The sequence below is a fragment of the Chiloscyllium punctatum genome, chromosome 9, assembly GCF_047496795.1.
Source record: "Chiloscyllium punctatum isolate Juve2018m chromosome 9, sChiPun1.3, whole genome shotgun sequence".
Classification (NCBI taxonomy): domain Eukaryota; kingdom Metazoa; phylum Chordata; class Chondrichthyes; order Orectolobiformes; family Hemiscylliidae; genus Chiloscyllium; species Chiloscyllium punctatum.
Genome location: NC_092747.1, coordinates 113719735 through 114719116, shown reverse-complemented (window position 1 = coordinate 114719116; position 999382 = coordinate 113719735). Strand labels below are relative to the sequence as shown.

The window sequence follows — 999382 nt, the reverse complement described above, 5'->3', positions numbered from 1 at the left end:
AGAGAAAAAATGAGGTACGAAGGTAAACTGGCCAAGAATATAAAGGAGGATAGTAAAAGCTTTTTTAGGTATGTCCAAGGCAAAAAAATGGTTAGGACAAAAATTGGGCCCTTGAAGACAGAAGCAGGGGAATATATTACTGGGAACGAAGAAATGGCAGAGGAATTAAATGGGTACTTCAGATCTGTGTTCACTGGGGAAGACACAAGCAATCTCCCTGAGGTAACAGTGGCTGAAGGACCTGAACTTAAGGGAATTTCTATTTGCCAGGATTTGGTGTTGGAGAGACTGTTAGGTCTGAAGGTTGATAAGTCTCCGGGACCTGATGGCCTGCATCCCAGGGTACTGAAGGAGGTGGCTCGGGAAATCGTGGATGCGCTGGTGATTATTTTCCAGAGTTCAATAGAATCGGGGTTGGTTCCTGAGGATTGGAGGGCGGCTAATGTTGTGCCACTTTTTAAGAAGGGTGGGCGGGAGAAAGCAGGAAATTATAGACCAGTTAGTCTGACCTCAGTGGTGGGAAAGATGCTGGAGTCTATTATAAAGGATGAAATTACGGCACATCTGGATAATAGTAACAGGATAGGACAGAGTCAGCATGGATTTATGAAGGGGAAATCATGCTTGACTAATCTTCTTGAATTTTTTGAGGATGTAACTCGGAAGATGGACGAGGGAGATCCAGTGGATGTAGTGTACCTGGACTTTCAGAAAGCTTTTGATAAAGTCCCACACAAGAGGTTAGTGAGTAAAATTAGGGCGCACGGGATTGGGGGCAAAGTACTAGATTGGATAGAGAATTGGTTGGCTAACAGGAAACAAAGGGTAGTGATTAACGGCTCCATTTCGAAATGGCAGGCAGTGACCAGTGGGGTACCGCAGGGATCCGTGCTGGGACCGCAGCTTTTTACAATATATGTAAATGATATAGAAGATGGTATCAGCAATAACATTAGCAAATTTGCTGATGACACAAAGCTAGGTGGTAGGGTGAAATGTGATGAGGATGTTAGGGGATTACAGGGTGACCTGGACAAGTTAGGTGAGTGGGCAGATGCATGGCAGATGCAGTTTAATGTGGATAAATGTCTGGTTATCCACTTTGGTGGCAAGAACAGGAAGGCAGATTACTACCTCAATGGTATCAAATTAGGTAAAGGGGCTGTTCAGAGAGATCTGGGTGTTCTTGTCCACCAGTCAATGAAGGCAAGCATGCAGGTACAGCAGGTCGTGAAGAAGGCTAATAGCATGCTGGCCTTCATAACAAGAGGGATTGAGTATAGAAGCAAAGAGGTGCTTCTGCAGCTGTACAGGGCCCTGGTGAGACCACACCTGGAGTACTGTGTACAGTTCTGGTCTCCAAATTTGAGGAAAGACATTCTGGCTATTGAGGGAGTGCAGCGTAGGTTCACGAGGTCAATTCCTGGAATGGCAGGATTGCCTTACACGGAAAGACTGAAGCGACTGGGCTTGTATACCCTTGAGTTTAGAAGACTGAGAGGGGATCTGATTGAAACGTATAGGCTTATGAAAGGACTGGACACTCTGGCAGGAGGGAACATATTTCCGTTGATGGGGGAGTGCCGAACCAGAGGACACAACTTAAAAATACGGGGTAGACCATTTAGGACAGAGATGAGGAGAAACTACTTCACACAGAGAGTGGTGGCTGTGTGGAATGCTCTGCCCCAGAGGGCAGTGGAGGCCCAGTCTCTGGATTCTTTTAAGAAAGAATTGGATAGAGCTCTTAAAGATAGTGGAGTCAAGGGGTATGGAGATAAGGCTGGAACAGGATACTAATTAGGAATGATCAGCCATGATCATATTGAATGGCGGTGCAGGCTCGAAGGGCAGAATGGCCTACTCCTGCATCTATTGTCTATTGTCTATTGACTGAAACAGTACACTGTACTCCAATGTGGGCTCACCATCATTCTACAGTTGTAACAAGATCTCCTTATTTTCAAACTCGTTCCATTTAGCATCTTAATTTCTTGCTTTACCTGCATGCTAACATTTTGAGATTCGTGCACAAGAACACTCAGATCACCCTGTGCTGCAATTTTTGATGTCCTTCGCCATTGAAATAGGGTCAGTCTTTTGATTATTCCTACCAAAGTGCATGACCTCACATTTTCTGAGTTTAAACTCGATCTGGTTCAGTTTTGCCAAATTCACTGAAGTCCTGCCTGATGTCTTGAAATTCATACCAGTAGATCAGATGATTTGGATTTGGTTGGAGATATATAGCATAGGTTCTGAAGAAGGGTTACACCCGAAACGCTTAATTCTCCACCTCCTGAAGCTGCCTGGCTTGCTGTGTTCTTTCAGCCTCCTGCTTGTCAACCTTGCAGTCCAGCATCTGCAATACATTTGTCTCTCAGTGTGATACATCTGGCCTCCTGTTTTAATGCCATCTAGAAAACAATGGATGGGAATCTGCCCTTCTCTTTAACATTTCAAATGCTTCTATAAAATAATCAAATTTCTGCATTGGATTATTTGTTGTAACTTTGTATTTATTTCAACAATTCAATTTTATTCATCACTCTTGGTAGCTGAAGTGTTCCATCCCAGGGAACTTCCTGATGAATTTCCTCTGCACCTCCTTCCTCAAACTTAACTTTAAAAAGTGACTGGTCTTGTACTGCATTCTAATTTACATCAGATATTTAAGTGCAATAATGTGTTTCTTCTTTTAAAAGTTAATAGAATTTTTTTTCAGTTAGTGGTAACTCTTGAGGTAAAACTGTAGTCAGGTCTGTCAAATTGTCTTTTCAAGCAAAGTTCCATCTTATAGGTTTAATTTTATTTTGTTTACCATTGTAATTCACCCTCTTACTCGAGTTTAGTTGAATGGTTCTGGTCTTATACTGTGTACTCAATAACACTGGGCTAGAGTGTGCTATAATCAGGTTTCTTAACAAGACTAGCCAATATATGTATACTTACAAAACTGGCAAGGGCACTTGTAATGTAGTGGTAATGGTCTTGCCTCTGGGCCAGAACACTCAGTATCAAGTCCCACTTGCTCCAGAAGTGAATAGTAACATCTCTGACTAAATTGATTAAATACATCCAGAAGACAGGTTTTCCCATGTCATAAGTGTCCATCCTTGATTGGTCGAAGCACTGAATGAGATGACTTCAGTAGTTGACCAAACCACTTATTTCAAGCTCCTGTTTATAAAGTGAAGTATATCATGCATCACAGCCACTTCAGAATGTTAGAATTGAACCTTCAACCAGAAACAAAAATACCCTTTGCATTACCTTATTATTCAGGACTTCTTAAAGGTAAATAATTTCAAATCTTATCTGGCTGGACCCACTTGGCAATAAGCTGATGTAGATCCAAAAGCAGAAAAAACATCCTTTCTTAACCCCTTGCCACCATAAAACACTCATAAATACACAAACACACACACACTTGAAGCTTTTAATTAATAGGACTCAAAACACTAAAAATTAATTTAAAATCAAAAGTGGCTTGATCTAAATCTTCCATAAGTAAATGATAAACATTATTTTTTGTAATAGTGACCAAGAGATGAATCTTACATTTTTTTGTGAAGGTGTCATGGGGAGAATAGGGATTTCTCTTGTCATGTCTGATCAAACTTCCCTCATTAATGACTTACCCCCACCCAATGGTGTCCCTAATGTTCAATTCTACCATCCAATCAATAACTATTCCTGGATAAACACACCAGTCAGCAAATATCTGCCAAAAAACATGTTTGAAGGGCTGCTATGCACCTGCAGCATTATCATTTGATATTGTCATTCACTGCAATGTTATGGCATAGTAGCCACAAACTGTCCTACAAAGGCACATAGCTGGTATGGTTGACACTCTCTCACACATACAACCCCTTCTCTCACCCTAACCACTGCTTGACATTCACGCCACAATAGTTATCTGCCCTTAGTGACATCTAACCACCCTCTCAAAGTCATAGAGTCAGAGAGTCATAGTTCAGTACAGCATGGAAACAGACTCTTCTGTCCAACATGTCCATGTTGACCAGGTATCCCAACCTAATCTAGTCGTACCTGCCAGTACCCAGCCCATTTCCCTCTAAATCCTTCCTATTCATATACCCATCCAAATACCTTTTAAATGTTGCAATTGTACAGGCCTCCACCACTTCCTCTGGTAGCTAATTCCACGCAGGCACCACCCTCTGTGTGAAAACGTTGCCTCTTAGGTGTCTTTTATATCTTTCACCTCTCATCCTAAACCTATGCCCTCTAGTTCTGGACTCTCCCATCCCAGGGAAAATACTTTTTCTATTTATCCTATCCATGCCCCTCATGATTTTATAAACATCTATAAGGTCACCCCTCAGGTTACTCAACCTCTCCCAATAGCTCAAAACCTCCAACCCTGGCAACATCCTTATAAATCTTTTCTGAATCCTTTCAAGTTTCACAACATCTTTCCGATAGGAAGGAGACCAGAATTGCACGCAATATTCCAAAAGTGGCCAAACCAATGCCCTGTACAGCAGCAATATGACCTCCCAACTCCTGTACTCAATACTCTGACCAATAAAGGAAAGCATAACAAATGCCTTCTTCACTATCCTATCTACCTGCGACTCCATTTTCAAAGAGCTATGAACCTGTACTCCAAGGTCACTTTGTTCAACAACACTCCCTAGGACCTTTCCAGTAAGTGTATAAGTCCTGCTAAGAGTTGCTTTCCCAAAATGCAGCACCTCGCATTTATCTAAATTAAACTCCATCTGCAACTCCTCAGCCCATTGGCCCATCTGATCCACGGTCCCATTGTAATCCAAGGTAATTTTCTTCACTGTCCACTACATCTCCAGTTTTGGTGTCATCTGCAAACTTGCTAATTATACCTCTTATACTTACATCCAAATCATTTATATAAATGATGGAAAGTAGTGGATCCAGCACCAATCATTGTGACACTCCACTGGTCACAAGCCTCAAGCCTGAGAAACAACCCTCCACCAACACCCTCTGTCTTTTACCTTTGAACCAGTTTTGTATCCAAATGGTTGGTTCTCCCTGTATTCCATGAGATCTGTGCTTGCTAACCAATCTCCCATGGGGAACCTTGTCAAACGCCTTATAGATCACGTCTACTACTCTGCCCCCATCAATCCTCTTGGTTACTTCTTCAAAAAACTCAATCAAGTTTGTGAGACATGATTTCCCACACACAAAGTCATGTTGACTATCCCAACCAGTCCTTGCCTTTCCAAAGACATGTTCATACTGTCCCCATGACTCCCTCCAACAACGTGCCCACCACTGACGTCAGGTTCACCGGTCTATAGTTCCCTGGCTTGTTCTCACCACCTTTCTTAACTACTGGCACCACGTTCCCTAATCCTGTCTCCAATGCCCACTCTAGGCCCATCTTGTCATTCTGAAATAGGGGAATGTCAAATATAGACACCAATGGGCAAATGCAAACATTGAAGTTTTATTTGTAGTCAGCAAAAAGTGAAAATAAACAGAATGAACAGAGGCTGTAGTTCACCCTCATATTGCAAACCAAATGCTGGCATGTTGACCAGTGATTATATCATAATACATGATAATCTGCTGCACCCAGCTCTCATTTACAAGAACCGGGTGTCAATCAAGCCCTGTCTGTCTTGCAGCATATTACACAGCTGTGCTCTGTCAGTGTCTTTATCCTACTGTTTGGTAAATGTTCTCATTCCAGAGTTATGGGGGATTATGACTTGCTCACAAACATATTAACTGAGAATCTGTGAAATCTTCCTGCTTTACCGTCCACCACGAGCAATCCACATGTTGAGAATTCTCAATTGAAAGTCTGAACGGGTACCTGGTGACTTCAGATTTCTGCTGGCTCTGAAGAGCTTCCATGCTAGACACTAGGTGACTCCCTGGGCACCAGCCAAACAGATCCACAGACATTGACATCTGACCTTGCAGTCTCTAAGAGCCTTCATGACACATCACTGGTTCACTTACAGATGCTTTTGCATGTCAATGCTGTTACATGGGCTTCACCAGTAACTATCACTGTAATGCAGCAGCGAGGACACTGTATACTCAGATACATACACCCAGCTTGTGGACTGTGAGGCTACATCTCTGGGATCTTCACTTGCCGTCATAGCATTTACATACTCTCACCATCCCTGTATTGCCTTACCCTGTTTTTTTGCAATTGGCCCCTCAGCCAAGGAAATCAGACTCCTCGAACCGCAGTCTTGTCTAGATCCCTAGCTTTGATGCAAATGCAGGAAGTATGTCATAATTGACAGCAGTCTTTCAAGAATTAAAGGAGATAATCTTCAGTCAGAGAGTCCGGGCACAGTCAGTTAACGGCAGCCTCTTATTGCAGTCTAATAGCTTGGACATGGTCAGAGTCAGGATCCTCTCCTCATGATGACTGAGAACCCAAATACTGGGTGGCTCACCACCGACCTTGACTCTTTCAGCCCTATTGTGGGCTTTTTCTACATGGAATATGACAGCTACAGGTATTCTGGGACATAAAAGTGGGTAGCACATCTGTTATTGTTGGTGCAACTTGGTAGCGGCTCCAAGCAAATGGCCAGCTAGCAAAGAGGGCATGCAGGGTTAGTTGTGGGCGGCACAGTGGCACAGTGGTTAGCACTGTTGCCTCACAGCGCCAGAGACTTGGGTTCAGTTCCCGCCTCAGGTGACTCTCTGTGTGGAGTTTGCACATTCTCCCCATGTCTGCGTGGGTTTCCTCCGGGTGCTCCGGTTTCCTCCCACAAAGAATGTGCAGATTAGGTGAATTGGCCATGCTAAATTGTCCATCGTGTTAGGTGAAGGGGTAAATGTACGGGAATGGGTCTCGGTGGGTTGCGCTTCAGCGGGTCGGTGTGGACTTGTTGGGCCGAAGGGCCTGTTTCCACGCTGTAAGTAATCTAATCTAATGTCAGGGGTTGTTGTGAGTCACAGAAAGAGGAGGAAAATGTTACAGGAAACAGTAAGGGTGGTAGAGCATGATGAGCCTGGGAGGAGTTATAATGTTACACAACACAGAAACCGACCCTTTGGTTAACTTTGGACCAGGTTTTCTAAACTGAACTATTCCCATTTGCCTGTGTTTGGCCCATTTCTTTTGAAATATTTCCTATTCATGTACCTAATCAAATGTCTTTTAAATGTGTAATTGTACTCGCCTTTACCATTTCCTCTGGCAGTTCGTTCCAGATGTGCACCACCCAGTGTGTGAAAATGTTGCCCCTCAGTTCCCTTAAAAATCTTTCTCCTCTCACCTGAAACCTATGCCCGCTAGTTATGGATTCCCTTATCTTGTGGAAAATACCTTGGCTATTCACCTTATCTATGCCTCTCATTTTATAAACCTCTACAAGATCAGCCCCCAGCTTCCTACACTCCAGAGGAGAAAGTCCCAGTCTATCCAGCCTCTCCTTAGAACTCAATAATTAGATATTGGTGGGAATGTGGTGGCTCTTACACTGGCAGAGTAGAGAAGGGGCTATTGACGTACCTACTACATTATTGTGTATTCCTCCAGATGGCTAAGACTGCACTGACTTGGCAACCTCGGTGCAGGCTGCCGTAGTTTGAGTTACTACATCCTCTGCTGGTCTTAGGGGAAAATGTTGTCCCGCCTCTGCAGAAACAGGCCACTAGGACTAACAGGTCCCTATCCAGGAAGCAAGGTATCCATTTTCCTACTTTTTATGCCCAGGACAAATGTCAGGAGCAATGTGTGGAAGCTGCGAACTAACAGAGCCGTGCTGGGTGCATGATGACCTTTTTGAGAGGTTGGTGCCAAGAATTCTGGTGATTTCCAGGATATCATTGGCAGGGGTTAGTTGTTCCAGGTATTGTAAATGGCAGAATGGAGTTAGAATCACACAACAGCAGCACGGAGGCAAATCGTGAACCAAGTCGAAAAGTGTGGTGCTGGAAAAGCAGGAATCTTCCTGATGAAGAACCCTTGCTCAAAACATCGACTCTCCTGCTCCTCGGATGCTGTCTAATGGGTCATGTTTTGCCAGCGCTACACTTTTCGATTCTGATCTCCAGCATCTGCAGTCCTCACTTTCTCTGAGTTAATAATCTGAGTTTGATGCTGTGAGAAAACTTGCCAGGCCTCCATGAAACTGACAATTAGAAAAAACTGTAAAATTTAGAGTTATCTGAGTTTTTGAAAGGTCAAGAAGGAAGAAGTGTGTGATGGGGTACCTTTATTAGCAGCCATGAGGAAGAATTGATGGAGTGTATTCAGCACAGTTTCGTAAACCAATACATTGTGGATCCAATCAGATTATTTCAATGAGGCAATGTGTAATGAGCCAGGTTTAGTAAATGATCTCAGACTAAAAGATCCCCAGGAAACAGTGAACATGCTAGAACTTAGCATTCACTTTGAGGATGGGAAACTGGCTAGGAAATAACTGTGTTAAATTTAACTAAGGGTCATTACAATGAAATGAGGCATAAGTGGTTGGAGTGAACCAGAAAAGGAGTTTAGCAGAAAAGGTGGTTGAGGAACAATGCCAGATGTTTAAGCAAGAGTTCATGACTCAGAATAATATATCTCAATGAGGAAGAAGGATTTCAGGAAGGGAAAAACTGACAATGGTGAACCAAGAAAGCTAATATTATACTAAATTGACAGAAAACATACAATTGGCAAAGATTAGATTCCCTACATTGTGGAAACAGGCCCTTCAGCCCTCCAAAGAGTAATCCACCCACACTCATTTTTCCCTCTAACTAATGCATCTAACACTACGGCAATTTAGCATTACCAATTCACCTGTCCTGTGGGAGGAAGCCCACACAGACACAGGGACAATGTGCAAACTCTATACAGACACAGGGAGAATGCGCAAACTCTACACAGGCAGTCACCCGAGGCTGGAAATAAACTTGGGACCCTGGTGCTGGGAGGCAGCAGTGCTAACCACTGAGCCACCATGCCAAAAAGACTGAAACCATGTTTTTAATATCAACAAAATGAAGAAGAAAATAAATTCCATGAGTAAACTAGCAGCAATACGAAGAAACTAGGACATGCGGGTGCAACGTCCAAGTGAAGGGATAAACCTTTAGAACTGAGATGACAAGGAATTTCTTCAGTTAGAAGGTGGTTAATCTGTAGGACTCTTTGCCGCAGAAGATTGTGGAGGCCAAGTCATTGAGTGTATTTAAGACAGAGACAGAATGGTTCCTGATTAGAAAAGAGATCAAGAGTTACAGGGAGAAGATAGGAGAATGAGGTTCAGAAAGACATTTGTCATTATCACATGATGAAGCATTCGATGGGCTGAGTGGCCTATTCTCTTGCAAATCATTGCAGGCATGAGGAGAAAGACTACAGAAAAGCAACATTCTGACCAGCATAACATTCATGAGATCTGGCAGCATCTGTGAAGAGAAATCAGAGGAAGGGTCACTCAACTCAAAACATGAATTCTGATTTCTCTCACAAAACGGGCTTATAGTCCAACAGGTTTATTTGAGAACACAAGCTTTCAGAGACTATTCATTGCTTCTTCAAATACTTGCACGAAGAAATAAAACTAAGCAGTACTAAATAGGAATTACTATTTAGTTCAATTAATTAGGCTATAGGTACAGGAAAACAGTAGAATGAGGCCCAACCCTAGACTTGTGCTGGCCACTTTGCCCAGGAGTTTATGGACTGCCCCCTGATATGCCCACTGATTATTAATGACCAAACACCCGCGAGTGAACAGGGCCCAAACCAGACTGACTTGGTAGGACTAATCTGATCACCCTGGCCCACTTCCAGTGCTGCTCTTTCAACAGCACCGTGAATAAACTAGATGTAAGCCCCTCTTGCTCTCCTAAGGACTGACTGCAGCCTCAACTCTGACTGCAAGGGCAGTAATCTCCCATCAGCTGATCAATGGCCTCCTCAGCTGCAATAAGTACTGATGATATAAGTTGTCAGGTATCCTCGCTGTTTTACCAGTTACGTTTTCATACCATCAATTTGCTCAGTTGTGGAGATAAAGATTGGATGTTCAATGTTGGGAATATCAAGCTGTAAACATGGAGAAAAAAGCTTCTCATCGCCTGATGACAAGATTCTGAATTCTTTTTCTAAAGTGTGAGGATTTAATTGGAAAAATCTTTCCTTGATATCAAGAATTTGATTTTTGACTCTTCCCCAAATAAGCTATCTCACAAACCATCATTCTCACCACCTCAGAGAATGTGAACAATTTCTTTCGAAGTATGAGTCCTGTTGGCTCAGCAAGGAATTCCAAAAAGAATAATGTGATCTTGGCATCCAGTTCACATTCAAAGAAGTTAACAAATTTGCAGATGGATTGAACATCATTTCATTTCAGTGAGCCATCCAGCACGGAAACAGACCCTTTCGCTCAACCAGTCCATGCCGATCATAATCTCAATCTAAACTTGTACCCCCTATCTGCCTTTGGCCCATATCCCTTCAAACATTACTTATTGATATACTGATCCAAATGTCTGTTAAATGGTGTAACTATCGCTGCACACACCACTTCCTCTGGAAGTTAATTCCACACATGAACCACTTTGTAAAATCATTCCCCCACAAGTCTTTTTAAAATCATTTTCCTCTCACCTTGAAAATAAACCTCGTAGTCTTGAAATCCCCAACCGAGGGAAAATATACCTATTCCCTTCATGATTTTATAAGTGTCTATAAGGTCAACCTCCTATGCCCCAGTGAAAACAGTCCCAGTCCATCCAGCCTCTCCTTAAATTAAAACCCTACATTCTCTGCAACATCACGGTAAATCTCTTCTGATCTCTCTCCAGCTTAATAATGTCCTTCCTCTGACAGGGTGGATGGAACAGCACACATACCTCGAGGAATGGCCTCACTGTCCCACTCCCATACTCAACGATCTGAGCAATGAAAGCAATGCCTTATTAAACACCCCAACCGTATGTGACTCAGAATTATATTCCCGACCCCTCAGTGTCTTTATTCTACAATACTAGCCAAGCTTCAACTTTTAATTGTATGATTCCTGTCCTTGTTTGTTTTACCTCACGTTTATCCACATCAAGCACTATCTGCCACATCACTCTCAGAGACACTGGATGGCAAAAAGCCATATTCCAGTCTGTGCAAATTTTATTTTTGATTTATCCTATTTTTCTTATCGACCTGTTCAGGGATGTTGTCAAGCATTATCTCTGGGTCCGATGGGACTTGAACCTGACGCACACCAGCTGAAAACATCATATCATGAGACTCGCGAGATCTCCATCAGTTGGAGCAAGTTTTCGATGTGGACCGAAGGTTCTGTTTGCGTGATGTACATCTGTGTGACTCTACTGTAAATGCTGGAGATCATAGCGGGTCAGACAGCACCAATGGGGAGAGAGAGAGAGCTAACATTCAGAGTCTGCATGATCCAATGTGAGCTTTTCCATTTGTTGTTTTCTTTTCAGTGACACACAGTTTGGGTTGGTGTTTTTCCCCGCCTGGTTCAGTGGATTGGAGAATACACAAAGGCAGATATGCTCAACAGAACTCTCGACAGAACATCAATACCCAAAGTGTAACATGGGAAAGTGTTTTTGTACATTTTCTGCCGCTGAGAGTTTGGATCGTTTCTCACCACCTCCCTGCGAAAAGACAGTGTGTAATGGCGATGTGTAAGAGCTGCGTCGATCTTGTTGTTCTGCTGTTATTCGGATGGAATCCTGGCTCAGAGGCTGCAGGTCTGTGGGGAAGCGGCGTGGGTGGAAGCTGGGGCTGGGAGCAATGACCAGGGTGATCGGGATAGACACAGCAAGATGTTTTATCTAATCTGGGTGGGTTGTGCTTCGGCGGGTCGGTGTGGACTCGTTGGCCCAAAGGGCCTGTTTCCACACTGTATTGTAATGTAATGTAATCTAAAAGCGCAGCAGGTCAGGCAGCATCAAAGGAACAGGAGAATCGACGCATGAGCCCTTCATTCCTGAAGAAACAAAAAAAATTGTGCTGATGTAATGGAAAATTAACAGAATTTAAAATTTACCGTGAAATCTGAAAGAGAATGCTTTGCTAAATTTAATACTTTGCTGAGTTCTGCAGTTGAGGAGACAGCTTGTCTTTCTTTGCTTGTAAACATTCAACCGGCCTTGCGAGCAGCTGCTAAAGAATAACTAAAGACAGTTATGCCTACGGCAAGGGAATGAGAAACTAAACTGGAATATTCCCAGCCATTGTCTTTGAGAGTGTGATAAGAATGGTATAAGAAGAATAGGTGAATTATGCTCACTGCCCTTACATGCGGTATTTTGGCCAATTGTATCAGCCCTGCACGCAGTTTTATTATACAGCTTTTTCTTTGTTCCTGCTAGCAGTTGAGTTGAGTCAACACTGAACAAATTCACTAATATCACTATGCTCCAGAAAGAATTAATTATCGTTGTGATGTCCTCTCTTGTGCTTTGTTTGTAAGTCTTTGAGGAAGCCAACAGTTTACAGTTTTTTGCCAATATATTTGAAATTAGCTCACTACTGTAGTCGAATATAAATAGGAGATTGATCAGTGTATTTCAAAAATAGTTTCTGCAATTTACTCTTCGTAAGTACCACAAATATGTAACCACAGTGGAATGAGGTCGAGAATTAATGCCAAATATCTGTAATTCTGGCATTCAGAGTAAGAAATGGAGTTGAATACTCTTGATTTGGAAAGCTTAATTGTGTTAAACCCACTTGGAGCTGTACTAATCAAGCTGAATCTGATTTTTAAAAATGGCTGGACAGTAGGAGAGAGAGGGCAGTGTTGGAGGGTTGCTTTTTGGATGGGAGGTCTGTGACTAGCCGTGTTCCACAGGGTTTCACAGCCTTTCATCATGTGGGAAAAACATACCCAGGCTGCGAGCGAGATAAACTGCTATCATAAAGAGGTACCAGTCTGAGCTAATTGAAGAGTTTATAAAGTAACCTTGCACAACTCGCATGTCTGATATCATTGTTTTACAAAATCGCTTCTTAGCAAGGAGTGCAAACTTTTGACCATAAAACGGCTTCCCGACAGACTGTGTCAGAATGTCTTCAATGTTAGGTTTAGAATAATTTTAGGCTGGGAGCAGATTCCTGCTTTTTATCTTAAGCACAGAATCATTCTGTACCTGAGGCTGAAATGTTACTGCAAGGTTGTATTTAAAATGATTAATTAGTCTCGAATTAAACGTGCCTTCTTTTCAAGTTTGTGATTCAAATTCAAATAAGACATAAGATCTGATTAGTTTGAGTTGACAGTGGGGCAGTCCATAAGGTCTGTAGAGTGGTCTGCAAGAACAGCAAGTAAGTTAAGGCTTCATCAATATTACCTTCTACAGAGTTTGTACTTAATAACTGATAATGGCTACTGAATATCATTGTAAAGTCCCAAAATGCAATTAAATTCAATCCATATCAGATAAGCCCTGAGTTAATTTTCTTCTGGCTCCAAGTCCAAAAATGTGCCGGTCAGGTGAATTGGCCATGCTAAATTGCCCATAGTGTTAGGTGCATCAGTCAGAGGGAAATGGGTCTGAGTGGGTTACTCTTCGGAGGGTGTGGACTTGTTGGGCCAAAGGGGCTGTTTACACACTGTAGAGAATCTAATCTTAAAAAAAAGCCTCAGCACTAAAATGGTCTCTCCCTCTGGTGTCCTTTTGAACTCTCAAGTCAGGGTTTTGGAACAGCACAGTTTTTTTTCCCCTGTGTCTGCCCCATTTGAAAGGGGTAATAAGAATCCATTATAATTGGCAGCATCTGACAGTTAACTACAAAGTTTTTGATAGTACCGAGTTTTGTTTCAGGGTCAGAATCAAACAGTGTCATTAATTTCACAAGGGAACGGCTGTGAATGTTATCACTTGATGTCCTGTTCTCAGATTCACCGATGCTAAGGCAAATGTTCTTAATTGTCTTACAGCATCCTGTTATCACTTGGTGAGCCCAGATGTCCCTATCTTTAATTACCCCCTTTTTCTGAGCCTTCCAGCCTGTCTATTTTCTAGTGCAGTAAATGTGTCCTATAATTCGGCATTACATTTTCGTCTAAATGTTTAAAGACAAGTTTTAAGGCTGTAGACTTTCTCATTCCCTCCTTTTTTCATTCCATGACAACTACTTGGCTTATACAAGTATAATTAGTCCATTCAGTTGATTTGTATTCTTAATAAGTCAAGCGCTTCCTCTGGCGAGTCATCATCCAGTGGAGCAGAGTCTGAAAAATACAAGTTCAAGTATGGAGGTACAGGGGGAGACAAAGGTCAATTAATCTGATTCCTCTTTGGCTTAGGTGAAAAGCAATGTATGGTCCATTTCATGCATAAGTGGACGACAATGTATATTCCTAGTGGGAGACTAAGTATTATCAGAACATCCCACATGATCCATCCACACAGTAACCATAGCCAGCAAGTAAAACTCCATCCACTTGAATCGGATAACAGTGGGGCAGGTATTTTCCTTGCATCCTGACCCGTTTTGTTTGATAACATCTGTGTCGTCCAAAATGTCTTTAGAGAAATCATCGATGTATTTGCAACATTGCGGGCCAGTGACTGAACAAGTGCCTCCTTCTTAAGCAGGGAGGGAATCTAGCACTCGCCGATTCTGCAGTGTCATCATCATCTGAGTTTCCTGTAACTCTTCCTTCACCAGTTTCAAAGCATGGGCAGTTAAGTTGGCAAGTTTTTCGATATCATATGCAAGGTCATTTATCTGGTCTCGGGCCATCTCAACACCCCAGCCAGGAATAAGGCTTCCCAGCAACATTGGCCACCAGGTTTGTTGATGGAAGAAGTCGTGTCAGTCTCGTTTTGTTTTTCCTTTACTTTTTATTCCATACTGATTCACGTGTTGGTGGGCATTCCATTCATCATCGACTTCAGACATTTCATGGTGGAGGGTGAAAAGTGGGAAGGAGATCAGAATGGTGGAAGAGTGAGCAGATAACACATGGATCAGGGGATCAGGGGCTTTCAGCGGATGGCTGTATCAGTACTAACACTAGGACTATGAGGGGAATACAAGCTTGCAATGTCCTTTGTCAACCCTTGTTGAACATCCTTCTACCTTTACTGCAGTTTCAGTTGTCAGAAGAACTTGTTAAGGGCCTTTCCAGCGAGGGTCCAATTTTCCATGATTAAAAGTACGTAGTCACCAGGGTTAATGTCTATAAACGTTAGAGTTCTTTCTTCTTCCTTCCCTGGATTAGCTTGAATAAAGAAACCATGAGTAACAGAAGGAGGATTGGGAGTGCATAGTATCTTTGGTCTTTCTTCATCTTTCCAGCTTGCCTTGTTAATTACTGTGGCTACTGAATACAGGAACTGTGTAAAGGTATTTCTATCAGTGGCGGTTGGTAAGATAGGAGAGGATTCCATCGAGAAGGTGTAGATGGTCAGTCTTATGGCAATAGGTGCCTTAGGGTTTGGTGATTTCGGTACCACGTGCTCAATACTGCAATCTGTATGGTTCATTTTGGAAGGGGAACAGACATGCATCCCAAGATAGCAGTTTTCGGTTGATGGAGGGGATGAGGTGATAGAATTGTGCCGTCTCATGATGACTGGCATAGAAGTGTTGCAAGGATGACAATATGGTCGAGAGTGATGTTTGGATGTGCAATGTGAGTAGTTTAAATGAGTTTCAGCCAGGCAGCTACAGTCATAACTTCCAATGGTCTTAGCACAGGTTTCATTTATACAGTCACATTGGAGTTTTAGTCGGTCTGAGATATCACCGATGGTTTGGGCACTTGTACTTGGGTTGGATTTTCATCGGATGCCTGTATCAGTACTAAGACGAGAACTGTGAGGGGGTTACAAGCTTGCAATGTCCTTTGTAGACCCATGTTGACCATCTTCTACCTTTCCTGCAGTTTCAGTCATCAGAAGAACTTGATCAGGGCCTTTCCAGCAGGGACCCAATTTTCCACGATTAGAGTCTTGCAATAGCACATAATCTGGGAGAAAGTGAGGACTGCAGATGCTGGAGATCAGAGCTGAAAATGTGATGCTGGGAAAGCGCAGCAAGTCAGGCAGCATCCAAGGAGCAGGAGAATCGATGTTTCGGGCATTAGCCCTTCTTCAGGAATGAGGAGAGTGTGCCAAGCAGGCTAAGATAAAAGCTAGGGAGGAGGGACTTGGGGGAGGGGCGTTGGAAATAGGTAGAAGGAGGTTAAGGTGAGGGTGATAGGCCGGAGTGGGGGTGGGGGCGGAAAGGTCAGGAAGAAGATTGCAGGTCAAGAAGGCGGTGCTGAGTTCGAGGGTTGGGACTGAGACAAGGTGGGGGGAGGGGAAATGAGGAAACTGGAGAAATCTGAGTTCATCCCTTGTGGTTGGAGGGTTCCTAGGCGGAAGATTAGGCACTCTTCCTCCAGCCATCGTGTTGCTATGGTCTGGTGATGGAGGAGGTCAAGGACCTGCATGTCCTTGGTGGAGTGGGAGGGGGAGTTGAAGTGTTGAGCCACGGGGTGGTTGGGTTGGTTGGTCCGGGTGACCCAGAGGTGTTCTCTGAAACGTTCCGCAAGTAGGCGGCCTGTCTCCCCAATATAGAGGAGGCCACATCGGGTGCAACGGATGCAGGAAATGATGTGTGTGGAGGTGAAGGTGAATTTGTGGCAGATATGAAAGGATCCCTTGGGGCCTTGGAGGGAAGTAAGGGGGGAGGTGTGGGCGCAAGTTTTGCATTTCTTGCAGTCGCAGGGGAAGGTGCCGGGAGTGGAGGTTGGGTTGGTGGGGGATGTAGACCTGATAAGGGTGTCACGGAGGGAGTGGTCTTTCTGGAACACTGATAGGGGAGGGGAGGGAAATATATCCTGGTGGTGGGGTCCGTTTGGAGATGGCGGAAATGACGATGGATGATATGATGTATATGGCGGTTGGTGGGCTGGTAGGTGAGGACCAGTGGGGTTCTGTCCTGGTGGCGATTGGAGGGGCAGGGCTCAAGGGCGGAGGAGCAGGACGTGGAGGAGATGCGGCGGAGAGCATCGTCGATCACGTCTGGGGGGAAATTACGGTCTTTGAAGAAGGAGGCCATCTGGGTTGTTCGGTATTGGAACTGGTCCTCCTGGGAGCAGATGTGGCGGAGACGAAAGAATTGGGAATATGTGATGGCGTTTTTACAGGGGGCAGGGTGGGAGGAGGTGTAGTCTAGGTAGCTGTGGGAGTCGGTTGGTTTATAGTAAATGTCTGTGTTGATTCGGTCATTCGAGGTAGAAATGGAGAGGTCTAGGAAGGGGAGGGAGGAGTCTGAGATGGTCCAGGTAAATTTGAGGTCGGGGTGGAAGGTGTTGGTAAAGTGGATGAACTGTTCAACCTCCTTGTGGGAGCACGAGGTAGCGCCGATACAGTCATCGATGTAGCAGAGGAAAAGGTGGGGGGATGGTGCCAGTGTAGCTGCGGAAGATGGACTGTTCCACATATCCTACAAAGAGGCAGGCATAGCTAAGGCCCATGTGGGTGCCTATGGCTACTCCTTTGGTTTGGAGGAAGTGAGAGAATTGGAAAGAGAAGTTGTTCAGAATGAGGACCAGTCGATGGAGGGTGTCAATGGAAGGGTACTGGTTGGTACGGCAGGAAAGGAAGAAGCGGAGGGCTTTGAATCCTTCATGATGGGGGATGGAGGTGTACAGGGACTGGATGTCCATGGTGAAGATAAGGCATTGGGGACCAGGGAAGCGAAAATCATGGAGAAGGTGGAGGGCGTGGGTGGTGTCCCGAACGTAGGTGGGGAGTTCTTGGACTAAGGGGGACAGGACCATGTTGAGGTATGCAGAGATGTGCAGAGATGCACATAGTCACCAGGATTAATGTCTTTAAATGTTGGATCTCCTTCTTCTTCCTTCCCTGGTACTCGGTAGGCTTCTTTGATCTGTTGATGATAAGACTGCAATGCTTTGGTTAACTTAATCAGGTACCTGTGCATCTCTTCTGCCATGCCATGCACATCAGCAGGGTGTTGGGCAGTTAATGGTACAGACCAGGGAGTCCTCGGGGCTGTCCATGTATCAGTTCAGCGCCGAGAATCCCATCTTGTTCTGTGTCGTGGTTCTCATATTAAAAAGGGTGATTGAGAGTACTAGCAGCTAATTAAGGCCTGTTTCTTCTATCAATTTGCTTAGCTGACCTTATAGGGTACCATTGGTTCTTTCTACAATTCCCGCTGCTAGGGGATGGTTGGCACAATGGAATTTTTGATTCATACGCAAACGTTTACATGGTGCCTTGTCTAACTCCGCACAGAAGTGGGGGCCATTATCAAAAGAGACCGTTACTGGTATTCCAAATTTGGGTATGATTTCCCTTAACAGAATTTTACTCGTAGTTGTTGCTGTGCAGTCAGTACAGGGATAAGCTTCAATCCATTTACTAAATACATCGATTATAACAATGCTTATAACAATGACATCTCATTAACGCCATAAAATCTAATTAGATAGAATCAAAAGGTGCACTTGGCGAGGGAGTTTCACCTGGTGGACACTTTACTCCTTTCTCAGGATTATACTTTTGACAAATTAAACAATTTGCAGCTGCTTGTTTTGTTTTTTTCTTGCAGGTGGGGATTCCACCAAGTTTGGAGAATTCTGTGCATCATTTACCTCCTTACCTATATGTATATGCGTATGAACATAATCAACTAGAATAGGCAAAAGCGAGTCGGGCAGACATGTCTGTCCTACCGTCATTACCCAAAGGTTATTGTTATTTACATAACAACCATGGTTCAGCCATCTTTGTTTTTCTTCATCAGAGGCGTCCCTCTGATGGGTCTGTATTCGCTCTAGGTCAGGCATGGTCGGGGTGTCAGAAGAGGAAATATGAAAGTCTCCCTTTAGTTTCCTATTCGTCATTTGAATAACCATGTCTTGTTGCTTAAGAGCTGCTTTCTTAGCAGCTGCATCAGCATCATTGTTGCCTTTAGTGACAACGGAAGCATCAGAAGAGTGAGCAGAACATTCGGTAATTGCCGATTGAAGGGGAAGTTGAATAGCACTGAGGAGATTAGCAACGTAGGCAGCATTGAGGACAGGGGTTCCCAATGAAAAAGTTGAACAAAATTATTGGCACATCCAAAGGTATTGTGGGAATCAGTATAGATATTAGCTGACTTTCTTTTAGCAAGTATACAGGCATGGATGAGAGCAAGGGGTTGGCTGGAGAGCAAGCTTGTTGGGTGGAACAGGGTGGGTCGACAGAATAAGCTTCTAGTGTATGGGATAAAGTGACAATCGAATATTCTGACATGCATTTGTCCTCTGGAGAGACAGAAGAAAACCCATTGACGTAAAGTGTAAGGTCTGGGTTAACAAGAGTCTGATCCGTATAATCAAGACATGGTTTTGTAACAAGGTAATTTATGAGAACACAATCATGGGGAGGATCAGGCAGTTTAAGAGGTTCTTCCTGCAGGAATGTAGTGGGGTTAATGTTAGAGGAGTATTTTAAGGAGAGAAGTGGATTCTGAGTGGAGTACATTTAGAGTTAAGCAAGGATACTGCAGAAAGGGAGGTACAGACTTTGACATTTTGATGTAAAATTATATTAGAGGCAGCCGCTACCATCGTACGAATGGCGGGGAGAATCTGTGTGCAGTTTTAAAATAGTCATGTAGAAGCCACATTTAATTTTATCTTGAATTAACTAAATGTGGTACCAATAAAATGCCACAGGCTGTCTGTAAATACTAATTAGGGGGCAGAATTGTAATTGGCAACCTGTATGGTGGCCTAATCCTTCTAATCGGAATTTTAAATTGTATTAGTTTGAATTCAACTTGCACTTCTGGTTGTTTTAAAGTTGAACTGAAATACTTTTCTTGTAAAACTAGCAAGGTTTTGGTTCTTTCAGCAATGCACCATTTTCTTTCACCATCTGGTTAAAGAATACAAACTGGTTTTAAAAGCAGCAGTTAGATTTGATCAAAATCAGTGGCCTTAAGTTCACTCATCAGTGTAATTGTAACACTCCCAACACACAGGGACAAATTATTCATTGGAGGAAGGGAAAGGGCATCAACACGTTGGTCCTCAGAGTAGGGAGGGGGAGTTCAGGCGACATTTTGTTTTATGAAGCGTGTTTGCCTTGGCCGTACTGTTTTGAGAAGGTCAGCTAACTGGAGGAGAAGCATAAAATATTTCCTTCTCCAAATTAGAATCCCATTCATCATTCACAGATGGATCAGAAAACACTACATTCGATCCGTATACACGAACACCAACTAGCCACGAAACGACACGACCAGCTATCCTTAGTAGCCACACACACAGATGACAAGCAACATGAATTCGACTGGGACAACACTACCATTATAGGGCAAGCCAAACAGAGAACAGCCAGGGAATTCCTAGAGGCATGGCACTCATCCACAGACTCTATCAACAAACACATCAACCTGGACCCAATATACCGGCCACTACAGTGGACAGCTCGAACTGACAACCGGAAGCGGCAGAGACAGGCCACTATAAATGCCGGAGGAAACAGCACAGAAGTGCTTCACAGGAGGCTCCCAAGCACTGAGGATGTCACCTAGACAGGGGACGAAACGTTTGCAAGACAAATTCCCAGCTCGGCGAACAGAACCACAACAACGAGCACCCGAGCTACAAATCTTCTACCAAACTTTGAAGAACTAATTCAGAACCTTCCTCAATTGATGGACTAATTTCCACTTTTAATAAAGTTTTGTCTCCATGATAATTGCATGAACTTTTCCCGTTTTTCCCTAGCTACATTTTTCCACGCTGATATGGCTTCTTTTTGCTTACTTCCCTTTCTTTTTTCCCAAATCCCTTGTTCCATTTTAATAAGTAGAGTTAAATCACATGTGCCTCCGAGAGGCCAATACTTATTTTGTTGAGCAGCTGCAGCCGATATTTCCCTTAATTGTTTCTCATAATTAGGATACAGACTTATTATTTCTGTTAGGGGACATTGACCTTTCATCTTATCTAGAGTTACACTCATATTTATCCTACCTACTTTATACTGATTACAGAGGCTCCAACCTCAATCATTACAGGGGCTCCAACCACAATCATAACAGGGGCACCAACCCCACAAAGCCATGCACAGGGGCACCAACCCCACAAAGTCAAGCACAGGGACACCAACTCCAATCATTACAGGAACACCAACCCCAATCATTACCAGGGCACCAACCCCAATCATGACAGGGGCACCAACCCGACAAAGTGAAGCACAGTGGCACCAACCCCACAAAGCAAAGCACAGTGGGCACCAACCCCAATCTTTACAGGGGCACCAACCCCAAAAAGCAAAGCACAGGGGGCACCAACCCCACTAAGCAAAGCACAGGGACACCAACTCCAATCATTACAGTGGCACCACCCCCAATCATTACAGTACACCAACCCCAATCTTTACTGGGGCACCAACCCCACAAAGCAAAGCATGGGCATGAAAACCCCAATTATTACAGGGGCATCAACCCCAATCTTAACAGGGGCACCAACCCCACTCATTGCAGGGGCACCAACCCCAATCATTACAGGGGCACCAACCCCAAAAAGCCAAGCACATGGGCACCAAACCCCACAAAGCCAAGCACAGGGGGCACCAAAACCAATCATTACAGGGGAACCAACCCCACAAAGTCAAGCACAGGGGCACCAACCCCAATCATTACAGGGGCACCAACCACAATCATTAAAGGGGCATCAACCCCACAAAGCCAAGCACAGGGGCACCAATCCCATAAAGCCAAGCACAGGGGGCACCAACCCCAATTATTACAGAGGCACCAACCCCAATCATTACAGGGGCACCAACCCCAATCATTAGAGGGGCATCAACCCCACAAAGTCAAGCACAGGGGCATCAACCCCACAAAGCCCAGCACAGGGGCAACAACCCAGAAAGCCAAGCACAGGGGGCACCAACCTCAATCATTACAGGGGCACCAACCCCACAAAGTCAAGCACAGGGGCATCAACCCCACAAAGCCAAACACAGGGGGCACCCACCCCACAAAGCGAAGCTCAGGGGCACCAATCCCAATCATTACAGGGGCACCAACCCCACAAAGCCAAGCACAGGGGCACCAACCCCACAAACCGAAGCATGGGCACAAACACCCCAATCATTACAGGGGCACCAACCCCAATCATTACAGGGGCACCAACCCCACAACGCGAAGCGCAGGGGCACCAATCCCAATCATTACAGGGACACCAACCCCACAAAGTGAAGCACAGGGGCACCAATCCCAATCATTACAGGAACACCAACCCCAATCATTACAGGGGCACCATCGCCAATCATTACAGGGGCACCAACCCCACAAAGCCAAGCACAGGGAGCACCAACCCCACAAAGCCAAGCACAGGGAGCATCAACCCCAATTATTACAGGGTCACCAACCCCAATTATTACAGGAACACCAACCCCACAAAGTGAAGCACAGGGGCACCAACCCCTCTCATTACAGGGACACCAACCCCACAAAGCGAAGCACAGGGGCACCAACCCCAATCATTACAGGGATACCAACCCCACAAAGTGAAGCACAGGGGCACCAACCCCAATCATTACACGGTCACCAACCACAATCATTTCAGGAACACCAACCCCTCTCATGACAGGGACACCAACCCCACAAAGCGAAGCACAGGGGCACCAACCCCAATCATTACAGGAACACCAACCCCACAAAGCGAAGCACAGGGGCAGCAACCCCAATCATTACAGGGATACCAATCCCAATTATTTCAGGAACACCAACCCCAATCATTACAGGGATACCAACCCCACAAAGCGAAGCACAGGGGCACCAACCCCAATCATTACAGGGATACCAACCCCAATTATTTCAGGAACACCAACCCCAATCATTACAGGGATACCAACCCCACAAAGTGAAGCACAGGGGCACCAACCCCAATCATTACAGGAACACCAACCCCAATCATTACATGGGCACCAACCCCAATCATTACAGGGGCACCAATGCCAATTATTACAGGGGCATCAACCCCACAAAGTGAAGCATAGGGGCACCAACCCTAATCATTACAGGGACACCAACCCCATAAAGTGAAGCACAGATACAAAGCACAAACATTCACTCACCAACAAACAACTGTGCATCCAAATCGAATCTGAAAGGGTTAAGCTTTCTGCACACTGCAGAGAGTTAGTGCTATGTCTCTGTGTGCCTATCTCGCTTGCCCGCTCGCTCTCTCTTGCTCTCTCTTGCTGTCTCTCTCTCTCACATATGAACAATAAGAATAATGATTTCTGCAAAGCATTCTCGATATTCCAAAACCTGACTGTTTCTGTTTTTAGTAACTATTTAAATGATCTCATTTTGGCTTCCATCAGGGTACTGTGAGAGTGAAATGGGACACAACAATACAGACCAAGAGCAGGCATGGTATAATCTTTCCTTGTGGGCCCATTGGTCTCAGGTCTGACCCTTAGGTGAAGCTCCTCTTTTCCAGTTTTACTCAAACGTAGCCCTTGTTGGAAACCTGCTAGCAGCGCCAAATTGTTAAAGTGCAGATTTGAGACGGCACAAGGAATCCCTTGTGGACTCAGACCTGTAAAGCCTCTCTCTTGGTTCGTCCTGGAGATTGTATTGTTTGGAAGTCTGGAATAAGAACCTCTTATGGACAGATTAGTTTAATTTTCGTCATCACCTTTATTCACTAATAGCATCACTGTTACAACATAACACTGACACCAATAAGCTGAACTAACTGGGTTCTAATAACCTAGGAGATTAGTTACCAACTCTCCAAGTGCCCCAGTAGGCAACTCTGATGTACTGATACAAAGTGGCTTCCTTTATACAAAAGTTTGAAAAAAACATTGCATATTCTTAATCAGACAGATACCATGAAAGACAATAGTTTGTAAGGAAGAAACATTAATTGACAGGTCGGTGTACGCGTGACTAATCACTCCTACAGGCCCAAAGCCTTTCATTAGGTGGGAAAAACATACCCAGGCTGCTAGCGAGATAAACTGCTATCATAAAGAGGTACCAGTCTGAGCTAATTGAAGAGTTTATAAAGTAACCTTGCACAGCTCGCATGTCTGATATCATTGTTTTACAAAATCGCTTCTTAGCAAGGAGGGCAAACTTTTGACCATAAAATGGCTTCCCAACAGACTGTGTCAGAATCTCTTCAATGTTAGGTTTAGAATAATTTTAGGCTGGGAGCAGATTCCTGCTTTTTATCTTAAGCACAGAATCATTCTGTACCTGAGGCTGAAATGTTACTGCAAGGTTGTATTTAAAATGATTAATTAGTCTCGAATTAAACGTGCCTTTATTTCAAGTTTGTAATTCAAATTCAAATAAGACATAAGATCTGATTAGTTCGAGTTGACAGTGGGGCAGTCCATAAGGTCTGTAGAGTGGTCTGCAAGAACAGCAAGTAAGGAAAGGCTTCATCAATATTACCTTCTACAGGGTCTGTACTTAATAATTGATAATGGCTACTGAATATCATTGTAAAATCCCAAAATGCAATTAAATTCAATCCATAGCACAGAAGCACTAAGAGCTAATTTTCTACTGGATTCAACAGCCTCAGCATTAAAATGGTCTCTCTCTCTCTAGTGTCTTTTTGAACTGTCAAGTCTGGATTTTGTATCAGCAAAGAATTTTTTTTTCTCTCTGTGACTGCCCTGCTTGCAAGGGGTAATAAGAATCCATTATAATTGGCAGCATCTAACCATTAATTACAAAGTTTTTGAGAGTACCGAGTTTCAGGGTCAGAATCGAACAGTGTCATTAATTTCACAAGGGAACGGCTGTGAATGTTATCACTTGATGTCCTGTTCTCAGATTCACCGATGCTAAGGCAAATGTTCTTCATTGTCTTACAGCATCCTGTTATCACTTGGTGAACCCAGATGTCCCTATGTTTAAGTTCTCCCCCTTTTTCTGAGCCTTCTAGCGTGTCTATTTTCTAGTGCAGTAAATGTGTCCTATAATTCGGCATTACATTTTAGTCTAAATGTTTAAAGGCAAGTTTTAAGGCTATAGAAGTTCAGTCATTCTAAATCAAAGAGACAACATTGAGAAAGTGAACGCACTGCTTGCAGATATCAACACTTACCAATAGGTGATGAGAGACCCGACCCCACATCTAAAGAAGTGAATCACAACCCTACTCACAAAACTTCAGAAATCTGGAGAAATAAATAAGACCAACTTCCAAAAAATGAAAACAGATGCATCCAAAGCACCACACTTCCACAGACTGCCCAAATTCACAAACCAGGAGCCCCAGCCAGACCCATAGTCTCAATACCTGGAACACCAATGTACAGATTAGCCAAGGAGCTATTCCACCCAAGAGTTCCTGAACACCTTCAAAGATACCAAGAAAGAAGAGGCTGATATAATGGTCTCCTTTGACATAACAGCCCTGTTCTCATCCATCAACATCAACCTGGCCAAGGAAACACTGACTATCCTATTAGAAGAACCAAAGACATACACCAAGAGCCATGTACTTCATCAGTAAGGACAGTATTCTCAAGTTTGTGAACTCATGCCTTACCACCCACTTCACTTTCAACAACAAAACCTACAGACAAACCAACAGAACACCCGTGGTATCTCCAATATCAGTGTTCTAAGCAGAGGCAATAATGTAGAGACTTGAATGAATAGCTCTGCCAAACATCCAACCCAAACTTTGGTCCACTACGTGGATGACACATTTGCTCCAAAGTGTGTAATAACATCTTTGAACAGATTGTTTAGGAAAAGAAAATAGGAAAGCACCTCTCGTGGTAGTGTCCCCACCTCTGGCTCAGAGGTTAGCAGTGTTGCTGCACAGCGCCAAGGACCTGGGTTCGATTCCAGCCTTGGGCGACTGTGTGGAGTTTGTGCATTCTTACTGTGTCTGAGTGAGTTTCCTCTGATGCTCTGGTTTCTTTCCAGAGTGCAAAGATGTGCAGGCTAGGTGCATTGGCCCTGAAAAATGCAGGATTACAACAATAGGGTTCGGGAGGTGGATCGGAGTGGGAAAATCTTTGAAGGATTTGAATGGCCCGCTTCAGCACTGTAGGGATTCAATGATTGTATAAAAGATCCAGGTTCAAGTCCCACCTGCTGCAGAGGTATGTGAGGCATCTCTGATTAGGTTGATTAGAAAAATACAAAAACACTTATTGGGGGTCCTCTTGTGGTAGTGTCCCTCCCCCTGCTTGGGGAGAACTGGGTTCAAGTTCCAACTGCTCCTGTGGTTAAATAATATCTCTGAACAGGCCGATTAGAAAAATAGGTTAAGTTGGAAAAAAAATGTGAAAATGCCTATTGGAAAGTCAGTACGTAATGGCTAAATTACTATTTAACTTGTTGGTAATTTGTATTTACATCTTACATTCAACTGATTTGCATGAAAGTCCAAATTTAAACAGCTCATGAAAATACCTGCCTGAGTCCGTTTTTTCGAAACCTTGTTATTCTGAATTTAGCACCCCAGAGGTTAGTGCTTTGCATGGTTGAAACATTGCAAAACCATAGGCAAAAGAAGCAAGTGCAAAGAGGCAATTAATGTTGAACCAGACATAGGAGACAGTTTTTTTAAAATTTATTCTGCCAAAGCCCTTGTAAACACCTATTAAAATTATTAACTTGCTCTATCCAGGGCAACCAATTTTGTTTCATATTCAGATCAGACAAAGATGTTTAAAAAGACTATATCTTTGCTCTTCAGACAGTCCCTCAGGATCAAGGATGTCCTGCTTCCATTTGGGTTCTGGAATGGCTGATGTTTGGATTTGGACTTGTCATATGTCAGGCTTGAAGATTTGGTTAGGTTTGTTTAGAGGTTTGTGTGCTCCCTGAGACACCTCTACTTTGTCTCTGCCCTCTTCTTGTGTAGTCGCAATGATTTTTGGTGCTTTCCTGAATGAGCCTTCTCCATTTTGGTTGGCTATAAGCCAAGTCCTCACTAAGTGAGCTGGGATGTTTAACTGTTGTGGTTGTGTTCGCCGAGCTGGGAATTTGTGTTGCAGACATTTCGTCCCCTGTCTAGGTGACATCCTCAGTGCTTGGGAGCCTCCTTTGAAGCGCTTCACAGGAGGCTCCCAAGCACTGAGGATGTCACGTAGAAAGGGGACAAAACGTCTGCAACACAAATTCCCAGCTCGGCGAACAGAACCACAACAACGAGCACCCGAGCTACAAATCTTCTCAGAAACTTTGAACACCTACTGGATGTCAGATCAGATCAGATATAAACCTATTGATTGGCAGAAGATTCTCAGGCCTCTATAGCCGACTCCTGTTCCTATTTCTAATGGCCTATGCTTTGGAAACATTGTTCAAAGTGCTCCACTATCCTTCTGCGGGTCTCCTGCCAAGAGGAGTCTGCCCACAGATATTGCAGCTTTGTTAATAATGGTTTCGATCTGTATTCTTAATCATCAGATCATGCATTGTTAGTACAGTCATGAATAGTAATGCCTTGGAACGACCAACATGATGTAAACAAGAATGATTTCCAAACCAAATTAGTTTAATTTGAAATCTAATCTAATAGATATCATTGGAATCCATTCAACGGCATCAAGGAAAATAAAATTACAGGGAAGACAGCATGGGAATGGGAATGACTAGATTGCCCCACAGAGAGGTAGAATAGATTTAATTGGCAGATTGGACTCTTCGCCCTGAATGGCTCTGACCAAGGTGAAACTTAACATTAGAAACAATCCTGCAGTTCTCTCCCATCATCCAGCAGCAACTGTACCCCTTTTCCTTGTACTAAACAGTCATCCATCCACACAGTGCACCATCCCAGCAGATAATGACAATCATGAAACAAGATGAAAGGTGTTGATAAAAGTAAAATAATAGGTAGGGGATCGAAGTGGTGCTAAACGTTTTGTTGAGATGTTATAAAAACTCAGAATACTTTGTAAAAGCATGCATACTTATATAATGTCAACTGATGTTATTACCAGACAAGTAGATCCCAGACTGAAAATCTGGCTTGACAAATAGAAATGGTAACAAGATGATGTTTCATGAATAACAGCTACAAACCAAGAATTGGTTTTAACAATACAATAGAATAGGATTTAATGTGCAAAAGAAATTATAACTAGAATAACTAGAAATTATAACGAGAACAAACCGCTATTTACATAATTTGAAAGGCTTAAAAACAGTCCAAGATGATCCTCTCTATCATAGTACTATTACTTTACAGTAATTGAACACCTTGGTGGGAGATTTCCATTCCCTGTCATTCACAAAGAAATGATGTATTAGTTAATTTCAGTTCTGGTCTTGAGAGCTAATAACCCTTGATTAGTCACACACTAAGCTTCGTTTCCATCAGCTTCAAATAACTCCTTCATGATTCCAACCAAATAAATCTGGCCGAGAGCTTTCAACTAAAACCCTCAGAGATAATGTATTTAACTGTTCTACACTAATTTCTTTCTGCACACAAATATTTGACCTATCTTCAAATCAAAACTTCTGCAAATTGAAATTAAAAGCTTTCGAACAATAGGTCACCTCCACCCCAACTGAAACACCTATTCAAACTACAAACAATCGTTCAGTTAAAACATAGGATCAGGGAAGTGACTGTATTTACAGACTGCAATCCACGACACGACATGACCAAGATTGAAAACTGCTGACAGAATTAGATTCTATTGAAACATTGTACTCAAGTACAGTGATACAGGAGTTCAGTGTAATGTTTACAATGTCGCCATTCATGGTGCCATTTTAGGTACAAGGCCAGGACTGTGATGGAATACACTCCATTTGTGAAGAATGGGTGTAACTCCAATAACATTCGAAGAAGCTTGACACCATCCAGGACAATTTGATTAGCATCACATCCACATACACCTATTCTCTTCAGTACCAACATTCAGTAACAACATGTACTATCCACAAGATGCTCTGCAGAAATTCACCAAAGATCCCTAGACAACACCTTCCAAACCGACAACCACTTCTAATTAGAAGGACAAGGGTAGCAGATGTATGGGAACACCACCTAGAGGTCCTGTCCAAGCCACTCACCATCCTGACTTGGAAAATATTACTGTTCCTTCACTGTCTCTGTCTCTTGGTCAAAATCTGGAATTCCCTCCCTAACAGCATTATGCATCAATCTACAGTGTGTGAACTGCAGCAGGTCAGGAAGGCAGATCACTACCACCTTCTCCACAGCAGGGTGGAGTCTACAACAAAACACTTGAAGGAAGGATGTTTGGAAAACTATTAAACAAAAGCTGACAAGTTTGTGGAGAAGGTGGCTTATATCCTGATGTCTGAAGTGGCTCTCAGTTATAGATTTTCTTTTGAAATCAACTTGTTTAGATGTGTTATGAGACACATCGGTAAGAGATGGCACCTGGACTCTGAACCTCTGGCCCAGAGATAGGGATACCACCAAGATCCATGCGTAAGTCCCATGCATTTTGTTATAATCTTCTAAAATTCCATAGATTCTGGAAGGATCACAGTGGATTGGATAATAGTTGGTGGGCGGCACGGTGGCACAGTGGTTAGCACTGCTGCCTCACAGCGCCAGAGACGCGGGTTCATTTCCCGCCTCAGGCGACTGACTGTGTGGAGTTTGCACGTTCTCCCCGTGTCCGCGTGGGTTTCCTCCGGGTGCTCCGGTTTCCTCCCACAGTCCAAAGATGTGCAGGTCAGGTGAATTGGCCATGCTAAATTGCCCATAGTGTTAGGTAAGGGGTAAATGTAGGGGTATGGGTGGGTTGCGCTTCGGCGGGGCGGTGTGGACTTGTTGGGCCGAAGGGCCTGTTTCCACATTGTAAGTAATCTAATCTAATAACACCTTTATTCAAGAAATGATGGGACAGAAAGCAGATTGTACGTCAGTTAGTCTAACAAAAGTAAGGCTGTCTTGCTGCTCTGAAAAGAAAAGAAAACAGGAAGTCATGCAAATGGTTTCTCCTGGTCTGGTTGTATACTTCAAAATAGAGCTCTAGTAAGCCCAATGCATCCATCATTAAGGTTTTATTAAAACTATGTTTCCTGCGATAGCTGTACATGTGTAGTCTTCCCAATGCCCTGGAGTATTATCTGGTGTTTTTATCTCTTTAACCAAGAAGTTACATACTAGTCGGAGAGGGTTCCAATGATAATTCACTTGGCAGATTGCTGGAATAACAGGTGTACCATACCAGGAGGGATTGGGTCAACAAGGCTTGTATTCACTGAAGATTGAGAGGGTATCTTGTTGAAATGTATAAAATTCTGACAGGGCTGGACCGATTTTATGCAGGTTGATGTTCTGGGTCATGGGGGTCATGATGTCAGGACACAAGGTAGATCATTGGTATGTGCAACTAGGAGGAACGTCTCTACTCAGGTGATGACCCTGGAAAATTCACTATCACAGTGGGACAATATAGTTAAGAAATAAATAGCTTTTTAGACACTGACAATGTCAAGAGTAGAGGAACAGAGCAGAAGCACAACCTGCACATTGATTTGGATGAAGGAATCAACAGCTAGATTTGCTGATGGCTTCAAGATAGCGAGCAAAGTAAATTGTTCGGGGAAGGTAGTCTGTCTGCACAGCGATATACATAAAGTGAATTGCCAAACAAATAAGTACATGGAGTACAAAGTGGGAAAAATGTGAACCTGTCCACTTTAGCAAGAAGAATAGAAAAGCGGTATACTGTTTAAATAGAAAGAGATTGTAGAAAAGGCAGGGGATTCTGGGTGCCCTGGCGCTATGCAGATGAAACAAGTCATTAAAGACAAATTGGACAATGTCATTTATCGCAAGCAGAATGGACCATATAAAGTACAGACATTTTTACTGCAGTTGTGCAGGCCTTGGTCAGACCACACCTAAGATGTGAAGTTCCGTTTCGGTCCCCTAATTTGAAAAATTATAATTGTGTTAGTACTTCAGAGACAGTCTATTCCTGGGCTAAAAGGGTTATCTAGAAAAATATTGTAAAAGTTGGGACAATACCTATTAGAGTTTGGACAATCAAGAGGTGATTGTAATGAAACAATATCATGAAAGGACTTGATTGAGCAAATACAAGTAAGATGGCTCCTTTGTGGCCGACTCCAGAAGCAGGAGAGCTGGAGATTAAAATAGTTTTCAGAGGATCGCTAACCTGTAAAGTCTGCTTTATAGTAAATGATATATGCTAAAATTTAATTCACAGCAGGATCAGATAGAATTTGAATAGACAAAGGAGTAGAGAGTTGTGAAGTGTAGACAGGAAGTTCGAATCAAGACCACAATCAGGTTATTAGCTTATTGATTGGTCGAGTAGCATCTGAAGATCAAATAGCCTATTACTGCTCATGACCCATTTTTCATTGAAATGTCCCACATCTGTCAATTAGGAGAAAGACAAGCCTGATCAGATCATGCTGCCGTGCATAGTTATGTTTGGGCCTTAAGACATCACCTCAATACCTGTAAAAGGCTCACTACCTCAAACTACCCTGGAAAAGTATCTCAAGCAACTCTCCTCCCTGCTTACAAAGGATGCTATCTATTACCCTAATGAAACAATCCCCGAAAGCTGCCATTTGACTTTTTGCTTCCTACTCTTGAATGGCCTCTTCCTGTACCACGGTGCCATGTCAGCTGGCTCATTCTCCTTTCAACTCTGTTCCTCATCTACACAGGGAGCAAGTACATTGTACCTGTTGGGCAAGTTAAAGAGCTGAGGCTTCTCTGTTCCTGAATACAGGATCTCTCTACCTGCCTCATTTGCTTTCACACACTGCTGTCCCTGCCCACTGACCGAATTTGAGGTACTTAATCTACCAGGTGTGACCGCCTCCTGAAACAAAGCATCCACTGAACTCCGGCTCTGCTGGATGTGCCACAGAGTCTGAAGCTCGGGCTCCAGCTTATCAACTTTGAGACAAAGTTCCTTCAGCAACACATGCTTGCTGCAGATGTGGTAACTGCAACTCACAACACGATCTGCCAGCTTCCACATCATACAGCTACAGCACATCATCTGCCCAGCCATCTCTACCATCTCGACCTAGTTAATTTGGTGTAGTAGTTAATTAATCCCTCATTAGTTAATTAATTCATTAATTAGTTTTTCATCGTTTTTATTTCAAATTTAGAAGAGATTTCTTACCAGCCAATCAGAACACAGCTTTCCTGAGACTCACATTTTCTGTTTGGCTTCAGTTACTCTGTGTGCTCCTCCCTCTAACTCCGCTCTCCTGAGGTAAATTAGTTTTTATACTCACCGCTCCGTGTAGTCCTTTCTCTATTCCTCTCAATTTGTTGGGCAAGGAACTCTTCCAGAACAATAAACTTGGAAATATTCTCCACATCATATCCCAACATGATAGTTTTTTTTTGAAGACTCCACATTCAGTGCATTCTTTCAATGGGTGTTTCCTCTTGTCTTCACTGTACTATTAGGCATAGATTCTCCATGAGGCATCAGCCTATTGCCTTTTTCTGCGTTGGAATGGGAGTCAGAAAGAAGAATAGCAGAGCAAAGAGGGATTTCTGGTCACAAACTGGACAGTTAGTTCAGTGATGAGCTCCACTCATATATATTTTCCAGGTGAATGCATTGCCTGAACATGAGGGTGCAGGTCACACATCAAATGTTCAGGATGATGCAATTCATGTGTATACCATAGCTCAGCCGACATGATAAACAGGAGGAAGGTGACAGTCTATCAGTATCTGGGAATTCTTGTTCGGAAAGCAGGGCCCAGTGGTACCAAATGGAAATGCATTGGGAAGAAAACTAAATGTTTTGGGAAGGGGGTTTTAGAGTTCCATGGGAAGGAAAGGGGAAGCAAAGCTCAAATGTTCCAAGTAGAACCCAGATTCATACTGCTTCTACTCCTGGCCCCAATAAATGTTTTCAAAATGTCTCTTCAGGCCCTGCGTTGTTCATAATCATTAGCAGCTATGAAGTGTGAATGCCATCCTGACTCAGACCACAATTAACATTACAGCACGGGATTGATGGCATCATCAAAGGGGATTACAATGAGTTCATGCCAGTGCCTGGGTCACCTGCTCAGTCGTGTGGGCTACAGTCAATTTCAATCCAATACAGCAGAAAGCAGGAAAGGGGATATTTTAATTGCCTTTCATCCAGCCTTGCACCAAGATGTTGGGTTAAAAATCCTCTTCCTCCCATTGATTTGCCACTATTCATTAATCAAATTTTTCTTTTACAGATCCAATAAAAGTGAACGGTCACCAGATTTTGAGATCTGTCGGTGATGATGCCCTGCTGCCGTGTACGATTGACACTGAACAAATTGTCTCACAATTCAGGTGGCAACACAAGCGTGGTCAACAACAATGGAACTTTTTCACAGCAGTTTTCAAAAATGGAAAGGATGAAAGACTCAATGATATATTTGACGGCAGAATGACCTACGTTGGCCAAAGTTCCAAAAATGCGTCGATGTATTTGAGAAATATTACCCTAAGTGATGAGGGGATATACAGCTGTATTTTCACTTTATTCCCTCTTGGGCCTGTTGAAGAGGACATACGGCTAATCGTAAGAGGTGTAGAACCTTCCCATTTTAATGTCTGACTTTTAATATCACTTTTAATGTTGCACCCTTGCCTCCAAGTCAAAGCCCAGACTGGAACACAATTTGACACTACAATGTAGCACTGATAAATGTACATGACAGGTGTTGTCTTTCAAAAGCATGTTGAGATTGTCCTGGGTGGGTGTAAGATATTTCATGTCACTGTCTCAAAGCAGAATGCAGGAGTTCTCCCAGGTGTCAAGCAACATCACACAAAAATTCTGGTCATTATCACAATGCCGTTTATAGGACTTTACTATCTACTAAATAGTTACTGCATTTCAAATATTAAAATGATTCCCATGCTAAAATATTAATTTGGTGTAAATTGGATCTAAAAGTTGAAGTTTTAAATTGGAGGAAGGCTAATTTTGACGGTATTAGGCAAGAACTTTCAAAAGCCGATTGGGGACAGATGTTCACAGGTAAAGGGACAGTGGAAAAATGGGAAGCCCTTCAAAAATGAGATGACGAGAGTTCAGAGACAGTATATTCCTGCTCGGCTGAAAGGAAAGGCTGGTAGAAGTCGGGAATACTGGATGACTAGAAAAATTGAGGTTTTGGTTAAGAAAAAAGAAGGAAGCATATGACAGGCATAGACAGGAACAATTGAGTGAATTCTGACAGTATAAAGGCAGTTGGAGTATATTTCAGTTAAAATTGTTCTTTATACAGATGAGCTGAATGACTTCGTGTTATGCAGTTATCATTGGATTATTCACTGTCACTTCCAACACAGTGTTCTCATATGTAATCTTTATTTAGTTGTTCGTTTACAATTCACTTACTGAATTTACTTTTTTCCTCAAAAAACTAAAATTCTTTTCTGCAATTTTCTAAGAGGATTAATTCACTCCCTCTCACTTGATCTTGAAAATGTAAACTGCTGTCCTGATACCCAGGATGCTATTCATTAAAACACACTAATACAATTACATGGTGAGTTTCTCCAGCAGAAGTTGAAGATCCCATTAGTCCATGCTGTACAGAACTGTCCATAAGCAGAGAGGTCTTGCAGTTTATTTGTATTTTACAACAGAGGTTTCCGTTGTCATCTCAGTCTTTTTTCACCATTTCTTTCTGTGGTTTCCTCAAGGTAAGTAATAAAATTCTTTCATCTTTCATTTGAATAAACATCTTTCATTTGGAGATGCTGGTGTTGGACTGGGGTATACAAAGTGAAAAATCACACAGGTTATAGTCCAACAGGTTTAATTGGAAGCACACTAGCTTTCAGAGCGTCGCTCCTTCATCAGGTGATAGTGGAGGGACACAATTCTAAGCCACAGAATTTATAGCAAAAATTTACAGTGTGATGTAACTGAAATTATACATTGAAAAATACCTTGATTGTCTGTTGAGTCTTTCGTCTGTTCAAATACAATGATAGTTTCACTTCTTTCATGTGTAAATCACAAAACCTTTTTTTAAAAGTTGCATTCTCAGGTTAGCTGTAACAATGGGCATTAGCTAGACAGTAAGTTGAAGGTGTTAGCCCCCTGTGTTCTCTGTCTGTGCCATGATGTTTAGATTGATTCTAATCTAAAAAGTGAGAAAACAGAGTTTTACATGAACTCATGCAATTTTTGAGCAAACTACAATGTAACTCTGCAAGCACAAATTCGCCCCACAAAATATATGTGTGCATATGGATCTTTGTCTGTCTGTGTGTGCGTATCTGGGGGTGGGGGGTTTTGAGTGTCTATGAGAGAGAGTGTATATGTGTGTGCATGAGTGTAGAGTGGTCTAAGTCTCTGAGGGTGTGTGTGTAGTGCAATGGTGGTCACCTGTAATGTGACATGAACCCAAGGTCCCGGTTGAGGCCGTCCCTATGGATACCGAACTTAGCTATCAGCCTCTAACAGCTATCCAGTGTTCCCCAACTGGGAGGGAACCCTCCTGTCTGTTGATTGTTGTGCGGTGCCCATTCATCCGTTGTCGTAGCCTTTGCTCGGTTTCCCCAATGTACCATGCCTCCGGGCATCCTTGCCTGCAACGTATAAGATAGATAAGTTGGCTGAGTCACATGAGTACCTGCCACATACATGGTGGGAGGTGTCCCCACGCATAATGGTGGTATCCATGTTCACACTCTGACACATCTTGCAGCGCCTACCGTGACAGGGTGGTATGGAGTTGTCCTGAGAGCCGGGCAGGTTGCTATGAACAGTGATCTGTTTGAGGTTTGACGGTTGGTTAAAGGCAAGTAGTGGAGGTATGGGGAAGGTCTTGGGGAGGTGCTCATGCTCATTGATAATGTGTTGCAGGTCACGAAGAACATGGCATAGTTTTTCAGCTCCTGGGAAGTACTGAACAACGAAGGGTATCCTGTTGGTTGCAGCCCGTGTCTGTCTCCTGAGGAGGTCATTATGGTTCTTGCTGTGGCACATCGGAACTGGCAGTCGATGATTTGGGCATTGTACCGTGTTCTTGTGAGGGCATCCCTGAGTACTTTCAGGTGCCCATCCCGTTCCTCCTCACCTGAGCAAATCCAGTGTTCACGTTGGGCTTGTCCATAGGGGATGGCTGTTTTAATATGTTTTGGGTGGAAGCTGAAGAAGTGTAGCATTGTGAGGTTGTCTGTGGGTTTGCGGTAGAGTGTGGTGCTGAGCTGTCCACCCTTGATGGAGATGCATGTGTCCAAGAATGAGACAGATAGTCGAGAGTAGTCCATGGTGAGGTTGAGGGTGGGTGAAGTGTTCCCAGTTTCATTTGACTGAGAGGATGGACTGCAAAACTTAGGTGTCATTGTGATGTCTAATTTGAACTAGGTTCAGTGTTTGATGTTGGTTAATCATTCAGAAAGGATCATAACATCTGAATGTTCTAAACTACACTTCTGTGTCTCAATTTAGCTCCTCCAACTGTTACCATCCAAACACATCCAGACTTTTCTCTGACTGACTGCAGGAAACGCCTCATTGTCATCTGTACAGCAGCAAATGCAAAACCAGCCGCCAGTATCACTTGGAAAGCCCCTTTTGATGTACGTACCAATGAAAGTATTGGGCCTCCTGCTGCAAATGGGACTGTGACTGTCTCTAACTGGTTTCAACTGTGTCCGAATAAATCGCTTCATGGGCAGAAGATTGTCTGTGTTGTGGAACATCCAACCCTCAATGCTTCAAAACACGTTTCTTCTCAGCTGACTATTGACTGTAATTACAATTCTATCCTATTTTGCATTATATTTGTGTTAATCTTTGTAGTAAATACACAATGAGGTGCAAGAGTGAAATAGAATTTGTTATGGCTCCATTTTAGCTGTACAAGTGTGGGGCTATTAAAAAAGCAGAAGCCACTACTTTTACTCCTTCCTGTTGTGCCTCCACATTCATCTTTTTCAAACAGGCAAGCAGGACACCCAGAGGAAGGAATCAGCAATCTGTTTGAAATATACAGCCTAGATTTGACAATGTTGTCAGAACCTGTTCTGCTGTATTAACTGGGGCTTGAATGAGAAGGTAGCTATGACAAATTTACTGTGAAGTGAAATCCTCAGGGAATTGAATCCTGAAATAGAAAAATACGTTTTAAGCCTATATTGTAAAGGGAGAGGCGTGAGCATTTTGGTGGTTTTACAAGCATATGACAAAACTCCAACATACTGCCCTCCTCTTGATGTCAAATTTCCTTCACATCTAACTGCCAGACTCCATCACCATGTGTACATTAAACTACTGTGCTGCCAGTTACAAGATGCACTGCAGAAATTCACCAAAGATACTCCGTCAGCACCTTCCAAACCCGTTACTACTTCCACATAGAAATTTAAGGGCAGCAAAATACATGGGAACACTACGTCCTTCAAGTTCCCCTCCAAGTCACTCACCATCTTGATTTGGAAATATATTGCAATTCCTTCACTGTCACTGAGTCAAAATCCTGGAATTCCTTCCGTACCAGTATTGTGGGTCAACTCATAGCAGGTGGACTGCAGCGGTTCAAGAAGGCAGCTCACCACTACCTTCTCAAGGGCAACTAGGGACAGGCAATAAATGCTGGCAAGTCAGCGACGCCTGCATCCCACAAATGAGTAAAGAGAAAAAAATGGTTTGTGCTGTTCCTGAATGTCTACCAGCTCCACTGTTTTACAGACATCTGTAGTGTTTAATTTTGCTGAGGCTCTGTCGTTAAGCTCAGCAGTGCCTCTTGATCTCTGGCCTTGCTAGGTCCATGTGCTACTCTGCACACTTCCCACCTATCCATTAACATCAGGGCCATAGAACAATGTGACTCATTATGTAATTCTGTATTCTTTATTGAGAAACTTCCCACCCATTAAATAGTCTTACACCCCTTACACAAAAGTTACCCAAATCATAACCCTGAGTAAAAAATACTCATGTCCTTTTGAATTGTTTTGCCAATTACCTGATAGATCTACCCTCTTCAGTTCCCCTGCCAGAGGAAACATTCCTTCCAATTGACCCAATTTAAATCTCCTCCAATTATTTTTAACATTCCTTTTACATCTGCCCTTTGTTACAATCTCCATAGAGACCTACAACTTGTAAAAGGATATTGGAATTCAAGTGGATAGGTTAAGAAAAAGACACTACTTTACATTTTTGAACCTATATACTGCAAAACAACATCTTTTTGAAAGCAACTTACAATTTAAATTCCTGAGAGGAATATTCCTGTTTTGTACTTATAACTCATCAGGTTCTCCATGGAATTACAGTCCCTTCAGCAGAATCCACATTTATTCTCAGATTCCAAAGAATTTCCATATCTCCCTTTTGCCGAATAATAACTTTGAGGAACCATATCCTGGGACTTCCGACAGTTACTGTTGAGTTTTTTTCAATCATCAACAAAATTAATACTTTTTCTAAGAACTATTCCTACCCTGATCATGCTAGAATACATCTCTTAGAGTTTCTGCAATGGTGCAGTAAGTTTAACTCAAGACCATCTCCCTCACATAACAGGCTATGGAAGCTTGCAAAGACAGGCTGCCTATACTTTCATCTGACCATATAGAACTGGAGAATTCCTGTGACATTCATTGGTTGGTGGAGAAGCTTGTAACCTCAGCTCATAAATGGTTTCCTCTGCTTTCTTCCACATGGCAACAGGAAACATATTAACTGGGTAACTTGTGAGCAGTGATAACTAGCTCCTTGAGAAACTGCCTTGCTTCGATTTGGAAGCAATTAAACAGCTATGGCATAATTATAAAATCATAGAGATGTACAGCATGGAAACGGACCCTTCATCCAACCTGTCCATGCTGATCAGATATCCTAAATTAATCCAGTTCCTTTTTCCAGCACTTGGCCCATATCCTTCTTAACCTTTCCATTTGATATGCCCATACAGATGCCTCTTAAATGTTGTAATTGCACCAGCGTCCACTATCACCTCTGGTAGCTCATTCCATACATGCAACACCCTCTGTGTGAAAAAGTTGTCCCTTAGGTCCCTTTTAAATCTTTACACGCCCTCTAGTTCCAAAAGATTTTTTTAAATTTGTTGTCTTCAACACCTTTCTGTGATGTTTTGAGATCCAAAAACTGCTTATTGGAAACTCAGAAGTGACTGCCATTGTTTCCAAGCATAAATAGCTTACACTTCTCAGTAAACCATCTGAGCATTCCTTTGATCTCTAACAGTAGAAGCTTTGATGGTCAAATTCACTTCAGAATAAGAGACTTTCATTTGCTAGAAATTTAAAGCTGTACTCCCAAAGTATAGTAAGTTTATATCTCTTAATCATAATGCCTTGTACTGTTGCAGCAAATGGAAACAGCCATAATCTAATCACTCTCTGCATGAATTAAGAGCCTCATCCTTGCCCTGTTTTGATCAATCTCCTTTATGTGCTGTCTCAAGATTTCCTTGGGTGAGGGACCGGACGTGAGAATAGTTCATCAGCTGAGGTTTCAATTGTGTTTTGTAATGATTTGTATTAGTCTCTATAATCTTATAATCAGTGTTTATTTCTGGAACAAAGAATTAAGGATTCCATGGTCTAGAAATTGGGTTGCCTTGGTCTGGGTTGCAGCTTGCGCTCTGTCTACATGCGTTAAGATTAAGGTGATGGACACATAACTCACAACTAGATCATTACATGGGCAGAGTATTTCCTGTGTTGTGAAATATCCAACCCTTAATGTTTCAAAATAAATTTCTTATAAGCCAAATGCTTGCTCTAATTACACCTCTCCATGACTGTAGCTTTTGGCTGTGTGGGTCTCACACTACCTCTACTGACAGCAGGGGCGAAGGCCACATTGTTCACTTATTATGTAGTTAACTAGCCTTTTCTTAAAGGCAATCTGTGATGAGAGTTAGGTTCAAAACGAGATGAGTGGAAACTACTTTTCTCAGTGTTGAGAATCTGTGGAACTCACTGCCCCAGAGTGCAGTACAGGCTGAATTAATCGACATATTTAAGAAAAGAATAGATATGTTTCTGATGAAAAGTGGGATAAAAGGCGATGGAGAGCAGGCAGAAGATTGGAGTTGAGACTAGGATAAGATCAGTCATGATCATGTTAAATGGCAGGGCTGGCTTGAAGGGTTGAATTGCCTCCTCCTCCTAATTCCTATATTCCAGTCTTGTCATGCTGTTCAACTCACCACACTCCCATCACTTGCCCAGCAACATTTCCTGGCACTCAGGAATCTCATCCAATTTCCAGATGCCTCATCTCACACATAAGTCTTCACCTTCTGTGTTCCTGCTTTCAAATACCCAATGCTTAACACCTACACAATCTCAGCAGTCCATGTTCTGATCCCAGTTTTGCATAAGCTTCAATGGAAATGCTTAGAGTGTGAGCTGGATTTGCTTTTGCAATCTTTCTGGCAGTGTGTCTGTCTTATATACATCATTGAAATTCCCAAAAAGCAAATGCAGCAGTTCAACTGTAGAGGTCTGTAACTTTATGAAAATTATTGTTGTAGCAATGTACAATGGGGATTTGAAATGTCCAACATAATTAATCTTTGGAATGTGGGTGTTGCTGGTGAGGCTAAATTTATTGACATCTCTTGTTAATCTTGAGTTGTGGTGAGCCACCTTATCGAAACCGCTGCAGGACAAATGGAAAAGGTGCTACATTGATACCAAGTTACAGGATTTTGGCGCAAAGAAAAATAGCAATACGTTGAAACCAAGATGGACCAATTGTTCAGATTAAGTTTTCACTTACTTTTATTGGATTTGCTTCACTCATTGAAAAATGTTGGGGTTATTTTTCAACTTCATCACCAAACCATATTGAACGTTCCTGTTTTTAATTAATTTGCACAGAATAGAAGAAAAATCGAGTCACAGTAACATTGGCAACTGCAATTCTTTTGGTAATTTTCAAAGAAATATTGACAATTTAAGTTTGTAAAAACATGTCTTGTATTTTCTTTTTCTTATTTCAGATTTGTACAATGTTTTGCTTTTGTTCCTAAAATAGGGGAAGTGTGATTGTAACTTCCCAGCATTCACTGAGTGGGCGATTACTGTGCAGCAAGAACTTACAGTATGTTTTATTATTTCATCTGTGACAATACTATGGCTTGAAGAGGTGTATTTTATCCTGGTATTTTGCTGAAGAGAGGTTTTAAGACCAAGGTACTGAGTTGTCTATTTGGATCCACAGCTTGTGAGACCTTGGCATTCTTTTTAAAGTTGGAACAATAGTATCACCCTGAATGGATGGGGTCAAGCTCCCACACTGCCAAGACCTTTTAGGTTTTCAGTATCAGTCACTGAGTCTTGAAACTGGGTGGATGCTCTTGTATATCACTCCTGCTATTCTGTGAGATTTCTCTCAATGTTTTTTCCTCTTGAGACTGGAGAATTGCCTGTGAGATAATTGATTTTTCTGAACTTGCATTGGCCAAGGGTGTTAATTGTATGTTACTGTATTGGACCAGTTAATTAGTAGTTAAGTGATCTATTATTTTGTTAACTTTTCTAATGGAGTTAAATTATTCCAGTCTGGTAGCTTGACCAATCCAACTGCATCTGGAATGCAGTGCCTGACACTTACTGCTGAAGGAGCAGGAGAATCGACGTTTTGGGCATGAGCCCTTCTTCAGCTCATGCCCGAAACATCGATTCTCCTGCTCCTTGGATGCTGCCTGACCTGCTGTGCTTTTCCAGCAACACATTTCAGCTCTGATCTCCAGCATCTGCAGTCCTCACTTATCTTTTAAAATAAGAGAAAGTTAGGCTCAAGTCTATCTTCTGAATATATTTTGAGGGGTTTGGCCTGGTCCATAACACGTCCCATTGTGAAACTCCAATCCATTATGAGCCATGTCAATCACAGCTTTCATAACTTAATCCTGGTTTTATTTTGTGCTTCATGTGCTGTCTTGGTTTCTTACCAATAGGCAAACATTGCAATTTATCAGAGACTGGTTAATTGACAGTTTCCAGTAATTCTGGAATTATTCAGCCTCTAAGTAATAATGCCTCTGCTGCAATATTTGGAAATGAATGAAAGTTTTGAAATTGGCATTCATGTTCACATTTTCTGCATCTGTTACTTCTATTGCTATTTCATTTTTGTGCCTTTTGTATCGTTCTTTAATTTTGATTGTCTTCTGTAAACGAATGCAAGTTCCAGCGTTGCTATGTCTCCTCTATTTCAGCATGGAAGGTTGGCAGCCCTCTGATCATTTGTCACAGCAGCCAAGCACCAGGATTATCTCAGTTTCTGAGCTCTGAGCTTCACTATCTCTTCCACCTCCTCCCACATATGCCACAACACTCCACTTGACCAGAACCCTATCCTGTTGGTAGGCAGAAATGTATTGAAGGAAAAGGTATGCTCTGAAAATGCCTGTTCAACTTTTGAACATTTGTTTATCGTTATAAATTTTCATTAATCATCCTTGATGCATGGCAACATGTGACACACAAATTCAAAGCAGAAGGTGGCTTCAAGTCTACTCCACCAAGATCATGACTGAACTGATTGTCGTTTCACTTACACATTCCCGCCTACACCCCAACCAAACATTGACTCCGTTGTTTCTCAACACATTCCACAAATACCATCTTAACTGCACTAATTAATAGAGGATTTTTTATATTTCCTTCAGGATATGAGTATCCCTGACTAAATTGTCTGCCATTGCCTTCAGGCGTATTCAAAGAAGGAGAGACAGAGAGAGAAGTTGAAATTAATCTTGGGTGTAGCACAAAGCTGGTAATAGCAAGTTTGCAATATATTTTACACTCCATAAAATGTTCCTTAACAAAAAGGAGATAAGAGAATATGGAACCTCAGGATTAGAATTGCATTCATCATGTGGCAGATAACCAATTGGAAAATAGGCCAAAAAACATGTTCTGGAATGTTGATGCAGCCTTATCATCTTTCCTTAAATGTGCATGTTTGAATTACTGATTATTTTTAATGATTTCAAAAATTCAATTCTAATGAAATTTTTTTTTTCAGACATGTCATCAGTTTTTATTAACTATCAGATGACTGAAGATGGTGGCTTATACCTGATTTGTATTGCAGATGCTAATCCACTTCCAACTGAATACATCTGGACAAAGTAAGAACATTTCTGTTTTATTACCCAAATACTAGGAGGGGCTGGCATTGCAGCATAAATACGCTACAGGCTTCACATTCATGTGACGATCAGTTCAACTAATTCCTGCCTTGTACGATTCTCTAGCCTTTCAAATCACAAACCAGTAACTCGTGCAAATTCTGGAATGGGAGCACTGACCATTTGCAAATTTCTAACCTGAGCTCCCATTCGGCAAAACCCTGTCAAAGTACTCAATTTTGAAACTTCACTGCAATGTTTCTTGCACTTTGGAGCTGAGATTAAATTCATATGTAGTGAAATTCTGCTGCTCTCTGCTGAGTGCAATTGGTTTGCTCAGTCCCGGTTTTCTAATGGTGCGGACTCCCAACATAAAATTCCACTAAATTCTACACATGATAATCGCAATAAAGATGGAGTTAGTAGACATTTGGAGACGTCTCCATCCTACGGGCAGATATTTAACATTCTTTTCCAATCCTCATAAATGCCACACAAGGATTAATTATTTCCTAACTCCCGCAGCTTTTTTGGATTTGGTGGTATCCTGTTCAATTGTGAATATTGCCATCATTGATCATGCAGTGGTGTAATTAATGGTTAAAATTAAGGGTGATGCAAAGGGCTCACGGTACTGGAGAACGGATCCCGTCGTCCTAAAGGACAGCAAGTTTGTAGAATACTTCTCCAGGGAATTTGAAGCTTTTTTGGCCACTAACTCAGGTACAACTAGTAATCCATCCATTCTTTGGGAGACTGCTATGGCCTATGCTAGAGGGATAATTATCTCATATTCTGCCAGTCAGAAGGGAGAGCAGCAGTGTCTGCTTGAAGTACAATTGAAAGCAATTGAGACGGCTTAAACAGTAAACAGTCAGTGACTAAGCTGCAGTGGATCACAGCTCTCCGATCCACCTTAAACCTATCCTCACGCACACAGCAAGGAAGGAACTTTCCTTTGTGAAGCAGATGCTGTTTGATGATAAGTCAGGTAAATACTTGGCATATTTGGTCAAGAAGAAGATTGCCTCCTAGTCTATTGCTTCTATCAGGGAAGGGAATAGGACTCTTACCTACGATGCTAAAAAGATCAATGAGACATTTTGGAGATTTTACTCTGAACTTTACCAGTCTGAATGCTGTGAGGACAGACTGGCTAAGATGGAGTCTTTTTTAGGAATTTGGATCTTCCTTATGTGTCTGCTGAACAAGCGTCTCTCCTTAGTGCTCCATTAGCAGCTCAAGACAAACAGGAGATGGTGAGGCAACTTCAAAGTTGGAAGATGCCTGGTCCTGATGGCTTGCCCAGTGAATTTTATAAAGAAGTTATAGGCAATTCTAGATACAAAGTTGCAAATGCCCCAGGGGTTAGGCGGAGTGGATCTCCCAGACATCACAAGATATCAATTGAGCTCCCTTCTATCTTTTTTAAGTGATTGGGCCTGTGAGGACTCATCATCGATGTAGTTGGACATTGAGGCCTCCCAGGCAAAGTGTCCTCTTATTAAATTGTTGTTTCTGGACAAAATGAGGACAGTTGCGGAACATTGCCGCAATCCAATATTTATTAATATTGTCAAAGCATGGAGGGCAATGAAACAGATAGAGAGTAATATGTCTAAAACATCTTTCCATACTCCCATAGTTGGTATGCCAGGTTTTTGACCAAGAACAATGGATCCCGTGTTTAAAGCCTGAGTGGATACGGGACTTTAGGTGATCTGTTTGAAAATGAAACGTTGATGTAATTTGATCAAATAACTCGTAAGGATGGATTATCAAGTAGGAACCTCTTCCTTTTTGCTTAGATCAGAGATTTTATCCAAAAAGAGACTATACTTCTGACTGAGGGTTATAGATCTGATATGGAAAAGAGGGTGCTTCATGCGAAGAGCACCCTTTCAGTGAGTACTCTCTGTCATTTGTTGGCAGGAGGTTCCTTGGTATGGGAGAGAGAGTCGGGGTGGAGATCACTCCAGAAACTTGGGAGGACATTTGCGAGAATGTGAGGAAGATTTCAAAATGTAATAGGACCCATGCTACGCAGTTAATGATTCTTCAGAGGGTTCAGATATCTTGCAAAATTTAAGCAGGGAGCATCTTCAATGTGTCCTAAGTGTAACATAAATGCGGGTGCCCTCACTCTTTGTTTGTGGTATTGCGCCAGGCTTTGAGCATGTTGAAGCACTGTGGCAGGAGTAATGGAGAGGGTCTTGGGGACAGAAGTCAAGGTGGATCCAGTTTCTCCTGGGTTTACCAAATTTATCTCCCTTAGATATACATAGGAAAAAGAGTTTTAACATCCTCAGTTTTTGTGCAAGTCTGAGAACCCCCTGGGTCTATTGGGGTGACATAAGTTAATTATGGGACACATTCCTTTGGACTTGCATACAAGCATGGTGTACCAGAAAATGAACAATTTTTATAAGATGTGGCAACACTTTCTGAATTATTTGGAAGAGGATCTGTCCGCCATTTATATTAGGGCTTTTGCCTAGTCATGATGGTTTAGTTTAATAAGCCTAAAGTCCTGGGAGGAAGAATTTCAAACAAATGTGGGTTTAATAATTGATGCTGTCAAAGGTTGAGAGTTGTGGTCTTGTTACATTGAGTAGCATTATTTATTTACTTAATTATTGATGTATAATGAGTGTAGTTGAGAGTTTTTGCAAGGTTTGTGAAGGTTTGTTGAGAGTCCTTTTGAAAAGTAGGAGAGTAGTTTGTTTATTGTTGTTTTTGTTGTAACAATATTATATTTTGATATTTTTGTATATCTATAATTTTGTTAAATTAAAATTATATTTTTAAAAACTGGGTGGTTGAAAAACAAAGGCTTGTATACACAGACCACATTTCACGATCACCAAATGTCTCAAAGCACTTTATGGCCAATGGAGTACCTTTTAGAGTCATAGAGATGTACAGCTGGAAACAGACCCTTTGGTCCAACCTGTCCATGCCGACCAGATATCCCAACCCAATCTAGTCCCACCTGCCACCTCCCGGCCCATATCCCTCCAAATCCTTCCTATTCATATGCCCATCCAAATGCCTCTTAAATGTTGCAATTGTACCAGCCTCCACCATATCTTCTGGCAGCTCATTCCATACATGTACCACCCTTTGTGTGAAAACGTTGCCCCTTAGGTCTCTTTTATATCTTTCCCCTCTCACTCGAAACCTACGCCCTCAACTTCTGGACTCCCCCACCCCAGGGAAAAGACTTTGTCTATTATCCTATCCATGCCCCTCATAATTTTGGAAATCTCTATAGGGTCACCTCTCAGCCTCTGGTGCTCCAGGGAAAACAGCCCCAGCCTGTTCAGCCTCTCCCCATAGTGCAAATCCTCCAACCCTGGCAACATCCTTGTAAATCTTTTCTGAATCCTTTCAACTTTCACAACATCTTTCCGATAGGAAGGAGACCAGAATTGCACGCAATATTCCAACAGTGGCCTAACCGATGTCCTGTACAGCCGCAACATGACCTCCCAACCCCTGTACTCAATACTCTGACCAGTAAAGGAAAGCATACCAAATGCCTTCTTCACTATCCTATCTACCTGCGACTCTCCTTTCAAGGAGCTATGAACCTGCACTCCAATGTTTCTTTGTTCAGAAACATTCCCTAGGACCTTACCATTAAGTGTATAAGTCCTTCTAAGATTTGCTTTCCCAAAATGCAGCACCTCTCATTTATCTGAATTAAACTCTATCTGCCACTTCTCAGCCCATTGGCCCATCTGGTCCAGATCCTGTTGTAATCTGAGGTAACCCTCTTCGCTGTCCACTACACCTCCAATTTTGGTGTCATCTGCAAACTTACGAACTATACCCCTTATGCTCACATCAAAATTATTTATATTAATGACAAAATGTAGTGAACCCAGCACCAATCATTGTGGCACACTACTGGTCACAGGCCTCCTGTCTGAAACACAACCCTCCACCACCACCCTCTGACTTCTACCTTGTAAGTTCAAAGCAGTTAAACTAATAGAATGTCATCAAAAATGTACAGTAATTTGTTAGCTGTGCCAACAAAGTGCCCTCTTTATGTTTCCTTTATCCTCTCTCTCCCACTATGTCTTAGTGTAGTCCCAAGTTCTGTAGATGGGGTGCAGAGATCCTTTTGGCTCTGGACGTTTGGTTGGATGACTGCAGGAGTGTTTGTGTCTTGATGCTTCCAAGTGATCCCTCTGTAGACGCAACTTCCAGGGATTCTGGGAGGACAGACAGTGTGGTGTTGGAAGGCCTGGCCATCTCCCAGTGTCCTGAGAGAAGGTTTCTAAGGGGCGTTAGTTCATCCTCTAGCTACACTGTCTTGTCTCCTTGTGTTCATGGGACACCTGGAATGTCCACCAGGTTCCCTGTGTTCCTGTTGCTGTTCCTTTAGTTCAGAGGACCAGTACCTTGGGTGATGTACTGGAGGTATGTGCCTCTCCATCAAACCTGAGGACGCTGTATCTGGGTCTCCATGACAGGCCCAACTTGTCCCTGGTAACAGGTTCACAGGTTACATGTCTTGTCACATTGCAACAGCTTCTGGGCAATAAGGACCACTGCATTCCACATACCTGCTGCTCCTGTGCTTGTGGATGAAGTTCCTTCTTGCAGACACCACAGGGTCCTCGCTGGCTTGGGCTCAGCAGCTGCCTGGTCTCTGGCAGCCTTGGAGTAGCAGCAACATGATTATCTGAGCTGGCTGGGACACCTTTGCCGATACTTCCTCGGAGATCTTGTATTTTCATTCTCAGGGGACAAGCGGATGGTTTCTGGGGAGCTGGCCATTTCTCCAGAGTGGTGGTGATCCAGATGCTGGCCGTACATGCAAAACAAAAAAAAAGAGATAAGGCGCGTGGTTAGAAAAGGTGTATGTAAAATCAGACTGATAGTAAGATTAAAATGAGAGTTGTAGCAGATTGAAGAGTGGTATTGACTTGGTTAGCAGGACAGGTATATCACGACATTTCCGCAGGCGCAGACCCCGTCTTCTGTGAGAGACAGGATTCTCTCCCCATTGGGGGTGAGGAGCTGAATGTCGAACAACCCTCTGTTCCCATCTGGGCCCTTTCAGCTTCCTTCAATGGGAATGAGATAAAGGGAGACATTGAGTGAGATGAAACTCATTGGCTTGGCCATTAGAATTGGTGCAGGTCAAAAGATGGGGAGGTGATTCAGACGAGTGAGTACCCAATGCAGAAGACATGCAGGTTAAATGGTTTGAGAGTTTGCTGGGGGGATGCAAAGATGGACATGGTCATTGCATGGAAATACTGAAGTTGGGACAAAGAAGTCCACCAATGACTCAGCTACTAGGCTTATCAAGTAATCAACACATCACAGGCATTAGAGACTGGCAGAGCATGAGCCTGGTGGTGTGGGTGCAGTTTCAGAGAGAGAGAGAGTGAATGTGAATTTGGAGGGAGAAGAGTGTGGTTCTTTGCCTGATAAACCGGAGATGCTAATTGACTTCCTAAGGCACTGTTGGTTGCTCCTCCTCACCATTTAGGTAGCACTGACCCAGGTGATGACCTCAGACTGGGCTGCCAAGATCTGGTGGCATGGGCTCTTCTCCCAATTCTCTAGGAGGAGGACTCCTCTCCTTTGCGCCACCCCACTTGTCAGGTGTTTTGGGTCCTTGTTGGAGAATTGCAGCACTATCTTACCTTTCTCAATCATGTTCGGATTTCCTCCTTGACCAAGCAGAGCACCTCTGGAATGCCAGTATCAGTCTGGGTGCATACAAGCTTTTAAAATGGGACCCCAGTGCCAAGGGATGCCAAACTGTCAGCGGATTTTTGGTGAGTCTTGAGTTAGTCAAAAAACCGGAGGTGTTAAGATGGGAATAGATTTGAATCTGAGGGACACCATTGGAGTGGGGGTTAGGTAGTTAATAAGTGTGAGGTAAGATATGATATGAAATCTCGCTGGGTTCCAGAGCAAAGATCCCTCCAAAAAATCAATCGTTGCTTGCACAATTTTACTAAATATATAGTCTGTGGTATAATGGTAGTGTCCCTACTCTGGACTAGGTGTTTTGGGTACAACCTGCACCAGAGTTGTGTTGTAACAACCCTCAAGATGTTGATTAGTAAATATCTATAAACTGCATGCAGTTACCATAAAACCTTATGCCATTTGATTGAAGCAAATGAAAAATTTTATTCTAACTCTGCAATTGAACTTTTGCTTTTATTAGGAAGAATGACTCTATTCCAGAAGGTGTGATAAAACAAAAGGACAAAATTAAATTCTCCAAGTTGACTCCTGAACTTTATGGGCTTTATATATGTGAAGCAAGCAACACCGCTGGGACTGCATCAGGATCCCTCTATTTGTTTCCAAGTAAGTATCTTTTAATCTGATCATCATGAACATATGAAGGAGTAGCAAGCGTAGGCCATTTGGCCCCTCCAGCAATTCAGTCATACAATGATTCATATGATTGTTCCTGATTTCCATTTTGCTCCCAATGCCTGATAACCTCCTAATTAGTCAAGTATTGATCTACCTCTGCCTTAAAAATATTCAAGGATCCTGCCCATGGTGAAGAGTTCCAAACAATCATTACCCTCGGAGAAAATGATCCTCACCTCCCTCGTCAGTGAGGAAACCCCTTTTTATAAACTCTGTCCCCTAGTTCTTGCCTCTCCTCAAGTATGGGATACATGGAGGCTGTAGTGGTTTTTAAGCTTAATTTCAAATTGAACAATAAACACATTCTGCGACTATACATTGTCAAAATCACATACTGGATTAGTGGTGCTGGAAGAGCACAGAAGTTCAGGCAGCATTCAACGAGCAGCATCACAACAATTAACAACTGAAAAATTAAACTCATATATTACAATGTGTCTATACTTAGAAACTTTTTAACACCAATTGCCAATATTATTGCAAAAGTGTCTTGCTGCAAAATTAAATTTATTGCTTATCATGGCCTTTTCAAATAATAGGAGTTAATATATTTTGTCAATGTTGAATGTCTGTTTAAAGCTGTGTGTTCACTTCAGGAATCAATAGAAGCTGACTGTGGCCTATGTGATCCACCTGGTTGGCCGAATGATGGGAGACAGAGTGTAAAGGTCAATAGATATTTTTTGGACTCGAGGAAGGTTTGTAGTAGAGTTCCTGCTGAGGCGGTCCATGTTGCCACCAAGGTCTAAAAGCTCACCACACCGAGTGAATAAATTATTCTGAAATTCTTTGTTTGATTTATTAGTAGCTTTCAACATTTGCAACCTCTTTTTTTGGATTTATGCAGTTTACCTGCATCCAGATTTATTGAAGTACTTCAGAAATTCAATCATCAAGTCTCTTGTTCATCTACATTTTCAAGAGACAACAGTTCTAGCCTGAATAATCTTTACTGATCCTGCATTCTACTTGGAATGAAGGCCAACATATAATTTGTCTTCCTCACAGCTTGCTGCACTTGTGTGTTTGCTTTCAGCGACTAGAACACAAGGACATCCAACTCCGTTGGTACATTAACATTGCCAATCCATCGCCATTTAAATAATTTTCTACCAATCTGTTTTCCTATCGAAATATGTTACTTCACACTTATCCATCTTATACTTTGTTTGCTACATATTTGCCCAATCTCAACTAACTTGTCTTGTTGCTTCTTTGCTTCCTCCTCACTACACAAAATTTCTCCGAGCATCCTCCTCTTCGTATATTTTTCTCCTCCTGTGTCATCAGCAATCTTGGGAATATCACGTTTTATTCTCTCATCTAAATTATTGATGTACAGAGGAACCTCGATTGTCTGAACGAGAAGGGCAGGCAGTATTTCATTGGGATAATTGATTATTTGGTTAATTGATTCAATGCCTCTACTGTAGGGCTTGGAATTTTCTGAAGTTTCCTTTCTCCTCACTGTCCTCCCTTGCTTCCTCTCTCTGTCTCAGGATTTGTTTCTGAGCAGACACACACTTGTGTGTAAGGGACCTGCAGCATTGCTGAAGCCTCCCACCCACCCCACCCCAATCAGTTCAACAGGATTGACGCAGCGAGCACTTGCTAAGTCTGCTCCCCGTTCAGGAGACTTGGCAGCAGCCCACCACGCACGAGCCCCTTTCCCCAACCCTGCCCACCCAGTCCAAACCTGTCAGGCCCCCCATCCGTCCCCCTAACCCCGTCCAACCCCCCACCCCAACCCTGACCCCCTTCTGACTCTCTCCAACCCTGCCCCCCATGCACCCCCATCAGCACCCATGAGGCCCACCATCCCCGCCCACCCACCCCATCCCCGGGGGAGGCGGATTGGACACCAGCAGTAAGACTGCTGCTTAACTTTGGGGGCTGAGTCTCAAAATAGCCCCCCCCCAAACACACGCACAAAATATTTTACTGCAACGTTTTGACAGGTTCCATCCTTTGCCCAGTACAGGACAGTGTCGGAGCGATTATCTGGGGAAGGGGGCCTTTAGGGTATGCCCCTGTGTAGAACTCCAGGGGAAAGTGTGGGGAGAGAGAAAGAGAGAGTTGGGGGGTGGGGGGGGTGCGCAATCAGCCAGTCATTTGGTGACGGTGCCTGGACTCCCATCGATATCTAGCATTGTTCACGGCAGTATTTCAGTAAGCAGAGTTCATTTTTAATCATTGTAAACAAAAGACGCGATCAGTGTTGAAACACCTCTCTGAGGTAATGTTTCTAACAGGACCTTGAGATCTTCTTCGCATGATCCGAAATTTGGATCATTGATATTCGGCTATTTGAGGTTCCTCTGTGTGTATAAGTAGAAGAGTTGGGACCAAGCACTGATCCCTGTGGTACCAACTAGTCGCTGCCTTCCACTCCAAAAAGAACCATGTATAAGTTTTTCTTTCTTTTCTATTGACTAAACAACTTGCTTTCTATGTCAGTTCACATACAGATGTTGCAAGAATGCAGAACTTCCATCACATCCACTTGGGGGTCACTTGGGTTTGTCTGTAGCATGATGATTCAGATGCTTAGTAGGATTGTAATCGTGTCTGACAGCCTTATCGGGTTGATGCCTCATTTTCAGATCAAGTGGCGCATTTTCCTTTATAACTGCATGGAACCAGGATTGTGACCTGGTGTAGGGCTGACAGAGTCAGGGAATATGCCAGGCCAGAACATCACAGATTGCACTTTAATACAGTTCTACTCAAAATGCCTCACGGATGCCTGTTTAACCAATAACCCCGTTCCCAATGTAACCCACTTAGCATAGTGTCAGGACCATACTATCCCTAAAGTTGCTTTATGCAGATTTTTTGGAGCAGTCCATTGCCTCTTTTCAGATTGTTTCAATATGTGCAAATAACTATTTTAATCTTTTTATACTTCAAACCAGTTATCCGACTGTCTTCCAGTTAAATGAATAGTTATGACTTATGAAGAAAGGCTGAGGGACTTGAAGCTATTTTTGTTCGGGCGAAGAAGGTTGAGAAGTGACTTAATTAAAACATATAAGGTATTCAGTGGGTTAGATAGGGTGGATAGTGAGACCCTTTTTCCTTGGATAGTGATAGCTAGCATGAGGGGACGTAGTTTTCAATACAGCGATGAAAGATATAGGACAGATGTCGGAGGTAATTTCTTTATTCAGAGAGTTGTAGGGGCATGGAACTCCCTGCCAGCATCGTTAGTAGACTGTCTAACTTTAAGAGCATTTAAATGGTCATTGGATAAACATATGGAGAATATACGAATAGTGTAGGTTAGATGGGCTTCAGGTTCGTTTCACAGGGCAGCACAACATCTAGGGCCAAAGGGCCTGTACTGCGCTGTAATGTTCTGTGATCTATGATACTCTTTCCCAGAGACCAATTGTCTGCAGAACCTTGATCAGGAACCAACCTGCAATTAACTTCCAAATGTGGCTTTATGAATAAAGGAAAGCTTGTTTGGTCTGTTTTGCTTTTCCCATAAGCTGTCGTTTACAGTCCACAATTCATGTTTAGCTCACCATATCTAGTTATAGAGTTACAGAGATATCCAGCATGGAAACAGACTGTTCGGTCCAACTTGACCAGATATCCTAAACAAATCTAGTCCCATTTCCAGGATTTGACCCATATATTCTCTCAACCTTTCATATTCATGTACCAATCCAAATGCCTTTTAAATGTAGTTCCACCAGCCTCCACCACTTCCTCTGGCACCTCATTCCATACACTCACCACCCTCTGTGTGAAACAACTGCCCCTTAGATCCCTTTTAAATCATGCCCCTCTCACCTTAAACCTATGCTCTCTAGTTTTGCATTCTCCCTATCCTGGGGAAAAGACCTTGCCTACTTACTCTATCAATGACCCTCATGATTTTATAAATCTCTATAAGATCACCCCTCAGCTGTGGACGTTCCAGGGACAGTATCAGGCAGCATCCGAGGAGCAGTAAAATCGACGTTTCGGGCAAATGCCCTTCAGCAGGAATACAGGCAGAGAGCCTGAAGGGTGGAGAGATAAGTGAGAGGAGGGTGGGGGTGGGGAGAAAATAGCATAGAGTACAATAGGTGAGTGGAGGAGGGGATGAAGGTGATAGGTCAGGGGCGGGGGGAGAAGGTGGAGTGGATAGGTGGAAAAGAAGATAGGCAGGTAGGACAAGTCATAGGGACAGTGCTGAGCTGGAAGTTTGGAACTAGGGTGAGGTGGGGGAAGGGGAAATGAGGAAACTGTTCAAGTCCACATTGATGCCCTGGGGTTGAAGTGTTCCGAGGCAGAAGATGAGGTATTCTTACCAATGTCCTGTACAGCTACAACATGACTTCACAACTCCGAAACTCAATGTACTGACCAATAAAGGGAAACATACCAAACGCCTTCTTCACGATCCTAACTGTTGCAACTCGACTTTCAAGGAATTATGGGCCTGCACACCAAGATCTCTTTGTTCAGCAACACTTCCCAGGACCTTATCATTAAATGTAGAAGTCCTGCCCTGATTTGACTTTCCAAAATGGTGCACACCTCACGTTTATCTAAATTAAACTCCATCTCTCACTCCTCGGCTCATCTACCCAAATGATCAAGATCCCGTTGTACTCTGAGCTAACCTTTTTCGCTGTCCCCTACATCTCCCAATTTTGGTGTCATCTGCAAACTTCCTAACCATACCTCCTAAATTCACATCCAAATCATTTATATAAATGATGAAAAGCAGTTGACCCAGCACCGATCCTTATGGCACACCACTGGTCACAGGCCTGCAATCTGAAAAACAATCCTCTACCACAACCCTCTGTCTTCTAACTTTAGCCAGTTTTGTATCCAAATAGATATTCCATGAGATCTAACCTTGCTGACCAGGAGACCATGAGAAACCTTGTCGAAAGCCTTACTGAAGTCTATTTCGATCAGATCCACCACTCTGCAATTCATCAATCCACTTCATTACTTCTTCAAAGAACTCAATTAAGTTAGTGAGACATGATATCCCATGCACAAAGCCATGTTGACGATCCTTAATTAGTCCTTGCCTTTCCATTTCATGTTAATCCTGTCCCTCAGGATTCCCTCCAAAACCTTGCCCACCATTCAAGTCAGGCTCACCAGTTTATCACTCCCTGGCTTTTCCTTATCCCCTTTCTTAAATAGTGGCACAGCATTAGCTGACTTCCAGTCTTCCAGGACCTCACCTGTGACTATCAATAATCCAAATATCTCAGCAAGGGGTCCAGTAATCACTTCCCTAGTTTCCCACAGAGTTCTAGAGTACGCACAATCGGTTCCTGGGGGTTTATCCATGTTTATGAGTTTTAAGACGTTCGTACCTCCTCCTCTGTAATATGGACATTTTTCGAGATGTTATTATTTCTTTCTCCATGTTATTCATAGCTCTAAACCAAAACTGATACAGGAATAAAATACAAACAATGAAAAAAACTATCATGGGCTCTAATAGTGATGCTATGTTGTTGTTGGTATAGCATGATAGAATCTTTTATTGTATTTAGTTGCAGATGATCAGCAGCCACGTCATTACATGGTGCCCTTTATCATCATAATCCTGATACTGATAATTCTGCTCAGCGCTCTCAGCTATCATTATCATAGAGCAAGAAAGAAACATCCACAAAGAAATAGTGACAAAGAAACTTCCCCAAAAATGTAAGTATTTTCATTAAATACATACCCTGGGATTTAACATGTTGATATTATTTAATACGGTTGGTTGAAACGTTTCAGTCTAGTTTCTTTGCTATCCATACAACCAGAACACACTCTGGTCAAAATCATGAATGGGGAAGACCACAGCAAACTATCCTTGCTTATTCTGTTCGATTTGTTCATGGTTTTAAACACTGTTCTTTTTCGTGTCTGTCTTCTGTGTTTCACCTCCTTGGCATCACCTCATCCTGATTCCAGATCATCTTGAACCAACAGAATATTTTCCCTCTTTTGGTGACTCTTCACTTGCCTCATTCACCTCTGACAGATACATACTTAAGGATTTAGTCAGCTCAGTTATTAATGGTGCAACTGAACCATTCCTGATGACTGTCATTGAAGTCGCAGAATATATTCTAAATCCCAGCAATCTTTGTCCAAATGCTGTTCACAGAATCCCTACGGTCTGAAATCAGGCCATTTGGTCCATCAAGTCCACACCAACACTTCGAAGAGCATCCCACATGGATCCTAACATTGTGTCAAATAAGATTGATTCAGAATATGTCTAGCAGTTCAAAACTAGGTATCTTTGAAACCCTCTGGTCCAAATGCAGAGACAGAACCACAATCTGCAGGATAATGTCCAGTATTATTATGATTTTATTCTCTCCGTGCATGTCAGAGTCACCACTAAGGCCAGTATTCATTGTCTTTTCCTAATTGCCCTTTTTAATTTGGTACCTCGTTAAACCAATGCAGTCCATGTGCTGTATGTAGAGGGGTAGTGCTATGAGAAGGTGAATTCCTCTATGTCATATTGGCTCTGCTCAGGACACTTTCTTCCCAAATTAAAGACGACTAGATTTTACCCTCCCGAACTGCTGAGATTAAAGGGGGTGATGCTCACACAATCCAGCTTGTGACCTACTAACCATCTGTCATTTGCATTCAACTTATTAATATTTACAGGGTGTAATGAGGTGTTGAGACCTTTCTGTGACAAAATAATGCCCACTTAATGGACTTCTCCTGCATCCACTGCACTTTCTCCTACAGCAAATGGAGTCTCATGCTTTTTGGGAAGTCCAACAACTTTAGCTGTGCAGTCTGGAGTCATGTATGTAGAAGGGATCCTCCTTTAAGGGTTCCCTATGGCCTCCACCCCCAAGAAGATGCTCCTCCCCCATTTAACACTCCTCAAACCTAGCCCCTTATCTCCCTCAGGCCCCTGATAGCCCTCAGGCCTCTTGCCAGGACGACCAGCCTGGCCATGCTGATAGCTCGAAAAATAAGAATTTGTCTTCATGCTGTGGAATCCACCGTACTGACAGTTAATTGTTGGGATGGAGAAATTTAGTGCAAGTCCAAATTGTAATAAACCTTGAATCTCTGAACTACAGTTGGGTCAAGTACTTTTGAATGAGTTGTAAAGGCAGTTTAGCAAAGACCATACAATTGAGGCAATCTAAGTTTCAGAATTTGCAAACAGCATGAGTCATAGGTGAGACATTACAGGCAATGCAGATTCTGAGAGAATCGAAGAGCACCTGCAATTGAACAGTTTAAATCTTTTGATATAAATTCATAGTGCTATGCAATCTTCATTTGCTGATTTCTACACTACATTAAACATGTTCTGGAGTGGACGCTGGCCAGATACTTTTCGGAATGCCTTTTTTTCTGGTTGGGTCTAACCTATTTGTCTGTTAAACATATCAGATTTAATGGTTAACCAAGCTCTCTCTCTCCTGTTTTCCACGGTGTATGGAGTTAATAATCTCATCAATGTCTCCATTTTTTAGTGTCTACTTTTCCTGATGCTTCTCAGGATGCTTTTTCACATCACTGAGCTCATTACAGACTGACAGACACTTTTGTCTTTCTGTTGATTAGAAACAGGATTTTTGTGATTTGCAAATTGTTTGCCTTGCACTTCTGTGTGGAATCCCTACTTATTCAAGCCTAATGACATAATATTGGGTAGCTGCTATCCTGTGGTAGGTGGCTAAAATATTAAATTGGATGAGAATATGCAATGTTAATGTTGCAGAATTTAATTATCCGTCTTGTAATTTCTTCCCCCCATTCCCAAAGGGATGCCTCTGAGATGTTCCCAAGACTCAAAACAGAACGTGGTGAGGTAAGAGCTGAAATATTCAAAAGACGTTTAAGACATATGCTGAATATTTTCAGCTTTAGACACAATGCTGCCAAACACGTTAGGAAAATGTAAATTCCACTGATGTTCCCAACAGTTCCTGTCACTCTGACTTGGCCTCATGAATTCCAGTTACTGGCATTCCTGGAAATTGGAACTTGCAAAATTTATCTTTCAACCTTTCAAAATTCTATACATTCTACACAGTTTTCTGCAGATTGAGATATTGCAAATGTAAACCCCCATGATTTAAGAAGGGAGAGAGAGACAAAATGGAGAACTACAGACCTGCGTGACTTCAGTTTTAGAGAAAATGTTGTATAGAGTGTGATAACTAGACACTGAGAGAATAATTATACGATTGAGCAATGTCAGTTAGAATTTAGACAAGAGGTGCAGGAGTAGGTCATTGGCCCTTCGAGCCAGCACCACCATTCATTATGATCATGGCTGATCATTCACAATCAGTGTCCTGTTCCTGCCTTATCCCCATAAGTGGACGGCACGGTGGTTAGCACTGCTGCCTCACAGCGCCAGAGACCCGGGTTCAATTCCTGCCTCAGGCGACTGACTGTGTGGAGTTTGCACATTCTCCCCGTGTCTGCGTGGGTTTCCTCCGGGTGCTCCAGCTTCCTCCCACAGTCCAAAGATGTGCAGGTCAGGTGAATTTGCCATGCTAAATTGCCCATAGTGTTAGGTAAGGGGTAGATGTAGGGGTATGGGTGGGTTGTGCTTCGGCGGGACGGTGTGGACTTGTTGCGCCGAAGGGCCTGTTTCCACACTGTAAGCAATCTAATCTAAATCTTGATTCCACAATCTTTAAGAGCTCTATCCATCTCTTTCTTGAAAGTATCCAGAGACTTGGCCTCCACTGTCTTCTGGGGCAAAGCATTCCATGTATCCACCACTCTCTGGGTGAAGAAGTTTCTCCTCAACTCTATTCTAAATTGCCAACCCCATATTTTTAGGCTGTTGTCTCTGGTTCTGGACTCACCCCTCAACAGAAACATGCTTCCTGCCTCCAGAGTGTCCAATCCTTTAATAATTTTATACGTCTCAATGAGATCTCCTCTCCTCCTCCTAAACTCAATTGTATGCAAGCCCAGTCACTTCAATCATTCAACATATGATAGTCCTGCCATTCCAGGAATTGACCTCGTGAACGTACGCTACACTCCCTCAATAGCCAGAATGTCCTTCCTAAAACATGGAGACCAATACTGCACACAAAACTCCAGGTGTTGTCTCTCCAGGGCCCTGTACAGCTACAGAGGATCTCTTTGCTCCTATACTCAATTCCTGCTGTTGTGAAGGGCAGCATGCCATTAGCTTTCTTCACTGCCTGCTGTACCTGCATGCTTGCTTTCATTGACTGATGTACAAGATCACCTCGATCTCATTGTACTTCCCCTGTAACATGACTCCTTTAGAGAGTAATCTGCCTTCCTGTTCTTGCCACCAAAGTGGATAACCACACATTTATCCACATTAAACTGCATCTGCCATGCATCTGTCCACGCACCTAGCCTGTCCAAGTCACACTGTATTCTCATAACATCCTCCTCACATTTCATCCTGCCACCTAGCTTTGTGTCATCAACAAATTTAGTAATATTACTTTTAACGGCTTCATCTATATCATTGATGTATATTGTAAACACCTGCGGTCCCAGCACCGAACCTTGTGATACCCCACTGGTCTCCGCCTACCATTCCGAACGGGACCCGTTTATCACTACTCTTTGCTTTATTTATGAAAGGGAAATCATGTTCACCATTGTGTTCAAGCTTTTTGAGAAAGTTACTTGTAACATAGATGAAGGAAAACTCGTGGATGTAGTGTATTTGGATTTTCCAAAGGCATGAAGTTAGGAAATAAAATCTCTAACAGCTCATTCCATACACGCACCACCCTCTGGGTGAAAAGGTTCTCCTTTATGTCCCTTTTATATCTTTACCCCTCTCTCCCTAAACCTTAGCCCACTGGTTCTGGACTCCCCCACCCCATGGAAAAGACCTTGTCTATTTATCTTATGATTTTGTAAACCTCTATAAGGTCACCCGTCAGCTCCAGGGGAAACAACCCCAGCCTATTCAGCCTCCCTCTACAGTTCAAATCCTCCAACCCTGGCACATCCTTGTAAATTTTTTCTGAACCCTTCCAAGTTTCACAATCGGAAAGAGACCAGATTTGCATACTAATATTCCAAAACTGGCTCAACCAATGTCCTGTACAGCTGCAACATGACCTCCCAATTCCTATACTCAATGATCTGACCTAGAAATGAAAGCATACTAAGCACATTCTTCACTATCCTATCTACCTGCAACTCTACTTTCAAGGAGCCATGAACCTGCACTCCGTGGTCTCTTTGTTCAGCAACATTCCCTCGGATCTTACCATTAAGTATGTAAATCCTGCTCTGATTTGCTTTGAGGTATACATTCATCCTCAAACCTCCATTCCCTAATCTTCACCTCTTTTTTCAAGCATCCCATTCCTCTTCCATAACCTCTATGTGTCCATCTGAGTCATAATTTCTCAATCCCCAATTTTTTTCTGCACCTATTGCACAATCTCCTCTTCCTGATACCCTTCCTATTCTTCAGTCTCCTCTTCTCAGTCTTCATTCCTCAGAATCCCCTTCTCAGCTCCTCATTCTCCAGTCTTCAATTCTCTCCAAATGCCCACTCACTAACTGTTGTAACCCTGAGGACATTCAAATTCTCCCTAAAGCAACGACTGGAACTCAACACAATATTCTAGTTGTTGCCCAGTTTATTAAAGGTTCAGTGGGATCTTCATTTTTTCATAACCAGTACCTCTGTTTATAAAGCCCAAGGTACCATACATTTTGCTAATTAAGGTATTAATCCATTTTGCCACGCCCAGGTATTTTAGCAAATGAACCCTCAGGTCATTCTGTCCCAACTAAGCCACTATGTCTTCTTTAATTCTCCACATCCCCTCTGCCAAATGCATTGCCTCACACTTCTCAGCACTGAATTCAAGCAGCAACTTCTCTGTTCATTTTACTCGCCTGAAATATGTCCTGCTGCAGTCAATTGGTATTATTATCTTTTTAACAGAACCTCGCCAATTCATTTATAGATCTTTAAAACAGCAGTGAATGTGGCACTGAACCGTGGAAAACAGTGCTATCAATCTTCATCCAGTCTGAAAAACCATCATTTTCCATGACATTCTGACCTTAGTCATATTTTTAATTCAAACAGTCGGTGACCCTTTTTTTTTCCCAAGACACTCGGTTCTATTGACCTGTCTTTTGTGTGCTACTTTGCCAAATACTTGCTTAAAATTGACATGCATAATACCCACTGCATTCTCCTCATTAGCCTTCCCAATTAGTTAATTAAAAACTCAATTAGATTTTTCAAGCATGTTCTGTCTTTTACAAATTAGTGTTAAACCTCTGACACTGCAAATACTTGGCCTAGATCATCTGAAGATAAGCTCGAAATTGCAGCCATTCAGACAGGAGTTACAAACTGGGATCATGTCGACGTCCTTAAGCCTACTTCCTGGGTATTGTCCAGGGGGTTGAAATTTTTAACGGTTAGCCAGTATCCAGATGCCTTTAAATAAGCCCCTAGCTTTGGAGGTAGAGTCAGAAGCTGCTGAGGGTTCCGAATGACTTAGCTTAAAGTCACTCAAGAAAAGTGAAAGGAACCTACCAACTTCTCAAAGGAGGCAGTGGTGCAGTGGTAATTTCACTGGGATTGTAAATCAGAATCCAAGCTCATCATCTGGTGATGCAGGTTCAAATCTGATCAAGGAAGATGGTGAAATTGAGGGCAGCATGGTGGCTCAGTGGTTAGCACTGCTGCCTCACAGCCCCAGGGACCCAGCTGTGATTTCAGCCTTGGGTTGGAGTTTGCACATTCACTCTGTGTCTGTGTGGGTTTCCTCCCACAGTCCAAAGATGTGCAAGCTAGGTGAATTGGCCTTGCTAAATTGCCCAGAGTGTTCAGGGATGTGTAGGTTAGGTGCATTAGAGGTAAATGTTGAGTAATAGGGTAGGGGACTGTGTTTGGGTAGGATACTCTTCAGAGGGTTGGTGTGGACCTGTTGGGCCAAATGGCCTGTTTCCACATTATAGGGATTCTATGATTCTACCTTGGGATAGCTTTTATCACTGGTCCAACTGGTAATGCCGCATCCAGCAAATAAATAAAGAGAAACCTGCTCTAACTCCTGGTGAACTATTAAACTGACCAACTTCACCTCCACTCAACTCACTTCTTACACGTCCTTTGACCACTTCCCTGTAACAACCCAATCCTTGACTTCATCTGACTGCCCACAGTTATGCACGTAGAACAACGTAGTCCACTGCGGGTCCTGACCAGAGTCCTGACCCATCACCAATTTTCAAGGACCCTTGGACCCTAAACCAACCTGTCTGTCCCCTTGCCAACTCCACCTGATCCCTTCTGACTATCCATGGACCCAATTTCCATCACCCAACCTGACTCAGACTCGATCCTCATAATCCCTGAGGTCCACTACCCAGACCAGGCCCACAGTACAAAACTGTTATCTCCTGATATCCCTCCCCAACTCCGACCTATACTAAGTGTCTACCTACTCATCTGCTCCTACTATTCTCTGAATCAGCTGTTATACAACTTCCTCATTGGCCTGACACCCCAACACCTTACCTAGGTGCCATCCTACTTCCTTCATCTGCCAGTCACCCCAATCCCCATCCACTTGGTGTTCCAACCCCTCACCGACCTAGCACTCCAATCCTTCATCCCTAATTGCTCAATGCAGCAATCCATGCAGGCAAGCGTGGAGAGTGTCAGCATGGAAAGTATTGGGCAGGGGAATACCACCCAGGATGCTATTGCACTCCATGTGACAGCCTAAGGTGATGTGCCAACTCCTGTGGCAAGTCAGGACAGATTGTTGCCACCTGTGGCAGTCCAGGGCAGGCAGCACAACATCACCTGTAAAGTACGTGACTTTATTCAAAACATAGTCTTCACAGATTGAAGAATAATCTCATAAAACTGCTAAACGCAAACAATAAATGAAATCTAGGCAGCCTTAAATAAAACTGTGCTGTTAACTTTGAACATTTTCATTTGTTAGTTGCCAAAATATTGTAGATGAGAAAACATGGTTGCTTCATGATCAGGAATTTAGTGCCCTCTGTACTGCTCCGGGCCCTGTGTACTGTTTCCTGACTTTTCTCAGGGTCCTCTGTACAGACTCCTAACTATCCACAGGGCCCTGTGTACTGATTCCTAACTGTCCACAGGGCCCTCTTTACCAGTTCCTGACCCTGCTCAGGGCCCTCTGTACAGGCTTCTCACTGTGCTTGGTGCCCTCTGTACAGACTCCTGACTGTGTTCAGGGCCCTCTGTACCAATTCCTGACCACGCTCAGGGCCCTCTGTACCAGTTCTTGACTGTGCTCAGGGATCTCTGCACCAGTTCTTGACTGTGCTCAGGGCCCTCTGTACAGGCTCCTCACCATCCTGAGGGCCCTCTGTACAGGCTCCTCACTGTGCTTAGTGCTCTTTGTACAGGCTTCTGACTGTGCTCAGGGCCCACTGTACAGGCTCCTCACCATCCTGAGGGCCCTCTGTACAGGCTCCTCACTGTGCTTAGTGCTCTTTGTACAGGCTTCTGACTGTGCTCAGCGCCCACTGTACAGGCTCCTCACCATCCTGAGGGCCCTCTGTACAGGCTCCTCACTGTGCTTAGTGCTCTTTGTACAGGCTTCTGACTGTGCTCAGGGCCCACTGTACAGGCTCCTCACTGTCCTCAGGGCCCTCTGTACAGGCTCCTCACTGTGCTTAGTGCTCTTTGTACAGGCTTCTGACTGTGCTCAGGGCCCACTGTACCAGTTCCTGACTGAGCACAAGGCCCTCAATAACGGTTCCTGTCAGTGCTCAGGGTGCTCTGTACTGACTCCTGAGCATGCTTAGAGTCCTCTGTACCAGTTCTTGATTTTCCTCAGGATCCTCCCTACAGGCTCCTGACTGACCTCAGGGCCCTCCATACCGGTTCCTGACTGTGCTTCGGGTCCTCTGTACTGGCTCCTGACTGTGCTCAAGGCCCTTTTTACCAGTTGCTGGCTCTTCACTGAAATCTTGGTAAATATATATCACTGTTAATAGGCTGTTCAGCTTCTTGAGCCTTTGGTGTACTCCACTACATTCTGTGTGATCTGTATTTCTGTTTACTTACAGGCGTCAGAAGACGTGGAGGAAGGTGAACAGTCTCTTTAACAGGCCCTGACTGTTCTAAGATTGAGATGGTCAGCAAACTAACACTTGAGTTGGCATATAGGTAGCGGTAGGTGGGAAGGCAGGTGGGGGGGTAATTGTGGTAGGTCAGTAGGGAGGATGGAGTGGATAGGTTGGAAGGAAGACGGACAGGTAGTACAGGTCAAGAGGGCGGTACCAAGTTGAGGGTAAGGGGTGGGGAGGTTTGGAAACGTGTGAAGTTGATGCCATGTGGTTGTAAGGTGCTGAGGCGGAAGATAGACAATAGACAATAGGTGCAGGAGTAGGCCATTCAGCCCTTCGAGCCTGCACTGCCATTCAATATGATCATGGCTGATCATTCCTAATCAGTATCCTCTTCTTGCCTTATCTCCATAACCTTTGATTCCACTATCTTTGAGAGCTCTATCTCTTTCTTAAATGAATCCAGAGACTGGGCCTCCACTGCCCTCTGGGGCAGAGCATTCCACACAGCCACCACTCTCTGGGTGAAGAAGTTTCTCCTCATCTCTGTCCTAAATGGTCTGCCCCGTATTTTTAAGCTGTGTCCTCTGGTTCGGCACTCACCCATCAGCGGAAACATGTTTCCTGCTGTCAGAGTGTCCAATCCTTTCATAATCTTATATGTCTCAATCAGATCCCCTCTCAGTCTTCTAAACTCAAGGATATACAAGCCCAGTCGCTTCAGTCTTTCAGTGTAAGGTAATCCCGCCATTCCAGGAATTGACCTCGTGAACCTACGCTGCACTCCCTCAATAGCCAGAATGTCTTTCCTCCAGGTGTGGTCTCACCAGGGCCCTGTACAGCTGCAGAAGCACCTCTTTGCTCAATCCCTCTTGTTATGAAGGCGAGCATGCTATTAGCCTTCTTCACTACCTGCTGTACCTGCATGCTTGCCTTCATTGACTGGTGTACAAGAACACCCAGATCTTCTCTGTACTTCCCCTTTACCTAATTTGATACCATTGAGGTAGTAATCTGCCTTCCTGTTCTTGCCACCAAAGTGGATAACCATACATTTATCCACATTAAACTGCATCTGCCATGCATCTGCCCACTCACCTAACTTTCCAGGTCACCCTGTAATCTCCTAACATCTCATCACATTTCACCCTGCCACCCAGCTTTGTATCATCAGCAAATTTGCTAATGTTATTGCTGATACCATCTTCTATATCATTAATATATTGTAAAAAGCTGCGGTCCCAGCACGGATCCCTGTGGGACCCCACTGGCCACTGCCTGCCATTCCGAAATGGAGCCGTTTATCACTACTCTTTGTTTCCTGTCAGCCAACCAATTTTCAATCCAAGTCAGTACTTTGCCCCCAATACCATGCGCCCTAAGTTTGCTCACTAACCTCCTGTGTGGGACTTTATCAAAAGCTTTCTGAAAGTCCAGGTACACTACATCCACTGGATCTCCCTCGTCCATCTTCAGAGTTACATCCTCAAAAAATTCCACAGAAGATTAGTCAAGCATGATTTCCCCTTCATAAATCCATGCTGACTCTGTCCTATCCTGTTACTCCTATCCAGATGTGCCATAATTTCATCCTTTATAATAGACTCCAGCATCTTTCCCACCACTGAGGTCAGACTAACTGGTCTATAATTTCCTGCTTTCTCTCTCCCACCTTTCTTAAAAAGTGGTATAACATTACACACCCTCCAATCCTCAGGAACCGACCCCGAATCTATCGAACTCTGGAAAATAGTCACCAACGCATCCACGATTTCCCGAGCCACCTCCTTCAGTACCCTGGGATGTAGACCATCAGGCCCCGGAGACTTATCAACCTTCAGACCTAACAGTCTCTCCAACACCAATTCCTGGCAAATATAAATTCCCTTAAGTTCATGTCCTTCAGCCACTGTTACCTCAGGGAGATTGCTTGTGTCTTCCCCAGTGAACAAAGATCTAAAGTATCCATTTAATTCTTCTGCCATTTCTTTGTTCCCCGTAATATATTCCCCTGTTTCTGTCTTCGAGGGTCCAATTTTAGTCCTAACCATTTTTTTGCCTTGCACATACCTAAAAAAACTTATACTATCCTCCTTTATATTATTGGCCAGTTTACCTTGGTGCCTCATTTTCCCTCTGCGTATTTCCTTCTTAGTAATCCTCTGTTGCTCTTTAAAAGCTTCCCAGTCCTCAGTTTTCCCACTTATCTTTGCTATGTTATACTTTTTCTCTTTTAACTTTATATGTTTCTTAACTTCCCTCGTCAGCCACAGCCGCCCATGCCTCCTCCTGGGATCTTTCTTCCTTTTAGGAATGAACTGATCCTGCAACTTCTGCATTATACACAGAAATATCCGCCTTTGTTCCTCCACGGTCATCCCTGCTAAGGTATTGCACTGTTGAACTTTGGCCAGCTCCTCCCTCATAGCTCCATAGTTCCCTTTATTCAACAGAAGTACTGTCACTTCCAACTGCACCCTCTCCCTCTCAAATTTCAGATTGAAGCTTAATGTATTATGGTCACTACTTCCCAATGGCTCCTTCCCTTCGAGGTCTCTGACCAATTCTGGTTCGTTACACAATACCAGATCCAGAATTGCCTTCTCCCTGGTCGGCTCCAGCACCAGCTGCTCTAAGAATCCATCTCTGAGGCACTCCACAAAGTCTCTTTCTTGAGGTCCAATACCATCCTGATCCTCCCAGTCTACCTGCATGTTAAGATCCCCATAACAACTGTAGTAACATCTTTGCGACAGGCCAATTTCAGCTCCTGATTCAACTTACATCCGACATCCAGACTACTGTTTGGGGGCCTGTAGATGACTCCCAAGAGGGTCTTTTTACCCTTAGTATTTCGCAGCTCTATCCACACTGACTCTACATCCCCTGACTCTAGGTCCCCCCGCGCAAGGGACTGAATATCATCCCTTACCAACAAGGCCACCCCACCCCCTCTACCCGTCAGTCTGTCTTTACGATAGCACGTGTTGCCTTGAATATTCATTTCCCAGGCCCTGTCCACTTGAAGCCATGTCTCAGTTATCCCCACAATATCGTATCTGCCAATTTCCTAAAGAGCCTCAAGCTCATCCATCTTATGTCTAATGCTTCGTGCATTCATGTATAGTATTTTTAATTTGTTACTGCCCTGACCCTTCCCATCAACCCCTATTTCACTCAAGTTGTCTTTCTTGACTTCTCTTGTTCTAACTTTCCCTTCAATTTCCTTTTTAAACATCCAGTTTGTCCCCAGCACCCCCCCCCGCCACCCCGCTACTTAGTTTAAATGTAGCGGTGTTGCAGTAGAAAACCTGCCTGCCAGAATGCTGGTCCCTAACCTATTAAGGTGCAAACCATCTCTCTTGTAGAATTTATGCTTGCCACAAAATATACCCCAGTGATCCAAGAACTTTCACCCCCACCTTCATCTACCTATCGCATTCCCAGCTATCTTTCCTCAGCCCCACTCCTCTCTCATTTATCTCTTAGCTCCCTTAGCCCACAAGTCTTATTCCTAATGAAGGGTTTATGCCTCAAATGTCGACTCTCCTGCTCCTCAGATGCTGCCTGACTGGCTGTGCTTTTCCAGCACCATACTCTTCCATCCTTGGCAAAGGCAAATTCAGTAAATTGATTGTCTCACGTGAAATTCTCCAGTTCAGGAGGAAAATCACAAAGAGAAAACTCTGGGCAAGAGAGTAATCAGAATAGATATACTGCAGCTTCCACCCAGCTTCATGACTCCAGCCTCTGCTACTGAAAAACTAAAATTAGAAATCCTAGTTCTGTGGGAGCCTGACTCCACCCACTCAAATACTGTTTTTACTGTTCCAACTTTTAAAAAGAAATTCAGGCCCCACAAACTGTTTAATGGCTCTGAGTAGTATGATTAGCATCTCTGCTGCAACCTTTCTTCTTAAAATAAACAGGACAGACTCTACCTGATAAAGCCCTAGTATTGTCACACCTCACTCCGTTAAAAAAAAACCATCAATATACAATGATGGCTTCATTTTTATAAACCTTTAATCTTATGCAAAATCTTATGGGAAAAATGGACTGAAATGTTTGTATACATTAGATTTGATTCCAAGTATGCAAACATTTCAGTCCATTTTTCCCATCACTGAATGCCTCCGTGTTCCTTCATCAGTCACAATAATGTGTTGGATAACCCTCATCTTACAGTGTGTGTCACTTTCATGTTGAATGGCTGCAATAGTAAGCTCCATTTAAACAGTTTGGAAGTTTTATCCTTATATTTTTTTTCAAAAAACCTTAAGCTGTTATGATCAGTACATACAATTGACTCAGACACATTCCTGAAGAAGGGCTTATGCCCGAAACGTCAATTCTCCTGCTCCTCGGATGCTGCCTGACCTGCTGAGCTTTTCCAGCAACACATTCTCAGCTCTGTTCTCCAGCATCTGCAGTCCTCACTTTCTCTCAGACACATTACTGGCAAGATAAATGTTGAAATATTGCAATGCCAACACCAAGGTCAAGATCTGCTTCTCAATCATCAAATATTTCTGTTGACGTTGATTCCATTTTCTGGAAAAATACTCAGTAGGTTTTACTGTCTTCTCGTCATCGTCTTCCAAAATACAGCACCGACACCCACATCACTTCAATCAATAGCCACCTTGAATGGCTAATAACATGTGGCTAACACTGGGGCAGTGGTTAACACAGCTTTCAGGTTGTCAGATGCCAACTGACATTTCTCTGTTGACTGAAATTTTCTGTACTTCTTCAACAAGTCTGTCAGTGGAATAATCCCACATAAAATTTGAGACAAGCTTTCAATACAAATCACATAGTACCAGGAATTGTAGTACTTCCTTCTTCTTCAATGGTATGGGAAACTCTGCAATAACCTTTGTTTTAACATACCATGGGGCAATCTTTCCATGTCCAATGATCTGGTCCAGGAACATGATTTGGACTTTTGCAAACTGACTCTTCACCAGGTTTATTATCAAGCCTACCTCTCAAAGTCAATCAAACAGTTCAAATGGAAGAAACATTTGAAGCATCTGTGCATGACTAAAGATCACCAGATTGCCAAACAATTGGGTAATTCTGAAATGGCATTATTGGTTCATCTTTGAAATATGCCTGACACATTCTTCATTCCAAATTGCATAACTTTATGTCACAAAAGCTCTTCAGATAAAGATGCCTGCCAGCATCCTCCAAATAAGTGAAACTTTGAAATATAAGTTGCTTGTCCCACCTCAATACAGTCTTCCAAATATGGAATAGGATATGAATCAGATTTTGTAGCTGCATTGATTTTGTAATAGTCCAAACATAATCATTGAGTACCATCTGATTTTGGCGCCATTACTCACTTTGATTACCATGTCTTTGAGTATATGTTCAATCTGTTCTTGAACCTGTGCCAACTTCCGAGGGTTAAGTCTATAATAATGTTGGTTAATAGGAATATTTCTTATGTTTACATCATGCCTAATTAGAATAATGCTTCCTAGCTAACTCCCATATCTCCTCATATGATTGCAATAACTCTTCTAGGTCATGTCAGTTTTTCTCTGGAAGGGATCTCAATAATTTATCCCAACTGTTGAGAACTCCTCATTATCCAATTTAATTTGAGGGATGTCCAATTCAGAATCATCCGAATTTGGTTATTTCCTCATGTTCTCACCAGTACCACATTCGCCTTTTGCTTTGCTTCCCTATCAAAATAATTTTTGAGAATAGTCACATGACACACTCTGAGAATCCTGCATATCTGGCATTCTTATCAAATAGTTCATCTCATCCAATTTCCCTTGATTTTATAAGGCCCGTTAAACCTTGTCTTTAACAGTTCACCTACCACTGGAAGTAAGTCTAATCCTTTATTTCCATAGCAAAGTTACAATGTTTTGATTTGTCTGCTTCCTGTTTCACCACGTACTGTGCACCTTTTAAATGCTGGTAAAAACAATGACTGCAGATGCTGAAAATCAAATACTGGATTAGTGGTGCTGGAAGAGCACAGCAGTTCAGGCAGCATCCAACGAGCAGCGAAATCAACGTTTCGGGCAAAAGCCCTTCATCAGGAATAAAGGCAGTGAGCTGAAGCATGGAGAGATAAGCTAGAGGAGGGTGGGGGTGGGGAGAGAGTAGCATAGAGTACAATGGGTGAGTGGGGGAGGAGATGAAGGTGATAGGTCAAGGAGGAGAGGGTGGAGTGGATAGGTGGAAAAGAAGATAGGCAGGTCGGACAAGTCAAGGAGGCAGTAACTGAGCTGGAAGTTTGAAACTAGGATGAGGTGGGGGAAGGGGAAATGAGGAAGCTGTTGAAGTCCACATTGATGCCCTGGGGTTGAAGTGTTCCGAGGCGGAAGATGAGGCGTTCTTCCTCCAGGCATCTGGTGGTGAGGGAGCGGCGGTGGAGGAGGCCCAGGACCTCCATGTCCTCGGCAGAGTGGGAGGGGGAGTTGAAATGTTGGGCCACGGGGCGGTTTGGTTGATTGGTGCGGGTGTCTCGGAGATGTTCCCTAAAGCGCTCTGCTAGGAGGCGCCCAGTCTCCCCAATGTAGAGGAGACCGCATCGGGAGCAACGGATACAATAAATGATATTGGTGGATGTGCAGGTGAAACTTTGATGGATGTGGAAGGCTCCTTTAGGGCCTTGGATAGAGGTGAGGGAGGAGGTGTGGGCACAGGTTTTACAGTTCCTGCGGTGGCAGGGGAAAGTGCCAGAATGGGAGGGTTGGTCGTAGGGGGGTGTGGACCTGACCAGGTAGTCACGGAGGGAACGGTCTTTGCGGAAGGCGGAAAGGGGTGGGGAGGGAAATATATCCCTGGTGGTGGGGTCTTTTTGGAGGTGGCGGAAATGTCGGATGATTTGGTTGATGCGAAGGTTTGTAGGGTGGAAGGTGAGCACCAGGGGCGTTCTGTCCTTGTTACGGTTGGAGGGGTGGGGTCTGAGGGCGGAGGTGCGGGATGTGGACGAGATGCGTTGGAGGGCATCTGTGGTTAAAGATGCTTTTAACCTTTTAAATGCTGTCTAGTCAACTTGCCTGCTCGAGTTAATCTTTCCCTAAAATTTGACATGTCTAGATATGTGGAGTTTAACTTCGGACAAAACAAGTTCTCAATTAATTTCAGTAGTCCTCTCACCTCATGCCCAAAAACTAATGCAAATGAACTTAGTTTGGTAGATTCATTAAGTGCATCTCCAATTGCAAAAAATACAAATGGAATTCCTTCATCCCAATCCTCTGGACAGCCTTGCCTATAAGCCCAGAACATGGTCTTTCAAGTTTGATGCCAGAGTTCCAATTCTCGCTTTGATTCTGGGTAGTATGCAGTGTATTTGAATTGTTTTATTTCTAAGCTATCCATAACTTCCTTGAATTTAAAATTTGACCCTTGAACTGATTGTTTCTCTGTGGGTAGTCTGCATTTTGTAAAACATTTGAGGAACTGTTCTATCCTTTAATCATGATGCTGTGTAATGGAATGGTCTCTGTAAATCTAATGTTTAGCACTGCTGCCTCACAGCGCCAGACACCCGGGTTCAATTCCTGAATCGGGCAACTGTCTGTGTGGAGATTGCACATTCTCCTCGTGTCTGTGTGGGTTTCCTCTGGGTGCTCCGGTTTCCTCCCACAGTCTAAAGATGTGCGGGTTAGGTGAATTGGCCATGCTAAATTGCCCGTAGTGCTGGGTGAAGGGGTAAATGTAGGGGAATGGGTCTGGGGGAGTTGCTCTTTGGCGGAGCGGTGTGGACTTGTTAGGCCGAAGGGCCTGTTTCCACACTGTAAGTAATCTAATCTAATCTAAAACTGAATCATACTTGTTGCTTTATGTAGGAGTCCTGTGCAATCAATTAAGCCTCTTGTAAAAGTTTCCCCAAGTACAGGAATGAATATTAAGGCTGCTGGTTTTATCACTCCCTGAGGTTTTCCAATTACCTGATATGTATGACATGTCCACCAAAATCCAAACACCTCCTTTTACAGTTCAGCCCAATAAAAATGTTTTTGTATTTAGGTTCGAGTTTTCCTTACTCCAAAATGACTCTTAATCCATGCGCTGTCTGTATCACCTACTTTCTATAACCCACTGGTAATACAACTTGACGAACTTCTACCCATTTCCCATCTGGTTGAATATATGATGGTCTCCATTTCCGCATCAAGATGTGTTTTTTTAAGGTATAACACTCCAGGATACACTGCTCTTCCACAAGATTTTTCATTAGATTAGACTCCTTAGAGTGTGGAAACAGGCCCTTTGGCCAACCAGTCCACACCCACCCTCCGAAGAGTAACCCACCCTGACCCATTTCCCTCTGACTAATGCACCTAACGTGATGGGCAATTTAGCATGGCCAATTCACCTGACCCGCACATCTTTGGACTATGGGAGGAAACCGGAGTACCCGGAGGAAACCTACACAGACACAGGGAGAATGTGCAAACTCCACACAGACAGTCGGCCAAGGCTGGAATCAAACCTAGGACCCTGGTGCTGTGAGGCAGCAGTGCTAATCACTGAGCCGCCGTGCCGCTTTTGCATTTGGTGGACCTCTCAATTATCTAGAATATTTGCTGCTGGCACACTCCTTGTCCCATAGGTGCTGTATTTGAAAGCATAGTTAGTTTGACCAAATGTTTATGGGGAGGGATTGTTAGTTTTTTTTCATCATATTTATCTGTTCAGATAATTCAGTGAATGTTATAGAACCAGACTGATACTTTAACTTCACAAAACTCTAGCTATCTTTGAATCAGCTATAGATTATATCAAGTGCACTTCCTACCTGGCTTCAGATGGCAGCAGGATGAACACTAAATCTGTAGCATGACAATGAGAAAATACATTTATTTAGTAATAAGTGATAGCTATGACTCACTACACATTTACAATAGAGATAAGTTTAACTATTTCACTTTGCAAAGTAGGAAAGAGTTTTCATGGCTGTTGTCCTAAGCTGTAATAAGCACAAATCAAATACAGGGTTGCTCAATATTAATCTTTGTATAACCCATTTTGTTACTTCAGGAAGTGAAATTTTGAACTCCTCCAAAATAATCATCTCTCTTGGAACACCATGTGTTTGATCAATTTTCAATGCCATAATCCACCAATCAAAATTGCTTTGTTTGATCCTTTCAAACTCAATGCACATTTGATTATGTTCCCTCTTTAGATTCCTAAAACATTGTAGACTTCTGTACTGTACAAGAAAATTTTCTGATTCAATATGTGGATGTACCTACTGAGAAGATGCAAAACTTGACTTAATCTTGGGAAATAAGGCAGAGCAAGTCACTGAGGTGTCAGTGGGGGAGCAATTTGGGGCCAGCAACCATAATTCTATTACTTTAAAATAGTGAGGGAAAAGGATAGACCAGATCTAAGAGTTGAAGTTCTAAATTGAAGGAAGACTAATTTTGATGGTTTTAGGCAAGGACTTTCAAAAGCCGATTGGGGGCAAATGTTTGCAGGTAAAGGTACGGCTGGAAAATGGGAAGCCTTCAGAAATGAGATAACGAGAGTCCAGAGACAGTATATTCCTGTCAGGGTGAAAGGGAAGGCTGATAAGTGAAGGGAATGCTGGATGACGAAAGAAATTGAGGGGTTGGTTAAGAAAAAGAAGGAAGCATATGTCAGGTATAGACAGGATAGATTGAGCGAGTCCTTAGAAGAGTAAAAAGGCAGTAGGGGTAAACTTAAGAGAAATGAGGAAGGCAAAGAGGAGACATGAGATAGCCATGGCAAATAGAGTTAACATGAATCCAAAGGGTCTTTACAAATACACTAAGGACAAAAGGGAGAGAATAGGGAGAGAATAGTACACCTCAAAGATCAGCAATGTGGCCTTTGTGTGGAGCCGCAGGAGATGGGGGAGATACTAAACGATTATTTTGCATCAGTGTTTGCTGTGGAAAAGGACATGGAATGTATAGACTGTAGGGAAATAGATGGTGATATCTTGAAAAATGTCCATATTACAGAGAAGAAAGTGCTGGATGTCTTGAAATGCATAAAAGTGGATAAATCCGCAGGAGCTGATCAGGTGTACCCGAGAACTCTGTGGGAAGCTGGAGAAGTGATTGTTGGGCCCCTTGCTGAGATATTTGTATCATTGATAGTCGCAGGTGAGGTGCCGGAAGACTGTAGGTTGGCTAACGTGGTGCCACTGTTTAAGAAGGGTTGTAAGGTCAAGCCAGGGAACTATAGACCAGTGAGCCTGACGTCTGTGGTGGGCAAGTTGTTGGAGGGAATCCTGAGGGACAGGATGTACATGTATTTGGAAAGGCAAGGACTGATTAGGGATAGTCAACATGGCTTTGTACGTGGAAAGTCATGTCTCACAAACTTGATTTGAGTTTTTTGAAGAAGTAACAAAGAGGATTGGTGAGGGCAGAGCGATAGATGGTGATCTATATGGACTTCAGTAAGGCGTTCGGCAAGGTTCTCCATTGGAGACTGGTTAGCAAGGTTAGATCTCACAGAATACAGGGAGAACTAGCCATTTGGATACAGAACCGGCTCAAAAGTAGGAAGGCGCTGTGGGAGTGTGGGCAGATGTTGACAGTGAAAGAGAAGTGAACCAGGCTGTCCATAGGGAATGGTCCATGTGGAATGTTGACAAGGAAGGAGATGGGAATATCTGTATATTTCCACCACCTCCAGCTGGCTGCCACAACTAGACACATACCAGTCAAGACATGGACTGTTTTCAGCACAGCCAAACTATTTTCACCTGCATATAGCTCCCATTATCAGCTTTTCCTTCTCCCCAACAGACTATCATTCATTTCTTTGTCTCTCTAACTATCCTTCTCTTTCTCTCAGAGTTCCATCACTACTTTCCACTCACTCCATCCCACCCCATCCTTGTCCAAACCCTGGTCTTCAACAATGAACACCTTTGCTTGGATACTATCAGTTCTGAATAAGGATCACTGGACTCAAAACTCATTGAATAGTGCACCTTCTAAACATCTTTTGAGATACCACACAACAGATTTAGAAATATTGAACAGATTTTAGTCTGTACTTTTCACATAGGCCTAGTTTTCTGGGTCAAAATGCAAATTGTTGGATATGATTTCAGAATTGCAAAAATACCTCAGCAGATGGGGGGATGGTCTCCACAGTTTATCTCCCAGAGGTTGCTTTCAAATGTAACTGCAAGATGGAATGAGGTTTTCAGAGAAACTGCAGGTGTGGCCCCCTTAAATCCTGGTTGATTACATCAGTTTGATCGATGGCAGTCTGTCAGGGAGGAAGAGTAGCTGATAATGAGGACCATAAGTAGGTGAAGGTGGATTGGCTGTGCTGAATGCAACCCCCTTCCTGATGAAGGGTTTATACCTGAAACGTCGATTCTCCTGCTCCTCGGATGCTGCCTGACCTGCTGTGCTTTTCCAGCACTACACTCTCGACTCTGATCTCCAGCATCTGCAGTCCTCACTTTCTCCCCCTGAATGCAGCCCATTCAAGATACAAAATGGGAAAGAATGAGCACATAACATCTATGGAAGATTAGCTCAATCTTTATAAACCATTCAACAGGTTTATTAAATTGCACTTAATAGCCATTTACATTGCATCTGGGGTACATTACAGTTTCTAGTTATGTCCTCATGCTTCACGAACAGTGAGGAGACATGACTGCTACTGAAACATCTGGAACACACAAATCACAACTGGAGGGCTAGTTATCTCCTCTCAGGAACATCCTTTATATCCAGATTGGTGCAGCTTATCTCATGATATCAGCTAATCATTTCAGATAATTACTGTCTGATACATCATGGTGTAATTCTGTCTGCTTAGAGAATCTGCCAAGTTGAAGCATCTGCAGTATTTAAATAATTTAAAAATTTCAGAACAGGGCAAGATCTCATGATACAAAAACAGAAAACGCTGGAGAAGTTCAACAGGTCTGGCAGCACCTAGTCATAGAGTCATAGAGATGTACAGCATGGAAACAGACCCTTCGGTCCAACCCGTCCATGCTGAGCAGATATCCCAATCCAATCTAGTCCCACCTGCCAGCACCCGGCCCATATCCCTCCAAACCCTTCCTATTCATATACCCATCCAAATGCCTTTTAAATGTTGCAATTGTACCAGCCTCCACCACTTCCTCTGGCAGCTCATTCCATACCCATACCAGCCTCTGTGTGAAAACGTTACCCCTGAGGCCTCTTTTATATCTTTCCCCTCTCACCCTTAACCCATACCCTCTAGTTCTGGACTCCCCGACCCCAGGGAAAAGACTTTGTGTATTTATCCTATCCATGCTCCTCATAATTTTGTAAACCTCTATAAGGTCACCCCTCAGCCTCCGATGCTCCAGGGAAAACAGCCCCAGCCTGTTCAGCCTCTCTCTATAGCCTCTCCCTAAATCCTCCAACCCTGGTAAAATCCTTGTAAATCATTTCTGAACCCTCTCAAGTTTCACAACATTTTTCCGATAGGAAGACCAGAATTGCACGCAATATTCCAACAGTGGCCTAACCAATGTCCTGTACAGCTGCAACATGACCTCCCAACTCCCGTACTCAATACTTTGACTGAGAGAAAAACAGAGATTAATGTTTTGAATCCAGTAACTTTTCCAATTGATATAGTTTCCCAAAGTTTTGTGCCCTGTAATCATGAAGATCAAAATAACTTCACAGAGGTTGATATTCGGTCACCAAGTAAACTCTTTATTTATATGTGGAGAGACCTTGATACTGATCCAGCTTGCTCAGAGCCTGCTCTTCAAGTGAACAGGATATCTGATACTCCTGTTTATATCCGTCAGCCAAGGCTCCCTTTTCGACCAGATTAACAGCCCTTAGTTGAGAGGTAAAATTTAATTTTACAGTTGTATTTACTTGAAGAAATTTCGCATAGTGTAAAGATGCTGTGAATTCAAAGTCGCTGATAATATACAAGATGATTCAAGATTTAAGCCAACCTGCATTGCTAAAGTTCAGCTCTGAGTCTGAAATGTGTAGCAGTGAAGCAAACCACAGTACAGCAAAAAACACAATGGAAATCTCCTGCGTATCTAAACTTTGAACAAACCAACACATACGACCATTAGAACTAAAGATATTCTGAGCAATATAAAAATGATCTGATATAGATATTGTAAACCAACTGACTAATGTGTTGCTGCCTGGATTGGATAAATTTGAATTAAATGACCTACCCACATGTCCACAAGAAAAACAGTTATCAATCACACTCTTAGATTGTTGATATTGTTACTTCCTTTGAAGCAACATATAATCACTGAGTAGCATTCAAAACTCTACCAACAAACTCTGTGTATCTAATGTATCATCTGTTTCCTTCACTTTGCAAGGAGGGTGCTGTTTTATTTGCACATAACTATATGTAAGGGTGGAGTCCTTCATGGTTTCCTAAGTAGAAAGGAAATGGGCAAGCCACTGTTCAGTTCTCGGAAATTTTAAAAGGTGTCAAGCAATCCAATAGCAAGTGTCGGTCATGTTTTTTGCATATATTTGTCTATCATGAATGCTTGTTAATCATTCATAAAGGTGACTGCTTGTCAGAATTGTTCTGAGTGAGAAAGATTCTAAATATCTTTCCTCAAATCCTGACAGTGAGCCCTGAAGGTTCGATTCGAGTACTGGAAGTAGAGAGTGCAGTACCAATCAGAGTGGACAACTGGATCTGGTAGGGTGGTAGGTCTAGGTTTATGGGTGGATAGGCAATGGTCTCAAGGATGTGGGTTGCGGAAAATCAGGGCACAAATGGAATTGCAAAGGGAAAGAGTCAGAGTCAAGGGGAACATGGGCATGTCAGTGGGTATGGCCTAGGGAAGGACAGCAAGAATAACTACATAGGGTCCATGGTCATGAGTGGAGAGGGGTTATGGAGAGAAACTTTGCTTTTTATTCACTCGTGGGATGTGGGCATCATTGGCTGGCCAGCATTTACTGAGCATCACTAGATGCCATTGAGAAATTTGTGGTGAGCTGCTTTCTTGAGTTGCTGCAGTTCATGTGATGTAGGTTGACCTACAATGGATGGAATTCCAGGATTCTGATCCAGCAGCAGTAAAGGAATGGTGATATATTTCCAAGTCAGGATGGTGAGTGGCTTGGAGAGGAATCTGCAGGTGCTAGTGTTCTCACATATCTGCTACCCATGTCCCATGTCCATTTAGATGGCAATAATTATGGGTTTCCAAAGTGCTGTCTAAGAATCTTTGGGGAATTTCTTGTAGACTGTATGCACTACTGCTATTGAGTGTCAGTGTGGAGAGAGTTGATGCTTGTGGATGTGGGGCCACCTAAGTGGGCTGCTTTGTCCTGGATGGTGTCAAGCTTCTTAAGTATTGTTGGAGTTGCACCCATCTAGGCAAGGGAGGAGTATTTCATCAAACTCCAGGCTTGTCCCTTGTAAATGGTGATAGGCTTTGGTCACTCAGGAGGTGAGCTACTCGCCACAGCATTCCTAGCCTCTGACTTGCTCTTGTAGCCACTGTATTTATGTGGTGAATCCAGTTGAGTTTTTGGTCAATAGTAATGGTATACTCAATGATAATGAGTATAAGAGCTGGCAAGTCATTTTAAAATTGTAAAAGACATTGGTTCGGCCGCATTTAAATACTGTGTACAGTTCTGGTTTCCACATTACCAAAAGGTTGTGGACGCTTTGGAGAGGGTGCAGAGAAGGTTTACGAGGATGTTGCCTGGTATGGAAGGTGCTAGCTATGAAGAGGGGTTGAGTAGGTTAGGTTTATTTTCACTAGAAAAAAGGAGATTGAGGGGGGACCTGATTGAGGTTTACAAAATCATGAAGGGTATAGACAGGGTGGATAGAGACAAGCTTTTTCCCAGGGTGAAGGATTCAATAACAAGAGGTCATGCTTTCAAGGTGAGAGGTGGAAAGTTTAAAGGGCATACACATGGCAAATACTTCACACAGAGGGTGGTGGGTGTCTGGAACGCATTGTCAGCAGAGGTGGTAGAGGCAGGCACGGTAGATTCATTTAAGATACGTCTGGACAGATGCATGTGTAGGTGGGGAGCAGAGGGATACAAATGCCTAGGAATTGATCGACTGGTTTAGACAATACATTTGGATCGGCTCAGGCTTGGAGGGCCGAAGGGCCTGTTCCTGGGCTGTAAATTCTCTTTGTTCTTTACCCAGATTTAGTTGCGTTAGAACATGGACTGCTTCAGTATCTGAAGTGTTGTAAAGGTGCTGAAGATTATGCAATCATTGATGAACATCCCCAATTCTGACTTTATATTGGAGGGCAGATCATTGATGAAGCAGCTGAAGATTTGTTCGGCTTAGCACCTTACCCTGAGGAATTCCTGCAGAGATATCCTGGAGCTGAAATGACTGACCTCCAACAAACATATGCTTGTTTCCATGTATGACTCCAATCAGCAGAGAGTTTGCCCTGATACAAATTGATTTCATTTTTGCTAGAGCTACTTGATGCCACACTTGGTCGGATGCAGCCTTGAAGTCAAGGGCTTTCACTCTCATCTTAACTCTGGAATTCAACATTTTTGTCCGTGTCTGAACCAAGGTGGTGAACGATGATGAGGAAAATTGTTGGGTGACAGGGAGGGATTGGAAGGTGTTGGAACCACATACAAACATCATATGTAACAATGTTCAAGTTGCAAGCTGGTTATGACATTTGTAAAAATTAACCAGCAGTCAGTGTCTGGGAGGATTTAATGGTTTTGTTTTAGGCTAACTAAAGGGATAGCTTATCCTAACAATGATGTAGGATATCCTAACAATGTGTCAATGATATATTTTTTTAAAATATATTTTTGATTGTAGACAATTGGGGAAAGGACTGTTTACAAAACTAAGGGTTGTTCAAGGATTTCAGCTCCCCTCAAGCCTCTGAGAGATGCCGAGAGACCAGGCTGAGAGTTGTAGGAGCTGCCAAGAGACCAGGCTGAGAGCCACCATGCCGTTGAGAGACCAGTCCTGGGAACCATTTCAAGCTACTGGAGACCAGGCTGAGAGCAGCAATGCTGTCGAGAGACGAGGCTGGGAACTGCTAGGAGTTGACAAGAGACTAGGTTAAGAGCCACCATATCACCGAGAGACCAGACCGGGACCCACCATGAGCAGGATCCAATTAAGGCTTGCAGCTGTAATATATTGGATGCTGCTTGGTAACTTATGTTGTCTGAGACACAAACAGAGGGAGAAGGGCACTGATAAAGGCTAGCAACAATATCCTGTAGATGCACCTATTTCTGGGGTCAATGCTAAGGGCTAACAAGGGGTAAAGAGGCATGATACCAATGACAAAATCTTTCATAGTTCTTTAAATGTGATGGAAGGGCTCAGTAGAGTCTGAGGGGGGATCACTGACAGAACTTTTATTACTTTTGTACATTTGCAGTGTCTTCATAAACATTGAGCTATGACTGAGAACTCTACTCATTTCTTCAATATTCTTCAATACATTGTGCAGGAGCAGAAGGCCAGGGGAGACAGCTGCTTGGTACAAAGATTAGCATGAGCTTAAAGATTCAGGTTTGTAGGGAAGCTGAAAATAAATGCTAACTAGAAGGATCACTGCAGCGTGTTCACAATTCAGTCCAAGCCTGTATATGGTGATGGGGAAGAACTCGTGAACCACAATGGTAATCTCCCTCCATCTGGACCAGGTGACTCCAGTTCAAATCCCAAGTGCTCCAGCAGTGAATAATAACATTTCTGAAGACATTGATGATAAAGTATATCTATGGTGGTGGGTAGAAAATAATCATGCCCTGCTATTGGAATTGATGCAGCAGATTCCCAAGACAGAAGCAGCAATAGCCTGAGACAGCAGAGGTAGTGGAAGGACAGCCTTCTGGTGCTGGTATCTAGGATTCTCGGTGGCACCACACATTAACATGAAACCAGATAAACTGCTTTTGTTATGGTTGTGGTAACATCATTTACACACATGATTCAGTTTCCTTAGTCATAGTAATATAGAAAATAGGAGCAAGAGTAGCCCATTCGATCCTTCGAGTCTTCTTCACTATTCATTATAATCATAGCTGATTTTCCAACTCAATAGCCTGTTCCTGCTTTTCTCCCATACCCTTTGATCCCTTTATGCCCAAATTCTTTATCCAACTCCTTGAGACCATCCAGAGGTTTGGTCTTGACTGCGCTCTGTGTCGAAAACTACAAAAGCCCATCATTCTCTGGGTTAAGAAATTTCTGTTTATGTCAATCCTAAATGATTTACCCTGCATCATAAGACTGTGACGTCTGGTTCTGGACCAGAGACATAGGAGTGGAAGTAAGGCCATTCAGCCCATCGAGTCCACTCCGCCATTTAATCATGGCATTTCAACTCCACTTACCAGCATTCTCCCCATAGCCCTTAATTCCTTGTGACATCAAGAATTTATCAATCTCTGCCTTGAAGACATTTAGCGTCCCGGCCTCCACTGCACTCCGCAGCAATGATTCCACAGGCCCACCACTCTCTGGCTGAAGAAATGTCTCCCCATTTCGGTTCTGAATTTACCCCCTCTAATTCTAAGGCTGTGTCCACGGGTCCTAGTCTCCTCGCCTAACGGAAACAATTTCTTAGCGTCCACCCTTTCCAAGCCATGCATTATCTTGTAAGTTTCTATTAGATCTTCCCTTAACCTTCTGAACTCCAATGAATACAATCCCAGGATCCTCAGCCGTTCCTCGTATGTTAGACCTGCCATTCCAGGGATCATCCGTGTGAATCTCCGCTGGACATGGTCCAGTGCCAGTATGTCCCTCCTGAGGTGTGGGACCCAAAACTGGACACAGTACTCCAAATGGGGCCTAACCAGAGCTTTATAAAGGCTCAGTAGCACATCACTGTTTTTATATTCCAACCCTCTTGAGATAAGTGACAACATTGCATTCGCTTTCTTAATCACAGATTCAACCTGCATGTTTACCTTTAGAGAATCCTCGACTAGCACTCCCAGATCCCTTTGTACTTTGGCTTTATGAATTTTCTCACCGTTTAGAAAGTAGTCCATGCCTGTATTCTTTTTCCAAAGTGCAAGACCTCACATTTGCTCAAGTTGAATTTCATCAGCCATTTCCTGGACCACTCTCCCAAACTGTCTAGATCCTTCTGCAGCCTCCCCACTTCCTCAGTACTACCTGCCTGTCCACCTAACTTCGTGTCAAAATGAATATCCTTCCTGCAAATACCCTGACTAGACCTGCTAAAACTTTATCGGTTTCTTCAAGATTACCCCCTCATTCTACTGAACGCCACCAAACATTATCCTAACTGAGTCCCACCATCCCAGGAATCAGGTGGTAAACCTTCTGCTGAACTCCCACCATACCAAAACATCCTACCTCAGATAAGGAGATCAAAAGATCAAAACCATGCCGGTATGGTCTCAGGCAGTGAGAATTGCAACAAGACATCATTGTTCCTGTATTTGATTCCTAAGTAGTCCAACATTTGCTTTCTTTACTGCCTGCGGCACCTGCATGTTTTCCTTCAGTCGAGAGTGTGGTGCTGGAAAAACACAGCAGGTCAGACAGCATTCGAGGAGCAAGATTAGATTGGATTCCCTACAGTGTGGAAACAGGCCCTTCGACCTAACCAGTCCACATCGACCCTCGAAGAGTAACCTACCCAGACGTATTTCCCTCTGACAAATGCATCTAGCACAATGGGCAATTTAGCATGGCCAATTCACCTGACCTGTACATCTTTGGACTGTGGGAGGAAACCAGAGCACTAGGAGGAAACCTGCAAACTCGAGCATAATGTGCAAACTCCACACAGTCACCCGAGGCTAGAATCAAACCTGGGACCCTGGTGCTGTGAGGCAACAGTGCTAACCATTGAGCTACCGTGCTCCGAGAGTTGACATTTTGGGCAAAAGCCCTTCATCAGTTTCCTTCAGTGTCTGGTTCAAAATGATACCCAGATATCATTGTACATTCCCTTCTCTCAATATATAGCCATTCAGATAGTAATCTGCCTTCCTGTTTTTGCTTCTGAAGTAGATAATGTCACATTTGTCTACATTTTCCACCTGCCACTCACTCCTGAAGCATCTCTGCATTGTCCACTCACCTCATTGTTCCAGCAGCACCAAAATAATTAGCTGCATTCTGTTTGACAGAGCGAAGGAACAGAAAATGAAACATTACCATGCATGTTCAAAATTACAAGAAACTGTGTATAAATATAGCTGTAAGACTGAACAAAACCACACATTTATCACATGGTATTTCCTCCACTATGATGTTTATTTTCAGATTCTGTTGTAATTATTCAGACTAAAGCTTTTTTTTTGCCATTTATCAGGTCTAATCGATGATTAAAGTGAACAATTTGAATTTATAGTACTAATAGAATGCTTGAATAATGCAGTTGTTCTTCTTTTGAACACCAATTTGGACTGAAAGTCACTTTTATAATTCATCACAAGATAAATGTTGCAATTCCCAGTATATCGTGAGTTGAACTGATGTCAGCAAATATTTAAAATAAGGTACAATTAGTTTCCAACTCCCGGAACACTTTTATAGAGATATAGAGTTGCACAGTACATAGACGCATAGAGTCATAGACATGTATAGCACGGAAACAATCCCTTCAGTCCAACTTATCCATGCTGACCAGATATCCCAAACGTATTTGGTCCCATTCCCAGCGTCCAGCCTATATCCTTCCAAACTCTTCCTATTCATTTACCCATGCAGATGCCTTTTAAATGTTGCAATTGTACCAGTCTCCACTTCCTCTAGCAGCTCATTCCATACATGCATCACCCTCTGCATGAAGAAATTGCCCCTTAAGTCCGTTTTGTATCTTTCCCCTCCCACCCTAAATTAATACTCTGACCAATAAAGGAAAGCATACCAAATTCATTCTCTTCTCCTCTCCCACCTCCCCACCCAAACTTTCGAGTTTAGCATCCTGTTGACGACCTTATTTACTCTTTCCATTAGAACATTGGTCCCAACTCAGTTCAGGTGAGCACCATCCCAGCAGTACAGAACCTTCCTGTTCCAATACTGATACCATTGCCTGCAAATCCCCCTGTCACTGTGAGATAGGGAGACCTTTGCTTTGCATGCTCCTGCCAGGTCACTTTTGACATGGGGACAAACAGCCATTCCCTCCATCAGCTGGGGATTGGTTTAGTTCAGATGGTTGGATAGTTGGTTTACAAAGCAGTGTGATGCTAACAGCACAGGTTCAATTCCCATCACTGGTTTGAGGTTACCATGAAGGATTATCCTTTTCAACCTCTTCCCTCACCTGCGGTCTGGTGGTCCTCAGGTTAAATCACCACCAGTTGCTTCTCTCTAATAACAAAGTAGTTCCTATGATCTGGTAAGACTATGGTAACACAACACAAGCTGCATCTTATGTCTCTTCACTCATTTCTTCACACTCACTGACATTGCACTTACTTGGAGACTGTTCGCGTCTGTAGATTGCATGGCCATTTTAGTCAGCGGGCCAGAAGGGTTAGTTATTGGAGAGAATGAGGTAGGTGACGAGAGAAGATGCAAAACTTGACGTACTCTTGGGAAATAAAGCAGGGCAGGTGATTGAGCTGTCTCCCCAGGGCCCTAACATTAATTGTATAAATCCTGGCCTGGTTTGCCTTCCCAAAATGCAACACTTCACCTCTATCAAAATTAAACTTAATTTGTCATTCCTCAGCCCATTGGCCCATCTGATAAAGGTCCCATTATACTCTGAGATAATCTTTTTCTCTGTGCACTACACCATCCATTTTGCTGTTATCTGCAAACTTGCTAACATACCCCTGTATTCTCATCCAAATCATTTACATAAGTGATGTCAAGCAGTGCACCAGCACTGACCTTTGCAGCATATCACTGGTCACAGACCTCCACTCCAAAAACAGCCCTCTATCACCACCCTTTATTCTCCTACCTTAAAGCCAATTTTGTATCCAATTGACCAGCTCCCCTGGATTCAATGTGATCTAACCCTACTAACCAGTCAACTACACGGAACCTTGTCAAACACCTTGCTGAAATCTATATGGACAACATCTACTGCTCCACCGTAATCAATCTTCTTTGTCACCTCAAGTTAGTGAGGCATGATTTCTCATGCACAAATCCTTTCCAAATGCATGTAAATCCTGTCCCTCAGAATCTCCTCCAACAACTTTGTGGGTGGCATGGTGGCACAGTGGTTAGCACTGCTACCTCATAGTGCCAGAGACCCGGGTTCAATTCCCGACTCAGGCGACTGACTGTGTGGAGTTTGCATATTCTCCCCGTGTCTGCGTGGGTTTCCTCCGGGTGCTCCGGTTTCCTCCCACAGTCCAAAGATGTGCATGCCAGGTAAATTGCCCGTAGTGTTAGGTAAAGGGGTAAATGTACAGGAATGGGTGGGTTGCAGGTCGGTGTGGATTTGTTGGGCCGAAGGGCCTGTTTCCACACTGTAAGTAATCTAATCTAAAACTTTCGTACCACTGATGTCAGGCTCATCAGCTAATAATTCCCTGGCTTTCCTTAACATCTTTCTGCAGCAACAGGGTCCTGCTGATCTTGCTGGAGTCACGCAGACTCCAGAAGATGAGTGTAGGCCCCAGCAGCGTCATATGGGGCCACACCTAGGTCACGCAGGCCCCACTATGTTCGATTGTGCCTCATCACAGTATGTGAGCAGGTCCATAGTGTTGGCAGGAAACAGGAGAGTTGCATGAGCTCATGGTGTGATCAGGTCTTATCAGGATCCAGTAGGCACTAGCAGAGTTGAGAAGGTTCCAGCAATGTCAGCTCGTTGTGGTTCAGTGACTGGGCCACTGTCAATCAGAACGGCCTGCCAAGAGCCAGCACAGCCCATGAGAGTCAGTGATTTCTGCGGAACAAGATCTCAGCTACTCATCCACATTAATGCTATTGATTCACACCATCTCTATATCCCTTCACATCAATGGAAATCTGTCAATCTTTACTTTAAACCTATTCAGTGCCTAAGCCTCCACAGTCCCTTTTATGTAAAAACAGTAACATTATAAAATTTAAATTAAACAATAAACTGAAGTAAGTTCAGAAATTTCTTTTCAGTTATCATTTTGCAAACCTTACAAGCTCCACAAAGACTGAATAATTGCCCAGATAATCTGTTGAAATTACTTAAGGAATAAATGCTCATTGAGAGACTGGGAGAACTTCTTGCTCTTTGATTGGCACCATAGTATCTATTCTGTCAATATAAACTGTCAGACACAGAATAAATTTTCAACTTATCTGAAAGTAGAGATCACGCAATATCAAGTTATAGTCCAACTGGTTTATTTGTCCAGTTAAACCTGTTGGACTATAACCTGGTGTTGTGTGATTTTTAACTTTGTCCACCCTAGTCTGGAAGTAGTAAACTCTGGCAATCTGGACTCCCACAGAACTCTGTTGAAGTGTTGAACTGAATTATGGGCAGAATTCCCTCAGTCTTTGAGTGACATGGACAATGAAAGAAATTTGAGGAACTATCTGATACTCTTTGGCGAGACAAAAGTGCGATTCACTAGTTAATATTTCAGTGGTGAGCTCTGAATCACAGTAATAAGCAGTGACTACCTTATTTCCGCGCTCTTGCATCTGATTTTCAGCTAATCTCACCTCAATTATACATAGCTCGTGATTCTCCCATGCACTGCAGAAGACCTAGATGGCTCTAATTCCCAAATGTAAAACCAAAGAGGTTACCTGGCAAATTCAGCTTGCCGATTGCTTCTTGAGGTTCCACGTTATGGTCCATACACTAAAGTCCCATTGCGTGCTTCATGGAAGCCTTCACACTTCATCCAGGGAAGTTCGTATTAGCTAAACAGCAACCTCACTACAGCAACATGGTAGACAGGAGTAATACATAACTCACTTCAACATTTCAAACTACAATCTGGAACTCAATGATATCTTATATTTGATTGTCACTGAGGCATGGATGAGAGAGTGGCAGGATTGGCAAATCAATATCCCAGAATATGGGGTCTTAAGACAAAACGGGAAAGAAAAGAGGCAAGTGCTATGAAGATCTGGGTGTACTATATACCTTTAAGAGAGTAAAAGCTAGCAGTGATAGCATCAAGTATTCTTAATAAGACACAATGTAACATCTGCTCCAGCTACTGGGGTAGCTGGTAGCTGGTACCTGGAAATGATTCCAATTAGGCCAATCATTTTAAATTATACCCCAAAAATACCAAATTACAATCAAGTTTGAATTGAGTATATTGACAACCTTAAAAGCCAATAACACAATCCGATGCTTTAGGGGTACCAGAGAAAACTGAACAGTTGAGAGGAGAACTGCCAGCCCAATGACATGTGCACACTGCCCAGAAAAATAGCTCTCTTAAAAGTACCTTCATTCATCAGTATCCCCAAGGAGAAGAAAAGAAGACCAAACTACAGAGGAGAAACTAAAGCTGCCTGTGTCTGTGTCTTACGAGCTTATATTCCACAACCACCTGATGAAGGAGCAGCGCTCCGAAAGCTAGTGCTTCCAAATAAACCAGTTGGACTATAACCCGGTGTTGTGTGATTTTTAACTTTGCATACCCTAGTCCAACACCGGCATCTTTAAATCATGGTTTTGAGATAAGAAGTGTTGTTTTGTAAATCTTAATTGGGAGTTTAATCGAACTAGTATTATTGAAGGGAAGGTAAAAGATAGGTTAGAGGAAGGAATTGGAAATAGTTGTGAGTTAATTATTCTCTGTTATACTTTAAGAAATAAAGTTGCTAATTTTACTTTAAATAGTCCTTGGCCTTGCCAATTTGCACCCATTACTGCATGGGATAAATCTTTTCTGGGTTGCTGATTTACATTAAGCAGGAGAGTTTATTCTGTGCCATTACAAAAGGATGTTGCAATATTAATCAGGGAATCAATTACAGCAGTAAGGAGGGACGACACCTTAGAAGTCTTCTTAATTGAATCAATATGAGCAGAACTTAAAATCCAAAAGGCAGCTACTATAGGACCCTTCATATTATAGTCAGAGAGAAACAGAAGAGGAAATGTGCAGGCATATTTAAAATAAGTGCATAAGTAATAGTGTAGTGATTGGGGAGAAGGGGGTTTCATTTTTCTAACATTAAATGGTGTAGTCATAACATGAAAGGTTTAGGAGGGAGCAGAATTCTTAAAATGCATCCAGGAGAGCATTTAAGTTATTAAGTAGAAGCTTACAGTATTTGAAGAGGCACGCAACTGGGATTGAACTATGGCACCAGCAGCATGAACACTAGAAGAGCCCAGAAGCAGCGAGTACGTCTTCTGCTACCAAATGATTGATTAAGAAGGTGCTATAGTGCCCAAACATATATCTAATGAGGTGAGCAGCTGAGGATTGTGTGAGAAAGGTCGATGTGAACCACGACCGAAAACCCTCCATGAGACTACCTGAAGAAGCACAGCCAAAAAAATGAGGCAGCCCAAATCCAAACTTGAACCTCTCAGAGCAGAAAGCCCATCACCACCAGAAGGAAGAGATAGTTTAGAAAGTGACTGACAGGAGCCTGAACTGCCAAAACATGACTATGCCCAACGAGCTCAAGAACTTTAGCACACAGCATCTCCAGCTTCACAACTTACAATATTCCATTTTCTTTCACCCACCTGCTACCATACCATATGTCATGTTCTCCTCACGGTCAGGCACTCCCACTACTGCAACATTCTCTTCATCAGATCTCAAAACATTCTCCTTACTCCCGACACCTTATGTATAGTTATCAGAAATAGTTGTCCAAACATGCAGCAATAATTGGCCCACAATCTCAGTCAAGAGGCTGGTACCAGAAGGAAGTTTGGCCAGGATGAAAGGGCTTCAAATTTAGCTAGCAGTGTCTGAATGAAAGACTTCATCAAATGCTCTGGAAATCCATATAGCGAGCATGTATAGTTTGTCAACTACTTAAGTCACCTGTTCAAAGAATTCAATTAGTTTTATGAAGTGTGACCCACTGTTTAAATAGCCACATTGACTCTCCCTGATCAGTTGAAAAATTTCAAGGTTTTCAATCAGTTTATCCCTAACCTTTGACAGTACATGTTGAACTAACTGGTTATTGATTTCCTGATTTTTCTCTATCACCTTCATTAATTACAAAGAGACCTTGGAGTGCAGGTTCATAGTTGTTTGAAGATGGAGTGGCAGGTAGGTTAGTGAAGAAGGTATTTAGTACACTAGCTTTTATTGGTCAGTGCACTGAGTACAGTAGTCCCCCCATACCCACAGGGGATACTTTCTAAGACTTACCGCGGAAGCCCAAAACAATGGATATGTTCGAACCCATTCATTTAAATGGGAAACATACCTACCCAGCAGCCTCCGGATCCCTGGTTCTGGAACGTTCCCTTTCTTATGTTCAGGCAGCAGTAAATTTCGGGTAAGTGAAGCCACGATAGCTGGACCCACAGATACAGGAGTCGCCCTGTATAGGATTTCGGATGTCATGTTGTGGCTATACAAGACATTGGTGAGGCAACTTTTGTAAAACTGCGTTCAATTCTGGTAACCCTGTTATAGGAAAATGTTAAACTTGAAAGAGTTCACAATACATTTATAAGGATGTTGCTGTGGTTGGAGAGTTTGAGCTTGAGGGAGAGGCTGAATAGATTGGGGTTATTTTCCCTGGATCATTAGGTGCTAAGAGGTGACCTTATAGGCGTTTATAAAATCACGAGTGGTATGGATAGAGTGAATAGACAAAGCATTTTCCCCAAGGTGTGGGAGTCCAAAACTTGAGGGCATAGGTTTAAGGTGAAAGAGGAAAGATTTATAAGAGATCTAAAGGGCAACCTTTTCACACAGAGGGGTGTGCAGGTTTGGAATGAGCTGCTAGAAGAAATGATGGAGGCTGGTACATTTATAACATTTAAGTGCCATCTGATGAGGTGTCTTCTGGAAAGCTGTGTCCAATTCTGGTCACCGGAGCACAGGAGGTTGAGAAGCAACATGGTAGAAGTTTATAAAATAATGAGGGGTACAGATAGAATTAATAGTAGTTGCCCTTTTCCTAGGATGGGGGATTTCAATACTAAGGGGCAAATCTTTAAGGTGAGAGAAGAGAGACTCAAAAAAGACATGAGTAGCCAATGTTTTACACAGCTACACAGAATGAACTTCCTGAGCAAGTGGTGGATGTGGGCACAATTAGAATGTTTCAAAGACATTTGGATAATTTCAGGTTTGGGGACATGGACCAGGAGCAGGCAGGTGAGACGAGTTTAGTTTGGGATTATGGTCAGCATGGACTGGTTTGACTGAAGGGTCTGTTTTGTGCTGTATGACTCTATGACAAGAGCTGGGAGAACTGTATCTGCAAGGCAATGTCACCTTTGTTTTCTTCATTGGCCGGCAGCAGATGTAACTGCAGGAGAGGGGCTCCCCACTGCAACCATGACAAACAATACCATGGGTTTTCTCACATTACCTTTAACTACTTGTAGTGACCCGATGGTGTCCCTCTCATCCAACGCTTGATTGATTCCATCACTCACTGTTTCAGAAAAATGTTTGACTACCCAGATATTCCAAAATACATCGTCCTGACATCAGCACCATCTTGAATTGACCATTGTGCTTCCGGACAAGCGCTGTTGGTCCAGAACTCCCCTGCAGTTGCTGGCTTTTTGTTCCAGACAGATGTAGCAGATAAGTGGTATGTTGCACCCACTTGGTAGACAGGAAGGTAGAGAAGAGGGATATCCTCTTTCTCCAGGATCATCAGAGGATGTCACAAGACCAGATCATGGCATACTGTCTGGAGAAGTACAAGGCAATACAGGAAGAAGTGCAATCACCTTTTCCATTCACCAGACTATAACTCACACTCATTCTGTCTCTGCCACTGTATCCATCTCCTAACAAGGCCTACGTTCTACCACTTTCATTGTTTTATGCATCAAACATCTTGCATTTACTCTCATCAACCCAATTACTGCATACTACAAACCTTGCTTTGCTCTGCGCTGCCTACTCATCCCTTGGAACATCTCACTACCTTTGCTCCAACTATGCCAACAGTAACAATTGTGCCATCCATTTTTATCTCCCTTAGCACATCTCTCTCAGTCCAGGAGGAAATAACCCATCATAGTGCAGAAAGAACAAAGGAGTGACATTCAGCTCCTTACCCCTCACAAAGAGAGATTCCTGACCCTGACCTCCTCAAGCATCTAACTGACCATGTCCAAGTCCCTCCGCTGATATCTAACATTGCCCTTAGACCTAATGAGCTAGGAACCCCACTCTGAAGGTTATCTCCCTTGACTTGACCAATCACTGCTGACAATCATGTCAAGCTTGCTGGCTTGGTATCTGCACTAAATAACAAGGCATTACAGAAGTACTGTCCGAATGGTACCTCTGACTGAAGGGGCATACTCAAAGAGGATACTGTGTGCATTCAGATAAGCTCAAATAAGAGAACAGATTCTGAATTGGAGCCTGATCCAGTTTATGAGGGGCTGGGTGTCTGTGCCTGAACACAAAGTGTAATTGCAGCAGCCTTTCAATGATGATTACTAATGCTCCCTGAGGTACAGCACTGAAGTTCAGAAGCATACTGTAAGTGGATCAGTGATGTGCCATGTGACGTGGGAAGGCTGGTAAATGTCAGATACCAGTGGTCAGGGATATGACATGCATTTGAGCTTCACGACAAGAAGGATCTGTTTAGTACAGTCATTCTTATTCAAGTGTTTATTGCAAGTCATTTTAGTAGCTTATCACATGAATAAATGTTGCAATTTCCATGAAAACATGACCTGATCTCATGACTAACAACTGACACAGTCTGAAATAAGTCATAATCGACTGCATAGGTAATAGGCCATAGTTGATAGGGGTCGAGAGTGTGGTGCTGAAAAAACACAGCAGGTCAGGAGGGATCTGAGGAGCAGGGGAAATCGACGCTTCAGGCACAAGCCCTTCAGGAATGAGGCATGTGGGCTGGGGTCTGAGAGATAAATGGGAGGTGGGTGGGTTTGGGGGGGGAAAAGGAGGCTGAAGGTAGATGAAGATGAGGAAGTAGGTGATAGGCTGGAGAGGAGGGTGGAGCAGATAGATAGGAAAGGTGATAGACAGGTCAGGAGGGCAGTGTCGAGGCTTGGGACTGGGATAATGTGAGGGGAGGGGACGGGAGGGGAATTGGGGAAACTGGTGAAATCCATATTGATCCCGAGTGGTTGCAGGGTGCCAAGGTGGAATATGAGGCGTTCCTCCTCCAGGTGTCGGGTGGTAACGGTTTGGCGGTGAAGGAGGCCCAGGACCTGCATGTACTTGACGGAGTGGGAGGGGGAGTCGAAGTGTTCAGCCACGGGGCAGTGGAGTTGGTGGATGAGGGTGTCCCAGAGATGTTCTCTGAAACAATCCGCAAGAAGGCGTCCTGTCTCCCCGATGTAGAGGAGACCAAATCAGGTGCAATGAATACAGTAGATAACATTGGTAGAGGTGCATGTGGAAGGACCCTTTGGGGCCTTGGATGGAGGTGAGGAGGAGGTCTGGGCACAGGTTTTGCACTTTGTGCGGTGGCAGGGGAAGGTGCCGGGAGTGGGGTGTGGACTGGTGGGGGACATGGTTCTAATGGGGGAGTCACAGAAGGAATGGTCTCTCCAGATAGGGATGAGGATGGGAAATACATGTGGTGGTGGGGTCCATTTGTAGGTGGCAGAGGATGATGTGATGTATGCGGAGGTTGGTGGGTTGGAAGGTGAAGACCGGGGAGGTTTGCTCTTATTGCGTCAGGAGGGGTGGGGTTCAAGGGCAGAGATGTGGGAGGGTGAGGAGATGAGCTGGAGGGCATCATCGATCACGTGAGAAGGGAAATTGCGATCTTGGAAGAAGGAGGCCATCTGGGATTTTCTTAGGTGGATTCGGTCATCCTGGGAACAGATGTGGCGGAGGTGGAGGAATTGGGAATAAGTGATAGTGTTTTTACAGGAGGTAGGGTGGGAGGAGGTGTAGTCTAGGTAGCTGTGGGAGTCAGTGGGCTTGTAGTAGATGTCCGTGGTTAGTCAATTGCCAGAGATGGAGATGGAGAGGTCCGGGAAGGGGATGGAGATGTCCGAGATGGTCCAGGTGAATTTGAGGTCGGGGTGAAAGGTGTTGGTGAAGTTGATGAACTGTTCAACCTCCTCTTAAGAACACGAGATAACGCTGATACAGTCATCGATGTAGTGGATGAACAGGTGGGGAGGGTAACAGGTGCCAGTATAACTGCGGAAGATGGATTATTCCACATACCTGACAAAGAGTTAGGCATAGCTGGGTCCCATGTGGGTGCCCATGACTTGGAGGAAGTAGGAGGATTGAGTGTTGTTAAGGGTGAGGACCAGTTCAGCCAGGTGAATGATATTGTCATTGGAAGGGTACTGATTGGGATGGCATGAGAGGAAGAAAAAGAGGGCTTGGGGGCCTTCGTCATGGTGGATGGATGCGTACAGGGACTGGATGTCCATGGTGAAGATGAGGCATTCGAGGCCAGGGAATCGAAAATCTTGAAGGAGGTGAAGGGCATGGGTGGTGTCCTGAATGTAGTTGAGGAGTTCCTGGACTAAGGGGGACAGGGCGGTGCCAAGGTAGGCAAAGATGAGTTCATTGGTGCAGGTGCAGGTGCAGGCTGAGACAATGGGTCGACCCAGAAAGTCAGGTTTGTGACTCTTTGGTAGGACATAGAATCCGGCAGTGCAGGGTTGCCCGATGATGTTAGAGACTGTGGATGGGAGATCCCTAGATGTGATGACGTTGTGCATGGTCTGGGAGATGATAGTTTGGTGATGGGAGGTGAGATCATGGTCAAGGGGGCAGTAGGAGGAGATGGCTGTGAGTTGGCACCTGGCTTCAGCAGTGTAGAGGTCAATGCGCCAAACTACCACAGTGGCCCCCTTGTCTGCGGGTTTGATGGTGAGGTTGGGGTTGAAACAGAGGGAGCGGACGGCTACGCATTGTGAGGGTGGGAGGTTGGAGTGGTTGACGGAGTTGACAGTTTGAGGTGGTCAATGTCATGGCGGCAGTTAGAAATGTAGAGGTTAAGTGTGGGTAACAGGCCAACATGGATGTCCAAGTGAATGGAGTGTTTCGGAGGTGAGAGGAGGGGTCCTCAGTGGTTGGACAGGAGTCTTGATTGGAAAAGTGGACCTGGAGGTGGAGGCGGCTGAAGAAATGTTAAAAGTTGTAATGGGTGTTGAACTCAATGATCTGGGAGTATAGAGGGATGAAGGTGAGGCCTTTGCTAAGGACAAAACTTTCATCCTCAGTGAGGGGGAGGTCTGGGGAAATAGTAAAGACACAACAGGGCCAGGAGCTAGGATCTGGAGTGGGGCTGGAGTTGGGTGTGAGGGTGGAGACAGTCAGTTGAGTGGGCATGATTATAGGGTGAGGAGTGATGTCACCAACAGAAGTGACACTTATAGTGAGGGTTGAAGTGGGTCCATGGGGGTGGGAAGTGACATCACGCGTGACGGCAGTGACATTGCGGACTGGTTTTCGGCAAGTGACATCACTGGTGACGGAAGTGATGTCGGCAATGGAGTCATCCACGTTCAGGTGAGTGATGTCTTCAGGGGAGGAAGTGACTGCAGTTGCAGCAACTGCAGGGGTGGAAGTGATGGGCAGAGTGGGTATTGCATCTGTGCCAGAGGTGGTGAATCTGGCAGCAGCCATGGATCCTGCTGCAATAGGGGAGGCGGTTGTCTTCCTGGCAATCGCCGAGGTCATTGACTGAACGGCGATCGTGGAGGTAATATGTGCCAGCTGCGGTCCGTGCAGCAGCGGGGACAGACGTGATGTCATCATTCGCCACAGCAGTCCTGGAAGTAGCGGCTGCGTGGCTAATCACGTCTGAACAGTGCCAGAGGAAGGCTCTGAAATGATCAAGGAAACCCATGTATTGAGGTAAGTACATGAAAGGTTGTTTAACTTATGTTGTTTTATGTCTAATATGGTGGAGGAAAACCATTTGTTGAGGGTGTGAATTCTTCTGAGGATGTAGAACAGCAGTGGTCCATTACAGGCCTGCGAGAGAGAGTGGCCCTGAGCTGGGGCAGGGCTGACTACAGGTAGAGGAGGTGGTGGCGTATGGCTGCTAGCGTGGAGCGGGAGGATCCAGAAAGAGAATCATTGCTGAGGTTTTCGGATTTGCAGTAACGTACTGGTTATCCTGTTCAGGTCCAAATTGTGTTGGTCTGAATGTAGTCTGGTGTCCATGTGGGATCTGATGGTTCCATCGGCAAGCACTGAGGAAGTTGATGTGACTATGCTTCAGGACATAGCTGAAAAGCTTCGAGGCAGAGGAGAGCTACACCCACACTTCCTTCCTCACCTCCATCCAAGGCCCCAAAGGATTCTTCCACATCCAACAGAAATTTACTTGTACCTCCACCAACAGTATCTGTTGTACCCAATTTGGTCTCCTCTACATTGGGGAGACAGGATACCTACTTGCAGGTCATTTCAGAGAATATTTCTGGGACACCCACACCAATCAATCCCATGGCTGAACACTTCAACTTCTACTCTGCCAAGGTCCTGGGCCTCTTTCATTGCCAAACCCTTACCACCCAACGCCTGGAGGAAGAACACCTCATATGGGACCCTGCAACCACACAGAATCAATGTGGATTTCACCAGTTTCTTCATTTCCCCTTCTCCCACATTACTAATCTAATTATGAATGATATAGATATAGGAAATGCTGTTCCAATTAAGCAACATTCTTACAGACATAACCCCCCAAAGTTGGCACAAGTTCAAGACAGATTGAACAAATGCTAAAGACAATACGATCAAAGTGAGTTGCAGCGAATGGAGTTCACCCATCAGAATATGCTAAAACCAAGCAGTACCCAACAGTTATGTGTGGACTTATGGAAAGTCAGTCACAAAATCTGATTCATTTCCAATTAGTTATCATCAATGCTTTCATTGCGTAAGATCAAAATTTTAAATGAAGGAGAGGTAGCAATTAAAGGTATTTGAACGCAAGATGTCATTTACCAGTTCTCACCCCCATACGTGATACCTTCAGTGACCAATCTGAAAAACGTGATTGACAAATCGATTGCACCAAAATTGAAATATGACCTCAGCGCTGCTCACAATGAATGCACTCAGGAGTCTCAGGATTCCAAACAACTGGTTTTCTGGGCTTCACTACTAGCAACTTCTTGGGCAGCACAGTGGCACAGCAGTTAGCACTTCTGCCTCACAGCGCCAGAGACCCGGGTTCAATTCCCGCCTCAGGCGACTGACTGTGCGGAGTTTGCACGTTCTCCCCGTGTCTGCGTGGTTTCCTCAGGGTGCTCCGGTTTCCTCCCACAGTCCAAAGATGTGCAGGTCAGGCGAATTGGCCATGCTAAATTGCCCGTAGCGTTAGGTAAGGGGTAAATATAGCGGTATGGGTGGGTTGCGCTTCGGCGGGTCGGTGTGGACTTGTTGGGCCGAAGGGCCTGTTTCCACACTGTAATCTAATCTAATCTAATCTAATCAACCTGCAGGTGGTGTGGTCAGAGAAACAGCTTGCAGGTCCCAGGATACACCAAGGTTGGATAACGGCTCAAGACATAAGAAAAGTGTAGGGGGAGGGTAGTCACTGGTAATAGCGTGCAGATTAAATTAGGCATGGGTGAAACACTCCTGCAAAATAACTGAGAATATTTGGTGCAATACAAATACAAGAAGTCCCTAACTCTTGTGGGGAAATTCAAATGATTACACTTAGGGGGAATTCAAGACTAGAGGTTATAGATATGAATATCATGAATAATAGTGGTCTGTTTATTATGAATTTATAAAGCTCATTGTGTCCTAATTTTGTTTTTTTCTGAGTATTCTATTTTAAAAATAACCAGCGCCAAAACTTTAATCTTTAACTATTGCTATTCTCAAGTAAAAGTGATAAAGCTATTTGCTAAAAACACAGGCCCAAAGTTTAAAAGTAAGCATGGATAATACATAATTGGGTGGCACAGTGGCTCAGTGGTTAGCACTGCAGCCTCGCAGTGCCAGGGACCCGGGTTCAATCCCAGCCTTGGGTGACTGTGTGGAGTTTGCATATTCTCCCTGTGTCTGTGTGGATTTCCTCTGGGTGCTCTGGTTTCCTCCCACAGTCCAAAGATGTGCAGGTCAGGTAGTTTGGCCATGCTAAATTGCCCAAAGGTTAGATGCGTTAGTCGGAGGGAGGTGGATCTTGGTGGGTAACTCTTCGGAGGGTTGGTGTGGACTTGTTGGGCCGAAGAGCCTGTTTCTACACAGTAGGGAATCAAAGCAAATCCAGCTTGAAAGCAATTTCAGTATGAGATACAGAGAAATTTTTGGGGTGGCACAGTGGCTCAGTGGTTAGCACTGCAGCCTCACAGCACCAGGGTTCCAGGTTCGATTCTAGCCTCGGGTGACTGTGTGGAGTTTAGGTTTCCTCCCACAGTCCAAGGATGTGCGGGACAGGTGAATTGGCCACGCTAAATTGCCCATAGTGTAAGGTGAAGGGATAAATGTAGGGGAATGGGTCTGGGTGGGTTGCGCCTCGGTGGGTCGGTGTGGACTTGTTGGGCTGAAGGGCCTGTTTCCACACTGTAAGTAATCGAATCTAATCTCATAAAGAAGTATGGTAAGTCCATCAGATTCCATTATGAAAGAGATGAAAAATGAAGTCAGAATCCTGGTGCTCCAAAGGCTTCTGTAGTCAAATTGTTGGAAGTTTCTATTTGTTTTTTGAGGAAACAGTCAAGAGTTTCGGTGAGATATGCATGGAAAGTTCTTTATGTAGTTGGTGGGTGCCTGGAACGTGTTGCCAGCAGAGGTGGTAGAGACAGGCACAATAGCATCATTTAAGATGTGTCAAGACAGATACATTTATGGACAAGGAGCAAAGGGATACAGACCTTTAGAAAATACGTGACAGGTTTAGATGGAGGATTTGGATTGGTGCAGGCTTTGAGGGCCGAAGAGCCTGTTCCTATACTGTAATTTTTTTTGTTCTTTTGTTCTTTGTTCAAACTTTCCAACTGATTTATGTCCTGCTATATCCTTTAGCAACCTTCCTTACTATCCACAACTCCAGCAATTTTCATGTTATGTGCAAACTTACTCATCAGACCATTTATATTTTCATCCAAATCATTTATATATATTATAAACAACAGAGGCCCCAGCACTGATCCTTGCAGAACACCACTGGTCACAGACCTCAGTAAGAAAAACATCCTCGATGTTTTATGACCAAGCCAATTTGGTATCCGTGGATCCAATGTGACTTAATCTTCTGGACCAAGCTACCATGAGGAACCTTGTCAAATGCTTTAGTAAAGTCCATGTAGGCAATATCCACTGCCCTACTCTTATCATTTTTTCACTTCCTCAAACAAAAATCTGATTTGTGAGACAAGTCCTCTCCTGCACAAAACCACGCTGACTATTCCTAGCAGGTCCATTTTATCCTAAATATCATTTTCCAAATGTGGGTTTTGATGTCTCCAATATCTAGCCCAACATACAGACACACAACAGTGCCTAATTCCTGTTCTGAAACCAGTTCTGCTTTGTTTTTGATCTTTGGCATTGTGGGTTCCAAAATAATCTCATTGTCAAGGTTTCCTGTCATAAACCTGTCACCAAGAAGCGGGTGTGCGTGCTGATGTTGGTCAAATACTTGTGGTACTTCATAATGAGGGGTGGAATTATTGGCACCAGTTTTAGAATTAACACAAGTAAGATGTTCTGAATGGATTGTTTTACATACAATGATTCTACGCAATTTATACTGGAAGTGAAAGACAATTCTGAAGGATTAAAACTGCTGAAGTGCCTTAATTCATTCGTTGTGACAGGCTGTGATTCTCATAGTGATGATTTGATCACATTTGTTTGGGAGATAATATTTCCCCTCCCCGACATAAGAAACAAACTCTGACAGATGGACCTTTATCAGTAAAGTGACAGTTTAGCCACAATGTCGCCCACAACGCATATGTTTTCAGTATTTTATAAAAATACATGCACCTGCTGCTACAAATACTAGCGTACATAAGAAGAACTAGCTTTTATAGTAAGCATGAGAGGAGGCCTTTTTCAGTGGAACACCAGCCACGTTCACAGTACTTCTGACTTGCCATGCCACTTAGCATAGACGCAATGCCAGGATGCATGATTGTGAGAAGTCATCAGTCTGGTCAAAAGGGCACAACCTTCAGTCAGGGTTCCCAGTACAGAAAGTTAAGAACAACCTTTGATACCAGTCCAAGTACTTGGGTTTCAAAGTACTATTTAAATGAAGAAAAAATACAGAAAGCTGCAATACAAAGGGGCTTCAGGGTACTTGTGCACAAAACACAGAAAGCTAGCTATTTGTAGGTACAGGTAATAAATGCTGGCCAGCCAGTGATGTCCATGTCCCACAGGTGTATAATTAATAAAAGCACACAAGTGCAGAAGGTAATCAGGAAGGCTAACAAAACGTTGGCCCTTATTTCAAGGTGGTTGGAGTGTAAGAGTATGGAAGTCTGACTACAACTGTACAAGATGCTGGTGAGACCACATCTGGTGTACTGTGAGCAGTTTTGGTCCTCATTTTTAAGGAAATGTATCACTTCATTGAAAGTAATTCGGAGAAGGTTCACTAGAATGATCCCCAGTATGGAGGGACATGTTTCGAGGGACTATCTTACAAGGAAAGGCTAAACAGATTGGGACTCTACTCACTGGAGTTTAAAAGAACAGAAAGTGATCTCATTGAAACTCAGGATTCTTAAGGGGCTTGATGGGGCAATACTGAGAGGCTTTTTCCCCACATGGGAGAATCTGGGACTAGAGGGTGTACTCTCAGAATCAAGGGAAGCCAATTTAATACTGAGCTGAGGAGAAATTTCTTCTTTCATAATTTTGAGTGTTTTTGAAAGTCCATAACACATACAGTTGTGAGGTAGATCGATTATTGCTCAGTAGGGGAATCAAAGGTTACGGGGAGTACATCACATCATACTTAGCCACCTACAAACGGACCCATCCAGCAGAAATATATTTCTCTCCTCACCCCTACCCACTTTCCATAAAGACTGCTTCATCAGGTCCATGTACCAGCATTGCCCCGCCACTGCAGGAATTGCAAAACCTGCGTCCACACCTCTCCTCTCACCTCCTTTCAATGCTTCAAAGGAACTTTCCACATCCATCAAAGTTTTACCTGCACTTCCACACAAGTCATTCATTGTATCCGTTGCTCCCGATGCGGTCTCCTCTATATTGGGGAGACAGAACGCCTACTCACAGAGCACTTCAGAGAACATCCCCGGGACATCCACACCAACCAACCCCACTGCCACGTGGCCGAACACTTCAACTCTCCCTCCCACTCCACCAAGGACATGCAGGTCCTGGGCTTCCTCCATCGCCACTCCCTAACCACCGCATGCCTGGAGGAAGAACGCCTCATCTTCCACCTCTGGACCCTCCAACACAATGGCATCAATGTGGATTTCACCAGTTTCCTCATTTCCCCTCCCCCCACCTTATCCCAGTTCCAACCTTCCACTCAGCACTGCCCTCATGACCTGTCCTTCCTGTCCATCTTCTTTCCCACTTACCCCCTCTGACCTATCACCATTACCCCCATCTCTAGCTACTTATTGCACTCATAGCTACCATCCCCCCAGCCCCACCCCTTTCCCATTTATCTCTCCACCCCCAAGGCTCCCAGCTTCATTCCTGATGAAGGGCCCTCACATCACTAACCTTGCATGGCCTCTCCACTGCTGACTCACTACTTGGGACAACTCAGCACCATCCCACCCAACAACACCAGCACTACTAGCTGTGCCACCAACTTTCATCTCACTCATTTCTTCCCTTTTCCTCATTCCAAGGGAAACAGCCCACAATAGGGCAGGAAGAGCCAAATGTTGGGGGGGGGGATATTCCGGAATACTCGGGCTGTCCAATATTTGAGTCCTCACCTCCTTTGAGGAGCAGATCCTAACAATAACTATCTGGAGTAGCAAATTGACTGAGACCATAAAACGTAGGAACAGAAGTAGCCTCAAGCGTGCTAAACCATTCAACAGGATCATAGGTGATCTGACATTTCCCACTTCCACACTCCTGCACCTCCCTGTAACCTTTGATTCCCCTACTGAGCAATAATCGATCTACCTCACAACTGTCTGAGTTATGGACTTTCAAAAACACTCAAAATTATGAAAGAAGAAATTTCTCCTCAGTTCAGTATTAAATTGGCTTCCCTTGATTCTGAGAGTACACCCTCTAGTCCCAGATTCTCCCATGTGGGGAAAAAGCCTCTCAGTATTGCCCCATCAAGCCCCTTAAGAATCCTGAGTTTCAATTAGATCACTTTCCATTCTTTTAAACTCCAGTGAGTAGAGTCCCAATCTGTTTAGCCTTTCCTTGTAAGATAGTCCCTCGAAACATGTCCCTCCATACTGGGGATCATTCTAGTGAACCTTCTCCGAATTACTTTCAATGAAGTGATACATTTCCTTAAATATGAGGACCAAAACTGCTCACAGTACACCAGATGTGGTCTCACCAGCATCTTGTACAGTTGTAGTCAGACTTCCATACTCTTACACTCCAACCACCTTGAAATAAGGGCCAACATTTTGTTAGCCTTCCTGATTACCTTCTGCACTTGTGTGCTTTTATTAATTATACACCTGTGGGACATGGACATCACTGGCTGGCCAGCATTTATTGCCTGTACCTACAAATAGCTAGCTTTCTGTGTTTTGTGCACAAGTACCCTGAAGCCCCTATGTATTGCAACTTTCTGTATTTTTTCTTCATTTAAATAGTACTTTGAAACCCAAGTACTTGGACTGGTATCGAAGGTTGTTCTTAACTTTCTGTACTGGGAACCCTGACTGAAGGTTGTGCCCCTTTGACCAGACTGATGACTGCTCACAATCATGCATCCTGGCATTGCGTCTGTGCTAAGTGGCATGGCAAGACAGAAGTACTGTGAACGTGGCTGGTGTGGCAAATTGTAAAAGGGCAAGGCAAAGCAAGTCATGACACGGCAGGAATACTGTGAGCATCTAGATCAGCCCAAGGTGGGTGAGTATTTAGAGAGTAAAAGAGCACCTCTGATGCAACCTAGTGCAGCACATGGGCAGCAGCATTTCAATATTGCTGGTGCACCTGAAGTTTGGAAGTGTTCTGTAAATGTATCACAGAGTTGCTATGGGGGTTCTGAGAGGCTGGTAGGTATCTAATATCAACACGCTGTTTTTGACACTGAAAAAGGCCTCCTCTCACGCTTACTATAAAAGCTAGTTCTTCTTATGTACGCTAGTATTTATAGCAGCAGGTGCATGTATTTTTATAAAATACTGAAAACATATGCGTTGTGGGCGTCATTTTGGCTAAACTGTCACTTTACTGATAAAGGTCCATCTGTCAGAGTTTGTTTCTTGTGTTGGGGAGGGGAAATATTATCTCCAAAACAATTTGTGATCAAATCATCACTATGAGAATCACAGCCTGTCAAAACGAATGAATTAAGGCACTTCAGCAGTTTTAATCCTTCAGAATTGTCTTTCACTTCCAGTATAAATTGCGTAGAATCATTGTATGTAAAACAATCCATTCAGAACATCTTATTTGTGTTAATTCTAAAACTGGTGCCAATAATTCCACCCCCCATTATGAAGTACCACAAGTATTAGATCAACATCAGCACGCACACCTGCTTCTTGGTGGCAGGTTTATGACAGGAAACCTTGACAATGAGATTATTTTGGAACCCACAATGCCAAGGATCAAAAACAAAGCAGAACTGGTTTCAGAACAGGAATTAGGCACTGTTGTGTGTCTGTATGTTGGGCTAGATATTGGAGACATCAAAACCCACATTTGGAAAATGATATTTAGGATAAAATGGACTTGTTAGGAATAGTCAGCATGGTTTTGTGCAGGAGAGGACTTGTCTCACAAATCAGATTTTTGTTTGAGGAAGTGAAAAAGTGATAAGAGTAGGGCAGTGGATATTTCCTACATGGACTTTACTAAAGCATTTGACAAGGTTCCTCATGGTAGCTTGGTCCAGAAGATTAAGTCACATTGGATTCACGGGTACCAAATTGGCTTGGTCATAAAACATCGAGGATGTTTTTCTTACTGAGGTCTGTGACCAGTGGTGTTCTGCAAGGATCAGTGCTGGGGCCTCTGTTGTTTATAATATATATAAATGATTTGGATGAAAATATAAATGGTCTGATGAGTAAGTTTGCACATAACATGAAAATTGCTGGAGTTGTGGATAGTGAGGAAGGTTGCTAAAGGATATAGCAGGACATAAATCAGTTGGAAAGTTTGAACAAAGAACAAAAGAACAAAGAAAATTACAGCATAGGTACAGGCTCTTCAGCCCTCAAAGCCTGCACCAATCCAAATCCTCCATCTAAACCTGTCACCTATTTTCTAAGGCTCCCTGCCCATTCATGTATCTGTCTGGACACATCTTAAATGACGCTATTGTGCCCACCTCTACCACCTCTGCTGGCAACGCGTTCCAGGCAACCAACCTCTGCATAAAGAACTTTCCATGCATTTCTCCTGTTAACCTTTCCCCTCTCACCTTGAACTTGTGATCCCTAGTAATTGAGTCCCCCACTCTGGAAAAAAACTTCTTGCTAGCTACCCTGTATATACCTCTCATGATTTTGTCGACCACAATCAGGGCACCCCACAATCTGCATCTTTCTAATGAAAATAATCCAAATCCACTCAACCTCTCTTCATAGCTGGCATTCTCCATACCAGGCAATATCCTAGTGAACCTCCTCTGTGCACTCTCCAAAGCATCAACATCCTTTTGGTAATGTGGTGACCAGAACTGTACGCTGTATTCCAAATGCGGCTGAACCAAAGTCTTATACAACTGTAACATGACCTGTAAACTCTTGCACTCAGTACCCCGTCTGATGAAGGAAAGCACGTTGTATACTTTCTTGACCATTCTATTAACCTGCATCCCCACCTTCAGGGAACAATGGATCTGAACACTCAGATCTCTTTCCACATCAATTTTCCCCAGGAGTTTTCCATTTACGGTGTAGTTCGCTCTTGAAGTGGATCTTCCAAAAAGCATCATGTCGCATTTTCCCAGATTGAATTCCATCTGTCATTTCTCTGCCCAGCTCTCCAATCTATCTATATACTGCTATATCCTCTGACAGTCTCTCACACTATCTGCAACTCCACCAACCTTAGTGTCATCTGCAAACTTGCTAATCAGGCCACCTATACCTTCCTCCAAATCATTTATGTTTATCACAAACAACAGTGGAACACCGCTGGTCACAGGTCTCCATTTTGAGAAACCCCCTTCCACTACTACTCTCTGTCTCCTGTTGCCCAGCCATTTCTCTAGCTAGTACACCCTGGACCCTTGAGACTTCACCTTCACTATCAGCCTACCATGGGGAACCTTATCAAATGTCATGTATATGACATCTACAGCCCTTCCCTCAACAATCAACTTTGTTACTTCCTCAAAGAATTCTACTAAGTTTTCCCTGCACAAAATCATGTTGCCTATCATTGATTAGCTTATTTTCTTCCGAATGGGAATAGATCCAATCCCTCAGTATTTTCTCCAGCAGCTTTCCTATCACTGATGTCAGGCTGGTGGAGAAATAGCAGATGGAGTTTAATCTGGACAAGCGTGGGATGATGCATTATGGGGGGAGCGCAAAATGCAAAATGAAAGTATCAAGTAAATGGCAAGACCTTTAAGAGCATTGATACACAGAAGGATGCAAGTGCATAGCTCCCTGAAAATGGCAATGCAAGTGGGTAACATGGTAAAAAAGGCATAAAACATGTTAGCCTTCATTGTTTGGGGCATTGATTATAAAAATTGGCAAATCAAATTGCAGATGTATAAAACTTTAGTTGGGCCATTTTGGAATATTGTGTGCAGTTTGGGTCGCCCACACTGTAAGAAGGGTGTGGACGCATTGGAGAGAGTGCAAAAGAGGTTTATCAGGATGTTGCCTGGATTGGAGTATATTAGCTATCAGGTAAGATTGGACAAACTTGGATTGTGTTTAACAGAGTGTTGGAAGCTGTGGGATGACCTGACAGAAGAATATAAAATTATAAGAGGCATTACTAGGACAGATAGTCTGAGTCTTTTTCCCTGGTGGAAATATCAGATACTTGGGAGCATATGTTTAAGGTGAGAGTGGCAATATTAAAGGAGATGTACAGAGCACAACCACGGGAGGTGGTAGAAACAGATACAATAGCAACACTTACGAGGCAATTGGACAAATGGGTGAATAGGCAGGGAATAGAAGGATATGGATCTTGTGCAGGCAGACGGAACTAGTTTCTATGCTATACTGTTCTATGTTTTGAATGCATACATCCAGAAAATCTGCATATATAGCTGTTGAGAATGATCTGCAGCTATGTAACTGAAATCTTACTTGAATAGCTTTGGTTATGGGTTTAATAAACCATCAGGAAACTATGATTTGGAGATGTCGGTGTTGGACTGGGGTGTACAAAGTTAAAAATCACACAACACCAGGTTATAGTCCAACAGGTTTAATTGGAAGCACACTAGCTTTCGGAGAGACACTCCTTCATCAGGTGATAGTGAAGGAGCGTCGCTCCGAAAGCTAGTGTGCTTCCAATTGAACCTGTTGGACTATAACCTGGTGTTGTGTGATTTTTATCAGGGAACTATGTAGCAAGAAATCTGGCCTTATGTACATGTGACTTCTTCAGGTCTTTGTAATAAAACGTGGCTTTATTATGCAAATATATAATTTTATGCAAATTTCAATGATGTCCATGATTACTGTGGCCAGTTTTGAGTTTTGAATTTTATTATTGGTATTGAATCACAGAGAGAACACAAAAGCAAAATTATTACATTGTACAAAGGATGAAAATTATGCCAGAGACAATTCTGTCAATGAAACACTGCATCAAGAGACAATATGACAGAGACTGGTGGTGATGGTGATGGTGGGAAGGGGAGTGGCTGGGTGGGTGAATGAGTACTTTCTAGCGATGGAGACTGTCTGTAATCAAGATTACTTTATTAACTCAACTACAACTTAAACTATTCAATTAAAAAGGCTATTCGATGTGGATAAATCATTGAGATATCTGTGCAAAGAATTTTGACGAACAAAACGAATGAATGAATTTTTGGTAACACGTCAAAAAAAACAATGCAAACATGAAATAGTACTGAAAACTGTACCCTAATAAACTAGGGATGTATCTGTGAAACAATGAATGTCAGGGCAACAAATAATGTAGAACCTCTGTATGGTTATTAGGCTGTGCTGTCAACCATACAGAAGCAGGAATATCATTCTGCTCCTTTGTCTCTGTAGAGACCATATTTCCATTGTTGTAAAAACCAGTCTGGTTCTCTAACGTATTTTCAGGAGGAAAGTTTCCAATCTGGCCCATGTGAATCCAGACCCACAGCAATGTGCTTATCTCTTAACTACCTTAGACACACCCCTCCCCTTTGAGAGCCAACCAGTTCAAAGGCAATTATCAATTGGCATCAAAACCAGCCTTTCCAATAATGCCCACACGGCATGTAAGGATTTTTTTAAAGCATTAAGCCCCAGTATTCTCAAACCTCTCCTCACAGAGTAGGCCTGCCAGCCACAGAATTAATTTGGCAAAACTCTGCAATCTTCATTTTCCCTTGGCGCCCTCTAGATTCTCAGGAAAGAAGAGACTGGTAACTGTATAGAAATAGAGTCATAGAGTCATAGAGATGTACAGCATGGAAACAGACCCCTCAGTCCAACCCGTCCATGCTGACCAGATAGCCCAACCCAATCTAGTCCTACCTGCCAGCACCTGGTCCATATCCCTCCAAACCCTTCCTGTTCATATACCCATCCAAACGCCTCTTGAATGTTACAATTCTACCAGCCTCCACCACTTCCTCTGGCAGCTCATTCCATACATGTACCACCCTGTGTGTGAAAAAGTTGCCCCTTAGGTCTCTTTTATATCTTTCCCCTCTCACCCTAAACCTATGCCCTCTAGTTCTGGACTCCCCGACCCAGGGAAAACACTTTGCCTATTTACCCTATCCATACCCCTCATAATTTTGTAAACCTCTTATAAGGTCAACCCTCAGCCTCAGATGCTCCAGGGAAAACAGCCCCAGCCTCTTAAGCCTGGAAACATCCTTCTAAATCTTTTCTCAACCCTTTCAAGTTACACAACATCCTTCCATTAGGAAGGAGACCAGATGGTACGCAATATCCTGTACACCCGCAACATGACCTCCCAACTCCTGTACTCAATACTCTGACCAATAAAGGAAAGCATACTAAATGGTTGATTTCTTTTGAGTTCTTTGAGAAGCTGACCAACAGCTCAATGAGGGTAAAGCAGGTGATGTGGTGTGTATGGATTTCACTATCCTATCTACATGCGACTCTACTTTCAAGGAACTATGAACCTGCACTCCAAGGTCTCTTTGTTCAGCAACACTCCCGAGGACCTTACCATTAAGTGTATAAGTCCTGCTATGATTTGTTTTTCCAAAATGTAGCACCTCGCGTTAATCTGAATTAAACTCCATCTGCCACTTCTCAGCCCATTGATCCAAGGTGGCACAGTGGTTAGCACTGCTACCTCACAGCACTATAGACCTGGGTTCAATTCCTGCCTCAGGCGACTGACTGTGTGGCATTTTCACATTGTCTGCGTGGGTGTGCTCTGGGTTTCCTCCCACAATCCAAAAATGTGCAGGTTAGGTGAATTGGCCATGGTGCTCGTAGTGTTAGGTGAAGGGGTAAATGTAAGGGAATGGGTCTGGGTGGATTGCGGGTTGGTGTGGACTTGGGCTGAAGGGCCTGTTTTCACACTGTAGGTAATCTCATTTGCTATTCAATCTCTATCTTCCAAGATCCCACTGAGGTAACCTTCTTTGCTGTCCACTACACCTCCAATTTTGGTGTCATCTGCAAGCTTACTAACTATACCACCTATTTTCACATCCAAATCATTTATATAAATGTCAAAAAATAGTGGACCCAGCATCGATCCTTGTGGCACTCTACTGGTCACAGGCCTTTAATCTGAAAAGCAACTCTCCACCACCAACATCTATCTTCGACCTTCGAGCCATTTCTGTATCCAAATGGCTATTCTTGTATTCCATGAGATCTAACCTTGCTAATCAGTCTCCCATGGGGATCCTTGTTGAATGCCTTACTGAAGCTCATATAGATCACATCCACCACTCTGCCCTCATCAATCCTCTTTGTTACTTCTTCAAAGAACTCAATCAAGTTTGTGAGACAGGATTTCCCACGCACAAAGCCATGTTGACTATCCCTAATCAGTCTTTGCCTTTCCAAATACATGCCCATCCTGCCCCTCAGGATTCCCTCCAACAACTTACCCAACACAGACGTCAGCCTCACCAGTCTGTAGTTCCTTGTCTATTCCTTACCACCTTTCTTAAAGAGTGGCACCACGTTAGCCAACCTCCAGTCTTCCAGCACCTCACCTGTGACTATCGATGATACGAATATCTCAGCAAGGTGTCCAGCAATCACTTCCCTAGCTTCCCACAGAGTTCTAGGGTACACCTGATGAGATCCTGGGGATTTTTCCACCTTTATGCATTTCAAGACATCTAACACTTCCTCCTCTGTAATATGGCCATTTTTCAAAATGTCACCACCTATTTCCCCACATTCTATATTGTCCATGTCCTTCTCCACAGTAAATGCTAATACAAAATACTTGTTTAGTATCTCCCCATCTCCTGTGGCTCCGCACATTGGCTGCCTTTCTGATCTTTGAGGGGCCCTATTCTCTCCCTAGTTACCTTTTTGTCCTCAATGTAATTATAAAAATCCTTTGGATTCTACTTAACCCTATTTGCCAAAGTTATCTCATGTACCCTTTTTGCACTCCTGATTTCCCTCAAGTTATACTCCTACTGCCTTTATATTCTTCTAAGGATTTCCTCCAGTCTTCTGGCACTATTTCTGTAGAAAATGGAGACATAAAGCTCCAAACCAAAGGTTCTTCAATCTCCTTCCTAGGTTCCCAGAGAATCCTAGATAAATCCCATACAGCCCAGGGGACTTATTTATTTTCACACTTTCCAGAATTGCTAACAACTTGTCCTTATAAACCTCAATTCCATCTAGTGTAATGGCCTGTATCTCAGTATTGTCCTCGACAACATTGTCATTTTCCAGTGTGAATACTGATGAAAAATATTCATTCAGTGCCTCTCCTATCTGCTCGGACTCCATCCACAACTTCCCAGTATTGTCCTTGTCTGGCCTGAATCTTACTCTATTCATGACATACCTATAGAAAGCTTTAGGGTTTTTCTTGAACCTACCTGCCAAAGACTTCTCATGTCCCCTCCTGGCTCTTTAACTCGCTCTTTAGATCTTTCCCAGCTAACTTGTAACTCTCAAGTGCCCTAACTGAGCCTTCAAGTCTCATCTTTACATAAGCCTTCTTCTTCCTCTTGACAAGAGATTCAACTTCTTTAGTAAACCACGGCTCCCTCGGTCAACCACTTCCTCCCTGCCTGACAGGTACATACTTATCAAGGACACATAGTAGCTGTTCCTTGAACAAGCTCCACATTTCAATTGTGCCCATCCCCTGCAGATTCCTTCTCCATCCTATGTATCCTAAATCCTGCCGAATCGCATCAAAATTACCGTTCCCCGTGGTATACACCAATCCCTTTCCATTATTAAAGTAAACGTAACCAAATTGTGATCACTATCTCCAAAGTGCTCAACTACCTTCAAATCTCACACCTGGCCTGGTTCATTACCCAGTACCAAATTCAATGTGGCTTCGCCTCTTGTTGGTCTATGTACATACTGTGTTAGAAAATCCTCCTGCACAGATTGGACAAAAACTGACCCATCTAAAGTACTCAAACTGTAGCGGTTACAGTTAATATTTGGAAAATTAAAGTTACTCATAACAACTACCCTGTTACTTTAGCTCCTATCTAGAATCATCCTTGCAATCCTTTCCCCTACATATCTGGAACTTTTTGGAGGCCTTGAGAAAACTCCCAACAGGGTGACCTCTCTTTTCCTGTTTCTAACCTCAGCCCATACTGCCTCAGAGTTGAAGATAGTTATTGGAAAGCTTATTTGTCTGCTCAACTCATTTTTCGCTGTGATATCAGATTAGTACAACTTAGAGTCATAAAAATGTACGGCATGGAAACAGACCCTTCGATTCAACTCGTCTATGCTGATCAGATGTCCTGAATTAATCTAGTTCCATTTGCCAGCACATGGCCCATATCCCTCAGTAAAAACAATGACTGCAAATGCTGGAAACCAGATTCTGGATTAGAGTGGTGCTGGAAAAGCACAGCAGTTCAAGCAGTATCGGAAGAGCAGGGAAATCGACATTTCGGGCCAAAGCCCTTCATCAAGAATAGCCTTCTTATTCATGTATCCATCCAGATACCTTTTGAATGTTGTAATTGTGCCAGCCTCCACCACTTCCTTTGGCATTGATTCCATACATGCAACTTTTAAACAAACAAGTCCACTCATTTAAATACTATAATTAGATATTCTTCAGAGGTGTCAAATTACTTTTGGTGGAAGCTAGCTGATCACAAATTGGATACACTTCTTAAATTAAAATAGTGACAAGACTTCAAAAGTAATTAATTATCTGTAAGACATTTAAGGTTATGCATGATGCTATATAAATCTTTTTCTGATGTCTGGAAATCTGTATTTGACTGCCCATTTAACTACAGGTAAAAATTAAACTAAATTATGTAAATTCTACAAATTCAAACTCTATACCCCTTAGAAATGCTCCCATACACACACACAGAGGGATAAATGTAAACAGAGAAAACAATATTCCAGAGGGAAAACTAGAGAAACTGTTCCATAGTCTTTCTTCACAAACCCTATTGGCGATAGATCTTGCAGAACCGAAGGTTTCTCCTCAACCTTTCATTTTCTGAATGCTTCCACTATTTTGCAAAAGGCACAGGATGATATTAATGAAAGGTCTCTGGTGTATCTGAATTCAAAGTTAAAAATGCATTGACTGCTACAGGAAAGATAAGTGAGTCTGCTTCAGGTTTAATGTACAGAGAGAGAGTGTTTTTTTTGGGGCGCTGCAGGCTTATTAGTTTCTCTTCTGATCTGAAAAGCTTCTCTCTGCCTGCCCAAGTTCTTCAGCTACCTAACAACTAATTACCTTGCTGTTGGCAAGAACTTTGTCATTGATAAGTGGTCGCCAGCTATTAAACTAAGGCAAGGCAATTAGAGAAGTGTAAACATCATAAAGTTGTTTTAATGGGGGGGGTTTAATATATAAACCGGATATGGTAGTGTAGGTGGCAGTGAGGAACAGGTGTTCCTAGATTGTGTTCAGGTAAACTCCCGACAGCTGTGTTTGGTCTGTGCAACATGTAAAGGGCACTGTAGACCTGGTTATTGGAATAAGGTGTGCCAAGTAGATCAAGTGATAGCGAAGGACCATTTAGGGGACAGTGATCATTGCATTATAAGGTTTAGGATGGCGATGGAAAACAGCATTGATTAGTCTAGAGTAAGAATTTCCTTTTGGGAAGATAATTTGCTGTGGCCTGCATATGACTCCGTGCCCAGAGAAATATGACTGATTCTTACCTCCTCTCTGACATGCCTTAGCAAGATACTCAGTTGCATTGAAACACTACAAAAATATTCAGTGAATAACATTGGACAAATCTCCCCACACCACCCCTTCAGCAATGGAATTCACAAAAGCACAGTCTGCCTGTCAATTCCGCAAAGTTCTCCTGACCAAGATTTGGGAATATGTGTCAAAATTAGGAGATGTGTCCTACAGTCGAGACAAGCAAAAGCCTGGCATAGTAATACAAGTGTGCTAGATGAAGTAGCACAGTCGTATACAGTCACGAGGGCATAACCATGAAGACCTCCTCGTAGACTGCAGACTATATTAAATCAGAAGGGTCAAACAAAATCAAGGAGAGCTCCTGCTGATTACCGCATTCTGCATTCTCTCAGGTACTTCTCCAAAGAAGCATAGAGAATCACTACTTTGTCCATCACCAGGACTATGATGGGGTAGAGAAGGAAAGAAAATTCACTGAAGCTATTATGACCTACTTGGGAGTATGGACTTTTCTCAAGCCCAACTACTCCCCGAGTTAGCATAAAAGTTAATGATTTAGCCAAGGTACAAAGTTCCCAGTTTACCTGCCTGATGGAAGCAGATTAACAAAAGACACTGACCAGACTACTGTTTATTATAAATAACAATTCTAGCCACAGGAAAACAAAGCTGTGAACTATCAGCATGTAACTCCACTAGTTGAAACTCTAACCCCCTTTTAAACCCCTATGCACACATGCAGAAAGACACAGATACACAAATAAAATGTTGTTATGTGTGGAGAAAAAATAACTGGGGAAACATCATTCTCCAAATGAAGATGTAAGTCCCCATGGCCATGAATAAAAGCTAGTTAATTGCTCAAGGTCTCCTCCCCTGACTGTTTTAAATGATTCAGCACAAGCTTTACTTTTCCCCAAAACAAGGATATGAAGTTCTATAATCAATACAATATATACCAAGAAGCTGGATAGTAAATATACAGTCAAACCATGATAGGGATCCTTTTTTCAGAATCATTCTTGTGAACCCCAATAAGTCCCATATGTTTACCATAGATGCTAACAGCCTTCCTGCCTTACATTAACTGGGCTTGCTTTTTTGTGCTTTGCCCACTTAGTTAGGGATACCTCAGTACTACTGTCTGGGCATGCCACTTAGCACAGGCACCAAGTCAGAAAGATTGTTGTACTTGTCAACAGGCCTGAGCCAAGTCATGGGAGATAGCCTTTGCTCAGGGGTCTGATACAGTAAGACAAGGGCAGCCTCCGGTACTAGTCCAGTGGCATAGACAGAGTCAGTCAGCCACTCAGAGTGGTCACAGTCACAGTCCCATCCTCACAAGGAATGAGGGAATGAATAACAGGCAGCTCATCACCCATCTTGACTCTTTCTGTCTCATTGTGGGCTGTTTTCCTCCCTGAATGAGAGAGAAGAGAGAGAGAGAGAGAGAGAGAGACATATTAAAGAAGATTGAAGTGGGTGGCACAGTTGTTATTCTTGCTGCAAATTGGGAGATGTGCTGAGTCAGCAACACAGAGGGCATGCAGGATTAATGCTGTTGGGAGTTGGAGTGAGTGACAGTGAGTGGAAAAGATGCTGCAGGCAGTCGCTAGAGTGGTAGAACATCAATTGCAGGGAAGTGAGTACAGTAGCATAGAACATCGAACAATACAGCACAGAACAGGCCCTTCGGCCCTCGATGTTGCACCGACCTGTGAACTATTCTCAGCTCGTCCCCCTACACTATCCTAAAATCATCCATGTACTTATCTAACGATTGTTTAAATCTCCCTAATGTGGCTGAGTTGACTACATTAGCAGGTAGGACATTTCACACCCTTACCACTTACTACGTAAAGAACCGGCCTCTGACATCTGTCTTAAATCTATCACCCTTCAATTTGTAGTTATGTCCCCTCATACATGCTGACGTCATCATCCTAGGAAAAAAGACTTTCACTGTCTACCTCATCTAATCCCTTGATCATCTTGTATGTCTCTATCAAATCCCCTCTTAGCTTTCTTGCCAATGAGAACAGGTTCAAGTCTTTCAGTCTTTCCTCATAAGAGCTTCCCTCCAGACTCGGCAACATCCTGGTAAATCTCCTCTGCACCTTTTCCAATGCTTCCACGTCCTTCCCGAAATATGGGGACCAGAACTGTACACAATATTCCAAGTGTGGCCACACCAGCGTTTTGTATGGTTGCAGCATGTTATTGCAGCTCCAAAACTCAATCCCTCCAGAAGTGAAACCTAACACACTGCATACCTTCTTAACAGCACTATCCACCTGGGTGGCAACTTCCAGGGATCTATGTTCATGGACTCCACAATCCCTCTGCACATCCACACTACCAAGAATCTTTCCATTGACCCAATATTCTGCCTTCCTGTTATTCTTCCCAAAGTGCATCACTTCACATTTAGCTGCATTTAACTCCATTTGCCACCTCTCAGCTCCAATTCTGCAGTTTATCCAAGTCCCCCTGCAACCTGTAACATTCTTCCACATTGTCCACTATTCCACCGACTTTAGTGTCATCTGCAAATTTACTAATCCATCCACCTATGCCTGCGTCTAAGTTATTTATAAAAATGACAAACAGCAGTGGTCCCAAAACAGATCCTTGTGGCACACCGCTAGTAACCGGACTCCAGACTGAAAAGTTTCCATCAACCACCACTCGCTGCCTTCTTTCAGAAAGCCAGTTTCTAATCCAAACTGCTAAATCACCCTCAATTCTATGCCTCTGCAATTTCTCCAACAGCCTACTATGTGGAACCTTATCAAAGGCTTTACTGAAGTCCATGCATACCATGTCAACTGCCCTACCCTACATGCTTGGTCACCTTCTCAAAAAACTCAATGAGGATTGTGATACACGACCTACCCTTGACGAAACCATGTTGACTGTCTGAAATCAAATTGTTGCTTGCTAGATGATTATAAATCTTATCTCTTATAATTCTTTCCAAAACCTTTCCTACAACAGAAGTAAGGCTCACTGGTCTATAATTACATTGGTCATCTCTGCTGCCCTTCTTGAACAAGGACAAAACATTTGCAATCCTCCAGTCCTCTGGTACCAAACCTGTAGACAATGACAACTCAAATATCAAAGCCAAAGTTCTGCTATTTCCTCCCTAGCTTCCCAGAGAATCTCGGATAAATCCCATCTGGCCCAGGGGACTTGTCTACCTTCACTCCTTCTAGAATTGATAACACCTGTTCGTAACTAACCTCGATCCTTTCTAGTCTAATATCTCATACCTCATTCTTCTCCTCTACAATATTCTCCTTTTCCTGAGTGAAAACCAATGAGAAATGTTCATTTAGCACCTCTCCGATCTCCCTAGGGTCCACACTCAACTTCCCACTTCTGTCTTTGACTGGCCCCATTCCTGCCCTAATCATCCTTTTATTCCTCGCATACTTATAGAAAGCTTAAGGGTTCTCCTTTATTCTATTTGCTAAAGACTGCTCGTGTTCTCTCTTTGCTCTTCTTAACTCTCTCTTTAAATCCTTCCTAGCTGATCTGTAACTCTCCATCGCCTCATCTGAACCATCTTGCCTCATCAACACATAAGCCTCGTTCTTCTTCATAACAAGAGATGCAATTTCTGTAGCAAACCACGGTTCCCTTATCTTATCACTTCCTCCCTGGCTGACAGGGACATACCTATCAAGGACACGCAATGTCTGTTCCTTAAACCAGCTCCACGTTCCCATTGTCTGCATCCCCTGCATTCTGCTACCCCATTCTATGCATCCTAATTCTTGCTTAATCGCATTATAATCGCCCTTGCCCTGTCGATAACTCTTGACCTGTGGCATGTACCTATCCCTTTCCATCACTCAACTAAATGGAACTGAATTATGGTCACTTTCTCCAAAGTGCTCACCTACAACCAAATCAAACACCTGGCCTGGTTCATTACCGAGCACCAGATCCAGTGTGGCCTCCCCTCTTGTCGGCCCTTCAACATACTGTGTCAGGAAACCCTCCTGTACACATTGGACAAAAACTGATCCATCCGACGTACTAGAGTTATAGCATTTCCAATCAATGTTGGGGAAGTTAAAGTCCCCCATAATGACCACCCTGGTCCTTTCACTCTTACCCAGAATAATTTTGCTAATCTTCTCTTCCACCTCCCGGGAACTCTGCAGAGGCCTACAAAAACTCCAAGCAGTGTGACCTCTCCTCTCCTGTTTCTAACCCCTGCCCACACTACTTCAGTAGATGAGTCTTCATCAAAAATTCTCTCAGCCATCATTATACTATCCTTGACTAACAAAGCCACGCATCCCCCTCTTTTACCGCCTTGCCTGTTCTTAATAAAAGATCTAAATTCTGGAACCTGCAACATCCATTCCTCACCCTGCTCTATCCATGTCTCCGAAATGGCCACAATATCGAAGTAGGTACCTATCCATGCTGCAAGCTCACCTCCTTATTTCGGATACTTCTGGCGTTTAAGTAGACACACTTCAAACCACTTCGCTGTCTGCCAGCACATTCCTGTGACCGTGAAATCCTGTCCCTGTCCTTCCTATTCTCATCCTCCTGTGCTCTGCAACTACACTTCCAGTTCCCATCCCCCTGCTGAGCTAGTTTAAACCCACCCGAATAGCACCAGCAAATTTCCCACCCTGGATATTAGTACTCCTCTGGTTCAAGTGAAGACCGTCCTGTTTGTGCAAGTCCTACCTTCCACAGCATGAGCCCCAATTATTCAAGAACCTGAAACCCTCCCTCCTGGACCATCCTTGCAGTCACGTGTTCAGCTGATATCTCTCCCTATTCCTTGCCTCACTATCACGTGGCACGGATAACAAGCCAGAAATAGCAACTCTGTTTGTTCTAGGTCTCAGCCTCCACCCAATGCTCCCTAAAATCCTGCCTTACATCCAGTGACTAACACTCTCCTCCTTTCCCTCCTTCCCTTCTGTGCAACAGGGACAGGCTCTGTGCCAGAGACCTGGGCCCCACTGCATACCCCTGGTAAGTCGTCCCCCTCAACAGTATCCAAAACGGTATACATGTTTTTCAGGGGAACGACCACAGGTGATCCCTCCACTGACTGCTTTTTCCCCTTCGAACAGTCACCCAACTTTCTTCGTGCCTAGAAGTAACTACTTCCCTGTAACTTTTATCTATCACAACCTCTGCCTCCCGAATGATCCGAAGTTCATCCAGCTCCCGCTCCAGTTCCCTAACACGGTCTTGGAGGAATGAGAGTTGGGTGCACTTCCTGCAGATGTACTTGGATGGGACACTAATGGCGTCCCTCATCTCAAACATCATGCAGGAGGAACATTGCGCTCCCTGCACTGCAATCTCTGCTAGTCCCGTTATCACAAAGTGAAAAAGAAGAGACGTTTACCTGATATGTCCCTGGTCTTTAAGTTAGAGGAGGTGGTTGGGTGGGAGGCCCTACAAAGGTAGGGTCTCAGGTTGAGGAAACACTGACTTATAGAGCTGGACAGAAATAAAAATAAGAAGTCCTTCCTTTCCCAAAAACCTCTGCTCTCTGACTTTAAATTTAAAAGCACAAATCAGTGACTCACTGCTCTCGGTAGGCCCCTGGTGCAAACCCCCGCCTTCTAGTTGCTGCTGCCGCTGGAAAACAGAAATGGAGGACTCCCGCATTCGTAGTAAGTTTTTAAAGGTTTAAATCAGTGACTCACCACTCCCAGCAGGCCCCTGGTATAAGCTCCTACCCTTCGAGTTGCTGCTGCCGCTGGAAAACAGAGATAGACTGAATGAGACGTATATGAGAGAAAACGGTCCCACTCATGCTGACAGACTGGCGAAGGTCATTGACTGTTTCCCTACATTCTTCCAGATGGCTGAGACTGACTCATTCAATTGGAAATCTTAGACTGTGCTGGTGTCCCGTGTCTGCACCATCCCATTCAGCAGGACCTGCAGATTCCTGACAGAAAGCAGGACACCAATTCCTGTCTGCTGCACGTGGCGAAAATGTCAGGAACTGTGCAGGAATTATCCGGGTGCAGGGCAACCAAGTACAAATATCTTCAATAAATGAATGAGAATATAACCACCCTGAAGAGCTATAGGAAGTAAGAGGTATGGTTCCTTTCACATATTGGGAATAGAAGTGGAAATTCCAGTGTATAGGATCATTTCTGGGTGTGACGTTAAAAGGCAAACTGCGGTCCTGATTATGCCAAGAATACCTGTATTCCAAACCGATGCTTGTATGTTGTGCTTATTTGAGAGCATTGTAGATCCTATTTGCCAGTGGTTTACAGAGTCTCTACAGGCTTGACAGGGCTGAATGACTCATTCATTTTATTATTTTTACCTGACCATTTCCAGGTTTTATCCACTTTTTATGACAGATTACATTGGTCCACTACAGTAGGAGATTGAGAGATCCAGTGCAGAATATAAACGTACTTACAATTAGGTCTAAATCTGAACAAGATATTGTGTCGCCTTATCTAAGCCTTCAGCTTTCTGAGCCACCAGCGTGGTGTCTTAGCACTGCTGCCTCCTGGCACCCAGGACCCGGGTTTGATTCCACCCTGGGGCGATTGTCTGTGTAGTGTCTGCACATTCTCTCTGTGTCTGCATAGGTTTCCTCCCAGAATCCAAAAATGTGCAGGTTAGGTGGATTGGTCATGCTAAATTGCCCATAGTGTCCAGGGATTGCCGGCTAATTGGATTAGCCAATGGGAAATGCAGGATTATAGAGTAGGAAGTGGATCGGAGAGTCAATGGGTTGAATGGCCTGCTTCTGCACTGTAGGGATTCTTATAATTCTAATTTTAATGTTCTGAACTACACTTTTTTTTCTCTCAGTTTAGCTCCTCCAACTCTTATGCTACATCCAATGATCTCTCTGACTACAGTGAATGCCACATTGTCATCTGTCCTGCAGCATTTGCCAAACTAGCTGCCAGTATCACTTGGGAAGGACCTTTCATTAGAACTGTTAGTCAAAGCATTGGGCCTCCTGCAGCGAATGGGACTGTGACCATCTCCAGTCAGTTTTATCTATGTCCAAATAAATCGCCTCGTGGACAGAATATTTATTGTGTGGTGGAACATGTAGCCCTCAACGCTTCAAAATGAGTTCCTTGTCAGTTGAATATTCACTGTAACTACAATTATGTACAATTTTGTCATTATACCTGTTTACATGTTTTAGGTAAATACACAATGAGGCACAAAGAATGAAATAGAACTGTTATATAACTTTAATGGGCTCTAAATGGGCAGCCCTGTAGTGTTTAAGTCCTGGGCCTTTTTCCATGTTTATGCCTAGACCAATTGACTGAATGGATTACCATTAAATGCCTGTGCACTGTCATAACAAGACTAAGTTAAAATTCACGCCAGGTTATAGCTCAACATGTTTAATTGGAAGCACTAGCTTTCGGAGCACTGCTCCTTCATCAGGTGGTTGTGGAGGGACAGAATTCTAAGGCACAGAATTTATAGCAAAAACTTTCAGTGTGATGTAACTGAAATTATACATTGAAAAATACCTTGATTCAATGTTTCTTGAGTGCGAACTTTTAAACCATATTTAGGCTGTAATGTGATTACATTGCCAACACTTTAAGCACTGTTTCTAAAGTGCGATCTTGCTGTAATGCCGGGTTGCACAAGCACACAACCATCATGTTATAGAAAAACTACCTCTATTATCATGAAGAACCCATTCTGAATCAATTGTATATACATGTTAAACCCTTGAACTGTATTTTCATTTGAAATGTCTCGTTGAAGGTTTCTATATTACAAGCTCTGTTTAAACACAGTGCACTGCTGCATTAGTTGTATGACTGTACCTACCTTCAGTAGACGTGAACTGAAAAAAAATCAAGGTCAAGATGGCGGCAGAGTAAGACGCTCCAGTCAGAGCTCCTCTGCTCGCCAGTTCCTTTTCCTTTCTTTTTTATTTCTCCTCTTTGCAGAACTTATTTTCTCCACTCCTCCGCCCCCTCCCCACCCAACCTTTAACCAGACCTACCTGGAGGAAGGAGTCAAGGGAAATGAGTTGTGACCAGATATCGGGTGGGAGCTGAGCACACGGGCCGTGCACGTTTTTGCTTCACTTGCCCCATGTCGTGGGTACTGGAAGTTCTTCCAACGTATCTATCTAACAGCGGAACAAGGTTAACATTGAATCCTCAGGTTTATTAGCGCACTTCACATAGTGACATGCTTCTTTCACTGAATGGGTTCTTCCATCACAAGTGAGGGGTTGCATAAGTGGGTGAGTCCTAATTATACATGGTACATCAAAATGATGGAAGAGTGAGCAGATAACACATGGATCAGAGGGTTTAACTTGAATAAAGAAAACATTGGTGACAGAAGGAGGATTGGAAGTGCATAGTATTTTTGGTTTTTCTTCATCTTTCCAGCTTGTCTTGTTAATTACTGTGGTAAAACCAATGAGGTAAAAGCAATGACTGCAGATGCTGGAAACCAGATTCTGGATTAGTGGTGCTGGAAGAGCACAGCAGTTCAGGCAGCATCCGAGGAGCAGTAAAATCGACGTTTCGGGCAAAAGCCCTTCATCAGGAATACAGGCAGAGAGCCTGAAGGGTGGAGAGATAAGTGAGAGGAGGGTGGGGGTGGGGAGAAAGTAGCACAAGAGCTTCAGGGCAGAGGAAATGACCTGGGAGATGCAGTGGGAGAGGGACTCCCTGAGATTCTTGCAGAGAGAGGAGGAAAACTTCTTCAAGGCAGGCATCCTTGCAAGAGAATTCGCAGTAGGGTTAAAATCAACTAGGTAAAAATAATGACTGCAGATGCTGGAAATCAGATTCTGGATTAGTGGTGCTGGAAGAGCACAGCAGTTCAGGCAGCATCCGAGAAGCAGTAAAATCGACGTTTCGGGCAAAAGCCCTTACTGTAGCTACTGAATACAGGAAACGTGTAAAGGTATTTCTGTCAGTGGCAATAGATCAGATAGGAGAGGATCCCATTGAGAAGGTATAGGTGGGTCAGTCTCAAAGCAATAGGTGCCTTAGGGTTTGATGATTTCAGTACTACATGCTCAATACTGCAATCCATACGGTTCATTTTGAGAGGGGAACAGACAAACATTTCAAAGTAACAGTTTTTGGTTGACAGAGCAGATGAGATTATGGAATTGTGCCATCTCATGATGACTGGCATAGGAGTGTTGTGAGGGTGACAATATGGTCGAGAGTGGTTTGAATATACAATGTCAGTAGCTTAAATGAGTTTCAGCTGGGCAGCTGCATTCATAACTTCCAATGCTATTAGTACAGGTTTCATTTATACAGTCACATTGGAGTTTTAGCCGGCCTGAGGCTGACATCATCCGCTGATATTTCCACCACCCACAAACGGACCCGACCACCAGGGATATATTTCCCTCCCCACCCTTATCTGCTTTCCCCAAAGACTGTTCCCTCTGTGACTACCTGGTGAGGTCCACACCCAACAACTCACCCTCCCCACCTGGCATCTTCCCCGCCAACACAGGAATTGCAAAACCTGCTCCCACACTTTACCCCCCTCACCTCCATCCAAGGCCCCAAAGGAGCCTTCCACATCTATCAAAGGTTCACCTGCACTTCCACAAATGTCACTTATTGTATCCATTGCACCTGATGCGGTCTCCTCAATGTTGGGAGACCGGACACCTCCTCTCAGAGCTCTTTAGGGAACATCTCCCGGACAGCCACACCAATCAACCCCACCGCTCCGTAGCTGAACATTTCAACTCCCCCTCCCATTCTGCAGAGGACACGCATGTCCTGGGCCTCCTCCACCACCACTGCCTCACCGTCTAATGCTTGGAGGAAGAACGTCTTATCTTCCGCCTCGGAATGCTTCAACCCCAGGACATCAATGTGGACTTCACCAGTTTCCTCATTTCCCCTCCCCCCCACCTTACCCCATTTCCAACCTTCCAGCTCAGCACCTTCCTTGTGACCTGTCCTACCTGCCAATCTTCCTTCCTGCTTATCTTCTCCACCTTCCTCTCTGACCTATCACCTTCATCCTCACCTCTATCCACCAACTGCACTGTTAGCTACTTTCTCCCCTGCCCCACTCCCCTCCCATTTATCTCTCCACCCCGGAAGCTCACAGCCTTATTCCTGATGAAGGGCTCCTGCCTGAAACGTCGATTTTCCTGCTCCTCGGATGCTGCCTGGTCTGCTGTGCTTTTCCAGCACCACTCTAATCCTGACTCTGATCATGGAGCTCCCTTCTTAACCTCTCCTGAGGCGTGATTCCCTCAAGTTAAATCACCTCCAGTCTTTCTCTCTCATGAGTGTTCAGCCCATAGTTTGGTAGGACGATGACACTATTATAAAGAATGGTTAGTATGATGTAATTAAATAAATTCTTATTGCAGCCTTCAAGGTGCTAGGGAGACCACATCTGGAGTACTGTGAGCAGGTTTGATCTCCCTTATCATTTCTTTGGACTCAGTTTGGAGAAGGTTCATGGGTATGGACGAATTGTCTTATGAGCAAAGGCTAATCAGATTGGGACTGTACTCACTGGAGTTTAGAAGAATGAGAGATGATCTAATTGAAACATAAAGGATTCTTAAAGGTCTGTCTGCAGCTCAGACTCCAGCTGCTCAGCTCAGATTTGAAGCTCCTTGAGCTGCAAATACTTAGTAGAAATGTGTTCACTTTGGATCACATTGTTGTCCAGCAGCTTCCACATGTTGCAGCAGCAACACATCACCTGTTCTACTGTCACTAACATATTTAATACAAATTAATTACTTAAAATTCCTGCTCTTTACACTTCATTGTAGTGATATGTTGTTTTTATGAACCAAAAACTAAACATGGTGTCAATCTAATATTTAATTAAGCAGCCATTTTTAAGAAAAGAAAGAAGAAAATCACTGGAAACCTAAGCAGAAAATAAGATATTACTTGATTGTTAAAGATGAGAAATATTCACCTGTCCTACACTAAATAGGACTGAAGTGTCCTTGAATCACAAAGCTTAGCAACAAATAATTAAGAAAGTAATTGGAATGGTGGCTTTTATTTTAAGGGGAAAGGAGCTTTCTTTTATCAAATGTTTGCATTACTTGGCAAGGCCAGTTTTTATTATGTAACCCTAAAATTCTTGAGAATTGATCTTCTACAGTCCATTTGATATAGATTAAATTAGATTAGATTACATTACAGTGTGAAAACAGGCCCTTCGGCCCAACAAGTCCACACCGACCTGCTGAAGCGCAACCCACCCATACCCCTACATTTACCCCTTACCTAACACTACGGGCAATTTAGCATGGCCAATTCACCTGACCTGCACATCTTTGGACTGTGGGAGGAAACCGGAGCACCCGGAGGAAACCCACGCAGACACGGGGAGAACGTGCAAACTCCACATAGTCAGTCGCCTGAGGCGGGAACTGAACCCGGGTCTCTGGCGCTGTGAGGCAGCAGTGCTAACCACTGTGCCATCGTGCCGCCCATAATGCTATTAGGGGTGGAGTTCTAAGATTTTGACCCAGCAACAGTCAAGTAATAATGATATAGGGCTGAATTTTCCCAGCCACTATACAATATGGACAGGGGTGATTCAATTCAGAAAGTATGGCACGATTAGAAAAATGAAATTCTTAATGTAATCAGTTTTTAAATGGCAAGATGAGAATCTTCCCTGGAAGTGGCAAGAGGCCTATGTGCATTCTGTTAGTACCTACATTATTTCAATGATATTCGTACTCTTTCATATGCTGGAGAGAATATCGATGGTTCCGATTCCTGACATGAAGGGCACAGCGTGTACCTCGCAACTCCAGCTCACAGCTCACTATGGATAGATATTCTTACAACTGAGGCAGGAGTGCATGCTGCTCTAGGCTGCTAGGACATAGGTTATAACATAATTAACAATTTTTTTTTCCCAGTTACCGAGATGATCGATGAAATACATTTTTATATTAGATTTTTAATTTTTAAAAAAATCAACAAGTTTCTTTAATAAGCACAAAATTATCCATTTATTGTATTACAAAGCGTATTCAATAAAAAAGCAAAATTAGCTAAAATATAATCTGTAATATGAAAGCATAATTTTTTATCCCTCTAAATAACCTAAAACATACACATAGAAACACAGACAGGCGCAGAAACATCAGATAAAGGATAAAGAATAGATTTCCCTGCAGAGATAGACTTTCCGAGAAAACAAAACTTAGGCCAATACATTTGAATGGCTTGAACTGGATAAGGAGCAGGTGTGGAATATTCATACCATCTTCCAGCCCAGTGGTCTGCTATTTGTAGATAGGTCACACAAACCAAATGTAAGTGAAGCCTTGGCAAACACAACTTGCTCAGGAAACACAATATTATGAAGGTTTTGTGTTTAGTTACAATCTCCGGAACAAATACATTTCATCCTGTATTCGTGACAAGCTTGTTTTTCAGAAACAGGAGAGGTCAGCTACGTAGCCCTTTCCCCACTGGTTTGTTCTTTATGTGAAAACCAGAGGAAACTCCAAACTTAATACTGTTCAAACAACTCCAGAGGAGGTCTTCAGCAAAAAAAAATGCAATTATTACAAGTTATGTCATTGCTAGAAGCCTTTTTTATAAAAGGTCCAATGTGCACAGTAACATTTCAATTACTTATTTTGGAGAAACTATTCAAGGTATCTTCATGATAATTCATAAATTAATTTTTCCACAAAAGTCCAAAGCTCAGTCCTCAAAACGTTAAGTATGAAAGCACTTCACAATCTCCAAAAAAAAGAAACGTTTTTGAATGCACTTCTTTGCAAAGTATGGACAAAAGTAATTTTTTAAAAACTAAGACATTTACATACCCATTATCATTCATTATAGCTACAGTTATTGCTGATGCCTTCCTGACATTCAGATAATCCAAACATTTATATTCTTGACAAAGTATCAGTGATTTCAATGCTTTCCCCACAAAAATGAAGGGTGTGCAACAAAGGTTTAACAGACTGATTCCTGGTATGGCAGAGTAGATGTATTAAGAGAGGTTAGATTGATATTCATTGGAGTTTAGAAGGATGAGTGGGGATTTCATAGAAACCTATAAAATTCTAACATGAGTAGATAGATAAATGCAGTCAGGATGTTCCTGATGACCAGGAATCTGGGACCAAGAGTCCCATGTTAAGGATACAGGGTGGGCCATTTAGGACTGAAATGAGGAGAAATTTCTTCAGTAAGAGCCTGTGGATTTCTTTGCCACAGAAAGTGAGTGAGACCAAAACAATGAATGTTTTCAATAAGGAGTTAAAATGGTTCCAAGAGCTAAGGGATCAAAGGGCATGGAGAGAGAGCAGGAATACTGTACTGAGTTGGATGGTCAGCCACGATCATACTGAGTGGTTGAATACGTTCAGAGTGCCAAAGGGCTAACTCCTGCTCCTATTTTCGATGTTTCTAAAACTGTATGATCTTTAAGTGAGAAGGTTACAATGGCAAACTGTATTAAAATAATTGAACATTTGGGTTTTGAATTTTTCCACAAAGGCAAGGTGTTTATGGTTACATGTATACCAGTGTCTTTGTAGCTGTGATGGGCATATGATTCAAAATCGTTTAGAACCAGCAGTAATCATAGGGTTTCTTTTCACACTACCGTGTCTCTTTTTTAGTTGACTTCGCTTTTTGGAAAAAATATCCATTGACTTCTCTTTACCCAAACACCCCAAATCATAAGCAACAATTGTTACCTTGATGGACCTTGTAAATTTTGGCATAACCAACACTTCATTTATCAAATTAGCTATCGGTTTCTGAAAAGATGCCTGGCACTCACCTGACGATGCTATCCTGGCTTTCCTTTGGACAAATCCATCAGTGAGCAGCTACAGTGTTGAAACTTGGTACAAACGTATAACGTTAATAAATAAAAAGCCCCCCCCCCCCACCCCAAATCTTATTTATTCAGATTTAATTTTATGGGCAAGGAACTTCTCTAATCCTTGTGCTTCTGCTGTTCTTCCCAGCACTGGTTCTTGGCTTACTATTTACCCTAAGCAGGTTCCTGGTAGCTTTGCAGAAAGCTACTGAGCTATTTGTTTCCTCAACAAAGGTTCTAATTGTTCCAAGCAGTCTTTTCAAATGTCACTATGTCACTGCATCATCTAGGTAATCTACACAGTTAGGATCATTGGCTACTACTTGAATCATCAGCTTTTGGAAAGCCATATTTCGTCTAAATGACAGCACTCAGCATTGGAAAAAACTAACTGATGTGACAAAGGCCAATATTTCTTCAGCACTGGATGTTAAAGGAGCTTGCCAGTATTCCTTTAACAAATCTATTTTGGTAAGAAATCTGGCACTAACAATCCTATTAATCTACTTAATCATCACTATTCTTTTATAATTGTACTGGCTTATTTTTTCTTCCAACAGCAATATTACTTCAGTATATTGATGCAATATAGCTGATGTTTTTTAAGCCCATCTAGAGTGTTAATCAAATAATTTGCCAAGCCATTTAACTCTCCTGCATGGAACATTGACCTGTCCTTTCAATAGCCCATCCATAATTTTCTTGAGGGCAGTTCAGAGTCAACCACATCACTGTGGGTCTAGAGTCACATGTAGTTTAGATTAGATTCCCAACAGTATGGAAACAAGCCCTTTGGCCCAACAAGTCCACACTGACCCATTTCCCTACCCTGCATTTACCCCTGACTAATGCACCTAACACTATGGGCAATTTAGCGTGGCCAGTTCACCTAACCTGCACATGGTTAGACTGTGGGAGGAAATCGGAGCAGTCAGAGGAAACCCACACAGACACGGGGAGAATATGCAAACTCCACACAGTTACCCGAGACAGGAATTGAACCCGGATCCCTGGCACTGTGAGGCAGCAGTGCTAACCACTGAGCCACCGTACTGCCCCGAGGGTGTTGGCCAGATGAGGTAAGGTGAAGAGTTTCCTTCCCTAAAGGACATATCTTGAATTCAAATTCCATTATCTGCCATTGCAGGATTCAAACCCAGGTCCCAAGAACATTGCTTGGGTCTCTGGATTAATAGTATGGTGATAATACCTCTAGGCCATCACTTCCTCATGAAGATACTCATGACTGTATGCCCTGATATTGTTTTGAGAGTTCGATTGTATTTGTTTATGGGAGGAATGCTTCACACTTCCACTATGTTCTACCCAGACTGCTTTTGGAAAGTTCTGAAATGAAATTTGGAATCTATCAGCATGTAGCAATATCCCTGATAGTAACTATACATTGGTGTCCCGTTGGTGTTTTTGTTAAAGGTCCCACACAATCCAGCAATACCTTAATATGGGAACAAAATGTGCCAGATTTATTGTATGCAATGGCTTTCCCACAACTGGGCATATATGGCATGCTTCATAAAATTGCACCACTTCCCTGTGAAGACCTGGCCATTAAAAAATGTTGACTTAAGCATACTGGTTCTTCTATTTCTTACATGTCCTGCTATAGGAAGTTCATTGGCTATCTTTGATATCACCTGATATTTAGGTGACACTATCAATTGGTGCACGCTTCATGCACAGGTCTCCAATGCCTTATCAAAATCCCATGTTTCACATAACAGCAATAAATGCTGACCCATGAGTGAATGAAAGAAATTCCAGAACTCCCTTGACTTCAATTTCAGTTTGAGAAAATTGTGTTATTTTACTTTGGACTAGTTTGCTTAACCCCAGAGGAGACTTATTGAAAATTTTCTTTCAATTCTTTAAATCCAAAAGAAAGTTGTAGGTTGCCAAATTTCTGTTTTTTTCTTCTGATAATAGACATTATTTAGCCAATACTTGGGTTGCGACATCGGAGGAAAAAAATCCTGGAAACTTTTATTAGTAATTGCTCTATTTCCATAGTTTCAGATTACCTTTCCTACTTTAGAAGTGACTATCTTCTCTCCTGTCAAATTGTTCCCTAGGTACACACCAACTGTACTTTAAGATAAGCTATGGACAACCCCAATAGGTACCTTTCTGGGCATTAGGTCACATTCCAGATGTACCCAACACAAAGGTGCGTAGCCAGTAACATCCTTTCCTCGCCTAGATGTTCATGTCACTCTCTGGTGGGTATCTCATAAGTTTATGCAGCAAAGAGTATCCCAAAATTAAATATAGGGTTACTTGCCTCATTTGAGAAATAAATCCCATTTCCTTTTGAAGAATTCCCTGTAACTCTTCCCAACTTGTTTACTTGTCCCACACTCAGTATTTGTACTTGGCCTCACAAGTCCAGTCAGAGCAACATGTTGGTTTAGGGTGCAGGTTTGCTCGCTGAGCTGTAGGTTTGATATCCAGACGTTTCATTACCTGGCTAGGTAACATCGTCAGTGGCAACCTCCAAGTGAAGCGAAGCTGTTGTCTCCTGCTTTCTATTTATATCTTTTTCCTGGATGGGTTCCTGGGGTTTGTGGTGATGTCATTTCCTGTTCGTTTTCTGAGGGGTTGATCGATGGCATCTAGACCTATGTGTTTGTTTATGGTGTTGTGGTTGGAGTGCCAGGCCTCTAGGAATTCTCTGGCATGGCTTTGCTTAGCCTGTCCCAGGATAGATGTGTTGTCCCAGTTGAAATGGTGTTTTTTTTTTCATCCGTGTGTAGGGCTACGAGAGAGGGTCGTGTCTTTATGTGGCTAGCTGATGTTCGTGTATCCTGGTGGCTAACTTTCTTCCTGTTTGTCCTACGTAGTGTTTGTGGCAGTCCTTGCATGGAATTTTGTAGATGACGTTGGTTTTGTCCACGGGTTCTACTGGGTCTTTTAAGTTTGTTAGTTGTTGTTTGAGTGTTGGTGGGTTTGTGTGCTACTAGGATTCCGAAGGGTCTTAGTAGTCTGGCTGTCATTTCTGGAACAACCTCACAAACCTTGCAACATTTTGGTTTGGCTGAAGTTAACCGGCATTCTCCACATCAATTAAGGGACTAATCAAGTACAGTCAGCATGGTCTTGTTGGGGGTGGGGGGTGGGGGGGGGGGGGGGGAAGGTGGAGCCATGCTCATTTCTGAACTTTTCCAACAGGTTAGCAGTTGTGCAGATGAGAACAATGCTTTTAACGTACTCAATTTAAGCTGCAGCAAGGCTTTTGATAAGGTCCCATGTCAACAAAATTTCACTAAATGGATACACAATTGGCTGAGTGGCAGGAAGCAGAGGGTGATGGTCAAAGGGCGAGGGATGGTCAACAAGATGTCTGTGTCCAGTAGGGTCCCACGGGGTCAGTGTCAGGCTCCTGCTGTTTGGGGTTTATATACATGATTTAGATTTAAATGTAGAGGGTTGATTAACTGGTTTGCAGATGATACAAAAATTGCTGGAATGGTAAATAGTAAGGAGAATAGCTTTAGGTTATAGAAGGATACAGATGGGACTGGTCAGATGAGCTGTCAGTGGCAAATCTAATCTAGACTGAGCAAGGCAAGGAAATACATGATGAATGGTAAGACCCTGGAAAACCCGAGGATCAGAGGGACCATGGTGTGCATGTACAGCAATTCCTTAAGATGTCAGGACAGGTGTAGAAAGTAGTTAAGACATACGGCAGACTTGCCTTTATTAGCCTCAACATAGAGTTTAAGAGCAGGGAGGTTATGCTGACATTGCCCCAAATGTTGGTTAGGCCACAGCTGGAAAATTATATGGAATCTACATTAAAGGACAGATGTGATAGCTCAGAGAGTGTGCAGAGGAGATTTACCAAGATATTGCTTTGGCTGGAGAGTTTCAATTATTAAGAAAGATTGGAGAGACTGGTGTTGTTTTCCTTAGAGTAGAGGAGATTGAGAAGGGGTTAAGATATATGAAATTAAGAGCTTGGATAGGGTATACAGGAAGAAACTTCTCCCTTTAATGGAGGTATTGATGACAGGGAGCATAGGTTTAACATAAAGGGCAGGTTTAGAAAAGAAGTGAGACAGTGGTGGGAATCTGGGATTCACTGCCTGTAAGGGTGGTAGAGCCAGGTGCTCCCATAATATTTTTAAGAAGTATTTAAATGTATACCTTGGCATTGCAAGTGCACTCAGCTAGGGCCAGATGCTGAAGTGGTGGTAGTTTTCGATGAATTTGCACACAATGGGACAAAATGCCTTTTACTATACTATAGATCTTTATGTCTCTAAAACCTTGTGACCCATTGTTTTACGTTGCATCTTTTAGCAATCTAGCTGAAAATGTGACAATGGAAACACCTTAGCCGTTGGATTTCACTTACACCCTGACACCTCCTTTTTGGAACCTAGGAAGAGATCAAAGGGCATTTCCAGTTGTTCTTTCTCACCTCCAGCTGCTTACCTTCATTTCATCCCTTCACCATCTATTCCTAGCTTTTTGTAGGTGATGCAAACATTTGCGGATCAGCTCATAAGCATTAGCCACTCTCTCTTGCTGCTAAAAACCTCGTTAGTTTTCTGTGATCTTTTCATTAGTGTCTATGACTAAGCCACCCTGGAAACAGCTCCTTAAAAAGCCGAATGACAATCCAAGTAAAGTACATCTTTTGAAATATTGTTTATGAACTGAATATTTTACATAAAAGTTAAATATAGGAAGCTTTATTAAAGGAACAGAATATAAAGTAACATTAATATACATATCAGGGGCTGACAGATTTTCCTTTTGTTGATGCTGCCTTGCTGATACTTTGATGATCAGTTTGCTGGATGTTACATGGTTTTAGTATTACTGGATAACAAAGTAGCATCATAAGGAATACAGTAGTCATGTACCAGTCACACAGTACCAGACTGTGCCTTAACTTTGACTTCAGCACATGGGACTCGCTGTCCAGGAAGAATGCAGGATGTCTTATTCAAGTCTCAGTGGAGGATAGTTGAAACATTGGAGTCCAGAAAGACTTAAGTTTTTTGTACAATAATCTCTCGAAAACAGGAGTCATCAAACTTAAAACCACAGGATTCAAATGTAATGCTCTGTCAGCTAGACTGTAGTTTCCAAACCTGATGGAACAAAAATGCAGCGAGCATTGGATGGATAATGGTTACCAGAATAGTCAAATAGTGATGGATTATTACAATAATCATCCTCTGCCCAATACGTATGTGTCACCTTCCTGGAATCTGCAGAGATTGACTTTGATTGTTGATGAGATCGATAAATGTTGTTTGTGTAGGTGGAACTCGGAGGAGGAGCCAGTGGGCTGAATTCTGATACACGATCCTTCTTGGATTGTCTAAGGATATCCTGCCACCAAACAAAACCAGTTATTAGCTTTGTCAAGAACAAACTTACAGTTGGAAATTCTCCAAATCACAACTATAGATTACTGGATTTTGAGTGTTATGGAGGATGCAAGACTGTGGGAGTATTGTGGAATGGTGGACACTGGGGAGATTGGGGAAGGAAAGGTTGTGGGAGAAGGTAGAGAAGGAGAAAAATTGGTTGATACAGTGCTATAAAGCAGACTGGGTGAGTAAAGCTATGACTCATGGAATAAAAGAGACAATAGCAATGTGGATATGAAATTGGCTGAGTAACAGGCAATAAAGAGTGTGCACAAATGCTTATCGCGTTGAAGGAAGAGCTGAAATAGCATTCCCCAGAGGTCAGTGTTGGGTTCTTGCTTTTACTAATATATATTCATGATATAAACCTTAGTGGACATGGTAATGTTGTAAAATTTGCAGAAGATGCAAAACTTGGAAGCATTGAGCACTCAGAGGACAGTGTAGAACTTCAAAACGATTGAAACAAGATGATGGAATGATCAGAGGACAGGTATTAGATGAAAGTCAGTGCATTGGTATGTTCTTTGTATTAAATAAATCCCTTCACATATCGTATAAAATATAGGGCATAATTCTAAAGAGCAGAAGCACCTTGGTGTATGCATGCATAAGCCACTTAAGGTTGCCAGACAGATTGAATGGGTGGTTAATAAAGCATTTAGTATCCTGGGTTTCACTAATAGGGGGATTAAATATAAAAGCAAAAGGGTAATGTTGAATTTATAGAAGACACTATTCTGGCCTCAATTAGAGCACTGGCCCTAGGTCTAGGCACCATACTTTATGAAAGATACAAAAGCCATGAGAAAGGGTTTAGAAAAGATTCACAAGAATGCTTTTTGGGATGAGGAAATGCAGGTGTCAAGATAGACTGCAGAAGTTATGAACACTTATATTTGCAGAGAAGAAGAATGAGAGGAGATCTGCCAGAGGTATTCAGAATCAGGAAGGGTCTGGACAGAGGAAATAGAGAAACTAATCCTAATTGGAAAAGAATTGGAACGAGAGGGCACAAATTTCAAGTATTTGGCAGAAGCAAAAGCGATAGGAGGAACATTTCTTCACATACTCAGTGGTTAAGGTCTGAATTGCAGAGCCTGATTATGTGTGGGTAGAGTTGCTTGATGCCTTCAAAGAGAATTAAAACGCTAGCTGAAAAGGAAAAATGAGCAGGATTACAGGGAGGTAGCCAGAGATTGATACAAATGCTTATTGAAAATGTTTGTGGAGATAAGATCGGCTGAACAGCCTTCTGCTAAACTTCAACAAATCTGTGATTCTGAGACTGTGGGGCTTTGAGGAAACGAGACTGGAGACTGTTGGAGTGAAGGCAGGCTGTGGGAGTTTAGGAGATAGGTAGTTTGGGAAAAGGAACATTATGGAAGTGTCAGGGAATGAGAGACTGGAGGAGGGTAAATTATGAGACTACAGGATTGGTGGGCAACAGGAGATCTGTTCAATTTAATTTAATTGAAATGCTCCTTGATGATCTGGTCTCTAGTAGCTCGAGCAGGTAGAAGCACTGCTGGCTACTGCCTCTCCTCCCTCTTGTTCTCTGTATTTCTTGATATTCAGATGGTAGTAAGGGCTGGTCCATTATGGTGGCAAAACTGTAGATCAAGCAGCAAGTGACATATCTGATAACACATTCAAGAATGTGTTACAAAGCTCCTCCAAATAGTACAGACAGAGGAATCATTGCTGAGCTTGCTCGATGATGTTCCTGGCAGCTTGGCTCTCTGTGTGATCTGTTCCTGTGCCCAGGTTTCTGACAGGAATCAAGGACCCCACCCATAGACTATATATATATTATCTCCCAATAGACATGTCATAATTTAGAGGTCTGATTCGAACAAAGGTGGCACAGAGAACTGGTACAAGTTAGAATTTAAAATTATATCTAGGATGGAGGCAGGGAGGTTAGTGAAGGAGAAATCCTCCCTAAAGACATGTTATGTGTCTAGACAGTTGTTCAATGCATTTGCCCCTCCCTTTTGCATTGTACTTGTTTGCCTTTCTTGCTGAAATCCCTTCCCGGATTAAGGTTGGGTTTGGATACTGCAACCAATTTATTACTGAGGCAGTTAACAACACTGCCAAACCAGGATATCCCTTTGCTTTGCAAACAGACTTTCATAAATCAAAAACCCACAAGTTAACCAGCAGATTAGTCTATTCGTGCTGCTTAGTTTCCAAAACACAAAAATGTACACTCCAATACCTCCTTTTTGAGGTGCCAGAATATTACACTTTGCAGCTCCTAGATTTCAGGCTCTGAACCTGAACCATCAGTGAGATCTACATTCATTCTCTGGTGGTCTGATCTTTTGATGTATCAGCAAGTGCAGAGTACTTCAAATGGAGAAAGTGGCTGGCCATACTCCCTGGTCCAATTATCCTGCAACAATTTCCTATTGAGGTGTGCATGCACTGGTAGGTGGCTTTTTTGGATTCAAGACTTAAATTCTGACTCTTCTGATGCAGTTTTGCTCAAGTCATGGTGCAATTTTTGTAAAATTGAGTTTTTGACGCATTGATCTTTCAATTTGCTCAGAACATGGTTAAGCTCCTTTTACACCAGAGAGTATAAAGCAAGATATGCTGAGAGAAGCAAGCAGAATGGAAATCAAATATGACCAAAAGATGTGTGGCTATTACCTAATCTTTTATATTACGCCTCAGCTGTTGATTGCATTCTCCAAAGAAGTGGTTGTACGTTGTTTTCAGAGCCTGTTATTACATTGCCAGCTTTATCTTTGAGCATCTCCTGCAATGATGAGGAGAAACTCCTTTTAAAGCAAAATGTCTATGTTACAGAGGAGAAAACATCCTCCACAATGGGTTTCTCTTTTTAACATCAGTTAAATGCTTGTTTTTCTTAAACTAAATGTTCAGTGTGAATAAGCATTTGATTTATTAACCCAGTTTAGAGCACTTGAACTTGGATCTGTATTCCAGTTAAATGAAGTAAAATCACTGAAATTACTGGAAATGTGGTAGAGACAGACTTTCTTTCACCACAGTGCCTTCAACGACGACTTCAACTTCCAGACATTCCTTTTCCAGGGAATTCCAATAATACTGCACAGTTTGCACAACAATTATACACTAATTACATGACTGAGCAGACCAGAGCACACCCATCTGTCTCCAATTCTACATTATACACAAGGTACATCTTTTTTTACCCAAGCTTCACATTATATACAAATTCATCTTTGTTAGCCATGAAAATGTAGTCATTGCTGTAAAGTAGGAAAACACAGCAACAAATCAACGCAAGGCAAGGTCCTCCAAAACATCAAGGTGGCAATTACCATTTACAGTGCTTACAGTGATGTTGGTTGACAAATAAAAATTGGCTCTCTCTCAGGAGAACTTCTCTGCTCTTTCAAATAGTAGTTGGGGGATACTTTATCCCAACCTGAGAGCTCCGATAAGGCCATGATTCAATGCTTTACCTAAAATATGGCACCCTGACAGTGCATCACTCCCTTAGCACTGCACTGAAGTCTACCTTACGTGCTTAAATTCCTGGAAAAGGACATGAACCAATAACCATCTGACGCTGAATCAAGAACTTGACCCACTAAATCAAGGATGACATGTTTCCTTACCGTTGCAAATTATTATGGGCAATCCATCATTAGTGTAAGACCCAGACTTATACAGCAGTTCAGTTGAGGATATAAAATACAGTACAATAAGAGGTATCGCTTCTTTCTGTGTCCTACTGCTACAGTGTGGTGACCTACATTCCATCTCCTTATCAAAAATCTCAGTTCCTGTTCATCACTTCACATAAAGAAACTTCAAAAACCTTTCCACAAACAATGTCAATGCATTCAAATTCACTGCGACCACAGCGTGTATGAAAGTGCATCACAAGTTTCTGCATTTTTAAAAATCTGGATCCTTCTCCTTGTTGTCAGGGTATGAAGAATGATGTTCTTATCCATAGGCTTATGCTTCTTCTCATTGCAGATGAGTGAAATGGCTGATTTCTGTGTTGCTGCTGAAGATTCCTGGAATTGAGACATCCTTCCTTCATTATGGCTCAAAATTGCAAGCAATGTGGTTAAAGGGGAACCAGTGGATGTGCTGTATTTGGATTTCCAGAAGGCATTCCACAAGATGCAACAAAGGTTACAACACAAAATAAGATCTCACAGGTAGCGTAACATATTAGGATGGATAAAGGATTAGTTAGCCAACAGGAACTGGGGGTAGACATAAATGAATTGACAGGATGTGGTGAGTTAAGTGCCACATGAATCAGTGCTGAGCTTCAATTATTGACAATTTGTCTCAATGAATTGGATGAGTGGACTAAATGTATGGTTACTAATATGACATGAAAAAAATAACTAGGAAAGTAAGTTCTGAGGAGGACAGAAGAGCTCAGCTAAGGTATGTGGATAGGTTAACTAAGCAGGTAAAATTTGGCAACATATACTTTGAGGAAAGGTACACTTGTTGAATTTAGTAAGAAGAATAGAAAAGCAGCATATTATTTAAATAGGGAGAGATTGCAAAATTTTGCAGTTATTATGGTAAATGAATCAAAATATAGTATGTGGAGAGATTATGGTAAATGAATCATAAAAAAAAATTGTAGGAGCAAATTACTGCAACTGCTGGAATCTGTGCTGAAAGCAAAAGCTGCTGGAGATCACAGCGGGTCAAACAGCATCCATGGAGAGACAGCAAGCTAACGTTTCGAGTCTAGATGGCTCTTCATCAGAGCTGATGTAAAGAATGGCAGCGTTTGTGTAATAGTGCGGTTGGGGGGGGGGGTGGGAGGAGAGGTGGGAGATGGGGTTTTAAGAGAATGTAACAAGGAAAGCTAAATGAAAGGAAAGAAATGGGAGCGAGTTGACAATTTGAAGATAATGAACTCAATATTAATTCCAGAAGTTTGTAAAGTGCCTTGTCTTAAGGTCAGATGTTGCTCCTCTAGTTTGCGCCGTGATTCACTGGAACTTTGCAGCCTGCCGAGGATAGACAAATGAGCACGCAAGCAGGATGCTGTGTTAAAACGATCAGTTATGGGAAGTTCAGGGTCATGCTTGCTCTCGGTGTTGGTGGTTAAGCAATGGACTTGGGGGTCCCAGAGGGAATGATCACTGCGATGTAGGTGCAGCAAGTGATTAAAAAGGCAAACTGAATTAATTTGTTTATTGCAAAGAGAATTAACTATAAAAGTAGGAATGTCACGCTACAGTTGTATCGGGTCTTGATGAGACCATATCAGAAGTACTGTCTGATCTCCTTAGGAAGATATATGAGAAGCAGTTCAGACAAAGGTTTATTTGACTGACTCTTGGTATGGGAGTGAAGAAAGTTTGGATAGATTTGTCTGTATTCACTGGAGTTCAGAAGTGTGAGATACGATCTTACGTAAGATACAGGAATATATAAAAACCATGTAGGACTTGCCCAAAAAATAAGGGGTTGCACATTTAAATTTCAGCTGAGGAGATTTTTTTTCTCACTGTTGTAAGCCTTTGGAGGTCTTTCTCCACACAGTAGTGAAAGCAGGATCACTGAATATTTATAAGGTAGAGTTAGACAGATTCTTGATTAACAAGAGTATCAGGGTAGACTGCAATAGTTACCCCCAGAAATATATCACCCACGATCTTTATTGAATGATGGATTTAGGCCTAAGGAGATGAATAGCCTATCCTCCTTTAAATCTCATGTAAGAAGAACCACCCTCAATATGGCACTCAACCTTCAATGGCAGTAGCCCAAGAAACTATAAAAGGCAGACATTGCAGGCTATCAAGGAAAGGGAGAATTAGACACTTTGTCCTGGGAGATGACCACATCCCTTAGATTAGGTTGAATTTGGTTAATTGTTGGACAGAGGAGGGGGACTGAGAATCGAGCACATGTGGAGATCCAGAAAGTAGTAATGACGGAGCTTCAGCTCTTGTTTTTCACTAAGTACAAGGTACTTGCTACCTGTGTAGGTAATAACAAGGACTGCAGTATGAATGGGAAAACACGCATGACACCACAGTATAGGAAAGGACTGAGTGGGGAAGAGTGAAAAGGAATGTGACAGAGTCAGGAGTCAGTGACGGAAATAGATAATATTGTGCAGCTGCAGCCAGGAGCTCCAATGCCATGCCCACTTGACACCAAGATTAAAGCCATCTTCTGTATGGGTAGAGAGGACTTGGAAGCAGAATGATCCATTAGCTGTGGTCCATGTAGGAGCCAACATGTAGAACTAGGAATGATGTTCTGCTGAAACAATTTGAGGGGTTAGGGTGCAAATGAAAGAACTAGAATTAAACATAAAACAATGTTACCTGAACAACACACAAACTGACAAATAAATTAGAGAATGGGATGTGTGGCTCAAATAATAGAGAAGTTGGATTTCAATTCATATGACATTGGCATCAGTACTGGGGTAAGACAGACCTGTTCCATTGACATGGCCTGTACTTAAATTAAGACTTTGAATTAAAAACTGGGCGTGGTGGGAGTATGATAGGTAAGATCAAGTGAAAAGAGATTTAGAAATCTAAACACAACAAAAACAGAGTGCAATATAGCAGTGTAGTGAGGGAAAATGTAGTGAGGCTAAAAATGAGGGAAAATGTGCAGAGTTGGAATTGAGAAAAAATGAAAGGCAATTTCATTGAAATATATATAACTCTTAAGAAGCTTGACAGGGTAAATGCTGAAAAGATGTTTCCCCTCAGGGGAGAGTCCAGGAACAGAGGCCATAATCTCAGAACAAAGGGGCATTCAATTTAAGACCAAAATGAAGACAAATTTCTTCTCTCAGAGGGTTGTAAGTCATTGGAACTCCTTACTACAGAGAGCAGCTGGGGAGCGTTGGAGTTGGGAGGGGGGGGGGGAATCCTTATCTTTATTTAAGGTTAGGATAGATAGATTCTTGATTAGTAGGGGAAAAAAGGGTTATGAGGAAAGGGCAGAAGTGGGCAGGTAGAATGCTGCATTAATCATGATCCCATTGAATGGCCAACCAATGTAAAGGAGCCAAATGGCCAACTCCTGTTCCTATTTATAATGGTCTTAGCTACAATGGAAAGGTGGGAGAATGGTAGCAGGTCAATTACCTCTGTAGAGAGCCAGCAGGGGCACCAAGGGCAAAGTGGTCTCCAATTGTCTTGTAACCATTCTATGATTACAATCAGAGTAGGTCAGATACAGGGTTTGACGGTAATACTGCACAAATAGAGCCTATGCAAAAAAAAAGTGGTAAGAAGTAAAATTAAAGGTTCTTTATATTATGCATGAAGCATTCATAATGCAGTAGAAGAATTGGTTATACTGTCACAGACAAAATTGAGAGGGGAATTGAATTATTTATGGTCCTGTCTTCTATCCATAACAGAGGTGGTTTCTAAATCGTTTATTTTGATTTTCTTTCAAAGGATAATACGATGTGTTCCTCTGACACCCTCTATTTGTGAAGTTAAATTTTTAAAAGACCTACAACAAACTCTATTTTAGGGTTAAAACAAAAGGATGGTTTATACAAGTACTGAACCTAGTGATTACTTGCAGTAGACATGCAGAAGCATGCAAGGAAGAAAGAAGAGAGAAAACAGAAAACAAGTTATAATCACATATAATTTAGAAAGAAGATAGAGGAAGTGAGTCATATGAATTGGAGGCCAGTAACTCAATGTGCAGTGAAGTTTCTTGCAGTTGGCTGCTCTGCCAGAATTCCTTTTCATGGGATCTCAGATGGCATGGTATTATGATTCTTGTAGAATGGGTTCATGTGAAATACAGTAACCTTCATGGATATTACAGTTTTGAAAGATGTTAAAATTAGAGTGAGACTTTAGTTGAAACTGGAGGTGCTTGTTGTCAGTTCCAATGTTAAAATGCAGCCTGACAAAAATGCTCAGAGCTATATACTTAAAGTAATTCAAAAACCATAAGTTTCCTTCATGCTTGTTCAGTTAAAGAGATGGCTTCAATACATCTGGTCAAAACCATTACATACTGTGAAAGATCACTACAGAGCTATTAGCGTCATTTCAATTATAATGTTTCATTAGCCTTCCCTTTTTTTTTTAACTGGCTGACGTTTAGGAAGACATCTCGTACTCTGGTCCTTTGTGTTCGTTTCACTGGAATGTCTACAAAATGTAAGAGCATGAAATTTCCAAGAGAATGATGAGTTACTTTTTGACTACTGGACATATCTGAGGAACACAATCTGTGGTCAATAGCTGCCAGCTTAAGTCTGGCAAATGTCCATTTTTAAGAAAAAAATTAACAAAAGTATATTGTTTAAAATATTTAGGATCTGTCTTCACACTTTCTAAGAGTGAGAGGTACAAATAAAGGTGCATAGCTTGATATAATCTTGGAAAGCTATAGTCACAAGGTGACCAAGACTGGGAATTAAATATTCCAGTGTACAACATTTCAAAAAGCTGTTTGAAAGTAGTCCTGAATACGACAATAATAAGAAAGGATTTTGGCTCAGAATATAAGGAAATAAACTGAATACGGGTGTAGATGAGGAACAACATCGATTAGAAAACACTGATGGGAGTAGATTTTGCTTCCCTAATTAGTTATACCACTGCACAAAGTATAGGCAAGAAATAATCACAGGTTGCAATAAAGGACATGTAATAGTCTTGAGGGAATAGACAATTCAAATGAACAAAGTTAGTCTGAAGATGAGCTTCCAGACGGTTTCTGTGACAGCTTCTTAAAACAAAACTATAAACTATAAAAAAACTGAAAAGAAATAAATCTATTTTAGATATAGTACTATATAATTAGTCAGAGTTCATAAGTAATTTCATAGCAAGTGAACCTTTGGGAAAAGTGATAATAAATTGCATAATTCCATAGAATGTTTGACAGCAAGGTAATATATTTGAAAAGAAGAATATTTAACCTAAACAACAAAGGGCAAAATTGGGTGTGATTAATAGCATTAAAAAAATGGAAAAGATACAGTGAGAAACATTTAAAGAAATAGTTCACAACATTCAAAAAATATATTTAAGTAAGAAAGCTTAGTGAGAAAGATCCATCCCTACTTTACATAGAAATTTAAAGATGAGATAGTTTTAAAATAAGACACTTATAATGTTGAGAGGAATAAAGCAAGCCCGAGGATTAAGAGACAGTACTGGGAATTAACAATGGGTGACCAAATAGTTGATAAAAAGATCAAAATGTGAAATAAACTAGTCCGGAATATAAAAATCCGTTGTAAGTATTTTTCTAAGTATTAAAAATTACAGGATGAGGTAAAATAAACTTTTGTCCCTTTGAGGCGCAGACAATAAATTATCAAGATAACAGGAAATGGAAAACGTAAATCATTTAGTTATAGAAATAACAGGCATGAACTATTTAGCAAAGAAAGAAGGTGAGCAAGAAGTCCATATAAGTGAAGTACTTAAAGTAAATAATATTAGCAGAAAAGAAATGTTGGAGAAAACTATGGGATTAAAAGCTGACACTTGAAGGAGTTCTGACATTTTAAATCCCAAAGTTTGAAAGGAGAAAGTTGTACAGAAAGTGGATGCACTGTTTATGATATTCCAAACTTGCCTATATTCTGGCTCAGCGTTTGGAAGCTAGCAAATGTGGAACCACCGGTTAGGAACAGAAGGAAAGATAAAACAAGGAACTAGAGGCAAACAGGAATGCATTAGTTCGTTATCAAGTAAATGCTTGAATTTATTATCAATGACGTTTTTAACAACTGATTTGCAAAATCAAAGTATGGACAATCAAAATCAACATGGATGTAGGAAAGATAAACCATGTTTCGCAAAGGTGTTGAAGGTTAGTGAGGTTGTAACTAGCAGGGTAGGTAAACGGGAGTCAGTAAATACAGTATGCTTGAAGTTTCAAAGGTATTCTATAATGAGACACACAAAAGGTTAATTTGTAAAATAAGTGTGCATAGATTTTGGACTAGTATATGAACATAGATGGAGCATTTGTTAATAACAGGAAGCAGAGTGTAGGCATAAATGGAATACTTCCATGTTGGCAAGCCCCCATTACAAGTGGCATGCCACCAGGATCAAAGCTGAGGCCTCAATTATTTACAATCTCTATTTATTATTGAGATGAAGAGAGTGAGAGTAATACTCCCTAGTGAAAGCTAGCTGGGGATGTAATCTGTGAGATATAAAGAAAATGCAAAGAGATTTGAAAGGTTAAATGAGTGAGTAAAATGTAGCAGATGAATAAAATGTGGTGAAATGAGAGGTTAGTTACTTTGATAGTAACAGGAGAGAAAAAAATTACAAGGAGTTCAGAGAGACTTGGATGTACTCATACAAGAAACACAAAGTTAACATGCAGGTACTGAAGACAATTTGGAACAGCAGTGATATATTGGCTTTTATTGTAACTGGACAAGAGCATAAGAACACCAAAGTCTTCCTACAGCTGTATAAGGCTTAGGGAAGGCCACATTTGTGGTACTATCCAGAATTATGGGTTCAAGATTTATGGAAGGAGGTACCTCATCTGTTTGGCTCCTAGGATGAGAAAATTATGTTATGGTGAAAGGTTGAGTAAACTACCTAAACGCTCTGGACCTTAGAAGAATGCAAAGTGGTCTTATTGATACACTTAAGATTCTGAATCAGCTCAACAGGGTAGATGCTGATATGTTGATTCCCATGGCAAGACTCTGAAGATTAGTGTCACATAAAACGTGCTGACTGGTCAGTTCGGACTTAGGTATGGAGGAATTTCTTTATTCAGCAAGACCGTGAAGCTATAGAATTCTAACCTAGATGGCTATGATTACTCACTCAATGATGTATTCAAAGTTGATGTTGCTAGAATTTTGGTGGAAGGGATATCATGGGATATGGGAATCTGAAAGGAAAGTGGAATTGAATTTGGAGGGTGGTGGAGGTCAGCTATGATCTTGTTCACTGACAAAATGGCTTTGCTTGCCATGTGTCCTATCATAGTTCCGAATTGTTCTGTTCCTATGCAAATTTCAAGGGTGAAAAATTGAAAGCAGAAGAACATGAAAATCAGGAGTGGAAAAGGCAGGATAATCAGATTCTGCACTTATTAACAATTGCACACTCCTTGCAGAGAAAGCAAGGATTTTACAAATTTTCTGGGAGATTTTGGGAAATAATGAAGTATAGGGAACCTGTTATAGCTCTTAACACTCCTGACCTACAAGGGGACTATCAGATAACTACTTCTTTCTTTTGTTGTCTTCTGTATATAATATCTCTTGGATTGCTTTTTTTAACAGCTACAAAGAAAAAAAGAGCAACAAGCTCATATTAATCCATCACCTCCACAAACAGAATATTGAAAAGTCATGTGTAACAGTGTGCCATCACAGTAGTACAGACAATAATCTGTAATGGCCCCCTAATTTCCATAATGGTGCCCATGTGCACAAGGACTGCATCAATGCAAGGAAAAAGCCTGCCATCACCTTAGAACAGGACCTTGGACCTAATCTTGTGCAACATTTTTGTCCCTTTGAGTGCACCCTCTGCAATCAGCTCCTAGGAATTTTCCTTCAACCAAGTGAGAATGTTAAAGTTGAGCAACTTCGACCACTGTTGTAGAAACTGCGTAATCTCTCATAACCCATAGATTCTCAAACATTAATTTCTGAATCACATTGCTTTAAAGGTCAAAGGTTACCTGTTTGATTTGCTTCTTAACAGAATGGAATATAATTGGAAGCCTCGGCTCTCATCAATTTGTTTTCCTGATAGCCTCCTTTAAAGGGATAGGTTTTTATACTTTTAAATATCCACTGATAGTCGTAACCACAATGACATGGAAAATCCAGCTCTCACGCACCTTAACATTAGAGACAAGAAGTATCACCTTTTTTCCGTTAGAAACTTAGACTACTGGATGTCTGGGAAAGCATAAAGATGGTGGACTGTTCAGCTGAAATGTACTTTCGCTTGGTCTGTGTTTTCCCAGATGAAAGTAGGACATGGGAACCCAATATTCATTTACAAACAGCGAAGGATGAGTATTCAGGAACAGCAGAGGTAGGGCAGAAGGAGAGAGAAACACAAGGGATTAATCTGGTTAAAGGCAATATAAAGAGAAAGCTGTTTAAATACATACAGAAACTTGTGTACAGAGCATGCTGGAAACTATGCACACAGCACAGCTGAAAATCATGCACAGCACATGCTGAAGGTCATGTACATGCAAGTTGATGGTCATGTATAGCGCATCCTGAAAGCCGTGTACATATATGCTGACAGTCATGCACAGCACATGCCGATAGTAGTGCACAGCACATGCTTAAAACCGTGCTCAGTGCATGCCAAAAACCGTGCACAGCGCATGCTGAAAGCATGCCCACACAGCACATGCAGATAGTCGTGCACACAACATGTGCTGATAGTTGCATACAGAGGATGCTGATGGTAGTATACAGAGCATGCTGACGGTAGTGTACAGCGCATGCCGACGGTTGTGCACAGGACATGCCGACGATTGTGCACAGGACATGCCGACGGTTGTGCACAGGACATGCCGACGGTTGTGCACAGGACATGCCGACGGTTGTGCACAGGACATGCCGACGGTTGTGCACAGGACATGCCGACGGTTGTGCACAGGACATGCCGACGGTTGTGCACAGGACATGCCGACGGTTGTGCACAGGACATGTCGACGGTTGTGTACAGGACATGCTGATGGTAGTGTACAGCGCATATTGAAAGCATGCACACACAGCACATGATGAAAGCTGTGGACAGTGCATATTGAAATCCGTTCAAGGTGCATGTTAAAAGACATGAGCAACATACATAGAAACCTTTAACACATGCAGAAATCCATTCACAATCGCTTGGCAAATTTAACAATTCCCCAAGATGAATACGTGAAACTTATATGTGTTTTAAAGATAAATTTAGGTCGAATGCAGATTCAAAGAAATAGAACTTTAAAAACAATGTATCTCACTCCCTGTGAGAAAGAGATCACAATGAAATGTACACTGGTTTGTTAGAAACCATTGGTTAAATAGAAGCTCAAAAATTTGAACACTGCAGACATCAGGACTAAAAGAAAAAAAAAGTGCCTGTGCACAATAAAATGTAAATGGTGAAATAAGCAATCATCATTGAAAACTTGGCATTGACAAGCTGAAAGGAGTTTGAAAACTATGAAACATGCCTGCACATGACAGAAACACTCTGATATATGAAATATGTTTTTGCGTGGATGAAATGTACCCGCTGCATGGCCAAACGTGCTTATGCAAAATCTTTCTATGCCTGAATGCTGCAAGACTAGGATATTAACCAGGACAGGCTGCTAAATAGCAAGTAACATTCATACTCTATAATTGCCAAGTAATAATCATCAACTCTGCCTTAACAGGTTCTCAAATGGATGATAAGTGCGATGTACAAGCTCTGTTATAAGCACGGCACATGGTGTTGAAAGGGTATGTAAAGCATTGATATGAGAGTTGTGTGGTCTGTCTAGTGCCAGAATTTCTCCTCTGCATGTTCCTAGCGAAGCTTTCAATGCTGTTGGTGCCACCAACCTTTTTGATTTTGGTGGATCACATCACCATCTCCCATGAGTGGGTGGGGAGATAACTGTTTAGGGATGCTTTGAGAATATCGCCAAGGTGCGTTTGCAGTCCTCCTGTGAGCCTCTTGCCACATCCTCGGTCCAAGTAGAGTAGGGATCCTGATGTCAGGTAAATGATCATGTGAAGATCTGATTTTGAGTGAACAACACATCGAAGCTGGACAAATTATCTGTAAGTTGGCTTCATAGCATCCTGCAAATCCGGTGGCAAGGTAATCCAATAGCAGCATCATTTCCAACCAGAGAGAATCTAACAATATTCTTTTGACATTGAATGGTCTTACCTTTGTTAAATTCCCTCCTATCAACATTCTGGGTGTTTATTATTGATGAAAAATTTTACTGATCCAGCTACGTCAATACAGTGGATACAAGAGCAGAACAGAAGCTGAGTATTTTGCAGAGAGTAACTTCTCTGGAGTCCCATAGCCTTTTCACCCTCTGCAAAGGCATATGTATGTGATGGAAGACTCCCCACTTGCCAAAATGAGTCAAAATTCAGAAATTCCCCTAGATAACAGCACTGCTACCTCTACCACACCAGTGCAATGGTTCAAGACAGTGGTTCACTGTCAACTTCTCAAGTACAATTAGGGATAGAAAACAAACACAAGCCATGTCAGTGAAGATCAGATCCCATGAATGGAGTGGGCTGGCAAAGAAAGGTTGATGGGAAACTCCTGAGTTGATGCTGTGGGCTGAGAAGGGAATGTAATGCTGAAGATGGTCCGATGAACAAAAGTAAGACCAGTAACTGTGTGAGGGTAGTCCCACAGAACTGAATAACGAACGAGAGGGTCTGAAGAACTTGGCTGATCATGCCCAACACTATGAAATCATCCAATAAAGAAAACATCAGTGCTGTCATGGTCAGGAAGCACATGTTTATGATTGAGTCACCATTTTGGCAGAAAGCAAGGCTTTGTAGATCTGGTAGCAGACGTTTCAGGAATCCTTGGGTAATTGGTTGGGTAACTGGCATGAAAAAGTTGTTGAAGAGATTAACTCTAGCAACCATGTTGAATGAGATGGCCATTAAAAGAGTTGAATGGGTCACTTGGGTTTTCTGGCTCATTAAAGGAATGTTAGCTTTCACAAGAGACAGATTCCAAGATGGATCGAAAGAAAGAGAATAAAAATAGGTAGCTCACTGGCAAAGTATGATGCAAAACCTTTTCTCAAGTAACAGAGATTTACATACAACAAGGTTTTAAACTGAGGGGCAAGACGATAGGATGCAAAGGAGTCCCCATAAAAATGGGAGTGCAGGAGTTGTGAAAATGATTTGTAGATTGTTGCTTCAAGCTGTTCAATGATAAGCCATGAGAAGTGAGGCCCAGTTTGGAGAGAGTAAAGAAACAAAGATTGCAGGCAATCAGGAAAGACCCCAAGAACGAACAGAATTCAGAGAGCAAATACAAGGAATAGCAAGTTAACCTATAAACACTAACAACTGATCCAGTAAATCTATGTTTATCAAAGTTACAAGTGGCAACATCTGTTTAAAAAGGAGACAGGCAGAGAAGGAGGCATGAAAATCGAGAGCCTGGATTACCAAAGCAGGATAAAGTTCATGGTCACAAGAGTTGAATGGAGTGGCACAACAAACATCATGAACAACATCAGCAGTTCAGCAGAAGTAAAATCTGTAGCTCCAGCACTGGATAAAAAACAGTAGTATATTGGAAACAATTTGTGAGGTAAGAAGGTAAGGTAAGATTGGTGGGAATGTTGTTTCTAATAAATATATTAGAAAATATATGTAGCAAACATATTAGGTTTCTTGAATAGCTGAAGTTAGGGATCAAAATACACAAAATGAAAAAGGAGAGTTTAAATTCCATGTGCATTTGAACCTACTTTCAAAGAATATTTTAAGAGATGTCCCCACACCCCAAAAACAGGAGGGTTTCAAGAAGGCAGTTTAGCACCACCTTCTACAGGGAAATAAATGCTAGCCCAGCAAACAAAACCCACATCCCACAAATGAATAAAAAAGTTATTTAAAAAAAAAATCAGGTCCTCAATATGGCTGTGTAACTTTAACGGCTTAACCTCAGCTTGGAACAAAATTTATTGCTTCACGTAACTGACAACCAGTGTACGGCTGGCACGCAATTCATTTGGGACAGAAACAGAAGCAGCTTACTGGCTCCTTGCTATTTTAATGGCAAGTGAAAGTATTGTCCACTCCATATTTCCCTCAAAGGACGCATTCAGCATTTCAGTTTCACCACTTAGACCTGGTTTCACTGCATGCCATTCCACTTACCACCCCATACCTGACCAAATTATGCCTGAAGAAATTTGGAGCCAAACTGCCTGAGCTGCAGTTATCTGCCAATCACAGAATGAATGGGTTTTTTTTCCCATGACTATCTCATTCTAAAAGTAACATCTTATTCAAAATATGTGTACACTTTTCAAATTTTGCAATTAATCAACCTGTTGTGAACCAAACAACTGTGAATTTAGTCAGACGCAATGCAAAATTTCCTCCACAATCTATTTTTTTGCCAATGATCCAAATAAAGAACAATAATACAATCATAGCCGATTGCGATGTGTTACACATTCAGATAGCAATTGATATTGTTATTTACTGATAATTTTTGACACCACACGCTGTTCATTACTAGTACCTGAAGTTTCTGTGTCGCTGTTGGCCAAAGTTGCCTGCAAAGCACTTTTTTAACTACATCTGGAAGGAGGCTGATTGTTATTAGCAGGATAATCCCTAACCAGGCCGGCCCTGTTGAAAGCATCTGCATGAAGACATAGTACATTCTCTGGTAATTCAGAAAAGGCCTGAGAAGAAAATAAATATCATGAAGGAAAAGCAAGGGCAGAATAATTTGATTCAAAGACAAGAGAATGAAATTAATTTGAAAAGTACCCCTCAAGAACTGCAGCAAGTCAAAAATGCAGCTCAACATCAGTACCATCTTAAGGTCAATTAGGAATGGATGGGCAATAAATGTTGGCTCAGCCTAGCAATACTCACATCCCATAAACACATGGAACATAGATCAATACAGCATAATACAGGTCCTTCGGCCCTCAACGTTGCGCCGACCTGAAGCCCATCTAACTTACCCTATTCTATTATCATCAATATATTTATCCAATGATCATTTAAATGCTCTTAAAGTTGGTGAGTCTTGCAGAGAGGGCATTCCATGTCCTGACTACTCTTTGAGTAAAGAACCTACTAGAACATAAAAAGAGAAGCCTAATGCGAGACGAGAAAGAGTCAGCCAACCTGATTGAGAAATTGGTGTGTGCAAGCTCTCAGTTTGCACAGAGTTGGAGTTTGCATCAATTTGCATAAGACCAAGGGACTGGTCCCAGGGCAGGGGATGGCTATTGACAGCCGACCTTCTGCCGTCATTTCAGACCCCATCATGCCTCTCTGAACCCAAACTCCAGAGATCTCCACTCTGTTCACCCCAAAAAAAACTTTCCCAATGTCCTCCATTCTGGGAGTAGACGGAGGTGCTGAGGTTATGGAGTTGCCAGCCTTAGATTGGCCAACAGCTCAAGGTCGACAGCACGTTCTGACCTCAGCAGAAAGCTCTCCAGTAACCAATCAGCTGCCTGGCTGCTGCCTTCCTCACTGTGGTAGCTAAGGGTTTCCCTCTGAGAAATTCTCCTGCTTTCAGACTTAGTCCAAACTGGAAATCCTGACATGTTGCTATCTCACATCTCGGAATGAAAAAAAGTTTTATTAAACAAATACTTTTTTTAAAAATGTGAGCCTTTTTCTCTATCCTTCTGAAACCATTCATTATTAAATTCGTTCAAAGGTTTTGTTTTACATTCAGCCTGTGTCTTACACACACTTACCAGATAATACCTCCCCATAGGAAAGAGAAGATGATGTAAAACAGCAGCGAGCCCCATATTACAAAGTGGTTTACCCATGTCCAATTATGAGTGTCTAGTGCAAGCTGTGAAAACAAACATCACACATTTGTAACCAGCCATCTGTCAGGATACAAGTTGAGACATAAAACATTAGCAAGCCAAAGGAAAGGAACAGAGACAGTTTCCTATATTCAGCCTATATTGCCTTATCGGAAAGCATTTAACTAACTAAGTTGAGGAAATATTGAATTTTAATGAGGTTTTCATTTCTCACCTTCGCTCAGTAAATGATTAGGTTAGATTAGATTACTTACAGTGTGGAAACAGACCCTTTGGCCCAAGAAGGCCACACCGACCCTCCAAAGAGCAAACCACCCAGACCCATTCCCCTACGTTTACTCTTTCACCTAACACTACGGGCAATTTAGCATGGTCAATTCACCTAACCTGCACATTTTTTGGACTGTGGGAGGAAACCCACACAGACACAGGGAGGATGTGCAAACTCCACACAGACAGTTGCCTGAGGTGGGAAATGAACCCGGGTCCCTGGTGCTGTGAGGCAGCAGTGCTAACCACTGTGCCACCATTGACTGAACTAAAAATCTATCAGAATACAAAACATAAGGGAAATTTTTAATGGTTCACCATTACATATTTGACAATTAGCTGAGTAGAAGCCAAACAAATCCATTTGGGAAAGCCCTGTGGAAATTTTGAAAATTATTTTTTCGATACAGATCTCCCATCACATGACAGGAGATGTTGCAATGACAGGATGTATAAAGGAAATTAATGTGGGCAAAATTTAAAGTTAGCAGATGGCACAAAATCAGAAACGTAATAAACAATTTGGTTATTAGAAGGCTTTAGGACCACATAGGCTAGCAAAATCAGCATGCAAATTTATGGCATACAAACTTAATGCAGAGAACTGTGACTTGTAATACATTTTTGTGAAAAGAAAGAGGAGAGGCAATATAAAACAATACTATTACTTGTAAGGGAAATGGTATTCTAGTGACCCATAAGTGTTCACACCCAAATATTTGAAGAAGGTAGAGCATGCAGAGAGGATTGTTAAGAAAGCCGTGTAGGATCCTTTGCTTTATAAACACAGAATGAATTATGATAAACTTTGGCAATAGGCTGATTATAGATAAGCTGGAACACCGTGGTCAATTTTTGGCACAACACTCGAAAATTTGGCAACCTTGCAGAGGGAGTGGACGTACAAGAGTTCAGCTCCCTCGGAAGGTGCAAGACACAGCAGCTTTTCTGGTGTCCAGTGCCACATTCTCAACTCGATTCTTCACCAACTTCCCTATTCTCCGCCAACACTCACCCACTACCCCATTCTCTCCCACTTTCTGCCCAGAGCACCATTCTGCCCCTGCCTCTCATTCAATGCTTCTTCCCAGAGCCTCCATTCACCATCCCACCCTCTTAATGAGTTCAAAAATTGGTCAGAAATCCTCGGGTCTCCTGAAAACTAGGCATGCTGAGCTGTTTGATTCTTGTCATGCAATAGTTACAGCATGGAATTGTGCAGTTTCTTTCGGGTAATGCTTAACTCAGTGAGTTTCTTAGATCAGCTCTATTTGCTAATGTCTCCGCCAGTAAATAGAACTCTAGTTGTGTCTCTGATTCATTTCTCCCGGTATATCTCTGTGCGTTTCTACTTTGAGCTGTTTGTGTCAGTGACCATGTCAGTGCTCCTCCTCAGTTGGGTCTGATCCTCAAGTTTTACTGGAATTGTTAACTGTTTGGGCAGTCTTTTATTTACATGACATGACTACCTTCAAGCTCCAAATGGAAGAAGAGGAGATCTTGGGTTTGGCAACATATAGGAGCAGATTTGCTGTGGGCATTTGTTACTCAAGACAGTGCTGAGGGCACATTTCCTCACTGTTGGAAAGATACTGAACTGGTGAGGCAAAATATCTCAGCTTTACCAATGCAGGAAAAGAGAACAGCAAGGGAACACATCGAGAGGTTCAGTTTGGTATCTACTCTGTACGTTTATAATTTTCCCCAGCCCTTTGTGAACAGTACATTTCCTGCAGACAGATGGAAAATGGAATAAGTAGGAGTTGTACAAAGCAGCTATGATAAGACTACAGGAGTAGGGATGGGGCACTGGCCACAATACACAAGCCACAAATCAGGCATTATCTTACTGAATGGGGAAGCAGTCTAACAGCCTATACCTGCTCCTATTTCTTATATCTTTTGTTAAAGCTTTCAGGCTCACGAGCAAGTAATTAAAAACAAACATACCTTAAGAGTTACTGTAAATACCAAAACAGTGAAAACTAAGGTTCCAAATGTCCAATTTCCAAACATCTGAAAAAGTAAGTTTTACAAATTTTGAATAAATCAGTCAGCAAAAGTTATATATTGAACTGCAGCATGCCCACTCATGATACACATCAAAAACTAATGGACTGTTTCAAAGTAGTCCATGCACTGCTATTACAAAGCCAACAATTCTACATCAACACATCAATAAGCATTTGAAAAGTTGTGGGTGGTGATTGTAAACTTGGGAGATGCTTTTGATTGGGCAGAGAATGAGGTCACCATAAAACTAGTCTGACATCATCAATTCTTGGCCTGGATCATATTATCTCTTGGCCGTTATTCACATCCTGTGGGAAAGTAATGCAGAGGTATAGGGGTGGCTAAATTGCTGCCCACCCGAGACAGGCGAAGGAAGGGCAGGTAATAAAGTTATGGACTGACTACAGCACAGGACACATTCAGCCCATTATGATATTCTGACCCTCTGTGGGAGCAATTCACCTTATACCATTGCTTCCTTTTCCAATTAGCTTAAATGTGTGCCTTCTTGTCCCTGATCCTTCCACAAATGATTCTCCCCCTATCTTCAGTCAAGACTCCTTATGCTTTTGAATACCTCTATCAAATCTACCATCACCAGAAAACAGTCCCAATTTGTCAAGTTATCTACATAACTGTAATTCCTTATCACTGAAACCATTCTTGTGAATCATTTCTGTGTTCTGCCTTTCTATCCTTCCTAAAGTGTGGCTCCCAGAACAGGTGGGAGGCTAAACCAGCAAGGCTATAACTTATTATTTGTTTGGTATTCATGTAGCCCCACACCCATGTACTTTGTGTCAGCTATTGCTGACAATAGGGTCCTAATAAAACCATTGGTGCACAATACTGCCTTATTAAGTAGGATTGTAATGGAGTATGATAGTGCCTTGTCTACCTAAAAATCACAGGTCTCACTAAACAGTCAGGTAGAAATGGAGCAGGAACAAAGCATTAAGTTTTCCTGTTGGTAGTGGGCGGGAATTGGGGGAAAATGAGCAAATATTGACCATCTCTCACTGTAGGAAGATAACTTAGTTTGAAATATAGCCCTGTATTTTTTTATGAAGAGCATTTGGATCGTAGTTCACTGCGTAACTTGAATGAGGTATTTAGTCCAAAGTCAGTACAGAGGAAGGTCCTGAATTGCCTTCTTAGGGTGTGTGGAGGAAGATGGTCAAGATTTCATCTAGTTTTCTATTGTTTCAAACTCTGTAATTGTAATCACATATTAAGGGCTTTAATATCACCCCACTAAGAGATTAACTAAAACCTTTTCTTGTCCATTTCTATTAGCCAAGGCTTGTCTTGCTTTGTCCCTGACAAGCAGCTGGAAAATACCTTTGCATCAGATTAGATAATCTACTTAACTAATGCTCAGGATTATTAAGGGAGAAAATTAAATATTTATGTGAAAAAAAGATTACAACCACTACCCAGCCCACTAACACCTTTAAGAAACAGAGTTTACTCAGAAGTAATCACATCAGTCAGAAAGTGTCCGATGTATTTTGTCTAAAAATGAGATAAAGACAAGGTGAAAGAAGGATCTTACCATGTTCAAGTTGGCCCTCAATAGCTGGTGTTAGAAAGAGAAGCAAAAAGCAAAAGCAAAAAAATACAAGACAGAAAGTAAACAAACAAGGCAAAAAAAAAAGCACAGAATTGTTTAAGTAAATCAATAGGGCATCAAAGCCAAAACAGAAATATTACTGAGTGACTAACGGAGCAAAAAAGAGAGCAGGTAATGGTCAGAGTAAATTATATACTCCTTGGGCAAGTATAAAACCATCTTAATGTCCACACAAATGTGTAAATTGCAAAATTGAATGTGTCATTAAATAACCTATTATAATATTAGCAATAGATTGCTCCACTGATTAAAATCAACAAATAAAGGGAACAGCAGACTCTTACAGCTAGATCAACTGGTATCTACATATTTGAGGTGGTATACTAACCTGTCCATTGCTTGTCATGGTCGAATTATCAAATATAAAATAAGCACCAAAGAAAAACACCACAGCATCAAATACTCCCAGGCAGGTCCAGTATATGAATGATTTCCAACTCAGTAAGGAATTTTTGGCAACGTCCCTGGTAGTTGAGAAGAAAAGCATTAAAATGGCATTTCTTTGTTCAGAAAATTCAGCTGAATTGTACATTTCACTGTAAAGTTAATACTTTTGATTTAAGCAGCCCCTTTCATTCTGCAGTATTTTAATTTGTTCATAAGAAAGACTGGCAAAGCCTCTATTATTGTTTGGAATAACTGCATAGTTTTCTAAGGATATTAAAAATCATTGACATGTGGGTCTTGTTTCAAGGGTAGCCCAGACCATTTTAAGTTATGGGAAAGCCCCATCTTTAACAGGCATTAATTAACCAGGTGGCTATTAATACAAAACTGTTCTGCTTTCTTGATCGTTATTCTTCAGGACTGGTCCAAAAATGAACTGATTTAATGAATTTAGTTTCAAAATTTGTTCTGGCGAGACTTTAACTGAAAATCTAGTTAGGGTGTTCCAAAGGGGAGGCCACAACCTAACTAAAATTTTGAGGTAATAAACTCTTGAGGCAGAAGCAGCAATAGCCATGCACTCCAACTGAATGAACAATTGTAATGCAGCTTCAAATCCTCGCAGTGTTTAAAATTGGTGGCATGACCTAAATGACTCAGCATTGAGGTTTTACTCCTGCAGAAGTAAAAACAACAGGCCTTAGGTGTTTTTATTTTTAAAAAAAATGGAATCTCCCCAGAACTATCTACTCCATACACTTTCTTTACAGTTACATCTCTGCCCCTTCATCCTACAGATCCCTGCCTTATTTGTACAAGAACTGCTCCCAGTCCTCAGCTCTCTTCAGTTCTGCCACAACTCCCAGACAATTATAATGGATACTGCAACACTAACATTAATTTAGTGATGTAAGTGGCTGATTAAAGTACAATTCTTTTTGAAAACATCAAATCCACATCATTAGATCATGCCTAGCTTGCCACTGTATTTCCAGCTCGAAAATCAAAACATAATGAAAAGTAAAATTCATTACACCATCGTTTCACAATTCCTTAACTCAATTATATTTCACCTGGAGCTGCAGAAGGGAAAAAAGTTGAAAGAATCCAGAAGAGTTAAGCTTCCTCCTTCACATGGGTATTGTTGCAAAGAAATTTGTGTTGCATATTTGTTTTCAGAGAGTCTATTCTTACCAATGCATCATAGCCAAGTCAGAAGGAACCTCAAGATTTTTTTGTGGCACTCTCTCCAGTCTACCTATATTGGTTAGATCTAACTTTACCACAAATAGCAGGTATTCACTCAAAATTTAAGATTTCACTCAGCCTTTCACTCTATATTTGTTACTAACTCTTCATTTGAAGATGTCTATGCAATTCCATTTCTGTAGTATTTCTTCTAATTCCCCCTTCATTTATCCAGTAAAAATTCTCAATGTGCTCACTTATTAGTCTCTCACCAGCTAATGAAAACAATCTTTTTGCTGTTTATGTGCTCAAAGCTTAAAAGCCTAAGCTATAAAAGTATCATTTCACAACTGATGAAACATGACATACAATATTTCAATTGTCATGACAGTTGCAAAATATGGTCTTATTGCTGACATCCATCATCTTATTCGAATACCTGAGACTTTCACTGACGGAAATAATTTTAAAAATGAAAGACTTGGACTTAAAAATAGCAATAGTGATCACCTGCCAATAAAGCTAATTCTGACCACAGATTGAGCTAAACTTCACAAACCAATATGGAATAAATAAAATTGTCTGAATTGAAATTCACACTTGTATCAAAAGAGACTGAAATCAGTCTGGTTTGAAGAAAATTACATCTCTTTTCCTTTAATTTCCACCTGTATGACAAGTTCCAGATATTGGAGATGAAGCCTTGTCTGCTATTATCCACCTTAGAAACAATGACCCAGACATGGGAATACATGAAACCTATTCCAAGCAATGGCTTTAGCAGAGCAGAGCAGATGTAATTGGCTTTCTCTCAACCTCTCGAAGAACAAAGCACCTAGTGATCAAGCAAACTAGTCAGAGACATCCAATCACTAAGGGCTCAAAGATATCTCCAATATTCATGGTTGCTGTTGATCTAGCATGTCGAAATTAACCAAAACAATATGTCATCCTCATCTGGTCCAGCCAGGTAACTCCAGACCCACAGCAATGTGGTCAACTCTTAAGACTTCTCCAAATTTGCAATTAGCTACAAAGTTTGATCAAATAAATAAGATTGCATCCAGCAAGGCAGTGGAAATGACAATGACACACAGTCCTGTTGATGCTTTAAAGTCCTTCTTACTGTCATCTCAAGACTTGCGCTGGAATTGGCAAGCTGTACCACAGACTAGTCAAACAACATAACACAGTCATGTTCATGGCATCATACCAAAGAATACTATCACCTCATCCTAAAGAGTTATGAAAAATTATGTCAAGTGCCTTCATTCCCTTTCTCCATTCTCTTTTGGGATTCTGGGACTATATAATAGTGGAGTCTGCTGATTTTGCTATATTAATGAAGTTTTATTTTGAATGTTCGCTTCTGCTTCTCCTACTGTTATTATCACCTATTGTGCTTTTGTTTTACTACAGCAAGCAGAGAAAATCTATAGCATGTTTCGGGTAGGAAATAAGAGAAGGCAGTGATTTGGTATTTGCATTTGAAAATCTGAACATAATTCTTTAGAATTATGAACACTTGAATAGTCATAACATTCAAACCTATTGGCCAAGTGCTGGAGAATGAGACTAGGGGAGTTTTGGTGGTACGGACTCAATGGACTAAAGTACAATCCTCTGTACTGTATGATTCTATAAGTTATGAGGAAACTTTCAAATGACCTGCAGGGATGGCACAGTGGCTCAGTAGTTAGCACTGCTACCTCACAGTACCAGCGACCCAGGATCCATCGCAGCCTTCAGTGACTGTCTGCGTGGAGTTTACACATGCTTACTTAATCAGTGTGGGTTTCCACTGGGTGCTCCGGTTTCCTCCTACAGTCCAAAGATGTGCAGGTTAGGTGGATTAGCCATGCTAAATTGCCCTGTAGTTCCGGGAACATGCAGGTTGGTGGGTTAGCCGTGGTAAAGGCCAGGTTATGGGAATAGGGTGTGGGGTGATGAGTCTGAGTGGGATGCTCTTCAGTGGGTCAGTGCACACCCAATGGGCTGAATGGCTTCCTTCTGCCCTGTAGGGATTCTATGACTGTATGATGCTCAAGTTGAGAGTCCTTCACCAAAAAGAAACCTAAACTGCAACATATCTGCCAGTTATCTAATCTACAATTCATTCAATATTTGAAGTTCGCCAGTGAGCCACCTTTCAACTTTTGATCGATTATTTCACTTGAAAATCAGCTCATCTCACCTCTAGGCTCAATATGTTTCCTTTGGGAATTCAATACATCGGAGTAAGATCAATTAGCCAATTGTGCACTCTGGTGGTGGAGCTGTACTTGCATGACTGCTTTCAACATGCTTAACATTACGGCTTGCTGAATTTAATCCATTAGAAGAATATAGTAATTGTAACATAAACTGTATGCTCAAAGCCCCATACCTACCTGTACAAAGATGGATTTCTTCTCAGAGTATCAATGCTAACATGTTGTTCCATAAGGCTGTACAACAGGATGGGGAGAGAGGTAAAGCTGATGTTGTACAATGTAAGGTATGCAGTGTCATACAATGGCTGGAAAGAGAGAAATTCCTTCATTATTTTGCATGCTCCTAAAGTAACAATGTTGACCCAGAATTTCAAACCCTGACAGACCAGTCTGAGTTTGCATCAGCACTAGAATTATAAGCAGTAAACCTACTGGGATGGAGCTCAGCTTTAACTCAGCAACTGTCCCAACAGCTTATTTCCGCCCATAATTCAATCTTTAGAGACACTACCCTGTTCTTAACACCATGGCAAGAATTACTGCTGACTTGATACAAATCTTACAGCAAAAAGTGCAATTCACACAATTTAAACAAAGTTACTGAAACACCTATGCTCGTTGCTGACATTTCTTTCTCCTCATAAACAAAGACTGCAATTGTGTTCCTCCGCGTTATGCTCAGTTATATTCACAGCATTATACTTCATAAGAAACCAAATAACTTGACCATAAGAAGTTCAGTTGTGGAGTACTAACCTGTTGAGAAAATCCACAAAAGAACTGGTACAAAAACTGAGGGAATATGAAGCAAACATTCTGGAAAACAACACAATTATGTGATTAATGATAAAACATCACAATTATATGATCACAGAATATTTACAAAACAAAAGGTGACCAATCATCGAGTGCCACCCCTCCATCTTCTCCTTCCCAGCGTTGTACATTCTTCCTTTTCAGATAACCTGATACCTCCTTGAATGCTTGGATTGAACCTGCCTCCACCACATTCTCAGGCACTGCATTGCTGACACTAAATTCTCATTGTATCGAAACACTTGTTGGTGTGTTACCATTGCAACATTTGCCCATTACCTTAAATTTCTTTCCTTTTGATCCTTCCAAAAATAGTAACAGCTTCTCCCCTATGTACTCCATCTCGACACCTCATGATTTTCAATATCTCAATCAAATCTTCTCTTCTTTTAAAACAGTCCCAATCTACCTTAAGAAATGGAGGTTATCTCTAGAAATATTCTCATGGATCTTTTCTACACTTTTCTAATGCCTTCACATCTTTCCCAAAGTATGCTGTCCATTCCTAAATTCACTATTTCTCTTGAGGCCATATTCAATACAGCTTCGACCAAACTTGCTTACTTTTGTACCCTATGGGTGGAATCTTATAGGGGTCCAAGCAACGTGAGCTCGGTGCTGATATCAGGTAACAAGTGCTGCAAGGTCCCACACAACATTAGTGACAACCTGCACTGTCTTTATGCTTTTCATAAGCGGCATAGTAAGACTCTTGTTAAGCAGTTGTAAGATGACAATTGACAGTGATTAATGCTTGTTAAATACTTTTATAAAAGGTACGACATCACATCATTAATATTCAGCCAATTAGCTTAACAAACAAGCTGGACTTTGGGAAAACTCGACAAGGAAACCAGGGTGATAACTTGGCGGATTCAGCTTACTGCTTGCTCTAAAAAACCTCCTTGTTGTAAACCGGGCACTACTATCTCAGGGAAAGCTCCATGGCCACAGTCTACAGACACTGGCATCAGATAAAAAACTCCAAGACCCTTCATGGCACATCTCTAATCCACCAACAGGATGGTGCTGCATTTCAATTCTGCACTGGCAACTGTCATTTTAATATTACAGCATGGAGACTACGTGCACAGAGACATACAACTAACTCAAGGACACAATGTTTAACTTTGAATCATTTTATTGATTCCATGATTGAAGTTGAAGCCTTTAATATGTTTAGTGTAGGATAGATCGGATGATACTTCAATTAGCAATTATAGATGTACTTTAATCAGAAACTAAAAAGCTAATTTGCTTTCCTTAACAAGAAAATAAAATTTGAATCACCCACCTTATAGAAGAAATATTGGACAAGTTGGGCAATTCTTATGTAGTAATAATGACCATGGACAAGCAACAACTTCTTCAGATGTTTAAACTTGGGAATACAATAATCACTGTTTCGAGCAGCCTGACGACCTTCCTTGCCCAAAATACCTGGAGAAACAAAACCATAGGTTGTCAAACACTCAAAGAATGACTACAGTCACAAAATAAATGTGGATTTAAAAATATGCGCATTGTACCTACATGCGTTTCCCTCAATATAACTTTCTCACTGTCTTCGGTCTATTTGTGATACAGAATTTGGGTAGGTATAATGGGTCAGGATTAAAATCAACGCCCGGTCACAACATCTGCCTGTCCATGAGATATTGAGCCTGGCATTCTTTGAATTCATAGGGCTCAGTTCAGTTACACATAGGGAAGCAGCCTCGCAATGTAAAATGTGAAGAGTCGCCTGGTAAGGAGTTGAGGAAACTTGTTGCTTAAGGATTTGAATGCAAAAGCTCCTTAGGAGATGCCAGCAATGCCTTCCAACATTGATCAGCGTGTTATGTATCATTTATGTACCATTTATGTACACCTCAGTTATGTTAAGGAGAATATTGAAATTTTTCAATGCACTGTTAATTTAGTGGAAGCCCTATTCAAAATAGGTCAGATGGCTCAATTCATTCTCCAGCACAAAATCACAGATTACAGGGGGTGCTGGATAGTGTAAATACAAAGAGGCTGTTTACCCTTGTGGGAAAATCTAGAACCAAATGGGTACAATCCCAGAATAAGCGGTTGTGCATTTAAGACAGAGGTGAGGAGGAAACTTTTCAAAGGGCAGTAAATCTGTTGAATTCTTTACCACTGAGGGCTCTCGATGCTGGCTCATTAAGTATATTCAGGGCTGAGATAGAAATTTTTAATAAGTAAGGGAATCATAGGTTGTGGGAAGAAGGTTAGAAATTGGATTTGAAGATTATGAGATCAACCACGATCTCAGTGAATGACTGAGCAACCTCAATAGGTCAAATAGTTTACTTCTGCCCCTAAATCATATGGTTCTTGTGGTTTTAAAAGATTTTCTCACCAGGGAGGTCTGTATTGACAGCTGAAGAAAATTGTTGACTTTTCTTGACTGACATAATTAAATGGCTACAATGAATTGTCAGGTCACTATCTCTTTTATCAAGGAAAAGATTTAGAAATGGATGATTTTTCTGAGTAGTTCCACACATGCCATTGTTACTGTATCGTTCAATGGTGCTGTACATAAAATAAGTGAATAGAATGGATGAATACAGCATGCATTGGTATGAATGTGGTATGGGCAGTGGATGAGGTGATATAAGTGAGTTGAAGACTAGAGGGCCTTACAACCTATAATGCAATTGGGATAGCCTCAAAAAACTAAGGCACCTGGTCTAATAGCCTGCCTCGGCAATCACCCATCCTCGAGGCTGCATATGTTCTGGGTCTGGGGTTGGTCAGCTGAAGTCCATTGGACACCTGCATCCTGCAGTGAAGACTGTGACATTTTGGGTGTCTTTCTGCCAAGACAGAAGTAGTCAGTAAGTTTCCCAACTCAAACTCCCCTCCTTGGAAACAAATTCTGGGCCAAAGCGATCGAATGCAGAATAAGTATGAAGTGGCAAAAGAGTCAGTCCATGTCTGACTTATCTGGTTGAAGGTTTCTAATGAGATCTAAAATGTGGCGAATATATGATTGCCTAAAAATGGTGTTTACAAGGATTTCCAGAAGGCATTCAGGAGATACAATATTGGGAACATTTTCTGATGTTGATTGTGAAGAGTGGTGTTCCTTCTGGTGCAAGTTCTGGAACTTGAAATTTTCACCATAGATATAAAACTCTGCAGAACTGTCATGTGAAGGCTAATGGTTTTCTTCTGTTTATGCACCTCTTCTGATGTACTCAATGTGGTTACAAGTTCTATTGGCACTTGAAAGTTGAATGGCTGAAGTAGATTCTGAGCAACAGTGCATAATGAGACAGATATTAACTAAGTCAGAGAGACATACAGATGAGGACATATTTCAGCCTAAGATCAAACTCCCATAGATTAAATGGTTTCTAATTTCTACCTTCACCAAATACTGTAACGGTGAGATCCTACTGGGTATTAATCACAAATCAAAATATAGAAAACAAATGTTTTAAAACGAATAGATCATTTTACCAATTCCGACATGGGCTTCCAGAATCATACTGACATCATTAGCCCCGTCACCAATTGCCAAGGTTATGGGATGTTCTTTTGAAGATTTGATTAGTTTAACAATCTGCAAATCAAGGTTAAAGGAACAAACATGGATTAAAGGTGCAATGCAAGTTTAACATCCTTTGATTGTATTATATCACAAAATAATGTTGGGGACAGGGACTTTGAAATTCTCTTGCTTCATGATCCATTCTCCAACTCACACCAACGTATGGATGCAAGAGCCTGTACTTATACTGAAAATATTAAAAACCATAATAATGGAGTGTTAACTTGGCAGCAAGTGTGGTCAAAGGCACACAGTTAACGTTTCAGAATGACGTTTCATCAGAAATGACTTCAGAACTGAAATAGTAACATTCTTTCTTTCTCTACATACATGCTGCCAGATCTGCTGAGTATCTATAGCATTTCACCTTAATTCAGCAACTATAGCGCTGTGTTTGCCATAACAATGCTACTAGATATAACAACCCTATTCTGCTAAAATTTCTGACTTACTGTGAGCAATACCATGAGCAGTTTCATAAACATTCAAAATGGAACATTAAAGTATACTTTCAAAGGAACAGTCAATTAATTCAGCAATAACTTAAAATTTAAAATACATAGACCGGTATTCAAGGCTAACCTGTGCTTTCTGTAAAGGTGCCATTCTGCAGCACAAGACTCCACTACAGTTGCGGCATATTTCCAGAAACAGATCTTTGTAATTACTTGAAGAACCATTTTCAGCAGGTTTCATGATGAGTGAGAGTGTGGTCCCATCGATGATCAAACCATAATCATGTAAATCATGCTGGGAAAATCTAAAACACAGCAACAAAACAATCGCAGCTTAATTATCCCAAACACTTACAATTTTGGTATGGGAAATAAAGTCATAGAATGGCTACAAATCTAAGAGGCGAAAGTGAGTACTGCAGATGCTGGAGACTAGAGTCAAGAGTGTGGTGCTGGAAAAGCACAGCAGGTCAGGCAGCATTCGAGGAGCAGGAAAATCGATGTTTCAGGCAAAAGCCCTTCTTTTCGCCTGAAACATCGATTCTCCTGCTCCCCAGATGCTGCCTGACCTGCCATCCTTTTCCAGCACCATACTCTTGACTACAAATCGAAGAGGCCATTTGACCAGTGGTCATAAAGTCTCCACCTTTAACCCAATGGGTCTGCACCAAACCTTCGAAGACCATACCCGCTCCTCCCATCTTTTCCCCAAATCTCCACATTTACTATGGCCAATCCACTGAAATTCATGTCTTTTGGACTGTGGGAAGAAACTGGAGTACTATTGGAAATCCACACTGACACAAGAAGAACATGCAGACTCCACACAGTTACCCAAAGCTCAAACCCAGGTCCCTGGCACTGCAAGGCAGCAGTGCCAACCATATGTCTGTGCTGACCTTCCAAAACAGCAATTGATCTAGTGTCACTTCCTCACCCTTTCATTGTAGCTCTGCAAACGTTTCCCTTTCAGATACCAATTTCATTTGAAACATTATTGAATTTGCCTGCACCATACTCTCAGGCTATGCATTCCAGACCCTAACCACTCCATAAAGTTTGTCCGCATGACATCTGGTTATGTTACTGGACAAACAATCCTACCTTGAAAGTTTGAGAATTTCAGGCAGTCTAAAAAAAACTGTAAATAAAAAGCTGACATCAATAAAAGTGATTGTGAAGTTATTGGAATCTTGTAAAACTGCAACTGATTTAGTGAAAGAGAACCTATCACCCTCACTCAGTGCAGCCTAAACATAACTCCATGCAACACCAGTATGGTTCCAAAGTGGCCTCATATGTCTCTTAGTTGTATAAAGTAACAATAGGGAGAGGAGTGAGCCATTTGGTCCATCAAAACTCCTCTGCATTCAATAAGATTCTGGCCAGTCTGATTGTGCCTGAACACCCTTATGCAGCCTGGGCCCCAAACCCTGGATTTCCTTTCCAATCAAAAATCATTCTAATTCAGCATTCAATATATCCAATGATACTGCCCCCAGTGCAAGAGAATTTCAAATATAGGCTGAGAGAAGCAACTACTCATCTTGTCTGAAATGGAAGACCCCTATTTTGAAACTGTGCACCCTTGCTCTTGTCTCTCTACAACTTGAAATGTCCTTTCTCATCAACCCTTTCAAACTCACTCAGAATCTTGTACTTCCAAATAAGATCACCCAACTCCAACAAGTGTAGGTCCAACATGTCCGTCTTTTCCTGACAAGCCAACCTGCTCATCCCAGGAATCAGCCTAATGAACATTTTCTTAACTGCATTCAATGCAGTTTTACCCTTCTTTCTGCCAAGATAGCAAAACTGCATATCGTCTGTTTGACCTGATGTTACCAAGTCGCTGCACTGTAATACTTCCCTACATTTATACTCCATCTCTACTGCAATAAGTGTCACCAATCCATATGTCTTTCCAATTACTTGCTGCACCTACATATTAATTTATTTCATGTACAACAATCCCTATATTCCTCTACAGATGTCTGTCTCTTCATGTAAAGAATATTCTGCTTTTCTAATCTTTCTGCTAAAATCTTGTTTAAAATAAACATAACCTTTTGTGGACACATGTATCCTCCCCACAGTTTGCTTTCTTTCCTCCTTTTGCATCCTGTTAAAATCATTTTCGGTTTTTTTATAAGACCCACTGCCACCTTCTTAGGAAAATAATGGTCAAAAATAGATGTCATCCTTGCCATTGATACCATCTTACTGTGATTCAATCTTAAAAATGCTTCAATTTTAAAGAATTGGCAAAGGAACAACCTCACCATCAAACCCTCCGCACCTACTTCTTCAACCAGGACTCCCGCCCACGCTCTGACGACCCCTTCTCCTGCCTCCAACACACCCCATCCACCTAGACACCCCGTGCTGGCCTCTTACCCGCCCTCGAGCTCTTCATAGCCAACTGCCGTGGCGACATTGACCACCCATGTCCAATCTGTCCACCCCTCTCACCCACTCCAACCTCTCACCCGCACAACGTGCAGCCCTCCACTCCCTCTGCTCCAACCCCAACCTCACTATCAAACCGGCAGACAAGGGAGGCACGGTGGTAGTTTGGCGCATCGATCTTTATATTGCTGAGGCTAAACGCCAGCTCGCGGACACCTCCTCCTACTGCCCCCTTGACCATGACACCACCTCTCACCATGAAACCATCATCTCCCAGACCATCCATAACCTCGTCACCTCAGGGGATCTCCCACCCACCGCCTCCAACCTCATAGTCCCACAACCCCGCACCACCTATTTCTACATCCTGCCCAAAATCCATAAACCTGACTGCCCCGGCCGACCCATTGTCTCAGCCTGCTTCTGCCCCACCGAACTCATTTCTGCATACCTTGACAACAGTCCTGTCCCCTTTAGTCCAAGAACTCCCCACTTATGTTCGGGACACCACCCACGCCCTCCACCTCTTCCATGATTTTCGCTTCCCCGGCCCCAATGCCTTATCTTCGCCATGGACATCCAGTCCCTATACACCTCCATCCCCCATCACGAAGGCCTCAAAACCCTCCGCTTCTTCGTTTCCCGCCAAACCAACCACTTCCCTTCCACTGACTAAACTGGCCCTCACTCTGAACAACTTCTCTTTCCAATCCTCCCACTTCCTCCAAACCAAAGGAGTAGCCATGGGCACCCGCATGGACCCCAGCCATGCCTGTCTCTTCGTTGGATATGTGGAACAGTCCATCTTCCGCAGGTACACTGGCACCATCCCCCAACTTTTCCTCCACCACATCAATGACTGTATCAGTGCTACCTCATTCGCGCACAAGGTGGTTGAACAGTTCATCCACTTTACTAACACCTTCCACCCCGACCTCAAATTTACCTGGACAGTCTCAGACTCCTCCCTCCCCTTCCTAGTCCTCTCCATTTCTATCTCGGACGACCGACTCAACACGGACATTTACTATAAACCAACTGACTCCCACAGCTACCTAGATTACACCTCCCCCCACCCTGCCCCCTGTAAAAATGCCATCCCATATTCCCAATTCCTTCGCCTCTGCCGCATCTGCTCCCAGGAGGACCAATTCCAATACCGAACAACCCAACTGGCCTCCTTCTTCAAAGACCGCAATTTCCCCTCAGACATGGTTGACGATGCTCTCCACCGCATCTCCACCACTTCCCGCCCCTCCAATCGCCACCAGGACAGAACCCCACTGGTCCTCACCTAACACCCCACCAACCTCCAGATACATCGGATCATCCTTCATCATTTCCGCCACCTCCAAACAGACCCCACCACCAGGATATATTACCCTCCCCACCCCTATCAGCGTTCCGGAAAGACCACTCCCTCCGCGACGCCCTCGTCAGATCCACACCCCCCCCACCAACCCAACATCCACTCCTGGCATCTTCCCCTGCAACCGCAAGAAATGCAAAACTTGCGCCCACATCTCCCCCCTCACCTCCCTCCAAGGCCCCAAGGGATCCTTCCATATCCGCCACAAATTCACCTGCACCTCCACATACATCATTTACTGCATCCGCTGCACTCGATGTGGCCTCCTATACATTGGGGAGACAGGCTGCCTACTTGCGGAACGTTTCAGAGAACACCTCTGGGACATCCGCACCAACCAACCCAACCGCCCCGTGGCTGAACACTTTAAGTCCCCCTCCCACTCCGCCAAGGACATGCAGGTCCTTGGCCTCTTCCATCGCCAGACCATGGCAACATGACGCCTGGAGGAAGAGCGCCTCATCTTCCGCCTAGGAACACTCCAACCACAAGGGATGAATGCATACTTCTCCAGCTTTCTCATTTCCCCTCCCCCCACCTTTTCTCAGTCCCAACCCTCACACTCAGCACCGCCTTCTTGACCTGTAATCTTCCTCCCGACCTCTCATCCCCCACTCCCTCTCTGGCCTATCACTCTCACCTTAACCTCCTTCCACCTATCGTATTCCCAACACCCCTCCCCCAAGTCCCTCCTCCCTACCTTTTATCTTAGCCTGCTTGGCACACCCTCCTTATTCCTGAAGAAGGGCTTATACCCGAAACGTCGATTCTCCTGTTCCTTTGATGCTGCCTGACCTGCTGCACTTTTCCAGCAACACATTTTTAAACTCTGATCTCCAGCATCTGCACTCCTCACTTTCTCCTAACAAAACATATTGAACTGGACTACAACTGAGATTGGACCAACACAGTGACAATTATAAGAATATAATTTGGAGGCGGAGGAAGATTTAGAATACAAAAGACATTCTTGAATTGGTGAGTATGAAGAGGAATCATAAGCTCACAAATAATCACTGTAAAGACAGAATATTTCTGACAAATGTGTGGAATAATATGTAGAATCATTTGCTTTTAACAAATTACACAGTTCAGTAAATGGTGACTGCAAAAAAATGAGTTAAAAATGTCCGAAGGGTGCCACATATCAAACATGAAACATAAACAACATGCAAGACCAGATGTGCGAAGTGTGGAGCAGGCCTCATTTGGAATGGTGAGAAAACTTTGGACACATCACTTTAGGGAGAATATATTACCTTGACAATAATTCACCTGGATAGTTCAAATGGTAAAGGGTAGGTTTAGAATATAGTTGCCAGAAATAATGTTTGATCAGCTGATTAACATACTGAAATCCAGAGCACAATTTACATATTTAAAATGGATTGAAAAGTTATGCCTTCCAGCTTTTCTTTAATTCTTGGAACAACCCAAAAAATAAGTCAACTTATTTTTTTTTTGCTTTTTTAGGATATATTTAAAGAAATCCTGGTGACTTTTCGATTTTGAAAGTTGCCAGCCCAGAAAGCAAAACCAGTAAAACTGTGGAATGAGACATATTGGTCTGACCCACTTTGTCTACTTCAAATTGGAAGCTCAATATGACCTGCATGTTAATTCGAAGTTTTTTTTTGATTGGTTTTACCATTTGGAAAATCTCTTAATATTTCCTTCTTCACTATCATTCTTATACATTCCTCTGCTGCAATATCTGCACTGACCTCTGCTTTTATGAAGACAAAGTCATCATTTAAAATCATCTCCACATCTTCTGCCTCACAGATTACCTTTATAGTCCCTGAGGAGAAGTTATTAAAAAATACCCAAGCATCACTTTGTGCAATATATTCAAGCCATTCACTTCTTAAGAATACTGTACTCATCTAATACCAAGTAGCTTAGTTATAAATTATTAAGGACCAGAATCAATGTACTCTTCCACCAAATAATGATGTGGTTTAATCAGCTAAGATTCACTCAATCACCTTTAGAAATGTTTCTTCAAATCTTCAGCTCTACATCTTTAATATGGTCTTGAAACCCACTTCTCTGCCAAGCTAATAATGTATCTTGTTATATTTTTTAAAGCTTTTAATAGCTGACTTGAGGGAAATAGTTTCAAAAATGTCTCCACAAAAATAGCAGAGAATTTAGGAAACAGACCATACGAGAAGAGTACAGATGCAGAATCAAAACTTTAAAAGGCTAAGATGCATAGGGAAGGAATTGTATAAAGGCATATGGTCAACAGGCTAGGAAATTTGGGTTGGTACAAAACGAGCGGTCATTGTCACAGCCAAGTAAGCTCTACATAGCAAATCCAACCAGGGTAATAAATGTTCCTCATTTTCTGCAAGATAATTAATGGAAAAGGAATTAGTTTAACAATAAGAAAAGTAAGCACAACCAAAGATACTTTCTGGGTCACAAGAATCAAAGAAATGATCTGCAAATCTAGGGCCACAATTGTTCCATTTGTATTAAATATGCAAGGATACTCTAAGATTGGGCAGCCCCCAATGTTACATTCTGGGTAAAGGGAGCTAGTAGAATACACTGGGTAACAAAAGACTCGTTCATCTAAAGTCAATGGTGAGTAAACTTACATTAATGTATAGTCAAAATAAAATTAATGAACACTGAGATGTATATCCATTAATCATAGACATCCAGCCAGAGTTACAAAATGTGTTTTACACTTAAAATACAGTTTGGAAGTGATGGATTGCAAAGGCAAGCAGGAAACAGAAGAATGTGAACAGATTTTCACAAGGCTTCTGACATTACAAGTGACTCACCATCCAAATTCAGGGTAGCGGTTTGAGATGGAAATCAATAATCTATTTTGCATTGACTCTCCAAGAAGAAATTATCTTAACTTAATCACTTTATCAATACTGTCAATTATACTAAAATATTTTCAATCTTCTCTTACCCTTCTCTATTCCTGTGCATAAACTATCTCAAGTTGCTACTTATAAAAAGAGCTTCAGATTTTGGCATGAACCTAGTCAGTATGGATACTCTCAATAGTTCTGTGCTTTCTAGAATTGGAACTGTAAAATTTCAAAGTCGTAAACTGTAGCCTAACTGAAATTCGGTACAAATTTCTTACCTGTTTGCTCTGGTATTAAGTACCTAAACATCTAATGCCTGAAAAAAAGCCCCATTTAATGCAGAACTGAGAAGCACAAACTTATAACTTGTTTTGTCTGCAATTGCAACATTTAACATGTTGTGCAATGAAGTAAAGGATTAACAGAGGTGCCCACCCTGAGTAAGTGTCTCTTGGCAAACTACCACTTTGCCTTATAATTGTCCTGTTCAGATCAAAAAGAACATCATGTAAACTCTGCTCTTCTATTCGTTTAGTCGTCAGCTCAAATAACTGTGTACTCCTTCTGAAAAGTTTGCAGGCATAACATGTGGCTGCAGCTGTTTCCATCTTGTCTCCTGTAAGAACCCACACCTTCATTCCAGCCTTCTGCAAAGCTTCCACAGTCTCAGCAGCTTTGTCTTGCAATCTGAAGAGCAATCACATTCAACAATATATTACTGTTTGAAAATTCTAATGTATTGATTCAACATTAGCCTACAGTTGTGTGTGTTGGAATTGAAGCAAATAATAACCAAATTTGAAACAAGCTCCTTCTTGCAGAATACTGAGTGTAGTGTATTGCACCTGGTCTCGAACTGGTTATGATTACCTAAGGGAGTGAAGAGAATTTTACAAAGTCTCTTTTCTTTTCTGCTAATTACCCTGAATTGCTTTCAATTTTAGTTGCTTCTTTTGGGAGATGACATCATTGCAGGAATGGGTGTCATGTCAGGGCAGGATCAAACAAAGTAAGGGACTTATAGAGAGAAATCTACATCTAAACACATGGATCCTGCCTGGGCATGTTCCGGAGGCAGCAGGAGGAGATCAGGGACTCAGCAGCTTCAGCAGCAGCAGCGATGGTATCACAGCCCAATGTGGGAAGAGGGAATGGTGAGGGAGCAACCCCAGTATCTGTGGCTTCAGCACAGAGAACAGACAGCTGAAACCTTCCTAACAGCGAGTTAAGCAGAGGACTCTTCAAAGACTATTGAACTTTTAACTTTATTCCTTTTTTTTCCAGCTTATATTAAGAAGGACTCTGATATTAACTTTTACCTTATTTCAATTTTTTTCTACTTATTCTATGTTGGTTATGCTTAACTTCTTAAACTATGTTTCTTTTACTTCTTTGTACCTAAGATGACGCCATATGTGATGACATTATATACACTTTCACTCCTGTACAATTAAATTTGATTCTTTAAAAAGGTACAATGTAGGTAAGAGTACAAAATCAGGAATTTGGTACTTATGGGACTTCAGCAGAGAGATAATGTTCTTTATGCTTTGGTAGCTTTCAGTAGTGGCAATTCTTCTTCCAGCATCTTCGATTATAGGAGATTGGAATTTTGTATTACTTCAGTTGTGTAATTTAGTAACTCAGATTAACTAAATGAATAAAGTTAGACCTATGTATTAAGATGGTAATGACTATGACTTCAACATGTGGAGTGCATGGCTAATTTACAAACAGTAAGTGTATGCAGCTTGTACAACTTTGATTCAGAGTCGCAGAGCTGGACACTGAATTGCGAACACTGCAAGGGATGTTTTGTTCCAGGAGACTGTCACATGTCTTAAGTTAGATAGAAATTTAGAGTTGATCAATGATCTGGGATACAGGAGAATGTGACTACGAGTCAGGCAGGTATGGGGAATCCAGAATGCAGTGAGAGGAGCCTCTGCCCCGAATTAGTACAAAGAGTTTGCTACCTTCATGGGTGAAAACTGCAAGGTCCGCTGAACAGACTAACTATGGCACCATGATGCAAGATGACATTCAAAGGGTGGGGAGTGACAGGAATATGGTAGTGATAGGTGAAACTATAATCAGCTGTGAATGGGAAGTCCAATGGTTATTTTGCTGGCCCGGTGCCAGAATTAAAGATCTATCCTTGCATTTAGAAAAGGAATTGGAGTGGAAGTTGGTAGGGAACCCAATTGTCATGGTCTCTGCTGGGTACCAACAGCACAGGGAGAAACAAGAATGATGTTCTGACAAGAGAGTTTGAAGAGTTAAGCTCAAAATAAAAACACAAGCCATCAACATTAATCATCTTTAGATCATCACAGCAGACACACACCAGTTGGCATAAAATCAACAGAATGGAGAATTAAAAGTATTGTAGGAACAAGATGCTTCAGTTCTTGAGGCACTGGCACTGATACTAAGGAATGAGAAAATTGTTCCATTGAGCTGACTTGTACTGATATAAATCAGGCAGAAATCAATATTCTGGCAAATCATTTAACTAGGGCTGCGAGCGGACTTTAAAAGGTGAGGGGAGAGTTTGATTGAAGATAGATTCAGAAATCCAAAGAGAAAGATGAAGGCAATAGAACATTAAAATAATATGGGTAAATATCAGCAGAGTGGGACAGAAGGAATAACAGAAATTGTACAGTGTTTAAAGCCATTGCAAGGAATAGAAGCAAAAAGAAATGAAATTAAAGGTTCTTTATCTGAACTCATGAAGAATCTTCAATTGGATGAATCAAAGGCATGAACAGGAATAAATGATTACATCAAATCACCACCAAGTTGAGAAATTAATATTGCACGGCATATAATTGCTGGAAAGACAGAATGACAAAGGAACACAGAGAGCTCCATTAGTTAAGGTCGAGATAAGTATATTAGTGAGAAAGAATCTGGCCTCAGAAAAATCATTAAATATAATCAGTATGGGTGGAAATTAGGAATGGAGTAATGAGGCAGGATTAATTACTAATGTCATTGTGAAAGCTCCATTGGGAAACAGTGATCATAAAACATTGCATCCGGACTTCAATATGTGTGATATGCAATGAGCATTGATCTGATTAGGTTAGCCATTATCCTGTAGGACAGTGTGGTGTACTCTATTTTAGAGTCAAGCTACACAGTGAGCAAATGGCTCAAACATTATTTACGAGACTGCCGATCAGGTCACTCTTACAGCCTTTGGGAACCTAACACATATGTTGACTGGTGAAGAAAACTGTGCAGTCAATGGTGACATATTGATATGTGGCTGCCATTTTTGAATGTGAAAATTAAGGGACTAAAATCTGACAAGTTCCTGGGATCCAATGGTGTACACACTCGGTTCTTAAAGCTTTGATTGTCCAAACTTCCTTATGTTTGGCAATGGTCATCATCAGATTGGAAACTGGTAAATGTAACATCACTTTAATAAAGGAGGGAGTAACAGAAACAGTGAACTAGCCAAATATGAATCATCATTTCGCAAATGCTGGAATTGATTTTACTTAGAAAAGTACAGCATGATTTCACATAATAAATATGTCACACAGGAATTTCCTTAAGATTTGAGAGTGTAACCACTAAGGTGGACAAAGGTGGACCATTGTATCTGAATTTTCAAAAGGAATTTGATAAGGTTGATAAGCTTGACAAGGACTCACGATACTGAAAGCAATATATTAACAGGGATAAGTAATTTATTAATAGACTGGAAACAGAGAATGGGCAATACAGGACATTTTCAAGTAAGCAGGTTGTGAATAGTGCAGGGCTGCAAGACTCATTTTTGAGGCTTCAGCTATTTACAACCAGTATTACTGACTTAAGCGAAGAGCTAGTGAGTAATGCATCAACATTCACTGAAGATACAAAGTTGGGTCAGAAGGCAATTTGTGGAGATGACACAGAAAGGCAACAAAAAGTTACAGCCAGTTTATGTGTGAGGGCAACAGGATGGCAGATGGAGTAAAACATGGCAAAGTGTGAAGGTGTTTGTTTTGATTGGAGGAATAGAAAACTTGAAAACTTTTTAAAAGATGTGAAGCCTGTTAATGTTTCTTCAATACGCGCACACAAGGAATGCAGAAAGTCAACATTCAGGTGCAAAATGCAGTTCAGAAAGCAAATAATAAGTTTTTGTATATGGTTTTGATGACTGGAGTACAGGAATAAATAAATCTTGCTAGTTCTGCATAGGGTTGAGACTATATCTGGAGTTGTGTGTGCAGTTTTGGCCTCCATATTTATACAGAGATATACCACAGAGCAACAAATGACAGGCTGAGTAAACTAGCCCCTATATTTCCTGGGTACAGAGGAACAAGGGGTGATCTTTAAAAAAAAGCAAGACACTGGGGATGGTTTTCATATTCACTACTCAAAAACAGTAAAAAGGATAAGAATCCCATCACTTAGGTCTGAGAAGAAGAGAAATTAGTTCACTCAAAGGATAGTGAATCATAGTATCATTGTAGCACTGAAGAAGAATACACTGTGCCTTTCTGGAATCTTTAAAATTCTCTACTCCAAACAGACTTAGGGAGGGACCATATATTAAAATGTATAAGGCTGGGATAGCCAGATTTTGAGTGTTATAGGGAATGAAGGAATATGAGGAGTAGATGGGACAGTGGAATTGAGGCCCAAGATTATCCAGATTATAACTAATAGTGGAGCAGGCTCAACTGGCCATGTAGTCTACTTCTGCTCTTATGAGCAATAGTTACAACTTACGAGTGCAGGGAAAGGACTGCTTATCTTTGATCCCCCAGCTAATGTGATCCTGAGGAGACTTAGTTGATCTGCTGGTCTTTTCTAATCCACCTTTCTCGCTTCTTCAACTTGCATGCTGAAATTCCAAGTCTGGTTCTGATATGAAACTAAATTAGCACCATCTACTTTTAGTTACCATATACGATTGTGTATAAGTTGAGTTTTGAAGACTGTTTTTGAGCTGAAATTCGGGGTCGACTTATACAGTGAACACAGTATTGTTTTTAAGGGGATGAAATTCATGCTAGGCATGAGTCAAAAGTGGACAAACAAGAGCCAGATCTCTCTATTAAATAATAAGCAACAATATCTTGGATATTAGCATTGTTAAACAAAGTAAAATAGCCCCAGCTTGCACATACTATGCAGGTAATATCTACTGTGGTTGAGTTCAGGACACATGGTGAAAAAAAATTGTATTCAGGTCTTGATTGTCATTTGCATTTCATTTTTGAGTAGAAGTACAGGTGCACAATCCTTTATCCAAAATGCTCGGGATCAGCTGGTTTTCAGAGTTCAGAATTTTTCGAATTCCAGAATAAGTGACAGTTTAATGGTGAACTTTGTAAAAATCTTACCAGAGGAGCAGACTTACTGAGTAAAACAGGCCTCAAGAAAGAATTGAGACCTGCCGACGCATCTGACTGACATGCATCGAGTGGGTGTCGACTTGGGTTAACTGTTTGCATGCCAAACAACCTTATTATTTAGAAAAAAACTTCATAAACAAAACCTTCCAACTTTGGAGCTTTTTGGATTTCGGATAAAGGGTTATTTACATGTACTAGTGATAGAAAGACAATCACAAATAAGTCAATATCCATCTGATCATTTAAAACGGGAACTTTACCTTCCAGGCAGTCCCTGGTTCCTGAATGTTCCCTGTAATATGTTCACTTTGTGGTAAACCTCAGAAACTGACTCCACAGATTACAGTAATTTTGAAAACCTGACAGCCAGCAGCCTGGAAGACCCAGAACGGAGTGGTCCGGCCAGTAGACAGGAAAGCAGGAGTCGAATGCAACAGGCAGGCACATTAACTTATAAGGTTGATCTGTGATGAACTAGGGTTGACTTATACACAAGGTATATGGAAAATACAAGATTTTCTGGCCGAAATAAGGGGTCGACGTATACATAAGACTGACCTATACGTGTGTATATACAGTAGATCCAATGTATAAAGCATTACCCAGACATAATTCAGTCAACAGGGGCAAATTTTGACAACAAAATACTCAACCTGTCTTCCACAGCTGTTGCTCCAAGTAAATCAAGATCACTTTCAATCAGATCATAAGCTTCAGCAAGCTTCCGGTCACGTTCCTGGAGGGCTAGTTTTGCATTCTGAAGGAGTGCGTGAACACTGTCATACTCTTCACTGGTGAGGACTTTGTAAGCCACACATAAGGTTCGCAGTCCCTCCTGAAATTGATAAAAAATATAATCAATACCAGAGTACACTACTGAAAGCCAGTATGAATAGCTGCCACTATGTTACAGAATTCAAAATTGCAGTATTTTGCAGTCACTCAACTCCAACTCTCAGAAACTGTTTGGAAATATGTCCAGCCAAAAATACTTATTGATTTCAATTGTAAGATCAGCTTCCATGTCTTCAAATATCTGCAACATGTTGGATTTGGAAGTTTGAAATGTGAATGAAATGCAAGAACAAAGTATAGTCAGATAACCTCATAGAAAGTGATGAAAATAAGGTTGTGTTCAAGTGACTTAAATTTGTATATTCAGTAAGGAAGAACTTACTTTCACATTCTTGACAGTCGCAAGGGTGTCATAGCCAATAAAATCAAGACTCATTCATAAAAAAAGCATGATAGTGTCGACAAAATTTGCCTATGATATGCTGCGCATGCTGTGACCAAGAAATGGCCAAGGCCAGGATCAGTGTTGGAGTAGGGGAGCTCAATACAAAGACGCAGTCATGCTTGTGGCAATAGGAAAAGGCTACTGCCGTTTGTATGATGCAGGCAGCTATGTGGAGTTAGCAGAGTTGGTGGGGACTGTGCCTTTGAAGTCCAGCTGTTATGTTTACATATATAGCAGGTACCAATTCAATTAAAACTCAGCAATTTAATATCTCAATGCAATAGGCAGCTGGGACTTTTTATTGAAGTAGACTGTGCTTCAATAAGTTAAACTATCATTCACTGTATGAGTGCATGTATTGCACAGAACCCACAGAGATTAAGGTCACCTAGCCAATGGACACCAATATTTGGTGGGACAACAACATCTGGAATTACCATCTAAGCCAGTGGCAGACTTACTATCAGAGGAGACCTGGAGGTGAAGATAGAATGAGCGTTGTGCAATTACAGCAGGGAGACACTTAAACCAGAGGAGCCTGCATATATTCGTGAGGAGCCTGATGCCAAATCTAAGCCCCCAACCCTTGGATGGAGCAGGAGCACTCTTGAGGGTGGCTGCAGCCTGGTAAGAAGCATAACATTATATGTCAGCATGGTTAGGCTGCACTGGAGAGCACTTACAGCTGGCTCAAATTATTGATGCGAGACACAAAATTCAATTTCAGGGTCATTGGCAGAACAGTCAATGCTCCAAGAATAGTCCCAATATTCTGCTCCAAGCTTCCATTAACCAGAAACACTTACTCTTCTTGTGTGTGGAGGAGTTTGAAATGACTGGCATATGTCCAAAGTAATATTGACTGTGTTACACATTCCAGAATTTCTAGCATTTCCCAGATACAAACAATTGAGCCACTGGAGCCTGGCAGAATGAAAGGGGAAGCTGAAGTAAACAGAAGTCATAGTGGAAATTTGACCATTAAACAATGGAAACTTTATCACCTTAAATAAAACCCTTTAAAAAAAATAAAGAGAATAATTTCAAAAGGGACATATGTTTCTTGGCCTCATCAAATGATTCAAGTTGATTTGTTAATCATCGAATATAGGTACAAACACTTTATCTGAACATTATAGAAATTGTATTGGAGGTGTCACACATTTTCCTGATTTGGAACTACACTTAAAGCCTTTCTTACTGTCACTAGGTTACATTCCTGATGCTACCTCCATAACAGTGCTGTTCATGCACCTGCGCTAAATTGGACTGCAGCAATTCAAGGCAGAAGCTCAATAGCAGCTTCACAAAGAGTAATAAGGGACTGGCAACAAAACTGACTTTGTCCACATCACACAAAAGAATAAACATGAAGAAATTGTGGAGCCTGTTACTCCATTTGAACTGGACATTATACTATGCAGATGTAATCATGGAAAAATTAATATTGCAAGAACAAGATTAAGGACAGAAGGCAGAGAACAAAGTTGGGCCAAAAATTGCCACATATTCAATTTTTAGTGGCAGACTTACTATCAGAGGAGACCTGGAAGTAAAGATAGAAGGAGCATTGTGCAATTACATTGGTGCCCTTCACAGCAGGGAGGCAATGGTCTAGTTCTATTATCGGTAGACCATTAATCCAGAGACCCAAGTAATGTTCTGGGAACCCAGGTTGAAATACCGCCATGGCAACGATGGAAATTGAATTCAATAAAATTCAATAAATGTCTAATGATGACCACGAAACCATTGCCGATTGTCGGAAAAACCCTTCAGGGAAGAAAAATGTCATCCCCACCTGGTCTGGCCTACATGTGACTCCAGACCCATAACAACGTGATTGGCTCTTAACTGCCCTCTGGGCAATTAGGGATAGGAAATATATGCTGGTCATGAATGAATAAAAAAATTAAAGGCAGGAAACTGCTGGTCTGGAAATGAATCCCAAGAGCTCAAACATATACATAAAATAACCTTTCAGAATATAATTGTCTGGGCCCTATATGGATAACCACCACTTCAAACAAATTTACCAGGTGACAATCCCATGGGGCCAGAGATGCATTAATCAATCATTCTTTTCTTCAAAATATACCATTTAAACTTATAGAATAGTTTCAAGGTTTAAGGCAGAGCAAATATAGAGACATTAGCAGTCATGTTACAATGACTTGAAGCAACATTCAAACTGCCTTAACATACCACTGCATTTTGCTGTACTCTTTGCCTGACTAGGTCCAACTTCCCTGCCTTCACTCTGGGGAAAATGGATAAATCAGCTCCTTTACAGAACAAGATTATTTCACCTATTAAAGAGACAAAAAGGCTTATGTTAATGAAATGTTATAAGATAGTTTGAGTGACATATAGACACAGCCAATGAATGATAAATGTTGCCTCAAAAGCACTGATCCTGCACTAGAAGTAAAATTGGCAGAAAAAAAATCACATTGTTTTCACAGAACAGCACAAACTTAGAACTTTGTCTTTCTAAACCAAATATCCTAAACTTTGCCTGATGACATATCATTCTCACATTCATCGCAGATTTAATCCCATCCTACACACGTACCTAATCCAATTCCACTCACATGCTCACAAATCGCATGCAATATCACCCACACTCACACAACATCCAACTGCAATACCTGCATCTCTTCCAACCATACTCAGCCGTATCTTGTTTGATCACAAGCACCTTTGTCTCAGACACACATACTGACATTGAATTTATAAAGGTCAGATCCACTCCCAGCCACTAAGTCATTCTCACCCGTTACGGATCTAATAATGACACTCATTCGACGTCTCACTGAATCAAAATTCAATATCTGGAGTAATTCGTACCTGAAAAAGAATGGAAAGATGTGAATTTAATAGAAACATACTTCTCACACACACAGAAAATATGTCTACATTTCCAGTTAACTGAAATACTGATTTTTATTTTTTTCAGATTTCTTGTTCTTACTGTGGGTTACATACAAACCTACATGCATTACTTCTATTATAAGCAGACCTCATGTGGTTGTTCATATTTACACTTTTTTGATGTTACTTGTCCAAAATAACTCTTGGACTTCCTTCACTGCTCTGACCACTGACACATGCCTTCAAAGCAATGCATTGTGTGTTTGCTTTGCAGTTTATCAGATAGCTTAAATACCTCAGTTTACAACTCTTGATAACGTATCTCATGGCTCTTCTGGGTTTTTGTCTCCCTTGAATCCTCGCCAGCTTATCCATTCTTCTGAGGATATTCTAACCCTCCTTCTGTATGTCTACATTTCAAAGACTTCCAGTTTTATGCATAGTTACCCACAGTACATGCTTTACAACTATTTAAATGTGTTGACCAGATATAATAGTTAAGCAAACATTTCTTTGAAAACTGGCTTATTCTATATTCTTAGAATTGATTTTTTAAAAATCAACAGCAATTCTTCTGATAATTTCAGTGTCATATCTAGCATCTTCTGTAATAATCTGATATGTACAAAATCTGCATACTTATTCTGCATACAAATGAGAATGTCACCTTTGGTTTTGTGTATTTCTTACTAACTATCATCACTTTGGTCTTCCGAGCAGACATTTTCATATTAAGTGCTTTATCAGTATTGCTGACTTCATCTAAACTTCACTCTAATTACTATATTGCCTCAGCTGTCAAGCAAGTGTCATCTACCTCAAGGTTTATGGCTCTACGGCCTAAATTTAACCCTCCAAAAAGTGTTTGATTTTTCTAAATATAGCTTCAGTGTGTTCTATATTAGTCTGGAAGGATTGGAAAGGATTAATACTTGACTGAGTGTAATAAGCACTGTGATCATACTATGGACATGGTGGGAGAATAAAGTTGGATCTCCTAGGAGACAGATCTAAAATTAGATCTGCCCAGAAGTCTTTATGGTGATGTAGACCTGTTCATTTGCAGAGATGCGCACACACAGTCAAATGCTTTTTCATAGACTATCAAATGTTTGTGTACTTCTTTATCCATCTCACAGATCCATTGTTAACAGATAACCAGAGGTGAGTGACTTGTTTTCAAAAATATCCTGAGGAACAATTACTTTCAGCAGACCTTTAAGCAAATGACTCATTAGACTAAGTGTTCTGTACGCTAAATTTATTCCTAAGAATTGGTTTGAAAGCATCAGAGCATAATCCATGAAATGACTCCTTTCAGATTCTTATTATCATAAAAAGAATCCACTTGTCCTATTAGCAGGAAGAATTTGAGAGGTAAGCTGATTAGAAGTGGGACAGGCAGCTGTAATATGACTCACTTTTAATAACCATACGTTTACTTGCTCAATTTTTCTAATCAAGTCTGCTTTTAAGTATACCTCAATACTACAACTCTGTCAATAGTTTGAAGAGGTAGACACTATTGTCCTACCTCTTGTCCTATTGTTCTGGGGAAATAGTCAAAATCAGGAGGAGTTACTGGAAAAGTATAAATGAAGGATCATGAGATGATTGTTGATTCTCATGGAAAGTGAGTCACGCTGGTGTGCTAGTTCAAATTGGATAGCACAGCTGATTGTTGAGAATGGTCCTCCGACATTCCAGCCTGGTGGAATATGTAGCCTGCACCAACCTACTCAAGTTGAGACTTCTCAGTGAGTCTTGTCATGCATAAAGAGGCTATATCAACAATGTATCTGCTCAGTGTTCTATGAGAGCTGGTCTGTACTCTGGTCTTTTATTGTTGTCTGGAAGTACAAATAGTACCAATGTATTGGATGGCAATACCAAAAGTTAATGAGGTTCTTCACTCTGCTCAGCAGCACATCTCGGAGAAAGACAAATCCTTAATAAACCAGCATCCTATACATGTGACAGGTGTTTCATCAATGGAGCATGAGCTGCATTTGATGAAGGATTGGGAGAGATACTTCAGAAACTCCAGCCACAAACATAATTTCAATGTGCTAGTCTATTGACAAGGCAAGCCTTGTGGCAATGGGGAAGTGATGATGGGAACAGGTGGTGGATGTGACTGCCAGTCATCACGCCTCAGGTCAGACTGCAGCAGATGTGCAGTTCAGATCCTCCTGAGACAATAGAGCAGATCTATCAGGTAAAACACTGCATCGCCCCCAATCCAGGAAGTAAAAGGAACATGAAACACAATCTGTTCTCCCTGCACCTGCCAGGTTACAGTTCCAGTTATATGGTCAAAATGTAAAGTGTAAGATCACTAATCAGCGTAGGAAGCATAGTTCATGGAATACTTTAAAAAGCGTTCAAGAGCATAGCAGGTAAATGTCCCAATGATAAGGCAATACTTAATAAACATGACAATCAAACTATTAAAGTTCATTCACCATAATAATCAAAATAAATTATAAAATCCCAGGCTCTGATTAGCTGAAGAAGTAAACAGGATATCTTGTATCTCAAATGCTGCTATGCTTTGTAATGAAGGTCACGTATAACAGAATGTGGTAGACTGAGACCTGATGCTAATGTGGAGAACAATTTCAGTCCCAATACAGCCAGCACATTTATAGGTTGATTGTCCAGACTGGGTACTTGAGTGGCATAAATTCCAGAGGGCTCAGTGAATGGAGGGTTGTGGCATCTATGGAACTTTCAGGAACAGCTCCTGAATATTCAACTTCAAATATTAATTGAATTTTAAGGATGATCGCTAAGAAGTCAGGTCCATGAACCGGCAGAATAAAGCAGAGTGAAAGTAAAAAAAGCTCAGTTTCAGAACTGATAGAAAAAAACTGTCATACAGTTGATTTCACTGTCATTTCATGAAACGTGTGGATTACTAGCGAGGTCAGCATTTGCACCCCAGTTGCCTTTGAGCAAACATGTACTTGCCTTTCAATTTCAGCCTCTGGATTTTCAAGCTCCATAAAATTGTCTTTTACCTGCAGGAATGTGAAGCCAAGCCTGTGAACAAGAAAAGACAAGTAAAACCACAAACTATTCAGCACAGGGAATAATTTGGCCATCTTGTACGCGATGTTAATCCATCATGATCCGGTAATACACCAATTACTGTCCAGGATTCGCTCATTGCAAAGTCAGAATCAGATTTCAGATATCTAATAATCTGTGGAAACTCAGAAGGTCAAGTGGCCCTAATATCGACGGATCATTACAAAAGCCCAACTGATTAACTGGAGTCCTTCAGAAGGAAAACTTGCTGCTTTTCTCCAGTCTGGTCTACATATGACTCAAAGTCAGCACTATATAGTTAACTCTTTATGCCTATTCTTGGTTATCCTGTAAGGAAATGTACTACCATTTCAGCTGCAACCTAAGATGTTTAAACAACCAAAACAAATCTTGTGTTTTGTAACACTACAGAGGGGCACTCTTTAGTTTCTGTTTTGGCATGGGAAAGTATCTCACAGTAATTAAAAAACATATCTACATATCATTAAAATGGAATCTTGTGTGTTTGATTCAATGACAAACATGCAATAGCCAACAGTACAACTGTGCACAGAGGAAGAAGGCTGAGAAAGGACCTTTAGACATGTCAATACCTCTTTGGGTAACTAAGCTTGTGCAATCTGCTTCCCAAAGTAGGCTAATGTCATACAAACTCAGAAATACGGGAGAAATTCAGCAGGTCTGGCATCATTTGTGGAGACCGAAACAGAGCTAACATTTTGAGTCCAGTATGATTCTTCTTAAGAACTGAAAGGGGTTGGAAAATATTCTTTATACACTTGACAGAGGCAAAGGAGGAGCTAAGGGAACAGATGTTGTGACTACCTAGTGCTAAAGACAAAGGGGTTACTAATTGTGGTCAAAGAGAAAGAGAGATGTGAAATGGTTATAAATTGAGGTGTGGAAGGGAGAAAATGGATCTTCTCTGTCAAAAGTAATGGAAACAAGTCACAAATGGTTGGGGGCGGCGGTGCAGAGAATGTAAGAAAAATGGAGAACAGACATAATGTGGTCAGGTTCTAATGAAGAACCCAAAACACTGACACTGCTTTCTCTCCACAGATGCTGCCAGAGCTGCTGTGTTTCTCCAGCTTTTTCCATTTTTGTTTAATAATGTGGTCTGGCTCTGAACTTATGAAATTCATTCTTAGTCCTAGAGGCTGTAAAGTGCATAAAAAGAAAATGAGGTGTTGTTCCTCAAGCTTGTGTTGGGCCTTGTTGGAACATTGCAGCAGACCCAAAGTGGAACTACCTGCATGAGAGCACTGTTGTTTGTTGAAATGGCAAGGAACCGGAAGGTTGGGGGTCACTCCTACGGACTGAGCTAATGTCAAGCTAATATCAGACATGCTAACGTCATTTAAAAAAAAACAAATAACTGCAGATGCTGGAAGTCAGAAACAATAACACAAATTGCTGGAAAAACTCAGCAAGTCTGGGAGCATCTGTTGAGTGAAAGCAAACTTAACATTTCAGGTCCAGCAACCCTTCTTCAGCTGATTCAGTGACCTGATATGTTAACTCCGTTTTCTTCCTACTGATGACACCAGACTTGCTGAGTTTTTCCAGCAATTTTTGTTTTTGTTTGATGCTAAGGAAAGCAGGTTTTCTTCAAGAGACTACATGACGTAGCAGCAAGGCAATTTTTCTAATTTTACTGCTTCCTCAAACATTTGCTGATTTTCTCACTCAGGAGTGTCGAACGTAGTGCCTTCAAAAGAAGGAAAAAGCCCTCATACAATCAAAGCTACCAAACATAATGAGATATTATTCCTTGTTGGGTGTCAGATATACAGCCTCCCATTTTTACCCATCATTTCCATCATATTCAACTAACTTTAGGATTGTTAAATACCCCAACATAATTCATAAGCTGTTGCAGCTATAAATCTGCAAATCTCACTTCAACTTCTTTTTAATCGGTACTTTGAACTGAAATAGAACCATAATTGTCCAGTTAAGAAAATGCATGAAGCAAAACAAAATCACTAAATTTAATCTGAAGATGTTGCAAAACTTCCAAGAGTTTGGTGGGTGGACCACACAAATAACGGAGGTGGTAGAGGGCATGGGATTACATCAAATATTTTGTGTTCAGCATCCCTGGCAATTCCTATAAACAGGGCTTGCCCACATAATCAGAAAAACTGCACTGCCTCTGCTCGTTAAGGATAAGGCTGTAGTACAAAATCAATGACTCAGTTTCAACTTTCTCTGTAGCAAGTTGTGAAGTTCAGTTCAATAAATCTGATAATTGATGCTGACATAACAGAACTATCACAAAACATGCTAAACCACTACAACATTCAACATTAGCAAATGCAATGTCCTCCAAGGAAAAAAAATCTGAATCTAGCCAACCGTGTGGTCTGGTATTCACTTACACAAAGAAGAACTAATGAACTTATATTGGTATATCATTTGGGCATCAGTAATTTTGTTGCAGGGTGATGATGCTAGCGCAGTTGCACAATGCAGACTACTACAGACGTGTTACGAAGAAGGAGCTGCATGCCTAAATCACTCCTGCAGTGTACATCTTCTGTACCTCCAAGATCCTCCTTACCCCCAACCCTCAGCCTTCCGCCAGGACACAGCAATGAAGCATCCTTTAGCCCCAAGTTGAACTGTAGGGGATCTCAGAGGAATCTTGGTCCCTGGGAATGCCATATAACAAGAGATGGTGAAAAATAGACCCACTGACATGGAAACATTCTCTGCCATCCATCAACCAGGCTCCAGGCTGAGATAAAATAGTTGCTTACGGCTGTGTCTCAGAAGAGTCAAAGGCACTGGATTGAAGTCTTATAAACAGTTGGTAATTCCTTTAACAGTTATCATCCGGCCATGGGTGCAACTGTGTGGACTCCAAAGATTAGCTTCTGGACTCAGTCAAAAACTGAGAGAGAGGCGCAAATTCTGGAAAAGCCTCAAATCCTCTCCAGGCTATGCAGCCAGAAAGCAAATGGAGAGGATATTCACTCATACACTGCTGTGTAGCAGCATTTAACTCTCCACTCTGCAGGCACCCTGCCTCTATTCTTGATGAAGGGCTTTTGCCCGAAACGTCGATTTTCCTGCTCCTCGGATGCTGCCTGACCTGCTGTGCTTTTCCAGCACCACTCTAATCTAGACTGTGTAGCAGCAAAGCCTAGACAACATCCATTTACCAAGACTGAATTATTTACAAATTCCCATTTCCAATATCTATGACACAGTGTTGACTTCACAAGGAAAACAAAGTCATTGATAAAGGTTGATCTTTTCACAGACAATGTGTCTAGAAAACTAATGTTAACCAAAAGATTTTGCTACTTTGGGCATATGCAGACAATGGATGCACTTTGACAGGGGGAGGTGCCCTTGTCCAGGTAGGAGCAGGATGCCCACAACACTGATTCATGAATGCAGTCAAGAGAGACATGACAGCCCTTAATGTCAATTATGACAAGTGGGACACTTTAGCCAAAGATTAATGCAAATCATGGGTAGAAGATCACTAGTGCAGTAGTACATGGTTTCAGAATCCCCAAAGCAGACACAGGGCAGTACGGTGGCTCAGTGGTTAGCACTGCTGCTTCACAGCACCAGGGACCCAGGTTCAATTCCAGACTTGGATGGCTGTCTGTGTGAAATTTGCACATCTCTCCATGTCTGTGTGGGTTTCCTCTGGGTGCTCTGGTTTCCTCCTACAGTCCAAAGATGTGCAGGTCAGGTGAATTGACCATTCGAAATTGCCCATAGTGTTAGGTGCATTAGTCAGAGGGAAATGGGTCTAGGTGGGTTACTCTTCGGAGGGTCAGAGTGGACTTGTTGGGCTGAAGGGCCTGTTTCCACACTGTAGGGAATCTAATCTAATCTAATCAGTCCTGCTAACATGGCAGTAGTAATGCTCCTTCACCACAGCAAGTGACAACTTAATGTGAGGCATTTTTTGAAGACTTTGTCTTTTCAGCCATTAAAAGTGCAAATGACTTTATCTGGTCTCAAGAAAGTTCTAAAATTGCGTCTCAGCATTCCTCTTACATGGAAGGATGTCAACCAACCACATGACTTACACATTTCAGAAGTACAAAGCGCTTATCGGTTCTTGTAATTTTCTTTGAAGTTTAGATTATGTTGTTATACAAGGAAATAAAACACATAGCATGATTCCACGAACCAGAATAAAAGTCTCACACCTAATTCTGCACTCAGACCTTTAAAATGAATCTGAAATTGGTCCCTTTGACTAAATACCTTTTGGAAATGTGCAGAATTTGGAGAAGTAGCTTGATTACTCTAGTTTGAAAGTTAGTTTAAGTGCACACTCAGAAAGGTCATTCTTAAGAACACAGTTCCTGCATACGTAACAAACAACAAGTCTTGTAACTCGTGACTGCTGAGAAATCACTCAGTCTGTCGTCGGGAGAGAGCTCAAAGAGAAAATGGCCCAGTTAATAAATCCTAAAGTTCATGAACTTAGTGCAGACTCACTCACAGCTAGAATAAGGTTTTCGCAGGTGGAATGTGATGTTGAAAAATGTGAAGTTAACATTTTGCCAGGAAGAAAAACAGAACAGCAGAGGTTGCCTTAAATGGTGATAGGTTGTGAAGCATTGATGTCTGAAGGCACCTGGATGTCCTTGTGCATGAATCACTGAAAGCTGATGTGTACGAGCAGCAGGAATACCTTTATTGCCAGTGGATTTCAGTACAGAAGTAAAGATGCCTTGCTGCAAATATATAGAGCATGTTGTTGCTGCACCTGGAGTATTATGCAGAGCTTTGGTCTTGTAATTTAAAGAACAATATACTTGCAATGAAGTGAGTGCAACGAGGGCATTCTAGAACTTGGAGGAATAATGGGCAGGTCATTTAGGACTGAGGAAAAAAGGAAACATCTTCACTCAGGCTGTGATGAATCTTTGGAAGTCTCTATACCAAACTGGAGGCTCGATCACCAAGTGTGCTGAAAACAGAGATTAATAGACTTCTACTAAAGACATCAATAGTATGGGATTATTTTCTTAGTGAGGGAATGAGTGTGCCATTGGATGAGGTAGTATTTGTTGCCATTCCTAGTTGCTCTTGAGATGGTTGCGGTAAACTGTCTTTTTGAACTGCTACGGTCCACATACTGCAGATGGATCCATAATGCTGTTGGGGCAGGCATTCCAGGACCTTGACCAAGCACCTATGAAGAAACACTAATACATTTCCAAGTCATGAAGGGTGAGTGGCATAGAGGGGAACTTGCAGGAGGTGGTGGTGGTATTCCCAGGAGTCCATTGCCCTTGTCCTTCAAGATGGTAGTCTTTGTGGCTTGGGAAGGTGCTGTCTAAGCAGCCTTATGAATCTCTGCAGTGCTCTGAGGCAGAAGATCAGTCATAATCTAGCTGAAAGGCAAGATCAAGGGGCCAAATACCTACTCCTGCTCTTATTTCCTATGTCCCTTCAGGATTTAAAATTTCTCTAGATGCTAAACATCTCCATTATTGGTACAGTTTTGTGTAAACATTCAATATTTAATGAGAAGTTGCCAACCGGGCAAATATTTCTTAAATCTAGCTATGACTGAAGGGATGAGAGTCAACATAATAGGTGGATACTGGACGTACTAGCAACAAACACAAAAGATAACAATGGCTGTTGCTATTTTTCTTGATAAACACTCGCAGGTGAAGTTATGTTCTATGTAATTGCAATAAGGGATCTCCTGAATAATGTATCACTATCCAGAGCTGAAAATAGACTACAATATCTTAGAGTCATAGAGATGTACAGCATGGAAACAGACCCTTTGGTCCAACTTGTCTATGCTGACCAGATATCCCAACCCAATCTAGTCCCACCTGCCACCACCTGGCCCATATCCCTCCAAACCCTTCCTATTCATATACCCATCCAGATGCCTTGTAAATGTTGCAATTGTACCAGCCTCCACGACTTCCTCTGGCAGCTCATGCCATACACTTATCACCCTCTGCGTGAAAAAGTTGCCCCTTAGGTTTCTTTTATATCTTTTCCCTCTCACCTCTAGTTCTGGACTCCCCAACCCCAGGGAAAAGACTTTGCCTATTTATCCTATCCATGCCCCTCATAATTTTGTAACCTCTATAAGGTCACCCCTCAGCCTCCGATGCACCAGGGAAGACGGCCCCAGCCTGTTCAGCCTCTCCCTGTAGCTCAAATCCTCCAACCCTGGCAACATCCTTGTAAATCTTTTCTGAACCCTTTCAAGTTTCACAACTTCCTTCCGATAGGAAGGAGACCAGAATTGCATGAAATATTCCAACAGTGGCCCAACCAATGTCCTGTACAGCTGCAACATGACCTCCCAACTCCTGTACTCAATACTCTGACCAATAAAGGAAACACCTTCTTCACTATCTTATCTACCTGCCACTCCACTTTCAAGGAGCTATGAACCTGCACTCCAAGGTCTCTTTGTTCAGCACATCTACAAAATAGTTTACTCCATTGTTCTCAAATCAGTCATAACCATTTTAAATTGTTTTAGTACCTCTTTACGCCCTCTACCAGGGCAATCTCATCTGGCGAAGAGGAAATGTAAACTGAGGATCTCCCATCCTGGTGTTGCTTCTGATAATCAGTCTCGTCTTCTCTTTTAACTTGGACTGTGTGACAAAGACACAATGCGCGGAAAAACAGCTCCTTTCTTTCCTAAAAGCAACACAACCAAGTGAATGATAGACCAGAAAACGGGAGGACAGAGCTCTTTGGCATTTGCATTTGGCATCTTCTACCCTTTTTTTGACATAGCTAAGCATAAAGGCTTTCTTGCTTGCTGCATTACTAACCTGAAAGATTTTTATCACAGATCTAATCTACAGGAAATGTGGCCTCACATACTTGCATTAGCACAAAAATTAATTCAAATTAAAACCGACCATCCCCTCAGCTTATATTATTCATTGTGGCATAATTAATACAACAGAGAGCAGTAATGGTTGGTTTTGTGACACTCTCTGCTAAACCTTCCACTTATTCTCTCTCAACAAGCATCCCCACACACACCCAGGCACAAAGCCAGCAAGTCACAGCCTGGCACTACACTGCCCTTCCCCTAAGCTGGGGCAGCACGGTGGCTCAGTGCTTAGCACTGCTGCCTCACAGCACCAGGGACAAGAGTTCGATTCCGGCCTCGGGCGACTGTCTGCATGGAGTTTGCACATTCTCCCCGTGTCTGCGTGGGTTTCCTCCGGGTGCTCCAGTTTCCTCCCACAGTCCAAAGATGTGCAGGTCAGGTGAACTGGCCATGCCAAATTGCCCATAGTGATAGAATGTGTTAGTTGAGGTAAATATAGGCTGGGGGAATGGGTCTGGGTGGATTACTCTTCAGACTGTTGGTGTGGACTAGTTGGACTAAAGAGCATGTTTCCATACTGTAGGGAATCTAATCTAATCTAGTTACATGTCTTTTTGGCACCAGTCTGCCAATTATGACCCATCACCAGTACTCTGTGGACCAGTCTACCAACGACACTTGGTCACCAATCTTCTCGGGTAGTGTTTCATTAGAGATCTTAACCTTCTAGTGGAAAACCATTCTGGATATGACAAAGGTGTCCCTGATTGAGTTTTGAGCCACCTCACCCTGTAGTTCTGTCAGGCTCTTGAACATAGAATTTACAGCACGTAAGGAGGCCAATGCACCTGCACCAGTTTTTTGACAGAGCTATCTACTTGTCCTACTCTCTCGTCTTTCTCTAATAACCCCAACAACTTCTCTTTTTCAAATATTTATCCAATTCCCTTTTGTAAGTTACTTTTTAATTTGCTTCCTTTTCGGGACACTGTTCCAGATCACAAGTTTTTACTGACAAGGAATTCTTCATTTAACCTCTTTGCCCTACATTTCAGCTTGGGCCATAGTACTGAGATGTTTAAAGTTTCATTGTTGACAGTTTATTTGGTTTAGTTTGACAGCTGGCTAGCAGAGTGCATAGTGCCCTGGAGACTTGGAGTGCTGGACTTTAATGATAATTGAAATTAAAGCAGCAAATGCTATTGCTAAAAGGATCAATTGATTTCTGACTTGTGTGTCATACACATGCATGCTGACTGGGTCATAAGCTGATTAAGTAAGATCCAGTTTGAATAGATTTTGTTGATTCATACTGATTATATCATAGTTTCTCTTCTGTCCCTGGTCGGCTACTGATAAAGCTGACACTACTTCCACTACTTCAGCTCATATGTCAAAGAAAACAGACATCTAACATGTTGGTGCTTTCTTTCAGCTGCACAGTTAAATGGGTGTATTTAATGTTCAATTTCCTCATGTTTGTTTCAATTAAGTCTTTGTGACTGAGCTGTCATGTATTAAATCACTACGGTTCAGTACAAAAAAGGTGACGGATAGTAATCCATGATTTCCTTGTGAGCAAAAATCTAAGTGTGAAGGGAAGTAGTGTTCAGTTCATGACCCTAAGTGATAGAGCAGCTCAAAGAATCATATGAACTGCTCCAAGGTCTCTTAATCCCTGTACAAAAAAAAATCTCTTATCCAAATTTACTGCAGCAAATCAATACCCTTCTAAACAATCTGAAGTCAATAGCTCAACACTTTCCTCTAATTTGATTCCAAATCATAGCCTTGCCTGATCAGCTATTCCAACAGGGGCATCAATGAAATCGATTGCTGCATTGCTGTAAAAGCTCTGGCCGTTAGATATGGAGTGCTGAACATGGACATGACCATCGATGCAGCACTCAATAAACTCCATGTTATTCTCAGTCAGGGTCCCTGTTTTGTCCGTAAAAACATATTCAACCTATAACAGAAACAAAAACATGGTTAGCAAGAAAAAGTATCAAGATCATAACGAGCAAACAACTCAGCACGAGAAGTATAACAAATACTTGGAAACCAAGTGACCAAGTTAGTGCATTACAGACATAGACTGGGTGAGCTGACAGCATGCAAAAGGGTGATTGGATTGCATTAGCACTGACAGGTTGAATAGATCACACGAACACAGAACAGGTGGAGGGGATTGGGATGACACTTAAGCTCAATAGATCACAGTGTCACTGTGCCTCAGGAACCCAAAAACTGACTCAAACTGGGCTGGACTGACCACTGGATTGCCATGCTGCAGTCTTCAGATTAACATATTCAAAGCATACTCTGTAGTCCAAAACAGATTTTTAAAGATTTCTCCATGTGAAACAGGGTTAATCCAATAGTCACAACATTACCAGCCCTTGCTGCACTCACACCCACACACATTCACACTGCCCACATGCTACTGAACATTCACTTAACCTCACACGCCTCAATCACTAAACCCCGCTCTATCCCATATCCTGACACTGCTTCCCAACCACATCACTTTGCTCACAGTGCAATCCCTTGCTCTGTCGCACTCACCGACCCCTTCACTCACTCCACCCACTCCAGTGTTTCTCCTTATCATCCCTTCTCATCCTCCAACAAACTCCTCTTCCTCAGTCCCACATCCTCACTTACCTCAACAATGCCCCACCAGCACCCAATTCTTCAACTCCTATTCATCCCTCTGCCTCAGCTGAACTCCCTGTTCAATCCAGCCTCTTGTCTATCTTCACATCACCTTCCACTCTTAGCCTCTGCCTTGCCTCATTGCTCTGCACTGCCTACCACCCCACTCCTGCCATCCCGACTCCCACACTCCCTCATTCTGGCCTTCCCTTATCCTCAAGATTCTAGAGTATTGCCTGTTTTGAGCAAAACTGGAATCTCTACTCCGAGGTGGTGGAGTCAACCTACCTGCCCCAACTCTTCATTCAGGTCCGACGTGTTGACGATTGGCCCTTCACAGATTTCATTGTCAAACATCTCCTCATCCCAAGAAATGAAATAGGAACCAAGAAACTTCTGCATTTCCACAGTGACATACATGGAGACGGGGATGATATAATTGAAAAGGACCATAAAGGCCAAAAAGTCTGTGAATGACGACAGGAACTAGAAAAAAGCAAAAAGAAAAGTTAAAAGCATGAAATTGATCTCGTCAATTTATTTAATAAAATATATATAGCTCTAAACATCTGTTCATAAGATGTAGAATAATGCATTATTGCATAAATGGGCAGGTTTGGATCAGTTGGAAGTTGCCCGGGAATAATGTTTGATCAGATTGGCAGTCTCCCATCACCTAACCGGCTGCTGAAGCTCCCATAACAAATCTACAAGTAACTACTGCGCACCAAAGGATCTCTCGCACTGCCAGGATTTAACAGTGCTGGGAGCTGTCTATGCAAAGTGCTCTGTCTGGATGAATGGAGGTGAGTGTGGCTGACAAGGTGTGATGTCTCTTCTCAATGGGTTCACTGGATCCATCAGAGGTACTCCCTTCCTCCCTGGACTCTGAAAGGCTACAGGCCCTGACAACATCCTACTAATAGTACTTTGTAGCAGCAAATCATGTCCCCCACAATTAGCTGCTCCCCTAGCCAAATCTTTTCATTTCAGCTACAATACTGCCATCTACCTGCCAATGTGGAAAATTGCTCAGACATGTCCTTTTGTACAAGGAGGACAAATCTGAATTTTATATTGTCATCTTTTATATTGCGAGGGTACATCAAGGTACCCTCGCAATACTAGTCAATGGGAATCTGTGGAAAAGGCTCCACTGGTTGTAAACCTACAAAGACAAAGGAAGATAGTTATTGGAGGTCAATTACATCAATCCCAGGACATCTCTGCAGAGTTCCTCAGGCTAGTAACCTAGAGCCAAACATTTTCAGCTGCTTCAAATGGTCAGAACTGGGGACGTTCACTGATGATTATACAACATTTGCAACTCTACAGAGACTGGAAGGAGCCCATACGCAGCAAAACCTGGACAACATTCAGGCTTGGGCTGCTAAGAGGCTAATTATATTTGGGCCATGCCAGTACCAGGCATCCACCATCTTTAATAAGATAGAATCCAATTATGTCCCTATGAAATTTAACGGCATGACTGAATCCCATTAATATTTCTAGAGGCTACCATTAACCAGTAACAGAACTCGAACAGCCATAAAGATACTGTGATGACAATAGCAAGTCAGTGGCTAGGAATTTGGACGTGAATAACTCACTTTCTGACTCCTCAAAGCCTGTCCACAAGATTCAAGTCAAAAGTGTGATGGACTACTCTCTACTGGCCTTGATGAGTGCAGCTCCAACAACAGTTAGGAAGCTTGACATCATCCAGAACAAAACAGCCCAGTTAATTGGCATCACGTCCACCATTTTCAAACTTTACCCTCTGACCACCTTCTTCAGAAAAAAAAATGCTTCACGAGAGGTAGAAGTCACTGGCTGGGTCACCACTGATGATCCATCCTAACTTCTCTTTGAACTGAGTGGTTTGCTATTCCATTTTGAAGGGCAGTTAAGAGTCAATCACATTGTAGTGAGTCTAGAGTCACCTCTAGGCCAGACCAGGTAAGGATGATAGATATAAAGGACACTACTGATACAGATTAGTTTTACCAACAATCATCAGTGATCACTTGGTCACCATTACACTAGCTTTGAGCTCCAGATTTTTTTTGATTGAATTCAAACCCACAACTTCAGAACATTAGCCTGGGATTCTGGATTAGTAACCCAATGATATTATCACAACAGCACCACCTTCATCTATGTGCACAGTGGCAGCAATACGGACCATCTACAAGATGCGCTGCAGTAACTCACTAAGTTTTCTCCCATTGTTTCTCCCCACTGTTCCTTCACTACCATTGTGTCAAAAACCTGTAACTCTCATCCTAACATGACGCCAGTATTTCAAGAAAACAGTTCATCACCAGCTTCTCAAGGGCAAAAAAAGGATGACCAATAAAATCTGGCCTAGTCAGCAATATTCACATCCCATGAAAGAAAGAGCGTGAGCCAAACTTCCCTCGCCAGGTATCAGTTTGGCATTCACCGAGAGTTTGCCACCTTATACCAGAGCGTGGAGAGTGCCCAAATTACTGTCAACCAACTGGCCATAAAATAGCTGAAACTGAGTCATACTCTGTCTGGTCAGGTATCTCCCATTAGCTCATTGGGCAGAGATCAGAATATCCCATAAAATTCTGAAGGGAGTGAAGTGTGGCTGGGATAGCAGTGAGGCTTAAGGGTTTGAAAGGACAACATTAAAGTCCAAAATACTGGAAGTACCCAGGCTGTCCCTAAATTCCAGAAGGATTTATAAAGGGCCGATAGCATCATGATGCTCTCACTTACCTTGTTTCTTTGCCTTTCTGCTTGCGTTTTCATGTTAAACCATGGTTCGTCTCGAACAGAATCACTTTGCCACGTGAATTTCAGGATTGTAGTTATCAAAGCTTTACTAATCAATATGCACAAGTATACAATCAGGAACATATTCATTGATCTGTTGAAGAAAAAGTCCAAATTACACAATAAAATTTTAACAGGCAACTTTAGAGACATAAAATGCAGGGCAAGTAGCATACCCCTTAATATGTTTCTATGTCATCTGGTGGGGTGACACTAAAAGCTTGCAATGTCATTGCATTGCTTTCAGGCCCTCAACAGTTATAGGCTAAATTTAGGATAATAATAGGGTCTCTCAGGCCAAGGTTTCCAATCACATCATTCAATCTACATAATGATCAATAGCCCCTACTCCATGTACCTCAGGCTACATGGCAATACCTCATTATATTTCCCAATCTATTTAACAATCTCAGTCCACTTGTACCAAGCTTCCTTTTTTTTTGTGAAGCATGTCTATTAGTCTCTTCAATAGAAAAATACTAAACAGTTTAATGGTCTAAGGATTGTGAAGCTGGAAGAGGCTACTGCGATAGAATGGAGCCAGACCATGGAATTAACTGAATTTGAAAGTTGTGGGATTGTTGGATAGGCAATGCACATAGGTCAGCGAGCACAAGGTGATGGGTAAAGAGGAATTCATGCTGTTATTGAGCAGAGTTTTGGATGTGTTGAAGTTTAAGAAAGGTGGGAGGCCAGGCAGCCCATGAGAATAGGGCAGCCCGGAGATAATTAAGCACATAAAAAGATTTCAGCACAGACAAGCTAAGACAAAATCAGAGGAGCAGGAACCATGGAAGTTGAAATTGGCTGTCTTAGTGATGGAGAGGCTTCTGAGGAGGGAAGCTCAGTTCAGCATTAAATTGGATGCCAAGGTTGTGAACATTTTGGTTCAGCTTGGAGTCAATGGCTCAGGAACTGAGTTTCTACTGATGATTCAAGACAACAGAACTAAACTATATGAGCCAAAATGTTTTCTCCAAAAATTAAAGGTGCAAGTGAAATACTAAAAAGAATAACTGCCCTTATAGCACCACAGGCAAACTTGATTTGGCATAATCTTATTATGTTACTTTTAGTTTCAATGTCATAGATTGTGAGCAACAAAGTCAACAAAACCTTACTTTTCTACAGCTGAACGTTTCTGTGATTTGGATTGATAATTTAATGCCATCTTAGTTTCCATGCCAGTATATATCGCCACACCTGAAATATGAACACAAGAATACAGCAACAGTTTCAAGAGGTCTCACACAAATTCAAATACAAAATCACACAGAGCTGGTAATTAATTAATTCTGACAATTACTGCACCAGATTGTAAACATAAGAACAGAAGAAATAGGAACAAGAAAGAGTAGGTCATTAGGCGCCTTGACCCTGCCCACCAGCCAATAAGTTATGGCTGGTCTGGTTGTGACCTTAATTCATTTTTTTTGACTGAACCCCATAACAATCAATTTTCTCGTAAATCAAAAAAACCCCTAACTAAGCCTCTGCTGCCCTGTGAGAGAAGGCATTCCTCCTCAGCCTCATCATAAAAGGGAGACCTGTTATTTTTAGACTGTTCCCCATGGTTTTAATTTTTTTCAAGATAGGAAGCATCCTCACAGTGTCCACCCATGAAGATCTTGTGTGTTCCAATTAGATCAGCTCTCAATCTTCTTACTCCAATGAGTCTAGGCCCAACTTGCTCAATCTTTCCTCAAAAGCCAATCGCCTCAATCCAGGAATCAGCATAGTGAATCTTCTAGGTACTCTCTCCAATGCAAGTCCATCCCTCCCTTAGTAAGGAGTCCAAAACTTTATGCAATATTCTGGGAGTGATCTCACCATGATCTGTACAGCTGCAGTAGGATGTCCTTACTTTTATACTCCAAATCCCTTGCAATAAAGGCCAACATTCCATTTACCTTCCTAATCACCTACTATACTAGCATGCTAACTTTTTGCAATTCACGTACAAGAACACTTGCATCTCTCTATACAGCATTATTATGCATCCATTCAAATAATATTTTGTATTTCTATTCTTTCTCTAAAGTAGAAAAAAGGTTACATTTTCCCACATTAGATTCCAATTACTAGATTTTTTTTTCTAGTTACTTTTAACTGTTTATAGCCTTTTGCTGACTCTTTGAGCCCCCTCGCAACTGCAACTCAACTGTCGATGTATGGTCAGCAAATTTGGCTACAATACACTCAGTCTCTTCATCTACGTCATGAGTGTCAATAGTAAATTTGAGACCCCAGCACTGATCCTTACATCACTCCATTAGTTGGAGTTTCCCAACCTGAGATTGACCCATTTACTCCAACTGTCTTTTCCCTGTTAAGTTAGCCAACCCTAATTCCATGCTAATATATCATCCACAACACCATGAGCTTATACTTCCCTTAGTAACTTTTTATGTGTAACCTAACGGAATGTCATTTGGAAAACTAAATATACATATCTGCTCATTCTGTTTTCTCCACCCTGTTTGTTACATCATCAGAAAACAAATTTCTTAAAATGATTTATCTTACCTAAAAGCATGATGACCCTGCGTGATTGTATTAAAGTTTTCCAAACATCCTGCCATTACCAACTTCATTACAAACTCCAGCGTGTTTCCAACGACTGATGCTAGATTAACTGGGCTACAGTTTCCTGATTTCTGTCTCCTTCCTTTCTTGAATAAAAGTGTTATATTTGCAGTTTCCCACTGTTAGAAATCATTTCACCAACCTATACTTTTGTTCATGAAGTTCAAAACTATAATATCATTTAAGTTTCATCAATGGAAAATTTACAATAATCTTACACATAAATTTGGACATCATTCCAACTGATAACATGTGAACCCTATTATAAACGTGTTTATCAGTGCAAAAATTCCCAGCTGTGTAATGAACCATCAAGATTTTCACCAAGGTCTTCAGATTTTTCATGTATTTTTGTTAAGTAGTATCACTGCACAAATTAACAAGGTCTGACTTTTTCCATTGCAAACAAACAAGCACACAAGCTAACTGATGTAATGAGGTTTCAAACATAGTTGTTACCATAAATACTTTGGGTATTTTTTAATGTTGCTCCCCTCAGTAGCACATTCTCTGATCCCAATGGCCTGTAATAAAATGAAAAATCATTGAGAAAATAAAGCCGTCAATAACTCCAGTTTTTATGAGGAATATCGGCAGATTCTTAAGCCCTCAAGTCAGACAAGATCTCCAGTCAGCTGCACTTCACCTAAAGGGGTTCTGTAGAACAGTACAGATGAGCTAAACTGGTCAGACATAGGACGGTCCTTTTAGCAGAAGGACATTCAACAGGACTACAGGAAATTACATCTTTCATGTTAAAATACTTTAGTGGGCAAAGGGTAAGGGTAGAGCAATGAGACATAGAAAAAACAGGGGTATAAAAGGCAGCAGATACATCATTATAAAGGTAGGTGGATCATCGTGATGTAGTGAAGAGTAAACAGAACAACTATTACAAGGATATATTAGGGACATGATAACAGATCACTTAGAAACGTTAACATGGATTTATGAAAGCAAATCATATTTGACAAACCATTTAAGAATTTTTTGAGGATGAAATGAACAATATGTATAAAGAGCAAGCAGTTAATGTAGCTTTTTAAATTTGCAAAAAGCATTCAATAATGCCATACAATGAGTTATCACACAAAGTATGCTCATGACATTGGGGCACTTTATGGGCACAGACCAAATATTGTTTAACAGAATAGAAGGTATGGATGAATAGGGCATTTTCAGGGTGGCAGGCAGTAAGTAATAAAATATTGCAAGGATCAGAATCTGAGCCTAAGTTATTTACCATCTAGAACAAATGACTATGATGAGGAGATTGAGTCTAGTATGTCCAGTTTGCTGACAGCACAAATTTAAATGGGAAAGTAAACTGCAAAATGGATCCAAGGAGGCTGTGAAAGGTGTGTGACAAGTTATGAGAATGAGTAAGAATGCGGCAGATAGAATATAACAACACAAATTCTGGGTTAATAGACTAGGAAACTTGGTGGCTGAGGGATTATTGATCTCTTTTTAAAAACTAGTTAAATTCCGCATTCGGCACTAAACCTTAATGTTAACTTGTGTTTTGTTTTCCTCTGGTTTTAGTCAGTGGTGAACAAGCTGAGGGTTAGTAACAGTTTTATAACTAGTTTGGCTAGTTAGAGCTGATTCCCAGGTCAGCATTGTCTTGTTCATGTCTCTAAAAGTTCAGTCACTATAAATGCGCACGGTTTTGCTTATGTACAAAGTTCAGCTGGAAGGAGTAATCACTTAACTCCAGGGAATGCAGTGCAGTGAGGGAAGAGTTGATGTTCTAGTCTCTAACAGAACACTAAGTGTTCTGAGAGAAGCAGGAGGAGACAACAAGATGCAAGACCTTAAGTCCAGAGGCATATATTGGGTAAGCTGGTAGGTGATGGGTGGGCAAGTTTTATGGTTTATTTTTCTCTAAATTAGGGAAGAGATTTAAATAGAACCTATCTCATGTCAGGTGAGAGAAAGGGGAGAGATCCGCAAATAGTCCATCTTATGGGTACTGTTCCTGTTTTTGATTTGAAGGAGTTTCTGATCTTTATATGCCATTTCGCATCAGAATTGTTGACATTTTTATTACACAGGAATATTAATAAATAACAAAAATAAATCTGAAAATAGACACTAAATGATGACAGATAAGATTAACTGAATTACACTTACCTTGCAATAGGTTCCTCTGTCTCATGGTAAATATTGATCCGGCCAACAAAACTGTAGATAAAAAAAAATTTCCAAGCATTGCCATTAACTGAGTGGTTTGTGCACGTTGAAAAAAACGAGTCCCAATTCTGAGAGATTTCTAAACTGTTGGGAAAGTGCAGGCATTTCAGCAATTCCCCTTGTTGCAGCCTCTCTCTGCTACAGTGAATGGTGATGGGATAAGACCATAAGACATAGGAGTGGAAGTAAGGCCATTCGGCTCATTGAGTCCACTCCGCCAATTAATCATGGTTGATGGGCATTTTAACTTCACATTTCAACATTCTCCCCATAGCCCTTAATTCCTTGTGACATCAAGAATTTATCAATCTCTGCCTTGAAGACATTTAGAATCCCGGCCTCCACTGCACTCCGCGGCAATGAATTCCACAGGCCCACCACTCTCTGGCTGAAGAAATACCTCAGCCTAACGCAAACAATTTCCGAGCGTCCACCCTTTCCAAGCCAAATATTATCTTGTAAGTTTCTATTAGGTCTCCCCTTAAACTTCTGAACTCTAATGAATACAATCCCAGGATCCTCAGCCGTTCCTCATATGTTAGACCTACCATTCCAGGGATCATCCGTGTGAATCTCCGCTGGACACGCTCCAGTGCCAGTATGTCCTTCCTGAGGTGTGGGGCCCAAAACTGGACACAGTACTCCAAATGGGGCCTAACCAGAGCTTTATGAAGTCTCAGTAGCATATCGCTGCTTTTATATTCCAACCCTCTTGAGATAAATGACAACATTGCATTCGCTTTCTTAATCACAGATTCAACCTGCATGTTTACCTTTAGAGAATCCTCGACTAGCACTCCCAGATCCTTTTGTACTTTGGCTTTATGAATTTTCTCACCGTTTAGAAAATAGCCCATGCTTGTATTCTTTTTTCCAAAGTGCAAGACCTCACATTTGCTTACGTTGAATTTCATCAGCCATTTCCTGGACCACTCTCCCAAACTGTCTAGATCCTTCTGCAGCCTCCCCACTTCCTCAGTACTACCTGCCTGTCCACATAACTTTGTATCCTCAGCAAACTTCGCTAGTATGCCCCCAGCCCCTTCATCCAGATCATTAATATATAACGTGAACAGCTGTGGCCCCAACACTGAACCCTGTGGGACACCGCTTGTCACCGACTGCCATCCGAAAAAGAACTTTTTATCCCAACTCTCTGTCTTCTGTCAGACAGCCAATCCTCAATCCATGCCAGTAGCTCACTTCGAACACCATGGGCCCTCACCTTGCTCAGCAGCCTCCCGTGTGGCACCTTATCAAAGGCCTTTTGGAAGTCTAGATAGACCACATCCACTGGGTTTCCCTGGTCTAACCTACTTGCCACCTCTTCATAAAATTCTAACAGGTTTGTCAGGCATAACCTCCCCTTACTAAATCCATGTTGACTTGTTCTAATCCGACCCTGCTCTTCCAAGAATTTAGAAACCTCATCCTTAACGATGGATTCTAGAATTTTACCAACAACAGAGGTTAGGCTAATTGGCCTATAATTTTCCATCTTTTGTCTTGATCCTTTCTTGAACAAGGGGGTTACAACAGCGATCTTCCAATCATCCAGGACTTTCCCTGACTCCAGTGACTTTTGAAAGATCTCAACCAACGCCTCCGCTATTTCCTCAGCCACCTCCCTCTGAACTCTAGGATGTAGCCCATTGGGGCCAGGAGATTTATCAATTTTAAGACCCTTTAGCTTTTCTAGCACTTTCTCTTTTGTAATGGCAACCATACTCAACTCAGCCCCCGAATGCCTTTAATTGTTGGTATATTACTCATGTCTTCCACTGTGAAGACTGACGCAAAGTACTTATTAAGTTCTCCAGCTATTTCCTTATCTCCCATCACTAGCCTTCCAGCATCAGTTTGAAGTGGCCCAATGTCTACTTTTGCCTGTCGTTTGTTTCTTATGTATTGAACGAAACTTTTACTATCATTTCTAATATTACTGGCTAGCCTACCTTCATATTTGATCCTCCCCTTCCTTATTTCTCTCTTTGTTATCCTCTGTTTGTTTTTGTAGCCTTCCCAATCTTCTGATTTCCCAGTGCTCTTGGCCACTTTATAGGATCTCTCTTTTTCTTTGATACATTTCCTGACTTCCTTTGTCAGCCATGGCTGTCTAATCCCTCCCCGGATAATCTTTCTTTTCTTGGGGATGAACCTCTGTATTGTGTCCTCAATTATACCCACAAACTCCTGGATTTTTGCTCCACTGTCTTCTCCGCTAGGCTCTGCTTCCAGTCGATTTTCGTTAGTTCCTCTCTCATGCCCTCAATTACCTTTATTTAACTGTAACACCATTACATCCGATTTTGCCTTCTCTCTTTCAAACTGCAGACTGAACTCTACCATATTATGATCGCTGTTTCCTAAGTGTTCCCTTACTTTAAGACCTTTTATAAAGTCTGGTTCATTACATAGCACTAGGTCCAGAATAGCCTGCTCCCTTGTGGACTCCATGACAAGCTGTTCCAAAAGGCCATCCTGTAAACATTCCATGAATTCCCTTTCTATGGATCCACTGGCAACATTGGTCCACCTGCATATTGAAGTCTCCCATGATCATCGTGACCTTGCCTTTCTGACATGCCTTCTCTATTTCCCGGTATGTTGCGCCCCTGGTCCTGACCACTGTTAGGAGGTCTGTACATAGCTCCCATTATGGTTTTTTTGCCTTTGTGGTTCCTCAATTCCACCCACACTGACTCCACATCATCCGACCCTATGTCATTCAGTGCCATAGATTTAATTTTGTTCTTAACTAACAAGGCAACCCCGCCCCCTCTGCCCACCTCCCTGTCTTTTCAATAAGTTGTAAATTCTTGGATGTTTAACTGCCAGTCCTGAACCCCCTGCAACCACGTCTCTGTGATGCCTACCATATCATAATCATTCACTATGATCTGTGCCGTTAGTTCATCTACTTTGTTACGAATGCTACGAGCATTCAGGTAAAGTGCCTTAATGTTAACTTTCTTATCATTAGAGATATTGGAAGTCATAAGAAGTCCTAAGTTATCCTTCCTTTTTGCTGCATTCCTAGTCTGCCTCAAGCTTAAATCTACCTGCACACATGATATCCTGCTGCTTATCTTTCCATTTATCACTGTTTTCATTTAATAGACTCACTTGACACCTGACACTGATTCCAAAATGTTCCCTGTGGACTAAATGCTTCAATAAGAAAAGTACAAAAACTGGAGAAACCCGGAGGTTGAAGAGTCTTAAAAAATTACCTTACACAGGATATTCTGAGCCATCAGCTTGGCTTTGAAAAGATTGGGGTGATAAATGATAGGATGGAACTGCTGGCTAAATTAATTGTAGCCAAGTATGAAATTAAAATTAAATTATTTAATAAACCTGGAATTAAGAACTAGTCTCAGTAACAGTGACCTTCAGACTCACTCAATGTAGTCAAATCTTATCCACGACTGAAATGGTATTTGTGCCAAGCAGTACGGTGAAGTAAAAAAGATATGAAACCAGAGCGATGGCCTGACATCAGTCTAGACAACAGGAACACTAACAACACATCCAGAGCAGTTAACTGTGCAAATTCCACTTTACCAACATTTTGGGGCTGCTTACAAAGTTGATAAAACTGTCCAACAGACTGCGCAAGCAATAGCCCGAGTTACAGGAAATATCCCAGAAACCTCTAACATTAATATAAAACTGGAAAGTGTTCAGAAAAACTCAGTAGGACGAGTAGCACCTATCAGAGCAAAAATCAGTTAACATTATGATTTGAAATGACTTATACAGTCATAGAATCATGGACTTATACAGCACAGAAACAGACCTTTCAGTCCAACTCGTCCTTCTAAACACTTCTTATTCATCTACCCATACAGATACCTTTTAGATTTTGTAATTATACCTACCTCCATAACCTCGTCTGGCAGCTCGCTCCATACACGCACCACCTTCTGCGTGAAAAAGTTGCCCCTTAGGTCCCTTCTAAATCTTTCCCCTCTCACCATAAACCAATGGCCTCCAGCTTAGGACTCCCCTACCCTGAGATAAAGGCATTGGCTATTCACTCTATCCATGCCCCTCATGATTTTATAAACCTCAAAAAGGTTACCCCTCAGCCTCCAATGCCCCAGGGGAAAAAAGCCCCAGCCTCTTAAGCCTCTCTGTATAGCTCAAACCCTCCAATCCTGACAACAACCTTGTAAACTTTTTCTGATCCCTTTCAAGTTTCACAATATTGGTCCTGACAAATGACAAAGAGTGTGGTAATAGTTGTAGCAAAAAAAAAAGCATATGTTGAGAATAAAGGCAAAATAATAAGTCACTCTGACTTAAAGCACAGACATGAAAACAAGAGAGAGACTGGAACTTAGCAAAATAAAATCAAAAATGGAGGACAAAGTGAGTACTGGAAGCAGTGACTACCATACAGACCTTGTGGAGGCAAGTCCAATGTTTGAACTAATAATACAATCCAATGTGTTATGTGGTACCAAAACCATACTAAATAGACAGATTCAACAGCTCAAAAGTGAACATCCATGAGCCCCTTGTGGGCCTGCATCAGCAGCAATGTATTCAACCACAACCTGCAACAACATGGCCAAGAATATCACTCATTCAACGATTCTCTTCAAGTTTAGGAATCAACCCTTCCCAATGAGGATTGTAGGATAGCATGCCAGACGCAGCACCAGGCAGACTTAAAAATGAGATTCAACCTCATAACACTGCACACAGACTCCAATATGTGCTAAACAATGTAAGAAATAACAACAGACATAATCAAAGGATCAGATCAAGCTTTTCAATCCTGACTCATTCAATTGTGAGTTGTGGTGGATAATTAAATTAACTGGAGGAAGAAAATTTCTCCAAATTCCCCATTCTCAATTAATGCAAAACCGGCACATCGGTGCAAAGGAAAATTCTAAATAATTTTCAAACAGGTTGATGATTCGTTTTGGCTTTCTCCTGGAGTTGATTCAATGCTGCCGTTAATTTGATACCCAGGAAGAAAAGACTTAGAGTAACACATTAAGCACACTGTGTGTCTGCATTCTGCAGTATTTTCTTCTGTCTTGGAACAGCTCATTAGCCTGAAGACAAAGGCTTGAGAGGTCTGAGCAGGAGTCTGTCTTGTTTTAACTGCCTGTCATATGTATGCAGAAGGGCTTGCAAATTGATAATAGATCTATTAGTCATATTATGAATGTTCCTTCCACAGCCATCAAGTCCTGGAATCAGACTCAAACCCAGCATTTCTGGCTCAAAGGCAGGGATACTATTCATAATGCCATAAGACATCCTCAGTTCAACTCATTCCACTTAGTAACAGGAAATGCTGGATACAGCAAAAAAAATGGGCCCCGTCAGTAGCACTGAAGATTTGGGCTCTAGAATTAGCTATGACCCTAGCTAAGTTGTTCCAGCACGTCAATAACATTGGCATATACCCAACAATATAGTTTTATCCACAAATCACAACAAATCTAATCTGGCCAATTACCACTATTGCAGCCCACTCTCAGTCATTTGCAAAGTGATGAACATGCTGATGACAGCAGCATCAATGGCACTTACTCAGCAATAACCCTGTTAATGATCCTCAGTTTGGTTTGTGTTAGAAGCACTCAGATGTTGACTGACTGCAGCAATACAGATGAGGTGAATCCCAGAGGTGAGTTAGGAATGACTGCTCTTGACCAAGTATGACATCAAGGAACTCTAGTAAAATTGAAGCCAATGAGAATTCAGGGTAGAACTCAATCCTGTTTGGAACTCAAAGAAAGATGGTTATTGAAAGCCAATCATCTCAGCCCCAAGAGAACTTTTTCACTTTTGAAGTTTTTCAGGGCAGTGTTAAAGACCTGACCATCTTGTGTTGCTTTGTCAATAGCTTCCTTTCCAATGTAAGGTCAGAAGTGGAATTTTCACTGGTGATTGCAGAATGTTTAGCACCGCTTGTGACCTCAGATACTGAAACAGCCCTACTTGAAATTAAGAGAAATTTTGACAAACTAGGAACTTATGTTGATAAGTGGCAAGCAAACTTTGCATGACACAAATGTCAGGCAATGAACACCCCTAAAAAAAAAAGAGTATCTGACCTTGACATTTAATGGCATTACCATCGCTGAATCCCCCAATAATAACTGGGGGTTACCATTAACAAAGAACTGCTGGACCAGTCATAAAAATACAAGAACAGTCAGAGACTAGGGACTTCTGCAGTGAGTAAGTAACTGATCTCCTAAACAGATCTCATTTCTACCACTGACAAGGTCAAGGTCAGGTAAGGTGATTGAATATTCCACAGTTGTCAGATGGATTGCAGAACCAACAACTCAAGAAGTTCAACAGTGCCTAAAATAAAGAAGCCTATTTGATCAGCACCCTATTCACCACATTAACATTTACTCCATCTACCATAGGCACACATTAGTAGCAGGATATATCATTTATATAATGCACTGTTGCAACTCGAGAAGTCTCTCTCAATACCCAGCCATATCTCCACCACCCGAAAGAACGATAGCAGAAACATTAGAACACCACCTACAATTTCCCTAGGAGCCACACACCATCCTGATTTGAACGACATTGTCGTTTTTGCAATGTTGCCTGGTTAAAATCCTGGAATTCCCTTCTAAACAGAACACCTGATGGATAGAAGCTTGTCAAGTAGGCAACACAGCACCACCTTCTCAAGGACAATTAGGGATGAGCAATAGCCTTGCCAGCAATGCAGACATCCATGAAAGATTAAAAAAAAACTTCAGCTGAACCAAACAGCACTTTATAAAAGAGTCATCCTAATGTCTTTCATGTTTCACTATATGCATCTATTTATGCAGTCCAGGATGCCGTAAGTTTTGATTTTTAAATCACTTTCACAATTTGCCATCTTCAATGATTTGCACACAAATAGCCTCAGGTCTCTCTGTTTCTGCACTTCCTTTCAAATTACACTCGGTTTATACTGAATATCCTTGTTTTTCCTACCAAAATGTTATACATCATACATAACTGTCCACTTTTCTTTGAAGTCTATTACAATTCTCCCTATTGTTCATAATATTTCCAAGTTTGGTGTCATTTTGTACATAAAGATCAAGAAAAGCAGCAAACTAGTGCTGATGCGTGTGTACGTGCATGTGTGTGTTGGGGGGGGAAGTGGTGGTTGTTGCTGTACACCTTCCTTCCTCCAATCCCATTTCACCTTCCCCTTTTAAGTCACTTTATAGAACCTACTTTGGCTACGCTTCTGACTGTTCGTCTCCTTATAAGGTTCAATGCCATTTTGGTTTGTGATGCTCCTATGAAATGTCTTGGAATGTTTCATTACGTTGAACTATTATATAAAGGTTGTTGTTGCTTCAGTCCAAAAACTACCCCACTATCCCCTATTTCCTTTCACTCAGTTAACTTTGTCCCCCTTTAGCTGCTGATAGTATAAAAGGTACACTGACAACTATGAGGATCAACTTTGCCAGCAAGGCAATTATGTGCAGTTCTTTTTGTATTAGATGCCTTTTGTAAATCTATGCACACTGCATCAATTGCATTACTCTCATTAACATTTTCTGCTATCTTACCAGAAACTGCAACCAGATTAAACATTAATTCATCGTAAAAATTTTAAATTACTTCCTTTTAAATATATTGGAAATGAACAGGGAATGGGCAGATGGTAGAGATTACACAAGGTAGTTGTTCGAGGATACTGGGTAAAAATAATAGAATATCTTTAAACTTAGTGGGACATTAAAAGATACAGAAAATGATCAGGAGAATTAGATTGAGGTTACAGGCAGTGGAGGGAAAATGGGGTTTGACTTGTCGGAATGTAGTAAAATCTCAAATAGTCTTAATGCAGCTGAAATGTAATTTGAAAAAGTGTCCACAAAAGCTGCAATATATGGATTGAAAGATCAATAACCAGGCCTGCAGCTTATTGCTTAACCAAATGAGAATTTAAACTCCAAGTTGTCAGATTAACATTCCAAATCATCACTATGTAATCCAACCCCAGGACATCCATTCAGAGACTCACTTGTAAAGATCAGGCTGTGGCTGTTCACATTCAATGGTGGCATTCAAAGTGTCCACTTCTGCCTCAGTTCGCAATGCTTTTGTATCTTGAACAGCTTGATAAGTCTGTTGGAAGAAAAGCAAATCCGGAAATATCTGCTGTCTGACATCAGGCCTGCCCGAGGTAAAAATTCTATCCAGAATCTTCCTCAACTATGTTGCTGCACAGTGTAACATTAAATTACTAACTTGCTCAATCAGCAGGGAATAATTATGAGAAGATCAGTGATATATAACTCTAAAAATTGACCATCATGTCAAATGATTTGAATGATGCATGATCAGAATGCAAATTGAGAATTATTGTATAAATCATTACCAATTACACACACTGGTTAACATTACAAGCTTACACACTGGTTAACAATTATGATCTGAAGCTTTAAAAGATAACATTGAAAATGTTAATTTTTTTCAATGTTAGTGTTAATGTCACTGCTTTAAGCAAACTTTAGCACAAAATCAAATATTCTGCTCTTAAACCAGAATGTGATTTACTCCAAGCACCTAAATGGGACAGAACTAAAAGCTGTGCGTCAGAAATGTTGAAAGAAAAATTGCTATAATCATAATCTGGAATCCACGCACTGCAAATACAACAATTACCTTATTTTGTTCACAGAAAATTGACAAAGGTAACACAAAAACTTCATTTATCGTTTTATGTTGGAGCATAAGCTTCTACAGTAAGGGATAAGGCATAGAAAGGGGAAAACGCATATCTAATGCTGAGGCTTGATACTCCACAAACCTGAGAAGTATATAGAAAAAGAAATGAAAGTGATATTTGGGAAGTAACAGATGAGATCAATAGTAAAAGCTTATCTAGTTTACTAAGGCCCTTTATGGAAGGAAATCTGCCTTCCGAAACTGACCTGGCCAACACACTTGTTGAAACTAAAAGCCACTGTTTCAGAGCAAAACTTAGGATGGTGCAACAAATGCTGTTTGCCAGTGATATAAACATTCCCTCAAAAAAAACCTGTGTTTTCTGTATCTTGTGCTGCCAGTCCTTCTCCATTCACCTCAATTCTGATTGGCAGGTCCACTTCCACAGGCAATTCACAGTCCTTTACATAGCATTTTCCAGGAGCACAGGGTTTGATATCCTACAACATGTACACCCAAGTTCTGTGACAGGAAGTGAGTCATGACTGGAAACAGTAAATCCAACCTCAATAGTTTGGGGAAAGACAGCCATGGATTGTGAAGACACGTTATAAAGGATGTGTGAACTGAGCAGTTTGAAAATACTGTCTTGATTACACAAAGTCAATATGGATTTATAGAAAGGAATATGACTGACAAACCTACTAGAGGTTTATTGAGAAGGTAAATAGTAGAAGAGATGAGGGGAGTAGCAGCAGAAATGGATTTTCAGGAAGTCCCACGTAAGGCATATTGTGTGAAAGCACACAGGATTGGGGATAATATACTGATATGGATTGAGAATCAGTTAAGAGACAGGAAAATGAGAATAAGAATAAATGGAACTTTTTTGGGAATGGAAGGTGGTGATAAGTAAGGTATAGCAGTGATCTGTAAGTGGGCTCCGGCTATTCACAACATATAATGATGATTTAGATGAGGAAATATTTACAAGTTACACAACTTTAAAAATAGCTGAGAGTGAGAGTAATGAGGAGGATGTAAAGAGGCTTCAGGGTGATTTTGAGGTAAGTTGGCAAAAATATAGAATATGCTGTATAACATGGATGAATTTGAAGTTGTCTTCTTCAGTAGGAAAAACAGAATGGTGGTCTATTGGAAATGTGATGTACAAAAAGATTTGAGTGCCCTTGTATAACAGTCATTGAAAATGAGCACGAGGAAGGCAAATGATATATTGGCCTCCATTGCAAGAGGGTTTTATCACAGATGCAAGGAATTCTTAAATGCAGCTGTTCAGCACCTTGGTGAGACCACACCTTTTGGTTGCCTTACTTATGGAAAGGTATGCCAGATTGATTCATGAGATGGCAGGAAACTGGGTAGTCAGGGCCTGCATTCACTGGATTTTCGAAGATTACAGGGATCTCACTGAAACATTTAACATTCTTACAGGGCTGGACAGACCAGATGCAGAGTCAATGTTTCCCCTCGCTCGGAAATCCAACACAAGGGGTCAAAGTGTCAGGATATGTAGTCGCTCACTTTGGAAGGAGATGAGAAAAAGTTTCTTCGCTAAAGGCGAATGAACCTTGTAATTCTCTACCACAGAAGGCTGTGGAAGCAAAGCAAAAAAAAAAAACCCAACATATTTATAAAAGCTAAAAACGTTAAGGGAAATGATAAGAGAGCAGGAACGTGAGATAGAGCAGAACAACCTATTTCTTCCTTACATTTCCTATGTCTCCAAGCACATTCACAACTGGAGAGGAAGGGGAAGTTGGCGGTGACTTGTTAGGTTAAAGTGGCCAAAGGTTAAAACTATTAGGAGAAGTGATGATGACAGATTTGAAGAACCTGAAACTGAACAGACAGAACAGTTGACGACATCTGTTAACCGTAGAGCAAGAAAGAGAAGTTGAATGGTCAGCAATTTAGTAGTATAGGGTTGAGGGAAAAGGGGTGCATGTCATGGAAAAGATAGCAGAGAAATACAAGAGAGATTAGAAAATAAAAATGCAAGCTCAGCACAAGTGCACAATCTGAAAAGGTTGAGCCTAATGGGGGCATACTGGAGAAAAGGAGCAGCAAAGGTAGCAGAGTGGATGCTCTCAATCTTACTTACAATGAAATGAATGAGCTGCTTTCATTTGGGAGTGGGTGAGGGTGAAAGAGATGGGAATTTAAGATGGATGGCAATTGAGAAAAGAAATCGGGGTTATCTTTGCATTTCAGCATGAGGCTGGAAGACGGAGACGTATTGGCAGATGTGAATAGGCATAATAGTGCTTTAGTGGTCTATCCAAATCCAGCTAAACTAGGTAGCCATGATATCCTTTCATGTTTGTGGACTTAAGTGAATTGCAATGAAGGGCGTCTCAGGTATGGTCAGAGTTAAAAAGAGTGGTGTTTTAATGGGATCTATGGCATCAAAACTGGAAGCGAGAATGTTTCACGAGATCAGTTATTGCCAAAATGTCTTGCTAAAGGGAAAAGTAACAATTAGGCCACTGAAGTGCATTTGTAAGTGAAATTAAAGAGCTTTTCTTTCATAGACAGAAATAGATGGAGGGGAGTTTGGGAAGGGGAAAGGGATGAAGCATTAGAAGTCTTGGCTGTGGTTGATGTGAAGGGAGTAATGAAACTACATGTGATTAAAGTCTCTTCTCTTGGAGTGCGTGGCTCCAGCTCTTGATCACTGCTCATGTGTGAATTACAGGATTATACTCAATTGTGAATCTACGGGAAGAGCAGGAAAACTGGCAAACAACAGTAATTTTTGACCATTACTCTGAACAGACGAGACATGAGTGAAGTGGAAAAAGTAGCTAAGTGAATTATATTAAGAGATAATTGATTAAAAGATTGAAATAAGAGATACTTATCACAGGCTGGCTTCTACAGCAAGAATATGGCTGTTCAGTTTCTTACCTTCGTACTTGATTCACCATCTAGGCTGGCTGTAGTGACAAAACATGTTCCATCATCACTGCTCGAAGACAAGAAGACCATGTCACATGGAAAAGTTTCATTCTCCTTGGTCATCACAATGTCTCCAACCTACAGCAATTTTACGAACATTATCAAAAACAAATTGTGCACTGTCTGTTCCCACCAAACCTTCCACATTAATTCTAACGCACCACACCACCTGAACACATGCCCAAGCAGCTTTTTTACCTGCAATTTTCTGCTCTGTTTTTGAACTACTTTGCCACCCTGGATGACGTGAACAGGACATCTATTCACTGCGTTATCTGCTTTATGCCGAAGCCAATCCTCATATCCCTGTGGGTAGACATTGAGCAGAGTGTGTTACACAGGAAATATCACGGAATGTATAAACCACCCATTGATCTGAGTAAAGTGCAAAATATGAAAGGCAATGATAAGGTAAACACAAACATTTTCAGATCAAAGGGCTACATAGAATAATTGCAGCAAAGAAGGTGGTCTCTCAGCCTATAGTGTCTGGAGTGGCTCTCCAGAATAATTCACTCAATGTTATTTCCACCCCAAACTGTAACTAGGCAGGTTAATGCTATGTCAGTTATGCCATCACTGTTGGGGGTAAGTAAGTGGTGGATATAAATTGATCTGTTGTCTTTAATCAAGTACAAAAAAGGACTACAGGGATAATGAGTGAATACTGGCAGTATATAATGCTGATCTCTGATTAAATCTAACAAGAACTAAGGTTATGTCTCGTTCCATATTTCACATCAGGTTTTCATATCTTACACATGGTAGCAGAGCACAGTTGCCTAAAAGATGAGGATTGGAAGTTAAGAAATTATTTTAAGACTGAAGTTTGCAACGAGAGTTACTTTCAAGAAGAATAGTTGAAACTGAAAGAAACGTATGGTTTCCCACTGATGTTCTGTGAATCTCTGAACCAATGGTAAAATAAAGTAGCAATTGTTGATACAGGTTACCTCCTTACCAACCAGAAAACAAGGCGTGGCACTGGCACTGCCACTCAAAATTTATAAAACACAAAATCAGGTGCAGGTATTTTCAGAGCTATGGTCTCATCAGTTGGCTTCTGAGGAAGGTTTGGGTAAACTGCTAAACAAGATTAATAATTGATGTCAAAAGGATATGGGTAGACCACAGTTAAGGCTGAGATGAGGAGAAATTCCTTTACCCAGAGTTTGCTAAGTCTGTATCTCTGCCGCAGAAAGAGCGAGCGTGAGCCTAAGCATTGAATATTTCAAACAATAAGTTAGATATAGCTCTTAGGGCGAAAGGGATCAAGCAGTATGGGGAGAAAACAGCAATAGGGTATTGAGTTGGATGATCAGCCATGATCATATTGACGGGTGGAGCAGACCAAAGGGCTGAATGGCCTACTCCCACCCTTATTGTCTATATTTCTATGTGATAACTCAAGTAATCCATTAAAATTTATAAATGAAATGCATACAAATCATGTTCTATAAAATGGGTATGCAGCATTCAGAATTTGTTAAATTTAGAATGACAGAGAATATGTATGGATTTTCACAGTTACATACAAATTTGCAGAAACTTGATTTGGAAAATCCTGGTTCAGTGTGTGTTTGCAAATTGCAGTATTGTCACACATGGATCAGCACCTGGGCTAAACTGATTCTCAGAAGGAGATGTGCTTCTGGATCAGATATCTGATACTTTAAAACAAAAAAACACGGAAAAACAAAAATTTCCAGCCACCATCAGGTACACTTTGGAATCTCAAGATGATGGAAGACTCCATGCTCACAGCATTTCAAGACTGCGCAGATATGAGGCACAGACGTTAACCGAACAAAGGAATTGCATACAAAAAAAAAAGGAAAGAGATCCTTTTGACAGATCTGGCAGATGACAAGAATGCAGTAATAATAATATAGGAATGTATCCTAGAAATGTCTGGGGAATTACCAACAAGAGTTTTAGATGTGAGTCAGAACATTGATAGGTGGCAAATTTTCCAAAATTGAATTAAAAAATCACACAACACCAGGTTATAGTTTAACAGGTTTATTTGGAAGCACTAGCTTTTGGACTGCTGCTCCTTCATCAGGTAGCTTTGGAAGAGGATCATAAGACACAGAATTTATAGAAAAGATTACAGTGTCATGCAACTGAAATAATATATTGAACAAACATAGGTTGCTGTTAAGTCTTTCATCTTTAAGATTGGGTTGCAGGTTTTGGTTCATTTATATGCAAATCCCAGAACTACTTTTAAGTCACATTCTCGAGATACCTTAAAGTTTTATTAAAAAAAGGTGACACCTCAGCTCAGATAATGCATTAAAGGTGTGAGGTTAGCTGTCTGCATCCCAATCTTGAGTCAGACTGGTTCTATTTCCAAGTAGAAATTTATAAAATAGTCAGATGAATTGACTGCCTACAGATTGTGTGATTTTTCAGCAAAATAGAATGTATCTGGAAATGCACCTTACATGCATTTTCAGAACTGAGATGTCACCTTTTTTTTTATAAAACTTAAGTCATCTCGAGAATGTGACTCAAAAGTAGTTTTGGGATTTACAAGTTAATGCACCGAAACCTGCAACCAATTCTAAAAGATGGAAGACTTAATAATCTAGGTTTGTTCAATAAATTACTTCAGTTGTATGACACCATAATCTTTTGATATAAATTCTGTCTTATGATCCTCTTCCAAAGCTACCTGATGAAGGAGCAGCACTCTGAAAGCTAGTGCTTCCAAATAAACCTGTTAGACTATAATTTGGTGTTGTGTGATTTTTAACTATGTCCACACCAATCCAACACCGGCACCTCCACATGTTTTTTGAGCTGATGCACAGCATGCAAGGTTCAGAGGCTGATGATGTTTTTGATCAGTTTGAATGAATTGCACTAGTTGCAACATCAGCAAGTCTGGTATTGACGATACTAATCACAGATTCATTTAATTACACTAGGTTGATCAGCAGATATACATCCACTATATGTGGTATGGATTGGATCAAATATTATTTCGATTCACTCGAAGTAAGGTCAGGCAAAATTAAAGTTCTATTTTCTTCAGATTCAGAGATGACATTACATTAAAGTCACTGAAAGGAATGGTGAATCCTGATAGAGTAGTGGGGTAACCCAGTTTCTTAGTACAGACTGTTATGACCAGATCCCGGGCAAGGTTCTGCACTGCATTATGGTCCCAAACAGGATACACCAAGTTGTCAAGCTGTTATCTGAGGAGGGATGAATTGAGTCGCCTTCTTTATTAACCCATCACCTTGGTTAGTTCAAACAAGCTTGATTTGAAAAGGATCCCTTCCCTCATGGAAACCATTTAACCCAATTGAATGAACTTCTGTTTTAAATGGAGCCAATTTAACCAGGCATTCTTGAGTTAACAAAAAGCAAGTTCATTAATGACTAAACTTGAAAAGAATTAGTAATGCATAACAAAGATTAGAAATAAAAGTGAGTTCATAAAGTTAAAAGTTAAAAGCACAGTTACACAGATCAGTCTCTGAAATATTTGTGAAGAGCAATTAATTGAACTTTGTGGCCGGTGCAGTGGAAGTTAGTGGTAATTGAACAGTCAGGTTTTTTTTTGAGTTTCAAGGTTTCATGGGTGATTAAAGTTCCTCTGTCCTGATTCCTTTTTTTAAAAAAACATGCTGGTTTGATTCACTCTGTGAGATAAAATCTTTAGCCATAATACAGGGTGTCCAGGGGATAGTTCTTCCAGTGATTTCACGGGGTAGTAATGCTCTAAAAAGCTGGTGCACATAAGAACATTCAGTCTCACTAATCCAGTCCAGAAATGTTGACAGTAGTTTTTTTTAAAGTCTTTTTTTGTGTCTTCCTGGAGGATAAATCAGCCTGCAAGAAGTGACTTTCTGGTGAGACTGATGATGAGGTAATCACCACGCTCTCCAGAGTTTGCACATTCTGCCTGTGTCTGTGTTTCCTCCTGGGTGGTCCGGTTTCCTCCCATAGTCCAAAGATGGGCAGATTAGTTGAATTGGCCATGCCGAATTGCCCATAGTGTCCAAGATTGTGCAGGCTAGTAGATTAGCCATGGGAAATGCAGGTCACAGGGATAGGGTGGAGGAAGTGGATCTGGGTGGGATGTTGTTTGAAGAGTTGGTGTGGAATAAATGGGCTGAATAGCCTCCTCTACACTATAGCAATTCTGTTTCTAGTCAGTCCTCCTCATGAGCTCTTCGAGTTAAGTTTGACCCTGTGTGAAGTTTCTCTGACAATTTACACGTGCAAAATTCCATGGGATTCATACTGGGTTTTTTTTTATTCATTCATGTGATGAGGATGTTGTTGCCTAGACCAGCATTTATTGCTCATCCCTTACTGGCCAGAGGGCAGTTAAGAGTCAACCATATTGTTGTAGGTCTGGAGTCACATGTAGGACAGATCAGGTAAGGATGGCAGTTTCCTTCCCTGAAGGACATGAGCAAACCAGGTGAGTTTTTCCAGCAATCGACAATGGATTCATGGTCATCATTCGACCCTTGATTCCAGATTTTTTTTTTGTTGAATTCAAATACCACCAATTGCCGTGGTGAGATTCAAACCCGGGTCCGCAGAACATGACCTGGGTGTCTAGATTAACAGTCCAGCAATAATACCACTAGGCCATTGCCTCCATGTTCTGTCAGTAATTGAATGTAAATCCTTAATTTTTTTGTTACAGGGTTTCTGATCTATTATCATTAAAAAGAAAGATGATATTTAGTAAGATACCCCTTGCTGCTGAACAAGTCTCTCATGAAGAAAAAGGAGTGAATAAAATAATGCATGGAACATGATAAGGCAATTGCTTTTGTCAAGTCACAAAATTTGCAAATTACTCAGGACATTATTGAATCCTTTAACAACATCCAGTATTGCTAATCAGAATGTTAAAAAGATTAAATGGCATCAAGTGATAAGAATTTGAGAGGAAATGGCAAATTCCTTCAAGTTACATTGATAATTTGCTCGGTTGTTTTAGATTCGATCACTTACAGCGTGGAAACAGGCCCTTCGGCCCAACAAGTCCAACACCGACCTGCCGAAGCGCAACCCACCAAGACCCATTCCCCTGCATTTACCCCTTCACCTAACACTATGGGCAATTTAGCATGGCCAATTCACCTAACCTGCACATTTTTGGATTGTGGGAGGAAACCGGAGCACCCAGAGGAAACCCACGCAGATACAGGGAGAATGTGCAAACTCCACACAGAGACGTCTGAGGCAGGAGTTGAACCGGGGTCTCTGGCGCTGTGAGGCAGCAGTGCTAACCACTGTGCCACCGTGCCGCACAAAGTTTTGCTGTCACTAATTAAAAATCCTATTAAAGGAAGAAGAGATAGTTGGCAATACATACACAAAATGTATTGAAGAGATTAATGAAACATATGAGAAGTGCTAAAATATTGGAGGGTACTATCATGGCATATTAAGAATTTATAGTTAGCATGAGATTTTTAATTAAGCAATGGCTATAGATTTAAAAGCATAGGGCAAGATCAGATACATATTCATTTTATAATTCATAAACATTATCTCATAAACAGAATTCTGTCTGTTTATAGCAATACACAGCAAAGAAAGGAGTAACTGTGGAAAAATGTTTAGGGACTGGACTGAGAGTAACAACTACATTCCTAGCTACCAACAGTGGGGAGGGTGAGGTGAAAATATGAACACTGAGGCTCAAAGACACTTCAGTAAAGGGCTTTTCAAAAGGAATTGTGCCGTTATTGATATGTTCCATAAGATAACAACTAACCAATACAATTATAAGCTATCATCTATCCTGGCATGGGCAGTCCATATGAAAAACTAGCTTCAAATGACTGGCAGCTAAAGTCCATATACGTTGGTCTGTCGGGAAATCCAAGAATAGTTTCAGTGGTGACTGATCCTCTGAGTTTGGAACACAGTCTATAATTAGTTCTATATTTCCTGCACAGTTGGATGCCCTACACACAGGGAGAAGTGTAATCAAGGCAGAGTGTGAGTGCAAATACCATGAGCCTTAAATCATTGCATAAGACCACAGATAAACCTCAATCCTGTGGATTTAGCATATTACAAAAAGACAGGGTCAAATTGAATGGAAAAAAGGTCCAAGTAGTGTTATAAGGTGTGATGGGAAGACAGTAATTCTCTGACAGGTAGTCAAAATTATTCAGGTCCAGCAAGTTCTCATTTAAAGTTGTATATGCATTCCTGAAAATTGTGACCTTGTGTGAAACATGGTCTGCCATAGGAATGCATCAATGTTAAAGCCAAAGTTAGGTTTCCAAAGACATTTCTGCTTGGGGAGAAAAAACATGCAAGTTGAGATACTGTACAACATTTTTGCCATTTTTGTTCAAATAAATCAGTAAGTATAAAAGAAATATCTTACAGTTAGGGGTCATCAGGACATTTCTCACCTGAAAACAACTTTAAAATGTTATCAAGTTGAATTATCATACATTCCTAATGCCTACTGTCCCAAGCAGAACAAAAAGATTATAGCAGCCAAATAAGAATGATGCTTTAATCAAGTGACTGGTCTTAGCAATAACATTATGGAAACCTCCCTGGAGGTCAAAAGCAGCAAGGTGCTTCTCCTGATGAGGCTGCAATGCTAAAATATTGTGGTATAAGCTCCTACAGAGACAATTGCCTCCAAGAGAAGGAACTCCTATACAACAGAACTGAAAGAATACCTATCTTTTTATTTAAGGGGCCACAGGCATTTAGCTCAACAATCCATAAGGTATTGTGGTTCTGTTTGCCGAGCTGGGAATTTGTCTTGCAAACGTTTTGTCCCCTGTCTAGGTGGCATCCTCAGTGCTTGGGAGCCTCCTGTGAAGCGCTTCTGTGCTGTTTCTTCCGGCATTTATAGTGGCCTGTCTCTGCCGCTTCCGGTTGTCAGTTCGAGCTGTCCGCTGTAGTGGCCGGTATATTGGGTCCAAGTCGATGTGTTTGTTGATAGAGTCTGTGGATGAGTGCCATGCCTTTAGGAATTCCCTGGCTGTTCTCTGTTTGGCTTGCCCTATAATGGTAGTGTTGTCCCAGTCGAATTCATGTTGCTTGTCGTCTGTGTGTGTGGCTACTAAGGATAGCTGGTCGTGTCGTTTCGTGGCTAGTTGGTGTTCGTGTATACGGATTGTTAATTGTCTTCCTGTTTGTCCGATGTAGTGTTTTGTGCAGTCCTTGCATGGGATTTTGTACACTACATTAGTTTAGCTAAACTAATGTAGTGTACAAAATCCCATGCAAGGACTGCACAAAACACTACATCGGACAAACAGGAAGACAGTTAACGATCCGTATACATGAACACCAACTAGCCACGAAACGACACGACCAGCTATCCTTAGTAGCCACACACACAGACGACAAGCAACATGAATTCGACTGGGACAACACTACCATTATAGGGCAAGCCAAACAGAGAACAGCCAGGGAATTCCTAGAGGCATGGCACTCATCCACAGACTCTATCAACAAACACATCGACCTGGACCCAATATACCGGCCACTACAGCGGACAGCTCGAACTGACAACCGGAAGCGGCAGAGACAGGCCACTATAAATGCCGGAAGAAACAGCACAGAAGCGCTTCACAGGAGGCTCCCAAGCACTGAGGATGCCACCTAGACAGGGGACAAAACGTTTGCAAGACAAATTCCCAGCTCAGCGAACAGAACCACAACAACGAGCACCCGAGCTACAAATCTTCTCCCAAACTTTGAATCCATAAGGTATACTAGAATGTTGACTCCAACTTTGGACATCTGGGCTCCACTTTAAAATAAAAAAGGTACAGTGATGAACTGGTATACCTCAGATATTTTGTACTTAAGTAATGACAACCTGGATAATCTCTTTACCTATTCTGATTCCATATCTCCTTGCATGTGTGTACATTCACGTTGCAAGATTTTCCCTGTGCCTAAATGTATGATATAACCCCACTTCTGGTTTAACTTTTCAATGGTGTTGTTGTAATCCTTAGAAAGTCAAGTTCACAAACAGAGGGAGTGAGGAAAATATACCACCACATTTTTCTTTAAGAAAGGGGGAAGAAAACAAACTACTTATGGACAGTTGGCGAGAATAGGGAGAGATATGTCTTAAAACTCACAATGTGTCTGTAACACTACAGTCATAAATAAAAATGATCTTTAAATCTTTAAATGATTTAAAAAAACATAGAAGTAATACAGTGCAGGTACTGTAAGTACATGTAAAATTACATTTGCCTGATGAACTTTTAACTGACCAGGCTCCATCTAGTGGCAGAAATATCCTGCAGCAACCAACTTTCACCACAAGAGGTAGCTCACAATCTCGATACTTGTTCAGAACAGGAGACACCACAGAAACAGACTTTAAGGGTAGGAACAGAGGGTGGGAAAGAGAGGCGTGGGTTTGAAGTAAGACTGAGGGAAGGGACAGGAAAGCTAGAGGGACTAATACAAACACGTCAAGAACAGCTCTGAAGCAGGCAGACTGAAGAACAGAAAGCCTAGCAAACAATATGAAACTGAAACTCACAAGGTTAAATGCATATATTGTCACTGTTTTATTAAATGACATTAAAACTAAATAATGCTTAGTTGGCTTTGAATTGGATTTAATATACATTTATCTCAGGGAAATGGGGTTAACTGTAGTCATGCAACATCTGAGTAATGAGTAAAACGTGATGAGGCACTCTGCAGCTCGCATTCTCATATTTCTGACACTTCTGAGCAGCAGAATATGAATACTAAGATGCAGGATAGCGATAGTCAAAATAATGAGGTAAAAACAATGACTGCAGATGCTGGAAACCAGATTCTGGATGAGTGGTGCTGGAAGAGCACAGCAGTTCAGGCAGCATCCAAGTAGGACTGCCACACATAGTCAAAATAATACTGATGAAGAGAATAGAATTATTTTCCAAAAGGACAACAGTCAAAAGTTGGTTCTAGGGTAATACATGGACCAGAGGGGTCCAGTGACTATTACAGGGAAAATCACTGGCAAGTTTGAACGTGTTCAAGGTGGTAAGATTTTCAAGACACAAGATCTCACGGAATGGAAAGTAAAATGATTGAGTAGATGTCGAGAGGTTGCTTCCCCTTATGGGAGAGTCAAGGACTAGACGGAACGATCTTTGGATAAGGAGTTGCTCAATTAAGATAGAGACAGGGAAGAACTTCTTCTCCGACTGTACTGAATTCTTTCCCACAAGGACTGTTGAGGGAGTGTCACTTAGTATACTTAAGGCTGAGAGAGACAGGTTTTTAATTAGTGAAAGAATCAAGGATTACAAGGTTAAAGCAGGAAAACGAAGCTGAAGACGATCACATTGGCATAATGTAACTGTATGGCACAGCAGACACGCTAGGCCAAATGACCCATTTCTGCTCCTAGAAATGATGGCCTTATGGACATCCCTACAGTAGAAAATGTGATCTTGACTTTTCTTAGTCTCTTGGTCACAGATTGGTGAGAATGTAAATCAATTAAAGCTGTACTTTTACAAGGTGAACACTTTTAAAGTTTTGAAGTGCTTTAAAGTGGGTTTGAAACTACCTTAAAAGGCACAAGTGAGGGTAAAACTGAAGTAAAGATGAAACAAGTGGCTACAGGGATGGTGCAGGAGGGAGGGATTTCGGTATTTGGATAACTGGGGTTCTTTCTGGGGAAGGTGGGACCTCTATAGACAGGATGGTCTGCACCTGAACCTGAGGGGCACCAGTATCCTTGGGGGGAGGTTTGCTAGTGCTCTTGGGGGGGGTTTAAACTAACTCTGCAGGGGCATGGGAACCCAGACTGTAACTTTAGGGTGCAGGACCTGGAGTGTAGGGAGGGTAGGAATATGGTATCAATCTTAAAGGATCGTGCCTGTAAACAGAAGAGTGGCTTGAAGTGTGTATACTTTAATGCCAGAAGTATACGAAATAAGGTAGGTGAACTCGCAGCGTGGGTTGGTACCTGGGACTTCGATGTTGTGGCTATTACGGAGACATGGCTAGATCAGGGACAGGATTGGCTGTTGCAGGTTCCAGGGTTTAAATGTTTTAGTAGGGTCAGAGGTGGGGGTAAAAGAGGGGGGGGTGTGGCTTTGCTTGTCAAAGATAGTATTACAGCGGTGGAAAGGAAGATGGATGAAGATTTGCCATCTGAGGTAGTTTGGGTAGAGGTTAGGAATAGGAGAGGTGAGGTCACCCTGTTAGGAGTCTTTTACAGGCCTCCTAATAGTCCTAGAATCGTTGAAGAAAGGATTGCGAAGATGATTCAGGAGAAGAGTGACAGTAATAGGGTGATTGTTATGGGAGACTTTAACTTTCCTGATATTGATTGGGAAAGCTATAGCTCAAGTTCGTTAGATGGGTCAGTGTTTGTGCAATGTGTGCAGGAGAGTTTCCTGACACAATATGTAGATAAGCCAACAAGAGGTGAGGCCATACTGGATTTGGTTCTGGGTAACGAACCAGGCCAGGTATTAGAACTAGAGGTAGGTGAGCACTTTGGGGACAGTGACCACAATTCGGTGATTTTTACTCTAGTGATGGAGAGGGATAAGTGTGTACTACAGGGCAAGAGTTATAGCTGGGGGCAGGGAAATTATGATGCGTTGAGGCATGACTTAGGATGTGTGGATTGGAAAAGTAGATTCCAAGGCAAGAGCGTAATTGATATGTGGAACTTGTTCAAGGAGCAACTATTGAGTGTCCTTGATAAGTACGTACCTATCAGGCAGGGAGGAAAGGGTCGTGTGAAGGAGCCGTGGTTTAATAAGGAGTTGGAATCCCTTGTTAAATGGAAGAGGGCGGCCTTTGTAAAGATGAGGCGTGAAGGTTCAATAGGGGCGATTGAGAGTTATAAGGTAGCCCGGAAGGACCTGAAGAGAGAGCTAAGAGCAGCAAGGAGGGGACATGAAAGGTCCTTAGTTGGTAGGATTAGGGAAAACCCTAAGGCTTTCTATAGGTATGTTAGGAATAAAAGAATGACTAGGGAAGGAATAGGTCCAATCAAGGATAGTAATGGGAAGTTGCGTGTGGAGGCTGAAGAGATTGGGGAGGCGCTGAATGAATACTTTTCGTCAGTATTCACTCAGGAACAGGACATTGTTGTCGATATGAATACTGAGGCACGAATAAGTAGAATGGATGGCTTTGAGATATGTAGAGAAGAGGTGTTGGAAATTCTGGCAAGGGTGAAAATAGATAAGTCCCCTGGGCCTGATTGCATTTATCCTAGGATTCTCTGGGAAGCAAGGGAGGAGATTGCAGAGCCATTGGCCTTGATTTTTGTGTCCTCTTTGTCTACAGGAGTAGTGCCAGAGGACTGGAGGCTAGCAAACGTGGTTCCCTTGTTCAAGAAGGGGAGTAGGGATAATCCTAGTAACTATAGGCCAGTGAGTCTCACTTCTGTTGTGGGCAAAGTCTTAGAGAGAATTATAAGGGATAGGATTTATGCACATCTGGATAAGAATGATGTGATCAAGGATAGTCAGCATGGTTTTGTGAAGGGCAGGTCGTGCCTCACAAACCTTATTGAATTCTTTGAGAAGGTGACGAAGGAGGTAGATGAGGGGAAAGCGGTAGATGTAGTATATATGGATTTTAGTAAGGCGTTTGATAAGGTCCCCCATGGTAGGCTACTGCAGAAAATACAGAGATATGGCATTGAGGGTGAGTTGGAGGTTTGGATTAGGAATTGGCTCTCTGGAAGAAGACAGAGGGTAGTAGTTGATGGCAAAGATTCATCTTGGAGTGCCGTCACTAGTGGTGTTCCGCAAGGATCTGTTTTGGGACCATTGCTGTTTGTCATTTTTATAAATGACCTGGAGGAAGGGTTAGAAGGTTGGGTGAGCAAGTTTGCGGATGATACGAAAGTCGGAGGAGTTGTAGACAGTGAGGAAGGATATGGCAGGTTACAGCGGGATATAGAGAAGCTGCAGAGCTGGGCAGAAAGGTGGCAAATGGAGTTCAATGTAGCTAAGAGTAATAAAAAGATGGATTACTGGGCTAATGGTAGACTACTTGGTAGTGTGGAAGAGCAGAGGGATCTTGGTGTCCATGTACACAGATCTCTGAAAGTTGCCACCCAGGTAAATAGTGCAGTGAAGAAGGCATATGGCGTACTGGCTTTTATTGGTAGAGGAATTGAGTTCCGGAGTCCTGAGGTCATGCTGCAGTTGTATAAGACTCTGGTGCGGCCGCTTCTGGAATATTGTGTGCAGTTTTGGTCGCCATACTATAGGAAGGATGTGGAGGCACTGGAACGGGTGCAGAGGAGGTTTACCAGGATGTTGCCTGGTATGGTAGGAAGATCCTATGAGGAAAGGCTGAGGCACTTGGGGTTGTTTTCTTTGGAGAAAAGAAGGTTTAGGGGTGATTTGATAGAGGTGTACAAGATGATTAGGGGGTTAGATAGGGTTGACAGTGAGAACCTTTTTCCGCGTATGGAGTCAGCTATTACAAGGGGGCATAGCTTTAAATTAAGGGGGGGTAGATATAGGACTGATGTTAGGGGTAGGTTCTTCACTCAGCGAGTCGTAAGATCATGGAATGCCCTGCCAGTAGCAGTAGTGGACTCTCCCTCTATATGGGTATTTAAGCGGGCATTGGATAGGTATATGGAGGATAGTGGGTTAGTGTAGGTTAGGTGGGCTTTGATCGGCGCAACATCGAGGGCCGAAGGGCCTGTACTGCGCTGTATTGTTCTATGTTCTATGTTCTAAGTTTGTTTATGGTTTGAATGATGTATCGAGGGTGCTCTACTTCTCAGTTAGATCTATCCTGCACTAGGTTGCATTCATCTGAAAAACAGAACCAACAATTTTAAACTGTTCTCACAAAGAGAAACATTGTAGGCATCCTTATGATAAATACCACCATTTTCCTACAGATTCTGTGGAATTTGACAATTTGGTATTGTTCAGATAAAAGAATTTAGAATTGGAAGTCAGGCTTCAGGAGCTTTTAGGAGTTTAAAAAATAACCAGACTAAACCAGAATCAAGTGAAATTGACCTTGAATCAACAATTATGTCCTATAAACTATAAATCATATCCCAGTAAATCCGATTGAGGCTTCACAGAAAGACGAACATGCATCCAAAGAAGAACAGAACAGCTGTTTTTGTGTGTTTACAGAATGTGGGTATTTCTGACTAAGTCAAGATTTATTGCCCACTCCTAATTTCCCTTAAGTAGACGGTGGTGAGCTACGTTCTCAAACCACGCCACAAGGACTGTACAGTGGTCACTCTTACCAATACAGTCATAGACAAATACATCTGTAACAGGTAGGCTGGTGAGAATGAAATCAAGTAGTTTTTGCCCACAGTTGTTGCATCACCATCTGCCTAGAAACTGTGTCTTTTAGGAGTCAGCCAGCTCGATTTGTACTGGTGCTAGCGAGGTACTCATGGTGATGGACATTGAAGTTCTCCACCCAGAGAAGATTTGGTGTCCTTGCCACCCTCAGCGTTTCTTCCAAGTAGATATTAACACGAATGAAGACCGATTCCTCAGGCAAAATGGGAAGAATTCCTTGCCCATGTGTGACCTGATATGATGAAACTACATGGTGTCTGGAGTTAATGTTGATGACCTCAGGACAACGCCTTCTCAACCGTACCACTGTGCTGCCAGCTGTGGTAGGTCATATATTAGAACTGCAATCATGGTATCTGGGACATAGCTGTATTTACAGAAACATACTTACAATATCAAGCTGCTGTTGGTTAGTCTATGGGACAGCTCTCCAAAACTTGGCCAAACCCCAAGATATTAGTTAGATATCTTATTATTAGTTAATTTGTCATTTTCAATGCCAAATTCAATACCAGGTGATCCATCGAGTTCTACCTTACACTTTGTAGCAGTTGCACACAATAGAGTTGCTTGTTTGGCCTGTTGAGAATGCATTTAAGAATGTGGACTGCAAAGGAAAATACCTTCTTGCAGGTGTGCTCCTTAGGCTAACCAAGATGGCTACTAACAGGTTCAGGCTGTAGGCTGTGGATGTAGTCATAAGACAAGACTGCCTGCTTCGTTAAGATAATTATGTTCACCTCCAGATGTCTCTGGAGGGAGCATGCAGTGTCCACAGGTACACTCAATGTTTCTGACATTGAGTGAGTGTCTCAGAGGCCAAAGTGTATCAGCTCCTAAAATCACATTTTAATTTAAGTTGATAAGTATCTGTGAAACTTTGTTTTGTTGCTGTACTGTATAAGGGCTGATTATTAGTTAGCCTGTTTATTAGTTTTGTTAGTATACTCCAATGGGTGATAAGTAAAGGATTGCCATAACACAGAAGGATGAGAGTATAAGAAGAAGAGATCTGAAATGGAGCACCATGAACCTAACAACAATGAAAAATATCTACATCCTGTTTTGTACTTCACCATGCAGTTTGGATTCATTTAACACTGCACAGTCTTCCTTTTATGATAGCAGATATAATTCCTTCTGACTGCTCTAATCTACTTCACTCTCCGGAAGTGCTTTACAGACTTTAACTACTTATAGAGTGAAAAGGTTTCTCTTTGTGTCACTTTTGTTCCTTTTGAGAATTAATTTCAATATGTGCCTTCGTGATTTTAATTCTTCCCAGAATTGTCATGGATTTGAACCCTTCAGCTAACCCATGATCCAGTTAGGTCGGGTTTGTTGATTAATTCTCTCTATCTACCCCTCTTCTTTCCAAAACCATTAACAGTCTTACCTACTAGCATCAGTATTAAATGCTGTAATTGATACATAACAACCATAGTTATTTGGGACAGTTCAATCTTTCTACTTCACATTGTGTAAAAAGTGTTTCCTTTTTAATTTTAGGTAGTTACCCCTACTCATTTAAATTTTCTATATGACCTTCATTTATGGAAAAGCAGGAAACGAAAACAAATAGGGGAGCAGAGAATTCGATTAAAGGTACATTTTGTCTTGTGCCTCACCTGTTTGATTGCAGTCACAGTGATTACAAAAAAGAGAGGAAGTCCACTAGTTACTGGACTGGTCGGTGTATCAATGATCAACTGAAAATAAAAACACAGTCTGTTAATCCACTGGGACAGGAGCTCAAATTTTAAGATTTTTCATCACTTATTGGCAAGTGTAAACAACAGGCAAAATTGCTTGATAATTGAATACGCTTCACAATTTGTTTGTTATCATTAATGGGATAAGGCAATGTTGGCAAACATCATATATCTGGAAATCATTAATTAAGCAGCTTTAGATAGTTGGATCCCTGAGTATCTTCAACAATGCCCTGGAACTGATGTGATTGGCATCCAAATCCTATGTGCAAGCTATGAATCCAAGCCATAGATCATTTTCCAATGACTTCACTTTTGTTAGGGCCCTTAATGCCATACTTAGTCAAATGCTACCTTGATATCAAAATCAATTACTGTCCTCTCATGTCTAGAGTTCATCTTTTTTGTTCATCTTTTGACCAAGGCTGTAATCAGGTCTGGAACCCAGCAGCTCAGACAGAACACAAACTGAGCATTGGAGCAAAGGTTATTGCATCATAAATAGATGAAGAGGAAGGAATTCAGCCCTTTGAACATGCTCCACCATTCATTCTGATCATTCAACTCAATAGCCTGTTCCTGCTTTCTCACCCTATAACGTCTTTAGCCCCAAGTGCTATATATAATTCCATCTTGAAATTATACAATGTTTTGACCTTGACTGCTTTCTGTGGGAATGAATTCCACAGGCTCACTCTCTATGGATGGAAACATTTCTCTTCATCTGAGTCCTAACTGGTTTCCCCTATATATCCTTAGACCTGCATGCTGGTTGATCTGCCCCAGGCCTTAATCCGTCTTTTGTGCCAATCCCTCATGGCCCTAAACTCTTCAATATTTCAAAACAATCTTTCAACCTTCTCTTTAAATATTTTCAGTAATCTAGCCTCCACAACTCTGCATGGAAGAGAATTCCAGACATTCACTACCATCTGACAGAAGAAATGCCTTCACATTTCAAATTAATGTCTCCTTCTCCTGTAACTACATTCGCCACACCAAGATTCTCCCGTGAGTGGCAACATCTTCTCAACATCTACTCTGTCAAGCTCCTCAAAATTCTCAGATGTTTGAGTAAGGTCACCCACCCCCCGTCATCATTCTTATAAATTCTAATGAATAACAGCATAATCTGTTCAGCCATTCTTGATAACTCAACTTCTTCATCACAGGAATCAGCCTCGTGAATTTCTTTTGAATAGTTTCTAATATCACCAAATCACAACTTAAATATTGGGTTCAAACTGTACACAGTACGTCAGGCACAACCTTATCAAGACCCTATACAATTGTAACAGGGCATTTATGCTTTTAAAACTTCAACCCCTTAACAATAAAAGACAACTTTCCATTTGCCTTCTTCATTACTTGCTGAAACTGGATGCTAGCTTGTTGCATTTCAAGAACAAGAATACCCATATCTCTTCGCACTATTTGGAGTCATTCTCAATTTAAATAATTCTCTGCCTTTTGATTCTTTCTACCAAAGCATATGACCTCCCACTTTCCTACATTAACTCCATTGCCAAGTCTTTGCCCACACATTCAACTTGTCTCACTCAATCTACAGATTCCTTGTGTCTACATCAAAGCATGCCCTCCCATCTTTTTGTATGACGAGCAAATTTGGATGCATTATACTCTGTCCCCTCCTCGAAGCAATTAATATAGATAACAAATAATTGAGGCCCTAGATCTGAGCCTTGTGGCATTGCACTGGTTACATATTTCCCACCTGAAAACAAACCTGTTAATCCTGATTCTCTCTCCTGTGTATCAATCCATACCAGTACACTACCTTCAATAACCCGAGGTCCCTTATTAGTTCCCCTTTATCAATGCTGCTTGTTATATCCTCAAAGAACACAAATTCACTTTTAAAGAATCATTGGATTGCATTAAGCTTTTCTAAACATCCTGCTATTTTTACAATAATGGACTGTAGGATTTTCTCAGTGTCAGATGTTGGGCTAACAGCCTAAAGTTTCCTGCTTTCCGTCTCCCTCCGTTTTTATAAAGGGACATCACATCAGCAGTTTTCCAATCCAAATCCTCTCAGAATCCAGTAAATTCTGGAACGTTTTGACCAATGCCCCCAAATGCCTCTGCAGTCACTTCCTTTGAGTGCTTAATCATGTTGTCAATAATGTCTGCCATTATTTTGCTGACAATTGAGAGTCCCGGAAAGGCTGGAGCTTGTGACATTGGATTTTCCTTGCGTTTTATGAACAGGACATACTAGGGAAATTCTGCACATTGTCGGGTCATGCCAGTGTTATAACTGTACTAAAGTTGGCTGGTTAAGGGATCAGCTGGCTCAGGAGCACAAGTCTTCAGCACTGTAGTTTGGTTGTTGCCAGAGCTTGACATGATCTTTGCCACATCAAGTGCCTTCAGTCATTTCTTGTTATTACATGGAATGAATTAAACTGGTTGAAGACTGATAGTTGTAATGCTCAGGACTTCAGGAGGATGCCAAGATGGATCATCCGTTCAGCACTACAGGCTGAAAACATCAGCTTTTGCAATAACATGCTGGACTCTGCTATCAATAAAGATGGAATGTTTATTGAGCGCTCTCTTAGTAGTTCTTTAATTATCTAACAATTTTCATGTAAGGACGTATCTTTCCTGCACAGCTTTGACCTGATGCATTGGTTATGAGATGATTGAGCTCTTTGACATGGTGCTTCTACTGGCTAGTGTGCAGATACCTCTGTGGAATAAACATTGAGTAATTTTTACACTTACACTTGCATGCTCTCCAACAATTGTCATTCAATCAGGAATCATATCTTGGTGTGATGGTAGAAAGATGGATATGGTTGGAAATGAAGCTACATTTTGTGGTGGACTATAGACCTGTTCCTGCTGATGACACACAGCAATCATGGGTATCCAATTTTGAGCTCTAAATCTGTTCAGAATCCATTCCATTTAGCACAGTGATAGTACCACACAACACAATGTCTCAGTGTGGAGTCTGGTTTTCATCTCCCCAGACCTGTGCAGTGGTGATTCCTAATACTGTCATCCATCTGCTACAGTAGGTAGATTGGTGGGGGTGAAGTCAAGAAGTCTTTTTTTTCTCTTATGTTGGTTCCCTTACTGCCTGCTACAGCTCAAAAGTTACTGGACCTGATAAAATGATGTTTCACTTGAATAAAAACATAAAATCTGTCAAAGGAATGACTGAAGCCACATTTGGAATGTCTCATAGAATGTTTCATACCTGCACAAGGAATATGATCAGAAAATAGAAGTTAGCAATTCTTCTGAACTGTTCAAACAAGTTCTTGGGAATGAAGTTCCAGAAAGTATACTGTACAAGAAAAGAGAAGTAGAAGTATTAACTTATAGTCAGTCATCCTGATTTGGACATGTTAAAATATTTTCATTTATCAGAGCAAAATTTTCTTGTAACTTTGTGCAAGTCATTCAGTCACATCAAGATGCTACAGAGTTTTCAAGAAAGTGCCTCACTATCCCAAAGAAATGAGGGATGGGCATGTTCACAAAAAAAAAAGAAACCAGCAAACTCTGACTCAGAAGCAAGAGTCACAGGGACTCCCACTAAACTAGATGACACAGGCCTTTCCTAGCTGCCTGCCTGTTTTTCTCACTTTTGATTTGATTTTTATTTTATTATTGTCACATGTAATGAGATACAGTGAAAAGTATTGTTTTGAGTGCTACCCAATTCACAGAAATGTGGACTCATAGCAATACCTTTTTGGAAGGAGGCTCTTTAGCTATTTTCAGCTGTTAGTCTGCAGTCTTGTATGTTACAAAATTTCCGTATGAGTTTCTGAATTTGCTTTTCCTCAAAAAAAAACTACAACAAAATCCTGATGAGTTGAATACCAGAAGATTTGTCCTCAAATCTGGATTATGTGGAGCTTTGTGATAACTGATGAGGCCCCTCCATAACCCATTTTGCTGAAAAATACGTTCTACGGCAAACAAAATGCTGTAGAGCAGTAAATATGTTAAAACTTTCTTTATTCAATTTGTTCAAAAGTTACAATGACTAAACCTTATAAAATGCATTGAAAATATCAGGAGTTAGCTCCAGCAAGATTCAGCAATCATTTTTTGCTTAGCACTTTGTCGGCAGACAGTGTGATACAGTCAGCCATGTTGTCAATGCAGTCAAATGTGTCTTTGTGCAACAGTGCAGAATCCCAAAGCATTTCTACAACCTTTGCTAGGGAAACAACAGAGGAGCAGGTGGGAATTCATCTGATTCTTCAGGGTCACTGGCCTACTTGGTTGAAAAAGAATACTGCATCCATGATTACATTATCTGTCAGTTCTGTTGCAGACCACACATCTTTGGCCACCTCCACAATGGAATTTTCAGCTCCTTCGCAATGTCTGCATCTCACTTCATACCTCAGTTCTCCATTTGCTTTATCAATCAACTTCAGATTCTCTCCAACTGACAATGCTTTAAAAACTTTCTCATAGATTTAGCCATATTTGTAGTCTTCATACATCTTTTCTTGGAACATCTTGACGTCAAATCCATGATTCGTTGTGCTCCTGCATGACCTAACTGTGTCCTCATTTTGCACTGCAATCAAATGACAAGATTAGACAATTATATCTAATAAGGGGTTAGCGGTGCAGATTTCAGCTGATCAGAAGCATCACTATAGTGGATTTGTTATGTTGCCAACGCAAATTGTTGAGTACCAAGGCGCGTGGGGAGTGGGGAGGTGGTTATTGGCAGAGGTTTGTTGCCTGTTACGGAACATTTGCGGGAGATCAAGCCTTCAATCGAAGAGATGACTCGCCATTGTTTAACGCTATGGTTTTGCAATGTATTCTTTCTGGTGTTGCAGATATGATTTGGACAAACATGACGACCAGGTCCGAGAATTCTCAGTCGCAAATGAGGCGAGCAGTGGTCTACTACTGGGATGGTCAAAAGGAACTGAAACCATGAGCCAAGTTACAAGTAAAAACCAAGTATGACCAGTGACCTCGTGATCCGTACCCTCCATGTACAGGTTAACGAATAACCCTACATCAGCTGGTTGTGGCTCTGACTCCATATTCTGTTGTTGAACTCATTTCCCCACACACCTAGCATCTAACTCAGGCTTGTCAAAGTAAATATGAGACAGCCCTTCTCAACAGGCCACTACTTACCTTCTCTGACTGCACCACCTTGAATCGTGCTATGTTTTTAACAGAGCCACAGTACCTCTCCTCCTCTGAGCACGTTTGCCTATTGAGAAATCACCTTTTTAACCACTGCTTGTGAGGATTTAGCTGACCTGTCACTTCCAAATGCAGAATTAATCCTCTATGTAGATGGAAGCTCCTTTCTTGCACCCACAGGACAACGTTGTTCAGGATATGTGGTTGCCACCGATTCTGAGATTGTTGAGCTAGCAGCTTTCAAAACTCCACAGTTGACACAATAAGCTGAGCTGTTTGCCCTCATTCATGCTTGCATTTTAGCAAATGAAAATCAGCAAATATATAAATACTGGCTCTCGATACGCTTTTGGCATGGCCCACGATTACGGAGCCTTGTGGGAACCTAGGGCATTTTCAAGTTCCATGGAACAGCCCGATATTAATTTTTTTTGTGCATGACATCTTGCAGGCTTTGCAGTTACCAGTCAAAGTTAATCAAATGTTCGGCTCACACTAGTGCACAGATATAGTCTCCCAAGGCAATGAGCGGGTAGATGCTGCTGCCAAGCAGGCAGCCTTACATCCTGTACTTTTGGTTCCATTGGGTTCCCAGCAAAACCTGATTGGAAACAGTATAAGGACGGGTATGCCAGACCTGGGTGAGATACAGAAATTACAGGGGAGCTCCACTACTGGACTCAAACAGGGTGCTACCTCGATCCTCAAACCAAGCTATCGGCGACTCCTGTGGGACAAGTTTGTGTTCCTTCTTTGCTCCTACAAATCTTAGTTGATTATGTACACACTTGGGCAAGGAGGGAATGGTTAATACTTTATTACAAACATCGCAGCACCCAAATTTCCAAAATGCAGCTGAGAAATTAGCTAAAAGCATGCTTAATTTGTAAAAAGATGAATGCTGGAAAAGGGATGCGTTGCAGTTCAGGAACCATCCCCTTGCCCAGTGGGCCTTTGCCTGTCTGCAACTTTATTTTATAGAATTACTTCGAGTACTTTGTTATAAATATTGTTTAGTAATAGAAGATGGATCAAAGCTATCCCAACAACTGACAATACTGCTACAACAGTGGTAAAAATACTGTTGAGGGAAAATGATTCCCTGTTAGGGACTTCCAGAAACCATAAGCTCAGACAATGGACCATACTTTGCGGCTAGATTAAATGAGGAGATCTGCAAAGAGTTGGCTATAAAGCAACAATTCCACTGCACTCACCATCCAAAGGCAGCCGGGATGGTAGACCGAGTAAATGGCACTCGAATGAATACGTTGGCCAAGTTAACACAGGAAACAGGACTGAACTGATTGAATGCCTTACCTTTAGCACTATTCCATATGAGAGTTATCCCCTCAGGTCAAACAGTGTTATCTCCCACTGAGATTGTCTATGGGAAGCCAATGCGGACCCCATGGGGACCTGGGGTAGTCTGACTTCCCCTTCATGAAAAATTGGATATGCACACTCTGGGTGAGGAAGTGGGAAAATATCTGCCTAAGTTAACCAAAACTCTCCAAAATTTACTTTCGCAGGTAGGCCAAGCCGACAAAGGGGATGACAATCTATCTGAAGGAGACTACCCCTGCTATACAATCTGGAAATTTTGTCCTGATTAAGAACAGGGACTGGGGGACATTGGAAACAAGGTGGAAAGGACCGTTTCAGGTGTTGCTGATCACCCCACAGCAAATGAAATTGCAATAACGACCCCACTTGATCCATAGATAATTGTTACTTTGGAGTGGGGGGGGCGGTTTATACTCTGAGGACATGTGCCAAACAGGTAGAGCAGGGAGCATGTTCATTTTGTGCTGAGATTCCCCAGCAGAGTAAGACCATGATTCTCATGTCTGTTGCCCCCTCAATGGCAGTGAAATAACTTCAGTAAAAACCTTTTTGGCTTTGACTAATAGTAGGGTGGTCAACTGTTCATGAAATCAATACGGTACTGATTGTAAGCCATGTTGTTTTGAAGGGGGGAGCTCAAGAAAAGCCCTCGCAGATTCCAGGAAGTTAGTAACTGTCTTGTTAGTGCCCCCTCCTAAAGATCCGGTGAATGCTACCGGCTACGGTAGCAATAATCAGAGTGCGCCCCACGATGTGGGGTGGAGTTCTGCTGTAAAGAACCAGAGTATTTCACTTCCACTGCCTCTAATGGAATCTATTGGGTGTGCGGGAACCGGGCCTACACCTGGTTGCCAGGAGAGAAAGCAGGCAATGGTGGAAGCACTAAATCCCAGAGCCGCCCTTGGAAGAGTTGTTGTGACTTAGCATATTTTGTCCCTCATTTACAAATTTTAAGTCACCCCAAGGAACAACCTTATTGGGGTTGACAACAAAGGGCAATACCTGAATGAGAAAGGTTCTGGATTATTCTTTCACCCCCTCATGGAACTGTCCGACCTTTGAGGGAAATAATTAATTTAGTGGCTGTCCTGGAGGGACTAGCTAACAACACAGTGGGGGCTGATACTCAGGCACAGGTAACTGGGTTTGCTGCTGAAATAGTAATGATGCAGCAGATCGTCCTACAAAATCAAATGGCCCTAGACTTTATCCTGGCAGAAAAACGACAGACATGTGCCATTATAGAGAAGGAATATTGTACTTATATTTCCTGATGAATCAACTAACATTACCAACCTCTCCAAACACATTACCCAAGAAATCCAGAAAATCCAAGGTGGTGGTAACGACCTGCATGGGTTCAATAGTGGAACAGGATGTTGGCCATTTGGGGATCTTTTTGGGAATATTGGAGGCATGTTGTTACGTTTCGGGATTTGTAATACTTATTGTAATTGCTTGCATTCTCTTATTAAAATACTTGTAGCCATTGGTATCCAATTGCATAGTTATAGGCTTTAGGAATATTGTGTGATCATGAAATGATCAACAGGAGAGAATGACAGAGTATTGGAAGTAATAGTGAAAGGTTTTTGCTGAAAAACTGTTCTTAACTGCCCCTCCAGCCATGGTTTGGGCTGCATCCTATATTCAATGGACCATTGTTAACCACACTGCTTATCTGCTAAAGACTCATGTGAAAAGTATGGGTTGAGAGATATGAGGGTTATAAACTGTACTGCTTTTATGCTATACACAGAGGTCCAACGAGAGCCCATCAAGTGAGAGCTTGACTGTTACTGCACTGTTGACTCCAGATCTCTCACCGGCTAAGCTAAAATAAAGAAGTTAATGAAACTTTTGTGGGGTCCGGAACTTTGAGTCGACAGCTGGATCTGAAATGTTAACTCTGATTTCTCTCCACAGATGCTGTCACACTTGCTGAGCTTTTCCAGGAATTTCATGTTTTTGTTTCTGATTTCCAGCATCTACAGTACTTTCAGTTTTAATGTCTTCCATGCTTACATCATCGAAATTTTACCGTAGCTCAGAAACTTCACTATTTTTGTGGTGAATGCTCCCTATTGACCTCCCACTGATTACCCTTTATGTGCAGGAAAGCTTCTTCCCTTTGCCCAGCATCATTCCCTGCAACTAAGCTCAGTACATGCCTTTTCTTATTGGGCATCCCCCATACTGGATTAAGAAACTGCTTCCCTGAACATATTTTTTGAATTCTGCTCCCTTTGTGCCGATCACAGTAATTCTATGCCAGTCAACATTTGCATAGTTGAGGAACCCAACTATTGTTTTTCAACCTTTTAGTAATTTGTCAATATGTTTGCATTTCTATCTCCTTCAAATTGTTTATATAATCGTGGAACACATCCAAACTGACTTCCCCTTGTTTTGCTGTTCAGTTCAATCAATTTGCTGATCATTCTAAGACGTCGTCACAGCCATAATTCTGTCTAATCAACACTGTGACCTCACTTCCTGCTTTATATTTTCAGCTTCCCACCCCAAGCCAAGCTAACCTAAACTTTCCCATTAGCACAAGCAAAACCGAGTTTTAGAATATTAATCCTGGCTTTGCTGAGGTGAAATCTATTTGGTTTGTATAGTTCCTACCACCACCATACGTGGTCCAGAGATTTCAAGAAGCAAAACCCTCCTTTCCCATCAACACCGTTTCTCCAGCTACTTATTCACCTGGTAATCTTCAGCATTTATCCACACATTTTGAGATTATTAATTTTGAGGTCCTATCTTTTCAATTTTTTTCCTAGCTCACTAAATTCTGCCTGCAGAAATTCATTCCACTTTTTATCCATGTCACTGATGCCAGTATGAACTGCTTGTTCACACACCCCCTTAGAATGTCCTCAGACTAATCAGCTATATCCTTGACTGCGGCAAGACAAAGAGGCAGGTAGTCATAACCCCAGCCACAGAAATACCCATCTGTTCCCCTCACTAGATTCCCAACCACTCTTGCTTATTCACCTTTCTCCCTTCCTGCAGGGAAGCCACCCATGGTCTCAGAAAGTTAGTTGTTTCATCACTGTCACTCATGTTGAGAGCTGAATACGGACTGGAGTGTAAAACATATGACTTCAAGTCAAGGTTATTTCAAGTTTAATGTTATTCTGTTTCAAATATTCATATATTTCTTTTTGGAATTTGAACAAGGCTGGAAAGGGCAGCATTTATTGCTCATCCCTTGAGAAGGTAGTGACATGTTGTCCTGTAGTTTGCTAGGTCATTGGTAAACACCTGCAGCATTGAACAAAGAAGAGGAATAACCTTTAGCTCACTCAATTCTCTGTGTAATTCCTGCCTCTTCTGGATGGCCATTCTCTTGCTACCAGAAACTGTTACATTTTTAAGGTAGCTACTTCCTGGAACATATTCCTATAATGTGCTCAATGCTCACGTGTTTAATCAATGACCTACAAAAGGCACAAAAATGTGAGAAACCAGTGACCCCAAATTTGTGAGTTAAGAGCTCATTGTAAGAAATGAGGCAAGCCATAGAATGACTAATGAAAACAGAATAGCCTACCAATTGCCAAATAAATCTCTCAGCCAGAGGATGCTGCGTGAGCAAATTCTGACATTAAGTACAGTAGCACAAATTTGTTTGGCAGCCATAAAGACACAGATCAAATAGTTGAACAGTGCAGAAAATGGAACCAGTGAAGCATATTTTAAGAACAAAATCATTACAGAAACTTGAAAATTCATCCTTCAATGCTTAAAGAGGAAATGGTGCATTTGGCTCAAAAACTGCCCACGTGATCCTAGCTCAGTCCCATTTATTGATCATCCATAATGTCAGGATCTAAAAACATAGGATATCGAAGATATTTCCATTAAATTATAGAACCAGATGAATCAAGTACATAAGGTAACGTATTTGAAAAAAAGAGAAATTGATTGCATCATTATTTGAGATAAACAGAAACGTCACACAATTTAAACTGGACATAGGATCACAGCTAAATATCCAATTTAGCTGCTAATAACCAATAACAACAGGGATGTCAATTATGCTGAAATACCCAGGGGGCCAATATACCATATGTGCAAGTACTATAGAAGAAAATCACCAAGCATCATTCCTACAACTCTCAAACTACTTCCTGCAATTTTAGGTCAGATTGTGAAGAGACCGACTGCAGAAATAAAGATTCAGTAACCTGGCCATAAAATCTGCTCACTAGAATACAAGGATCTGGTTCATGAAATGGTTCATTCAAACATGTTTGGCAGAGTGGTCAGCATGCTCCTCAAACAGAACATTAATGTTGGAAATTTGTCACAAGTGTAACTTTCTGATAAGTAGTAGCTGATGACTGATGTCAAACTGAAATGTTTTTTCCCTAATAACACTGAATATTCAAAAAATGTAAAACAAATTACAGCAACACAGAAGCAAAACATCCTGGAAACCTGATAGAAAACAGAAAATGCTGGAATTGCTCAGCAAAGATCTCGCAACAACTGTGGAAGAACAACAAAGTTTAACAATCCAGATAAGGGAAGCTGCAAGTTAGTTAATGGAAACTGCTTATAGATGGCCACTAACTATCACTGTGTGGTTAGGTGTTACATACTATGAATAGGAAGCTCAGTTAGCACTTGTAACTTCGGTGCGCAAGATGAAAAGATGTACAAAAGTGAATAGTCTTTGCTGATAAGCAGGGTGGAGGATAAACAGCGAGAGGAAAAGCATTACTACATTTTGCCTCCAATCCTTGTGGTTTGCATTAGGAGCATATATTTAATCTTCCTCTAACAAAACTAGGTCAAGTAATTAACTAGATGAAATCTACACATCAAGTTGATTAAATGCATATTCTAATCAATTAAATAAATAAAACATATTTAGAGAAATGACAGGGCAAGTGGTGGCCTATGCCTGTGCAGTGTAGGAGTTTGTGGATAGTACGATGATCCCAAACAACCATACCTTCAAGTTTAACAGGTGTTTCAGTTGTAAACATCATGTGACAACAGTGAAGGAGGAAGGAGTTGCCTGGACACTACTCCATGAGGCACTCACATCCATTACATTCCACTTGTACAGATCTGGCTAATGCTCATGAAGAGAAAGGTTTGAGCGTGAGACAGGTAGCTACGGGGCATAAGAGAAGTGTTAGCTTTTCCCTCATCCAGTTAACAGGTACAAGGTCTATTCTATCTACTTATGACAGCACAGGCATAAGGCTGTATTAGTGAACTGAATATTGCAATGTGGTACAAGAAGCCATTCAAATACAGAGAGTAAGAAAGAATATGGCAGCAGTGGGGGACAGCATTATAAGGGCGATGGATACTGTTTGCTGCAGCCATGTCCAGAGTTCTGTAGGTTTTCTTGTCTGCTCAGTGATAGGGTTAAAGATATCCCTCTCAGCTGGAAATAAACTCGGAGTGCGAGGACAAGGATTCAGTTACCGTCATCCATTTAGGAACCAATTACATTGATACAACTGGGAAATCTGTTTGCTGACAGACATTGAGGAGTAAGGATCCAAATTAATAATTAGAACCTCTAAAGCTAATAATCCTTGGATCATTTCCTGAGCCATTTGGAAACTGGCACAAGGATAAACAGATCAGAATTGAATATATGGCTCAAAGAGTGGCATGGCAGATAGAGGTCTCAATCATGGCCTACTGGCTAATGAGGAAAATGAGAGTATTTCATTGGTACAGCTCCAAATGAATCAAATTGGGACAGTGTTACCCCTCATTGGGATCTGACGCTGGAACTGAAGCCTCGGAGTTGACAGAAAAGATAAAGATATTAAACATTCACAGAACTCCCCAATTTATCTGACTTTCAGACCAGTTGACAGAAAGAGCAAACCAGGTTCCAGTACTTATCAAGAACCATTGTTAATTACAAACAAATAGATTCTAATTACAGATAAACAATTATGAACCATTGAACGATAATTTGGTAAAACTCTCACACCCTCATAAACACACCCTTGACACAAGCAAAACAAAATGCTGTGGGAAGACTGGGAAAGTTATTCAGTAGTCCCCTTCTACAGGATTTGCTGAGATAATCTTTTGGCTGATCAGGACGTTGCTTCTCGATTTTCATTCTCTAGATACTTGCATTTGTTTGTAGTAGGCAGAGGTCAACTGATTCACACTTACAAAAGATCTTAGACTTATTAATTAAAAGTCACGGCCTGTAATAATTGACGAGAGGAAATTAAATGGCCATCTTTGGGCTTGAGGTGCTTTCTACTGCAGTGAAGAAAGAGCTCCAATCCTTCCAGAGGTCTGATGGTTTCTCCCTCAAACATTCACACCCACAATTTGTTCAGCTGACTGGGAGCCAACCACAGAGTCATTGGCAGGAGAAGGCCTTTGTCATCAATAACTAGTCACCATTTCACAGATTAATCTGTTACTTATTGCCAGCCAAATCTCAATTCCCACACAGCCCCATGGTTCCAGCTTGACTGCACCTAGATTCGCCCACTGCTTGAACCAGAGGCAATGTAAACAGCACTTACAATGAGTATCTGTCAACTTACTTTCAAAAAGTGCAGCACCAATTGAACAATCCTTACCTTTTAAACCAGACTTCTTCCCATTTCCACAATCAAACATACAGAAGATCTAAAAATTTTTACTAGAGTCTTGAAAAATATCATTCTTGTTTTGTGGGTTTAAAACTAAAAACAAGGAAACAGGCTTAAAGAGAGAAAATTATAATTCAACAAAAAAAAAAGGCCATAGACTGGTGTAGAAATTTAAGCATCAAAATGCTGATTGATGATTGGTGACAGGGATGAAGTTAAAAATGACCTACTTTATGAATAACCTCAAGTTTCAGAGAATATTCATAGAATTGCTGAAATTACAACAGTTTTCATCAGCAAAGTATTCTACAGCTTCACGTTTCCTCAAATTTTTCAAAATTAGAACTTGAGAATCACATGCTGCAAATTATTTATATTCCATGTCTTTTACATGTAATATGAAAGCTAGAAATCAGTCTTTGCCATTGTTTCAGCTCAAATCAGAGAGAGTCAAAAGAAAATTGCAAGAACAAGATCACGACTAAAGAAAAGTAAAAGTGACTGTGGGTTTTGACTTGCCATAAGGTTGACCAGAGGAAGAGTCAGTCACCCTGGTGTAACACCACATGCACAATACCAACATAGCAGTGGGTAACTGGGTGCCAAAAAACATGCTCAGGCTCTGACAACGTTCCTCCCATACATGCAGGAGGGACAAACTGAACAAGAATGTCAGGAAGTGAAGCAGCAAACAGGAGAGACAACAGAATCGAGAAGGGAAGTGGCGAGTAAAGAGGGTAAGTCAACACAAAGGTCACAGAGCGAGACAACGATCCAGAGAATTGGAAGTGGGAAACAAGCAAAAGGATTGGGGAGGGATATGATGAGTGAATCAGGAGTGGGAAGGCTGGGGCAGGAAGCGGTGAGTCAGTACTTAAACAGAGATGGACAGGTTCTGGATTGGTAAGGGGATCAAAGGTTATGGGAAGGAAGCAGGAGAATGGGGTTGACAAACATATGATTGAATGGCACAGCAGACTTGAGTAACCTAATTCCACTCCTACACTTTACGGTTGGGTGGGTCAGTGAAGACGAAGATCAGGAGTCAAAGAACAGGAGGGTCAGGTAGGAAGAGGGGAGTCAGGAGGGTCAACAAATAATGGATTGAGTTAGCAGGGTAGGCAAGCACACTTAGCAGAGTTGATGAGCAGGAGTGTTGAGTGGAAAGATACAGGTCAGGAGGGTTGCCACATGATGTGACTTAGCTAGATGCCCCCAGGCAATGGAGCACTGAAGCAGCAGTTTGATTTGAAGAAACTGAACATGTTCAGTAACCACGGCAAAACACAAACAATGGCAGCATTATTAAGAAAACAAAAATGCACAATAAGAATACACTATAAAATGGGTGCCATTTATATTAAATAGCTGAATGAATGGGAAAAAAAGGAAAACTTTACCTTTGAAGACACAATCCTATTATCGGGATAATTTTGTACAATGTAAGCATCTGTGCCTGGAGGGGGTTCACGATGTCCAATGTAAACTGTCCGACTATCCACCCAGTTCTCTTCTCCAACACACTAAATAGAAAGAGGGATAATTAATGTCTAAATCTGCACAAAAATTATTTTTGACTAGTTGAATATTTGCCAACTAACTCACTTGTCAACTAATTGGCAGTCATAGAGTCAGAAAGATGTACAGTACAGAAATAGACCCCTATGTCCAACTCGCCATCCCGATATCCTAAATTAATCCAGTCCTATTTGCTAGCATTTGGACCATATCTCTCTAAAACCTTCCTATTCGTATACTCATCCATCTGCCTTTTAAATATTACAAATAGGACTCAGTAAGATGCCTTCTCATGCAGTATAAATGTTGATTTTTCCCCTTAATTTGATACAAGTGCAAGGCAAAAAATTTCCACAAAATGTCTTTTCACAGCAATACTCAAATTCCGTTCTACTAAATACTACAAGTTTAGTGACTTGCTACAATCTATTCATCTGAAAGCTTTCTCAAGTTTCAAACTGTCCATTGAATATTTTGTAAGTTATAAAATAGTCAATGGAGAAAGTTTTAAAATTAACTACTTCAGTCGGGTGATTTGCTTTGATATTTTGCATTCACATGGCACTCAATGCTGACATATAGCCTGAAGAGACTCCATAGGCCGTGAAGTCACATGACACCAGGTAAACCAATCTTCCTTCTAATCTTCTCTCTGGCTGCTTGGGCCTCTGAGATTCATGCATGGCAGCAACTTCTGGAACCAGAACTCAATGCCATCAATGGTGGGCTGATGCAAATCACCATGTGCAGAAGCTGAAAAGGTTGTTGCATATGGAGCTTAGAAGAAATACTGGGTCAAACAAATGTAAGGAAACCTTCTTCTGGTTACTACATACCACTTCCCCACTTCAGCTGTGAATCACTACTGCTCAATACCGAATAGCATTTGGAAGAAGCAAGGAGGGTGGCAAGGGTGCAAAGTGTGCAGTTTTCAATGCCCACTACCAAGAGTGGCTTGGCAATAGCACTATTGATCAAACTGGTTGAGTCCTAAAGGTCATAGCTGCTAGACACAGTCTGTTGTAGGTGACGAAGGTACCAAAAAGAGAGAAAAACATACCTGACCTCCTCCTTACTAATCTGTTCACTGCAGATGTATCTGCCCATGACAGTATCAGTAAGAGCAGCCACCACACAGTCCTTGTGTAAACAAGGTCCTGCCTTCACAATTAGAATACATTACATGGATGTTGTGTGACATTATCACCATGCTGAATTAAGCTGACTTTGAATAGATCTAACAACTCAAGATTAGGCATTGGTGGGTTATCATCAGCAGCAGAATTGTACTCCAGCACAATCTGCAGTTTCATGGCCTGACATGTTCCTCATTCAACCCCTATTACCATCACGCCAGGGGATCAACACTGGTTCAATAAAGAGCGCAGGTGGGCATGCCAGGAGCAGCACCAGGCATGCCTAAACATGAGATGTCAACCTGGTACAACCAAACAGAACTACTTGCATGCCAAACAGCATAAGCAGCAAGTGATAGACAGAGCTAAGCTAACACATCAGATCAAAACTCTGCAGCCCTGCCACATCCAGTTGTGAATAGTGGTAGAAAATTAAACTCACTGGAAAAGGGGTTTGCACAATATCTCCATTTTCAATTTTGGAGGAGCACAGCACATCAGTGCTAAAGATAAAACTGAAGCATTCATGACAATCTTCAGACAGAAGTGCCGTGCATATGATCCATCTTGACCTCCTCCAGTAGCCCCCAGCATCACAGGTGCCAATTCCATTCACTCCACATCATATCGTGAAACAAGTGGAGGCACTGGATGCTGCAAACACTCAGGAGTAGTACTCAGTTGATAAATTAATGACCTTTCCTGTATCATAACGTCAGACTGGAATCTTCACTGACTACACAATGTTCAGCATCATTCATAACTCCTCAGATACTGAAATAGTACATGTCCAAATGCAGCAAGACCTGGACAATATTCAGGCTTGAGCTGAAAAGTAGAAAGTAACATTCATGCCACACAAATGCCAAGCAATGATTATCTTCAACAAAAAAAGAATCAAACCATCTCTTGACATTTAATGGTATTTCCATCACTGAATCTCCCATGATTAACATCCTGGGGGGAGGGGAGGGGTCACCATTGACCAGAAACTGAACAGAACTTGCCATTTATATATAGTGGTTACAAGAGCTGGTCAGAGGCTCGGAATCCTGCAGCAAGTAACTCACCTTCTGACTCCCCAAAGCCTGTTCACTATGTACAAGGCACAGGTCAGGAGCATGACGGAATATTCCCCACTTGTCTCATTGGGTATAGCTCCAACAACACTCAAGAAGCTTGACACCATTCAGGACAAAACAGCCCACTTGATTTGCACCACTTCACAAACATTCACTTTGTCCATCATCAATGCTCAGCAGCAGCAGTGTGTACCATTTTCACGGTGCACTGCAGAAATTCACCAAGGCTCCTTATGAGAAAGTGTATAAGGTATGAGGAGGTAGGAAAAAGAGTAAAGTTTAGAGTTGCTTGACAAAGGCTCAGCTAGCATGACATTGACCAGATTAGAACTTGCAGTAAACAATGAGATGTTGGAAGCAAGGGTAGTGGTTTAACAAGGTTAAGAACATCCATTGCATCATGCTGGTTAACGAGGTAAGGAACATCTATTGTGTAATGCCAGATGGCTTAATCTTTACTGTTGATGCTCGCTGATTGTATTGGTCACCCAAACAATATAGATGTTACTTTATTTGGATGCTGCTCCCTGTAAGTGACTATATAATTCCTTAAGAATCTGCTGTTCAAGAGAACACCGAGAACTCATGTCTTTGTGTACATGGGCAATTGCTGTCTCTCCAGGGCTCGGAATAAAGAAGAAGATAGAGACACAATATGGCTCTGAGTGTTTGCTTCGACTGATACGGAAATGGTATGACACTTAGACAGCAGGCTTGGCACACCCTCCTCAATCCTGAAGGGCTTATGCCCGAAACGTCGATTCTCCTGCTCCTTTGATGCTGCCTGACCTGCTGCGCTTTTCCAGCAACACATTTTTCAGCTCTGATCTCCAGCATCTGCAGTCCTCACTTTCTCCTCGACACTTAGACAGCACCTTTCAAAAATTCACAACCACTTCCATGGACAAGGGTAGTAGATACATGGGAACACCACCACCTGTAAGTTTCCCTCCAAAGCACTCACCATCTTGACTTGGAAATATACCACTGTTCCTTCCATGTCACTGGGTCAGAATCCTGGAACTCACTCCTGAATGACATTGTGGGTCTGCCTATAGGATATGGATTACAGCGGTTCAAGAAGTCCATCTTACCACTGCCTTCTCAACGCATTGTCAATGCCACAGAACATGGTGAAGGGTTTCCTTGATATGAAGATTGAATGTAATCTCATGTGCAGCAGTCACTTCTAACAGTACTGTTATGGACAGAGGCATCTGCAACAGGTATGTAGATATGGATGTGTTCAAATCAGTTTTCCTTCTTGGTGGGCCCCTCAATAACAGCCACAGATGCAGTCAGTCAATCCTAGTGATAACAAGTCACTTCATGTGATGGATATCGAACAGCTGATACCATGAGACTTCTTTGTGATGCCTCTGTAATTTTCTTTGTAACATTTTGTGGTTCACACACATGGGCTTCCACAACCATCGAGTTGTGCAACATCTTTCCATTTACATACAGGAAAAGCTGTGACAAGTCAAATTAGATCACATAAAACTCAGGCAAAGTTGTCAACTATTCCCTCCAGCAGAATAGGAAGTCAGATAGAAAAGGTCCCTGTGAGAGACTGAAGACTCAGAGTGATAACTCAGAGTAGCCAAACTCTTGCATGTTTGGCATGTGACCCCCACCTATCAAACATAGTATGTTCAAGCTAGAAGGCAAAATCAGAAGCAAGCTTGAAGCAAAGACTGCAACATGGTCTTGCCCACGTCCCACGCAGCAAGAAACCAGGCTGTTTAATGGGTGACTCTTTAATATTTAACAATGAAACATATAACAATAGAAAACAAAATGAGAAATATGTCACTGCTAGGATCTTTGCCAAAATGGATGGCATAGAAAAACTGCCATTCTTTGTAATATGAAAGCCTGAAAAGCTAGGCCTTTTTGCAACTGTCCATACACTACCCACACAGTCTATCAAAACTGCCTGCATGACCTGCAGCATTTTTTGAGACATGGGTCGGGAAAATGAATGTAATGTTTCATCTGGTTTAAAACAAAAGGATTACCATTTGAAGAATCTAAATGAATACCTGCCCACTTACCTGCTTGTTTCACTACAGCAATAGTGTACAGTACTGTAACCTTAGTTGTAAAATTAAAAGGAAGGTTTTCTCAGCTTTGTAGTTACAGACCACCAACAGGGTAGGGAAAAGCATCAAGGGAAATCTGCATAATTATAATAACATGGAGTTAAAACAGTGAGAGGGTGGAATGCACTCCAAGTGCCCTCATTTGTTTGACTATGTCACCTTGTCCTAAACTCCCCAACAATGGAAGGTGGCTCTACTGACCCTAATGGCTCTCCTTCCAAATCTAGTTTATGTAATTTCTCCCGATAATTTAACGTTTGAAACGCAAGTATCATTCTGGTAAATCTAAACTGCACATAGTTCAAGAGCAATCCTTCCAAAGGTATGGTGCCAAGCACTGCTCACAAGATTCCAAATGCAGTCTAACCAGTGTATTATACAAAATGTCTGAAGTTCTGTTTCCCTCCTCCTTTATTGCAGTTCTCTCAACATAAAAGTCAGCATGCCTTTAGCTTTTTAAATTAATTCCAGAAAGTGTTCATTATATTGTGACTCCTTCCACTGTCTCAAAGTGACAGAAGTATGCAGTTCAGTTGTCTGCTAGTCCAGTGAAAATACCTAATCAATGGTGAAAATACCTTGTGTTCTTGGGAGTTAATATTTTTGCCTGAATTTATCACCATAGCAACACAACCTAGATTATAAATAAATGCTAATGTCTTCCAGGCCCAGTCAGCAAAAATCTCAAGAAGTGGCAGTTTTAAAAATAAATTTTATGTTACCTTTTCAATGTCCATCAAAAACAGGCCTACAGCTAATCATAAATTCAAGAATTTTCATTTGAACTGGGGCCTGCCTTTCCCCTTTACAGGTGCTAAATATGCTGCATTTCAGCTTTGTGGTTAATAACCGATAACAACAAAGGCTGAACTTCCCAAGCCAGTGATGCAATGCAGTCTGGCTTCCAGCACTACCCCACCACAAACATTAACCAGAATAAAATCAATTCATACTGTGTTAGCATTCTTACGAAAGGCACCATTACTTCAAAGCCATAGAAAAAAGATCTGCCTCAATTCATACCAACTACTTTTTCATTGCCCATCATTGCAATCACTTCCTGTCACTGCCTCTATAAAAAGTATAAAACTAAGAAGAATGTACAAGGACAAAGCATGGTCCAGAAAGTTCAGTTATCATTAATCTGGTTAGAACTTATTTAACGGTACAAGATCACTTACGTCTCATCCTCAGTGTCAAGAGACCAGTGAAGCTCAACTTCACACAATCTATAGTTATAGCAGACAAGAAATTTGTGAATTGTTCCAGTTCACGGAGTCACTGCTTGGCTACAGCTGAATTTAACCTCATCGAATATCCTGAGCAGTGAACACTTATTATTCTGGCCACAGTACTGTAACTGCAGTTGAGTAGAAATTCACTTGATGCAAATGCTTTCGGATGTTTCACAGGCACAATGAAAAGAAAAACAAACTTGCATTTGTATAATGCTCTTCACGACCACTGGACATTTCCAAGTGTTTTACAGCCAAAAAGATACATTTTGAAATGGAGTTGTTGTAATGTGGTGCAACCAATCTGGAGGCAGCAAATAGCAATACTATAATGACCAAATAATCTGTCTCTTTTTGTGATAGTGTTGTCAATACTTGATTTTTTTTTTGCCCTCTCGACCTGCTGTTTGAGAAAAAGGACATTTGACTCATTGAGTCTGTGCTGTCTCCCTGTGAGAGCAATTCACCTAATGCCACACCTACATTTTTACTCTCCAAACGTTCTCTCTTCAGTGAATAATCCTAATTTACTTTTGTAAGATTTAATTGACCCTGTTACCACCACACTTTCAGGTAGTTCATTCCAATTTCTAAGCACTAACTGCCAGAAAATCTGTTTCTTCATTGTCATTGATTCTTGTGCAAATTATCTGACACTCCCTCTGGTTCACTATCCATTCACCAACGTTAACAGCTTCTCCCCATCTATTTTGTTCTGATCCCTTATGAATTTAAACACCTCTATTAAATTTCTTCTCAAAACACCCCAAAAAGAACAGCCTCAGCTTCTCACCTCTACCCAGGTAACTGAATGTCCTCATCATTAGAAATATTCTTGCAAATCTTTTCTATACTCTGCCTAACACCTTCATATCCTTCTGAAAGTGTGTTATCCAGAATTGGCCGCAAAATTCCAACTGAGGCCAAACCAGTGTTTTATACATACTTATTCAACATACCTGTATTTGTACACTTTGTACTTTTTTTTATAAACAGCAGCATACCATATGCTTTATTCATGATTCCTTTAACATGTCTATCATTGATTTATGTACATACACACCCAGATTCCTTGACTTTTGCACCTCTTTTGGAACTGTATCCTTTATTTTTTCTTTACACATTCTTTCAAATAAATCACTTCACAGATCTCTGCAAACAATTTCATTTGCTACTTGCCTACTGAACTGTCCACATTCGTTTAACATTTAACACTAACCTAACTTCACAGTTGAAGGTTCTGAGTGTTATCGTTCACCAGAAACTGAAGTGGATTAGTTGTATAAATACTGTGGCTACAACAAAAAAAATCAGAAGGTGGGAATTGTGTGATGAGTAACTCAGCTCTTGGCTAAAGCCTGTCCACAATCTATTAGGTACATACTTTCCACTTCCCTGGAGGAGTGCAGTTCCAATAACACTTAACAATTTTGATTTCACTCAGTACAAAATAAACTGCTTGAAGCATTCCCTCTATCAGCTACAACATTCATTCCTTTCATAATTAACTGACAACATTGACCCAAATAACATACTGCAGCAACAAAAACAGAAATTGCTGGAAAAGCTCAGCAGGTCTGGCAGTATCTTTGGAGACAAATCACAGGTAATGATGCAAAATGTTAACTCTGATTCATCTCCATCGATGCTGCCAGACCTGCCGAGTCTTTCAAGCAATTTCTGTTTTTGTGTCTGATTTATAGCATTCACAGTTCTTTCAGCTTTTATTGATATACTACAGCAACTTATGAAGGTTCCTTAAATGGTGCTTTTCAACTTAGCACCTTCTATCACTAGTAAAGATCAAAGCAGCAGATCCAAGGAAAAATCAGCAAGTTTTCTTCCAAGCCACACACCATCCTGACATGAAACTATATTGCTGCTCCTACAATGCTGCTTGGTCAAAATCGTAAATGTCCCTTCTTAACAGCATTTTAGGTGTGACGACATCACATCGACTGCAGCAATTGAACAAAGTGGCCAACTATCACCTTCTCAAGGACAATTAGAGATGGACAACAAACGTTGGCCTAGCCACTGTTGTTCACATCTCTTAATGAATAACGAAAACACAAGTTCACAACACTTCGAAGTTCTGCGCCATCTGCAAATTTTGAAATTATGTCCAAAGTTTTGGACATTGCTATAGATCAAGACCCCTTGGAAATCACATAATAAGCCTTTTTTGGATTAAAAAAAAACTGTTCCCTACTGTCAGTTCCTGACACTCCGCCAATTTCCTCTCCATGTTGATACTGTCCTGGAACCTAATGATTCTAGGGTGAGAATGCAACAACTGAGCCATGACTGACACAAGCTGCAGCCGCTCCAGACAATCATTTACAGTGACCTTCAGTTGAAAATACACTGCACACCTCGGTTGCGACATTCTGAAATGGCAATAAATATACAGAGACCTGCATACTGATGAAGTTTTGTCCATGTTAGCAAAATAAAGAAGGTAGAATTTTACGAACAGGTCAGAGCAGCTTGCAAGTTCGGAGGAGATTTTTAGCTCAGGCTGAGGTTCAGGTTGTAAGTTTACTTGCTGAGCTGGAAGGTTTGTTTTCCGACATTTCATCACGATGCTAAGTAACATTATCAGTAAGCTTCCAGTGAAGTGCTGGTGTTAAGTCCTGCTTTCTATGTATGTGTCTTGGTTTTCAGCCCCCTACCCTATCCATGCAACCCTTTATTCCCCATGGCTAATCCACCTAACCTAAACATCCCTGGACACAATGGACAATTTAGCATGGCCAATTCACCTAACATGCAGGAGGAAACTGGAGCACCCACAGAAACCCATGTAGACACATGGAGAACATACAAATTCCACACAGACAGTCACCCAATGCTGAAATTGAACCCAAGTCCCTGTGAGGCAGTAGTGCTAACTATTGAGCCACCGGACTACCCCAAAGTCTTGTGATCCAAGGACATTAGTCCAATTTCTTTCACGACTGTTAGGGAATTCAAATTCAATTATATAGATCTGAACTTTTAAAATAGTTGGAATTAGTAATTAAACTAACAGGCTGTAGCAAAAATGCATCTCACTCACAAATACCCTTCAATGAAGCAAATCAATGTGCCTACTGATTTGATCCATGTGACTCCAGACCCATAACAATGGAATTGGCAGATGATTGCCCTCTTAAATGGCCGAGCAAGTCATGTAGCTTTCATTGAATCATCACCACAAAGTAAAGAACAATATTGATTTTTATAACACTTTTACTTATGGGAGCTTTCTGTGCAAACTTAGCTGCCACATTTCCATGTTATAACTACAGCAAAGTCCTGTGTGAATCCAATGCAATGTTGCACAAGTAAATTGATTGCTAGGGAAACTTCAAAATGAGAGAGACTTAACAAGAAGCAGTAAACAGAGAGCTGACTATATTTCCCCTCTCAGCAGATAGTCATCCCTTGCAGAAATATCTGTTTCATCCTCCAGGAAAATGGAAGAGTAGGGGACAAAAAGTAAGTTTCAATTCTAGTGGAGTGCATTGGATGGGCTGATTGCAACATGCGAGCACTTGAACTCAGCCAGGCACACACAACGCAAAGGGCAAAGTAGAATAACCATCTCCTAGTTAGGTGCAGGGAAAGACCCTTTCTCTGAACCCAGTGTTGCAAACCAGTTAAAAAGTAAACACGATAACAAAGGGCTCGCTCTCACCCTGAATTCTGGAATTTAATCTCAGTTCAAAGGCATTAAAACCACAGAATCTTGAAAATCACCGTTCAAATATCAGCATCAGCTCTACCAGTGCAACCCAGGAATGGTTGCAATGTCAGAACAAATCAGAAACTGACCTTTTTTTAATTTCAAAAACATTTTGGATTGCCTTTTCTTGCTCATCTCTGTGTTTGCGTGCTGCTTTAGTATTTCTTATTATGCATAATCATGAATTAACTGAATCAAGCCTTGTAAAATTGGCTTCTTTTAAAGCACAAGTTCAGTTGGCTGTTGGGGAAAGATACCACAAGGGAAGAATGGGTGAATGAGATTGATCCAGTTTGCCCCATGTTACTTGGGATCTGAACAGTTTGGCGTATCTCATCTGCAACCATATTGAACTAGGGAATTCACCTGGGGTCTGATTTCAACAAAGCACAGAGTTCCCATACAAAGCAGCATTTCACTACTTTCAGTTCATTTATGACCTGCCCCGGAATAGGTGTGGCTGTTTGAGACATGAATTAATACTGCGCCAAAGAATGAGTAGCTCCTGAGAAGTGACAAGTTTATACTTAGCCCTCTTCTGTGTTGCAAACTATTGTTTAAAATAAAATTTGTTTGGGCGTTCACTTTTTCCTGCTGACTGCACACCTGGAATTATAACCGTCAGTACTAGTTCATATCTGGATCTAATGTCACAATGCAAACCCAGTGTACAGTCACTCAACCAGGTTAGCTGCACCATCCGCGACTGCACTTACACAACCTTTTGCACAAGCATTACCACAGTTTAACTTGGAGTTGTTTAAATTTGTGCGTCAATCAATTTAATTTGAAAAGATTATTCACTGGAATAGCCCACAGTGAATCATCTAGATAGCACCACAGCCATTTGGCACTGAAATCAGTTCTGCAGGCTCGATTCCCTTACAACAGCACAATATGAAGTTTATCAGTCAGAAGGATTAGAGCGAATACCAACACAAACAGCAGTTTTTTGGATAACCTCAAGTGCAATTCAAGTTTTGTATTTCTAAAGTTATGGGGGAGGTTGGGTGACATCTACAAAAAAAAAAGACAGATTAATAGAACGCCTCTAAAACCCTTGGTGTCCTACTTGACTCTTCTTCTGACTCCATCATCAAAGTTACTTTCACCTCCATAACATTGCCCACTCTGCCCTTGCTCATCTCCTGCTGAAATTCTCATGTATAATTTTGTCCTTGACTATTCCAACATCTTCCTTTTCTCATTTCAAAACTTTAGTTCATTCATAAAAATCTTTATTGCATACATCGTCACCAGTGCATTTCAATTCTACGTAGTTTTTACATTTGTAGAACAGACAAACCCAAGGCATCTCTTATTTAAACAAAACAATATTTGCATGCATTTGAGGCACTGGGAGGATCCGACAATTGAACGGACTCCTATTCTACTTCAGCAGAAAGACCTAAGACAGTGCTCTTTCCCTACTATGCCCTGGCTGCAGATTCATCAAGCTTTAGTGAGTCCCTCAGCACTGGCGCTAGGCCTCAGAATATGCCATGCTGCAACTCTCAGTCAATGTCAACTCCTTGCTCTGGTAGACCAGTAAGTTTCAGGCAAACCCCAAAGAGGGCCTTTCATCGCGTTGATAGTCCTCCAAGAGCAGATGGTATTTACCTCAGTGTGCATCCCAGGGAACGAATCATACAGCACAGAGTTCTGCGTCACGGAGTTGCTCAGGACAAACCTTAACAAAAAGCACCGCATCTCTCTCAAGATTTCCTTTGCAAAGGCACATTCCAGCAGGAAACGTGTGACAGTCTCGTGCCCACCACAGCTGTTTTAGCGCAGAGTGCAGTGGCACAGAGTCAGGCATACTTGGAGGATCTCAGAGATAGTACTCTTCTCACCACCAGACAAGCGATATCTTGGTGCTTGTTAGAATGTTCTCGTGATGATAAATTCTTGTAAATGACTGACAGCCTGCTCAGACAACAAGCCGACAGGATCCACCCTCTTCTTTTCCTCCAGGGTCTCAAGGACAATACATGCTGATCACTTCCTGATTGACTTGTGGTCAAAGGTGTTTCTCTTTGAAAGTTTATTCACGAAGGACAGATAGTACGGAATAGTCCAACTACAGACAGTACCATGGCATTGAGGCCAGTCTCATCCTCTGCAACACCAGGGACAAGTAGAACCTTAGCACGTAGTGATACCTGATGTTTGCATACCTAGGATCTACACACAGCCACACACAAAGCTAGCCATCAGAACGAGGATGACAATTGGTACATTCTTCCCCACTCCCTCTTATCGAGAGCTTTGTATATAGCACCCCTACAGCCGTGGTCCATCTTAGACCTCCAGCTGAAGTAGAAGAGAGTTTAGGTGAATGTAATGGTGCAGGTTCAAGGAATGGGCCAGACCTATGCCAGATACAACAATAGAGTGTACCTCATGCCTGTTGACTAGGTTTTACCTGCAATGGAGAGTGAATGGTTCTCCCAAAAGCCCAGTTTCTGCTTCACCTTAGTGATATCATCCTCCCAAGCTTTTGCGCATATCCCAGCCCCTCTGAGCCATATTCTCAGCACTTTCAGCTAATCTGGGGTGACAATGAAGGGAATAAGGATTAGTTGGCCCAGTTCCCAAAGAATGTGGCCCCTTCTTGTCTCAATTTATCTCGGCTCTCAAGGCCAGTTCGAACTGGTCACAGATGCTCATGAGTCTGCACACTGGCAGAGGATCAGAGCAGAAAACAGTGACATCATCCATGTACAGGGAGACTTTGACCTGCAAGCCCCCACTGCCTGGAATAGCCACTCCTCTCAGACTCACATCCTTCCTGATGGACTCAGCTATAGGCTCTAGACAACATATGAACATGGGTAGCCCTGCCTCACTCCGGATCTGATCGGAAAGCTTTCTAATTCCCACCTATTGATTGAGAACGCATTGTGCCCCCTACATAATGGGCTTAAATCATCTTAACTTTGCTACTCAAGTCAAGTCCTGTTTATACTTCAATCCTTTGTTTACTGATTTAGATTGGCTACAAGTCCTACAACTCCTCAATCTTAAAATTATTCTCTTTGTCCAAACTGTCTTTCCCAGCCCTCCTCCTTGTAATCTCCTCCTTCAAGAGCTCTGCACACCTCCAATTCTGACTTCTTGCACATCTTCCAATTTTAATTGCTCCACTACTGACAGATAAACCTTCAGCTACATGGGCGTCGAACTTTGTCCTTCATTCTCTATCTCTTAAAGCCCACGCTTTCACCACACATTAGGTCACTGTCATTTTATTTCCTTGTGGCTCAGTGTCAAATTTTGTCTGACAATGCTCCAATGAAGCACCTTGGGATATTTATTACAGTAAAAGTAAAGCATAAATGCAAGTTGTTGGTTGGCTAATCAATCTTCGTACCATCAAGTGAAGAATCGTGTGTATTACTTTTGTAAATTAAACATTCTGTATTAAAGTGAAATCTATTGTATAGCTGCTATTTTTGACAGTATAATTTTATTCCAAATCAACTTGATGTGCATCCAATAGCTTTAGTGGCCTTCTCTGCTGCTTGTGAAGACCAAACCCAATTAGAGTCATAGAATCATAGAGATGTACAGCATGGAAACAGACCCTTCAGTCCAACCCGTCCATGCCGACCAGATATCTCAACCCAATCTAGTCCCACCTGCCACCACCTGGCCCATATCCCTCCAAACCCTTCCTATTCATATACCCATCCAAATGCCTTTTAAATGTTACAATTGTACCAGCCTCCACCACTTCCTCTGGCAGCTCATTCCATACACATGCCACCTTCTGCGTGAAAAAGTTGCCCCGTAGGTCTCTTTTATATCTTTCCCCTCTCACCCTAAACCTATGTCCCCTCGTTCTGGACTCCCCGACTCCAGGGAAAATACTTTGTCTATTTATCCTATCCATGCCCCTCATAATTTTGGAAACCTCCAAGAGATCACCCCTTAGCCTCTGACGCTCCAGGGAAAACAACCCCAGCCTGTTCAGCCTCTCCCTGGAGCTCAAATCCTCCAACCCTGGCAACATCCTAGTAAATCTTTTCTGAACGCTTTCAAGTTTCACAACATCTTTCCGGTAGGAAGGAGACCAAAATTGCACGCAATATTCCAACAGCGGCCTAACCAATGTCCTGTACAGCCACAACATGACCTCCTGTACTCAATACTCTGACCAATAAAGGAAAGCATACCAAACACCTTCTTCACAATCCTATCTAGCTGCAACTCCACTTTCAAGGAGCTATGAACCTGCACTCCAAGGTCTCTTTGTTCAGCAACACTCCCTCGGACCTTACCATTAAGTGTATAAGTCCTGCTAAGATTTGCTTTCCCAAAATGCAGCACCTTGCATTTATCTGAATTAACTCCATCTGCCACTTCTCAGCCCATTGGCCCATCTGGTCATGATCTCATGTCAATTGGGAGTAACTGTAACCAGCTTCGGTAACACCATGTGACCAGACAAACAGTATGACTTTGGCTGTGGGAATAAGAAATATCTTACAGGAAAAATAAAATTTAAACAGAATATTTCTGGTTATTTGCATTTTAGAGCTGGCCTTGTTACTTCAACATCACATTTTATGTCGCAAAAGAAATTTATTTTATTTCTTCAGATCAACTCTGGATTCACTGTTTCAAGTAGCAAATGTTGCACAAAGGGAAATTAAAGTGCCGAGGTCTCAGCTACGTGTCAGGCTTTCTGCATGTCGCACACATGCCGCTTCTTAACATTAACTTGAGAACAAACAAAGAAAAAAAGGGCTCATCTATTATTTAAACTGGAACATGATGCAGCTACTGAGGGACAAGCACTCACTTAAATCAAAAGAAGAACAGCAATAAAACGCAAATTGCAGTTTGGCATCAAGAGCTGGGACAACTCTACCGACTACAATACTCGGTAATAGGTAAAGACTGCAGAGATGACATGTGAATGTTGGATAGAAGAGAGCTCAGACTCAAATCAATAACATCTGTTGCACATAGTAAATGAGTGGCACTTGTCTCGTCTCCATTTACCTCAGTGTTAAAATGCACTGATGATCAGCTTGAGGGAGGACTCCTCAGAGAACTGTTTTATAAGACAAGGACAGAGTCAGGTCTCCATGAACTATTATTCACAGTGCGTTTATTAAAATATAGATCAAGCAAAAAAAAAAGTCAAAGCATTCATAATTAAAATTATAATTTAATTATTTAAGAAGTATCATATCCAAGATTAACATGAAACTTGCAGTGAGCTCAAAGTTACATAAATCTATCACTGTGCAAGAACTGTTGAAATTATCACATGCCCATTTTGCATGACGAAAATAACTCAGAGCAGAGGTAGACCATTTGACCCTTCTACTCTCTCCCCACCCCCACCCTCCTCTAGCTTATCTCTCCACACTTCAGGCTCACTGCCTTTATTCCTGATGAAGGGCTTTTGCCCGAAACGTCGATTTCGCTGCTCGTTGGATGCTGCCTGAACTGCTGTGCTCTTCCAGCACCACTAATCCAGTATTTGACCCTTCAGGCATACTTCACTGTTCAATAAGATCATGGCTGATCCCATTGTGGCTTCAAACATACTTTCCCATTTGTCTCCTCGTCAGTGTCAACTTCCTATCTTACCTGGGCCTGAATATATTCAATGGTCTCTATTCCACAAAATAATGACTTGCCGAGGGAAGAACTTTTTCTTCATCTCAGTTTAAAAAGCGATCTCTAATTTTTATATGAGTTCCCTCATTGTAGGCTCCTCTAACTCCAGAACCCTCTTATCAACTATCTAGTGAGATAATTGCTGAAGGGGCCTACTCCTGCTCCTAATTCATCATCTTATTTGTTAATAACATATTTCCTTTCTATTCTTCCTGCCAGAGTGGAAAAGTTCACGTTTCCACAATATACTCAGCAAATCTTTGGCACTTGACTGATCTACATCCTATTACGAAATCATTATGTCCTCTTTGCAATTTAATTACTTGCCCACCTTTGTGTCAGAAGCAAACTTAATGACCATACATTGGGTCCTTTCATCCATGTCATTGATATCGATAGTTGAGGTCAAAGAGTAGGGCCTGGTATCAGTTCACTCGTAACTGTATATCCAATTCAAAAATGATCCAATTGTCCTAATTTTATATTTCCTGATGGATAACTAATCCTCTATTCATGCTAATTTATTACATCTAGAATCTTCAGAAAATCTACCAGTCTTCAGCATCATAGTGTCATGAATAGATATGCATAGGGAATAATATGGATCATTCACATTGCCCTAAGTCAGAGCTGGTGCATTTTTCCAATCTAATTGCCTCAGCCACTCCTCAGTCTTCAAATGGTTAACATCCAGGCTTGGGCATATAAGTGGCATGTAACATTTGCACTACACAAGTGTCAGGCAATGACCATTTCAAACAAGAGAGAATACAACTCATAACAAGGACAGCATATGCAACGGAAGACTATCACCGGCAAGTTCCTCTCCAAGGCATACCATTCTGCTTTGGAAATATATCCACCATTCCTTCATTGTTATGGAGTTGAAATTACAGAACTCCCATCTCCGGACTTTGATGGTTCAAGGTGGCTCACCACCACTTTTGAAGGCAATTAAGAATGGGTAATAAAAGGTGACCACACCAGTAATACCCAAATCCCATGAATGAATTAAAAACAAATCTCATTCTCTCGCTTCCCTGCCAGCCCCTCACCTTTCCAGCCCCACTTCCATGCCTCCTGCCCTTTACTCATCTACTCTCAAACTCCACTGCCTGTCCCTCATTCTTAATGGAGGTGGTGGTTGAGTGGGGGAAACAACTTAAAATCTGCCAGGACTTGAACAGAAATCTCAAGTCTTAGGTTATCACGAAAGTTAATTCACGTGAAATGTTTATTTTGTTTCTTGCTAAACATTCCAGCATTTTCTGTTTTGATTTCAAATTCACTGCATCCACAGCAATTTGCTTGAGTCTAGGTATATGAGGCTGTTCAATTTAGATCCAACGAGGACGAACCAGAATATTCTCATTAGTGAGAAACCAGGAACCCCAGAGTACCGTGATAATTTTTCACTTATAATTCCAAATGTGTCTTCGAAGAGGGCTGACGCAACCAAAAATGGATGTAAGTTAAGTGGGTGCCTGAGGAGAGAATCTCACAGAGCTTCATACTTACAGATGTTTAGGGAACATCAATCAACCCCTTCAAAGTGGGACAGGGGGTACTGGAGGAGTGTGATCCCTTGTGACAACAAAAATAATATGTGTCTGACAACCAATGCTGGAAAAGTGATAACATAATTGAATTCCACACCAAATCAGTCTTGCTAGCAGAGTTATTTGCAATCTATAACAATTATATATATGAAAAGGCTGAATATGTGGTAGATAAATTTATTGATGATACTCACATGGTTAGGAAAGTAAATTGTCAAGAGGAGGAAGACAGTCTGCAAAATGTAAGTGAGTGAACAAAAAGTTAGCAGATCTATGACTATAATCTGGGAAAATGTGGACTTGTTCACTATGGCAGAAAGCATAGAAAGATGGCATATTTCAATACAGACACATTGCAGATCTCTGGGATACAGAGGGATCTGGGAATGCTGGTACATGAATAGCAAGCAGGCACAATCATTGATTGGAAAGGCACATAATATGTTCTATTGTCCCTCACAACGTCATCCAAAACTGTGCTGCCCATGCTGTTAATCACCTAAAGGCCAATTCACTCAACACTGTGTGCTCACGGACTAATACTGACTCCCAGTTAAACAATGCCATACCTGAAAAATTCTCATCCTGGTTTCCATATCTCTCCTCCAGCCTCAACTCTCCTACAGTCTAGTCTTAATCTCCATAAAATAACTGCACTCCTGCAATTCTGACTTCTACATCATTCACTAGGTGAACAGCCCTTAGGGAGCCAGCACAGACAGGTAGGAAAGTGTATTGTGAGGAGGATATAAGGAGGATGCAGATAGATAGATAGATAGATAGAGTCAGAGTCATACAGCACAGAAACAGACCCTTCAGTTCAACTCATCCATGCCAAACAGGTTTCCCAAACTAATCTAGTCTCATTTGCCTGCATTTGGACCATATCCCTCTAAACCTTTCCTATTCATGTACCTGTCCAAATGTCTTTTAAATGTTGTAACTGTACCTGTATCTAACCTTTTTTCTGACAGTTCGTTCCATATATGAACCAACCTCTGTGTGAAAAGGTTGCCCCTCAGGTCCCTTTCAAATCTTTCTCCTCTCATCTTAAAATTATGCCCTCTAGTTTTGAACTCCCCCATCCTAGGGAAAAGACCTTTGCTATTCACCTTATCTATGCCCCTCATGATTTTATAAACCTCTGTAAAGGTCACTGCTCAACCTCCTACGTTCCAGCCTTCCATTATAACCCAAACCATCAAATTGTGGTACTGTCCTTGTAATACTTTTCTGCATTCTCTCCAATTTAATAATATCCTAATAGGAACAGATGTAGTATAAAGTAGCAAACTGTGAAGTTGTTCAAGTTGACAGGAAGAGTAAAATAAAATACCTCAACAAGGAAAGATGCAGAAGTATGTAGGTGTTCTTTTGCATAAGTCACAAAAACTTAATATTCAGGTACAGTAAGTTATTAAGGCAGCTAATGGAATGCTATCCTTCATTAAAAGAGAAATTGAACCTAAAACTATGTTATGCTTCAGCTGTATAGAGCAGTGTGATACCACATCTCTAACATTGTGTGCAGTTTTCATCATCTTATTTAAGGAAGAATGTAAATACATTGGAGACAGTTCACATGAGGCTTACTTGACTGATATCCAGAATGAGCGAGTTGTCTTATGAGGAAAGATTGGAGAGACTGGGGTCATCTTCACTAGAGTACAGAAGAGTGAGGACTAATCACAAGATCCTGAACGATCATCGACAAGATGGATGTGGAAAGGTGGTTCCTCCTGTGTGAGAGAGTCCAGAACTAAGGGATCCATTTAAAAATTAGGGGTCACCCTAATTAAGACAACGATGAGGAGAGCTTCATTCTCTCAAAGAGTTGTGCAACTTTAGAACTCACTGCTTCAGAAGACAGTGGAGGATGGACCATCAAATACATTTAAGGCCACGGCAGCTAGATTCTGGTTGGGCAAGGGAACTATCTTGGGTAGTTACGATGTGAAATTCCAGGAACAAAGTGATACATCATGATTTTAGTGAATGGCACACAGGCTTGAGGAACCAAATGTTTTTCTTCTACTCACATATCTCACTAAGGTAATGTGCTGAAAATCAAGACCCACTATTTCTGCAGTCACCATAAATGCGAAAATTTGATGAAACCACTAAATTGTCCAATTCTACCTAACTATTTTTTTCAGGTTAAAACCAGTTTTAATTTACTAAACAAAACAAAATTATAGTCAAACTGTTTTTTAAACCACAGTTGAATTGCTAGTCTATAACTTAAACTCTACCCATGTCTTAAAATTCCAGTCACAAAGAGAAAATACATAAAATGAGATGAGAGGCTTTGTTTTATGAAGAGAGACTGAACAGTTTAGGTCCATGCTCATCTACAGAGAAAAATGAGAGGGGGATCTTGAGGTATATAAGATACCAAAAGGGATTAACAAGAAAATAGAAAGGATGTTTCCTTCTCTAGGGCAATCTAGAATGACAGGTCATAGTTTTAGGATAAGCGTTAGCAGATTTCTTTCAAAAGTGTCATGAATCTGTGGCATCCAATTGAGGAAGAGATGGGAAGTTTTTTTAAATTAGTAATGGGTTGAAGATGAAGAATAGGCAGGACCATGGAGTTGAGGCTGAGATGAGATCAGCCATTATCGTACCAAATAGCAGGACAGGCTCCAGCAGCTGAATTATCTGCTCCTGTTCCTAATTTTTAACCTCTAAATATTGTGGGTAGAGAGGGAGAAGAAAAAAGTCGGAGAAGCACAGTTCCGGCACCAGTCTGGATCATTGTTTTGTTTTGACTTTCTTTCAGCTGCTAATTGTTTACTAATGATATAAGGTGTGGTCTGACGTTCATTCATTGGCTGAGGATTGATCTCTCAGTGCCTCTGGAGGCAGTTCATTCTCTTTTCCTTTCAACAGGGGATTCACAGGAAGAATAACTTAGAGAAAAGGGGAGGAAAATAGCTAGGTATTCGCAATTTTCTTTTTAATTCTCCACAAAGGTGGAAAGAGAAAGATGTATGCTTTCTCTTTATAATCTCGGTGCTTCTGTTATACTGTCTACATCCAAGGCTGTAGCCCTTGTCCAAGAAACAATTAAATGGCTATTACTATGCTGTGCTGAACTATCCTGAACCTACGGTAACTGGTCCCCATTGAAAGACTGTCTCTGGACAAAGTTGCCCCAAATACACATATGGAATGCCCACTCTGTCTAGAATGCTCCATCACTGCTTAAAAAAAAAGCAACATTGTACTCCAGTAGCCTATTTTTAAAACTACAAATATCTTGTCACACAGTTTTCTTGGTTTAAAGCAGTACCATCTCTCATTTTTAGCCAACAGTCCAAAAAATAAAGTGGCCTTTACACTGCTCTTAATTTGTGTGTTCATTGAATTGACCAATTGGTTTCCATCTGTGTTGTAATTATTCTATTGATTGTTGTGCTTTCAGTTGCCGAGCCCCTAAACCCTGGCCATGCTCCCTTAAATCTCGCTGCTTCCCTTAAGATGTTCCTTAAAGTACAAATCACTGATCTATATTCAGGTTACTGGCTTCATTTATCTTCTTACATGGTTCACAATTCGATAATGTTCCCATGAAGCATGTTGGGATGGTTTAACACATCATGGATGCTATAAAATAATTAATTCATTAGATTTATTGTCACATGTACTCAAATGAGCACTGTGAAAAGTTTATAAGTTGCTGTCTTGGAGATTTATATCCTTGGTCAGGCACCCTGCTGTTTTCCTATTTATGTTAGAGAGCCCTTAATCCAAGATACAAAGCAGTTTGATTATAACCCTTAATTTTCTAATATGTCTAAATATACCATATACAAATAATTAGAAGTTTGCTGGAGGGTAAATCATGAACTACTGTGGTAGACTGCTATTAATGTAGCATTTCGAGTATTTGTCAACATTTAGAGGATGGAAAATAACCCAAGCTTTCTACAACAGCAACAATGTAATTTATGAAATGGAGATTGCAACAAGCAATCCTGATTGGTAACATATAATGCAAATGTGAAACTAACTGTTTAAGGGACCAATTCTAATGCTAAATTATGCTTCTCATTAGTTCAATAGAGATGTCGCATTGCAAAGATAAGAATAACAACAAATTATTTCTCCTAATCTATCGATTTCAAAATACTGTGAAATATGTCTTTGGCTGTAGTGCACAACAGATGATAATAAATCAGCCATTTATTTTACAACAATTTCAATTTTCTTTTCATTGAATTTCACTGTATATTTTGGCTCAAAGTGAATTTCACCTACCTAATGCCTAATGTCTTTGGCACAGCTCATTCCATAGTCTAATACAACTATATGAAATGAAGGGCCACCAGTTGAACAAATTAGTTACTTAATTGGTAATTTCATGCGACATAACACCAAGACACTTCCATTCCTTCACTAGTAGAAATAGTCATCACTCCCTCCCCCCAGTAAAGCATACAAATTCCAAAGTGAAATGTAGGAAATACCAAAGCATTCCAAAAATTCTGATTAGCTGGTCTGAGCCACCATCTGCTCCCCTGAAGCAAAACATTACAGTTGAGATTAAAGATTATTATGCAAAAATCTCCAATTACCAAACTATTTCTGCAAAAAATACTTTTGGTGCAGATCACTAGAAGGCAAATTTGTATCTAGAACACTCTTGTTTTAGCTATATTAGGGATATTAGAGAGCGTTTCTATGTAACTGATGATTATGTCTGCAGGAAGTGTGTTCGGTTGCAAATCCAATCGGATTGCATGCATCAGTTACAAGTTCAGTTAGAGGCAGTGACAAATTTACAGGAGCTGGGGGGTGATGGATGGCAGTTGCAGGGATGGAGATAAACTGAAGGTACAATCAGGTAGATGGGTGACCTCCAGGAAAGGTAGAAGGGGTAGGCAGGTAATGCAGGAGTATCCTGTGGCTATCCCCATTTCAAGAAGTATGTTTTAGAAAATGTAGGGGGTGATGGACTTTCAGGAAAATGTAGCACGGTTTCTGGTACCAAAACCGGCTCTAATGAGGGGTACGCCAGGTACGCCAGGTTCCAAGCGATCAACTGTGATAATGGCCGAGGCAGAAGTGGATATTGCATATGCTGGAGATTAGGGTCAAGATTAGCGTGGTACTGGAAAAGCACAGCAGGTCAGGCAGTATCTGAGGAGCAGCAAAATCGAAGGGTAAAAGCCCTTCATCAGGACACTGGCCTCTAGTCAGAGGCTCAGACGGACGATTCTGCAGCCAACAGATAAACATCACAATGATGTGTAGCCTCCCTAGATCTATGATCAAAGATATCTCAGAGAAGGTGCAGAAAATTCTCAAAAGGGGAGAGGAACCAGCAGGAGGAGGTAATTGTACACATTGGAATTAATGGCATAGGAAGAGAAAAGGATGATATTCTGAGGAGACGACATAGGAGGTTAGGCAGAAATTTAAAAACTAGGTCCTCGAGTGTAGTAATATCTGGATTATTCTTAGTGCCAAAAGTTGTGCGGGTAGGAATACAAGGATGGAGCAGATGAATAAGTGGCTGATATGATGAATACTGGTGCAATGAAGGATTCACACTTCTGGATCACTAAAATGTCTTCGAGGGTAGAAGTGATTTTTTTTTAAGAATCCCTACAGTGTGGAAACAAGCCCTTCGACCCAACATGTCTGCAACAACCATCCAAAGAGTAACCCTACTACTCTACATTTACCCCAGACTAATGTATCTAACCTACACATCTCTGAACACTATGGGCAATTCAGCATAGCCAATTCATAACCTGCACATCCTTGGACTATGGGAGGAAACCAAAGTACCCAGAGGAAACCTACGTAGACAAGGGGAGAATGTGCAAACTCCACACAGACTGTTGCCTGCGGCTGGAATCAAACCCAGGTCCCTGGTGCTATGAGGCAGCAGTGCTAACCACTGAGCACTGTGATCTGTATAAGGACAAATTGCACGTGAATTGGAAGGGGACTGATATCCTGGCAGGGAGATTTCCTAGAGCTACTTGAGAGGATTGAAACTAGTTTTTTTTTGGGGGGGGGAGGGTGTCGGGCAGGGGGAGAACAAGAACACCCAGGAACACAGTGAGGAAAGAGATCAGTCTGATCCTGGTACAGTTGGGAAAAGGAGCATGTCAAACAGGTAGGGCAGTCAGGGAAAAAGCAAAGAATGAGGTCAGACTGGTAAATTAAACTGCACTTATTTCATTGCAAGAGGCCTAACAGATAAGATAGATGAACTCAGGGCATGATTACAAACACGGGACTGGCATATCATAATAATTGCAGAGACATGGCTCAGGGATAGATAGGACTAGCAGCTTAATGTTCCAGGGAATAGATGCTATAGGAAGGATTGAAAAGGGGGCAAGAGAGGAAGAGTGGCATTTTTAATTAGGGATAACATTGCAGCTGTATTCAAGGAGGCTATTCCTGGGAATACGTCCAAGGATGTTATTTGATAAATAAGAAAAGGATGATCACTTTACTGGGATTAAACTGTAGACACCCCCCACCACCTCCCCCCCCCCACCCCACCCCCCCCCCCAACCACCACCCCGACAACTCCCCTTTTTGCTTGGCTGCAGCCTACAAAATACAGATTCCACACCTCTTCTCCGCTTATACCTCCTGATTACATTTTAATTGTCTCTCATGAATCTGTTGAGCATCATTGCTTACTTGAGCCAGAAAAGGAGGACCGATGGGTCCTGCATCATATATTAGATTTTGTTTTAATCAACAATGATCTGATCTTGCTATTACTCAGATATGCCAGAATTCACCTTGTAAAAATTACCCCATAATCGTAGATAGCTTGACAATCAAAGATGTAGGGTCATAGAATTACTCTGCCCCCTTGCACTTTGCCTCTGGATTTCTAATATGTTGTCCATTTTTAGACAAGCATTGAATGAGATCTGGGGGAGTGGTTCCCAAACAGAAGATCAGTGAGTAATTATTGAGAAGTGCCAAATAATAACATTATTGACAATCCTTTGCATCATTTCTGGTAATGGAACATATGCTGAGAGGGCAATAATGGAGAAGATTAGATTTGTCTTGTTTTTCCCATAGACTGGACACACCATGCAAATTTCTTTGTCTCAGTTTTGTGGGATTTCACCATTCTCGAACAAGCTGACTTGGAAGCATGGCTGCAAAGAGAACACATCTTCAGTACTAAGTCCTATTGACTACTTTGAAAAATGTTCTCTTTAATTCTGCATTTGTATGATCTGCTGACTTATGATATTTTATCTTGTAAAGATGGGTCACCTGGTGGTCAGTTAACAAATTGAATTTATTACCGTACAATATTTTTGGAACTTAGTTGCACCGTATATGTTCAAGGACTACGGTGACTACTTTTATATGATATCTAATCTTATATATGACCTTGCCTCCATACCAAGGTCAGAAGAGGGGATGCTTGCTGATGATAGCACAACATTCAGTAGCATTCACATCTCCTCAGATATTGAAGTGGTTCATGCCCAAATGAAGCAAGATCTGAACAGTATCCAGGTTTGAGCTGACAAGTGACATTTGTGCCACAAACTATAAGGCAATCATCATTTCCAGTAAGGGAGAAACTAACTATTGCCCCTTAACATTCAATAGTATTAACGTTCCGCAAAAACCCACTATCAATAATCTGAGGATTACTACTAACCAGAAACTGAACTGGACTCCCCCTATATGACACGTGCAATTAGTAACTAAGTTCCCACCTTCTCTAAGTCCACCACTTACAAGGCACAAGCCAGAAGCAACATTCTAAATTACACAGCTGTATAGTTGATGAAAACCTCAGGGTATACTAACTAATAGGCCTATGAACGGCTTCCACTTGACACCATCTAGGACAAAGTAACACATTTGATAGGCACCACATCCACAAATAATCACTCACACCACCATTCTGCAGCAGTAGTGCATGTCATCTGCAAGATTCACCATAGGAATTCACCCAGGAATTCATTACAGAGCACCTTCCAAACTAATGATTACTATAATCTAGAAGAACAAGGGCAGCAAATACATGGGAACACCACCACCTGCAAGTTTCCCTCCAAGCCACTCACCATCCTGACTTGGAAATATATTGCTATTTATTCACGGTCACTGGGACAAATTCTTAGAAGTACCCGCTAACAGCTTTGCAGGTCTACCTACAGCACGTGGACTGTAACAGTTCAAGAAGGCAGCTCAATGCCACCTTCTCAAGGTAAACTAGGGATTGGCCACAAATACTGGCCCAACTAGCATCACTTAATCCTATGAATGAAAACAAATGCCACTTTTTCAACTTTTAAGCAATATTCCTCTGACTGTGTTAGCATACATGAAGCATATGCTACCTAATTTTTCCCATGATCTTTCATTATTTGAGATAGCATCACCTAACCCTTGTGGTGAGACATCACACAGTAAAGCCAATTGTTCCTTAGGATCACAGGCAAACACAAGAGCATTACGAGCCAGTACTGTCTGCACACACTTTCTAACATTCCACACAATATTCTCAACCTATTCCAACTTTGAACAGTTGATACAACGCAGCGAATGTACTCGTTCTCATCTTTGGTTTAAAATCCTCCCAACCTTCTCTTGCTGTCATTGGATACCTTCACCATCCATTTGGTGACCAAGGCATATCACATCTACCTATACAATGGATACGTATGTTTTATTTGTTTTGACGACATTCACAAAGTCAGTCTCGGATTTTGTTCAATCTTACTATAAGCTCTTTTTCTACCTTTATCCTTCTAATGAGGAAGTTGTCTAAGAAAAAACACACATCTTTTATCACTTCGCATCTGATCCATGCAAACATGGAAGATTGCAAGAGTAATGGACACCTTGATGAGTAACCTTTCATATTGGTATAGCCCTTTATGAATGAAAATTAGTTTCATGCTTGTCAATTAATTCTAACTGCAAATGTCATTTGACAATTTTATCGAACTATTAACAACATTTCTATTACCTAAATTTAAAACCCTTGACAAGTAGGTGGGATTAGACACAACACATTCCTTGTAACTTTTCTTACTGCAGCGTGGACCTCCATCGAGTCCATGCCGCCCCTCCAAACAGCATCCCACCCAGACCCACAGCCCAATCCATGTAACCCCGCATTTCCTACACAGTTAATCCACCTAACCTGCACATCTTTGGATTGTGTGAGGAAACCAGATCGTCTGAGGAAATCCATTCAGACGTGAGGGGAACGTACAAACTCCACACAGACAGTCACCCGAGGCTGGAATCAAGTTTATCTCCTCCACAAATACAAACTGACTGGTCTACCACAATAATGCAGCTCAACGACTGCTTTTCATCTTTTCAACAGTCCCATTCTTTGCAATGTATCTACATCTTTACAAATTGCTTCAACTTGTGAACTAGGAACTGGCCCAGTATTCTGAAATATTGGCTGTTCATTGTTTTTATCTAGACTTCAGTCTCGTGATAACCAATTTAGGATTGGATCCGCTGTGCTCAAAGATCACTTTGTGCTCTCCTAGCACCTCTGCAGTGGCAATGTACTCTTACTGTACCATTTGTAAATAACTCAGCCCAATCCAAGTGCATTTTCAAAAGCCAATTTCTTCACATTAGGAAAACTTTGTTCCATTCGTGTAATACTACAAATAGCAAGTATTAGAATGTACAATCATATTCCATATAACATTAATTTATCTAACATTGGAATATTGTTATTGGAATCACTAGCAAAGCTGTTCTTCAACTGACTAAAGGAAATGTGATTTAGGGATTTCTTGTATTCTGCTTCTGAGATAACAGACACTGCTGCAGCTATATAAATGATGTAAGAAAGTTGTGAGTCTCCAAATTTATTTCTGGAGGCAACGGTCTCTGCTCAATATCGCCAAGGGAGGGGAACGTCTGTGTGATGGCCTCATCCCATTGGAGGTGGTGGAAATGGCAACTTTGCATGCTGGTGGGGTGTAATGTGAGGAGGAGGAGTCCCTACCTTTATTGTGGGAGGGAAGAAAAGGGTAAGAGCAGACGTGTGGGAAATGGGTCGGAAATGGCTGAGGGTCTTTCCAATCATTTTCAACAATTCATACTTCTCGTTAGCACTCACTCACTATTAACACCCTCTCGGCAATGATATCAGCAATCCCTTTGTTTCTCTCTCACAGCACCATCTCCACATATTCTAATCACTCATCCCCACACCCCCACCAAACTCATTGAAAACAAAAAGTGCTGGCAATCAGTGGGTCAGGCAGTATCCATGGAGAGAAAGCAAGCTAATGTTTCAAGTCTAGATGATTCTTCATTGAGTCATCCAGACTCAAATTTAAAAGGCATCCCGCTGTGATTTCCAGCATTTTTTGTTTTCTGTATAGATTGCAGCATCTACAGTAATTTCCTCTACCAAACTCATTCTCCGTCATCAGCAACAACACCCTTTTCAGGTGCTTTCAATTCTGACTAAGAGTCACTGGGCTTGAAGTGTTAACTCTGTTTTTCACCTCAAAGGTATCGCAGGACCTGCTGAGTTCCTCCAGAAATTTGTGTTTTTGTTTCAGAACTCTGCAACTGCCTGCCCTCGGTGTTGGAAATATTTAATAATAAATCTGAACTTGCCTACTGGAAACTGCGTTCAAACACAGTAATAAATAATGTACAGAACAAGCAATGTAATTGCCTGCGAGGGTTATATCATCTAGTTGGGGTGATAGCGGGTCTGATGGCCTCTCAAATCACTCTGCAGTAATCTGTATACATTTCACCAATAGCCTTTTATTTACAGAGTCTCGTATGTATCTATGCACAAATAATCTCTTCCATGTGATTTCTCCAGACTCTCTTCAGTAATGTGATCTTACTTCATTAATCAGAATGTCTTAGACTCATGTTGTTAACCCATTTCTCTACACCTCCCAATTTTTTGTTCCCATTATTTACACTTACTCCGTCCTCCCCATAAAGTCAATCCTCAAAATGAATATATTTAGAGACTTTTCATGACCAAAAATCATAATAGTGCTGCAAAGCTTTTTAGGAATGCTTTAAATAAGTCGGGAAATTCATATTAATCTATCAGAAATCAACAAAACATTGAGAAAGTTGTTTAGGTAAGGCTGTTGTTCTAAACCTGCAACTAGTGGTGCACTACAGCCCTGTTCTAAACTCTTACTCTGCTGCTTTTCTCCATTTCAGGACTTTGATTCTACTTCCAGGTCGCAGTGACCGCTCACAGGTGAAAACCTTGCACTTATAAAGAACACAAGCTGCTCAACTGGAATCACTGAGTCAAAGCTGTTTTGAGAGAGAGGCCACACAACCCAGTCTGTGGCTGTAATAAAGCTATAGCAGACACAGAACCAAATTACCTGGAGCTGCACACTTTGTCACTTTTTATTTCTGAAATCTCCCCTCTGTATTTGAGCTAAAAATCTACTGGAAGGCTTCATCACTGCAAGTTGAGAGTTTCTAACAGAGAACACAAAACTGTACCACTATCTCAGAAAAATAACTCAGCCACCCATACTGAGCCAGGAAGATACCTCAATAGCTTGCTCAAAAGATGACTTTAGCTACAGACCAATATTTGGACAATCTGTGAATGATTCTTTTTTCTGAATGTAACTTACTTAGCAAAATTACTTTGAAGACAATAGTCCACTGGAGTTTTTAAAAAATATATATTTCTCCAGACTGACACATTGCATACATGTGCTAGTTTTCAAGAAGTGTTTCAATATATATGCATAATTTTTTTTAAATGATTGTTGCCTTCTTTGCTCAAAAAAGTTTTGTTTGCAACAAGCTAGTTAGTTATTGGTTACTTACAATTATCGAGTCATAGAGGTGTACAGCACAGAAATAGACCCTTCGGTCCAATTCATGCATACCAATCAGATATCCTAACCTAATCTCGCCCCATTTGCCAGCACTTGGCCCATATTCATGTAAACCCTTCCTATTCATATTAAATTTTGTAATTGTACCAGCCTCATGGCACTTCCTCTGGCAGCTCATTCTATACAAGCACCACCCTCTGCATGAAAAAGTTGCCCCTTAGGTCCTTTTTAAATCTTTCTCCTCTCACCATAAACCTACGCCCTCTAGTTCTGGACTCCCCACCTCAGGGAAAAGATCTTGTCTATTTACCCCTCATAATTTTATAAATCTTTATAAGGTCACCCCTCAGCCTCCAACACTCCAGGAAAAACAGCCCCAGCCTATTCAGCCTCTCCCTGTAGCTCAAATCCTCCAATCCTGGCAACATCATGTTTCTCACCCTCAGCTATTTGCCATGTGATGTATTTACAATTAACAATATCAACTCCCTTTTTCAATTTAAGTTTTGGAACCAATGGAGAAATAGGTTAAGGAAAGGAATCAGCCCTCCCCCTGCAACTCCAAACTAGATAATAACAAAATAACTTCCTGTTGTTATCCTTGCCTTGCACCAGAATAGAAATGGAGAAAGTATGTTCTCATTCTTATTACTCCAATTAGTTGCCAAACTGCTAAGCAGTTTGAAGGAGATAGAAGGATGAAGTCATATTCAAGGCGCTATCCTCTGATAACCTGCTCCAAAGCAGCAATAGTAAAGACATAAACAAACAAGATAGCTGAAAATGCGAGCAATCCATTCTTTGTAACCCACTATCTGTATGGCTGCAGTCTTCGAAAAGTATGCACAATGAAATCACTATCAAAATTAGCAGTCAGCCAGCAAGAACAAACAGATGAACAGATTAATACTGCGCAAATAAAGCTGCTTGTCTTAAGAGCATTAACTTCATATTCAGGGAAATGTTGGGTAAATTTTACCAAATGAAATTATGAGCAAAAAGACCAAGATTACTGAACAGTTCACAGCAACATTGGTTTACTCAATTAATAATGAATCAAAAACAGTAGACAACTGAAAGACCACTGAAAACTGTCAAGTCTTACACTAACTAGCGTCAAGATCATGTCGGCACCTCATTTAATCTCATCTGATCCTTCACTAGCAATTTGTAATTATTACATCAGCATTAGACTGACAGCACAGTCCATTCGTAATAAGTAACAGCAGATCCAACAGTGTAAAATAACAGTGCTTTTAATCTCCAGCTGTACATCAGCCTTGTTTCACATTATCACATACGGCAAAGTGCATCGTCTTCCGGTACTCAAAATGTACACGCTTTATTATCATGCATTCAGACTTACTGTAACAGAATAATATTAGTATCAGTTTGACACGGCAGCATCAAATTGTGAGCTCAACTGCCATATCATGATCTAGACTATTTGAGCAGAACAGAGGGAGTGCCACACTGCCTGATGTATAATCTATAGGGTAACACATTACAGCAAAATACCTGCTGCTCTTGCAGGTGGATGTATAAAATTGAAATTCAACAACTAAACATTCAGCAGGAGGGATCTCCTCAGTTCCTTGGTCAAATATTTATCCTTCTAACAATATTTCGCTGCTGTGTTGCTAACAAAATAAAGATTCTGCACAATTCAAAAGTAATTAATTGGCTATGCCTTTTAAAGGGACCAGCCAAGAAGGTGAAAGACACTGCAGAAAAACAAATATGTCCCTTCTGAGGGAGAACAGTGTTGGCTAAATATAACATTCACAGGGATCCACCTTCATTCAAAAAGCTAATGTGCACTTCCACTAAGCAGAACATATCAGAAGGTTTCAGCAGGGAACTCAATTGCTTTTCCAGCTAAAACACCAGCAAAACGGTGGGCTGCACGGTGGCACAGTGGTTAGCATTGCTGCCTCACAGCGTCAGAGACCCGGGTTCAATTCCCGCCTCAGGCGACTGACTGTATGGAGTTTGCACATTCTCCCCATGTCTGCGTGGTGCTCCGGTTTCCTCCCACAGTCCAAAAATGTGCAGGTTAGGTGAATTAGACATGCTAAATTGCCCGTAGTGTTAGGTGCAAGGTAAATGTAGGGGAATGGGTGTGGGTGGTGCGCTTCGGCGGGTCGGTGTGGGCCGAAGGGCCTGTTTCCACGCTGTAAGTAATCTAATCTAATCTAAAAACGTTGCGTGTGTAACTTTTCTCAGTGATAGAAAATGTGATTGCTGTTGGTCCAATTTAAAAGTACATAATGGAATTATCACTAAATCAAGCTTGGTACATTTTGGAAAGAGTTACTGTACATTTTCTACATTCAACAACATGAGTGAGTTAGTGGTATCTAACCCAACAATGCATACCAAGTATTTCCTACAGATACTGCTACCTTCTCAGTTTTCACTTCGTCAGATCAATACAAATATCCAGAAAAAGAGGAAGTTTAGAATAGGAGAGCACGAAGGTGATGCAGGTTGGGGAAGGGATAATAGTAAGTGTTTGGGGGAAATGGGAGTGGGCAGGGAAGGAAGAGGACAACAAGGAGGAATGGACAAAGAAGGGGATGGGGAGATGGTTCGAAGCGAAGAGCGGGGAGGACAGCAGGAGAGGTGGTGATAGGGGACAGGCGAGGGAAGTAAGAAGACAGGAGAGAGAAATGGCGTAAGGCTAAGACAAGGGGAAACATGGGAGGGAGAAACAGAAGAGGAAATCTTGAAAACAAAGAAAGGGTGGGAGGAATGGAGATGGAGGGAAGGGAAATGGGAATGGAGACGGATGGAAATGGCAAGGGGGCAAATGGGAAAATTGGGGAGGGAAGAAAAAGAGGGGAAAATGGGCAGAGAGGGGTATAGGGAAACAAGGAGTGATGAGGACATGGGGGTAAATGGGAAGGAGGGGAATGAAGGCAGAGTTCCTGGTACAGTGGTTCAGTGGTCAGCACTGCTGCCGCACAGGACTGGGACCTGGGTTTGATTCCAGCCTCAAGCAACTTTCTGTGTGGAGTTTGCCTGTTTTCCCCGTGTCTGCATGGGTTTCTTCCGTGTGCTCTGGTTTCCTCCCACAGTCCAAAGACGTGCAGGTTAGGTGAATTGGCCATGCTAAATTGCCCGTAATGTTCAGGGATGTGTAGGTTAGATTCATTAGTTAGGGATAAATGTAGAATAATAGGGTAGGGGGAATGGGTCTGGGTGGGTTACTTTTTGGAGGGTCAGTCTGGACCTGTTGAGCAAAAGGGCCTGTTTCCATGCAGTAGGACTTCTATGAGTTTGTTTCCTGTGAACAACTCTGAATGAGATAAACTCCACCTCACTCCCAGGTTGATCCATAACCTTCGCACTCTGGGTTTGAACCACAATCTACCCATTCCCAGATTGAACACAGAAAATCCTCAGAGGCGAATGGTCCACAACCTCTTCACTCCTAGAATGACCCAGATCGTGCCACTTGCTCCGAGGACTGACCCACAACCTCCCCATTCCGGGTATCTGATCCACAACCTCCCCACTCCAGGACCTGATCCACAAACTCCCCACTCTGATCCACAACCTCCCCACTCCGGGGACGTGACCGACAACCCCCCCCCCCCCCCCCCCAACTCCAGGGACCTGATCCACAACCCCCCCACTCTGGGGACCTGATTCACAAACCCCCCCACTCCGGGGACCTGATCCACAAACCCCCCCACTCCGGGGACCTGATCCACAACCTCCCCACTCCAGGGACCTGATCCACAACCCCCCCCACTCTGGGGACCTGATTCACAACCTCCCCACTCCTGGACCTGATCCACCATGTCCCCACTCTGGAGACCTGATCCACATGTCCCCACTCCGCAGATTTGATCCACAAACCCCCCCCACTCTGATCCACAACCTCCCCACTCCGGGGACCTGATCCACATCCTTCCCACTCTGATCCACAACCCCCCCACTCCAGGGACCTTATTCACAACCTCCCCACTCCGATCCACAAGCCCCCCACTCCGGGGACTTGATCCACAACCCCCCCACTCCGCGGACTTGATCCACAACCTCCCCACTCCGGGGACCTGATCCACAACGTCCCCACTCTGATCCACAACCCCCCCCGCCAATCCGGGGACCTGATCCACATCCTCCCCACTCTGATCCACAACCCCCCCCCCCAATCCGGGGACCTGATCCACAACATCCCCACTCCGAGACTTGATCACAACCCCCCAACTCTGATCCACAACCTCCCCACTCCAGGGACCAGATCCACAACGACCGCACTCCGGGGACCTGATCCACAACGTCCCCACTCTGATCCACAACCCCCCCGCCCAATCCGGGGATCTGATCCACAACGTCCCCACTCTGATCCACAACCCCCCCGCCCAATCCGGGGATCTGATCCACAACGTCCCCACTCTGATCCACAACCCCCCCGCCCAATCCGGGGATCTGATCCACAACGTCCCCACTCCGAGGACCTGATCCCCAACATCCCCACTCCGATCCACAACCTGCCCACTCTGGGACCTGATCCACCACCTCCCCACTCCAGGGACCTGGTCCACAACCCCCCACCCCCCCGACTCCGATCCACATCCTCCTCACTCCGGGACCTGATCCACAACCACCCCACTCTGATCCACAACCCCCCCACCCCAAGACTTGATCCACAACCCCCCCCATCCCGAGACTTGATCCACAACCCTCCCCCCACTCCGGGGAGCTGATCCACAAACCCCTTCACCCCCCCACTCCGGGGAGCTGAACCACAACCTCCCCACTCCGAGACTTGATCCACAACCTCCCCACTCTGGGCACCTGATCCACAACCTCCCCACTCCGGGGACCTGGTCTACAACCCCCCCACTCTGATCCACAACCTCCCCACTCCGGGGACCTGATCTACAACCCCCCCACTCTGATCCACAACCTCCCCACTCCGGGGACCTGGTCTACAACCCCCCCACTCTGATCCACAACCTCCCCACTCCGGGGACCTGGTCTACAACCCCCCCACTCTGACCCACAACCTCCCCACTCCGGGGACCTGATCCACAACCCCCCCACCCCAAGACTTGATCCACAACCTCCCCACTCCGGGCACCTGATCCAGAACCTCCCCACTCTGGGGACCTGATCCACAACCACCCCACACTGATCCACAACCCCCCACCGAGACTTGATCCACAACCACCCCCCGCCCCCCCACTCCGGGGAGCTGAACCACAACCTCCCCCCCCCAGGGACCTTATCCACAACCCCCCCAGGGACCTTATCCACAACCCCCCCCCCCCCACTCTGATTCACAACCTTCCCATTCCAGGGACTTGATCCACAACCCCCACTCCGGGGACCTTATCCACAACACCACCCCCCACCCCCCAATTCTGATCCACAACCTCCCCCACTCCGGGGACCTGATCCAGAACCGCCCCCCATTCTGATCCACAAACCCCTCCCCCCACTACCACCACCACCCCCACTCCGGGCACCTTATTCACCACCTCCCCACTCCGTTGACCTGGTCCACACACCCCCCTACCCCCCCCCCCCCCCACTCCGGGGAGCTGATCCACAACCTCCCCACTCCGATCCACTCCGGGAACGGATCCACATTTGGAAAGCGAAGCCGCTCCCAAAAGCTCCGGACGGAGGGCGGACTGTGGGAGGCTGGAGTCGGGTTTGAACAGGTGCCGGGCCCCGGGATGAAGCCTGTGCCGGTGCCGGGGCCGGGGTGGTGCAGGAGGAGGGCGAGAGAGACTATTCCCCTCCCCTCCCCAGTAAGGAGCTTGGCCGACGGACACTCACCCAGCGGCGGATGGTGCTCCAGAGCCCGCTCCAGTCCATCGCCTCGTCCCGGTCCGTGTCCGGCTCCAAACGGCGGCTCTAATCCGCTGTCAGACGGCGCATGTTCCGGCTCTGGGCTCCCGCTCTCCCCGGGAACTGATCCCCTTCCTCCTCCCAGAAAAGCGGGCTCCTCCTCCGGGCGGGCACAGCTCCGTACTCAGACACACAAACACAGGGAGACAGATGGGGAACTAATTCACACCAACATACCCGGGGCTACCCGCAACACAATATAATGGTGTGGGCGGAGCCCCTGCTCCCTCAACATGAATCTTTAATATTAATGTTTAATAGCAGCGCTGCCTTGTTGCTGTTTACAGCTGCTGCCTCAGATGGACAGATTGATTAGGGTCTCCTGTATTTTCACTGTAGCTACGGCACTGTTATAGCTTTTCCTGCACAAGTAGGTGAGCTGTTTGCAAACCAGACTCCTGCCAACCCGTCCGGAATAAGAAACGAAAGTCAAACAAAGGATTGCTATATTCCTCCCCTCCTGTCTCCCCGATCTGTTAATTTTGTTTCCTGGTCGATTTCCTGCTTGATCTCCACGGGGGTGGTGGCTTGTACAGCGACTCGCTACCAGCGGGAGACAGGGAGAGTCCAGCGCCCTCTCAACGTGTGAATGAGGCCAGCAGCAGCTCATTGCGAAAAAAAAAGACACAGAATCCAAACACCCATGTGAATTGAGGTCAAATCAGATACCAAAAAAAGAGAGCGCGTAGGAGAAGGAAAGGTGGGATCTCGACATGCAGAGACAGGAAACGTAAAAGTTTTGTTTAAATTCGTAAAGCCTCCACGTGTTTCTCGGTGAAATTAAAACTGGTTTAAGAAGGAGGACAGGGCAACTCAGCTTCTTAATTCTGCATTTAACACTGTTCACCAATTTCACTTTACCATGAGCGCTGTTACCCTCACCATATTTCCTCCCACAAAATCGAGATTCACTTTAAACAAGATGATGTGCTTTTTGGTGTTATATAATATGCTACGTGATATTCTGTTTCTAAAGCAGTTGTGCAAAAGACTGCGAGTTTCTCGGCCAGTGTTAGAAACTTTTAGCAGCAATTTATGTGCTCTTTATGACATTATCAAAAGAGCATTCTGCTCCACGATCATCACTAATCCTTTGTAATTCACAGATAGGGAAACAAAGGCTTAGAGTCATCGAGGTGTGCAGCACAGAAGCAGACCGTTCAGTCCAACTAGTCCATACAAACCAGATACCCCAACCAAATCTAATCCCATTTGCCAGCACTTGGCCCACATCCCTCAAACCTTTCCTATTCATGTACCCATCCAGATGCCTTTTAAATGTTGCAATTGTGCCAGCCTCCAGCACTTCCTCTGGCAGCTCATTCCATACATGCACCACCCTCTGTGTGAAAAAGTTGCCCCTTAGGTCCATTTTATATATTTCCCCTCTCACCCTAAACCTATGCCTTCTAGTTCTGGACTCTCCCACCCCAGGGGAAAGACTTTGAGCAGCTCCTCTCTCAGCTGACATGGATAATTCTCTTCCGCTTGATGATACTCTGCAACCACATGCTATGAATAATCTTAGTGCAGTTCTGAAGAAGGGCCACTGGACGTGAAACAATAACTCTGTTTTCTTTGCACAGATGATGGTTTTCTCCAGCAACTTCTGTTTGGTACAGAACTCTTATTACTTTAAATTTAAAAGGCCATATCTCCCCAGCAACAAGCAAGTACCTGGAAAGGATGGCTATCACCTATCAAATATTAATTTTTAAGTATGTGAGCAAAGTTGCTGCCAAACCTCCACCACCACCACCACTACCATCTCCTCTGAGGGAAAGATGCTCTGTCCCATAGGATGTGCAGTTTGCAAACAAGAACGGATATTCCGGGGATCACCAAATTATCAGGCACTTCACTTCCCGGTGAATATTTTCCCAATATTTTCGAAATCACACAATAACTTGAGGACATAGGTTTAAGGTGAGAGGGGAAAGATTTTAAAAGGACCTGAGTGGTAACTTTTTCATTCACAGGGCGGTGCATCTATGGAATGACCTGCCAGATGAAGTGGCAGAGGCAGGTACAATTGCAATATTTAAAAAGTATCTGGATGGATATATGAATAGGAAGGGTTTAGAGGGATATGGGCCAAATGCTGGCAAATAAGACTAGGTCAGATTGGGATGTCTGGTAGACATGGACAAGTTGGATGGAAAGGTCTGCTTTCTTGCTGTATGACTACCTTCATGATCTTCTCAGCCACACTGTTACAAAAATCCTTTTTAACACCATTATCACGTGTCAAGTTGACCATTTAGGGGAGGTACACTGCCCCGTATTCCCTTAAAACCACCAGTTTTCAGTCTCTATAAACTTTAAGATTCAGCTGGTTCAACATTTTGTTGTGCATATCCTAACAGCAACAGGTACTATTCATTCAACACTACCTTGGCATAGGAGCTAAATTGGTTTTCAGTCTGGTACTTTTTCAATTTAAAAATTCTTATTCAAGTTTTTGAATTCCTCGCATCCCCCAAAACCTCTTCAAGCCTTAGAATTCCTCTACAACCTCTGTGATCATCACATTCAGGCTTCTTGTGTATTTGTGCTTTCAATTGCTCGAATATTGGTAGTGAAACTTCAACTTGCCTAGGCCTTCAGCTCTAGAAATTCCTCTTGAAACCTCATTCGTTTCTCCTCCTACCTTTTCTTATTTACCCACTATATCTTTACATGGATTGGTATCAAATTTTGATGGATAATGCTCCTGCAAAGCACCTTTACGCTATTTAGTATGTTAAAGACACAGTACACAGTGTCTTTGTTAAAGTCACGTTTTGTTGTTGCTTAGATTTGTCTGGATGCTTGAAAGTTTGCTGAAGCTTTTTGAATGCCATTGGTCGGGGAGGAAGATGGTCCGGAACAAATCTTCAGCATTATCTTACGTTTCTGGAACTAAGCTCCGGAAAGTATCGGAGCACAAGCTTATTTGATGCAGTCAGTTCTGTACAGTCTCCAGGGTTGTTGCTGCTTCGATGTTAGAAAACAAAACAGAATGCCAACAAACACTTCATCATACTGGCTCCTGGAGCTGAGTCTAATTTTTATTGATTTTCTTTGGGTGCAGCAGATTTCATAAATATACAGTCAGCTGAATTATATCTTAATTATATTTATAAGTACAGAGCCAGATTTTGTCTATTGATAAATGAGCAACCCCAATTTTCAAAGCATGTTAAATGTGGTGAAGCATTATAGGAAAATCAGGATTAAATCCAATATTGAATAAAGTTAAAAGTAAAATACTTTTGCAATTCTTGAATACAGTCGATTTTATGATTGAAATATTAAAATGCTAAGTTACCAACACAATCAAATGGCAGGATATTCTGCATACTATCACTGTCACAATGCAATGTTTTTTACAATGTCTCCAAAACACAATTCCCATTCAAGGTTTTGAAAAGTGAATCCCTGACCTTCGTTTGGCTTTCAATCAGCAAACCTTTGTAATGAAAGTCTTTCTGTAAAAGCGTCACATGAATAGCCTTTCTGTCCATGGGGATGCTTGAGATGAGACAATGAGGCACCAAGACACTTATATTACAATGCCTAAAAGTGTTCTGAAACCAATTCGGAGGTGAACTATTTTCTTTGGATTTATTTCACATTTTAAAATGACAAAGACTGAGGACACTTGATCAGAGGAAGAGAATAACAAAATTAACAGCAATCATTTTAGCTTATCCTGGAAGTTCAGCAGGAACAGAATCTCAGAAGTCAAATGAGTTGTGACCAATTAATTTATTAATACTTAATGAGAAAGAGGGAAAACATTGCCATACACTATTAGTTTGTGGTTCATTCATGCCCTTTAAGGGAAGGAGTTCTCGGGAAGGGTGGCATGGTGGCTCAATGGTTAGCACTGCTGCCTCACAGCACCAGGGACCCAGGTTCAATTCTTGGGTAACTGTCTGTGTGGAGTTTGCACATTCTCCCTGTGTCTGCGTGGGTTTCCTCCCACAGTCCAAAGATGTGCAGGTCAGGTGAATTGGCCATGCTAAATTGTCCATAGTATTAGGTGTTTTAGTCAGAAAGAAATGGGTCTGGGTGGGTTACTCTGTGGAGAGTCAGTATGGACTTGTTGGGTTGAAGGGCCTGTTTCCACACTGCAGGGAATCTAATCTAAATTCTACTGGGCTGAGTTCACCAAGATGCCCAGTTGTCACATAGTGAGTGGACCCTCACCTTTTAAGACTCACTTGAGTACAGAAGTACTGAGGATATTCTTCATAGTGAACATAAACGTTTTTCAGATGAGTTGACAGGTGGGACTAGTTTAGTTGGGGGTTATGTTCAGCATGGACTGGTTGGACTAAAGGGTCTGTTTCTGTGCTGTGTGATGCTATGTGTGGTTAAACTGAGAACTCTTGTCTTCTCAGGTGGATGTAAAAGATTCCGTTGCACTATTTTGAAGATGAGCAATTATTCTCTGCGTAGTTTGCTGGGAAATATTTATCCTTCAATCAACATCACCGAAATTACCTTTCCTGAAATTCATTGGCTTTGGAAAAAAAAATCTGTGGTGATGAAAGATGCTATGAAGTTCTTTATTTCCTTTCTAAATGTGACTCCAAATGAAATGACCTTGGAAAGCATGCAGTTACCACCATCAGGGATGAGCTATAAATGGCAGACTTACCAAACAACATTAACCTTCCCATGAATAAATTTAAAATAATACCTGGATAAAAAGGCATGGAAACAGTGTGCAGGATGTTTAAATCTCGAGCATGAAAACCTCACACCCAGTGCTCAAAATCCGAGGCACACGATAATTACTACAAGAAGAACGACAAGGGTCAGCTCCATCCTCAGTGGGACCAGGAGTAACCATGGTAACGCCAGCGCTCCTTCACAGACTTCCCTCTGCGCAGACGCGCTCTCTCGTGCCAGCCCATCTCGATCTGGCCCCGCCCACTCCACGCCTTCGCCCTTTGACCCTTCATATCTCGTGTGGCTGTGCCAATGTTGGACTAGGGTGGACAAAGTTAAAGAATCACGCAACTCCAACGGGTTTATTTGGAACCTGATGAAGGGGCAGCGCTTCGAAAGCTCGTGTTTCCAAATAAACCCGTTGAACTATAACCTGCTGTTGTGGGATTTTTAACTTTTATCAACCCCAATCATCGCCAGCCAGCCAACAAATTGCCCCGCCCATCCACTCACACACCCACCCACCCACGCCCGATCAGCCCCGCCCCTCTACTAAGTCACGCCCACCTGCTGGGCCCTTCGCTCTCTCCATCCTTCTCCAGCCTGCTCCGCCCATTTTCGCAGCTCCGCCCACATCTTGACACCGTTCGCATCCGGTCTCCCACTTCCATCCTGAACCGCTCATACTGGTCCCGCTGACAGCCATCGTCACGCCCACACACACACGTACACAGTCCCCGCCCCTTTTAAGGCCCGCCCCCTATGACCACGCCCCTCAATGCCGTGCCCCGCCCACGCCATGGTCTTGCCCACAGCCACACCCACTCTCCCTCCTCCTCCTCCTCCTGACGCTTCCTTCACGGCACCAAGCCCCGCCCTGATCTCGGACCCCATCCTTCCCCCTCGCAGTGGATTGTGCCTCTGACCCGGAAGTGGATGTTTGCAGTTCCGTTGCAATCAAGCGGGCTCTTGAAAAAATGGCGCCGTTGGCGCTGGTGATCAACTGAGACCGAACCTGGGCGGTCTGTGGTAAAGCCAGAGCTCCGACCTGGGACTTGTGGGCCAGGGCCCTGGGAAGGCGGGCGATGGCGACTGTGGATCATAAGTCCCCGAATCTACTGTTGCAAAGCCTGTGCTGCCGGATTCTGGGCCGCAATGAGGGTGAGTTAGGGCCGGGGTCTGGAGCTTGGGAAGCCCGAGACTTGCTGGTCCCGTCCACAGCCAGTGAGGTAGGAAAGTGTCGACAGCGATTCCGCCCCAAGGAGAATGAAAACAAGTACAAGTGCAGTGAGGGAGTGAGGTAGCGACGTGCAGGGGAGGCATTAGACCGAGTATGTTTGCAGCTGGCATTGAGAGGCTAGAATGATGCGTTCTCTTCCAAAGGCGATAACCAAAGAGCGGTGACAAGGGTGTTGGAGAAAGAACAGACAAGATTAGGAGGACTTTCTCACGTCGGAGACAATGAAATTGAGAGGTGTAAGATCCGAGTCCTCCGATCGGGGGTTCAGTATTTGGAGAATAGAGAATGTGTTACTCAGGATTATTATAGTGCCAGTCAATACAGGGATAGTGTGAGTGGTGTATTATCTAGGTAAAAACAATGACTGCAGATGCTGGAAACCAGATTCTGGATTAGTGGTGCTGGAAAAGCACAGCAGTTACTGCTCCTCGGATGCTGACTGAACTGCTGTGCTTTTCCAGCACCACTAATCCAGAAAGTGGTGTATAATCACAAGGAGTATGAAGAGTAATTAAATTGATGAGATGATATCAGAGGAAAGGATTCAGGCTTTTGGAATATAAACAGTGTCGGGGTAAGAGGAATGTACATGAAGAAAAGGCAAAGTTAGCATATAATTGTAACACAAGAAGGCTATTTGGCCAGTCAGAGCAATGCTGGCTCTTCATTGAGTAATCCAATCAATGTGTTCCCTCCTTCTCTCCCTTTAGCCCTGCTGGTTTATTTCCCTCCATTGCCATCCTTTTTCCTTATGAAACCACTAATCATTTCCACTTCCAAGACCCTCATGCACAATGGGTTCCAGATCATGATTGTTTGGTATTTAAAGATATTTTCCCTGAACATTTTCATTTATCACTTATTCCTGTTAATTATGGTTCCATTTTCATCTGGTTAGATCCTACTCATCTCTTTGAAATTAGCAATCCTCCAAATTGGAAACTTAATTTTAGATTATTACTTTCTATTATCCATTGCTAATTGAACTATTATTACTATCATGCTTCCTATAAGTTACTTAAATCAGCTCATTGTTTGGCACCAGAAATGTCACTTTCCCAGTTGCACTGAATGTACAGATTAGGCAATTTGGTCGCATGTTTACCAATTTGGTCACACAAGTCTGTTGCATCATCAATAAGACCATGGCTGATCTAAAAGGCCTCAACACCACCTTCCAGTCTAGTCTGTAGTCCAGTTGATTTCCTTGTCATTCAAGAATCTGTCTACCTCAGCCTTAACAATATTCGGTTAATTATGCTTCCCTTTTTCTCTGGTGAAGAGAATTTGGGAACTAATGTCCTTTTGGGAGTAAAAGATTTGTTCAAATCTCCATCTTAATTGAGAGATCCCTCCTTTTTAAACTGTGCCCTCTAGTTCTAATCTCTCCAACACTTGGAATTGTCCTTTCTGCATCCACCCTGTCAATTTCCCTGCAATCTTAAACGTTTCAATAAGATCAGTTTTCATTCTTCTGTATTCCAATCTCCAATAGTTATACGGCTGCTGTGTCCAATCTTTGCTCAGAAACCAACCCTTCATCCCAAGACTTGGTCAAGTGAACTTTAATCCCGTTATGTTCTTTCTTAAACAAAACTGTATGCATCGTTCCAGATGTCATATCTCAAACAGACTGTGCAACTGGATAATTTTAGAATATGAGAGATAGCTAATTGAAAATGTAAGAATATTGATAGTTTCTACAGATATTTAGAAAGTAAAGAAGTAAAAGAAAAGTTAGCCCGATAGCAACACAACGGTTGGAGGAAGAGCGCCTCATCTTCCGCCTCAGAACCCTCCAACCACAAGGGATGAACTCAGACTTCTCCAGTTTCCTCATTTGCCCCCTCCTGATGTGTTGGATTTCCAAATGGTATTTGTAGATGCTATGTCAAACATTTTTGCAAAAAATGTAATCTCATGGCAGAGAGAAAAGAACACATTGGCATAGATAAGAGGTTGACTGGCTAACAGGCAATGATACGGATAGATATATCATTTTCTGGTTGGCGTGATGCTTGAAGTAGGGTACCAGAAACAAGTTGCAACCCCAACCTTTTACAATTTGTATAAGTGATACAAAGGAAAGGATGGAAGATATGGCTGCTAAATTTACTAATAACACAGCAGTAGTTAGCAAAGTATGAGTAGACAGCAGATAGCTTAAGCAAGTGGGCAAAAATCTGACAAATGGAGTTGATATGGGAAGGTGTGAAATTATTTGTTTTGGGAGGAAGACTAAAAGGCAAATTATTGAGATTGTGGGGGATTTTCGAGCTCTTGCTATGTAAAGAAATCTGGGTGTCCTGATTATGAAATGCAAAAGGTTAATAGACAGCAAGTAATAGGAAAGCTAATGAAATGTAATCATTTATCACAAGGGGAATTGAGTACAAGTAGGGAGGTTCTGCTTCAGTTATACAGGTTATTGATGAGACCATATCTGACGTACTGTGTACGTTTGTAGTCTCCTCATTTAAGAAAGGATATAAATACATTAAAGCAGTCCAGAGAAAGTTTATTTGACTAATACTTGGAATGAGTGGAGTTATTTTTGATTTGAATCATAGAAAATGTTGAACAGGAGAAGACTTGAGAGATTTGATTGAGCCATTAAACATGCTGGGAGGTTATAACACTGACAACTATCTGGCAATGTGGAAAATTGCCCAATATGTCCTCCAGACAAAAAGGATAAATCAAACCTGGCCAATTATTGCTCTATCAGTCTACTTTGCATCATCAGTAAAGTGATAGAAATTATCATCAAATGTTATGAAGCAGAAGTTGCTTAGCAATAACTTGCTCACTAATGTTGAATTTGAGTTCTGTCAAGGCCACTCGGCTCCTGACTTTATTACAGCTTTGGTTCAAATGTAGATAAAAGAGCTGAATTCTAGCGGTCAGATGAGAGTGACTGCGCTTGACATCAAGGCTGCATTTGACTAATTGTAGCATGAAGGAGCCCGAGCAAATTGGAATCCATGGGAATCAAGGAAAAGCTGTCTGCTGTTTGCAGTCATATCTAGCTGAAAGGAAAATTGTTTGAGGTCAGTCATCTCAGCTCAGGACAACTCTGCAGGAGGTCTCCATGTGATGTCCAAAGCTCAAGCACCTTTCCTCTTAAGGCAATCTGCTCATTCCAGGTATTCGTCCAGTAAATCTAAGAACAACCTGCAATGCATCAGCATCCTTCTTCTGTATGTATGGTGACCAGTATTATACACAGTACTATAGATGTGGTCTCACCAATGCTCTGTATAATTGAAGCAAACCTCATTACTCTTGCATCCAATTGACCTTGCTAATAGAATGTTGTTTTATTACTTTTTAAAAAAAATTTCTGTACCTGCATACTAACCTTCGGTGACTCGTGTATGAAGGTACCCAGATCTCTGCATCTCAGAGTTCTACAACCTCTCTGTTTTGATCTGGTTCATTTTTTTTTATTTTGCAAAGATAGACAATTTTGCACTTTCCCACATTATACTCCAGCTTCCAGATCTTCACCCACTTAACCTGTCTATCTCCCTTTATAGCCTCATGACCTCCTTACATAGTTTCATTTTAGTTCATTGTTTAGTTCTCTAAATGCACATTTGCAACATTTTGTGTCTTTATGTGCACTTGTAAATATAATAAATAGGAAAACAAATTAGTAATTTGCAGTGTGAAGCATGGGATAAAATCTGAGAGACTGGTTTTTGATTATATAATGTTCTCTATTGCAAAATGATTAAGGTCAGTTAAAATTGGAACATTTTTGTCAGTATTGTTGTTTCTAAGACCATGTTTTAGTTTATTTTAATTTCCCGTCCAACCTGTGGAGCTGAATTGGCTTTACCGTGTGCACTTGTCTTTTATAGCTGATGTGGCTCAACAATTCCAGTACGCTGTGAGAGTAATTGGAAGTAATTTTGCTCCCACCGTGGAAAGAGATGAATTTCTTGTCGCTGAAAAGATCAAGAAAGAAAGTAAGTTGACTTCTTAAAGTAGTTCAGAAATCAATGAAAATGTTCTCCGTGTTTGTTCAGGTCACTTCGGCTTGGAATATTTCTTTTATGTCATTATTATGGCCAACTTATAGTTTGATTAAGTTTTTGTCAAACCTGTGAATGTCTTCACTAGGTTTAATCTATCAAAAATGATCCTTGCAAAAGATCACAATGATATCTCCTTTTTAAAAAGTCCAAGTGTGAGATTAGTTCTTGGATCCCTCCTTGCACTAATTACAGCAAATATAACACTGAGGGTCAACTCATCGCATCCTCTATCCTTGCAGCGATTTTTGTGAAAACGATACTTATCACCAAGTTTCTGAATCATCTAGCTTACTTAACAAGTAGTTGCATGAAAGCTTGACAGAACGAATGGTTGCATATTCAATGGTGAGGAGATGAGTTTCCACGTCAAGGTGGGAAGGAAAAAAATCTCACATAGACTTTAATAACCTAAACAATCGATGGTCCTCCAAGAGAGGAGATCAATGTTTTATTCCTACTTTGTTTGTCTGGCATCTATGATCATCATCTATGATGTCAGCAAATTTAATTCCTCGTTTAATTTGTTGCTATTAAACAGTGGAGCAGAAGAACAAAATCAGGATTGCTGATTCTGTTCTAGTGGTAAAAGATTTCAGATGGCAATCCAAGTGCCTCCCTGTTCATAATATTATTAGGAATAGCACGTTCAATTCGGTCCCATTAGCCTATTCTGTGATTTCATAAATCTTAACTCATCCAATTATACCCCACTCCATTTTCCTGATTGTCCCCATAACTCTTAACATCCTTACAAAACTCTGTCTAACTCAGCCTTGAATATACTATATTCAAAGATCCAGGTTCCAGTATTCCCTGAGGAAGATAATTGCACAGACTAGCGATCCCCTGATGAAAAACAATTTGCATTTTTAATAAAAGCAAGATTTACAAATGCTGGAAATCTGTAACAAGCCGAGAATGTAGGGAAAATCTCAGCAGGTCTGGCAGCATCTGCTTTGAGTCTGGTGTGACGCTTCTTAAAAACTGAAAGGAGTTGGAAATTTTTTTTATACTTCCGACAGAGGCAGAAGTGCAACAATAGGGCAGATGGTATAAAAGCAAGATTAGAGTGATGCTGGAAAAGCACAGCAGTCAGGCAGCATCTGAGGAGCAGGAAATACATTCCTGATGAAGGGCTGCTGGCCAAAACGTCAATTTTCCTGATTCTTAGATGTTATTGACCTGCTGTGCTTTTCCAGCACAACTCTAATCTTGCTCTAATCTCCAGCATCTGCAGTCCTCCGTTTCATCCAGATGGTACAGAAGCCCAGTGCAAAAGACAAAGGAGTATTTAATGGTGGTGAAATGGAAAAGAAAATGCAGCTGTAGTTTACAGGACACAGACAGACACAGCCCTGGCAAACCCATCATTCCAGTTTATACCTGCCCCACTGAATGTAATATGTTCTTAACTCTATTTCACTGTCCTTGCTTTACTCAATTTCTTACATAAATTCATGATTCTTCTGATGCTTTATAAGATTCCATAATTTCTGCTGTTTTGGCCCTACTTGTCGCCTCTTCAGCATGTATTTGCACTCCCTCTACACATCCTTTCCCCATCAGGATGCTCTGAAATTGCTCTGCATTTGTACTGAAAAGAGACCTTCGCAATCTCCATCCTATGCCACATACTTATCCTATCTGTTTCTCTTTGTGTCCTCTTCACAACTTGATTTGCTACCTGTTTTTGTCATCACATTTTAGCTACTGTTATCTAAGTCATGAACATATATATTGCAAATAGATCAGGTTCCACTGTAGATCCCTATGTAACTCCGCGAGGTTTGGTTTGCCAAGTTTAAGCTGTATCTGTTCTCTGTGCTTGATGTCAGCTAACTAATCCACTTTTCATGCTAATATGCTTCTCCAACACCACAAGCTCTTTACCTTGCTAAGTAATGTTTTATGTGGCATCTTATTAAATACCTTTTTGAAATTCAACTACGTCACATCCATTTATTCACCATTAACCATGTCACTTTATTTACCCGTTGCTGTTTTATATACTTGTAGAAACCATTTTTTAAATATTTTGAGCTAGCTTTCTTTTCATACAGCAAATTTTCCTGTTTTGTCTTTAGTCTTTTTTTTTGCTGGTTTCAAATATTTGTCCAATCTCTGATCTCCCACGAATCTTAGCTGTACTTTGTATTTTCTTTCAATTTGATACTGTCCCTAACTTTAGGAGTAAATGCTTAATTTAATGTTTATCAGTGCATCGTTGCCTGTTTTGTAGAGAAGAAGCTGTCATGCCTTCCTGGTGTCTAGGTGCAAGAGGTGTAGGATGCAGAGAATTGGACTTGTACATGATTAACAAATAGATAACATATGAGGACAGCAACTTGAGCAATGCTTTCAATGACCAAATTAGTTAATTTTAATGGATTTTATTAAGAACAAAGTCTGGATTGTGACAGTGATCTTTAACGTCCATTAAAACTTAATGGAATTGATGAAAAATCCAAGTCTTCTCATGCTTGTATATAGAATTGAAGTGGGATGCACAATTTGATGAACTTGCGGTTTTCAGACTTTAAGATGACCATTTCCCCATGACAATGTTTTGTCTTACAGTGGCAAGACAGAGGAGAGAGGCAGATGCTGCTTTATTTGCAGAGCTTCACCGTAAACTGCAATCACAGGTAAGATTTGGTTAGCTCTTACATAGAAGAAAACTAGTGACATCTTGAACTCCAGCATTTACAGTCTTTATCACCCTAAACTTCATTTCTTCTCTGGTTAATAACATTTTCTCATAACAGATCAAAACGAGCAATCTTTTTCCAATTTCCTGATCCTCCTGTCACTAAGCAGTTAATGCATTACATTTGGTTCTGACCCTAAACTGTTTGCACCTCTACAATTTCTGCTTGATCAGTAGATATCTGATATTAAAGTAACATTTCCCCTTTCTCTGTTCATCAAACAAATATATCATTCCTGTCTTTGTTGACCTACGTTGGTTCCAGATTCAGCAGCACCTCAATTTTAAAGCAACAATGGACATGATTTTCACTGTGCAGCAACTATAAAAGCAAGGCGGGAACAGCACCAACCCTTGTATATGGTCACCTTTGATCTCAAAAAGCTCTTTGATACTGTCAACAGCAAGAGATTATAGAGTATCCTTTGATATTTTCAAAACCTTGTCACCATTTTCTGCTTGTTCTATAAGAACATGCAAGTTATGATCCTAAACAATGCATCCACTGTCGACCCAGTTCACCTTCATATAAGGGTCAAGTTGTGTCATCGCACAATGCTCTTCACGACCTTCCTTGCTGCAATGCTTCATCTCACCACTTTTTCCTGTTGGAATCCACCTAATCTATAGAACAAACCAAAATCTGTTCAACCTCTGTAACCTGCTTGCAAGATCCAAGGTAATCTCATCCTCTGACATTAAATTCTCTGCATCTGCCAACATACATCATCAACATCTTCACCAGTGCTAAGAGAGCATGGGCCTTAAAGTGAACATTTATCAAACAAAGCCCCTGTACCTAACCTGTGAGATTTCTCTAATTAGTTTCTCAAATTTCTTCTCATATAGTTTCTCATTCTTGGCATCATTGAGTAAATCTGTATTTGTTTCCAGTGCTTTTTAATGTCATTTCCATAATGAAGCACCAGCACTACATAGTTTCTGATTGTGGCTGAACCAAGTCATTCATATACATTTTTCATCATGCCTTCTGCACTATTTGTACTCTGTGGCCCTATTAAAAACCAAATGCTATTGACCTCTGTGACTTTATTCTTCCAAAGAGTTACATTCTTGTATTATTAGGTCTCTTTGTTTGTCTATACCCTTCATTCCTCCATTGAGTGTATACTCTAACGTATTGATCTTCTTCTCACAGCCCTTTATCTCATGCTCATCCACATACCTACCATCTAGTGGTCCATTCTCTTAACCTGCTGATTATCGCACTAAACTCTTACACATTTCCTTGCTGCCAAACTCTCTACTTGAATAATCTTGAATGGCCTTGCAGCTTTTCTATTTGGAAAACCCCAGCCTCCTCCCTTTACTTCCCTTTCTTCCTTTAAAGACAAAAGTTGATGGTCTTTCCCATTACGTTAGGCATAAACATTTCCACCGATGCTACCGAGCCAACATTTTAAGATTTTACTTAGATTTCCAGCATTTGTAGAATTTTATTTTTGCATGTTATTTCAACACGTGACTATTTTGACACACACTCCTTACATTCTACTGTCCAGAAACTTGAGGTCATCTAAAACCCTTCCTGTTTTTGCTCTCATCAAATCCCTTCACCTGTCATCCCTTGGATCGCTAACCTAATTGAGCTTCCAGTTAAGCAGTGCATCAATTTTAAGAATTCTGATCCTTTCAGTGAAATTCCTAATTTCCTCACCCCTCACTATCTCTGTAATCTCCGATCTAGCCCTTAGATGTTATTGTGCTCTTGAACATCTCCAAATTTTATTTGCTTTGTCATTGGTGCTGTACCTTCAGCAGTTTGGGGTTCCCTCAGTATCAGCCTCCAGCTTTTTATTTGATCTTATAAAGTCAAGCTCTTTGACCAAGCTTTTGGCCATCTTCCCAAATTTGTTTTTGCATTAATCAATGCCAAGTTTTGCATTATAATGCTCTACCAAGGTGTCTTGGGATGTTTTATTACACTAATTTGTGTATATATAGTATCTTTTAATATTTACTCCCTCTTTGAGCATCCTGCAATCTCATGCTTCAGTATGGAAAATTATGCAATGAGTATATTTTTATGTCTGGGTATCGCTCAAGAAGAGCTCAGTGCCAAAAGTATGTCTGTCCCAAAGCTAATGACGTAATTTTTCTAAATGCATGTGCCCCATTAGCTTTATTTTTCCGCCTGTCAATGATATTTAGTTTCTTCCTCTTCTCAGCCACTCTCTAGTTGCAAATGTTTTTCTCTCTCTTATTTTTCCTTCCCAACTTTTCTTTTTAGTTTCTGTGAAGAATAGTTGGTATCTTGACCTCCTTCAAATGTCTGAATTACAACCTATATGGCGAATTATCATCTTGGGTAGAAGCGGCTGCAGTTATTCTGTTTCAACGTTTGGATGTGTTTTAGATTCCTTCTGCTTTATGATCTATCACTTCAACAAAAGTTGTCTTAGTTCATTTAACAGATATGTTCTGTTCCCCTTAGGGCATTATAAAAAACAGATGGGCTGTACTGTACCTCCTGCTAAGCCTGAGTGAGGATCCACGTAAACCCCAAAGCAAGGTATCAGTAAAGTTAACTTGGAATTGAAATTCTAAACACTAACACTTCAGGAAGCTATTAACAATCAGCTCAAACATCTTTTAAAACAGAAGAAATGGTTGATTTAAATCTTGGTACATGCTTAAGTAACAAGGTAAGGTCGCCATAGTCCCAGAGCGTCATAGGCCTCCTTCTCATTAGAGAGAGACAACTCGTGGTGGTATAACTTTGAGTCAACATATTTAAGGCAAGAGACGTCGTTGAGAAGGCCAAACTTGTATGGTAACCTAAGTCAGTGATTGAATTGAATCTGCACTATTCGCATCACTCTGCATCGGAAACCAGCCGACTGAGCTAACCAACCTCATATTATTCTAGGATTAGAACGTTCAGAATTGAATTGATTGCAACAGCTGATACTTTCAGTATAGGCTAGCCATTCTGCTCACTGGCTTATACAGCTGTTAATGCCCAGACCATCCTTCCTTCCATGCTTCTTCTTTAACCCTTCCAGTGTATGCTTTCTTCCTCATATACTTAGTTAAATGCATCTGTTGTTTGCCTCAGCTTTTCTTGCTGGAGGACACTTCATATTCTGACTATTCAGTGTATAGACATTTCTCCTGAAGGTGCTATTGGTTGTATTAGTGACCATCACGTATCTGACTTTTTTTGTATTCATGCCCTATTTGAGCTTCCTCTCTGTCTGCACAATCAAACATCTTCATAGCCACAAGGACTTTTATCAGGCCACTCCTCAAGTTGCTCACTTCTACAAAGAGTCCCAAGATGTTCAGTCTGTCCTGATAGGTTGAACATCTTAGTATCTTTTTTATGTTTAGAGTCAGGTTTCCCTCATATGTGAATTTATCCCTTTTATCCAGTTCTTTTTTTTTTGTTTGTTTTTTGCTGTCTTTTTATTTTATCCAATCTTCTGATCTGCACAGCCTTTGCTGAATTATACACTTTTTTAAAATTCAGTTTGAAACTAATCCTTGCGATTTGTGTGAATTAAGAAAGTTAAATTCCATCCCTAGAATCTTTTTCTCATTGGAATATATCTGCGCTGTTATTTCCCGTTAGGTAACCAATCCTGTTTTTTAAAAAAAAAGCAAAGTCCTCACATCCTGATGTAATTCATCTTCCGCTCCTAACAAAATTGGCTGCCAAGATAATCAATACTTTGATTTTAACTTTCCAATATTTCCTAGATTCTGAGCAGGTTCTAATTCTATATCCAAGCTAATATGTTAGCTACACACTTTAGCCCTTATTTTGTCTAATAGCATTATCAAGTGCCTTCTCAAAACCTAAATACAGTGCAGCCACAGGTACCTCTTCATCCAAGTTGCTTGAACTATGACAAAGCATTCTGAAAGTTAGCTCAGTTTGCCAGATGGCTGGTTGGTGATACAGAATGATTCCAACTGCATGGGTTCCATTCCCACACTGACTGAGGTTACCATGAAGTCGTTGTCTTCTCAACCTCTCCTCTTCCCCTAAAGCATGGTGATCCTCGGGTTAAAAGCACTATCAGTTGTCATTCTGAGAGCTGCCCTATGGTCTGGTAATTATTGTGACTTGATTTTTTCCTACATTATTAAACTGTTTATTCCACAGCTAGGTTTTCCCTTTAATTAAAAATTGGGAAGAGTGAAGCTATTGTTTTTGATCCTCAAACTTTTGGAGACCAACTCTATTCCTGTCCCTGCCAACAATGTGATTGTAAGACAGTTTACTCATGACTATAGAATTAGACTTTTTTTTTTAGATTAGGTTACTTACAGTGTGGAAACAGGCCCTTCGGCCCAGCAAGTCCACACCGACCCCACCGAAGTGCAACCCACCCAGACCCATTTCCCTATGCCTAACGCTACTTAAGACCACCAAAGATGAAGATATCCTTTTATTTAGATATTCAGCTTTGAGTATGTTTCATTCAAGTATATATTCATGTTATTTGTCTATGGTAAAAACATCTTGTTATTTTTAGCTGTGCATCTGCAGTTGCATATGTATGTTCATGGTTAGTCTTTGCCACTGAATAATTTAAAACTGCTGTGCTGCAATCAAAATTCCAAAATGGTAAAAGGGAAGCAGCTTCAATAGGATAGAATTCTTTAGTTTGGTCACAGTTGGCTGTTGATGGGTCCGTATATCAAAGGTTGAGAAAAGAACTGGACAGACGTTTCCAGTTGGTTCTGCCAAATTTCATTCGAGGGAGGCAGAGGAGATGACTGTCAACATTTAAGATGGGGATGGTACTGTACCTGTCACAAGTGGAGGTCATCTGACAAAGTGGGAGGTCAGTACTGGAGAGTTGAAAAGCAGAGATCCTAATACATTGAAGTTTTTTTTGAGTAAATGTCTCAGTATATGGAGATAGCACAAGTTTATCTGTATGGTGTTCCATTTTAGTCATGGTCATAGAGATCTACAGCACAGAGGCCCTTCGATCTATCATCTGCTCAGACGAAAAACAGCCATATAACTATTCTTATCTGATTTTCCAGCACTTGGTCCACATCCTTGTGTGCCTTGCCATCTATATACTTTTTAAATGGTATAACAGTTTCTGCTAATAACACCATTACAACTGAGTTCCAGATTCCCACCACCCTCCGGATAAAAAGGCTTTTGCTGACATCTCCTCTAAGCCTCTGTTCCTTCCCTTAAATTTATGTCCCTGAGTTTTGAACCCTCCATCAAAAGGAAACGTTTCATCCTCACGACTGTGTATGTCCCTCATAATTTTATACTTTTCAATCATGTCCCCTCTCCATCTCCTTCACTCTAAATAAAGCAGTCCTAGTCTTTCCAATCTTTCTTCTTAACTGAAACTCTGCAGCCCAGGCAACATCACGATAAATCTCCTCTGCACTGTCTCCAGTGCTATCATATCTGTCCGATAATAAAATAACGCACACAATGCTTACCTGTGGAATAACCAACATTTCTACAATTCCAGCATAAACTCCCTGTTTTTATGAGATTACATACAGCATGTACACAGCTACTGACTTTCTTTGACTTATGTTCAAACAGCTGAATAGAAAGGTCTGAGCTTAGATATTTGGTATTGAATTTATCCTAATATAATGATCTGATTGGCATTGATGGACTGTACGCAACAGTTGTTGTTTAACTTCTCTTGATATCTAAAACCTATATTCCAAGTCTATTCCCTATCTGAAGTTTTAAAGTTTAATGCACGACAGCTAATTCCATAATACACTTTATATCCTTTATGGCTGTGTACACATTCACTATAATGAGATTTTAAGTAATGTACTCTTTGGAAGCCAAGGTTGATTTGAATTTTATGTTAGCATTTTGTTATGCTATTGCCACCCTGTCTTAAGCTTGATCATTCTGATTTTTCAGGTTGCTAATTATGCAGCATTATTTGCTCAAGCATTGCCAAGAGATGCTCATTCTACCCCTTATTATTACTCAAGACCCCAGAGTCTGCCCCTATCTTATCCTGATAGAGCTCCCTCATCTCAGAGTGCTGGCAGCATTGGAAGCAGTGGAGTTGGTAGTCTTAGTGTGTATGGCTTAAATGGACCAACCCCAACTCCTCAGTCTTTATTACCTGGGTAAGTCACCTTCTGATCTGTAAATTAAAGTAAAATATGAATGTAAAATCCTTAAGGGCTACAATGCAATAATTTCTAATGTAGTGACAAGGACTCTTTGTAGACTAATGTAACTTGGGTTTGTGTTGTCTCATCTTGGGAGAACTGCTTTTTGGAGTTTTTCTAGTGCCCCTTGCAGGATGTTAATTGCTGACCAAGAACAGGAATTACTAAGCTTGTGAATTCCCAGTTGAATGTTTTTCTTGTCTGCCCTATTATGGGATGTGATGGCAGTGGTCAAAAGGAGTTACACATTATCTGATTTCCTCAAACAAAACTCTTGATTTTTTTTTTTATTTTTATCTTCATAAAAGTAGAGTTAATTCTCCAAGCTTTGTCTGGCTCATCTTGTACTGGAGGCTGTGAGATGGGCTGGGTGGGGTTAGTTGTGTAAAGTAAAGCAAGCTGTGACAGGCAGTACTTTCATAAAATAGATTAGATTAGATTAGACTAGACTAGACTACTTAGTGTGGAAACAGGCCCTTCGGCCCAACAAGTCCACACAGAGTCGCCGAAGCGCAACCCACACAGACCCATTCCACTACGTTTACGTCTTCACCTAACACTACGGACAATTTGGCATGGCCAATTCACCTAACCTGCACATTTTTGGATTGTGGGAGGAAACCGGAGCATCCAGAGGAAACACTGGGAGAATGTGCAAACTCCACACAGAGAGTCACCTGAGGCGGGAATTGAACCCAGAGGTCCCTGGTGCTGTGACGCAACGGTGCTAATCACTGTGCCACTATGGAGCTGCAAACCTCAAACCTTCACTCATTGGAGTGAACTCAGTCTAAAGGACTCTGCATGTTTTGGCACAATGGGAAAGTTAACTTTCAAATTGAACATTGTGTTTGGTCCTTTATGGTGGTTTCAGACACATCAACACATTCCATATGATGATGGTCTTAATGATTCCAAATGCTTTCAAGTAATATTCAAGTTTCGATTCCAGCTTATGTTTTACTTATGGGAAAAAGTGCCCATGAACCAGTAATCAATGTTAACTACAAACTGTTAGAAATACTTTCTGAACTTCTGATTAGGATTTTTAGTGATTCTTCTCCTTTTTCTATTGAATTGTCCTCTCTCAGCTCTTGTCATTTGTGCAGTTAAGCAGAGGTGCTTGAAAATGTGTGAGTTGGAGCATCAGTTTTGATGTTCCCATGTGAGTGTGTGCAAGTAAAGCAGAGTTTGATACAGAATACATCAACAGTCAATATTCCATTGGGTACATGGATGAGGTCAATGAAACAGAAAGGATATGGAATCATAGAATGCTTGCAGCACAAGGTTGCCATTAAACACAGCTTAGTTGTTCTGGCTCTATTTTAAGAGCAACTCAGCTTGTTGCTCTCCCACATTTACCCTTTGCCCTCCATTTTGTTTTCTCTTCACAAAATTATCCAAGAACCTTTTGAAAGCCACAATTGAATCTGGCTCAACCGCACTTTCAAACAATGTATTCCAGATCATAATTACTTGCAGTGTAATAACCTTTTTCCTCATGAAACCTTTGGGTGATTCACCATTCACGTTTAAATTGGTATCCTCTGGCTTTCGATCCTTCTCTCAATGAGAACAGTTCTATCTGCTCTGCCTGGACCCTCCTGAAGTTTGGACCAGTCCACCAAATCTGTTGTTCTCCTCCTCCTCTAAGTGGGCAGCTCTATTTTCTCCAATATTTCTTTATCGCTGAAATCCCATATTTTTGGAAGCGTTTTTGTAAATCTTTTCTGCATACCTTCTAATGCCTTCCTATCTTTGCTTTTTGGGTGACGATGCTATCCTGACTGCAAATCTTCTCCCACTGTCTGTCTGAAAGTTTTCATCACAAAACTTTTAAAATCTGGTGAATGTGTGTGGTCAGAAGCCCAAAGTAGTTTTCATGTAACTTCCCTGATACTGACCTGCGCAGTTATCACTGGCAAATAATATAATGGGTTCTAAATTGTGGCCAAGTCCTGTAAAATGTAAATTTTAATGAGGATGCTTGTATCTTAATCAGACAAACATACCAAACAACAGGAACGGCAGATACAGTGAGGCAGCAACTGGGATCACGATTTGCATGGGCTTTATCTGCTGCTCAACCTCCATTATCTACCTCAAAGGGCCTCCCTAGTTCCATTTCTCGCAATATGTCAAGAATGAGACGTGAAGGAGAACATGGATGTGAGTATTCAGTAGATTTCTTAATTTGCTACTCAACAGCCAACTTCTCAGCATGGGCAGAGGTTTTCTGAACAGTTATCCAGATTATCTAATTATTATCACTTTGGTGTTTATGGAACCTTGCTGTGTGCAAATTGCATTACAACAATATGACAACTCTTTAAAGTACTTCTTGGGCTGCCAAGCCCTGTGGAAAATCCTTTTTTTTAAAAAAAACCTTTCTTCTAGTGCTTATTCTATCGCTTGTATAAAAGCAAAAAATTGTGGATGCTGGAAATCTGAAATAAAAACAACATGCCGGAGAAGCTTAGCAAGTCTGGCAGTATCTTTAGGGAGAAAAACAATGTTAATGTTTTGAGTCGGTATGGCTCCTCTCCAGATTGAACAGCCATAGTCACTCAAAACGTTAACAGTTTCTCTCAACAGATACTATCGAACCTACTGAATTTCTCCAGCATTTTCTGTTTTTGATTAAGATGTTGCTCCGGGAATCCATTGTGAAGGATGAGATTTTGAATACTTGGAAATGTATGGTAAAATAGGGCAAAGACAGCATGGTTTCATCAAGGGTCATGCCCAACAAATCTGCTAGAATTGTTTGAGAAAGTAACAAGCAGGTTAGAGCAACGAGAGCCAATGAATGTTATCCTGGACTTCAAGAAAGCCTTTGACAAGGTGCTGCACAGGAGGCTACTCAGTAAGATAAGGACCTGTGGTGTCATACGCACAGTGTTAGCATGGATAGAAGCACGGCTATCTGGCAGAAAGCAGAGAATAGGGATCAAAAGGTCCTTCTCAGGATGGTAGCTGGTGACAAGTGAGGTTCTGCAAGGCTCAGTGGTAGGACCACAACTTTTCACTTTAAACGTTAGTAATTTACATGAAGGAACTGAGGGCATTCTGGCTAAGTTTGCAGGCGATGCAAAGATAGATAGAGGAACGGGTAGCTTTGAGGAGGGGGAGAGGCTGCAGAAGGATTTGGACAGCTTAGGAGAGTGGGCAAAGAAGCGACAGATTGTGTACAACATGGGAATGTGTGAGGTTATGCACTCTGGAAGGAAGAATAGTGGGATGGACTATTTTCTAAATGGGGAGAAAAGTGCAAAGAGGCTTGGGATATCTAGTCCAGGATTCTATCAAGGTAAACTTACAGGTTGAATCAGTACTTAGGAGAGACTCACGCCAGAGGGCTTAGCCTTAAAGTAAAGGGAAGACCTTTTAGAACTGATATAAAGAGAAACTTCTTCAGCCAGAGTGTGCTGAATCTATGGAATTCATTACCACAGAAAGCTGTGGAGGCCAGGTCTTTGAGTATATTTAAGACTGAGATAGGCTCTTGTGTATCAAGGGTCACAGAGACAAAGTGGGAGAACGGGGTTCAGAAACTTATCAGCCGTGATTGAATGGTAAAGTGGACTGAATGGTCTTATTTCTGCTCCTGTGTCTTATGGTCTTGCACCTACTGGGGTTGCTAATGATGAACTTGATCATTGTGGCCTGAAACACAGTGGCAGAACAGTTTTCTTCCAAGTCATTTGTCCTGCATAAGATATCGCTACTCACACATTTGAATATGTAGGCAACTATTTGACAACTTAAATCTATTTGACTATATGTTCAGTTAATTAGATAACTTCTGAGAACTGTTAGACGATGAGACTCAATGAATGTATCCAATAACCAATTAATTACCTTTGCTATATCAGCTGTTATAATGTAGAAAATGCTCCAGTCAACTTGCACAGATGTTTACTGCTCTCTGCCATGTGTTGGCAGTTGGTAATGTTTCTTGTTGAATCCACCTTATTGAAATTCCTCACATAGATTACCCTAGGCTGTATGTGTAATGCTGAAGGATATGTTACCTTGCTGAACCTTCCTGAGGCCATCATCACTCTGCCCTGTCATTTAACTGTAAATGCAGCCTGCTTTTTAAAAAAAAACAATTGCTTGAAGTCTCAGTCCTGATCTGTCGTGTTGTTTTTCAGCATCTTCAGAAGTGACAGAGGCAGCTCTGGTCAGAGATATTCTATATGTCCTGCAAGGAATTGATGGCAAATCTATTAAAATGTGTAATTCTGAAAACTGCTATAAAATTGATTCCAAGGTAATTGATCTTAATTGAAAATTTGGAGTAAATATAAATTCTTGCATGATATTTAGCATTTATATATTCAGCCACCTTTTCTTGTTCATTTTCTAATCTGTTAGTGAACAGAATATAGAATTCAGTGAATACATTTATTGAAGTGTTAAGAATCATAAGTTGTCTGGATTAGGAGAGATGTCATTTTTTTCAATGTCAATAGCCTGAAAGTATAGAGCATTGTTGATCTGCTTTCTTTACCAGTTACCAAAGAATTAGCTTGGTTGTCCAACCAGTTAATTGTTGCATATAAATAATCTACATCTAGATATATTTTCTTTCTGCCTTTCACCCATGCTTGGGCTGTCCTTGAGATTGTTTAAAATGGTTTGAAAATTTAGAAATTCTTGTAGAGAAAAAGTGGACTGATAATGCTTTAAATTTCTGGGATATTAACAACCTCAAACAGATGAGGCATTTATTCACTAAGGATAACGAATCTGTGGAATTCTTTAACCCCAACACCACCCCTGCGCCCACCCAGCCAAGAAGGCTGTTGAGGTTAGGTGGTTAACAGTGTTCAGGGCTGAGACAAGCAGATTTTAAATCAGTAAATGGAATTCAGGGTTATGGGGAAAAGGCATGAAAGTGGAGTTGATGATTATCAGGTCAGTCACAATCTCATTGAATAATGGAACAGACCTGATGGGCAGAAATGACTACCACTGTTCTGACTTTTTTTTAAAAAACATGACAGAACCTCTTAATATGCAATTAGCTTTGAAATATAATTGATTGCCGTACGGGAGAAAGCCAAATGTTTTCCACATCCGAAATGGTGCTGTGTTCAGTTAACATAGAATTTCTTTTTGGTTTTGTACAGATGGGGATATCAAAGTCTTTGAGGGATACTGCAAGTAGATTAGCAGAACTTGGATGGCTTCACAATAAAATAAGAAAGTACACTGACCAGAGATGCTTGGACCGTGCCTTTGGTCTTGTGGGTCAGGTATGTTGTACTCCTCTTGCAGCGTCTATACCCCTGAACAGACACATGTAAGCAAACAACTTGGAAAGGTTAAGGACTTGAGAGAGAGAAATGTATCCCTGAGGCATGAAGAGCTTTGCTCATCTTGGCAAAGTTTCAAGGTCTTTGCCAAGTTCTGTGTGCTTTCAATCCCCAGCTTGGCATTTGTTGGAAAGGCATTCCCATAGATGAAATGTTATTCATGAATCAATGAATTATTTGAGATCTATTTTAAATATTCCTGCTTGTTTAATTTTAATGTTTTGTCTGTTTGAGACACATTTTTGATTGTCAGTTTGTTTGAAATAAAAAAACATAATTCTGAAGCAATCAACATTTTTCTATCTGTAATTTTGAATATTTTAGACCTATATAAGATTCATCCTGACATGCTTTAATATTTACCATGACTAATTAGAAACTAATGTGTACTGTACACGAACAGAAAATAAATAATTATTCTTTTCAGCCTTTTATTCAAATTTTTATTTCTACAGAGCTTTTGTGCTTCCTTGCATCAGGAGTTGAAGGAATATTATAGATTGCTGTCTGTTTTGCATTCCCAGGTAAAAAAAAGTATATTACTTCTCTAACACTTCACCAGTTACTCATACTTCCAAGCTGCATCTTTACATTTGAGCTTGTCAGTTCTGTGTGTGTATTTCTACTCGTTACAAATCTACCTTATCTATATGGCAGCCCTGGCTGAGTAAATTTAAATGACCACCTGTCACTTAAGTTTCAAGCTTACTGTCTCAGTGTCTGTTGTGCTTGTGTGTTCACTTGTTTGACTGTGTTTTTGTCTTTAAGTATAGTATTCTGTAAATTGAAACCATTTTCTTTGTGTGAAAGTGGATCATGTTAGCAGGACAGAATTGTTAACTTTACTACTGTTAGAATTGCCTTAGAGACAGGCATGTTAATGGAGACATCTGAACATCCTGTAATTAACTAAAAAACATTGCACCACAAGTTTTCTCATTTTTAAACAAATTCAAACTTGACTGTAGGTAAAGAGAAATGAAGCAAACCAGGCACCACAACTTAGTACAATTCTTTCCAAAATAGAATGTTATAAACTCAGTTCTACTTTTTACTGCTACCTCCAAAAAGAGTTCCCATACATCTTCATAAATTTTACAAGCATGTTGAAGGTCCATTCACTTTTTTTAGAACCAATCTGCACCCCGTTGGTATTCACTCTGAATTATTCGCAATGTTCCAACTACTCTCCAAAGTACAGGTTATGTGGGGATCATTCCAGTAAATTTTGACTAAGCAACCATCCATTGTTTATTTGAAAATCTCATGACTGCAACTCTTCAGCTAGTTGTCTTGGCTTTGGCATGCAAAGGCCACTTTTTTCCTCATCTTTTCTCGCAGCTTCTGTACAGCTGTTTCTAAGCTGACAGCTAATTATCTTTCAATATGATGACCACTGTAGGTTTTCATGCAGTGAAGAAGAAAGTTAGGCCTCACCATTTTGTTCCCGGGCCAGAAGATTCCCAGCTCCACCAAATCAGGCCTTGAAATATGGCTGCCCAGATGCCTCATTTATTGCGAATCATGCCAGGCGGACCTCGGGAGGCTTCCATATTGCGAGACTGGTTCGGTAGAAAACTTGGCTTGGGGCTCCACCACTGTGACCAAAAATAAAAGAATACAGTATAAAATATTCCTCCTAGTTCTCACTCCGCCTCAACTCCATACACCACCACCTCACCCCATTCATTCTAACCCATGCTCTCAACCCGGCCCCATATACCCCCATGCCAACTTAATGCCTATTTCCACTCCCTGCACTTTTCCTTTAACTTACTGTATCAACCAGCTTTATTATTCATGGGATATGGGCATCACTGGCTGGGCCAGCATTTATTGCACATTTCCTAGTTAACCTTTGTAAGGTGCTGATGCGTAACCTTCTTGAACTACTGCAGTTCATTTATTATATTAAATCCAACTGCTATTAGAGACAGAGAGAGGTGCAGCATTTTGTATATATCTTGACAGTAGAAGGCATAAGTTACATAGCAGAAATGGAGGTAACCTAGGCATTAATATGACTGAGGAAAGTGGTATCAGAGTAGTAGTTCTGGAGAGCTTTAAGGCACTAAAATACAATTTTTTTAGCAATAGATGCCCTATATCGACAGTAATGGGCGATCTACACTAGTCATAAGTTTCCAATATTTCCCAGATTCTGGAGTGGTCACAATATATTGGAAGTTAGCAAGATGGCATTGCTATTCAAGAAAGGGGAAGGAGGAATAACAGCAAATTATAGGCCAGATACCCTGATATCTATTGTCCAGAAATTGATGGAATCTTGTTAAGAAACTCCTAATAATGCTCTTTGACCAGCAAAATATTACAAGTCAACATTATTCATAAAGGGGAAACCTTGTTCAATAAATTGGAGCTATTTGAGGATTCAACTAGTAGGAGAGTTAAAGGGGGGCTAGTAGCATACCTGGATTTCAAGAAAAAGTATTTAATGTGCCACAAAAGATTAATATGTAAAATAAAGGCTGAGGAGTTTGGGGTGAGATATTAGCATGGACAGGAAGCAGAGAGTAGGAGTAATTGAGGCATTTTCAAGTATGTATGCTGTGAGAAGTAGAATGTTGCAAGGATCAGTGCTGGAGGTTTCCTCTACTTACAATCTATATTTATGTCTTGGATGAAGAGGCGGAAGGCTTGGTACAGGTACAAAGTTAGGTGAGAATGCAAGTTGGAAGAGACTGCATAAAGAGTTGGACAGATTGAGTGAGTGGGCACAAGGTGTCAGATGGAATATAATGTGGAAAAATATGAAGTGGTAAGAAGAGACTAGCAAAATCGTTTTTAAAAGGTGTGAAACTATGAATGATAGTCATTTTCACAAAGACTTGGGTGTACTCTTATAAGAACTTTATTATTTGCTGTCAGATAATGGTGTTCCAATGAGGATATTTGGTATTAGTGAAAATGTGGTGTGAGAATGGAACAAGAAAAATCCACCAAGATGATGCCCAAGGCTAGCTTTATTGTGAGAGCAGGGACCTCTCCATTGGCCTGCTTGAGGAGCAAGTATTAGCCCTCAAATCGTCAGTGTAGTTATTTGGGCATGCTAAATGCAACAGGCATAAGTCAAATCAAACTAGGTCTGTTTCCGTGCAACAGTTATTTGATGTAGCTGCATTATGGAGTGATCATGCGGCAGCAAAAGTCCAAGAATGCTCAGAGACTGAAATCTTTTGACAATGTCTGGTCTGTTTCCAATTATTCTCCATCTGACAGTGGCCAAAACATGAGTGCCATTAAGACATGGTGGCAACCTGTATGAACCATGCATGAATTTTGATATGTCCTGCAGCCAAACTATGGAATTGGAAAGTTCAAAAACAGTTCCAGCGTAAATTACAGCAGGTTAGGCAGTGTGATACCAGCATGAAAGGCTGGTGGAATGAAATTCAACCTTGCGGTGATTTTCAAAAGTAAAACCATGACAAAACACAAGTTCGCTGCAATTTTGTGCATGTCCACAATGATTGAATGGATGAAGATGAAGTGAATTTGTCAATCAGTGATACATGAAGTCGGTATCCTGATGGCCTATTCAATGAATACAGCTTAATAAACAAAAAGAAATAATCTGGAAATAATCAACTGTTCACTTGGCATCTTCAAGAGAAGCGGAGTTGACATTTCAGATTGACCTTTCATCAGATTTGAGGAAAAATTGAAATGTAGGGGTTTTAAAGCCAGTGTAAGGGAATATCTGTTATGGTGTGGAGTGAAATATATGATAGATGGAATCACACAATTTCTGAGGTGCAAGCCGAATGCGTGATAATTGATCTAGTAAGAAAACAAAGGTCATCCAAATGAGGCATGACAGCGACATAACATGAATGTAATGTGAAAGAACAAAGAAAGGAACACGCAGCAAAACAATACACACCATTCACAATGGAAGCAAGAGTTCTAGTCGATAGTTGTTGAACATTACATTGAATCTGGAAGGCTGGAAAGTGATGAGACAAAAGGCAAGGTACTGCTCTTCAAGCTTGTGTTGAGCTTTATTGAAACAATAGCAGCCCGTGGACAGGAATATCAGTCAGAGAGGGAACAAGGTGGAATATTAAAATGGCAAGTTGCAAGAAATTCAGGGTATTGTTCACTGACTAAATAAATGTATTGCACAAAACAGTCACTCAGTCTGTATTTGGTCTACCCAATGTAGAAGAAAGACCACAAGCAGTGAATAAACGCACTAAATTGGAAGAATCAGAGTATTACTCTGGACAATGTTCAAGTCCCATTTACTTGATCAAGTCAAAAGGTGTCTGCAGACAAAATATCCAAATCGCTGCAAAACGAATGGGTCTGGCTTTAAAAGTTTAATCTTTGTGTGTCTCAGCAAGGTTTTCAAGGTTCATATTTGCACCAAATGGAATGGGTAGATGCTGGATGGAGGAAAAAAAACCTTCACAAATGAAAATAAAATGTGTTGCCCCACTTGATGTTTTCTGTGATTTTCTTTTTCCCATCAAGCTACAGTGATAGCATCAAATTGCTCAAAATGTTGGATAACCCACTTGGTAGATGATTTGTTGTGAAGAGATGATTTTGGAAGTGAAAGTGCCAAACTGATCCACAGTGGGATTCTAATAACAATGCTGTAGTTGTGATTCAGAATGAATTTGAACTCTGCGTCAAATGATTAGTTTGGTTTTTAAAATAGTTTGATTGAAGTTAATTCTTTTAGAATTAATTCATCCATAAAAATAATATTTATTTAATTTGAATGACCAGTATATTTTCTCTTCACGTTTCAAAATGGTGACCTCCTAAACTAATACTGGCAGTTCATATTTTGTACTTAACATAAGTTGCCTCCCATTTATGGAAGGGGAATTTGAGGCTTGACTATCAAATTAAGCAGTGCGGTGTATTGTATTTCCTTACCTGGGTTTACTGTGTATTTTCCCCACATTAATTGCCATTTACAACTTCATAACTTAATTCCTGATGAAGAGCTTATGCTTATGCTCGAAACGTCAATTCTCCTGCTCCTCTGATGTTGTCTTACCGGCTGTGCTATTCCAGCACCACACTCTTCGACTCTGATATCCAGCATCAGCAGTCCTCACCTTCCCGTTCCTGCATAACCTATCCAGGTTGCTTTCAACTTTGCCTGCCTTTTCATTGCTGTTGACCATCTCCCTGCAAAAGGTCCTTCGCTACCGGTAGATTCTGGCATTCAGCATTTAGAGGACAAGAGTTACTTGTTATACAGTGGAAAAAGCAAAATACTGTCTCAGTATAACAGAACAATTTGAAACATCAAATATTTATCATTAGAATGGAAATAGATTAAAGATGCAGTAAGTCACAGATGCATTTTCAAGGTTTAAGGCCATGATCGTTGCTTATAAGACGGTAATGGTTAGTCTGTGGCTGACAAATAACCGCAATATAATTCCATTAAATGCTTCCCTGTTTTATTTGTAGATTAACAATTCTGGTTAAAGCTATGGAAAGATGTTTTTCTCATTTAACTTTGTAATTTGATCTATTGATGGCTCAAATCCCTTGTTGTAGAACTTTAGAGGTTACGATGAGGACTAGATATCTTTAATATTGCAGGCGATGCTGTGCTTTTACATGTTGAGTTTTCTCATTGACAGTCTGTCAGATCTTTTAACAACAACGTGAATTTATATTGTGCCTTTAACATGTCTCAACCATATAGCCAAAGTTATATTAATTATAGCTCTGGTGTTGTGAAGCTTAGTGGAAATTCAAACTGAATTTCATCCACCTATCATCTCTAACTTTTTTGGGGGGAAATAATTGAGTTTGAAAGGATGAAAATTATGGATTGTGTTGCTGAAAACTTGCAGAATTGGAAAAATGTCAAAGGGCAGTAGCTATACTCATTGAACTTTGGGAAAAAAACTGACAAGAGAAAGGAAAGGAAAATGTAGGTAATTGAAGTTCTGGAAAAGAATGAGTTGAAATATGGGTTAGGAGTCCTAATTTGAAATTATTCACAAGGAAGGAAAGGGAGCCTGCATTGTGAACAACTGTTTTTTTTTCTTGAATTATGCCCAGAGTTAACATATGAGGTATCTCACATTTCAGCTTTGGGGGCAGTGATCTTCTATGCCTTGCGTTCATAAACAATTTGTGGGGAAGTGCAGGTTTGACAGTGTTGTGGAAATGTCTAATTGAATGGATCATGTGTTTTGAAAGTTTCTTTCACTGTGGAATATATCTTTGCTGAGAGTTGAAATCTCCCTAAGTCCTCATCAGTGCTTCTCAACTGTCTTGTCTTTGCATTTATTTTCCATTCCACTTTGACCAACTCAATCTCATGCCTTTTGCAAGTGCCTTTATTTAAGATTAAGCTACTAGTTTCAAACTCCCATTTCTCTGCTTCAAGAAGAAGGTGAAATTCTATCACAGAATCATAAGAGTTTTACAGTTGTTTGTTCCTGTTGCTTTTGTTGCCATCTATCTGTGTCATTGGCAAACCTGGATTTATGGCACCCTACACTGTCATCTTAGCTGTTCATAAACACGGTCAATGGTTGAACCATCAACAGAAATCCCTGTGTGACACCAAACCTGCCGCCCCACCCAACCAAAAAAAACCCCAGAAACATCTGGACCATTCAAAGTGGATCCATTGCATTCACTGTTTCCAAAGCTAAACATACACTCAAGGTCTCACTCTACTTGCCCATCCCCCTTCTGTTTGCTGGTCACTCCTTCCCCTCTGCCAGTAGTGACAGTGTCCTGAAACATCGACTCCCTCTTGTGAATACACAATAGTTTGTAGTATCCCCAGCTGCCACTCATGCTCCTAAACCCAGATCTCGACTTGCTCAAGGCAGAGGCACCTCCTGCACACATGGCCATCCTGACCCACCAGGAGAATCTAGAGTTTCCCACATAGAGGCAGGCCAGTCATGGGCATGAGCTCCCCTAATATATTTTAATTCAACAGAATATGGACCATATGTTTCATTTGAGGTTCTAAAATGCTAATCATCTATGTAACATTTTTTAAGGTAGACTTGTATCCTTACATCAATATCCAGTCACAAGAACCAAGGGAATAATGCCTACCAGTTTCCTCCCTGGATTGAAGATAAGCTCTTGAGACAATATAAAATTGATCTCTGCTTCTGGGGCCTCTCTGCTCTCGCTCCTCCTTTTGCACCACCATTCCTGAGTCCCAACTGGGTCTGTTTGCTTATAAATTTGGAGCATTCGTGGCAGGAAGGCTATCCAGTTATAAAACCATCTGATTAATTCAAATAACGTGTGGTCAACCAATATTGTGGTGACCCTGTGTAACATAGAAAAGGCTGAAAGAGAGAGGAAGGAAACAGGTGACCAGGGTCGATGTCTTAGGTTTGACAGAAAGGGTTATGAAATGAGAAATTGAAAGTAATTGTCCAGGACTTTTGTCTTGGGATGCACTAGAAAATTGCACTTGAGATTTATAAACATTTGTTGAAAGCTAAACTCAGCAAGTACATAGAGAAGACACTAAATGCATTCTTCTGAGTCCTGGGTTGATTGTGGTTTGATTTCCTGTAATTTGTATAATTGTAGTTGAAATTCTTTTGCCATTTTCTTTCAAATTGAAACCCACAGATACAAGTGGAAGATGACCAAGGTGTAAATGTTGGTCTGGAAAATAGCCTAACACTCCGCCGCCTACTGATTTGGACCTATGATCCCAAGATGAGACTGAAGACACTTGCAGCACTTGTTGATCATTGCCAGGGTCAGTCAGGATGTTTTAAGTTTCAGCACCATTTTGCAAATTAAAAAAGCACGTGCCTTTGTTTCTCACTTTTAAAAAGAAGTCATTTGGAAGATGCAACCAGGAACCAAATTGGATGTTAACATTTATTTCATCTAAGTGCTCCTGTTGGTGACAAACTCAACTCATTTGCTTAACTGAATATTTTACGAGTAGTTGTGAATGGAACTGAAACAAAATGGTAAAGGAATGCTAGCGGGTGTCCAAGAGATCATTGGTGAGTTGATTACTATTTATAGCATACAAGAAATAGCTTAGGACTGAAGCCAAAGTGTGAAATCTGCTACAAGTTACAATGGGGGAGGTCATATGATAAAAGACCAGACAATCCAAAAGCTGAAGAAACTAGTTACTTTGTGGAGGTGGATTAATGAGTGCCTAGTAATATTTAGTACAGATAGTACAGATAGGGCGGCACGGTGGCACAGTGGTTAGCACTGCTGCCTCACAGCGCCAGAGACCTGGGTTCAATTCCCGCCTCAGGCGACTGACTGTGTGGAGTTTGCACGTTCTCCCCGTGTCTGCGTGGGTTTCCTCCGGGTGCTCCGGTTTCCTCCCACAGTCCAAAGATGTGCAGGTCAGGTGAATTGGCCATGCTAAATTGCCCGTAGTGTTAGGTAAGGGGTAGATGTAGATGTAGGGGTAGGGGTAGGGGTATGGGTGGGTTACGCTTCGGCGGGGCGGTGTGGACTTGTTGGGCCGAAGGGCCTGTTTCCACACTGTAAGTAATCTAATCTAATCTAATCTAATGAGATTGGCAATGGGGAAATCAAAGATAGTAAACAGCGAACTATCTCTGAATTAAAGGACACCACTCAGGAGTATGATCTGGGCTATTGATGTAAAATTCAGGGTCACCAGTTTAATGCGTAACTGCACAAGAAAAAAGTAACGATATCATTGCATTTATTATTAGGTCAGTAGAGTATTGGTTTTTACAGGGGATAATACATTAGGCAACCTCAGTTGGAGCATTGGATGCAGCCTGAAACTTGGAGCCCCAACAATTCGAGCACTGGCCACATTTTCATCCAGAGTGCTGCAGCAAAGATGCCTTGGAACTGGAGTCAGTACAGAAAAGAGAAACAAATTTATAATTAGTTTAAGGAATCTGACCTGGGAGGAGCTAGGGAAAATTTCCTTCTCTGGCAGAGCGAAGGATGCAGGTGGGCCAAGATTATTGAAGGGTTGAAGAGTGTGAGAGAATCCATTAATGGAATCTGGTGTGTGTGGAACAGACTCCTAAAACCAGGAATCTGGGCTGAAAGGACGAATGGGTCACTAAGAGACAGACAATGTAGGTTGTCGCTCTTATTCACAGATTGTGTTAATATTGGGATGGACTGGTCATGAATGACATGAAACACATTGTTTGAGAAACCATCTGTAAGTGGGGAGATGTTAGAGAGTGAAAGAGTTAGTTTATGGAATTGTTGAGGTGAGTTGCAGTTTGTTTTTTGCAAATTTCTACTTGTGAGATAAAATAGTACAGAAAAATGTGAAATAAGGTCAGATTTATTAGTGCAGAAGTTCAAATGTTCTGGATTCATTTTTTCATTATGTATTAATTGTGTTTAACTTTATGCAACTTGTGAAGATTAGCTGGAGATTCAGTTGTGGCCCTCAGGCCATTCTGAAATTGATGGCATCATGTTGTGAGGTATATATTTCTAATGTATATTCTGTAAATGAAAGCTTATATAACTGTGTAAAGATTGAAGGATAGAAACACAGACAATGCTGGGCTTTCTAGATAAAACAAGCTAAATTCCTTAAAGGTATAAAATGTTCTTAAATTTAGAAAGGGTGGTGTAATTTCCTGTTTTGGTTTGCTCAGGAAGGAAAGGCGGAGAGTTAGCATCTGCTGTCCATGCTTATACTAAGACTGGAGACCCATACATGAGATCACTGGTGCAACACATTCTCAGCCTCGTATCACATCCCATCCTTAACTTCCTTTACCGCTGGATTTATGATGGAGAGTTGGAGGATACATACCATGAGGTAAACTATTTTCATTTGTGTGTCTCCCACTGTGTTTCTTAAGATAAGTTGGAGGATGTGGATTGTAATGTGCACTAGTCGCTCAAACAACAATGGCTTCACAGCTCATCCAAGTTGAAAATCCTCTGTACCACAATTATTTCTCCTCTTCCATCTACCTGCCCCAATTCCTTTGATGTCTGCTTTTCCAATCTCAGCAATTTATGTAATGTTTTGTTTAGCACACTAAATGCAGTGATAAGCAGGTCTTTGTAATTTCTTGAGGTAGAATCAAGCTGTTGCACATGGTGGAAATGGAGACTTGGAGACATTGATGCTTAAGTTTATGCAATTGCCTTTATTTGTTAAAAGCATGGAAATTATGACTTGGCTCTTGAAGAAAAACAAGTAACTTAATGAAGCAAAGATAACAGGAGTAGGAAAAAAATCAGCTCAAATAAATGCATATTCTAACAGACTCTCGCAACCTTTGTGCCAGCCATTGAGGAAGTTGAGCAAGCTAATATTTATTAGCTATCTAGAACTGCTGCAGAGAAGGTGTTAATAAACCACTTTTGTGAATGATTGCAGTCTATCTGCATGTAGGTACAACCACAGTGGTGGTTTACTATTTCAACAGAGCAACAAGTGGATGTTTTAGAAGATTAGCTGACAATAGGAAATTCTCATAGGAAGTTACACTTGCATTTCTGGTTTCTGCAGTTTGCTTTGCCTATATACAGTAAATAAAAACAATATGGGTTACTGTGAAGATTTCTACAAATTACTATCTGTATCCAATGTTACTGTGTAAAAACCTGTGGCCTCTATCACAGAGAAGAAGGGCATCAGGTGCATGAAAAGCCCATCCCCTTTGAGTCATAGATCCTCTTGACTTGAAATTATGTTATTGTTCCTTTGTCATCACTGAATCAAAATTCTAGAACGTTTGAACCACTACATCCGTGGGAGTTCTTTTCCCAAAGGATTCATAGAATCCCTACAATGCATTTGGTCCCTAGAGTCTGCATCAACCTTCCAAAGACCATACCACCCTATCCCCATAACATTGCATTTACAATGGCTAATCCACCATCTTGTACATTCCCGGTCACTATGGCACAATTTACCCTGATTCGTCCACTTACCTTACACATTATTGGACTGAGAGAGGAAATCAGAACACCTGGTGGAAAGACACACTGATTCGGAGAGAATGCAAACATTTACGGTCACCCAAGGCTGGAACTGAACCCAGTTCCCTGGTACTGTGAGGTAGCAGTACTAACCTCTGAGCCACTGTGCTGCCCACAGTACTGCAGAATTTGAAGGAGGCAACTCTCCACTGCATTTTCGAGCAGTTAAGAATGGGCAATAAATGCTGACCTTATTAGTAATGCCTACATGCAAGATTAAATTGCAAAAATAAAAAGTCACTCTATACTCCATATACTGTATCTCTTTCCACAAATCACTGTGGTATTTTATGGTAACCTTTGATAGTCTTTCTGTCTTTTAAACAAAAGTCATGCTACCATTAAAACAGAATTCTGGCGTTGCTATTAATTGAGTTGTGTAATTTATATTCTGTAACCACTGTATTGCAATAGCAAACTACATCTATAAGTAGATATGCTACCATAAATCAGGGCTGCTCAGTCTGCTCGTTGTAATCGTCCTTGCCTGTTATTCCGTGGGCATGCAAAGTTTGCAAGTAGACAACTTCAAGGAGAGGCTGCAATTTGCTGTATCCCTGCAATCCTATTTTGGATTATGTTGGAATTAATATAAAGCTCAGATCTATTAATTGTATCCAAGCCATTTGTAATGAAAAGTGGGCAATTCCGAGCAGTCCCATTCGTCACTGCCAGTTTGTACGGTGTACAAGATGCACCACAGAAATTCACCAGCATTACTTAGATTATATTTTCCAAACCCATAACCACTACCATCTAGAAGGACAGGAGCAACGGATACATGGGAACACAACCATCTGCAGCTTCCCATCCTAGGGGCATGTCATCCTGACCTTGAAATGCATCACCTTTCCTTCAGTGTCACTCCCTAATGACATTGTGCATCTACCAATGCCATATGGACTGCGTGGTTCAAGAATGCAACTGAGGATGGTAATATTTGCTTGCTTGGTCATTGCCCACATTCCAAGTTGCAAGACAAACCAATGTATAAGTGAAGGTATGCAGTGATCAGTGTCTAATCCCACAGATTCCTGCTTTGCTATTCCCCATCACAGTCGTTGTAATTGTGCTGTTGGTAACCTTGGAAATTATTTATTTTTAGGGTTGTGTCTCATCTTTGGCCTTTTGCCACCAAACCATTACATTGTTGTCAATTTAATTGTTTTTTTTTGTGCTTTTTGGAATCCATTAATGTAAAATTGAATAAAGCTTGTTCCTTTTAGACAAATGCTGATTGAATAGAGTAACATTTACAATGAAGGGAGCACTTAATGAATACTGTAATTATGCAAATCATAGCTTATAACAATAATTAACGGAAATAAAAATCAAAATGATCAAACCATGAGGTCAGAAGTTTTTGTTTGCTGAGCTGCAACCACTGAATTCTTCGCTAACAACTCTAAACTTATTAACTAGCTTTTATTAGCCCTTCCTGTTGATGGATAGATAGCTCAGTTCATCCTTGTTTTACCCATAAAGTTAGAATAAAATTAACTCGTGCCTTTAAAGTGAGGTTGACTGAGTTGTACTTGTTCACTGCCTCAGCATTTTATTTTGAATCCTAGAAAATTGCTGCCTTGTGTAATTTACTACCAATTACGAAGGTATAATCAGAAGTTTAAACAAGTGTCCGTGGTAAGCATAATTGTTAAATTAGAGCTTTAGTAACCACTGAGCTTGTGAAAGTGCCTAAGCATCTCTGGTTAACAGAATGCTGTACTGTTATGCTTGTATGCAGAATTATTATTATTATTACTAAGTATGTCACACCTTTTCCTCACTATTGTTTGAAGTTTTTTGTAGCTTCCGATCCAACAGTGAAGGCTGACAGACTGTGGCATGACAAATATACGCTGAGAAAGTCAATGATCCCTTCCTTCATCACAATGGATAAGGCCAGAAAGGTGACTACTCAGGGATTATTCCAAAATGTTTAATGCCAGAGCTTCATTTGTACCTAGACATTTACACCTTTCTGCCATTTCTGTATCTTGGCAGGAAAATTACATAATGAAATCCTGATAAGGCCGTTGATGGTGCAGGTGCTTTGAATACTGCTGTCCTCCCAGTTAGAGACAGTGTTGACTCTGTCCTAGGCTGTGTGTTCAGGTGGATATAAAAGATTATTTGAAAAGAGAACAGGGAGTTTTACAGTGAACTAGCCTTTATTTTCCGAGCAATAAACATCAATAACTAGTTGTTGATTTAAGCTAATGCTTGTGAGACTTTGGCTTTGTCTGGATAACTTCAAAAACAGTGGTTGCACTTCAACGTTGATGTATTGGCTGTACAAATACTTTGGGGTACGCAAAGTGCTGGGCACTATGTAAATGCACGTACTTTTCTTCCCCTCCCTGTTACTTTTGAATCTTTATTAAAATATTTAACACGAAATTAGTCGACTTTATAAAGTGACTATTAGGATTAAATGATTTCAGAAACACTTTCTAAACCAGTGTATGGTATGTAACTGTGGGTATGGTAACAGAGTCAGGTTCTGGGCTAATAATTTAGAGACATGAACTAATAATTCAGAAATGTGTTGAAATCCCAAAACAGCTGTGGGGAATTGACATTCAGCTAATGAAATAAATTTTGGAATTGAAAAAGCCAAATCAGTCATCTTGACTATGAATGAACTGAATTGTCATTAAAAACACAACTGATTCACTACTATCCTGACCCAGACTAGGTTTTTTTTATGACTCTTGGCCAATGACAACATTAATGTTATTGACCTTTATCTACCCTAACAAACTACTCGGTTGTTATCATCATGTTCCCGAGGGCAATTAAGAATGAGCAATAAATGTAAAGTGGGCACATTGGCACATCCCATGAATAAATAATTTCTGTGTTGTGGTGTCGCCATACATAGCTGTACTGAAATTTTTATTCTGCCATTTTAATTTAAGCTGTGCCAAAGTGATCCTGAAATTTGAATTTGACTTATTGAAAGCCACTTTGCATTGTCACAGATGCCAGTCATTGTCATGATACCTTAAACCTGAACCTGTGGGAACCGTTGGGAGCCCATTTCATTAAAAGCCCTGGAGGTAGAAACATAAGTTTTAAATTTTGTGTGCAAATGAATATTGTGCAAGGAGTATTATTGATTAATGGCTAAACAAGGTCAACATTCTCTATAATAAGGAGTTTTTGTTTCAGTGAACTGTAGGGCATTTATTTAGGGGATAATGGGTTAGTAAAACAGTTTTTATTTTAAGCGTAGGTATTCAATTGAAGTTTCATCTCACGTTTTGGAGCAGTGTTTTAAAGTGCTAGCTGAATGTGTGCTTTTCCAAAAATAAACTAAAGAAGTGCAGGTGCTGGAAATCCGAAACAAAAACACAAATTGCTGGGCACACACAGCAGGTCTCGCAGTATCTTTGCAGAGAAAGCAAAGTTAATGTTTGGGTTCAGTAACCCCTTTGCAATTCCTGCTTTTGTTTCTGTGTTTCTCCAACTGATTCCAGAATGCTTTTGATACCATAGAGTCGTGGAGTCATACAGCTCAGAATCAGACCCTTCGGTCCAACTCGTCCATGCCACTTAGAAATCCTAAACTGATCTAGTCCCATTTGCTAGCATTTGGCCTATATCTCTCTTAACCCTTCCTATTCATGTACCCATCCCGATGCTTTTAAATGTTGCACTTGTACCAGCATCCATCACTTCCTCTGGCAGCTCGTTCCATACATGCTGTACTCTGTGTTGCCCTTCAGGTCTCTTTTAAATCTTTCCCCTCTCGCCTTTCAACCTATGCCCTCTAGGTTTGGACTCTCCTACACTGGGAAAAGACATTGGCAACTTCTTGAGGGATTAGTGAGCCCTGACCAGCACCTGCACCATGCTCAATTCCCAAACTGCACCCAGGCGTTTGATCTCTGCTGGAAAGACCCATTTGACTTCAGTGGCCCTTGTCTTAAGCTAGGTTTAGCAGAAGATTTTCACATCTCTAAAAACGCAAGTTTTTTTTTCTGCCTCAGGTCCTTTTGATTGGAAAATCTATCAATTTCTTGCATCAAGTGTGTCAGGACCGAACACCAACAGCAAAGATGATGATGGCTGTGACAAAATCTGCTGTTTCACCGAAAGATGGTAAAAATGTTGTATTTCACACAAATCTTAGTAGCTTTCAAAGTACTCTGCCTTTCAGGTTACTGTATAATGAACTTGAAAGTGATAAAGAAATTGAAGGAAAGATAAAGGCATGCACTTCATGGGTTTGTCTTTTTTGTGGTAGACCATTGTGGTTTGATGGATTGTTTGTGAACCAGAGCACTAACTCTTATTAATTGATATGTAAAATAATGAGTGTGATGCCTAACCAAACAATAATAAAATGAAGGTATCCTTATTAAATAGTTTAAGTCAAATGGTATGTGTGTGAAAGTGGATTATCTTTGTGAATAATTCATCAGATGGCACTTTTAAAGCTAAAATATGTTTGTATAAGATTTCTTGTGAGTTGAAAAATTGTGAATGATTCTATGCAACTCACTAAACCATTAAATTGCACTCAGCTGTTACATAAAGTATCAGGTACATCGATATGTTTGATTTTAGTTTTGTTAATTCAATTCTAGCTGCTGAGTTGTTCACTGATTTGGAAGGTGCTTTTCAAGAAAAGATTGATTCAGCTTATCATTTAACCAGCAAATACCTACTGGATGTCCTCAACCAGAATTATCATTTGCTGGAGCACATTAAGGCTGTGCGACGTTACTTGCTGTTAGGTCAAGGAGATTTTGTTCGACACCTGATGGACTTATTGAAGTGAGTACTAAACTCTTTCATGTTACCAAGATATGTGAATGTTTTGTAAGCTGAGAGAATCATGACAAGTTAGGCAGGAAGTGGTTACTGACTGGCTAATGTCCAGTACAACTATTGATTCACTAGATTGTGGTAATTCTGTCAGCACTTTCAACAACTTTGAGCAGGGGATTGGGGAACTGCTGTTTAACCCTTTGTGAAAAGGCATGATCCTCATTTTGACCCACTGGAAGGAACAGCTGATAAATCAAAAGGTGAAGCAACGTCTGTGAGGGAAATACTTGGAAATAAAACTTGATTCCCAAATGATATTGCATAAAACACTTGGAATGTTAGTGAGACACTGTCCAGTCCCAATGACTGAAGTTCAGATAATGAATTCCCAGTGGATTGGAGCTGTTCATTATCCTGCAGAATTGAGTAGACATCTGCATATAACTTCATCGACCTTAAATGCAACTTTAAGAGAATTACATGGGATAGTTTTTAGGACTGTGAGCACATTTCCCAGCAAGTCTGTTCCTTGTTCTTAAATCAACCAAGTTTCATCATGTACCTCAATCCCTTCTCTTCACCCACCCAAGTCATCTTTTAACCCCATTTATACTGTACACTTCAAAGAATGTTACCATAACGTTATTCTCTAGATGAATGAGTTCCACCTCACTCCACCCTCAATCTTTCCCTTTTTGTTAAAATCTCCCCTGTAATGCAGTATTCAAATCTTCCAGCATAGCGAAACATTTGCCTAATCCTTTTACTTCGTTCTTGCCATAATTTTCAAATCAGTTGCTCCAAAGGCATTTCATGTCCACATAAAGTCAATCTAACTTATTTAACCTTTTCTCATATTCACTAAATTTCATCACACTTTGTAACTCATGCAGATTTCCATGGCACACTTGCACTTGATTGATAGAAGGGAGAGATGAAGAGCCCAGCTAAAGAGGGAGAGATCACTCCTGTCAGAGTTTAATGGACAGAGATGAGCAAGTTTATCAAAGCGACAGAGGGGAAGTAGGAACTATCTCGTAGAGTAAGTTTGGATTATTTTAAATACAGCATACTCTAATTATGATGGTTTTGGATTGCCCCCATCCCTACCTCCCAAAGTGTGCTTTGGACTTTTTTGAGGCTGGGTTTCAAAATTATTACAAAAAATATTTATGCTGAGTAACCAAGCTCTGTCTCCATCCATGGACCTGGGTTATGAATCTGTGTTAGATCTGTCATCAACATCTTGCATTTGTACAGCAAAATTTAAAGTAGGGAATGGGTGGAATATGTTAAACAGGGAATTTACGAACTTGAGGTTTTGTTGGCTTGAAAGCAAATAGCCAATGTTGACAAAAGAAGGAAGAGTACAAACACGGTCAGTGTTGTTCCTCCAACTCAGAAAATGACTGAGTTCAGTGAAACCATTAGAAAGAAAAGTGGTACTGAGAGGCTGGGGCTTATGCATGTTGCTGGAATTGAAAAAGAACTTGTATCGAAGTTTGTGATAACTCTATATGAAGTGCTCAGTGTTAATATCTTATGACAACACTGTAAACATATTCCACGATTTCTTTTCAAACTGTGGTGATGTTGATAAGCATTTTTAAAAAATTGGACGCTTAACAAGTGTCTTCAATGTAAAAACAAATTCAAAGACCCTTCTCACAGGCTTGATAATAAAAGACAGTAGAAGAAACTGAGGAGGCTGTCCAGAAATAGTGCATTAATGATTAATGGAGAGAAATGTGAGTGTGTGGGACCTTTAACAGCTGATGACATGGACAATGTGACTGGAATGAGAGCATAGATTTTGGAAATCTTGGATGTGAAAACAAAGAGGATTTGTGGACATGAAATAACAAAGAATTTATTTTTGAGACCCTGTTCTGGAGCCATTGTAATTATACATTGTTGAGATGTGACAGAATTTTGCTTGAGTTAACAGTTACAAGAGGAGGAGGATGACAGGGAGAGCATCAGCGTAGTGATGTCTGGGTCAAAAGAAGGCGAGAAGATACAGAGCAGAGGTGGATGGAAACATTCAGCTTTTGTTATGGAAGTGATATGAAATTTAAAACTAAACTTGCTGTAAAAAACATGCTTGGAATTATGAATGGTTTGAATTTGCCTGAGACTACAGAGGTTACAAGAATCATTAGCAATGCAGCAGACTGATGATGACATCAGTCTATTTATCAGCCTTCATGTGGAATTGATTATCAGACAATATCCATTCTAATGAGTCTCTCTCCTTTGACATGATTTAGCTTGAGTTTACACATATGTGTTTGTAGTCTGTTCTGAAGTTCTGTCAAGTTAGTCAAATGAGCCACGGGATAATTGTGGTAGGAATTAAAATGGTTAGTGATTTTGTATGGCACCATTGTTGTATTATAGGCCAGAGCTGGCACGATCAGCCTCAACATTGTATCAGCATAATCTGACTGGAATCCTTGAGACAGCTGTCAGAGCCACCAATGCACAGTTCGATAGCCCTGAGATTCTGAAACGTCTGGATGTTCGCCTTCTGGAGGTAACTAATAATATGGATGAAACGAACACAGAAAATTCAGGAGAAACTCTTCAGGTTTGGCAGTACCTGTGGAGAGAGAAGCAGAACTAACGTTTCGAGTTCACTCTGAGTCTTTGATTCTGAAGAAAGATCAAACTGGACACAATGTTAACTGTGTTTTTCTCCATCAGAGTGCTGAGAGACCTGGTAGGTTTGTCCAGCATTTTCTGTATTTGTTTCAACTTTCTAGTTTCCTTTTAGTATTTTGCTTTTGTTTTACAATGTGTGCACATGAAGCAAACACAAGTGCTATATGCTTTAATTTCACTTTCGGGCTGGCAGTCCAATCTGATAGTATGAAGGTATCTTCATAGTAACTATCATGGATAAAATGGAAAGCTTCTGTTGCTAACATGAGACATGTTTGTCTCATATATCTTGTTTGAAGGCTTTGGTCAATAAGTGTTATATAGTGATTTTGACTATTGTGTATAATTTTTCTGTGGACTGGAAGTATCTTCAGTGATGTATTTTCAGGTCCAGCTCATTGAGGACTGATTGGTAACATCATATGAAATTGCAGTCAGACTTCCAATTAGCTGTAAACACAGGAACCCTTTTCCACACTGCTCAAACACTTTGTGACTGTGGCAGTCATATCATCTTAAGCAAATTAGTAGCTACGCAATATTGCAGAAAGCTGCATGCCTGCAAACAAATAAGCCAGTTACAAACAGTGTTCCCTTTAATTCGTACTGCAATTCAAGGGAACGTGAGTCGTGCCATTGTCTCCAAACTTACTGTCCCCCTTTTTCATTCTTTTTAGATATCAGCTGGAGATACAGGTTGGGATGTCTTCAGTTTGGATTATCATGTTGATGGCCCAATTGCAACAGTAAGTTCATGGACAGTGAAGAGGTAATTGTAGGAATTCTGGAAATAAATCTGGATGATTCAGAACCTGAGCACTTTGTTGGAAAGTTAGTTTCATGGTGGTTCTTAAAAAGCTTCTTATTTCATTGCACTCAACCTGAAAGTGAATTGAGTCAATAATTTATGAGAGCTAAAAGATTTGCAGTTTTAAAAATTAATACCATCTTATTTTACAATGACCCAGTGTTTTCTTGTAATAGCTTAAACAGAGTTCTTGTAGTTCACCAACAATAAATTTTCTGTACTTAGGCAAAAGTGGTCAACCAGAAATTGAAATCCTTATGTTATTTTTGTTTGTAAAAAGACTCAAAATCACATTTGTAGCTGCAGAAATTCATGATCAGTATACTCAAAGTGCAATATCACTTTGGACAATGACATTCTAATAATTTCATCACTAATATTGACGTTAGAAAATTTCTGTTCATTTTCCATCCTCCTCCTAAGAGGACAATTCCACCCATCCTTACGTCTGTACTCTCTTCCCAACACCCCCATGCATTCTGCCCTCCTAGCAAACCCTCTGCACTTTCCACCTACTCTCCCATCTTTTCCTTATTTCCCTCAACCCTACCCCTTGCCCCCACCCCCATTCCTACTGTACCTCCCTATTTCCTCTTTTACCTCACTCACTTTGTCCCTGAACCCTACTCCATCTTCAACCTGCTCATTAACTCTACTCTCTTTACACATTTCCCTCTCTACACCCCCTGTACCAGATCCACCACCCTGCCAGTTCTCCCTTTTTCTTCCCCACACCTCAACCTGGCCATCCTCTGTTCGATAAGGACCATGCAGGTACCATGATTATGACCGACAATAGATTTCTGAAGCAAGAAAGTTAAACTATGCAGTGTTGAATGTAAACAGCAATATAAAACTGGTTCCTGTGACTCCAGTCCTTCCTTCCTATTTAGCTGTGGTAATGTTTTGTCAAGTATTCTGTTGACTGATAATCACTGATTCTTTCTCTACCGATATACATCAATGTCAAAAAAACACCTCCGCTTCTATCCTCTTTTCAGCTGGTCCATCCTGTAAGATCCCAAACTCTACATGATTGGCTCAATCTGATGTCACGATCTCTCTCCTTTTGCCTTGTCTGTTTTTATTTTCACTTCTGCTCCTCTCCACTCCTCCCCCAACCCCTCTGACATTCTTTTTTGTAAACCAACTGCAACCCATTGCAACCAGACTCTATCAAAGATGTGTTTGTTCATCATCATTCAGCATCCTCGATGAGGTAACTTTGGGGAGAATGCGTACTTTGGGGACAATGCATACTTTGGGAACCTATGCCTTTTGGCAATTGTTAATGTTTTATTTTCTGTGTGTTCTGTTTTAGGTATTTACTCGAGAGTGTATGAGCCATTATTTAAGAGTATTCAACTTTCTCTGGCGAGCAAAGCGAATGGAGTACATTCTCACTGATATCTGGAAAGGGCAAATGTGTCATGCTAAACTACTGAAAAACATACCAGGTACAAATTTACTTTGAGCCTTCTCCCTCTTTCCCTGCTGTAATCACCCACCACACTTCCTTAGTCTCTTGTGAAGGACCATCTTCTGCTGCAGTTTGATTTTATAGCATTTCACTCTGAACAGCATGTCTTAGTTCGGACTGAGGAGGCTAACAATTCAACGCTTGTATTAGCATTTCTGTGCTTCTTTTGGTCTGAGTCACAGGGCAGTAATAGGGATTGAATCCAGTTTTTCCTCTTTATTGTTTCCTCCTGAATTAGCTACAGCACACAGAATTGACTATGACTGAGACTAACTAACAGGAGTTCAGTCTGAGACTTTTGATGCTTCTTGTATCTACCGTCTATGCTCCAGCAACCTTGAAAGACAATGGATCTCACCTAGAGACTGTTAGCTGGACTCCTTGTGACAAATGACAGAGGATCAGTGTGAAAATTGTTGTTCAAGCCTGAAGCACTTGAATGGGTTGTGAAAAATAACCTCACTTGCTCTCTACTGGAACTTGCGTGAATAAATGTAGGTCTGTTACCCCTCTTATCTACTTCCTTTTCCTTGTTTTTTTATCTTGTTGTCTAAAACTCACTGACACATTGAGTGCATGAGAATCATCCTAGTAAAAGGAGTACCATCCTTTTACTAGACAGTATCACTATTGGATGTGTATCCAGGCATGATTCTGGCCCCCGGCTAATTGTGTTCATTTCCACTGCACCACCATCTCACCCGGACCGCTTTGACGGTACCTTCCAAACCAGCAAACTCTATCACCTAGAAGGACACAGCAGCAGATGAATGAGAACAGTACCATCTTTAGAGTTTCCCTTTGAGTCTATGATCATCCTGACATGGAACAATGTCACTGTTCCTTCAGTGTCTCTGGGTCAACATCATGGAACTTTTTTGTTAAACAACAGCATGGGTGTCCCTACAGCACTTGGTCTGCAGCTCACCCCTACCTTCTCAAGAACACCTAGGTATAGACAAAAAGTGCTGGTCGAGCCAGTGTGGAACTTCAGAACTGAGCTGAAGAAGCAATTTATTCATGTGTGGGATGTAGATGTCCCTGGCTGGCCAGCATTTATTGGCTGTTCCTGGTTGCCCCTTGAGAAGATCGTGGTGGGCAGCCACCTTGAACTGTTGCAGTCCACCTGCCTTGGATTGACCCACAATGCCATTAGGGAGAGAATTCAGGATTTTGACCCCCAATGCAGGGGGGTTGAATGTATAATCCATCTTGCTAGAGTACTGTGTTAGTCTACCCTTTTCTGCTTGATAATGTGATTTGAGAGATACTTGAAATGTGTAGAAGAATCAGTAAGCTTTTCTGATGCTCAAATTTTGATTATCAAATTTTTTATTCTTCTCTGTGTGGTTTCAGAATAAACCACCAGAGGGCAGAAGCAGATGAGAATGACTGGAATAAAAACAAAAAGTACTGGAAATGCTGAGCATTTTAAGCAGTATCTATTGAATGTTATGATCATAGTGAAAATGGGCTATCAGTATTCAGCTTTCATCATGAATTTTAATACTTTTGACCCAAAATATCTGTGTGATCACTTCATAAATTCGGGGAACCAAATGGAACATACAAAACTGGCTTCGTCAAAATTACCACTTTAATCATGAGATGCTGAAATGCAGTGACCTGTCAAGAAATTCCCATCTCCTCTTTTACTCTCACTTGCCTGTAAATTCAAATTAAGAAATAAAAGTTGTCTACAACTGTCCGGCTTGAAGTGGAGCAATGACATAGACCCTAGAATCCACAAAGTAACTTCTCATCATTTATATAAATGGTTTGGATGTGAGCATAAGAGGTATTGTTAGTAAGTTTGCAGATGACACCAAAATTGTTGTTGTCCTGGACAGCGAAGGAGGTTACCTCCAGATTACAACTGGATCTTGATCAGGTTAACCAATGGGCTGAGCAGTGGCAGGTGGAGTTTAATTTCGATAAATGCGAGATGCTGCATTTTGGGAAAGCAAATCTTAGAAGGACTTATGCACTTAATGGTAAGGTCCTAGGGAATGTTGCTGAACAAAGGACCTTGGAGTGAAGGTTCATAATTCCTTGAAAGTAGAGTCGCAGGTAGATAGGATAGTGAAGAAGACACTTGGTATGCTTTCCTTTATTGGTCAGAGTATGGAGTACAGGAGTTGGGAGGTCATGTTGCAGCTGTGCAGGACATTGATTAGGCCATTTTTGGAATATTGTGTGCAGTTCTGGTCTCCCTCCTATTGGAAGAAGGTTGTGAAACGTGAAAGGGTCCAGAAAAGATCTACAAGGATGTTGCCAGGTTGGAGGACTTGAGTTTAGGGAGAGGCTGAACAGGCTGGGGCTCTTTTCCCTGGATGTTGGCAGCTGAGTGGTGACCTTTACAGAGGTTTGTAAAATCATGAGGGGCATGGATAGGATAAATAGACAAAGCCTTTTTCCCTGTGGTTGGGGAGTCCAGAACTGGAGGCTATTGGTCTACGGTGAGAAGGGAAAGATATAAAAGGGACCTGAGGAGCAGCTTTTTCATGCAGCGGATGGTATGTGTGTGGAATGAGCTGCCAGAGGAAGTTGTGGAGGTTGGTACAATTGCAGCATTTAAAAGGCATCTGGATGGCTATATGAATAGGAAGGGTTTGGAGGGATATGGGCCCAGGGGTGGCAAATGGGACTAGATTAGGTTATGGTATCTGGTTGGCATGTACAAGTTGGACCTAAAGGTCTGTTTCTGTGCTGTACTTCTCTATGACTCTATGACTCTAACAGTAGTTCAACAGCCTTGGAGTAACCATAAAGAGAAAACTATTAAGGTGGACCTTCAACAGCAAAGATCCTGAAACCTTCTGCCTATCTCCTGCTCTCGATGTCTGAAACAGAGGCAAGTGAAAAAATCAAATTGCAACATTGAGAAATGAAAGTTATGCTGATTCCTGAGTAAATGACAGTAGCTAATCGGTTGGGACTCTGGTTTCGCTCGTGCAAGTTGAGGATTCTTAAATGCTTCAAACTACAACAGCCTGTCCATTCCTATCTGTATGGATAGATCTACTATCACCCTCATTTATCCTTTAAGGTTGTTACTTGTGCATTAGATGTTGCATTGTGTAGCTTAAGGAAGAGTAATCCAGGAAGATGCTCTGGTATAGAGAATAAAATCAGAATGGCAGTCAACATAAAATGAAAGCCAAAAAGGTTACACAAACCTGTAAATAGTAAAAATGGATAGCGTGAAATTTGAAAAAAAGAGGTACTGGAAAGACTGACTGTTCTTCAGGTTAGACAAGTCAACTGCTCTGGTTGCTAAAGGAAAGCAAGAGTGGAGATGTGGAAAGACTTGCCTTAATTTTTCAATCTTCCCTTGATATGCCCGGCATACCAGAGTATGGTGGTTATGACCCCCTTACTCCAGAAAGGCTGCGAGGACAGTTTTAGCAACTATAGGCCAGTTAATCTAAAATCAATGGGAGGAAAGGTTTTCAAATCCATACTCAAAGGAGAAATAATTAATAGAAACTTGGAGAGTTTTGACTTAATTAAGGAGAGGCAGCATGGATTTGCAAAAGGCAGATCCTGGTTGAATAACCTAATTGAAGTTTTGATTAATAGAGAAAGTTGAAGGTTGATGTGAATATGGTGGCTCTTATCCATGTAGATTTTATGGACGGCATGGAAGATTGATTAACAAAATTGAGCCTCATGGAGTTGGAAGGTCAGTCTCAAATTGGATTTTAAAAGATTGGCCTAAGGGCATAAAAGCAAGTCATGGTGATTGCTTTTCCAGCTGGAGGTTGATAGCTTTACCAAGAGTCAGGATTATGGTTACTGCTTTTTTTTTGCTATTTATGTGACTTAGTGTAATATGAAGTAAGATTTCAAAGTTTGCAACCACACTTGGAGAAGTGGCTTACAGTGAGGATAACATGAATCACTTACACTGGGACATAAGTTGACAGAATGGACAGACAATTGACAGATGAATTTAGTACTGTAGAAGGTGTGAAGTGAGTAATTTTTTAAAAATTCTCTTACATACTTTGGACTCGCTGCATGGTTGCCACTGATCATGTAATGGCCATTGACAACAATATCTGGAAAGTTCTAATCAGTAACCCAAGAATTAAAGTTTACATCAACCTTCTATTATATGTCTTGCAACATGTATATGTTCCAGGCAACCTGACATAGAGGATTAGTGGACTAGATGTCTGCCTCCACCAGTTTGAAACAAAGACAACCATTAAAAGGCACTGTGCGTGAGATAAGGCCCCTAAAGGCCTTTGTAGTCATCTTCTAAAACACACAAGGTGCATTGAAACCACTTCATTTGTTGACTGTCTCAACCAGGATTGAAATGGCTGGCTTGTTTGAAGAGCTTTACACAAGTTTAACAAGTCCAGGATTTTGTCCAGAGAGGGGAACAGATTCCCAATCTGAGAGAATTCTAGTGTGGCAACGTCCCCTGGATTTACCTACATCTGATCTCCTGCAAAAAGGAATTCTATCACACCAGCCGGCTGCAAGAGACACTGACATACTAGTCTCTCATTCACGTGAATTAATGCCAATGTCATTGATCTTTTAGCAATTCATAAGCGTAACTTCTATCAATTTCTTTCTTGATTCCTTTTGTGTCCTGATTTTTGAGTGGATTAATAAAATCTACTTTTGTTTAACCTGTGATGCATACGGATAGAATGCTTTCCATGCTACATCTGTAAAAATTGATGAGAGTCCTTGTGAACATGCCAAATTTCCTTAGGCCTCTGAGGAAGTTGGGGCATTGGTGTGTTTTCTTGATAGTGGTGTCGACATGGATGGACCAGGGTTGATTGATTGTGATATTTGCTCCTATGAACTTTTAGCAAGCTGTGGGATCTTAGTGAGAGGCAATATATACTTGAGTGGAATAATTTTCAGAATTGTGCAGCAGCAGGCATGTGAATTAATGTTTTGAATGGAGCAAGAGACTGGTTAGCAAAACGTGCAAATCTTGAGCTTCATAGGTAGAAGTATTGACTGATTTGATTGCATCTATGTTGGATGAACACAATGTACCATTGGCTTTATTCTTTGCTATAAATGATTAGGTCACAGCCAGAAAACTGTACACAGTGCTGGTCACTGTAGTACAGTCAGGATGTGATTTCTCTGGAGAGGTTCAGAGGAGGTTCACCAGGATGTTACCTGAGATGGAGCCAAGCTATGAAGGGAGGCTGAATAACACTGGATTTTCTTTGGAGCAGGGAAAGTTGAAGGGGGCTTGATAGAGGTGTAGAAAATTGAGGGGCACGGACAGGAAGGATAGAAAATAGTTGTTCCCTACTTAAAGATTAATAACAAGGAACATAATTTTCAGATTTAGAGGGCATTTGAGGAAAATGTTTTTTCATCCAGAGGGTGATTAGCATTTGGAGCCTGGGAGGGTTGTTGAAGCAGGGAACTTAACATAGATGAACATTTGAAGTGTCATAACATTCAAGGATATGGACTGAGTGCTGAAAAAGTGGGACAGGTGCAGATTTAGTGTATTTTTGGTGTACATACTTGATGGACTGAATGACCACTTCGGTGCTGTGAGATTCAGTCAAATGACTTAACGACTCTACAATAAGAGAGAGTGTTTTTACTTCTGCTGGTTGGAATGTCTATGACTAGATACCATTGACTAAATAATAATAGTAGACTTTTTGAACGTTAGGGACAATGTACATGTCTTCAAAAAGCTTTCAGTTTTAGTTTCATTTTTTGGGCAGTTCCACAGAAGTCCCTGTCTGGAGGGGGATGTGCAAAGCTAAAGTCCTGAGAAATGGAGAAGATCATTAGATTTGTTAACATTGGATTACCTTAGAGTAAGGAATTAGTAGTAATTTGAGATAAGTGTTTTGATAAAATTCTGAAGGTGTTATTTGAAGCTGAGTATGCTAAAACTCTGATATGTTATAGCTCCAGGGAAAAAATATCATCTGATTGTCCATCCAAGAAGATGAAGTCATGATTAACTTAAACCTTTTGAGGTATTAGAAAAGATTTTTTTCTTTGGTGTTCAATATTACGCAAGGGATGTTTTTGAGACCTATGAAGGAATGTCATTGGAGTAATGGGATTCTATTTTTATCATATGTAATTGGATTAGTTTTTTCTATTTTCTCATTCCTTTTCATTTTAATACCTTTCTGTTTTATTGTTAAATTTAAAATCTGCAACTGTATGTGTATGTGTTTCCGTGAGACCTTGTTAAAACTAAACAAAATGAAAATCTCACAACTCCAGGTTATAGTCTAACAGGTTTATTTGGAAGCACTAGCTTTTGGAGCACTGCTCCTTCATCAGCTGGTTCACAACACCAGCGCTTCCAAATCAAAACAAAATATAATTTGTCAAACCAGATTTCAGTCTGGGATCTAACTTCTCCAGCAATAAAATAAGCTGGTTTCCTAACTTATATATCTGCAATGACTTTTAAATGGATTTTTAAAAATTTAGATTTCACAGGCAGTAAGAATGACAAATACAGTTTTATTGTTTTATTGAATTTTGGGACTGGATTGAAGTTGCAACTATTTCGGGTTTTGTTAGCTCATGTAATTCTAACTGATGAGTTAGTGACACGTCTCTACTTTATATTTATTGACATGCCTTTTTAAAATGCCTCTGGCTATACATGCTATTTAAGAATTAATGCATGAAATTAATGGTAACTACTTGTCACAGTGTTTTATTGTCTAATGAAAAATTGATCCATCTAAAAAAAGCAAATAGATTCAGAATCAAGTGTCAGATTGCTGTTTCCTTTTAGCTTGACATCTTAAGACGTAAGTGGTCTTATACAGTTATGAAATGTATTCTTTTACGTTTCTTACAGAATTGTCAGGGGTGCTCCAGCAGTGTCATATTCTGGCATCAGAAATGGTACACTTTGTGCATCAGATGCAGTATTACATCACATTTGAGGTATGTCCAATGAGGATTGCAAAGCACACATTTGTTACTGGACTAAATTTCTATTTAAAATACATTGCCAGTATTCTTAGTTGTCTTCAACAATTATGCTTGCACCACGTTGCAAGCAGATGTATAAAATGTTAAATTAATTATATGAAGTTTTGTAGTGGATTTTGACTATTCAGTAAAACAATCTTTTATTAATGGGTAATATAAGGCTATAACTATATATTATTAATTCCTCTCCTGTATACACTATAAGCATATCACCAAGACTATCAAGTCTTGTTGCCTCACAGGTGTTACTGATACCAACCACAGTCAGGGCCCATCCACCCCCCACCCCCACCCAACTAACTGTCCACTCCCCTCCACCCCTCAACCATTCTGCTCCCTCAGTGCAGTTAGCTACTGAGAATTGATATTCCCTGCATTAGAGAATGTGCCAGTACAGGAGCAGTCACTCAAAATTCTTGATACAGTCTGCTTGCACTCAGTCCTTCTTTGCTCTCATTGCATAGAAAATTTGCTAGTTAATATATCTTCTTGAGATCCCAAAACTGCCAACACAGCTCGCTAACATATTATTTCATATAGGTTCCTGAAACTGAAATCTTCCACAGCTCGCTGCTTCTGGAGTTGTCTTCAGAGCAACTCAAAAGCCATTTTTCACTGTACCTGACTGATTTGGAGACTACTATAACTTTTTTTTATTTCAAAAACATTTTATTCATAAAAAGATCTCTGTAGAATAATCAAGGGACAAACAAACATTGGAGTTTGACTCCATCCAGCAAGTAAACCAAAGGCATCTCTTGTATAAAACTACATTTACATGCATTGAAGAACCAGGGATCCCCATTTAACTTTGGCAGAAAAACTTCAGACAGTGGCCTTTCCCCATGGTGCCTTGGTGGCAGCTGACCCAAGCCTAAGCGCGTCACTCAGTGTGCTGTCTTCGACCTTCGAATGTGTCAGTCTACAACATTTGGGGTCAACTCTTTGCTCTGGAAGACCAGCAACTACTATAAACAATTCTTTTGATGCTACAGATCCTTTTTTCTGAAAGAAACATGCAATCTACCTAAGTACCTGGGTAGTTCTGTCTTTGTGACATGAGTCTCATTTTACTCAGCAACGACAGGTTTTCTTCCCCCAAAGCACTGAGTCTTATTAAAGTGCATATAAACAATCACTTTTCCAGATGCCCTCCTCCATTTGTAGAACTCAGAAATGAAACTCAAATTATGAGCCCACCACCCCAGCTCACAATACAGAAATAAAACTGACAGCTTTTAGAAGCCCAGGTATTCCAGGTAATAATACCTCATGAATCTTCATACTTTACAAAGCTGCCCATCTCATTGATATCAGCATGCATAGGAGCTGCACACAAACAGAGGCTGCAAACTGAAGATGAGCTGCATACTTAGAAGACTAGTGTGAGGGACAGTGTCTGTGTGAATGGACCCCCACTTCAGCTGGGTTAGTGTGCGGTGGGTGTGTGCATAATGCAGCCTCTAAACCATAATTATACCCTGCAAACACTGTAAAGTTCTTATTTTGTTGAGGTCAGAAGCTAGAGTGTATCATGTGTTGTACTAGTTCTTAAGATCAGGCTGTTTTCAGAAATCCTTTCTGTCTGCCCTTATCCCAAATCCTTTTGGTATTTCTCCTCTTCCAATCCTAACCAATCCAGTTGAAAATGATATTTTGGAGTTCTGTTTTAATAGACTCTTGTTAAATCTTCACTGTTTGAAACCTTCCGTAAGTAGCTAGTTAATTGGTTGTACTTGAAGGTTAGATGAAGTGATAGTGGCTTTATGTGGTGTGGAAGTATACTTATCAACTGGTTTAAAGCAGAAATAGACGCTGCTCTTACTGAAGAACCGATAGATTTCCAGGCTATTAGGTCATGCTGAGAGTGGACGTTTACCCTCAGAATATCATTTAATAGAGCCTAGAATATAAGAAGCTGCTTGTTATCATCTTTTTGTTGATTTCAAGAAGGCTTCCAGTAGCATTCATTGGCATTCACTCTGGTATGTCACAGGGCTGTATGGCACCCTGAAGTGGTAGTCTTATTAATATCTTTTTAATAGGTTTTTTCTGTCTGACTGCAGACTCTTACAGCGCAGAAACAGACCCTTCAGTCCAACCAGTTGAACATAATCCCAACTAAACTAATCCCACCTACCTACTCCTATCCCATATCCCTCCAAACCTTTCCTATTCATGTACTTATCCAAATGTCTTTTAAACATTTGTAACTGTACTCTCATCCACCACTTCCTCAGGAAGATCATTCCACATGTGAACCACCGTCTGTATTTTTTTTAAATTGCCTCATGTCTTTTTTTTAATCTCTCCTCTCACCTTTAAAAAGTTGCCCCCTCATCTTGAAATTCCCCATCCTAGTGAAAAGAGAACTACCATCAACTCTACCTATACTACTTCTTATCTTATAAATTTCTATCAGGTCATATCTAACCCCCCCCCCCCCCCCCCCACACTCCAGTGAAGTGTCCCAGCCTATCCAGCCTTTCTTTATAACTTAAACCTTACATACCCGGTAACATTCTGGTACATCTCTCCTGAGCCCTCTCCAACTTGATAATATCCTTACTATAACTGGGCAACCAGAACTGGATACAGTATTCCAGAAGAGGCCTCACCAATGTCCTGTACACCAGCTGCTGCATAAATACCAGCATGGATATGTTGGGGTCAGTGTTGTTACAGGAATGAGACAAAGTTGCATAATTTCCGCTTTCAATATCCTCTTAATTATAGACTTCATTATGAGGAAGATGATATTGGGTACAGCCTTTGGCATCTTGTAGCAGCAACACTAACCGACAGAGTTGGATTTCACATTCTTTCAGGTCTCATTGTATCTGTTTATTGTACAACAAATATAAAATTATCAGAACAGTAAGGAAAAGGACAGATGATACACAGCAATTAATACTGAAAGGTCTTGGAAAATCTACCCTGAATTTTGTGTCCATCTTTAATCACTATCACAAGGAATCAAGCAGTTCAGAAAAGTGCAGATCACAAAGGACTCTGAGGACTGTTGGCAGGCGCTCAAGTTATGAGGAAACCTGATCTCAGTTTTGCAAAGAGCTAATGTGTAGAGATGAAAAGATCAGACACTTTGGTAAATGTAACACTTGCACCTCCTTGGAGTGAAGCCACTGGAATGTAATTGCAGACTAATTGAGGCAAGGTATGTGTATTTGCAGGTGTTGGAATGTTCATGGGATGAACTCTGGAATAAAATGCAGCAGGCACAAGATCTTGATCACATCACTGCTGCACATGAAAGTTTCCTCAATACGATAATCTCTCGATGTCTGCTGGACAGTAATTCTGAAGTAAGTGGTTTGAGATTGGTCTTGTTGATTTATTGTAGCTATCTGAATCTGTACTAAGTGAAAGTTCAGGAGGATGACCTTGTTTTATGGAAATGAGATTTAAAGGTGAGTCCAATTTTTTTTTAATCATATTTGTTCATGGGATTTGAGCATAGCTGGCAAGATCAGGATTCATAATCATCTGTAATTACCCTTGAAGTGAGGCTGGCCTGTCACCTTGAACTGTTGCATTCCATGTGTGTAAGGGCATCTGCAATGCTTTGGGGAAGGAGTTCCAGGATTTTGACCCAGCAGCAGTAAAGAAATGGCAATTATAGTGCCAACTTCAAAAAGTATCATGCTTCGAGAAATTGCAGGCGTTGGTATTCCAGTATACCTGCTGCCCTTGAGCTGGTAGAGCTCAGAGAGCAATGTGGAAGATGCTGTCACATGAACTTGGGCAAGTTGCTGCAGCTTGACAACTGCAGAATTCTGGTAATATTTATCTGAATTTGTAATCCAGAGGCCTGGACTGATGCTTTGGAGATATAACAGCTGGAGCATTTGAATTCAATTAACTGATAACTCTGGAATAAAAGATTTGAATGGTTGTGAAAAAAATCCAGTTATCAGTTCTGCTTATAGAGTTTGACCACAGCAACGTGTCTAACTCCTAAATGCCCTCTACAATGTCCTAGCAATCCATTCAGTTGATCAAACTGGTAGAGAATCTCATTGAAATCTCAGGTGGCTAGATAAAAATGAAAAATTCAGTCCAGGCAGGTTTGCAGTGTAGTATGCGAACCTAAGAATACAAACTGAAACATTCAGTCATACTGTCCTGTATTTCACATCTGGAATGGTTGAATAGTTGAGTAAGTTGCAACTCAATACAAAGGTAGTTAAATAGCAGAGCACTGAATCAGACAAAAGGGACACAAAAACAATTTGATGCAGAGAGTGAGTGTGGGGGGATAAAGCTCAGCCACAGTATGGTCACCCAAAAAACACAGAAGCTGGCCTGCAAAACAGAGATCAAGCCTGCCAACATACAGAAACTTACCCAGAATGTGCCAGTCTTGGCCAAACAGGCTAACCTAGAAACCAGACATGGCTAACCTACTCCCAGACCAGAGAATACACTTCCTAAACCAGCTTTCACGATCAGCTCCCACCCAGATTAGCACTGCAGTCCCAACCCCCTAAGGGCAGGACATTTCCCATTGAAACCGATACCGCATATACAAAGAGGCAAACCAAGGGACCCCAGAAGACTTCGCTCGCAAGAGGAACACGATGGACACACCTGAACACTAGGAGAAGGAGCATGTACACATAAGCGTGTGGGTGGAAAATAGAATGAAAAATCCTCTAGAAGACGTTCTTTCCCACTCAATGAGATAGCTGGAATCTCCTGTGTCAGTTACAAATAAATTGCTACTGCCAGACGCTTGATTAACTTCCATTCAGTTTATTCTTGTTTTAACTTCACTATTTTCACCATTGTACTGTAACTGCTTTACAGTTATCAGCTTTGTGTTGTACCCCTATAAAGCATGCCTGCACCTTCTGTTCTGGGAAGTGCATTTTGACCATCTGTGCAGAGAATCAGTTCTGTGTCAGCCTGGTCAATTTCTCTTCCACAATATTGCTTTGTTTAATTAAACTGCTTGTAAATTTCAGAGTGAACTTCATTTGTGATCTTTGATCCATTGGGCTCAATTTCTCCAGCAGTGAGTGAAAGGTGTGTCAACAAGGTTGTAACTGGGAAAGTAAACTTAAACGAAATACATCACTGGCCACAGCAGTCTGTGACTGAAACTTATTTTCTTAAAGTTCACTTTATCCTGAATGGGAGTTAACTCATATCAAGATTTTCCTTGTAAAGTCCCATATGCTATGTTCATATTCAGAAACTAAATGGTTAGAACAAAGAAAATTTACACCCCAGGAATAGGTCCTTCGGCCCTCCAAGCCTGAGCCGATCCAAATCCACTGTCTAAGCTTATCACCCAATCCCTAAGGATCTGTATCCCTCTGCTCCTCACCTACTCATTAGTTAACGTTTAACAACTTTTTGTTGATTTTCCAAAGAATTTGCTTAGTTATTGATATAGGTGGAGGTGTTCAGTCTGAGAGTGAGTAGTCAGTGCAAGTAAGTGAGGAGGAAGGGAAAGCAGTAACCTTTAATGCGAAGGTTCATGCTTTAGAATTTAGTGTCTATGGAGAGTCTGCTAATCTGAATGGCAAGGAGTTTGAAATACTTTGTTTGTTAACTGAGAAAATTTCAACACTTTCTGAAATCTATGTCCATTCAAGGAACTGTTGACGCAACTTCGAGCTCTGTTCGATCGAATCCTGGAGTTTCAAAATGCTCAGGATTCCATGTACCGCTCAGCTCTGGAAGAATTGCATCTCCGGCTTCGTTATGCAGACATCAAGAAGCAACGGCAGGCAGAGGTATGGATGTGCACATTGTTGAAGGGCTTTTTGTGTCCCACAGAACCGAGGGGGCGGGAGGGGGGGTCTGTAAATATTTAGCTGTGTAGTGAAAGGCATTAATACACTCCTAATCGTGTGGGTAAGATATAATCCATAAATAGATTGAAATATTATACCTTTGATCTCAAAATATCCAAAAGTACTTGATAACCACTGAGAAATTTTAAATTTAGTGACTATTGTAATCTAGACAAACATGGCAGGTAATTTGGATACAACCAGATCCTATCAACAGCAGTGATTTTTTTTTTTAGCCAAATAATTGTATTAATAATGTTACGGCATAAATATTGATGTAACAGTGGGAAACTCTCCAGTTATTCTTCACGTTGTACTTTGGAGTCTACTTACAGCCACCTGACAAATCACGTGGCCTTGAATCCATTCTCATCTGAAAGATAGCAGGTTCAACATTAGAACAGTTCCTCAGTACTGTTCTAGGAGTGTTAGTCTGGATTTCGTAGTCAATTTTCTTGATTGGAACTCACTGCCTTCTGAATCGGAGACAAGTGTTCTACCAACTGGTCGTCAGATCCACCAGTGATACATGAAGGCTATTTCACTTATAAGAATATCAAGTGCCATTTCAAAATCTCCCCTAATTCTTGAACAATTTGAATCTGGTGCCAGACTTCTGTGGCAAGGTAGTAGACCCATCCAGTGGGCAGATAGTTGGGCGTCCCACTTTAAGCCACTTATGCAAGACCCAACCAGATTTTCTGTGCATTGGAAAGTTAATTACCTGATGTGAAGGCACCTGTCAATTTAAGGGTGAAGACCTCCCCTCCAAGAGCTACTGGTCAAGAATGCAGCCAATGTGCTCCTGCCCAACACAATCTCCCCTCACCTGCCGTCTGCCAGTCTTCTCCCTGAAGCTCTTTGAAGTCCTGTTTTAGGTGTCATAATATCTGCACAGGTTGTCAATCCAACTCTGAGAAGGTGAGGTGGCCAAGGAAAATACATTATTGCTTCAGGGCTTGGGGCCAAGGAACTGGAAATTGCTCCAAGGACTGCCATTACAGGATTAGAGGATGTTGAAGTTGTTTTGCCATGACACAAGTCAGATTAGTGATGTCAGTGGATTTTTTTTTCCCTCTTCATTTAGGGTAACTGGGGAACAACAACAGCTGAAGAAGAGGCAGAAAATAAAAGAATTCATGAATTTCAACAGTTAATTCCAAAAATGTGTTCCCAGATACGTGTGTGTTCCCATTTCTACCAGGTAAGTCATTCAAATCTGAATTGCAGAATATTTGGTTTCAGTGAATAAGCTGGTGGAGACTAATTAGAGAGGGAGGGAGGGTCTGAGGTTGTGGTGGGGGGGTGGTGCGACAAGTTTGCAAAGCACAAGGATAAGGCAACATTGTAGGGCAATGTTTTGATGATGATGCACAGTGTTGGGGGGGATCAGGAAAGAACAGCATACAACCATGAAAATAAAAGATGAGAGCAAAGACAGAACAATGGGTAGAAGGGCAAAATTAATGGCTCTTTAATTGAACGTACTATACAGTCAATCTAAAGTAAATTAATTATCAGAAAAAAAGAGAAAGCAAATTGAAGGGAACTAGCAATTAACATAAATCCAGACAGTAAAAGCTGCTTTAAATATTTCAGTGGAGGAGAGAGGCAACAGTTGGTGCAGGCTGGAGAAATTATACTGCTGTGCCAGGAATTGAACAAATACTTTGCTTCAGTTTTCACAGTAGAGGGTACAAATAGCATTCCAAAAATAGTAAATAATCAAGGGGATGAAGAGGAGGAAATAAACAAGTAACTATCGCTTGAGAGAAAGTAATGGAGTGAATATGGTCAAAAGTCCCCTTGCACCTAATGGTCCGAGGATTTTAAAGGAAGTAGCTGTAGCCATAGTTGAAGCAGTTCTAATAATCCAAGAATCAGAGCATTCAAAAATTGCCAATCAAACACCTATGTTCAATAAGGATGGGAGACAAAAATACAGGTAACTATAGGCCAGTTCGCTTAACCTCTGTCAATGGGGAAAATGTTGGTATCTATGATACAGGATACAATAACAGAGCATTTCGAAACCTGATTTAATCAAGCAAAGTCAGCATGGCTTCACCTGAAGGGGACATTTTATGCCTGACCAATTTTATAGCTGTTCCTTGAGAATGTAGCAAGCAGAGTAGATAAAGGGAGGTAATGTGTTTTATTTTCCAAAAGGCAATCAATAAGGTACTGAAAATGAAGTTTCTTAATAATATAAAATCCTATGGTGTTGGAGGTTGTGTATTAGCAGGAGTAGAAGATTGGTTACCTGATAGGAGGCAGGCAGTTGTGATGGTAAGCTGTAACTAATGGAGTGTTACAAGCATCAGTGTACTGACTACAATTACTTGCGATATATGTTTTAATGACTAAGAGAAGTGAATGTACCAACACCAAGTTTGCAGATGATTCAAAAATAGGTGTGGTGGCAAATAGTGAGGACAAAACAAAAGAATTTTATAAAAGAAAATTGGCAGGTTAAATGAGTGGGCAATAACTTGGAGTATAATATAGAAAAATGTGAGGCCATGCACTTTGGCAGGCAAAGTAGATGGGATGAATGTTATTTGACTAGGAAAATCCTGCAGAAAGCTGCAGCATGGGGATTTGGAAGTCTTTGCGCATGAATTGCAAATGGCAAGCACAAGTTCACTGGGTAATAGGCAAGACAAGTGGAATGTTGGCTTTTATTTCACAGGGAATGGAGTATAAAAAATAGAGAACTTTTTTACGGGATATGGAGGGATTTTTGAATAGGGAGAGATTGAACAAGTGGAACTTGTACTAATTTGGCATTTAGAGGAATGAGGGGAGATCTAATTGAAACAAATGAGATTATTATGGACCTTTGCTAGAGCAAACTTGGAGAGGTTGTTTCCACAGTGGAAGAGTGTAGAACCAGTGTGCATCTTCTGAGTAAGGAGTTATCTATTCAAGACATAGGTGAGGAAACTTTTCTGAGGCTGGTGAATCTGTGGCATTCTTTACGACAGAGAGCTATCTAGGCTGGGTTGTTAAGTATATTCAATGCTGTGATAGCCAGGTTCCTAATCATAAAGGGAATAAAGTGTTACAGGGGTACGGCAAGAAGGTGAAGTCGAGGATTATCAAATCAACCTTAATCTGAATGGCAGAGTGGGATCGATGGGCTGAATTATCTACTTCAGCACCTACAGTTTATGATTTTAGTTCTGAGGTAATTTTTGTCAACTGATTGCTAGTTTTCAGGCCTTGCAATCTGTTACATTTAAGTGAAAAAAATAATTAGCTTCCTCTTGAACAGAAGCATGGGAGCAACATTTCCATCTCAACTTTCTCTAATGCATTTTAGTTTCACCTGGAACACTCATCCTGTGGAGCTGGTGATCACCCATTTGTGCAAAATTCTGCCTTACTTAAATTTGTTCTACCCATAATCAGCATATTTTATATCTAGCCAGTTCGTGTACACCTTTGTTTTTGAGTTTCATTTAGTTAATATATTTATTAGCTAAGCCATCCAGGTCACTGGCTTGGATGCATTTGTATGACTGTTCAAGTGAGATCTCCTCAACTCTGATATCAAGGCTGTGGGCAAATCTGTGGTCTTTTGCTAAATCTTGTACAGCTGATTTAATTTGTTTTGCTGCTAACCTAAAAGATGAAGGACAATTTTCCCTGTTCTTGCTTAGTACACACCTTTTCCATGCTTATTAAGCTAAACTACACCTTCATGAGCTTCAGAGTGGCATATTGCAATACTGTCCAATTTTTATTTCACTAATCTTCCTTTCTTTCCCTTAGGACATTGTTCAGCAATTCCTGGTACTGTTGACAAAAAGTTCTGATGAAAGTCTCCGTTTCCTTAACTTCAGGCTTGACTTCAACGAGCATTACAAAGCAAGGGACCCTCGTCTGCGTACCTCACTGGGTAGCACCAGGGGCAAACGCAGCTCAGCATTGTAAACTGTTGTCCAAATCTTTCCAGCTATTACAATTAGGGCTACATTTACATGTACCTTGGTTTTCTGCTCTCTCTACCATCCTGTGAAACCTATGTTTGTAATGGCTGTCAGTGATGTACCACACCACTGGGAGCAGAGGGAATGATTAGTCATCTGATAATGTTAAATTTGTTGAGCGAGAAATATATCCACATAAAAGTGTAAGTTATTTATAATCTATGAATGTTTAGTTTGAAGTTGAACTTGAAGCTTGAACTGATTGGCATTTGGCAATTTTTAGCTTCACTTTGCTGAAAGAACTTTACAGTGTGTACAGAAAGGTGACTGTTCCAGACCTAAACCCACATTTTATTTTACAGATGACACAATTATTTAAACTGCTAAACAAAAATGAAGTTTGTTCAATAACAAAAACTTTTTTTTAAAACTAAGAGACACTTGGTCCTTTTCATGTAATATACATTCTAGATTGTCACAATTGGTGTTCATTTTAAAAACTCAACATATGCAGTGATTAAAAACCTCAGTTTTTACCTTGTGTAAATAGTTTGAGATTTTTTGATCTTATGAATAAACCTGTTGATGTATGAGAATATGGATAAAAGGTAAAAGAAAAAAGCTGGAAATCGGTTCCTTTTTAAAAAGTTACATTTGTTATGCAGTTCGTTTTTTTTTTATTATTGGTACTGTAGGAGAAAGCCATACATTTAACCCTTTGTAGATGCTCTGGCCGAGTTGAGGATTCCCTCCTTGTTCTCACCATTCTCCTTCTCAAAGCATAGAAGCAAAGGAATTCCAAGATTGAAATCTTGGATCTTGAAATTTTTCTTTTAAGAGTGTAAAGTTAATATAATTATGTCCAATGCAGATTTTGGGGAAGACTTACACATACCTTGGACATCATCACTAACCAAACAGAATGATAAATGGATAGATGAGATACTTATAAGTGTTATTTGTGAAAAACAGCATGATTATTTAAGACTTGGAATGTTTGTATATACTGGAAGCCCTATTCTGCAATTAGAGAATGATTCTAGCAGCAGCATTTTGGAACAGTATTTAAATATACAGTTTTTCTTCTCCTGAAGCATCTATACCATCATAAGTTGGGCCAGAAATTATCAAAATATACAGTGCCTTGCAAAAAAGTCTGCTTTGTAGCTTTGTGGAAGTCAAAACATGTTACAAATTATGTTCAGAAGGCCAAACCTCTTGCTTTATCACAAGACTGGAGCAATAAACCATATTTATTTTTCAGTAATGAAGACAGTTTTGGAGAACCACAACAACAGGTCTGACAGCATCTGTGGATAGAGAAATATTGCAAGTTTCAAATCCGATATGATAAGTATACTTAAGACACTAACTCTGAATCTCTCTCCAAAGATACTACCAAACTTGCTGAGGTTTTCCAGTGCTCTCCTTTTATTTCAGCACCTATCTTTCTTTGCTTTTGTTTGCTTTCCATTTCTTTCAAGTTTACAGATAATAAATGTTTCAGATTGATGGCTGGTTCTGAGACTGTACCAAGTTTGTACCAGTAAAACTGCCAGTCCTGCTCTAGAATCGAAACATAAGAGTTTCATTAGCTACAAACTGGCAAGAAAATAATTAACAAAGTTAAATCACAAAGCTACATAGTATAGTTTTAAAACTTGTAACAAACTACGCAGTATGCCTTTCTTGAACATTTCTAAACTTGTATATTTGAGAGAGAATAAGATCGCAAGAAATCCATTTTAATTCCTGGATTGCAGAAATCAGCAAAAGTTAATATTGTGGTGATCATAGGTGGAAGTCCACTTAATCTTCTGTTTTGATGTCTCTGATATCTTCTGACACATGCACTTCTCCAAACTAAGTAAGCTTACAGTTAAAAATGTCGTCATCTCATTCATCATACAATGAAGTAATTGTGTATCCAGATGTAAATGAAGTACTGTCATCACTCTTGGGTGATGATGACTGGATCAGAGAACTGGGTGTACTTGATAAATCATTGGTCATAGCCCACAATGACTGGGTAGAGGAACTCCATGCACCTGATGAATCATCAGGGCTGGTGGATGAAGGAAATATAGAGGAACTAGGTGCAGGTGATGAATAATTAGGTACAGAATCCTTACAATACCTGTTCCAGAATGATGCTAATGAAGACCAAGAAACTTGTGACTCAGCTTTACTGTGAGGGGATTCTACCTGATTGGAAGAGTCTGATTCATCTTGCTTTATTTCGGCACTAGAGCTGTGTGCTTGCCTGTAAGCATGGTGTACACCCTGAACTTCTTGATGAACTTGGGAAAACTTGGAAGATTCTGTACTAGTTTGTGCAATTTCTTCAGTATGGGTATGTGTCGATTGGGTAGAGAGAAAAGAAGCATCTGGTACTTTAGCTGGCACATGAGTAGATAATAGTTGAGTGCAACTAGGTGTAATGTTTTGGCCATTGTCAACATAAATTGGTGATTTAGGGGTAACCCTGTGTACATGTACTGAATTATCACTGACTGGGCTGACTGATGAATAGGCAGGAAAACTGGATGTCGGTATCACACTATAAAAAGCATGGGGTGATTGTGAATGTTTTGAAGATCTGAATGCACGTAACATATCTGATCTGTGACCAACATCAGTGGATGGAGAAGGAGTAATTTGCGAGTTATTACCACTAGATCTTGACTGAGTGGGAGTGTAGGAACAAGAAATATCTCTTGGATTATTACTAACTAGGTTAGTATTTAACCAGGGCTCAGTGGGTGAATAGAACCCACCTTGGAAATTATTACTAACAGAACTAGACCAGGACTGGATGGGTGAATTGGGATAAGTTTGTCGATTATTACAAAAGGGACTGGACTGAGATTGGGTAGGTGAATAAGTACCATCATGTGGATTATGACTAATAGGACTGAACTTGGAATGGTTGGACAAACTTGAGCCACTGTACAAATTATTATTATTATTTGGGCTGCATTTGGAGTGGGTGGATGAAATGGAATCATTGTGGAGACTAGCATGAGCAGGACTGGACTTGGAATGGGTGGACATATTAAAATCACTATGAAGATTATGATAAATGGGACTTGACTTGGAATGGCTGGGTGAATGCAAACTGCTGTGCAGATTGTTACCATCAGGACTGGACTTGGAACTGGTGCATGGATTGAAATTACTGTGTAAATTGTTATCAGCAGGACTGGACCTGGAAGGGATGGATGAAGACCGGTTGTCATATAAATCACTGTTATTTGAGTTGGCTGTGGAATGAGTGCATGAAGAGCAACCGCCCTGCAAACGATTGGTGACTGGGTTGGATGTTGAGTGGGTGGATGAAGAGCAACCACCATGTAAATGATTGCTCACTGGGTAGGACTTGGAATGGGAGTGTTTATGGGAAATAGTTTGTGATTTGTTACTGATAGGAGTGCTTTGAGATTGGGTGCTTGAAATATTAGCTGTTCTATTTTTATGTTTGTGCAGTAATTCAGAGGAAGGAGTAGAAAAGCTTTGCAAGTTATTATCAACATTGGTGGATAGTGATTGGGGATAATTTGCTGCATCTTGTGTTTTGCTGTTAGTGTAGGCTGATTGGGCAGAGGAACAGAAAACAGTTTGATCATTAACATCAGCAGACAGTGATTTGAACTGAGATGTTTTTGTGTCTAATGTATTGTCAAGGAGAGCCTGAGAGGATGGTGAGTGAATGTAAGGCTTGAAAGCATGTTGACTGGTGGATGAATGTGATACAATGTATACATCTTTTCTCTCAGGATTGAGCAGTGGTCTGATGGAAGAGGAAGAAGCTTGTGCATTACATGCCAAGTGTGCAGATGCTGATTGGCTGGCTGACGTTGATGGAATTTGCTGATCGTCACTGATAAATGTGAATGGTGACTTGGGGCAAGACTTGTGTGAATGCAATATGTTATCTCTGACAAAGTTGGTTGATGACTGATTGCAAGTATAGAAGATAGTTTGCTGAGGTTCTTCCATTTTGGATTGTAAAGAGGTAGAATCAGAGACACATTTTTCAGTATGATGGGCAAAGCCAGAGGGTGTATTGATAGAAGGGCTAGTTGCACTTCTCTCATTCTTCTCTGTTTTAGACCAGAGTGAACCAACAGAAGAACTTGATACAGTTCCTCCATCATCTAAAGCATGGGGTGAGGATGAATGAATAGATTGTCTCCATTTACATAATGTATCTTGCTTATCCTCATCATTGTTGGTATTACCAGGATTGAGATGTGATTTACTGGTCAAACAAGCAGTTTGTTTATTACCTCCACAGGTGGATGGAGTGAAAGATGTAGATATATCTTGAATGTGATCAGGAATCCCTAATATTTGATTGACTGCAGAAGGCAAACACTGCACATTGTCAGTAAAAGAGGGTAGTGATAAGGTAGAAGGACTTGACTGACTTTGTGCATTGGGGTCGTCATTGGTTGATTGCATGGAAGAATTGTATGTGTCATGAATATTATAATGGGTAGGGTTTAATATTGTTGTGGAGGTAGAATGAATGGAGACCTTTCTCGGATCTGTGTATTGTGATTGCTTGGGTGAACTGGATGCAACTTGTTGAGCAGTGGAGGTTGAAGGTGATTTTGTGGGGGTCTTGGATAAAGTATTATTTGAAAAAGTGGATGGTGCACAGATAGAATAGGCTGTGGTGCAGCCATTGTGAGCTGGTGGTGAATTGACAGGGGGGCTGACTTCATGCAGTATGCGTTGTCTGTTTTCACTGCTATTGGGGAATGATTGGGTTGGGGACTGAGTGACATCTTTTGTGTTCTGTGTGGGCAGTGATGTTAGTGAAACAGCATCTCTCCCATTATCATAGGTCGAAACTTGAGTGAAAGAAGCAGATGCATCTTGTACATTTTTAACAATATGACGAGTTGACACTTTGCATGATGGGTGAGATGCACTTCGTCCACTCTGGTTTACAGAAGTGTGCAGTGGATGAATGGGAGATATTTTGTTCTGAACAGGAATCAACAATGGTCTGCTAGGTGAATGCATACCTTGTGCATTATGCATCACAGCTGTAGGCAGTGTTGATGCTGTACAAGTTATACATTCATCATGACCATAAACTGACAGTGATTTGGAGGAAGATCTGGATTTGTGTACTGCATTAGATTTGACACAGGTGGATAATGTCTGAGTGGAAGAACTGGGAATATTTTGTTCACTGTCAGGAATGGAATGAGATTGAACTGAAGAATTGGACGATCTAAATGTTTGTAATCCACCAAGACCATTTTCACCAATGTTAGTAGATGTTTTTTGGGGCAGAGAATGAGAAATAGCTTGTCCACAATCATCTGCATGGATAGCCAATGATTGGATGGACATGTTAGATACATTTTGTGCCATGCTATCAATCTGAGTAGATTGAACTTTAGGAAGTTGATTATCACTGTTAGAAGTGAATGAATAGGTGACAGAATTAGATGCATTTTGTTTATAACTATCAATCTGAGATGTTGGTGATTGGCTAGGTGGATGCAACATATCTTGTGTCTCACCATCAACTTGCAAATGCAATGACTGAATGAAAGAATGAGTGTTCTCTATCACATTACCTTCAATGTGTGTGGCTGAGGTTTTCGTGAGCAATTTGGATGTATCTTTTAATTCATCATCCACTTTTGTTAATGGTGTTTTATCAGAAAAATTATATAAATGTTCTTTGTTAGTGTTGACAAGGATGGGTTCTGTATTGGGGGAAGGGTGGGATACTGTTTTTATATTAAGCGCATGATCAGGTGAATAAGTGGATACATTCTCTACATAACTGTCAAAATTTGAAGAGATTGAAGGTCTGGATGTATGCAGAGTGTGGTGAGAGTTATCAATCTCAGTTGATGACTGAGGGGAAGATGTATGTATGTGTTGTATATTGTTACTTTGAATGATAGATTCATGGGCATTATCACCAACATTGTTGAGATATGAACTAAAGGGAGCATTGTGACTTTTGTCACCAACATGAATGGGCAATGATCTGACAGAAACATGAAATGCACTTTTTTCATTGTCACTGTTGTGCAGTGGGAGTGACTGGTTGGAGGAATATGATATAGTTTGTATATTAATATCAGCAGGAGTAACTGCTAGCTTTCTGAAATTAGACACATCTCGTGCATTATCTACACATACTTTGGTGTTAGCATGATGAGACAGTGTCTTTGTGGGAGAAGATGCACGTGTTCTGTCATTGACTTGAGAGGACAGTGACTTTGTGGGAGAAATTGCACGTGTTGTGTTATTAACTTCAGAGGACAGTGACTTTGTTTGTGAAGAAACTGCCCGCTGTGTCCACCTGTGTTGGCTACATAATGAATTGTTGGAGGTATTATTCATGCCAGTCGACTGGAAGTGAATCTGAGACTTGCAGTTCATACTGTTGGTCAAAAAGGGATATAATGAATAGGTAGAAAAATCAAATGCATTCCTAGTATTAACATCAACGGGAAATGGAGAATTGTAGGAAGAATTGAATATTTGGTGTGCACTACTATTATCGTGAGTAGTTGATGACCGAATGGAAGAACCAGACATGCGTTCACATGAATCTTGCTTCTTATTATCAATACCACAGAACACTGATCCAAAAGAAGAATTAGAAGTACTTTGTACATTATGTTTAATAGGGGTGAAAGGATTAGATATCCATTGACCATCAACTACATTGATGGATAATGGTTTAATGGGAAACTTGGATTCATGCTGTACATTGTCAGCAACTTGGTTATTTATTGCATCTTTGTCATGATCATGTGTCAATGCTTCACTATAACAGTAAGGGGACATAATGTGTGCATTTGGATTTGATAGAAGAGAATAGTAGTGTGACTTTTGTGGGCTAATTGATCTTGATCTTCTAGTTCTGTATCTATCTGCTCTCTGGTTAACTGATAGTGGGTCATTGTAAGAACTGGGTCTATTGTCATGGGCATGGAAAATTTGAGTTACTGGTATTTTTGTTGACTTCTGATGTTGACTGTTGCTTTTTAAGGAAGAGATGTTTTCTTGTCCTGTGTGTCCTTTAAGATTGGTATATGGGAATTGGGTAGGAAAATAATGTAGTGATTGTTCATTATCAGCTGAAACATCTGGTCTTTGTATGGGTGAAGTTAATATATTTGGCTTGTTACTGTCCAGTTTGGATGAAGTACTGAAACAGTAGGAATCTTTGATAGTTTCTTTGAGGCAAGGTTTAGGTAAATACAGACAAGATTCTTGTTGGCTAACAGATTTAGCTTTTCTGTCTCTTTTGTGTCTATTATTTCTGTGATGAACTGACCCTGATTGAAGAGAAACTTCTCCCATTGAATCAGTGGGATGGAAGAATTTGGTTCTAGGTGTTTTTATTGGCTTTTCACGATCACCCCCATTGTGTGAGTGAGTACCCTCACCTTGGGCTATACGCTGTTCTCCATATGTAACCTGTGACCAAATGGGAAGCCATGCCATACCTTGAGTTTTATCAGTAGCTTGAGAGGGTAGTGATTGAACAAAATGTCCGGATGTGTGTGAGACATTATGAGATGGCCGTATTTGGTTAGAAGATCGAACCATACCCAATACGTTATCATCACGAGCGTTCTCTGATTGGATGGAATAAATAAATGCATCTGGTTGATTGCTGACTTGGGTGCATGGGGATTGTTGGGGTAAGCTGGAGGTACCTTCTATACTATCAGCATCTAAGTGCAGCATTTGAATTGGTGAAGTAGGAGTCCTGTTCACACTGTTATCAGCATATGCGAGTGGTGGTGCAATCGAGCTGAATCCATATGTGCAATCAGTCTGATTAACAGTCAATCCAACCAAATTGCCTCTTGTTTGTATGTCATTGTCTTGACTGGGTGATAGATGGCTATGATTAGAATAGGAGTTGATGTTAATCATTATGGGAGAGGACGTTTCTGTTGTAGCTTGTTCACTTTTTGACATTTGACCCAAATATTCACTTGCATGCAAGATTTCAAGTTGTTCTGAGTATTCCTTCATGTTATTTGCTTTTGAAGATGTAAGTCCTGTGTTACCTGAATTTTTCACTGGATCTATCAGATATGGTAAAGAGTGATGACCAGTCACAGATCGCTCTGAAGTACTTGAATGTTTCCAGAATGCGTGTTCAGGTAGTGGTGGTGCAATAGGCAAGTTCTCGTATGTGTTGCCTATGTCTTTATTTGTGGTGTCAACGTAAATGGGCTCACTGCTTCCATGATGTTTGACTTTCTTGTGTATTTTGCGCTGTGGATATTTCAAAAAAGTCACTTTGTGATTTCTTTTAATTTTCTTCTGTCCATCAGTTGCACTTTCCTTGTGTTCAGGTGTACCATGCTGAAAACTCCCAACATGTGACCTATATTTTGAGACAGAAACAATTGCTTACTTCAAGATATACAAACGTTGAAAGATTTTATCTATAGTATGGTAGAACAGGCTTTTAAATTGTATTAAATGGGGGCATTTAGGAAATTACACCTATTTTAGAGTAGTTTTTTATTGCTGTAATATTAGTCACTTTCAGTTTCAGTTTACAAATGGAACTATGGAGCAAGAAACACGTTTTCTTGGATGTGCTGGGAGACTAAAATAGTCATAGTTTAGATTTGCCCCACACAACCCAGTTGATAGAGGAAAAATAATCTTATAAAACGAAGTTATAGAGGGGTAACCAGAATACTGTTTGACGGCTAAATTTTGTAAAATGTGAATTATCATAATTCTGTTTTAATATTATTTTGATTAATGAACATTGAACAATATCAGAAGGAGATTTTCTGAAAATGCTTAGCTTAACAATAAACAAAACCTAATGATTTAATTGCAGTAGAACTTTGCCAAGTAGTCAAAAGGCACTTAATGTCTGATGAGAAATTACGGTTAAAAAGATGGTTAATCCAACTGGAGTGGACAATACTTCTGGCCAAAGTCTTTACTTGGTGAGAATTACCACAAGCTATAATGGATAAATTGTACAGAGTTTTATGTGATCAGTTATAGATTCTGGAACAATTTTAGCAGATTGAAGTATGGAATTGGTACTGTTTAAAAAGAAACATTAGGGAGAATACTGGTAATTAAAGACGAGATGACCTAAGGTCAGTAGTCAGAGAAAAAATAAAGTCTATTATAAAAGATGCAGTAATAGGACACTTTAAAAGTACAACATTATTTCCTTTTCACAAACCCTTGTTTGTGTAATAATGTTGACAAACCAGCTGGAGATTTTTTGAGTAAGTAGCTAGCAGATTAGATGAGGGAGAACCAATGGATGCAATATATTTGATTTTTCAGAAAATATTTTGATAAAGTCCCACATTCAAGGTTATTGTACAAAACCAAAAACACATGGTAGTAATATACTGGCATGGACTCTGAATTTATTTGTAGACAAGAAACAGTAGGAAGAAATGATTTATTTTTCCAGAGGAAGGCAGGGAAAGTGGGGGGTGGGGTGGGGGGGGGGGGGGGTGGTGCGGGGATTAGCTGTGGGAGCTATGCTCGGGCCCAAGCTGTTCACAATCTGCTTCAACTGTATGAATGATGAAAACAAATGTAATATTTCCAAGTTTGCTGACAATACAAAACTAAGTGAAAGTCATGTGGAGATGTAACACAGCTTTGCAAGATTTAGACAAGCTGATTAAGTGTAAATTTACAGCAGATACAGTATAACATGGATAAGTGTGATAAAGTCACTTTGGTTGGAACATTAGGATGGCAGAGTATTATTTAAATAGTGACAATTGGGAAAGGTTGATGCACAAAGGGGCTTGATAATCATCGTACACTACTTGTCATTGAAAGCAAATGCTTAAGTACTGAAACAAGTTCAGAAGATGAATGATATTTTAGCCTTTATTGTATGAGGGTTTGTGTACAAAGAAGCCTTACTGCAGCTGTACAGGGCCTTGGTTACACCACACACAGATGAAACAACTAAAGTTTACCAAACTGATTCCTGGGATGACCGGTTTGTCATATGAGAAGAAATTGGGTTGACTGGGCCTGTGTTCACGTTTGAGAGAATGAGAGGGAATCTTAGTGAAGCACAACAAATTCTGACAGGGGTGATATTTCCCCTGGCTGGGAGGTTCAGAGCAAGGAGTCATAGATTTAACATAGGTGATAAGCCATCTTGAACTTAGTTGAAACATTTCTCCGGAACATTGGATTTCTCTATTATAGAAGGCTGTGGGGAAAGTCACTCAATATATTCAAGAAAAATATATTTCCAGGAGGTAATGGTGTCTGGGAGTGTGGTGCAGCATTGGTGTAAGTCATTGAGATAGCTGATTCTCTATGATCATGTTCAATGGCGGATTGGGCTCCATCGTCTGAAGGGTGTAATCCGCCTATTTTCTGTGTTCATTGATCCATCAAGGCCCTAGCAACCCAAATCAGAGAATGCAACACAAGTTCAGTAGACCTCTAATAAATACAGAAAGTACAGCAGAAAATCGGCAGGTCTGGCAACATCTATGGAGAGAAATAATTGTCCAATTTGATTTTTGTTTGGATTTCTTCAGGCAATGCAATGGTGATGGAATATCTTTTAAAATATAATGCATCAGACAGGAGGTTCTGCCTAGATTTTTCTCAGCACATCCAAGTTTACATAATATGTATGGCTTTAAATTTGGTCACCGTTGCTATGTCTGCTTTCAATTGATGCTGTGGAATATGGATTGTTTAAAAGTAAAGTCACCATAGTTGTCCTTTCTCATGAGAGAACAATGACTGGTGGTGATTTAATATGGGGGTCACCACACCTCCGGCAAGGGCAAAGGTGAGAAGAAGAGTCTGTCATGGTAACCTCAACTTGTGCAGGACTCTGCATCACAAGCCAGCTGTCCAGCCAACCCCACTGACCCCTCACTCACTCGTACAAGATGTTCTCCATTTGGTATTGTCCTGAATGATTGAACATAAGAATCTGGCCCTTTGAGCCTGCTCCGCTATTCAATAATAACATGGCTGATCTTTTCTTTGTGACTCTGCTATTCCCTTGAAATTTATTCTTCAGCAAGAATACTATCATCATATAAATAGTTTTAAGATGTTTTATTGGTAACAAACAAAAATTTTTAATTCAAGGGAATACCTTTTAAACGTTAGCTGTTCTGGCTATTCTGGTAAAATGCCAATTTTAAGAGGCAAAAGATTCGAAGGCAGCACAAGGCATATTTTTTTTTCCTTGTGCTGTGCAGTGAACAGTTTGAATCTGGAATTCACTTCCTGAGAGTATAGTGGAGGCAAATTCCAACATGGTCTTCAAAGTTTTGTTTTGTAACACTTGGAAAGTTTGTAGGACTAATAAGTAAAGCAAAGGCTGGGGTAGTTAAAGAAATTTCTCCTTCTTTAATATGGGGGATAGAGTTAATCAGAGTTAATTTGAAGAGATGCTGGGCAAAACAACCATTTTTGAGGAGAACATTGGTATGAAAGTGGGAATTATGTCATATTCCATGGTCACACCTTTATTAATCATTAACCACAGGGGGCATTGGGCCAGAGCTCAAAACTATCAGAATTGCTGAGCTAGAATAGCAACCTTCCAATACTTGATAAGGGCAGGATTCTTCTCAAGTTACAATTGGCTGACCAATAGGCTTTAGATGGGATTGTCTGGAGTGCTTGTTAAGGAAACGTCACTTAAAGTGATAATTATGACGAAGTGTCAGGGCTTCAAAATCAAGACCGTACCGTGTAGTGGAAAATCATATTAGTATCAAAATGCCTATGAGAAGTGTGGAGTATACATCATGTTATGCTGGTACTGCTGGAACATAAATACATCCATTCCAAACTGTATTGTACAGAGCAAAATACCACCAAGTGAATAGTTTAATGAAATGTACATAGCTACTAAGAGTAGGAGGAGGCTATTCAGCTCTTCAAGCCTGCTCTGCTATTCAATACGATCGTGGTTGATCCTATCTCAAAATTGTATTTTCACTCTCCATATCTCTTTATGCCTTTAATATCTTCAAGAAACTAATTTCTTGAATGTACCAACCTCCCGATTTTGTGATTTTCCACAGGTTGACCATCCCGAGTGTCCATCTCCATCCTAAATGGCCTGCCCCATATCCTCAAACTGACTTAGAATTACCACAGTGTAGAAACAGGCTATTCGGTGCAACAAATCTACACTGATTCTGAGGAGCATCCCACCTCAGACTCACCCTCCCCCATCCCATCCCTGTAACCCTGCATTCTCCCATGGCTAATCCAACCACCCTACACATCTCTGGACATTATTGGCAATTTAGCGTGGCCAGTCTGCCTAACCTACACATCTTTGGATTGTGGGAGGAAACCAGAGCACCCAGAGGAAACCCACGCAGACACTGAGAATGTGCAAACAACACACAAACAGTCACTGAAGGCTGGAATTGAACCTGAATCCCTGGCACTGAGGCAACAGTGCTAATCGCTATGTCACCCTTTCTCCCTGAATAAGGAAAACATTTCCTGCACCAAGTCTGTCCTGCTCTTTTAGAATGTTATACATTTCAATCAGATCCCCTCTCGTCCTTCTAAACTCTCGAAAATACAGGCCCAGTCAAAACAATCTCTCCCTAGTTGTATAGATAATTATGCTCAGGAAACTAGTGATTGAGGCCAGATTTGTTTCGAGGTGTTCAACATCATGAGGGGTCCAAGAACAAAGAGTGGTGTTCTTATTGGTGAATGGATTGAGAATAACAAAATGATGGTTTGAAGTGGCATAAGATTCAGTGGCAGCACAAGGCATATTTTTTCCCTTGTGCTGTGCAGTGAACAGTTTGAGTCTGGAATTCACTCCCTGAGAGTATAGTGGAGGCAGATTCCAATGTGGCCTTCAAAGGGTTTTTTCTTGTAAGCACTTGAAAGGTTGTAGTACTAAAGAGTGAGGCAAGGGCTGGGGCTAGTTAAATTGTTCTTGCTGAAGATGGTGTAGGCTCGACAGAGCAAGTGGTCTCATGAATCTGCGATAAACTTCAAAAGGAGAAGGGTAAGACTTGCTTTGATACAGGTCTTTAAAGTTATGGAAGTGTTTGTTAGGATAAATGTAAAGGTACTTCCAATTTGATCAGAGACCAGAACTAGAGGCCAAGAAGTATAAAATAATGATGAATAAATCCAATAAAGAATTTAGAAGAAACCTCTTTACTCGGCATGCTAAGAATGGTAAACCTGCCACAACAAAGAATATTTGAGGCGATTAGTAGAGATGAAGTGAAGGGAATGCTGGATAAACATTTTTTTTAGACATTCTATGAGAATGAAGAAATCAAAAAGTGAGCTAATCAGCTGAGATGAAGGTAGAAGGAGGTCACATCGAGCACCAAGACCAATACTGACAAATTGTGTTTCGTTGATTCATGGGACGTGAGCATCACTGTCTGGTGAATGTTTATTATCCATCTCTAATTGCAGTGCCCTGATAGGCCATTCCAGAGTAATGAGTTTGATGTCAGATGTAGGCCAGTCAAGACAAGGGTGAGAAATTTCTTTTTGGAAAAGGACATTAGTGAACCATTTGATTTTTTTTTTATAACAATTGACAATGGCTACATTAAGCTGGGCTTTTTATTCCAGACCTTTGCTGAATTCTAATTTGACACTGTCCACAGACCATTAGACTGGAGTTCTGGTTTACTTGTCCAATAACTTTACCGCTAAACTCCTGTATCCCTTATTGGTTTATTTCTATGCTGTGAAAAGGGGGGAAATTCTTTAAGGCAGGTCTGACTGGCCCACTTTTGGAGGAGAAACTCAGCAGATTTTAAAGAAGGGTCACTGGACTCTAAACAAACTATGCTTTCTCTCCATACATGCTGTCAGACCTGCTGAGTTTCACTGGCAATTTCTGTTCTCATTTCCCTTTTTCCCCCCCCTCTCAGTAAAGTTTTCTCCCACATTTTGTGCTGGAAGAGTTGAAAAACTACATTTGGCGAGGCTGAATTAAATAATTCTAAAATAGTAAGGAAATAAGACTACGGTTCAACCAACTATCAGCTGATTGTTGGTATCTCAGTGTTAACTGCAACACTAAAGAATTGAAAGGATTATGGAACCAGTCAGTCTAGTGCGATTTAGGCTGCTGCTAAAGAATTATACAACCCTGACATTGTTTTCTCCAGTCCATTTACAGTATTTGTATTTTGTCTTTCTTTTTCCTTATGCAAATGAGTTTCAAATGGGGTAATCCTTTTCCTGTTCATATTAAAGCTAAGAGTGTTACAATAACTTGGTTTTATTGTTACTGAAGAAATCTGGTTGAGTTTGCTTTTATCCTGGGTTAGTTTGAGGCAACTTGGGATTTTTGGTATTTTCATTAAACCTTCACATTTCGGGTCATTCTGAAAATCATGGAATTAGATCTCCGGTGCACTACTCCACCCCAGAGAGTCAGTATTACACACAACATTTACAAGGATATCTGCCTGTGCTTACTTGTTTAGTGCAGATAAATGTACAACATTTCGAGTTTCTTAAGGTTTTGGGCATTTCTGAAGCTCAGTTTCTTCAGGCAGTGTTGGCAGACAGCATTTTGGACTGATACTGGAATGAGGAGGGGTTTTCATAGAACTGAACTGGAAAGTTTAACCTGGGCTGGGTGGTGGGGCGGTGGTTCGGAAGAGAGTCCGCGTAATTTTTTTTGTTTGGAGATGTGAGGGGAAGAATCAGTGTTTTTCTTCAAAACTATTAAATCAAATCCCAAGATAAAGAAAGCAGAGGTTTTTGCCTGAACTCACTGTTGATTGTCCATAACGACTGTATCAAGGAATGTGGCTGAAATTGTTGAAAATATGAGAAATTTTGATCACAAAGCCAAGGGCCAGAAAATGATTCAGAGTGTAACGGTTTTCCAGTTTCCAGCCATGTTTACTACCTGTTTTAATGAAACAAAATTCTAAATAAGACAACAATTTCAGATTAACATCAAAGTTTCATTCTCTATGCAATTTCTTGTTAACTAGTGATCAATTTTGTTAAAATTTGTGTGTGTTACAATTACAAGTGCAAGTGGTTGATTGCAATTCATTAAAGAAGTTGCACCTTCCCTTCCTTTTTAGCAGCCCATTTCGTTCATCCTATTTCTGGTTTGGTTCATTTGAAGGTGCACTGGTTTATTCGGCATTTCCTGTAACACAAATCATCGAGAGAATATCTTACTAACAATATTAAGCGGTCAGTTATACTAATTCAGTTAGATAATGACTGATCTGTGTCAAAAGTTTCTGACTTGATGACTATATCCCATGATTCCTTTAGTGTCCAAAAATATTCTAAACTGTCTTAAGTAGATGCAAAAACAGAACATCCACAGTCTTTGGGGAATGCTCTGAGTGATACAATTTCTTCTCGTCTTTGTTCTAAATGGCTGATACCTTAGTCTGTGTGTATTTCCTCGGTTTCTAAACTCAAGAAAGGGAAACAGTTTCAGTATCTACAGTTTAAAGGCTTGTGTAAAATTGTACATGTTTTAATTAGATCAGTTCTCGTTTTTCTAAGTTCAAAACTATTATTCAATACAGCTACACAATCCTTTGTCCGAAATCTGAAAAGCTCCAAAATCCCAAATTTGTTCTGTGGAGTGTCATTTTGGTGTGCGAACAGATGACCCAACTCCACACCCACTCGAACCACGTCACTCAGATGTGACGTGACATGGCATCATGGCCCAGCACTGGCAGGAGTCAATTGTGTGTCAGCGTGTGTACTGTTCACACATGCATCAGCTGTTAGGTAATTTTTTAAAAATTTATCTGAAAATGTTATATATTCCAAAATCCAAAAAATTACGAATTCTGAAAAACAACTGGCCCCAAGGATTTCAGATAAATGATTGTGTAGCTGTACTTAGCAGAACAACTTGTTCATCCCAGGAATCAAGCTAGTGAACACTTGTTGCATCCTCTCTAATGCAAATATACACTTCCTTAAGAAAGGAGACCAAAACTGTGCATACTACTGTGGAAATGGACACAAAGCTTCATATAATTGCAGCAACATTTTCTTTACTTTATCTTACAATAAAGGATTACATTCCATTTGCCATAGAATGAGAGTATTAATAACCAGATCATCATTTGTTGCTCATCACTAATTACCCTGGAACTGAGTAGCTTACTGGGCCATTCCAGTGGGCAGTTAGGATTCAGTCACATTGCTGTGGATCTGTAGTCATGTGTACACTAGACCAGGTAATGATAGTAGATGTCTCTCCCTAAAGGACGTTAATGAACTGGATGCATTATATGATTTTCCAATAGTAGTTATATAGTTGACATGATACTAGCTTTGTTTTCTTGAATTCAAATTTCACTAACAGTACAGTGGTGCTCAAACCCATGTCCCCAAAATATTAACCTGGAGTATCAGATTACTAGTCCAGTGACACATCGGTAGTGGGCAAGTTGTTGGAGGGAATCCTTAAGGCAAGGACTGATTAGGGATAGTCAACATGGTTTTGTGCATGGGAAATCATGTCTCACAAACTTGATTGAGTTTTTTGAAGTAACAAAGAAGATTGATGAGGGCAGAGCGGTAGATGTGATCTACATAGACTTCAGTAAGGCGTTCGACAAGGTTCCCCATGGGAGACCGGTTAGCAAAGTTAGATCTCACAGAATACAGGGAGAACTAGCCATTTGGATACAGAACTGGCTCAAAGGTAAAAGGGTGGTGGTGGAGGGTTGTTTTTCAGATTGGAGGCCTGTGATCAGTAGAGTGCCACAAGGATCGGTGCTGGTTCCTCTACTTTTTGTCATTTACAGAAATGATTTGGATATGAGTATAAGAGGTACATTAGTAAGTTTGCAGATGACACCAAAATTGGAGGTGTAGTGGACAGCGAAGGTTACCTCAGATTACAACAGGATCTTGATCAGATGGGCTAATGAGCTGAGAAGTGGTAGATGGAGTTTAATTTAGATAAATGCAAGGTGTTGCATTTTGGGAAAGCAAATCTTAGCAGGACTTATACACTTAATGGTAAGGTCCTAGGGAGTGTTGCTGAACAAAGAGACCTTGGAGTGCAGGTTCATAGCTTCTTGAAAGTGGAATTGTAGGTAGATAGGATAGTGAAAAAGGCGTTTGGTAGCTTTCTTTGACTGGTCAGAGTATTGAGTACAGGGGTTGGAAGGTCATGTTATGTACAGAACATTGGTTAGGCTACTGTTGGAATATTACATGTAATTCTGGTCTCCTTCCTATCGGAAAGGTATTGTGAAACTTGAAAGAGTTCAGAAAAGATTTACAAGGATGTTGCCAGGGTTGGAGGATCTGAGCTATAGGGAGAGGCTGAACAGGCTGGGGCTGTTTTCCCTGGAGCATCGAAGGTTGAGCAGTGACCTTAGAGGTTTACAAAATCATGAGGGGCATGGATAGGATAAATAGACAAAAAGTCTTTTTACTTGAAGTCGGGGAGTTCAGAACTAGAGGGCATAGGTTTAGGGTGAGAGGGAAAGATATAAAAGAGACCTTAGGGGCAACCTTTTTACAAAGAGGATGGTACGTGTATGGAATGAGCTGCCAGAGGAAGTGCTGGAGGCTGGTACAATTGCAACATTTAAAAAGCATTTGGATGGTTTTTGAATAGGAAGGGTTTGGAGGGATATGGGCCGGGTGCTGGCAGGTGGGACTAGATTGGGTTGGGATATCTGGTCAGCATGGACGAGTTGGACCGAAGGGTCTGTTTCCATGCCATACATCTCAATGACATTACCACTGCAACACTGTCTCCCCTATTGATTGTAGTATCTCCATGTTCATTTCCAGTAAATCATGTATCAAGGCATCCAAATTCCCTGTGTACCACAGTATTAGTTCTCCACATTCACAAACAAAAAAATCTGTTCTTCTATGCTTCCTTTTTAAGTGGTTAATTTGCACTCTCCTCATTATTCTCCATCAATCATCATCTTGCTCAGTTAAGTAACTGATCTATATAACTTTTATAGCCTTTTTGCTTCTCTCTCACAGCCTTCTTTCCTAGAACTGCAGAAATAGCTGCCAAATGTGTTTCTTACAAAATGCTTTCATGAATTCAATAGCTGTCAATCAAGTTAAGTCAAAGACAAAACAGTGCATTAAATGAGGAGATGCCATTAACTAATGTCCAAGGCCTCACATCTAATCAATCCCCTAGTGAAGCATAATCTGATTCATGCTTGAACATGATCACTGCATATTTTGCTACTTTATTAGGAGCATCCTCCATTTTATAACACTGAACAAAAAACTAAAAGAACTACTGTTCTGAAGGGTCACTGGACCTACAACATTAACTCTGATTTCTCTCCACAAATGCTGCCAGAATTGCTCAAATTTTCCAGCAATTTCTATTTTATTCCATTTTATAGCAACCAGGACTAGCAATAGCATTTTACCACCGCTTGGCTAATATATCATTAAATACAAAAATAAAAAGACTTGCAGTATCAATTTAACAAAATCTATGTAGCATTGCCTCTGTTTACATCACACAAATGCAATGAAATCCTAAAATTATTAAAGATCCTGAAATCCAAAGCTACTGAGGTGCAAGTATACGAATTATTACAATGCCATGGAAAGCTGAGGAGCTGGGAAGTAGAGGAAACCTCAAGACGGTAATAGCTGCAGAAATAGACTAATGGGGTTTGCCGACACAGACTGTCAGTACCACCCGGAGCAGTCAGTGAGCAGAGGACCCCAAGACAGACATAGAACAGGCAGGCAGCATCACTTGGAGACCATGTGAGTAGGGGATACTGAGACAGACAGTGAAGATGGCAAGCCCGATGATGTGTTGTGACCACAGAATGCAGAGCTACTGGACTCTAGTATGATCCAATATAAGCAAACATGCCTAAAACATGTATTTTGCACCTCTTAAAACTTTGGTTGAGGGGTTAAACAGGTGGCTGAACTTTAGCCACTGACATGTCAGATGGGGGAAACTTACCCACTTCATTTCAGGAAGCAATCACGTCCATTAGAATGAGGTCTTCTGATATGGAAAAGGAGGGTGTGGACTGAGAGTGAAGCAGATAATAGGTCCCAGAAGGTAGAAGCCTCAGACTCTGATAATGTCCCGCAGATTTGAATTTCTTTCAGCTTGTTTGGATGAGAGTGAGGACTGCAAGATGAATAACTAACCAAGGCACAGCTGTACAGGAATCCATTTGATTGATTGGAGCAAACAGAAATGTCGTGTTAGTAGTGGATAGTATAAAGAGGGGGGGGGGTTGAGACTGCTTTCTGTTCCAAAGAGCAAGACTCTGGAAGGCTGGGTTATCTTTCAGGTTTCAGGAGATCTGCTCAGGGCTGAAAAAGAGTTTACAGTCTGAGGGGTTGGATCCAGTCACAATGTTTCTTTTAGAATCAAACAATATAAGCAAGACATGGAAAAATGATTTGTCTGCATTGTCAGAATGAGGTGTTATGTCCCAATTTAAGAAGCATAACCTCTAGATTATTAGCAAAGCCATGTGAAAGTTAACATGGGACAAATAAAGGTAGAGAAATTAATGTGTAACTCAAAGATTAGTAGAAGATGATTCTGGTTGATGGACTCTGGGGAATTGGGAAGGTGAGGGCTGTACCTTTGGAACAGCCTGTGCCTCATTTTACTGGAACCAGTGTTCGAGAGAGTTGCACAATTAGGGAAAGAGAAAAGATTTCAAAATAAATAGTAGGAGCAAGCAATCAAATTTGGGAAGATGTGTTAAAACAGAGTAGAGACAAAAATAGCGTAAAGAGGAAGGTAGTATTATTGGAAATGATTAAAAGGGTGTGACATGAAAAAGTAGAGAGTTGATTTAAAAGTAAATCTATAATTAAACCAAACGTAACAAAACTAATAAAAGGATAAAACTTAAATGCATATAGCATTCCAAACAAAATATGCTCTGAAAATGTAACTAAAATTCAACCTGATAGCCATGACAGAGGCATTGCTGTGGACAGACATTTATTGGGACCTGAATACTGAGGGACAGATGACATTTAAGAAATGCAGGGAGCTTGGAAAAGATGGAAGGCTGACTGTTAATTAATGATGGTATTAACACTTTGAAGATAAATGACTTCAGTACAGGAATCCAGGATATAAAAGCAATGTGTAGAGTGGTGAGAAATTATAAAGACAAGAAGTCACTTGTGAAAGTGACCCCCTCACAGTAACTACATGGTAGGATGGAATATGAGGAAGATCTAATGAGAGATGGTCAGAAAACTTTGGTGATAATCATGGGGTGCCTTTACTTTAGATGATACTGGAAAAATCAGAAGGACAAAGACAGCTAAACTTGCTGATGACTGAAAGATAGATAAGAAAGTAAATTTTTAAGAGGATATAACCTACTTATATTCCTTTGTAGACTTCTGTTTAACTAAGTGAACAAAGATCCAGCAAATTAAATATGATGAGAGAAGAATTACAAGTATGTTTGGCACCTAGATAGTGAGAGAATGTTGAGCTGAGATGTCGAATGTATGACCTAGTGCAAGCTCCCAAGAAGCTGGGAATTCTACAGCAAGTAACTCGCCTCCTGATTCCATATACTGGAAGCCAGAAGTCTACACTGCTCAAGTCAGGAGTGGGATTGTATATGCTCCATTTGCCTGGATATGTGCAGTTTGAACCGCACTCATGAAGCTCAACACCATTGGCACAATACTATGCCTTTATTTTGTCCTGCTTTTTTCATGAAGAGAAGTTGAGATAGAGGTGTCAAGTGGCCTGTTTACATCGTGGGAGGACTTGTTTTTTTTAAATTGGAACAATGGAAGCAGCCTGAATAGGTGGGTCCAAGCTCCCATTGAACCGGGATTTTAGTTTAACTTGTAGCAACTGTTGGGGTTGTGAAAGCTGCTACATCTCTCTCTCTGTCGCTCTCGCTCTCTCCTTCTTACAGCTAAAAGCTGAGATTCTCTTCCTGCTGCTAGAGTTGCATGTAAGACAATTTGGTTTCTGAACTGGCCTTTGCAAGTGGTGTGTTTATGAGATTTACCATATTGGAACAGTTGCTGTTTAGTAGTCAATAATGTATTAGTGTTTTAAGTTTTCCAATAGAGTTAACTTTTATTTTAACAATACTGTATGGGACATCCAAGATGGTGGTGATCCAGTAGGTCTGTCCTGCTGAGCTCTGCACAATAACCCAGGCAAAGTGGTGCATTTACCCTCCATTTCTTAGCTATTGTGGTAAAAATCGGCAGTTTTAATCCCAAGAATTGCTGTATTTCAGTTTTGCTGATTAAGGAAGATGACCAAGGGAAAAGGAAAGCGAGGATTGCGACCAGCAGGGCACTCACCTGCAGCCGCAATGTCGGCTTCTGCGAAAATCCCAGGGGACCCACCTGTGGAGCAGAGCCTGGTCTTGGAGTTCATGAAGCTCCGAGAGAAGATCAATTCAGCAATGGAGGAGACCCAGACCTGGTTGGAACCGAGGTAAAAACAATGACTGCAGATGCTGGAAACCAGATTCTGGATTAGTGGTGCTGGAAGAGCTCGGCAGTTCAGGCAGCATCCAAGTAGCTTCGAAATCGACATTTCGGGCAAAAGCCGCCCGAAACGTCGATTTCGAAGCTACTCGGATACTGCCTGAACTGCTGTGCTCTTCCAACACCACTAATCCAGGTTGGAACCAATCTTGGTCATGCTGCAGAAGCATGATCAAGAGATCTAGCATCTCGGGCAGCGCCTCATGGAGGCGGAGCGGTGGACCACGACTTCCTAAACCTCAGTAGAATCCTCAGTGGGTCAGGTCCTGGCCCTGGAATGACAGGTATGGGCCTTTGTGGAGCAGGTCGACAACCTCAAAAATCAAGGCCATCGGAAGCACATCCACCTGATCGGGCTGCCGGAGCGGGAGGAAGAAGGCCAGCTAGTTAGCTTTTTGGAGCAATGGCTCCCACAGTCTTTGAGGCTGGAAGTCAAGGCTGGCCTGGTGCGGGTCAAGCGGGCCCACCAGGTCACAGTGCGCAGGCCCAGATCTGACCAATGCCCCCACCTGGTCTTAGTGTGACTTCAGCATTATAGAGATAAGCAAATGTTGTTGGAAGCTTCCAGAGCACTAGGGAAGGATCCACAGGCCCTGATATACAAAGGATCAAGAATTATGTTCTTCCAAGATTTTTCTGGGGCCGTGATCCACAAGAGGAAGGTCTTTGATGATGTAAAGAGGAGGCTGAGGGACTTGAATATTCAGTACTCTTTTAGATATTCGGCAATATTACATTTCAGCCACAGAGGGTCTGTGTTTAATTTTGACTCACTGGAAAAAGTAAAGGACTTCCTGGAGACCTTAAAGTAGACTGGCTGGCTCAAATAATATGGACAATAATGCTTACCTTGTTTTCTCTGTGGTTTGCCCAGTTTACCTGGTTTTGTTCTTTTAATATGTGAGGATCCCCTTTTTCTTTTTGTCTCCCTTCTCCCTTCTTTCTCTCCTCCCATTATCCTTTTTTTAATCATTGCCTTTTCTCTCTCTTGGTATAGGATTGGGGAGAGTGGGGGGCAGGGTTTAACTACGAGGATTGCCTAGGGTCAAAGTATGGATGGAATGGACTGAACGCCCACTTGTAATTTTCTTGTTATAAGATGCATGTAATTTTTTTTACTTTGTTTTGCTTGGGTTTGGGGTGCGGCCTCAGCTTGAAGGAGCCATGGAGGGGTTAGTGGGTTGTGTGAGCGCCCCCTGTGGGCAAGGTGGAAAGTCTCCTCTTATTTGTTTTGTAGGTTGGTTCATTGTAGAAGTTGTTGTTAGAAGTTTTGATTTGGTAGTTTTTGTAATTGTATTGTCAACTTTATAAAAACTGTTTACTGTTTTCACTCGGCACATTATGGGTGGGGTTCTTCCTCCCGGAGGTTCACTGGCTGTCTCGGAAAGCTATGGCTAATAGTTTGTTTAAATGGTGCACCTGGAATATTAAGGGGAGTCGTTCACCAATTGAGAGAAAGAAGATACTTTCAAGCTTGGCTGCAAAAAACATCTAACCGATAAGGAGCACTTAAAGTTATAGCAGGGAGTGTTTGGCCAGGTGTTTTTCTCATCCTTTAATTCTAAAAGCAGAGGAGTTGCTATACTTATCCAGAAGAATCTCCCATTTCAACTGTTAGACCAAATTAAGGATGAATATGGGTGGTTTGTGATCCTTAAAGCTTTAATGCGTGGAGAGGAATCTGGGATTTTGAATGTACATTGTCCCCAGGCACATCCCCTCAAATTTTTAACAAATGCACTTTCCAGGTTGATGGCCTTTGAGCAGGTCATATGATTATAGGGGGAGACTTTAAACATCTTATGGACCCCACGGTAGATAGGATGCCCAGGGGTCTCATGGGCATATCCTCGCAATCCAGGCAACTGGTGGACCTGGCGGGGAGCTGGGCGGTGGGTGTGTGGAGATGTCTTCACCCTGAGGGTAGGGACTTCACCTTTTTCTGTAACCCACACAAGCGCTACACTAGGATTGACATGTTTTTTTCTACCATCGGTCTTGTTGAATTCGGTGCTGTCCTATAGAATTAGGAACATAGCCATTTCTGATCATGCGGCAGTGTATGTGGAGATCAAGGCCGATGGTGATGGGACAGGCTTGTGGCATTGGCAATTGGATCCTTTCCTCCTGAAGGATAGCAAGTTTACTGAGTACCTTTTGTGGGAATTTAAAATTCTTTGGGACATTAATTTGGGTATGGCCAGTAACCTGTAGCTGCTCTGGGAGACTGCTAAGGCCAATGCGAAGCGTTTGATTATTTCTTTCTTGGCAACTGGAAGCGGCAGAGGGAAGAGCATCAGCTTATGCTTGAGGCCTGGTTGAAGGCAGCTGAGACGGCATACTTTGACAGACCATCTGTGACCAAGTTGTAGCGGGTTACAGCCCTCAGGCTGCCTTGAATGCTGCGCTCACCCAGACAACAAAGTGGGAGATCTCCTTTGTGAAACAGAGGTTATTTGGGTATGGTGATAAACCAGGTAGATATCTGGCATATCTATCATCCATCAGAGAGTGTGCTAGTACTCTCACTTGCGACTCCAAAAAGATTAACACAGCATTCAGGAAATTCTACTCTTGTGTTGTACCAGTTGGAGAGCTGTGAGGACAGATTGGTGAAGATGGAGTCCTTTTTTAAGACGCTTGGAATTCCCAGGTGTAACTTCAGAGTAGGCGTCTCTTTTGAATGCCCCTCTGACAATACAAGAAATACAAAAGGCGGTGAGGCAGCTCCAGCGTGGTAAAGCACTTGACCCAGAGCAAGTTTTATAAAGAGTTTATAAACATGCTGGCCGGCCAATTCTGGATATGTACGATTATTCGTACAGTCAGGACTGCCTCCCATCCTCTCTGAGAGAAGCACGTATCTCCCTTATTCTCAAGAGAGGATAAACTCAGAGGATTGGACTTTATATAGGCCCATATCGCTATTAAATGTGGATTTTAAAATTTTGTCGAACATGTTGGTGTTGAGATTGGAGAAGGTCTTGCCCTCCATTGTAAAAGAGGACCAGACAAGTTTTATTAGAGGTCAGAGGTCTTCTAACAATATTAGAAGGGTACTGAATATTGTTCAGGTATGCAAACAAGAATCAATTTCGGGCTTGGTAGTCTCCCTGGATGCAGAGAAAGCGTTTGATCGGGTGGACTGACCGTACCTCTTCTATGTCCTGGAATAGTTTAGTCTTGGAGAGGTCTTTGTCAGGTGAGTGGCAGTATTACATAGCGACCCCAAGGCAGCAGTTCTCACTAATGGTATACGGTCTGACAATCTTCGTATTAGAGGCAGCCAACAAGGGTGCCCCCTTTCCCCATTGCTATTTACATTAGTGATTGATCCGTTGACAGGGGCTATCTGGAGAGACCCCAATATAATTGCCCCAGAGGTAGGATGAGGAGGGTGTAAGATTACCATTTATGCAGATGACATTCTTCTTTTTCTAGCTAACCCAACAGTTATCTGTGCCCCATTTAATACAAGTCATCAATTTATTTGGTTCTTTCTCGGGGTAGAAAATCAATTTTATGAAGTCGGAGGCCATGCCTGTGGAGGGTCTTGTTTGAGTACCCGATCTTGGAGGTGGAGTCCGATTCCCTCGCAGGTGGTCACAGGGAGGTTTCCTGTACTTAGGCATTTTTATCACCCCGGCCTTTGATCAATTATACAAAGCTAATTTTGTGCAGCTGCTGGAGAAGATAAGACAGGGCCTTCAGCACTGGGCAGATCTTCCAGTATCCTAGTTGGGTAGAATAGCTCTGGTCAAAATAAATGGTCTTCCTTGTTTGTTATATCCCATGCAAATGCTCCCTTCGATACTGCCCAGGCAGGTACTACGGAGGCTTTACAGTTAGCTCGGTTCTTTTATCTGGCGTGACAGGCGGCCTCTTATTAAGCTCACCAAATTGCAGCTTCCACAGGGGGTGGTGGGTGTGGACTTGCCAGATTTTAAGAAATATCAATTAAGTTCCCTCATCTTATGTGGCTGTTTGGGCTTGCCAGGACCCGAGGTCAATACGGCTGGACATCGAGGCCTCCCAGGCAGAATGCCCCCCTCATTAATTTGTTTATGGACAAGATGAGGACTGGTATGGAGTATTGCAGAAATCCAATTGTCCTTAATACAGCTAAAGCATGGAGAATGATGCAACAAAGTGAGGGCAATTTACAAAAAACTTCCCCTTTTACTCCCATCGTAGGAATGCCAGGATTCCAGCTGGGAACGATGTATTCTGGCTTTAGGCTCTGGGAATCTAGAGGAGTTTTCTGTTTGGGAGATTTATTTGAGGGGGAGGTCCTGATGTCTTTCAAGCAGTTGAGACAGAAATATGAACTATCTAGAAGGACCTCTCGTTATTTTCAGATTAGAGACTTTACATAAAAAAAGACAACATTAATGGTTAGTCCCTATAAGTCAGATATGGAGAGGAGGGTACTCTGGTTCACAGGTATTCTTACAGTCAGCACTCTCTATCATTTATTAGAAGGTAGTGTCTCGAAGGACATTGAGCGGATCAGGATCTGGACTCAGGAATTGGGGGTGGAGATCTGATTAGAGACTTGAGAGGACATTTGGGAGAACATAAGGAAGATTTTGTTTTGCAATAGAATGCAGGCCGTGCAACTGGAGGTGCTCCATAGGGCTTACCTGGCACTGGAGCGGCTTGTGAAATTTAAGACAGGAGCGTCTCCGATGTGCCCCAAATGTAAAATGGATATTGGTACTCTTACTCATTGCTTGTGGTCATGCCTCAAGCTTCGTAGGTATTGGGATGCTATAGCGAATGTCTTGGAAGGGGTCCTGGGAACCATGGTCAAGGTAGAGCCGGTGACCCTCCTCTTGGTTTGCCAAATCGCCCCTCTTTGGGCACGTGTGGGAAGAAACTGTTTAATATTCTTTCAGATTGTGCAAGGAAGAACATTCTGATGAGCTGGGTGTCAGAGAATTCCCCCAGGACTCTCCGGGTGGTGTAGGTTAGTTATGGAGCACATCCCCCGGACCTCCTTCCAAGTATAGTGCACCAGAAAATGTACGTTTTATAGGACTTGGCAGCCCTTTTTGAACTATATAGATGCAGGGTTATCAGCTACATTGGTCAGGGTCTTTGTGTAACCGTGAGGGCTGTGTCTGGCCGGGGGGCCCCTGGGAGGAAGAATTCCAAATGTATACGGGTATACCAACTGATGCTCCCGGTGATGGAGAGCTTTGGTGTGTTTACGCTGAGTGTTTTAACTTAATTTAGTTTAATTAGCCTTGGTTCAATTTGATTTAATTTAGTTTTTTTTTGTTTAATTTATTTATTGAATTATAATATGGGGAGGGCTTTTCTTTTTTTTTCTTTTAAACTGTTTGTGGAGTAGAGTAGTAGTTTGTTTGCTATTATTGTTGTTATATCACAAGATTGTTATACTTTTATAGTAATTGTATAATTTTGTAAAGAATTCAAAATCTTTTTCTCAATAAAAATATTTACAAAAAATACCATAATTTATGAATGAAGAGTGTTTTGTTTCAAACCTCATAGTTTGACCAATCAAATTACATGGGAACACAATGCCTTACTTGCCCTCTAAAATAAGAAGACATCGAGGTCTAGGCAATCTTTGTAATGTATTTTGAGGGAGTTTGGTCTTGACCATAGCACCATACTAGATAAAACATCCCATTTGATAGACATCCCATCTGACACCTTCAATATTCACTGCCTCTACCACTGATAGACTGAGGCAAATATGTGTCCCATCTATGAGGTACGGTACAAATCACCAGAATTTCTTAGACCGCACATTCCAAACTTATGACCCCTACTATGTTGAAGGACAAAGACAGTACACACATTAGATCACCACACCTTGCAAATTCTCTTCCAAGCCATGCACCATTCTAACTTGGAAATATATTTCTTTTCCTCCACTGTCACTGGGACAAAATCCTGGAAGTGCCTCCCTCATAAAATTGCAGATGTACAGACACAACACGGACTGCAGCATTAAAGAAATAGGCACATCACTCATTTCTAATGGGTAATTAGGAATGGGTAGTAAATGGCAAGCAATGTTCACATTATGTGAGTGAATGTTTAAACAAAGACAGAATAAGGTTTCCATACAGATACAGCAATTAATTAGGAAAACCTAATGTTCTCTGTTTATTGCAAGGAGCATTAAATATAAAAATAGAGAGTTTCTGTTTCATTTACAGAAGACATCAGTGAGGCACCATCTGGAGTATTGTAAACAGTATTGATCGCAACTTAATTTACAACTGGATTTGGCAGGACTGCACAGTATTGATCAGATCAAAGAGCTTTGATTATCATTTGCAAGTATGTCCCTTCTTAAGTAACAAGATCACAACCTAACATGGTCTCACAATACCCTATGCAAGTTGTATGAAGATCTCCCCACTTGTATATGTAATCTTCATTGCAATCCATTTGCCTACCTAATTACTGTACCTACCTGATAATCTTTTTTGTGTTTCATATTCAAAGACACTCACATCTCTATCTACCACAGTATTTTACATTTTCTTTCTGTTGTATTGATATACTGCTCATAACAATTAGTTCCTATTTCATCATAAGAGTGTACATCCAGCATGCCACATATTACTGCTGTATATAGCAATGCATCATTCTACCAGCATATTGTAAGCAGTAAAAAAAATAACTTGATGAGGCTTCAGAAATTTTAGTTTAAAGTGTAATTATTTCTAACTTATGGAACAAGAAGACAATGCTCTCCGTTTAAATAATATTTTTTCTTTCTGTTCTTCCTGCCAAAATGGATCATCTTAAATTTTCTCACAATATATTCTATATGCCATGTTTGTTTGGTCACTAACTTAATTTTTCTATACCTTTGTGCAGATTCTTTGTATCTTTTATGTTATGCAGGAAGGTTGTGCAGGTTGGACCCATAGTTATTAGACTTTAGAAAAATGAGGCGGAATTTAGTTAAGACATGAAAGACTCTGAGAGGGCTTGACAGGTCCAATGCCTAGAGACTTATCACCCTTGTGAAGAAATCTTGAATGAGGAGGCACAGTTTTGAAATGAGGGATTTCTCTTTTATTGTCAGATGAGGAGAATTTTTTTCTCTCCATCATTAATCTTTTGAATTCTCTCTCCCAGTGAGCAGTGAAGGCTGGGTCTTTGAATATACTGAAGACTGATTGTTCTGATTTTTGATTGACAAGGGAATCAGGGATTACGGGGGCATGCAGGAAAGTGGAGGCAAGGCCATATCAGATTAGTTATGGTCCTACTGAGTGGAGGTGGAATGGCCTTCCCCTGCACTTGTAACTGATATTGCTCACAAACAACTATCCTACTACTTCCACAGTCATTTCTTTTAAGACTGTAGATTTTAAGGCTTCCGGTCCACATGAATTCCTAAGTCACATCATTTAAGGGACCAATGCTTACTCTAGTTATTCTATTTTATATATTTGTAGAAGTTTTAATGTCAGCTTAATATTTCTTCCTACTTTTCTCTCAAACTGTAATTATTTCCTTTTACAGGCATTTCTTGCTGGTTTTGAAAACTTTTCCTATCTTCTGTTATACAACTAGTCTTCACACATTGGATGCATTTTATTTCCATTTGATATCTTCCTTAGCTTCCTTAGTTAGCCACAGATGGTACATCATTCTCATAAGTTCTCCCTTTCTCAATGGAATATAATTTTGTTGAAAATTATGCAATATCTTCCGAAATGAGTTCCACTGTTTCTCTACCATCCTGCCTTTTCACCTTTCTTCCCAAACCACTTTTGCCAACTCTGTCTTTGCACCATTTTAATTGGCTTTAAACTTAAGGCTCTAATTTTACACCTATATTTTTCACATTCAAACTGTGTTACCATTGCCTTTGCTTTCCTATGAGGTCATTAATAATCCTTCTCATTTCATATTGACAAGTCTAACTTAGCCTGCTTCCTGGTTAGCTTCAGAATTTATTGTAGTAAGAATAGTCCTGAATATACTCTATCAATACATCCTGCAGGCTATCTTTGATTTTTCTAACATTAAAGACTAAAATGATCCATACTATTATTGGAGTACTTTTGCTTTCAAACAATCTTCCATTATTCTTTGTTTAATAATTATTAAGTTATTTTGTTCTATCTAAAACCAACATATCCTGTAATTGTTTTTGCTGCTGTAGAGACCTCTGAGGTTTGTGTGCAACAGTGACTTTCAGAAATGGAAGTGCATAAAGATTTCCAATGGCTATATGGCCATGCAGTTTAGGCGTTCAAATTGCCCATAACTATTGTTAAGGAACCTACAAAATGATTTCACTAATAATGTCCTTTGTTTACTATTTCTTATCTCCACCACTTAATACAATCGTGGCTGATTCTAATAATTTCTCAATTATATACTAAATTAATTGGTCTGTCATTTCATATTTTCTGTCTCCCTCCCTTGTTGACGAAGGGTGCTATACTGCTATTTTTCTAATCCACTAGAACCTTTCATCCATGGAATTTTAGAAAATTACAATTGATGGTTCTATTATCTCAGTTGCCACTTTCATTAAGACCTTAAGATATATGGTCAACGGGGCTTGGAGACCTTTCCACCTTCAACCTCTGAGTTTGTGCAGTAATTTTTCTCTAGTGATGATGATTGTTCTAAGTTCCTCCCTTTCTATAATGTCTACACTACTTGTAACTAGTTGCTAGTGTCCACCACCTTGAAAACTGAAGCAAAATATTGATTTAGTGACTATGCCACAAATGCCTTTGATAATATGGTATGCCTTAGTTTTGTCTTTACATTACCTTTAACTTCCTTGCTTACCAATGGATGTTATTTTTTCCCTCCCTCTTAAAATATTTCTTCCTTTCTATAATATACTTTAATCAGGAGCAATTAAGAATCTCATTAAACCACTGCTACTGTTCTTAAAATGTCCAACCTTTTAGTCTTCCTGTCCAGTCCACTTGGGCTAGTAGATTCCAAATGAAACTACTAGTTTCACACACTTTAAAAATAAGCTTTCTGCTTTTCTACTCTTACTACCGAAGTAAATAGCCCCCTATTTTTCCACATTATAATCCATCCTTCACCTTGTTGTCCTCTCGCTTCACCAGGATATATGTTTTTGGAGCCTGTGTCCTCCTCAGAGCATACTTGTCCACTTAGATTTGCATTATCAGCAAACATTAGCAGGGACACAAATGGTACTGAATCTGAATTATTAACATTGATTATAAATAGCCAAGGGCCAGCTGATTCTTGTGACACTCCATTTGCCGCTCCACTCCCAGATCGCTGACTTACTATTTGCCCTCAATTCTTGCTTCCTTTTCATTAACCAATCCTCTATCCATTGCTCCATGTTATATACAATTCCATAAGCTTTAATTTGGTGTAATCTCATGGCACCGAAACAAAAGCCTTTTGAAAATTCAAGTTTACTACATCTATTAGTTCCCCTTTATCTATCTGACAAATTTTACTGCGTAACCCTCTAATAAATTTATCAAATGTGACTTCCCTTTGTAAAACCATGTTAACTCTGCTTGATAATGGTATGATTTTCTCAGTGCATTGTTTTGACTTCCTAAATTTCTGGAAGTGAATTGTCCCATTATTCTAGATAAAGAAAGAAAGATTTGGACTTACCTTTCACTGTAACGTTTCGTTTACTTGTATGTTTTAGGATTGCTAGATTGAGGTAGTTTGATAAGAGAGATTTTGGGTGCAGTTTGCTCCACTGTGACATACTGAGGTTGTACCACAGTGATATCATGAATGGGAATTGTCAGCAGAACCACATTCATGATGTCACAAGATGAGGTCACCCAAATCACTTCACACTCCTCTGCATTGACTTTTATCTGTTGTTAGGCTTTCCATTTCACTGGGTCCTGCAGTATATTGCTATTCTTGTCATTTCCATGATTAGGTCATCTGTAGTCTTTGAAGTAAGTTCTAAATATCCAAGACCAGGTCATAAATATGTATCAAAACTGTAATGCTCCAAATACTAGTACCTGGAAACACCACTGGATACTTCTATCTAGTCTGAAAAACACACCACCACTACTTTCTGCTTTTGTCCCACTTTTTTTTTACTTATTGATATAAGATTTCATTTTAATCCTATATCTTTTAATTAGCTAACAATTCTAATAGGTGCTTCTTACAAAACACCTTTTTTGAAAGCCCATATCCACAATACTAACCTGACTAACCTCATCAATCCTCTCCATGACTTCAAGAACTTAATCAAACGAGTTAAACATTTTTTAAAAATTCACTCAGGAGACGAGAGTGTCACTGGTTAGGCCAGCATCTATTGCCCAGAGGGAAATTAAGAGTCAACCACATTGCTGTAGGTCTGGAGTCACATGTAGGCCAGACCAGGTAAGGATGGCCGTTTTCTACCCTAAAGGACATTAGCGAACCAGATGGGTTTTTCTGAATAGTTTCATGGTCATCATTAGACTCTCAGCTCCAGAATTTTATTTAATTCAAATTCCACCTATCTGCTGTGACAGGATTTGAACCCAGGTGCCCCGAACATTACCTGGGTCTCTGGATTAACAGGCCAGCAAAGGTACCATGAAGCTATCACCTCCCCACTTTTACTTTAACAACTTGTTAATAACTTTTATTTATTAGTGCATAATTTCCCAAGTGTCAAATAATTTAGACATGGTAGCTCAGTGGTTAGCATTGCTGCCTCATACCACCAGAGCCCGGGGTTCAATTCCCACCTCAGGCTCTCTGTGTGGAGTTTGCACATTCTCCCCGTGTCTGCATGGGTTTCCTTTGGGTGCTCCGGTTTCCTCCCACAGTCCAAAAATGTGCAGGTTAAGTGAATTGGCCATGCTAAATTGCCCATAGTGTTAGGTGCAGGGGAATGGGTCTGGGTGGATTGCTCTTCGGAGGGTCTGTGTGGACTTGTTGGGCTGAAGGGTCTGTTCCCACAATGTAAGTAATCTAATCTAATCTAATCTAATTAAGTACTGAATAAGTTTTTCCCCAGCAATGGTTATACGATATTGAGCTGTAACTTCTCTTTATTTCAATGCTTTTTTTAAACAGCTGCGTAATATTTGCAATCCACCAATCCTTTAAGCACCTTCCATATTAAAAAAGGATTGAAAGATTTAGACCTGCAAATTTTCCCTCCTTACATCTCTCAAGAGCCTAGTATGCATTCCACCAGGACCAGGTGTTTTTCCACTTTGAGGACTGCCAGTGTTTAAGTAACCTCTCTTTATCTATTTTTGTCCAATCCCTCATCAAACCTGCCTCCCCTCCTTTACTGTCAATTTAGCAGCATCAGATTTTAAACCACAGCCCAGGGACTAGTCAATAGGTTGTCTGTATCTGTAAGCATCCTGGTCTGATGCATGATCTAAACATTTTCTTTAAAAGTCATCTGCAGCACAGACAACTGACAGTGAATGCCTTGCAATCAATAAAATGCATCACTTAGATAGATCATGCATTGCTCTCACCATGCACAAGACCAACAAGACATTTCTGTGAAGGTGCCTCCTCTTCAGATGGGTGCAGCCCTGCGGAACAAAGAATGAGATCATTTGTTTATTCTGTTTGAATTATTCACAGAAACACCATAATGACCTTTGAGGAAATCCAAAGTTGCAACTATAATTGACATGTCTTGGATGTAATAGACTCAGTTTAGTTGCATTCTGCCGTTCACTCCTCTACCCTTTAATATCCCTCCTAGTCTAATCCTACTCTCTAGCTGTAATCCACAGATCTGCAGGCACTCACAAAACTTGAGGTAAGGTCATGTTTTGGAGATACCGGTGTTGGACTGGGGTGGACAAAGTTAAAAATCACACAACACCATATTATAGTCCAACAGGTTTAACTGGAAGCACTAGTTTTCGGAGCTCCTCCTTTTGTGTCCTCCACAACCACCTGATGAAGGAGCAGCGCTCTGAAAACTAGTGCTTCCGATTAAACCTGTTGGACTATAACCTGGTGTTGTGTGATTTTTTTTACTTTGAGATAAGGTGTTAACCCTGCAATTGGCAGGTTGACAGTTTTTAGTACATACCTAAGAGGGGCATGCAAGTGATAACGTGTAGAGTGTGGGTTTACGTACTCTGCAATCATCCACTTACCTCAAGAAATGATTTATTCACCACCATATTCTGTTCATTTATCTGCCAACACAAAATCCTATCAGGAGTGGCTGACTTTCTGTCCCAAATGATCTTCTGCACATTCTTTTCTAATTGCATACCAAAGGATCATCTGAGGAACAGGAACCATTAGGATGAGAAGGAGATGGCTTAGATACTTCTTACTGTAAACGTCACAGATACCAACTATTCCTTCAAATTGCACCGTACTCCATCTCATGTTCACTTTTACAATGAGGCTGAGATTATCAAAAGGAAGAGAGTGTAGACTAAAATTATTTCATCCTTTCATGGACTTGTAGAGAAGTAAATAATTGACTGTGTAGCACATTTTTAAATGAAAAAGGCTGAAATATTGCACCTCATTTCAGGTAATAGATTAGTTTTGTGGAATAACGTTCGACCTATGCTCATATTTACTGCGAAACACCAACCATAACCTACAGCAAGCCAATTGTTGATCACTTTTCCACAAAAGTCTGCTTCAAAACTCAATAAATCTTGTTCTCACCATATAACATGATTCACAATACTCCTTCAATGATTTTCTCAGTGGTGTCATTGGTATAAACCACAACCACATCTGAGTTAGTTGGAGAGGGTGTCATGTCAATCATCCAAATACTGACAATAAATGTTCAAAAATATCCGATTAAAAGCAAAGTTAGTTAAAATACCTTTCTCTGATTAGATGGAATACTTAATGAACAACTATCGTCTTGACTGAGTCACAGAAACACAGAAAATAGGAGCAGGAGTAGACCATTTAGCTCTTCGAGCTTGCTCCACTGTTCATTATGATCATGGCTAATAAATTAACTCAGTCACCTGTTCCTGCCTTTCCCATGATATCCCTTAGTCCTTTTAGCCCCCAGTGTTAAACCTAACTAATTTTTGAAATCATGCAACGTTTTGGAATCAATTGCTTTCTCTGGTAGTGAGTTCCATAGGTTCACCACTCTCTGGGTGAAGAAATTTCTCCTCATCTCAGCCCTAATTGGTTTACCCCATATCCTTAGATTGTGAACCCTGGTTGTGGACTACCCTGTCATCAGGAACATCCTTCCTGAATCTATCCTGTCTAGTCCTGTTAGAATTTTATAGATTTCTGAGATTCCCAACCAATTGAACCTCTCAACAGTCAGTGCTGTCATCCCAGGCTGGTAAGCCTGTGCCGCACCTCCTCCATTGTAAGAAAATCCTTCTCAGATAAGGAGAGCAAAACTGCACACAATATTCCAAGCTCTCTTGCAATGAAGGCCATCACTTAACACATCATTCTGACTGAAATGCAAAATGTGATAGATTTTAATTGTTAACTTGTACTTGTGGCTATTTCTACCAAGTGACCTGTTGTCATGGCGTGCCATGCTCACCTGTCTTGATTCATTGTCTCATATTCACAATAACTCAACTGTAGCTGCTCTGTGATGTCAGTCATTCCACTACACTGAGCTCGACTCCTCTCTCTGCAGTCTTTCACTTTACGCTGAGATCTCTGTAGACTTTCAACTCTGATCGAATGGCCAACATACTGAAGTTTGTTTTTGATGTTGCTTTTTAAGAGTTTATCTTCCTTTCAATTTCAAGTATCTCTGAATTGTCTATCATCTGTATGTGATTATTAACATGTATCTTAGCATCATCCATATTTAAAAAGTCTATTTTTTCTTTCTAAGATCTTTATTGTCCTGCTCTCTGAGGGCTGAAGGAAAGTGGATCGAATATAATGAGTAATGAGCTTTTTCCAGGTTACAGGTTTTCTTGAGTTTTCTTGTCATTGACACATTCTTCATCTTTACAAAACTTCCAGATATCTCTACTTGTGACTTCCATACTGCATCTGCCATTTGGTATTCTTATTTTTCTTAAGTAAACACACATCTACTTATGGGAACTGCAGATGCTGGAGATCAGAGTTGAGAGTGTGTTGCTGGAAAAGCACAGCAGGTCAGGCAGCATCCGAGGAGCAGGAGAATTGATGTTTCGGGCATAAGCCCTTCATCAGGAATGAGTAATGAGCTTTTTCCAGGTTACAGGTTTTCTTGAGTTTTCTTCATTCCTGATGAAGGGATTATGCCTGAAGAGTCGATTCTCCTGCTCCTCAGATGCTTCCTGACCTGCTGTGTTTTTCCAGCCACCACATATCGACACACATCCTTTTATTCCAATTTAACACCACCCATGTCAATCTTCACTAGTTTCCTCTCAAGTATTTGTTCCATTACCATTGTTCGTAAGTTCAGTGTTCATTTCTTGATGAACCATATTTTAAACTCCTAGACAGTATCAGTAAGAGCGACCACCACACAATCTTTGTGGAGACAAAGTCTCGACTTCGCAATGAGAAACCTTACTTTATGTTGCGTGGCACTATCACTGTTCTGAATGGTAGAGCATCTATCAACTCAAGACTGGGCGTCAATGAGGCATTGTGGACAGTCAGCAACAGTAGAATTGTAGTGCAACACATTCTGCTGCCTTATGGCCTAGCATATCCTCACCCTATCACTACCATCATCTTGGAGGTCAATCCTGATGAAACAAAGAATTCAGGAAAAGTACCAGGAGTGAACAGGACTACCTATGTGTCAAATAGCATATACAGCAAATGATAGATGGAACTAAGCAATTCTACAAGCAACATTCTAAGCTCTGTAGTCCTGCCACATCCAGTCATGAATGGCGATGGACAATTAAACAACTAATTGAGGAAGAGGCTCCACAAACATCCCCATCTGTTACAATAGGGTCCCCACAAGATCCCAAAATATAAACTGAAGCATTTACAACAGTTTTCAGCCAGAAATGCTGAGTGCATGATTCATTTCAGCTTCTTTCAGACATCCCCAGCATCACAGATACCAGTCTTCAGCCAATTTAATTCACTCCTTGTGGTATTAAGAAGTGAAGGCACTGGATTGTTGCAAAGACAGGGATCTGCAAAGATACGGACCTGACAACATTCCGGCAGTAATACTGAAGACTTTTGCTCCAGAACTTGCTGCTCCTCTAGCCAAGCTGTTCCAGTACAATTACAACACTGGCATAAATCTGACAATGTGGAAAATTGTCCAGACGTGTCCTGTAACAAACAGACAGACCAATCCAGCCAATTACTGTCTCAAAACTAGTCTCAATCATCAGTAAAGTAATAGAAAGAGTCATCAACAGCGCCATCAAACAACTCTTGTTTAGCAATAACTTGCTCACTGCCGTTTAGTTTGGGTTCCACCCATAGTCCAAGTCCAAATGCAGCAAGACCTAGAACCCAGGTTCAATTTCACCCTCAGGCAAATTGCATAGTCTCCCCATGTCTGCGTGAGTTTGATCCGGATGCTCCAATTTCGTCCTGCAGTCCAAAAATGTGCAGGTTAGGTGGATTGGCCATGCTAAATTGCCCATAGTGTCCAGGGACTTTTAGATGGATTAGCCATGGAAAATGCAATGGTACAGAGATAGAGTAGGGAGTTTAGTCTGGTTGGGATGCTGTTCGGAGGGTTGGTGTGGACTTGTTGGGCCGAATGGCCTGTTTCCACACTGTAGAGATTTTATTGTTTCTCTGAAAATGTTCAAGGTCAAGTTGATTAGTGGTAAATAACTTTTGCATCACACAAGTGCTGATAATGGCCATCTCCAACAAGAAGAAATCTAACCATAGCTCCTTGACACTCAATGACATTACCATCATGGAATCTCATACTATCTTGAGGGCTATCATTGACAAGAAACTGAACTGAATATATAAATATTGTGGCTACAAGAACAGGTCAAAGCTTGTAAACCCGCTGTGGGTAACTCAACTCCTGACTCTCTGCCTGCCCACCATCTACATGGCACAAGTCAGATGTATTCATTCCTATTTGCCTGGAGGAGTACAGCTCCAACATTACTCGGAAATGTTGACACCATTCAGGACAAAGGTGAGGACTGCAGATGCGGGAAATCAGAGTCTAGATTAGAGTGGTGCTGGAAAAGCACAGCAGGTCAGGTAACATCCGAGGAGCAGGAAAATCGACATTTTGGGCAAAATTCCTTCATTGGAAATGAAGGCAGGGAGCCTCCAGGGTGGAGAGATAAATGGGAGGGGGGTGAGGCTGGGGACAAGGTAGCAAAGAGTACAATAGGTGGATGGGGGTGAGGAATGAAGGTGATAGATCAGAGAGGAGGATGGAGCAGATAGATGGGAAGGAAGCTTGGCAGGTAGGACAGGTCATGAGGATGGTGCTGAGCTGGAAGTTTGGAAGTGGGGTAAGATGGGGAAGGGAAATGAGGAAACTGGTGAAGTCCACATTGATGTCCTGGGGTTGGAGTGTTCCGAGGCAGAAGTAAAGCAGCCTGCTTGATTGGCACCACGTTCACAAATATTCACACTCTCCACCACTGATGCTCAGTAGCAGTAACAATATCCACTGCAGAAATTCACAAAGGCTCCTTAGACAGCACCTTCCAAATCCATGACGACTTTCATCTGGAAGGACAAGTGCAGAAGGTGCATTGAAACACCATCACCTGCAAGTTCCCCTCCAAGATGCTCACCATCCTGACTTCCCTCACTGTTGCTGATTAAGATCCTGGAATTCCATCCCTAAGCGCATTATGGGCCTACCTACACCAAATGTAGCAATTGAAGGAGGTAGCTCAACACTACCTTCTCATGTAGCAACAGGCAATAAATGCTGGCCCAGCCAGTGATACCAATTTCGCATGAATAATGGTTTTTTAAAAAATCTATGCCAGTAGGCAATAGAGGAAGTAGTAGAACACAAGTCTTTGCGGGAGATAGGTAAAGTAGCAGCGACAGACTGATTGTGATGTACTGGAGGGGAGGTGATGGGCAGTTACACAGTTGGAGCAGAGGGGTCATTGATGTTCTTCACACAGTGCTGTGCATTCCTCCATATGGCTGTAACCTGGGTGGCAAACCCGAACCAGCCCAACATGTTCTGGTATCGTGGCCTTTACCTATCAGCCCCATCCTGGGAGAAAGTGAGGACTGCAGATGCTGGAGATCAGAACCAAAAGGTGTGGCGCTGGAAAAGCACAGCAGATCAGGCAACATCCGAGATGCAGGAGAGTAGTTTCGAGCATAAGCTTTTCATCAGCCCTTTATCAGCCCCATCCTGTCCAGCAGGTCCTCCAGGGACCTGCCCACATAGGAGGGCTCCAATTTCCCCCTCTCTGCCATGTCTAGGGAAAATGTCAGGATTATCTGCAAACACACCAGCATTGAAGATGATACAGGTGCAAGGCATGCTGGTGAAGTCTGGATATCCACTGAGTGGTGACTTAAACTGGGAATGGGTGTGGTATGATGGGGTGGAATTGAAAGACATCATGGGATGGGATAGGTTCTTAATTAGATGAATTTGGTAAGACAGAGTGAGATAACTCACTAGACCTTGCAGTGATAAACTATTTTTAAAAACACAACATGCCTTGGACTTAAGCAAGGACAAATGAGGAAGCTATTAGATTTAGTGATGATAATAAACTAGGTTTAGTTAACAGTCTAACATTGTAGGAACATTATCAAGGTCACATTTGAAAGGGAGAAATGTGAAACATCTATAAAGATCCTAGCTTTATATAAACTTCAATAAGATGAGTCAGAGACTGTCCACAGTTAATTGAAAAAATCTGACAATGGGTAAACGACAGAAGGTCAATGGGAAATGTTCAAACAATAATTTAATGTCATATAAAAGCAATTTATATCTCTAAGAGACAAAATCCCTACCTACCAGGATGAAATCAGCCATGGACAACAGAGATAAGAAATAACATAGAACTAAAAGAATAAAACGAAGATGCAAAAAGAGTTATGAATCTTGGTAATTCAGAGCGATACAATAAAAATTGATGGAAGAGCTGAGAGGGACTATGAAGAAACTTGCAAGCAATATCAAAATGAGCATGAAGATGATTTTAATTAGTAACAAGAAGGTTGTCAGGAGCAATGTTCTTGCTGAGCTCCATGTCAGATATAAAGTATGCTGTGGGTCTCTGATAAATAATGTATAAGTATTACTGTACAAAAACATCAAAAGGGACTTGACACATGGTGTAGGATTTTTAAAAGAATCCACTGAAAGTGGAGCTCTTCAAACCTGTTAATGGTGATATTGTGAATTAAAATAATGCATGTGGCAGGGATAATGAATAGTTAACTTACACCAAAGTTTACAAAGGCCAAGTAAACATACTGGGTATCCTAAGAGAATGAAGGTTGAATCGGGGCAAGGACTCAAAATTAATGTGAAGAAAAGTAAAAGTAATTTTAAAAACAGCAGCAATGATTGACAAATTCCCAGCATCGGATGACTTTCATCCCAATCTTTTAAAGGAACTAGGTGTGAGAACATTGCAAATAAAAACAGACAAACAATTTAGGACTAAAATGTGGGGAAATTTCTTCACAAAGGTTGAAGAAATCATGAGAATTCTGAACCCCAGAGCACTGCGGAAGGTCAATCATTAAATTAGCTCAAGCCAGAGATCAATAGATTTTTAGATACTTATGACATTAAGGGATACGGAGATTGCACTGGCAAATGGTGTTGATATTGTACAGATCACGAGTCTACTCCATCATTTACATCAAAGGCTGACTGGCCTACTCCTGCTGCCATATGGAAGATACAGTATTTTATTACTTAAGGTAGTTGAGAAAGGAAATAGGGAATCATAGCCCAGTCTGCCTAACATCAATTGTTGACAAATTACTTCAATCTATAATTAAGGAAAATGTGATAGAAATCATAACATTTTTCACTGTTTGGAGGGAGCAAGCATGAATTTGTCAAGGGTAGGGCAAGTCCAATAAACGTGATTGATCTTTTGGGATATGATTGATGCTATTTATGCAGACTTCCAGAAGGCGAATTGCCAAAATGATTTTGACAAGACTGTAAACTAAAGGTGAAGATTGTGCAAACAAAAATTATTGACATCATTTAGAAACAGATTGAGATGCATGAGACAGAAGGGTGGGTACTGTAATTGGCAGATTGTGTCTGGCGGTGTCCCAGGAGGATCTGTATCAGAATGTCAACTATTCACCGTATTTATGAATAACTTGGATGTTTACATAGAAAGTCACATTTCCAAGTTTGCCTATGATACAAAATTAGGTGGTACTGTAACCAGTGCAGATAGAAGCGTTAAATTACAACAGGATAGAAATAGATTGAGAAATAGGCAAAACTGTGACAAATGAATTTCATTGTGCACAGTAATGAGGTCATTCATTTTGAATTCAAAAGGATGGAACTGAGGACTTTTTAAATAGTTGATATAGTTAGAAACAGTGGGGAGTGAAACAAAGTTTGTGGTCCATATACACAGTTCATTAGACTGCAGTTGGTACAGAAAATAATTAAGAACATTGATGGAATGCTGGCTAATGTATTTGGAGGGCTAAAATACAAGGGGTTAAATTCATGCTACAGATATACAAATCCTGGTTGATCAGCACCCAGAGTTACTGTAGTTCTGGGAGGAAGTATTGACCTTGGAGGACATGTCATAGTGATTTTCCCAGAATTACACCCAGCCTCCAAGAGGATAATCCTGAAGAGCAAATAGACAATAGACAATAGACAATAGGTGCAGGAGTAGGCCATTCTGCCCTTTGAGCAGGCACCACCATTTATTATGATCATGGCTGATCATCCTCAATCAGTATCCTGTTCCTGCCTTATCCCCATAACCCTTGATTCCACTATCCTTAAGAGCTCTATCTAACTCTTTCTTGAAAGTATCCAGAGACTTGGCCTCCACAGCCTTCTGGGGCAGAGCATTCCACACACCCACCACTCTCTGGGTGAAGAAGTTTCTCCTCAACTATGTTCTAAGTGGCCTACCCCTTATTTTTAAACTGTGTCCTCTGGTTCAGGACTCACCTAGCAGCGGAAACATGCTTCCTGCCTCCAGAGTGTCCAATTCTTTAATAAATACAGGAATTGGGATTGCATTTTCAAAGTTAAGGAGATTAAGGAGTGACTAGGTGAAAGTTTAAGATATTAAGTTGTCTAGATGGAAAAACCAACTATTACTGCTTGTAGGAGAATCTAACACAAGGGGCCTAGGGAAAGTTAGAACCAAACCTAGCAAGACTAACTTTTTTTAAAATTTCTGCATACAAATAATGATAGAAGTTTAGATTTCTCGTCATAAATGGCAAGTGATGCTCGGTCTCAGAATCCAAATCAAAATAATGAATGAGGCCATGAATTGTTCCATTTAAATCAGAGGTTAATTCATTTTATTAACCTAAAGTACTCAGAAATAGGGGGCAAAGGCAGATTTAGGGAGATAGGTCACAAATCAGCCACAAATTTGATCTTTTACGGAGCAGATTTGAACATGAATTAGCCTCCATCTATTCAACATGAGGAGATAACATAGGAAGATGAAGGAATTGCTTTTATTAGCAAAATCAAAAGCGGTGATGAGGACACGGGAGCAGAGGAGGTTTCTGCAAATGAACACCAACTGATAGGTTCTGCAGTAATGTGCTTCAGCTTATTCCATAAAATTCCCAGTCCAGCCCCATTCAATCTCAACCACCCATCTCAACCTGCTGAACCCAGGCAAAGCTTACACAAGTGGTGTCTTAACAGGTACAAAAGGAACATTAGCTTTTCAGGGATGTGTGAAATGCAGACACACTTCCCATCATCCCAAAGCTTCCTCACCACCAGTGTCTGGGTTTGAACTTTCAGGTCTTCGATTCTTCTAATTATTGAAACAGCAAACAACAGGAAAGCAATTGCTACAGGCATTTTGTATCCTGGGAATCATACTTACCTTTAATAGTTTCTCCTAACTTGTTTTCTTCATTGTCAATTTTTGCTATTTCTTCAGAATTCAGGTTCCTCAGTTCTCTTGTGCAAATTATCTCACCTACTTTTAACGATTTAAGTTGTCTGACTTTACTACTCAGTGAGATCAACCCAATGATATTTTAATCTTTTTTATTAATCTATTTTTCGAACCAATCTGTTCGGAGATCTTAATCCACATCTTTGAAGCAAGTGGGACTTGAACCTGGGCCTCCCATTCAAGGGGCAGGGACACTACCGCTGCATTACAAGAGGGCCTTCAGCCCAATGATAAACTCTGCATATTAACCAGAAATGTCTGTTTTCAACTTATGAATATTGGCATGATTAAAGGTGGTATGAGTGTGCAGTGTTGTCTAGGAGTTATTGGATAAGTGTCAAAAAGGGTCAAAACTATGGAGTGACATGAGCTACCACCACATTACCCTCAGTCAAAATCTCTCTCCCAGACAATTTTTGGAGGAGATGGAGAGACAAAGGGAGACACAATCTAGAGTCCTGCCCATTACCACCTCCCCACTGTCCTGCTTTCTGTGTTCCCTGCATTGTCTTGCTGTCCATGACTGCTGACCCAAGGCATGGGTGGGAATGGCATCAGATGGAAGGAGTTGTGTGCTCTCCGTCTTGTATTCTTTCTCATCTACTCAGGCCTTGGACTCTGCTACGGTCTTTGATGTACACAACCTGGTTTTCAGGGCTCTGAATGATCTCTAATGTGTATTGAAGGACCTTCACTACCTGCATATTCAATGATGGGCTCCTAGTTCCTAGCTACAACCTTCTGAAAGCTGTGAGTTCCTATGATTCCAGCTCCAGAGAAAAGGCTTCAGGTCGTTTAGGGGTGAGACCGGTGATTGAAAGTCCCATCCTGATGCTACAGGCTAAGGAAAATTCAGTAAAAGGTCACAATGATTCTGTAACTCATCTTTTCTTTCCTTATATCCTTCAAATTGCCAGAGAAACTCACTCAAAATACTTGAAGGTGCTGTCTGCCTTTCAGGTGAAACCATAAAATGCAGTTCTGTAAATTTATAAAACAGATGGTTAAGAATGACCATTTCAGTGGGAAAAATCTGTACAGAAAGAAAGTGAGAGGAAAACCTCTGCCAAAATGCCTACACATACTGCAGTGCTGCTGATGTCTTGCAATACATGCTTAAGGATTAGCTCAGTCTTTTCCCTCTGGAGTAATGGTTGGGTGCTCCACATGCTCACCTGAAAGAATCAGGACCTGATGAAAGTTACAAAGAACTGGTGCTTCCTCATTAAGTTTAATTAGAACCAATTTTCTCTCTGAGCTCCAGAGTCCACAAAAAGTGATGAGAGGAAATGGGACATATTTAACCTCCTTTTCCCGAGTGCATAAATATTTTATTCTCTCCAACATCGCCCAGTCCTTTCACTCCTCTCTCTTCGCATTTTTATATAACACCTATTGAGATTTAACTTCTCTGTTGTCCATGGTGAAGCAGAAAGATAGATCTCCTGGAACGTTGCATGTTGGTACATCTTTCAGAATAGGCATGAATTTCATAAATGGATAGATTATCTGTGTTTGTTTAGGTTTTTGTGAAATGTTGAGGTCTGTCAGGAGCTGAGGCTGCCAAAAGCCACATGATATGCTGCAGCTTCTGAAAACGTTCTGTGTTAACTTGTTCAAAAAAATAAAGCAGTAAGTTTGTAATATCGTCATGTATAAACTGGGCATAACAAGAAGGATACAAAATACGTGTTCACAACTTGTGCTATTTCCATGATTCCCATTACTAATTCCCCTATCGGCCTCTAAGGGACAAATGTTCACCGTTGTCATTATTTTGTTTCCTTATATATTTGTAGGAGCTTTTATTGTCTGTCTTTATATTTTGCTAGTTTTCTTTTGTACTCCAATGTTTCCTTTCTTTTAAGTCATCTTTTACTTGTGTCTAAAACTTTTCCAATCTCCTGACTGACTATTAACCTTTGAAAGAAAAAACATTTAAAGTTGCAATTTTCCATAATCCATAGTTGCATAATTCCAACCAAACCTATCTCCAAACTCAAAGACCTAGGACTCTGCTTACCCCTCTGCAACTGGATCCTTGACTTCCTGATCTGCTGACCACAATCAGTAAGATAGGCGACAACACCTCCTCAATAATCCTCAATATGAGTCCCCTGCAAGATTGCGTACTCAGCTGCCTACTGTACTCTTTATACGCTCATGACTGTGCGGCCAAATTACACCCCAACAATCTATCCTAGTCTATACATGTCAAAACAGTGATCAAGTAAACATACCAACACCTCTACTTCCTCGGGAGGATAAGGAAGTTTGGCATGTTCACAAAGACTCTTACCAATTTTTATAGATGCACCATAGAAGCATCCTATCTGGATATATTACAGCGTGGTTATAACAACTATTTTTCCCATGACTATAAGAAACTACAAAGAGTCACGAACACAGCCCAGTCCATCATGCAAACCAACTTTCCATCCATTGACTCCATCTGTATTTCCCACTGATTCGGGAAAGTGACTAATATAATTAAAGACCCCTCCCACCCCGGTTATACTCTCTTCCACCCTCTTCTGTCGGTCAGAAGATATAAAATTTCGAATACACACACGAATAGATTCAAGAGCAGTTTCTTCCCTGCTGTTATCAAACTTTTGAACGGACCTCTCAAATGTTAATTCTGATCCCTCTCTCCTTCTGCACCTTCTCTACAGCTGTAACACTGTCCTGCTACCCTGATGCACCTTTTATGGTACGATCTGCAACACTTTGCACCGTCTCTCAGTACGTATGACAACAATAAACCAAACTCAAATTTTCCATCTGTCAAAGATTTGACTATCTAGCTCTCATTTATTGATTTCTTTCCAGTTCCAATACTCCCTCACAGATGCCATCATACCATTTCTCCTTAGGCTTCCTACACGCATTCTTTCCTTTTCAATGTTTTCAGCTGGGTTTCTTTTCCTTCCCCATTGCTAGTATCTCTTCTCATCCACTCCTTTTCTCCTTACCATTTCTATAACATTTCTTTTGCAGCATAGCCTCTTCCATGCTTTCCCGTTTACTAATAATTTTCTGAGACCTCAGTCTATTCCTTAATCCTGCAACATTCATATTGGTTTCCTAATTGAAGAGGCAATGCCCTTGTCTGGTGTTCCCATCCATCAACAGATCACCTTTACCTAACAACCTTTGATAATTCTCAAATCTACAGTTGACTCCCAGCATCCACAAATTTCAGGGAATGATTTTTCAATGTCCACCATCTATTGTGATAATGAACAAAACTCTGAATAAGATGGGGGTAAGATGTACCCAATGCTGCCTCAAGCTGATGACCACCTTTGTGTGTGGCTGCATCAAGCTGTGTGTAATCCCTTGGTATGTAAACACCAAGTGTCTCTATATATTGAGGTTCTACCTGTCCCTAGTGTTGCAAAGGATGGTCCTGGCCTTGTTACCATAGAACACTCTAAGTAGTTGGGCCAGTCGTATCACCTGTCCGTTGTGTAAGAATTTACAAAGAGAAACATGTTAGATCACAAGTCCATCAGCAGGTGGTCAGCACAGACCATCCTCAAGACCCTGCACGAAAAGGAGATCCGATTGGATTGTTCCCTGAGCAGACTGTCAAAGTCATTTAGCAGAATGCCTCATCACCAGAACTTTCCAACAAGCACCAAAACATAGCTTGGTTGGTGGTGTGAAAGGCACTGCCCTTAGATCCTTCATGCACAACCATGTCTCTGTGCACCACTGCATACTGCCCTACAAGCAGTAGAGACTGTTACAAATCTCTTTCTGGAATGTGCCTTTGCAAAGAAAGTCTGGAGAAAGATGCAGTGGATTTTGTCAAGGTTCATCCCAAGCAGTTCCATGACACAGGACTCTGCTCTACAGTCAGTTCCCAGGACCCACACCAAGATAAACATTAACTGTGACTGGAGGGCCATCAACATAGTGAAAGATGCTCTTTGGTTTGCCTGAAACCTGCCAGTCTTCTAGCATAAAGCGTTGACCTTGATTGAGTGTTGCAGACTGGCATAGTGCTAAGAGATGCACTAAAGTTTGGGCAGTTGCCACCAGGGGGCAGTGGGGAAAGAAACATAGGTTAAGTTCTTTCTGCCAAAGTATAACAAGGGTCCCTTCAGTTGACAGACCCTCTCAGTGCCTCCAAATGAACATAAATAGTTCCCTGTATAAGGAGGAAATGCCTTTGCATTTTTTTGCAACCGTAGAGGAACTCTAAGAAATGTCAAAATTCCAATATTTTGTTTATTGTTTTACTCTGCAAATACTGTACAGATGTGATTTAGAACCTTTGTATGTACTTAAAAATGAGTTTTATAAATAAAGTATATTTTTGACAAAAACTCTGTTGTATTAAATCATGTCAGTTCCTTCAAATAATCATATCACCAGACTGTCACAAAACCCTGTTTCAACCAAACAAGAAATACCGACTCTCTATTCCTGATGAAGGGCTTTTCCCCAAAACATCGAATTTCCTGCTCATCAGATGCTGCCTGAACTGCTGTGCTTTTCCAGCACCACTCTAATCCAGAATCTGGTTTCCGGCATCTGCAGTCATTGTTTTTACCGAAGAAACACCAAAACCCCAACCTCCGCCACAGTAACCTGCTTATATTTACACTATAAGGTAAAACTGGAAAACTTTACTGAACCAACCAGTGGATTGTATGATTATTGCAGAACCAACCAATGAACTTACCCTATTATCCATGAATCAACTAGTAGAATTTCTGTTTATTGTAGAACTGGTCAAATGATTTACCAGATAATGTTAAATAGGTGTTTGGAGTCACTACAAGTTTTTTTTTCTCTTCCCATCTGAGGATTAAGACAAAAATACTGTTTTGGAAACAGATACTAAAAGTGACAGCCACGAAGATCTTCTCAAGTCACATATCAGTGAGATGGGCAGATACAAATCCCTAGATTTGCCAAATTGGAGTCGGTTCTTAAACATTCAGATCTGAATTTCATCAGCACATGAAAGTATACTCCATGGAATTTAAAAATGATAATGTAGAAGTTTTGTGGAGCTTACTGAAGATTTTATAATTGAGCTTTGGGATTTCTCCCATTTCTAAAATTGCTGATGTTTAATCTCAGCTTTCAAGCATTTTATCAAATATGAACAAAGATCTGTTACAACTACTTAATGAATCATTTCCCCAAACATGTACCTGTCAGCTTTTCCAGCATCTGCAGGATCTGTTCCAATTGCTTCCCTGGTGATAATGGAGCTCTCCTGAAACATTTTATACAAAAGGTATGAAAAAGTCAGAAAAATGTAATAAGAAATGTTATTAACCATTGCACTTGAGAACCAAACCAGTCAGGTTTCAGATCTCTTGCTTGTGTCACTCTACCATTTCTGGGTTTCACCCAAGGTGATTTGTACAGTATAAAAATCAGAATGATTGAATGGAGCTTAATCCCAGTGAGAGTGCAGAGTGGGAAATTATGTGAACTCAGTTCTGAGGTTAAAATCACAGAGTTGCAGACTTGAGCATTGCTGCTAATATGAGCCCCAATGAGAGAAATTCAACTTGAATGCACTACATGAGTGAACATTTGAAGATTATTACTGGTACTTTAGAAATTCTACAAAACTATAAGATCATGAAAAAAGGTGTGGATGTAGGCTATTTAGCACATGAAGCCTGTTCTACCATTCAATAAATTTATGACTAATTTGCTTATGACCTCAACATATTCCTGGTAAACCCTCAGGGTGATCAAAGATTTGTCCAATTCAACCCTTAAAACGACACAGCATCAACTGCGCTCTGGTTTGAGAATTCCAAGGGTGACCAACCCTCAGAGAGAAGAAATTCTTTCTTATCTCTGTCTTAAAAGAAAAATCCCTTATCTTTAAACTGTGTTCAATATTCTAGATGCTCCATAAGTGGAAATATTCTCTCAGCAGCCACTCTGTCAAGTCCTGAGGATCTTACGTTTCAATAAAATCATCTATTCCTCAATGGGTATAGACCCAACCTACACAATCTTTCCCCATAAGACAACTCTTTCATCAGAGGAATCAACCTAGTGAACCATCTCTGAACTGTCTCCAATGTTAGTATATCCTTCTTTAAGTAAAGTAACCAAACTATATTTCATTTACCTTCCTAATTACTTTCTGTTCCCACATGCTAGCAGTTTGTGATTCATGTATTAGAGCACCAGGGTCCCTCTGTATTGCAGGAGTCTCACACATTTAATAATATTTAGTTTTCTGTTTCTTCTCTCAAAGTGGACAAGCTCACACTTTCCCACACTTTACTCCATTTGATTTTTGTTTTAACTACTCACTTATCCAATCTTTGTAGATTCCATATCCTCCAAACAAATTGCATTTGTTACTTTTTGTATTTATTGTCAGCATGTTTTTCTTCAATACAGTTGGTCCCTTCAACCAAGTCGTCGATATAGACCACAAATAGTTGGGCACCAGTCTTTGTGATATTTCATTAGTTATAGTTTGCCAACCTGAAAATGATTAATTCATACGTAATTCTTTGATTCCTATTAGTTAGGCATTCCTCTTTTTATGCTAATATATTACTCCCAAAAGCATGAGCTCATACCTTGTGTAGTAACCTTTTACGTGACATCTTATTGAATGTTCTTTGGTAATCCAAATACAATTGTGTAAAACTATAACACTAAAATAACGCTGCATACAATACTGGTTCCCCATTATCCACTCTGCTTGTTACCCCCTCGAAGATACTAAACAATTTGACAAACACAACTTTCCTTTCACAAAACCAAGTTGCTTCTACATGAATGTATGATGATTTTATAAATAGCCCACTATTATATCTTTAAAAATGAATACTGACACTTTCCCATTGACAGATATTAAGTTAATTGGCTTACAGATGCCTGCTTTCTGTATCCCTTCTTTCTCAAATTAAAATGTCACCTTTCTAGTTTTCCTATGCATTATGACTGCAATATTAATCCTTTTAACTTTATTTCATACTTTTTCTAATTTATACCATTAGTCAATGTAACTTGTTACTTCTTTATTTATCTTTTTTTTAATCTAAGACTTGGATACATTGTAAACTTTTCACTGTACTCCTGTACTTCTGTACTTGAGTACACATGACAATAAACATAATTCTAATTCTAAAGGACATTTTCAGAATCAAGAGAATTTTGGAATTTGAGTCCACGAGCGAGGGTAGCACACCTAGCGCAGAACAACCCAACATTCCTGACCTGATATACTGAGAGGACAGTACACTTTTGGAGATGTTTCAGGAACTTTCAGGAGAAATATTAAAATGAGGCCTATTCTGCCTTCTCAGATGAAAAGGAAAGATCCATGACAGAATTCAGTGAACAGCAAAGGAGTTCCCTGCCGTGACCCGACCAATATTCATCCTTCAACCAAGACCTGGGTGAGCTGACATGGTCGTTTACTTCATTGCTTTTTTTGGGAGTTTCTTGTTCACTAAGTGGCTGCTGAGATTTTTATATTACAGACATGACAACACTTCAAAAGAAAGAAAAGTCTTGCATTTACATTGCTGCTTTTTACCATGAACAAAATCACTTTGCAGCCAAATAAGGTGTTGTTGCAATGTCAGAAAGCACTTCGTTCATTGCTTGTAAAAAGAGTTTTTGACATCATTGTGAAAGTTTATCTCCATTCCCTTTCACTCCATTGAAGTACAACAAGGTTGTTCCCATCAACATTTCTAAACTAATTTCAGTAAATTACTTCAAAAAGGCAGACAATGTTCGAACAACTAATTACAGACTATAGGAGACTGAGACCCAGGATGGAATTTCTCTGCAAACCCAAACTAATGCCAGGACAGGGTTGTTAGACTGGTCTGCAGGGGAACCAGTGAGCTGCTTCATCAATGACCTTCCCGATGTTCATGACTCCTCAGATGCTGAAGCAGTCCATTATCAAATGCAACAAGTCTTGGACAATACCCAGGCTTGGACTGACAAGTGGCACGTGACATTCGTACCACACAATGACAATCTCCAATAAAGGGCAATCTAACCACTGCCCTTTGACATTCAATGGGGTTACCATCACTCAATGCCCCACTATCAACAACTCACCATATAAACACACTGGTGGCAAGAGCAGGTCAGAGCCAAGGAATACTGTGGCGAGTAATTCACCTCCTGACTCCCCATAGCTTATCTGCCATTGACCAGGCACAAGTGTGATGGAATAGTCCCCACTTGCCTGAACAACACTCAAGTAGCTTGACACCATCCAGTACAAAGAAGCCTTCTTGTTTGACACCACATCCACAAGCATCCATTCCCTCCACCCCAATGTTCAGTAGCAGCAGTGTGCGCAATCTACAAGATGCACTTAAGAACTTTATCCACAATCCTTATACTTCCAAACCCATGATCACTTCCATCGGGAAGGGCAAGAGCAGCAGATACAAGGGCACACCATCATCTGCAAACTACTCACCATCCTGCCTTGGAAATATATCACTATTCCTTCATTGCCACTGGGTCAAAATCCTGGAATTCCTTCACTCAGGACATTATAGGTCTACCTACAGCACATGGACTGCAGCAGTTCAAGAAGGCAGCACACCACCACCTTCTCAAGGGAAAAGAGGGGCGGGCATTAAATGCTGGCCAGCCAGTGAAGCTCAATCCCACAAGCAAATAATAATAAGAAGAATCGCTCGCAAGATTAACAATTATTGCCCATACCTAATTACTCTTCAAAAGGTGAAGAACATTCCTTAATTACTGCAGTCAATCTGATGTAAGCATACTAAAAGTACTGTTAGGAAGGATGTGCAGAATTTTGACCAATTGACATTGAAGTAATAGTAATGTAATTCCAAGTTAGGATGGTGCACAGCATGGTAGCGAATTTTACAGGCACTACACAGCTGCTTTCCTATCTGTCCTGTTATTGGAGCTTAAATGTTTGGAAAGTGTTGTTAAAAGAAGCTTGGCAAGTTGCTGCAGCACACCTCACACATTCAACATGTCACAGCTGTCGGGTACCAGTGGTGAAGGGAGTAACTAATTTCAATGGTGTGCCAATCAAGTTGGTTGCTCCTTTTTGGATGCTGTTGAACCTCTGACATGCTGGTTGAATCACATTCATTGACAGATAATATTCATCACATTCTGGATTTGTGTCTTGTAGACAGTCAGCTGGATTTGGGGAGACTGGGGTGGGTTACTCACTTGCAGAATTCCCAGTCCTTGACAAATGTTTTTTTTTATGGTGATCCAATCAGTTACTTGCCACTTATCATCTTAAGATTACCTTCATGATAGGTTGATGGGATTGCCATTGATTGGACAGGATTGTTAATTGGATGGCATCAATCCCTGCATTTTGGTGTTAAGTTTCTTCTGGGCAAGTTGTGTGCATTCCTGGTCTGCTTAGTAATTCCATTCAAGATGCCAAACGACAATATGAACTCATTTGTATAATGACAGAACATTCCCACACAGAAAGTGGTCATATTAATTAATATATTTCCTCTACATGAATGAATTATCATATTGTGGTGGTAACTATACAGTCAATACGGGATGAATCAATCCGGCTAAAATGGGTTCCTGAACTAGGGCAATGTAAAATCCAAACTAGCCCAGGAAAACAATAACAAAATGAGGTCTGTGTAAATGAGTACATTCTTCCAGAACACCAAACAGAGAAACAATTGGTGTGTGTAAAGTTGAGAGATTTGCATACTTGCTAAGTGAAGTTAGTTTAGAATGAATGGAGACTTACTAATAAAAAAATAAAACTGTGGCTGGTGATGGAATAGCTCTGTGGGTTGAATGGTAGCTATTGTCCTCAGGAGGTAATCTTTCTCTTTCACGGGACAAGAGGGTGCACCTGTCATTTTTTTCCTGTTCAGTTACCACGTTCTTAAAGTGTTGGAAGCAAGCCTGCAGCTTCAGCTATGTTATCCAATGTGGCCCTCTAGTGGCCACAATTGTTATTGGAGATTGATGTTATTTGACCATCAGCTTTATATTTGCTGCCTTTTTGTAGTTGTTCATGGAATGTTGGCAACATAGTCAAGACCAGTGCTTATTGTACACTCTTACTAGCCCTTGAATGGGAGCGGCTGAGCTGTCATCCTGGACTGTGACAGTCCATGCAGTAAATGTTTCAGTGCTCTAAGATAGGGTGTCACAAAGCTACTCCCTTTTTTTCTAAAAGCTGTTCCTTGGCTCAAGGAGACTCTGTCCTTGATTTTATTTAGAAGGGCAATAAACCAGGCAGGACTCCAATCAGTCTGGTTTGGTACAAAGATGAAAAGGATTTTGAGAGGCCTTTTGTTTATATGCAAACAGATGAGAGTTCAGGCCAAAGTGGTCATGCTTTAGAAGTGACCTGTATAAAGAGAGGGGGGTGGTCAGCTCTCTAGCTGAGTTGTGCTGAGTAGCTTTTAGTTCAGTCTTGAACTGGGAAGTTTAACTGGGAGCTATGTGGAAACTCTCTTTCTTTTCTGCCTTTCAACTTCAACCTGTAAGCATGTGTTCCATTTATACTGGATGTTAAAGGGAATTTGCTTATTGGGACTGTTGTATGTATTCGGAACAGCATAACTAAGTCAAGCTGGTTAGGTTGAGTTCTGTATGCATTCTTTGTTCTGTTCTTTGTGTTTCATTGTGTAATTTTGTGAATAAATTTTTTTTTCTGTTTCAAAATCTAGTAGTTAACCTAGCTATTTTACTCTGGATAATTTTCCCTGTATACTTACCGAAACAAATTGCAAACTTAGGTCTAGGGCTGTCTGCTTAAGAATGTTTTGAGTGGTCTGGCCTGGTCCATAACAGACTGGGGGCTCTTTGCAGGAATTTAAACTCCAAGTGGTGGGCATTAGTGTCTTTATTTCAAGTGTTGGTTTGGTTGAGTAGACAAAGCTTGGGATAGTAATGGCTCGTTCATTCGCCAAAAGTTTTCTGGATGTGGATGCAGTGATTTTGGAAATCTTGCAAGAACTGATTATGACCCAGTTGCAAGAATTAGCAGAGAAGCTAGAATTGGAACTGCCTGCTTCTGTAAGGATCAGTAGCTCAGCATTTAAACTTGCTGGAGAAACCATCAGAATCTATAGAGATGACAAGAATTTGATCGCAGATGAAGCAGCTTGAGTTAGAGGTGAGAGATAAGGAAAGGGCAGCAGAAATTAAATAGTTTGAGTTATGATTAGAAATAGATGAGAGGGAGAAAGAGTGAGCAGCAGAAAAGAGAAAAAGAGAAAGCAGCAAAAGAGAGGGAAAATGAGAGAGCAGAGAAAGAAAAAGAGAGTTTTTGAACTTCAAAAATTGACATTTAAAAAAGAAAGTCAGCTTACAAGGGTGGAGATAAAACCTGAGGGTAGGCTTAATGAGGAAGAGAGTGAAGATGAGCAAGCCCCTGGTAGGCAGAAGCCCAGTGAGAAACTGTTTAAGTGTGTTCAAGCATTGCGTAGATTTGATGAGAAGGAAGTGGAAGTCTTTTTCATCTCACTTGAAAAGGTGGCTAAACAAATGCAACGGCCAGTGGCAATATGAGCTTTGTTGTTCCAAATTAAACTTGTAGGTAGGCCTAATGAGGTATTCACATCCCTATCAGAGGAGGTGTCTGGGGGGTATGAGGAAATGAAAAAAAAAAATTTAAGTGCATATGAGCTTGTACCAGAAGCCTATAGACAATTTTAGATTAGATTAGATTAGATTACTTACAGTGTGGAAACAGGCCCTTCGGCCCAACAAGTCCACACCGCCCCGCCGAAGCGCAACCCACCCATACCCCTACATCTACCCCTTACCTAACACTAGGGGCAATTTAGCATGGCCAATTCACCTGACCTGCACATCTTTGGACTGTGGGAGGAAACCGGAGCACCCGGAGGAAACCCACGCAGACACGGGGAGAATGTGCAAACTCCACACAGTCAGTCGCCTGAGGCGGGAATTGAACCCAGGTCTCTGGCGCTGTGCGGCAGCAGTGCTAACCACTGTGCCACCGTGCCGCCCACAAATGTTTCAGGAATCTAAGGAGGATCAAACATATCTTGAGTTTGAAAGGAACGAACAGAATAATTTCAATAGATGGATAAGAGCTTCAAAAATCAAGCAAACCTATATTGCCCTGAGAGAGGTAATTATTTTGGAGGGATTCAAAAATTTACTGCCTGAAATAATGTGACTTCATGTGGAAGAGTAGCAAGGTTAGCAGCTGAAGGGGCTGATGATTCTGAGCTGGTCCATAAAACACGGTTTGGCTTCCAGAATCAATTTCAGTCTATGAGGGATAGAAATTGGGGCAAGGAGAAATCCTCACGTGGAAAGGGAAAGGTATATCTCAGTGAGGATCATAAGGATAATTTATCAAAGGATAAAAAATAAACCCTTGAGGGGGACAAAGAACTTAAAAAGCTCCGGTGTTTTCATTGATTTTGTGTGGCCCACTTTATTACACAGTGTTGGTGGGCTAGGAGAAAGGTAGATGTAGGAAAACCAGACAAGCCTGGAAGTTTTGTTGGACTAGTAACAAAAAGCACAAGGGACAATAGACAATTGCCTCAGAGTGTACAAGATGATCAGAGGTTGATTAAGGAGGAAGTGCCAGGTCTGCTTAAAAAGTATACATGAAAAGGTAAAGTTTATTACATAGGCCAGGAGTAATAGGTAAAGAGGTTACAATATTAAGGGACACAGGATCCTCTCAGTCTGTAATGTTGAAAGATGAGGAGATATGTACTCCTGTGAGTCTATTGCCAGAGAAGGTACTGGTAACAGGAATTCATGGTGAGACAAGAAGTGCTCAATTATGTAAAGTGAGGCTAGAAAGTCCAGAGAGGAGTGGAGAATTTGTGGTAGAAGTATGGACAACTCTCATCTCCAGGAATACAATTTGTTCTTGCAAATGATATAACTGATTTGCTGGTAGGCGTGCTGCCTACTCTAGTTGAAATTCCAATGGAGACGCAGGCAACTGAAGACCTGGAGAATGTTTATCCGGGAATTTTCCCTGAATGTGTGATCACAAGATCACCGAGGCACAAGCAGAAGCAGAAGAGATCAAAAGGCACAGATAAGAAAGCAGACGGAGAGTTAGTCAAAACATTCTTTGATCAAATATGTGTGACAGAACAGGAACAACTAGGTAAACATGCAAGTATCTTTTGCTCTGCTAAACTGATTGAATTACAGCAGAAAGATGAGGATTTAAAACAGTTATGTCAAAAGGCATTTACAAAGAAAGAAAGTGAATGCATTCCTGTGTGTTATTACTTAACAAATAGGTGTCTCAATGAGGAAATGGAGACTGTCACACATTCAAGCAGATGAGAAATGGGCAGATATTCATCAAATGGTTTTGCCAGTAGAGTATAGAAAGGAGGTGCTGCGATTGGCACATGAACTACCACTTGGAAGTCATTTAGGGGTGAGGAAAACACAGGCTAAAATACAAAGAAATTTTTACTGGCTTGGACCACACAAGGATGTAGTTGAATTTTGCCAGATGTGTCATACATGTCAGCTAATGGGAAAATCCCAGGCAGTAATAAAACCTGCACCTTTAATACCTATTCCAGCATTTGAGGAACCTTTCACAAGAGTTTTGATTGATTGTGTAGGTCCCCTACCTCAAACAAAAAGTGGGAATAAGCATTTATTAACAATAATGGATGTGTCGACTAGATTTCCAGAGACAATCCCATTACGCAACATCACAGCTAAAAGGGTTGTAGAAGAATTACTTAATTTTTTTACGAGATACAGACTTCCAGTAGAGATTCAGTCAGATCAAGGATCAAACTTCAAGGAGGTTATAGACAACTTGGGAATAAAGCAATTGAAATCTTCTGCGTACCATTCGGAATCGCAGGGAGTGCTAGAGAGATGGCATCAAACACTGAAGACCATGTTGAGGGCTTATGGTCAGGATTATCCAGATGATTGGGATAAGTGAATTCCGTTTGTACTTTATGCGATCAGAGATGCACCGAATGAATCGACCAAATTCAGTCCGTTTGAATTAATTTTTGGGCATGAAGTAAGAGAACCATTAAAATTAAGGAGAAATTAATAAGTCAGAATTCAGAGACCACCCACTTGGACCCCAAATTTAAGGCAACAATTAAATAGAGCTGGAGAGTCGGCTAGACAGCATTTAAACGTATCACAGCATACAATGAAATAAGAAGCAAATCAGAAATCACAAATTCACAATTTTGCAATTGGGGATAAGGTATTAGTGTTACTTCCAGTCAGAGGTGGGCCTTTTAAAGCAAGGTTTAGTGGACCTTATCAAATTGAGAAGAAATTGAGTGAGGTGAACGACTTGATAAGGACTCCAGACAGTAAGAAATCTCACAGTGTGTGTCATGTGACTATGCTCAAAAGGTGTATAGGGAAGGAAAGCAAGAGGAGAAGGTGTTAATGATTACAGCACAGAAGGAAGAACCAGGTTCAGAGGATTCTGACTTGGACATTCCTCATATCAGATTGGACAATGAGAGAGTTGTCAAAAATTGGGATAAATTATTGTGCTACCATCCACAAGAAAATCGAAATGACCTGAAAGAGTTATTACTATCACATGGGGAGATATGTGGAAATAAACTGGGAATTACCAACCTAATTGTGCATGATGTAGATATAGGAGATGCTGTTCCGATTAAGCAACATCCTTCTAGGAATAACCCTCTAAAGTTGGCATAGGTTCAGAAGGAAATAGAGCGCATGCTCCAAGATGGCATAATCAAAGTGAGTTACAGTTACTGGAGCTCACCCATCGTCATGGTGCCAAAGCCAGATGGTACCCAACAGTTATATGTGGACTATTGCAATGTCAATGCCAGGACAAAGACTGATGCATATCCAATTCCATGACTGGAGGACTGTATTGAAAAAGTGGGACAAGCAGCTTACATTTCTAAGTTGGACTTGCTCAGAGGCTACTGGCCAGTACCTCTGTCAGAGAGAGCAAAGGCAATTTTAGCTTTCGTAACACCAATTGGACTATATCGGTTCAAAGTCATGCCATTTGGTATGCAAAACGCTTGAGCCACATTTCAGAGACTGACTAATAAGGTCATTGCTGGATTACCCAATTGTGCAGTGTACATTGATGACGTAGTGATTTTTAGTCACTCATGGAAGGAACATTTGCAGCATTTATCAGACTTGTTTGATTGATTTTGGAAGGCAGGCTTGGTGGTAAACATAGGTAAAAGTGAACTTGCCAAAGCCCAAGTCACCTTCCCTGGGCCATGTTATTGGATCTGGACAAATGGCCCCACAGGATGCAAAAACAAAAAGTAATTGGGAATTTTCCAACACCGTTGATGAAAAAAGCAGTACTATGGTTCCTGGGGTTGAATGGATTTTACTGAAAGTTTGTGCCGAATTTCAGCAGTGTGGCTGCTCCATTCACCGAATTGTTAAAAAAGGACAAGAAGTTTCAGTGGACAGCGGACTGTCAAAAGGCATTTGACAGCCTAAACACTGTGTTAACCACTGCCCCAGTATTAGCCACACCAGATTACACAAAGACTTTCAAGGTGCCTATCGATGTCAGTGATGTGGGTGTCAGTGCGGTGCTCCTGCAGGAGGATGATGAAGGACTAGAAAGACCCATTGAGTATTTTTCGAGGAAGTTGAACGTTCATCAACAGAAATATTCAATGGTGGAGAAAGAGACTTTAAGCTTGGTGTTAGTATTACAACATTTCAGTGTTTGTATTACCAGCAATGCATCTGAGACAATCGTATACACTGATTACAACCCATTGACATTTGTGGAAAAATTTAAGGACAAAAATGTCAGACTGTTTAGATGGAGCTTGTTGTTGCGGCCATTCAACTTGACAATTGTTCAGGTGGCAGGTCGCAACAACGTAATTGCCGATGTGTTATCAAGACTCGAATGAGATACGGAGGCTTTCGGCGGTGGTGCGTCGTGGACTGAATTTGCATATGGTTGTACATGTTTGCATGTTTAGAGTTAGTATAGTGAATATGTTTGTTCAGACCGGGGTTTTGAAGGGTTAAAAATGAAGCCATCTTTTGGTATTGATGTTTTTTTTAATGGAAGAAGTGTCACAAAGCTAGTCCCTTTTTTTTAAAAAGCTGTTCCTTGGCTCAAGGAGACTTTGTCCTTGATTTTTTTCAGAGGGGCAATAAACCATGCCAGACTCCAATCAGTCTGGTTTGGTACAAAGATGAAAAGGATTTTGAGAGGCCTTTTGTTTAGGCCAAACAGATGAGACTTCAGGCCAAAGTGGTCATGCTTTAGAAGTGACCTGTATAAAGAGAGGGGGGTGGTCAGCTCTCTAGCTGAGTTGAGCTGAGTAGCTTTTAGTTCAGTCTTGAACTGGGAAGTTTAACTGGGAGCTATGTGGAAACTCTCTCTTTTCTGCCTTCAACTTCAACCTGTAAGCATGTGTTCCATTTATACTGGTTTTTAAAGGGAGTTTGCTTATTGGGACTGTTGCGTATATTCTGAACAGCATAATTAAGTCTAGCTGGGTAGGTTGAGTTCAGTAGGGGCTCTTTATTCTGTTCTTGGTGCTTCATTGTGTAATTTTGTGAAAAAAGTTTTTATCTGTTTTAAAATCAAGTAGTCAACCTAACTATCCTACTCCAAATAATTTTCACTGTACACTTACCAAAATAAATTGCAAAGTTAGGTCTAGGGTTGCCTGCTTAAGAATGTTTTGAGTGGTCTGGCCTACTCCATAACAAAGGAGTTCCAGAATTTTGAGTGAACTATGTGTGGTCAGGATGGCATGTGTCTTGGAAGTAATGGTGTTGTTATGGAATGTCTGAAAGGTTGCAATGAAGAGGAAAGTAGGGCCAAAAAATTCGAAAGGATATTGATGATGGATATATGGAGATGGTGGTTCTATGAAAGCTCAGGAAATGTGATTTACCTGGTTGGAGATGGCTGTTACCTGATGATTATTCAGTGAGGATCTTACTTGGAGTTTATCCAGGTTTTATTGCAAATGGTCACAAGTTGCTTCATTGCCAAAAGAGCTGTACCTGGAACACAGTTGTGGATGATTACGAACAAGTCAAACTGCTTATTCAAAAATAAAACTTTGTAGATGCTTGAAATCTGAAATCAAAACAGGAAACACTGAAAAATCTCAACAAGTCAGGCAGCAATTGTGTGAAAAGAAACAGTTAACAATTTAGGTTGATGTTATTTCATGAGAATTGGAAAAATTTCAAGTTTTAAGCAATTGGAGAGGCCGGGAGAGTGGGAAGGACAGAACAAGAGAGAAGGGTTCTCATAGCAGAAGGCAAGCAGAACATATTAAAGAAGGCAAAAAGGTCAAAAGTGATAGTGGACCAAAGCAAAGGGAGGGGAGATGTTAGTGAAACAAGAAACAAAATATTTGGTTAAAGGAGGACAAAATACCAACAGAGACGAGAGTTTTGAGATAATTATGGAAAGCCAACACATATTTGAAAAAGACAGATCATGGTTGACTAATTTGTGTGAATTCTTTGATAAAGGAACAGAGGAGCTTGTTTAGGGAATGGATTTTAAGAAAATATTTAATAAAATGTTAAAAATCATACTGTACCAGGTTACAGTCCAACAGGTTTGTTTGGAAGTACTAGCTTTCAGAGCACTGCTACTTCATCAGCTGGTTGTCTGATAAGGGACCAACTGTGCTCCGAAAGCTAGTTCTTCCAAATAAACCTGCTAGACTATAACCTGGTGTGGTGTGATTTTTAACTTGTACACCCCAGTCCAACACCAGCATCTCCAAATTTTGATAAAATTCCATGTTAATGGCTGGTTAACAAAATTTCAGGAAAGTGTGTCTATTCAGATTTTTAAATGACAAGAAATAGTAAGTTACGGTGTCAATTTATGCATTTTGATAGGAAGATTAGAGATGTAGACTATTTTCTCTATGGGGAAAGGTTTCAGAACTCTAAAGCACAAAGGGACTTTGAAGTTTAGTTTAAGATTCTCTTAAGGTTATTATGCAAGTTCAGTTGGCACTTAGGAATGTAAATTCAATGTTAAAATTTATTTTAACAATAAAACTGAGCAAACTGACCAGGACATCATGGTATAAGAGGCTAATGAAGTGAGGCAAGAGTAGTATACTAAGGGATAATGTCATTCAGGGGATTGACACTGTTCACTGCATAGAGAACAAGAATTAAGTGAACATGTCATTTGCCTTGTGTCAAGGTTAACGACATCTCTTCAGGGCTGGAAGGTGTAAAAAAAGGTGTTTGGCATGCTTGCCATCATTGCTCAGTAGATTGAGTATAAGAGTTGGGACATAACGTTACAGTTGTACAGGATGTTGGTGAGGCCACTTTTGGAGTACTGCATACAGTTCTGGTCAAACTGCCATAGGAAGGATATTATTAAATTGGAGAGGGTGCAAAAAAGATTTGTAAGGATGTTATCGGGGCCAGATGACTTGAGTTATGATGAGAGACTGAATAGGCTGGACATTTTTCACTGGAACATAGGAGGTTGAGAGGTGACTTTATAGTGGTTTATAAAATGTCAGGAATAAAAGAATGACTAGGGTAGGAATAGGTCCAGTCAAGGATAGTAGTGGGAAGTTGCGTGTGGAGGCTGAAGAGATTGGGGAGACACTGAATGAATACTTTTCGTCAGTATTCACTCAGGAACGGGACATTGTTGCCGATGTGAATACTGAGTCACAATTAATTAGAATGGACGGCTTTGAGGTATGTGGGGAAGAGGTTTTGGAAATTCTGGAAAGGGTGAAAATAGATAAGTCCCCTGCCTGATGGCATTTATCCTAGGATTCTCTTGGAAGCAAGGGAGGAGATCGCAGAGCCATTGGCCTTGATTTTTATGTCCTCGTTGTCTACCAGAATAGTGCCAGAAGACTGGAAGATAGCAAATGTGGTTCCCTTCTTCAAGAAGGGGAGTAGGGATAACCTTAGTAACTATAGGCCGGTGAGTCTCACTTCTGTTGTGGACAAAGTCTTAGAGAGAATTGTAAGGGATAGGATTTATGAACATCTGGATAGGAATAATGTGATCAAGGAGAGCCAGCATGGTTTTGTGAAGGGCAGGTTCATGTCTCACAAACCTTATTGAATTCTTTGAGAAGGTGACTAAGGAGGTAGATGAGGGTAAAGTGGTAGATGTGGTGTATATGGATTTTAGTAAGGCGTTTGATAAGGTTCCCCATGGTAGGCTACTGCAAAAACTACAGAGGTATGGCATTGAGGGTGAGTTGGAGGTTTGGATTAGGAATTGGCTGGCTGGAAGAAGACAGAGGGTAGTAGTTGATGGTAAAGGTTCATCTTGGAGTGCAGTTACTAGCGGTGTTCCTCAAGGATCTGTTTTGGGACCATTGCTGTTTGTAATTTTTTAAATGACCTGGAGGAGGAGCTAGAAGGTTGGGTGAGCAAGTTTGTGGATGATATGAAAGTCAGTGGAATTGTTGACAGTGAGGAAAGATGTGTCAGGTTACAGCGGGATATAGATAAGTTGCAGAGCTGGGCAGAAAGGTGACAAATGGAGTTCAATGTAGGTAAGTGTGAGGTGATTCACTTTGGTAAGAGTAACAAAAAGATGGGGTACTGGGCTAATGGTCGGATACTTGGTAGTGTGGATGATCAGAGGGATCTTGGTGTCCATGTACACAGATCTCTGAAAGTTGCCAACCAGGTAAATAGTGCGGTGAAGAAGGCATATGGCGTACTGGCTTTTATTGGTAGAAGAATTGAGTTCCGGAGTCCTGAGGTCATATTGCAGTTGTATAAGACTCTGGTGCGGCCGCATCTGGAGTATTGTGTGCAGTTTTGGTCGCCATACTATAGGAAGGATGTGGAGGCACTGGAACAGGTGCAGAGGAGGTTTACCAGGATGTTGCCTGGTATGGTAGGAAGATCGTATGAGGAAAGGCTGAGGCACTTGGGGCTGTCTTCATTGGAGAAAAGAAGGTTTAGGGGTGACTTGATAGAGGTGTACAAGATGATTAGGGGTTTAGATAGGGTTGACCATGAGAACCTTTTTCCATGTATGGAGTCAGCTATTACAAGGGGGCATAGCTTTAATTTAAGGGGTGGTAGGTATAGGACAGATGTTAGGGGTAGATTCTTTACTCAGCGAGTCGTGAGTTCATGGAATGCCCTGTCAGTAGCAGTGGTGGACTCTCCCTCTTTATGGGCATTTAAATGGGCATTGGATAGGCATATGGAGGATAGTGGGCTAGTGTAGGTTAGGTGGGCTTGGATCGGCGCAACATCGAGGGCCAAAGGGCCTGTACTGTGCTGTATTTTTTTATGTTCTATGATCTAAAATCATAAGAGGCATGGATAAGGTGAATAGCAATGGTCTTTTCCCTAGGATAGAGGAGGTCAAAACTGTAGGGCATAATTTTAAGGTGAGAGGGAAAGCTTTAAAAATGAAGGACAACTTTTTCGCGCAGAGGTTGGTTCATATGTGGAATGAATTGTTAGAGTAGGTGGTAGATACAGATACAGTTATAACATTTAAATGATATATGGACAGGTAAATGAATAGAAAAGATTTAGAGAGTTATGGGTGAAAAGCAAGCTGATGGGACTAGATAAATTTGAGAAATTTGGTCAGCATGGACACATTGGACCAAATGGTCTGTTTCCATACTGTATGATTCTATAAACTGGAGTGGGGGGTGGGGAAGAACGATTTGGTTGCCATGGGTACATGTTGAGCCTAAGAAAGAGGTATGTTGAAGGTATATGAGCAGCTAGGAAATAAATTAAAAAGCAGTAACAATAATTATTTTCTTCTTGAACCACAAGCTAATTAGGATAAGGAAAATAAGACAAGAGAGTTCAGAGCAAGTCTCAAAGGTTTGGCGTTGGAGAAATTGGTTTTGATTCATGGGACACTGGCACCAATACCAAGGAAAAGATTTGAGATGCTAGTAATACTGGTGGTGAACTGGGGAGTCTACAACTGTTAAATAATTTGAAGAAGTTTGCAGGGCAATCTTGCCAGATCTAAGTTAAAGGCTCAAGATAATCAACCTTTATACAAATCTTTGAAACAGTACTCAGGTCAAATGGTTAAGCTTTCAGTCTTTGGCAGTCACCAGACTTCAGTTATTCTTTTTGGATGCCACCAGACTGGAAGTAAAGTTAAGTTTTGGTTAAAGTATAAGCATCTGTATTTATTGTACTTTTAATATTTTGAATATAACTGACTAACTAGTGGGGAAAATGTAGAAGAACAAATTTATAAGGAAATTACAGAGGTGTGTAAAAAATGTAGATTAGATATAAATTAGTAACTTTAATGTTTCTAATAAAAACGTTGAAAGTAGTTGTGTAAAGGACACAGGGAATGCCTACAGGGTGTTCACAGAAATTTCTGCAGCCATATGTTTGCAGTCCAAAAAGAAAAGAAACATTGTTAGAAACAAAAGCTGAAATTATTGGAAACATTCAGCAGGTCTGCCAGCATCTGTGGAGAGAAATCAGAGTTAACATTTCAGGTCAAGTGACTCTTCCTCAGAACTCCTTGGGAGCACTGTTAGACTTGGTTCTTAGGATCAAAGTGGGTCAAATGGATCAAGTATCATAGGGGAAGTTTAAGTAGTGATTACTTTTACATCATAACATTTAGTCTGGCCATGGGAAAGGATGAAGAACAATGCAAGGTAAGAATAGTTAACTTGAGAAAAGCCAACTTAAATGTGGTAAGAATGGATCCTGGCCAAACAAACTGGATTCAAATATTGACAAACAAAGCAATAATTGAACAATGAGTTGCCTTTAACAGGAGATAGTTTGAGCAAAGTAAAGGTATATTCCCCATGATGGGGAAAGGTAGGTCAAACATATCAAGAGGTCCGTTAGTAGTGATTAAAGATTAAGAAAAAAAGTATGCTTCAAACAGGTGGATAAGACAACTAAGAGCCAGACTGAATATAGAAGGTCCAGTGGTATGGTGAGAAAACAAATAAGAGAAACAAAGAACAAAAAAAGGTGACAGCTAATGTAAAAGGGAGCCCAAATGTCCCCTGTAGGCATATAAATAATTTTTAAAAGGGTCAAAAGAAGAGCAGGGCCAATTAGGGAGCAAAACAGGGATTTACACCTGGGGTCACAGGCTATGGGTGAAACATTAAATAAATACTTTGAATTCATCTTTACCCAGAAAGAATATCTTGTAAAGGTTGTGGCAAAAATAGAGATAATACAGACTTTTGAAAGGCTTAAGAGTGAAAAGAAGGAGCAATAAAGTGGGCTGTCTTTATTTAAAGTTGATAAGACACCAGAACCAGATGACCATAAGACCATGTGACATGTGAGCAGGATTAGGCCATTTGACCCTTTGAGTCTGTTCCACCATTTCGATCATGGCTGATATGTTTCGCATCCCCATCCTCCTGCCTTTTCCCCACAACCCTTGATCCCCTTACCAATCAAGAACCTATCTATTCCTGACTTAATATTTTCAATGACTTGTCTCCACACCCCTCTACAGCAATGAATTTCACAGATTTACCACCTTCTGCCTGAAAAAATTCCTCTTTGTCCCATTTCTAAAGTCTCATCCCTTCAATCTGAGGCTGTGCCCTCGAGTCCTAGTCTCTCCTATTAGTGGAAGCATCCTTTCCATGTCCATTTTATCCAGGCCTCTTAGTATTTCATAAGTTTCAATCAGATCCCCTCTTACTCCATCTAAACTGCATCGAGTACAGACCTGGAGTCCTTAACTACTCTTATCCATCTGATCTCTATTGAGGACAGACCCAGATTCTTCAACTGCTCTTCATATAAAAAGACCTTCACCCTTGGGATATTCTTGTAAACCTCCTCTGGACTCCCTCCAATGCCAGTACATCCTTCTGTGTACATGGAGCCTAAAACTGGTCATAATGTTCCAAATGTGGCCCGACCTGAGCCTTATACAGCCTTGACAGTACATTTCTGTCCTTGAATTCTCACCCTCTTTAAATGAATGATAGCATTGCATTTGCCTTTCCAACTGCCAACTGAACCTGCATGTTAACCTTAGAATCCTGAGATTCCAAGTCCCTATGGGCTTCAGATTTCTGAAGCCTTTTCCCATTTAGAAAGTATGCCTCAACCAAAATGTATTGTCTCACACTTTCCCACATTGTATTCCATCTGCCACTTCTTTGCCTATTCTCCTAGCCTGTCCAAGTGATTCTGCAGCCTCCCTGCTTCCTCAACACTACCCATCCCTCCACCTGCATTTGTGAGCTGCAAACTTAGCAACAATGCCCTTAGTTCCTTCATCCTGATCTTCAATATATAACATGAGTAGTTGTGGCCACAACACAGACTCCTGCAGGATTCCACTAGTCACCAGCTGCCATCCTGAAAATACCCTCTTCATCCCTCCTCCTTGCCTCCTGCCAGTCAGCCAATCCTCTATCCATGTCATTGCCCCTAACACTATGGCTCATCTTTAGCAGCGTTCTGTGTTCTGGAAATCCAAATAGATCACATCCACTGACTCTCCTTTGTCTAACTTGCGCATTACCTCTTCAAACACATTAGCCAGGATAAAGTGAGGACTGCAGATGCTGGAGGTCAGATCAGAGTTTGGTTCAGGAAAAGGACAGCAGGCCAGGCAGTATCCAAGGAGCAGGAGAATCAATGTTTCGGGCATAAGCTCTTCATAAGGAACGGGGTTTGTGACCCATAAGCCTCATTCCTGATTAAAGGCTTTTGCCCAAAACTTTGATTCTCTTGCTCTTTGGATACTGCCTGACCTGCTGTGCTTTTCCAGCACCACACTCTCTTGCAGATCAGCCAGACATGACCTCCATTGGAAGGCACCCAAGGGTACCGAAGGTAGTGAGATTGAGGAGAACCTGACCATAGTTTTCCACCTTCCTTAGACCGCATCTGGTGCTGGAGAATTGAAGACATTATACCCTGGTGCCAAAAATGGTCCTTCACCCATTCCATTAACTCTTGTGCACTAATCCCATGTATTCACCATGTGGCCAGTCTCAGGAAGCAACAGTCACCAAACCCCACACCCGTCACCTCCAGGCTGTTCCTGCAGCCGGCACTTGGAAAAGGGGCGTGCAATCTGATATCCTTCCTTGCATGTTTACCTCTTCGCGTTTCGACGATGACAAACCGATGGCATAGGTAAGGTTGGAATGTCAATGACACAACCACGCCGGAGACCCTGCTCAAAAAACAAACCCCGTCTCTATGAGAACGGCATACTTCTGTCAGACTTCTGGGCTCTGGGAATTCCTAATGTCTGGGACACAACTGTTGTTAGATGTGCTGCTCCTCATTGCCTGACCTGTTCCGGTGACGACCCAGGCTTTTACGGAGACTGAAGCAAAATCTCTCACATATTTCCACAAAAGAATTCAAAATAGGATTCGTGGAGAAACACTGTTACTTCCATTAACCTGGCAATAAAAAAAATGGGGAAAATAAACAGTTGTATCAAACTAAAGCGTCCAAAGCACAAATACCAGTGTTGGTTCCGTGTCACCAGCCTATCGCTGCAATACCCCGCTGAATATTTGGAAACTGCGGTCCAGCTGTTAAAACTTCCCTGGTCAGAATGTGGGACTGACAGCTCCACCCAGTGACTGGGTGGACTTCAGGAACTTGCAGATTAAAATAAAATGGAGTGGCGCGTCATGTGCCAGCGGATTTGTGTAGGTGGCCAGTCTGTCTGACCGCTTCTCCCCACGCCCACTGTCGCTCTCTTGAGATCTGCTGATAGATCTATAAGATTTACAAAAGTAAAACAGCCACTGAGAGAGGGAAGACGATTGGCGAACTAACAAGTGGCACTGCCAAAGCAAATGTATTCTCTGAAGGAGGATGTGCATTACTAAGCGCGGATTTTATTTATCATTTCGGTTAAATAGCAACATTGGATGGAACGCAAGAACAACCAGCTCGGCTGGCAGAATAAAAGCAGGAACTGTATCAATATTTAAACATCCGGCATCATCTCTGGAGAAGCGGCTGTTTGTCATTGCAGGCCTTGGAAGTGGGGAAATTCATCAGCATCCAATTCCCGAGAAACGCGTCAGAGACACCAGAAGCAGAAACCTCCAGTAGAATTCCATTGTGAAAACTGCACAAGGGGGATAGAGACCGTGAGAGTCCTTCTCCCCTTCTACACGGATTCACTGAGTATGAAGCACTTCATAAAAGATGCTGTGAAGTCACAGTTCCTTCCAATGTTCAGGGTCCCACAGTTCAGAAGCAGAGATATAAATAACCGGGACTTATGCATCCCCATCTCTCCCCAAGAACTCAGTCAACATTGGACCAGTCCCCAGTGATAAGATATGAAAGTGGATGTTTTTCCTTTCAGAATCAGTGACAGTTAACGTGCTGCCAGGATTGAGAAAGAGAACTGAGAGTAAGATCCAGGAAACACTGCAGCCATGGGAACAGACTTGAGTATAATGCCCGTATCATATCACCTCCCGTTCTTTCTCTCTATTCCCTCCCCCCGCCCCATGTCTTCCCCCACCCGTTGCATTTCTTTATATTTACAGCTCTCCGGTGGGGTTTAACCGCGCTTGTTCTCATCACTTCTTGTTAGATGGCAAAGCAAACAAAGCACGGCAATGGAGGTAATACTATCCCAGAATGCACAGAGCTTCTGAAACCTCTCTATTACAGAGTCAGTCTGTTAAGAAAGCAATTTACCATCTGCTCATGCTCCAGCGAACGATATCGATTTGAGCAGCAGAAGGTGACTCCCCGAGAGATTTCCCGAGGTAGCTCGGGGGAGTGTGGAGAGTTGTTGTGAGTTTGGAAGCCCAGGGAGTTTCGCAGGCGAATCAGTAACAAAGCTAGCCAACAGGGAAATGTGGTTTTGATCTGCTCAGCACTCCTTGGGTAACTTCCGGTACATAAGTCGGATTTATCCCAAGTAAGTCTCTGTCTCTCAGATAGTTTGGGGGTGGGGAGTGAATTTCCAGTGCTTACAACTTATGCTGTTCTTTCTAGTTAAGTTTGACGATGTGGAGAGGATGGGGCCATACAAGGATTTGGAGTCAAGGGGGAAATTTTAAATCGAACCATTGGAACTGAAAATACACCAAGTGTTTGGTGGGTGGGGTGGGGGAGTCAATGAGGGGTCACGGTGGGAGTTAGTAAGGGGATCACTGTCAGCAATCGGGCAGAATGTTTATAGTTAACCAGGAGTTAGACGAAGATTTTTATGTCAAAACTTTCCTGAGCAACTATTAAAATTTGTAACTGGAAGGATCTGAACTCTGACTCCGTGAATTGGAAGCTTTGGCGTGAAGGAGCAGGGCAAATGATCCAAGACAGGACTTACAAAAGGTCCTAACGTGCCGCCTGGATCATACATCTGGTCTCCAACAATCTGGAGATAAGAGGTTCTTGGACCATACTGAGCTGGGTGTGAATGAGCCATGCTGAGACTTATAACGTGGTCAAAAGAGTTTAGCTGGCTTCAAGTTGGTACCAGATAGGATACTGGATGCTGCCAAGGAGTGCCTTGGAATGGTTAAGTCTGGATGTGACAGAACAGATACAAATTGATACAACACCAGCAATATGGCAAAATCTTATACACTATTCCTGTTGACTTCAAAATGCAGATCAATAATTTTAAACACCCAATTTAAAATCTTTGGTCATTTTGACAGTCAAGAGGGATATAAATGCAAATGGTTTCTGAGCATCTGATCAAATTTATCTTTATCTTTAAGCCTGCGCAACACATAATATGCTACTCCTCTTTCGATCTCATTAGGAACATGAAACTTCAGAACATTATTTTGAATCCTAGCCACTGAAAGTTGAGTACTCTTGGGGATAATTTTCTTTTATCTATGATCAGCATATTTTGAAAATGGACTGAGCAGTTAAATTATACAATTACTTTTCAACAATTCTAACTCTGAAGCATTATCCCAGGCACATAAATGACAGAGTCCACACAATACAAGTTTCCACTGGATGACATCCACCATCAAAATGAGCTGGTCCATCTTGATCCCACAACAGTCTTCACGTTCACAGCTTCTTTCTTAATGGTACAGCACCTATGGCATTGCCTTCCCTTATCCCAACCTGGGAGCCTGCAGAGTGGGACATATTGGATCCTCCTATTCTGCCTCTGTTAGTTTTAGAAAGGATCTGGTAAAGAAAAAAGGTTAAATTTATGCCTTGTTTACTAGTGTTGAGCAACCTCAGCTGACTATGGCCCAGATCTTCTCATCTGCAGCTCGTTGGAGACCAGATCTGTGATCCAAGTTGCATGTTGGACCCTTTGCAAGTCCTGTCACAGGGCATTTTCCCTGCTCCACAATGATAAAGCTACAAATTCTCAGCATCAGAGAGTTCAGACCATTCCAGTTACCTACCTTGATAGATATCCAGGAAATGTTTAACGGAAAATTCTTAGTCTAACTCCTGGGTAACTCTACAACTGAATGCCCAATTACTCACACTGATCTTTTACTGACTCCCACCATGACCCCTTATTAACCCATCTGAGACATCCCTCTGACTCCCACCACTGGATTGTCCCAACCTGAACTGATTAGACCCCACCGCCAACTCTCTTCCTGACCCAAGCTGATGCATCCTCCACCTAACTGTGCCATATTGCTGCTGAGTTCCTGACACCCCATGTCCTGATGTCCCCAATCTGCCAAATCTTCCTGAACTGATTCAACCACTAACCTATCCATCCTACCACTTATGCACTGACAGATCTACCACTGTAAGCATCTACCACCCCACTATTTCCCCCATCTGGCACCCTACCTGGCTGCCACCCTTTCCACCTCATGTACATCCCATTCTACCCAGTTGCCACCCTTACCAAGTGCCACCTTACCTACTTAGCACCCTAGCAATTTGACAATAAACTCAGTTACTGCCACACTCACCTGTCATTCTGCTTACACACCCATTCATCTTCAAACACTTACCAAAATACGCAGCTAGTGCTATAAAAGGGAAGCTTAGTTTTATGCAGGTTCTCTTCACCAGTCCCTTTTTGAATGCCTAACATGGAGTTCTTCTGAATTGTCCATTGAAGTTTGGACAAAAGAATATTGTATGCAGTATGTAGTCCTCTGTTTGATTGTGATCAGAAAAATTAGGCCAATTTTTCAGCTGCTGGCAAATTCCCACCCAGTCAGGGACCTGCTTTGTCATCTCCTGATACAAAGGTAATAAATACACTAAACACACAGAAAAAAGGAAATTGGCCTGAAATGTTGATTCAGTTTTTCTCTCTACAGATGCAGCCTGAATATTTTCCGGCATTTTCTATTTTTACTTCAGAGCTTCAGTTTCTGCAATATTTTGCTTTTATGTTAGAAAATGTATCAATTATGGAACATGCATAAAGCATCCAGAAACAATTCAGATTTCCATAACACTAAGAAACAACGAGAGGAAAAGCTCACCATATTCATATCACCTATTGCAATTGTTTAGTGCCTGCTGTAGAGAAACAGATGAAGCCTCCCCAGAAGAGTCATCTTAAGTGAGCCCTCAATTAATATTGCTGTCAGCACCTTATGAATAAATGAATCCTGTATCTTCCATAACATTGCGCATACACACTGTTGATATCTCTAAAGGGTTAATCTATCTGAGACAATGAAACGCCAAAAAATTCCCATCACTTTATGTCATTTTGTGTTTTGACGAGCTCCGCGTGTCTGTAAAATGTCTGTAATTTATCGCCCACTCACTGACGTTGTCTGATGCTAATATCTCACTAATTTGCAGGTCATCTGCAGTTTCATTCATCACTTTTTTCTAACAATGCTACTCTGATTCTCTGCTTCACAGATGAGGCGCTTATGGTTTCATATTTAATATGATTGATCACAGGTAATTGCCTCAACGTTACTCACTTCATTGCTCAGAGTGATCATCCTTCAACTCTAATGATTGATGGAAAATAATATTCTGTCAGAGTGCACCAACTCCCAGCCTGACCATAACCTTTGTGTAGCCCAGATTGACAATCTGACTACAACCGATGTGCAGTCAGTATCTGGCCACAGCTGGTAGGTTAACATAGGCTATAAGTTGATTTAAATGGGGCAGGGGGCTGGGGAGACGGTAGCAAAGGGTACAGTAGGTGAATGGGGGTGGGGATGGAGGTGATAGGTCAGAGAGGAGTGGGTGGAGTGGATAGGTGGGAAGGGAGATTGGCAGGTAGGACAGGTCATGAGGACAGTGCTGAGCTGGAAGGTTGAAACTGAGGTAAAGTGAGGGGAGGGGAAATGAAGAAACTGGTGAAGTCCACCCACCCCCCTCCCCCACCTTACCTCAGTTCCAACCTTCCAGCTTAGTATTGTCCTCATGACCTGTCCTACCTGCCAATCTCCCTTCCCACATATCCACTCCACCCTCCTCTCTGACCTATCACCTCCATCCCCACCCCCATTCACCTATTGTACTCTTTGCTACCATCTCCCCAGCCCCCCGACTCCATTTATCTTTCCACCCTGGAGGTTTCCTGCCTCTATTCCTGATGAACAGCTTTTGCCCGAAACGTCGATTTTCCTACTCCTCGGATGCTGCCTGATCTGCTGTGCTTTTCCAGCACCACTCTGATCTAAACTCTGGTTTCCAACATCTGCATTCCTCACTTTTGCCTATAAGTTGATTTTGCCTGGCTGTCAAACTCTCTCCAGCGATTGTTTTGGACTTGCCTGACTGAACAGAATTACTCTTCGATTTTTGATGGAAGTGAGTAGAAAAAAGCTAAACCCTATTAATCAGTTAACATGATTTGAAACACCTTTTACCGAAACCATGTTGCCACATCGTCTTCAGGCAATTGTAGCTTTTACTCGTTACACACACTTAATGACCTATTGGATTCAAAACTCCTTTCATGGAGTTTTTGAAGATGTTTAATTCCCTTTGCAAGTTGCAATAATCCTTACTTAGCTCAACCTCTCATTTATTAACAACTTGATTTAATTGTCATAATTGAGTCTTTGAAAATGTGAGACCTGCAAAGTATTAATCTTGACTTTAACAGTCCCAGAAATTTATTTTGACATGGAGTTTCCACTCAGCCAGGTGCACCCCATTTCACCTGTCAGACTTGGCTCATTACTGAAGATATTTCTTGTCAATCTGTTCAGACATATTATGACAGGTCTAGAGCAGATGGGAATTGAACTTGAGCTTTCTAGGCCAGAGGTAGTGACACCACCACTACAACATAAGAACTTCTATGGCTCATTACTGAACACCATCTCTAAGACATTATCCCTGCTGTGGAAGTCTTCATAAGCTATATTGGGAAGTAACCTTCTTTTTCAAATCAGCCTATTCACAGATGTTGATATACAGTTCTGAAGCAGGTGGGACTTGAATGCAGGCCTTCATAGCCCAGAAGTAGCACTGTTTCAGAAGAATCCTTCAGCTCTACTTTTTTTCAACAATATAGTGTGACTTTAGCTTTTTTTTAAAAAAAATTCAAACTATTTTTCAAACCAACCTGTTTAGGGATGTTATTTCACACATCTGGAGCAGTTGGGACTTGAACTCAGGCCTCCTGGTCTAGGGGTAGGGACATTACCACCATGCCACAGGAAGTAATCTTTGATTGTTTCAACAAATGATTCCTGGTGCCTCCTGCCTTCTCTGGTTTGCTCAGTTTTAAGTGGAAGATTGAAATTTGCCATCATCCCCTTCTCCCTCTTGTTTTGACTGCAGCTGCAGAACCTTTTGCAATTCCAGCTCCAATAGACTTGAACTAAACCCCAGAAATTTATTTCACTTCCTGACAACTTGAAATTGTAGTCAGTTTGCATACTTTTTCTCCTAACTCATACCTGAGTTTTAGAGGCGCTGAATGAATAACATAAGGTGTTGTAGTGCACAACAGCACACTGTCCCAGCAAAACGCTACCAAAATCAACAATGAAAAAATCCATTAACTTAAAATGTTGCACATCCTTCTGCATGTAAAAGGAGTTGATTGTGGGGTATGGTTTCTGTACCATTTCCCCTATTTGCTGCCACCTAAGGGTGTAAAGGGATTTTCACCTGCAGGAACTCTGAAGCAGCAACAAGATTTAGACTATATTATAATATCAGAAACATGGCACTTTGCAGTGACATTAAATTTGCCTGTACAACTATTGGGTTATTCTTAACATTCTTGCACCCAGCTACATTTAGTGAGGCCTGGAGAAAGTTATGCTGAGTCTGGAGAAACTCAATTCTCAGTGGCTTCTTTTTTCTGTTTGTAGCAGTAGCACAAATGAATGGAGAAAGTCTAACTGGACAACTTAGAATGTGATGTTCATTCCACCAAGGCTTATCAACCTAGAAAGTTTATATAGAGAGCTCTGACTGTCACTGGCTAAGATGCTTCATTCCCAACAACGCTCACAGCTTCCTTGCTCCAAACCTTGAGGTTACTAGGGAGTTACCCCAGCTTTTAATGAAGAATTGTACAGTAATCCATTTTCAATAGGAATTGAACTGTGTGTAGCAGTTAAATCACCATTGCCACAATTTGCTTTTGTCACTCATTCTTTCCAGGCAGACTCATGTGTCCATTGCCAATTAGCCAGGAAGTAATTCATGATAGATGCCTTCTGCTTGTGACATTTTTATTATTTCAACCTGTTGCTGAAACCATGCACAGAATGGCTGAGTGGTAATTAGGCTATACCCGCAGAAACAAATTAAATGCCACTATGTCCTCTGCAGACAGAGGGGAGAATTGATTTGTAGACACCCAAGGGACAGCAGACTTTTGGCACTCTGGTGTATTTTCTTCATTGTCTGGATATATCTGGTGTAGTACTGGAAAAGAAGCTCTGTCAGAATCTCCAGGATCATTGCTGCCCAGTACAGGTGACAAAATGTCATTATGCGGGAAAGGTTTCTGCGTTCTAGAAGTGTAAGAAGCAAAGAAGGTGAAGAGGAGCCCACCTCCATATTGGGAGGAGGATGCAATTGACAGGACATGAAGCAACAGACTAGACTGTAGGCAGAGAAAGCTGACAGCAACTGATAGCAACAAAAACAGTTCTGAGGAAGGGTCACTGGGTCTCACAGCGCCAGAGACCCGGGTTCAATTCCCGCCTCAGGCGACTGACTGTGTGGAGTTTGCACGTTCTCCCCGTGTCTGCGTGGGTTTCCTCCGGGTGCTCCGGTTTCCTCCCACAGTCCAAAGATATGCAGGTCAGGTGAATTGGCCATGCTAAATTGCCCGTAGTGTTAGGTAAGGGGTAAATGTAGGGATATGGGTGGGTCGTGCTTCGGCGGGTCGGTGTGGACGTGTTGGGCCGAAGGGCCTGTTTCCACACTGTAATGTAATCTGTAATCTGTAATCTGTAATCAATAATTCTGATTTCTCTTCTCAGATCCTGCCAGACCTGCTGAGCTTTTCCAGCAATTTCTGTTTTTGTTTCTGATTTACAGCATCCGCAATTCTTTTGTGTTATTTTTTGGCACTTGATAGCTGTGTGCTTTAGTAAATAAAGGTGACAAACAAAATAAACCCCCCACCCACCCACTGCAGTGAAGTCCCTCCCACCACTCCAATGTGATCACTTCAAGCAGGCACTTATTGCAATGGTGTGAGCTTCTGCTGAAGAAAATACAGATTTAGCATGCATACATTAACAATATACTGTCATACATTAATAATAAATCCACAGTGACTGCAAGAGTGATTACCAAATTATTTCCCATCAGATAGACAAGAATCTTAAAATCTAGTCTACTGGAAATAATGTTTTCATGTATCTTATAGGTTGCAAAATCCTCACTGCTGTCAGCTTGCTATGTTTTCAAATGCCTGCTCTAACAGCATGGTATTTATTATGGTAATGTCCACTAGATTCACTGCGAGCAATCATTCTTATTGATCCTTGTCTAATTTATTGATACTAAAACAGGGAAGGATGCTGACACAAAGTCTTTGGTAGAAGATTGTGTCAGTTATAATAAATGGAAAATGTTTATTACATAGTACTTAATAGCTAGTGACATTACATCTGAGATACATGAGAGTCCTTGGTAAGACCTCACGTTAGACTTAAGAGTGAGTACACATCATTAGTACAGAATGTAGACATAAGAACAACAACAGGGTCAAGAACAGTCCAATAAATCCTGATGGGCAGAACTTACCTTTTGATGTCAGTTAGTACTTTCAACTACTAACTCCTTTGTCCAATATTTTAAATTTACCAACAGAAATTTGAGATATTCAAAGATTTGGTAAGATGCTGAGTGTGGTGCAGGGGTAAAGGAAAAATCACCAGGAATTTGATCCAGCAACAGCGAAGGAGCAGTGATTTGTTTTTACTTCAAAATTACATATGACTTGGAGGGGAATTTGAAGATGGTAGTGTTCCTTTGTGTCAGTTGCCCTTAAAAGTGTTAGAAGTCCATGGGTTTGGAATACGCTGTTGAAGGAGGTATGGCAAGTTGCTGCAATGTATCTTCTAGGTTAAACACTTTTGTCTTTGTGCAGCAGTAATGGAGGAAGACGAGAGAGAGGGATGTTTCCTTCTTCACCAGCAGATGCTTTTGCCATATTGTTCAAACACAAAGCTTTAGCCTCTTGTTCAAGAACTAGTTAAGAAGTTGTTACTATGCTGAATACTCCTAAACACATTCAACTGGTCATGGATGAAAATGGCAAAAATCTACCACTGAGCAAAATCGTCTTGCATATGCACCCAAGGAGCCAGGTGTCAAACCCTCTTCTTCACTGCTTGAATAAGACAACATTGTAAATGCAACAGACAAAGACAAGGTAATTAGTTTTTTTAATTAAAACTGCAACATCATCTTCAACACTCCCTTGGCTTAAAACTGTATCTTTTCCTATTTTCAGTCCACCGTCCAGAAACTAAAAATGAATTTTACATTGTGAAAGTTGAGAACTAATCATTTTCAACATGTGGATCTGCTTCATAAAATACAGCATACCTATGATGAATTAACTGAGCTAATCTTGCTGAAAGAATTTTAACATTGCCTCCTTTTTAAACTGAGAATGTATAAAGAGGAGCAAACATAGAATATAAGACATTACAGCACAGTGCAGGCCCTTCGGCCCTTGATGTTGCACCGACCTGTGAAACCAATCTGAAGACCATCTAACCTACACTATTCCATTATCATCTATATGTTTATCCAATGACCATTTAAATGCCCTTAAAGGTGGCAAGTCTACTACTGTTGCAGGAAGAGTGTTCCACACCCTTACTACTCACTGAGTAAAGAAATTACCTCTGATATCTGTCCTATATCTATCACCTCTCAATTTAAAGCTATGTCCCCTCATGCTAGCCATGAACGTCTGAGGGAAAAGGCTCCCACTGTCTACCCTAACTAACCCTCTGATCATCTTGTATGTCTCCATTAAGTCACCCCTCAAGCTTTTCTCTCTAACAAAAACAGCCTCATGTCCCTCAGCCTGTCCTCATAAGACCTTCCCTCCATAGCAGGCAACATCCTGGTAAATCTCCACTGCACCCTCTCCAATGCTTCTGCATCCTTCCTATAATGCAGCGACCAGAACTGTACACAATACTCCAAGTGCAGTCGCACTAGATTTTTGTACAGCTGCAATATGACCTCATGGCTCCAAAGCTAAATCCCTTGACCAATAAAAGCGAACACACCACACACCTTTTTAATAACCCTATCAACCTGGGAGGCAACTTTCAGGGATCCATGCACATGGACACCGAAATCCTGCTGCTTATCCAAACTAGAAGAATCTTGCCATTAGCCCAGTACTCTGTGTTCCTGTTGCTCCTTCCAAAGTGAATCACCTCACACTTTTCCACATTTAACTCGATTTACCACCTCTCAGCCCAGCTCTGCAGCTTATTTATGTTCCTCTGTAACCTGCAACATCCTTCTGCAATGTCCACACCTCCACTGACCCTAGTGTCATTCTCAAATTTACTAACTCATCTTTCTACACACTCATCCAGGCTATTTATAAAAATGACAGACAGCAGTGGCCCCAAAACAGATCCTTGTGGCACAACACTAGTAACTGAACTTCAGGATGGACATTTCCCATCAACCACCACCTTTTTACAACTAGCCAATTTCTGATCCAAACTGCTAAATCACCCTCAATCCCATGCCTCTGTATTTTGTTCAATAGCCTGCTATGGGGAACCTTATCAAAAGTTTTACTGAAATCCATATACGCCACATCAACCACTTTACCCTCCTGCACCTGTTTGGTCACCTTTTCAAAGAACTCAATAAGGTTTGTGAGGCACAACCTACCCTTCACAAAATCGTGTTGACTGTCCCTAACCAAATTATTCCCTTTTAGATAATTATAATTCCTATCTATTATAATTCTGTCCAACACTTTACCCACAACCGAAGTAAGGCTCACTGGTCTATAACTACCAGGGTTATCTCTACTCCCCTTTTTGAACAAGGGGACAACATTTACTGTTCTCCAGTCTTCTGGCACTATTCCTGTAGACAATGACAACATAAAGATCAAAGCCAAAGACTCTGCAATCTCCTCCCTAGCTTCCCAGAGAATCCTAGGATAAATCCCATCCATCCCAGGGGATTTATCTATTTTCACACTTTCCAGAATTGTTAACAACTCTTCCTTATGAACCTCAATCCCATCTAGTCTAGTAGTCTGTATCTCAGTATTCTCACAGCGAGAGTGTGAATACTGAGTTACAGTTTATTAGACTAGACAGGATTATCACGGTGGTGACAGCTAGAGAAGTCACAGTTGCTACAATAGCTTTGACTTAACTCATAAATCTAACTTGGACTAACTCTTTCAAAAATAAGAGCGATGCTAAAAGAAAAGAGCTGGATAAAAATAAAGTCACATCCAGGAAGTAGCATGCAAACAAGGGTGTGAAAAGTATACTCCCAACCCAAAAAGGGAACCCGCTGTGAGTTCCCACTGCAACAAGGAGGACATTTCCAGTTGAAATGTTAGAGATTAAGGTATGGTTCACATGCACCGGGTCAGGACTGAGAGAGGACTCCCAGCAGGGGACACAGCAGATTCCCACAGGCAGCCTTGCTACAAAATCTTGGGAGCATTTGTCTTGTGCATGACGCATCCAGGCAAATCCCCTGCAAGCTGCAGGAGTTTTGTGGTCTTGGGAACGCTATCCCTGCATCCCTCCCTGAAATCAAACAAAGTCTATTGCTTTATGCAGGGACCACTCAATTCTCAATGTCAACCTAAAAGTAACTTATGAGTTACTACTTTAGCTACATGGTGTTAAAACTAAGAACAAACACAGGACAACTGGTTAGATCCTCCCAGGAACAGTTCTTACATTCTGATGATGTTAGTTAACTCTTTCCGAAATTATACATCATTACGCAACATTAACTTGTCATATCATTTTGCAGCCTCTTTGTCTCTTACTCACAGCTTGTATTTTCACTTGCCTATTACACATTAGCAAACTGAGATACGTTACATTTTGTCTGTTTGTCTACATTCATTAATGTAGATTGTAAATAACTGAATCCCCAACAATAGATACTTCAGCGTTCCATTAATCACAGACTACCATCTTGAAAATATAGTTTTCATACCTACACTCAGAGTCCCATCTGTTAGCTAATCCTCTATCCATGCCAATATATTCACCCTAACTCTATGAACCCTTATCTTTTCTATTAACCTTTGTGTTTTATCTTCTCAATTTCCTTTGAAAATGTAAGTATATTACACCCATAGGTTCCCTTATACCTATCTTACAAGTTGCATCCTTAAAAAATGTTTAATTTATTTGTCAAATATGATTTCCCTTTCATAAAGTCATGTTGAATTGTATGATCATGTTAATATTTTCTAAGTGTATATTAAAACTTCCTTAATAAGGATTCTAGCACTTTTCCATGACTTATCAGGTGAACTGGCCTACAATTCTCTGTATTCTCTCCCCTGTCTGCAGTGGGACATATTTCATTTGCATGAAGATTGCCTTTTGAATCCGGAGTAGGCCCCAACATTTTCCCTGACAAATTTATTTTATGTGTTTAGTAAGTATTCAGGGTTCTCTAATTTTGCCTGTTAAATGTATGAGCTATTCAGTTTCAATGTTTGTGTGGGGTGAGGGGAGATGCAGGTGGAGTGTAGTCATGGCTTGTATAGGGGTCATATTCATTTGCTGCTGTTCTGTTTCTATATGTTTTTAGTCGATATGTCTTTCTCTAGCCTGTGTGTATCTGTTCTGTCTCTGATCTGTGTGTATCTTTGTTTTTTTTTTCTCTCTCTCTCTCTCTGTCCAATTTCAGTATGTGTGTCTGTGTCTGTCTGCCTAATGGCAGAGAATTGAGGGGAACACTGTCTCAGAGGGAAGGGAAGCAGCAGTGATTATTTCCACAGAGCCCTGTCTCTCAATGAATGGCTCTTTGAATACATGCAATTAGCGGATGAAATGAAGTTTTGACCACAATTCTCCTTTCGCACAGTGAAGGAAAGACTGAGTGGTTGCTGTTTATATTGTGCCAGGGCTTCTTATTCATAAACTCCTTTGACGAGCTGGGTGGTGTTCCCACTGGCAATGGGAAGAAGCTCTTTCACATCCAGCTTATTACATGGCTAATTAACCAGGAGCGTTGGGCTCTTGTTGGAAACTGTCAACAAGGAAGCAAGCATAGCTAACTGGCACAGCTTGTCACTTGCATAATGCATGTAAACAGAGATAGTCTGTCACTGAATTTGATTAATAGACAGGAAAATCATAAACTTGAGAAAACAAACTTGATACCTCTTGGAGATGTTTAATATATCTTATATTCCAGAAATACTGTTCTAGATAGTCCTCCTATTTACTTTACTTTAATTGCAATCATTTTTCAAGTGTGCCAGCAGGAAATACCCTGATCTGTTTCAATTACATTATCAAACAGTGAGAAACAAATAAAATCCTATACCTCACTGATGGAACCAGCCTCTGTAATATGACAAAACAAAACGGCAAAAAGTAAGTCTGAGATATTGGCAGATCTGATAATCCTCAACACCACTTTCCTGTCCTTTCCTATAACTTTTGATTCCCTTACTGATTAAAAGTAAGTAAGTAAGTACAGGAAATAAGAACCAGCCTCCCCTATAATGTGTTGGAAATACTCAGCTGGTCAGGCAGTATCTGTGGAGAGACACAAAATTACACCAACAGTGGCAAAGGCTGAGCCAATTTGAGGGTCAGATGAGGACCAGAACCATTGGTTTGGACACATACTTACACTGAAAACAGCAAGTTGAATTGCTCAAGAATCGTCTCTGAAGCAGCTTCTGCTGGTGGGTCCACAGACCATCTCATAAAAAGACAGGGAACCATTGTTTTAAGAATTTGGCCTGATGACCTGTAACTTATCCATTTTTTACATGATTTGATTAGAGCTGGTAGTACCCGACTCAAAGCCTGCTCAGGAAGGCCTTTTCTGATAATTCAACTTCACCTCAATTCCAAGAAATGGCTGACAGCAGCAGGAATGAACATTCAGGGCTGAGTGAAGACATTTGAAGTATTGAACTTTATTTATCAGTTGTATGCATTCCCCCTTTAGCATGACTTGCTGGACCTCTTAAATGAATATAATTTATTACCATAAGACCATAGGACATAAGAGCAGAAGTAAGCTATTCAGCCCATCATGACTGCTCCACCATTCAATAAGATATTGGCAGATCTGATAATCCTCAACTCCACTTTCCTGTCCTTTCCCTATAACTTTTGATTCCCTTACTGATTAAAAATCTGTCTATCTAAGCTTTGAATGGACTTACCAACCCAACCTCTATACCCCTCTGTGTGAAAGAATTCCACAGATTCAATACCTTTTTGGAGAAGAAATTCTTCCCGATCTCTGTTCGATATGCATAACCATCCTCCACCCCCACCCCACTCTGAGATTATGCCCTTTAGTCCTAGACGCTCCTGCGCACAAAGGGGAAACCACTTTTCTTTATATACCCTGTCAACCCCTCCATAAGAATTTTGCATGTTTCAATAAGGTCATTTCTCATTCTTCTAAACACCAAAAGGTACAAACCCAACCTACTGAACCTCTCCTTATAAGACAGCCCTTCTATTCCCAGATTTGACCCTAGTGAATGTTTTGCCACTTGTCTGCCCATTCTGGTAACCCTATCTATGTCCTATTGCTGTCCATTAGTCTCATTCTCACTGTTTATTCAACTCCAAGTTTAGTATTATGGACAAGTTTTTGAAATGTTATTCTGCATTGTAATATTTATATTTTATACATATACATTTTATATATATCTGTAAAAATGTGTGCATCAAAAAGTCCTAGCACAAGCCCTTAGAGAACATCACAGCCTGAAAAATAATCATTTATCATAACTTGCTGTTTTGAGTCCTTAAGCAAACGTTAGCATGGCTAAAGTTAGTTTTAAAAAATGTATCTGATCTTATAAAACCCTGCTTGCAAGAAAATCTGTATAGTAAGATGATTACAAAATAACTGACACTAACCTTCTCACACATAGGACAGTTAGGGTGCCAAAACCAATGTCTGGACAGTTCAGGGCACTTTGTGGTACTTTGCTATTAAAGTATTAAGGATTGTTTTGGACCGTTGTGTGTTGAAGAACTATGTCCTAAAGGAAAGACGATCCCTCCATCCACAGGTATGATTGCACCAGAAATCAATGAATGCAAGGTCCTAGCATGAAGGTTGCTGGAACTATGCTTCATTAATCATGGAAGGAAGCTTTGCCTGCAGTGACCAGAGTAGCTACAGAGAAGCTGGCGGCTGATTTGGTCATTGAGAGTGACAAAATCCTTCATCCTGCCCAGGAAATCAGATAAAATAACAAATGTGATGGGAATTGGAATATGTAACATGCTCATGAAATGTGAAAAAAGATAATAATTGTTTAGAATAGCTATACTTCCTCTTTAAATTTTAAACTGAACCTATCCAAACCAAAACATGGTCTGATGCCAGTTGACCACACTTTATTAAAAGTCCCAACAGCAAGTTCAGGCAACAACCATCTGGAATCCATCTCCCACACAGTAAGCATTGTGGTCATAATTTATACAAAGGAACAGTAGAACCTATGGGAGAAATCTTACCAGAATCAGTGTTTTATTTTGTCAAGTTTTATGAAGAATTTCTCTCCATGATGCCGAGTGAGTTTTCTCATGTTAGAGTCCGAACCCTGTGCGCCATTCCTTTATGACATGCTATTCTTCATATTCTTCCACTTGTCTTAGGAGGAAGGACTCACCACCCATTGGACTTCGGGGATTCCTGATGCCGAGCCATAATGTTGTGCATCCTGTCAGTACAGAGCTGCTGTGAATGGTTCAATAAACTTTCCCTGGCCATGGCAGACCAGGAGAGATTGGTGCCCCACTTTGTGTGGAAAATGGTGGCTGATTTGGACATTGAGAGTGACAAGATCTTTCATCCTGCCCAGGAAATCAGGCAAAAGAATAGATGAGATGGGAATCGGAATGAGTGTCATGCCCACAAGTTGTGAAGAAAGATCATACAGGTCCCCATAGATGGGGCAGTTTAGTGGAGGGCTATCTGAAGTTGTTACCTGGGTCACTGTATTCTCCATCATCTGGAGAAATGCCCAGCACTGTGGACAGAAGTTCAATGATCTTCTCTATTCCGATAAAGCCATCACCTTCTCACACTCACTCTAATGCTGCTGCACGCAGCTCCCAACAGCTCTCATGGTCTACCACTCACAAGATTGAGCGCCACACCTTCCCAGGCAACTGACTGCAGGGATAACAGAATCAATGGCAAGACAGCAGCATTGCTATTTTCTGCCAGAAACATTTATAACTTCGTCAGCTGTAGTACAGCCATTACCTCTTGTTGCGTAACTGTGTTTTCTCACTAGTCAAGGTCTGCATGATGTAGCCAAATTGCTGTGCTGGTGCTGTAACTACCATTAAGTGGCTTCTGGATGTGCCTGATTACATTCCTGCTGTAACCAGACAGGTTGTTGTCACTATTGTGTATCCACCTCCAGGACATGGGTTGGAGAGTCAGTCTGCTGCTTTCTAATACACAGTGGCTCCGTGGTTAGCACTGTTGCCTCACAGCACAGAGACCTGGGTTCAATTCCAGCCTTGTGTGACTGTCTGTGTGTAGTTTGCGCATTCTCCCTGTGTCTGCATGGGTTTCTATTGGGTATTCCAGTTTCCTCTTACAGTTCATAGATGTGCAAATTAGGTAGATAGGCCAAGGTAAAGATGGGCTTATGGGAATAGGGGTGATTGGGTGGGACCGTGTTCGGAGGGTTGATGCAGACTTGATGGGCCAAATGGCCTCTTTCTGCACTGTAGGGATCTATGATTCTGATTCTCACACTTTTCACATGGGCTAGAAAAATTCTGTCCATTTATAAGTATATCATCTTCATAATTATCCCTGAATACCCTCACAGATCGTGAACTACTAATTTTATGTTTGTGGAATGTCACACTTCACTCTAACGATCAATGATTCCACATAGAAGATGTTTTTGTTTAAATTAGTTTGTTTACCTTTGTTTTAGCTTCTATCTTAATCCAACCACAATACAGTAATTCATTTTTCTTTCTGAAATTTTCAATTAAAAATAAAGGATATTAGGTACTTTTCAATCTCCTGGTTTGCTGTGCATGAGTTCTTCAATGCTGTATCTGTAAGCTGTGTTCATTGCTGCTGCATATTAGGACATGCCTTTGACCTGATGCCAGTCTGAATAAAGGCGAAAGCGGGTACTGCAGATGCCGGAGATCAGAGTCAAGATTAGAGTGGTGATGGAAAAACACAGCAGGTCAGGCAGCATCTGAGGAGCAGGAAAATCGACGTTTCGGGTAAAAGCCTTTCATCAGGAATGCCTGACCTGTTGTGTTTTTCCAGCACCACTCTAATCTTGATGCCAGCCTGAATATGTTATCCAGAAAGAGGGAATATTCACAGAGATCACTGTGTCTTTATGGGTTTAATGAGCAGCTTTCTGGAAGGTCAGCCCTTGCTTCATCACTGACTGCAAAATGTAAGTCTCTATAGCCAGAATGTGGGTATTTACTAGCATGCTAATTAAGTATTTGTTGAAATATAAAGAAACTTGTGACATTAAGAATTAATATCAATGTAAAATAGCTTTCTCATTCTACTTGAAATTAGGATTGAGTTGCAAGATCAGAGAACTGTTACAGGGGTGACTTAAAATCTGCAACTAAGCTAGTTATATTTAAGTATAATGATCTTTAAAATACTTTATGCAATTAAGTAGTAGCAGTTAGATGAGAGGCGTAAGATCCCATTTATGCTTAGTTTTCCATTGTACATGAAGAAGATTTTTGACAAGGGGGCAGGTGAAAGCTGAGTCGAACTCCCTACAGAGACAGTGTGTGTGTTCTGCTTCAGAGTGAGACCCCAGGTCAACCTGCCTCACTTAGCATTGCCACCTCACCAGATAAAAGCTGCTGATTAGCAATTGTAATGAGCAGGTGTGAGGGCCCTAACTTGGCTTCTGTAGTTAGAGGCGTAGAGTGGCTTCTCTATATTGCATTTGCCTTCAGTGTGTGCCAACTCAAGCCTCAGGTTTTGAAATATGGGTAAGAAGCATTTGGAAATATGCACAAATATACATCTGCATATATATGTATTCGCGTGTCTGTGTACATGTATGTATAAAGCAATGCTAATTAACACAGCTTTCATTCCTCCTATCAACCTTTATCTGAACCATTGTTAGCTTATTTTTAAAAGCCTTCCTCCCGCACAAGGCTATGATAGGATCAGCTTGTCAAACACGTTCTACCTCATTGGCTTTCCATACAGATTTCCATGGATTTTCCTTTTGTACCATGAAAACATAACAGCAACAATTAGCTGCTCACTAATCTCTTCCCATCTTCAGCAGCTGAAAAGGTTTTAGAAGGAGGGAGAAACAAAGAGTAAGCTGGGCTCTCGGTTGCTATGTGACAGTGCCATTTCTTATACACACAATGCTGACAATTCTCCCTGCTCTCACCTCTCACCCAAAACAGAAGCATTTTTTTTGAGCACAACAGATCACCACTTACTACTCATCCAGTTCAGTGAGAAACACCAAGAGAAAAACAATATTTAAAAGGTGCTTAGCTTGGTCTGAGTCGAACTTGTCAGCAACCCAATATATTAATACAGTTTCCTTCATTTCATGTAATGGTCATTATTTCTGACATTGATGCCACTTAGTTATTCGCATTCTCACTTCTGGGTCAGTGGGTTTTTATATTAATGCACCAGGACTGCACTGCCAGAGATGTTCTTACTTTAGAAGACATTAAGTCTGTTGAATAGCTAGAGGTAAAAGGTCTGATAGCATTGCTCCCAAAGAGCAGTTGAACTCTTTCCAGTGTCTTGCTACCATCACTAAAATTAGGTTATCTGGCCATTATCTTGCTGCTGTTGCAAGATCTAGCTGTGTGTGAATTGGTTGCTGAGTTTTCCAGCATTGTAACTGTGACTTCAAATTTAAAAGTATTTAATTGGCTGTAAAGCACTTTGGGATGCCCTAAAATTTGTGCAAGGCATTAAATAAATATGAGTCAATATTTTAAAATTAGAATTATTATGAGGCATAAGGAGGCCATTCAGCCCACCATATTTGCATTGCTTCTCCATATGAATATTGTCTCTTGATGCCATTCTCCTGTCCTTTCCCAGTAACCCTGACATTGTTTCTTTTCAAATAAACATCTATTGCCTTTCTGAATGCCTCAATTGAACTTGCCTCACTACCCTTCCAGGCAGTACACTCCAGGGCCGAACTAATCACTTTGTGAAAAGGTTTTTCTTACCTTACACTTGCTTCTTTTGCAAATTCCTTTAAATCTGCACCCTCTTGTTCTCTGTCTTTTTACTAGTAGTAACAGTTTCTCCAATTGTACTCTGTCAAGACACTTAATGATTTTACAAACTTATATCAAATCTTCTCCTAGCTTTCTCCTCTGTAAGTAAAGTAGCCCCTGTTTCACCAGATCATCTTCATACTCCAAGTCTCTCATCCCTGGAACCATACTTATAAACCTCTTCTGCATTCTTTCCAATGCATTTAAGCCCTTCCTGAAATATAGCACCCATAAGTGCACACATAATTAGTGTCTTGGAAATGTTCAGCATAACCTCTTTGATCTTGTCCTCTATGCTCCTATTAATATAATATAAGATAATATATGCTTTAGCAAATGCTCTTTCCACCTATCCTGTCACATTTGAACTAAAAACAGCAATGCTGGAAAAACTCAGTGAGTCTAGCTGCATCTGTGGAGGGAGAAACAGAGTTATTGTTTTGAGGAACTTATCTTTGAAGTGTTCAAAACTGCGCCTGGGTTGGTGGAAGAGTATTTTGAAAGTGATGCATGACTTAGCAACCAAACAAGTTGTTTTACCATTAATGTAGCAAACTTATTGAGTATGTAAGAGCTGCACTTACCCAGGCAAGCAGAGAGTATCCAATCACACTCATGACTTATGTTTGGTAGGTGACGGACAGGTTTTTCAGATTAGAAGTAAGTTGACCACCACAGAATTCCAAGCCTTTGACCTGCTCTTGCAGCCTTAATATTTATAGGCCTGGTCCTACTCAGTTTGTGGCTAACTGTTATCAGCAGGGTGTTGATAGTCGGAAATTCAGTGATGTTCATGCTGTTGATGTCTAGATGAGGCAGTTGGATTATTTTTTGTTGGAAATTCTTATTGCTTGCCATTTGTGTCATGCAAATGTTACTCTCTGCCTATCAGCCCAAACCTTAATGCAAATGGACACAGACATCTTCAATATCTGAGGTACTGTAAAATTTGAAATTATCAGCGAACATCCCCAATTCTGATCTTATGGTGGAGGGAAAGTTATTCACGAAGCAGCTGAAGATGATCGAGTCCAGGACACTACCCTGGGCAACTCTGGCAGTGATGTGATGGGACAGAGATGATTAGCCTCAAGCAACAACAACTGTCTTCTTTATGGTTCCAATCAATGGAGTGTTTTCACTTGATTCCTAATTGACTCAGTTTTGCTCAATATATTCAAGGGGAATGGAACATGGCACTTTGGCATAAATTTTGCAGTGAAAATGTCAGTTTAGTTTAATCTGACCAAGTGAACATATAGGTTTCTCATGCTTCCACAGGTTTTCAAATTCAAATCTTGGAGCAACTCAGTTCCACACCAAACACATTTCAAAACTTTCCTAGTGAGACTATTAAATCTGTTTTGATGCTTTATTTTGTCTGTTAATCTGTCTTTATTGGGAATCAAGTGTAATCAATACAGAGAATCTGATGAATTAACAAGATGAAAAAGACACACCAAAGAAATTGTGAATGGAAGGAAGTATTGGATGACATTCTGAAATGTTCAGGTGATAATAAAGGACAGAATTAAAAGATTGTATTTCAAAATAATGATACAAATATGATACAGAAAGAAAAAGAGAAAATGTTGATTTTTTAAAAGCCATTTGATTGCATAAGTAATAGTTCATCATCAAACATGTTAAATAGTATTCACAGAGTGATCACAGAACATTCACCAGCTCTGCAGTTGAGTAGACTTTATTATAATCGTATTTCAGTGAGACTGGATCCCAAGAGTTAGTATGTGACTAGTATAATTCTTCGTGTTTTACAGTAAAAGCTGTATTGCAATTTGAATGCATTGTCAGTCACACTGTATTACTGAGTGCAATTGTATTATAATTTAATGGGATAAATTTATATCATTGGCAGATTGGTAAACAGAATATTACACATAATGCTGAGGGCACCGTGTTGTATAATTGACGGTGAAGAAGGTTATCTAAGATTACAAGAGCTTTTCATCAATGGGCTGAAGAGTGGTAGATGGAGTTTAGATTGTTAGATTTATGTTTAAATTTTTATTGTCATGTACTCAAGTACATAAGTACAGTGAAAAGTGTATAATGTCGCCACAAATGGCACCATCTTAGGTACAAAGGTACCTTGGTACAAAACAGTAAAAGAAACAAAGTTTCAAGCATTAAGCATTATGTTCATAGAATAAATAGAAAAATAAAGAAATAAGGTAATAGTTAAAAATTAAAGTCCTTCTTAATAAAAACTATAAAAATGCAGTTCAAAGTTCAACAGACTTTGATGAATCATCTGCTTAGCTTGCTCTCTGGGAGGCCTCAGCTGTCTGTTCTTGACAATGCTGCTGCAGATATTGAGGGACCTCCCTCACTGCCCGCTCTTCTCATGTTGGGCTATGATGTCATCACTGCTTCTGCTGACACTGACACCACCCCAATCTCTTCCTGCTGCCTCTGAAACATGCCTGAGCAGGACCCACTTGCATGCCAAGGTGCCACGATGCCAGGCTAAAAGACTGGGCCAAGACCCCACCACATTGGGCTGCGGCTGCCGAAAGACCAGGATAAGACACCACCATGTCCAGGTGAGAGACCACCATGTGCTGTCAAGAGGCTGGGCCGAGAGGCTGTCACAAGCCACTGAGAGACCAGGCCAAGGGACTGCTGAGAGACTGGCCCAAGAGACCGTCACTGACCGGGCCAGGCCAAGAGAACTCCTTGCTGAATGTGCGTGGAAGCTGGGAGTGAAGAAAAGAAGAAAATAAACACTAAGAGAGAAAAGAGAGAAAAAAATGTACAAAGCAGATGAGCTCTGGCTGAAGTGTCCTACTCTGCCACCACTATCTTGGATCCATTTTGGATCTTGGTTTGATTTGGATAAATGTAAGGTATTGCATTTTGGTAAAACAAACAAGCGCATGATTTAGACAATTAATGGTAGGGCCCTGAGTAATGCTGTAGAACACAGAGACCTAGGAGTTCAGGTACATAATGCTTTTCAATTTGTATCACAGGTAGACAGGGTGGTTAAGAAGTTGTTTAGTGCCTTCATTGTTTGGATCTTTGAGTATAGGAGTTGGGATGTCATGTTGAGGTTATACAGGTTGTTAATGTGGCCTCTTCCAGAATACAGTTCTGGTCATCTGCTGTGGCAGGATACTATTAAACTGGAGACAGTTTAGAAAAGATTTACCAGGATGTTGCCAGGAGTGGAAGGTTGAGTTATAAGGAGAGGCTGGATAGGCTGGGACATTTTTCACTGAAGTGTAGGAGGTTGAGAGGTGACCTTATAGAAGTTTATAAAATTATGAGGGGTATAGATAAGGTGAATAGCAAGGGTCTTTTTCCTAGATGTTCAAAACTAAGGGGCATATTTTTAAGGTTGAGAGGAGAAAGATTTAAGAAGGACATGAGGCACAACTTTTTTATGCAACGAGTGGTTTGTATGTGAAATAAACTGTCAGAGGATGTGATGGATGCAGTTACAGTTACAACATTTAAAAGAGATTTGGATAAATACATGAATAAGAAAGGTTTGGAGGGACATGGGCTAAACACAGGCAAGTCGGGCTAGTTTGGTTTGGGAACATAGTGGGCATGTTGGACTGAAGATTCTGTTTCTATGCCGTATGATTGTATCACTCTATGTCATCAAGAATCTGTCTCAGCTCTTTTATAATTTTATATGTAGCAATATGTAGCAGAGTGGCAGGTTGTATGGTTGCTATTTTGGGTGGTCTGCCACTCTTGAGCCTGGTGAGCACCCTAAAGTTGCCAATTAATGGCCACTAAAGGATCACGTCTTGTCACCAGCTAATGTTTCCCAAATCAGACAAATGCTGGCGCTGATTATGAAATTGTATGAGCTGATGGCAGGCATTGAGGTGCCTACTTTAAGGACCTTCTGGGCCATTGGACATACCTCTCTCCAACCCCCAGGACTTGCTTTTTGATAATTCCTCTCCTCATGGTCTGCTGTCCCAGCCCTCCCCCCTCACCCCTTTGCTCTCCTTGGTATGCCCGAGCAGTCTTGTCTAATGATACCCCAATAATTGGTGTCCTGATTCAATGATAATCTCCACTAGGGATTGATTGAAATGACAACAGTGGCCTCCACTCCTGGTGTTCTTGTTAGCACCAGAATGATGCCAACCATCTTCTTGACCAACAGCTCTGGTATTTTTCTCTCATAAAGATGAAAAGTCCACCAAGTCACTTCATGTCCCGGTGACTATTAAAGGGCAATAGCATCTGGCAAAGTGGAGGGGTCTAACTTAGTGTTGAAGTGTACACTGGTGAGAGAGAGGGTCAATGAGGGGCAATGCTCCAATATAACATCTTGGTCTGTGCATTAGAGAGACTATTACAATGCAACATTGTTGCAGTGCATTATAGGTGTGTAACAGTGTTGTTGCTGCTTGTAGCTACAGAATATCGGCTGTTCTGGTAATTCCATCTATCTGTCTCACCCCATCGTCACACATCTGTTGTATTTAGTCTGCAGTCACTTTGGAACATCAATCATCCAATTATACGCAGGGAAATCTCCCATTCTGCTGCTCCCCACTTTGCCATCAGAAGTGTTGTCCTTAAGCTCTGCTCAAAATCCGAAACATTCCCTTTTTCTTTTCTGGGTGTCAGTTTTTCGAGTCCTTCTCGTTTTTCAATTACCTCTTTATTTGATAATGGTCTTTATATGGATTTTTTTTAGCATTTATTTTAGTGTCCATATTTCAAAGCTTCAGATATTTACCTCCAAATTTCTGAGACAAGCAGAAAAATGGATGGAATGAAGTATTTTTTGAGATTTTTCCTTTATACAAGTTTGAGTTTTCTTATTAGCATATCCTTCACGAAATTCCTTCTGGATATATTTGTCTTTTGACTTCAACACCACATCTACCATCCTGTGCTATCGTTTGTCTGAAATGACAATCCTTGTCTACTTGTTCCTGTTAGCAACGTACACTTCAATCTTATACTTTTGTCGTTTTTGTGTTCATACTTAACCCACATTCAAAACTTCTGGATGTCACGTTCCAGCTGTTATAATACATCGTGACTGTATTACAATAAGGTCTCAAACAATATCTTTTCATTAGTAGTTATAGTTTGTTCAGTCAACCTGTCGGCGAGTTGAGCGGTTGTTATCGTTCCTGTCACAGGGGGGTGCTATGATTTCGTTCACTGCAAATTGAGTTCCTGACCAAGCCCGACAGCTCTCCAGATACCTGCAGCATTAGATCTCGGCTTTTTTCTGGCATTATATTCGCCGCAGGGATAGTGTTGTTCCCCTACTTTCTCATCTCCTGCACGTCTGAAAAGGTTAACCATTATTTGTCTGGTTAGGTTCCGCTGGTAGTTTATTGGACTATATGATAAGCGTCATAAATGAAAATACCTTTGAGAATCTGTTTTCCCTATTTTGTCTGATGGAAACGGTTTTTTTGTTTTTGCAGATTTTACGTTTAACTAACATCAGTTATATATTTCTCTTCCCATGCCTTGTACAGTTGGAAACAGTCCTTGTACGGCGCAAAGATGAACATATTGGGGTTCAAACTGATCGAGCAGTCTTGGTACTTGGTACACAGAGACCACAGGACACTGGTCCCTGTATACAGCTCCTATACTGAGCCACTGCACACCAGAAAATGGAGGAGATCTACTTAGGATCTCTGTCCCTTTATATTGCCGCATGATTGCTGGAGTCTCCGCAATGGTGACCCCATTTCAGCTTCCAGTGGATACAGCTAAATTATTTCCCCACAACCCCCGAAATAGAACATAGAACATTTTAGCGCAGTATAGACCCTTCAGCCCTCAATGTTGCGCCGACCTGTCATACCAATCTGAAGCCCATCTAACCTGCACGATTCCATGTTCGTCCATATGCTTGTCCAATAACGACTTAAATGTACTTAAAGTTGGCGAATCTACTACCGTTGCAGGCAAAGCATTCCATACCCTTACTACTCTCTGAGTAAAGAAACTACCTCTGACATCTGTCCTATATCTATCACCCCTCAATTTAAAGCTATGCCCCCTCATGCTCGCCGTCATCATAATTGGAAAAAGGCTCTCCCTGTCCACCCTATCTAACCCTCTGATTATCTTATATGTCTCTATTAAGTCACCTCTCAACCTTCTTCTCTCCAACGAAAACAGCCTCAAGCCCTCAGCCTTTCCTTGTAAGACCTTCCCTCCATACCAGGCAACATCCTAGTAAATCTCCTCTGCACTCTTTCCAAAGCTTCCATGTCCTTCTTATAATGCAGTGTCCAGAACTGTACACAATGCTCCAAGTCCGGTGCACCAGAGTTTTGTACAGCTGAAGCATAACCTCATGGTTCCGGAACTCGATCCCTCTACTAATAAAAGCTAAAACACTGTATGTCTTCTTAACAACCCTGTCAACCTGGGTCGCAACTTTCAAGGATCTGTGTACCTAGACACTGAGATCTGTCTGCTCCTCTACACTCCCAAGAATCTTACCATTAGCCCAGTACTTTGCATTCCGGTTACTCCGACCAAAGTGAATCACCTCACACTTGTCCGCATTAAACTCCATTTGTCACCTCTCAGCCCAGCTCTGAAAGTAAGCTGGGACATTGTGTCCTTTCATCTCCCTGCAAACAAGATCTTTATAGGGGGACCTCAAAGAAGCTTGGGTTTCATCACATTGAGTCCTGAGAAAGTGAAGGGTTGATAGGGAGGCAATATTCATGGAAGGATTTATAAACAAAGATCAGAATTTTATAACCAAAAGGTTGCTTGATTAGTAGCCAGTATAGGTCAATGAGCATGGGGATTTGGTGCAAGCCAGGCCACAAACAGTAGAGTTTGAATTGCTGCAAGATGATGAAGGATAGAATATGTGAGACCAACCAGGAGTGCATTGGAACAACTAGGTCTGGTGCAAAATGTATAGACGAGGGCAGTGTGATGGATGTAATCTACAGGGACGTCAGTGAAACTTTTGACAAGGTCTTGCATTGGATACTGATCAAGAAAGTAAGAATCTATGGGATCCAGGGCAATTTGGCAAATTGACTTAATGGCAAGAGTCAGAAGGTGTTGGTCGGAGGTTATTTTTGTAACTGAAAGCTTGTGTCCAGTGGCATATTGCAGAGTTTGTTGATGCATCTCATGCTGTTTGCATTGTACATCAATGATTTGAGCATAAATATAGGAGGTTTGATCAGAAGGTGATATGAAAGTCCATGGTGTAAACAGTGAGGTGGAAAGCCTTAGACTATAGGACAATAACTGCCAAAGGAAATGATAGAGGCAGGTACAGTTTTAACATTCTGGAGGGACATGAATAGGAAAGATTTAGAAGGATATGGGCCAAGTGCATTCAAATGGGACTAATTTAGTTTGGTTAACTTGGTCGGCTTGGATGACCTAAAGGGACTATTTCAGTGCTGTAAGACTGCCTGACTCTATGTGGTCTAGTTAGATGGGCAGAATAATGCCTGATGGAAGTTAATTTTAAAAAGTGTGAGGTGATGCATTTTGGAAGGATTAACAAGGCAAAGGAGTACACACTGAATGGTAGCATTCTCACAAGTACAGTGGATCAGAGGCCTTGATATGCATGTCCACAGATCATTGAAGGCAACTGGACAGTTGGATAAGGTGGATTAGAAGGCATGTTGGATACATACTTAAATTACCTACAAGAGCAAGGATGTTGTGATCGAGCTACATATAATATAGGCCACAGCTGTGTGCAGTTCTGATCACCACACTATAGGGAGGGTGTGATTATACTCGAGAGGATACAGAAGAAATCTGTGAGGATGTTGCTTGGACTGGAGTGTTTGAGCTATGAAGGGAGACTAGATACACTGGGTTTATTTTCCTTAGAGCAGACAAGGCTGAGAGGGGACCAGATTGAAGTGTATAAAATGAAGAGGGGCACAGATGGGATATATCAGAAGAAACCTTTTCCCTAATAGAGGATAAATAACCAAGGCAAATAGATTTAAAGTAAAGAGCAGGACATTTGTAGTTTCTTTAAGGAAGAATGTTTTCACCTAGGAGGTGATGGTACCTGGAACTCAGTGCCTATAAAGGGGTAGAGACAGAAATCCATCCTAACATTTAAGAAGCATTTGGATCATTACTTAAAACACCATAGCATGTAAAGTAACAGGCCAAATGCTGGACATTAGGACTAAAATAGATAGGTGCTTGGTGGAATCAGTGGGTTGAAGGCTGTAAAAGTTTATATCTCAAGGGCATGCAGTTCAAATGTGTGACCCAGACTCTTGAAGCAACTATGCTAAATGGAGACTCCCAGGAGAAAGTGGAAACACTTTAGGAATGTCCTCAAAGCATTCCTGGGATTTAATATTCCCACTGATTTATAAGAGTCCCTGGCTTGTGACTAACCAAAATGGAGACTGCTCATTGATGAAGACACCAGACACTCAGGCAGTCTTATTTTGGAACATGCAAAGATAAAATTGTGGTATCAAACGGAGCATACAAAACCTCAAACAATCCACTTACATATGCACCTTCAAACACCACTTGTCCCACATGAGACCTTACCTGCATTTGGGGAGGCAATGGTTTAATGTCATTGGATAGTAATCTAGAGGTCTAATAGACTGGGCACCTGGGTCCTAGTCCCATAATGGAAGCTGGTGGAATTCAACGTTAATTTAAAATAAAATCTGTAATTGAAAGCTAATGGTGACAATGAAACTACTGTTAATTGTTGTTAATTCATAAATTCCACTTTAGGGAAGAGCTATGTCATCCTTGCCTGGACTGGCCTACAGTTGACTCCAGACACACGGCAGTATAGTTACACTTAACTGCTTTAAATATCTTGTCAACTATCTCAGAGCCCTTTGAACTGGAGCTGAAGCATGTCATGCTCAATACTGAGGGACTGTCAAAAAGGAAGGAAAATTAATGCTGTACTTTTGGTTGATGAAGAGCACGATGCAGATGGAAAATAAAACAATGTCAAGGATAGAACTTTGGCAAACTGATTGACTTTTCCCAGGCCATGTCATGGATGGGGAAATGGAGTGATATTTAGTAAACGTGGACATAACGATGAGCCACATACTGGGCAAAGTTTGTACTTCTTTCTATGATCCATTAAGATGATGGTGAACTGGGGAGATTTCTGAAAGAGATAAATCTGTTCCCTGCTTATGATGGTTGAAAAGTGTGGCACTAGAAAAGCATAGTAAGTCAGGCAACATCAGAGGAGCAGGAGAGTCGAGGTTTTAGGTATAAGCTCTTCATCCAACATTCCTGATGAAGGGCTTAAGCCCGACACTTCAACTCTCCTGCTCCTTGCATGCTACCTGACCTGCTGTGCTTTTCCAGCGCCACACTTTTCCACTCTGATCTCCAGCATCTGCAGTCTTCACTTTCTCCAGTCCCTGCTTAAAAAAGTCCATGTGACTGGAGGTTGCCATGGGAATGAATAGCAAGGAAGAAAAGGGTAAATAGAAAGCTAATTGCAGTGGGATCGGTCTAAGTTTTCTGTTTGGCAGCTCAAAACTAAGAATTTGGGTAAAAAGACAACAGGCAAAATTCTCTCCAAATGGAACAGTTTTCTGGTTGGCAGTCTTTGAACAGACCCTTGTGTTGAAGCAAGCCTTTGAATATGCAGCAGTGACTGTGTTCTGTGTGCTCGGCACCTGGAAAGCGCAGAGAACTGAAGACAGGGAAGGCAAGGAATTCCGGATTAGACAAGACCTATTACCGTTGTTTCAATGTTGCCAGAGTACACCAGACTGTTGAAGTAGTCAGAGAGGACTTCTCCAGGGATTCTGCACCACCAGCGCTGTCATGAGCCGAGTGAGAGAGAGTTCATAGATGTGCAGCTTGTTGGTCAAGATCAATTCCAGGGCCACTGTTTGGGATATGGCCATTAATGAATGTTACTCAATTCCCGTAATAATTGACTGAGAAATCCGACACCCTATACTCTAGAGGTCAGTTAGGAAGAATGTGAAATTGCACGTAGTCCGTTCTAAAACAGGAGGCATGGAAGCAAAAGAGTAATATGGTAAGAAATTTTTGCAGTCACCCATTTAAGTATTTATCAACATTTGGATCTTCAAATTACTGAAGTTGACTTTCATCGTTCACGTTTCGTCCATTGCACAATTTAAGAAATTTATTCTAATTTTTCCCGACTGCTTCATTTAATTCTTTATTTTTTTTAAAAAAAAGTTCGGAGTTTAACACGTTTTAATCGTAAGAAATTGACAGGTTCCCTGATTCCCTGTCATGGGCTACCCTGAGAGTCACAATGGGGGGCGGGACTGAGCCACAGTGTGAACCCACGGTATGTTTATTGGTCAGAAACCGGGGTCGCCCGAGGAAGCTATCCTCACTCTAGCAACAGTAACCGGTGCAATGAAATAAAACCACCTCACAAACATTGCTTCAAAATATTCTTTGTTTAGTATCTTGTAGATTTGTGTGCAATGTTGAGGGTGAATTCTTTGTCGCGTGCAAGTTGATTGTCCCTGTTTCTTTGAATGAATCTCTGTGATTAAACTGAAGAGAGTCTGCGAGTTTAAGTGTTGCTTCAATGCCTAGGTCTTTAAATGTATCACAGATGAAATCCACTGGATAACTCTTGGATCGATTTTCGACATGTAAAAATGTATTTTTTTTTCTTTATTCTGAAAATCTACGACATTGATAAATGTTGCCCTATGACAAATTAATGTCGGGGAAGTTCAGGGATAGTTTAGTTACAGAATTAACTGTAAGGCCCTTTTGAAAGTTTGTCTCTAAGTATAGGGACTAGGCTTGTTTAATGCAAGTATTCGGGGGAGTGGAGAGATTGGAAATAAAATAAAATATATTAACTGAAATCCAATTGCCTGTAACCTTTCTCATATCTCCATGAGATTGTGACAACCCTAAGCAGTCTAAAAAGATTTTTTTTTAAGATATCACTTTCTCAAGGATAACTAGGGACATGCTGACCAGCCAGCGACGGCCAAGCCCCACGACTGAATAATAAAGAAATTTATCCCTGTCTGTCCTTCAAATAACTTGATTTGAGTTACGTGACATGTCTAATCAGGACCCTCAGATCTGCTTTGATTAAAATAAAGAACTGCTTGAAATCTGAAACAAAAACAGAATGCTGGAGAAACTCAGCAGGTCTGGCACCATCTGTGGGGAGAGAAACAGTGTTAATGTTTTCGGGTGCAGTGAAACTGAAAATGAATCCTTTCCCATTTTACTGGATCATGTAACAAGCGTCGCTCTCCAAACAGGAACAACAGTCATCAGAATCAAAAACAGAAATTGCTGAAGAAACTCCGCACTCAGAATGGCCGGGTCGAAATCGCCATTGGATGCAGAATTTTATATCAAATATATTTTATGATGGTCGCTTTTTTTTAGATTTCCTAAGATCCATCCACCAATGCAGGACATTGTAACAGTTTCTTGTTTTTACAGAGTTGATTCTTGCAGGACACGGTCAGATGTGATGCCTAGTTTAACACCGGCCAGTTTGACTTCAGTACAGAATAAAATCCGATCCAAATCCGCCCTATTCGACCGAGTGACTTCGATTAAAATTGGCCCTTGGGCTTTAGGAGAGCAAGTTTTAAAATAGCGATTTCTGCGTGTTGTTGCTATTTTGCCTACAAGGCTGGATCGACCAAAGCCATCAGAAAACGTTGAACTGGATTGTATTTATCACTCCACATTCCAAAGTATGTACAATCTCGGCGTTCTGAACATCACGTTCTACACATGGCTTTTTCATTTGTTGTCAGGTTTTATTTTCCAGAGAGAAGCTGATGGCCAGTAACACAAGAGGTAGTAACTCCTGAGGCTAATGGGACTTCTGTCATTGTCGTTCTCCCTCGGTCTCTGTGAAGATTATGTGCTTGGATTCTAAAAATCTAAAGACCCAAAGGCAAGAAAATTAACCACTGAGCTGAAGTGATGTTGTGTAGTGTATACTGTTATTAAGCAAAAAAAAACAATATTATTTACTTTGTACTGAAGCACAATGTAAAACAATCAAAATCTTTCTGAAAGTGATAAAAAAACTTCAATAAAGCTGTAGTGAATCTTGCATCTTACCTTTAATGAGAGGTTCTTTGACAGTTTGACATTAAACTCTAACAGATGACGTTAAGGTCTTGCTACTCAAAGAAATCTGAAATTAAGGCTTCAGTACATGTTAATACGGCTATTAAAAATCTAAACCCTTGCACTCCAGGCTAGACAGCTGATCTAACTACAACTTTATAAAAGGCAATTATACTCACATTTAAATGCAAGGTGCGTGAGAAAGAAAATGGGGACAAGTCTCGTTTAAATGTGTTCTTTTGAATATTTATTAAGCATAATATTGACAGGTAAATCATTTATCAAGTTTCAGTGAGTGCATAAAAGCAAAGAGATTGATTTTGCAATTACCCTTCACATCCATATCACAGGATTCTTATTAGCGTTGAATGTCCTAATTAAATACCTTACACCTCGTTTACACTACAGAAAAAATTCTATTCAGATTCCATTTATCCAAATTGAATTCACTAATTCTGACGTGTCTGGCGTGCTGAAGAATCGGCTAAATGGCAGTTTGTAGCTGCGCCGTACATTTTATACAAAGTAAGAATCATTGCAGTATTGTTACTTCCCTGAAGCCACAATTCCAAATCAGATACCCGATATTTCATCCCTAAAACCATCTGTTTTGTGACTGCAGATCAAATATCAGCTGCACTCATTGAAGAGTGGATAATTTCTAATGAAAATATTTTTGCTATGTATTTTTCTGAAGGTGGCACACCTGAAACAGTCGTTCCGCAGGATAATGAGGTGTGATTGGCTGAACAAAGATTTCAATGTCAGATTACTAACTTCTATACCCAATCATAAATTGCTTGCGTTTTTGATGAACTAACGGTAAGGGTTGATGTAGGTAATACTATTGGGATGGTGCACATGGACATCCAAAAAGACCAAAAAGTGGCCTACCGCAGATTTTAAAGTAAAGTTATGGCTCATGGAATAAAAAGGACAATTTAATACAGAGAAAACAGAAATGGTTCACTTTGGTAAGAAGAATACAATAAAGGAAATTGAGGAGCAGATCAAAGGTGACACGACAGGTTGAGAGGCTGGTTAAAGATACATATGGAATTGTGCTTTATCATTTGGGGCATACAGTACAAAAGAAATGGAGTTATGTTAAGTCTGTGAAGTACATTGGTTCAGCCTCAAATGGAGCATTTCTTCCAGTTCAGAGCACAATATTTAGGAAGCATAGCAATCATTGCAGAAGGTACAGAAAGATTCATGAGGATGGTCCGAGGGAAGATGAACTACACTTACATAGATTGGAGAAGTTGGAATAGCTCTCTGTTGAGAAAGATGAGAAGATTTAATAGAGGTATTCAAAACCATAAGGGAATCTAACAAGAGCAAAAACGAAAAACCTGTTCCCACTGATGGAAGAATTGAGAACCAGATAGTACAAATTTAATATAATTGGCAAAAGAAGCAATCATGACATGAAGCAAATGGATAAAAATATTACAGAAAATGTTTATTATCTGGAATGGACTTTCTGAGAGTGCATTGAAGCAGGGTCCATTTAGTGTTTCAAAAGGAATTTGAATAATTATCTGAAGAGGAAACATTTGCTGGAAATGGAAAAAGGCAGGGAGCAGCACTAGGTAAATTGATCCTTCAGAAGGCCAGCCTAGGTAGGACAGGTTAAATGTTCAGGGGTATATTAACTGACCAAACGGTGCTAACCAGCTTTATTATTCCATCTACCATGGCTTAGTGAGCTGCTTCACCCATTATGTCCACATCTGTCTCTATTCCATGTTCCCTGTTCTGTAACCATGCATGATTCAATGAAATTAATAAAAGGATTGATTAAATTTTCAATCATTAATTAAGAGCAATTGGCATATTATACTTAAAACAGTAATTTGTTTTTAGAGTACTTTATTTTCTCGACTTCAGCAGCAACCAACCAATCTACAATAACAACCTTTATTTAGAGATTGCCTTTAATATAATAAAACATACTAAAATGCTTCACAGGAACATACAAATATATAAAATAGCAACAGAAGTAGATCTTTCAGCCCCTTGACCTGCACTACTATTCAATAAGACCAAGGTTTATTTGTTTCTGTTTCAAATTCAACATCCCATCTAATCTCAATAACATACAATTCCCTTGCCTAACAAGAATCTGTCTCTCTCTGTCTGCCTTAAAAATATTCAACAAGCCCATCTCCACCACCTTCTGAGACAATGGCCTTAAAAGTCTGAAAGGAGAAACATTTCCTCACTTGCATTCTAAAAGGGTGACGCCAATGACCCACAAGAGGAAACATCTTTCCACATCTACATTGTCAAGGATCTTATATACTTCAGTCAAGTCACCTCTCACTCTTCTAAACACCAGTAGAAAAAAACATGTTCAGCTGAGCCTCATTAGCAAATCCCTTATTCCAGGTATCAATTTAGTAAATCTTCTCTGAATCACTTCCAATGCATTTCCAACCTTCCATAAGTTAGGAGACCAAAACTGCAAACAGTATTCTAGATGTGGTCTAACCAATATCCTCTGTAACTGAAGCATACCAACCTTACTTGTATGTTAAATCCCTCTTTTAATAAAAGATAACATGCCATTAGTCTTCTTGATTACCTACTATACTGGAATATTAACTTGTTGTGACTGGAAAATTTAAAGCATTCTGTGCCTTGGAATTCTGCAGTCATTCTCCATTTAAACTTACTCTGCTTTTTAATTCTTTCTGCCAAACTGAACAACTTCACACTTTCCTATATCATGCTCCATCTACCAGCTTTCTGCCCAATCACTCAATGTATTTATCTGTTTTCAACCTCCTTGTGTACAACATATTTTTCTCCACAACATATTTTCATTCTAGTTTTATGTATTACTTCATACCTCCACTTGTCTAAGTTATTGTCATAAATTATAAAAAGTTGAGACCCCAGCATAGACCTCTGTGGAGTCCACTCATCACATCCTGCCAATCAGACAGAGGTCTATTTGTCAGCCCTCTGTTTTCTGCCTGCCATCCAGTTTCTATCCATATTAATATGCTACAAAGTAAGACAATGAGCTGTATAAGGAAATATTATGTCAGATGACCAAATATTTGCACAAAGATTTGGATTTTAGGGAGTAAAAAGAGAATATTGAGGTTGGGAGGTGGAAATGTGTGGCAGGAATCTTCAGGAACTTGGGTCTCAGGCAACTTAAGACATTTCTGTTGATGCTGAAGCAATAATAATTGGAGATGTGGAAGATGTCAGTATGGGAAGGGTGCAGTGTTCTTGGACAAATGTGAGGCTGGACGATTTACATTGATTGGGACAGATGAGACAAAAGAGTTTTCTTAGTTCATTTCAGCTTTCATCCTGAATTTTATTTTTGCCTGAGAAGTGTCATTTTGTTTGCAGGAATTTCACAAAAGAAACTCAACAGTTCAAAATACAATTCATATTCACACAATGAGCTAATGGGAAAAGTATATAGTATTGGTGACCACAAAAGGTTATAGATATTGCTCTCCATTTGAGAGAGACAAATTAAGAATGTAAAAACTATAAGCAGGAGTAGGCAATTCAGCTCCTCAAGTTTGCTCTGCCATTTGATATAATCATGGCTGATAGTACCTCAGATCAACTCCACTTTCCTTCCCACTCTCCATAACCCTTCAACCCATTACTAACTAAACATTTGTCCACCCGCCTCCATAAATTTATTCAACGTCCTGGCATCTTCCACACTCTTTGGTAGTGAATTCCATAGATTCACGACCCTTTGACGCAAGCAATTTCTCCTACTCTCTGTTTTAAATCTGCTACCACTTATCCTAAAACTGTAACCTCTCATTCTCAATTGCCCCACAAAGGGAAACAGTCTTTCTACATCTACTTTGTCAATCCCTTTTACCATTTTATATACCTCAATTAGATAACTTCTCATTCTTCTAAGAGAGAACAGGCCTAAACAGCTCAGCCCTTCTTCGTAAAACAAACACCTCAACTCTGGAACCAATTTAGTGAACCTCCTCTGAAGTGTCTCTAATACAATTACATCCCTCTTCAAATTAGGGAACCAAAATTGTACATAGTACTTCTGGCACAGTTTCACTAATGCCCTGTACCATTGCAGCAATTCTTCACTGTTTTTATACTCCATTTCTTTACCAATAAATGCCAAAATTCCATTTGCCTTCCTTATTATCTGCTGTACCTGCATACTAATTTTCTGCGATTCATGTTAGAGAACATCTAGGTCCCTCTCTCCCAAAGCACTCTGAGGTTTTTCTCCAAATTGATAATAAGTTTCCTTTCTATTCTTCTAATTAAAATGGATATCTTCATACTTACCTATGTTAAACTTCATCTGCCAAATTTTGGCCCATTCACCTAAATCTATCCAAAGCCATTTGTAGATTTCTTTATTATGAATTACAACTTACTTTCCCACGTGTGTATTTAAGCGTCATCTGCAAATTTGACTTTCTAACCCTGTATCCAAGTCAGTAACATAGATCGTAAACAGTTGGAGCCTGACAGTCTAATCCTGTGGCATCCTACTTGTTACATCTTGGCAACCAGTTAAAAACCATTTTATCCTAACTCACTGCTTTCTGTTAATTAGCCAATCTTCTATCCAAGCAAATAAATTAGTTACATAAAGCCTAAAAGGTACCACTGACAGTCTAGGTGGCAGTTCCTGATGAGAGTTGGCCCAGGATTTGAACTCATGTCATTCTGTATCAATTCAGAGAAAATTAAAATTATGACAGAAAGAGGCCACTCAGCCCATTGTATCTGCACTGGCTTTTTAAGCATTTTAACTATCTAGTTATCTAAAGCAACCAACCCAGAGCCATCAGAACAGTATTAGCAACAGAATATGACAGGAAGAAAAATCTCATTCTTGACATCTAAGGTATCAACACAATGATGAGAGTCTATCTAGTAAGAAGTGAGAACCTTATTTCCATACATTTGCATCTTAAATGAGGCATATCTTGCCCAATTTCTGTGCAGTTATCAATTCTTCCAGTGCCTTTTAGTTCATTGCCGCTTCTTTTAGAATTTAAGACTCATAGCATCTCTGCTTTACCTTGTTTCTTGGGACAAACAGAATGCCAGCTAACTTTGATAGTTGCCAACAATGAACAGTGAAGGGGATGGACATTTGCTGTACAGCAGTTTGCTATTTCAATGTAATACCTACAGCATGTGCCAGCTGTTGACATGGCAGACATGTTGCATGTGTCACAATCAAATAGCATTTCTGAATGTCTAAGGTGAGTAGTCCTTAGTTGAAAGAAAGGGAATTGTGGTCCGTAGATGAGGTTATAATAAGGGCATTTTCTTATCTCAGCTATGATCAGGGCTGAAGATTTGAGGAGTAAACTTGAAGGGAGGGTTATTAAGTGTTGTTCATACTGTGTAGGGGAAAGTGTAAATCTTGTGTAGGGATTGGATGCACTACACTGGGACATAGACAGGATAATGATATTGAAGGAGGGCAATTTATAATAGTGGGATCTGATCTAGTTAGGAAGGTGTAGGATACAAGTGATCGCCACCCAGGCTTCAATGAGGGCACAGTTGCTAGACATCATGGGCTTGGAACTGTAGTTGGCCTGGAGCTGAGGAAGAAAGTAAACAATATTGATTGCCACTTAATTCTTTTATTTATTTTGACAATGTGGGGAGCCTCAAAGCCAATGGGGTGGCAGGGATATCTACACAAAAGGATATAGGAAAAGTGGGGTAGAATCTTGAATTGTAGGCAGGGCTCATTCTCAAGAGCAAGACCTAGTTAAGGTGCCATTCTTTCACCAAATCCCAACTGCGCTAACTAAAAGCATGAAAATGGCTGCTCCCCCATTCACAATGCATACTATGTTTTATGTTTGACTGCATCAAGTGGGCTAGACATGTTTGAAGCAGAGTTTGGATGTTAATGTAGTATTGGATATCACCCATCTCTAAGTGAGTCGTGAGTGTGGTGCTAGAAAAGCACAGTCGGTCAGGCAGCATCTGAGGACCAGGAGAATCGACGTCTCGGACATAAGCCCTTCATCAGGAAAGAGGCTTGTGGCTCGGTGCTAAGGGATAAATGGGAGGGGGGGTGGGGTTGAGGGGACGTAGCTGGGAAAGCGATAGGTAATGAAGGTGAGGGAGAAGGTGATAGGTCAGAGGGGGCAGTGATGGATGAGTCCAGAGGGAGGCTTGGGACTGGGATAATGTGAGGGGAGGGGAAATTGGGGATGCTGTTAAAATCCACATTTATCCTGTGTGGTTACAGGGTGGCAAGGTGGAATATTTGGCGTTCCTCCTCCAGGCGTCGGGTGGTAATGGTTTGGTGGTGGAGGAGGTCCAAGTGACCTCCCTTGAACGATACATACGTAGATCCATTCCAGAGAAGTGACCATGTAGTCACACACACAAATTGGCCATAGCTGTGGAACATGAGTGGAGGCAAGACCCTATTAGAATGTATTCACATTAACTTTGCAATTGGTGATCGCATCAAAGAGCTAGGTCTTGGCTGCACTCAAGAATATAAGGCTTGAAGGGCATCTAAAATTTGTTGCTATCCAGGATATTGCTCAGTGAAGAGTAATGTCTCAGCAAAATAATATCCAATGCCCTGTGTTTGACAAGGCTGTTTGACTCTGACACGGTTAACGTGTATCCCATCCTTAATGTTAAAACGACAGACAGACATAATGATTTAAAGTGTGTATATATTATATTTACAGATGTGTGAGTGTATTTATAATAATGTGTCATTTTTGTCCATCCCCAGTTGCCCTTGAACTGAGTGGCTTGCTCAGCTATTACAAAGGGCAGTAAAGAGTTGCTGTGAGTCTCGAGAGATAAGGACATCAGATTTCCTTCCCAGAATGCATTAGTGAACTAGGTGGGCTGCGGAGATGTGCAGTGATGTGCTCATCCTCCTCTAATCTCAAAGGAGAATCCACACAGGTGAAAGTCTCTGAGGCGGTGGATGCTGCAGGAGAAAACCTTGCTAATGGAATCTCTGAGTAAGCTGTGGCTCAGAAACAGAAGTAGAGTTGATAGCTGGAAGGTAACAGCTGCAGGGATCTCAGGTGCAGTGCAATAGAACAAGATGGATACATAGAGTCCACATGCATAATTAAAGAAGTGAGTTACGGAAGATTGCATAAGAAAAGTGCCATGATGGAAACAATCCCTAGAACTCCCTTGAAAGGGGTGACATTCAGCCCATTGTTCCAGAATCCATCTTTCCCAGAGATTTACTGCAGAAGGCTGTGGACATGGGGAGTTAAGTATATTGAAGGCTGAGACAGATCAGATTTTTAACCAGTCAGGAATCGAGGTTTATGGGAATGTTGAGGATTATCAAATCAGCAATGATCTCATTGAATGGCAAGCAGTCTTAAAGAGCTGAATAGCTCACTTGTGCTCCTACATATGAAGGTCCTATGGTCTAAAAAGCCTGAAGTTCACTTGGAGTTATTGATATGCACATCCTGAGTGTTTGGCATTAAGCTTTGTGTATCCAGACTGAGAATTTGAAATAGTTTGGTGTGTGAAATACCTGAATATTTGAGTTCTTCCTGTTGGAATCCCGTCCATCTGGACCTAAAACATCAGAGTGTTTTTGACATAAACTCTTTTAACCAAAACCATTGCAAATTGGGCTTTTTCTTGGGTATTTCCATACTGTACAATGTGAGATACCAGTGCAGCAATGGGTGAAATGAAAATGAAATAGACTTAGTCTGCACAGCAAGGTAAAAACAATGACTGCAGATGCTGAAAACCAAATACTGGATTAGTGGTGCTGGAAGAGCACAGCAGTTCAGGCAGCATCCAACGAGCAGCGAAATCAACGTTTCGGGCAAAAGCCCTTCATCAGGAATACATGAAGGGCTTTTGCCCGAAACGTCGATTTCGCTGCTCGTTGGATGCTGCCTGAACTGCTGTGCTCTTCCAGCACCACTAATCCAATATTTAGTCTGCACAGCAGCCTGAGTCCAAGGCAGAGCAGACTGGCTGTGTTACAAGTACATCTGGAAGAGTTGTGTTGATTTATTTCAAGTGTTTTCTGCCCAGCCCAATCATTTATTATTTATTAGAGCACTACTGGGGATGAAAGGGTCAGTTAACTCGGTTGATTAGCTAGTCAGTTTATGATGCAGAGTCATGCCAACAGTGTGGGTTAAATTCCCCACACTGGCTACCATTAGCATGACAAATTCTCCTTGTCAACCACTCCCCTCACCTGAGGTGTAGTGACCCTCAGAATAAATCACCACCAGTCATCTCTCTAATGAGGGGGCAGCCCTAGGATCCGGTAAAACTGTGGTGGTGATAATAATAACTGGATATGGTTGAGATGTGTACAGTGAAATTCAGAAAAAGTGCTTGAGACAAAACAAGGAATTACAAACTAGTTATCCTGACAACAGTTGTCAGAAAATGGTACAATATATCATTAAGGAAATCTTAACGGTGTACTTAGAAATCTTGTATAATCTGATAAAGTCAACATGGCTTTACAAAAGGGAGATCATGTTTGACAATTTTATTTGAGATTTCAAAGATGTAACCAATAGTGTTGATAAAAAGAGCCATGAGATGAACTTGATATACTTGAATATAAAAAGACATTAAAGTTAATGTATGAGGCAAAAGGTTTGATGTTGGGGTCAACATATTATCATGGATAGAGGACTGGCTAACTAACAGAAATCAAAGATTTGGGCAAAATAGATAATTTTCATTTGACAAACTGAAACTAGTAGAGTCCTATATGGATCAGTGTTGGGGTTTCAACTGTTTATGATCTCGATTCTTGACTGGGATTGAGCAACTGAATATATTTTGGTCAAATGTGCAGGTGAAGCAAAGGTATATAGGAAAGCAAGCTGTTGGGTCATAAAGAAACTGCAAAGGGATAAAATAAGTTAAACGAGTGTGTAAAATTTGGCAGATGGAGTATAAGGGAAATTGTGAGGCTGTCCACTTTGGTGGAACAAATGGAAGAGTAGTGTAGTATTTAAATGGGGAAAAATTGTAGAATTTTGCAGTACAAAGAGATCTGTGTGTCCTCAACATGAACCATAAAATCTTAGCATGCAGGTGGAACAAGTAATGAGGAAGGCACATGGAATGTTGGCTTTATTGCAAGGGGGATGGTGTATAAAAACAGGGTAGCCTTCCTACAATTGTTCAGTGCATTGATGAGCCCAAACCTAAACTGTGGCATATAATGATGGTTTCCTTATTTAAAAAAAAGGATGGACTTGAATTGGATGCAGTTTAAGGAATATTTATAAAACATACGAATCAGGAGCAGATATAGGCCAGTCAACCCATTGAGTCTGCTCTGCAGATAAATAAGATTGTGGCTGGTTGCTTTGTATTTTGAATTCCATATTCCTACCTTTTCTCGAGAACCTTCGCCAGGCTTCATTGGGTTGGTTCCTGGGATGGAGCGATTGTCCTAATTGGAACAATAGAGTCGTTTGGCCCTACAGTCATTGGAACTTAGAAGAATCAGAAGTGATCTTATTGTCACATGCAAGATTCTGAGGGAATTGTCAGAATAGATCTGAGAGGATGTTTCCCCTTGTGAGGAGTTCAAAAACTTTGGAAAATTCAAAAAAGGACGGAGATAAGAAGGAATTTCTTCTCAAAGAGGATTATTATTTTCTACCAGAAGTAAATAGAGGTTGGATCATTAAAACTATTCAAGGCTGAGTTTGACCTTCTCGAACTACAAGAGAGTCAAGGGTTATAGGTAGAAATCAAGAAATTAGAATTATGTCCACAATCAGATGAGCTATGACTTTATTGACTGGTAGAGCATGCTCAATGGGCCAAGTGATCCATATCTGCTCCTATTTCTAATGTTTCAATGTTCTTATTGTACAAATCTTTGGAAGTCTCTATCCCAAAAGGTTATGGATGCTCCATCATTGAATATATTTCAGAGAGAAGGAGAAAGATTTGTGGTCTCTCAGGTAACTAAGGGATTTGGAGAATGGTGGGAAACTGGAGTTAGACTGACGATCAACAAAGCAAAACTGAATAAAGGAGCAGGCTTTGGTGGAGTGGGGGAGGGTGTGTATGATATAATCCTGTTGCAATTCCTAATGTGCTTATGAGTTGTAGTTTTCAAATGAAAAACGTAAACAGTAGTCTTAGCAGGCTTCAGTAACCCGTTATATGGGAGGTTGGTGAGTGATGCACTTACAGGGTTGAAGCCTGATGTCTGTGTTACATTATCTCTTCCTCAGCTACAATATGTTTATATTCTGTTATCAGGCCATATGCAGCACTTCATATAAACCTGAGAAAATGGCAAAGCGGATTTGACTGTGCCCCTGGGAGATAGAAGGCTCAGGGACAGTAGCTGTAAAACATATCACGTGAATTATGGCATGTGTGTCTCTGCGTGCCTGTGTGTTTATATGTTTGTTGGGTGGAGGTGGTTAACCCGGGTTATACTGACAGATCCAAAACTTTAGGGCAACTACTCCCGAATTTTGATAGATTGACTATCACTTGTGCAGGAAAAGACCAGAAAAATGATCATCTGCTTCTCTGACCGCGACAGGCAAACGTTGACAGTGCCCAGGATGTAGGCAAAGCTGATCAACAATGGTGAGTGGATCAAGAGCTTTCATCTTCTGCCAAATGATTTAGAAAAGCAGCAAGCTTAACTTACACAGCCCTGCTGCCAGAGAGAATACATTGGCAAGAGCCGCGGTGCATCACATTCAATGTACTACAAGGGCTTAGCGCAGTTTGATTGTGAATATTGCGTTTAATACAGATGTATCTGGTCACACTGTCTATAACACAGTTGAATCTGGGAACACAGCCTACAATACAGCTGTAGCCAGGTACATAATGGTCATTATGGTTGTTCCTGGTGACCATTGAATAACAAGGTCAGACCCAGGATCACAGCAATTAGTTCAACTGTAGTACCCGGAGGTTATTGTATATTAAAGCTGATGCTGATGTCTGCACCCTTGTGTCACAGTGTGACCATAGCATTCAAGGGATCAAGATATATATTTCTCGAAAGTTACTAACGACAATGTGCTAACCATCCTTTGAAGGAAGACAGCCTCCAACCAAAGAGCAAATTCTGACAAAAAAAAACCTGTGGATGCTGGAAATTAGAAACAAAACAGAAATTGTTGGAGAAACACAGCGGGTCTGGCAGCATCTGTAGAGAGAAAGCAGATTTAACATTTCTAGTCCAGTGACCTGATGCTGCTAGACCTGCTGAATTTTTCCAGCAAATTCTGACATACCTTCCACCCCCTACTATAACTCTGAATGACACAATCCTGAAGGCTGTAGGTAAGGTCAACCATCTTGGAAGTACAAAATCCAGAAATGTCTGCATTGATGGCGAGGTGACAAATACAACTGTTGGGGATGCTTAGTGTTTGCCCAATTATGCAAAAGGCTGTGGAGAAAACATGGATCAAATTTCCAACAAGACTTTCTGTGTACAAAGCTTTGAAGTGCCTGCCCGCAAATATATAGCTGTGAGTCTTGGACTTGAGAGGGTGGTGCTTGAAAAGCACAGCAGGTCAGGCAGCATCTGAGGAGCAGGAAAATCAACAATTTGGGCAAAAGCCCTTCATCAGGAATGAGCATCTATGTGAGTCTTGGACTACCTTCTCCAACATATTAAGCAGCTGGATAGGTTCCATCTGAAATGCATTTGGAACATTATGGGCATGAAATAGAGGACCAACACTGAGGAATCTCAAAGAAAAGAAACATCTGGAATTGAAAAATTCATAATCAGATCCTAGCTTTGGTGCAGACAACATGCAGTGCTTATGGCTGATGATAAAGCCCCTAAGGCAATCATATATCCAAAGCTTAATCTCACTGCCTGTGAGATTAGGTTGAAGTTAAGGTTCAAGGACACCTTCCTTGAAGAATAACCTTAGGATTTATGGTGTGTTCACGGTGAATGTGGAGGACAGAGCTACTTGAGAAGTGATCTCAAGAAATATTATTGCTTCCCTCAAACAGCAAAGAAGCAAAGGGCAAAGGGCAAGTTAGAAAAACCAGACAGTCCCAACAGAATCAGATAATCACTTTACCCACAGAGTAGAAAGCTATGCAGTTTTGCAATCAAGCTGTACAGCTACATCACATGTGCATTCAATGATTCCATGGACACAAGAAACAGCCATCTTTGAATATGAAAGGAAACTGATGACAATGAATTGGCGCATGCATATAATACAGCTGTACCCATGGACAGAGTCTATAACACATTATGTCCTGGGATGCAGTGTATAATATAGATGTACATGAGTATGCAGTGTACAACTCAGCTGTATGTCAGCAATGCAGCATACAATGCAACCATAGGGCTCTTGTGACATGGTGGTAGTGTCCCCACCGCTGATGCCTGGGTTCGAATCCCACTTGCTTCAGTGGTGTGTCTTAACAAATTGATTGAAAATATCTACAATACACCGTGGTTGGAGCAAAGCATCAGAACACAATGACACTCTGGTTCACAGTGTATAACACAGCCATAGCTAGTGAGGCAGCATATTACATGGCAGCAGAGGGGCCTTTGGTGCAGTGTATTGTCTCTATCTCTGGGGAAGAAAGTCTGTGGTTCCAGTGGGTGCATTATAACATGTCTGAACAGGTTGATTCAAATATCCATCACATAACTGTACCCAGGGACTCAGCGTTTAACACAGCCATATCTAGAGATGCAGTGCATGACACGGGTGTATGTATCAATTTACTACATGACACAGCCCTGACCAGGGGCACAGTTATAACAAAGGCAGATGTGAGGACACTGTGTTAAATGGGGCTACAGCCAGAGACACAACATATAACACAGCTGCACCCAAGGATGCAGTGGAAGTCAATACCTGGAGATGCATTGTACAGCAACTGTATCCAGGGACACAATGTATAGGCAGCACATGTGCACAGATCATATAACAGCAATGTGGAGTAGAATACTGCAGCCTCTGGAGTCACAGCGTACAACACAACCTGGGGATTCAGCGCAGGACACAACTGTACCCAGGGACACAGTGTACAGGCAGCACATGTGCACAGAGCATATAACAGCAATATAGAGTAGAATACTGCAGCCACTGGAATCACAGCGTACAACACAGCCTGGGGATTCAGCGCAGAACACAACCGTATCCAGGGAGACAGTGTATAACACAGTTGAATCTGAGTTGCAGTGATTAACACAGACATATCTGAAAATTCAGTGTACAATACAGCAGTATCCAGGAATTTCTTTGTACTTCTAAAAATCTTTAACTCTTGTAAGGACTTCAGGAATAGTGAAGTTTGACTTTCAGCGTGGTATTCCAGTGAGGCATAACAAAATGCAATCATCAGTGAACATCCCCACTTCTGACCTTATAATGGAGAGTGGGTTATTAATTTGAAGATGGTTAGCTCTAGGACACTACCTTGAGGAACTATTGGCATGTCATCCTGCGACTGAGATGATTTGGTCTCCAACAAACAAAATAATCTTTCTTTGTGCTAGGTATAACTCCACCCATGTTTTGACCAAGGCTGTATGCACTAAAGTCTACAGCTAAGTGTCCCTAATGGAACCTAAACTGTGCATTGGCATGCAGGTTATTGAGTAAGTGGTGATTGATAGCACAGTTAATGACACCTTTCATCACTTTTACAGATGATGGAGAATACAGTTATAGAGATGTAATAAGACAAATTGCATTAGTTCTCTTTCTTGTAGACAGCACATTTGCTGATAATTTTACATTGTTAGGTGGATGCCACTGTTGTAGCTGCACTGTAACAGTTCATTTTCTGTTACAAATCAACATAAAGTTAATTAAAACTAGAAAGAAATCAACCTTTAACATTCCCTCATTCTTCAAATTCTCAGTGTTATATGTTCTGGGAAGCAGAATTGCTTTGAATTAAACTTGGTGTTACTTACCCGTGTGTAACACAGCTGGCTTTTGGGAACACAGTGCGCAAACCAGGGACCCACATTGTGTAACAAAATAGTTACATTCTGTAACAATAACAGCAAGAACAGCAATCAAAACTTTTAATTTATAAAACACCCCAGTACCTTTCATTCAAACATTATTGAACAAGTTTGTCATTGTTATTATGCCTTGTGACCAAATGTTTTGGTAAAGAGGTAGGTTTTAAGAAGAGCCTGAAATGAATAATGTGAGGTAGAGTGTTGAGAGGTTTCAAGAGAGACGGTGAAATTTAGATTCTTGGCAAATGAAAGTGGGAGCACCATTGGTAGAATGATTAAAATTAGGGATATTCAAGAGACAGGAACTGTGAATCTCAGAGGGCTATAGCCCCACAGATGAAATAGGTGGGTGTAAGGCCATGGCAGGACTTAAAGTGAGGGTGAGAATTATAGTAACAAATGCATTGCTTAAACAAGATCTAGTGTGACTCACTGAACACAAGGTGAAAGGAATAATGTAAGTTCAGAATTGGGCAGCAGAGTTTTGGATGGCTGCAACGTTATTGCTGGGAGAATATTGGGAACCAGGCAGCAGTGTGTTGGATTAGTCAAATTGAGGAAGGAGAAGCATAAATGATCGCTTTGACAGTAAAATAGCTGAGCCAGGGTTAGAGCTGGGCAATATTATGGAGGTTCAAATAGGTGGTCTTAGTGTTGAAGTGGATACCAGGTAATGCATTTGTTCTAGAATGAAATATGACACCAAAGTTGTGAACAGTTTGCTGCAGATCAGGAAACTGATAGGCCTACAAATGGCCTTGGTAGCTAGGGAATGGAATTTGTTGTGGGGACCAAATGCTGGTCATATTTTCATTATTTAACTGGAGGAAAGTTTTGCCTGTCCTAATTAGTTAACAAGCAGTCTGGCAACTTAGAGACAGTGAAGGAGACCAGGTAGTGTGATAATGCTGTTATGGTCAACATACAAGTGGACTCTAATATTGTGTTTTCATATGAAGGCATTAAGAAATAGCATGTATATGAGAAAACAGATCTCATATTTGGGGTATACATAGCTAAGAGTGTAGGAGTGAGAAGAGAATCCAGTGCAGGTTTAGCTACAATTAGATAGTTAAGAATGGAGCTCAGCAAATGCCATCCCATAAAGTTGAACAGTAGTGGAGAGATATAGTAGAGTCAGCCATGTTAAAGGCCAGATATGGGTTAAGAAGGGTGAGGAGGGACAGTTTACCTTTGCTATAGTCACATGGGATGTCATTCATGATTTTGATACAAAGAATTTTCAGCAGAAATCTGATTGGTGGGATTCAAACAAATAGTATAACACAGTTAATGGCAATAATTATGCCTTGTAATAAAGTTTATTACAATATTGCTGTTACCAACAAGCTGCTTGATTCAAATTTGGGTGAGAGACACTTCAAAGGTGTATAAATTAGTCAAGATTGACACCTGTTTTACACTCTACTTCATCCTCAAAGAAAGTAGTCAAACTTTGTTCAATTGAGCACCTTTTTTGTTGAAATTTGCATGAGTTCACTTTATTCCTCTTGCCAATAAAATGGGTAACACCTTTACAGTCAAAAGGCAGGAGTTTTTTTATTTTGTTTGCTGACACCTCCTCTTAAATGATTGTTCAACACTGGAGTGTTTAAACTTCTTCAAGCATTCCTCACATGTCATATTTAGGTTAAGTTATGTTTCCATTTTCTTTTCCATGTAAGGATGGCTTTCTTGAGGTTTGCTGACTGAAAGGAACACAATCCTTCTGTTATGTTTGGACAAATCGAGGTGGGTCTGAAGTGGACTCACAGCAGTGGCAGAGCCAAGTTTGGGCTGGTGCATCAGTGGCATCCGCATTGGGTGAGGTCCATCAAGGACTCATAGTGACAAGGGTGTTGGTGAAGGTGAGTTGGCGCTGAAGAGTGGCAACTTTCATTCCAACAGCAGGGGCATGGTGAAGGGGTCTTGTGCCTGACCACCAGGCCCATGGCCCATGGCGGAGCACTTAACAAGAAGGACTATAAAGTTGAACACTTTTTATTTACTTCACTTTTCTTCATATTCTATGTTTTGACTTATTTTTCTTTACATTAAGATGGCACTATACAACATTTTCAGTGTATTTTGTAACAAAATGCATGTGACAATAATTAAATCAAATCAAATCTAAAATTTTCTCTAAAGTTTTAGCAGAGCTTTGTTGACTTGTACTTCACTATTCTGGCTTTATATCCAACCAGTCTGTTTAATTTTGCGCACAACATTGAAAGCAACATGTTTAATATTGCCTCATGCCCTCAGGTTAATCCAACCACATTCATTGTGCAATTGTGAGCTGTACTTTTAAGAGCAATCTTCAACACTCCAGCAACTGTACTTTTCTGACTAACAGTTGTATAAATGCAGAATACTCATGAGAAAAGGAAATCCCATCACTTTCATGAGAAGAATAAAATGCTAGTCAGGTTGCGTGAATATTTTTGGACAAGACAGTTAAACTGTCAGAAAGATCCAATAATAAATACTGAAATAGCTACCAGTCAGATTGCTGCGAAGGGTTATCTTGCTAATCTGTTTTAAACTTATGCATAATTTATGATGAATTGCAAATCACATGAAATTCAGATTGCATTACAGTAAATAGAACTTTTACATAGCTGTCTTAATCAAGACATTTGCCAATATTTACTGATGGAAACTTGCATGTTAAACAACAACTAATCAGTAGCACATTTCTGGTGCAAGTATAATGTTGTAAAGACATTAACTGGCCTGAACTAAATAATCTCTTATGGGAACAAATATCTGTAAAGCCTCCCCTGGTGGCTGAGCTCATTAAGATCTCCTTGTAGATCGAGCTAGATACTCATTTGATCAGGAAGTTTCAGAGGCATCTGATTAAGGCTCCATTTGCACAGCAGGCTTCCAGCTCTTAAAACCCCAGCTGACAGTCTGCTTGAATAGACGTGATTTAGGGTTTGAACCACTGGACTTGTTAATGTCAGAGTTATTGAGGGCAGTGCGTTTCTCAAGCGAATGTATTATTTTTACCTACGTTCAGATAAATTTGTATTTTAGAGCACAGAACCAAATAGTTTGATACTTTCATATAAGGCTTGAATAATAATCTACATTTTCACTGGCTCAGCACAGAGTTTTAAAACATTTTCGCCATTTTCATGTGTTTGCTAAAGGCAAGTATTTAATAATCAGCCTTCTATATCATTCTCCATACATTAGTTTAAATACGTTAAAAGTTCATAACAGCTTCAAAAAGAATACGCAACGTTAAAAATAAACCTGCATCAGTTCAATCCCACACTCATAGTGAGGTTAGATATTTAGTCAGAAGTACAATCAGTTAGTTATACATTTATTTATAAGTGAGGTTTCACAATATGTCACAATGATTAGTGAGACTATCACCCGTGATATCACATTTTTTATATCTAAACAATCTTTGACACAACCTGCATTTGGTTGCATTTAATTCACAGATTGAAATGGTTTTACTTCACAATCGTGGTGCATTTACATAGTTAGTCCAGCATGAATCCAGTGTCAAGGTAAAGCTTCACACTGGTATGGGATTGTGTGAAACCTCTTCAAGATTTCACAGCGCTTCACTCCGGGATTACTCTTGAGCCTTAGCGCTCGTTCAGTGTTGCTACAAAGTCAAAATCACTTTGTAGTGAAGCTAAACTCGTAATTTAAATTCATCCTCAAAATAAACATAATCTGACCTATATGTAAGTTCCATCTTTTAATGTTAGCTATTCAGTAAGAAGACATTTGAACAGTACACAAGATTCCTTATTCTTTCATGAAATAAAACAAAATGCTTGCACAGTGGTTCAGTGATTTGCACTGCTGCCTCACAGAACCAGGGATACGAGTTTGATTCCGTCCCTGGGCGACTGTCTGTGTGGAGTTTGCAACATTCTTCCTGTGAATGGATTTTCTCCGGGTGCTCTGGTTTCCTCCCACAGTCCAACAATGTGCAGGTTAGGTGGATTGGCCATTGGAAATACAAGGTGATAATGTAAGCTGGTGGGTTTGGATGGGATACTCTTCGGAGGGGTGGTGTGTATTTGAAGGGCCGGATGACCTGTTTCCACACTGAAGGGAAACTTACAATGATAATGTGGGTGTCTCTGGCAATGGGCAGCATTTGTAGGCCATCACTAATTGCTCTGAATTGAATGGCTTGCTAGAACTTTGCAGGTAAGACTTAAGTGTCATCACATGCTGTGGATGGATTTGGAATTAAACATAGCCTAAACCAGGTAAGAATGATAGGTTTCTATTGGTAAATCATACATCTCTAAACAACAGTCAATAATAGTTGCATTGTCACCAGTACTGAAACCAGCTTTCAGTACAACTTGTTAACTGAATTTCTATTCGATCTGCTGCCTGGGCCGGATGTGAACTCTTGTCTCCCAGAGTGTTAGCATGGATCTTTAGTCTATGAGTCCAGTGATATTATCATTAAAACACCAGTTGTCCCTGTTGCAAGTAAATTCTGTTTTAACCATATGCTTCAAATTCAGACTTCAAATATTAGTTGGCCTAGGGATTGAGAAATCCAGTAATGTCTCAGAAGTGCAGACACCTTTTTAAAAATCATCAGAAATAAGACATTGATAAGGCCATTCAGCCCCTTGAGGCTGTCCTAGCATTTAATAGGATCACAGATAATCTCTTGGTGGCCTAACACACCTTTCTGCCCACCACAACCATCTCCCAATCCTTTTCTCTTGTCAGTCAAAAATCTGAGTGAAAACAGTAGCCGTGAACATTTTTAAATTTAATATTTTTAAGAATTTAGAACAAAGAACATCCAAAAGTATTATACATTTCAGTGGATCAGTGTTTCTTGCTTAAATGACTCCAATCAATTTTTAAGTTGATTAATGCTTAATTTATTACCTAGACTGCAAAACCAAATGTTCACTGTTCAGGGTTGAGCAGCATCCTGTCATTGTGTCAAGTGGTAATGCCATTACAGTGAAATGTACTGAAAGTCCTGACTGTCTCCTTTTTATTGTTTTCCTTGGAATTTCTCCTAAGATCATGCACAAAAATTTAGATTTTGTGGCTGTTTTACATCTAGGTAAAACTGGAAAAGTGCATTGTAAAAATATGAAATTCACAGCAATTAGAGTTAAATTATTATGCTTTCTAATAATTATCTATGAAGTAGTTAGTGCTTTGTATGTTCTGTGCACTGGCAGGATCATTCCTGGATGATACCATGTTTCAGGAAAGGTAACTGGCAGTGGCATCACTGTCTAAACTGTCACAATAATCTTAAGAATAAGCAGTATTTCTTGTGAATCTGGCCAAAAATAGATTAGTGTCAATCCTTCAAAATTATTTCAAGAAAAACTAAGGGATAAATTTGAGAAACTGCATTCAGATATGGTTTTAAAGCAAGAATGTGTGTATGTGTGTGTGTATGTGTGTGTGTGTGTATATGTGTGTGTGTGTGTGTGTGTGTGTGTTTGTATGTGTGTGTGTGTGTAACATAAACAGAAGAAAGTGTTATATTGTGGGAATGGTCGTAATTAATTTCTGCATGGCAAGGTCCAACAAACAGCAAAGTGATAATGACCAAATAATCAATTTGAGGGATGTTGGTTGAGGGAAAATTATCCTCCAAGACACAGGAGAGAATTATTTTGCTCACTTTTAAAATTCAGTGCAATGAAAACTTTAGGCTGGATTTCTGTCTCCCAATGTATGTGCAGTGAACACAGGGAACATGAGATTTTATTGCCTGCAAAAGAAAATTTCCCTGCCTTTCCAACTCTGAGCTATTTTCACCTGGCCTTTTTGTGGGACTTTGTGTGCAAAGTGCACATATACCTCTTCTAAGGTTGGGGCCAAAACTATGAGCACCATGGAGATATTGAATTTCTTCCTCCACATTATTTCCATGTGCTGTGTGGGTTTTATAAGCCTCCCAAAAATACACCTCCTTGGACAGTTTGTGACAACTCGGGAAAGGCATGCTGACGAGTTGGATATATTCGGGCAAGTGAGTATCAAACATTTTGAACTTTCAAATATGACTTTTATTTGGGCTAATGTAATATAGATACTTTTTTTTACTGCAGTTATTGCCTCTATCATTATACTGATCAACATTCTGTAAGAGTTGTAATGCATCATTGTACTTCTCCCAGTGGAGAAAGTGCCATAATGCATTCAAGACTGTAGGATAATTTACTGGAAACCCTGTCTGCCATGTTCTGACTTTGGATTTAAAATGTCCATTACCTTTTAAATGAACCAATTACTACATCACTGATCAATGATTGAAAGGCATTTTACTATGAAATAGCAAAGAAATACTTTCTGTTCTGTCTATTTCAGATGTTCAAAAGCTGAAAGTCAGCATTTAGCTAACTTTAACATTTTGAATGCTTGGCTGAGTTTCAAAATCTATTGGAATACTCAGCTGTCTTAACACAGTTTCTCAGTGGAGCAATTGTCAATTTGAAGAGGTTTTCACAACATAATATGCCATCAATGTGGCTTATGAGTACATGGTTGTTTAAAGGAGTAAACATTTTTGGAGGGCCAATTTTTTTTTGCAAAATGAATGAGACATGTTTGTATGAGGATTTCATTAGATTGTTTTGGTTCATTTTTTTTCACCATTTTGCTCTTCCATGAATACGAAGGACTCTATAACTGATGCTGAATAAGGGACTGTGGAGAATCTGGGCGCAGGTTTATAAATTTGGCATAGGAGAAATGAGAGGGCATGGGAATTGATGGGGGTGAGGGTTAAGGTTTAGCGAGCATGAGAACAATGTTGGAGCAAGGACGCTGTCTCTGAGAACAAAGAAGAAAATGTGTCTTTCTGTTCATTGAAAGAACAGATGGGGCCATTTGTATCAATCCAAAGAGAGCTCCTCCAATATGACAGCACATTCTCAGTATTGTTGGAGGTCAGAACTAATAGATTGCTGCACTGTTGCTAGAATAATATTAAGAAAGGAATTCTGCATTATTGGAGAGACAGTACTGAAGTACTGCTGTACTGATAGACAGGCAGACTGAAGCAGTACTGCACTGCAAGAAGATCAGTACTGAGACAACACTGTAGTCATGTTGGAAACATAGTACTGAAGGAGCACTGCACTCAGATGTTGTCTTTGGGATGAAATTTTTAACCAAGATCTTATCTGCCCTTTCAGGTATATGCAATAAGTATTTCTCAGTCTCAAGCGGAAATATATAAAGATTAGAAGAATTTTCATCCCCTACTTCTACACTTTCCATAGTTGTTTAGATCATTTCATTTTCATTCATATGGTGTTTTCAATTTCTTGAAACACCTCTTTGAAGCTGCCTCTTTGAACCGGTGAATAATTATGGAACAAACCTGCATGAAGAGTATTAAATGAATAAACACATCACCTATCTAGTAAGATTTGTGGTAGGCCATTTGGAAGTAACCTACAATAAAATCTACCCTCCCCTTTAGTACTTTTATTTGATTCAGTTTGATCGCTCTCTATTTCATAAGATGGAGATGCAGAACAAAGTGAAATTTTGCCCTGTTGCAAGTCCCCTCTAATCATTGTCGTACAGCAGTAACATTGATAGATGTTAGATGCAATAAGTGATTGGGAATTGAAGAGCATATTAATGACAGCTAATCAATACCTTGTCTGATCATGATTGAACAAATTCACATGAAAAATGACAGAAAAACATCAGACAACATGTATCAGATGAAATAATTGAGCAGGATATGACAAAAGTGGAATATATACTTGAATATTTAGTTGCACCTCTTTACCTTAGAGTCTGTATCTTTCCAGAACCCTTTTTCGTTCAGTTTTATTAAAGGTCACTAATGTATACAGTGTGTTGTGAATCTTTCTCTTCAATATCTCTTTAATGTACAGTTGGCTTGGCAGGCAGGAGACATCAGTATGTTTCGAAGCTGAGATGACAGCAACACAAAAATAGCTGATCAATAAAAATTGAAAAGTAAAGGCTGACTGCAGACAGTGGGGCATTCACAATGTAAAAATGGCTCCCAGAATAAGCAGTAACTTAGTTTGTCACAAGCATTTAATGTTTAAAGGGAGAATGGAAGGAGAAAAGTGAATTCTCAATTTATGTGTAAAATAATTCAGTTAAGAGTTTTATAGTCATTCCTAATTAAGGTGAAGAGGCAGAATGGTAGTTTAAAAGTCTTCAAGTTAGATTTGTGAATGAGACATGGTGCATACTTTGAGAATGTAAATACCAGGGCTTATATTTCATTGTTCTGTCACGATTTGGAGATGCCGGTGTTGGACTGGGATGTACAAAGTTAAAAATCACACCACACCAGGTTATAATCCAACAGATTTATTCGGGAGTACTAGCTTTCGGAGCGCTGCTCCTTCACTAGGTGGTTGAGGATTATAGCTATACTGGTGGTGCATGTATGGAATGAGGAAGTGGTGGAGGCTGGTACAATTGCAACATTTAAAAGGCATTTGGATGGGTATATGAATAGGAAGGGTTTGCAGGGATATGAGCCAGGTGCTGGCAAGTGGGACTAGATTGGGTTGGGATATCTGGTCGGAATGGATGGGTTGGACCGAAGGGTCTGTTTCCATGCTGTACATCTCTATGACTCTATGACTCGATGTTATTAAAGCTATAGTTGATGATCAGGAGAAATCTTGCAGACTGGTAACCGTTTAAATTCTCTGCAGGTTGTCCAACATAAGTGTGGAAGGGGCTCCACCACAGGCAGTCCCTACCATCTTCCCAGAGAAACTAATGGTGGGCAATAAATGTGACATTGTTAACTTATCCACCTCCCAGGGTTAATATAAATGTGATATAAATGGAAGTCTATGTAACCTATGCCTTGTTCTGATCAAATCAAGAGGTCTGATTACTTAGGGTTTATGTCAATTTGACATTTAAACCAACAATAACTTTGGTCTCCAACCTTAGGATCCAAGGGATAGAGACAGTAAACAAAGTCTCTGACCTGAACTTTAGTAAAATTCGCTTCACACAGCCTACTGATGAATGCAGTCCAGTGTCTGTGCATGGAAATTGGGGCTCAAGCCTTGTTGCCCAAAATGAGTGAGCTCTGGGCAATAATCAAATTACGCTTTTGTAAATTGTAAAAGAATTGCAGAAAATGTTGAGAATTGGAATGTTGAATAACTTGTGATCACCTCTTGGCCTGCTGTCTGGTGTCCAACTTTGAAACTCTCGTCAACATGTTGGTATTTTTAAACCTGAGATCTCATGTTCTTCGTTCTAAACAATCATTTCCACTTCAAAACAATGAAGTTACTTATTGGACTACTGAAGAAATGATTCTATTTTAAGGCACATCAAAGCAGAAGATCATGAGTTCAATCCCCACTCCGGAGAACTGAACACAGGATCGAGGCTGAGACTCCAGCACAGTATAAAGGTTGTGCTAAGCTATCAGGGGTGCTGATGCAACATTAAATTCAGATGCTGCTGTTCTCCTGCAGATACAAAAGACTCTCAGTCAGAGCTAAGGTGTTTTCCCTGACAAGCTGAGTAATGTTTAATCCTAATACCTAAACAACCATGGCTGGTTGAGAAACCTTTTGTGCAAATTGTCTGCTCAATTTTTAGATAACCATTATAACAACACTTCAAAAGTACTCGTTTGCTTGTACAATACTTCGGGATGTCCTATGGCCATGAAATATTTAAATCTTTCTTTTTATTTCCTCAAATTGGTCTCCAAGCTTCCCCTTTTCCATGTTTATGTTGGATGTAATCACAGCAGTTTACTTAACATTTTATAAAGTCATAGAGATGTACAGCACGGAAACAGACCCTTCAGTCCAACCCGTCCATGCCAACCAGATGTCCCAACCCAATCTAGACCCACCTGCCAGCACCCAGCCCATAGCCCTCCAAACCCTTCCTATTCATATACCCATTCAAATGCCTCTTAAATGTTGTAATTGTAACAACCTCCACCACTTCCTCTGGCAGCTCATTCCATACATGTACCACCCTCTGTGTGAAAGAGTTGCCCCTTAGGTCTCTTTTATATCTTACCCCTCTCACCCTAAACCTATGCCCTCTAGTTCTGGACTCCCCGACCCCAGGGAAAAGACTTTGCCTATTTACCCTATCCATGCCCTTCATAATTTTGTAAATCTCTATAAGGTCACCCCTCATCCCGCGACGCTCCAGGGAAAACATCCCCAGCCTGTTCAGCCTCTCGTTATAGTTCAAATCCTCTAACCCTGGCAACATCCTTATAAATCTTTTCTGAATCCTTTCAAGTTTCACAACATCTTTCCAATAGGAAGGAGACCAGAATTGCACACAATATTCCAACCGTGGCCTAACCAATGTCCTGTACAGCCGCAACATGACCTCCCAACTCCTGTACTCAATATTCTGACCAATGAAGGAAAGCATACCAAATGCCTTCTTCACTATCCTATCTACCTGCGACTCCACTTTCAAGGAGCTATGAACCTGCACTCCAAGGTCTCTTTGTTCAGCAACACTCCCTAGGACCTTACTATTATGTATATAAGTCCTGCTAAGATTTGCTTTCCCAAAATGCAGCATCTCGCATTTATCTGAATTAAACTCCATCTGCCACTTCTCAGCCCATTGGCCCATCTGGTCAACACCCTGTTGTAATCTGAGGTAACCCTCTTCACTGTCCACTACACTTCCAATTTTAGTGTCATCTGCAAACTTACTAACTGTATCTCTTATGTTCGCATCCAAATCATTTATATAAACGACAAAATGTAGAGGACCCAGCACCGATCCTTGTGGCACCCCACTGGTCACAGGCCTCCAGTCTGAAAAACAATCCTCACCACCACCCTCTGTCTTCTACCTTTGAGCCAGTTCTGTATCTAAATGGCTAGTTCTCCCTGTATTCCATGAGATCTAACCTTGCTAATCAGTCTCCCATGGGGAACCTTGTCAATATAGATCACATCTACTGCTCTGCCCTCATCAACCTTCTTTGTTACTTCTTCAAAATACTCAATCAAGTTTGCGAGACATGATTTCTCATGCACAAAGCCATGTTGACTATCCCGAATCAGTCCTTGCCTTTCCAAATACATGTACGTCCTGTCCCTCAGGATTCCCTCCAACAACTTGCCCATCACCGAGGTCAGTCTCACTGGTTTATAATTCCCTGGCTTGTCCTTACCACCCTTCTTAAACAATGGCACCACGTTAGCCAACCTCCAGTCTTCTGGCACCTCACCTGTGACTATCAATGATACAAATATCTCAGCAAGAGGGCCAGCAATCACTTCTCTAGGTTCCCACAGAGTTCTCAGGTACACCTGATCAGGTCCTGGGGATTTATCCACCTTTAGCCATTTCAAGACATCCAGCACTTCCTCCTCTGTAATCTGGACATTTTGCAAGATGTCACCATCTATTTCCCTACAGTCTATATCTTCCATATCCTTTTCCACAGTAAATGCTGATACAAAATACTCATTTAGTATCTCCCCCATTTTCTGCGGCTCCACACAAAGGCCGCCTAGCAGATCTTTGAAGGGCCCTATTCTCTCCCTAGTTACCCTTTTGTGCTTAATGAATTTGTAAAGACCCTTTGGATTCACCTTAACTCTATCTGCAAAGCTATCCCATGTCCCCTTTTTGCCCACCCGACTTCCCTCTTAAGTATACTCCTACTTTCTTCATACTCTTCTAAGGATTCGCTCGATCTATCCTGTCTATATCTGACATCTGCTTCGTTCTTTTTCTTTTTATAAAACATTATTTTAGAAAATGACAAAGATCACATAGTGAAGGGATTTATAAACAAATTGATGCAAAGTTGGGGTGGTGTGAATGTGTACTGATCATTTTGATTCATATCGGTGAATTTTCCAGTTCAGATTTGCCCCTGCAATACTCGTGAATGATGTTCAGAACTATATTATGGTCTTCATAAGTGGTCTTTATTGAGCAAATATATGTGATTAGTGTAGCACCAGGTATACAATGGATTAGCGAGTTTTGAAAAGATTTGTAGCTCAGGCTGAGGTTCTGGATGTAGGTTTGCTCGCTGAGCTGGAAGGTTCAATTTCAGATGTTTCATCACCATACTACCGTAACATCATTCATGAGCTCCAGTGAAGCACTGGTGTTATGACCTGATTTCTAGTTATGTGTTTTATAAACACATTTATCATCACATAAATAGAAAGCAGGTTATAACACCAGTGCTTCACCGGAGGCTCACTAATGATTTTACCTAGTACATTGACGAAACATCTGAAATCGAACCTTCCAGTTCAGCGAGCAAACTTACATCCATACAATGGATTATTAATTAGATACACTGGGGGAATATGTTGAATGCACAGGACTTAATCCCTTCATTATTGTAGTCAGAAATCAACACATCCTGAGCCTAATGTCTGAAAGCTAAATTACAGAGTCAGTTTTATTTACAGATAAATAATGCAGAGGCAATAAGAAAAGGGAAATCTCACAAAATGGTTAAACACAACAGAACTGAACTAATATATGTGGTAGTGTAAACTCAAAACCATGTCCCTATCTGTTTCTGACATGAGCAAATTATGTAATAATGACAATCAGGTTGCTCTTTCTCATAGCTCTTCAAGAAGAATGGGGTATGTGGAAGATTTGTACAAGGTGTGTATTACTTTTACATGAGAATCGCAAGCTAGCAGCCAGAGCCATGATTTCATATCAAAAGATCTCTTTCAAGTAACAGCAACTTTATTTGAAGTAAGTATGTGAAAAATGATCCACACAGTCTTTAGATCTCTGAAGATGATATATTAATGGCTGGAAATTGCAACTTTCATAATAGAGTTCTCCACCCAGATTGAATTTCATGCCTTATAATAGCATTTCCTCATGGCTTAGGTAACTGGATAGCGCAGAATCGCATCCATTCTTGTCTGTTGCGCTGTACATGTTATCACCTGAAACCTATTTCCCTAGCCATCAAAGAGAACTTTAGATGTTTTCACACTGACTATTGTCAGTAAAGGTTGTCCTATGATGAGATGCTGAGTAAATGCTCCCTATATTCTCTGGAGTTTTGAAGAATGAGAGGTGATCTCATTGAAACTTGCACGATTCCAGAGAGGCTTGGCAGAATGGACACTGAGAGATTGTTTCCACTGGCGAGCAAATCTCGAAGACAGAGGAACAGTCTCCGGATCAGGAATCGATTACTTAAAGCTGTGAACTGGAGAATTTTTTTTCACCCAATTCAACTTTGAAATTCTCGACTCAAAAGGGTTTTGGATGCTTCATCACTGAATATATTTAAGGCTGAGATAGACAGACTTTTAGCCTCTCAGAGCATTGTGGAATATGGAGAATGAGTTGAAAAATTGAAATTGAAGAGCAACCATGATTGTACTGGATGGCAGAAAACACAGTATTGATACTCTCGATTTTAGGCCTATCAATGTTTTCAATAATGTAGGACTTCAGTAGAAAGTTATCTTGTGACAATCAGAAACCCTTGGCTTAGCCTTGAGTCCAAGCATCAAGGTTCAATAAAATATTGGCAAATCTACAATGCTTTAGGGTACCACGTGAGTGACAATACACACTGGCTGGTATATGACTGCAACCCTTTACACATCCATTTACATTTTAATCAGGGAGTAGGACTGCTTCAATGATCAGCTCTTTTCAATCATTTAAAAATTGCAGTAGTCATCGGGAAATGGAAACGAGAAACATGTTTCCAAATAATAGGATCTCAGAAACCTTCATCTCAGAAGTACATTTTAAGAATAAATCTGTAGTTTTGACTCACCTACCCAACACTCCATACCCAGGTTTTGTGGGTTAAATTGATGTTATACATACTGCTTCAACCATAAACTGTGCACTTCACAGCTATGTAAACCTCTGGGCATAAACATTTTGCTGTCATCTGTTCTAAATCAACTTCACTTAAGTTTAGGATTATGGTCCTTTTATCTTTGCCCTGCAACAACAGTAACAATATGTAATTATTTATAACCAACATAGTGAAATATCACAAAATTGTTACCAAACTGAAATAACTGCAGAGAGGCCAGTGTCCCATCACCCTTCATTTATATGTGCGCAGTACATGGGCTCTGACCAGCCAGTTCAGACCCAGTCCCTAGAATGAGGAGACTCTTGAATCTCCTATTTATATCTGGCAGCCAGGGCTCCCTGACTGGCCCAGGTTAACATCCCCAGTCAAGGGCCTCATAGTTAATAAGAGCCATCTGGTTCTCATTCAAATCAATACACAAACAAAACCTGACAATGAGCTGCATCATATGACTCAGGGGAAATTACCAAAAGCTTGATCAGAGAAGTAGGTTTTATGGAGTGTGTCTTCAAAGGAGGAGAGAGAGTTTTAAGGAGTTTTAAGGCCGAGGCAGCTGAAAGCACAGCAACCATTGTCAGAGCAATTAAAACGAGGCATGTACAAGAGGCAAGAAATGGAGAAATATAAATACCACTGGGGTTAGGGATTGGAGGAAGTTTTAGAGATAAGGGCGAGCATGAATTTTAAATCAAATTTGAGAATTTTAAAATTGAAATAATGCCAGACTGCAGCAAGTAGCATGGGTAATAGTTTTGAAAGAATTAATAATCAGTCTATCATGAACTCCACCCAGTCTGATACTGACACATAAGAGAGGTGATGACCTAGTAGCATTGTCATTGGACTATTAATCCAGAAACCCAGGTAATATTCTGGGGCATCAGAATTCAAATCCTTCCATGGTAGATGGTGGTAATTGAGTTCAATAAAAATCTGGAATAAAGAGTCTAACGATAACTATTGTCAGGAAAACCACTTCTGGTTTGTTAATGTCCTTCAGGTCGGGAATCTGCCATCCTTTCCTGGTCTAGCCTACACGTGACTCCAGAGCCACAGCAATGCAGTTGACCTCTGAACAATTTTGCTTGGGTAATAATGCTGACTTAGCCAGTGACAACCCCATCCCATGAATGAATAAGAAAGATGCAGCCTCTGGCCCAGTCTCTTGATGGAATCACACATGTCATCTTTACCTCCTGTCATTAAGAATTAATGCGCCTAAACGTTATTGTAGACAAGCAGGAGTTTGGAAGAACAAAGCAAGCCACGCAGCCTCAGGAGGTGGAGAAGTCAACATTTTGGGTGCAATCCTTTGGGTGTTAGAGGAGCTGTAGATAACGGGGGTGGGATGGAGGGTGGTGAGTTGGGGTTAAGTGAACACAAGTAGAGGGTACAACCTGGTTGGTCAATGGGAGGAATGAAGTTTTTGTAACCTGTATATAATTAATGATATGTAATAAACTATGTCATATTATCTGAGGCAAAAGCCTCTTGAGCTGAAACTTATTTGTGATCAATGCTCTATAACAGATGATAGCCTTGTAGATCAGCATAGGAAGTAGGATTGGTGACAGCATTCTAACCCAACAACATAGTTGGTACGATCATGTTACATAATATGGTAACAGGGAATGTGTAGCGTGATGAATGGACATGGTCCAAGTTAGTGCAGGCTCCACAGAATTTAGGATGATGTCAAGTTTCTGGAGGGTTGGAGGCCAGCCAAGAAAGTACTTGAACAAAAACAATAAATGCTAGATAAACACAGGAGGTCAGGCAGTTTTTGTGGACAGAAACAAAGGTAACATATCAGGTCAATGACCTGCCTTCAGAATTCCATGAAAAAGTAAATATGTAATGGGCTTTAAACATGTGAAAGAGGGGTGGGGAAGAAGAGCAAAAGGAAAGGGCAATGATAGAGTAGAAGACAGGAGATATTTAATGACAAAAACGTTTCATGGTGTGAAAACAAAAAGCAATGGGAATAGGCAAATTAATGAAAGATGTGTCAAAATGAAGTGTAAATGGCAAGATAGCAATCGAAGAAATATAAAGTAAAAGGAAAAAACTGACATTAAAAAACTGAATTAGCTGAGACATCTACAAAGTAGGGTATAAAGATCTCCTGATAGGCACAAAGTGACAAAATAGATATTGCATCAATTCTAAAGTTACAGAATGAGGAATGCAACTTCTATCCACCATCAATGACAGATCAGAATGCGTTATCAAATGACCATATGATATTATACACATTACCATAGATAATCCAGAGTTTTGGGAACTCAAGTGTTCATTGGCTATGCAAGAAAACAATGGCAGGTAAAATTATGATAGTTTATACAGAAACAGCTTTCAGCATCTAGGAGAACTGATAGATAAGAAGGACGCAATGGATTCAATGGCAGCTCTCCAGAGTTCAGGAAGGACCAGCAGCAGCACTCGAGACATATGCAAGATATTCAAGAAAAGCTACAACATATTAGAGTGTTTAAATATAATTTTCAAAACAAGTATACGAATATATACTCTTAAATCCCAATAGACAAATTGCATTTGAAATACAGTTCTGCAGAAGGGGTATTACAAATAGCCTTATTATTCCTTTCTGCCAATCACGTGATGTTAACATTCTACTCTGTAGATGTCACAATTGCATGCTTTACCTGCATTATGTGACTTGAGCTGAAGTGGTTTTGTACAGGGGAATGGCATTTGAATGTCCTTTTACAGTTCGCTTCACAACACTCTGTCTAAGCAGTAATGAGGTTATAATGACAGACACTGGTGACTTTTTAAACCTTGCACTTTTATGTTACCTGAAATAATTAAGGGTTTGAAAGCTGTTATAAGCTCAATTCAATACCTGCAATCTGCCAATATCCTACTTATTATACACAATATACACGTGTGAAGATTCAGGTGTAACATATTTTCAGTGAAGAAATTTCCCTTTCTATCATGAGAAGTGAAAGACGAACAGCAAAGTATTGAGGGAGCTGAATCTTGAGCAAACGCACGTGAATAGTGAATCACAATTCAGCACAGATTCATTGAATGATAATACCTAATTCTTATGACAGATATCAAGATTTCTAAGGTTGCCTCAAAAAAATAATCTTAGGAATAAAATGGCTGCAGAAGTCACACCTCTCCTAAAATGATCAGAAACACTTGCCTATTCAATCTTGGAAAATTCCCTTTGTTCTCCCTTAATCTTTAAGATCTGTTGGGTAATGGGGTGATGGGGTGGTACAGTGGTTAGCACTGCTGTCTCACAGCTTCAGGGACTTGGTTCAATTCCACTCTCAGGTGACTGCCTGTGAAGTTTGCATGTTCTCACTGTGTCTATGTGAGTTTTTTCCTAGCGCTCTGGTTTTCTCCCACAGTACAAAGATGTGCAGGTTAGGTGCATTGGCCATGAGAAATGCAGGGTGATAGAGTGGGTTTGGCTGGGATACTCTTTGGCGGGTCAGTGTGGACTCAATGGGCTGAATAGCCTGTTTCTACACTATAAGGATTCTGTGATACAAATTTGAGTACTGTATCATTGATTGTTCAGTTATCTTCTTGCATATCACTCAATTTTTTGCACCCTGTAAGATATTTTCATTTAGGCTTTGCGTTCATACAGCCCTACGATATGTTTTTTCATAATTTCCAGCTTGGTTGCTCTTGCTCATGCATCAGACAGGTGACATTTTAAAAAAATATTTGCCTCAAGCTAGGTTGTGTTTTCCTTTTGTTGAAGTTCAAGTCTGGAAATCCCCATGTGAAATATCACAGCAGGTACACTGTATATGATTTGTTAACAAATCACATGACATCAGCAGCACTGCTGAATGCCAATGTTACTGTGTATCATAAGCATGGCAATACACTTAAAAGAACCACTAATCATGCTTTACTTGTATGCTTTATCATATTTTTCCATACTTAAAGATGTCATTAAAGACCTGCAACCCATCAGGAAGTTCTCCTTGGAAGCTTTATTAAGATGAAAGATTAGTGCCTCAGCATCATGGCATGCTGTTGGAAATGGGCAAAGCAAGTTGAACAAGTTGGCAGCAGAATAGGATACTTCAGATGGAGTCCGCTCCATCCATTTCCTTTTGTTTTTCTCTCTTCTTTTCTTCTCTTTCATGTTTGTTTCTTTTTATCCTTCTCTCTTCTTCCTTCTCCCGGTCTTAGGCTCCTGACCTTGGACTCCCAGCCTCAAACTCAGCGCGGACCAAGCAGGGCAGTGTGGCAGCCTCCTGGCATGGTGAGGCAGACTTTCAGCCAGGCAAGGTGGACTTTCTGCCCAGAGTGGTGGCCTTTCAGCCTGGCATGGTGGTCTTTCAGCGGTACATAGCAGTCTCTCAGCCAGCTGTGGCCTTAGCGTGGTCATCCAGTCTCAAGATGATTCCTCAAAATGTGGTCGCACCATAGCTAAGTACTTAAGAAAGACTGTAATATTTGAACTTGCAGCTTTATTTCTTTATTTTCTACTTAAAACTAAGAAGGTTTGCAATATGAAACTTTTAACTTTACTTTGCATATTTTATACAATACTATAATTACTGCAATGTCTAAGTTTTAACTTTGTTCTTTCTTCTACTTGTTCTTAAGATTCTGAACCATGGTTACTTGTGCTTACGATGGCACCTTATGTGATGACATTATACACTGTTATATACTTTTGTACTTCAGTACCCATGACAATAAAATTAAAAATCAAAAACTGATGAAGAAGCAAAGTGCTATTTTAGGTGATTGGAAATGCAATGGATAAAGGTGGATTGCTAACTATGTTATAATTAAGTAATTTCTATACGATTCAAATTTTTTAAAGCCCCAGAAAAGGCAATTGAAAAAGGTTTCCAGCAAAATTACACTGTGAAGCATCTGTTTCCCAAGAAACGAACCTCCAGTGTTATGGAAAAACCAAAAAAACTGTGAATACTGTAAACCAGGAACAAAAACAGAAATTACTGGAAAAGCTTAGCAGGTCTGGCAGCATCTGAAGAAGGGTCAGTCAACCTGCAATGTTAATTCTGATTTCTCTCCACAGATGCTGCCAGACCTTCTGAGCTTTTCCAGCAATTTCTGTTCTTGCTTCTAGTATTGTGCAGCTCATCGTTCAGCAAAAGTACTTTTGACTTTATAAGCTGGGAGTGAAAGTTAATGTAGGTGAAAGTGGGTACTGCAGATGCTGAAGATTAGAGTCAAGATTAGAATAGTGCTGGAAAAGCACAGCAGGTCAGGCAGGATCCAAGGAGCAGGAAAATTGACGTTTTGGGCAGAAGTCCTTAATCAGAAATGAGGCTAGGAGCCTCGGGGGTGGAGAGATAAATGGGAGGGGGGGTGGGATGAAGTTGGTGTGTCAAGTCAAGGCTCAGTAAAAAAAGAGCAGTGGTTAAAAGTGGGGCATATTCTGAGTCAGACAACAGCCAATTGGGGATAGAGTCCTGTAGCCTGTCTTTCATGAAGGATGTATTCAACTGAAGATAATCCAATATTTAAAAACAAAATCTGTCTATGATGAACAGCTTTCAGAAATAGCCCAAACTCTGCCTCCCAGTGTTCTACAGGAAATGGAACACTTGACATACATGTGCTGAATGATCTTTTCAATATATTAGTCAAGACACAGCTACTAAACTCATCGGGCTACAAAATGAGAATGTGTCTATAAATTGTAGGACAGTAAATAAATGCACTAATTTGGAGTCACTGCGTCGGAATGTTGCCTGAAAATCCTTGCAAATGTTAATCCTCAAAAACATTTTTGATAAAGTGAACCTAACCTAAAGTGAACCAGCCTGGATCTTGCCCATTTAAATCACATTCATATGTTAATTGACTGCTCGTAAAGTTGTTACAAAGTTGCATAGAGCTCTTGAGATGATATTTTTAAGTATGATACTGATTCAAACTCAGAAGGAAACAAGAGTATTGATGTTTGCAAGTCAAATACAGATTTAACTTAAGAGGGGGAACAGGATACTTTTGTAAATGTATCAATATCACAATAAACTAGTAAAAGAGGATTTGTGAGCCTTGACCATTTTGTCCATCCAGATGGGTTCTACTGAATGTTCTTGTTGAATATTTTTAAGGCAAAGAAAGATAGATTTTTGAATGGTAAAGGGTTTAAGAATTATGATGAGTGGATATGTAAGTGGAGCTGAGTCCATGAAAAGATCAGCCATGGTCTTTTTGAATGGCAAAGCAAACTCAAGGGACCAGATGGCCTACTCCTGCTCTTATTTCTGATGTTCTTATGAACCTTTGAGATAGGCTTGAACTTATCTACCTACAACTGTAAGAGCAGGAACCGATAGGGGCAGCACCATTTGCTGAAGTATCTTAGCTAGTTACATAACTAAACTTTGTCAACTGTTCAAAATTGATCAGGTAAATGTAAGTTTTAACACTTTCATACAAAATGAGGGAGGTGAGGAGAGTGAAGATGTTTTGAAGATCTTGCAATGCAAAAGTGATATGGCAAGAAATGTAAGGAGAGAAAAGTAGTGATATTATATCTTATCCATTCAATGCAGGTTCCAGTTGCTTGCAAATGGAATCAGTCATTTCTCAGCCAGACATGGATTGTTCATCAATGCAAATGAGCCCTACTATTTTCACCCAAGGCATTGTTAAGAACTGACCATTTAATATATTGATTACTAAGTTGGTAACCAAATTAGTTCAAATTAAAATGGACAATATGGAAAAATACTGACAAAGGATCTCACCCACCCCCAAAACAATTAAATTAGAGGAGCACCTTAAAGAAACAATCCAATATATTACAGCACTTCATATTTTTCAGAAACACTTGATTTATGTGAGCATTAACCTAATAAAATGAAACTAAGCTGTACTTTTGAAAAATGAGTCTGGAGTTTATTAATCTTCCATATATACTCCATGCAGGAAGAATGTATATTTATTATCAAAACTCTTAATTGAATGTACTTTGTATGTTTTGGCACTTTACATTCATTTCCTCAAATTTGTTCATGCACTTTACCAGTACCATTTGGTCAATGGATCAATGAACTGAATGTCACCTTCAGCACAGTACCATCAAGATGCAATTGAATGAATGAAAATAGCACTGGGAAAGTGGACTGTGTGATATGTTATGTTACAAGGAGAATTCAGATAGGATGTGGGTGGAATCATCAGAATATACCATTGCTGTAATCACATATTATGATCCCAGTTGATGGTAATACTGGACAAGTCAGATCTCAGAGTGAAACATGGCTTCTTAAATCATAAGCTTTATTTTTTCAGTTTGGTTACAATGGTGGTCAGTCAGTGAACTTAATTACATAAGGCTACTCATGATTTTTAAAAGTGAACACAGGTTTGTGGTAAAAAGCCACATGTGACAGTTTAGAAAGATGCTAACATTACCATCAAAACATTTTAACCCTATTCTGAGCAATATTCTTTACAGTCACTCAATCCCATTAAAAAAAAAACTGACACAAACATGCCTGTGCCAAGAGGATGGTGAAATTGGTGTAAGATGCTCTTTGGTCTGTCCAAAACCTGTTGGCCTTCCAGTGTGAAGAAATATCCTTGAAAGAATGTTGAAGACTGGCATATCCCAAAGGCTAGGATTACCTGCTGAGTGACGTATTAAAGCTTGGGGCTGCTGTCACTAAGGTGCAGGAGGGGAAGACAGCCTAATGTCTTTCTGCTAAAATATAATGAAGGTCTATAACATTTTAAAATACCTTCATAGTGTTTACGCAAATGTCAATAGTTTCCCTTCATGATTAGGAAATGGATTGAAGCTCTAATGAGGAACGTCAACATTCCACTGTGATTTCTGTAAAGGCCATATTGATCTGTTTTCATGTCTTGTAGATAATTTATTAATAAAGTGTGCTTTTAAAAAAAATGTTTAAGACCTATTTTGATTTCCGAGGGCCTGAAAATTTTCTAGCTCTGATAACTTGGATACTTCTTTGCAATTCTGACAGCCAGGAGACTTCAACAAACCAAAGAAAAGATATTCTTATGTAAAGATGACTTTTCTTCTTTTCAACTTAATATACTAGTAGCTATTGATCATCTGTTTCTGCATTGTCAGACACAGCTTTGTAAACTTTCTGCAATAAACCACAAATTGTTTACTTAGGTCTTGGGAAAGCTGTCTTTAGTTCATTGCTTGAAACAATTGTCTGATCCTTTTGAAAAAGTCACCTTCGCAGAACTGAAAGTTAAAATCTTTTTTTTTCTTAACTTTCAAATTTCCCAAATAGTAAGCCTATACTAAGAACATTTGAATACTGGGATTAGTTTAGGATTTATGAAATAGATTGTAATTTGTAATTGTAATTGTAGAGAAATACCTAATGTAAGTTTAATGATGCAATAAAATGCAATAACAGGGTTTCTAGTGGATTATCAGGAATATATTGTAACAGCTACAGAATGGTAGAATATTTTAACTTTGTGATGCCATAAAAAAGCAGTTTAATGAAGCAGCATACTATAGGAATTGGTTTCTGGGACTCTTGCCCTTTGTTATGTACATTAATAATTAAAATGTGAATATAGACAGCATAACTGGTCATTTTTCAGATTACACGAAAGCTGGCAATGTTGTTAATAATGACCTGTTGATGGTCTCAGGCTAGAGTCTAATATTGATCAGTTGGTAAATTGTCAGATGGAATTTAATCCCAATAAATATGAGGCGATGCATTTTAGGAGTTCTAAAGACAGGATTTACACAACGTATGGTAAAAGTAAAGTAAAAAAGGAACAAAGAGATCTCTGTGCTCAAGTCCATAGATCCCTAAGGCATCAGCACAGATAAACAATGTGGTGAAGAAGTCATGCGGGAGGCTTGCCTTCATTCACCAGGGTGTAGTATATAGGAGCAAGGAAGTCTTGTTACAGATATATAAAAAATTTGGTTTGGCCACAGGTAGAATATTATGTGCACTTCTGGTTACCACACTGTCAAAGGATGTAAAGGCACTGGAGAGGGTGCAGAACAAATTCACCAAGATGTTGTAGATTAGATTACTTACAGTGTGGAAACAGGCCCTTCGGCCCAACAAGTCCACACCGCCCCGCAAAGCACAACCCACCCATACCCCTACATCTACCCCTTACCGAACACTACGGGCAATTTAGCATGGCCAATTCACCTGACCTGCACATCTTTGGACTGTGGGAGGAAACCGGAGCACCCGGAGGAAACCCACGCAGACACGGGGAGAATGTGCAAACTCCACACAGTCAGTCGCCTGAGGCAGGAATTGAACCCAGGTCTCTGGCGCTGTGAGGCAGCAGTGCTAACCACTGTGCCTCCGTGCCACCGTGTCTGGGATAAAAGTCTCAGTTATGAGGAGAGACTGGTTAGGCTAGGTTTGTATTCTTTGGAGCAGTGGAGGCTGAGGGGGTGATCTTATTGAGATACACAAAATTACGAGAGGCATAGACAGAATAGATCATGCGAATCTTTTCCCCAGGGCAGACGTGTCTAAGACAGAAGACAGTTTAAGGTGTGGAGTAAGTGATTTAGAGAAGATCTGAGGCAAAGGTTTGTCACCCACAGGGTCTTAGAAATATGGAGCATGTTGCCTGAGGGAGTGGTGGAGGCAGGTACTCTTACAAAATTTAAAAAGCATCTGGATGGGTTCTTAAACTGCCACGACATAGTAGACCAAGTGCAGGTAAATGGAATTAGTGTAGTTTGGTGTTTGTTGGTTGGCATAGACGAGATGGGCCAAAATGCCTGTTTCTTTGCTGTATGAATCTATTACTCTATGTGACTAGCAGCAGAGATAAAGAGGAACCAATGGATGAGATACTGTACCAATAGATGCAATACTGTATATTTAGATTTTCAGAAAACATTTGATAAAATGTCACAATAAAAGTTGAAATGTGACAGAAGAGATTATACGTTTGGAGGTAGTACCTTAGTATGGTTAGAGGATTGGTTAAGGAACAGAGAACAGTAAGTAGGGATAAACTAGCCACTTGCAAGTTGATAAGCTGTATCCAGTGGAGAACTGCAAGTATCAATGCTGTGGGGGTGTCAGATATTTACAATGTAGCAAATCTTTCTTGCACTGCCTCGAAAGCTTATATGAAGATATCAAAAGCTATCTATCCAAGTTTTCTGATAGTACAATGTTAATTGTGAAAGTAAGCTATGAGGAGGACATTAGGGACAGATCTTCAATAATAAAACCAGGAATATATTTGCATTCCCTTTCCCATTTTGTTCTGGACACCCTCATGGCCTGTTCCACTCACTACTTCTTTGTCAACAATATCAAAAATCATTATTTTCCAGCCTCCTTCATTTCCAGAGAAGAGTCACTGCACTTGAAACATTAACTCTGTTAATGGTGTTCACAGACATGCTGTGATTTTCTAGCACTTTCTGTTTTCATTTCAGATCTCCAAAATATGCAGTACATTGCATTTTTTAAAAAATAAAATGTACATTCAGCATCAGGTGAAAAGATGAGTGTCAATTCCACTTGGCAGCAGGACAGCTTGTCTCACATAGTCACATAGTTCTCATCTCACTATGTATGCATGCGCCAATGTCTTGGCAAATTCTGTGGTGGGGGAAGGCAGGAAATCCTGATCCCATCAGTAACTTCTGGGACTGAAGGTCCAAGCAACATTGTTAAGTCACCCAGACAGCTATCAATTCCCTGAAAGCCATGGATTTCATAGAGGTCTAAACCGTGTATGTTTGTGGCTAAATACTCTGTCACTTCCAGTCATCCCCTGACAGCTTATATCCATTTGATGGACAGACCTCTCCCCTTTGCCAGCCTCCTTCACCTAAGCCCTTCTTCCCTCAGTCATACATGTCCCAACCAGCTAAGACTACTGCCACCAATTCTCAATCACAACCTGGCATAATTGAATACTCCCCAAAGAGGACAAAGCAGTGGCTCCTCATGCCAGGATTCTGACTTTTGACCACTTGCCTCTTTTCCCACTCCCAGGAACAACACAAAGTTCTGCCCAAAGTTTGCAAATGGGCAGGTAAAGCGACTGGAATGTGGCAAAGAAGTATAACATGCTGAAATATTATATTTTTTATTTTGGAAAGCAATCAGAAATAGAACTCTTGTTGAGAAACTATTAATTGTTGGTATTCAGAGGAGCTTTGTACATGAAACACAGCAAGTTGACTGAGGTGTCAGTGGGGGAGCACTTTGGGGCCAGTGACCATAATTCTACTAGTTTTAAAATAGTGATGGAAAAGGATAGACCAGATCTAAATGTTGAAGTTCTAAATTGGAGGAAGGCTAATTTTGACAGTATTAGGCCAGAACTTTCAAAGGCTGATTGGGAGCAGATGTTCGCAGGAAAAGGGACATTTCCTTCAGAAATGAGATAACATTAGTCCAGAAACAATATATTCCTGTTAGGGTGAAAGGAAAGGCTGGTAGGTGTAGGGAATGCTGGATGACCAGAGAAATTGAGGGTTTGGTTGAGAAAAAGAAGGAAGCGTATGTCAGGTACAGATAGGAGAGATTGAGTGAATCCTTAGTAGAGTATAAAGACAGTAGGAGTATACTTAAGAGGGAAATCAGGAGGGCAAAAAAGGGGATATGAGATAGCTTTGGCAAATAGGGTTAAGGCTTTTTCAAATACATTAAGGATAAAAGGGTAACTAGGGAGCGAATATGACCCCTCAAAGATCAGCAAGGCAGCCTTTGTGTGGAGCCACACGAGATGGGGAAGGTATTTTGCATCAGTGTATAAAGGTGGATAAATCCTCTGGACCTGATCAGGTGTACCCTCTCACTCTGTGGGAAGCGAGGGAAGTGATTGCTGGACCTCTTGCTGAGATATTTGTATCATCGACAATCACAGGTGAGGTGCCAGAAGACTGGAGATTGACTAATGTGGTATCATTATTTTAAAAAGGTGGTTAGGACAAGCCAGGGAACTATAGACTGCTGACCCTGACGTCAGTGGTGGGCAAGTTGTTGGAGGGAATCCTTGGAGAACAGGATTTACACATATTTGGAAGTTGTTGTGGTTCTGTTCGTCGAGCTGGGAATTTGTGTTGCAGACGTTTCGTCCCCTGTCTAGGTGACATCCTCAGTGCTTGGGAGCCTCCTGTGAAGTGCTTCTGTGATCTTTCCTCCGGCATTTATAGTGATTTGTATCTGCCGCTTCTGGTTGTCAATTCCAGCTGTCTGCTGCAGTGGTCAGTATATTGGGTCCAGGTCGATGTGCTTATTGATTGAATCTGTGAATGAGTGCCATGCCTCTAGGAATTCCCTGGCTATTCTCTGTTTGGCTTGTCCTATAATAGTAGTGTTGTCCCAGTCGAATTCATGTTGCTTGTCACCTGCATGTGTGGCTACTAAGGATACTGGTCGTGTCGTTTCAGGGCTAGTTGGTGTTCATGGATGCGGGTCGTTAGCTGTCTTCCTGTTTGTCCTATGTAGTGTTTTGTGCACAATAAGCACCCGAGCTACAAATCTTCTCACATATTTGGAAGGCAAGGACTGATTAGGGATAGTCAGCATGGTTTTGTGCATGGGAAATCATGTCTCACAGACTTAATTGAGTTATTTGAAAAAGTAACAAAGAGGATTGATGAGGGCAGAGCGGTGGACATGATGTACGTGGACTTCAGTAAGGCATTTGACAAGGTGCCCCATAGGAGACTGATTATCAAGGTCAGATCTCACAGAATACAGGGAGAACTAGCCATGTGGATACAGAACTGGCTCAAAGATAGAAGACAGGGTGGTGGGGGAGGGTTGTTTTACAGCCTGGAAGATTATGACCAGTGGTGTTCCACAAGGATCAGTACTGTATCCACTCCTTTTTGTCATTTATATAAATGATTTGGATATGGACATAGGAGGTATAGTTAGGACGCTTGCAGATGACACCAAAATTGGAAGTGTAATGGACAGTGAGGAAAGGTACCTCAGATTACAACAGGATCTTGATCAGATGGGCCAATGGGCTGAGGAGTGGCAGATGGAGTTTAATTTAGATAAATGTGAGGTGCTGCATTTTGGGAAAGTAAATCTTCGCAGGACTTATACACTGAATGGTAAGGTTCTAGGAAGTGTTGCTGAACAAAGAGACCTTGGAATGCAGGTTCATAGCTCCTTGAAAGTTGAGTTGCAGGTAGATAGGATAGTGAAGAAGGCATTTGGTATGCTTTCTTTTATTGGTCAGAACATTGAGTATAGGAGTTGGGAGGTCATGTTTGGGCTGTGCAGAATATTGGTTAGGCAACATTTGGAACAATGCATGCTATTCTGGTTTCCTGCCAGGGTTGGAGGATTTGAGCTCCTGTCTTCAAAGCAGCAACTGTTTAGGACTGAGATGAGGAAAAATGTCTTCACATGAACTGTTTGAATCTTTAGAATTCTCCAGCAAAGGCATGGTATGTTCAGACCTTAAATATGTTGAAGAAAAAAAATAAAGAATTTTCAGAACTCACAGGAAGCAAAGGATGAGCAAATTGGTCAAGAAAGCAGTATTGACACTGAAGACTATGCACATATTGAAACGTTCAACAGAGTCAAGAAGTCATGCTTTCTACACTTGCTCCCATTTCTTACATTCTTTGTCCAAATGTGAAAATATGTCTCATTTCCAGAAGTGTTTTGCTGCATAGTGGTTATGAGCAAGAATCCTGGATATTTCTTGCCAAACTTGGAGACACTAGAGGAAAATACAGATACTACCCATTTCTGTGCTGTATGACTCTATGACTCTCTGTCTCTACATTTCCACCATGCCAATTAAGATCACCTGATGCAATGAAGTCCAGGTAGAGATCTCTGTATTTAGAATACGAGAGAATGCAACTGACAATGAGCTGGAAGGAGATTGTATTGCAGTTATATTATTGCTGTTAGAGGTAGCATGGAGCACAGATAGACACTTATGATTGTTTTTCTGTGCAAGAATGACTCAGAAAGCGGGCTCATTCCTTAACCACAAAGCCTCTCCAATCTCTCCATGTGACTGAAGACACTGATACTCATGCTATTCTAGTGAATATGGCCATGTCATTCAATCTAATGACACCATGGACACCTGACATACTTCCCTAAGCTATATTGACTAAAATTGAACGATATGGGCAGCTGAGGTGTTAGAACTTTTTAATATGTTTAAATTAGCGCTATTTATTCTTTAAAATTAAAAGTTATCATTTTGTTTTTTTTAACCTGTAATTTATTTTGTAACATATTTTAGTTTAAGAAATGCCTTACATTGTCTCATGATGAAGGGATCTTGCCTGAAACGTCAATTCTCCTGCTCCTCGGATGCTTTTTGACCTCCTGTGCTTTTCCACCACCACACTCTTGAATGTTGTTTCAATGCTTTGGCCTATTCTTTCCATATTGTTTAAGCAAATGTTCAGGGTCTCAACGTCTCCTATATAACTCTAATAAAATGTATACTTTATGTATTTCAGAAATGTTTCACACTGTTTCAATATATATTTTCTTGGATTACTAGATCATTTTAACTGTCATTCAAAACCTGTTCTTTATTCACTGTATTTGCAATAACACAACATCTATCAAGGTGTACAGATGTAATGCTCCACCTGTGAATTAGTATTCATTATCAAATATGAGAATAATCAGTTTCCCATGTATTGTGTCCTGTCTTGTTTCTAGCTTCTGCTGATCTCATGCAGGGATTGTGAATGTTAAAAATGTTTCATGAAGTTTACTTCAGCTGGAGCACCTTTTCATGATGTTTTGCTTTAAATACTTAATAATATACCAGACAAAGTGTTTACCCAGATGATCAATTCCATTAGTTTGTGAATCATTCCATAGATTCCTGCAGGCATTCAATCACATCCGGAATCTGTGGGGTCTTGGAGTCTGTTGCACTTTCATTAATAGAAAAATCCAAAATCTCTGGAGCACTGAAAGACATAGCTTTAATAAATGGCACTAGAGGAAGCTAAAAGCAAAGTCCATCACCAGTGAACAAATTGTAACCACAAGTAGATATTACAGTAGCTAAAACTTTTGTTAAAGATGAATCAAGATTCAGTGAGCAAGTCTAAAGTTAGACAAGTTAACACAATCTGCCCATACTGAAGCTGAGGGTAAGGGAGTCCTGGTGTGTTAAGTAAAAACCAGACTTCTGATGAGGAAGGTGAAGGCACCCTCACAGATCTGCAGAAGAAGGGTGAATGGGTGTTTATGAGATTGTGTGCTGCCCAGATATCATAAAGATTACACAAAGCATTTGTAATTACTATGGCAGAACATGTAGGAATATAAAAACTCAGGTATTGATAAACAGACATTCTTACTGGATCAATCTTCACAAGGACATTGCAAAATTTTATAAATCATGTCCTGTGTGCAAAGTGGTGTGAAAATTTCAGCATACAAAATGGCACAGATAATACCTGTGTCACTTTGTGAGGAATTATCCAGCATATAGGACCATTACCAAAATAAAAGCAGGACACCAATTTATATAAACTCAGTTCTGAGAGGCCACTCCTTTCAGCACAATCACAGCTAAAGTTAATACAATTTTTTACTGAGTTTTGAAATACAGTTGGACCAAAGTTTTAATTTTCTGCCTAAATTGTTTCCAAGGTATAATATGTAACTTGGGTATAAAACAATTGAAGTCAATAATATATCCTTCACAGATGCAGGGAGCATCATAGAGGTATTGTCAAACTCTCAAGACAGTGATTATATCATATTGTCATAAGTATCACCACGAATGGGACAATAATTAGGATTCTGTCTTATTTGCTGAAGAGATTCAATCATCCTGTGATTCTGCCAGGTTTAGTCCATTTTAATTCATTTATGGACAAGATGACCACTAAAACTGATGAGGAAGGAAAGATAAATTCTGTATGTGTTCATATTCCTGGAGAAACTTCTGGGATCCTGCAGAGCAGCGTAGGAGCATTTTAAAACATCGCAAAGATGAAAGAATGGACAAAGATGCTGAAATCTGAACACATCAAGCAAGAGATGAAGTATTAGTTTTGTTATGTTTCAGGGGGATCCTCTGAAATCAAGTTTTAATGGCATGCTCAAGATAATTCAGGAGATCTGATAATTGTGTGGCTTTCATGAATGATGTGTTGTATTGCAACACCTAGATCTTATTGCAAGAAGGTAAAGAAGCCAGTGGGGTACCTTTCTGAGAAACTAAATGAACAGTAGAAAAGGAAAGCCTGGGATTGTTTTTGGTTCTTGAACATTTCAAAGTTTACATCCAACACAAACACAAAGAATTGTCAATCCTTTGGCCATTGTAGAAAAGTATAAGAATCAAATTCTAGAGGGTTTCAATTAAGTTTGCTGATTCAGCCTTATAGCATAAATAATGTTCATATCCCTGAGAAAGATAATACCATTCTTGGTGTGAATATAATCATGTTGAAATCATTTGAAGATTAAGAAGTTGACAAGAAATTGGAATCATTTGAAAATCTACAAGAAACTGTAGATTTTGTATTATGAGTGAATGTAGATGAGCGATTGCAAGTCTTTTTTTTGTATTTTGATATTACAGATTTTTCATATCTACGTCATAAGTAAACAAAGGTGGAAGCATTTTAGGACAACTTACATATATTTATGGATTTTGTAGAGAACTGGAATATTGAGTTGTTTGGACACTTTACAGAATAAACAGAGTTTACCAAGGGAGAACGGAACTCATGAGGTTTATTGGAAAATTAGTCAACTGTTTAATATCAATGTGATTTCCATCTGAACTAAGACTTGAACTGAAGATCTTCCATCAGTTTATTGCTGTCAACAATTCAATTTTGTTAACGAGAAACTTGGTACACAGTGAAAATTCATCAGATTTTATCTTTTGTCTTAAGATCATTGGCGAGTAAGGATGCTTCTCTTTATCTTTTTCAAAATAAAATGTCTGCAGAATTTTGCTGCTTTTTGTTCTGTGAAAGTATGTATGTTGGGATTAAAAGATTTTATAGCTTCAATTCTGGATTGGAGTTTAGATGTTAACCAATTTTTCCACTTGTTTTTAGTAATGAATTTTGAGTTCGTTAAAAGAAACTGGTAAATGTTTATTTTGTTCTGGATAGCAATACAGTTACCAGTTTTGGTGATTGAATCAACACATTTATACTGATGCTGTGACTTGTGGAAAAGTGACACGATTATTAGTGCATTCCTCCCACCACTGTTGTAATGATTGCTGCTAATAAATTCCACAGTGAATTTAATAGACACTTCTTTACAAAAAATCATCTTAAGAATGTGGAAATCACTATTACAAGGAGCATTCGAAGTCAATTGCATTGATGCTTGTAAGGAGATGCTGGAAGGATGTGTTGGTGCATTGAAATGAAGTGGAGTGGGAGGAAGCTCATATGGAAACATAAATTCTGCAGTGGACCTGTTGTGCTAGATGATTTGTTTCTATGCTGCAGTTTCAGTGTAAAAATAAAATGTACATTATGACACTTCTTTGGAGGACAATATTTGCTGCAGTTTTAAATAGCCCTCAGATAATGCTGTCATGTTCTCTGATGAAAGACATAGACTGATTGCAACACAGAAGGGCCCATACAGCCTGGCATCTCTGTGCCAGCTCTTTGCAAGCATAACTCCTTTAGTTCCATCCCCCGCTTCCTCCCTGCAAATTTTTCCATTTCTTCTTTCTTGTTAATTACAAATTAGAAATGCTATTTAAAATGGAAATGTATTCACCAGAATCACTAATCTTCTAGCTATTTCCATAAATGAAGGGGACTGGGCAATTCTGCTTTGGTCATCTTTCTCTCTGGGCCCAAGAGAGTTCTGGATAAAGGGATCTCAGGTTTTACAGAATTCAGAATCTATGAGAGAAATGGGGGATTTAGACACAAGAAATGCAAGGTTTTATACTGTCAGAGGCTTTGCAAAATAGTTGTAGAATTAAGAGTTGGTCTGTACAGTTCCTTTAAAAAGTGAAATCCTTACTGCTCCCCTTTGATACTTATTATAGTTTAAGCATTGATTTAGTAAATTTCACATGGGAAGGACTGATAAAAATAACCATGTTTGAAAAGTCAAGCTTACTCAGGTGTCAGTATAAGAATATCACAGTGTCACAAAGCTAGTCTTTTTTCTTCTAAAAGCTGTTCCTTGGCTCAAGGATATTCTGTCCTTGATCTTTTTCAGAGGGGTAATAAACCAGGCTGGGTTCCGATCAGACAGAGATGAAAAGGATTTTGAGAGGCCTTTTGTTTAAAATGTAAACAGATGAGACTTCAGGCCAAAGTGGTCATGTTTTAGAAGTGACCTGTAGAATGAAAGGGGAGCTGTCAGCTCTCTAGATGAACAGTTTAGTTCAGTTCAGAACTGGTTGGGAGTTCAACAGTGAACTGTGTGGAAACTCTTCCTCTTCTGCCCTTCTAACTTCAACCTGTAAGCATCTGACCCTTTTTTGTACTGTGTTTTAAAGAGGGTTTGCTTATTGGGACTGTTGTGTATATTCAGAACAGCATACTTAAGTCTAGTTTGGATAGACTGAGTTCTGTAGGGGTTCTTTATTCTGTTCTTCATGCTTCATTGTATAATTTTGTGAATAATTTTTTTGTTGGTTTTAAACCTGGTAGTCAACCTTGCTAACTTAATCCGAGTAATTTTCACTGCATACTTACCAAAACAAATTATGGTCTGGGCTGCCTGCTTAAGAATGTTTTGAGTGGTCTGGTCTAGTCCATAACAACAGATACACACCAGAGGTCATAATCAGATGTTTTTTAATCAACTGCATATATATGAATTATAGATTAGACCTCATAACTCTGGGTTTGTTGAGTGATGCATATGTTGATGCATGACTAGGTTAGAGCATTTGAGAGTCATCTCTCCATGAAATAGTTGAGGATCTGAGTTATATGGAATGATGGATATAGTTACTTGCCATGTCTGGATCTGTGTTGCACAGAGTGAGATTGAGGTTTTGGGGTACATGCAAACAAAATAGAATGGAATAGGCCATTTGGCCCCTTGAACTGACTCTGCCACTTAATAAGATCATGACTATAACCTCAAATTGACAATCCCACTTTTGCTTGATGACCTTTCACCTATTTGATTACCAAGAATCTATCCACCTGTGCTTCCACTACCAGAAGAGAGTTCCAAATTCTCAAAATCATTTGTGAGAAAAAGTTTAGCCTCATTCTGTTCTAAATGGGTGTTTCCTTATTTTTAAAAAGTGGCTTTAGTTCTGGATTCTCCTTAAGGGGAAACATTCTCTCCACATCTGTCCTGTCAAGACTCCCAGGATCTTATCCATGCCTTTCCAGTCACCTCCTACTCTTCTAAAAACCAGCAGTCAAAAGCTTAGGCCAGCCTTTCCTCATGACAACTTATCCATTCCAGGTAACAGTAAATCTTCTTTGAACTTCTTCCAATGCATTTACATCTTTCCTTAAATAAGGAGTCCAATACTATACACACAACTCTAAATGTGGTCTTGCCATTGCCCTCGATAACCAAAAGGTAACCTCCCTATATTTTGCATTCAATTTCTCTCACAATAATTGACAATAATCTTTTAGTTTTCCTAATTACTTCCTAAGGGTGCATATTATTAATCTGCTATTCATAAAATAGGACACCTCCAATCCTCTGCATCTTGGAGCTCTGCGATCTCACATCTTTTAGATAACATATTACTCTTCCAACCAAAATTAACATTTTCATATTTTCTCACGTTATGTTTAATTTGTCAAGTACCTTTGTGCAGCCACCACATATCCCCAACAAATTTACTTTCCTACTTACCTTTTTGCTATCTGTAAATTTATCAACCCTCTCCTTCCATTCTTTCAGGCAAATCACTTGTACAAATTGCAAACCTTTGGGGCTCCAGCACTGAGCCTTGTGGTGCACCACTTGTTGCATTTGGCTAACCTGAAAAAGACCATTTACTCCTTCTCTGAGTCTTGTTAAACAGCCAATCAATATCAATACCTGCAAGACCATGAGCTGTTATTTTCTGAGATAATATTTAATGAGGCTGTTTATCAAATATCTTATGGAAATTAAGTACAGCACATCCACTAGTTCCTCTAGACTCTGCCTGATTACCATGAACTTATCTGATAACTCTTCTATCACTTATTTAATAGTAATTTCTAACTTCTGTGCTATAACCAATGTGAAGCTGTAGTTTCTTGATTTCTGTCTTCCTCCCTTAAAAGGTTAAAAAAAAGGTTAAAAAAAAAAGTCACCAGAGTCTTACCAGATCATGGGTTACTTTCTCACTAAAGAGAGACAGAAACCATGCCTCAGGTGAGGGGAAAGGATGAGAAGGAGAGTGGCCTCAGCTGGTGTGGGAATTGAACCCCTGCTATTGACATCACTCTTCATTGCAAACCAGTGAATTAAAGGAGTTACATTCAATACCTTAAATCAATCGCGATCTTCCCCAAATTGAGGGAGCTTTGGAAAATTAAAACCCAATACATCAACTATGTCACCAGCCTCTTCTTTTAATGAGGTCCAAGAGGATTCAGTATTTGTCTGTAGCTTCAACAATTTACTGGATACCACTTCTCTGGTGATTGTGATTTTCCCGAGTTCCTCCTCCCCTTTGGTTTCCTGCTTTTAACTGCTTCTGAGGTGTTACTTTTGTCCTTTTATAGTGAAGACTGATAAGGAATTGAGGATTGAGAGAGTAAAATGAGTTTCTAAGATAGGCAGAATGCTGGAGCAGAGGGACCTAGCCGTAAATTTGCATAATTTATTGAAAGTGGCAGGACAGATTCAGAGAGAGCAGATAGCACAGTACCCTGGAGTTTATTAAAAGTTGCATAGAATACAGTAGCACCTTGACAACATTAAATTTATAAAGCACTAATTCATCGCAAACTGGAATAATGCATTGAGTTTTGGCATCACACTTAAGGAAGGCTATGAAGGAATTGTTGATTGCATAGAACAGATTCACAAGAATAATTCCAGAGAAGAGGAACTTCATTTAGGGAGACATCTTGGAGAAGTTGGGCAAAAACTAAAAGGAAATTTGTTCGTGATACTCATAATTACAAGGGGTCAGGACAGAGCCAAGAAAGGAAAGCCTTATTGGAAGAGTTGAGAATCAGATGGCAGAGATTTAGGACAATTGGCAAAATAACTAATGATAATATAAGGAAAAGCTTTTTCAACCTGCCTGTGTTTAAGGCCTGGAAGTGTTAGTGATGGTAGGTCCAATGAAGACATTTGAAAATGAATTAGATTGGGTTACAGAGAGTAAGGATCTGTGTTACAGTGTGTGAGTTTAGGTTACAGGTAGGGAGTTCTGGGTTACAAGGGGCGAGGGTTTAGGTTAGAAGGAGGGAGGTTCTGAGTTACAGGGAGTGAGCATTCTGGGTTACAGGGAGTGAGGGTTTAGGTTACAGTGAGTGAGGGTCTGGGTTACAGGGAGTGAGGGTTTAGATTACAGGGAGTGAGGTTCTGAGTTACAGGAAGTGAGGGTCTGGGCTATACGGAGTGAGGGTCTGGGTTACAGGGAGTGAGGGTTCCAGGTTACAGGAGTGAGGTTTCTGGATCACAGGAAGTGAGGGTTTGAGTTACAGGGAATGAGGGTTTGGGTTACAGGGAATGAGGGTTTGGGTTACAGGGAGTGGGAGTCTGTGTTACAGGGAGTGACGGTCTGCGTTACAGGGAGTGAGGGTCTGCGTTACAGGGAGTGAGGGTCTGAGCTTTAGGGAGTGAGAGTTTGGGTTACAGGGAGTGACGGTCCGAGTTACAGGGTGTGAGGATCTGTGTGACAGGGAGTGAGGGTCTTGGTTATAGGGAGTGAGGGTCTGAGTTACAGGGTGTGAGTGTCTGAGGTATAGGGAGTGAGGGTGTGGGTTACAGGGAGTGAGGGTCTGGGTTACAGGGAGTGAGGGTCTGAGTTACAGGGGCTGAGGGTTTGGGTTACAGGGAGTAGGGCCTTGGTTACAGGGAGTGACGATTTGAGTTATGGGGGTGAGGGTTTGTGTTACAGGGAGTGAGGTCTGAGTTACAGGGAATGAGGGTTTGGGTTACAGGGAGTGAGGGTTTGGGTTACAGTGAGTGAGGGTCTGAGTTACAGGGAGCCGGGGTCTGTGTTACAGGGAATGACGGTTTGGGATACAGGGAGTGGGAGTCTGTGTTACAGGGAGTGAGGGTTTGGGTTACAGGGAGAGAGGGTCTGCGTTACAGGGAGTGAGGGCCTTGGTTACAGGGAGTGAGGGTCTGTGTGACAGGGAGTGACGGTCTTGTTTACAGGGAGTGAGGGTCTGAGTTACAGGGAGCCAGGGTCTGTGTTACAGATAGTGAGGGTTTAGGTTACAGGGAGTGAGGGTCTGGGTTACAGGGAGTGAGGTCCTGGGTTACAGGAAGTGAGGGTCTGGGTTACAGGGATTGAGGGTCTGGGTTACAGGGAGTGGGGGTCTGAGTTACAGGGATAGGGGTTTCTTGTTTACAGGGATTGAGGGTCTGGGTTACAGGGAGTGAGGTTCTGGGTTACAGGAATTGAGGATTTTGGGTTACAGGAAGTGAGGGTTTAGGTTACAGGGAATGGGGGTTAGGTTACAGGGGTTGGGGGTTAGGTTTCAGGGAAAAGTGTCTGGGTGACAGGGAGTGAGTGTCTGAGGTATAGGGAGTGAGGGTGTGGGTTACAGGGAGTGAGGGTCTGAGTTACAGGGAGTGAGGGTCTGAGTTACAGGGAGTGAAGGTCTGGGTTACAGGAAATGAGGGTTTAGGTTACAGGGAGTGAGTGTCTGGGTTACAGGGAGTGAGAGGCTGGGTTACAGGGAGTGAGGGTCTGGCTTACATGGAATGGGGGTTAACTTACAGGGAGTGAGTGTCTGGGTGACAGCGAGTGAGGGTCTGTGTTACAGGGAGTGAGGGTTTAGGTTACAGGGAGTGGGGGTCTGTGTTATAGGGAGTGAGGGTTTAGGTTACAGGAGTGGGGGTTAGGTTACAGGGAGTAAGTGTCTGGGTGACAGAGAGTGAGGTTCTGGGTTACAGGGAGTGAGGGTCTGTGTTACAGGGAGTGAGTGCCTGGGTTACAGGGAGTGAGTGCCTGGGTTACAGGGAGTGAGGGTCTGGGTTACAGGGAGTGAGTGTCTGGGTTACAGGGAGTGAGGGTCTGGTTACAGGGAGTGAGTGCCTGTGTTACAGGGAGTGAGTGTCTGGGTTACAGGGAGTGAGTGTCTGGGTTACAGGGAGTGAGTGCCTGTGTTACAGGGAGTGAGTGCCTGGGCTACAGGGAGTGAGTGTCTGGGTTACAGGGAGTGAGGGTTTAGGTTACAGGGAGTGAGGGTTTAGGTTACAGGGAGTGAGGGTCGGGTTACAGGGAGTGAGTGTCTAGGTTACAGGGAGTGTGTTTGGGTTACAGGGAGTGAGGGTTTAGGTTACAGGGAGTGGGGGTTAGGTTACAGGGAGCGAGGGTTTAGGTTACAGGGAGTGGGGGTTAGGTTACAGGGAGCGAGGGTTTAGGTTACAGGGAGTGGGGGTTAGGTTACAGGGAGTGAGGGTTTAGGTTACAGGGAGTGAGGTTTTAGGTTACAGGGAGTGGGGGTTAGGTTACAGGGAGTGGGGGTCTGGGTGACAGAGAGTGAGGTTCTGGGTTACAGGGAGTGAGGGTTTAGGTTACAGGGAGTGGGGGTCTGTGTTATAGGGAGTGAGGGTTTAGGTTACAGGGAGTGGGGGTTAGGTTACAGGGAGTGAGTGTCTGGGTGACAGAGAGTGAGGTTCTGGGTTACAGGGAGTGAAGTTCTGTGTCACAGGGAGTGGGGGTTTAGGCTACACGGATTGAGGGTTCTGGTTTACAGGGGCTGAAGGTTCTGGCTTACTGGGAGTGAGTGTGCTTCTCTGTACTAGGCTGGAGCTTTGTTTTTTGTGTGGTCCAGGCCATTCCCAACGCTCTCTGTTTTGACACTGGGATCAGGGGCCCTCTCGGCTCTGTTGCACCTGCGCTGCTTTCGGATCCTTCAGGAATTCAGTGAAGCCTGTAATCGGCTTTATGAAGCTATTCACTGGCACGGCTGATTGAGAATTCGCAACCCCATAAGCGTTGCCCGTGTGAAAAGGAGCGGGGGGCTGGGTGCTCTCAGACTCAGCACTGCCAAATTCCAACACTTGCTCTCTCTTACTATCACACCCATGAACTGAGCTGACAGAGCAAGGCCAAAAGCCACCGCCCAAAGCAAGTTTTACCCTGTCAGTGACACCTTATTATTCACAGTAAACACTGCAGTGTTTGTTATTTTTATTTAATCATCTGGTGCTCATGAAACTATCAGATCTCCTTCAAACGTTGCTTATCATTCGAACGTTCATTTCAAACTATAAATTGCGTTTTTAAAATGTAGTTGCCTCAGTAATAGCATCTCCAAACAATTTCACAGCGATTTTCCCCAATCGGGATTGTGCCATTCTGGTTCCTGTTCCTAACTCGATCCAAAGGTCTCATGTCTTCCCCGCTTGATTCAATTCCCCTGCACCCCCATTCCATTCCTCTCTTGTCTATTCCATTCCCCTCCCCCATCCAATTCTTCTCCTCCCCAGGCCATTTTCTCCTCATCCCCATCCCATGTATTTTAGAATTAGAATTAGGTTTGCTGCGATGTGGACACATGAGTGCAGTGAAAACTTTACAAAGTTACCTAGGTACTTTCTTAGAAATAAATTAGTAAAATAAAGAAATGAAAAGTCCAGCATTAGAAACCTTCGCGCCATGTTAGGTACAAAAGGCAAGTAGGTTCAAAAGGTTTGGAATAAATTATAAGAATGAAGAAATTTAAAGTTCAGAATTACAATTCTTCCAAGTGGAGCAGATGAGTCCGCACTGGCGTCCAGTATTTCACTCCCTCTCCAGAATATTTCCCACTCACATGTTCCCACATCAATCTGACTCCCCTTCCTAACGAGGCCCAGTTAGAAACTACTCTGAGACGCTGAGAGATACAGTAAGACAAATCAAACTCTGCAGGCACGATCAAATATAGAATCGCGCGATAGATGGATCCAACAGCTTGCGGTCTCAAAATCTTGCACCTGACATTTCGCTTTTTTCGTGTCCAAACTTCAGTGGGATCGGAAAGAATGGCTCGGCATAACCTGAGACAGACAGCTCTGGTGGTATGTAATTCTGCTGCTCAGACCCACATCTCTCCCTAATGACTCAGTCATGGCTCAGGTGAAAATATAAGAACCTCTGTCCACATTTGAAAATTGAGCCGAGAAATCATTTCCGGTGTTCCGGCCAATAGGAAGCCCTTACCCAATTTCACTGAGGAGATGATCTGGTCATTATCACATGGTTGTCTGGGTGAATTTTCTGTGTGTAAATTGGCCGCAGGGTTTCTTACATTACGGCATTTCTATGCACTTTATTCGCTGTTAAGATCTTTGGGACATGACGGGAGGGTGGAATATGCTAACTAAATGCAATGTTTTATTGCATCGGATTCCCTATAACCCTGGTTCCGCAGAATTTCTCGGCTGAGATGTTTATTCTACAAATGTTTGTTTTTATTTATAGTGCGACTCAAGTCTGAAGACTTAAGGCCAACGTTGTTGCTTTTCTAATCGGATGTTATTTCAGACAAATTATAATAACAGTCGGCCATTCTTCGCAAAGCGGTTTTGTGTGAGTAACAGGTAAATAGGAGAACGATCAGGAACACGGACTGTACCTGGTGTATTGCACTGTCCGGCACTCTAGGGGACGGCTGCTGAGGTGACAACTGCGGTCAAACTGAGAGGCTTTCCTTAATCGATTGTGTTCAAGGATCTCAACTGAAACTTAAATCACAGCAGCTGAGATTTCGATAAGAAGAAACGGGTGATTTCAAACAAGGGAGAAACCGTGCTACAATACTGACACTGTTCAAAGCATGAGGAGGGGGGGGCAAATTGGATCTCTGTTTAAAATCTTTCACTGTAACTGTGACATGTTGTGGGAAGAATAGAGCAGCGAAGCGATGGCAGTCACAACTGTGGCGCTGCTAAATGGGACTGTGTACTCCAAAGTGCACAGCTGGAACAGAGGCAGTGTTCCTGGAGAACATATGGTGCATATGGGACTTTAGGAGGAGATGTCGTCACGAAACGCTGGATTAAGAGGCCGGGACAATATGAAACATGTCAGCGTGTACTTGTATGATAAGGCTCTCACGAGGAATTTATTGGCCCAGTGCTATTTCTATTTCTTTCTAATCTCGTTCGCCACATTAGTTCCGTGCAATCTGTCTCCATAATCTCCTGTGTCAGAATCACAGCCAATAGCACACAGTAATTGCGAGAGAACAGAAATATGCAAACACCCGATAAAGTGCGGCTCATTACTCGCATTTAAGAGAGTGTTAGATACACACCGCCTTTAAATAGGAAAACAACCGGTGGAAAAATGTTTGAGTGGGAAATGCATGGGTGAGGGGGAGATAAGGAGCATCCCGTGTAGAATAGAGGATGGTCGCTTTGCTTGGTCCCGCCGATTCTCCATCTCACTGATGTTCCTCCTTGTCCCGGGGCCCTGTTGCGGCACGGCTCCTGTTTCCGGGGCAGACGTGAGGAAATGACCATTGTCTATGGACACAGTATGACATCTGATAAACCGAAGTAAGGTGGTGAAGGAAATTCGCCCTTTCAGCCAACAGATGCCTGAGAGAGATCAAACTGTGACAAAATAATATGACATTCTGCATGTAACCGACTCCAGGAAGCACATGGGAAGCAGAGAGGGTTCACAGCAGGTCTCCATCCTGGGATTCTTTAGCGAATTGTTCCAACGAATATGTTCCAATTTTGCGAAAGACACTTTGTGGACACGATGACCATTGCAGTTCTATCCCGTTTAAAACTTTTACAAAGCACCACCCCTTTACAAAGACATGGCAGCACTTTCAAATGATTCGCCCCCTTTAATATTTTGAAGCATCTAACAACATTTGCAAGCACGTTGCGGGGGAGGGGCGGGGGGGGGGCAAAGGATGGGGGGATTGTCACCTTCATTTCCTTTGTGAACTCACGGAGGCTGTTAGGTGTAGAGTGTACAGAAATACACCGAGCAAAGGGGCTGAAGTCAAGCAGCCTGTGGGAAACGAGGGCTTTCACATGTTGCGAGGGAGTGAAACGACTGTGGTGATATTCCACGGGATTAATGCTGTTATTGCTTGAGATGCCGCCTACTTTATCAGCACGCTAGTCAGATAACTTCGAGGAAACGCCGAGGCAGTTCATGAAGGGGCTGACTCGATATAATTTGCGGATAAGGAGCATCCAGTGGTCCAACATTAGCAAAATATTCGGGGCTTCACCAAATAAAGACACGCAACCAACTCGCACGCACTCTGGCGACTGCAGCATTGTGTCTGAGCCAAAGGCCATGTCACAGCGATCGCCCTGTCTCTGCCCTGCGCTCGCCCGCTTGCCCAGAGGGAAAACACTGCAGGTGCTGGAAATCTGCAATAAAAAGAGCCGGGAACGGCCAGCGTCCCCGTGGAGAGACAGAGAGCAACTCTCAGCAGAACTCTCCCGCGGTCATCTCCGTTCCATGTCGTTGAGCTGATTCGTTTTGGGTTGAAGGGACTGTTTGACCCCCGCCCAGTCACAGATTCCGTTCGCAGTTGTCGAAGCTGAAAATAACCCCAGCAGTGACACGCCCTCCCTCCCAGCGGCCCGCTGGAGAAGGGATGGGAGAGCACCCAGGAACTCTTTGGAGTTGACTTAGTACCCCGTTAAATCCGGCTTCGAAAATCGCGGTGACAGTACAAGATTCAGTCGCTGGGCCCCGAAGCCTGCTCCACTATTCGTACTCCTGCCTATATTCCTGCAGAAATTCCACTTCCTCTCCATATGCCCATTGATTCGTTTAGTGTCCAAAAATATTAATAATAGTCTTGAATATACTCATGATTGAACGCCCACAGCCCTCTAGGTTATATTCCAGTCACAATGCTCTGAGTGAAGAAATTCACCCAATCTTTGTCTTAAACGGTTGATCCCTATCCTGGTACTGTAAGCCCTCATCCCAGCTCCAGCAATCCTGTCCTGCAGGAATGTTATATCTTAAACAGATCATCTTCGTCCAGATCATCTCAACAGGACAACCCTTTCATGCCAGACTTCAATCCAGGTGAATTAGTTCTGAAGAAGGGTCACTGGACCTGAAATTTAATTCTGCTTTCTCTCCACAGATGTTGCCAGACCTGCCAAGCTTTTTCCAACAATTTCTGTTTCTGTTTCAATCTAGATGGATCTTTGATGCGCCCCTTCAGGTAGGTAGGCTCTTGTGGTGCAGTGTGTGTCAATACCTTTGAACCAGGAGAGCTAAGTTCATGTCCCACCTTCTGCAGTGGTGGGTAATAACGTCCTTGAACAGGTTGATTAAAAATATCTATCCATTTTCTGATGAGACAGCCTATAGGTGTTCTTGCCTATAATCCGTACAATGGCAGCAAGACTTTCTTCTTGTTATGTTCCAACCAACTCAGTTGCAATAAAGGCTGACATTGCCACTCACCTTTCTCATAGCTTGTTTGACTTGCATGTTAACTTTCTGTATATGTGTACAAGAACTTGAAATTCCAACATTTACTCAACCCTGCTCTTTAAAAACAATCTTGCTTTCCATTCTCCCTACCAGATAACTTGGTATAAATCAACCCCCCCCCAAAACAAAATCTAGTATTATCATAAACTTTTTCAGTTAGCCATTGCTGTTACAATACCCTGTGATTTATAAAAATTTCCATGTGAATGCATATTCATGTAGACTTATGAATATTTATTTAAATGATTACCGATGTTTGTCTATCATCATGCTTTTAAATTGAATTCTCAATCTATTTGGCCAACTCTCTTCCCATAACTCCATCGATGGCTTGGTTTCAGATTATCTCCAGAGTTTTGCACTTAACCTTATGATGCAGAAACTTAATACAGCATGTTGGTTCACTGCCTCTCAAAGGAATTTTTACTATTATAGTAAAACTAACCCTGTCTCAGTACAGAATAATATATCTCAAATAACCTAATGTCTAATTGTTACTTCGATATATATTCTGGAATAGAGTTCTTTCAGAGTGGATTAAATTGCAATTACCTGTTTAGAGTAGTGTTTATGTCAATTATTCAACAATTCAGAAAATGTTATTGTGTAATCCCAGAATCTGAAAGTTTGAATTCAGTTTAAAAATCAGTTTCTTTAAAAAAAACAATGCTACTACCCGTAAGAATGATCAAAAACCTATCTTACACTCACTAAACACCATATAAGCAAACGGATGTGAACAGACTAATTGAGCATGTTTTACAATAATTTAGTGAGCTGTGGGTCACATTAGATACTCCAGTAAAGGACTGAGGTGAGATAAGGGTATGGCATATACTTCCAGTGTAATGGAAGAATATTATATGGTCCTGTGATGAATGCCAATATAGACTTAAAAACAAAAATGCAATACATTTCAGTTTCAGATCAGCAGGAATGTGTCAGAATTTTACCAGATATAGATTATCGCACCAAGCCCTTGAGCTGACCATAATTAAACTGAGAAGTAGCTGTATCTGTCTCTGTTCACATAATTCTTAAAGTTCTTCTTGACTCATCCTGTCTGGTCCATTGTTTCCTGCTCATCTCTGTTTGATTTCCAGTTCCTGATGTTTGAACTCACCATGGCAGTTCAAATTTCTGTTTCTAGTCACAAGAGTGGGGATAAATTAGTTCTTCCTCAAAGACAGCTACTTCCTGTTTATAGACACAAATATAGTATATTTAGGAAAAACTTACTAAAACCAAATTTAGGAAATCCAGCTTCTTGTTACTGCAGTAGTTCGCAGCCTCCAATTTATAAATCATAGAACACCCTGCCACATTTCCCTATAACTTGGTTCATCTACCAACATGCCAATCTCCAGTATTTTCCAATACCTTCCTTCCACCCTTTTATCTGTGACATGTTTATATTTATATCGCTATGTGCATTTTCAGCCTACAAAACCTTACTTTTGTTGTCATACTGTCACAGTGTAAATATTAAACTCTGCATTTATAATGAAAACTTCTTGTGTAAACTTGTCACCTTGCAATGATACCCTTCATCCACTGGTGACATTCAACTGCCTCAGTTCCTCAACATATACATTAAAGATCCTCCTTTGCTCCAAAAAACTCTACTTCTAATTGCTGTATTTTTTGTTTTTTGACTAAATATAAAATCAAAATTACATAAGAAGCTAATACAAAAAGCAAGATTTATGTGAGTCCTATATAGCTGTAAAACTTGATCCCTTATCTCCAGCTTCTCCTCAAGTTTACATTTAGTCTTAACTTCCTGTGTTGGACTCCACAAGAGATTAACTAGTGTAAGATTAATGGTGAATAAAAAGTCTATAGCCTAAAGTGTCTTTGTTAATGGCTGAATCTACTACCTGAATCAATTCTGTGACTGAATCCATTGCCCAGCAGTCACTTTGACCTCGGTAACAGGACAATTAGCTTAATCCAAGTGTAAAGCACCCCTTATTGATGGGTTAGCTGCTTGGAGCTTTGGTCATCAGATGAGTGTCAGAGAAGGAAAGATTCCAGCCTTGGGCCAAACTGAGACAAAGCTATTGAGAGTCCATTTGTCAGGAATGCAACTACAGCTTTGAACTTTCCTTCCCGGATGCCTAATCCTTCATGTTAGCTCTGATTGCATTTTGATTATGATTAGATTAGATTCTCTACAATGTGGAAACAGGCCCTTTGGCCCAACAAGTCCACACCAACCCTCCAAAGAGTAACCCATCCAGACCCATTTCCCTTTGACTAATGCACCTAACACTATGGGCAAATTAGCATGGCCAATTCACCTGACCGGCACATCTTTGGACTGAGGGAAGAAACCGGAGCACCCGGAGGAAACCCACTCAGACACGGGGAGAACGTGCAAACTCCACACATGCAGTTGCCAGAGGCTGGAATTGAACCCAAGTCCCTGGTGCTGTGAGGCTGCAGTGCTAACCACTGAGAAAATTGAGAAACATTCAAGGTATCCAAAGTTCCATTGAAAGGTGACAGTTTTAAAATGGTCTTTGGCTATGGTGTCATAATTCATGTGAGAAGCTATCTTTCATCCTGCACACTTAGCAATCTGAGTTTTAATTCATAACAAAACTTCAACTGCAAATGGAAGTTACATCTGCTTCAGATCACAACTTTGTCAATGGAGTAGTATGTGGTGAATCTGGAGCCAATCACCAATGGATGGAGGTGGTGGTTCTGGGTGTGATGTGGGGCAAGTGGTGGCATGGGCTGTGGTAGTGAATGTGACAAGTAGGGAGGGCTTACCAATCCAGAGTTGATCAACAAGTATGTGGAGATTTCCATTGATCTATATGTATTAGTTCATGGGATCCAAGGAAATGTGGCATGTTGGATCCAAAATCGATTGTGTTTGGAAGTAAAGTGTAATGGTTCATAAGTGCTGTGGTGACTAGCAAGCTGTTTCCAGTAAGGTTCTGCGTGGCTCAAGTACTGGGTCCCTTGCTATTTGTGGAATAGATCAATGAAGTACACCTAAATGTAGGAGGCGTGATAAAAATATTTGAAGATAATATGAAAATTGTCTGTGTGGTTAATAGTGAGAAAGAAAGCTGTAGACGGCCACAATATATCAATATGCTGATTGGGTGGCAAAGAAAATGGCAAGTATAATTCTATGTTAAGTGTGGGTCAGTGCATTGGTGAAGTAGAAATGAGTCAAGAGAGTAGACAATAAATGGTAGGACTCTGAGAGGTGTAGATGAATAGAGGAATTGAGAGGTGCATATCCACTGATCTCTAAAGGTAGCAGGGCAGTTATCTAAGGTAGAGTTGAGAGTGTGGTGCTGGAAAAGCACAGCAGGTCAGGCAGCATCCGAGGAGCAGGAGAATCGATGTTTCAGGCAAGAGCCCTTCATCAGGAAGTAGACTTAAATTCCTGATGAAGGGCTCTTGCCTGAAATGTAGATTCTCCTGCTCCTCAGATGCTGCCTGACCTGCTGTGCTTTTCCAGCAGCACACTCTCGACTCTGATCTCCTGCATCTGCATTCCTTGCTTTCTCGTAGTTATCTAAGGTAGTCAAGAGGCATATGGGATAACGTCTTGGGGTATAATGTAGAGTATAAGAGCAGGTAGGTCATGTGAGAACTGTAAAAAACACGAGTTAGACTACAGCTAGAATATTATGAAAGATAGTGATTGTTGCTTTCCAGAGGAAGAATATGATTGTACAAGAGAATACGAAAGAGATTTATAACTATGATGCGAAAAATGGAAACATTTAGACATGAGGAACAATTGGATAGATTGGGTCAGTTTTCTAAAAGGACGAAGTTGAGAAGAGGTCTAACTGAGGTGAAAAAGATTATGTGAGATTTAGGTACAAAAGAATCCAGCAGTGAACTCTATAAAGACCCACTGGAAGCAGTCTGCCAGTCACCAGAACACTTATCGACAATAATACCTTGTTCCCTGCCTCTAAACCAATGTTGGATCCAGCATGCCTTAATAGAGAGTAAAATAACAAGCTGGGAAGCACTGAGGGTAGTTGAGGAAATATATTTTCAACCAGCAGGTAACAAAGTTCTGAAATTGTTGATAGAAAAGATGGTTGAGGTGGGATCCCTCATCACCATACTTGGATCTGCATGAACAGGCATAACTTATTCAAATTTGGACTAAGAGCTGGAAGGTGGACAACAATTATTTTGCTGGCATAGAGCTGATGGATTAAATGGCCTCCTTTGTTGCCTAAATCATGCAGAGGGCAGAGGAGGTTGAGAGGAACAATAAATGAATGTAGATATAATAAGGGCAATAGATTTAGGGATGTCGACAGTGTTCTCTGCAGACAAGAGCATGAGTTTCAAAAACAGTTTTGCATGTCCAGTCCTATGGTTGAAGACATTTCAGGGCTGTGTGAAACTGGAGTGAGGAGTGGAGTTATCCAATTGTCATGGTTCGTGTAGGTATCAACAACATATATTGGGGTGAAAGTGATGGTTAGTGCTATTATTGTTAGACCATTAATACTGGGGGTGAATGCCAATACGGCAGATGATGGAATTTGAATTCATTCTTAAAAATCTGGAATTAAGCTTCTAATGATGACCATGAAACCATTATCAATTCTCAGGAAAAGCACATCTGATAATTGCCATCCTTGGCTGGCCTGACCTACAGTAATGTAGTTGACTCCTAACTGCCCTCGGGCGATTGGAGATGTGCAATAAATGCTGGCCTAGTCAGTGAAACCCACATCAGTGAATGAATTTTTAAAAAGGTAAAATTATGGAAGAGGTTCAGTTGAGGGAGTATGGGCAGCTAGCAACTAAATTAAAATGGAAGAATTATAAAGGCATTGCTGTCATCATCCCAGAGAACCACTCTTTCATTAGTGAGAGACAATTGGTGGTGAGTTTACTTGAGGGTCAGTGAGCCTCAGGCAAGTGCTAAGGTTGAGAAGGATGGAACCTCTATGCTAACCCCAGCCATTGCAGGAATTGAACTCATGACGTTGCTGTTATTCTACATCACAAAACAGCTGTCCAGTCAACTGAGTTAACAGATCTATAAAGGTACTAACCCCTGGATTTCTACCTAGATCATGAGCAAATAGTGTAAGGTAAATAAGACCAGGGAATCCAATATGTGGTTTGAAGACTGTTGTGGGAGGAATTTTTTTATTTATTTATGGGGCTCTTGCAATCGAACTGGGCAAAGAGGGAGCTGTGCCATTACGATGGCCTTCAAATGCACTGGACTGGGAATATTAAACTGGCATGTAATATATCTAGAACTGAAGAAAGGGCTTTAAACTAAATTATTAGAAGATTGTGGGGGATGTGGAGGATGGGTGGTTCTCATGAGATGAGTTTGAAAAGCTGAAATAAAAGGACAATATTGCAAGGTAGCGGTTATGGGTAATGATAACTAGTGACAGGAAGGGATAGAGAGTACAAAAGTGTGTCAGCAAGTAAGGTCAGAATAAGGAAAAATGTGAAAACACAAAATTAAAAGACCTTTATCTGAGTGCAGGCAGCATTTATAACAATATACATGAATTAAAAGCGTTCCAGTGATAAACAAACATGATATGACACTCATTATAAAGACGTGGTTGCAAATTGACCAAAGCTTGAATATGTGACAGTACTTGACATTTTGAAAGGACAGAGAAAAATGAAAAGGTGTCATGTTAACCAAAGATGGGATCACTACAGTAAATGAACATTGCCTTACCTTGGAGGATCAAAATCGAGAATCAGTTTAGGTGGAGATAAGGAATAGCACAGGAAAAAAGTTATGTGTTGGAGTGGTTTATGGGCCCTGAAACAGCAACTACACTGTATACAGAGTATAAATCAAATAATAATGGAGCTATTTAGAAAACTACATTGATAATTGTGGAAAATTTTAATCTTCACGATATGCGAAGATTAAAATTTTCCACAATAAGTATATATATATATATATGTGTATATATAAAGAGAGAGAGAGCGAGAGAGAGAGAGAGAATTATCCTCTTTACTATCAGCCATTGCTTCTCCACTGAATCAAATTGACAAAGGTAGCTTGGAGAATGAATGTATGTGGATCAGTTTCATGGAACATTATACTATGTCTAAATTGAGAGAACAAACTATTTTGAACCTAGCCATGTGCAATATGATGGGGTTAATAAATGCTTTCATAGCAAATGATCTTCTTAGTAAGAACGTTTGCAACATTATAGAATTTCACATTCAATTTGAGGGTGAGCAATGTAGATCTTAGACTAGTGTCTTAACCATAAATTCAAGTGATTGTAAGTCTGTAAAAATTGTGGTGGCTAAAGTGGCCTGGGAAAATATGTTAAAAACTATTCAGTGGAGAAGCAATGGATGATATTAAAGGAGATAACTCCCAACAAAAATATATTGCATTGACAATGCAAGGTACAATGCAAAGAATGCACCATGCAGGACTAACCAAGCAAGTTATGGATACTACAAAACTGAAAGAAATGGTCTACAGTGCTACAAAGATTTGTATTAGGCTGGAAGATAGAGAATAATTTTAGAAGCCAGCAAAAAATGACCAAAAAATAATAAAGATGGGGAAATTGTAGAATGACAAAGTTAGCAATAAATATGAAGTAGATCATGAAAGCTACAACGTGCATATAAAATGAAAAAAAAATCACACCAATAGTAAGCAATGGTACCTTAGAGGGTGAGACTGGAAATTTAATAATGGGAAACAAGGAAATGAGACTTTGAACAAGAATTTTGTATCTGCCTTCCCAGTAGAAGTTCCAAAAAACATTCAAGAAAATCAATAGGCAAAAGATGATGGAGAAAACTAAAACAATCATGATCACTAGAAAAGGAGAAGGAAAACTAAAGGGATTTAAGTCTGTCACGTTGTCTGAATCTGCTAGTCTACATCTGGTATCTTAGAGAAAGTGGCTGCAGAGATAATAGATCCAATGGCTAAAATCTTCTAAAAGTACTATGATCCTTCAAAGATCCCAAAGGCTGTTATTTTAACATCTGCCATTCCAAATTGCTTGAATCCATTCTTAGAAAGATATTTGCAGAATATTTAGAAGATAACATTGCAAACAGAGCCAACATGGTTTTGCGAAAAGAAAATCATGTTTGACAAATTTATTGGAGTTATTTGAAAATGCCTCACCCTCATCCACTTAGGTCCTATTTATATCTTTCCCCCCTCACCTTAAACCTCTGGTTTCACATGCATAGCCTGAGCTGGTAGAGGACATTGTGAAGGTTGGTATGATTATAACATTTAAAAAATACCTGGATGGATATATGAATAGGAAGAGTTTAGATGGATATGGGCTAAATGCTGACAAATGGGACCAGATTTATATAGGATATCTGGTCAGCATGGATGAGTTGGACCAAAGGGTCTGTTTGTGTGCTGTATATCTCTACGACTCTATGTAACAAGTGGGTTAGATAAAGGGGAACCAGCAGATGCAGTGTATTTGGATTCCCAAACAGCATATCATAAAGTGTCATATAAAAGGACACTTAGAAAGGAAGATCTCATGGCATTGGTAGTTATATATTTACATTGATAGAAGATTGGTTAACTAACAAATAGAGGTGAATTGGGATATGTGGATTATTTTCAGGTTGGAAAATCAATGGATGAAGTACTGTAGGGTTCAGTGTTGGCATCTCAGTTTTTTTAGGATTTATGTGAATAACTTGATTGAAGGGACTGATTTATTATAGTCAGGTTTGCAGATGGCATAAAAATTGACAAGCATGCCAGTTATGGGGAAGAAACACAAAGCTTGCAAAAGGACATAGTTAGTTCAGTAAATAGGCAAAACTTTGGCACACATTGTACAGTGGGGAGAAACGTGAGGTTGTCCACCTGGGCAGGAAAAATAGAAAAGCTGAATATTATTTGAATTGAGAGAGACTATAGAAAGCTGCAGTACAGAGAGAGCTGCGTAAATGAATCACAAAGAAAATTAACAAACATTTTGGAAAGCAAATGGAATGTTGGCCTTTTTTGCAAGGAGGATGGAATATCAAAATAGGGAAGTCTTGCTACAACTGTGTAGGCATTATTGAGAAGATATTTGATGTAATGTGTACTAATCTGGTCTCCTTACTTCAATAAGTATATATTGAAGCAGTTTAAATAATGTTTGCTTGGCTGGTTCTGAGGATTTAAAGGGGTAGGCTTATGAGAAAAGGTTAGAGAAAGCAAGGACTGCAGATGCTGGAGATCAGAGTTGAGAATGTGGTGCTGGAAAAGCACAGCAGGTCAGGCAGCATCCGAGGAGCAGGAGAATCAACATTTTGGGCATAAGCAGGGCATTCCTGGTGATGGGCTTATGCCTGATACATTAATTCTCTTGCTCCTTGGATGCTGCTTGACCTGCAGTGCTTTTCCAGCACCACACCTTGGACTTAGGAGAAAAGTTTGAAAATATTCATTGGCGTTTCGAAGGAAAAGAGGTGTCCTATAGTATTCTGAAGGGATTTGACATGATTAGTGTTAATAGGATGAATCTAGAAATAGGGTGCATGTTAATAAAATAAAGAGGTTCCAATTTATCATTGTACAGGACAACAGAAGTGTCAGCCATGGTTCAGCAGGTACCACTTTGAGTCAGAATGCCCACTCCAGGACTTGAACATAAAAATAAGGCTGCTTCTCTGATGCAATGCTTAGGGAATTTTAGCAGATACTCTCTTTGGGTGAATTTTAAAAAAAAAGAATTCCTGTTCTCTCAGGTCAGCGAAACTCATGCCACTCATGCCACTCTACTTCTGTGGTCAGAAGTAGAGTCATTACCCCTGGATCTGGAACCCTGGGCTCAAGCCCCACCTGCTTCAGTGGCATGTAATAACATCACTGAATAGGTTGATCAGGAAAAATAGGTTAAATAAATAGAAACCTTACAGGGATATTTGGGAAAAAGGGTTGAGAAGTTGCCCCAAGTGCCAAGAAAAATAATTATCCCATAGACAACATCATAAAAGAATTATCCAATCCTATCCTAATGCTAGCCTTATCTGGTCATTAACACATTTCTGTGAATAGGAACTAGCTGCCGTATTTCCAACATTTCAGAAGTGATTATACTTCAAAAACACTTAATTAACTGTAAAATACTTTCAGACATTGTGAACGGTGCTTCATGAATGCAAGTCTTTCTGTCAAGGGGAAGAAGGCCCTGAACCTTCTTATCAATTATTAATCCTGCTTGAAGATGCTGTCAATTCTGACTATGATCTTACATAATTTACTACAACATCTGAGAGATGCAATTGCACACCACACAGCTTTCACCTGAATGGGAGAGCAGTAGCTATAGACAGGCAAAATGTACAAGACACTGCCCATGCATCATAAAACAGCCTGGACATTGTCCAATGTACAGTTTTAGTTTTCTAAAGTTTCCTAGATTCTAGAAAATTTGGAAAATAGTGAACACACTATTAATGTAAGAAAGGAGACACAAAATAGTAAACTGCAAACCAGTTGGAATTACATTTGCCATAGAGAAAATGCTGGAATTATTTAGTGTTAAATCAGTTTTAGTTGGGTGCTTATACAATCTTACTGGATTCAGGCGGAGCCAATATGGTTTTGTAAAAATGAAATGTTTTAACTAATTTAATAGAGTTATTTGAGGAAGTAACAAGCAACAGAGATAAAGCGAACCTGTGGCTGTTCAGTACTTCGATTTGATTTGTGGAAAACAAGGCGCCAGACAGCTCATGGTATAAGGGTTAACACATTAGCATGGATAGAGGATTGGTTGTCAAACAGGGAATAGAGTCCGAGTAAATAAAATTGTTTTCTGGGTGGGTGGATGTAACAAATAGACTACCACATGAATCAATGCTGAGGCCTCAATTTTGCAGATTATGCATCTGTCGGTAGGAAAGTACGTTTTGAGGAGGACTTTTTTTGTGAAGAGAGGGAGATAGAGAAAGCGAGTAAGCAAAAAATTGACAAATGTGAGAAACGTGAACTTTCCACTTTCGCAAGAAGAACTTAAAAATGTTATTTAAATACACAGAATTTGCAGAATTCTGAGATATAAATGGACTTGCGTGCCCTGGTATATGAATCACAAACTGTTGGAATGAAGGCACATTAAGCGATTAGGAAGGCAAATTCGATGATGTCACGTCGCAAAAAAACATGTAACATAAAAGTTGGCAAGTTTTGCCGCAGTCGTACGGGACTTTATTGAGACTGAATCTAGTCTGGGTTTCCTTGTTCGAGAAAGGACGAAATTTCATCAGAAGCAGTTCAGAGATGTATCAGTACACTGAGTACGAGGACAAGGTCTTATGAGGAAAGGTTGGACAGGTAGGAATTATGTCCATAGGAATTTGGAAAACTGTTACTGAAACATTTAATATTCTGAGGAGGGTTGATGGGGTGGATACTGAAAAGATGTTTCCACTTTTAGGAAATGCGAGAACGAGAGGACATTTTTTTTAAAAAAAGGGATCTCCGATTTAGGGTGGAAGCAGGGAGATTTTTTTCTTCTCAAAGGGGGCCTTGAGTTTATGGAATTCTCTCCGTCAGACCGCAAGAGAGGGATATTTATTTTTTCAAAAAAAAACATAAATGGTTTGATTTCTGCCTAATAAGGGAGTCAAAGGGCACACGGATCGGCTGGGGAAATGCAGTTCAGATCAAACACAATTTTATCAAATGGTGAAGCAGATTCGAGGGTCCGAATGGCCTACTTCTGCTCCTAAATCATATGTAGGACAGTGCCCTGAAAATACCTACTTTGTCGGCCACTGACCAGACAATACACACAGGACAGGACACTGGCATAACAAAGGACACGGTTCATAGTGCAGGAATCGCTCTGGGCACTGCCCACATTACAGCACACTGTCGGGCTACTGCTAATCTTTGGACACGCCCTCTTCAAAGCATTTCCTTTTCCTGGAGATTACCCGAGATATTCCATTTGCGTTAAAATGATGTTTTCCGAAAGAAGTCTAAACTCTGGATTCACTTCAGTGGGGCCACGAGTCCCGCCTGAAGGACAGAAACAAGAGAACCTCATACTTTGGTGTAAAATTACCCTCAGGTCATAAGTTAGTAATGATACTCGATTTCCCGGTTAAAACAACGACTTAAACATTGACATGAGCCGTTAGAAATAGAGACTAGTTTTACAGGACGTTGCATCTCCCGCGGCTTCGCGTTGATAATATAAAGAAGGAAAATCTAGCAAACCAGCAGTAAATATTTGCATCTCAGAATGAAGCGGGTAATGGTCGGGTATGTTAGCACAAAGTTGGCATCATTCCATTTTGAAAAGCTGTAGTCTGTGCTAATATGGAGGTAATAAATGAGCTGACTCGGCGCCACTTGTGCAGTTTGCAAAGTGGGGCCAGTCTGAAAGTGGAGACTGAAAGCAAGTTTCCTTTCTGCTCCACTAGCGCATCACTGCCTAGTTACATAGGAGGCAAATCATACCTATCCCCACAATGACCGTGGAACAACGCGGCAGGCAATTCGAGGGAGTGCTCATATGTTTGTTTAATCTGTTGTTAAATTTGAAGATGTCAATTTAGTAAACGAGTTGTGCCGGAATAAGATGAGCGTGGCCCAATCTGTCAGTCAGGAACGGTAATTGGTCTCTTGGAACGGCCCAAAAGTCTTCCATTAGAAGATTCCATTGTTCAACACCTTAAGTATAACTGAAACAATTTATTCCTTGACCCGATACGCAATTTCTTTTTAACCTTTTGATAAGTGTTACTTTAGCTAAAAACTGGTAACTCAAGTTCAGGTTTTGGTGTCTGATTTTACTTCTAACACTGGCAATCATTAAATTTATCGAACATTTTAGTTATAATCGTACATGTACTTCTTGTTGACTCTACCTCCTCAGGCATCATCACCCCAAGCAACTACCCACACCTCTTTCTCCGTCTCTCTCACACACAGGGCCCTCTATACAAATAATCAAAAGGTTTCAGGACACCTCCTGCTGAATGAAAGTGACCGCCAAGTGGGAAATAATTAAATATCACGTTTGTTCATAATCACTCATATAGATATAATAGAAACACTTTTCAACCGAGAAACCAACAGGGTTAAATTTACATATGATTAGGAGTGTATTGGTAAGGAACCTTTTGAACACTTTGTCAACGGATCCATCATCTCTCTGTGGAATGGGACCGGTTTAAATGGTATGTTGAAATTCGTCTCGAGCTTTCTGGGTGTTTCCAACATCACAGGGGACGGTGGCTTATGTTCAGTGGCTTTCTTTGGAGAAGGGCAAGCCACTCTGGGTGGAATTGTCTGGAAACTGCCGCCTTGCAGCGGCGAGAGGAACAGTTTTGGATCGCGGGCCCTGATGAATACGCTGATTTTCTTCAGCGTAAAGTTTCTGAGTTTAAAAATGCAATGTTTGGAAATGGAGGCGGAGAAGTGTGACCTCTCTGATCCTGTTCTCCAAACAATTCCCCAGCTCCACCACAATCCTTTATTTTAACTCACAAACTAAAATCCTCTTTACACCCAAATTTTAACTTAATCCAAAATCTGGTTTCCAGCATCTGCAGTCATTGTTTTTGCCCACATTTTAACTGTCTGCCAACACCGTTCATTGCGTGGCCATTAAGAAGATCTCCGCCCATTGGATGACAGGTTATCGCCACTCTGAACAATCTCCTTCTATCCAACTCCACGCTTTCAGTCTCAGGGCAACAGACTGTATTCTGAACAGTCATCTGAAACTCGCTTCACTTTCTCTTCACTTTCCACTGGGATTTAGGACAGAAAATTGTTTACTCTCGCAATGTTGTCAACACACAAAGAATTAAGAGTTTACATAACTATCTAACTAAGTCGCCTTTAAAGTATAATCGTAGCTTGCGGTTCCCACCTACGACGCACCGCATTGACACTGAAGCTCAGGAGAAAAGTGGGCCGTGAATAAATTATTTGAGAGGCATACTTGACAAAGCAACGCCTGAACAAAAAGCAATAATCTAATTTTTACCGGAACGGTTTCTCTGACCATACCACACTCCGCAACCACACCAGACAACATCCTTCACTAAAGGATGGAGTACATCTCAAGGAAACTTGTTTAATGCATCTTATCTACAGGATCAACGTTCACGGCACTTGAAAATATTCATTAAATAGTTTCTATGTAAATAGTTTTTATATAAGAAAACATTGAAAGTGTAAAATATAAACTTTTACATGTCCTCGTGGTTCATAAATCAAACTAAGTCACGGTGCGAGGAAAGGAGAGAAGCAGTATAATATCTGTTTGACCAGAACTAATAATTTAGGATAAGGATCATATATCTGTGAGTCAATAACTACATCAGTGATACCTAACAATAATATATAGCACCACAGAAATGGAAGCGGGCAACAGTCTCTTAGCTCCTACACCAATTTTTAATATAAATTCTATGTTTAGCTAACTCATTCAAAGGAGTAAATTCAACATGTGAAGGAAAATGTAATTGGAAATCGAAAGGCTTCCTTTCTCAGACACGGACAATGCAGGGACTGAATAACAGCTCCCAGCAGCCCAAATGTATGAGAGAATCTAGTGTCCTTTGAGACTTGGCCTGTTTCTATTTGAAGAATTCTTAACAATAAGCCTCCAAACACGCTTTATTTACACACTTGCTTCACGATTATCAGTCATTCGCAAAATCCTAAGTTTAAAGATCTGAATGGCAAAAGACCGGACACATTTGGTGCAGATTCGGCTTGTTACAACAAGCCGCGAGCGTTAGCTACAAGTGTCGCTGTGTTTGTTGTAAATTTGCTAATTAATCGAAAAGTGACACATCCAACTGCACATGAGATACCAAGACCTTCTTTACTGAAAAAAGAGACATGTGTGGTAATGAAGCGAAACTGAGCAACAACCGGGCGGAACTTGGGAGTTAATACAATCCTCCTTATATCAGACTCAAAACGTTAACACTTTATCTCTCCACAGATACTGCCAGACTGCAGAGTTTCGACAGCATCTTCCGAATTTATTAAGATCATTCTATTATCAGCTATTGTAAAGCTTGTAAAAGACCTCTAAGGTATTTGTGGTTTGGTTGTAACTAGCATTTGTTACAACCTACGATGCGACTGAACTTAACAAGCAATTAACTTGCTCTGTGCAGCATTCGTTACATTAATCCGAATTTAAGATTTGAAAACAGTTATGTCAAACTTTGTACATGTTTTAAATTTTAAAGAATACTCAAATATAACCGGCTGATTCCTGGTTCTGTTAAAGAAAGTTTGGTAAATTGTTCATGTTGTTAGCTTTTTTGTTGGAAACGCGGTTTGAACAATAGTTTGATGGCTGGCAAGATCCATGAAATACGCCAGTATTTTCAAACCACGTGCATTTTGACTCCGTTGTGATTAGTCAATAGTCGGGATAGAGATTTCTAAAACTTCTCTCATGGGATGTTTCTCTCTCTCTCTCTCTCTCTGCATCAAGTTCCGGTTGGTGAATTCTGAAAGAGGACAAAACACGAGTAGAAAACCTCTCCTTGCGCCTTCCCTTTCTACAGAAAGTTTGATCCATTTATCCGCATCGCACTCTCCTTTTTATTTAAATCGATGTGTTGTCATTGCAGATAACCGAGAAACCTCCCGAATGAAACATTTGCATACTTCTAACCTACTGCCCTTCGCAAGCCCACTGCAGGTCAAAACACCCCATCAGAAGCCTCAGTGAAAAGGAGACATTTCCCGCGTTCAGAAAGTCCGGATAATTCTGTTCTACCTTGTATATGAGGGACTGCGTTTGATTCCGAAACCGACTGAACTCTGCAAGCGTTACATTTAAATGACCATTTAAAGTCAAATAAAAGTATTACCAAAAAAAAATGGTTCTAGTTAAGTAATAAATGTATGTGGGAGCGAAATAGATGTGGGAAACGAGGCTGCGCTGTGTTTAATACAGCCACCGAGTTTAAATTTCATCGCCGTTAAGCATTGCACTACCCAAGCGTAACGGTTCGTATTTATACAAGCCCTTTAGTGATTCAAACTATCAGCCCTGTCATTTCAATTCTAATCATTCACGGGATTAGGTCGCTCTGTGCAAACTTTCTCAGCCCAGAGGAGCAGGTTTTGTTAGTTATTGTCCAGGGAATTAAATCCACAGTAAATACACCACGACCGGCTTCCAAATGCCACTTTTCATGAGTAAAGAATATTGCCTGAAAACAACTCCATGAAATAAATCAGGGAAAGTATAAATGCAAGTTACGTACAACGTCTTTTTTTTTGTAAAAATTTATTATTTTAACGGACTTGTTTTGAGCCACGCAAACAGTCGGTCTGTTCAGAAAAGTATTAGTAAACTATTTACATCGGCTGCCGGTTAATCCGCGGTTCAATTTTAGAATAAAAATGACCTAATTCTCTCTATGACTGACAGGAAATCTCACAAGCGAAAAAAAAGGGAAAGTGTTTCATATACAGAAACTCACATGAGGCACACACCTGCAACTAAAGGCAGTTCAGACGCCTTAGAAATTAAGTTGAAAGTCCTGTTTCTTGCTTTTTCGTAATCTCGAAGAGTTCCCTTAGTGTGTGCGAGGGGAAGGGAGGGGAATTTCAGATTATTCCGTGGGGAGCACTAGTGGAGTGTATGTAAACAGCGCGAGGGCGCAATTTGGGCAAATTCCAACAGTTGACATTTAATATAGCCATTCATCTCAACTGTCTGATAAATACTGTACAAAAAGAGAAACCCTCGGTGAATAAAACATTTACATTCTTTTTAAAATGTTATGTGCGCTAGCTTCAGAACCAGTAACTTCTGAGAGTTCCCACAACGAACGACTTTACCTCTTTTTTTTTACAAGTACATCAAAAAGAAAAGCAAATTGCCGAGAGTTGGGATTTCACATGTGAGTTAGTGGGATGGTCCCGTTAACAGCCGTGCTGGGGCTCTGGTAGTGTTGAGCCAGAGGGAGCAGTCTGTTCTGGGATGGGTCCCCGGCTTCTCCGCCAGTCGGTAAATACATGCTGATCATCTCTCTCAGGTCCCCGGAGCAAGGGGGTCGGGAGTGCGAGCTGACCGGCGGACTGGGGGACGGTTCCGACTTGACCATCGAGCCCAGGGAGAGGCTGGCAGCTCCCTGGTGGCTGTAACCGGACGGGATGGGGCTGTAGGAGGGCGAGCCGCTCATGTAGCCCTGTGTACCGATGGGGCTGTACTGGAGGGACATGTCGTAGCGGTGCAGCTGCTGCGGGTGGTGGTGGTGGTGGTGATGGTGGTGGTGACCCGGTGTCCCACCGGCGCCATTGCCGCCGGCGGCGCCCCCTCCTCCGCCGCCGCCCGCAGCCGCCGCTCCTCCCGCAGCCGCCGCTAGCGCCGGGTGCTGGCTGTAAGCGAGGGGGTCCTGCATCATGACCGCCGCCGCTGCCGCCGCCGCCGCCGCCGAGCCCGGGTAAGCGCCGTTCGCCCAGCCGTTCATGTGAGCGTAGGCGCCCGCTCCGTCCAGCCGCTGGTTCAAGCCCGGGGGAGAGCTCAGAGCCCCGGGGCCAGGGGAGAGTAAGCCGGCGGGCAGCGAGTACTTGTCCTTCTTGAGGAGGGTCTTGGTCTTGCGGCGGGGCCGGTATTTATAATCCGGGTGCTCCTTCATGTGCAGCGCCCGCAGCCTCTTGGCCTCGTCGATGAACGGGCGCTTCTCCGCCTCAGACATGAGTTTCCACTCCGCCCCCAGACGCTTGCTGATCTCCGAGTTGTGCATCTTCGGATTTTCCTGAGCCATCTTGCGGCGCTGACCCCGGGACCACACCATGAAGGCGTTCATCGGCCGCTTGACCCGCTCGCCGCTCACTTTGCCGTTGGTGCCGCCCGCGGGCACCGGGGTGCCGTTACCGGCGGCACTGACCGGGTGGCCCGGGCTCTGCAGCTCGCCCTCCATCATCAGGCTGTACATTCAAGCGGCGCCCGGTTCCCGGGGAGTGGGGTGGGGAGGGTGGGAACAGCAGTCTGGCCAGGAAGGAAGTGGTGGGGGGAGGGAAGGAAGCAGCCGGTGCTGGGGCAACTCCCCGGTCCTTTAGCCCACACCAACTTCCCCACCTTGCCCCCCTCCCCCCGCCCCCGCCAGCCGTTAGAGTCGGAGATCAGACTTCTCCAACCAGAGACTGGGCACGGGCACCCGAGACCCAGCCGCTTACACAGGGGGCTGCAGACTCATTCGGTTTAAAACCCGTTGGGATTCGGTGCAAAGTTGTTCGGTGCCGAGTTTCTCGGTTTAGACACGGGGAGGAGTTGCTCAGTGTTGATTCGGTGCAAAGTTGTATAGGTTTAGAATCGGCGCAGAGTTGCTCGATTTAGATTCGGTGCAGAGTTGCTCAGGTTTAGAATCGGTGCAGAGTTGCTCGGTTTAGAATCGGTGCAGAGTTCCTCGGGTTCAGATTCGGTGCAGAGATGCTCGGTTTACATTCGGTGCAGAGTTCCTCGGGTTCAGATTCGGTGCAGAGTTGCTCAGGTTCAGATTCGGTGCAGAGTTGCTCAGGTTCAGATTCGGTGCAGAGTTCCTCAGGTTTGAAGCCAGTTGTGCCCAGAGTTATTTGTCTCTGGCTTCCATGTGGGGTGAAGCTGGGGAAGAGAAAGGGCCCGGGGGATGGAGATTGACAGCCGTTAAATGAGTTTACAGGAGCCAATGGGCTGGAGCTCTGGGTGAGGTTTACTTGTATAGCAGTGACGTCGGCGGGGTGAGAGCGGCATTAATTAGGCAAATTAGGGGGCGGGGCCAATGCCAGAGCTGTCAGGATGGTTTTGGGATGGTGGATCTCCCCATGCACCTTCCCCGCGACCCCATGCCTGAGATCCCTTCAGCACCTTGCACAGGCGAGTTTTAAGCCCTTGCCGAGGTAGCCACTGTGCATCTCGCTGACAGTGGTGGTCCAGCCTGCAGCAGATGTCCAGTTTTCACTCAGCTGGTCCCTTGCTAAAGCTTGACCCGCGCTTTTGAAGGGTTGACAGTAACGTTGAATTTCAGAATCACGGGGCACAGCTCTCTTCCGAACAGGAAATTAGGGAGACTCTTGTCTCCCAAGTTGTTGGCCCCTCTACCCAGTGCATCGTGTTGTTTGCAGTGAGGCCAGCATTCAATCCGCACGCTGCCACTTTGCTGAAGCCCCAAGAGAGACTGCCGCCCACCCCACCCCCCGGCCACCCCTCGCGCTGTGCTCGATCGCCTCCAACAGGTGTCGTTGCCTGGCGGCTGTTTGACTGACAGCTGCGACTCGGCATCTCCCGGGCCCGGGATCCTGGGAGCTGCCTGTCAATCATCGCGGGGGGGGGGGGGGGGGGGGGGGAAGGGAGCCTGGACGGCTACTAACTCGTCCATCTGCTCGGCCGATTCTGAACCAGCCCCGGAGTACCCAAGAAATAATGCACAATCCGCAGCAAGTAGTTCGATTCGGCAACACAGAATCCCCGCTTTAAATCGGTTTTCACGTATCAATGGGCCCAAATTATTCATGCAAGGAATTAACAAAATGATTAGGTTTGGTGTTACATCTCGCCGCCTACAAACCCTGTATAAACCTTGAAAAAGCTAAATAATACAATAACTGATTACTAGAACTGCGCGTTTTTGATTCAGCTTCGATCAGACCAATTTCACAGCTAGGGTTCGTTATAAACTAATAGGAGAGAATTTAATACAGACCTTGTGGGGATTAAAATTACATTTGGAAGACGAAACAGATTTCCCGTATAATGGCCTTAATGTTATATTTGACTTGTCATGAGTCATGTTGGTATTAGTAAAAGGTAAATTGCTAAAACAGGTTTTGCTCACGACAAGTAATGTATTTTTTTCTCTCAGTGACTGCTTTGTGCTATTGTTAGAACAGAACTCGGTGATCATAAAGCAAAGAGCAGGACTTCGTTATGCCAGAGTGTGCACAGAGGTCAGAAGGGGTGATAACCATGTGGCGAGGGCTCAGTGTGTTGGCTATCTGTCTGAACTTGCTCAGGCCGTTACTTACAATGTATGGGGGCCTAGAATCGAGGGGGGATGGTTATATTTCTCTCCCAAGTAACCATTTGGGTAGACGTAGAACTGTACAATGAAAGTGGAAATAATTCAAGCAACCCCATGGTCAACAGTTTATAAATCAGTTATTCTGGGTGGTAGAGGGGAAGGGCGGGAGCAGGAACTCCCACTGTGCCGTGTTATGTCGGTAATTGGGCCCTTTAGAGTCCAGTAAATGGCCTTTAAACAAATTAAGCCGCTTGCAGAAGTTTTTCAACTTTGAGCGTCTGTGAATAATCACCATTGAAACGGACTTTGTTTGTGCCACCATCCAACCCAGCGCCATCCGAAACGGGTTAAATGAACTGCCAAGAATTTAAGGGAAATCCAATTAGTTAGCAGAATCATATCTAGGCGTAAGCAATTTGCTTGCACGAGGAGGCTGGTTATTAAAGAGAAGATAAATAATTCGATAAGGGAGATTCGAATGGAATTGGCTTTTGTGAAATCCTATGCTGGAAAGCAGATGTCCATCGCCGTCTGCTGGCGGTAGACACCGGCTGGAGCTTCCTGAGAGAAGGCACGAATAAACGGGAGATCGATTCTAATGAGCTTCTTTTATACTTCGCTCAGTTTAACCCCGCACCGCGTCACCATTCTCTCTACATGCTATTACCATTCTCGGCAACAATGTTACAGTCCGTGCATTTGAACAGAAACGAATTCGTACAACACAACATTCTTGCCCGAAACGTCGTTATAAGTGACATCAGAAACAGAGCCCACCACAATGGACAGTGCCGTTATGTAAAGACACTTCAGAAAGGGGGATGGGGTGTATGAAAGTGAATTGTGACATTTCTTTTGAACACAGGCTTCACATAGAGTAACAAATAATTTCATACTGCTTGACTAATTATTTCTTGTATGCGACATCAATAATCTATAAAACATCTACAACTTTTACGTGCTTTTAAATAAAGGTTATACAAATTTTAGGGGGAAAAAAAAGCCCTGGGAATAGGAAATGTAGGTATTCTGAACGCTAAATCAATTAATTTGGATTCCGAGTCAAAGCCAGCGAGAAAGAAGAGATGGCGCCGTAAGCCATACTCACGCATATCATTCAAATTTCACAGATGACCTGCCCTGAAAACCTCAATCAGCTTCTAATTGAGGGGAAACAAAATATTGCTTCCTACACTAGGACTAACGATTTAATCATTATATGATACATTATAGCTTTTAATTAGGCTAATGCTGATACTGTATGGGAAAAGATAATTCAATACAGTTCTTGATGAATTCTATAATTGGGTTAACAACCGAGCAGTGGGAACACGTCAATATTCAAGCTGCGTAACCACTAGATTCAATAAAAAGGAAAAGGTTAGTTACACAGCACAAAAGGAACGGGGAAACTAGACACACAAACCGAACACGAATATATGCAGCGATATACACAGCTTGGTTAGCACATATTTGGCAACGCATTCGACCCAGATGCCAGCATTTTTAAAAATCAATATGTGGATATTTTTACTTAGTTTTCAGCCCGTACTGAATTTGGCGCAACAACGCAAATGCAGTAACCTAGTGTCTTAACCTCCTCTGGTCATTTTCCAAATATGCAGACCATCACTGGACCGATTGCCAATGCTAAATTAAAGGTAAAACGAATAACTAATAATGGGCTATAAAATATTGGTATCATCCCTAATGCACACTGTTTAATATTGTTAGCTATCAGAGACTTATAAAACATTGTGTGCCAGTCTATAACTGCATCTTAACATTTCAAAGGTTCTATGGTAGAATTATATCTTATTGTCTCTCAATCGATTAACCATCGTTTAAAATAATAGTGGAATTTGGTTCCCAGTTCCGAACAATACCTTTGCTTAATTAATTTAAAATGCAGATGAAAATGTGAATAGTTTCGTAAGCAGAGAGCGTGATTAAAGAACGCTACAGCATAATGAGACGGCCTGATGTGTTCCTGAGGGTAAAAGACACAAAGACATCATTCAGACCCAGGTGCCTGGGAACTGACAGCTCCCTTTACGGGATCACAGTGACTGTGAGATAAAACACAACTTTTAGATAACAGCACTTGGGATTTTCAGTGATTAAAAGCAATTTGATGTCAAAACTGACATGAGTATGTCAGCTGAAATAGGACATCCCAATCCACTCTCCAGAAACGGCATCGTACAACTCCGGTTTTACAATTAAAGTTCGCGATGGCTTCATCTGTGTGTTTCATAAAACAAAGCGCAAGGACATTTACAATATCTCAAGACAAAGTGTTAAAACTACCATAAGGCGGAGCCCGCTGGTGGAATTGGTTAGAATCAAATTGGGCTTCACAGGGATCTGAATCCGGAAGCTCACTTACTTCAACGTTATTTATCCTCAGTTTAGTAAGAATTGCTATCTCAATGCACGGATATCTGAGGTGTTTAAGTAAAGAGATCGTAATTGTTTTCAATTCTTCGGCCAAATAATCGCCTCCGTTTCATTAGAACCCACATTCACAGATGTATCTTAATTGATTGGGGCAGACCCGGTGTTAATGATTCAGAATATTTGAAGATAATGTCAAGTAGCATTTTAAACCACTTCAAATTCCACCATTCTCGATTCTATAAATAACGAATTAGAGATTACGGAAGGCCGTGAATTATTGTTTTGGCTTGATTTGATATTGGTGTTAATAGTTCGCAACAGCGGGAAAAAGTGAGGAATTAAAACGAGCACTCTTAAAAAAAAACCCTCATTTTCGTGTCGTTTATTTATTTCCCAAATGACACACAACTCGGTTACTTGCTGAACATTTCTGCCGTTAAGTAAGTCAGGCACGTTAGCGAGTAAAGCATGAAATAACTTCCAAACTTTGGGAATCATTGACGCGAGTAGTGGTTTACAGAATATTGGTGAACGTGACCTTTTAAGACACCTTTGCAGCAAATAAATTGTTACAACGACTGCTACTTTGGTTATCTTCATTAGGCGAAAATAAAATGCTGGTGGCAATTTGAATAATTTTATAAAAGTGTGATTGGAAGTTTTCACCGTTAAATTTTCTCATGAAATAAAATCGTTTATGGGTTATGGGCGTCGCTGGAATTTATAGCTTATCCCCCCAATTGCCCTTTTTGAGTGCAGTTAAGAATCAACTGCGTCGCGATGGCTCTGAAATTACATGTCGACCAGACTAGGGGGAGGCTAGCAGATTTCTTTCCCTAAGTTACATTAGTGAACCTCACTTTGTACGTATTGATCTTGACTTATCGAACTCCCAGTTAGGCTGACTGAGGATCGTCACATCTGAAATACCAAACACGGTGGTCAGTGGGATTAACTCTTACTGAAGCGAAGTAATATCGATGGACATCGGCAGGAGACCCGGTATCTGGTTAATTTATGTCAAGTATTAAGAAGTATTATTTATGAAAAACAAATACCATGGCATTCACTAATGGCGACATTTTATTAAGAAAATTGTATTCTTGAGCCTGATTCGGTGTTAATGCCTGTGTAGTCCCGTAGTTAGGGCAAGTCTTTATCCCAATGCCATAGCCAAGGCCATTGTCTGTCCCAGTGTTAGGGCCTATCACAATGCTATGTGCAAGGGTCAGTGGATGACCCAGCGTTTACGCCAGTTCTAATGTCGAGGAGTTATAATTCAGGTAAACCATGACCTATAGATCTTATAGACTTCGAAGTTCGTGGAACACATCAGCTTGTCCATATCAATCGGAGGAAAAAATGCTCTACTCCTGCACTAAGACTTTTTTTCTGTACCCAGTTTGTGGCTTTGTTCCTGGGCTTGCGTCAACTTGTTTTATTTTTAAACATTGTATAGTATTAAAAGTCTGCCTAGATGAATAAACATCAAATTTAACTACTTTCAAGTAGTTTTATGATAAAAGTCAATCGGTGTAATCGTGTGGATTTCATAAAGAGACATGCAATAAGTTATCAAAATACGGATGATGGTGACTTTGGCAATGAGTTCACATGGAATCGGATGGTGTGCATTTTTAATATGGACCAACAAAAAAAAATCACGAAAGCAAAACATGGTGAATGCTGGAAATCTGAAAATGGAAACAGATAATATGGAAATACGCAACACGCGTGGCAGCATCAATGGAGAAACAACAAATTCGGTTCTCCCACGTGTTAGCTGTGTTTCTCTCTGTACAAATTCTGCTCGGTATTTCTAGCGTTCCTGTTTTATTTAAACTAATAACTAGAGGTGAATTAAGCGCGTCGAGTTGATATCGGCTAAGTGTGATCGCTGCCCTCTTTAATCTGCTTGGTCAGTTAGTTGAGTTACAAAGCCCTCACGATCCGACTGTCGATTCTATTGGTTGGAAACATTTCTACAGCGCTTGCACTTCGATCGAAGCTGCACCGAATTGTTAAAGATAATTGCCGTCAGAAGACGGAAACGTGGGGGTTTCAAAGTTCCTCAAAGGTAAACTCACAGGATAGAGAGGCAGAAAAGTACAGGCGAACTATCCGAGTGGGGAAACCTTGGTCGTTGCAGTAGAAACCGATTATTATCGAGAAAGGCTGGGCGCATGTAAAATATATTTGGCCCAAGGTCCACCCACAGGTTGCGATTAGTGCCCACCCGAAATATATTGAATCAAGCATCAAGTCCAGCATACAGTTCATGTTCCCCTCAATGTGCCCAACACCGTCACACACGTCAACTACAGGAACGCATGCGCACGCACGCTTGTTTTTTGGGGGGTGCCATTTGTTGGTCAGACTTGAACGAGTGATTCAGGTTATATTATTTGCAATTCACCCCATTCATCTCCACCAAATCAGATTGATTGACCGTGTCACTAATTTTGCACTGCACGTGGTGAAACATAGTTCTATCGTCTCTTCCCAACTCCGTTCTGCCCAACCAGTCTCCAACCACCCTCGGTGCACTTTGGTCGGAATGTAACCTTAGTTTCCTCTTCCGATCACATTTTATGCTTTCTTTAAAAAAATAACTGATCGTTCAAATGCGCCGAACCGCATTGCCAACACCGCAGCGACTCTTGGGGAATCTCGATTCCCTAAGTGATTCCAATGTCATCCCTTTGGGATAGGAATCAATTAAGTTGGGGGGGGCGGGGGGGGGGAAACCGGAAGTACTTATTCACGATTTTTTTCAATGACATACGTAAATAGTCATTCGTGGATATATTTAATCAACCAGTCCAATACTGGCAACATTTTTAGAATCTTAATTTTGGCTCCATGAGGCCATTGTCGGAAATAACACTCAATCAGCTTTAGACATAGCTTAGTATTCAAAGTATAAGGAAATCTGTAATGTCAATGAAGTCTTGTACTCTGCGTTTGTCCTTGCACATGTTTTTAGATAATTCGCGAAAGCCCAAGTGCAAATATACACAAAGGTAAATGTGGTCTTAACCATATCTCTAGGTCTGGATTCAAGTTTACATGTCTGAACAGGTTGATTAAAATATTTGCATAAAGCTGCTTGTGTTTATGGATGTATGTGTGACAGTATATGAAGGGTATTTGCACCTGGTTTGTATATGTGAGTGGGAGGTTATGCGTTTGTGTACAATTTGTTTGTGGGTCTGTGCGTGTGAATCTGCGTGTGAGTTTCTGGACCTATGTGTAGGTATATTTGTGGAATAGGAATGCATGTCGTGTAAGTGTATGGAGTAGATATGTGTATTGGTGTAGGTGTTTGAGTTGGTATGTGTATAGTTGTATGTGTCTTTGTGTGCGATATAGGTATGCGTGTAGCTGTATGTTTATGTGTGGTGTAGGTATGTGTGTAGCTGTATATGTGCTTGTGTGTAGTGTAGGTATGTATATAGGTGTTTGCGACTTAGTTATGTGTGTAGCTGTATGTGTGTGCTGTAGCATATGTGCAGCTATGTATCTGTGTGTGATTTAGATATGTACATAGGTGTATGTGTTTTTGTGTGTGGTGTAGGTATGTATGTAATTTTATATGTGTTTGTGTAGATATGTGTAGCTGTATGCATGTATTGTATAGATATGGGTATAGGTGTGGTTGTAAAAGTGGTGTAGATACGCGTATATGTTTGTTTACTGTATATCTGTGTGCAGATGTGTTAAGTGTCCTATTTGTTTGCTGTGGAGATTTGTGCAGTTAGGTGAGTTGGTGTGAAATACGTGTGTGTGTGTCTATATGTATGGGTGTATCTGTTCATTAACATTTTTTGCCAAACTCTGCTAATAGTGCCCAAGATTAGAGTGGTGCTGGAGAAGCACAGCCGCACAGGCAGCATCCGAGGAGCAGAAAAATCGACGCTTCGGGTAAAAGCTTTTCAACAGGAAGCCCCGATGAAGGGCTTTTGCCCGAAACGTCGGTTTTTTTCCTGCTCCTCGGATGCTGCCTGTGCGGCTGTGCTTTTCCAGCACCGCTCTGAACTTGACTCTAACCTCCAGCATCTGAAGTACACACCTCCGCCTAATAGGGCCGAAGTCCTTTCCTATTGAAGACAAATGTGGGCCGTTCAGCTATGAAGCTGTTGACAGTAAAAGGTCATTAAGGACCAACTCACGGCCTGTTTGCTGAGATTCTGAATGACCGGACCTGTCCGACTATTGCTCGCGCTTGTGAGCCGCCAGTAGCGCAAACCTTTGCTAAAACATTAAACATCTCCCAAGCCAGACTACAGACCGGGAAATAATACAAGCCAGTCTCACTAAATTTTTAAAAAGTATCGGTATCAAATAATATTACCTCCAGTAGGGAATTTTAGTGAAATATTTGTTATAAAATTGATTGACCAAACTACGCGGACCACAGTTTTGGTTTAATGTGATAGTGTACATTTGAGGGGAACACTATCTTATTTATTGGCTATTGCAAACGGGGCTTTGTATCACTGAGATCATTTTCTTCCTTAAACTTGCCGACTTATGAAATAAATAAATGGGACTTACAACCACGCAATTTTTTTTCTAAATTTATAGCAATGATGATGAAGCCGTAAATATGCCAGTCAGCTCTAGTGCAAATGGGTGAGCAGTTTGATTGTCGGGTTGTGCTGTAAATTCTCGGAAGTTGTTAAAAAAAATGATGGGGATTTGCCTGCCCCAGCGCCCGGCCCCGGTTTTAGTGAACGCCTCAGCTGTCACCGTGACCGGCTGGTGTCCACAGACGCCTCGTCACGGTGTGAAGCCCCGTGAGGGAATCGATACAATAAAACGGAGTTTTAATGGGTTAATTGACTGGAACTGCTATCGTGTTAAAACACCTGTTCTGATAAGGAAATCAGCCAAACGTAATAACCTTTATCAATATTACACCTCGCCACCCCCCCCCCCCCCCAACCATCCTTACAGAGAGGGAACTTCAGTCACCATTTCTGCATATCGGGGAATAGGGTCAAAAGCCCCGGAGGGCAGAAAAGGAAGCCCGTGCGATCTGTTCCCCTCCCCAGCGGCGACCCACTGATGATTAAGTCCTCATTTTGTTTAATGGTCTGATAACTGATTTATGGCAGAGTGTCAATACTCTGCTGAAATTAGGAAGAGCGACCAGTAAAAAGCAACAGCAAACCGGCCGCCTGACTGGAAAACCTTGCGGCCGCTGTCTCAAATCTGGAAACGTTAGTTTTACCGTTCAGTTCCACTTGCAGTAACTTCTACACCGTCCAGTGCCAATAGCCATTGATAGGGACGGGTTCGGACACTACCTGGGGGACAGTTCACCCGCTCCCCTTTTCAGATAAACTGGAATAGCACGTTAACACTATATAAAAAAAATCACCTTTAAAACGCCTAATATTAAGATCGGCCATCGGTCACGATCTACCAAACAGAAACATTTTTAAATTTAGATTGGAAATGTGCCTCGACTTTATGTTCGGTGGCGAGAAGAAGCGGCCGAGCGAGCCGTTTGAGTTGAATCGATCCCCAGCGCAAACAAAGATGTTAGAGAGGAAAAAAAATTACTAAAATGTGTCAATACTCCCGATTGCAAAAAAATCTCAGTTTTAAACTCGGTTAATGGTTGTGACAATATAGTCGTGAGTCTAATTCAATAGCTGAACATAACAGTACAACGCGGCACTGTCCTTGAATTAAACAATATATTTGTTAGTTCATTACCAGCTGCAATCTCATTGATTCCATCCTTATTTTCAATAGGGCTGGAGTCGCAGAATTTAGTGCAAGAATAGTGATCATCGGCAGAATCAGCCCGTACAGACGTGCTACATTAATTATCAATATTTTAGCGAGAATTATAAACGGGTTCGACCCGTGTGAAGTTAGACTTACATTGACTGCCAGCTCCCTGTCTCCCATTTAGCAGAACCGCGCAGTCTGGGATGGCACTTTGTTCCCGAAATCTGCATCAAGAAATTTGGTTAAAAATCTAAATCGGCCTTGTTGTCACAATAGAACCTTTTTTCTTGTTTGCGAACTTATGAGACCTGCAAAAACCACAGGGTACAAATGTATATAGCGGCAGTACAGGAGCTAGATCCGGCATCTCTCGCTCAATACACACTGAATGGAAGAAAATCAAATTCAATTTATTATTGATAGAAAGATTTTAAAAGACAATTTCGAGTTATTGTTTCTCTTTGCAAAGGGGACCCTTCTTACATATTGAAAAGCCTTTTGTGTGACAGAGAACAATGCAGAAAAACAAGTATTCTAATAAATGGCCATTTTTGTTCCCACTCGACGTTGAATGGGGCTGAACAAGTCGGGTTGTGAGCAGCTGCCACGCTTAAAGCGGAGAGGAGGTGGAGTCAATCCTCAGCTCCTCGCCTCCAAAATGTCAATATTCCAACAGCGAAGGGGCACCGCTGCTCAATGGGCCCTTGGCCCTTTCCACCGTCTCTGCTCCTCAGCTCCCCCCCCCCCCCCCCCGCTTCTCTCACACCACTCTCCTGCCCAATTAATCTCCCTCTCTCTATCTTCTCCCCTTTTATCGTTCCCCACTCTCCCTCCCTCAAACTCCCTATCCCTCCCCATTTCACTGTCCCTTCATCTCTCGCTCCCTCTATTTTCTTCTCCCTCCCTTTCCCATTTCACTCTGCCCTTTATCTCTCGTTCCCTCACTCTCTTCTCCCTCCCTCCCAATTCGCTCCCCCACTCTCCTTACCCCTCCCCATTTCACTCTCCCCTTTATCTCTCGCTCCCCCCACTCCCTCTTCCCTACCCTCCCATTTCACTTTCCCCATTCTCTCCCCCCCCCCCACACTTTCCTATTCCTCCCTCCCCATTGCATTCATTCCCTCCACCCCACTTCATCATGGTTCTCCTCTCACCACCACAACCCCCCCCCCCCATCAATTTACTTGGCCTCCCTCCTCCATTTCTCTACTCTTTGATTTGCATTTGTTTTGAGTTCTGTGCATGAATACTGATTCATTCTTTCGCACAAGACTGTGTCCACGATTCAAACAGGCGTAAAATGAGGCATCGACGATGTGAGACTTTTAATTCAGAACCGACCCAGCCCTGGGCGGCGTGTGCAATATTGTAGCTTCGCAGTACCACGGAGTGAGTGATGTTAGTGTTTACTGTCGTTTTCATACAGAAAAGACAAAAAAAAATGCTGAGAAAGGGTGGTAGAGTTTAATGCGGGTCATTCAACTCCAGAATCTTTGAAAGAGTTAACTGTTCAGAATTACTTAGTACTATCTTGTCCGTATCACACACACATACACAAAAAGAGCTAAATCCTATTTGTCAAACGTGTCAGCTCGTCTATCAGAAGGGTTTATTTTTATTGTAGCCCGGACAAACTATGATCTCTGCTTCAAACAGCTTAACTGCAAAGTTTGTGACTAGACATCTTGAGGGCTGAGCTTAGATCCCCACCCACGGGGCTCAGCTCTACTCTTTTTATCTTGATTTCCAGCCGGTTTGTCGGGATGGCGTGTTTGTTGATCGCCTCTCTAGCGGGTCGTGAAACCGAGCCCTTTCTGGCTCTGCTGAAGAACAATTCTAAACAGGCAAAGAAAGAGGATTATGTCAGAAACTGTTAGCGAGTAATTCACTTTTGTACAGCGAGTGTTTGATTGGGGGAACCGATAGCCGGTACCAGCATCCCATTACCCACACACTTTCCAGCGATGAAATTCGTGAAAGGAAATACAGTAACTTTCTCAAGGAACAGCAAACTCTTAGCTATCTTTTGGAAATCTCACTGACTCGCACTGCGACAAAGCTGCCTCCTGGCCATTACAGTCCCTGCTCGCAAACTGGGGGAGAAAATAAAAACGACTTCAAAAGGTGGATCTGAGTCTGTCGGAGTGCTTCGGTATTGGATCGATCCCCAGGGTGGAGGGAGGAACTCTCTCAGAGAGCCGCTGCTGAGTCCGGCCAGATATTTCTCAGACAAAACACCGCGGGCTGGATATAAACACAGAATATATAAAACAAAACTTTAGAAACTCAGCAGGGTCTGGGGAGGGTGCGCGATTTGAGTGTCCCGGTGACTATTCCGAACATAGTTCGGGAGATTTCTCAGACCAATTCTGAAGCTAGGAATTGGGGAAACGCCAGGAAATCCGTGGCAAAAACATTCAAATCAAAACAACAAGCTGACACTGAGAATATCAATTGTGCTAGCCCCCAAGTGCTAAGTGCATAAGATCTGAAATATCACATGTGCCAGGGCTCAAAAAACTAACAGTATAAAATCCCAGCACCAAGTCTGCCATATTCCAAATGTCGAATGTACGCAGGCTCCAAACACCAGTAATATCAGGTCCAATCACCAAATGTGCCAGGTTCCAAACACCAAGTAAACACAGTCTCCAAATGCAAAGTGTCTCATATCCTAATCACTAAGTGTATACAAGGCCCAAAACACCGAGCGTACAGAGGGTCCAAACACCAAGTGTGCCAGATCCTAAACACCAAGTGCAACAGATCCCAAACTGCAGCAATTCGGAGGACACACATGCAGCAACTTAGGGACTGTGCTGAAACATACCGAAATGCAGAGCACAGGCATGCAACAATGTTGAGTCCAAATGTGCAACAATTCAGAACACAAACATATAGCAAACAAAGACCCAAACATGCCAAGTATACATACACTCCACCCAGACAGCCTGGGGTACAAGCACACACCAATCTAAGGCACAAGCATGTAGAAATCTAAGATTCAAACATGCAACAACCTAAGGAATAAAAATACAGAAATACATGTTCAAAATATGCAGCAATCTAATTCTGAACCATACAGTATTCCAGAAACCAAATGTGCAGTGATCTAAGGTAAAAATAGGCAGCAATCCAAGACTCAACAAAAAGAAAACTGTGGAACAAATATGAAATATGAAACAACTGACCCAAAATTTATCATTTATATGGCCCAAATATGCAGCAATCTAAGACCCAAATATGGACCAAATTGGACCAAACATGCAGTGATGTGGAGTGCAAATATACAGTAAATTGAGGCCTAACTATACAGCAAACCAGGGCTCAGTCATGCAGTAATTTAGGGCCTAAACATTCAGTACCTGGAGCATAAAAATACGGCAATCCACATCTTAAACATGCAATAACCTAGAACACAAACTTCCAACAATGTTGGATCCAAACATGCAGTGATCCAGCTCCCAAACATGTGTCAATCTACAGAACAAACATACCACAATCCAGGTCTAAGCAGCAATCTAAGCCTGAAAGAGGAAACATTCTCAGGTATGAACAGATAACAATCCAAGCCTCAAACATGCAGCAGTATGTGGAATAAATATGCAGCATTATAGGATTCAAAATGTACCATTTATAGGCCTCAAACATGTAGTGATCTAGGGCCCAAACATGCAGCAGCCTCAAACACAATTTGCAACAATGCGGGGTCCAAAAATGCAGTGATCCAACTCCCATTCGTGCATCTACTTAAGGTCCAAGCATGCAGCAGTCTAGTGTAAGAATGTGCAATAATGTAAGGCCAAAATATGCAGATGCACATTTGGATCCAAATATCCAGCAATCTGGGGCTGAAATTTGCAGCATCCAATGACCCAAATGTTTCATAATCTAGGGTATAAATAGGCCAATCCAAAGCCCAATCATGCACCAAATTGAGTTAAACATGCAGCAATCTGTCCAAACATTCAGCAATGAGCCAAAACATTCTGTAATCAAAATGCAAACATGCAGAACTCCTGTGTTCAAACATGGAGCAAACTGAACCAAACATGCAATAGTTTAGAGCACAAACATGCAGCAATCTGGGGCCCAAGCGTACAACAACGTGCATTGCAAACATGGAATAAATTCGGCCAAACGTGTCAATTTCAGGCCCAAATATACAGCAATCTATGGTACAAATATGCAGTGATAGATTTATGAGGATTATAGGCCATGGAATAAAATAAATGTAATAAAAGACACAAAATTGACCAAGTGATAAGTAACACAGTGTAGCAGTCACAGAGTCACAGAGATGTACAGCGCGGAAACAGACCCTTCAGTCCAACCCGTCCATGTTGACCAGATATCCCAACCCAATCTAGTCCCACCTACCAGCACCCAGCCCATATCCCTCCAAACCCTTCCTATTCATATAGCCATCCAAATGCCTCTTAAATGTTGCAATTGTACCAGCCTCCACCACTTCCTCTGGCAGCTCATTCCATACACGTACCACCCTGTGTGAAAAAGTTGCTCCGTAGGTCTCTTTTATGTCTTTCCCCTCTCACTCTAAACCTATGCCCTCTAGTTCTGGACTCCCCGACCCCAGGGAAAAAACTTTGCCTATTTACCCTATCCATGCCCCTCATAATTTTGTAAACCTCTATAAGGTCACCCCTCAGCCTCTGACGCTCCAGGAAAAACAGCCCCAGCCTGTTCAGCCTCTCCCTATAGCTCAAACCCTCCAACCTTGGCAACATCTTGTAAATCTTTTCTGAACCCTTTTAAGTTTCACAACATTTTTCCAATACGAAGGAGACCAGAATTGCACGCAGGCCGAAGGAAGGTACATATTAGGAAGGGATTGGCATTGGGACACTTGCTTTTCCTGACTATCTTGATCATATTGTGCAAGGGACAATTTCAGACTTTGCAGATTACACAAAACTTTGAAGAACTGAAACCTGTGAGCTGGACAGTGTGGAACATCAAAAGACCGAAACAAGTCAGCAAAGTGAGTGGAGACGTAGCAGACAGAGTTCGTTGTTTCAAAAAAAGGGCCACAATTCTGAAGGGACTGCAGGAACAGATGGAACTGGGTAAATATCTGCTCAGATCACTGAAAGTGCCAGGGCAGGTTGAGAGAGCAATAAATAAAGCATACAGTATTAAATAGGGCCATACAGTTCCAGAGTAACGAGGTGATGTTGATCATGCAGAAGACACATTATAAGGAGGATGGGAATGCAATGGAGTGCAGAAAGCGATTTGCAAGAATGGTTCCTGGGACGTGAAACTTAAGTTACTAGGAGAGATTTATGGAGTTGGTACAGTACTGTGTTCTGTGGAGGGAAGAAGATTAAGAGGAGGTTTTCAGAACCATGAACAGGCTTGATAAGAATAGGTAGGGACAAAGTATTCTCCCTCAAGAACCAGAAGGCACCGACTAAAGTGATTTGCAAAAGAAGCCAATGAAATGAGGAAAAATCACTTATTTTCCACACAGATCTCAGTTGGGGTTTTTGGAACATATTACCTGAAAGTGCAGTGGAGGCAGATTCAATTGGAGCATTCAAGACGATGATAATTTGCATGGAAAGTGCGAAGGTTTGGGGAGAAGCAAGAAATTGGCAGTCGGCGTTGATCAGAGTGGTGCTGGAAAAGCACAGCAGGTCAGGCAGCATCCGAGGAGCAGGAAAAGTCGGGGCTTCCGGTTGAAGAGCTTTTGCCCGAAACGTCGATTTTTTTTTCTGCTCCTCGGATGCTGCCTGACCTGCTGTGCTTTTCCAGCACCACTCTAATCTTGGGCACTATGAGCAGAGTTTGCAAAAAAATGTTAGGAACAGACACACCCACACATATAGACACACACACATTTCACACCAACTCACCTAACTACACAAATCTCCACAGCAAACAAACAGGACACGCTGACACTTAACACATCTGCACACAGATATACAGTAAACAAACATATACATATATTTATACCACTTTTCCAGCCACAGCTATACCCACGTCTATACCATTGATGCATTGATGCTCATTTAAATAGCCGGTGCAGACACGATGATCAAAAGGCTTCCTTCTGCGCCTCTTTATTTCTGCGATTCAATCAGCATCGAAGAATCAAATACTCCAGCATCCAAACATTCAGCAATCTAGGGTCCGCAACATGCACTAACCTGGGACCCAAACACCAAATAAGCTGGGATCAAAATCTAAACAAACTGCAACCTAAACATCTGTTTTTATTCTGAACAAAGTCTGGTTACCAGAAACCCCTGTGAAAGGAACAACTGCATTCTTAATTGGCCGTTGCTATATCAGATATTGTACAATATATAACATTAACAAAAGTACAGAAATTACCACAACAGCCACACTGAACATATTGACTTAAAACTGCCCGATGATCAACACTTAAAAGAAATCTAAATACTTAATTCAAGTGCAAATTCATGTGTGTAAATGTAATTTCTTTTGCATTAACACAAGCTCCTCGGATCCAGAGTTCCACCTGTCAAAACTCGCCCACCGTCTTGCATATTTAAACTAATCGAACAGCTGCATTTGCGAATAACTTTTTTACCCATGGAGTCAGTAACCGGGAATGTACGAAGAGTTGCGGAAGACAGGAAGTTACCGTTTGCAGCGACAATCTGTGAAATGCCTTCAAACTGACCTTGAACCAGTGTCGAGTTGTTACAATGTCTGACAAAGACGGATCAAAACACGGACCTTTCCAGCACAAAGTTTCACATCGACAGGTCCGGAAGTAAATTCGGATGTGATTTTGTACTTTCACTTTATTATGAGGCTTTAATGAAGTAATGTTGATTTATAGACAGGCGAGAAAAAACGCAGTCGCAAAGACTCCACAGTTATATGCGCATTACGCTTGATTTTCAAAGCAATGGCAACTTTGAAGTGTGGGGAGCCGAATCCATCTTTTAAAAGAATTAAGTACGACTTGTGCTAATGAGTGCTTTGAAGAAAAAGGTTGAAAAAAAACTGTAATTGGAGTGTGGTTGGTGGCGGCGCTGATCTCAGCTCTGTACCCTCGGCTGTGAACACACTATGGGGTTCCATCCATCAGTCAGTCAGTCTAACTCTGACAGTACTGTCACATTCTGCCACTCTGTGTCTCTGTACTCAGCGAATGTGACAAACAACTGTCAGATCAGCATCGAAAAACAGTCACAGGGAGTTTTACCTGCGCCGTTATCTGCGGTGTGTTGTACACAGTTATATCAGAACTAAACCTGAACAATTACAGATGTAGTTTAGATAACAATGGCTTGTTATTATCTGGGATTGACTGAGCCGGAACTCTGACTTTTTAGGGATACATAAAGACAAAGACTGGCATTCCGACGAGTCGCAAGATTAATATCTTGTTTCTTAAAAATAAACAATTGCACAATATTGGGCTTATTGGACACCGGAGCTAGTTCACTTGTGAATATTACAATTCAATGCTGTAAAAATACTGGCGACTTGATAAACTTTCCGCTGGGTTAACTGGTCCGAGTTACCCAACGGCACATGAGCCGCATCGATCCCCAGAAATGAAACGTTTCCTCAATATCCTCCCAACTTTAGTTTGGGCAGTTACTGATTGTATATGTTGGGACATTTTATACGATCTTTAATTGCAGTGCTTATGTGGTTCGGCTATGAGTGGTGGGGTGGGGGGTGGAGCATAGAAGAACATTAGAAAGATAATGGTCACTAACAGCAGAGATCAAACCAGACTGTGCTGCCTTGTGTTAACCAGTGATTCGTAAAGTTTGAATATGGTTTTGAAACCATTTTGTGCGAACCACTTCCATTATGAATTATGACATTAACTACAGGTGTGAAGTAGTGACCAATAAGAGAGCATCTAAGTATGTTCCCTTAATATTCAAATAAATTATCGTTGATGAATACCACACCAATGACATCTTGGAGACACTGGCGATCAGGAACTACTTAGAACCAGCCACCAAAATACCTGTACTTCGACTACTCAAACAGGTTAGACACTAGGAACTCTGTGTGGCTTATAACTCATCTCCTGCATTCATAAAACTTGCCCAGATACGGACACCAAGTTAGCAGTGTGATGAAACAGTTTCCACTTGCCTTGGTCAAAATTCTAACAATATTCAAGGAACTCGAAACCATCCAAGTCAACACAACATACTTGCCAGGCGCCCTATGCATCTTATATATTCACACCTTCCACCAGAGATCCACAGTTGCAGCGGTTTGTGCCATCTACAAGATGTACAGTAACAATTTACCATGGCTCCTTCACAGCACCTTCCAAATCTGTGACGTATACCAACTAGTGGGATCACCAGCACTTCCCGTTCCTGCACCATCCGGACCGGGAAATATAGTGTCCTTCCTTCATGATCGCTGTGTTAAAATCCTGGAACTTTCTGCCCAACAACCTTCACTATTGGAATGTAACTATTCAAGAATATGATTGTAAGGTGGTTCACCACCACCTTCTCAAACACAAATTAGGGAAGGCTGCATGGTGGCTCAGTTGTTAGCACTACTGCCACACACGGGTTAGATTCCACCCTCAGGCGACTGTCTGTGTGGAGTTTGCATATTCTCTCCTTGACTGCTTGGGTTTCCTTCAGGTGTTCCGGTTTCCTCCGCAATCCAAAAATATCTAGATTAGGTGTATTAGTCACAAGTAAATGTAGAGTAATAGGGTAGGGGAATGGGTCTGGGTGGGATATTCTTCGGAGGGTCGGCTGGGACTTGTTGGGCCAAATGGCCTGTTTCCACACTGTAGGGATTCTATTCTATGGTAAAAGATCATGCCTCTCATCAGAATAGGAAACAGGAATTGCTTTGCAGTAGAAGTAGCGACATATACATGACAGCAACTTGGTTACATCGTTATCACCTTGTGTTGGCTACCTCTCCATTGGTGGATGTGACTGGTGGTTGGGAACTTTCTACTCTGTGTCTTCATGTGCCCATTCACAACTGGCAGACCTTTGGGCACATGGGACAAGACAAAACACAAGCAATGGGATCCCAGGGCACGATTGGATTTCTTGTGAATTCAACAAAAGTCTGGAATTAACTCTTCTGATAACCATGAATCCATGGGCGATTGTCTGAAAAACCCATCTTGTTCATTAATGTCATTGAGGGAAGGAAATTCACCATCTTTACCTGGTCTGGTCTACATGTGATTTCAGACCCACAGCAATGTGGTTGACTTTTAATTACATTCTGGGCAATTAGGGATGGGCAATAAATGCTGACCTAGCTAGTGATGCCCCCATCCCATGAATGAATTAGAAGATGGATATATATGATGATCAGGAGATAAATATCCATCTGCAATCCATATTAATGCCCGGTGTTCCAGTACAGCACATGTACAAGGCTAGAAAGGCCTCGCTGCTCAGGAACACACCTTTCCCTAACCTTCACAAAATCATCCTTCACCATATCATGCATATAGCATAACACCCCATATACAATTCAATTTTGAAAGCTTTTGACGAACTCCCACATGATTCCAGTAAACGTGTCAGCAAACACAGTGAAAGCAGGAGGCAATGAATAAACGACAACTGTAGTTTTGGTGGGTATGGCAGTGGGGGAGCATTTTGGTTATAGTGACCATACTTCAGTAAGATTTAACATATGAATAAGGACAAAGTTTGACCAGAAACAAAGGTTCTGAATTGGGGAAGGCAATTTTAATAAGGTAAGATTTAGCAAAGTGGACTGACTGAGGGCAGCCTCATGCAGGAAAATCAACATCAGAGCAATGGTCAAAGTTAAAATGCAGGACTACTGTTCCTGTAAAGGCCAGGGCACACTGGACGTCAAAGGACAAGCAGGATTAGATAAGGAAAATGAAGGAAGCTTATAATAGATAGTGACAGCTGAAAACAGTGGGTGCCCTGGAAGAGTATAGAAAATGCAAGGGATTGCTTAAAAAAATTAGGGCAGTAAAGAGGGAACATGAAACAAAGACTAGCGAGTAGCATTAAGGAAAATCCAAAGATGTTGCAAAAGTATTAGGAGCAAGAGAATAACCAGGCAAAATGTAGAGACTTTTATGGATGGAAGTAGAGACCTGTGGCAATCCTTGATGTTGGGTCCTTTGCTGTTTTGTATGCAAATGATTTAGACATGAATGTAGGAGGTATGATCAGTAAGTTTGCAGATGACATGAACATTGTTGGTGTTATAAAAAATGAGGAGGATGGCCTTAGACTACAGGATGATATATTGGTCAGATGGTTGAACAATGATGAATGGAATGATGATGAATGGATGGAATGATGAATGGAATTTTAGCCTATGTGATCATACATTTGGGAAGACTAACAAGACAAAGGAGTACATCTAGTGTATAGGATGTACAGGACCCTAGGAAGAGGATCAGGTGGACTTTGGTGTGCATTGTGATAGATCATTGAAGGCAATAGGACAAGTTAATAATAGGGTAAGAATACATGTGGGATTTGCCTTTATTAATCAACACATTAAATTCAGGAGCAAGGAAGTTATGACGGAGCAGTATAAAATGTTAGTTAGGCCACAACTGAAATACTGTGTGTGGGATATGATCACACTGGAGTGGATGCAATGGGGATTCACCAGGATACTTCCTGGGCTGGAGCAACCTATTTAAGAAGATACACTATATAGGCTGACATTCGAGCATGAAGGCTAAAGGGGGATCTGATTAGGTGTAAAAAGTCTGAGGAGCACAGGTGGGATAATTCTTCAGGATCTATGACATTCAGACTGAAGAAGAAAAAAAATTATTATATACAATGGAAAGCTGTTAAAACAGTGCATATATAAATACAGCATTTTAATGTGGCTCACAATTTTTAGAAGGCATATATCTGAAATTTCCTATTATTTTGTATAAAGACACATATAGTGGGTTTCCACTGCATCTATCTTAAAGCATTGCCATAAACTGCACCTCGATCGAAGGAGAAATGGTTCCATTTAGTAGAGGGGTCAACAACCACAATTTTCAGGTTGGGAACAGGAGGTTTACATTGGATTTGAGCAAAATGTTTTTCAACAAGAGGGTTGTGGGTGATTGGAAGTCACTGCTTAAAAGGATGGCAGAGATAGGAACCCTCAAGATATTTAATAATTATTGCAATGAACACTGGAAATGCCATACAAGTCTACAGGTAAAGTGCTGGAAAATGAGATCAGACTAAATGAATGCTTAATGAATAACATTAGCACAATGGACCAAAGATCCTTCTTCCATACTATGACTCCCACATAAGATGATATTAAGCTGAAGATGAGTCAGTATTGGGACAATTCTTGTTCCTAATTTACTGAGAACTGGGTATCAGAAAAAATGTAAATGTGGCAGGTTCACAAAAGAAACTATGGAAAGAGAATAAGATTTGCAGGAGTAGAGTACAATGTGTGGCAAAAAGAGACAGGGCTGGATTTTAAATATTTCTGGATACAAAATTTTCAGGAAAAATATAGTCAGTCAGAAAGGAGGAAGGATAACAGTGATTTGTAAGGAGAATATTAAGGTGTGAGTGAGAGAGGGTATCCCAGAGGAGTCAATAAAATTTGGTTAATGTTAATCCCTTCACTTTGTAGGCAGCCCTCAGGACTGAGAATAAATTGCTTCCACTTCAGTTAGGTGGGTACTGAGATGGCTGACAAATCCAGAGTACAAACTTCAGATTCCGTCACATGCAGGACTAATGGTATTTAGAGGATCAAATACATGAGCTGTTGGGATCTTTGTACATGCTCATCAAACGTTTGACTTCAGCTGTACTCCTGGTGAATTCACTAAATGTGATCAGTGCTTATCCAAATGAACCTTCTCCATAGGATGTTTGACCTATTCATGGATGCTTTGGAGACATCCAAAAGCATTTAAACTGTCTTCCAGGGTCTTCTATCATTTCTGAGTCCCAAGTTAGGTAGTTGTTTTACAACTCAGGTGTTGGACACTTGATGACATGTGAAGCTGTTTTAAATGTGATTTTGATGGCATTTTGTTTCTGGGCAGATAGGAGATTGCAGTTGGATTGCCTTTCTATCCATCATGTTTGAAGGATCTGCAGAGGCAGTGCTGGTGGTATTTCTCCAGTGTTTTGAGAAGACTATTGTAAACTGTTCACATCACCAAAACATATAGGAGCACAAAGAGCAGACTAGTAAACCATAACCCTGTCATCAGTTTTGAGATCCTGATCCTCAAGAATTCTAAATCTTCAGTCAGCTGAGTTACCAGGACTTTTAGATAGATTACTTACAGTGTGGAAACAGGCCCTTTGGCCCAACAAGTCCACACCGACCCTCCGAAGAGCAACCCACCCCACTACATTTACCCCTTCACCTAACTCTACTAGCAATTTAGCACAGCCAATTCACCTAACCTGCACATCTTTGGACTGTGGGAGGAAACTTGAGCACCTGGAGGAAACACGCGCAGACACGGGGAGAGTGTGCAAACTCCAGGCAGCCAGTTGCCTGAGGCAGGAATTGAACCCGGATCTCTGGCACTGTGAGGCAGCAGTGCTAACCACTGTGCCACCGTACTGCCCAGTAAACACATCAATATGTTAAGAGAAGTAGGATGTCTTTAAATATGGGGTAGTTTCCAGAAGACTGACAAACTGACAACATTGTAGCCTTGATTATAAAATGGTCTAAGGATAAACTCAGCTTCTACAGGTTAGTTGGTTTAACTCTGGTTGTGGAAAAGCTTTTAGAAAAGACAAGGAAAACCAGTACAGATTTTTTAGAGGCACAGCATGTTTAACAAACTTGTTTCAGATTTTTGTTGAGGTAACAGAGAAGATTTGGTGAGGGTAATGCAATTGACGGGATGGAGATGGAAATTCTGATGGCATTTGAAAAGTGATACCTAACAGACTTGCCAGCAAAGTCAAATCCATGGAATAAAAGGGACAGTGATAGTATAAATGCAAAGCTGGTTGAGTGGCAGGAAACTGACTTTAGTGATGACAGAAGGATGGAACATTTATAATTGTGTAGCCAGAGTTTGGTACTGGGGCAACAGTTATTCTTGATGTATATAGTAATAACCTAGTCCTGGATGTTCACAGGAGAACTTTGAACTTGAAGATGGTACAAAATTTGGAAGCATTACAAACTGTGAGGAAGATCATAACATATATTAGTTGGACACAGATAGGCTAGTAGAACAGGCGAGCACATGGCAGATTAACTTTAATGCAGAGAACTGTGAAGTGATGTATTTTAAAAGGATGAATGAGGAGAAGAATTTTAAAAAAGGATATAATTCCAAAGTGGGTTCAGGAGCAGAGAGTTCCAGGGAAAATTGTGCGAACATGTTTAAAAGTGACAGGGCTTTAACGTCTTTGTAAATAAAGAACAGAAGTTGTAAGCTACGATGAACCTTTACAAAACGCTGGCCAGGGCTCGAAATTATTAATCAAACCACCAAGATCAATATCTGGATAATATGGTGCAGTAATGATAAGGCATAAAATAAAATGCTGAGGTAAGTGAATCCACCAACAAGATTGTAGAAGGTTAAAAAACACTCCATGGTTTCAAACAGAAATATGACAACCTGCTTCACTAACTTTCAAAAACTGATCTTTCTTCAGAGTTTCCATCGTTGCTGCATATTAACTGCAACTATTCACCAAGTTTGGAGTTTGGGACCATTTATTCAAGGAAGCATAGCATTTAAAGGGAGGGTGCCAATAGCATTATGTCCAACCTTTGGTGATTGAATTCTGATGTGTTCTGTGTACTTAGGAGAATGCACTATTTATCAATCTAGCACCCAAGTCTGTCTGAAGCTGCAATCATTTGTCCACTTATTTCCAGTGAAATGAAAAGTGAGAATCCTGTATAAGGTGCTGTTTCAGGAAAAATAACTTCCAATGTCATCAACCAGTTAAGTGAGGGAAAGAGCAGGGCCAAAGAAACTCCCCAAGGCAGTCCTGCATAAGTGTTGTGACAGGGAGGTGAAAGGGCACTTACCCTCCTGTCACAACACATATATACAGGACTGCCTCAGGGAGTTTGTCTGAATGCACTCTGACCTGATCATTTGGAAAAAGTAGAAAACACCTCAACAAGCTCAATTTTTCAAGAAAATGACTTTCCTTTTAGCAGAAAGTTAGATGTGCTGACATTCACTGATGGTTGCACAGTGCTCAATGCAATTTGAAACTTCCCAGAAAATGAATGAGTCCATTCCAATATGCAGCAAGACCTCACTAATACATTGGCTTGAGGTATATGGTGCCATATTCACATCATGTAGGCGCCAGATAATACCTATCTCCAATAAGACAGAGACTAAAACATTCTATTATTATGCAACAGAATTACCATAATTGAATCCCCAACCATCAACATCTTGGGAGCTTATTATTAATCAGCAACTTAAATGCCGCAGTCACTTACATAGGGTGCTTGCAAGAGCAGATCAGAACCCAACTGTTCTGCAGTGTGACTTACCTTTTCACCATCTATAAGGCAAAATTTGGGTTTGCAATAGAATACACTATTGTTGCCTGAAGGAGTGCAGCTCCAACAGCAAAAAAGAAGGTTGGCACCTTCGAGAACAAAGCAACCCATTTGATTGGTATTTCATCTCAAACACTAACTGCCTCAAGACTTTTGCAAATTGTTTCCAATACGCATTACATACAAGACAAACAACTTGCCAAAGCTTCTTCGACAGCACTGCCTCAGCCATTTAGAAGGATAAAGACATAGGGTTGGGGATACCACCACTTGCAAGTTTCTGCCACGTCACACATCATCCTGATTTGGAGATATGGTGTCCTTATCATCACCAGATCAAAGTACTGGAAATTGCTCCCTAGCAACACTGTGGTATACCTGCATCAACCATAGCAGTTCAAGAAGGTAGCTTACATCCCCTTCTCAAGGATAATTAGATTTAGCAACTAATGCTGGCCTTGCTATCAAAGTCCTCATCCTGTGAACAAATATATTAAGATAAAGGTTCCACCTTTAATTCAATACCAGATGAAATGTAAAGTAAGACTGGTTCAAATATGTTCTAGACATTCTGAGAGCAGATTTAGGTTGGAATTTGAATCCTGGTTAGTTCAAATGAGAAAAGGAGAAATTTCATACTCACTGTGATTTCTGCAAGCAATATTCCATTTGGCTGAAGGCAGACATTCAGTTGAGATGGTACTTATATTCACAAGTAGTTTTGCTGCTTCTGCTCAGGTGGGAGAAATCAAAGTTTTATCCATGTTGGCAATTGACCTGATAAGACAGTCTGCATGAGCTGTTCAGATCTTCTCAGGACCTGTTAAAACTTCAGACGTTGACTTGCATCTGGGAATAAGGGTTGTGAGGATGGTAGTTCTGGCTGATTTCTCACTCACCTTCCAGTGTTGGTTCTGCCCTGAGGCTACTAGAGGGAGTGTGACAATGGAGAGAAAGAAAGTATTCTGAAGTTGTTATGTGAATGGGGAGAATAGGTTACTACACCTTTACACTCAGCCCCTTCTATCCCCTATCACCCCAGCTCCACTATGTCCTTCCCCTCATCCCCTCCATAGCACTGCTCCTTCCCTCTGCATATGACCCCTCCCTCTCTCATTATCATTATTCCCACTCAGCTCCCTTTTTACTCCCTTCATCCAGTTCCAGTCCTTCAGCTCAGTCTAATTCTGCACAGAACCATTTGTTAGATTGACCTCACTTAACAGATCCCTTTTCATTAACATATATGCTTGGTGAAAGTAGTTTTATTTGATGCTGCATTGATTTTGCTCCAAGGTTATCTCTCCTCATGTCCCACTGGAGCAGCATGAGAGTCATGTTGCTTGGTTAAGGTCAGTAAATGAGTGACTGAATGTTACTTTGGGGCAACGGGCAGATCAAGGATATGTTGAACCAAGGCATTAATGTATGTGCACAATTTCTGTTGGATATTCTATACAAGTAAATGATCGACAGATTCTTATCTCATCTTTCATTGTTGACAGATTTCCCCCAGGAGAATCTGTGTGCACGTCTCATAACTGAAAATAATCTCAGCATGAATGCCAACACAAAAGTCACCCTCTTCTCAATGTGCAGCATCCCTTATTTGTACAGTGTAGATACTTGGAATACAGGTAGGAACATGCTGCTAAATACACTGTTGACTGGCATAGCCATTAATTATCATCAGGCTCAATTCCCAGACAAAGTACAAGGTGGAGAAAACTGCTAAGAAGTGCGATTTAGCATTTCTGGAGCTTTGCTAGGACAGTACAGCATACCCAGTAACTGAGGTAGGTGCAGCTTGGCTGGACTATTTATATGATGTGAGGGAACGATGTGACCTGGAGTTTCATTTTCCTTTGGAAACGCTTATTCCATATCTGGAGCACTAAAATCCACTGTCTGAGGTTCCATGGAGTTCTGGAGAAGGACCTGGCAACAAATTTTACATTTAATTTATCCACCCCACACACCAAAATTTAAACCTATGTGATATATTCTGATTAATAGCTGCCATCAATAGCTCTAAGTATAGCTGGTCAGAGCTTCTGCTTAATTCTCCCATCTTTTAAGCACTGTTTCTGCTGGAAAAGAAGGGCATGCACCCTCGGTCTTTTAAATCCAGGTGATCTGGGCTGTTCAGATGCAATGTATCATTGATGTGCTCCAATGGGAGGACACCCAGACCAAAGCTACTCCGTGGGCAGCACATATGGTCTGGAATGAGTAGATTTTCAGTTCAAATTTTAGGTGAAAGCTTTGGTCACTGTATTCCAGCTTCCAAAGAGCTCTACACAGTTGGAGTGTTAATACTGTGCGAGTGCCGCTCTGACCAAGACACCATCTTTTGGAGGAAATATTAAGCAAGGCCCAACATGCCCTCTCAGATAAATGCAAAAGCTTCCAACATACAATTTGAAGAAAAACATAGGTGTCCTTCTTTGTGCTTCAACCAATATTTATCTCTCAAACAACATCATTAAAAATTATCTGGTCATTGCTGTTGTGGGAGCTTAACATGATTCCTTCACTATAATCAACAGAAGTACTTAATTGGCTATAAAGTGCCTTGAGAGGCACTGAGATCATCAAAAGCACAATATAAATACAAGTCTCAGATTTTTTTCATTAATTAATCTAGTATGAGCTTTAATAATCAACATGTTGTACCCCATTATACTGATGTTTCTTTGCAACAGCTTTTTCTTTGATTTCCACAGCACACCTTCTCTCAAGAAGTATAGTGCTGTGTTCTTCAGATGTCCACGCTTACAGAGTTTTATGACCCAAGGGTTTCTATTTACAGTAATTTTCTTAATGGATTAACATAGGTTCATGGTACAATGCCATAGACACTTCGGATTGGCTGATATTCAATAATGATTACAGTTTTAACAGAACAAAACAACTAATGTATTAAATGTAATTAGACAAAGATATGAATCACCAACATTTATTCTCAACTATGGAATACAACACGAATTTCAAATGAATAAAAATAAAACTACTCAATTAATCCAGACTGCAGTTTTAATATATAACTGGATCACGCTGTGTAATTAATGAGTGTGTTTGATCCTACAATGTGTTATAATGATACATGGTGTTATAACATTACCCACCATGTGCAATTCCATTAACTCACAGAAATCTAGCTATTCCGCATTCATCCACCTTTGAACCCAACCTGTTGCATATAAATTATACTAGAAATGTGGCCAAATATACTACCCCAAATCCTTGCCTTCCGCCAATGCCAGTAATTCTCTAAGAAGCACCATCAGAGTGGTGGTGAGAATGCCTAGAATAGTGTTGGAAGAATGCCCATGTCATGTCTAAAGGACTAAGACCCTGCTGCAGCTAACCATACCTGGCCAAATAAATTATATATCAGCTTATTTTGGGACTGAGTGAATTCATTAATCTTGAAAAGGGAAATTTTGGATAGCCTTAATAGATTTTCTGACGAGCAAAATTTATGATTATTCCCATTCCAGGTCCTCCAGAGTGTGGACACCATAATGATCCTTCTTGCTACTTGTTACCATACAGACAAGAGAGCTCTCCTGTCAAGGGAGGGCATACAGGAAAACCTTAGCATCAATCAGGGTAATTGAGTTTTGGCGATTTGAGAGGTACTGAATGACAGGCCTACAAAAATACAAACCATGAAGCTCTTCCTCACACTCACCTTTATTTTATGTCTCAAATCTTAAATCTGTGTTTCTTTGTTCTTGCACAATGAACTAATGGGAACATTATTTCTTGATTTACCTTAGCTAAGACTGTAATAATCTTGTACACCTTTAGGACCTTGATCCAAGGAGAAGAACCCCACTTTTCTAACTTAATCTTGTGGCTACTCCCCCATTTTGTGGGACCATTCTGGTAAATTTCCTCTGTAGTCTTTGAACTTGCTTCCGAAAGGATTCCTGTACCAGCTAAGGTCACCATTTAGGTTCTGTCTTCTCAACGTCTCCCCTTGCCTGAGGCATGGTGATGCTTGAGTAAAACCATCACCAATTGCCCCTTTCTAATGAGAGAGCAGCCCTATGGTCTTCTGGGACTCTGGTGACTTTTCCTAAAATAAAATGATAAAGACTGCATAAACTGAGAAATTCCTCTCTGAAATATCTAGCAACACAGAATGCCTGCAATATTTACTATTTTGTAGGAAATATCTCTGTCCCAGATAGAAACAAGTTCTGCTCTTGTTTGACGGAACTCAAGAAATTGTGTATGCATGTGGTATTTGGAATCTATTAATTTGGGAAGGCTGTTGTGGTGCAGTTCAAGCTGTCCAGGATATTTATTGGAAGGATTCATAGATGGATAATAAACTTGGTTGACTGTATTATGAAGATAATACTGTCTACCAGATAAGATGGAAGACTATTTGAGAGATTGCCTATTCACTAGGAAAAGATCTACCTGTACGCATTTAAATTAGATCTGGCTTACATAAAATTATAACCTACCCCTGGTCCTTCTTAACATTTTTAATTGAAACAAACTCTCAACTGAAACATAATTTATTCCCCTCAATATGTTTTGAGCTTCGACCAGATCAGTTAAAGCATTTTTGTTAAAAATGTCTAAAACTTTGAGTCAATTTTTTTTTAGCCAGTTTTCAATCCAGTTCAACATATTACCTCCAATAGCAGATGCTTCAGTCTTGTAGTGAAACCTTGGACCTAGAGCTCTAACAGCATCATGGGTGTAACTGCATCAATTGACCTTCAGAATTTCAAGAAGGTGACTCACTTCCATCTTCAGGAGTGATAGGGACCAGCAGCTGGGCACTTCTTTAAAATTCTTTAATAGACTTGAGAAAACAATTTTATCTTTGTAGACTTGCCTAATAGTAATCTGATTCTACAAGTGCCTTAAGACCACAAGCCTTAGGAGCAGAAATTAGACCATTTAGCCCGTCAAATCTGCTCTGCCATTCAATCATGGCTGATAAGTTTCTCAACCTCATTCTCCCGCTTCCTCCCCATGATACTCAAGAACCTTTCTATCTCAGTCTTAAATATACCTAATGACCTGGCCTCCATAGTCTTCTGTAGCAATGATTTCTATGGATCATCACTGTCTGGCTGAAGAAGTTTCTCCTTATTTCCATTCTAAAAGGTCTTCCCTTTACTCTAAGTGTGCTATTGCTGGATTCCTAATAAACATTTTTAGTATTTTCCCAATTATTAATGTCAAGCATTGTTCCTTCCTTCTTGGGTGCTGAGCATTTATTTGGCAATAGTGCTGCCTCCAAAATATTTAACAGCTTAGTTAACCAAGAATCTGAGATCATGGGTTGAATAAAGCTAGTGATAGTAATTATACAGTTGGATTCCCTTGTTTTTAGGTAAATGCTTTCATTCATTGAATTGGAATGTAATCATTGACTGCAAAATTAGCCATTGTCGAGGATCTCAACAATGGCAAGGAATATGACCCCTGGTCTTATTGCACAACCTGATGCAGAAAGGATGCAGTTCAGTTTAGAGTTTGCAGTGCCTTTTCTGTAGCATTGATTGCACTAATTGGATGTGATATTTAGATGGAAGGAGTGAAGTTGACAGGAAGATTTTACAATATCAAGCACAGATTATTGTGGCTTGCCACAGACTGAAGACTTCAATATTTTACAAAGACCTCTTCCTTGAAATCCACACAGTGTCACACTTGTGTAAGTCTCTATTTTCTGGTTTTGAATGTTAAGTATGCTTTGTAAATGCAAGTTGTTGTTAGTAGTGGCCATGAGGTGGTGAAAACTCAAATAGCCTGTAGGCTGTAGTTGGAGATTAAGGAGAATCTGATTTCAATGAACCATTTCTTGTGTTAAGGCCACAAACTTGATGCAGCAATCTGTCTGATAGAAAGATCACAGATAATGACCATTATATTGAGCTGGCACCCACATGAAAGAACAGGCATGTGAATAGCAAAGGAAAGATAAAATAAATTACCTGCCACAGCACAGCTAGTGTTGCTCTTATTGTTAAACAAACTATCCAATCGTATTATCTGAATTGAGAGTTGCCACTGTACCTACTGAACAGTGCATATACAAGAGAATATAAAAGGAAAGATTCTGATTTTTAAAAAAAATCATAGAACCCTTTGAATGAACGGCAAGCATACTATTACTGTCAACTCTTCCTGGTTGGGTTTCACAAAATTGTATCTTTCCTATCCTGAAGATGTGTACTTCTGTGCAAAACTGCATTATTACCTTGTATGTTAGCTTAGCCAAGTGGTATTACTCTTACCTCTGAATCAGAAGATGTGGGTTTGACCTCTATTCAATACAATGAACTGATAATCCAGGCTAACGTTCCACAGCAATACTGAAGGTTTCTGCACTGTTTAACCATCTGTCTTTTCAATGATAGGTTAACCCAAGACCCTGTCTGTCCTCTCAGGCTGATGTAAAATATCTCATGGTACCATTTGAAGATGGTCAGAGGAGTTCTCCTTAGTACGAGCAATAATTCTCAAAGAACATCACTAAAACAGATTGTTATTCCATTTTGTTTTAGGACCTTGTGAGAAATTCAGAGTGTTACCACATTTCCTGTATGGAAGTAGCTCATTGCCTTTAAAGTGTTTTAAGGTATCCTGTGGTCATGAAATTTTTATAGTTTTCCTTTGTGGTACTGATTGATAGGGAGTGGATGTAGGATATTTCTGAGCCATTGTCATCACAGTTTTGTCATCAGTATTTAAGCCCTATCCTGTGGGGTTTCATAAGCCACATTGGCTCAACATTGCTGTTACTGGATCATTCATTCAGAAGGGTCAAGAGACTTGAATGCTGTGTGCGATATTGTGCCTCTAATTCCTGGATGGCAGGTATTATATGACTTCATGAGTGCTGATCAGATGAGTGTCTTAAAAGAGAAAACAGTTTTATGAAAGACTCTTATATAGACACTGCTGCCTTATGGAAATATGCATATCATAAGGTTCATTTACTATGAGACTTTCTAACATTTAGCTACCTGAGTAGGTGGCTGACATAAGGTGGATGGTAAAATGCCACCATTTTTCAGCAAAGGGCAGAGAGCAATCTGCAAATTAAAATCTGCAAAATGTGGGATGAACTGTGGGCCATTTCCCAAATATACTTTAAACCTGAATCATTTCCAATCATTGCCTTTATGAACCTCATTAAAGACTGTACCATATGTAGTGGGACCGTCAGCCAGGACTTAGTTGTCATAAACCTTGCCTGCTAGAAACTGAGCAGGTGAACAATTATCTTTGAAGAATACTTTAGAGAATATGAATTGAAGCAGAACGCATAAGACACATGCAGGACATACTACACATTTTCAGAAAGACAAGTGGCCAGTTTGAGGACAGGAATATGACGTGTCAGCACCTTGTCTTCTTGTTTCTGCCAAATTAAGTCTAGGGAGGAGCTCCTATGCTTTAATCTCACTTCTCAATGCCAATTGAGACCCTAATGTTGGAAATAAATTACCGTTTAAGGCCTCCAAATGCTGCCTCTTGTATTAACCCAGCACCAGTGGCCTTTCCAGATAAGGTGTGTCTCTTACTGGCTGCTCAGTTGGTAGGCTAAACCCCTGATAACTCCATAATATTCCTTGCCCCCATCAAATAGTCATTTTCTGCACCTTGTGTAGAGATTATTCCTCAAGGAAGAACAAAATACATTTTGGAAATTGTGCTACAGCACCCATTCTATTACATTCACTTTCAAGAGTGGCCACATGGGATTAAGGAAGAGCACGGCACCTTGACATTTTGGTGCCTTTTTTTCCTCCAGTTTATGAAGATTAGCTGTTAGTGCATCTCTCAGAAGCAATGAGATGTTGAATGGTGTGTTAGTCTAACTTACAGAAGCAATGAGATGTTGAATGGTATGGGGAGGGGAGATATTTTCTTATTGACTTACTCAGAGTTGCCAGTATGGACAGGATTTAGAGTACCATGTGGTGAAGGGTAACTTTGGAGGGGTGATTATCACCCTGGCTTATCAGCAAGAAAACTCACCAGATCAAGCAGCAGTTAGGGTACTTGAGTGTTGTCCAATAAATTTTGCAGCCTTTTCTGTGAGGGATCTGAAGAACATTCTGGAAGCCCAGGCATTGGAGCCATGAAGAGCTGCACCAGGAAACAGGTATGTATGGTTTTTGGGGAATCATAAGGAAGTATTATGGGGAAAGGGGAATTGGCAGTTGGTGGCAAGGACAGGGTAGTAGCTTTCATTGGTCATGTTCCTGTTCCAGATTCAGTGCAATGGAGGTCCTCCTCAATTTGGCAGTTCTGGTTAGTCAACCCGATTTACCAGACATTAACTATGAGCAAAAATATTCAGCCCCTTGTGCCTGCTCTGCCCCTTCAAGAAGATCACAGCTGATCCATTTGTATTCCAAATTCCATATTCCCATCTACCCTAATAACCTTTAATACCCTTGCTTGAAAAGAATTCTTTTCCTCCAGCTTACTATTCTATTTTCTGCTGTGTGCACAACTGCTGTTCTCTCTCTCTAAGCTCCATCTCCACCTATCGCTCAGTGCCTGGGGATGGTTCAGCACCCAGGTAATAAAAGTGAAAGCTATTTGGTTGCACTAGCTTTCTTGCCTTTCATGCAGTTCTTGCCATTCCCAGGATAAAATGGTGCCTTACTCTTGACTCAACTATTCTACTAGGGTTAGCACTTGAGCCCATTAGTGGGAACATTCCTAACCAATTACGAGACCAAACTACTTATGAGTGTGGGTAGTGTGAATGTACGATTATCCCTGCAGGTCTGATTACTTGTGAAATTCACTTGTGCTTCCACCATGGAAAAAAAATATTTATTTCAACAAGCTGAGCAACGAATATCCACTAATATTGTACATCATGAGGGTGTGTTGTTAAATCTGTTTGGATTCACCAGACTGAAACCAAAGCTGAAATGGAAGGATAAATTGAGAGGGTAGGTTGCATAGAGTTTGGCTTGTATTCCCTTGAAAATATAGTATTAAAAGGTGATCTAATTGAGATGCTTGAGAATATTAAAGGGTTCAATAAAGTAGATCGAGAGGGTTTCTCTTGAGGTTGTGGCTGTCAGTGGTGTTAGGGGAGATGATGGCGGTATGGGAAGTGGAGGAGGTGAGCAGTTGGATTGAGGTGGTCAATCCACCACAAGGAGGAATAATGTTAAAATTAAAGCTAGCTCATTCAGGGGTGGTGTCAGAATGCACTTTTCACAGAAAACATGTCATTCTGGAAATCTCTTCCCAAAGAGCTGTTGAACTGAGTGATCAACTGGAAATATCAAAACTAAGATTGTCAGATGTTTGTTAGTTAAGGATGTTATTAATGGTGATGGAACTAAGGTGAGATGGAATTAAGATTCAGACCAGCATGATCTAATTGACAGCCTTCCTCCCATTCCTCCGAAAATTACTTGCTGCCACCAACTGTTCCACAGAAACAGTGAATGTCTGCTCATTAATGCATTAAAGATAAGCTCAGTTCACCTACATTCACTGACATTCTTGTTATTTACCTGCTGCTGAAGCCTGCATCTATCTTTGTTACCTGAAAACCTGCCTATTCTTCTGATTCACCCCCCTCCAGAGTTCAGGTTTATTCTTCATGAATTTGAACTTATCCAAAACCCTACTGTCCATGTTCTAATTCACACCAGATCTCACTTACTTTTCTTACCTGGTTCTCTGACTGATATTGGCTCCGAGTTAATCAGTGTCTCAATTGTGACAGTTTCACTCTGTTTTACAAACATTCCATGGCCTTGTCCCTCACTTTTTTCCATAAACTCCCACAGCCCTACAACTCTCCAAGATATCTGTATTTATCTAATTCCAGCTTCCTTAACACCTCAGATTATAGCTGCTCCTCCACTGAAGACCATGTTTACAGTTGTTCATACCCTAAACACTGGAACTGCTTCCCTAAACCTCTCTGGCTATCTATTCTCCCTTCTCCTTTAATGTTCCCCTTAATAACTTTCTCTTTGATCATGCCTTGGCCAGTTGTCTAAATATTGCCCTCTGTGGTTTGGTATCAACCTTATTACTCCTATGAAGCACCTTGAAGCATTTTAAAAACATTAAAAGACCCTAATATATTCAAGCTGTTATATTCTTGCTAGGGAGGTATATGTAGAATAAGGGGCATATTCCACATAGGGCTGACTGAATAATCTGACTTTTAGAACAGTCCTGAATTTAGTGGTCAAGTCCTGAGGATTATTGCTTGCAGAGTAACTAACAAAAAAAAGTCTGTGTGCCTCTGAAGTCTTCAGAGCTGAGAATGACGTGAGTGCCATTGGATGGAACCCAAACTATCAATGACTTCTGAGAAATGACGAGGGACAAATGGCAACAATCCCACCCTACTTGGACTGAAGGGTTCAGAGATGAAACAGCCTAATTAGTTTTGGTGTAAATGATACTCTTAATTCAAAACCACTTACATTATTTGATCATTCTATACTTTTTCTGCAAAGTGCACCTTTACGGTATCAATAGACTGTAACTCTAACCCAAGGATAAAAACGATCCTATTTCTCAGATCTCTAAAATGTATTCACTTGCTTTTAGAAACCATTAGAAGTGTTGATATCATCAAGCAAAACCTCATTGGATCTTTGCCAAACTTTAATACCTGATCGGAATGGAACAGTAACAGCAGGAAACTCCCAAAACGTCCGCCGAGTATTGTTTAAGTCATGTTGACTCTTTCTAGATTACAGAGTGAGCTGTTCGGTCATCTGCAGTCCTGATTGTCCTGTTTCTGATTACTTCATTAGAATTGGAAAACTAAGGTCAGCCATGTAACCAGAAATGAAGATCTCCTATTCCTCTTTGGCTGAGGATTGACTCCTGCAGTGTCACCATTATTTTCTCCACTGTTATCGGTTTATCTCAAACTCTGACTGAATGGTGCAGATTATTGTGCAATCATTGGCAAAAATGCTGGACTTCACTTACTAAGGGTATTGTGGGTCAAACTACAGTATGTGGACTGCAGCAATCCAAGAAGGCAGCTCACTATCATCTACTCAAGGGCAAGTAGGAATGGGCAATAAATGCTAACCAGCCGTTGATGCCCACCTACCATGAGTGAATTAAAATGAAATTGCAATAATTTCCAAAAGCTGGAGAGAGCTCTAACTTTCTAAAACCCAATCCTCCATGTTCCCTGTTTGATCTTTGCTGTTGCAATCTATCCCAATCTCAGTTCAGAATGTTGAGGAGTCTGAACATCTAATAAGCAAATACGTATCAGGGAAACAGTGCAAGAAGTGAAAGGATAATGTGGTGAGATAATGATGCATATTTTCCCACATGTGACTCTTTCTAATGAGTCTATTTAGACTAGTTTAATGTAATCTAATTAGACTAAATCCCGAATGCAGAGGAGCTGATTTTGCTCCTGGAGAAGATAGTTTTGAAGGACTTACGGTAAGGACAAAAGGGTAACTAAGGTGAGAATAGGGCCCCTCAAAGATCAGCAAGGCAGCCTTTGTGTGGAGCCGCAGTAAATAGGGGAGATACTAAACAAGTATTTTGCATCAATATTTACTGTGGAAAAGGATATGGAAGATATAGACTGTAGGGAAGTAGATGGTAACACCTTGCAAAATGTTCAAATTACAGAGGAGGAAGTGCTAGTTGTCTTAAAACACATAAAGGTGGATAAATCCCCAGGACCTGATCAGGTGTACCCGAGAACTCTGTGGGAAGCTAGAGAAGTGATTGCTGGGCCTCTTGCTGGGATATTTGTATCATCGATAGTCACAGGTGAGGTGCTAGAAGACTGGAGGTTGGCTAACGTGGTGCCACTGTTTAAGAAGGGTGGTAAAGACAAGCCAGGGAACTATAGACCAGTGAGCCTGATGTCAGTGGTGGGCAGGTTGTTGGAGGGATTCCTGAGGGACTGGATGTACATGTATTTGGAAAGGCAAGGACTGATTCAGGATAGTCAACATGGCTTTGTGCAGGAGAAATCATGTCTCACAAACTTCATTGAGTTTTCTGAGGAAGTAACAAAGAGGATTGATGAGGGCAGAGTGGTAGATGTGATCCAGATGGACTTCAGTAAGGTGTTCGACAAGGTTCCCCATTGGAGATTGATTAGCAAGGTTAGATCTCATGGAATACAGGGAGAACTAGCCATTTGGATGCTGAACTGGCTCAAAGGTAGAAGACCTTTGAAGGGTAGTTTTTCAGACTAGAGGCCTGTGACCAGTGGAGTGCCACAAGGATTGGTGCTAGGTCCTGTACTTTTTGTCCTTTACATAAATGATTTGGATGCGAGCATAAGAGGTACAGTTAATAAGTCTGCAGATGACACCAAAATTGAATGTGTAGTGGACAGCGAAGAGGGTTACCTCAGATTACAACAGGATCTTGATCAGGTGGGTCAATGGGCAGAGAAGTGGCAGATGGAGTTTAATTCAGATAAATGCGAGGTGCTGCATTTTAGGAATGCAAATCTTAGCAGGATTTATACACTTAATCGTAAGGTCCTGTGGAGTGCTGCTGAACAAAGAGACCTTGGAGTGCATGTTCATAGCTCCTTGAAAGTGGAGTCTGCAGGTAGATAGGATAGTGAAGAAGGTGTTTTGTATGCTTTCCTTTATTGGCCAGAGTATTGAGTACGGGGGTTGGGAGGTCATGTTGCAGCTGTACTGGACATTGGTTAGACCACTATTGGAATATTGAGTGCAATTCTGTTCTCCTTCCTATCGGAAAGATGTTGTGAAACTTGAAAGGGTTCAAAAAAGATTTACAAGGATGTTGCCAGGGTTGGAGGATTTGAGCGAGAGGGAGAGGCTGAACAGGCTGGGGCTGTTTTCCCTGGAGTGTCGGAGGCTGAGGGGTGACCTTATAGAGGTTTACAAAATTTTGAGGGGCATGGATAGGGTCTTTTCCCTGGGGTCGGGGAGTCCAGGACTAGAGGGCATAGGTTTAAGGTGAGAGGGGAAAGATATAAAAGAAACCTAAGGGGCAACTTTTTCACACAGAGGGTGGTACATATATTGAATGAGCTGCCAGAGGAAGTGGTGGAGGCTGGTACAATTGCAACATTTAAGAGGCATCTGGATGGGTATATGAATAGGAAGGGTTTGGATGGATATGGGCCAGGTGCTGACAGGTGGGGCTAGATTGGGTTGGGATATCTGGTCGGCATGGACGGGTTGGACCGAAGGGTCTGTTTCCATGCTGTACATCTCTATGACTCTATGACTGAGATTAATGACATATATGATGAGTGGACTGCACAGCCAATTATTCAGATCTGTCTTAGTAATACCTGACATTTGATGTGGAATTTATAGCTTATAATCAACCGCCACTTGCCAGTTCATTAATTTTAACCTAATTCCGGGTTTTAGCATACAGTGGTAATCCTAAAGAGTATTTAGTTTGCTTTTTATTGACTCTTGTATGGCAAATTCTTCTCTAAACCCGAAAGCATAAAAGATCACATATCTGCTTGCTGGTTAAGAAACACAGGACAGGCCTATCATCGCTGCCAAGGACATGACTCCTGTACAGAAATTTCTAATAAGTATATGAATAAGAAATGTTTGGAGGCATGGGCCAAACACAGGCAGGAGGAACTAGTTTAGTTTGGGATTGTGTTCAGCATGAGCTGATTGGACCAAAGGGTCTGTTTCCGTGCTTTATGATTCTAGGACTCTATGTTTGAATCTCATGAATCATATGTAAACATCTCACTGAGGAAAGGTTAGTAATAGATTCTCAAGAAAGAGAAAATTGACATTGGTCAAGAGCAAGATTGTCAAAGTGATCCATACCCATTAATCTTCTTCAGGCAGAAAAGACAGCTGGTATGTTGGTTAGTTCAACAATAAAGACAAGAGAAAGGGAAGGGAAGAAGGCTGGTGACAGTACAGACAAGCTAGTACTGTCCCTGGGCAGAAATCAGCTTAGTGTGTCGATTCATCCTCTGTGAAAAGTAAGTCATCTTCCCCTGTTGTATGCTTTACCTGTCCATTTACTGTATGCATCATAGTTAAATGATTTAAAAAGCCAGCAAAGTCACAGGACCCAGAACATTTATTCCCCATTCTCTCCAAAAATGTTGATAAATCTGTTGAGTTTCTTCAGCAATTTCTGTTTTGTTTCAGACAGAAATGGTTGCTTTTTCATAAACTACCAACGCACTATTCTAAATACACTTACAGCTCGGACCATTTTTGCATAATTTGTGATTCCCAAACTTAAATTTTATAAGTGATATCTGAAGTGGGATCACAGTGATATGTTTGAGACTTGACAGCAGTACATATAGATCTTAGATGCAAACTGGATGAGCAAAGGCAGGAGTTTCAATGGCATTGATTATTACAGGGAGCAATGGAGAGTAAGTCTGAACTTCTAAATGATTAAGATTAGCTTGTAATTTAAAATACTTGGTTTTGAGCTCCTCCTTCCCCACATAACCATTTAGGTCATTGAATATATTTAAGAAGGAGATAGTTAGGTTCTTGATTGTCAAAGGACCAAGGGTTATGGGAAGAGAACAGGAGAGTGGGGTTGAGAAACTTATCCACCATGTTTGATTGATGGAGCAGCCTCGATGGGCTGAATTCCTGTTCCTATGTCTTATGGTCTTTTTAGATTCTCTCGCTAAACCGTATCGACTCTCCTCACACAAATGTTACTCTCATACTACAAACACTTGCCACATTTGCCAAATTTAGTCTTCATGTCAAGAATTCTCACCTCACCTCTGGAATTCAGCTGTTGTGCCATGGTTGGACCGAGATTGTAAATATCTCTGCAGACTGCTTGCTTTCAGTGGAACACAAACTGAGCATTAGTAAGCAGATGATTTGTCAGTAAGTAGCACTTGATAGCACCATCAACAACTACTTCTGACAATACGCTATGATTCGATTCAAGCTGATGAGCTGGTAATTGGCCAGGTTGTATTTTACTTGTTTTGTTGATAGGATGTGCTGAGGCTATCTGATGCTTCCTAAGGTAAATGCCAGTGTTGCAGTTCTATCTGAAGCAACTCAGCTAATAATGTGCCTGGCCCCAAAGCACACATTTTCATCACTATAGTCAGCTGTGCCCAGTGCCTTTTGCCATTTCTTGTTACCACATGAAGTGAATCAGATAGCCTGAATACTGATATCTGTGATGATTGAGATATTAGAAGATAGTCCAAATGGATCACTGACTCAGCACTTCTGCCTGAAAATGGTTGCCAGTGCTTCAGTCTTGTCTTCTGTATTCAAATGTGGCTTCTGCCATCATTGAGCATAATACTTTCTCCTTCCATTAGTTGCTGAGAGTCCACCAGTGTTGATAACCAAATGTGACAGAACTGTAGACTTTATCTGAAATACGGTTTGTGGGATTGTTTATGTCTATTGCAGCTAGATTTCACCTTTTCTACATTCATCCCTTTTTATTCCTGGTGCGCTGTTCTACGCTCCTAGGGGAACCAAGGTTTATAACTGGACTGAAAGATATGTGAAAATGAATGATTTGGATGTGAATATAGGAGGTATAGTTAGTAAGCTTGCAAATGATATCAAAATAGGCAGTTTAGTGGGGAGAAAAGGAGATTATTTCAGAAAACAACAGGACTTTAATCAGATGGCCAATGGGCCAAGGGGTGGCAGATGGAGTTTGATTTAGATGAATATTAGGTGTTACATTTTGATAAGGCAAATCAGGGCAGACTTATAAACTTAATGACAAGGTCTTGGGGAGTATTGCCTAACAAAGAGACCTTGGAGTGCAGGTTCATAGTTCATTGAAAGTGTAGTTGCTGCTAGACAGGGTGATGAAGAAGGCACTTTGTACACTTACCTTCATTGGTCATAACATTGAGTATAGGAATTGGGATGTCTCATTGTGAATGCACAGGACATTGGTGAGGCCACTTTTAAAATACTGTGAACAATTCTGGTTATCCTTCTATAGGAAAGATATTGTTAATCTTGAGAGAATGCTGAAAAGATTTATAAGGATGTTGCCAGGACAGAGTTATAGGGAGAGACTGAATAAGCTGGTGCTTTATTACCTGGCTGAGAGGTGACTTTATAGAGGTTTATAAAATCATGAGGGGTGTGGATAAGGTGGATAGCCAAGGTCTTTTTCTGGTGGGGAAGACCTAAACTAGAGGACAGTGGTTTAAGGTGAGTGGGAAAAGATTTAAAAAGGATCTGAGGGGTAATCCTTTCAAGCAGAAGGTGGTGGGTGTACAGAATGAACTGTCAGAGGAAGTGGTAGAATCTGATACAATTACAATATTTAAAAGGCAGCAGAATGAGTTATGAATAGAAAGAGTTTAGAGGGACACTGGCCAAATACTGGAAAAAGGGACTAGGTCAGATTGAGATGACTGGTTGGCGTGAATGAGTTGGACCGAATGGTCAGTTTCTGTGCTGTACAATTCTATCACTCTATGTATCCAGTTGGAGAGTTTAAAATATGGCAACACACAATTTTGCTGAAGCACATAGAGTCATAGAGTCATAGAAATGTACAGCATGGAAACAGACCCTTTGGTCCAACCTGACCAGATATCCCAACCCAATCTAGTCCCACCTGCCAGCATCTGGCCATATCCCTCCAAACCCTTCCTATTCATATACCCATCCAAATGCCTCTTAAATATTGCAATTGTACCAGCTTCCACCACATCCTCTGGCAGCTCATTCCATATACGTACCATTCTCTGCATGAAAAAGTTTCCCCTTAGATTAGATTAGATTAGATTACTTACAGTGTGGAAACAGGCCCTTCGGCCTAACAAGTCCACACCGACCCGCTGAAGCGTAACCCACCCAGACCCATTCCCCTATATTTACCCCTTCATCTAACACTAAGGGCAATTTAGCATGAGCAATTCACCTAACCTGCACATTTTTGGACTGTGGGAGGAAACTGGAGCACCCGGAGGAAACCCACGCAGACACGGGGAGAAAGTGCAAACTCCACACAGAGAGTCACCTGAGGCGGGAATTGAACCCAGGTCTCTGGCGCTGTGCGGCAGCAGTGCTAACCACTGTGCCACCGTGCCGCCCATGTGCCACCGTGCCGCCCTTAATTCTCTTTTATATCTTTCCCCTCTCACCCTAAACCTATGCCCTCTAGTTCTGGAGTCCCTGATCCCAAGGAAAAGACTTTGTCCATTTATCCTATCCATGCCCCTCATAATTTTACAAACCTCTATAAGGTCACCCCTCAGCCTCTGACGCTCCAGGGAAAACAGCCCCAGCCTGTTCAGCCTCTCCCTCTAGCTCAAATCTTCCAGCCCTGGCAACATCCTTGTAAATCTTTTCTGAACCCTTTCAAGTTTCACAACATCTTTCCGATAGGAAGGAGAACAGAATTGCATGCATTATTCAACAGTGGCCTAATCAATGTCCTGTACAGCCACAACATGACCTCCCAACTCCTGTACTCAATACTCTGACCAATAAAGGAAAGCATACCAAACGCCTTCTTCACTATCCTATCTTGCTGCGACTCCACTTTCAAGGAGCTATGAACCTGCACTCCAAGGTCTCTTTGTTCAGCAACACTCCCTAGGACCTTACCATTAAGTGTATAAGTCCTGCTAAGATTTGCTTTCCCAAAATGCAGCACCTCACATTGATCTGAATTAAACTCCATCTGCCACTTCTCAGCCCATTGGCCCATCTGGTCCAGATCCTGTTGTAATCTGAGGTAACCCTCTTCACTGTCCACTACACCTCCAATTTTGGTGTCATCTGCAAACTTACTAACTGTACCTCTTATGCTCGCATCCAAATCATTTATGTAAATGACAAAAAGTAAAGGACCCAGCACCGATCTTTGTGGAACCCCACTGGTCACAGGCCTCTAGCATGAAAAACAACCCTCTACCACCACCCTCTGTCTTCTACCTTTGAGCCAGTTCTGTATCCAAATGGCTAGTTCTCCCTGCATTCCATGAGATCTAACCTTGCTAATCAGTCTCCTATGGGGAACCTTGTCGAACACCTTACTGAAGTCCATATGGATCACATCTATTGCTCTGCCCTCATCAATCCTCTTTGTTATTTCTTCAAAAAACTCAATCAAGTTTGTGAGACATGATTTCCCATGCATAAAGCCATGTTGACTATCCTGATTCAGTCCTTGCCTTTCCAAATACATGTACACCCTGTCCCTCAGGATTCCCTCCAACAACTTACCCACCACCGAGGTCAGGCTCAAAGGTCTATAGTTCTCTGGCTTGTCTTTACCGCCCTTCTTAAACAGTGTCACCACATTAGCCAACCTCCAATCTTCTAGCACCTCACCTGTGACTATCGATGATACAAATACCTCAGCAAGAGGCCCAGCAATCACTTCTCTAGCTTCCCACAGAGTTCTCAGGTACACCTGATCTGGTCTTGGGGATTTATCCACTTTTAACCGTTTCAAGACATCCAGCACTTCCTCCTCTGTAATCTGGACATTTTGCAAGATGTCACCATCTATTTCCCTACAGTCTATATCTTCCATGTCCTTTTCCACAGTAAATACTGATGCAAAATATTCATTTAGTATCTCCCCCATTTTCTGTGGCTCCACACAAAGGCCGCCTTGCTAATCTTTGAGGGGCCCTATTCTCTCCCTAGTTACCCTTTTGTCCTTAATATATTTGTAAAAACCCTTTGGATTCTCCTTAATTCTATTTGCCAAAGCTATCTCATGTCCCCGTTTTGCCCTCCTGATTTCCCTCTTAAGAATACTCCTACTTTCTTCATACTTTTCTAAGGATTCACTCGATCTATCCTGTCTATACCTGACATATGCTTCCTTCTTTTTCTTAACCAAACCCTCAATTTCTTTAGTCATCCAGCATTCCCTGTATCTACCAGCCTTCCCTTTCACCCTGACAGGAATATACTTTCTCTGGATTCTTGTTATCTCTTGCCTAATACTGTCAAAATTAGCCTTTCTCCAATTTAGAACTTCAAATTCTAGATCCGTTCTACCCTTTTCCATCACTATTTTAAAACAAATAGAATTATGGTCGCTGGCCCCAAAGTGCTCCCCCACTGACGCCTCAGTCACCTGCCCTGCCTTATTTCCCAAGAGTAGGTCAAGTTTTGCACCTTCTCTAGAAGGTACATCCACATACTGAATCAGAAAATTGTCTTGTACATACTTAAGAAATTCCTCTCCATCTAAACCTTTAACACTATGGCAGTCCCAGTCGATGTTTGGAAAGTTAAAATCCCCTACCATAACCACCCTATTATTCTTACAGATAGCTGAGATCTTCTTACAAGTTTGTTTCTCAATTTCCCTCTGACTATTAGGGGATCTATAATACTATCCCAATAAGGTGATCATCCCTTTCTTATTTCTGAATTCCACCCAAATAACTTCCCTGGATGTATTTCCAGGAATATCCTCCCTCAGCACAGCTGTAATGCTATCCCTTATCAAAAATGCCACTCCCCTCCTCTCTTGCCTCCCTTTCTATCCTTCCTGTAGCATTTGTATCCTGGAACATTAAGCTGCCAGTCCTGCCCATCCCTGAGCCATTTTTCCGTAATTGCTATGATATCCCAGTCCCATGTTCCTAACCTTGCCCTGAGTTCATCTGCCTTCCCTGTTAGGCCCCTTGCATTGAAATAAATGCAGTTTCATTTATTAGTCCTACCTTGTCCCTGCCTGCCCTGACTGTTTAACTCACTTCTGTTCTCAACTGTCTCAGATTGATCTCTTTCCTCACTATCTCCCTGGGTCCCATCCCCCCACCTTACTAGTTTAAATCCTCCCAAGCATTTCTAGCAAATTTCCCTGCCAGTATATTAGTCCCCTTCCACTTTAGGTGCAATCCGTCCTTCTCATATAGGTCACTTCTACCCCAAAAGAGACTCCAATGATCCAAAACTGTGAATCCTTCTCCCATACACCAACTCCTCAGCCATGCATTCATCTGCTCTATCCTCCTATTCCTGCCCTCACTAGCTCATAGCACTGGGAGTAATCCAGATATTACTACCCTTGAGGACCTCCTTTTTAAACTTCTGTCTAACTCTCTGCAATCTCCCTTCAGAGTCTCAACCTTTTCCCTTCCAATGTTGTTGGTTCCAATGTGGACAATGACCTCCTGCTGGCCGCTCTCCCCTGTGAGAACATTCTGCACCCCCTCTGAGACATCCTTGATCCTGGCACCAGGGAAACAACACACCATTCTGCTTTTTCTCTGCTGGCCACAGAAACATTTGTCTGTACCTCTGACTACAGAATCCCCAAACACAGTTGATCTCTTGGAAGCCGACATACCCCTCATTGCATTCAAGCCAGTCTCAATACCAGAAACTTGGCTGTTCGTGCTAAGTTTCCCTGAGAATCCATCGCCTCCTACATTTTCCAAAACAGCATACCTGTTTGAAATAGTTTTATCCACAAAAGACTCCTGCCCTAGGTGCCGACCTCTCTCACCCTCCCTGTGACTGTATTTGAGACTTACCCCTTGTCCTATAACTGCCATCCATCACATACTGTTGCTGTTGCAAATTCCTCATTGCTTCTATCTGTCTCTCCAACTGATCCACTCGATTTGATAAGATTCGCATCCAACAGCATTTATGGCAGATATAATCCGCAGTAATCCTTAAACTCTCTTTAAACTCCCACATCTGACAAGAAGTACATATCACTGCAAAGGCCATTTTTGCTCCTTCACAATCTACAGACCCAGAAAATCTTATTCCTCTACAAACACTGCCCCAGGTTAAATTAATAGCTATGGCTTATATTTTAAATTTAATCAAGAGACTTATCTCCAAAAATATAATCAAGAAAGAATCCACTATACTCACTACTGCAGCCTTTCTCTTGGACAGACTTAAAACACAAATAACTTATCTGATTCTGTGCTGTGAACTTCGCCCAGCAGTTCCTCCAAGATTAGTTGTGAATTTCACTGTTTGTTAATTTTCCCAGACGTACTCCGATGTCCAGCGATACACGAATTCAAAAGCTCTCTCTCTCTCTCTCTCCTGCACTGTCCTCACCATGTGCTTCCTTTGTCTGCTCTTCTCCCTTTTAAACTGCTGTTGTTTTGACTATTTTTTCCAAAGTTCCAAAACAATGCAACAGCATATAAAACAGTAATTGCTGCTCTGGAATTCGAGGAAATCACCTCCAACACCTAAAATACCTCAAAAAAGGAGCAGCTCTTACAGCCAGAAATTTTTCATTATTGAGCTCTTAATCTTACTCAGCCCTCCTGTGCTATAGCATTGGCACTGCCTGCACTCTGACAGCTGAAAACTAATTGGAGAGTTATCTCAGAATAAGGCAACCTTCAATGCTTTTAGTTATGACGCTCCTATCCAAACTTTCCAAAAACAAAACTTTTAATTTGACCCGGGGGAAAAAAAACTCAACAGTTATACACTGGTCAGCCCCTTCCATAATGCTGACACTGCTTTAGGTGTTTATACCTCTGTTCCTAATGGTTTTGTTTCTTTACCTAATAGCTTTTGTTTATTTGTAGAATTACATAAGCTTTAAAGCTAATTGATTAAGTAGTTAACACCAAACACAAATGTTAATGTTTAAAAATACTAAGTAATAAGCTTTATACTTCACTTTAACTTACCTGGGCCACTCCACATTTCTGCTGACAGTGACATTACTTTTTAAAAAGTTTTTGCTCTGGTGTCTGCCATACTCCTTCCAATGGTCCCTGTGCTGCTGGCTCAGGTTTGCTTTTTGAATCTGCTGTCTGCTCCCAATAGGACTTAATAACTGTGTATCTGCATAATACATAACAGTGGCACTGCATGAACATATAACATTATACTGGTGTAGCTGTATAATTATGTTACTGTCAAGTAGTGTAATTATTTAATTGTGTAGCTATATAGCAGTGTAATGGGATAACGCTATTACTATATAACTACATTGCAATGTATATTTATCAATGTATATGTTTATAACAGTGTTACTTCATAACAAGTGTTTTAGTCTTATCCTAAAATATTGTAAATTACTTCCTATTTACCTGGAGAAAAAAAAAACACATACATTACTGTGTTTTCTTTGGTGAGATGGGGATTAAGCTAAACAAATGTTGGTAACTCATTCACAGAATCCCTATAATGTGGAAACAGGCCATTTCGCCCAACCAGTGCACACTGATTCTCCGAAGAGCATTCCACCGTGACTCACACCCCAACCCTATTACTGTAACCCTGCATTTCTCATGGCGAATCCACCTAACCTCCACATCCCTGGACACAACAGGCAATTTAGCATGGCGAATCCGCCTAACCTGCACATCTTTGGACTATAGGAGGAAACCCATATAGACGTGGGGAGAATGTGCAATCTCCACACAGTTGCCAGAGGCTGGAATTGAACTCATGCTCAGTATAAATATAGAACATTGCATCAAACAATCTTTCTTAGAGTAGATATAAATCTCAATATCTAGATCTCCAATATCCTGTACCAGGACCCTCAGGTTTATGAATGTCATATCTATTGAGCTGAAGTCCGAGATCTATGGATCTAGGTAAATGTTGTTGCCTGGTACGATTTGCTGTAGTATTGGTGACAAGAAATAATTGAATAAGCACAAACACTTTATTCCCTATTAGGTCCCTTAACATCCAACATTGAATTGATCACTTGTGCAAAGCAGAGGATTTGATTGATGCTCAGTGAGACCTCATCAAAGGTAGTGGCTTAGCTGATTTCTTTGGTTTCTCACCACATCACCATCAAGTTGGTATATCACATCACAGCCATGTCTTGCTAACTTAACATACAGGAGTTCGTGATTTAATGCAGTAATGGTCACTAATGAAAATGCCAGATCCACAAAAGGTTGTGAGGAATCTGTCATTATTCTACAAGAGCTCTCCCAACAGGTGAGGTTGCAGAGTGAAGGCACTTGTTCTTAAAGTTCAATCTGACTGTCAGTACTGTGCAAGAAAGGAGAAAAGGAGAAAAATGGCCTGGAGGTGAATCCTGGAAACATTAAAGAGACTGACAACGAAAAGTAATTGCAGTGGGAACAATGCTCTCCACCACACAGCACTGCATAACTCCCTGTGAGAAAGGTCCTGTTGCTATAGTCACAGCCAACACACTGTACACCTTAAAGAGAAATACACATGAGTAGATGTGGAGTGTCACTGTGTAAAGATTTGGGTTATGTAATTATGAACAAGTGGGCACATAAACTATGGAAAATCATCTCAGAGAACAGCTGAATAATTGGTTCATAGAATGGCCATACCGTACTAACTGAATCTAATTATTGCCCCTTGAAATTCAATGGCACTATTATTGCCAAATCTTCCATTATCAATATTCCGGAAGTTTTAATTGACCAGAAAACCGGTTGGACTAACCATAAAAATACTGTGTCTATAAGAACAGGTCAGAGGTTAGGGATTCTGCAGAGATGAATTCACTTCCTGTCTTCTCAAAGCCTGACCACCATCTTCAACGCTCAGTTCAGGAATATGATGAGATGCCATCCACTTCACCTTAATGGGTATAGCTCTAAAAATATTCGAGAAGCTTAGTACCATCCAGGAAAATGCAGCCCTCTAATCGGCTACTATCCACTACCTTCCACATTTACTCCTTTTAATAACACAGTGCCAACTTGTACCATCAAGAAAATTCACTGTATGGACTCACCAAGGCTCCATAAGATCATAAGAAATATTAACTCTAATAAGCCCCTCAGCCCCTCGACCCTGCTCCACCATTCAATAGAATCATAGCTAATATACCTCATGTTCACTTGCCTGCCCTTTTCCTGTAACCCTTGATTAACCTACTGATCAAGATCTATTTACCTCAGCCTTAAATATACACAAGAATTCTGTCACCACAGTTCTCTGAGACAAGGTGTTCCAAAGACTTACAACCCATTGTGAGGAGAAATTCCTCCTCATCTCAGTCTTAAACTGACACCTTTTTATCCTGAGACCATGTCCCTCTGGTCCCAGACTCTACCATGAGGGGAAACATCCTCTCACCATTTGATCTATCAAGGCCATTAAGAATCCTATATGTTTCAATGAGATCACTTCTCATTCTTCTCAATTCCAAAGGGTAGAATCCCAACCGGTTTAACATTTGCTCAAGACAATCCCTTCAAACTAGGGATCACCCTACTGAACCGTCTCTGCACTGCCTCCAACGAAATTATATCTTTCCTTAAATAAGGGGACCGTATATGCTCACAGTACTACAGGTGTGATCTCACCAGCACCTTGTACAGTTGCAGTAGGACTTCCCTACTCTTACACTCTAAGTCCAGCTCCAACCACCCAAAATCCCATTAGCCATTTCATTAGATCTTTCGAAATGCATGACATAGAAAGACAAAGCAGCAAACACATGGGAATACCTATAAGTTTCCTCCAAGCCACTTAACATTCGGTCTTGGAACAATATAGTCATCCTTAATTTTCGTTATGTCAAAATCCTGGAATTCCCTTTCTAATAATAGTGTAGTGTCCCAACATTCCAAAGACTACAGTAGCTTAGGAAGGCTTCACTTTGCCCAGGCTGATTAGGGATGAGCTATCAATGCTGGTCTAGGTAGCAATGTCCATATCCTATGAATGACTAAAAGATAATTGAATTGCCACAGGACATCTCAAATTTCATTCCTAAATTTGTCCGTATAAATACCACCTGAACTATGTAAAAAGTAAATTTCAGTTAGCCACAAATAATACATACACAGAGCCATATCTGTCAGCAACAATCTCAGAACCATTGACATTATTAATACTTCTAACCTATTAAAATGCCCCAAAGTGTTTCACAGGAGTTTTACAAAGCTAAATTTGACACCAGGCTACAAAAGTTGACATTAGGGCAGGTACCAAAAGCTACAACAAAGGTTGCCAATTAGTTAAGAAGGATGAAGAGGAATCCTTTAACATAGTCACATAAATAATGGATGTGATTTGTTATTTTGACAAGAGTTCTTCTAATCCTGTGAGGGGAAGACCCCTGTCTTTTTGGCCCAATACTGTGAAACACACAGGTTGGGCTGTTTGAATGCTTGCAGTATAAGTGTGGTCAGTCTGTGTCCATGTATTCCCAGTGCATTATGATTAGAGTCAGTTTACGGTGATGCACCTTAAAACAGTTGAGGTACAGTCTGTTTGGCACTGTAAATCCCACACTGACAAATAGATATTAATGATGCTCTGCAAGATGGAAAGTTACAGAATTTATTTGGAGTCTTAAATCTCTATTTTGTATTTGATTTGGAAGATGATGTTCTAATTTCAGAGAATACATACTGAGCTGGACACAACAAGCAAAGTAACTGTTCCTAAATAACACGGGTATAGACAGAGCTAACAAATTCATTCTGATACCTTTTGAACTCCTGCAGCAACTGTCAATACCATTTATGATAGTTTCCATCTTTGCCAATCTGGGCAATAATATTTCTAGATGTTGTCAACATTGGATTAGAAAGGGTGAATCAATCTTGTTCAGGCTGTGGTTAAGGTGTACAGTTATCAGTATAAATGAAATAATATCCACTGCTGTCAGAGAGACAGGACCAAGGACACAGTGACAATGAATCTTTATCTTATTCTGCTTTCAAGCAGAGTTCCTTGCTGGATCTGTGACCTTAGCCTGTGTTAACCTACTGTCCCTAGATCTAGCAATAGCAAACTTATGAAAAGGAACCATGCCTGTAATTGGAGGAAGAGATGACCGAAAATGTGACACTGCCCATTTCACAGTACTCTGTGTACCCCCATTCCAGAATCTGCTGAACACTTCACACACACATATCTGAATCTATCTGAATATAGAAATCATGGTTGTGAAGGAGTCTAATGATGTGCAGCACTTTGCACCACAATACAATGATACATGCATAGTTCAGTTGTAAATTACAAATTGCCGTTGGACCCATTTTCTCACAGCCTCAGTTGCTATTATTTTGTATAATAACCAATCTTGAATTGAGCAGCCTTTTGCAATGAGTACATTTGGGGAGGTCCTGAGGGAGATCACAAGAACTTCTTGAGTGCTGACTTTGCTATTATGTTCTTTTCATAAACTTCCTTTTTAAAATATTAGTCCTTAAATGCACACTTTAAATACACTGTTTGTGACAGATTGAAATATAATATACCCTTCTGGGTGAATTACATTAGAATTTAGAAATTCTTACTCAAACACAATGTGTGACACAGTAGGAACATTAGGGAAGTCAATTTACGAGACAATAAAGTTTGTTCATCCAAAAGATATTATATGTTGGAAAGCAAAAGTAATGTATTATATTTAACGACTCATTTTAGAAATACTATAGAGTGAAAGTAATAACATCAGCTCTCAAACTATTATCATTCATGCCTCAAATTGGTTTCTATTTAAACCTTTGATCTCCCATTGTTATCCAGTTACATAATGCAATTAAAACATAATCTTAACAGAAGTGAGAGATACAATAAATAGGTTGAGAAATTATTCGTAAAACAGACTATTTTTCACATTTTTTTGATTCAGCCACACACCAACAAGTCAGCAACCACTCTAGTTTAGGTTATGGGTTCAAGCCCCATTGCAGGACATATTCATAGTCTTGCTGGTTGTTCCTTCAGAACTACAAATTGCATTGTTGTAGTTAAAAGGGAATCTGTTGAATAGCAAGCTTCATACTACTGCAGAGAGTCCGGGACAGGACAGGTCATTTGTAGACCCAATTTTCATTACTGGGGCCTCAGCATAAACCCAATGTGCATTTTGGGAAAGTCATAACAATGGTGCATAATTACTGAGGTCTGTCTCTTCTATAGCTCAACACATAGAATCAACAGATAAACTGACCACTTTGCTTCAATGATTTGTATTCAAAGTAAATACATAATGGGGAGCTGCATTGTCACAAGTGTTGTGAAATTGAAATTACACTACCACCAATGATTGTTAAAAATCACACAACACCAAGTTATAGTCCAACAGGTTTAATTGGAAGCACACTAGCTTTCGGGGCGACGCTCCTTCATCAGGTGATAGTGGCCTGATGAAGGAGTGTCGCTCCAAAAGCTAGTGGGCGGCACGGTGGCACAGTGGTTAGCATTGCTGCCTCACAGCGCCAGAGACCCGGGTTCAATTCCCGCCTCAGGCGACTGTCTGTGTGGAGTTTGCACATTCTCCCTGTATCTGTGTGGGTTTGCTCTGGTTTCCTCCCACAATACACAAAAATGTGCAGGTTAGGTGAATTGGCCATGTGTTCGGTTAAGGGGTAAATGTAGGGGAATGGGTCTGGGTGGGTTACGCTTCGGCGGGTTGGTGTGGACTTGTTGGGCTGAAGGGCCTGTTTCCACACTGTATGTAATCTAGTGTGCTTCCAATTAAACCTGTTGGACTATAACCTGGTGTTGTGTGATTTTTAACTTTGTACACCCCAGTCCAACACCGGCATCTCCAAATCATCACCAATGATTGCAGCCACATTTCTGGAGGTATCTGAGAAAGCTGCATTGCCATAGGATTGTGTGAAAGATGCATTTATGCAGGTGATGAGAAAATGCTACAGATATGTTTGGACTGATGTTATGAAAATCTGTGGGACACTGCATATGAGAACATGGCTTACTCCACTCAGCTCCTCAAAAATATTTAAAACTTTCACCTTCATTGCTGCTTGAGAAAGAGACCTCCAAAGACTCATGATCCTCTGGGACAAATTTCTCCTCTTCATTGGCTTCCTTTCTGTTTCTGCATATTAACATTCTGCAATTTATTCATTAGGACACCCAGATCCATCTGTTATCTCTCATTATTTAGATAATGTACTTTTAAAAAATCTTCCTGGCCAAATGGACAATTTTATATTTTTTCACATTACACCCTATTTATCACATTTTTGCCTATCACTTAATCTATCTAGGGCCCTTTGGAGTCTCTTTTTGTCTGCTTCAAAACTTATTTCCCCACCTATCATTGTGCCATCATCAAATTTAATGACCACATCTTTGGTCCCTTTAACCAAATCAATTGTATACATTGTAAAACATTGAGGGCCCAGTTCTGCTATTTATTATGCCTTGTCAACAAGACAATAACCCAATTACCTTTACTGTCCAATTCCTGTTGGCTTGCCAATATTTATCCATGCCAATGTGTTAACTCTAGCACCGTGAGCTTTGATTTTTCACAATAAACTTTGATGCAGCACCTTAACAAATGTCTTTGGGAAACATAAGTCTATTCAACAATTCCCTTTTAACCACAACACATTACCTTCTCAACTACCTCCAAAAAATTGGCCAAACATTATTTCCCTTTGACAAAACAACATTAACTCCGCACAATTATGTTGAACTTTTCTAAATGTCTTCCATGGAAAGGAAATCTGCCATCCTCACTTGGTTTGACCTACACATGACTCTAGAGTCACGACAATAAGTTTGGCTTTCAACTGCCCTGTGAGATGGCCAAGCAAGCTATTCAGATGGATCAGCTGCTACGGAGTCTCAACAAAGAAATGAAACTGGACAGACCACCTGGTATCAACCTGGGCACCAGAAATGACAACATCAAAAACAGTGGTGTTGAACCTGCTAAGTTCACCTTACTAATATCCGGTGACTCATGCCTGAATTGGGAGAGCTGTCTCACAGACTAGTCAAACCCATAGTCAAACTCACAGAATCATAATTTACAAACAATGTTTCAGACACCACCATCGCCATCCCTGAATTTGTCCTGTTCCACTGTCAGGACAGGCCCAGCAGAAGTAGCAGCATAGTTATGAACAGTCTGAAGGGAGTTGCCCTGGGAGTCATCAACATTGACTTCTGACCCCATGAAGTCATGGTTTCACGTTAAACCAGGGCAAGGAAACCTCCTGCTGGTTACCACATACTGCCCTCCCTCAGCTGATGAATCTGTACTCCCCCATGTTGAGCACCAAGGATGACAAAGCTGCAAATGCCCTCTTGGTGGAAGATTCAATATCCACCACCAAGAGTGCCTCAATAGCATCACCACCAATTGAGGTGGTCAGCTCCTTCAGTAAATAACTGTAACAGGTGGTGAAAGAACCAACAAGAGGGAAAAACTTAATTGACCTTATCCTTACCAATCTGCTGGCTGCAGATACATCTGAGCTTGACAGTATCAGTAAGAGTGACCACTGCACAGCCCTTGTGGAGATGAAGCTCTGCCTTCAAATGTAAAATCCTGACATCATGTTGTATGGCACTATCACCATGCTAATTGGGACAGACTTTGAACAGATCTAGCAACTCAAGACTGGGCATCCATGATACACTGTGGGCCATCAACAACAGCAGAATTGTACTCCAGCACAATCTGTGTGTAGCCTAACATACTCCCCTACTCAATCATTACCATCAAGCCAGAGGATGAACCCTGGCTCAATGAAGTGTGTAGGAGGGCATACCAAGAGCAGGACAAGGCATACCGAAAAGTGAGGTGCCACCTTGGTGAGGCTGCCAAACAAGACTGCTTGAGTGTCAAACAGAACAAGCGGCAACTGATAGAGCTAAATGATCCCACAACCACTAAGCTCTGCAGTATTGCCTCATCCAATCATGAATGGCAGTAGAAAATTAAACAATTCATTGAAGGAGGAGACTCTACAAATATCACCATTCTCAATGATGGAAGAGTTGAGCATATCAGGCAAAAGATAAAGCTGAAGCATTTGCAGTAATCTTCAGCTTTCTTCAGTTGGCCCCAACATTACAGATACCAGTTTTCAGCCAATTCAATTCACTCCATGTGATTTCAAGAAACTGTTGGAGGCACTGGATACTTCAAAGTCTAATATAAAAGCTTATGTTCCAGAACTTTCCGCTCTCATAGCCACACTGTTCCAGTACAGTTACAACACTGGAATCTACCCGACAATGTGGAATATTGTCTAGCCACGTGCTGTGCTCAAAAGGCAGGACACATCCAACCCAGTCAATTAATGCCTCATCAGTCTACTCTCAATCATCAGTAAAGTGATGGAATGTGTCATCAACAGTACTATAGAGCAGCACCTGCTCAGCAATACTGCGCTCAGTGACGCCCAGTTTGTGTTCCATCAGAGCCATTCAGCGCCTGACCTCATTACAGCCTTGTTCAAACATGAACAAAAAAGCTGAATTCCAGAGGTGAGGAGAGAGTGACAGTCCTTGACATCAAGGCTGTATTCAATCAAATGGGGCATCAAGGAGTCCTAGCAAATTTTCAATCAGTGGATGTCAGGGTTAAACTCTCCACTGATAAGCATCATGCCTGGCACATAAGAAGATGGTTGTAATTGTTGGGGGTCAGTCATCTCAGCTCCAGACAACTTTTTCACACAGAAGGTGGTTCAGATGTGGAGTGAACTGCCAGACAAAGTGATAGATGTACATACTGTTACAACGTTTAAAACCCATTTGGACAGGTATATAAATAGGGAAAGTTTAGAGGGATGCAGGTATATGGGACTCATTTATTTTGTGAAACTTGATCGAGTTGGACTGCAGGGTCAGTTTCCATGCTGTAAGACTTCATGAGTTTTTCAGGGTAGTGTCAGAGGCCCAACTATCTTCAGCTATATCATCAATAACCCTCTCACCATAATAAGGTCAGAAGAGGGGCTGTCCAATAATGATTGCACAACATTTCAAACCATTTATGATTCCACAGATACTGAAGCAGTCAATGTTTATTGACTGATTTATTGATTGATTGTTGTCACACGTACCGAGATACAGTGAAAAGTGATGGTTTATGAGCTATACAGGCAAATCATACTATACAATGTGCATCAGGGTAGCAGAACAGAGTGCAGAATGCAGTGTTACAGCCACAGAGAAGGTGCAGAGAGAGAGTTCAGAATTAGCATTTGAGATGTCCATTCAAAAGTCTGGTAACCGTGGGGAAGAAGCTGTTCTTGAATCTATTCATATGTGTATTCAAAATTTATATCTCCTGTCTGACAGAAGAGGGTGGAAGAGGGTATAACCAGGATGGGAGGTGTCTTTATATGTTTGTTGCTTTCTCAAGGCAGCTGGAAATATAGACGGAGGCAGTGGATGGAAGGTTATTCAAGTGCAACAAGATCTGGACAATGTTGAGACTTGGGCTAACAAATGGCAAGTAACATTTATGCAACACAAATGCTATGCAATGACAATCTCTAATAAGACACAATCTAATCACTATCGCTTTATATTCAATGGTGCTACAGTCATTGAATCCCCCATTGCTAATGTCCTGTGGGGTTACCATTCACCAGAAACTCAACTGGACTCAGCATATAAACACTATGGGTGCAAGAGCAGGCCAAAGGCTAAGAATACTGCAGTGAGTAACTCATCTCCTGGCTCCGCAAAACTTGTCCATCATCTACAAGGCACAAGTCGGGTATGAGATGGAATACTCATCGCTTGCCTGGATGGATGCAGCTCCAACAACACTCAAGAACCTTGACACCATCCAGGACAAAGCAGCCCGCTAGTTGGTACCACATCCACAGCATCCACTTCCTCTACCACTAATGCTCAGTAGCAGCAGTGTGTCTTATCTACAAGAAGCACTGCAGAAATTCCCCAAAGATCCTTAGACAGCATCTTCCAAACCCATGACCAGTTCCATCTAGAAGGACAAGTTTGGGAGATACATGGCAACGCGAGCACTTACAAGTTCCCCACCAAGCCACTCACCATCTGACTTGGAAATATATCACTGTTCCTTCACTGTTGCTGGGTCAAAATCCTGGAACTCCCTCCCTTAGGGCATTGTACATCGACCTACAGCACATGGAAGGCAGTAGTTCAAGAAGGCAGCTCATCGCTACTGTCTCAAGGGCAACTAGGAATGGGCAGTAAATGCTGGATAGCCAGTGATGCCTATGTCTCACGAGTGGATTAAAAAATGCCCTGTTACAAATTTAATGAAAGTTTCTAACATCTTCCCTTTATCAGATGTTAAGCCAACTGATCAGTAGGCTCCTGCTTTTTGTCTTTTTCCATTGTTGAATAAAGGGATTATTCTTACTATATTCCAATCTAATATGACTTCCTCAAATTTAGGGAAATTTGAAAAATTAAAACTAGTGCTGCCACTTTCTTAAGGACAGTTGAGGATGACCAATAAATGTTGGTACACATCTCATGTCTCCCAAACAAAGCAACTATCTCACAAATCATTTCATTCATATCCTGAATGAAGTCTATCAGGACCTCAGAACTTGCCAAACTGCAGCTCTAAGAATTTACTCAGTATCACTTCCTTGGTGATTAAAATTTCCTTGAGTTACACCTTTCCTTTGATTTCCTAGATTATAGCTTTTTATGGGATATTACTTGCGTCCTCCATAATGAAGACCAATGCAAAAATACCTTTACAATTCATTTGCCATATTTCTATTTTCCATTCTTAATTTTCCAGGTACACTTTCTATGGGACTAATGGGACTAACACTCACTTTGTTAATATTCATAGATGCTGTTCCTTTCTTTTTTCTATTTCCAGCTAGCCTTCTGTTGTATTCTAAATTTTCCCTTTTTTTTACTTACTGTTTTATATATCATGTTGAAACTTCTGATCTGCTACCAAAATAGATGCTTTTTCTTTCCATCTAATACTGATGCACTGGTGCAGCGATTGTGAAGTCTACATTTTTGGCAGGTTGGCAACTGCATTATTGTGTATGGGGTCTGGACTGTAGAGGTGTGTATGGGGGACTGTTAACGGTGTTATGAGGAACTGCTTTGCCAGCTGCCTTTCAAACCAGGTTACACCTTTCCTCTATCTTTCCATTCAAATACAGCAGCCACAGTTGTGCTGCTTTGCAGGTCAGTGAATCTGAAAACATTGCAGAACAAGTGGTCTATACAGGATTCTCCAGCACCAAGCAAATGTCTCCATGGAGAGGAAATGAGGTTTAGACTCCTTTGCCAGGCAATTCCTCATCTGATCCTGGGAGCTGTGCACTTTCAGTGAACCTAACATCTGCTTTGATCTCCTTCTACTATCGGGTTATGATTGTCCACTTCATGAAACAAAAAGATTATTGGAAGTTTGTTTTTGTAAAAACCAGCTGAAGCATTGAGCCTTAATGAGAACACAAGAGGCTGCAACCAAAAATAGAAGTACAATTTTTCATACTTACCTGGACACATGAACAGAAGAAGCAAGAATGTACCTGCACTCTCCATACCAAACTATATGCAACATCATCAACACACAATACCTAGTCGTCTTCCATTTCTGATCTTGCCCCTCCCAAACTCTTTCCTAGTTCCCCTTCCCAAAAGCTGCATACCCCCAGTTGACCTCACTCCACCCTATCCTCCCCATGTTGAGGTCTTAATTTGTTTCAATTTCTCCATCAAATTATATCCTTTGAGAAAAACCATGAAAACATCAATTGCCATTTGACTACGTTATATCGCAAGGCATCAAGGGACTGTTGTTGAATGTTTACAGAGTGAATGTTGTATATACTCACACAGACACATACATATTCAACATATATCCGATAATGTATATTATGTACAAGCACATAGAAACATGTACCCATATACATATGTACCAATCCTAGAATAATAATTGTCAAGAATCCAGTTATTATTTTAAGATGAATACATACATATATATGTGTGTGTGAATGTCCATTTATGCATGTACATAGATTAAATAACAAAACCTGACTTTTTTAACACATGCATTTTCTGCCATTGGTCTTGCTGAAGAGCTTAGAGCTTTCTGTTTGTGTCAGAATATTCCAAATATCCTAGTGGTAACCACACTTCCAATAAGATGTGTTTGAAAATCAGATTTAGTTAACTTGGAATTTGTACATAGCATTCAAAGACTACTACACCTTCAATACAGGTCAAAATCCAAAAAGTGAGATCATAAGGATTTGTCCAGTCAGGAAGATCAAGGACCTGGAAAGACCATGATTTATGTTAAAAGTAGGAATTCATCATCACAAACTGACCCTGGAGTGTACCTTCAGGCATAATCCTCCACTTACTGATCCCTACTCTAGGTTACCAGGCCTTGCCCTAATAAGCATAATCTCATTACACCACAAATAAAACTTTTCTATTTATCTCTAGATTTAAAATGAATCTAATAAGGCTTATGATACAGTCACCCAAAACCCTAATCATATTTTGCCCTATCTAAAAGCAATCAGTAATTGTGTTATATCATAACGTGCTGACACAGAAAGCAGAATGAGAACCCAGCTGTTCTAATTAAATTAAATGCTAGGCTGATGGAATATATTTGCCAAAGCTCATAGTGTAAGGGTGCAGAATTAATAAGCATTATAGCTTAGAGCAGGAGATGATATCACAATGGTTGCAGGGTTTTGATGTAGAAAGCCTCATTCAGATTCAGTGACCATAATGTAAGAATGTGACAGCTGCTTAGACTGTAAACCTTGAACAGTCGCCTGAACCACCAGTCCAATCCTTCTCCTTCTGTGAAATACTGCTCTGATATTCTGATGAAATTGGAAAGAATGAGACAATGTGACTGGAAGGCTCAAATTATGAAAAAAATGTGATTGTATATGTTTAACCTCTATACATACAGGACTCAAACTTAAATAAGTACTGTCAACTGACCCCAGTTAACGTCACCACAGTAAAATTGTATTCCTAATTTCAGCAATAGATGTGTTTTCAAACTCTCTATCTCGTATCGTTTCCATAATAACTTTTACATCAGCTTGTTGATGATCCATCATCACTGGAATTTGAACAGAATTTTAATTTTATTAATTAAAAAGTTTTCTGGATGACCTTCTAAAAAAAGATTTTTTCTGGTATAAACCATCTTGGAGCCAAATTCTACTTCTCTGTAAACATCAGATTAACCCTGTACGTATCTGTGATTGGATAACAATCAGTGAGAGCATGTGATGTGAAGAATAATGTTTGCATTCCTGCAGTACACCGCAACTCATAGCTGACTCCAGGATATCTTAAGAAATATGCAAATATTTATGTGTTTCTTAACCTTCCCAAGTTAATGTTACTGAGCGTATCATTCTTTCCTGCGTCAAATGCTCATTAGTTCAATTCCCCCACCAGAGACTTGCACGCATAATCCACAGTGATATTCCCATTGTAGTACTCAGGGGGTGTTGCCTTTGGAGGTGCTGACTTTTGAATGAGTCATGTTAAAGCAGGGCTCTATCTGTCCTGTCAGGTAGAGACAGCAAATTGTATTCATTTTGCATTATTCACATTCTGAAACATCCCAAGACATGTCACAGGGCTTTATTGGACAAAGTATGATGTTGACTCACAAAAAGAGATGTTAGATGAGATGACCAAATACTTGGATAAAGGGGTAGGTTCTAAGGAGAATATTAAAGGAGTAAGGTTGGGCAGAGAGATGGTAGTATCTAAGAAGAGTGTTCCAGAGCTTGGGGCCTATGCACATAAAATTGGTATTGCATAAGAGGCTAGAAATAGTCAAGTGCAGTTAAGGGACCGGAGGAAATTACAAAGATAGAAAGGGGTGAGGCCGTGAAGAGATTTGCAAACATAAATGATATTTTTATAATCATGATGTTATTTGAACAGCCACTGTAGGTCACCAAGCATAGGTGTGATAGGGAAACAGAACTTGTCGGGAGTTAAAGTCATGAGCAATAGAGTTTTGGATGATCTCAAGTTTACAAATGGGAGAATGTAGGAGACCAGCCTCAAGTGCATTGGAATAGTTGAATTTTAAGTTAACAAAGATGTTCAAGAGTGCTTTAGCAGAAAATAAATTGAGATGAGCAAAATCAGCACTGTTGAGGTGGTTCAGGTTCTCCTCGGGGTGCTGCATAATATTTAATTACTCCAGTAGATTATCTGATCATTCATTTATTTGATGATTTATTGGCAGCTTGCTGTGCATAAATTGATTGCCATATTTCATAAATTATAATAGAATCTATACTTCAGGATTAAACAAAACATTTTGGTAGCCCAACAGTGCGAGAGCTTTCCTGCAGTAATTGTGGTCTCATTTGATCACCATGGATGAATAGAATTTAACTTTCATTCCATAGTTTAGTGTCAATCAGAAACTATACACCGCACCCAAAGCAACCACTTTCTACAGACTAAGTACAATGACTAATTAAGCAAATGATTAAGGTATTTGTTAAACTGAATATTCACATCCTTGAGCTGTGTGGCCATTGGGATGGAGTACAAAAAGTTTGATCTAATGATTGAATGATGGAATATATTTGCAGAAATATTCTCTATTGAATTATGAACAAACTGCTTAAAAGTCTGCTTGCTTTGACATCTGAATTTGAGATCACATTTTTCTTCTTTAAAATTTGTTTATTCCTATATTTGCAGATGATGAGTCATTTACTCCAGTAAACACTCATCAAATGGTTTTCCACTTACCAAAGGAACAACCTGCAAATTCTGCTGATAATTTCAAACAATATGAATAACTTCCACTGTAATTGTGACCATATTGTATTACTCATTGTTAACCATGTCACAGACATCTGGCCAATGTCTGCATAACATCTCAATCCACTTCTGCGCTACTGAGTTTGCTGTTTTCACATCCAATCTTGAATGATTTTCTCAAGTTAAACCAATATCAGGAATATTAACAGCCTGGTCTTCTGTCACCATTATTACATTGGTACCATTTCCACTGATTCCATATCTTTCTCAGTTTCTGTCTTAGGTTAAACCAGACTGTTCACAAACTCAGAGATTCTGTGAGCTTCTGACCCCATATCTCTAATATAAGGACCAACTCCTCTCACCTCTGCCACATTACTTGTTTGTATCCTGACTTTAACCTTTTGTTACAAAACACCTCATATAATATGACTCTGGGCTCCAATGCTCTCTTTATCTTTGATAAACCTCAAATCATTTAAAAATACACTGTCAAGTTATTTTTAAAATTCACACATGGGATGTGGCTTGGCAAGCCATTATTGCTGATCCCTGGGTGCCTAGTGGATAGTTTAGAGTCTGGAGTCACATGTAGGTCAGATAGTACTAGAACAGCAGATCTCATTCTGAAAGGATATTTCTGAAACTGATGAGTTTTTACAACAATTGAAAAATTGCCATGAGACCAGTTTTAAAATCCAGATTATTTTTTAATGAATTCAAAGCTTCTGTAACTGACATAGTTGGGTTATGAATTCACGTCCTCATAACATTGACCTCGGCTTCTGGATTGTTAATCCAATGACATTATCACTACCGATTGTATTGACCCTTCTCTCTTGTTTTCTCTGACCTACATCATTTCCTGGTTCTATCACCATACATTCTCTCTCTCACTCAGACATTTCAAAAGGTGCTTAAGAATCAACCACATTGCTGTGAGCCTAGAGTTATACTTAGGACAGACCATTAGGGTTCTTAATGATAATCGATAATGGTCACATGGTCACCAGTTGCTGAATTTGTAACTCCGGATTTTATTTAATTCAAATTTTGGCATCTGTTGTGACTCCAGAACATTGGCATAGGGTTCTGGATTACTGGTCCAGCGATTTTACTAAATATTCCATTTCTCTGACTCTGGTATCATGTGTATCCATGCCCTGCCTTAACAGTACTCTTAGTGATTGTATTAGCAGGTTTTTAAAGGAAATAGTCAAATTTATTTCCAGAAGAACTCTGCCTTTTCTCTCCTCCTTTGCCATGTCCTGAAAACTCATCATGTTGAGCAAACCTTTGGTTCAGTTGCTATTTTTAACAATATAACCATGAAGCATTTGTGATGCTTATCTATGCTAAAAGTGCCACATAAAATGTAAACGTATTAGAATCCCTACAGTGTGGAAGCAGGCTATTCAGCCCATCAAGTTCACACTGACCCTCCAAAGAGCATCCCTCCCAGACCCAGCCTCTTACACTATCCTTGTAACCCTGCATTTACCATGGCTAATCCACCTAGCCTGTGCATCTTGGACACCGTGGGCAATTTAACATGGCCAGTCCACCTAACCTACATATCTTTGAACTGTGTGAGGAAACTGGAGCACCCAGAGGAAACCCATGTAGAAAGAATGTGCAAACTCCACACAGAATGCCGCCCAAGGGTGGAATCTAACTCAGGCCTCTGGCACTGAGATGTAGCAGTTCTAACCATTAAGCCACTATACCACCCCTATGTCAATCATATGAATTAAATTCTGTGAAAATTAAAATGTAATATTTTCTTTCAAATTTAGATACGTTTATTGAAAAATTACACAACACTGAAATTCAACCAAACACACAACGTTGGAAGAAAAGTATTCTTTAGCATGAACTCAGACTTAAAGGAATGGAATTAAGGTTAGCTAAGAATTAACTCAAAATAATGCACTTGGATTGTTTTCATATGTATAAATCGTAAAGACAAATTTGTTTAATGTTCAATGAGTGAAAAGAAGTTGGTTACATTATCACCTTTTTTGAAATTTGTACCACCATTAAATTGAAAAATGAAAAATTTAAAAGAAATATATCTGCTTCTTTAATTGGATATGTAAACAAGTAATGCATGTGGGAAAGAGCAGAGTATTGAGATGCTTGGTGGCCTTGGTAGGCACTATATAAATGCATGCCTTTCTTTAACCTCCTTTGTCAAAGGGACCCTTGCATGAATACTTTAAAGTATTACTGGAAATTTAGATTAGTTTCATCCTCCCTCCAATGTACCAAAAATGCCAACTATCCGGTCGACTTGCTGAAAGCAGCACTTTTTCCACTAACTCTGATAAAACTGATCATTAAATCAGCATTTCACATCCCAGTCAGCAGTTGCTGCTGACAAGCTCTTAAGCTTGTAATCTCATTTAACCCCCTCCTGTCAGGGGTAGGCAAGCTCTGGCAGCATAATGTAGAGTAAATTAGATCTGACATGGCAACAAGAGAAATGAAAAGCTCTTCATTTTAAAAGTCAAACCACAGTGGGTAACCCTGACCTTCAGCAGTCTCCTCCAGCCTGCTCCTTTCACTGGGAGACCCTGCAGACATTTAGAGAAGGACAAGGATAAAGGGAATCTTAGGATTCCATAAAGTCAAATTTCCCCTGAGACGAATTATACTGAATATTTAGACAGTTGAAGGGAATTTCGACTGTGCTTTTTTAGAAAGTCCTTACCCAGTAATAAAAGATGAAACCTACACTGTCCATTTCAAACTCCTTAGGTTCAATACTTCGCTGTGTGCATGCAGGGCTCTCTATCTCTGAAGCTGGTTAGTCCTGGTGGAACACAGCGGGGCCACTTCTGTCCTTCTGATTCCTTGCATTCTAAATGAGGTCATCCTGGTTGGTGGCTGAACTCTTCAAAGCCAAATCCTCACACTGGTATTTACTTGACTGTAACCAGTGGAAGATTTTGGAAAGTATTTTGCTTGTATCTAAGATGCAACTTCACTTGCTACAAAGAAATCTCCTGGTGGCCTCAGGATTTCTATCAATTATCTGCCCTGGCCAAGAGCAGAGGTTCATGCTTACATCAAAGTTTTTTTTTAAAAGAATGCAGCACTTTTTAAAAGCAGCATACATACAATAAGCTATTTTCTGTGAATACCAGAAACAATGCAATAATCATAACAAATGGCGAAATATCCCTCACTAAATGATGGCCCCGACGAATGCAGATGATCAACACATTTTTTTAATATCATCTCTTCAACCTGCTCCATAAAATTTTAAAAAGTGACCTCCAAAGTGCAACTTTTGAAAAAGCATGAAAATGCTAACACATGCTGTATTCGACATGCTGGAGTTACTTCATGAAAAGGGCTCACATTACTAAATAATATCAGAGTCAAAGAAACACTGTTGTTGAGAAGCGTTTTCTTCATCCCTTGTTAAATTTTGTAGCTGAAATTTTTTTTTAGGAAAAAACGCAGAATGCAGAAAGTCAAACATTTGCGAGTACAATTCAATCTAAGTCTTGTTTGAAACACTGGAGAATTTTTTTTTCAAATGTAAACTTCACAAAGCAATAAATCCTCTCAACCTTCCTAGCAACGGAACCCTCCTGCCTGAGTCAGTCAGTCCCATCTGTTGGAAGTCCTGCATTAAACAATTAAAAGCAGGTGAGGGACTCTTGTGGCGCAGAGATAGTGTCCCTACCTCTGAGCCAGGCCATCTACGTTCAAATCCCACCTATTCCAGAGTTAGGTAAAAGCATCCCTGAATCAGGTTGATTATGAAATTTAAAGCAAGTGCAGAAACCTGGAAATATATCAGACAGTGGGAACTAAACTCAGGAAGATTCGCTTTCGCTCCCTCATGGACTCACACACGTCTCATTTACTGTACACGCATACTCATTCTCGACCCTGTACTCATATACACACACGCTGCACACAGACTCATGTTCACACATTCACTTTGTCTCACATACACTTGTAAAAACACTCGCGCTCACACACCCTCATCTCTCTCATACAAAACCGTGCTCTCAATCTTAACACTCCCTCATACCGAGACCATGCAATGAAGCTCTGCTATTTGCTCACGGACCCCCCACGTTAACCTGGAATTCCAAGTTCCTGATCAAAGTGAATACTGCAGCAGTTCATTTTACCTGAAAAGTGAAAGCTGACTGGTTTCAACGTTTCCTTGTTGTCTGATCAAGACAGTGTCAAACGGAAATCTCTCCCAGGTCATTGCATACTCGGATTTTTTTCAAAAAAGTATTTAACATGAGAAGCACAAGACAATGTTCACTCTTCGAATTGTGGAAGGACAGACTACTGGAAGCATAACTGTCCAAAGCCCTTCGGCAGTGCCGTGGTTTATTTAATTTGTCAGTATAATGGGAGCAGCTGAGTGAGAGACAGAATGCATGGTGGTATAAAAGAAACAAAAGCTAAAAGTACCCACTATTTTGATTCCCTTTTAAAAATTACTTCCAAAGTGTGATATCTATTGTGAAGAATAATGCTGAACAAAGCATAGTGTCTTGGCAATATTCACCAAGCTTATTCACACTGCCAATTCTGTCTGTACATTCAGAGGTACAATACTCTTACAAAAGATGTATTGGGAGGTCTATAGCTCCCATTGTACGCTCAGTATAAACAAAAGAGAGCTGGAAGTTGAGTGATGCATAGTCACATCGAAAATGGCTCATTCAGTCCAGCCGTGTTCCTGTGCTGTCGCAGTTTCTATTTCCTGAATAATGTACAATAAATAACAAAATACTAATCAGCGAACAACGTGAAAATGAAATGCAATAATGTGATGGTTGTTTCAGAGGCTGAAACAAAATGAATTGGGGGAAATCAACATTTATTCCATGACTATTATTTGCTTCGAAGTGCAATTTACTAATCCAAGATTAATATTTTCTAAATACAAACAATTAAAACTTACTGATTAATTTTTTGGAAACACAGTAAAATATCAGACACCCTGCTTGATCCAAGGGAACCAAAATAGAAATCCCTTAGTCCTCAAATACCTCCTTTAAACATTCCCACAGGAGCTAGGCTGCCTGGTTATTTCAGTTAAGGCATTAGTCCCACTCTGTAAAATATTTCAAAATTGAAATATATTATACCTGAGAAAGCTTGATTCAAAATGCTCAAATTTGTGTCAAATTTTAATCCTCATCTAATCCAACAAGAGGTAAGGGTCACTAAAATTAGTTTCTATTAATTTGCACCAATAAGAAATTATTCTTTAATTAAGAAAGACATCCATTTACACAGTACCTTGGTAATCATAATTAACTATAGCCCACCAAGGATCTTAGACATCTCTCCCCATTACATAGAGGCAATTGGTTATATATCATTCAGGGGGCACCACTCCACTTCAAGCATGAGCAAGGCAAAGATTCAGGCCTCCATTAAATAGTAGAACCACTGCAGGGAATTCATGTTGTTACCTTTATTCTAGATCACACTCTTAGCCATCCAGCCAACTGTCCCACACAATGTCTTTCACAACCTCAGGATGCCCCAAAGCTCTTTGCAACCAATTGAGTACCTTTGTTGTAATATAGGAAACAAATCAGTCACTCTATGCATTGCAAGCTCCCAAAAACAGAAGTGTGATAATGACCTTTTAAAAATTAATCATCAATTATTGACCAGTCTGCCTGAGAGGACGTCTCTGCTCTTCTTTGAATAGCGCCGTGAGATTTTGTTTACTGCTGAGAAGGTAAACAGGGCTTCAATGGTAAAGATGGGTACAACACAACATTTAAAAGACATTTGGACAGGTACATGAATAGGAAAGGTTTAGAGAGATATGGACCAAATGTCAGCAAATGGGGCTAATTAAGTTTGGGATTCCTGGTTGGCATGGATGAGTTGGGTCTGTTTCCATGCTGAACGACACTATGACTTGATGAGTCTATTTGAAAGATGGCACCTCTCCAGTAGTGACACCATCCCAGTACCATAGTGCAGTGTAAATCGAGACCTTCATTGCTACGTCACTGGAGGAACTCGAACTCATATGACCATGACAGCAAAGATGCAACAATTGAGCCACAACTGTCATTAGGGCAGGGAGTTAGTGGAATGTAAATTTCTCCAGTGTCACAGAATTGTTAAAATGTGGGCTATTTAGCTCAACTTGTCTGTGCCAGCTTTCCAAATGAGCATTTAACAGAAAGCCATTCTCCTGGCCTCTCCTCATAATACTCCACACTTTTCAAATAATTGCCTTGAAATACCCTGGTTGAGTCTGTGTCCATATATTTTCAGGCAGTACATTTCAGGCCCTGACCACGCACTGCGTGCAATAGCTTTTTATAATATCACTTCTCCTTTTTTCCCAATTATTTTAAATCTGTGTCTTCTTATTCTTGGTACATCCACATATGGGAACAATTCCTCCAGATCTATGCTGTACAGACTCCTCGTGAGATCTTTTCTCATTCTTCTCTTTTCCAAAGAAAACAGTTTCAACTTCTCACACCCATCTTCATAACTGCAGCTCTTTATTTTGGAACTGTTTTCATAAATCATTCTACATTCCTCCAAAGCCTTCACACACTTTCTAAAATGTGACACCAATACTGGATGCAGTACTCCTTGCTCATTTGCTCTTCCTTTTCCATAAGAACATAAAAACAGAAGAAGTAAGAGCAGGAGTAGGCATTTCCCAATGACAGCTGTTACTCTAACTGGCATATCGGTCTTCCTGTCTCCTTACCTTCTTGAACGAGAGAGTCACATCAGTGATTTTCCAGTCCGCTAGAAACCTCCTGGAAATCATTGAGTTAGGAATACTTCAACCAATGCATCTCCTATGTCTGCAGCCATTTCCTTTAAAACCCTTGGACGTTTTTCAGCAGGTCTTGGCAACCTATTTGTTTTTAGTTAAAAATCACACAACACCAAGTTATAGTCCACCAGGTTTATTTGGAAGTAATAGCTTTTGGAGTGCTGCACCTGCATCAGGTAGCTGTGGAGCAGGATCACAAGACACAGAATTTATAGCAAAAGATTATTTGCCTTTGGTCCCATTAGTTTGTCAAATAATTTGTCTCTTGTGATAGACGTTGTCTGAGCTAAGACGTCACCATTTTTGTATAAAACTTTGTTATCTCGAAAATGTGACTTGAAATTAGTTCTGGAATTTACACATTAATGATTCGAAACCTGTAACCCCATTCTAAGTGTTTGAAAACTTAACCGTAATTTAGGTTGTTGAATACATTGTATCAGTTGTATGAAACTTTGATCTTTTACGATAAACTCTGTGTCCTATGATCCTGCCCCATAGCTACCTGATGAAGGAGCAGCGGTCCAAAAGCTTGTACTTCCAAATAGAACTGTTGGACTATAAGTTCATGTTGTGTGATTTTTAACTCTTTGATAGACAAAAACATTTCTTTGCATCAGTATCTTGCTTAGCTGTTATCTTTGTCATGTTTATCTTGTCCTTCACTGTGAAGACCAATGCAAAAATATTGGTTTAAATTATTTGTCTTTGTTGTGTTCTCCATTATCAAATCCTCAATTGCATGTTCCAAGAGTCCCACATTTACTGAAGCTACTTTCTTATTTTTTAATATTTACCTGTAGAAGCTGTTCCTATTTGTTTTTATATTGCTTACCAATTTATTTTCATAATCAATTTTCTCCCTTTTTATTAGCTTTTCAATCATCTGATGCAAGTTCCTAAAAAGAAACTTTCATCCTCTGGCCCACAACTAGTTTTATATGCTTTAGTTTTTGTCTGGATACTCTCCTTGACTGCCTTTGTTAACCACAGATGGTTTATCCTCTCATTGCATCCTTCTTGACAGAAATAAATTCCTTGCTGAGCATTAGGAAATATCTGCCCAAATGTCTGTCACTGCTCATCCACTGACTTTTCCCTTCTATTTTCCCAGCCCACTTTAGAATCATAGAATCCCTACAGGGTGGAAACAGGCCATCTGGCACAACAAATCCACAACAACCCTCCAAAGAGTAACCCACTCAGACCCATTCCCCTACCCAATTACTCAACGTTTTCCCTGACTGATGCAGCTAACCTACACACCCTGAAAACTGTGGGCGATTTAGCATGGCCAATTCACCTAACCTGCACATCTTTCAATTGTGGGAAGAAACTGCAGCACCCAGAGGAAACCCACACAGACACAGGGAGAATGTGCAAACTCCACACAGACATTAGCCTAAGGATGGGATCGAACCCAGGTCGCTGGTGCTGTAAGCCACCATGCCACCCACTTTAGATAACTTTGTTCATATCTCTGCAATTGCCTTCGTTTAAGTTGAGGACATTGGTTTGAGGCCTGATGTGTTCTTCTCCAAATTGAAATTCTACTTTGTTGTGAGCACTAGTCCCGAGAGGATCCTTCTCCATGAGATCGCCTATCCATCTAACCTCACTACACATTACTGTATCTAAAATAACCTGCTCCCGAGTCGGTAATTCAACATAAGAAGCAATTCCTGATGCATTTTAGAAATTTGTCTTCCATGTCACCCTTGCCTATCTGATTTGTCCAGCCAATATGCAGATGAAAATCACCCATGATAATTCTAGTGTCCTTTTTATATACCTCCACTATTTCCCAACTTAAACTTTGCCCGAAAGTGAGGCAACTCTTGGGGGTCTGTCGATGACTCCCACTCATGATTCCTAATCCTTGTTATGCATTATTTCCACCCAAACTGGTTCCAGCTTTATGTCTGTGCTTTTTTTTTTCAAATTTTAAAAATTTCCTTCAATTGAACTCTGTGTCCTATGAATTAGTTTAAAGTCCACCATTTTCACAGTGTGACTTGCCACAGTTAATGACTTATGCAGATAAATATAAGTCATTGACTGTGCATTGATCCTGCACCCTGTTTAGAATTGTGAATTTTAGTTTATATTGTCTCTCCATGTTCTTCCGATCAAAATAATTCATCTCACGTTTCTCTACATTGAAATTCATCTGCCACCTGACCACCCATTAACTTAGTTTGTCTTTGTGTTTTTGAAGTTCTACACTTTTCTCCTTACAGTTTACAATGTTTCCATGTTTTGTATCATCACAATACTTAAAATTGTGTCCCGTAAATCAATGTCTAGATCTTCAATATATGTCAGAATTTAGAAAGCCTTAGAAGACTCTGTTTTCCTAATGGATTCTGGATTAGTAGTGCTGGAAGAGCACACCCTGACCTTAAATTTACCTGGACCATCTCTGACACCTCCCTCCCCTTCCTGGACCTCTCCATCTCCATTAATGACGACCGACTTGACACTGACATTTTTTACAAACCCACCGACTCCCACAGCTACCTGGATTACACCTCTTCCCACCCTACCTCTTGCAAAAATGCCATCCCGTATTCCCAATTTCTCCGCCTCCGCCATATCTGCTCCCAGGAGGACCAGTTCCACCACAGAACACACCAGATGGCCTCCTTCTTTAGAGACCGCAATTTCCCTTCCCACGTGGTTAAAGATGCCCTCCAACGCATCTCGTCCACATCCCGCACCTCCACCCTCAGACCCCACCCCTCCAAACATAACAAGGACAGAACGCCCCTGGTGCTCACCTTCCACCCTACCAACCTTCGCATAAACCAAATCATCCACTGACATTTCCGCCACCTCCAAAAAGACCCCACAACCAGGGATATATTTCCCTCCCCACCCCTTTTCGCCTTCTGCAAAGACCGTTCCCTCCGTGACTACCTGGTCAGGTCCACCCACCCCTACAACCCATCCTCCCATCCTGGCACCTTGCCCTGCCACCGCAGGAACTGCAAAACCTGTGCCCATACCTCCTCCCTCACCTCCATCCAAGGCCCTAAAGGAGCCTTCCAAATCCATCAAAGTTTTATCTGCACATCCACTAATATTATTTATTGTATCCGTTGCTCCCGATGCGGTCTCCTCTACATTGGGGAAACTGGACGCCTCCAGCAGAGCGTTTTAGGGAACATCTCCGGGACACCCGCACCAATCAACCACACCGCCCGTGGCCCAACATTTCAACTCCCCCTCCCACTCTGCCGAGGACATGGAGGTCCTGGGCCTCCTTCGCCGCCGCTCCCTCACCACCAGATGCCTGGAGGAAAAACGCCTCATCTTCTGCCTCAGAGTACTTCAACCCCAGGGCATCAATGTGTACTTCAACAGTTTCCTCATTTCCCCTTTCCCCACCTCACCCTAGTTCCAAACTTCCAGCTCAGCATTGTCACCATGACTTGTCCTACCTGCCTATCTTCTTTTCCACCTATTCACTCCACCCTCCTCCCTGACCTATCACCTCCATCCCCTCCCCCACTCACCTATTGTACTCTATTCTACTTTCTCTCCCCCCGTCCCCCCCACCACCACTCCCCACCCTCCTCTAGCTTATCTCTCCACGCTTCAGGCTCTCTGCCTTTATTCCTGATGAAGGGCTTTTGCCTGAAACGTCGATTTTACTGCTCCTCGGATGCTGCCTGAACTGCTGTGCTCTTCCAGCACTACTAATCCAGAATCTGGTTTCCAGCATCCGCAGTCATTATTTTTACCCTGTTTTCCTAATGTACCTCCAGAGCTATGTTTTATTATTTTAAGTGATGGTTAGGGGGAAAATCCCAGGTAGCATCAGTTGTGCAGGTTTATTGGGATCTATCACAAAAGTCAAGGTGACTAAGCACTCAGAGAAATATAATTTGATGAAAAAGTCTGTATTAATTTGTGAATCATGTCTGACTAATCTATTGTAATTTTCTACAGTAACTGGTACTGTGTGGTAAATTGAAAATTATCCCTGAACATTGCTTACATGAATTCCAATCAAACATCAATGAGTTTTTGTACAAGAAATCATGAGCAAAATAAATACATTTGGAAGTTATCTTGTGATATTAGTTGGTAGTTATCTAAGAAGTAGGTGATCGGGTAGATATAATAGAAACGTTCACTGATTTGCATGAGGTGACATTCCCAGGAATATGGACAGAGGCCTCTATTTGTGGAGAGAGTTCTGTAGTTTTATTTTCTGACAGAGAGGGAAAGCTAATGCAGATGGATGGCAATGTGTGAGATCATCCATTTTGGACTTGAGAAAGACAAATAGCAATATTTTCTTAATCGTAAAAGATTGACTTGTATCAACATTATATGCTTTTTCAACTCTGTTCTCATCTGCCACTGTCTGTCAAATGTTTTGGAAGGCTTTGAAAGTATCTGAAACCATGATCTTCTAAACAAGTTAATATTCTATTGTTTTCTATCAAATTTATGCTCACAGCTGTCTGCTTTCCCCACAAGTGGTCCTCTTTTTCCTATCTTTAGAAGTTGTATCTTCTCAGAATTTTCCTGTGGCCTTGTTGTTTCACTCCATCCTTTTCTCACACCAAAGGCAACATTACCCAAACATATGTCATGACCTACCAACTATGTCACATTCTTCTGCTCACAAGATCAATTGCTCTTGTTATGCAATGACTATATAATTAACTTGTCTCACATAGACCTTTCACATCCTTAAATGAAGCTTGAAGGTAGCTTTGAATGCTCAGTTATCCTGTAGTAAGCTTGAATCATACTTACCAAGGGATCCCTTTGTTCAGTCTCACTGGACATGTGGAATGCTCCTGATTTCAGAGCTGATTTTTATCTTATACTCTGAAAATTATGTCTCTAATTGAATTCAAAGATTTTTCAGAGCAGGCTTCCCTTCTTGATGGAGCAAACAAAGATGCTGGGTACTGAACTAGCCAGCAGCCAAACACTCTGAAAATACCTGATTGTTAAAGAGGAACTAGAGGGCTTATGTTTACATCAAGGATGGATATCTGTATCTGATTGATTGCAATTTCTATGCCTTGGGGGACTGCACCTCTTTTTTTTTGGGTGATTACATGGGTATCAAATGATTCCAGCTGTCTGATCTCAATCACAGGAATTTGGATGGGGGTAGATGGAGTTACTAAACATTATGGAGGATTTGAATTTCCTGCATCATATGTTCTTGGAAGCAGTCACCCCATGGGTGCACGAATAGGAAGGGTTTAGATGGATATGGGCCAAATGCTGGCAAATGGGATTAGAATAATTTATCTTTTTGGCATAGACCAAGAGTTTGCTTCTATGCTGTGTATTTCAATGACTCTGTGTAGTACGCATTCTTGATAGTGAATGGGTGGCAATCTAGAAATGTATGAAAAGACAGAAAGTAAAGATGTGTGTTACGGTCAAACAGATACATAGTACTGGGGACTGCTGAGAGTAACAATGCCCTGAAGGAGAGCAGTCTAGACCATGGTACCAATTGGTAAGGGACTGCACAAGAGACAAGAGTTATTTTAGGAGGTTTCATGGCTGGGGGACAGCTAGGCATTTGTGTAACAGTCATCTGGAGTCCCACTTTGGTGCCAAGTCAAGGACATCACGGAGATGGTACAGAATGTACTACAGGGTAAAGAAAGTGAGCAGGAAGTTGTGGCATGTTTTCATACCAATAGCATAGGGAGGGTATTGAGTTCTTATGGTCAGATTCTCAGCAGTAGAAAGAAAGTTAAAACATAATACTTCAAAAAGTAGTCATCTTTAGATTACTCCCAGCGCCACATATTGGGAAGAGTAGAAGTAGAATAGAGTAATGCATGGTTTCAGGCATGGTTGAGGATGGAGAACATCAGGATCTTGGTGCAGTGAAAGAAGTTCAGGGGCAGCAAGTACCTATTCAAAAGGGGTAGGTGGCTTCTCAACAGGAATATGACTAATATCTTATTGGGGAAGTTCATTAACTTGATTGCAAAAGGATTAAACTAAATTCAATAGGAGATGGGTACAAGCATATAGAATTAGGTAATATGAATCAAGTGCATAAAACTTGAGTCATAAGGAATGCCAAAAATGGAAACAATCCCATAATAGATGGGAATGAATCAAGTGGAGAGAGTAAGCTTTTAGGTGGGTTCCGAGTACTGGAGCAAGTAATAAAGTCAAAATTTGTAATACTGTGCATGCATGTGAATTTATCAGATGTACTGTGGTCAAATAAGATTGGTAAGACCTAGATTATCTGGAACAAATATAATGTTGTGGATATAACAGAGACCTGACTCAAAGAAAGGAAGGCCTGGAAGTAAATAGTTCTGGATTCAATGTGTTCAGGAAAAATAGGACAGGAAGGGGTAGCAGTATTGATTAAAGAGACAATTTGGGAAAACAACAGAGAGAGGAATGTCCTGGAAGCATCAGAAAAATAATCTCTTTGCTTAGAACTAAGGAACAAAGAAGATGCAATTGGATTTTTGTTGCAGTCTAAAGTCTAAACAATTAGAGAAAAAAAATGAAGGACAAATTTGCAAGGAAAGAACAGAAAGATCTGAGAATTATAGAGGAGTTGCAATAAGGAGTTTTAATTATCCTAATATAAATGGGAAGAGTAGTGGACTCAAGGGCAGATGCAGTAAGAATTCATAAACTGTGTTAGGGAAAGTTTTCTACAGCATTATGTTCCCAGGCAAATGAGAAAGGAGGCATTGCTTTACCTGGTTCTTGGGAATGAGGTAGATCAATTGGATCAAGCTCAGTAGGAGAACATTTAGGGGACAACAATTGTTGTATTGAAAGGTTTTGTTTGGAATGATCCTGAGTAAAGGCAATTAAATGGAGAAAAGTCTACTTCAATGAGGTGAGATTGTATCTGGCTCAAATCTACTGGAATCAGAGTGGCAGGCAAAACAATATCTAACAATGGGTTTCATATGGAGAAGAGATTGAATGGGTGCAAAACATATTCCCGCAAAGTGTAAAGCCAGACCAAACATGTCCAGAGCTTTCTGGATGAGGTAGAGATTTGGGTGAAGTTGAAAGAGTGTTTACGATAGATATCAGGTTGACAATATAACCATGAGCCAGTTGAATGTAGAAGGCTCAGAGGGGAAGTGAAAAAAATAAACAAGAAGAGAGTATAAAAAATAGGTTCTCAGTTTATATAAAACGAAATCCTTATAAATGTTTTATAATTTAAGGATGATAAAAGCAGAAGTAGTTTGATTAGGACCAGGTGGAATGCATCAAAGGATACTAAAGGAAGTGAGAGTGGAAATTGCAGAGACCAGTCAATATTTTCTAGTCCTCCTTATATTCAGGAGTAGTGTCAGAGGACTGTAGAATTGCAAATGTTAACTATTATTCAAAAAGGATATAAAGATTAGCTCAGCAACTACATCCAGTCAGTTTAACCTGAACAGTGGGAAAGCATTTAGAAATAATAATTCTGAACAACATTAATTGTCACTTGTGCAAATATGGGTTATTGAAGGAAAGTTAGCACAGATTTCGATTTAAGGATAGATTGTGTTTAACTAAATTGCTGGAGTTTTCTTGATTGGGTACCAGATAAAGTTAATGAAGATAACATTGTTGATATGGTCTACATGAACTTGCATGAATTCAATGAAAAGCTGCATAACATAGTTGTGAACAGACTTATAACTTTATAGAACAAAAAGGACAGTAGCAGCATGAATACAAAATTGGTTGAGTGACAGGAATCAAAGCATAATGGTTAATGGGTACTTTCTGGACTGGAGGAATATTGTCGAGCAGAGACCCTCAGGGTCTTGTTGGCATCCTTGCCCTTAATGATATGTATCGTTTATAAATTACTGTACAAGATGTAACTTCAAAACTTGAAGATGCGAAACTTAGATGCATTGTAATCTATTAAGAGAATAATGTAGAACTTCAAAGGGACAGACAGGTTGGTAGAATGGGCCAACAAGTGGGAGGTGAATTTTAATGCAGTGAAGTGTGAAGTGATTCATTCTAGTAGGAAGAACACAGAGATACAGTATAAAATAAGGAACATGATACAAAAGTGGGGTGTAGCAGCAAAGGGACCTAGGTGTATGCATATATAAATCATTGAGGGTGGCAGCACAGATTGAAAACACAGTTCACAAAGCAATTAAGTTACAGTAAAGTCACAGTATGCTAAACTTTATCAAACTCTGATTCAGCCTCAACTAAACTATGCATTGTATCCAGTTAAGTCACAGTATGCTAAAGTTTACCAAACTCTGATTCAGCCTCAACTAAAGTATGCATTATATCCAGTTTTGAGTACCACACTTTAGCAAAGATATGCAGAAAAGATTCAAGAGAAACTCTGCTCCCAGTGTTGAGCAACTTCAGTTACGTGTTTAGAGTTGAGAAGTTAGGACTATTTTCCATGCAGAAAACCAGATTGAGGGGAGATTTGATTGAATTATGCAAAATGATAAGGTGCCTGGACAGAGTGATTAGGAAAAACTATTCCCATTGGTGAAAAGATTGAGAACAAGAGGTCACCAGTGTAAACCTATTGACAAAAAGCAATGGTGTCCTGAATGCTTATAATCCAGACTGTTGGGAGGAAATTCAAATGAGAAATTTGAGATGGAGTTGCATGATTACCTGTGAAGGAAGAATGTGCAGAGCTATGGAGAGAAAGAGAAAATAGCACAAGGACAATTGCTGAATTGCTCCTCGCTGGCATGGACAAAGCGGGCCTAATGTCCTCTTACTGTGCAAAGAACAGTGATTCGCTGAACCTGTGAATGATTAGATCCTTGCCTGTGTGACATATATTCCACCTCACTTGTACAAGCAGAAAGTTCTATTGCACAAGTAAGACTTTTTGACACATCAATGTGTGCACAGGGAGATGGGGAGAGATCAAGTTGTTTGGTTCTTGTTCAAGACATCTACATGATATTTAGTCAACAAGGAGTGAAGAAAGATAAACTGAAGTAATGTGATGTATAGAGTTCAACCTTGGATAGAAGAAGCATTTGGGTGCATAGAATCATAGAATTATATAGTGCGGAAGCCTTTCGGCCCATCAAAACTCTACGGATGGAAATACACTACTACTGACACTAGTCCCATTTTTCTACACTATGCCCATAGCCTTGAATGTTATGACACTTCAAATGTTCATCCAAGTACTTTTTAAAGGATGTGAGGTTTCCCATCTCAACCACCCTCCCCACAATCCTCTGGCTGAAAAATGTATTCCTCAAAATTCTTCTAAACGCCTTGCCTTTCACTTTAAAATGATGTCTCCTTGTTATTGACCCTTTAAGGGGAACAGCTGCTTTCTATTCACTCTGTCCATGCCCCTCATAATCTTATCCACCTCTGCCTTCCCTGCTCTAAAGAAAACAATCTGAGTTTATCCAGCCTCGCTGAAATGCTCCATCCAGGCAACATTCTGATGAATCTGTTTTGCACCCAGTATCAAAATCCCTGCTCTCATAACCTATTCCTGTTCTGGTAAAGGCAAGTGTTGCTATTAACTTGTCCTGCCACCTTCAGGGATCTGTGAACGAGAACCCCTATTCGTCTGGTAATCTGTCATTTAATCAAAGTACAGTTGAAATATAGGATGCAGTGCCATTCAGGGAGCAAGTTCCAGAACAGACTCTGCTAAGGAAGTGTTCCGGAAATATTTTTTAAACCGTTCATAATATCTTTGATCAGTGTTACAGGTTTTCACAGAACAAAATAAATCACATTCTTACAGACAGTCGTGTTAATCTAACAATTAATTGATTTTTGCAGCAAAATGCAAACCAAAGCTGTTAGGTTCCTATGCTCATTAGCTTCAGAAGACCTAGCAAAGCCCTCTGGAAAGCAGCAAAAGGTGGTGCAGCCATAGCAACCTGATTACCTTATGCCCCTCCCCCACATCCATGATCAATTTGCCAGTAGGAGGGAGAATCCAGCATTTTGCAGGTAAGTGGGACTTGATTATGCTTCTTTCATGGTTGAGAGGTTCTGGTTAGAAAGATAACCCTGCCATTTAGTAATTAGAAAAACGTTTATCCCATGGGATAATGAATGTGGAACAGCCTCCCAGGGAAGGAGTTGATTCTCAGGTCAGTTGAAGAATTCTCCTAACAAGGAGGCTTTGGCTTTAGAGTGAGTTATTTGATTGCTATTTTAGGTTATTTCCTGTTGACCAGGGGCTTTACTTCTGTTATTTCATTGTCCCAAATAAAATGTGTTAGCTGAGGCTCAGTGGGCAACACTCTTATCACTGAGTCAGTAGATTATGGGTTCAAAATCCAGACTGACATTTCCAGTACAACACTGAATGGGGTGTTACTCAAACCAGGCCAGGTCTAGCTTCTCTGGATGAAGTAAAAGATCTTCTTGTACTATTGGAGAAGAAAAAGAGGAATGCTCATTGGTGCCTGGGAGAACATTTCTCTCTCTGTCAGCATTGTTAAAATCAGATTATCATATTGCTATTGATGGGATCTTGCTGTGTACAAATTGGCTGCTTATATATCCTTGCATTATAGCACTGACTAAATGCACTTTAAAATATTTTAATACATCTTGAGGACTTGAAAGGTGCTATATAATGAAACATCTTCCTTTAGGTTGAGAAATTGAAAAGTTAATACCATCGTTAAAAGAAGTCTCAGCTAGAATGTTAGTTAGGGTAAGGATGTAAATGTAAATAAAATTGAACAAGCAACTGAAGTGAATATTAGGACCTTATCAGATGGGATTGTTTTTACTGTAAATATCAAACTATGTATCAGAAATGAGGTTCATGTGAAGTGGACAAGTTTTAACAGAAGAGTCAAGCAAAATATTAATGAAAGTCAGGGAATGGTGTACATTTTAAGAAAATAGATTTAAAATCACAAGAATAGATAGAAAAGCTAAGTTAGGACGACTTAGAAATTCAGCTTTGTCTGATGACAGATCTAAGCCAGTTTGGGTGGATATCTGCAACACAAAAGGTAGGAAATTAATAATTGGGAATTGCTATTGACTGCTGGACAAGAGGAGGAAATTGATATGGAATTATTTGAACAAATAAAGACTGCATTAAGGAAAGGGATGGTGATAATTACAGTGGATTTTAATTACCCTAATTTGAAATGGAATGAGGAAGAATAATCTTCGAAAGGTCAGTGGTGGAGTCAGACCCTGACTGCTTCCCAGCAAAACACTTTAAAACAGACTTGATTTCATATTCAGCAGACAGCCTGAGATAGTGGAGAATTTAGCAGTGGGGAATAGAGTAGCACTAATGGCTATATCACTGTATTTCACGCTGTGACATGAGGAAGAACAAGGCTGAAAAAAATACTGAAGTGTAGCAAGGCTGATTTTCAAACCGGGTTAAAATTCGAATACAAAATGAGAGGGGCAAGCAGCAAGGAAAAGGGAAAGGTTTTGAATTGGTGCCTGTTGATAGCTTAAGGCTTTGTTCAGAGCAGAATTTTGTCTTTATCTATGCATTACTCTGGGGAGCAAGTTGCCCGCTTATTAAAGAACCCGCTCGATGTTCATTATATTGATTGAAATGGAATCTGTGGTTGTATAATGGGGCAGTGATGGGCTCTACCAGATTACTACTTTGAGGAAAAGACAAATATCTCCTCCATTTTATTTTTCTTTTAAGAATATTCTTTTAATTGCTCCATTCTCTAATGTCTCATCAAACACTTTCTGGTCCTGCTGTTTTATTTTGATTCTATTCTCTTTCTTCCTACACTCTTGTTTTTTCTCTCTCTCTCTATTTCTCCCCAAGATATCTCACTTTCCTTCTGTGTAAAACTCCTACTTCCCCATATTTTCTGTCACCTCTGGTTATTTAAAAAAAATCTCCAATTGGCAAAGGCAATAGTGCGATTACACCTCTGCTTCAGAAATGGTGTCTGATACTAGGTGAATTATTAATCTAAAATCTGAAATTGGTAAACTTTTGTTAGCCAAAAGTATGTAAGAATTTGGATGAGCCTATTACTGTATACCATTCTCAGCACTGCCACGTATTAGTGATACAGTGACTGTGGAACCTTTACATATATTAAATTCCCAAGCTAGCAGAGATCCCATGGTGAGTCAGAGGAGATATTGTTTTAGAACAATATCAACAAAGTGTGCGCAAGAAAAAAAGTATTACAGGAAGAAGATGTGATACTTTATTGAAGTCTGCACTATACGCAAGACGTCTAATATATTATAAATAGATGCATTATGAAAAATAAAATTAGTTATGCTCAATGGAATGATATTGATATGAACCTCAGCGGTGTTGAAAGAAAACTGAGGAAGATTATAAACAGAGGTTAAATTAATTATGTTTGAAATAAAATGTAAAATTGGTCCCTGGAAATGTCACAGTAGTCTGATAAATAACAACAGTTTGGAGCTAGCACACATCCAAGAAAGTTTTAAGCAACAAGAGGGACCCATAGATAGTGAAAGTTGAGTTTACAGAGGAAAATTTGCAACTGAAATAATTCATGCAACATTTTTTACTTTAAGAAGGATGTTGGTACATTCTGCCTGGCAGTAGCAGACATATGGGAGTTATCTGTATTCACAGAGAAGATAGAGATGGGTAATGAAATGGTTATTAAAAGCTGAAGTACTTGAATATTCATGAGATGGAATGTATCCAGGAGTGCTTATGGATACAATGGGAGAAGTACAGATTTTTTACAACTCATCAAACCTAGAGGTAGTACCAGAAGATTGGAGGATAGTTAAATGTTGTCAAATTGTAACACTGGATATTACACACTAGTCAGTAATAATGAACAAAGCTTCCTGGGCTAATTAAATTGGTTCATTTGTCCACAGCCATCTTTGATTCCACATTGCAGCTGAAACAACTTCCAGAACAAAGGAGTCAGAGACACTGATGTGATTTGATGTATTTACATCTCCCTCCTCAAAAGAAAATCAAATTCCTTCATTAAAAGTAATCAAAAACCCAATGGGAAAACTAGTTATTTTTAGCATAAAAGTACGATGGTTCATATGATGGGTGTATTTTGGAATACCGGATAGTCAGTCTGGTCAATCTTCTATTTCTTTAGTTCTGAGCAGGTACCCAATCACAATAATATCCCTGTTGAAGTTTGTTAGCTATACTCCTAAGATACAATCAGCGATAGGTACAGGCTGTGCCACTTGATAATGATTGGACTGTATTTGCGGCTTTGAGACAGCAAGAGCTAAACACAGAGAATACATAGGAATAAAGGAAAGGTTATGCTATTTAACCCCTTGGGGCATTAAATAAGATGATGGCTGATCACTTATCTCACACCGTTGACCAGCTTTTCATCTATATTCTTTAATGCCTTCTGTTAACAAAAACCTCATGTTTAAAATTAACAATTGATCTAGCATCAATTACCACTTGCATAAAAGAATTTGAAACTTCCATCATTCTTTGCATATCGAAGTGTTCCCTGATTTCAATCTGGAATAGGTTGTCTCTAATGTATAGACTATTCACCCTACAGATGTGTTGACCAGTGCAAGCGTCACATGCAGTACAATGTTAGCCCAACACTGCTTCCACCACTTTACACTGCTGACCTATGCATTACTGATCCTAACAGGTTCATTGTTCTCAACAGTTACCTCCAGCAACAACATTAGATAATTTTGGCACTCAGTCATTCCATATTTTGCGTCTGAACTCAGAGATGCAGCATGAGTGTTTTATTTGAAATCCATTTGTCATTTCCTTCCTACGTCTTCAATTTTTGTGAAAACTGTCAATCAGTCCCTTAACCCTGTTCTGCCATTCAATTACTGATGGTTGATTCTTACATCAAAACCATTTACTAGCCATTGCTCCATAAACTTGATAGTCATATCCAACAAAATTCCATTGTTTTCCATCAAATGCCAAGTTTCAATTGACATTCATGATTTTGAGACAATAGTTGAAAATCATCTGAATGTTGGTAGAATGGAAACCAGTCACCCTCACAATACTGTTATATTATGGGTTGTGAAGGAAAAGATATGTAGCGGTGTGGGTACAATCAACTATGTTTTGTGCTGTGAAAGCTCATATGCCTCTTTGGAGATTGCTAAATCTAGACTTGCAAAAATATGCTTTTGTACCATTTGGTTTCACCTTGTAATACAGTGGTCCATAAACAGTGTACTCTGCTGGTACATAAACATCTTGATAAGCTCTAATATTCTCAATGCAAATACAGTTTTCTATATTACAGAAAGAAATGGGACATATTGCAGAAACTGATCCCCAAAACTTTGGTTAAGAGGTGAAATATATCTGAAGATCTCAAATATTAAACTAAATTTATTGAATTCAGTTGACCTAATGCAGGAGTTGTGTCCCTGTGAAAAGGTGTGTCCAAGCAACCATTATAATCCCTGATTTTCATGCAAAAGAATCCCTACAAAACCAGTGGAATAGATTTCACTTTTTAAAATATTGCTGAAACAATCAAATGAAAATCAACAAAACTCAAACATTAGTTAACAGGCAAATTTTATTTCAAAGAGAAAAGTAAATTTCAGTTTAAATAGTCAACACAATGATTCAAATCACATCACACATAAATGAAGCAGCATGTGCAATCTCATAGTCTTTCCAATTCAGTCTCACTTACATATAATCAGTCACCTTCACCAGCAGTTGTATACTATCCAAAGATCCCAGGTATGGTTAACCCTGACCAAATGCATATCTGTGATCTTTCTCTCAGTTGAATCGTAACAGTTCTGATGATGTAACTTTCCACAGATACACTTCAATGGGCACACTTTGTTCAGCCCCACATTCCTGATGAAGAGCTTATGCTCAAAACATTGACTCTCCTGCTCCTCGGATGCTGCCTGACTGGCTGTGCTTTTCCAGCGCCCCATTTTTTGTCGCTTGGTTGACAGTCTAGCCCTCTGGTATAAGCACTCCTCTCATTATAATGTGTCTGAATTGTTCACATTGCTTTCAGGATTCATAACCTTTCAGCTTGCTGACATGTTGCTTCACTAAGGTTGTTTGGAATTGTATTTTCATTTTACAGCCAAATAGAATATAGATATATTCATTGAGAGCTTTGCTTGCCTTGTCTCACTCGAAATCTGTGTTTTTGACTGTGTCTTCTCAGGGCATTTACCATAAACTAGGCTGAAACCTGACACCACCACAATTAACTTTCACCTTTATTGCAGTCTCAGAGTTTAAGTTCTCACAACATAATGACATCACAATGAAAAAACCAATTACTGCATTCCTCTTCCCAATATTATCTTGGTTTCATGTTGCTCTTAAAAAGACACTACAGAAAAAAGAAAACATAGACTTTTCTTAAAACAGAACAACCATCACGAAACGTTGAGTGTTTTCTGGCTTTTCCGATTGGTTTGACATTCAAATTGAATGTGCTAATTCTTCAAGCACCCAGTATGTATTCTTGGAGGGCAAACCATGGCTCAGTGAGTGGCGATCTCACCTCTGAGTCAGAAGATTATTGGTTCAAGTCTGAGTTCAGCGTTTGAGCATATAATGCAGGCTGATGCTCCAATGTAATACTTAAGAAATGCTACACTTTTGGTGGGTTCGCACTTAGGCATTGTTGTGTTTTTAGCAGTGCTGCTGCTTAGAAGGTATGTTAAACTGGTGCTCTATACACTCTCAGATAAAAAAAATCCCACTGAATTATTTTAGAAAAGAACATGGGAGATCTCCTCAGTGAAACATATAAAGAAATTGCTGGAGAAACATGGCAAATCTGGCAGTATCTGTGGAGAGAGAAACAGCTAATGTTTTGAGTATGGTATGACTTATTCAGAACCGAAGTATGTAGTGAAGTACATTTCCAGTCCTGAAGAAGTCATACCGGACTCAAAACACAGATTCTGTTTCTCTCTCGTATGCTGCTGGATCTATTGAGTTTCTCCAGCATCTTTGTGTTTCTTTTAGATTTCCAACATCCATGTATTTTACTTCTCCTCAATGTCTTGGCTACTAATTGTCCTGAAGCCGTTCACTCTGAAGGCATTAGTTCATGGCAGTATCTGGAGTCTTGCTGTGTAAATTTCCTGCCACAATTCCTACATCTTTGGATGACTTGAGATTGTGAAAGCTGCTGTATAAATAACAAGTCATTCATTCTTTTTAACATTCAGACATATACCAGCACTGCATTGACAGCTAAAGGAAGTGTTTTTCACTTAGTTTAGAATGCAGCACTAAACACTGATTCTATGAAATGTACAAGAAAGGGATGTCCTCCATCACACCCAACCTAAGAAACAACAGCATTTGAGAGCTGTCAGTAGTGGACATGCTTTGCTGATTACAATGTGCAATGGCGTGAGCAGTATATTCTAGCCTGAATATGGTGGTTTTATAGATCAGCCTTAGGTCAGTCCATTTAAAAATCAATTTGCGATGTCAAAGAGAAGTAGAAACATTTAAAATTGCTAGTTCTTCAATAGAGGATTCATGGCAACAACTATGATAGGACCTGATCCTAGAGTAATCTTTAAAGTGCATCCTTTGAAAATAACTTCTGTATTTTTTTTTCATAATTTTCTTTTGAAACATGTTGATAGACCCTTGGACAGATATATCGAAAGCCTCAACTTTACATGATTTTGTCCTTAGGGTTAATTCTGCCTGTCAGTTTAGCAATGCTGGTTTCCCAATCCACGGGAAAGTTTTACCATGTGCCAAGTGTTGTGTACTCCACCACTTCAACGCAGGAAAATCAGGAACATTAGAGAACACACTGTAAGGGAACATACCTTGCAGATCGATGTATTCTCAAGTATACTGGAGGTGCTCAATTAGTAAAGCTGGTTAATGGCACTGAGCACAGATTTTTAAGTTTAATGTCCATAACGGTAAGACGTATCCTTAAAGTGAAGTCAAGATTGAAAACATATTGCTCCTGATCATCTGCAAATTAACAATTCAATTAATCTTCAGCGATGGCTTCCCCACAGTACTAGCTGAATCAGTGGGACAACTTTTAGATTTCTATAATGGCATCACTCACACCTTTCTCCAGAATTTCATGTTTTGACTCATTTCAAAATTTGCTGCGTGCTGAAGTGCAGTTTGGCCCTTTTCTTGGCAAGTTGCATTGTACTTTGAAATGAAAACAGAATTTGCTGAAGAAACTCAAGGAGTTTGCATCTGTGAAGAGAGAAATCTTCCAAAGAAGTCATACTGGATTCAAAACGTTAACTCTGATCTCTCTTCACAGATAGAATCATTGAATCCCTACAGTGTGGAAAGAGACCATTCAGCACCAACCCTCCATACAGCATTCCACCCAGACTCAGTCCCTACCCTATCCCCATAACCCTGCATTTTTATATGGTCAATCCATCTAACCTGCATTCTTTGGACTGTGGGAGGAAACTGGAGCACTGGAAGAAAATAGACATAGGGAGCACATGCAAAGCCCACACAGACAGTCACCCAAGGCTGGAATTGAATCCTGATCCCTGGCACTGTGAGACTACAATGCTAACCACGGAGTCACCAGTACAGAATCGTTGAGCCATAGAGTGCTACAGCATGGAAACAGGGCCTTTGGCCCAAACTGGTCCATGCCGACCAAAAACATTTGTCCACACTAACTCCATTTCCCTGCACTTAGCCCAAATCCTTCTAATCCTTTCCTATCCAAATACATCCAGTACCTTGTTTACCTCCTGCATTTTCTGCTTTTATTTCAGAGTATTTTGCTTTTGGTTTAGTGAGTTATGCCTTGACCCTATTAATTCATTCCCTTCTGGAGTCAATAATTTTTGCCAGGCATCATTGAATATCCCAAGGGACTGTTATGTCTAAACTACTGTCCTTTGGGATGTGACTTAAACTCAGCAGACACTTTTTTCATCTCAGAACATTTCTACTAAGGAATTAGTGTAGCATACCCACGATTCCTTTAATTAATTGGATCCTCTATGGGTTGGTTAGCTACTACTTGCAGTATGCAGTCAGACTCCAAAAGTGATTGCTTTTTATTCGTCAAAGCATCCTATTATCAGTATGCAACTGCAAGTTAAAATTCAAACCCGTTTCTCAGAACCAATGGAGAAAGATTGTGATCAGTCTGGGGTCTGGATAGTGAATGGCTCTATTACTTGGTCTCTTCATACCACACCCTACCCTCAAGCTTATTTGCCCATTGCTGAACTATTTTGATTCAGATAAATTATTTCCTTGAGGGACCACAAAGGCAACGTTGTTTGTCTGAATTACTGAAGCCATCTTTAGAAACTAGGACTGATTTCATGAGCCAAAAGACTTAGGAAATGAAATTGAGTTTATTTTAGTTTGATTGGTTGGTCTTGCCAGCAGGTATGAAGCCATTTGCGAGGGAATCACTTGGAGTAGTAAGGGTGGGGACAGGGTTTTGTGTGGATCAAATAGCCACTTGGACTTCTCTAAAGGAACAATGTGTTCTTCCAGGGCTTCTTTTTCAATGCAAGTTGTTTGCTGAAGCTTCTTCCTATTCTTACCCAGTCCCTCAAGATTAATGGTGATTTTCTTCCACTCTGTACCTTTGGGTCTTGAGGTGACTAAATAATCCAATACTAGATCCACAAACCCTGCCACAATTGGGACAGGTGCTGTTTGCTAAGATTAGTGGGTGGGATGCTTAGTTACTCACATAGGCACCCATCTAACATAGGTGAGTGAAAGTAACCAGTGCCTCAACACTGAGAATGTAAGCCTGAGGGTTTGCAAGATTTTACAGAGGCATCACTATTGGTATTTCTGTTTTGTAAAGCTAACTAGCATGGGTTGGATAAAATGCTGATTGAATAAACTGAAGTACTACTCTTTTATAAGGGTCTCAAAGCCCACTTCCAGGGAATGGCTGCAAAATGTTGGAAGGAAAAAAACATTACTTGTATTTCTGTAGCAATTTTCATGTCCTCAGAATGCCCCAAAGTACTTCACAATCAAGTATTTTTTATCATAGTGACAGTCGTTATTAATGTAGAGAAGTGCAATGGTCAATTTGTATATGGCAAGATCACACAAACAGTATTGCGATCATGACCAGCCAATCTAATTCAGTGATGTTGGTTGAGATTTAAGCATTGACCAAGATACTAGGGAGAACTCATCTGTTCTTCTTTCAGTTTGTCACAGAATCATTAACACTCTGAGTGTGGACCATTCTCTAGGGTCGATACTTTCACATGCTACATCGTGGTACCTTTGAAACTTGATGATTTCATTCCAATTGTCGCTATGTTAAGATATTACTTTAATCTATTGATGGAATAACCAAGATGAAAAGATGAGAGAAGGATTTGACCTATTTTGTGACATGAGCCAAGATGGAGTTGGTGGCATGATCTGGATGGAATGGTATCACATCCAGATGACAACTGAAGGGTTCCTTTGAACTGAGAATTCAATCTGCTCACCAGATGCTAAACATATCATGGATCTTTCAGAGACAGGCAGAAGCAATATCAGACCGTAGTGTTTGTGTAGGAACTCTTAACCTCTTGAATGATGTTTCTCTGATCACTCCTTTAGCAAGTACCAACTTTTTGAGTTTAAATGGTTAACACTGTGCTAATGTAATAGGCAAGTTAGCATTAAAACAACAGATTTAGCTTGGGTACCACCAAGTCTTACTTCCTTGGAACTGCTTGTCGTTACAATGCAACAACATAGGATACATGGGGTGAAAGAGTCTCATCATCTCACTATACATATGTTCAATGAGTGAAGCTCCTCATACATACATTCAAAAACTAACTCTAATCTGGTGGGGGTAGGAGTAAGGAATTGCAATGGGTTCAAATCCATGGGGATAGAGAAAGGATGTTTTTCATTTTAGACAAGAGAGCAATTGCTATTGGTTTGGCTGTGGATGTACTGGTTTCATTAAGATCAGTAGTCATGAACATCATGAAGGTGTATATTGCACAAGCTATCTTATCTTATATTTCTACACAGCAATAAGTTAAACCAATGAAAAATAAATTAACAATATCCCTAATGTGTTTAGAATTGACCAGACCTGGTGATGGAAATACTCTTTCTGCGCAAATATCAGAACAGCACTTATGCATTACATAACATAAATAACAGAATTGCCTACTGAGGATGATTAAAACATATTTACTTCATAAATTGCACATCACCCTCTTTCCAAAAACTGCATTTCTAAAACATAATGAAGATTTATCTAAAAACATCATGAAACCAGACATTGAACAGACTTATCTAAATCCTTTATTTTTCCGTAACAGACATTTTTTTTGTGATACAGAAGCTTGACAAGCTGACAGCATATTACTTGGTCTTTTTGCCCTAGTGCAGGATTACGTTTACATCCCATTAGCGCAGTTGACTGGGCTGCACTTGTGAAATGAGGAGAAAAAGATTCTGCAGCCACTAGAACTTCATCGCGCAAACCCTCCCAGGATGGGACGTGAGCAACATGTCATTATGTGGGGAATTGCATTCGCCATTCTGACACTATTGAAGTGAGCTGGCCTGGAATGATTCCACAATGGCACAGAGCGGTTCATATCAGGAGCAGCTCACAGCATTTTCTGGCAATCAGCACTTTTTCCATACTAACTAAACGCCCGTCAGCACTAGAAATGACACTCACTTATCCAGAAGACATGAGCTTCATCAGCATATCTGTAACTTGTGACTGACACCATCCGTTGACGTGGAATAATTGGACCAAACAATGGCAGATTGATCCAAACACATGGCAATAGCAGCCGACATTCCTGTCAGGGTCATCAGGGATATAGAAAGTGGTCAGTAGAATAAGTGAGGAGTTCAGACTAGATTCACGTCAGTATTAAAGGCACATGTTTCTGGAGGAAATTGCTTTGGTCTTTGATCTTTTAAATTATGAAGGTAAGCTGGTTCCTCCTCAGTTGGAAAGATAATTAACTGAAAAGAAAATGTGTTGTTACTCTCAGTAGAACTGTTTCCAATCAGAAGAACCTTAGTTTCAGACAATGGACTGAATGCCCATTGAAAAGGTGAAAGAAAGCAAAAATATTTATTCGCTCCTTCAAATAAAAGTTAGGGATTTGGGGAAGACTCTCACTGGGATTAATCAGCAGGGACTCATTAAGTGCATACATTGCCATTGTCCTTTTAATTGAGCTTATTCATGACAGAATCACAGAAATAATACACGAGGCCATTTGGTTCGTCATGTCAGCACCAGTTCTGCATAGGAACAATTCATCAAGTTTCATTCCTCACCTTCACCCATAGCCCTGCACTCTTCCTTTTCAGATAATAGTCCCATTCTCTGTTGAATGCCTCAGTTTGAACCTGCCATCACAACATTCTCAAGCACTTGCTCATGATTCTTTTTTGCCTCCTGTAACTTGTTCTTCTTATGCCAACAGTGCCCTCTTGTTATTGATCCCTCCTTCATTAGGTACATTTTTTTCTTCTCTCTGTTCAACATAATTTTGAACAACTCTGTAAAAGTTCCTTTCAACTTCCTCTTTCTAAAAGAATACAGTTCTAACTTTTCTATGTTCTGATGAAGGGTTACCAGTAATGAGCTGTTTATTGTTTCTTTCTCTAAAGATGCTGCCAAACCTGCTTTCTATTTGTGTTGTCAACTTCTTGAATCTACCTTCAGAACTGAAGTTCCTCATGCATGGAGTACTCCTGTGAATCTCTTATGCACCGTCTCATTCCTTCACATCTTTTGTCAAAGGTGGACCAGTCTTCTATATAAGTTTAATATAACTTCCTTGTTTTTATACTCTATGCCTCCATTAATAAAGTTTAGAATGACATATGCTTTATCAACCAATCTCTCAACTTATCAAGCCACCTTTAATGATTTATGTCTGACTCCATCCCTCAGTTCCTGCACTTTCTTTAGAATCACATCTTTTACTCTGCATTGTCTTTGTGCTAAAATGAATCCCTTCACAATTCTCTGCATTAAATTTCATCTGCTCATTCTATCAACATCTCTATGTCCTTTTGAAGTACTATACGCACCCTTCTCACAATTCAAATGGATTATCTGTATATCAAGGTCTTGGGTCATTTATATGTATCAGAAAGAGCAAGAGCCCAATAGCAATTCTGCTTCAAACCTTCCTCTCATTTGAAAAATATTTTAAACACAGTTTCCATGCTTTTATGCTCAATATTCATACTTACGAAGTCAAAGATATTATACAGTCATTAAAATCTATGGCACAGAAAAAGATTCTTCGGTCCATAGAGTCTGCACTAGTTAAAAACAACCACCTAACTATTCTAATTCAATTTACCAGTACTTGGTCATTAGCCTTGTATGTCTTGGCATGGCAAGTGCACATCTAAATGCTTTTAAATGTTTTGAGGATTTCTGCCTCTACCATCCTTACACACAGTGAGTTCCAGATACCCACCGACCTTTGGGTAAAAAAGGTTTTCCCTCACCTCTCCATATACTTTCTTAATTGCTGTCTCAATATGTCCTACAAAATCTTAAAGATCTGCACACACACAGACAGATCCCTCTGTAACTCACACTCTTTAGAACCATGCCATTCAGTTTATATTGCATCTCTCTATTCCTTCTATCACTGCAAATTACTTTACAGTTCCCCAAATTAAGTTGCATCTGCCATTAGTCTGCCCGTTCTGCTAACCTATCTATGTCCTCTCACAGTTGATTGATACTATCCTTAGAGGCAGCATTTGGTATCATGAGCAAATACAACTCTGCACTCCAGTATCTAGCTCATTTATATACTTCCAGCAGTGGTCCTAACACTGATTCCTGAGGATCAAAACTATTTCCAATCCGAATAACATTAATATAATAAAGTTATCTCAGTTCCTAAATCACATGAAACAGCAAAAGAAATCAACTTCATCTAGTTCCTCACTGAATTCCTGTCAGTGTCTAAAATTATATTGACTTATCCTGACTCCAAGGTCAATACTTTTGGATTAGAGTCATTGGATTCTTCTGGAGATTCCAATTCAGTGAATATTCTAGCATTCTCACTTCAATAAAGTCATCTTCAGGCATGAATGAGAAACATTATCCCACAATCTGCCATCAGGTTTGCTTCTCCACTTCCAGTTTCACTCTCTTGTTTGTCACAGATGCTTCACTGTTATCCATTTCCTCAGATTGGAAGAGAAACTGATTGCTTCAAGTGGCTGATCAGTATTTGTGTTAAACAACAATACTTCATTGGATCGTCTATTATTTTACACCATTACTTCAGAGTAAAAATTTATTTTCAGAGGCCGATACCTAACTGTTGTGAGCTACTTATGTCCATTGTGTCTGAAGCAACAATATTTTAACTTTATGACCCATTTATATTAATCCAACTTTATCAAATGCTAATGCTCATTGAACTGAACGTCAGTGCAATAACATATGTGAAGAGTTTTCATCTCGGTTTCCGTCTGAGCTTGTTTCTTCTCTGGGCTCAGTTGTTAAGGATGTTGTTGTACTGGCATTGAGTCTCTTGCATACACATCATGTGTAGCTAATGTGATACATCCACATTTATTTTTACAGATTTATTTATACTTCCTAAGTAACCCTATTACACCATCCCATTGTCTTTCCTCTAAATATGAAAACAGTGTCTATTTGTCCCTATATTTCATAAGATCATAACAACTAGGAGAAGGAATAGGCAATTCAGTCCCTCGAGCCTGCTCCACCATTGAATATGACCATGACTGATCACATCTCGGCCTCAACTCCACTTTCCTGCCTACTCCCCATTACCCTTCAACCCATTACTCATTAAAAATCTGTCCATCCTGGCCTTAAATTTTTTCAATGTACCAGTGTCCACCGGACTCTGGGTTAGTGAATTCCACAGATTCATGACCCTTTGAGAGAAGTAAATCTTTCTCAATCTGTTTTAAATCAGCTACCCCATGGCCTATAAGTATGCCTTCTGATTGCCCCACAAGGGACAATAATTGTTCTATGTTTACTTGGTCAATCCACTTCAGCTTCTCATGTACTTCAGTTGGATCTCCTCTCATTCTTCTAAACTTTAGCCAGTATTGGTCTAAACTGTTCAATGCCTTCTCATAAGACAGGCCTGTCATTGCTCAGATTAATCTAGCCAATCCTTTCTGGACTGTCGCCAATGCAATTAGATGGTTCAGAAAGGATTTACAAGCATGTTGCCAGGGTTGGAGAGTTTGAGCTATAGGGAGAGGCTGAATAGGCAGGGGGCTGTTTTCTCTGGGGCTTCTGAGGCTGAGAGGTGATCGTATAGGAGTTTATAAAATCATGAGGGGCATTCATAGGTTGAATAGTCAAGATATTTTCCCCAGGTTTGGGGAGTCCAAAACCAGCAGTATAGATTTAAGGTGAGAGGGCAAAGATTTAAAAGGGATCTAAGGGACAATTCTTTTCACGCAGAGGGTGGTGCGTGTATGGAATGTGCGTGGTGGTGGAAATTGGTACAATAACAACATTGAAGAGACATCTGGATGGGTATATGAATCAGAAGGATTTAGAAGAATATGGGCCAAGTGCTGGCAAATGAGACTAGATTAATTTAGGATGTCTGGTCGGCATGGACAAGTTGGGACCAAAGGGTTTGTTTCTGTGCTTTACATCTCTATGACTCTAAGTAAGGGGATAAAAACTGTATTCGGCATTCCAGATTGGCCTTACCATCTCAGTGCACGTTTTCAGCAACATTTTTATCCTTTTACTTTTTATTCCTTTAACAATAAATGCCAAATTTCCATTTGGGCTCTTTATTACCTGCTGTATCTGCATGCTAGCTTTCTGTGATTGATACACAAAGATATCCATATCAATCTGCATTGAAACATTTTGAAGTTTCTCCCCCTTTAGATAAAAAAAATTGTTTTATTCTCCTGACAAAAATGGATAACTCACACTTATCCACACTAAATTTCATTGTCCAAATTTTGTCAAATTCACCTAAACTATTTAAATTCATTCATAAATTCTTTATTTGTTCATTTCAATTTACTTTCCCACCCATTTTAGTGTCACCTGTAAATTTGGCAGAAGTACATTTCAGTATTCACTAGTTGCAATGTGGGAGGTGTGCTTTTGGAAACTGCCTCTCCTCCTACCTCAGTCTTACTGCCCTTTGTCATCCTTCATTACACTTACCACTGACACGCTTGTTCTCTCTTATCCACTTCCCTGTGATAGAATCAGTTCAATATGTTTATGTGAAAACCTGATTCCTATTTGTATACTCAGGAGTATTTAACAGATAAGTCAGTTTCCTAACCCTCCTAACTACCTTGAATGGACTCCTGAATTTCACTTTCAGAGGTTCACTCTGCAAAGTCAATATTTTGTCTCCCATCTGAAATGTTGTGTCTGAGCATTTTTGTTTGCCCATTCTTTAATTTTTGCTTGAGAAGATTTTAAATGCTATGTGCTACATTACATATTCCAGTAAATCTGTCTAGAAATATGGACATGTCAGTCAACATTTTGGATTAATCTTTCTGGTTTAAGAACATTTCCTTTATCAATGCCAATGGACCACTAATCACATGGCGATAACTTGAAGGACCTAAACCCAATAGATTCATCTGGGAAATCTCTGGTAGCAAATAGTAAAATATCTGATCCTTTGTCCCAATCCTGCAGGTATTTGTGAATAAATATTTTAATTGAGTTTTGAAGGGCAGATGGTATCTCTCTAACGCTCACTTTTTTTGCTGCAGTAGATTTCAATTATTCAAAACCCAAATCATTGATTACATCGTGAAAAACTTTAAACAAAGTTAGAACCTTGGCCAGGTTGCACTTCAACTGGTAAGGAATTTCAAAAAGGGAAGAGAATTTTTCCACTGATCCATTTGCGGTAATTGTCCTGTCAGGAATAGCTTCTAAATATTAGATTGTCAGATCCATAATTGTAAAGGTTTAATAATGCCTTCCTTTTGTTTTGGGCAATGCTCTTACACGCTCTCCTAACACTCGATTGAATGGTTCTTCAAAATATGTGGATATTAAAGGTGCGGCTTTAATGTTTTGTTGATGTTTTCTGACTACTTGACATGTCTGCCATGTTTTACAGAACGGCCCTACATCCTGATTAAATCTTGGCCATGTAAAACACCTGCTTATCAATGCGTGAGGTTTCTGCTGTGCTGTACATCTTGCCATAGGAACCTCATGCGCAACCCACAATGTCTCCTTGCAATATGTGGGCTTTCCACAACGTAATGAACTACCATCAATTCCTCATTGGCTTAACTTCCTCATCAGAACTTTGATTTTAACATAATAACACTCTGGATCTGCTTCAGTGTCACTTCAGTGTGAAATGCCTGTGCTAACATTCTTAACTCTGGATCGGTATCTTGAGACTTAATTTATGTAAGCATGCCAAATACTTGTTTTGAATGATCTTCATTTAAATACAGTTTTGGCAACCACAATACCTGCTTGTGATATATTGTGACCTTTGATGATGGATTTCATTTAACCATTGCTCAGGTCACTGGAAGAATACCCAGATCTATCCTTGCAACTAGTCTGTCTCCATATCCTAACTCTGACTTCCCATGATTATGACTGTCATTCCTGTTAACGCATTCTCCAGAAACAAATCTACTCCATCCATGGGTAATTTCTTAACTACTCGAACTACCACTAGTTCAGATAACAAATCACATTCCAACTGGACTTTGTACAATGAAGCTGGGATGTACTATTCACTTACTATCCAGTTTATTAACAATTTTATTAACATATCCCTCCAAATCCTTCCTATTCATATACCCATCCAATTGCCTCTTAAATGTTGCAATTGTACCAGCCTCCACCACTTCCTCTGGCAGCTCATTCCATGCACGTACCACCCTCTGCGTGAAAAAGCTGCCCCGTAGGTCTCTTTTATATCTTTCCCCTCTCACCCTAAACCTATGCCCTCTAGTTCTTTGTCTATTTATCCTATCCATGCCCCTCAAAATATTGTAAACCTCTATAAGGTCACCCCTCAGCCTCCGATGCTCCAGGGAAAACAGCCCTAACCTGTTCAGCCTCTCCCTATAGCTCAAATCCTCCAAACCTGGCAACATCCTTGTAAGTCTTTTCTGAACACTTTCAAGTTTCACAACATCTTTCTGATAGGAAGGAGACCAGAATTGCTCACAAAATTCCAACAGTGGCCTAACCAATGTCCTGTACAGCCGCAACATGACCTCCCAAATCCTGTACTCAATACACTGACCAATAAAGGAAAGCATACCAAATGCCTTCTTCACTATCCTACCAACCTGCGACTCCACTTTCAAGGAGCTATGAACCTGCATTCCAAGGTATCTTTGTTCAGCAACACTCCCTAGGATCTTACCATTAAGTGTATATGTCCTGCTAAGATTTGCTTTCCCAAAATGTAGCACCTCGCATTTATCTGAATTAAACTCCATCTGCCATTTCTAAGCCCAAATAGACTTCAGATAGGCATTTGACAAGGTTCCCCATGGGACTGATTAGCAAGGTTAGATCTCACGGAATACAGGGAGAACTAGCCATTTGGATACAGAACTGGCTTAAAGGTAGAAGACAGAGGGTGTTGGAGGAGGGTTGTTTTTCAGACTGGAGGCCTGTGACTAGTGGAGTGCCACAAGGATTGATGCTGGGTCCTTTACATAAATGATTTGGATGCGATAATTTCCTGAATGCAAAACTAAATCCTACTCCAGCAAAAGAGTTTTAGTAGCCCCGATATCCTTTTGTATAGTTGTGGACTTGGCTGCTTTATTTGAAGCAAAAGGAGTTATGTTCCCCTGAGACATAAACAATTTATAAGTCTCATCTGCATTATGTAAACCATTTGCACTTGTAGCCGTGTTTACCTCTGGGTGCTTAGTTGTAGTTACAGCCACAAGTACATGGCATTTTCCTTTGGAGTTCCCTGCACCTCAATACATCTTATAGGTGTCCCTTGCAACTTCCAACATTCTGAATGAATGCATCCCACCTTATTACAATAGAAACACTTCAGCCATCAATTTTCACTATCGTCCTCAGTATTTTCTTTCTTAATTTGAGGAGACAACTTTGTGGCATTCCCAGCTGCCATTCTTTACCCTGGCTGTTTAATTTCATGAGGGGAAATAAGGTTTAGTCTGATGGATCAACACACAATCATCAATTATTAGTTCTGCTTTTCTAGCAGTTGCAACGCCTCAACAGGTCTTCAAGATGCATTCTTATTGGAAAAGATAGCTAGGTTTTAAATTCTTCCAACAGAATGTTTTGAGAACTTCATATACGAACTTCGTTCCTGGAGAACTTCATATAGGCATTATAGGAAGGATGGGCAAACTTTGGAAAGGGTTCAGAGGAGATTTACTAGGATGTTGTCTGGTATGGTAGCAAGGTCTTATGAGGAAAGGCTGAGGGACTTGAGTCTGTTTTTGTTAGAGAGAAGAAGGTTGAGAGGTGACTTAATTGAAACATATAAGATAATAAGAGGGTTAGATAGGGTGGACAGTGAGAGCCTTTTTTCCTTGGATGGAGATGGCTAGCACGAGGAGATAGCTTTAAATTGAAGGGTAATAGATAAAGGACAGATGCTAGAGGTAGTTTCTTTACTCAGAGAGTAGTAGTGGCATGGAACACACTGCCTGCCACTTGCCAACTTTAAGGGCATTTAAATGGTCATTGGATAAACATATGGATGAAAATGGAATAGTGTAGGTTAGATGGGCTTCAAATTAGTTCCACAGGTCGGTGCAACATTGAGGGCCAAAGGGCCTGTATTGTGCTGTGATATTCTATATTCTGTGTTCTATATGGCTTTAATTCCTAATGCTCAGATCCACCTATCAAAATTCCTTTGCTTGACCATATAAAATTCAGTGTACTTTTGCTCAGGCTGTTTCCTTAAAGTTTTATATTTTCATCCATACGTTTCAGGACTTAATTTATATGCACCTAATATAGTATTTTTTCTAATTTCTGGAAACCTCCCCAGATAGTAAAGTACACATTTTCTGTACTTTGCCTGTTGAAAGATAATGTTCAGATTTCCTTTGACCATTTTACTTTAGGTGATGTTTTCTTCAGTGACTTGATCAATGTCTCTTTGTCCTTTACCAAAATCTTGGTGGGACATGTATAAACTTAAATATTTCTTGTCTGAACCTCAGAGTATGACTAAGATATTTCTCATCAGGTTCCTCTTTGGCTTCTGAGGTCTCCTTTTTTAACCCTCTTTATCTCTCCCTCTTGGGGGTCTATTCTCTTTCTCCTCAGAATACCCTCTTTCTTTGTCTTTCTTTTCTACCTCTAGCTTCCTTATGTTCAAACTGCTTTATTGTCCCTCAGTATGAACTGATTCTGAAGTCTTACTCCTTGGAGTAGCTGGCCTCTTCTGTTCTCAACCCCTAAGCCCAAATGTTGTATGTCTTTCCATTACTTCTGATTTCTGTTAGGCAATTCCACTTCTAGCTTTCTTGCAAAATCTGGCTTTTGCAATCTCTTTCAAGTTTACCAGGGATTACTTTTCCACCTGCAGGAGGGCTTGAGCAGTGCCATTATTTATATTAAAAGACTTGATATGCTTTTTTTTATCCTTCATGATCAATTTAGGGCTTGGATTAGTACCTGGGAGTATAATATTATTGCTATTACTGAGACTTGATTGAGGGAAGGGCATGATTGGCAACTAAATATCCCAGGATACAGATGTTTCAGGAGGGACAGAGAGGGAGGTAAAAGGGGTGGAGGAGTTGCAATTCTGATCAGAAAGGGTATCATAGCTGTGCTGAAGGAGGACACTATGGAGGACATTATGGGCAGAGCTCAGAAATAGGAAGGGTGCAGTAATAATATGGGGCTGCACCACAGGCCTCCCAATAGCGAGCGTAAGATAGAGGTACAAATATGTCAACAGATTATGGAAGGATGTAGGAACAACAGGGTGGTGGTGATAGATTTTAAGTTTCCCAGCGTTGATTGGGATTCACTTAGTGTTAGAGGTCTCGTTGGAGCAAAAGGAGAATCCAGGAGGGTTTTATGGAGCAGTATGTAAATATTCCAACTCGGGAAGGACCATACTGGACCTGGTGTTGGGGAGTATGCCCGACCAGGTGCTTGAAGTTTCAGTGGCAGATTACTTTGGGAATAGTGATCACAATTCCATAAGCTTTAGAATACTCATGGACAAAGACAAGAGTGGTCCTAAAGGAAGAGTGCTAAATTGGGGGAAGGCCAACTATAGCAAAATATGGCAGGAGCTGGGGAATGTGGTTTGGGAGCAGCTGTTTGAGGGTAAATCCACATTTTATATGTGGGAGGGTCTAAAAGAGAGGTTGGTTAGAGTGCAAGACTGACATGTCCCTGTGAAAATGAGGGATAGAAATGGCAAGATTACAGAACCATGAATGACAGGTGAAATTGTGAGACTAGCTAAAAGGACAAAGGAAGCATACATAAGTTCTATGTGACTGAAAACAGACAAAGCTTTGGAAGCATATCAGGAAAGTAGGACCAATCTGAAATGAGGAATTCAAAGGGCCAAAAGGGGTCATGAAATATCTTTAGCAAACAGGGTTACGGAAAATCCTAAAGCCTTTTATTCATATATAAGGAGCAAGAGAGTAACTGTAGAAAGGGTTGGCCTACTCAAGCACAAAGGAGGAAAATTATATGTGGAGTCAGAGAAAATGGATGAGATTCTTAATGAGTACTTTGCATCCATATTCACCAAGGAGAGGGACATGACAGACCTTGAGGTTAGGGATAAATGTTTGATTACTCTACGTCTAGTCGGCATAAAGAGGGAGGAAGTGTTGGATATTCTAAAAGACATTAAGGTGGACAGGTTCCCAGGTCCAGATGGAATCTATCCCTGGTTACTGAGGGAAGCAAGAGAGGAAATAGCTGGGGCTTTAACAGATATCTTTGCAGCATCCTTGAACATGGGTGATGTCCTGGAGGACTAGAGAATTGCTAATGTTGTCCCCTTGTTTACAAAGGGTAGCAGGGATAATCAGGTAATTATAGAGCGGTGAGCCTAACGTCAGTAGGAGGGAAGCTGCTGGAGAAGATACTGAGGGATAGAATCTATTCTCATTTGGAAGAAAATAGGCTTATCAGTGATAGGCAACATGGATTTGTGCAGGGAATGTCATGTCTTACCAACTTAATAGAATTCTTCGAGGAAGTGACAAAGTTGATTAATGAGGGAAGGGCTGTAGATGTCATATACATGGACTTCAGAAAGGTGTTTGATATGGGTCCCCATGATAGGCTGATGGAGAAGGTAAAGTTGCATGGGATCCAGGGTGTACTAGCTAGATGGATACAGAACTGGCTGGGCAATGGGAGACAGAGAGTAGTGGTGGAAGGGAGTTTCTTAAAATGGAGAACTGTGACTAGTGGTGTTCCAAAGGGATCTGTGCTAGGACCACTGTTGTTTGTGAAAAATATAAATGACTTGGAGGAACGTATAGATGGTCTGATTAGCAAGTTTGCAGGTGACACTAAAATTGGTGGAGTAGCAGATAGTGAAGGGGGCTGTCAGAGAATACAGCAGAATATAGATAGATTGGAGAGTTGGGTGGAGAAATGACAGATGGAATTCAATCTGGGCAAATGTGAGGTGTTGCATTTTGGAAGATCCAATTCAAGAGCGAACTATATGGTAAATGGAAACGCGCTGGGGAAAGTTGATGTACAGAGAGATCTGGGTATTCAGGTCCATTGTTCCCTGTAGGTAGCAACACAGGTTGAGAGTGGTCAAAAGGGCATACAACATGCTTTCCTTCATCAGACAGGGTATTGAGTACAAGAGTTGGCAGGTCATGTTCCAGTTGTATAAGACTTTGGTTCGGCCACATTTGGAATACTGCATACAGTTCTGGTGGCTACATTACCAAAAGGATGCCGATGCTTTGGAGAGGGTGCAGAGGGGTTTCACCAGGATGTTACCTGGTATGGAGGGCACTAGCTATGAAGGGAAGTTGAATTGATTAGGATTATTGGAGGTTGAGGGGGGACCTGACTGAGGTCTACAAAATCATGAGAGGTATGGACAGGATGGATAGCAAGAAGCTTTTTCCCGGAGTGGGGGACTCAATTACTAGGGGTCACGAGTTCAAGGTGAGAGGGGAAATATTTAAGGGAGATATGTGTAGAAAGTTCTTTATGCAGAGGGTGGTGGGTGCCTGGAAGGCATTTCCAGTGGAGGTGGTAGAGGTGGGCACAGTGGCACCATTTAAGATATATCTAGACAGGTACATGAAAGGGCAGGGAGCAGAGGGATACAGATACTTAGAAAATAGGCGACAGGTTTAGTTAGAGGATCTGGATTGGCGCAGGCTTTGAGGGCTGAAGGGCCTGTCCCTGTACTGTAATCTTCCGTGTTCTTTTATTCTTTGCTCTTTTATCTCTAACTTACTCCTAGACACGATCTTATATTATGTTTGTTTCAAAAATCACAGCCATCTAGCCCCACAGCTCATCAGGGATACTTCACTGTGCCTCAGTGTTCCCAAGTCATGGCAAAAGATTAACAGTTTAGCCAAACTATCCAACGTCCCCAATTTACCTGACTGATAAACATAAGTTAAAAGAAAATGCTCACCTGATCTCTGTACTAACAAGGAAACAGCTATTTATTGCAAACACATTGCTTTTAACCAGTGGCAAAAACAAAAATTGTTAACTTTTAACTCTCTATAACATAAAGTTTCACCTTTTAAATTCTTCCCTCTCACATATGGAGATATACAAAAATATGGATATTAAGGATGGAAAAGAGAGAAAAAACAACTGAGAAACTCTGTTCAACAGCAACAGTCCAGGCCACAGGACTTGATGAGTCATTTTCTTTCAAAATTATTCCCAATTCCTTTTTAGATCCTTGCTGATAGGACACTTTTTTTTAAACACACACTGATACTGTGTTGTTCACTGCCTGAGAATTTCCCCCTTTGAACGTCTGTGAAGGTGTTTCGTTACCCTTCAGCAAGGCACTGCAGAGAAAGGTGAGTGGAAGCCACATAGCTGTTACTGGGACAAAAACAGAAATTGCTGGAAAAATTCAGAAGCATCTGTGGAGAGAAATCAGAGTTAACATTATGGGTCCTGTGACCCTTCTTTGGAACTGGACCCAAAACATTAACTCTGATTTTGGTCCACAGATGCTGTCAGACCTGCTGAGATTTTCCAGCAACTTCTGGTTTTGTTTCTGATTTCTAGCATCCGCAGTTATAGAGTCATAGAGTCATAGAGATGTACAGCATGGAAACAGGCCCTTCGGTCCAACCCGTCTATGCCGACCAGATATCCCAACTCAATCTAGTCCCACCTGCCAGCACCCGGCCCATATCCCTCCAAACTCTTCCTATTCATATACCCATCCAAATGCCTTTTAAATGTTGCAATTTGACCAACCTCCACCACTTCCTCTGGCAATTCATTCCATACACGTACTACCCTCTGTGTGAAAATGTTGCCCCTTAGGTCCCTTTTATATCTTTCCCCTCTCATATTAAACCTATGCCCTCTAGTTCTGGACTCCCCCAACCCAGGGAAAAGACTTTGTCTATTTATCCTATCCATGTGCCCTCATACTTTTGTAAACCTCTATAAGGTCACCCCTCAGCCTCTAATGCTCCAGGGAAAACAGCCCCAGCCTGTTCAGCCTTTCCCCATAGCTCAAATCCTCTAACCCTGGCAACATCCTTGTAAATTTTTTCTGAACCCTTTCAAGTTTCACCACATCTTTCCAATAGGACGGAGACCAGCATTGCATGCAATATTCCAACAGTGGCCTAACCAATGTGCTGTACAGCCGCAACATGACCTCCCAACTCCTGTACTCAATACTCTGACCAATAAAGGAAAGCATACCAAACGCCTTCTTCACTATCCTATCTACCTGCAACTCCACTTTCAAGGAGCTATGAACCTGCACTCCAAGATGTCTTTGTTCAGCAACACTCCCTAGGACCTTACCATTAAGTGTATATGTCCTGCTAAGATTTGCTTTCCCAAAATGCAGCACCTCGCATTTATCTGAATTAAACTCCATTCTGCCACTTCTCAGTCCATTGGCCCATCTGGTCAAGATCCTGATGTAGTTTGAGATATCCTTATTCGCTGTCCTCTACACCTCCAATTTTGGTGTCATCTGCAAACTTACTAACTGTACCTCTTATGCTCGCATCTAAATCATTTTTGTAAATGACAAAAAGTAGAGGACCCAGCACTGATCTTTGTGGCACTCCACTGGTCACAGGCCTCCAGTCTGAAAAACAACCCTCCACCTCCACCCTCTGTCTTCTACCTTTGAGCCAGTTCTGTATCCAAATGGCTAGTTCTCCCTTTATTCCATGAGATCTAACCTTGCTGACCAGTCTCCCATGGGGAACCTTGTTGAATGGCTTACTGAAGTCCATATAGATCACATCTACCACTCTGCCCTCATCAATCCTCTTTGTTACTTCTTCAAAAATCTCAATCAAGTTTGTGAGTCATGATTTCTCATGCACAAAGCCGTGTTGACTATCTTAAATCAGTCCTTGTCTTTCCAAATGCATGTACATCCTGTCCCTCAGGATTCCCTCCAACAACTTGCCCACTACCTACGTCAGGCTCACTGGTCTATTGTTCCCTGGCTTGTCCTTACCACGTTAGCCAACCTCCAGTCTTCCAGTACCTCACCTGTGACTATCAATGATACAAATATCTCAGCAAGAGGCCCAACAATCACCTCTCTAGCTTCCCACAGAGTTCTAGGGTACACCTGATCAGGTCCTGGGGATTCATCCACCTTTATGTATTTCAAGACATCCAGCACTTCCTCCTCTGTAATCTGGACATTTTGCAAGGTGTCATCTTCTATTTCGCTACCTTCTATATCTTCCATATCCTTTTCCACAGTAAATACTGATGCAAAGTACTCGTTTAGTATCACCCCCATTTTCTGCGGCTCCACACAAAGGCCGCCTTGCTGATCTTTGAGGGGCCCTATTCTCTCCCTAGTTACCCTTTTGTCCTTAATATATTGTAAAAACCCTTTGGATTCTCCTTAGCTCTATTTGCCAAAGCTATTTCATGTCCCCTTTTTGCCCTCCTGATTTCCCTTTTAAGTATACTCCTATTGCCTTTCTCCTCTTCTAAGGATTCACTCGATCTATCCTGTGTATACCTTACATATGCTTCCTTCTTTTTCTTAACCAAACCCTCAATTTCTTTAGTCATCCAGCATTTCCTATACCTAGCAGCCTTCCCTTTCTCCCTGACAGCAATATACTTTCTCTGGATTTTCGTTATCTCATTTCTGAAGGCTTCCCACTTTCTAGCCATCCCTTTACCTGCGAACATCCTTCTTGCCTAATACCATCAAAATTGGCCTTTCTCCAATTTAGAACTTCAAATTATAGATCTGGTCTATCCTTTTCCATCACTATTTTAAATCTAATAGAATTATGGTCGCTGGCCGAAAAGTGCTCCCCCACTGACACCTCAGTCAGCTACCCTGCCTTATTTCCCTTAAGTGGGTCAAGTTTTGCACCTTCTCTAGTAGGTACATCCATATACTGAATCAGAAACATTTCTTGTACACACTTAACAAATTCCTCTCCATCTAAACCCTTAACACAATGGCAGTCCCAGTCTATGCTCGGAAAGTTAAAATCCCCTCCCATAGCCACCCTATTATTCTTACAGATAGCTGAGATCTCCTTACAAGTTTGTTTCTCAATTTCCCTCTGACTATTAGTGAGTCTATAACACAATCCCAATAAGGTGATCATCCCTTTCTTATTTCTCAGTTCCACTCAAATAACTTCCCTGGACGTATTTCCGGGAATATCCTCCTTCAGCACAGCTGTAATGCTATTCCTTATCAAAAATGCCACTCCCCCTCCTCTCTTGCCTCCCTTTCTATCCTTCCTGTAGCATTTGTATCCTGGAACAATAAACTGCCAGTCCTGCCCATCCTTGAGCCATGTTTCTGTAATTGCTATGATATCCCAGTCCCATGTTCCTAACCATGCCCTGAGTTCACCTGCCTTCCCTGTTAGGCCCCTGGCATTGAAATAAATGCAGTTTCATTTATTAGTCCTACCTTGTCCCTGTCTGCCCTGACTGTTTGACTCGCTTCTGTTCTCAACTTTACCAGTCTCAGATTGATCTCTTTCCTCACTACCTCACTAGGTCCCAACCCGCCCCCTTACTAGTTTAAAGCTCTAGCAAATCTCCCAGCCAGTATATTAGTCCCCTTCCACTTTAGGTGCAAACCGTCCTTCTTGTACAGGTCACTCCTACCCCAAAAGAGATTCCAATGATCCAAAAATGTGAATCCTTCTGCCATTCACCAGCTCCTCAGCCATGCATTAATCTGCTCTATCCTTCTATTCCTGCCCTCACTAGCTCATAGCACTGGGAGTAATCCGGATATTACTACTCTCAAGGACCTCCTCTTTAAATTCCTGCCTAACTCTCTGCAATCTCCCTTCAGAATCTCAACCTTTTCCCTTCCTATGTCATTGGTTCCAATGTAGACAATGCCCCCTTGCTGGCCCCTCTCCCCCTTGAGAAAATTCTGCACCTTCTCTGAGACATCCTTGATCCTGGCACCAGGGAAACAACACACCATTCTGATTTTTTGCTGCTGACCACAAGTTATTTTGTTTTTTTGTTTAGCTGTTACTGGGGTCTTTCTGATACCTTGTCATGAGAGAGAGAGAGAGACAGACAGACAGACAGACAGACAGCAGACAGACAGAGAGAAAAATATTGTTGATGCTTTCTCTTTGCAGGACAGCTGTTTCTTCAGCACTGGCCCCCTTCACTAGCTGTGGTCATATTATTATCAAGCAATTGTCACTTAATTCAAAACCCATCTGCTCTGTCTGCTTTCACTCTCACTGTTCGCAGAAAGGTGATATTTATGGAACTCATTGTGCTCCAGTAAATTTGATCTTTAAAACTGTAAATGTCTCTTGCATAATCTTCTTGGTTTAAAGCAGCACCTTCCTTTTCTTTAGCTTGCAGTCCAAAAATAAGGGAAATGTGGCTATTACAATAAACTGTAACTGCCAAGAGAGGAAGAGAGTAGAAAGCATACAGAGCCTTCAAATAGACAAAAAAAACTGTCCCTCTCTCCTTTCCTCCTTTTCTCATAGAGTCATAGAGATGTATATAGCACAGAAACAGACCCTCTGTCCAACTAATCCATGCCAACCAAATATCCCAACCTAATCTCGTCCTATTTGCTAGCACTTGGTCCATATCCATCTTAACCCTTCCTATTCATATACCCATCCAAATACCCTTTAAATGTTGCAATTGTACCAGCCTCCACCACTTCCTCTGGCAGCTCATTCCATACACGCACCACCCTCTGCATGAAAAAGTTACCTCTTAGGTCCCTTTTATATCTTGCCCCTCTCACACCAAACCTATGCACTCTAGTTCTGGACTCCCCCACCCCAGGGAAAAGACCTTGTCTATTTATACTATCCATGCCCTTCATGATTTTATAAACCTCTATGAGGTCACCCCTCAGCCTCCGACACTCCAGGGAAAACAGCCCCAGCCTGTTCAACCTTTCCCTATAGCTCAAATCCTCCAACCCTGGCAACATCCTTGTAAATCTTTTCTAAACTCTTTCAAGTTTCACAACATCATTCCGATAAGAAGCAGACCAGAATTACATGCAATGTTCCAAAAGTGGCCTAACCAATGTCCTGTACAGCTGCAACAAGACCTCCCAACTCCTGTACACAATGCTGTGACCAGTAAAGGAAAGCATATCAATGCCTTCTTTACTATTCTATCTACCTGTGAGTCTACTTTCAAGGAGCTATGAACCTACACTAGCTAGAACCTTACCATTAAATGTATAAGTGCTGTGCTGATTTGCTTTACCAATATGCAGCACTTTGCATTTATCTAAATTAAACTCCATCTGCCACTCCTCAGCTCATTGGCCCATCTGTTCAAGATCCTGTTGGAATCTGAGATAACCTTCTTCACTGTCCACTACACGACCAATTTTGGTGTCATCTGCAAACTTACTAACTTTACCTCCTATGTTCATATCTACATCATTTATAGAAATTATGAAAATTAATGGACCCAGCACTGATCCTTGTGACACTCCACTGGTCATAGGCCTCCAGTCTGATAAACAACCCTCCACCACCCTTTGTCTTTTAACGTCGAACCAGTTCTGTATCCAAATGGCTATTTCTCCCTGTATTCCATGAGGTTTAATCTTGCTGACCAGTCTCCCATGGGGAAGCTTATCAAATGCCTTACTGAATTCCATAAAGATCATTTCCACCACTCTGCCCTCATCAATCCTCTTTGTTACTTTTTCAAAAAACTCAATCAAATTCGTGAGACATGATTTCCCATGCACAAAGCCATGTTGACTATCTCTAATCAGTCCTTGCCTTTCCAAATATGTGTAAACCCTGTCCCTCAGGATTCCCTCCAACAACTTGCCCACCACCAACGTCAGGCTCACTGGTCTATAGTTCCCTGATTGGTCTTAACCACCTTTTTTAATGTGGATACCATATTATCCAACCTCTAGTCTTCTGGCACCTCATCTGTGACTACCAATGATACAAATATCTTGGCAAGGGGCCAGCAAACAGAAAAAAAACCAGAGAACTTAAAATAGTTAATCCATACAAGATCTAAGTTCACCTGATCAACCAGTGAATCAAAGAACACATGTCATCCTATAGGCAACATGATATCACCAGAGCAAAAATTAAAAGGACGGTGAAGTACATTTGACTTTGGTCTAGACTTTTGATCTTTAAATTTTACCTATCCTCAATACATTCTTTTTCTATCTGTAGTGCATGTGACATACCATTCATCTGTCTTGTTCCCGATTGAGTGTGTGACTGTTTGGGGTTTTGAAGGGGGACAATTTAAGTTGAAATCCTTTCTTTTTGCTGTTGTTAACTTCAAGTGTTTTATAAAACAAAAGTTATTTTCTTCTGTTACTGAAGAAAGCTGTAATGAATTGCTTTTGTCCTGAGTAAGTCAGTCAATTGGTCACTTTGACGATATTATTGGGATTTTATGCATTTATACATTTTATGACAGCTTGTGCAATAGTGGGGTCTGATTTTTGGTGCACTCTTCCTTGTTATATTGTGTTAAAAGAAATTTATGAGTTAACTTGTTGGTGATTAACTACTATTAGGGACCATGTGTAAAGTGAAAGTGAGGACTGCAGATGCTGGAGATCAGAGGTCGAAAGGTGTGGTGCTGGAAAATCACAGCCGGTCAGGCAGCATCGAGGAGCAGGAGAGTTGGCCTTTCAGGCCTAAGCCCTTTACCAGGAATGATCAAGAACTTATGCCCAAAAGGTTAACTCTCCTGCTCTTCAACTGTTGCTTGACCTGCTGTGTTTTTCCAGCACCATACTTTTAGACCATGTGTAAAGAGCTGAATTTGAGAACAAATTATTTTTTAAACAACCTGTAATTATTTAGCATATAAATAGTTAAGAGAGCATAGCAGACAGGAAATAAGAAACTTAGGATGTTATTATTTAACTTATTCTCGAATGGTAGAGTTCATTGAATTCTAATTAATGGAGTGTATGGTAGTGAGAAAGACATTAATATATTTAATAATTAATCATAATTAATTATTTACTTAATTAAGACACAATAAAAATGGTATGGTAGGTGATGTGCTGTGACTGCAGAATGATGAAGCTCCTGGATACCAGTGTGATCAGGTCAAATGTATTGAATAGCTTTGGCTCAATGTTTATGAGCTGGATGTGGAACTATCGACACTGCAACACATCCAGGAGGAGTAAGTTACCTACATGCTTTATTCAAGGAGATGATCACATCCATTAGGGTTGGGTCTTCTGAGTGGTCACTGGTCAATCAAAGGAGGGTGTAACTCCTGAGAATAAGACAGCAAAGGGCATTCGGGGGCCAAAGTCCAGGAGCCTTAGCATCTGCTATTGTCCAACAGATCTGAAGTTCTTTCAGCTTGATTGGACGAAATTGAGAGTTGCTAACTGACTGTGACGTTATGGCACAGGAAGCATTCAAACAAGTGGAGCAAAAGGGAATGTAATGGTAGTAAAAGATAGTATACTAAAAAAGATTGACAGTGTTCCCAGCTGCAAAGAGTGAGAATCCAGAAGGCTGTGTTGCCTGCTTGCTGCCAGGGTTCAGGATATCTGCTGACGGCTGGAGAGGAACTTTCAGTGATTGGGGATCGATCCAGTTTGCATGGTCCATATAGATACCAATGACATTGTCAGGATTAGGTAAGAGCTTCTGAATTGTCAGCATGAAATTGGGCAGTTAATAAAGAAGCAGAATCTCAAATCTAATAATATTTGAATGATTATCTAAGCCACATTCAAATTGGCATGGGGAAAATAAGATCAGCTAAATAAATGTGCTGCTGAAACACTGGTGTAGTAGAAGTCGGTTCCAATTCATGGGGCATTGGCACAAAAGATTTCAGGCAAGTGGAGGTATATCATTATCCTAGTATACATCTGAACTACACTGGGTGAGACCAGTGTTTTAGCAAGCTATGTTATTAGAAAAGTAGAGATGATTTTAAACCAAATAGTGGGGCAAAAGGATCACATGTGAGAAGATGTAATTAAAGGAGGTGATCACATCCATTAGGGTTGGGTCTTCTGAGTTGGTCACTGGTCAGCCAAAGGAGGGTGGAACTTCTGAAAGTGAGACAAAGAGTAGGGACAAAGCAAAAGAAAAAGGTATTAATATGGGAAATAATAAACAGACCATGATAGGAATGGATACAGAGAACAAATGTAGGAGTAAATCAACAGATGAAGCTAGAGGTTACAAAAGTAATTTTTAAAATAAGCTGAAGGTTCCGTGACTGAATGTACAAGAACATTTGAAATAAAAACAGATTAACTTATAGTGTGAATACAAATAGATAAGTGCAATTTGACAGCCATTACACATACTTGGCTGCAGGATGACAATGATTGGGACTTGAATTTTGATGGGTATGTGACATTTAGGAAGGACAGGAAATTAGGAGAAGGTGGAGGAGTGGCTCTGTTCATTAATGATACTATTGGCATGATCAAACAGAATGACATAATTCAGGAAACCAGAAATATCAAAGTAAATTGGGTAGATATGAGAAATGATAAGGCAAAAAGTCTTAGTAGAAGTGGTAATACTGCCTCTCTAAAAGTGGCCATATGATCGGATAAAATACAAGAAAGGAATAATGAGAGCCTGACAGAAATGTTATAGTGATAACTAGGGGGATTTTAATCTACCTGTCGACTGCAAAAATCAGATGGGCAATAATAGCCTGGATAAGGAGAATGCTTTCAGGATAGTTTCTTAGAATAGCATATTCTGGTGCCAATCAGAGAGCAGTTTATCCTAGATCTATTATTTTGCAATATAATAGAACTAATTAATAACCTCATAGTGAAGCTGCTCCAAAGTAGCAGTAACCAAAATATGATTGAATTTTGTATTCAGCTTGAGGACAGAAATGTGAGCTTAGTATTAGCTTTTCAAGATTTAAATAAAGGCAATTATGAAAGTATAAAAACAGAGCTACTTAAAATGAACTGGCAAATTAGGTTAAGGGGTAGAACAATACAGGCGCAGTCTCAGACATTTAAGGGGATATTTCAGAATATACAGATTAGGTACATTCCAAAAAGAAAGAAAAATTCCAAAGGTAATATCCTACCATCAAAACTAAAAAAGTTAAAATAGTAATGAATTTAAAGAAAAATTATACATTTGTATGACAGATGGGTAGCAGGTCAGAAAATTGAACAGACTATAAACAAGCAAAAAAAAAGATTAACAAGAAGGGAGAAAAAATAGAGTTCAAGAGAACTCTAGCCAGAAATACAGAAATGTATAGCAAGAGTTTCACAGACTTTCAGATTCTTTCCAAAAGAAAGGAGTAAACAGATGAGAATTGGGACTCTTGGAGAAATGTGTCTGGGGAATTAGAATTGAAAAATAAAGAGATATTAGTTGAATTGAAGAGGTATTTTCTATTGGTTTTCATAATAGAAAATATCAGCAACATTCCAATTGCTGTAAATCAGGAAATGGGGATGAGGGAGAAACTCAAGAAAATTAAAATCATCAGGAAAATGGTACTGAGAAACCTGTTGGAGTTGTAGACTGACAAGCTCCTAGGTCCTGACAGACTTCATCATAGGTCTTAAAAGCAATAACTAGTTGGATAGTTGTCATATTGGCTTTTTTCCCCAAAGTTTGCAAGGTATGGGGAAGGTTACATTAAATTGGAAAATAGTGAGTGTAACTCTTTTATTCAAAAAGGGAGAGAAACAAAAACTACAGGTCAGTTAGCTTCACATCTACCATAGGGAAGATCTTAGAAACTAGCTTTAGCAGGCTGCTTAGGATCAATCAAGGTAATTAGACAGAGTCAACATGATGTTAGTAAAAAGAAACTCTTCTTAACCAATTCATTGAGTTCTTTGGGGAAGTAACATGAGGTGAAGGTGAAGAGGAACTGATAGATGTTCTGTAGTTAGATTTCCAGAAGATTTTTGATATTGCACCACAGTAAAGGTTATTGTAGGAAATAAAAGCATGTGATGTAAAACAGTAACATATGGACATGCATAGAAGATTGGCTAGCTAACAGGAAATAGAACATTGGCATAAATCAGTCGTTTTCTGGTTGGCAAGTTGCAACAAGTGATAAATCATGGGGATCATGGCCCCTCAACATTTTACAATTTATCTAAATGACTTGGCTGAAGTGTTCAAAGGTATGGTTGCTAAATTTGATAATGAGGTTAAGATGGGAAAGAAGGTAAGAGGATGGTGGCACAGTGGTTAGCACTGCTGCCTCACAGTGCCTGAGACCCGGGTTCAATTCCTGCCTCAGGCAAATGTCTGTGTGGAGTTTGCACATTCTCCTCGTGTCTGCATGGGCTTCCTCCCACAGTCCAAAGATGTGCGGGTTAGGTGAATTGGCCATGCTAAATTGCCCATAGTGTTAGGTGAAGGGATAAATGTAGGGGAATGGTCTGAGTGGGTTGCTCTTCAGAGGGTCGGTGTGGATTTGTTGGGCCAAAGGGCCTGTTTCCACACTGTAAGTAAACTAATCAAAGGACAGAGGTAAGAGGAAGAAAAATGTGAAGAGGACAGGATCACAAGATCTACAAGTGGGCAAAGATTTGGAAAATAGAGTATAAAGTTGAAAAAATGTGAAGTTATTCATTTTAGAAGGACGAATATAAAGGAAGTGCATTATCTGAATGGTGAGAGACTGTAGAGTTCTGAGTGCCCACCTTCATGAATCTCAAAAGGTCACTATGTGGGTATAGTAAGTAATTAGGAAATTTAACAAAATATTATCATTTATTTCAAGATGACTTGTATTTAGGGAGGTTGTAGAGATTAGTTAGACCACATCTGGAGTACTGTGTACAGTATCAGTCTCATTTACTGAAGGAAGTAAATATACTGAATGCAGTGCAGAGAAGGTTTTATACACTAATACCTAGAATGGGCAAGCTGTCTTTTGAGGAAAAATTAAACGGGAAAGGATTGTATCCCTTGGAGTTTAGAAGACTATGATTTTTTTTAAAAAACAGATTTGCTGGAGAAACTCAGCAGTTCTGGCAGCAACTGTGGAGAGAAAGTGTAGTTAGCTGGGAAAAGATGCTAGATATGCTGAAAACAGAAGGTGGGGAGTAAAGGAGTAAGTGATAGGTAGAGACAGAGCCCAGACAGAAAGACAGGTGGGCACACTAAGGGATGGATAACAGGTAAGCCAGGAAGAAAGAAAGCTGATAATTAGAACCGTAAGTAGTAAAAATGCTAAAAAGAGCCCATGCGATGATAGGGGCCTGGGGTTGTAGGTGGATAAAGGACATAGATGGAAGTGTTTAGACCCTAAAATTATTGAATTCAGTCAGCCTGAAGGCTGCAAGGGCCCCCAAGCAGAAAATGAGGTAACATGGTTGAAACATATAAAATCCTGATAGATTTTGACAGACTGGAGATGGAAAAGTTATTTTCTGTTTTGGGAGAATCTAGAGCTCATAGTTTCAAAGTAAGGGATTGCCTATTTGAGAAAGGAAGGGAGATATGTTTTCTCACAGAGAGTTATGAGTCTGGGATTCTCCTGCAAAAAGCAATGGAGCGGAGTCTTTGAACATTCTTTGAAGCAGAGATTGATAGATTCTTTACACCAAGTGGATGAAAGAGTAATCTGATTAGCCATGAATAACGAATAACGGAGCAGGCTTGAAGGATCAGGTAGCTGAATCTTACACCTAATTCATATGTTCATATCTATGTTTCTATACTCTCCAATTTGCAACTTTCTCTATTATTCTATGAGTTATAACTTTGCCCACAACTCTTTTGCACAGCACATTATCTAATGTTTTCTGGAGGTCCATGTGCACTACTTCCACAGCAAAACCCCATCAACCATTTCTGTTGCAGCCAAAAAGCACCAGCTAGTTGGTTAAGCACAGTTTTAAGGAAGTGGTGACTTCCTTAATTTGCCAAAATGACAATGAATTCTATTCCTGAACTATCGTTTCTTAAATCTTCCCCAATACAAATCTATTGGTCTGTAATTACTGGGTTTCTTTTTAATTGCTTTGTTTTGAACAAGGCTCAAATATGCAGGATTCTGCTCTCATTTGACACCACCCCTTGGTCTAAGGAAGACTGCAACACCCTTTGAGGGCATGCTTTGTAAATCTTTGACCGACAGATACCATAACTCCTAATATCCTCTGGGAAGTTGGTGAGACAAGGTTTCTTATCATTGGTATGAAACCATGAGGCATAATTTCTGAGTATTGTGAACCCGATAGTGTGTATATCTATGGAACATCTGTCGAATTATCACTGTGCTTTACTCAAGTTTTGTTATCATGTTGGCTGAATATACTAATCATCTTTCTCTTCATGACATTAGAGTAAGTTATTCAAATTATTCAACAGAATAACATATTTTCTCCTGTGCTTATTTTAAATTTTATAATTAATTTGAAATGTCAAGGAACTAAGTAAAATCTCCAAATATCACATAGCTTCTCAGTCTTTAAAAGAAAAGTATTTTGACTTTGCTGTGTTTGCAGGGGCCTGCATTGGGCCAGAGACAGATTAAGTAAGTACTCATCCAATTGGCTGAACTGGTCCTCACCCTCAACAAGTCCTCCTTCAAATCCACCCACTTCCTTCAGACCAAAGGGGTAGCCATGGGTACCAGCACGGGCCCTAGCTATGCCTGTCTCTTTGTTGGGTATGTGGATCTGTCCACATTCGCAGCTACAGCGGCACCATTCTCTACCTTTTCCACTGCAACATCGATGACTGTATTGGTGGTACCTTGTGTTCCTACGAGGAGATTGAACAGTTCACCAATTTCAGAAACACCTTCCATCCTGACCTCAAGTTCACCTGGATCATCTCGGACACCTCCCTCCCCTTCCTGGACCTCTCCATCTCCATTTCCAGCGACCAACTCAACATGGACATCTACTTCAAACCCACCGACTTCCACAGCTACCTGGACTGCACCTCCTCCCACCCTTCCTCTTGTGAAAATGCTATCCTTTAGTCCCAATTCCTCTGCCTCTGCTGCATCTGTTCCCAGGACGACCAATTCCACTCCAGAACATCCCACACGGCCTCCTACTTCAAGGACTGCAATTCCTTTCGCACGTGGTCAACAATAACATCCAGCACATCTTGTCCACTTTCCGCACCTCCACCCTTGAACCCAACTCCTCCAACCGCAACTAGGACAGAACCCCTTGACCTCACCTTACACCCGACCAATCTCCAAATGCAACACATCATCCTCCGCCATTTCTGCTACCTACAGTCAGATTCCACCAGAGATATATTTCCCTCCCCACTGCTTTCAGCATTCTATAGAGACCATTGCCTCTGCAAATCCCTCGTTAAGTCCACACCCTCCACCCACCAACCAACCCTCCACTCCCAGCACCTGTCCATGCCACCACAGGAAGTGTAACACTTGCACCCACACCAACCCCCTCAGCTGCATCCAAAACCCCAAAGGATCCTTCCACATCTGGCAGAGATTTTCCTGCACTTCCAAACACCTATCTACTGTGTCAGTTGCTCTTGATGTGGTCGCCTGTACATTAGGGAGACAAGTCATCAACCTGCAGAATGTTTCAGAGAACATCTCCGGAACATATGCACCAATCATGCTCACCACCTTTTGGCCAAACACTTCAACTCCCCCTCCCATTCCGTCAAGGATATGCAAGTCTTGGGCCTCTTCCATCACCAAATTCTAGCCACCTGACGCCTGGAGGAAGAACACCTCATCTTCCGCCTTGGGATGCTCCAACCATATGGGATCAATATCGATTTCATCAATTTCCTGATGTCTCCACCCCTCCAACTCAGCACCGCCCTCTTGAACTGTCCTATCTGTCCACCTTTCTTCCTACCTATCCACTCCACCCTCCACTCCGACCTATCACCATCAAACCCCACCTTCATCTAGCTATCACATCCCCAGCCCCACTTCCCCTCCCATTTATCTCTCAGCCCCCTTAACATATCACCTCCCCCAACATTCCTGATGAAGAGCTTATGATTGAAATGTCGACTCTCCTGCTCCTCGAATGCTGCCTGACCAGCTGTGCTTTTCCAGCACCACATTTTTTGACACAGATGAAGTAATGCTACCGAGATGACTTCTGTTCTGGACCCAGTCTGTTGCAGGAGGAGGAGGAGATGGTTGGATGAATGTCCATGACACTGATGTGTTTCTGGGACTAAGTGCCAATACATCTAGATGGAGTATGCATTTTAAAAAAGCCAACAACATTTTTGGTTTTAGAAATAAGCACAGAGAGTAGACATATATAGAATATTTTTGTAAAAATACAATCAAGTGTTTAGGCCCATTAAAAGATGAACTGTGATTATGGGAACAGTTACTGAAAACACTTAAAAGCATCACTCTTTCTCGTCTGTAAACACCAGATCTCAGAAGCTAAGTAAACACAGGCCTGGTTAGTACTAGGTGCAATAGACTAGGGGCTCTTGTGGTGTAACAGTGTCTACCTCCAAGTTAAGTAGACCATTGGGTCCAGAGATGTGTAATAACACACCTGAACAGTGGGAAAATAGTTGGAAAGGAGCTGAAGCCATTTGATTGTGTAGACCATCTAGGGTGAGACTAAAGATTGGAAACTTTCTGAGCAGGAACTAGAAATGTTGTGATTATTTTTCACTAGAACAGAGGACACAGGGGATTTTAAAACTTCAATATTCTGATATGGTGATTTGAGAAAGGTTGTTTTCTCTTTTTGGAGATTCAGTGTTTAGAGGCCTGAGTGAAAATGGTGGAACTTAGTCAGAGCCTACTGCCTCAGTGCTCACAACCACTTGGGGCCCCAGCCTGCACTTTGGGAAACAGTGGCTAAGGCTGAGAAGACAGCGGATTGACTCTTCAGAAAGAACACCTTTCGTTCAGCAAACAAAAGAATTGAACTTATATAACTGTTCACAACCACAAGGCATTGAAGAACACATTGCAACAAATGTATCTTTTTTCTTACTAATCCAATAAGAAATATTGGAGCCAACTTGCACATATCAAGGTTCTCTACACTGCAATGTAATTAATGGTGAACAGCAAACTCCCCTGCTCTTTGAATATTACAATGGAATCTTTTGCTCAGAGAGCTCACGGACTCAAAGCTGACAATGTGGGTGAATGTCTGGAATGGAGCAGTGGCAGGTTATGTAGGAGACTGAATGGGGGAATTGGAGATGGAATTTATCCTGGGTAATTCACTTCTGGAAGTCCAGGATAGACCTTCATCAGTTCTTACATAATTAACTTTTCTGGACTCTGACTGGAGAGCACAATCTTGAGAACCCAGCTTGCCTATCATGCAGTAGCTCCCTTCTGTAATAGCCCAATAGAAAGCACATTCATCACATTGGGTAACAACACAGCATTCTATCTCTGAATAAGGTTGAAACAAAGATTTGGCCATTGATGATTCAAGGATTTATGCTGAAATTATGAATGATCTAATCCTTAGATTTAAACAATGTATCTAAAGTAACCTTTATAGAAGTTGAGAAATTCAGGCCTTAAAATCGAATTAGCAGTTAAACTGAATTTGAGTCACATTGCATGATAAGTAGACTGAATTGCTAATGACTTAATTACCTCATTGTACAGCCACAAGCTCAGGATTTCAGAATGGTTTGAATGCATTTCTCTGCAGGAGCAATGCAAGCCTTCCTGTAGTCAGTATTTGTTCATTCGATTCTACACACAGCTTTAAAGGTTAGTGTTTGATCACTTCTGGTGGCATATGTCTGTTTACAGCTTAAACTCACAGGTAATGAGAAAGAACATTGTAAAATATGAAGGCAATGGAATTTGAAACATGATTTCCTCTGGTGAATACCTGGTTATTCATAATCCTTAACATGAAGGATTCTTCCACAACCATTTCAATTAATTATTCATTTATTTTATTGGATCTTGCTGTGCACAAAAACACTTTCACATTTGTTACCCCAGGGGTTGTTAAGGTAGGGTCTTTAATTATATTCCAGGTGGAGACAGACAGATTTCCAATCAGGAACAGAACCAAGGGTTTTGGGGAAAAGGCAGGAAAGTGGTGTTGATGATTATCAGATTAGTCTGATCTCATTGAATGGCAGTATACATTCAATGGTCTGAATAATCTTCTTCTCTTCCTACATCTCATAGAGTCATAGTGTCATAGAAATGTACAGCACAGAAACAGACCCTTTGGTTCACTTAATCCATGCTGACCAGATATCCTAACGATCCTAATCTAGTCCCAAATGCATCATAATAAGTCTGAACAAGTTACTAGGCTTTAGAATTAGTTCAATAGCTGTAAAGTGGAAGGAGCAATATGGCCATTTGTGACCATGAGTTAGTCCTCTAAGCAATATGGCCATTTGGCCCGTATCCCTCTAAACCCTTCCTATTCATATATCTATACAGATGTCTTATAAATGTTGTGATTGTACTGGCCTCCACCACTTCCTCTGGTATCCCATAACCCTACAACAATGACCTAATCCTTGTAGTGCTATGGTAGCATCCCTACCTTTGGGCCAGAAGCCAGTGTTGAAATCCTATATGTGCCAGAAATGCATCATAATAAGTCTGAACAAGTTACTAAGCTTTAGAATTAGTTCAATAGCTGTAAAGTGGAAGGTGCAATATGGCCATTTGTGACCATGAGTTAGTCCTCTAAGTGGTGTGTGAAAGCAAGATTAGGAATGAGAAGAGATAATTGAGTCCTTTGGTGATCCAACCAAACGCTCACATTTTATTCCTATAAACATCTAGCCCAAAACCACTGTGATCATAGTGAGAGTGAGTACTGAACAGGTAACACACATTATGAACATAGTGACAAATAAACCATTGAGAAGTACAATCCAAACAAGATAGAGCAAAAAAACCAAAAGAACTGTGGATGTTGGAAATTTGGAAAGATATGTGTGCCAAAGAAGGGCCACTGGACCCTAAACATTATTTCTCTCCACAGATGCTGTCAGACCTTCTAAGATTTTCTAGTAATGTCTGTTTTTGATCCAAACAAACTGATCTCAGTACTGATGTTACAGCTTCATTTTCTCTGCTGAGCCTTTGTCTTGCATCCCAATACTTTCTGACAATAGCATTACCAAATTATATCACTGGAGATGTTCTGTCCAAGACTAGCATGATTATAGATTTATGGCCAATTTATGGAAATATATTTTACATCATATATCTTTTCTCAAAAATTACAACATATTGAAAAATGACCATGAATGGATAGATAGGTGTGTGTTTAGATCTGTCACATCAGCTCATGCTTGTTGATCAGGATTGATTTGTTCTCCTTGAATAGGAGGGTTATCCTTCTCTCAAGAAAGTTCTTTGCATCAAGCAGGTTTTAGAATCTCACATTGACTGCTCTCCTGTAGGCTTGCTCATTGATCTTCTAGATTCTGGAGGATACAGTTTGATTTTTGATTTGATTTATTGTTGTCACCTGTACCTAAGTACAGTGAAAAATTTGTTTTGCAAGCAGTACAGTCAGATCATAGCAAACAAGGGCTTACAGATCATAAGATGCATAGACAGTGCGAGGCATACAAGGTTACGACTGCTCAGAAAGTGCACAATAGCAAATTTGCTAGGAAGAGCAGTGTTGCACCCTGGTCTGCCAATTTCCAAACTCCTGCTCAGGTATATCCTGTGGGCAATGGTGTAAACTCATCACTTTCTGGTTAGTTAATACATCTCTCCCTTGGAAACAGATTAAGTTGCCAAATGTGAAAAGCAATCAGCAGAAAATTATTTTCTTTCGTACTCCTTCTGCCCTCCTCTACCCATCCTCCTCCTCCTCCTGCCCCCCCCCCCCTCCCCCAGTGGATTGAGAGGCCTGTTGTTAATGGCGAAGGAGGAAGTCTGCAATCTATTTCCAGAATGTCAGTGAAGATATGCAATCCACGTCTCCAGAGCCCGAAGCAAAGCTGAGAAGAATGTTAGAGATTGGAGGTTTGAAAACGGTCACAATGAGAAAGAATATGGAGTTCAATTTTAATTTCGCTTTTAGCATCCGAAATTTGCATGGTTGAATCAAGTTAGTTGAGTCAGTTTCACCGTAAAGCTAGAAATAGAGAGCAGTCAAATTCCAGATAGAGAGTAGTTTCAGGCACATTTGTTCGGTTGTTGACGGGGATGATTGTAACACTATAATGAGCTGCAATGAGTGAAAGACAGATTTCTTCTTTCTGAAGACGGTCAAGGTGCTATAATTTGACATTAAAATGTTCAGACTAAACAAGACCGTCCATTATCAACACATCTGCAGCAACAGGTTGAGTGACTCACTTCCTAACCCCTGAAAGTGTCCATTATTTATAAGGATCAACTACACTGCTTACCTTGATAGCTACAAACTAGGCAAATAGCTCCACATCGTCCACCATGGCGCAGTTAGTTTGATCTCTGCCCCTCACACTAGATTCAATACTTATTGCTGCCACCAGTGTTTCAGTGTGAGTGCAGTGTTTCCCAGCTACAGTGATGCAATGCTGAATCTCGCCATGATGCCTTCAACAGCGCCTATCTCCTCACTGTATCCATCAAGGAGACCCACAATCACAATGGAGTAGGAAAACATTGGCCTCGAAATCTCCCTCATCACTCCACCACCACCCCACGCCCCCACCCCCGTACTCTAGCCCATCTTTGTAAGGACCATCGTTGATCAGGGACAACATTCCCAGAATTCTCTGAAGCTTCTTTGCTTTGTGAGTCTTGAGAGACTGGGAAGGTATGAGGTTTGAACCCTGTTCCCAAAGTCCCATGAGTAAAAAAAAGCAAATCTCCAGCAAGTAGCGCTCCCCCTCATCTTCTGGGCCACTAAAAAAAGCTTCTGAGTCTCGGACTAACCCTCGTCTTGGTTGATATGAAAATGTTTATGGCCATGACAAGACAGATTCGTATCACCGCCTGTCCCACATCTCGAATTATGTCAAACTTCTTAAGCGTGCTTTTCGGTACGACCATCCAGATCCGCTCGATACTCGGAGTTTGTTCAAGTTGAAAGGGATTCGGAGGCGAGGCGTTGATCTTGTGGAGCTGGTCCAGTTTCATTTGCCAATATTGGAATGTAAAATATAACTACCGCCCTGTTCTCCACAGAGAGATGGAGCCCCAGCCGTGATGGAAGACTTTTATCACACTAACTGATGAGTGGCATTTTAGGGTCAAAGCCGATCTTCACTCTCTGGGAACAACTAGAGATGGGCAATAAATGTGGCTTTGACAGCAACACTCCGTACACAATCAATATTTTTGAAAGGGATTCATGCATGCATCAGTTGGAGCAAAGTTTTCATTTTGGGTACAGTTGGTAATCCGGACCTATAAAGGGTGGTTACATAGGAGCATCACTGCCTCCGAGTTACGTTCCAAGCTCCATAGTATCTTAATGTGAGATACATCGCCAGTCCTTCTTTATGTTAGGTCAAAAACTTTCTTGGCAGTACTGTGTGTACGCGCCAACTCCAACCTCCCACCAACCCCACCAAAAAAACAGTGGGTCAAGAGGTCGTTGACCACCACCTTCTGGAGAGCAATCAGGGATGGGTAATACCTGCTGGTCTAGGGATTGCTTGAAATGCTTTCTCCCCAACCCTATTAGTTGCATATCGCCCAACATAAATCAGACAGGTTTTTTTTTAAAAGAACGGAGTATTAAAAATAGCCTTCCTAAAAGTGGTTACTGGATGCAGCTTGATTACTCCAGCTGAAGTACCACAAAAATGGAGCATTGCAATAACTTGCTTTACTGCCTGAGTAATCAGAATTTAAATAACTGAAAATGACTAATATGTTGCACACCAGCCTCATTAACAAATGGTACTGTTATCAATTTCCTAGTGAATTTAAAATAAATTACACTAAAAGGCTTTTAAGGCCTTCCTATTAGCGTCCTTGCATTCAACGCCTCAACTTTCAGAGCCTCAGCGACGGACTGCAAGAGGTACTGTTAGCTGAAACGGCCAGTTGTGATGTACTGTCTTCAGTTTGGACAATGTCAGTTGGACGGCTGGGAACAGATTTTAACGCAAAGGATAGCGGAAACTCGGCTTGCGCTTTGCCCCTGAAATGCGCCAACCTTTTCATTCTGGTTTGGTAAATTTTATTATACTTTTCCCGGATGTATTCATCATAAATTTAAGTAAATTATACATTTAATGCAGAAGCACATTGATCAAGTCATATTCGGTAATAATTAAAGGTTAATAGATTCAAATAATTATACTCAAACTTTCACGTTTATTTGGATTATTACCAGAAAGAAAACAATATTTAGTTGGATCCTAAAGCATACATTGATTGTAAATGATTACATGATATTTAATTGGATAATTACAAGTGTTTATTTACATTTAATTGGATTATTTTAATCAGACACTAATTCAATTATTGCAATCAATGATGCATTTCATTGGTCTATAAACATTTATATTAAAAGGGTATGATAATATAGTGCATGGATTTAATTGGATTATGATATTAAAGGGCATTATTTGTTCTTCGTTTATATATTCAATCAGGCTTTTATAAAATTCCATTCTTATATTAAGTGTGATTGTTATAATCAGCATTTTTTTTAATGATTACAATCACATCTGTATATTTAGTCAAATTATTAGTCAGTCAATCAGTTATATAAACATTTCTTCCTTTTGAAGTAGGGACAATTCAGAATGCCTTTGCCTGTGACAAGGAGGAGCTCCGGTATGTCCAGGACACCCAGGGGATAACAATCTTGTTACAAATTGATATATTGGTTTAATTACTGGATTGTTTCTAATCAATTAACTAGGGTATTTTATCTAAGCACTTGAAATGAGTTTGTCAGTAGAATAGCCGTGCATGAAAAGAACCTTTTGTAGCAGGAAAACGAGAGCTGCAACATCAATAAATTGACTCTCTCCATCCAGATCGGGCACTATAATCTGCCCCGTTCAAATTTATTTAGACCTTGTAGGAATTTCATGTGTCAAATGTGCCATTATTAGACAACTTTAATTAGGCTGCTGTGCCTGCTGCTGCTAACAAGTATTTAATTAACTTCAGCCCAGGGTAATTAGCTTTAGATAGCTGATGATTTCGTGTCTCACCTTCTGTAGAGACTCAGCTAGGGTTTTTTTTTTGCAGTTTGTCCTGCTGACAGGGTAATGGATAGGATCTCTCGGAAACATAATGTCAAGGCTGACTAGTCTAATCAAAGGAAGACAGCAGACGATAAAAGAGAAAATAATGACTGTCGGGTCTTGGTCCGAAAGTGCAACAAAAAGACCACAGATCAGATGGATGAGCACAATAGGCCGCTGAAAAAGAAAGGACGGGGTAGAAATGCGATTTAGCTTGTAGTTAGGAGTAATGGATGAAGACAGGGAAGGTTAGGTGCTAACAAGGGCTAAGGAGGGGATTACAGGATTTGGAAGGGCTTGCTAAAGAGAGAGGAGAGTGGGAAATCGACGCTGAAGAGTGTTTGGAAGATGCAGTTAGAGCAGATCCGCAACTCGGTTTACAGCAAAGCAGTGCAAATATAATTCCTACTGCATGGCTAGTAGTCACAAGCCAGAAAGAAAATCATTCATCTGTTGGTCAGAGATAGACAACAGTGAGGCGAAAACAAACACATCACTATTGTCCCAAACACGAGACAGCAAAAAGAAAGCTACTAAGTAGTGTTGAATGGTTTAAGGTAGTCAAACTATCAAATTTGCTTTCAAAGTCAATAACCTGAAAACTAATTGGATTGTAAACCCGGTGAATTTTCTTTTCAAGTGGAGTTAACTTGGGCTGGATGGACTGCATTCAAGAGAAAGTCAGAAAAAGTGGGGGTTTTTTATTGACACCTCCTCCTACAAATGATTTGTGTGCATATAATGGGGCTGCAATCTGGAAATAAAGCCCAGAATAAAAGATAGCGTGCAGTAGTGAGAGGAGAGGAATTGTAGCATATTCACAGAAAACGCGAGTTATTTCTGGGTGCGGATATCCAAACAATTGAACGTCACTCTCCCTTCCGATTGCTGATCAGGAAGCGTTGAGCTGTAATGGTGTAATGCAGATAACTTTAAACTTGTGTTTAAAGAAGACGCAATGAAGAACTGAATTCAAAACTAAATAAAGATTGCTATTGATTGAAATCCTCTCAAACTTCGCAATATTCTAGAGATATGGTTTTTTGCCGAGATGTAAATGATGTTTAAACTTAACTGACGAGTTGACAGAGTCCATCTGCCTCCTCCTGGTTTACACTTCTAACAATCAAGATCGATAATATATCCTGAACGTAATTCATTCCTGAAATGTTTCTTCTTGGGTCTATAGTCTATAGTCTAATCGCAGATCCCAACTATGTCCAATCTATTAGAATCTTCAACTTCCTGATCCCCTTCTGTGGGTTAACGTACTCGCCGGCGGCAGAAATTGCATCGTTTATAATGCTAGATACACAGGCCGAGGTGTTGTGCCAAGTATTAATTTTTGTATTTTCATATTAACTGTTTTCGGTCTAATTTATGTTGAACATTGTTAAGAATTGTTGCATTATAAGTAACAATAGCGAGACTTTGCAGTTCTATCGAGGACACAGTTCAGGATGTGCATCCTGTAAAATAATTATCTATTTTAATTACACAATTTTTGTTTAGCAAATATGGAATGTAATTACCAAGGATACACTGTTTACCGATTAATGAGAGAGCTGGCAAAAAGACAAAATGTGTTTTTTTTTCTTTTTACAGCATTTACATAAATTAGCATTAGCAATCAGTCAGTGGATAGTCCCACAGTGAACAATAGACTTAACTCGCATTTTCTAAAAGGGGTTTAAATCGGGCCGCTTCGTTTCTCTCATTTATACAAAGTTCCAAAATCGAATAGGACATCCAGAAGTTTTTTTTTGGAAGGGACCTCGCTTTTTTTTGCCTAAACTACAATTTGCAATTTATTTAGAGCCTGCAGTGGTGATTGCTACTTATGACAGCAATTGCGTTGTCAAGTTCTCTTGGTGAGTAAGTGCCTTGATATGTCATGCCAAGTCCTGTCAGACGCTATCCAGTTTTTGCATGTGAACAGGTCAGCTCCACATGATTCGGCATATCATTTTCAACTGACAAATCCATTAGGGTTATTCAATTTGCTGATGACGTCTTCACTAGCGGAGAGAGCGAGAAATAAGAAAGCTCCACCTAATCAAATAACCCAAGCAATTTGCTATCACGCTCTAAATAGCAATCCTTTCGCTTCTCTAGAATCATTTCACCGCGGTTCGAAAGAATTCTTTTCCACGAGGAGACTGGGCAAATGAGTTAAATCTTAGGGTTTCACATCTATCTGAAGATAATTGTTCTAAATACCAGCCTTTGTAAACTCCAACCAGCTTCCTGACAAGTTTGAGTGGCCCACCCTCAAAGTACAGAATTTAGGAATCTGGATATCCAGTTGTTTTCAAAAGAACCCGAACTTACCACTTCAGTTCCTCCAGAGGCAGAACTGGTGATATCTCATTTCCAAATATCCAACCCAGCATCCCATTTCTTAAGAGAGGGCCAGTGGCCGAAGACAAGCAATGGCTTCAGGCTTGTATCGAAGTTCCTACAAGTGGATGTTACCTGCCTGGAGACGAATGCTCCGTCTTTCTGTTTCACTCGAGCCTGTTCCAGTTTATACAAAACGCAACAATAAGCCACTGAACCCATTGTTAATGTTCAACCTTTCCCCCATAGCTGAAGTGTAAATGAAGTGGGAACTACAAAAGTGTGGACAGGGATTAGCAGGCATCACCACAACACCAAGGCACTTCCAAAAGAATGGGAAAACAGGATAATTATCTGGTTTAATTCCTCGCGGTATCCTTGCGATTTATAGAGTGGCAGAGTAACATTAACATTTAACTGTAACCCACTAACATCGACTTAATCCTGAAGGAACAACCAAATGTTGAAATATTTAAACTTGTATATGTGAATACTGTTGTCATTCACGAGTTTCTGAATGGTGACACATGCCCCCAAAAATATACGCTTACCCCCATGCCATTATGATTCATTAAAAGCCTTCCAAGCAACAACAATAAGTAAGCCGCACTAAAATCCCCCAAAACTTCACCAAGGATGGTGAAGTTATTGTTACATAAAGCCTTTTTTTTTACACTTTGATTTATTTTTTAAATAGAAGAAAACAATAGCCTAGTCTGTTTCCCCAAACTCGGTGACCCAAGACCAATAAAATGGAAAGGATTACATTTTAGAACATGTGGCCTATCTTTATTGGTGCATTTCTGCAAAGGTTAGACTCAGCAATCCAGTTCATATCTTTAATGTCACCCAGTTAAAGCAGCGGCAGACTCAGGAGCTCCTTCCATCCACTTTGTCAATGGGAGATGATTGATAGATATCTATGATATTTTTGCCCAATTAAAAAAAAATCGACGTGTTTAAAAGAAAGAGATGGATTTATTTTAATAATTGTTACCTATCGTAATCACTTCAAAAAGAACAGTAATTCGATCAGTTTCGGGGTATTTCTCAGGGTAATCTCTCTCTCTCTCTCTCCCTCTCTCTCTCGTTTTCTCTGCCTGCTCTATTGACCTTGCTGACATGGTTAACAATTCACGCCAGTCCAAGACCGCCACTCTCTGTGACAAAGAGCTTTCCTGTTTCTGGCAGGTAAGTTTCCCCGCAGCAGGGGGTTTATCCGTCAGGCCCCCAGTGAATCCTTAAGGCCCTGACAGCTGGATCTTTTGTTTCATCTCTCGCACTAACTTCGGGATCCTTTTTTCTCCGTTTTAATTTCAACAGGTGGCAGTCTTTGAATTGACCGAAGTACAAAGATGCATTCATTGCTGAAATCGCACTATCAAAGTGTTGTCACACTGCTCTTCGGTCAATCCGTGGCACAACTCCCAGTGAAAGCCCAGCCAAAAATACAAAGATTTATTCACAATCAAAGATGTGTATCATTTAGTAACACTCATTAAATGATTAAGTGCAACTTATTTGAATTACCGGGTTCTGCGGGAGAGTCAAAAGGAGTCTGTGCATCTCTGGGAACCAGTTATATAATACCAGAGCATTTTCATGGGAAAGGGTTGTTTCTGACAGATATTTCAGGTCCTGCCAGAATAAAGAAACTTCACCTCCTTCCTCACTTAACCCCTGAATGACTGACTTGATTCACTTGGAGGGTGTTTCTTTTCCCCCCTCCCCATATGCTTGTCTCCTAAAACCACGAACAGTTTATTACAACAACAGCAGAACCTGCACCCCACCCACCCACACCCCAATCCGCAGAAAACCCCGATGGAACTCTCAGCTTGTGGTGAATTCAGTTTCCATGCTTAGTGGCGACCGGTGACTGGAGAGAATGTAATCTAAGACTTGAGCAAAATCTCTCTCTTCACAGAGCAGGCTGAACTCTCCACGGCCAGTACCAGAAGAACAGCAACTGTTTCAAATCACAGCCTGGATTTAAAAACAAAACTGCATATATGTCTATACATACATGTAAAACTACAGCCAAAAGCCAATTACCAAGCAATGGAACAAGGTGCAAGAAGCACCGTTACTGAAGGGAGAGTTTCTCATGGCGCCCGGTCAAAATTGCTCACCATTCTCATCAACCTCATAAAATCCGAATGTGGCAAAATATCGAGTTTACAGTATTGGAGCAGATCATTCGGCGCAACATGAGATTGCTCCTACTCCTTGCTCCATACCTCCCACACTTGTTTATCTAACTTCCTCTGAAATGTAGATTTTTAAAAAAATTTTCAACTCCTCAGATACTGAAATAGCCCATCTTGACATACTGTAAGAAGGTGGGATTTGAACCCAGATCCTCTGGTTCAGAAACAGGAAAATTACCACTGCACAAGAACTTGTCCCAAAACTTTTATTGGCCATAAACGCTTCATTTGGTAAAGTTGCACATTCTCACCAGTCTGTGGGTAAAACAAAATTCTCCTGAATTCCCTCATGGATATTTTTTAGGCACTAGCTTAGAATAATGACTTAAAGGTTTAGGCTCTCCCACAAGCAGAAACAACTGTTCTGTGTTTACTTTGTCAGAAGCAGTCTTCATATTACAAATCTATAGCATATCACCATTCAACCTTATCTTATTTACAGAAAAAATAGATAATTTGTTCAGTCCTTCAGTACTCACTTGCAATTTTTGTTTTATTTTATCACACAATGGGGGCATCGCTGGTAAAAGTCTGCATCCCTCGCCCAAGGACTGCTTTCTTGAAAAACTGTAGTCAGCTCTTTCACAGTGCTGTTAGGAAAGGAGATCCAGGATTTTGATCTAGAAAATGAGAAAAAGTATGACATCACTCCAAGTCTGGATAATGTGTGACTTGGAGGGCAAGTTTCTAGTAGTGCTGCTCTCGTACATCAGTTGCCCTTGTCCTTCTAGATGGTAGACGTTGCAGCTTTGGAAGGTGTGGTAGAAGGAACGTTGGTGAGTTCCTGTAGTGCACCTTCTAACAATTTGCTGTCCCCGTGTGTCGGTGGTGAATGAAATAGATATTTAAGTCAAAAATGGGGTGCTGGTCAAGTGGAGGTGCTTTATCCTGGATAGTGATGAACTTCTTGACTGTTTTTGGAGGTGCACTTATCTGGTAAAATGGAGTATTCTATCACATTCTTGACTTGTGCTATATAGATAATGGACAGGATTTTGGGTGTCACAATGTGAGTTACACTCCTTTAGAGTTCCTAATATCTGATCTGTTCTTTTACACAAAGTATTTATATGGCTTATCCAGTTCAATTTATGGGCAATAGTAATGCTCGGGATATTGATAGTAGGGAATTTGAATAATTTAATTTTTAAAATACAATGTATGATATGATTAGATTCTCTCCTAATTGAGATGGTCTTTGCCTGGTGTGCATGTCAATGACTACTTGTCAGCATGAGACTGAATGTTGACCAATTCGTGTTGTATATTGTCATGGACTACATCAGAACGTTTTTATATCCAGCAGTGTTCTTATACAGAACTGGATTCTTTTTCTGCATGATCAAAAATCTGGTGGCTTTTTTTTTCATTGATTAACCACCACCAGTAAACCAACCATGCTTTCCATTTAATTAATTTATATTCAAGGCCCATTAAGGGCAATACAGGCCACCAAAAGTATGGGAAAGGAAGGGGATAAATCACCCAAATCAACCTGTTCAGCGGTGTTATTGCACACCACTGGAGCAGGTAGAACTTGTACCTGGGCCTCCTGGCTTGGTGATCGGGATACAACCACTGTGCCACAAAAGCTCTATCTGATTGGTTTAATCATATTTTCTAATTAACTTGTTCTGAGGTGTTAGGACGCATCTCTGGAGCAGTGGGACTTGAACCCAGACCTCCTGGCTTAGAGGTCAGATTGGATTTGTCCTACTTTTAGTTAGATATACAATCCCTACATTGTGCATGCAGGCCCTTACCCTCCGAAGAGTAACCCACCCAGATCCATTTCCCCTACATCTACACCAGACTAATACATCTAACCTACACATCCCTGAACACTATGGGCAATTTAGCATGGCCAATTTACCTAACCTGCACGTCTTTGGATTGTGGGAGGAAACCCACGCAGACATAGGGAGAATGTGCAAACTCCACGCAGTCATTCGCCCGAGGCGGGAATCGAACCCGGGTCCCTGGCGCTGTGAGGCCCCAAAGTTGTTGTTTCAATATAGTAGTTGTTGGGATATACCTGGACAATATACCACACTATTGGAGAGATGTCAGTAACAAATAAATCAAATTACTTAATAATGCGTTGTTTCTTATAGCCTTGACTGTAGGAGCTCTTGTTGCACAGTGGTAATGTTCTTGCCTCTAAGCTTAGTGGCCTGGTTTTAAATCCCACCTACTCTAGAGTTATGTTTTAAAATCACTGAACAGGTTACTTAAAAATATTCCAAATTTATGTTAGTTCGTAGTAATGGTTATTTCTTATTGATGCGAAATATCTTTAAAGTTGAATGTAGGAGAATTTGTGGCACAGTGGTAGTGTCCCTAACTGGCCGTGAAGGCTCAGGTTAATGTTCTACCTTCTGCAGAAGTGTGTAATAACATATCTGAACAAGGTGATGAGGAAATATCTAACCTCGACTATGATGGGACTAAGCTTAGTAGATCTCGACGGATTGCCATCTTCCCTGATAACTCCTGTCAATTTTGAATCCGGCCATTGTATTTCAATTAGTGAATGCTGCAGCTCGCCAGCGCTAGACTTTTGAGCACAGAGTAAACCCTGAGCCAAGAAACTCAGGCCCCTGGGCAAATACTGACTGAAACAATGGGACTACTGTACTGTGAACAGTCAAGCAGTTTAATTACTCGTTCCTCGGTAAACTGTTTCCATGATTCACGAATCCTGCCTTAAACAGAAAACGCTGGGAGCTATCAATAACTTGACATCTCACTGCCAGCCTCCCCAGAAATGAACACTTTACATCCCAACCTTTTCTTTAAAGTATAACCTCTGTCCTGCCCCACGATCCTGAATTTCTCAAGTGTAACCGTGTATGAAAAGTTCAGGGTTCACATTTGTCTTCAACCTATCATCGTACTTCAAAGGTACCGTCAATGTATGTACAAAGTGAATCAGCCCGGTAACTAGCCTCAGTGCAATGTTTTATGACATTTCTTTTTCAATGATACCTTTTGGGAGGAAGTCCTAAATCCTGAAATTTGAGAGATATGTCTCAAGTTAGAGAGGGCATAATCCTTCACTCAGACAGTAACTCAGCTTGGCAATGATTCTGCCAAGTTTCACGAATATCTGGTTTCTACTACCTTGCCTCACAAGTTGATTGTCCACGTTTGCTTCCTCCTAATTTGTTTCTTTCCTCGTTTCCATGATATCAAAAAAAATGGGATCCGTCTAATCTAAACAGTGTGAAGAGTGGGAAGCACAAATTGTGATATGATGCTTACGTTCGATTGATTAAAGCAAGTCCGGTCTAGTCGACTCTGCTGGTCTGAAGCTGACAGTACAGGATCCAATGAGAATGTGTAAAATGGGTAGTTAACCTTTGCTAATCTTCACACGCTGTCAATCTGTGTACACGCCGGAGCTGTAAGAGCGGCCCTAGTAGGTGGGTGTAATTGTAGGGATCACTCATTCTGCAGTTACACTGATCAACTGCCTGTCACATTCATTATCTGGTTAAACGGTGTGAACAGTTAATGACACCGCCTAGGATCCTGGTATCTTTTAATGGTTACCAGTTATTATGACAAGAGATAGCTCTCATGCAATTTCATTTCGCCAGTAAATGCAAGATACCGCTGTATTTGAATAATGAAACTGAAATTTATTGCTAATCTCTGGAGAATAGATTAGTCTTTTTTGTCTCTCATACCTCATGCCTTCATTTCAAATAGTAAGAAAAGTCCAGCCACTTCTTCACCAGTGTTAGCATTGGTCAGGAATGTCGATTGTGCATTGTCAGCATAAGAGCGTCTGATTGTGGGACATGGACATTTACTGTGCCAGGGCCAAGTCATTTGCCCCATGTATGTGCTGTTTCTTTGAAAGGACTGCCAATTTCCAACCACAGTTGTGGATGTTCTCCCCCAAATCCTACAGATTAGTTCTTTTCAAGCACTTGTCCAGTTGCTTTGGAAAGTTCCTGTGCAACCTGATTCTACTACTCTCCCCCAACCTTTCAGATAGTGTGTCCAAGATATTAACAGCCCACTAGATGAAGAAATGTCTCATTATTTAGCCCTTTAGCTCTTTGCACAATTGTGTGAAAATGTGATCTCTGGCTAGTTGCGATGAAAGGGCAGAGACAATGGCCTAGTGGTATTATCACTAGGTTTTTTTAAAGCCAGAGTTTCCCAGGTCATGCTTGGGAACCTGGGTTTGAATCCCACCTTGCCAGATGGTTGAAATTGAAATAAAAATGTGGAGTTAGAAGCATAATGAATATTATGTAGCCATTGTGGATTGTTGGGGGAAACAGCTCAACTGGTTCACTAATGTATTTTTAGAAATGGAAACTGCTGTCCTTACCTGACCTGCCTGCATGGTTTCCAGGGGCCCACCTTAACCCCCCCCCCCCCCCCCCACCCAAGTAATGTGGTTGACTTTTAATTGCTCTCTGGGCAATAAATACTGGCCTAACCAGTGATGTCCACATCATACGAATACATTTTTTATAAAAAAGAAGGAAAGACAGCATAGCATGGTGGCTCCGTGGTTAGCACCAGGGACCCAGGTTCAATTCCAGCCTTGGGCGACTGTCTGTGTGGAGTTTGCACGTTCCCCCTGTGTCTGTGTGGGTTTCCTCCGGGTGCTCCGGTTTCCTCCCACAGTCCAAAGATGTGCAGGTTAGGTGAATTGGCCATGCTAAATTGCCTGTAGTGTTAGGTGCATTCGCCAGAGGGAAATGGGTCTGGGTGGGTTACTCTTCGGAGGGTTGGTGTGGACTTGTTAGGCCGAAATGCCTGTTTCCACACTGTGAGGAATCTAATCTAATGCAAATGGGGCCATGAAAACAAACAGAAGTGTATTTTGCATCGGTGTTTACTGTGGGAAACAACGTGGAAGATATAGAATGTAGGGAAATAGATGGTGACATCTTGAAAAATGTCCATATTACAGAAGTGGAAGTGCTGGATGTCTTGAAGCGTGTAAAAGTGGATAAATCCCCAGGACTCTGATCAGGTGGACCCTAGGACTCTGTGGGAAGCTAGGGAAGTGATTGATTGGCCTCTTACTGAGGCATTTGTATCATCAGTAGTCATAGATCAGGTGCAGGAAGGCTAGGGGTTGGCTAACGTGGTGCCACTGTTTAAGAAAGGTAGTAAGGACAAGCCAGGGAATTATAGACTGGTGAGCCTGACGTTGTGGCTGAAAGGGAGAAGAAAGAGGGTGGTGGTGGAGGGTTGTTTTTCAGACTGGAGGCCTGTGACCAGTGGAGTGCCACAAGGATTGGTGCTAGATCCACTACTTTTCATCATTTATATAAATGATTTGGATTTGAGCATAAGAGGAAGAGGTTGTAAGTTTGCAGATGACACCAAATTTGGAAGTGTAGTGGGCAGCAAAGAAGGTTACCTCAGATTACAACGGGATCTTGATCCAATGGGCCAATGGGCTGAGATGCGGCAGATGAAGTTTAATTTCGATAAATGCAAGGTGCTGCACTTTGGGAAAGCAAATTTTAGCAGGACTTATACACTTAATGGTGAGATCCTAGGGAGTGTTGTTGAACAAAGACACCTTGGATTGCAGACTCATAGCTCCTTGAATGTAGAGTCGCAGGGAGATAGGATAGTGAAGAAGGCATTTGGCATGCTTTCCTTTATTGATCATAGTATTGAGTATAGGATTTGGGAGGTCATGTTGAGGCTGTACAGGACATTGGTTAGGCCACTTTTGGAATATTGCATGCAATTCAGGTCTCCTTCATGCAGAGGCTGGTGCATGTATGAAATGAGCTGCCAGAGGAAGTGGTGGAGACTTGTACAATTGCAACATTTAAAATGCATCTGGATGGGTATATGAATAGGAAGAGTTTAGATGGATATGCGCTAAGTGCTGGCAAATGTGATGAGTTGAGTTTGGGTATCTGATCGGCATGGATGAGTTCGAACAAAGGGTCAGTTACCATGCTGTATGTCTCTATGACTCTAAGTATATAGTAACAATCTTCAGGAGACTATAAGGAGAATCATAAAGTTGATAGATAGGTGGTAGGTACAATCTAGTGTAAATAATTGCATTTGTTGCACATTAGGATAAATTAAATAAAGAGATAGTAAATACAAAATGGTAATCATGCCACCAATTTGTTTTTAGAAAGGAGGTAAGTGCTGGGAATGATTCTGCTTTTCTGTCATGACACTTCCTTTATAGCCAAAGAGTCATAGAGTCATAGAGATGTACAACACAGAAACAGACCCTTTGGTCCAACTCATCCATGCCGACCAGATATCCCAACCCAATCTAGTCCCAACTGCCAGTACCCAGCCCATATCCCTCCAAACCCTTCCTATTCATATACCCATCCAGATGCCTTTTAAATGTTGCAATTGTACCAGCCTCCACCACTTCCTCTGGCACTCCATTCCACTCATGCACCACCTTCTGCATGAAAAAGTTGCTTCCTAGGACCTTACCATTAAGTGTATAAGTCTTGCTAAGATTTGCCTTCCTAAAATGCAGCGCCTCGCATTTATCTAAATTAAACCCCATCTGCCACTTCTCAGCCCATTGGCCCATCTGCTCAAGATTCTGTTGTAATCTGAGGTAACCTTCTTCACTGTCCACTACACCTCCAATTTTGGTGTCATCTGCAAACTTAATAACTTTACCTCCTATGTCCATATCCAAATCATTTATATAAATTATGAAAAAATAGTGGACCCAGCACCGATCCTTGTGGCACTCCTCTGATCACAGGCCTCCAGTGTGACAAAACAACACTCCACCACCACCCTCTGTCTTCTACCTTTGATCCAGTTCTGTATCCAAGTGGCTAGTTCTCCCTGTATTCCACGAGACCTAATCTTGCTGACCAGTCTCCCTGGGGAACTTTGTTGAATGCCTTACTGACATCCATATAGATCATGACCGCTGCTCTCCTCTCATCAATCCTCTTTGTTATTTCTTCAAAAAACTCATTCAAATTCATGAAACATGATTTCCCACTCACACAGCCATGTTGACTATCCCTAATCAGTTTTTGCCTTTCCAAATATGTGTAAATCCTGTCCCTCCAGATTCCTTCCAACAACTTGCCCACCACTGATATCAGGCTCACAGGTTTATATTTCCCTGGTTTGTCCTTACCATCTTTCTTAAATAATGGTACCACGTTAGCCACCCTCCAGTCTTCTGGCACCTCACCTGTGACTATCGATGATACAAATATCTCAGCAAGGGGCCCAGCAATCAACTCTCTAGCTTCCCACAGAGTTCTAGGATAACCTGATCAGGTCTTGGGGCTTTATCTACCTTTTACGTGTTTCAAGATTCCAGCACTTCCTCCTCTGTAATATGGACATTTTTCAAGATATCACCATCTATTTTCCTACAGTCTATATCTTCCATATCCTTTTCCACAGTAAATACTGACGCAAAATACTCATTTAGTATCTCCCCATCTCCTGTAGCACCACACAAAGGATGCCTTGCTGATCTTTGAGGGGCTCTATTCACTCCCTTGTTACCTTTTTGTCCTTAATTATTTGTAAAAACCCTTTGGATTCTCCTTAATCTGATTTGCCAAAGCCAGCTCACGTTCCCTTTTTGTCCTCCTGATTTCCCTCTTAGGTATACTCCTACTGTCTTTATACACTTCTAAGGATTCACTCGATCTCTTCTGTCTATACCTGACATATGCTTCTTTCTGTTTCTTAACCAAACCCTCAATTTCTTTAGTCACCCAGCATTCCCTGTACCTACCACTCTTTCCTTTCACCCTGACAGGAATATACTGTCTCTGGACTCCCGTTATCTCAGTTCTGAAGGCTTCCCATTTTCAAGCTGTCCCTTTACCTGCAAACATCTGCCTCCAATCAGCTTTTGAAAGCTCATGCCTAATATCGTCACAATTAGCCTTCCTCCAATTATAACTTTAACTTTTAGATCTGGTCTATCCTTTTCCATCACTATTTTAAAACTAATAGAATTATGGTTGCTGGCCCCAAAGTGCTCCCCCACTGAAACCTCAGTCACTTGCCCTGCCTTATTTCCCAAAAGTAGGTCAAGTTTTGCACCTTTACAGAAGTGGGTACTGCAGATGCTGGAAATTAGAGTCAAGATTAAAGTGGTGCTGGAAAAGCACAGCAGGTCAGGCAGCATCCAAGGAGCAGGAAAAATTGATGTTTTGGGCAAAAGCCCTTCATCAGGAATAAGGCTGGGAGCCTCGGGGGGTGGACAGATAAGTGGGAGGGGGTGGGGCTGGGAAGAAGGTAACTGAGAGTTCAATAGGTGAATGGAGGTGGGAGTGAAGGTGATAACTCGGAGAGGAGGGTGGGAGCGGATAGTTGGGAAGGTAGATTGACAGGTGGACAGGTCATGAGGATGTTGCTGAGCTAGAAGGTTAGAACTGGGGTAAGATGGGGGAGGAGAAATAAGGAAACTGGTGAAGTCCACATTGATGCCCTGGGGTTGAAGGGTCCCAAAGCAGAAGATGAGGCGTTCTTCCTCCTGGTGTCGGGTGGTGAGGGAGTGGCGGTGGATGAGGCCCAGGACCAGCATGTCTTCGTCAAAGTGGGAGGGGGAGTTGAAATGTTCGCCCTCTGGGTGGTGGGGTGGATTGGTGCGGGTGTCCCAGAGATGTTCTCTGAAGCATTCTGTAAGAAGGCGTCCAGTCTCCCCAATGTAGAGGAGACTGCATCGGAAGCACCAGATACAATAAATGACATGTGGAAGTACAGGTGAAACTTTGATGGACGTGGAAAGCTCCTTTGGGACCTTGGACAGAGGTAAGGAGGGGGGTGTGGGCACAGGTTTTGCAATTCTTGCATTGGCAGGGGAAGGTGCCAGGAGGGGAGAGTGGGTTTTTGGGGGGCATGGACTTGACCAGGTAGTCGCAGATGGAACGGTCTTTGTGGATTGGGGTGGGGAGGGAAACATATCCCTGGTGTTGGGGTCCATTTGGAGGTGATGGAAATGTCAAAGAATGATACGATTTATGCAGAGGTTGGTGGGATGGAAAGTGAGGACCAGGCGTGTTCTGTCCTTGTTGCGGTTGGAGGGGTGGGGTTTGAGGGCGGAGGTGCGGGACGTGGGCGAGATGCGTTGGAGGGCATCTTCAACCATGTGGGAGGGAAAATTACAGTCTCTAAAGAAGGAGGCCTTCTGGTGTGTTCTGTGGTGGAACTGGTCCTACTGGGAGTAGATGGGAGTGGAGGGATTCCCAATTCACTCCACCCTACTCTCCTACCTATCACCTCCACCTCTACCTCCATCCACCTATTACATTGTCAGCTACCTTCTCCCCAGCCCCACCCCCTCCCACTTAGCTCTCCACCCCCGAGGCTCCCAGACTCATTCCTGAAAAAGGTCTTTTCCCCGAAACATCAATTTTTCCTGTTCCTTGGATGCTGTGCTTTTCCAGCACCACTCCAACCAGGTATTGCAACTTCTCTAGTAGGTACATCCACATACTGAATCAGAAAATTTTCTTGTACACTTATAACAAATTCCTCTTCATCTAAATCCTTAACATTATGACAGTCGCAGTCTATGTTTGGAAAGTTAAAATCCCCTACCATAACCACCCTAATATTCTTATAGTTAACTGAAATCTCCTTGCAAATTTGTTTCTCAATTTCCCACTGACTATTAGGGGGACTATAATACAATCCCAAGAAGATGATCATCCCTTTCTTATTTCTCAGTTCCACCCAAATAACTTCCCTGGATGTATTTCCAGGAATATCCTCCCTCAGTACGACTGTAATGCTATCCAGTATCAAAAACGCCACTCCACCTCCTCTCTTGCCTCCCTTTCTATCTTTCCTATAGCATTTGTATCCTGGAATGTTAAGCTGACAGTCCTAGCCATCCCTGAGCCACATTTCTGTAATTGCTATGATATCCCAGTCCCATGTTCCTAACTATGCCCTGAGATCACCTGTCTTCCCTGTTAGGCTTCTTGCATTGAAATAAATGCAGTTTACTTGATCAGTCCTGCCCTGTTCTCTGCTTTGTCCCTGCCGGCCCTGACTATTTGACCTGCTTCTTTTCTCAACTATCTCAGATTGATCTCTTTCCTCACTATCTTCCTGCGTCCCACCCCTTACTAGTTTTAAATCCTCCCAAACAGCTCAAGCAAATCTCCCTGCCAGTATATTAGTCCCCTTCCAATTCAGATGTAATCTATCCTTCTTCTACGGGTCACTTCTACCACAGAAAATATTCCAATGATCCAAAAATATGAATCTTTCTCCCATACACCAGCTCTTCAGCCACATATTCACCTGCTCTATCCTCCTTTCCCTACCGTCACTAGATCGTAGCACCGGAAGTAATGCAGATATTACTACTCTTGAGGACACCCTTTTTAAATTTCTGCCCAACACTCTCTATTCTCCCTTCAGAATCTCATCCTTTCCCCTTCCTATGTGGTTGGTGCCAATGTGTACAATGACCTCCTGTTGGTCCCTCTCCCCTTTTGAGGACATTCTGCACCCTCTCTGAGACATCCTTGATCCTGGCACCTGGGAGGCAACACACCATTCTGATTTTTCACTGCTGACTGCAGAAATATCTGTCTGTGCCCCTGACTAGAAGGTTTCCTAACACAATTGATCGCTTGGAACCCGATGTACCCCTCATTACATTGGAACCAGTCTTGATACCAGAAACATGGCTGTTCATGCTTGGCTGTTCCCCTGAAAGTCCAGCATCATCTACATTTTCTTGTATGTTTGTAAGTCTTTTTATTAACAAACCAGAACCTTTAAAATTACCCTCCTTATACTTAAGTCAGGGTTTTTATAGATTATTCATAAATAGTTGTTTGGTCATACAAAACTTAAATAAGACTGAAAAAAGGCACTTTTTAAACTTTTCCATCTAACACTCTTCAACAATTTGCTAGAATAGAAAGGAAACCAACATTTATACAGTATGAGAAGAGTGTGCTAATTGGTTGGCAAATAGATTCTGATCAGTAGAGAAATTGCCATGGATAATGCACTAATTAGATAATAAATGACAGTTAACTGCCAAGCATTGTCTAAGTTTTAAACCAGGTAAGTGATTTTTGATTAGTCAATGCATTTCCTGGAAAATGAAAAAATGAAAAAGACATGTCTGTCACCTGTTTTTATTGAGTTTTGGGTGCAAATGGGCCCTGACTATTGATATATGTACCTTCCAGTACATGCAAGGGCACCACACTGCAAGCCGAACTGATAATCCTAAATTGGTTATCAGCATAACTCTACTGGATTTTGAATTATTTAGCAAATGATTTCTAACTGCTGTATCACATCTCAAGTTGGACATGTTGTGTTTTGGACATGTTGAGTACAGCAGTGCCTTGCCTGTTATGAGCAGCAAAAGGGATAAGCTATTTGATATGATCCACCAATCTTTGGGATGTACAACCTACACACACAGCTTCACACTGGAACTAAAAATTCACATAGCGAGCTATTCATCTGTGTGATAGAAAAGAAATTACTTTCTGAATTGGTTGCAGCAAGCATTTAGTGATAATAACCATGCATATTGCTACTAAACATTAGCAGTGGGTGAGCTTCACCTGTTAATCAAACATTCAAGATACCTTACCCTTCTATGCTAATCAGAGATAGACTGCAAGCCAAAAGTAATGTAAGTAGGTCCATTCAGGAGTTTTCATGATATACGGAGAGAAATGCTCTAATCAGGATAGTTATTACCCAACTTTAGATGTGATTGCTGTTGGATGACATTTGCTCAATAATCATACATGTGCTAACAACCTTTCTGACAACAAATTCAGATTTGGCAGTCAAACTTCTAGTGTGGTGTACTTGCACATCTGGAAGCCAGACACACAAGAATCCTGTTATTTGCAGGCAAAGAGAAATAATATACCTTTAATAACACTTTAAAAGCTTCTGACTCTCCTGCAAGGGCATCATGATCTTAGGAACACCCCATCTCCATGTTTCTGTACAAGTCATATTTGCTTGGAAATCTATTGCCATTCCTTCATTGTGAGTGGTCAAAATCAGGACTAATGCTCGAACTGCCCTGTGATTGCACCTCTACCAGATGAACCACAGCAATTCATGAATTTGGCTTTTCATACCTTTTCTAGGATAATTAAAGATGAGTAATAAATGTTGGCTTTGCCAGTGATTGATACTCACATGCCATGAATGAATAATGATCTAATCGTGATATCTTTCTCTCCATTTAGAAAAACATTTTTTCATCACTATTCGCTTTTTAAAAATATTGTAATAAAATTCTATCCAGAAGAGCTCTTACACGCAACAGAATTTTTTTTCTCATCACCAGATCACATGCAGTAACTCTTTTCTATCAATGCTTTAGCTAATTATATGCCCAATTATCACTGTCTATTTATATAATATGCTTCTATTTAAGTCTGGTGATCAAGTACTTAACAAATTCATTTGCAAATCCACATTGTTATAATCCCAGCTGATATTATTAATGGACAAGTCAGATGCCCAACTGAATAGTTCATATTTTGTTTTGGTTTTAATACAATATAATAGAATCCCTATGGTGGGAAACAGTCCATTCGGCCCAACAAGTCCACACTGATTCTCTGAAGAGCATGCCATCCAGACTCACACCCCTACCCTAACCCTGCATTTCCCATGACTAATCCACCTAGCCTACATATCCCTGGACACTATAAGCAATTTAGCATGGCCAATTCATTTAACTTGTACATCTTTGGATTGTGGGAGGAAACCAGAGCACCCAGAGGAAACCCATGCAAATATAAGGAGAATGTGCAATCTCCACACAGACAGTTGCCCAAGGGTGAAATCAAACCTCTGTCCCTGGCACTGTGAGGCAGCAGTGCTAGCCACTGAGCCACTGCTACCCCTGTGATGGTCTCTCTTTGAGAGATAAGAACATGGGTGTTGCAGATTTGATTTTAACAATAAAACTAAATATTTATTAAAGAAAAAGTTAAGATAAACAGAACAAGCCAAGCTATTTACATATATTTTGAAACACAAAGTAGAAATTAAATTCCCTACAGTGTGGAAACAGGTCCTTCAGCCCAACCAGTCCACACCGACCCTCCGAAGAGTAACCCACCCAGACACATTTCCCTCTGGCGAATGCACCAAACATTATGGGTAATTTAGTATGGCCAATTCACCCAAGCTGCACATCTTTGGACTGTGGGAGGAAACCAGAGTACCCTGAGGAAACCCACGCAGACACAGGGAGAATGTGCAAAGTCCACACAGACAGTCACCCAAGGCTGGAACCAAACCTGGGACCATGGTGCTGTGAGATAGCAGTGCTAACTACTGAGCCACCATGCGGCCCCATAGAGGCAAAACCCAAAACACCCTTTCAAGATTAAAAAAACACTCTTTCACAATACTCCAAAGCACCTTTGTATAGTTCTCATACCACAGGTAAATCTCTTTTTCTGATGTCTCAATACATTTCAGTTAACTGTGACTTCAACTCCTGGTCTGGGAAATCTGATAGCCTTTTCTTGGAGCCTTGATATACCTGAGTTTAAATGTTCTCTACTTCAAGTGACCACTTCAGGGATTTATCCAAAGACTTCTTGCCTGGAACTATTAATAAACACCTTACTCCACAGTATTCTAATTTTACTATCCTCATGACTTCTGAGGAGCACTGCGTTTTCAAAAAAAAATCTTCGTCCAAGGACTTATGCAGAACTGCCTCAAACTGGAAAACAATGATATGGGTGTTTGCATGGAAGAAAATGTTGGATTTTTTTCAGAAACTTTGTTACATGATTACTTACCTTAGTCAGCTGTAAACCCTTCTAAAGTAAATAACAAACCAGACATTCTGAAAGCTACTCCCTTAAGCTGTTTTGAAATAAATCACTATGGCTGGATTTTTTTTTTGTCTCTCTATTTAACTTCATTCCTCAGGTCGGCTACGCTGGTGGAGAGTTGAGCCAGCATGGAATTGAGGGATTCCCTGCCTCAAGGAAGCCAAGTGCAGACTCCTGTATGCCTCAAGGTGAAGCCAAGTGTGGACTCCCTGCTTTGGAAGTACTGTAATGTTGAACTTTTACTTTTATTTCTTTATTTTTATAATTTATACCTAAGAATTTGTACCTAGGTATCTTTGTACCTAAGATGGCAATAGAAATGATGACTTTGTAAACTTTTCACTATTCGCATGTATACCTGTACTTGAGTGCATGTGACAATGAACCTAATTCAAAATTTTAAACTTTCCTCTGCTAGAGCTATTCCCTCTTTCTACTTTTCTTCTACTTTCAATCATAATTCAAACTGGTCCATTTTCTTTTCATGTTCATGCTGCTTCAATGGAAATGAATTTTTGCGATTACAGACAACATTTTTAAACATTGGCCTGACTGTAACTCTATCAAAATGATTAACAAAAAAAATATATTAATTACTACTAATTAAATGTTCCAATATAGTACCACTCCATAAATGCACTCTTGGCAAAGACAGATTCAGTAAAATAGATTGTCTCATATGCAGGTCTAGTAGCAGGAACAGAACCCTAGCTTTTAGCTGTAACAAAGAGAGGAGTAAGAGCTTCCACATCCAGCTTCAAGGCCCTAGCAAGTGCTACTGAAGGCTAAAAGTAAAAATGCTGGTTCTATGGGAGCTTTCCACCACCCATTCAGTCTGCTTCTATTGTTCCAATTTAAGAAAAACCCCAAAGGCCTCACAAGCTGTTTCTTTCATTGGTTTTGAGCAGACTGCTGTTTACCTTTTTCTCAACATTTCTTCATTTAGCAAAAAGGACAAAATGCATCTCCTAAAGACATAGTATCATCACACTTACCTTTTACTTTGATCTAATATGGATGAGGGAGAATAACAGAAATCCTGTACTATTTGTGATTTATGTGGGAACTGATAGTAAATGGTCAGAATGCAGCAGCTTATGTTCTATTTCTTGTCACCCCGCCCCACCCCTACTTCAAAAAAAATTGAGTCTTTGAATTTCTCAGTTTCCATATGTTTGCAGAATTCTATTGTTATTATTGATCAAATCTACCGCCCTTTTCCCTCATGTTTCACAGGAACATAAGACTATGAATTAGGAGCAGGGAGAGGTCATTCAGCTCCTTAATGCTGCCCTGCCATTCGATAAAACTATAGCTGATCTGAATGTAACATCAAATCCACATTCCCACCCATCCCCCATATCCTTCCACCCATTTGATTATTCACAACTAAGCAAGAAATTGAAAAAACTCAGCATGTTTGACAGCATCTGTGGAGACAAAACAGAGTTAACATTTTGGGTCCATGATGTAGAGGAGCTGATGTTGGACTGGGGTGGACAAAGTTGTGTGATTTTTAATTTTGGGTCCAGAGAATCTTCTTCAGATCAGAAGAAGCTGAGTTTCCAGCAATTTCTTATTTTGTTTCTGATTTCCAGTATTCATTGTTCTTTGCTACTCAGTTTAAGAACCTATCCATGTCTGCCTTAAAATATCCATTGGCTCTGCTTTCACCACCATTTCAGGATGGGCATTCCAAAGACCTACGATCCTCCTGAGAAAAGAATTTGTCTCATCTCCTATAAATATGCAATCCCTGACTTTTAAGCAGTGACCCCTACCTAGTTCTAGATTTACCCCTTAAGCAGAAACAAATGTTTATTTCAAGCGAGTCATCTTGGTCTTCCAGCAGATATCTGCCTGGTTTGTCTAACCTTTCCAATCCCTCCTGAGTACATTCAACCCAGGAATGTTTAATTCCCATTCCTGCCCCTATCTAAATCAAGTATCAGTTACAACTAGTAAAATATAATCCCCATGCAGTAACTCAAGCCTGCACCTTGCCACACCTATTAGTATCGTGCAATCATCTGATATCTCTCCAATTATATTCCTAACTTGACATTGCTTTAGCAACAAAATATACTTATATCAATGCAATGTAGGAAGACATTGTGAGGGTACTTTTCAGAAACATAATCAGACAAAAATGAAAAGGAGGTGTGGGCAACAAAAAAATTGGTTGATCAAGGTATGTTTGAATGAGGGCCCTTAAAGAATGAGAAGATAGGTAGAGAGGTGTAACCATTATCATGTTTGTATATATCTGAGCAGGCTGCCCTTAATGTGTAATCCCTTTGTATATGTTAGGAGAAAACACTTTGGTCATGGTGGAGGTAATTATACTTTGAATCAACCTGTTCAGATATGTTATGCTTGGGATAGCTGGAACCTGAACCTGATTACTGACCCAGAAATAGGGATACTACCATAAAAAGTCATCTGTACGGACCCTTAAAACATCAAGGAGCTAACCTTGATCTTAAATTTTTTTTATTTAAAAGCAGGTGAAAAGTGTTGTATTCCAGATGTGATTTTGTTGGTCAAACTATTAGGCTTTGGGCAAAATACACATTACTCCTATACCACAGTTAAAATACAATCCAAAAATGAAGAAATGGCTTAAATTCAACTCTGTTGAAATACTTGAAAAAATGTTTGACTAATCATCAACTTTCCAATGTAACAGCATCCCATAAACACAAAGACAAATTTAGCAAAACAGATTTCTCTCACTTGCTATTTCCTCCAATCCAGGAGAAGGGACATTGACAGAGTGACTCTATCAGCAGAAAGAGAATTTAAGCTTTTGCAGCAGTAGCAGAGAGACAGCTATATCTAGCAGCTTCAAATCCAAAAACACAGACTTCAACAACTGCAAGCAAAAACTAAATCCCTGCATCTGTGCCATCCTGACTCCATCCATTCAAGCTTATTTTGTCTACTTTAAAATAAATTCAAATTTATTTACCCAGCTTTCTATGGTGCAGACACCTTTTCACCAAATTTACAATGCCCCTCTTCAAAAAAACAGGACCGAGCAAATCCCTCTTAAAGGCACATGTCGTCACACATTCTGGTCCCATCATTGTTTCAGGCACATGCCAACTAAGAGATTCCATTTAACTTCATTTTTTAAAAATCATGCTGTGTTGTGTTTTAATAGACTTATTCTAATTTTAGAGTCTGCCATCAAATCCTTTAGTGAGAAGATTAATCCTGACAGCAACAAACATTCATCACGTTCTCATTTAATTGTGTTTAAACTAGTTCTTGATTGAACCTGAGAGTGCTCATTTCAAGATCAGCAATGACAAATGTTGAAACACAGTCTAATCATGTTCTCTGATTTTACACACACTTTAGTTTAGCAAGGTAAATGATAGAAATACATTTCCCTCCGCTGAAATTGAACAAGAAAAGTGGCATTGAAAAAAAGTTGGAATTTGTGAATTAACCTTTTGATTAGTGATTTAACACCTGGTATCCTATAATGAACAAACAAGAATGTAAAACCTGTAGCCAATAAGACAACTGTAAAGCATGGCATTACTCTTGTCTGTTCCTATGTGGTATTTTTTGTTAGCCTATTTTTCTACTCAACCTTTTCAGAGATGATATTATACACCTCTAGAGCAGGTGACACTTGAACCCAGATGTGGGGATAGGGAGACTACCACTGCACCACAAGAGGGTGTGTGGTTTATTCAAACAGCCTAACCAATCTGGTTTGGTGTTGTAATTCGACTCAAGGCTCCACTCGGCTGTCCCCATTTGAATAATTGTAACCCTCTATTTTTTTCCCCTTCATATGTTTATCTCAAATCTTCTTAAATGTTTCTAGACTGCTTTCTTTGATCACTCTCTGTGATAGTGACTTCTTTTCTAACTTTTTTCAACAGAAAAGTGACTAGCCTGTTCATAGTTTGCTGACATGTATACCTGTGCATTTCTGATATCGCCTTTGTAAATGTTCTCTCGGTGCCTCTAAATCCCTTTCATCCTGGCAACCAGAACTGCACACAGTGCTGTAAGTATGGTCTAACTTAGGTTTGATGTATATTTAGCATAAAATTGTTACTTTTCAATTCTATCTCTCTAGAAATAAAATCTATTGCTCAGTTTGCTATTACCATGGCTTTGCTAGTTAGTAATTAGTATAGATCCCTTTGTACCTCTGCCTCACTTAGACTTGCACATTCCATGTAAGAAGTAACTTCGTTATTGTTTCAATTAAAATGTACTCCCTGGTTATCTATGTTGAACTTATTTTGCCAAATATTATCCATTCTGAAAATGTATTAATGCCTTTTAATTCATGATACGAAGTTAGGTGGATAGGCAGGTAGTACTGAGGAAGTGGGGAGGCTACAGAAGGATCTAGACAGTTTGGGAGAGTGGTCCAGGAAATGGCTGATGGAATCCAACGTGAACAAATGCGAGGTCTTGCACTTTGGCAAAAAGAATAAAAGCACAGACTACTTTCTAAACGGTGAGAAAATTCATAAAGCCAAAGTACAAAGGGATCTGGGAGTGCTAGTCAAGGATTCTCGAAAGGTCAACATGCCGGTTGAGTCCGTGATCAAGAAAGCGAATGCAATGTTGTCACTTATCTCAAGAGGGTTGGAATATAAAAGCACTGTTGTGCTACTGAGACTTTATAAAGCTCTGGTTAGGCCCCATTTGGAGTATTGTGTCCAGTTTTGGTCCCCACACCTCAGGAAGGACATACTGGCACTGGAGCGTGTCCAGCGGAGATTCACACGGATGATCCCTGGAATGGTTGGTCTAACATATGAGGAACGGTTGAGGATCCTGGGATTGTATTCATTGGAGTTTAGAAGATTAAGGGGAGACTTAATAGAGACGTACAAGATAATACATGGCTTGGAAAGGGTGGACGCTAGGAAATTGATTCCGTTAGGCGAGGAGACTAGGACCCGTGGACACAGCCTTAGAATTAGAGGGGGTAAATTCAGAACAGAAATGCGGAGACATTTCTTCAGCCAGAGAGTGGTGGGCCTGTGGAATTCATTGCCGCAGAGTGCAGTGGAGGCCGGGACGCTAAGTGTCTTCAAGGCAGAGATTGATAGATTCTTGTTGTCTCAAGGAATTAAGGGCTACGGGGAGAATGCGGGTAAGCGGAGTTGAAATGCCCATCAGCCATGATTGAATGGCAGAGTGGACTTGATGGGCTGAATGGCCTTACTTCCACTCCTATGTCTTATGGTCTTATGGTCTTATTTCAGTCTCATCAGTAATGGTTATTCACCACCACACACCTCCCACAAACTCCCTCTCCCAATTTAGTGTGATCCACAAAATTAAAATTTGTATTTCTGGTTCCAAAATCAAAATTGTTAATGTAAACTATGATCAGCCATGGTCCCAATACTGATACTTTAGAAAATAATTTCCCCTGACCTTTGTTACTCTGAATAACTACCTTTTACTGCCACTCTCTGCTACAAGTCTTGAAGCCAGCTAGCAACCCATTCTACTACTTGTATCCTTTTCCCTAGTTTGAGGTAGAGTCATAGAGATTCAGCATAGAAACAGACCCTTCGGTCCAACCTGTCCATGCCGACCAGATATACAAACCCAATCTAGTCCCACCTGCCAGCACCTGGCCCATTTCCCTCCAAACCCTTTCGATTCATATATCCATCCAAATGCCTCTTACATGTTGCAATTGTACCAGCCTCCACCACTTCCTCTGGCAGCTCATTCCATACATGTACCACCCTCTGCATGAAAACATAGCCCCTTAGGTCCCTTTTATATCTTTCCCCTCTCACCCTAAACCTATGCCCTTTAGTTCTGGACTCCCCAACCCCAGGAAAAAGACTTTGCTTATTTATCCTATCCATGCCCCTCATAATTTTGTAAACCTCTATAAGGTAACCCCTCAGCCTCTGATGCTCCAGGGCAAACAGCCCCAGCCTGTTCAGCCTCTCCCCATAGTTCAAATCCTCTAACCCCAGCAACATCCTTGTAAATCTTTTCTGAACCCTTTCATGTTTCACAACATCTTTCCGATAGGAAGGAGACCAGAACTGCACGCAATATTCCAACAGTGGCATAACCAATGTCCTATACAGCCGCAACATGACTTCCCAACTCCTATACTCAATACTCTGACGAATAAAAGAAAGCATACCAAACGCCTTCTTCACTATCCTATCTACCTGCCATTCCATTTTCAAGGAGCTATGAACTTGCACTCTAAGGTCTCTTTGTTCAGCAACACTCCATGGGATCTTACCATTAAGTGTATAAGTCCTGCTAAGATTTGCTTTCCCAAAATGCAGCACCTCGAATTTATCTGAATTAACCTCCATCTGCCACTTCTCAGCCCATTGGCTCATCTGATCAAGATCCTGTTGTAATCTGAGGTAACCCTCTTCGCTGTCCACTACACCTCCAATTTTGGTGTCATCTGCAAACTTACTAACTATACCTCTTATGCTCACATCCAAATCATTTATATAAACGACAAAAAGTAGAGGACCCAGCGCTGGTCACAGGCCTCCAGTCTGAAAAACAACACTCCACCACCACCCTCTGTCTTCTACCTTTGAGCCAGTTCTGTATCCACGAGGGGCCATATTTTTATGGTGAGAGGAGAAACATTTTGAAAAACATAAGGGCAATTTTTTGCAAAGAGAGTGGATTGTGCGTGGAATGAACTTCCCTATTTTAAGTGTAGCAATAGACAATAGACAATAGATGCAGGAGTAGGCCATTCAGCCCTTCGAGCCTGCACCGCCATTCAATATGATCATGGCTGATCATTCCCAATCAGTATCCTGTTCCAGCCTTATCTCCATAACCCTTGACTCCACTATCTTTAAGAGCTCTATCCAATTTACATGAGCTATTCACCAGTCATTTGGGGCTGTGCGTATTTCCACAGTGGTCTCTTCTCAAATTTAATTTGTTTGAGAAATTAAGAACAAGAATTACTTCAATAAAACGGATAGAAAATAGTCCCAAAAATAAGTTATTGACAAGTGGAAATCCTTCAATAACACTGCATAGGGCAAACCCATATCTTAAGGATTAGTATATAATACCGTATGTTGCATTGACAGAAAAATGCTGGGAAAAAAATTTGGACTGAATTGAGTGGGGTGGAGAGGTTCGGGAGTATCTGACAGCAGGGTTAAAAGAATTAAAAGGGTTGGAGAGGTAAATAATGAAAGAGTATTTCCACTGGCTGTTGAAATAATAGCTGTAGGACATAAATATAGGATATTTTCTAAAAGCTTTAAGGGGAGGAATATGATTATTAGAATTAGAATGCACTATTATGAGTACAAAGTTAAAAATCACACAGCACCAGGTTATAGTCCAACAAATTTATTTGAAAGCATTAGCTTTTGGAGCCCTGCTCCTTCATCAGGTGGTTGTGGAGTGTAAGATCATAGGACACAGAATGAATAACAAAACTTTACAGTGTGATGTAACTGAAATTATATATTGAAAAAGAACTGGATCGTTTGTTAAATCTCTCATCTTTTAAAATGGGCATGTTAGTTTCAGTTCTTTCATATATAAATTCCAAAACTTTCTTAAAGTTACATTCTCAAGTGAACTTTAACAATACATGCCATGTTGGCCGGGATAATGCATTGAAGGTGTAGGGTGCCCTGTGTGAGGCTGGCTGTGCCAGACTTATTCAGACTTATTCTAATCTAAAAAAGGGATTTACAGAATCTTTACATATGAAAGAACCGAAACCAACATGGTAGAAATAAGTGAAAATGGATGTGGCAACAGATGCCAAATATGAATGATTTATAAATTGACAATTAATTAGAAATTTTTAGCTAAGGAGAAGAATATGGACATGATGGCCACCACTAAACAGACATCATGTAAACTCCATAATATTAATGTTAGTGAAATAGAGGTCATAGAGTCATAGAGCTTTGCAGCATGGAATCAGGCCCTTCAGCCCACTTGTCTCTGCTGCCCAATTTTCACAATTAAACAAGTCCCATTTGCCTGCATTTCATCTATATGCCTCCATACCTATCCCATACATGGACCTGTCCAAATGTTTCTTAGATGACATAATTGTTCTCATCTCCACAACTACTCGTTCCCAATACTTGCCACTCTCTGTGAGAAAGAAATTGCACCTCTGGACCCTTTTGTATCTCTCCCCTCTCAACTTAAACCAACCCCTCTTGTTTTCAAACGAATGAAGTTAGATAGTGTACTGAAGGAAATCAACTGTAAACAATTAAATGCAAATTAGTTTGTATCATAAGAAAAGGTGGAAAATCCAAAGCTGGGGGCAAATATCTCACGCCTGGAACTTAGGCTTACTGTTGACCTTGGAAACCAAAGCAATTGGTCTGGCAATTACAAATCCATACTTAGCATCACATGATCAATAGCTGGTATTACATACTTGATACATGTAATATTAAAGTTCAATATTTGTCAACAGAACCATAGCCAGGTCTATATATTAGTCATGGCTTAGTGAGAATCAGTTGTAAGTACTAATTACACAGCAGCGACTTCAGCATACAATCTATGCAGGCACTTCAGTAGTGCATTTAAATTAGATTCTCTGCGGTGTGGAAACAGGCTCTTCAAGTTTACACTGCCCCTCCAAAGAGTAACCCACCCAGACCCATTCCCCTACATTTACCCCTGACTAATGAACCTAACACTATGGACAATTTAGCACAGCCAATTCACTTAACCTGCACACTTTTGGATTGTGGGAGGAAACCAGAGCACCCGGAGGAAACCCACGCAGACACAGGGAGAATGTGCAACTCCACACAAATAGTTGGCCGCAGTTGGAATGGAACCCGGGTGCCTGGCGCTGTGAGGCAGCAGTGCTAACCACTGTGCCACCATGCCACCTGTAGGAATTTAGCAGGGTGAGGTTGAATAGGCTAGGGCTGTTTTCTCTTGAGTGTCGGAGGCTGAGGGGTGACGTTACAGAGGTTTATAAAATCATGAGGGGCATGGATAGAATAAATAGACAAACTCTTTTCCCTGGGGTGGGGGAGTCCAGAACTAGAGGGCGTAGGTTTAGGGTGAGAGGGGAAAGATCTAAAAGAGATCTAAAGGGCAACATTTTCATGCAGAGAATGGTACGTGTATGGAATGAGCTGCCAGAGGAAGTGGTGGAGGCTAGTATAATTGCAACATTTTAAAGGAATCTGGATGGGTATATGAATAGGAAGGGTTTGGAAGGATATGGGCCGGGTACTGGCAATTGGGACTAGATTGGGTTGGGATATCTGGTCAGCATGGACAAGTTGAACCAAAGGGCCTGATTCCATGTTGTACATCTCTATGACTCTAAGCTATTCACCATCTTGACTTGGAAGTATATCACCATTCCTTCATTGTCTCTGGGTCAAATTCCTGGTTAATTCCCTCCCTAAGGGCACCTATAGCATGTGAACTGCAGCTGGTAAAGAAAGCAGCTCACTAAGACTTGCTCAAGGGCAACTAGGGATGGGCAATAAATGCTGGCCAACCAAGACAGAATTTAAAAAAGCATGGGTTGTGGCAGTATGGGATGATTGGTTAAAGTAAAGAGCGTTGGCAGAAAATCAGTGGCAGGAGCAGGTCAACATGACACCACTGCCACTTCCTTACAACAGCACCTCATCAATCCTAATAATCTTTTGGAGGACTAAATCATTCCAGGATTATGGTGAGAGTTTTCACCTTGGATTGAACACAGATATCTGCAGCAATGGCAGCTGCAGTGTGAGCCAGCGTTGCTGCAAGTGTGAGTCTCATGACCTCAGTCATAGGAACATACGAATAAGATTGGAGCCATTTAGTCCCATAATCTTGACTCAATTGCCAAAAAAAATTTTCATTTTGTCGTGCCTTTCAGAAAGACAAAAAAATTCCAAAATGCTTTTCAGCTAATGAAGTACATCTTGAAATATCATCACTATGGAAACATGGCAGACAAGATATGCACAGCAAGCTTCCACAAACGACCAGGTAATTTCCACCAGATGATCTGATATTGATTGAGGAATAAATATTGCTCAGGAGAGTGAAGGGAACCCTTCTGTTCACTCTGAATAATGAAGAAGCTTTGTTTACATCCACTGCAGCACTGAGTCATCGAGTGGTTTCCACACATGGAAGCAGAGACAGTAATCAACAGATTCTACATTTTGGCTGGGTTCATAACTACTGCCATGAGCTGACTATTACTTCCCTGGAAGGGATGGGATCTTGGCCCTGGGTAAAACTCTGTGCCAAGTTAGAACAAATCTCCACCATGTTTCTGACAGAGTTGCTAGACTGCACTAACCATCTCAGTGAGTTTGCCTATCAACGTTCTCGATACATTGCCCCAGTAGACTTCTTATCTGAATCCTCTGCAGCAAAATTCATCTGCAACTTTGGTAACCTGGCACATGGTATCCATTCCATCTGGCCTCTCTGTGAACACGTGATGATGCTGATTCTATATCACCTTCTAAGGCACATGGTGTAGCAGTAACTGAGCTGGGAGTGGCAAGTGTCAGAACAAGTGAGGACGCTTCTTCATCAAAGTTTGGGTACATTTCTCATTCTTCTTTCTGACGCTGTAGAGGTTGGGAAGGCAGGGGTACACATGTATCTGAAATTGTCAGTGTTGAAGAGGAGATTCGGGGTGAGGAAATGGAACTCAGCTGAACAGCAAGAGATATACCGTCACACTATCCGCAAGTTTCACTTCATCTCAGATAGCACCAGATTGAACACAATACATGCCTCACAAAATTATCTGTGGATTATCTTCTAGAATTTATTAAATAGAAGTAAAATCCAATAAGAACCAGTCTCAATTATTAAAAGGAAACTGAACAGTGTTTACTTAAATCCAATGAGTTCTGATCGAGGGAAGTCCGGTACAAGTTCAACAACAGTCTTCTGTCAGTTGGCTCAAGATGAACAAGGTACTGGTCAGTTGGCTGAAATCTGCCAGCACTAACAATATCACATTCAGAATGAAAAAAAAACAGCTCTGTAAATTATTCTCATGTTGTTTAGTTGTGGAAAAAAGATGGACGCTGCTACATAATTTCCAAAGACAGCAAGTCTAAGATGAAGTAAGATTCAAGTACACTAGAATTAAATGTGATTCAGTGAATCAAAGCTAAAATGATTTAATTCTCATTGGAAAAATGATCTTGAGATTTTAAAGGAAAATTATATTACATGTGCACACATCGCTCGATTTTTATTTGTGTCTACACACCGGTTCCCCACTGAGGAAGTAAAAGAGGTGATTTTATGTAGAGTAACTCCAGTATATTGGCAAATACCCATTTGCTGTCTTCTGCCTCACTCATTTAAAGCTCTTTTTTGAGCACATTTGCTGCAGATTAAAACTTTAAAATATCTATCTCAGTGAATGTGTATGCCTAATGACATAATTATTTTAATCTTCAGTATTCATTACATAGAAATATTGAAATATGTCAATTTTATGATGATTAATTAGTGGGCTGATATCTGCTCTTCAGTTTTATAAGCTAATAACAATTTAATAGGAAATTCAGGGACCATTCATTGGCATCTTTACATAATCACACTGATAGACCAACATATTTTAAAACTTCTTGAACTATTATTATGTATCTTCCTCTAAATCCAGAGGAAAGCACAAATTCATGAATCTCACCTGATTCAAACTGAACAAAGGGGAGTCCTAAATAATTGCCATAAAATAATCTCAGTCAACATAGTAACACAGAAACATAGAAAATTGGTGCAAAAATAGGTCATTCGACCCCTTGAGCCTGCTCTACTATTCAAAATCATCATGGCTGATCATCGAGATCAATACCCTATCCTACTCTCTCCCATAACCATTGATCCCTTTTGCCACAAGAGCTGTATCTACCTTATTTTTTAAACATCTGTTTTGGCGTCAACTACTTTCTGTGATATTGATTCCCATAGGCTCACCACTCCCTGGGTGAAGACGTTTCTCTACGTTTCAGTCCTAAAAGGTTTACTCCTGTGATGATGCTGCTGCTTTGACAAGGTTATTCTGTCCTCTGTTTTTTACAAGAGGGGTCGTAAATGCAGAGGTTCTGGGCTGTCTGGTTTGTACGAGGTTTAAGGTCAATTTGATTATACCTAACAGATACAACCTCAGCCAAAAGGCTTTCAAGTTTAAGAAAAACTTGTACAATGGAAGGGGAGTTGCCAGTTCTCCCAACTCGGCTTTTCATCTGGTTTGGTTTGGTTTGATTTTAGCAAGCAGTCAGCTTTAAAGGCTGCTAGTCAAAGAAACAGCTCCATGCTGATCCCCTCTCTCTCTCTCTCTCTGTGTCTCTGACATCTCTCCTGTAAGAACCTGTGTTTCATTTTACCTTTATTTTGCCAAGGAGGTGTTTATGGGGATGCTGCAATATTTGAAACAACATCATTATGTTGCGATAGAGTTGATTACATTTTCAAATAGTTATTTTATTCTAAATTCGGTTTGCTTTTGTTTATGTATAAATAAATTCTGTTTTTTTTTAAAACTGAGTGGTTGGGCCTACTGCATTCATCCTGCTTTACATCTGCTTAAAACAACTCAAAGTTAAAGTCTGCGCTACCTTTTTGAAATGTATTGAAGGGTCTGGCTTCTCCTTATTTTTAAGCTATGACCCTTGGCTCTGGACTCCCCCGTCATCGAGAACATCCTTCCTGCATCTAACCTATCATATCTTGCTGGACGTTTGCAGGTTTTTATGAGAATGCCCCCCCCCCTCCCCCCAGCCCCTGCCACCATCATTCCTCTAAACTCCAGTGAATACAATCTTAACCAATTCAATCTCTCCACACGTTTCAGTCCTGCCGTCCCAGGAATCAATTTGGTAAACTTTTACTGCACGCCTTTTATAACAAAAACATCCTCCCCCAGATAAGGACTCCAATATTCAACTGTGACATTACTAATGCTGTATATAATTGCAGCAAATTGTCCCTGGGCCTGTATTCAGAATACTTTTGCTATGAAGGCCAACATACAATTTGCTTTCTTCACTGCCTTCTTCCTCTGTGCACTGACTTTCAGCGACTGGTGCATGACTACACCCAGGTCTTGTTGGAATAGTCTGCTCTTTCAATTTACAACCATTCCAATAATGATCTGCCTTCCTATTGTTACTATCATAGTGAGTAAGCTTTCATTTATCTGCATTCTACTGCATCTACCACCCATTTGCTCTTTCGGTCAGACTGTCCTAATCACACTAAAGCATCTCTGCATCCTCTTCACAGCTCACCCTCCACCAAGCTTAGTGTCAGCTGCAAATTGAGATCTTGCATTTAGTTCCCTCATCTAAATCATTAACATGCATTGGGGATCTGGCATCCAGTACCAATCCTTGCAATACCCCACTAGTCACACCCAACCATTCAGAAAAAGACCTATTTATTCCTAATCTTTGTTTCCTGTCCATTAATCAATTTTCTATCCATCTCAATACACCATCCCCAATCCCACGTGCTTTAAGTTTACACATTAATCTCTTATGTAGGATTTTGTCAAAAGCCTTCTGAAAGTCAAAATATATCACATCCACTGGTTTACCCTGATCAACTCTAGTAGCTATATCCTCAAAGAATTCTAGTTGACTATTCAAGCATAATTTCATTTTTGTAAATCTATGCTAACTGCATCTGATTCTACCACTGTTTTCTAAGTACTCTCTTATAAATTCCTTAATAATGAACTTAGCATCTTCCCTAGTACTGTTATCAAACTCAATGGTCTATAATTCCCTGTTTCTTTTTATATAATGGGAGTTACATTAGCTCCAATTTGTGAAACACACACACACACACGCACACACACACACCTTGATCACAATGTGTGTCAGTTATTGTCTTTCTCAAAGAGTGTCAGTGTATCTCTCTGTTATCCTGGGTGACTCTCTGTCTTTCCACATTCACAGTCAATCTGTCCCCTTATCACATGTGAGTCACTTTCTCTTTTTCTGTCACTGACTCTCTCTCTCTCTCTCTCTCTCTCTCTCTCACACACATATACACACACATATACACACACACACACACACACACATATGGTATGGGTCAATCCCTCCCCTTATTGCACAGTATAGGTCAGTCTCTCTCTTTCTCTCTCACACACACGGGCACACGCGATCAGCAGTAGTATATAAACAGGAGATAATAAGCAAACATGAAATTCTGTGAATGTAAGTTTTTTTCCACATGTACTATTTGTTGATAACCATTTGTAAGTGTTAATTTACGGTAAATGCATGGATGCTGTTTTAGACTTTTCTTTAGCTTTGCAATGGCTCCTGAACATCATTGAAATTCTGGCAATGGGATATATTGCTTCTCTGCTAACTCAATTTCTGAGACTGAGGGATGGGGATGAGCACTGTGAGTCTGCTGGAGGAGTAGGTGCAGTGTGTATGGAGGTGGTAGTGACAGTGTGGTGGGGTAAGGATATGAGGGGGTGTTTGTGATTATTCTGGTCTGCCAGGGTATATGCATCGATGATGAAAGGTTGTGTGTTTGGGTGTTGGGTGAGTAGAAGTTAAGATGTTGTTGTGAGGGAGGAGTAGGACGAATTACCTCCTCCCTTGCAATCCACTTCACATGCAGCTGATCAAACAGCATTTCAACTCCTGTAGGGCAGCCCCTCAATTGATCATTGCAGTACGATTTCACAATCCCCATAAACTCTCTATTAATGTTGTAGTGAGTGCTCAAGGTTTCAGTGAATTTGCAGTCAAACTTGATTCTTGGATGGGGAGTGATGTAGCTCTCTCTTCAAATAACTGCCCAGACATGTTCTCTGACCTTGTTGTTCAGCTAGAAGAAGTCAGGTTAATTTTCAGTGAGTGTGAATTTATCAGCTGACTCCTTTCACGACCTGCATATTCACAGAAGTAAAACTCAAATTCTGGGTTTCCTCACTGTGGAGGGAGGTTAGAGTGGGAGCTATCTTTAATGCAAACAGTTTGCATCAATTGCACACTTTATCACAGAGTACATCTGGTGCTGGAAGGTGAGGAGGATTCTTGGACAAATTGGGAAGAGCTGCCAGCAACATTGTGGGGTTAACTACAGCAAATGGACTGCAGCAGTTCAAGGAGGTAGCTCAGTACCACTTTCTCAAGAGACTGACAATAAAGCAACATAATGCATTTTTTCAAAAAGTTGAAAATTCCAATCAAAAACCCATGGCATTGTCGTGAACTTCAGGGCTGAAAGGGGACATGATAACATGGAACAAGTTGAATGTTGTAATATGTTGGCTCAGCGACAGGGAGGATTTGAAGAGAATGGGGTGGCACAGTGGCTCAGTGGTTAGCACTGTTGCCTCACAGTGTGGGGTTTGCACATTCTCCCTGTGTCTGCGTGGGTTTCCTCCCACAATCCAAAGATGTGCAGGCCAGGTGAATTGGCCATGCTAAATTACCCATAGTGTTAGGTGCATTAGTCGGGGATAAATATAGGGTAGGGGAATGGGTCTTGGTGGGTTACTCTTCGGAGGGTCAGTGTGGACTTGGGCCAAATGGCCTGTTTCCATACTGTAGGGAACCTAATCCAATCTAAAAAAAGCAGTTGAAATGAAACTACAATAATTAAAGTTAAGACCATTCTTAAGGTTAGAGTAGCTGGTAGTAAGATGCTGCTGGTAATCTTCAACAAAAACCCTTGCCCTCACAGTTTAAACTACAACAATTTATGCAGATGAACGTGCGTTCAAATTAAATCCCTATTTTTAAAATTAAATTATCTAATTTGTTTGAAGTGCAAATTTATGCTAAAGCGTCTTTCATGGAAGTGATGTTGCTGAACCAACGGTTTTATACTGCCTATGTTTTCAGATCATTAATGACGATGTCATAAATACACTTCAAAACTGCACCTGGTCCACAGACAGAACAGACTCGTGATTAAATGTTTCCCATTCAATTTCAAACAGATTTTAACCACTGCGCATCCAACAGGAAAAACTATCCGAAAGCGATGCCTGCCTTTCACTGTTGGAAATAAATCCCAAACTGTGAGACAATCTAAAACAGCAAGTGATGATGAGGCGGAGAACATAGCAGGAGAGCAAAGAGCAATAACCTGGAACTAACTGGACACAAGGCTCGGAGAGACATGCTCTGAGCTGCTTGGCTTTTATTTATAAAGGTCCCAAAAAGTTTCGATGAGGTACCACAGACCAAGAACAGAATTCCAGTTGCTGCAAACCGGTGGCACGTTATTTGTGATGGTAGTTCCAGGGGCGATATCTGAGCCTATTGTGGCCAGCCTCATGTGGACCCCCTCTCTATAAGTCAGCAGTCAGTATCACCGGGATCTATGCACCACTTCTTGTCTCGGTTTCTGCCAGTGACACTGAACGCAAGGTCGGTATCGGCCACTTAAGCGGGTCACCACTTCAACTGCGAATCGAAGGCTGACTCAGATCTCCTCTGTTCTGAGCACGAGTTGCTGCCGGAAAAGAATGTAATGCTATAACATGTATTATTAAGGGCGGGCTGAATCTTCAAAACAGGTCCCCCACGCTCACTCCTGAGACCGAAGCTGATGGGTCCAAACCTCACTACCGACGCATGAGAAAGCGATTCAAACTCACCCACCGCAGTACCGAGGGGGTGCTGCACTGTCAGAGGATCAGTGCTGAGGGAGTGCTGCACTGTCAGAGGGTCCATACTGAGGGAGTGCTGCACTGTCAGAGGGTCCGTACTGAGGGAGTGCTGCACTGTCAGAGGGTCCATACTGAGGGAGTGCTGCACTGTCAGAGGGTCCGTACTGAGGGAGTGCTGCACTGTCAGAGGGTCCATACTGAGGGAGTGCTGCACTGTCAGAGGGTCAGTACTGAGGGAGTGCTGCACTGTCAGAGGGTCCGTACTGAGGGAGTGCTGCACTGTCAGAGGGTCCATACTGAGGGAGTGCTGCACTGTCAGAGGGTCCGTACTGAGGGAGTGCCGCACTGTCAGAGGGTCAGTACTGAGGGAGTGCTGCACTGTCAGAGGGTCCGTACTGAGGGAGTGCTGCACTGTCAGAAGGTCCATACAGAGGGAGTGCTGCACTGTCAGAGGGTCCGTACTGAGGGAGTGCTGCACTGTCAGAGGGTCCGTACTGAGGGAGTGCTGCACTGTCAGAGGGTCCATACTGAGGGAGTGCTGCACTGTCAGAGGGTCAGTACTGAGGGAGTGCTGCACTGTCAGAGGGTCCGTACTGAGGGAGTGCTGCACTGTCAGAGGGTCAGTACTGAGGGAGTGCTGCACTGTCAGAGGGCCCGTACTGAGGGAGTGCCGCACTATCAGTGGGTCAGTACTGAGGGAGTGCTGCACTGTCAGAGGGTCAGTACTGCGAAAGTGCTCCACCTTTAGTCAGTACTGAGTGAGGGCTGCACCTTCAGGGGCTCAGTGCAGTCCAGAAGGAATGATTTTCTGTCGGTCAGCCAGTACAGAATGATGTACTGTCAGACGTTCAGTACTGAGGGACTGCTGCATTGTTGCAAGGTCAGTAATGAGGGAATGCTGCATTCCTGGAAGGTTCTGTATGGTGTTATTAACTTTCAGATGAGATTAAACTAAAGCCCTCATCTGGTCTCTCAGTTTGAAGTGAACTATCTCTGGCCATTACCTGAAGAAAAGATGAAGTTTTCCGATTGCCCTGAACAACATCACTGAAAAGATTATCTAGTCTTTATCACATTGCTATTTGTAAAATCCTGCAGTGATATAAACTGAGTGCAGACTTAGAACAGTGATTATACTTAAAAAATAATTCATTCATTGGAAAACACTTTGGGTTGCCTTAAACACATAAAAAGTGCTATGTAAATGCAGTTCTCTCTCTTCCTTAGAGGTAGAGATAAATTTTGGATTTAATTTTTCAAAACAACCCAGGGAATTAATAAGGAGGAAGTGAGGACTGCAGATGCTGGAGATCGGAGTCAAGAGTTTGGTGCTGGAAAGACGGAGCAGGTCAGGCAGCATCAGAGGGGCAGGAGAATTGACATTTCAGGCATAGGCCCTTCATCAGGAATGAGGCTTGTGCACTGAGGGCTGAGAGACAGGACGCCAATTTGTGGATCGTTTCAGAGAACATCTCTGGGACACTGCCACCTACCAACCCCACCACCCCCAGTGGCTGAACACTTCAACTCCCCTTCCACTCGGCTAAGGACATGCAGGTCCTGGACCCCCTCCAACGCCAAACCCTTATCACTTGACATTTGGAGGAAGAACGCCTCTTCTGCCTTGGGACCCTGCAACTATACGGGATTAATGTGGATTTCATCCGTTTCCTCATTTCCCCTTCTCCCATATTATCCCAGTCCCAAGCCTCCAACTCGGCACCTCCCTTTTGACTGTCCATTGTTTTTCCCAGCTATTTGCTCCACCCTCTTCTCTGACCTATCACCTTCTCCCCCACCTTCAATCTACCTATTACATTCCCAGCTACCTTTCTCCCCCCCAGCCTCACCCTCTCCCATTTATCTCTCAGCATCCCCTGCCCACAAACCTCATTCCTGATGAAGGCTTGTGCCCAAAATGTCGATTCTCCTGCTCCTCCTCAGATGCTGCCTGACCTGCAGTGCTTTTCTAGCACCAAACTCTCAACATGAAATTAATAAGTTGATTATTGATTATTAAATGACATGAGGGACAATGGGTCCAATTCCTACCTCTGTAACACCCACCCTGACACTAAAGACAATAAAGGAAATGGCAACAAATTGCTTCTGAACTGTGAGGAGATGGTGAAAATCTCTGAAAAGTTTGCCCTGAGAAAAGGGAAGAATCAGTGGGATAGATTATTGATGGAGTTAGGAGTATGTTGGAGTACTTAAGGCAGAATATGATAGGTATTGAAGGAAGATACAGACTGAGATGATTCTTGCTTTTGCATTCAGACTGATAGACAATAGACAATAGACAATAGATGCAGGAGTAGGCCATTCTGCCCTTCGAGCCTGCACCGCCATTCAATATGATCATGGCTGATCATTCCTAATCAGTATCCTGTTCCAGCCTTATCTTCATACCCCTTGACTCCACTATCTTTAAGAGCTCTATCCAATTCTTTCTTAAATGAATCCAGAGACTGGGCCTCCACTGCCCTCTGGGGCAGAGCATTCCACACAGCCACCACTCTCTGGGTGAAGTAGTTTCTCCTCATCTCTGTCCTAAATGGTCTACCCCGTATTTTTAAGTTGTGTCCTCTGGTTCGGCATTCCCCCATCAACGGAAATATGTTCCCTCCTGCCAGAGTGTCCAGTCCTTTCATAATCCTATACGTTTCAATCAGATCCCCTCTCAGTCTTCTAAACTCAAGGGTATACAAGCCCAGTCGCTTCAGTCTTTCCGTGTAAGGCAATCCTGCCATTCCAGGAATTGACCTCTTGAACCTACGCTGCACTCCCTCAATAGCCAGAATGTCTTTCCTCAAATTTGGAGACCAGAACTGTACACAGTACTCCAGGTGTGGTCTCACCAGGGCCCTGTACAGCTGCAGAAGCACCTCTTTGCTTCTATACTCAATCCCTCTTGTTATGAAGGCCAGCATGCTATTAGCCTTCTTCACGACCTGCTGTACCTGCATGCTTGCCTTCATTGACTGGTGGACAAGAACACCCAGATCTCTCTGAACAGCCCCTTTACCTAATTTGATACCATTGAGGTAGTAATCTGCCTTCCTGTTCTTGCCACCAAAGTGGATAACCAGACATTTATCCACATTAAACTGCATCTGCCATGCATCTGCCCACTCACCTAACTTGTCCAGGTCACCTTGTAATCCCCTAACATCCTCATCACATTTCACCCTACCACCTAGCTTTGTGTCATCAGCAAATTTGCTAATGTTATTGCTGATACCATCTTCTATATCATTTACATATATTGTAAAAAGCTGCGGTCCCAGCACGGATCCCTGCGGTACCCCACTGGTCACTGCCTGCCATTCCGAAATGGAGCCGTTAATCACTACCCTTTGTTTCCTATTAGCCAACCAATTCTCTATCCAATCTAGTACTTTGCCCCCAATCCCGTGCGCCCTAATTTTACTCACTAACCTCTTGTGTGGGACTTTATCAAAAGCTTTCTGAAAGTCCAGGTACACTACATCCACTGGATCTCCCTCGTCCATCTTCCGAGTTACATCCTCAAAAAATTCCAGAAGATTAGTCAAGCATGATTTCCCCTTCATAAATCCATGCTGACTCTGTCCTATCCTGTTACTATTATCCAGATGTGCCGTAATTTCATCCTTTATAATAGACTCCAGCATCTTTCCCACCACTGAGGTCAGACTAACTGGTCTATAATTTCCTGCTTTCTCCCGCCCACCCTTCTTAAAAAGTGGCACAACATTAGCCGCCCTCCAATCCTCAGGAACCGACCCCGATTCTATTGAACTCTGGAAAATAATCACCAGCGCATCCACGATTTCCTGAGCCACCTCCTTCAGTACCCTGGGATGCAGGCCATCAGGTCCCGGAGACTTATCAACCTTCAGACCTAACAGTCTCTCCAACACCAAATCCTGGCAAATAGAAATTCCCTTAAGTTCAGGTCCTTCAGCCACTGTTACCTCAGGGAGATTGCTTGTGTCTTCCCCAGTGAACACAGATCTGAAGTACCCATTTAATTCCTCTGCCATTTCTTCGTTCCCAGTAATATATTCCCCTGCTTCTGTCTTCAAGGGGCCAATTTTTGTCCTAACCATTTTTTTGCCTTGGACATACCTAAAAAAGCTTTTACTATCCTCCTTTATATTCTTGGCCAGTTTACCTTCGTACCTCATTTTTTCTCTGCGTATTTCCTTCTTACTAATCCTCTGTTGTTCTTTAAAAGCTTCCCAGTCCTCCGTTTTCCCGCTTATCTTCGCTAAGTTATACTTTTTCTTTTAACCTTATATGTTTCTTTACTTCCCTCGTCAGCCACGGCCGCCCATGTCTCCTCCTGGGATCTTTCTTCCTTTTAGGAATGAACTGATCCTGCATCTTCTGCATCATACACAGAAATATCCGCCATTGTTCCTCCACGGTCTTCCCTGTTAAGATATTGAACCATTGAACTTTGGCCAGTTGCTCCCTCATAGCTCCATATTTCCCTTTATTCAACTGAAATATTGTCACTTCAGATTGTACCCACTCCCTCTCAAATTGCAGATTGAAGCTTATTGTATTATGGTCACTACTTCCCAATGGCTCCTTCGCTTCGAGGTCACTGACCAATTCTGGTTCGTTACACAATACCAGATCCAGAATCGCCTTATCCCTGGTCGGCTCCAGCACCAGCTGCTCTAAAAATCCATCTCTGAGGCACTCCACAAAGTCTCTTTCTTGAGGCCCAATACCATCCTGATTCTCCCAGTCTACCTGCATGTTAAAATCCCCCATAACAACTGTAGTAACGTCTTTGCGACAAGCCAATTTCAGCTCCTGATTCAACTTACCTCCAACATCCAGACTACTGTTTGGGGGCCTGTAGATGACTCCCATGAGGGTCTTTTTACCCTTAGTGTTTCGAAGCTCTATCCACACTGACTCTACATCCCCTGACTCTAGGTCCGCCCGCGCAAGGGACTGAATATCATCCCTTACCAACAAGGCCACCCCACCCCCTCTGCCCGTCAGTCTATCCTTACGATAGCACGTGTAGCCTTGAATATTCATTTCCCAGGCCCTGTCCCCATGAAGCCACGTCTCAGTTATCCCCACAATATCGTATCTGCCAATTTCCAAAAGAGCCTCAAGCTCATCCACTGTGAAGAGGCGTGATTCTTTTTATGCTATTTTTTCATCTCTGTCATATAACTTAGTGTGATGAGAACCTACAATCCCCACCAAAAGGTGGTGCAGAAATCAGATGGGAGTAACCTTGAGGAATTCCCTGTCTTTATGCTTCAGTCCTATTTGTACTGGAAGATGCACCGGACTTGTCTCTTATGTGTAAAAGCAGAATGAGTTAACCATAAACCCTATCTTGGGTTACAACAGCAGTAATAAATTCATGAAGATAGGAAGCCCAGAATTATTCATTTCACAGGAACTGGGTTCCACTCACTCTGCAATTAAAGTGCACTTTATTTCTGAACACTTTGTTCTGCAAATCACCAATCCTTTGAACTGTAGCTTATAAATGTGCTGTTGAATTAATAACTCATTTTAGCAGTAGTGTTAGTAAATGAAGGCATCAACCAGCAAGAGACTGGCAATGGCTCCTCTATTCTTCAGACTTTTCACTGGGCTTCCAGCCAGTCATTAGCGTGAGATATAAGCTACAGGTCATTCTCATTGCCTTGAATTCTGTAATGCAGTTCAACATTAGAGGCCTAAACCTTTTGAGATGTGAATCCACTGGATTGGAGAGCATGAAGTAAAGACTCTCTCAATTTTGTGAGCTGATAGGAAGATAACCATAAAGAGGCTGTTCTGCCTGAGTGTTGGCTCAGGCAAAACTCTAAAAGATTCAAAAGGAGGAATGATTTTATATGGGACTTTTCTCCACTTTGGTCTTAAAATTCTTAGGTTAAGAGAGGCCGCAAACTTGTGTGTCTCCTTGGGGTTAGGAACATCTACTGGAGGAATGTATGTCACATTAGATGAAGTTTAAGCACAGAAACAGGCCATCAAGGCCAATTGAGTAATGCCAGTGTTCACATTCCACATGAGTGCTTGTCCTCTTCATTTTTCCTTCTTACCATATCCTTCTTTTCCTTTCTCCATCATGTATTTATCCAACTTCCCCTTAAACATATCTATATTGTGATTTTTGAGAAAATTTGTAGCTCAGATTGAGGTTCAGATTGTAAGTTTGCTCACTAACCCGGTAGGTTTGTTCTCAGACATTTTGTCACCATGCTAGGTAACATCATCAGTGAACCTCCAGTGAAGCGCTGTGTTTTGTTCCACTATCACTAGTATCCTTACACACAGATGAAGAAGGACACCATTTCGACTGGGACAACACATCCATCCTCATACAGGCGAAACAGAAACACGCACAGAAATTCCTCGAGTCCTGGCATTCAAACTGGAACTCCATCAATAAACACATCAATTTGGACCCCATTTACCAACCTCTGAGAAAAAGAACTGGAAATGATATCACCCACTTTAAAAGACCAAGACATGCAAATAGAAAGTGGGACAGAATACTAGTGCTTCACCGGAGACTCACTGATGATGTTACCTAGCATGGTGACATAACGTCTGAGAATCTTCCAGCTCAGCAAGCAAACTTACAACAACCTAAACATATCTGTACTATTCACATTAACCAATCCCTGTGGTAGTGAGTTACACATCTTTAGTAGTTTCTGGATGAATAAATTCCTTCTCTAATCTTTATTGGATTTAGGTAGTGCCTATCTTTTATTTTTGGCCTGTAGTTTCACTTTATCAAGTAAGTGAAAACATATTATCCACATTTACCCTATCAGGTCAGGACTTGTCTTCTCATTTCTGGAGAAAAGCATCCCGGCCTATTCAGTCTTTGCTGATCTTATAGCACCACCATTCTAGGATGATCCTTGTAAATGTTGCCTGAATTTTTGCTGGTATTGCTGATTGTTTGCTGTTGTGGTTGGTTTTATAATAGTGTGGTTCCTCTATACGGTTCTTCAGTAAAGTTCTCCACTATGTCTTGCAATATCTGCAGTTACAATCAGTCCTGTTAACTGCAGTCTGCTTAAGCAGCATTCTGTCTCAATCAGCTACTTTGTGGATACTTTATCAGCAAAGTGGCAGGTGCTGTCAAGATTGAAGGATGCAGAGAGACAATTATTGCTAGTGCTTCCTCTTCATGTGATACTGAATGCTGGATGTTGTCCTGGACCATTCCCAGGTGCCCTGGCATTCCTGCAATTCCATAGCATTTCCAGCTTTTGCCTAAAATCACAGCATTTATGGTATTTCTGACAAATTTTAGCATTCTTTGCTATTCCAACAATAACATGTGTTTATCTAGTTCTGTTAATGTAATAAGATGGCCCAATGTGCCACACAAGAGCATTAGTAACAAAATATAACACTGAGGCACATTAAATACATGGGACACGTGACAAAAAGCTTGAGCAAATAAGTTGATTACAAGGAATTTCTTAGAGGAGGAATGTAAGTTGGAGACAGAGACATTTAAGGAAGGAGTTCCAGTTAGGCCAAGGTTTGGCCACCAATGATGCAGCAATGAAATTCAGGGATGAATTAGAGGGCATAATTAGGTGAATGCAAATATCCCTGAGGTCTGTGAGAGTGGAGGAAATTGCAGATATGGGGAGATATGAAGGGTCTTGAAAACAAGAATGAGAACTTTACAATTGTTTTCATCTTGGAGACAATGTAGGTCAGTGAACACAGGGACATTTGGTGAACAGAGCTTGGTGCATGTAAAGAAATGGCTGAAATAACATCACAGAGGGCAGTATCCTGTCACCAAGTCTCCCTTTATTTACACACGAAGAACACTTGATACTGACCCAGCTCCCTCAGAGCCAGCTCTCAGAGTAAGCAGGATGTCTAAAGTTAAAAATCACACAACACCAGGTTATAGTCCAACAAGTTTATTTGGAAGTACTGACTTTCAGGAGCACTTCTCCTTCATCAGGTGAAGGAGCAGCGCTCTGAAAGCTAGTGCTTCCAAATAAACTTGTTGGACTATAACCTGGTGTTATGTGATTTCTAATCTTGAGTCAGACTGGTGCTATTTCCAAAGTGGAATTTACAAAATATTACATGTATTGACTGCCTGTATTGACTGCCTGCAGATTTTGCATTTTTTGAGCAAAATAGAATGTATCTGAATTTGTATTTGCAGATACATTCTATTTTGCCCCTAAAATGCAGAAAATAGAACATATCTGCAAATACAAATTCAGATGCATTCTATTTTGCTCAAAAAATATATAATCTGCAGGTAGTCAATGCAGGCAGTCAATACATGTAATATTTTGTAAATTCCACTTTGGAAACAGCACCAGTCTGACTCAAGATTAAAAATCACACAACACCAGGTTATAGTCCAACACGTTTATTTGGAAGCATTAGCTTTCAGAGCTTTGGAAATAGCACCAGTCTGACTCAAGACTGGGATACAGACAGACTCTGACCTCACACATTTAATGCATTGTCTGAGCAGTAATGTCACCTTTTGTTACAAAACCTTAATTTATCTCGAGAAGGTGACTTAAAAGTAGTTCTGGGATTTACATATTAATGAACTGAAGTTTGCATTCTAAAATATGAAAGACTTAACAATCCATTTTTGTTCGATATATCACTGTATGACACTGTAAACTTTTGCTATAAATCCTGTATCTTATGATCTTATACTGAACAACCACCTGAAGGAGCAGCACTCTGAAAGCTAGTGCTTCCAAATAAACCTGTTGGACTATAACCTGGTGTTGTGTGATCTTTAACTTTGTCCACCCCAGTCCAACACTGGCTCCTCCACAACAGGATGTCTGATACACCTGTTCTTATCTATCAACCAAGGCTTCCTGATTGGACCAGATTTACAGCCCCAGTCAAGAAACTCATATTCTGTCAGGTCCACCTAACTGACCTTATTATCAACACTACAATGGGCGGCAGAGTTTTGGATGACCTCAAGGTTACGGAGGGAAAAACATGGGACACTAACCAGTTTGTGGCGGAATATTCAGATCTACAAGTAGGAAAGGAATGAATGAGGATTTCAGCAGTAGAGTGGAGGAAGAACTGGAGTGGAGTGGAGTCAAATTATGTTATGGATGGAAATATAGTGGTATTAGTGATTACATGAGTATGTTTGGAAGCTCATCTCAGAGTAAAACAGTCAACCAAACTTGAGGACAAACTGAAATATCTTCAGATAGCTGCCATGAAGAAGTATTGAATGAATGGTAAGGGAGTGAAGTTTGGAGTGGGATTGAAGACAATTCCTTCTGTCTTCTCAATATTTAATTGAAAGAAGCTACTGCTGATCCAGTTAAATATGTCAGAGGATCAGTCCAATAATTTAGAGATAATGGTAGAATCAAGATAGAGGTACTAATGAGGTAGAGTTGGTTCTCAGCAAACAGGTCCAACCTAGCACTGTTTTTGGATGATATTGCTAAGTGTAGCCTATGGCTTAAGAACTATGGTGTAGCAAAGTGCTATTCCTTAACGACTATCAGAGAGTATTGTTTGGGATTGGAAAGAAACACAATGAAAAATGATACACTCACATGGTTACGTAAATGAAAATGAACTAAGCAAGTGAGGTTTCCACCAAATAAAGAAAAACTTACATTTACATAATACTTTTCATGACAATCAACTGCTTCAAATGCCTTATAACTAATTAAGTGCATTTTAAGTGAAGTCAATTTTTATTTTAGGAAATTAAGTAGCTAATTCACACTCAACAAACACCAACAAACATCAGTTGGATGATGACTGGACAATATCTTTTGTAATCTTGATTGAGGACAAAATATTGGCCAGTGCACCAGGGATAACTCCCCTATTCCTCAAAATAGAGCATTGTAAACTTTTACATGCTCCAAAGTGGGAAGGTCAGGACATCCTTTTAATATCGCCACCTGAAGGACAGCACCTTCAACAATACCCCTCGATACTGCACTCAGAGAATGAAGTTGATTTTTGTGATCAAATGCTGGAGGTAGATTTAAACCCAGAAACTGGGAGGCAAAAATACTACTAATTGGGCCACGGTTGACACACAGCTGAAAAATAGAGGTGAACTCTTGAAGGAGGATGGTGTAGGTTAGTGGCGTCAAAGGCCTACAAACAGGTCAAGAAGACATATTCTCTGGTTCTGAAGATTGTTTTCTGTTGCAAATGGAACCGAGATGGTCAAATTGAAGTATTTAAGGACTCTGGAGATTCCCATGCTTCCCTCAGACCTGCACCATGAACTGAAAAGCCACAATCCAGGAATCCAGGGTTACAGTGAATGGGTATCTGAATACCATCATCAGGGAAATGACTCCTGGAGAAGATCACTCAAACAAGCTTGCAAGAAGATTAGATTAGATTAGATTATCTACAAGAGAACCAAATGATTCGCTCAGTGATATCTTTCATCCGCCGAATCAGGCAATGAAGCCCAGCAATGTGGTTTCTGTGTGAAATCACATCAATTGACCAAACTGAGCAAACAGTTCTTTGGCACCAAATGAATAATAGACCTGTGGAATTAGACAACTTCTGCTCCTTTCCGGCTGAATTCCTGCAAGGACAAGGATGTTCTTCAGGGGTGACATCTGAATTGCACCCATTCCCACCCAGTTTCTGGTGTTGGTCCCAAACGGCAATTCTTTTAATTTGCAGTACTCCTACATCCATTTTTTTTGGAATATGACAGTGATCGTGGTACAGATGTGGGCTGAGTGTAATTTTAACAGGAGATGGATGAGGAAGAAATCATGCAGTTCTTTGAACAAAGGGTATGTGTGAAAACATTACCCTGTCACATCTAAGAAATTAAATAAAGTATTTAAAAAGGGAAAGCTGCAAATCTCAAAATGTGACTCTGACAAAAGCTCTCGAACCAAAATAATAACCCGTCTTTCCTCTTTTCAGTAGCTGTATTGCCAGTAATTTCGGGTTTCATTTTCAATGCAATTAAATGGTTCCTGTCACATTCGAGGGTGTTTTATCAGCTCACATACATATTCACGATCTACAAAAACTTGTCACTGTGTCACATTGTAAATATTGGAAATGTGTCCAAGTATGAAGTATGCCTGAACTGTCAGGAACTCAGCCAACCCTCTGCACTGTTCACAAGAGCCTTTTGGCAAATTACAATCTGTAAATACATTTAATACACAGACTTCTTTTTACAAGCCTCGTTTGAATGTCTAAAGATGTACAATTCAATCTTACAACGATAATAACTATCTACAGGGTCAATGCAATGTCAGTGGTCCTTTTTTGGATCATGCAGATCCCATGTACACACTAATTCGCCAAGACAAAACTAATGGATTATCGTATATCTTCTATAGACTTGATTCCAAATCCTCTTATTGTGGTTGTACCTGTTTTGGATTGCGCTCCATTGTCCCCCCTCATTGTAACGCGGTATTGTGACGCCTATCCCGTTGCACTAGCCAGAAGACTTCAGTGAGGAGCTGTCCAATCGCTCCTAAACCGAACATGGGCAAGTCTGCAAAATGAACTAAACCCTCCAACAACATCACGTACCACGACAGAGCTGCCAACCAGCGTTAGGTCAGCAAGTGCACACGTGTGACATGTTTTATTCCCAGCAGCAGTTGGAGAGTCAACAGATGATTCAATAATTAACCAACACAGACATTGCACTGTGTAATATGTGAATGGTATCTTAAAGCCCCTCGTGACACTTCAAGTGAAAGTGGTACGTCTTCTCTTACAAGATTAGGATTTAATACCAAATTAAACAAAGCCCCCAACACGATTTCGGCCAAATTTCTGCAGTGCTCCGGACATCCCGTGGATTTGAGGGATGAGGAATCACACTGTGAAACCCAACCTTTTCTTTAAATTTGAACGCAGGTTACCATTAGACTGCACATCTTTTAACAAAGGTGCTCCGCTTGAATCCGTCTCTGGCTACAATTCTAATTTACTTCGTTGGCCGTGAACCGTTCAGGGACAAGCTGAGATCGTAAAAGTTGCCAGATAAATGGGATGGGGAGGATACGGATGAGATATGACTTCAAAACGCAAGTTGGCAGCTCTGTCGTGGTACGTGATGTTGTTGGAGGGTTTAGTTCATTTTGCAGACTTGCCCATGTGAAGGAAGTGGTTGTGTCTAAAGGCGTGGATCCCTCCCATGTGTTGGGACATCGTCTCAAAATGCGACTCCCAAATGCACCTCCTTACGGTATATCAAATAGCCGACTGTAAAGGATTGAGATTCCACCATCCAATGGGACAAAGGTGTTGGGAACTGATCTCCCCCATTATCCACTAATGGTCCGGGATTTGGTGATTCAGTGCGGGGAACAACTCTCCGAGATGTTTTCTAACTAACCTGTTCACTACACATATCGGGAGCGGGAGTGACATTGGGCCTCCTGTCTTAGAGGTAGGGACATTACCACCGCACCACATGAGTCCTTTTATTCTCAGGAGCTATGCCACTACTGAGCACTGACCTGCTCCTTTTCCGACCTGGGCCGGTTCCCCACCTCTCCCCTCCCCTCCCCGCAAGACCCCTGGTGAGCCCAGGTTCCCCGAAGAGTCTCATGCGTGCGGACACACGATCGGTACAGAACACAACAGGCCAGAACCCCGGGCCTCAGGCAATCCAGCATCCTCAGTCTGCCAGGAGCGGTTTGACAAGTGCGCACCACTACCACTCCCCCAGCTGTTAAATAGCTGGTTTTCTCCAGTTACAGGTCGCTGATGCACATGTGGCAATTGGCTCTCCACTTAAGATGTTACGGAATTTAAAAGGAAAAGCCCTGAAATTTAAATGGAACGAAAGAGTCAATTTTCCAATTGCGCACTCACAGCATGTGGCCCTACCCTTGCGAATCTGCATCTCACGCTGTCTCAGTGCCCCCACAATGGGGCACCGCTCGGGGAACATTCCGTGTTTCGGATTGAAATAAAACTCTCCAACCCGCTCCGAATTGCTGTTTCAGATTCTCGCCCCACTTTCAGGTTTCCCTGTTTGGTGACTGAATTCACACATTGAACTGATTTGTGTGATGTATTATCATACCTCAACCAGAAAGACCAGGTTTGACACTTGCATGTAAATGATGAATTGTTCTGTTTTGCAAACAACTCTGAGTGTCACATCATTCATCTGACAGACAAAGAGGACCACATGCTATCTACTGCAATCTTGATATATTTGTCTACCACTTCCTATAATGTTCAGTGATGCAGAAGCAATGTTGACGTACAGGATCTCTCATCTCTGTGCACAGGGAAGATAATCGATGTTGTTGAAATCTTCCTCCAACGCTGAAGGGAAATTTCCCTTCTGTATGAATTTCAACAGTTTCGTTATTTACGTATCGAGCATTAACACAGATAACTCTCTCAGTGCATCGTATGTTGTGTTATATTGAAGTAAACTGGAAATCGGAAATAAGAATGGAAAATGCTGAAAATCCGCAGAACTATGGTCAGAGTTGAGTTAACCGGTTCTGTGCAACCACTTGCTTTTTTTGTTTCATGTGAATGTGGCCATGGAGCATAAGAGGTATAGTTAGTAAGTTTGCAGATGACACCAAAATTGGAGGTGTAGTAGACAGCTAAGAAGGTTAGGAGAAAGTGAGGACTGCAGATGCTGGAGATCAGAGCTGAAAATGTGTTGCTGGAAAAGCGCAGCAGGTCAGGCAGCATCAAAGGAGCAGGAGAATCGACATTTCAGGCATGAGCCCTTCTTCAGGAATCCTTTCAGCTAAGAAGGTTACCTCAGATTACAACAGGATCTTGACCAGATGGGCCAATGGGCCAAGAAGTGGCAGATGGAATTTAATTCAGATAGGTCCTAGACAGTGTTGCTGAACAAAGAGACCTTGGAGTGCAGGTTCAAAGCTCCTTGAAAGTGGAGTCACAGGTAGGTAGGATAGTGAAGAAGGCGTTTGGTATGCTTTCCTTTATTGGTCAGAGTATTGAGTACATGAGTTGGGAGGTCATGTTGAGGCTGTACAGGACATTGGTTAGGCCACTGTTGGAATATTGCGTGCAATTCTGGTCTCCTTCCTATCGGAAAGATGTTGTGAAACTAGAAAGGATTCAGAAAAGATTTACAAGGATGTTGCCAGGGTTGGAGGGTTTGAGCTACAGGGAGAGGCTGAACAGGCTGGAGCTGTTTTCCCTGGAGTGCCAGAGGCTGAGGGGTGACCTCAAAGAGGTTTACAAAATATGAGGGGCATGGATAGGATAAATACACAAAGTCTTTTTCCTGGGGTGGGGGAGTCCAGAACTAGAGGGCATAGGTTTAGGGTGAGAGGGGAAAGATATAAAAGGGATCTAAGGGGCAACGTTTTCACAGAGGGTGGTACATGTATGGAATGAGCTGCCAGAGGAAGTGGTGGAGGCTGGTACAATTGCAACATTTAAGAGGCATTTGGGTGGGCCTATGAATAGGAAGGGTTTGGAGGGATATGGGCCAGGTGCTGGTAGGTGGGACTAGATTGGATTGGGATATCTGGGCGGCATGGACTCGTTGGACTGAAGGGTCTGTTTCCATGCTGTACATCTCTATGACTCGATTTGCCTTTTTCTTGTTAAATAAGTCTTTCATTTGATTTGTAGCCGCCTTCAGCAGCACAAATTCCACAAACCACAGGCTGTGAATAAGGGCCTAATCCCACTATCTCCAATGATTGTTGAATCCTGTGTAAATTGTCCGTTCGTGTTGTAATGCCTTGTTTAACGTACGTTGTTTGCATGAAGGTCCCACCCCTTTTTAATTGGACCATCTCATTGCAATTTACCACTGCAAAAGAAAGGCACAACATGAGAAAACATGGAAGAGTGTTTGGTGTGGAGCAAGCAGTAAACGACAAGAGGCAAAATCAATGATTTTCATTTTATAAAAGGCCGAGTAATGTCTTCGTTCATTCCTTCTGCATCGAGTGAATTAGTTTATTTCGCACTGAACAACACATTCTAGACATAATTCAAATATTGTTAGAACGAAAGGACATCGACCATAAACAAAGAGATGAATCTTGCAACTCAGCTGATCATTCTTTTTGCATTCATTAAAAATCTTGTCTTTTTTTAACACTGACGCTTTGCCTGGGAGATGAGCAGCGGTAAATAAAAATGAAGGCGAGCAGACATCAGATTAGGGGTCACCAGCAATTGGAAGAGATCACTCGGTCACACTGGGGTGTGCATGTTCATGTTTGCTCACACTCACAACTGAGTGTCATCTGTCAGTGGAAATGAGCAACGAGAAGAGATAAATCCCTAAACCTTGAAATATACCTCGGAAAGATGGATAAATCCTTTCAATTTTGTACACGCTGGATCCTGAAATTTCAAACTGCAATATAAAATATTGGAAATATTCATTACGTCGGCCAGCGTCTTTGGCAAAAAAAAATGACAAAGGTCGTTGACCTTTCGGTAGAACAAAGACAAGTTTTACAAGCAATTACCTCTGAACAAGTGAAAGGGGTGGGTGGGGTAGAATAAAAGGGGCGGTCGCTAATAAAATGGAGAGCAGGGAAGGTTAAATGATAAAAAGGTTTCTCATGAGAATAACGAGTCCTGTAAACTGACAACTATAGTTTATTTAGGACAGTGGAGAATTATTATATACAAGAACATGCGAATTTAACGTAGAATGTATGACCAATGCTCATCCGACTCCCTCTATTTTTGATGATGGAATCTTCAGCCCTTAATTTGCCAGCATAGTTCAGGTGAAGACTGCCTAATGATCTCCTTCTCCCCAATACTAATACCACTGTCCCATGTATCAGAATCCATTTCTGCCATACCTGATTTGTTCCAACTCTTTTTATCTGACTTACTTTCTACCAATTTGCATATGACTCAGGTTAACTTGGAGGTGCCAGTATTGGACTGGGGTAGACAAAGTTAAAAAAAATCACACAACACCAGGCTATAGACCAACAGTAAACAAAACTGGTGTTGTATGACTCAGGTAGTCATCCAGAAATTATGATGTTGGAGATTTAGCCCCTAGATGTTCAATTGCTCTCAGCAGAACTTGTTTTCTTTCTCCTACTTTTGTTAATGCACACGGGAGCCATGATAACAGAATGATATCTCCTACAGTTCTTTGCAGTCCCAAGGAGTTGTCTTTAATCCAGACATTGGGTGTTTACGCTTTCAGCTGCAAGGAACGTTCAACCTTGTGGCCCTGTTACAGAGGCATAAAGCCTCCAGTTTTGATAACTGTGTCCACACCCCAACCTGTCAGCAGGAAGCTGTTGCCATGGTGTTGCAAGCTCAGTGGCATCCTTGCTATGCCTCACATTAGACTTTTAACTTGCCATGATTGGCTACCTGCTGCTCCCGCTAGTCATGCATCTCCAACATTGATTCAAAGATGTAATAATAAACCAGGGCATGGACCTGACACCCTTATTTCTCAATTTGATCACAGTGCTATCTTCAAACTTGCCTCCGTGGGATCAGGAAGTTTCTAACTTGTGTCTGGGAAATCCTTGGTGATATTCCTTGGTGATACTCCACAATCATTACCTGGCCAGGACACAATCAGAAAGCTTGATTACCAGTGTGACATTCTCATCATTTTTTTCATATAATTGACAATTTAATTAAATTACACAGTGCCAGGCTTTTGCAGCCAGCTCCTGCACTTAGAAAGTTATTATCTACACAGGCAACATGTGTCACACAAACTATGGTAAGACACAATGAATAAAATACATGCATGACATATTGTGTGGCACACCCGATCTTTCTGTGAATATCACTGTCTCACATATACTGTGGCATACCCTATTTCACAAGCAATGTGATTCATCCTGTCTTTAACACCTATCTTATATACCCTATGACACACTGTCTCACACATTTTGTGACATACCCTACCCCAAAACCAATGCAAGACACCATGTCTTATACACCCTATGACACACCCTGTCTCATTAAACCTGTGAAATACGATATTATGTATCCCTGTCATGCACACCATGTGACACACTCTGTCTCATGCACTTTCTGGGAGATACCCTTTCCTACAATGTCACACAGTGTCTCATATACCCTATGACACACCCTGTCTTTTAAAACCTATGATGCATACTGTCTCTCAAACCCTGAGACACACCCTATCTCACACACCCTGTGACACACTGTACCACAAATCCTAAGACACGCTCTGTCTTTCACACCCTATTCACAATCCTGTCACACACATCCTGTGATAGACCCTGACCGTGTCTCGCACATCCGCTGTCATGCACCCTGCTTAAATCCTATGGCATATTAACTCACACTTTCCATGGTGCACCTAGTCACACATCCTCTCCAATATGATTTCACATAACCTGTCACACAAGTGTTCACAATTAGTTAAATGTGGTGGTGATCAGACATTATGCCAAAATCTGTGTGGTAAGGCTCATGTGATATAATAGTAGTGTTCTTCCATATGAGCCAGGAGGGCCAGGTTCAACTCCCACTTTCTCCTGAGGTGCATAATGTCAACTCTGAACATAGAATCATTCTGTCATAGAACGGAAACAGGTGCTTCAGTCCAACCAGTCCATGCCGAACATAATCTCGGACTAAACTAGTCCCACTTGACTGCTCCTGGCCAATAACCCCCAAACCTTTCCTATTTATGCACTTATCCAAGTGTCTTTTAAACATTGAAATTGTGTCCACTTCCACAAATGTCTCAGGAAGTTCAGCTTTATTAGAAAATATTCCCAAATTCTGTATGCTTATAAAAGTGCTGATGCACCAAATATCTGTTAGTTAGACAATTTTGCACATTAGATGTATTTATGCAAAGAGTTTAAAACTGTCCTGTATGTTTCATTCAATTACACAGCAGCTGTTGAGCAGCCTTTGTAGTGGAATATCAGTCACATCAAATTAGATGCAGCTATTTAAATATGAGACATTTCCCTATTGAAATTTCATTGCAGGGGAAGATGGTCTATTTGAAAGCTGCATATTAAAGGTTGTTCTGTGACAAAGAAGATCAATATTTAACTATGTAAATGGGATGGCACTGGATTGAGTTATGAGCTCACGAATCTCCTCAAAACCATCAGGATCTTACACTTCCCGCACACACATATCCAAGAATTAGTATGATTCAAAATAGCAATTAATAAGGATCAGAGGAAAGGAAGGGCAGGTGTACACATCATTTGGTTAGGATTGGTCCTATTTATATTAGAAAAGAGCAGAGCCAGTATTCTCTTCTTTTCTGTTTATGTGCCAGTGTTCCTGAGTTACCAAAATGATCTGGGCACCTGTCCTCTCACATCAGAGATTCAGCCTCCCTCATTCACTATATCTTTTTTCCACATGAGTGTATCAGTTACAATAGATCAGTGTATCTATATCAGTGCACCTGCTCCTCTAGGTCAGTGTATCTTCCTCTAGATCAATGCATCTTTTACCATAGCATAGTGTATCTGCTCCCCTATATCAGTGCATCTATTCTCTAGAGTGGCGTGCTTATTCCTGAGATCAGTGTTTCTGTTCCTCAAGACCAGTACATCTATTCCTCTAGAGCAATGTGTCTGTTCCACTAAGTCAGTGTATATATTCCATATATATTCCATAGTGTATCTGTTCCCCTAGACTAGTATATCTATTCCCTAGATCAGTGTATCTGGTCCTCTCAATCAGTATATCTAGTCCTCTGGTTTAATGTATCAGTTCCTCTGGATCAGTGTATTTCTTTCTTTAGCTTAGTGCTTCTGTTTCTCAAGATCAGTGTTTCTGTTCCATTAAGTCCATCTATCTGTTCACCTCGATCAACGTTGTCTTTTCCCTCCTGGCCAGTGTATCATTGTTGCTTGTTGGTCACCAATGGTTTGATAATTTCCCTCAAGTAGGACCAGTGACCACGCTTCAAAAAAGAGGAATGTATTGATCAAGCAATGGAAGTCTTGCGGGGATAATTAAGTATGCTTACATTTGGCTCTCTGTTGTTCAGACATTTCGGTGTTTTGCTAAATCAGTTAAATTGATGCAATGATGACAAGTGAAAATTAAGAGGCAACTTGAGATGCAAAATTTCAGGCACATATCATTATGAATGCAAACACAGTCATTTAAACAAACTGATAAAGCAAAATCTGCAGAAGCTGTGTCATTGATAGCACCCAAAATCCTTAGCATCAGTAATAATTGTGGCATTGCTGGTTATCCTCAGTGCTAAGAATTAAACCTGACACAGTTGGAAATATGATTGCTTCTAGCAAAAATCAATTTGAGTGCACTATAAAAATTACATTGCACATTGAACTATTTAAAAACAGTGCACATTCAGCAATAATAAAGTTTCCAACTATAGATCACTTACACTGGCCTTTTCAATGCATTTTATTCATGGTGCAAAATTTCTGATCATTGCTACAGGCTATGATTCATCTTACTTCAAGTTTCCCAATCCATGCAAAATTTCAAACACTTAATGCACTTTGCAATGGTGCTGCTCAAAGTCTGCACTTTCAATGACATTGTGTTGTCTGACTATTAGTGACAACTTAGTTATATGTACTGACTGTATACAAAATAAATGTATACTGACTAACTGTACCCTTAATGATAGTATGCTGATTGTGTATTGACTAATTGTATACCAAGTGTGTACTGACTATAAACTCACCACTTATAATAGATATAGAAAATGGTTGAAGAAACTCAACTGGTCTGTAGCACCATCAGTGGAGGCAGAAATAGAGTTAATGTTTCATACCCAAAAGCACTCTTCGTCAGAATTGAAAAAGTACTGAAAATAAATGATTTTTATGCTGTTGACAGAGGGGGAGGAAGAGCAAACGCAACAAATTGTGACGGTACTAAGAGTAAAAAAACTTTCCATTTCAAAAAACCATCTTGCTCCCATGCTAACATTTCTATACTGGGCCTGCTATAATTTTCAAGCAAAGCTCAGTGCAAGCTGGAAGAACAGCACCTCACTTTCTGCCTAAGCAATTTACAATCTTCAGAATTCAACACTGACTTCAACATCTTCAGAACATGAATACTATCCTCCATTTTGATTACAACCCTCTCTTCCCCAAACCTTGTCTTGCTTGTGTCTAATTGGGTTTGCTGTCAGCACAGTGGACTTATTTTCTCCTTTGCACACCTATAATTTACACACACTTCACATCTTCCTTTCTCCCTGACCTCATTGACACTCCCTTTATCTTTGGCTCTGGGCATATTCACCAAATGTTTCATTTGCTCCCCTTACTATACTGTCAAACGCTTTTAAAAATTACCTTTTCATTTCAGTTCTGAAGAAGTCATACTGGACTCAAAACTCTGTTTCTCTCACCGTAGACAACAAAATAAAACTAATAATACAAAAACAGACAAATAACTGGGCTAGTGGAGCTGCAAAAGCAGTGGGTATAAAACACAGAACACTAGAAGTAACACCACAGATTAACAAAAACATTTTAAAAAAACAAGCAAAACCACTATGGTCTGCTTCTGGAGAGAAAGAAATAAAAACCAGATAAGTTATGCTAAAACTTGTTTTGAACTTGGAGAACTGTGAACAATTCTGGGCTCAATAATATGAAAGAAAGAGATTTTAACATTGGTGAACCTGATAAAAAAAAATATATAAGAATGATGCAAAAGACAAGAGTTATAAATTTCAAAAAAGGCTGAACAGACCTTTCTGTAAACAAAAGTATAGAAAGTGCAGGGGGATCTTAAAACAGAAATTAGGAAAGAAAAAAATTGAAAAAGAGAGCATGTATGAGTAGATTGAAATAAACCCAAAATAATTTCTTTAATATATGAAGAGCAAAAGAATAAATAGAGAAAGAGTAGGGCTCATTAGGGACTGTAGAGGCAATCTTTGTGTGGACCCAGAAGATGTGGGCAGTCCTCATTGACTAGCTTGCATTGATCTTCCTAATGGAAAAGGACAACACAGGTACAGACATAAGAATGGAGGACTGAAATATTAGAACAAATTATCATAGGGAAAGAGGAGGTACTAGTGGATTTAACAATCATAAAAGTGGATAAATCCATTGGCCGACATGAGAAAAATACTAGGCTCATAGAAGAGGCAAGGGGGGAGATATTAGGAAATAATTTTCAAATCTTTTCTTGCCACAGGTAATATGCCAGAGGACTGGAGGACTCCTAATGGTGCCCCATTATTATAATAAAAAGGAAAGCGCAGACCAGGAAAATACAGGCTAGCCAGTTCAACATTAGTGATGGGAAGTTATTGGAAAGAATTCTGAGTGGAGATAGCAAAGACATGGATGAGGGAATCAGCTGCAGACGACCATATGAAGGGTACAGTGGGGCAATGCTATGAGGGCAGAAGCAAGGGGTCTTGGTGATAGTCAAAATATATCATTGGAAGCTTATCATGAGTTAAATATAACACCACATTTGTGAGCAGTTTGTTTCAGCCTCAGAAGGAAAGAATGGAATTGATCAGTGGGAATGGAGTTTGGAACTGGGGCCAAGGCATTCCAATATTTGAAGGAAATTTCTGCTCATTCAGGGACTGGATATTAGACAGGTAGATGAAAGCAGGTAGTAATGAAGCAGTGCTGGTTAATGTGAGGGTACATGTGGAGCCTGATGAGGTCAAAAATATGGATGTATTAGGTTGAATTGCCTATTTCTACTGACTAAAGATAAACTGGCCAATTGTATACTAACACTTGGATACATTCAGCCTGTCCACTAACTGACTAACAATGTACATCATACATTTACTATGTATTGACTGATTTTACGCACACTGATTGTCCACTCTCTGATTATATAATCTTTAATTTAAGGTGTTGACCTGACTATTACAATCTTATTTAATGTTTTGCAGTTATTGATTTGCAAAGGTTATTTGACAGTAAATCCCCCTGAGATGTTGAATAAAGGGAAACCTTGCATGTTGCATGCAAATATCGATAGTCGTTCATGTCCTGAATTGCTGCTTATTCATTTAAATATCAAGGATCTTGGGAGAGCCCCACATTTTGGGAGAGTGTTCCCACTAAATGTGAGCCTCGCAAGCAGAGAGTTGTGAATCACTCACCATAGAAATTATCCAGTGCAGAAACTCTTAATATTAATCCAGACCTGACTCAATACTGTTAAATGACTGGGTCTCAAGTTGCATGTGGGTACATGGAACTCAAACCAAAGTCAATACAGACAGCAGCCAATTTGTGTTCACTGCAAAGACAGCAGCTGAGTCCACACACTCCAATGCTTCATTGTATTTCAAAGTAAACTGTAATGCCTAGTGTAATCTGAATACAGGTGAACACCATCCACTGATCTGAACTCCAACACAACGTTCCTTACGTGTAGACTGGTTACCATTAACAGTACAACAGCTGTACAAATGTACAAAAACACCTGTGAACTGTGGAGGAGGTGCAAAAATATTTGCAAAGATGATAGTAGAGCTGAGAAGTTGTAATGATCACAAAAGACCAAATAGGCTGGACTCATGCCCACGCAAAACAGAAAACTGAGGATGAATATTATATGGTCTTTAAAATTGGTTGGTTTTTCTAGGCATAACATAGAGAATAAGTTGTTGCTTATAGAGAGACCAAAACTACTGGTCATAAATATATAAAATATCACCAATACACCCAGATGGGAGCTCAGGAGAAATATTAGATTAGATTAGATTCCCTACAGTGTGCAAAAAAAGAGAAACAAATTCATTATCACAGGACATGGCTGCAGTGAACAGCACAGATCTACATAAGGAGAAATTGGATAAAAACATGAGGGAGAAAGAACAGCATACCAGAAGTTAGCAAATATTTTACTATTCAAGAAAGGAGAGAAGCAAATCCATTGCACCATGGGCAGCTCAGCTGAGCATGGAAGCACAAAGAAGGTTGAAAGTAATATAAGGGTTTGATAGTCAGAGGAATATGCAGACAACCACATATTTCTGCAACCACAGACAGGGGAGATGGTGATATACTGGTAATATCACTGGACTATTGATCCAGAGGCTCAGGTTAATGCTTCATTCAAATCCCACCATGGCAGCTGGTGGCATTTTAATTAGTGAATGAAATTGAATTGAAAACTAGTCTCAGTAAAAACCCAACTAATTCACAAATGCCCTTTCGGGAGGGAAACTTGCCTTGGATGTGACTTCAGATCCACAGAAATGTGGCTATTAGCTGTCCTCTGAAATGGCTCAGAAGCCACAAAGTTCAAGGGCTATTAGGGTTAGGCAACAAATGCTGGCCTGGTCAGTGACCCCGATATACCATGAAGAGAGTAAAGAATCAAAAGCAGGATGTTATTGAGCTACTTCACAGCACTCAGATGGGGGAGGGCCAACAGTCAGTTATTGGAGTCTACATTGGTACAAGTGACATGGGGAGAATGAGAGATGTGATCCTGCAGTCATACTTTAAGGAGATGGGTAGGAAAGAGTATGGAGAAACAATATAAATTCCAGGATACACTTCAAAAAGGGCTACAGGAGCAGTGGGGGTTTGTTGTATGCCTATGTAAATAATTGTAGGTGACATGACAAGATGAGATAATAGGCAATAAAGTATATAATAGCTTTGAATTCATGAATGAAGCAATTGACTATATATTTTAAAAATTATATTAATCCTGTATATAACACTGGTCCAACCTCAAATGGCATATTATGTCCTGTTCTGTTTACCTTAATTTTAGAAAGGCACGAAGGTGTTAGCAACTATGCAAAGGAAGATTCACAAAAATGGTTCCAGAGATGAAAAACTTCAGGCACTTAAATAAACTGGTGATGCTGGGACAGCTTTCTTTGGAGAAGCAGAGGTTGAAAGGAGATTCAATAGAGGTATTCAAAACATTTATGAACAGAGTAGATAGGAAGATCATTTTCCCATTGACTGAACAATTGAGTTCAAGAGGGAAATGATGTAGGGTAATTAGAAAAGACAAGCAATATAGATATGTGGAGAAACATTTTCACCCAGCAGGTGATTAGGGTCTGGGAAGCACTGTCTATGACAGTAGTGGAGGGACATTCTAGCTCTTAAGAAGGATTATTTCATAAAACAGATGAAAGATCAAGGCTACAAGGTAAATTGCTTCTTTAGAGAGTCAATGCAGACATGATGCCTTGTACCAATTCTGTGATACTGTTACAAATAAGAAGCAGAAATTGTTGGAGAAACTCAGCGGGTCTCGCAGCATCTGTGAAAAAAAACCATAGTCATAGAAATGTATAGCATGGAAACAGACCCTTCAGCCCAACTCGTCTATGCCAACCAGATATGCCAACCTAATCTAGTCCTATTTTCCAGCACTTGGCCCATATCCCTCCAAACCCTTCCTATTCATATAACCATTAGATGCCTTTTAAATGTTGTAATTGTACCAACCTCCACTACTTTCTTTGGCAGCTCATTCCATAGGCACACCACCCTCTGCATGAAAAAGTTGCCTCTTAAGTTCCTTTTAAATGTTTATCCTCTCACCCTAAACATATGCCCTCTTGTTCTGGACTACTCCAAACCAGCGAAAAGACCTCGTCTATTTACCCTATCCATTTCCCTGGTTATTTTATAAACCTCTATAAGGTCACCCCTCAGCCTTTGATGCTGAGGGAAAATAATCCCAGCCTATTCAAACTCTCCGTTTAACTCAAATCCTCCAACCCTGATAATACCCTTGTAAATCGTTTCTGAACACTTTCAGTCTCACAACATCCTTCTGATAGGAGGAAAACCAGAATTGCACACAATATTCCAAAGTGGCTGAACGATTGTGCTCTACAGCCGAAACATGACTTCCCAACTTGTATACTCAATGCTCTGTTCAATAAAGGAAAGCACACCAAAACGCCTTTTTCACCATCCTATCTAGCTGCAACTCCACTTTCAAATAACTATGAACCTTCACTCCAAGATCTCTTTGTTCAGCAACACTCCCCAGGACCTTACCATTAAGTGTATAAGTCCTGCTCTTTCCAAAGTGCAGCACCTCACATTTATTTAAATTAAACTCCATCTGCCACTACTCAGCCCATTGGCTGATCTGACCAAGGTCCTGTTGTACTCTGATGTAACCTTCTTCACTGCCCAGAGTTAACATTTCATATCCAGTGATCCTTCTTCACTTGAGTTGACTCTGCTTTTATGATTTCCTCTCTTCTTTCGGTGGAATAATGCCTCTGGGCCAGATGTGTCCCCAGCAACTCAACTAAAATGGGTTCTGAGGAAGAGTCAAAGTCCTGGACTCAAAGATTAACTCCGTTCCTCTCTTCAAAGATGCTACCTGACCTGATGAGTTTCTCCAGCAATTTAGATTTTTGGTTATTTCAGATCTTCAGTATTTGCAGTTCATTGTTTTATTTCTGCGATTCTGTTACTTGGTCAGTATTTATCCCTCATTCAACATCACTCAGCCGGTGATCTGGTCATTATGACATTACTGGGAGTCTGCTGTGATTCATTCACTTCAAAAAAGTACTTCATAGGCTGTGAAGGACTTGGAAATGGTTAGTTGTCTTGAAAGACATTATAGAAATGCAAGCATTTTTTTCACAGAAGCAAAGAGATTTGAGAAGAAAGCTTCCTTTTTTGATTTGAGTGAACCAATGTAGTTTTTACAATAAGTCAACAGGTTTCATACTTTTTGATTGAACTAAATGGTCAGGCGTATCGAATTAAACTTTTTAATTCCCATGGTGGGATTAGATCCCAAGACCACTCAGCTGGTTCCTTTACCAAAATCGCTAAACTAAAACTACAGCCATCACCTTTTATTGGATCTGCTACCTTCTCATCATCCAAGAATTGAAAATTGGGTTCAAAGTCACAATGGGAATTTCATGACTGATTATGCAAATAAGGCTTTCTGTGTTCGAATACAGAATATTTTATTTTTATGACATCATTTATTTTTGTTTCAACAGTTATGACCCCTTTTCCTTCAAATATTAAGAATGAGCTGCAGTTTGTTATTCCCGTTAGTCATTTACATATGTTTCAATTTCAAACCCTATGTGTTACCTTGAAGTTACAGCAACAGGTCATTCGAAGTTTGTACCTATGTTTTATACACCACACAGCCCTGTTCCCATCTAAAGTTGGTCTCAACCTACCAGCATATCAAGAACATAAGAGAAGACCATGCAACACTTTGAGTCTGCTCCACCTTCTATGTCATTGTGACTAATTCTGGGCTTCAACTTTCGTATCCTATCCACTCCCTGTGTCTCTCAATTTGCTGAGAAACCAAACATCTGTCCTTCCCAAGCCTTAAATTTACTGATGGAAAAATCATTAACTGGAAACATTAAGAATCTTGATTTCCCGCTGGCCACATATCATTTCTGTAAATGGGAATATTGTGTCAGGATCTTGCGGAAATCCCAATGTAACATACTCTGAGAATAGTATGCTGGAATCTGAGGATTCTGATAGCTAATACTTTCATGCCTGGAGTCCTTTGAAATTATCCTCTTAAATTAGAGAATTCTGAGGGTTCTGCAGCACTTAACAGTTACCCAAAGAAAAGTTAGACGATTAAAAATATAATCTAACTTCTGAGTAATCATTAAACTGACACTCAAATTACTGTATACACACCTAACTACACCTCATCCAGAACCCTTACATCCCCAGATCTGACACAGCTTCTTCCCACCCCCACCACCAGAAACGACACCCCCTCTCCCCAGTCAGCATACCTGATTCCCCCACCCTAACTCTCCAGGGACCTTCTCCTGCAGAACCTGATAGCCTCCTTCCCACCACACCTGAGACTTCACACCCCCAAGATTCACTATTAGATATGATTACTCCAAACTCTGAACTGTGTGGAGGGATTGTCTGATGAGCACAGGTTAAACAGGTTGGGACTCTACTCACTGGAGTTCAGGAGAATGAGTGGTGATCCCATTGAAACATATCAGATTGTTAAGGGGTTTGACAGGGTAAATGTTGAGAGAATGTTTCCCTTCATGGGAGAATCTGGGGCTGGAAGGCATAGTCCCAGAAAAACTGGTGTCAATTTAAAACTGAAACAAGGAGAAATTTCTTCTCTCAGAGGGCGAGAGCCTTTGGAGATCCTTACTACAGAGAACTGTGGGGGCAGAGTCCTTGTGTATATTTAAGGCTGTGGCAGATTCTTGATCAGTCCAGGAATCGTGTTTTGGGGAAAATGCAGGAAAGCCAATACGAGGAATATTGGATCAGCCAAGGTCTTATTGAATGGCAGAGTAGGCTCAAGGGGTTGAACGATCTACTTTGGTTCCTATTTCTTGTGGTCTTTGCGTCTTGTCATTCCTTCCCATGCAAGACAAAACAGTCCCCTACTTTCCACCTGCACTGACATCCCTCTCACCCCATTTTACTCTAAACACTCAATCACTAACCTAACACTCTTCCCCCCTTGCAACCTGGCACCCTAATTATCTGGTTTTCTGAATCCTACCCAGCTGGCACTTCCTCAAATGGCGCCCTTCCTTTCCTAGCATTCAGGCGCCCTAATATCTTCCGACATGGCACCCTATCCACTTGGAACACTAACTCCACACTTATCTTACATACTTAACCTTTCACTAGAGCTGCTAAAATGGCTGTCTTTGAGCTGCTGGACATTTAAATTATAAAATACAGCAATGACTGCCATGAGAATTTGGGTGCATGGCTTGCTCTTGCCTGACTTTTGGAATCTTGTGTCAGAAATGCAGAATCTTTCTTAATATAAAAAAGTAGCGCAGTGGTAATATGACTATAACCGCAAATTCAACTCATTAAATCTATTTCTCTCCTAAGTATTTTTAGCATATTTTGTACTGATTTTGGTTTTCCAGCATCTGCTGTATTTTAAATTCAGATTTTAAAGAAAAGATTAATTCAAAGAATGATGACAGCAGCCAGGTGGTAACTGCCAACATTAATTTCTGCCAGTATTCTTCAGAAGAATTATGGTCATTGTTAGAGAGCACTTCTTAGAATTTTCTGTTGAACACATTCCTGGTTCAATTCATGGCAAAGGGGACCCTAAAGTAGAAATATTTCTAAATAAGGACACCCCTGCATTCTCACCTCTTGTCCCCTGCCCATTTCTCCATCCTGTCTCAAAACAGTCCTGAGTTTAAAATGGCAGCTCGATTCATAAGGAACTTTGAATCAATACATGACTTCATGGGACTTTATTTTGATGACTATGGGAAGTAAGCACAACACAGACTGCTAAGGCCAACCAAAGAATTAGTTTCCAATTACATTTAAACGGTGGGACCATTCGGTTTCCTGTGAATTTATGTTCCTTTTGAAAATAAACATTAGATTCAAATGTTTCAGACAAAATGTACCAGTAAATTTTCAGTGGAGAGATACAATCCAAATTTAATGTTCTACTGTCCGTCTTTATTGATTCTTTCATCACTTGCTTTCACTAATATTTAATGATAAATTCGACAGTCTGCTGGGAGAGAGGGCTGAAAATTCAACAAAAAGCATTCTAGCCTCTACTCACTACACAACTGGAGTTAAGGTTAGGGGTGTGGGGGTGGGGTGGTGGCGAGGAGGGGGTGCAGAGAATATTTTCAGGATACGGGAGGCTGCTGAATTTAAACTAACTTTTATACAATCATATTTCAAAGATGCTCAGCTGAAATGTCTTGGGAACAGTTAGTGCTTTTCTGAGAACCAAAAGTGCTCCTTTGGTTTGCAATTCAACCCAGGGTTTGTTTAGCCAAATACTTATTTAGCAATGCTTTCCAAACCTCCTGCAGTCTACATTGACAAGAGCTCTCCTGTGTCTATTGCTAGTTGTCTGTTTCAACAGCAAGATAAATATCAGATCTGTTAGGAAATTAAATGTGGGGGAGAGCAGCAATATGCATATTGTCAGGCAAAATTGCAGTTATCCCTGGGTAATGGAGTCATGTTGATTAATTTTCAGCCATGGGATTCAATATTCACCACTGTTCTCCAGGGTAGTCTGTCTACAAAAGGACTGGCACAGTCTAACAATGGTGCGGGCAGGGGGAGAGGAGAAACCGAAAGCACAGTACTGGTAATCTTCACACCAGCTGTCAGATATCTCATTTCACAACATATTTTGCCTAAATACCCATAATGTGTTTTCATATCAGACAAAATAATATTTTCAAGGTTCAAAATCAAATGTGGAGCTTTTCAATTCTGTTCTTTTGTGAACGAGCGATTTATTGCCCCTCGAGGACCCAAGTGAGAGTATTTAAATTTTTTCCGGGCTTCGACATAATTGTATTAAAAATAGTCATTCTACAGCAGTATTAAAGCAGTAATTTCCGCCTGAATCTAGTGAGATGTTACTTTTATCATTCAGCAGTTTCTATCTAGTTATGCTATAATTAAGTTTTCTGACCCTTGACATAGTCTCTTAACAGGACATTTAGGAATACAGTCCTAGAGCAGATATTCAAGCTGATGGCCTTCCCCATATAGTATTGGAATAAACTTATTAATCCAGTAATTGTATAGCACCCATTCGTTTGCATGCAATGTTTGCCTCATTCTTCGTCACTAATGAACAGCCAAAGGTACAAACCATTTCAGGCAGGTCACACAACCCTGAGATTAATTCCATCTTCTTCTCGCCCTCAGCTGATTAAAAAGCACAGAAGCAAAACTGACTTATGGGATAAAGTGATACAGCAGGAGGATGCCATTCAAACCCTCCACTTCATTCCTTTATCCATTTTAGATCATGGCCTATCTGTATCTCCACTCCACTCTCCTGCATTTCTCCCATATCCCTTGATCCCTATCCAGTTAAAAAAAATCAGTCTTGAATGCTCCAATTCACTGTGATCTCAAAATCTTTTTTTTGGATGGGACCTTTGCTGATTTTTACTCATCTCCACATGAAGAAGAGCTTTCTGACAAAAGCCTTGAGTAGTCCAGCTCTAATCGTAACGTTCTGTCCCCTTCTTCTCCCTATCAACCCTGTTGAATCTCTTTGTCACTCAAGCACCTCAATATTCTCAATCTTCTAAATACAAGAAAATAGAGATTTGTGTAACCTGCCCCTGATGATCTAATGGTTTGGGTTTTGGTGTCATTTTGCTGCGGAAGCTCTTCATTTACACATTCACCCCAGAACATGTTTTTGCTTAAATTTGTTGTTCAAAGTTGATTGCTGCTGGAAGTCAAGACTGCAAACTCCTGGCCATTCTGTTTGACAATATATAAACCAAATGTTTGGAAAATCTCAGACCTGTGGATAATAATGGACTGGTTGACACATTTGAATGACCTCCTCTTGACTGTGAAAGGAATTTCTTTGTTTTGTAATCAGTTGCTTGGAAATGGAAGAATGTCTTCTAAGTTTGAGACATGCCCTGGAGTTAACACTGACTTACCCTAGTGTATACATACCATTCACACCCCTCCCTCCTTCCAGCCCTTTGGTAATCTCCTAACTCTCCATGCAAGTGAAAACTACTGTGTGGTGATAATTTGATGTCATAGCAATGCCACATACATTTCACATCTGGTAGTTCTTTCAACATAATTCCAGTTGCAAAGAATCCAGTTGTATTCAAGTGCTTCTCAGGTGCTCTTGAACATCTTTTGTGCCATTGTAATAACTTTGGTGTGAAAGAGGAAGGCTCGTCATAATTATTCCCTCACATGGACTGTTTATATAGATGCTGATTGGCCATAATCTGCAAGATTTCTAATCACTTCATCGATGTTGAGACGTCAATCTGAGCCTGGTCAATTTAATACTAACAAGAATACAAACCAAGTGAATGTTCTTTTTTCATCACAATAACAATAAGAACAAGGTGAGGTAATTATTTCTGACCTCAGAAAGAAAATATATCTTTCCTCCCTGCCTGGTTGTCTCCCTTGACCTCCATGAGGTTCTGAAAAATGAAAACTTTGATGATAGCATTCTATTGATACACTAATATCAACAAATGAAAATTAAAACTTCAAATTTATATTGAGCGATATAAATCCATTCGTTAATTTTTATAAGTGAGCAAATATTAACTTTATACGTTCCAAATCTGCAGCAAGTGGTGGAACCTAACATCCAGATAGGGTTATTACATTTGATCTGAAATAATTTTGATCTGAAATAAAAGTTTAATGAGAGTTTACATTTACCTTACTTTAAAGTGTATTTTCAATGCAGAGAAGATTAGGGCATGCTAATTGGCTTCAAGGTATTTTTTATAAAGAACCTTGTACTGGCTGTGTTTGTTTGACTGTTTTATGTCACTGTAAATGGGGAAAGCTTCTTTTCAAAGGGAATTTTGGATTAACTTTTTCAGCATTTATTTCAAGAGTTCAGTAATGTTATTATATGGTTCATTGATTTGGAAACTCAAAGAGTACTTCAAGGGCTCAGCAGATGTCAGACATTAAATCAATTTAAAATCAATTTCAGTGTAACCTATATACAGTAATAGGTCAGGCAGCATCCGAGGATAAGCATAAGCCCTTTATGCCCGAAACATTGATTCTCCTGCTCCTCGGATCCTGCCTGAACTGCTGTGCTTTTCCAGCACCACACTCTCGACTCTGACCTCCAGCATTTGCAGTCCTCACTTCCTCCTATACACATTAATACTTGATTCTCTACACTGTCAGAATTCAGAAGAGAGCTTAGTCTACTGGATGAAGTACTGAAATGAATACATCTGAAATCTTATACAATCCTGGTAATTTAATAGTCTTTTACATTTTATGATAGAACCCTATGGGCAATTATTGCAATTATCACATTAATAGTGCATTTATCTTTTCAAACAGGATCTAATTATGACAACTGAAGTGTCAAGATCTTTTGAACTTATCTAGCTGAAATAACTCCACATAGGCTGATACACCGTCATCAAGTCACCCTTTATTTACTCATGGAAAGTCCCTGACACTTGTCAGCTCTCACAATGTCAGAATATCTGACATTCTTCTTTGTAATCTGTCAGCCAGGGTCCCTGATGGGGGCTATTAATCTGTTTCAATCAGGGAACTCATTTTCTATGAGGTTCACCTGGCTGATCACATTGCAATCACTACATTAGCTTTCTATGAATGTTCACAGCCAAGTTACCCAAACATGGTTTTGGTCAGCTTTTAGGAATCTATCCACCTCCACTAAAATGTGCAACTTAACGGAATTTGTTTTATTGGACCAGGCATTAAAATAGCTAAAACTAATGCCATTTTACTCAAGTGGAGATTGTGACTCACCACATTTCATCATCCAGTAAAAGTGGGAGTTGATGGAAATTGGAGGATATGAAATTACGTCTCACTCACCTTCTATTTCACTCCCTTGATCTGGTTTGTTCAGTGCAGGTAACAAAAATTCAGCACTCTGTAAGTCAGATACTGTGTATACTGAACATTGGTAAAGTCAATTAAATGATGTGTAAGTTAAGCAGTTATAAACTGAATATTGGGTAAGTTGGGCAGTATAGACTAGATTTTCACGTCAGAATCAAGATTCACAAGCCCAGACATTTTCTAATATTGCACACCTGGCTCATGCATAAACAGATACAAAGATGTTATTCTTTACTCCAAACCTGAAATCTTGATAGGGTAGTGTGTAAAGTCAAGATAGTTACCTCTTGAAGCACATCTCAGGTAGAAACAGATGTGAGTGAATGCTGAGGGCAGCGGATGAGAAGGCCTAGCTCCATTTAGTGCAATATAAGCTGAGAACTATTCATGACTGTTAGGCCACCCAGCACTCACGATTCAACCCTCAACTAGTTCATATTCCCTCCATGAACATCATCCTCTCCCAAAACCTCCATAACCATTCTCAAAACCCATTCATCCAGTATCCACAATGGACCAAGCTTACGAGCCCTATAATAACACTGGAAGTATTTCAAATGCTCATAAAATTGACAAAGTAAACAATTAGCCTTTCAAACTCCACTTGTCAAAAAAATAGTCCTCATAGAGGCTTGTTAAGCTTTCATTCAAACAGGCATATTCAAACTCCAGTTGAAAAAACAGTCACCCTGTTAAGTGATCATTAAAAATGTCAAAATATACAAACATTCAAAATCTTTTAAGAAACCCTTACCCTAGTAATGACTACTTGAAGTGCCAATCAAGCAACATTCTTGAGAGCTGTGTCAACAGCCCCTGTTGAGCTAAATCCATTGTTGGGGTTGGAGAACAAAAAAGCATCTATAATGAGATGTAGTTGCATAACGACATAAACAAACTCTCCACTACCTTTGAAGTTGACTGAAAAGATGTCAAGCTCTTGGAATTTTGAAAGGCTTAACAGATAGACTTTCAATCTAAGAAGGCAGGCAACTGTTCAAATATTCCTCTCAGGCTCAATATATGTCCAGGCATTAAATCAAGTTTTAGAAAATCAAAACACACTGTCTAGATAGCCCTTTATTCACTGGAGAAGGTATTCTAATAACTGAATGCTTGCACAATATTGGGTAATTTCATTGTTATTTATCTTTTACAAACAGAGCCCTATGATCAATCACTGCAATAAAAAACATATTTACGACAGCTTTCAATTACGAGATTTGAAGTTGGTAACAAACTTTAAATTTATATTTCGAAAGATTTTTCCACTCTACAATCAATTATCCCCAAGGTGGATGAACATATTTATCTGACATGTTTTATTTCGGGTATCCACTCACCTCACTTAAGATGTAATACATGAAAGTTCAAAATTGAGCTAGACTTTTATATGGTTGAACCTTCCCAGGGCATCTGGTCATGATCTGGTACATTTCCCACAATGCTCAAAATGGTGACTGGTGGGAACCAGCTGGGAAATTTGAATTTAATCCCCCTACCCCTGCCCAACCACCAATGCCACCATCAAATATGGATTTGCTCTGTGTTGACATGGCAAAATCTCATCCCATGTAAATCAGATACTGTGTAACTTTGGCATTGTTTAAACTGGGCAGGATGTAAATCTGATTGTTTTCTGCCTAGCAGTGAAATTGAAGGTTCTCACCTCCTTGGGTTTAACAAAGTGAGTCAATTAGGTGCGAGCTGGGTTATTTTGCATTCTGCACACACTCAGACTACACCACACAGCTAATTGCAAGCACTGGGAAAGTGTGAAGTGCATACCTTGAAGTGAAGAAGCCTCATTGGAATACTGAAAGGTAGAAATGAGAATTATATGGTTGCAAATGTGTAATATAACATGTACATTTACTAAAATTATTATTTAGAAATTAGAAAATCCAGTCATTAGGATGATATGGTAGGCGAAAGTGCATCGTTTTAATAAAATGATTGGTTCACTTTCTTCTTTTACTCGGCAGCCCTCTGATCAATTCTTTCGTGGGGTATATTTGCTATTTTATTTCATGACTGAATTTTCACTGGTTTACTTTGAATTAATCAAGTTGAACAGAAAGCAGCAAAAAAGAGTATTTGGGACAAGAGTGCAACAGAAAATGTGAGCTCTGGACAAATGTTTCATATGTTTCATTTGCATTGCTCGTCACGGTAATTTCATGATGTACAGTTTCAAGAGGAATGCTAAATCAAGAAAAATGGAAGTGTGCATTTATATAATGCCTTTTGTAACCTCAAGATACCCAAATCACCTTACAGCAAATGAAGAATTTAGAAGTATAGTTATTGTTACAATGCAGTAACCATTTTGTGCATACTCAAAGTAAGCTCGACGTATGAGAAATATGACACGATCTTATTTTTAGAGCTGTTTAGAGTCATAGAGTCATAGAGATGTACAGCACGGAAACAGACCCTTCGATCCAACTCATCCATGCCGACCAGATATCCCAACTCAATCTAGCCTCACCTGCTGGCACCCAGCCTATATCCCTCCAAACCCTTCCTATTCATATACCCATCCAGATGCCTTTTAAATGTTGCAATTGTACTAGCCTCCACTACTTCATCTGGCAGCTCATTCCATACACGTGTCACTGCGTGAAAAAGTTGCCCCTTAGGTCTCTTTTATATCTCTGTAAAGTCACCCCTCAATCTCCAATGCTCCAGGAAAAACAGCCCCAGCCTATTCAATCTCTCCCTATAGCTCAAATCCTCCAACCCCAGCAACATCCTTGTAAATCTTTTCTGAATCCTTTCATTTTTCACAACATCCTTCCGATAGGAAAGAGACCAGAATTGCATTCAATATTCCAACAGTGGCCTAACCAATGTCCTGTACAGCCGCTGCATGACCTCCCAACTCCTGTACTCAGTACTCTGACCAATAAAGGAAAGCATACCAAATGCCTTCTTCACTATCCTATCTAACTGTGACTTTACTTTTGGGGAGCTATGAACCTGCACTCCAAGGTCTTTGTTGAAGAGTACGTATTAGTAGGGTCAAAGGGGAGAATGCCCTTGCTGTTTGTGAATTAATGCTTTGGAAAATTTTGCATTCTTCTGAGAGGCCACTCAACATCAATTTAGTGTCTCATCTGAAAACAGTCTTCTCCAAAAGACCAGCATTCCTAAAGTCCTGACCCACCCATTGCACCTTACCTTCCCATGACAGTGTGGTGGCCACTGCATATTTGCCATCTAACAATGCAGTGGTCCCTTAGTCCTGACCCTCCTGCGGTGCCGTACACCCGCAGCAATGTCCACCTGGTAGTGCAGCATTCCCTCAGCAATGACCCTCTAACAATGCAGCACACCATCAGTACTTCAACAGTAGCATTCTCACATGTCAGGGGACCTGCTGTTTTATAAAAGCAATTGCTGGCATTTCAGAAAAAGGGAAAAACTGTGGATAGTGGAATTCAGAAACAAAAATAAATTTCTCGAAAAACTAATCATCCCTTCTACAAAACTAATTGTAGCTAGGAAAAGGTTGGTACATATGCTGAACATGAGGTGGGTGGAGAGGGGAGGAGGACACAGTAGGTAGAGATGGAGCCCAGAGAGACACAGAACAGTTAGGCAGGCAAAGGAATTTGTAAACATAGAACATAGAACAATACAACGCAGAACAGGCCCTTCGGCCCTCGATGTTGCACTGACCTGTGAATTATTCTCATCTGGTCCCTACACTATCCCAAAATCATCCATGTGCTTATCTAAGGATTGTTTAAATCTCCCTAATGTGACTGAGTTGATTACATTAGCAGATAGGGCATTCCATGCCCTTACCACTCTCAGGTCAGTCTGGGGCAGTGAATAACTACTAATGGGGACCATTAGTGACTGACAATGGGCTGTTTGTGGTAACAGCCCATGTGATGCCAAGGCTTGGTCTGTGGGATTGGGGTAAAGACATGGAAGAAGGTGTTCAGGCCCTATAATTATTCAACTTGATATGGAATCCAGAAGGCTGCAGAATTTCCAAGTGAAAAGTGAGATGCTGTTCTACCAGCTTGTGCTGAGCTTTACTGGAGCACTGCAGCAGCTTCAGACAGAGATGTTGGCCTGAGAACATGGTGATGTGTTGAAGTGACAGGGAACCAGAAAACCCGGGTCAATTTTGCTGACAGAACAAAGGTGCTCAACAAATCAATCATCCAGTCTGCAATTTGCCTCCCCAGCGTTGAGGAGACTACATTGTAAACAATGGAGACCACATTGTGGACAGTGAATACAGTAGACTAGATTGAGTGAAATGCAGCTAAGTCATTGCTTCAACTGGAAGATGTGTTTGGGATCTTGGACAGTGAGGAGGGAGGAAGTAAACAGGCAGGTGTCATACCTTCTGCGATTGTAAAGGAAGGTGCCGTGGTGGTGTGGGGAGGTGTTGGGAGTGGTGGGGAAGTAGATCAATATCCTAAAGGGAATGGTCCCAAGGAAGGCTAATAACGGAGGGGAGGGGAATACGTATGTGGTGGTGGCATCCCATTGGAGGTGGCATTTGGATGTGGATGCTGTGGAATGATGGGTAAGAACAAGGAGGGGAGCTTATCGCTGTTTAGGAAGGGAAGAGAAGGGGTGAGGGCCAAAGTGTAGGAGATGGGCTGAAGGCCCGATCAAGCAGGTGGTGGGTAAACCTCGGTTTAGGAAGAAGGTGGTCATTTCCAAGGCCACATTTTCCCTAAAGGTATGCGAATGGCTTGGGGATATTTAGATGCACAAATATTTATATATTTGTATTTCTGACTATATATGTTAACCAATTATTGCATCCGTATTTGTTTTGATCATAAACTTACAATTGAGCTTAGTAAGAACCTTGACACTTGAATATTAATTTATAAAACCAATATAGATAAGGTAATTAATTAGTAAACTTGGTAGCTGGAAAAAAAAGATGATTAATTTTGTGTCCCATGATATAATGGGACAAAAGTGATGATGCAGTCCTTCAACCCTAGTTATAATATGAAAGTGGAGTCTCATCTGAAATAGTAGATTGAGACAATGTTGAATTGGAAGTGAAGTTCAGTAACTGGAAAATAATAAAACCACCAGGTTTATTCCGCATTATCATATCAAAACGACTTTGGCCTTTTTTTCCCTTCTGCGGATGAAACATTTATCTCCAGGTTTTGACCTGGGTTTTTGAATTGGCTGAAAGATTAGGATTGGAGTTGAAAATAAGGGTGAGGAATTTATACAAAAGTAATGGCAAAACTTATGAAATTGAGTGAATAGTAATTCAATCCATCAACTGAGTTATCAAAAGCTCAATTGCAGGTTGAACAGGAAAGAGAAATAGAAGTTTAAAAGTTTGAACTTTGAAAAAGTTCTTTCATGGACATTGCTGGCTTGACCACCCTTTATTGCTAATTTATTGTGGGAGGCACGGTGGCTCAGTGGTTAGCACTGCTGCCTCACAGCACCAGGGATCCAAGTTCGATTCCAGCCTTGGGCGACTGTGTGGAGTTTGCACGTTCTCCCCGTGTCTGCATGGGTTTCCTCCAGGTGCTCCGGTTTCCTCCCACACTCCAAAGATGTGCAGGTCAGGTGTATTGGCCATGCTAAATTGCCCATAGTGTTAGATGCATTAGTCAGAGGGAAATGGGTCTGGGTGGGTTAGGAGGGTCGGTCTGGACTGGTTAGGCTGAAGGGCCTGTTTCCACACTGTAGGTAATCTACTCTAATCCCTGAGTGCCCACGGAGCAGTTAACAGCCAACCAGATTGCTGTGGATCTGGAGTCACATGGCCACACCATGTGAATGGCAGATTTCCTTCCCTAAAAGACATCAGCGAACCAGATATTCTTCATAACAAGGTTGCCACTGGGCTAGGTTTTGAACTTTGAGAGGAAAGCACTCCAGAGACAGAAACCAGCAAAAAACACTTTGGAGACAGACAAAAGAAAAAGAAAGGAAGTTTTAAAAGGTAGAGTTAATCTTTGTCTTTCTCCCTCTCTGACTCTCCCTGCCAGAAATGACAGAAAAATCAATAAAGCTTTACAAAGAAAACACACAAGAGGAGACTTAAGTTCATTTGAAACAGGTAAACAGCAAAATTATAAACATTTATGGAGCCTCTGTCTTGAAAATGAAGTAAGAAATAGGTTTTTTAGGGATGTGTATATTTTTAATCACTAGTCAGAAGCACATTTCAGCGTTTTAACTGCTCCACTGGCAAATTTATTTCAAAAGAATACCAAAGTTGTGTCATCAGGGTAGTACCAAGGACCTTTTGAGAGGTTGAACTCATTTTGATCAATGATCCAATGTTGGCTACATCAGATTTCATTAAACCCATCAACGTAACAATTCATGCTAGTGATTTGGGAATGAGTGCAGTTATATGAAGACAGATTGGGCACAGATAAACATTTAGGATACTTCCCTAAAAAGCTAAATTGATACCAAAAGACCTCCTCCATGGTGGAAAACAAAACTATGGCTTGCTCTTGGTTCTTAAACTTTATGATGTCTATCAGGGCTACACAGAGACATTGCTATACTCTGATCATAAATCCTTAGCATTTATGAAAAAAGTTAAAAGACAAAATGCCAGACTATTTTAATGTAGTTTATTTTTACAATTTACCTTAAAAGCTTGTTCACATTGCCAGAAACACAATGTGATACTTTGTCAAGAATGTAAGTTTGTTTGAACAAGTCAGTTTTGTTTTTATGTGGGTAGTTCCATTCTCGTGCAATCCCATGTTATAAGAAAATTGCATAATTGCAGCACCATTTAAACTAATGGGGTCAGAATTGCATTATAACCAATATATACTTTAAAAAGTTTGTGCTTTAGAAACAGTGTCCTCAATTCATCAACAACATTTTAGCGATTTGCTTCAACAAAGTCATGATTTAGAGGAGGTCTTTTGCTATAAATTCTGCGTCTTACAATCATATACTCCATAACCACCTGATGAAGGAGCAGCGTGTCAAAAGCTCGTGCTTTCCAAGTTTAATATTGCCCAGAGGCTTTTAGTTCTGAAGGATTATGGAAAAATAATTAATTTCAAGTTTTGTGAAATTACCTGGAGTAGTTTCATTAAAACAGGTTATTGAAAGTTCACAAAGAAATTGGAATGCTCTTTTAAAATAGACTTCCTGTAAATGACATGGCTAATAGTAACTGCTCAACTTGTTGTAGGCTCCTGTTTGGAATATTCTGAGCCATGACTTGCTTAGATCAATGCTTCTTTTGTTTGGTTCAGTTGAAAGGAAGCCTGTTAAAGTTTAGCTGGGTTGGAGGAAAGCCTGCTAAGAACAAATTGTCCAGCTGATCTAATTTGTTTCTGAAATGAAAACCCTCTTGGTGAGTTCAGGGTGAAATGTCTGTTTGTTTATAAGTGATTGAACAAACATCTCATTTTTGTATTTGCTGAGCAAACTACGTCTGAAGACTTTAGAGACAACCATTCATGATGGGTTGCTTGACCACACCAGTCAAAACTTCAGAGCAACAGATTTTGGATCATTCCACATTTTATTCTTTTGCTTTCAAGAATAAACCATTAGCCAAAGTGTATCTTTTTCAGAAAGCCAATTCTTCCTGAAGTGAGTGTGTGTGTGAATGAGAGAAAATGTGTTTAGGGGATACTTGAAGGAACAAACATTTATATTTCTATATTAATAGCTGTGTATTGTAACCAATTATTTCCCCTTTATTGACAAAGTTTTGTATTGATAATATGTCAATACTTATGTCAATTGAGGAACCTGTTGATTGATCTTGTTCAAAATGTGATATGAATAATAGATTTAATTGGTCATTTACACATCTGGAAAATATATTTTTATTTTATGTTGCTACTTTTGAAGTATTGGGATTAGAGAAGTAGTGTGTTCCTTCAGCTTGTAGAATCAGTATGGGTAGGAATTTGTCAGAAGTGTCAGAAAACATTGGTGGGGTCAGACCCAAAGCTGCAATAATAACATTTAATAGGACATTAATCAAGAAATGATTGGAGCTTGTAACAAAGACAATGAATAACTATCAGGAATGTTAATCCTCATATTGACTGGACAAGTAAAATTGACAATCATAGATTGGGAAGATGAGTTTGTAGGATGTATACAATACAGTTCCTGAACCTATACATTTTGGAGTCAATCATGGATAAAATTATTGCACATGTAGTATTATGAAATGAGGAATTGTCAAAATGTAATTCCATAGTAAGAAATTCTACAGTGAAAGTGGTCACAAAATCATGCCAATATAAAATATATCATTCGAATTCCATGTTAAAATTTCAAGTTGAAACCAACAGACTCCATGCCTAGAAGAAAATCTTGACTTAACCAAAGTGAATTACAAGTACATGAAGGTAGAGCCAGCTAAAGATTGGTTTAAATGAAGTGAAAGTAAGTAAATATGAAAGTAAATAGTGGGAAATGTTAAAATGTCCAACAAATAAATATATACATACGTGTATGTAATATATGATATACAGGTACATACATATTCCAAAAAAGCACCATTGCAAAAGACCCATCTGTAGCTTGCCAAGGAAGTTAAGGATTGAATTAGATTGAAAGAATAGGTTTGCAATGTTAATAAAATAACAGTGAGCACGAGGATTTGGAATGTTTTCAAGTAACCACAAAAGGAGAAAGGCTGAAGAATAAATAGAATATGAGTAAACAAGTCAAAAATATAAAACAGGTAAGAGCTTTTACAAACCAATAAAAAGGAATAGAGTAATCAAAGTTACCAATGGCCCCTTAAAAGCAGAGCCTGGCTATGAGAAGGATATTGTTAAATTGTAAAGGGTACAGGTAAGGATATTACTGGGACTGGAAAGCTTAACCTATAAGGAGAGGCTGGATAGGCTTGGACATCTTTCACTGAAGCATAGGAGGTTGAGATATGACCTTATCGAGGTTTATAAAGTCATGAGGGACACAGATAAGGTGAATAGCGAAGGTCTTTCCCTATGGTAGGAGAGTTCAAAACTAGAGGGCATAATTTTGAGGTGAGAGGGGAAAGACTATAAAGGGACCTGAGTGGCAACTTTTTCACACAGGAAGTTGTTTGTATGTAGAATGAACTGCCAGACGAAGTGGTAAATGCAGGTGCTGTAACAACATATAAAATTACATTTAGACAGGTACATGAATAGGAAATGTTTAGAGGAATTTAAAGGTTTAGAGGGCCAAACACAGGCAAATGGGATTAGTTTAGTTTGGGAAACCTGGTCGGTATGGATGAGTTGGACTGAAGGGTCTGTTTCCACGCTGTATGACTCTATGACTATGACTCTATGACTATAAAATATTACAGAGACAGAAAAGACCAAAAGCCCACTAATCTCCGGGATATGATAACATAAATTTTAGGATTCTAATAAAGATAGTCACAGAGGAACTGCATGCAATGATTCTAATTTTCCAAAATTCAGTGGACTCCAGCATAGTGTCAGTAGATTGGAACTTTAGTTAATGTAACACCACTATTCAAGAAAAGAAAAGAAGGGGAACTATGGATCAGTTAGCTTCACATTTAGCTAAGAAGAATGTGCTGGAAATTAGTATTAATAATGCACTTAGAAAAACATAGTATGACAGTACAACATCAACTTAGTTTTATGAAATAGAAACATGTTTAATGAATTTATTGAAGTTTATGAGGATTTAACTCATAGGGTGGATAAAAGGGAACCAGAAATATTATGTTGTTGGAATTTCAAAAGGCATTCAATAAGGTTTCACACACAAGGTTAAAGTCCAAGATAAAAATTCACAGAATTGAGAGTGACTCTCAAGTATAAGCAGTTGTTAAAAGGATAGGAAGCAGAGATTGGGAATAAATGCATATTTCTAAATTGGCAGTTTATGACTGATGGAATTGTATAAGCATCAGTATTGATGCTTCAAGTACTTATAATCTATATCAAAGACTTGGATAAAGTGGCTGAATGCATTGCTGTTATAATTTTGCTGATGACACAAAGAGGTAGCAAAGTAAGTTTCAATAGGACATAGAGTCTACAAGAGAGCATTGATGCCTCCCAGCGTCAAGGACCCTGTTTCATTCGAGCCTCGGATGACTGCCTGTGTTGAGCTTACACGTTCCCCCTGTGTCTGCATGAGTTTCCTCCAAGTGTCTGGTTTCCTCCCACAAGCCAAAGATGTGCAGTTTAGGTGATTTGGCCATGCTAAATTGCCCATAGTCAGCAGGGATGTGCAGGTGAGGTGAATTAGGAAAATGCAAGATTACAGGGATAAGGTTTGGGGTGTGGGTCTGGGTGGAATGATGTTTGGAGGGTCAGAGTGGACCTGATGGGCTTAATGCCCTGCTTCCACACTATAGGGATTCTATGATTCTGTGAAAAGGGTTAAAAAAGGGGGGAAAAGTTTGGCAAAACAAGAATGATGATGAAAAATGTGAACCTGACCAACTGTGGTGACAAGAATAGAAAGACAGTCTTTATATAAGTGAAGAGAAGCTGCAGAGCCCTACAGTACAGAAGGATCTGGCATCTTGGTACACGAATCACAAGAGGTCAGTATGCAGGTACAGTAGTGATTACAAAGGCAAATAGAACATTGGTGTTTAATGTAAATGGAATTGTGTAAAAAGGTCGGGCAGTGTGTGACTACAGGGTCTTAGTTCGGCTCTGTCTTGAACATTATTTACAGTTTTTGTTTCCTTAATTCAGGAATGATATAATTGCATGAAAAGCAGTTGAGATGAGGTTCATTCATCTGATTCCAGGGATGAAAGTATCATGAAGAATGGTTGACCAGGTTGGATCTGTATCCAATGGTGATTAAAGGAACAAGAGATTTTAAAAATCCTGAGGTTACCTGACAGAGTGGTTACCAAGAGAATGTTTCCCTTGTAGGGAAGCCTAGAACCAGGGGAAACTATTGTAAAAAGTAGAGGCCTTTTATTTAAGACTGAAGTAAGGAGAATTTTTTCTCTCAGAAGATCATCAGTCTGCAGAATCCTCTCCCCAGAGATCAATGTAGGCTGGGCCTTTCTGCATATTCAGGTGATAGTGGAGGACACAATTCCAAAACACAGAATTTATAGCATATATAGTTTATCATGGTATTCAAACAGATGAAAGACTCAACAGACAATCAAGGTATTTTTCAATGTATAATTTCAGTTACATCACACTGTAAATTTTTGCTATAAATTCTGTGTTTTAGGATTGTGTCCCTCCACTATCACCTGATGAAGGAGCGACGCTCTGAAAGCTAGTGTGCTTCCAATTAAACCTGTTGGACTATAACCTGGTGTTGTGTGATTTTTAACTCTGCATATTCAAGGCTGACTTCAATAAACCTTTGATCAACAAGGGAGTCGAGGCTTATGGAGGGACAGAAGGGAAAGTCAAGGTGAAGCCACAATCAGGTCAGCATGATTTTGTTAAATGGCAGAGCAAACTGCTCTTGCTCCTAATTCTTGTGATCTTGTGGCCTCTGTTATTTATAACCTCTTTTCTGTCTTAGACAAAAAGGTTAAAAGTAATGTATATAAGTTGACTGACAATGCAAAGTTTGGTGAGAAACAAAGGAAAGAAAGAGGCAGCATAGTGATATAAACAGGCTAAGCCCCACCCTCAGGACTGTTTAATGGTGGTGGGTGCATTTAAGAAGGTGGGAAGATGAGCATTCTACTGCCTCCAACCCAATGACGTCAGAGGTGGTAAGGCCCATGGATGGATTTCCTGTCACCAATTGAGGCTTTTAGGCGGGCAGTATTTGTATGGTTGGTCTTCTCTAAATGGACAGTAGGGGACTCACAGGAAACCTGAGAAACAGATCCAGAGATCTGACCCTCATTGTCAGGCACTCAGTGCCTAATTGAGGGGTCCAGCATTGGGAAAAGGGCATGATGTGTGTCCCACACTTCCCCTTCCTCCATCACTTGACTGTGACCCGAGTTTGTCGGTATGGAGCAGTCACCGGTTCCCCAGTGTTGTTGCCCAGGGTGGCTAGAAGCTTTTGGGGAGGTGGGGGGGTTGAAAAGTTTCAGACTCTGGGGTGTTTGAAGCTAGGATGGTCTGCTGGTGGCCAGTTAACTGCCTGTTTGGAATTTATTACAGTGAGTCTTCCATTCAGTGGGATCTCCCCACTTCTCTAGCCAGTAGCTGAAAGTCCCACTGTCTGCATTAAACTTCCAGTGAGTGGACAAAGGTGGCCGATAGAGTATAAGTTGGGAGCTGTGAATTAATTCACTTTGGTGGTAAGAATATAAAAAGCAGAATATTTTAAAAAGTATATTTTAAAAGAATATTTTGTAAACCTTGAAGGACACAAACAATTATCATGAAAATACAGAAGTCATTTAGGAAGGTAGATGGCATGTTGGCCTCGATTGCAAGAGTATTGGTGTATAGAGTGAGGAAGTCTGGCTATAGTTGTACAGGGCTTTGGTGAGACTATATTTGGAATACTGTGCACAGTTTCGGTGTCCATAATTCAAAGAAGGATATACTTGCAGTGCAGAGAAGGGACACTAGCTTGGTCCAGAGGATAAGAGAGCTGTTTTATGATAAGAGGTTTAGTAAATAGGGTCTATTCTCTTTGGAGCTCAGAAGAATGAGAGGTGTTCTCATATTGATACATACAAAGGATCTGAAACCATTTGACTGGGTGGTCTCAGAGACTGTTTCCCCTGACTGATCTCGAATCCTGGGACTTAGGACTAAGATGATGATTCCTTCACTCAGAGGGTTAAGATTCCTCGCTATTTCCTCCCCCAATATGTTGTCATTGCTCCATCATTCAAGAACATTCTAGCCTAAAACAGATATCTTTGATTTTTCATAGTATCAAGGAATTTCGGAAGTGGACAGGTAAGTGGATTTGAAAATGAAAATCAGCTATGATTGTATTAAGTGAACAGACTCAAGGGACACTGTTGACTACTCCTGCACCTACTTCTTAATTTGTTACAACATGTCACAGGACTCCAGATGTGATACGACCAAACCATTGCATAGCTTTCATCTAACTCCTATCACTTTGAATTGTAGAACTCTTTAAAGATCAGATTCTGTCATCTCTTTGATTATTCTCTCTACTTATTTATGACATTTTAATGATCAAATTTCATGGACTCCCAAATCACTATGCACTACCATTATTTCTAGCTCTTCATGATTTAAAAATATCCTTTTTTAGGTTTACAATGAAATCTGATTGCCCCTTGATATTGAAAATATATTCTGAAAATGGTTCTGTCTCATTACATTTCCTAACATTAGTACTCTTTTACAAATCAGTCCCTTAAAAAACTATGGAGTGTATGGGTGGTCATGTATGGAAGTGATATGTGTGCATCAGTAGTGACAGTATGTGGCAGTAGTAACAGTTGTCTGACAGTGGTAACATTTTGATAGGATGAAACAATAGTGTGACGGTAGTGAAACATTATTGTTTCCTTGTCCAGTGGGGTAAGGGGCAGAGCATGCAGAAAGTAAGGCGAAATCAACCATGTGTTTTTTTCTGAAACACGGATTGTATGCATCCATAACTGTGCACACCCGCAGTTTAAAACATTGCTGCAATTAAATTTAAAATTTTATTCAGTGTTGAAGATGGATCCTAGTTGTTGTGCTGACTTTCACTATATTACAGTAATATAAAGATGAGGCAAACAAAACTGTTGGACGAACACTGCAGAAAAGTCAAAAGGCCCAAATTTACTAAGATGACTGTTATTGCTAATGTATCAGTTGTGGACAAGATCAAGATTTTTACAATCCGTTTTACCTGCTCAGTTTAACACCACCTCCCCACCCATTCTGACCCGCTCCCCATTAATTCTTACTCTCTCCCCTGTTCGTTCTCTCACCCTCCCAAGTCCATTTCTCACATGCAGCAACCACAACTTGTTTCTTAAATCTGATCCTTTCTTTATCTTGCTGGTTAAATGTCCATTCTCATTCTGTGTGATAAATGTGGGCCATTTAAAGGGTGCGAGGGGAACGAGATGGTGTTAAACTAAATATTCTTTCAGACCGTGTCTTTTATTCTTCCTTATCATCACATCTTAATTTATAATATAATCATCATTATCGCAACTGTCAGCCTTATTTAACCTTGTCTGCACTCCCATGATTCCTTGCTGTCAGTCCTGATTGCCTGCCTGCTGCTGACTGACTGATAATAGCTGAGTGATTAGACCTCCCCCAACATGAGACAATGACACATGTAACAGTGCAGCTCACTCTATATATTAATGAGGAGCTGTTGAGGCTTTGATAAGAGCAGGGCACCATCCATCAGGACAGGGGAAAGAATGTTGGAGCAGTATGCATGTGATGTGGCAAACTCCAGCAGAGTTTTGAGTGACCCAGTACCGGAAAGCTCGAAACCTTGCTCCCACTTTGTGCAACGAGCAGTATTGATAGGAACGGGCTGCTCTGTAGATAGTCATATCAGCAAGGAACTGTCCTCAGTGCAGGCCAGCAAAGAAAAATCAGCCTCACATGCTTTGATTCTGAGCTCAATGCCTTCATCACATGCAGCAGTGGGAAAGCAATTAGTATCTTGTTTTGTCTGATATCAGACAACTGTTTATCTTTTGAATTAGAGTCTTATCGTGCACTATTACCTGTATCAGAGCCAGTGGCTTTGGTTATTCTGTTGAGTGCCAGCTGCAATTCAGCATGAGATACAGAGCTCGCGATGGATACTTGACTCAGAAGCCTGTTATTACAGGTATTACATGGAATTGCTTGTGTTATTTGAAGGGGATTAAGGTGATTTTGGATCAATAACTCTGGAGGATGTTGGGACTGATTACAACAATCAGTCAATATTCCATTCTGGTGTCTGCACAGATTTACAAGACACTGCCTCCATTATTCAAATCAAATCACTTGTTTTAATAGCAATTCCCATACTCAAAAAATTGCTTTAAGTGGCTAATTCATGTGCAATAATTAAAAAAAAACATATTTGAAAGAACGTGAATTGTTCAGCAAAAAAATGCAAATTGCACAGCAAAAGGTCTTTTTCAGTAAGCGGTTGAATACTGTTGAATGTAAATCTCTGCAGAACTCCTTGTAAAAACAGACCCAGTCACTGTGACTCCCAGAATTCACCAGAAAATAGAGAAATCAAATGAACAGACAGTGAGGCAGAGTGCATTCTGTTAGCAGCGTGTCACAGACATCAAATGTCACAGGCTAATAATGTAGATAGGTGAGTGTGTGGTAAGTTCCTTATTAATCCAGGTATAAAACTAAATTCTGTTCAGATGGGGTTTTCCACGTCACTGGACAATTCATTTTAAAAAAATCACAATATTTTGTTAATCAAGTGTACCCATTATGATAAGCAGTGTGCTGAACTGTAGTCACAAGCAATAATGGTGAGCAGGCATAGTGAATAATGCTGTTTGAAAACACTGGGTGAAAACACTCTTTGTACCAATGTTGCAGTTGCGAGGGCTTGAATTTCATTCTACTTCCCCACCTAAAAAAGCAGCAGAAAGAAAGAGAAAATGGATTTCTGTAGCACCTTTCACAACCTCATGACAACCTAATGTGTTATAGATACAATGAAGTACTTTTGAACAGTAGCAAATGTTGTGGCATAGGAAACTCAGAAACTAACTTGTGCAAAAGCTCCCCCAAACCAGCAATGTGACAGTAAGCAAATATTTGTTTTTCTTCATTGCTGTTGCTTGAGTGATAAATATTACCCAGGAACACCAGGGATAACATCACGTCAGTGCTTCAGAATAACACCAAAATAATCATTGACATCTACCTGACAAAGCAGATGGAGACACAAAATTTTATCCAGAAGACATGTAGCAAGTGGTTTTGTTACAATCTCAAGTTAGTCTGCAAGCTTCTTCCAAACCTCTGGTGACTTCTTTGTCACTTGACACTTACAAATATCAGAAGAAGAGAGAAAGTACCACAACTCGAGGTCTCAGTTCCCTGCTGACAACCAAGCCTCTTGGCACTCCCCTCCTCCCACTGCTACTGTGAAAGAAGATGATGGATGGTGGGAATCCCACCAATAGCTCTCTATGATTTGATGATGCCCCTGGAGACTGTGTTGTGGTATCATTCGTGGGAAGGGAGTGGATTCAAGATTCCTACTTCAGCCTAACTGAGAAGGCAATAACACATGAACCATTGGCCTTGTTCGACAGAAAAACAGCAACAATTTATCAAAACTAGCAAACCAGTGTTGGATATCCCCACCAGGGGAATGGATGGTGTGGAGTGGGGGTAGGGGAATGACATTTTTTTAAAAACAGCCCTAAGGTATAAATGCAGCTTCATCCTTGATTGATAGTGAAACCTGGCAGCAGAGCTAAGTGCAGCAAGCCCTCAATAGGGACTGAAGATAACGAGAGGTCTTTCAGAGTCTTAAGCTTGTTATGTTGTCATAGGGCTGGATTTTACAGGGTGGCACAAACACTCCCCCCTCCTCCCCCCACCAAAACTCTTGTTTCCTTTTCTGGATATATTGATTACAAACCCACTGACTCCCACAGTTATCTTGACTACACATTCTCACACTCTGCTTGGTATAAGGACTCCATTCCATTCTCCCAGTTCATCCATCTCCATCACACATGTTCTAATGATATCACCTTCCACTTGGCTATGGGGAGTAATGCTAGCATAATTGGCAGGGCCCTTAGCCATGTTGAGCCATTTCCTGCACTTCCACCCTTTTCTCCCACAAAAGCAATAGGATCTCCCTTGCCCTCATTTACCACCCCATCAGTCTCTGTATCAAAAGGATTATAAGCGTCATTTTTGCCACCTCCAATGGGATGCCACCGCCAGAAACATATCCCTCTCCTCTTCCTAGTCAGCCTTCCGTAGGGACTGTTCCTTTCAGGATGTCCTAGTTCACTCCTGCTGTACACCCAACACCATCTCCACTGCCTCACAGCACCTTTCCATGTAATCGCAGACACTTGATCATTCGCCTCCTCCCTCCTGACTCTCCAAGGTCCCAGGTGAAACAGCGATCTACCTGCACTTCACTCAATCTATTCACTGCTTATAATGGGATTACCTCAAAGTTGAGGAGACAAAATGCACACTGGGTGAACATTGGGTGTTCTTCCACATTCTATCCGTAAAAATGACCCTGACGATCCAGCTGCCTGCCACTGCAACACTTCACCTGTATTTGCTGGCCAACATTTCTGTCTCACATCTGTTGCAGTGCTCCAGTGATGTTCAACCCAAGCTGGAAGAACACCACCACATTTTCCACTTTCGTACTTTACAGCCTTCAGATTCAATATCGAGTTTAACAACTTTAGAGCATGAACACCTCCTTCCTTTATCTATTACCTGGCCCCACAATCCCAGTTCCTATCATGAAATGGTTTGTTTTCAGTTCAGCCAGCCCAATTTCAACTACTCATTGTCCCCATTATTACCTATCTAGCTTTTCTTCTTCCCTTGCTGACTATCAATAATCCTTCTATCTGCTTACCCTTTTTTTCTCTCACTTGGGTCTGTCACCACCTATTTACTAACTCTTTCCCCCCCACTGTTCCCTAGGCATCACCATAAATAGTATTTTTTCCCACCAGAAATCCCATCTTATCCCAATAGCCTTTTCCCAGCTGCTTCTAGTTCTGAAGAAGTGTCAGTGGATTTGAAATGTTAACTCTGTTTTCTCTATACAGATGCTGCAAGATCTGCTGAGCTTCTCCAGCAATTTCTGTTTTTATTTGCTTCAGTTCTCCAACATCTGCAGTTCTTTGTTTTGTGATATAAAAATAAATGCTGAACAAAAAAAAAAAATTCATGATACATGTAGAACTCATACTCTAACATCCAGAATGAATATGATTAACAGACAAACTACAGAGTACATCAAACAGCAAACTTGGCCACTTCAATTTTCCCACATTTTTCTTTGTGACTTTGTGGGCCATTAAGTCTCATTAAAACTTTGAGGATTTCAAATCTTCACTTTCAAAAATCTTCTTTGAAACTCCTCAAAAACTGTCCTGTCACAGACTGGCTCACATCTGAGTGATTCACTTTTCCTGGGACACACTCCATCAGATTATGGAAACTGTACTTATTCACAGGCACAATTCCAGCTTGTCTGCAGACAGCTAACTTCACCAAACTGGCACAGTCCCAGAATTGTCTGAGCTCCAATCTCATCAATATGCATCCAATAAATATTGTTTGTGGTCATCCGTCACACCCTACTGAACCATTAGTGGCTTTAAGACTCGGTACAATGCCCATAACTTCCAAAACTTTTCCTGACTGCTAAACTTAACATTTAGCTCTGCTTAATGATTCCAGGGATTTCTCCAACTGCCTAGCTCCATTCAGTTATCCGAAGTACCCTGGGACTTCTTCCTGAGTTCTAAATACATAGGCAGCCTGTGATTTTGAGTCACATGCTCAGCAGCATTCCCAGTACAGCAGTTTTCCTACATGTCAACCATTGCTCTGTTCCTGACACTCTCTCTCTCTCTGACTAACTTCCTCACACTGACTGCTCAATATTCCTTAAACTGTTCTGAGAGATCAATTGAAAATCTCATGACAAGCCTGACATTGTCAGATTTGAATACAGCAACAAAGGGAATGTCTGTTCCCTGACTGTTGCAATATCCACAGACTGCTGGCTTAGACAGCAACAAATAGATACAAAAAAGTTGATTTTAACACAGTTTTAAAAGCACAGCCTGTTCTATCTGGAGTAACATCCAGCCAGGAAAACATCACTTCACCTGATTAAATAGCAGTGCTCCAAAAGCTTGTGATTTCAAATAAAGTTGTTGGATGATAACTCGGTGTCATGGGACTTCTGACTTTGTCCAGCACTGACACCTTCACATCTTGAGTCCTCCATTCTTAGGTGGCAAGATAATTACCTGCATGCATTTACATCTCTCTAATTACACAACTCGTTGAAGTTAACTTACTTTTCCCAGCTAAATTCTGCCCAATTGAGATACTCAATGCCACAGAAACTCAACTGCTCTAACCAAGAGTGTGCTGAATGAAGTTGCCATTAAACCTCCAGTGTGTACAAGTACATAGCTTTGGCTGCCTCTACCCAAACCGCCTCAATGCTTCTTGCCTTCACTTTTGCTGTATCTTCTACTACTGGCCCATCATGGAACTCAACTGGAGAATGACAACACACCAGCTCCTGCCTCACAGTTGGCAGGTTAGCAAGTAGAGTAAGGCAGCAGCTTTTATCACCCAGCTGACACTTTAGTGCAAAAGTTAAGCAGCAGGGTGACAGAGAGGGAAGGCAGAAAGCAAGACAGGGGCACATGGCTGTTGGAAATGAAGCAAGGTCAATGTAAAAGAATGGGTGGAGATTGCTGTACAGCACTGCTGTATTAATATCAGTGCAGCCTGTACAGCAAACATAGTGGGTATGAAAAGCATGGTGACATTTGGGAGGCATGCTGTAGGGTGAGAGTCGACTCTGTATGTGCTGCTACAGTCAGTCCAAGGGCTAGCCCATTTTTTTCTTTTGTCTGGGAATTTGGCCACAGTCAATCAGGTGGTTGGCCTAATGCAAGACTGGGAATCAGCCACTGTCATCTCCTGGAATTTGAGCAAAATCATTACTCAATAGTCTTTCGGAGTTGTCTTGGAAGTTCAGTCTGGAGGATGGGCTGTGGTCCGTGGGACCTGTCATGCAAAGTCTGTTCAGGGAATGGGCCATAGTTTGGGGAGGGGGCTTGTTCTACATAATGTAGAGGTTTGTAGGGTCTTTCCAATATGTCATTGTGGCTCTGGGCAGCTCAAGTCTGGGGATTAACCTGATTGTATCCACTAGCAGAGGGAATGGTCAGTCATAGGCGGTAATTGAGCATAGTATTGTGGTTGAAAAAGTGTGCTGCTGGAAATTGTCATTGGCAGAGTGGGAGTGGGAGTTGAAGTGTTTGGCCACAGGGTGGTGGGGTTGTTAGATGCGTGTTCCCAAACATTCCGCGAATTGGCATCCTGTCTTCCCAATGGAGAAGAGGGGACATTGAGAGCAACAGACACAGTAGATGAGGTGTTTGGATGTGCAGGGATCTCTGTGGCATTTCACAGTCCTCAACATGAATGCATTTGGGTTGTCACTGATACTGCCTTCACGAGAGTCCTGCAATACACTCTCTTTCCCTCTTAATGTTGAGAGTTATAGCAGCAAGAGCATTAGAATTCTCAGCCATTATTGATTTTCTACAGTGTAGGATCCAAGTGATAGCACCCACGTACTGATCAGAGTGCACTCTCGTGACCAGCATCTTTGGGCACAGAAAGGGTTCCACTGCCTTAATGTTCAAATTGTTTGTGACTGCAGCAGCAAGATAATGTAAGACTGCACAAGGTATCCAGGGAGTTACCATGACTCACACATCCTGGACCATTCACAGACTGCAGCCTGTTTTGATATCCATCAGCTAAGGACAAGGCTGTTTCTAGACATACGACTATAAGAGATCCTATCTCAGAGTTACAATACTGCCCACACTTTGGCCACAGCCATTGTAGAACAGGCAACAGGTTTCCTGAAGATGGGGTCTGATGCCTGGACCAGTCAGGCAGTGCCATGTAGTATATCATAGGCAGTGTACCCCATTATCATCATGGTGTGCTGCAGCTTTCATAATTTCAGTCAACACAGGAGGGATGCGTTGGCTGAGGAGGTGGTGCAGGAGCAAGAGGAAACATATGAGGAGGTAAACGACGATGAGGATCCTGAAATGGGGCTGGATTATCATCAAAGATAGGAAGAGAGCAATAGTTCACTGAGTCAGAAGGACAGAAACAACCTCACCATAGGTTGTCTGCAGGGTGGCTGAGCTGGGTAGAGACCTTTTCTGATCTCGTTATTATTTCATCTGTACAATTAGCTTTCAGGATTCTGTTTGTTATATGCCACATTCCTCAAGGATTGAGTTTTTAAAAATTAATCTATACAATAATATGTTGATTTTTCCTTCAGATGATATTCTGATATCCTTCTCTCATGCAAACATTACCCTAGACCAATAATAACTTTAAAGCAGCTACATTACAATCAGCACTTCCATGAACTCATGCTCTTGGATGTTTGCGTTAAAATGATATTTGTACCAAAGACATATGAGTCATATTAGAGATTCCACTCCCTGCTGAATACTACCTAGTTGTCCCATATCTATAAACTGTCCCTTATGTGCTTTACACCCTCACTGTTGCTGCAATGCCTCATAATGAAATGATCTTTCACTGTACTCTTGGAATGCTCAGGCATCCTCATTGATAACACCACCAGTATAATGGGCTACGAAACATGGTCCTGTTTCCTCCATTCAGCTTCGCATTTATAGTAAATTGACACGTGATTTAGCCATGTCCAACCTCACAGCCTTAAATGTTATACAGTGGCTTTGAGCACCCGAGACATGAGTCAGATTTAACCCTTCTGGAGCCTGTAGATACACGATAGATTCTACCATCACTCTCTTAAGACCCGTGTACATTGTACACCGGTTCTTCCCTTAGACCTTATTGTTCCACTCAGAATTCCCAAAGTTCACCTGTATTGCAACGACTGGAATTGCCAAGTTATAAGTGAGTGGTTTCTTGAAGTATGAGATGATCTCCAGTCACTCACTTTGCCGATTGTGAGAGAGGCACCAAGGTGTGTGACTGAAACTTAGCGCATCTTTTCTTGATAGAAGAGGCTCTACATTTCTTTAGTCTCACTCTTCCCTGGCCAGCTTAATGGTCCTTTTGTCACTGGCATGAGGATCCATATAGCCAGCAACCCGATCCCCATCCTGCCAATCTAGGTGGCATTGCTGTGCAGCAACTTCTCCTATAACGAGATAGAGACAGGGTTCAGTATGATGGAACTGGGTGAAGGAGTAGTTGATGAGCATGCATAATCATGTCCATTGCAGTGAGTGATATGGTGTGCAGCTGGTATTTATATATGACACCAGAAGCTTCCATCTTAGCTCCATCTATGGAACTACCGAGCCAATGTTTGTAATGGACACTAAAGCAAACCCCCCACCCCATCCAGAATACTTTCTTTGCTTTGCCATCCCCTGTTCTTCTTCCAAGCAGCATTCAACATGGTGAGTGGGGATATGTCGATGATAATCAGCAAGAGGTTTCCATGCCCAAGGTTGACCTGGCACCATGAGATGAGACCCAACTAATTACTGAAGGTCTTTGAAAAGAAAACTTTTAGAAATGATTAAGGCTATGATAGAAAGTTGAATTGAAAACTGGTTAAAGTATAGAGAAAAAGAGTTTATATTAAGGGCAGATTCACTTGGATTTTTAAGTGTGTACTATTGTCTCAGTTTTCTGATGATTTAATATTACATCTGGATTTGTTCACAATATTAAAATAGGAGGCTTCATAATTCTGATCACTTATTTTAAATGATGATCTTTGTTTTCAAATCCCTCCATAGACTTGCCTCTCCCTACTGCTGTTAACCCCTTCCCATCCTACAATTTCCTGAGATTTCCATATGCCTCTGTTTCCAGTCTCCTGAGCATTCCCAATTTTCCCTACTCCACTACTACTGGCCATTACTTCAGCTGCCTGGGCTCCAAGTTTGGAATCTCCGCACATAAATTCTCTAATCTCATTTTTCTTTAAGAGGCCCCTTAAGCCACCACCGTCACAGACTTTATCAGGAAGTATGTGGAGTACTGCATACCAAGGAAATCAATTCCGGTGTTCCCCAACAGGAAATCCTGGATGAATCAACACATACAGAACCTCCTGAAAACCAGCCGTGAGGTCTTAAGATCAAGAGACCCACTCAAATATCAGGAATCCAAGTATGACCTTCACAGAGCCATTAAGACAGCCAAGGACCAATATTGATTCAAACTAGAGACCCAAACAGACACTCAGCGACTATGGCAAGGACTGAATGACATCACATTCTAAAAAGAGACAGTGCGAGATAGCAGATGATGACATATCTCTCCCAGATAGTCTTACCCGCCTTCTATACTCGCTTTGAGCAGAATTTTGGCTGAAAGGTAACACCTATTCCAACAAGTCCGGACGAACCTATTCCAACAGTCATTGCATCAGAGGTCAGATCAGTTTTCCTTCGTGTGAATCCAAGGAAAGCAATAGGACCAGATGGAATACCAGGCCATGCACACAGAGCATGTGCAGATCAACTGTCAAAGGTCTTCTCGGACATCTTCAACCTCTCCCTGCAGCAGGCCACTGTCCCTGCCTGTTTCAAGAGGCTAACATCATCCCTGTGCCTAAGAAGGCTCATGCTGCCTGTCTCAATGACTACAGCCCAGTGGCCCTAACTTTGGTGGTCATGAAATGCTTTGAAAGGCTGGTCATGGCATTAATCAACTCTAGCCTCCCCACTACTCCTGACCCACTCCAATTTGTCTATCGGACCAAGAGACCCACATCAGATGCCATATCACTTGCCATTCACTCCTCCCTAGGACATCTTGTTACCAAGAACAGCTACATAAGAATTCTACTCATTCACTACAGTTCAGCCTTCAGTACTATTATACCCTCGAGACTGACTACTAGACTTAATGATTTTGGACTAAGTCCCACTCTCTCAACTGGATCCTCAGTTTCCTGACCCACAGGCCACAATCAGTGAAGATTGGAGACAATATTTCATCCTCACTAACACTCAATACTGCAACCTCCCTCTGTACTCAGCCCCCAACTGTATTCACTGTGTACCCATGACTGCGTCGCCAAATACCAGACTAATTCCATTTAAAAGTTCACTGATGGCGCCACCATTGTTGGTCGAATCTCAAATGGCAACAAAACAGACTACAGATGGAAAGTGGAAGACCTGGAAAAATGGTGCACTGAGAACAACCTAGCTCTCAATGCCAGCCTAAACCAAATTACTCATAATTGACTTTCAGCGGGATGAAACTCATGTCCCCCTACACATTAACAGTACAGAGGTGGAATGAGTGGAGAGTGTCAAACTCCTGGGAGTGGTCATCCACAACAAGCTTTCTTGGACTCTTCATGTAAATGCAATGGTTACAAAGGCCCAACAACATCTCTTCTTCCTCAGGTAGCTGAGGAAATTTGGCATGACGGCAAATACCCTTGCCAACTTTTATAAGTGCACCATTTATAAGAGAGCATTCTGTGTGGATGTATCACTACCTGGTATGGCAACTATACCATTCAAGATCGGAGATGATTACAGAGAGTGGTGAACTCGGCCTGGACAATCACAAAAGCCAACCTCCCATCTATACAATCCATCTACTAGGCCCACTGTCAAGGAAAGGCCACCAGCATTCTCAAAGATTCATCCCACTCTAGCAATGTTTTTCTACAACCTCTACAATTGGGGAGAAGGTACAGAAGCCTGGACACAAGCACCAGCCGGTTCCGTAACAGTTTCTACCCTACTGTTGTTAGAATACTGAATGGACTCACAAACTCTTAACATTCGCCTGTACCTGTGTTTTTGGTTTTGCTGCTGTTTACCTATTATTTACTTATCTATGCTCCTTAGCTCTGTGATCTGCCTGTATTGTTCGCAAGACAAAGCTTTTCACTGTGCCTCGGTACACGTGAGAATAAATTCAATCCAATTCAATTCAATTCAAAACCTACCTATTACACCAAACATGCGGTCAGTTGTCCTAATATCTTTTTATAAACTCCAAAGTCAAGTTTTGGAGCGAATGATGGTTGTGTGACCAATCTATACTGTTACTCAATGTAGAGTATGAGTGCTCTGTACTATTGCTCTCTATAAGGTAAATTCACTGTCATTATTCTCTTTCAGAATAGGGATGCAGAGGGCCTTCTTAGTCTAGTATGGTACATAAAAATAATTCGGTAGTCCAACAAGAAAAGGCTATTGTCTTAAACAAGATCCAGTTTATTACATGAGAGTAACTAGACACAAGTTACATTGATGTAACAAATATTGTTACAGAGACAAGGATAAAGACCTAAACAATAGGTCTTACACCTTCAAGATCCTAAGCTAATATAGCATCATCATGGTGGTTGGTGATTAAAGCACTCCTCAGCGTAACACTTTCACTTATATCTCCCCACAAGGTTTTTCCATATTATGAAGTGATGTATACTTCTCACTTGTCCTGTGGATTACATCCAAACCAACGAGAAGCCATAAGTATATGTAGTGGTCGTTTGCAGATCGCAAGTTGGAGATGAGCATTTGTGCAATGACACAGACTTGCTTGATGCCAGCTTACACACAGTGTGCATGTTTTGAGTCTGAGGTGGATCTATTGGGGAAAATCACACCTTGCACACCATCATGCAGCAGGTAGAAAATGATGGTGAATTTCTGCAGGCAACAAAATTTGAGGATGATTCTCTCATCCCTCCAGTTGACAGGGTTAAGGGCAGCAATGTTACCAGCCCTCCTATAGGCATCAGAGACATGGGCTGAGTGGAGAAGGCACCACAAAATCCTTGAGAAATACATGTCAGTGATGTCTCTACAACATCTGGCAATTGCACTGGCAGGATAGGTGTTTCAATATCCCTGTCCTTTCCCAGGTCAACATTCGCAGTAACGAAGTTTAAAATCACACAACGGCAAGTTATAGTCCAACAGGTTTATTTGGAAGCATTAGTTTTCGGAGTGCTGCTCCTTCATCAGGTGGTTGTGGAGTTCGCAGTAACAAGGCACTGATAATGATCTCCATCAGGCCCAGATGAAGGTCAAGAACAAACAATGCCTGGGGCTTAGGAAAACCTAAGCTTCCTACTTAACTGCTTCAGTAAAATGTCTCAGAAGCCCATGTAATCAATATAGCCTTCCTTATGGCTGCATACTGTGTCTCTGTGTCTGAGAATGCCCATGATGCAAAGTCTACAGCCTTTTGAGAGCCAACTGGTTGCAACTTGCAGATTATTGGTCTAAAGCTTATAGCTGAAGCATCAGCACATGTGATGTTTAGAAAGGGCTTGTACTGGATGAGGAGATCAATAGTTGTCAGTAGGTCCTTGGTGTTTTGAAAAGAATCCTTTTGATATGGGTCCTGTCAATATCCTTGCACCTTTCTTGAGTTGTCTCAAGGTATCTGTTGCTGTAACTAAGTCAGGAAAAAATGTCACTGGCTGCTTTACCATCACAAAACATCTTTGTGGATCATGATCTGATTTTTGATTGGATCTGTCTTTATTCCATTACGGTTGAGACTAGGTCCCAGGAAAAGAATAAGTTCCTTGGAGAATTCACATTTGCCATTAAGAATGTGACCTTTTGCCTGTCACGGTCCTGATAGTAAGAATGCATTAGTCTCACTACACCACAGACCATCAGAAAAGTATAAATAACCAATAAAATTACCAAGAAGCTTTTTTGACAATGTTTGTTATTAACCACAGAGTGATAGGAAATCCTCAATTTGTTACCCAGTCAGGTCTTTATTTGAGTTAGAAACTCTTTTTTTCAGAGTCTTTGAGGGCTGCTTTATGAACCTCAGAGGGTATGAAAGAGAGAAAGACCTGTCTTTGCATGCACAATTTCCAAAAAGCTGATTTCAACTGGTCCATCTGACATGTTTGACAAATTGCAACTTAAAAATACAGAGGCTGTTGCTAGTCAGCGTTACAATCCAAAAGCACCTGTGCCAGCTTATCTCTGAAAAAGATCAAACATTACATGATCTTATGCAACAAATAAGTGAACACAGCTTAGCTGCACTTTTAAAAAAATCATCCAGTTGTGAAAAGGACACAAAAACACATCTGGTACATTCTCTGCAACACAGCAGTGTCTAAATCAATTTTTTCCAGTTTCTAAATAAAAAAAAGTCTTTACATTTAAAACTGCACACACTCTCTAATTATGCTCCTCTATTGTGTAACAAGACATGATTCACGTGGCATATGACATATGACAGATGTAGAATATTGGACATAGGCCATTAAAAGCCTCTGGGCTGAGGCAATTCTGATTGCCAGTCTGTTGAAGCAAAACTTTCAAATGAAGTTATGTACATTATAGGCAATCTTGATTGCTCACCCAGTGGCAGTTGCCAGAACTGTTTACACAAAGTGAGCTGCACTTAAAATATATATGCTAAGTAATTCAGCTAAGAATTACACCCACAACAAATTTAAGCTTGTCTACGTAACATATTGTGCACACTAGAAACTATATATATTAGGACACAGGGGCATGCCTTTTGCAAATAGAGAAAAAAATTACATCCATTGAGCCTGTTGCAACCTAACAATACAGTTGACAGTTATTCTCTGGTATAGTTCTGTGGTTCATTTGTCAGGACAATGCCTTGTCCAATCAGAGTTGACCCATCTGGTTTAAGAGTTCTAAAGCTGGCAGATGACTGTCAGCCATCACCTAACTGGTGAATTCTCCACAGCAATGCTTTTAACAATCAGAATCCCAACTAATCAGCAGTCCCTTTACTCTGGTATGTCTTGTGAATTGTCCTGATGGGAATAAGATGAAAAACTTCAAAAAGGTTTTATAAACCTCTACAAGGTCACCCCTCAGCCTCCAATGCTTCAGGGGAAAAAAACCACAATCTATTCAGCCTCTCCCTATAGCTCAAACCCTCCAATCCCAGCAAAATCTTTGCAAATATTTTCTCAACCCTTTCAAGTTTAACAACATTTTTTTCTACAGCAAAGACATTGCACACAGTATTCCAAAAGTGGCATCACAATGTCCTGTACAGCCCTGACCTGACATTCCAACTCCTATACTCAGTTAGGAAATAGCACAGATTCAATGCTGTCTAATGCAAGGAAGGAAAGACTTGAGGTGATGGAGCTGTGTCCATTAGAACAACCAGAATGAAGGGCTAATCTGATAAGAGATGTTTAAATATATGATGTGATGGGAAATAATTGATCGAAATTGACATTTCCCAGTAATTGAGCGGACTACATTGAATGGACATAAAAATAAGGTCAAGAAACCTTTTTGCCAGCAGCCTCTGAAATGTTCGTGGAACAATAGTTTAGATCACTGCTGACGGAAAGGGGATAAAGCAATATGGAAACAGATGGATATGTGAGATGAGGATAATATGTGTGTGGAACATGAAATGCAAACATGGACTGAATGGGCTGAAAGGCCTATTTCCATGTAGTAGTTTATCTGAAATTTAATATAATTCTAGTAACCTGGATTAATGTAATCACTTTGCAGCATAAACATAATCGTGATCACCTCAGATGTCTACTCATTCCTTATCGCTCTGGTTGCAGTGTACAACTGTCAATCCACAACGTGTAAATAAAATGTCACACAACAAATATGATGAATATTAACAAATATTAGTGAACTCTGCAAAATGATCCTGATTCTATAAATAAAGGTCAATGTTGAAACTCATCTTCACATGCTGATCTTGTCACCAAATTATAAATGAATTTGCAAATCTACGATGTTTTTTGGAAAATTCCAAATCATATTTAATTTTGTATGCATTAACTATTAAAATAATTTAGCTTGTAAAAGGTAAGCTTAATTTTACCAAAAATTAAAAATAAGATGAATAATAAAATTCTCCTGAGATGTGGCAAATCATAAAAAAAATGTGTGAATATAAAACGCTGGTGGATTTTTCAGTCCCAAATTACTGCCGGCCTTTCTTTGTCTCGCGCAGCAGACGCTTTGAAAGCTCAAGGAGGAGCAAAGGGCTTGTGCCAGAAAGCCTTTAGTTACCACGGTAACCAAGAAAACAGAGCCCAGTCTCCATAGCAAAGATAGCACACATCTGCACAGGTTAAAAAAAACCTCCCCAACTCCAATCGGTTTGAAATTACACTTTTTCTTTGATCAAGCTAAATAGTCTTTCTGAAACATATTCCTTGTTTAAAAAGGTGTCTTGGCACCTGAATATCTTTATCAGGAGATTGAAACAGTCCCAGTAAAGAGTGAGGTGGGGGGTCATTTGAGTACGCAGCTCTTATAAATGGGGACAATATTGAACGTTAATCATCAAGCCTTGATAAGCACCAAATACCCAAATCTCCACTTATTTTGGAAATGGCCATCTGCCAGGCTTGGAGACAATTCAGATTGTACCTCCTTGAAGATTTCAGCCAATTTCACAGTTCTTCACTGCTAACAGAAACTCTGGTGTCAGCATATGGTCAGTAGTTCTTGGATGGTTCTCATCCAATATCAAGAGCAGAAATTAGAATGCAGTGGATTTCAGGTGAAAGCGAGAGGCAAAATAAGGCAAAAGATTCTTCTTAGACAAGGAAATCAAAGGTTATTAGAAAAAGATGGGAGCGTGGAATTTGAAAAACAAATTCACTGTGGGATGACCTGTGTCCGGAGCCACTTATGAGGAATTGTGGAGATGATGAAGAAATATTTTGTCTCAGTCTTCATTGTAGAAGACACAAGTTATATACTAGAAATACAGGATAACTGAGGGATAAGCAGAGTGAGGACGGCATAGTAATTAATGTTAGTGGAGAAACAATAGAGATTAAAATCCAACAAACCCCCAGACCCTAATGGTTTACATTGTCGGATTCTAAAAGAGATAGCTACAGTGATTGTTAACACATAAATGTATGAACTAGAAGCAGAAATAAGCCATTCTGGTCTGATCTCTTTGTATTTCAAATTCCACACTCCCATCTTTTCCAATAACCTTTGATTTCCTTGTCTAAAAAAGAATATATCTTAAAGTGTTCAATGAGCTCCCTCCACTCCCTTTTGAGGCACAATCTTCTGAGGGAAACAATTTTTCCTAATCTCTGTCTCAGAAAAAGCAACTAATTTTTGAACAGTAGCCCATAATTCTGGACACACTCACAAGCGGAAATTTCCTTTTCAAATCCATCTTGTCGATATCATGGATGATATTATATACTTCAATCAAGTTACACCTCACTCTTCTAAACTTTAATGTAAACACGCCCAGCCTACTTAACTTTTCCACATACGACAATATTCATATTCCAGGATCAATCTATCAATCTCCGTTGAACCATCTCTAACACATATCCTTCCTCAAATAAGGAAACCAAAACTGGACACATTATTTGAGATGAGATCTTAATAATATTCTCTGTAATTGAAGCACAACATCCTCACTTATACAGTCAATTCCCTTTGTGTTAAAGGATAGGATCCAATCATCCCTCATAATTACTTATTGTACTTACTGTAGACTGTTTTGTAATTAATCACTGGAGCACCTAGTTTCCTCTGTCCCTTGAAATTCTGCAGTTGTTCTCCATATAAGTAGTTCCATGCCTTTTTATGCTTCCTGTCAAAGTGAATAATTTCACACTTCCCCACATTACACTCCACTTACCATCATTTTGCCCAGTCATTCAACTTATGTATATTAGTCAGCAAACTCCTTATGTCCTCTTCACAACAGATGTTCCTATCTAACTTTGTGTCATTCACAAATTTGTCTACAATGCCTTTGCTTCTCTCATCTAACTCATTGATAGTATTTGTAAAAAGCTGAGGCACCATCACAGACCTCTGCCATACCCCATTCATCACATACAGCCATAGAGTCATAGAGATATACAGCACGGAAATGGATCTTTCAGTCCGTGCCGACCAGATATCCTGAATCAGTCTAGTCCCATTTGCCAGAATTTGACACATATCCCTCTAAACTCTCCATTTTTATATACCCATCCAGATGCCATTTAAATGTTGTAATTGTACCAGCCTCCACCACTTCATCTGGCAGCTCATTCCATTCATACAACATCCTCTGCGTGAAAACATTTCCCAATGGGTCCCTTTTAAATCTTTCCCCTCTCATCTTAAATCTATGTCCTGTTAGTTTTGGTCTCCCCTACTCTGGAGAAAAGACCTTGACTATTCACCCTATTCATGCCTCTCATGATTTTATTAACTTCTATAAGGTCACGATTTATCCTCCAAAGCTCCAGGGAAAAACAGCCCCAGCCTATTCAGCCTCTCCCTAAAGCTCAAACCTTCCAACCCTGGCAACATCCTTGCAAATCTTTTCTGAACGTTTTCAAGTTTCACAACATTCTTCCTACAGCAGGGATACCAGAATTGCACATAGTATTCCAAAATTGGCCTAACCAATGTCTTGTACAGCTGTTTATCTACTCTCAGTTTCTTTTTTACTTTTGCATCAGACAGGAATGAACAATTCTTGCAGTTCACCCATGTGCACTTTGAATTTTTCCCATTGCTTTTTTACTGTCATCCCTTTAAGTAATGTTGCCCATTCCATCATAGCCAACTCGCACCTCATACCATCATTTCCTCTATTTAGACCCTAGTCTCAGAATCAACAATGTGACTGTCCATCTTGAAAAACAATCCAATATGTTATGATTGCTCATCCCAATGGGCCTTGCAAACTAGATTCCCAATGATGCATTTCTCAATATACAATGACTAGTCTAGGATAGCCTGTTCTCTGGTTGAATCCTACAGCAGGCAGAGTTGAAGTAAATTCTCCTCTGCTTACTCTTAAACAAGTGGCCTCATGTTTTTAAACTGTGTTCCCTAGTTCTAGTCTTTCCTATAAAAGGAAACAACTTCTTGACATCTACTCCATCATTCCCTCAGGATTTCATATGTTTCAACAAGGTTACCTCTAATTCTACTAAGAAAACACATTTATTCCATGTATCAGCCAAGTTAACCTCTTTTGAACAGGTTCTATTGTGATAAGATTCTTTCTTAAATAAGGAGGCCAAAACTGTACACAGCACTCCAGATTTAGTCTCACTAAAACCCTGTGAAACTGTAACCAAACATCTCATCTTGTATATTCAATTCACCTTGCAAAAATGCCAACGTGCAATTTGCTTTCCTAATCATTTGCTGTACTTTCGGCAACTTTATTTGGAATTTCTATACCAAGACTCCTAAATTCCACAGAGTCCTGCAACCTCTCTCAATTCAATGAATATATTGCTGATCTGTGCTTCCCACCAAAGTGGATAAGTTCACATTTTCCCAGATTATACTTCATCCGTCATATTCTTGCTCACTCGCTTAACTTATCATATCCCTTTGCAGAATCTTTATGCCCTCTTCAAAACGTATTCTCCTGCCTATCTTTGTGCCATCAACAAACTTAGCGAACACACATTATTCAAGTCAGTGCTATAGATTGTAAATAATTGAGACCCTTGCACCGATCCCTACTGGAATCAAATAGTTACACTCTGTCAACCCAGAAATGATCCATTTATCTCTACTTTCCAATTTCTGTTTAGTAACTAATCCTCTATCTGTGGTCATGTGTCACCCCACACACTGTAAGATCATACTTTGTACAACATCAAGATGGTAGCCCCCTGAACTGTGCCTCATCGCTCTGACCACTTTTCTTTTCTTTTCCTTTTTACTTACCTTGTGTCCTGCATTGGGGCAGCGAGGAAATGCAGCGCCCTCATTTGAGTGGACCCAGTGTGGATCTAATGGTGGGGGCAAGTGGCTCCAGCGTCATCTCACGTGAGCACTACCTTACTTTTCCAGGACACGTTCGAGAGCTGGCATCAGAATCAGGAGAGGCAACATTGGCAAGGTAGGCCCACTGGTAAAGATGGTGCATGAGAATCTCAGGGACTTTGTAGTTGGTTGGGTTTGGCGCTGACACCAGCAAAGCAGTGCCGGAAGGGCATCACAGCGACATCGAGTTGAGCCCGGCAGCAAGAGGTGCAACTCTGACTTTAAAGGGTCTGGTGCAGGTGGCGGAGCAGAATTGGCCCAGCAGCCAAAGATAGCACCTGAAGAGTGGCAACTTCCATGTTGGTTGGGTCCAGTGTAGATGATATTGAGGCTGTGGAGGATGGATGGTGGTGAGGGCATCGTTGATGATGAACTGGCTCAGGACGGATTGACTCCCTTTAAGTTATATCTTTCTATTTTGCTTTTTATTCCTAAAACTATTCAAAGTGGTGCTGGATTGTGGTGACAATAAAAAAGCTCTTCACTGTATTTTACGGTTTTTCTCACTGTAAAATATACATGACAATAAAATTGTTCTTTTATCATTCATTCAATCATTTATTAAACTTTTGAGTGGCATGAATCAAATCCTTTTAGGAACACAAATTGCACCATATCAATGTGTTCCTTTTTATCCATGCTGCTTCTAACTTACTCAACTCAAATAAATTATAAGATTCTGATGTCTGCAACACAAATTCCCAGCTCGGCGAACAGAACCACAACATTCTGAAGAAAGGTCACTGGACCTCCAACATTAACTCTGATTTCTCTCCACAGATGCTGCCTGACCTGCTGAGATTTTTCAACAATTTTTGTTTTTGTTTCAAATAGGTTAGTCATAGGATAAATGTCAGATGTAATCCATGGCTGGGAGATTTTAAACTTTTGAGTCCCAGGACTTTACCATTTAAGATTGGGATTATTAGAAATGTCTTCACTCAAAAGAGCTGTAAATGTTTGGAACTGTCTATCTCAGAGGGTGGTGGGTGATCAATCATTGAGTCTGTTCAAGATCAAGATCAGGGAATTGAGTTCAGGAAGGGGAACTTGAAGTGGAAGACCAACCTTGATCTTATGAATGGTAAAGCACAAGTGAAGGCAGAACAGTCCACACCCATCCTTAATTATGTTGAATAACAGACCATTTACACCAGCCTACAATACTATGATTTATGCTCGAGTGCAGTCTTCTCTGCCTCCTCCATCTCACCCAGTCAGAATGTCCTTCTATTCCTTTCTACTTCAGAAGATAATCAAGTTTTCCTTTAAATGCACTGATGATAATTAATAGTTAAAAATCACACAACACCAGGTCCACCCCAGTTCAACACCGGCATCTCCATGTCATGGTAATCAATAGGGCAGCATGGCAGCTCAGTGGTTAACATTATTTCCTCAAAGTATCAGGGACCCCAAGATCGATTCCACTCCCTTCTATGTCGATTTTGCTCTGTGTGGGTGGGTTTCCTCCCAGGGCTTTATTTTCCTCCCACTGTCCAAAGATGTACAGGTTAATCTTCAGACTAACCATGTTCTCCATCATTTTGAGTAGCACTATATGGTGTTAAATGGCATAGATTCAGTTCAGGTCTAGTAACTCAAACCTGGGCATCTATGTGCCGCTGTGGGCTATGTCATCAGCAAAAATTTATTCAACCATAATCTGTAACCTCATGGCGCAGTGTATCCCTCACTCTACCATTACCTTCAAGTCCAGGGATCGATTCTGGTTCAATTAAATTTGTAGGACAGCAATGCCAGGTGCAAAGTCATGCCTTCAAATGAGGAGATCTGTCTGGTGAAGCTACAACATAGCACTGATTGCCTGTCAAACAGCAGGAGCAGAAAGTGATAACAGAGAGCTAAACAATCACATAAATTAGATCAAATTTGTATCAATATATAGAAAAGATTGTTTTGGAAAGAAATAAATTGACCACTGACAAAATATGTGAGCCCAACAACACGGCTGAAGCTGTACATAAAAGAAAATCTCAAGGATCTTTTTGCCTTATTTGAATTTGGAAGAATATTATCACAAGCAACAGGCAAGCCGTGAGCTAGCAAGTTATTTTGAAAAAAAAACAAATTATTTAGAAGAGCAAACAAGCAGAATTCAGTAATGTCTGAAATCACATAATACTGTTTGATTTCTATTTTAAAAGTATTACGAAAGCATTTTGTTTTAATTGGACACAAATGTTTCACAACATTTGAAATAATTCACCTTAAATATAGTGTGATATAGGTGGTGTAATTTATCTATATTTTAATATCATTTATTTTTACGTTCAGATGTTTGAATTAATGATGTATGTTGTTCTGCATGTCTGAAGAATTTAATGATTAACTCGTAAATATTTCTGTAGCCATCGTGATTTATTTGAAAACAACATGATGGAGAGTTAACCAAAAGGACTTCTGGTTTTTCATTTGCATAAGGAGGTTAATGACGAAGGAAGGGATAAGGGAATAAGGCATAGGCTTAAACACCATTAGCTTACACACCAATAGCTTGAACACGTACATCTAGTTGTCAAAATGGTTACTGTAGTCTGAAGAGCAAAAAAACATATTTTAACTTATTGTAAACTGGCACATAATCTTTAAAGAAACTGACTTTCAATCAAAGTGATGCTGGTAAGAGAGGGTAAAAATTAAAGGGAAATTAGGATTGGAACCATTAAATGCTGAAAGGGGGGTATTTAATAAAAAGCATTAACTAGATCAGTAAGGTCTAGATTAGAGTGGTGCTGGAAAAGCACAGCAGGTCAGGCAGCATCCGAGGAGCAGGAAAATTGACATTTCAGGCAAAAGCCCTTCATCAGGAACCACTCTAGTCTAGACTCTGATTTCCAGCATCTGCAGTCCTCACTTTTGCCTGGATCAGTAAGGTGAAGGGAGAGCTAGATCAATGCATTATCTGTGGCTGTAATTATGTGTATCTTAACTAGCCAAGGATAGGCAAGAGGATGATGAAAGTTTTAATGCAGAACTAAGTAGGAGAGATGGAGAAATCAACAAATTGATGTTAAAAAAAGGAAAGGAAAATAACAGGGAAACCAAATAGGGAATAAAGCTGGAGCAGAGAGATGTTCACTATTAGAGAAGGTCACCTATTGCATCACAACTAATACTCAGATAAGAAATTCTGGAGGTAATATTTTCCCCATCTGAAACATTACCTTCTGGTTCCAACCAAAAAAACAAAGTCCTTGTTCAAAGCCAAGAATTCAGAAGCTAGGAGAATGCTCCCAGTATAACTCAGTATATAATGACAGTAAAACACCTTTGTTGAGGATGTTAGTTTTGTGTTTAGTTGCTGCCCAAAGCCTGATGTTAACAGTTCTAAAAGCCTTAGTATGCTATCTGTAACATATAATCAAGAAATTAGGGAACCACATATGAATTTTATGAAGAAATAGGTTAATTATTAATGAGACTCTGATAATCAATAAGGATATTTCCTTGTCAAAGGAGGGACAATTGGAAATTGAGGATTCATAAAACCTGAAGTAAGTTCCTTTTTCCATAATTCTTCAAAACTGAAGTCCACCAAGCAATATTTAAAAAAAGCATTTTGTAACGAGTCCCACAAAGATCTGTGATGCATTCCTGATGAAGGGCTTATGCCTGAAACGTTGATTCTCCTGCTCCTTGGATGCTGCCTGACCTGCTGTGCTTTTCCAGCACCACACTCTTGACTGTGATCTCCAGCATCTGCAGTCCTCACATTCTCCACAAAGATCTCTGCTGGGGATTCAGCTTTATCAAATTAACATCGATGTCTTTGATAAGGGGAATTAATGCATGGTAGTTCAGGGAGCAGACATCACAAAGATAGGCAAGAAAGTAAGTTGTGAAGAGGATTATAAGGAGAATGCACACTGATATGGATAGGCAGACAGAGTTAATATCTTCAGAACCCTGCATAAGAAGGCAGTGGAGGCACATCATTGAATACTTTGACACAAACTTTGACAAACTTGTGTTCAGCCAGGGAATCAAAGGTTACCAGGAGTAGATGGGAAAAAAGCATTAGAAACAGAAATAGATCAGCCAGGATCTTAACAAATCTTATTAAAGGACTGAATTGCCTATATCAGCTCCTAATTTGTACCTTTGCATGAAACAGTCAGTGTCCATAGATAGCAAGGCTCAATAAGTGGCAAGTAATATTTACTCCATGAAACTGTGGTGAGTAATTCCTTTCTCATTTCCCCAAAACCTATATACTATCTCCAAGACGCAAGTCAGGAGGGTGATGAAACACTTGCCACTTGCCTGGATAGAATAGTGAAGGCGTTTGGTATGCTTTCCTTCATTGGTCAGAGTATTGAGTACAGGAGTTGAGAGGTCATGTTGCGGCTGTACAGGATATTGGTTAGGCCGCTGTTGGAATATTGTTTGCAATTCTGGTCTCCTTCCTGTCAGAAAGATGTTGTGAAACTTGAAAGGGTTCAGAAAAGACTTACAAGGATGTTGCCAGGGTTGGAGGATCTGAGCTACAGGGAGAGGCTGAACAGGCTGGGGCTGTTTTCCCTGGAGCATCGGAGGCTGAGGGGTGACCTTATAGAGGTTTACAAAATTATGAGGGGCATGGATAGGATAAATAGGCAAAGTCTTTTCCCTGGGGCCGGGGAGTCCAGAACTAGAGGGCATAGGTTTAGGGTGAGAGGGGAAAGTTATAAAAGGGAGCTAAGGGGCAACTTTTTCATGTAGAGGGTGGTACCTGTATGGAATGAGCTGCCAGAGGAAGTGGTGGAGGCTGGTACAATTGTAACATTTAAGAGGCATTTGGATGGGTATATGAATAGGAAGGGTTTGGAGGGATATGGGCTGGGTGCTGGCAGGTGGGACTAGATTGAGTTGGAATATCTGGTCGGCATGGATGGGTTGGACCAAAGGGTTTGTTTCCATGCTGTACATCTCTATCACTCTATGACTCTAAGTACATGTCCAATAGCACTCAAGAAGCTTGACGGCATCCAGGACAAAGCAGCCTGGTTGATTGGCACCCCATCAGTCAGCTTAAACTTCCATTCTCTCCATCAACAATTGACTGTGGTAGCACAGTGCACCACAAATAAGATGCACTTCAGCAGTTTTCCAATGTTCCTTTGACAGCACCTTCCAAATCTACAATCTTTACCACCTTGAAGGACAAATGCAGCAGATGCATGGGAACACTACCACTTGCATTTCCTTTCAAAGCCATCTCACCTCCTGACTTGGAATGACCCGAATTGTCGCTGGGTCAAAATCTCACAACTCCCTTTCCACTTGCAACAGCACTATGTGTACTTACACCACAGCATTGCAGTAGCCCTAAAAGGTGACTTGCCACCATCTTAACCAGTTACAGATTGGCAATAAATATTTGCATAGACACCTACATCTCATGAATAAATGATAAAGTTTTCCCACCAGTGGAAATGCCAACTGATGAACCCCACAGAGAGATTAGTTGGTGAAGAGTAGATGAGGCTCTGTGTTCTGAAGGTTCCGTTAATTCTATCAATTTTCGCAAGTTAGTCAGTTCAGTTAATTATGGCAACTGTCAGTTCTCCTAGTTTTGTCGGTTCTGTCAGTTGTGTTCATTGTAATCTGTTTTGGCGGCTTGGTTGATTCTATTGGTTTTGTCAATGATTTTGGTTTGGTTTGTTCGTCAAGTTCTGTTGATTTTGTCCATTTTGCCAACTGGATTGATTTTGTTGGTTCTGTCAGCTGTGCTCTGTGGGCTTTACCAATTTTTCCAGTTTTGTCAGTCCTGTCCATTTCTCTGGCTTTGTTGGATCTGTTTGTTTTGTTGGTTCTGCTTCAATAAGACATTTCCAGCAGCAGCGCTCACTCCATTAGCAAGAGATTCCTTCTATGCAATGAAAAGGATTCAGCTCCTTAAGGGGCACAATTGCCTCCCTATTACACTGCCCTCACCTCAGGCTTCCTCCCTTCTCTCCCAAATCCGCCAAAACCGCACCCCCACCCCCCCCCCCCCCCCCCCCCACCCTCACTCCCCTGAAACAGCAGGTCTTCGAGACATCTGACCTAGTCATCTCCCCACTCGAGTCAGTGGCTCCCCATGCCATTGATCAGTTTGTCAAACAACTTTCCAATCTATATGGTTTCATGGGCTCACCGATTGCTAGGGTGATGAGCCTAGGCTTGAGAATTAATTTCTAGGACACATATTCAATAATCCATGATCTGACAGCAAATTCAAAGACAACATAAAGACTCAGAAACTGTTACCACAGATAAGACGCATTTAACCATAAAACAAAACTTCAGTTCGTTTTCTTTAAAGATCTGGTCTTGTAGATTTTAATGTCTAAAGTATAATCTACAAGTAAACACCTTTGTACAACTTATCATTGCTGGGTGGTGTGATCACAGTACCATATAATTTTCCTTCAGGAGAACTCCTTCACTGAACCACATGATGGCAATACATTGCTTTCAGATCAAGTGCCTGCTGACTCCTGCCACCAACTTCAATCATCAAAAGATATGCAGAAAATTACACAATAAACAAAATTCAGCTTGTGTAATTCCTACTTCTACCAACCCTACAACAAAATTACTTAAATTGTTAGTGCGAGTTGCAAGTGCTTCTTACAGCTAATCGTATAGTACTTACTGAATTGCCTGTCTCAGTGTGAATTATTATTAATTTGTACTTTTTGTTGTATTGAATATCATAGAGTGATACATCACAGAAGGAGGCCATTCGGCCAGCTGTGTCTAAGCCTGTACCTGTGCCAGTTCTTTGTGAGAGCTATCCAATTAGTGCAATTCCCTTCTGTTTTTTCCCATAGCCCTGCAATTTTCTCCCCATCAAGTATATATGCAATTCCATTATGAAAATTATTATTGAATCTGTTTCCACTACCCTTTCAGACAATGAAGTCAAGCTCACAACAACTCACTGCCAATTTCCTTTAATCCATGTCTTCTTGTTACCAACCCACTTCCCTGTGGAAACAGAGTAAACAAAGTGAAACTATCAAACCCATTCACAATTGTGAACACTTGCAATAAATCACCCCTTAATCTTCTCTACTCTAAGAAGAATAAACCCCTCATATTTGATACCATCTAGTAAATCTCCTCTGTACATGCTCCAAAGCTTTGACATCCTTCAGAAAGTATATTGACCTGAGTTGGATTTTAATGAGAGCGTAATAAAGATTTACGTAACATTTTAAATTTCTGTCTTGTGCTTTTGTTTATAATGCAAAAATGTTCCTTTATCTAAGTAATAAAAACAACATGTATTTATACAGTGCAGTTAATGTAATCATGTCTCCTAAGAATTTTCACAGGAGCATTTAAAAGCAAAATGCAATACCACAAGGTATGGGAGCCATTCAGCCCATTGAATCTGCTCTGCCATTCTGTGGAATCATAGCTGATCTGATAATCCTCAATTCCACTTTCCTGTCTTTTCCTCAGGAAGAGCTGTTGCAGATAATTCTCTGATTATGGACAGATGGATAAGAATGGAATCAGGCAAATGCAGCTATGCCCGGATAGGAAGCAGTGAAGAGGCTTGGAGTAGAATGCTGTGGTCATCCACATCAAAGGTTATAGACAGGTCATGATGGATGCGCAGCAACCTTCTCAGCTTGACATGTCATTGCAAAAAAATTTTACCTGCACCCCTTTCAAATTGTACCGTTAAATTCTCCTCATTCTTACCACTAAAATGTGTAATTTCATGCATTCCAGGGCTAAATTGCTTTTGTCATGAATTTGTTATTTTACTACATGGGTCAGTTGGCTGGACAGCTGGCTTGCAATGTAATGTAGCACCCACAGCTTGGGTTCAATTCCTACACCAGCTGAGGTTACCATGAAGGATTCTTCTTCACAACCTCTACCCTTGCCTGAGGAGTGGTGACCTAGATGTTAAGCCACCACTATTTGTCTCTCTGTCGAATGAGAAAGCGGCCTGTAGGACTATGGTGATTTTACCTTTCATTTCACTAGTCTATGTCCTCTTGACATTTGCTACAGTAGTCAACACTATTTACCTCATTCCTAAGTTTCATGTAATTTGTAAACCATTGAAATTATGCAATGTATATCCAAGCCCAGATCATTAACCTGCATCAAGAAAATCCAATGTTCTAACAACGCCAAGGGTCCACACAATGAGTTTCCTTCTGATAACTATGGCCTTCTTTTGGTCTGTTGCCAATTTGGCATTCATACTGCCCCAGTTTCCTTGGGGTTAATGGGTCCATTTTTTTTTAGTTTTTTTATTCATTCACTGAATGTAGGCATTGTTGGCTGGGCCAGTGTTTATTCCTGGTCCCAATTGCATGATGAACTGCATTCTCAAACTGCTGGTACACCCACAGTGCTGTTAGAGAGGGAGTTCCAGGATTTTGGTCCAGCAACAGTGAAGGAACTGTGGTAACATTCCAAATCTGGATGGCATGTGACTTAGAAGAAAATTTGCAGGATGTGGGTGTTGCACGTGTCTGCTGTCTTGTTCTACTGGTGAAAGTGGCTGTGTGTTTGGAGGATACTGTCAGAGGAGCCTAGGTCAGTTATAGAGTCATACAGCGCGAAAACAGACCCTTCAGTCCAGCCAGTTCCTGCCAACCACAATTCCAAACTAAACTAGTCCCACATGCCTGCACTTGGCCCTTATCATAGTACACCTTGTAAATGCTGCACACCTCTGCAAATATGAATTGGTGGTGAAGGGAATGAATGTAGAAGCTGGTGCACAGACTGCTAGTCAAACAACTGCTTTGTCCTGGATGATGTCAAGCATATTGACTGTTATTGGAGCTGGACTCATCCAGGCAAATAGAGAATATTCCAACATGACCTGTGCTATGTAGATGGTGGACAGACTTTGGGAGTGAGGATTTGTGTGACTTGCCAAAGAATTCCCAGCTTTTGTTTTTGTGTTTATCTGGCTTAAACAGTTCAGTTTCAAATCAGCAGTAGCCCCAAGATATTTATGCTGGAGGATCCAATGATAATACCATTGAACTTCAAAAGCAATGGCTGGATTTTCTCCTGTTGGAATTGGCCATAGAGAAGTGACACAGTACCATACAAAGTCTGATCCCATTGACATTTACTTTCAGTAGCAGCAATCAAATGAGGCTGAAAACGTGTGATTGATTTAAATAGATTTCTCCACCTATCAGGTGCTGTGACTGATACATTGACATCAATGAGTGTGATGACATTGAGGAGCATCCCAGATTTGGGGAAGGAAAACACTGGCCCCTAAAACACTCATGAAATTAACTAAAATCTGGGAACAGAGAAATGTAAAATGAATTAAAAACTCTGATTGGAACAAAGCCATTCCTTTCACCTATAATTATATCAGAAACCTTGGAAAACATGGAAAACAGTCACTATCATCATAAAACTGGTATATCATAAGAAGAGGTCATTCCACCCATCATTACACAGTGCTCTTTCTTTGTAGATTTATAAAGATTTATGCAGGCTATATGGATTAGCCAAAGGAAATGCAGAGTTACATGGATAGGATAGGGGGGATATGTCTGGGTTGGTGCTCTTTGGGGGTCAGTGTGAACTTGATGAGCTGAATTACCTGCATCTATACTTTAGGGATTCTATCATTTTAGGATTTCCTTTAAATTCTGGAACACAGGAACAGGAATAGGTCCATTTGGCCCCTTGAATCTGCTCTCCCATTCAATCATATTATAACTGATCTAGACTTTGACTCTATTCCAGCTCCATACCTCTTGATATTCTTAACTAATAAAAAAATCAAACTTAAATGCATTTATGGCAGTGGTGTGATATTTACAATGATACTTGCATACCAATACAAAAGTGTTGGAAAATGACTTGATCCATTGTACTTTGGATTGTCAAGAACATATTTCCTGCCAAGAATATACTTAGTCAAAAATATCACTTTCTTTATACTGAGAAGCCTTTTGGATTCTGGCTTTATTTTTGAGCAACAATGTGATCCCTTCACTCAACAGCAGCCATGCAGAGGACATTCCTTCTCATGTAACCCACAAAGAGCTGTTAAATTCTACTGTCCTAAAAAGGGATAGGACAGAATCACAGAGAATTTAATCCATTCTCCCTAACACAAGTCCATTCCCTGTCTGGGGTAGGGATGGGCTGGAACGTTATCCACGTAGTTAGGTAACTACAATTTTGATGAGTTTCATGACCAGGAGAGGATGAGATGGAGAGGGATACACGAATCAGGGATTAAGGTGGAAAACAGCAAAAGGAAACAATCTTTATTCTGTCATAGAATGTTGGCATCCCAGGCAAGAACTGAATTTGCTGCCCATCACTGTTCCCCTTGAACAGAGTGATTTGCTAGATTATGTTAGAGGACAATTCAGAATCAAGCACATTACCGTGGGTCTGGAGACACAAGTAGGCCAGACCAGGGTAAGAATGGCAGATTTTCTTCTCTAAAGGACAGATGTGAACCAGATGTGTTTTTAACAAAAATTAATGTTCATTTTATGATCACCAATACTCCATTTCAATGCCAGGTTTTGGTTGGATTTAAATTCCTGTTGCCATTTTGGAATTTGTACCTGTGTTCCCAGCAGTTATCCTGGACCTTCTAATCCAGTGACATTTCTACTATGCCATTGTTTGTCAGTAGGATTAAAGCCAATGAAATAAAATTGACAGTGGTACCATGGATACATAGTTGGCTGATGTCAGGAAATAGGGAGTAGCGATGAATGGTTGTTTTTAGACTGAGGCAAATTATATAATATGAGTGTTAGTAGCACAGTTTTTCTTGGCCTATATTAAATGACCTGGACATGGGTGTACAGAGCACAATTACAAAATTTTCAGATGACATTAATCTCGGAGGTTTAGTGGACTGTGAGAAGGGTACAAATAGAGTTCAAGAGGACACAGACAGGCTGATGGAATTGTGGACATATCGAGGATGAAATTCATTCCAGAGAAGTGTGATGTGATACTTTTGTAGGAAGTGATACAACAGAAAACAACAGGGCCACAGCAACAGAACGGGACAGAACAAAACAAATCAATGAAGGTAGCCAGCCAAGTTGCAAAGGCGGTCAAAAAGGTAATAAGGTTTTATAAATAGAAACATACAGTGCAAAAGGCAGGGAAGTATTCATGATTTTTCATAAACCTATAAGCTGGTCTCAGCGAGAGAATTGTGTCTCATTTTGGTTACTGCATATTCGGCAACAATGTGAACCCTTTAGAGAAAATGCAGGAATTATTTATAGGAATAGGAATCCAGGGATGATGGACTTATATCCAAACTTTAAAAGATGTGAGCAGGAATTGAGACAGTTTCATCATTCAACAAGATAATAGCTAATTTAATTCTGGTCTCAACTCCCCTCTCCTACTGCTGATACCCTTTAATCCCTTATTAGTCAAAAATATTCAACGAGACTGACTATACTGCCTATGAGGAAGAGTTTTCCACTGACTTATGACTCTCTGAGGGAAAAATCAAACTCTGCACCTTCATTTTAAATGGTGTTGAGATCCTAAATGATACTATGGACCAGAAAGACCCCAGAATGAAACCTGGCTCAATAGATCATATGTTGAATATGTAAAAGCAGAATGTAAGTGTAATACAGGAAAGAAAGAAATCAAAGTATGTATATGAAAGATGGTCTATTGAAACATACACAATCCAGAGAGAATGTGACAGAATATATATATATTACATGATAGAAAGATCTTTACACAAACCGCAGAAAAAGTTTCAAATTGTTTTGCAATGCTATCCTTTCTGAAATGCTTAGTTCCAGAGAAATACGATTCCAACCTCTACTCATTAATTTTTGACTTAATTAACTCTCCACAGTTTCCTTTTCTATGACAGTTAAAGCAGCTTTATAATTTATTTCTAGGTCTGCTGTAATAAATTGCTCCCAATTCTAATGGCCTAAACTCATTGAGTTAAAACCTGAAGACTTCTCTTGTGAGCTCTCTCCCACTTTGAAACTCCATGAACTAAAACCACTTCAGCGAGGAATGATTGCATTCCCTGAACTGAACTGAAAAATATAACTCTCCTGCTGAGAGAAAACTTCCCCTTCCAAACAGAACTCCTGATAATTGTGAACTGAAGTCAAAAGCTAAACTAAATGCCTCTGGTCTGTTGTAAAATTTAGCAGTATAAATAATCAAGCTACTAACACTACAGGTGTACTGCCAGGCACTTAACTGAAATCATATGCCTCCTTGAAAATTATACACTTAAATCATTGTTCCAAATGACTTTCTGACACTTTTAAAACAATCAACTTCACAGAACTAACAACAATCAATTTGCTTCTATTTTAAAATAAATATTCCAAATGATAATTGTATATATACTCTACAATTCTATCAGAATGGAAACCCCTTTGTTCTAAACTGTCCCTTAGTCCTGGTCTCTCCTGTATGAGGAAGCATCACTATGTTCCTTCAGGACTGTAAATGTTTCGATAAATCATCTCCCATTTTTCTAAACTCCCATAGATTCTGACTCAACTAGTCCAAGCATTTTTCATGACATAAACCACTTATCCCAGTACTCAGTCAAATGAACCTTCTATTGTAATTACGTCCTTTCTTAAACAAGGAGAACAAAACTGTATACAGTGCTCTAGTTGTGACTTCAGTAATGCTCTGTCCAACAGACTTCAATTACATTAATGTTTTCAAGAAGTTGGATTGATTTTCTTACAGAAAAGAAAGTTGATAGAAGGTTTGTTAATTTGAGAGAAGTGTCCAAATACAAAATGAGTTTAAGCATAGAAGATAAAGAAACTGTTCCAATCAACAAAAGATCAAGAACCAGAGAAAATCTGTTTAAGGCGATTGGCAATGGCAATATTAAGAAAAGTCTAATTATGCAACAAGTAGTTATAATCTGGAATGTACTGACTGAAACCGTGATTCAGATAAACTCAAAAAATTTAAAAAGGGAGCAGGACATTGATCTAAAGAACAGACTCTCCACAACAACAAGGAAAAAGGTGACAAGTGACACTATATGAGTTGACTTTACATGAATCAGTTTGAAATCCATGGGTTGAATAGTCCCTTGGATGCCAAAGTTATTGATGATATTTCAGTTCTAGGATTTGAAGAGGGACATTGCAAACAGTCAATATTTCTGGCAGAATTATCAGTTCTGCCTAAAGAGTCACATCCTGACTCCCCAAAGTCTGTTCATTATGTACAAGGTACAAGGCAGGAGTGTGAGGGAATACTCCCCTCTTGCTTGGATGGCTGCAGCTTCAACAGCACTCAAGAAGCTCAACACCATCCAGGACAAATGAGCCCACTTGATTGGCACAACATCTACAAGCAACCACTGCCTCCACCACACTCAGTCGCAACAGGGTATACTATCTACGAGGTGCACTGCATAAGTTCACCAAAGATCCTTAGACAACACCTTCTAGATCCATGACCACTCCCATCTAGAAGGTCAAGGCTGTAGATACCATTTGCCAGCTCCTCTCCAAGCCACTCACCATCCTGACTTGGAAATATATCCCTGTTCCTTCACTGTCACTGGGTCAAAATCCTGAATGCCTCCCCAAGGGCATTGTGGGTCAACCGACAACATGTGGACTGCTGCAGTTCATGAAGGCAGCTCACCATTACCTTCTCACAGGTAACTAGGGACTGAGAATAAATGCTGTCCTACCAGTGACACCAATAGGTAAATTTTTAAAAGGGCCAGGAAAAGGGTGGCATTCCTTATCCAAAGGAAAAGGGAGATTAGGAAGTGTTGTATCATGATGTTAATGTAGAGACAGTGTAACAGTGAGTGAGTATAGGAGGTGGCATATCAATGAGGGACCATAGAAGGTGGTGCAACAGTGAGTGAGTGTAGGAGGTGGTGTAACAGGGAGGGAACATAGGAGGTAGTAATCAGTAAGGGAGTGAAGGTTGTGGTGCACCAGCAAGGGACTGTTGGTGGTAGTGCAACGTTAAGGGGCTGTACAGGAGACGTTGCATCATTAAATGTGTGAAAGGAGAGAGTTTATCAGTAGGGGAGTGTAGGAGGTGCCATAATGTGAGAAGTCAAGGAGATGGTGTATCAGAAGTGTGCCATGTGGTGTGTTAATAACAGATTGCAAAAGATGGTGTTTCAATAATGGAGTGGACATGGTATAACAGTAATAGAATGCAGGAGATGTGTCATTAAGGGGAGTTGCAATGTCAGATGGTGTACGAGTAAGGGAGTGTACAAGATGGTAGAAAAATCAGACATTGTAGGAGGTGGTGTAAATCTGAAGACGTGTAGCAGGTGGTATATCAGAGAGGGGTTGTTCAAGATGGTGTGTCAGTAAGGGAGTGTAGAAGGAGGTTGAGATGTAAAGGGGTGAAGGAAATGCTGAGTCAGCAAGGGTGAGTCAGAGTTGATGCAAATGAAAACTTTGGAGAGGAAGTGTTGTGTCACCAAGAGAATGTAGGAAGTGGTGTTACGGTAGGAGAGAGTAGGAGGTGCTGTATCAGTAAGGGAGTTTAGGTGATGGTGAAATTTTAAGGGAGAGGGGAAGGCGCTTTATCATTAAGTCAGTGATGGTGGTGATATATCAATGAAGCATTTGGAGGAGGTGATGTATCAGTAAGGAGATATAGAATGTGAAGAAACAGTCAGTGCTGTAGGAGATTGTGTTTGAGTAAGTGTAGGAGATAGTGTAACAGTAAGGAAGTGTACAAGGTGGTGGATGTTTGAAGGAGTATTAGAGTTGGTGAATTAGTCTGAGAGTATAGGAGGAGTATAGTAAGGGAGTGTATAGGAGGTGGTGGTGTTGTCTATAAATTAGCGTCATATTATTGGAAATACATGAATACACAGGAGATAATGCAGAAGCAATTAACAAGAGTGGTTCCAACAATGAGAAACTTCAGTTATGAGGGTAGATTGAAGAAGTTGGGATTGTCCTCCTTGGAGAGAGAAGACAGAGAGGAAATTTGATAGAAGTTTTCAACACCATAAGCATGTTGGACACCGTAGATAGGGATAAGATATTCCCGCTTGTAAAAAAAACAACAGGGCTTAGAATTAAAGTGATGCCCATACAAAGCAACAGTGATGTGAGAAGCCACCTCTTTCACACAGCAAGTGGTCAGGGTATAGAATGCACTGCATGTAATTATGGTGGACGCAGGTTCAACTGAGATATTCAAAAGGGCATTAGGTGCTTATTTGGATAAAAATGGTGTGCAGGGATGTGGGGAAAAAGCAAGACATTGGCACTAGATAATAGAACAGATATGATGGTTCGAATGGCCTCTTTCTGCACTATAACAACCCTGTGATGATCATTAAGGGAAGGTATGAGTTAGTTTCTCAGTAAGGAAGTGGAGTAACCACTGAAAGTGTCCGTTATATTTGTTGCAAATTTTAGGAGGTGATTTTGAATTAGAATGTGCTTGATCAGTGATGAATTTTAGTTCATGTTTCACTGGTGAGCCATTTAGGAAATAATTGAGGATTTGAAAATGTTTGGAAAACAGATACCATGTACAGCAATTTGCTGAATAAACAAAGGGCTGTAAATGATGCTGTATCATTAAGAGGGTGTATAATCCAAACTATAGAAATATACAGTACAGAATAGAGCATTTAGCCCATCTGCCTATGTCAGCTTTTTGCAAGGACTATCTAGTTAGTTCCATTGCTGCTGCTCTCTCCCATTGCCCTGTAGCTATTCCCTCCCCCCCCCCCCCACTTCAAGTGTTTATTGAATTCTCAATTGGAAGATCAATTTTCTTGCACTTCCTGGCAGTGCATTCCAGATCACAATGAATTAATGCTTAAAAGTTTCTTAATATCATCTGTTTCTTTTGCCAGTCACCTCGATTGTGTGTCTCCTGGTTTACAATAACACTCCAACGCCTGCAACTGGAAGCAAGTTCATATTGACTCGTTCATGACTTTGAACACTACTATTTAGTGTTTAGAATAACTGTGTTAAAAAAAGGGAAAAGAAACTACTGCAAACTCAAAACTTGACAGAAATAATGCAAACGAATTAAACCAAGATATGACAGAGCAGGCTATGTGTCTAGAGTACATTACGTGGAAGTTTCCAGACAGCAGAAATACCAAGTGCACTCACCTACAACAGATGTTCCCAATAAATATTTCTATCACTTTCTTCTTAGGGTTCAAATCATTGAGTTGAAGTGTGAGTTAGAGACATTAGGATGGGGTGGGAGGTGGGGTGGCGGGGGGGGGGGGGGGGTGGTGGCAGAGATATGTGGACAGTTTGGTTGATACACCTTGTGGAAAGAAGCAGTTTCATCATAAGGTTGATATGGCCAATAGTGTAGAGAGTAAGGGACACTGAGGTGAAATAGAAGTCAAAGATTCGCAGAAACAAATTGCATACAGAACATACATCTGCTACCTGTGAGGATATGGATAAAGACCTTCAGAAACACAACTGGATTGCTAACAAGATTATTTTGGAGAACAAAGCTTTCCAAAATGGGGAGGACAAGGTGGGGTATGTGATGTGGTGGCTGTAATAGATGAAGGGAAAGGATATAGAAGCCTTTGTAAACAGGATCAAGAATGCCACATGGTCTGTCACCTAGCTGTGCTGGGGGAGGAACACCTCAAACAAGGTGAAGAAAGGTTGGAGATGGAGGGGGAGGATCCAATTAGTGTGGCCCATGCTAGAACTATAGGGAAGAGTCAATAAGAGTACCAGGAACGAGGAGTTAAATCAAAGAACAGAAACCCAAGGGTTAAAATCACTTGGCAGTTTATGAAAACACATTTTAATTGGCATAGTAATGTAAAGGTTAGGAGAGTGAATGCATTGACAGAGCGAGTTACATGAGAAAAAGGGGTGTTGGGACACTGACAACGTCTTGGGACAGGAAGGAACTGTGCCAATAGGATGGGTACCATTTAAATTAGGGTGAGTTCAGATTCATAGAAGAAGGGATAAGCAGAACAGACATGAAGATTTTAAATTAGTAAATGGGGATGAAGGTATACAATAATTTGGAAATAAAAAATACAAGACAGTAGAATAATAGTCAGAAGTTATGCTTTTCACAATAGGAAAAGGGATGTAAAATTATTAAACCATAGTAGAGAAATTTAACAATGTGAGTGAAATGTTTGAGAAAATTAGACTATATGATCAAAATAGTTACTTTTTGTGTAAGTGCACAAAGTATAAGGGAAAAATTAAATAAATTTGTGGGACAAATTTAAATTCACAGGTATGATGTAGTACCCATTACTGAGATCAGAACTAAAGATTCCAGGTCTGAAAGGTCTCCTGGAAACAGGGAAAATATTAGAATGGAATTAAAAACCTTAGTGTTGAAATATTAAATCATTTTGATATTTATACGGATATAACAAGATGTTAAAAAACAATGGGTTTGATTAAAAAATACATAACTTATGACTGCAGTGAAAGTTATGCATAAACCCCCTGGTCTCAGCCATGAAGTTCTAGGTTTTGTCAATGCAGAGATTAGACGCAAAAATAAAAACTACTGGAGAAACTCAGCTGGTCTGGCAGCATCTGTAGAGAGAAAAGCAGAGTTAATGTTTCAAGTCCAGCGACCTTTCATTATAGGCATGTAGCAAGGATGCAGTGATTCTAGTGGGGGATTTTAATTTTCTCATGAATTAGTAGTGTTGTCTGCAACAATATGTCCTGGAACCAACCATGCGGTTCCTATCTCATACTCTAACCTACATGTACTGTATTTGTGCAGAATTGTTGGAATCCATGATCATCATGCACCACTGCCTCGCAAATAACCTATCATTTGCCTTGTCCAATTGTTGATCTATGTGTGGCTCAACAGGGCCAAATGCTTAGTGTTGAACTACAAATTGTCAATCCCAGGATTATAGATATTTTAGATGTAATTATGTTGTAAAGAGGGTGCAGACTTTCTGGAATGTATTACCCAGGGCTTATTTTGCTATCCAATTCAGAAGAGGGTTTGATAAATACATGAAGATACCTTTCATATTGGGTTGGATGTGTGCTGTAGAATATAATATTCCCTCAGCATGAGTACAAGCTTTTCCTCACTTCAACATTTCCATGTTCCTTTGTTGTCCTTCCTGCAGTTAATATTTAATTGGACTTTATGAAGCATCTGATTGCAGAGAACTGGGAAACAAATTAATTGCATGACTTGTTTCAATTCTGTTTAACGTATTCCCAGCAGTCATATGGGATTGCAGACATTAACCACAATGAACTAACTCAGGGTTATCATGGGCCTTCCATCACTATGAAACTAGCCCAGAACGATTACAGGGTAATCAAAATTATATCTGAAAAATAATGAGTCATTGATTTATAACAAAAAATGAGAGAGTAAGAATAAAGCAGTGATTTTAATTAATCATGAAAAAATGACATGAAAAGATTTAATAATTTCTCAATTGTTAAATCTCATCCTCAATTTTAAATTCATCCATGTTCTTGCACCATGCCATCTCTGCAATTCTTCCAATGCTACAACCCTTCACAATTTCTGTGCTCCTAAATTCTGTCCTCTTGGATTCTCTGATTTTAATTGTTCCAACAATGGTGGTTGTGTGCTGGTTGCTGCCTTAATCCCAGTCTCTGGGGTTCCCTTCTCTAAAGCTCACCACCAATCCATCATCTTTCCTTCAATAAGATGCTTCTCAAAGGACCCTCTTTGACCACCCTTACATTGTTTTCTTTATTGCTGTGTTAATTTTTGTTTAGTGCCTCGCCTGTAAAGTGCCTTGGAATGTTTTGTCATGTTAAAGGTGCTATATTAATGCAGACTATTGTGGTTAATAACACAGGTCATGGGAGATGTAAACCTCTATCTAAAGTGCTAAGTACATTTATATCAGGCATTGTCTGACAGTTTTAAAAAAATCAGTTTGTTTTAATATGGAAATCTGAAAGCCATAATAGGGGGGATTTCATACTTTTAACTCATATTATAGCAATTTGAACATATCTTATTTACAAAATGAAGTCTGGCCATTATTGCTTAAGTGACTCATTATGTGCTGCTGCTGATACATTTAGAAAAAAGCACCATCCACAAGATAGAATCTTTTAAGCTCATTGAGAAATTGTAATGGGGTCTTTAAAAACTGGCAAAGCCTGATGGCGTTAACCTCTGAATGTTCAATTTTCCTGAGTGTTCCCTGGAACAAAAACATGATTTCTACAAGATATATATTCTTAACTTTTAAAAACCGAATCTTTGGAAATTAACATGACAATACTTTGCCACAGTTCATGAAGGAAAGCAAGCAAGTTCTCCCCCATCAACAGAGAGATATTAACATGCTGCAAAGTATTCTTCCCTGTGTGGTTTGAATACACCCTGCCTATCACAAACCTCATTCTCTGAAAATGTTCCAAGTTGGGACTCAAGCAAAAATGTCTTTTTTTGAAAGCTTGGTGATCGTATTGAAATGCAAATAACATTTAAAACCTTATAATCCAAAATTATGTTGCTGCTGAAATCAGAAATCCACAGTAGTTTTACATCTTTAACTTGTAGGAAAGCAATGTGTGGTGGACTAGTCATGTTATTAGAGCAGAGTCCACGGAGTGGAAATTTGAATTCCAACTACGTAGTTTCCAACTTTGAATTCAGTTTAAAGCTAAAAAGAAAACCTGTAAACAAAAACCTAGAAACAGGAAATGTGCGTATGAGATGATCAGATTGCAGCAAAACCTCAGTTGATTCACTATTGTTCTTTAGAAAAGGAACCTTCATAGAATCATAGAACCACTACAGTCCATCAAGACCACACTGATCCTCTGAACAGCATCCCACCTAGGCCCACACTACCCTTAGCGATGCTGGGCCTATGTGTTATTCCAGTCCCTTACCAGAGTGGTTGATCTTTAATTGTCTTCTTAAGTAGCTTAGTCAGTTGTATCTAAACTGCTAAGAGTAGTTCAAGAAAGCAATTCTCCAGGCTTTCTCAGTAGAATTAGAGATGCGCAATAAATTCTAGTCTTCAAAGGAATGCCCACATCCCAAATATATAAATAAAAGATATTATAACAATTGGAGCTTCTTGAGGTCATCAAAATATTTGTCCTTGGAAAACCAGGCACTTTAGGATCCAGTGGCTAATTGGAACCTCATTCTGAGTCACGTGGTGTTAATGAATCAATGATTCCAGACATGAGCCCATCATGTTTTGTCAGAGTTTATCTGGAAATTCTGTCCTGGGTTTTTATAGTTCACTTTGTGAAAAGGGTGTGTAGTTCTGCTCCAATATGAAGACAGTGATGTGGGGATGCCTGAACAATGACAAAGGTCCGACAGTGCCTCTTTCCTGGCCACAGTCACATTCCTTTTCATTGAAGACTGTGTTGTGAGGTCTTGGAGATCCCTTTGTTTCCAAGACCAGGCCTGCACAATTAAACATAAGAACATCCTTTCAGAATACTTTGCCTGTGGCAGACATTAAATAGATGTCACTTGTAATATGATGTCAAACTGATGCAGCTGAAAAAGTGCAGATTTACAGAGCTCCAAGAGAGACAGCTGCTAAAACAAAAACAAAACAAGGAAAAAGTAAACAAAAGCAGCGGCCTGTAAGTTTAAATTACTAGGTGAGTCAAAATGATTGTGCATTTTCTTCTTCAAGCCGCTGTGCAAATGAAAGGGAAAATGGGACAGAATTTGAATTTTTCCAAATAGCAATAGAATTAATTGTTTTATAAGTGTGACTATAAAAGAGTAACAACACTGCCAACAGTGCTGGGGAAGGAACACTATTACAAACTGTATTACAGCCTGGATCTCGCTGACATGCAGAAATGTCACCAGACAGGACATATTTTGTAGATTTAACACACGTACTTTGAATCCCATATTAATGTTGCTTATGAATGATTTTTGTTGAACATTAGAGCTCAAGCTCTATTGCAGCTCCACCTAGCTGCATTCTGAGAGTTGAGCAACTGATTATCTTATTCGAGATAGAATTGTCATTAGACATAAGAAACCCTGCTATGAAAGCACATCTTCTGAGAGAGGAGCGAGTGACTTAAGAAAACTGCTGATACTTGTAAAAGCTCAGAAATTTGGAGAACATGTGAGGATTTAAATTATCCTGGAAGAAATTCAAGACAAAACCAGAACATCATATTGGAAAAAAAGGAAGCAATACTAAAAGAAGGGCCAGTAGAAAGACCCAAAGTGGGGGAGGTGGAGTGTAAATATTGCAGACAACATCATGCAAAAGCAAAGCATGTAAAGTTTGGGGAAAGTAGTGCTAAGTACTTGACTACAAAGAAACAAAACAGGCTACTGACGAGATGGCAGGCAATTATTCTAATGAATCACTCTTTGACAGAGAGGCATCATCAGGGCATGACTGTGAGAATGATGTTGTGGAAGAAAAGGATCAGGCTAATGTGAAGTGTCTGGATCAGCACTGGTGCACGTTTCACAAGCAAACTGGCTCAAGATACTGACCCAAAAAAATGAAGTTCTCAAAGGTAAGGTTGAGGTTATATGATGGAACAAAATTCAATCCAAAAGTGAAAAAGGTGAAAGCTGGAGAGATTGGGAAGAATGAAGACTAGCAGTTTCAGACAATGTAGGAGAAGCTAATCCATTCATCTCAATTGTATCAAGTCTAAAGTTTGGATGAGCAAACCTAAACATGTCCTAAGAGATTTGTAGCATTTTGCAGGCCACTAAGTCATTGACTGAAAATATATTCCAGGCTATCTCAAAGATGTTTTTACAGGTCTTAGATGTCTTTCTGGTGACTATCATTCAAAAGTGGGTGGAAGTGAGAGACCAGCAGAGCATCTGGTGAAAAGAATTCCATCTGTCCTCAAATCCAACCAGATATTCAAGATAGAGGAGCTCAAAAAGAAGGGAATAATCAAGGAATATCAACATGCATTTACTGAATCAGCAGCATGACAACAGTTAAAAATAATGGAAAATTGAGTAGATGCATAGACGCAAAAAGATAATGAAACTTTGATGAGTCCTCATTATCCCATTCCCAACATTGAAGACATTTTGCCACAACTTGCCAAAACAAAAGTCTTTGATGTGAAGGCTGGTTACTGACAAGTGAAGCTGGAGGAAAGCAATACAATGCAGTCTCCTTTCCACTTGTGAGACCAAACAGAGACTGGGTGACTGCTTTGCGGAACTCCTCTGCTCTGTCCATAGGAATGACTGATTTTTCCAGTTGCTTGCCATTTCATCTAATTCCACATGAACATTGCTGGACAGCCACAGTATTCCAATGAAGAATAACACAAGCTGGAGAAACAGTATCTCATTTTCTGTTCAGAAACTTTACAGCCTGAAGGATTCAATATCATGTTCAACAAAGTGGAACCGTTTTCTCCTTTTCACAGCTAGGTTTATACCTATTTTACACAACTATCACTTATTTACCACCATTATTGCAACCTTTGCCTTTTGCTCCAGCACATTCACCAGTTATTCCACTTGCTGCTCCTTCCTTTCTGAAAAGGTGAGGGCTGGATCTGCTATCTAGCAGATAATCAATGTGAAAGCAAAACAAGGATTGTTGGATTTGTGAACTACTTAACACATTTTTGCTTAAATTGTCATGAGTGTGAACCTCTACACATGCTCACTGCTAAGGATGTGCAGTGGCACTGGGGCACAGAAGAAGCAGTTTTCATTAAAATCCGTTAGTGATGACAACGCTGGTGCTGACATATTCTGATGTCTATATGAAATTACGTTGCAGTGTAAATCTAAGAGACAGGACTTGGATCAATCCTTGTGCAGTAAAAACAACCAGTTGTATTTGTTTCCATGGCATTAAGATCAACTGACCATCACCATGCTCAGATTGAGAAAGATGCCTAGCTATTGTCTTAGTTTGTGAGCATTTTAATCAACACATGTTTCAGATGGATAAAGTGTGTGACAATACCATGGCTTTAAGAGGTTATGTTGTTTTACAAAAAGATATAAGTTTTAAGACAGAGGTACTGAGCCATCTAGTTAGAAAGCCATTAAAGTTAACATCTTGTGAGGCTTTGTGGTTTTTGTGAAAATTTGGAACAATAGAAGCAGCCTGGAGGGGTGTGGTCAAACTCCCACAGAATCAGAGATTTTAAGTTTAATTTTCAGCAGTTATTGTGGGGTCTTGAAGAAATAGAAGCTATCTTATCCCTCTCTCCATTACTGCAAAAAGCTGGCAATTCTCTGCCTGCTTTGTGAGTTGCATGTGAGACAATCTGTGTATTAAATTTGCCTTTTGTCAAGGATATGTTTATGAGATGTTACTATATTGGAACAGTTAATTAGTACTAGTTACTATATCTAACATTTTAAGATGTTTTTTAATAGAATTAAGTTATTCCAATTCCTTCTTTCTTTTGTAGTATTTTAACTACAGTGGATGAAGAAAGTGTGTTTTGCTTTAAATCTGCTAGTTTGACCAATCAAACTGCATCTGGAATGCAGCACTTCACATTTACCTTTAAATTAAGAAGAAGTCAAGGTCAGGGTCAAGACTATCTTCTGAATATTTTGAAGAGTGTTAGGTTGATCTGATTTACAACAAGTGACAATGGAGTCTGACTTCAAAGCACTTTAAAGCAATTTTGTCAGGTGTTCTTGAGTTGATCTGTTCCAAAAGCATCTGCAAATAATGTTACATTTTTTGCAGAGATATATATCATCTGGAAGTGATTTATAAATAAGGGAAATATCTGTACATTGCTGATATATTTTCAAAATGGAAAGTGTTCTAATGGTAAAATGGACCAGAAGGCTTGGGTTCAAGTCCCACCTGCTCCAGACATGTGCATTATGTATCTAAAAAGGTTGACTAAAAGTATTTATAAGAGCAAGAGTAACTGTCTCTATTAAGAAAGTGGAGGACACTAAGAAAAAGTGTGAAATCTTCCAAATTCAATAAAAAGCATCGTGTCTGCATGGGTTTCTGCTGAGTGCTTTTGTTTCCACCCACAGTCCAAAGATGCGTAGGTTAGGTAGTATAGCCATGCCTAATTGTCCGTAGTGTTCAGGGATGTGCAGGCTAGGTTGATTAGCCATGGGAGGTGCAGGGTTACAGGGATAGTGTATGGGAGTGGATCTGGGTGGAATGCTTTTCAGAGGGTTGGTGTGGACTTGATGGGCCGAATGTCCTGCTTCTACACGGTGGGAGTTCTATGATTCTTCTTCTATGTTCTACGTTCTATGAAGCAATAAATCAACATGCTCTGAAAGTCTTTACCCCAGAAGAGATATTGAACCTGAAAGACATGTATCTTGCTCGAATCAAGCGAACGACACAAGTTGCAAATCTCCAAGTGAAGCTGGAAGTAAGAATGGTTTAAGAGCATTAAGTGCAAACCTGTTGCTATAAGACAATATTGAACTTATGAAAATTAAGTGATAGCCTGAGATGGAATCTTGTACAGAGATAATAAAGTCACTATTCCTAAATAAATCAGGAAATAGATAGTTAAGCACATCCAGGCACAGCACCAAGGAATTGAGTGTAGTCTGAGGAAGGCAAGAGAAGTGCTCCATTTGACAAGCATGAGCAATGAGGTTAAGGGTCACATAAACCAGTGCAGTGCTTGCAACAAATATCAAGTTCAATAAGCTAAAGATCCGCTTATGTCACATGATATCCCAGCCAGCCCATCGATAATGCTGCGAGTAAGCCTCTTCATTCACTCCGGAACTGATAATCTTATTAATGTTGGCTACCTTTTGACTATTGGAAGACAGACCAGTTGACATCAATGATGCAAGTGAAACAGTAGAACGCCTGAAATCACGCTTCATATTACGGAATTCTAAAATTTATGATAAGCATTAATGGACATAATGAACAAGTGAAGAATTTAGTTACTTCTTAAAGGATTGGGAAATTCTACTTCGAACTTCACACCATCGCCTAGCAAATGGAAAGACTGAGGGTGGTAGTGAAACTTGGCAAAGGGATCATAAAAAAGTGAGCATTTCCAGTATGACTTGTACATGTCAACCATGAGTGGAGAAATACACCGACTGAAAGCTTGGAAAACAGACTAGTATGAGGACTAATGTCATGTATATTTTCCCAATAGCAAAATAGCGACTGAAGCCATGGAGAGAGCTAAAAATTAAGCTGCAATGACAGAAAGTCAAATTTGAATTTGATAAAATTGTCAAGTCATTTTAGAGCCAAGCTTGAAAGAGCACATATTCAACATTCCCAACAAATGTCAGTCCGTGTTGCAAATTGGAACGAGTGTTGAGCGGATGTCTCCTCAACTGTTTGTGGTAAATGTGAATGATGAGAGATATCATTTCAACTGCAGATCTGTGACCAACTGGAGAAGCTGTTTTATCACTGGACACAACTGATCAGGGAGATGCAATTGCACCACCAGCAGAGAGTACGAGACAATCATCAATTTGACAGCACTCATATTTCCTAACAATGGAAATAGATCAACGACAATTACCATTTACAATCACAGAAATGGCAATCCCAGAGAAAAGACATCACCTTACTAATGAACAAATACCAGATGAACAGTCTATGACAACTTGCATACCTTTAGCATAGTCTGATTTAAAGAATATAAAAGCAATTCATGTGCAGAGACTGATGGAGATGAAAATGATGAGACTTATTACACAGTGTTATTAAAGAATGAAAATTTTCTTTGTGACCATGCACATTGGGTCACCTCGGTAATTTGTAACTGAAAGTGATAGTGCATGCAATGTATTTTGTTAGTTTTTTTATGAATGGAGGAGATTCAAGGAGATGGAATTGTACTTAGTGTACTGTCTAACTTATTGTAGCTATGTGACATCTTCCTCTGCTGTAAGTGTCTTTGTGCGCAGTCTGTATCAACTGTTAAACAGACATCACGAGCCAGTGCCCAATTTTCATCGTCCCACCATTAGCAGTTGTGCTTTAACAGTTCACATGCTATGTTTTGAAAATGACTCCTTAAACATCTCTACTCTGTCTTTCTTCACCTTTAAGATTCTTTTTAAAAGTCATGCCTTTGATCAGATATTTGGCCATCTATCCTAATGCCTTCTTTGACTTTTGTTTTATATCATTATTAAAATTGTCTTAATATTTTCTTTTTTTACTGTTATGGGTGCTATATAAAGGCAAGTTGATGTTGAAGTGTTTAAAGTAACTTAAAAGTACTTTAAAACATCAATCACACCTCAGCTATAATCATGTATAAGGCAAAAGAAATCTAAACTCACCAATTTCTTTCTATAATATTTTTAAACTTTATAGCTTTTTTTCAAACCCCTCCAAGGAAATGTGTTTGACATGGCACTGCACTGTCAGTGCTAAATAAACTCTTATTGATTTGTAACTGATTAAAAAAGATGGAATTATTCAGACAGAAGTTGTGCTTTTGCTACTGTTAAATGAATTCATGAGAAAGCTGCCCTCTGACCCTTGCCCTTTAACCGCATTATAATTCAATGCCAAACAATCTGTGATTATCACACCAGTCTGATTCTCCCAATCTCGGTTCTAACACCAGAGTAGTTTGGGTTTATTCAGTAACTGAGAATAAATGTAAAGAATGCTGCTTATTTTAGAAATAATCCTTTTTTTTACAGGAAATGTGGCAGTGTTATTAATTCGCTTCAAGTTGTGGTGAAGATATTTACCTAGCAACGTGTGTGTTCAGTGATGCCATTTTACTCCTTGGGTTTCACACTGAGAGTGGCTCCAAAGTGCACATAAACCCCCATAATTACACGATATAGACTGCCACAATTTCCCTTAAAAGAAATTCAAAATTACTTTGAAAGCATCACCAATTCCACATAACAAATTAGCTTTTCGCTTCTTATGTACTCCTCTTCAGACAGAAATATCAATATTTCATAAATTGGCAAACCGAGTGATGTCTTTCAGCTGAACAATGATGCTGCCCGTCTATAACAGAAAAGGTCTGTACACAGCAAGGAACTATGAGATAAACAGCCCCAAATATCCAAGAGGCAGTTGTGTTCAGAAGTTTTACTAAAGTGATCAATTCTTTTGCTTCTTAGAGATCTGTTATTACTTCTATGTCAGCTCACAGCTGTCAAAAAAAAATTTTGTTTTCACGACCTGATACCATCCTCGCTCCCACATTCCCAGCCTTAACCTTCACCCTCTGAGCCTCCACAACCCGCACACATCTTATCGTGCGCCATGAAATCAAAGAGTGGCTGCAAAAAACTTGGGCTTAGAAAGTTGCATGATATTTAATCATATTAAATTGATAGGATTCATAAGTAGAAATATTTCCTCTGATGGAAATGATGAGTGTGTACACATGCATGCGTTTGGGGGGTTGGTAGTGCGGCTGTGGTGGTTCCAGGACTATGGGCATAATGTCAAAATTGGAAACAGACCATTAGAGGCAATGGGAGGAAGCACTTGTTCTCACAAAAGGTGTTCAAAAGCTGGAACTTTCCACCCCCCGAAGCACTATGGGAGCTGGAGCTCGACCTGAGCTTTCAGACTGAGGTTGAGAAGCTCAGTTAAGATCAGAGAATCATGTGGGATCCATTGCCAAAAAAAGCCATCATCAGTATTGTGAAACCTGCCTGCACCAGATGGCTTCATTAACAGCACCATATGTGATAGTAACTGACACGTAGAATGTCTTTTCTTTTTGGAGAACCCTTCAAACACAGTTGAAACAATGTCAAAAAGTTAAACTGCCCAAGGTGTGATTATTGCTGTCACAAGCATCCAAACAGTGCCCACTGTGGGATTTATGGAGGGAGGGGATGCTCGATGATTGACCCAATCTGCTTTAAGAATCTATACAGCAATGATTTGCATTTAAAGAGCATCTATAAGCTAATAAAATGGCCAAAGTACTTCACAGGGGCCACATAAGGAGACATTAGAATATATGACCAAAAGATTGGTCAAAGAGGTAGGCTATATAATTGTCTTGATGGTGGAGTTACGCAGGTTCATGGAAGGAATGTCAGAACTCAGGGCCCTGGCAGCTAAAGGCACAGTTAGGAATGCTGAAGCGATTAAAATGTAGCCCAGGCAGGAATTGGACAAGAGCAGATATCTCAGCGCTGTGCTGAGAATAAAAAAAGGACTTCATTTAGATTATCAGATGTCTCACACCATTTTATAGCCAATCAAATAGTTTCTGAAATCCAGTTACTGGTGTAATGTGGAAAGTTGGAGGACAGAGGTATGAGGCCATAGACAGCATGAGCACAGTATAACTATTGTAAAACCGAGGGTCTTGCAAAAATAAGCAGCTGAGTTGATCAGTGAACACAGGATTCATGGATGAATGGGGTTTGGTAAAGTTCTTGCAGTCACTAAAATAGTGAAATAATGTTTTAGAATAATAACACACTGTTCTCAATTGAATTGAAAACTGTGAGGATTAAGCTGACAGTGAAATACAGTCTGAGTTTGAAGTTTTTATCACAACTCTCTGCATTAAGCCTACTGACGAGTTAGGATTACCTTTTGGAATAAGGAAATGGATAGAGTACCCAAGACTGGGATTTCTGAGAACTTTTACACATGTGTATCACACAGGAAGACAGCAAGACAGACTCAACCTCCACCAGCACTGTGGTCCCTCAGTACTGACCCTCTGACAATGGAACACTCATTCAGTACTGACCCTCTAACAGTGCGGTACTCCTTTCTGAGGACCCGAAATGTTAACAGTGATTTCTCTCCACAGATGTTGCAAGACCTGCTGAGCGTTCCTAGCAATTTCTGTTTTTGGTCCCTGAGTACTGACCCTCTAACAGTGCAGCACTCCCTCAATACAGGCTCCTTGTGACAGTGTCACACTTCTTCTGTACAGTGCAGGACTCCTTCAGTGTTGCACCGTGAGTGTCGCCTTATAATGTGTTAATGTTATTGAAAGGTAACTGAATCTCAATCTTCTGACAGAATATGCTACCCACTTCCTCACAACTGACTCTAGTTTGTGTTGGAAACTGAGCCAAGGATGTCTATTGACGTTAATGTTCAGAGGAGTGTACCTGGTTTTGACCATGATTTCTAACAAACCTACCCAGTAATTTTATAACAGGAACATCTTGAGATCTTTGTACATGTGCTTCAATTTGTTTGACACTCCAGAGACAACACACTGAAATTTAATTCAATGAAGAATGCCCAATATCTGAAATTACACAAAATAAAATAGTGTCAGACCATTCTGATTAAGTGTGAGGGTTGATTGTGCAAATGTGTAATGTGATGTTTAATCATAGTGTCCTACCCATTAACCCTATGCACACACCCAGTAGGTGACGCATCCTGCCAATGATGTGAATCAGAATAATGGTCCTTTGCTCATTTTTTTCTTGTTGATTTGTTTTTGTGTTCAAGCAATGAGCATTCCTGATCCCATCATAGTCCTGTGCTATGGGAAGCTAAGGAAGCAAACAGAACACAAGGCCTGAATAAGCACAGGCTAAACATAAAGGATTCTGTGCAATATTCCAGGATTGATGACTGTGTTTGTATTGTGGTTATACACATTGTCCAGCTCAGTTTACTTCCCCTCACTTATTCCCTCAGTTAATTTATCAATCTGAATTTTTAAAAATTATTTGACAGAAATATGGAACAAAATATTAAAGTGATTATTTTTCTTTCTTATGGGTCATCATTGCACTTTGAATATGATTAATGTTTACGATCAATCCACTGCACAAGAAAAGTAAACAAGAAAAGAAAAATTAGAGCATTGCATTATCCATGTTGGGCGTACTCTCCTTTAAGAAAGAAAAAGTGGGCGGCACGGTGGCACAGTGGTTAGCACTGCTGCCTCACAGCGCCGGAGACCCGGGTTCAATTCCCGCCTCAGGCGACTGACTGTGTGGAGTTTGCACGTTCTCCCCGTGTCTGCGTGGGTTTCCTCCGGGTGCTCCGGTTTCCTCCCACAGTCCAAAGATGTGCAGGTCAGGTGAATTGGCCATGCTAAATTGCCTGTAGTGTTAGGTAAGGGGTAGATGTAGATGTAGGGGTATGGGTGGGTTACGCTTCGGCGGGGCGGTGTGGACTTGTTGGGCCGAAGGGCCTGTTTCCACACTGTAAGTAATCTAATCTAATCTAATCTAAACAGAAATGCATTATATAACCTTACATTCAAACAACTGAAACAGAGATTTCCCTTTGATTTCTCTCCAATTTTCAAAAAAACAAGACTGATGGAATGCAATTTTTTTTCATAATTGTGCAATTGGTGAGTATTTTGTTAAAAATCATTTAGTTCCCAAAACAACACCAAAGATGTTTTGTCCTCAATCTCCATATCCTAATGCATCCTTTCACAAAGGTTGGCATCATCATAATTCAAGCAGCCCAACTTGTAATACAAGTGAATATTCATTATACCACAAGTTTGCAATTTATTCAGAAGCAGGCATCAATTTAACTTAAAAGGAACTCCTCAAAAAAACCAAACATTAAGCATAATTGTTTATATTTTCTCATAAATCAGTCTGAATAGCTCTAAGTACATGTAATTTACCAGATGCCTACAGTACTGGTCCTCTGATCGTGTATCATTCCCTCAGTACTGATGCTCTGACGGTGCATTAGTCCCTCAGCACTGACCTTTTGACAGCACAGCACTCCCTCAGTACTGACCCTCTGACAGTATATCAGTCCCTCAGTACTGACCCTCTGAAGGTGCAGCACTCCCTCAGTACTGACCGTCTGACAGTGCAGCACTCCCTCAGTACTAATCCTATGACAGTGCAGCACTCCCTTATTGCTGATCTTCTGACAATGCAGCACTCCCTAGATACTGCACCGGAAGTGGTTCAATGGATTATCTGCTGAAGACATCCTGAACCCACAGAAATGACACTGCTACACTGAGACTCTATTTGCTCAGACAGGAGAGTCAATTAGTGAAGATGGATGTGAATCTGATCACTCCAAATGAAATTTGTAATACCTTTGAATGAAGATAGCTGTCAGGGAATACCATCTGGTTCACATAACCTCTGCCCTTTTCTCATCATCTGCAGATATATCAGAGTCAGCAATGTCATGATAATGCAATGCTAATGTGTAACCATTAACCAGCACTATCTGTACTGAATATTAGCCTCACACCTATGGAGACATCCTGAAGACGTTGTAAAGGAACAATCTGGATTCTCGGCATCAAGGACTGTGAAACACATTCAGTATTTATCTTGCAACAAAGTAAGTTGAATACAAGTGAATTGAAATTGATCTAAGCATAATGGACTCTTGGAGGGTTAATTAATCACAGATATCTCTTTGACATTAATGAAATCTTAATCTGTCAGTCTAATGAGAAATCCACTAGCATGTGTGGTATTAAGGTAATAAACTCCAATGGTCGTGTTACTTGACTACTCCAGAGAACAGAAATTCAAATGCTATAAGGCAAGTTTGAGAATTTGATTTCAGTTTTTTAAAAAAGTTTGTAAAGAAAATGCTGGTAAAATTGTCATTAAAAGAAAACAATTCTTTCACTAGTGCGCTTGCAGGAAGGGCACCTACTATCCTTACTTGGTCTGGGCCCATATAAGATTCCAGCCCCCCCCCCAGATTTCCAATGAAGCAGCCTGGGACCAGCTTGGACAGCAGGGTACATTTCCCCGTGAATGGTTCATGAGTTCACTATTAGGATAGATTTACTGTAATTCAGAAGTGTGTCCTTTTACAAACAGTCTAGCATTTTATTAACAGGAACACTTGGAGGGACTGCACTCCTGTTTTTGTTTTAAACGCTGGGTGAGTTTGATGCAGCTGTGTTTGTGATTCTGGTCCCATCTGTGAATGGCTGTCAGCGCACACAGCTCTTCAACCACTCTGAGGCCAGCTTTGTACACACTTCTTCAGCAGGTGGACTGATCTGGCAGCCAGCCAGGCCATACACAGCGGAAAGCTTGAGCTTAATGGCAGGCATATGTATGTGACACCAACTTGCAGCCTGCGTCCATATGCTGCCGAGCCCTCACTCCCGTCTGGTAAGCGCTGGATGTTGATTGGACTCTCCAGAACCTGTGTGTGCCCAAGAGGAGTGCCCAGGCAGTGAGTATCTCCAGCACACTGTCCTCATCACAGACACAACCCGTCATTAGTGGGAGCACAATGAGCTGATCTGGAGAGACATACCAATTAGGATGCATTGAGCATTTTATTCCATGTCTCTATGGAAACTCAGCTTTCCTGCTTAGCGTGAACAATTGCCATGTTGCAGACACCCATATGTCCCCTGTGTTGATGTATCTCACCGCAAACTGCATTTCACAACTCTGTCATTTACAGTTTGATAACTGAGACAACTCAATCAGATGCCAATAGCCAAACAAAATGTTTTCTAAAATCCTGCTGTGCTGTAAGCTTTCAGTTTCACCTCCTGACTGCTGAGGGTTTTGCTGATTCTTTACACTTAAACAATGCTTCGTGTCCTGTTATATATTATAAGTAACCTCAGGTACAAGGAAGCATGTTTTCAAACAGACTTTCAGAGCTTATGCTTTTAAGGTAAAACCTGAATCATCACCCTGAATAACGAGGTGGGAACTTGCTGGTGAAAACAAATGAAACGGTGGGATAATTTGAATTAAACAATCCAAGAATCAGATTACATCAATGTCTTTCCCAACAGTTTCAAGGGATTCTGTAACACAATTAATCGCTATTTAATTTTCCAAATTTATAATTTTATGTTAGCCTCCTCAATTATGAATTACTAGTCTGTTTGGTGAACCATTTACAGCACTGAAATTTGCACCAACCATCAAAAAGTCTGTGTTGACATGTAAGCAATTTTTTTTGCAACACAAATAAATTGGGTTGCTGGAAACAATGAGCCAGTAAATGGTCTTAATTTTGCCTCAAACACTGAGGTGATGTATATTAATGACCTGGACTTGGGATCATTTCACAAAACACAGATGGCACAAAATTTGCAAGTGTAGTAAATGATGAGGAGATGGTAAAAACATCAAGAGAGCAGGTTCCTGGAATCAGTGGGAAAGATGCACATTAAATTCAATCCTGAGAAGTATGGGATGATACATATTGGCAGGAAGAATGAAAAGAAACAAGATGAATTAAATAGAAGAATTTAAAAGGTTTCAAGAACAGAGAGACTTGCATGTTTTGGACCTAAATCAGGGTACAAAGTAGTTATTAAGGAATGTGCAGTTCTGGTGCTTTACGAATAAAAGCTTAGAGTGCAAAACCTAGCAGGTTATTCTCCATCTATATAAAACATGAGATCTACCCCAGTTACTTTATTCTGTTAATTGTGACCAGCATATTTTATAGAAAAAAAGGCTTTGAAGAGAGTGCAGAACTTTATTAGAATGGATATACAAAAGTAAACTATTGCAGGTACTAGAAATCTGAAATGAAAAACATACAATATTGGAAACACTCAGCGCATCAGACAGCATCTGTGGAGAGGGAAAAACAGAGTTGATGTTTCAGGGCAATGACCTTGAATGAGAACAGCAATATGAGGAATGATTGGGATGAACAGGATATCTTTGAAAGATCTTTGAATGATAGGCTGAATGACCACTTCATTTGCTGCACTGGTCTATAATTCTATGAATACACCACAATATCCCCACTTGTTACATATACCCACAGTAAAAGATAAGTCTGCCTTGACCACTAACTCAATACTTTTTCTGACAGGCTGTACAAGGTGGCTTTAAAAACAAACTAACTACAATATAGTTGAGGCATTTCATGATCCCCCTGTACATCCTCACGCTCACTATATCACTATAACCTGCCAACAACATGTTCTCTATACCTTTGCTCACCATCTCCTGCTTAAAGTCAAGTCACAAACATTCTTCCAATTCTATGCCTTTAAGCTTTGCTAACTAACTTGTACTTTTTGTTGCAATTTACAGCTGATATTTTTCTTCTGTTTTGTAAAACTTTTGAAGTCCAGATTTTGGAGAACCCATGACAGATGAAACTCTCCCTGTCTGCTTACCACTGCCAGCCTCCATTCTTCACGAGTATCATCCTCTTCAATTTACCTACCCCAACTCCCCTGTCCTCTCCCCTCCCATCACTTTCCTCCCACCTGTCCCTTACCTAACCCTTATCTTCAATCTCTGCCACCCCATCTACTCTGCTTATCCCTCATACTCACCTTCACCTTTGTTTTCTCTCTTTCTGTTACCCTCTCCCTATCAATCATCCTCACCCACATCTTTACTCTCAACCTCTCCCTCGAAGGTGTTTTCGTTACTGGAGTGAGAATGTTAATATTACGTTTCCCTGGAGGCTACCATGGTGAACACTGTATCAAGGGAGGTCATTCAGCCAATTCTACTTGTGATGGTGCGAGCTCTTCCATTTGAGTTATTATCTGTCCCTTTATCCAGGCACAGAAGTGCTGTAGGAGAAAGAGAGGACTGCAGATGCTGGAGATCAGAGCTGAAAATGTGTTGCTGGAAAAGCGCAGCAGGTCAGGCAGCATCCAAGGAGCAGGAGAATTGACATTTCGGGCAAGAGCCCTTCTTCAGGAAAGAGGAGAATGTGCCAAGCAGGCTAAGATAAAAGGTAGGGAGGAGGGACTTGGGGGAGGGGCGTTGGAAATGCGATAGGTGGAAGGAGGTTAAGGTGAGGATGATAGGCCGGAGTGGGGGTGGGGGCGGAGAGGTCAGGAAGAAGATTGCAGGTTAGGAAAGTGGTGCTGTGTTCGAGGGTTGGGACTAAGACAAGGTTGGGGGGGGGGGGGGGGGGAAATGAGGACACTGGAGAAATCTGAGTTCATCCCTTGTGGTTGGAGGGTTCCTAGGTGGAAGATGAGGTGCTCTTTCTCCAGCCATTGTGTTGCTATGGTCTGGCGATGGAGGAGTCCAAGGACCTGCATGTCCTTGGTGGAGTGGGAGGGGGAATTGAAGCGTTGAGCCATGGGGTGGTTGGGTTGGTTGGTCCAGGTGTCCCAGAGGTGTTCTCTGAAACGTTCCGCAAGTAGGCGGCCTGTCTCCCCAATATAGAGGAGGCCTCATCGGGTGCAGCGGATGCAGTAAATGATGTGTGTGGAGGTGCAGGTGAAGTTGTGGTGGATATGGAAGGATCCCTTGGGGCCTTGGAGGGTAGTAAGGGGTGAGGTGTGGGCATAAGTTTGCATTTCTTGCAGTTGCAGGGGAAGGTGCCAGGAGTGGAGGTTGAGTTGGTGGGGGGGTGTGGACCTGACAAGGGAGTCACGGAGGGAGTGGTCTTTTCAGAACGCTGATAGGGGAGGGGAGGGAAATATATCCCTGGTGGTGGGGTCCGTTTGGAGGTGGCGGAAATTACGACTGATGATATGATGTATACGGAGGTTGGTATGGTGGTAGGTGAGGACTAGTGAGGTTCTGTCCTGGTGGTGATTGGAGGGGCGGGGCTCAAGGGCGGAGGAGCGGGAAGTGGAGGAGATGCAGGGGAGAGCATCTTTGATCACGTCCGGGGAGAAATTGCGATCTTTGAAGAAGGAGGCCATCTGGGTTTTTCGATATTGGAACTGGTCCTCCTGGGAGCAGATGCGGCGGAGACGAAGGAATTGGGAATATGGGATGGCATTTTTACAGGGGGCAGGGTGGGAGGAGGTGTAGTCTAGGTAGCTGTGAGAGTCGGTCGGTTTATAGTAAATGTCCGTGTTGATTCGGTCACCCGAGATAGAAATGGAGAGGTCTAGGAAGGGGAGGGAGGAGTCTGAGACGGTCCAGGTAAATTTGAGGTCGGGGTGAAAGGTGTTGGTAAAGTGGATGAACTGTTCAACCTCCTCGTGGGAGCATGAGGTAGCGCCGATACAGTTATCGATGTAGCGGAGGAAAAGGTGGGGGGTGGTGCCAGTGTAGCTGCGGAAGATGGACTGTTCCACATATCCTACGAAGAGGCAGGCATAGCTGGGGCCCATGCGGGTGCCCATGGCTACTCCTTTGGTTTGGAGGAAGTGGGAGGATTGGAAAGAGAAGTTGTTCAGAGTGAGGACCAGTTCAGTCAGTCGAAGGAGGGTGTCAATGGAAGGGTACTGGTTGGGTCGGCGGGAAAGGAAGAAGCAGAGGGCTTTGAGTCCTTCATGATGGGGGATGGATGTGTACAGGGACTGGATGTCCATGGTGAAGATAAGGCATTGGTGACCGGGGAAGCGAAAATCATGAAGGAGATGGAGGGCGTGGGTGGTGTCCCACCGCATCTCCTCCACTTCCTGCTCCTCTGCTCTTGAGCCCCGCCCCTCCAATCGCCACCAGGACAGAACCTCACTGGTCCTCACCTTCCACCCCACCAACCTCCATATACATCATATCATCCGTCGTCATTTCCGCCACCTCCAAACGGACCCCACCATCAGGGATATATTTCCCTCCCCTCTCCTATCAGCGTTCCGAAAAGACCACTCCCTCTGTGAATCCCATGTCAGGTCCACACCCCCCACCAACCCAACCTCTACTCCTGGCACCTTCCCCTGCAACCGCAAGAAATGCATAACTTGTGCCCACACCTCACCCCTTACTACCCTCCAAGGCCCCAAAGGATCCTTCCATATCCACCACAAATTCACCTGCACCTCCACACACATCATTTACTGCATCCGCTGCACCCGATGTGGCCTCCTCTATATTGGGGAGACAGGCCGCCTACTTGCGGAACGTTTCAGAGAACACCTCTGGGACACCCGGACCAACCAACCCAACCGCCCCGTGGCTCAACTCTTCAATTCCCCCTCCCACTCCACCAAGGACATGCAGGTCCTTGGACTCCTCCATCGCCAGACCATAGCAACACAATGGCTGGAGGAAGGGCGCCTCATCGTCCCCTAGGAACCCTCCAACCACAAGGGATGAACTCAGATTTCTCCAGTTTCCTCATTCCCCCCCCCACCTTGTCTTAGTCCCAACCCTCGAACACAGCACCACTTTCCTAACCTGCAATCTTCTTCCTGACCTCTTCACCCCCACCCCCACTCCGGCCTATCACCCTCACCTTAACCTCCTTCCACCTATCGCATTTCCAACACCCCTCCCCCAAGTCCCTCCTCCCTACCTTTTATCTTAGCCTGCTTGGCACATTCTCCTCTTTCCTGAAGAAGGGCTCATGCCCGAAACGTCGATTATCCTGCTCCTTGAATGCTGCCTGACCTGCTGCGCTTTTCCAGCAACACATAGAGAAGTGCTGTATACAAATGCAACAGATAGGTATTAAAATCCATAAAGACTGTTTTCTCACATTTACTTTCCTAATTTTCAACATTATTGAATTCAACTGACCGATGGGATGATCAGGTAGGTGTTGGGTTTGCCCCTGAAGCTCACGATGCCACACATACTCACCAAGAATCAACAATCACCTCTTGTTGAGGGTTGAAAGGAATCAGCTGTGTTTAAACCTCCCACACACATAATTGTTCCTTCACAGAATCTTCTTCACAATCGGCTGTTGACTCACATTGTGCTGTATGGCGTGTTTGAAACCAGACACCATTGTAATGGGATTCTATTGAATTTGCAGTGCAATAATTGGGTTTTATTCAGTGTCAATACGAAAAGCAAGCATTGTAAATTATCCACAGATTGAACTGATATCAGCGTATGAACCAGTCCTGTATTGACTCAACTGCACGATGGCCAGACTTTCAGGATCAATATCATCATTCCCATCAATGTTCCTCTTGAGTCTCCTCCCTGGAGATAGTCCCATAGGGAGCTGAGCTCCCTCCATCATCTCACCCAAGTGGCCATTGTGTTATCTGCGACTCTGGCTGGTAACATTTGTTGCGTATGCGACACAAGAACACAAAAGCTGCATCAAAAGGAGACCATAAAGCCAGTCAAGTCTGCTCCGCCCTTCAACACGATCATGGTTGACCTTCAGCCTCAACTTCAACTTCACTTGCCCATGTGCTACACATATTCCTTGGCTTCTGAAAGACTGAAAATGTTTCTATCTCACCCTTAAAGGATGAAGCATTCACAAACTCTTGGATAGATAATTACAAAGATTTACAATTGTTGCACTGAAGGTTTTTCTCCTCATCTCATGCTCAAACCCTTATCCTGACATTCTGCCCACATTCATGATTTCCTAGAAAGGGAAATAACCTCTGATTTTACTCTGTCAAGCCTCCTCAGAATCTTATACGTTTCAATGGGATCCCCATTATTCTAAAACCTAGAGAACATTGACTCAGCTTACACACCCTCTGACCACAGGGCAATCTCTCATTGCCCGAGCCAATCTGGTGAACTTTCACACTGTCTCAATTACAAATGTATCTCTGAAAATGGAAATACAAATTGCACACAGTATTCCAAATGTGGTCTCACTACATCCCTGTACAATTATAGCAACACTTCCTATTTCTTGTACACTTATACCCTTAAGGAGAAAGTGAGGACTGCAGATGCTGGAGATCAGAGCTGAAAATGTGTTGCTGGAAAAGCGCAGCAGGTCAGGCAGCATCCAAGGAACAGGGGAATCGATGTTTCGGGCATAAGCCCTTCTTCAGGAATTCCTGAAGAAGGGCTTATGCCCGAAACGTCGATTCCCCTGTTCCTTGGATGCTGCCTGACCTGCTGCGCTTTTCCAGCAACACATTTTCAGCACTTATACCCTTACAAAAGGGTAACATGCCATTTGCCTTCTCAATTACTTACTGTGTCTGCATGCTGACTTTCTGAGCTTCTTGTACATCAAGTTTCTCTGAATATCAATACTTACAAAATTAGTGCCTTTCAATAGGTATTCTGTTCTTCTATACTTCTAACTAATGTCAATAATTTGGTACTTCGGAACATATACTCCATTTGTCATCTTGCTGCTACCCACTTAACTTAGCAGGCAATAAATGGAACAAAGTCCCAGCTATTCACGATATATGTAAGGATGAGGAAACCAAATTTAACATTTCCAAGTTTAGAGATGACGCAAATATGAGCAGGATTGTTAGTATAAGTATAGTGTTAGATTAAAAGAGGATCATAATATTGTGAAAACAATAGCAAGTTAGAGGATTAGATGTGTTTTAGAAATCAGCAAAGGGCCACCAAAACATCAGTAAGGGAGAAAATCTAGAAAATGAAGGTAAACTAGCCAGAAATATGAAACCAGATTGTAAGAGTTTTTTATAAATACAGTAAACTGGAACCATTGAGAGCAGGAGTGCACCAGTTGACCAATATTCCAGTTGATCAAGAGGTCCACGTAGTCACTGTAGAAATACACTGTAAGTAATAGAAATGTAATGTCGGGGGTATACATATCACTGTTATACTTTATTTATGGCATAAGTAACTTTAATGATTTTGCAACTTTGCCTTAAATCAAACTTACCCGCAGACACCTTCTCATTCACACCCTCAAAAAAACCGAAAGAACTGCAGATGCTGAAAATCTGAAACAAAATCCGAAGAAGGACCAGAGGACCTGCAATGTTAACTCTGACTTCTCTGCACAGATGCTGCCAGACCTGCTGAGATTTTCCAGCAATTTCTGGGTTTTTTTTTCACTCACACTCCCAACTGACTACTCGGACATCACAGACACTGTGACAGTACAGTAAACTCCTGGCATTTCAGGTATAAATTTCCGCCAGTTTGTCAAGAGAGCGTGTTCATAAAAAGTGCTGATTAAAACAAAGTTTGCTGCATAGAAAAGGAAAAGTGTGGCTAAAGTTAACATTGATCCCTTAGAAGCAGAAACAGAAGGAATTATCATTGGAATGAGGAAATGTCAGAGACACCAAATGGCATTTGGCTAAAATCTAATGATATTTTGGCTAACTAGCGCTGCCTATTCACTCACTTGAGACACCAGCCAACTTTCTCCCAGTCTGTACCAGCACTAAAAGCTATATAAGCCACTTCCTTCTCACTCAATCCTTCCATCTCCATTTAGCCCACAACAGGGATGTGGGTATCACTAGTTAGCCCATTCTTAAATACTAATGCTTAGATTAGATTCCCTACAGTGGGGAAACAGGTTCTTCGGCCCAACATGTCCACACCGACCCTCCGAAGATTAACCCACCCAGACCCATTTCCCTCTGACTAATGCAACTAACACTACAGGAAATTTAGCATGGCCAATTCACCTGACCTACACATCTTTGGACTGTGGGAGCACCCGGAGGAAACCCACGCAGACACTGGGAGAATGTGCAAACTCCACACAGACTGGAATCGAACCTGGGACCCTGGTGCTGCGAGGCAGCAGTGCTAACTACTGATGTGAAGGTAGTGGTGAGCTACCTATCAGAGGTGCTGCAGTCCATATGGTGGAGGTACACCCACAGTGATTTTAGGGAAACAATTCCAATATTTTGACTAAGCAACATTGATGGAATGGTGATATAGTTCCAAATCAGTTTAGTGTCTGGCTTGGAGGACAATTGCAAGTGGTGGTGTTCCAATTAACTGTCATAGATAGACATTACTACAAAGACTATTAGGTGGTTTGATCTCTTTGAGATCCTAAGGTATTCTACCTTTATCCACTAAGTCCTTATGATGTACTCAGATTGGGTGGAGCATTATGCAGTCTTCAGAGTTAACTCTTTCAGAGTTATAAGGGGGCATCAAAGAGGGAGGTGATGGCCTTGTAATATTATCAATTAATCTTAATCCAGAGACCCAGATAGTGTTCCAGGGACCTGGGTTCAAATCCTGCCATGGCAGCTGGTGGAATTTGAATTCAATAAAAGTCTGGAATTAAGAATCTAATGATGATCAACAATCTGTTGTTGGAAATACTAATGTTTGTTAGGGAAGGAAGCAGCCAACTTTACATGATCTGGCCTACATGTGACTCCACACCCAGAGCAATGGCACTGACTGCCCTCTGGGAAATAAATGCTGGCCTAGCCAGCAATACTCTCACCCCGTGAATAAATAACAAAAAAGAACCAATATCTCGTGCAGCAATTTTCTGTTCTTGATTTTTGTGAGGGGCAGCCTTTGCAATGAAATCTCAATTAAGATGCATTATAAAGAGTAAAGATAATTCTTAAACCAGAAAAGCAAGATCTATTTGTAGCAACAATGTCAGATATTTGGAAATTAACAGGAATAGGGTTTTCAATAATGACTTCACTGGTGTTTGTGGGCATAGTGGCAGAACCAGCTCTTGATTAACATCTGTCTTGGAGAATTTCTGAAAATTTTCATCATTTCCATCTTCCACAATTGTGGCCCCTTTCCGAACAGAGGTGTTAGTTTAACTTTATCCCCGTCCACAGTCCGCACCCCAAAAGAAAAGTAAAATGAGATATGATTTGGACAATCACCTGATGAAGGATCATCGCTCCGAAAGCTAGTGTGCTTCCAATTAAACCTGTTGGACTATAACCTGGTGTTGTGGGATTTTTAAAATGAGATAGATTAACTGCCCACTTTAGAGTAGAAAGAAGATCCCAGCAGTTGGATTGTCAAATGGACAGTTGATCAAAATCCATTAATTTTCCACTGAATGGTTTGGGTTAAAGTTACACTCAATGACTTTTCTATCCAAATCTTTGTGAAATTGAAAACCAGTCAAAGTTCTCCACTAATGTAAATCCAAGTGTTCTTGAAGAACAGCAAATATTTATCAGAAATACACTGATACCTATGAGCAAAGATGACAACTGTCGATTAAGCCCTTGTGCTATCAATCCTACTGTCTGGTAACTGAGGTTACCTGACCTGAGCATTCTGCTTAGGAATTGCTGAAGCAACAGGGAAAGTGAATTTCATTAACTGGGGTACTCCTGTCCTGTTAATGCTAATGGTCCAGTAACCAATCACTCATTACAAACCCATAGTAAACTCACTGCCAAGCAAGATCACAGCATTGTAAACACACAGCACAAGGAATCATTAAAGCTAAACTGGTGTAAAGGCAGGTACATTTACAACGTCTCTCAACTGTTTAGCTATTATCGCTTTGACAGATACTTGGCATAAATCCCTTAATTGAGAAAGGGGAACCTCCAAAGTAATCTTTACCCGATCTAATCCCTCCCTCAACCCTCTCCTCCTCCCATTCCCCCAGCACAGGGTTCCACAGTATTCAGACATTACTGAAAGGGCCCACGTTCAATCAGTTAACAGAAAGCCTCTTTCATGAAATTTGCTGCCAGTACTAGTAAATGTGACAAAAGATGGGGGACAAATTGAGCTGTTGCACAGTAGACATCTCCCCGGGTCTAGGTGGAAACATTTGTTACCATAATACTGTAAGATTTAGGAATGAATTAGGCTATTTGGCCCATCAAATTTGCTATGCCATTCAATCATGGCTGATATGTTTCTCAATCTCATTTTCTTGCCTTCTCTCCTAACCATTGATCCCCTTTCGAGTCAAGAACCTATCTATTTCTGTCTTAAATACTGTCAATACCTTCGTCATCACAGCCCTCTGTGACAATGAATTCTCTGGATAAAGAAATTCCTTCTCATTTCAGTTTGAAAGGGTCAACATTACATTCTGAGGCCGTGCACTCGGGTCTTACTCTCTTCTACTAGTGAAAATATCTTCTTCATGTCCGCTCTATCCGGGCCTGTCAGTATTCTGTAAGTTTCAATCAGATCATCCTTCTAAACTCTATCACATTCAAAGCCAGAGTCCTCAACCGCTCCTCATATGACAAGTTCTTCATCCCTGGGATCATTTTTGTAAACCTTCTCTGGACCGTCTCCAATGCTAGCACATTGTTCCTTAAATACGGGGCCCAAAACTGCTCACAATAGTCCAGATGTTGTCTGACCAGAGTCTTATACAGACTCAAGGGTACATAGAGTCATAGAGATGTACAGCATGGAAACCGACCCTTCGGTCCAACCTGTCCATGCCGACCAGATATCCCAACCCAATCTAGTCCCACCTGCCAGCACCCGGCCCATATCCCTCCAAACCCTTTCTATTCATGTACCCATCCAGATGCCTCTTAAATGTTGCAATTGTGCTCGCCTCCACCACTTCCTCTGGCAGCTCTTTCCACATACGTACCACCCTCTATGTGAAAAAGCTGCCCCTTAAGTCTCTTTTATATCTTTCCCCTCTCACCCTAAACCTATGCCCTCTAGTTCTGAACTCCCCAACCCCAGGGAAAAGACTTTGTCTATTTATCCTATCCATGTCCCTCATAATTTTGTAAACCTCCATAAGGTCACCCCTCAGCCTCCGACTCTCCAGGGAAAACAGCCTCAGCCTGTTCAGCCTCTCCCTATAGCTCAAATCCTCCAACCCTGGCAACATCCTTGTAAAACTTTTCTGAACCCTTTCAAGTTTCACAACATCTTTCCAATAGGAAGGAGGCCAGAATTGCATGCAATATTCCAACAGTGGCCTAACCAATGTCATGTACAGCCACAACATGACCTCCCAACTCCTGTACTCAATACTCTGACCAATAAAAGAAAGCATACCAAACACCTTCTTCACTATCCTATCTACCTGCGACTCCACTTTCAAGGAGCTATGAACCTACACTCCAAGGTCTCTTTGTTCAGCATCTCTGCTGTTGTATTCCAGCCCTCTTGAAATGAATGTTAACTTTGCATTTGCCTTCTTAATTGCCAACTGATCCTGCATGTTAACCTTTCCCCATTTAGAAAATAGTCTGCACCTCTATTCTTCCAACCAAAGTGCATAACCTCACATTTGGTCACATTGTATTCCATCTGCCACTTTTTTGTCAACTCCTCTAGCCTGTCAAAGTTCTTCTGCAGTCTCCCTTGCTTCCTCAACCCTACCTGTCCCTTCACCTATATTTGTGACATCTGTAAAATTAGTTATAATGTCCTCAGTTCCTTCATCCAGATTGTTAATGTACAATCTGAATAGTTGTGGTTCCAACACAGACCCCTGCAGATCCTCAGTAGTCATAGTGGCATCCTGAAAAAGACCTCTTTATCTCTACCCTCTGCCTTATGCCAGTCAGTCAATCCTCTATCCGTGCCAGTACCTTGCCTCACCACCATGGGCTCTTATTTTATTTAGCAGCCTCCTGTGTGGCACCTTGTCAAAGGCTTTCTTTCATCCAAATAGATGGCATCCACTATCTTTCCTTTGTCTAACTTGCTTGTTAACTTCTCAAAGAATTATAACAGATTTGTCAGGCATGGCCTTTGCTTGACAAAGCCATGCTGACTCGCCCTATTTTACCACGGACTTCTATGTATTCCACAATGTCATCCTTAATTACATAATACAATAATTATTTCCCTTCTCACTCTCTCTCTGTAATCACGTCTCTCCTGTGCACATCCCTTCCCCTTAACCATCATTCCCTATTGACAGCACTCCCCAGTCACATTATCCTCCATTTATATTTCCATTTATTTTATGGGACATTTTTACGCAATCCCCCAATGCTGAAGTTAGAGCAATGTATTGTATACTTCTGCTGTTGTCAGCTACAATTTTTATTCAGGTAATCTCTGCAGTTAGGGTTTAATATGATAGGTGATATGAGTACAGAGGGCATTAACTGTGCTCTCATTAAACAAGGGAAACTTGGGAAGAAATCATTATTATGGTGAATGTATCTGTGGTGTCAATTAACCATTGTGATTTAGAATGTTTTTTAATCTTTCATTTGTTGTCTTGGAAACTGTAGCCGTGTTAATCATCACTGCCACTTTTATCTGGATACAAATAAGAAATTAATCGTACATGTACAAATGTTGAAATATGTTAGTTTCCATAGTGACGTACAAGAAATTAATAACAAAAGCTACAGAGCAGATATGTAAATACCTCACAACAACAGAAACAAATAGGTGATACTTACACCTCTCTCGGGGGTCATCCCAGGAATCATGAAATCTTACAGCATCAAAGAAGGCAATTTGCACTTACACCATTGACAGCTCTTTGTGAGAGTAATTTAATTATGTTCACTTGCTGCTCCTCTGCAAAAATCTACATTTTCCCCATTTCAAGTATTTATCCATTTCCTTTTTGAAAGTTATTTTTGAATCTGTTTTCACAGCCCTTTCAGTTAACAAATTCCAGATCACAAGAATTCTGTATGTCAGCCTGAAATAGTAAACTTTGCTCATTTTAAGCGTTTGTTTTATATTCACTGCTTAGGAAAAGGAAGCCATTTGGAAAGTAAAGGAGGAATTTTGTAATTTGTATCCAGTGATCATTTAAAATATTCAATCAAATGTTACAAGATGGGTAGCAATCAGAAGCAAACGACTCTCCAACCATACACCCCCACACCCCAATACAAGCATTAGGACTCAATTAAATATTTTTGAAAGATTCAGCAACTAATCATTCGTTATACTGGTTCTTAAAGCCCTAGTCTCATAATAAACTGAAATTTAGGCTGAAAGTTGGTTTAATAAGGGTATTAGACTTAAACTCCATATTTAGTAAAGATTTTGATTTAAACCCACACAAAGAAATTATCGGAAAAAAATTATGGTCAAACAAAATAGTCAGTGACTTTCCTAGTCTTAATTCTTAATTCACAACAATTTTAAAATTAAATGTTATAAAATATTGGTCACATGTTTCATTTTGTATTAAAACAGTGCAAGCTAACAATAATCACTGTGGTACCTACCCAGATGATTACTCCTGGTACCTCGTGGTATTTGCCATTTCTATCAGTATGTTGTATAGGTAAGGGTATTCTGACATTGTTAACTGTTACCGATCATCCTTTTTCTTTTCTTTGTCTTAGGCCTACCTCATGCTTAGTGGTAGAGGAAACACTGTTGTTGAGTATCTACAGAAGAAGCATTGTTTTTAGATAATAAGAAAGTTTATTTCATGATAGCAATCGGTGGCTCAGTGGTTAGCACTGCTGCCTCACAGCGCCAGGGACCGGGTTCGATTCCAACTTTGGGTGACTGTCTGTGTGGAGTTTGTACATTCTCCCTGTGTCTGTGTGGGTTTCCTCCCCCAATCCAAAGACATGCAGGTCAGGTGGATTGGCTACGCTAATTGGTCCCTAGTCAGGGGTAAATGTAGGATAGGGGAATGGATCTGGGTGGGTTAGTCTTCGGAGGGTCGGTGTGGACTTGTTGGGCCGAAGGGCCTGTTTCCATACTGCAGGGAATTTAATCCAAAAAAACAACTACGTTTGGCCACTGCGACCTTAGGGAGCTGGTATAGATACATCTTCCCCTTCTGAAACTAGTGGAGCTCCTTGTCCCACGGATTATGTGTGACATCAGTAGAATGTGGGGAGTGAATGTAATCCAAACTATAGCCCATTCAGACCCAATGTATTATTAGATTAGATTACTTACAGTGTGGAAACAGGCCCTTCGGCCCAACAAGTCCACACCGCCCCGCCGAAGCGCAACCCACCCATATCCCTACATCTACCCCTTACCTAACACTACGGGCAATTTAGCATGGCCAATTCACCTAACCTGCACATCTGAGGACTGTGGGAGGAAACCGGAGCACCCGGAGGAAACCCACGCAGACATGGGGAGAATGTGCAAACTCCACACAGTCAGTTGCCCGAGGCAGGAATTGAACCCGGGTCTCTGGCGCTGTGAGGCAGCAGTGCTAACCACTGTGCCACCGTGCCGCCCCAATTATACAGCAATCACAGAAAAAAAGTAACCTTTGGCTGCACCTCCACCATTGTAAATCAGGCAGGCTCCAATAGATTAGCAGACATATTTGGATAAGCAAAATGTAACTGTCCCAAAACTTCTCATTATACTATTGAGAGCGAATGGATTGTTGTGTATGTGGTTAGGGTGATGAGGTAAATGGACAAGGGAGTAGGGTACCAGCTCAGCAGGGAATTGGATGGGCATGTGAGCCAGATGGGTAGGATGGCAAGGGTTAGGGTGATAAGCAGGTTGGTAGGATGCTGACTGGATAGCGTGGCAAGATGGATAGAATCGTTAGGTCGGGCTAGAGTGGGGAGATCGGGTTGCTCTGTGAGCAGCGAGGTAGGAGGAGTGACTACATAGTTGCCAAGAAGTTAGTACTGGTTTTAATCAGTCTAATAGCGGCTCCGTGGTTAGCACTGTTGCCTCACCGCACAGGAACCCAGATTCGATTCCCGCCATGGGTGACTATCTGTGTGGAGTTTGCACATTCTCCCTGTGTCTGCATCGGTTTCCTCCACGTCCTATAGTTTCCTCCAAAGATGCGCAGGTTCGATGAATTGGCCATATTAAATTGCTCATTGTGTTAGGTGCATTAGTCAGGGGTAAATGGAAGGGAATGGGTCTGGGTAGGTCACTCTTCAGAGGGTCGGTGTGGACTTCTTAGGCCAAGTGGCCTGTTCCCACACTGTCGGGAATCTAATCCAATGCTTCCTGCATAACTATGTAAGTAAGTCCGAAGTCACTAAGGTCAATTTTATTTTGGAGGGCTCTAGACTAAGGGTAATTGTTCATTGAAAGTGTAAACTTCCTGGACAATTCCCACATAGTCATGATGTTGGAACTTTTAAGGAATCCCAATGGCTATCTTGGAATCTGTCTGATCTCTGATTATTTGAACAGCAGGAGGTCTGAGCCAATGAATGGAAATGATGTAAATATTAGTGAATAAGAAACACTGCACAGTCTGCACAGTTCTCAGAAGTATGTGCATAAATATTGATAAAAATTGATAATGTGTAATAATTAAATTGACCAATAAATGAGTTGTAGTTTTGTGGTGTGACATGGCAAAATATTTGCTAAAGGGTACAAAATAATGGGTTAGTGACACCTGTCTTTTGTCCTCATCAAACAATACCTCTTTGAAGGATGCTAATCTCTTAAAACTCAATCACCCACTAGAACTTGTGAAATTTGTTGGAGTGATCAGTTGATTTAATTAATTAGAAAGGAAACTGAATTATTTTAATTACAGGTACATGCTTTGTGTATTAAAATTGAGAAGGCTTACTTGTATGGATGCATGATTTTGAATATATTTGGATATAGCTAATTCTATATTATAGCTTTGTATCAATGTACATTCCTCTTTGAGTCTGCTATCTGAAGAGTCTTATCTTACCCAATGGGTTAAAGTCTCATACAAACCTAAGAGAGTTAAAATGATTCACTGCTGAATTGGGTTAATTCCAAATGGGCACTCATCCAAAAATTCTTATACTGACTGCTTAAGAAAATGTGTCCTCATGTTGTTTCTGTTCTTTTGCCAATTAACTTAAATCTGTGCCCTCTGGTTATGGGCAGGAAACAGTTTCTCCTTATTTACTGCATGTAAACCTTCCATAATTTTAAACACCTTTGTCAAATCTTCACCTTCTGTGCTCAAAGGAGAATAGGTCCTGCGCCTCCTGTCTCTCCCCACAAATAAAATTGTTATTGATTCAATAATTGCCTGCTGCTGCGTGGGTGTCTGTGGGCCCACATGGGGCTGGTGAAGAATTGGCAGCTCATGTGTCCCTGGAAGCGCCAAACTGGTCATTGAAAAGACCAGTCTCTAAGGAAACCAATACTGTGTGCATCAACCCCACCCTGCCCCCAAATTCCTGGTGACCTGAAACATAGGACCTGGTGCTTCCTTGTGTGGTGTACACTGATTTACCAAATTCCTTGGAGAAAGAGCTGGACCTGTTCCTATTTGAAGCAGCGATCACCCCATGCAATAGCTTATCACATTAAACTAATGGTCTCATGGACAAGTTTGCATCAGTGAAGGGGGTCAAGAGTTCAATTCTTTGCATGAACCAGCTTCAGATTTTGGCATGAATGCAGTTTGCAATGTGACTTATAAGATCAATGGAGGACATTTCTAACTGTTTAGTTGCTGTGTTTGGAATATCAGGAAAATCAATGGAAATGTATCACCCAGTTAAACTGATTGGTCAAAGCCCTGTTTCCAATTGGAATTGATGTATGTTTGATGTCTTTAAATTGAATGTTTTGGTGCATACCATAACATGTTAGCTCAGTAGTTTCCATAATGACTCAAATATAAACCTGTGACTGGAATAGTTCAAGAGAAACATTGAAGTATACTATCCAAGAATATTCAGAAACAAAAAGCAGGATTTTGAATAAAGGTTTGTTTTGAATATAAACCAGTTACTTATTTACTTAGACTTAGTTCCTCTGATTCCCCATATAGGACAATGGGCAGCAAGACTCCAATCCATACAATATCTTTCACTCCAGCCTATATGGTGTCTCTCTTTTAACTGTGCTCCTTAAATGTACTTTTCCAGGTGTCCTTTGCTGGTACCATATTCTTCCATCTACTAGGATGCATCTTGCTGCCAGTCGACAGACCACATACCCAGGAAGTGAACTATGCCAGTCTTAGACTATATCATTAAGTCCTGAGTGCCCTTGATTAGTCTTGTGTTGTAGTTCTTTGTGGACACAGGATCTTACATAGGCATCACTGATGGAGGATATCCATCTTACATAATACCTTTCCTGTTCTTTTTCATCTCTCACTGGCATGGACTGCAATTGGTACTACAATGGACATGTAGAATCACAGTTCACAGCCATGTCGATAGTATTGTATGACCAGATCATGTAGAGTTACAGGAAGACTAATGTTCCTTTGCCAATTCCTATGTTGACTTCAAACGCTGCATCACTTTTCCTGGAGACATTGCTTTCAGGATAGGACCACATACATTCAGGACACCACCTAGGCCCTCCACCTCCTCCAGGGCTTTTGTTTCCCTGGCCCCCCCATGCCACACCTTCACCATGGACATCCAGTTCCTATACACCTCCATCTGCTATGACCACGGACCTCTAAGCCCTCCGTTTCTTCCTCTCCCAATGTCCCCACCAGTACCCTTCCATTGACACATTCATTCATTTGGCTGAACTGGTCCTCACGCTCAATCATTTCTCCTTTGAATCCTCCCACTTCTTCCAGATGAAAGGGGTAGCTATGGACACCCACATGGACCCAGCTATGCCTGTCTCTGTTTATCAGCTATGTGAAAGAGTCCATCTTCCACAGTTATACCGGCACCATACCCCACCTTTTCTTCTGCTACATCGATGACTGTATCGGCGTCACCTCATGCTCCCATGAGGAGGTTGAACAGTTCATCAACTTCACCAACACATTCCACCCCAACCTTAAGTTCACCTGGACCATCTCAGCCATGTCCCTTCTGGACCTCTTCATCTCCATCAATGGTAACTGACTCAACACTGACATCTTCTACAAACCTACCGAATCTCACAGCTACCTGGACTACACATCTTCCCAACCTGCCTCCTGTAAAACTGCTATCCATTATTCCCAATTCCTCCGCCTCCACCACATCTGCTCCCAGGAGGACCAGTTCCATGACAGAACACAACAGATGGCCTCCTTCTTTAAAGACCACAATTCCCCACCGTGGTTAAAGCTGCCCTCCACACATCTCATCCACTTCCCACTTCTCCGCCCTCGAACCCCACCCCTCCAACCGCAACAAGGACAGAAGCCCCCTGGTTCTCACCTTCTACTCCACCAACCTCAGTATACATTGCATCATCCTCCACCATTTCCGCCACCTACAAAAGGACCCCACCACCTGAGATATATTTCCCTCCCCACTCTATCTGCTTTCCATAAAGACCAATCCCTCCACGGCTCCCCCCACCAACCCACTCTCCCCTCCTGGCATCTTCCCCTACCACCGCAGGAATTGCAAAACCTGCACCCACACTTCCTCCCTCACCTCCATCTAAGGCCCCAAAGGAGCTTTCCACATCCATCAAAGGTTTACCTGCACTTCCACACATGCCATTTACTGTATCCGTTGCTCCCGATGCGGTCTCCTCTACATTGGGGAGACAGGACACCTAGTCGCAGAGTGCTTCAAAGAACATCTCCAGGATACCCACATGAACCAACACCACCACCCATGGCTGAACACTTCACCTCCCCCTCCCACTCTGCCAAGGACATGCCACTCCCTAACTCCCCAATGCCTGGAGGATGAATGCCTCATCTTCCACCACAGGAACCTCCAACCCCACGGCATCGATGTGGGTTTCACCAATTTCCTCATTTCCCCTCCTCCCCACCTTATCCCAGTTCTAACCTTCCAACTTGGCACCGCCCTTTTGAACTGTCCTACCTCTCCATCTTCCTTCCCACCTAACCACTCCACCCTCCTCTCCAACGTAACACCATTACCCTCACCTGTATCTACCTCTCACACTCTCAGCTACCTTCCTCCCGACCCCACCATTTGTCTCACCATCCCCTCAGCTCACAGCCTCATTCCTGATGAAGGGCCTTTGTGTGAAACATTGATTTTCCTGCTCCTCAGGTGCTGCCTGACCTGCTGTGCTTTTCCAGCATCACACTCTCAACTCTAATCTCCAGCATCTGCAATCCTCACTTTCACCTAATGGTCCTTAATGTTCTGTTACCCAATGCAGAAGGAGACTTGTTGCCATCCAATCATCACAATCTTGGTCTTCCCACAACTGATACACAGGCCAACATTGGTGTCATTAGCCCCAAGACCGCTGGTGCTATCTTGAAGCACACGCAAATTCTTCTTCCAGCAAGGCACCATCATCTGTGAAAATCCAGGTCTTTCAGCTGGTGATGTTATCCACAGAATGCTCAAGTCTGTACCCACCATTGCCTTCCTCATAATGAAGTAATCAACAAAGAGAAGGAATGGGGAGAGTTTGCAAACTTGCTGTACTCCTGTGTTTGTGTTGAAGGAGCCTGTGGCATTTGTGCTGGTCTTGATGCAGCAGCTAGAGTTGCAATTCACGTAAATCTACTCTCAAATATTAATTAATACGTTGCATTTCAGGGTTTTGAGGTAATTATTCTACGTGTTAATTTATCTACAGAATAATTATTTACACAATACTTCACTTTTCTTATAAAAAATTTCAAAGAGACTATAAAGGAGATAAGGTCTGTGATATCAATGCATTAGTTTGGGTAAATTGACAGCTATCTAAGATGTGTTGCAGGTTGAATGACTCCTATCCCCAGGAGAGAATATTGAAAGAATCCTGGCTGACCACTGTTCATATACAAGTGGTTTGGAAAGCTTCCTTGTGATATTAACATAACAAAAGAAACTCCTACAAATTTCAGGAGAGATAAACTTGTTTCTTTACAGTGAGAATAAAATCAATCAGCCCCATTCATCTTTGGTGATGTGCAAATCAGAGACTGTGGTTCGTTTTACCCACAGATCGCAAAATGTATTCATTTCTGTACCTATCTGGAAAACTAATATCAATTTACATTTATATAACATGTTTACTACAAACATGATAAAATGAACCAAGATGATTCACAGAAGGGTTATCAGATAAAATGGGGTACTAAGCCATATCAGATGATATTAGAAGAGGAAACCAAAAGTTTATTTAATGAAGTAGGCTTTGAGAGAGTCTTAGAGGAGGACGGAGATATACTCAGCATCAAGGAGGGATTCCCATGCACCCAAAGGCACAGTCAACAATGGTGAGGTGATGAACTGTGGGAAATCTGCAAGATAACAGAACTGGAGGGGCACAGAGATCCTCGCAGGTTGTGGAATTGGAAGAAGTTACAAAAATGGGGAGGGGTGAGACCACAGAGGGCTATGTCTTCCTCTGTTTCAATTCCTTCCCATTCAGCACCTGCCACATTTGCTTCCTATATCCTCGGCTGAAGCTCAGACAATGCAATTAGTTTGTGGTAGTTAAGAACTGATGTTTCAGTAAGAGTGAGGGACTTGGAGGATTTGGAGAGGAAACACCAGACATACATTTGATTTGATTTATTGTAGTCACATGTAAAGTTCAGTGAAAAGTTTAGGTTTGCAAGCAGTACAGGTAGATCATAGCAAACAAGCACATGCAGGGTGCTTTGACAGAGCGAGGGATATAAGGTTACAGCTGCACAGGAGGGGCACAAAGCAAGACCAACATTAGCAAGATCAATGATGGATTTGAAATTATAGAGGTCTATTCATCAGTCCAGTAACAGCAGGGAAGAAGCTGTTCTTGAACCTGTTACTGCGTGTTTAAGCTTCTGTATCTTCTGCCTGACAGAAGAGGTTGGAAGAGAGCATTCCTGGGGTGGGAGAGGTCTTTGATGATGTTGACAGCATTTCCTTAGCAGCAACAGTGTAACTGGAGTCCATCAATGGAAGTTTGGCCTCTGTGATGGCCTGAGCTGTATGCACCACCTTCTGTAGTTTGTCATGATCCTGTTCAGAGCAGTTGCCCTACCAGGCCATTACGCACCCAATAGAATGCTGGGATGGGGAAATCCACCAAGGGCTTCTTAGCTGTGGGATCTAGAATGTGTGGACTCTTACATGAAACATAAACTGTTTGATGAACTTGCAACGCAGAAGGTCTAAAAACGATCTCTGATAAATAGAAATGGCTACAGCATTCTGAAGCACAATGGAGCTTCTGCCTCCATGCTAATTCCCAGAAGGAGCTTCAGTGAAATCTGCACCAAGTCACAAGGGACCTTTGGGATTTCCCTTTTCATTCAAGCCCTTGGGAAGTCATAGTGAGGTGGTCGGAATGCTGTATGAATCATAGTTTCTGAATCAAAGCAGGGAGATGAAGACTGTGTGTAATAAGTGAAACAGAAGGTTAGGGAAAATGCATAGCAGATCAGAAACCAAATGAAAGAAAAGTAAAACTGGTTGGGATGTTGAGGTCATATTTCAAGCCAGGGGTAGGGAAAGGGGGGAATAGCTGATGGTGGTAGGGACGGGAAGTTGGTATTTGTGGGTATGATTGAGATCAAGGGGATATGGAGGTTGCAGAGGTCAGAGTTTTCAGAATAGAATTCAAAGGGTGATATGGAGGCCAGGGTGACACAGAACTCAGGGGAATCAGGGAATAGTATTTTATCCTTTCAGTGTGTGGTCAGGAGGAGTACATGCTAACAGTCTGATGCCTATTTCATCTGTGAGAATAAAAACACATTTACTTTTCTTTTCCAATGTGGCAAGTGACCTGAAATTTGCAACCTTGAGATTTTAATATAGAGGGCTGAGGTAAATGTTTAGTGCCTGTACAGAGGAATTTCTTGGCCTTCACCAGCAGTCTCTATAAACTCCACAATTGCTGTAAAAGCTCCTGGCATCCCAGTGGCCTTATAGTAGTCTTTTAGGGATGTTAAAAATCACAATAACCAACTCATTGGTATCACATAATCACAGTCAGGGAGCTCTTTCTCTGTTAGCAATAATTGGATTGAAGAAGGGATGAGGTAGACTTTAATAATCTGCTTGTGTTCTCAGGATCAGGGTTATAATTAAGAAGAATGTTAAACTAAACGGAAGAAGCATTGCTCCGACTGATATCAGCCATCCCTCTGGCACACAGCACTGACAAGCCAATCCTCACTGCACCACAGATGTGGAGATACAATCTGTTATTGTTAAACAGGCCCTCTATTTAAGTATTCCAGCTTTGCCCATCTGAGGATGTCCCATCCAAAATCTCCATTGTCGCCCATTATCAAGCAGCAGTCATGGAATCATAAAATCCCTACAGTGCAAAAGAGGCCATTTGGCCCATTGAGTCTGCACCGACCCTTTGAAGAGCATCCCACCTAGATCCAGACCCATCCCCCACCCTATCCCTATAACCCCACATTACCATAGCTAACCCACTTAACCTGCACATCCCTGGACAACATGAGCAATTAGCCATGGTCAGACCACCTAATCTGCACATCTTTGGACTGTGGGAGGAAACCAAAGCACCCAAATGAAACCCACATTGACACAGGGAGAACACGCAAATTCCACACAGTCACCCAAGGCTGGAATCGAACCCAGGTCACTGACAGGTCCAAAAATGTACAGGTTAGGTGAATTGGCCATGCTAAATTGCCCATAGTGTTAGGTGAAGGGGTAAACGTAGGGGAATGGGTCTGGGTGGGTTGCTCTTCGGAGGGTCGGTGTGGACTTGTTGGGCTGAAGGGCCTGTTTCCACACTGTAAGTAATCTAAGTAATCTAATCTAATCTAAACACTGTGAGGCAGCAATGCTAACCACTGAGTCACCATGCTGCTCCCATGTCCTCCCAAGCAACTATGAATTAATAATGGCCAGTTTAATTAAAATATTGCCCCGCCCTCTTGTTTTTGTTCCCCAAAATAAGCAACACTTGCATTGTCCAAGTACCTCACACCACATTTCATGAGATCACAAGATGAGTAGAGAAGTTGAAGATAATTTGCCCATCTTAATTAACCCATCCAGGCTGTACCTGATGGCATCTCCTCATCACAGTGTTCAATTCTTTCACAACCAATTCCAAGGTTTACTTGGATCTAATGATAACGTCAAAGTCTGTTTTCTGCATGAGAATTTAAACCAAAGCCGTTCTACACTGCATATCGGTGTCATAGCTACTATTTTGAAGAAGAGGATAGGGAATTTTTCCTGGTTTTATGGTGAATATTTATCTATAGCCAACATCACAAAATAGATGATCTGATGCTGTGCACAAATGCTAAGGCTTTGCACAAATTGGCTACAGGATGTTCTACATTATAACTGTAACAACACTTTGAAAGTAATTAATTGACTGTAAAACACGTTGTGAGTCTTATAGTTGTGAAACATGCCGCATACCAATAACAGAAACATCTTATACAGAATACAAACTGACCTCCGAACCACAAGTTTCTATCCAGTTTCTAACCAGTTCAAAATTGTTCCACCTGCTGCTCCTCTCTGCAATTCACTGTGAGAGAACTCCATTGACAGAGGATAATAAACAGTCTGTCAAGACACAAGTTTTTGTTCAGTATATCAGATGGGGACTGTCACTAATTCTCTTTCGTGAACAGGTATTTCTGCTATAATGTGACAGTTATGTTCCTCTGCAACTTCGTGTTATAGAAAATCACACCATGGGAAACTGCTATAGGAAATCACCTGTAAAAGATTGTTGATAGAAAATTGCTATACTCGTTCAGTAGAAAGTTTGCATTAACCAAAGTCCACGATTCATCAATCGCATTATAAGCAATTCGGGCTGATGAAACGCACATTATAGCAGAATGTATACCTGTACGTTTTAGGCTATAGATCAGAAATTCAGAGGATTAAGTTGCAACTCAACACATTGGACCTCAACATTTGAAAATTTTGACCAGGGTGTAACTTGTAAAGTGTCACTTTTTCATGTTAAGGCTATTATATAGTGTTTGGATATATGATGTGCATAAATATTACAGTGTAACACTGTTGATATTCATACTGTGGATAAAGGTTTGATGGAGGCCTATGGAGCATTGGGCGTTTTCAGGCTTCTGGTTCAATGCAAGACCATTGGTTTACAGGCAGCAGTGAAAGTGAATAGATGTTAATCAACAGCCCCAAAAATCTGTGGTGGAGGGAAGTTGGGGGCTGGGCAAAGGAGATGGTGTTGGTCTTGCCTTCACTGCTATGTCACAATCCTATGGAAGCCTAACACCAATCCAGAAGGTTCACTAGATCAGAGGCTGGTGAGTTAACAGTTGGCGTATTGAATTATCCTCCTTCAAGGAACTCCAGAAGCTGGGAGGAAGGAATGATGGTGAGATTAGAAGGAGTGGAATCCGAATGGTTCCGTGAGACAGGAAGTGCTTTGTATAGTTTGTGAAAATGTCTGTTCCATTCCCTCTTGGTCAGGCCTGGAACTTTGTGTTCAAGCACGTCCCCGTCAATTGAGACCGGGTGACCTGTGCGAATTCTGTAAGAAGACGAAAGGACCTGGGAACAAAATACTAGTGGCTGAGCCAGATCTCCCCTCTCCCTCCCTCCCGCTCCCTCTGAGTCATTGTCCTAGTAGGGGAAAGACTGAAAATCTACTGGAAACACGGGCACAAGGTCAAGGATTACTTCACTGGCCAAACATGTGGAGTTCTCATCTTTATACCAGCTTTGGGGAGACTGTGGACAATTGTTGGAAACAGTGATGTGATAGATTTTAATGTATTGATTTTACTGTGTGCAGAGATTATAGCATCTCTCTCTCTCTCTATATATATATACTGGAGCCACCGTACAAAGAGCAGTCACGCTGTGAATGAGCGGGGTTCCCAATGATTCATCTGATTTACTGAAGGGCTCTGATGGATAATAATATAAAAAAGTTTCCATGTTTGAATCCTCCAATACTTCCTCCTGGAGAAAAGTATCATTTTTCAGTGAGTGACTGCCCAGACCACTGGTTCAAACTTAACCAGAACTTGGAACAAACAACACAACAAATTGTCTATTGGCCTTTCAAAGCCTGTCCCTTTTAAACTCTTGCAACTCTTACTGATAATCAGCTTGTTCCATGATTGAACATGAATGTTCAGGAGGCTGTGCTCCGCCTCGTCATATTCTCCTTGTTTTCACCATAGTGTGCTCTTCTTTGTACCAGCTGTCATTCAAAGAGGTCAAGCTTTAACCTTGCATCATTCAGCGAAAGCCATCATTGTCAGCTTGTCTCACTAGTCAAGTAGAGTGAAAGAAATTGTAACGTGCAGTAACTATCACAAAAAAACATCCCTGACCCCTTTAGCGCTACAAAGTCCTCCCATTCAAACAGCTGCCCTTGTGATGAAAACTGGAACCACTTCAGGAGAATTTCACATTAATGACAATGTGATTCCCCCCATTTACTGAAAAGGTTTTGAGGATTGTACTCTGTGTGCTGTTGTTCTGTGAACGAGCTCTGCTCCCACTAACACAGACAGTGAATTTTATGGATTTACTTAAAGGTGACATTTCCATAAGCTGTTTTCCTGTTGCTGCTGTGTGTACTAAAGTTCCACTTTAGGACTGAGTACAGCCCTCGATAAATATTATTTCAATCGAGCGTTATAAGTACTTTCAGGATATTAGAACCAGATAATCACTGCTGGGGAATGAGATTATAAAGAGATTGATTCAAAACACGTTTTTTGATATGACAAAATGCAATTAACAGAAATTGGATTCAACAGTGAGGTAAGTAATAGATATTAAAAAAGGTCTCTCCACACTAACTACCACAGTTCAATGCAGAGACCAGATTTAACACAGAAAACAGAATCTGTGTTTATGTGTGCATGTTTGGTGTCTCTGCTGTGTGTTTTGTCTGAGTGTGCTGACGTCTGGATGAATACTATCTTTATGTGTGTTCAATGTTTCATACTCATCCACTGTTTAGGTATCCTTAGCTGAAAATCCAAAACGAATGCTTAACAAGTGTCAGTTCATGCCTTTTAAGCAGTTCAGGCAATATGTTACAGCACTCACATGGGTACTAGCTCTGCCTGCCATCGATACGTTGATGATTCCATCATGCAAACTCCTGCTTTCATCCTGAATTGGAAAATTTCATCAACTTTGCTTTAAATATTTACCCTTTTCTGACATTCACATGGTCAATCTCTGATGATTCATTTCAGTCCTCAAATTCTCTGTCTCCATTTCTGGGGATAGGCTATTAGTTAATGATTGCTGCAACATTTTTATTACACTTTCTCACAGCCTACTTCCTGCATAGATTCTATCTGGTTCTCTGGCTCTAGTGCACCTGACTGCATGGTACAACCTTCCATATCAGCACTCCCAATATATCTTTCTTTGCCTGCACTGAGAAATCTCTATGAGCAGGGCCCTCGACTTTGTCCATTCTATTTCATGCTCTTTTACTCTTATCCCTTTTCTTCCCTCCCAGAGTCATGGTGAGCTGTTCCTTCACCTCATCTTCTGTCCCACCAAACTCTGAGGTCAATGGATCATCCTCAGTCATCTCCTCATATCCAACATGAAGCCACCACCAAACAAATCCCCTCCTCTTTCCAGTTCAGAAGGGGCCACTTTGTCCATGACACTCTTATCCAGTTGATCACAACACCACCACCCTTTTGTGTAATACCATGCAACGCAAGAGCAAGAGACATCCTCTTACCTTCTCCCTTGTCATCATTAACACTCCTTCCCAATAGAACAATAATTTACCTGCACCTCTTCAATTTAATATCCTGGAGATACAGCTCAGGATGTCTGTAAAACAAGGAGGCCAAACTGAGATTGGGTGACTGTTTTGCAGAGCACCTCCATTCAATCCACAAGTTTGTTTGTAATCTCCCAGTCACCTACCATTTTAATTCCCTGCCTACCTCCACTCTGTTCCCTCTATTCTCAGTACTCTACACTATTCCAAAAAATCTCAAAGAACACATTGTGATTAGACACTTTGCAACCTTCTGGACTCAACATAGAATTCATCAATTGTAGATCATAATCGCTGGCTGTATTATGTTTCCTTTATCTTTGTTTTTTTATGTCTTTCTCTTTTTTCTTTCTGTTAGTTTTCAGATGGCTGCTGTATCTAATCCTGCCTAGTGGAACTCTTCTAGACACATGTTTTGCATTTTTAATTTAACCCACTACCATTCTATTTGACCTTGTAGCATGAATCTTTTTTGATTTAATTGGTCCTGCCCTCCACTCCACCAAAGATTTTTCCTTTTGCTTTTTATCCACCAGAATATCTCCTGCTACCACACTGGTACAGGATATTGATGGCACTGATGTTATTGATGTGTACTGTGAACAGGAGGTTAACACCTACTCCGCTAACAGGTTCATGCTCAGTGCTGCTGATCATGTGCACCATGTGCTCCCAATAGCACTTGCTCCCTGATTCAGCTCAGCATCCCACCATCACCAGTCCACTACAGCACCTGATTCACAAGAGAGAGACTCAGAGATCTCAACAGACACCATTATACACAGACACCATTGTAGTAGATAAGCCATCCAAGCCCTTCCACGCGTACATTCACATCTGCCTATTCAGAGGCCCACATTTTCACCAATTGTATTTGTCCCAGGACAGAATTTTTCCTCCTTTCAGACTTTAGTCCATACTCTGGGGAGTGAGCTGTAGCCTTGTGATTCAGTAACAGCTCAATGTCCTGATGCCTGGACCAACAAATATGGTCTTGTTGCTCTCGAATGAAGTAGTCCTGCCAGACTCTAAATCTGCATTGTGCATCCTCTGCTCCACCTAGTGGTGGGATTGGCCTTTTTTTCTCCCAAACCACCTTTCATTCACCCAAACCCTATTCTGAACATTAGAACTGGAGTAGGCCATTCAGCCTGTTGAGCCTGCCTCCCACATTCAACACAAGCATGGCTGATCAAACATTTCAATGTCTTCTACATACTTCATTACCACAACTCTGTTTGTCATTGATTATGAAAAATCTACCAATGGTGATCTTAAATATACTCAAAGACTGAGCTTCATCAGTCCTCTGTGGTAGAGAATTCCAAAGATTCACAGCCCTCTGAGTAAAAACATGCTCTAGTCCTGAAGAAAAATCACAGACTTGTAACCTTAACTTGGCTGTCTCTCCACAGACTTGCTGAGTACTTCCAGAATACTTTGTTTTTACTTTAGATCTCAGCAATGTTTTTGCTTTTGTGTTTAGAGAACTTGTAGTTGTTCTCCTTGGAGCAGTGCAGGGTAAGCGAAGAATTGACGGAGGCATTCAGAATCTTGAAGAGTTTTGATATAACAAATAAGGAGAAGCTATACCCCCCGACAGGAGGGTTGTTAGCCAGAAGGCACAGATTGTAAAATAATTGGTGAAAGAACGGGGGGGGTGGCCTGAAGTTAAGGATTTTTTTTCACCCAGTGTGTGTATGATTTAGAATGTGCAGCAGAAAAGATTAGTAGAAGCATGTTTAATAGCAGCTTTCAAATAGAAATTGGATAAATATGTGAAAAGGATGTTGTGAAAAAAACGAGATTGGGACTGTTTGGATAGTACTGGCATGAGAGACCAAATGGCCTCTTTTTTTCTTTCCAGCTTTATTCCCATCATTTTCAGCTTAGTCACATTGCAACCTTGCCAGTGAATTTTCAAATATAACTGTACCACTTACTTTGGTTATCCACCTTGCTTTTTGTCTCAAATAATTCTTTAAATTGGTGCCAAACGTCTCTTTTTTTTAAAAAAAGAAGCTCCTATTAGCTCGTTTCTCCAGTAGCTCAGTCATTTTATCCCATATTACACTCCTGATCTTCATCAAGTTGAAGCTGCATTACCAAGCAGACCATGTTGGGGTTGTATTATAGACCCCCTAATAGTCAGAGGGAAATTGAGAAACAAACTTGTAAGGAGATCTCAGCTATCTGTAAGAATAATAGGGTGGAGATGGTAGGGGATTTTAACTTTCCAAACATAGACTGAACTGCCATTGTGTTAAGGGTTTAGATGGAGAGGAATTTGTTAAGTGTGTACAAGACAATTTTCTGACTCAATATATGGATGTACCTACTAGGAGGGCAAAAAGGGGACATGAGATAGCTTTGGCAAATAGAATTCAGGAGAATCCAAAGAGTTTTTACAAATACATTAAGGACAAAAGGGTAACTAGGAAGAGAATAGGGCCCCTCAAAAATCAGCAAGGTGGCCTTTGTGTGGCACTGCAGAAAATGGGGGAGATACTAAATGGCTATTTTGCATCAGTATTTACTGTGGAAAAGGATATGGAAGATATAGACTGTAGCGAATAGATGGTGATATCTTGCAAAATGTCCAGATTACAGAGGAGGAAGTGCTGGATGTCTTGAAACAGGTAAAGGTGGATAAATCCCCAGGACTTGATCAGGTGTACCCTAGAACTCTGTGGGGAGCTAGAGAAGTGATTGCTGGGCCTCTTGCTGAGATATTTGTATTATCGATAGTCACAAGTGAGGTGCCGCAAGACTGGAGGTTGGCTAATGAGGTGCCACTGTTTAAGAAGGTTGGTAAGGACAAGCCAGAAACTATAGACCAGTGAGCCTGATGTCGGTGGTGGGCAAGTTGCTGGAGGGAATCCTGAGGGACAGGATGTACATGTATTTGGAAAGGCAAGGACTGATTAGGGATAGTCAACATGGCTTTTTGTGTGGGAAATCATGTCTCACAAACTTGATTGAGTTTTTTCAGGAAGTAACAAAGAGGATTGATGAGGGCAGAGCGGTAGATGTGATCTATATGGACTTCATTAAGGCGTTCTACAAGGTTCCCCATGGGAGACTGATTAGAACATAGAACATAGAACATAGAAAAGTACAGCACAGAACAGGCCCTTTGGCCCATGATGTTGTGCCGAGATTTAATCCTCATGTAAGATATAGTAAATTAACATACGCACCCCTCAACTCATTGCTATCCATTAGCAAGGTTAGATCTCACGAAATACAGGGAGAATTAGCCATTTGGATACAGAATTGACTCAAAGATAAAAGACAGAGGGTGTTGGTGGAGGGTTGTTTTTCAGACTGGAGGCCTGTGACCTGTGGAGTACCACAAGGATCGGTGCTGGGTCCTCTACTTTTTGTCATTTACATAAATGATTTGGATGTGAGCATAAGAGGTACAGTTAGTAAGTTTGCAGATGACACCAAAATTGGAGGAGTAGTGGACAGCAAAGAGGGTTACCTCAGATTACAACAGGATCTGGACCAGCTGGGCCAATGGGCTGAGAAGTGGCAGATGGAGTTTAATTCAGATAAATGCGAGGTGCTGCATTTTGGGAAAGCAAATCTTAGCAGGACTTATACACTTAATGGTAAGGTCCGAGGGAGTGTTGCTGAACAAAGAGACCTTGGAGTGCAGGTTCATAGCTCCTTGAAAGTAGAGTCGCAGCTAGATAGGATAGTGAAGAAGGCGTTTGGTATGCTTTCCTTTATTGGTCAGAGTATTGAGTACAGGAGTTGGGAGGTCATGTTGCAGCTGTACAGGACATTGGTTAGGCCACTGTTGGAATATTTTATGCAATTCTGGTCTCCTTCCTATCAGAAAGATTTTGTGAAATTTGAAAGGGTTCAGAAAATATTTACAAGGATGTTGCCAGGGTTGGAGGATCTGAGCTATAGGGAGAGGCTGAACGGGCTGAGGCTGTTTTCCCTGGAGCGTCAGAGGCTGAGGGGTGACCTTATAGAGGTTTACAAAATTATGAGGGGCATGGATAGGATAAATAGGCAAAATCCTTTCCCTGGGGTCGGGGAGTCCAGAACTAGGCTTAGGGTGAGAGGGGAAGGATACAAAAGAGACCTAAGGGGCAACTTTTTCACACAGAGGGTGGTACGTGTATGGAATGAACTGCCAGAGGAAGTGGTGGAGGCAAGTACAATTGCAACATTTAAGAAGCATCAGGATGGGTATATGAATATAAAGGGTTTGGAGGGATATGGGCTGCGTGCTGGCAGGTGGGGCTAGATTGGATTGGGATACCTGGTCGGCATGGACAGGTTGGACCAAAGGGTCTGTTTCCATGCTGTACATCTCTATGACTCTATGTCTCAATGACTCTATGACTCTGTGTTCTGGTAATTTTATGTCTCTTTTTAAAAGATTTGCTCGTTAAAAATTTTGATTTAATTTCATCCCTGTGTTAACACAGCCCAGAAATACAGCCACTTGTGATATAATGCTTCACTTTGCATTTGTTTCTGACAAATTGAAGTAAGCATCTAAATTTCTAAGTTATATCTGTACTAAAACAGTCTGCATTCTGATAAATTATTCTTGCTGTGTAAACATTGTATTTTTATTCTCAGTAATGTCAACTATATGTTCTACGAGAAGTTTACCCAGGGAGGTAAGGTCAAGATAAGGATAGGCATTTGTCTTAACTATTTCTGTTCGACAGATGTTAAAGAAGATTTGTAAATTGCACATTTAAGAATGTAACATTGAATTTAAAGATTAGATTTCAAGATTTTCATGACATTTTTCATAACAGGGAAGGTCAATATTTCCCTTTTTTCCACAGCCATAGCTGTAACATAGTACCTGACACGAAATACATGGTTCAAATTTCAGATCAGCCTGTCAGTTTCCAAAACACTATTCGGGCAGCCTGGTCTGTATTTCAATTCTTTGTATACGTTTAGAAAATTCTGGATTAGGCCTAGTTACATGTTTTTTGTTATGTATAGCAAATATGGTACAGCTGTCTCCTCTTGCGATGAAAGCATCTCTCACTGTCCAAACACAGCTTTCAACAGCATCAGAAAATCAACTCAAGACAATGCAAAGGATCAATGGATGTGTGACATCAAAAAATACTACACCATGATTGACTTTGGATATTTGAAGATCAGAATTACAAGGAGATAATCAAATAGTGACAATGGACCCAGCAGGTGAAAAGGACTGGATTTTGAAAAAAAAATGCCAGCAGCAAGCACCTTAAATACAGGACACGCAACAAGTTACGTACAGAACATTTTAATAAAGAGAAACACTGCCATAAACATAGAGCATAAAATACTTAAATATAGAGAGCAAAGAGTACCAAGAATACAAAACCAAAAGTTTTACGAAGCTGGACCTTTAAAAAACATTCATTTAGCCTTAACTTGATTATTGTGTTCAGTTCTGGGCACTGCATTTTAGGAAGGATGGGAAGACTTCAGAGAGGTCATCAGAAATGGTCAATGAGAATTGCTGGAAGAATAATGGACTTCAGCTGCGAGCACAGATTGGAGAAACCAGAGTCATTTATAATATAGAAGAGAAAGACAAAAGGAAACGTGATAGATAACAAGTGTTCAAAATCATGAGGAGTCTGGACAGGGAAGATATATATGAATGTGTGAGTTAGGAGCATAAATGGGCCACTCTACCCCAAGTCTTCTACACAAATCAGCAAGGGTTTGCCAGGTCTGAGTATTCCAGAAAGCCCCCAACTCCAATAACCTTGCAGCCCCTTGCTTATTGTAGTGATTGTAATGAGGTAGCTTGGCAGAAGTTGGTACTGCAGATGCTGGAGATTAGAGTCAAGATTAGAGTGGTGTTGGAAAAGCACCGCATGTCATGCAGCATCCGAGGAGCAGGAAAATTGATGTTTCGGGCAAAAACTCTTCATCAGGAATGAGGCTGGGAGCCTCGGTGGTGGAGAGATAAATGGGAGGGGGTGGGGCTGGGGAGAAGGTAGCTAAGAGTGCAATAAGTGGATGGAGATGTGGGTAAAGGTGATAGGTCGGCAAGGAGGGTGCAGTGGTTAGGTGGAAAGGGAGATTGACAGGTGGGAAAGGTCATGAGGGTGGTGCTGAGCTGGAACCTATTGCACTCTCTGCTACCTTCCCCCAGCCCCACCAGCTTCCCATTTATCTCTCCACCCTGGAGTCTCCCAGCCTCATTCCTGATGAAGGGCTTTTGCCTGCAACGTCAACTTTCCTGCTCCTCGGATATTGCCCTGATCGGCGGTGCTTTTCCAGCACCACTCTAATCTTGTAATGAGGTCAGTCAGGTGGACCTCATAGTTTACAAGTTCTCTGACTGGGCCTCTTAATCTGCTCTATTTAGGGAGCCCTGGCTGACACATAAAAACTGGCCTGTCCGAGGTTCTGTTCACTCTGAGAGCTGGTTCTGAGGGAGCTGGATCAGGCAGTATCCAAGGAGCAGAAGAATCGATGCTTCGGGCTTAAGCTTCTGCCAGAAACACCAACTCTCCTGTTCCTCGGATGCTGCCTGACCTGTTGTGCTTTTCCAGACCCACACTTTTTGTCTCTAATCTCCAGCTTCTGCAGTCCTCACTTTTTCCAAGGGGGCTGGTCAGTATCAAGGACTTTCTATGTGTAAATAAAGAGTGATTTGGTGACGGGATACCAGCCTTTGTGAAGTTATTTCACTTGTAAAAAAATTATCTCTGCCTTGAAAATATTCAAAGATTTTGCTTCCAATGCCTTTTGAGGAAGAAGGTAACAAAGACTTATGAACCTCTGCAAGAAAAAATTTCTCCTCAGCTGTCTTAAATGGGTGACCCTTTGTTTCTTGTTCTGAAATCTTCCACATGCATCCTGTAAACAGCTCTTTGTATCTTAAAAGTTTTAATTATGTCACCTCTTATTCTTCTCACTTTCAACAGATAGAAACATACTTGTCTGATATTTCTCCATAAGACAAACCACCCATTCCCAGTGTTAGTTTTAAACTTTTTCTCAACTACTTTCAATGGATTTCCATCGTTCCTTAAACAAGGAAATCAATACTGTGCACAACTCAAGGGTATAGATCAGGTTAATGGCAGTTGTCTTTTTCTTAGGATGGGGGATTTCAAGACTGGGGGGCACATTTTTGAGATGAGAGGAGAGAAATTTAAAGAAGACGTGAGGGGCAAATGTTTTACACAGAGAGTGGTTCGCATGTGGAAGTGGTGGATGTGGGTACAATTGAAATGTTTAAAAGACATTTGGATAAGTACAAGTTGGAGGGATATAGGCCAGGAACAGGCAGGTGGGACTAGGTCAGTTTGGGATTATGTTTGACATGGACTGGTTGGACCAAAGAGCCTGTTTCTGTGCTGTATGATGCTATGACTTTATGTAGTCTCACCCATGTCTTGTATAAGTAAAGTCTATCCCTTCCATTTTTGTATTCAATTCCCCTCACATAAGCAAAAATATTCGATGAACTTTCTTAAATACTTGCTGTACGTGTTCACCTTTTGCAATTCATGCACAAACACACCTGGATCCTTCTGTATCTCAGAGCTTTGCAATCTCTCACCATTTGGATAATATGCTTCTTCTTTATTCTTCCATTAAAAATGGACAACTTCACATTTGCCCCCATTGTACTCCATTTGCCAGATCTTTGCCTACTTAGTTAGCTATCTGTATCCCTTTATAACTGTCTTACATCCTCCTCACATCCTACTTTCACACCTGCCTTTGTATTATAGGCACATTTAGCAAAAAAAAATCCAGTCACTTTAGCCAAGTCATTTATATAAAAAGTTGAGGGCCCAGTGTTGATCCCTGTGGCATACTACTTGTTATATTTTGAAATGACACCACGTATTATTATTCCCAGCTAATATGTTATTCCTGCACTAGAAATTTTGATTTTCCTCAATAACCTTTTACAAAACACTTTCTGGTCAAGGTAAAATACATCCTTCAGTACCCAATTATCCACAGCTTCTGCCGTAAACACCAACTCTCCTGTTCCTCGGATGCTGCCTGACCTGTTGTGCTTTTCCAGACCCACACTTTTTGTCTCTAATCTCCAGCTTCTGCAGTCCTCACTTTTTCCGAAGAGTATTGCAGTCCTCACTGTTTTTCCGAAGAGTATTGAGTGCAGGGGTTGGGAGGTCATGTTGCGGCTGTATAGGACATTGGTTAGGCCACTTTGGAATATTGAGTACAATTCTGGTCTCCTTCCTATCAGAAAGATGTGGTGAATCTTGAAAGGGTTCAGAAAAGACTTACAAAGATGTTGCCAAGGTTGGAGGATTTGAGCTACAGGGAGAGGCTGAACAGGCTGAGTCAGTTTTCCCTGGAGCGTTGGAGGCTGAGAGGTGACCTTATAGAGGTTTACAAAATTATGAGGGGCATGGATGGGGTAAATAGACAAAATCCCCTGGGATCGGGGAGCCCAGAACTAGAGGGCATAGGTTTAGGGTGAGAGGGAAAAGATATAAAAGAGACCTATGGGGCAAAGTTTTCACACAGAAGTGGGGTTAAATGTATGGAATGAGCTGCCAGAGGAAGTGGTGGAGGCTGGTACAATTGCAACATTTAAGAGGCATTTGGATGGGTATATGAATAGGAAGGGGTTGGAGGGATATGGGCTGGGTGCTGGCAGGTGGGTCTAGATTGGGCTGGGATATCTAGTCATCTAGTCAGCATGGATGGGTTGGACTGAAGGGTCTGTTTCTATGCTGTACATCTCTATGACTCTAACTTTAAAAATTGGCAAAACATGAATTCGTTTTCACAAAACTATGTTGATTCTGCCTGATTACCTTGAACTTTTCTAAGTGCTTTGCTCTAATGTTTTTCATAGTAGCTTCTAACATCTTCCCTACGAGAGGTATTAAGCTAGCTGGTCTGCAGCTTTTTGCTTTAGATAGAGAGCAATTGTTTTCATAGACTGAATGTCAAGAACCAGAAGGCACAAACTGAAGGTGAATTGCAAAAGAACCAACAGCAACATAAAGAAAACCATTTTCACACAGACAATGGTTAAGATCTGAAATGTGTTGCCTGAAAATATGGTGGAGACGGATTTATTGATGATTTCTAAAGGGAATTGGATAAACTGAAAATAATTGCAATGCTACAGGTAAAGTCAGAGGAGTGGGACTAGCCACAGTGCTCTTGTAGAGAGCTGGCATAGACTTGATGGGTGAATGGCCTCCTTCTGTGTTCTAATCAATATATGATTCCATGCAATATTAGCGTAAAGCAAAAAAAAACAAAGAACTGTGGATGCAGGAAATCAGAATCAGAAACAGAAATTGCTGGAAAAACTCAGCAAGTCTGGCAGCATCTGTGAACAGAAGGAAGAGTTCACATTTCAGGTCCAGTGATTTTTCTTCAGAATGGCTCTGAAGAATCGGAGATTTTCCAGCCATTTCTGTTAAATATAAAGCGTGGTACATCTTAACCATGATAAAGAGCACTTTCAATTCAAAAGCATAAGGTGCCTTTTTAGGTTGTGCAGAATATGCAACACTTGTGTATTCTGCACTAATAATAAACTTGGAGACTTTTTCATGTTATTACATAATTCCTCTTCCCATTATTGAAACAAGTGTTACTCCACTGAAGATAAGAATGTCATTAAAAAACCATTAGCTATTGTTTGCTGTGTTGTTATGGTGAAATTTCAAACCTTGAGCTGGTAAGTGTTTTCCAACAAGAAAAGGCCTAGTCGCTTCACATAAACCTCTAAAATCAGAGAATAGAAACTTAGTCCTGGATTTTACGCTCCCTGCCAGTCAGTCTGAAGCTGGGGGAGGGGGAACCACATAAAATCTAGCACTGCCTGTCTATCTACTCCCAAACTGTTTGAATTGTTATGGGGGGCTCTGGGATCAGGTATTGTGCCAATCCTTGGACTTACTGAAGCACTTGTGGTTAATTAATTAGTTGTCCAGTGGTGAAGTAATTGAATATTTAAGATGGCATTGAAAACAACAAATGCTGGTGATCATAGCAGATCCATAGAGAGAGAGAGAGAGAGAGAGCAAGCGAACATTTCTAGATGGCTCTTCATCAGAGCTGGTGAAGTCTGGAGAGGACAGTATTTATGCTATAGTTTGGGAGGAGTGGGAGTGTGGTTAGTGGGTAGAAGGTGTTGATGGGGAAAAGATAGTGGTAATTCACATTAAGTGATTGAAATGTGAGAATCACAGAACAACAGTGTGTCTCCTGCTAGACTTGAAAGGCAAGTTTTGGCAAACACATTGTCAAACACCAGCAGTGAAATGGAGAACAATGGTGATGCACACGATGAAAGAGTCAACAGAATTCCTGTTGTAAGGAAGAGCAAAACATCTTCAGGGTAGCCACTCTTTGAAGAGATGTAGCAGCAGATTAAACAAAACGTCAGAATACCTTACTGCAGCTGCTGGAATCTGTACTGAAAGTAACAAATCCAGGAGATCACAGCTGGTTCCCTCCATCAGCTCTGATGAAGAGTCATCTAGACTTGAAGCATGAGCTGGCTCTCTCTCCATTGATGCTGTTTGACCCACTGTGAACTCCAGCATTTGTTGTTTTCAGCACAGATTCCAACATCAGCAATACTTTGTTCCGATATTTAAGATTTTACAGTGAGTGTAAAACAAATGGGCTGGTTGGAGAGGTGGGAGTGTACAAAGTGAGATTTGTTTGGAAAAAAGTAGCTGACTGGTTTGTAGAGTCATGACCAGCTGCAGATGACAGAGGCTATCTGCCTGTGAACAACTGTCCTGGTTGGGGGCGGCGGGGGGGGGGGGCGGGGGGGTGGCCTGAATAGCTTGTGGGTGAGAATGATGCCATAATTGTTGGAAGGGCAGGTGGTGTGTCAGTCTCTGCAGTGAAAATACCTGAAGTCTGAGGAATGCCAGTTATTTTCTCCTCCAGGTTGCTTTAAGCATTTGCTCTTAACCAGTTACCAAGAGGCTTTGTGGTTAGTGTTTCAGTTGCCCTGTGCCTCCTGTAAAGAAGTGACAGAACCTGGAAAAAAAGAGATTGAAGTCCTGGAGAGTAAAAGGATCATCTCAGCAATCACCTTGGACTGGAGCCATTGAATTCCTTTCCCAGTTGTTCCCTCTACCCATATCAACATTGTTTTTTTCTATCTGTATATGCCTTTGTATGTGTTCTGGGGGAGTTTTATAAGGGAGTTACAGTTTTAATAAGTAAAGGTAATTGAACATAAAATCTAGGAGCCAAAGTAGACAATTCAGCCCCTCGAGTTAAGAGTGTGGTGCTGGAAAAATACAGCAGGCCAGGCAGCATCTGAGGAGCAGGGGAATCGATGTTTTGGGCATAAGCCCCTCATGAGGAATCCGGATGAAGGGCTTTTGCCTGAAACGTTGATTCTTCTGTTCCTCAGATGCTCCCTGACCTGCTGTACTTTTCCAGTGCCACACTCTCGACTCTGACATCTAGCATCTGCAGCCCTCACTTTCTACTAATTCAGCCCCTCGAGCCTGTTTAAGATCATGGTTGATATCATCTCAGCCTTAATTCCATTTTCTGCCTGTTCTTCATAGCCCTTCAACCCATTAGTAATTAAAAATCTGTCTGTCTTCCCCTTAAACTTACTGAACGTGCTGGCATCCACCATACTTTGAGATGAGAGAACCCATTGGGAAAAGTAATTTCTCCTCATCTCCATTTTAAATCTGCCACCTCTTATCCTAAAACAATGACCTCTCATTCTAGATTACCCCACATGAGCGAACAGCCTTTCTGTGTCTACTTTGTCGATCCCCTTTAGCATCTTACAAACCTCAATTGTATTTCCTCTAATTCTTTGAAACTCCAGAGAGTGTCGGCCTAAACTGCCAATCTCTCTTTGTAAGACAAATCCTCCCCATCTCTAGAATCAATCAAGTGAATCCTCTGAACTGCCTCTGTTGTATCTGCATCCCCCCTCAAATAAGGGGATCAAAATTCTATGCAATATTCCAAGTAATGTCTTACAATGCAGCAACACATTTTTTCCATTCGTCCTCCTTATTACCTGTTGTACATATATACTAGTTTTCTGCAATTAAGACACCGAGATCCTAATGCACTAAAGCTCTCTGAGGTTTCTCTTCACTTTAATAATACATTTCCTTTCTATTCCTCCAACCAAAATGGATAACCTCAAACTTATTTATATTAAACTTCATCTGTCAAATTTTGGCCAATTTATTAAACCTATCTATATGCATTTGTAAATTTTTTACTTCTTCATTGCAATTTATTTTCTCATCTATTGTGTCATCTGTAAGTGTGGTTATAGAACTTTCTAACACAACATCCAAGTCATTAATATGAATTGTAAATAGTTGGACCCTGCGACAGAACCCTGTGGTATCTCACTTGCTACATTTTGCTGACCAGAAAACGACCCATTGTCCCAACTCTCTGTTTTCTGTTTTTAGCCAATCCTCTATCCAAACTAACAAACTCCCCTTAAAGTGATCTTACCCTATCTATTAACATTTTGTGGAGCACTTTCTCAAAAACCTTCTGGAAATGCAGATACACCACATCTACAGGGACACTACTACGCGTGTTGTTTGCTACGTCTTCAAAGAACTTCAACAAATTAGCGAAACATAATTTACCCTCCATAAAACTGCTGATTCTGATGGATTGTATCTTGACATTCAAAATGTTCTGTTATTACTTCCTTAATAATGAATTCTAACATTCCTGATTTCCCAACAGCACATGTTAAACTAACTGGTTTGTTGTTTCCTACTTTCTGTCTCCCTCCCTTTTTGAATTAAAGTGTTAAATTAGCATTTTTCTAATCCACTGGAAATTTTCCTGCACCCAGGGAGTTTTGAAATATTACAGTCATTGATCCACTATCACTGCTACCACTTCCTTTCAGACATAGTTTATAGTCCTTTACCTGTTATACAATCTATTTATTTGTAATAAATAGTATTTATTGTTAAATACAGAAATTATAGAATCCCTACATTGTGGAAACAGACTGTTCAGCCCATTACATCTACACTGATCTTTTATAGGGTGTCCACTCAAATCCACTTTATCCCTCTAACCCTGCATTTCCCATTGTTAATCTACCTTGCCTGTACATCCTCAGACACTACTGGCAATTTAACATGGTCAATCCACCTCACCTGCATACCTTTGGACTGTGGGAGGAAACCAGAGCAACTGGAGGAAACCCATGCAGACACAGAGAGAATATGCAAGCTTCACACAGACAGTCACCCGGTCCCTGGTGCTGTGAGGCAGCAGCAATAACCACTGAGCCACCATGCCACCCTGGTCTAGTCCATTTTTTTTGTTTACCTGGATCTAAACTGGTAAATTGGGAAAGCTTTGCATACATTGATAAAACCTTTAACAATTTGCATCAACTCTGGGAATGGGGGGGCTTGATTTCTCGCACACTACCCCAATGAGGCATGATAGTGGTCAGTGGGATATTGAGTCAGACAATAGGGAATTTATATAGAGGTCAAGGGGTAAAGTCAGATGATCAGATGGCTGATAGGGTGTTATGGTTGTGATGTTGTCCAGGTTTGAACTAGGTTTTAATCTGTCTCATCTTTCCTCTAGTTCAGAGTCAGAGACAGTTGCACACACCGTCAGAGAACAGGCTAATTGCCCATTGAAAGTTTACACATTCTAATCATTCCAAGATAAGTCCATAGTAGAAGAATTACACAGGATTCCAACATGCCTATTTCATCTCCAATGATCCAGAGGCTAATCCTCTGACAGTGCAGCTCTCTCATCATTGAACCTCTGAGAGTGCATGAGCCCTTCTTCAGGCTCATGCCCGAAACGCCGATTCTCCTGCTCCTTGGATGCTGCCCGACCTGCTGCGCCTTTCCAGCAACACATTTTCAGCTCTGATCTCCAGCATCTGCAGTCCTCACTTTCTCCTAGACCATCCAGGTTAGTCAAGCATCAAGAAACCTTCATTGAAAAATAAAAGTGGCTATGCTGAAATTAGCATTTTGATCAAGAGATACTGAAACTAGTCAGGTATAACGAAAGCCTCATCTCCTTTTAGAGTTACACCTTTTTTCACCTATTGACAATAAGAGACTTTGCCTACAGTTATCAAGCTTGGAAACAAGGAACTTGGACACTGGAATACACAGACCAACTACTTTTCAGGGAGCTACTATCGGCAGATCAGAGTGATACATTTGTTACTGGAATCAGATGGAGAAGATGTTCTCACAGACACTGATGAAGAAATGTCTGTTGATGAGTTTATTAAAAGGAAATATTAGAACACCAAGAACTGAAAAGAAACTGAAATATGTCTGACTGCTGAGGATACAGGACACCAGTTGTCTTAAGTTACATCACAAAGGCCCAATAGGGCTTTAAATGCTATTTTTATCATCTTCCTTTTTATCTGGACGCCAACCCTTTTCAACTTTATACCTGTCTGTATGTGTGCTTGATATCATGTTAATTATTTTTATTCCTAGTTAGCAGATAACAAAATAGTTTTTTCTTTCATTCACACAAATCTTGGAATTGCCTTCTTATTGTTGCTGGTGAATTAATTAACTACATTTTAATTAGAGAGAGGTGTAGCTTTGTCTTGAACAGAACGTGAGATTGTTTTGTGGCCAAGCGAGGAATTTGAAAGAAGAGCATCGATACAACCCTCCACACTTGGTTGGAATTTGGCCAAAAGTAGAACATTTTCCTTTGAAAATAATTGTCTCTTTCTCATGGAAACCACAGCACAGCAAGAAGCCATTTGGTCCACCTGGGCAGTGCTGAAGTTGGTTCTTCAAACTGATGTCTATCCTCCAGCTGAGGCTATGGTGCCTTTCTTAGTTTAAACTCTGATCCGTGACCCCACTGTCCAACAGGAGGAGAGTGGTGTTGGACTCTCCTGTCTGTGCTCCCTGGCAGATATGCCCTGATTAATGTGGACACTTAGAGTCATGGAGATCAGCAAATGACATAAATACTGACTAATCCTGCAGAGTCAGGTAGAGTCAGAGCTGGAGGTCCGTGCTGGAGTGTCCCAGCGATCACGAATTTTCAGAAATTTCAGAAATTCCTAGATATTGCCAATGAAGATTTGACAAGAGCGTGTTTCCTGTTTAAACTGTAAAACCACTGATAATCTTAATTTACATATGAGCATGGAAACCTTGGAGCAATTGTAGGCCATTTGACCCATCAAGTGTTCTACACAAATTGCACTGGATTGCCAAGTGAGACTTTCACAGTTGAAACTCCCAGAAGGCATAAAACATTTTTTTTTACATTGGATAGATTTTATCATAGATTTAATGAGAGTGTCTGACATGTGGGAGTAGGGTGCAGACTGAAATTCTGTAAATACTGCAGCTCTACTAATTACTACAAGTATGAGCATCCTAATTTCCTATTCCACAACCAACTCTTATTATTTTAAATTTGAAACATCTTCCTGGTTTTTAAGGCCTTCTTTGAGGGATGCCATCCCTCGTAAAATTTCAAAAGCAACTCTTTTCGGAATCTATGATCTTGATTGTGGAACCACACAGTGAGTTAATTATATTTTTTATCAGAATTGACAGGGACAATGATTAAATTGAATCTTGCTCAGTCTGTTTCCCAACAGTATTGCAAACACCCAGCCCTATAACCCCATTTAATGTCAGTCCAACCAGGTCATTCTCAGGCAGATCTGCAAACTGCAGGAGCATCAGCTGCGATATCAACTAATTCCAAATAACTGCGATCTGTTCAGTGGTTACAGAGTCCAACCTCACTGCCTGTGCCATCCACTCCACAATGAAACAGGTGCTTATTATTAATTAGCCTGATTAAGCATACCTACCCTGCTTGCCCAACAATCTCCAGGCAAACAGCTACCCTAGTCCCTGGAGATGATCAGTGCTCTGTAAATACTGAGGTTTGGGACATAAACAGCACTTTAGCAGCAGATGGTTTGCAATGTTCTGTTGACATCACCCTGATTACTGGAATTTTGTAACTTGCTTGATCCCTCTGGGAGATGGTGAAGTACTTGATCCCTTCTACAGTTATTTACCTCCTAATTGAAAATGCTGGTTCCCAGACGTGGAATAATACCTCTGCTCAAAGCCGTGGCCCCCGCATTGCTGATAAACAGGTAATTGATTTTGGGAATTCAGGTTAAATGTGACACATTGTGCTAAATGAAAATGATTGCACATTATTTTTACACTCGTGTCTGGTAAAATTCACTTACAGCCTGGATATTTACAAGTAATTATTGCCAGCAGTTATGTGATTCAACAAAAAAAAAATGCTTCAACAACTTCCAGTCTGGACAGTTTTAAAATCTGGCACCATGGTTATTTTGGGTTACAACAGCTGAAAAAAGAACTTGATAAAATTGTCATAATGCGTTATTCTTGACACTGGCAGTGCTATTGATCTGCCACTTCGTCAGCTTTTGCCTTCAGCTTTGTATCCAATGAGGCAATACTTATGTTGTTTCCTGTTGCATGAGGACTGGACACAAGTGATGTAATACTGAAAGACTCAATAGATACTTAATATTATTCCTGGTATATACACATATTACAGTCACAGGCATTTCAGTATCTGTACTCATACTGAGATATTCAGTTATAAACTGTGACACGCTTCCATCAGTATGTCATACTTCAAATTGACCAAATTAAGATGGAGACTGAAACCTTTATCCCATTGGGTTACATGCTATGATGTGGTGATAATATCATAAGGATGTATCTTGATGGTATATTGCATACTAACTGTGAGACATGACAACTATAACAATTGGCTCTTCTTAATCATTATTTACAAAGGCAATGTAATTACCTCTTGCCCTTCATTATCAGGCTGTGATTTTTACTGGAAAGGCTAGCAATTATTGCCCATTTCTTGTTGTCTTGAAAAAATATTGTTGGCCTTTTGAACCACTTTTCTTTTATTTCAAAAATATACTTTATTCATAAAAAATCTTTGTATCTATAGTCACAAATGCAGTTTGGTTCTATACAGTAGCATATCAAGGAAACAAGCAAACACTGGAGTTTGGCTCTATCCAAACAAACCAAAGACCTCTCCTACACATACCAGACTTTATTTACATGCATTTGAGGCATCAGGAGGGTCTGAAAACTGAACAGACCCCCATTCCAGGTTGGTAGGTTTGATACAATTGATCATATTAAAAGCCCACTTCACCAGAGAGCTACATTTCGGGCACATTGTGAGAATGTATATTAGAGCATAAATAATAGGTGCAGGCATCAGTTGTAAATCCTGTTTCAAACTGCTCTAATCTTGGGCACGAATCTTCACTTTCCAGCTCATTCCTCAAGCCTTATTTTTGGATTGGAGCACATAAAGTCCAAATTAGGTGATGGTGAGGTTAGTGAGCCAGTTGAAACTTTCTTACAAGTCAATAGCTTCGCATTCATGTTTGAACATACCTGATTTTTATTTTGATGTTTTTAAAGCTTTATTCAAAGACTTGTTCTCTCAATCGTGAGTCCAATAACATAACCAGTACAATATTGTATTTTAACACAAATATGGATAGCAAAATAAAATGTTGATCATTAGTTGAAACTACTCATCGTCTGAATTGACATCACAACAGCCACTGCGCGCCAAACTAAATTCAATGCTACCTATCCCTACATCAAAGCATTAAGTGTCAACCTCACCGCCTCTCCTGTAGTCAAGGTGTTAAGGTAACTGGTCTAGTTAAACTTCTGTATCAATGATATTGATACCAGGGGACTCGGTGATGAGAAGCCATGGAAAATCAAAGGAAAATTTCTGGGCATTCTTTTTTTGCTGGGAATGGTTAACACCTGCATTCAACCGTTACAGATGTTGACTAATGCTATCCAGCCTGAGCTTATTGTTGATGAACTAAATAAAACTAAGTGGTCATCTCTGAGAAACACTTATTATGATGTCTTGAGAGTGTGATTATAAGCCTCCAACAGTCACAACCATCTGCTTTGACTTTGATATGACTCTAGCCTCTGCTGGATCTCTGTTTGACTGTCATTAACTCAATTTGGGATAAATGTTGCACTGATGGTGAGTTAGGAAATAAGCCTATTTTCGAAAACAAAGTAGAAAGCCTAAGAAATTGCTGCAGAAGTAGAATGTTCTCTTTATGATGTGCTCAACTGGACCAATCCACACCTAACTGAATCACATTTCCTCCCCATTCAGCCCCACTTCCCCTCAGTTTAACCCCATGTCTCTCCAGCTCAACCCCATCTCTCCCCAACTGAGCCCAATCCTCCATTACCAGAACCCCACCCCATAAACAACACCTTTATATCAACCAACCCCCAAATCAACCCCCATCTAGCAAGCAATACTAGCCTCATCCAACAGTACTTTCTGAACCCATGATATCTATTACATAGAAAGGCAAAGGTGGAATATATGTAGAAACATCACTACCTCCAAGTTCCCATCTGAGGCAGTACCTACCTGACTTTGAATGATATCACCATTCCTTCACTGTTGCTGAGTCAAAATCCTGGAAATCCTTTCCTGACAGCACTGGGGTGTGCCTGCAACCCATGGACTGCAGCAGTTAATGAAGACGGCTCACCCTCATGTTCTAAAAGGCCATTGAGGATGGGAAATATATACTGGCCTAGGCAGTGATGCCCACATCCTGTAAATTAATAAATAGAAACTTGGCCCATTTACCCCAATCAATAAATGAACAGGTCATTTGTCATTCCATCGTTTAAGGGTGTTTAAGGGATATTTATGTGTAAAGTAGCTGCTGCATTAACCTTTAGACCAGACTCTGTTTCTCAAAAACTACACTTTTGGTATTAAAATTAATTGTAATACCCTAATGTTGTCATTGCTGTTTTCCATTTCTAATAATATACAATACTTGTATTTCCACGGCACTTCTCACTGTGTGTAATTGTTTGAAATGTTGTGGCCATTGTTAAGTTGTTCAATGTAATTCTTCATCAGTTTTCTTTCTAACAATGGTAGCAGGAGCCATGGAAACAAAGATTCCACTAAGTCTGATGCATTGATATAAAAGGCACCTGCAGTTTCATGGTCATCTGCAGTTCGACCCATTAAATATTACCTTGAAATTCTTAGGGCCACAAAGGCTACTCAGAAAAGGCTGACCCAGATACACACACACGCACACTGGGCCATCAGGTCACACTTTCAGCTTCAACCTCACAGAGTGCCATAGTGTATAGTCTCTGAAGTTAAAATGAAAGCAAAGTTTATTGTTTTAATGATGGTAATACACTGTCAGAATCACTGACAGATTAATATTTCGCCTTAATCCTAATAGGTTTTTCTTAAACCATTCATCTATCTTTCCAGGTTTTGATCTTCTCAGCATTTTTTTAATTCTCTCATGGGATGCGGGCATCATCAGCAAGGCCAGTATTTGATGCCCACCCCTAATTCCCCTTAAACTGATTAGCTTGCTAAATCATTCCAGGGGGTTGTTATGAGGCAAGCACATTACAGAGCTCTGGAGACCAAGAAAGGATGTGAGGTTTCTTTCCCTAAAGAGCATCAGTGAACCAGTTGGGATTTTCGACAGTCGTTGATAATTTCATCGTTACTGTGACCAGCTTTACATTCTAGATTTAGTTATTGAATTCAAATTCCACCATCTTCCACTGAAATTGAATCCATGTCCCCAGCACATTGGTAATCTCAGGGATTATTAGTTCCCAAGGACCTTTCACCATTCACTCAATTTGCTTGCAGCAGCAAGTATTCAAATCCAATTGAATAGTTTCAGCAGCAGAATCCATTCAGCCCAACAAATAGCAACAGCACTTAAATTGCTTAAGCTCTGCAAAACCTCAGAATATGCACTAATTGAAGTGTACCTTATCTAAAATGCCTGTATCCCTGCCTTGCACTAAATTCCACTCAACCATCACAACGTTCCTCACTGAGTAACATTAGCACCAGATCCTGAACAATACTCAATTTAAAACTCACACCTTCATTCCCCCATTACCCAGCACTGATCCACTTTATCTTAGATTCTTCCTAAGCTCTCTTCCATGCCTTTCAATCTTCAGACAGTGGGCTTCAGAGGGAATTTTCAAAGTAGGAAGTTTCAATGAAATTGTTTGGTCTCCTATGATGGTGAAGGGGAAACATAAACAAGCTACCAGTGTCAGGAGAGCAAAGGGAGGAAATTGAGGAAATTAGTGAGGCAAGGAATGGTTCGAATTAAGGATTTGGTGTACTTGAATATACGTATTCTGATGGGCAATTATGATTTAGTGCACGATGAAATAAAGGCAGCAGACTTATATGCCTGGAGTTACTAAGTGATAAAGCCATTAGAAGAGTGTTACAAAACTTATAAATAATAGAAGTATGGATATTTTATATTGGCTTTATGTTGACAGGGAAAGCGCAGACTGAGCAAATAATGTCAGGGCAGAAAGTTGTGATTGTAACAAGCTCAGTCAGGTGGACCTCATACAATATGAGTTCCCTGATTGAGGCTGCTAACCTGGTCCAATCAGGGAGACCTGGCTGACAGACATAAACAGGAATGTCAGAGGTTCTGTTCACTTTGTAGCTGGCTCCGAGGAAGCCAGACCAGTGTCGAGTAAATTGCATTTGCAAATAAAACATGACTTGGTGACAGGATACCAGGCTCTGTGGAATTATTTCAGCAATTTTGGCCTTGGAATGTTTGAAGTTAAATCAGACATTGTACTTATGTAACATTTCATTTCCTCCCTGTGACAAGTACATTGATTCAACGACATTTATCCAACATCTAGTGGTTTATAAATTTGTATTTGTCCTTTACATTCTCAGCAGCTGAATAGTTGGGCTGAGTCAACAATTCCCATTGGTGTGACTCTTGTAAGGACAGTAGTCTCACAGAGCACATGTGAGTTGGACAGCCTTAGACATGCAGATGGTTACTTCAAAGCACAGGATAGACCCTATCTAAGCAGAATACCATATAAACAACAGCACCACCTCACTTAAATGCACCATAACTAACTCAAACTGTGTTGCAGTCTTACATTATTAAGGTGTGTCCTCAAAGAAAATACTTGACCCTGGCTGCATTGTGAAGAGGATAATTTGATTTTATACTGGTGTATTCTCGAGCAGGAGTTCCAGAGATGGAAGAAAAAAATGTTGATTGCCATAGTCACAGAGCCTTAGATTGAGCAACTTCAATTATTCTAGGAGAAAGTGAGGACTGCAGATGCTGGAGATCAGAGCTGAAAATGTGTTGCTGGAAAAGCGCAGCAGGTCAGGCAGCATCCAAGGAGCAGGGGAATCACCGTTTCGGGCATGAGTCCTTCTTCAGGAATGAGGCAAGTGTGCCAAGCAGGCTAAGATAAAAGGTAGGGAGGAGGGACTTGGGGGAGGGGTGTTGGAAATGCAATAACTTCAATTATTGCCAGAGAGAGGCCAGAAAGGCAACTAAGAAATTGTTTTGGATTCCAAAGATCTTAATGAAGAAAATGTTTGCAGCAGGTTTGACGAAAGAAGTACTCCACTCAGGCAGGCAACTGCACTGTAAAGGTGGCAGATTCCCAGTTTTTTGGAATGGTGTACACAGCCACTTGGGACCAAGCTGAATCCATCACAGTTATATTTGAGGTGAAAGCTGCAAGTGACAACTCAAGAAGAGTTGAGAACTTTCCTTGGTTTGAGCTGGTACATGAGTTCTTTGATATCTCACATGTCAGAACATACAGCAAACCTACAAAAGCTGACGAGAGCTAATGTTCAATCCCAACGCTCAGAGCCACAAGATGAATTTCAAAGAACTCAGTGAAGCAGTATGGAAGGAGACAAGTCTGTCATGCTATAACACTGAGCAAGCATGTCAAATTGCTGCCTGAGTTGTTGAAAGGAAACCTGTCCATGTAAATAGAAACCTGTCACTCTACAAATCAATGTCTCTACTAAACAACTGGGAAAATCCATGGTTCAAGAGGGAAAACCCCATTCATCCACCCAGAATTCCAACATCAGCTGAGACCAGATGTACAACATAGAAAATGATATTTTGGCTGTTTTTTTAAATTTATTTCATTCATGCAGTGAGGACATCACCAGCTAGACCAGCGTTTATTGTCCATCCCTAATTGCCCAAAGGGCAGTTAAGAGTCAACCACATTACTGTGGAGCTGAAGTTACATGTAGTCTAGACCAGGTAAGGATGTCAGTTTCCTTCCTTAAAGAACCAGATGGGTTTTTACTTTACAAACAGCAATGAATTTGTGGTCATTGTTAGATTCCTAATTCTAGATTTATTGTTACTGAAATCAATTTTCATAATCTGCTATCACAGGATTTGAACCAGGGTCTGCAGAACATTATCTGCATTAATAGTCTAGCAATTATACCACTAGGCTATCACCTCCCCTAAGCTTTGAGTGGGTGTACGAAAATCCATACTACATTTTTGTGTGGGAGAAAGTTCATAGTGGAGAGTGATCATTGTCAATAAGCAGATCTACAAGAATAATCTATGTTAAGCACCAGCAAGATGACAGATATAATCTTAGAGCTTCAGAGTTTCAATTTTACTCTGAAATGTAGGCCAGGAAGAGAATTGATGCTGTCAGATACTTTATACTGAATATCACAATAGGAGAAATACAAGATAATTATATAGATAGTATAAAGATCCATCACCTAATGAACATAACCTAATGAAATGGAATCAAAGTAGAATTGAGACCAGCTCGGATGAAGAGTTAGAGATACTCTCTCAGCAAGTGATCCAGGAATAACCTGATAAGTTGCAGAAAGCACAACCAGCAAGACAGCAGCAATGGGTTATCAGAGACAGTATCTCACTGGAAAGTGATGTTCTGCTAGCCAAATCCAGAATAATCACATCCGAATCAAGGTGGCAGAGTTTCTCCAGAAGATTCATGCAAACCACTTGGAAATGAAGAACTGTAAACTCAGAGCCAAATCAGCCGGATAATGGATAGGCATCAACAAAGATAGATTAGAGTGGTGCTGGAAAAGCACAGCAGGTCAGGCAGCATCCGAGGAGCAGGAAAATTGACGTTTCGGGCAAAAGCCCTTCATCAGGAACATTAACAAAGATATCTAAAGAATGGTGTCTATATGAAGTACATGCCAGAAATATACGGCGGAAAAAGGAAATGATAATTCGTGAAGTAAGACCCAACTTGCAGTAGCCAATTTAATCAAGAACAGCATTTCATATTTGTGGATTGGGCACTACCACTCAGAAGTTCCTATTTATCCAAAAAATGAAAGATTTGAGGGTTATAACAACCCATCTTTGCAGTACAAGTTTTGTTTGCCAAGCAAAGGTTTCTTGAAAGAATAGCATGTGAAAATGGAACCTTGTTCACCTCCAGACAATTTAAAGGATTTGCTGAACAGTATGGATTCAGTGTTACCATCTCAATACTGTATTATCCAAGAGGATGCATGTTAATAAAATGACACGTCAGACAGTCATGAAATACTGAGAGGCAAAGGATCAAACCTTGTCATTCTGATATATATCTCCCAAGGCTGACAAGAAATTGCCTGCAGAGCTATTGAATGAAAAAAAGACAACACTACCAAGGAAGTTCTTCCTCCAAATGAAAGGAGGAAGTAAGACAACTACTCCCTGATATATAGGTCATCTCTTTTAATCACTTCCAAATCCTGCCTGAGTTGTTGAAAGGACCAACTGTACATGTACGGGATCCAATCATTGAAACCTGGATCCCAGCAAAAGCTCCTTGGGAAGCTGAGATCATGGTCACATATCTTATTTGTTTACTGGTTTCAGTCTTAATGAGAAGAAACAAATTGAACTTACATCTGAGTTGGGAAAGCAGAAAAGATCATCAATACCACCAGTAACATCACTTGCATCACCAGAAAGCCATGAAATATCAACAACAGCATTAGCAAGTGACACACAATATTGGTGCATCAAGTATCACTCCAACAGCACTAGGAGCAACAGTCAGACCATAGCCCATGCAGCATGCCAGCTCACCACTGAGAGCACTAGATGCCAAATGGGGCTGGGGGTGGGGTGGGGGTAAACATCAGATCACCAAAACATGTTGTGGATAAATTTTTGAAAAAAGGAAACATTCTAAGACTCTTGAGGTCTTTGGTTTATTTAGAAAAGTCAATTGTCAGTCTTTTTAATTGTTATCTTTAAAAAATTAACCATTAGAACAGTCATGCTGTTTTGGAGGCATATTTTAAAGAAATAAATGGTGTATTATTAAATATTCCAGTAAGAGTAAGAAAACAATTGATCGTCCAGGGCGTTCCATTTATTGCACCAGAAGACACAACATCCCCCCCAGGATTTATTGTTTAAACCCCCCTCTTAGTTCTCATTCAAGTGATGCCTCTCAGTGACATCATCCAAGCACATAGAGAATAGGGGTCCTGAGGGAGAGAATGTGAGATAGGGGCTTTCATTGGTAACCAGCAACACTACTCGAGGGAAACGAGCCAACTATACAAAGAGCTAAGCTGGTATATGTACAGCAAGCTAATAAAAGTTACATGAATTATGTAAGTAATGTTTTAGTGGGTTAAGGCACTGAATGTTTGGGTTATTTTAAAGTAAATATTATACATTTGTTGGGAGCTGTACAAACCGCTGGTTGTAAGAGTACATGTACAGTATAGGTTTCCTACAAAATCTGATATACCAATAGTACAGAAGACCATAGAATGTTTCTATTAAGGGCACAATTGATAATCAGGTTTCATGATTCTTAGTGTGTTGTTTAGTGAATGTGAACTAGCTACTCTGAAAATGTGTGTATTTGCTTTGCCTTAAAATTATTTGAACATCAGATTCAACTTGCTTAAATTTACTTTGAATACAATCACACTACAAGCCCATGCGTATTTCACTCGGTGATTTGTCTATTTTTTGTCCAATGAACTTTCTCATTTCGGTCTCAAATTCCCTTCAGGGACTGGGATTCTCCTCTTGTTGGTGTCTGATCAATCATTTCAACAAACTCCTGCCATTATACCTCAATGATACATTTGTTGGCACTCATAATGTTTATATAACAGCACACAGAGCAACTGGTTTTGGATTAAAAACAGTGAGTGACTGAGATAGAGAGAGAAAGAGGGAGGGAGAGAAAAGGATCTCAGCTCCAATCTCTGGCCAGAATATGCCCATACCTTGCGTGGGATTCTGATGGATTCTAACACACATGCCCATTATCTGTTTGCTCAGAGAAAGATAGTTTGAGAATCCCTACCCCTTCCTTTGAGATAGATGAAAAATGATGGGGATTTTCACCAGATCTAGTAGGGAGAAGGGTGGACATTGGTAATACAGTGCTACAGAGACATTCCCCATGTTCAGGCCACCCTGACACTTGCTACTACTTGCAAAATATTTTGTCTTATCTCATTGACTACACTTGATGGCACTGAGAGGAATGTGATCATTAATTGTGTTCTTTCTATGCAATGTGCCACTGATTAAAGAATGGAATGAGGCCATTCAGCCCAATGAGCCAGTTCTTTTAGTGTTGTGGTTTCATCACAATTAATATCCTTTTGAAAATTTCAATTCATCCCCAACTAAATTTTAAGTAGGTGATGGGGGGAGAAGTGGGGGTGAAGGGAGAGTGGAGGGGGAAAGGTCTTTGAGCGATTCATCTCTCCACTCCTTTTTATGTGAAAATCTGCTTTCATAACATCACACTGAGTGGCCTGGCTCTAATCTTAAGATTCTGTCAACTAGATCTAGACTTGCCATCAGAGGAAATAGTTTCTCTTTATCGACTCCATTGAATCCTTTAATCATCTTAAACACTTTGATTAAATCACCCCCTTAATCCTCTTTACTCGAGGGACTGCTTGTCTCTGCATCTTGTCTTCATAGTTTAACCCTTCTAGCCCATCTGTCAGCTAATCCAGGTATCAACTGACACAGACGACGGACATTTTCCCTGCAAATCACCCGCCAGAGGTCCATATGTATACCCACAGAAGGTATGGATATTTCCACAATAGGGAATGGAATCTGCCACACACAGAGATCCTTGTAAATAATACATCAACACTAATGAAAGTAGTAATTGAACCACATACAAGTCTATATCACACAGCTCTGTAACAAGAGCCCACAGGAAGGGTCACTGAGAGGTTAACTTTTCGAGGGTGAAAATGAAATGCTGTCAGTTTGGGAGACGGTCAGTCCCTTGCAATAGGAGTAAGGCTGAATAAGTTGTTTGCATTTCCGACTATTTCAGTTCAAGGCTTGATTCACTGTTCACGGGATTTCTCAAACTTTCCCAGAACTCACTTAAGTTCCACCTGAAGCTCTGAAAGGAGCAGTATGACCGACTGGCGTCTTGCTTCTTAAAATCATAGAATGATACAGCACAGAATGCGCTGGAGGCAATGAGCCCATTGTGGCAATGCTAATTCTTTCCAAAAGCTATCTGATTAATTCCACTCGACTGTTCTTCCCAAACAAACATGCATTTCATTTTTTTCCCATTTTTAAGTGTTTATACAATTCTCTTTTGAAAGTTGTTATTGAATATGCTTCCACCGCCCTTTCAATCAGCGCATTCCAGATCACAAAAACTTGCTGCATTTAAATATTCGCCTCTTCCCCACCCCCAATTCTGCTCTAATTCTTTCCACAATTATCTTCAATCTGTATCTTCTGGTTATTGACACTTTTGTAAGTGCAGTTTTTCCTCATTTTATTTTTCTTTCACCATTTGAATGCCTTTAAAAAAGACACTGAATAATTGAAATTTTTAGCAAGGAAATTTAAAGCAACCATTCCTCTTGTAACCATAACATAGGATTTCAGAAAATGGAATGGCACTTTTAGGTTATCTCCATTCCATCTCTTACAGAAGTGTAAGTATATTTTTCACCATCAACAAATTATGAATAGTTGAATAATTTTATTGGTAACTGGAATTAATTCACGTAGATTCTCACACACATTTTAAACATCCTGAGATTGAGTCAACCCGACAGTAACCTCGAAGAAATGACAAGTATTTGATTCTTTCGCTTTCCTCCTTTACTGAAAGTGGTGAGGTGACATCCTATCACCCCTTGTGCCCTGTTGTATAAGCTTCAGTTTGCAGAGCACACTCAGAGCTCGTAGCCCAATGACAGGAGTCTACACCCATTCTCAATCTACATAATCACCTGTCACAGACTGTCAAACCAATCACTGACTTCTTCCACCCCATTTCAGTAAAATTATCAAAACACCAGAAGAAACCTCTTTCTCTGTGATGGGAAAAATATTAAGGCTGAGAGTTTAAAATTCGCCCTTCTGTGAAATAACAAGCAAATTACACCTGGAATGACCCCGGCATCAGGGTAATGGTTCCTGTATCATCAGGGAAAAAAATACTATTACATGCTTCTCTGTACTTTGAATAAACATTATTAAATGAAGGATTCACACAAAATCTTTCCTTAGTCTGTCTTGTTTCAACAGTAATGGCTTCAGATTCTGAGGTCTGTGAGCATATGTGCTCATCCTATTGTTTTAATGACTTGCTGATCATATGTCACACCAGCAACATTATGCATCATTGGTGAAGTTCTCTCCCTTCCATACATCAGGTCGTGTTATCTTACATCGTTATATTTTAATTAATGCTAATGATAAACCTTAAAAATAGATTAATATCTGATGGAGAAAAAAATTGCAGAACTTATGGGAACGACCAGGATAACTGCTTCAAAGAGCCAGCAGAGATATGATGGACCAAATGGCCTACTTCAATGCTGTAAGATTCTCTGTTATTTCTGTTGGTGGAAACACACATCAGAAATCCGGAAAGACTTATTAAACACAATGCGTTTAGATCATACAAATACTTTAGATTATAGTCAATTTGACCAAATCTAGCCCGTGAATGACCAGGAACTTCCAATTCATTTCGACACTATTCGTGGTTAGCACAAGAACTAGCTAGTGCAAAAGTTCCTCAGCTTGCTCCATCACTCTAACCATTGCACTGCAGCTTAGATAGTAACATGGTACATCACTGCTATCTGCTGGTTGCAGAATGCAATGGATACAGAACTTGGTCAGATTTAATAAGAGTAATTACTCTGGTTTACCTCAAACCTGTGTCAACATTTTTGCATTTATTGCATCAATTAAATATACCTGGTTTTAGATTTCACATGGTGCCCCAAAGAAATCAGTAATAGCATGCCTCAACATTGTTCACCTTGAAGGATGAAGTCCAGACATGGGCATGGTTTAGGAAATTGCAGTTTATTGACATTAACAAGGCAGTCAGAAAGCCAGAATAATTCAAAATGCACATATTACACACCAGACCAAACCACCCACCCACCCCCTGCAAAATATCCAGAAGATAGTCTAGACCCTAACTTTTCTTATTTTAAAGGTCAATGTAAAGTGCTGCATTCCAGATGCAATTTGATGGATCAAACTACCAGATTTGAAGCAAAATACACTTTATTCATCCACTATAGTTAAAATACAACAAAAAAAGAAGGAAGTGGAATAACTTAACAGGATAATGGACACAGTAACTATTATTAACTAACTGTTCCAATATAGTAACATCCCATAAATACAATCTTAGCAAATGCAAATTCAGGAAATAGATTGTCTCACATGCAATGCCTATAGCAGACAGAGAACCCCAGCCCTTGGCTGAATCTGAAAGAAGGATAAAAAATAGCTTCCACTCCTTCAAAGCCTAAAGAGCAACTGCCGAAAGCTAAACTAAAAATCCTGGTACTGTGGGAATTTGTCCACACCCATTCAGGCTGCTTCTATTGTTCTAAATTTTTAATAAAAACCAAAGCCTTCAACCTGCTTACTCTAGTGGTGCTGGTAGACCTCACGTCACCTCTGACTTAAAACCTCTCTTCAATCCAAAAACAGGACTAATTAACCTCTTAAAGCCACAGCAACTCAGATGCCAATAGGCTCAGGAATGATTGTCAGACTGTAGAGCAGAGATTAGAGTAATGCTGGAAAAGCACACCAGGTCAAGCAGCATCCGAGGAGGAGGAAAATCGACATTTCAGGCAAAAGCCCTTCGATTTTCCTGCTCCTCGGATGCTGCCTGGACCTGCTGTGCTTTTCCACCACTACTCTAATCTTGACTCTAATCTCCAGCATCTACAGTATCCTCTTCCACACAGACTGTAGAGCAGACAAAGTAAGAGCAATAAATGCAATTGGTTGAACTGTTTCTCTGTGCAACAGCAAGAAGAAATGAAACAGAAACAGTGGAGGTGGATTCCATCATCCATCACACTCTCAAATAAGGAATGTTTTTTGTACATTTTAAAGGTATGATTCTTTACATAAAATATAAAATATTTAGTAACACACGAATTGTAAAGTTCTCCACAACTGAAGTGCAGTCATTGCTGCAAAGTAGGAAACATGGCAGTGAATTTAACCACAGCAATTTCCTACAAACAGCGATGAAATAAGTGATACCACATTCTGTTTTCATGGCAGTGGTTGGGGAATAAATGTTGACCCCAAGACATTGGGGCCTGAGCTTGTTTTTGCTTCTTTACAAAGCAATGTGACTATCCACTTACAGGTGAAGCCTCAGTTTGACTTTTCCACTGAAACATGGCAACAGAACAAGGCAGTATCCCAACTCTACCGACATTCTGATAGTTCACCGACACATTAGCTCTGACCCTCTGACGATGTACCAGTCTCTCAATACTGTCCCTCTGACATCGTTTGATGTGATGTGTTTTAACGGCTGCTACATATTAAAGCAAAAGCACTCACAGAACATAGATGTCACAGACAATGGCAAGACAGCCAGTAAACTATGTTCAAAGTCATTTCTCCAAACATCTCCATTTTCATTAAAATCAAACAAAAATACTAGCATGCACTATCATTTGTAACTACACGATATCTACATTGCCCAATACCAATGGTCAAGAAAGGAAATCAACATTAACAAAACAGTGCATCTCTTCTGTCAATTCCTTTTCTGTTAGTCTCTACACATGCATTGCAAACTTCCTCTTTAAATCATGCCCATTTTCTAATGATATTCATGCGTGTTGTTGTTGGCTGACTGTATGCTGATTTGTAGGACAATTCTTTAGGGGTGTGGTATGTGTGGCAAGTGCTGTTGTAACTTGTTACCGATCCATTCATATTGCTGGGGAATGGTGGACCTCTGGCACTCATGGTCAATTTGCAGTCTGGGAAGATGTAATCTCACCATCTGCACAATTAGCTCACTGCAGTGAGGGAACAGCTTCTCTAGTTGTACATATCTGCTTCTTGTTGCAATGTCATATTTACTCACACAAGTTCACCACATACAACGAGGGTGACAATTGCTCAGCACGGGTCCCAAGTTGTCACATATACTGAGACATGTTGAGAGCGTTGAATGTTTCTGCTCTAAATGGCTTGCCAATATTCAGCTTTGGCAATGATCTGACAATTTAATCAAAGTGCAAATTTAGCTTTCTGTCATTCCTCCTCAAGTTTGTCACTCACACCTGTTACTACCCCAGTTTTAGTATTTATTTTTTAGTATTGTTAAGACTAATTTGCATGCAAAGTGGCATTCGTCATTGGACTGTTTTGAATTTGTTCATTTACTATATGATCACTTTCGTGATTTTTACTGCCAGCTAATTCTTCACTGTTGACTAGATATAGTGAGCAGGTGATATGCGGTTTTCTTGATCATTTTTGAAGCAACTGAATTCTTCATTTGCAAATTGAGGGCCATTTTCACTCATCATAATATCAGAAATATTATAGCAAATGTAGTGTGCTTTCAGGCATTCTACCAACTTATCAGTAGTCATTGACTTTAGCAGGTCTAACTCTCAATAGTCAGAATTGTAGTCAAGATTAGATTCCCTACTGTGTGGAAACAGGCCCTTCGGCCCAACAAGTCCACACCGACCCTCCAAAGAGTAACCCATCCAGACCCATTTCCCTCTGACAAATGCACCTAATACTATGGGCAATTTAGCACTGCCAATTCACCTGACCTGTACATCTTTGGACTGTGGGAGGAAACCCACACAGACACAGGGAGAATGTCACAGACAGTCACCCAAAGCTGGAATTGAACCCGAGACCCTGGCACTGTGAGGCAGCAGTGCTAACCACTGAGCCATCGTGCTGCCTGAACAATGACAAGATGATCAGTTCCTGTGAAAGTGAAGAGGTCTGAGTACTTTAACCTTCATCCATGGTCTATCTGTGCTGTCATGCATCATAAGCAACTTTTTAGCTGATTGGATTGGTAGTTATTGCAAGCACTGCACCAGCAGGCATCGTCCCTAATCACATGGCTCATATTTAGCCAGTGGAGAGCACTTCCCTTCCCTTCCTCAAGCTAAACAGAATTTCTTAATGGTGTTTGTGGATGCACTTCAGTAACTCTTTTCTCATCTCCTTAGAGATGATGACTCAGGTTCCTTTGTACAAGACACTATTTTGGGTTGTCACCTAGTTTCTGTATGTTCAACACAGAGGTGTTGGTGTATACTTTAGACCATCTTTTCATCCCTGCTTATGCAACACTCAGAGAGTTGCATTGTTTTACATCATTTACTGATCTGAATGAGACACATGTCTTTCAGATTCGATGTTTCTGCTGGGTCAATGACTTCCACAGCATGTTGACTGTTGTCTGTCATTGAATCTGAAAAGATTTCGATCAGTGTTCTCACATCCTCAATTTCCTTCATAGGAAATGTGCTCTCAACAGTAAGCCAACAATATCTATCAGCTCCCCTCGTTTGGAAATTATGTCCAGGCTATATCTCTGCAAATGGAATCATGTTCTTCACAGACACCTTCGAGAAATTAAAAGGGAAGATGATTTGAAGTGGGTTGAGGTCAGATTATGCTGTCACTTTGTCTTTCCCAAACAGCATTAATGAAAATACTCACAAGCAAAGACAGTAGCCAGGCACTCGTCCTCATTCTGAGCATATCATTGTCCAGTTTGCATTAATACCCTGAATTCAAAAGTAACTGATTGCCCTAGCCACATAAATGTTGCTCCAAGTCCTTTATGACTGACAAAATCACTCTACAAAGATTACTGGATCATTGATACTGTAATAGCTCAGCACTGGCATTGTCATTGCTATTTGGTTTGATTCTAGTGAAAGTTACTTCTTGGTCTGTGCCCAAACGCCATTAAACATCTTTAACAGTAGGCTCACACAGAGATTTACACTCTGATGACAGCTCAGGCAATAACTCTGGTAAATAGTTTGTGAATCCAACAAATCATTTCAATGCTCTCACAACTGCTGGTTGCTGCATTTGATACAACTCTCACCTTGTTACTGTACAGGTGAAGTCTTTTTGCTGTCAGTACATGATCAATGTACTTGACTCTGACATTTTCAAATGCATCTTATTCTGTTTCAGCATTAGGATCCTCTTGTGAACTCTATTTAACAGTTGCACTGGATTCTGATTGAGGTTTGTAGGGCTCCTTCCATTATATTTCCACATACATAGACATTATTCATAACAGTTTCTGTTATGGGAAAATCATTGACTATCTCATGCCATCTGTGTTGATAGTCTTCTGGAGTAGTTGAAATGCCAAATAGAATGTGCAACCATTTGTATTACCCATTGGCATCCAAAATGTTGTACTGCTGCTTTCATCCAGATTCACTTGCCAGTAATCAACCTTTAGAAGGCCCTCAAAGAAGGTTGTAGCAAATATTCTTCAACAGTTGGACATGAAATAATGTCTTAAAAACCTTACTGAGATCCTGTGGATCCTCTGGATCTATGCTTACTCTCAGATTTTCAGTGTTTTTCACTGTTACAATCTGTTCTTCCTGCTTGTCGGAGCTGTAACTTCCTGACTTCCTTGATTCCTTCATTCCTCTTCTTTCCAGAGTTTTTTCCCTTGTCTTTCAGGCTGTTCTTGAGGAGAGCCGGAACTTTGTAGATACTTAGTTGATCTTACACACTCATCTACTTGGAATGACACTCAACAAGAAGACTTCCAAGACCTGTAAAAACAATTTTGTCATCTCTCAAGATCTGGTCAGCATTCAATGGCTTAGTTGCCTGCAAAGCACTGCAAATATCTTCTGGCACATGTTACCAGTCCATGCTTTAGACTTGCTTTGCTGAGCTGGTTGGTTGTGTGGATTTGTTTAATGTCTACTACCTAGAGGCCAGATCTTTATTCTTCCTATTTTCTTGGGCTCTCAACTTCTTTTATCCTCCTGGATAGGTATCATTACATCAAATAGAAACGTACCTCTAAGGGCTTCATTTTTGACTGGCATTGCACATACCATCAAAACTCATGATGATACAGGAAGCATCGGGTTTGTCTGATACTTCACATTGGCCTAATGCTGTCCTTCTGTAGTCACAAAGACATGATGATGTTAACCTGTCGTATGGTGTAGAGTGATTCATTGGAGTTATCAGCTAACATCTCCCCAGAAACCAACTTTGTTTCTCAAAGAGATTCTGCATCTTGCAGATAGAAAATACCTTTCTCCAGACTGGGCATGCTTTTGTAGAGTCATAGAGATGTACAGCATGGAAACAGACCCTTCGGTCCAACCTGTCCATGCCGACCAGATATCCCAACCCAATCTAGTCCCACCTGCCAGCACCCAGCCCATATCCGTCCAAGCCCTTCCTATTCATATACCCATCCAAACCCCTTTTAAGTGTTGCAATTGCACCAGCCTCCACCACTTCCTCTGGCAGCTCATTCCATACATATACCACCCGCTGTGTGAAAAGGTTGCCCCTTAAGTCTGTTTTATATCTTTCCCCTCTCACCCTAAACTTATGCCCTCTAGTTCTGGACTCCCCGACCCCAGGGAAAAGACTTTGTCTATTTATCCTATCCATGCCCTTCATAATTTTGTAAACTTCTATAAGGTCACCTCTCAGCCTCCGACGTTCCAGAGAAAACAGCCCCAGCCTGTTCAGCCTCTCCCTATAGCTCAAATCATCCAACCCTGGCAACATCCTTGTAAATCTTTTCTGAACCCTTTCAAGTTTCACATCTTTCTTATAGGAAGGAGACCAGAATTGCATAAAATATTCCAACAGTGGCCTAACCAATGTCCTGTCCAGCTGCAACATGACCTCCCAACCCCTGTACTCATTACTCTGACCGATAAAAGAAAGCATACCAAAGGCCTTCTTCACTATCCTATCTAGCTGCGACTCCACTTTCAAGGAGCTATGAACCAGCACTCCAAGGTCTCTTTGCTCAGTAACACTCCCTAGGACCTTACCATTAAGTATATAAGTACTGCTAATATTTGCTTTCCCAAAATGCAGAACCTCGCATTTATCTGAATTAAACTCCATCTGCCACTTCTCAGCCCATTGGCCCATCTGATCAAGATCCTGTTGTAATCTGAGGTAACCTTCTCCGCTGTCCACGACATCTCCAATTTTGGTGTCATCTTCAAACTTACTAACTGTACCTCTTATGCTCGCATCCAAATCATTTATGTAAATGACAAAAAGTAGAGGGCCCAGCACCGATCCTTGTGGCACTCCACTAGTCACAGGCCTCCAGTCTGAAAAACAACCCTCCACCACCACCCTCTGTTGTGTGATGTCCTCTGGCATTGAGCTTTACCTTGGCACTTTTGCAAACATTCCATGTTTGCCAACAGTCCATTCACATTCAGCTTGCAATGTCTCTCAGAATAAATGCAAGACATCATCTGTTCTCCCAATAAAATGCTATGGTTGCTGACTAGAAACTTCAGAGCTTTTGCACGTGTCAAAAATATTTCTGGAGAGTAAGTTTCTTCCCTCTCAGCAGATGTTGTCTTATATTAGGATCATTTATGCCTGAGGGAAGGCAATGACCTAGTAGTACTTTCACTGGACTGTTAATCCAGAGACTCAGGTAATATTCCAGGGACCTGGGTTTGAATCTCTGCATAGCGGATTGTGAATTCAGTAAAAATCTGGAATGAAAACTCTATTCTTGATCATTAATCCATTGTTGTTTGTTTGGGGAAAAAAATCCATCCAGTTTACTAATCCCCCTTTAGGGAAGGAAACTGCCTTCCTTACCTGGTCTGGCCTACATGTGACTTCAGACCAACAGTAATGTGGTTGACACTTAACTGCCCCTTGGGCAATTAGGGATGGGCAATAAATGCCAGCAATGCCCTCATCACATGAATGAATAAATAAAACCTATTTCTGTTGACATCATCATTCAGTTTCTTGGCTCTCACCTGGACCCGCAACACCAGCTCCATAGCCAAGAAAGCCCAGCAGCTTCTCTGCTTGCTGCACAGGCTGAGGAAAGCCCACGTCCCCCCATCCTCACCATATTCTACTGAGGGTTCATTGAGAATACATTGAACTACTGCATCACTGCCTGGTTTGGGAATTGTACCGTCTTGGGTCGTAAGATGCTATAACAGATTGAGAGGACAGCTGAGAAGATCAATGGGGTCTCTCTTCCCTCCATTATAGACATTTTCACCACACACTGTACCCGAAAGGCTATGTGCTTTATGGAAAACCCCACACACCCCTCACTCAAAGTCTTCTCCCTCCTGCCATCTGGCAGAAGATACCAGAGCATTTGGTTTCTCACGGTCAGACTGTGCAACAGTTTCTTCCCCCAAGTCATCAGGCTCCTTCACACAGTATGATTGGACTCTTTCCAATTTGAAATACTTTGCATAACCTCGAATTGCTGCTAGAAAAATGTATATTATTTATCTATCTTCTATTGTAACTTGCATGTTTTGCACTTCTCATGCACTTTATGCCATGTATGATTGTGTAGTTTGTGCTGTCCATGTAGCACCCTCCATCCTGGAGGAATGCTGTCTCATTTTTACTGTATCTGTTGTATATGGTAGAAATGACAAATAAAAGCTTCTCTCTCTCTCTCTCTGTATCTCTCTCTCTCTCTGTATCTCTCTCTCTTTCTCTCTCCCCACTCTCTTTCCCTCTCTGTGTCTCTTTCTCTGTTGTTTCAATGGATTCAGCGAGATATCTTAATGCCATCAAATACTGACCAATGGTTTTCTTCTCTCCTGTTGTTGACCACATACTATTTACAAGTGAGATTAATGTGGGGTTCAAACTATGTCTTCAAAGAAGTGTTCCTTCAGTCTGGCTCCTGAATGCCTCAGTGAGATCTCTGGTGCAATGTAGTGTGTGGCATTTTTTCCCATCATTAATAACTTTTATTTATTCAGTCTTTTCCTGTGATTCTGTAGGTGCTTTATCATTTTGCCACAGAAAAACAGAAAACAAACACTTCTGTCTCATATCCCCTTTACTTCAAATTCTGACTCATCCAGCAGTTCAGAGTTACAGACTAGTTTTTTTTTCAGTTCTCTCTTTCTTTGTTGTAGTTGGCTCTCTCAGAATTCTAATAGCTCACTCCATCCTGGTTTTACACTTCCAACACCATAGTTGGAAGTGATAAGTTTTAATGGCTGCTACGAACTGAAGTGATAGCACTTTCAACAATGGATGAGGTCACATGACTATGGCAAGCAACCAGTAAACCATGTGCAAATGCTTTTGCCCAGCCAGTGCAGAGCTCCCTCAATAACGTCTCCCCAAAAAGTGCAGCGCCTCCTTAGTACTGACCTTCCCATAGTACCGTGTTCCTGATAATGCAGTCAAAAAGGGGTGAAAAGACCTCTTGCAGGCCTTCCAACCATTAGGCAAGACTTCTTTTGCCTCCATTAAATACTGATTAACTCTGTTGTTCACCACAGATACTGCATGATATGATGAGTACTATTCAGTATTTTGTGTGTTTATTTCAGATTTCTTGCAGTTTCCATATTTTAATTTTGTCATTTAAAAATCTTTAATTTAATCCAAGACTTTTTGGGATGACCCCAGGACTTGTAAGGCACTAAATAAATGCAAGGTCTCCCCTCTTCACATCCCTCCCAAGGCTTTTCACTTCTTTCCCCTCATCCTTCTCCTTTCTACTGTCCTTGCCCTCTAACCCTTCACTGCCAAATTTTACAATCAGGAAGATGTGAATTAAAATTGGTACCTGTTCCTAAAATCTTCAAAATCCAGACACGGATTGTAAAAATGTGTGGACAGGTGAATCGTGAATGTTGCCTAAACGATGACAGGTAGTTTTCCCATAATGCCGTAGTTGTGTTCCAGTGAAACCTCGCTTAATAGAAATATTGGGGCCTATGGGAAACGTGGGGTGAGGGTCAGACCAGCAAAAACAAAATCACTCAAAAAGCCTAACACAAAATATAGCGCTGCCTGAATGAAGGTTTAAGTCAAATTTATTAATGAAACAAAAGTACGTTTAATACATAACATTGAAAAAATATTGTTAATGCAGGGACAGAGGGTCATCACCACCTTCAGGTGCAGTTGTGGTTGCAGAAGTGGGTGGCTCTTGTTGATTGTCTTCTGACTGTTTCTTGAGATGGTATGTACAAGAGTAATGCAGTCATGCAGGAATTACGCAAGGCTTATACAGGAATTATACAAGAATATTCTTGTCTCAGGGGAGAGTAATGAACATTCATTAGTTTAATTTTTGATATGAAGCTGCTCAGTGTATCGTGCTGTACTCTTACATGCTCTGACAGTAGCTGACATCGGTGAGTGTACAGAATGAAGCATGTGAGGTGATCACCATCGGAATCATGCTACTGCGTTCTCAAAAATACCATTCCCTCATTCTTTAGTGACATTATAGACAAATCTCACTGCCAAAACACACTTTATATGAGAACTACCTGTAATGTAGAAAACATCAAAGCCTGCAGCTGTTAAAAATTGGGAATTAATTGGGAAATAAAAAACCATAGGGTGGAATTTTCTTTGCTTGGAAGTAATTGAGGAATTGGGCGTGTAAGTGGGAGGATTTCTGCTTTAAACCAGACTGGGGTTTTCTGCATGATTACATTCTCCTCAGCTCCTCATTTTTTCATGTGCAGGTAAGATGCTTAAATTTTATGGGCAGGAAGTCCGAAAGACTGCCAGTGTCTTTTGGACACCAATATCTATGTGCCATATTATTAGGCACCCAGAAATTACATGACTCTCTACAATCAAGGAGCAAACCTCTGCATTTCACCTTACACACCCCTGGAGTGGTCAGAGACCAGGCCAAAAGTGATGCCACCCTTCAAGCAAAGCATACCTCAAGGTTCTTCCAAAGGTTGTCCAGGAGAGTATGGAAGCTCCTTCCCCTATCCATGAAAGCTAGAAACTCTCCTGACTGATGGCAGAGGGAGTGCAGAGGTCAGCACCCAGAGATGGCTCAGCCGAACCTGGCTCCAGTGTTGCAAGGGGATGAATGATTTGCTCTGCTGTGCCAGTGATTATGCACCACTGTCTACTCAATGCTTCATGCTCCTTTGAGTGAAAAGATTTAAAAGGGTCCTAAGGGGCAATGTTTTCATGCAAAGGGTGATGCGTTTATGGAATGAGCTGCCATAGGAAGTGGTGAAGGCTCGTACAATTTCAACATTTAAAAGGCATCTGGATAGGTATATGAATAGGAAGGGTTTAGAGGGATATGGGCCATGTGCCGGCAAATGGGACTAGATTAATTTAGGTTGTCTGGTCACTATGGACGAGTTGGACCAAAGGGTCTATTTCCATGCTGTATATCTCTATGACTCTATGACTTTATGAGTGGCTGTTAGCATTGTAAGGTTGACCACTGCAGAGGATTGTCACAGAGGAGGTTGGGTGCAGGGCATTTCCATCAGATGTCTCTTGGACTATGAATGTCTGTCACTCATTGCAGCTACCAAAATAGCAATATTGGCACCACTGTGGTACCACCTCTCACACATCTGCCAGGGTTCAATCAAAACATAAAAGGAGCGACAACCTTCAGCAACCTATCATTAAGATGTTGTGAAACTTGAAAGAGTTCAAAAAATATTTACAAGGATGTTGCTAGGGTTGGAAGATTTGAGCTATAGGGAGAGGCTGAACAGGCTGGGGCTGTTTTCCCCTGGGGCATCGGAGGTTGAAGGGTGACCTTATAGAGGTTTACAAAATTATGAGGGGCATGGATAGGGTAAATAGGAAAAGTCTTTTCCCTGGGATTGGGGAGTCCAGAACTAGAGGGCATAGGTTTAGGGTGAGAGGGGAAAGATATAAAAGAGACCGAAGGAGCAACTTTTTCACACACAGAGTGGTATGTGTATGCAATGAGCTGCCAGAGGATGTGGTGGAGGCTGGTACAATTGCAACATTTAAGAGGCGTTTGGATGGGTATATGAATAGGAAGGGTTTGGAGGGATATGGACCGGGTGCTGGCAGGTGGGACTAGATTGGGTTGGGATATCTGGTCGGCATGGATGGGCTGAACCAAAGGGTCTGTTTTTATGCTGTAATCTCTATGACTCTATGACTCTATGACAGGCACACCATCAGCATATTCACATTTCTTCCCAACAAGGGGAACATCTCCATATGAGAGTTTTTCATCAAAACCTTGCATGAGACAAGGACAGCCATGAGTGACTTTTTGAGTTGAGTCCCCTTCTGAGTTCAGTCTCACTTGTCTGTTCTGGTAAGATTACTGGCGTTATCTTGGGCAGGCTTATTAACCTGGTCAGGCTTCACCACTTGCACTCTCAGTGTTTGTGGAAGAAGGCAGTTTGTTTATTTTGGAGCCGTGTTACTGAAGAGGTTATTACCCACTCGAGCCTGAGGGAATTGTCTACCCCACCAGGTGCACACCACATATACAAGGTCAAGTTTCCCATTTGCAGCTGCTCTTGTGAACATAATTCCAGAGGGCTGTGCTGTTATTCATGTGAATGAGTATGAAACAGATTGCCTATGAATAAGTTTAGGAAAAATGACCAGCCTGATTGATCCTGAGAACTTAATAGCAAAACATTAACATACCATCAGAGAACTGAAATTCTGCCTTCAATTCTTTCAAAGGTTTTGGAAAATTCCACCCATAGTCCCAGTGCAAAGAGGCCAACATGCTAATTATTTACAGGGAATGCCCAGCAAGTTCATTAATGCCCTTCAGGAAGGGAAATCTGTCAACTTTACCCAGTCTACAACCTGTATGTGACTCCCTGACTGTTAACTGCTTTGGGAAGTTGTCTAGTGAACCATTCCGTTGTACCAAACTTTCTTTTGCTGATTGAAGGAAGTGGGTCCTTCGACAACCTGTCAAGATAAACAAGAAATGCCTGCCTTGCCTGCAACACCCATACACTGGGGAATAATTAAGCATAGACATTAAACAAGGATCATTAAGAAATTTGTTTAATTTAAAAGCATTTTGGACAAAGCAATGTTAGCAATGTTTGGCACGAATGTTCTCACTGTTAATAGAAAGTGAGTGAGCAGTGGATCTAAAGGAGCTTGGTTAAATTCAGAGTTACTGTAATTAGGAATGAGTAACTGATAGTCGATATATTGATAAGTCATTCAGGAAAGTACGAGCTCTCCAACACAATAGTCCCAATTATCAGATGGATACGAGAAGCATTATTGACTCAGTGTCTTCTCAACACTCTCTCAGTGCTGCTCATGGCTAATTCACCATCCTGTATTGACAATTCAGTAACAGCAAGGGAAGGATTTGTCCAAAATTACTAATTCACTGTGAGCTAAATAACTGCCTGTCACAGGACAGGGAAAAGAATGGGGCCAAGATTATAGTTTTTCCAATATCACAAAATTCCACCTGCTCAGGCAGATCAGCACATTACATAGGCTGTTCTTGTTCAACACTACAACAAAAACATTTTATTTCAAAACCCATTTGAATATGTTGAGGGAGGAGAATAGAGGACAGTGGGACAGAGGAGAATAGGGGACAATGTGATGGAGGTTGGGGCAGTGGGATAGAGGAGAATAGTGGGTAAGGGAATGGAGGTTGGGGGCATAGAGTCACAGAGTCATAGAGATGTACAACAGGGAAACAAACCCTTCGGTCCAACCCGTCCATGCTGACCAGATGTCCCAACCCAATCTAGTCCCAACTGCCAGCACCTGGCCCATATCCCTCCAAACCCTTCCTATTCATATAACCACCCAAATGCCTTTTAAATGTTGCAATTGTACCAGCCTCCACCACTTCCTCTGGCAGCTCCTTCCATACACGTACCACCCTCTGTGTGAAAAGGTTGCCCCTTAGGTCCCTTTTATATCTTTCCCTCTCACCCTAAACCTATGCCCTCTAGTTCTGGACTCCCCGACCCCATGGAAAAGACTTTGTCTATTTATCCTATCCATGCCCCTCATAATTTTGTATACCTCTATAAGGTCACTCCTCAGCCTCCGACACTCCAGGGAAAACAGCCTCAGCCTGTTCAGCCTCTCCCTATAGTTCAACTCCTCCAACCCTGGCAACATCCTTGTAAAACTTTTCTGAACCCTTTCAAGTTTCACAACATCTTTCTGATAGGGAGGAGACCAGAATTGATGCAATATTCCAACAAATAAAATATACGGTAAGGGGCAGTGGGATGGAGGAGAATAGGGGGCAGTGGGATGGAGGTTGTAGCAATGGGATGGAGGACAATAGGGTCAGTTGGATGGAGGTTGGGGGATGTGAGTTGGAAGAGAATAGGGGGCAATGGGTTGGAGGAGAAGGGGGCAGTGGAATGGAGATTAGGGGCAATGGGATTGTAGAGGTTGAGGGAGCAGTGGGTTGGATGTTGGGGAAGTGGGATGGAGGAGAATGGGGCAGTGGGATGGAGGTTGGGGCAGTGGGATGGAGGTTGGGACAGTAGGATGGAGGGGAATGGGGGGCAGTGGGATGGAGATTGAGGGACAGTGGGATGAAGGAGGTTGGAAGCAATGGAATGGAGGTTGGGGCAATGGGTTGGAGGTTTGGACAGTGAGATGGAGGAGAATGGGGCAGTGGGATGGAGGAGAATAGAGGGCAGTGGGATGGAGTTTGAGGGGCAGTGGAATTGAGAAGGTTGAGGGGACAGTGGATAGAGGGGGTTGAAGGGGCAGTAGGATGTAGGAGGTTGAGAGGCAGTGAGATGGAGGAGGTTGAAGAGGAAGTGGAATGGAGGGGATTGAAGGGGCAGTGGACTGGATGAGGTTTCGGGGTTACTGGGATGCAGGAGGTTTTGGTCAGTGGGATGGTGGAGAATGAGGGACAGTTTGAGGAAGTTGAGGGTGCAGTGGGATGATGGAGAATGAGGGGTGCTTTAAGGAAGTTGAGGGGGCAGTGGGATGGAGGAGAATGAGGGACAGTTTGAGGAAGTTGAGGGAGCAGTGGGATGGAGGAGAATGAGGGACAGTTTGAGGAAGTTGAGGGAGCAGTGGGATGGAGGAGAATGAGGGACAGTTTGAGGAAGTTGAAGGCGAGTGAGATGGAAGAGATTGGCGGTTTAGCTTTGAACTCCTGATGCAAGCCTTCCAATCCTTTACATTCTCATACTCAGAGATATAGGCCAGCATTACATTGACTTCTAATACTAAAGCAAAATACTGTGAGTTCTGAAAGTTAAATTGTGATCATGTGATCTAGCTGACCTGTTGAATTTTTCAGCATCTTCGGTGGCATTCTCTGTTCATGCTATGTTTAATGATCTATTTGCCTGAATCCTTAATTCTCCTTGGACCTTCACGGTTTAAGGCTTTTCTTCATTTAGGAAGGCCCCTGTCTATCCTTTATAAGTCTATTCTTTATAGGCCCATCCTCTACCTAACAATACGTCTTCCATTTACACTGCTGTCTATACCGGTGTTCCAATTAAGGAAACAATTCTAGTGTTGATTGTTTATTTCCTTTCCATATTCCATCAAACTCTTGCCTCCAACACCCTCTCCAATTTTGTCTCACCACTAAGCTCTCAAGTGAACCCCATACTGATTATTATAACACAATATAATTCATGGGATGTGTTCTTCCATGCACAGGAACCACACCCAGCTCTGCCTCTACTACATCTCTCAACCCTTCCAGCATGTTGCTTGTCTCCTTGTTTGTCCAAACTGTGCTTTTGGATGAACCTCCAGTGAAATTTTAGCTTATTCCAAATCTACTACTTACAGAAGTAAAACTAGACCTATTGTCAATGGTGGATTAGTGGTGCTGGAAGAGCACAGCAGTTCAGGCAGCATCCAACAAGCAGCGAAATCAACATTTCGGGCAAAAGCCCTTCATCAGGAATAAAGGCAGTGAGCCTGAAGCATGGAGAGATAAGCTAGAGGAGGGTGGGGGTGGGGAGAGAGTAGCATAGAGTACAATGGGTGAGTGGGGGAGGAGATGAAGGTGATAGGTCAAGGAGGAGAGGGTGGAGTGGATAGGTGGAAAAGAAGATAGGCAGGTCGGACAAGTCAAGGAGACAGTAACTGAGCTGGAAGTTTGAAACTAGGATGAGGTGGGGGAAGGGGAAATGAGGAAGCTGTTGAAATCCACATTGATGCCCTGGGGTTGAAGTGTTCTGAGGCGGAAGATGAGGCGTTCTTCCTCCAGGCGTCTGGTGGTGAGGGAGCGGCGGTGAAGGAGGCCCAGGACCTCCATGTCCTCGGCAGAGTGGGAGGGGGAGTTGAAATGTTGGGCCACGGGGCGGTTTGGTTGATTGGTGCGGGTGTCTCGGAGATGTTCCCTAAAGCGCTCTGCTAGGAGGCGCCCAGTCTCCCCAATGTAGAGGAGACCACATCGGGAGCAACGGATACAATAAATGATATTGGTGGATATTGTCAATGGTTTCTACCACAAACCCTATATCCTTGCCATTGATTCTGTTCTCCTTCGCGGTCTCTATCTCAGGCTGAGTCAGCATGTGTGTAAACTTAGCCTCTCCAAAACTACAGTGCTCCCAGTTCACTGACCTATCCTTCAGTTACTCCTCCAAACATCAGATTCTTTGCCTCTGTCTCAATTTCCTTTTTTGGTTATCCATTCACAAATTATTTGGAATGGAAAATTTGAGTTATAAGTAGAGGCTTGGATAGGCTGGGACTTTCTTCAGTAGGAAGCTGAAAGGTGACTTTATAGGAGTATATAAAATAATGATGGGTCGATGCTAAATAAGGTGAATACCAGGTGCCTTTTTCCTCGGGTGGGGGGGGGGAGAGGGTTTCATGAGAAAGATTTTTTAAAAATGAAGGGCAATTTATACAGAGAATGGTTCATGTGTAGAATGAATTTCTACAGGAAGTGCTGGATGTGGGTACAGTTACAACATTTAAAAGACATTAGGATAGGTGCATGAATAGGAAAGGTTTGGAGGGATATAGGCCAAACACAGGCAGGTGAGACTAGTTTAGTTTGGGATTATGGTTGGCATGGACTAGTTGGACTGAATGGTCTGTTTCCGTGCTGTCTGACTTAATGACGTTATGGTTATAGTTACCTACTTTTGTGGCAGCACATAAATGCAAGTTGTTGTTAATCATTGTTCTGTATTGCTAGGTAGAATGTCAGTGTATTTAAGTGTTTGATCCTGTATCCTAAAGTGTATGTTAGAGAATAAGCGAGCAATTGCCTGGTTTATATTGTGACCTTGGAGGGAATATTGCTGAAAAAGCATTATTTAACTGTCGATATAGTCAGCCATCCTATTATGTGAATCTTGTTAATGTTGAGAGATCAGATCTCAGGAACATGCAGCACATAACATCAGTGAGTGAATGGATGTCTGAGAAAGAAAGAAATTCTCCTGTGGTCGCCTAATGTGCCCAAGTTTTCAAAACACTAATCCGCCATGGGTTTTGGAGAAACTGGCCATCATCTGTTCCACTGCTGAGCTCACATGTGAGTGTGTGGCTGGGCTTCAGAATAAAGCAATTTCTGCATTTAGAGTCTCACGTTTTGCAAATGCTGTTTTACTTGCTGTAAATGGCAACTTCTTGGGCTGCGGGTGAATGGGACGCTTTAATGCAGAATGAAAGAAAAGGGGCAGGTTGTGTAAATAGGAGGCATGAAAAACGTTAATAATTGATGGTGAATGTATCCGGTCAGACTCTCTCCTCATTTCTATGGGCTACTATTATTCAGAAAGCTGTACACAGCGAGTCCCCTACCACCCACAAGTGAAGCTGTTCTGTGGGCCCCAGCAGGTATCTATGAAAGGGCTGTGTTTCATTGTGATACCATCCTGCAGCACATTCATTGCTAACACATCACTGATCCACCCGGTGAATGAGATGACTAATTAACAATTCCTAAACACTACATTGTTAAGCTATCAATTATATCACAAACTCAGCAAAACCCTCCCCCTAATAATTGAGATCAGCATTCAAACCCAACACTATCCATTTGCACAGTTTTATGTATCTTGCACTAATCGCTAAAGTCAGATAAAGCACAAGGTTAATGGTGAGGTCAGAATCTGTCCCTATGTAAAATCTGATAAGGACTCAGCACATTATTGTTCTATATCCCTATCTCCTGGTCAAGACGAGGCAGTGGGAGCAAGTCAATCTCAGATGCTGTTGTAATCCATCTCTTGGTGTAAGATATAAATGGTTCCTTTCACTTCCTATTCACATTTAAGTAAAGATGTAGTGGGGCCTTAGAATGTCCTGCAACAGCCCTCAGCTTAGCTTTTGTGCACCTGTCACTCCCTACACTAGATTTATAATGTCCAATTATAACTGTGGCCAGTTCAGCCTCTGCAATTACTCTCCAACTTCATTTTGATGGGGCTTGAATAGGCTATTCACGATTTTGATTGCAGATCTGAAACATTACACAAACCGGCTGTATTTGTTCTGTTGTCTCCCTTTGTTTCAGGGTCAGTGCTTAAGACATGAGTAACTCGCACAGTGACTGCTCACAATGGTATTCAATCGATGGCAGAAAACTTTCCCCGTTGAACAATTCTACCGAGGTGATGCTGTTATCCGGATGATTTCAGAAGGTAGCCACCTTACAGTGAAATACTTTCCATAACATGCAGCACTGAAAACACAACTCTCAGACTTAATTAATTCATCAGCAAAATATGAGTGTCATTTCTGGTCCTGGGGAGCAAGCAGAGGTGGGATGTCCGTATCAGAAGCAGGCAGGGGTTGCGTGTGGGTTTATCCCTGGTAAGGAATAATAAATCTGCAATATCGAGGGCTCTCTAATTTCCCCGATCAGGTAAAACCAGCAATGGGTGGGGTTGGGGTGACTATCACAGTTCCAAAAAAGAAAGCGACGTGTGCCAAACACCTTTTCCCACCTCATTCACACTGAGTCTGTGCACCAGAGATAAGGCAGCAAATACTATCTTGTCATTTGCACTGTCACAAAGAAGCAAGCTTCTACCATTCTCGAACCAGTGTCCCAGCTGCATGAGATGTAACATTGCAATTGCCCTGATCACAATTCTATAAGATTAGTAAATGGACAAAATTAGAATGCAAAAACATTGCTCTGTCCACACTTTACACATTTCAGTAGTTTTTTGTTTGTTCATTTCTACGTAACAATCCAGGGTTCTACAGAAAGCATTCTCACTTCTGAGTCGGAATGTCACAGGTTCAATGCCAACTCCAGACACAGGAATCTAGGCTGTCACTCCTAGTGCAGTGTGAAAAGGAAGCTGCACTGTCAGAGGGTCACTGCTGAGGGAGTGCTGCACTGTCAGAGGGTCAGTACTGAGGGAGTGCTGCACTGTCAGAGGGTCAATAATGAGGGAGTACTATACTGTCAGTGGGTTAGTACTGAGGGAGTGCTGCACTGTCAGAGGGTCAATACTGAGAGAGTGCTATACTGTCAGGGGGTTAGTACAGACGGAGTGCTGCACTGTCAGAGGGTCGGTACTGAGGGAGTGCTACACTGTGGGGGGTCAGTACTGAGGGAGTGCTGCACTGTCAGACCGTCAGTACAGCAGGAGGGCTGCACTGTTAAAGGGTCAGTACTGAGGGAGGGCTGCACTGTCAGAGGGTCAGTACAGAGGGAGTATTGCACTGACAGGGGGTCAGTGCTGCACTGTCAGAGGGTCAGTGCTGAGGGAGTGCTGCACTGTCAGAGGGTCAGTACTGAGGAAGCATTGCACTATCAGAGGGTCAGTGCTGAGGGAGTGCTGCGATGAAAGATTTTTCTATCAATCCATCACAGCACCTGGCTGTTTTTTTCCTGTGAGACATTTTCTTTTTTGAAGGTGGTAATGTCAACATCATTGCCAGTGTGGAAGGACATTGCAATGTTGACATGTCCTTTGGATTTGTGATAAATCATTGAAGAGATTCTGAACATGTCACCAAATAAATTGGGAGTATCTGAATAATTGAAGCAATAGCATTCCAGGTGATGTTAATTTGTCTCTTTATGTATAGCAACCAGATCCAGCAAGACGCAGGCCTTCTTCAAAGAAGCTGCTGATGTCCAATGTCATCTGACATGGACACTGTAAACTCCCTCAAGCATCCTTGTTCAAATACAATGTGGAAGCTCAGGGTTCACCTATGGACTCTATTGTTTGGACATTGCCTCGTGAAAGTTGGTTCTCCCAAATGACTGTGATTGCAGTCTAACAGCTACAGGTCTACATATTCATCCAATTAACATGCAATTAATCAAGCCATTGCAAAAACACTACACAAAGGTAGGCTACAATGTTGTGTTCAAGTTAAATGTCAGCAGGTTGGAATGGGTTTCTCATTGCATTCTCAACTTGTGTGATATTAATCCTCTGATATCTCCCAAAGTCACTGAACTTTCCACATTAACATGCAGACCAATATATCTGTTACTAACCAATGGCAATCATGTTTCTGCAAATTTTCACCAGACGTTTCACTGATCAATTTTTTTTTCAAACTCAGGCAGCGTGGAGTTTCTTGGACGTTGAAGTCAAATATTCAAATACAGAAAAATGAAGCCACTCAATGTCACTCTCACACTTTGAACCAAACAAAGTGGAACATATTCTATTCCATCAGAAGAACGATGTTGTGTTCATATCACGTTCACAATCAAGGATGTCACAAAGCACTGCGTAACCGCTTAGATTCTTTAAAATTGTTGTAATAAAGGACATACATAGTCGAGTCACACACAGCATATTCCCACAAACAACCACGACATAACAACCAGATCATCTGTTGTTGGCTGACAAATAAATATTGATCAGAACACTGAGAGGAGCACACTGACCTTCATCAGATAAGCTCAATGGATCCTGTATGGCCATTGGAGCAAACAAAGGCCTCAGTTTAACATCTAAAAGTCAGCACTCATTCAATATTGCCACCCAACACTGCAGTGTTCCCTCAGTACTGACAGTCTGACAGGGTAGCGCTCCTTCGAGACCCTCTAACAGTGCAGCACTCCCTCAGTACTGATCCTCTGACAGTGCAGCACTCACTCAGTATGGACCATCTGACGTTGCAGCACTCAACCAGCACTGAACCTCTGACAGTGCAGCACTCCCTCAGCAGTAACCCTCTGACAATGTGGTACTCCCTCAATACTGACCCTCTGACAGTGCAGCCTCCACTCAGTACTGACCCTCTGACAGTGCAGCAATCCCTCAATACTGTCCCTTTGACAGTGCAGCACTCCCTCAGTACTGACCCTCTGACAGTGCAGAACTCATTTGGTACAGACCTTCTGATGTTGCAGCACTCACTCAATACTGACCCTCTGACAATGCAACACTCCCTCAGTACTAACCCTCTGACAGTGCAGCACTCCCTCAATACTGTCCCTCTGACAATGCAGCACTCCCTCAGTACTGACCCTCTGACACTGCAGCACTCCCTCTGTACTGACCCTCTGACTGTGCAGCACTCCCTCAGTACTGACCCTCTGACAGTGCAGCACTCCCTCAGTACTGACCCTCTGACAGTGCAGCACTCCCTCTGTACTGACCCTCTGACAGTGCAGCGCTCCCTCAGTACTGATTCTCTGACAGTGCAGCTCTCCCTCTGTACTGACCCTCTGACTGTGCAGCACTCCCTCAGTACTGACCCTCTGACAGTGCAGCACTCCCTCAGTACTGACCCTCTGACAGTGCAGCACTCCCTCTGTACTGACCCTCTGACAGTGCACACTTCCTCAGTACTGACCCTCTGACAGTGCAGCCCTCCCTCTGTACTGACCCTCTGACAGTGCAGCCCTCCTGCTGTACTGACCCTCTGACAGCGCAGCACTCCCTCAGCACTGACCCTCTGACTGTGCAGCACTCCCTCAGCATTGACCCTCTGACAGTACAGCACTCCCTCAGTACTGACCCTCTGACAGTGCACACTTCCTCAGTACTGACCCTCTGACAGTGCAGCCCTCCCTCTGTACTGACCCTCTGACAGTGCAGCCCTCCTGCTGTACTGACCCTCTGACAGTGCAGCACTGACCCTCTGACTGTGCAGCACTCCCTCAGTACTGTCCCTATAACAGTGCAGCACTCCCTCTGTACTGACCTCTGACAGTGCAGCACTCCCTCTGTACTGACCTCTGACAGTGCAGCACTCCCTCAGTACTGACCCTCTGATAGTGCAGCACTCCCTCAGCACTGACCCTCCGACAGTGCAGCACTCCCTCAGCACTGACCCTCCGACAGTGCAGCACTCCCTCAGTACTGACCCTCTGACAGTGCTGCATTGCCTCAGTAATGCATTTTGAGTTTCAGACCAGACTCTGTACTCAAGTTTCTCCATTGGGATTTGAACCTACTACCTTCCTACTGCCAAGGCTTTGGTCATGTGAATTGTAGATAAACAAACAAAAACAGACAGCTTTCGTTTCTGGAGAGGGAATCTAGATTTGAAGTGACCGGGTGTAGCGTGACTGTGACCTCTATCATGTGTGACATCGCCCTGAGCTGAGGCAACAATGACAAAGCAGTGGTCAGTGATTTAGTGGGAGAGAGTATACGGACGTGAACACCTTATTTTCCCCATCATTGTGTTTTGTTGGTACATATATTCCTGCACTAGATTGCTAGTTAGGAGCACTGCTGCCCTGGGCTCTGTCACACTGTCACATCCAAGGATCTGAGTGACACTATCATTTATTAGTACATCCAAGACATTGTATAGAGATGTCCATCAAAGTCACAACTGGTCTCAGCTCGAAGATGCAATGTACTTCAATCAGCTTCCGCCTTGGACCCCCTGCAGTTGGGAAGTACACAGGCATGTTAGCGGGAGGGCTGGAGAAGTAATTTACAATGTAATAAAGGAGGAGTTGGGCCTTAACCTTCCCCACACTGTTTTATTCAGGAGAATTTTTTTGAAAAAATTAGGTTACAGCCGTCAGTCTCTTGATGTGTGGTCCTGGAATCTCTGGGCCAAACCCCCCGCAAGAAGCTCAATTAATGAGGATGTTACCTATTACAAGAGACGGGCCAGAGTGAGGACAGACAGGTGGCCATCCACTTGAAGAATAGTTTGAGAAAGGCGGCTTTTAAACACACTGTTCCTCCCAGGCTAAACAATCTCCGAGCTGGAGAATTGTGAATAGCGCTGTCACACAGAGAGAATGGATTCTTATTCAACCAGTAAAGAAAGACTTAAACTGCTGAAAATAACCCATGCCAGGACAGCAGCAGGGCGTGTGACGTTGGAACAGCTTGTTAAATTCCGGACACAAGCTGCTGAAAGCCATCCTGCTTTACAGGGAAGAAGAACCTGTCATTTGTAAATCACAAGTGATTTACAGAGAGTGCTGTGTCATAACAACAGATTTCTTTTTTTAAAAAAAAACACACTCTGGGCAGCACATTTGGTCTCCTTTTCTGCTTTTCCCAAACGGAGTCTGATTTCCAATGCCTGAGGTTAGTGGGGAGTTTGGAAGCTCAGTCTCCAGGAGTGCAGGGAAGGGTCCTCCACCACTTACACTGGAACAACTGACTCGCCTATAACTCATTCTCTATGATACAATCAGTTCTGCTATAACACTGCAGTTCCAATCTCACCCCATCCCATATAAGAAAATCGTGTAAAGCAGCACCATTTAAACTAATGGGGCCAGAATCGCATTATAATCAATACATGCTTTAAAACTTTGTGCTTTAGAAACAGTGTCCCCAATTCATCAATTGTTTTACAGCGAATTCGTGTTAACAAAATGCACGTTATAGCAGAATGACCTGTACTAATTCCCACCTGAATAGGTCCCATCATCTCCCCACCTTGAGTAAGGCAAAATAAAACAAAATTGGCAAAACAAAATTCAAAGGCCGCTCCTCTTGGACACTTCAAAATGGAGATTCTGGATAACCTGTAGGTACGTTTCCAAGAATTTTTTGTTTTCACTAATTTTCTGCTTTCAAAAACAAAACAGTTTGGAATTTACAGGTGGAGGAAACTCTGAAACAGGGTCGCTGAACTCGAAACGTTTCACTCTCCATAGATGTTGGCAGACCTGCTGAGACTCCCCCAGAGACAAAGAAAACTGCAGATGCTGCAACCCAAGTAGACAGGCAGGAGGCTGGAAGAGCACAGCAAGTCAGGCAGCATCAGGAGGGAGAGGAACACAGCAAGTCAGGCAGCATCAGGAGGTGGAGAAGTCAATGTTTTGACTGTTCCCTATCTTCAAGATTTGGGGGGGGCGGTGTGTACTGGGAGTTGCAGAGAAAGGGAGAGGTGGGGTTTGGATTGGGATGGGGCGGGATGATGAGGTAGGGAATAGGTGAACAAAGATGGAGGGTCTGTAGGAGCGAATTTGTTGAGGTCAAAGACTCTCCAGCAATTTCTGGTTTTGTTTGCTAAAAGGAAATTCTTCACTGCTATAACAACTCCTAGAATAGAATCATCAAAGAATCCCTACAGTGTGGAAACAGGCCATTCGGCCCAACAAGTCCACACTGACCCTTTGAAGTGTATCCCACCCAGACTCATTCCCCAAACCTATTACTTTTACATTTCCCCTGAATGATGCATCTAACCTGCACATCCCTGAACACTATGGGGCAATTTCCCATGGATAATCCACCTGACTTGCACATCTTTGGACTGTGGGAGGAAACTGGAGCATCTGGAGGAAGCCCATGCAGACACAGGGAGAATGTGCAAACTCCACACAAACAGTCGCCCGAGGCTGGAATCGAGCCTGGGTCCCTGGCGCTGTGAGGCAGCATTGCTAACCACTGAGCCACCGTGCTGCAAATGTATTTTTCCCATTAATTTACAGCAAGCAGATGAAAGAATATAGGAGCAGGAGGAATCTATTCCACTTCTCAAACCTGATAATCAGATTACGTTTGATCTGTTAAACTCCACTCGCCTGTCTTGGTTCCAGAATCCCTCAGTCCCTCACAAGGAGAAAATCTACCCCAATCTCCATTTGCAAAATTTCAACTGGCCACCAACCACCGCAGTGTTTCAGAGGAAAAGGATTTCAGATTTTCACCCTTATCTGGTTAATAGCTGGAACTCAGGAAAATGACACAGTAAGTAGCAATGAATTTTGTTAACATGAAAACCTCCAGCACCTTCAAATCTTTTAATTGTTCTCAGGAACAGGAGCTGAAAACCAAAAAAAAGGTTACTTTTCTTTGACAAATAATTCCAGGATTTATTTTCTTTCACTAATGACTGAAAAACGTCGTTTCACAAAACAGGCAGAAAATAAAGATGTTACAAATACAGTAAATGTCATATAAAATCAAACCATTTCCCTTCGAGCTGGAGGTGCAGTGTAAATGGCCATTGTACATTTGCACAAAATCAAACAAATTTACCGGAAAATATGATCATTCGTTTTCCATTCAGAACCTGCCGCAGAACAGATAATTGGAACATCCTATCCAGTCAGCATGGACAGGTTGGACCGAAGGGTCTGTTTCCATGCTGTATGTCTCTATGACTCGATGACTGCTTCCTCACAAGATAGGATTCCCAGGGCAGGCAGGTGACATTCACTGCCTGTTTTTTCCAGGAATCAGGAACAGCACAAATCTTCCAATCAAGCTTCCACCACACAACTGCCATTTGGACAAAGACTCTGTTCAGAAGCACTGACAGTTTCAATACCAGAGTGGGACAGTGACAGATTTCAGGCTGACGACATGACAGTGGATGGAACATGTTGGAAAAAGACCAGACAGTCCTACCCAGTACACAAGGCGTTAACATCCCTTGATGAGAATCACTGGAAGGTGCTCTTCCCATTGCAGTTGGCAGCTGTAGTGTAAATATTTTCCAATTGACAAGCTCAGGTGTCTTATGACATAGCTCTGGAGTATGTGGCACATGAACGCAGGTCTCTTGGTGCACACAGGGATGCAGTTAATGTTCACACAGTCACCTTTAACCCATTCCCAATCAGGAAGACAAAATTTGTGTTTAATGACTCATTCTAATGATTGCAGCGTACAAATTGCAGCACTCCCTCAACACAGACCCTGTGACAATGCAGCACTCACTCAGCATTGACAGTCTGACAGTGCAGCGCTCACTCAGTACTGCCCCTCTGACAGTGCAGCACTCCCTCAGTACTGACCCTCTGACAGTGCAGCACTCCTTCAGTACTGACCCTCTGACAATGTAGCACTCACTCAGGACTGACCCTCTGACAGCGCAGCACTCCCTCAGCACTGATGCTCTGACAGTGCAGCACTCACTCAGTACTACCTCTGACAATGCAGCACTGACCCTCTGACAGTGCAGCACGCCCTCAGCAATGACCCTCTGACAGTACGGCACTCCCTCAGTACTGACACCATGATAGTGTGGCGCTTCCTCAGCACTGACCATCTGACAGTGTGGCACTCCCTCAGCACTGACCCTCTGACAATGCAGCACTCCCTCAGTACTAACTCTGTGACAGTGCAGCACTCCCACAGTGCTGACCCTCTGACAGTGCAGTACTCCCTCAGTACTGATCCTCTAACAGTGCGAAGCTCTCTCATTCCAGACACACTGATAGTAAGGCATTCCCTCAGCACTGACCCTCTGACAATGCAGCATTCCCTCTGTACTGACCCTGTGACAGTGCAGCACACCCTCAGTACTGACCCTCTGACAGTGCAGCACATCCTCAGCACTGACCCTCTAACAGTGCAAAGCTCTCTCATTCCAGACACACTGATAGTACGGCATTCCCTCAGTACTGACACTCTGACAGTGCAGCATTCCCTCAGTACTGAGCCTCTGACAGCGCACCACTCCCTCAGTACTGACTCTCTGACAGTGTGGCACTCCCTCAGCACTGACCCTTTGACAGTGCAGCACTCCCTCAGCACTGACCCTCTAACAGTGTGGCACTCCCTCAGCATTGACCCTCTGACAGTGTGGCACTCCCTCAGTACTGACCCTCTAACATTGTGAAGCACTCTCATTACAGACACACTGACAGTGTGGCATTCCCTCAATATTGACACTCTGACAGTGCAGCACTCTCTCAATACTGACACTGCAGCACTCCCTCAGCACTGACCCAGTGACAGTGTGGCACTCCCTCAGCACTGACCCTCTGACAATGTGGCACTCCCTCAGCACTGACCCTCTGACAGTGCACCACTTCCTCAGCACTGACCCTCTCACAGTGCGGCGCTCTCTCAGTACAGACACACTGACAGTGCGGCATTCCCTCAGTACTGACCCTCTGAATGTGCAGCACTCCCTCAGTACTGACCCTCTAACAGTGCAGCACTCACTCAGCACAGAGCCTGTGACAATGCAGCACTCCCTCTGCACTGACCCTCTGACAGTGCAGCACTCCCTCAGTACTGATCCTCTGACAGTGGTGCACCCCCTCAGTACTGACACCATGACAGTGCAGTGCTCCCTCAGTACTGACCCGCTGACAGTGCAGCTGTTCCACAGTACTGACCCTCTGATAGTGCAGCACTCCCTCTGCAGTGACCCTCTGACACGGCAGCACTCCCCCTGCACTGACCCTCTGGCAGTGCGGAGCTCCCTCAGTACGGACCTTCTGACAGTGCGGCACACCCACAAAACAGACCCTGTGACAATGCAGCGCTCCGTCAGCATTGACACTCTGACAGTTCAATGCTCCCTCAATACTGACATTCCGACAGTTCAGCACTCCCTCAACACGGACCCTGTGACAGTGCAGCACTCCCTCAGCACTGACCCTCTGACAGTGCGGCGTTTCCTCAGTACTCACCCTTGCTTGGTGCAGCATTCCCTCAGTACTGACCCTCTGACAATGCAGCACTCCCTCAGTACTGACCCTCTAACATTGCGAAGCTCTCTCATTACAGACACACTGATAGTGTGGCATTCCCTCAGTACTGACACTCTGACAGTGCAGCACCTACTCTGCACTGACCCTCTGCATATGCAGCACTCGCTCAGTACTGATCCTGTGACAGTGAAGAACTCACATAGTACTGACCCTCTGACAGTGTGGCGCACCCTCAGTACTGACCCTTTGATAGTGCAGCATCCCCTCAGTACTGATACTCTGACAGTGCAGCACTCCCTCAGCACTGACCCTCTGACAGTGCAGCGTTTCCTCAGCACTGATCCCCTAACAGTGCAACGGTCCCTCAGTACTCACCCTCGCACTGTGCAGCATTCCCTCAGTACTGACCCTCTAACAATGCAACACTCCCTCAGTACTGACCCTCTGACAATGCAGCACTCCCTCAGTACTGACCCTTTGATAGTGCAGCATCCCCTCATTACTGATACTCTGACAGTGCAGCACTCCCTCAGTACTGACCCTGTGACAGTGTGGCATTCCCTCAGTACTGACCCTGTGACAGTGCAGCACTCGCATAGTAATGACCCTCTGGCAGTGTGGCACTTCCTCAGTACTGACCCCCTGACAGTGCAGCAAACCCTCAGTACTGACCCTCAAACAGTGCGAAGCTCTCTCATTACAGACACACTGATCGTGCGGCATTCCCTCAGTACTGACTCTCTGACAGTGCAGCACCTACTCTTCACTGACCCTCTGCATGTGCAGCACTCGCTCAGTACTGACCCTCTAACAGTTCAGCACTCCCTCAGTACTGACCCTGTGACAGTGCAGCACTCCCTCAGCACTGACCCTCTGACAGTGTGCCACTACCTCAGCACTGACCCTCTGACAGTGCAGCATGTCCTCAGCACTGACCCTCTGACAGTGTGGCACTCCCTCTGTACTGACCCTCTGACCGTGCAGCATTCCCTCTGCAGTGACCCTCTGACACCTGTGGCGCTCCCTCAGCACTGACCCTCTGGCAGTGCGGAGCTCCCTCAGTACGGACCTTTTGACAGTGCGGCACTCCCTCATAACATACCCTGTGACAATGCAGCACTCCGTCAGTATTGACTCTCTGACAGTGCAATGCTCCTTCAATACTGACCTTCTGACAGTTCAGTGCTCCCTCAGTACTGACCCTGTGACAGTTCAACACTCCCTCAGTACTAACCCTGTGACAGTGCAGCACTCCCTCAGTACTGACCCTCTGACAGTGCAGCACTCCCTCAGTACTGACCCTCTGACAATGCAGCACTCCCTCAGTACTGACCCTCTGACAGTGCAGCACTCGCTCAGTACTGACCGTCTGACAGTGCAGCACTTCCTCAGTATGGACCCTCTGACAGTGCAGCACTCCCTCAGCACTGACCCTCTGACAGTGTGCCACTACCTCAGCACTGACCCTCTGACAGTGCAGCATGTCCTCAGCACTGACCCTCTGACAGTGTGGCACTCCCTCAGCACTGACCCTCTGACAGTGTGGCACTCCCTCAGTACTGACCCTCTGACTGTGCAGCATTCCCTCAGTACTGACCCTCTGAGAGTGTGGCGCTCCTTCTGCACTAACCCTCTGACAGTGCGGTATTCCCTCAGTTCTGACCCGCTGACAGTGCAGCACTCCCTATGCAGTGACCCTCTGACACCTGTGGCGCTCCCTCAGCACTGACCCTCTGGCAGTGCGGAGCTCCCTCAGTACGGACCTTTTGACAGTGCGGCACTCCCTCATAACATACCCTGTGACAATGCAGCACTCCGTCAGCATTGACTCTCTGACAGTGCAATGCTCCTTCAATACTGACCTTCTGACAGTTCAGTGCTCCCTCAGTACTGACCCTGTGACAGTTCAACACTCCCTCAGTACTGACCCTCTGACAGTGCAGCACTCCCTCAGTACAGACCCTCTGACAATGCAGCACTCCCTCAGTACTGACCCTCTGACAGTGCAGCACTCGCTCCGTACTGACCCTCTGACAGTGCAGCACTCCCTCAGTATGGACCATCTGACAATGCAGCACTCCCTCAGTACTGACCCTCTGACAGTGCAGCACTCGCTCAGTACTGACCCTCTGACAGTGCAGCACTCCCTCTGCACTGACCCTCTGACACAGCAGCACTCCCCCTGCACTGACCCTCTGGCAGTGCGGAGCTCCCTCAGTACGGACCTTCTGACAGTGCGACACTCCCTCAAAACAGACCCTGTGACAATGCAGCGCTCCGTCAGCATTGACACTCTGCCAGTGCAATGTTCCGTCATACTGACATTCCAACAGTTCAGCGCGCCCTCAACACGGACCCTGTGACAGTGCAGCACTCCCTCAGCACTGACCCTCTGACAGTGCAGCACTCCCTCAGCACTGACCCGCTGACAGTGCGGCGTTTCCTCAGTACTCACCTTCGCATAGTGCAGCATTCCATCAGTACTAACCCTCTGACAATGCAGCACTCCCTCATACTGACCCACTGACAGTGCAGCACTCCCTCAGTACTGACCCACTGACAGTGTAGCACTCCCTCAGTACTGACCCACTGACAGTGCAGCAAACCCTCAGTACTGACCCTCTAACAGTGCGAAGCTCTCTCATTACAGACACACTGATAGTGCGGCATTCCCTCAGTACTGACTCTCTGACAGTGCAGCACTTCCTCAGCACTGACCCTCTGACAGTGCAGCACTCCCTCAATACTGATCCTCTGACAGTGTGGCGCCCCCTCAGTACTGACCCTCGGACAGTGCAGCACTCCCTCAGGACTGACCCTGTGACAGTGTGGCACTCCCTCAGTACTGACCCTGTGGCAGTGCAGCACTCCCTCATTACAGACACTCTGACAGTGTGGCGTTTCCTCAGCACTCCCCCAGTTCTGCCCTCTGACAGTTCGAAGCTCTCTCATTACAAACACACTGACAGTGCAGCATACCCTCAGTACTGACCCTGTGACAGTGCAGCACTCCCTCAGTTCTGACCCTCTGACAGTGTGGCGCTTCCTCAGCACTGACCCTCTGACAGTGCAGCACTCACTCAGTACTGACCGCCTGACAGTGCAGCACTCCCTCAGTACTGACCCTCTGATAGTGCGGCACTCCCTCAGCACTGACCCTCTGACAGTGCAGCACTCCCTCAGTACTGACCATCTGACAGTGCAGCACTCCCACAGTACTAACCCTGTGACAGTGCAGCATGCCCACAGTACTGACCCTGTGACAGTGCAGCACTCCCACAGTTCTGACCCTCTGGCAGTGTGGCGCTTCCTCAGCACTGACCCTCTGACAGTGTGGCACTCCCTCAGCACTGACCCTCTGACAATGTGTAACTCCCTCAGCACTGACCCTCTGACAGTGTGGCACTCCCTCAGCACTGGCCCTCTGACAGTGCAGCACTCCCTCAGTTCTGACCCTCTGACAGTGTGGCGCTTCCTCAGCACTGACACTCTGACAGTGCAGCATGCCCTCAGCACTGACCCTCTGACAGTGTGGCACTCCCTCAGCACTGGCCCTCTGACAGTGCAGCACTCCCTCAGTACTGACCCTCTGACAGTGTGGCACTCCCTCAGCACTGACACTCTGACAGTGCAGCATGCCCTCAGCACTGACCCTCTGACAGTGTGGCACTCCCTCAGCACTGACCCTCTGACAGAGTGGCACTCCCTCAGCACTGGCCATCTGACAGTGCAGCACTCCCTCAGTACTGACCCTGTGATAGTGCAGCAGTCCCACAGTACTGACCCTCTCTCTTGTGTGGCGCTTCCTCAGCATCGACCCTCTGACAGTGTGGCACTCCCTCAGCACTGACCCTCTGACAGTGCAGCACTCACTCAGTACTGACCCCCTGACAGTGCAGCACTCCCTCAGTACTGACCCTCTGACAATGCAGCACTGACTCTCTGACAGTGCATGACCCCTCAGCACTGACCCTTCGACAGTACGGCACTCCCTCAGTACTGACATTCTGACAGTGCAGCACTCACTCAGCACAGAGCCTGTGACAGTGCAGCATGCCCACAGTGCTGACCCTCTGACAGTGTGGCGCTTCCTCAGCACTGACCATCTGACAGTGTGGCACTCCCTCAGTACTGACCCTGTGACAGTGCAGCACTCCCACAGTTCTGACCCTCTGGCAGTGTGGCGCATCCTCAGCACTGACCCTCTGACAGTGTGGCACTCCCTCAGCACTGACCCTCTGACAGTGTGGCACTCCCTCAGTACTGACCCTCTGACCGTGCAGCATTCCCTCAGCACTGACCCTCTGACAGTGTGGCACTCCCTCAGCACTGACCCTCTGACAGTGTGGCACTCCCTCAGCACTGACCCTCTGACAATGTGGCACTCCCTCAGCACTGACCCTCTGACAGTGTGGCACTCCCTCAGCACTGGCCCTCTGACAGTGCAGCACTCCCTCAGTACTGACTCTGTGACAGTGCAGCACTCCCACAGTTCTGACCCTCTGGCAGTGTGGCGCTTCCTCAGCACTGACCCTCTGACAGTGTGGCACTCCCTCAGCAGTGACCCTCTGACAATGTGGCACTCCCTCAGTACTGACCCTCTGACCGTGCAGCACTCCCTCAGTACTGACCCTCTGACAGTGCAGCACTCCCTCAGTACTGACCCTCTGACAGTGCAGCACTCCCTCAGTACTGACCCTCTGACAGTGCAGCACTCCCTCAGTACTGACCCTCTGACAGTGCAGCACTCCCTCAGTACCGACCCTCTGACAGTGCAGCACTCCCTCAGTACTGACCCTCTGACAGTGCAGCACTCCCTCAGTACTGACCCTCTGTATTGCACTGTGATTTCCAGCTTTCATTTTATGTTCAAGTCTCGAAGGCAGTATAATAAACTGTCCAAGCACTGACATGGGCCGTAGCAGCTACAGAATTGCCCTTCCAGTCAGACAGGTTTCATGGCTGCATTTCACCCTCTAAAAATGATGAGGTACCTGATATCTGAGCTGGATGCCATCAGCAGTGATGCTGAATATGGTGTCATCCCAGACTCTGGTTTAGTATCACATTGATACGGAACAGGATTTTAAACTGATAATCTGCAGAGATCCCAGGAAGTCAAGCACGGTTTTCAAAAAGCCAAATCAGAGTAAATCTTGATTGAAATGAATGATTTTCCCTGATATGATTCTATCTTCTGAGAATTGAAACACCTTGTGTTATCAATTTTTTTACGTGGTTGTGCTTTTAACAGTTTCATTGACTTCCCTGTCAGTAAAAGATGCTAATCCCATTGATAGAATTAGGAAGGAGGATCTGCTGAAAGAATCTAAAGTACTCAGAGATAATTTATGATGCAAAACATCCAAGGTAATAATCTCTGAATAGTGAAGGCCTTAAAGGGGGAAAGGTAATAAACACAATAACTATTACTCGGAAACAATACTGGGATATCTAATGGGTCTAAAGACTAATAGATCCCTTGAAGCTGAGGACTTATTGATTGATGTCACATGTACTGAGATACAGTGAAAAGCGTTGTTTTGTGTGCCGTGTAGGCTGATTGTAACATACAAAGTGCATCAGGGTAGCAGAACAGAGTGAGGAATACAGTGTTACAGCCACAGAGAAGGCGCAGAGAGAGAGTTCAACATTAACATTTGAGAGTTCCATTCAAAGTCTGGTAACAGCAGGGAAGAAGCTGTTCTGGAATCGGTTCATACTTGGATTCAAACTTTTATATTTTCTGCCGGACAGAAGAGGGTGGAAGAGAGTATAACCGGGGTGGGAGGGGTCTTTGATGATGTTGGTTACTTTCCTGAAGCAGTGGCAAGTGTAGATGGAGTCAATGGATGGAAGGCTGGTTTGTGTGATGGACTGGGCTGCTTGCAAGACTCTCTATAGTTTCTTGCGGTCATGGGAAGAGCAGTTGCCATACTGCGCTGTGATGCATCCAGATAAGAGGCCGTCTAGGATCCATAAAAATTGGTAAGAGTCATTGTAGACATGCAGAACTTCCTTCGCATCCTGAGGAAGTAGGAGGCTTTCTTAACCATTGAGTCAACATGGGTGGACCAGGACACATTGTTGGTGATCAGCACTGACTCTCTTGATCCACCTCCACCTCAGCATCATTGACGCAGGCAGGGTCATGCCCTCCACTCCACTTCCGGGATCAATGACCAGCTCCTTCGTTTTGCTGACTCCACAGAGACAGCCACCCGAGGCTGCAATCAAACCCGGGGCCCCAGTGCAGCGAGACTGCAGCGCTAACCACTCAGCCACTGTGCCGTCGTTGTTTGAGATCAGCCCAACTACTATGGCGTCGGCAGCAAACTTGTAAATTGAGTTGGGGCAGAATTTGGCCGCACAGTCGTGCATGTATAAGGATTGAGTACACAGCCTTGTGGGACACCAGTGCAGATGATTATGGTGGAGGAGGTGTTATCACCAATTCTCACTGCTTGTAGTCTATGGGTCAGGAAGTCAACGAATTGCATCCTAGGATATCAATGGAAGTAGCTACCGAAACAGCGTCATTGTTATTCCAGGAATCACTAGATTCTAGAAAATATTCCAAAGGGTGAGAAAACTGAAAATGTAACTTCCTTAATTAAAATGGAAAGGAGTTAGAAAACAGGTAACTATAAGCTAGTTATCTAAGTAACAGTTATTGGAAAAATGTGAGAGTCTATTACAAAGGATGTAATAACACAGTATTTAGAAATACGTTATGTAATCCAATAGAGTCAACATGGCTTCGTGAAGGGGAAATAAATTTATTTAAAATCTCTGAAGATGTAACAAGCAGGATAGATAAAGAAGAATCAGTGGATGTAATGTATTTGGATATCCAAGAAGCATTTGACAAGGTCACACATGTGATTAATAAGCTCTTAACTTATTAAGAGCTTATGACATTGGAGACAGTATGTTAGCAATGGATCAAGGATTGGCTAACTAACAGGAACCATAGTATTGAGATAAATAGGGAGCATTGTTCAGATGGACTACTAGGATCAGTGCTGGGATTGCTTCACAATATTATACATAATATACATTAATGACTTGGATGAGGGAAGTGAATATATCATTGTCATTTGCAGATTACACAAATATAGGTGGGAAGGCAAGTCTTGAGGATGAACTAAAGGTCCTATGGAGGAATATAGACAGATTAAGCGAGTATGCGTGAAGTTGGCAGATGAAAAATAATTTTGGATAATGTCAGATTATGCACTTTGGCAGGAAGAGTAGAGGAACTGAATATTATTTAACCAAAGAAAGATTGCAGAAAGATGCAACACAGAAAGATTCGGGGTCCTCATGAATGAATCACAAAAAGCTAGCAAACAAGTTCCAAGGCTAATAGAGAAGGCAAAATTAATGTTGGCCTTTATATCAAAAGGAATGGAATATAAAAATAGAGAGGTCTTACTAAAACTATTCAATTAGGAGAAAGTGAGGACTGCAGATGCTGGAGATCAGAGCTGAAAAATGTGTTGCTGGAAAAGTGCAGCAGGTCAGGCAGCATCCAAGGAACAGGAGAATCGACGTTTCAGGCATAAGCCCTTCTTCAGGAATGAGGAGGGTGTGCCAAGCAGGCTAAGATAAAAGGTAGGGAGGAGGGACTTAGGGGAGGGGCGTTGGGAATGCGATAGGTGGAAGGAGGTTAAGTTGAGGGTGATAGGCTGGAGAGGGGGTGGGGGCGGAGAGGTCGGGAAGAAGATTGCAGGTTAGGAAGGTGGTGCTGAGTCTGGGGGTTGGGACTGAGAAAAGGTGGGGGGAGGGGAAGTGAGGAAGCTGGAGAAATCTGCATTTATCCCTTGTGGTTGGAGGGTTCCTAGGCGGAAGATGAGGCGCTCTTCCTCCGGGTGTCGTGTTGCCATGGTCTGGCGATGGAGGAGGCCAAGGACCTGCATGTCCTTGGCGGAGTGGGAAGGGGAGTTAAAGTGTTCAGCCACGGGGCAGTTGGGTTGGTTGTTGCGGGTGTCCCAGAGGTGTTCTCTGAAATGTTCCGCAAGTAGACGGCCTGTCTCCCCAATGTATAGGAGGCCACATCGGGTGCAGCGGATGCAGTAAATGATGTGTGTGGAGGTGCAGGTGAATTTGTGATGGATATGGAAGGATCCCTTGGGGCCTTGGAGGGGGAGGTGTGGGCGCAAGTTTTGCATTTCTTGCGGTTGCAGGGGATGGTGCCGGGAGTGGAGGTTGGGTTGGTGGGGGGGTGTGGACCTGACGAGGGAGTCACGGAGGGAGTGGTCTTTCCAGAATGCTGATAGGGGAGGGGAGGGAAATATATCCTTAGTGGTGGGGTTTTGGAGGTGGCAGAAATGACGAAGGATGATGCGATGTATCTGGAGGTTGGTGGGGTGGTAGGTGGGGACCAGTGGGGTTCTGTCTTGGTGGCGATTGGAGGGGCGGGGTTCAAGGGCGGAGGAGTGGGAAGTGGAGGAGCTGCGGTGGATAGCATCGTCAACCACATCTGAGAGGAAATTGCGGTCTTTGAAGAAGCAAGCCATCTGGGTTGTTCGGTATTGGAATTGATCCTCCTGGGAACAGATGTGACGGAGGCGAAGGAATTGGGAATATGGGATGGTGTTTTTACAGGGGGCAGGGTGGGAGGAGGTGTAATCTAGGTAGCTGTGGGAGTCAGTCGGTTTACTTTGTGCTCCCACGAGGAGGTTGAACAGTTCATCCACTTTACTAACACCTTCCATCCCGACCGCAAATTTACCTGGACCGTCTCAGACTTCTCCCTCCCCTTCCAAAACCTCTCCATTTCTATCTCGGAAGACCGACTCAACATGGACGTTTATTATAAACCGACTGACTCCCACAGCTACCTAGATTACACCTCCTCCCACCCTGCCCCCTGTAAAAACTCCATCCCATATTCCCAATTCCTTCGCCTCTGCCGCATCTGCTCCCAGGAGGACCAATTCCAATACCGAACAACCCAGATGGCCTCCTTCTTCAAAGACCACAATTTCCCCTCAGATGTGGTGGGGTGGGTTGGTCCTCACCTACCACCCCACCAACCTCCAGATACATCGCATCATCCTTCATCATTTCCGCCACCTCCAAACAGACCCCACCACCAGGGATATATTTCCCTCCCCTCCCCTATCAGCATTCCGGAAAAAACACTCCCTCCACGACTCTGTCAGGTCCACACCCCCCACCAACCCAACCTCCACTCCTGGCACCATCCCCTGCAACCGTAAGAAATGCAAAACCTGCGCCCACACCTCCCCCCTCACTTCCCTCCAAAGCCCCAAGGGATCCTTCCATATCCATCATAAATTCACCTGCACCTCCACACACATCATTTACTGCATCCGCTGCACCCGATGTGGCCTCCTCTATATTGGGGAGACAGGCCACCTACTTGCGGAACGTTTCCGAGAACACCTCTGGGACACCCGGACCAACCAACCCAACCACCCCGTGGCTAAACACTTTAACTCTCCCTCCCACTCCACCAAGGACATGCAAGTGCTTGACCTCCTCCATCGTCAGACCATAGCAACACGACGCCTGGAGGAAGAGCGCCTCATCTTCCGCCTAGGAACCCTCCAACCACAAGGGATGAATGTAGATTTCTCCACCTTCCTCATTTCCCCTCCTCCCACCTTTTCTCAGTACCAACCCTCGGACTCAGCACCGCCTTCTTGACCTGCAATCTTCTTCCCGACCTCTCCGCCCCCAACCCCTCTCTGACCTATTACCCTCACCTTAACCTCCTTCCACCTATCGCATTCCCAATGCCCCTCCCCCAAGTCCCTCCTTCCTTCCTTTTACCTTAGCCTGCTTGGCACACCCTCCTCATTCCTGAAGAAGGGCTTATGCCCGAAACGTCGATTCTCCTGCTCCTTGGATGCTGCCTGACCTGCTGCGCTTTTCCAGCAACACATTTTTCAGCTAAAGCTATTCAAGACATGATCAGACCACACCTGAAATATTGTGAACAGTTTTGGTGCCTTTATCTAAGGAGAGACGTATTGGTATTGGAGGCAGTACAGAGAAGATTCCCTAGGTTGATCGCAGGAATGGAGGGACTGTCTTGTGAGGATTTGGAGGGGCTGATGTTGGACTGGGGTGGACAAAGTTAAAAAATCACACAACACCAAGCTATAGTCCAAAGGTTTATTTGGAAGCACTAGCTTTCAAAGCTCTGCTCCTTAATCAGGCAGTTGTGGAGTAGAATCATAAGACACAGAATTTATAGCATTAGGATTGTAGTTTCATGGAATGTAATATTAAACAAATTTAATTTCAGTCTTTCATCTTTTAGAAGGATCATGTTAGTTTCAGTTCCTTCATATGTAAATCCTAGAGGCTACATTCTCGAGATAGTTTTTAACAATAGGTGCCGTCTCAGCTCAGATAATGCATTGAAGATGTGAGGTTAAAGTCGGTCTGTGTCCCAATGTTAAGTCAGACTAATTCTATTTCTAAAGTGGGATTTATAGAATCTTACAATGATTCATGCAGTTTTTGAACAAATTAAAGTGTAATTCTGAAAGTCCAAATTCACCCCACAAATGTGTGTGCGTGCGCACAGGGGAGACAGAGTGTGTACATGGGTGTGTGTGTGCAGGGGGGGTGTGAGTATCTGTGAGAGAGTTGTGTGTATGTTGGTGAGCATAATGGGGTATAAGTCTCTGAGAGGTTGCGTGTGTGGGTGTGAATCTGGGGGGTGAATGTGTGAGCATATGAGAACTTGTGTTGAGAGAGGATCTGCGCGAGTATGTGCATGTGTTCGAGAGTGTATCGTGCAGTGGGGCTACCTGAAGTGTGACATGAACCTGATGAGGAGACATTGAGTTATTGGAGTTTAGAATAATGACAGGCAACTTTATTTGCAAACGTACAAGATTCTTAGAAGACTTCATAGGGTAGATGCCAAGAAACTTTTTTTTCCCCTCTTTATGAGTGAATCTAGGATTAGAGAACATAGTCTCTAATCACCGCATACGGCAGAAATGAAGAAGGCTGTTGACGCTGAGTCATTAAGAATATTCAAGACTGAGATAGAGAGAAATTTAATCAGTTAAGGAATCCAGATTGTGGGCAAATGGAGGAAACGGGTTTTGAGAATTAGCAGATCAGCAATGAGCTCATTGTGGGATGGAGCAGACTCAGTGGGCTGAATGGACTACTTTGTCATCTACATTTGATAGTTTTATGGTCATGTGTAATACCATTGGCAGATATTTGTTCACAACTTTAATTACTATTTCTGGAATATTGGAAGCAAAATGGACACTTGCATCACAATCTACAGAACTCTGTCAATCCCAGAATGGCACTAACTCCCCTTTACTTTGGGTGTTACTTCCCTAAGAACAGAACACTATCAAACCCTGGCCCCAACATTCCCTTCTCATCACTCGGTCCCAGATCAAGACACTAGGATGATTTGAGACAGAGAGAATATGGTGCAGTGGAATTAGTTTAGGATCTATTGGGGATGGAGGGAAAATAGGGAAATGGGACGTTTGGGATTAATACAGGCCAATTTTGAGATGACAGGAAATTAGGATTAATACAGAAATATGGGGACGTCACAAAGTGGCATTAGTTTGGGATTCATTCAATACAGGGCTACAGGGAAGTAGAAGAATGGTCAGATTTGCTTAAGACTAATAAAGGGCTGAAGGGAGAGAGTAGAGCAATAAGATTAATTTGGGATTATTCTAGCAAAGCCTTAGTGTACACATGATGCACTCCTATGTTTCTTGCTACTATTGTACAGAGCCTTGATGAGACCGTATCTGGAGTACTGTCTGAAGGTTTAGTCTCTTTATCTGAGGAGGATGCTCTGACCAGGACAGTAGTGCAACAAAGGTTTACCAGACTGATTCCTGGGATGGTAGGACTGATGTATGAGGAAAGATTGGATTGGTTAGGACTATATTCACTGGGGTTTGGATCTCATAGAAACCTTTCAAATTCGAACAGGACTAGACAGGGTAAATGCAGGAAAAATATTTCCAGTGATTGAGGGATTCCACAACAAGAGGTCACAATCTAAATATATAAGGTAGGCCATCTAGGATTGAGAGGAGAGATTTCTTCACCTAGAGAGTGGTAATCCTATGAAACTCTCTGCCACAGAAAGTGGTCGAGGGCAAAACATTGAATGTTTTCAAGAAAATATTAGAATATAGTTCTTAAGGCTAAAAGAATCAAAGGGTATGGAGAGACAATGGGAACAGGGTTTTGTGTTGGATGATCAATAGACAATAGACAATAGGTGCAGGAGTAGGCCATTCTGCCCTTCGAGCCTGCACCACCATTCAATATGATCATGGCTGATCATCCTTAATCAGTATCCTGTTCCTGCCTTATCTCCATAACCCTTGATTCCACTATCCTTGAGAGCTCTATCCAACTCTTTCTTAAACGAATCCAGAGACTGGGCCTCCACTGCCCTCTGGGGCAGAGCATTCCAAACAGCCACCACTCTCTGGGTGAAGAAGTTTCTCCTCATCTCTGTCCTAAATGCTCTACCCTGTATTTTTAAGCTGTGTCCTCTGGTTTGGCACTCACCCATCAGCGGAAGCATGTTTCCTGCCTCGAGTGTCCAATCCTTTAATAATCTTATATGTCTCAATCATATCCCCTCTCAGTCTTCTAACCTCAAGGGTATACAAGCCCAGTCGCTCCAGTCTTTCAGTGTAAGATAATCCCATCATTCCAGGAATTGACCTCGTGAACCTCCGCTGTACTCCCTCAATAGCCAGAATGTCTTTCCTCAAATTTGGAGACCAGAACTGCACACAGTACTCCAGGTGTGGTCTCACCAGGGCCCTGTACAGCTGCAGAAGAACCTCTTTGCTTCTATACTCAATCCCTCTTGTTATGAAGGCCAGCATGCTATTAGCCTTCTTCACTACCTGCTGTACCTGCATGCTTACCTTCATTGACTGGTGCACAAGAACACCCAGATCTCTCTGTACTGCCCCTTTACCTAAATTGATTCCATTTAGGTAGTAATCTGCCTTCCTGTTCTTGCCACCAAAGTGGATAATCATACATTTATCCACATTAAAATCCATCTGCCATGCATCTGCCCACTCACCTAACCTGTCCAGGTCACCCTGTAATCTCCTAACATCCTCATCGCATTTCACCCTGCCACCCAGCTTTGTATCATCAGCAAATTTGCTAATGTTATTACTAATACCATGTTCTATATCATTAACATATATTGTAAAAAAGCTGCAGTCCCAGTACTGATCCCTGCGGTACCCCATTGGTCACTGCCTACCATTCCGAAATGGAGCCATTTATCACTACTCTTTGTTTCCTATCAGCCAACCAACTTTCAATCCAAGTTAGTACTTTGCCCCCAATACCATGCACCCTAAGTTTGCTCACTAACCTCCTGTGTGGGACTTTATCAAAAGCTTTCTGAAAGTCCAGGTACACTACATCTACTAGATCTCCCTCATCCATCTTCAGAGTTACATCCTCAAAAGATTCCACAGATGATTAGTCAAGCATGATTTCCCCTTCATAAATTCATGCCGACTCTGACCGATCCTGTTACTACTATCCAGATGTGTCGTAATTTCATCCTTTATAATAGACTCCAGCATCTTTCCCACCACTGAGGTGAGACTAACTAGTCTATAATTTTGTGCTTTCTCTCTCCCACCTTTCTTAAAAAGTGGTACAACATTAGCCACCCTCCAATCCACAGGAACTGATCCCGAATCTATCGAACTCTGGAAAAAAATCACCAACACATCCATGATTTCTCGAGCCACCTCCTTCAGTACCCTGGGATGTAGACCATCAGGCCCTGGGGATTTATCAACCTTCAGACCTAACAGTCTCTCCAACACCAAATCCTGGCAAATATAAATTCCCTTAAGTTCAGGTCTTTCAGCCACTGTTACCTCAGGGAGATTGCTTGTGTCTTCCCCAGTGAACACAGATCTGAAGTACCAATTCAATTCTTCTGCCATTTCTTTGTTCCCTGTAATATATTCTCCTGTTTCTGTCTTCAAGGGCCCAATTTTAGTCTTAACCATTTTTTGCCTTTCACATACCTAAAAAAGCTTTTACTATCCTCCTTTATATTATTGGCCAGTTTACCTTCGTACCTCATTTTTTCTGTGTATTTCCTTCTTCGTAATCCTTTTGTTCTTTAAAAGCTTCTCAGTCTTCCATTTTCCCACTTACCTTTGCTATGTTATACTTTTTCTCTTTTAACTTTATATGTCTCTTAACTTCCCTCGTCAGCCACGGCCACCCATGCCTCCTCCTAGGATCTTTCTTCCTTTTTGGAATGAACTGATCCTGCATCTTCTGCATTATACACAGAAATATCCACCATTGTTCCTCTACGGTCATCCCTGCTTAAGGTATTGCACCATTGAACTTTGACCAGCTCCTCCCTCATAGCTCCATAGTTCCCTTTATTCAACAGAAGTACTGTCACTTCCGACTGTACCCTCTCCCTCTCAAATTGCAGATTGAAGCTTATTGTATTATGGTCACTACTTCCCAATGGCTCCTTCACTTTGAGGTCTATGACCAATTCTGGTTCGTTACACAATACCAGATCCAGAATTGCCTTCTCCCTGGTAGGCTCCAGCACCAGCTGTTCTAAGAATCCATCTCAAAGGAACTCCATAAAGTCTCTTTCTTGAGGTCCAATACCATCCTGATTCTCCCAGTCTACCTGCATGTTGAAATCCCCCATAACAACTGTAGTAACATCTTTGCGACAGGCCAATTTCAGCTCCTGATTTAACTTACATCCGCTATCCAGACAACTGTTTGGGTAACGATAGATAACTCCCAAGAGGGTCTTTTTACCCTTAGTATTTCTCAGTTCTATCCACACTGACTCTACATCCCCGACTCTAGGTCCCCCCGCGCAAGGGACTGAATATCCTCCCTTACCAACAAGGCCACCCCACCCCCTCTACCCGTCAGTCTGTCCTTACGATAGCACGTGTAGCCTTGAATATTCATTTCCCAGGCCCTGTCCACTTGAAGCCACGTCTCAGTTATCCCAATATCGTATCTGCCAATTTCCAAAAGAGCCTCAAGCTCATCCATCTTATTCCTAATGCTTCGTGCATTCACGTATAGTATTTTTAATTTGTTACTGCCCTCACCCTTCCCATCAACGCCTATTTCACTCAACCTTACAGCATGATCCCTTTCTGAGTTTTCTGCCTCATTGATACAGTTGTCTTTCTTGACTTCCCTTGTTCTAACTTTCCCTCCAATTTCCTTCTTAAACATCCAGTTTGTCTCCTCCCCCCTGCTACTTAGTTTAAACGTAGCTGTGTTGCAGTAGCAAACCTGCCTGCCAGAATGCTGGTCCCTAACCTATTAAGGTGCAAACCATCTCTCTTGTAGAATTTATGCTTACCACAAAACATACCCCAGTGATCCAGGAATTTAAATCCTTGCTTCCTGCACCAGTTCCCCAGCCACACGTTCAAGTCCAGTCAGCCAGGGTCATATTAAATTAGCGACAAAAAAAACTGCAGATGCTGGAAGCCAAGGTAGACAAGCAGGAGACTGGAAGAACACAGCAAGCCAGGCAGCATTAGGAGGTGGGGAAGTCGACGTTTCGGGTGTAACCCCTCCATGATCATATTGAATGGCAGTGCAGGCTCGAAGGGCTGAAAGGCCTACTCCTGCTTCTATTTTTGATGTTTCCCTGTTCACTCCATCTATACAGTTTTTTAAACTATTTCCTTCCTATCGTAAGGATTCATTCTCTTCAAATCATTGTTAACGAAGACATAAGCTGCAATGAGTTAAATACTGCATGTCTCCACTGGGAGGCAGCACCAGAACTCAGCCCACCAAAGTTCCAAGTGGTAAACAGCAGATGGCGATCTCATCACACATCATCTTGTAAAAGTTCCAGGCAGTGATTTCACCGTGTAAGACACACAGCCTTCCAAAGTCCTAACTGATTGACAAGAAATTGACAGTTTCTTATATATTATGAAGCATCTGGATGGGTACATGAATAGGAAGGGTTTAGAGGGACATAGGCCAAATGCTGGCGAATGGGACTAGATTAATTTGGGATATTTGGTGAGCATGGACGAGTTGGACAAAAGGGTCTGTTTCTGTGCTGTACATCTCTGTGGTCAGACACAGTTCAGTTGGCTCGACAGCTGGTTTGTGATGCAGAGTGATGCTAACAACATAGATTCAATTGCTGCATCAGCTGAGGTTACCATGGAGGACTCTGCCCCTCATCTGAGATGATGATGACCTTCAGGTTAATCTCCTACTGGGTGTCTCTCTCTCTCTTTCTAATGAGAGAGCAGCTGTACGGTCTGGTGAGATTATGAGAACTTTACTGCACTGAATGGTACCGTATAACGCCCTCCTCTAACATACCCTACACACCAATACACACCATGCTGTATTACTCCATACTGCGCTGTAACCTACTGTTAGTTCAGGCTTTTCGAAACAGAGTATTCCTCATTTCTTTATCCACAACTGCAATCTTGTTGTGTTAAGAGCATTGAAGAGTGGACATGTTAGGATGCCTACTTTGAAGAAGTTGCCCTCCTTTCCACTTTCGCCATGAACATAATTCAGTCAGGATAAGAAATTCCGCTTTCAGTTAATCGTTTTATTAAATCTATTTACAAAGGAAATCCTAAATTACAAATACCAATCAGCCACAGAAATCTTACTTCGTCAGGAAGTATCTAAGCAAGTTCAATCTCCATATGCTACATCTTTCACAGATGGAGAAATGTTAAAACACATTGCAGGGATTTTCTAATTAACCGCTTAGGGTTAAAAACAAACCTATCAGATCACCAGCCCATTGAAGAACCTGCTCAATGATCACCCAAAGGTATTTCAGAGTCCCTATAATCACAGCTGAATGACACAGGGAGATGGTACTGGAGAACCAGACTGGCAGCTTAATTAGAGCAGGCAGACTTACCAAGCTGATACAATCAATATTCATGAATATCACAATTAGTCAAAAATAGTTCCAATACCCCATAACCATTATGGGACTGCACAGGAGTGAAGATGACAGCTTCATTCAGCCAAGTCTAGGAGATTTCACAGCCTACAATATCCCTTCAACCTACAAAACAAGAACAGATCAGTAATGCTGCAGAAAGTTTGCTTTATAAAAAAGTCAATGTCCCATACAGAAACTACATAAGCTGTTAGTTCCGTATCCCCTATTTAATTCATTACCAGATCACACTCCCTAAATGATAGTCTCACACAGGATTAAAAATAATTAGAAGCAATGAAAGCTCTCCCATTTAGACCCAATACCAACGCAACTAGTGTTCCTTACATGCAGCAGGTAGCTCAGAGTCCCAGCAGTTTTATTGGAAAATATCAACCCATATCTTGACACATTTGTGATTTATACCAAAACTTATCATCAGTCTGCAGTACCAGTTAGTTCTGTCAAAGCTGAAAAACTCTGAGGTTTTTAAAAACCTATTTATCCATGGTCATGAAGTTTCAAGGCCAGTGATTGGTCCACATGCACGACCATAACATTGGGGCTGCGCACTCCAGTCTTGGAACACAAAGCATTGTTCTGATTTTCTCCACTTTAATTCAGAATTAGAATGAAACACCACAACCACAATGTCATTCCCTGAGGTCAGCTTTTAATTACAGGAGATGAGGACTCCATATTTTCCTTAGTGACAGAGTGAGTGAGTGAGTGAGTTAGTGTGTGTGTGTGTGTGTGTGTGTGTGTGTGTGTGTGTGTGTGTGTGTGTGTGTGTGTGTGTGTGTGTGTGTGTGTGTGTGTGTGAGAGAGAGAGAGAGAGAGAGACTGAGAGAGAAACATCTGAGATGTAAACTCACCTGCTAGTTGCAAAGCTACCATAACTCTTGACAAACTACCTGAACAAAAAATATAAAGTTACTTTGTTTCTCCAATTTTGTCTGGTGCCTTTGTCTAGATTATTATATAGTACAAGTTAAAACAATAACTGAAGTTCTGGCTGTTTAAACAAAAAATTGCAGAAGTTACTAATCACACTTGCAACATGTTAGAGTTAGCTTTGGTAAGTGCTGGTTTTAATCAGTGAAAATATTTACGTGCAATTTGAAAAGTACATCGGTACATGTTATAAGTCAGACCCTCACTATGCAACCTCAGGAATGGGGAGAGATTGGGTTTGTGCATTTTACAATAGTCTGTCCAAATTGAAGATGAGAATTCCCAGTTGTTAGAAAAAGGGAAAATTTAATGCTGTAAACTTATTTTCCTCTCCCGCAGTAAAAGTCTTCATTAAAGAGGCAAGATTTTAAACAGAACAGCTTGCTTTTATAGTGAGCAGTGTGCACGTGGTTGGAAATCTCTTAACTGGTTCCCACCAGTCACTCACGCTGCTATGGATGAGGATTTCTGGGTTAGGGAATAAAACCAACCATCATTCTTATCATTTCAGGAGACCTAAATCATCAGGAAAATGCTACATAGCAAAAAAAAAGCTTTTAAATATCGTCCAAGTCAGAGCCACGTGAGTCAGAAGTTTAACAGAGCTTGAGCTCCCACCTGTTTGAATGCCCTTTCATCCTTTACTACAATCTTATGTCAGTTGTTTCAGATCAGTAGAGCTCTCAGTGTGAACCCTTGTTGGAGGGGAATAGAACAAGGGAGCCTGTCTGAATCATCCCAAATATTACAGCTGAGAGTGCTTTTTTAAAATGCTTCTTCCTTGGATTCTGGTTTCGCCCAGATAGACTTCTGGTGAGAGCAGAGATTCTCAAAGCCACGACCAATGATGCACTGATGCAGAGTCTGGGCTTCACTGTGATTAAACCTGTCATGAGAAAGCTTATCCTACAACTTGCGCCCCTCAACATAAGAATGCACTAAGCTTCACATGCATAATACATCGTTCACAGCACACGGGTTTAGAGACCGTTTCCATTGAGCCTCAGTTACAGAAGGAATTTCCAAACAAACGCTGCACGTTTCACCAGACTAAGTTCACCACGAGACCAAAAGGTTAAAACGAAAATGGCCAGTGAAACTGCCCAGAGACCGTACAATTCTGTTTGCAGACCTGAAATGCAACCCTCAAATGTCTAGTCAAAAGCTGCTCTCCAACTTTGACTCAAATCATTGACAATGATCAAAAGACAAGTCAAATTCCCTGATAATTATTTTCCTATCAGTTACAATTGTAGATGAAGTTATTTTAGGAAGTGCCATATTTCCAGTGCCGTGTTCTTCCCAATTGGCAATTCTGCCACAAAAGGCGACGCACTGGATTTTTCTGGACATCCATGGACGGAGCAAATCAGTCTGGCTGGATTCCATACCCACATTCCAGGTGACCCTAAACTTATACTGTCCAGTTGCACAGCCTGGAGATTACAGCTTATAATTACAGCAGAACACTTGTGTGTGGCAAGACCCAGTCTGTTGTTTTATGGATGGCGGACTCAGTTAAAATTTGCCAGTCTTTGTTAAAATAGTGAAGAAGCCAATGGTAGAGGGAGGTGATGTGTGCTTGTTTGATAATTATCAGCAGCAGTTTTGCCCAGTCTGCTGTTTATGTCCCACCTACTGCAGCTGTAGGTGCTGGTTCACTATAAATTAGTTTCATCCCAAGAGAAATCATTCATGTTCTTTAGAACTTTTCTAACCAGTTTCTCTAACTCCTTGCGGGCTCGCTGCTCCTCGTCCAGGGAACGCCTCATCTTCTTATTTTCCTGCAGCACAAAATTCAGAACAAAAGATTAACAAAGGCGCTGGTGCATCAATGTTAGCTGGGAATTATCTCACACAGCCCTGCAGCCAGGGTCGGGGGACGTGACCAGAATCGCTGGGTGTGGGTGTGGGTCTCGGAGGGCATGGGCAGGGGTCACAAAGGGCACAGACAAGGGTCACAGAAGGCACGGGCAGGGGTCTCGGAGGGCAAGGGCAGGGGTCACAGAGGGCACAGACAAGGGTCACAGAGGACACGGACAGGAGTCACAGAGGGCATGGAGAGAACAGAGGTCAGAGAGGGGACAGGCAGAGGTCACAAGCAAAGGTCAGAGAGGGCACAGGTACAGGAGGGCATGGGCTGGGGTCACAGGGGCATGGACAGGGTCACGGAGAGCATGGGCAGGGGTCACAGAGAGCACAGGCAGGGGTCACAGAGGGCACGGGCAGGGGTCATGGAGGGCACGGGCAGGGGTCATAAGCAAGGGTCAGAAAGGGCACAGGTACAGGAGGGCATGGGCTGGGGTCACAGGGGCACTGGCAGGGGTCACGGAGGGCACGGGCAGGGGTCACAGAGAGCACAGGCAGGGGTCACGGAGGTTACGGGCAGAGATCACGGAGGGCACAGGTAGAGCAGAGGTCACAGAGGGGACAGGCAGAGGTCATAAGCAAGGGTCAGAGAGGGCACGGGTATAGGAGGGCATGGGCGGGGGTAGCAGGGGGCACGGGCAGGGGTATCGAAGGCCCAAGGCAGTAGCGGAGGTCACAGGGGGCACCAATAGGGCTCCTGGAAGTTGTCAACCATGGTCGAATTCACTGAAGTCTGTGTTCATTGAACTCCAGGTGGCCTTTTTATGGGAAACTATTTTTAAAACATTCTTTAAAAAAGATTGGAAAAACTCAACTTCAGGACTTCTGGGAGTGATCTGCAGCCAATGGCATAATTTTGTAAAGTGCAGTCTTTGTTTTAATGCAGGAATCACGGCAGCTAATTTGAGCATGGAGAACATGCCTGAAAAATCATGGTGATACAACATAAAATAAATGGCACATACAAACTAGGAGAAGTCAACATCTTCACCTCTCCAGCCTGGTCTGCTAATCAATAAGAACTTGATTAATTTGTGTGTGTTTTCAATTCCACATTCCCAATTATCCCTGATAACCCTTGACTCCTGTATCTAACAGGACTCTATCCACCTCTTCCTACAATTATTCCACAAAATTCAGAAAATAAAAATCTCATCTCCTTTGCTACTCTAAAGAGTGTGCAGGAACAGAGGTCTGACCTTCATTCATGACGGCATGGCACACAGGAACAAGGCTATTAATGCCAAAATTTCTGGACCCAATGGTTCCAGAGATAAAACACTTCCGTTATTGTTCTTGGATAGGAGAAGGTTCAGAGGAAATTGGATAGAAGATTTCAAAATTATGAGAGGGCAGAACAGTATGGATGGGGAAACCCTGTTTCCACTCAGTAAAGGATCAAGAAGGAGGGGGTACAGAAATGAGCTAATTGGCAAAATAACCAAATGTAATGCAAGAAAAAGCTTTTCACAGAGCGATTAGTTAGGGTTCAGAGCACTTGGCAAGTAGTGAGATGGGAGCTATTGAGGAATTCATAAGAGCATTAGATGAGTTATAACATTCATTGAGAGGGTCTGTGGAGATATAATGAGCTGACTGTCTCCATGTGCACTGCAATAATTCAGTGACAACAAGCAAGCAGTTCTCGTGATGTTGGTTAAGGGTGAAATACTACCCAGGACTTCAATGAGAACTGTCCTACTTCATTCCATAATAGACTCATAGGATCTTTTATATACAGCTCATTAAACCCATGGGGCCTTGGTTTATCATCTCACCCAGTGACAGTGCAGCACTCCCTCAGTCCTACTCTCTGACAGTGCAGTGCTCCCTCAGTACTACTATCTGACAGTGCAGTGCTCCCTCAGTACTGACCCTCTGACAGTGCAAAACTCCCTCAGTACTGACCCTCTGACAGTGCAGCATTCCCTCAGTACTGACCCTCTGACAGTGCAGCACACCCTCAGTACTGACCCTCTGACAGTGCAGCACTCCCTCAGTACTGACCCTCTGACAATGCAGCATTCCCTCAGTACTGACCCTCTGACAGTGTGGCACTCCCTCAGTACTACTCTCTGACAGTGTGGCACTCCCTCAGTACAAAACTGGAGTATTAGCTTGGATTATGTACTCTTGTTTCTGTGGCTGTGCTTGAACCCACGACCTTCTAACAGAGGAACAAGAGTGCCAATGGAGGAGTGAGCCTTGTCCCAGTTCTAGTGTCCTCACGGCTTTCACAAAATGAGTCGAGTTTGCTATTTATATATACACTAGCTCAATGTGTGCCATCACCTTAATCCTTCTACATCCTGGTCGTTTCCTCCTTCCCCTGCCCACCTGCCTCTTGCCATTGTTCACATGGAAATGACATGAAGGAACCCAGTGCAATGTCTGCAAGTTCCTGTTTGTGATTGCTTTACCTGCTTTAGCTCCAGCACCTCATCCTTCAATGCATAAACAGTGTCCACAAGGCTCCTGTATGAAGAGGAAACTGTAAGTCACAATGGAACAGGCAAAAATGTGGCTCTGTTGAAGTGATAAGTTAAAAGTTAGAAAACAGTTGGTCCCTGCTTTGGAGGACACCTCCCACTAGTCCAGAAATTCTGGATTCCTTTAATTCTTCATCCCATTCCCACATTGACCTCTCTGTACTTGGCCTCTTGCACTATTCCAACGAAGCTCACCAGAAACTCAAAGAACAGCACGTCATCTTTAGGTTAGGCATTACTAGGCACAGCGTTAGCATCATCATTTCAAATGATAAGCATGGCCTCTATTTAACCAGACAGCTGCTTTTGATCATTAATCTACTGTTACCATTTGCACCTTCTCTACACCTATGTTTCAGTTCCTTCCTGTGTTTTTCGCCACTTCCTGATATACTATGTGCTTAAAGCCAGTAGCTTTTTCCAGTGCATTGAATGAATCCTAAATAGTTGGACCATAATCTGTTTAATATTAAAGTGGGATACCGTACATTAGCAGGAATGGGAAATTAAACCTCAAAGGGCAGAAATTATAATGGTCCAGCTACGATGAGCAATGTCAATGATTAACAACACAGGAGAGATACGTCAGCACCTTTCATTGTGTCTGTCGTGAGATTCCAAATGCTGGTACAGTCAGAGAAACTACAGTGTATGTTTTCATGCAACCAATAAAGCTAAAAGCTGAGGCTCTGATGCCATGTTACCTGAATAGATTTCACCATTCCAGTTATCGGTATGATGCTACTGAAAGGCCACCCATTTCCTGTGCCTTTTCACCCAGAATGATACATTATATTGGACACAGGGCACAGAAACAGACCATTCATTCCAACCTGTCTATGTAGGTGCTGATGCTTCACTGGAGCCTGTTCCCATCTAAATCTGCCTACATCATCTCGATTCCCTTCTGGTCTAACCTTGAATGTATCTGTGTTATTCACCCTGAGCACTCACCGTGGTAGGGAGTTCCACATTCTTGCCACTCTTTGGGTGAAGCATTGCTTCCAAATTCATTATTGGATTCTCTCGTGAATACCATGCGTTGATGATGTTGAGTTACGCTCGTCCTCACAAAAGCACCTAATGCCTACGTATCCACTCTATTAAAATCTTTCATAGTTTAAGAGTTGTCTATTGGGTCACCCCAAGTTTTATTCTAACAGAACATATCCAGCTTGTCAATCCTTACATGAGACGTACACACTTGAAGCATCTCCATGGTAACATCAGGTATCTGATGGATACATGTTTCAGAGTGGGCATCCATGGGGCTTCTGAAAATCCAGTTTAGAGGGCCCGCCCTCTCTCCTTCGGGAAACATCCCACAAATTGGACTGATCGATCTACTGCTGTCCAACCAGCTAAAGGATCAGTGTTTAGTCACTCCCTAGCTCACTCTTGGCACAACCAAGAGCCAGTACCCACAACTTGTTCACTTGCAGTCAATAATTTGCACAAATCTTTAAACTGTGCCGTACAACATACAGGAGACAGAATCATTTGCAGAGTTCTCTTACTTTTCTTCGATGATCGTTTGTCCATTGCTGTTGGTTTCTTCAACAATTATTTTCTCTTCTTCTGGTAATAAAACCTGAGGAGCAGATTCTTTACGATACGCTGTAACACAGAAGATTCAGAGGTTGAAATTACTGTCCCAAAGGAGTAATGGTCAAGGCTGGCACACAGAAAGTTTAGGCAATACAAGGGTATGACTTTGATATAAATTACTAACGTTCTGTGTGTTTGTGCTTGTTGCTCTCTGTCTGGACCTGTAAGCATTTGACTGTGTGCATTTATGTGGGCACATAAGAGTGTGTGTCAATCTGCTCTGTATAAGTGCTGGTTCATGTGTGTTTATGCATTGCAATCTGCATGTTTCTGTTCCAATTCTTATGCTTTTGCAAGTGTTTTTAACAGGAAAGTACGTGCTGATCCATGTGTTTGCATCATGCATGTTGGCCGGTGCCAGCATGTGTCTGTAAACATTACCTCTACCATTATTCCATTGCCTGTAAAGCTATAAAGCTTCAACAGAGCAGTTCAACCACCAGCTACGGTGATCATACTGGAGTGTGAAGAGAAACGTCAGCCTATTCAGAAACACCAATGTTCTGCCTTTAATGGAGCTGCCTCATTTAAGTGTAAATACATTAGATGACATTTTGATATTGCTAAAAATGTGCACCAATGTTAAATATTTGAACACATTGCAGTGAAGCTGAGAATAATTTATGTTAGTGGGAATGGACTGGAGACTGATCCATGAGAGATTCTGAAAAGGGTCCCATGTTTTGATGACTGTTTTGTTTAGTAATGTTAATATTTTTGTGACTTTCTGATTCTTCGAATAATTTTTTAAAAAAGATTTCTAACAAATTGCTTACGTTTATTTGGAACCTTGACAATACCAAAAAATTGCATTTATATGGCAATATTCACAAGTTAAAGATTCCCAAACAACTAACACGAAACTGTCGGAATGTAATTTCAGTTGTAAGGGGCAAAATGCAAGGTCGTGAGGCTGTGTACAATAAAATTCCATAAATAGCAATTAAAAGGCAAAATATTCCAGATTCTGGAAATCTGAAATAAAATCAAAATGCTTGAGAAACTTAGCAGGCCTGACGGCATCGGTGGGCAGAGTTAACTTTCCTAAAAAAGAGCCATAGTGGACTCAATTCTGTTAATCCTGTTTCTCTCTGAACAGATACTGTCAGACCTGCTGAGTTCCCATGAACAGTAAACTGTTCTTAGTCAGGTGGGACTACTAGAAGACGATTATTGCTCTTTTTTTCAAAAGAATGGTGCCACAGGATCTTTTACATTGATGCTGGGAGGGAGGGAGGGGGCACGTTTCTAGGTTAACTCTTTAGCCTGGAGTATGAAGAAGGTGCAGCTGAGGGTTTTATAAAAACAAAGAATGAAGATTTGGGGAGAATGGTGCAAATTAGCGGATGTCCTGTTTAAGTGTTGCATGAATTTATCTTCCAGGAGTAGGATGCTGCTCTCACCTTCCTCCAAGGTCACCTTTATGTAGTTTCTTTCAAAGGTACATTTATGAGACAGACAACAGAGTCACAAACCTACAGACTACAGCTTGATGATACTGATAGAATATAAACTGTTCCAAGTAGCTGAAGGAGATGACCAATAAGTCACTAATGGGTTTCGCTCATATCTTTACGATAGTCATTGGACCACAGGTCGGCTCATCAGCCAAAACTGCAGAGGAGGGCCCTGGACTCCAGGAGCTGCCTCCCTGACCCTTGGAGCAATGGCACACACCAGCTCAAACGGACATCGAGATAATCTAGTGTTGAGGATACCAGTAGGAGGAGCCATGTGCCTCTGGTGCTGTCAGAGAGGAGGCAGTGGTGTAGTGGCAATCATGCAATCACGGTCTCTAGGTTAATGTTCTGGGGACTTGAGTTCAAATCACCACTGAAGATAGAGAAATTTGAATTCAATAAAATTTGCAAGAAAAAGGCTAGCCTAGCGGCAACCATGTAACCACAATTGACTGTCGTTTGCGAATGTGTTTTAAAGAAGAAAATCTGCTGTTCGCACCTCAGCAATGTAGCTGATTCATACCTGCCCTCTGAGCAATTAGGTACGAGCAACAAATGCTGGCCTAGCCAATGATGTCCACATCCCATGAACAAATACAAGAAAAACAGAAGCTTGGCATCCTCCCTGTGCTGCATTAGCTCTTTCAACAAGGGACGGTAGAGGGGGATTCCCAATGGGAAACTCGCTGAACTCTGTATAAGTTGGGGCAAATATTATCCCCACAGCAAATGGTCCAAAGACAGATGGGTTCACATGAGCAAATTCATCTCCAACTCAAATGAAGTCAGTTTTACCTGAATTTAGTGAGAATGAAAGAGGGAGAAATGAAACTCTGACTTAGGAGGTCACATAGTTGTAAAGCAGTGTCTTCTGAAAATAAAATATGCTGCAGACCACAACAGGTCAGGACACAACAGCATCTTTGGAGAGACAGCAAACTAACGTTCTGAGTCCAGGTGACTCTTCAGTGCATTAGGGAAATGGGTCTGGGTGGGTTACTCTTCGGAGGATCGGTGTGGACCGGTTGGGCCGACGGGCCTGTTTCCACACTGTAGGGAATCTAATCTAATCTAATCTAATCTAATCTAATCAGAGCTCAGTACAGATTCCAGCGTCTGCAGTAATTTCTCTCTCCATACCTTCTCCCTTCTGGAGGTGAACTGTTCCACGTATGACCATCTCTGATCAATTTAAACATCATGCCTAAGAAAATAGCAGCCAAACTCTCTGATGTTGGAACACTTATTTTACTGAAATTACACAAAGGAGGTTATTAGCCTGACTTGTGTAGTCAGCATAAAGACGTGCCACTGAAATGGAGCAAAGCTGCCCACAAAACGGCAGTGAGCTCGACAGTCCTGCTTTTCCCAATCTCAACATCAGTTTGACTTTGCTGCTTGCTACATCCAACAGTATGGGCAGACAAAAGAGAGACTAATCAACCAATCAGATTGAAAATTTCTCTTGGAAAGAAAAACAAACAGTAAAATGGAGGAAATACAAAACAACGGATAAATCTCTGCATAAGAAGTGAAGTAAAAACATTGATACAGTTGACAGAGATATAAGCATCACAACAATTTTGTTCTGATATTGGTATTTCTCCTGCAACTCTATGTTACTCTCCAATTTAATGAAAAAGCATTAAAAATCCACAATTTTTAAATGTCATGCAGTGAGAAAATGACTCCACCTTGTAACAGAAATGTCAGAGTCAAAGAGACTGCTCAGAAGTAATTATGAATAAGCTTTCCATCTAAAGACACAATTGCAGTTGAATGAAGAAGGCTTAGGAATCCCACTGGTTCATTCACAGAAATTAATGTGCAAATAATTGGAGGTTGAATGCAAATCTCTTATTGCTAATGACTCTAGCTGTACTGACTACACAATACACCTTGTGGAGGAACAATTAATGGGAACTTAATTCCCAGTTCTCTCTATTTGAGTGGACACCAGATACAGTAACACATTGAATGTGGACAACTTCGTGATTATTACTGCCTCAAATTGAGGGACATTAATCTAAACACAAAATTAAGACTATTAGTTAGAAAAACACCACCATGTCTACCTCATGTCCTGTAAGACCAACAAAACTTTCAGCTATGTTTAGACGAGTTGAAGCAATGTTTCATGTATGTTCTGTTGATTTGGGTGACAAAACCCTGGTTCCAACAGTTGCCCATCAGACTTAGGCTTCTTCCCTGAGTTATTAACGATCCTCCTATGGTGGTGCATACACTTTGTTTCCTGTCACTCAGCTAATGCCAAATCCTTGCTGCCTCCATCTCATTTATCCCAGGGGCTTAAATTTTGATGGCAAGTTCAACTGTCTAAAACATCTAAGATCGTTTCTATTCTTGATGTCATCTCTGACTGCAAGATAAGCTGCCAATCACATAATCGAGCCATCAGTGTACAGCGATGAATCACCCGATTTTGGCTCATACTTCAGTTCATTTGCTGCTGAAAGTTTCATCCATACCCTTGCTCCCTTCAATCCTGACTAATTCAACATGCATCCTAAAATAGGGTTCATCCAAAACTCAGCTTAGTCTGTCCACTTTTTGCACCATACCCTAACTCATCAGCTCAATCTTCATGGACCTACATTACTTCCCCCACATGACTGAAGCCTCAACTGGAATTGAGGTTTGTCATTACTAATGTTGACCTCTCAACTTATTAATAAAAAATTTAAACCGTCTAGAACATAAGTTACACAATCTAGTTAAATATCTAATCGACTGCCTAACAAGTGCATGGAAGATCAGTTAGAACACAAAATAAACTGCTTTATCTGGCAAGAATAAAGTTGCCCCTACCTCTTTAAATGGAATCTCAGTACATGAGCAGCATAAAATCGCTCTCGATTACAATTGCTCTGATGGGTGTACCTAGCCTGTAATTACAGGCAGAAGTGAGAGTGACAAATTTTGTTTATGACTTCAATTTTCATGGTTTGATACTCAAAATCCCCACAAAACATGGAAACTTGTTCCTGGAAGAGAAACCTACTTGAAATTGTGAAATTCTTGAATGAAACGTTAACTCAGAATTTCCAAGGAACAATACTGTTGCTTATTTTCCCACAATAGCAAGAAATTCAAGGAATCAATCTGATATTTGGCTTCGTCTTTCAAAAACAATCTTTTCTTTTTTATTTGTCCATTTGAGGATCTGTCTGAAGGATGTGGATTGTAAATGCAGAACCGTGCCACATCACATAGATATATGACAACTAATATTTTGAACTTAAACTAATGGGGCCAAGAGAGGGTGAAGTGAATTCAATGCAGCATGACACTCATCAACCGAGAACAAGACTTGCATCTCACAACCAGAACAGACTTGCTCCCATTACAATGATTGACTCTAAGAGACGCAGCGATTGAGATAAACTTTAAAAAGTGTTAAATGATATAGTGGCTTTTGGGAGGAAAAACTCCAACAGAGACTTGCTGGGCTGAATGGTCTGTTTTTTATTCAGAGCGTTTTTACCAGCAATGCCTGTTTGTCAGACCAAAACATCAATGAATTTCAGGTTGACAAAACTTGACTTACAAAGAAACCAATGCTCTTATAAAGGCATTTCTTTTTTATTTAAACCGTATTTTACAGCTGAAGTGAAATTATTTATAAAACTAACACTTGGGTGTGATATATTTAAACCACAGGAGGCAGCAATACACAGACTGTACATATGCAGCACTCAAATATACAGTTTGTTCACTTAAAGGCATTTACCTTTAAAGCTGTTTTCACCAAAAATATCACCAATCACTGACACAAATTATACAGTACAGAGGCTATTGAGCATACAACATGTGTTTGGCAGAAAATCGCCTTGTGCAACAAGACAAGATATCCAATATGACCTCATGCTACCAGGTTTTTCCTAACCCACAGTAATAAACCATTTTTGAATTCACTTTATTTTTAATTTTGCTTTAGCTAATAACAACTGGAAAATTCTCAGTACTAGTTGGAAGAGAATCTTGCTATTATACTCTGCTGGTATGATTAGTCCAGTCACTGACCTTGGATTGTCACCATTTAAATACAATGGCAAGGCTCAATTCTTCAATATAAAAAAATTGGATAATTGAGCAGCAATCACTTTTAATTACATCAAATGAATGATTCATACAAAACAATGGTAATTATACTTTAAAATCCAGTAAATCAGGGCAAACAAACTACAGCTCTGTGGTCACATTCACGTGAGACTTATCAAATAAGTCTGGGCAACCAACTGCTTTTTAACTAAACATTGCATCGTTCCTTGGTTGTTCACTTTGAATTTTCTGGAGCTAGAGGTTTAAAATCAGTTGTTTTGGTGGCATTGCCTTGGTGTGGATAAATCAGAGATATCATAGAAGAGCATATTCATCCCTAAAAGAGCATTATGGCCCCCTTTATGGAACAATTCAGAAAACCAGGAACCAATAGTGACAAGATCTCAAAATGTACAGGGATCTTGGATTTAAAGTTTAACATGTTTAGCCCAGAAACTCTCAGATGTTGGACATTCCTAAAAGGAAACAGCATTGTATCAGAATCCCCATCTCACTCAATAACACTGTCTTTGATTGCATTTCTAACCACTGTATATTAATGGCATCTGGATTAGAAAACTTGAATGTTTTTCAAGGTTAGAATGTAAGTAGGGGTCCCTGACAGAACAGTGTACGATGGGACAGAAGGTCAGGAAACCAGACAAAGGTCAGCCTGTGCCATAGCATTGTTCAGCTGGTAACAATGCATCCTATACCATGCTCTAATTTGGAAAGTAGTTGCATTTACGTAGCGTTTCCCTCGCTGGACCAGTAATCAGAAATCATGACTTGAAATTCCTAACCTAACGGCAAGGTGTGAAACAGATTCACTAAATCTCAGGTTATTTTTGGGCTGAGATCAAATAGGTATCACATAAAATCTGTTGGATTATTGTTAAATAAAAATCAAATGATTTACTAACCTACCTGAGGGGAAAAAAAACTCCTTGAGAAAAAAACTCTTGCTCGCTCTGATCTGTGTATGATTCCAAAAAATCCCAAAAAGACAGAGATGTTGAGTCAGTCTTTCCACACAGATGAGGTTTTCAAACTTGTTGCATGTGCCAGAGAATTAATTACATGCCAAGAGCCACAAGAAAATAGTCTAACAATTCTAGTCGATACAGAAGTAAAGCAAGTACATTGCTGGAGAGCTGTACACAGTGACTGTTGAAACGTCAACAACACACAGCAAATAGTGAGCAGTTTATCAGCATTGGCTGCACTGATTCTATCCTTCAAAAAACAGTGGCTTTCATTGTGAAACAGTGTTCCGATTAACTACTTCGTATCAACTTTATAAAAATACCACACAATATCATTGAAACACAATAAATAAGGAACCATTTGTCAAGCACTCTGCATAAATGAAAGTGCTGCAAAACTATTTCCTAATAAGCCTGGGCACTGTTGATAAATAATAAGTTGCTGTGTGGCTGCCTTGATACAAGTCCTTTGATAAAGGTATATACATACATGTGTATTAAAGAAATCAGATCCATCTCAAAATTCAACTTTGGTGTCACGACAATACTTTTTTTTATCAAATTGCCCGAATCACCAGTCTCTGATTTAACATTAAACAGAAACTACATATAAAATAAGCTTAATGATTTCCCTTTTTACTTTCATAAACACTGTACTCTAAATTAATGGTATTTCAGTCTTGTTCCATTTGCTTAGCACAGTATAAAAGTTATCCAAATGAGAGATATGCAATGCATTATTCAAATGCAACTTTTTTTCTTCATAAATTGCTTTGATCAGAGTCTTTAGCTACACACAAAAGATACAAAGCAGCTTTTGAAGCATACAAAGTAATGGAAGCAAATTGGTACCGATTACAAGAAATCAAGGCATATGAGTCACCAGAAAGATTAAAGAAATGTCACATGTTAACCTTGATGCCTTGCAAACTAGAAACGGAATAAGAAGCAATTTTGCATCAGCCACTATTACTCATATTTTAAAGCCAATCATTTCAATATTTGCAACAAGGAGAGGGAAGGCATTTCAAAAATAAAAAAGGGCATTAATTTTGATCCGCCAATCTAACTCCCATTTTCCATTCTCCACAAATTTGATCTCATTCAAAACTCTGCTGCCCATATTTTTAAATTTGCACAAAGTCCTGTTCAGCCACTGTCACCTGTGCTCACTGACCGACATGGCATCCATTCCCACTCAGATCTTACCCCTCCCCGGGCTCTCCAATCCTCTTAAATCTCAAATCCTCCAACTCTAGCCTCGGGTGTATTCTGATTTTAAACACTCCACGACTTGTGGCTGCACCTCAACCCCAAGCTCCTTAAAACCTACCCTTTTGACTAAGCTTTTGGTAACTATTCCAAATACCTCATTCTTCGGCTCAGTGTCAAATTTTGACTAACGCTCATTTTGAAGCATTCTTATAATGAGATGTATTTACACAGCAAGTGTAGCTTTGATATGAAGTGGTTCTACATGACAACATGGCTATAGGTCCATCAGTGAACTTTACGAATGGACAATCCCAGAAAGGAGCCTACAAAGTGGAAACACACATCCAGAACTGGACAGGTTCCTCCATATAATTTTGCTAATTTACTGTTAGTGCAGGAAATTATTGAAATTAACCCAATATTTTAAAGATAATTTAAATCTCAAATCAGGACATAACATCAGAGTGCAGTGAAGCAGAGTGAGATTCCTCACATTTTAAATCAACATCAAAGATAAATATAAATGGTTTTATATGAACAAACAACAGGCAGCATCACTCCACCATGAATCAATCAGCAGCATTTCATGAATTAAAGGACAATTTACATCCTAAAAAAGTAAAATAACAAGTTACAAATTTTGTGAGTTATGTAGGGTTTTGTTAAATTTTTCAGCTATTGCACCAACACGAGCAAGAATAGAACTAGCACTTAACATTTTGAATAAGCTTATTGTTACAACTTGCTAGAGTGACCAAATTAGCAAATCCAAGTGAACATATTCAAGGGAAAATATGGTTGTAGGGCTATGGGGAAAGCACAGGGAGTAGGGACTAACTGAACAACTCTTTCAGAGACATGATGGACCAAATAGCACTTGTGCAAAAATGCGAAATTACTGATGCTGATACTTAAAGTGTTCTAAGGCAGAAATGTTAGTTATGTTAATCAGAAAAACCTTTCTACACAATCAATAATTTCTTCCAACTTCTCAAAAGAAAAACTGCATTCAATAACAATAAAACCAATCCCCCAATTAGGGTTTACTGAGATAACTGTAGGAACGTTCAGTTTGAACCACACGATTTCTCAGATAGCAATGTCACTACATTGGAGAAATAAAAACAGGCAATGTCTAATTTTCATGAGACAAAAACAATTGCACCTCACCTCTCCGAATAACAGCTACATTTGTAATTCCTAGAATGCCATATATTACAAGTTGCATCCCCCCCAGAAGGTGTAATATCAGGTCCTAAATATCCCGCATCAGTCGATAAGTTCACTCCCTCCAATTTGGGGCACAACTATGACACAGTCTTAGTTCAACTCATCTATCTCAAGCTCTTGCACAGGAAAGCATGCAACATTTATCTCTAAAGAATAACCCAACAATAATCGCATTAAACAGCTGCATCTGAATAAAAGAAAAAGAGCAGTTGCTACATCCCTTCTGCCATTGCTGCAGTTCACCCTCCTGACATTTTCATATCTGGATAAATCCAAATGGGCTTCACATTGTGACTATTCAGTGGAAACTGAATGAACAGCAGTGTTGAGAGCCAAAACCATGGAACAAGAAGGGTAACTTTGAATTCAACACTATCAGTGTTATGGTGTGTGATAAAATGAAATCATTTGATATACATTGTGTTTTTGAAAGAGTAGGATGTTTCACTTTTAGCTTTTAGTCAAGTACAAGGCACAGTTTACCTTGGACCGCTGACTGCTGTTGTGATGATTATTTTACAACAGATTCACTAGCATTGTCACACTGGAACTCCTAGTACTTTTGAAATGTTTCAAAATCCAGACAGTAATTATTGTCCGAGGTGCTACCATTAAAAAAAAAACATTGATCCACTTCTGCCTAGTCTCTCTCTCCAGTTTTAACTGACTTAAACTCTGTAAGGTAAACTCTAAGAAAGATAATAAGCAGCAGGTTACCTTCATTACCAGAGATTTTCACCTTCAATCCCTATGTCTGCTTGAAATGCTGTGACTTGTGCTCTCTTACTATGAAATATACAAATTGGTGGGGTCATATTTGAAATGTTTAGGATGTTACTGACATAACTCCTTCAACCAATCCTTCAGTTTTACAGTCAGTTTCTGCAAATCAGCAGAAGAATGTTTACCATAGAGTACTCGTCTGACTTTCTGCACAACGGGATAACTCCCACACATCAGGAATTCTAATTCTGGGTTCAGCAAATCCCAAACAGATTCTGATCAACAGACATCTCATGTCGACCCATGCCTCTTAATCCCCAGCTAGTGGTGTCATGAAGCCAGCTAACCAAGTCAAAGGTTTAAGATTGAACACTCACAGTGCATTGTAATGCAACATTCTACTGAAGGTTTCTGTGTACTGTCAACAAATTTCAGTATCGATACAGAAGAGATTTCATTTTAACTTTTGGTGGGGAAAATGTTCGAACAGGTGTCAACATGATGTCAACCTACAATAGATAGGAACAAATTACTGCAGATGCTGGAGTTTGTACCGAAAACAACAAATGCTGGAGATCACAGCAGGTCAGACAGCATCCATGGACAGGCAGCAAGCTAACATTTTGAGTCTGGATGACTCTTCATCAGCTCGGGAAAAGAGTCATCTAGACTCGAAACGTTGGCTTGTTCGCTCTCCATGGATGCTGTCTGATCTGCTGTGAACTCCAGCACTTGTTGTTGCCATCACCTACGATAGACGTGCCTACACTAGGTCTGTAATTTCATTAATCAAACAGTAAGCCCAATTACAGTCAAAATATTGTTCAATGAGACATTAACTACCATCAACAAAAGGCAGGATATAAAACAATAAACTGAACAAACTATTGCACAAGAATGTTCAAATTACAATTTCAAAACTGCAATATTTTATGCAACATTTGGGCCACTGGGCATCAATCAGGAGCAATAATCCTGGTTGATGTTTCTCTCCCTGCCTCAGGGAGCTGAGGCCAAGTGTAGCTCTACTCCCTCTATTGACACTTCCAACTGAAGTCAGATAATTCAGCTTGTAGAGAATTGCTTGTGTGTTACCTTACTCACCACCAAAGGAAGGAGAGGAAGAGAGTGAGAGGTAAATGGAACAGCCTTACACACAAGTTATAAAATACCTTGCTTTGACACATTAACATAAGGACACAGCACTGCAGGAAACATCACCAGACAATGAATTAATACAACAAGCAATTTTTAAAAACTGGATGTTTCCTTAGTTCTGGTGCGAGATATACGAACAACAGCTTTTACGAGTTGCTGATCCCATTCGGTAACTGTGGGCCAGCCAGATACTGTCATAATCAGAGTCTTCAGACAGATCAGCAGGCTCCAAGCGGGAGAGGCTGCTGCGACGAGCTGGGGAGTCCAGGCTTGATAGGTCATCGTCACTCAAAACATGATTATGCATCAAATCAGTGCCTTGCCATGCTGAAGTGGATGGGGTAGATGGGTGACGGGAGCAGATGGTGATGGGTGCAGTTGCCAGGGCAGGAATTGGAGGGGTTGGTGGTTGGGTTCAGGAAAAAGGAGAAAGAAAGTAACAAATGCAAAAGGTGAAATTAAAGCAAAGGTGGAGTGAAGACAAGAAGGAGAGAAAAAAAACTGTTAGGCCAGCGACAAAGGTTCTCAATCCAAATTCTACAGCAGGGTTAGTTTCAGAAGCTTCTCCCAGTCTGGGATCATGAAATGCTTAAAACATTTTGATAAACTGACAAAGCATTAATAGCAGATTATAGACCAATTTACTCATCGCTCACAAAAGCCCCCCCCACCACCCAACCCCCTCCCTGTCCCGAGCAAGAAGTCACAACCGTGGGATCTCAGGTCAAAGGTTCAATATGGATAGCCATTCTCCAATTCGTGCTGGGATTGTGATATCACAAAATTACACTATACCCCAATATAGATCAGGTGACTGCTCAAGGCCCAGTTACATCCCACCACTGGTTTGGATGCTTCACAACTTCAACACAAAGGGCCAGGTAAAACATTATGAAAAGAGTAAAGGATATAAAAGGAAGATGACTCAGAGCAGTCAGATCACTGATTGAAACTGAAGCTCTGAGTTAGTACCGAAACTGTCGGATAGGGTGAGTGGAATTAATTCATGAAATTGAAGAAAAGCGATTGTTATTCAGATTGTCAGTAACGGCTCAGATCACTGCAAAACCTGATTTAATAAAACTGTGTTCACTGAAGAAAGAAAACCTTCTGGTTATCATCAGCGCTTCAGGATAAATCAAAAGTTTCACAACCCGTTTGGACTAATTAGTTGATTTTTCCCTTGACTTTTAAAAGACAAGATGATTGCTGCAGGAAGGGAAAGGAATAAAATTGAAAACTTCAGTGAGGGTTGCACAGTGTTAGCAGAGGCTGGAAGGCCAAAGGGATACAGGTTAGACTTTCTGAATAAGCACAGCCAGATGGTTGAGAGCATGAAGGGCTAAGGATGGAGGGTGAGGAGAACTCAGGGTTAAGTACAGAAGGTGCAGAGCATCAAGGAGGAGCCAAGGGCCAAGGGCCAAGGTCAGAGGGTGTACTGATTCGAAGGAGTGGCTAGGGCTGAGTGTGGATTATGTCAAAGGCCAAGGTCTAAGGATGGGAAGGGTCAAGGATCACTGATCTCCACAGCCAGAATCATGACAGTACATAGAACTTACAAGATGGAAACAGACCATTCAGTCCATTGGTGGTTAACCTCCATGTCAACAGTATCCTGTAACTTCTGTTCCTGTATCTCCTTCTTCACCCATCAAACCTGTATACACTCTCTATTTCAGTCATTAATTCCAGTCCCATAAATTGCTGTATAAATAGTTTCTCTTGCTCTGACCAAAATCTCTTAGAATCTCTCTCATATTAATCCCCATCGTTCTATAAGACCTTAAGCAGAAGTAGGGCATTTGTTCCATCCAGTCTCTCTGATATTCACTGACATCATGACAGGTCTGATCATCCTCAACTCCAATTTCTGTAATTTCCCAATACTCCTTGACTAGAAATCTGTCCATGTCAGCCTTGAATATTCTTAAATAACCAGCCACTACAGGAAAGAATTTCACTGGTTAATTTATTTCTGAGACAAGAAATTCCTCCTCATCTCTGTCCTAACTGGATAACTCCGTACTTTGAAATCATGCCGACTAGTCCTAGACTCTTCCACAAAGGGAAACACCTTCTCTGCATCTAGCCAGTCAGGTCTCATAAGAATCTTATATGTTTCAATAAGGTCACCTCTCATTCTTCTAACTTCCTGCAAGCATAGGCCTAACCTAATCAACCTCTCCACATGAGAAAGTAAGATAGGGGGCTCAAAATTGTTCTCTGCATTCTATGTATTGTTGAATTAGTATCTTGTTTATTTTTAGCAAGACTTCCTTTTTTATCATTCCATTCCTTTTGAAACATTCTATTTCCTGAACTCAGACATGAATCTCAAAAAGCTAACTTACGAGGACTCCCAGATCCCGATGTGAAGCAACTTTATAAGACCATAAGACATAGGAGTGGAAGTAAGGCCATTCGGCCCATCGAGTCCACTCCGCCATTCAATCATGGCTGCTGGGCACTTCAACTCCACTTACCCGCATTCTCCCCGTAGCCCTTAATTCCCCGAGACAACAAGAATCTATCAATCTCTGCCTTGAAGACATTTAGCGTCCCGGCCTCCACTGCACTCTGCGGCAATGAATTCCACAGGCCCACCACTCTCTGGCTGAAGAAATGTCTCCGCATTTCTGTTCTGAATTTACCCCCTCTAATTCTAAGGCTGTGTCCACGGGTCCTAGTCTCCTCACCTAACGGAAACAATCTCCTAGCATCCACCCTTTCCAAGCCATGTATTATCTTGTACGTCTCTATTAAGTCTCCCCTTAATCTTCTAAACTCCAATGAATACAATCCCAAGATCCTCAGCCGTTCCTCATCTGTTAGGCCTACCATTCCAGGGATCATCTGTGTGAATCTCCGCTGGACACGTTCCAATGCCAGTATGTCCTTCCTGAGGTGTGGGGACCAAAACTGGACACAGTACTCCAAATGGGGACTAACCAGAGCTTTATAAAGTCTCAGTAGCACAATAGTGCTTTTATATTCCAACCCTCTTGAGATAAGTGACAACATTGCATTCGCTTTCTTAATCACAGACTCAACCTGCATGTTGACCTTTAGAGAATCCTCGACCAGCACTCCCAGATCCCTTTGTACTTTGGCTTTACGAATTTTCTCACCATTTAGAAAGTAGTCTGTGCTTTTATTCTTTTTGCCAAAGTGCAAGACCTCGCATTTGTTCACATTGAATTCCATCAGCCATTTCCTGGACCACTCTCCCAAACTGTCTAGATCCTTCTGTAGCCTCCCCACTTCCTCAGTACTACCTGCCTGTCCACCTAACTTTGTATCATCGGCAAACTTCGCTAGAATGCCCCCAGTCCCTTCATCCAGATCATTAATGTATAATGCGAACAGCTGTGGCCCCAACACTGAACCCTGCAGGACACCGCTCATCACCGGCTGTCATTCCGAAAAAGAACCTTTTATCCCAACTCTCTGCCTTCTGTCAGACAGCCAATCCTCAATCCATCCCAGTAGCTCACCTCGAACACCATGGCCCCTCACCTTGCTCAGCAGCCTCCCGTGTGGCACCTTATCAAAGGCCTTTTGGAAGTCTAGATAGACCACATCCACTAGGTTTCCCTGGTCTAACCTACTTGTCACCTCTTCAAAGAATACCAACAGGTTTGTCAGGCATGACCTCCCCTTACTAAATCCATGTTGACTTGTTCTAATCAGAGTCTGCTCTTCTAAGAATTTAGAAATCTCATCCTTAATGATGGATTCTAGAATTTTACCAACAACCGAGATTAGGCTAAGTGGCCTATAATTTTCCATCTTTTGTCTTGATCCTTTCTTGAACAATGGGGTTACAACCGCGATCTTCCAATCATCCGGGACTTTCCGTGACTCCAGTGACTCTTGAAAGATTTCAACCAATGCCTCCGCTATTTCCTCAGCCACCTCTCTCAGAACTCTAGGATGTATCCCATTGGGGCCAGGAGATTTATCAATTTTAAGACTTTTTAGCTTTTCTAGCACTATCTCTTTTGTAATGACAACCATACTCAACTCAGCCTCCTGACTCCCTTTAATTGTAGTCTCCCTCTAATATGTAGTCTTTCTCTGCTTAAGTAATCTATTCTTCCTACCAAATAGCATAATCTCACATCTTCTTACATTATATTCCACCCACCCAGTTTTTACCCACTCATTCAACCTTTCAACATCATTCCTCAGATGCTTTGCATCATCATCACCATTTGCCTACCCATTTATTTTTGAGTCATCCGTCAACCTGACAATAGTACATTCACTTCCCTCATCCAAGTTATTCATATAGTTTGAATATAACTATGACACCAGCACCAATCCCTGTGCCAGTCCATTATTGATAGCTTATCATCCTGAAAATGCTCCCTTACCCCAACTCCCTATCTTCTATTAGGTAGCCAATTCGCTATCCATGCTAATGTAACATTCTCAACACCATTGGCTCTTGTCTTATTAAGTCCTAGCATATGATAACCACCTAGCAAATACCTTTCCGACATCCAAATTTATTATGTCTACTTGTTCCCATTTATCTATTCTGCTTGTTACCTCCTCAAAGAATTCCAATAGGTTTGACAAGTTAACTCTGCTTGATTATATGATGTATCTCTAAATGCTCTGTCAATGCATCCTTTATAATAAACTCTTAACATTTTCCCAATAACAAATGTCAAGTTAACTGAGTTATGGTAACCTGTTTTTTTTTTCTTCTTCTCTTCTTGATTATGTGTGTTACACTGGCAGTTCTCCAACTGTCCCACACTGGGTGGGAGAGTGAACTGTGAGGAGGATACAGACATGCTTCCGTGTGACTTAGACAAGCTGAGTGAGCAGGGAAATGCATGACACTTGTGGATAGATGTGAGGTAATCCACTTTGGTAGCAAAAGCAGGAAGGCACGATATTATCTGAAAGGCTGAGAGGGGTGAAGTGCAATGAAGGCAATTGGTTGGTTGTCCTTCATAGTGAGAGGATTTGAGTCTAAGAACAGGGATCACTTGTTGCAATTGTATACAGCCTTGGTTAGACTACACAGAGAACCTTGTGTACGGTCTTGGTCTCTTTATCTGAAGAAAGATGTTCTTGCTGTTAAGTGAGTGCTGAAGGGTTTACTAGACTGATTCCTGGGATGGCAGGACTGACGTATGAGGAGAGACTGGATTGGTTAGGACTATATTCACTGGAGTTGAGAGGAATGAAGGAGGATCTCATACAAAGCAATAAAATTCTAACACGGTGAGACAGGATAAATGCAGGAATGATGCTACCAGCTTTGGTCTTCCCAAATACAAGGGGTCACAGTCTAAGCATACAAAGTAGGCAATTTAGGACCAAGATGAGGAGAAATTTCTTCACCCAAAGAGTGGTGAGCCTGTGCAATTCTCTGGCTCAGAAAGCATTTGAGGTGAAAACATTGTATGGTTTCAAGAAGGAGTTGGATATGGGGAAATACAGGAACAGGTTGTTGATTTGGATAATCAGCCATGAACATAATGAATGGCAGAGTAGTATCAAAGGGCCAAGTGACCTACTCTCTCTCCAATTTCCAATGTTTTTCCAGAATCGAAGGATCCTTGATCTATTGCGAACAATGCATCCACTATGTCTCAAGCTACTTCCTTTAATGGCCTAGGATACGGTCCATCACATCCAGGAGACTAATTGACTTTTAGCCACATTGATGCCCACAGTACATTTTAAAATAATATTTGGACACAACTTATTTCTTTTTAGACTACCCAAATTTTCAGAAATTGAAAAGTTCTATCTGCTGATCAATAGACAAAGAAGAGGTTGATAATTCTCTTAAAGAGGATTCAATTCTTCATCAATAACTGTGTGGAGGGTTTTGCAACAACAACATGAGGCACCAAATAATCATCTGAGATTACGACTAAATTAAAGTAAATCTTATCCTCCAGGTTTTGGCTCAGACAGGAGAAACATGACTGGATGTAGAATATACCACATGCACACTAATATAAGATGAGATAAACAGAAATTATTGGAAATACCCAGTGGATCAAACAGTATCTGGAGGGAAAGAAAAAGATTAATGCTTCAGGTTTGTAACCTCCCAACTTAATTAGAAAATGGAAGTAACAAATAGATATAGCAAATTTTGAACAAATAGAGAAGCAGGGAAGGTGGTAGTGATTGGGAAATAGAGGACATAAGGGAAGGTCTGTGATACGCTGGAGGTCAGGAGAGATGAAATGACAGAAGGAATGATGGTGCAATGGAGATGGTATTGGGACAAGAATCAAATGGTGGGTCTAGGGGTGGTGTGAAAAGCCAGCATTGCTGTCTGACAAGAAAGGGTCCTAAAACTGCTGATCTCATTTTTGAGTCTGGAAGTTTGTTAAAGGCATGCTAATATAAATTCTTTGTCCCACTCCCACTTCAACCACACCTTCCCTCCCACAATGATCCAAAGGAGGTTAAAAAAGATTGAATAACACACTTAAGAGTCAAAGAGTCATACAGTGCTACAGCACGGAGACAAACTGGTCCATGCCAAACAAAACGTCCAGTTACACTAACTCCATTTTCTGCACTTGGCCCATATACTTCTAAACATTTTCTAACCAGGTATTTGTCCAAATGCCTCTCAAATGCTGTTAATGTACCCACCTCAACCACTTCCACTCGCAGCTCATTCAATATGCATACCACTCTGTGTAAAAAAGTTGCCTCTCAGGTTCCCTTTCATTCTTTCCCCTCTAACCTTAAACTGATGCCCTCTAGTCCTCGATTCCCCAACCCTGAGAAAAACACTGAGTGCATTCATCCTATCCATGTCTCTCTTGATCTTATATACCTCTATAAGGACCCCCTTGGTCTCCTATGCCTAAAGAAAAACATCCTAGCTTAGCCAACCTCTGCCTGTAACTCAGATCATTAAGTCCTGGCAACATAACTTGTGATATCAGGCTTCCAGACTCAGCATATGAATTTATGATTTTCATGTCATAAGCTCTGCCAAGGTTGTTTCAGACAGCTGTTGGTAACGATGTTGCTTTTTACCATTCACACCTTCCCTGGACTCACCTTTTGTTTCTTTTCTTATCTTATTATCGGTCAATTTTACTTTACATTAGTATCTCTCCTTGGATTTAAATATCCTGTCTGTTACCAAATCACAGACCTCCTATTTGTTCTGTCCCACCTTTCCCCAAATCTACACCTGCATAAAACCTGCAAAACATTCTGATTTAAGGTCAGTCACCTAAAGCATTAACTCAATTTCTCTGCATGCAAACTATTTGATGCGCTGAGTATTTCCAGAACTTTCTGTTTGTATTACAGATCTTTAGTATCTGCATTACTTTGCTTTTGTATTAAGCTTAGGGAGACATCAAATACTGCATCAACATGTCTGCATTACATAGGAAATATATGGCAAGTGTTGGAGCAATGAGAGTAAGAGAAATGCTGTCAGAAAGATGTTTGATGATGTTTTACATCAAACTGAAATATGAACTTTTCTTTCTGTATCCATGAATACTACTGGGCCTACTGAATGTTTGGAAGTTCTGCTTTAGTGGAAAGGGGAATTTGGTCCAAATGCTTTAACCGTTCCTGACATAACTAAACAAAACAGTAAAACACTGCAATACATGGATTGTGACAAAACACCCAAGGAACAAACAAGAGTTTCATATCCGGTCTTGATGTTAAGGTAACTAAGGTAACACAGGAGCAACCTCTGTATCTGCAGAATCGTTTTCTGCGGTTTCAATTACCCACGGCCCAAACATATTATAGGGGACCTTCCAGAACCAAGAGGCTGCCAGGAAGGTAAATTTCCCATTTAAATGAATGGGTTCACTCCTATTCACGGTTTTGGCCTTCCATGGTATGTCTTGGAACATATCCCCCGCTGGTTGGGGGGTGGGGGGTGGGGCGGGGGGGGGGGGGGGGGGGGGTAATGAGGGATGACTGTACTAATCATAATTACTGAAATATAACTAAATATACTGTGTGGCCATTCCCTGACATTTAATTTTATTTCTCAAACACTGGTTATAGTGGCATCTCTTCATCACTATCGATATCATCTTTATCACAGCAGAGTAAAACTGGCTCAATTCAAACAAAAGTGAGATGTCAGGGAGCACTTCTTCAGACAAAGGGAAGGTAGTCTGGAGCTCTCCCCAAGAAAGCTGTCCTTGAACCCTTGAAAGAGATATCCTCATTATCCAGCTCTGCTTAACCAATAGTGCCATTCTCCACCTTGCCTTTATTTTCCATCTTTCCTAAACACCGTCTACCTAGGAATATTGAGCAGTCATTTATGATCTTCCTTGAACTGGGTCTCTTGTCACCACAATATCGTATTTACACCAGGATCTAACTGACAGAAACTGTTGGAGGAGCTGATTGGTCACAATCTGTTCCTATAATATTTAGCTCTCAAACACTATTATTTAGCTTTGCAATGACCTAATTAAAGACCATCTTTACTGACCAACTTTGGAGAGCTCCTTACACCACATGTGACATGGTTTTAAAACTTGTGTTCCGGAATGATCAGCATCAACCCTTCACTACAAATTATTTTGACTTTACAGTGAAATCAAATTTTGGGAAGTTATCCAGCAAGCCCCATGTAATTAATGTTTCTGTGATTCTTTATGTCAAGTCTTTACTCAAATTAAATACTGGCATTTATGTATAAAATGTGAGACTGTCTGCTATTCAGTGGTGATTGGCAATCTGACTTTCAGTCTCACAAATCAATGATCTTTTTGAAGCTATGCTCATGACCCTCAGGAGAATACTGGACAGAGAAAGCGATTCAGTCCTGAGGACATCCACTATATCGTTTAGGTTTCATGTCACAGAGAGATGATATATTAGGAACACATGGTCCCAAAATCCCCAAAGCATTGTATTCATTGATCAGTCCTACATATTATCAAATTCCCTAATATATTGTCCAATACCAGTACATCTGGGCAAACATTAGACAGAACAACTGCAAACTAAGATAAGTGAGAGTTTAACATGAACCGCACACAGTCATAGAAATGTACGGCATGGAAACAGGCCCTTTGGTCCAACCCGTCCATGCCGACCAGATATCCCAACCCAACTAGTCCCACTTGCCAGCACCCAGCCCATATCCTTCCAAACCCTTCCTATTCATATGTGTTGCTGGAAAAGCGCAGCAGGTCAGGCAGCATAAAAGGAGCAGGAGAATCGATGTTTCGGGCATGAGCCCTTCTTCAGGAATGATTTCTGAAGAAGGGCTTATGCCCGAAATGTCGATTCTCCTGCTCCTTTGATGCTGCCTGACCTGCTGCGCTTTTCCAGCAACACATTTTTCAGCTCTGATCTCCAGCATCTGCAGTCCTCACTTTCTCCTTCCTATTCATATACCCATTCAAATGCCATTTAATCGTAGCAATTGTACCAACCTCCACCCTCTGTCTTCTGCCTTTGAGCCAGTTCTGTATCCACATGGCTAGGTCTCCCTGTATTCCATGAGATCTAACCTTGATAACCAGTCTCCCATGGGGAATCTTGTCGAATGCCTTACTGAAGACAATGTAGATCACATCTACCACTCTGTCCTCATCAATCCTCTTTGTTACTGATAGAACATAGAACATTACAGCGCAGTACAGGCCCTTCGGCCCTCAATGTTGCGCCCCCTTGTCATACGAATCTGAAGCCCATCCCACCTACACTATTCCATGTACGTCCATATGCCTGTCCAATGACGACTTAAATGAACTTAAACTTGGCGAATCTACTACCGTTGCAGGCAAAGCATTCTATACCCTTACTACTCTCTGAGTAAAGAAACTACCTCTGACATCTGCTCTTCAAACAACTCAATCAAGTTTGGAAGACATGATTTCTCATGCACAAAGCCATGTTGACTATCCCTAATCAGTCCTTGCCTTTCCAAATACATGTACATCCTGTCCCTCAGGATTCCCTCCAACAACTTGCCCACCACTGACATCAGGCTCACTGGTCTATAGTTCCCTGGCTTGTCCTTACCACCCTTTTTAAACAGTGGCACCACGCTAGCCAACCTCCAGTCTTCTGGCACCTCACCTGTGACTATCAATGATACATATATCTCAGCAAGAGGCCCAGCAATCACATCTCTAGCTTCCCACAGAGTTGTAGGGTACACCTGATTTATCCACCGTTATGCATTTCAAGAAATCCAGCACTTCCTCCTTTGTAATATGGACATTTTTCAAGATATCACCATCTATTTCCCTACATTCTATATCTTCCATATCCTGTTTCACAGTAAATACTGATGAAAAATACTCGTTTAGTATCTCCCCTATTTTCTGCGGTTCCACACAAAGGCCGCCTTGCGCTTCTTTGAGGGGCCCTATTCTCTCCCTAGTTACCCTTTTGTCCTTAATGCATTTGTAAAAACTCTTTGGATTCTCCTCAACTATATTTGCCAAAGCTTCTCATGTCCTCTTTTTGCCCTCCTGATTTATACTCTTCTAAGGATTCACTCGATCTATCCTGTCTATACCTGACATATGCTTCCTTCTTTTTCTTAAACAAACCCTCAATTTCTTTAGTCATCCAGCATTCCAATATCTACCAGCCTTTCCTTTCACCCTAACAGGAAAATACTTTCTCTGGATTGTCGTTATCTCCTTTCTGAAGGCTTCCCATTTTCCAGCCGTCCCTTTACCTGCCCCCAATCAGCTTTTGAAAGTTCTTGCCTAATACCGTCAAAAGTAGGCTTTCTCTAATTTAGAACTTCAACTTTTAGATCTGGTCTATCCTTTTCCATCACTATTTTAAATCTAATAGAATTATGGTCACTGGCCCCAAAGTGCTCCCCCACTGACACTTCAGTCATCTGCCCTGTCTTATTTCCCAAGAGTAGTTCAAGGTTTGCACCTTCTCTAGTAGGTACATCCACATACTGAATCAGAACATTTTCTGATCAACTTAACAAATTCCTCTCCACCTAAACCCTTAATACTATGGCAGTCCCAGTCTATGTTTGCAAAGTTAAAATCCCCTCCCACAACCACCCTATTATTCTTACAGATAGCTGAGATCTCCTTACAAGTTTGTTTCTCAATTTCCCTCTGACTATTAGGGAGTCTATAATACAATCCCAATAAGGTGATCATCCCTTTCTTATTTCTCAGTTCCACCCAAATAACCTCCCTGGATGTAATTGCAGGAATATCTTCCCTCAGCACAGCTGCAATGCTATCCCTTATCAAAAACGCCGCTTCCCTCCTCTCTTGCCTCCCTTTCTGTCCTTCCTGTAGCATTTGTATCCTGGAACATTAAGCTGCCAGTCCTGCCCATCCTTGAGCCACGTTTCTGTAATTGCTGTGATATCCCAGTCCCATGTTCCGAACCATGCCCTGAGTCCATCTGCCTTCCCTTTTAGGCCCCTTGCATTGAAATAAATGCAGTTTAATTTATTAGTCCTACCTTGTCCCTGCCTCCCCTGACTGTTCGAGTCGCTTCTGTTCTCAACTGTACCAGTCTCAGATTCATCTCTTTCCTCTCTACAGGCCTGGGTCCCACACCTCCACCCCCCACCCCCACCTCCGCCCCCAGCCTTGCTAGTTTAGTTTTCCTGAGCATCTCTAACAAATCTCCAGCATATTAGTCCCCTTCCAATTTAGGTGCAATCCGTCCTTCTTGTACAGGTCACTTCTACCCCAAAAGAGATTCCAACGATCCAAAAATGTGAATCCTTCACCCATACGCCAGATCCTCAGCCAGAGGTGATTACATTTGACACAGTCAGAGCTAAATATTGAATAGACAGGCACACAGCAAAAAGATTAATGAGCTGACAGTTCTGAGCTGTGCACTGAGTTTTAAACTCAGGATCTAGTCAGATTCATTAGGAGGAACATTTTCCACTCCTCTACCCAACCCACATCTGCCTTTATAATTAGAAAAATGACATTCTGAAACTTCAAAATCCAACACAAACTTTATCATTGACCCTGCATTCAACACCAAATCTGATTTTAAAATCTTAATTAAGTTTAACTTTAATCTAATTCAACAGGGCGAGATCAAAGAATTCTAGGGTTGATTGATTTTATTTTTGAAGGATTTAGTCCTTTAAAGGATGTTGCTTTTGCTCCGCATTCACTGGAAGAAAAGTGAATTGAAGTTATTTTTAAGCATGTAAATTGAGCATTTAAACTAACTATAATATTTTGGAAAACTTCAACATAATATATCGTGATTTCTGCAAAACAGTTAAAAATGTTCAATGATTAAAAAATCAAAACCCTTTTAATCTGATTCAAGTATTTTCCAATAAAGGCTCATTTTATGGAATACAGCTGCTTTATCACTTACTTGAGTTCAGAGTTTGACGGGTTTTGGCACTAGTGCAGTATGCTTCAATAACTTTTAAGATCTGTGTGTCCTCTTCAAGTGCTGCTGTGCCTGATTAATATAAACAAAAAGCCTCCTCAACACACAGCCACAAAATGTTAACGCAAAAGCAAAATGTTGTTTTTACTGGATGTCCGAAATAAAAACAGAAAATGTTAGAAACACTCAGCATCCCCTGCAGCATTTTTCCAATCACAGAAGGCTGATGCTTTCAAATCAATAATTTGCAGACTAAAAGTGGCCTGTGATGATTCACATTTCATCTGAACAACATCTTAAAAATTTAAAATAAATGCTTAGCCAATACTTCCTCAAATCATGTCCAAAAATCAGGCTGTTGCTTGAGATTATAGAGTCATACAGCATGGAAACAGACTCATCAGTCCAAGTCGGCCATACCGACCATGTTCCCAAACTAAATTAGTCCTACTTGCCTGCATATGGCCATACCCCTCCAAACCTTTCCTATTTATGTATTTGCCCAAATGTCTTTTACATTTTAAATGTACCTGCATCCACTACTTCCTGAGGCAGTTCATTCCACATACAAACCACTCTCTGCGGAAAATGGTTGCTCCTCATGTCCTTTTGAAAACTTTCTCCTTAGACCCTTGCTAGCCACCTTATCTAAACACCTCATGATTTTATAAACCTCTGTAAGGTCACTCCTCAATCTCCAATGCTCCACTGAAAGAAGTCCCGTCCTATCCAGCCTATTTTTATAACTTTAGCTCTTCATTTCTGGCAACATCCTGGTAAATCTTTTCTGAACCCTCTCCAATTTAATAGTATCCTTCCTTTTGGCAGGGCGACCAGAACTGGAAACTATACTCCAAAAGGCCTCACCAGCACCTGTACAATCTCAACGGGACATCTCAGAGATCTGAGCAATGAAGGTAAGTATCTAACTGCCTTCTTCACCACCCTGTCTACCTGTGATGCATATTTCAAAGAATTATGTTCCTGAACCTCCTAGCTCTCTGTTCTATAACACTATTCAGGACCTACCATTAATTATATAAGTCCTGCCCTTGTTTGTTTTACCAAAATGCAATACCTCACATTTATCCAAATTAAACTCCATCTGTCACTCCTCAGCCCATTGACCCAATTGATCAAGATCTCTTTGTAATCTTGCAAAGAGATCTTGTCTGCAAATTTGTCATCCAAATTGCTTACATAAATGACAAACAAAAGTGGATCCAATACCAATCCCTGTGGAACACTGCTGGTCACAGGTCTCCAGTCTGAAAATCAACCCTCCATCAACACCACCTCCTGTCTCCCACTGTCAAGCTAATTTTGTATCCAATTGGAAAATTAGATCCTTGTTTTAACAAAACTCTAAGAACATCAATGGTAGATATCCTTTGCTTCCCCCAGTGGTGCCAAGGGTCAAGAACAAAATTGAGGTTATGAGTTTCATTTCCTCCAAGACTATACCTTGCAATGAGGCCCAGGTGGAGTCTAATGCTATGATTGCCTGCTCTTGACTCAGTTTCATGGAGGGACATGGACCAAATAATTTAGGATATCTGGTCAGCATGGACGAATTCGACCAAAGGGTCTGTTTTCATGCTGTACATCTCTCTGACTCCATGCAACATTGTGACCTGCACCTTAACACTGCATTATTGAAGTGAAGTAAGCTCTTTCAATTGAAAGATATTTCATTTCTCCTACTGATCTTTTTCTACTGACACACTCCCTCAGCACTGCAGCAGAGTGTCAAGCCTTGTTTTTTGGCTCTCGCCTTGGAGTGAGACTTGAACTACAACCTTGAGACTCATGGTCGAGAGTGTTAAATCTGAGTCAAAGATTGTGGGTCAAAGGAACAATGTCAAAGGATGTGGGCCTCAAGGACAAGATTACCTCAGAATCCAGGAGTTAGCCAGTCAGCCCCTTGACTGGATTAGTGGTGCCTGAAGAGCACAGCAGTTCAGGCAGCATCCAAGGAGCAGCTGCTCCTTGGATGCTGCCTGAACTGCTGTGCTCTTCCAGCACCACTAATCCAGTATTTGGTTTTCAGCATCTGCAGTTATTGTTTTTACCTGAGTCAGCCCCTTGAGCCTGTGCTGTCATTAATAAGATCATGACAGATCTGATTACTCCACATGCCTGCCTCTACTCTTTCACCCATTTCCTTTTGCGAATCTATCTACCTCTGCCAATAAAAATTTCAAAGACTGTGCTTCCATTGCTTTTTGAGGAACAAGCTTCAAAGGACTCACAAACGCCTGTGAGAAAAAAAAAATTCTTCTCCTCTGCCCTAAATGGCTGACTACTCCTCTAGATTTTCTCACAAGAGTAAACATCTATTCCACATCCATCGTAACAAGGCCCCTTTGGATCTTGTATGTTTCAATCAAATCACATCTCGACTTCGGCAGATACAAGTCTAATCTATCCAATCTTTCCTCATGAGACAATCAGTCCATTTCAGGTATTAGTCTGGTAATCTTTCGTTGAACTGTTTGCTACAGATTTACATCATTTGGTAAATAAGACAATTAATACTGCACACAGCACTCCAAATGTGGTCAGGGCAGTGTCCCATATAACTGAAGCATAATCTCCCTATTTTTGTTCTAGATTCTCCTCACAATAAACACTAACATTCTATTAATTTTCCTGATTACTTGCTGTATTTCATACCAACCTTTTGTGATTTATATACTTAGGAGATAGTGAGGACTGCAGATGCTGGAGAGACAGAATCGATAAAGTGTGGTGCTGGAAAAAGCACAGAAGGTTAAGCAGCATCTGAGGAAAGTTGACGTTTCGGGCAAGATCCTTCATCAGGACTGGGGAGAGGGAAAGGGGCTGAGAAATAAATAGGGAGGGGTGGGGCTGAGGGAAAGGGAGGTGGGATGGTGATAGGTGGATGCAGAGAGGGAGATGATGGTGACAGGCAAATGGGAAGGGCAGAGCGGACAGATGAGAAGGAAGATGGACAGGTGGGTCAGGTCAAGAGGGTGGTGCAGTGTCTGAGGTCTAGATCTGGGATGGGGTGGGGGGTGGGGAGATTTTGAAACTGGTGAAGTCAATGTTGAGGCTGTGTGGTTGTAGACTCCTGAGGTGGAAGGTAAGGTGTTCGTCCTCCAGTTTGCGGGTGGAGTAGGCTGTAGGGGAGGCCCAGAATGGGCATCACATCAGGGAAGTGGGAGGGGCAGTTCTGAACATCCAGATCCCTCTGCATCTCAGAGCTTTGGACTCTCTCTCCCCTTAAATAATAAGCTGCTTTTTTACTGATTCCTGGGATGCGGACATCATTCTTCTTACCAAAACAGATACTTCCATATTTTCCTCCTGGTGTCATAACACATCAGAACAGGTTGATTAAAAGAATTTGCTCCATTTGCCACATCTTTGTCAACACACTCAACCTACATCCCTTTGCAACCTCCTTAAGTCCACTTCACAACTTAGTTTCCTGTTTATCTTTGTGTCATCAGCAAATTTAGCAAACATATTTTGATTCCTTCAAACAAGTAATTTATATAAACTGTAAAAAGTTAAGGCCTCTGCAGTAATCCCTGCGATACACCACTTGTTACAGCTTGCCAACCATAAAATGACAGAGGTTTAATATTTATACAAATTACACATGAACAAATGCTGTGTTCACTTTAAGCAACATAACCTACAACTGGTGCAATCTGATCTGACTCTCATTAGTTTGAGTAACTCTCCTTTCTTAACAACTTACTAGTCTCTTTCCAACTGTTCATCTACAATTGGCTATGAGCAATAAAAAAAACTGATGTCAGTAGGTTGGCTAGAAAATGGAAAAGTAACAAAGAATCTCAATAAAGACAGAGATGAGACAGTAACTGAATGCCAAACATACTTTTCCTCAATGCAAATTCCTCATCAGATGCTTTCCTTTCCGGTTTCCGTTTGGGAAGCAGTTTCTTCATGGTTTTAGGACTCTTGCTGAGATCCTGCATAAAAGGCCAGAAAACATTGTCATAATAGCAGATTGCATGCTGCATTGTTCTTGAGTTTAAGGGCAACTAGATGCGCTGGAAAGAGATGAAATTGAGGGATCATTATTAGAAACTGAGATTGATCAGCCCAAATCTGGGGCTGTCGTTGACCTATTAATGTTAGGAACAGCTCATATCATTAGGAAGTTTTTATCAAATGTCAGTTACAATAACCTAATACTGCAAAAACATATAAGCTGGCCAGTGTGAGATCTATGGCAAGTCTTACATCAGGAATTTGCAAAAGTGAAGACCAACCTCCTTATAACACAGAGCAGCCGACGGTTTCAGTGGGGCTGCTGGGCGGAGGCAGCTCAGACTCCAAGGCTTTGGCATTTTGGGTGGTTCTAGGGGTCCCCAGGTCAGAGAGCTGTGTGATGTCCCGTGTAAGGAAGGATGCGGAAGGGTATGATATGAAGGAGTCACAGATATTGGATAACCATCAGAATGCTTATTGAGGGGCGTTGCAGGATGTAGTGGAAGCTGTAGACAGAGCACAAAAATGCTAGTTATTACAGAACTGAACGCTTTAGTTCCAAACAATGAAAGTACTTGCTCTTTTTTGCTCCCACATTCCCAATATTGTTTATTCAAGTACCTCTGCTCAAATTCACCAAGGCTGCTTAGACATCACTTTTCCACATTACAACTACTTCCACCTCGAAGGATGAGGGCAGCAGATACAGGGAACACCACCACTTGCAAGTTCCCCCCCAAGTCACGCACCATCCTAACTTGGGGATATATTGCCGTTCCTTCAGTATCACTGCTGAGTCAAAATCCTGGAACTGCCCTCATTAACTGCAATGTTTCTAATAACTATATGTATGGACTGCAGCAACTCAAAAATGCAGCTCATCACCACCTTCTCAAGGGTAACTATGTTTGGTCAATAATCGCTGTCCCAGCCAGTGATGCCCACATCCCAGGAATAAATCATAAAAAGATCCAACCACAAACCCTCGCAAGGCAAAGTAAAGCCCTTGGACCCACCCAACTCGGGTAAGGAGACACAGGATGAAACATTGATTGAGATATGGCAGTGTGCAGGCCAAAGCTAGACCTCTGACTATTTCTTTAGTGGGGTGGGTGGTAGAGGGCTGAGCCCCAACCAAAGGAAAGGGCTAGTTGTGGGATGGTGCTCTGACCAAGAAGAGAAAAACACTTTTCAATCGTGGTAGAAGCAAGAAGAGAAATGGCTACATTTCTATGGCATCTTTCATAATCTGAGGGTGTCCTCGAGCTCTTTGTCTTCTGGTCATTTAGAACCAATGAAATGCTTTTCAAATGTTGTCACTGTTGTTACATACGACACACCATAGCCAAATTAGGTACAGCAAGATCCCAAAATAACAAGAACAGAATTGATCAGTCAACCTGTTTTTATTCATAATTGTTGAGATATGAACATTGACCAGGCCATTAGAGAGAATATTGAAACATCAGGAGACCATTCTGCTCTTCAAATCTGTTTTGCCAGTCAATGGGGTCATTGATGATCTCTGTTTTAACTTCCACATACTTATCATTGCTTCATAATCTTTAATATCCAACTAAAATCAACCACTTTCAATTAACAGTCATAGAATCCCTATCATGTGGAATTAAGCCATTTGACCGATCGAGTCCACACTGATACTTTGGACAGCATCCTACCTCCTAACCTGTCCTTAAAACACTGCATTTCCCACAGCTAGTCCAACCAACTTACACATCCCTGACAGTTTGGCAAATTTAGCATTGCCAAACCACCTAAACAACACATCTTTGAACTGTGGGAGGAAACCAATGCACCAGAAACCTATGCAGATACAAAGAAAATGTGCAAACTCCACCCAGTCGTCCGAGGCTGGATTTGAACCAGGTCACTGGCACTGTGAGACAGCAGTGCTAACCACTGAGCCATCTCCACCTAATCTCAACAGCAAGAAAGCATTCCAGATTTCCATGAACTTTGTTTATAGATGGTATGTGCAATTCATTGTCCCCAAATAAAACCAGCATAATGAATCCATCCCCAACACAGGAGACAACCCAATGATTACTTCCATTAATTGCCACCCCATGACCCCCACCAGCCATTGTGCAATATTGGATTATTCCTGCTCAGCCCTCTCCACCATACAACGGACAGCTGCAATAGTGTATTCAAGTATAGTTTTAAGGAGGTTATGGACTGAATCAATTATGTCAGCATTACTAAATATCCCTAGATCATTTCATTTGGTTGTCTCTTTCTCTTACTGTATGACATGGAACAGACTGCTGTCTGACCACAGGAATTCCCACACTGGGCGTCTTTGTTTGTTTCTGAAGATGATCCACCCATTCCTGCAAATCCTGATGACTGGAACAAGTCACCAAAATCCGTTCAATCATACTTCCTACAGAGAGAGTGGAACAAGATCAGGTTGGTCAACTGTTCTGATGTGGTAGGTTCTTACAATACAATTAAAAAGTCAATGTTTTACACAGCAAGTTATCTACGTGGTTGATACCCAACCATGACTGTTCTATACTTGAGGATCAATTGTCTATCCTCAGGTTAGTGTTTGACAGCCTGATGGCACTCAAATCATGGAGCTTATAAATTGTACAGGGAAGGACAAGGATAGAAGATGCTTGGGAATACCTTGGATGTGTTTCCCCTCCAAGACACAAGCCATTCCTGACTTGGAATCATATTACCATGCTTCCAGTATCAACATTTTTGGATCAAAATCCTGCAATTCCCTTCTTAATAAATAGCACTGAGGATGTAGCAACACCACATGGACTCCAGCAGTTCAGGAGACATTTCACCACCATCTTCTCAAAGGCAACTAGGTATGGACAATAGGTATTGGACTTGGCAGGCATGCCCAATAATTAATGTATTAAAATAAAATTCATCTTAATAAGCTGGCTGATCATTGACGTTTTGTAAGTAAAGGTCAGTATCTAATGGTAATTCAATGAACTGATCTCTCCAGGCACGATGGCCTAACCTCTGACCCAAGACCCCAAACTCCACATTTGGAAGACAGTCTTACTGAATTGTCCTTGGTCCAATCCCATGGCCATATCTAATTTATTTCTTTGCCAAACAATGTTCACTAAGACTTAAAAAAACTTGACAATTTAAAAAATCAGGTTGGCACGGTGATTCAGTGGTTAGCACTGCTGCCTCACAGCACCAGGATCCCAGGTTCGATTCCAGCCTCGGGCGACTGTCTGTGTGGAGTTTGCACATTCTCCCCGTGTCCATGCAGGTTTCCTCCGGGTGCTCTGGTTTCCTCCCACAGTCCAACAATGTGCAGGTCAGGTGAATTGGCCCGTAGTGTTAGGTGCATTGGTTAGGGGAATAGGTGTGGGTGGGTTGCTCTTTTGGACTTGTTGGGCTGAAGGGCCTGTTTCCACACTGCAGAGAATCTAAATAGGGAAGGAACAGCTGATGAACCCATTGCATTTCTGTAAGGTGCTTTGAAACTCTCTGCATTGCCTCAGGAGATAGGTGTAAGAATCATTCAGCCAGCCTGCTAAGATTGGTAGTTTAACTTTTACAGTGGATTCCCTGCACTGTTTGTCAATTTGTGATCGGATGACTGGACTTAAAAAGAAACTCTGAATTAAATTAATAACTCACCAGTAATTTCAAAGGTGTTCTTGTCAGTCTCACTATCATCCAGCCTGGTGACAATCAGTCCTGTTAATGGCAACTTTCCCTATTAACAATATAATATTGGTATCACCATTTAAATTGCAAATATACAGCAGCATTGTCTTGAGTAATTTATCGTAGTAACATCTATATTCTATAATGATCATTGATAACTTGTAATGACAAATTTTATTTATACAGTCAAGAGAGGAGAAAGAGTGGCGTTTTTGATAAGGGATAGCATTGCAGCTGTGCTGAGGGAGGATATTCCCGGAACTACATCCAGAGAAGTTTTTTGGGTGGAACTAAGAAATAAGAAAGGGATGATCACCTTATTGGGATTGTATTATAGACCCCATAATAGTCAAAGGGAAGTTGAGAAACAAACTTGTAAGGAGATCTCAGCTATCTGTAAGAATAATAGGGTGGTTATGGGAGGGGATTTTAACTTTGCAAACATAGACTGGGACTGCCATAGTGTTAAGGGTTTAGATGGAGAGAAATTTGTTAAGTGTGTACAGGAAAATGTTCCAATTCAGTATGTGGATATACCTACCAGAGGAGGTGCAAAACTTGACCCACTCTTGGGAAATAAGGCAGGGCAGGTGACTGAGGTGTCAGTGGGGGAGCACTTTGGGGCCAGTGACCATAATTCTATTAGATTTAAAATAGTGATGGAAAAGGATAGACCAGATCTAAAAGTTGAAGTTCTAAATTGGAGAAAGGCCAATTTTGTCGGTAGTAGGCTAGAACTTTCAAATGCTGATTGGGGGCAGATGTTCACAGGTAAAAGGACGGCTGGAAAATGGGAAGCCTTCAGAAATGAGATAACGACAATCCAGAGAAAGTATTTTCCTGTTAGGGTGAAAGGAAAGGCTGGTAGATATTGGAATGCTGGATGACTAAAGAAATTGAGGGTTTGGTTAAGAAAAAGAAGGAAGCATATGTCAGGTATAGACAGGATAGATCGAGTGAATCCTTAGAAGAGTATAAAGGCAGAAGGAGTTTATTAAGAGGGAAATCAGGAGGGCAAAAAGGGGATATTAGATAGCTTTGGCAAATAGAATTAAGGAGAATCCAAAAGGTTTTTACAAATACATTAAGGACAAAAGGGTAACTATGGAAAGAATAGGGCCCTCAAAGATCAGCAAGGTGGCCTTTGTGTGGAGCCGCAGAAAATGGAGGAGATACGAAATGAGTATTTTGCATCGGTATTTACTGTGGAAAAGGATATGGAAGATACAGAATGTAGGGAAATAGATGGTGACACCTCGAAAAATGTCCAAATTACAGAGGAGGAAGTGCTGGATGTCTTGAAATGCATAAAGGTGGATAAATCTCCAGGACCTGATCAGGTGTACCCTACAACTCTGTGGCAAGCTAGATAAGTGATTGCTGGGCCTCTTGCTGAGATATTTGTATCATCGATAGTTACAGGTGAGGTGCCGGAAGATTGGAGGTTGGCTAACATGGTGCCACTGTTCAAGAAGGGTGGTATGGACAAGCCAGGGAACTATAGACCAGTGAGCCTGACGTTGGTGGTGGGCAAGTTGTTGGAGGGAATCCTGAGGGACAGGAAGTACATGCATTTGGAAAGATAAGGACTGATGAGGGATAGTCAACATGGCTTTGTGCATGAGAAATCATGTCTCACAAACTTAATGGAGTTTTTTGAAGAAGTAACAAAGAGGATTGATGAGGGCAGAGCAGTAGATGTGATCTATGTGGACTTCAGTAAGGCATTCGACAAAGTTCCCCATGGGAGACTGGTTAGCAAGGTTAGATCTCATGGAATACAGGGATAACTAGCCTTTTGGATACAGAACTGGCTCAAAGGTAGAAGACAGGATGATGATGGAGGGTTGTTTTTCAGACTGGAGGCCTGTGACCAGTGGAGTGCCACAAGGATCGGTGCTGGGCCCACTACTTTTTGTCATTTATATAAATGATTTGGATACAACTATAAGAGGCATAGTTAGTAAGTTTGCAGATGACACCAAAATTGGAGGTGTAGTGGACAGCGAAGAAGGTTACCTTAGATTACAACAGGATCTTGATCAGATGGGCCAATGGGCTGAGGAGTGGCAAATGGAGTTTAATTCAGATAAATGCGAGATGCTGCATTTTGGGAAAGCAAATCTTAGCATGACTTATACACTTAAACGTAAGGTCTGAGGGAGTGTTGCTGAACAAAGATACCTTGGAGTGCAGCTCCTTGAAAATGGAGTCGCAGGTAGACAGGATCGTGAGGAAGGCGTTTGGTATGCTTTCCTGTGTTGGTCAGAGTACTGAGTACAGGAGTTGGGAGGACATGTTGTGGCTGAAAGGACATTGGTTAGGCCACTGAAGGAATATTGCGTGCAATTCTGGTCTCCTTCCTATCAGGAAGATGCTATGAAACTTGAAAGGGTTCAGAAAAGATTTACAAGAATGTTGCCAGGGTTGGAGGATTTGAGCTATAGGGAGAGGCTGAACAGGCTGGGGCTGTTTTCCCTGGAGCGTCGGAGGCTGAGGCGTGACCTTATAGAGGTTTACAAAATTATGAGGGGCATGGATAGGATAAATAGACAAAGTCTTTTCACTGGGGTCGAGGAGTCCAGAACTAGAGGGCATAGGTTTAGAGTGAGAGGGGAAAGATATAAAAGAGACCTAAGAGGCACCTTTTTCACACAGAGGGTGGTACGTGTATGGAATGAGCTGCCAGAGGAAGTGGTGGAGGTTGGTCAAATTGCAACATTTAAAAGGCATTTGGATGGGTATATGAATAGGAAGGGTTTAAAGGGATATGGGCCGAATGCTGGCAGGTGGGACTAGATTGGGTTGGGATATCTGGCCAGCATGGACGGGTTGGACTGAAGGGTCTGTTTCCATGCTGTTCCTCTCTATGACTCTATGCACATTTAACAAAATAAAAAGGGCAATAAGCTTCATGGGGGGATTATAAAACAAATCAGACAAAAAGAGATATTAGAGAAAATTGACAAAAGCTTGATCAAAGAATTAGGTTTTAAGGAAAATGAGAAAAGAAAGGTTGAGGTAGAGAGGTTTAGAGAAGGAATTCCAGAACTCAGGCCATAAGAAAAGAAAATGGGAGCAGGAGTAAACTACATCGTTCCTTGAGCCTGCTCCATCATTCAATGATACGATGACTGATGGTGGCTACTGTTCAATTTTCCTGCTTACTCCTCATATCACTTGATTCACTGACTAACCAAACATATATCTGCTCCAGCCTTCAAAGGAGTCAATGATGGAACATTCACTATTCTCTGGGCACAGAATTTCATTGATTCACAACACTTCAAGAGTGAAGTATTTTCTCAACATTTTACTTCTAAATAATTGGTCTCACCATAAAACATGTTAGGTTCCCAGTCAGCTGAAACAATATTTTAACAAGCACTTTCAGAATCTTGTTTTTCACAATGAGATCAAATTATTCTTCTCAACCCCAGAAAATATAGGTTCAATGTTCCTCAGACCTTTAACATGGTACTACTCTCCCAGTGATCAGTTTAGTGAATCTCCACCAACCACCTCCATGCAAGCATATCATTTAAGAAATTTTGAGACCCAAACTGCACACTATAATGATTGTAATAAGGTCAGCCAGGTGCACCTCATAGATTGAGTTCCCTGACTGGGGATTGTCCAATCAGAAGTTCTGGTTGACAGACAGAAACAGGAATGTTGGAGGTCCTGTTCACTCTGTGTGCTGGCTCTGAGGAAGCCGGGCCAGTGTTAAGTACCATGCACCTGTAAATAAAGGGTGTCTTGGTGACGGGCTACCAGCCTCTGTAGAGTTATTCCACATATACTACTTCAGATGTGGTCTCATTAAAAGCCTGCACAATTGTAGCAAGACTTCTTTATTTCTATACTCCAATCTTTTTGCAATAAATACCAATATGTGAATTGCCTTGCCAACTGCTTGCTGCATCTAGATACTGGCTTTCTACATTCCACATATAAGCACACATAAGTCTCTTTGAACATGAATATTCAAAGCCTTTACAACATTCAAAAAATGTCTTGTTTCCCTATTCTTAGAACAAAAGAGAAAAATTTCACAATGCCCCCATTATATTCCATTTACTATCTTATTGCCAACTCACTTAACATGTCTATTTATCGTTACTTCCTCTGTATCCTCCCATAATTTACCTTCCTACTCAGTTATTAGAAACCTTAGATGCATTACTCTCTTCATCCAAATTAACATAGATTGTGAATTGCTGGGTCCTAAAGCCTTACAGCTTTCCACTATTCACAGCCTGACAACTTGAAAGCATCCATTTCAGGTCCCCATTTAAGTTTCCTTACAGTCAACCAATCCTTCTCCACGCTAAAATATCATCCCAACTTGCCCAGTGAGGCCTCATCTTGTCTATTAACATCTTAATTGATACCTTATCAATGCCTTTTGGAAATCAAGGTATTCTAAATCTACTTTCTCCTTTATCTTTTTCTCAGAACTGGTGAAGGGTCACGCCCGACCTGCTGTGCCTTTTCCAGCGCCACACTTTATGGACAATTGACAATAGTTGCCAAGCCCACTATTACTGAAACTAGCTTTACATTTCAGAGTTAGTAACTGAATTTAAATTCCACCCACTGTTCTCAACTCATCAGTCTTGCCTTTGAATTACTAGTCTAGTGGCATCACTACTCTGTTATTGTCTCAAGATGGGATCCTCAATACTCAGCTGTAATAGCTACAACTATATTAAAAAAATGTGTACCTTGGAACATTTCCTGAGGTGTAATCAGGCAAACAGATTTTATAAGGCAATTGATAAAGTATCATTGCTAACAAATATTTAAATGCTAAGGGACCAACAGCAGAGAGTGGATAACAATATGTGAATTGTATTGGTGGGATACTGGCAGTCGCTATCAAGGGATTGGTGCCTAAATTTCTTTGTTACTCATTTATATAAATGGCACAAACCTCAGCATGATATTACTATCCAATTAATTATTGATGCCATGGCATAAAGTGACAATAAACTGGAGGGTTACGCAAGAGCCTTGAGAGAAATAGGAAGGAAAGTCATCAAGTGGCAAGATCTAAACTGAGGAATGAGCCATAATACCAGTTAAGGAGAAAAGAGAAACAGAGAGCGATCCATAACGGTCAGCAAGATCCTTAAAGTCAGGAATACAGGCTGAAATAAAGGGAATTGGACTGCCAACGTTTATTTCCACAGCAGCACTGAAACAGACCATTCAAATGAACTGATCCCTGCCATTGTTTTTGTCCACATGAGGCTCCTCTCCACCAACCCCCCCCAACTCCATCGCATTCCATCAACATATCCTTCTATTTAATTAATCTTCACGTATAGCCAGCCTCCACTTACCTGTAACTATCCTATTCATCTCAATCACTCTCTGTAGTAAGCTCCACATTCTCACTACTCTCTGCCTAAAGATGTTAAAACTTCAGCTAAGTCAGACACTCACTTCTCACGCTAGAATGATAGATTGGAGAACATCATTGCAATGACGTCATTGCAATTTCTAATGTATGACTCTCAAGAAATGAATAAGTTTCTTTCTCACCTGATAAATAAAAGCACTCATCCTGGGACTGGCAGAGAGCATGAGCAGGACGTGAGGGAACAAAAGGAAATACCTCTCACACTTCTCCTAAAAAGGAAAAATATCATTTGAAAATAAATATACTCCAACAGGTTATTGACTGCAACTGCAGAATAGAAAACTGGGACTTACAGGGTGAAGCATTGCTGCGGGGCTAACTTACACACAGGGCCTCCCAATCAAACACCCTAACACTGGCTGAAATCCCTGAAGAACAGAGGCAATGAACATCTGTTTTGAAGGTTTCTGACAAGTTCCTGCCAGACCCAAGGGGATGAATCTGGAGAATGGCAGGATGTACTGGTGGAGTATTGGCAGTAGCTGCCAAGGGGTTTATGGGCCCTATACAAGATGGGCAGGATGGTACAGCTTGGAGGAGAAGGCCAGGTTCCAATAGCGAGGGGGAATCAGAGTCAGGACCAATCCTTGGCTTGGCTCAGTTTAGTTGACTACAGGAGACTGGTCCTGTAAATATCATTCAAATAATGTAAAGAAATTTCAAAGATCTGCATGCTTGAAAGTACTTGACAGAACAGAGGGAAAATTACCTCATTTCCACACTGCACTGTGACCTGTGACATGTAGATAACATTCCCCAGAGACTTAATATCTTCACCTTCCCAACCATGGACTGTTTCCGTCAAGATCTGTAGTTCCAACTCCTTCTTCTTCCGCACTTCTTGACATTGCGACTACAAAAAGAAAATAATCAGCATATAACTGTGCGCTGAGCACATTCGAAAAATTTGAAAAGAAAATTCTACCTAGTTTACAATTTGCTACTGGAAATTATAGAATGATTCCCAAAACCAGTCTGCACAATGACCCTAGGTCTGCTGTGAGGAGCCCAGGGCCATCCTTTCACTGGTACTAATGGATTTGTCGCAATAGAAGCTTGGATGCACTCCCAGTTTCTCAGCAAGCATTGGTTTCTGCCAGGAGTGTTAAAGATTGTAGTTTATCTTAATAACTGTCAACACAAGATGTGAAAGGCTGCATTTAACTGATTGGTTCAGGCTTCATTAATTTTAATAATTCAGCACAAACAATATCGAACAGCTGGGGATTTCTGTTGTCAACCACGGAAGTTTTGAGATCTCTCAATTCACTTCAAAAACAGGAACAAATTGCAGCGTTTCACATTGGCGCGCAAAGCAATCTGTGTAGGTTTGAGGGAGACATATTCTGAAAGTACAGCCATTGAATTGATGACACCACCATAGACAGTTATGGAATCCCTCTACATAATTCCATCTGAATGAAAAAGCAGGAGTTTACATTAACTTACTGAGAGATTTTTGAAAGCATTCATGGACCTCTGAATGTCAGGCCAGTCTGGGTGATATTCCTAAAGGTAAAAAAAAAATACAAGTGGACGCATGAGTCATCTAGAAATTGAAAAACCCATTCATGGGATGCAAAAATCACTGGTAAGACCAGCTTTTATTGCTCATCGCTGGATGCTCTTGAGAAGGTGGTGGAGAACTGCATCAGTCCATTTGTTGTAGGTAGATCCACAATGTCATCAGGAAGAGACCTCCAGAATCTTGACCCAATGACACTCAAGGAACAAAGATGCATTTCCCAGACAGGATAGTGTGGCTTGGAGGGGAACTTGCAGGTGGTAGTGTTCCTATCTATCTGCTGTCCTTGTCTCTCTAGATGCAAGTGGTCATAATTTTGGAAGGTGCTATTTAAGGAGCCCTGATGAGTTGTTCAGTGCATCTTGCAATTATACACACTGCTACTACAGTGCATCGGTGATGGAATGAGTGAATGTTTGTTTGTGGATGTCAACTGGGCTGCCTTGTTCTGGATAATCTCAAGCTTCTTCAAAGTTGTTAGATCTGCACTCATTGAGGCAAGAAAAGTGCATTCCTTCACACTCCTAACTTGTATCTTGTAGATGGTGGACAGACTTTGGAGAGTCAAGTGGGGGTGGGGGCGGAGACCTCTCCACCCCCACCCCCACTCCGGCCTATCACCCTCACCTTGACCTCCTTCCACTGATTGCATTTCCAACGCCCCTCCCCCAAGTCCCTCCTCCCTACCTTTTATCTTAGCCTGCTGGACACACTTTCCTCATTTCTGAAGAAGGGGCTCATGCCCGAAACATCGATTCTCTTGCTCCTTGGATGCTGCCTGACCTGCTGCACTTTTCCAGAAACACATTTTCAGTTCTGACCTCCAGCATCTGCAGTCCTCACTTTCTCCTCGAAGACTTTGGAGAGTCAAGAGGAAAGGATTCTTAGCTTCTAAAGCCACTGTATTTATATGGCTAATCTGGTTCAGTTTCTGTTCAATAACCAACCTCAGGATATTGATAGTGTCAGATTCATGCTGATAATTCCGTTGAACAGTCAAGGAGCAATGGTTAGATTCACTCCTGTTGAAGGTGGTCCCTGTGTGGGGCGAATGTTGTTTGCCCCCTATCAGCCCAAATGTGGATATTATTCAGGTCTGGCTGCATTTGGACATGAACTGCTTTGGTGCCTGAGGAATTATTAATGGTTCTGAACATTGTGCAATCATTAACGAACATCCTACTTCTGACTTTATGAACGAACTCCTGCAGCGATAATCTGGCACTCAGATGACTGGGCTCTAATCACTACAACCATCTTCCTTTGTGCTGGTTATGGTTCAAATCAACAGTGGTATTGCAGCTGTTCTGGAACAGCTTGGCTAGGGCTGCAGCAAGTTCTGCATCACACATCTTCAGTACCATTGCCAGAAAAATATCGCACAGAACTGAAAGGTGAGACTACTCTGTCCCATGACTATCTATCTGACGATTTCATTTTGCTGATCTCTCCACAACAAAATAAGCATTTAACAACTCAACTAGTGGGGAGAAGGGCAGTTTATACTGACATGTTGCAGAACAATAGAAAATATTCTGCAAGTAGGTTCTATTTCATTGACAAGTTGTTTTATTTCTTCCCCAAACATTTAACATCATCAACATCACCAAAATGAAAGTAATTTTTGTATCATAAAGATGGGGATGGCACGGCACGGTGGCTCTCTGGTTAGCACTGCTGCCTCACAGCGCTAGGGACCTGGGTTCAATTCCAGCCTTGGGCGACTGTCTATGTGGAGCCAACACAGCCTCCCAGTGTCAGTGTGGGTTTATTCTGGTCTTCCGGTTTCCTCCCACATTCCAAAGATGTGCAGGTTAGGTGGATTGGCCATGGTAAATTGCCTATATTGTCTAGGGATGCACAGGCTAATGCATGGGAAATGCAGAGTTACAGGTATAGAGTAGGGCAAGAGTCTGGGTGGGATGCTGTTTGGAGGGTCGGTGTGGATATGATGGGCCAAATGGCCTGGTTCCACACAGTAGAGATTCTATGAAACCAAAAAGATATGGTGATGTTGGATAAGTATTTGAGAAGCAAGATTATATGTCAGGATACAGAAAAGAACAGCGAGATGTGATTATAGTAATCATTTCCAATTGGCATTAGCACCAGATCTGATACAATGATCTCTGTATTGCATTGAACATAAAGAATGTGAAGTATATGTATCAAATGTGTTCACTGCCCCAGGATGTTCAAACAGAAGCCTCCTTCATAACCAAATACATCAGCCACATTTCAACCTGTTCCTATGAAAACACTTGCCAGATACCAGGAGCTTTATTGTTATTGAAGCCAATGAAATAACTAAAATAATGAGAGATAGAAACTGAAGCTGAAAGCAAAAACATCTTTGCACTGTCCAATAAACTTCTCAAGCAATTCCACATTTATGATTAAAGTCATTTACCCATTCTATCAACAGATTGGTCAATGATCCAATCGACTGCTTAAGACTATTTGAATGACCAGTAAATTAATTGGCAACCAAGAGAATTGTTAACATAGTAATAAATTTGTCCATGATGTATGATTGCTAATTAAGTAGATTGCCAATTAAGTAATACATTTATCAATGAACTACAAGAGTCATCAACCTATTATATTTGAGTCATGAGGCACGGTGGCACCAGAAGGCTGGGTTCAAGTCTCACTTGCGTACAGGTTGTGGTATAGCATGTCTGAGCAGGTTGACTGAAAATACAACTAATGGATGTAAATGAGTATTGAGGTGAGCCAGACATGTTGGTCAAATTCTGTACCTGAATTCAGGACATAGCACCTTGTTACACAAAGCTTTGTGTGATCACTAAATTACAACACTTTTCCCTATATGTTCTCCATCAAGAGAGATAACTCATTTGATAAAAAAAAACTCATGAAATTACATTTCTGCTCCCATCCTCTACTTTACATCTCTTTATACTTACAATTATACTTCCACAAGTAACAACCCGCAATGAACTGGTCAGTCTTTATGGACTGCTGGTAAAAATATCATTGGTTATGAGGTGCTTGACCAGTCAATGATGAGTCATATTACCTACATACTCATATCAATTATTTGAAAAGATTGGGAAAATATAAAAACCAGCAGAATTTAAACTGACTGGGAACTTCTTCTCAACTATCCATTACTCGCAGGTGGAAATTCTTTACCTCCATGTGACGCTCCAGCTCTTTAAGCAATGTTGGGTATTTGTCCAGCCTCATAAATGGTTTGCTGAGGCTGGTAGTTAGCATAAGAATCCCTGGGCTGGTTGCTCCTTTCATTTCCATAAATTCTCCCAACTCCTCACTGAAGAAACATAAACATAGTCAAGAGACGAAAAAAGAACAATACTGGATCCATTACATGGAAACTGTAAACTGTTTGACTCAGTGTTGTGTTCTATCAAAAAGGGAGATTTACAGAGGCTAAGGTGCGTGTTATGGATTGAGACCTGTTTGCTCAGCGTATTTAGAAAAATAGAAGGATTAAGCAAGGCAATAAAAAACTTCTGTTTGTAGAGAAATCAAAAGTAAGAGGCCATGTGAGAAGCAGCCAATACACATTAAAAAAGATTACAAGAAGTATCTTCATAAAGAACATGAGATGCTTTTGCTCAGTGAACAGAGGATTAATCAATTACAGCATCAATTACTCAAAATCTATAGGAACTGAACAGAGAACTGGGGCCATAAAATCCACCCTTGAGGGAGGTTTAAATTCATTAGTCAAGCCAAAAGTTTTGTGCTGTGCTCAACTTCAGTCTTGGTAAATCCACCAGTCTGACACTGCTGGTCAGGGTCCTGCAAATAAACACTGCTAAGTTGGCAATACATATCTATATTTATGTATTATGAGGAAAACATATTGAATTATTTGAACATCTACTAGATTTAAAAGGGTTTGAAGGGAACCCTGAGTGATTTCTTGGAAATTTGTTCAGCTCTTTAACATAGGCTGTGATCTATTTGCAGATTATAGGAAGTCATACTGACTCCAGCAAATAGCCAAACAAATTGTTTAGGGAGACAAAAGATGGGCATAATTGCCTGGTTTTGGAAGAAACTATGAAGCTTCAATGCTGATGACTGCCTAGAAATTCTTTCTGGACTCACAAACCGACAGAATCAAAAGGAAAGAAACCTCCAAAGCTGCAATAAGGCAGCAGGTCTCCCTCCCTTTCTTCAGTGAAGTAGATGGGAACCCAAAGAAATTTCTAAACCTCAGTACTTTGACTATCTTGTAAAGCCAGAGAAGCTAAGCTGTGACCTTTATCTAAAGACTTGGATCTAGCTTGATTTTTATCCAAACTGAAGACTTGTTTCTAAGATCATCCACTGGTCACAACTATCAACAATTTGATTTTATCAACAAGACGCCCTATGGACTGTAATAATTCATCAAATGTTATCCTTTGTTTTGAGGTCCATTCATCAATAAAATATCATCGCTATAGAATCTTTTGTCTCTACAGCTGTCTTGTGTTGTGTCAGTATATCTGACGGGGATATAGTTTCAATTCTGGATTGTAGCTTATATGACAAACAATCTTTGGCACTTGTTTTTAGGATTGCCTTTTGTTTTACGATGTCCAGATTATTTTAAATTAATTGAAGTAATCTGGTGAAAGTTTCTTTGTTTTTGGATAGCAGTAACAAAGGGAAACTATTGGCAATTTTGGTGATTGGATGAAAACATTTATACTAGTGTTGCAACTCGTGGTGTCAAGGGGGCTTGATTATCAGCACATTCTGCTCATGACAGTGGTAACGGCACACACACCCCATAAGCAGCATGCATTTCACAACAGGGCATATGTATTACCCACCGGCTATACCTTGGGATAATTGGAGTGTGAAATTGGAACAGTTATCCCCAATGTTGCCAAGTCTTATGTGCATTTTGGTGCCTCTGTTCTATGCAGTGTCTATTACCCTGGGTACTGGAACTTGTCATATACCTGTACTCCGTGAGGACATGCACAGCCCAAGGGTGATTGGCACAGTATGCGAGATAAAGGCTTTTCATTTGGGACATTAAGTTCCCAAAGCATCCTCCAACCTTCTGCTGGGACTCCGGTAACCTGTGCACACAAAGAAACAGAGGCACAGAGCAGGCATACAATTATTTTACAAGTATTCCCAATAAACTTTTGATGAACAAACAATTGTTTGAAATTTGCAGGAATCACAACAGGTCACCATTTCAAACCAATTTGAGGAAATCATCATTCCGACATCAAAGAGACTTTGATTACTTTGAGAGCAACTAGGGATTGGCAATAAATGCTGGCCAACCAGCGGCACCACACCCTACAAATGAATAAATAAAATAATTTTAAATCTGCACATTACTGACAGTGTCAGCATTTATTATTATGCTTGTGATGGTAATGGTGCAGTCCAGAGAGGACTCCATGATTTGGATCCAGCAATAGTGAAGTAAAGTTAATAGATTTGCAAGTTCAGATGATGTGCAAATTGGAGGCAGCTGCTAACTTACATGTTGCACTGTGATCACGTCACAATGATTGTCCTCAGTACCATCCCTAGGAAACTAAATTAAACACATATCAACCTCACACTCAAGTTACATTCTGCTTACTCACTTAACACAATTATTTATTCAGAAAGAAACTTCAATGTCAACATTGAACACCTCAACCAGAGGAAAGAGGAAGGATCAGGGCCAAGAGAGTACTGCACAATTGGAGAGAGTGTCAATTGGTTAGAGGGTCAGAACCGAGAGAGTGCCTCTCGGTCTGAGGGTCAGCACCATAATAATACCACCTGGTTAGAGGAACAGGACCGAGAGAGTACCGTATTGTCAGAGGGGCAGTACTGAGGGAGTGTTGCAGTATCTGGGAGAATGCTGCAATGAGGGTCAGTACTGAGGGAGTGTCACAGTGTCAGAGGCTTATCAATGAGAGTGTTTTTGTGTCATAGAGTGACAACTGAGGCAGTGATGCACAATTGGAGGATCAGAATTGAATCAGTAGAAGGTCAGTACTTAGGGAGCACCCACTGTTGGAGAGTCAGTACTGAATCAGTAGAAGGTCAGTACTTAGGGAGCACTCAATGTTGGAGGCTAAGTGCTGAGACAATGCTGAATTTTCATAACAGCTACTGTTTAGTGTCCCATCAATTTGGAGGCCACTTCTTTGCTCTCAGGTTAACATAAATGATGTCATGGCACTTTCCATGGAGAAACAATGGGATTCTCCATTTTATCCTGGCCAATATTTATCCCTCAAACAAAGGTGTAAGAGCAAAGTAGAAACACGTACAGCTGGAGAAATTCCACAGGTCTGACAACTTCTGTGGTGTGAAAACAGAGAACATGTTTCAGATCCATTGACCCTTCTTCAGAACTGGGTCCGTTCTGACGAAGGCTCATTGGACTGAAACATTAACTCTATTTTCTCACCACAGATGCTGCCAAACCTGCTGAGTTTCTCCAGCTATTTCTCTTTTTGTTTCAGATTTCCAGCATCTGCAGCTCTTTGCCTTTTTTGCTTACAAGATCAAAGTATTTGTCTGTTAATTTCATTCCTGATTATGGAAACTTGCTACACTCAGTGTCAGTTTTAACAGACTGCAACAGTGATTACATTTCAAAAGTACTTCATTCATTGTGAAGCACTTTGGATATCTAGAGGTCATGAGTGAGGCTATGGAAATGCAAATTTGAGGTAGAAAAGCAAATGCTTGCTGAAACTGTTTTTTTCTGCATTTCATATACATTGAAATAATAGCAATCAGAGTCCTCCAATAGTTCTTTCAGAATTACTCACTTGGTGCATTCTTCTAAAGACTGAACAAGGTTTTGTTGGAAAGAGCAAATATCCTCCAGGTTGCCCATCAAATATCCCGTGTCAGTAGAACTTAACCTGCAAGCAGACAAAAACTTGATTTTAAATCAGCATATCCGACACATTATCACCTGCCTGCATTTTGTTCAATTTGTTCTCATAAGGTGGGTGCCACTGACAAGGTATCCATTTAATACCTATCCTCAACTAGCCCGAGTACTAGTTTGTAACGGTTAAATGACTCGCTACACATCTTCAGAGTGAAAAACACGGGTATGGTACTGGAGTCACATATAGGCCTGGACTGGGTAAGTGAGTCAAGATTCTAACCATGAAGGATATTTGTGAACCTACTGGGTTTTTGCTCTAATTCTCTCGCTTTGCCTTGCTTGTCAGACATGAATCTCAGATGAACCGCAACTTTTCTAGCACTGGGAAAACTGAAGACATCGTCTCCATTCCTTATCACAAAGATGGACCTTTTCCACAAAGACAGTCTACTCCACCTTCTTAATATCACCCTTCTCCAAATCTACTTTAGCTAATCTGTTGAAACTATGCTTTTGTTACCTCTATACTCATCTCTTCTGGCTGGCTTCAAACCTTACATTTAAATTATCATTCATCCAAAACTCTACAGTCCATATCCTAAGTTGCACCAAGTTCTACTCAGCCAACACCCTGTGCCTACACTCTGTCCCCTGTAGACTTCCAAGCCCCAGATACACTGTCTGTAAAAAATGCTATGGAAACATAGTTAAGATACAAGTGAGCATCCTACAGAAAACAATGTGCTTAAATTTAGCATAAAAAAACATTGAAAGCAAAGTCACAGAAATTGGTCTCACTTATCACTGGCTTGCAGAGGTCGCAAGAAGGTTGAGAGAAGTATCGTTAGCTCCTCTGCATAATCGCATTCTATTTCGAGAATATTCTGCAGCACCTGCAGAAAAATAAAGTTTCAGGACACAAACGCAATAAAAACTGAGAAGCAGTAAAAAAAAAGTTGCCATGACGAAATACTGAGAGTAAAGGAGGGCAGAATGGTGAACAGGAACTGTTGCCCTTCCACAGCTCACACTGATGCACTCTCAATTAAAGAGTCCAATGGGATGGGCCCAGCAGATCAATTCCATGTTTGGGGCCAGGAAAATCAGGATTGATGGGTCAGAGTGACTCAGTCACTGTACCGCAATGGTGAGATGGCAGCTCAAACTCATTCCAGGTTCCCAACTCTTTCTCTTTGGCATTCCTTTTCAATTTATATTTCAATTTGTTAGTAGCCAGTAAAACTTCTTGATCATTAGGGAGCTCCAATTCCCTGACCAACTCTATGGTACTTGATTTTTGTTATATTATAACTTCCACATTGCCTCCTATCTCCCTCTGGACAACTTCTATAATATCATCCCCACTCCTATGATCCGAGTTCCTTTCACCAGTCTGTGATCTTTTCCTAGGACCACAGTCAATTCCAGAATTGATATTGCATGTTCTGCTCTCAACATGTTTAATTAATTTTGCCAATCCGTTGATCTTAGTTTCTGATCATCATCCTGTACATTTTTCTCTGTTGTCCCTGTTATGGCAACATTCCCCCATTCACTGGCTCCTTCTGGTGTATATGTGTTACTAATGCCAATGTTTGGTAGCTCTCCTTTGGGACAAATTGTCTTACTCCATTCTCAATATCAGTGTGTCCATATTTAGTCAGTCTTTTGTCTGCTGTAACCTGCTCCTTGTAGTGTAGGTATGAGGAGTGCATGGTGCCTCATTATTTTCTACTACTTGTTCAGACTCTTTATATGTATACGAAGTGTCAATTAACGTCAAGTTATGCAGGCTAACTATTCTCTTGCCATGTTGCAAATTGCTGCCTTTCCATCACTACCTTGACTTTACCTGGCATTTCTCTTTTGTAATGTACCAAGTCTCTGAGTTAAAATTTATTTCCAAAGCCCCCATACGACAATATAAGGCTCACCGAACTCTCTCTGAAACATCAGCCTCAGGTGCTCAGAAAGAAATTGAGCTAATTGTGGTGCCTTCCCAAGCCAGGGGTGATCATTCATTACCTATAAGAATTTTTGGATTTTCCTAAACTAATTGACATGGTCTGCAGCTCTCATGCATTTGCAGTGAATTATTTGCAGGGACTGCCTACACAGAACAGATGTTAGTTAACAACTTCAATGGTCCACCAAGATTTTATGACAGAATCAGAATAGCTAAGATGCAGAAGATGGCAATTCGGTCCATTTATGGAACTTTCTACCTATTATTACATAATTTCTTCCACAAAGTTAACTACTTAGAGAGACTGTCGCTCTGCTGTGTTCATTACCATGGTGTTCATCTTCTGACTCATCATTAGCAAGTTTCACCTCACGCCAACTGCACACCCCCATTGTCAGTTAGGAATTTAGCAAGTGCGTGCTGTCCAGTCCTGATCCATTTCTCCAATATATCATGCACAATGACTTGGAGTCACAGAGTCATACAGCATAGAAAGAGGCACTTCAGTCTATGTTAACCAATAAACATCAAACTACACTAATCTCATATATCCGTCCTTTATCGATAGTCCATGCCCTGGCATTTTAAATACTTATCCAAGTGCTTCTTAAATATTGTGAAAGTACTTGCCTCAAACATCCTCTCAGACAGAACATTCCTTATATCTACCACCCTCTGGGTGAGTGAAGAGGATTTTGCTCAGATCTCCACTAAAACCCTTACTTCTCATCTTAAATTTATATCCTCTGATCTTAGACATGTCTGTCTATGCCTCTCATTATTTAGCATACCTCAATCAGATTCCCCCCCCCAACTCAGCCTCTTCTGCTCCAAGGAAAACATGATGTGGAGGTGCCAGTATTGGGCTGGGGTGGACAAAGTCAGAGGTCACATGACACCACCACTCCGATAGCTTACGATTTCAAATAAACCTGTTGGACCTTAACCTGGTGTTGCGTGACCTCTGACCAAGGAAAACAAATGCAGCCTATCCAGTCTCTCCTCATGATTGACATTTTTCATCCCACGTAACATCCTGGTGAATTTCCTTTGAAATTCTTTCCAATGTCATCACATGCTTCCAATAGGGAATGACTAGAACTGCACACAGTATTTCATCTGTAGCCTAAGCAATGTTTGATGAAGTTGTAACACAGCTTCCTAGCTGCTATATTCTATGTTCCAGCTAAAGAAGGCAAGCATTCCCTATACCTCCTTCACCACCCTATTTCCCTGTGCGGATTCCAACAGTGATCTATGCACTTACTTTTTGTTACTATATAATATTGCAAATTTCCTAGATCTAATTGCTATGTGTTCAAACAGGAAGTTTTTCCTTTCTTTTCTGGAAACTATTTTCTCCCAGAAATCTTTTTGAATATTTCTGACAACTGTTCCAAACATGTGTTTTAATGCCAGTTAATAGTGTAAATTAATCCTTTGCTCAATGCAACAATTTAAAAATATTGAATTAGGAACTTATAGGTAAATTTTTCCAATCTTGTGTACAAACTGTTAAATTTCATTGAATATTCTTGTACAGAAAATCCAGCTTGCTTTTTAATGTTTCCATGCATAAACTTCAGCAGAATTTCCCAAACCTTCTAAAGTGACCAATTGTTGAACCTTTCACGCAAAGAATACAACTTGTTTTACTTCACAAAATATGGCTGGGGAGCCTTTGACATTTCACACTTGGGTTCAGCCATTTTTCTCCAAAGTAATTCGAATTCCAATTTTCTGTCTGAAAGGAATCTTTGTTGCCAACCTCCAGCTTTAACCAACCATCCTCTACTATCACTGCTAGTAGAACAGATTCCAAGCCAGTCTGGCAGACTGTAATCAGGACATATGTATGCTTTCTTTGGGAAGAGAGTGCATTGACTTCCACAGTCTTACCCCTCTCATTCTACATAAACTGTCCTACATGTTCCATATCACACTCAGAAAATTAATTGTTGAAATATGTTCCTTTTTAACCTTAAATAAAAGCATTCACAAGCGCAACAATGGGATGAACCATTCGCACTCAATGGCTAAAGGGAGTAGGTCTCAGTCCTGCCAAGCCCTCAATGTTTGCAGCACCCTGCAAGTCATGGCACATCTTCTCATTCAGCTAGATTAGCTGCATTGCCTCAAATACTGAACCCTGCAGCTGAAGGCACAAAGACAATGGGGCACAGACCAGGCCAGGAATACTTGACTGCTAGATCCTGTCTCAACCAAAGGAGCCACTGAAATAAACAGCATCGTGAGAACATGCTGAAATCCAAAACTCAAAATGCATTTCTATAGCACTTTTTGCAACCTCAGAACATTGCAAAGAACCTTACAGCCAATGAGGTACATATGGAGAGTAGCTATTACAGTAATGTAAATGCAGCAGCTAATTTGCATACAGCAGAACCCCACAAAAAAATTGCAAAACTGAACAGATAATTTGTTTTAAAAGTTGTTGTTTGAGGGATAAATATTTGTCTCAGTGCACTGCCTCACATCCAGGAACTCTGTAGCACTTCATTCAGGCAGAGTGTGAATCTTAATTTTATTCTATGTGATAAACCCATCCATCCAAATTCGACACAAAACAATGAAAGTTGCTGTATAAGCAACAGATCACAGCCGGAGTGTTCACTTCACATTGCTACAGTTTTGTTCCATAACTTTAGCCCAGTCATTCAGAATGATGTGAATTGCTGAAGAAATAATAGATAGTGAACTCTTCAAATGCAAGAAGTGAAGTCTCCCTGGGCACAAATATTTCAAACTAATGCAGTTCAAGAAAGACTGCAATCATGGGACAAGCTGCTTTTTATTCATTTTGTCTACCGTTATAAATTGTAATCCTGATCTCAGCAACTGAAATATCTTCATTTGTGAAGCTGAAAAAAATATTAGTGCCAAGATTCAAAGTGAGGCCTGTTTGGCAGGGCTGATCCTGCACTTTCTTACTGGAAAAAATTCACATTGACTAACCCTCCCATCATTGAAAAGGTAAAAGTGGTGCAGCTCAGAGACCCCAGTCAGACTGTGAAACTCCTGCTAAACGTAATGGTAGACATATGTGGACAATCTGAACCATGATACGTTGGTGACATACTAAATAAAAGTACTTAATTAGCTTGAGTAACCTTTATAAAGGATTAAATTGGAGATGAATTTTGAGTTTTAATGCTGTTAGTTCAATCACTCCCTTCATATCTCCCCAAAAAAAGTGTCAGCATATATTCAGTTACTGTCCATGTTAACCCAGTGACTGAGGTTTCACTTACAGTTCACAAACAGGCTATTTAGCTGTTCAGTCTATGCTGCTTTATGCACCACATATGACTCCTCCTACCCTACTTCGACTCTTCTTATCACAATACCCTTCTATCCATTTCTCCCTAACGTATTTAACCAAATTCTCCAATATTAATTAGAATATTCCATCAACATTGTTTGACTTAACCATTCCCTGTCATAGTAAGTTTTGCATTCTCTGGATAAATAAGTTTCTTTCAAATCTTATACTGGACTCATAGTGACTATTTTATATTTAGTGCCTGGATTTGGTTTCACCTACTAGTGGAAATTTTTATTTTCATTTTTACCAGATTAACACCCTTTCTTAATCTCAAATCAGATCACCCCTCGTGACTTCAATTTTCCTTTTTTTATAGTTATCTTTATTAGAAATTTAACATTTTTACAAGTTTACAAAAATAAACAAGACTCTCAAATACAAACATTGATATACAATTAAATCAAATATACAATAGCCAAAATTTAACAAAAGAAAAAAAATGAAAAAGAAAAAAAAACAAAACTCAACTGTCTACTAATCTAACCTACAACTAACCAGAGTGTATATTTAAGTCTCTGCTTGGAATGTGTTAACATCAAATGTAATAAAACCTGTATTCGTGTGGGATTCCTCTCCTAAGGGGCCCCGGACCAGCCAGGTTTGTAATCTCAATCAAATAAAAGCCCTTGTTAGGATAGCCGAAATATCTGTATTCATGTAATTCAAGAAGGGCTGCCATATTTTATAAAATAATTCGGTCTTTCGGTGCACCATATTTGTAAGGAAGTCAAGGGGAATACATTCCATAATTAATCTGTGCCAATTTGAAAGTCCAGGGGGGCCCTCAGCCACCCAGTTCACCAAAATATTTTTCCTTGCACAGAAAGAGAGAATAGAAAATAGTCTCTTCCCGTACATGTCCAGGGAGGGAAAGTTCAAAAAACCCAAAAGGAGAGATACAGGGTCCACTTTAATTTCCATTCCTAAAATTTCTGTCAGGGTACTTGCTACTTTAGTCCAATATCTACAGATCTTATGACAGGTCCATAGGCAATGTACAAGAGTGCCCACCTCTATTTTACATTTGGGACACATTGGAGATGCTCCTGCCTTAAATTTTGCCAATCAATCCGCTGCTATATGGGCCCTATGAAGTATCTTCAGCTGGATAGCCTGGGTTCTGTTACAGATAATAATTCTTCTAGCATTTTCCCAAATATCATTCCATGTTTCTATAGAGATTTCTAGTCCCAAATCCTGATCCCATGTTTTAAGCAGATTATCCATGTCTCCCAATACTTCATCATGTGGTAAATGATAAATAGTACTGACGGAAGATACCCCCACTGGTCATAGGACACTACATTCTCTATCTGATTTATAAAGACTATCTAATAATGTAGTCTTCTTCTATATATAGTCTCAAATTTGGAAGTATCGAAAGAGGTCTCCATTAGGTAATCCGAATTTCTGACACAGCTGTTCAAAAGACATCAGGACCCCATCTTTAAATAGGTCCCCTAGACATGAGATACCCCTGGATCTCCAGAGTTTAAAAGTGGCATCTGTAAACCCCGGTTGGAATCCCCATGCTCCCACTATCGGTGCAAAGGGGGAAGTTTTATGTGAATTACCCTCATTTTGCCGCATTATATTCCAAGCCTTAATTGTGTTTAGTATTATAGGGTTTTTACAGTGATCTGTAATGATTTTCCTCTTGTCTGAAAATAAAAGGTTAATAAGTGGGTATTTTAGATGAGAGGCCTCGATATCCAACCAGATTGATTGTGGATCAGACAAGACCAAATCAGCTATGTAACTTAATAGGGAACTTAACTGATATTTCCTAAAATCTGGGAAGTCCAATCCCCCCTTGCCTGTGGAAGCTGTAGCTTCTTCAGTTTAATGAGGGGCCGTCTATGATTCCAGATAAAGGAACCCAGCCAGCCATATAATTTACGTAGAGCCATCCTCAGCAGCATCACCGGAAGACTTCAATTTTCTAAAGAAAAAGTTTCCACCCTACTGCGTTTTTGCTGATAAAGATATTATAAAACTGATGAATTTTTAAAATATTTTTCCCATTAGTAAACAACAAACAAGTGGCTCACTATAACCAGTATGGACCAGATGCATATCAAGCTTGTTTCTTCATTCAGTATGATCATGTTGGATCTTAGCTTCAATGCCACTTTCACACTAACTCCCCATGTTCCTTTGAATCCAAGACGCCAAATTAAGCTTATTTAGTCTTAGGTATAGGTAACTATACAGAGTCCACGACCTTCTGGGGTACACAATTCCAAAGATTAAGTGGGTGGCGATGGCCTAGTGGTATAATCGCTGGACTGTTAATCCAGAGATCTAGGTACCTGGGTTCGAAACCTGCAACAGTTGATGATGGAATTTAAATTCAATAAAACAAAAATCTGCAATTAAAAGGAATTCATAACCCTTTGAGGAAGACATTTCTCCTCATTATCCTGGGATAATTGTAAATTCCTCTGCCAGGAGAAACACCCTCAGGTCCTTCGAGAACCTTCTGTGTTTCAGTGAGATCACCTCTTACCTTTCTAAACCCCGGAGGTGATGGGTACAATTTACTCAGCTTCTCACCACAAGGAAACCTCCTTATGCTAAGGATCAAACTGGTGAGCCTTCACTGTACTGCATCCAATGCACATGCTTTGCTACCTATCTCAGGAATCAACAGCTTGCAATGTGTGCGCGTGTATTGCTTCTGGATTGAACATTGCTTGTTGTGGCCATAGAGGGAGCTTCATGATTGATGGTGCACACTACAGCTGATAAATATTGCTTGCCCAATGTTGACTGATTTTCTTTTTCCCTTTCTGTGGGCCTTTTTCTGCCATCTGGTCATTCCTTTCATCCTTTACTTTTCCCATGCCCTTCCTGACTGCACATCTCCAGAAGCCTTTCATTATTCCGAACCCCAGAGAATTTAGATCCAATTTAGTCCATGTCTCATAAAAAAGCAATCTTTCATTCTAGGGATAAATCTGTTGAACGTTCATTATACTGCCCCCAACAAATCATAAAAGTTTAGAAAGCGTAAGGTCACAGAAAAGCTAAAGAGTTAGCATTTCAGACACCTTTAAAGATGATAGCACAAATTAATAAAGCTACATAAAAGAAGCAGCTGCAACTTTTGGCATTATAAATAAAGACATTAGGTCAAAACGAACCTTTGCGGAAAAGCAGCTGAGCAACAAGGCAGGCAAATTGTGACCAGTATCAGCAGATCTGCCAGCAATATAAAAACTAACAAGAACCTGTATCTCAGGAGAGACGGATTAACAATTCCAGATGACACAAAGAGAAAATGCATGACCAGCTGGGAAAAGAAGTGGCGGTGACTAGGACTCAGTGGACAAATTAATAGCTCAGACAAGTGGCTGTCAGGTTAAAGTTGAGGTGATATATTTCAAGAGGGAGTACAGAGGAAATGTAAAACAGGAACACAAGAAATACGAGGAGGTTTCTTCCTTAGAAGGAAGTTAAAGCTATGGGAAAGGTGCAGAAGAGAAGTGAGAGTTTACAGATATAAAGGAAAACTTCAAAAAAAAAACTGCATCCCCTCTTCGAAACAGCAAGTGTAGATCTAGCACACATGAAGGCCCAACTGGGTCTTTATGAGAGTTACAAAACACGTTAAGTATAAATCCACCCTGGGTACCAGTATAAAGCCTGCCACAGAGAACACACAGCAGATCTTACATCCCCCTCTGGTTTTGTTTTAATCATGATTCTCTTGGCAGTCACAGACCTGAAACAGTAACCCTGCCTCTCACTCTTGCCAAAACTCCTGAGTATTTCCAATATTTCCTGTTTATTATTTTGGATCCATGGAGTGGAAACCACTCTACTAATTCCACATCATCAAACACAACTATACATGCATAAGCCTTGGCATGAAGAGTTGTGAGGTATTTGATCATACACAACACCAGGGCTATATCCCTCACCCCTGCTCCCCACCTTCATCTGTTCCTCATGCTCTCTTGCTGCAGTGGGATCCCACCCTATCTTTCTCAATCACCTTTCCCAGCAGTGGGTTGCTCACAAACCATGTTACAGATACTGAACGACATAAGACTGGAGTTCATTAACTCCATCTCATACTATCCTGACAGTTGTATGCTGCAATAATAATGGACAAGTGGGTGAAACACAGACTAAATCTCCAACATTTCTACAGTTTAGGTGAGGACCCCGCCCACCCCACCACCACCACCATCAAGGAGAGCTTTGGGGATGGTCCAAAGTCACCTGTTCCTCTCAAACAGGCTGCACTCAGTATGTCATGTCTCAAATTACTCATAGACTATGTCCCAAAATACAGGTGATGCAATCTGACAGATTATTTGTATTAGAATGAATTAATTCTTACCGTTTCTATTCACAAGAAGCCTGTTTCAAAAACTTACCCTTCATTGAAATATAAAATCGCATTCACATTTGAAAGAATCAATACATTAGCTCTGTCCACTTTAACTGCTCATTGTGCAATGAGATTGACTCATCAGGTCCTCAACAACTCTCCCTAACTCTCACTCGGTTGCTATATAGAAAATGGCAAGTACAGCCTTTGAGCCCTACCTAAATGAACACTGGTCTCAACTAACTGAGCTTGGTACAATTCTTCGTTACTGACCCCTCTTCAGCATGCACTGCAGCTCAATGAGACAGTTGGAAATTAGTTCATTAGAAAAAGCTGGCTGTCTCTTGAGGCCAGTATTTATTTGCAACGGAATGAGTGAAATCTGCGGCAGCTGATTTGGCATGGGTTGACACTGGCTTTTACTGCGGTTCCTTGGCTCTTGCATGTTGTACTGGGCCAGTTGCCTAATGCCTTGCAGCTCCACTAGTTAGGCTGTGCTGAGAAACAGCACCTGCTCCTGCATAGACCCATCAAACCCAGGCCACAACCACATACTTGGAAGCACATCAGCTGACGGAATAAACCTTGCAGACAATCAGGTCGCTGGCTTATTTGAAAGAAAATTAAGAATTGCATTTACACAGAATCATTCTTGATCTCAGTATATCCCAAAACAACTTCCAGCCAATGCATTACTTTTCACTGTTTCAACACAGCATGCACAAATTATTCCACCAAGTGTTAAATAATCTGACTCGAGGACATTGATTAATGGGTAAATATTGGTCACAAAACTGGGGTGAATTTCCCAATTCTGTTTTAAAACAGTGTTGTGGGAATTTTTCTATTTCGAGAAGGTAGACAAGGACAAAGGGCACATCGAACAGTTCAGCACTCTCAGTGTTGACCCGCCACTACTGATTTGGACAGCATAGCCTCCCTCAGCACTGACCTTTCAATATTACTGCAATCCCTCAGCACTGACCCTATGACTGTGCAGCATTCCCTTATCATTAATCTACCAACAGCACAGCACTCCTTCAGTAATGACGTCGATTTTCCTGCTCCTCGGATGCTGCCTCACCTACTGTGCTTTTCCAGCACCACACTGTCAACTCTAATCTCCAGCATCTGCAGTCCTCACTTTCACCCCTAACAGTGCAGCACTGTCTCAACACTGACACACTGACAGTGCTCCCTCAGTACTGACCCTCTGACAATACAGCATTCCCTCAAAACTGATTCTCTGACAATGCAGCATTCTCTCTGTATTGCCCTTCCAAAAGTGCAGCATTCCACTCCCTCACTACTGACCCTCCAACACTGCATTAACGTACACCTTAGTACTATACTTGAGGTGCCAGCCTCTATTTTGTGCTCAGGTTTCATAAGTGGATGCAGAACCCCATCCTCCTGACTTAGAAAATGAGCTTCATGTCCCTGATACTGCAAGGCAAAAGTGAGGACTACAGATGCTGGAAATCAAAGTCTAGATTAGAGTGGGGCTGGAAAAGCACAGCAGATCAGGCAGCATCTGAGGAGTAGAAAAGTCGACGTTTTGGGCAAAAGCCCTTCATCAGGAATCTGATGAATGAGTGCTGATGAAAGGCTTTTTCCCGAAAAGTCGATTTTTCTGTTCCACGGATGCTTCCTGACCTGCTGTGTTTTTCCAGCACCACTCTAATCTAGTCCCTGAATCTACAGTTGACACCCAGTGTTCTGACTGAGATTCACTGCAACACCCCTCATTATCCAGAAATTAAACAAATTGGATGATGGGGGTAAAATGAGCTACAAAGTCACAAATGCTCCTCTCTCTTGAAAGGGAATTTGCTTTCCCGGGCCTTCCCGAAAAGGGAACAACTCCAACAGGTCACTGACTCCTGCAGTCCGCTTGTGCTTCGAGGCAGGAGTCCAATTCTGTAGATGTAACTGAACCCCTGGAATGAAAATATCTCCAGGCCAAAGCTCCTCGGTAACCCTGCAACAAGAACCCCACACCTCAAGTGCTAAACCCCAATATCTGATCCCAAACCCCCATTCATCATTCGCTCTGTAAAACCCAGAGTAAACATCGATTCAGCTGAGCTGTCTTCTCAAATATATGTTTTCAGATACATGCATTTCTAACAAAGACAGCAGACTTTCTACCTAATTACCCAAACAAACTCCCTCTTTCCCCATCTTAAAAAGTAATATTCGTCTGGGCTAAGCCTGCTATACATTAGATATTGAGACACCAGCAACATTCTCTGCCAGTGCTGTATAGCTATCACCTGATTTCCTCGCTCTTTCTGCCTCATGCTCAGGCTGCTACAGGAACCCATGAAACATCACTGGCCTCGATTCAAACGCCTCAACATCAGGGCTATTACAGCCACACTGTGTGCGTCAGTGATCCACATCAAGGACACAGCATCCCAAAATCTGCAGATTCCCACAAAACGTCCAGCAGCTCAGCACCCTGCGGTTCCCTCGATCACACAGTCAGTACATATCTCGTAAAACCACACCACACTGTCTCAGAAACAGGGCCCAAGGTACAAAAAAAACAGCCTCGAACAGAATGGAACTGAATGACCTACATAAGAGATGAACCGTCACTAGCTGGCAGGCACAGAGTCACAATACAACCGCTCCAAATGTCCTCAAATCAACCCATAGGATTTTTAAAAGAAAAGTCAGACTCCAGCCACTACAATTATTGGGTGGAAAATCAGGAGGTGAATGTTAACCTCCCAGTGTTTGTACTCAGCACCTGCTCCCCTCGCACAGATCTCAACATTATAAAGTGTAACACTGCGATTAAATCACCAATCTCATGCTGCCGACAGTAAGCCATGCTCACAGAACCACAGGCTGGAAGAGACCATTCATCCCACTCTCTCAGTAAGTTAGATCATGACTGACCTGTATCTGAACACTACACAGTGCGCTGGCTTTGTAACCCTTGGCTAGCTAAGATCCCAGTTTTTAAATTACTGAGTGACACCCAATGTCAGCAGCTATTACAGGGAGGGATCTGGAAATTTAGGGAACAAAAGCCTCAGATCTTTCTATGAGTGTTTCCTGACACCAACCAGTCTGGATTTATGTTTAAATTTCAGTCTCTGGATTCCCCCAGCTTAAAAGGTAAGATTTTCTCTTTTCTATTCTATAAAATGCTTTGGAACATCCTAAGTCTGTGAAATATGCAATAACTTTTTTCACTATTTTAAACATAAAAATTTCCAGTTTAGATTTCCATTTAACCTTCAATATTCAAAAGAACATCAGGTAAAGTTACACAGCCTTAGGGGATGGGATACAATTTACAGAAAGGCATAGGATGAGATACAATGGTCTATTTTTGCTTTGGGATTGGGGGGTAGGGGGAACTGGTTGTATTGAGAGTCATGCCAGACCACCTGAGAGTGGAGGACAGTGCCACTTCTGAGATCGCTGGACAGAAAGCCTGCTTGGGGAGTCTGGCACCATATTCAAAGTTTACAAATAAAGATGAAAACATAAAATTTTCACAATGCTCTCATCCTCTTATCATCCATGCTCCCATACACCCTGTCTTGCACACTCCTAGTGACCTAGATGAGCCCATGTGCAGGGAGTGTCACCAGGTGTACAAGCTTTAACTCTGGGTTTCAGAGCTTGAGCAGTGGCCAGAGTCACTGATGTGCATCTGTGAGGCAGCAAACCACAGGCGCAGCACATTCGTGGAGGTGGTTACACCACAGGTAGGCAGACTGGGAATGTGTGACCGCCAGGCTGTCCAAGCAAATAGTGCAGGAACCCCAGAGGTTCCATGCATGAACTGGCTCTCCGTTCTGAATATCGATGAGAGCGATTGATCCTTATGTAAGCCTGTGCCACAATGGGTGGCCCAGGTGTGCACTAGGGGAGGAAGCAAAGTGGAAGGACAGCACTGATAGAAGATTCTTCAGTTAGGGGAACAGATGGGTGGTTCTGCAGGTGTAAATATGTCTCCAGGATAGTTTGTTGCCTCCCTGGTGCGAGACAAGGATGTTGTAGACCTCTGAGGAAGAAGAAACAACCAAAGGTCATGGTCCATATTGGTACTACTTACATGGATGGAAAGGGGTATGTGGTCCTATGCACAGAATTTAGGGAGCTAGGTAGAAATTAGCAAGTAGGACCTCTAAAGTAGTAAAGATTACTCCCAGTGCCACATGCAAGTGAGTACAGAAATGGGAAAATAAGGTAGTTGAATGCATGGCTGGCAAGGTTGTACAGGAGGGAGGGCTTTAAATTTCTGGGACATCGGGTCTGGTTTTTGGGAGATGGCAGCTGCACAATCCTGATGGATTGCATCTGAACAGAGTCAAGAATAAGTTCCTTGAGAGCCATTTTTGCTTGTAGTGTCAAGGAGGGTTAAACTAACGCAGCAAGTTTGTGGAAACCAGAAGAGAATACCAGAAATAAATAAGAAGGTGCATGAAACGCAGCAAGTGGCAGACAATACTAAAATGGTCAATAAGAAGTTAACACTTGAACGAGGAGTGAAGGAGAAAGTAGCGAATTCTAAATCAGGGTCACACTGTGTGGAAGTGAATGCACAGAATATAATTAGTAAGGTTGGCGAGTTACAGATTGTTATATGAGATCATCATGCTGAGGTGATAGCAGATATCTGGCTAAAAGAATGACAGGTATGAGTGTCTTGTTGTTGGCTATTTGGTGTTCTGAAAAGATCGAAAGAAACAAGAGGTGAGGTTTTTGGTTATGGGCAGCATCCAATGAGAAAGGAGGCCTAGCAATGTGCAGCTTTTGAGACTGGGGGAGGCACAATGATGACTGTATCATAGGGTTTAGAATGATTGTGTAAATGGTCAATACAGTATATGAATAATCAACCAGCGCAGAATCAACTCTTTTTTTAATTCATTCATGGGAAGAGGGAATCTCTAGCTAGGCCAGCATTTATTGCCCATCTTTAATTGCCCAGAGGGCAGTTAAGATTCACCACATTCCTGTGGGTCTGGAGTCACATGTAGGTTAGACTAGGTGAGGATGACAGATTTCCTTCCTTAAAAGGGCATTAGTGAACCATATAAGTTTTTTTCAACAATCAACAATGGCTTCATTGTCATCATTAGACCCTCAATTCTAGATGCTTTATCAAATTCAAATTCCGTCATCTGCCATGATGGGATTCAAACCTGGGTCCCCAGATATTAGTTGAGTTTCTGGATTAATAGACGAGCAATAATACCACTGTCATTGCCCCTTTAATGGGGCAAGAACAAAACAGAGGGTAATAGCTTAGAACCAAATCTTGGTAGGAAAAGAATTAGCTAACAAATGGACATCAAACAGGAGATGACTCAGGTGTGGTCCAAGTACATTGAAGATAAAACAGGTGAGAACAAAGATGAGTGCAGAAGATTCAGAAGGGAGGTAAATATGATAAGGAAACAAATATGACGTGTGAAGAGAGATTGCTGAAAAAGACTGGCAGCTATCATAAAAAGAGATCTCAAATTCTTCAACAAGCCCATTAATAGTAAAAAGCATGGCAAAAGGAGGAGAAAAGTTGATTAGAAACTAAAAAGATGATTTTCAATTGGAGGCAAAAGCCATGGCTGTGGTGTTAAATGAATATTCTGTATCTGTTTTTATCCATGAGTCAGATCCTGCCCAATCCTGGTGACAGAGCAGGAAGGTCAGTCGCTATCTTTAAGGTTGATAAGAAGGAAAGGTTAGGTAAGATATTGATACGTAAAGTTGATATGGGCATGATAAGATGTATTCAAGGATGGTAAAGGAAGTGAGAGTGAAAGTTACAGAGGCAGTGGCAAATCTCCTGGATTATTCCCTGAATTTGGAGCATGGTGCCAGAGGATTATAGAATTGCAAACATGATTCAGAAAGATGGTAAAGACTGGCCCAGCAATTACAGACCAGCTATTTTAACCTCACTGGTGGAGAAACTTCTAGAAATAATTATTTGGGATAAAATTAACAGTCACATGGAATAATTCAATTTAGAAGAGGCAGCATGGATTTATTAAGGGAAAATTGTACCTAGTTAATTTGCTGGATTTTTTGAAGAGGTAACAAAGAGGATTGATGAATGGAAGTGTTGATGCGGTACACACGGACTTTCAAAACACGCTCGATACAGTGTCATACAACAGACGTGTGAGGAAAGGTATGAGTCATGGATTCTTTTCACAAAAACGTGATTGAGTTTAATTTCAGTACCAGCCATATAGACATTTAAAAAATACTGAATTCTATGGCCGAACACTATCCACTGAATGCAATGCTCCCATAATTTAGTCTGATGTAAATCCAATAAGTGATTTTTGTCTAGCTGTGGAAGCAGAAAGTAACTAGGTCAATCACACACAGCATGCTGTCACTCTGAAAGCTATTCAGGAGCATGGGTTCAGGATGTTGGGGACTGCTGGTTGGTGCAGGGGCATGGGGAATCACAACTCTCATTTGCCTGATGAGACAGCTGGTCATTTTTCTTGTCCATCTGATTCCATTGTCTGTGTGTCCACAGACACTAGCAATACTAAAACGCTGCTGAATACCCACTTGGGCAGTAAAGTGAACAGGGTAATTCAAATAGACTATGAAAGCAATCGCTAGACAAAACAAAAGTTGTTAATGCATGGTGCATATTGCACTCAAACATTAGATATTGAACTCAGTGAATGATGTTCTCTAATGAATCCAGCATATTGGTGCTGTAAGTGGTGATATATAAACTTTTTCCTGTACTCATTTGAGGACATGTGCCAATAAAGTTAATTCAATTCAATTTAACTCATACTTTCAATTTTTTTATGGCTGGGACTGACACATGGAGCATGGGAAAGTCACATCCCGTGGTCAATGATGTGAACACTGTACTGATATATAATTCAGTTCTCCCAAGGCCGGGACAGAACAGAATATCTACTGGCCAGAAAATCTCTCTGTTCATTGACATCTCCATTTAAATGTACAAGCGCCAACAGCAAACATTCCAATGTTGAACTGGAGGCAGGATCCTATGTGGAAAATCCTCTTTTCTCAGCAGTTGGGGAATCAGAATGCTAAAAGTTTATATCACTATAATGGCTGGGGTGAGAACAGCAATTAGGGCAGTTCCATCTCCTTCCACAGTCACAAGCAGGAGAGATTGCAATTTCATAAACCTAAAAAATTATCCAAGCAAACCTGATTTGTTTAGTTTCTGAATAGCAAAAGCAGAACACACTTGCTTGAAAGTAATTACCTCCTCCAACCTTTATGACCTTTCAGATATGATCTTCCATTTGTGGCATCAAACTCAATCCTGATGTAAATCCCTCCACTAATTCTATACCTCCAGCTGCCTGGGCCTAAAGCTTAATAAATATCCTCAGTTCTTTCTCCTCCTTTAGGATTATCCTCAAATCTACCCCTTAAGCTCTTTTGGCCATCTGTCTATTATTCTCTCATATGGTTTAGTGTCAAATTTTGTTTCTTAACACTTTTCTTATGCATCTCGGGATGTTTTGTCCCATTAAGGAGAACAGAAAAAATGCAATGTTTTTGTTGCATCTATTTCATTTCATTGGCAAGGGAAGTTTTCTGATTACATCTGGCTGAAGCCCATTTTAACTTTACAATATGTATTTAATGTACATAACCACTTCCATGAAAAGCATTTTAAAACCATAAACTCACACAGCGCATAAGAGGGCCTTTGGCCCATAGAGTCTGCACTAACAAAAACAACCAAATCTACACTAGTCCCACTTTCCAGCACTTGGCCCATAGCCTTGAATGTCATATCATTCAAGTGTTTTCTTTTAAAAGTTGTGAGATTTTCCACTTAACTACTCTCCCAGACAGTGCATTCTGGGTTCACACCACCCTTTGGGTGAAAAAGGTTTTCCTGAAATTCCCTTTAAACCTCCTATCTCTCACCTTAAAATCGTGCTCCCTTGTTAATAGTCCTTCAGCTAAGAGGAACAGCTGCTTTCTATTCACCTTCTCTGTGCCACTTATAACCTTAGTTTGGTCCCCCCTCAGCTCCAAAAGAAATAACCTGAGCTTATCCAATCACCCGTCATAGCTAAACTGCTCCATTCCAGACAATATCCTGGGGAACACCCTCAGTGGGCGGCACGGTGGCACAGTGGTTAGCACTGCTGTCTCATAGCGCCTGAGACCCGGGTTCAATTCCCGCCTCAGGCGACTGACTGTGTGGAGTTTGCACGTTCTCCCCATGTCTTTGTGGGTTTCCTCCGGGTGCTCCGGTTTCCTCCCACTGTCCAAAGATGTGCAGGTCAGGTGAATTGGCCATGCTCAATTGCCCGTAGTGTTAGGGGTAAATGTAGGGGTATGGGTGGTTGCGCTTCGGCGGGTCGGTGTGGACTTGTTGAGCTGAAGGGCCTGTTTCCACCCTGTAATGTAATCTAATCTAAAACATCTATTGCATATCCTCTAGTGCAAACACATCCTCCTTATAATGAGATGCCCAGAACTGTAAACAGTACTCCAGCTATGGACTAACCAAAGTTTTGTATGGTTCCAACATAACGTCCCCGCTCTTACAATCTATACCACAGCTGACAAAAGCAGATGTCCCATTTGCTGAACTATTTCATTAACCTGTCCTGCTGCCTTCAGGAATCTGTGAACAAGCACTTCAAAATTCCTCTGAGCTTCCTGGTGTCCTGCCAATTGTTGAATACTCCCTTGTTTTGTTATTTCTTTCAAAGTGCATTGCTTCGCACTTATTAGAATTAAACTCCATCGGCCTCTAATCTGCCCATTTGACCATTCAACCTATATTCTCCTGTAACCTAAAGACCTTCTTCCTCACTGTCAACCATCCAAGCCAATATCAGTGTCTTCTGCAAGGTTACTTATCCTTCCCCCATTTCTCTACATTGTTTTAGTGTATATCTATGTGCTCAAACTGTGCTTCCTTCATAGTCATGGATGTGAACATTGCTGTTGAGGCCAACATTTATGGTCCATGCTGAATTGCATCTGAGAAAATAATGGTGAGAATCATGTTGAACTGCTGCAGTCCCTTTGTTATAGGCTGCTAGGGAGCGGGTTCCAGGTCATTAACTCAGCCACATTCAGAGAATGGCGACACATTACCAACTTAGGATAATTTTTGGCTTGGAGAAGAATTTGCAAATGCTGCCCAGCCATTCGCTGCTCTTGACCTTGTGGGTGGTAAAGATTGCCACTTTGAAAGTTGCTGCTGAAGGAGCCTTGGCAAGTCACTGCAGTTCACCTTGTGGATTGTACACTCTGATGCCACTGTGCATCAGTGGTGGACAGAGTGAATGCTGATAGTTGTAAATGGAGTGCTGAACAAGTTCACTGGTTTGTCATGGACAGTGTTGAATTTCTGGAGCACTATTGGAGCAACTCTCATCTAAGTTTGGGGAAAGGTAAGCGATGGTTAAAGGAGATGTTGCTACAGCGTGACCTGTATTGAGGATGGAATATCAAAGATATTCATCATTTTAAAATGCTCAACGATAAGGAAATTGAGCTGGGGTGGCACTCTTCATAAAGGATGAAATCAGTAAATTAATGAGAGATGATCTTAAATCAAAGGATCAAGATGTAGAATCAGGTGGGGTGAAGTCAAGAAACAGTAAGGGCTAGTAAACATGAGTTGTTGCTTATTATTGACCACCAAACAATCTTCGTAATGTTGAGCACAGTACAAATCAGGAAATAAAATTGCATATCATACAGTAGCAATGGATGACTTTCATTTGTATACAGACTGGGTAAACCTAATTTGGTCTAATGCTGTGATGATACATTTCCAGAATGCTTGAAGGATGGGTTTTTGGAGCAATACATTTAAAAATCAACTCAGAATTGGGCCTTTAGATTTAGTGTAATGTAATGAGAAAGGGTTAATTAATAACCTTGTTGCAAAGGAGCATTTGTGAAATAGTGAACATAATATGACAAAATTTCACATTCAATTTGAATGTGGTATCACTCATTCTGGAACTGGAGTTTTAAATCAGATCAAAGGAAATTATGTAAGTATGGAAGGGTAAGTTGGCTATGGTGGATTGGGAAATATACTGAAGGATTTGATGGTGGATAGGCAAAGGCAAATATTTAAAGAAACATCACATAGTCTGCAACAAATGCATATTCCCCTAAGGCACACTTACCCAATGAAAAAGGTAGAATACATCTCTGGCCAAAGATACCAATATATACATTACATCAAAGGCGGTGGCTTAAAAGAATACCAAACAAAGCAGCAAGTCTGAAGGTTGGGAGCAATTTAGAATTCAGCAAAAGATAACCAAGAAACAAACAAAAAAAGAGAATATAAATTTTGTGACAAAAATATGAAAGGACTGTAAAATCACCTTTTGGTATATGAAAACGAAAAGATTAGCTAAAACAAGGGTAACCTCATTATAGACAGAATCAGGCAAATTTATAGTAGAGATGGGAAAATGGCAGAAAAACTAAACAAATTAATTTTATCTGACTTCATGGAGGAAATGTGAAAAATCTCCCAGAAGCACTTGCAACACAAGGAATTTGTGAAACTGAAGACTAAAAGAAATTAGAATTAGTAGAAGTAGCATTTGAAAAATTACTGGTTTGCAGATTGATAAATCCCCTGGATAAGATGAGAAACATCTCAGAGTGTTGAAATAGGTGGCCATAGGGATAGTGATTGCATTTGTTTATCTTTCAGAATTCTACAAAACTATTTAAGAAAGGAGGGAAAATGGAGAACTACAGAGGCATTAGTGCAACATCTGTAGCAAGAAAAATGTTAAAATTTATTATAAAGATGTGATAGTGGACATTTATAAAATCATGGCAGAATTGGACATTGTCAATATGGATTTATGAAAAGAAAGTCTTTTGTAATAAATCTGTTGGGAGTTTCTGAAGATGTAACTTGTAGTATTGGTAAAAAGGAACCAGTAGATGTGTTGTATTTCGATTTCCATACAACGTTTAATGAAGACCCACACAAGAGATTAGTGAACAGAATTGGAGAACATGGAATTGGGGGTAATGTACTATTACAGATTGCAAATAAGTTAAGAGAAAGCGGTGAGAAGGAATAAATGGGTCACTCTTAGGATGGCAGGCTGCTACTTGTGCAATACAGCAAGGATCAGTGTTAATTAGAAGTATTTTTTAATCAATCAATCTGTTCAGACATTTTATGATCTCTTTCCAGGCAGGTGGGACCTGGACCTTCTGGCCCAGAGGTAGGGACATTACAATTATGATGCGAGGATGAGCGCAAGGATCATAGCTGGTCACAATCTATACATATGATTTGGATGTGGACGAAATGTAATATTTCCAAATTTCATAATTACACAAAATTAGGTGAGAATGTCAGTTGTGAGGAAGAAGCAAGCAGATTTTAAGCAGACTTGCACTGGTTAAGTCAAGAGAGGAGGACATGACCTTCACTGTGAAGAGTTTGTGCAGAGAAATAAAGATGGCTTCTTGCAATTGTGACTGTATTGACTTTATTGACACTGTAACTATGGTATTGCATTCAGTTTTGGTCACCTTATGTGAAGAAGGATACATTTGTCAAAAAAGTGATGCAACAGAAGTTCATGCGACTAATCCCTGGATGGAAGAACTATCTTATGAGGAGAGAATGAAGAATGTGAGCCTGTACACACTAGAGTTTCAACACTGAGGGGGTGATCTCATTGAAATTTACAAAAGTCTTAAACGGCACAACGGAGTGGATATTTCCCCAGGTTGGTGAGTCTAAAACAAAGGGACACAGTCTCAAAATAAGGTCTAGGGTATTTTAGACTGAGAGGAGAAGGCATTTCTGCATCCAGAGGGTGCTGAATCTTTGGGATTCCCAACTAAATGAAAATTTAATCAATGATCATGCTCTAAACAGAAACTGATAAATGCCTGGATACCAGCAACATCAATTGGAGATGCCGGTGTTGGACTGGGGTGAACAAAGTTAAAAATCTGGTTAACCTGGTTTTGCGTGATTTTTAACCAATATCAATGTATATGGAGAAAGCACATGAAGTTGACGTTGAGGTAGGTGATTACCCATGATCTAACTTAATGGCAGCACAGACCTGGATGGGCAGAATGTTACTTTTCTGTTCCCATGTTGATCTGAGTATTCCCTCACACTTCTAACTTGTGGTTTGAGGCTGTGGACAGGTTTCAGGAAGTTAAGAGGCAAGTTAATCCCAGCAGAATTCCTCGCTACCAAATTGATATTGCAGGTTTTTTTTAAATGAAGTAGTTCATATTTTCCATAAACTGCATTCCTTAATAGACTTTGCCAACACTCATGAGTACAATTCTTCCCCATCAATAATCATCACAACTGCTCATGGTCTTTTTAAAACAATATCACAAAAAGAACATTGAGTAACTTTTATCAATGATTTCATGATGAGAGACTTTGTTTTGATGACTCTACTAATGGGTAGTCATATTTTCCCAGAGAAACTGATATTCAGGGATGCAAAATACACAGGAGCTTCAAAAATGGCCCTTCACTCTGGGAGTTTTGTTAAAATGTCTTCAAATTAATAGATTTCAGCAGCAAGTCCTTCATCAAATCTCACTGAAGACAAACAGGATGTGTCACTCACCACGTTGTAGTAGCTTTTGCTAATTGGAGGAGTTTCAAATCCTTTTGGAGAACTTTTCAGAGTTGCTGACTTTGGTGAGACTGGCTTCTCTGTGGAATGAATCAGTTGTCAAAGTTTTTAACCAACAAACATCATAATGTTTAGCTCACAGCACAAATTGTCATCTGAAACCCGGCCAATCCATGTCTCAATTAAACAGAAATGTCATTCATTTTCCTTAAAATTAAAACAAAAACACAGCAAGCTCCCACAAACAGAAGGGGAGGGTGCGGCAGAAGGACAAATGTGGGTTAGAATAGAAGAAGGATGGAGAGAATCTACAAGACCTCTCAAGGCAACTGTACCACTCACAACTCTAATAATGAAGATGCCCAAAGAGTCATGAGCGAGAAAATGGAGCCCCACTCAAGTTCTTGTTTTTCCTTTTTACAAGCAACCAACTTTACTGCTCACCTCTACACTGTCTCTTTAAAAACACCAGTGACCGGACCTAAAGTCAGCAACTTAGCTGGTTCCAGAGGACATGATATCTCCTAAGTGTTATCTCAACTGTGTGATTTGGTAACATAACACATTATATGTGCCTGGCTTATTTTTGCATCTATTGACAAACTGAACAGCCGCTCTTTGCTTTACACTTTTAGATCTGGATCAACCATCGAGTCATAGAGATGTATAGTATGGAAACAGTTCCTTTAGTCCAACTCTTCTATGTTGACCAGATATCCTAAATAAGTCTAAGACCCATTTGCTAGCATTTGGCCCGTATCCCTCTAAACCCTTCCTATTCATATACCAATCCAGATGCCTTTTAAATGTTGTAATTGTACCAGCCTCCATCACTTCCTCTGGCAGCTCATTCCATACATGCACCACCCTCTGAGATACTTGAAATCAAACAGCAGAGACAGTCCGTTGTGAAGATTTATTGCTGGATCAGACAGCAGTGCAGGTTTATTTTTCAATTTGATACACTTCCCATGTGGTCACTGCCTTTGACTCTCTTCCTTCTTTTTAAAGTGTCATTGTTTTAATTTTGTTTTTCTCCAAAGTTCCAAAACAATGCAATAGCTTATAAAATAGCAATTACTGCTTCTGGAATTCAAGGAAATCAGCTCCAACACTGAAAACACCTTTAAAAAAAGAGCAGCTCTTAGAGCCACAATATTTTCCCATCCTCCATCTTGAATTGCCCAGAATCCTTCACAAGTTTCATAATAGTGGATGTGGAGGTGCAGCTGATTCTGACTGACAGTATTTTCTGGTGAAAATCCTGTGGTAAGATCATCATTCAAGCCACCAGACTCAGAAGCCTATGAAATAGTAACCTGAAATTTAAGGTCAGACCTGTTCACAGGTCATCAGTGACAACATCTTTGTCCAGGCCAGACTGTACTGCTTTCTGAATGTATGAGGATTACTCTATGCAGCAGCTTCGCATTGATATTCATGACAGTGTCCAGTTAAATCCTTTTTTATAACAGAGGCACTACTGGCAATAAGTGATGGCTTGGCCCATTTCTAACTGCCCTGGTGAAGATGGTACTGATGTTCACCTGGTTCAGGTACCCCAGCAACAGTGCTGCTAAGAAGCAGGTTCTCAGATTTAGACTTCATAATTGAAAATGTCCAACATAGTAAACTGCAATTGTAATCTCAGTTTCAGTGCATTGAATTATGAGTTGCAAAGAACAGGGATTGCAAGGTTGCTGCACTGTCAGAGGTGCCATCTTTGACACTTGGAAAGATTAGGTGACTGGGCAAGAAGCTTGGTATGTGCAGTGCAACAGGTGGAAATGAAAGGCTGTGCACTTTGGACCTGATAATGAGAACTCAGTCATTGAGTCATAGAAATGTACAGCACAGAAAGAGACCTTTCAGTCCAACTCATCAATGCCTACCAGATATCCCAACCTAATCCAGCTCCTCTTGCCAGCACCTGGCCTATATCCCTCCAAACGCTTCCTATTCATATACCCATCCAGATGTCTTTTAAATGTTGTAATTGTACCAGCCTCCACCACTTCCTCTGGCACCTCATTCCTCCACCTTGAGAGTGGGTTTACAATCTATGGATGAGCAATCACTTAAAGCACAAAATATAATTTAAAATGCCTTTGAATGATCACAATGGGGCTAGAATACAAAAGAGTACAAGTTATATTAAGTTACCCAAACTTTAGGTAGGGAGGAACCCTATCTGGAGTAACGACATTCAGTTGTGGGAAACACATCTCAAGAAGGCCTTGCATTTGATATAGCAGTTTCACCATAATGACACTGAGGATCAAAGTGTTGAATTATGACACCAGAGGTATTCTGAAAGGCATCTGATGTGGCGCAACACAGAAAGTTATTGCACAAGGTAGGAGCTCACAGTATTGGCAGTGATGTATCAGCATAGGTTGAGTATGAGTTAACATGAAGAAAGAGAGTTAGGGGAGTAACAATCATGTGGTATTATCGCTATTAAGCCAGAATCCCAATTAATGTCTGGAGGTCTGGGTTCGAATCCTTCCACAGCAGATGGGAAAATTTGAATTTAATAAAAAGAATTGTCTGGAATTAAAAATCTACGGATAATCATGAAACCATTGTTGATAGTCGAAAAAAACCCAGAGTAAGTGAGGACTGCAGATGCTGGAGATCAAAGTCAAGAGTGTGTTGCTGGAAAAGCACAGCCGGTCAGGCAGCATCTGAGGAGCAGAAGAATCAACGTTTCGGGCATCAGCCCTTCATCAGGAATTGAAAAAAATCCACCTGGTGCACTAACGTCCTTCACTGAAGGAAATCTACTATCCTCAGCCACGCGGCTCCAGTCTCTCATCTGGCCTCTGAAATGGCCTAGCAAGCCACACAGCTACAGCATTATTATAAAGCTATAAAACAGGAATACATGTGTGCCAATCATCATAAGCAGCAAATGACAGACAGAGCTAAGTGATCCCACAACTAACAGATCAGATCTAAGCATCTGAATGATGATAGTCAATTAAACAACTCACTGGAGGATGGGGGTGTACAAACATCCCCATCCCCAATGATGAAAAAGCCCAGCACATCAGTGAAAAAGATAAGGCTGAAGCATTTGCAACAATCTTCAGCCAGAAGTGCTGAGTGGATGATCCATCACAGGTTCCTCCAGTGCTCCCCAGCATCACAGATAACAATCTTCAGCTAATTCAATACACTCCACATGATACCAAGAAATGGTTTCCAGCACTTGATATTGCAAAGGCTACGGGCTATGACAACATTCCAGCAATTGTACTGAAGACTTGTGCTCCATGACTGCTGCTCCCCTAGCCAAACTCTTCCAGTACAGCTACAACACTGGTATGTAAATGACAATGTAGAAAATTGCCCAGGTAAGACCTGTGCATAAACACAGGACAAATCCAAACTGGTCAGTTACTCCCCCATCCATGTACTCTCGATCATCAGTAAAGTGATGGAAGATGTCATCAACAGTGCTATCAAGCAGCACCTGCTTAGCAATAACCTGCTTAGTGACACCCAGTTTGGGTTCTGCCAGGGCCATTCAGCTCCTGATCTCATTACAACCTTGATGCAAGCATGCACAAAAGAGCTGAATCCCAGAGTTGAGGTACGAGAGACAGTGCTTGACATCGAGGCCACATTCAAATGAACATGGAATGAAGGAACCCTAGTAAATGGAATCAACTGGCGTTAGGACAACTCTCCACTGGTTAGAGTCATATCTAGTACATTAGATGAATGTGGTTGTTGGAGGTCAGTCATCTCAGCTCCAGAATGTCTCTGGAGTTCCTCAAGGTAGTGTCCTAGGCCCAACCACCTTCAGCTGCTTCATCAATGACCTACCTCCATCATATGGAAAGAAGTGAAGGTACTCGCCAATGATCGTAAAATGTTCACCACCATTTGCAACTCCTCAGTTATTGAAGAAGTCTACGTTCAAATTCAACAAGATCTGGACAATGTCCAGGCTTCAGCTGACAACCGGCAAGTAACAGTCACACCACACAAATGTGAGGCAATGATCATCTCCACTAAGAGACAATCTAACCAATACCCCTTGACATTCAATGGTGTTGCCATCACATCCTGGAGGTTACCATTGACCAGAAACTCAACTGGACTCGCCACATATACATGGTGGCTGCAAGAGCAGGTCAGAGGTTAGGATTACTGCACGAGTAACTCGCATCCTGACTCCCCAAAGCCTGCCCACATTCTACAAGCCACAAGTCAAGAGTGTGATAGAATACTCCCCACTTGCCTGGATGGGTGCAACTTCAACAACACTCAAGAAACTTCAACACTCAGGATAAAGTAACCCACTTGACTGGCACCACATCTGCAAGTATCCACATCCTCTACCACCAATGCTCAGTAGCAGCAGTGCGTACTATCTACAAGATGTACTGCACAACTTCACCAAAGATCCTTAGACAGTACCTTCCAAACCCACACCACTTCCACCTAGAAGAACAGGGGGAACAGATACATGGAAACAACACCACCACCTGCAAGGTCCCCATTGTCACCTTTCCGTCACTGTTGCTGGGTCAAAATCCTGGCATTCCCTCCCTAACAACATTGTGGATCAACCTCAAGCATGTGGACTGCAACAGTTCAAGAAGGCAGCTCATCACCACCTTCTCAAGGGATGAGCAATTAACATTGGCCAGCTCACGATGCCCAACGCGTGATGTCATGTGAATAACAAGAAAGATTAATGAGTCATTTTCAGTTTGGAAAGACATAACAAGTGGAGTTCCACAAAACTCAGTCTTTAGGTCCTCGATTATGTACTATCTATATTAATAACTTGGAGGAGGATGCAGATAATCGTGTATACAAATTTGTTGACAATACAAAAAAAAGTGGTGGGGATGTTGTGATGAGAACAGAAGGAATCTGAAAAGGAATATTGATAGTTTGAGTAAGTGGGCAAAAATTTGGCAAATGGAGTTTAATTTAGGAAAGTGTGAGGTCATGCACTTTGGCAAGAAGAATCAAAAGGTAGACTATTATGTAAATGGATAAAGACTTCACAGAGTCTTTAATGTTTTTGTGCTTGAAACACTAACACTAGCTTGAAGGTGAAACAGGAAAACAAGAAGTTAATGGAATTTTCGTCTTTATTGCTAGGGCTTGGAATTTAAAAAACAGCATAGTCATGTTACACTGTACAGTGCGTTGGTGAGGCTGCACCCTGTACCCAGTTTTTGTAGTGATCATTACAAGGTTAGTCAGGTGGATCTCATAAAATGAGTTCCCTGATTGGGGCTGTTAACTTGGTCCAATCAGGGAACCCTGGCTGACAGATAAGATCAGGAGTGTCAGACATCCTGTTCAAATGGACCTGGCTCTGAGGAAGCTGCATCAGTGCCAAGGACTCTTGGCAAACAAAGGATGATTTAGTGACCAGATACTTCAGCTTTCCTCTTTATATTTAAGAATGAATACACTGTAATTTCAAGAGATTCACTTGGCTGATTCCTGGAATGTATTAAGAACAGCTAAACATGCAAGACCTCTAATTCATTCCAGTTTAGAGGAATTATATTGGAGCATACAAGATAATAAGGGGCTTGAGAGGGTAAATGTCGAGAAGATGTTTCTACTAGTGGGATAATCTTGAACAAGGGACCATGGTTACAGAATAGGGAGGCAAAATAAATTCTTCGCTCAGTAGGTAGTGAAATGTCTGGAATTTTCTACCTCAGAGAGTTGTGGAAGTTATATCACCGACAGGACGTAGACAGAATCTTTGAAATAGTGAGAAGTTAAGGCCTCAGGCAGATGGTGCAGAAGGGTGGGGCAGGCTTGAGGAGCTGAATGGCCTACTCCTGCTCTGATTTCATATGTTCTTTCAACAAGTTGCATCAATAAAGTTTGCATTCCCTTGAGTTTAGAAGATTAAGGTATGATCTAATTGGGCTATTTAAAATAATTAAAGGATTTGATAAAGTTGATGGGAATTCAAAGTGGAACAGTTTGTGTTGCTAACTTAATCCCCCAAAACTGAGTCAGAAGTACTTGTGATGGCACACAGAAGCAGTACAGTACAGAGGAGTAAGGTGATGCATTTCATGATCTGAGGAAGTCCCAAAATGTTTTATAGAATGAAGTACTTTTCGAAGTGCAATCAGTATTGTAAAGCAGGAAATGCAGCAGTCAATTTGTACTCAGAAAGCTCCCACAATGGAAAAGAAAAATAAATACTGGCTCAGGGTAATTTGCCCTGCACTCCTCAAATCGTGCTAAGGATCTTTTACGTCTACCTGAGACGACACATGGGACCTCAGTTTCTCAATTCATCCAAAGACAGCATCACAGAAGGTTTAAGTGCAAAACTCTACTAATAATAAATTGTTTCAATTCAATTGATTACAAAGTAGTCAATTACTGTTAAAAACCCAAAAGATTTGCTAATACTCTTTACAGAAAAGAAAGCTGCTATTCTAATCCTGTCTGGGTCTGTGCATTACGCCTCTGTAGTGACTGGAACATGAGCAGTTGGATCTCATTGACTATGAGTTCTCTGATTGGAGTTGTTAACCTGGGACAATCACAGAGCCCTGGCTGACAGATATAAACAGGAGATTTGTCACTGGCCACTCGGGTGTTTTCCTATCTTCCTGGTGGTGGAAACTGAATAAAGATTTGTGCACTTTGTGTCTCTCACTGTGTCTCACACCTGCACACACACACCATGGGTGCTGGGGAAAAAATAAGCACTGCCGCAGTTAGGCGGTAGTGTGGGGGTTAAGAAAAAAAAAACAGGAGTTGATCACACAGCATTGCAAAAAAAAACAGGTGTGAGCATTGCCCTTTGATGTGAAGGGCCACTGCTTGAAAATAAAACAAACAGGAGATTTGTCACTGGCCACTCGGGTGTTTTCCTATCTTCCTGGTGGTGGAAATTGAATAAAGATTCGTGTACCTTGTGTCTCTCACTTTGTCTCACACCTGCGCACACACACATACACAATGGGTGCTGGGGAAAAGAATAAGTACGACCGCAATTAGGCGGTAGTGTGGGGGTTAATATAAAAGAAAAGAAGAAAAAAAAAGACAGGAGATTGTTTGATCACACAGCATTGCCCTTTGATGTGAAGGGCACTGCTTGTCACTGGCCACTCGGGTGTTTTCCTATCTTCCTGGTGGTAGAAATTGAATAAAGATTTGTGCACTTTGTGTCTCTCACTGTGTCTCACACCTGCACACACACACACACACACACCATGGGTGCTGGGGAAAAAAATAAGTACTACCACAGTTAGGTGGTAGTGTGGGGGTTTTAGAAAAAAAACCAAAAAAAAAACAGAAGTGTCTCACGCAGCAAAAAAAACAGGAGATTGTCCTAGAGGTGGTCGAAAGGTGTGTCAGGGCGGACCGAGAACTGAAAGGGGTATGGGGTGGACCGAGAACCAGAAGGTGGGTGGGGGAGGGCTGCCTTAGAGTGGTCAGAAGGTGGGAGGGGCGGGGGCTTGCTGGGTCTGTATTGTCTGCATGTAACAGTATTGTCTAATGTATAAATGTCATTGTTGATGTCTCTTTATATCTTTATATGTGAAACTGGGATTTGAGGTTTGTCCTCATGTCCCTGTAAACTGTTTGAACGGTAGGGTTTGGGGCCTGGATTTGCTGCTCCTCTCCCTTGTAAAATTGCTGTCTCTTGTATGCAGCTGTAAATGTAACTGTTTGTTGTAAACTGTTTTTGTAATTTGTTTAATAAAATAAAAAAAAGGAGATTGCCCTTTGTGAAGGGCAGTGCTTGTCACTGGCCACTCGGGTGTTTTCCTATCTTCCTGGTGGTGGAAATTGAATAAAGATTCGTACACCTTGTGTCTGTCACTGTGTCTCACACCTACACACACACAACATGGGTGCTGGGGAAAAAATAAGCACTTAAGCGGTAGTGTGGGGGTTAAACAAAGAGAAAAAGGAAAAAAAACAAAAAAATTAACAGGAGATCTTCATTCCTGCACACACTCAAGAAGAAAAAAATAAATAAACAGGAGGGTCAGGGGTTCTGTAAAAAAAAGAACAGGTGTGTCCGACTTCCTGTTAAAGAAAAAAATAAACAGGAGATCCCTTTGATGTGAAGGGCACTGCTTGTCACAGGCCACTCGGATGTTTCTTTGCTTCCTGGTGGTGGAAACTGAATAAAGATTCATGCACCTTGTGTCTTTCACTGTGTCTCACACCTGCACACACACACCATGGGTGCTGGGGAAAATATAAGCACTACCGCAGTTAGGCAGTAGTGTGGGGGTAATAGAAAATAAAAAAAAGTGAAAAATAAAAAAAAGTAAACAGGAGATCCCTTTGATGTGAAAGGCACTGCTTGTCACTGGTCACTTGGGTGTTTCTTTTCTTCCCAAGTGGTGGAAACTGAATAAAGACTTGTTCACCTTGTGTCTTTGACTGCGTCTCACACCTACACACAGACCACATGGGTCAGGGGAAAAATAAGCACTACTGCAGTGAGGCGGTAGCGTGAGGGTAGAAAAAGAGAAAAAAAAGGAAAAAAGAAAAAATGAAGAAGAAGAAAAAAATTAACAGGAGATTGGGATTTGAGGTTTGGCTTCATTTCCATAAAAACTGGTTGAACGGTGGGTTTTGAGGCCTGGCTTTGCCGCTCCTCTCCCCTGTAAATTGCTGTTTCTCTGTATACAGCTGTTAATGTTAGTTGCTTATTTGTAAACTGTACTGTTTTATAAAATTTAAAAAAAACAGGAGATACAAAAAGGCTCCTCCAGTCTTGGGACTGGCTGGTCACAGCCCATGGAAATAATGGATGACTTGATGATGGGATACCAGCCTCTGTGCAGTGATTTCATCCTCCTTACATCAATGTAGTTGACAGTTAACTTTCCTCTAACGCAGACCAGAAATCCATCAGTTATGTTAAGCTACCACCAATGATTTAAGAAGGTCTAACACCATCCTCTCAGGGTAACTGAAGGTGGGATGCTTCTTTTGTAACCAACTACTGATGGTTTGTAAATTTTTACTGAAATTGAGCATCATTTAATCCTGCAATTTTGAAAAAGAATCTCCTCTGTGCACAAGCTTCATGTTTTCACTGTTAATATATACTTTCTTAGATCAAGATTTAATATTGAAACTGCTGATGTGAACACTTCCTCATAACAATTTAGTTGCAAGCTCAAGACTGCAGGGAGCACTGAAGACCAGGAAAACAAAACTGCTTCCTTTGGAGGTATTTGAATATTTCAGATCTACTTATTACTTAACTTGGTTACTTACCATTAGACTTTATTTCCCTGACGTAATTGCTGGGGAACCATCCATTTTTGCCATTTATTGTCCCCTCCCACCAGCCTCCTTCCTCAATTCTGGTCACATGGATAACATCGCCCTTGGTAAAGCAGAGTTCATCTTCATTGGTCTGATAAAAGTTGAATTTTGCTTTCACAATCATGTGATGGTTGCTGTTATCAGTCATGTCCTTAAAGAGAGAAAGGAATATTTAATGAAACGAGATTTGTAAAAAGAATTCATTTTGTATAAAAAGTCAACCTCTATAAACCACTGGTCATATGTCAGTTGGAGGACATGTGTTCAATTCTGAGTAGATCTTGGAGATGATACAGAGGAGATTTATTGGAATGAGAGCCTACAGAGCCACATAGGGAGAATAACAGGGATGTTCTCAGCTCAAACAAATCAGTAAGTCATCTTGAAGATTAAAGTCAAAGTGCAACAAACAGCTAAAAATACAAGGTGAGTAATTAAGAGCAAAACAAAGAATAAGATGTTAGAGCCCTGAGGATGCCTGAGCATTTCATTTTTCTAATACAGTCCTAGTTTGTTAGAGGCGTGCACTGCAGGGCATCTTTGGAAAGTTTATTCAACAGAACTCTCGGCTGAAAAACTTAGGATAATATGTGGGCCAATGGAGAGTATTTCACAAAGGTTCACCCATGAGGAGCTGACTCTTTTATTTTGGGTGCAATTCTTCCTGCAATGATCCCACCAATTACAAAAATCAACTTGAGAGTTTTCTCATTCTACTTTTCTCAGTTCCCCCTTTTGAAATTCTATTGCACCCTTTCCGGGGTTCAAAACTCACTCACCAAACTTCGATACTTCCCCGGAAGGTTTTTTGAAGTTCTTCCAAGCGATAAATGTGATCCAGCCAGGGAATCAACTGACTTGATATGATGGGATTGGTGGCGGGCACATACTGAGTCACTTCCAACACCAATGTCTGTAGAAAACAACAACGTAGTTAGTCATACAGAACAACAGTTTCCAAGTGACCGCAGTGGATGTTTTGTCTTTTTCCCAGCTCTGCAATCCAAGAAGAGAAAATAGTCGGATTAATCTTTGGATCTGATCCTGAACAGATGGCTTTGTGACAAGGACTCTCACTTATGACGCTTCTACTGAAAGTAATGTAGCCCCACCACGTAGATCATATTGATCTGTGCCCCTACAATGGAATTCAACATCTTGCCCCTCTCCACCAGTGCACCATGGGCTGCAACACATTGTCTAAAACTGCAACTTGTTATTTAGCACCTTCCCCGCATACTCCACTGCCAAAGGACAAAAGCAGCAATGTCAAGGGGCACCATTACCTCCACATTTTCCTCCCACTGGAACTAATATCACTATTTCATCATCATCAATGCCAATTCAAGATCCTGCAAGCTGCTACTTAACAACACCAGCCCAAAGGCTTCAGCAGTGCAGTAAGATTCAGACTGACCCCTGGGGATAGGCAATATCATAGCACCTTGAAAGTGAGGTCGCAGGTAGATAGGACAGTGAAGAAGGCATTTGGTATGCTTTCCTTTATTGGTCAGAGTATTGAGTACAGGAGTTGGGAGGTCACTTTGCAGCTGTACAGGACATTGGTTAGGCCACTGTTGGAATGTTGCGTGCAATTTTGGTCTCCTTCCTATCGGAATGATGTAGTGAAACTTGAAAGGAAAAGATTTACAAGGATGTTGCCAGGGTTGGAGGGTTTGAGCTATAGGGAGAGGCTGAGCAGGCTGGGGCTGTTTTCCCTGCTGCGTCGGAGGCTGAGGGGTGACCTTATAGAGGTTTACAAAATTATGAGGAGCATGGATAGGATAAATACACAAAGTCTTTTCCCTGGGGTCAGGGAGTCCAGAACTAGAGGGCATAGGTTTTGGGTGAGAGGGGAAAGATATAAAAGAGATCTAAGGGGCAATGCAGAGGGAGGTACATGTATGAAATGAGCTGCCAGAGGAAGTTGTGAAGGCTGGTTCAATTGCAACATTTAAAAGGCATCTGGATGGGTATATGAAAAGGACAGGTTTGGAGGGATATGGGCCAGGTGCTGGCAAGTGGGACTATGCTATCTGTTCGGCATGAACGGGTTGGACCGAAGGGTCTGTTTCTATGCTGTACATCTCTATGACTCTAAGTGAGGTTTTCCCAGAACCTCCCCTTTCCCTGGAAGGAATGCTAAAAATCTCCAAGCTACCTTTGATCGTCCATGAGATTCGGTCGAGCATAATGAATAATTCTATCTGGGAAGCGAGGACCGTGATAGCAAAGATTAATTTGCCATTGAGGAGAGTGTGTTGAGTAGGTGTGGAGATGGGGCTAAGTAGGACATTAAGTTCCTGTGAGATAGAATATGAGGTTGGGGACCACAGCAAAGTCAGGATTGGTTGGCTTGGGATGAAGACAGATTGAAATTAGAATTGGAGTAGCTGATAAATTGGTGTGAAGATGGGTTAGAAGTGAGATTGGGTTGGAATAGAGGTGGATTGGGATTAGTGTTGGAGGGATTGAGGGATTGAGTGGAGACAGGGTTGTCTCCTTGAAATGGTATGTGGAGACAGTGAAAGACTTATGAAGTTCGTAGGAGACCCCAACACAGAAAAAAACACTCTGCAGAATAAATTGATATAATGAGCAATGGGATCAAGCACAATGCCAACCGGAATTCCACAACCAGATTTCACATTACCATGGCTGCTAACTGGGCAACATTTATTTCTGCTATTTCACTGTCTCTATAAAAGTACAGGAACTGAAGTTTAGATCAGAGTAAGGTTCCATTGCACTCTAACTCCTGACTTGTGCATAGGACATAGAACATGGAAACGTACAGCACAGAACAGGCCCTTTGGCCCACGATGTTGTGCCGAGGTTTAATCCTAATGTAATCCTCACTGCTATCCATGTGCATGTGCAGCAGTCGCTTAAATGTCCCTAATGACTCTGCTTCCACCACCACAGCTGGCAACGCATTCCATGCATTCACAACTCTCTGCGTAAAGGACCTACCTTTGACATCTCCTTTATACTTTCCTCCTAATATCTTAAAACTATGACCCCACGTACCAGTCAATCCTGCCCTGGGGAAAAGTCTCTGGCTATTGACTCTATCCGTTCCTCTCATTATTGTGTACACCTCGATCAGGTCTCCTCTCTTCCTCCTTCTCTCCAGAGAGAAAAGTCTGAGCCTTTTCAACCTTTCTTCCTAAGGCAAGCCCTCCAGTCCAGGCAGCATCCTGATAAACCTTCTTTGCACCCTCTCCAAAGCCTCTGTATCTTTCCTATAGTAGGGCGACCAGAACTGGACACAATATTCCAAGTGTGGTCTCACCAGGGACTTGTAGAGCTGTAGCAAAACCTCGCGGCTCTGATACCCCTGTTAATGAAAGCCAAAATACCACACGTTTTCTTAATAACCTTATCCACTTGGGTGGCAACTTTGAAGGATCTATATACTTGCACACCCAGATCCCTCTGTTCCTCCACACTATCAAGAATCCGGTCTTTAATCCTATATTCAGCATTCAAATTTGATCTTCCAAAATGCATCACTTCGCATTTATCCAGTTGAACTCCATCTGCCATTTCTCAGCCCAGCTCTGCATCCTGACTATGTTGCGCTGCAGCCTGCAATAGCCCTCGATACTATCGGCAACACCTCCAACCTTTGTGTCATCTGCAAATTTACTAACCCACCCCTCAACCTCCTCATCCAAGTCACTTATAAAAGCTACAAAGAGCAGAGGCCCAAGAACAGAGCCCTGCGGGACCCCACTCAACACTGACCTCCAGAATACTTTCCATCTACAACCACTCTCTTCCTTCTGTCAGCCAACCAATTCTGAATGCAGATAGCCAAATCTCCCTGTATCCTATACCTCCTGACTTTATGAATGAGCCTACCATGAGGAATCTTATCAAATGCCTTGCTGAAGTTCATATACACCACATCCACTGCTCGACCTTCGTTGACCTGTCTTGTCACCTCCTCAAAGAACTCAATAAGATTTGTGAGGCATGACCTGCCCCTCACAAAGCCATGCTGACTGCCTTTAATCATGCTATGCTTTGCCAAATAGTCAGAGATCCTATCACTCAGAAGTTCCAAAACTTTGCTGACCACAGATGTAAGACTGACTGGTCTATAATTGCCAGGAATTTCCCTATTACCCTTCTTGAAAAGAGGAACAACATTCGCCTCCTTCCAATTCTCCGGTACGGCCCTGTGCAGAGTGAGGAGGCAATGATCTTCGCCAGCGGCTTAGCAACCTCCTTTCTCACTTCCCAGAGCAGCCTAAGATAAATCTGGTCTGGCCCTGGCGACTTATCAATCTTAATGTTTCCCAAAATTTCCAGCACATCAACTTCATCAATCTTGATCTGGTCAAGCCTGTACCCCAGCTCCTCAAAGTTCTTATTCACAACAAGGTCCCTTTCCTCAGAGAAAACTGAAGCAAAATACTCATTTATGGCTTCCCCTATCTGCTCAGACTCCACGCACAAGTTCCCTACGCTATCTTCTCCCTGATCATTCTCTTATTTCTCACGTATGAGTAAAACGCCTTTGGGTTCTCCCTAACCCTATTTGCCAAGCCTTTTTTATGCCCCCTCCTGGCTCACCTCAATCCATTTCTGAGCTCCTTTCTAGCAAGCCTGTAACCCTCTAAAGCTGTACTAGATCCTTGCTTCTTCCACCTTACGTAAGCTGCCTTCTTCCTTTTGACGAGAAGCTCCTCTGTTCTCGTCATCCAAGGTTCCTTAATCTTACCCCTTCTTACCTGTCTCAGAGGAATAAATGTGTGCATCATTTGCAACAACTGCTCCTTAAACAGTCTCCAAATGTCATAACGGCTATATTCAGGACCATATTTTTTTTGACAGTACTCCAATCTCACATCCTATCCATTGCTGAGAACATCAATCACCAAAAGCATTGACTTCTTGCACCAAAGGAGGTACTTCGATTCTGTAAATACTTTGGAAAAAGCCATCTCTGTCCCTGCCTCAAAACGCAACTGCAACCTAAACTCTTATTCAAGCTTTGGTTCCTTTAATGCATTTTTGGCCAGTCTCCCACATTGAAGCCTATGTAAACTTGAGCACATCCAAATCCCTGCTGCCCATTCCCTAGTTTACACCAACTCCTGTACATCTGGGTGCATGGTGGCTCAGTGATTAGCAGTGCCAAGAATCTAGTGCAATTCCAGCCTCAGGCAACTGTGTAGTTTGCAATATCTGCGTGGGTGCTCCGGCTTCCTCCTGATGTCCAACGATATACAGGTTAGTTGGACTGGCCATGCTAAATTGCCCATAGTGTCCAAGGATGTGCAGGCTAGGTAGAAATGCAGGGTTACATGGATAGGTTGGGGGAGTGGGTCTGGGTGGGATGCTCTTCAGAGGATCAGTGTAATATCAATGGGCCAAGTGGTCTGCTTCCACAATGTAGAGATTCTATCATCCCCGTGCTCACTCAGGTGCAATGGCCTCTGACCATTCAGCTCCCTTCTGCATGTGTTTAAATTCCCTCATGACCTCACTCACCTCTCCCTATTCACTATAACATGCTCCAGCCATACAATTTTCTGGGATCTTGACACACCTCCAATTTGGGATCCCCAGTCCATCCTCGATTTTTAACACTCCACTCATGATGGCCATGTCTGCAACTGTCTAGTCCCTAAACTCTGGAATTCCCTATGGATCTCTCTCACTCTCTCCCCCTACCCCACCTCACCCCACCTCCCTACCTTTGGGACACTCTTTAAAACTTTGGCAAAGTTGTTAGAAGTCTGCCCTCTTGTCTCACGTGGATGGGTGTTGAAGTTTGTTGCTAATTAACGCTGTGAAAGGTATTTTATAAATGATCAGTATTAGCTAATCTCCTAAATTGCATTGTACACACTCTACACCTACAAAACAAATGACTCAGAGCCAACGAGATTATACTGAGTGTCGGACATGAATCGAAAATCCCTTCCCCCCCCCCCCAACCCCCGAGTCACTGCAGGAGTTGGCTTTAACAGCTGGTCCTCACACACACTGATTTCAAACTGCCGAGTTTGTCAGCAAAACAAAATGTGTGATGCTGTGTTTCTTGTAAATCTTGATGTAGCTGTTTTGGTTTCAGGTTGCCATGGTGATAGGTAGTCAGACAAAATCTGCAATTTAACGGAGCCGGGTCCACATCTGAATGCCAGTCAGTCCCTAAAGGGTGAGGCTGAGTGAAAATTGAGGGTGGGGAGGGAGGAAATGAGAAAGCCTCATTTGCCTGCAACCTATCTGCAAGGAGCTCGTTCATTGACTTTGTCAAGCCCTTCTTACCCATACATGTCAAGACCAATATGCAACACCGTGCCCTGCATTTTTCCAATTCCAGCCTAAAACTGACCCAGCATGAAAATGCTCGTGAATGGTTTAATTCATCCGGTAACAAAACAAAAAATCTATGTATAGAGTCAGGGCACAGGAAAATGAGAAGGCCAGTTCAAACCTGTTCAGTCATTTAATTAGGTCACAATTGATTTACAGCTTTAACTCACATCTACCCACCAATGCCATATCTGTAGTCAACAATCCCATCTGTTAATCTTAATATTGACACCATACATTAATCAATTCCAATACCGAACAACCCAGATGGCCTCCTTCTTCAAAGACGGCAATTTCCCCTCAGACGTGGATGAAGATGCTCTCCACTGCATCTCCTCCACTTCCCGCTCCTCCGCCCTTGAACCCCGCCCCACCAATCGCCACCAGGACAGAACTCCACTGGTCCTCACCTACCACCCCACCAATCTCCAGATACATCGTATCATCCTTCGTCATTTCCGCCACCTCCAGACAGACCCCACCACCAAGGATATCTTTCTCTCCCCTCCCCTATCAGCGTTCCGGAAAGTCCACACCCCCCACCAACCCAACCTTCACTCCAGGTACCATCCCCTGCAACCGCAAGAAATACAAAACTTGCGCCCACACCTCCCCCCTCACTTCCCTCCAAGGCCCCAAGGGATCCTTCCATATCCATCACAAATTCACCTGCACCTCCACACACATCATTTACTGCATCTGCTGCACCCGATGTGGCCTCCTCTACATTAGGGAGACAGGCCGCCTACTTGCGGAACATTTCAGAGAACACCCCTGGGACATCCGCACCAACCAACCCAACCGCCCCGTGGCAGAACACTTTAACACTCCCTCCCACTCCGCCAAGGACATGCAGGTCCTTGGCCTCCTCCATTGTCAGACCATGGCAACACGACACCTGGAGGAAGAGCGCCTCATCTTCCACCTAGGAACCCTCCAACCACAAGGAATGAATGCAGATTTCTCCAGCTTCCTCATTTCCCCTCCCCCCACCTTATCTCAGTCCCAACCCTCAGACACAGCACCGCCTTCTTGACCTGCAATCTTCATCCCGACCTCTCCGGCCTATCACCCCCTCTCCAGCATATTACTCTCACCTTAACCTCCTTCCACCTATCGCATTCCCAACGCCCCTCCCCCAAGTCCCTCCTCCCTACCTTTTATCTTAGCCTGCTTGGCACACCTTCCTCATTCCTGAAGAAGGGCTTATGCCTGAAACATCGATTCTCCTGCTCCTTGGATGCTGCCTGACCTGCAGCGCTTTTCCAGCAACACATTTTTCAGCACCATACATTAATCCACATCCTCATCAGCTATTTAGGGAAGAGAGTTTCAAAGTTCCATTACCCTTTTTGTGAAGAAGTGCTTCCTGTCATCACCCTATCTCTAAGTTTAAGGTTAAGCTCCCTTGTCCTAGACTTTCTCAGTAAAGGCAATCATTCCAGAATGGGCCTTCTTGTTCCTTCTTGCCCCCATTTTATTCATGAAAAAACTTGCTTCATCGGAACAATGTTCATTCATTTTAACTTAACAAAGTTAAGTATTTTTTCTTAGTTATATAAGAATTAGGAGGAGTTGGTAATTCAGCCCCTTGAGCCTGTTCTGCCATTTGATACGATCATGGCTGATTTCATCTTGGCCTCAACTCCATTCTCCTGCCTGTTCCCCGAATTGGTGATTATTTTCTCACTCCAATTTCCATCCTCTCAAAAAGACAGTGCCCACATGGTGGATACCTAGCCATTGAATGCCAAAAGTGAGGAGGTCACAAACAAAAATCGCTAGAAAATCTCAGCCGGTCTGGCAGCATCTGTGGAGAGAAACCAAAGTGAACTTTTCAGGCCCAGTGACCTTTCCTCTGAACGGCGGTGTGATTTTCCAGCAATTTCTGTTCTTTATTACTGTTTCAGATTTCCAGCATCTGCAGTTTTTTTTTGTTTCTTAAGGAGGTCATGATGGGGATGGACATAACACCAGTTAGGATACAGCTGGAGTACTGTGTGTGGTTCTTGTCTCCACAATTCTCCACTGAGGAAGGATATAATTGCACTGTAGACAAAGCAGTGAAGATTCACTGGGTTTGGAGCATTTCATCTATAAAGAGAAGCTAGGGTTGGCTGGGGTTGTTTCCCTTAGAGCAGGGAAGCCTGAGTGAGGTTTGGATTGAGGTCTACAAAATTATGAGGGATGCCGACAGGGTAGATAGGATGAAAATTTTCACTGAGTGGTCAAGGCATGAGAGGGGATTTAAGAGGGAAAGAAAGATTTCACCCAGAGGGTGGTGAAAATCTGAAACTCATTGTTTAAAGTGGTGGCAGGGGCAGGAATCATCACAACATTTGAAATACTTAAATGAATACCTGTAACACCACAGCATCAAAAGCTATGGGCCAAATGCTGGAAAATGGCATTCGAGTAGATTAGATTAGATTCCCGACAGTGTGGAAACAGGCCCTTCAGCCCAACAGGTCCACACTGACCCTCCAAAGAGTAACCCACCAGACCCATTCCCTTTGACTAATACAACCAACACTATGGGCGATTTAGCATGGCCACATCACCTGATCTGCACATCCTTGGACTGTGGGTCCCCAGAACATTACCTGGATCTCTGGATTACCAGTCCAGCAATAATACCATTAGGCCATCTCCTCCCCGTAGGTAGATGCCTGATTGCCAGCTCAGACACAAAGGGCTGAAAGCTCTCTTTCCATGCAGTAACATTCTATCACTCTCAAATGATGACATCTGTGAACCTGCTGCACACACATGGGTTGACGGAAAAATACTAAGATCCTTACTGCCCAGAGTGCTTGGTCATTCAACTTTAAAGACCATAGATGTTCCTGTACATAATAAGCACAATGGAAGAAGCGGACTTGCATTACAGAGTTGCTCCTCACATTCTCAGGGTGATATAAAGTGTTAAGTGGCCAATGAAACAGTTTGTACATCTTCACAGTTACAAAAGTAAACAATCTATTTATAGCATGATTCCAAACGACTGGCCAACTAGACTCTGTTTGGACAAGTTGCTGAAGAGATAAATAACTAAGGAGCAAACTATTCCTTTTTTGAGTACTATGTCACTACTCCAGTGTGCTGGAAATCAAGTTCCACTATGAAAAATCACCTCAGATGTTAATATTTAAAAAAACTTACCAAAACTCCCAATTTGTCTCTGATTGATTGCTGATGAGGTTAAAAGCAAACCTTACCAGAGTCTTCAATAACAATAATAAAAAGTCAATTTATTGTAACATTTAATGTTACCAAACACAGTAAAAGAACAAGATTCCTAATTTATGTTTCTTAAACTTTACCCCTTTTAAAATTCCCGCATGCACACAGACACACAAGAAAAATGAACAGACAAAACAAATCTCATGAGAAGAGAGAGAAAAAAGAGTCAGGGAACTTAACTCTGTATGAGCACCCCAAACCAAAAAACTAGATGGGGTGCTTACACAATCTTTTCGATTCCTTGATGAAGCCTCGATGTCACCTCTATCATGATGATCAGTTCACGGATTTCTTGGTTCGACCTGGGTTCTTTCTGGTTGCCTTTGGGTTTTACAATTATTTCTTTCGTATCTATGAATTGAATGTTTTTGCCGTTTCAACAGAAATTTGGTGAGAGCAAATTTACAGAGAAAGGCAAGACAGAAAGATTGATACAGCCAGCCTCTGTATGTCTTCTTGCTTCTCCGTTTCACTCCCCTCATAGATTCTATGTTAAACTGCAACCTGACCACTCAGAAGGTTTTTGCTATGTTGAACTTTCCAAATGTTATTGCCCATTAAATAAAATTTCTGAACAGATCAGATATGGAGTTGACTCGTAGTGAATATTAAATAGAAACAGCAGGATGAGAATCTCTGCAGTAGAGGGAGTACAGTTCCCTTCGTTGTAATTTCTGCTTCATTTTTATTTAATTAGAATCAGCCACAAAACTACAAAACTCAAGATCAAGCGTGCAGCCACCTTGGTTCAACTGCAGATGAGGAGTCAGTGAGACAAATTCATTGTGATTCTGATTTGTTACTGATTTATCTTCTTGGTACCTCTATGAATCAGCAATGTCACAACTGGAGAAGCGTCACAAAACATTCTAGTTATTTCTCATACCCCACTCCAACTAGTTCGATTAGATTAGATTACTTACAGTGTGGAAACAGGCCCGTCGGCCCAACAAATCCTCACCAACCCTCCGAAGAGCAACCCACCCAGACCCATTCCACTACATTTACCCCTTCGCCCAACACCACGGGCAATTTAGCATGGCCAATTCACCTAACCTGCACATCTTTGGGCCGTGGGAGGAAACCGGAGCACCCGGAGGAAACTCACGGAGACATGGGGAGAATGTGCAAACTCCACACAGACAGTTGCCCGAGGCGGGAATTGAACCCAGGTCTCTGGCGCTGTGAGGCAGCAGTACTAACCACTGTGCCACCGTGTCGCCCCATATTGTATTGAAACAGTAAGACACCGTAAGACCAGGGACCATCCCATTCAGGAAAATACACAGTGGTAGAGCTCTTGAAACAATAGGTCCAATATCACACCCAAGCATGCTCATGTCTCAAATTACTCATGCACTGGAGCCTTAAGTATTATCTTCTGGGAGAAATCTCTCTAATTTGCATTTAAATTAATCAACTCGAACTGTTTCCACTGTCTCCTGTGTGAATCTGACTACAGATTCTCCCATGTGCTAAAATAATGTTTCCACGTATTAATATTGAAATAACTCCTTCAAGGGTAAAATGGATCACCTGTTCTGCCTCCTGGACACAGAAAAGGTGGTGCAAATCCAGAACTCTTTCCCCCAAAAATGCTGCTAAAGCTGCGCATGAAATGAAAACTTTCTAAATTGAAACTGATAGATGTTTATTCAGCAAACATACGAAAGGTTCACAATCCAAGGTGGATAGGTGGAATCAAGCATGATCCAAATGAATATCAGAACAGACTGGAGACGCTCAATGGCTTTTTCCTCTTCCTATGTTGCCAGCAATGTTGGTATTAGATAGAGTCATAGAGATGTACAGCATGGAAACAGACCCTTCAGTCCAACCCGTCCATGCCGACCAGATATCCCAACCCAATCTAGTCCCACCTGCCAGCACCCAGCCCATATCCCTCCAAACCCTTCCTATTCATATACCCATCCAAGTGTCTCTTAAATGTTGCAATTGTACTTGCCTCCACCACTTCCTCTGGTTGCTCATTCCATGCACGTACCACATACTGCGTGAAAAAGTTGCCCCTTAGGTCTCTTTTATATCTTTCCCCTCTCACCCTAAACCTATGCCCTCTAGTTCTGGACTCCCCCACCCCAGGGAAGAGAGTTTGCAAATTTACCCTATCCATGCCCCTCATAATTTTGTAAACCTCTATAAGGTCACCCATAAGCCTCTGACGCTCCAGGGAAAACAGCCCCAGTCTGTTCAGCCTCTCCCTCTAGCTCAAATCCTCCAACCTTGGCAACATCCTTGTAAATCTTTTCTGAATCCTTTCAAGTTTCACAATATCTTTCCGATAGGAAGGAGACCAGAATTGCACGCAATATTCCTTCAGTGGCCTAACCAATGTCCTGTACAGCCACAACATGACCTCCCAACTCCAGTACTCAATATTCTGACCAATAAAGGAAAGCATACCAAACGCCTTCTTCACTATCCTATCTACCTGCGATTCCACTTTCAAGGAGCTATGAACCTGCACTCCAAGGTCTCTTTGCTCAGCAACACTCCCTAAAACCTTACCATTAAGTGTATAAGCCCTGCGAATTTTTGCTTTCCCAAAATGCAGCACCTCACATTTATCTGAATTAAACTCCATCTACCACTTCTCTGCCCATTGGCCCATCTGATCAAGATCCTGTTGTAATCTTAGGTAACCCTCTTCGCTGTCCACTACATCTCCAATTTTGGCGTCATCTGCAAACTTACTAACTGCACCTCTTGTGCTCGCATCCAAATCATTTATGTCAATGACAAAAAGTAGAGGACCCAGTACCGATCCTTGTGGCACTCCACTGGTCACAGGCCTCCAGTCTGAAAAACAACCCTCCACCACCACCCTTTGAGCCAGTTCTGTATCCAAATGGCTAGTTCTCCCTGTATTCCATGAGATCTAACCTTGCTAATCAGTCTCCCATGGGGAAACGTGTCGAACGCCTTACTGAAGTCCATGTAGATCACATCTACTGCTCTGCCCTCATCAATCTTCTTTGTTACTTCTTCAAAAAACTCAATCAAGTTTGTGAGACATGACTTCCCATGCACAAAGCCATGTTGACTATCGCTAATCAGTCCTTGCCTTTTCAAATACATGTACATCCTGTCCCTCAGAATTCCCACCAATATCTTACCCACCACCAACGTCAGACTCACTGGTCTATAGTTCCCTGGTTTGTCCTTACCGCCCCTCTTAAACAGGGGTACCACATTAGCCAACCTCCAGTCTTCCGGCACCTCACCTGTGACTAACGATGATACAAATATCTCAGCAAGAGGCCCAGCATTCACCTCTCTAGTTTCCCACAGAGTTCTCAAGTACAGCTGATCAGGTCCTCAGGATTTATCCACCTTTACCCGTTTCAAGACATCCAGCACTTCCCCCTCTGTAATCTGGACATTTTGCAAGATATCACCATCTATTTTCCTACAGTCTATATCTTCCATATCCTTTTCCACAGTAAATACTGATGCAAAATATTCATTCGGTATCTCCCCCATCTCCTGCGGCTCCACACAAAGGGCGCCTTGCTGAGCTTTGAGGGGCCCTATTCTCTCCCTAGTTGCTCATTTGTCCTTAATGTATTTGTAAATACCGTTTGGATTCTCCTTAATTCTACTTGCCAAAGCTATCTCATATCCACTTTTTGCCCGCCTGATTTCCTTCTTAAGTAAATTCCTACTGCCTTTATACTCTTCCAAGGATTCACTCGATCTATCCTGTCTATACCTGATATATGCTTCCTTCTTTTTCTTAACCAAATCCTCAATTTCTTTAGTCATCCAGTATTTCCTACACCTACCAGTCTCATTTCTGAAGACTTCTCATTTTCCAGCCGTCCCTTTACCTGTGAACATTTGCCCCCAATCAGCTTTTGAAAGTTCTTGCCTGATACTGTCAAAATTGCCCTTCCTCTAAGTTGGAACTTCAACTTTTAGATCTGGTCTATCCTTTTCCATCACTGGCCCCGAAATGCTCCCCCAATGACACCTCAGTCACTTACCCTCCCTTATGTCCCAAGATTTGCACTTTCTCAAGTAGGTACATCCACATGGCACGGTAGTACATTGGTTAGCATTGCTGCCTCACAGTGCCAGAGACCTGGTTGAATTCCCGCCTCAGGCAACTGTCTGCGTGGAGTTTGCACATTCTCCCTGTGTCTGTGTGGGTTTCCTCCGGGCGCTCTGGTTTCCTCCCACAGTCCAAAGATGTGCAGGTTAGGTGAATTGGCCATGCTAAAATTGCCCATAGTGTTAGGTGAAGGGGTTAATGTAGGGGAATGGATCTGGGCGGGTTGCTCTTCGGAGGGTCAGTGTGGACTTGTTGGGCCGACGGGCCTGTTTCCACACTGTAAGTAATCTAATCTAATATTGAATCAGAAAATTTTCTTGTATACACTTAAATAATTCCTCTCCACCTAAACCCTTAACACTATGGTAGTCACAGTCTATATTTGGAAAGTTAAAATCCCCTATCATAACCACCCTATTATTCTTACAGATAATTGAAATCCCCTTACAAATTTGGTTTTCAATTTCCCGCTGATTATTCGGGGTCTATAATACAATCCCAATAAGGTGATCATCCCTTTCTTATTTCTCAGTTCCACACAAATAACTTCCCCGGATGCATTTCCGGGAATATCCCCCTCTCAGTCCAGCTGTAATGCTACCTCTTATCAAAAACGCCACTCCCCCTCCTCTCTCGCCTCCCTTTCTGTCCTTCCTGTCGCATTTGTATCCTGGAATATTAAGCTGCTAGTCCTGTCCATCCCTGAGCCATGTTTCTGTAATTGCTATGATAACCCAGTCCCATGTTCCTAACCATGCCCTGAGATCATCTGCGTTCCCTGTTAGGCCTCTTGTGTTGAAATAAATGCAGTTTAATTTATCAGTCCTTCGTTGTTCTCTGTTTTGTCCCTGCCTGCCCTGACTGTTTGACTCGCTTCTTTTCTCAACGGTACCAGACTCAGATTGATTTCTTTCCTCACTATCTCCCTGGGTCGTATTCCCCCACCTTACTAGTTTAAAGCCTCCCCAACATATCTAGCAAATCTCCCTGCCAGTATATTAGTCCCCTTCCAATTCAGGTATAATCCGTCCTTCTTGTACAGGTCACGTCTAGCCCAAAAGAGATTTCAATGATCCAAAATGTGAATCCTTCTCCCATATACCAACTCCTCAGCCATGCACTCACCTGCTCCAACCTCCTATTCTTACCCTCACTCTTGAGGACCTCCTTTTTAAATTCCTGCCTATTTCTATATTCTCCCTTCAGAATCTCATCCATTTTCCTTCTGAAGTCGTTGGCTCCAATGCGTACAATAACCCCCCTGCTGGGCCCATTCCCCCTTGAGAACGTTCTGCACCTCCTGAGGATCCATCACCCCCTACATTTTCCAAAACAGCATACTTGTTTGAAATGGGGATAGCCACAGAAGACTCCTGCACTACCTGCCTATCTCTCTTACCTTTCCTGGTGTTAACCCTTCTCTGTGACTATATCTGCAACTTTTTTCCCTTCCTGTATCCTTTAGGGAAGGAGACTGCCATCCTTACCTGGTCAGATTTACATGTAACTCCAAGCCCACAGCGATGTGGCTTACTCTTAACTGCTCTCTGGGCAATTAAGGATGGGCAATAGATGCTGGTCTTGCCAGTGACACCCTCGTCCATGAATGAATCAAAATCAGAATCAGAGTAAGCTTTCCCTCCAGGTACCTCGAATGAGAGCTTTTAGTTAAAAGAAACTCTTCGGGGAATAAGCTACCTGAAAGTGCAAAGGAAGTAAATTTCAAAAGGAAAAGGGTAAATATCAGAAAGGGAATAATTTGTAAGGCTATGGGGAAATATTATTCTTGAGTAGAGTGGTGCTGGAAAAGCACAGCAGTTCAGACAGCACCACTCTACTCCAGAATCTGGTTTCCAGCATCTGCAGTCATTGTTTTTACCTATAGGGAAATATTATGAAGGCAGAATTAATTGTGACAACACTAAGATAGAACTGTACTTCATGTTTGAAATTGAGGCAGTTAAATCTGAAACAAGGTTGTTACACATGAATAACACGATTTAAGAAGGTATGTGGTACAAAGAAGCTCTTGTAGAGAGCCAGCAAAGACACAACTGGTCAAATTGTCTCCATCTATGCTGAACGTGTCTTGGACAAAAGCTATAAAACTGAGATCTGTTTCTTGATCTAAACAGGAAAAAATAATTTGCTGTCATTTGTTCAGAATTGACTTACAAAGTACGATCGCCACAAATTCCTGTACTAAAAAAAAATGTGCACATAAAGACAATTGAAGATGGACAGATACCAGAGAAAGGATCAGGTGTTCATTCTACACTCATATTTCATACAGCATTTCGCACTCAATAAGGTGATGTCATTTCAGGGACAAGAGACAAGAGGTAATTAGAAGCTGGAACTTCCTTCCCAAAATGTAGATGGGCAATAGCTAAAATTTGAAAAGCATAGATCAACGGATTTTTATAGTAAGGGTATTAAGGGAATGAAGGTGCTGCTTATCCCTGATTTTGATGGCTATGTTTTTAGCTCCCTCGGCCCTAAGGTCTAAAATTCCCTCCTTAAATTCTTCTGATGCTTTACTCTCATCCCTCCTTTCAGCTGCTCTTTAACCAACCTTTAGATCAGCTGTTCTATTATCATCTGATTTGGCTCAGTATCAAAACTTTGTTTGGTAATCCTCCTCTGAAGCACCTTATGATATTTCATTATGTTAAAGAGCAAGTTGTTGTTGTTGGGAAGGTATATTAGTCCTGATCTGATTGAACAGGCTCAAGACTCTGAGTGGCCTTAGCCTGGCCATTCCACTTGCATATTCTCAAAATCATCATCAATGTCAAGGTTGAAATCCCAGAGATCAAATGTGACAGGATACAGCCCACATACTCAAGTGTCAGATCTGTGTCTTAGACCCACCTTCAATATAGCACATCCCAATTTAAATCGTTTCAACTTCACATTAGCCAGACCAGCAACTTTACCAAATCACAGACTTAAGTTAATAGCTATTGTAAATGCAATTGAACAGAAGTTTTAAACCCAGGGTTAAGAAACAGACTCTGCACTGAAACCGTTTTCAACATGGCTCTTAATGAAGACATCAATGCAGAATCTCCAAATTACAAATTTATCAACTAAACTACACAATTTCCCCTTAACCAATCCACAATTGGAAACAATCCAAAAATGTAAATCAATTCCAAAGTGGATTAAGTTTTACTGGGAGCTGAAACCTGAGAGCCTCTCTGCAAGGAAAAAAATACAGGAGGACAAGTCACCTTATGGTGCACTATTATAGTGCTGGCCCGCTTATCCATCTCATTAACTGCTGGACATGGCAATGCAAACACTGCTAATTTGTCCAGAGTCATTGCCAATGGAGATCTGATCCACCAGGAATGCTTATTAGAAAATATAAACACAAAATACAATTGAAAACACATCAACAATTTCCAAGTGTGAGCTCTTGGAGATGCGATGTACTGCTGAGACCAATTATTGAGTTGGTCCTTTCATGTCCTTTCTACTGCGTTATTGTTTAATGAAAACAAGATCAGGGGGCCGTTCAGCTCATCCAGCCTGTTTCATCATACAATAAATGATGGCAGATCAGAATCGTAATTTACTCACCTTGGCATCTTAATCATTCATATCCTTGCTTAAACATTACTCAGCAACATCAATACTGATACTTTCACTTGGTTCACAACCATTTCATCCTTCTACTGTCCTCGACAGATTTTTCAGAAAGAGTTTTAGATTTCCACTCCCACTAGTGTGAAGAATCATTTCCTGATATCATTCCTGAACAGCCTCACCCTAATTTGAAGGTTATGCCCTTGCTATGGACTCTCTAAAAATAGTTTATTTCAACCTCACCTGTCAACTCCTCCCCTCACATTAAGCACCTCCTCTAAATCACACCTTAATCTTCTCCTCAAAAGAATACAAACCTGATCTATGAAAGTTGTCCTCATAATTTCAAATTCTCAGTGGTAAATCTGCACTCACTTCATTGGCACTTGCCTGACAGCAATGGTGGATTGCTGTATTGCTGCACTATCAAAGGGTCAGTACTGTGGGAGCTCTGTTCTGTCATAGGGTCAGTACTGAGGAAGAGTCACACTTGTCTGAGGGTCAGCGCCAAGGGTGTTGCACCATTGTACCACTGATGGTGGCCATGTTCCAATCAGAAGTTAACCAAAGCCCCGACAACCCTATCAGCTGGATGTAAAAACTGTCAGTATTCAGAAAACAGCAAAGGAGTTGTCCCCAATGCTTCAGCCAATAGTTATTCTTCAATTAACATCAGAACAGATTATCACTTTGCTGTACACAGAACCCTGTGTGCAAACTGGTTGCTGTGCTTCCAACGTTACACAGTGATTACACTTCGAAAGTGCTTCATTGCCTTAAAAGGTGCATTAGAACATCCTTAGGTTATGAAAAAGGTGCCATAGAAATGTAAGTCTTTCATTCTATCCTAATTATTTATTTGTTATGGAGAGTTGCTGTGAAGTTTCATTGTAACCATGAAGGTCATCAAATAGAATGCTGGGTTATCTATTTAACCATACAACCCCATTATACTTACATTGTTGCCTATAAGTGATATATTTTGAACAACATCCGAAACATTTCAATCAGGCTTTTGTTCATCACTGTTACCAAGCTTTTAGCCTGTTTAATACTGAATAGCAATAGATTGCATTTATATAACCCTATTAACATTGCAAAACATGCCAAGCAGGTTTAATAAAGGCAAGAGGAAAAGCAGAATAGGTAAAGGGCAATAAAAACTTGGTCTTGAAATGGAGTTTAATAAAGATAGTCAATATACCAAAAGGCACTCGCAACATAAAATGCAAGGGGTAGGTGCAGTTCAGCTTGAACTGTGGACTAACTCAGAGATTACGAGTATGAGTTAACCTTGAGCAAGAACAAAGATGCTGTAATGTACCAAACAGACTCTAACCAAAGGTACTTTGTGCTGCTTTTGAGGATGAAACCCTTTCTCAAACCTCCTCTAACATTAAAGGCCCTCGGAACTCACTCTCTCTCTCTCTCACACTAGCAGCTTCCTCGTGTTCACTTGCCCCTCTCAGCTCACCACTGAATGATCAGGCTTCCCAAAAGGAGAGGAAAATAAAGAGGAGCAAGGGTTAGTGAGGGAATGTCACTGACTTATATCCAAGGGGCTAAAAGCACAACCATCAACGAGAGTTGATGAACTAAATGCCCTCACAACAGAGATCAAGGATGTGTGGAGACTTCGACATTTGGAATGAAAGAGGTCTGGCAATTATTATATACATTGCAGGAATAATTTAATGAAAACGTGGTCCCAAGTCAGAGTTTCACCACAGGCAGCACTTATCAGGAACCTGGTGCACACAGGTACAAGGCTCCATCAGGAGTGCAGGTCTACAAAATTAATCAATCGTTTCCACATTATCTATTACAATTGAACGATGGAGGTCGAAAGGTCAAAAATTCCAAATATAGAAAACTCCACATACAGCTCTGAATCTAATGTTGCTGACTGCGAGTTTCAAACTGCGAGCCTGATTCAGTGAGAGATCAACCCCTCCCGAAGGAGCCTCTTACCTGCAGTTACTTTGTTCAAAGCCACCAGTGAACTAAGAATCTTGTTGAAGTTTTGTCCTTGATAAAGGTCATTGGCATCAAAAGTCTGCAGGAAACCAAAGGAGTAGACAGTTTCAATATTTTTATTGTTAACACATTACTTCAGTCTTCAGAAATTGGAGCTTCCAGAGGAGGGGCTGCTTGATGAATGAAAGCCAAGATTACAAGTCCCAGACATTCACAGCCAACAAGCCTTTCAATATTCAAAAAGTTCCAATGTATTTTTGAATGCACCTATATCTGTGAAGACTTGCCTTCATTCCTGACAGCAGGAGAGAGCACGCACACACCCACCTTCAGTTTATCAATTAAATCAGGATCCTGTCTTTTTCACAAAAATAAGCTGCTGCCTATTTTACAGACTCAAACCATCCAAAACAAAAACCTAGACGTGGAATCACGGGATTTGTACTCCTAATCTCTAAAAGCAAGTGAGCTTTTCTTGCAAGGTTTTCAATCAAAGCATTTGATTTGGGTGTTGACAGGAATCTCAGTTTTAACTGAGCATGCTCCACAATTTCAGCTGCTTGGAAGATTAATTCCATTCATTGCTGCAGTTTTAAAATTCTAAATCATAAAATAAATCAATCTGCTCTACTTTATAACACATTGGGGAAAATAAACTGCAAGCAGCTTAGAAATTGAGCTTAATTCAATTATGACCCACTGCTATTATTCTCACTAACCACATCATACTGCAACAAGAACGTACTGGTTTTAAAACAAAATAATCGTCTTTACCATACTCCACACAGTCGGGCTGTCCACATTTCATATCAAACCCAGTAGTGCACAAGTAAAACCTCCATTCTCTCCATAAACTTCATGATGTCAGTGCGAAGCATGGGCAGGAGGTGTCCTTCATCAAGTTGGAACTTTGAGTACTTGATGTTACATCATGTCTATCACCTGCTCACAATGTGAGATGGCACTGACACACAGTAGTTTCATACAAGAAAGAAGCCTCAGTGCAGTGTTTTAATCAAGATCTTCTGAACCTCATTTCAAAACTGGAGCATTCTCCCTGGTAACCAATTTATACTTTGAATGAAGGATAAGTCCCAAAGTGAGCCAGTGATAAAGAGGTTAGGCCAGGCCAGGCCTGTGACCACTGAACTCCTTCAATGTGTGGAACCCATGCAATAGCTATAATTATCATAAAACCTCAAAATCGGTCAATGAGAATTTGAGGCTTCAAAGGCTCAGCCAACAGAGTTTCAAACTATAATGAAGTTATGACACTGTTATGGCACAGAAACATTACACAAAATACTTCTAAAAGGGCGAAAGGATTAATTAAAACATCGTCCAGTGTGAAACTGTGACACAATCAAACAAGGAAGTTATTCTTTATTAACAACAAATTTTCCATCCAGCAATTCTGATAGCTGGAGAGCCATTGGTCACATAATTTTCTGAATCTCATTCTCAGGCAGATAAGGTTCTGGCACCAAGAGATTGCAGGTGGAAAATATCACCTTTCATGAACTATCCCTACAATAGGTGTTATTCTTATCAGCAGCTTTTAAAAAAAAACAAAGATTTAAAAATGGAGAATAGGAAATGGGTTGCCTGGGAAACCAAGCCAATTTGACTGATTTCTAAAAGCACTGAGATACAGAGGTAAGCACATACTGAACTATGTATAGTGCTGATATTAACAGATACTTGAATTCCTGGCCCACATTATAACTTGCTCACTAGATTAGGGAAGCTTATATCAGTGTGCTTATATCTAGACATCATAAAGCCAAGAAACACAACAAGATCCCACAGACAGAAAACCGATAATTTTTAGTGGCGCTATTGTTTATTGGCCGAGACATCAGGCAGTATTCCTTTGCACTTATCTGAATAGAGGACAAAGGAGGCTCAGAAAAATTCTGAAAGAGGGCACAACTGGCAATGCAGCACTCCCTTGTTACTGCGTGAGAGGATAAACGTGGATTATACGCTAACATCTCTGGAATGGGACTTGAATGCCAACATCCTGACTTAGAGGTAAGTGTGCTATCCACTGGAACATAGCTGCTACCCTTTATACCCAGAGAATAGTGAGAATACAAATTCACCAATACATGAAAGGTGAAGGGGCCTAGCCATTGAGACATTTATGGGGAGGCAGGATAAAGGACTAGAAGGATACAGTAACTAAAGGGGTTGTATGAAGCATAACCAATAGCATAACCAGTCATGCCAAAGAGCCTGTTGCCATGACGTCAATATTATCTAACACTACATATCACAAGATGATTGAAAGATCTCAGTTCAAATATCATCAACTTGAATTCTAAGGATTGCACTCACAATCTTTAATTCTAATGACAATTCTAATCATTGTCAAAATAGTTTTCCACCCGAAAAGTTGACCTGTCATTTGAAAATCAATACACTCAGCTGGTTCTACATAGAACAGTATAAAATAGTATTTTTTACATTGTGGACTGATTATAAATTCAGCGATGTTACATATTTGCTTTGATTCAGTATCCTTTTTTTTAATCTTCCATTCCTTTGCTGGTAAATACAGAGAATAATTTTAGCCTGTCTGCACTGGGAGATGGTCGAAGCAGACATGATTGTAAAGTTTAAGAGGCATTTGACAAGCACATTAAAGAGCAGAGAATATAGGGAATCAGATCATATGCCGACAGATGGGATTAGGTTAGAGTAGCATCACGGTCAGCACAGACATGATGGGCTGAAGTGCCTGTGCCTGTGCTGTTCTATGTTCTACAGCATGGATATTTCTATCATTTAGTGCCTCTTAGGGGATTATGGTGCAGAGTGTGTGGTCAAGGGATCACAGCCATTCAATCTTGCCCCTCAAAAAACTGACCCTAGATTGAGAGACGAGCAGGTAGGCCACTGTGGCTTCACTGTCAATAAATCAGCCACTCTTCATACCTGCCAGGAAAATTGTTAAATCAGGCCAGTTATCTGCTAACACGCTTAAGGGAGATTATTCATGGACCTTTTAAGGGCACTTTTTTTGTTGGCAAATCAGGCAACTTGCCCATGGGTCTTCCCACCCAGAACCTAAGTGCTGAGGTAGTCGGAAGGGGGCAGCGTCAACCACCCATTTATTTGCCCTTCCCAACTTTGGTCCGGGCAGTTATAGGAAGGGAAGTATTGTATCCATAGGGATAGGGTAAATAGACAAGGTCTTTTCCCTGGAGTGGGGGAGTCCAAAACTAGAGGGCATAGGTTTAGGGTGAGAGGGAAAAGATATAAAAGAGACTTAAGGGGCAACTTTTTCATGCAGAGGGTGGCACGTGTGTGGAATGAGCTGCCAGAGGAAGTGGTGCAAGCTAGTAGAATTGCAATATTTAAAAGGCATCTGTATGGGTTTATGAATGGGAAAGGATTGGAGGGTTATGGGTCGGGTGCTGGCAGGTGGGACTAGATTGGGTTGGGATCTCTGGTTGGCATGGATAAGTTGGACCCTCTATGAATCTATGAGAATCAAACATTTTACACATACTGGGACATTATTTCATCCTATGCTAGCTCTTTGAAAAAATTACCCTATTAATTCCATTCTCCCCTATTCTTTCCACATGGTCCTTAACAAGTATTTAACCAAGTCTCTTCAGAATGGTTTGATTGAATCTGCTCCCACCACCCATCAGAAAGTGCTTTACAGATTATCAGAACTTGCTGTATTAAAATTTCCGCCTAACTCTGGTTCTTTTATAATTATTGCAAATCTGTGTCAAAGTTATTCATAATTTTGACCATCATGTCTGCTCAATGACTTTGTTCTCAGGAAAATAATCATAGCCTCTCTACTCTCTCCACAGAACTGAAGTTCCTTGTTCCTGGTATCATTTCAGTAAATCCCCTCTGTAACTGCTCCAGTTACTTGACACCCTTTCTGAAGTGTGGTGCCAAGAATTAAGACCAAACTTGGTGGTGTATAATAGTGCAACTTAAGCTCCTTGGAGCAGTTGTCTCAAAGTAATCATATCAGAAGCATTAAAATATTGAAGGAGGTACATGAGGACCTTGGCAGAATTAGACAAATATATAAAAACATTTGTTCTTGGGAGTCTTTAAAACATCAACTCAGTTTTCTCAATATTTTACTCATTGTTCTGTGGATGCTCAGCAGGATCCACTTTTCCAGTGGGGGACAGGATTGGGAATCTTTCCAGATCTCAAGCAACCATGATCTTAGCTTTCATGATAAATCAGAGAGAAAACCCTGGCTGACTCACCTACGTTGTTGCCAAGCTACAGAACTTGCAGCACATGAAATAACACATCCTCCTAAAATTAGAAGGAAATGCTGAATGGAATTATAACTTGTCAACCAGGCGCAATGTGCACAGCCTGAAACCAATTATGTTAAAGAAAAGGTGTACTTTGTATTGCATTGCTGACAAACAATTTTGCGTGACTTTGAGGTATAAATGTATTTATTTCAAAAGTTATATGCATAGAATTAAAAATTAGAGAATATTGTTGGTCAATTTGTTTGAGCTCCTTTATTGTGTACAATCAAACTAAGTTACAGACCTTGTTGTTACATATTACATAATTGAGAACTCAGGCTCCTGGCATATAGCCAACATTTACACAATGTTTAATAATTAAAAGAGTAATGGGTTTAACCATTTGTTGTATAGATAAACATGATGATGTAAATCAGGGAAGACCACGTATTGGGAAGTTTTCATGTTGCAAGTGATGCAAGACTCTTCTCACACATGCAAAACTTTACATAGAGTCTAACTCATCCATGCCGATCAGATAAACTAAATTAAACTCGTCCCATTGGCCAGCATTTGGCCCATTTCCTTCGAAACCCTTCCTATTCATATACCCATCCAGATGCCTTTTAAATGTTGTAATTCTACCAGCCTCCACCACTTCCTCTGTCAGCTCATTCTGTACAAGCACCACCCTCTGTGTGAAAAAGTTGCCCTTTCGGTCCCTTTTAAATCTTTCCCTTCTCACTTTAAACCTATGCCCTCTAGTTTTAGACTCTACTTCCCTGGAGAAAAAAAAAAGACCTTGGCTAATCATCCCAATCCATGGCTCCCTTATATAAACCTTTATAAGGTCACTCCTCAGTCTCTGACGCTCCAGGGAAAATAGCCCCAGTCTATTCAGCCTCTCCCTACAGCTCACTGCCTCCAAACCCAGCAACATCCTTGTAAATCTACCCTTAACCCTTTCAAGTTTAACAACATTCTTCCTATAGCAGGGACACCAGAACTAAACACATTATTCCAAACGTAGCCTAACCAATGTCCGGTAGAGCCGTAACATGACCTCCCAACTCTTATACTCAATACACTGGCTAATAAAGGCAAGCATACCAAACACCCTCTCCACTATCCTGTCTGCCTGTGAGTTCTCCTTCAAGAAAATATGACCCTGCACTCTAAGGATCACTCCCTAGGAGCCTACCATTAGCAAAAAAGTCCTGCCCTGTTTTGCCTTAACATAATGCAACACCTCACATGTATCTAAATTAAATTCCACCTGCCACTCCTTGGCTCATATGATCAATGTCCCATTGTCCTCTGAGATCCCACCTTCTTCACTTGTCTACTGGACCACCAATTTTGCTGTCATCTGCAATCTTACTGACCATTACATCCTTTTAAACATCCAAATCATTTACAGATATGACAAAAAGCAAGGGACCCAGCAGCTGATAACACAGACCAGTACTTGATGCTGCAATATTTCATGCTGAGAAGCACAGAAGTTTATCTTCAATCACCTCTACACCTCTGATTTCCAAACTGCCTTAACGTTTTGGACCTGAACTAGGCCCATCATCTACAAGCAAATTATTGTTGACACTCTCACTGCATTTTATGTAAAGATCATATGATCGAGCACACCTCCTCCATTTCCTTGTGCAACAATGCAAGGGATTAATTCATAATTAGATATGCAAACATTGAAATCCAAAATAAGTATCAGCCAATAAATAAACTCTAGTTCCTTTGTAAAAGAATGGAAATACTGTAGAGGCCTGCTGAGCCTGGCTGCTTATTCTTCTCAATCTGGTCAATGGCAACTTCCTGGAACAGTGAAGGTAAAAAAAATTGCAAGCCAAGACCATTCAATTAGTGTAATAAGTGATTTTGTTACAATTCTCACCACTCTCTTTGCTAACTTGTTCCTGATGCTGACCTTTTGTTTTTCCATTTAATTGGGGTTCTGATGGTTAATTTTAGCAAGAAGCATAATTATTTATTCATTCATGGAACAAGGGCATACTGGCTAGGCAAGCATTTATTGTCCATCCATAAATGCCCAGAAGGCAGTTATAAGTCAGCCACATTGTAGTAGATTCTAGATTAGAGTGGTGCTGGAAAAGCACAGCAGGTCAGGTAACATCCGAGGAGCAGGAAAATCGACGTTTCGGGCAAAAGCCCTTCATCAGAAATCAAGTAGATCTGGAATCACGTGTAGGCCAAATCATGTGAGGACGGCAGTTTCCTTCCCTAAAGGTCATTAGTGAAGCACATGGGTTTTTAACAATTATTTGCAATGGATTCATGATCACCACTAAACCCTTCATACCAGATTTTCTTTTGCATTTAATTGAAATTCTATCATCTGCCATGGTGGGATTCAAACTCAGGTCCCCAGAACACTGCCTGGGTCTCTGGATTAACAGTCCAACGTTAATACCAGTAGGCCATCACCTTCCCAGTGGGGAAAGTATAGAAAGGAGCACTAGGAATGGAAGTTTGGAAATCCCGTATGAAAAGAAGCACTAGACCATCAAATCAATCTTTCTTGAATCGTGCCCATTTTATCTGATAGCTTGTTTTTGTTCCAAGAGTTCAATGTTGGAAGCCTAAAAATACACAGAAGATGATTTTTAAGCTAATTATTCATGTACCAGATCTTTGAACAAGCTAGTCAATTCACTGTAACGTCCAATCCTTGCCCATTGTCTGCAGCTTCTTCCTTTTCAAGTTTTCGTCAAAGTACCTTTAGGACATGATAATTGAATCTACTTCCTTTCAATCAGTATGCTGCTACCTATCCTTGCAATCTCCTCTGGCAATCGCCTGTTCAGTAGAATTCACTTGTTTCCCCTCTCAAGCTACAAAGTTTTAGGCAAGACTTTAAATCAGGTGGACATAAAAGGGCGGCCCAGTGGCTAGCACTGCTGCCTCACAGCACCAGAGACCCGGGTTTGATTCCAGCCTCAGGCGACTGTCTGTGTAGAGTTTGCACATTTTCCCCGTGTCTGCGTGGGTTTCCTCTGGGTGTTCAGGTTTCCTCCCACAATCCAAAGACGTGCAGGTTAGGTGAACTGTGAATGCTAAACTGCCCATAGTGTCTAGGGATGTGTAAATTAGGTGCATTAGTCAGGGGTAAATGCAGAGTAATAGGGTAGGGGAATGGGTCTGGGTGGGTTACTCTTTGGAGGGTCAGCGTGGACTTGTTGGGTCAAATGGCCTGTTTCCACACTGTAGGGATTCTATGATTCCAAAGTACCTCTGGAAGAAAGCTTGAAGACCTAGTTCAGAAATTGACTGAGCTACAGGAGACAGTACAGAGATACTAGGCAGTTACTTTAAATTGGCAGAATGTAACTAGTGGTGCCCTATACTTCCTGACTACTTAGATGATGGGAGAGAAAACCACAAGTTGCCATGACTCAAAGGCAGGTGGCCTATTGAGCACTGCAGAAATCAGCATTAACCAGCAAAGAGATATTGGAGATAAAGCAAAATTACCAAAACTGTAGCAAATGGATTCCAACATAGGCACGTGTGATATGACAGAACTAGTTCTTTCTAAATGGTAAAAAGCTAGAAACAATCATGATCCAAAGACAGTAAAATGCCAAGGATGCAAGCAGAAAATAACAAGACAGGTAACTGAAACGCTACAATATAAGGCACAAGAAGTCATGCTACAGCAGTACAAAGCTGTGATCAGACCACATCTTTGTGTGGCTGTGCACAGTTCTGAACACCACACCATATAGACCTTAGAGTGGGTGCACCACAGGTTTACCAAACTGACACCTCGACTCTGAGGGTTAAATCATGAGTAAAGATTATGCAAACCTTGCAATGTATACCAGGGGGTGATTTTATCATAGTTCTCAGCTATTAAAGGGAACAGACAGAATAGATAGAGAAAATCTATTTTTGCTGTTCAATGCAACTAGGGCTGGACAAACCAGTCAAAATGTTACAGCCAAATATTTCAGGTAGAAACTGAGGAAATACCTCTGCACACAATGGGGGAATAGAGATTTGATCGTGAGATAAAGAAGCAGGAGTAGGCCATTGTTGGTCCCTTGAGCTCCACCATTTAATTCGATGATATGATTGTGGTCTCAACTCTACTTCCCTGTTGGCCCCCTTAACACTTGACTCCCTTGTCTATCCAAAATCTACCTCAGGCTTGATGAGAACTGCCACAGATCTCTGGGGATGAGAACTCAAGCAGCCTACTCAAGGTCATAAGAAATAACAGCTAAAGGTGAAACACTCAGAAAAAGAACTCCTCTGCATCTGTCTTAAAAGGGAGACTCTTAATTTTTAAACCATCTCCCAGTTCCAGATTCCCCAAACGGGAAACTCGTTCTCAGCATCTCGCCTGTCAAACCTCCTCCCAATCTTATATATTACAAGTTCAGCTCATTTTTCTAAATTTGAACAATTATAGGCCCAAGCTGCTCAACCTTTCCTCCTAAGACAATCCCTTCATTACAAACCCAACGTAGGGAAACTTCCTTGAACTCTTTTCAGTGCTGGTATAGGTTTTCAAAAATGCACACAGTAATTCAAGTGTGCTAAGTCTCACTAATGCCCAGTATTTTAGAATTTTTTTCTGGAAATGGCAATTGATGCTGGATCCCTAATTAATCTTAAAGATAATATTGGTAGATCTTTGTTAACTGAAAATAAAAAGATATGGGACAAAGACAGATATATATCACTGGGTTGCACATCAACCAGGATGTTACTGAGCAGTATCACAGGCTCAAGGGGCTGTGCAGTCAACCCCTATTCCCAACTTCCCTTGTGCCACACTCAACTGATGAGGCTTGCAGATCTACTCTTAAAGAAACTGTCCTTACATCCAGCTGTTGCTTAAGAGAACTCCTGCCCCCAACTTGCTTCTCTAACTCATGTTGCTGTTTATGTTAAGCTCTAAATTAAATGGCGCTAAGTTAACTGGATCAGCTACTTACTTCCCTTGGTTGTCACCACACCCCACGAAGGATATACTGGCTGTCGCTAAAATGATAACGGGACTTAGAGGGTTCATTTTTAAAGACAGGTTGGATAGTTAATCTTGGATTCTCTATTCAGTAGGAGAGTAACAGCTTATCTAATAAGGTGTTTGTTTTTTTTAGATTTAGATTTCCTACAATGTGGAAACAGGCCCTTCGAAGAGTACTCCACCCAGACTCTTTTCCCTCTGACTAATGCACCTAATACTACAGACAATTTAGCATGGCAAATCCACCTGACCTGCACATCTTTAGACTGTGGGAGGAAACCAGAGCACCTGGAGGAAACCCACGCAGACACGGGGAGAATGTGCAAACTCCACACAGACAGTCACCCAAGGCTCGAAGCGAACTTGGGACCCTGGTGCTGTGAGGCAGCAGTGCTAACCACTGAGCCACCGTGCCGCCCACAATATTTGATATATTTAACAGGGTGGGGTTCCAAGTGTATTTCAGGAGGATTGATTTCCTCCGATGGGGGAATGGGGGGAATCCAGAACAAGGGGTATAACCTTAAAATTCAAGCCAGACCATTAAAGGATGCTGTCTGGAAACAATTCTTTATACAAAGGTATTTGAAATGGTGCACCTTTGTCTACAATATAGATTTTGTTTTTGTGTAAGGGTCCCAAGGGCTTTGTAGCAAAGCAAGTAAATGGGGTGGAGGTACATTTCAGCCACTATCTACTTAAATGGGGGAACAAGGCATAAGGAGCTGAATGGTCTCCTCCTGTTTCAAAAGTTGCCACATGTCTGTAATGCTACAATTTTGAATGAAAATACTAAGCTGATCATTTTGTCCATTCAAATAGAACTGTGCCTACCAAAGGGCAGAAGTAGGAGATGCTATTTGTTCCACATAACATTTCATTTACTTTTTCATGGTCTTTATTGCAACAGAGATTTACATCTGGATATTTAAATGTGGTAATCTTTTACAACAAATACCAACAGAAGAAAGGATTGTTGTTCCCATTCGCCTCATATCAATGGCAATTAGTCAGCTAATCTCTGAGCACATTGAATTTACAAATTTCCTTCCAGCTGAAGGCACCATTGTATACAGCACATTCACCACTGTGTAAATAACCCCAGGCCAGGAAAGATTAAATGGATTGAATGACTTATACACTACCTTTAAAGCCGAATGTTTCACCTGCACTTTATCAGACTGAAACAAAGCAGGAGTTATCAGAATAAGGGACTGTAAATGTGGTCAAAGAGGGAGCCATAGAGTCATAGAGATGTACAGCACGGAAACAGACCCTTCAGTCCAATCCGTCCATGCCGACCAGATATCCCAACCCAATCTAGTCCAACCTGCCAGCACCTGGCCCATATCCCTCCAAACCTTTCATATTCATATATCCAAATGCCTCTTAAATGTTGCAATTGTACCAGCCTCAACCACTTCCTCTGGCAGCTCATTCCATACATGCACCACCCTCTGCGTAAAAAAGTTGCCCCTTAGGTCTCTGTTATAAAACTTTCCCCTCTCACCCTAAACCTCTAGTTCTGGACTCCCTGACCCAGGGAAAAGACTTTACCTATTTATCCTATCCATGCCCCTCATAATTTTGTAAATGTCTATAAGGTCACCCCTCAACCTCCGACGCTTCAGGGAAAACAACCCCAACCTATTCAGCCTCTCCCTATAGCTCAGATCCTCCAACCCTGGCAACATCCTTGTAAATCTTGCTGAATCCTTTCAAGTTTCACAACATCTTTCTGGTAGGAAGATCAGAATTGCACGCAATATTCCAACAGTGGCCTAACCAATGTCCTGGACAGCCACAACATGACCTCACAACTCTTACACTCAATACTCTGACCAGTAAAGGAAAGCATACCAAACGCCTTCTTCACTATCCTGTCAACCTGCGACTCCACTTTCAAGGAGATATGAACCTGCACTCCAAGGTCTCTTTGTTCAGCAACACTCCCTAGGACTTTACCATTAAGTGTATAAGTCCTGCTAAGATTTGCTTTCCCAAAATGCAGCCAGCACCTCGCATTTATCTGAATTAAGCTCCATCTGCCACTCCTCAGCCCATTGGCCCATCTGGTCAAGATCCTGTTATAATCTGAGGTAACCCTCTTCGTTGTCCACTACACCTCCAATTTACTAACTGTAAACTTACGAACTGTACCTCTGATAGAGTCATAGAGTCATAGAGATGTACAGCATGGAAACAGACCCTTCGGTCCAACCCGTCCATGCTGACCAGATATCCCAACACAATCTAGTCCCACCTGCCAGCACCCGGCCCATATCCCTCCAAACTCTTCTTATTCATATACCCATCCAAATGCCTCTTAAATGTTGCAATTGTACCGTAGAAGGAAGTGGAAAGATTTAGGGGGAGAATTTCAAAACACAAGTTCAAGACATTCAGGAAGGTAAACAGGTTTCAGAGTTTTAAGGCTTGGTAGTACTGCAACCCTATTTGATTCCAAAAAGTTATACAGGAGCTTGGTTTATTTGTTGTGGTTCTGCTCGCCGAACTGGGAATTTGTGTTGCAGACGTTTCGTCCCCTGTCTAGGTGACATCCTCAGTGCTTGGGAGCCTCCTGTGAAGCGCTTCTGTGATCTTTCCTCCGGCATTTATAGTGATTTGTATCTGCCACTTCCGGTTGTCAGTTCCAGCTGTCCGCTGCAGTGGCCGATATATTGGGTGCAGGTCGATGTGCTTATTGATTGAATCCGTGGATGAATGCCATGCCCCTAGGAATTCCCTGGCTGTTCTCTGTTTGGCTTGTCCTATAATAGTAGTGTTGTCCGAGTCGAACTCATGTTGCTTGTCATCCGCGTGTGTGGCTACTAAGGATAGCTGGTCATGTCGTTTCGGGGCTAGTTGGTGTTCATGGATACGGATCATTAGCTGTCTTCCTGTTTGTCCTATGTAGTGTTTTGTGCAGTCCTTGCATGGGATTTTGTACACTACATTGGTTTTGCTCATGCTGGGTATTGGGTCCTTCGTCCTGGTGAGTTGTTGTCTGAGAGTGGCTGTTGGTTTGTGTGCTGTTATGAGTCCGAGTGGTCGCAGTAATCTGGCTGTCAGTTCGGAAATGCTCTTGATGTATGGTAGTGTGGCTAGTCTTTTGGGTTGCGGCATGTCCTCGTTCCATTGTCTTTCCCTTAGGCATCTGTTGATGAAATTGCTCGGGTATCCGTTTAGGGAACACCTAACGGAGAATTCACCACAAAGGTATACAGGAAAGCCACACACACAAACCAAGTCCTGAACTACGAAAGCAACCACCCCAACACACACAAAAGAAGTTGCATCAAGACACTATTCAAAAGAGCCACAACACACTGCAGTACACCAGAACTGCAAAAAGAGGAAGAACACCACCTATACAATGCATTCGCCAAAAACGGATACCAGCGCAATTTCATCAACAGATGCCTAAGGGAAAGACAACGGAACGAGGACATGCCGCAACCCAAAGGACTAGCCACACTACCATACATCAGGAGCATTTCTGAACTGATAACCAAACTACTGCGACCACTGGGACCCATAACAGCACACAAACCAACAGCCACTCTCAGACAACAACTCACCAGAACAAAGGACCTGATACCCAACGTGAGCAAAACCAATGGAGTGTACAAAATCCCATGCAAGGACTGCACAAAACACTACATGGGACAAACAGGAAGACAGCTAATGATCCGCATCCATGAACACCAACTAACCACAAAACGACACGACCAGGTATCCTTAGTAGCCACACACTCAGATGACAAGCAACATGAGTTCGACCTGGACAACACTACTATTATAGGACAAGCCAAACAGAGAACAGCCAGGGAATTCCTAGAGGTATGGCACTCATCCACAGATTCAATCAATAAGCACATCGACCTGGACCTAATATACCGACCACTGCAGCGGACAGCTGGAACTGACAACCGGAAGTGACAGATACAAATTACTATAAATGTCGGAGGAAACATCACCCAAGCGTTTCACAGGAGGCTCCCAAGCACTGAAGAAGTCACCTAGACAGGGGACGAAACGTCTGCAACACAAATTCCCAGCTCGGCGAACAGAACCACAACAACAAGCACCCGAGCTACAAATCTTCTCACAAACCTTGGTTTATTTCATCCAAAGGATGCCACCTCTCAGTATGATACTGGACTATCAACCTTGAATAAGTACACAGCTCTGTAGGAGGTGTTCTGAGGTTAAAATGAACTAGGTGAAAGTGAGGACTGCAAATGCTGGAGATTAGAGTCGAGAGTGTGGTGCTGGAAAAGCACAGCAGGTCAGGCAGCATCTGAGGAGCAGGAGAATTGACGTTTTGGGCAAAAGCCCTTCATCAGGAATAAGGCGTTCTGAATCCATTACTTTCTGATTTGGAGTAGGGTGCTACTAACTAAGCCAAATGTGAAAACACAGTTAATTTCTTGTGATTTGCTTCTTTTGTTCTGTTTGTGCTACAAGTTAATTAACTCATCAAAAAAAAAGCCCTTTAACACCCCATGAATGTAAACTGAAACAATAATTATGTGAAATGGATATGTATTACTGCCTTGTGTGTAGCAAACTGCAGCTTGATGCACCTATCGTACATTGCTTTGCAGATTATGGGTTCCTCAAACCCTGGTATGTTGCTTTAGTTCAACACCAGCAATGGCAGGCTCCAGAGATTTCAAAACTGCACTTTTAAGATATGGAGATCGGCACTAAGGCCTCCATTTATTCTTAAAAAACCTCAGCCAGCCTAGCAGCATCTGTGGAGGGAAGAACAGAGTTAATGCTTTGAGTGCAATGTGATCCTTCAGGATTGGTGAGAGATAGAAACATGATGGATATTTTGCTGTTTAAAAATGCATGTTAGGGAGAACAAAAGGGAAGGTCAGAGATAGATTGAAGGGCAGGACAATGTCATAGTACCTAAAGGAAAAGGATATAATGGTTACAAGTAAAGCAACAAAGTATTGGTCCAAAGAGATAGAAAGATAAAACTTTGTCTCTGTGTGAGTGCATGTGTGGGTAGATGTTATCAGTAGTCAGCATAGAATCATAGAATCCTGAGTGTGTGGAAGGAGGCCATTCAGCCCATTGAATCTACATCAACCCTCTGAAGAGTAACCCATAACCTATCTCTGTAACTCTGCACTTCCCATGGTTAACCCACCTAGCCTGCACATCCCCAGACACTATGAGCAATTTAATATGGTCAGCGTACCTAACCTGCACATCTTCAGACTGTGGGAGGAAATCGGTGCAGGAAGTAATGCTGTCCTGGATGGCCCTGGGACAGTAAGCATGGATTTTGTACTTGACAGGATACTTCACAGAGAGTCTCAAAAATAAACATTTGTTGGACAAAGACAACTAGTTACATAATGGAGAGATATGAAGGGCACTGAGAACAAGAAGCCACAAGTGCACTTAATGGAAAATTATTTAACCATCTGGTAGATAAATCTGCGAGCAGGCTTCACAGTCGCAACGTCGAAAACAACCTGGTATCAAATCACACGCCACTAAATCGATAACAACGACGAGCAAGGAGGAAGCAGTATGATCTGATCATCCACATTTATTCTAAATATTCCAGCATTGAATACTGTCAAATTCAAACAGGAGCAAACAGTTAAAATGTTCGCAACATTCTTAATCAATCCCACCCAGTGGTGAGTACACTGCGCTACAGTGATCTCGACATTTGCTTCCATTTAACTCTTTGTAAGTCTGTGAGCCTTCTGTATGATATGGAGGAGCTGGTGTTCCTCTGGGGAGGACAAAGTTAAAAATCACACAACACCAGGTTATAGTCCAACAGGTTTATTTGGAAGCACTAGCTTTCGGAGTGCTGCTCCATCATCAGCTACCTGATGAAAGCTAGTGCTTCCAAATAAACCTGTTGTTGTGATTTTTAACCTTTTCTTCTGTATACTGTCATTTTATCATATGTATCCCTGATACCCCAGAAAAACCAAAGTGTTTCTCAACAGCTCACACAAGCTGCAAAAATTAAACTAGTAAAAGCAGCAGTTGAAAACAGTAATCTTAAAAACCTGCACCACACAGACCGAGATTACCATGAAACAAGGGATTTGGTTTGTGGGGGGAGGGGGGGAAGGGAAAGTGAAAGCGACAGGGAGTATGGAGTTGAATGGAAAGATAAGCAGCAGGATAGCATGTGTGCAGGCGGATTTAAGCTTGAGGCAGACTAGGAATGCAGCAGAAAGGAAGGATAACTTAGAACATCTTATGACTTCCAATATCTCGAATGATAAGAAAGTTAGCATTAAGGCTTTATCTACCTGAATGCCCATAGCATTCGTAACAAAGTAGATGATCTCACGGCACAGATCATCGTGAATGATTATGATGTGGTAGGCATCACAGAGACGTGGTTGCAGGGGGTTCAAGACTGGCAATTAAACATCCAAGGATTTACAACTTATCGAAAAGACAGGGAGGGGGACAGAGGGGGCGGGGTTGCCTTGTTATTTAAGAACAAAATAAAATCTATGGCACTGAATGACATAGGGTCAGATGACTGTGGGTCTGTGGGTGGAATTGAGGAACCACAAAGGCAAAAAAATCATAATGGGAATTATGTACAGACCTCCTAACAGTGGTCAGGACCAGGGGTGCAACATGTACCGGGAAATAGAGAAGGCATGTCAGAAAGGCAAGGTCACGGTGATCATGGGGGACTTCAATATGCAGGTGGACTGGGGAAATAATATTGCCAGTGGATCCAAAGAAAGGGAATTCATGGAATGCTTACAGGATGGCTTTTTGAAACAGCTTGTCATGGAGCCCGCAAGGGAGCAGGCTATTCTGGACCTAGTGCTATGTAATGAACCAGACTTTATAAAAAATCTTAAAGTAAGGGAACACTTAGGAAGCAGCAATCATAATATGGTAGAGTTCAGTTTGCAGTTTGAAAGAGAGAAGGCAAAATTGGATGTAATGGTGTTACAGTTAAATAAAGATAATTATGAAGGCATGAGAGAGGAACTGACAAAAATCGACTGGAAGCAGAGCCTAGTGGGGAAGACAGTGGAGCAAAAATGGCAGGAGTTTGTGGGTATGATTGAGGACGCAGTACAGAGGTTCATCCCCAAGAAAAGAAAGATTATCTGGGGAGGGATTAGACAGACATGGCTGACAAAGGAAGTCAGGAAATGTATCAAAGAAAAAGAGAGGTCCTATAAAGTGGCCAAGAGCACTGGGAAATCAGAAGATTGGGAAGGCTACAAAAACAAACAGAGGATAACAAAGAGAGAAATAAGGAAGGAGAGGATCAAATATGAAGGTAGGCTAGCCAGTAATATTAGAAATGATAGTAAAAGTTTCTTTCAATACATAAGAAACAAAGGACAGGCAGAAGTAGACATTGGACCACTTCAAACTGATGCTGGAAGGCTAGTGATGGGAGATAAGGAAATAGCTGGAGAACTTAATAAGTACTTTGCGTCAGTCTTCACAGTGGAAGACATGAGTAATATACCAACAATTAAAGGGAGTCAAGGGGCTAAGTTGAGTATGGTTGCCATTACAAAAGAGAAAGTGCTAGAAAAGCTAAAAGGTCTTAAAATGGGCGACATCCTAGAGTTCTGAGGGAGGTGGCTGAGGAAATAGCGGAGGCGGTTGGTTGAGATCTTTCAAAAGTCACTGGAGTCAGGGAAAGTCCCGGATGATTGGAAGATCACTGTTGTAACCCCCTTGTTCAAGAAAGGATCAAGACAAAAGATGGAAAATTATAGGCTAATTAGCCTAACCTCGGTTATTGGTAAAATTCTAGAATCCATCGTTAAGGATGAGGTTTCTAAATTCTTGGAAGAGCAGGGTCGGATTAGAACAAGTCAACATGGATTTAGTAAGGGGAGGTCATGCCTGACAAACCTGTTAGAATTCTTTGAAGAGGTAACAAGTAGGTTAGACCAGGGAAACCCAGTGGATGTAGTCTATCTAGACTTCCAAAAGGCCTTTGATAAGGTGCCACACGGGAGGCTGCTGAGTAAGGTGAAGGCCCATGGTGTTCGAGGTGAGCTACTGGCATGGATTGAGGATTGGCTGTCTGACTGAAGGCAGAGAGTTGGGATAAAAGATTCTTTTTCGGAATGGCAGCCGGTGACAAGCGGTGTCCCACAGGGTTCAGTGTTGGGGCCGCAGCTGTTCACGTTATATATTAATGATCTAGATGAAAGGACTGGGGGAATTCTAGTGAAGTTTGCTGAAGATACGAAGTTAGGTGGACTGACGAAGTGAGGAGGCTGCAGAAGGATCTAGACAGTTTGGGAGAGTGGTCCAGGAAATGGCTGATGAAATTCAACGTGAGCAAATGTGAGGTCTTGCACTTTGGAAAAAAGAATACAGGCATGGACTACTTTCTAAACGGTGAGAAAATTCATAAAGCCAAAGTACAAAGGGATCTGGGAGTGCTAGTCGAGGATTCTCTAAAGGTAAACATGCAAGTTGAATCCGTGATTAAGAAAGCGAATGCAATGTTGTCATTTATTTCAAAAGGAGAAAGTGAGGACTGCAGATGCTGGAGATCAGAGCTGAAAATGTGTTGCTGGAAATACACCTGCTGTGCTTTTCTGGCAACACATGCTCAGCATTTATTTCAGGAGGGTTGGAATATAAAAGCAGCGATGTGCTACTGAGCCTTTATAAAGCTCTGGTTAGGCCCCATTTGGAGTACTGTGTCCAGTTTTGGGCCCCACACCTCAGGAAGGACATACTGGCACTGGAGCGTGTCCAGCGGAGATTCACACGGATGATCCCTGGAATGGCAGGTCTCACATATGAGGAACAGCTGAGGATCCTGGGATTGTATTCATTGGAGTTTAGAAGGTTAAGGGGAGATCTAATAGAAACTTACAAGATAATACATGGCTTGGAAAGGGTGGACGCTAGGAAATTGTTTCCGTTAGGCGAGGAGACTAGGATCCGTGGGCACAGCCTTAGAATTAGAGGGGGTCAATTCAGGACAGAAATGCGGAGACATTTCTTCAGCCAGAGAGTGGTGGGCCTGTGGAATTCATTGCCACGGAGCGCAGAGGAGGCCGGGACGCTAAATGTCTTCAAGGCAGAGATTGATAGATTCTTGATGTCACAAGGAATTAAGGGCTACAGGGAGAATGCAGGTAAGTGGAGTTGAAATGCCCATCAGCCATGATTGAATGGCGCAGTGGACTCAATGGGCCGAATGGCCTTACTTCCACTCCTACGTCTTATGGTCTTATGGTTTTCCAGAGTTTTGCTGTTGGTCAGTGACCAAACAACACCATGTGAATGAGAAAAAGAAAGAGGCCAAGGATAGATGTTTTGAGGACACACAGAAATACCAGTGTGAGAGAAGGAAGAGAAACCATTGCAGGGGATTTCTGGGCACTAAATGATACATATGAAAAAAATAGGAGAGTAGAGGTTTTGGAGGAAGATATTGTGGTTAACCTTATGAAGGATTGCAGATGGATCATTAAGAAGAATGAGGGGGGAAGATATTTTGGGACTCAAGCAAATCCATTTAAGCACCAGAGCTGCAGAGCCGCTCAGTGCATCCATAGTCTCTGCCAGAAGTCATTGCCATGCACTCAGACTCCCATGCAGCAGCAGTAAAAAGGAATGGGAATGTAGGTAGTAAGGATGCAAACCAGATTTTAGAGGTTCATACAGAGAGTTCTGGTAAAGACAGGTACAGGTTTGAGAAGAGACCGCTCATTCGAGAACTCTGGGTAGCACAGTGGCTCAATGGTTAGCAGTGCTGCCTCACAGAGCCAGGGACCCGGATTCAATTCCACCCTTTGGCAACTGTCTGTGTGGAGAGTCTGCACATATTCCATGCGTCTGCATGTGTTTCCGCCAGGTGCTCTGGTTTCCTCCCAGAGTCCAAGGATATGCTGGTTAGGGTGGACAGGCCATGCTAAATTGCCCATAGAGTCCAAGGATGTGCAGGCTATGTGATTTTGCAGAGGGCAGTGGAGGCCCAGTCTCTGGATTCATTTAAGAAAGAGTTGGATAGAGCTCTCAAGGATAGTGGAACCAAGGGTTATGGAGATAAGGCAGGAACAGGATACTGATTAAGGATGATCAGCCATGATCATATTGAATGGTGGTGCAGGCTCGAAGGGCAGAATGGCCTACTCCTGCACCTATTGTCTAATGTCTATTGATTAGACATAGGAAATACAGGGTTACAGAGATTGGGTGGGTGGGTGGGAATCTGGATAGGATGCTCCTTGAAGGGTCAGTGTGACTTGATAGGCTGAGTGGCCTGCTTCTACACTGTAGGGATTCTATGAATGACAGCTTGGAGATGGATGGTAGTTTGCAAGGATAGCCAAGTCAAAAGTGAGACGGTGTGTATGGGTGACTGCGGGGCAGGGTGTGCAATTTATCACAGACTTGAAAGGAGCTCACAGAATCACAAAATGCAATACAGGAGACCATTAAAGTAACCATACAGTGCAAGTTCATAACTAACATTAGAATCTGCAAATGAGATGTCCATCTCTCTGGGTAAAATTGTCAGGTGCTGAAATTGCCCAGTAGAATCCAAAGAAAGGGCTGCTAATAGAGTTCAACTTAAACAACCATCAGGTGAGGCTGAAATGACAGAGAAGATTTTTCTGCTGGTGGAGGAATTAAAACATAACAGCCAAAAATTAAACAGACACATTAGGGAATTTAAGAGAAACCTCCTTACGCAGAGACTACTGAGAATGTGGAACACTACCACATGAAGAAGTATAGCAAAGATGCATTTAAAGTGACACAGAGAAAAGTAATAAAAAATAAAGTTCAAGACTCATTATCTGAATGCCTAAAGCTGAACTCATGGCACAAATAGAAATAAAAATGGTTTAGATTTTAAATGCTGTATGTGATATCATTACAAGGTGACTGCATTTGGAATATTCCAGAATAGATAGCATTTCAAAAGCACAATCAGAATGGAAAGGGAGCAGGGGTGGCCCTAATAGTAAAGGATAATGTAAGAATACTGTCGTGATTGGAACAAGGTCAGCCAGAATACAAATTCCCTGACTAGGGCTGTTAATCTGATCCAATTAGGGACACCTGGCTAATAGAAATAAACAGGAGTGTGAGGGGATTTGCTCACTCTGGGACCAGCTCTGTGCTAGCTGGGTTACTATCATGTACAATGCATGCGTAAATAAAGTGTGACTTGGTGACAGGATACAGGCCTTCATGGAGTTATTTCAAACATTAGTAGGAAATGGCATTGGTTATTGAAGATCAAATAGTATAATCGGTACGGATGGAGATTAACATAAGCAAGAGTGGGAGGTATTTACATTTCACCAATCAGAAATCATATCATCAGACAGTCACTTAAGCGGGCAATAGAAGCGTGCAACAAATGCAATGTAATAATTGTGCTGATTTTAATTTTCATTTAGACTGCACTGCACCAATTAAATTGGCAAAAGTCGTATTGGAAGGTAAATTGGTAGAATGTTTGCAACAATGTCCTGGTGCAATATTTTCTGGAGCCAAATAGAGATCAAGCTACTTTAGATCTCCTATTAGATAATGAGGCAGAGTTAATTTATAATCTCATAGTAAAAGATCCACTGGGGATTAGCGATCATAATACAATTGAATTACGCATTAAGTTTGAAACTGATACACTGCATTATCAAGCAAGACTTCAATAAAGATAATTACATAATTACATGGGGAGGAGGGTAGAACTGAATCACATTGGTTTAGTGCACAGATGAAAAGGTATGATAGTAAAGAAACAGAAATAATTTGTGGAAAAGAACGTTCAACAAAAATATATTCCACTGACAAATAGAAACTCAGTAAGAAAGATCCATACTGTAGGGATTCTGTAATGGTTTGCCACCAGTGTTGGGAGTGATACTAGCAATGACATCCAAGTACTGTGAGAGAAACAGTACTTGGAACATTCAATTCCATTTTTTCCATTTTCCAAAGAATTTACTTGTTTCCTACTTTAGTTGCCCTTTGTGTAAACTTCACTGTCTGAATAGCCTAGTGTGAGAAACCATTTCTTCAACTTTCCACCTGAAATTTTCTCCCAACCAAACTGTTTCTGCCCAATCTTTAACCCATAGTAGCTCTGGTACAAATTACAACAGAGAGATGTCATCTATCCATGACATATTTTACAACGAATTGTATTTCGCCCGTATCTACAATCCACAGGCACCTTTCTCCTTGTTGTCAGCAGCTTTTTACTTTTCGTACTTCCAACAAATACAACAGTTTCTACATCAATGGATGAAGGCAGCAATATTTCCAAAATAAACTGGAAATGATTAACCAACGACAGTTCATAGCACAGCCCAACTAAGGCGGTAAACATTCAATAACTAACCAACCATTAGATATAATAAATGACAGATAACATGTTCATAACACCACATCTTCAAAATACACCACTCAAACAGATTTCAGCTACCTGTATTTCACACCAAAGCCATCTGGTTCTGCTCTAAAAAACTCTCTTTTACTCCAAAACAGTTAGAAGCCCCTCCTCAAATGCTCTTCTTTAGTTTACTATCTATTATAGCCCAATCACCAAGGGAAATCACGGTCTCTAAATAAAAGGTGCTACACAAATGTAAGGTGTTGGTTTAGAGTATATATATCCACTTAAATCACATAGCATATTGCAGTGATTGAACAAAAATGTTTTCCTTGAAGACAGCAGCACCATTTCAATAAAAAAAAGCGTGAATGCTGGAACTCCAAAACAAAAGCTGAAAATGCCGGAGAAACTCATCAGGTCTGGCAGCATTTGGAGAGAGAAATATAGTTAACATTTCAAGTCCTGAGATCCTGTCAGAACTTGCAACAGCTGGAAAAGTGTGGTATGTGGCATCTGCTAGAGGTGGCAGAAAGGGTGACTTGTGATCCTATGAATATGAAGATTGATGGGGTTGAAAAGTCGGGCACCCCACCCTTGGTGAGGGAAGAGAAGGCGTGAGGGCAGACATGTAGAAAAGGTGTTGGACATAGCTGAGAGCTCTGTCAACCATGACAGCAGGGAACACTTGATTGAGGACATTTCTGAGGCCCATTTGTAGAAGGTGACATCATTTCAACAATTTAAAGTCTGTGAAAGCGAGGTGATAGATTAAATGATTAGGAATGCTGAGATTCACTGACATTCACAAACAAAAGGACAGCATGAATCTCTCAGCTCCTGCTTCACACAACCAAGCATAATTGGAGTCCGAAAACAATCCATATATTCACCACTTCAGAAGAACAAACTACATTTATAAGACTCCTTGAAAACAGTTTAAAAAATTGCTTCACAATAACTTAGCAAAGTATGACTCTGAACCATTTAGGGAGATCTAAGCATGAAAAACACAATGAAATGGATAGTTTTTACACTTCGATGTAAAAGTTCCTTCCCACTCGCCTGGCTCTCTCTCCTCTCTGCACTCTATTCCTGCCTAAACCCACCCAACTTTTGCCATCTCTGTCCCCTCTCTATGTCCACCTGTTCCAGATTAGACCACAGTTAGTACTCTGTTGTCCCTTTTTAGTTGCCAATTAAATGTGGAGAGTAACCACATTGTTCCTTTAGCAGTCTGGCACACCTGGTGAACAATTGACATACTCACCTCCACCCGAAGTGCCCCACAACCTTTCAAAAACTCTTTGATGTTGCTCAGGCATTCTGCTTCTGATTTGGGGTCTTGGTGTATCTGTGGAATGAACACCAGGGTAGAATTAAAGCACAGAACATGAGCACCCAACACTAGCTTAATATCACTTAACAGCACAAAATGTAAATCTCTGACAAACCACACTCCACACCCAGCGGACACATGGTGCAAAGGAACAGGACGCGGGCAGCAAAGAATCCCATACCCAAAAAGAGATTGTAGAATACGGGCTTGTAAAGCCTCAATAATATAATGCTTCTTGTTTTTCAACTCATCATTGCTAATCTCAAGATTCTCTCTTCTTTTTGGGTTCTTCTATGAGTCACGGAAGCCCAGTGAAATCTTTGATTATTTGCCCCTTGACCAGGACTGTTTTTTTCCAAAGCCAATTGTTAGATTTCATGATTATGAATACAGTATCTACCATCTTAGATGCTTTGTATTGCAGAGTTACTTGCAGTAAACCTTTAATCTTGAAAACTGTTCCAGGTGGATATTGAAAATATCTCTGCAAGCTGTAACTATTGTTCCTTTACCAACGGTATATAATTTGACACTCATCTCATCAGGTTGAAAAGTAAGATGTCCTTTGATATAAACAGGTTCTGCCAAACACAAGTTGACTGGATCACCAATTTGCCCTGCATTGACTATCCTTTCCAACTCCAGTGGCTCTCCGACATGAATATCTTTGAATATGTAGCCACTTGAGTTTTGGCTGCCTTGTAACTGTGTCTTACTTTTCCACATCTTCCAGAAGTCAGCTGTAGCCTTTTCAGATATAGAATCATCTTTTAATAGCTGTCCAGTGCTTGTGCCTATGAGGTTTCTTGTCCCAGTGGGCTTATGCTGACTCTTAGTATCTGTTGTCTTCCTTACTCTTTGTGTTGATCTGTCAAGTGTATCCTTATGGTTATAATACCTCAATAGATTCTGTTGCACTCCAGTGATAACATCATCTTTCTCCTCTTAAAATATTTGTTATTCTTTCTGCTTCTAGCACAATCTGAGTAGGTTCTCCAACATCAAATCTTCTCTGGACTCTATTAAAGCTGACAGACCCATCAGGAATTCCAACTATAATTTTGCCACCTATTAGTACTGATTTCAAAATTCCATACTCTCAGCTGCCCACTAATCCAAAGATATCTTAATTCAGTTATTGATAAATTCAAATGAAGTCGATCTCTTCTGTTAAATCTTATCTTTTCAAGAACTTCATTTCTGCTAAGATTAAAGTCTAAAGCTGTGGAACTTCAACAAAAGTGGCAGTGTCTTCGTTTATGCCTTGGTGAGCTGTGATATGATTAATTTAGGTCCTTTCTAACACAATTATGCACCTAATTGTTCAGCTTGTGATTTACTCTCCAGCTTGATTGTTATTCCGTATCTTAAGAATGATTTTCTCCAAGATGTCCACTCCTGTGTTTTACTTGGCCCATCTCCAATATTAAAATCTGCCAGATAGCATTATTTTTCCTGCTTTTTTTTGTAGTTATTTATACTTTTTACTTAAAATGTTTTTTTTAATTCTGTAGTGTCACAATACTGTTTCTATTCCTGGCTTTAAAGTTCTTTAATTTTGCAGTATATAGATGCTGCTTTAATTAATTATCAAGTAAATTTGAATTCTTCGATATAGCAATACAGTTTTATTTTCCTTGCCTTAAAGGATTTTAAACTCTGAAATGTAGCTCATTCATATCTCTGCACTATTTACAGGAGATTTAGTGTAGTCTTGTGGTCAAAATGGAGCTTTCCTACATTCTTCAGCCAAAATCAAGGTGTGCTGATTTTTGGTGGGCAAAATGGATGATGTACCACCACCAAACAATGCCAGTGCTTTTCCAAAAATTTCCCAAATAAAGTCTCATACCTATAGTCTTATTAAATTATTTCCTCCTTGGTTTAAATTACGGATCTCCAACTTTTTTCACTACTTCAACAATGTACTTAGAATCTTCCATTAGATATTTGTCATTCAGACTTTTAAACTGTACATTTGCCATCCTAATTCTGGCCATGCCATGTTACTGCTGCTACAAACTCAGTTTCAATTAGTTCTGTATCCTCAATTTTCCCACAATGGCCAAGTCTTGTGATATTCGCTTGCCACAGCGACAATGCTCATTGAGAGCAGTAGGCACTCCTTTTCAAACTTATAGCAGCCTCAGCCCATTCTGTGCCATTAATTTAAAGTTTTCCTGTTTGGCCACAGATCTCTGATGCTTGTTCAATTCCTAGCTAAACCTCTAATCAGAACTGCTGCCACAGATTCTTACATCCTGAAGGAATATATCATCACCAGGTGCAACTAGCTTCCACCTCACATTCACTTTGCTTATCAAATCTGAAGTAAAAGGCTTTACCACTACACGCTGTTTTTCCCTTGTTGATCTATTGATGATTTTAATCTGTAAGCCAGCTGACCACCCAGCTGTTACATCAGCTGACTGGTTGTATGAGTAGAGTATTTAACACAGTAAATATCTAATACTGCTCCTAAGCACCTAGGAATTCTCTGCCATTGGGTGCACTGGAATTCTCAACATAGCTACCTTGTGCTATTAAGCATCAATGCCCACTATTATGACCATGTTATGTGTGCCATTATGCCAACCACCATTAACATTTGGTTTGGATCGTTTACAGTCACTATCTTTTACCAGTTCTCTGGGACTATTTGGTTTACAGTGGGAAACAAAAGCCTCAAGTAAGCCTTACTGAAAAGAGGCTCTTGTCCTAAACAAAATACAGTTCACTGTATAATACCAATCATGTTCAAATTATATTAGACGGGTCAATATTGCTCTTAAACTATTGGGAGATCTGTGGACAGGCTCCCTACCCTACAAGCTCCCAAGAAGTTCTGCCTTTTTTCCACCAAAGACCTCATGACATCATCCGATGGGGCGGAGCTTAACTCAAACTCCAATCATAACATTCAGTTCAAGTACTTTATACAAGAGTCACAGAAGTACAGCCTAAGAAGTGTCTTAAAGTAGAAAGGTCTAGGGAAGGAATTCCAGAGGTAGGGCCAAGTAACTAAAGGTACAGCTGCCAATGGTTGGTCATGAAAGCTGGGAGTGCGTAGAAGGCTAGAATTGTGCAATTGCAGAGATCCGACACTCATGGGGCATTCTGAAGAATACATCTTTCATCAAAACCCAAAATCAGATGCAGACTGACCTGCCATTTATTTACAGAATTTCCTGTTCAATTCTAACACTTCAGAGAATGGCTTATTATAATGTAACCCCCCTGTAGTTCAAGGAACTTTTACTCCATTAGTTAGGCAGTGATATTTTGAATGGATCATGCTTTTTCACTTTTTGACAGACTTTTGGCGGAAAGTCAAGAACCTGAGATTAAATAGTCAGCACTGAGCAACCAAAAAGCTGGCTGCACAACAATCAGAGGGGGGTAGTGGGAGCTGAGGCTTTCCTGGAACTTCACATCTGCCACGTAAGATTCTAGAAACAACATACTTATCTGAAGTGTCATTCAAGTAGGTACAAAAACTGTAAAAATCCTGGTTTTTAAAGCACCGTATACACCTATTTTCTGTCAAAATTCCTTCCCTTTAGAGATAGTGCACCTTTATACTGGAACAATAGGAGGCCACTCAGCCCCTCCAGCTTCTTGCACACTGTATTGTCCATTTAGTTTGTTTACTCTGAGGATTTACGTTTTTTTCACTTTGATTCTTACACAAATGAACTAACAATTGCAGCTGTAAAAATCAAGAAAACACAAAATATATCCTGAAAATATGCAAATGGAAACAAAGGAAATGTAAAAAGTTATTTTTAAAAATACGAAACAGAAAGACAGGTTAGCATGCAAAATGAATTCTGTTGCAAACTACTATGGAGAAAAATCCACAGATTATTTTTAAAATTTGAATTAGTAGGATGTTTAAAAGAAAACTAATATTAAAATGTATGAAGGTCAGAGGATCAGGAAGAGACTGGACAAGACCTTATTAGTTACATTACTGAGCTAGTAATTAAAAGGGCTTGGCCTATTGACCCAGGTCATTGGTCACCCAAACTACCCAACGTGGGTAATTTGAAATCAATGCAAAAATCTGAAAATAAAAAGCTGACATTCATAATGAAACTTGTGGACTGTCATAAAAAAGACTCACTAATGGCCAATTGAGAAGGAAAGCTGTCATCTTTACCCATTCTGACTTATACATGACTCAAGTCCCCCACGGCAATATGATTAACTGTTAACTGCCCTCTGATGCAGCCTACCAAAACACTCAGTTGTATCAAATTCAAAGTGGTCTCTTAGTAACTAGGGATGGGTAAATAATGCCAGCCTTACCAGAGACACCAGCAGGAAGTAAAATCCTCCACCTCGGGTAGAGGCAGGAGCACAGACTGTAAGCACATTGCGTAGCATGATGATCTCTGCACAGTCATATGCGTCAAAACTACAGCCCCATGAATAGAAAAGCTCAGTTCATCAGTAATCTTAACAACTTACACAGCGATTAGTCAGCAATGAACAGACAGGAATAGTTTAGGAGAAATGTTCTTCTGAGTCACAAACAGAAGGTAACAATGTGGTAAAACTGAGATATTCCAAATGATTTAAGGATTTGATGGGGTAAATCAAGACAAACCATTTGGTGTGGCGGTAGAGGAATGGATGTCAAAGAACAAACAAAGAACAATACAGCACAGGAACAGTCCCTTCGGCCTTCCAAACCTGCGCCAACGGATTTTGCTCTTCCATATTAAAACTGTCTTCACCTCCAGGATCCATACCCCTCTATTCCCTTCCTATTCATGTATTTGTCCAGGTGCTTCTCGAATGCTGCTATTGTGTCTGCTTCCACCACCTCCTCTGGCAGCATGTTCCAGACACACACTACCCTTTGTGTGAAAAACTTGCCTCGCATATCTCTTTTATACTTCTCCCTTCGCACCTTGAACCCGTGTCTCTTAGTAATTGACCCCTCCACCCCTTAAAAAAAGCCTCATGCTTTCCACTCTATCCATGCCAGTCATAATGTTATGAACTTCTGTTGGGTCACCCCTCAACCTCCTGCAGTCCAATGAAAACAAACTCAGTCTATCCAATGTTTCTTCATAGCTAAAATCCCCCATATCAGGCAACATCCTGGTAAACCTTTTCTGTACCCTCTCGAAAGCATCCACATCCTTCTGGCAGTGTGGTGACCAGAACTGTATGAAATATTCCAAGTGTATCCTAATTAAAATTATATAAAATTGCAGCATAACTTCTTTATCACTAGACTCAGTGCCCCTTCCAATGAAGACAAGCAGGCCATGAGCCTTTTATTTTTATATCTTATCTACCTGTGCTACCACCTTCAGTGATCTGTGGACCTGCACATTCAGATCTCTCTGCATATCAGTACTCCGAAAAGCACTGTATAATTTCCGCCTGTACTTGACCTTCCAAAATCTATCACCTCAAATTTGTCCGGATTGAACTCAATCTGCCATTTTTCTGCCCATGCCTCCAATTGATCTATATCCTGCTGTATCCTCTGACAATCCTCTTCACTACCCACAACTTCACAACCTTGTATCGTCAGCAAACTTACTAATTAGGCCAGCTACATTTTCCTCCATATCATTTATATAGATCACAAACAGCAGAGGTGCCAGCACTGATCCATGTGGAACACTACTAGTCACAGCTCTCCATTCCAAAAACCATCCTTCCACTGCTACACTTTTGTCTCCTATAACTAAGCCAGTTCTGTATCCATATTGCCAGCTCTCCACTTATAGCATCTGACTTCACCTTTTGTTCCAGTCTGCCATGAGGGATCTTGTCAAATTCTTGACTGAAGTCCACGTAGCCAACAACATTCTGAGAAGTGGGGCATAAACTTAAAATTTGAGACAGACCTTCAGGAGTCATGTCAGGAAGCATATCTGCAAATGAAGGTAAGTAGAAATCTGGCATTTCTCTCCTCCAAAATGCTGTTGAGGATAAAAATCCACAGAAAATTTCAAAACTGATGGGGACACAAATTTTTTATTAAACATCCAAGAACCACCAAGGCCGGTGGATGGGATTAAGATACTAAAGATGTCAAAGATATAGATGTGATTATCATTTGGGAATTTTGCTTTTTAATAGCAGATGCAGAGGGATTCTGTAATCAGCTCTGTGAAGATAACTTTTTGTAAAACAAGACGTCAGGAAATCATTTGGAACAGTAACCTAAGTACATAATTTCCAAGAAAGCATGTGGTTCAGTTAAGTGTCTCATAGGATACTGTGATGTTAATTGATTAAATGTTTATACTGTTGTCTTTCAGAAAGGCAGATAAAGCAGATTAGGTGCCACCAGTTTTATTTGACTTCAGTTCAGAATAATCACGACTTTAGTTCAGGAGAAAGTTTTCACCCAAGCAGGAAGGTACAGGTTGTGAAGTCTCTAAGATCTGAGAGTTTGTGTTGAAGTTTACAAGTTGTCCGAGCTGAAAGGAGGTTCAGGCCAGCAGAACTGGAAAGTAGTCATTAAATTATTTCAGCTGCAGCAAGAGAAGAGCAGGCAGAGAACTGGAAAGAATTAAGAACTAAATTAGGAGGTTGAAGTGATATTGCCTTAGGTTTGAGTAACTGTAAAGGATTTTGCTGGGAAACCGGATGAAACAGAATGAGGTTTTGTTGGTTATTCTAAGATTTTTCTCAATTCTCATAAAAAATATAGTTTTTTTGATTAATAAACTTGCATTTTATGTTGATGAATATTGACAGCCTTACGTGAATTTGTTTAATGACTAAACAATTTGATAACCAACTTCAAAAATTAAATTTAATGACCCATCAAACCAGGTTTCACTCTGGGATCTGATTTGTCCAGTATTAACATCAGGTGCGATCACAACAATACAGATCAGGCATTATTGAAAGACAGAATAGGCTCCTGCCATTCCCATATATGAGTATCCACAAAATAGATCATGACCACAGAACTTTGATGTTAAAGGACATTACAAGCAAGAAAAAAGCACTAACAATACAATTGCCAATATCTTCAGCCCGACCCTTCATCCTCACAGCTGAACAATTACAGCCACAGTATCTCATCTTGCAAATGCTGAATCCTGCCATGCGTCAAAAATATTAGACTGAAGAATCAATTTCAAAGACCAAAAGAGCATTACAGTCAATGAAAAGGTGTAGTCACTGCCTTAATATACAAAATATTGCAGCCAATTAAGTACAACTTATCCTACAAGCAGTAACAATATGCATGACCGGCTTTTTTTTTCTTTAATTTTGCTCCCTAGATCCTTGCAAGATCAATCAAGCATTTTAATGGAATAAAACAAGAATTGACAGCCAATGATATTTTAGTGAGACAGTGGTTTAGCCAACATGGTTCAGTACACAATTCCATCATCCAAGCTAACTTGTCTGACGTCCAACATCATTTTCCCCAAAGGAAATAAATTGTCTTTTGTTTAACAGAATCCACGACTGCTCATTTTAGCGAAGCACTGGGACAAGTGCAGTCCAATAAATCAATGACTAAACTAACTGGGGTTATGGCAACACCAGATTAGCTACAGGTACTACTTTTTGTCTTGAACATCTTACACTGAACAGAAGAGTATACTTCACGTGTGCACATCTACTGAAACATCTCTCACTTTGCAATCTTCAGGTACAATCAAAATTCAACTACACACCCTGCTTTTTATTTTTATGAATAAGTGCACAGAAATGGCTGAGGTTCACATGCATGCACCTTGCAGATATGAATACTGAGATCACAAGATCAACAACAGCATCTGCAACTCATTGTTTCATGATTTATTAGAAACAAAATTAGCCTCATCAGGACTCCCAATGACTTCATGCGATACACTAGACAATGCTTCCTAAAGAGAATGAACCCATTGACTGGATGACTGCTTTAAGACAAATAGAATCCCTATCCCATCCATTGGCAAAACAGCCTTCAGGAAATATGATTCCATCTTGCCAAACCCTTATTTCCTCCACCATTCCTGCAACTCCATGAATCTCAAGTGAGTTCAAAGTTTGAATCTTCCTCCCTTTTCCAGGAGGTTCTTGACTTCTTGCCTTCCTGTACAGAATCCAAGGAAAAGTCATCTTGTGTCATCTGGCTCATCCATGATGTCAAATCTGTCTGTATCATCACATTTCTTGCTGGTTCATCAGTGCTCAGATGTTTGAAACATCTTTCAGTTTTCTGTTCCAGTTCTTCAGCCGCATGGCGTACCATACAAGCTCCTCTTTCCTATGTCACAAATCAACATTCAGCTCCTCGAGGTCTGCAGCATATGTGCAGGGAGAAAAACAGAGTTAACACCCATTTCAAGTCTGCTATGACAGTTTTTCTAGCATTGGAGCTTCTAATTTGGTGTGGCACTTTGGCTCAGTGGTTAGCACTGCTGCCTCACAGCACCAGGGTTCAATTCCAGCCTCAGGTGACTGTCTGTGTGGAGTTTGCACATTGTCCCCATGTCTGGATGGGTTTCTTCCAGGTGCTCTGGTTTCCTCCCAGAATCCAAATATGTGCAGGTTAGATGAATTCGACATGCTATATTTCCCATAGTGTTCAGGGATGTGTAGGTTAGGTGCATTAGACAGGGGTAAATATAGGATAATAGGGAGGGGAATGCATCTGGGTGGGTTACTCTTCAGAGGGTCGGTGAGGCCTCGTTGGGCCGAAGGGCCTGTTTCCATACTGCAGGGATTCTATGGTTTCCTCAGATCCTGCCAGATCTGCTGAGTTTCTCCAGTAGTCTCTGTGTTTATTTCAGATTTCCAGTATCTGCAGTATTTTGCCTTTATTCAGCTCCTCTAACTTTCGCTTCAAATTATGGAGCTCTTCACCTTCGTAAATCCTTCCTTCTGCTGTCACTCTCAAACTTTTAAATTACAGTCTCTCCAGTCATCATCTTGCCAACTTGTGACTGACCTCTTCTCTTTAACTCCACAGCTTTGCTATGTTGCACTGTATCTCACAGTGAAGGTAATAAAATAACTCACTGGAACATTGGTTTACCACCATGTCAGCTCTGTAGCTGATATTATACTTCTCTTGTTGTAACCACTAATAGCCATAGTGCAGCTTCAGACACTTCGTAAGACTATCGTTCTGTAAGCTAACATGATGAGTTTTGTAAAATAGGAAATTTAACGCCAACAATTCATTACCCAACTTTCCATCTATTCAAATGAATTAGCGGAAACTATACTAATCACCAACCATGAAACTGACCTTCACCCTGAATACCTGCAGCCATCATGTAGACATCTGCACAGAAACATGAAAATGACAATTTACCCTAGTCCTCTACTGTTTGACCAAACCAATTGTTTGACTGTTGTACACACACCAACAGAAAACAGTATCAGATGTAGCTTAATGACAACATCTCGTCTATGTCAAGTGCAGGTCAACACTAATTTGAGCTTATTCTTTTCTTACTTTGTCGTCTTAATTGAGTTTTAATGCAATATTTTACACAGAGAACAGTACAGCACAGTATAGGCCCTTCAGCCCTCGATGTTGTGCTGGTCTTTTATTCTACTCTAAGATCAGACTAACCAGATATCCTTCATTGTACTAACTTCCATGTACCTATCCAAGAGTCACTTAAATGACCCTAATGTATCTGACTCTCCGACCACTGTGGCAGTAAAGAACCTACCTCTGACAGCTCCCCAAACCTTCCTCCAAATACCTTATAATTACATCCCCACATGATAGACATTTGTCATCTTAGAACCCCTACAAAATCCTAAAGCCCTTACAGTGTGAAAACAGGCCACACCAACCCATTCCCCACCCTATTACTCTACATTTACCCCTGACTATTGCACCTAACCTCCACATCCCTGAACACAATGGGCAATTTAGCATGATCAATTCACCTAAACTGCACATCTTTGGATTGTGGAAGGAAACCCGGAGGAAACCCACGCAGACACAGGGAAAATGTGCAAATTCCATTCGTGAGATTGAAATCAAACCTGGGTCCCCTGGCGCTGTGAGGCAGCAGTGCTAACCACTGAGCTGCCGTGGGAAAAAGTCTCTGGCTATCCACTCTATCGATGCCTCTCAATATCTGGTACACCTTTATCGAGTCCCTCTAATCCTTCTTTGCTCCAATGAGAAATGCCCTAGCTCCCTCAGCCTTTCTTCATACACATGCCCTCCAATCCAGGCAGCATCCTGGGAAAGCTCCTCTGCATCGTCTCTAAAGCTTCCACATCTTTCCTATTGTTGATCTTGTGAGGTGACCAGAACTGAACACAATATTCCAAGTATGGTATAACCAAGGCTCTACAGAGCTGCAGCATAACCTCACAGCCCTTAAACTCAACCCCCCGTTAACAAAAGCCAACACCATATACCCTCTTAACAACCCTATCAACCTGGACGACAACTTTAAGGGGTCTATTGACATGAACCCCAAGATCCCTTTGTTCCTCCACATTGCCAAGACTCCTGCCTTTCACCCTGTCTTCTGCATTCAAATTTGACTTTCCAAAGTGAATGACTTCACTCTTTTCCAGGTTGAACTCCATCTGCCACTAATCAGCCCAGTTCTGTACCCTGTCAATATCTCATTGCAACTTACAATAGCCGTCCACACTATGCACAACTCCACCGACCTTTGTGTCAAGATTAGACTGGTGCTGGAAAAGCACAGCAGGTCAGGCAGCATCCGAGGAACAGGAAAGTCGATGTTCTGGGCTGGAGCCCCTTCATCAACATTCCTGATGAAGGGCTCCAGCCCTAAATGTTGATTTTCCTGCTTCTCAGATGCTGCCTGACCTAATGTGCTTTGCCAGCACCACTCTAATCTTGACTCTAATCTCCAGCATCTGCAGTGCTCACTTTCGCCTCTACCAACCTTTGTGTCATTTACTTACCCACCCTTTCACTTCCTCATTTTGTATTAGTGCGATTACTAACTTGGAAAGTCTGAGCAGGTAAATCTATATGTAAAGTTTGATGCTGAAAGCTCCCAATCAACTGTCAGACAATACTCACAGCTCTTACTAGAGTGCTATGGGTTCAAGCTGTACTACAGAGACTTTCAGTACAGCACTGAGGAGATGCTGTACTGTCAAAGGTGACACTAAACTGAAACCTCATTTACGCTATCAGGAGCAATTAAAAGATCCCACAGTGCTATTTTGAAATGATGTCAGTAGCCAACAGGAAACAGAGTAGACATAAGCAGATCATTTTTAGATGGCAAGCTGTGACTACTGGGAACATCAAAAGGATCTATGTGCATGACTTGGATATAGGGACCAAATGCTTGGCTTCTGAATTTGCCGATGACACCAAGATAGAGAGAAAGCGTACAGTGTGCAAAGGGAGAGAGACAGGTTAAGTGAGTGGGCAAAAATCTGGCAGATGGAGCATAATGTGAAAAAAGGTGAATTTGCCCAATTCGTCATGAAAAACAGAGAAGTCGTATGCAATTTAAATTGATAATTTGCAGAACTCTGCGATACAAAAGCATCTAGATGTCCTGGCATACTAATCACAAAATGCTAGTCTTCAAATACAGCAAATTATTAAGAAAGCGAATGAAATGATATTCTTTATTGCAAGGGAATACAGAATTAAGGAAGCAATACCATAGCTGTACAAGGCCTTGATCAAATCACATCTAGAGCATTTGCCAGTTTTGGTAACCTTATTTGATAAAATTATTTTTAGGTCATTACATGTGAAGCAATTCAGAGAAGATTCAGTCGACTCATTCCTGGCATGAAAGGTTTAACTTATGAATTAAAGTTAGATGCTTTGGGCCTTACCTCTGAAATTTAAAAGAATGAGACAACCACCTGATGAAGGAGCAGCGCTCTGAAAGCCAGTGCTTCCAATTAAACCTGTTGGACTATAATTTGGTGTTGTATGATTTTTAACTTAAAAGAATGAGACGTTGTCTAATTGAAGCTAATAAGATCCTGAAGGATCTTGATAAGATGGATAAAGGAGAATGTTTCCACTTGTCCCCTTTAGGGGACACTGCTTAAAAACAGGAAGCCTCCATATTTAGATGGATAGGAGGAATAAAGTCAGAGAATTGTTAGTTTGTAATGTACTCTTCCTTAGAAAACAGTGGATGTTGGGTCATCAAACTTAATCAAGACTGAGTTAGATTAATTTTTAATAGTCAAGGGAGTCACTCAGATCACCCATGACTCTTTTGAATGGTGGATTGGGTTCTGAATGACCTACTCTTGCTGCTACGTCCAATGTTCAGAAGAGATAGATTCTACACTCCATTAGCCAAGTTAATGCTTAGCTCTCAATCAAGTATAAAGAAAAAAACTATAAGAACATAAGAACTAGGAGCAGGACTAGGCCGTCTGGCCCATCGATCCTGCTCCGCCATTCAATAAGATCATGGCTGACCTTTTCATGGCCTCAGCTCCACTTACCCACCCTCTCACCATAACCCTTGATTCCTTTATTGTTCAAAAAAAACAACTATCTTAACTTTAAAACATTTACTGAAATAGCATCAACTACTTCACTGGGCAAGGAATTCCATAGATTCACAACCCTCTGAGTGAAGGTGTTCCTTCTCAAATCAGTCCTAAATCTGCTGCCTCTATTTTTGAGGTTATACCCTCTTGTCCTAATTTCACCTGCCAGTGGAAACATTCTCTCTACTTCTATCTTATCTATTCCCTTCATAATTTTATACATTTCTATAAGATGCCCCCTCAATCTTCTAAAATTGCAAATTGGCTTCCATGTTCCCTACGTTACAAGTGTGGCCACACTTGAAACATTCTTCATTGGTTGAAATGTCCTGTTGTGATTGTGAAAGTGAAGGTTATGAAAGGTAGTACAGAAGTACAATAAAGTCTTTCTTCCTCAGGACAGGTCAATGAAATGGTAAATAATCATTTTTATATCTTGTACTAAAAGATATAGGCCATTTAATAGAACAATATGATTAAAATAATTTGGTTTCACTTGGTCATTAGGCAACAAGTGTTCTCCTCCAAGTTCATCAGTGGGCACTGATGCTCAGTACCACAGTTGAATGGATTCCAAGCTCTCTTATTAGATAGCTATCCAACTCAACAAGTCAGAAATCTCAAACATTTCATTTGACAGATAAGCAAAATCTATTCATTAAAAATACCTTGAGACTACGCAATTTTGTGGTCATGTAACATAGACCCAAATGTTATGGATTATTGGCAGTCAGGTGATACAGGGACAAAAAGAGATCAGTCAGCCTCTAAATTCAATTTTAGCTAATCTGAATCTCACACCATCTACCTATTTTTCTCAATATCCTTATCCAACAAAAATCAAATCAAAAGAGAGAAAATCAAAGGTTAGATTTTAGATTAATGATCTTCCATCAGCGTAGATGATGCCAGACCACTGTCTACTTGAAATACTTTCTGTTTTTGTTTCATATTTCCAGCATCTGCAGTATTTCACTCTTGAAAAAAATATTCCATCCCAGCCTTGAAATTTAATACTGACCTCCATGCACAACATCTTTTTGGAGAGAGTTCTAGCTTTTGTGTGAAATGCTGCTGGTCATCACCCCTGAATGGCCCAGTTCTGATCCTAGGGTTACGCCCCCTTGTTCTGAACTTCTCCAGAAGAAATAGTTTATCTCATCCTGCTCACAGTGAGACACCCAAAGGGTGTGAAAACTTTGTATAAATGTAGGTTAGTATATTTTCAGTTCTTTAATTGCCTTAAATATATCTATATTACATCACTCTCATAATCACAATCATAAAACCCTGTAAACTTAATCTCTTATATTCAATGGAGCAGAAGCCAAAGTTGCAAAGCTCCAGGAGCAGAAGATGCAATGTTACAGACAGCTCCCTCTCCATCCTCTACCTTCTAGGTAGGGACAGTGTTCATGAGTCCCAGCGAGGGAACCAAGAGAAAACTGGTACAACGTTACACGCCCCAGGGGAGGAGAGAACCCTCATAGAATGACATCCCCAATGGTGGTTGGGAGCTTTACAGAGTCTGAGGAGGGTGGTAGGGTGATGGGGGATTCACTTTGTCGCCAGATTTTGGGTGTTTGGCGGGAGGGAGGTATACAGTGCAGGGTTAGAGATATGGAAAGGGTGATGAGTACAGAACCTCAGTGTTAATGATAATGAACTTGTGGGGTACAGGCTCCTAGTATAGGATGTACTTGGGGTAAGGGAAGGGGTTAAGGACTGCAGGAGGGGAATCAGATGTCCTTCCATACATTGACAGCATTGACCCCATGACACGCCATCATGAGAAGGTAGGATATAGGCTCCCAGATTGGGGGTATGGGTGCATGGTGCTAAGGGTGGACAAGGGAATCGGGGGATAGAGATCCCAGAGGTGGGAAAGGAAAGGGGATGATGCTGGAAGTAGAATTGCCATTCTTGATTGGGAGTGGGATGTGGATGGCAGAGTCCAGATCCCCTGGGATGAGGGTGGGAGTGGAGTGGACTGAACGGATACAGATCCCTGGGGAGTGGAGTGTAAGGTTCAAGGTCTCATGGGATGGGGGGTGGGGTGGACTGGACTGAACAGGTACAGATCCCTGGGGAATGGAGTGGGAGGGTCAAGGTCTCATGGGATAGGGGCGGGAGTGGAGTGGAGTGGACTGAACAGGCACAGATCGCTGGGGAGTGGGGTGAAAGGGTCAAACTCATGGGATGGGGATGGGGATGGGGGTGGGGATGGGGGTGGGGGTGGGGGTGAGGGTGGACTGGACTGAACAGGTACAGATCCCTGGGGAGTGGGATGTAAGGGTCAATCTCATGGGGTGGGGGTGGGTGGACTGAACAGGTACAGATCCCTGGGGAGTGGAGTGGGAGGGTCAAGATCTCAGGGGATAGGGGTGCCAATGGCAAGGAGTAGAGGGATATTTCGCTCGAGTGGGGTAGGGGTATACACGGACACCCTGGGACTGGGGTAGAGGATGGAGACACAACCCCCTGGAGTGGGGATTTTTTTTGGGGGGGGCGGAATCACCTCGGCAGGTTTACTTACCCTATCGATGGATCCGGGCACTAGCCGCTCCAGGAGGCGGCACAAGACCACCCCGTCCCTCAGGGAGCTCTGCAGGAAAGCCTCGGGGTCCGACACGGTTTTCTTGGGGGAGTCTAGGACCCCGAGGGTAATCAGCCAAGTCACCGTCTGCTCAGCGGAGCTCATCGCCACCGATCCCCATTCACCGAGAGCGCGGCGATCCGAGCCTTGGGCCCCGGGACAACAGTCCCCTGCCTGCTACCCCGGGCCCCGGGACGATCCCGGTCCGGGTCCCGGTCCCCGCGGTTCACTGCTTCCCGAGGTGCCGGCTCCGAGCCCGCAAGCCCGGCATCACTCGGTACCGACAGAGCGGTGTGTCCGGGGGGTGGGAGGGTGGTAATGCCCGGTCCCGGGGCTGGGGCTGGGGCTGGGGCTGGGGCTCTGCCTGCCGCACCCCCTCCCTCTCCGCTCTCCGTCCTCCGTCCCCCGTCCCCCGGGCGGGTCTCTTTGTTTCTCCGGGACGATCGCGGCTCCGAACCTGCCGCCCACCGCCGCCGCTCAGACTGAGCCCGGAGCCGGCTCCTGCCGCCCTCTAGTGCCGCCCGGGACCCAGCAACAGAGGAGGGCCCGGACACCCCGACAATTACCCCCAACCCCGACAATTACCCCCTTCCCTGACAATTACCCCCAACCCCGACAATTACCCCAAACCCCGACAATTACCCCCTTCCCTGACAATTACCCCCTTCCCTGACAATTACCCCCGACCCCGACAATTACCCCCTTCCCTGACAATTACCCCCTACCCCGACAATTACCCCCGACCCCGACAATTACTCCCTTCCCTGACAATTACCCCCAACCCCGACAATTACCCCAAACCCCGACAATTATCCCTTCCCCACAATTACCCCCTTCCCGCCAATTACCCCCTTCCCTGACAATTACCCCCTTCCCCGACAATTACCCCCTTCCCAAACAATACACCTTCCCCGATAATTG

At 41.3% G+C, this 999382-nt stretch overlaps 6 protein-coding genes across 25 annotated transcripts; 2 read left to right on the top strand and 4 right to left on the bottom strand.

The window, feature by feature from the left end:
• The first annotated feature begins 11185 nt into the window (after nucleotides 1–11185).
• On the top strand, nucleotides 11186–119578 carry LOC140481631 (nectin-3-like). Of its 5 annotated transcripts, XM_072578131.1 has the most exons (9): nucleotides 11204–11413; nucleotides 33188–33526; nucleotides 36412–36714; nucleotides 42979–43084; nucleotides 49287–49432; nucleotides 55024–55177; nucleotides 57275–57320; nucleotides 63563–63630; nucleotides 78725–80302. In XM_072578131.1, exons 1-8 carry the CDS (start codon nucleotides 11335–11337, stop codon nucleotides 63599–63601), a joined length of 1212 nt encoding a protein of 403 aa, XP_072434232.1. In that variant the 5' UTR covers nucleotides 11204–11334; the 3' UTR covers nucleotides 63602–63630; nucleotides 78725–80302. The 5 variants fall into 5 exon arrangements, with proteins under 5 accessions (XP_072434230.1, XP_072434231.1, XP_072434233.1 ...); XM_072578129.1 differs by lacking the exons at nucleotides 63563–63630; nucleotides 78725–80302 and adding an exon at nucleotides 118075–119578 and having other exon boundaries at nucleotides 11186–11413; XM_072578130.1 differs by lacking the exons at nucleotides 63563–63630; nucleotides 78725–80302 and adding an exon at nucleotides 86945–87230 and having other exon boundaries at nucleotides 11200–11413.
• A 10157-nt stretch (nucleotides 119579–129735) lies between these two features.
• Nucleotides 129736–277615, bottom strand: atp11a (ATPase phospholipid transporting 11A). 6 transcript variants are annotated; one of them, XM_072578125.1, is made up of 31 exons: nucleotides 277532–277615; nucleotides 237990–238112; nucleotides 226698–226787; nucleotides 223382–223462; nucleotides 208642–208749; nucleotides 208393–208521; nucleotides 204815–204918; nucleotides 196723–196773; nucleotides 195046–195110; nucleotides 193122–193203; nucleotides 191944–192094; nucleotides 189484–189681; nucleotides 188333–188506; nucleotides 186232–186392; nucleotides 179646–179717; nucleotides 176575–176648; nucleotides 176004–176107; nucleotides 173212–173393; nucleotides 167622–167873; nucleotides 160696–160873; nucleotides 160023–160125; nucleotides 157840–157985; nucleotides 156486–156545; nucleotides 155907–156034; nucleotides 152270–152405; nucleotides 151864–151887; nucleotides 150246–150311; nucleotides 147945–148048; nucleotides 146741–146906; nucleotides 133155–133263; nucleotides 130297–130452 (listed from the first exon to the last, which is right to left on the bottom strand). In XM_072578125.1, exons 1-30 carry the CDS (start codon nucleotides 277598–277600, stop codon nucleotides 133168–133170), a joined length of 3477 nt encoding a protein of 1158 aa, XP_072434226.1. In that variant the 5' UTR covers nucleotides 277601–277615; the 3' UTR covers nucleotides 130297–130452; nucleotides 133155–133167. The 6 variants fall into 6 exon arrangements, with proteins under 6 accessions (XP_072434223.1, XP_072434225.1, XP_072434224.1 ...); XM_072578126.1 differs by lacking the exon at nucleotides 133155–133263 and adding an exon at nucleotides 142329–142443 and having other exon boundaries at nucleotides 130305–130452; XM_072578122.1 differs by lacking the exon at nucleotides 133155–133263 and having other exon boundaries at nucleotides 129736–130452.
• Nucleotides 277616–277898: 283 nt separating this feature from the next.
• Nucleotides 277899–334401, top strand: tubgcp3 (tubulin gamma complex component 3). The gene is made up of 22 exons (XM_072578121.1): nucleotides 277899–278125; nucleotides 282071–282178; nucleotides 284825–284892; nucleotides 287410–287487; nucleotides 290851–291065; nucleotides 293116–293282; nucleotides 295271–295389; nucleotides 296252–296377; nucleotides 296893–296961; nucleotides 304052–304184; nucleotides 306061–306227; nucleotides 309202–309312; nucleotides 311398–311509; nucleotides 311998–312187; nucleotides 314582–314717; nucleotides 315523–315591; nucleotides 316975–317110; nucleotides 323972–324060; nucleotides 327300–327431; nucleotides 329730–329870; nucleotides 331018–331134; nucleotides 333708–334401. The coding sequence occupies exons 1-22, from the start codon at nucleotides 278050–278052 to the stop codon at nucleotides 333867–333869; spliced, it is 2721 nt and encodes a 906-aa protein (XP_072434222.1). The 5' UTR covers nucleotides 277899–278049; the 3' UTR covers nucleotides 333870–334401.
• A 35-nt stretch (nucleotides 334402–334436) lies between these two features.
• LOC140481627 (uncharacterized) lies at nucleotides 334437–629873 on the bottom strand. 9 transcript variants are annotated; one of them, XM_072578118.1, is made up of 10 exons: nucleotides 570972–571132; nucleotides 552006–552162; nucleotides 531027–531311; nucleotides 446305–446382; nucleotides 393318–393429; nucleotides 381591–381655; nucleotides 366871–366930; nucleotides 348953–349037; nucleotides 348649–348785; nucleotides 334437–342257 (listed from the first exon to the last, which is right to left on the bottom strand). In XM_072578118.1, the coding sequence occupies exons 9-10, from the start codon at nucleotides 348660–348662 to the stop codon at nucleotides 335762–335764; spliced, it is 6510 nt and encodes a 2169-aa protein (XP_072434219.1). In that variant the 5' UTR covers nucleotides 348663–348785; nucleotides 348953–349037; nucleotides 366871–366930; nucleotides 381591–381655; nucleotides 393318–393429; nucleotides 446305–446382; nucleotides 531027–531311; nucleotides 552006–552162; nucleotides 570972–571132; the 3' UTR covers nucleotides 334437–335761. The 9 variants fall into 9 exon arrangements, 4 of the variants coding, with proteins under 4 accessions (XP_072434219.1, XP_072434220.1, XP_072434218.1 ...); XM_072578119.1 differs by having other exon boundaries at nucleotides 348649–348781; XM_072578117.1 differs by having other exon boundaries at nucleotides 348649–349037.
• Nucleotides 501660–506882, bottom strand: LOC140481626 (transcription factor Sox-1a-like). Its single transcript, XM_072578115.1, has 2 exons — nucleotides 504576–506882; nucleotides 501660–503230 (listed from the first exon to the last, which is right to left on the bottom strand). The coding sequence occupies exon 1, from the start codon at nucleotides 505673–505675 to the stop codon at nucleotides 504632–504634; it is 1044 nt and encodes a 347-aa protein (XP_072434216.1). The 5' UTR covers nucleotides 505676–506882; the 3' UTR covers nucleotides 501660–503230; nucleotides 504576–504631.
• A 227808-nt stretch (nucleotides 629874–857681) lies between the features above and the next one.
• On the bottom strand, nucleotides 857682–998957 carry LOC140481625 (rho guanine nucleotide exchange factor 7-like). 3 transcript variants are annotated; one of them, XM_072578112.1, is made up of 22 exons: nucleotides 998402–998957; nucleotides 983326–983409; nucleotides 960431–960515; nucleotides 941994–942127; nucleotides 941164–941365; nucleotides 931897–931985; nucleotides 910424–910518; nucleotides 909558–909653; nucleotides 907725–907847; nucleotides 905935–906073; nucleotides 902700–902759; nucleotides 901960–902103; nucleotides 901373–901459; nucleotides 895793–895871; nucleotides 894412–894551; nucleotides 892426–892650; nucleotides 892029–892122; nucleotides 888140–888229; nucleotides 875936–876124; nucleotides 864873–864972; nucleotides 863287–863341; nucleotides 857682–860781 (listed from the first exon to the last, which is right to left on the bottom strand). In XM_072578112.1, the coding sequence occupies exons 1-22, from the start codon at nucleotides 998564–998566 to the stop codon at nucleotides 860659–860661; spliced, it is 2598 nt and encodes an 865-aa protein (XP_072434213.1). In that variant the 5' UTR covers nucleotides 998567–998957; the 3' UTR covers nucleotides 857682–860658. The 3 variants fall into 3 exon arrangements, with proteins under 3 accessions (XP_072434213.1, XP_072434214.1, XP_072434215.1); XM_072578113.1 differs by lacking the exon at nucleotides 875936–876124 and having other exon boundaries at nucleotides 998402–998956; XM_072578114.1 differs by lacking the exon at nucleotides 960431–960515 and having other exon boundaries at nucleotides 998402–998562.
• Nucleotides 998958–999382: the final 425 nt, after the last annotated feature.

Bases quoted from the DNA above. Each gene is read 5' to 3' on its own strand.
- LOC140481631 (XM_072578129.1), top strand. From the start codon at position 11,335: ATGCTGGAGATCATAGCGGGTCAGACAGCACCAATGGGGAGAGAGAGA. The intron at 33,527-36,411 runs GTGTAGAACCTT...GTCTCAATTTAG, and splicing joins CATACGGCTAATCGTAAGAG to CTCCTCCAACTGTTACCATC. The intron at 49,433-55,023 runs GTAAGTATCTTT...TATTGTATTTAG, and splicing joins ATCCCTCTATTTGTTTCCAA to TTGCAGATGATCAGCAGCCA.
- atp11a (XM_072578122.1), bottom strand. From the start codon at position 277,600: ATGTGGGCGGAGCTGCGAAAATGGGCGGAGCAGGCTGGAGAAGGATGG. The intron at 193,204-195,045 runs GTAACAACTATG...TTCATATTTCAG, and splicing joins AAATACCCAAAGTATTTATG to GTGTGGCGATATATACTGGC. The intron at 146,907-147,944 runs GTAAGTGTGTGT...TTTTCTTCTCAG, and splicing joins CTATGGGGAGGTATTATCTG to GCCTTTTCTGAATTACCAGA.
- tubgcp3 (XM_072578121.1), top strand. From the start codon at position 278,050: ATGGCGACTGTGGATCATAAGTCCCCGAATCTACTGTTGCAAAGCCTG. The intron at 306,228-309,201 runs GTAAACTATTTT...TATTGTTTGAAG, and splicing joins TGGAGGATACATACCATGAG to TTTTTTGTAGCTTCCGATCC. The intron at 315,592-316,974 runs GTAAGTTCATGG...GTTCTGTTTTAG, and splicing joins TTGATGGCCCAATTGCAACA to GTATTTACTCGAGAGTGTAT.
- LOC140481626 (XM_072578115.1), bottom strand. From the start codon at position 505,675: ATGTACAGCCTGATGATGGAGGGCGAGCTGCAGAGCCCGGGCCACCCG.
- LOC140481625 (XM_072578112.1), bottom strand. From the start codon at position 998,566: ATGAGCTCCGCTGAGCAGACGGTGACTTGGCTGATTACCCTCGGGGTC. The intron at 901,460-901,959 runs GTAATTTTCCCT...TTTCCTTTTTAG, and splicing joins CAGTGCAGTGTGGAAATGAG to GAGAAGTGTGAGAGGTATTT. The intron at 863,342-864,872 runs GTAAGAGAACTC...CTCTTCATACAG, and splicing joins CAAACGATCATCGAAGAAAA to GAGCCTTGTGGACACTGTTT.